The 1,153,433-nt window shown below is 41.7% G+C and overlaps 7 protein-coding genes, 2 long non-coding RNA genes, 1 other non-coding gene and 4 pseudogenes across 25 annotated transcripts; 12 read left to right on the top strand and 2 right to left on the bottom strand.

The window, feature by feature from the left end:
* Positions 1-84,745: 84,745 nt before the first annotated feature.
* On the bottom strand, positions 84,746-103,162 carry LOC118992479 (40S ribosomal protein S6-like; annotated as a pseudogene).
* A 404,534-nt stretch (positions 103,163-507,696) lies between these two features.
* LOC118992644 (uncharacterized) lies at positions 507,697-512,102 on the top strand. Its single transcript, XR_005067665.1, has 3 exons — positions 507,697-508,875; positions 509,044-509,132; positions 511,650-512,102. It is a non-coding gene; the product is annotated as an uncharacterized LOC118992644 (long non-coding RNA).
* Positions 512,103-523,132: 11,030 nt separating this feature from the next.
* On the top strand, positions 523,133-563,081 carry ONECUT1 (one cut homeobox 1). 3 transcript variants are annotated; one of them, XM_037054668.1, is made up of 3 exons: positions 523,133-524,498; positions 544,464-544,580; positions 556,071-563,081. In XM_037054668.1, exons 1-3 carry the CDS (start codon positions 523,394-523,396, stop codon positions 556,361-556,363), a joined length of 1,515 nt encoding a protein of 504 aa, XP_036910563.1. In that variant the 5' UTR covers positions 523,133-523,393; the 3' UTR covers positions 556,364-563,081. The 3 variants fall into 3 exon arrangements, with proteins under 3 accessions (XP_036910563.1, XP_036910564.1, XP_036910562.1); XM_037054669.1 differs by lacking the exon at positions 544,464-544,580; XM_037054667.1 differs by lacking the exon at positions 556,071-563,081 and having other exon boundaries at positions 544,464-545,001.
* A 65,455-nt stretch (positions 563,082-628,536) lies between these two features.
* On the top strand, positions 628,537-725,650 carry ATOSA (atos homolog A). Of its 7 annotated transcripts, none has more exons than XM_037054663.1 (13): positions 628,537-628,893; positions 629,804-629,918; positions 699,412-699,596; positions 700,510-700,712; positions 701,013-701,138; positions 701,892-703,740; positions 708,463-708,582; positions 710,545-710,624; positions 711,314-711,422; positions 712,616-712,774; positions 718,352-718,420; positions 720,933-721,132; positions 724,670-725,650. In XM_037054663.1, exons 2-13 carry the CDS (start codon positions 629,903-629,905, stop codon positions 724,821-724,823), a joined length of 3,270 nt encoding a protein of 1,089 aa, XP_036910558.1. In that variant the 5' UTR covers positions 628,537-628,893; positions 629,804-629,902; the 3' UTR covers positions 724,824-725,650. The 7 variants fall into 7 exon arrangements, with proteins under 7 accessions (XP_036910558.1, XP_036910557.1, XP_036910555.1 ...); XM_037054662.1 differs by having other exon boundaries at positions 628,537-628,968; XM_037054660.1 differs by having other exon boundaries at positions 628,537-628,977.
* LOC118992642 (uncharacterized) lies at positions 629,927-632,224 on the top strand. The gene is made up of 2 exons (XR_005067664.1): positions 629,927-630,269; positions 630,498-632,224. It is a non-coding gene; the product is annotated as an uncharacterized LOC118992642 (long non-coding RNA).
* Positions 725,651-732,896: 7,246 nt separating the features above from the next.
* On the top strand, positions 732,897-753,319 carry ARPP19 (cAMP regulated phosphoprotein 19). Its single transcript, XM_037054665.1, has 4 exons — positions 732,897-732,921; positions 733,137-733,191; positions 744,619-744,741; positions 750,270-753,319. Exons 2-4 carry the CDS (start codon positions 733,147-733,149, stop codon positions 750,438-750,440), a joined length of 339 nt encoding a protein of 112 aa, XP_036910560.1. The 5' UTR covers positions 732,897-732,921; positions 733,137-733,146; the 3' UTR covers positions 750,441-753,319.
* LOC118992658 (small nucleolar RNA SNORA36 family) lies at positions 747,832-747,966 on the top strand. Its single transcript, XR_005067677.1, has one exon. It is a non-coding gene; the product is annotated as a small nucleolar RNA SNORA36 family (small nucleolar RNA).
* LOC118992706 (uncharacterized) lies at positions 752,461-752,558 on the top strand (annotated as a pseudogene).
* Positions 753,320-767,071: 13,752 nt separating the features above from the next.
* On the top strand, positions 767,072-952,248 carry MYO5A (myosin VA). 4 transcript variants are annotated; one of them, XM_037054646.1, is made up of 42 exons: positions 767,072-767,371; positions 834,424-834,534; positions 837,735-837,906; positions 843,697-843,841; positions 851,446-851,602; positions 856,058-856,201; positions 858,424-858,505; positions 861,649-861,756; positions 863,482-863,588; positions 867,498-867,763; positions 868,396-868,477; positions 877,022-877,162; positions 878,778-878,903; positions 880,348-880,431; positions 886,688-886,849; positions 888,189-888,286; positions 891,755-891,841; positions 891,930-892,038; positions 894,761-894,972; positions 895,870-896,026; positions 899,366-899,605; positions 900,804-901,052; positions 903,630-903,723; positions 906,324-906,472; positions 911,070-911,183; positions 913,962-914,105; positions 914,357-914,410; positions 917,735-917,962; positions 920,135-920,143; positions 922,430-922,530; positions 925,125-925,205; positions 927,498-927,696; positions 929,480-929,554; positions 930,201-930,294; positions 935,571-935,717; positions 938,128-938,282; positions 940,197-940,286; positions 942,623-942,773; positions 944,807-945,089; positions 946,878-947,052; positions 948,265-948,345; positions 948,857-952,248. In XM_037054646.1, the coding sequence occupies exons 1-42, from the start codon at positions 767,345-767,347 to the stop codon at positions 949,007-949,009; spliced, it is 5,643 nt and encodes a 1,880-aa protein (XP_036910541.1). In that variant the 5' UTR covers positions 767,072-767,344; the 3' UTR covers positions 949,010-952,248. The 4 variants fall into 4 exon arrangements, with proteins under 4 accessions (XP_036910541.1, XP_036910544.1, XP_036910543.1 ...); XM_037054649.1 differs by lacking the exon at positions 925,125-925,205; XM_037054648.1 differs by lacking the exon at positions 929,480-929,554.
* A 3,794-nt stretch (positions 952,249-956,042) lies between these two features.
* On the bottom strand, positions 956,043-959,070 carry LOC118992639 (cyclin-dependent kinase 1-like; annotated as a pseudogene).
* A 182-nt stretch (positions 959,071-959,252) lies between these two features.
* On the top strand, positions 959,253-1,049,029 carry MYO5C (myosin VC). 3 transcript variants are annotated; one of them, XM_037054652.1, is made up of 41 exons: positions 959,253-959,421; positions 971,095-971,205; positions 974,466-974,631; positions 975,211-975,355; positions 978,219-978,375; positions 980,046-980,189; positions 983,845-983,926; positions 984,917-985,024; positions 990,020-990,126; positions 991,570-991,835; positions 995,659-995,740; positions 1,000,094-1,000,234; positions 1,002,307-1,002,432; positions 1,004,691-1,004,774; positions 1,006,436-1,006,570; positions 1,006,971-1,007,068; positions 1,007,936-1,008,022; positions 1,008,497-1,008,608; positions 1,009,507-1,009,604; positions 1,011,942-1,012,107; positions 1,012,772-1,012,918; positions 1,014,385-1,014,549; positions 1,015,786-1,015,879; positions 1,018,634-1,018,697; positions 1,020,741-1,020,921; positions 1,023,035-1,023,128; positions 1,023,424-1,023,487; positions 1,023,573-1,023,653; positions 1,024,594-1,024,774; positions 1,026,390-1,026,483; positions 1,026,964-1,027,027; positions 1,032,739-1,032,904; positions 1,036,199-1,036,286; positions 1,038,461-1,038,559; positions 1,040,313-1,040,467; positions 1,041,455-1,041,544; positions 1,043,314-1,043,464; positions 1,044,142-1,044,424; positions 1,046,961-1,047,135; positions 1,047,605-1,047,685; positions 1,048,867-1,049,029. In XM_037054652.1, exons 1-41 carry the CDS (start codon positions 959,395-959,397, stop codon positions 1,049,017-1,049,019), a joined length of 5,112 nt encoding a protein of 1,703 aa, XP_036910547.1. In that variant the 5' UTR covers positions 959,253-959,394; the 3' UTR covers positions 1,049,020-1,049,029. The 3 variants fall into 3 exon arrangements, with proteins under 3 accessions (XP_036910547.1, XP_036910546.1, XP_036910548.1); XM_037054651.1 differs by having other exon boundaries at positions 1,009,393-1,009,604; XM_037054653.1 differs by lacking the exons at positions 1,043,314-1,043,464; positions 1,046,961-1,047,135; positions 1,047,605-1,047,685; positions 1,048,867-1,049,029 and having other exon boundaries at positions 1,009,393-1,009,604; positions 1,044,142-1,044,290.
* Positions 1,049,030-1,051,766: 2,737 nt separating this feature from the next.
* On the top strand, positions 1,051,767-1,089,409 carry GNB5 (G protein subunit beta 5). Of its 3 annotated transcripts, XM_037054655.1 has the most exons (14): positions 1,051,767-1,051,861; positions 1,052,373-1,052,467; positions 1,056,663-1,056,806; positions 1,060,642-1,060,753; positions 1,069,859-1,069,995; positions 1,072,565-1,072,606; positions 1,074,803-1,074,879; positions 1,075,347-1,075,479; positions 1,079,984-1,080,127; positions 1,081,030-1,081,121; positions 1,084,846-1,084,894; positions 1,086,633-1,086,729; positions 1,087,710-1,087,876; positions 1,089,126-1,089,409. In XM_037054655.1, the coding sequence occupies exons 3-14, from the start codon at positions 1,056,681-1,056,683 to the stop codon at positions 1,089,135-1,089,137; spliced, it is 1,188 nt and encodes a 395-aa protein (XP_036910550.1). In that variant the 5' UTR covers positions 1,051,767-1,051,861; positions 1,052,373-1,052,467; positions 1,056,663-1,056,680; the 3' UTR covers positions 1,089,138-1,089,409. The 3 variants fall into 3 exon arrangements, with proteins under 3 accessions (XP_036910550.1, XP_036910549.1, XP_036910551.1); XM_037054654.1 differs by lacking the exon at positions 1,052,373-1,052,467 and having other exon boundaries at positions 1,051,768-1,051,861; XM_037054656.1 differs by lacking the exons at positions 1,051,767-1,051,861; positions 1,052,373-1,052,467; positions 1,060,642-1,060,753 and having other exon boundaries at positions 1,056,732-1,056,806.
* Positions 1,089,410-1,097,601: 8,192 nt separating this feature from the next.
* On the top strand, positions 1,097,602-1,100,476 carry BCL2L10 (BCL2 like 10). Its single transcript, XM_037054431.1, has 2 exons — positions 1,097,602-1,098,042; positions 1,099,748-1,100,476. The coding sequence occupies exons 1-2, from the start codon at positions 1,097,602-1,097,604 to the stop codon at positions 1,099,949-1,099,951; spliced, it is 645 nt and encodes a 214-aa protein (XP_036910326.1). The 3' UTR covers positions 1,099,952-1,100,476.
* Positions 1,100,477-1,105,142: 4,666 nt separating this feature from the next.
* LOC118992477 (T-complex protein 1 subunit delta-like) lies at positions 1,105,143-1,106,447 on the top strand (annotated as a pseudogene).
* Positions 1,106,448-1,153,433: the final 46,986 nt, after the last annotated feature.

Here is a 1,153,433-nt window from a genome sequence, read left to right as displayed (position 1 = left end):
GAAGACCATTGGGCCCAACTTCCCCATAGGCTTGAATCCTCTGTGTCATGCCAGCCTTTGGGGTCGTTTGGAGATTATTTATGTGTGCACACTTATGGGCAAATATCATGATGACCTGATCTTTCTGCTGAACATGAAATCCAGCTAAGATGTAAACTCACTGTATAATTAATTGCCTTTTTCTTTCAAATGAAATCTTCACCATGAAATTTCTCTCTTTAGTTGAATGAGAGAGGAACGATGGAACCACAGTTGGTTGGCGTGTTGGTTTGTTTGTTTCCACTACCTATCTTAGTACAATTTCCTGGTTTTGGCAGCTGTTCTAAAATGAGACTGTCCTGCTGCCCGCATGATCTTCCTGAAATTAACTGATTTTGACGGGAAAGTGAGCGCCACAGTTTGAACCAGCACTGATCCCCATCAGTGAGGCAGTCACAAGTCTCACAGCCAGTGAGGAGCTAACATGGTCATTTGCAAACAGCACAGTCCTACAGCTCCCGGCCTGAAGGGCCACCTAAGAGACCTTGGTAACAGAATGCATCAGTTCAAGAAAGAAGTGCTTAGAGGTTGGGCATATGGATAATTTAGAACTGCTTTGGTTCCTTAGATTGATGTGCTGTTGGAGACGACAGAAGCGAATGCAGACGAAAAGGCAGACAAAAATGTGTCAAAATCAGAAACCTATTGCTCAGTGGAGGAGAGAAAAAAAAGACAGAGGGTTTAGGATGGAGAAATATTGCTCACTCACTCTCTCTTTTCTCTCAGTTCCCAACAGAAGGAAGTACATTAAAAAGTCAAAAAGAGGATTCTGTGATATTTAACATATATCTGACTCTTCATCATACTAACATCTGAGGAGAAATTTCAGTTACATGAAGTAGATATGCAAACTAACATCCAACAGGGTGTTTCAATATGACATATACATATTGGGCAACTTTCATTAATACCAGCAGTGTTGAGTACTAGAGATATAAAAATAAATATATCCTGATTCCTTTCTTGAAAGACAGAATGGCTTGTTGGGGGAGGAAGCAGTGATCGCACAGTGGGAGACACAGGAGGGGGCGGGGTTAAGACAAAGGGCTGACTTGGCTCGGACAGGATCTACATGACGGGTTTGTGAAAGATGTGTGACTTCCTCCACCATCGTTTTTTTTTTTTAAATAAACTTTACCCTCTGGAACAGTTTTAGATTTACAAAAAAAGTCAAAGATAATATAAAAAGTTCCCAGTTTCCCTTGTTATTAGCATCTCACTTTGATTAGCACATTTAATTAGTATAATGAATTAGTACATTTGTTACAGTTAATGACGGACTGTTAAATAAGGTCCATATTTACTCAGATTTTCTTAGTTTTTCTGGATGTCCTTTTGCTGTCGCAGGGTCCCATCAGGGACACCACATTTCATCTATTTGTGGTGTCTCCTTGGGCTCCTCCGGCCTCTGAGTTTCTTGGATGCTCCTTGCTTCTGAAGACCTTGAGAGTCTTGAAGTATGGCAGTCAGTTATGAAATGTCCCTCTATTAGCATTTGTCTGAATGTTTTTCTCGTGATGACACTACGATGATGCGTTTTTGAGAGAAGGACCATAGAGGGCTATTTTCATCACAGCCTGTCAAGGCAGATCACAATGTACAACCAGCGTAACTTTTCGGGGTTAATGTTGACTTTGATCCCCTGATCACCTGGCTGAGGTGCTGTTTGTCAGGGTTGTCCACTGTGAAGGTGACCCCTGGCCCCGCCCTTTCTGTGCCGTCCTCCTCTGAAGGTGGCCACTGTGCTCAGCCCACGTTGGAGGGAGGGTGGGGGTATGTACAGCAATCTTTTGGATTTCTGCACAGATTTACACTTTCTGTCCCATTTATTTACTTATTCCGTCACTTATTTACATCAGTATGAATTCGTGGATATTTATGTAAAACTCTAATTTTAATTCAATACTGATGTCTTTATTTTGTTGCTCACATTGTTCCAATTTTGGCCATTGGAAACATTCAATCAGCTCTTACGTCCCTTTGACATAATCTCAACACTGTGGGGGTTTTGCTTTCTTCTGAGCATTTTCTTATTTTGGGGAACTTCCCCCAAGATCCTCCTAGCTCAATTTGTCTATTTCCTGCCATTCTTTTATCTTTGGAAAGATAAGTGTAGTCAGTTCTGCTCCAAGGCCTGCTCTGAAGATGTGAATTTGTTCCAGTGTGATTAGTATGTTAGGGAAAAGTTTGAGCACGACACCCATTTAGTGTTTATTTATGCATGAGAACCACGGAGGTAAACCCAGAGAACTGCACTCTGATGAAATGAGCTGCCTAAAAACAACAAACTGAACCCATGCACTCACCTCCCGAATCGAATCGAACAGCTTCCTCAGTTCACTGTGGGTGTTTAGAGTCACACCCACCCAGGGGTGGTGGTAGGACTTTCCATCTGATTTCACATCACCCTGCCGGCCCCCTTCCCAAAGCTCACAGGCCGCCGCTCACTGCCACAAGCAAGTGCCAGGTCTTTTCCAAGGCAAAGTGCCACAGTTATTGCAGCATTTGTGTTTTGCTTAACCATCTAACTTCCATAAACTATGCTATTGTTTATGTTAGGGTTCTATCTTATTTTTGTCTGTGGCCCTTGGATCGCTTGTGTGAGCTGTGCTCCTGTCCCCAAGGGGAGGGTTACTGTATAGTTTTACACAGCACAGTGATTTTTAGGAACACACCTGTCATGTAATAGCCAAGCCGACTGCAGGCGTCACTGAGAGGAGAGAATGTGTTTCGGGCAGAGGAGGCAGGGAGCTATAGCTCAGTGATACGTGTGGTGCACTTCACCTCCTTCTGTGTCACTGGAGTATAAAAGGAGATGGTGACTTGAGGCCAAAGGGATAAATAGGAGTGAAAGCAAAAACAACATTTGTTACAATAAATTTGGACATGAATCCTACAGCTACGAGGGCTGCCCTGAGAAGTTAGGAGCATTGGAGTGGCACACACAAATCTGCATTTTATGTAGATGTCTCTGTTCTGGCCACTAGTAGAAGGTGGAGCAAAGAGAGGCAGAGGCCTGGCTGGAAGACCAGGAGGCCTTTGTCATATGATTAAGGTCCAGAATGTGGTCATAGTAACTGGAATGAATTGAAATAGAAAGAGTAATGAAATATTTGGGAGACACAGCTGACAGAGCTGGGGAGGTTCTGAACACGGTGGGTGGGGGTGAAAGGCAGTTAGGGGCCATGAGGAGTATGACCTCCTAGATGCCTGACTAGAACACAAGGGTGGAGAGTAACACCATGAACTGCAACTGAAAACATACCAAAAAGAAAGATCTGGAAGGAGTTCTGGTGTGGAGGGTGGGATTAGTAGACCAGAGTTAAGAAACCTAGTATAAAACAATTTTCATACATAAACAGAGCTGTCTGGCATGTACCTGGTTACACATCTAAACTTGAAATTCCTAATATGTGATCAGTATCTTTCTAAGTTTGGAAGAGAACACTTAAGAAATAAATGCAAGGATTTGATTTGCTGTCTTTTTACATAATTGGCTCCTTGTCATCCTTCAGATGTCAGCTGAAATTTCCCTCTTCAGAGAGAGCTTCCTTGACCACCTGTCAAAATCCTTGGAAGCTGACCCTAAGATAAGGCCTCATATGCAAGTCATTGCTTAGAGAAATAGTGAAGGAGTTAGAACGCAGAGAGGAGGAAGCCGAGCAAACCTGTTATCTTCACAAAGGTGCCCTGGAAGGTGGCTCTGGGTGATACCCCAGGGGAACCCAAGAATGTAAGTTGCATTTCACATGGTCTCATCAAGACACAAGAAAGTTGGCCTTTCGTAATCCCCAACTCGACTATTACACAGTTACTGGTTAAGCACCACCCTGCGATAAAAACTTACAGGAACTTCTGGCTCTGAACAGTTCCCAGAGCAAACCAGCACCATACCCCAAGTAACGGCTGCCAAAGAACTGAGTTGCAAGTATACTGCTCACACACTGCAGGGGAGCAGGGGCCGAAACAAAGGATTCCGGGGGATCTGGGCAGAGTACACACATCGTAGCCCAGATGAGCAATGGATGGCCCTCAGACCAAATCCACCTTTTTGCCTGCTGCTGTTGTTGTATGTTATGATAAAATTTACATACTGTAAAACTCGCCTGTTTAAATGGTATAATTCCATGGTTTTTAATATATTTATAGCAGGGATGTCAAACTCATTTTTACCAGAGGCCACATCAGCCTCTCGGTGGTTGCCTTCAAAGGGCCACATGTAATTGTAGGATTGTATAAATGTAACTACTCCTTAGCAGTTAATCGAGAGCTGGGCGCTGCCGCTGAGTAGAAACAAGGTGCCGGACTGGATAGAACAAGGTGGAGGGCAGGATTCGGCCCTTGTGTTTGCCAGAGTTGAGTAACCATCTCCATTGTCAGAGTTGAGAGACTTTCATTACCGCAGAAGGAAAGGTTGTAACCATTCTCTGTCCTCTTCATTGCTTCCTCATCCACCCTCAGCCCAAGGCACACACTAATGTGTCTCTATAGATTTGCTTATTCTGGAAATTTTATCTAAATGGGAAGATACAATATGTGGTTTTTGTGCCTGGCTCCTTTCACTCAGCATAATGTATTCAGGGTTCATCCCTGTCATAGCATGTGTCGGTATTTTGTTCCTTTTATGGCTGAATAATAATTCTTTGCATAGATATACCACATTTGTTTATCTATGTGCCAGTTGAGATATTTAGGTTGTTTCCACTTTTTGCCTATAAATGATGATACTATGAACATTTGTGTACAAATTTTTGCATGACCATAAGTTTTCCTTTTTATATCTAGCTTAGTTGAGATGTAATTGAAAAAATATTGTGTAAGTTTGAGGTATACAATATGTTGATATGGTATATTTGTATATTGCAAAATGATTACCACCATAGCAATAGCTAATACCTCCATCACATCACGTAATTACCCTCTCTTTTTTGTGGTGAGAATGTCTAAGATTTACTCTTTAAGCAACTCTCAAGTATATAATACAACATTATTAGCTATACTTACCATGCTGTACATAATATCCTCAGAGCTTATTTATTTTATAATTGCAATTTTGCACCCTTTACCTAACATCTCCCCATGTCCCCTACCCTCCATCCCCTGGTAACTGCCATTCTGCTGTTTCTATGAGTTTGACTCTTTTTAGATTCCACACATAAGTTAAATCAGACAGTGTTTGTCCTCCTCTGACTTATTGCACTTCGCATAATTCGCTCAAAGCCCGCTGACGGTGTCAAAAGGGGCAGGACTTCCTTCTTTCTCACGACTCAGCAAGATTCCACTACTTAGGTGCCACCTCTTCCGCATCCATTCATCTGCTGCCAGACACTTCAGCTGTTGTTTCTCTGCCTTGGCTGGTATCAGTAACACATTGATAACACCGTTCATGTTATCAGTGAACAGGGGAGAGCAAATATCTCCATGAGATCCTGTTTTAAATCCCTTTGTATATCCAAGGGAGGACCTCAAAAAACATAACTTATTTTTTTAAAAATATGTACTTATTCTTACATGTTTAAACTTCAGTCATCTTCAAAGTACTCTCTATTTAATGCAATATACCTATTGAAATTTTTTCCACTGCTCAAAATGGTTTTTGAACTCATCAACTTTGATGCTTTTTATCGCTTAAGCCATTTTTTGTTTCACCTCTTTCACATCTGCAAAATGTTTCCCTCTGAGGACTTTTTTCATCCAGGAAAATAAAAAAAGTCACTTGGGGTGAGACCACGTGAATAGGGAGGGTGGGGCATGGGGGTCAAAGGCCATTTTTCCCGTCAAAACTTACTGAACACTCAGTGCAGTGTGGGCAGGTGCACCTCTTAATCACCCATCATGAAATGGGCAAACACGTAGAGAAAGTCTCGAAAAAAATTCACTGAAGCCAAATACAGCCTCTCACAACACCACCAGTCGGTACACTGATACAGATGGGTTCCTAGAACACTCACTTAGCAGGAGAAGCCTGTCCTACAAGGGGCCCGCCCTCTAGAAGATAAATCCAGGGTTATTTTGGGGACCCTTTTGCCACTGTTGGACCATAATGTAGTCCTATTTTTAATTTTCTGAGGAACCTCTATACTAGTTTCCATTGAGGCTAAAATTGTTCATGGACATGTTTTCATTTCTCATGGGTAAATACCCAAGTATAGGGTAGAATTTCTGGTTCATGTGGTAACTCTATGTTCAACATTTGGAGAACCTGCCAGATTGTTTTTCCACGTGGCTGCATGATTTCATATTTCCAACAGCAGGGCATGAAGTTTCCATTTTTTCCACATCCTCATCAACACTTATTATTTTGTGTCTTTTTTATTACAGCCATTCTAGTGAGGGTGAAGTGATATCTCATTATGGTTTTGGTTTTCAATCTTCTAATGAAGTGTTATTTCATATGCTGATGAGTCATCTGTATGTCTTCTTTGGAGGAATGTTTATTTAAATCCTTCACTCATCTTTAAAATGGGTTATTTGCTGCCTGTTTTTGTGAATAAAGTTTTATTAAAATATAGTTATGTGCATTTATTTACTTATTTTTGCGGCTGCTTTTGTCTACAATTACAAAGTTGAATAGCCACAGCAGAGATTATATGGCCCACAAAACCTAAAATATTTGGTATCTGGTCCTTACTGAAAGAAGTTTGACGATCTCTGCTGTGGACTATACAACCCATGGAATGCCAGGCTCTTCCAGGGCCATTAGCCACTACAGGAGTGGAGCAATTGCTGGATGTCCACCCACCATGTCTCCAGTAACCCCAAGCAGAATATATTCTTCTTTTGTGTCTTATTATATTCCAGCACCTCATATATAATAGGCACTCAGCATGTCTATGTGAATTTAGCAAATAAATCTAAATGAAGTCGTCCCAAATAGAAATTTTTGAAGGATATTTTACTGATAAAAATGATAATCATTCTAACAGAATCAAATTTCCTCTCTACACATGATTTTAATGCCCTCCAGGTTTTTTGTTAATGAAATTCACATCTTTAAAGCATACAGATTCCTCGGTGAAATAATTTTGCACTAACAGAAGAGACTGTATCATCTTTAAAAGGTGATATAAGTCTTTTCTACTTCCTGTCCCCTTACACCCCCCCCCAAAAAAAAACCATCTTTATTAGTTTGGTGCTCTCGTCCTGGAGGCTTTATTCAGACTAGGTACAATTTTAACCACTGTATGTTATTGTGCAGAGATGGCCATATTGCATTCTCTCTGAGATACACTAAGCACCACAGAAATAAAAGTTACTCACTTTTGATGGGTGGAACAGGATGACAGGATGACCAAATCAGACGCTTCCTACCTCAGTGCCACTCAGGCAGCAATGCAATAGACCTCGGGTGCTAAGGTGTGATGCGAGACCTCAAATGCATACCTTCCAATGAGAGTTTAAAAAGTAAGTCTTGAGTGTCTAGGGCTCCTCAAAAGATCAATAATTAAACAAAAAAATCGCAGTATGGAGAGGAGAGGGGAAAGGAGAGAGAAAGAAAAAGAATTTCACGAGAGTGATGGCTTTAGAGAAAACTAAGGTACGGAGCCCCATCTCCCCGACTCCTCTGGTCCTAGGGATGTGTGTGGGACGCAGAGGGAAGGGGCTGCCTGTCCTTTCACCTCCTGTGCAGTGAAGAAGGTTCCACGGGAAGACTTGCAACTGCTCTCCCAGAGTTCATGAGGGCAAGGCGTGTGGGGTGTGGAGAGCTGTTTCCTGAGGTGCAGATGTGGGGGCAATGTAAGTCTTATTCAAGGGAGTCACCCAAACAGGTGAGTTAGCATCATCAAGAAAAGACTAAACATAGCACTAGATCCCCAGGGGCCATCAGCCTGGAATAGACAGGCATGTACCAGGTTCAGGACACAGAGTCTGCTGTCTCTTTCTGAAGAGGGCCAGCTTCAACCCTCTCCCTGGCTCGAAGGGTGAGACACCACCTAACCATGTATGAATTCTCCTACCCTATACTTCTTCCACCACCACCCTCTTAGTCCACATAGAAGGGAGCAAGATTGCACTGGCTAGAGCTGAGAATGAAAGAAGCAGTGTGGGGAGCCCGCCCTCTCCTCACCCACTTCAGGTGGTCAGCTGGCCTCTGGTCCCAGTGCTGACGCAGTGACTTGTTTTTGGAGACTTTATTATTACATGATTCAGGACATTTCATTTTCTCAACTGAGACAGTGTTTGTGACCTACAGAGACTCCAGGTCTCTACATTACCTTAGAATGAGCTGCAAACTCAGGAACTTGCCTGGGTTTGTCAGGGACAACACCAGGCTACTCACATTGAGTCCAGTGTAAGTAGAGCACTAGGTGAAGGAAACCGTCAACTTGTATTTTGATTTTATCGGAAGTTGTGCTTCTTCAACACACTTATCGAACACACATATTTAATTTTTGTTCAAGATGACATATAAATATTTGCCAAACATACTAAAGACTAATAGGTACCTAAATAAAATAGAATGCAAGAATTTACCCATGGTATCAAATTTTATGTCATTCAGGAAGTCCATGGCTCAACAGATGTGCTTATTGTATAAATCTCCCCATATTTTGATGATCAATAAGCTCACAGAACAGAACACACACTACATATTTTGTTAAATCAGATGTCACCTTTCTCAGGAAGTCTTCCCTGAGAGTCCCTTCCCCGCTCCAAGGTCACAGTTCCTCAGTGTTGCCAAAGCACCTGAAACCTCCCCTTTCAAAGCTCTGGACCTTTTTGCATTGGGATTGTCTATTTTTCTATCTGTCTGTCCTGGAGCCTGGGAATTCCTTGAAGGCAGAGAACATGTCTGGTTCATTGATATATTATGGTATAGAGTCTGACATAGAGTAAGTGTATTCACTCGATATTTATTTAAATCAAATATTGCTTCATTATCTCACTCAATGTCAAATGAGGTATGATTGAGTGAATCATGTCATAACAAAATCCCCAAATACAAGCTGTGGTCCCTGCACTGGGCCAGCAGTAGCCTGAACACCTGAAGTGGGTGAGGGGCGGGTAGTTTACCCCTCCAAAAATCCCCAAAGGGAACAAAATGTGACCCAAGGGGAAAGAGTGGGGAATGGAGACCAAGCACAAATCCACTCCTTTCCCTTATAAGCCAGAAGGTAGCTCATTAGAATCCTCTTTGTAGGGAATTGACAGATGATAGATCAGTATACTTCATATTCTGTTAAAAGTCCCACAAAAGCCCTTTTCCCCTTTAGCTGCTCCTATTATTTCTAAGTGAAGTTGGGTAAAGCAACTTCTCTCTGTGCCTTTGAGCAGCTTTAATTGATGTGAGTCGCTGGCTGATTGATGAGGATGCAGCAATCAGTATCCATTGGAAAGAGCTGAAGTAAGAGGATCAGCCGTCCTGCCGTCTAGTTTGCCAGCCCCGTACAGCGAGAGCCTGGACAATTGATCTTTGGTTCTTTAAATGATCAAACTGCAACCTATTCAAGATGCATATGGTTTCAAAGGCTCCCAAATGCTGATGTTGGACACTGCTAAAAGGGGAATAATGAGCCTAGCGCTATTAAAGTTGGAGTCAATTAGCAGAGTCAGGAGACTGACATTGTGTGTTTCTAAGTATAATTTGCATTCTTTGTATCTATAATAAAACCTTAGTGATTTTCCTATAGCTTGATCATTCCCCGAGGAGTCACATTTGTGGCGCAGTGGAGTAGTGCAGGGTGACATGAGCTATATGGTGCAAGCACTGCCCCCATAGGTTTGATGCCATCCTTAATCTTGCACCACTCAAGCTTCCAAGCTAAGGACTGCTTTCGCCAGACCAGCTTTCCCAGGGTGTATTTTCAGCATTTTATTTCCACAGGAAGTAAGATATCATTTAAGGAAAAATGTTCACACAGCCAAATATATGTGAGAAATGCTATATTAGATAAAGAGGTGTCTTGAGTTCAGGACTTTTTGGAGTTAGTAAGTAGAATGTGTGTTATGAATTATGTATATGTGTTAGGTTTCTAAGGGAGGAACGATATGAAACAAACACTTCAGAATGAACATTGGATCACAAACAACCTAGAGGATTGTGTTCGGAGAAACACACTTCAGGAAAGGCTGCCTTAGTGAAATACTCCTGGGATGGCTTTATGTTTTGTCCCCAGATCTTTCCTGTGAAGGACTTCTCAAGGTGCTTTCTCCATATTTGTGGTTTTTCAAAGTATATTATTTTTCTAAATAAATTTTCTATTTGAGAATAGCTTTAGATTTTCAAAAAAGTTACAAAGGTATTACAGAGTTCTCCTGTAGCCCAGGACCACTTTCCCTAGCATTAAGGTTCTACATTACTGTGGGGTATATTTGCCACAACTAAGGAACCAATACTGGTTCACTGCTATTAGCTGAACTGTCTGCTTTTTTAATTTGGGACTTTATAGTTTTTCCCTAATATCTTTTTTCTGTATTCCACCCAGGACACCATTAATCATCATGTATCTTTAGTCTACTCTGATCTGTGAATTTCTCAGATTTTCCTTGTTTTTGATGACCTTAACCATTTTGAGAAAGGTGCTTTTTTTTTGTAACAAGAGAGATCAGAGAAGCCTAATGAAACCAGAAATCTTCTGGAGGGGGAGGAGATGAAGAGAGTTCAAAATGATAGAAAAACGTAAGAAAATAAAAAGGCAAGAGACAACGTTTATTGATTCCTCAGTTTTACAAGATCAACTCTGACCATAAACTAATTTTGTGGAATATATGTATAAAAGAGATGAATGCAAATCACATTTAAAAAATGCATATCATTCATACATATCAAATTCTCCTAAAACTGCTTAGTATATTTCAAAAGGAAAAAAAGGAAACATCAAACCAAAAGATAGAGCTCAATAAAATTTAGTACTAAGAAAGACAAATGTGGCTTGAGATGACCAGCAGAAAGGAGTTTGAATGTTACAAGTACCAAAAGACTTTCCATCGGGATGTCAGCCCTTTGACTTGAATTGGTAGCTATTGAAGCACTATTTTTTGTTCCCTCTTCTTTCTTCTCAGAAACACATAGTTTTGAAAATGGGCAACAGAAAAACTCTTAGAAGGGTTGGCTCTTTGCTTCCTGGACATGGCTTGAGGGAAGGGGAGACTAGGGCTCCTAGTTACTAGTTTCCCTTCCCCAGACCAAAAAAGGACATTTTCTGTTATAATGGCCAGACTGAACAGGCCATGGGAAACTCATGTATGAATAAGACTAGAAAACATGAGCATCTGTTGAGCTCAGCAGGATCACTGGCCACAGCAGCCATGGTGAGCAGAAGTAGAGAGACCATGACCTGGTGGCCAATGGCCAGAGTAGAGTTTCTTAGGACATACAATAGACTGCGATCTGGTGTGGATGAGGTAGCAGATATTATTAGCTGCTGTGATGGTTCAGCTACAAGCTAAACTGCTATAACAAAGATAAAATAATACAGAGTTCCTTCAAAAATAGAAATGATCTATTTCTCATGTTATAGTCCAAAGGTGGGCAGGCCATTGAAACCAGTAGTTCTGCCAAGTTAAACACTGGGTCTGAGGCAGCTGACCCAGTTTTTGCTATATCCCCGTTAACAGGAAAAGGATAAAAAGCTAGGTAAAAACCACAACAAATCATTTTATGGCAAGCTCTAAAAGAGGTACTATCATATTTACCCAAATACCACCAGCCTGAACATAATCACATGGTTACTGGTAGACTTTCCAGTATTTGACTGAAAATGTCTTACATTTTCATTACACATTATGCAGAATCAAGCAGAGAAAGGTCCCATCTACTTTTTATCTATCTCATATTCCTGTGCCATCCTTCTTTTTCATCATTTTAATATTTTGTTATCCCCAAACTGGGTCTTCTCTGCCCAGCCTCTCTGATCTGATAGAGCACCAGATTAGTACTTAGAATTTCTGGGTGCTGGCCTCAGCTTTGCTGCATCCAATTAACCCACATCTGAGCAAGTCATTTCTCCGCTCAGAACTATCATTCCTCTGCCTTTAAAGTTGTAATGCTGTCCCGGTTGCTGGCACTGAACTCCTAAAGCCCTTGTACTTCTCATAGTGAGAGGATCACCTTTTGTTTTTCATGATGAGGCTCTTTGGCCATACTAGAGTTTATGTTAATCAGATGCCTCTTGGAAGACGGAGACTAGTGGCCAGGGTAACTGACCGACAATTGGTTAGAGAGTCGAAACCTTTAGTCCCACCCCCCAACCTTCGGGAGGTCACCAACGGACACTTTTTAAATCAAGCATGCCTATAAAATGAAGCCCCCATAAAAACTTTAAGGGATGAGATTCAGAGAGCTTTCTGGGTAGTGATCATACCAAGGTGCTGGGAAAGTGGGGCACCTGAGGAGGGCACGGGAGCTCCAAGCAGCTTTCCACATACCTGGCACTGAGCATCTCTTCCACTTGGCTGTTTTCAGGTTGTATTCTTTATAACAAACCAATAATAGGTAAGGACCTTTTCTGAGCTATGTTAATCATTCTAGCAAATTATAGAATGTAAGCAAGGGGGTGAGGAAACCCCTGATTTATGGCAGGTCAGTCAGAGGTACAGGTGACAACCTAGGACTTGTGATGACATCTGAAGCGGGGCAGTCTCGCGGGGCAGTCTCGTGGGACTGAGCCCTTAACGTGTGGGTTCTGCACCAACTTGAGATGGTGTTAGAATTGCTTGGTGTGGAAAACCCACACATTTGATATCAGAAACATTGAAAGTAGACAAAACAGGAGTTTACCTTTAAAAATAAGAATGCTGATACCAAACTCATCGGCTCAAGGATCGGCTAAGATAAAATATGTAAATTCTGGAAATTACAAAGCACTTTATATATTTAATCTATTGATTTGTTCTCTCTCTTTAGTTCTTGGTGCTTTTAAGCACTAACTACAAGGAATAATTATTATTAATATTCTAACTGGTCTCCACCAACTTGGATGATGAGAAATGCGAACTCCTTTCTGAAGTAACCCACGAGTCACAGAAGAGAAGTCCCGAGTTTCAGGCAGAAGCAGGGAAGGAGAAAACTGAGAAATTCTTAGTGGGGAGGCTTGTGCATGTACGCTGGTGGTCCTTGGGACCTGTGTAGTTCTCATACTCTCTCAGGCTCCATCCCATCATGTGACTTTGACAGTGGCACTGCAGAAGCCCAAACCTTACTGCTGAAGCCACCACTAATCAGTCTTACAAAGCCTTGTTCACAAGGGTCCTGGGCTCCCATGAATTACCTGTCAGGGTATTTGATCTCCTCCGTCCCGAAGCCCTTCTAAGTGGTCTAATGCCACCGGAGCCGAGAGTGATGGTGTGGATTAGTTGTTTAAGTGCCACCTGGAAGCTGCCTTTTGAGTGAAGTGGTGCTAACCAAACCCTACACCCTCCCCATGATGGGTTCTCCCTCCGAGAAGCTCGTGGTTAATGATGGCCTGGCACGATTTTGGAATTTGTTGATTAACTTCTGCAGGGCTGATTAGTTCCTAACAAAAATATCTCTTTCTTTGGAGGAAGCTTGTATATTAAAATTTCTCTTGTTATCCTAGGTCTTTTTATATGACTTGAGTCATAGAAGACTACTTGAAGTTAAAGAATTCCCAACCATTAAGAAAACTATCATTTTTCAATAGCGATTGTTATCTTTATTATTATTACTGAAAATTCAGAGACAGGGAATAGAAAGAATACAGCGAATTATTTCACCTCATAAATAGAAAGAGGCATATTTTCTCTGATAAAGTATCAGAACTGAGCCAATTGTATCCATTTAAAATTAGAACAAAATATAAATGGAATGATTTTATTTAAATATAGTTTTTTCTCTCTCAACAAGAGAACTATATTTAAATAGAGTTCTTTCTCTCTCTATAACTTAATGTAATAATTTAACTGTCTGTGTGGTTATACAGTAAATGTACTAGTTTTGTGAAGCCATTTTATTATGACCCAGACAGGGGTGAAGTTTCTAGGTGGGGTCATTATCTGAGTCCCTGTGAAGTTCCATTAACACTTCTTTCCTGTACCAAACTTGCTGCTGTCAATTTTTAAAGTCATAAGGAATAAGAAAGATTTCTTAGTCAGTCTCAATGCATGAGATGGAAAAAATAATATGTTCTGCAAGCAAGCATTTCAACAAAGGCTATTCCTGCATGTGTCCACGGTTCAGTTTTAGGTTACTTATCTATTTGGGGCAGTTTATTGATCAAATTGGGCAGAATCGTTGTCATCGAAATGGTTCTAAATTAGGGGTTTGTCTGTGCGTTTGTGTGTGCTTGTGTGGGGAGGGGGCAAGTTTTATTTTTTGAGCTCTTTCCCCAATTATTTAAAACATGTTTATTGTAAAAAAAAAGTTTTAAATGCAGAGAGGGAAGAACAAGCAAACAAAAACAAATCATTGCCATCTAACCAAAGTCCAGCTTTATAACATTTAAGCTGCTAAGACTGAAGGGAGAGAGAACTATAGCAGGAATCCTGCTCCTTGATCTAGATCAAGGAAGAAAAATTTTAAGACAATCCAAAGAAAATAAAATCCTATAAATGGCCATTTTAGGAACTTTATATGGACAAATGATCATTTTTATTTAGCAATGCTAAGTATTTGTTATACTTACTAAGTGCCAGGAGCTTTCAGACATTATTTTATCTTCTTAACCCGCGTACAATTAGAGGATGCTATTCTCACCATTTTAGGTTGACAGCACTGAGGTTTACAGAGGGTGGAGCAACTCGCTCGTGGTCTTTCTAGGAAGCAGAAAATGCAGGATACGGACCCACCACCACTCTGATGGCAGAGGCTGTGTCATCAGCTACCACACTACTTGCCTCTTTTCCAATTTGAGTTTCAAAGATAATTCAATTTACTGCAAAATTTTATACCAAAATTATACAGCAGAAACTCTATAGACTAACAGTGCTCTTAGTTAAAGTAATGTGTGAAGTCTTTGTCTCAGGTGACTCCTGAGACTGGCATTTGAAGTGCCAAAACGACAAGAAGAATGTTCACCCTATACCTGATTGCACATCACCAAAGACGGTTAGGAATGACCCGAAGTATTTTATTCAGTTAGTAAGAGATGATGACGTTGGGCTGATGTCATGTAACACTGGTTCATGGATTATGGTATTATTGTTATACCTGAAAATGCATTCTTGGTTCATGTAAGATGAACAGTTTTACCGGGGCATCAAATAAGATATAGCTTATTGCCTCAGTTCCAAGGTGCATTGTTTTTCTCAACTTAACATTTCTGATTTGGTGGTGTATCTTATAATCACTACCTGCCTTTAGTTGGGATTTCCCAACAGCTGTTATGAAACTGCTGGTTTACAATCCAGGAAATGCTGGGTTCTTTGGCCCCGCCTCTCAGAACTTGATCTCATGGTTAGCTCTTATTCAAAGGCAAGCCCGTGTGGATGCATTACGTGTGGGACAGTCATGAAGAGTTCCCAAATTAAGACCAAAAGCTGCCGCAGCAAACCATGTGTCCTTGTACATCACATCACAGAGCTGGCTACAGGTACTCAGAATGGTATACTTCATTGTGAGCTTTGATTATCAGAGCTATACCTCCATAGCTATTTGTATATAAGATGGGTATAAAACTACATGGACAGTAATGTGAAAATTATACCCAATTATAGTATAACACTGCATAACACCACTACTATGCCTAAGATTCCCAAATACTTGCACAAACTGTAGTCCATTCCACATAGCACACACAGGTACTGACAAGTACAGTAGATTTAAAACTAAAATGGCTTGCCAGTTTCTAAATAATCCCCTAGGAAACAGTTTAGTGTAGACCATTATCTTGATAGTTCATAATTAGGTTCAATAATAAAGCTTGTTTTGCTGACCTAGGTCAGATCGGCATGTCCACAGCATCTGGGCGCAGTGACCTTGCTTTGAGAGGGTATTGTTAGAAAATCCATTATTATCATCACATACACTTCAGAGAAGTGGCTGTTTTGTGAATTGATGGTGTGATGTTGCCACTTTAGATAAAAGAGTCCATGAATTATTGACTTAATGAGTTAATGTTGCTTGATTTCACAACAAAGTCTTTACAGTCTCCACGCTATTTACTGAGCACACAATTGCAGCACGCGAAGGAAGTGCGGGTAATAGTCTGTGCTGTGCATTTAGGAGCCACATCAAACCTGAACATGGCATGCCCTCACAGAGGTGTCGCTGCCTCTCTTGAAGGCATGGCTCCTCGGTCAGTGTGTCTCGGGCCAACTCATGGACAGTCATGAGCATGGCTTTCTCCCATTATTTTTGCCCTGTAGACACAGTGCAGTTAATAGCTTTTTCCTCTCCCCCAGAGTTCATCTGGGGCCTGAGGCAAGACCTTGGGATCAGTCCTGTGTAATTATCCTGGCAGTGCGATTTGTTCATCACTGCGTAAAAGTTCCAAGACAGCCCACAGAGAAAGCCCATTGTGGGAAATATGCCACCACCCTGATGCTCAACATGGAAAAGTGGAAGCAAAATCTGCTAATGTGACGGGAATTTTCCTCAGAGTATGCCAAGTATGGGGAAATTGTAAAAATCCAGCATAAAGAAGTTTTAACAAATTTTCCAGGGAAATGGGTGAGTGGGTGAGACACTTGGGTTTAGAAGGCTGGACATTAATTTGGTTTTGCTATCACTCATTTGTGTTTGTTATCTGCTAAGAGATTTGTACACAGTATTTTATTCAATCTTCCCAATAGCTTATAAGGAAGACATTTTTTTTTTCCATTTTGCAGATGAGTAAGGTGAGGGTCAGACAAAAGATAGAACTTGCTGTTGTTTTTAGCAGCAGAACTAGCAGGAGCAAGGCTGGACTCCGATGCGGGGCTGGCTGATGCCTGAGCCCAGTGTAAATGCTCACTCTGTTGCTCAGTCCTACAGCCTCCTGACTGCCAGGCCTTTCACCTGGCTGCTGTTTAACAGTCTATAAATCTCTTAGCCTGTGGGATCTCATGTGTAAATACCTCCCGTTGTCCTCCAAGTCAAGTTTAAAGTCCATAATATTCCAGATGGCTCACATTTTAGTCCAGCATGACTTTCCATCCTCATCTCCATGGATTTCTGTTTGTGTATCTTTACTCTCAGCTTCCCAGCACACCATTTGCTTTTTAATTATTGAGACTTTGGCTCAGTCCTTCCCTTCCTGTCGCTATTGAAATGTGATCCAATTTTCAAAACAGGTTTTTTGTGGGTTTGTTTTCATGAAGTCTGTTCAGATTCCCCCACCATCATTAAAAAGTATTTCTTATTCCCTTCTCAAAATCCCATAACACTTTGCTGTGCCTATCTCATTTAGGGTATTTTATTACAGTCTGATTTGTGATCATCACTTTTGGGCTTGTCTACAAGTGTCTCTTGTGGGAACTGGGAGCCCTTTGAGGGCAGGAACTGTGTTTTAGTTATCACTATAACTCCAGAGTTTGGCATCATTTTTAGAATGCCAGGTACTCAATGCATGTTTGCCGGATGATTCATTAAGTAAGCATCATCATGTAGAAACAGCTAAATTAGACAAGTTAGGTCAGGATGCTCCTTGAAATTGCTGGAAATCATGCTGTGTAAAAGCAGAAAGAGTGTCCTTTTCCCATGTGTCCTTTGTCCCAGTCTACCACTTTGTTTGCATGTTAAAATTCAGGTATGAACAGGGAGAAAATGGGCTGATTGGAAATAGACCCTTTGCCCCACATCACCGGCCCTGTTTTCTTTTCGTGGAAGGAGCTCTCAAACAACCTGGGGAAATTCCTGCTCCATCTTAGACAAGTTGCCTAACCACTCTGCAGCTCAGTTTCCTCACCTGTGTAACAAGGGTATAATATTACCTATTATTACTTTCCACTTTTCTGGACACATTTTATGTTCCTCTTCTTGATTTTTCTTTCACATCTTTGCACATAATGGGCTATTCTGTCCAAAAGCTCTTCCTGTGTTTACCTGCAATCTGTCCCCTTTCCATTCTACTATGGGAGTCCATGTGGTGCAATGGCAAAAACATAGATTTTTGAGGCAGATGTTCTTGACTTGACTTCTAACCCTGCTCCTGGATGTGGAACAAATCACTTCACCATTCTTGAGCCTGGTTTGCAGACTGAAAAATATTAATAGATGCAAAGTCCCCAGCAAATACAAGATATTCTAAAGATTATCAGCTCTGTTTTCACTCAGTTCCCTATAACCACTTTGCATTTTATAAAATGACCAGAGGCTCCAGTTAAAAGAAAGCAGTAAGTATTCCAGTTTTCATACTAAAATAGTTTCCCAAGACCATAAAACATTTAAACAAAAGCGAGCAATAAAATAACATCAAAGAGTCTTCAAATATTCCAACAAATGCTATTGCTGAGCCATCACATGTGAATAACTGTGCTTGATAGTTATGATTTAATTCTATTTTCAAATTGAAAAACAACAATAAAGGTGAAAATAGTTTTAAGCCTGTCATCGGGGGGTTCTATGAAGTCAAAGGAAAAGCTGCAAGCACACTGTGATTTTTAAAAGGTGGGAAATCTGTAATATAGATAAAGCACCGAGGAAAGGGAAAATGCAGCAGATGGCCCACACTCCCCCACACCTTTTGCCTCCAGATAGCAAAGCATGGGAGAGGAGAGGAAAGCAGGCTGGAGACCTGTGAGGGAGTCTGTGCCCCCTGACCAGGGGGGCAGACTGGGACAGCCCAGTATGGCCCTTCCCCGAGGTCCTCCACTTCATTCTATGTTGTAGCTGCTGGGAGCCTCTGTCTTCAGAACCTCTGGGCAAATTCTCCCAGTGATGCACCAGGGAGGTGTTTCCACCCAACTGCTTGTCATCTGTGTTGTTAGAAAACCTCTGTGCTGAGTGGAACTCAAGAAGAAAGCCATGAGATGCGATACAAGAAACAGACTCCTCACTACTCGAGAGGTGCCATGCCTTGTCTCACCTCAGCACCTTTCTGTAGCCACACCTACCCTCCCTCCAGTGCCAGTGTGATGTTCTTCCTCCACGTCTTTACCTGTGTCAAGTGGGAAACCACCTTCTGTGTGACGTGTTCTCATACCAGTCTTTCTGATTTCTTATACCTTTTAATGTGCAGATTTCTGTAGCTAGGGTTGGTGGGAGGCTGCTTTTGTCTCTCTCACCAATATCTGTTCATCCTTTCTCTCTGTTTAGCACCACAGATTACATCCTATCCTAAACTCCAAGATTGTTTTCCTTTCTCCTTCTCTATATCACAAAAGCACTCTCTAAGGTCTCAACTAGCTCTTCCACTTCCTCACAGCCTTGCCCCACAGCCCTTTGCGTTTTACATTGTGTGTCTCCTACCCCTAATGAAACTGAACCTTAAAGGCACAGCACCACAGAATTCCCTCTGTGCCAAGGAATACAGTGCTAACTTAGCACCCAGTTATTGTACTTACCTGACCCCTAGTGCCACCCTCTACTTGGCTTTTGAGTTATCTCCTCAAAATGTTTATTTCAACTGTATTCTTTGAGGTGTGTTCTAACCTTTTTTAAGTCTCTTCAAATGCTTTTTGGAAGAAGGCAGAGAGTACATCCTAGTTACTAAACTCACCAATTTGCATGGCTTCTTAGCTGTTACTCATCTCAGCACTTTTCTGATTTTGACACTGATGATGGTCTGTCATCTAGAAATGCCCTCCGTGGCTTTGCTTCTCTCATGCTGTCCCCACCTCCCCTGCAGCCTCCTTTTCCTGCTCCCAAACAGATGCATTGTATGGCATGTGCCTCTCTCCTCTCCTGCCATCTTTCCCACTTTCTTCTACCATCCACCTGATTCTCTCTCCCTTGGTGGACCAATCACTACTATGGTGTCAGTTTGGACTACAATGTCAACGACTCCAAAATTTGGGTGTTAGTCAAAACTCAAGCTATAGGTTTCCATTGCCAGTAACCTTTTCAACAGTTCTTGGAAATGCTATGGGTACCCAGACTCAATCAATCTAATGCTAACTCATTTTTCCCATGTCCCCATCTTCACCTTGATAATGACATCATCAGAACTTTAGTCCCCTAAACTTAGAACCTCAGAGTCTTCTTATACTCCTTCCTGTCCCTCAGCCCACAGTCAATCAGTAGCCAAACCCTGTCACAACATCCTCCTCATTTGTCCCCTCATTTCTCCTCTTACTGCCTCTGTCCTAACTCAGGCCTTCCTTAGTTCTTACCTGAACAACTGCCACTGTCCCCAGTTGGTCTCCCTGCTTCCAGACTTTCTGGCTCCAATACGGTTTTCATACTGTGTTAGCACTGTCTCCCTGAAATATCTCTCTGATCACATCACTGCCTGTTCTGATACATCTGGTGTCTCCCCAACACCTACAGAACAATGAACTAATAGATGACCTAGCAGGCCAGGCAAGAACCTCTGGATTTCAACCCAATGCCCATTTTGCTTATTCCCCTTTGCTTCCCCTGCCTCCCGGTTCCCGAACACAACGTGTGCTTTCTCTCTCCTTTGCCTTGATTCAGGCCTTCCCATCCCTGCATCAAAACCTAACCAAGTTTTCAAATGCTTCCCCACCTCAGAAAACTTTCCAATCTCTCTGGCCAGAACCCACCTTCCTCCTCTGAATTTTTCTAACACACTGCTATTATTTGAAATAGATTTTAGAAGGAACTTTTTAAAAAATATTCCCATATACTGGGCTAAATGGTTTACATGTCTGTCCTTTTTAATTATCATAATACTTCTACAAAACGCTCTGTATTAAAACCATTTTACAGATGAGAAAACTGAGAATGGGAGAGATTAACTCAGCCAAGGTTACGGGGGTAGTGAGGCACTTTCCTTCAGACTGCACTCTCCATCCTTTCTTCAGTATGCCAGGTCACCTTTAAAGAATGATACTCCTTTGTCCTCCTGAGGACAAAGAGCCACGGAAATCTAAGGGAACTGAGATGACCATTTAGCAGTGACAAAGCAGCTCTGACTTTGGACTGTCCTAGTCCCAGTTCTTTACTTGGCTTTTCTCTTTTCAGACCCTCTTCTGATATTTGATTTCTTTTGCCTTTTAAAAGTTTCATTATTATGCATAATGTATTCATTGAAGGGCAGCATTTCCTGTAATTTATGTCTCTTCATTTTACTACTCAGCAATTCCTCGGTATTTAACCTCATAAATTTCCAGTTATTGTCCTATATTTACACATTGCATCTGCCAGAGAAGTCTGTGCAATTTAATACTGCATGGAATTCGAAGTGACACTTACAAAGAGGGTGAGCCTGCAGCTCAGGCCTCTCCTAACAAAGTCGGATTGCTCCTGATCAAAAGCCCATAACTGCCCCTTTCCCCTACCCTTGTATTTATCTTATTAAATAACAAAAGGGCCTGATCCTCTTGACTCCCCCAAACCATGCCCAGCCCATTCCTGGGAGGCTGTCTGCTGCGAGCCTCAAAGGCCCTTCGTAGTAGTGATTGCTTTTTGCATGCTGTACCTTTCCATCAGCCTCCCGGACAGCTCCTCCCACCCCTCTGAAAAGCCAAACATGACTAAAACCTCACCTCATCTGTCTCTCAGCTCCCTTTATTCCTCTTATATTGTTCTGCCATTGCCCTGAGGCCAAAAGATCTTTGGGGCAGTGGCCCTGTTTGGTGTTTGGCACAATTTCATTTACTGAACATCTCTATGTACATTTATGATGCCATATAACTAATAATAAAAACAGGACTGCCTAGGGCATTGTTTTTTTTATTGTCAGCTCCATGGCAGCTGCGGGGGGGATGGGAAGGCAAAGGACAGAGCACACAGGAAGATCCAGGACTTGCCAATAGAGACTGGCCCTTGCCACATCCCCTTCCGAGGGCTGTGATGCTGCTGCTGTGAGCATTGTCCAGACCACCTCCTAGAGCCACAGGACAGCAGGCCAGAATGGAGGATTTTTATGTGTGGTAGGGGAGCTTTCTGGGTTGTGTACCCCACTATTTTTCAGGTGGCAGGTTTGCCCATCCCCAGGTGTGTGCAAAATGGACGACCGCAGAGCTCCCACTGTTCATCACTGCCTGTTCCTAAACTGATGCAGCTCCCCTCGGACGCCATCAGCTGTGCAGTAATCCGTATTGATGGCTGGGCTTTCGGGCAGCCGTTTGCATGCTCCCAGTCCTCCTGTGACTGTTGGCTCTTTGTGCATGTGGCCTGGGTAGTATATGCCCCTGGATCCTCTGACTTCCACATCAGCATGTTAAAAAGGCCATTACAGGGTTCCAGAGGCAAAAATTCCTCCCGAGAAGGCTTTCTCAAGAGGTAGCATCAAATCATGGAAACAGCCCTATCTCTGAAACTATGTGGCCTAATTTTGTATTTCAGGTCTGCCCTTTGTTATCTCTGTGGCCTTGGGTAAATCACTCAACTTGAGCTTCAGTTTTCCCTTCTGCAAGCAAGGAGGAGAAGAGAACTCTACTTCAAAAGATTGTTTAAACAGGCCCTGGCTGGTGTAGCTCAGTGGATTGAGTGTGGGCCTGCGAACCACACAATCACGGTTCGATTCCCACTCAGGGCACATGCCTGGGTTGCAGGCCAGTTCCCAGCAGGGGACTCACGAGAGGCAACCATACATTGATGTTTCTCTCCCTCTCTCCTTCCCTTCCTCTCTAAAGATATATAAATAAAATATTTTTTTTTAAAAAAAGATTGTTTAAACATCCCACATAGTCTCTTAGTATATTAGAGACTATCTATCCTTGCTAAAACATGCTATAGAAGAGGTCATGATTATTAATACTATAGTCAATTATTTTATAAAGGAAAGAAAGAGACAGGAAGAAACATCTATACTAAAAATGTTGCTATAAAGGTATGGCAGGGTGGTGATAAATATTGAAAACTGTACTAGAGTGAAGGAAAAAGAAACTTCTCATTTCCATTGTAGATAATCTCTGCTCATTCAGATGCTTTGGCTGGTCTGGAACACATGCCACCTTATAGCTATTGGCAGTGTCCACTACAGAAGGAGTGAGTGAACCCTTTCTAAGCTTACAATGAAAACCAATGTTGCATTTTACATCTATTCAAGGCCTGTGGCTTGTAAACCGTTAAAAGGGCTTGTTCAGTGGGGATGCACGGTTTAAAAACTGAAGAGCACGTGGGTGGGATGTACTGGAAAAATGATTGGCACTGACCTTGGAAACACAGGGCTGGCTAGAAGCAGCCCTTGAATGTGCCACAGCCAAAACAGATTGAATCTAGTTTACAAAACGTTCAATTGCTGAAAAGTATTCATTTTGGGTGGGGTATTTAGTTGTGGTGCAAAAGCAAAGACAAACTCAACACAAAGGAGAGTGGACTGACCACCTGAAATGAGGGTCATCTTGCAGCCTCTTCTGAGCATTTTATAATGATCTCAGCTGTTTCAGCCCCAAATGCTGTTTGTGAAGGCACCATTTTTCATCACCTTTTAAAACAGTCTCTTCTTCTCCATCAGCAAACCCTCATCAGCACACTGTGCATGCAATTTGGGGTTATTACAGATGAGTTAACCCCCATCTCTGAGCTGCACATGCTAAATGCTACACTGGGCCCTGCAGAGGAAAGAGGTCAATTTCCCTTATATGTTCTGAGGCTCTAACTGACATTTTCAGAAACAAGCAGTTAATAAAGAAGATAGAGATGGTTTGTTCTAGTGGAATATTTTCTTTCATTCAACAAGAATATGCCATGTAGTATTTTTTTAACTTGTCAATCTGTAACAAAAAAAAAAGCAAACTTGAACAAGCAAGCACCTTACCTGTCTACCTTTCTTTATAACTGAGAAGTTTGACCTATAAAAATGATAAGACCATAAGATGTTTCCTCAAATGCAGACAAAAGAAGAGGCAGTGGCTGCTTCAGTTTTGCTTCTGCCTCTTCCTTTCTGATTTCGACTCCTAGTGTTTGTGTTTTGGAAGGTGTGTCTAACACTGGTCCCCAAACCCAACATTTCAGGTTTCTTCAGTCATGAGCAGGAAGGAAGGGGAGCAGGGCAGACACTCACAGCCATTTATCTTCTTTGAATGCAGCATGCTTTGTAAATGAAAGAGGCCAATCAATAGGGCAACAAAGAAGGAGGACAAGTGGCTGGGAGGGCCCCACTGCTGGGTGAGGTCTAGTCACAGCCAGGACCCTGTGCACACTCCATCCCAGAGAAGTGACTTATTAGCACTCCAGAGAGGAAAACCGGAGGTTTGGTTTATTTAATTAGCTCTCTATTAAACAGAACAGTGACTGTTTTCATGCTGGCATCTATAGAGTAAATACACATCAGTTTAACATCTAGTCATTGAAATCAGACCAGGCATATATTAGCCACCAAGGAGGAGGCGGTGCTGCGAAGGGGGAAGTCACAGACTAGGGATCAGACAGACTCCCAGTCCAGCCTTCCCCACTGATCGGCTCTATCAGATTGTATGTCATTTTGCTTCTCTGGCCTCAGATTCCTCATCCATACGTTGGGATGAGAATCACACTTGCAGATTTCAGTTCGAGATCGCAGCAAAGGTACACATGGCTTGCCTCATTGAGCAACCACATCAAAACCACAACTAAACTACAGAACAACCAGAACCACCAGAAAGAAAGTTGAATGGCAGTCCTACAATTACATAATTAAAAAAGAAACTACATCAAGTTGGGGAGAAGGGGTGGAGATGTGGAATAGGCTGGACCCACACCCATGTGTGGCAGATAAAAGTCAGGAGAGATATCTTGGGAGTGAGGAGTCCCAGCCCCACCCAAGGTACCCTCCTAGCCCAGAGTTTCAGTGCCGTAAAGATAAGTCCCCATAACTTCTTACTGTAAAAACCAGCAGGGATTGAGGCTGTGGAACAAAAATGGCTGGACTCCCTGGCAGTTCCTCTTAAAGGGCCTGTACACAGACTTACTCAAACTCAGTCCCTTTGAGCTCCAGCATGGAAGCAGCAAATTGAAATGCACCAAAGGCATACGGGGGAACTGGAGTGGCTGGCATCAGGGTGAGAACTGGGGGGCAGCTTTCTCCCAGATAGAAGTGCTGGCAGAAGCCTTTGTTTCTTTCTGATATTCCATCAACCTGGATCACACTGTTTACCCCACCCTGGTGATTCCCTGAGGCTCTGCCCCACACAACTTTCAGGTCCACCCAAGCTATTTCCAGTGGCTTCTCCTTATAAATGGTTTGTTTTGGTTCATACTTCAGATTTTTCTAAATTCTCTCAAACAAGCAGTATCTGGCCTCTTTATGCCCTGTGCCTATTGCTAAGTGGCCCCAGGCCTGGAACTAGCAGCAGCTGGCCTTGATTCATAGCCTGGACTTGCTTGGGTATATCCAAGCCCAGAACAAGTAGCAGCCAACAGCAGATTGCTTTGTAGCTTATGTTGGATGGCCCTGGACAGAACACAGGCAGTTGCTGACATTGGCTGGCACTTCCCAGGAGATCTCAGAGCCTGTGCACCCAAAGGACAGCTACAAACCAAGTTGGAACACCACCACCAAACCACCTCCATAAGCGACACACTCAGGGGGTGGACTCAGAGGGTACCAGAGCCCTACCAATGTAAATCCTGCTCTGTGGAATGGTTCCCTACACAGCTGATTCTCCACTGTGGTCAGAGGTTGGTGGTCAGTGGTCACAGCCAATCCTTGCAGTTTATAGGACTAGGTAAATCCCTCCCATTAACCAGCCAACAGCAATCAAGGCTCAACTACAACAGGAGGGTATTCACAGCCCACACAATGGGCACACCTTGAGTACCCAGGTGGGTAATAAGGGAGGCTGCACCACTGGACCCTACAGGCCGCTTACTATAATTAGGCCATATTACCAAGCACAGAGTCAAAGCAGCTCTACCTAATATATAGAAACAAACACAGGGAGGCTGCCAAAATAAGAAGACAAAGAAACATGGACCAAATGAAAGAACAGAACAGAACTCCAGAGAAAGAATGGAATGAAATGGAGATAAGCAATCTACTAGATGGAGAATTCAAAACACTGGTTATAAGGATGCTCAGTGAACTTAGTCAGAACTTTAACAGCATGAAAAGGGGCATGGAAACCATAAAAAAGAACCAGTCATAAATGAAGGCTACACTCACTGAAGTGAAGGACAATTTACAGGGAATCAACAGTAGAATGGATGAAGTCAAAAATCAAAATAGCAATAAGGATAGCAATAAGGAGCCTCTGGGACAACTTCAAAAGTGTACCAACATTTGCATCATGAGGGTGCTAGAAGGAGAAGAGAGAGAGCAAGAAATTGAAAACCTATTTGAAAAAAATAATGAAAGAAAACTTCCTTAATTTGGGAAAGGATATAGATATGCAAGTCCAGGAAGCACAGAGAGTTCCAGACAAGATGAATGAAAACAAGCCCACACCAAGACACATCATAATAAAAATCCCAAAGGTTAAAAATGAAGAGAAAATCCAGCAAGAGAAAAGCAGTTAGTTACTTAAAATGGAACTTCCATAAGACTGTCAGCTGATTTCTCAAAAGAAACTGCAGGCTAGAAGGGATTGGCAAAAATATTCAAAGTAATGAATAGCAAGGACCGACAACCAAGATTACTCTATCCAGCAAAACTATCCTTTAGAACTGAAGTACAAATAAAGAGCTTTCCAGACAAGAAAAAGTGAAAGGAGTTCATCATCACCAAACCAGTATTATATAAAATGTTAAAGTGTCTTCTTTAAGAAGAAGGAAAAAAATGAACAATAAAATGTCAATAATCTATTAATAATTGAATCTAAAAGAGCAAAATAAATGAACAAGCAAAACAGGATCAGAATCATAAATACACAGAACATTTTGATGGTTGCCAGATGGAAGGGAGGTCAGGAGCATGGAAGAAACAGGTGAAGGGATAAGAAGTACAAACTTGTAGATGCAGAGTAGTACTGGGTATATAAAGTACATCATAAGAAATACAGTAGCCAAAGAACTTATATAAATGACAATGGTGTGGGGATTGACAGAGGGAATGGGGGAGTCTGGGTGGATGGGGCAAATGGGGAGAAACTGGGATAACTGTAATAGTATAAGCAATAAAATATAATTAAATATGAAAAAGAACTGCACTTGCCTCATAGAGTATATTGGGAGGATGACAAGGTAAGTATGGTCAAGTATTTGACAGATGCATTTAGCAGGTACTCAAAAATACGTGATCATGTTAGTTTTATTGTGTGGAAACTGAGATGCTAGGAGTTTAGGCAGAGAAAATGGATCACTGCAGGAGAACCCATTGCACCTCTTGAGGCTGTTCTGTCATAGAGGCATATCTGCAGTTTCTCCGAGGAAGAACCATTTCCTGAACTGTGGGGCTTCCCTCAGCATGAATAGATGAAGTATAATTATGAATTGGAGGAATACAACCTGCCAATATATGAACATACTACTGTTAATCCCCAGGGTTTGATCACATAATTTTTGTGTTTTTTTTAATATTTTATTTATTTATTTATCTTCAGAGGGGAAGGAGAGAGGGAGAGAAACATCAATGTACGGTTGCCTTTTGTGCGTCCCCTGCTGGTAGTTAGCCTGCAAGGAACCGGCCTGCAACCCAGGCATGTGCCCTGACTGGGAATCGAACCGCGATCGCCTGGTTCGCAGGCCCGCGCTCAATCCACTGAGCTACGCCAGCCAGGGCTTGATCACATAATTTTTGACTGGAACAGAACTCTAGAGCACTCACAGCTTCGTCTACTTGTTTTGTGAAAACACTGAGACAGGTTAACTGACTTTCCCAAGGTCACATGTTGAGTTAGTGGATTAAGTCAGATTTCTCTTTCATTCCATCTAGGTAATTTCCCAAAACTCTTTATAAAAATATGTATATCAATATTAAGAAGGAATTAAATGGTCATTCAGGCAACTAAGGGAATACTCGAATATCTTAGAGAAAAAGTATATAAAGTGTATAGTTCCTTGTTTGAGAGATACGGCCCAGAAACAGTCAGAACCCTCCTCCAACCCTCAAGCTTGAGCTCCATACTCAGGCCTTACCCTCTGGCCAGATACAGCCTAGGTTCCCCGGGTTTTCCCACAGTGATCCTCGTTACACCAGTGAAGTGGCTGTGGGGTTCAAATCAAAGGGCAGACAGCACACACCTAACCTTGCCTGTGCATAACAACCCTATGAGTTACCCATTGAAACCCACCTAGACTCTAAGTGTCGGATTTCCCTTTCCTGGTGCAACAGAATGTCCATGTACCAATAAAGAAAAAAGTCCTTTTTTTAAAGGACTTTATTTATTTAGCTTTAGAGGGGAAAGGAAGGAAAGAGGGAGAGAAATATCAATGTATGGTTGCCTCTTGTGCATCCCCTGCTGGGAACTGGCCTGCAACCCAGGCATGTGCCCTGACTGGGAATCGAACTGCGATCCTCTGGTTCGCAGGCCTGTGCTCAATCCACTGAGCTACACCAGCCAGGGCAAAAAAAATTCTTTAGTAAGCGATACCCAGTTGGAAGCTGTTAATCTGGAGGAAGGATGTCATTTAACACCTTACTCTTGGTGGTGGCAAATGGCTTCCCATTCCCCCTCCCTACTAGCTGCCTCTTGCTGACAAGTCATGGGTTCTTTTGGTGCCCTAGCCCAGAATTCTATCTACCTTATTTTTTGGACTATAAGATGCACTTTTTTCTCTCCCCACCCCCAAATTATGGGAGCAATAATGGTTGTTAATGCTGGCTGTTGAGTTCTGTTTACATTTACATTGGTGAAATATTGTTATTTATGTTATTAAATATTTTACCACATTTTTTGCTTCAAAAATTTTTCCTATTTTCCTTCTTTAAAACCTAGGTGTGTGTTATGGTCCAAAAAATATGGTATACATAATCACAAGGAAAAAATTGCAATGGAAAAGCAGGCACAAACATGCTCTGAGTCTATTTTTTACCATAATTAATATTTATAACTTACAACTTACATGCTTCTAATGTGGTAAAGAGGCTGTTTAAAATATTGTAATGGAAAGGTTATATGAGCTTCAGGGCCAGAGAAACAATTATTCCAATTGGTTCTGCCACTTGCTAGTTCTGTGTCTCCAGGCAGATGACCTAACATCTCTAAACCTTAGTTTCTTCCCATTTACTGTATAGAGTTGTGTAAGTTTTAGAGATATGTCCATTACACACAAGATCTAATATTGGATGTTGAAAAATGCCAGTAATAATTCAAGTCAGAGCTTTCATTAAGATAACACTGTAATGAAAATATCTATTCTTAACATTAAAAAATATAGAACAGATAGCTGGCAACATAGAAATACTTTAGACAAGCCATCATAGACTTGAAAAATGAAGTACTGGCTCAAAGTCTTTATTTACATACTGACTAGTTAAAAGACATAAAATAGAGGTTAATAAAAGCTAGATTTCCAATACAATGTAGCAGATTTTTCCATCTTCCCAGAATTCAAAAATGTAAATGACAGATTTTTTTCATTAGCATCACTTTACTAGAAATCACTGGCTCTAATTATTGCAGACTTGAACTTTGCACAATAAATTAACTCTCTCTCCAAATTTAATTTGCATATGGCTCCCAATCATAGCTCCACGTCCACAAAGAGAAATGTCATTTGCTTCATCTTGCTTCCAGCTGTCCTTCCCAAGCTCCTTTCCTCCCCTATCAATACCAGGTCCCAGAGACCAGGCCTTGACCACTGAGGACTGTCGGATTGGCTCCACACACTGAGTCTTGGCTGCAGGACCCTTGTGCAGATGAAGATGTCAAAAGGCAATCTGCAGTGAGAATGACAGTGTGATTAACCAGAATGAGGCCTAAGTCAGAAGTAGCACGGACCACTGGGAAATTAAGGCACCAATTTTCACCGTCAAGATCAGCTGTGATAGGGTGGTATATCCTAGCAACAGCAGAAGTCTTAACCTTGCCGTCACAGCAAAAACTAATTTTGTGGTGTTATCTGTTCCAATATCTTTTAATCCAAAAAGTCTTTAAACAGAAAGTAAATACTCACACATTTCTTTTCCTATATCTGCCTTCTGCCTCTAATTGGGAAATCCTTAATTCAGTGAATTAAAAGGTTACCGAGTCTTAACACAAATTTCATTTGCTTTCATTTCTGACATGAGTGTGGGAAACCTCATTGGAGAGACAGAGAGGGATCATAATAGTTCATGTACATGGAGAAAATGACACTTAAAATCACCCTGGTGTATCTTAAACCAAACATACCATAATCTAGTATCTAGCTGAACAGTGTTATAGAATGCCTGGTTATTATGTTGATCCAGGTTTACCATAAGGTTTCAACCTCACCATAAGGTTGATTCAGGTTTACCACCTCTTAAAAGATAACATCACATAAAGTGGCCACCCAGTAATGGTGGAGGCTTTTCTGGCCCTTCATATGAGTGCTTTAAAAAGGCCTGGCTGTGATATATTTCTATTTATAAAAGTAAGCATTATAGACTTTTAGCTGCCAGATCTGTTTTTGAGGCAAGATAAATCAGCAATTCCATACACCAGCTCAAACTGTCAGAATATGTAGTGTCTCTTTTGAAAAATAAGCAAAAATAATGTTGCTCTTCAATAAGCCTAATTCTCCAATGTCAAAATTAGTCTGCATATCCTTATATTTCTAGATAGGAGGCCTCTATCCAAGTTCTCTAAGCTGCCCCATATAGAGAGAAACCATCCCTGAAGCAACCTGTTTTGCTCAGTCCCTCATCACAGGGTCCGGCAATCACCTGAGAGCTAAGCCATGTACCTGGGACCCAGTGATGGGAAGCAGAAGGGGACACGGTAGGTAGAGCAACCACACCAAGGGAGGGAAGAGAAGAACCTGGGCCAAGGGGAATCACGGATTCTTGAGGAGATCTCTTTCTGAGGTTGGATAAAGACAAAGTAGAAGGATTAAGGAATAAGCAGGTTAGTGGCAAAAGAAAAGAAACGATCCAGGGTACCTCATCCAAGTGTTCAAAACTGCACCCACCAGACGAGTAAGGGCTCCTCTGGGGGGTAACTGTAGGATGTTGGAAAGCTGACCAGATGCCTGTCCTATGGTCTAGCAGGCGCCCTAATTCAAGAAAACTGTATGTCCTTATATTGGTGGATGGGAAATCCTCCCTATTATGGAAATTCATTTTGGGGATACAATGATAATCAGCCTACAACCCAACCCCCATGCTGATCCCCTGGGGAAAAAAGGAGGGGGCAGATAGAAACTCAGACAGGGCAGGCAACAGAATGAAGGATCCATTTGTATGTTTCCCTCATATTCAGGCAAAAGATTAGATTTGCTTAAAGCATGCACACCGATTATAGGAAAAGGCTTCTCCCACTGTGTGGCTACCCGGGAACAGCATTTTACTGACAAGACGTGACTTAGATTTTGCACACTAGTGGCTTTTATTCCTCTGATCTTTGTGGCACACGTTTGCCCTGGTACTGATAAAGGGCCTGATTCAGAGCTCTCTAGAAAGTCCTATGATTTCACACAGGAATGCCAGAGCAAATTTGCTGGTGTCTTCTATTTGCCAGTGTTACTGTGGTCATTGCTGTTTTGACATGTATGTGAAGCTGTGTCTTGAAAATCTGAACCATACCTCCCAGCTCTCTTTGCTTCCAGACACCCAAGATCTCTGTCTGTCACTGAACAGCCCCATGTAGATTTCATGTGTAAGGAACAACTTCCGCATTTCTCAGGCTGTCCCAGCTGCTGCGGAGCTGCTCGGCTAAAAGGAAGCCTCACCTCTCTCCTCTGCTGCCTGCAAAGGCAGCTGGCGGCCCCACTGGCCGCCAGGCAGCTGGCTCCCCTTCCCCCAGGCTTCCTGGCGGTGTTCAGAGCTGCATATCACAGTATATTCTCCACGAAATAATTTCTTTCTTCTTACCCCACTCAGAGCCTGTCAGTCATGCACCTTATTTTCACCTACTTTCCCCCTCCTTAGAGATGCAATATAGTGAATGCTACATGCATGAATTTGGAGACAGACTGCCTGGACTGAATCCCAGCTCCAATACTTACTAGCTGTGTGAGCTCAAACAAGTTACTTAACCTCTCTGTGCTTTTTTCAGACCAGTCTTTAAGAAAAACATTATGCGCAATTATGTTAATCAAACTCTTATTGTTTAATTATAGGAAAACATTAAGAAGTCTCCACAGAACAATCTCTTTATAATACTTAATTCTATTTGGCTGTGCTACCTACTCATAATGCCAAACACCATAATTTGTTGTTTTCTTCCTTAAAATACCAGTCTTTCTGATAAGTTTCTTCATCAATCTATTGGTGTTATATTAGTTGTTTGTTTTATTGTTTTATAGCTCATATTTTTGCAGCATACAAAAATACCTACCAATGGTATTATTCTTTGTTGTTTGGCAAGAATGCTTTTATACCCAGTATTTCACTAGATCCTCAACAATTCTGTGATATAAAAATTATGATAGATGTTGTTAACTGCATTTACCCAATGATTAAACTCAGTTCAGAGGGAATCCTCTTATCCCAAGGTCAAATGCAAGGCAAGGAGCAGTTGGCACACCACACATAACAATGGCTGTCACATAAAAATAACAGAGATTTCACTCCCACTTACAACTTGAATTGCTTGTGGACCTTACTAATCCTCTCAATAATTTTGCAGCCAAGTTTGGTGTAGCTGGATTCATTCCTTGGCAAGTTTCCAGCAAGGATGGTAAATGTCAGTCCTTGTCAAAAGAATGGTGGGTTTGATGCAAAGTGATGTGTGAGCACCTAAAGGATGCTGTTAATTGATTCGTCAATGCTCCTAAGTGTGACCAGGTGTGAGGAAGTGTAAAGAAGTATGTGATGTGGATGTGGCAGACCTGTCACACAGAGAGGACTCTGACTATCAGAAGATACACTTCCCCAGCTACTGTCCATCTTCCTGTCCAAATACCTGTCCCAAACCACCCTGCCTTGGCAACGTCAGAGGCCTTCAGAGAGGTAGCAAACGGGTACATGCCGTCTTCATGCACACCTGAGGACAAACACACGACCACACTGGGACGTGGAGGTGGGTTTTCCTAGAGGGAAAAGATCATTTCTAGGACTAGAGTTTTTCTAACAAAAAGTACATCCTCACCAAAGTCCATTTTTTAATTAAGACAATTGCATCTAGAGAGTCGTTTAGTCTGTTATAAAATATCCTCACCAAATGCAGCCACAAAAAAAAAGGCGGGTAGTACTGGAAAGGAAGAGCACAGCCAAGCAGCTGAGGCCAGAGCGTGACTAGAACACGTCTGCTATGGGAAGGAGGAATAGTTGTGTAAATGTTTGAGCAAGCTGGTGTTGCCCATCTCTCCTTGCACTCTTCCACGTGGCTCTGGCTACCTGTAGCCAGCTTCCTCCTCTCTGCTAATCAGTGAGAGGTCAGCAAGTCAGAGTTTCATCAGCCTGGTCCTGTGTACCATGACTTCTGAAGTCATTAGTCTCTGCGTGTGAGAGTGGGAATGTAAGATGCCCTGGCCCAGATCCCTCACTACATCCGTTTCTGCCCTGGGCTTTGATTGGTTGGGATTCTGCATTCTTACAGGGCATTAATGCTCTGTAGCCATAAGAGTTTGCATAAGAGCTTGAAGAGTTCTCAGAAACAGAGTAAGATAGAATATGATATGCAAGATGCCTAGCAGGGGGGAAATGGGACTGTGATGCACACCAGAGATCAGTCAAAGCCTCAGTCAACCCAGCAAGGAACTCTTGAGTAGCTATGGCCTATCACTAATATCATAGAGTCACCTATTTGTCCTGACTCACCCAAGATTTTCCTTCCTTTGGCACTGACACTGAAAGTTGCATATTAGGGGCGCATCGTAGTCTTCCGCAAATTGGGACAGTTGATCACCCTAGCACTTGCTCTATGTTGGGCATAACATCTCACTGAGTCTCAGGCTTCAAAGCTGAGGCAGACCTTGCAGAGGTTTCAGGTGGAGGATGCCTGCTGAGCCCATGGTGACAACTGGGTAGCAAGTTCTCACTACAGTACAAGGGAGATGTGAATGGTGCATCTCTGGTTCTCACTGGAGGGCCTAGCTCTGGTCTCTGGTCCACCTGCTGTGTTTGAGAATAAGCATGGCCTTTGGAGATATTCGGACCTGGATTTAAATTCCAGCTGGGCTTCTCATTGGGCAATTCAACCTCTGAGGCCTCAGTACTTTTTAATTTAGTGGGGTAATTGTAAAGATCCAATGATATAATATAAATGTACTATCAGCATAACGTAGGTCCTTGGTAAGGCTGAGTCAACATTATTTTGAGAGAAAGTCTCCAACCTTGGAAAATCAAAGAGAAAACTGCCTCAAGCAACTGCCACTCCAGTTAGCCTCCGGCCTTGTCATATCTGCCCTTTAACACCCTTTCTAAAGGTGCCGGCTCACCTTTACCTGCTCACTGGATAGTTTCCATGTCTGTGCAATCAGATGAAAGCAAGAGTGCCTGACAACCAAGAATTCTAAAATTCACAGTGGCAGCCAAAAGAGAATGACTTTACTTGCAGGCTGTCTCTTCTCATGAAAATCTAAGAGTCAAAGAGCGCCTGGGAGGCATCAACAACCTGTGTTCCGCGAAGTCCCTGCAATTCTGAACTGTGGGCAAGAAAAGGGTAATGCTGACTGAGCTTGGAAAAGTACAGTGGAAGGCAAACAAATAAATGATTTAAGGTTTTGGAAGAAAGGCTTTTGAAGAAAGCTTGACCTTAACCTCTGGAGCTTAGAGCAAAGCTCTACTATGTGAAGGTAGGTTGCAGTAGTAAATTGGGCTGGACAAAATACATAGACAGTCATTATGAGAGGAGAAAACCCACCTTACCTTGTTGGGGCAATGATTGCTGATAAGACACATCCTTAAAGGGCACCCTGCTGGGAGGAATTGGGCTAAATTCAAGGACAATAGCCATATTCGTTAGAACCAGAAAGCCGGGAACTATGTTACAGGGGCCAGGCTTACCAGCCTATTTCATGAGCTGCTTGCCTATGTCTGGTTGGCTCAGTTGAACAGAGTAGGGAGTTAATGAGGTCAAGAGCAGGAAGTTGAATTCCTACAAAGACCAGCTAGCTTTGTATTTGTCCACTGCTATGGATTCCACCACTGAGATAAACCATGAACCTCACACACATGTGTTTACATATTATTGGCATTTTCTCAAGTTTACTGTCTGGGGATTTCACTGAATTCTTAGTAGATATGGAAATATAATTTTTTGAGTCTCAACTAATGGTCTAGCCTAGCAATAAGACATTAATTCAATCACACCTTTATTCATTGTTAGTCAACAAATATATGAATGATTCCTCTTGGGAGGTGATGTGCTAGGTGCTATAAATACAGTGATAAACAGGAAAAAAAGGAAGACCATCACTGGAGAAACCAGGAGAGACACAGAAAATACCCAGGTTGACATGAATGCAAGTCCCAAGATGACAACTGACAGTATAGCAGTCCTAGAAAAATATTATCTCTGACTAAGAAAAAAAAAAAAGAACAGAAATCTAAAGAAAAAGATATCTCCAAGAAAAAAGTAAAATCTGTTGGGAGGACCAAAGAGTTTGAAACTACAGAAAGAAGATTTTAACTTCTACTGATAAATTTGAGGTGAATAAATAATGCATATATGGAAAATTAAGAAAATAAAAAATAATAATTCGAGAAAATATTAAATTAAACGGCACAAGAAAGGAGATTATAGTATAGGAAAAGCAGTTGAAAGAAGTTACATATGGGGAGCAGAAACCGGGAATGTAGGGTGGGGAGGGTCAGAGACTCCTCTTTTTTCATTATAGTTCTGGTAGTGCTATCTGATTATTTAAACTGTGGATTTATTACTCAGGAATTATTTTAATTTTTAAAATGCTATATGTCTGAAAGCAAAAGTCAACAGGCATTTTAAAAATCTAAAACATAGGTTGATAAATATAAGACTTCAATTAATTATATAGTCAAGGCTTCAATGAAACACACAACCTATAACAGTGAAGACTGTTAACAACTTAAACACTCATCAATAGAGGCTGGTTAAATAAATATCAGTAAACCCATGAAATAAATGAAGTATTTCATAGCCTTTGAAAATAAATTGTAGGTTGAAGCATATTGACATGAAAATACCTCTCCATATACTTTTAAGGGAAAAGATCAAGTTGCAGAGAAGTATGTGTCAAAGTATATATACATATGTGTGTGTTTATGTCTGTACACGTTTGTACACACATAGAAAAATGTGCAGAAGGACACACAATAATCTACTAACTGGGGTTGCCTCTAGGGAATGTTTGGAGCAGGGTCAGAAGCACATTCACTTTTTCTTTCTAAATATTTTTTGTTTGTATTTTCATAATAGGTAGGTACTATTTCTACAGTTAAAGATAAAATCCAGAAAGAAAGTATCTTTTAACTAAAATACAAACAAACACAGGAGGGGCTGACCCAGTTGCATCTGATTTTAGGAAGCTCCCGGGCGGCAGTGAGGACAGGCAAGGAAGCAGAGGAGTGCAAGGCATGCGGACCACGAGGAGACAGAGCTGGTCCTGGTGAGGGCTGAGGACCAGACGCAGGACACCAGGAGGGAGGATGAAGAAGAAGAAGAGCAATTCTGAGTTAGAAAAGCTGTGTCACAGGCTTTGCACTGAGTGCCCAGTAATAATGAGGGATTTGGTTTGATAGCATATTTTGTGTTAGAAAGAAATGGAGAGATGGCCAGGATCCAGAATTCCCCAAGCTGTGAACACCTTTGTGTAAGTCCTTAGGGTGTCTCTACCCAGAGACTAAGGAGAGTAAGTTTAGCAGCTGACTCAATTCTGCTATCCTGCCGGCTCTGATTGCCACACCCCCAGAGGAAACCTCTAGGTCAGCAGCCACACAGTAGCTCTGGCTGTCTGCAGGCTTTTCTAGAGCTAGGCCTCCTGGGCCCCTTTTTTCTCAATTAGCACCTTCAAGACTTTCCATACCTATGGTGAGAAGAGGTATAAAAGGCAACACAACATGGAATGGGGGTGTGTATAGAGGGGTAGGCATTTAAAATTTAAACTGGCCATACCTGCGTCTGTATCCTGAAGGTGCCTGGGGATGGATGCAGCTATAGATGAGGGTGTGGGGTGAGCTGACAAACCCCAGGTCAATGTGAAGTGTATGCCTGTTCAGCTCCCTGCAGAGACAGGTGAAGGAGAAGGAGGGAAGACTCGGAGGCTATGTCCCCCAGTTACACGAAGAGACCCGGAGCTGTGTTTGGAAGAAGGGGCAAAGGAGAGAAAAGGAGGAGCAAATTTATGAAGGACTAAAGCCTGAATCGGTGAAAAGAACAAAAGGACAAGAACCTGAATAAGAATATCTGCTCTTAAATTCTTTTTGCCTATCTGTCATATAAACCGCATCTTTCTCTTCCAAATAGTCTATTACCCACACAAAAGCCCTATGGTTGCAGGTTTGGGGAGTGGATGTTAGTAAATAGAATGTATTTGGGAGAAAAAAAGTGTATGAAATAATGACAGCCCATTCAGGATAGCAAGGCAATCCATAAAGGTGGGGGTAGGTTAATTTCACCTGAAGTTTGAAAGAGGGGACAGCCTGTTCTAACATTCAGGTTAAATGGTGACAAGAGTATTAAGGCACCTGTAACATGCAGCCCCTAGGGATCAGCCCTCCGGAGCATGGAGCAGAGCAGAAAAGGAAGGGGCTCTATCTAATCCACAAACAGAATCCCCAGCACCCGTGGGCACCCCACCTTCAAGGAGGGACAGACAGATGCAGTTCTCTCCTGTGCCCTGAAAAGGAGAAGCTTAACGTTTATTGAATAGCCAAAGCGACAGCCAGAAAAGGCTCACTGACTGAGGAAATTTCTCTGTTTAGAAATGTGCGGAAACAATGGAGCATTAATGTGAGTCGGAGGCTTTGTTACAAAATCCTCCTTAACCAGACATCTGCATTTTCTCAGTGCATTATTCACTCCTCCAAAATGCCCCGTGAGGGACATTCCCCTTCTGGCCCTATACCCTGATTGCCATGGAGGTGGGACAAGTTAGTGTATTTGGGTGTATTTGAGAAATGGATACAAAGAAAGAGCTTTCATGTCCTTCACATTTATAGAATGCTTTGAAGTTTGTTTATAAGCACTGTCTCTTAAAATGATCCTACCAGGTGAGTGCTGTTACTTAATCTTTTGCATAGATAAATATCTCTGAGAGAGATGAAATACCAGAGAGACAGAATGAATTAGCAACTTTCATGAGATTTTACTGTGAGCCAGACCCCATACTGTGCCCCAGTGAGGCACCTATGAAGAACATCAGATCCCTTGCCACGTAGGCCTTCCTGCCTTGTGGCCATAGAAGCTGCTTTCCTTTGGGGATGGAAAAATCGGCACAAGCTGCATAGCCTGTAGGTTTCTGTAGCAGCTGCCACATGGATGCTCTTGAATGCTCCATGCTGGGGTCTACTCAGGAGTGTCTTGGTGCCTGAAAGTCAGAGTCCTCTGTAGGTCTGGTACTAGCTTGTTTTGATTAGGCCCTCCTTGCAGGAGAGCCCCTGGGAGCAACTAATTCCAAAATACTAGCACAGCGCTTGCTCTGGGAAAATGTCCTGCTCGGATCCCTCAACCAAACCTCTGACTGGTAAAAACTACATTGGCAGTGTGACTGCGATGTTCAGCAAGTCATGTGTGGCTCATCAAGGTCCAGAAGCAACCATAGAATATTTTCGTCTCTTCTCTTTTTTTTTCAAATTTTGGATGGGCCCTAAACAGAGAACTCCTGGTTTCCTCTCTTCTGGGCTTTGCCTAGAAGTATTCACAAGTCAAACAGGACCAAGAAAACAAAAACCAGCCCCAAAAGAAAGACTGCATGAGCAGAAGAATCTCTCTTCTTGCTTTTATTAGTCTCTGAAGACCTCCCATCTCCAGGGAGAGTCAGAGGGGGAGACCACAAGGGTCACCCCCATTTTATAGATGGGATTTCAAGTGAGGCTCAGGGACCTCCAGAGGCCATGCTGACAGGCAGGTTATCGGCAGAGCTGGGCCCCCACCCCGACTGCTTCGCCTGGAAAATCTGCTCAGCACATGTGCTCATCAAACCGTATGGGTGTGCCTCCGGGATCTGCCTCTAGTATCCATGTGTCCCTCAGCAAGTTCCTCATCTTTTCTCTGATTCAGTTCAGAGTGGAACACAAAATAGGGACAATAATAATAAAACTTGCATCCCAGGTAGCACACAGTAGTCTCTCAGTAAGTATTAACTGTTGCTATGATTTTTGTTGATGATGTTATTTTGTTGTGCAGAGTATTCCAGCCAAACCGCAGTTTTTCAGTATAAAATTATTCTAATTTCTAAGAGGTCTCCCACCACCTGAGAAAGCCTACAGAGCCACTAAAAGTTTACTGTCAGCTGTTTTCCCTGCCTGGGAGAAGACAAATTCCCTGCCTGGCAGAAGACAAATCATTTCAGGACACACCAGCTGTCCCACAGTCTCGGTGGCCGAGGTGAAGAATCCAGGCTCTATGGTTCAGTACCTGTGTGAGCTTGGCAGGCTACCAAACATCTCCAAGTCTTGTTTTCTCATCTACAGACCATGGACATTTAATTATATATGCAAAGAAACATGCAGGACACCTGGTTAGCTGTAGGTACTCAATAAACTGTGGCTAGTATTTTGATTTTTGTTATTCTACATGATCAATGGCTAATCCTGACATAGAGGTGCACATACATGAACACACACATTCTCCTTCCAGGCCTGGAACCGCCATGCTTTTAGGTGTGGCCTTCTCATGACAGGAATGTGTCCAGATACTGATTTTAAGAGCAATGAGGAATAGATGAAGGGACTGACATGGGAGAGTAGACAGAGAACAACCGTATACCAAATGACTTCATTGTATTTTACAGTTTACAAACCATACATTGTCTCAGGTCACATTATAAGCAGCAATTTAAATCAAAGCAGCTCATAGAACAAGGCTTCAAGAGGTTAAGTGACCTGTCTAAGGTTACCCCAGTTTTTAGCAGACCTGAGACCTTACGAGGACTCTCTCCTTGACCAAACTCTAGACAAGCTCCTCTGAGCCTGGCTGAGCCCTGTTCTTTGGCAGGTGCTCAAGAGCTCGGTTTTAGAAAGCATCCTGCTTAATCAGGTAGCTAGAATCCCCCACCCTCAATATGCAACCAAATTCCTCATCCTCAACCACCCACCGAGTGATGTCAAAGAAAAGGCTATGTTATAGGCCAATGGCGCTCAATGCAGACCATAAGCAATTTTATGAATGTTCTCTCCTTGCCCTTTGGTTAATTTCTTTGTGTTCCTAAATAGTTGGGCAAGCGTTATTATTTGCATCATTGGATTTCCATTCCAAGTATCAGCCTTATCCAGTAAATCCTAAGTTAAACCAGTCTTAAAGCCTCTTAAGGAAATAATAACAGCCAGTCACCTGCTATGCTATGTTCTACTGTGTTTTACCTTTTACAAAAACTGATTATAGAGCTGATCTCATATACTGAATATATGAGACATTAAAAAATAAAGCCAGTGAAAATTGATTCCTAATCATTATACTACCTCCTGGACTATTGCTTTCCCTTGAAGTTGAATTCAGATTAAGACTAATTTACATTGATTTTTTAAAATCTAAATTGCACATCCCTCTACGTTCAAAACACAGAATCAAGTTTTATACTATTGTTGAAGCCTTTTGGAGAGCTTAAGTGAACACCATTTATGGGTGACTCTAGTCTGCGCAAAGATCTTATTACTTTTTAGTGCCTCATGCCATTTGATGTTGTGCCCTAGGAAGGAGGTGGGCCACTTTACATATGAATTACTTGCCTTCTTTCAACCTTCACACTAAAGCGGAAGATCAAGGGGAATCTTATGTTTTTAGCCAAGATTAAGGAAGAGAAATTGTTCATAGGCAAGTTCTGATTATTATTTTGGTACCTAGAAAATTTTTCTTGTTCAACAAGAAAAATAGACACAATAAATATTGATTAATAATATTATTAATATGTACTAATGCAGGGAATTAAGACATAGTTAACCAACGTTTATGAGTCTCTGACGTTGCCACATTTCATGTTTCCAAGAGAGCTTCCCTAGCATTTTAAGAATTCCCCCCATGCCATCATGTGTCTCAGGGAAAGATGGCCCACCATCCCCATCTCTACAGACAGACTGTGAGTCTAGGCATTAGCAAACTTTTTCTTAAAGGGCCAAAGAGTAAACATTTCGGATTCTGTAGGCCAAGGCAAAATCGAAGTTTCTATTTAAATTCTTCTATAACCACTTAAAAGGTGAAAACCATCCTTACCCCTTAGGCCATAAGTAAAAGAAATGAATATGAGAGGATTCATGGGATGAGCCTAAAGCTGGCACATATAACTTCTGTTTAAATCTAACTGGGGGAAGTTTACTCAGCTCATAAGTACACACCCAGCAAGGGAGGCTGGGAAATGGAGTGTCTCTGGGCAGCCATGTGCCAAGTTAGAATTCAAATGCTTTGGAAATAGGGAAGAATGGAATTGGTGAGTAACCATCAACCTCTGCCACATTTTTCTCTGCGTTGCCACCCAGACCCCAAGCCACTCCACTTGTACACCAAGAACCCCAAGGTCAGTAGTAAAAACAGTCCCTTCAGCTCCCACTNAACTTTTCCTTAAAGGGCCAAAGAGTAAACATTTCAGATTCTGTAGGCCAAGGCAAAATCGAAGTTTCTATTTAAATTCTTCTATAACCACTTAAAAGGTGAAAACCATCCTTACCCCTTATGCCATAAGTAAAAGAAATGAATATGAGAGGATTCATGGGATGAGCCTAAAGGTGGCACATATAACTTCTGTTTAAATCTAACTGGAGGAAGTTTACTCAGCTCATAAGTACCCACCCAGCAAGGGAGGCTGGGAAATGGAGTGTCTCTGGGCAGCCATGTGCCAAGTTAGAATTCAAATGCTTTGGAAATAGGGAAGAATGGAATTGGTGAGTAACCATCAACCTCTGCCACATTTTTCTCTGCGTTGCCACCCAGACCCCAAGCCACTCCACTTGTACACCAAGAACCCCAAGGTCAGTAGTAAAAACAGTCCCTTCAGCTCCCACTCTAGTCTCAGGGCTTATCTCTCCACATGGATTTTGAAGCTTGCTGTTTAATTGTTATTCTATTTGCTTCTTGCACCCTGATGAGAAAGATTGGACAAATGTTAACTCAGTTTTACAGATTAAAAAAAAAGTCGTTGAGAGGTTAAGTAACTTGCTGAAGGTACTCAGGTGTTTGGCAGAGTTGAGACGTGACAAGGACCGTCTTCTTGACCAAACTCTAGAGAGGCTCCCCTGAGCCTGCCCAGACCCTGTTCTTCGGCATGTCCTCGAGAGTTCAGTTTAGAAAGAATGCTGCTCAGTCAGGGTAGTCAGAATCCCCTGTCCTGGATATGCAACCAGCCCCTCTCCCGGCAATCCCCGCGGTGATCATGTCTAATCACCCTGGCTTGACTTTGGGCAAAATCCTGTTAGACCTGTTTAGCTAGAATCCCCCAATATTCCTGTTGTTTCCTCTTAGTAACTTTCCACCCATGGACCCCTCACTCTGCTCCTTGACTATAAATTTTTTGTTTTTGTATTCATAATTAAGCTTACTCCCTCTCCCTTATTGCAAAATCTTATTGCACTAATCCTGAATAAAGTCTGCCTTACTGTTTTTACAAGTGTCATGAATTGTTTTTTTAATCTAACAGTCTAGAATGCAGTCCTCCTGCTTCAAACTGGGTACTTTTTTCATTACAACACACAGACTAGGCAAAAGCAACACAGCAGCCCTGACTTACATATTCTCACCTACCAGTAGCAGACCACATGTCAAAGGCAGGACAAAAATATCCAGCCAGTGAGGCATCCCAGTGAAAGCTCTTGAGGAAAAGGATAGTTGCTCTGTTCTCCCTGCAACCTCTCATCCATTCTCTGTGCCCTCTCTCTGCTTTGTCCTGTGCTACAGAAGCATTTCCTGGGCTCTCTTGTTGGTTGGTTTCCAAATGGACTCAGTCAATGGAAGGTACCACAAGTTATCTGAGGCCAGGAAGCTCAGGAGATGAAGTATCCCTTCCCTGTTCCTGTCCTGCTTCTCTGGAAGTAGCTAGATCCTTCAGTAACTGCCCTTGGCCAGGTCAGCCTCCTTGGCCTCACCTCTCTCTGGGAAGCAGTCACACAATTTACACTCCTTGCCCCTTTAGTCCTGGTGGTTCTGTTTGTACCATTCCTATTCTCTGCTTGCCTCAACATCCTTGATGGTTCTTTTATCCTTGTCTCCCCTATATATTAAAACTTCTTTATTTTAACTATCTGTGATAAATTATTTCATTCTAGGACCCTAAATGATACAGAAAACATGTGTGACATCATATTTCTAGTTAGAGCAAGTGTGCCTGAGACCTCCCCAGCCCCTCTGCAGTGAGCATGTTTCTGTTCTAACACACCCACCGCAATGACCTTTACCTTCCCCAGTTTANCCTTGGCCTCACCTCTCTCCGGGAAGCAGTCACACAATTTACACCCCTTGCCCCTTTAGTCCTGGTGGTTCTGTTTGTACCATTCCTATTCTCTGCTTGCCTCGACATCCTTGATGGTTCTTTTATCCTTGTCTCCCCTGTATATTAAAACTTCTTTATTTTAACTATCTGTGATAAATTATTTCATTCTAGGACCCTAAATGATACAGAAAACATGTGTGACATCATATTTCTAGTTAGAGCAAGTGTGCCTGAGACCTCCCCAGCCCCTCTGCAGTGAGCATGTTTCTGTTCTAACACACCCACCGCAATGACCTTTACCTTCCCCAGTTTATTGTGTAGACACCACCAGGGAAACTTGGCCCAGCCTGAGGTTGCAAAGCTGAGTTGTTGATTTTTTTAAAAATTCTCCCTCCTTCTTTTGCAGAGGCACATTTTGGTCAATGCTTTGTGACTTGTGGTTCACCTACTGGTGATGCAGTCTACATCAGTGGGGTGGGGAGGTAATCAATCGCTCTGAAACCTCAGAGAATGCTGGAATGCTGTTTGGAATTCCTTTCCAGTGTTACAAATGCCCAAATTCTCACCAGAGGGATGTTATCCGTAAAAAAAAAANAGGTTGCAAAGCTGAGTTGTTGATTTTTTTTTTTAAATTCTCCCTCCTTCTTTTGCAGAGGCACATTTTGGTCAATGCTTTGTGACTTGTGGTTCACCTACTGGCGATGCAGTCTACAGCAGTGGGGTGGGGAGGTAATCAATCGCTCTGAAACCTCAGAGAATGCTGGAATGCTGTTTGGAATTCCTTTCCAGTGTTACAAATGCCCAAATTCTCACCAGAGGGATGTTATCCGTAAAAAAAAAAAAGATTAATACTTCCAGGCTTTCACCATGTCTGAGGCTTTTGTAATATTAATGGCAACCATATAATAGCTAACATTCACTGAGGATGTACTTTGTGCCAAACCCTGTTATCAGGACTTCACACGTATTTACTCATCTAATCTTCCTAAGGGAGAAAGAAACTATACCTTGAGAAAAGGAGATAAAACTTTTTATTCTGACTTCAAAATCAGAGAACATTGCAGTAGAAGGGAGTTTACAGGTCACTGCATTTACCTTTCTTTCTTCAGATGAGGGTGAGGTCCAGAGATACGACATAGCTTCCCCCCATCCATTTTGCTAATTCGTAGCAGAGCCAGGTTACCACACAAGATTCCAGTTTTTTCTCCTTCAACATATTAAATTTGTAAGCCATTGCGAAGCCATAAGTTATCATCTCAGCAGTTAATGAGTCAGGTTGATACACAGTAAGGGAGAAGAGTCTCAGCATAAGATAATCCATGTGCTATGATAATCTTTGCATATTAGCTATATCTCTGGTTGCAGAGAAAATAGACATGGTAGGCAAGCCTCAGGTTCATGAAGTTCAGAGGCACTTCTGAGGCCAAGTCGTTCTCTATCACCAAGAGGCAAGACACCCTCCCCGGGACTAACTGAGAATTCTAAGGATGAACTTATCGTCATCACTATTCTGGCCTTGTGGAGTGGTCAAAATAAACTCTAGAAAAGGTCAACTTCTTCAATAGCAGATCAGACAGTAAACATTTCTCAAAGATTTTATTTATTTTTTAGAGAGAGAGCAAAAGAAGGAGAAACATGGATCAGTTGCCTCAGGTGTGCACCCTAACCGGTACCGAACCCACAACCCAGGAATGTGCCCTGATCAGGCGACTTTTCCTCTACAGAACAACGCCCAACCAACTGAGCCATGCCAGAAAGGGCCAAGTAGTGAATACATTAGGCTCCCTCAGCCTTATGGACTCTGGTACTACCCAATCCTAATATCCCTCCAAGCTCCAGTTTGCATTATTTTTATTTAATTTAGCAATCATTAGTCACTGTTTAAATGTCACTGTTTTAGGTATCGGGGAGTGAGATAAATTAGAAGCATTTTCAATATCTGACTTCTGTTTGGCGATACTGGAGCCTAAATTCAGAGAATTCCCTGCTAACTCAGTATACTTAAAAATCCTGAATTCAAAACATTTTTTTAAAAGTAAAGCATGTCTGTGGTGATGGAAAACTAAGAGAATTTCCTGGAGCTTAGAAAGAAAAATACAGAAAATGCTAATCAACAACTGTGATTATAATCTTGAGTTTTAACAGAACTCTCAAAGAACTGGGAGAGAAAGTTTAGGACTTGAGTAAAGTAAGAAATTAGAAGCCTCACCTAAAGCCAGGATCTTCAAGAGATAATAATTTTAGTGGGAAAATAGAAAAATAATCATCCTACAAAAGAAGATGGTTGGGATACATGATTGTTTGGCTCCACGTGATTTAAGAAAGAAAAAAATTTCCTTGTGAACTGCAGGTATGTAGGCCTAGGCTGAAAGGTATACTTCCTATCTGGTCCCCCAAATATAAAATTTTAGTTTAAATTATTTCTAGGTTGGTAGTACCACCAAAACCTGGGAGAAGTACAAGTCTTTTATAGAGGAACATACTTTAAAACCAGGTGTCCAATAATTTTCACAGTTAATTTTCACTCTGGGAGGCTAAACAATACACCCTCAAAACATTCGTATTCTAATCCCCAGAATGTGTGAAGCTCATCTCATATAGCAAAAGAGACTTTGCATGTGATTAAGTTAAGTGTTTTGATATGGGGAGATTATCCAAAGTTATCTGAGTGAGCCCAAAGTGTAATTGCAGTGTTTTTATAAGAGAGGGACTGAACACAGAGGAGAATGTGATATAAAGACATTTCAGAGAGAGATATGAATGCCACATTACTGGCCTTGGAAATAGAGAGAGGTGCTGAGAATCAAGAAATTAAAGCAATGCAGGTCCAGAAGCTAAAATAGGCATAGACACAGACTACTTTCAGAGCCTCTGGAGGAAGGACAGCCTTGCCAATATCTTGGCTTTGGCCCCATTAAACCCTTTTTGGACTTCTGACCTCCAAAACTGAAAGAGAATAAATTTGTGCTGTGTTAAGCCATCGAGTTTATAGTAACTCATTATAGCAACAATAGAAAGTCCAAGGAATGTGAACTCACAATTTTAAAAAATCACTAACCATACAAGGCAATAAACTATCACAAGAAAGAATCTGCAGAAGCAACATACTACAGAATCATACCAGCAAATACAGCAAATGTTGAATTTGACAGATGTAGAATATTAAATAACACTGATTAATATGTTTAAAGATATAAAAAAGAGAATTGAAAGTACTACAAGAGAGAGACCGTAAAATACATCAGGTAGATTTGGGCAAAAAAGCAAACAAACAATTTCTAGTATAAAAATTATAGTAACTGAAATTTAAAAGTTAATATATGTGCTGTACATATTAGACATCGCTAAAGAAAAAGTGGGTAAACAGGAAGATAGACATGAGGAATTACCTAGAAGAATATAGTACAGTGTAACAATGAGATGAAAAATATGAGAGAGAGAAGTTGAGACCTGGAGAGCAGAGTCAGACGGTCCAATGTATGTCTAACTGGACACCTAGAATAAGACAGTAGAGAGAATGAGAGAGGGGCAACAGAATATTCAATGAGATAATGACTGCAACTTCTCCAGATATAATAAAAGATATAAAATCCTCAAATTTAGATATAATCCTTAATTATATCTAACGCAGGATAAATAAAAAAATAATAATCCACACCTAGACACACTAAAGGTCAAACTACAGGATGCCAAAGATAAGAATTAGCTCAGGGCAAAAGGGATAGGGGCAGACTATCAACACAGGAAAAATGGATTAACAGTTGACTTAATGAAATAGAAATCCCAATTCATTTACATCATATTTTCAAAGAACTTAGAAAAAGTGCTTACCTATATAATTCTATATGCAGAAAAATTATTTAAATAAAGGGGAAAGTAACATTAAAAATACATTTTAGATAAATAAAAACAGAATTTTTACCTTTCAAAAATGTGAGTAAAGGAAATTCTGAAACCAAAAGTAAGATGACTCAAAGATCTGAGAGTGGTAAGTAAATAAATTGCTAATATGTTGAAATTTTGTGGGGCTAAAAGGAAAACAAGAACAAATACATAAGCAAGAAAGGAATGGGCTAAACTTTTTCACATTCCATATATTATTTTGGAGAAAAATAAAGATATTGATAAATGTTAGACTTTTAAATATGAATATTAAATGTCCTAGGGAATGATTAAAAGAATACAAATAGAATTAAAACTTTCTAATGAATAGGAAAATGAAGTTGGAGAAAGAGATAATTCAATCTGAAACCTTTTTTTTAAGAGAGGAATAAAAATCTAGAAAAGGCAGGGGCAAGGTAAATTGCAAAAGATGTTAGAAATGAATAAAAATATATCAACAATTACAAATATTGCAAATTGATTTAATGTATAAGGTAAAAGATGAGGATTTTCAGAACAAATTATTTTAAATACACAAAATTCTACATTATATTATTCTCAAAAGATCTATCTAAAAGCATTATGGCACAGAAAGGTTGAAAGTAAAGAAATTAAAAAAGATAGCAATAAAATCTTAACCCAACAGATATGTGTTACATCAATATTATAAAAAACCATTGTAATGCAAAAGAAAGCATATTAATTAAAGGTCTATTTTACCAGGAAGATATAACAGTTCTGAATTTTTATTGATACATAATTATATTGATTTTAAAATATATAAAATTAAATGACAGAACAAAAGTAAGAAATTAACACATCTACCATCATAGCAGAATACGTCAACACACCTTTGTAGGCAATTAGTAACTCAAGCAGAAAAAAATAAACCCAGGGGAATATAGATTTGAATCATACAGTTAACAAATTTGCACCCAACTGCTTCAGATTATATCACATTGCTAAGCATAAATGGAACATTTACAAAAATTGGTTATGTTCCAAGCCATAAAGTAAGTCTCAGTAAATTCCAAAGTATCAATATAGAGATCACATTTTACAATCACAATAAGATTATATTCAATTATTAAATAATAATTAAATAATACAATGTTCCTGCCCCCCCCCCAAGAAGTTTATACTCTAGAAGCAGAGACACTGAAGAAAGCAACTAATTAGAATAAAAGTAGGTTCAGTTCTAATATAAATGCAAAAAGCAGTTCTGAGGGGATAAAAGGAAGATCAAGGGGTGCCCGTGAGTGGGATCAGGAGCAATCTAGGGGATGCGGGAACATTCGCACTGTACCTGGAAGAATGAGGTGGAGCCTGAGGGTAGGAACCTTCCAGGCAAAGGCGCAAAACAAAAATGGAATGCCTAGCAATTTGGAAACGACCATTAAGGTCAGTGTTCCTCAAGGTGCAGCAACCCTTCTTTTGGCACAGGCCCCTTTGGCAGTCCAGTGATGCCCATGGACTGCCTCTCCAAATTTATTTTAATACATACAATAAAATATAATTATGAAGAAAACTAAATCTAATAATATTAAGAAATATGATTTGTGTGAGAGTATAATATACATGTATGGATCTAATAACTATCATAATGTCAAAGCTATGATGAGCTATAAACAATACATTTCAGGAGACATGCAACTATAATGTGATATAAAAATACCTGTAATTTCTATTGGTAATAAAATCACAGTTACTAATACTACTGTGATTGGTTTCCTGCCTTCATTATCAAAGGAAATGCTAACCTTCATCTAAAAATTAGTAAAAATAAATACTCCCTTTCCCCCCAGAATTTGATCTATAAAAAATGTTATAGAAAATAACATATAAGCCTGATCGTGAAGTACCTTAGGCATTAGATTACAAGAGAAATTTGAACTTTTTTGTATGTGGGCAAAAGGTATCACACAGGTTTTGACTAAATATTTAAAGTTTTGTGTTATTTTGTTATGTTTTTCTTCCCCTTTTTTAATAAACTGTTAAGCAAGGCCAATACTTTCTCCCCAATTCTAAGTATTTTGACATACATTCCTTCAAAATACATACTCTTAGAGTGCAATAAAAATGATGAAGATGATTATAGAGTGGAGTCACAAATATGGAAATTCCTAAATTTCAAGGTGTTGAAAAGGCCCTAAAATTCAAGGTGCTTCTGTGATTCCCTATTTCATATTATAGCAGCTAAACTGTTACTGCTTTCGGGTTGTCACCTTCAAGTCTTCATCTACCACCTCTTGTTTGCATAGCATGTCTGTTTTGGTTGCCTGACATGCACCTGCCTCATTTTAGTAATCTACTTTAGTCTATTTCTGTGCACTGAAAGACAACCCAATTCAGTATTCCACACTTCAGTATTAATTTGTCTTTTCAGCTATTTCAACAGAGGATGTGTGTCCTCCGCCACAACTTGGCTCAAATCCATCCGTCATTTTATTGACCTACTGGAAACAATGTCCAATGCATTCCAGATAGAAGATTGAGTTTGCTTTAGCCACACATGACACCAGGACACTTTTAAGTGTCTGTTTTTTTAAAAAAAGAAGCATTCACAATAACAGAGATTTTCTACATAAGAATGAATATGCATTGCAAAAACAAGTATATGGAACAACAAATAGGAGCTCCCGAAATTTCAAAGGTTAAGTAAATCACTCAAAATTACAATCATAAGTGGATGGTGTATGCATTTACTGTTGACCCAGGAAAAATCTCATTCATTTCCTTTAAATGCTGATTTACAAAGGGCATTTTCCCAATATTTTTAAGAGAAGCACTGAGGAACATGGGTAGATCACTAAGAAATAGAATATCTGTTTACTACCCAGAAAAAATATATACGGGGTGCTATGGGGAGAAGAAGCAAATTATTTCCCAATATAAAATTTTCCTTTAGTAAACACATTTATGAGACCAAGAGACGAGAGTGAAAGATTATTTTTTTAATTTCCTTAAGGGTATGTGATCCTTAATGAAATTCTACACAGAAAAATCCAATGTGAGGATAATTTTAATTCTCTTTATCTCAGTGGCGCAGTTCACTGAATTATGAAAGAGAGTCGCTGGTATTTATTTTGTGATTTACATGGCCCCACACAAAAAGGAAACTGGCAAACAGTCACTCCATGAATGTGAATTGGCTGGACCAGTGGGATTTTTCCTAAATCCCTAACCAGGAGGAACACAGTGTTTTATTTATCAGGTGAAAGGATAAATAAAAGTTGGCCCCACAGGGCCAACTGAAAAGCCTGGTTGGAACTAGGCTCTGTTCTTCACACTCTGTTTACAAATGCCTCTTTCTCTAGACAAGAAACAAATTGGTTAATGTGACTCCCAGCGCTGCTCTTCCTGCAAAAGCTACTAAACACCTCTCTCTTACCCTGAATTATCTTATTTAAAATGTCATTAATTGCTAGAGTCAAAAGAGGAATTAATTCTCAAAGTGGATCTTTGTACTTTTAAGAATAAAAGATTCTCTACCACTTGGTTCAAATATTAATATGCATTTTGGAAAATAATGACTTCAAAAATCCATACTTCACAGACTGCTATATGGATTTTCAATTGCATTTCAATTTCAAGTCAATTCCTGCATTTGCCAGAAACACTGGTCCTAAAAATTGATCCTTCGCTGTTGCTCTTGTTAATTCAAAGATATACATATGTATTTGTGAAAGTGATCATCACAAACTATTTAAAATATTAACTTTAAAAATTGTAAATATTAACTTTACAAATTAAATAATTGTGAAGAATATGAGCATAATTTAAGGGAAATACAAGGCAACCTTTGACAACAATTATCTCCAGAAATGACTAGATTTCCCAACTTTAATTATGGGCTATAATTCATTCCTACAAAATTAAAATTTTTCATGCACAACATAACTAGTAAGTTTTACGTATCACATACATTGCTAATTCGGGTTCAAATCTTAGCTCTTCCGCTTTGTAACTGCCTTGACCTTGTAAATCAAAGTCACTCAGAAACAGTAAAATGAGGATAAAATTAGCTTCTCCAAGGTTTTGAGGATTAAATCAGACAACGAATGAGAACATGCTTTGTAAGCTATAAAGAGTTATTGAAAGATTAAGTATCGCCAGTGCTTTTTAAAGTACAAACTGAGATATCATTACTCATATTTGATATATTATTGTAAAATGTCTTTCAACCCTTTTGCCTTCCTGAACCTCTCCCCTCTCTGAATTGGCATGAAAACTTATTGTTTCTGCCAAATGAGTCTGGATGTGAACAGCTATTTATATTTGAAGACGTGTGTCAGCGTTACTTGCCAAAAAAATAAAGGTGCCAGTACATGGCATTAGAAAATCACTAGGCATTGCTCGTACCTCAGTCTTTAATACAGAGAGCATTAAGTCAAGCACATGAAAATGCCTTTTTTTGTAGAACAGAAAAGGCAAAATATTGGCAATTTCATTCAAATAAGAATGAAAAGAGACTTCAACTCTACAGGATGCATTTAAAAGAAATAAAGAATTATTAATTATCTTGAACACACACACACACAACAAGAAACAAAAGAAAAGCAACCTTTATGAACTGAAACATCAGCCACTACTGACAATTTGCTGTTTCCCCTCATTCGGTTGTTATATCTTTATAATCTGAACTAGAATTTGGGCCCTTCCATCAATGCAGTTACCTAACAAGATGTACAATTACTAAAAGGGGCCTGCTTAACAATATTGCACTCATCTATTATGAACCTTTACATTTCAGATAGTTTATTTTTCTGCTTATAAATTAAAAAATGCTCATTATAAGAGACTTGAAAAGTATATAAAGGTATAAAGAAGAAATAACTTCTGTTTAACCATCCAGCAGTAAATAATGCAAACTTCCTAGCATATTTCATTTCAGATTTTTTTCTCTACACTCATATTTGGGCATAATTGAAAGGAAACTGTGCGTACAATTTTGTGCTCTGCCTTTTGACACTGGAAGTTGTATCATGAGTAGTTTATGACGTTACTTCACTTTTGGTAAACGTGATTTTTGTAGAGAAGATAATTTCTCTTTGTGTAGGTATTTCATGTCTTACTGAATCATTCTGCCTCTGTTGGACACAGAGCTGCATATCTAGTATTCCAGAGAACATTATCACACACACTACAATAATATGCATACTATTATAGTATGTATAATAATAATATACATACTGTGTAAAGTATGTATAATACTATAATAGTATGTATTCCATGCATATTATACATACTATATTTCTGTTTCAGTTTTTCCTTATGATGAAGTCTTTCAGAAACAGAATTTTGAGCAAAAGAAAGGACTCTTTTCAATGTTCTTGATATATGTTAGTATTTCCCTAATTTACACTCTCACCAGTACTGTTTGAGAATACCTGTAGAACGTGAATGAAATGCTATCATCTCAGGGTGCTGCTATTAAATGTCTCAGTTCTTGCTGAGAGTGTCTCCCTGCAACTCTATCCTGTACTTCAGATTATAAATACGCAGTTTGATTATTTTAGTTCCTCAATAGAAAGTTTTTTTCCCCCACAGGAGAAATTGGTTTTACATTAATGTTATATATGTTATTTTGATGCATAAAATATACTTTGTCACTAGAGGACCAAGCATGGCAAATATGCTTTTAGTTATTTATATGGTTATTTAATTTACTCAATGAATCATTACTAAGCAACTACCCAGACACTTGGAACTAGGTACTTGAAGCTGTACATACAAGAGTGGAAATTAGAGATAATAAACAACTAAACAAATACAAAAAGTAATTTCAGGTAGAGAGTGCTAAGAAGAAAATAAGTGTATTATAGAGAGTACTGGCAGTGGTACTACATTAGACAAAATAGTCAGGGAAGGTTTCTCAGATGAGCTCACATTTGAGCAGGGACATACAAACGAGAAGTCTCTAGCCTTATGAAGTTCAGTAAAAACCAAGTCCTTGAGATTAGAAGAAATGGGCAAAATGAAGAGGAAAATTTTAGATTGCTTAAATTCCTGGAATGAGACCCAAGATGACAAATTGGAAGTTCAATGGAGCTGAAGTATGAGCTAAGACTGAATTGCAAAGAACTCATTCCTAGTTTCACTGGGCATGTGATGTTTTTCATATTACAATTACATTCTAGTGAAAAAAGCCACATGCAGATGAAGTAAACTACAATTGGGCTAAGCAGCTACAGTATGGGGTGGGGGGAGATTGGGCACTGTTTGTGCAGCATACAAAGGGCGAGAGCTCAACAAGATGGTCTTGGTTTGTAAACGAATGGCATCTTCTGAATGTTGGAAATGGATAACTTGATTGTTTTGCTAACATGCTTAAGGTCAGTGTAAAGGAACTGGATGTTTTCTAGCATCCACATTAGCTCACATTTTTGGCCTAGTGGATTTTGCTGCAAGGGGGAAAAATTTAAAATTAAGAAGTCTTCAAGCTCATCTTTCAGGTAGTTTTGTGAATGTGTGTAAGTTTATGGCAAACATGGCAGTATGTTATCCTGAGTGATGGGCCTATTTATTATCGCCACTAAGGACATTCAAACCCAGCCAAAGGTTTTCAATAGACAGATGGAAGAGTTAAAATGAACATTAAATATATGATAATTATTGTCTGACCATAAAAAGGGGGAGCTGAACTATATCATCTCTACAGCTTTTCAACTAAAAGTATATTTTTCCACCTGCTATGACAGTTTGTCTTAAAAACAGCCACCATTAATTTCTTCTCTTTCTGTCTGCTCAGGTCATCCCCCCATTGAGAGGTAAAATCTATTTTCCCCTCCACTTGAACCTGGGCCAGGCTGAATTATTTGTTTTGCCAATAGAGTGGGATAGAGGTAACATTCTGGAACTACTGAGGCTAGGTCTTAAGAACTTTGCAGTTTCCCCCTGAACCTCCTGGAATGATCCCTCTGGAGCTACCATGGAAGTCCCATTACCCTGAAACAGCCACAGTGTAAACATCCCGAGTCACATGGAAAGGCCCAGAAAGAAGAGACGCCACATGGAGAAAGAGAAAAGAGGGAGTCCAAGGACTACTGAGACACCAGACGTGGGTAAGTGATAAAGCCACGTTGGAAGCAGGTCCTTCAGCTGTCATCCCAGCTGTCGCATCTGATCAGAAATGAACCATTGAGTTGAGCCCTTCACAAATTCCTTGCCCAGAAAATGATCATTATTTTCAGCTACCATCTTCAGGAGTAGTTTGTTACCCCACAATAGAGAACCAGACCATCTAAATTGTGAAGTAGCTATCAAGACCAAAGAAACTTTGGAGAAAGTAACGCACACATTTACAAAAGCAAGTTGAACTTACCAATGAGTAGCCATGTCACACCCACCCCCAAGGCAGTTTTGTTAGATAATTGTACAAATTTATCTCGGGAGGTTTATTTCAGTCCATAAATATGGTGCCTAATAGTTGGCTGAGAGCACTTCTTTTTTTTAAGAAGCACTTGGAGAAACCTTAATAAGTGCAATAACTAAGGTGGACACTTCGGGGAATTTAGGAAAATTGCAGTGTATGTGACATGCGATGATGATCCTAAAGGACATTTTTTAAAGCAAATACCTCTATTTTGTAAAAAATACATTACTTTCTGGGTCAGTTATTTATTCTTCCTATTCACTAGTGCAAGGAGCTTAAGTATATTTTGTTTAAATAATTATCTTTAAAGCACTGCCTTCCTGGGGCAGGGTGAATTATTTCAAAGAAATATTATCTTTCAATTTCTTCTCCTGAGACATTTCCAAAGTGCAAATAAAAGAACCAAGAAGAACACGGAACAATATAAAGACGATATAGTATTAAATGTCCAGCTAATAGTGAATCATATGATTCAATTCAACAGAGAAGGCTCCACTAAGTCTGTAATAAAAAAGTAATGAGGTTTTATAACAAAACTGAAAGGTCCTCTCTGAAATGCAGATAGAAATCTTCTCAGTACAAAGACAAGAAAGATTCACAATTGAGTACTGATGGTGTGCACGGTGTGAAAACCATAACTGATGAATGCTAAATATGCAACAATCTTTAGTTAAATACATTAATGAAAATGCACAGTGGTGTTAAAACTACATCTCATCATTTTGCTTCTTTGTACTTGCTGCATGAAATGAAAGCAGAGAGAGGAAAAGAAAGTACAGTTCGTTGGAAACACACATACTCCCATACTTGTATCAGAAGCAATAGCATTTTCAAGCTATAAAGAACCTGAACAGAAAACAGAATTCACCTTCCCTATTCCCCTAACTCCTGCACAACAAGAGTTGCTTGTTCAAGGACACAGAGAAAGTTTGGACCAGAAGTAAACTAAGAATCCATATTCTGACTCCAGAGAAGCAACTAAGTTTTTTCCCCTATACTTATTTGAATTCCCCAAATAAATTATTTTTATTATTAGTTTTCTTTGTGTTTCTAGTGATGAGAATTTTATTACTCAAAGAATAATTTTTTTATCAATTTTAAGTAAATTAATTAGTCAAACCTAATCGACTATCTGTTAACAGAAGGAAAGCCAAGACCCAGGTTTTTGTCTGAAAAAATGATGGGGCAATTTATGCTCTAAAATACCAGGAGTTTTGCTTGTTGTCATTCTTTTAGCCTTCTTAAAAACAAATCAAATTCTATTTTACTCCTGCTTTTTGTCAAGCCCTGTGTCAGGCATTAAATATTATTTTTAAATGATTAAAACATAATCCCTGACCTCAAGGAACACGAAATGTAGTCCATAGCTTTTCTGTAAATATAAAATTAGTTCAAAATAAAATGTTTAAAATAAAATACACAAAAAAGGAGGGTCTTTGATTTGATCTCTTGTCTCATTTGACCTACTCAAAAGCAGAGAGAAGGTATTTCTTGGCTGAAAGAAAGAAAAGAAATCTTTCAAACACCCCTGGTCTACAGCCACTAACACGGTTGGTCGTGAATCTACCTCAGAGCAGCTTAATGCAGGTTGAATCTAATTCAAAATCTTTTAGTGGAACCAGCTCTTCCAGATGCGTGATTATTTTTCGTGGTTAGACCTTGTACCATCCACAAAACCTTCTTTCTTCCCAAGCTGGTGCAGCCTGCCATCCCAGTGTGGATGCGTTTGGGATGACAAAGTCCTTTGGATTTAAAGGTCAATTAGTCTGGTTCCACTTTAATTAGAAGCCATCATAATAGTGCTGTGTGAGTAATTTATAGAAGCATAAATATTGACATCAATTTTTGTCAGATATTCTGATACCATAAACATCATGTAAATCTAAGCACTAGCAATCAATTTGCACATAATAGACTAATTTTATTAGAGCTGTATGGCTGCACTATTTGGTTTTTAGAGTCCCTCTCCTCCTGCTACATTAAATCATCGTTTTAAATCATGTCATAGTGTTCCTCACAGCAAGCAATCAAAAACAGAAAATTTAAGTTTATTGGATCTTTGCCTAATTTAATAATTTTTTTCCCAGAGTTGTGCTCTCTGAGCCCTGCAATGAAGTTTTGGCCCTGTGCCTAGAAACACCTCCATGTTGCTCAGAGCAGGGTGATGTACGAACCAAAGCAATAGCAAGAAAAATCCCTTGCTTCTTCTGGGATCTGGTGAGACTGCTATTAAAACCATTTCTGTTCAGTTAGGCTGGTTGGTGGGGACGCTCTGTACCTGCTGCTCAGTCTGGAGTGACCAAGAGTCACTGAACCACGAACCTCAAGGGCTCTCTCTGGTCAGATGCTTCTCAAACTATGATCTGTGGGTATATTTGCAGGGATCCTTGAATTCCTGTAGAAAAAAATGTTGAAATTTTTCTTTCAAAATAATTTCCTTATTTATTATTACTTATAATCTGTTTCTCTCCTAGAATATAAGCACCAGTGATTCTGTCTATCACAGTCTTCGACATATACCCAATGCCAAGGACAGTCCCAGCACAAAGTACGACTTATTTGCTCAGTGGAGTTGTTAGAATAGTAAGTCAATTTGGATGACCACAATATAATGGAGAGTGGTCCCAGAATTTTAGCACAATCATTTGGGTTTGTATTTATAATCATACTGGATGAAGAAATCAAATTTTGCTTTATGGCAATATCTCCCCAAATAGGGTCCATGGGTTCCTGGGGTCTGTAAAATGTTCAGAGATGTATATAAATTTTTGAGGGGGAGAAACAGTGGTCAGGCATAATTTTCTCACTTTACAGATAAGGAAACTGAGGCCCAAAGAAGGGATATAGCTTTTCCAAGGTCAATCAGTTAGTAATAAAGCCAGAATTAGCATCTGGCTTTATTTGTATTTCTATTTCTATATTTCTGGGTTTCTTATTTTTTGGTCATGGGCTTTTCTCATTCTATTGCACTAATGATCTCTTTTATACTTCATAATCTTTTGCTCTGAAAGTTCTAAATGAAAATCCAAAACACAACCAGATATTTGAGTAAGAAAAAGAAACCAAGTCATTGTCAGTGGCTGTTCTCTTTCTTGCTTACGTCATTATTTGATGTTGTTGATGTTAAATATATTGAAACCATGAAATTTTGTAGTTTGTACATGTTTGCTATCTTAGTTGCTTCTTAGTCTATTTTATCTTGTCTATTTTATCTTTATTCATAATTTATGAATGACCTGAGTATATGAACCATGTTTTTACCATGTCATTTACCAACATCCAACTTTCAAAGGGTTTTCCATTTAGAATAAATGAAAATGTACAAGAAATACATTCTTGATCTCAAGAACATCTCACCAACTTGGATTTATGTCTTCCCCACAAAATGGGAAGAACCCTCAGAAGCTGAGGATTACCTCTTGCAATCACACCCCTCCGTATGGAAGTGATTTTTCTGCCTTTCTTTCATACCTTCACTTGACTCAGAAAACTGCCTCTTTTCCACAAGCAAGATCAGCCTGGGGATATATATCTTATCACTTTTCTGGAGAGAAACATAACCCAGTTTGGTACATCGGGGTTGAACAAAAACATTGTCTCAAAATATCATTAGATATCTTCTTCAGTTACCTTTTTTTCTACTGACTCGTGTCAATTAATACAACTTATAGACTTATCATTCAAAATTATAAAATGTGATTTAAGGAAATCATTAGCATGATTCTTTTCAGGATTTTGTAAATTATCCAGCCAGGGCCAGTGCTCCATTGGAAGACATGTAGACTGTTTTTCACAGCCACACAGACTCATTTTGAGTTACAGCTAAAACACATTAGGGTTGTCTGATCCAACCCAGCTAGGCAGTGTGGGACTGGGATCTGACAAAGGCTTCCAAATGCCTACTTCAATATTTCTCTTGCTTTGGTAACACAGAAGTCATTTATATTCAACAAATATCTCCGTAGTGCTTATGGAAAATTCCTAATATAGACCCACAGATGTTTCAGGAGGAGTTGAAAATTCAGCCATGTTAGGTCAGAGATCCCCTGTAGAGCATGTATAGCTTTGCCCCCAACTTTCTATGATACATGCCAATCAGCTCTCCCTCTTAAGGCATTAGCCATCCATCCTCTATTGTATTGAAAATATCTTATTTATATTTCACTAGCCCATTATTATATTTTAAAAAATATGATGTGTTTACTGAAACATGTTTTAGAAGCACAGAATTTCACTACCTCGGGTAGATTTTCCTTCTCAGCAATAAGCCAGCTATGTTTTCTTATCTCCACTGATGGCATTGGCCTGGATTTAGCCAACTCATCACTGACTCAGTCAATTTGTTGGTGTAGCCACAGTTCTCAGGTTACAAATTCTGGTCATTACAGTGGAGATGAGGCAGCAAGAAAAGCAGCAAGGATCTTATTAAGGATTAAAAAAGAAAAAAGACTACAAAGTGTGGCAATGGAAATTTGAGCCTTTATAAGTATGTGTCTATTTAAAGTAATGGGGTTAACAGAAAAATGACTGACAAAGATCATTCCTTCTCGGAGTTTACAGTCTAGGCACACATAGAATTTGTGTTACAAATGACAACAGAGTCAGCAGCAAAGAATTTCAAGACATTAGAGGAGAAGACATGTAATGGGGGTGGGGTAGGGTGGGATTTAGGGGTGATTTGGAGACTAAGACTACACACACACGCAGAAGCCATCAAGAACTGAGTTGATCTGGGTGTTGTGTCTGCCTCCACTCCGCCAGCAGCTCAGCAAGTAGGGTGTATGAGCAGCAAGCCTGCAGAATTAGATTAATCGTTTGGGGTTTGATTGCTTGCTTCACGATCAATGTGGAAATGGTGGCTCCAGGCAATATTATAGACTCAGTTTCAAAGTCCAGGTTGTAAACAGGCTCTTCAAAACTCTTGCAGAAGCGGGCCTCTACTCTGTAAAGTTCTTGCTCTGAAAGGGGCAACAGGCCACTTGGTCTTTGCTGTCCCACCCACAATTAGTGCAAATAGTATCGATTTCTAGCAGATAAAAGTCAAACACAGGCTAACAAATATGAAAAAAGTAAAGCACATTTGTACGTTCAAGACTGAGTACTCTTTACCTTACACATGCAATTACTAAGTCCTATCAAATGTATTCCCGAGCCTTTCTTTTTCTAATGTCCACTCTAACCCCATAATAATGCTAGTCATTTTCATGTTGCAGCCACACAGAACTGCCAGTTCCCTCACTTACGGATCATCTGGCTTTGCTTAACATCCTGCTGTGGGTCTCATTGCCCATCAGATGAACTCCAAGTTCCTGAACATGGCATTCAAAACGTTTCCCTAAACTCCTTTCCCTTCCTCTTAAATACACTCAAACTCTAACCATGGTTTTTCTTAAGAAGTAGGACAAGGTAATTCGTGCACCCATTCCTTTGTACAATAAATGTTGTTCCCTATGATTAGAATTTCCTTCCCTCGTATCCACTTAGGGAATATCTGATCAATCTTCAAGACCTGTCAATTATCACTGTCTCTATGAAGCAATTCACCACATAGATCTATTGCTCTGTTCTTATGACCATTAATTTTTTACACATACCTGGGGTAGTATGCCTTTCTTTTCATTGTAATAACTTGTTTGCATGCCTGACTGTGAGTTCATGGAATGCAGAGAACGCTCTTTTCATCTTTGCATCCCACAGCATTCTTCAATTTGCAGGTGAATAAAAGTCAAGCATTTGCTACATTAGTTAAGTCCTTAGGCTTTGACTACAGGTTTGATTTATTTTTTTTAAAAAAAGGTTGTCTGAGCTGGAACTCCTGGATAGTAAACGAAATTCAAAGTGCTGGTGAGAAATCAAATAATTTTTATATAAGGATGAGCACTAATAGCCTGAAGCAGAGTAGAGCATTCTATCTTAAAATAAGTGACTGATCTTGATAACAGCTGGGCAAGCCAAAGGACCAAGTCCCTTGCTAGCCCCCTGAGAGCAGAGACTGTGTTCTGGTTCTTTCTTATCACAGGCGGCATGTGGTAAAGTGTGAGACGTGGAGTAAACCCTCAATAAATGCTGTGGAAAAAATGAGTAGTTATCAACATATGGATGCAACTCTATATTCTAAACTTGCTACTCACTGTCCCTTACTAGCTAATATACAAATTAGTCAGCGATGTTAGTTAATCCCAATATTAACTATGATTGCCCTTTAAGAAGTTTCTCATTATCTTAGTATCATAAATCTTATGTATTTAAGATCTATCTGTATTACATTTCTGGGACATTTTAAACTTATTTTCCTCCATATAATTTTGCATTGCAGCCAGTTGGTTGATCATTTTGAGGTCAAGGATGCCAGCAGGAGCACCTCTACATATGCCTTTACAGTACCCGACACACAGTAGGTCCTCAACAAATGTTTGCTGAAATACATTATTGAGATATGGAATTTAGTTACAGTCCTCACATACAGATATAAGGTGCCAAGTACATGGCACTCTGGAAAACAGAGAAAGTATACCTGAATAGGAATAATTTAAAATAAGCACAAAGAATAAAGATGTGCAGTTAAAAGGTTTTGTAAGCCAAGTGAAATAGCAGAAGAATCATGCCTTGGGGGATCAGCTAGACAGAGTCTGATTTCTAGCTCTGTGACTTAAATGCTCAGTGACCTTGGGTAAAGGTTTGTGCCTCAGTTTTCTCCCCTGACAACACTGGGTAAATACCACCTTTTTAACAGACTGTGGTCAAAATGAAATAACCTAACACATCTGAAAGCACCACTGTGCCTGGTACAGACCTATCAGTCCGTGGTGGTTTATTGTGATTGCTTTTAATTGGCCTCGATGGCTGCCTAAGCCTTTCTTCACCCTGTTTTGGAATAGTTGTGGCTATTACCGATGTGCTGCTAGAGAATCACGACACTTTTGAGCATTGGTTCTAAACTTCAACATGCAACAGACCCCCTGGGAGAGCTTGTTAAAACTGGGGTTGCTGGGCTCCACCAGGGGAGCTGGTCATTCAGTAGGTCTGGGGTGAGGCCGAGAAGGTCCGTTTCTAACAGGTTCCCAGGTGCTGCTGCTGATCCCTAGCCCACACTTTGAGAACCACTGCTACTGAGAACAAGCACTTTTTGCTTCTGCTATAATGAGAATTACGGCATAAAAGAAAGATGCTTGTGGGATGTTGAATGTGGATACCTCTGGGGGCCTCCTGGGGCTTGGGTAAACAGAAACAGAATACTCTCACTTGCCAACAAATGGAAAGACTGAAAGCAGTTCAGGTTTGCCAGTGGCTTTCAGTGGAGAAGCCCTGAGCTACTACCAGATCCACTGAGAGGCAATGACAAGGTAAAGGGCAAAAGACAGGACTTCTCAAGGCGCCCAGCCACCTAAGTTCTACTAGTTTCAAAAGCTCTCTTTTGCTAACTCCATTAAAAAGAATGGACTATTTTGGAAATTACATGTACGGAGTGTGCACTCGTCCCTAATATTGTGCAACTATATAACCAACATATATACTGGGGCTAAGTCAAAAAGAAGGAAGTATAATTTCTGCTCCAGAGAAACGTGGAATTAGGGAGGATGTCAAGAAAACAAAAGTGATCTAACATTAGTCCTACAATAGAGAGAAAAATGTAAGCAGAGATACAGAAATGCATAACAAAATAACTAATGCATGTGTGGTGCTTACTGTGAGACATTGTTTGATTAACTTATTTAATCCTCACAACAATGTAGGAGGTAAGCAGTATGACTGATGCCATTTTATAAGTGAGGAAGTTTAGGCACAGAATAGTTAGATGAGTTGCCCAAGGTCACAGAAATAAAATACAGCAGAGTCATGATTTGAACCCAGGCAATTTTGCTCAACACCTTTCCTCTTAACCATTACATTATCTGGAGTATTGCATAGTGAGACAATATTAAGAAAGATATATGGAAGCAAAAGATGATTTATGAGAATGTTTCAAGTTATTAACTAGAAATCTACCTTTATTTCTTCTGATATGCCTGCCTGAGCTTACCTTGGTACTGGACTCTTTCTGCCTCAGAAGTCAAACAGGTAGAACTGTTACTACATTGTCACACGCTAAATTAGAATAATCCAAAGAGCCACCCATTTTGTGCACCGACTTCTGCTATATTGCACTTGCTTCCCTCAGTATCCCTCGGCGCAGAGAAAGTGTCTCATAATAAATTATGTCTTGATCCTGTGCATTACTGCTGGCCACTCTCCCACAAACAATGTGAAAATCATAAGAAATTGGCACAGAGTCGTTGTGACAATATGTAAATTACTTGTAAAGTGAACTTGATCTTGTATAATAAATTCTATCTGAATCTTAATTTGCTAACAATATTTTAATGCAGTAATTGAGGTCATGGAAGATGTGGGCTAAAGATAAAACCATCTATAACTGTTGATTTTAAGCAGGATTGTATTACCCAGGTTTATAAAATATTCTAAGGAATTAAAAAGGCAAATGCAATGCTGGTATTTTCTGTGAACAGGAATATAAACATAACTATAGAACCAGACATAATGTGCTGTAAGATTAGAAGAAAGGTTTGGAAGGGATCACCAAAGGTGTTTGCTGACTCTAAAATTTCTTAGTTCTAGGATCAGTGTCCCCTGACCTACCCAGGCATTTCCTTAATAAGACAAAACAAAAACGTATCATTAAATTACATGGCCCAGCTTAGTTCGTCATAATCTGGGATGCTTCCTCAACTGCATGCTTTCGTAATTAATCATCAAGACTCATTTTTCTTCTCAAAAAAAAAAAAAAAGCCCTCAACCAATTGCTTGCCCAATCTTCTCTTTTCAGTTCAGCTATCAGATCAAAATCGGATTCAGCATCTGTGAAATTGACCCTCAAGTGTGAGATCAGTTTTTAATTATAAAGTGCCAAAAGTGTTCTGCAAGTATAAGGTACTGAGTACTATAATTATTATTATGCAACCACTTCCCATAGCAATGACCTTTGTTCTCCTCTACCTGTCCTTCTACTTTATGGTCTCATATTTGAGGATTTAAAACCTCTCTTCTTGCCCTGGCTGGTGTAGCTCAGTGGATTGAGCAAGGGGCTGCAAGCCAAATAATCACGGTTCAATTCCCAGTCAGGGCACATGCCTGGGTTGCAGGCCAGTTCCCAGCAGGGGACGCATGAAAGGCAACCATACATTGATATTTCTCTCCCTTTCTCCTTCCCTTCCCCTCTAAAGATAAATAAATCAATAAAATCTTTAAAAACAAACTCTCTTCTTTTCTGAAGCCTAAAATTCTATGGTTCTTTTCTTCCACTCAATTCTGCCCTCTGTAAGCTGGGCCAACCTTTCTTCAAGCTCAGCACGCACTGGAGAAAGTAGCTGGCCTTGGCTCTAACTGGAGATGATCACCATTCCTTCTCCCACATGTAGCTAAACAAAACCCGTGTTGACTGACTCCCATTTAGCTTAGCCAACTCTCAGAGCAGGAAGACCTCCCTGTAGGAAGACACTCACCGGTGAAGACCTGAAAACAAGCCTCCGTTATATTATGACCTTTGTTCAGAAACCTAAAATGCTATCTTCTCTTTATCACATCACGTCCTCATTCAAAGCCTGTGGTCTTGTTTAATACAACCCATCAAATTACTACCTGCTCATTTCTAGGTTTTTTTCTCCATTCAGGTGTGTGATCTCTGTGCCTCTTCCTGCTCTCCCAAATGTGGACTACCCATCTTGCTCATCAGCCAGCCCTGGCCAGCTTTCCAGGCCAAGTTCAGATTCTTCCTTTGCAATGGAGCTGCGGGGCACCTCCTTGGTCTCATATAACTCATCTCTTCTTGCTTCAAATCCCTGGTCAAAAGTCATCTCTTCCAGAAATAGTTCTTCCTTCTTATGAGCTTTTGAAGCACTTTGTGTATAATTCTGTAAAAACACAGCATCGTACTGCAAGTATTGTTTATATGTTTCTGAGTGGACAGTATGTTCATAATAGCAGCTCTGTATTTTGTTCACTTTTTATAACTTAAAAAGGCTTAACAAAACTTGAATTAGCCCTGACCAGTGTGGCTCAATTAGTTGGGTATTGTTCGGCAAAGCGAAATGTCACTGGTTCGATTCCCAGTCAGGGCACATACCAAGGTTGCAGGTTCAGTGCCCAGTCAGGGCATGTGTGAGAGACAACTAATCAATGTTTCTCTCCTTTCTCCCTCCCTTTCCCTCTCTCTGAAAATAAATCAATAAAATCCTTATCAGAGAACCGGATCTATAGTTTTAGATGGCCATCAAACAATTATTAAATAAAACAATAAATGATCCCCCAAAGTTCTCTCTGTGTGTGTATATATATGTATAATTTGTGTACATGAATCTTATTATACAAGGGTTTACCTTGGGAATATACACAAAGGCGGGTCGTAGGGTATATACAGACCGGCTTTAGGAGATAACGCCAAACGGCCTTCCAAAACCACGGCGCCGTGCCAAAGCGGCGCTGCACGAGGATTCGCGTGGGCCCAGCTCCTCGCTAACGCTTGTCACTTTGGCATGTTAATTTTTTGTGCACTACATAAATATAAAATTGTATCTCATTATGGATTTCATTTTCATTTTCCTGATACTATATGATGCTGAACTTCTCTTCATGTGTTTACACCTTTGTCCATTTGTCTACTATTCATTTTGCTTGTTCATTTGTTTCTTTAAATATTCTTCGTACCGGTGTCTTGTCAGTAATCTACATGGGAAGTAGATTACTGTTGCCATATTCTCCCCACTGGCAACTCTTCCCATTTGTAACTATCATTTTGATTTTTTATGGTTCGCTTACTAAGATGTTAATTTTAATATGGTCATTTTAATAAATATTTTATGTATTATTCAACACCTTTTGTGTTTTGTTTAAAACAAAACTTTTTTACCCATTTTAAAAGGGCAGAAGATTCAGACTTGAAAAACCCGAGTTTGTGTCCATATTCTGCCATTTATTTTCTGTGGGATCCTGGTCTCGTTATTTAATTTCTGTGCCCCAATTAATTCTTTACATTAACTTGGAACATTACAATGCCTATATATAAATTTGTTGTGAGGATTAAGTGTGAACATGTGCTTTCTATAGAAAGTGTTACACTGCACGTATGTTCATTGTAATCATGGCTAGCAGTCATTTTTGCATAACAGAGATGGCCTGGAATTTCCAAAATGAAAAGAATACCAGAACAGAATTCAGGAAATTCAGAGTTCTAGACCCATTTTAGCCATAACCTCTCATAGATCTAATTTTAACCTTCATTAGCCTTAGATTATTGTGTGGAAATGGTTACAGCATCTGTCTTGCTGTGATGCTGTGAGCATGGGGTGATGTTTAATTAGCAAGCCAGGATGAGGGTAAGGTGAGTGAGGCACTCACCTCAGGAGCAAAATTTAAAGAGACCCGCAAAATATTATCATCAGGATAAATATTTTATTTACTACTTTAAAAAATCAAAATTAATACAAAATTCTACGATGAACCAGATAATCATTTTTTATCAGACATTAAATTCTAAATAAAGATATAATTTTATTTTTGGGGGGGATATTTGTTTTCCATGTTTGAGAAATTCTGTTTTTTACATTTGAGAAACCGTTACTCCCACAGTCATCTATTACAGAATGTCCTGAGGCAGAAGCAGAAATGTGGGAGTGTAGGGGGGAGGTAATCACTCGCAGCTTTTTAAGAGCTCTTGCAAGCATTCATCTTTGTTCTCTTCTGTAACAATGGATGCTGAGTGGTTGCTGTTCAGCTGGCAGGTGACGGTGTTTGGAAGCTTTGGAAGCCTGTTTCCGGCTGATTGGCTCTTTTCACTATTGGTGAGTTACTCTCTCTGTATCACGGCTGATTGATCTCAGCTGGCTGCATTCTTTGGCCCTGTATCTCTTCCCTCAGAAGCTGATGCTAATAGCAAAGGTGTCACTTTCCCTATGACTACTGAAGCCTCCCTCTGCCTAAGGAGTAGCAAGGACAGTGAAGGGGCTTTCTCATAAACACAGCACATGGGAGCACACAGCTCCCAGCACATGGTAAATAACAAACTGAAACTCAGCCAGCTGGTGCCACAATCAGCTGGTGACAGGATTGGTGACAGGGACAGTTTAGAATCTGGGGAGTATTTTAAAAGCCTGATAAACAAGAAACATTTCCAGCTCTACACACATGGGAGGCCCCAGTAAGTCATAGGCTGGATGTCATTTCTTGATTTGAAACACCTCACAAGAGGTGTTTGCATCTTTAACACACGTTCAGGGGTAGGGTGGAGGATGATAAATGTACTGTATGTGGTAGTTAGACATACCCTGTTTTTACTATTGTGAATATTGACTTCCAAATGGATTTAATCAAAATCAATAACAAAATGTACAGTGATGAAGTAATGTAAAATGCAATAATGTATAGGCCAAGAGGTTGGATGTGGGATATATTAACAGAAAAGCAGCTTTACAAGAATAATTCATCCCTCTTTTAGAAGCTTTCTTCACCTAATATAAGACAACAAGCAGGAGAGGCAAAGCTCTTGAAGTGGGCCACATGGGCTCTTTACAGAACTTACCTTCTCAGCAAATTTAGTCTGACAGGATTGGGCTACAGCTGGAAAGACAAAAGAAATCCATTTAGAAGATCAGAAGGATGACCTATGGGTGGATGGTCCAAACATTGGCTTTTTAGGCTGGCTTATACAGGGAAATAAAATGACTGATTTTAAATAATATCACAATGATTTTCTAAAAGTTAAGTGATTCTAAAATACTTTATATATATACCTTTGGAGCATACACATGCATCCTAAAATTAAATGGCAAAGGGCACAATTGTTAAGAATTGTCCACTTATTAAATTTATATTCTAAAAGGTAAAAGAGGGAAATGCATTATCTACAATTGGCCAGAAAGGCCCAAGGTGATTTTTGAATAATCAATATTTTCCAATATATGCTACAGCTTTAAAACAGAGAAAAATAACTGACCCTGGCATTCACTAGAAATCTGTTTTTTTTTAAGGAAGCTTAATAATTCACTGGGAAAGATTGTCTATAATACAAAGATTTCAAAGAGTATTTTACCAGGAAGAAATAGGATTCCCATTTTATAGAAAACCAAACTCAAGTCTAAGAATATTAAGAGGTCTCACAATAAATCACTGATGAACTCTTTCACTCATTTATCATTTCTATTTCTTTCTTTACAACTTCAATTTATTTTTCCCTTCTCATATTTGGCTGTTACTCCTCTCAATTAACCTCTGTGTTACCATCTGCATTCCCTCATTTCCTTCCTACTCTATCTGTTTTCCCATTTCTGCCTCATCTGACTTACCCTTATACTCTCTACAGAAGACTTAAAAGAGGAAAAAAATAAAGGAAACAAAGAGGGAAAATCACCTACTTTTAATCATGGATGGAATAGCTGACTTAAGGCAAGAGGTACCATCTTTGAATACCTCCACTTAAAATAAATGAAAGGATCAGAAGGAGGAAGAAAAAGAAGGAAAGAGGGAAGCAATTAAAGGGGGAGAAGGAAATAAATGAATTACCAATATCTGCTAGTACAGTCCTACAATGATTAATGTGAACTTCCTTGTGCCATTTCTGTGTAATGCCTGAGCATTATTGGAGGCAAACGCTGACAAACACAGACATTATTAGAGTCTGAGAAGCAATAGCTGCTGTAGGGGTGGAATGGCTCAGAATTCAGAAATCAAGATAGACCGCGTAGGGTCTAGTGGCATTTCCTACTCATCCTCAAGGGACTCCACCGTGACTGGAGTAATAGAAATCAAAAGTTTCATCAGGCTCTTATTAGTTACTTTGCACACAGAATACAAGGTACCATTGCTAGTGGTAAACAAGAACCACTGTAGCTTAGAATTAACAATGCTTTTTTAAAAAAGATATCTTTGATTGCTCAATATAAGGTTAGGAGTAGGTCATGTACCAGGATTCTCTACCAAATTTTAATGCTCTCATGGGAATTGCACTTAAAAGGAATTCTTTCTATCTAAACAATTCTATCTAGTTTCATCTCTGCTTTTTCTCTCCATCCTTCCCTATATAAAATAGCTCAGACATGTAGACATCTGGAATAATATACACAGAATCAAGTTATCAAACAAGCCAAGATTTACCACAGGCCTTATTCCCTCTCTCTAAGTCATCCAGGAAATGCGAGTCTCAAATAGCCACTAATTTTTTGGCAAGTTTCAAATAATCTTTGACATTCTGTTTCTTGGTGCACAATCTTCATTCAAATGACCAAAATTAAAGTTTTTTTTTAAGATTTTATTTATTTATCTTTAGAGGGGAAGGGAAGGACAGAGGGAGAGAAACATCAATGTATGGTTGCCTTTTGTGCGTCCCCTGCTGGGAGTTGGCCTGCAGGGAACTGGCCTGCAACCCAGGCATATGCCCTGACTGAGAATCGAACCGGCAATCGTCTGAGTCGCAGGCCCTCGCTCAACCCACTGAGCTACACCAGCCAGGGCCCAAAATTAAAATTTAAAGAGACTCTTCCATGGGGGAGTAATTTTCTTCATCTATTTTTTATTTAAATAACACATTGCTCTGTTTAAGAGAAGACTTCCTGAGTCTGCCATCAAAGACATGTAGAAATCTGAATGTAATCACCAGCCTTACTATTCCTTACTTAACAGCAAGAAGTTCTTCTTTATGGCATCTATTTTTTCAATTCTACCTACACTTTCATAGAGTAGTTCTATAATAAAGAGTCATATTGTCATCGCTGTACCAATCCAATGAAAGAAAGCGTTATTACTCCTATGTTGCACACATAGCAAATTGGGTAAGTGAAGCTGTCTGTTTTTAGTAATTGAGTGAATGGGCAATGATTATCTAAGCACCTACATGTTCACATATAATGTGTTTGTGTGAGATGGGGCATTGGGAGTGTGGGAGAGTTCATAAAAGTGGACTTTAATGTAACTCTAATTACCATAGTAAAAAGCGACACTGAGTCAACAGAAGTGAAACTGAATTGACAGAGGACCTTGAATTCTAGAATAAGAGGTATTTGGATTTAATCCACAAAATGATATAGAGTTATTCTAGATTCTTAAGCTAAGAGTTGATGAAGTAAAAGCTATGTTTTAAGATGTTTTGTTTATTGTGGATGTTTGGCAACTGGGGGGAGGAAGAGAGTGATAAGGGAATAGGAGTTAGATGGAAAAGAAAAGGAAGGCCAAGGACATGTTTAGAATGATTATTATAGTAGTAATTCATTATAAGACCAAAAGGGCCCACTACCGACTAAATTTTTGTGTCCTACCTGACAAAATTCATTATGTTGAAACCTAATCTCCAGTGTGATGGTATTAGGAGGCAGTGCCTTTGAGAGGTGATTAGGTGATGAAAGTAGAGGCCTTGTGAATGGGATTAGTGCCCCTACAAAATAGACCCTAGAGAGTGTCTTTTTACTCTTTCCACCAACTGAGGGCATGACAAGAAGATAGCCAGCCATCTGTGAACCAGGAAGTGGACTCTCACCAGACACCAACTCTGTTGGCACCTTGATCTTGGATTTCCCAGCCTCGGGAACTGTGAGAAATAAATTTTTGTCATTTAAAAGCTGCCCAATCTATCATAGTAAGTTGTAGCACTCCAAATGGACTAAAATATGACCTAAATCACAAAGTGGAGACAAAGCATCAGAAAGGCTAATCAGAGGGAAAATGCAAATATTTTATTAGGAAGATTGGCAGGGATAAACAGACAATTGTAAAGTATGAATCCTAAATTGTGATAGCAGAGAGTCAGAAGGCGTTTACCACAAACAAGAGAAGGGGGTAAGCAAGCAGCACTAATATGAAAATGGGGTCGGGGGAGACCTCTCTGCAGAGAATACAGAGGTTAGCTATGTAGTTCAGCATTTGTTAAATTTGAGAGGATGGAGTTACAACCACATAGAGCAATTTAATTAGCAGATAAAAAGATGGTATCTCGATTAAAAATAAAATTGAAATGGATGTTTTAAGCAATCAACAGGAAATGATATGTGAGGTTTGAGAATGACTAAACTGACCCAAGGAGAAAAGGCAGACAAACAGAAGGTCAAGGGCTTGACCTTGGAGGAAATTTGATTTTGAAAGACGGGATGTGAATAAAAAAATAAAGAAAAGAAAAATCAGAGGGGAGGGATGAAAGACCCTGGGCATGTTGAAGTAATGGCAGAAGACTTTATTAGGAAGCAGAAAACATGAGTTCTAGTTTTTGTTTCATCACTTAACAATGGTCACATCGAGGGAATCCCATTGTTGCACTGTGCTTCTGTAAAACAAAGGAAGAGTTCCATTTCCGCTTAGGATAGAGGAAGCTACAAAGAATTGGCTAACAACTTTAATGAAAAAGAAATGCCAAAAGACTATAAAATTATAACTTTTTTGAAGTTCTTGGTTACCTGATGTCACAGCACACCCAAATAGCTTGAACTGCCAAGAGGCCAATACCTCTGTGAAGGAACGGACCTTGCAGACTGACTCATCATGGGAGGAAGATGTGCTAGTGACCATATGAGCAAGTAAGATGAAATCAGAAAGATTTAGTAAATACTAAGGGCCAAGTATGCATTCATGTGACAATAGAGCACTCTTGTGAGCCCTAGAACATGAGGAAACCTGTACCCACTTACAGGCTCTTCTCCACAAATCTCCACTGGCTGCTCATAAGATTGGGGACAGTGTGAGAAACCAACGAGAGCACCCTTGGTGGTGCAGGTACACAGGAAGGGAGAAGCTAACACTGTAAGAATGCACAAGTTCTGTCAATCTACCAGAATCTCTTCTCACTCGGAGCAGAGCTGTGATCCACTGGGAGTGAGCATCAAATTGCATGGATGGTAAACAACTCTTGTCAGAAGAGAAGCTAATCCTCTTTCCCAACAATGAAGCACAAAAGGAACTAAACACAGTCCCTAACTTACCTTCGGTTTTGTCTGCAGTGTTCATTTGCAAAGCAAGAGTTAATTATCAGATAATTAGTTCCCAAGCCAGACCACAATTCTAGGGAGGGCCATTATTTGGGGTTGACTTGCTGCCTCTCCAAATTCATATATTGAAGTCCTAAGCTCTAGTACCTTGAAAGGTAAACCTATTTGAAAATAGGATCATTGTGGATATAATTAGTTAATATGAGTAGGTGGGCCCTAACCTAGTATGACTAGTGTCCTCATAAAAAGAAGAAATTTGGACACAGAAACATGCGCACAGGGAGCACACAACGTAAAGATGGGGAGGTCAGGTCTATGCTTTCACAAGCCAAGAAGTGTCAAAGATTGCTAATAGACTACCAGAAGCTTGGGGGTAGACACTGAACAGGTTTTCCTCACAGCCCACAAAAGGAACAAACCTTGACCTTGCCTTCACAACTGTAAGAAAGTACATTTCTCTTGCTGAAGCCTCCAAGTTTGTGAAACTTCTGCTATACTATCCCTAGCAAACTAATATAGGCATTGAGGACATTTTAGAAGTTATTCATTAATTCACGTATTGAAAACATTCTCTCAGATGATGTAAAGTGAATATAGTAATGAACAAAACAAAGTCCCTGGCCTCAAAGGGCTATTATCGTAGTTTAAGAAATAGACAATGAAACAAATGAATAACTTATATGTTATCAAGTTATTGATAACATAATCAATATAATCAATGTTATACTATGTTATATCAATCAAGTTATGTTATATTATATCAATCAATGTTATATTATGCTATGTTATATTAATCAATGTTACATTATGTTATAGTATATTATATCAATCAATATTATGTTATATCAATCAATGTTATGTTATGTTATATTAATGTTATATTATGGTATAGTATGTTGTATCAATATGTTATAGCAATGTTATATCAATCAATGTTATGTTATATCAATCAAGTTATTGATAACATAATCAAGTAGTTATATGTGCTTTGGAGAAAAATAAAACAGGAAAAAAGAACTAGAAGATATCAGGGGGACAGAGAAATGCTTCCCTGAGGAGATGTCATTGAGTAGAGATCTAATGAGATGAGGGCAAGAGCCAGGTGAATTCTTGGATTTGGGCTCCAGGCTGAGGGAGCAGCAAATGTCTTGAGACAGAAGCTTGCTTGGCGTGTTTTGAGCAACAAAAAGAACAGAATGTCTAGAGTCGAGTGAGCCAAGAGAGTAGAAACAAGTGCTGAGAGGCATGTGCAAGATCATACTGGATTCATAAGGACCTTGAATTTTTTAAGAAATTATTTTACTACCACAAAGAGTAAAATTTTCTTCTTTTTTTATGGCTGAGCAGTATTCCATTGTGTAAATGTACCGTAGTTGTTTTTCCCACTCATCTCCTGAGGGACCCTTGGGCTGCTTCCATATCTTGTCGATTGTAAATAATGCTGCAGTGAACATAGGGGTGCTTAGGTTTTTTCTAATTACTGTTTTGGGTTCTTTCAGATATAGTCCCAGAAACAGGATAGCTGGGTCAAAAGGAAGATCCATTTTTAATTTTTTGAGGTATCTCCATACTGCTTTCCACAGTGGCTGCACCAGTCTGCATGTCCACCAATGGTGAAAAGGGTTCCCCTTTTCCTCATACTCATCAGCACTTGTTATTTGTTGATTTATTTATAATAGCCATTCTGAGAGGTATGAGATGGTATCTCATTGCAGTTTTAATTTGTATTTCACTGATGATTAGCGACACTGAATATCTGTTCATATGTCCATTGCCCAAGTGCATGCCCCCCTTGGAGAAGTGTCTATTCAGTTCCTTTGCCCATTTTTTAATTGGGTAGTTTGTTTTGGTGTTGAGTTTTGTAAGTACTTTATAAATTTTTGATAGTAAACCCTTATCAGATGTATCAGCAAATATGTTCTCCTATTCTGTGGGTTGTCCTATTTTGTTGATGATTTCCTTTGCTGTGCAAAAAGTTTTTAGTTTGATGTAGTCCCATGTTTATTTTTTTCTTGTTTCCCTTGCCTGGGAGATACATCTGATAAAATATGGCTATGAGCAATGTCTGAGATTTTGTTGCCTATGTTTTCTTCTAGATTTTTTATGGTTTGGGGTCTAACACTTAAGTCTTTGATCCATTTTGAATTTGTTTTTGTGTGTAATGTGAGAAATTGGTCTAGTTTCATTTTTCTTTACATATCTGTCCAATTTTTCCAACACAATTTATTGAATAAACTGTCTGTAGTTAGTTGTATGTGCTTGTGTCCCCTGTCAAATATTAATTAACTATAAAGGTGTGGATTTATTTCTGGGCTCTCTATTCTGTTCCACTGATCTATGTGTCTGCTTTTATGCCAGTTCCATTCTGTTTTGATTACTATGGCCTTATAATATAATTTGAAATTAGGTAGCATGATTCTTCCAACTTTATTCTTCTTTGCCCTTTGCAACAATATGGATCAACCTGGAGAACATTATGCTAAGTGAAATAAGCCAGTCAGAGAAAAACAAATACCAAATGATTTTACTCATGTGTGGGATCTAATGAACAAACTACACTAAGAAGGAAATTGGGGACAGACTTATACATGGAGAGCAGGATGACACCTCGTCAGGGGGAAGACTGCAGGGAGAGAATAGGAGATGGAGGGATTAAGCAAAAAGGAAAAAGGATTCATGGACATGCACAATAGTGTGATGATTGCTGTTGTGAGTGGGATATTAGGGGACTAAACGGTAATGGAAAAATACAATAAAAATTTTAGAAGTAAATAAAAATAAATATATTTTTTATTTTTAATATTTAAATATTTTTATTTAATCTTTATTTTTTCCATTACCATTTAGTCCCATATATTGTCATGCCATGCCCACCCCCGCCCTCAGCAATCACCATACTGCTAATTCCAAGCATGATGGAAACCCTTTGAAGTATAATGAGAAGTTATTTTAAGTTTTAAAAGCTGGCTACATTGGGAAGGTTAAACTTCCATGGGAAGGAGGGTCAGTGTGAAAGTAGAAAGACCCTTTTTGGAGACTTCACGGTTGTTCATGCTGAGATGTTCTTATCTTGGGCTATGTGGGAGCAACAGTGGTCATAGACAAGATGTATTTGGACAGAATTGCTGGCAGCATATGGGAGCTGTACAGGTATTGGTTAAGGTTAAAGTCTCTGCCTTGAGGAGAATAGTTTCCAACCTGAATTAGAACATAGAATTTAAGTCGATTTCCCAATTCTGGAAAAATAAACTATATAGCATGGCTGGCATACAATGGTGTGAACATTTTTAAATCCTTCAAGACAGTGGCAAATATTTTCAAACGCTAGAATCCCAACAGAAAGTGCATTTTAACAAAAACGTATTTTCACCTTTCCACCTTTCAAAATGTTTTCTGCATTCCCACCCGGGCTGCTCTCCCTAGTAAGAGCCATTGGTGGAATCGTTTTCAAAGTGCTGGCCTTTCATCACAGGCCAAAATAAATCAAAAACTGCAGTCACAGCTTTTGCAAGGATTGGTTCAATTGTGAAAAAGAATATGTTTGATCTGTAGAGGCTTTCGGGGGGAGGGGAATGTTTTGAGCGAAAGGGCAGCATTTTATTTCCTAAAAACAAATACTTCCTCATCCTTCTTCTATAAAGGCGATCTCTGCACACCGAGAATGAAGACACAAGTTGAAATACTCACCCAAGTCATGCACACAGGGAGGTGCTGAGAGCAGGGGCAGATACTGAGATCACAGTGGGATGATTCTTGCCTACGTTATTCAGATTAACTATGTAACTGGGGCAAGTACCCAAGATTATTGTTCTACTTCTATTTCTCCTAAAAGGAAGATCTTGCCATTTTTATTTTCCTAGGAAATGACAAGCCCTTTTCTTCAGACTCTGTTATGAGAGATTTCCTAAAGGTTATACCAAGTCAAAAACTGGTAAATCTTCATAATTATGAATATTAAATAAGAGCTGCTATAAAAAGCAACTGTCTACTAAATGTCAACCCAGTACTTTTCCCATGTGGAGGGATGTTTTTCTTGATTAGGTTTATAGCTTTTTTTAAGGCCTTAATCAATACAGTCTCAATCAAATAACTCTAATCAACTTTGCTTCCTAATTTGATGAATTATACTAATAAACTCCAATTTTCACCAAGAAAATGTAGATTTATGGTCAATTCCTTTTCATTTGAATGAGATACTTCCACCATTTTCAAAATTATCTGATCTCATTTTTTTATTTTCAGAGGTTTTGAGTAAGCTCAATTTTCCATAGGGTTGTGCCCAAGATGCCAGGGTTTTATGCCTCCATGAATGGTGTCAGCATTTTTTTCATCAGTTACCATGACAGCCTACTAATAGGTCACATCCCCCTCAATCTCATTAATGTCTGATGGTGAAGAAGTATCATTTGGGTTGTTTGTCTCGAGGAAAAGGAACATTCTCGGACTTGATCCTGTCACTCTTGTCATCCACTCAAGCATAAACCTTGAGTACATGAATACATTTAGACATACCACCATGACATTCTAATCTCATCCTTAGATATACAGTCTTTCCTTTATCTTTTAAAAAATCTTTACCCAAGGACATGTTTATTGATCTGAGAGAGAGAGAGAGAGGAAGGGAGGGAGAGAGAGAGAGAGACAAATATGGACATGAGAGGGAAAACATCGATCAGTTACCTCCCTTACATGCCCTTACTGGGGATCAAACACGCAACCTAGGTATGTGTTCTGAGCTGGGATCAAACCCACCACCTCTTGGTGCAGGGATTGATGCTACAAACAACTAAGCCACCCAGCCAGGGCTACAGTCTTCCCTTTAGCCTTTGACAATCTTACTAAGATTTATATTTCTGTTTTGGTGGACTCTTTATGAGAAGATGAGAACAAACCATACATTCAGGAAATATTGAGCCACGTGTAAATATTCTCTTTATTAAATTGACCACCAAACTCTAAAGGCATCAACAGTCAACATGCTCTGTTTTATATCACCTCTCCAGGTGCATATTGTTGCCCATGATGTCGGATTTTCAATAAATGTTGCCAACTGACTAAATGCTTAATCAAGCAAATCTCCCAAGTTGAGTTTAATTTAATTTGACCGTTATGCTTACATCCCTACTATGTGTAACACACTGTGATAAGTACTATTGGCAATATATTGATTAATACAATAGTTCTTTGTTCATAGGCTCACAACTGGCAGGGTGGGGGCAAGGATCCTAGACTAGTATTTATCTTGAGTCTTCCTAGATTGGTATTTATCTTGAATAGATACAAAGTGGTAAAGAAGCTTATTTGTAAGAAATCAGGGAACAAGGGCCTTTGGAATGATTCCATCACAGTCTCCCCATTCAGGGCATTTCCTCAACCATGAAATCTTTCAATCCACTCTAAGGAATATAAGCATAAACATAGAGAAAAACCCACATTGCTTAGTGACTCCAATCTTCTGGTTTTCAATCTCTTTAATAAAAAAAGCAATTTAAAAATAAACATCATGTATACAACTATAGAGTTGGACAGGGTGTTGAAATTCCCATACTTTAATTCTCTTCTACAGGTGAAGGACCTGAGGCTCATAGAGGGAGAGTGGCTTGTCTCCCCAGTGGCAGATGAAGGATTAGAATGTGGCTCAATGAATCTTATCCCAAACCCTTGGCCTTTCTGCTGTGCTGGCTAACTGAATATAAAGAGGCTGAATATGATCCATATTTAAGCCCCAGGAAAAGAGTGGAATAAGAAAGGAAACACTGGTAATAGTTACCATCATAATATTAGAATTCAGCATAGTGAGAATCCATCAAGGTGAGAGATGTGAGGCCCGTGCTGAGTTCCACTCAGACTTCCTTTCTCTCGTGCTGAAAGGCTGCCGACTTGCCGCTCCGAGTCTCAGAGTCCCTAATCAACGTGGATGGGAGAGAGAAAGCTGTGTGGAACCTTCATAATCTGGGGCAAGGCCAACATAGGGGGAACACTTCAGCTGCCTAGAGACAAAACCCAGCTTTTTCACCTACTGTGTTTACTTGGGGCTTAACCTTTCTGTGTTTTAATTCCTCATCTCTAAAATGGGATAACATCTACCTCATGAAGATTAAGTAATTGATATTTATACAGTGATTAGATTTGCCAGCACATATCTTTCTATAGTGACTAGATTGCCTAGGAAATAACTCTCTATGCATTTTTAAAATACAGAGCAATGATATAAATGCCCAATCTAATATAAGTCAGAATAAATAGAGATATATCTTATCTAAAAACATATCTTTTGTGTTATTTAGAGAAGCCAAATTTCACCAATTCAGAAGATTCTGTCGAGGACCCGTAGTGGTTATTTTATACTGATCATTAAGATGTCAACTTCAGCTAAAAGTGGTACCATGACATTCAAAAGAAAGGATTAGATGCACACATTTTTTAAAAAACTAGTAATCACTTTAGATTGGTATTTCTCTCATTGGATTTTGTAGAACATTCACCTCCTAGAAATATAAAGATGAGTTAAATGGATTGAAAATCTTCCACAGTCAATAACATTGGGAAGCACTGGGATAAACAACTTAGTTTTTTCTTTACTGCAGGACTTATATGAGCCTACACTATGCTAAAGTAAATTGTAAATTCTATTTATAAAGGTGAGAAATAAATCATATTACATATAAATTAAAAGGATAGCAGCTAAAATACAACTGTGGTTTATAATACTCTAGATTATTAATAGCCTTTCAAAAGGTCATTCCCGGGGGCCCTGATTCTGGTAGAGATTTCAAAATACAAATCTGTATGATCATTGCTATGGACATCTATGTTGCCATGTGTACAACTACTCTATAATAAAGGTGTTTTTAAAGAGTTAATATATAGATATTCTCCTTCAGAAATGTATTTGTTCCATTCATTAATGGATGTTTGTTCCTGTAAGTTTTTAATATTGTTTTATTTTAAGACATAGGACATTTTATCACTATATCAACTTAAAATGTGGCGCTGGCATCAGAATTTCAGGCAGTGATAGAATTCCCAAAGGATTCTGATGTTCTTTTAAAAATGAAACACAATAATTGAAAATAAACTGTGTAAAATGCCAGTGCTTCTCTTCCCTGTCTCCTCTGTTTGTGTGCTAAGCCAAGAAGTCCCCTGCCAATCATATTCTTGGAAAGAAATAGTGTAGAGACTGCTCTTGATATCACCCATGCATTCACTAGATCCCCTGTTTCTCTCATTTGATTTTGAGTTTGGTGTTAATTCACTCGACATGTGTATTTATATGAAACACATATAGCTTTTCTCATTATAATATAGTAATTTAGTAAGTTATAGTAATTTATAACAATGTAATTTAGGAATTACAGGATAAATACATCATAAATGTATTAATATCAATGAAATACAGATCATACATTGGATAAAATGGGTACGACCCATTTCCCAACAAATCTGAAGCCATATATCTAACATAGTTCCTTACTTTAAAACATACCCAACAAACCTTACTTGATAAAAATATTTTTTTAATTTTAAATACATTATTAATGAACTGTTCTTCCAATGTTCCAATGTGACTATAGAGAATTTCAAACCTTCTATGCCCAGTTTCAAATAAATATTCATGAATGGACTTAAAATCTCTGAACAAAGAGCTTTAAGATGAAATCTCCACTGGAAAAAAACATCTACTGATACCACAACAAAGATACCATTATTAGGATAATGAGAAAGGTATTAGGTTTCCAAAAAAGACCAATATAGTAATTGCCATCTCCCCAGAATTAATGTTGGGAGAGAAAAGGATGGAATACTTCCAAATTTAAACTTCAAGACAAAAAAATAATTTCTCTATTAATACAAACAAAATTATTTGTCTTTTCATAATATACCAAGTCAAAACATGATGCATTTTATACATTTGCAGGTCATTCACCTGCATAAATGGTCATTCCTCCTATTAACGTTCTCAGTACTATCACAACACCTCTGTCTAGTTTCTTTTAATTTTTTCCTTTTACTTATAAAAANCCAAATTTAAACTTCAAGACAAAAAAATAATTTCTTATTAATACAAACAAAATTATTTGTCTTTTCATAATATACCAAGTCAAAACATGATGCATTTTATACATTTGCAGGTCATTCACCTGCATAAATGGTCATTCCTCCTATTAACGTTCTCAGTACTATCACAACACCTCTGTCTAGTTTCTTTTAATTTTTTCCTTTTACTTATAAAAAACAAACACAATTGTTAAAAATGCAGCAGATATTTTCAACCAAAAATCTAGAAAAGCACAAAGAAAACCTAGAATTTTGTTAGGCACATGAACATTTTCAAAACTACCAGAAGGGGGCTTTCTCGTGGGACACTAGGCCCAGGAATTTGGCCCTGACAAATCTCCCTGACAGCCACCTGGTAGAAGAATAAGGTTGATTTTGGTAATATCAGCTTTCAAAAATATGATTCCTAATCTATGCATCAGAAATGTCTATGAGACCAAGTCCCATTTCTAACCTCCAGAGGTACGTCCAATCATCTTAAAAACTCCCAATTTGTTTTATGTATACACCATCTTGAGGTCCATGAAGTTATTATCACTGAAGAGATTAACATCCTTATGTGACCAACATAACCTCCGTCAGGGTTCGCGGAGCTGCCACAGTTTCAGTGACACTTTCACTTAAGCACTCAGTTCAAATGTTTCTTGACTTTACAAACTCAGATTATATTCCTATACAGGCAGACGGCATGTTAGTGTTTCTATCTTTAGAGTGCCTCTTCCCCCAGTTCTGTATTTGCAAAGTCACACTCACACTGATACAATGTGGAAGTGCCTTCCCTTCAGTGAATCAAAGGTGAGACCACTGGGAACAGCCAACATTACTCTTCTAGGTGTAAACAATCCCAAGTGCTTTATTCATTCTATCATTTTATCCTCATGATCGTACTGTGGCATAAGAGTCTGTTTTCTTATTCCTGTCCACCAGTCATAAAATGAAAACTTGAATACTTTGCTCAAATCTCACTGTTGTAGGTGATAGAGCCAGGATTCTAACCTCGGCTGGTCGGACATCTAATCCCTCCACAGAACCACTAATTTCAGAGAGCAGATAATTCTGAACCTCCCACCCCACTTTGCCATTAGCCTTCTCTTCCCTCCCTCTTCAAAGTGACTTATGCAACCATTTTCTTAAAGAATCCCAATAACTTGTTATATAAACTTACTTGTTTTAAATGTCAACATTTCGATTGTGTGATATCAATGCCCCCCATTCTTTATTTGCTCGGGTCTCCTTTGATGACACCTTAGCCCAATTCACAATTACTCAGCTCCTTTCAGTTATTTAAATATAGCCCAAGACAGTCTTGACCTCCACCCTCATATGCAGCTTAAAGCTCATGTCTGTAGAGATCAGAACTGTGACTCCAGGAGGAGGGAGGCCTAAAAAGAGAGGAGAGAAATGCAGTTGTTTTCAGGGCCCGTTCCCCCTCCCTGAGGCTCTGTCTCTGTTGGGCAGGAAGGTGGATAGGAAAGACGGGTATCTCTGATCCACTCTGGTTCACAGGTTAGGCACTAGGCCAAGGCAAAGGTGGCACCAGTCCTACACCTGCCCGATGCTGGGAGGAAAGGCCTCCTTAAATTTGTACTCTAGGGCCCTCCCCTGTCTCACCCTAGTCCCAACCCTTCTAAGGCTGTTTCCATCTGAGGCTGAGGACCTCTGCTCTTTGCTGATCTCTATTTTGGGGGTGCTCATGATTGTCTACAGGCAAGGTCTGGCTTTCCCCGGGGCACTTTCTTTATTGAGGAGCAGCACTTTCCCATGGTTCCCATATTTCAGTTGCCCCCTCTGGTTGGGTTTGCCCTCCCCTGGCCTGGAACCCACTTGGGCAACCCCATGATCCCTGCCTCTCACTTCATCCTCCTGCATGTAGAGCCTCGGGAACAACTGGGTTCCCCTATGTCCCCACCAAGGGCAACAGAGAACTCAGATGAGGTATGGACTGGCCCCTCTTTTCAATAAGCTCTTAAAATGCAGTCCTTTATGACCTGCTGGTGTGGACTCCTTAGTGGGGGCTCACACCTTCCCAATGCTCTATACTGGGTTCTAAGAGAAAACTAGCAAACTTCAGGGAGCTTGTATCAGGCTGCCACCAAAACCCTCCCCCATTGTGTTCTGGCAGAAGGTTGCTAGCTCAGAGAATGATTTTGCCTATGCTAATTAGGCCTCACAACTCATTTCAGAAGCCAAGAAATATGCTTTTTATAAACCTGCAGTTAAGGTCTGAGCTCTCAGAGCATTGCCATCACTAGAATCACTATGGAACATGCAAAACCTTCCTAAGTCTATCAGCCTCCAACTTCGCAGTGAGAAATGCCAGATGACCACATCCTGACCTTGAGCCATTTGCCTGGCTGGGATATTTTTTTCCACCATCCTTGGAAGCACTAAGCTATTTCTGAACATTGGTTTCTTTTCTGATTGCTTATCCAGCAATATTCTCCAGATTCTCCATTTGCTCTAGAAACAGAAGTACAGCTCACCAGAAAGTCAAGAGGCACAAGAGATACCAATGTAAAGTAGCATTGGAGGTTTAACAAAGCCATAGACAGCATGGCCCACATCAGCTGAGGTCTCAGCTCTGCATTTCCCCAACCCCCCAAAGTAACCTGCATGTGTTGTCTTGAGTTCTGAAGTGGTGGGGACCAGGATCAGAGGCCACCAGGGTCTCCTGGTTCAACCTCCTGACAGATATGATACCTAAATTCAGGGCCTGGGATGAGTGAAGGTGGCAAAGTGGAGGACTAACTTCTCTACAGAAAGCAAAGTTTTGCTAACTTTTCTCCTCAGAGCCCGGAGGAAGTAGTTAAATATCTTCTTATAGTTTATATATTGGTTAGAAGGACAATTCAATACGGAAAATGGAGTCCAAGCCTTTAAAAATGAAAAGAGGATAGAGGGTTGTTTTTTTTTTCAAAAGTAGGGGTGGGGGGAAGGTACCAAGTCCTACCTATGTCCTTCACTAGTCATTAATTCTGAGCAAATTATTTAATGCCTCCAGACTCAGTTCATCATTTATAAAATGAGAGAAACAATATCTGTCAAGTTGTCTCCAAAATGCTAATTAGCCTGAAATATAGAAAAATGTTTATATTACTTGAAACCCCAAGAAGGCCTTTGCTTTACATTTTCTCCTTAAATCTTCACGACAGCGCTATAATGTAGGTGCCATTGACCTTCCCTTTACATATTGAAAAAAACTGAGTTCAGAAAATTTAAGTAAGTTGCTTAAACTTACAGTGATTTGCTCTCAATCGACTTGTTTCTCCTAGGAACAAAGGATTTAGTTCTTATTCATTTTTTTGAAGATTTTATTTATTTATCTTTAGAGGGGAAGGGAAGGAGAGAGGGAGAGAAATATCAATGTATGGTTGCCTCTCGTGCGTCCCCTGTCGGGAACCGGGAACTGGCCTGCAACCCAGGCATGTGCCCTGACTGGGAATCAAACCTCGATCATGTGGTTCGCAGGCCCATGCTCAATCTACTGAGCTACACCAGCCAGGGCTCAATTTTTTTTGAATCTCATGACTAAATAATCACTCAGACTGTAGAGGGTATTACTGAACCAGAGACTGTCTAAGAGTATAGAAAAAGCTCTGGGCTAGACCTTGGTCTTAGGTTCTAAGGGTCCAAACAGAGACCGACAGATGGCCAGTGTTTGGAGGTTAATGCTGCCGTTGTTTTTCTCCTGTCCTCAACACCACTGATCCTGCAGCTGTCTGTAGAAATGCTAGACAATGACAGCTGTCACTCACTGAGCTCAAGGCTTGACAAATATCTCATTTAATCACCCCAACTCACTTAATCCTTCCAACACTTCTATTAGGTAGTCACCTCTACTATTTTCATTTTACAGGTGCTAGTCCCATTGTACACTCCATTGCTGCCACAGCTAGCCACCACCATCTCCCTGCTGCCACTGTCACCACAGCTCCTGGCAACGATGCCCTCTGTGTTGATACAGGGTTGTCAAAGCCCCAGTACATCTTCTGACCTCCAAAAGACAAACTTGGTCTTCTTGGTTTCATGGTATAACTCTTGAAGGAACAACAGATCAGCCCTAGAGGACATCTGAGGAACATTTCCCCTAACTCTTGGTGGTGCCTTGAGATGAAATCCAAGCATTTCCACTCCTTACATGAATTGCCAAGCCATCTCAGAAATGCTTTAGTAGCTAAAATTAGTATGCCGTCCTATTTTTTTCTGATAATTATCATCATTATGAATGTTTATCAAATACTTTTAATGTCTTAGGCACTCTAGGTAAAAAATGCATCATCTTATTAAAACTTTACAACTCTGTAAAATGGTTACAATTCCCAGTCTATATATGTGAACACTAAGGCATGGCGAGGTTAGTAGAACACTCAAGTGTGCACAGTAGGTCAGTAGGAGCGCCAGGCTTCCATGACCGACTATCAGACAGCAAGGTGAACACTTACCAGCCACTGAATGTGCCACAGCCCATCTTGGGCCCAAAGAGTACATTCCCTGCTCCTGCCAGGAACACGGTGTTCCCAACACAGTGTTCAGGGCAAAGTGCCGCCCTGAGAGCTCAGAGTGTTCTCCACAGTGCAAACACCAGAATGTGAAGGTTAGCTAACTTCATGTGTGTATAGAGAGATTTTTCTCACCTAGAGATAGTAAGAGGATATGAAGCATATTGCGTAAACTTGAAAATAAACAGAAAAAAATAATTTTAGCACAGTGCCACTTTTTAATGTTTTTCCCTTTTTTGCATTTATTACTTCCTTCCATGCAATATAGTTAAAGCATGTACATTCTCTTTGAGTTTACTATATAGTCACAAAGTCACATAAGGACTCCATTATAATTCTGATTGGAATAATAGTATTAACTAATTTCCATTGGTTCTTTGATTAACTGATATATTCATTGTACCATAAATCAGGATCAGAATGTATACTTAGAAATTATAAAAATTATATAGGAGCAAGCCATGCTCTTTTTATTTTTTTGATTATTCTCATTTGCTACTCTTAGAAAATCTCATTTTTGACTGGTCTCAGACTTAGACGTAGAAGCTCTAAGAGAGGACTGCCTGTGGCCCTTGGCAGTCCGCTCCTGTTTTTTTTCTTTGGCCTCCGTGCTTCTCTCAGCCAAAAGTTCAGCATATTCTGCAGCCTTTTCCTTATTTTTCTTACTACGCTGTTTCTTCAGAGCAATTTGCGACATTTGTGTTGTAGGGCACATGGAGTGACAAGACGCTGAATTTTGGGTACTTTGTTCCTAGGTTTCTTGCCTTCTTTGTTTAGGGGCTTTCTCACAACATATTGGTGGACGTCATCTTCAGAGAGACTGAAGTTGACTGAGTCAGCTAGCTCTTTGGGGTCCCAGGTGATGAGGCACAGTAGTATCAGAGAGACCAGGAACATCTTTCTCGCTGCTCCTTTTTTTTATCATGACCAAGTTGAGAACACTGAGCTTGGCATCCACAATGCAACCCCAAACAGATTTGCACTTTTCCCCCCCAGTCCTCCTTGGTCTATACCAGGAATGCCCCTTACTCAGCAGCAGGCAGATGTGGCTATGGGTCAAGATACTCTGCTTCACGAAGAAACTCAGTTCATCATCCCTACCGCTGATTGGAGCCACATAGCTCATGTATGCTTCACCCAGACTGTCAGCAGCAACTTCTGTGGCCATATGCTTCTCACAAAAGGTATGAAGTTTGTGTTCATCATCCACTTCAATAATTCTCTGGCAGCCAGTGACTGGGAGAAAAATGTTCAGCTTCACCCTTAAGCAGCCAACTGCCTCCAAGGTGCCATGAAAAAGAGGGCCCTACTTTTAAAAGTATTCAATTCTGTGGGGGAGGCCAAACCCAGAGGACATGGGTTTTAAATGTTGATGGTTTAGATAGCCAGTTTTCCCTCCTAAACTTTATGAACACCCTGTCACCATTCACCTGAGACATTTGAGTGCACTCCAAACACAGACCATATCAGGAAAGACTGGCAACATAATTATCAGGGTCCAGGGCAAAATAAAACCGTGGGGTCTCTTGTTCAGAAATTACTAAGAATTTTAAGATAGCAGCTCATCAAACCAAGCAAGGGGTCCTTCTAAGTGGCAGACCTCATGTGATTGCATGGGCCACACGCCCATGAGGCCAGCCTTGGTACCGGGTCACTTTTTGTGTGCCCTACCACTGTGGGTTCCGCTTTTATGTCTAGTACTCTGACCACCCCCAGGCCACCTCCACTTCCTGGGGCAGCTGCCTGCCCCAACAGTTTCTACAGGCTACACCTGCTCCTCCTTCCTCCTAGGGAGTCCCTGTCCCAACTTTTCCAATTAACTGTTTTCTGTTTTCCTTTCTTCTCTTCACAATGAATTGAATAGGCTCCCCGGCTGCCTGTTGCACAGCATTCAGTGCAATCCAACTCCAGCAGTGCTGTCCCCCACCTCCCACCTGCAGGCCCCTTGCCCCTTCCCTCTCCTCACCTAGGAGAAGTGAGGGTGGGGTGAGGGGAAGCCAGCAGAAAGAGCCACAGGCAAATTAAATCTGACTATTATACCTCTTGTAGTGACAGCAGACTTTGGTACTTTCTCACAATGGTGCAATTATTTTGCTTGAAATTTTCTGATAATTGGCCAAAACACTACGGATCCCACAAAGCAGCCTACCTCAGTTAAAGCCTTTCTCAATTTTCTTTGGAATTTTATTAGCAGTTGAATTCAGGGAATATGTTAATCTTCCCGATGAGTATGGTTCTGGGGGGCATGTCTGTTTTCTTGCTTCTCCAGAAGATGTAAAGTGGTGTATCTCACTTTCCTAAAAGGACCCTCTGTGCCATAGAAGGTAGAAAGTGCTAATGATCAAGTGAATGGTGCAAACGATAGAGACTACAAGAATTCAGAGGAAGCCTGAACTGTAAGGATAAGAAATATGGAAGTCTTCATGGAGGAGGTGAGGATTAAGAGTCTTAGTTTTACAAGTTAAAATGGAACAATAATTTTGTCTTTCAACTCAAAAGCAGAGAGCCTACAAACCTCAAAGAATATTTTTCTATAAAGAAGTAGATTATTTTCTTTGACTTTCAAAGCCTAGATCTTATCATGTGATTTCTATTTCTACAGACTTTTATCATATCATTTAAAATTGTCCCCACTATGTCCAATATTTATGCTTTTTTGAATTTTATTTAACTTATCACTCTTTATTTTTCCTAAATCTTTTAACTGGCTCCCTGGCTTCTCAACAGTTAATTAATTTATTGCAAAACAGCAGGTAGATGCTTTGATCACAGGATGGTTTAACTACAAACATAACCTCCTAGCTAGAAATCTGTCCAGGCTCTGAAACCCTTTGCCACTTTCTCTGCATTTTTGTTTGGCGATTAGTAGTTTCCCTCTGTGTTATAGGGCCATAATTAGTATCCCCATATCTAATCTCCCTTATTAGTCTGCATTTCTCAGAGGACAAGATTCTGATCTGGTTCATATATGTGCCCTACAAGTAAAGGATAGTTAATAAGGTAGATGGTTTAGTTAACTATCTGTTTGATTGGTTAGCTAATTGAATGGTAGGAAGGAAAGAAGGGAGAGGTAGGGGGGAAATTTTTCTCCTCTATCTGAGGCTCCCTTTCCTACTCATCTTTGACCCTGTTATCAATTTTAAGTCACAGCTAAACTGCCTGTGATCAACTTTATATCTTCTTTTTTTCAAGAAACTCTTTTACTACTAAAAAACTAGGGAGCCAGCAAAATAAATAAAACAATAAAACAAAACAATAAAACTAAGAAGGCACATCATAATTACATTAGCCAAGATTAAAATGAAAGAGAGAATCCTAGAAGCAGCAGGAGATAAGGGGACAGTCACCTACAAAGGAGTTCCCATCAGACTGTCATCGGATTTCTTAAAAGAGACCTTACAGGCAAGAAGGGGCTGGAAAGAAGTATTCCAAGTCATGAAATCCAAAGACCTACAGCCAAGATTGCTCTATCCAGCAAAGCTTTCATTTAGAATGGAAGGACAGATAAAGTGCTTCTCAGATCAGGTCAAGTTCAAGGAGTTCATCATCACCAAGCCCTTATTATATGAAATGCTAAAGGGACTTATATAAGAAAAAGAAGATGAAAAATATGAACAGTGAAAGGACAGCAAACTCACAGTTATTAACAACCACACCTAAAACAAAAGCAAACCAAGAGGACAGCTAGATCAGGAGTGGAACCATAGAAATGAAGAACACATGGAGGGTTAGCAACAGGGGAGTGGGAGGAGGAGAAGGGGGGAGAAGGTACAGAGAATAGCATAGACAGTAGGTAGAAAACAGATGGGGGGAGGGAAAGAATAGTAGGGGAAATATAGAATCTAAAGAACTTGAGACACGTGGTCATAAACTAAAGGGGGGAATGGTGGAGGGTGTGCAGGGTGGAGGGGAATGAAGGGGGGAATAGAACAACTGTAATGGTATAATCAATAAAATATATTTAAAAAAAACTAAGAAGCCAGAAGAACTAGAACAATAATGAGTTAAAGAACTGTTAATGTTGCCTAACTCGGTAATTGTAGGCAAAGCCCAGTACAACTAAGACTTTGCGGCAATTTTCCCTCCAATAATGCATGCTTCCCACTATTTCTCTTCCACCTGTGTACCTGGAGAATAATCCTACAACCTTGGAGTCAGAAGAAATTTTACATTTCCTGGTAATTTCACAGTCCCTTTTCAAATAACCTACATAAAATCTTTGCTGAGTAGCAACTCTACTTCAGTTTCATTACATCCAATGATGGAAACTTACTACTTACTAAATAAACCCCATTACACTTTTCTTCTATGTGTATTTATTTTTATGGTTTTTACATTTGAAAAACATACAGAAAAATGAAAGGATTCCATTACATAGAAGGGTATAAAACAAATGCTAAGATTTTGTTTTACTTCAAAAATTATAAACATGTATTGGTTTGCATAGGAGTATATTTTTAAAAGAATTAAAACAGCATAGAGCATATAACTATGGGATACATCATTTTTATTTGTTTCCCATCATTTGCTAATTACATATTGATTGTTTTCTGAACCTATGTATTCTGAATGTAAAATCCCATTTTTGATTTGGATTTTATGATTGCCCCATTTTGGATGCGTGCCTAGCTTTCATCGAATTCTGTTAGAAAATTGATTATGCCCCTCCAGAACTTCTCCTCTTCTAATTTCTTGACAGAAAGAAAATCCCAGAAAGTAACACCCGTGAAATCTCACCACCTTCAGTATTTAAATGACCCAATTTTGATGAAGAAAATGTTGTTGCTTATTCATAAGAGTAACCATACCAGCAACCAGGACCATCTTCTACGTACGTATGATAAAGTTGCTTTAAAAAAAGTTATATTCAACTCAATAAAGCCACATTTGCTTGTTCAAATGAAAAATGACAAACTTATTCCTCCCATATCAATGAAACTTTAATACTGAATTAATTCTGATTTTTAAAATGAGATACAAATAATTTCAGAAAGCAATTATCTTCTTTGGCTAGGATGAGAAGAAATAAATACGGACTCAAACACAGCTGAGATCCCATTCTTATATTCACCATTAGTGGTTATTTCCAAAGTCTACATAAGCAAGGGAAGCAAACTGTGTCTTCTCTCCTACGGCTGTGCCTTTAAATCACTGATTTATGTTCTAGGCCCTGAAGGCAGTGTTTTACATAGTGCAATGCTGGCCAGCAGCAGAGTCCCAGAAGGTGAGTGTATCATTTGAAAGGGTTTTAATGCAGCAGGAAGAAGCACTACCTCCCGGTAATCACATGATCAGCACACCTAAATGGACAGCCCCAGTCTGCATATTTAAACCTGCAGCTGGACACGCAGCTCTGTTTGCACAATGCTATCCCGTGGCAGAATTACACAGCTTGCCATGGCTGCAGCTAGATAATTATTATTGATTCGCTCTCAAACTGTCAATCCGGGGACAGCTCGGAGGCAGCCCGTGATGGACAGAAGGAGGATTGGACAGCTACCATCCAACGAGGAAACTTCATCTTGAAAATGAACTTAGATGAGATGGTGCCAGTGGATAAGGGTAATTGATGATTGTTTCAGAGTGGAGGAAGGGGAAGAAGGAAAGATTTTTAAAAAAATTCTCCCTAGCATTCATCTTAGTGTCCTTAGTGGCATGCACCAGGGACTGTCCAGAAACTGTAAAGTTTTTGTGTGGTTTTGTCCAAATAATCTATCATTTTTAATATGCTGCCATAATTAGAACAAACTTACCATTTTCCAAATGAAGAAACAAATTAGGTGTTTTCTTGACTGCCTCAGAATTTTGAATTTTTTGAGAATGCAGGCATATTAATTATTTTTCTAAATGTACATGAGTATGTATTTCTATAGTCTTCAAAATATTTTAATTCTTCAAAATATTCTCTGTTCCTATTTGACCCTTTGACAAATATATGTTAAGCTCATAATATTTGCAAAGCAATTTCATCCTCAACCACTATAGGTAAACTATCAAATACCAGTTGACAATTTGATAGATGGGTAAATTGAAGGATAGAGCAGCTAAATGACTTGCTTAAACTCACAAAACTAATGAGAGGCTGAAATAGACATAGATCTCACATGTTTAGTCTCTTAGATTCTTATTCTTCCCCTAATATTTATTCCTTGTCTTCAAAGGGCTATTCTTAGCTAAGCATTATACAAGACATTTTGCATAGGTTATCTCATTTAAAATTCACAACTGCAAAGTGGTTTGTATGAACCCTTATACGTTTGTACGTATAAGGAAATGTAATTAATAGCAATTTCAGGATTTGTGTAAAATCACTCAGGAGTCTCAGTCAGGATTTGAGTCCCAGACTGTCTGGTGTGGGTACTGAAAGTGGAAGCGATGTGTCTGAGTATTAGAACTACTTTTAGCAGCTACTAAACAAACAAACAAAACATCCTATTTGAACAATAGCACATTAAGCTGCAGTCCTATGTACGAAGTGCCTTTCCTACCAGAGGCTTCAGACCTATGTACAGAGTGACATCTGCTTCAATACCCCAGACTCACACCAATGAAAAACTCTCCCTAAAGGGCAGTGTCCTGGTTGTGTGGCACTGTTTTGTTTGTTTCTCTAGATGTCTGTCGAGTCAGCAGCCCCGGCCTGTGGAAGCTAGCAGTCCAGCTGATCTGGACCGATTGAAAACCAGCCTCTGAGGCTCTGTTCCTCGTGATTCTCCCTTTGTCTCTCTTCATTTGAAGCATGACCTGGCGTTAGCCGCTTGTCAGTGACATTGCTTTGCCACAGTCATTTCCAAGCCTGGGGTTGTGTCCCCCTGGGGCACCTTCAATTATCTCAAGGAATCATCTCAAAATGCTTTTTTAAAACAGAATTGTCACTTCATTTTTATTCAAAATATATATGTATTCCAAAGAGCATTTTAAAGGGAGGAAAGTGAATCTAAAAAACAAAGACACACAGAGTTAGGAAACTATGGGTGAATGTGTCAGTCATTACTTGAAAAGGGAGAGCTTGATGTTAATCTATATTCTGAGAAGTTTGACTTGAACACCCTAAGTTTTGGCCAAGAAGAAAGCAAACTGCAGTTTAACCTCTCATGTGTCAGATGGCTGGTCACCCCCAGTCTTCACGTATTCAAACTCTGACACTTCTCAAATTAGAAGTGAAAATGTGGGACGGAGGATACAAAGAGCTCCCCCTCCTGCATATGGCAAAGGCTGAGTAGATCAGAAGCTTCCGGTTGTAAGGATCATTTTCATCCATTTTCACACACTGTGCCCAACATCCATGGTTGCTTTAGCTGTCATTTGATACTCCTTACACATGTCCAACATTCTTAACTAACTTCTATCTCATTTGATCCACATAAAATTCCACAAGGCATGTCAGATACTATTACTGCTATTTTGCTGACGAGCAAATTGAGGATGCAAGGCATTAAATGACTTACCCAGTGCTGCTCGGCTTGTGAGTAACAAAGCGAGGCTCTGAACACAGGTTTGAGGCTGCTATCACTCTGTTTCACAGACCCTATGATGGTGTTTTGATTTTAATGCACAAGATCTATTTTGCATTCATGTAAACTAAACATAGGATGCTGGTACCAGTATAGAAACTACAAGTTTGTGTGAGTATTACAGCAATCTTCTGGTATATATTAGCAAAGTGTCTCATTCCTCTGAAGTCATATTATTAGGGTAATATGATAACCCACAGGTTATCTTTTTATAGTGCTCAAAGGCACCGTATACTCTTGACCTATGGCCCTGAATCCATGGTCTCGTGTCTGAGTCAAAGGTAGAGATGGCTAGAAAAATGAGGGAAGGGAACAAAGACATCTAAGAGGTGTTTGCTTAAACCTCAAATATTAGAAGCATGGAGCGCTCTCTAGTTTGCCCCCTAGCATGTAAGCTCGGTAGGTGGGCACAGGCACCTTCACTGGGTCATCTCTTCAAGCTCTCTGGAGTCCTGAGAAAATCCAAGAGCCCGGAAATCAGGGGAATTAGCCCTGTTTGAGTTTAAGAAGATGTCACATTAGGTAGGTATTGGTGGACAGTGCTGGACTGGCAGCACCCGCGCAATGGCCATGTTTCAGTCAAAGACCTGGAAAGAAGATGAGAACGGAAAAACGGTGGATTCTAACGGGAATTAAGAACACTATGTTTGCAATCCTTTCTAAGGATGCCTGAAAATACTTAGGGAGGAATGAGGGGGAGGGGGACTCTGAACAGAGCCTTGTTCAAGGTTTAGAATAATAGTGTTTGTATTGTAGTTTTAACTATAGTATCCATTCCAAGGCCAACGTGGTCTGGAAAAAAGGTAGCAGGGGGCAATAACATTAATATTTTAGATTTGTATCAAAAATACATGTTCTATTTTTATTTTAGGAAATATTTACAGTGTGTTGCGACCATTCAAGGCCAGACAGATTCACATGGGTTTCGGGCAGACAGAAAATGTGTGTAGTCATGGGAATGCGTGACATGCCTTTACTCACAGATGGGTAATCCACACACACCACAAGCTGTGTGTGGCACCATGGGAAGTCCCAACTTCCGTATATACTAAATGCACACAAAGCCAGCAAGGCGCCAAGATATTATATAACAAAGCATGATTCTAAACATGCGGGCCCATTCTCGAGGCTATGAGAGTACTGCTTGTTGGGCCCATTCTCAAGGCTATGGGAATATTGGTTATCAGGCCTGGTGAGGGACCCTGACTGACTCCCTTATCCCTGCATATGGATTTTAGGGTCTGACAGAATTGGCTTTCAATTGGCTAGGTGCATTTACTAGTTCTGGATACTTGAGCAAGTAATAAAACCTGATTTAATCTGTTTCGTTAGTAGACTTGGGATGATGTTTACCATACGGGGTTGCTAGGATCTTGATGATACTAAAAAAACTGAGTGTTTACAAAAGAGTTAACTTTCATCTGAGAAGACAAAGTCCTGAAAACTCCTTTATCAGGAGTAGTACAGCCTCTAGGGACAAACTAGATATCCATCCTGTGCTCCTTGGCATCGTCACTCACCTCACCGTCCCTGGGGCCAGTTTCCTTCAGTGGCTGCTGTTATCCAGGCCATGATGATACTTCAAGTCACACAACCCTCACCTCCAAACTGGCTTGGTGCCCTAAAGCACATGTGTGCCATTTCCAGGGTGTGTTTCTCCTGACTTCCATGAGAGAAAAGCTGGGAGTCCACGAGGAAGCACTCTCAGTACCTCTGGGGAGCTACAGGTGCTTCCCCTCCTTTGCCATCAAATGGCAGGAATCAAGCCCTGTCAAAGGCAGCTGTGGCAGAAGAGATGGTCTGTTCAGGGAGGAGAGGGAGCCAAGCAGTGGAGAACGCTTAAGTAGAATCGGCAGCAGGAATCTTTGATGGTGCTGGCAACAAACACTTGAGTGGCATGACGATAGAGTTGCCTTTTCTTTTAATCTTCTCTCACCTTCATGATAAGATAGTTCTCTGCTGGAAAAGTCCATTTTTACCCATTTATGGCACTGAGGCCACGAATCACAAAAATATTGCTTCAGCTGAAATTCTGAAATAAAACTTTATTCCCTATAATTACAGAAAAAAGAGAAAGTGACTGTTCCTATACATGATATCTCTCCCTGTGGTCATGATGTTTCTTTCTATGCTATCTCTGTTAAGTGCCCCTAAAGGTCCAGAGCCAACCCTACAAGCTCATTGATGAAGGCTGCATGTGAGATGACTGACAATAAAGGACAGAGGGCAAGAGAGCAAAAAGAATTTAGGACAACAGAAAAGTTCTTACATGTACCAGTCACTGGGCATTGGAAAAGTACCCTGTCTGAAGAGTCACAGGAAATTATGCAAGTGGTACTCAGCCTAAGCCAACAGAAAATGTTGGAGGACCAAGAGTTTGTAATTAGACAAATGAAACATAAATTTACCTCTACCTTTGACTAGACTCTCTACATGTATGGGGTGGGGAGAGCAGGTAGAGGGAGGAAGCAGCATGTAATGTGGATGGAATAAAGGGATCTAAAATGATCTTCTAGACTTCGTGCAACGAGGTAAAAATCAGTGAGTAATATACACTGACATTGGAGAGCCAGATAAAAACCTAAACAAAACAGATTAAAAAGACCAAATTGATATAATTCAGTGTAACCCCCAAATAACTGATATATCTTGTATTAGTCTAATCGAGCTGCCATAACAAAATACTATAGGCTAGGTGGCTTAAATAACAAACATTTATCTTCTCAAAGTTCTGGAGGCTAGGTCAAAGTGCCAGTGAACTTGGTTTTGGGTAAGAATTCTTCCTGACTTGAAGTTGGCTGCCTTTCTATATGTCCTTTCCTTGGTTTAAATGCACAGGAGAGGAGGAGGAAAATAAATTCTCTTCTGAGAAATAGAAAGATGTTTCTTCTGATAAGAACGGTGAATTTGTTGGATCAGGGCCCCCCCCCCCTTATGAACTCATTTAGGTTTAATCACTTCCTTAAAAATCCCATCTCCAAATACAGCCACTCTGATGGCTAGGGCTTCAACATATGAACTGGGGGATGGGGAAGGGGGTACACAAATATTCAGTTCATAACACACCTTATCTCCTGTGTGTTATCCTATTAAAAAGGCACACAAATCCAACACTGACACAAAACAGCAAAACAGAATTTAAACCTTTAGTAAATTCTTTCAAAGGGGCACACGTGTTTGTTGCAAACAAAGCAAAATATTCAGACGCTTTACTCCTACCCTCCCTGGATTCTCCCCAATGTGCTTGGCCCTCCAGGACCTTTTCTCACCCATTCCCTCAACTCTCCCTTTTGGATTGATCCCATTCTTCCATGACTTGTTCTACGCCAATGGTTCTCAAGCATCAGTTGGTATCAGAATCATCCAGGGAACTAGATGAAAATGCAAAAGCCCTGGCCCTATTTTATTTCAGCATATCTAGAACTCTGTAGTCTTTTTAAAATTTATTTATTTTAATTGTTGTTCAAGTACAGTTTTCTTTTACCCCCATCCCAGCCCACCCTCCCAGTGCTCCCTACCTTCCTCCCATTTCTACCCCCTTAGTTTTTGTCCATGTGTCCTATATACTTGTTCCCCCTTTCCCCTGAAAATTCCCTCCCCTCTGGACACTGTCAGCCTGTTCTCTATTTCAGTGTCTTTGGTTATATTTTGCTTGTTTGTTTTGTTGGTTAGGTTCCTGTTAAAAGTGAGACCATATGGTATTTGTGTTTCACCGCCTAACTTATTTCACTCAGCATAATGCTTTCCAGTTCCATTCATGTTGTTGCAAAGGGTAGGAGCTCCTTCTTTCTTTCTGCTGCATAGAATTCCACTGTGTAAATGTACCATAGTTTTATCATTCCAATTATAGTATATGTGCTGCCAAAGCGAGCACTAGAACTTTGTGGTCTTATTAGCTCCTCAGGTGATTCCAATACTCATCCAGTGTCTTAATCTGCTTGGGCTACCATACAAAATACCACAGCCGGGGCGGGGGGGGGGGGGGGGGGTTGACAACTGAAAGTTTCTTATAGTTTGGAGACTGGGAAGTCTAAGATCAAAGTGCATGAAGGTGTGGTTTCTGGTGCGGTTCCTGAAGTGTATAGGGCCACCTTCTCATGTGTCCTCACATGGCCTTGCCTTGGTGCCTGTGTAAGGAAAAAGTGAGAGAGCATATCTCTCTCTCCCTCCATTTATAAAGCCACCAATCCTGATGGATTCAGCCCCTCCCTGATGACTTCATTTACTCTTAATTACATCCTAAAAGAACTATCTTCAAACACAGTCACCTTGGGGATTAGAGCTTCAACATACAAGTTCTGCTGGGACAAAAATTCAGTCCATAGCACTTGGTTTGAAAAGCAATAGACCATTATGAAGCAGGATAGTAAGAATCCAGAAAAATTCCCTGACAAGTGGAATAAGGAAAAATGAGACCGATTGCTAAATGACTGAGCAATTTACAGCCAAATAATAAATTGAAAGGTCTTATCTTCCCTAACTAAGGATACTTAGGAGCAAATGCTTTACACATTGCAGACTGTGCTGGAGCAGACCCACCTCAGTCCTGGTCCCTCTTCAGTGACATTCTCTGAAGGTGAAACTTACCAGAGAATGGCCCTGACCCTATCCACTCGTTTTGATGAATCAGCATATTAAAGGACCGACCTGGAAAGCTAATGAATATTCTATTGAGATCCTCCCCTGAGAAGTTCCCTAAAATTTCTGCCTTTAGAAAACAGGTAAAAACGCCCAAGACAAAGAACCCAGTGTGTGCTCTCCCTTGGGCATGCCCACGCCTTCTCCCACCCTTCTGTCCTCAGGCATGTATCTTCGTTTTCATTCTCCTACGCTCTAAAAGTCCCCATGAGATTTGCAACCAGGGGAGTAGTGGGCAGTGGCAGCTCATCCCAGGCCAACCCCCTGAACCAGTCTCCAAGTGCCCTCCTTTTGCCTCTGTAACTTGTTTCCTGAGTCCACCTGGCTCATTTCTTCTGCCTCTGTGACTTTCTTTCTAAAGGGCAAGGCAGCCTCACCCACGTTTGATTCTTTTCTTTATGATTCCAAAGGGCTGAGGCAGCTCCACCTAGGCTCACTCTTGTTGCTGCGATCTTGCCTTTTCTATCTTAAGCCCTTCCTTTGTTTCACTGTCTACAGCTTTAACAAACATATTCTCAAAATCAACTGGACTTGGGCTGTGAAATCTTTCACATCAGAAGTCAAGAACCCACACGCTCCAGACCATGCTGGGTCAGACCTGCCTTTGTCCTGGTCCCTTTCTGGTGACAATTTCTCCCCTACTAAGGTCAGTTTGGTTCCACAGAGAAAATTTACCAATATCTGGAGATATTTTTGATTGTCACAAAATGGGGGAGGTCTACTACTGGCATCTAGGTAGTAGAGAGGCCAGAAGTAGTGAAAAACATCTTACAATGCCCAGGAGAGCCACCCCAAAACAAACATCTAGTCTAAAATGTTAATATTCCTGCCATTAATAAGCCTCATTCTACTTATTTCTTTGATCATTCTGCTTCCATAACTGTGCTCATTTTCTTAGTGAGCACAGTGAACTCCAGACTTAGATCTGCCTGAACATCAGAGAAGCCTGAGAGTACCATGGAAATGCTACCATTTTTATTCCTGTAATCCTTTTGTCCAGATTACAATAGGGATTCCCAAACATGAGCTTGCATTAGAATCATCTGGAAAGAAGTAAAAGCATAGATTGTTGGTACCAATTCCAGAGATTTGGGGGTAACGCCCAAAACTCTGCATTTCTAACAAATTCCCCTGTGATAATGATGATGATGACGACGACGATGCAGGGACCTCACTTTGTGCATCACTAGGGCTAGAAAAAAGAGGGCTGATATATATCAACTTCTCAAGTTTTTACCTAAGAGCTGTCCTTGGGCCAAATACTCCAGGGGGGTTAAAGATTGTTATAAAAGAGGCATCTGGGGCAATAAGAAGTCTTAAACTCTGCAGCAGGTTACTATAGGAAACTTTGAAACCTCTCTCCCTGAAAATAAAGAAGAGAATAAGACTCATTTGATTTCATGGGCAGTAGCACTGTGCTTAGTTCTGGGAGAAAAGTAGGCTGTTCTTAAGAGAGCTCTGCTGATGTCAGCCTGAGTCTGCTGGTTGGGACCCTTGTCTAAGCTACCTATACACTGTAAGTTCAGAAAAAATGGAGCTCCTTCCTTTCCTTCTTGGAAAAAATTACACATTAAGGTACCTAATGTTTTTACATGAATGAGTTTGTTTTATACTTGTCAGAGGAACCCTGCAGGGAGGGTGGGGAAAGGATAAAATTGGACACTGAAGAACTGTCCCACAGCAGGGGACTCTCAGCCCGGGCCAAGCATCAGAACTACCTGGAGAGCATTGTCAAAATACTGACACTGCAGCACACCTGCTACGTGAGACTCAGTCTGCAAAGGGCCAGACAGCTGCTCTTGCTGTCGCTATTTTAAAGTTCTCAAAAGTGTGGGTTTGCAGAGGAAGGGTTGAGGCCACTGTAGACACTTCTAGCACATCACTTTACATAATCCACACAATGGCCTGATGATTTATTCCCAGTTGTCTCAAAGAGAAAACGGGCCCAGAGGCCTCCAGTCTCTCAATCAGTAAGTGTTAATAAAAAGTGAGTGGTAGAACTGAGATGGTAGAACCCACATCTGGCTGGTCCACCTGTGCCTAACAATGATATGGGCAGGGTATGTGTGTGTGATCTGTGCTGGGTGTGTGTTTGTGCTGCAGGGAGATGACACTAAAGATTCATCTCCTTTATTTTTCCTGTCTTTGGATCCAGCTACGAGGATATTTTTTTCTCCCTTTTAAACTAACTTGCAGAGAGAAAAACAAGGTAAATTTCTCCTTTTCAAGCTAATCCAGGTTGAATGAGAACAGGACTGATTTTGTGACTAATAGAACCCGGCATATGGTTGTGCTTTAAATATTCAGAAATAGCATTCTTTCCTCCTTTTTGTTGACATTTAGATGGAAATCCATTGGAAAGAAATTAAAAAATGGTAAAGTAGGAACTGACAACACAAGTTCACCACTCAGATTATCTTTGAAGTCAACTCACATATCTAAAGATCAATAAATTCAGACTTTTTTATTATTGTTCAGGTACACTTGTTCCCATTTCCCCCTATTATTCGCCCCCACCCTACCCCCCTCTATTGTCATTGTCTATGGGTCCTTTATACATGTTCCTGGAAGACCCTTCCCCTTCTTTCCTCCATTATCCTCCTCCTGCCCCTGGACACTGTCAGTTTGTTCTTTATTTCTGTGTCTCTGGTTCTATTTTGCTCACTTGTTTGTTTTATTGATTAGGTTCCACTTATAGGTGAGATCATATGGTATTTGCCTTTCATCACCTAGCTTACTTCACTTAGCACAATGATCTCCAGTTCCATCCATGTTGTTGCAAAGGGTAGGAGCTCCTTCTTTCCTTATGCCACATAGTATTCCATTGTGTAAATGTATAATAGTTTTTTGATCCACTCATTTACTTATGGGCACTTAGGCTGTTTCCAGCACTTGGCTATTATAAATTGTGCTGCTATGAACATTGGGGTGCATAGGGTCTTTTGAATTGGAGTGTCAGGATTCGTAGGATATAATCCCAGCAGTGGAATTGCCTGGTCAAAAGGCAGTTCCATTTTTAGCCTTTTGAGGAAATTCCACAATGTTTTCCACAGTGGCCGAACCAGTCTGCATTCCCACCAACAATGCACTAGGGTTCCCTTTTCTCCACATCCTCACCAGCATTTGTTGTTCACTGATTTGCTTATAATGGCCATTCTAATGGATGTGAGGTATTATCTCACTGTGGTTTTAATTTGCATCTCTCTGATGGCTAGTGATGCTGAGCATCTTTTCACATGTCTCTGGGCCCTCTGTATGTCCTCCTTGGAGAAGTGTTTGTTCAGGTCCTTTGCTCATTTTTTAGTTGGATTGTTTATCTTCCTGTTGTGGAGTTGTGTGAGTTCTTTATATATTTTGGAGGTCAAACTCTTGTCCAAGGTATCATTGGCAAATATATTTTCCCATACAGTTGGTTCTGCTTTCATTTTGTTTATGTTTTCTTTAGTCATGCAGAAGCTTTTTAATTTGATAAAGTTCTATCTGTTTATTCTTTCCTTTATGTCCCTTGCTCTAGGGGACATATCAGTGAAAATATTGCTGTGTAGAATATCTGAAATCTTCCTGTCTATGTTCTCCTCTAGGACTGTTATTGTGTTGCAATTTATATTTAACTCTTTTATCCATCTTGAGTTTATTTTTGTGTATGGTGTAAGTTGGTGGTTGAGTTTCATATTTTTGCATGTCACTATCCAGATCTCTTAAATCCAGTCTTATTATTATTCTTGACTATATTAGTTCTAGCTAATTTAGTCACTAAAGCAGATAAATCTTATAGGTTTAAATTTTTTTAATCTCATTAAGGGCTGACATCATTAATTTATATTGGACAGTACAAGCTTCCTTTCATTTATCAGCAAACCCCCCCAAAAAATGAAAAAAAAAACCCCAAAGGCTGCCTTAAGGTCCTCCAGGGCCCGTGAGGCTCAGACAGACATGCAAGTGCCTGTTAAACTATGAGCTGCCACGTGAAGTGCACCACTACTATCATTATTAACTTTAAAATAAACTAATGAGACAAATAGAATCAAAGACATGGAAACATTGGCAGGCTGATATCTGTAGGTAGGGTGGGGAGAGAAGGGATGGTGGAAAGAAGGGGAAGGGAACAGTTAAAGAAAATATATGAATGAGTCATGGACATGGACAACCAAGAGGGGATTGACTGTGACAGAGAGGGGAGGACTGGACGGAGGGGACAAAGGGGGGGAAATGGGACAGCTGTAATAGAATAGATAACAAAAAATTTAAAAATAGCCCTGCCTGGTGTAGCTCCGTGGATTGAGCACAGGCCTGCGAACCAGTGGATCGCGGTTCGATTCCCAGTCAGGGCACATGCCTGGGATGCAGGCCGGTTCCTTGCAGGCCAACTCCCAGCAGGGGACACACGAAAGGCAACCATACATTGATGTTTCTCTCCCTCTCTCCTTCTCCTCTAAAGATACATAAATAAATAAAATCTTTTTAAAAAACTTAAAAATAAAGTAAAATATAAAGTGTAGGGAGCTTCTGAAGATAACCTACAGCCCAGTCTTTCCCCTCTTCCCCACTCTCCCCTGTCTCTTGTCTCTTTCTCGGCTTGTCTCACTTGTCCTTCCTCCTCAGGAGACGTGGTTCCATCTCTGGCATTTAAAAACTCTAGATTAGCAACAAAGACACACACAGTGATGTGCACAGCTAGGTGAGAAAGCTGAATTCCAAATGGTTACTATACTCCTAGTAAAGAGAGTGGATATCATATACAAATGAAAAGGAAGCAGAAAAATGAACACAGTAATGCTTTGGCATCCCATGGGTGTGGATTCTCCTTCTATTGTTTCTATTTCAATGTTCCTTGGAGCAATAACTAAAATACTGTAAACATAGATTCTCATTTTTGATGTACTATCTCACCAAGCACCTCACAACCTTCCTATAGCATCTCCTCCATCATCAAAAACACTCAGATCAAGTTCAGGTGGTCAGAAAGTTTAGACCTTTTGTCAGGCAAATCAGTACCTGAAAGACTCCCTTTTTAGTCAAGTGAGTTTGATTGTTTTCTATCTTGCTTGTTTTCTTTTGTTTGTTCCTGCTCCCTGGGTGCCCACTTCCTTGCACACTGTAAGGCTAAGCATAAGAAGAGCTATTGAGCAATTAGTTGGTCTTTCAGAACCTTGTGACTGACTGTCTCTTCCCATGTAGACCGTAGCCAGGCCAGACTCCAGGAGTACAGTGTGCCAGGGGCAGCCAGGCCTGTTCCCATCAACTCTCCCACCCCCAGGAGTTTGCTCTGGGATCCAAGAGCATCTTCCCTCCCCACCAACGAAGAGCCTGTGCTCTCAGCAACAGCCCCACCATGTGCTCCTGCTGAAATGTTTGGACTAAAAATAAATTAGATACATATATTTTAAAACATGTATGAACATACATTTTATATGGGCATGAAAAATATAGGTAAAGATAAATTACATGTGTGTATATATAAATATATCACCACCGGTACATGGGAGGGATAGGCTGAGGGCTTTGCTAAGGCACTGAATAAATAACTGGGGGACAGGGGATTCATCAATTTTACTCACAAATAAAACAAACACATCATGGAGTAAATATTTTACAAGCATTTTTCACACGGAAGTAGAAACTTGAAAGACATTTCCTGGGAAGCGTTGGTCAGACGCCTGGGGTTCCATTTCACTCTCCTTTGCCTGGGTGTCAGTGGGAAATCTGACCAGTGGAGCACCTAGAGGCCCAGGGAGCTGTATCACACTTGGCCTGGCTTTTGTAAAATATTCTGGTGTGTTATAAATTATTTCCTCAAGAGTAAATGTCCCAACTCACTAACGCCAGTGCAGAACCTCGAGAACTGGTCTTCATGTAGTAATGGTGTGGAGAGTAAGCCAGAGTGGGATGTGCTGCTCTGCTGAGCTGTTCCTGCACGGAATTGGGCAGACTGCCACCAGGACAGAAAGAGAAATCTGGTCCTGCTCTGTTCTGCTAAATCTGACACATCCAGTCCCTGCTTTTTCAACAGCAGCCTTGCTTTGCTGTTTGTAAAACAAAAGTCCCAGTCAAGCCTGACCAGGTCCTTTTTTCTGATTTTGTAATTTCAGCATGCAAGGCCTGAGTTTCACTAGACCTCACCAGTCCCTGAACTGAGATAATAGAATCAGGATAAGAGTAGGAACCCAAGCTTCTCTAAGTTCTTGCTTTTAGACCTCGCTATGTGAGACTTTAGACACCTGTAAAGTCTCACCCTAGAACATCTAAAAGTCCCCAGAGGTGCCTTGTGATGTTCAAGAATTAATCACAATATCTATCAGAATTTCTTTCTGTTCTGATCCACCAACAGTGTCCATGGTGAGAAGTCCCTTGAGTGGATCTCGTTGCTGTCACTCTCACCAGTGCCAAGGTGCTCCATGTTAAGGATGACATCTCCCGTGCTTGCAGAGGCAACAACCCATGTGTATCTCATGTAGCAGGAGAGAGGGTGACCCTCTTTCCACTGAGTCCCACATTACCATCCAGTACCAAAGCAGCATTCCTGATGCCCCTGCATCTGACCACACCCCCTGTGAAAATAGCTTCTCCATCTCTGCATGTGGTTTCGTTCATCACAAGGCTCAGAGACCTAAGACCAGACAGCAAATCAATATTAAAGGCAGACTCCATGCAGTCCTGCCCCTCCTCATTTTCTTCTTCCTTCTTCACCATACAGCTCCATTCCTCCCTGGCATTATCATTTCACTCTGACTGAATACCTGAATGCCTTCTTCCACTAGTGCATCCCCTTTCAGGGACATGCCTGCATCCTCAAAGCAGGCATCTTTTTAAGCCAAGACAAAACGGAAGCCATATTGATGAGAAGCCTTTCTGAGGTATGGAAATTAATCTCCAATCACTGGTACGTTCCATGGGTTATTTTTAACTACCTAATACTGGGACTGACTCAGTCATCTTCTATCCAGTCATCTTGTACCCAGAAAGTACAAGATGACTCATGCTGAGTCCAAGTGAGTTTGGCCTGTGGTGGTAATCCACACCCAGCCCTGGGACCAGCCCTACTGGCCCCGATGGGATGGTCGTCACATGAGCATAATGAGTCAGGCCTCTTTTTTCACAGGAACCAAGGTAAAAAGGCACATTTATTTTACCTCACATTTTGAATTTGTTAAAATCCCTTTCTAGGTCTTCAACTGAAATGTGATACCAAAGGACAAAGTACTATTATATTAACCTAATTATGAAGTTACTTGCAAAGAGCAAGTTTTAGAGTATTTATGTTTGTTTAAAAGCCAAAAAGATTATCAGCTGTGCTACCGCAGACTTTGAGGCTCCTGTCTTTGTTTTGTTTACCATTTTCTAAATTTAAATGGAGGATTCTGTTATGTGCTTGAACTGCTGGTCAATTCTGCATGGACAGACAGTGCAACACAGAAAAGATACTAGAATTATGGCTGGCAAATATTAACATGCAAAATGGGTTTTATATGACAAAAATATATGAAATGCTGAGAATAACATCTAAAAATAAGTGGTTTTGTTTGGCAAATTAACACTGTATAAGGTTCCATTTATAGGATCCTCTACAAAGAGCATATGGTAATTCCTTATTCAGTGTGGGAAAAGAGGAGACCTGAGATGCTTTAAATATATTTTTATTTCTTTCTCATTTCAACTTTGCACAAAACTCTACAATATTAAATTTATAGCTGGAAAAATCACAATCTAGAGATATATATATACTTATTTTGAAGAAGTGAATAAAAAGAAGACTGAAGATGAAAATTCAGACATTGTAATGCAAAGGAATAGGGCCAGGCCTTAGAAGTCCAGTGCCTCTCAGACAGCATCTCCTCTTGTCAAAGAAAATCCTTTATCCAGACACCTCGCTTACCAGGAGCCTGCTTACTGGGAACTGCAAGCACCCAGAACCCAAGAAGCAAGTGGGGTTGTAAGGGTGGGAGAGACGCTCTGATAAACAAACACAGGTCATATCAAGCCACCCCACGGGGAGAATTTCTCACATCCTAGCTGGGCAGTCAGGCTGCCTGGGTTCTTAGCCCATCTGCACAGTGGGACATCGGGCAAGTGGGGTAGCCCTCCTGAGCCTTAATGTTCTTATCTGCATAATGGAGATAGCAGTCTTGTCTCTCACCAGATTATAAAGAGGATTCAATGAGATCATATCTGCAAAGCATTTACAACACCACCTACTATATAGTAAGTGCTCAAAAGTGATGTTACTGTTTTTATTGTTGTCATTATTTATAACTCTAAATACAACTCTGCAAGCATGACTATTGGGCCATCCATGAATGGTACATCAGAAGCCAAAAATTATTCAAGGAGGAGAATGTTCCACTAAAAGCCTAGGTATTGACAGCAGGACAAGGTTACAGCCACCAGGTTGAAGTGAGAGAAAAAAGAAAAAGACAATGAGAATAATATACGTGAATTCAAAAATACATCGTCCTGAATCCTCTTCATTTTGGGGAAAGCAATAGAAAACATTTCAATAGTTTCTCAAAATATTCTATTCATAAACAGTTGCCATTTAAAACAAACATGCACAGGACTTAGGTCATGTCCAACATATCCCCGTGAGAAATTTCTTGTGGGATAAGCCCCAGGAGATGTTTTGATGTTTTACTTTTTTAAAGGTGTGGTATATATATTTTTTCCCTTCTGGCCTAATGAACTGTTTTGTTTTGTTTTTTAACTCTTGTTCAAGTACAGTTTTCTTTCTTTTATTCCCAGCCCTGCCCCCCCATGCTCCCCACCTCCCTCCCATCTCCGCCCCCCACCTTAGTTATTGTCCATGTGTCCTTTAGACTTGCTAATGAACTGTTTTTAATAGATGTGCAACATGGTTTTGGAAGATTTCACTCCAAATGTTTTATTATGTTAAATTCAGGAACTAAAGGGATATGCTATTTGAAACACTATTTTGCAGTGAAAAATACACCTTCCATGGAACAGCTTATCCCACAACTGTCCCAGAACAAGAAAGTACTACTAAACGCTATTCTCTTCCTAAATGAAGGAGCAGATTCATCCCGACTCCCACTGCCTCTAAAATCATGGAGTCTCCACCTTCCTCCGATGAGGAGAAAATGAGCAGCGCTGAGCAGCAGGATGATTTAGGAACCAATGCGGGATGGAGAGCCCAGTCCTTAGACCTGTGTCTTGGTTCCCAGGGGCCAGCCCCTGGTAAGGATGCCCTCAGCTGGCTGGCTAATAGTGAAAGACGGGAGACTGTCTGGAGTCCCAACTCTAATTTCATCCAGAACCTGATAAATACCACCCGAGGAGAGGCCACTCCTCACCACCTATGTAAACTAGTGTCTCCACTCCCAGCCCTGCTTATACCACTTGACTGTTCTCCTGGGAACTTATGACCTTCTGACATATATTTGGTCTTTTATTCTACTTTCTGTTAATTACCTGTCTCCTTCTGTTAGGTAAGTTCCATGAAGTCAGTGACTTTATCTGTTTTGTTTGCTGTTTTACCTCCAGTTCCTAGAATAGTGTATGGCAAGTAGTGAACATAGTACATATTTGTTGGTTGAATGGATGAGTGAGTGAATACGCAAAATTGATTAACCATGAAGGATTTTTTCCTTTCTGCTACTTTAGAAGGAAATGGTGAGATATTTTCAACTCATAACTCGAAGTCCTTTTAGGTCTTTCAATAAAAACCAAGTTTTCAAAAACTAGGTGCCTTTTATCAACTAAATTGTGGGACCAAACAGAGAAGCAGGAGCATTACCTGCCTTGACAAAGATCTCACAGCTTGCTAAACGTTACTCTCCTCCACCCTCTGGGACCATACAGCCAGTCTGTTCTATTAACTTATTCCAAAACTGACACCCCCTGTCCTGGCCTCTTTCCTGATTGTCAGTCTGTCAGACTGTGAGATAGAGCTGTATGGATATCCTACATATACCAACTTTTCTAAAACCAAACCCTGATTTTTCCCCAGATCAATTCTCTGAACATGTTATTACCCAGGATGGAGGCTCATTAACTCTTCTCTACATGGACATGGGTTCAGTTTTTAAGGTTTGGAGCATAGAGCAGACCCTAGGGAAATGAGGTATCAGCCAAGCCACATTAACTAGGATGGGAATGACACATGAAAGAACACAGAAGAGATGGATGTCAGAGCACCCTTTGTGGGGCAGGCTGAGCCAGCCCAAACAGTGCAGCAGAGGCACTGGATATATCAGACACGGATACACTGAGGGAAATTGCAGGCAAGAAGGCAAAACCAAGGTCACCCAGTTCTCGGTCTTTCCCGTAGCAGTGCAACATTAAATGAACCAGAAACATTAAATGAACCAAGTCCCAGCTAGCAAAGACACAGATCTCTTGAAGAAGACAGGGATATTATATACCAGTGGCCACTTTGTGCATTTGCTGTTGGGTCTCATCTGGCCCTAGCTTTGTCTGACCTCCACACAGAAGTGCAGTTACTTCGAATATTTTGATTGGAAAAGGCTTCTATTAACATACTCCACAGCTCACCTAAAGAGCACCTCCATGCTTGCTGAGGTTTCTCCACCTGCTCTCTAGTAACAGACTGCTAAAATGTGAGCCATGGCAGGGCAAAAACTGCTCAGGGGGTCCTGCTGGCCTCGTTCGTTCTCTTCTCCCTATCAAGTGTTTAGTCCCCATATCTGGCATTTTTGACTCAGTTTTCTCTGTCATATGGTGGCGTTAAGAAAACATTTTGTCTTTATCTCTATATATACTATTTCCTTTTTCAACTACCAATACTGTATTTCTTTTTCTAACATGTTCACTAAGCTCAGGTAACTTGCAAAACAGGAACAGAGGTTCAATGTACTTCATAAAAAATCTTGCCCTTAAATGCTGAGAGCTCCTTCTAAATAATCCTTGAGACTGATAAATAACACCCCCGACAGGTTTTAGTGTTTGCAAAGCACTGGTTGATGACTATCTCATTTAACAGTGGCAATGGCCCCAAGAGAAGGGTATTCACACCCTCACAGGTGAGAGACCCAAGGCTCAGAGAAGCCCAGCAAATTGCCTAGAGTCACACCTGGAACCTGGAACACTTTCTGCCAAATCAGACCCCTACTGATGTGTGTTCCACCTTTGCAGCTCATTGAACTGTATACAGGGAATCACAAGCTGAAACTGTCATTCATTCCACAGCCTCAGCCCGGCCTTCTCTTTTCCAGAGCCAAGGGTAGGAGACTGTATTTCTTCCTGTTCACTCAGCCACACTTGTGCAGTGAACTCTTTTGTTTATAAATTCCAAGTAAGCATTGTGCATTTGCTCATTTTACCTATATTTATTGAGTGCCTACTATGTGCAAGGCATGAATAGTGTGGCAGTCAAGTGAGAGGAATTATTTATTAAATAATTACAGATGAGAGAATTATTTATTTTTTTAAAAAATCCACTTAAACCCTGCAGGATCCAGCAATCTATATTGTGTTCAAAGTAAAGTAAATCACAGGACTGCTGGCTCCAATTCTTTTTTAAAGTAGGCAGGGTATAAATAATAAATAGAATAAAAGCGTCACTGTGAAAATTTTATCAGAGGCTGAAAGTGTGGAAGAGTTAAGAGACTGGGCTTCAGTCCAGACCCTGCCACCAGCCGTGTGTGACCTTGGGTGAGTCCCCTCGCGTCTCAGGGCCTCCTTTCCCCCCTCTGTACAATACACGGACTGAGTGGGGTGATTTTTAAAGTGCCTTTTCTCATTAGCAATCCCCTGGTCCTAAAGCTGAAATATCACTCAGTACATCTGACCTTGATCTTTGAGGATCTCAGGGGCTGAGAGAAACACAAGGACTTGGCTACACTTGGGATCCTTAAAGGTAAAGTGTCATCAAGAGCAAGCAGGCAATCCACTAGAAAGGCCGTAAGGTGGTTTGTAATATATAATTGATCTGAAAAAATTAATAGAATAACTGAACATTAGAGAAATTCCTAACATTGGAACAGTCTCCTACAAATAAGAACTACTCAGGGGAAATTAGAAGTCAATAGGTTATAATGTATCAATTTTGGTTTCTTAGTTGTGACAAATGTCCCATGGTAACGTACAATGCTAACAATAGGGGGGCAGGGTACAGGGCTATTTGCGTCTCTGTGTACTATCTTTGCAACTTTCATGTAGGTTGAAAACTATTGTAAAATCAAAGCGATAGGAATCCCATGTACCAAGTCAGAACCATCTACCAAGTTGAAAATTGTCTCTCCTCACCAGTATAAAAAGGGTAAGTGGCAAATTTGAGATTAGCATTCTGCCTGTAAAGGCATCTTCACTCTAAAAGTCATATTCAAATGCTTCTCATTTTGTGTGGGCAGCCTTATAAAATTAATCAGAATGTTTAAGCAGGCTGCTTGAATTGTTTTACGTGAATATCAGGAGGGAGAGAAGTGTAAGCTCTTCCCAGCAGCTGGAAACCCTATTCATAAAATTGGAAATAAACTTTCCACACCAAGTTAACTAATGGAGACATTTCCACAACCACTGACCAATTTAATCACCTCTTCAAAATTGAAAGTCAAGTCCAACAGCGAGGCCATAACAATTGCAGCGAGTATACAGACTCATCATGAAAGGCTGACTGTGGAGGACAAAGGGCCTGAGGAAGCCGGACTCTAACTTCCCTGGCATTTGGCTACCATTTGGAAGCAAAGCAAACATACACACTCCAGGCTCAGGAAGGAAAAGTCAATAGTGTTAATAAATCCACAGTGTGTGTTAAAGGCAATGTGGATTAAAGGAAAATGCCCTGCCCGTTCTCCTCATTAACATTAGCAAATTCTTATGTAAGTTACATAGCATTGAAGTCTGCAAATCAGGCCTGATTTTATCTTTGGGGTAGACTTAAATGTGCTGTCTTCGGTTTATACGTTGCCTTTTGATATATTCTATTAGCTGGAAGCTCCAGCATCCTTTATTATGATTCCAGCAGCCGTAGCTCTCTGCTCACAAATAATTGATGCTCCCTTTGCACCAGGCATAGTTTTCAACTGATAATCAGCAGGGTAATTGGCACCTTCACAGGATATTAGGAAGCAGGAAGCCGGGGGAGATCATACTTTGCAGACAGGAAGCAGAGAGCAGAAGGTAACCAAATAATCACACTCCTGCAAAGAAGGCTAAATTCTTCCAGACAAATGATATGCTTTGCATTTCCTATAGCAAATATTGTCTTATATTTATCAACACATATTGTAAGAAAAAGAATCATAGGGTTGGGGTAGTTACTGGGTTCATTAAATATAAGTTATATTTATCAGTAATGTATGCAATTGATAAAACTTCTAATAATACTTAGCATTAACGGCTTCTATGTTTTCCATACTCATTGTGACATAATTAATGATGCTGTCATAATGAATACATGGACATGAATTATTACCAAATTAGAATAGAATTCCTATAGAATTATGTGTAATACACTGTCATCACAAATACAATATTAATAAAGAATCTAGGTTAACTCATGCTTAATCTTTTTAAATCTAAACTTTTATTTTAACAAAGCACATTTAAAATCTCTGACTCTGCTAAATTTTTTAGAGAGCGTATTGCATTTTTAGGACAAAGAGATGTCAATGTGATTTTGACAGCAGCACCAGGCATACATTTTTAAATTCTCTGCTTCAAAATAATCAGGTGTCTTCTAGGATAATAACTGAACAATAAGTGTACATGTGAGAGCAAGTCAGGAGGCTGGGACACAGAAGCTCACGTGTATGGAGACACTCTATCCAGTCCCACCCCTTCGCACCTCCTGCTCCAAACAAACCTAGCTTATGGCTTCCAGCAAAGGTCAGGACTAAATAAAACTCAATCTCTAGAATCAGGTCAAAGGTACAGTGAAAGGGGAAGTGTGAGAAAAAATTTTCTGATCAACACTGCCCATTCTCTCTCCTGATGTCACTACCAAAAAACCTCCATTTGTTACCTTCCATTCTTAGTGGGGTCCCACTCTGATTCTGCCGTTGTAGGACCTGTGGGACAGGACCATGTCAGCCTCCATTTGAACCAGATCAAATACAGATATGCTGGTCCAAATACTAGGTGGCCAGTCACCCTGATGCTCTCACCACAAAACTCTTTTCATCCTTCTCAGCTGACTCTCTAAATCTGGCCATTTCTGCCACAAGCTTTGTACTATGCTTCTCCATTAGCATTTGACATTTTGCTGCATCTGAAGGGTTTGCTTAGACTATCCACCCAACCATTAGCAACAACCCAGCTCAGCCCATTCTCTTCCAGATCAACTATGTTAGCAGATGGAACAACCTGGATGTCCCACTGAGCCAGGATAATGGGCCCTTGATAAAATAATCTATTCATTTCAGAGACTTCATTCTCTTGAATTGATTAGCCTGACTACATTGGCTTATGACCTGACTTTCATTTATTCCACAACCATAAATTGAAATCTTACTATGAGCCAAGGAATCAAAGAGGCAATTTGCTCCCATGCTTCTTCCCTCTCCCTCTCCAGCTGTTCTCATTCTCCAATGGCACCTGCCTAGGTCAGTGGCTCTCAAACTTTTTGGTCTGAGGACCTCTTAAAATTTATTAAGGACTCAAAGACCATTTGTTTATAGGCACTGTACCTTTGGATATTTATTGTATTAAAAAAATAAAATGTAAACATATTTATTAATTTATTTAGAACAGTAATGAACCCATTACATATTAACATCAATGATATATCTATATGTCTATAAACATATATTATATGTATATGTTTTCCACAACAAAAATATTATAAAGATAGATACCCTTGTATTACAATTTTACAAACCTCCTTAATAGAAAGAGGCTTAATAGAAGGCAGTTGTATTCTCCTATCTCCTTCTACATCCAATCTGGTCTACTCTGTCATTCTGGTTAAAGTATTGATATATAAAGACTAGCTGGCCTCACACAGATATCTATGTAGTTGAAAAGAGAAATATTTGAATAGCATGTAAGTCCTGAGGATGAGAGGAGAGGATTGACTACAATGAAACACTCAAAGACTCTTTCGGGTTGAGAGAAACATTCTATCAATATATCCTACTTGTGGTACTGAAAGCATATATGACTGTATATATATATGTCAAAACTAATAGAACTATGTATCTGAAAGTTTAAATTTCACACTATCTAAATTATGCCTCATTAAACTAGACTTTTAAGTACATAACATTCTTTACTATCCATCACCTATCTTCTCAGAAAAGTCTGTGAATACTGGAAGGCTCTCAAGCTCATGGTCCTGGAGCCAAGCTTTCCAAAATTCTAATCATTGCTTTAATTTTTTTCTCATTGTTAACATATACTGTCAGCTTATTGCATTTACATTTGAAATATTCAGTTATAATTCTTTATATTCTGAAAGATTAGTCTCCAAATGATGCCACATCTGGCACCATAGTGCTATTCAAAATATTCTGTTGCATGTGACACAATTGGCTTATTACATGACTAGAGCCAACAGAAGGCTAGCTTTTGTCACACTTTTCCTCAGTGCGGTAGGCTCACATCGTTCGTTTTGGAGAAATGTCTGCCAAAGACCAAAGCCTGAACACCTGTAGCTGGTCTGCCCAGTCATTGTTTCATGTAAAAGTGATTTCTTAAAAAGGTGCCTAGAGGAGCTCCCAATGCAAATATCATTCAAATGCTTTTCTTGAGACGACTACAGTCCTTCAGAATGAAGCAGATGGGCTTCATGCATAACTCCTACAATAGAGAATATTATAAAGATATGTACTCATGAACTGAGACAGCAAAATTAATAAATTTACAGCTTTGCCCAGGACATTTTTAAGTGACTCTGGCTTTTTAAAAACAGCCAAAGCATGGTAGGGATTACAATGACTAGCAAGATACTTTGCTGGTTCTGCTTTCATGTGTGCTAAGACACCTGTAGTTTTACCCACCATTGCTTTGCACCATTAGTGTAAATGTCAACACAGTTGTTCCGAGATAAACCATGAGATTCAAAAAAAAAAAGTTACTCAATACTTCTGAATATTTCAGGACCACTTGCATTTGTTGCCAAGGTTTCACATAAAAGAAGGTCTTCTTTGATGATGCCTTGTTACAGATGCCAGAGGGATACAAGAACACACATAGTCACCCATTTGTAAGGCCAAAGTACGAATCTTCAAATGAGATATTCATTCAATTTTTAAACACACATAGCTTGACGCATCTCTCAGCTATTATGTATGCTTCTGTAACCAATGCAATAAAATAATTTACCTATAAGATGCATCTGTGACTATTTTATTCCTAGATTGAAAAGCCGTAACAAAAAAGGTTTAGAGTTTAAGGATCTTATCACATCTATAGTGAGATACTCAATTACTTTTTTTAATTCTAAAAGATTGTTCCCCAAATGTCACCACACTGACACCATAATCCTATTCAAAAATGTTCTGTTGCACATGATACAATAAAAGTATGAATATCACCAGAGACAAGAGAGAGGTAACTTTCATTATACTTTGGTTTCTTATTTATAGCTATGCCCAGAGTCCTCCCTTCCATGAACCAGGGAACTCCCTGCAATCAGCTTTATCTTTTTCATCATCTTTAGATACAGATTGTTTAGCTGGGAATTGAAAAAAACATCTTTCTAATTTCCCATTTTCAGACCAACAATCCCCCTCAAATATAAATATAATTTATTATAATTATTAATTTTAAAATTAAATATTATATTCTAAGAAAAGTTTTAGATAAAAATATTGCAAAACAAGCCAATAAAGTATCCTTCTTATTGTGTTTTCACACAGGCAGAAGAAAAACTTTAAATTAATGATTTAAAATAATGGGTGTTAATGAAGTCACAGATACATAGCAAGTGCGATCTGCTATTAAGGATACAGCCGAAGTATTGAAAATACCCTGACATGTGTAAATATACTCATATTTTTACCCTAAACCTACCTTAGAAAATTCTAGAAAACACTAAAATACCCAAGTACATATTCCATCAAAGCAATGATGTTAGCACATGTCTGAATACCTGTCAGAGAATAAGAGTAAAAACAGAAACTAATGTCTTCACCCTATTATGGAAATAGTTGTGAGCTGGCAGATCCCTGAAAGGAGTCTTGGAACCCTCAGAGGTCTACAGATTACAGTGAGAAATGCTAGCCTCGGTAATTATGGAGCTCTTCTGGAAAATGATCAGCATCTTTTGTAATTCTTTCCCTCTGATGACACCGAAGGAGACTAAGCTGCTGGTAGACCTTGGCTGCTGGAAATATTTAAGAAACAGAAGAGATACTGAAGCAGGTAGCAAAACCTCAAAAACCTGAGTGTATAGTTAGCCAAGGTCAGTGATGACAATATTGGCATCCCATAGCTCAAGCTAGAAATCTCAAGTTCATTCTTGCATCCTTTCTCTCCCTCATCCCTACAACAAATACTGTTGGCCTCTGTCCTGGTCTGAACCTGGCCTTAGCGCCTCATGAGAACGTTCCCTGCCTCCTCCACCACCAGCGCCACTGCCGCAGAACCTTCCCACATACTGTCTGCTACATGAAGGACAATAAGATCCTTTGAAAGCAGACCCTAGAGACTTACCACCATATTATCTGTTCAACCACTCTAAAGAAGTTCCCCCAAAATGCTGTCTTGCACCTTTGCCTTGAATTCCACTCATACTTCAGCCCAATTCAAATGTCAACTCTTTCATAAAGTCTTCCCCAATGCCCAAACAGAGCCTCTGCTCCCAAGATGCAACAAAGAGCTTAATGACCATTTTCATCACACCAGGTTGCCTTTACTTTTCACATAACTGCCTTCCCAATCTTCCTGGGTAGAGAACAGAACGTTTCTTACCCACATCTAGAGCCTTCACTCTTAGTGAGCTCCTGTCCAGTACGCTAGTACATAGTTGGCATGTGGTCCACATTTGTTGAAGGAATTCAATGAAAAAGTGTTACTGAAAAAAGAGGGGTGTGGCTGCCTTCCACCACCAAACAGCAAACTCTAAAGGCAGAAGCTGGTGAGAAAGAAAAATGTTTCTATTCAGATGCTGAATAATCTGAGAGAATGGGGGTCTCCTGGTCTCAAAACTCATCTCCTCCCCAAAACCCAGCTGTCTTAAGCAAAACTGAAACCAAAGGCCATTCCTAGAATTCCAACCCCAGTTTAAAGTACCATCCTTTAGAATCCGACTAGACCACTAAGCAGTCATTGAGGCAGCTCAGCATGTTTCCAGTGGCTGTCCCGCTTCAGGCTCTCTCCTGGAAGCTGTATGTGGAGCTGGCACCACCAATGGGCATGTGGCTTTTAGGGCTGCAAGGTCTCGTGCTCCTGGGCCTGGGAGCATGCAAAGGCCCCAGTAAATGCTTCACCAGGTCATCAAGAAAGAGAGAAACTCCCTCCTGGAGGCCATGGGCCACATGTCTGCCAAGGTCATATGGCCCAAATACAGGTCCCAATCAGCTAGCAATAAGCAAGCGAGACATTTCTTTGTTCCCCTGGGTTCATATTAGTTTTGGGTGTGGTATGGACCAGGTGATTTCTCAGAATGACCAATTAACTTCCTAAATTTTGTGCACTTTGGGACCCGCCCCCCCCCATCCAATCCCTTCTTTTCTTTGGCTGGACTGGCAGGCCTTTTTGTTCCAGCACTTCACCCTGCTGCCATTTTAAGTTCTCTTGCCCATGTGCCTTTCTTCCCCCAGCTCCACCCCAGAGCGGGTAGGAGAGCTGAGTCCTTTCCAACATCAAAGCCCGACAATTTCACTCTCTTGCTTACACAAAAGCCTGGTTCACCCTAAAATCCTCAAATGCAGCTCGGCTCCTCTAACTCCGAAAAAGATTTTCTCCACTTAGTAATTTCTCACTGCAGACTGAGGGTCTTTGTTTTCGTTTAATGAACACGAAGAAGAACAGAGTGAAAAGAATTCCCTGCTAAATGTCGGTTCCGCTATAGAAGGGAAACTCAGCATCGAAAGCACAAGTGCTCTTCTTTCATTGTTGCCTCTGGCTAGTTCATCAGTGAAACAGATTAGCCCACAATTATAGTAATGAACAGGACCTGCTTCCCAGACCTGGTATCATTTTTGCACTTAATTGCTATTAAAATGTTCCTTAGAATCTTATGGGAAGGCAGTGTATTCACTTAATTATTGTGATAGTGTGGCATTGTACTTTATTAGTCAAGAATGAGGAGTGTCAGTGGAAATAAAGTCTGTAACATTACACAACACCCCATTCCCAAGACAAGCACTCGTGTCCGTCCTAGTGATGGTTTGCTCTATTTGTTTTCCAATTACATCTTGAATGAACTCAATGGACCACGAGGCATGATGGGAGAAATCCACTTTCTGGCAATTACCGGCTTATGTTCTCTTTAGAGGTAGTGAACATTTTCATTGTCCATATTTATCTGGTCTTTAGAAGTATGGTATAGAAATCTCAAGGCTCAAACAATGTTTTTCATGACTTCAGAAGAGAAACCCTAAGGCAATCCCAGCTCAAAGCTATTAGTGCAAGGGAAGATAGGCTTCTCTGGAACCCAAACAAGAAACAGAACCAGAACTCTGAGACCTCTTCAATGTCAACGGAATTTACATGAGATTAGGGACATAAACACATATCAATGGGATGAGAAAATATCTTCTAGGAATAGGCAAAATGAACTTCCAAGTGCCAAAAAAAAAACGACCCAGAAATTTGTGTTTACCTTTTCTTGGTTCATATTTTATGTTTTTCATGACCTATATTAAGTTGTACTATCATATAACTTACCAACAAATAATATTATGTTAAATATTATCTATAATATTTTTAATACGAGTTTCTACAATGAAAGTCTTCTTTTTTTTTTTACTTTATTCATTTATCTTTAGAGGGGAAGGGAAGGAGAGAAGTATCAATGTATGGTTGCCTCTTGTGAGTACCCTGCTGGGAACTGGCCTGTAACCCAGGCATGTGCACTGACTGGGAATCGAACCGCGATTGTGTGGTTCGCAGGCCCACGCTCAATCCACTGAGCTATGCCAGCCAGGGCTGAAAGTCTTCTAAGAGTAATCACTGATGTCTGTGAATGATAACCTCTATGACTGGTATCACAGAATCCAACATGTATGCTGAATGATTGGACCATATATCAACTGCCAAGTTCTTATGCTAATTCTGAAAGGTCTTTTTTAATTAAATATTAACAATAAAATATGTTATGTCTATTAAAATCATCCCCTGAGAAGGGAGAACTATTTCAACTGCAATTTGACTCATTATGATGGAGCTTTTGTTTCACAGAAACAATGGAGACTTTTTAGAGAGCCTTCTTAAAAATTCAGTCAAAACAATATTTGCCCTAATATTATTTCACATAAACTATTTTCAAAGAGGTTTCAATATAAATGGAAATATCAATAAAATATGGAAACTAGTCTGTCATTTGGAGCACAAAGGTATAAAGGTATATGTATTAGAAAGATTTCAAATGGCAAGCTAATATAACTAACTGGTTCTGATTCAGTTCTGTCAGGTAACAAAAAAATTCAATTTATTTAACTAAATATTTTAAGTTTCATTTGAATCTTTTAAAAGATAGGCTGACCACATTTTTAGAAATATTACTATAAATGTGGGTCATACTTAACTCTTCCTATTTCATTTCATGCAAAACATTCCTACAATCGCTAAGTGCCACACATTTTTCAATCCTTTACATGCTCTTTTGGTTTTTCCTTTATAATATTTTTTAGCTTTTAGGTAATAATTCATAGATTTCTTTTCTTGCTCAGATTATTGTTCCCTTTAAAAATTTAGGAAAAAATTTAATGATATTAGAAAAGCAGATTAAGGAGTACTTTTTAAGAATCCAAAAGCTATCCATGTTCCAATTATTTAAGATGAATATATTCAAGTACTCGAATTACCCACCAAAGCTACCTTAACTTCCAGATTTGCTTTTTTGTCGACAAATACAATACACACCCACTTTGAGAATCAGTATAATGCTAGTCTCATTTAGTCAAGTGTCTTTTCATTAAACTAGATTAAATTAAAAGTATAAGCTCTAGAGCTAAGCTACTATCATTTACTGACATTGCTAATTTTGCTAATTTATCTGTGTTATAGTTGCTTCTCCTATAAAATTAGTAGAACCACCTTCATAGCACTGTTTTGAGAATTAAATGAGAAAATATATGTTAAAAAGTTCATAGCACTGCCTGGCACATTCTTCAATATTCTTATTTATTAGGAAAATCACGCTGAACATTTTATTTATTTGATATATGTATATAGTTGCATATATCTATGCACATATAAATACACATAGATATATATATGTATATATACATATGCTGAATGCATTAAATTTCTTGAAATTCTCTGAAAAATTGTGTTTGTTTTCCACTTCACTTTTCATGGGAAACACAGTTCATACCTCTCACTGGGAGTAAGTCAAATTCAGTTTTCATCCAGCCAAGCATCTTTTAAAACATCAGACCATAGAAGTTTCAAGCTTTGTACACACATACTCACATAACATATGTGTACATACATATACATATATACAAATATATCTACACTATACTAATATATAAACATATATATACATACACACACTTAATGCAATTGTATTTGCAATGAACCTTGTTGTCTACCATTATTAAATAAAATGCCTATTATTTTCTTGGACTCAAAAGAACATTGTTCTCAGCTGAAGTGGAGAAGCAAACATATGAAAAATGAACCATCCAGACCTTAGCAGAGGAAATCTGCATTTCTAAAATGCTTTGAAAGAAGTCTGTGCTCCCCTAGGATGTGAGACTCATTACTGACTCTGCTCAGTAATGCAGTACATCAGTACATGATTTTCCTAGATTAATTAAGTAAGTATTCAATAATAATGACTTATTATTCTACCAACTACATCCTATACCAGCAAGCCAGGAACATACTGGCTTTAGCAAATACTACTTAAGGAAACAGGTTACATGCTGATAGATAAATACGAGAGAGAGAGAGAGAGAGAGAGAGAGAGAGAGAGAGAGAGCGAGCACGCACTTGGGTACACACAAAGATTTGATGATTGAATGCCTGGGACAGAGTACCTGACCCTCTGACTAAAGACAAGGGGATTCTGTTAAATGGTTTAGTCCAACCCTCCACACCTGCAGTGATGATGCTTCTAAGATATTGCACACCGAAGGGACCAGGATGGTCTCTTCCTCAGTCACTTTTATCTCAGCCTTCATTAATGCTGTTCTGCCATTTCCCTCAGTTGCTCTTTTAAACCCTATCCAGCCATACAGCCCAGCACAAGCCCGACCTCCTCCATGAGACTTCCCCTGGCACTTCTGTCCTATATTTATTTTTTTCTTCTCAATACTCTTACCAGTAACGACTGGGACATCCTTCAGTGGATGTCTTGGCCCTCTATGCTCTTGTATAGAATAGTCTAATTCAGCAATACCTGTGGAGAACTCCTGTATGACTAGCGCTATGCTTAACATCATGGAAAGCAAAAATAACAGATAGTATTTAAATGCCTGCAATATGTCAAGTACTATATACAGCTCTCATTAATGCTTTGAAAAGGTAACTAATATCCATAAGACACCCATGAAGAAACAGAGAATAACAGGAGTTAAATAACCTGCTAAAAATTGCATATTTAATATGAAAAACAGCCAGAACTTAAGTACATATCAATCTAACTCAGTATCCCTTATTCCAGAAGTTATAGATACATGGTCCAAGGACTAAGTACATGTGCTTTGTTAAGCTGATGTGACTTTTTTAGTAAAATAAAATAAAATGCATGTGAGTGACTTTGGATAGGTCATGTATTTTCCAGTTTCCCAGAGGCCCCACCCCACCCTGTTGTCCTGTCTTCCCACACGAGGACACTCCTTTATGCTACCTGCAGGGCTCCCTATTCAGTTGAGCTTGGTCCCCTGCTACTCCCTCCAATAGTTTGTTTTGAGTCATGTTTACAATCTAGTAGTGAAGAAATCATAATATAAAATGGAAATGAGATGAGCAGATATTCTCAAGGGGAAGAGGAAGTCTTCCTGGACACAGAATGGCATTGAGTCTGGGAGACTAGGATTTTGGAAGGAAGAGCTTAGGGAAGAATGTTCCGAGGGGAAAGAATGGGAACAACATGATCTACTAGGTGAGATGGGAAAGCAAGATTGAACTTGATAAGCAGTTCACTTTCACTCAAGAGTGAAGTCTGATAAAGGCAACAGCAAGAGAGAAAGCCAAAAAGCCTGGTGGGGACTTGATCCTGGCACTCTGAGTACCGCACTCAGCAGTCTGGACTGGATTCTGAGAAAACCAAGTTGTCATAAAGGTTTGTGAGAACGCATGTATCTGAATCCAGATTTCAGGAAGAACAGTCTGGCAGGAATGGGTGACAATTAGGTGTAAGGAGAAACGGAGTGAGAGGTGGGGGGAAAGGGAAAGAGATGGGGCCCAGCTGTACTTGTTCGTTGGGGATTGAGACATGAAAGCCAGAACCAGGGAGCAGGGGAAATGGTGCAGAGGGACATGGGTGCTGAGAGGAAACAGGTGAGAGGCCCGTGGCCTGGCTTGTTCCAGCTTTGTACACGGAACACGCCACATGTCTTCTAGAATGCCAACTTACCTAAGATGCCTTCCCTGATCCCCTGATACAAATCAGCCCTCCCATCCTACCCCCAGCCTCCCTATCACCCTGAGGTTGCCTTATCTTTCTCCCTAGCCTTTATCACCATTTGACATACTATATACTTATTTGTTTACTACCTGGCACCCCTGACCAGTTAAGCTTCAGACAGACAGAGATTCTTGTCTGTCTTATTTCCTAAAGGATTTCCAAAAGTGCTTGGCACATAGAAGGTATTCAATAAATATTTGTTAAATGAATAAATAAATGAGGTCTCCCTGGGGACATGGTATCTCATTTCTCCATGTAGATCACAAGCCCGAGTCATGTTTCACAGTCCTGCACACACCACAGAGCCAACTTACCTAGGCCCTGTCACCTCAAATGCGACAGCCAGACCCCTACCTAACCCGCCCAGGGAATGTCACCCCCTCCAAACCTGGACTCTTTACCAGGGCGAAAACCTCCTTTTTATACCACATTAGTCCCATGGCACAGCAACTGACCAAAGTACTTACCAAAATTGCTATTTCTGGGTGTGTGATGTGAATCCCAAATTGGACTGTAAACTCAGGTTACTCTGTGCTTTTCTGTGTCATATTTATCAATTGTAACCAATGTAATCAATTAGTTATCAGTATAATTATTTGTTTATGAGACCTGTGGTTCTTCAACTTACCAGGTCCAAACCTCTGTTCTGTGACAAATGTTTTCTAGTATCATCTAGCTTTCACTAGCTTGAAATGAAATTAATGGATAATATCACATGCCTGCACACACATTTTTAAAAATCAGTAAAATGCTCTAATGTTGGTATAAAAAGGAACAAGAAGAAAATAATTTATACTAAATAGGATGTGTTTCAACCAGTGAATGCCACGGGATGGCTGCACTAGGACAGCTCAGGAAGCGCGCATGTGCTCATGCCTGCAGGTGGGTTGCCGTGGGTGTGCGGGGGCCACCGTAGGCTGGTACCAGCATGTGGCAGTGGAGCTCCAAGTACCGTGAGCCGCCGTCATAGTGTGCTTTTCCAAACGGGAGACTGCTTCTTGTTAAATACTTCAGTGGCGGCCTACACACCCAGAGAGAAAAGTTAATGCTGACAGATGTTTGAAAGCATAAAACCAGGCATCATTTTCAGCCACTTGGCTGAGCTACACAAACTGAAGAGAGCTGAACAAAGAGTTTACTTGATGCAGGCATATCTGTGCCCCATTTTAAATATTTATTATTTTTAATTAAAGTAAACTTGGCATACAATTGTGCAAGTTTAAGGTGTACAGCATGTTGATGTGATATATTTGTATGTTGCAATATGGTTGCTATTGTAGCCTTAGCTACCACCTCTATTGCCCAACTTGTAAAAACTGAGAGAAAAATGGGAGTTGCCAAGGGCTGAGGGGGTGAGGAAATAGGAGAAATGTTGTTTAAGGGTATACGCTTGCCACTACTAAGTAAATAAGTCCTGGAGGACCAATCCACAACACAGTGAATACACTGATTATAGACAACAGTACTGTATAATAAACATCTAACATGCTGAGACTAGACCATAATTATTCCCACCGTGCTCCGTGTTTTAGCTGTATATAGAAGTGCCAGTCAGCCTCTAGCCAGCCTGACCTACAAACCTAGGGAGTTTTCACAAGGATTTTGCTGTCCCTAGCCAAGTAGCTCAATTGGCTGGAGCATCATTCTAGTGCACCAAGGTTCCAGGTTCGATCCCCAGTCAGGGCATATATAAGAGTCGACCAATGAACACATAAATAAGTAGAACAACCAGTTGATGTTTCTCTCTCTCCCCCCCTTTCCCTTCCTCTCTCTCTAAAATCAATAAAAAAATAAAAGACCTTGTTGACCTGTGTATTAAGCATATCTTAAAATTATTTTCACTAGAATGTAGTCCATTTTAAACGTTTAGAATATTTAGGACAATCAAAAACAATTATTTTTAAAACAATATTTTATAGCTTCACTTCACAATCCTGAAAACAAAATTTATAGATGATATAACCTACATCATATATATTTCTTTTTTTAAAAAATATTTTATTTATTTATCTTTAGAGGGGAAGGGAAGGAGAGAGGAAGAGAAACATCAATGTATGGTTGCTTCTCATGCATCCCCTGCTGGGAACTGGCCCCTGCCAGGAATTGGCCTGCAACCCAGGCATGTACCCTGACTGGGAATCGAATCGCAATCGTCTGGTTCCCAGGCCCGAGCTCAATCCACTGAGCCACACCAGCCAGGGCCTATATTTCTAAAAATTAATATAATGACGCAAATGTAGTATCATATAAAGAGGAAATAAAAGGAAAATAATTTGTAAGTAAATAATTAGTAAATGTTTTATTACATAAATGCTTGGGCAACACTTGTATCAGAAGACACAACCGAAGAGCCTGAAGTTTGCATTACACATCGTGAACATAAATAGTTATAAATGCAAATTAATCTGGGTATGTTAAAGCAGCAACTCAAATACCATGAGCATTGTTTCAGTTGGTAATGCGATTTTTCCTAAATGGTGAACAACTCTTGGTAAAATTGCAAACGAAATGAAATGCAATATTTCCTACATCTACAGTTGTATTTTTAGAAGAAAAAAAACAGTATAAAGCTAAAAATACAATTACCATATGATCTAGCAATCCTACTTCTACATGTATATCCAAAAGAATTGAAAGTACAATCTCAAAGAGATGTTTGCACACCCATGTTTATAGAAGCACTATTCACAATAGCCAAGAGGCAGGAGGAGTCCAAGTGTTCATCAGCAAATAAATGGCTATGTAAAATATGGTATATTCATACAATGAAATAGTATCCCCCCTAGAGAAGAAAATTATGACAAGGACGAACCTTGAGGATACTATGCTAAGTGAAATAAGGTATCACAAAAAGATAGATACTGTATGATTCCATTGATATAAATTATCTACAGTGGTCAAATTTATACAGAGTGGGGCAAAAGTGGGTTTATAGTTATTTATATGAAAAACAATACAATAATTAATAAACAATAGTACAAGAATAAACTGTCTATTTCATGCACTCACAACTCTATACCTACTTTGCCCCACTATGTAGAAACAGAAAATACAATTGTGGTTCCCAAGTGCTGAGGGAGGGGAAATGGGGAGCGGTTGTTTAATAGGTACAGTGTCAATTTTGTAAGATGAAAAAGTTCTGAGCTCTGTTGCAAAACAATGTGAATATATTTAACACACCTGAACTTTACACTTAGAAATTATTAAAATGGTGAATTCTCTTATGTATTTTGCTATAATTATTTTTCAAAAGTATATAAAATCTTACAAAAACAGATACATAAAAGCATTGGTTTCCAGACTCATTGAAAATAACTCTTTTCACCTACATGTATGTCCTTCAAGATCCTTAAAAGTCATGGGAGACAAAGAAAAGCTCGTCATTGTGTGGGCCTGTCCTGTGCACACTGTAGGACGCCTCGTCCGCCTCACCCCTGCCAACCCAGTGCCTACGGCACCCACCAACATCTGACATCGCAAACACCTCCACAGAGTTTCCACAGCTCCCTAGAGGGCAGAACTGTGCTGCCCAGAGTTGAGAATGATGATAAGCTCCATGAGGGCAGGGAACGTGTGTCCCTGTGTCTTTCCCATACAAGCATCACCAACCACAGGAGAGATTTAGTACAAGCTATTAAACATGTTCAATGAATAGCCATTGAGTAAATAAATGAAGGTACCCCTGAAAATGAAGACTATATTTCTGCTCACAATACTTAAGACAGTATACGGCATGTAGTAGATGCCCCAAAACATTTATTTGCTTAACGAATATGCAGTTTGCATTTATTTGCTTAACAAATATGCACTTTCAGCAAATATGCTGAACTGTTAGATAAAACTGTCCCTACCCTTGTGGAACTTACAGACTGATTGGAGAGACAGATAACAAACAGATATAAACAATCTAACATAGCCAGGCTTTTATTTTGGTCAAGTTAATAGTAATAGTGATAAGGAGATAATAATAATAGAGATAGAAGTAGTAGGAATACTCCTAAAAATTTACTACTGCTACCATGAACTATTACTTCTAACATTAGTTGCTTTTTTTTAGTATCTACCACAGACCAATCATATAGCTTGCAATAACTCATCTAATTCTGCCCCATCCCCTGTAAGTTCTGTACTGTCAGAGGCCTGCTTGCTGCCACAGCATTTCTCCATACTTCCACTTTCCCACCATCCACTGTACTTCCCAACTGCACTGAATTTCTTTCAACCCCTCAAACATGCCCTAGTCTTTGGGTTCTGAACTACACATATGCAGTTCCACATCCCGGAAGGCCCCTCGGCCCCCGTCCCCTGCCTGGCTAGGTCTTATTCATCAAGTACACATCACTCCCTTCCGTTAGAACCTCCTTCAGTGAGGTTCTTTCCTCAGACCCCTCCTTTGTGCTCCCATAGCACTTTGACCTTCCTCCATAAGAGCACTCACAGCACCGGAAGAGCCTGTTCACTTATCTGTGTCTCCTCCTAAGAGTTTAAGACCTATGAGGTCAGAGACCATGTTTATTTTGTTCACTTCTGTTTCCTCTTGTAGGAACACAGGAATCCCCTTTCAGCCTCCAGGTTTCCCTCCTCTGTCTTCTGTATGCTTCTGTTTCTAAAACCCAGTGTCTGCAACTTTCTTTGAGGACTAACTTTAAGTCAATGGTGCCATTTTGCCTGCACAGATCAAGAGCTGGTCTGAAGAGTCTGAAGTTTATACTCACCCTTCCTCCACAGGACAGCCCTTAACCACCGACTGAGGGTACTGGCGTATAGAAGTCCAGCTCCCTTTGCTGTTTAAGTTGGAACAAATACTGGGGTATAACTGACACTCCGGGTCCTCCTGTGGTATCAGGCTGAAGCTACCTTCTGTGAAAATTAATTGGAAATCACACCCTGTTTGGCTCCTTTCCCTTTGGTGTTTCCACCCCTGGTTATAGATTTCTCCTGGAAGCATTCCTTTATGAATCGTTTCCATGAAAATCCTTGCCAAATCCTGTCTAAGCCCAACTAAGATACCTCATGAAAAACTAGTGAAGTTATATGAAGTAAAGTGATAAGGAGTACAATCCAATGAGTGTTTGTAAAATTAATCCATCACTAGTGACAGAATCCAACAAGGTAGATATATTTCTCTCCAGTCTATAGATAAGGAAACTCAGGTTAAGAAAAATTAAATATTTGCTCTAACTCATACTTCTCCTACTTGGAAGAGTCAACCCCAGGCCTACCTATGGCCCTCAAACAGTACTTCCTGGCAACAATATGTTTCTCTAGTTTGGAAAACAGAAATGTCCTACCTCAAGGATTTCTTCCAGTACCTACTTCACCTCTTGGTGGTAGCTTCCCCTCGAATCAACATTCACTCAACAAAGAACCTTCACAGCCCTGGGAAGGTAGACTGCTCCAACCTGATTTACCAGATGACATTTCTGGAGTTCAATCTTGTTATCAACTATCAGGAAATATTCAAAGTGTCAAAGTCAAATAGAGATCTATTCTCTAAAACAGCATGAGGGGAAGAAAATGTGCAGAAATGTTCCATGGTATCAGGCATTGCCAAGGAGAGGAAGATAAAAAGTAATAGCCTAATTTTCGTTAAGTGATTGCTCTCATAAAGTAAAAGAGAACTTGTCCTTACCAGGATATTAACCCTGGACTGCTCACACAATTAAGGAAAGTCATAAATTAATCCATAATCACAATCTGAAAAGAAAATTTATCTTGGCACAGAGGGTAAGAAAAGGAGAAAGTTATCTTGGAGAGGATGCTTCACCAGTTTTATTTTGCAAGAAAACCTGTACCCCTCATCCCTTTATCCTTACAACTTTCTTTCTTTTATCCCCACCACTCCATCTCATGTTTTTTCTCTTCTTCTTTATCTGTCCATTTTTTACTTAGTCCCACCCCAAACCTCAGATGTCAAGACTTCAAAATGTCTCACAAAACAGAACTGATGAAGCTACTCTAAAAGAATATTGAATTGCATTAATACGAAAATTTATTTAAAGAGTGTGCCTTTTTCACTAAATGCTACAAAGATCCTTCAGGGACAGACAGAAACAAAACTTGGAAATTTTAAATCATAAAATGGTTATGAGATTGTGGGGTATTATCTCTGATCCCATTTTTACTTCCTTTATTATTATTATTTATGATATTTGAGCAATCGATACATGTTTGGGAAGAGCAAGAAGGAGTCAAGAGAGCAGAGGTGAGAGGACAGCAAGCTGTGCTGGGCCCTGCAAATATGCTATTAAATCCAAATTATAAATGTGCCAAATAAGTATTGTTATTTCTATTTTACAGACATTAAAAGTAAAGGTAAGGTCTTATTCTCTCGAAAACCCAGGATTTAGTGCTAGCTATTCATCTCTCCAAATATCAAGATTTGGACTTTGAGATGAGGAATGACCAAGGAAAAGAGATGGATGATGGACAAAAAAGGCTTTAAAAACAATTAAATAAAGCTCCTAAGGTTCTATAGCCCTCTAATAAATAATGACGTTGAAAGTAACATTATTTCTGAATCTCTTTTGGTGGATGGTGCTTTTCTCACGACAACCTTAAGGGAAAGCAAGTGAGGAGAACAGGACAAGAGAGTCAGAGTTTGGGCATCAGGGCACAAAGAAATACTTAATATTAACAGAAATGACTATCCTTTAACCTTTTGCATGCTTTGCCTCAAGGGAGGAATGACCAGGCAAGGCAGATTTTTGGTATTTGAGATTCAAAAGCCTAGGTCTTAGAAAACAGTTAGAATTTAGATGCTTAGATAAGAAATTTAGGACAGTATGAGATAAAAGGAAAGCTTTTGTTCCCAGCCAGAATCCCATGGGCTAGCAGGAGGGGAGAAGAGAGAGGACAGGAGGAGTTAGAAAAGATTTTGTGACCTTGTAAACAGGAATAGGGTCAGTGTCCAGAGGCTGCCATGCAGACGCAGCACTGGCATCCAACGTGCCACCAGAGTCTCCAACATCACTACTCCGGGCACTTCACTGACAACTGCAGCCCCTGCTCCACAGAGGACACTATCCTTGGGAGTGAACAAGGCAGGAGACTCAGAGTCTGAGAAAGGACAAAGTGGAAAATGGGGCTGGAGGTGGGGCAAGCCAAAGGCCTGCACTGCTTCTCACCATCACTCATCCAGTCCCCTCAGGGCCCTAAAGCACATGGACAGCCATGGAGCACCAGCAACATGCCCCAAACTAAGCCTTTGATACGAACACAATTCTTCAGAAATAAATGGAATTCCAACTACTATAAACAAAGTAGGATCACTTTATAAATAGGGCAAACTGACTTTAAAATGTTGCTAGCTTCCTGCATACCCATAAAACTGCAGAAAATACAAAGCGGCTCTTTAGGTTTTTAGGAAAAATTTCAGTGGAGGCTTTGATATCAAATTTCTACACTTAGCCTTTGAATTGCTCTTTGATTAAATTCTAATGTTAGAGTTTTCCTGGGTTGCATGTTATTTAGATAACATACATACTTGTTTTTAAGCATATTAAGAGCATTAATATATCCCCTCATTCTTTGACAAGTGTCAAGCTAACAGAAAGTTGAAAAAAGAAAAGAGCAATGTAAACTCTACTTCTTGTGTGGTCTAACAAAATAGAATATGCATAATACTTCAAGAGATCATGTAACATTCTTAAGATATTGTCTGACACATAGTGATGGATCATTACTCCTTCCATTTAGATATACTGGTTGCCAACAGTATCTGGAGTTTATAAAATACATCATGATACACACAAGTGTTATTTTGACTACAATATAATATTAACAGGACTCAAAAACTGACAAATTACTGCCCTGGCTGGTGTGGCTCGATTGGTTGGCCATAGTCCTGCAGAGCAAAGGGTTGCTGGTCCATTCCAGGAAAGGATGCATGGCTGGACTGCTGGCCAGGTGCCCCATTTAGGGTGTGCAAGAGGCAACCGATTAATGTTTCTCATGCACATGGAGCTTTCTCTCCCTTTCTCTCCCCCTTCTCTCCTCTCTAAAAATAGATAAATAAAAACGTTTAAAAAGTGAGTTTTCCTTTTATAATAACATGAGCATAAATTACTTATTACAACATTATTATAACTAGAAAATACTGGAAATAACCTATTTGCCTATCACTAGGTTCTGGTTGAATAAACTATGTTGCTTCTACACAGCTATCCAAAAGGATGAGGAAGATCTCAATGAACTAATATGGATATATTGTATATTAAAAAGCAAAGTACAAAATAATGTATGTATAGTATACTGCCTCTGCATATGGATAAAGAGCAAACATATCTATATCTATCTATTCTTATTTTTGCATAAAAAACCCCACAGAACTAATACACCAGAAAATAATAAAAATAGTCCCTTCAGGGATGAGTAGGAATATAGTCTCCTTTCCTAGATGGGAAGGAGAGCTTTCTGAGTGACTTTCTCATACAGGTTTGATTTTTTTGTGGGATGGTCTAAAAGAAAATTAGTCTTAAATATTTAAAAATGCCAACATAAAAAAATAAAACATGAATTTTTTAGACTAAATGAGAATAAAGAGACATGACAACGAAATGCAATGCATAATCTTTCATAGGCTCCTACATTGAATGTATCTCCATGTATCTACATAGATCATATTTATATATCTACAAAACTAACCTACCTACCAAACATACATGGTACAATCTGAACAATTGTTAACACACAATTGTAACATTTTAAAAGCCACTAACACATCATTGTTTTAATTTGCAATTCTCTCTTTAAAGCAAGGTTGGCCCTATTGGGAGCCATCTGTACTTCCTTTCCTGTGAATTGTCTGTTCATATTAGTTGCCTATTTTTATGTTACTGACTCATAGGAGATGTTTAAATAATAAGAAAATGAGCCCTTGGTGATGTAAATTGTAGATATTTTCCTTTTTTCCCTTTAGCTTTTTCATGGTGTTTTGTTTCCCATGTAGATTTTTCTTTTTAATTTACTATAGTCAATAACTACCAATCTTTTCCTTTTGTTAATGTATTTGGACTATGCTCACAAAGGACATCCTCACTCATGCTGGCACCCAGATTTTCTTCTAGTATTTTATGGTTTTATTTTATATACATAATGAAATATTTAAACCATCTGAAATTCATGTATGTTTAAATAAAGTAGGAATAAAAATTTATTTTTTCCAGATGACTATAAAATTATTTCATGTGTTAAATATTTCATTTTCCCCATTTCTAAATTCATACAAATACTTGTATCAATGTCCTGTATGTTATCTCCTTTAATCCTTAAAATGGTCCTGCAAAATGAGTATTGTTACAGATGAAACAGGGAAACCTTGCATCTCAGCGTCAGAAAAACATGACAGCAATAGAATATGAATATGAAGACTTAAAAAATTTAAGATATGGCAAATGCATTTGTATTAGATAAAAGCTTCATAAATTAATAAATTTCACTGTATTTGTTATAGCTCTAGACAAAAGAAATAATAAATGCAGTACATGCCTTGTTAAAAAAAATACCACGTTATTGGCTAAATTATTAGCGAGCAGTGACCCAAATTAACAAGGTAATAAGCTTGTCCACTTGCTGATAGGGCATTTTTTTAGAAGCCATCTGTGCCAGGTGAGCCTCCCCAGCAGGATAAGAAAATGTATTATACTTAGAAGGACAGGTAAGAATAGGGCTCTGACAATTGATCGGGGCTCAGAAAGGTGTGTGCTTTATTCCCAAGGCCACATTGGAGTCCTGCCACTTCCCACCCCATTTGAGAAGATAGTAAAAGGAGACCTGCCCTCCCTGGCCATAAGGACATGCGTTCTAACTCTGAGGAAGAAATCAGTCTTGAGATCCTTGGCTACTTATTCTCTTCAACCTCTTCTTTGCTTTAGGCTGTAGCTCTCAGGTACCCAGGAGGTTGCTGATTATCCAAATGTCTTTGCTCCCTAAGAAGTCAGTGTTCATGACAATGTGGCCTGCAGCAGGTTGGAGTCTAATCTCCTCAAGCAGCTAGCAAGCTGGAGGCTTTAGCTTTGCATGGTCACTGAAAAGTCTGAATGGTCTGCCCAGCATTCTTCTGACTATCATTTGCCAAGGTTTATATTAAGAAAAAGGGAAGGTCAATTCTATCCACATCCCTGATCCCACGCTGACCACTGATCTGAACAGGTGAGGCAAGAGGACTTAGCTGTTATATAAGGTAACTGATCATTGTTTGGGGTTAGCAGTACAAAGCATATACACTGGGGTCCTTTTACTTATATTTTTAATAGAGCAGTGCTGTGGGGAAAGTAATTCAAATTCACACCTGAATCCCCCCAAAAGCCCTACTTCTGAGAGTCTTCTTTGCTGACAACCAATTATTAAATCAGAATCCCCTCTGCTCCCCAAAAAGTTTAATTAAGAAGTGTGTTCTAACAAGTCTGGTATAGGCTCAAATTCAAATCAGTCAATCAATCCATGAATCAATACTTATCAGAGACTTCAACAAAATAAAATATTGACTCAGATGAGATTCCCTTCAGAGAATAATTTGATGTTCTCATTTTCTCCTAGTTCACTAATTTAAGAAAACATGACTTGTGACTATGAAGTAATTACTTTCGTATTACTGATTCCACTTGTCACACATGAAAATCAACCTTGTCATTTATATAAGTCCAGTTACTTATATAATTTGAGACCTTGTCACTTATATAAGCTGGGACACTTTGGAGGGAAGAAACAAAATTTTTGTTATGGGTTATATCTCAAGATAATATTGAGGTCGATTGAACTTGTCATTCCTTTAAATTAGTAGATTGGGTTTTATTGTAGTTTAGAGTTTCATGGGTTCAAGTGCTTGAAATGTATCAAGAATCTCCAGGGGTGAGGCAGTGTAGTGAATGTGTACATGCTGGTAGGAGGAGAGTGGGGCTGCCAGAAGAGATGAAAAAAGAGAAAAGTCTTCAAAGAGTTTGCCACCTAATTAAATATGCAATAACTCATGGCCCCACCACTCATGACTGTGTGAGTGTAGGCAAGTTTCTAAGCTGCCCTCTGCCTGTCTCCTCATTTGTAAAATGGGGATAATAATAGCACCTACTACATATGTTTAGTGTGACGATTAAATGAGACGATGTACGTAAGGTGCTAAGCACAGTCGATGTTAAACTTGATAATGTTAAACTTCACAGTAACGTGGCTAAGGGATGTTGTTGCTTTTTTGCAACAACAGCACTACTGTTAAGTTTTACTGGGAGCTGAGTGTTAGCTCCCAAATTTTATTTTGGAACTGGGAAAAAAACTTGACTTTCAAAGTTCCTTGGTTCGAAAACATTGTTTCCCAGGAAAATAAACTGGTCCGTTACAGTGATACGATTTGTCCAATGTAAGTGATGGAGTGAAGCCTTGAAATAACCCAGTCTGCTGAACGCCACATTTGCTTAATTATGGAGGGGGAGAAATTTTACATTTTACCATAGGGTACTAAAAAATATCAGTGAATGAATACCATCAAAGCAGTTTGAGGCACATAAAGGGTAGACATTCAGTCAAGTCAGTCACCAGTCAACAGCATTTATTGATTTATTCCAGTGTGAAGAGCGTTGTGCTATGTACTAAATGGGAATGCTGTATTCTTATTGTTCAAGGCATAGAAGTTGACCTGGAATGGGCTGACCTGAATTTTTCTGTAAATGCTTTCTCCAAATGGTTGCTTCAGAAGTTGTTAATTAACAGACAGAACTCCAACCCCAGCACCCTTGACTTCTGCAACTGCACTGGCACTCACAGGTGGGCCCCAGGGTGCTGCAGCCCCCTTTCACGGGGCTCACCAGGGAGGCTGCTCCCAGGCTAGAGACAGACCCTTGATCCTGAAGTATAGGTGAAGAAACTCTGCTCTACACTACAAAAAATATCTGTTTACAGTACAAGAAAAATAAAGTTATCATTTAGTAACCCTAAAACTTGAATGTTTCATTGCTTCCAATGTTTTCAGATTGTATTTTTATTTCTCCCTGGAAATGGCCCATAAAAATCTCTAATTAACATCCTGGTCCACAATCTGAGAGCTGCGATAATTTTTGTCTGTGCTTCTGTCTCTGCAATAGGTCTCCTGTGTTATCAGGGAGGGAAAAAATGGATTTGGCATTCTGGCTGAGCTCCAGGCACCCGCGAGTCAATGCGGCACATACACTTCAAAGCGTACTAGCCAGCAACTGTGAACCGTCTTGGAGCATCCCCTGGCCAGCTTCTCTGTCAGTGTTTTATAGTTTGCTTTGTCTTCACTCCCTCCCCCCATCTTTCCTCTCCTAAGCATTCATTTTTATTGCAAATCACATTTTTTTACAATTAATCATCAGTTCTTCCTCTGAATTTCCAGAAGAAATAATCTCATTAGACTGTTAAGAATAGTCTGATTTCCAGCAGGTAGATTTCTTATTCTTGATTTTTTTTTTTATTTACACCATAAGGATGCTTTTGGTAAAGCTGTTTTGAAAGTATTTTTGTTGTCCAGGCATATGTGTTTGGGAGAGGGAGTCACCAAAGGAAATACAAGATATCTTGAGTTGTAAGAAAAGTAATAATTATAAGGGAATTTCAAGGTGGGATTTTCTATAAACTAAGTTTTAGGAATGGTCAGGCACATTAAGATATCAAGACAAGCAAACAGCTTCTTCTCTGTTCTATTCTTCAGGCTTAGCTAAATTATCTTACAGGAACTTATAGAACTTGAATGTTTCAAATCATCCGATGTTCATAGATTTTTATCTAAGGTTGATGTTAGAAGGAACAAGATCTTAAGATTTTGCTTATAAGATAGCAGCTAGGGAAGTTCAAATGCTGGACTGTTTTGCTGGGGCACCAAGCAGCACAAGTAAATTTAGTTAAAGAGTCTCCGATAGATGACAGATAGATAGACACATACATACACACATGCAAACATGCATATGAATGCATATATCCATACGTGTATAAAGGGATACACACATCTACATACATGTATACAGAGACAGACAAAACAGAAAATAATGAAATCAAGTGGATTACTAGAGAGAGCAAGACATTTCCTTTTACACTTTTAAAAGGAAAATGCAAGATAAAACTCTCACTATTACCAAATATATTTATTCTACTGATATGTTTTATAGTTTTGCCTGTGGTTTCCCTCATCTCCAAAAGAAATATTATTCAGGAGTCTATAATAAACAGGGGAGGGACAATTATACCTACAGAAAGCAGCCTATAAAAATACAAGTTTTGTATAATTTTCATTGAAATCTCACATTTGTTACTGTGTAGCACTCAATTTTCCTGTCCAAATTAAACCCAGTTGCCTGAGGGAAGTTAGTATTTCAGGCAGTAGATGGGGGAGTTCTTCTCTCATCTCCACTCCTGGAAGAAGAGGGTTTTCTAACAAAATGCCTGAGAGCAAAGAGCTCCAGGGATAGAAAGAAAGGGGGTTTTGTTGAAACTAATCTGGGGTGGGGGGAAGTTATATGACTCTTCACTCATTTCTTTAAAAAATCTAGTCTGTAAAATTTTTCCCTCTCCATCATAAGAATGGCATTTGTCTTATGATACACGCTGTTTGTACAGTTATCAAAGGCAGGAAAATGACATATATATAAATTATACTACTCATGGCAACGTCGGGACCCGAAATCAAGCAAGCAGCTCTACATTCTCTATTTTGTTGAGTTAGAAGTTTCAGACACCCGCCACACTGCACATTGGTAAATGGGGCATGCCTGCCTTCGGCTCCGTTTTACTCACTCAATTGTCTATAACACACTCATCACAGAAATCCAAAGGTGGTGATATCCCACATTCCTTATGCTCAGCATTTATAAAGCTTCACCCAGATGTCCTCTCCCTCCGCCCCTGCCCCTACGATTCAGTCATTGTATATTGTAATACTTTGGTGATCATTGATTTTGGGTTACGTTTGGGGCTCGGCACAACTGTATGAGCATTCACTGCCTCCAATTTGATGGTGGGCCGCCGCCTGCCCACTCCACATTGACAGGCATCCTCTTACTTTCAGATTGCTGTTCGCTGGCTGATGAACACACAGGAGGGGGATCATGACCTTTTCTCTTATCTGGACAGCTCTTAGCTTCACAAACATTTTTTTGCTGCAGGGTATTATTAACGACAGGATGATAGAACAAAGAAATGAAGAGATGGGAGCACATCGATGTATGAAATTTTCTTTATTAGGACACCCTTGAGGCCCAAGGGGGGCATCTAATTATAAAGGTGTTGCCTTTCTCCTTAGAATAACAAATTTTACACGTACATGCACACACACACACATGCTCTCTTGCTCTATTGAGGTCATGATTTGAAAATAAAGGGTTATTCATTTGCCTTGCTCATAGGAGTCTGCAACTCTGCACTCACTGGAAACCAGTTTATATGTATAAACAGAAAGAAAAATCAAAGTAATTAAATTTATTATCCAGTAATCATGAGTTAAGACAAGACACAACATAATTAGATGGAGTATGTTGATGATTAAAATTTAATGAGCTTATTTCTCCTATATTTGAAGGGTGTGTAAGTTTGGCTCTATGGGATTATTTAGAGCAAGGGTGTCAGAAACAGGCAAGTTATACGGAGTCTGGGTTTGCAAACATCCTTCTCTCACAAGCCTTGTGTCTAAAATCAAGGGCCCTCAAAGTAAGGAGTATTCAAACATTGTTAGGTAAAAGCCTTTCTTTAGATTCTAAGTGACTTATTTTCTATTCTCTGTGCAGCACTGAAGGAAAAATTTGAACCTAAATGTATGAAGAATATCTTGAGGGAATATTCTACCTTTCCTTTGTGGTAGGGTAAATTTAAACTAAAATTCCCCAGGTCACAGGTTTCTTCTAGGGTTATCTAGCTTAAGCCAATATTCTCCATGATAAAAAGCTAAAATAAAGAGATATGAAGAGCCATAAAAAATCCATGGAACAAAACCCTGTGTAACCACATGAGTCTGATACTTGGTATCAGCACTGAGATATTTGCAATGTAATTTCTCTATGACATTAATTATTCCAAGCTGGTCCTTTTTCACTGACTTTGTTCCCACCTCCACCCCCACCCCCCGACTAATTCCTTTCATGCTTTTAGGTCACAAGGCATAATACAAATGTGTGATAATGTAAAAATATCAACAAAGTTCTGCTTTTAAAAAGATCTTGTTTATATAAGTTATAAAGGTACCAAATACTATTTGAAAACACTAACTTCCTTTATTTTAGTTCCCTTAAGTGAAAGGTATGCAATCAGATTGTTTCTTCTCACATGATTTAAGATAAAATCCCCTCTGGCTTGAAAACATAGATATGTCAAAAGCACTTGAAAATAGAGATTTCAAATGAAAACATGATATAACCTTAACTACAATGGTCCCAGCAAGACTTGTACAATAAATATAAAATAGTAAAAAAAATCAAAATTTGAATTTCCAATAAGTATTATTTTGCATTTCTATATTGCATTTCACCTAAGCATCTCTATCACTACATAAGCATTAAAGCATTAAATCTTGCACTTCTGTAGATGTTTTTTTCCTCTGGAATGAGTGAGTCATCTTTGGAGATCACAGGGAGGAGAGGAAGGATTCCCAGGGCAGTGTTGGCCCTGACGTCATGCCCCTATCAGAATTTTCCCTGGTCTCTGATATAACACCCTAAACCTGTGCCTGGGAACCAGGGCATACACAGAAATATAGAAGTATAAAGCAAAAGCAGTGAGCCAAATCACCATCCCAACTTACTTACTTATTAATTTGTAATTGAAGAGAACAGCTCTTCCCTTGCAGTCTAGCATTCAGTTAACTGGAATTTTCTATTAGCTATTATCTATATATTTCTACTGCAGTTAAGACTGTTGTATAAAATCTGACCCTAAAGCAAAGCCCTGACACCTTTCTGAATCACTGAGGCAGAACCATATTACTTTCGTCATTGTGTCCATGTATCATGAATTTCACTATACTTAAAATTCTTCCTGAACTGGTCAGAAGTGAGATACATGGATACTTCTCATTAAACAGAGACTAATTGTAGCCAAAATCTTCCATTTCTCTGATGAGGTTGAATAAAGATATAGCACAAACCGACTGAGAAAAATAAGGAGAAGACCGAATTATAACCTGAGTGAATTGGGAAAACACCATTTTTCTCAGGAATTATCTCTTTTTCTATGACCCTGTAGACCTACCTAAAGAAAGAAAACTTGAGAACCAAACCTTGTTAATAAAATATAGTCCATGGAAAGTCCAAATAGCTGTTCCAAATTAAACTTGGCCATAACCCATCTAATTAGAACCCTTTCACCAGCTGGATATGTTCAGGATTTTGTTTTTATGATTATGTAGTGGGGTGAATAATATCCCCCCCAAATTCCCATCTATCAGGGGTCTCAGAATGTCACCTTATTAGGAAATAGAGTCTTTGAAGATGCAGTTAAGGTGAAGTCATACTGGACTAGGGTGGGTCCTGACGCCAAGGACTGGTGGTGATCTTAAAGCAGAGAGAGGGCACAGAGAGACACATTGAGAGGAGCATGCATGGGAAGATGAGGCAGAGAATGGAGGGGTACACATACAAGCCAAGGAATACCAGGATTGCAGGCAGCCATCAGAAGTGAAGATGGAGGCATGTATGCTTTCTCTCTCAGAGCCCCTGAAAGGAACCAACCCTGCTGCACATTGATTTCAGACTGCTGGCCTCCTCTTTCAGCCACCCAGTCCATGGCAATTTTTCACACTAGACCTAGGAAACTAATATAGGCTACATTTTCAGTATCATCATCTTTATTATAGCTAATATGTATTGGGCCTTCTGTACCAGCCTGTGCTGTGTGTTTTTTGTATAGTATCACATCTAATCTGTATAACAATCTATGGAGGAAATTGCAGTTGTTTCCATTTATACACAAGGAAACGGACACTTCAAGACTTCTAAGGTCCATGGAAAGGGAAGAGCTCGTGCTCAGACCCAGTTTTCTCTAATGCCAATACTCCTCTAGCCAGTCACACTCACACAAAGTGATAGTAGGAATTTTCATTTTTTAAAAATCTGAATTACAACTAAACTATAGAACAACCATCGATCAGAACCACTTGCAATCTCGATGAGCAGAAGTCCCACAACTGAGGATACAAAGAAGAAGCCACATCAAGACTGAACAGAGGGGTGAAGATGCAGAGGGGCTGGCCCCCACCCATGTGTGAGAGATAACAATTGGAAGGGATGTCTCAGCTGTGGAGGTCCCCTCTGAGAAATGAAGGGTCTCAGCCTCATCCCAGGCCCCAGCCCAGAGTTCTGGTGCCAGAAAGAGAAATCCCCATAACTTCTGGCTACAAAACCATCTCTGAAGGGGCTGAACAATATGGAGCATTTCTGGAGTCCAACTCTTAGAGGGGTCTGCACGTGAATTTACTTGGACATACTCACTCTGAGCTGCAGTGCTGGGGCATCAGCTCAAAAGGTTCCAGGCATTTATGAGAGGAACTGAACTGTCTGGCATCAGGGCAAGTGCTGGAGGTTGTGGGGGACAGCTTCTCTCAGACAGAAGTGCTAGCAGAGACCACCACTGCTTCTCTGAGGCCTTCCCTAATAGAACAGGCAGGCAGTCACCACCTCTGTGTCTCCATCAACCTGGCTCACATTTTTCACACTATTTTCCCTACCCTGGTAATTCCCTGAGATCCTACCCCACCCAATTTGTAGTCTCACCCAGTGGCTTTGCTATACAAATGGCCTGATTTGGCTCGGGCTTCACACTTTACCAAAATCTCTCAAACCAGCAGCGTCTGTCTTCAGTGTGCCCTGTAGCTTTGGCTAAGTGGCCCTCGGCACCTTCTGCAAATTGCTTAGTAGCTCATGCCAGGTGGCCCTGGGCAGAATACAGGAGGAAGCTGAACTTGTCCTGCACCTTCTAGGAGGCCCCAGAGTCAGAAGACACAGGGAATGGCTTCAGGACACATTGAAGCACCACCCAACCACCCCACAAGCAATACTCAAGGGGCAAGATCAGCAGGCACCAGAATCGCAATGAAATAAGTCCTGCCCTATGGAGTGGGCCTCGGCACAGCTGATCCTCCACGGTGGTCAATGCAGCCAGTCTTTGTAGCAGACCAGCCTAGCAGTAGATCATTCCTATTGATGTGCCAACAGCAATCAGGGCTAAACTACGACAGGCGGGTGTACACAGCCCAGAGTGGTATGGAGACATCACCTGGAGTACCTAGCTCAGGTGAACGGGGAGGCCGTGCCACTGGACCCTACCAGACACCTACTATACTAGGCCACTCTACCAAGCCCAAGAGATGCAGCTGCTCTCAATAATACATAGAAACAAAAACAGGGAGGCTGCCAAAATGAGGAGACAAAGAAAGGTGTCCCAAATGAAAGAACAGAACAAAATTCAAGGAAAAAATCTAAACTAAATGGAGGCAAGCAATCTACTAGATGCAGAGTTCAAAACACTGGTTATAGGAATGCTCAATGAACTTAGGGGAAGAGTAGAACGACTTAGAGGAACTTCAAGAGCATAAAAAAAGGACATGAAAATCATGAAAAAAAGAACCAGTCAGAAATGAAGGATACACTAACAGAAATGAAGAATAATTTACAAGGAATCAACAGTAGAGTGCATGAAGCCAAGAGTTAAAACAGAGATTTAAAATATAAGGAACAGCCCTGGCTGGTGCAGCTCAGTGGATTGAGCACGGGCCTGCGAACCAGAGGATCACGGTTCGATTCCCAGTCAGGGCACATGCCTGGGTTGCAGGCTGGTTCCCTGCAGGCCAACTCCCAGCAGGGGATGCACAAAAGGCAACCATACATTGATGTTTCTCTCCCTCTCTCCTTCCCCTCTAAAGATAAATAAATAAATAAATAATCTTCAAAAAAATATAAGGAACAGAAAACATGCAATCAAAAGAGCAAAAAGTAAAAAGAATCCAAAATATTGAGGATGGTATAAGGAGCCTATGGGACAACTTTTATAGTGCCAACATTCATATCGTGGGGGTGCCAGAAGGAGAAGAGAGCAAAAATTTGAAAACCTATTGGAAAAAATAATGACAGAAAACTTTCCTAACCTGGTGAAGGAAAAAGACATATTAAGTCCAGAAAGCCTGGACAGTCCCAAGCAAGATGAACCCAAAGAGGCCCCCACAATAATTAAAATACCATGGTTAAAGACAAAGGGAGTCTTCAGAGCAGCAAGAGAAAGACAGATCATTACCTACAAGGGAGCTCCCATAAAACTGTCAGCTGATTTCTCAACAGAAACTTTGCAGGCCAGAAGGGTTTGGCAAGAAATATTCAAAGTGATGAAAGCAAGGACCTACAACTAAGATTATTCTACACGGCAAAACTATCATTTAGAATTGAAAGACATATAAAGAGCTCCCCACACAAGAAAAACCTCAAGTTGTTAATCACCCCCAAGCCAGTTTTACATGAAATGTTAAAGTGTCTTCTTGAAGAAGAAAAAAAAGATGAAAAAATTATACAATAAAATGGCAATAAATACATATCTATTAATAATTGAATCTAAAATCAAAACTAAATAAACAAGCAGAACAGAAATAGACTCAGATATATAGAACATGTTGTTAGTTGACAGATGGGAGAGGGATTGGAGGGATGGGTAAAAAAAGTGAAGGGATTAAGAAGTACAAATTGGTAGTCACAGAATAGAATGTGAATGTACTTCACAGAATGTGAAGTACAGCATAGGAAATATAGTTGATAACAGTATAATAACTATGTATGATGTCAGATGGGTACAAAATTTATCAAGACGATCACTTAGTAAGTTATACATATAGTGTCTAATCACTGGAGTACATACCTGAAACTAGTACAATATTGTATATCCAATGTAATTGAAAAACAATATATAATTTAAATAGGTAAATAAAACATAAATCTGAGAAGAGTTAGCTTGGCCAATATAATACAACCTGATCATGGACATACCTTTTCTATCCATGCCCATGACCCAGCACAATCATAACTAACATTTTAAATGATGAGCCAAATGTACTACGAGACCTTGGGTATCACCATGGCCCCTCTAATATATTTCCTGAGCCAACAAAGTGGATATTTTGCAAACTTTCCAACAGAAAATAAAATAAGAAGAAATTTTTAACTTGACTATTTACCAGAAGACTATACCCTTTTACTTAGTAAATTGGGTTTTTATTGCATTTACAAACCCTGTACTTTTCTCCAGAGGAGATGGGAAAGCCATTTTACATATTAAATGAGAAAAGAACCCTCACCACCCGTCCCCTTCCGGGGCACCATAATACAATACACCACTGTTATTTTTATGCATAGAATTGGCAGCACAGTCCCAAGGAGGCATGACGCTGTCATTTCCAAGATTTTTATTTTACTAACATTGGAATAACCTAATATGTCTTTTTCTGGCATCCATTCAACCTTACTTCAGTTGAAAGCAGCTTTTAGAGAAATGGTGGAAACATTTGTTCCGCATTCAACATTCATTGAGCATCTATCACATAGAAGCCTGGTTATAGTTTGGGACTATTGACATATACATAAATAACTATACAATACATATAGAAATAAAGACTATGCAAAGAAGAACATTACATGTGTTCAGAGAAGGGTGTGGGGTAGGTGTGAACATGAAAAGCTTACTGGAAGAAAGGTAGGTGAGAGCGTAGTCTTAGAGGTTGTACATTGCCCAGCCATGTAGGATAGGGAGAGATAAAGGGAAGGGAAAAGATAAAGGCCTAAGAACAAGGAAAGAGGGTTCATGATTCTGCCCCTCCCTACCATTAAGGCAGCAGTGAGTCCAGGAACTCACTGAACAATGAAGTCCTTGAACCCAGGAATTTAGCTTCAGTAAACTTTGTGTCAGTAGAGCCTAGCACAAAACCGCCCCATCTATACATATATTCAATGTAGGGACTAATGAACACATAAATGACCTTTTTATATTACAAAGAGAAAAATAAATGCAAGTTCCACCACTTTTTCAAAAGCCAAAGGAGGAAACAATGGTTTTTGAAACTAAAGCAGAACCAGCCCCCAGCACTGTTTAAGATTCCATGAAGGGCCAGTGGAAGCTCCACACCCTCTTCCTCATCCATTCATTCTCAAAGGTTTCCAGCCAAATGAGAGCTTTTCCTTGAGATAATTCAGAGGCCAGAGGCCAGAGGTAAGTGGAGAAAGGGAGCAGTTATCTGGATAACAAGGCCACAGGAAACACAGGGTGAGGAGGAGGGCAAGGTCAGCCTTGTTTGGAACATCGCCTGGCTCTGGAAATCTGACCTGCACAAAAAGGAAGCACAGCAGAACTTTTAAGTCCATTTGGAAAAACAAGTCTATTTTTAGGTAACCCTTTCTTTTGGTAACAGACCTCCCAAGTATAGGGAAGTACTTAGAATTCTTCACAACAAAATAAATTCAGGTTTCTAAGGTTTATACTGTTTCACGATGTCTTCTCTTTTGCTGCTGAAACTCTCAATGTGGGCAGAAGAACCCGTAATCCTGTACTCAGTGTATTCATGGGATGTAAGGGGGAATAATTAATGAAAATTTTAAAAGTACCTGCTGCTTTTGTTGATGTCAGACCAGGAAATCTGGACTAATGTTCCCACTTGTCAATGAAGGAGGAAGAGGAGATAGAAGGGAAGGGGAGCGGGGCAGGGTGGGGATGGGAAAGGGAGGAAATGAAGTAAGAGGCTTCTCTGCTACAGGAAGCCTCAATATGTCCTATACACAGCCAGGTCAGAGTGACCAGCTCATACTAACCTATATGACTGCCCACATTACAGCACTCACACTAAAGATATTTCCAGGGAATGTTGGGCTGTAAGCTCTTAACCCCCTAGCAACTGGGTGGCAAATTTCATGTAAGTCTGATGCCATTTCAAACTCAGAAAAAGTATAGGCAATAAACTGTGTCACAATAAAGACAACAGTGTTCTAGAGGGAACCAGGGACCCTATATTCTACAGGCATCTTGGGCCAGGGTGAGAGAAGAGGTGAGGAGGGTTTGAACCCCCACCTACCACAAGAAGACACCTGTATCTCAATGATCTACCATTCAAAAAACTGTTTTCCCAATCCAAAGTTAAGACATCTGGAAAGGCAGCTGTGGGGTGAGCAGAACATGGACCAGGAGATGAGTGTCTGTTAACTGTTGAGCTATAGCTCCTTGTAAATGCTCTGCTTGATTATCTCAGTAGAGTGCTAACTGAGGCCGTCAGCCTCTACTATGTGCTAGGCAAATTGCTAGGGAATTCCCCGTGCTTTATTTTCTCTAAGCATCAGTTTTCTCATGAAAAAACAGAGATGGTGATGCTTCTTCTGCTTATTTCTCATGGAAATTTTTAAATATTAAAGAAGACATGTATCCCCTGGCTGATGTGGGTCAGTGGATTGAGCACTAGCCTGCAAACTGAAAGGTTGCAGGTTTGATTCCCAGTCAGAGCGCATGCCTGGGTTGCAGGTTAAGTACCCAGGTGAGGGGGGGGGCGGCAAACAATCAATATTTCTCCCCCCTCTTTCTCCTTCCCTTCCCCCTCTCTAAAAATAAATAGGTAAAGTCTTTTATTTAAAAAAAAAAGAAGATATGTAAATCTGAAAAGATTATATGTGTGGACTTCAGGTGATGCATTTGTATATATGGCTTGACTGATTTGATAAATGCACAAGTGTCCTCCAAATAAATTCTAATTCATGCCAAGTCATATGGAACCTCAAAATCATTGCCACCACCATCTTGTCTAACAGGAATCACAAAGGCTTGCAGGGGTGTCCAGCCTTCTGGAATCTCTGTGACACACTATAGAAGAAGAAGAGTTGTCTTGGGCCACATATTAAATACATTGTGACACATAATCACAAAAAAATCATAATGTTTTAATTAAATTTATGATTTTGTGTTAGGATGCATTCACAGCCATCCTAGGCTGCATGTAGCATCCTATGGGCCGCAGGTTGGACACCCCTGGTTAAAGCATCCTCTGATATAAAGTCGACAGATGCAACTCAGCATTATAGTCATGTCTATCGATTGAAAAGGGTGAATGCAGGATTGGAGAATAGCTCGTGGCTACTTCCTTCCTTCCTTTCTCCCTTCCTTCCTTCCTTCCTTTTGTCTTTTTTTCCTTTCTTTCTTTGTTCAAGTGACCATCATCTCCAAAATTTGGGGTGCCTAAACCTAGCATTCTCTTCTAATCTTAACTTCAATCCCACAGTAAACCTAAACTCTTATGGTGGTGATGATAGCGGATTCCCTTTAATGAGCACTGAGATGTCCAGCCCAATGCCAAGTACATTATATACATTCTCTCATTTATCCTTCCCAGCAACTCTGCCAGGTAATCACTGTTACCCCCAATGTACAGATGAAGAAAACGAGATAAAGAAAGATTAAGAAACTTGCTTAAAACCACGGAGCTACTATATGTCAGAGCAGCAATTTAAATCCAAGTCAGTATGACTAAAAAAAAAATCTGTCTTCTTCTTCACCATGCCACACTGCCTCCACACTCTGCCATCGCACAGCTAGGCCTGTATTTCTTTGTTGATAAAACTGCAACTCAAGTGCCAGTCAATCCACCAGGAAGAGCTGTGACCATATTTGACTGCATTCACTCTGTACACTGAGTCCTGGGTGTCCAGGGATGATACTCGGGTGGTGACTCCTAAACATATACTTTATGTCCTCTTGGAGACAAAGGGCCTGTGCAGAGAGAGGGAAAGGGAGAAGCAAGTAGCCTCCAATACCTGCATTTCTAGCAGATCCCAGGCTTCACTCTGCACTCTAACTGTGCTGTTTCTTCCCTGTGTCTTCCACATCACATGGGGGTTGCACATTAGCTGCTCCTCACCCCTCACCCAGACCCCAAATCCTTTTTGTGAAGAGACTGAAGAAATGGTTCCAGCCCATGGGAGAATGAAGAAATACCGGAGCAACAGAGAACAGACAGTCACTGGAAGCAACAGAGCCTGTCTGGGGAAGAGTAAGAGTGACTCCCTTAAGCACACACATGCTGGCCCAATCCGTGTTCTCAGCCTTGTTTGGCCAAGGTTTCAAATGAGTCCCAGGGCTTGCATTCCCTACATTGCTTCCTTCCCAAACCTGTACTTGCGACAGGCACTTCATGGCTTGCATGGACCTTAGATTGGCCCCAGTTTGTCATTTCCCTGCTGCCAAGGTAGCACAATCCCTAGATTCCATACAACTTTGTCTTTAAAGTGACAGTGTACCAGAGAAAGATGGAGGCCAAGCTTGGCCCCAACTTAACTACCCTCTTTAGCTCTGTGTCATTATCCAAAATTATTTAACCCACCTGAGTCTGAGTTCCTTTGTCTAATAAATGGGCATAATATCACCTGCTATGATTATTTCCCTGGGTAATTTTTTAAGTATTTTAGTAACATTAAAGGAATTCTTATACATTATTATTACTTGAAAGTTGAAAGACAACTTTCAACAACTTGTCCCAAACTAATTGGGATTTAATTCCCCAATTTAATTCCCTGATACTGTTAATTCCATATATATATATATATATATATATATATATATATATATTATATATGTNATATATATAAATTATATATGTTTGTATATCTTAAATTATATATATATTTCCAGCAACATGATACAGCCACCACATTTCCCAAGTGATTATACCCATGCTTATATTCTGAGTCAAATTAAGCCAAGCAAAAACCACATGTTACCAAGAGGATCATTTACTTGACTGGTATGGCATCCTAAAAAGAACTATTTTGCTTTTATGATATACTGAGTTTAAATAAATTTTCCCTAAGGATGTGACTCTCTAGAAATATTCAAGAAATGGCAGTTCAGAACACTGACTTGACATGGAAGCTTTTGATCAGAGACCTAGCCAGCCAGACAGGTTCGGAGAGGGTTTTCAGGGAAAGAAGACAGCCTGGCAAAGCTACAGAAGTTTAAGAGAGCAGTATAAAGTTTTAATTCAGAAAGGGAGAGTGACCAGTATTATTATCGATGGAGAGACAAATTACCACTCTTGCGTAGGTAAGCGGTAAGTAAGAGGTTGTATGGATTTTCCAAAAGTTCAAAATGGCTACATTGTTGGCATGGGGCATCCTGAATCTCTGCTCTTACCTTGACCTACATCCTCAGCTGCCCAGTGAACAACTCCAGGTGAATTCCCTGTCATCCCCACCCATGCAGGAATACATGTCCCTCTCTTCCAACTGCTTGTATCAGAGTAACTTTCACAAACAAAAACAAGTAGGTCTTTCCCAGGCATCCCTATAAACAAACACCTGCAGATGAACTGGTCTCAAGGAAAAATGAATCCAGCAGTTGCCACCCTGGAGAAGCTGCCTACAAGTGCCCTGTGAACAGAGGACCAATTATCCATCAGTAAGCAGGCACCCCGTCAGGAGGGAGGGAACAGGGGCTGAGAGCACCACCATTTGGATCAATGTGGATGCTGATCTAGGTGCCAGAAAGTGCCAGCCCAAATGAAGGGGGTAAGTTGCTCGACTGGGACAGCAGGCCTACCTTTGAAGAGTGATAACGCCAAATGGGAATTTATATTGGTAATGAGATGCCACGAGTCAAATGAATTGTCTACTTGCTGGTCACAACCAAAACATATATACTCTTCTTTTAACCAATTTGGATCTTTCAAAAGTTCAGTAAAGGGTCACATCAACTTGCCTGGCAAGTTTTAAAACAGAAATCTTCGATACTGAGATCAAAGACAGATTTTATAATTGGGCATAGTCATGAAGAATGCCTGACCAATCTCTTCATTTTTATAAGCACAGAAAGGTAGAGTGATTTCCCCAAAGTCACACAGCTTATAAGAAATAGAACCAAGACTAATTCTAGAACCTTTGCTCTCTAAGTACAATGCCCTTTTTCTTACTCTAAGGAGGCTTTCTTGAATCTTAGACCACAAGTTGAAGGGGCACGCATGTTTTTGCTGGACACACAACCTTGCCCCATACAGGGTGCCCGGTGGAATCCCAGAGCACCAGGAGGTGTGCCCACAGAACATGTGCCCAAACCTTAGCAGGGACACCAACCTGGACTTCATTTTCATTTCAAAAATCACTCTCTCCAGCATTTTTCTCATAAGTACACTAAGAAAGTCATCTGAAACTTCTGAAGCAAGCGAAGTCACTTGTGACCCACCTTCAGATAGTGGACACAGAGAATGGTCACTTTGCGGGCTGCTGTCCCTCCTTTCCTCTTTGTGCGTGGTTTTGGACACAGCCACGTGCAGCTGCTCATAGATCAGCCGCTGCTTTCTCCTGCTGTGTCATGTGCTGACGCCTAGGGGGCGCTCTCTACGTACTCGGCAGCCCAGGAACATCGCTGTTCCCAGCAGAACAACCAAAAATGACAGAGTAGGGTTTGAGGGGAGGTTTTGCTTTTTAATTTACTTCAACGTTTTAGGAGAACAGAGAGACACAATCCCAAAGGGAGCTTACAGAAACTGCCTTGCTTACTGAGACAGAGAAATATTTTAAATATAAATAGATTACTTCCTTTCTGCCTCTATAGAAAAGCAAACATTTTTTAGTCTACCTTAAAAGTCGAGTATGTTTCTATCACTTTCTATGGCACATGGCGAGCTTCAATGATAACAGAGTAAGGTTGTGTCCAGATTAAAATGACTAGTTGAAATGACCTACCTTCATTCCGACTACCACTTGCCCTGTAACATAACGACCAGTTTTAAATCCATCAAAGTGGAGTACAGAGCGCTATTGCAAAGGTTCAGACATGGAAATCCAGGAAATGTTATCTGCTATTCAGCCAAGGGACACTCCCAAGCAGCGTTCAGGCCTGCCTGTATAGATGATCAATTTCGCACTCCTAATCATTCATCTGGGCGAGGGACGGGCATCTACCTCCATCTACCAGGCATACCCAAAATGCTCTCCCGAGGAGTGGGCTGGATATGCAGCTTAAAGTAAAGGAGAACTTAGTGATATGCAAAAACACAGCACTGACATGTCTAAGAAGAAAAAAATCACAACTTAAACATAAGGTAAGAAGAATACCAAATGATTGAAATTAATGTATATTATTGAGTGGTTTGCAAATGTTTAGGCAGAACTGATGAGTGATTATAATGGCTAATACTAAAATGTATGTGTGTGTGTACATGTGTGTACCCATATATAGATACATATACCCTTTCACATCCAGGGAGTCAGGAGTTTTCTACGTGTATGTTTGCATATGTGAACAATTCTGGGGAAGATTATCTTGCACACAAAGCAAGTGGCCCTGCCCCCATTGTGAAAGAAGCAGATCCCCAGAGATTAGAGAAGAAGGAATTGCTTATGGTCAGCAGAGGCAGGGAGAACAATGGAGATCCCCGCTAAAGGCACAGCAGCAGCAGCCTGCTAGGATGGGTGGGGGACTGACCACATGGCCCTTGCAAACTAGATGGCATTGTCAGTGTCACCAGAAGTGACTAAAAAGAGCTCAAATTAGCAATTGTTATGATTAGCAGGTGGTTTAAAAGATATGAGGCCCACGGAGTGACTCGGGCTGTGGGGGAGGGTGGTGTAGACAGCAGAATGCATTTCACATATTCCTAATTCACATACTTATAGCATAAAATAGAAAGGTCTGGGAGCAGTTTCCTACTGCATATAAGAATTACAAATTCCTTCAAAGAAAAATGAGGGAGATGTCTAAGATAGAAGGTAGTCTCCAGGACAATAAAATTAAAATGTCCAGCTGCTTAAAATAAATGTGTTATGATCTTATACAATCACTCTAAATGAATTTAGATAAAAGTAAAAATGTAAATGCTATCAAATCACAACATACAGGAAAAAATTATACTCTGGATTTTGTATACCCAGCTTAATTCAATTTGCCCTATATAATATAGTGCCTATTTTTAAAAGATGTTTTAAAAAATTCAACAGAATTTAATAAATTAATTCTTTTAACTTAGCAGTTATCTATTTCTCAACTTCTCAGAGTTTCTCACAAAACTGATTACTTCTTACATACACAAAACAGGTGTTTCACGTCTGGACTCTCTACCTCATGAATCTCAGAACACAAGCAAACATTTAACAGGCTGCTTTGTTATTAATTTATTTTTTAAACTCTCTTACAGTCAATTTTCTGTGGTAAGTGACTTCCCCAGGAAGGTACCTCTAGGAATCTGTAGAGCAGAATTGTCAGGAATGGATGGTCCATCCACTTCCCTTCCAATCATTGCCCTCAGATGTAGCCCTTCCACTGGACTTGTGTTCAGGTAAATTTTTAGCCAAATGGCCAGGATTTCTTATTTGCAGTTGCCAACAGCCATAAAGCATGTGTAATAGAGAACGAAGAAATTTTCCCTTTTCATCTCCGTATAGGCCTGCTGCTCAAAGAGGGCACTCAGTGAATTTGGACAAAGAGCCCAATTGCATCAAAACTCATTCCAATACATGCCTGGGGGAGAACTGGAGAACGAATTGGTGAGAGGCTACTCTGGTGTGCGAGACCATTAAACTTCATGTAGCAAAACACCACATCAGCTAGGGGACCTAAAACAGAATCAACTCAAACTGGAGTCTGGTAGGTACACAGGATTCTACTGCCCTGAAAATGTGCATGAGATCCCAACCCAGATAATGTACAAAATGAGGCCTTTCATTTTCTGGCAAAATCAGGTATGAAAAATCATAACATTTAGGACATTACTAAATTACATTTAGATTTTTGCAAAACCTAAATGTATTAGAAAAACTATCATGACTCTCTCCCATTTCGTTTAAAGAAGGCTTGACCAATGTAAGCCTATCTTTGGACTCAAATGAGTCAGAGACAGACCTTACCAAGTGAAATGCTAGTAATCCAATGTCCTTGGATTTGGGACCCCCTCTTAGGTGCTTGAAAAAAGGATCTTTACTTATTTTGTATATAATGTAATTTTATGTAAAAGGCCCTAAAACAAATTTATTATAAGTAATTTTACAAATATATGAGCAGAGAAGTTATTCTCACAAACCATATTAAGAAATCTGCCTCATTCCTTTACAGCCCCAACTTACCTACCATACAATCAAACTACCCCAAACATTTCTAACTAATTTCAGTAGATCTCAGAAATCTAGATCACTTCCATAAACCTGTGTAGCAGCTCAGATTTTCCAGCTATTCTTGTCAGCCGAAATGCATTAAGAATAACTTCGTTTCCTCCAGACCAATTCACTTCAGTCATGGCTTAAGAAGAGTTAGGCAGCCGGAGGACTGCTGACTCTGGTTCCCACCCAGACTCATTTTATTAATGAGGAAATAAGGCTTGGAATAATGAACTGGACCAGGTAGCTCCTGGTGTTGCCAGACCGAAAAGGGTCTTTTCCTCCTGGATTACTACAGAAATGATGGAGATGGGCACTTGGCCTCAATGGTGTACTTGGTGTGATCTCTGCTGTGTGTCCCTGTCCCCTGTTGTATTGATTTTGATCCAAATGGTCAAACCTGAGTAAGCTTTCAGAAACATGACATAATAGGCTGCTTGTATCCCACAGGAAACTAGACCATTCAACCACAATTGGAACCATTTTCCAGGAAAGTTGATGCATGTGTACCTCACCTGACCCGGACAGAAATTCACTCCCATTCATAACACTGACCCCATACAGCCCACTCAAACTATTCAAACAAATTTATTTTGATACGTTATTCACATATTGTTACCACACACTTACATATTTAAGCTGTTATATGAAGGCAACCAAGAGAAACCCAGTTATTTGTCCTTTTCCTTAGCACTGTGTTGCTAAGAATGAAAGCAATTTTCAGAAAGGTAGAGAGTCTCTTGATACTGAAATACAAAGGAACAAACATCCAAAATGTCAAAGTACATAAGAAACATTTTAGAAGGGAAAGCCAAAATGCCTGGTGTTTTTGTTGCTGGTTTAAATGCACGTATATAGGAAACTGATGCAAACATCAGGGCTTCTTTCCAAAGATGCGCCTACAAATGTTTGCACAATATAAGTACAGGCCTGAAACGTAACCTATGCCCAAGAGACCTTTTTGTCCATTTTTCTTTTTAAAAAAAATTATTTAATTATTTTCCAAGTACAGTTTTCTGTCTATTATTCCCATCTCAACCCAACCCCTGTGCTCTCCCCTCCCTCCCATTTCCACCCTTCTTAGTTGTTGTCCATGTCTCCTTTATATTTGTTCCTCAAATCCCTCCCCTATTTCCCCTGAAATTCCTTTCCCTCTCCCCTCTGGTCGCTGTTCCCCTGTTCTCTATTTCAGTGTCTTTGGTTATATTTTGCTTGCTTGTTTGTTTTGTTGTTTAGCTTCCTGTTAAAGGTGAGATCATATGGTATTTGTTCTTCAACACCTGGCTTATTTCATTCAGCATAATGCTTTCCAGTTCCATCCATGATGTTGCAAAGGATAGGAGCTCCTTCTTTCTTTCTGCTGCATAAAATTCCATTGTGTATATGTACCATAGTTTTTTGATCCATTCATTTACTGACGGGCACCTAAGTTGCTTCCAACTCTTGGCTATTGTAAATTGTGCTGCTATGAACATTGGGGTGCATATGCTCTTTGGGATTGGTGTTTTAGGGTTCTTAGGATACAATCCCAACAGTGGAATTGTTGGGTCAAAAGGCAAGTCCAATTTTAGTTTTCTGAGATAATTCTACACTGTTTTCCATAATGGTTGTACCAGTCTGCAATCCCACCAACAGTGGACTAGAGTCCCCTTTTCCCCACAACCTCTCCAACATTTGTTGTGTATTGCTTTGTTTATGATAGCCATTCTCACCAGTGTAAAGTGGTATCTCATTGTGGTTTTAATTTGCATCTCTCTGATAGCAAGCGATATGGAGCATCTTTTCATGTGTCTCTGGATCCTCTGTATGTCCTCCTTGGGGAAGTGTCTGTTCAAGTCCTTTCCCCATTTTTTAATTAGGTTAGTTGTCTTCTTAGAGTGAAGTTGTGTGAGTTCTTTGTATATTTTGGAGATTAAACCTTTGTCTGGGGTATCATTGGCAGATATGTTTTCCCATACAGTTGGTTGTCTTTTTATTTTAATACTGTTTTCTTTAGCCATGCAGAAGCTTTTTATTTTGATGAGATCTTATTTGTTTATTCTTTCCTTTATATTCCTTGCTCTAGGGGACATATCAGTAAAAATATTGCTGTGTGAAATAGCTGAGATTTTCCTGCCAGTGTTCTCCTCTAGGACTTTAATGGTGTCACGGCTTATATTTAAGTCTTTTATCCACCTTGAATTTATTTTGGTGTATGGTGTAAGTTGGTGCTCAAGAATTGAAGAACTCTAAAAAAAACTGTGGTTGTTCAAATAAATGACAAACTTTCCAGATTCCACACTTCTATAAAATTTTATAAGCATATGTTTCTTCTATAATTATAGTCTTTAAATGAAATAAGCATGTACTTGGTTACAAATTAAACAAATAAGTACAGTGAAAAGAATGATGTTGCTGTTACCTCATCCCAGCTTTCAGGAACGTAAGCATAATTACCCCTGCTTGACTTCTTCCTTACTTGATTAATGCCAGGGGAACCACTCAGTACCATGGACAGAGAAGGCACGAAATAAATATTTGTGAAAGGGACATGGCTTTGACTTCAATTGGACACATATAAAGAGAGAATGATGAAGTTCATGGCTAAGAAACTCAATTTTAAAAAGCTCTGATTTCCCAGGACTAACTGCTTACTACACTAAGGACATGTGCTTTCATGAAGATTATGTCTACGGATGCTTTGTTGTATCATGGCCTCAGCTGAAAAATAAAACATACAGTAAATTTAAAAAATATGCTCTTTTAATCCTGGCAAAACTCATTTTATTCAACAAGTAGTCTTGAGAATAGTTCCAAACACAATAGTTCCAAAATAAAACATTTTATGGAATTGCTAAGGAGTCTTTCCCACCGTTAATTTTAGCTGGTATTTGGCCTTCATACATGTATAATACAAATAAAATACAGCCAGATACAGTTGTTAATAATCTCAAGGATAAACTTTTTACTTACAAAAAAATCTTATGCCTAATTGCTGATGCTTTCACATAAAAATATTGACCTAGGTTTTATTCTTTCTATGAAATCATTTCAGCAGGTTTGTGGACATTGAAAAACGTTATTTTTTTGTCTCAGGTTTAAAAAACTAAAAGAAAATTTTATACTTTAATTGAGCAAATATTATGAAATCCTACTTATAAGATAACTTACTAAACATGGGGGTTCAAACATGAATTAAACATGACCATTGCTTCCAAGGAACTCAGAGTAGAATGAAAAATAGACATGGGTAGGAAAAGAAACAAGCAGGCATTGAGTGCGTGGTTACTTGCCAAATACCAAACTATGAAGTTTACATATATTATATTATTTTGGCATACATTGTGATGGCCATTTTTAAATATAAAGGAAAGTGAAGTTCAGCAAGGTTAAGCACTCTCTCCAGATAACACAGCTAATAAGCTGTAGAATCCAAGTTCAGGCTTTCTCTAATTCCAAAGCCTATGCTCTTGTTTCTCTGCTCAAGACTGCCCCAGATGGGCAGGTGAACAGATCTGAAGGGCTCAGTGCAGGAAGGTCCCATGGAGCAGGTGCCGCTTCCACCTGAACTACTTTCCCCATCATTCACAGGTAGTGAAACACTGTGATTATTCCTCAGGACACTTTACATTTACAACTTGTCGAGGAACCCATGTTTGTAATTGGGCTCTTGATTTTTCTTGCTACAGGAAAGCATTTGTGAAAAGGATAATCCAGAATAAGACATAACCCACATTTTATGTTTGCATTTTGGCAGCAACTCCAATAGTATATTCCTTACTAACCATGTTAGCAAAGGCTATCAAAATGAACTTGAATTCCAGCAGCACAGAAAATTGACAGTAGAAATTGGCCTAAGGCTACTGAGTCACCTAATGACAGCAGCTTTAATTTAAAATATGTTGTGGGTAATAGACCAAGTGGATAATCCACTTGTGGATAATTGAGAGTATATCTGTGCCCACATTTTAAGATCTAGGTATTTCATAGAGGCCCTATAACATAACATGTCATAAAATAACCTGTTCCCAATGCACTAGTATCCATTAAAATCAATAGGGTTTTGTAAGCCATGCATATGATAGATAGTACGAAATGTAATTAGTATCGGAAAATTGCTATAAAATCTCAAGCTCTTTGTACTTAAATGACCAAGATGTTTTCCACTGGGGCTCCTTTTTTAGAGCCACTGAGTGAATAGAGTCTGAAGGATTAAATAATTGGTGTCATGCTGTTTTTTTAAGCAAATGAAGTCTTGTTGTTTCTGTGCACAGGAACACAAAATTTTATCCCTGTAACAAAACTCTACTCGGATGGCACTTTCTGAAATACAGTGAAAATCAGGATTTAGCATCCCTTGGACTTAAATTTGTGTACCCTAACCTGACCTGCTGGGAATAAATTACGGGAGGTCAGTGTCTCTTAGGCTAAGGAAATGCTGCCACCCAAAAAGCCTTAAATAGGAAGCAATATTGTGAGACACCATAATTTAGGTTCTCTGTTCTAAACAGAAATTTTTACAAGGAGGTAAACACACACCCATAAACTGGGTCCAAAAGAGGTTTGGAGAAAAAGGAAGAAGAAATGCACTTTTTCTTTCTTTTTAACCTTATCTGAGCATTCCTGGGTCACATGAGCACTGCTGACTCGGGATGAAAACACCCTTTTGATGGAGAATACATGCTGAAAGGGAGAATTCTGAATTATGTTCTCTAAATTATCCAAGGCTTGGAGAGCAAGTATTGATTTTGAAAATGACTGAGCCAGACCTCATACTGCAGAGACCCCTCCCTCTCCCCTCCTGCCCCAAAGCACAAGAGAGCTCAGACTCTGTGCAGCCACCACGAGGCCCTGGGCTGGCGTTGTTTCAAAAAATCAGAAAGTCATCCATCAACCGTGGAGTCATTGGAATAAGTACAAGGTAGCTAAAGACACATTTTGTCTGCTCACAAGCTCCGACTCAATGAGCTATGAGGAAAATTAGAATGATATTGGACCGATTAACTCTGGGAACCGTGAACTATTAAGGGGATTATTTTGCTGCCTCACTTAAAAGAATGAGGAGTTTATCTGCATAGTTAAGTGTTCTGTTTGCTCTAGCCATAAATAACTCAGAATGCCTCTGAGCCAGACCTCTTTTACAGAGGCAGACTGAGCCCCGGAATTTGTTCTGCAATTGCTTCTGTGCTTTGCAAACAGTTCAGGGGCAACATAAAAGGCACCGTGACCCTAGGTGATCCTGTGGGTGCACAGGCAGGCCCATGCTCACCTGCTGTGTGCAGTTCCCTTGGACCTATAACTAGATACTAATTTTATGTCTAGGTATATTAATTTTATGAAGGAAGTAAAGGCTAAAATTGTTCATTTCCAAGAAAATCACTTAGTTTTATTCTATCCATGGTTGTAGTGAGGACATCACAAATTAAATTAGATAATACTAGGTCTTTGTGTGCTTCCAAGAGCATATTTTCCCTGTCTGAAAAACTTACAAGGTATAGCTGACATATTTATGCTCATTCATACATGGCTGCATGTTTTAAGAAACACCTACTTAACCAATTCATTATCTAGAGCAGAGCTTCTCAACCCCAGCCCTGTGGGCATTTGGGGTTATTTTGTGCATTATAGAATTTTTAGCAACCTCTCTGGTCTTTATGCATTGGATACAAAAACACCTGCTTCCCACCAAGCAGTGACAACAAAAACGTCTCCAGACATTACAAAATGTTCCCTAGAGAACAAGATCATTTTCAGTTGAAAATAACTGATATAATTTTTTTTTAATTTTTAAGGACAAATTTTTGATGATTGTCTGAAAAACATTTACGGAAGCAGGAGACCCCCACGCTCATTCGCGCTGACCCCTCAGCACCTTATGCAAAGCAAGCGTGCCAGCTCAGAGAAGGTCCAAGAGCTGTTAGGCTTTCCCCACATGTCATGCTCTAATTTCATGATATAATTTTATAAAAGGCTCATATCATCTCAAGATGGAATTTCCTAAGCTATTTGTAGTGTTGTTGAAATTTGGAGTAAGAAAAGTTACACAGGCTCTTTTGAGTCTGTGTTTTATACAGTGACTTTGACAAAATGTTACAATTTCTCGCTTTGCTACAGCTAAAAACATTATACTGGATTTTTTTTCATGGAAACTCTCCTATTTATTTTTTCATGGAAACTCTCCTATTTATTTCATGGAAACTCTCCTTGGCTTCTTGAAGGATATGCAGTTGAGTGATGGCACTGATTTCATTACCAATTCCTCCTGAAAAAAGGGCAATTTTACTGGGTCAAGGTTGAAACAACAAGTCATGGAATGAGAAGAAACCTAATCTACCTCTAACTCGCTCTGCAACTTAGAAGTTATTATGTTGGAGACAGGTCTACATAGAAGCAAAGTCAAGTCCAGAGTTGGCCCCTATCCAGTAAATTTGGGCTGTAGATTTAGCTAAATAGATAATTCACTACTCCCAATGGCAGGGGGAGGTTTGAATAATCTAGACCAGACAATATTTTGTTACCTGAAAGGGAAATTCAATTTGGATGATGTTTTATATACAATTTCTATTTCTGTTCTATATCAGCACTTCCTAATGTGTGGATGCAGCCAGAGGGTTTTATTGAAAAGAAGTTTGGGGAAACTGAGTTATACACAATGAAATAAACTAAGAAGTTGCAGATTTTCTCAGAGCCTTTAATATACCAATGTGCCTTGTGATCTTCTGGGATTACTTCATGCTAGCACTGTATTTTAAGAGGATAGATTTCCTCATGATGCATCTTGGGAAATAATATGTACATTTTAATACAAATGTCTGACATTATTTTATAAAGATAAAATCTAAAGCTCCTTGCCTCTGTACCACCTCGGGACTCGGGCTTTGATCCCATCACTTTTAGGAATTATGAGACTATGGTCTGCAGGTGTATGGCTAACAGACAGTGACTGACTCAAATACAACTATAGAGAATATGCACATAAGATCGGGAGGCACAATGATGCTCTGAGGACACAAGATTATCACCAGATGACTTGTCTTCCAGTCTCTGCTCTGCCACAGACTAATTCTGTGAATTTAAATAGGTCATTTTACTCTGTGCCTCAGTCTCCTATTTGCAAAGTAGGCACAAACATGGATGTATGCATGTAAAAACAACCTTAATAAAATTCAGTATCATAAAAGCTAGTTAGCTTTTATTATTATTGTAGTTAAATAGAAGTTAGCATTATAATCTTTGAGACAACATGCTTTTGGTTGTAGGAAATGAAAAACAAATTTAAAATAACTTATGCAAAAGTAATTTCTAAGGAATTGATTAAAAAGATTAATGGTGTGTCTCTTAGAAGCCATGGTCAATGTACTAGTCAGGATCCCAACAGGAAACAAACAACATACTCAATTTAAGACAATCCAAGAAGAACTTATTACAAGTACTAATAGCAAAAGTGTATGTGCAGCCCTGGCTGGTGTGGCTCAGTGGATTGAGTGCCGGCCTGCGATATACAAGGGGTCGCTGGATCGATTCCCAGTCAGGGCACATGCCTGGGTTGCAGGCCAGGTCCCAATAGGGGGCGCATGAGAAGCAATCACACATTGATGTTTTTCTCCCTCCCTTTCTCCCTTTCTTCCCCTCTCTAAAATAAATAAATAAAATCTTTTTTTTTTAAAGTGTATGTGGGATACAGAGAGCTATAAGGCAGAGAGGAGGACCCTGACCCCAAAGCATCAAAGCTGTCACCAGAAGTGACAAGAGGAGGGAGGGTTATTAGACTCTGAAGAAGGGAAGTCATGTATATCTAGTTGTCTTCTTTTGAGGGACACAAAGAGCTCCATGGAGGGATAGTACAGAAAGAAAAATATCCTAATCCTGCTCCTCTACTCTCAACTCTCCTGCTGGAATTTCCCCATTCAAAAGTCAGAGGGCACAGCCCTGTGACTGTGACACAGGAACATCTTCTGAGGCAGAGAGGAGAATGGACAAGGGTGAGGAGTGGACCTGGAGGAGCAAACAGGAGACGCCCAACACACACACACACAAAAAACGCAGTCTGCCATGAGGAATGAACGCAAAGTCGTCATCGGGGGAGGATATGTGCGTAGCCTCAAGTGTCTTCCCTAATATATTTATTAATTACTGTGGTGACTTTAACATGCATCTGCAACATTTTTTATATTCTTTGTTTTAGAGATAAAACTCAATCCCCTCCACCTGAGAGGAGGCTGGGCTTAATGACTTGCTTCTAATGAATAGAGTATGAAAAGGGAAATCTAGTAACTTGGCAATGAAGAGACCTGGCAGACACCACCATGACTGCATGATCAAGGTTATCATTACCCATGAAAAGTCTTGTCCATAGTATGTATCTCGGACATGATGCAATGAGATGGGCACTTCACCTCTGTGGAATACTTTCCCAAAATCCGTAACTCCAATCAAATCAGGAGAAAAAACATCTGAAATCCAAATTACAAGGCAGTCCCCAAATGCCTAGCCAGTACTCAGATATTGAGGCCATAAAAGACAAAGTAAAACCACAAAAATGTCACAGACTGGAGAATAAAAAGAATTATAACAGAATGCAATGTGATAGCCTAGATGGGATCCTGGAACAGCAGTGAACATTATTGGATAATCTGGCAAAAGCTGAATAAAGTCTATAGCTTAGTTAATACCTTAATTTGTTAGTTTTGGACAAATATTCCATGGTTGCTTAAGATAGCAATATCAGAGGAAGCTGGGTGGAAGGTATATGTGAACTTTCTGTGCCGTCTTCACAACTCTTGTGTAAATCTAAAAATACTTAAAAGTGAAAAAAATTATAGGAAGCCTCAAGATATTATTTTCTTGCTTATTCTCATCTCTGAAAGTCTGGCATTTTCTCTCCTCTCTCTCCTCTCTCTCTCTCCCTCCTTGCTCACTCTCTCTCCCTGTCTCAATTCGTGTCTCAATATCTCTCTCTCTCTCTATCTATCTATCTATCTATCTATCTCTATCTCTATCTCTATCTCTCTCAGTACCAAAATTCCTAAAGAGACTCTGATCTGACCATCTGAGGGCAAGTGGAAGTCACACCACAAGAGCAAGATACCACCTGCTGCAAATACGTGGATGAGTGGGAAGAAGAGTTCCTAGAAAAGGGGGTACCAGCAGGCAATTCAACAGGTGCCCACTGTACAAACTGAGACACTTGCAAAGGGAGCATCTCTCCACATTCCTCTAACTCTGTGAAGTGGCCATGCTCCTGAAAAGCCCATAGAACCAACACAGCAGGAGGTTTAAAACTGTTACAGCGATGAGTCTTGGAGACAATAGCAACTCTGAGTATGTATATATAGTTGGACTTCAAAACTTAAAATATTTCATTTGTTTTTCTTATGTTTCAGTGGAAGAATAATTCCTTGCCACAAGTTTTCTTTCTCATGGATTCTTTTAATAAGATAATGTTATCATCTAGAACCAGTAATAGCAGTTAAATTACCCTAAATACAGGATACAATTGAATCTCACTACTGCAATAGCCATCTCCTTTAATAATGTGATAAAGTAGTGGTGTTGTAACGTAGGCATTGTAGCTACAAGTGGAAGAAAGTCCTGTTCAAACTGGTAGAAATCATAAGAAACTGTCTCATCCCATGTAATAGGAAGAGTAGGGAAAAGTGGACTCCCGTTCTGTTTCTCAGCAGTTCTGTTGGCTCTGGCTTCTTCCCTGTGGAGGCTTGTCCATTCATAGCCTCAAGATGGCTGTCAGCAAGAGCCTGCTCTGTTGTGTATATCCAAAAGAGGGGAAAACAAGAAACCTCTCTCCCACCCCTAGAATATAAATGTTTTCCCTTACTTTCATTGGGCTATCCTAAATCATGTGACTGCCTGCAGACCAGTAAGAGTTACCATGGGAATGCTATGCATGAATTGAGTTACTCTTGGGTTCTAACCCAATCACTCTAGGAAGCAGAATGGGAGCATCATGTTTGACCTAGAATAATTGGGATCCATTTGTGGAGCTACAGTAGGGTAGTTACCTGAACACAGTGGAAGTTCTGTTAGAAAGGAGAAATGGGGAACCATGCCTACTGTGTGCTATTGTAGAAGTGTGGTTAGGAGTGAGACCTTTTTTATTGCAAAGCCTGATTCTACTCTTACTGTCTTTGTAATGTTAAATAAGTTTCTTAACTGCTCTATGCCTCAGGTTTCTCATGTGTATTGTAACATTATTATGAGGATTAAGTAAATTAATCCTATTCAAAGAATGTAGAGCAGTGTCTAATTACAATAGATGTTTAGTCAATGTTGTGAAGTATTATTTTTACAGATACACATACTTGTAAGCAGAAATATAATTTTATATCCCAAATCTTACATTTATTAAGGTTTATATTTTCTGATTTCTGTGACTAAGAAAACTACTTAATGCCTATACTCCTCTATTTCAGTATTTCTGAAATAAAGATAATAATGCATGCTCTCCAGAAAGTTGTTATGATGATACAATGAAATAACATAGGCAAAAGAACTAAAAACAGAAAATTGCTTCACAGATGTAATATACTTCATAGGTATGAATATCAAGCCATAAATTTTTGTGTGCAGGAAATACGACTTTCCATATATTTTTGTAACTAAACTTAGCTTCTTTCAGAAGCCCATTTTACTAATGGTGGAATGTATTATAGTCCATTTGGGGTAATTCAGTCAGATCAAGAGACATCTAGGTTTTTTTCCCCCATTGTTACATATGAGCACTGGTCTGTAGGAGGGACCAATCACTTGCCTGACACTCAAGTATCATCTGCCCCTGGTGTCATCCACTGGGATACCATCAGTTCTGTCCAGCGTCCATACAGAGATCATATAAATCCTTCTGTGTTCACCTCAGTCTTGGCTACAAGACCAGTTCAGGTCCATCAGTTGTGTAAGTCATATCTATGCCGTATGGGAAAATAGTCTTCCACTCTGCGATGCAAACTGGAGAGCACAGAGCTTCCTGAAGTTGTCCTGAGACCATCTGCCTGGACATTGCACGTGGCCATTTCTATTCTGCCATTACATTCTATCCTGGCCACACAGGAAGGTCTGTAGATAGTACTTCCCCCTGAGATATGGCCAAGAAGGAAGGCCCTGGGCAAACTTATTCTTGGATCTCCTTTTTCAGCTGTCCCTCCTCCAGCCAAGTCCTGGGAGGAGGTACAAGCCCTTCTCAAGGGTCTACCAGCATCTGAAATCCATTCTGTTTTCTCTCCCTCCTCATTTTCTTTAGGCTGGGACAAATGGCCACTGAAAGGTCACTTAGTGTCCTAAATTTATTATTTATGCCAGGACCTCAACTTTTGAAACTCAAAAACAGGAATTTGGCTTTTACACAAATGCATCATCTCTTCCCTAAAGCATTAAGCCCAGGAATGTTCTAGCTAAAGCTTGGGTAAGAGAAGGGTAACAATAACAGGAATTACTGAGAATGAAAAATATGTATTAATATAGTATATTAAGTATTATTCTACTATACCTCTAATATTAAGACTATTTTAAACTGGTTTATACTCTACCTGCTTCCAAAACCAGGATTTGAGATAATATAAAACATAGATACAATGACAAAAGAACAATTAATTTGAGGCTAAAAGAGAAACCAATAGGACCCAGTTCTATTATCTAATATTGAGAAGGATAACCATTTAATATCATCATCATTGCCATTTGAGTACCTACTACGTGACACTCTATACTAAGTGCTTTGTAATTTAAATTCATTAATGAAAAGAATTAATTGCATCCTTACAGCAACCCTAATAGATATTACTATCCTCATTTTACTGAAAGGACACTGATGTTCCCAGGAGTTCAGTAACTCGAGCAGTCTCCCAACAGAAACACAATGGTGTGGTCGGTACTTTGTCCTACCACCCAGACTCCCTTCTGCTGATGGGAGACAGCCTCAGCTGCAGAGAGCTGCCTGCCTCGGAGTCACACCCATTCCCAGGAAAGTGCCTTCCAAGACTGATAAATGAGGGATAAAAGTCTGGCTATCTCGACCCAGACAACCCCACACAACTCTGAGGGCCACACTGGCTCAGCATTCCTCACGGGTTAGCCGCATCTGGTTGCAGCACAGCTTGCTTTTCTTCCCACTCCTGCTTCCCAACACTCTCTTCCGTGGTGTGGACCCCAAAGGCACTCCCCCACAAACATACCACTTGTGAAACACTGTCTCACAAACCTGTTTCCAGGGAAACCCAAACTGCAGCACACAGAATGAGGAGTAAGCCCCAAATCTGTTCTACTTCAAAGCCCATCCTCTGAATCACTGTGCTACATACTGTGAATATGTCACAGTAAACCTGTATTTAATGTATGAAAGTGGAATTATACCAACAGAACAGTGGATTGGTGGTCCTAATAGAGACTTTGGTCTAGAAATTATATTTCTGTCTCAGAAATGCATTTCCTTCCAATTATAACACCTGTCTGCATTCTCTGTGCCACACTGAGTATACATACTGCTTGCTAATGCTTTCTCAAGAGAAATAAAGTGTTCCTCCATCACAATAATGGTAACAATAATAACTTAATTTTGCTAAATAACAGGTGGACATTAAGAGTCAATATTTTTAAACATTGGTTTGGATGGAAGCTTGATTGATCAATGAGGAAGGTATGGGATTCAAGGGGTCCCTCAACCAAGACCCTCTCCACCTGCCTGGCATGACAGGTCCTTATTTGTCAAGGGTTTCAGATGTCATACCAGGGGTGAAGGGGTGAAGGGTGGGTCTTACTTCCTGTGTTGTGGTACCAGGTTGAGTAATAAGAGCACCTGATCTCTCATAAGCTCTCATGGCTATTTTTCATAGAAAATGCATGCAGCTTCTTATAATTTGTCTCATTTCAATTTCCATGTTAAGAGACAAAGCTGAATTCCAGTGAATGAGTTGTGAATTACTTTGTGAATTTGGGCTGTGAAGGTGGCCAAAGCAGATAATTCTTGCCTAGTAAGCGTGAATTTATCATATGTTCAATTGTGTAATTACCTATTTGAAAAAATTTCATTTTCTCCATTTTATTTTCATGGAGATACAAAGGGAACATTTCGGATAAAGAAATCATTATCTAGGTGAGGGAGTAACAACAGTTCCTCTTGTAAAGTTGAATTTTTATATCCATTAAATGGTTAAAAAAATCACTAAGTAGAGGCTGCTAACTCGTTGCCCCTTTACTTGGAGTAAAATAGTGCTGGTCTTATGAGGAGGAGGCTAAATGGATGGTATTATCAGAGGGGCAATGAGAAAGCCCCATGGATCCAGAAAACACTTTTCAAGCATTTGTCTCAGTGCCCGAAATTCCACCATCAGCAAATCAATCCTTTGGGTAAGATCTTGAGAATTTTCTGATTGTCAGAACCCCACCCAATTCATAAGCTATTGATGTAGAGAACGGGGCTGAGACGTTAAGCCATCTGCAGTTACTACCTAAAGAACTGGGACATTAAAAGAAGCAATGACATGGCAAGAAAAAAACCCAAACATTAAATGGGCATGGGGAAATAAACACAGAATAACCAACAGGAGCAATACAGGGGTGGGCAAAAGTAGGTTTACAGTTATAAGTACATGAAACACAGTTTATTCTTATATTATTATTTATCAATTATTGTATTATTTTTCATATAAACTGTACCCCTACCTTTACCCACCCTGTATATGGTAGTTCACACAACTTTCATAGATGAGAAAATTGAGTCTATAAAGTAACACTTTCTAAACCTTGTTCCCAGAAAATAGTTGCCCAGTATCTAATATACTGTCTTCAGATACAGGGTTCCAAGATCAAATAAATTCAGGGAATCTAAGATCAAACAAGTTAAACAGGTATTTGTATCCTGCAGGGCCCATTAGGGCTAATGTGCATTGCAAATCTAGGGTGGAGGGAAGGAAAGAAGATATAGGACCACAGATCCTTATGTCTTCCAAAACTAATAGTCACTACAGAAATGTTTCTCTAGAGAGATGAAGTCGTTTGCTCATGGCAGTTGTAAAACTAGAACCCAACTTTTCTGACTCCTAGTCTTATTTTTCTGCTATACTCTGCTCCATTTGCATTATTTTGATTTAAGTAAGTCCAGCTTTTAAAAAATGCTCAAAACTGGCAAGACACTGTTTAAAACAAAACAACAAAACCACATCTGCGCGAGCATGAATACACTTACTGGTTTGTAGTGATCACAGCTCACTCTCTCAGTGCTTTGATGATGAAGTAGATGTTCTCTGCCAGAGCAGCAGGGGAGCTTCCTTCTCCATTTCCCCACCTCCTTCCTTCACAGGGGTCTACTTGTAGACAACAGCGACAATGCCTACGGGAAGAAATAGAGAGGAGCTGATTCTAGATTGGAATATTTCAATATTTCTCTCCTCCTTAAAGCACACCTATGACTCCCTTAGGTCACCCAAAGGAGCCCAAGCTAAGACATAAGTACTTGTGCACCTTCCAGAAACATTATCAATCAAATTAAAGACAAAATGAAAACATTACAAGAATCTGAGAAGCTTGAGAAATATGAAAGAGACAACTGATGGTTATAGTTGTACCAGAAGAATCAAAACTTATTGAAACAGTATAAGAGTTTAAAATATACATTATATCACACCAATCCAAAACTTATGGGACACAGCGAAGGCAGTCCTAAGAGGCAAGTTTATAGTGATACAGGCCTACCTAAAAAAGATAAAAACATTTCAAACAAACAACCTAACCCTACGCCTACAAGAACTCGAGGAACAACAACAAAGACAGCCCAGAGCAAGTAGAAGGAAGGAAATAGACAAGATCAGAGCAGAATTAAATGACATAGAGACTAAAAGCACAATTCTAAGGGTCAATGAATCCAGGAGCTGGTTCTTTGAAAAGAGAAACAAAATGGACAAGACTTTAAACAGGCTCATCAAGAAAAAAAGAGAGAAGACCCAAATAAACACAATCAGACATGAAAGAGGAGAGATTACAACTGACACCACAGAAATAGAAGGGATTGTAAGAAATTACTATGCAGAGCTGTATGCCAAGAAATTTGAAAACCTAGGTGAAATGGATAAATTTCTAGAAAAATATAATCTTCCAAAACTCAATGAAGAAGCAGAAAGCCTGAACAGGCCAATAACAGCAGATGAAATTGAAGCAGTAATCAAAAAACTCCTGACACACAAAAGCCCTGAACCAGATGACTTCACAGAATTCTACAAAGCATTTAAGGAAGAGCTACCCCTATCCTTCACAGACTATTCCAAAAGTTTCAAAATGATGGACGCCTTTCAAACTCCTTTTATGAAGCCAGTATCATCCTAATCCCCAAACCAGATAAAGACACAAGAAAAAAAGAAAACTTCAGGCCAATATCGTTCATGAACACAGACACTAAAATCCTCAACAAAATATTGGCAAACTACATCCAACAACACATTAAAAAGATCATGCACTATGGCCAAGTGGGATTCATCTCAGGGATGCAAGGATGGTTCAACATTCACAAATCAGTAAATGTAATACATCATATAAACAAAAGCAAAGACAAAAATCACATGATCATATCAACAGATGTGGGAAAAGCATTTGATAAGGTACAGCACCAATTTATGATAAAAACACTCAGCAAAGTGGGAATAGAGGGAGCATTCCTCAACATAATAAAGGCCATATATGAGAGACCTACAGCCAACATCATACTCAATGAGCAAAAACTAAAACCTTTTCCACTAAGATCAGGAAGAAGACAAGGTTGTCCACTTTCACCACTTCTATTCAATATAGTATTGGAAGTTTTAGCCACAGTGATCAGACAAGAAAAGGAAATAAAAGGCATCCAAATCAGAAAGAAGGAAACAAAACTGTCACTGTTTGCAGATGACATGATAGTGTACATAGAAAATCCTATAGACTCAGCCAAAAAACACCTCCACCTAATAAATTGGTTTGGCAAAGCAGCAGGATACAAATTCAATATCCAGAAATCAAAGGCATTTTTGGATACTAACAATGAAACAGCAGAAGCAGAAATCAAGAAAAAAATCCCATTCAATATAGCAAAAAGAAAAATCAAATACCTAGGAATAAACCTAACCAAGGACATAGAAGTCCTGTATGCAGAAAACTACACAACACTGAAGAAAGAAATCAAGGAAGACACAAACAAATGAAAACATATACCATGTTCATGGATTGGAAAAATTAACATCACCAAGATGTCCATACTACCCAAAGCAATTTACAGATTCAATGCAATATCTATTAAAGTACCAATGGCATATTTCACAGACATAGAACAAACACTTCAAAAATTTATATGGAACCATCAACAACCCCGAATAGCTGCTGCAATTTTGAGAAAGAAGAGCAAAGTAGGAGGGATCACAATACCTGATACCAAACTGTATTACAAGGCCACTGTAATCAAAACAGTCTGGTACTGGCATAAAGACAGGCACATGGACCAGTGAAATAGAACAGAGAGCCCAGAAATAAACCCAAGTCTCTATGGTCAATTAATATTTGACAAAGGGGGCAATAACATAAAATGGAGTAAAAATAGCCTCTTCAACAAATGGTGTTGGGAGAACTGGACAGCTACATGCAAAAAAATGAAACTAGAGCACTAACTTGCACTATACATAAAAATAAATTCAAGGTGGATAAAAGATTTGAATATAAACTGTGGCACCAAGGACTAAAGGACAAAAACTAGGAGGGGTGGAAATGGAAGGGAGGTGGGGAGGGCTGGGCATAGGCTAGGATGGGAGTAAAAGACAGAAAACTGTACATGAACAACAATTAAAATTTTTTCAAAATCAAATTGTGGGTGGGGTAGGGGGAAGTGGTGGTGGGACAATGGAAACAATTGTATTTGAACAACAATAAAAAAGATTAAAAATAAAATAATAAAAAATAAAATATACATTATAAATAATTTCAGAGAGATTGGGAAAACCATAAGAACCATAAGTCAAGAAAAAAACATAGACACAATTTGACTTTTGGTATAAACATAATTTCGGTAATAGAGACCTCAACCTATGGGTAGGCAACATAACTGAAACAAGTAAAATAAAATTTAACCAATTTGCTTGATAGAAAATGGGTATGCAAGGGGAAGTTGAAAAATAAAACAAACAAAAAAGCAGAGCAAGCAGAAAACATGAAACCATATGGCCAAAATAAAATACAATGTTTATCAATGTAAATGACTTACACTCATTACCAAAAACAACATTTTAAGAATATATGTCTATAAAAGAAATTTTTATATTTTTTATTTGACTTTTTAAAATTTAATTATTGTTCAAGTACAGTTTTCTGTCTTTTACTCCCATCCCAGCCGCCCCCCCAGTGCTCCCCACCTCCCTCCCATTTCCACCCCCCTTAGTTGTTGTCCATGTGTCCTTTATACTAGTTCCTGTAAATCCTTCCCATTTTCCCCTGAAATTTCCTCCCCTCTCCCCTCTGGTCACTGTCAGCCTGTTCTCTATTTCAGTGTCTTTGCTTATATTTTGCTTGTTTGTTTGTTTTGTTGTTTAGCTTCCTATTAAGGGTGAGATCATATGGTATTTGTCTTTCAAAACCTGGCTTATTTCACCTAGCATAATGTTTTTCATTTCCATCCATGCTGTTGCACAGGGTAGGAGCTCCTTCTTCCTTTCTGCAGCATAGAATTCCATTGTGTATATGTACCATAGTTTTTTGATCCATTCATTTACCGACTGGCATCTAGGTTGCTTCCATCTCTTGGCTATTGTAAATTGTGCTGCTATGAACATTGGGGTGCATAGGTTCTTTTGGATTGGTGTTTTAGGGTTCTTGCTAAAAGTCTCACTTGCTAAGTGATAAGAATATTCAGTAATTTGCATTTTGAAGTACGGAACAGAACTTTACTAAAAAGGGAAACTGCAAAGAAGGGGGATTACATAGTACTCAGACATTCCATCCCCCACAATCTGCCTCCAATCTACCCTTCAAGATCCTCTCCCATTCCCTTTCTCATCAAGATTCTGCCAAACCAAGCCCTTAATTATCTCTGAGCATTTCCTTTTACAGCACTTTGCTATCCCAGGCCCCCGGTCATACTCCTCATACATTTGAAATATCTTCAGCTCTATGTCCACCTGACAAAATTCAGTGTACATTAGGACAATGTATAAATTCTTTCCATAAAAACATTCTCTAAGGCCCAGTGAGAAAGAAATGCTCCTTTCTCCAAGGTCCCAAAACACCAAACTAATCTACTCTGTGATTACATTTGGCTTATAGGAACCCTACTGTGAGAATGAATTAAGACCAAGATTGCCTTACTAGAAAAATATGATTGTTCTCTCTAGTAGTAAAACAAATCAGCCCATACACTCAGTCCTATCAGGACTGAGTCCCAAAATGAATCTTATATTCCTTGTAGCTTGCCTTACATTTGAAAACGCACATTCTCCCAAGTATTTTCGTATTTGCATATTTCTCCTCGTCACATGTCCATATACACATTTACTTCGCATATATCTCATCAGAGAAGACACAGTTTGGTGTTCTACTTTTTTATCACTTACATACATATCATAAAATTTTATTTCTAAGTATTTTTTACTTATCATTTTAATGTCTCCAAAATTCTTCATTGTGTTGACATACCATCTTTTTAAAAACCTTGTATATGATCATTTAGTCTAGAAAAGTAGAATTTTTTACTTTATATAGACTAAAACAAGTTTTAAATGATCATGCCAGTCTTTCACTAGTATTCATTGTTCTGTGTCATTAATTACTAGAACAAAGAATTAGGATAATCTATTCTTTGCCATTTTGAGAGATTACCCCATTTTTCACTAACTGAGATGGCCAAATCGATAAATAAGTAAGTTTCTACACAGAAACTCAGTAACTTATATTAAAATTGGGAAATGAGCAATCCTTAATGTCTTCACACATCTGTGGTTCCAACAATAATATTTTCAGAAAACATATTCCTTGTCTAATGCCCTCTTCGGGACCTTCCACAAAAAAAAACGCTGTTTACTTGGACAAAATTATACCTCTTAATTCTCCAACTAGAGATGGACCACTAGCCCTTTTACACTGGCTAAATTATCAGTTACCAGCAGGTAAACAGCCAATCACTGAAGTACTGTGCCAAGCTTATTATGAGTGTCATTTGCAAAGGTGGAGCCCTTCAGAGAGAAATCTCTGTTTTATTAGCATAAAGAGGTCTAAAGAGCACTGGCCAGGGCCAGGAGGTCCTCCTTGGTCCCCAGGGATCACTGCTGATTTATGAGCTCCCACACATTCACCTACGACATCACAATTCATTCCTGTGTAAAATACTCTATTATTCCTTCGCCCAAGTGTAAGGTCAGAAAATATCAAATGGAATACAATTTCTTAAGCAAGGTAGGGAGAGTAAGTGTATAAAAAGCCTCAAAGCCAAAACAAATTAAGCTGAAAAACTAACCTGGAGACAAGACGTAACCAAATGAATAAAAGCAAGTGGAAAACACTAGTATGCATTTTTAAAGTGCCAGTTCCCAGGTCCCTGCGGTAAAGCCACAGGCTTGGTAAGAGGCATTGAGCAGCACAGTGAGGAGGAAAGAGCAGGAACTCTTGAGAGGAAAAACCCAGGGTGCTACTGTTGTTCCTCCAGATGCCAGATGACCTCACGCAAGTTACTTAACCACTTTGGACCTCACCTAAAGTCTCTGAATGACTTTGCAGAGTCATTGCATGGATTAAACTCAAACACCTACGTCCTAGCACAGAGAAGGCATTCACACTGCCAGCCTGATGATGGACCCCAACAGTACTTCTCTCACTACATTACGCACATTACTCTCCTCAGTTAGGCACCAGGAAAACACTGCCAGCCTGGTCTTTTGTTCTGGAAGACTTTTATCTTCAATGTGTACATATCTACTTCCATTTTATGTCCCCTTGAAAGTAGACATATACCACGTATGTCTTTATGCTTTGGTATAAACAAAGAATTTGAATCAACCTTGAGATTATTGTACATGTTTGTTCAATTGTTTAACTTTTTATGGCAAAATCACCTGGACTGTATATACACAGTATGTGTGTAACATAAATATATGTGTGTATTTAACCTTTGTTAATTGTTACACTTAGTAAGAAATACTATTTTGTGGGAAGCTAATAATTTTCTCTTTTTTGAAAAACAGGGTAAGAAAACTGTTGTTCAAGAAACAAAAGTGTTTGCAATTAGTATCTCCTTTCCTTTCATGCCTCCATTCAGAATGTAAGCATCTTTGGCTTAGCCCTTGCCTGTTTTTATGCTGCGTAGTGTTGGAGGTGAACCGGAACAAGTCAAAGTCTGTACACCCCTCATGCCATTCAAACTCCTTGTGCAGAAAAGGGCAGAGAAATAACATTTGAGGGAGAAGAGGTAAAACTTCTACTTCTTGATATAAAAGCCCTAATATTCCTCCTCTCTACTTTAAAATAACTTCTGTCCAGATCCCTAACCTCTCACCCACCACCCTTTCTGAAAGAAGCAGCTGGTCCTTCTCCACATCAGAATGAATGCTATTCCCTGTTTTGTGATTCCATTTGCTCCCAGCATTCGTGTGACTATTTTTCTGCAATTTTTTTCCAGATATGTGTGTACAAGATAGGAGATCCCTTTCAACTATGACATTCTGTGACTTCATGGTCTTGGGCTTTCCATTATTCCCTCTCCAGTCAGTATCTTAAATTTTTTCCACTTCGCTAACTCCTTTCTCTCTGATATCCCCAAATCTGTGCCTTTAAATTGATAAAACTACTATATTGGAAAGGGGTACCCAGAGCTTGAGGAATCCCAGCAAAATCTACTACCTTGAATGAGACTTCATTGCTTTGGTGATCTGACTTCCTTAGACAGACAAATAAGGGCCCAGGTCAGAATGGTTACACTTCACCCTACTTGAAAGTGCACTTAGAATGGTAAGAAATACATTAAATCTACCCCTTGAGACTGGCAAAAATTCTTGGCCCCAACACCACATCCTTCAGTTACCCTGCCACCTTTTTTCCATGGTTCTTTGTGGGGAAAAAGTACACTTGGCTCATTTTTTACTCAGACCTTTCAAGTCTGTCTCTCTGTAAAGGCCTGTCAGTCTGAGACAGAATTGCTTCTAGCTTCATCCATCCACTTGCCGAAGCCCTGGTACCAATAAATATGGCCTCAGATACAGGAGTCCTTTCCTTAACAAGGCTCCTGTCATAGAACTTCAATCTCTGTTGTTTTCCCTTTGCACTGCTCACCCCTCAGACTAAGTGATAAAATTCAACCATTCTCATTTGGACCCTCAGCTTTGGTTTCCTGGGTTTTCCCATCCCCAGTTTCCCTTTGTGATCATGTTGATCTCCCTGCTTCTGGCTCCTACCATTCTAGAGGCAGTAGTTCTGACATCAGTTCCTCATTCATTCATTATTCAGTCAGTCAACGATTATTTATCTGTTGTACACCGCTCTGCCTGGTTCTAGGAATTGTATCTCGACCCCTTGTGGCTAAGGGCTAATGACGACCTTTGGAATGTGAGCTGCAGGAGACAAAGCCTGTCTCTGGTAAAAAAACGCTGCCTCAGTTTCCTCTCCCTGCCCCCAAAGCTTGGTCGGAAGTCAATGACAGGTAAGACTCCTCACAGAGGGGGGCAACCTAAGCCAGACTCGATCACTTGGGAGGCCTTCATGGAAGAACTGGGGGGGTGCTGCAACAAACAGCAATGGACTCTCACCCCACCCCCCGCCCCCCACAGCTTTGACATAGACTGAGTCCCCATGTTCTTTGGGAGAAGCTCTTCCTGGCTCTAATCCCCTTAAGCCTGAATACCTGTTGGGGAGAGGTGCAGCTCCTTGCCTTGCTAGAGAATGTCCTGGGGAAATATCTGGCACCACAAAGACTTCCTAATAAACCTGTGAAATCTGCTCTGCTAAGAGTGCTTTCATTCATATGTTAAGGGTTCAAGCAGGAAACCCTAAAACTCTGTTCCTGACAGACTCTGAAGCCCTCAGATTTCTTTGAAATGTTATCTACTGTTTGATCCTTGCTGCCCTGTATTCCTGTGTATTAGAACCCAATAAAAGGCCCTGGAGGAGGGGGGCTCGAGGCCTTTTTCTCCTCGGAGAAACTGGCCGCTGCTGGCCTTTTTCCCCTGAGAACTGGCCACTGCTCACGGCCTTTTCCCTCTGGGACAATGGCCATTTCTCCTCCCTAAGCAGATCACATCATGTCTCAGTCATATTTACTCTCATCCGTGGCACTCGGGGGGACTTGAGAGGAAAGTCGCCCCCACATTTATTGAGTACCTGCTCTGCAGCAGACACTGTAGTGGATGCTGGAAATGCAGAGATGAATGAAACGCGTGAGGTTCCTACACTTACGTTGCATCTCAGTCTCATGAACGGGATGGGACAGGCAGTGGTCACCATCTCTTAGGTCCTTCCTTGGGCAGAGGTGGGCTGAGGTGAGGGAGGGGGAATCAGACACTTTCTACCTTGAAGTAAGCATGTGTCTCCCTGGCCTAAAAACCATCCTACATGTTCTCTATCACCTTCTTCACTAACCAGTCTCTCCTAATCCCCTCCAAATTGGCTCAAACCTCATTGAATCCACACTTCTTAGGTCACCAAAGACCCATCACCATGTTCAACCTTTTTTTACATAGTTCACCTACTCAACCGCACATGACTTCTGTATTTCTATCAGTCATATAGACTCAAAAACACAGTAACCTCTAACTGTCTTCCATCTGCCCCTCATAATACAGGCCTATCAATCACTTTATAGTTTTTCTGGCACCTGTACCTTTATCCCCATTTCAATTGCCAGCAGGCTTATGTCTCCTTATGAGGGGGATACCCTCCTAGTCAACATCCCCAACTCCAGGGTTGTTTATTGCCAAATCATCTCCACATTCTTAAAACTGCTCTCACTGTATCACACCTCAGTCTAGATCATTCAATAGCTCACAACTGCCTACAGTAATAATAGTCCCCAGTCTGTGGCTCATGAAACATATAAAGGAGGGTTTTCTGAAACAAAAACTAAATTAATTTATTTTATATTTTTTAAGGCCAGGTTCCCTTGGCGAGCCAGAGAGTCCAAAGAAGGGTGGTAGTTATTAAGTAGTGGTTACAATCATAGGTTCAAATCTAAGCTCCACCACTGTGAACCCAGATTCGTTAATTTGCCTGTATGTGCCTCGGTTTTCTCATCTGCACAGTGAAGATAATACTGACTTCAAAATAGAATTGTAAAAATAAAGTTAGCTTAATAAAGCACTTTTGTATAGTGCCTGGTACAAAATGATGCTTAAAAACTGACTTATTTAAAATATTGAATATCAGAACTTTGGGAAGTTCTGATAATTTTAGGATTATGTGTTTGGTGGTGACAAGACGGGGAAGAAGTAAAAGCACTGTCTGGTCTCCAATGTGATGCGATCACACCGAGTGAAGGTCTTACAAAGGACCAAAGCCCATCCGCCTCACTGCCCAGCTGAGAAGCTGCCCTGCCCCTAACTGGTTTTTTCCTCTGCACTGCTGGTCACCAGCTTGTCCCTAAGGAAGAGAAGAGACCATCCTCTAGTCACCCAGTCCCATCATTTGTAACAATATGGATGGGCCTAGAAGGTATCATGCTAAATAAGTGAGACAGAAAAATGTAAATACAATTTCACTTATGTATGGAATCTAAAGGGCAAAAAAGACAAACAAAATAGAAACAGACTCATAGATACAGAGAATAGATTGAGGGTTGACAGATGGAAGAGGGTTGGGGAACTGGGTGAAAAAAGTAAAGGGATTAAGAAGTACAAACTGGTAGCTGCAAAATAGTCAGGGAGATATAAAGTACAGCATAGGAAATATAGTAACACTGTAATAACTATGTATGCTTCCAGCTGGGTACTAGAATTATCAGAGTCAATACTTTATAAGTAATATAAATGTCTAAGCCTATGCTGTATATTTGAAACTAATATAAAAAGTAATTGAATATCAACTTAAATTTAAAATGAAAGTAAAAATAAAAATTATATATGTATATAGATAGATGATATATAGATTACAGATTATAGATAGAGATAGAGATAAATAGATTTAGCTGCCGGATGTGCCAATCACCCTAGGTTGTGCCTGTCTGGAAAGGTCTATGCAGCTTTGTCCCAGCATTACAATGGTTAGTTTATGTCTTTATCTCCAACACAATGAGTTTCTCAAAGGTCCCGGCCAAGTCTTGCTCATCTTACTATCACCATATTGCCAGCCCCATGCACAGTGCCTGGCATACCAAGGAAATGATTGAAAGAAGGGAGGAAAAAGGAAGGAAGAAGAAAGCGGAAGGAGGGAGGAGCCAGGTAGGAGATGGAGGAGAAGAAACCAATTTTTAGAGTAGCAAAATCAAATCAGATTTCTAATCCTTAGCTGCATAAACATTGGCAAGTGACTTAACTCCTCTAAACCTCAGTTGGCTTATCTGCAAAATGGGGATAACTTAGTAACACCCACTTTGAGAGCTATTGTGAGGTTTTAAAAGATAAGTGTAATTAAAGTCATAGATAGATACCATGCCTGGGGCATAGTAGGTGATTGATAAATAATAACGATTACTATTACAAGTGAATAAATTTTTTTACAAAAAAGAATGAAGTCACCACTTATGACATAAGCAGTGTATGGAGGTGAGAGGGTCTTGCCCTGGGCCTCTCAAGTGTGTCCTCTGGTCTGGCCAGCCCTTTCTGGACCTTTGTTGTTGGAGAGCCTCTTTGCCTGCATAGCTTTCCCTTAAATGGGGCTCTAAATCAAACTGTCCACTGCCACCATTCTTCCCTGGGCTTCTGATTACAATCACGCTGCCTGCTATTAGTACAGGGATGTTTAAAACTCCTATAAAACAAGAGCTAATTGCTGATCTGCTTAATTAAAGTGAGCCTTTTGTTGTCACATTTACAAAGATAAATGAAATAATCAGCTCTGGACTAATGAGAGATAATTAGATTATGCGGCCCCAATAAATAAAGACCAAAATGCTCTTAGTTGTTCCTGTATGTCACAAAGAAAAACCACAGTGAGCCTTAAAGAAGTATATGGTGGTGATGTTTCACTTCAGCAACAATGAGTGATTGTGGAATCCAGTTTCTCAGCTCTATTATATATTCAGATTTGCAACAATCAATAGAGAACTATCAGTGATTTTCTCACTTGGGCCCTACCAATTCTTAACCATAAATCTTAATTTTTTTAAAAAAATAAATAGTATATAATATAAAAGTAAATTTAATTTAACTCCTGATATATCTGATCTAATTTATTAAAGGAGGGTATTTATTAATGGAGCATTAACTATCAATGCTTTATAAAATATAATGGAGATTCTAAACCTTCCTTTCTTGTCTATAATAATGTATTCAATTACTTTATTAAAAATATTGCATTAGGAAAACCTAAAATTTACCCAAGATCACTGTAGCTGGCAGTAATTGCATTTATTTCTGCTCTAAGAAATGACTGTGAAGTACTCTAAGTCAGTTCCTATGTCCTAGCCCTAAAAGGTCAACTCTGGTTCCCTTAAGACACATACGCAAAAAGAGAGAGATCTGAGTCCCTGTAGCCAAAGGAGATCAAAGCTCTTTCACAGACAAATTGACTGATGTGAAGGTGAAGATAAAATTTTTACTCTGCTTGGATAAAATAAAGACTGACTGCCTGAGACATAACATTTCAAAAGACACCCCCTCCCCCAAATGACAGTGATCACTATGTCTGAAAAAATATCTGCTAAACAAGTAGTTTCCAAACTTTTGGAAACTACTAGTATTTTCCAAATGGAAAATACTAGTATGGACTAGTATTTTATATATTTTTAAATGTCTTTAATTTAGGAAAGCATATAAGCTTTCTAACTTAATATTTTACCAGCCAAGAATTTTAAAAGAAAAATCTATTTTCTCAATATATACAAAGCTCTGTCCAGAAAAAGTCCAACCATTGTTATTATAACTAGAACATTTTGTGTGACATCTATGTAACCTGGCAGCCAAGGAGAGTGGACTTGAATGTGCATGTGTGAACAGTGACAACTTCACTGTACTAATCTGTGGGGGTGGTTGACACTGTTGAGTGAGCATGTGTACTGTTTGTCCATCCCATTCAAAATGATTGAGCAAGTAGAGCAATGAATCTGTATCAGATTTTGCAATAAGTTTGAAAGTTCCTCCACAGAAACTATTTGGATGATTTAAAAGGCCACAGCTATGGGCAACTGGTCATTGGCAGCTTTATCACAACACACCCGCTCATGCATCACATCTGGTGCAGAGTTCTGGGGTGAAACATCAAAATATCCAGCTTCCCTACAGCCCAGATTTGGCACCCGGAGACTTGTGGCTTTTCCCAAAGCTAAAATCACCTTTGAAAGGGAAGAGATTTCAAACTGTCAGTGAGATTCAGGAAAATATGATGGGGCAGCTGATGGTGTTGGGAGAAGCTGCGTAAGGTCCCAAGGTGCCTACTTGGAATGGACTGAGGCATCATTGCCGTACGTATACTGTTTCTTATATCTTGTATCTTATATCTTCTTCAATAAATGCTTCTATTTTTCATCTTACATTTCTAAATATCTCTGGATAGAACTCACATATATAGTCTTGGAATAGAGGACAGCCTGTTAAACTGAATAAAAATAGCTTTACTGAGACTCACTGTTGTTTTTATTTTTCTCATTTTCCTGTACCAATAGAAGATGCACCTTTGTCAAGCATCCTTCTGAAAATAAGCTTAGAAACCACAGAGCTAGGTTATTCTGTTCACAATGTTATTGCCAATATTATCCCTAAAGCCTAGAAGCTGATGATTTGGGGGGGGGAGGGGGGAAGTGGTGGTGGTAAAGATAGTTTATTCAACCAATAGTATTGGGAAAATTGGACAGATACATGCAAAAAATAAAAATAGATCTTCTTACACCATACACAAGAATAAATTCCAAATGGATTAAAGATTTAGCCTCAAAACCACAAAAATTGTAGAAGAAAACATAAGCAGCAAAATCTCAGACACTGCTCAGAACATATTTTATCAGATATATCTCCCCTGACAAGGGAAAGAAAGGGAAAAATAAACAAATGGCTGGGGTAGGGAGTGGGGAATAGTAGGAGGAAAATGGAGACAACTGTACTTAAACAACAATTGAAAAAAAAGTTTAAAAAAAGATATCAAATATCAGGATCTTAATCCCTTATCAGGTGTATCGGTGAATATGTTCTCCCATTTTGTGGATTGTCATTTTATTTTGTTAATGCTTTTCTTTGCTGTGCAAAATTTTTTTAGTTTGATGGAGCTGGTGATTTTTGAAGTCAATATTCTAAGTCACTTTGTAGAATTAAATGTTGATTTTAAATAAGAATAAAGACACCAAAGCCATCCAAGTCCACGAGGTTACAGTAGCCCCTTCCGGTCCAGCATGGAGCTGACCAGGGTTGTGACATTCAGTGAGCAGGGCCGGCCCCACCCGAAACCCCCTCCTACCACCCCTGAGAGCAGCAGGTAAACTGCACACCCTCCTGGCAGTTAGGCCAAGCTGATTTTCTAAAGTGGAAAATTTCAGATCCAGATTGTATTTTAAAGCATTTCCTAATTTATGCTCTATATAAATGATCATTTTCTAAGACACAGTCCATTATAGCCCCAGCTGATGTGGGTCAGTGGACCTAGTGCCAGCCTGCAAACCAATAGGTTGCTGGTTTGATTCCCATTCGGGGCACATGCCTGGGTTGCAGGACAGGTCCCCAGTTGGGGGCATGTAAGAGAATGTATTTATCACACACTGATGTTTCTCTCCCACTCTTTCTCCCTCATTTCCCCTCTCCCTAGAAATAAATAAAATATTTTTTAAAAGAAAAGAAATAGTCCATTGTAAAGGGGAAACTTGCTGTGATCCAGGGGAAAGAGTCAGGAAGATTGGCCACATTTCCTATTCCATCCCTATCATCATGATCAGTCTGAGTTTTACTCCCTCCTAACGTGCAGATAACACCTACCTCTCAGGACAAGTGAGACCATGAGCAGGCAAGCCCGGAGGGAGAGGACAGCACCATGGGGATCTTTAACTCATTTCTGATTCCAGTCTTAGGTTGCTGGATCTGGAATCTAAATAATGTGTTCAATGCTATGTTGAATCTTAAATCTTAAATAGAATGTCGACCTTTGCAAAATTCTACCCATAATTTGCTCAGAGCCTAGATAAGTTGGCCTTGTTCTCACTCTTGAAATAATATATTCCTGCTGTCCCTGGATACCAAGGCATGGATACAGGGGGGAGGGAGAGTGAGGCAGCCATAGATCAAGTGTCTCAAATGTCAATAAATGGCAAAGGAGAGTTATGGAGCACATAAGAGAAGCAGGAGGATCAGACTATAGGGCTCGTGATGCCCTCTGACCCCACTCAGAGAAGCCCAGTAATAAATCCAGAGGTGAGGGACATCTTTAGATATTGGAGCCATCCAGGAAAGCTATAGAGAATTTTCCAACATCACGAACAGTTTGGAAAGAAAAAGATCTAATTTGGGAAGACAGGACAGAAAGGTGAAAAGGGGGGAAAAATTTCTGGATAACTGTTTTTGTGGTTGTTGTTTGTTGCCATTGTTGTTTTGTTGCTGTTGTTGCTGTGGTTTTACATGAAGATTTTTAGAACCATCCAGATAGGGCATTTTGATAATCCTCAAATGGACATCTTCCTTAAGTCAGAACTCGGAGAGAAGAAGACAGATAACTCCTTGTAAAGAGCCATGTACAGCTGCCTGCTGCCTGTAAAATACTGACAAGCCAGCCCCCCTGGCTACAGTTGGGATCTAGGAGTCTTCATGCATAACCATAGACCAGACTGGCCTTCCTCCATGTCTGGATTCCACATGATGTGTATTAATCTGAGTAAGTGATGGTAGCTGCTGTAATAACCTCCACATCCCAATCACCTAAGATAATAAAATAACATGTGTCCTTCCTGGATAGTCCAATGCAGGTTGGGCAGGTGTGGGAGCTTCGTGCAGTTAGGGATGCAGGCTCTCCTTCAGTCTGGACCTCAGGGTTCTCTTCCAGATGCTCTACATTCCAGAAGAGGGAGGACAGGGACGATCTGGTGGAGTTTTAAAGGCCCGACTAGAAATGCAGACATCACATCCACCCATATGAGATCAGGAAGAACACAGTCACACCTCTCACTCAAAGCAAGAGAACATGGAGCTTTCCTGTGTGGACATGTGGGATTGTCTCTGCCACACGTGAGAGTCCAAAGAGAAACATCAGGAGAAGAGACAGAAAACATGGAAGAGCAACCCTTGTATGTAGATATTATAGGTATAGCACTTGTTAATTAGTTAATTACCATTTTTACACAATCAAAAATAATTACTGACAGGGTCCAGAGGGGAGAGGGGAGAGAATCATAGGGGAAAAGGGGATGGACTCACATGAACAAGAATAAAGGACACATGGACAATAACTAACGGTGGGAGGGGCGGAAATGGGAGGGAGGTGGGGAGCACGGGGTGGGGGGGCGGGCAGGGCTGGGAATACAAGACAGAAAGCTGTACTTGAACAAGAATTAAATAAAAAATATATAAAAAAATAAAATAAATAATTACTGAGAACCTACTAGACGCAAGGCACTGTGAAAGGCATCGAGGGACCCTGAAGATGACCCAGTTCCTGCAATCAGAGAAGACCACCTCCTAAATGGGAAGCATGTGGACCTGCACATGCCCTTTCTAAGCCTCAGTTTTCTCCTCTGTAGAAGGTAATAATATTATATAACCTCTGGGGTCACGGTGAGGATTAACTGAGATGTTACATATGAAGCACAGGACATATCATAGGTCTCTTCCTCCTCCTCCTACTCTTTTTCTTCCTCCTTTGTCCTAATCTCCTCTTCCTCCTCCTCCTCCTCCTTCCCCTCCCCCTCTCCTTTTCTTCTCCTTCTCCTTCTGCTCCTCTTCATTGTCCTCTTCCTCCTTCTCATCATGATCACCATCATCACCACTACTATTATTATAAGATATAAGATGCATGCAAAGTACCATAGGATTTGAACGGAAAGGAAATTGCACCCAATTGGAGAACAGGGAAAGCTGTAGAAGATACTGCTATTTCAAGCAAGGTCAGAAAAACAGATACAACTTTAATAATTAGAAAGGGAGAGGAAGGGCCTTCCAGGAGAGAAGTCAGCAGGAGTAAGGACATCTGAGAAACACAAGGCAAGGTTCTTTCTTCCTGAGCATAGGGATGATGGAGATGGTGACTGGGGGAAAGAGGGAGTAAGGGACTGGACAGGGGAGAAAGAGCAGCCAAAACATTTAAAAAACTAACCAGGTGGGAGAAAGATGCCCTCTTTCCCTGGTCAAAGATGTCCCAGGTGTTGTTCAAACTCTGTTCTAGAACCATCAGTCTAGGACTAAAATAGATTTGGGAATTAAAAGTCCGTGTTAAGACAGAGCAATCAGGAAGGAGGAGAGTTTATAACACACACGGGGAGGAGCAGAGACAAACGCTGGAGAGAAGTGCAAAGAAGGGAACAGAGACACGGGAGAGAAAGTCTGGGCAAGTTAGAAGGGGTTAAAAATGGATTGGGGAACCTTCTGGAGGGTTGGCACTAGGAACAGAAAACAAGAGCTTGTATTTCAAGCCAGGCCGAGGAAAATATAGATATGTGATAACATGATAACAGAATCTCAGAGGGTCATTATGGGGATTAAATGAAACTAGATAAACTGTGTAGAATACTTAGCACAATGCCATTCACTCAACCAATGTTACCATTATCTTTACTGTTATTACCACTACTGTTGCTAATTCTTATAAGTTCCAGATTCTTGATACATATATGACAAATGATTGAATGTTCAAAATATACTCATGACAATTAAGGTGTCGGTTATAGAAACAATTATAACAATCAAGGCCTTTTTGTCTCCCAGTTTCTACTTTAGAAGATTTATATGTAGAAAATGGAATGCATCTCACCCAATCTATGTATTAATTGAGGGAAATATAGTTAAAATGTAAGCACTTTAACTGCAGGGAGGAGCTAACAGAATTTGAGATGTAAGCTACAACCTGTAAAATTAAGCTTATTTGTTGATTATGTAAAAAGGTAAACACTGAAAAGAAATGGCACTATGGTCATTATTCAAATGCACATTGAATCACAGATAAACTACCTCAGCATAAACAGCAAAACAAAAATGCAAAGGACTGGAACTTGCCAAGGCCCTTCCACTCCAAGCACAAAAGTGAAGATGAAGGCACTGAATTTAAAATGGGGAAACACTGTCACTTGTGGTTTCCTCAAATCCTTTCTGATTAAGCAATTCTGTTTCCCATAGAGCTCCATGAAGTTAAATATGCTGTAGGGAAGGACATCAAATTTGAGACTGAAATACCTAAAATAGAGGTGAAATGTATCTATATCATTGGGTTACCATAAGGCTTAAGCAAGTACCTATAAAACCACTTTTACACACCAGGAAACTGAGGTTCATAGAAGTAAAGTGACTTTTCTCAGTTCATGAAACTATCATAGCATGAAAATTTCCACACCACTAATCTTTATCCTATGGCTTTGGTTCGATATTGCATATTGAGAACGGCACGACAGAATCTCCCAGTAAATATTGTGACAATAGAAGCACAGTCTTCCTATTTGCCCGTTAAAAGAGGGTGAAAGTATCTCCTTTCATAAATCTCATGTTTGTCCAAACAGACTCCAGTGCAACATCATCATGGCTCCCAGACCAGACTTTCTCTATGGGATTATCAGGTCCCCAGGCTCCCACGTGGACCACATAAACGTTGCTCAGTGATAGGGATATCATATTCCCTTCTGATATTGAAACCCATCATTTTTTATCAATCAGAGGCTAGTTACAAAAAACAATCAATTGATATTTAACTCAGAGAGTCAGTAATCATTTCAGTTTTACTTTGGAATTTCCCACAGAAAATGATTTGCTGTATTTCAAAATTCACGCAGACCTTCAGAAAAACAAAATAACAGGCTTCCCCTCCCCTCTTCCTTTATCAGAGAATTCAGTATTGTTTCCATTTTTAGCATTTGAAATTTGAAATTACTGAACACAAGCCACAGAAAGTACAGCAATTACCACATCAAGTTCAGTTCCAAAAAATGATATTCCAGAGAATTCTGTGGGTTTTATTCTGAAATCCTGGTAGTGCCTGGAACTTGGACAATGCAGTCACTTCTACAGCACTGCAATGCCACTTTGAATACAAATTGAGGAAATTCCACTGTGAATGAGGATATTTTCACCGAAGGTTAAAACTTGGATACAGAAACTCTGTGATGTGAGTACTTTATTCTTATTTTCAAGAGGAGACCCTGGAGTTCCAAGGAAGTTAAAGTGCCCAAGGGCAAGTCTTCATGAAGGGACAGCGAAGGACTCAGGCCCAGTTCAGTCTGATCGTAAAGGCTCTGCCATTCACACTTGACCACTAATCTATGTAGACGGGGCCATCTGCAGGCCTGTCCCTCCCTGAAACTCTGAAATCAGTTCTGCTCCTACTAGAAGCAGCCCACTGTCTTAGAAAGCCCTTCACAGGTTTTGGAACAAGACTGATTTAACTTAAATGTCCATTCTGCCACCATGTGACCTGGGATGATGCTTCTGACTTCTGTTTCCCATTTTACAAAAAAGAGATGCAGTATATTAGAATATTCAAATAATGTTATGAAGGGTGGGGTTTGGGGGAGGGTTGGGGGGGTTGGTACTTTGGCCAAAACACAAACAACTTCTTGGGAGACAGTATCGTATGGTGGTAAGGCTACAGATCACCTGGAATCAAATCACCTGGGTTTCAATTTTGTCTCTACCATTAATAGTCCTGTGACATTGGGCATTTGTTTCCTTAGATTCCTCATCTAAAAATAGGGATAGTAATAATATCTACCTCAAAGAATTAATGACATCAGTATAAATGCATTAAAAGATTAAAACACTTGGTGTAGTGCCTGCTACTTAATAAGTGCTCAATATGCCACTATTATCACTTCAGTTTTTCAGAATTGTTTGCTTTTGCTTTATACCAGAGCTTCCTGACACAACCTAATGCCTGCTTGTACTTCCCCCTAGAATTTTTCCTTCTGAAAAGCTATATGGGCATCTGCCTTTACTGAGAGTCTTCCCTACTTCCCTGTCCTGGTCTGTCTTCTTATAGTTTTCTCACCACTCCTCCCCTGGCTGTGATGTTAACCACACCAAGGAAACAGAATCTGGCCAGCTGTGACTTACCCAACCTTCATGAGGTCAAATGTTTTACTAAGCTTGTTTACTCACTGCTCAAATATGTTTCCTTGGAAGGACAAGTGCCCAACAAGAATGTGGGAAAATATATGCATAGTGTTACTCATCTTCCCGGGTGCCTTGCTCTTCACACCTGGAAGAATTGAGACTAAGACCCTGTCTTCTCCAGTGATAAGAGTTCATATTCTTGTTTCTTTCCTTTTCAACTAAGTCATACCTCTCCCCCAGTCCCTATTGTATGGTGCACTATAAGACACACTCCTGAACCTCCTCAGAAATCCTGCACAGAATGTTGAACACACAGTAGATAGTCAATAAATACCTATTCATCGCATTGTTCAGCAAATTTTCCATGAAACATGTGGCTGTAAATAGCATAGCATCATTATAGTGTAAACTCATTAAGGGTTAAATAAAACAGTCTTACCTGACCCTGTTATCATTATGCATATTTCCTCCCTATTTTTGTCAAGTCATCATAACTTCCATGTTGATAAATCCAGTGGTCATCTTGATGTACCACTGGTGTTTGATATAGTTTGTTACCCTCTCCTCCTTGACATGTTGTACTAACCGGGTTTCCAGAATACATTCTTGGTATTTCTCCTATTAACTGGTGGCTGCTTCTCAGTTCTCCCCAGACTTTTAGTGTTGAAGTAACCTGGTTCTTTTCTATTCTTTATCCTCCTTTACTTCCTTATTGATGTCATCAAATCTTATTCTTCACATACCATTTGTCAACAACTGCCAGACACTTTCTGAATTCCAGACTTGGTGATCAACTGCCTACGCAATCCAATAGATATTTCAAAATCAAAAAGGCTAGAAACAAACTCCTGGTAGTCCTCCTTCACCCTAGTCAATGCCCACTGCATTCCCTCCCTGGCATCATTCTTGACTCCTCTTTCTCTCTCACACCCCACACCCAGTTTGTCAGGAAACTCTGCTGGCTTCGTAGTATATCCAGAATATGGCTACTTCTAATACCTCACCTCGGGAGGCACTGTCATCTCTCCTGAATTACTGTAATAATCATCTAACAGCATCTATTCTTGTCCCAAAAAAGTCTCTTCTCAATTCAGCAGCCAGAAAGAGGTCATGTCATATGCTCCAAACCTTCTAAATGGCTCTCTATTTAACTCAGAGTAAAAATTGTCCTTAAAATGGCTTACAAGAGCCTGAATGACCTGGGCCCAGTTATTTCTCTCATCTCATCTCCTACCACTGCCCCCTCATTTACTCTGCTATAGCCACACTGGCCTCCTTGGTATCTCTCAAACACACCAGGCATGCTTCTACCTCAGAGCCTTTGCACTGGCTGTCCCTTCTGCCTGACATGTTCTTTCTTTACTCCCACATAGCCAGCATACTCCCACATTTCCTTCAACTCTTTACTCAACTGTCACCTTCCCAATAAAGTCTACAGTGACCAACTCAGTATCCATATCACCTACCACCTTCTAACATACTATATTTTTAATTGTTAGATTTACTATGTATTGCCCATGTTCCTAAAGTCTAAGCTCCACGTAGGCAGACATATTTGTTAGTTTTGTTCACTGCTGCATCCCTAATGCCATTAACATTGCTCGACGTGTAGAAAATGCTCAATAAATATTTGCTGAGCTAATTGAAAGAATTAATGTGTAAAATGCATTATCAATGCCTTGACTTACGAAAGGATTTTAGAACGCGACCCATGAGGTGGGTATCACTGGCAAGGTAGGTGTCACTGAAACAGCTCGTGAAGGTTGAGAGGGAAATGTGGGCATTAACAATACAGATTTGAACATCATCAGCTAGAAAGTATCTAGTAAATTTTCTCACTTTTCTGCAAAAGAAGAGCATTTCACTTATAATATGAACATTCTAAATAGGACCCTGGGGAGTATTACGTAAGATTGGTAGTTGATTAACAACATCAAGTATACAGAATAAAGAGTGGGAATTACAGTATGTTTTTAAACTTTTACTCAAATATACGCCCTGGTAGAGAATTGCTTTCTGCAGTTTTTATTTTATGTCATTAATCACAGTGGATCCTTCTTTTTGATCACCCGGGAAAGCAGAATGACATAAATGTTAAGAGAAATAATCAGAGAGCCACATTTTCGGGGTTTAAATCGCTACTCCACTGCTTCCTCCTTTAGCTGTTACCAAACCTCTCTGTCCCTTCCACTGAAGGCATCCAGGTATAAAATATGAAAAAAAATTCTGAAAAGTGGTCTTCCAATCTCTTTATACAGCTCTAGTGACAAGAAGTTCGTTGCTTGAGGTAATCTGCTGAACAGCATCATGTGTGACAAAGGTCAGAACACCATACTGAGCTAAAAATTTACCTAATGTAGTTACTACGGTTAAACATTAAAGCTGGGTCTGGCCTTCCAGAAAGAAACTAAAGGGAAAAAATAAATGGTTCTTATGATCTGATAAAAGAAAGTATATCCTTAATCAAGAGAAACAAACATTTTCCTGAAAGAGTTTTTTTATGTATCACATAAGCAACATTGAATATGAATAATTTCTTTTGCAGTTCAAAAATGGGATAAAAATTATCCTTTTATGGACTGACTCAAATACTCAAAAGTAAAATCCAAGAGTAGTGACCACCTGTAGGCAGAAGCAGCTGGTGAAAGGTTGGAGCCTCCATGGGATTTGAAGGAAGGCACGGCCATGGTTTGCCAGTGGGAAGGACAGTCAGTGTCCTGGGTGAGAACTGCAGGGCGGATGCTGCCGGTGTGGTATCAGGAGCAAAAAAGTGGCCTCGCCTTGGCCAGTAGCTCAGTTAGTTAAAGCGTCATCCCAATATGCCAAAGTAATGGGGTCAATCCTTAGTCAGCCATGTACAAGAATCAGCCAATGAATGCATAAACAGGTGGAATAACTAATTGATGTCTCTTTCTCTCTCTCTACATATAGATAGATAGATAGATAGATAGATAGATAGATAGATAGATAGATGTATATATATATATGTGTGTGTATCTTTCTTAAAATATCAATAAAAATAAAATGTTTAGAAAAAGAAGACGACCTCCTCGAGGTCCCCACTCCACACAAACTGGAATCATGCTGACAGCTAGATAACACACAGAGTGGGGGAAGGAAGCATTTTCAGCGAAGGATCTTAAAACAATAATGGGATGTTATACGTAATTCAGAAGAAATTTGGGACTCTTTTCAGTGGCATTATTTGCAACTGTAAGAACTAAAGATTTTAATGAGCTATCAGCACAGAAACTGGTTAAATGTGTTTCTTGGTGGCCTCAGTGATAAGATAATCCAGCTCTGTCAAGATAATATCTGGGAAAATTGATAGAAATTATCAGGGTAGGAACCAGGGAGGGCTAACCAGCCTCATTTCTGAGCATCCCTGCCTCGCCTGATGCTCCAAAAATAGTCACTGCTCTCATCTCTAGTTTGTGTGTTTATTTCCCTCTTTTTGAAATGACCTTTCCCTTCTCCCCTCACCCTTGCTCTGGGTATTGCCTTCAGGTGGCTCTTCCTGCCTCCCTTCCACAGGCTGCCAGGTGCCAACCCCGGTGACATCTTCTGTCACCATTACTAAGTGTGCCTTCCACGCTGTTTCGTTCGGGTAATGTGATAGCTCCTCTAGGTCAGGCACCAAGACTTACTCATCTTAATTTTTCCAGCACAGTGCTTGACACACAATAATCGACTATTAAATGTCAAAAGTAGGAAGAGAGGCAGTTTGGAAATAACCTCAGATGAATCATTCTTAGAAAGTGTCAGAGCATAACGAGCCACTGAGGAAAACACGACCATGGAAGAAGGGGTTATGCAGAAGAATAGTAACAACATCAGCATTTGACTTGGCAATGTAGGTATCATTGAAACAGGTAGTGAAGGTTCAGGGGGATAGGTGGGCATTAACAATACAGATTTGAAAATCATCTACCAGGAAGTAGTAGTTGAAGCACTGAGAGAAGATGAATTTTCCTTTCAATTACACCCTAACGAGCAATTATCCTTTGACTAAGATCTTTCCATCTTTTTTCCCTCCACTGGGGACCATTACTAAAGAATCAGGGCTAAATATAAGCTTCTCAGCTTCATAGAGTAAGGTTCAAGGCTCTCCTTCAGATAATGCTAATTACTAACTAAGTCCCCTCTGCTCCAGGGAATTCACGGACCACCCTCTGAACACAGCTTGCCAATCACCCCCTCAGTGGTATTGCCACTTCCCCCCAATGAAATCCTTGAGGAATCCTTACCTTCAATGCCTATCTGCCTCATCCTTGGCTAACTACTTCAAGGCCCAAACTCAAAAATACAAAGGGTTCCTCTGTCTAAACTGAAGACCCACATCCTTTGCTTATGAGTACATGACAGGTCTACATAATCACAAAGGAGACCCTTGAGGACAGAAGTTACATTCCATTTTTTGCTCCATTTTGGCCTCACTGACTTTAAGCATAATAGTTCTGCACATTTAAACAATTAACGTTTGGGATATTGGTAGGAAGGAGACAGGTTATTGAACTCCTGAGACAGTTTCTAGATCATTGTTTCTCTACCAAACGTCAATAATCTCTCCTTCTAAAGCCAGCACTACCTACTTTTCCCCCTCCGTCCTGGAAGCTACAGGATGGTGGTTGTACCTTCTCCCTTATGACTATAGTCGTGTTCTCATAATTCTCTGCATTTTTCATGATGGCCTCAGCATCCACATAGATGACCCTGGGTCGCAGCTATTTGATCACTCCAATTTGAACAACCTTCAATTCTATGTCACTTAAGCTGTGAATGGGAAAGTCTAAATATCACCACTTAGCCCTTCTAGATAACCTGCCCATTCTGAAAACCTGAATGCCACACGGTCTCCTTCCCACCCCACCCTCCAGCCTCCTCTCTCCCAGGGAACCTGCTCCTCTCACTCATCAGTCAACCCTACCACAGCTCTTCAACTCTTTCTCTCTGGGCATGAGGAGAGTGACAGCAGGACATTTGCAGTGGTGTTGAGATTAAAAGAGTTAATCAAAGAAAGTCCCAGCGCATAATACGTAAAGTAAACTTCTCCTCTTCTCTCCTTTTCCTCTTAGAATAAGGATCTAAATGTTCCTGAAGCACCTGTTATGACTTTGAGCTCCTTTGACTATTCTAGAAACTCTATCCTCTTTCTAACTAAAAATCTGTCTTCTAAGGCTCCGGACCCAGTGGTCCCTGTTCAGCTGTCTGGCGTGCTAAGGAGTGACCTGCATCCCCTAGGTCATGCTGCCTGTAGTCCTTAGGCAATCTACAGAGTTGCTGGACTCTCTTCTTCTCCAGGCTGACCACTTGACTCCTCCTGCCCTTCCAAACCCACATGGAGTGGCCACACTCATCTCTAATATATTCTAGTACCTTGCACATTAAACGGTAACTTCTGTCAGAGCACCAGCCCTATCCAGGAATTCCCAAGACCATAATGTGAACATTTTCCAGGGTTGGCCCTTTTCCTTGCTCCAAAAATTGTTGAAAAAATAAGTCTCTTTTTCGCAGCTTTATTTACAAATGAGACTCTACAAGGGAGGGGAAGAGAAAATAAAAACTAACTGCCAGGACTGCAAAAAAATGGCAATGCCAAGTGAATGGGGACTTTTTTTTAAGAGTATTGAATCCTGAGGGCTTGTCTTGTTCTTTTAACTAGAAAGTTTGAGTCCTGATCCATTAATCCAGAGCTAATAAATGTCTGGTGGCAATTTGCCAGTTTGAACTCACAAGTGCAAGCTTATTCATTATTAGGAAGTAGCGATCTCTATGGGGAAATGCTTGCAAACAGGATTAGCAGAGCAAAGGGAGGGCAAAGCCTTTGGTGAAAAATGTGCCCATTGCTAATCAATGGCCAACAGCTTCTCGCTGCAATGAGGTGCAAAAAGCAATTGCAGCTCAGTGATCTTTGCATTCATCATTTGCCAGAGCAGGGAATAGACTCTGTGCACTGGCTGAGTCAGGATTTCCAAAACTTTTGTACCAAAGTGCCCCTCATAGCATTGGCCAATAAGCTCCTGTCCCTAGGGGAGTCATAAACAGAACCTGAAAGCCCAAAGTGTGATTAAAGTCTCTTGTTTATTCTTTAATATTCATGTAAATTTGGTACCTTATTCCATACTATTTCCACATTCACCTGGATATGAAAAGGATAGGTTTCCCCATGTCTCCAGGTAATTCTGAGCTGCCAGCCACAGACCATGCCCCCAGGGTTCCATGTCCTCTTCTTTTTAGAGAGGGCACTGGGACTCAATCTAAGGAAGAGGCCATGGCCCCAGCAACCTGAACAAAATGAACTCGTAGGTCTCATGGCCATCGATTTGAGTTCCTTACTCAGATCTACAGGTTTGATTCCACAAGGAATTACACCAGAGAGAGGACATGAGATCATGAGTATCATGAGATCTCAGTACTAAAAACAGACAAACAGCTTCACTTTCATGTAGCATGTCACCAGGGGCCACTGAACCTCTCCAAGCTGCAGTCCTTTCACCCATGTAGCAGCATCCATGGCCTGGGCTGTTCTGAGGACCAAATCAGATCATAGGTAAAAAGTGCTTCACACAACAGGTGCAGTGTGGGTGTTTGTTACCCTAATATTGGTGGTATTACCAATCACCTGGAGGATTTTATAAAACCCTGCCTTGTGTGCTAAAGAGAAAGTTAGAGGTAGAGTTCAAAGACTTGGAATCAAGTCTTGATTTTACCATTGGCTGGCAATGTATTTGTTCTTCAATGAATAATTTGAGGTGGACCCAGACTTCCTCATCTACGAAAATGAGAACATGACACCTGCTTACAGACTGTCCATTGTCATTGTGAGGATTACATGAAATGATATATGCATGGGGCACTTGAAAGTATTTGATAAAATCATTAAGAGCAGCTAAAATTCACCTTCTCTTCTTCAAAGGTACACAGTGTTAACTACTTAAGGAGTTTTGGTACATAGGAGGAACAAGAGAAAATGTGAATAAAGCTATAGTCTGAGCAATGGAGATGACATCTGACAACTGTGAGCTTTTCTCCCTCCAAAGAAATACACAACAAAAATAAGGAATGATAATATCGAGCCTTCCACATGTCAGACATTATGTTAAATGCTTTACCTATAATCTCTTAATACACATAAACTATGTTCAATTGTTATGCTCCACTTACAACTCAAGAACGAATATTCAGAGAGGGTAAGAAATGCCCAGGTTGATAAAGCTAGGATTAACCAAATCTGGATAATTCCAAACCTTAACTCTTACCCATTATGCTCTGCTATTCCACTAATCCAGTGAAAAGAGCCTACTCTAGAATTCTCTCTTGAGGTCCTTTTAGATTTCTGGATGACCCTAGCTGAACTTGGTCAAGCACAGGATGAGGTTGTGATATCACTATCTAGTCACTAGTTAATGATGTCAGAGAAGGGCTGAGACTGAAGTTCTACACCTTCAGTTCTATACCTCCTTCCTTCTGAGGAGCCAGCAGCTCTGAGATACTGTACAGTAGGAGTTATAATGTCTAATATTTGATTTCCAGCTCTGCTGGTCACCAAGTCTGTGACCCTGGGCACGTTACTTACCTTCTTTGAAGGTACAATAAATTTTATCATAAATAAAGTGAAAAATGAAAGTCTCTAGCTTGCAAAAATGGCTGGGATGAATAACAGAGATTATATACAAAGTTTCTAACACAGGGAAAGTGGCTCATAAATAGTAGCTGTTATTATTTATTATTATTTTTATGATGAAGTTAAAATATTTTATAAAGAAAACCAAGATAAGTTTTCAGATGTTGCATTACATGAAATTTAAAATCTCAATTACCCTTTTATATCTCTCTCAACCATTAAGCAAATACAGAATTAATTGTCCAATAATTTATGTCAGTTCACAAATGATCTCAATCTAAAATAATTTTACATCTTCTTTGTAATCATAAACCACCCTGAAGTGGTTAAATTCTGATAGGGAGAAGAAATCTATATGGGTTAGCAGAGCCATCTCCCAGGAGCATTAAAACGATTCTTGAATAATTTTCAAGCCTAATTGTATTTGCACTTCCCACTGCTCTAAAGTCAAATCAAAATTCATTGGCAAACAAGCAGAATCTTGCCAAGATCTCATGATTTATCATGTAAAATTTCATGCACAGCAAGTAGCAAAGTAGCATGGATTTAAGAGACATATGTTCAAAATTCCTGATGATTTGTCTTTTCCCTCAAGAAAGATGGTCCAGGGAAAGTCAATCATTGGGACTCCTGGACTTGAGTTGATAAGCCCCTAATAGAAAGGCATGGATTAGATCAGGAAGAATCACCCCTGAACTCCTGAAGACAAAAGGAAGGTGGTCTGCACCCCACAGGGAATACAGGACAATGTCATGCAGATTCCTGTTCCCCTGGGGGAGTGGGGCAGTAATCATGGCTGAATCCTGAAAATAAGAAAAAAAGGACAAATGCAAGGAGGATCTGTAAAGCAGCCCCGCAGGGTTCCGTGACTGTTCCCCCGTCTCTCACGCAGCCTGCCACTATCACACAATAACTTCCTGGGAAAGCCAGGAGAGTGGGTGAGAGGATGGGATGGGGGTGGAGGGAGACTCAGATGGCTACACTGATACCAGCAGCAGCTACCACGGCCAATGGTCCCACATAATTGAGGCCTTAGGCACCCCTGAGTGAGTAGGTCTTTATTAGTTAGACCAGCCACCCAGCCAATTTAGGCAAAACAAAACAGAATTAGGCTGGTATTTCTCAAAGGCCCACACCCACTTACCAAAGCCCACTAATTCTAGAGAGGCAGTACAGGCAGAAAAGTTAAGATCTCAGCTCCAGAGCCAGGGTCTTCTCTGCTGTGTTGCCTAAGACAGATTATTTAACCTTTCTGTCCTTTGGTGTCTCCATCCAAAAAGTGGAACAAATAATGATACTGCCTATCTCTCATTTAATTGTTGTGATGACAATTAAATGAGTGACCAGATATAAAATAGTTAGAACAATGCCTGACACATAGTGGGTGCTCAGTGCGCATTGTTGTTATTCTAAGCCTAGCACCCCTTTGTCATAGAGTGATGCAGTTATTTACAGCTCACTAAGTGTTTTCAGGGTCCCATTCAAACCTCATGGCAACCCAGAAAGATTCAAATGGAGAACCTGTGGCCTGGAGAAATTAGGTGGTTTATCCAAGGCCATGAATCTAATAATTATCAGAGGGGCCACCTAAACCCAAGGGTTGGGGTTTCAAATTTAGAGATCTTCTGTGTACACATCAATCACACACCTTACTTAGAGTTTTGGCTACAAAATTAAATTACATCAAAATTAACATTTTCATTTTAACATCATGTCCACTTAAGTATTTTAGCTGGGGATTATTTACTCCACCAGTGGACTCACATATTTGCACTGGGGTCTTAGCACTCGGCTGGCAGGGGACCCTGTTCAGGCACAGGCTATTTCCAGGAGTGGAGCCAGATCCTGGTTCTTTTCCATTTACTTTCACCAGCCCCATCATCACATGGGATAGCACCAAAGCTAGCAGGCAAAAAACAGCTATGGCAAAATGGGAGCTACCACTTGAAAATAAATAACTGTTCTGGCCAGAATCACACCACAAACAGGCTTCTGAATTTCCACGTGTCAAGACAAGCAGCCCTGTAATAAGCTCTCTCCTGTGAATAAAATTCTGTCTGCACCACCAATTAGACTGCACATACCCAAAAGGCAGACTAATCACACCCTTTAAGTGGCCAATGATAGAATAACCTCGTAGCTGAAGAACCACTTAGGTAGTCTCTGCCAGTTAGGGAATGCCACCCTGGCAGGTTAGGGTTGCTCCCATCTGCAAATAGAACAGGTGAAAATAGAACCAGTGACAGCTGGTGGGTGATTATTCACAGAACCTCCTGACTCGGACAGGGGTAGGTCACATAAAAGGGAAGAACAGAAAAGGAGATGCCAAAAAAGCATTTGGTCCTTGAGTTCTCTGAAGAGGAACAGATGGACATAATCAATTACCTAAATAATTCAGAAGAGAGAAAAGGCTGTTTTCACCTGAATTATCCAGATAATTTTCAAGATACAGCTTGAACGAGAGTTTCCTTTTCAACCAAATGAATGGCTTGTATTTCCCTGGTTTATCAAATAATTTACTCCTACCCGAGCAGGCCTGGCTTACAAAACTACTATAACCATAGGGATGACTGCTCCTGCTGACGTCCTTTCCCTTATATTTGTACTTCAGGGAAGGATTGGTTTCAAGCCGAGTCCTTTTGTGTACTACTAAGCTTTTCCTCTGGAAATGAACTGGGCTGGCTGGCCCTTTGATCCCATTGTGCAATTCTATCTCGTTCATCAAGCTTTGGCACCTGACCTGTTACAATGTATAGAAAATAGTACAATTTGAGCATTTCAAAGTGCCGGTTTTCTATTAAAAGGGGGGTAGATATTTGACGGCCACCTTTAGATTCACTTCCTTATCTGGGTTGCATTTTAACAAAATTTTGTGGAAACATATCATTTGTTCACCAAAATTGGGGGGGGGCAGGGAACGAACAATGGTGAGTTCATGTCCCAGTGAATATGGCTTGAATCATCTAAAATACAACCAAGACCGACAGAAAGAGAGCACCATCATATCAGGGTTGCACCGGAAAATAGCCCAGGCCTGAGCTCCAACACCCTGCAACAAAGAGGACCACAGCTCACGGGGTGAGAGCTCAGTGTGTTTTCCAGAAGGGGAGATTGTAACTGTTTCCCCTCCACTTTATCATGTGGGTAGATCAGAAGCGACACAGACATTTCCCTGGCCAGAAACCTCTTGGCTCCATCTTCATCAGGGACGATTGATCAGCTTTTACTGATTACAGGAAATGGCTGTTAACTGGGTGAATAAATAACACATCTGGAAGCAGAGGTCCTAAGATGATTCAGAGCCCCCTCCTGCATAACTCAGCGGAGTGAATGCCTTCTGCCCACATGAGACCCATTGCCCACCCCTACCTTTTCATCAGAAATGGAGAGCCTTGTAATTTCCGGCAACATGAAATGTCAAACATCAAAAAATGGCTATTTTTCCTTTCCTGCAATAAATATGTTAATATAGCAAAGCCAAAGCACGATCAACAAAGCCAAGGTGTTTGTGCCTGCTGCTTTGGCGCGAGATAAAATTCTACCTTAGCTAAAAAATGTTTTCTGTTGTTGCCGATCAAATGGGATTTTAACTGTATTGATTCTACTCATCGAAGTACAGTTTAATGCTTTCCTTCACCATTTCTGTTTAACGTTTTTGAACCCTCCCTTGCGGATTCTATCCCTGAGCAGAGTCTTCCTAGGTGACATCACTGCTGCTGCTGAAACTCACACAAAGCACTTGATGGGGACCAGTTCCGCCCTTGGCTGTACCGAGAATTCACACTGCAACTCACTGTCGCTGGTCACACTTTTGCTTCCATTTGCTTGTGATTCTGATTATAATTCAATATGTTTTTGTTCGTTTTGTAGAGTGCCCCTTTTTAGCCTCTAGCTGCGGGATGACACCATCTGTGATTGCCAAGGAAATTAAATTAAATTAAGTTAAAATTCAATCAACAGAAGATTGTTGCTTCTATGACTTTACTAGGAACCTTGAGAGCCTAAGTGTCTAAATGCCTCTCTCTTAATATGGACACAGGCCGGCTCTGCTCCGATAACATTGGCCAGTGGCTGAAGACCCCCCTAGAGCCAGGGGCCAGTGACTGACCCTTTCTGTCTCACCTCACACGGCCCACAGTACCTCAGAGACAGACTGCTTTGCTGCTGCAATCTTTGCTCGGCTTAGAGAAACCTTTGTTTCTTACCAAAAAGACAAGAACACAAACAAAAAAATCCTTTAGGTTTGCACAAAAAGATTGATAATGTGCACACTATCTTACACTCTACACCAAAATAAATTCAAGATAAATTAAATGGTCTTTTTTTGCAAATAAAAATAAACCATAAAAATTGATTTTTTAAAAAGTAGTACATTAATCTCAGGAATTTCTAAGCATTAAAAACAGCAAGCATTGATAGAGTTAGAGTTGAATATACTAAATTCAAAAACATCATATCAAGTAATATCATAAATGAAGTACAAATACCAATGAAAAAGTATGGGAAAATATAACATTTGTGATATGCAGTATAAACTCAATAGACATGTAAATGTACATATACAAGTATATATATACAGAGACTCATAAGAAAATAATAAAACATTCCATTTATGGTCAAATTATATTAATAGAAATTAACAAATTAAAGAAATACAAATAGGCAACGATCCTTTCAAATTCACCTATTTTTCAAAGCCTAACACATGTACACATATGCACACATTATGAAAACAATGAGAAACTATATAACAAACTAACAAAGATAAAAAATAATCATGTTAATTTGTGATGAAGAAGTAAAATAAAAACTTTCATTTGTTGCTAGCAAACTGTAATATGCCACCATCTTCCTTGGGGTTGACTTAGCAACATGCAGGGAATCTTAACATATTTAGGGAGAAATTTACCCCAAAGAAATAACCACAGATGTGCATAGAGATTTTTGTGGAAGAATGATTATAGCAGCTTCATTGAAAACATTTAAAAAAGGAAATAACATAAATGTCAATTTGACTACATAAATTATATTACAAACACAAAAAATATAAAACATAATTATATGAAGAAATGTTTATCATACATTACTACTAAAAGCAGAACATAAAATTATATATGTATATATGTTATGTAAGTATATTTTTATATATGCATTTGATTCCGCTTTGGTTAAATATTATATAAAATGTTTTAAAATTATGTACAACATTTAAATATCATATGCTATACTTAAAGTATATGCCTAAATACATATGTAGGCACAAAGATTGATAAAAAGGAAAAGAAAATCTTGATAAAATATGAGCTATAATTATCACTAAATGGTGAGAACATTTTTCTTTTTAATAATCTTTATATATCTATGTTTTTCAAAAATTTATAAAATAAGATATTACTACTTTATAATTTTAAAAATAATAAGTGCTACTGTAAGGAAGGGGACTTGCTTTTCCTGTCTCTCCCAAATGGCAGAAGTCTTGTTCCCTTGCTATATCATAAGGTATATTTCATTACCATTTCTCATAACCATGTTATAATTATCTTCTTAACCAGTTCATAACAGGAAGTGCAAAGACTCACAGTAAGGCAAAATACCAGTAAAAATTTCCCAAGGGAAAGAACTAAGTGGTTGAGCCAGGAAATGTGGTTTGCATTATCACATGTGGCTTCCCATTCTGCCTCCCCCACCTCACTCTCCTCCGGCCCTGCCCTCTATCCCGCACCAAGACAGCACTTGCACAGATGTGTTCAGATTTGGAAAGGAGACACACCATCCACTCCCTGTTCCTATGTCCTCACTTGAACCTTCACTTCCCCAAACCCAAGAGTTTCGCAGGTAAACTCCAGGCACAGCATCCAGAATGACATGTGTTCAGAAAGACCAAGAAGTGTTCATTATTTTTGACGCCCCCCAAATGGAGAACTGTCATACCATTTGCTGAGCACTTACAAGGTGCCAACTAAATGTTTGACACATATTCTTTCATTTTTATTCCTTAAGCAACCCTGTAAGGTAGGCATAAATATCCCTATTTTACAGATAAGGCCCAATTTGAGGCCCAGGAGGAAAAGTAACATAACTAGTCAGAATCTAACTTTAAGTCAATGCCAGAGCCTACACACAACAAACCATTGTGCCACATTCTCTGCAAACAAGATAGAAAAGCATGCTTTTAAAACCAACCTGAAAAATAAATAAAATAAAACCAACCTGGATTCAGGTTCTAATATTAGATTTTGCTATTTAAAGGGGAGGCTCAGAGGCTCATTTATTAATATTTCCATCTTTGCTCCCTTGCTTTTTCAGTAGAGTATCACTTGCCATTATTTGTAGCTTTATTTTCCCAACCACCAGTTAACCAAACTTTAGTATTAGAAACCCTCATACTAAAAGGAAGATGTGTTGTTACTTCTATTTTATGGATGCATCCACTGCATCCCAAGACATTTGAGGGAATCACATCACTAATAAGTAAAGGAAAAGAGCCCCAAGCTCAAGTACCTTACAACTTGTTCCTGAGAGCCAGCAACATACACAACACTGAAGTTTCTCACTCCCAACTGTGAACGTTCTTGTTCCATAGATGGTGACCCTTATACCATTTATAGATAACTTGGCCTCTGTATGAATAAAGCTGGCTTTATTTTGTCATAGAAAGCTGACACTCTTTCTGCATTTTCTCTTTTTCCATGACTTACTCTTCTATGATAATAATAGCTACATGCCAAGCATCATTTTGAGTTCTTTATGTATGTACATTCATTTAATGCTCTGAATGACCCACAAGATAGGCACTATTTTACCCACTTCGCCAATAAGGAAACTGAGGCCAGGGCTTAAATAACCTGCAAAAGTATCAGACCAGAAATTTGAACCCAGACTCCATCCACTATTCTGCACACTTGATACAAAAGAAATACATGGAAACTGCACCCTTCGGTGGGTAGAGCTATTATTTTGGTATTATTTACAACACCACTGCTTAATGGCATGGAAAATTTGTGCCCAATACAGGGACACATAATGAAAATTGTGAATGTTTGAAAAATAGAACATATGAACAAAGGTTAGAAGTGGAACTTTTCAGCCTCACAAAGAAGTCTGAAGGGAAAGTTGATAGCTCTTCAAAAGAGTGAAGTATTATTACGAAGAGAATGGTAATCAAAATTTATGTCCACTCCATAGAGAGGAGTGTAAGAGAAAACCAGTTTAAATCACAGCAGGAGGAAATTAAACCAACTATAAAGAAGAAGTTCCATTAGTTAGAATTCTCTCTATGGTGAACTTCAACTTAACCAGCTTTCCTTATATTGCCAGTTCAAGCATTATTCCTAATGAGGTAAAGAATTTCTTTTTGAATCTCCAGTGATTAAATGGCACTCAAGGTAACATTAGTTTCAAATGTTTAGTTTTATTCCCCAATGCTCTGACAATCAGGCACCCATACCAGGCTAACAGACAATCCTCAAGTGAGGCTATGTGATTAGTCAGACTACATGACTCCCTGACCTGTCTGTTTAGAAAGAGTTTACATGAAGCAACAACCCAGGGTCACTGTGGCATCACTTCCTCGAGACCCTTGTGAACAAAAGCAGACAACCATTCATCTGGGCATTTTTGATGGAGTCTAGCTCAGAAGCAGGGAGGTGAACTGCATTGACCTCTTGTGGCTCCTTCCTGTTCGGTGATTCTATAACCTCCTACATTTAGTCATTCATCCCAATAAATCGTCATTGCTAGAACCCATGGTCTCTTCACAACTGAAAAGAATAAAGTGCACACATGGTACAGATAAAAATTGTTGATGGGCAAGACAAATGGAACTCTAAGCTAACTTGAAAGAATCTTACAGTGTCTCCAGTTCAGATTTCCTCAATGTGTGGACCTTAAATCACTTTGCATTAGAATTACCTACAATACTAAACTTGCTAAAAATTAATTAGAATCTTTAAAGGGGACTCCAAGAATCTTCATTTTAAGCACTCTTCTCCCATTGAGATTCATGTATAATACCTTCATCCTACAGTTGAGTGAACAAAAAACTAAAGAAACTAATGTTTGCCAACCTCGTTACTTCAAGAATCAGGAATGAAATTAGATGACCAGGCAACCAAGCTGAGAAATTTCCCATCTACTTGGAAGCATTACAAATAGATTTTTGGAAAATATCTTGTGGAATGTATAGTGGGCATCAAAGCAGTGATAGAGACTGGTTTGTGTCTCTGGGTAATTCCATTCTTTGCCGTGGAGAAAAATACTAATCACTTATGTCTCAGTCAAGTGCTGGGCACTGCAAGTAATTGATTCTCATCTATAAGTGACTTAAACTACAAAGAAAAACATTAGCTCATCCCAGAGCAGTGCAGAGGTGTGGCAAGCATCAGGGCCAATTGATCCAGTGGTTCAACCCTGCCACCCAAAATTCTGACTTATTATCTCTCTACTTTGCTGTCCAGATTATTAAGCTGTCACTTCTCTCTCTTAAGGGAAGAACTTCTTTTTGAGAAGAACCAAGGAAGATTTTCCTTGCTTTAAATCAGCTCAAATAAATGTAAGCTTATCCATTCCTCAACTGATTACTAGCAGTGAGGCTACAAATACTGTAAATGGCTCTAATAATCAGTTGGTGTGGAATGGAGACAGTTGAGTCAGCCACAATGTCCGTGTAACCTGATGGGCAAAATGGCTAAAGAAGCTCTCACACCTTTGCTTAGCAAGGATCAGTCCCCAAATAGAAGCCACTCAGGGGCCTTGCCTCCACCAAGTACTTTCCCCAGTCCTAATGTGCATAGATCTATCTTCCATTTTCAGGGAATTTTAACCAATTTCTTCTTGTGACGGGGCCTTTCTGTCCCATACTTCCAACCTACATTCATGACATTTGACTCAATGCTTTGGAAAGAGAAAGATATGCTTTCTCATCTACATACAACAGAGTCCCAAATGATTTAAAATGTATTTACACATTCAAAAATGTAATTTGTTTTCCTATTTGAACCTTTCTCACAGGACCACAGTATCCAGGACAGCAGAGTTAATAGTGGTTAAATTTGGTCCAGTCTAGTGACCAAATTTAGAAGGACCAGTATAGTTTAAACAGTTACTTGAGGTACACCAGTAATCTCATTTGGCTTAAAGATTCAGTATTCAAATTTCCTTCTTTTCTTCTTCAAAATGGCACTTGGGTACACAGGAAAACCTAACTGCAGTTAGGATAGCTTTAGTTCCACATGGCACCCTTTCACCACCCACCACGGGTGTCCTTCACTGCAAGACCCCATCAAGGACATCTGACTCCTCCACTTTACCTCTGAATCACCCATCCACTACCATCCCTCTGGGGCCCAAAGCAGGGGGCTTTCTACTCACTCATTCTGTTAGCACAGAACTCCCCCATGTCTTGCTCTCCTACTTCAAAGGTTACATTTAAATTACATACCCCTGCCCAACCATAATAGTAATGGAATATAGGGAGAAAGAAATCTGACCAAAAAAAGCATCAAAAGAAGTCATTTTGAGAGCATTATACCCATTACACATGATAATATGCAAAACACTCAGGGTGGCCTTCAAAGCCACCCAGGTGAACCCATTCTACTAACTAAGGAGGAATTGGGGAGGAGAAAATAGAGCTTAATGTAGCCAGCTATAATAGCATAAAAACAAAACCCATCATTCCTGTGAAATATCAAAGTTGAAAAGATATGTCTGTCTCCTTAGAGACTGAGGTTTAAGTGCAAAAGGGTAAAGTATCCATGAAATAAAGAAAAGAGACAGGTTTCCAGTAATCCTGACTATGTCTAGACAGGCGACATCTAAAAGCCATATTGGCCAGAACTGTTTTTGCCATCAATCTGCATGGTGATGGGGCCCAGAAGTATCAGTGACACCGGTGCCATTAATATATAAGCAACAGAAGAGACAGGAGCCAGCCTGGAGCACAGCTAGAGAGAACTCTCTAGCCCAGTTATAGACAGGACTTCAGTGTCACTGCGATCCATTTTCTAACTTAATACTTTTCTCTGAAAAATTATGAGCTAAAACCTAACATAAGGTACTTGATGAAATGTCATTCAGTAATTCATTTTTGGGAGTTAATTGTTGGCCTTTGAAATAAGAATATGACAATATTGTTATCTTTTTTGCCTAAAATAATTGCATTTACATTTGAACCTAAAGCCATATACTATACTTCTCCTACAAAACACAGGCACATATCTTGCTATAAGGAAAATAATGTCTTTTAAAATCATTCTGTTTGGTAAGGTATGGACAAAAGGCCTCCTTACAACTCAGGTTTTAAAAATAAAGAATTTAGTTTGTCTCTTGAAACAAACAAATACTTCTGTTGGGTCATTTTCAATGCTAGAAGTCAATGCCAATTAGCCAGAGTCAATGCTAGTTTAAAAAACGCATTAAAATGGAGGGAAATGATAAAGCAGATAAAGAAGGTAAAGAGAAAAATGACTAATTGTATTGGGTTGGCCAAAAAGTTCATCTGGTTTTCTTCCATAAGATGTCTCTACTAACACTTAGTTGTCTTTAACTTCATTTGAACCAACTGTCAGGTTGTATTGTAACAGCTGTCATATCAATGTGCATTTTTTAAAAACTTATTAAAATTTTTGTGTAGCCACTTTAATATTGAAAATAGAAGAAAATACACAACATTTTTTCATATTATACTTTACTATTTTAAGAAAGGCAAAAACACAACCCGAAACATAGAAAAAAAAAGATTTGTGCAGTGTATTGAGAAGGTGCTGTGACTGATCGAACACATCAAAAATGGTTTGTGAAGTTCCATGCTGGAGATTTCTCCTGGACGGTGCATGCGGTTGGGTAGACCAGTTGAAGCTGATAGAGATCAGATTGAGACATTAATTGAGAATAATCAATGTTATACTATACAGGAGATAGCCCAAAATATTCAAAATATCCAAATCAATGAAGTTATTTGTGACAATAAAAAATGTGTCTTTTATTTTAAGGAAAAAAACTGAACAGACTTTTTGGCCAACATAATAAACACTGATACCACCACCATATGCAAATAGAAAGATATGTATAACAAGATTTTATCAGCAATGAAGTAGATCTAAGTTTTCTTTTTTATTTCTATTTCTTATTTAAAATAGGAGACTGTGTGACTGAAAGGTTACTTTGGAAGCTCAACTTATAGAAAAAGTATTCAGCTAAGTTAATCTTAGTAATAAGAAGAGGTCGATGCCCAGAAATTAAGTCTGCCATGGTATCACAGAGGACATGATACCTAAGCTGAAATTTGAACAATAAATGAGACTTTTCCAGGCAGAGTGGAATGGAGAAACAGCATCCAAAGGAAAAAGAAAGGGCATGTGCAAGGCAGAGATATGTACAATCACTTGGTATATGTAGGTCAATACTGCACTTCATGCCACTGATGTGAAAGAGAAAAGGATGTGAGAGCCTTGAAAAAAGGAGTGAGCCCCAAATGTCAAGTGCTACAGAGAAGCCGACATAACACCTGGACAAAATATTCCCCAGAATGCCTGTAATACGGAAGTCACCAGAGACCTTGGACTAAACAGGCCAGGCTGTCATGGGTTTAGTAAAATGGGACTGTGAGGTATAAATAGAATGAGCTATCATAGGAAAAAGGGGGATTATCTAAAAACTCAAAAGCATCACGGAATAAAAGGTAAGTTTTGTTCTGGTTTTGGTCTAGAATGGACGAACTTGATCACAGGTTAGTCTAAGAGAAGGGTCAGAGGAAAGACACTAGAGATGATAGAAAAGGGAGATTGTTGATAGAGAAGGGTTCCAGCTGAGACAGGAGAAACAGAACAGAGAGAACATTGCCTTCTTTGTGTCTAGAGAATGGATACCGAGATGATAAGTGAGGAGACAAGAAATTAAAGAGCTCCTGAATAATCTTGAACTTCTTGTAAGTAGAAACCAAGGCTATTTATTTATATTTAAACACAATTATGTTCCATAGACGACTTAAGGTAGCTGAAAAGAGTCATCCATCTACTGAGAGGTATTAAAACAAGCATTGAAGTTGGGCAGACCTGTTGAGGGAAAGAGAAGCACTGACAAGAATGAAAGGGGGAGAAGTGGTAGGGGATCTTGAGTCCCAAGAGTACTCAAAGCCATGAATTTGTACTGACACAAATATGCATCATTTGCAACTTTCTCCAACAGCGTTCAACAGATTGTGCAGTTAGATATGTATAAGAAATGTGTCAAAGACATAAGCAGGAGAGAGATACAAAGATATTGGTGAGAGAATAGTTATGATGAACAGCAGCAATTTAAGGCTGGTGCAGAAAGAAAAGAAGTCAAAAGAAAATTGACAAACCGAGAAGCTTGACAAATACATAGTGGTAGGTAGTGTCAGAGTGACAGAGAAAGTAGGAAGGATGGGAAGTTGCCATCATAAAGAAAAGTCATCAAACTTGAAATTTCACATATCAAAGAGTCTACATGATAGCAAGGTGTTGCAATAGAAAGAACTGTCGATGTGGAGTGGAGATAAAGGCCATTGACATTGAGGAGTTCAAGGAACTGGAAAGGGGATGCCAATTGCCCCCATGATGTAAAAATTCACTCGTATATTAGTCAAAGTTGAAGAGGAGAAAAGTCTGCATGTCCCCGGGGTGATCAGAGAGGGAGGAAAGCACAGCACAAGCAACAGGGCATAGAGAAGAATGAGAAGAATATAGTCAGCTCCATGTGGGCTTTAAAACAGGAAGAATGTTTGGAAAAGGAAGAGAAATTGTATCAAAATGGCCATGGGGAGTGAGATGCCATGGACAGAGAGAAGCGCAGACTTGTGTAGAGGGACACAAAGCAAGTGATGTCTACAGATGAGAAACAAGTCATGGTCAGGGCCCAAAGGTAGAAGTGTTATGAAATGAGACTGAAATACCAGAGACACAATGGAAAAGATGGAGAAAAAGATCTGGAGTGCAGCTAGGATATCTCAAAGAATTACAGAGGCAAAAGATTGAGGGAAGACTAGTAATAGAGAGTCAGTGTATCAGTGATATCCAAGAACTCGGACTTGGATTGAGTGAACTGAACTCAAGTTTTCTACTTTCTGGGTAATGCTGTTAAGGTAAAAATAAATAAATAAATAAATAAATAAATAAATAAATCCAGAGGGGTATGGGGTCCAGTCCCACATCTTCTTCCCCCTCGTGTGCAGGAACTTCCCAAGGGCCCCTGGTAACAGCTGGCCCAGTGGGCAAGGCATCTCAACTGCTATGTCCAATTTTATTAAGGTTACCAGTTAAGTATCATGCAACTTTTTTTTTACTTAACTCTGGCATGTTGGTAAATTTTCTGCTGAGTTGTACTTTATCTTTCCCAGCTTTAGTGTAGACTCTATAAAACTGTGATTGGTTTTACTGACCAATTTAGTTAGGTTACAGCCTGGCTAGTGGCTCTTCTGTTTTTAATCTGGGAAGGAAATAAATTTTAGATGCCAATTTCCCTTCTTCCACTGCCTGCTATGGTCAAGTAACCCAGATAAATTGGCCCACTAATATTCACATCTTACATGCAATGGCACCTAGGTATTTGGGCCAAAACTAAATAGAGTTATTACAATTGGTCCTGCAAGTATTTATAATCTTAATTTCCCTGCCTATACTGATATGAGTTTTAACTATTTTTGCCACTTGTGAACTGAATGTTTTCTTTGGGCTTTCTTTCAAAGCTGTATGGTTAACCATCTCGATTACAACAAGACCAGATATTTATAGACTTCCTTTTCCTCTTTATTAATTTGGTCTTAAATCCTTTAAACCTATCTGTCACAATTGCCATAGTACAGAGTATATGTAATCTCCCCCACCCCAGGACATAGATGAATATTTCTACCATAATCACATTTATTCATATCTATTTTTCCTAGCATATTCTCTGGCACATACACACTTTGAAAAAAATAAATCAAGAGAAAGGTTGTCTTTCACATTTCCCACATACCAACTTTAATGGGTTTTTCTGTTCACTTATTTGAAACTACAATCACTTCTGCCTTCAGAGGTGAGTCTATGTACATAAACCTTATACTCACTGTAGTAGATAAAGAATTAAATTAAAGGGCCAGCCAGCATTTACAGCTAGAAAGAAAGTAGCAGAACCCTAAAAGATCCCCTCTCCACTCATCTAACCTCCATGTTCTTCATGAATACAGAGTCATCTTTGTGTAAAGTAAGGTTTCTCAACCTCAACACAACTGATATTTGGAACTGGATTGTTTTTTGTTGGAGAGAGCTATTCTTTGCATTTTAGGATGTTTGGAAGTATCATTGGCCCTTACCCAGTGTCCTGTACTAGTGGATGCCTAAACCACAGTGCCCCATAATCCTCCAAGTTAGGGTAACCAAAGAGGTCTCCAAACATGGTCAATTGTCCCCTTAGAGACGAAACTGCCTCCAATGAAGAACCACTGATTTAAAACACCATCCTCCCTCCACTAACAACCCCACTCTCCAGAAGAACAACTGGGGGGGGGGGGAGGAAAGGAGAGGTGAAGGAAGGAAAGAGGTCAAGTTGGAAAGAAGGGGGGAGATGAAGTGAGAGGCCCCCCCCCAAATAAGAAAGGAGAGAGATATAACAAAATATTAAAAGGAAAAAAATTGAAGAGCTAATGGGGAAATGCTTAGGAAAAAATTTAGACCTAAATCCAAGTGTGAAATATATTTGTCTACATTCCTTTAGGCCTATTCCTAATTTCAAAGATGACAATTTTATGGCATAATCCTTAAGCCTTCACCCCCTTAAAAACAAAAGATATTAGTTGATAAATTTACATACAAAAAGAACTTTGAGAGAGGCTGTAATGGGAAAGAACTGATATGAATGGTATGTGGAAGTGCTGGACAATGGCCAGAGATAGCTATTAGTGAATCCCTTTATGAATTTAGATAAATACAGCTAAATACAACAAAAAAAATCTAAACTAACCAAAGCTTTAGCAAGTTCACTAATTAGCAGCATGTATATAGTTTTTATGGAAATGTCATTCTTATGCTTTAATAATACTGAGCTCCTAAAATATTTAAGAATCTTCAAACTCAATTCAGGTGTATTATCTGGTGGCAAACAGGTAGAAATTACAAAATAAAGTAACTTCATCTGAAAGAGATAAGTAATTTAGATTGTTCTTAAATAACTATAACCTAATATAAGTAAATTGGCACAGATAGCTCTCCATGTATTACTAAACTGGTAGCCTACAGATACAAAGGGGATCACATTAGTGATAATCCCATATGTCACTGGCTTTTGCTCTCAGAACATCACAAAGACCCAGCTTCTTGGAAAATGCTCACTAAATTTAACTGGAATCCCAGGGGTTCTCCGAAGAATAGGTGCAGTGAGTAAACTTATCCTATCAAGTCTCTACTGCTGCAAGAGCCAATGTTCATGAGGACCAAAAAGCCACTGTGTTCTAAGGCTAAAGGGAGAGAATATGTATTTATCTGTCTCCCCTCCATGTATTATGTTTTCTTGGAGAAAATTCAAAACATGGTTTTAAGTTTCAAACAGGCCTTTTAAATTTCACCTGTATCTTCTCCAATAGGGTCCTGATCTGACAATAATTCAGGCTAAAAGACTGTGAGTGACCATCACCTCAAGGTTTCCTCTTCCCTCCAAAGGCCACAACTTGGTCAGGTAACACATGTTTGACTCTCTTACCTTAAAATAAGATCCCTCTCTGGTGATCTTTCAGGTCCTCATGCAAAAAGACCTTTAGCTGTCTTTTGCTACCACCTGCCAAACATGTGTAAGGGCAACTCAAGAGCTTGAAGAGTGTTGCTGCTATCAGACAGACTTGGATGGACTGCCCTGACTGTGGTTCTTCTTGGGGAATCTGATGCCACCCACAGCCTTTGCTGAATGGACAGTAGATCACGCAGCACCCCCTTCCCTACCCACAATGGTTGATTAGATCAAAAGTGAACACCTGACCTGAAGAGGGGGTTTCCCAAGGCTGTTTATCAACCTCTGGCTTGGAACAAAAAGGCCAGCTGAGCCAATCAGATTCCTGTCCTAAAAATAAGCAGTGGCAGAATGGAAACAAACATATGAGCCGTGGATTTATATTATTGGTGGTAAATCTACCAACTTCTGCTGCTCTTCTCTTATTGTTTTGAAGGCCTGGGCATTAAATGAAGCCTCTTGGTACCAGTATAGTCAAACTTCTATAAGTTTTCACCAATTAGAAAAGATTTGTGCTCCTTGACACCAAATCCTGGCCAAAATAACTACACAAAAACACAATCCCTGAAATGCTTAATGTTGACCTCTATTAGTCCTACCTGGTTTGTTCAGAAAAAAGTAATATGCTCTATGAACACAGCAGAGGCTACCACATCACATGCCTGAAGGGAAAAAATACACCTAATTATAACTCACCCAAAAATATTATGACTGCCATAATGCCTCTACACTCAGGGACACAAAAACAGTCAGAAAGAAAGCAAATGAGCAGCTCAGCTCCTGGCCATCTTTGCTTCTCTTCTAGACATACCAAGAAAGTCCAGGCTGCATGACTGTCCCTGGTAGAAAGTATTGAAATGTTATTCTGAATCAAGCCAATCTATGAATATCATTTAAAACCTGTGATTAAGCTTCCTAAGGGTAACTTCCAGCCAAGATGAAGATATAGGTAGATACACGTTGCCTCCTCACACAATTAAAAGAAGGACAACAACAAATTTAAAAACAAAAAATAACCAGAACTGCATGGAATTCTGACAACCAAGGAGTTAAAGAACAAACATTCATCTGGAGCAGTAGGAGGGGCAGAGATGGGCAGCCTGGATGGAGAGGACTTATGGCAAGGTGGTGGCTGGAGAACCTGGGTGGGCAAGGCAGCAGCTGGCAGACTGAACCATTCCACATTTTCATGTGGATAAACCAAGAGGAACAACTGGGGAACCAGACAGATTGTGCAGCCCAGGGTTTCATTACAGGGAAATAAAGCCCCAAATCTCTGACTGTAAAAACCTGTGGGGGTTGAGGCAGCAGGAGAAACTCCCAGCCTCACAGGAGAGTTCATTGGAGACACCCACAGGGTCCTAGAATGTACACAAACCCACCCACCCAGGAATCAGCACCAGAAGGGCCCAATTTGCTTGTAGGTAGTAGGGAAAATGACTAAAAGCCATTCAAGAGCCACGTAACCAGCATTGTTCCCTCTTGAACCCCTCCTCCACATACAGTGCCATAACAGAGACTTGGGTTGTCCCACCCTGGTGAATAACTAAGGCTCCACCCCTTGCTATGTAACAGGTGCACCAAGACAAAGAAATATGGCCCAAATGAAAGAACATATCAAAGCTCCAGAAAAAATACAACTAAGTCATGAACAGATAGCCAACCTATCAGAGGCAGAGTTCAAAACACAGATCATCAGGATGCTCACAGAAATGGTTGAGTATGGTTGCAAAATGGAGGAAAAAGTGAAGGCTATGAAAGGTGAAATAAAGGGAACCAACAGGGATGGGAAGAAAACCAGAATTCAAATCAATGGTCTGGAGCAGAAGGAAGAAATAAATATTCAACCAGAACAGAATGAAGCAACAAGAAATCAAAAAAAAAATGAGGAGAGGCTTAGGAAACTTTAGAACGACTTTAAATGTTTCAACATCTGAATCACAGGGGTGCTAGAAAGAGAAGAGAAAAAGCTTAAGGGAGGAGAAAACATAAGGGAGGAGAACTTCCCTACACTGGCAAAGGAAATAGATTTCCAAGAAGTCCAGGAAGCTCAGAGAGTCTCAAAAGAATCCAACCCAAGGAAGTACACATCAAGGCACATCATAACTACATTAGCCAAGATGAAAGATAAGAAGAGAATCTTAAAAGCAGCAGGAGAAAAGGAAACAGTTACCTACAAAGGAGTTCCCATAAGACTTTCAGCTGATTTCTTAATAGAAACCATGCAGGTAAGAAGGGGCTGGAAAGAAGTATTCCAAGTCATGAAAGGCAAGACCTACATACAAGATTACTCTATCCAGCAAAGTGATCATTTAAAATGTAAGGGCAGATAAAGTGTTCCCAGGTAAAGTTAAGTTAAAGGAGTTCATCATCATGAAGCCCTTATTATATGAAATGTTAAAGGGACTTATCTAAGAAAAAGAAGAAGATAAAAAATACAAACAGCAAAATGACAGCAAACTCACAACTATTAACTGAACCTAAAAAAAAAATTAACTAAGCAAACAACTAGAACAGGAACAGAGTCACAGAAATGGAGATCACAGGGAGGGTTATCAGCGGGGAGTGGGTAGGGGGAGAATGTAGGAAAAGGCACAGGGAATAAGAAGCACAAATAGTAGGTAGAACATAGACAGGGGGAAGTTAAGAATAGTATGGGAAATGGAGAAGCCAAAGAACTTACTATTCTTAACTTCCCCTTGTCTATGTTCTACCTACTATATATATATATTACCCATGGACACGAACTAAAGTGAAGGAATGATGGTGGCGGTGGATACCCAATCAAAGGGCAAAGGGGAATAAAGGGGAGAAAGAATGGGACAACTGTAATGGAATAATCAATAAAATATATTTAAAAAACATAAACTTCCTAAGGGCAAAAAGTCTGACCAATGATGTAATACACCTTTCTCATTTGTTACTGCTAATGATTCTGTTAACCCATCTCCCCAGCTTGGTAATTTTTTGCATTATGGATTATGCTTCCCCCAAGTAGAATCTAAAATTTCATTTCAAGCATCTCTTATATGTGACTAGCTTCAACCAAGCCAACTTTCCCCATGAGATTTGGAAGAGAAAGGTAAATTCTGAGACCACAGGGTCCTTCTCAAAACCATGGTCCTAAAGGTGTTGAGTTCATCTACAGCAACCATAGCGAAGGTTCTGCTGCTGAGGTGGGGGTTTCACGAGTACTGAATGACAGGTGGCAGCAGCAGAGGACTTTCTGCTGGAACAGTCCCTTGGTGTGATCGCACATACTTCCTGGCTGCTCACTCCTGCTTCTGGCATCCAAGCCTGGTTCTTTGACTGCCCCCCGAAACTTGTAAGCTGCCTGATACTGTGTACTAAATCCTTTTATGCTTAATCAAACTTGAATGGACTGAAACTGAACCCTATGATAGAAAGGTAGCGAGGAAAGCCTCTTCCACACCAGCAAAGAAAGATGATTTAGCAGGGCTGAGCTGAACAATAGATACAGAGAGAAAAAATGTCCAGATGCCCATGTGGGTCTATGATGATCCAGAAAGTCTCAAATGGGTGGTTTATGAATGGAAACAGAAAAAAACATTTTCAATGAAATGCAATAAAGTTTGCCATACATGTGCACTTGCAGGGTCTTGTCCTTCCCTCCTCTTCTCCTCAAGCACTTATTTTGCTGTTTTTACATACACTGACACATATTTATGTGTCTATCCTTCCACTAGACTATGAGCTGCTTAAGAAGAGAAACTGTGTTTGGCTTTTTGCCACCATGTCAGTGTCTGAGTACAGTGCTTGGACTTAGTAGGTGCACTGGCCATTCCTATTGGGTGTGTATGGTTGTTATTGACAAGAAGCTCCCAGGTTCTCCTTTCTCAGGCAATCAAGAAGATGGGGAAAAGCTTCCTTTGGTCCTTTCTACTTCAGGATATGACCTCGAGAGCCTATGTATGGGGAGAGGTTGAGTGCATCTCGCGAACCAGGAGTTTTACTGACAGCTAGCACTGGCCCTGGTGGCTCTCCAATTTGTATTTATATCTATACATGCCTCTTCCATCAAAATATGCCATATGCAACTAAAAGATACTGAATCAAATATTAATGCCCCAGATGCCCACGCATTTTTGTAATGCCTTCAACTTTCTTTACAAAGGATTTTAATGCACACTTGTAATTTTACTTCAGCACGGTGCAATCAGCAAATATCAATTTCTCCCTGGGACCACAAAGACTTGTTAACTGCAGTTTTACTACACACAACCTAGCGAGGGAGAGAGCCGCTATGTCAGACTCTCAGAATTTATCTCATCTCTGTACATCTTGGCATGAGGAAATTATGGAGCATGAGAAATAAGTTTATTTGCCAGGCTCCTGGTGATTTTTTAAAGAAGTAAATTCAAAGCATTCCTCCTAAAGTGCCCACTCCTTTTTCTCTGCCTGTTAAATTCCTACCTATTCAGTGAGGCTAAGCTTAAATAAAGCCTAGCACCTCAACAAAGCCTTGGTTATCCCAACCAGAAAGGATTTCAGTGTACTTTATTCCCATTTCACTTAGCAAACACTCCTTTGGCTACTAATTATTTGTTTATGTTTTATATCACCTATCAGATTTTGCACCTATCAGTGCACCCAGAAATGTTTACCAAGTGTGAATGCTTAATAAATATGTAGGTATTCACTAAATGAGGCCCTGGAGACCATGCTCATTTCTGCTCAGCACACACACCCAAAACTGCTGTAGAATCTTTTCAGGTCATTAGCAAAGATTTTCATCATAATTTAACATTGGGATTGATTAGTTCTGGGTCTATAAAAACTCAGTATTTCCTCCTGGCTTCTTTGCCTACAATTGAGGGTAGCAGATTACCCTCAAAAGAAAATGCTGTTGTCTTAGATCCACTTTCCCAAAGTGTTTTGGGAATATTGACAAATAATGTGTGAAATGCAAACTCTTTGGTCAAAAAAATTTGGAAAATACTGAGTTTGGCAAAATTAAATGTTTTTACTGAGGTACTTTGCAGAGCCTTTCACATGGCAGCATGCACTGTGAATCTCACAGTGGTTTATCTCAGGGACTTAGGTTCTGAGGACACATTTTGGGAAATGCTACCTTGTGTGACTACTCTGGCCTTTCTTCTATTAAACTACCAATCATCTGTGATGAAGAAAGCAAGGGTGAGTCATACGTGTGCCATTTTAATGCTTTTTCTATAATAATATCATTAAAATGTGATAAATCTTATGACAAACATTTGCAAAACAAAAACTTCAGTACCTTAAAAAGAAACAAACTCCTAGGCACTGCAAGGTTCTCTGAACACCGTCAACTTTTGTTCACCATGCTTTACCTAACCTTCTTCTTAAAACTTTTCTTAGAATGAATAATAGTTATTACTGTAGCTATTCTGTAGGGAGTTTTTTTAAATGTTCTAGGGAATGTGCTAAATGCAATTCTTCATTTAATCCTTAAAACTTACAAGATGGGAGCAGATCCAAGATGGCAGTGGAGGAGATGGAAGCTATAATCACCTCCTCCTGGGACCAACCTGGAATTACAACTAAAATACAGAGCCATCTTGTATTTTAGAGCCATCAACCTGACCAGCCAACGGAAGGCTAGCTGAACAGAAGTCTTATAACCAATCATTTACAGAAGAAGCCACATTAAAACTGGTAGAGTGGGCCAAAACGCAAAAAAAAGGCCTGGTCCCACTCCCACAAAAGGCAGCTGATATTCTGGATGGGTATTTCAGCTCCAAAACATCCCTCTGAGGAGCATGGGGTCTCAACCCCAAACCCAGCTCCCCAGCCCAGAGGACCAGAGCCTGGAAGAGGCGCCTATGTAAAATCTGGCTGTGAAAAGCAGTGGGGATTCTGTCCACCAGGGAGAGACAGGAGTCTGAGACATAGGACCCCTCTTAAAGAGCTAATGCACAAAATCTCATCTGCAGCCACTCACCCTGGGCTCTGGCAGAAGGAGGACAGAACAGACTAGAGCTGTATGAAAAGAGGCTGGGGTTCATGGCTCTGGGGAGAGAGCTAAAGAGACAGCTGCCAGAAGTCCTGTGCTCAGTCCCTCTCCCACACCACAAATGCCATCTTTCTTGGGTGAATCATTTCTCTCCTTAGGGCATCAGCCTGGGGAAATGCAATAGCCCTACCCTTTGGAACCCCTGTAGCCCTACCCTGCAGAGTTCATGCCTGCCAAGTCAGCTTCCCAGTATATCCTGTAGAGGTCAGGGCAGACTCAGGGGGTATCAGTGACCAAGTTGTGTAGCTTTGTAACAGGGGCTATTCCCCCCACTTTCCTGTTAACCTGACCGGTAGTGCCTCCCTCCCAGGGGATATCCACCAGCCCCACCCTCTATGCTTCCTGTGGCTCCATCCTCCTGGCTTCTGGTGGCTCAGTCCTGCACAGGTCTAGGCAGAATCCAAAACAGAGCCATGTGGCTCTGGGGCAAAAGCCACTACCCCTACCTCCCCAAAGCCTGATCAGCACCTCCTCCTCATTGGAGACCTACTAGCCCCATCCTCCTGACTCCTTGCAGCCCTGCCCAGCTGAGACAGGGTTCCTGGTAGAATCCAGGACAGACTGAGTTGTGTGGTTCTAGGATGAGGGCTGTTTTCCCTCACATGCCCAATTGGTTCAGAGCCCTTCCTTCACACTTGATCTCTTTAAGCTTGATAAACTCTGCTGTCCTCACTCTGACGACTTTCTAAAACTGTGCCCCACCACAAATGTGTGAAAGCACCCAGCAGTGGCAACTAGACTTCGTATACTCTGGAACATTTGCTGAATGGCCTCAGACCCATCACTGGCACCAAGTTTGAACCTGTATCAGTCTGGCAAACACCACTCTCACCTACATGGTGACTCACTGAGAACCTTACTCATGCAACTCAAGTACCACCAGAGGTTCTTTTAGTGACTGAGTCTAACAGGTAGCTGGCAAGTGGAAGCAGACAGAAGCAGATCTTGGGGTGCATTGGAACTTTTGTTGTCTAGCTTCGGGCTTGATTCTAGCAAAAGCCAGCCTTGGTACATCGTTTGGTCCTTTCCATGCACACGCAAGCCCAGCATAGTTAGCCACAAACTGTAGATCACTTTGTAGCTCCAAACAGGTGGCTGAAGGCCAGTAACAGGCCATATTTGATATTTGTCTGCATGAGAGTCACTTCCAAGAGGCCCAAGAATCAAAGCATTCAGTGGCCAGCTTCAAAGAACATTAGAGCAAGGTTGGTGGAACATTCACAGATCAATAAATGTGATTCACCACATAAACAAAATGAAGACTAAAAACCACATGATCATATTAACAGATGTAGAAAACCCATTTAATAAAATCCAGTACCCATTTATGACAAAAACTTTCAGCAAAGAGGGAATATGAAAGCCATATAACAAATCCACTCACAATACCATATCATATTCAATGCCAAAACATTAAAGTGTTCCCCTTAAAATCAGGAACAAGACTTTTACCAATTTTCCACTTTTACCACTCATTCAATGTAGTATTGGAAGTCCTAACCACAGCAAGCAGACAGGGGAAAAAAGCCATTCAAATTAGAAAGAAAAAGGTAAAACTGTCATTATTTGCAGATACTGTATGTAGATAAGCCCAAAGATTCCACTAAAAACTATCAGAATTACCTGGCTGGTTTAGCTCAGTGGATTGAGTGCAGGCCTGCAACTCAGATAATCGTGGTTCAATTCTCGGTCAGGGCACATGCCTGGGTTGCAGGCCAGTTCCCTGCAGGCCAACTCCCAGCAGGGGATGCACAAAAGGCAAGCATACATTGATGTTTCTCTCCCTCTCTCCTTCCCTTCCCCTGTAAAGATAAATAAATAAAATCTTAAAAAAAACTATCAGAACTAATCAATAAATTCATTAAAGTGGCAGAATTTAAAATAAATATTAAGAAATCAGTTGCATTTTTATACAACAGTAATGAACTATCAAAAATGGAAACTAAGAAAACAATCCCATTTACAACTGCATCATAAAAATACTCTAGAATTAATTTTACCAAGGGTGTAAAAGACCTATACTCAGAAAATTATCAAACACTGAAGAAAGAAATTGAAGAAGATACAAATAAGTGGAAGCATATACCACATTCATGGATAGGAAGAATTAACTACTGTTCTACCAAAACAATCTAGAGATTTTACACAATTCCTATCAAGACACCAATGTCATATTTCACAGAACTAGAACAAGTATTCCAAAAATTTATATAGAACCACAAAAAAAAACCATATAGCCTCAGCAATCTTAGGAAAGAAGAACATAGTTGAAGGAATCATGCTACTTGATATCAGAGTATACTACAACTCCATAGTAATCAAAACAGCATGGTATGGGCATAAAAACAGACATATAGATCAATGGATCAGAATAGAGAGCTCATAAGTAAATCCACACCTTTATAGTCAGTTAATATTTGGCAAAGGCAAGAACATACAATGGGATAAAGACAGTCTATTCAATAAATGGTATTGGGAAAATTGGACAGATACATGCAAAAAATGAAACTAGATCACTTTCTTATACTTTACACACAAAAAAAACTAAAAATGGATAAAAATTTAAATGTAACAGTTGAAACCATAAAAATTCTACAAGAAAAGATAGGCAGTAAAATCTCAGACATTTCTCATAGCAATATTTTTTCTGATATATCTCCTCAGGCAAGGGAAACAGAAAAAATAAACAAATGGCACTATATTACACTAAAAAGGTTTGGCACAGCAAAGGAAACAAAATGAAAAGACAACACACTGAATGGGAGAATATATTCACTAATGATAACTCTGATAAAGGGTTAATGTCCAAAATTTATAAAGAACTTATAAAACTCAACACCAAAAAATGAATGACTAATCATCAGAGAAATGTAAATTAGAACCACAATGAACTATCTCACACCTGTCAGAATGGCTGTCATTAATAAATCTACAAACAACAAGTGCTGGGAGGATGTGGAGGAAGGGGAACCCTTCCAAAGTGTCGGTGGGAATGCAGACTGGTGAAGCCACCATGCAAAGCAGTATGTAGAGTATGGAGTCACCTTTAAAAATTAAAAATGAAACTACCTTCAGCAATTCCACTTGTGGGAACATATCCGAAGAAACCCAAACACTGATTTGAAAGAATATAAGCCCTCATATATTCAATGCAGTGTTATTTACAATAGCCAAGACTTAAAAGCAGCCAAAGTGCCCATCAGTCCTTGAGTAGATCAAAAAGCAGTGATACATTGACACAATGGAATACTACTCAGCTGTAAAAAGAAGAAAATCTTTAATCACAAACCTTTTGTGACAGCATGGATGGACCTGGAGAGTATTACACTAAGTGAAATAAGCCAGTCAGAGAAAGACAAATACCGTATGACTTAACTAATATGTGGAATCTAGTAAACAAAATAAACTAACAAACAAAATAGAAACAGTCTCATAGATACAGAAAACAGATTGACAGCTGTCAGAGGTGTGGGGTTTTAGGGGGTTAGGTAAGAAAGAAGGGATTAAGCCGGAAAAAAACCCTCGTAGATACATACAACAATATGGTAAATACCAGAGAAAAAGATGGGTAAGTTGAGGTAGGAGAGAGTATAAGAGGATTATAAATGATGAGGAAGGGAGACTTGACTTTGGGTAGTGAACACTCAATACAACACACAGATGATGTACAGAATTGTACACTTAAAACATATATAATGTTATTACACATCAGAATCAGAGAGGCTTCTTTCATGCTTTTTCAAAAGAAAATCTGTAATTTAGTCACATTTTTTTCATTTTCTAATTGTTTTCAATTACAATTTACATTCATTATTTTTTATTAGTTTCAGGTGTGCAGCATAGTGTATCCATTAGAAAGTGTTCTCCCCTACATTTCTCAGCCTCTAGTTTTAATGTCACTTCTCCTGAATTCTCTAACTTGGACAACAGAGAGGAGAAAAATCAAAGACAAAGGCTGTGTTCCTGAGGTCAGATTCTCTACTGTATGCTCCCAGTCTGGCCTTGTCTCCCTCTCCATCCCATCAGGTACACATTTTTAGTAGCTAATTCAGGTTCACGTTCAACAATTGTGCGAGTACTTCAGGCTTCAGCATTTTACTTCCTGCTTTCATTAGCATCCCATTTGTGTTTTTTTCCTGAATATTTTAAAGAGCATTTGAACAAAAAAGACAATATTTCTCTCAGAAACCTGGGCACTCCCCACTGCTTTGTTTGCAGGTTATTCTTTAATTAAGAAGATTACGGGGTAGCTATGTCCCCATTCTGTTTCGTGTGTGAGAAAGCGAGTCACAGAAGGGGACTCACCAGGGTCGTGGTAGAGATTTCTCAGGCTGTTCAAGCACGGGGAAATGGGGATCAAATGTACACAACGATGTTAGATCTGCCTCTACTGTGTCCTCAAAGTACTCATTTTCATCTCCCAGGTGGCCTGACAGCCCACCCCCCCCCCATTAAAATATTAGTCAGGACTACATACAAACTCTTTGAAATACTCAACAAAAACAAAGTGAGTTTAACTTGGTGTCTAATAAGAGTTTTAAGTACATAAGTTAACAGCACAGGCTTTGAAGAGTTAGTTTACATGTCTTTGGTATTAAACCACTTCCTTGAGCTCCCCTTGGTCTTCCTCTCTTCTGATCTCAGCACTTTGGTTTCGCTAAACTTTTGGAGACTTCTAGACTTGGTGACCCTTTATGAGCCAGACAGTAATAACATAGGGTTTCAGCTCATGGATTCTCACATCTGTCTGGCCAATAATTTCAGGGTTAAATATCTTGAGGTCCAAGTGCACATAGGTAGTCTTGAGACAAATACCTCTGGAGAATAAGACAAAAGACCTCAATATGGATGACATTTGCTTCTTCTCACAGGCCACGTATTCGAGAGAAAACAGCATGCACTTAAGAACAAGGTAAACCTGGTTAGTTTTAACTCAACTCCGCCACATACCAGCTCCGTGACCTTGAGCAAATTATTTAATCTTTCTGAATCTCAGGTTCCTTATCTGTGTATTACAGTTAATATGCTTCTACATGTTTTAAGAATAAAATTAAATAATGCATATGAAAATTTCAATAATCTTGCCTGACACATAAGGGATACTCAATAAACATTCACTTCCTTCCTGCCCCTCAGCTTCTTGATTGTAAAATAACTAGAAAATAATAATTTTTTTCTCAAAAGAACTTTTAAGAAAATATTGTAGGGACATCTAAAACATAGCAAATATTTAACAATGATAAAAATAATAATACTAGAAGCTACCATTATCATCATCACCTGTTATTAAGACACAGGTGCAACAACCTGAGGATCTGATTCAATTTCGTCTGTGACACTTGTGTGTCCCCACATGTCTTTAGGACCAGTGGAGAGAATGGGCAGGCAGGTGAAGAGGCTGTGGTTATCTCAACATTGCTTAAGTCTCAGGAGACTTTCCTTCCTAGAGTCTGTTCTACCCCCAGCCTAATTTCTAATTAGATAAATTGGAAAATCAGAATAAGGAGTTTTTAAGCCTGATGTCCTAATATAAAAGCCTCTTTGCTTTGCTTCTAGAGTTCATTAAGGATGAGAATGTTTAACCTAGACATAGAGGTTGTGACCCATCTCCCCAACCATGTTTCCTTAATATAGTTTGGCTTTCTGGGGCTTGCACAGCCAAAGGCCCTGGGGTCACATGCCTTCTCTTAGGTCTCAAGTCACTGTGCTTGATTTGACTCATCTGCTACATACAAGTGACTTTATCTAGTCTCTATCACATTCCATACACATATATATGTAGTAGTACATAAAAATTCATTTACATTGTTATTTTTTTAATTAATACCATCTTCCTCCAATATTTTATCTGATATTAGTACAATAAGAGCATTTGTATAACCCAGTCATACTATGGCATTTTTGTAAATTTAGACTAAACTGTCACAAAATAGTAAAATGTTATCTTAAATGTGCATTCACCTGAAAAATTCAACATCCTACCCATGAATTCTGTCATCATTAAACAATTATTGTTTATGCTAATGTCATTGTGCATCTTTCTATATGTTCTCTCTGCAACAGAACAACATGCAGGACTCTTCTGGAGCTGAGATAAAAATGTAGCATTATTTTATCCAAGATTTTTAAATGCCTAGAGATATTGATCCAGCCTGCTAGGCTGCTCAGAAAGATGTCCCACTTGCTGCATTGTGCTTAGAGACAATCTAATAAAAGCTTGCTGAATAATAAACAATGGGAGCTCACCATTTCTAAAAATTTAGATTGACAGGCATAATCCCCTCCCTGGAAAAAACAGACCAGCAGCGCTTCCCATAAACCTATTATTGCCCACTCACCCATAAGCCAATAGAAGATGTTGGATTATTAGAACTCCTAGCTTTAAGAGAAATTGCTTTCCTAAATTTGACCTCCCACACTAAATATAAAATATGGACCATCTGTAATGAAGGGATTGCAGCCCAAACAGCCATCATCTCTCTGAGGCAGAGGTTAGAAGGTTGATGCACATTGGTTCCAAAGGGATGGGGATGGGGATGACCTTTTGCCTTGAAAATGGTCACTTGGAGCTGTAATGTGAGAGAAAGGGCTCAGGTATTAGCCAATAAAGAGTCTCTGAAGCTTCTGCCTTGTTAGAGTCTTACATGAGCTGGGGTGGGGGAAGCTACAAAAGCAATATGAGCAAAGAGCATCAGCTCTCACAAACATGGGGATGTAACACAGAGGGAATGTGAAACTGGATATACTTCAGATGGGGAGTATGTTTCAAACCCTTTTGAAATAAACAAATGTCTGCAGATAAAGACAGGTGATTTGGAAAGGAAAATAAGTTCTCTTTACTTGTGACACAGTTTGATCATTCGATTGGTGTATCAGTGTTACTACTTGCCCCCTACCTGCAGGAAAAGCACAGTTTCTTCCAGGCTGGTTAAGAAAACATAACACTTTGTAAAAATAATATATGTGCAACAAAGTGGATGGATCTAGAAAGTAGTATTCAAACTGAAGTCAGAAAGAAATAGACAAGTGTCACATGATTTCACTCAAATGTGAAATATAAAAACAAAAATAAAAGAGATGGACAAACAAAACAAAAACAAGCTTATGGAGGCATACAAAGATTGGTGGTTCCCAGAGTGAGAGGGGATAGAGGGAAAATGAGATGGGTAAGGGGGGTAAATTGTACGTGATGGATGGAAACTAGACTTTTGGTGGTGAACATGATGTAATATATATAGATTAGATATCAACACCTAAAATTTATATAATGTTATGAAGCATATTACTGCAATAAAAAATAAATTTAAAAAATAAATAATAAATAAAATCATGTTAAAAAATGCTATTTTATGGAGTTCAGTGAAATTCCCATTGTTCATGTCCTGAGTTTTGTCAGATTCTGACAAGAGACTCTGACAGCAATGGAAGGAGCATCCCAAAATATTGATTGCTTTGTCACACACACAAAAAAGAAATAAAAAGGCTGCAGATCAAAGATTTCGTCTGAGAGCTGAGTGCCCCATTGAAGGGAAGGCAACACTAAGCAGGGACCTGAACTGCATTGGCAGGAGTGGGTCACGCCAGACTGATGGGAAGATGTGCTCACGGATGTGTGCATTGATGCTAGCGCAGGTCAGAAGATAGTTCTAATAAACACACAGGCACACACACCCATCAGCTTCATGTGCGCAATTAGTAGGTTTCTGGGTTATACTTTCTGAATATAAGTGAGGGGCAATTAAGGCACCTGAATCTAGATATTGCCATGATTGATATTTTGGGAAGACAAGAATGACCTCATGAATTATGAATAAAAAATTGAATGTGATGCTGCTCTATTTTATCTCAAAGAAGTCTTGTCCACTCCGTTCTGTCTCCCAGGCCGTCTCTACTAGGCCGCTGTCATTAGCAAAACCATTCTCAATGCATGGTAAATACATGAAAATTAAATCTCAAAGAAAAAAACAATTAATAGGGGTTTCAGTTAGCAGTACTTTCATCAGCTTGGTATGAGAAAGAAAAATGACAGAGTAATAGTGCCACTAGCAATTCTTAAGTCATGTGATTTTTTTTGTACGGATCAATGATGGTTGCCAAGCAACACACACACACACATACACACACACACAAAAGGAAAGGGGAGGGAAGAATTTTTATGCTTTGATAAAGATCTTTTTAAAAAAAGATTTGTGAATTCCATACTGATATTATCATTATAATTATTTTCCAACTGTATGGTACTATAAAAGAGGGTTAGCCTCATTCATTGAAAACAACTTTGGTGAACAATGGGCAACATGTAAAGCACACGTGGTAAATGAATAGTGAACTTTAACAACAAGAGCTTAAAATTCACAGTTGCCACCTTAGAATGTTTTATTAATAGCATGTTTACTAATGAGTTTATTGCCTTTGTGTCACACTTATGTCACCATCAAATATTAATGTTTTCTATATTATAATAATATCTATTGATATTACTGAAATTTGCTTCCCAGTAGGTGTCACCATGAATAATACTTCTGAAATACCAAAATCAATAACAAGAATATTAGGAGGGTTTTATAGTATGTCAATGAAATGAATTCCACTTAAATGCTGCATGTAAAATAAACCAAGTAAACATACCAAGATATGATTTTTTAACATGGAAGTACACAAGTTAGGAAAATAGATCAAATAACAGTCAAAAATGTTTATTTGAAATAATAAAGACACTAAGTAAATAAAGAGAGGTTCTGTAAATTCTCTGATTTAAAGTCAAGATCCTGCTCATTATTGGAAATTAATAAGCATTTGTTTCTTTCAACATGATCGAAGATCATGCAGACAAGAGGTAGACTAAGTGGTTCGAATAAATACTAAATTTATTTACCCTTGGACAAGATGGCTGCTGTCCCTCCCTCCACCTACTCTTCCTACAATTGTAAGCTCTTGTTCAGTAGCCATTTTTTTTATTCTACCTTGTACAGGATTGGACAGTATCTGTGCGAGCAAGGGGCCTTCCTAGTGAATACCAAGACAGCAATGTTCGCTGGCTTCTGGACTCTGAGCAGAGGTGACTGAAGGGGCAGCTGGGAGCATGGCAATACTATCTGGAGATCAATATTGGACTTCAATTTAGGGCTGTACAGACCCCTAATAAAGACAGAAGGATACATGCTTCCTCAACCAAGAGAGGAAAACCATGAATATTCAACAGGACACAAACCCTCCTAGATTCTGGTTAAGTGTCAGAATACCTGCTGTTGATTTCTCTCATAGGAAAGGCCGATAGAGGAGTAACATAGAAAGCATGCTCTCCATCTCACCTCTTGCTTAATGCATCCCTGGGCTGCCCCAGAGGTCCTCACCTTGGTATGTCCTGCTGAAACTTTTTTGATTTGCTAACACTGCTAATCTAAGGGTAGTCCCTCTGGACCTGGCTATTGTGACAAAATCAAAGTGTATCACAGTGCAATGACTTCGTGTGTGCTCCTCCTGAGTCGTACTCAACCATTCTAGAATCACTGCTGTCTTAACCAAGAGCATGAATAATAATAATTATGGGCCCCCCGGTACCCCACAGTAATGAGGCTTTGGGATCCTTCAAGTCCTATATCACAAACAGCTGCCTGTTTTACTATGGACAGGGGAGAGTTAACCATAACAATATTCACTGACAGTGCCAGGTGCTGTTCTAAGCCCTTCACACATATTACTCTTCTAATCTTAATAACAACTTTACAAGTTAGGTCCTAGCTTTCTCTCCATTTTACAGGTGGAGAAACTGTTCAGGGTTCCACAGCTTGGAATTTCTGGGCAGAAGTGTCGACCTGAAGCAATCTGGCTCCCAAGCAGCTGCCTCCCAGACTGTCACAGCATAAGGGGCTCTGGGCTGCAGTGTCTGGTAGGAGGTTTCTAGCAAGAGGCATAATGTGGATGCTACTATAATGACTTTTTTTAGAACTATATAACTAAGATTATTAATTTATACTACCTAAAGGATATCTCTCACTCTGAATGTTGTGAAAGCCTGAAAAAGAATCAGTTGGGATCAGGGGTGTCCAGCCTGTGGCCTGTAGGCCGAATGTGGCTCAGGATGGCTATGAAAGAACCCCAGACAAAATCGTAAATTTACTTAAAAGATTATGAGATTTTTTTGTGATTACATGTCACAATGTATTTGATGTATGGCCCAAGACAACTTTTTCCAGTGTGGCCCAGAGATGCCAAAAGGTTGAACACCCCTGGAATACCTAGGGGCAAATCTATAAATAGAAAGGTAGTAAGTGGAAAGACCAAACTGCTCACGGTGTAGACACAGGAGGCCTTGTGCCAGTCTCCTTGCTGGGCTCTGCAGTACTCTGGCCAAAGCTTTAGGCAGGATCTCATTTGGGCTGGCTAGCTTCAGGGTCCCTAGGGCCCCCAAGACTTATGGGACACAGATTGCTAGCTCTAACTGCTGGGAAGAACTTCACTGGCATCGCTCTGGCCACCGTTTTCCATGTCCCTGGCCTTGGATCTGTCTTCCGCATCCTCCTACTTAATGCTGATCCCTGTCTTAATTCTCCATATTAATTCTGTATTAAGACACTGAACACTGTCTCTTCAAAGATCATCTCCCAGAGCTAGGTCTCAAGTCCACAGCCTTCTAAGCAAGCTCCACTCTCTTGGTTATTTGATTAGAATCCTACAGGAACTCTCTGAAGAAGTCGAAGAGATCTTTGGCATCCCTGGTCTCACTAGCCCACCTGGCCTCATGACAATGCTAGTCACCCCCTAACAACTTTCCCCATGAAAGACTCTAGGGATAACACCTATGTTGTTCTGTAAGAAATACTAATTTTTGAACCTGGCTTTTGAAAGATTGTCTTCAATGAAACAAAATGTTTACTTTATATGTTTATCTTATAAAAGTAATTCTTAAATTTCAGTGAACACTGGAATCACCTGAGGGGCTAATTAGAATTACAGACCCATCTCACCTCCATCCCCTTCTAGAAAATTCTGCCTTGAAATGATAAGGCTCAGGTATTTTTACTGTTTAAAAAATAGTCCACTAACTATACTTCCAGATAGACTGCACTATTGTTTTTTTGGGTTTCCACTTCAACACTTGTCGTGACTAACAAATCTATGTCTGTGGACCCAGAACAGACTGAAAAGACTGTTCAACACAAAACAAAAACAAAATCAACACATTTTTAACCCTTACTTGTCCTTAACATATTATCCACTGCAACTGTTTTGGGGAAACTGAGGCCAAAAAAAAGTGATTTGCTCAACTTTTCAAAGTTAGTACCAGATCTTAGACTAGAACACATATGTCCCACCTTCTAGTAATTTCCTCTGCCACATCCCACTTTCCTTCTATGGAGTATTTCAATAAGACAATAGGTGGTAGAAATTATAAAACCAACATATTGCACACAAAAGATACCATTTATTGAAAAATTATAAAATTCTATAAAAGGCTATGAAGATTTTTATATGATTCAAAAAGTCAAGGCTTTTCTAGCAATATGGCACAGAAGTAATAAAGGTGTCAGTTTGGTGGCTTAAAACTAGCCATCTTGATATCTAATCCTAATTTTATCTGGTGCAAAAGGTCACTAAAAAAAATCCACCTGTGCCTCAGTTTCCTTCTCTATCATCAGCTCATATAAATATGGTAAAAGCAATTAAAGATCATAATAAGCATTCAAAAAACTTGTACTCAGAAAATTATAAGACACTGAAGAAAGAAATAGAAGATACAAATAAGTGGCAGCACATACAGTGTTCATGGAAAGGAGGAATTAACAGTATTAAAATGTCCATACTACCCAAAGCTACTATAGATTCAGCATAATTCCTGTCAATATTCCAATGATGTATTTTACAGAACTAGAACAAACATTTCAAAAATTTATGTGGAACCACAAAAGAATCCACATAGCAAACAGGAATCCTGAGAAAGGAGTACAAAGTTGACGATATCACCCTGCCTAATATCAAACTATACTATAAGACCATAGTAATCAAAATAGCATGATACTAGCATAAAAACAGACACATACATCAGAAATGTATAAGGAACAGAAATAAGACCACGCTTTTTTTCTAAAGATTTTATTTATTTATCTTTAGAGGGGAAGAGAAGAAGAGAGGGAGAGAAACATCAATGTATAGTTGCTTCCCATGCATCCCCTGCTGGGAACTGGCCTGCAACCCAGGCATGTGCCCTGACTGGGAATTGAACTGTAGTTGTTTGGTTCACAGGCCCGCGCTCAACCCACTGAGCTACACCAGCCAGGGCAGCCCACACTTTTATAGTCAGTTAATATTCGACAGAGGAAGCAAGCCAATACAATGAGCTAAAGATAGTTTATTCAATAAATGGTGCTGAGAAATTGAAAAGACATATGCAAAAATTTGAAATTAGACCACCATCTTATATCACACAAAAGAATAAACTCAAAATGGATCAAAGACTAATGCCCACAATCATAAAAATCATAGAATAAAACATAGGTAGCAAAATCTTGGACATTGCTCTTGGACAAAGTTTTTATTGGTTATATCTCCCCAGGCAAGGGAAACAAAAGAAAAAACAAACAAATAGGACTATATCAAACTAAAAATGTTTTTCACAGCAAAGGAAAACATCAATAAAATAAAACAATAACCCACAGAATGGGAGAACATATTCACTGATACATCTGATGAGGAGTTAATATCCAAAATTTATAAAGAACTTACAAAACTCAACACCAAAACAAACAAACAACTCAATTGAAAAATGGGTAAAAGACCCGAATAGAGGTCTGTGGGAGAATAGACATTTCTCCACCGAAGACATGCAGATGGCCAATAGACTTATGAAAAGATGGTCAATGTCACTAATCATCGGAGAAATGCAAATAAAAACCACAATGAGATATCATCTACACCTGTCAGAATGGCAGTCATCAATAAATCAACAAATGAGTGCCGGCAAAAAAAGGGGGGGACCCTTTTGCACAGTTGGTGGGAATGTAGATTGACATAATCACTGTGGAAAGCAGTATGGAGATACCTCAAAAAATTAAATATGGATCTGCCTTTGACCTAGAGATCCAAAGGAACCCAAAGCACTAATTTGAAAGAATATAAGCACTCCTACGTTCATTGCAGCATTATTTACGATCACCAAGATATGGAAGCAGCCCAAGTGTCCATCAGTAGATGCATGAATAAAACAACTCTGGGACATTTTCACAACAGAATACTACTTAATCATAAAAAAAGAAAATTTTACCCTTTGCAACAGCATAGATGAACCTAGAGAACACTATGCTAAGTGAAATAAACCACCTATGGTATGTCAGAGAAAGACAAATACCATATCACTTAACTCATATGTGGAATCTAATGAACAAACTGAACTAATAAGGAAAATGAGGACAGACTCAAGACTCACAGATGGAGACCAAGATGACAGCTAGGAGTAGAGGGAGGTTAGCAGATGGAGAGATGGAGCAAAAACGTAAAAAGACTCATGAACATGGATGACAGTGTATTGATTGCTGGGGGGAGGATATGTTATAAAGGGACTAAATTGTAATGGAAAAAAAATACAAGATTAAATAAATAAATAAATAAATCCATTAAAAATATTGTAATAAGCATCAAAAAATTCAAAATACAAATATACTTTTTACCTTCGACAAATAAAACAAACAGTATCCAGGAAAAGGAAATTGAAATGATTCTTTCCATTACAAAAAATTACAACTACTGGAAGAAATTTTTCTAAAATATCACACAGAAGATATCTCTTATAGAAATTTACCGTTAGAGCAACTATTCCCAAGATTATATTTTACATTATGGCAAATAAAAATGCAGAAGTATTTTTTTCTTGGCAATTTTAGCAGCAGAAAGGCACAGAAACTGTCTTTATATAACATCAAATAACCAGAATAAAACTACAAAAATTCATCTGGGAATCCAAATAGTTCTTATACTCTATACCATCATCTAATACTTTAAGAGAATTCAAAAATTTACTTATTTTATTCACATTAAATAAGTAATCAATACTAAGTGTTTTTATGAAGAAACCACAGTGCTAGGAACCAGGAACCAGATATTTTTAAGTTTGCTAAGTGGATGGGGAAGGAGAAAAATGGGAGTTGAATTATTTTTATATGGAAGACATGTCATAACATACCCAGAAAGACATAATCATTCTTTAAAATTATGTGAAAAACTAATATTTGACAAGGGATTCAAGAATACTCAGTGGAGAAAAGACAGTCTCTTCAATAAATGGTACTGAGATAATTGGATAGTCACATGTAAAAGAATGAAACTGTACCCATATCATAACACCACTCACAAAAGTTAACTGAAAATGAATTAAAGACTTAAATATAAGACCTAAAATCATGACACTCCTAGAAGAAAATATAAAAATAAAATTTCTTGATATGGGTCTCGGTAATGAACTTTTTAATACAATAACCTAAAGCAAACCAACAAAATCAAAAATGAACAAGTGGGACTACATAAGACTAAAACCCTTCTGCACACAGAAGAAACCATCAACAGATAGAAAAGGTAACCTATGGAATGGAAAAAAACATCTGGATACTATATGTCTGGTAAGGGGTTAATATCTAAAATACATAAAGAACTACAACTCAATAGCAAAAGAAAAACAAATAACCCTATTAAAATGTGGCAAAAACTTCAATAGACATTTCTCCAAAGAAGATATACAAAAAGTCAGCAGGGACATGAAAAATGTTCAACATTAGGGAAATGCAAATTAAAATCACAATAAGATATCACTCCTCTCCTATTAGAAAGGCCATCATCAAAAAAAAACAAGAAATAATAAATACTGCATGGGTGTAGACAAAAGGAAATACTTGTACACTGTTGGTAGGAAATTAGTACAGCCACTATAGAAAATAGCACAGAGGACACTTAAAAAATTAAAAATAGAACTACCTTGTGATCCAGCAATTCCATTTCTGGTAATATATCCAAAGGAATGAAAACACTGACTCAAAAACATGTATTCACCCCCATTTTCATAGCAGCATTATTTACAATAGCCAAGACATGCAAATAACCTAAGCATCTATCAATGAATAAAGAAGTGGTGATAGATAGATAAATATACATATAAATAGATATATACAGATATCATGGAATATTGTTTAGCCATAACAAAACAAGGAAATTCTACCATTTGCAACAACATGAATGGACCTAGAAGGCATTATGCTGAGTTAAACTAATCGGACAGAGAAAGACAAATACTGTATGATATCACTTATATGTGCAATTCTACAAAAAATAAAAATAAAAAACTCCTAGAAAAAAGGTCAGACTTGTGATTATCAGAGGTAAAGGGTAGGAGGAGGCGGAGTAAAGAAAGGTGATCAGAAGTTACAAACTTCCAGTTATAAGATAAACAAGTACTAAGGATGTAATGTACAACATGATGGCTATAGCTAACTATAGTCATAACATGATGATTTCTATATGATATACAGGAAAGTTGTTAAAAGAGTAAATTGTAAGAATTCTCATCAAAAAGAGAAAATTTTCTCTTTTTTCCATATTGAGTTTTTATTTCTAAGTATATTTTACTGATTATGTTATTAGAGTTGTCCCATGTTTTCTACCCTTTATCCCCCTCCACTCAGCACCTCCCCCTCTCTCCACCTTAGTTCATTCCCTCCACCTTAGTTCAAGTCCATGGGTCATACATGCAAGTTCTTTGGCTTCTACATTTCCTATACAATTCTCAACTTCTCCCTATTTTGTAATTACCAATTATGCTTCTTATTCCCTGTACCTTTTCCCCCCATTCTCCCCCTCTTCCCCTGCACTGATAACCCTCCATGTGATCTTCACTTTTGTGGTTCTGTTCCTGTTTTAGCTGTTTGCTTAATTTTTGCTTTTTAGGTTCAGTTGTTGGTAGTTGTGAGTTTGTTGTTATTTTACTGTTCACAGTTTTTGATATTATTCTTTTTCTTAGATAAGCTCCTTTAACATTTCATATAATAAGGGCTTCATGATGATGAACTCCTTTAATTTGACCTTACCTGGGAAGCACTTTATCTGTCCTTCCATTGTAAATGATAGCTTTTCTGGATAATCTTGGATGTAGGTCCTTGCCTTTCATGGCTTTGAATACTTCTTTCCAGCCCCCTCTTACCTGCTAGGTTTCTTTTGAGAAATCAGCTGAAAGTGTTTCGGGAACTCCTTTGTAGGTACCTGTCTCCTTTTCTCTTGCTGCTTTTAAAATTCTCTCCTTATCTTTAATCTTGGGTAATGTAATTATGATGTGCCTTGATGTGTACTTCTTTGGGTCCAACTTCTTTGGGACTCTCTGAGCTTCCTGGACTTCCTGGAAGTCTATTTTTTTGCCAAATAAGTGACATTCTCTTTCATCATATTTTCAAATAAGTTTTCAATATCTTGCTCTTCCTCTTCTCCTTCTGAAACCCCTATGATTATGATGTTGGAACATTTAAAGTTCTCCTGAAGGTTCCTAAGTCTCTACTCATTTTTTTTTGAATTCTTGTTTTTTTCATTTTATTCTGGTTGAAGATCTATTTCTTCCTTTTGTTCCAATTTGTTCATTTGAGTTCTGGTTTCCTTCCCTTCTCTGTGGGTTTCCTCTATATTTTCTCTTATTTCACTTTTCATAACCTTCACTTTTTCCTCCATTTTGTGACCATACTCAATCATTTCTGTGAGCATCCTGATTACAAATATTTTGAACTCTGCATCTGTTAGGTTGTCTATCTCCTCATCACTTAGTTCTTTTTCTGGAGTTTTGATCTGTTCTTTCATTTGGGACATATTTCTTTGTCTCAGCATATCAGTCTGGATGAATGTTTCTTCTTTAATTCCTTGGTTGTTGGACTTTCATGCAGTTTGATTTTCTGGCAGTTCTGGTTGTTGTTTTTTTAATTGGTTGTTATACTTATTTTGGTTGTGGGAGGAAGCAAAGCATATCTACCCATGCCTCCATCTTGGCCAGAATGCTTCTCCCCTCTTTTCATTCTATTACATCTACATGAGAAAATGGATGGTGGCAGAACCTATTGTGGTTCTGATTCGACAATATATGTAAATTAAACTATCATGTTATATGCTTTAAACATATACAGTGATGTATATCAGTTATTTCTCAATAAAACTTAACCAAAAAAGAGAATTATGTGACAAAAACTGTACTCAGCAACTAAAGAAAAAGAGAACTCAATGCATCAGTAAATAGAGAACTTTCTAGTTAACATTGCTCTGCACACAAGATACAGAACAGTCCATCTAGAAGATGAAGATCTCCCAATGGGTCTCAAAGCCTTCTTTAGCTGATTACTTAATAATATTCTCTATAGCTTCTTATCCTAATTCTTTCTCCATCACCTTCCTTCATCATCCCCCTCTCCATTCACCCACTTACCATTTAGCCCCTGTAGAGATCTTAAAGTTTGGGAGAAATATCAGCTTTTTATGGGGATATTAAAAATCCCTGTGTTTTATGGAGATATTAAAAACCCCAATGCTCTGTTATAAACAAAATAGATTGTTATTATAAAGCTCATAACAATTATAAAGTTGTTCAATAACATTATAGATCATGATAATTATTTTTTTTGAGAATTTTTATCTTCCTGTTTCTTGACCCTAAACAAAATGTTTAAGAAATAGCCCTGGCTGGCGTAGCTCAGTGGATTGAGCGCGGGCCTACGAACCAGAGGATCGCGGTTCGATTCCCAGTCAGGGCACATGCCTGGGTTGCAGGCTGGTTCCCTGCAGGCCAACTCCCAGCAGGGGATGCACAAAAGGCAGCCATACATTGATGTTTCTCTCCCTCTCTCCTTCCCCTCTAAAGTTAAATAAATAAAATCTTAAAAAAAAAGAAATTAAGATCTATTTGCTCAAAACATATGACATAAGACAGAAAACTGTACTTGAACAAGAATTAAATAAAAATATATATATAACATTTACTTCATTACTTAGTATACTAAATTCTGTCTAAATAAATCCCATGCTGATCTGACTTTCTCCATGAAAATCTGTACAGTGAACTCCTAGTTTATTATGCCTACTTGAAAAGGGTAATTTAATAAGGCATCAGTACAAATACTTAATTGTGCAATGGCTATCGACAATGCCTTTAAACAGTTGCATATTTGCCAGATTTAGCTAATGGAAGTAGAATTGCCACTTAATGTCTCAGCTTGCACTGGTGGAAAATAAATTGTATCTGACATTCCTTTGGCTTTTAAAGGACATACTTAGATAATATTTACAGTCAAATTGATCTATTGTTGCATTTATGTTTTCTTGGGTTAAAAAGGGGGATCGAATGGGTACTAAAGGATAATATTTCTTTGTATCTGCTCAGTTTGGAATGCTTTTGCATACACATGCCTCATTTAGTGGGTATCTAACCAAACTCTAAATATCTGAATGGAGAGTGAACATTTCAATCAGGCAAACAGCTACTTTCAGCTACAGCTCAAAGACCAGATATGTGGAAGATCAGTTGATCAGTGAGCTGGACTGTTCACTTTTCATGGAGGTCGTGTAGACAGAACTTGCTTCATTAAGCCACTAATACATTAAGTATTGCAAAATCTTCTTCAGTTATTGTGCCTAGGAAGAAGCCAGACCTTGGAGAAGAGATCGAATATCTCAACTTCCATTCCTTGCAAAGCAGTATGAAATTCAAAAACAGGCATTGATGGTGTTAAAAATCAGGACAGTGTTTATGTTGGGAGGTAGTAACTGAAAGCAACCACAAGGAGATACTTCAGGTACACCATGATGTTCCATTTCCAGATTGGGGTACTGGTTACCTTGAAGTATTTTGAACCCTCCTGACCTCAGAATTTGATTTTAGTCCAACACTAAAGAGTTTAATATATTTTTATTTCAGCCCTATATTTGGGATCACATTTCTCAACAATTCCATCCAAACTTCATCAAGTTTTCAACGAAGAAAGAGAAGCTAGAAGATCTGCACCATTGCAGACAGAAACATATCTCACTCACTTCACCTTCTTGTACACCTTCTTATACACTTTCTTGTACACCAGAATATCAAAGGGAGAAATGTGCAATATAAAGAGTCAAAGTCTGTTCCTTTCTGATAATTGTAAGAATGGGTAAAATGCATACCTGTAAGTAGGTGTGGTACTCACATGAGTTCACATTTTACATCCCCAATTAAGAGGTAAATTTTCACATTAAAAAACTATATCACCCTAGATAGAGTTAAAAGGACATCACAACAAAGAGCTTCGATAAGGTATTTCAAACTTCATACTCCAGACAAAGTCTCTGGAATTGGCTAGTTCAACTGTTCCAAAGTAATATGATAATGACTCAAATGCCTTAGATTTAACTACCATATCTGCCCATAATCTTCAGAATGTTCTAGGGTCCCACATAGCTTACCTAACTCTGACAAGCCTTCTTATCTAAATCATGACACTGGATGACAACGAATATCAAAGAAGGCTCAACAAAATCAATTACTGTTCCTGTCAAATCAACTCACAGCACCTGCATAGTTTGAAGGAGCACCTAAACGTCAGGTTCTCATACACAGTTTTGATTTGTGTGTAAAAATGGGCAGAACAGCCTATGATCTATATTCATTAACTTATTTATTTGTTCATTCATTCTACAAATACTTTTTGAATGTTAGCAATATACTAACATATACTCTACTAGACCCTGACTATACATTTTCTAGTCAATTATGACACATCTTTGAGCAGCTAATTAAAAGCCCTTTACTGCTTATCCAATTTTATTTTGGAAACAATACTTATATAAGTAGACTCTTTCGTTTGCAAGATAATGGTCCTCAAATACTTCAGAAAAAAGGGAAATTAACTTTAAAATATACAGGATATGAAAGTAACAATGGTTCTCAATGACCACTAATGTTCATTGACAGCCAGGGTGGCTCTGAGGACCAGTCACTCTTGCCATCCCTCACCGGGAACATAACTTCTGCTTCTTCATAAACAGGATGCATTTCTCTCTCTCTGGTGGCCTGGCACCTTTTCTTATTCATAGTTTTTGCTCCCTCACAACTTTGGTGTGTGACCACTGTGCTGCATTGCATGATAAGAACTTTGCTAAGGCTAGCAGCTACATTTCTCAGTGAGTTAGAACTAGAAAAGAAAAAAAGAAGAAGAAACTTGCATGAGATTTGGAAGGAGGAAGTGAAGTAGAAGCCATTACTCTTGGAAACCAATCACAGCCAGACATCCTGCAAGGGTGCTTCATGGTAATCAGCATGCTCTTGGTCTCTTTCATGACACATCTAACCCAACTTTTGAACCGCTTGTCCCTCTGACCAACAGCAGTCCCAGAGTGTTCCACCCCCAGGAACTTGATTAGAGACCCACAGCTTCCTCAGAGTGGCCTTTCCATAGAACTCTCCACAAACCACCCCTACACAGCCCACTCTTCAACCAAACATGCTTATTCTCTCAAATTTCCCTACAAGCCTTGACTTGTCTGCCTCCACCTGTGCTGCATGCAGGTAGACTGCTTAGTGACTGTTTCTCTCACTCTCCAACTTCCTCTTTCAGATCTACTTTCCCAATTCCTTCTATACTTGTGTAAGGACAAATTCCTGTGATAAATCTTTATTTCAATAATATTTATGATAGTTCTGCCTTAGTAGCATGTTTTCTGTATCACATTCCCAAGAGAAAGAAGTTTAATTGTCCAAATCATTTGTCATGTTGGTGCTGTATCTTCAAGACACAACCTCACCCCAGAGTCTCCAATTCAATACTTTTATGAGGTCTCACTATTTTTGAAAAACTGCCAATATGATTCTGTTATGCAACCATATTGGACCACTAATGTTAAAGTCACAAGAAAGGAAATGCAATGTTAAATCCAAGAGTATTTGACCATTTCACATATGTCCCCATGGCTTAGAATAGCTGCCACGTTAAATTAAAAAGGAAACCTGATAGCCAGGGGACAAATCTACATTGTGACCTTATAAATTCTAATAATAAATAATAACCATAATGTTAAGCCCTTTTAAGAACTGAGATTATAAAAGAGAATTAAGGCATCAGGAAATAAGAGTGGGTATACTCAGACCTAGGCAGCAAAGGAAAAAGACAAATCAAGGTAAGACAAGTGTGTTATGAGAAAGGCAACCCAAACTACTCTAATTTCTCCTCCTCAGGCTGCCCTAATGTCAATGCTCATGGAAGAATTAAGGCAGTTTGAGTCCTCAACAACCAGGAGGAAAAATACAGGACATCCCTGACCACTGGTAACAAACTGGATGGCCTTCCTTTGGAAAAAGAAGACAACTGCCTAAGATGATATTCACTCCTTATAGTGAAAAATGTCCGGGGATAAATTTACACAAAGGAGTTTGCATTTTTTGAACTCTTGCTCATACAGTGATTCTAAGTATAGAAGTATATATCTTTTCATTTCAAAATGAATATTTTGATTTATATATTTTTTATTTTATAAAATGTACTTTTTAAAATAATTTTTATTTAATTCTTGTTCAAGTACAGCTTTCTGTCTTATATTCCCAACCCTGCCCGCCCCCCGCCCCATGCTCCCCGCCTCCCTCCTATTTCCGCCCCCCACCGTTAGTTATTGTCCATGTGTCCTTTATACTACTTGTTCATGTGAGTCCATCCCCTTTTCCCCTATGATTCTCTCCCCTCTCCCCTCTGGACCCTGTCAGCTTGTTCCATATTTGAGTGTCATTGGTCATATTTTGCTTTCTTGTTTGTTTTGTTTAGATCCCTGTTAACGGTGATATCATATGGTATTTGTCTTTCACCGCCTGGCTTATTTTGCTCAGCATAAGACAAGCAACCCGATTAAATCGGTAAATGACTAGATCAAAAAACTATGGGACATTTACACAATGGAATTCTATGCTGCAGAAAGGAAGAAGGAACTACTACCCTTTGCAACATCATGGATGGAACTAGAAATCAAAATGAATATTTTATAGGAAAATGCAAATGAATTGACTATGTGCTTTAGCCTTCCTTCTCCTTATTAGTATCTTTTAGCTCAAGGACAGATGTCACAGTTCACCTGGTGACAGGTAACTACAGTGGGTGTTTCATTTCTATGGAGTGAGACTCCCATCCATTATTGGTGCTGTAAACAAAGTATGCAAGAGCTTAGCAGACTTGACTTCATCTAAATTTATTATTTTACACAATTGTATGCACTTGATAATCCAAAGTGAAATTATATTGTTTACATATCTCAGAGAAAAGTCTCTTTTCAACATTTCTTACCTTCATACTATATTATGTTTCTAGATGGACAGAGAGGATAAATTTTGTCCTTAGTATGCTAAAAGGCATTTTTTTAATTCAATAATGCTCCAGAAGAAACAGAAGTGCCAAGTGTTTACATAATTGAGTTGAACAACTTTTATTAAATCAGTGGCAAAGGTTACCTTTTCCATAGGAAGTAGTTTGGATAAATAGTAAAACTATTTCAAATTCCCATGGAGTCTCTACCAATAGTTAAACTCCCATTCCTGTAACTAAGAAATGCCTGAGGGGATGATAACAATTTTCTCTTCCTCTTTCTGTTTTGTTAAAAACTAATAATAAAAAAATCACAACAAGGAGTAATGAAAATCTACAGAATGAGGTCCCATGTACACACTGTAAAAAAGCATAGTTTATAAGGGTCGTCTTATTCCACTTGGGGATTGTTCAAAGTGGTGGTTTCTGTTGTAGATTACATTGGTTCTGAGGTTTGGGGTAACAAAATATCATCCTAATTCAGTAGATCAGAGTACGAAATAAACAGGTCGGAAAAATCTGACAGGGATTAAGGAAGGATAAAAGAAACAGAGAAAGAAAAATATATGGTTATAGGCCAAGTTTATGCTGTGAAAATAAATAAGGGACAACAATTATTCCGGGAGAGTAATCATTGTGGGTAACAAACACAGTGAAGATAATTTAAATCAATCATTTTAAACCAGAATCTTTTAATTAGGACCTAGAACTAACTATCCTGATCACAAATTTACAGAGTGACTGACTCAGGAGGGTTTGGGGATCATTTACTCTATTCTTTTCCTTTTACAAGATCAAACTATAACCCAGGAAAGAGAAACTGCCCCACCAAGGTGGCCCAGCCACTGACTGGCAGAGCGGGGCCTAGAATCCTAAACCTGGGACTAGCACTCTGCACTATACTCCAGGCCCCCTTCTGCAAAGAAGAAATACAACCAACAGTTACTGAAGGCATACTTTTGATCAACAACTACTCCCAGCATTTCCCAGAGATTCGCTCTTTTAACCCTTTCAGAAATAATGAGTTAAAGTCTGTTACTGTCCCCATTTCATCATTGGAGAAACTGAGGCTTTGGTTAAGTGATTTACCCAAAGATACATAGCTGTAGTGGCAGAGCTGAAATAACTATTGTTTGCGTACTCTAAAAATAACTTGTAAGCCCTAAATTATGAGTTTTATATATAGCTGAGCAATGTTGACAAGATTGCTGACCTTAAGAAATATTGAATAATCAGCCTAACTTCCAGGAAAAGGCTGTCAGTTAAACATGATGTCTAATGTGATGTCTGCAACTGTCAAAGCATAGGACTAAACAACATGGTAAGAAGCACACCTACCATTGTATGAATTAGGACCTCCTGTGTCCTATGTAGCTCCTTCTCAAAGAGCTCAAATCTAATGGTAGTAGAAAACTAGACCAGTTTACAAAGACTAAATGTGGTATAAAGCAACATGGGGAGAATCTCTGAACAGGCATACAACTGAACTCTATGAAGATTGAATTTGAAAGAATAACAATCCTAAGAGCATCCCCAATCCTTAAATTCTATTTTTATACTGTTCCATTTTAAATTTTTAAATACAATGACCTTTTGAAAAAATGATTCCTGCTCATTATTTTTTTAAAAATCAAGCCACTTTGGACAACGTTTTAAATTTTAAAAATTACCTGAAGTCTCACTATGAAGATATATGTATTAATCATTAACCTTGAGTGAAAATCATTATAGCCATTAATATATAAATAGGTGGACAGATAAACATATGGATAAAATGTACTTGACTTTAATCAAAGAAAAGAAAGCTGAAATGAAATTGAGGAAATTGCTGTACTCTGGATAGATGTTTCTTCATCACCTTCTAAAAAAACTTCTGTATTTTTAAGGGTTTAGAGCCATCATAGTTTGTATTATCATATTTCAACCTGATACAGTAGTTGCTGATTCCTTGTTATGAAAGGTGAGGAAATATCACCTATACTTTCTTTCATTTTCCATCTTCCCAGCTCTCTTACTTGTTATAATTTTACATTGTCTATAGGTTATAACAATGGCACTCTGTTCAGTCATCATAATTTTCACAGTCATTTAATATTGGTTCTAAATTTTAGGTGGATTCAGGTGGATAGGAGAAGCCAAAGAACTTCTATGAATTACCCATGGACATGAACTAAGAAGTGGGGATTGCTGGAGGGAATAGGGCTACCAGGTGGAAAGGGCAAAAGGAGAAAAATTGGGACAACTGTAAGAACATAATCAATAAAATATATGTTAAAAATAATATAGAGACATGACTATTAAATGCAAAGTGTTATCTAGATTGGATACTTTAAAGATATCTATAAAGGAGATTTTTAAAAATACCTAGGAATAAATCTAACCAAAGATGTAAAAGACCTGCACTCAGAAAATTATGACACTGAAAAAGAAATTGAAGAACATACAAGTAAGTGGAAGCACATACAGTATTCATAGATAGGAAGAGTTAATGTTATTAAAATGCCCATACTACCCAAAGCAATCTACAGATTTAACACAATTCCTAACAAGCCTCTAGTGACATATTTTGCAGAACTAGAACAAACATTTCAAAAATTTATATGGAGCCACAAAAGGCCCCACATAGCAACAGCAATCCTGAAAAAGAAGAACAAAGTTGGGACAATCACTGTACCTAATATTAAACAATACTATAAGGCCATAGTAGTCAAAAGAGCAAAACAGACACACAGATCAATGAAAAAGAATAGAGAGTCCAGAAATAAATCCACACCTTTATAGTCAATTAATATTTGACAGAGGAAGTAAGCACAAACAATGGGCTAAAGGTTGGAAAATTGAACAATACATGCAGAAAAATGAAACTAGACCATCTTCTTATGCCACACACAAAAATAAATTAAAAATGAATTAAAGACTGAAATATTACACCTGAAACCATAAAAATCTTAGAAGAACACATAAGCAGTAAATCTCAGACATTGCTCATAGCAATATTTTTATGATATATCTCCTCAGGCAAGGAAAACAAAAGAAAAAAATAAACAAATGAGACTACATAAAACCAAAAAGGTTTTGCACAGCAAAGGAAACCATCAACAAAATAAAAAGACAGCCCACAGAATGGGAAAACATATTTGCTGATACATCTGATAAGAGGTTATTATCCAAAATTTATATGAACATATGAAACTCAACACCAAAAAAACAGGTCTGGCTGGTTTCACTCAGTGGATTAAGTGCTAGCCTGCAAACCAAAGGGTCACTGGCTCAATTCTCAGTCAGGGCAAATGCCCAGGTTTCGGGCCAGGTCCCTGGTAGGGAGCACACGAGAGGCAACCACACATTGATGTTTTTCTCCTTCTCTTGCTCCCTCTCTTCCTCTCTGTCTAAAAATAAATCATTAAAATCTTTTGAAAAAAACTATCCAATTCATAAATGGGCAAAGGACCAGAATGGACACTTCTCCAGAGAGGACATACAGATGGTCAATAGACATATGAAAAGATGCTCAATGTTACTAATCATTAGAGAAACGCAAATTAAAACCACAATGAGATAGATATCACCTCACATCTATCAGACTGTCTATCATCAATAAATCAACAAGTGCTAGCAAGGATGTGGAGACAGGGGAACTCTTCTGCCCTGTTGGTGGGAACACAGACTGGTGCAGCCACCATAGGAAGCAGTATGGAGTTACCCCCCAAATTATACATGGAACTGCCTCTTGACCCAGCAATTCCACTTCTAGAAATTTATCCAAAGAAACCCAAAACACTAATTGGAGAGAATATAAGCATCCCTTTGTTTATGCAGTGTTAATTTACAACTACCAAAATTTAGAAGCAGTGAAGTGTTTACCCATAGATTTATGCAATTGAATACTTGGCCATAAAAAAGAAGAAAATGTTTCTTTTTGCAACAACATGGATGGACTTGGAGAACATTGTGCTAAGTAAAATAAGCCAGTCAGAGAAAGATAAATGCCATATGATTTCACTCATATGTAAAATATATTGAAAAAACTGAGCCCTGGCTGGTGTAACTCAGTGGATTGAGCTCAGGCCTGCGAACCACACAATTGCAGTTCAATTCCCAGTCAGGGCACATGCCTGGGTTGCAGGCCAGTTCCCAGCAGGGGACTCATGAGAGGCAACCATACATTGATATTTCTCTCCTTCTCTCCTTCCCTTCCTCTCTAAAGATAAATAAATAAAATCTTAAAAAATAAAATAAAATATATTGAAAAAACTGAACTAACAAGCAAAATAGAGACGGACTCATAGAGAGCAGCAGGCTGACAGCTATGGGTTGGGGATGTTAGGGGATGTTAGGGGATGGAGGGATAGAGGGATGGAGTAAAAAAGAAAAAGATCTCATGGACATTGACAACAGTGTGCTGTGGGGGAGGGGGATGGGTAGAGGTGGAAGAGGGTGTAGAGGGAATACATGGTAATAAAAAGAAATACAAATAACAAAGCCAAAGGGGGATAGGACTGAGAGTGGGAGGTGGGGAGTGATGGCAGGAAAATGGAGACAACTGTACCTGAACAATAAAAAAAATAAACATGTTTTTTAAAAATACAATAAATAAATAAGTTTTTTAAAAATGTCCATATTCTTAATGGGGCAAATTATTTTCCTAGAGCAGTCTGTCTACCCACAGAGTCATTTTTTGTTAAAAGCCAGTTATAGTGCAGGCCAACTCCAATTTTTATTCTTCTTTCAGGATATATGTTTGTGTCTAAAAGCAAGTCGTACAGATGAACTGGTCAGCACTACTGGGAACAGAAGCAAGTTTCTTTTGAAGCCAAGCTAGACTGCCTGGCAATATGTTCCAGTAAACTGTTCAGTTTGTATTAATCTGTTCTGTCATAAGGCAAGAGGTTTCCCGCTCATCTGTTTGCTGATTTGGTGAATTATTCTCAGATAAACAACAGAAACACCATAGAGAGACACTGCTGAAGCTACCCCCTTACGAATACAACCTGCCTGCGACTACTGAGCATGCTCTGCCCAGACAGCATAAATCACTTACTAGAGAATTAAAGAGGCAGGCATAAAAAGGGAAGGCAAGAGGGAGAATTTACAAAGTGATTAAGCCTGAAAAAGAGAAGGACTTGTCAAAGAGCGTGATAGAGATGAAGGAATAGGGTGGGGATGAAACACGGGGCCAGCCACCACAGACGTCAGACACGCCCTTGGAGAACCCCTTTGATCCCCAACCACTTCTTCCAGTGCTTTCACTCCTCTGTGCAGAAGTCCAGAGAGCCCTGGGGTGCGTTCTAAAGCCAGTAAAAGTAAGCCAATTGCTGCTAAGATGCCCCTTTTTGAGTGGTTGAATTCTGACCATCCCATTGCTGAGACAGGCAAGCCTCACTCCATCACCCATGTAACCTGCCTTCTCAAAGCATTTTAGTACAGGCCGTAAAGCCAAGATCCACAGAATGGAAGATTACCCAGAGCAGGAACACTCTCATACTATATAGGTTTGGGCTCAGCCTTGGCTCAACTTGGATTTTCTGTTGTGTGGTCATGAAAGAAGACAGAAAAATTTGATGGTAAAGCTCTTTGCTGCAGCCCACATCTGGTCATTCAGGAATCAGCTCAGGTCCTACAGATACGTACAAAAACGATACAGGATTCAGAGTCACAGCTCTCCAGGCCAAGGCCACTCTCTGCCTATTTGGAGATATGTGTGTTATCCAGGCAGCTACTCCAGGCATAAATAACCCACAAAGCCCATTGGTATTAAGGATGTTGTGATAGAAATACTAACAATTCATGCTCCATCACCCTGTTTCAAAATTCCAACTGAAAGATGTTTAGAACTATATTCCTCTAGTAAAGTGCAGTGTAACTGGGTGAAAACCCTGAATTTCAATGTGACGAGATGGTATAACTGAGCTTGGTTAACTGAGCAAGTGTATTCAGGTCATAATATTAGAAGCACATCACTGCACTTAAAAGAAATATTCTCCATCGCCAGTAAGTCTCATCATAAGTAGATTTAACTCAAATTACATTGTAATTTGAGAGAGAAAGAGAGGTTATTTAAATGACACCATTCTGCTTTAAAAATATGCTCCTATTAGAAAGGAGATGGAAGATGTAAACCTACTACTCCCTCGGTTGAATAAAGGTACAACAACCTCCACACCCCTACACACATACACAGGGGCACCCCCCCCAACCCTACTGCTCTCTTCTGGTTTGTGGATGACTGTAGGCCATTCATTTAGGGATAATTTTGACCACTCAGAATTGTCACCTCATGTGCAGACTTTACATCTAAACTCATTGCATAGAGTCTGAGTGATTACAAACCTGGATCAGCTTAGATTATTGCAAGGCATCTCAAACTTTTATGAGGCTGCTAAGCACCTTGGAAATTTGTTCAAACTCAGGTTCTGCTCCAGGGGGTCTGGCACAGGGCCTGAGATTCTGCATTCCTAACAAACTCCAGGTGATGTCAATGTTGCTGAACCAGAGACCACACTTTGAGGGCAAAGGATTACTATATGGATTTAAACATAAAACATGCAATATTCAACATATTTATTAAGCATCTACTACATGCCAAACACCATGCTATTTGCTGATAATAAACACTCCTCATTTTTCAATGCTTTCACAGTCAAGTTTGATAGAAGTAAAAACACTGAATGAAATAGAAATCTGCCTTCCAAAATATGTGCCTTAAAATTACCCTTAACTCTAACGTGGGTATATAGTGCCTTACCAAAGGGTATATAGTGCCTTACCAAAGCATTTGTTTAAATTTTGTTCCATTTAATGCCTCAAGTGCAGGATCTCACTTTTCCCTCAGTTGTAACATGTAACAGACGATTTTTTTTTGTTGGCATAGCTGCATATATACCCACAGTGATGAGAAGGATTTCCTCATTACCTCATTTCATGGATCGTTGAATATTAAAAATGGATTAAAAGAAACCTATTCCATGACATATGTATTGCATGCTCACATGTGTATGAGGAGTATATAAAGCAAATTTTGCTTTTTTTTCTTTTATAACCTATGCAGATTAGTGGAAAGCCCAGAAGGATACATTTCTTTTTCTAGTTTGAGCTCCTCTGCCGACTAGCTGTGTAACCACATGCAAGTTAGTTAACCTCTAAGGACCTCAATTTCCTCATCTTTAAGGAAGGAGCTGGACCAGGTGACCTCTGAGGTCCTTTCCAGCTCTACAATCCTGTGTGTCTATGACCTGCCCACACTGAATTGGCTATAATCTGTGTTTTAGATGCCAGAGACAGATCTTTTCAACAGCATCAGCACAACCACACCTCAAGCCTTAGCTGTGCTAGTTCGCACAGTGAAGCTTTGAAATTCCCAAATACTGTACACTCAGGCCTGCCAGGGCTGCTGGAGCCACTACAATTCAAGTAGTCAGCTATTGACTCGTGGCAATCTATATCTGCATTAAAATGGGGAGTTTTGGATTAATGTGGAGCTGAAAGCCCGACTGAGGCTCTTTGCTGCCAGCCTGTCTCTGTAATTGCAGCATGGATTTCACCAACCACAAAGGGCAAAATGAATGTGATCATCCCCAGTAGTCAATAGTGCATCGATTTTTTCTTTTGACTCTATGATTCACACAAATATTGAAGCTCATTTTTTAAGCAAGGAGGCTTATTAATCTACATTCTTCTAAATGAGTGGCCCCTTCAATGAAGTGATTTCTGAAGGTTACTTAATATGCAAGACAGGAGTAGATTAGTCACATTAAATATTTTTAAATTCTTTTTTACATACACAAGCACACACATACTCATGTCCTCACTTTTATTTAAAATTGGCATTCCATGCAGACAGAAGAACTTCGTGCTCATTATCATGCCATTATGGGTCTGACTGTATAGGAATGGTTAGCATGGAAATGTTGGCAAAGCTCATTCTGGTCCAGTGGTGGTTATTTTCTTGGTTAGGTGTTGTTTTTCACTCACCCCAAGGTTATAAACAACAACACCTGTGTACAACAACAACACCTGTGGTTCATAAAATAGAACAATGATGCAGGGCCATTTCTTCCCTAAATAGAGGCTATTTATCTGCAGTAACAAACACATGTTAAGGCCGAGAAACAAAAGCAGCTCTTAAACAGTTCAATTGTGATTGCTTCACACCATACCAGTTCTTTTAATTTCTCATGATGCTTTTTTCCATGTTATGCTGCTTCTGGTTGTTATATTCTCTGATATTTCTTTAATCTATTGCCTCCTTAATTCTGCTGGAAACTGAGATTCTGAATAGTTTGAAACTTCATGTGTCAGATTTGTTTTTGTGTAGGTTTGCTGTAAAATGTAATGGCCTTCTCTCTTCCAATAGTTCTAGCTTTTGAAAATGATCAATAATGATTAAAATATGGCCATCGAATCCCATCAGCTTTTTTTTTCAGGTAAATTTCCCAAATTTGGTTCCTACTGTCAACCCCAATTTTAGATGGGTTATTTAATTTGCAAGGAACAGATATAATTTGGTTCACTTCAAACAAAGAGGATTTGAGGAATAATGTAGGAATAAAGATGATGAGAATCCTGACCACAAAAACTTGGCCACATAGCATGGCTTGAAGTGATAGAACTTGCTTGGGGAAGTTGAAGTTCATTCAGAATTCAATACAATACTGGTGACCAAGGCGCCTGGCCATAGAAGTTTATGATCACAGCCCTACTGTTCCACCACAGAGGGATTTTGCTTTGTTCTATGTCCTCTCAACTTTCACTCTGGTTTCTGACTACTTAACGCTTTCTCTGTTTCTCAAGTTCAAATACCTTAATGCTTTCTCTGTTTCTCAAGTTCAAATACCTCACATCACAAAATCTAATTATTCAACCACCCCCACATGGCTTTTGTGACTGAGTATTCCACTGGCCACTAATCAAGTGTATAGATGGGCTATTATTAGATTACACAGCCATTTCTTTTTTACCACTTTATTGAGATATGACTGGCACATAGAAATTTTATATAATGTAGGCAACTCGATGGAGATAAGAATATATCTGATAAAACTGTTACTACTATCTATGACATAAACACACTCATCACCTCCAAAAGTATCCTCTCACCCTCTTTATTATTATTATTTGTGTGATAAGAACATTTACTATAAGACCTACTCTGAGCACATGTTTAAGTATGCAATACATTATTATTACCTATAGGCACTGAACTGTACAGTAGCTCTCTAGGACTTTTTCATCTTTCACAACTGAAACTATGAAGCCTTGACTAACATTGCCCTCTTTCCTCTCTCCCGGTTCCTAGAAATCACCACTTTCTTTCTCTGCTTCTCTCAGTTTTGCTACTTTAGATTCCTCTTATAAGCAGTATTATGTAGTTTTTGTACTTTTGTGTCTGACCTATTTCACTTAGCATAACATCCTCCAGATTTATCCATGTTGTCACAAATGTTATACATACTTTCTTGATCTAATAAATAATAGTCAGTGTCAACATGATGATTTACATGGAAGAGGATTGTAGCAGGAGCCCTTTAAGGGGGAAATCTAGGCAAGGCGGCACATTGAAGCTTGTCTTACTGATCATGCCCATGGGCTCTTGTTAAATTCAAACCCAGATCATCACATACCTAGGCCTTTGCAATAATGTTCTTACTAGGATCCCAATGCCTAAAGTCTATCTCACTTAATCTGTTCTCAATGATGGTAATGACCTTGGGAAAGTACCTAACCCCTCTGAGCCTTAGTGTCATTGTCTATCTCATTTATTTAATGGTAGTTAAGAGAACTTCAAGAAAGAACACATGTAAAGTAATTGGCCATTTTTATTATTATCCTATGAATACCTTATCCTGGCTCTGACGATTACATTTGTTTATAAAAGTGTCTCTCCCACAAGAATGTGGACTGCTTTGGGTCACAGATCAAGTCTTATCCATCTGTTTAACCCCTAGTCCCTGGTCCAGAGCCTCGTACATTTATCAACTCAAGATATACTGAAAGAATGAAGGTATTAGTCAAGCCCCAGAGAATTCCATAACAAGTCTAAGATGAAAAGATTAAACTCATGCTTCCTTTACAAATAAACTTTTCTTAATCTTCTTTATAACAAATAAATTTTACCTCTCCATGTAAGAAAGTCTAGGACTGAGAAGATTGGTTGTGCATCCCTCAGTGCTAAGGAAATATAATGAGACCCCTTATAAAGAGAACACTCAGCTATAGGAAATGTCTCACGTCTCTTACATCACAGAATGCCAAGCCTAAAGGGGATCTCAAAAATGATATCTTCCAACACTTTATTTTACTTTACTCATTTATTTTTAGCAGTTTAACATTTTATTGTATCCTTTATTAAATTTATTGGGATGACGTTGATTAATAACATTGTATAAGTTTTAAGGATATAATTCTATAATATATCATCTGTTTAGTGCACTGTGTACTCACAACTCAAAGTCCAGTTTTCTTTCATCACCATATATTTGACCTCCTTTACCCCCTCCATCCTCTCCACACCTCCTTTTTTCTGGTAATCACCCTTTATTGTCTGTGTTCGTGAGTTTATTTGGGGTATTTTTTGTTGGTTCATCTGTTGCTTTTTGTTTTATGTCCCACATACTAGTGAAATCATGTTTCTTGTTCTTTTCCATCTAACTTATTTCACTTAGCATGATACTCTCAAGATCCATCTATGTTATCACAAATAATAATATTTCATCCTTTCTTATGGCTGGGTAGTATTCCATTGTATATACAAGGTCTATCCAGAACATATCTAGCATGTAATACAAAAATAATGAAGACATTTATTAAAGAAGATACAAGATACAAGAAACATTGTACATAGGACAATAATGACTCAATTCCCTTCAAAGTAGGCACCTTGGGACCTCACACAGTTCTCCCAATCGCCATTAGCTGCCCTGTCATATTTTTCTGAATCTCATTGACAGTCTAAAATCTCTTCTCTTTCAAAGGTGATTTTAGTTTTGGGAAAAGCCAGAAGTCACATGGCACCAAATCTGGGCTATGGGGAGGCTGAGTCACCTGGGTAATTTGATATTTCACCAAAAAATTCTGCATGAGGCATGATGCATGAGTGGGCATGTTGTGATGAAGCTGCCAATCACCAGTTGCTCATAGCTACAGCCTTCTAAATCATCTGAATAGGTTCCACTGAGGAATACTCAATCTTAATGCAAAACCTGACATAAACTCATTGCTCTACTTGCTCAATTATTTTGAATGTGACAGCCACACAGTATACATGTTCACTCAATGGCATCTACCACCCCCACTGACTACTACAGTGAAGTCATCATTGGTCACACATTGACATTCCAGTCCACTCTTCTTGCCTGCCAGTTACATTGATGCCATGCAAACCATTCTCATTATATTAACAGTGGTTGGACTTTTTTTCTGACAGACCTCATATGTACCATATCTTTATCCAATCATCCATTGGAGGACACTTAGGTTGTTCCTATGTCTTGCTTACCATCCAACACTTTGCTTTAAAAATGAAGACCCTGAGGCCCAGATGGGTGAAATGGCTCACATGATGTTACTCTATAGGGTTGTACAAAGAACATGCTTAAAAACAAAGTCATGTGTGTGGACCCCCCAAGGATATACTTTACCAATGACTGGGGTCTTTCCCTGCCTCGAAGATGGCATGTATCTAACACAGAGTGACCACTTAGCAAGTTTTAAAAGGGCCTGAAGAATGATCTCCGGGCACACATAATTCCACTCACACCCAGTAAAGTAACAATACCACATTTTCCTTCTCAGAAAAAAAAGTGAGCCTGGAGTCAAGACAGGTTTCCTCCTTCTATCACTGTCCTCAAGGTAAGAACACCCAAGTTTGAGTTGTGACTCACTTGCCTTCTTTGGAATGTAGTTTCCACATCTGTAAAATGAAAAGTTTGGGCTTGGTCACTGGTTTTGAAATTAGACTCCCCAGAGCCCTTGAGTTCCACAAGGATGTCAGGAAAAAGGAGAAGGCCCAGTTAGGACCCTAGTCTTTTCTAGCTATTTTCAGCATCTTGGTCACTTTTGAAATTTGAACATTTAAAAATTTCTAACTCATTTAAAATCAAATATATTTCTACTGGTTTGGAGATGTCTTAATCATGCAACTCTTGTCCAAAGCTTTAATTTCACCTCTCAGCAAAAATAAGACAAAGGGCCCTGGCTGGTGTAGCTCAGTGGATTGAGCGCAGGCCTGCGAACCACACGATTGCGGTTCGATTCCCAGTCAGGGTACATGCCTGGGTTACAGGCCAGTTCCCAGCAGGGGACTCATGAGAGGCAACCATACATTGATATTTCTCTCCTTCTCTCCTTCCCTTCCTCTCTAAAGATAAATAAATAAAATCTTTAAAAAATAATAAGACAAAGGAATGGTTTCAATGTTTCCAACTACTGGATCATATGTTGATCATTTTACAGCACCTAAGAAAAAAATTTAAACCTGCAACACAAAGTTCACAAAACTGACCCACAACCCATGAAAATTTCTGAATATGGATTATAATGCTTAAAACTATAATACAATACTGCAACATTATCTATATAGTACATAAGAGTTTATCAATATGTGAAACTCCAATGAACTAAAATTTTCTCTTTTGTTTGTCCACATGGTAAATTTTAACTTTGTGCAATGTGATTCAACAATTATTTTTCACTAATTTTTTCTGGAGAGACACATTTTTATTTCTATCCCCAGAAAAAAAATTACATGGAACTAACGGGAGTTTATCCAAGATTCAAGGCTTTCTTCTCCCTTACAATTCTTACCTGCTCACTAGGAAGCTATCAAGATAGTCAGATTTAGCTGGCATGCCACTGTAGTTCATTTATTTATTCATTCAAGGACTTGAATGGAGCCACTTTCTAGGTACAGAGTTGAAGAAGGCAAGGTCTATAAGCTCTATAAACAGACAGACACACTATAATATTCTGGAATAAATGCTACTAGAGATATGTTATACCAGGTAACAAGAGTAAAGGAAACAGTATGACATAAAAAGAGGGTCAAAAAAAAGTTCAGAGGAAACACCTAAGACTTGGAGGTTGCACAGGGATTTACAAATACGGGCAATGTCCCAGTGGGATCAGATGAGGAGGAAAGTTATGTCTGCAGAAGGAAAAAAGGGGACCTAGAAGATATTCAAGGCAAACAGACAACCTGTTCAGAGTCATGAAAGGGTAGTGTTTCCAGGGAACCTCAAATAATTCAGAACGGCAGTAACATGGTTCTAGGTAATAAGGTGGAAATACGTTCAACAGTCAGGAAAATGCAGACTAAGTGGAGAGAGGGAAGAAGGTAAATAGAATCTTCTGGAGAATTATATTCTACAGAGGGATTAAGAACACTAGAAAAATTCTTTAAAGATCGATGTTTATATGTATCAAAACAAAAGATGTCACTTTAAAGTGTGCAAGAATAAAACCCCAAACACAAGTAGGTCACTCTGGATTCTGAGTTGTGAATGACAGAAAGAAGAGCTGGGAATGAAGGAAAGGTCAGGGAAATGTCAAGTCAGTGAATAGAGATCATGAACTCCTTCCGGAAGAAGACAGAACTCAGAGTAGGTAACAAAATAACTCAAACTCTAAAATAAACTGACTATGCCCAGGGTGCATTGCCAGCTGCTATCTTAGACCTTAATCAAATGCTTCTCAACCTGTTCCAGGAAACATCTCGATCCGAGAAAGCACAAGGCAGCCAAAAGCTGAAGATGGCTGGCTAAGAGGGAGTGAGGGTTCGATGGGAAACGAACTACAAAGGCTTTCTTTAGAACCCCAGAAAAGAAAATATAATCACGGATTTTTTAAAAAAGAGTCCATCCTATTTTCTATTGAATTCCTTACTTAGACAGCAAAGGATAAAGAACATTTACTTGCAGGAAATAGAAGTGACATAAGAAAGCCAAAATATGATCTGAAAGGGAAACCTTTCATGCTATCTTGTCAAAGGAAGTGATCATTTGCAGCTATAAATTCAGAAATTGCACAAAGTCCCCTTCGCCGGCCGCCTTGTGGAGCCATCAGTCCCATGTTACATGCCCACATTACCACCCCCAAAAGAAAAACACTGCTGATACCTGAAGTTTCTATAATTATCATTCCATTCTGTTTGCCTGAATTTAACAACTTTTCCACCGCATAATATAAACATCCAAGGGGCAGGGGAACAAGAGAAAGGTAGTCAAATGGTACAAACTTCTAATCATAAGATAAATAAGTACTAGAGATGTATGTACAACATCGTGACTATAGTTAACACTGCTATACGATATATAGGAAATTTAAGTAGTAGATCCTGAGTTCGCAACACAAGGAGAACATTTTTCTTTTCCTTTATCTATATAAGATGACCGGTGTTAACCTGACCTATTGTGGTAATCATTTCACAATACATGTGAATCAAACTATCATGCTGTACACCTTAGACTTATACAGTGATGTATATCAGTTATTTCTCAATAATACTGGACCAGGAATACTTTTAAGGTGAACTCTCTGAAAGAGGAAGGGGCATATACAGAATTTTATCTGTGCTTTTACATGATCAGAAATCAACTCTCTGCTTGTTTCTTAGGATAAGCAGAGAAAGGTAAAAAGAAGTTCACAAGATCACAGTCCTCACAGGACAGAAATGTTCCCCCTCCATATGTGGGATACACACTTCCATTTCAGGAAAGAACAGCTCTTCCAGAGGTGGCTGGTAAGTAAAGGTGCGACGCAGGACTGTCATGGTTCTGCTTCAAGGTGCTCTTGGTCCTGTGTCAACAGCAAGCATGACCAAGTGCCCTGATCTAAGCCAAACCTCTAGGTTGTGAACTCCAGCATATGCAAGACATTGGGCCAGTCTATTCTAATGAGACCAAAAAGGCAGAGCCTATGCTCTTCAAGAGCTTGGAATCTAGTTATGAAGACATGAATGTCTTGAGGGATATCCACCAGCCACACAGTTACTGTTAAGTGATTGATGGAGAATTGGGCTTCAGGATCAGGGTAGGGAGTGGTCATTTCCACCTAAAATAATGCCCCATTCCTCAAAGCTATGACAGCCTTAACTTTAGAATTTGTGGCCTTGGTTCAAAACCAGGGACTAAGTTGACTTAGAAAACAACTGAAAATGTAGCTGAGGAATCCAGATGGCTGTTGTCCAGGTCAGAAGAAAAAAAAAAGAAATGGAAGGATGGCAGGCAGGCAGGCAGGCAGGCAGGCAGGCAGGAAGGAAGGAAGGAAGGAAGGAAGGAAGGAGAAAAGAAGAAAAAGGAAAGAAAGAAAAGAAAAGGAAGAAAAGAAAGACAGAGAAGGGTAGGAAGAAGCAAGCCATAGAAGGCAACAATGACAAGTATTTCTTCTCTTCTCTGAAGCAATAATTCTCAAGTGTTCTTCCATCTTCTACCATGACAATTGTAGAATTACTAGTATGATTTGTGAGCTTTTCAATGAAAGCCTATTGTGGAGGTTTATATCAATTTTGGATCTTTGTAAGGGTTCCCTTTTACTTGAACTTGCTCTTTCATTTTGAGGACTGGGCTAGTTGTTCATCTTTTGTTACTGTGAGTAATTCCAAGATGTATTTTGTATATAGGATAAGCATTAAATTGAATCTGGTATCACAGCTAAATATAGATAACAATGAATTAACAATGAAAAGAAGAAATTACAAGTTTGATTAAACAATATTATTTTGTATCACTAAATGAATAGCCTACCACTTAAGCTACATTAGTCAGCAGATTAAGGATTTTGAAAATTCCAACTCACATTAATTTAAATTTTTTAGGTTTTGTCTGATGATAGTCCTAAACACTATTTACATGCTACTCAGTAGTTATTGTTTATTGTTAATATAATGTCATTTCTATATGCAATTTCAAATAATGTACCATGCCCCATTACACTATACTGAGGTTTTCTAAGTGCCTTCCTTACCCACCCTGTTGCTGTTATGAGGGTGGGGTGGCGGGTGGTAGTCCCACCAACACAGATTTCCCAGACCTGAATCCCCCATCATTACCTCAAGCCAAGGAGCTTGGGTATGGACAGTGGATCCCCAGAAACTGACACCCATCTCTCACCAACTGGAGTTGAAGCCCCAGAAATACTGGACCAGTGGATTTTCATGAACTGGAACCTCCTTCAAAAGCAGATTGCAAAGCTACCTGCATTTCTCAGGCTCCTTGCTCTCCCCAAGCCCTGAGTCCTGACTCTCACTGTAAGATCCTTTGAATTGGGGCATTAGGCTTTCTCAGAAAAGTCTTGCTGCTACACACACACACATCACATACACATATCATATATACAGACACGCATCTTATATTCTCTGCTACACACATACACATACCACACACACATATCACGTACACACATCCACACATTGTGTCTGTATATATAACTCATCTGGGAGCAACTACTGATTTGTAGGTCACAGAACCCTAAGTCCTTGGCCTAAGGTCTTAATGGCCTGGTGATTGTGTACTCAGGAGCCAGCAAAATTTGCAGATTTCTCCCCTTCTCAGCTTAGCTTTGGAAGTGTACCAATCACTGAGTTCAAAGACACCCAGGCCTCAGAGGAATTAAGGGGTGCCGTTAGGAAGTTGATGACCTTGGCAGCTGTCAGAGCTGAAAACTGGCTGCCTTGTGCCTCTTGGCCAACCTCCTTGACATCAGTGAAAGAAACTGGTCATGCTTGAGTCACTCCTCTTTTGTCTTCATGGATTTTAATCTTTCCTCCAAGCCTAAGGGTGTTTATCAGGATATGAGAGAAAGGGAAGGAAAATATGATCTGTATCCCCTTACCCGACTCCCATAGTCTACTATCAAACAAGTCAGCAGAGGCTGAAGGCTGGGAACAGGCATTTTCTATGTGGAGAGTCTATCACCCTCAAAACATGAACTGCCTGGTAAAATGTTGTTGCTCCTGATAACAAAGAATATCTCTAATCCAAAATCGAGAGCAAGTACAGCCCATTTCAAAGAGAATGCTTTGCTTCACTGGATAATTCAGAGCATCCTCTCTTTTCTTACCCCCTCTTTTTGCACCCCCAGGACCCTGGCTCTCCCATGTCTACTCCAAGTGTCCCTTCATCGGAAGGGCCCAGGCCACTGTCAAGCATTTCCTTATGACATCCACTCTCCTTTCAGTTCCTGAAGTCAATCCTTTTCACCTCTTAAGCAGCCTTAGAAAACTCACCTCTACCACAAACCTTCCCAGGTGGGTTAGAAAACAGACTGTGCTCTCACAAGCCTGGTAGAGGAGAAGACCAGGACTCAAACGCAAGTCCGGAAGTTGTCTCTGCCATGACCTATCTAAAGCCACCTCCACAGTCTTTCTGATGCCACCACCCACAAAATGAGAAGTGGAACCCTAAAGATCCCTCCAACGTTAAAGCCTCTCATGCTCAATGGCCAATTCTAAAGATAGATTTCCCATGGACTCTTCTACCAGTTAGAAAAATCTCTACCAAGCCCTCACACCTAATATATATATACACACATATATATACATATACATACACATACACCCCTTGCCTCACTTTAGTATTTATTTTGGTGGCTTTTGACAATGCTCTTGTCAGAGTTCTGACCAAGATGGAGGTGTAGGTAGAAACCCTTCATTTCCTCGCATTACCAAAAGGAGAATAACAAACAATCTAAAATCAATAAATAACCAAAATTGCGAGAAAATCAAACTGGATAGAACTCTGACAACCAAGAAATTAAAGAAAAAATTAACCAGAACAACCAGTAAGGCAGACTGCACTGGCCGACTCAGGAAAATTGCAATGAGGCAGCTGATGGGCAACAGAGATGCTTCGTGGGAGGGACTGACTTAAGGGGAAAACTGAGACTCAGAGCTGACTGTGGCTGGGGTTACCACGGTGAGAGATATTTCCAGTCTGACATGAGAGTCTGTTGGAAAGTGTGCTAGAGAAAAGTAGAACTTCACTGTTCCGTCTCTGGCCCCTCCCCCACAGGCAGCGCCACAGGGCAGCAAGGAGGGTCCCCCTGCCCAAGTGGATACCTAAGGTCCCACCTTCTTACTACTTATCAGCTGCACCAAGACAAAGAAACATGACCCAAATGAAAGAACAGAGCAAAACCTTAGAACAAAGTGATGAGGACATTGACAACTACCTGATGGAGAATTTAAAGCCCTGGTAATCAAAACACTTACAGAACTGATAGAGCTTGGTCAAAAAATAAAAGAACAAATGGAAGATACCCACAATGAAGTAAAGCAAAATATTCAGGGAACCCACAGTGACAAGAAGGAAATAAAGATTGAAAGCAATGATTTGGAACAAAAGGAAGAAATAAATATCCAACTGGATCAGAAGAAATAAGAATTCGAAAAAATGAAGAGAGGCTGAGAAATCTCTGGGACAACCTGAAACATTCCAATATCCAAATTATAGGGGTGCCAGAAGGAAAAGAACAACAACAAGAAACTGAAAACTTATTTGAACAAATAATGAAGGAAAACTTCCCCAATCTGGCAAAGGAAATAGACTTCCATGAAGTACAGGAAGCCCAGAGAGTCCCAAAGAAGCTGGACTCAAAGAGGAACACACCAAGGTACATCATCGTTAAGTTACCCAAGATTAAAGACAAAGAGAAAGTCCTAAAAGAATCAAGAGATAAGGATACAGTTACCTACAAAGTAGTTCCCATAAGGCTATTGGCTGATTTCCCCAGAGAAACCTTATAGGCAAGAAGGGGCTGGAAAGAAGTATTTGAAGTCATGAAAGGCAAGGACCTACATCCAATATTGCTCTATCCAGCAAAGCTACCTTTTAGAATGGAAGGGCAGATAAAGTGCTTCCCAGATAAGGTCAAGTTCAAGGAGTTCATCATCACCAAGCCATTATTATATGAAATGTTAAAGGGACTTATCTAAGACAAAGAAGATAACAAATATGAACAATAAAATGACGACAAATTTACAACTATCAACAAATGAACCTAAAGGAAAAGAAAAACACTAAAAACAAAAACTAAGCAACAACAAGAACACGAACAGAATCAGAGAAATGGACATCACACAGAGGGAGTTCGATGGGGAGGGGGAAGGGAGGAATAGGGGGAAATATACAGTGAAGAAGAAGCGTAATTAGTAGGCTTAGAATAGATAGGGAGAGATAAAAAATGGTATAGGAACAGGGGACTCAAAGAACTTATATATACAACCCATGGACATTACCTAAGTGCGGGGGGAATGCTGGAGGGTTGAGGGCAGGGTGGAGGGGGGATAAAGAGGGAAAATTGGGAAAACTGTAATAGCATAATTAATAAAAATACTTTAAAAAAGAAAATGCTCTTGTTAATATATTTTTAATAAAATAAGATTATGACTAAAGTAGTTGCTTGCACTTATGTCCAAATGATGTCCACAGGCATTCTGAACATTTAACGAAATAGTCTGCATCTATAAAGCTGAGCATGTGAATGTGCATAAATACCTGGATATTTTACCATGGGGCAGCTAAACATTCAGAGTGTGACTCATTGGGAGGTTCCGCCATCAGGGAGACACCCTGATTGAACTTGGAACATCTGCCCACCACAGTATTTGCTGCTGCTCCTGCTGAAATAACTTTGAATGACAAACAGTCTTGACTATGATGAATCACCCCCTTGTTCTCAGAGAGAGCTCAGATTTGAAAATCTATCAAGACCCTACTGAAATGCAAAGCTTAATGTTTCTATCATCACTGTCTTCCAGACCCTGAAACTGAAATTTTCCAAGCTTCATTCTGTCAGCACATCCTAAACATGGCCATGGTTTCCCATAAATGCAAAGCTTATTTTGCGTCATTAAAATGAAAAAAATAATGATTAGCTCAGTTAAGGCAAGATTGCAAACTGAATAACAAGTACAAAATATTTAAAGGTGGTATCTCTGTTTAGATATCTAAAATTATATTTCTAATTTGTCTTTGTTATCCCTCATTATAGACACTTAAGCAAATAATATTTTTAAAAGGCATGTCCGAATCAAGTGCCATGTTTGCTTTTAAAATTTAAAATCCATAACTTGGTTTTTTAAAATACTGTTCCCTTTTTCCACTATCCTGCCTTGTACCCCTGCAGGATAAAAACTTTGGCAAGCATCCTGAAATCTCCAGGGAGTAGACAGCAGAATGTGCTTCTGACCACTGAAATACTCTCACTGTTCACAAACTGGCCACACCACCAAGAGACTGACCTCTTTCCAACACTGACAAGTGAACATGAACAGCCCTGCAGACTTTGATTGGTGGTTCATTGGGTCTCTGACCTTGAATGACATTGCTGGCAGATTTTGATTGGCAGGCTGCACTACAGCAGACCACCTCTAGTACACATGCCCGCTCTCCAGAAATTAACCCTTATCTTTTTAAAAACATTCGCGCCTTTCCAAAACATGGACCAAATATGAACCCAAATGTGACTGCAGGCATCAAACAGCCTGGGGGAAAAAAAGCATGATCTTTAATTTACAACATTCAGATCCCACTGTAATTGACATATCTAGTAATGCACTTAGTCAGCCTGTGGCTGCATCTCCATGAGGCCAGACATAAAAATTAGATGAGAGAAATTCAAACAGTAATACAGATACGCTGTCTACAGGACACCAACCGTTCAGATACTTAGGCACCTCTGTATGGCTCTTGACATGCAGACAAAACATCTGGGTGACTGATGAAAGGTTTCAATTTCCTCTGGATAACCAGGCATAGGAAGGGAAGTCTCAGTCTGCGCCGTGGGCCCTCCTCCTGCATGTGCCTGAGTAAGTCGAGGGCTGGTGTGGCCCTCACTTTTCTGGTGAATGAAAATATACTGACTTTAACCCAGTACTCCACAAATTTTTCCTTAGTAAATAAAAATATATTTTCAAATAAAATGCCACATCTGTCTTTAAAAAACATCATGTTGCTTTTAAAATGAAATTAAGATGCTCCAAAGTTAGCGCATACTCCTGGTTAAACAAGGCAGGTTTTACTTTGCTCAACCTGGTTCCCCCAGACACGCCACTAAAATGTAAATGAAAGTATGTATAAATTACAAACCTTCAAATGTAAAGAAAATGAAAAGGAGACAACAACAAGTGAAGAGCAAAACAAATTTTAAAGTTGGAAATAATCAAAGGAAGTAACAGAGCTGAAACTTAACAAATAAATACCTGCAGAAAAGAGTAAGAAATGCAGTTACCCCCACAGCATCCTGGGGAGGCTCAGGAATTAGAGACCCCCATTGCCATGACATAAAGGGCAGATGGGACTCAAAGCAGGACAAGTGGACAAATGTCGATATAAGAGGCATCCAGATTCCCAGGCTTCCTCCCAAGCCAAGAAACAACCAGCCATCACTTACCACACTGAGAAGTTTATTATCCATTTTCCTGGGTCTCCTGCTTGCCAATTGCAGATCTTGGAATTTGTCAACCTTCACAATCATGTGAGCCAATTTTTAGAATAAATATATTTATACCATATATATGTAACTAAATTAGACAGATGATATATAAATAGATAGATGACAGATAGATAGATAGATAGATAGAAAGAAAGATAGATAGATAGATAGATAGAAAGAAAGATAGATAGATAGATAGATAGATAAATTCCATTGGTTCTGTTTCCCTGTAGAACCCTAATACAAACAACAAAGTCCCAAGGAAGTAGATAATTTCAAGAAGGAGCAGATAAGTGATGTGCTAAGTGTCCACATAGATAAATGAAAATGAGAGTCAGTAAGTAACCTCAGGTTTGGGTAATCTTGATATAAAAAGTCTTTTTTTCTAGATTTTTTGAAAAATATATTTTATTGATTATGCTTTTACAGTTGTCCCATTTCCCTCCTTTATTTCCCTCTGCCCTGCACATCCCCTCCTGCCCGCATTCCCCCACTTTAGTTCATGTCTATGGGTCATACATGTAAGTACTTTGGCTTCTTAACCTCCCCGTCTATTTTCTACCTACCATTTATGCTTATTCTCTGTACCTTTTCCTCACCCTCTCTCTCTCTCCCTCTCCCCCACTGATACCCCTCCATGTGATATTCATTTCTGTGATTCTGTTCCTGTTTTACTTGTTTGCTTAGTTTGTTTTTGCTTTTCTTTAGGTTGTTAATTATTGTGAGTTTTTTGTCATTTTAATGTTCATATTTACCAGTGTGTCTAGGTAAGTCCCTTTAACATTTCATATAAGAGCTGGGCCCTGGCTGGTATAGCTCAGTGGATTGAACGCGAGCCTATGAATCAAAGGATCATGGATCATGGTTTGATTCCCAATCACAGCACATGCCTCGGTTGCAGCCCAGTTCTCAGCAGGGGACTCACGAAAGGCAACCATACATTAATATTTCTCTCCCTCTCTCTTTCCCTTCCCCTCTAAACATAAATAAATAAAATATTTTTAAAATAATAATAACAGCTGGGAGATGATGAACTCCTTTAACTTGACCTTATCTGAGATACACTTTATCTGCCCTTCTATTATAAATTATAGCTTTGCTGGATAGAGTAATCTTAGAGGTAGGTCCTTACATTTCATGACTTGGAATACTTCTTTCCAGCCCCCTCTTGCCTGTAAGGTTTTTTTTGTGTGTGTGTTTTTTTTGAGAAATCAGCTGATAGTCTAACAGGAACTCCTTTGTAGGTAACTCTCTCCTTTTCTTGTGCTGCTTTTAAGATTCTCTCCCTATCTTTTATCTTGGCTAATGTAATTATGCTGTGCCTTGATGTGTTCCTCCTTGGTTCCAACTTCTTTAGGACTCTCTGAGCTTCCTGGACTCTCTGAAAGTCTATTTCCTTTGCCAGATTGGGGAAGTTCTCCATTATTTGTTCAAATAAGTATTCAATTTCCTGGTCTTCCTCATCTCCTTCTGGTACCCCTATGATTTAGATGTTGGAACATTTAAAAATGTCCTGGAGGTTCCTAAACCTCTCCTCATTTTTCTGAATTCTTGTTTCTTCATTTTGTTCTAGTTGAATGTTTCTTTCTTCCTTCTGCTCCAAACCAGTGATTTGAATCCTGATTTCCTTCCCATCACTGTTGGTTCCCAGTAGATTTTTCTTTAATTCACGTAATGTGACCTTCATTTTTGCCTAGGTCTTTTTTATGCTGTTGAAGTACTCAGTGAGTTCCTGGAGCATCCTGATAACCAGTTTTTTGAACTGTGTATCTGATAGGTTGACTATCTCTTTGTCACTTAGTTGTATTTTTTCTGGAGCTTTGAACTGTTCTTTCATTTGGGCCATCTTTTTTTTTTGTCTTGGTGCACCTGTTACATAGTAAGGGGTGGAACCTTAAATGTTCACCAGGGCAGGGCAACCACATTGCTTCATTGTGACACTGTATGTGGGAGGGGCCTGAGAGGGAACAATGCCACTTGCTTGACTCTCTGCTGGTTTTCAGTCACTTCCTCTGCTACCCACAAGCAAATTGGGCCCTTCTGATGCTGATTCCATATGGGTGGGTTTGTATACATTCTAAAACCCTGTGGGTCTTTCCAAAAAACTATCCTGTGGGGCTGGGAGTTTCTCCTGCTACATCAACTCCCACAGGTGTTTTCAGTGAGAGGTTTAAAGCTTTATTTCCCCACACTGGAATCCTAGGTTGTGCAGTCTGTGTCACTCCCCAGTTGTTCCTCCTGATTTATCTCCCCTCAGTTATGGGAACACTGGCCCCAGTCCTCCAGCCACCACCTTGCCACAAGCCCTCTATTCCTGGCTGACCTTCTCTGACCCTCCTACCTGTCTGGATGAATGTTTCTTCTTTAATTCCTTGGTTGTCAGACTTCCATACGGTTCAATTCTCTGCCAGTTCTGGTTGTTTTTTGTTTTTAAGTTTGTTGTCCTACTTCTTTTGGTTGTGCAAGGAGGCACAGTGTGTCTACCTTTGCCTCCATCTTGGCCAGAAGTCCTTAAAAAGTCTTAATAGGAACCTAGTTATCAAGGAACCTAGTTATCAAGTCTCTCAGTTTAGTCTAACAAATCTCATCATATATTTTCAGACAATAGCTCAGATGAAGGTTAAATGTCAAAAATCACATTCAAATACACATTCATATGTTTGTCATATATAGACAAATACATGAAAAATAGCATAGCTGGTGTCAACCAACTTGCAACTTGTACATCACTCAGAACCAGGGATTTAGTCCTAGCAGAGATGATCTTGTTTTATGTATAAGTTTCCTGTGACTATTATAATAAATGATCTCAAATTTGATACAACAGAATTTATGCTCTCACAGTTCTGGAAGCAAAAATTCCAAAATCAGTTTTATTGGGCCCAGACCAAGATGTCACCAGGGCCACTCCAGAGACTCCAGAGACTCTCAAAAACAATGTTTTCTTGCCTTTTCCAGCCCCTGGACCTGCATTCTTTGGCTCATGACCCCTTCCTCCCTCTTCAAAGCCAGTGGCCTAGCCTCTTCTTTCTCTGATTCTTCCCTCTATTTCCTTTACATGGATTTCTTTCTCTGTGTGTTTATGTCAAATCTTCCTCTTATATAAATACAATGTCACTGCACTTAGGGTCCACCTGTATAATCCAGGATAATCTCCCCATCTCAAGATTCTCAGGTTAATCATATCTTCAAAGTCCTTTTATTTTTATTTATTCATTTATTCCATATAAGTTAATACTCACAAGTTGGAGAGTTTAGAACATGGATGTCTTTTGGAGGTCATCATTATTCAGGCTGCCACAGTTGGCATTGCAAGAACTGTGTCAAAATGTGCACCCTAGCAACCCAGCTGGCTCATTATCACTCAGCCTAGGTTGTAACCTCAAATATTCGAGCTCAAGTACTTGAAAGAGAAACACCCTAAAACCTGGGCCTAACCACAACCAGAAAAAAATGCAGGCATTTTAAAAGACAGAACCAGAGATAAGATCCCTTTAAGAAAGATAATTCACAGTTGTGGAAGTCCTGTCACTTAGCTAGAGCCGTGAGCCAATCAGATGCTCTGTCAAGGGCAAGGCAAGAGAAAACCTGCCTAATTGGATTGGCTGCCTTAATGGGCCAGAAGTCAACAAGTCAGAATGAAAAATATACTCAATTCAGCCACCTGGAATTGGTTGTAAAAAGGATGCAATAAAATAGGTCAATTTTCAGGAACTAGTAAGAGGGTTCGTACCCAAATGGACTGAATGTTTCCACCTCTACACACCTATTTGTCACTTTGTGATTATAGCCTTAAACCACTCAAGATGAAGTGATTTTTATCTTGTTTTTAAAGGGTTAAAAAACAGTGAATAAATTTATTCATCTTAACTCATCCTTCCCAACTACAGCCACTCAAATCTGTTGTGAGTTTAACAAACGTATGGGTTCTTTCCCTGCTCAATGCCACAGTTTACTCTTTTCAACGTGTTAATACTGTTTCAGTGCATATTCTCACTCAGGAGAGAGAGAATCTCACTTAAGGTGTTCACAGTGGAATGAAACAGAGTCAGGAAGAAATGGCCTCATACTTCCCGATTCTGGATTTTTAGAATAGATTAGAGCTGTGTCAAGGCTACTGTCCTGTGTGCCATAATGGGTTGAATAAATCCCCACAAAATTCATGTCTACCCAGAACATTAGAATGTGACCTTATTGGGGAATAAGGTCTTGGAAGATGTAATTAGGTAAGAATCTTGAGATGAAATCATCATAGATTTAGACTAGTCCCTAACTCAAGTGATCTACTGAGATCATTATTCCTCTACCCATTCTTTATAGTAAACATCTTTCCAGGATATTTTTCTAGTTCTCCATTTAATTGGCAGTTTATTCCTGTTTTAGTGATGTTGACATTATTCCTACAAGCCTTTGCTTTGTGTCTTTTATTTTTTTCCCCTAGCTGACATGTTAGTGGCACTCCCATAAGAGTATCTGCTTATAGGACCAGCATTTAGCTTATCTTTCTTTGGCCTATGAGTCTTAAAGTTATTAAAGCTAAACATTACGTTTACAGAAAACTACCATTTGGACTGAATTGACCAAACACATGATATGGCATTTCCCTATACTCATAATTAATCATGTGTTTGAGTGAAGAAACCAAGCAGGGCAACTGTTTTGACATCAGTTTAATTCAATGCCTTCACTTCCACATAAAACACCACCTTGTCTATCTAGCCAGGTTTAGATATTAAAGGTAAGACATAAATGCTACTGCCCATTACAGGCTGATGTATCTGCTAACTCAGGGTGGTTAGCCAATTTGTCCTTTCTTGGTCAGATCATGGGAGCACATAACTATGTTATTGAGAAGTGGAGAGGGCACACCAGAAAGGCCAACACCAGGAGTCAAGCAGAGGCTGAGGAAAGAGAAACATTAGCTATGCTGCAGACAAAAGCAAGACAGGGCCTTCTGCAGTACTGAAGTCCTGCTGCCCAAGGAAAGGCAAGGGGCACTCGAGTCCTCAGTGCTGCACACAGACCCAGTCAGATGTCAGAATGCCACCAGCATGTCATTAAGGGCAGATAACTAAAAGAAAGAGCAAAGGCTTGTAGGAATAAGGTCAACCTTATCTAAACAGGAAAGTGTTTACAAGGGGATAGTAAGAGCAGGTGCAGTTCCGACAGGAAATCAACAACAAGCGTGAGTGAGGAAGGAGAAATAAAGACAAATTAATTCCAACGGAGTATAAAATTCTCTGGAGTCCAAGACAGCAAATAGAATCAGGGAAGGGGGTGGGAGCTTTAGCATTTATGAAACACATCCTAGGCATTAAGTACTATGCTAAACACTTTAGATATGTTATTTAACTTGTCCATTTTACAGTTGAGACTTGGAGGAATTAAATGACTTCACCACCTAAGTGTAACTGACAAGCAAATTCAGACCCAAGTCTGTCCCTATCAATAGACCAAGGTCTTTCTACTGTCTCATCATTGCTCTTAATATGGACTGAGACCGCTTGCATCCAAGTCACCTGTCTTGCTTGTGACAAACACAGGCCCAGCACTCCTGAATCAGGTTCTCTCTAGGTCAAGGGCGTCAAACTCATTTTCACCAAGGGCCACATCAGCCTCAAGGCTGCCTCCAAAAGGCCAAATGTAATTTTAGGACTGTATAAATATAACTACTCCTTAACTGTCAAGGAGTTGAAATTATATTCAGCCCTTTGAAGGGTTTTTGTGGCTTTTGAGGCTTTTGTGGCCCCAGTAAAAATGAGTTTAACACCCCTGCTCTAGTGTGTGATCTTATACACACTGAAGTTCTAGAACTACTATCCACTGTGGTGCTTCCTCGCTGAGGAAGGCTTGTCCTCTGGGTTTTAAGTACATTTGTCTCATGTTGAATGATGGGCCTAGGTTCTGGCAGGGTTGAGTCCATAGTGAGGGTGACCTGTCTCAGCTACACCAAAGCACGAGCTGAAAATCCAGGCTACTTCTCCATGGGGCAGAGTAAGGCCAGCAACCCCACTGATCATCAACCCTGAATTTCACCTTAGAGCTTCCACACCAGATACCAGAATAAACCAAATAAGTGGCCAAGGCCACATGGTCAGACCTGCAGCAGAATCAGGAGGCCAAGTGTGGCACTGGACTCAAAATCCCCGACACTGAGTCAGTTCTCTCTTCTTCCTCTGAAAATTTTTGTCCCTTCACATTTCCTCCACACTAGTTTCAGACTCTTTGTCTATAATCATAGCATCACCTGACATCAACTGAGAACTTGCAGTGTAGCAGGTTGAATTTTCTAGAACTTTTATATGAATTTATTTATGTGAGCCTAAAATCACTTGATGAAATAGGTACGATTTCTGTTTCCATTTTACAAATGAGAAAACTAAAGCACTAAAAGATTAGGCAATTTTCCCAGGGTCACCCAGCTGGCATGTGCCAAAGCTCAGATTCTAATCAAGAAAGAAGCCATACCTTCCCTCACAACACTCTTTTCTCTATGACAATGGCTGTGATGCCACCTTCCACATTTCTGGTGCTCATTAGGAAGGTTTAGGTGCCATCCTTGGGCTCAAATTAGGAGTCAAATGCTGCCAACACATTTCTGTCTGAGTCAAATAGTGCCCTGAGCATTTGTGTCTGACCAGCTATGACAGGGAGAAAGGAATATCTCAGCAAATTTGATTCAGCCATATAAGACTCTGCTGTGACATCATGAGTGGACATGATGTGAGGCTTAAGCCAAGTGAGCAGAGTGGCCAAACCCCAATATGCACCTGCCATTCTGTTAAGGGTCTAATTTGGGAATCCTAAAATGAAAAAAAATAAAGCCCTCTGCCTTGGAAACAGAGAGATAAAAATCAATATGAAGGTGGATCTTTCAAGAGTTACTGGGCACAAAAAAGGGACAGGACATGCTAGAGGACTGTCTCCTGTGGCTGAAGTGTCTACAACTGCCCAACAAGGTAAATCAAATCTGCTGCCAATACATTCTTCTGCTGTCCAGATAAAACGGCAGACTAAGCTGGTGAACTTTCACCCTTCACCCGCGCTCTTCAAGCCAAAGTACAGATTTAAAAAAATCAATAACCCCAATCGATGGGAAAATATTTTTAGTCTCTAACTGAACGATATGTTTTGACAAGGCCAAAGAGGAGCACAAAAGAATGGCAAAAGATAAAAGACAGAAAATTAGGAATTTGCTTTATTGGGGGAGGTGGAATCACCAATCACTTTCTTTTTCCCTTGCTGACATTTGTCTAAATTATCTCACAGCAAGGAAATAAAGTGTAAGGAGATGAATTTATAAAATGGCATGATTCACCGCCAGGCACCTTAAAACCTATTATTGCTACCATTTTCAGTTGCCATTTCCAAGAAAGCAATCTAGTGAAATGCTTGTGTTCAGAACAGAAAGAGAGACAGGAGCATTTCCCCAAAGTGGACAGAACAAACAATGGAACCGAGCCTTCCATCCCCGCCCCATCCTGGAGGTTGCATCCAATACTAAACACATCAGAAAGTGTTTAAAATCCACCCAATTTGGCTCCATTTTCTCTCAAAATAACCACTGTTTTTCATAACCCAATACCCTGAAGGTTCTTTCATAACTGAGCAAATTAAACACATAATATCACCTTGTCTTCTGGCCCCCTAAGCAGTGATTTATTTTTGTACACAGACCTAAATCCACTATATTTCCAAAAATAATTTCACACTTTTTCTAAAATAAAGAAACATGAGACCCTGAATAAAATAAACAGAAATTATCAAGCACGTGTTTGTTTTGTTGGTCCAAGAAAATCTCGAACATAGAGAATTGTCTTACCAATTAAGTAACATTTTTAATTGTTTATAGCAGTAGCAACAACTGGGGAATAGACAGATTTATGAGATTCAAAAATCTATATAAATCCAATAGACTAATAGTTGGAGTAGCAAACTATCAAACTATTTTACTTATTCATGCATTTCCTCCTTCCCTCCAATATCAACAATGCCCTGTCTATTTTTTTGACAAGCCTTTGACTTCAATTTAATAACTATTATTTTACTAAAATTTCTAATTTATCCCTCTACTATAAGTTTACATAGACACTTCTTATATAACTACATGCCCAGGCCAATGGTTCCATCTACATAATGAGAGCCAATTCAACCCACAAAAATTGGTCAATTAAGTATGAGAAGAGTTCCAAACCAATGTTTTAGCATAACATATTTTGGCGGTCAGAGCATCATCTATTCAATAGCTATTTGGTTAGCCAATGTTTTACACTGTTAATAAGTTGCTTTTTGCTGAGATTGACATAGCCTCTATAATGGCAATCATTCTGGAAGGATGAAATGACCTGGACAGTCCAGTTCCCTGGAACTGTTCCATAAGATCTCCTGACCTGTCTTGAACACTCAGTTTATACTGTGGTGAAAACCTTCCAACTGTTACTATTCCTGCTTCACAGACTCTCCAATATACTTTGATCTACTCACAGTTTTTTAATATGAATTATGTATTTCTCTGTCTCTAGCAATAAAAATCATAAAATCTTGTTCCTTTTTTCTGAGCATTTACTATGACATGCTCTCTGTAATTAGCATTTTTCTACAAACCTGATCTCATTTATCCTCACAATAAATCTACAATATAAGTACTATTATCCTCATATTAGATGAGAGAAAAAGTCTTAGAGAGATGAGATTATTACTCAAGGCCACAACAGATAAGTAGTAGAGCCAAGGCATAAACTCACTTCTGTCTGATTCTGCTATTTATACCACTAGCTCATTCAGCAAATGCTACCACCACCTAGATGGAATGGAGCAGATCGGATTCACTATCAACAGTACTTGGAATGACAAGAAAATTACACTTGATCAAGTCCTTTAGTTCACAAATCATTCTGTCATATTTGAGTGGGCATGAAAGACACGTTTAATTTATTAAGTCCTTAATTATAACACATTTATTAAGAATCTTTAATTCTAGGATATTTATGTAGATATAATTCATTAATAAATTCCCAATGGAAAATTTATCAATAAGGAATATGGTAATGAACTAATAATGCATGAGAAGTACATTTTAAATATAAGTACAACCTGTACGTAGTTCATAAGCAGGTGGTATATCAAAACCAAGAATGTAACATATATTACCTGTGAAGACTCATTTCCTTTGTCTTCTAGATAATTTTGTAATGTCAAATTGCTCTATTTCACACATTTCCCCCCAATAGCTGCCAATAAAATGCCATGTTTCGGGTTGCTCACTTGTTTGTTTTTTTGCAAAATGCCCAGAGAACTTAGGATAATGTGTTCCCACTTTTTAAAATTCCCTGAAAGTAGTTACCATGGTGTTGATCGTTGAAGAAATAGTGATTGAAATGAGTAGGTAATTATGATGTTGAAAGCTTTCCAAATGCCCAGGAAAGTGTGATGACTACTTGAATTAGATAACAAAAATATGTCAAGTTGCTGCCAAAATATCTGTCGCAGAAATCCATTATTTGTAGTTGGGAAGTTACCAATGGTGTGAAAAACCAAAATGACCCTTTATAACTCTGACTAAATAATCTGTGACTATCATTTGCAAGTAAAACTGAGTGTATATGTGAAGCCCAAAGTGTTTTGAGAATGGGGAGACCTGCAAGATTCAGTGATTCATGGGTTGGCATGATGTTCAAAATATTCTATTTCAACGGGAACTAAGCTCTTCTTAGCAAAATCAATTTAGCTAACTCTTTTTCTCTCTTCCATAAACCCCAAAGGTTGTTCTGACTAGTAAAATAACATTAGTAGTAATAAAGCTGCTAACTTTGATTAAGCTCTCTATACACAAGGCACTTTGTATAGAGTGCCTTGTGTATAGAGACTCAGGAGAGTCTCTTGTGTATATACACTCAGGAGACTTCACCTGACACATTACATTTATTAATTCATTTAATTCTCATCAAAACTTACCTACTATAATTTCTATAGTAATTATCTATCTACTATAATTTCCCCATTTTTAAGATGACAGCTGAGATTAAGCAATTTCCCCAAAGACATGAAACTAGTAAACCATGTAGCCAGAATTCATTAACTTACACATCACCAACCATATAGCAGGCCCTCTTGGAGAGATACAATGAACAGGCAGTCACAGCTCCTATTCTTATGAAGCTTACAATTTACACTGAATCCCAGGTCTGCCTTCAAAGTCCATGCTTTTTTCCAAACCAACCCATCCACGAGTGTACATGGATGGTTCACTTTGTTGGGAAAGGCAGTCTCACACATGCAGCCTTTCTGGATCCTAGGACATTTTCCTTACTAAGAGTAAAGGAGCCCTCACAGCCTGTGCTGGGTTTATCACCTTACATGGGAATATTTTTTTTCTCTGTTCAGGCCTAATGCATGCTCCTTTGTTCTGCCTAAGGGTGTGTTTCATATGCCTGCCCCCCACTCCTCCAGAAAGAGGATGGGGTCCTCTGCTGCAGCATAAAGGCCCTGCATCACCCACTAGCAGGGATCTGCTGGCCATGTAGGCCAACACCCACTGCTGAAGCCTATCTTGCTGTTCCATCCATGTTGCACTGACCATGTTGTATTTTCCTTGGTAACTCCAATACCAGGATGCAGCAAAAGTGTCCAAACTTCCACTCTTCGTGATAGGCAAGAGATACCATTTGCTCAACACATGTCATTCAGATACTTTATCTATGTTATTTTTCTCAACCCTCAAAACATCCTAGTAACAGACAGAAACAAGATATGAATTCACAGGAAACTCATACCAACTTCCTCAGTGGCAGTGAAGGCTCCCTTTGGCATGGGAGCCTGCCTAATGCTCCGCCACGCCTCGGTGCCTCCTCTTCCATTCCCACCACCTTCCCCAGAGAACTTATCACTTGAAGCCCAAATTGTGAAAAATCCCTCCTGGTTTCTCTCACATATGCTGTCTTCTCTCACAAACGCTGGCTTCTCTTGTTCTTGGGGTCCTCAAGAGTCAGCTCAAGTTTTCTAAAATGCCAGCTGCATGATGTGATCGTCCCAACTAAGAAACCCTCATTGGATCTCCTCACAGTCTACCCAGTAAATTCTCATTCCAGAGCCTGGCATTTATAGCCCTCTACTGTGTGGGCCCGGATCATTCTCCAGACATATCACTCCTGCTCCTGGGCATGAACTGCCTCCCTTGGGCACACTTTTTCTCCACTGACCCTCACCTGCTCTGCTCACACACACCATGCTCAGTAGGTTCAGAAGCCAAGAAGTGCCTCTGCTCACCTGGGCCTCCTGCCTGGAATGTTCCCTTGTCATCTCCAGACGCAAACACAAATCCCTTTGTCCCTGAGGCTCTCCTCCACCTTAACAGTCCATGCCCAGCTTGCTGTCCTTTCATAAGTCGGTGCTATATAGCTGGCATGCACTCAATCAACACACAGGTTTGAATGCCCATTCTGTTCATTTAGGGCATAAACAAGAAAAAAGCACAGTTTCTGACTATTATAAGAACTCACAGCATCAAACATGTTCAAAATGTGTGTAGTACTATAACTATATGCAAGTTGGAGCCCTGGCTGGTGTGGCTCAGTAGACTGAACGCCAGCCTGTGAACCAAAGGGTTGCCAGTTCGATTCCCAGTCAGGGCACATGCCTGGGTTGTGGACCAGGTTCCCAGGAGGGGGTGCACAAGAAGCAACCACATACTGATGTTTCTCTCCCTCTCTTTCTCCTTCCCTTCCCCTCTATCTAAAAATGAATAAATATAATTTAAAAAATAAAAATATATGCAAGGTAGAGAGGCATACTGGGTGGGGGTAGAGGGGTGGTACTAGTGAATAGCTCATCCAGGAGCAGGGCTCAGATAGGATCAGCTTCCTAAGGTATCGATAGGAGTATCTAAGGCAGTCATGTAGGAAGAATAGGACCAGATTCAAGGACTGACTTGCATAAATGATTCATAGTTTCCTTACCTGTCCTATTCAGTTCACAAGGTTGTTTTGAGATTTCAACATGACAAGAAAGAGAGTTAGTTCCTCAAAAACTCTACAGCAAATTAAACTATAGTATTATTGTACATAGGTTTTACCTCTCCAGTTGAATCCTAAATTCTGTTTTTTCATCATTTTTTATTTTATTATTTTTAAATTATATTTTATTGATCATGCTATTATAGTGGTCCCAATATTTCCCCTTTTGCCCCACTCCACCCAGCACCCACCACTCCCTCTGGCAACACCCACACCATTGTTCATGTCTATAGGTCATACATATAAGTTGTTTGGCTTCTTTATTTCCTGCACTGTACTTTGCATCCCCATGGCTATTCTGTATCTACCAATTTATATTTCTTAATCTCTTCATTTCTTCACCCATTCCCCCAACACCTCTCCTGTCTGGCAACCATCAAAATACCCTCCGTATCTATGATTCTGACTCTATTCTTCTTGTTTCCTTAGTTTATTTTTAGATTCAATTGTTGATAGATATCTATTCATTGCCATTTTATTGTTCATAATTTTGACCTTCTTTTTCTTAAATAAGAAACATTTCAGGACTTCTGTCAAGATGGAGGCATAGTTGGAAACACTGTGCCTTCTCCCACAACCAAGTTTGAACACAACAAAGGTTTGGAGAACAAAGACACAGCCAAAAAACAGAAAATTGAACTATACGGAAGTCCAACAACAACCAACCATCAACGGGGACCGGTAAGAGGGGCGGAGCCAGCAGCAGAGCAGGGTTGGGCAGGAAAGATCCCCCGACCCCAGGCGCCCAGGCATTCGGGGTAGCGTCAGGTGGACCCAGTGAGGGCTCAAGACGGAGGAAGTGAGAAGTGAGACAGACCACGCAGCCCCCAGCAACGAACCCAGCAGCGGCTGACCACAGTCACACATTCGCGAGCAGTGGGATGAATCACGAGGCCCATCCACTCGCAGAGAGACAAATCACGCAGCCTGCGGTGGCAGCGGAGGAAGCAAAGGGTGCCCGCCATTGCTTTCCTTTGGCCCCGCCCCCACATACAGTGTTACAATCCAGCAACCTGGGTCGCCCTGCCCTGGTAAACACCTAAGGCTCCGCCCCTCATACGTAACAGGCACGAACAGTCCAAAATATGGCTCAAGAAGAACTCAAAGCCCCAGAGCCCATAACTCTAAGTGACCAGGAAATAGCAAACCTCTCAGATGCACAATTCAAGACACTGGTAATCAGGATACTCACAGAACTGGTTGATTTGAGCCACAAATTAGAGGAACATATGAAGGCTAAACTAATTGAAATGAAGGGAAATGCACAGGAAACCAATAGTGATGGAAAGGAAACAGGGACTCAAATCAAGGGGGTGGACCAGAAGGAATAAAGAAATGCCCAAACAGAAAAAAGTGAAGTCACAAGAATTCAAAAAAATGAGGAGAGGATTAGGAACCTCCAGGACATCTTTAAACATTCCAACATCCGAATTATAGGTGTAGCAGAAGGGGAAAAGAAACAGCCACGAGTGGAAAATTTATTTGAACAAATAATACAGGAGAACTTCCTCAGTCTGGCAAAGGAAATAGACTTCCAGGAAATCCAGGAAGCTCAGAGAGTCCCAAAGAAGTTGGACCCAAGAGGGAACACACCAAGGCACATCATCATTACATTAGCCAAGATTAAAATGAAGAAGAGAATCCTAGAAGCAGCAAGAGATAAGGGGACAGTCACCTACAAAGGAGTTCCCATCAGACTGTCAGCTGAGTTCTCAAAAGAGACCTTACAGGCAAGAAGGAGCTGAAAGGAAGTATTCCAAGTCATGAAATCCAAAGACCTACAGCCAAGATTGCTCTATCCGGCAAAGCTTTCATTTAGAATGAAAGGGCAGATAAAGTGCTTCTCAGATAAGATCAAGTTCAAGGAGTTCATCATCACCAAGCCCTTAGTATATGAAATGTTAAAGGGACTTATCTAAGAAAAAGAAGATAAAAAGTATGAACAGTGAAAGGACAGCAAACTCACAGTTACTAACAACCACACCTAAAACAAAAACAAACCAGGAGGACAGCTAGATCAGGAGTGGAAACATAGAAATGAAGAACACATGGAGGGTTAGCAACAAGGGAGTGGGAGGAGGAGAAGGGGGGGAGAAGATACAGAAAATAAGTAGCATAGACGGTAGGTAAAAAATAGATGGGGGGGGCAACAATAGTGGGGGAAATATAGAACCTAAAGAACTTGAGACGAGTGGACATAAACTAAAGGGGGGAAGGGCGGGGGAGGGGTGTGCAGGGTTGAGGGGAATGAAGGGGGAAATAGAACAACTGTAATGGTATAATCAATAAAACATATTTAAAAAAACATTTCATATAATAATGGTTCTGTGATAATGAACATCTTTAACTTTTTCTTGTCAGGGAAGCTCTTTATCCACCCTTTGATTCTAAATGATAGCTTTGCTGTGTAGAGCAATCTTGTCTGTAGGTCTCTGCATTTTATTACTTTAAATATTTCTTGCCAATCCCTTCTAGCCTGCAAAATTTCTTTAGAGAAATCAGCTGAAAATTTTATGAAAATTCTCCTTTGGTAACTAACTGCATTTCTCTTACTGCCTTTAAGATTCTGTCTTTATCTTTAACCTTCAGCATTTTAATTATGATGTGTCTTGGAGTGGGCCTCTTTTCATCCATCTTGTTTGGAACTCTCTGTGCTTCCTAGACTTGCATATCTATTTCCTTCACCCAATTAGGGAAGTTTTCTTTCATTATTTTTTCAAATAGATTTCCAATTTCTTGCTCTTTCTGTTCTCCCTCTGGCACCCCATGATGCAAATGTTGGAATGCTTGAAGTTGTCCCAGAGGCTGCTTCCAGAATCCTCTTTTTTTGTATTCTCTTTTCTTCTTGTTGTTCTGATTGGTTATTTTTTGCTTCCTTATGTTCCAAATCCTTGTTTTGATTCTGATCTTCAGTCATTTTACTGTTATTTCCCTTTAAATTGTTCTTTATTTCCATTAATGTATCCTTCATTTCTGACTAGATCTTTTTTATGATGTTGATATCCCCACTAAGTTCTTTGAGCATCCTTTTAACCAGTGTTTTAAACTCTGGATCTGACAGATTGCTTATCTCCCTTTTTCTAGTTTTTTTTTTCTGTAGTTTTGATATTTCTTTCATTTGGGCTATGTTTCTCTGTCTCCTCATTTTGACAGCCTCCTTGTGTTTGTTTCTATGTATGAATATTAGGTAGAGCTGCTATGACTTCCTGTCTTGGTAGTATGGCCTAATGTAGTAGGTGGACACCTACCCTACAGGTAGGGTCCAGTGGCACAGGCTCCCTTATCACCTTAGCTGGGCATTTGAGGTTCACTCTCTGTGTGAACTGAGTACACCCTCCTCTTGTAGTTGCACCTTGGTTGCTGTTGGTGGGTCAATGAAAGGGATTTACCCAGGCCAGTCAGCTGAGAGGACTAGCTATGACCACTAACCACCAATCCCTGTCCTCTGTGGAGGATCAGCTGTGCAGGGGCATTGTGGTAGTACTCCAATGTGGTCTGTAGCTATCCACTGAGTGCACAGGCTCTGGAGTTTCCCAGGTGGCACAGGCCAAGGTCAATTCCCACCTGTATTTTGCCCAAGGCCACACTGCATGAGGTATAAAGCAATCTGCACATGGCTGCTATTTTTGCTAGTCTTTGAGATTCCAGGTCAAGCCAACCTGTTAATCTAAGCTAGCTGCTTGCAGTGCTGGGCCTTGGGCCACTTAGCAAGAGATACAAGAGCTAGGGCCTTACTGAGGCTGGCTGTTACTTGTTTGAGAGAATATAGGAACTTGTGTAGCATGAGCCAAGACCAGCCACTCATACGGAGAAGCCACTGCTAACAGCTTGGGTAGGTCTGTAAGTTGGGTGGTGCTCAGCTTCAGATGATCTCTAGTGTGGGGCAAACAATATTAGCCAGGTTGATGGCATCTCAGATATGGCACCTGCCTGCAGGACCTGTGGTTCTATGTTGGGGGGGGTTCAGAAAAGGAACAATCGCTTCCGCCCACCTTTCTGTGTGGGAGAAAACTGTCCCTCAGTCCTCTCCTTGATGCCAAACACTTCAATCTTTCCCCATATGCCACTGGTGCCTTTCAAGCTGCTACTCCAGTGCTGGAGCTCAGAGGTAGTAAGTCTGAGTGAACATACATGTGGGTTCTTTGGAAGGAACTGCTTGGGACTCCAGAAGTTTCTTTTACCAACTCATTATCCCCTGGCAAGGGTGGTTAAGATTGTATTTATTTATTTTAGAGAGGGGAATGGAGGGAGAGATATATCAATGTGCAGTTGCCTCTTATATGCCCCTTGTTGGGGACCTCACTGGCAACCCAGGCACATGCCCTGACTGGGAATCGAACTGGAGACCCTTTGGTTTGTAGGCCTCTGCTCAATCCACTGAGCCACACCAGCCAGGGCTATACCCACCAGTTTTTGTAGCCAGAAGTTATGGGGGCTTATCTTCCTAGCACCAGAACCCTGAGCTAGGGGCCTGGGGTAGGGCTGAGACTCCTTGTTCCCAAGATATCCCTCCCCAATTTTTATCTGCCACACTTTTGGGTGGGACCAGCTGACTCAGGGTCTCCACATCTCCACCTTTCCTACCAGTCTGAATTGATGTGGTTTCTTTAATTCTATAGTTGTCAAATGTCCATTCAACTTGATTTTTGATGGTTCTGAGTGATGGTTTTTCTCTACTACCATTGTAATTTTGATGTAGTTGTGCATGGAGGTGAACTGTTTTTACCTATACCTCCATCTGGACTGGAAGTCCAAATCCTAAATTCTTGAAAGGTAGAGACTGATACAGAAAGTTGATGTTCCATGTCTAGCCTTTAGTCCATCATTCTTAAAACTTCCAAAGCTTATCAAAAGACTGGACTAAAATCCAGATTTATTTCCCTAGTCTTAGGATCTTGGTACCTGTATTCCACTGCCTGAAGTAGATAATCCTCAGACCTCTGCATTGCATGGTCTCACAGTTACCATGAAGCTTTCATAATTCAGGTGTCAGCTCAAACATTGCCCCGTCAGATACACACCTCTGTTCCATCTTCTCTCACACTCTCTTCATTATTTTGTTTTCTAACCTTCATAGCACCTATTATTATCAGAAGTTATTCTACTAGACTACAAGGTCCATGTCCACCATCACCTCTCCACTGCCTGGATCATAGCCTAGTGAAAGGAAGGTATTCAGTATTTGTGGATGAATGAGTCTCCAATGCACAATTTTGACTGAAACAAATTTTGTAGTAAGCCAATTTGATGGTGCTTAATCTATATACTAAGGTGCCCCATTCTGGGGAAGATCCCCACTCCTTAGTTATCTTTGCCTCCAGAATTTTCACAAAAATCCCTAAATACAGGAATACCATGGATTTTCCCTTCTATGGAAACATCCTCAATTCATCAAACTGATAATGTACTTAGCTTTTCAGGAAAACCATAGAGAAGAGAGATTTCCCTCCAGGAACAATGGTGGGAAGTGAGAAACAGAGGCCCACACCCTGTGAGGGAGCGCCCAAACAAGGTAGCAAGATCTCAGTGGTCTTAAAGTTACATTTAAGGAGGTGGAACCAGAATAATGTATGCCTCAAATATGACAGCAAAGCAGAGCCACCTGACATCTCAGTTTGCCCACTGAGGGTCTCCATGGCAATGAGAATGAGCTGGATATAAAAGACCATGGCCCTCTTTTCTCACATACCACATAGCCACCTGGGTCACTTTGAGACAGGAGAGGTACCCATAGTGATTAAGTCTGAATATCTCATAAGCCTATCAAGATGAAGGTTCTGAGTCTGATTTCATTTGAGTTCAGGAAAATGAAGAAGTGAACTTTTTCTTTCATACCTGAAAGTATGGACTGAGGCTCTGACCTACAGCAAAGGCCTCCACTGATCAGTGTGGCCTGAGCCAGGAATGCCTCCAGCCTTCCTTTCATCTTTGCAAGGGAGAAAAACTGGCTTGGATAGGGTTCTTGAAATTGCTTTTCCTTATGGAAAGGAGATTTTATAGATACACACAGAGTACCACATAGAATTCAGAAAACCTGAGTTTGAATCTGAAATTATGTGGCCGAGGGCAACTCAATAAACCTCTCTGAGCCCCAAATCAATAAGATTCTATTACCTCACAGGGCTGTGTAGAAGATAAAAGAGAGTCATGTGTATGAAAATGCTAGGTGAAATAAAAAGTCCTAACATTAACACTTTCTTCCCACAAAAGGGAGAAAAGAATCAAAAATAATTTCAATTTTATTTTCTAGCTCTGGCTACAAAGCCAATTCAGATGAGCCATTAAGATACCTGTTTATCAGTGTATGTGTTCATTGTCATGCAGAAAATGGAAGTTTCTTTTTCTCATTTTTGTAATTTCCTACAGTAATAAAGGCAAATTGATACACAGCATCTGGGGCAAACTAGCTCCAAACTGTATCCACTATGCTTCCACTCTCATTACTTCTTCCTGTGTAGGGTATTACGTAATGTTGGCCAACATCGGGGACATAGAAATCCCCAAGTGTCAATAGATAAACAATGCAGAGGCTTGTTTATTGATCATGTAATCATCCAATGCAGGGCCAGGTGGGAGGAGGGTGGAGAGGATGGGTGCTGTGCTCTATCAGTCATTCCAGGACTCAGTGTTCCAGTGGCTCTGCTACCTTCAACACGAGCTTCAAGCTCTGTGCCACTGACATTCAGCTGGCAGACAGAAAGACACAGGGACTGGATGAGACATAAATTCAATCCTTAAACATCTCAACATGAAGAAAGAAAATGAAGCTAGAGGCCTCATACATCCTGAATTAATATATATTAAAAAGCTACACTAGTCAACACCAACAGTGTTGAGCAAATTGAATAACCACATGCAAAAGGATAATACTGGACCCTAATCTTACACCAGATGCAAAAATTAACTCAAAATGGATCAAAGACCAAAACATAAGACCTAAAACTATAAAACTCTTGGAAGGAAACATAGAGGGAATGCTTTATGGTATCAGATTTGACAATTATTTCTGGGATGTGATACCAAATGCACAGGCAATAAAAGCAAGAATAGGCCAGTAGGACTACATCAAACTCACACAATTTGTGAAGAGAGGAAACAATCAACATAATTAAAAGGCAGCCTACAGAATGGAGAAGATATTTGCAAATCATATCTAATAAAAGGTTAATAGCAAGAACATATCAAGAATTCAGCCCTGGCTGGTGTAGCTCAGTGGATTGAGCTTGGGCCTGTGAACCAGACGATTGCGGTTCTATTCCCAGTCAGGGCACATGCCTGGGTTGCAGGCCAGTTCCCAGCAGGGGCCAGTTCCCAGCAGGGGATGCATAAGAAGCAACTATACATTGATGTTTCTCTTCCTCTCTCCTTCCCTTCCCCTTTAAAGATAAATAAATAAAATATTTTTTTAAAAAAGAATTCATACAACTCCGTTACAAAAAACAAATAATACTCAAATAGATGTTTCTCCAAGAAGATATACAAAGGACTTAGAAGCATATAAAAGGATGCTCAACATTTCTAAGCACTAAGAAAATGCAAATCAAAACAACAACGAGATATCACCTCATACCCATTAAGATGGTCCTTAAAACAACAACAAAAAGAAAAACCAGAAAATAGTGTTGGCCAGAATTATTGGCAAGAATCAAAGATATTGAAAACCTTGTGCGTTGTTTATAGGAGTGTGAAATGGTGTGGATGGAAAACAGTATGGAGGTTCCTCAAAAACTTGAAAATGAAATTACCACATGATTTAGCAATACCACTTCTTGCACATATCCAAAAGAACTGAAGACAGGATCTCAAAGCGATATGTTCATACTCATGCTTCTTATAGTACTATTCACAATACCCAAGAGATGGAAGTATCTAAATGTCCACTGATAGACAAACAGGTAAAGAAAATTGGGTATATACATACAATGGAATACTATTCAGCAATTAAATACAAGTAAATACTGTCACAATGCAACAGCGTGGATAACTCTGGAGGGCATTATGCTAAATGAAATAAACCAGTCATGAAAAGACAAAGACTGCATGACTCCTCTTAGATGTGGTATTTAAAATAGTCTAACTCTTAGAAACAGAAACAGGATGGTGGTTGCTGGGGGCTTGGACAAGGGAGAAAAGGGGAGTTGTTGGCAGAGAGTTTCATTTTTTTTTAAGCTTAAGGTGTAAAAACATAATTTATTTTTTTAATTTTTTTCATGGGCTTTATTTCCATGTATATTTTATTTCTGCAAGATGACAAAGTTCTAGAGATCTGTTACACAATAAGGCGTACTTTACTGTACACTTAAAAATGGTTAAGATGAAAAGAAAAAAAGGTGATGTATATGCATACTTATTGATAGAGATATAGATGATATATTACAAGAAAGTTACAAAATAGAATGTATAATATGATATCATTTTTGTATATATATATATGCTACATATGTATATGTACATGAATATGTATTTATAATACACGTATTGCATATGTATGCTTATGTATTTATATACACATGTATATTTTACATTTACATAGTAAAATATTTTATGCCTATCTTTATAATATTACATATTATACATACTATAACATTGCATATTATAAAGATAGGTATAAAACATACAAATAGAATAGAATGTCAGCACGCCCTGGCAGATTTAATAATCTGTCATTTTATTCCTTGTGTGAGGTAAATCGATGATTAGAAATACTTCATAAATAAATACGTGTCATAAAAAATACTGAAAAGTTATATACCAAAATATTAGCACAGTCATCTCAAGGTTGCAAGATTTTTTGTATTTACTAATCAGTATTTCTAGAATCTTTTCTAATAAACAGTATTGTTTGTACCAAAAAAATGTAAGGCAATAGATAAAGAAGAAATGCTTTGATTCTATATGCACCTAGTGAAATGGTGAATTTTGGCCCAAAGATATTTTACTTAAAATTCTTGGATAAAGTGTTTAAACTTCCTTTTATACTTGGGGGAAAAAAGAAGTGCCATCAAGACATAAAGTATGATGAATCAAGAGAGGTTATATATCAATGTTAAAGTCAGGTGAGAGCTTGAAGAAGAGATGGACAGGTCTAGAAGAACATATGCAATGTCAAAGAGTAAACAGGAAGGAAACTTTGTTTCAAAGGGGAGACTAGACCAATAATGGCAATGAACAGTGAAATGTATGAAGTGGTGTTTCAGTGATCATTAGTTGGAGGTAGACTTGGGCCTTTAAAAGAAACTAGATTAGGAAATGGGTGTGATCTAATTGTAGGCAGTTCTGCCTATAGAGGTTTAAATTTTGGATGTTGTCCTGTTTGGGGTAGAGAACTAGCCCAATTTTGCTAGCAGAAGTATGGCATAGCGAAAGTGGTGTTTTACAACAATTTACCTGTCAACTACTTACACATGGCCTCAAATTGGAAAAATGGGTTAGAAAGTTTAGGCAATATCCCAGGTTAAGGGTAATAGAGACCCATACCAGGGAGGAGTGGGGAGGAGCAGAAATAAACAGCAAAGACAGATGTAAGGGACAATGAATAAAGAATCATCCAGACGTAGAAACTGACTGTGGTAGCCAGGAAAAGCACAGTGTGTTCTCACTTTTTTTTTCCACTTCGGTAAGAACAGGTTAAAATAAGCACCCAGAACATCTTCTGGGCGGGGGAGGCAGTTTCAAAAGGAAGTCTGTGTAGATAGAAAGACCAGCCAAGGACTTTGGGGTTTGGTGGAGAAGAGAGGCTTTTTTTGTTTTCCAGTTTTCTGAAGGATGTGCTGTGGGAATCTAAAAGTAGAAAAAAAATCAGACCATGGGGAGAGGAAGACTGAAGATGAAGAAGATGTAGAATGACTGATACAAATCTCCCAGGTAGAAGGGGAGGAAGGGATCCAGAGTAAGGCAGAGAAAAGGGAAGACAGCCCATCTCTGAGGCTGAAAGTGAGAGGATCCACTGGGATAGAGAGAAGTGGGAACTGTGAGTTCACGCATCATCAGATAATCTGATTTTTCTCTAAAGGAGTTACAGGGGTTGCCTACCTCACAAGGGGTGAGTGATGTTTGAGCAGAAAAGGATGCACCTGAAACACTAGTAGGAAAAGGGTCTTAGAAAGACAGACAATGACTAAAGGGTCAGGCACCTAGATTTGGCGATGGGTCAGGTTCACAGAACTCAACAGCTCTTTGTGCTAATTTCTTGGAGCCTGAGCCCCTTAGCAATGAGATTCTAGGACTGGGAAATACTTGACAAGTCAGTGGAAAATCATAGTAGGTTCAGGACACAGAGAGAGCTGTTGAGGGTGAGGTGGACAGAAGGAAGGGGACCCAAGGCTCAGGTGAGGTGGGAGAGGCTGAGAGATAAAAAGTTACATCTGCTTTGAAACTTCAGTCATAACTTTTGGTGACTTGGAATGACAGTGTCTTACGCACAAGTCCTTGAGCCGGACTATAGAGGAAAATGGGTCTTTGAGAAAATGGAAAAGAGGTCCCCTGGGAGGACTGGCTGCACATACTGAAGAGAGCAGCAGTCTCACCAAAATTGGAGACCCTGCCAGGATCCTCAAGAGGAACCAGTAAGTGTGTATAACAGTGGCACCCCAGAGGGGTAAAAAATGGGACGACCAGGGATGTGCTTAAGCAAAGCTGATATAAAGTAACTAGCATGCCGAATGACAGAAGCTCAGAACAAGAAAATCCTTCTATTTCACTCACATCCAAGGGTGGTCCGTGAGGGACATGTGAGACATGCAGTTTTCAGATCTCAGATTCATTAGATCTCAGATCTAACAACAGCTAAGTTTAGACTAGATGTTATATTAAACTAAATTTTATGTTATTATTGTTAATAACAAGAGTCACCATCTTTTGAGGGCTATCTATTTGCCAGGATCTTTAAAGGCATTATCCCGTTAAACTTTCACAACAATCCATTTTCTGGATAGGGAAACTGAGATCTAGAAAAAGTAAAATTAACCTTTACAAGATCACTGACCTGATAACTGGAAAGTCAGGATTCAAACACAAGTCTCTATAGAGCCACAGTCTGAACTCGGAAGCAGTAGTCCCCTCTGGGATGACTGCAAGCAGGACTCACCAGCAAGGCCAAGAGGCCAGGGCTTTCCAGGTGATCATTCAGGGGCCTCCTGGCTAAGGACATCTGCAAAACCCATCTAGAGACCTAAAAGCAGTTTCTAAATCAGCTAAACTAAAGAGCAAAATCAATTTAAAAGCCTGTGTTTGGTAGAAAAACTCTACTTATAGGTGAGATCATGGAGACAATTGTACTTAAACAATAAAAAGAAAAAGAACTCTAGAAACATAGCCACCACCAGAGACAGCCCACATTAAGAGAAGACCATGTTTAAAGGGCTTCCTAGACATACCAGCAGACCCCACCAAGCCAGTGGGGACATGCCTCAAGAGGACTCCATTTATCACCCTTCTCAAGAGATTCTGGTGTAGACCTCCTAATATCATCATACCCTAGGGACTGAAGGTTCCAAAGTCACCACCTTTTAATATTGGTTGTGACCAGGAGTTATTTAGCATGTGTTGACACCTTGTATCAACTGGGACTGGAGGAAAACAGGAGGGACAGATGCAGTTCAAGTGACATTTTCCCGACAGTTTCATATATATGTGTACTCTCCACCTGTGTGTCCCACCTTCCCACTCCCCCTGATCAAAGTAGATTAGCTATCCCAATTCACAGACTTCTTTTTGGCATCAGGATTTTAAGTAGAAAAGCAACTTGGCATTTAATACCACTGAACATATAAAGAATATTGCCAGCCCACATCTTAATTTGAATCAGTGTGTCTCCATCTGTCTAGGTAAGAAGGTAAGTAGAGATGGGCAACCATAATGAGATGGAACAAGGCAATAGGCCCTGACATAAGTGTGTAAATAAATAATTCATATGGATCAGCTCTGTATTCAGTATACATGGATCAAATATCTACAATTATTTAGATTTTTAAATACAATTCTTTTTTTTTTTTTTTACAAATTCAGTTAAATGGCTTCATGAGGGCAGAATCCTAGTCTGATTCATCATTCCCTCCCTCACTACCAAGCTCAATGCCTGACACACAGGTGTTGACAAATGAGAAGCCTGTTAGTGTTTCTATATGCAGCCTATTGTCCACTTTTCTTTCTTTTTTAAACTGGAAACTGAAGTGTGGTAATCAAACCTCATGCCTGAATCATATACAATCCAATCTAACACAGTCTTTCTCCATGGCCCCAATATTATTTAGACCAGGATTCAAGCCATCTTTTTTAGGACTAGAGTAGGAGGCAGGGAAATAGCACTAACTGTTTTCCATATGACTGTCTCCACTGAGGTTATAAAGCAACAACCAATAACTCTGTAGTCTTTTGGAAATATCTGAATCATTCCCAAGAATGTTATTTCTAATAGACTTAGCCTTCACGTAAGTGAACTTTTGTAAGAAATCATACTACTTCAGAGCCAAAAGCACTCACATAAATTACCTAGTGCAACACCCTCATTTGACAGATGGGAAAGCGTAGGCCCAGGAACACAAGCGTCTTGCCGTTGGTCATACCTGTGGTTGGTGACAAGACAAAGATGAGAGGCCCAGGCCATGTCCCTACTTTTCTTCTCTTCAGCTTTCAACCTAAAGCCTTCACTTAATTCCACCCCATCTAAATCACACCATCCTCCAATTTTCCCTAACAGTAGTCTATACCTTCGTACATCTGTCTGTGGGACTCCATGTTGAATATCTGCTATCCCCCAGGACAATTAAATATCAGTAGCTTACCAGGCACAGAATAGACAATAAACATTTGTAGAATAAATGAGACAATAAAGGCACGAGTGAATAAGTCTTCTCTAATGTATTTCTGATTATACCATGCACCTTCATTAATTATGTATCTAATATATCTTTTTACTTTTTCTGACTGTCCAAAAAATTGCCATGTCTATTTTAGAAACATTGATAAGAAAATCTCATGGATTTTTTTAGTCTTTTTTTAAAAATAAGAGCTTCTAGACATACTAGAAACAGAAGTTTTATAAATCATTTCGAGTGACCCCTCTTTCCTCAAGGACTCGCACAGTGTTTTCTTGATCTTTTTGCCCATTGCCTGATACAGGAATTTTAACCTGGTGTGCCGCGGCATGTTGGTGTACTCTAAGAATTTTTAAAACATACAATGCCTGACTATTTAGTTATGGGCACTGATCTATTTTCCCTTAGATTGCCAAATTTAAAAATAACAACAGCCAACACAATAGCCATCCAATGTGCATAAATCAAAATTACACCTAACATTTTGTCAGGTTGGTAAAAATATATTTTTGGTGTGCTGCAGAATTTTAGTAATTATTTTATGCGAGACAAAAAACATTGAAAATCCCTGGTCAAACACATAGTAGGAATGGCAGGTAGTAGAAAATAAAAAAAGCATTTATTGAATAAAAAACTATGAAATGACTAAGATATATATACTGTACATGTGACCAGCTATTGATAAATTATCTGAATCCTAAGTTGAAATATTACCCAAAATGTTTTTCTACATTTTCTCCAGGAAGAGCCATTTGTGTCTTCGGGACAGAGCCGCACTCGGAGAACTAAGCGGGAGGTTGATGGCAGAGAGTCTGAACCCAAAGCAAGTACTTGGCCTCCATTATAAGAGGTTAAGGAGAGCTGTGTCCTCAAAAGTGAGAACGGGGTCACAGAGAGGACAGGGAATACCCATACGCCATCCCCTGCCTGCCACAGTAGCAGGGACCCTGGAGCAAAGCTATCCCCCGCTCTGTGTGGAAACCCAGCCACGCTACAGCCCACTGGCCCAGGTGCAGCTGAAGATAAAAGCCACCCACGCAGCCATGAGGGCAGCAGTGGCCACCCTCACTCAGCGAGGCTGGCCTGACCCAGTTGCCCTTCAAAGAGAAAACACTTACTTGAATTTCAGAGGGACCTCCTGCAACCACCCCTGTGGCAGCTTTAGGTTAAGTCCACGAAAGCAAGGGTTAACATACAGAGCTGTGCAGAGAAAACACCACCTGTATTATGTTAAACCCCCTTATATAAAAGGAAAAATCCAACTGTTGTGCAGAAAATCCCTTCCCTTTCCGATCGATGCTTCCTACCACTAGGGCATCTAGTAATTTCTGATTCAGTCTCCTGTAGCCTTTACTTCAATGACAGGGCACAGCAGGCCAGGGGCAGACAACGGCCAGGCTCCACATGGCAAACCATCAGCCCAACTAAGAGGTGTGAGTGTTGGGGTGGGAGGAGTGATGCACAAAGCAGAGGGGATGTCACCGTGGGTCACACTGGGACTGTTTTAAGCCTCGCTCGGGTCCTCAATCATAGACTCAGAGTTCAAAGGGCTGGTTAGGCTGTTGGTCACTGATCTTATCTCAAGGTGATAGTCACCTCTGGCCTTTCAGCAGACAGCAAGCCTGCTGTCCATCCATCTTGGAGCAGCTTGACACTGGATCCTCTACCCATTTTACAGCCAGTGAACATTTTCTATTGATTTATTGATCCATGTCTGCCTGCGGAGGGAGCTCAGAACAGTCTCTGTATGCACTCACAGCCTCCCACATGAATTTTTTTCTTTCTCTTTTCTCCTTTTTATCAAGCCATGTTATCAGTCTGGGATGCAGCAGGAATTAGAGCATGCAGGAGACCAATTTAGCAGTCGTGAGTGTGCCTAGCTCCCATTAGTGGGTCGAGTCTGCTTGTCTTCTCTCTCCTTTTCTTTTTTTCTTCATTTTGTCCCAGACTCTCTGAAATACCTGTCCCTCACCCATTCTTGTTTTGTTAGCCCCTCCTGTCTCATACCATTATTTGGGATAGTTTTCAAATCTAACACAGAACAAGCAGAGAAAGGATTTAGAACTAACATTCTCTTTTTCCCTATTGTCTGTTTGCCGTCACATCCCATTACAGATGAGCACTGTATTTTTGAAAACAAAAGACTTCCTCCTCACGCTTGGCTTTTGAATAAGCAATATTCAATTGCTTTGAATCATTTATAATTCAATTCTGAGTCATTCTGATTGTACTGGTTTCTCTTCTAGAAAAAATTTTTTTCATACTCATCCTTCCTGGAATTTCATGAATGAACACTCAGAAGGCAGAAAATCTGTGTGGTCCTTAAGCTTTTTAATCAGAATAGCAAGGCTAAGAAAATGCTTATGAATCAAATCCATTTCTTCATGGAAGAGAAAGTACAAAACCCTTATAAGCACATATCCACCCAGTATAAAGTACAACAACAAAAATCACTGGAACAATAACTAGTGTGTCTTACAGGCAGGCCATGAGGCTGTGCTTAGCAGCCATCACTTCCAAGCCACCTGAGACCAAATCTACAAATCACAACTCTGGATCCACATTCTTTACTGCCTTTGAAGTTTTCAGTAAAGGGAATCACTTATCTCCTGATAGCAATTAGACAAAAAGATGACTATGGTGTCTTATGAGTAAAATAGTCCATTAATCTTGTCAAAGGATACCCCAGTCACATTTTGTTCATAAATATTTCCTAAAAAAATAACTTGTTTTGCTTGTAAAAAAAATATTGTTCTTACAAGAGCAGAAATTCCCACACAGACACACTAGAGAACAAGGCTGCTTCAAATGCCTGAAGAACAATGTTACCCAGTCTCAGTGTTTTAAAAATTTCTGGACTTCTGGTCAAGATGAAGTCTTCAGTAAACATGGCTTACTTCCTTGAACAACCATATCAAAATTAAACTGAAATATAGAACAACCATCACTCAGAACTTTCAGAAATCGAGTTGAAGGGGAGTCTGACAACTATGGAAATACAGAAACCACATCCATCCAAACTGGTAGGAGGGGCACAGGCACAGAGCAGGTTGGTCCCACACCCATGTGTGTAGATAAAATTTTGGAGGGATATCTTGGGAAAAAGAAGTCCCAGCCCCACACCAGACGCCCAGCCTGGGGTTCCTATGTGAGGAAGATAAGTCCTCATAACTTCTGGCTGCAAAAAGCAGTGGGTATTGAGTTGGTGAAAGAAACTTCTGGATTCCCTAGAAGTTCCTCTTAAAGAAACCACACATGGACTTACTCAGACTCACTACCTCTGAGCTCCAGCACTGGAGTAGCTCCAGCACTGCCTTTCCCTGAAAGGCACTAGTGGCATACAGGGAGGAACTGAAGTATTTGGCATCAAAGCAGGAGCTGGGAGTTAGTGCTAGTGCTGCTGCTAATGCTAGTTCTGGGGCCATGTAGCAAGAACTTGTTACTTGCTTTGTCCCAGACAGTAAGGCAGGCAGAGAACATTGTTCCTTTTCTGAACCCTTCCAACACAGTGCCACAGAGCTAACAGACAGATGCTATACCTAAGACTCCATCAACCTGGCTAACACTGTTTGCCCTGCCCTGAAGTTCACTTAAGACTCTGTCCCACCCAATTTATGGATTCTCCCAAGTTGTTTTTCCATATAAACAGCTGGTCTTGGTTCATGCTTCACAACTCCTAAATTCTCTCAAGCAAGTAACAGCGAGCCTCAGTAAGCCCCAGATGCTGTACTTCTTGCTACATGGCCCCAGAACTAGCACTAGCAGCTGCCAGCCTAGATTAATAGCCTGGCTTCACCTGGGAATTTCAAAGGCTAGCACAAGTAGCAGCCATCTCAGATTGCTTTATAACCATTCAGGGTGACCCCATGTAGAACACAGGTAGAGGCTGACCTTGGCCTGCACCACCCAGGAAACCCCAGGCCCAGCACACCCAGTGGATAACTACAGACCACAGTGGAGCACCACCACCCTGCCCCTGCATAGCTGATCCTCCACAAGAGCAGAAGGTGCTGGGTGGTGGTCACAGCCAGTCATTGCAGCTGCATGGCCTGGGTAAATCCCTTCCATTGATCTGCCAACAACCATCAAGGCTCAACAACAAGAAGAGGTTGTACTCAGCCCACAAAACAGGGTAACCTGAGTACCCAGACTGGGTTATATGGGAGGCTGTGCCACTGGGCCCTACAGGACACATACTACATTAATCCACACTACCAAGACAGGAAGTCATAGCAGCTCTATCTAATACACAGAAACAAACGCAGGGAGGCTGCCAAAATGAGAAGACAAAGAAACATGGACCAAATGAAAGAAAAATCAAAACTACAAAAAGGAAAGAACTAAACATGGAGACAAGACAAAAATGGAGACAAGCAATCTATAAGATGCACTGGTTATAAGGATGCTCAAGGAACTTAATGAGGATCTCAACAGCATAAAAAAGATCCAGTTAGAAATGAAGAATACATTAATTGAAATAAAGAACAATTTATAGGGAAATAACAGTAGAGTAAATGAAGTCAAGAATCAAAACAATGATTTGGAACATAAAGAAGCAAAAAAAATCAGAACTACAAGAAGAAAAAAGAATGCAAAAAAAAGAATATTCTGTAAGCAGCCTCTGGGACAACTTCCAGCATTACAACATTTGCATTAGTAGGGGTGCATGAGGGAGAACAGAAAGACCAAGAAACTGAAAATCTATTTGAAAAAATAATGAAAGAAAATTTTTCTAATTTGGTGGATGAAATAGATATGCAAGTCCAGGAAGCACAGAGAGTTCCAAACAAGATGGATGCAAAGAGGCCCACTCCAAGACACATCATAATTAAAATGCCAAAGGTTCAAGATAAAGAGAGAATCTTAAAAGAAGCAAGAGAAAAGCAGTTAACTCCCTACCAGGGCACTCCCATAAGATTTTCAGATGATTTCTCAAAAGAAACTTTACAGGCTAGAAGGAATTTGCAAGAAATATTCAAAGTCATGAAAAGCAGGGACCTACAACCAAGATTGCTCTACCCAGCAATTCTATCATTTAGAATCAAAGGGCAGATACAGAGCTTCCCAAACAAGAAAAAACTAAAAGAGTTCATCATCACCAAACCGTTATTATATGAAATGTTAAAGGTACTTATTTAAGAAAAAGAAGAAGGTCAAAACTATGAACAATAAAATGGCAATGAATATGTATCTATCAACAATTGAATCTAAAAAACAAAATAAATGAACAAGCAGAACAGAGACAGAATCATGGATACAGAGAGCATTTTGATGGTTGCCAGTGGGAGGCAGTTTGGGGAAATGTGGGAAGAGGTGAGGGGATTAAGAAGTAGAAATAGGTAGTTAAAGAATGACCATGGGAATGTAAAGTATAGATAGGAAATGGAGTTGCCAAAGAACTTATATGCATGACCCATGGACATGATCTGTGGTGGAAGAAATGTGTGAAGGAGTCAGGGGCACTGGGTAGAATGGGGCAAAGATAGAAAATAGAGACAACTGTTATAGCATAATCAATAAAAGGTAATATAACCAAAGACACTGAAATAGAGAACAGGCTGACAGTGACAAGAGGGGAGAGGGGAGGGAATTTCAGGGGAAATAAGGGAGGGATTTAGAGGAACCTGTATAAAGAATACATGGACAACAACTGAGAAGGGTGGAAATGGGAGGGAGGGGGGAACATGGGGGGTGGGATGGGATGGGAGTAATAGACAGAAAACTGTACTTGAAAAATAATTAAATAAAAATATTGGGAAATAAATAAATAAATAAAAACATAAAAATTTCTGAAACTGTACAGAGTGGGCCTCCAGTAGCCCCATTTTAATCCTCCTCCTCCCCCAAACCTTCTCTTTCATCTTGAGCTATCAGTTGTCCAAGACACTTATCTGGACCTGTATAAGCTAGTGTCCTATATTCCCATCTGCTTAATCACTCAAGTGTGTCACAGATATTTTTGCACTTCTCAATTACTTGTATTTAATCTTTTTAATTTAATTGCACTTAAGACTTCAGTGATAAGCAATTAAACAAGGAGTGGTAATTAAAAATAAAATCAAAAGGACAAATTAAAACAGGGTACCATTTTTTACCTACCAATTAGCAAAAAAATATTAATGGTAATTTATGATACTGGTAAAATATGAAAAAATGCATATCCTGTCGGCAGTGCAAGGTGGTTAAAATCATTTTAAAAAATAATTGAACACAGAAAACTGTACTTGAAAAATAATTAAATAAATTTTAAAAATAATAATAATTGAACAGCCCTGGCTGGTGTAGCTCAGTGGATTGAACGCAGGCCTGAGAACCAAGGATCATGATTCGATTCCCAGTCAGGGCACATGCCTGCGTTGCAGGCCAGTTCCCAGCAGGGGATGCACAAGAGGCAACCATACATTGATATTTCTCTCCCTCTCTCCTTCCCTTCCCCTGTAAAGATAAATAAATAAAATTAAAAATAATAATTTAACAGCATATATTAATAGTCTTTAGAATGGATACAGCCTTTTCATCTAATCTATAACATGATTTTAAGTAATAAAAAATTATGCTAAAAGTTTTCACATCAGTGGATCATGAAAATAGCACCAAAAAATTCAAAAGAATCTAAATTTTAAAAATGTGAAATAACGAAGCCATGGTACAGTCACTCAATGTAATGAGCCATCATAAACGTGGCTTGCCTGAAGAGCATGTAACAAGGAGACATCCCTCTACTCTAATATTAAGTAGAAGGGACTAGCAGATATTATCAACAATGTCATCACGACTAGATGAAGAGAAATGAACACACTAAAAAGAAAGTTTCTAAAGGCCACTAATAATGCCAGGTAGTAATTATGAGATTATGATTATTTTTTCTCTTACCAAAATGTTCTTTAAACTTGCATATCTAATGTTTCTAGGAAAAAATAAACAAAAACTAGGAAAACTGGAACACTAACTTTGGAACCATCTGCAGTGGTTTTCAAACACATAACAAAATGTTTGCATTTTTAATTTCCTGAGAAGTCACCTTGGAACTGAGGTAGGGAACTGGGCTATTTTGCTTTGGTAAAATGGTTTAGAAAGTATCTAGACATTTTTCCCATAAGTGGTAGAAAGCTTTTCAGCAATGGACAGCCAGCAAACCAACAACAAAGACAGGAATGACTAGTTATCTTCAGATTGCATGGTGCAGTAGGGAAAAAAAGCTTTAGGTCAATTGTTCTGGATTCTAGACCCCACACTACCATTAACCAATTGGTTAAGGGGGAGCAGAAATCACTGAGTTTCTTTATACTTTAATTTTTTTCATTCAAACAGATAAAATCACTTGTAATTCATAAAACTAAAAAGTAACGATGGACCATTAGATAAATAAGCAAAATACGTGACATCACTAAGTTCCAGTTTTCCCTCCAGAATAATTTTTTTTTCAATCTTCTGGTTGGACTGGCTATTTTATAAAGAAGCCCTTTAGTTTCATCATCCAAAATGGTACCAGTGTAGATGTCACTCACCCCGGTTGCAGGATGATTGTCCCCATTTCTATAGCACACATCTAGGCTGATGGTGAGCCCACCCCCTGCTGAGGGAAGTGATGACCAATGGCACAGGTCTCTAGGGGGGTGTAGCAAGAGGCCAGGCTGAGCCAGTCCATTGACCTGCCTAATCTGGGAACCAGGCTGCAAGAACAAACAAAAGTGAACTGTAAGCCCAGGTGTCCCAGCAAGAGAACAAAGGTTGAAGCTAAGCCTACCTTTAACAAGATTAAGTCAACAATCAAACAGAATTTTCTACCTGGGTTTCCCTATGATAGTCACTATCATCAGATCTAAGGACCACAGGAACACACTGTCCACAATAATCACCAGAAGTCTACGTGACCATTCTCCTTGGCAAGAACAAATACCAGTGCTTTTCCCTGAGCTACTCTAAAGAGTCCAGAGGGTAAGTCACTTGTAATAACTACAACGGCAGGTCTTGAACTGATTCTTTATTGAACTACCATTCATCGAGCTCCACAATGTGCTAAGCAAAAAGAATGAAAAAAAGAATAGCACCATCCTGGTCTCCAAGGGGTTTGCAGTCCACTGGAAATAATAACCAAATGTTACACATTTAGCATCCTCTGCAAGACCTGGTGCTTTTGATGCTGTGCAGCATTTAACCTCCCAGCATCCCTGTGAGATCTTGCTGTGTAAAGATATACCAATTCATGATTGGGCACAGGCTGCCAGACTGGAGAGAGCACACAATTATGGCTATAGGAGCCTCCTGTATGCATGTTTGGGATACAGAAATATCCCAAGAGCAAGGAACAAATGGGCACAGAATGTAGCAGGCTCGTAAAGTTAAAAGAGTGTGTAAGAATTAGAGTAGATAAATCACAGCACACTAGTCTCCTATGAAAGAAATACATTTACATGTTCCCCACTACAAGGAACCCTAAAGGTCCCAGATTGGAATGCTAAGGAGAAGCAAAGACCCTTGGAACCCATAGTTGGGGAAAGAGCTTGTCTGTAATTCCTGTGAGTACTTCTTGCCCAGTTCCCCCAGCTGCTGGGCTCCAGCACCCTCAGTCCCTGTCCTGGGGTCCAGAGAACCCAGAGTTGGTAAGAGGAAGCTCCAAGGAGGAGCTTTGGAGTTGACTTACCCCGCTGCAAATTTGGTGCTTATTCTTCTTATCCAGTAGTCCAGAGGTCACACACCGGGAAATTATTTTCACAGAAGGCAGAGAGCCTTCAGCCACTTCTATTCTACTCAGACCGAACCATTATTCTGTTGCCCCAGTCTTTCTGCCCTAAGTAACACGTATGCAAAAAATATAAATAGAAAAACAGGAGCCTATCCTGCCTAAGGCCATTCAGCCAACATCCAAACTTTCTGTGACATGGGCCAAAGTAGATGTATCTACTCGTACACATCCATGCATGCATTCATACATGCAATTGTAGAATGAGTGCCACGCTTGGAAGACACTTGCGTAGATTGTGTAGTTGTCATTCTAAAAATCACCTGTATTAAATATAACAGTGGTTTGTACTGCAAAGGAAATACAGTTGGGTGAGCACTTCTCTCCTATATCTGTAGAGTGAATATGAACTTACAGACAAAAACAAATACAAATGTAGACACTAATGTTACCTTAAAACTATTTCACCAATGTTGGAATTGGTATTGCTCATTGAGTAGAACCTACCTTTGACTTATTCGTGGTTTTATGATGTTTGTTAAAGAAAATAAAGCAGATTCCTAATTATTCAACACACCTAAGGAGTAATACTTGCAGCCCTCCACATGTGTTAATTAGACAAGCTGAGCATTATTAAAAAATTAGTCAATCTTGCCACCTTTCTGCCACCATCCCTGCACAAATGAGTATACCTCCTCCGCCTCTGCCCTGCCACTTGCTGATGCTATTTGCCGGGGAGGGAGGGTGTCTATGAGCTCTGAAAATTGGATCACAGGCGCAGCTCCACACTGGCCCCAGTCATACTGATGGCGAGACTGATCAATCAATACCTTGTGTAACACTTTCAGAATTCATGGGAAATGATGCCCTTTTTAAATGACACCCACATTTTAAAGAGGGAAGCTCCAGTGAGGGGAGGGGGTGGCAGAGAATACCACACAACAGAGTTTTTCTTCAACATATTTGGTTCTGGTAAACTTTGTTGGTTAGGGCCAATGAATCTGTATTTCCAGTCTCCCTGCTCCTATCTCAGAACCTTTGAACAAGGAGATACAATATTAAGGCAACAATGCAAGCTGACAATTTCCTAAGCCCCAAAGTCTCACAAATAGCATAGAAGACCACCATACTTCTTTAGATGCAATGGGTCTTTGAAAATTCTAGGTTGGTTGCTGACTTCCGGCACACCAGCCTCATAGAGAAAACCAATAGAAATTTTCTTCAAGAATGAAACCTTAAAATACCAGGCTGCTGTTCTAACCATTTTTTGAGGGGATTAATCCATTCCTCTCACCTATGATGCTGGTGGGGGGGACACAAAGCAATAGTTTTCTTTCTTTCTAGTAAGTGTGCAGTTCTCTAGACCAGCCCAGAAGGTTACCAGTACTTCGTAACCAAACCAGATGGGAAACTTTGGTTTCATTGCTGAGTTCTGATGAGGTGGCAGATAGTGTTGCCAGCACATCCTAATATCAGGCAGCCCACCCAGGCCTCAGAAGTAGAGATTCAAATGGCATTGAGGTCTGGGGAACTGAAGAAGTGACTTTTGTGACTCTGGAGGACTCAGGGGGAAAGACTGAGAGAAGAGAGCAGAAAGAATTAGGATCCCATCTCTCCCTCTTTTTTCTCCCTCCCTTCCCCTCTTTTAAAAATAAATAAATAAAATCCAATTTAAAAAAAAAACCCTGACTATTGTAGCTCAGTTGGTTGGGCATTGTCTTGCAAAGTAAAAGGTCACTGGTTTGATTCCCACCTGGGACACATGCCTGAGTTATGGGCCCAGTCCTGGGCAGGGTAGAGAGGCAACTAATCAATGCTTCTCCCAGGCATCGATGTTTTTCTCTCCCTCTTTCTCTCTTCCTTCCCCTCTCTCTAAGAATAAATAAAATCTTTTTAAAAAAGAATTAGGATCCAGCTACCGCGCTTAAATAAAAGCCTGCATACCAACAGTTAAGAGCAGAGATTCTCAACTTGATCTTGCCTCCAGATCCCCTAGAGGGTTTGTTCAAACATGGAATGCTGGATCCCCCCACCCCCACCAGAGTGTCTGATTCAGTAGGTCTGGGCTGGAGCCCTGGACTTTGCATTTCTGACAAGTTTCCATGTGATCCTGATGCTCTTGGGACCCTATTTGGAAGACTATTGGTTTAGAGAACCTTTAAATTACCTACAAACCAAATGAACCTAGCTGTGTAAATGGCACTATAATTATTTTTGTGCTTATGAGGACAAATATAATAAAGCATCTCTTTAACAAATCAAATTTTCCAAAACATTGTGGGGATTTGGACTTTTTTTATTCATTTTTGGTTTTTGTTTGCTTTGTTTTTCCTGCCTGGCACTGTGAAAGAACAAAGGTGGACTGTTCTCAGAGAATATTGTTCTCTGACAATGACAATGCTGCAAACGAAACAGGCATGTGACAAAGTCCGTGGCAGTTCGAGCTCCCCTTAAGGTTCAGGGAGCAATCACTGGGGCCTTGAGTATCCAGGTCAGCTGAGTTAACCAGATGCTGGTCAATCACAGGGCTTCAGGCTGTCACAGTGAATGGGCAATCAATGGGCCATCCCACCCAGTTTGCTGAGAAACAAAATCTAATGGCTGACCACTTCAGGAGCTGGTTCTCATGAAATCCAAGTGAGCTATCTTTACATGGCCAAGTTCTCAAATACAAAGCAATTTTTTCCCTTATCCAGTCAGGTGCATTATCAAGAACTGCCCAATATTCCTAAATCAAAATAATTAAGATAAATAATCTCCACCTTTCTAAGAGTAGTTCAAGTGGATTTTACGAGGAACCACAGTCTTTTTTGTTTAGGATAGCAAATGGAGGCCACTCTGCCAGCGCACAAACATGAGAACTGATAGGGCATTCCTCTCCAGCCATGATCATCCATCCACACAGGACCCTGGGATTTGTGGGTTTGCTTCTGAGCTGCTTTGTAGCAACTAAGAATTTCACTTTCCATTACCATGTTTGAGGTTTATGAGTCCCTTCAGCTAGGGATAATTAGAAAAAAAATAAAATAAAAAACCAGGAAAGAAAGTGGTGTACAAAATAGGAAAAGGAATAAAAGCACAGCACAAGGTAGAGTTTTTGCAATGCCTTTCTTTCTCTCAGGACGTGGAGAGAAGGAAAAACCAGGCCTCAGAACTGCAGCCCGGTGTGCTCTGCAAAGGCAGGAGCAGAGCCAGGAGGATGGGGACTGGGCAGAGAGAGGTTCTAGTCTCTGTGCACCAGGGAGAAGGTGAAAGAAACGCCTACTCGGAGAAAGCAAATAGGTGAAATAAAATTTTCCCCAGTCTTATTTGTTAGTTTTTTTCTCTCTCTTATTTTTTATCTTTAGCATCCAAATCATTCTGCGTTTCTGAGTAAGAATGAGTAGGGCCTGAAGTGAGAGGCAACAACTCTAAGCCATTGCATGGAAAAGAGCACTAAGTATTTGAATAGTGGGAAAAACACAAAGAAAAGCTCTTCCCAAGTAAATTTTACGTGGAAAAAAAAAAGAAAAAGAAGGTGAATCCATTTTTTAAGTGTGAAAAACAACAGTAGAGGGAATCCTAAAATATCTTGCAGTAATCAAAGGGTGGCAAATAAAAATTAACTATGATGTAACTTTTATAACCAACTAATAATGAGTAGTGTGTCCTTGGTGTTCTCTTTATTTGGTGTGTTAATTTTACTGCTTTGTTTTCATCTCAGAAATAGTTAAAATGGTGTGTGTCTGTCATCCACTCCCTCAACTCTCCAGCTCTTGCCTATAAGATCATCTGATTCTCAACAATGACTCCACCTCTGGGGGTTTTCAATAACCTGATCCTTATGGGTTTGGAAGCAACTACTATGTTATATATGCAAATCAATAAGCTCAAATACATCACTGAAGCTGTTCCAGGCAGGAGGTAGAGGAACAGGGAAGGACAGAAAAGAGAGCAAGACATTCTCACTGACTTTAAAGAGCTCACAATCTTGTGGGAGGTGTAGATTAACAAACACCAAACTGCCATACAAGTGGGAAGTAAAGAATCAGTGTCTAAAGTGTTTCCACACCACTGTTCGTGTGAGGCAGGCCAGGAGAAAGGGTCTACAAGTTTTCACAATGGAAAACACACTTAAACTGAACCTTGAGACACACACAGTACTTCACCACGATAGAAATGGGGGCAGGAGAAAGGAAGTACTCTAGTCAAAGTTTGTGGCCTATTCAAGAAACCCTGCTGTATCATCAGGTTTATGAGCATTATGGGAGTGAGGAATTTATTTTAGGTATCAGGCCTTACACAAACATGGAAGGAGCTGGGGAGGTAAAGGCTAGTGGGAGCAGCCAAGGGATCAGCGAAAAAGTCAATTAAGCAGTTCACCTGGAGCACTGGCAGGGACAGGCAAGAAACTAACCAGGCAACCATGAAAATTACCACAAAGAAGGAACTTGTGGGGAAGCCACTGCCTCTTAAAGAACCAATGTCTCTGCACATCCACAGTCAAGAGTTTGACAGTGGGCCTGAGAAACACAGGATGCAGGAGAGCAAGGACCCGTCAGGCTCTGTGGCTGACCATAACAAATTTCCAGAAGTAATGCCTGCTGCTTCTCACCCATCTCCCAAAGTTCATTCGAGTTCTTTTGAGCAACTCTGACCAGGCAACCATACAGAGAAAGGAAATACCGTTTCTACTTGAACAGATTCATGTAGCCTAAACCCAAAGTGCAATTGTAAAAAAGAAAACCGGGAAGAGTACTTTACAACAATGAAATCCGTCCTCTGTTCCAAAGAAACTGGGCAGTCATTAAAAGTTTTAACAGCAGATCACATGTCTAATTTCTCTTTATAAAGAATAACTTGAGTGACTGTATGCCATGCACCACAGATGGGAAGTAGAAAGGAGGGTATTTACATCCCCCTGAGTTTACTCAAGCTATTTTTTCCTCCCTGAATTGCAATTTTTCCCAGGCAGTGAAAAGATTCTCCTTCCTCACAGATTCCATTCAAACAGTACTTCCTCTCTGAAGCATTCCCTGACTTCCCACCTAGAATTCCCATTTCTACCTCTGGGTTCCCATATTATCCTCTACATTTTTCTATTTAAGTCCTTTTCACATTGTGCCATACTTTTTTGGTTTTGTGGGGTTTTTTTTAAGATTTTATTTTTTTATGTTTTAGAGAGGAAAGGAAGGAGAGAAGGAGAGAAACATCAATGTATGGTTGCCTCTCCTGAGTCCCCTGCTGGGAACTGGCCCGAAACCCAGGCATGTGCCCTGACTGGGAATCGAACCGCGATCGTGTGGTTCGCAGGCCCGCGCTCAACCCACCAAGCTACACCAGCCAGGGCTGTGTTTCTTTTTTAACCATAAGGTTCTTAAGAAGAGAAACCATATTTTAGTAATTATGGTACATCTAATATTGGGTTCATAGTACATGATCAATAAACATGAAGTGAAAAAAATGAATAAATGATAAATTAATAAATGAAACCCAGGGGGCATTAATGAAATAGTCAAGGCTAAAGAACTAGAGGTTTGAATTAAAAGAAAGGCAATAGGAAGGGAGAGAGTGAAGAATATTCAACTAACATTTAAAAACTGAATGTCTAAAATTTGGTACCAAATAATGGAATATGTAGAAAAAAAGACAGATTAATAAAACCTATAAATGAAATAAAGTGTGGGGTTGTAGAAGGAATCACAGTTAAGTCTTATGAAAGAGATAAAATTGTTATAACATTAAGAAAATTATACATCCATAAAGCAAAATATACTCAAAGCACTGTCTCATGACAACAACAACAAATCCAATTTATCAGGTAGTCGGACAACTAAGAGAGATTAATAGTATCATATATCAGACTTTTCATAGGGAAACTGAGTTTCTAAATTTCCAAATCTTCTCATTTTGTTTCACTTGGCAGTTATCACAAGGCAACTTTTATGAATCAAAAGAACTATAAAAACACATAATAGAGTTTCAGCCAAGATGGAGGCACGGTAGAAACTCTTCATTTCCTCGCACAACCAAAAGGAGGATAACAACCAATCTAAAATCAATAAACAACCAAATGCGCCAGAAAATCAAAACACATGGAACTCTGACAACCAAGGAATTAAAGGAAAAAAAAATCAACCAGAACCACCAGACTGGTAAAGTGGCGGACCAGGCAGGCAGACTCACAAAAACTTCAGGGAGGTGGCTGAGGGGCAGGGCTGACTGCCTAGTTAGGCAGAGCTGTGAGGGAAGGACTGACTTAAGGGGAAAACTGAGACTCAGAGCTGGGTTGCCAGGGTGGGTGATACTCCCAGCCTCGCGCAAGAGTTTGTTGAAAAGTGCACTAGACAGGAGCAGGCAAGCTGCTCTGCTCCCTCTCTGGACCCTCCCCCACAGGCAGCGCCACAGGGCAGCAGGGAGGGTCCTAAGGCCCTGCCCCCTTACTACTTATCTGCTGCACCCAGACAGAGAAATGGGGCCCAAATGAAAACAGAGCAAAACCTCAGAACTAATCAATGAGGACATTGCCAACCTATCTGATGGAGAATTTAAAGCCCTGGTCATCAAAATGCTCACAGAACTGATAGAGCTTGGTCAAAAAATGAAGGAACAAATGAAAGATACCCAAAATAAAGCAAACTATTCAGGGAACCAACAGTGACAGGAAGGAAACTATCACAGACCCTGTCTAGTAGAGTCTGCCTGTTGTGGCTGAAGACAAGAATCAATGTACAGGCTACAACAATCCTGAGTGGAAAAAGGGAACAGGCACAACTACTCTCTCAAGGGGAGAGTGTCTATGGGTGTCTCGGCCACTCCCTCAAAAGGGGAGCGCCCTTGTGGCTCTTAAATGCTCGACCTGTGTCCGCGGGTGCAGCAATTGCCAGAGAGGGAGAGCAAGGCTTCTGTTTACTAAAGAAAGGGTAGTCGCAGAGAGAGCGACCTTGGAAAAATACCCTTTTCTCTAAAATACAACACACTCTACACCCTCCAAAAAGCACTCGGGGTTGTCGGCTCGGGGTTGTGGGCTTTTGTGCGCGTTCCACACACGTTGGTGTGTTGTCCACAACCTGGTAGCCTGGGCTGACAACCTTCGCGTCCCTGTTCAGGCTCTCCACTCCATCTTAGCTGAATGCTCTCAATCCAGCCTTACAACCTTCAGGCCTATGATGTTTTGTTTGTTTTTCTGTTTATTATTTTATTTTAAAATTTGAGACTAAATAATACATATATTGTATATAGTACAAAATTCAAAAATTTATACCAGGTCTGTCTGGAAAAAGTCCAGCCACTGTTGATATAACGAGAACAGTTTAGGTGGTGGGTAGTAGTCTGGCAGCCAAGGAGAGCGGGCAGGAATGATCATGCAGGAACAATGACAACCTCACTGTGCCAGGCAGTGGGCCTGGCAGACACCACTGAGTAAGCATGTGTACTGTGGGGCTGCCACATTCAAAATGACTGAGTAGAGCAACAAATCTGCTTCAAATTTTGTGTTAAGCTTGAACATTCCTACATGGAAACTCTTCAGATGACTCAGAGGGCCACAGCTATGGGCAACTGGTGACTGGCAGCTTCATCATGACAACCTGTCCTCTCATGCATCACATCTGGTGCAGTGTTTTTTGGAGAAATATCAAATCACCCAGGTGATTCAGGACCTTTGCAGCCCAGATTTGGTGTCCCATGACTCCTGGCTTTCCCCAAAATTAAAATCACCTTTGAAAGGGAAGAAATTTCAAACTGGCAATAAGATTTAGGAAAAGGGGACAGGGCAGCTGATGGTGACTGCGAGAACTGTGTGAGATCCCAAGGTGCCCACTTTGAAGGGGGCTAAGGCATCATTGTCCTATATACAGTGTTTCTTGTATCTTGTATCTTCTTCAATAACTGTCTCTATTTTTCATATTACATGGCTGGATACATTCTGGACTATCCTCTGGTATCCATTGAAAAGAAATTTTTCTTTCCTCCTTGTCTTTTAGCCACACAGTTATCTCTCCAAAGGAAATCACTATTAATTAGTTTTAGAAACACACTATTCATTTTCCTACACACAAATGTTGCATAGCCTATACACTATTCTGAACCCAATACTTTTATTTACTTAACTCTGAAGAGTTTTCCATTTAAGTATTTACTACACTGTATCATTCTCTTTTTTTTATAAATGTTTTGTGTTTTATTGCATGAATCTTTATAAATTATTCAACTGGTCTCTGATTAAAGAACAGTTTAGTGTATTCTAATCTTTTGATATTACCAACAATGTTGCAAGGAATATACTAAGTACATACTTCATTTCACTCACATACAATTGTATCTATTAATAAAATAACTAGAAGTGGAAGTGTTAGGTCAAAGGACATATTTATATTTTTTCTTTTCTTTGTAAACAGTCTTCAGGAAAGTATATAAATACAATAAAAATGTACATCTCAATGAAGGTATGAGTGAAATAATCTTTATGATCAACTTAAAAACTGTGTCGAAAATTTTCTTTTTTGTAAGGTTAGAGTTATTTTGTTCCTAAATATTTGATATATTGATAACTTACTAACTGGTCATCTGCTCTGGAATTCTCTTTGTAGAAAAAGTTTTAATCATGGACTCAATGTCCTTAATAGTTAAAAAAATATTCAGATTTACTCTTTCTTCTGATATCTTTTTTTAATAAGTTGTATTTCTTTAAGAACGTGTCTATTTCAGTTAAAGTTTCAAGTGTATTGCTATAATGTTATTCATAATATCTTCTCATCATTTTAATATCTGTAGGATCTGAGATAAATTTTTTATTCTTGACATTAATTCTCTCTTCTTCTTCTTCTTCTTCTTCTTCTTCTTCTTCTTCTTCTTCTCTCTCTCTCTCTCTCCTCCCTCCCCCCACCCCCACTCCTTTTTCCCTCTCTTCCACCCCTCTGCCTTACCAGGGACTTCTCAGTCTTATCAGCCTTTTTGGCTAAAATTTGGTAAAATTTGGCTAAAATTTGGTAAAACCAAATTTGGCTGTGTTCATCCTCTCTGTTGTATGTTTGCATTTTTTCTCTTCAATACTTTCTACTCTTACCTTTATTATGTCATTCCTTCTGCTTTTTAAAATTAATGTACAATTTCCCAACTTCTTAAGATGCACATACAGCTCATGAATGTTAGCCTCCCATCTATCTAATGTGTGCACTTGAGGCTACCAAGTTTCCAATAAATAAGAAGGTTTGCTATGGAACATTTTTAAGTCATTCAGTTCAAATAATTTTAAATTTCCATCATGATTTCTTTATTAACCCATGTGTTATTATTTAGAAGCCTATGTCCTAACTTTTCAAATATTTGGGAATTTTCTAGTCTTATTTTTGTTATTGATTTCTAACTGCAATTTTTTTCTGATTTTGTTTAATGAGTTGATTCCAGTCCACAACAAGTTTTTGTACTTTCTGGTTCACTGTCCAAATAGTTCCAACCTAGAACTAAGTCGCAGGTGAAATTCAACTTCGAATCACATTTCAAAGCTGGCTCTGAAGCCAGTATATCTCCCTAGCTTGGTGTTACCTTAGTACACGATGGCCCTCATTAAGTGTAGGACTCTGTTGTTCAAACCAGAAACTGTTTCTCCCACTCTGACACACACAAACGATTTCCGGGAGAGAAGACAAAATCTCCAACAGATAGCTGCTAGAACCGAGTCCTAGTACAGGTCCCTAGTACAGGGCTTCTGTGTAGCACAACTTCATCAGCAACCACCATATTGTCTGTATAGATGATAGAGTTGTGTACACACCCTCTATGTAAACATGCATAGCAGCCCTGCTCCTGCTCAGCCAGAAGGATTCATAGCCCTTAGCTAGAATGTCAGCTGTGCTACATCAGAAAAAATGCATATTCACTTTTGTGTCAGCTTTGACATTTAGCTCAATGCCTAGCGCCTCTGTTCATAAAGTCCATTGATGGAAGAAGTAAAGGAGAATCTCTGAACAGAGAGATAGATGACATAAGAAACTGGGTAATTTTGTTTTCTACTACAAAGGTTGTGACTGAAGTTCAGTGGAACTTAATGACCAAGACACAGTAATTTTTTTTAAATAGAAGTAAGATAAATACAGGGATGGGCAAAACTAGGTTTACAGTTGAGTATGCAAAATACAGTTTATTCTTGTATGATTATTTACTAATTATTGTATTATTTTCTGTATGAACAACTATAAATCTACTTTTGCCAATCCCTGTATAAATTTAAAACAAGTTTCAAGTAACATAGACAGCCAGGACCTATGAAAAGGGCAAATAACAGGATAGTCATTGTCTGAAATAATGGGGCTTAAAGCTCTAAAAACAAACATTTAAGGTGAAACTATTAAAAACTAAACTTTTCTTGAAAAGGTAATTGGATTCAAGTAAATTTAAAATGATAACATTTGGTACTACATCTCTGATTACACAAATAATTCAGGCAATTTAATAATAAATATCAAATAGTCTGGGTATTTAAATTTGACTTTTCCCTAACCTCTTTGACATGTTTTTTCATAGTAAGTGGTTAGGGGACGATTTTTAAAAATGAAACTAACAAGCAGAACTGAATTCAAACTCAAGAAAATTAAGTCTGATAAATTTGGGTAAGTAGCCTTACTTCTGAGTTTTTGCATTATCCTTGAATTATGAGGTAATTGAGTCACTATTTGCTCTAGTATATTCTGGAGAACCACAATCCAATAAAATGTTAACATGACAAAAAAGGTTTGACGGTCCAATAAATGTAGAAAACATTAAAGGTAATTTACTATGACATTCCTCAGAGTTTTTAACACACCATGAATCTCAAAAACAGAATATACCATGCAGTGCTTCTTAAACACCCCAGACCACAGAACGCTTTTTGTGCTAAAGCACCCCATAAGGTGACTGTACATGAAACCAGCGTTACTTTAGTTTCCTTTCATGCCACTACTAAGTTTCCATGATTCTAAGTAGAGTCTCATGAGAAGGAAACACAACAGCTACCAGTTGCCAAGCTGGGAGAGGAGACGGATACTTTTGGTTTATCCACACTAGAAATTTCTTTCAATATTGTCAGCTTTCTCAACTGCATGACCACATTTGTTGACAAACTAGTCAACAAATTATTCAAGTCAAAATTTTAAGTCAAATTATGAGTATTACTACAAACAAATTAGAAGTGCTTGAATCAAGGAAATGAGAATTTTTAGTCTGTCAGAACCTCAGAAATTATCTTAGGAAAGAATAAGGATTCTTTCTGGCACCATCTGAGAAATTTTTAAGCAGAACATCGATGTTAATATTCTTTCCAAGTGTGTGTTATAAGAGATATCAGTACATTTAAAAGTGATTCCTCAATATGCTTGAGAAACACTGGGGTTAAACACAGTTAAACAAGTTTCTTTATTGTTCTAAAGTGCATTATAACTCAGTAAGAGGTAGACATAATATAATATATAATATTTATGTGACCATTGGCTTATATAATATCTTGTAGGCCTAGTATTTCACAGAAAACACCCTTTGGGAATGGTGGCCCAGTTCATAGAATTTAGGAATTCTGTCAAGTGTAGAGCCTGAGAATGGGAAGGAAAAATGTTTCTGAATCTTAGGATAAACAAATGAAAGGTTCTAGAATAGTGGCTAGCATAAACTGAGGTTGAGACATTTAAAAGCAGGTGTAAATTGCCATATGTTACTAATGGGGGTATTCCATGAAGGGAAATTTGGCAAATTATGCTAAATATATACATATATACAATGTATGTGTATTTGGCAAATTATGCTAAATATATACATATATACAATGATGCTTACATGTGTTATTCATTTCAACGTTGTTTGAAATAGATAAAAGTTTTTTTTAATCTGGGTGTTTATAGAATTCTTGCTGTTTTAAGTAGCTAAAGATTTAAAATGACCCAAGTGTCTATAGGATACTGGCTAAACTGTGGTATATACTTATAATGGATTATGCAACAGATAAGATCAGTTAAGGTACAGGGTAATTCCATGAAAGTAAGCCCCTTGGATACTGGATGCATCCTTCTTATTTTTTTAACTCAAAGATCTAGCACTGGTCCTTAAACATTACAGATGTTTTACAAAACTCAACACCAAAACAACAAACAACCTACTTTAAAAATGGGCAAAGGACCCGAATAGACACTCTCCAAAGAGGACTTACAGATAACCAATAGACATATGAAAAGATGCTCAATGTCACTAATCATCAGAGAAATGCAAATAAAAATCACAATGAGATATGATCTCACACCTGTCAGAATGGCTGTGGTCAATAAATCAACAAATAAGAGCTGGCAAGGATGTGGGGAGATGGGAACCCTTGTGCACAGTTGGTGGGAATGCAGATTGGTGTAGCCACTGTGGAAGGCAGTATGGAGATACCTCAAAAATTAAATATGGATCTGCCTTTGATCCCACTTCCAGCAATCCCACTTCTTGGGATATATCCAAAGGAATTCAAAACACTAATTTGAAAGAACATAAACACCCCTGTGTTCACTGCAGCATCATTTGTAATTGTCAAGGTATGGGAGCAATGCAAGTGTCCATCAATAGATGAGTGGATAAAACAACCATGGGACATTTATACAATGGAATTCTACTCAATCATAAAAAGAAATAAAATTTTGCATGTTGCAATAGTAGGGATGGACTTGGAGAACATTATGCTAAGTGAAATAAGGCAATCAGAGAAAGACAAATACCATATGATTTCACTTATATGCAGAATCTAATGAAGAAACTGAACTAACAAGCAAAACAGAGACAGACTCATAGATAGAGAACAGATTGCAGCTAATAAAGAGGAGGTCAGGGGGCTAGAGGGGTAGAGCAAACAGGAAAAAGAACTCATGGATGTGGACAACAGTGTGGTGATTGCCAGGGGGAGGAGAGTATAAAGACACTAAATGGTAATGGAAAAACAAAATAAAGATTATAAATAAATAAATAAGACTAAACTCTCTTAGGAGGACTAAATGGGGTGGGGGGGAACATTATAGGTGTTCCATAAATATTTGGTGAATAAAAGAGTAAATAAAATGACTGAATGAGGTTCCAGTCAAGAAGTAGGCATAGGTAAACACACCTCGCCTCCATGCACAATCACGGCAAAAATTACAACTAGACTACAAACAAATATCACCAATAATTATCAGAAAATCGAGCTGTGTGGAAGTCCCACAACCAAGGAATTAAAGTCACATTCATCCAGACAGGTAGGAGGGCCAGAGAGGTGTGGAGACCCAGAGATGTGGAGTGGGTGGTCCCACACCCACATGCGATAGATAAAAATTGAGAGGGAAAACTTGGAAGCAAGGGGTCCCAGCCCACACCAGACAAACCAGCCCAGGATTTCAGTGCCGGGAAGATAAGTCCCCATAACTTCTGGCTATAAAAACTAGTGGGGGTTGGGGTGGCAGAAGGAATTATGGGATTCTCAGGATTTCCTCAAGGTCCAGCAATGGACTTAATACTTCTTCAGACTCATTTTCAATGGGCTTCAGCACCAGGAAGCAAGTGGAATGGCACCAGTGGCATATGAGGAGAAATTGAAATGGCTGGCATCAGGTCAAATCCCAAGGGACATCTTCCTCTGGGACAGAACTCCAGAGGCCAGGCAGCAACAATGTCCCCTTTCTGGGCCCTCCCCCACACATATCCAGAGAGCAGTGACACCATTTTGGACACTCCATCAACCTAGTTCACATGCATTGCCATGCCCTGGCAGTTACCTAAGACTCCACCCCAACCAACTTCCCAGTGTGCTTTTCTAAAATAAGCCAAGCTATTAAGACAGAGAGTCAGAGAAGCTCTACCTAATACATAGAAACAAACACAGGGAGGCTGCCAAACTGAGGAGACCAGAAATATGGCCCAAATGAAAGAAGAGAATGAAACTCTAGAAAAAGAGCTAAACAAAATAGAGATAAGCAATCTCTCAGATGCAGAGTTAAAACACTGGTTATTTATTAGAATGTTCAAGAACTCATGGGTACTTGAACAGCATAAAAAACACCCAGGCAAAAATGAAGCTTATACTAAGTGAAATAAAGAAAATTTTATAGGGAACCAACAGTGGAGGGGATGAAGCCAAGAGTCAAATCAATGACTTGGAACATAAGGAAGAAAACATATTCCATCAAAACAGTAAGGAAAAAAATGATCTGAGAAAACAAGGACTGACTAAGGAGCCCGAGACAAATTCAAACATACCAACTTTCAAATCATAGGGGTGCCAGAAGGAGAAGAGAAAGAAAAAGAAATTGAAAACTTATTTGAAAAAATAATGAAAGGAAACTTCCCTAATTTGGTGAAAGAAATGGATATACAAGTCCAGGACATACAAGCACAGAGTTGCAAACAATATGGACACAAAGAAAACCACACCAAGACACAATATAATTAAAATGCTAAAGATAAAGACAGAACTTTGAAAGTAACCTACAAAGGAGTTCCCATAAGACTTTCAGGTAATTTCTCAAAAGAAACTTTGCAGGCTAGAAGGGACTGACACGAATTATTCAAAGTGATGAAAAGCAATGACCTACAACCTAGATTACTTCATCCAGCAAAGCTATCATTTAGAATCAAAGGGCAGATAAAGTGCTTCCCAGACAACATAAAGGTAAAGGAGTTCACCATCTCCAAACCATTATTATATGAAATGTTAAAGGAACTTATTTAAGAAAGAAGATAAAAACTATGAACATTAAAATGGTAATAAATTCACAACTATCAACAATTGAACCTAAAAAGCAAACTAAGCAAGCAAACAGAACAGAAGTAGAATCATAGATATGGAGATCATTTGGAGGGTTATCAGCTGGGAGTGGGAATGGGAAGATTGGGGGAAGAGGTGCAGGGATTGAGTACAAATCGGTAGGTACAGAATAGATGGGGATAAGAACAATATGGGAAACGAGTAGCCAAAGAACTTTTATGAAGACCCATGGACATGAACTAAAGTGTGGGGGTTGCTAGAGGGAATGGGGTACCAGATAAAGGGGGTAAAGGGGAAACATTGGGACAACTGTAATAACAATCAATAAAATATATTAAAAATAAGTAAAATATTTTTTAAATGACTAAATGAATGACACTTCTAAATTCACCGCCGTTCATAGCAATGAACTTAATTTCCGAATTTTCTTTTCTTGGGACTCAAGTAATTGATCATTCAATAATGTATGAGGTACCTATTATGTACAGAGATAAATCACATAAATCAGATCAATAGATCCTGCCCTTCAAGAATTAAACTCTCATAGAAGAAGTTAAGATAACAAAAGATAAAGCTCAGTAGGAATTTGGTAAAAGGAACCATTTTGCTTTGTTAAATTATTACCAAATTTCTAAATTTCAAACACCAAAGAAAATAATTACAGAAGTTTTTTTTAATAAGCACTATCTTCTGGCCCCCACCATCCTGTATAGGAACTAGTGATTAATTACCAGAATGCTGACCAGGATGTAAAAGGGGAAAGGAAAGTCTAGCTTCCATTAGTATCCTGCTATCGTATGGTTGCTTTTATGTTAGCCAGATCAGTTTCCTAGCTCTTGATCTCTTTCTGTTTATTCCTCCCTCTTCCCATTTACCTGTTCCACAAAAACAAGTAACCAAACTCTTCCATGCTTATTATTTCAGGGTAAGTTTTGTACAAGGGGGTCTTCTTAGCACTAAACTTCAAAAACAATGTTTTAGAGAGCTAGAAAGGGTTCTGCACATGAAAAACAAATATGTTGGAGATAAATGAAATTTAAGGAGGGTGGGGCTTTTTGAGAGAGACTCTAACAGATTTCCCCAGAGGGGGAAAGAGTGATGAAATTTGATGTTGGTCCTTACTAGAAGCCAGGGCCCTAGCAGGGCTCAGGGAGCAGAGAGGGGAGGAAGCAGTGAGTCAGGCAGCCAGCACGGTAGGAGCCTCAAAGAGATCTCCATGCTCCAGGACAGAAGGAAAGAGTGGAATAGTGACCGTGCATAGGAGGGGCAGCTGCCACTAGGCTTGAAGAGGCCATGAAAAAAAATGGAAACCTCACAGGCACCATGTGGGGACCAATGTCACAGGCTCACATGAAAAATGGATATCTCACAGACAAACATGTCGAACAATGTCAGAGGCCATGGGCCATCCTGTCATGCCCAGACACCAAATAGCTATGCCCCCAAAATTTAGACTCAATCACAAGAAAGAGGAGGGGGGAGTGTGTTTCTGCCAATCCAGCAAAATAGAAGCTCAAATGTAAATTATACTGAGTTACAGGAAAAATAATAATAAACAAAGCTATGCCCTGCCCACCTGGTTGTGGACAATCATAGAAATCAGCTACAGGTAGCGGCACTTGCATTAGGGTTTCTGCACTGACATGCCTTACATTCACAGAGAGAATTTAAATTCCCTGGTTTCAAACCAGTCACAGAGAGCCCTCCTCAACTTGGTGGCCTTGCTAAAGCTGACCTGCTTTCACCAGGGGGAGTCTCCTCCTTCAGAACACGCTAAGATACAGTGAGTAGAAACCCAAAGCCACTCATGCTTTAGGAATGTGGTCATTAGAGCTGCACCATCCGTCACCTTTGGGTGGTAATTAGAAAAGGGAAGTCAATAACAATAGTACGTAACGCTACTTTACCAAGATTTAAACAAGTTGCAATATTGCTGAACATCTATTGATGAGTCCAAATGTGCCACAGGCTATTGAACACAAGGAGGGCTTTGATGGGAGGCTTTTCATTATTAATTTGATGGGGTGAGGTTTATAGACATCGCAGCATACATTTTCATTGTTACCTGAGACCTGGCCTCCCACAGCCATCAGATCTAATCAGTACATTGTGAGGTGACACCCAAGGTGGGAAAGGATTCCTCAGAGGTCTGTATCTGGGGCTTGCCACCCCATGAGAGGAAAAGAGACAAGTCTTTTCGACTTTGCAAGACTCTTTCCCAGGTCAAATAATACTGAAGGGGAAGAAAAAGACAAAGCATCTGTGATCCTTGGTAAAAGGCATCTCTGAGCTGGAAATCAAGAAGTGCGGGTTTTAGTTAAACTCTGCTAATAACTAGTTCTGCACCCTTAGGTATAGGCCTATGTCACTGTAGTTCTCTGGGCTGGAGTTTTTTTGCCTATAAAATGATAATCTTTTAAGGCGACTTTCAAGCCCACTATTTCATGATTTTTCTATCTGAGGTTATGTCTTCCACTCTCAGAGTTTACCCTCTACATGCTGAAACTTACTATTTTCAGTTCCATCCCCAACCTCTCTCAACTCCAGACTTATATGTGCAGCTGTCCCCTTGACAAATCCACTTGTGTGGCATCTCAGACTTCACATATCCAAAACCCAACTCTTGACTTCTCTTTAAAGCCTGCTTCTCTCCACCCCAAGTAACCCTACCTCAGTCTTCTTATCATAGCAAATGGCACTGCATTCTGGAGCTTTCCTTTGAATGTTCCTTCTCACACTCAGAATCTAATCTTTCAGCAAATTGTGTTGGTTCTGCCTTTGAACTATGTCCATAATCTTATGCCCTCCAACATAACATACTAGTCCAAGTATCCATCTTTTCCAACCTAACTGGTGCCTCCTCCTTCACTCATGCGATACCTGTGCTATTCTCCACATTCCTGGAAGAATGGTCACTCCTCTGCTCTTGCCCCAGGGACCCTCATGGTTCACTCCTCACTGCCCTCATGGCCCCATTCAAATTCACCTTACAGAGAGAACTTTCTTAATCATACCATTAAAAAATGTATTTTATGCTGTGTAACAAATTGCCACAAACTTAGTGACTTAAAACAACATGCATTTATTTCGTCCCAGTTTCTGTGGGTCAAGAGTCCAGGCACAGCTTCCTCTCAAGAGACTGCAATCAAGGTTGACGGAGCTACATTCTCACGAGGAGGCTTGGCATGAAAGAACCCTCCTCCAAACCCATTCATGTTTTTGGCAGAGTTAATTTCCTTGTGGCTTTCTGACTGATATTCCTATTTTCTTACCCACTGAAAGGCGAATGGAGCTCTCAGCCCTGAGAGACTGCCCCCAGGCCCTTGCCATACGGTCCCTTCCACAGGCAGTTCACAACACAGCTGCTTCCTTCCTCAGGGCCAGGTAGGGCTCAGTTCCTCTTGTAAGGGCGTTTAGTTGATTCATTCAGATCCATCCAGGAAAATCTCCCTTCTGATTAATTTAGAATTAACTGATTTGGGATCTTAAATGTTTTAATGTATTTTTTTTCTCTATTACCATTCATTCTCCTTATACCTCCCTTCCCTCTGGGACCTTAATTATATCTTCAAAGTCTCCCCACCTTTGCAATATTGCATAATATAATTATAGAAGTGGTATTCTATCATATTCACAGGTCCCATTCACACTTGAGTTGGGGGTGTGGCTGAGGGATAATTATACAGTGAGTATAGCCAAGGGTAGGAATTTGGGGAAACAATTCTGCCTATCACAGTATTCTACCATAACTTTTACTCCATCTCTTTATATATCCTTTGCCCCTAACATGTAATTTGTTTACTTGTTATTCTACTTCCTCTGAGTGAAATGAAAGATTCCGGAAGGCAAGAACCTTATATTGTTCACTGTCATTTCTCTGGCAACTAGAACAGTGGCATATAATCTGAGCTCAGTAAATATTTATTGAATGAACATATTTAAACATCAATTTCTTTGACCCTTCTGATTCCAGGAGTCCAATATATTATCTTCAGTCTGGTCACTTGCAAGATAGCTTTGGTGAATATTTATTGGGCACTGACACTTTACCAGCCACTCGAACACTGTAGTTAATCCTCACAATAATCCATTTTATTTTTTTCTTTTCTAATATATTTTATCGATTATGCCATTACAGTTGTTCCATTCTTCCCCCCTTCATTCCCCTCCACCCTGTACACCCCCTCCCCGACCATCCCCCCTTTAGTTTATGCCCATGTGTCACAAGTTCTTTAGACTCTATATTTTCCCTATTATTCTTGCCCTCCCCCCTATCTATTTTCTACCTACCCTCTATGCTACTTATTCTCTGTACCTTCTTCCCCCTACTCTTCCTCCCACTCCCCTGTTGCTAACCCTCCATGTGATCTTCATTTCTATGGTTCTGCTCCTGATCTAGCTGTCTTCTTGGTTTGCTTTTGTTTTAGGTGTGGTTGTTAATAACTGTGAGTTTGCTGTCCTTTCACTGTTCATATTTTTATCCTCTTTTTCTTAGATAAGTCCCTTTAACATTTCACATAATAAGGGCTTGGTGATGATGAACTCCTTGAACTTGACCTTATCTGAGAAGCACTTTATCTGCCCTTCCATTCTAAATGAAAGCTTTGCTGGATAGAGCAATCTTGGATGTAGGTCTTTGGATTTCATGACTTGGAATACTTCTTTCCAGCCCCTTCTTGCCTGTAAGATTTCTTTTGAGAAATCAGCTGACAGTCTGATGGGAACTCCTTCGTAGGTGACTGTCCCCTTATCTCTTGCTGCTTCTAGAATTCTCTCCTTCATTTTAATCTTAGCTAATGTAATTATGATGTGCCTTGGTATATTCCTCCTTGGATCCAACTTTTTTGGGATTCTCTGAGCTTCCTGGATTTCCTGGAAGTCTATTTCCTTTGCCAGACTGGGGAAGTTCTCCTTTATTATTTGTTCAAATAAGTTTTCACTTGTGGCTGTTTCCTTTCCCCTTCTGGTACCCCTATAATTCAGATGTTGGAACATTTAAAGATGTCCTGGAGGTTCCTAAGCCTCTCCTCAGTTTTTTGAATTCTTGTTTCTTCATTCTTTCCTGTTTGGTCATTTTTTTTCTTCCTTCTGGTCCACTCCCTTGATTTGAGTCCCAGTTTCCTTTCCATCACTATTGGTTTCCTGTGCATTTCCCTTCATTTCACTTAGTTTAGCCTTCATATGTTTCTCTAATTTGTGACTAAAATCAACCAGTTCTGTGAGCTTCCTGATCACCAGTATTTTGAACTGTGCATCTGATAGGTTGGCTATCTCCTGGCCACTTAGAAGTATTGGCTCTAGGGCTTTGAGCTGTTCTTCTTGAGCCATAATGTTTTGGTCTGTTCATGCCTGTTATGTATGAGGGGCTGAGCCTTAGGTGTTCACCAGGGCAGGGTGACCCAGGTTGCTGGGTTGTAACCATGTATGTGGGGGTGGAGTCAGAGAGGGGCAATGGTGCTTGTTCCACTCTCTCTTGGTTTTCGGTCCCCTCTGCTGCTTCCCGCAAGCAAACTAGGCCCCCCTGGTGCCGGCTCCTGGGTGTGTGGGCCTGTGCACCCTCCAGGACCCTGTGGGTCTCTCCAACAAACTCTCTGTGAGCCTGGGAGCTTGTCCCGTCACCTCAACCCTGAAAGTTTTTCCAGTTGGTGTTTTTAGGCTTTAATTCCTACCGCTGGGGCTCTAGACTGCACAGTCTGTCTCGCTGCTCACTCCTTCACCTGGTTTATCTGAGTGTGAACCTGTGACCGAGGTCAACCAGCCGCCTTGCACCCCCACTGGGTCTGCCCGTTGCCACCCCATGCCTGGGATCTGCCAATTGCCGCCTGCGCACCTGGGTTGGTCTGGCCACTTTTTCCTGCACAGCCCCGCTCTGCCAGCCACCGACTCTGCCCCTCTTACTGGTCTGACTGGAGGGTTCGTTGTTGTCAGACTTCCGTTCAGTTCAATTTTCTGTATTTTGGTTGCATTTTTGTTACTAAAACTTTGTTGTCTTTAAACTTGGTTGGGCAAGGAGGCACAGTGTTTCCACCTATGCCTCCATCGTAGCCGGTAGCCTCCAATAATCCTTTTTAAATCACCCAATCTCTTCTGAGCCTGGCTGGTAGGAAATTGAATTTCAGGCATATTTGGGGGAATCCTATGTTCCTGTTGCAAGTACTAAGCATTTATCTATTCTCTCCTCCTTCTGTTCAGTGATTCAACCCTTCCATTTTAGCTAGGCACACAGCCACCTGATGCAGACCCCCCAGCTCGGTTGTTATTTTAAGCCAGGAGTGGCCACAGACTAGGATCAAGCCAATGGAATGTGAGAAGAGATGAGCATGGTTTCACTTCCATTAAGACAAGATCACTTGTCCTGGACTTCTCTGTTCCCCTTTTGTTAGACCTGGAGCATGGGCACAGAAGTGAGCCAGCTTCAACACTCCAGCATGATCCTTAACTTGAAGTTGACAGGATTTCCAAGGGCCCATGGACAGAATTTAGGGGGTCTTGAAATTTGGACGGAAAGTTACATCTTTATTTTCAATAACCTCCTATTGAAATTCAGCATTTTCTATCATTATGAATGAGGTAACAAAGTACAGTAGTATTCTTAGCACCTGTGACTTTGTCACTCTCAGAAACCATAGATATTTTCATATCATACAACATTTATTCAGATATCATGAAATAAAAATTTGTGCTCAACATTTTTGGAAAGTACAGAACTTATTTGACACACCACAGGATCTTGCTAATAATTAATAAGAAAGTATATCTATTAGTATATCACAAATTTGTCTTTTAAATATTGTGATAATTATTTTACTATAATTTACTTCCTTTATAATCCTCCTATATATTTTGATGCATGTGAAACATTTTTTTCTTTTTCAGTCAGACATGTCACCAGATTACCAAAAGAGCCTTGGCATGAAAGTTTAAAATTCTGTCATGGGAGATGGCAAGGTATCAAGATGGGAAAAATATGGAATCCTAAATGTCTTTGTGGTGCAGAGCTGCAACCTGGGTCTAGACACCTCATTTAATTCTAGACAAGAGAGAGAGAGAGAGAGGAGACTTGCGCCCCCACTGGGTCCACCCGTTGTTTGAGCCTTGTACTTTGAGGTCTCTATGTTACAGCAGCTAAGACTATACCTTGGTCAACATCTCCTCTCTAAAGTCAAGCCAGAGTCCCAGGGTGCCATATGCTGTATAAAGCCTTTAGGAAGGGACTCTCCAGTCTTTAGACTGCCCTGTTCTAACCAATGAGATTATCATCCAAGTCTGCATGGTTTCTGGAAGGTGACATCAGTGGGCCTGGGACCTTTTAATGCCTGTTGGTCCTAGGGCAACAGTTCTTAAGGTCTGGCTCATCCACTACCCAAGCCTTACCCATCAGAATTCCCAATAACTCCACTAATAGGAATCACAGTGGTGTTCCTGACTTCATGGAATTCACCACAGTCTTTCCTGTCTCAAAAGGAATTCTTTCTAAAGAAACCTTCTTTCTCTTTAATTTTGCCCACTTCTACAACCCAAATTCAGTCATTCACCTCTATCTCCTCTACCCTCTGGAATGACACAAAATAATTAATCTCAATGAGTTTATCTGCAGACAAAATCCTGATTGGGTGTTGCCTGGAAACCTCTTCTTGCCATATCCTCTCCCTTTCACAAAACTTCCACAGGCAGAGAACACAAAAATGATGTTGCCATCTTGTTATCGGGGAAAAAATCCTTTAGCAGTGAGAAAGAGGATATTATCCCAACATGTTATGTTATAGCTACTACAACAGTACAAATATGAGGTCTTAAGAGCTTGAAAGTAAAAGGAAGGTGGATATTGTAGGGAATTTAAGGAGACAGAATAAAAACACATAGTGACTGGTTAGACATGGAAGGATTGTGGGAAAAATAAAAAACAAGGTTGATTGCCTGATTGAAGTTTGAGTGAGTGAAAGGAGGATAAATGAGAGAAACACAGGAAAAAATCATTTTAGAAAAGACAACAGTTTTTAGATAAGTTGAGTTTGAAAATCCAATGCAAATTCTGCAGAGGTATAGAATCAGAGTCCTGAGATCAGTATCTATCTAGATAAAGATGTTGGAAGAGGCCAAGAGAATGAAGGCAATCACTGAGGCAGAGAATTAACAAGAGAAAAGGCAGACGGCCACCTCTGGTCCTTGAGGAACTCTCACATTTAGTAAATAGAGAAAAAAAACACCAAAGGAGACCCAGTGGGAATGACTAGAGAAGTAAGAATAAGGCTAGGATAGTGCAATGTCACAGATAGCAGGGGCCTCAAGAAAAATGCATAAAGAAATTAAGAATAAGAACTGAGCAAAGGGCAGCAGATTTTGCAATGAAAAGATAGATAGATCACTAGTAATAGATATCCATATAAATAAGATGCCCTGAGGTACAGATATTACCAGGGAAAGAGGCTGTCAAGATTTTTTTTAGGGCTATAATGAAGACACAATCTTCCCTTAAAGACTTTTCTGCAATCTGGCAAAGTCACTACACAAAACATGTCTACTTGCTATTTATAATCCATAAAATGTCCATGGTCTGAATAATATCTACATCTCATAAGGCATTATTCAAAAGGAAATGGACTTGGAATTATGAAATATATTCCATTGGCTCAATATCATGGAAAATACGTATTTTCATTTCACTTGTCAGAAAACTACATGTATTACATATAGTAGCTCTTAATATATAAACATTTTTCTCCAAGCTGTGCAAATGAAGATATTTCCCTCCATTTTCATCCTATATTGAAGAGATAACATAAGTTTTATTTAAGGTACTAACTAGTGCTTGCCTAAACCCTGCAAATGTTCACCCACAATGGAATCGATAGATGGGATACAGAATTCATCTCACAGATGAACGATGCCTAATGGACCCTAGATTTTATTTCTAACACATGAGCCCAAACTGAAAAGCTAAAATAAAGAAAAACAAAAAAGAAATGGAAAGGAAAAATAAGTTCTTATACAAGGCAGAAACAAACAGAAGTGTGCATATTTAGACAAAGAAAAAAGTATGCAGTTAACAATGCCCTCATAACCTCTCTAGTGAGCATGAATAAAACATTAACAGAAATTATACAGATTAAATATTGAGGTGCTGGCTGTTGCCACTCACCACAAATAATGAAAGCTTTTACACTGATCAGTTATTTCCTTGTTAAAAGATTTGTGAAAGTCAGAATCATGATCAGAGAAAAATTAAAGAAGCCCCTTTTTCTTACCATTAGTACCAAAAGAAAAAGAAAAATGACAAATTTAGGGTATGTTGAATTTGCCTACCATCTGATAATTTGAAGTATTCTCATGGTTGCATGAATTTTTCAATTTCCCTGCAAATATCTGGCAGCACTTGAATGCAGACTTGTGTTCAGTCTTCATGTTATTTTTTTTATTAATTGTGCTGTAGTTATCTATGTGGTCAGACCCTGAGCATTTGATAGCACTGGGCAGATTCCAATCTGATAATAAGTTTCAGAAAGTTGAAATGAGGGCATCTTAGTGATGTTTTTAATCAGAGTGGCCATAGCGGTTATTGCACATCTTCTCCCTATCCTGATTCTCCTCCAACCTGTCATTGATCTACTCTGCTGAAACTGGAATTAACCAGCTCACATTTCCTTCCCTCTACCTATCGTTGCATCCATCCTTCCCTCCAGTCTCATGATAAAATGAGTCTCCCATTCCCCCCATGGTAAATTCTCCCACCACTTAGCTTCTTTTTCCTTTGTCCATTCTAGAGATGGTGGCCATGGAATCATCAATCAACATATCCACTGGCTCCATACCCTTTGCTGCAAACATCCACTAGCTTTTCCCATTTTTCTTTTGGGGAAGGAAAGACCCCCACTAATTTACAGGGAGGCCTCATTGATCAATGCATGTTTCCATAGACCTCCCTTTCTTTTCTGTCAACCTTTTCTAACAAGTAAACTGCAGTAGGAAGATAAATATACAGCAGTTAAGAGAAAAATAAAACAAAATCACATTTATAAAATTTAAAAAATTGTATATACAAAAAATTAAGAAGAAAATATCCTTATAAGATGAATATCCAATACTAACAGACATAATTTTTGAGTAAATGACAAAACAGTCCCAAAAAATAGTGAAATATAAATTGGAGACATTTTTCTAGAGCATGTTTCATTTATGCCCATCCAGAACCTTAAAAAATTGGCCATATCTTGGAAGCAGCCCAAGTATCTATCAATAAATGAGTGGATAAACAACTATGGAATATTTATACAATGGAATACTACTTGGCCATAAAAGAAGAAAAAGTTTTACCCTTTGTAACTGTATATATGGATATGGAGAACATTATGCTAAGTGAAATAAGCCAGTCAGAGAAAGGAAAATGCCATATGATTTCACTAATATGTGGAATCTAATGAACAAACTGAACTAGCAAGGAAAATGGGAACAGACTCATAGATAGAGAGCAGGATGACAGCTAGTGAGAAAGTAAGAGGGTGGAGGGATTGAACAAAAATGAAAAAGGACTCATAGACATGGACAACAGTGTGGTAATTGCTGGGGAGTGTGGAGTATAAGGGGACTAAATAGTAATGGGAAAAATACAATAAAGATGAAATTTTAAAAATGACCATATTTTTTGACTCTGTTTAACCACTTCTAGGAATCTGACAGGAGTATAGATCAAACTGCATGCACATTTTGTAAGTTTGTGTGTATGTTTATCTGTTTTATTTTTGATGGTGAAAAATGAAACCCAACCTCAAGTTTCAATAAAATATGATTAAGAGACTGTATGGCACACCTAAGCAATAAAATGTTTGCCACTCTTAAAATTCAGGTTGATTAAATATACAGGGAAATGCTAATTTTATACCATTAAGGAAAACACAGATAAGAACTAGTATAAATTCAATAACATAAAACATTGCACAGGATATTAGAGAAATGTAGTGCAAACATTTTAATAGAGATGACCTCTAGGTAACAGATTTAAGGTAACAATTTTTTCTATTCCTTTACTTTTGTAAATTTCCTAACTTGTCTAAAATGAGCATGTGTTATTTTCAAAATGTAAAGTTAAGAAATCAGAAGAAAAAGTAAAAGAAGGTTGGAAGAAGCTCCTAAAAGAGTAGAGCTTTGTGTTAGGTATGTGATTTTGGTATCAAGCAAATCTAGCTTCAAGTCCTAATTTTGCCCTTCCTAGTTTTGTGAACTTGGTAAGATACTTCACCCCCTGGATCTCAGTACCACCTCCTGTTAACTGAAGATAACAGTACTAACCACAGGGTTATTGAAGTGACTAAATTATATTATTCATTTCCTGGCTGTGTGTAGTAAGTCCTCCAATTGGGCTGTGGTCACTATTGTACTAATTCTCTAATAGTTCAATTCAGGAACAATCTCTTCCTGGCAAGGATGGTTCCCCTCTTCAATGTCAAACTCTCACCATTTCCCTTCCTGAAAAAACTCTCATAAAGGGCAGGAGAGTCATCCCAATACTATCTTTATAGAAGGACAAGGACAGATGTACTTCTCACATTGATGGGAAGTAAGCTTTGGGGTTTTGAACAGTGGGTAGCAGAGAACTAAGAATTGGCGAACAAAGAACCATTTCACATGGCTGCTTGAGCCTGATCCTACAAAGGAGGAATGTACAGACAGAATCTATGCATAAGCAGGAATCAGCTCGACTGTGGCTGTCTCAGGCACACTCTCATTTTCCAAAGGGAACATTGGTTCCCATTCATATGACCTACCATACCCCTTTCCATCTTCTGAAGGTTATCCACACACTTCCTTTTGCCAGAAGGCACTCTCCTCTTTCTCACTCTCCCAGATACTATTCCCCTTTAGGAAGCAGCTTCAGAACTACCTTCCCCCAGAGACCCTTCCCTGTCATCCAGTTCACTGGAGTCCCACTTTCTTCCTGTTGTGAGGACTGTGGCCCCATCCTCATGCCCTGGCTCACTTCAGTCTCTTGCCTGCTAATGAGCTATTCCTTATGGCCTTGTTTCATCTCCTTGCCAGATCACAAGACATAGTCTTCACTGTCTTCACTGTGTGACCCACAAAACAGGTGTTTGGAAAGAATTTGAATGGATAAACTAATTTCATGTTCAGGCTGGGATTTAAAAAACCTGTTTGATGGGTAACTCCCCCTTTCTTCAATTTCCCAGTTATAAGAGAATACAGGAATAATTCACTCTGCATTTTTCATCCCAACAAAGAATCAGGACACTGGTGCAAACAGACTACTCCTTCCTCTTGTTACCTACAGGCCCTGCTGGGGCTGCCTTGAATCGTGACCGACTGCATGGATTTTTAGTTTTGAACCTGCAATACATACAGTCTCATCTCTCAGAAACCAGATATTGATCTCTGTCTCACTGGGTCTCCACAAACTGGATTGCCTGAATTCAGAGATTGTTTTTTCAGGAATAAATTCAGTAAATTAAATAGAGTGTATTTTTTTCCTTACACTATGCCAAATAGCAAGTTTGACCCTTTTTATCTGGCTTTTCTGATGACACAAAAATCTACAATGCAGAACAGTTGTAGGGGAGGCATTTTTCGTGCCTCTACAAAAAAATGAGCCGAAGGGCCCTGACTAGTGTGGCTCAGTTTGTTGGACATCCTTCCACAAAGTGAAAGGTTGCTGGTTCAATTTCCAGTCAGGGCACATGTTTAGGTTAAGGGTTTTTTGGGTCCTATTTGCGGCATGTGCAAGAGGCAGCCAACAATGTTTGTCTCTTACATCAATGTTTCCCTCCCTCTTTCTCCCTCCTTTCCCACCACTCTAAAAATAAATAAATAAAACCTTTTTTAAAAGTGAGCAAAAGGTATTATTTTGAAAACTTCGCCATAGCTCTAAATTGTGCCCCAATTAAGCACTATAATCAAGGGGTACAGATGCCAAGAAAAGAGTTAAAGAGGACAAAGGCCGATCCAGTGCTGGTCCACAGACTGGCCACAAAACATCACAGATGCCATATCCATGAGGAGCAAGTCACAGAGGCCGCACATATTTATTGACCACCTCACGATGTGCCAGACACAGAAACAAGACACACTTGCACCTGTCCTCAAGCTTCCTCAGAAGTCTGGTGGCAAAGACAGACCTTTGTCTAGTAACTACAGCTGTGTTTTACTAGGAGAAGTAAAGAGTACTATAGTCACTCAGCCAGGCCTTGCCTAGCCCGGAGGACTTATAGACTTATGATTTAAACAGGACCTTGAAAGATGAGTAGAAGTCTGCTAGGTTAATTGGGGCCAGAAGTTGGGTGAAGCTTCAAAGGGAGAAAGATCATTCCAGACAGAAAAAGCAACATGCACCTGGGATGTGGGGATGGGGGGAGGCGGAAAAAAAGCATGGCCTGTTTGAGAAACCGAGAGATGTCCTTGACGGCCAAATGGTGAAAAACAAGAAGGAGCCCATAAGAGTTGAGACTAGAAAAATAATTCAGAGCCTAGAAGTCCAGGCGAAGATGCTAAATTCCTTCCCACATGCAATGAGAAGACACTAATGAGTTTTAAGTTTGGTTACTTTGGCTGCAATAAAGAGGACTGTTTGGAAAGGGAAAGGTAGGATCAGGGGAATGACTTAGGAGGTTGCTGCTGGAACCTAAGCAAGAGATTGTGGTAACTTGGGTGTTATAGTGACAACGGGCATGGAGAAAATAGAATAGATTTGAGAAAGAGTTCCAAAACAGACTCAGTCATCCCATCAAATTGCTGCCTCCTTTTATTGAGTCAGTCTCCCAACCTCTGTCAGCCTCCTATGCCCCATCATTTGCTCATATCCTGAGAATATGAAAGTGGAGAGACAAGGTACCATTTCCTTCAATCATGAGAGTTTTTAAGAATGTATCTATAAAATTTCCAATATTGATTGGAAAGAGACCCTCTGCCATTAAACATGCATATCCCCACTTCCATATCAAATTAACCACTGGAGAGACTCTAGGTTTTTTTAAACGAATAAGACCAGTTTCAGCACAGCTGCTAGCAACCAGAAGTGAGCCTGAAAATTGAGTCCTCCATCTCTTCCCAGGCTAGGATTCTATCCACGTGACCATCAAAGAGGAGCCAGTAGCCAGTGTCGGGCTGCTCTGAAGAGGTGAGAGAGTGACTGTCCTTCCTCTCCACTTCTGTAAGGCTGTGACCACTTAAGGACTAAAATGGACATCACGACTTCTTAAGGGGATTTTTTTTTTAAAAAACAAACAAGTAATATGTTTCCTCTGCTATTGTGTATTTTCCCTAGAAGCCCTCTATAAAAGGTTTTTATTATCCAAGGCAGCTTTTGAGATGTCGCTCCAGCCCAAAGTATATTCGCATTAAGATACAGCTTATTTCTTGAGTCTCCCAGAACCTTGCCCTCTTGCTATTAGTACATTCAAATCTCTCACACTCACAACAAAACAAGAGAAGTCAAAGTAGATGAAAGGGACCAGATCCATTTGCTCCTAACCAGGCCCCTTAAGAGCCTCTTAGAGGATCCCAGGTTACAAATACATTCATCTTTTCCATTTCCAAATACCTTTTTGAAAGCAAAGGTTGGTCTATAAAGTGGGACAAGGAAAAAAGTCTGTTTTTCCCTTCCAGAATCTTTTCTTTGAAATGTTTTTATCTGCTAACCATGAGACTGGCTTTAGGTGTATACCATTTGTTCCCAAATGTATTTTAAACAAATACCTGTGTTCCCTGGGATTGTGGGTTTCTGTGGCAATCAATCTACTGAAAGGTATGACTCAGGGAAAGAACTTGATACTCTTGTTTTGAGGGACAGAGAGAGAAACCAGGGCTTTATTTATAAACCAGCAGAATTTTGTGTACCAGCAGAAACTTTGTATTGACTTCAAAACCTTTGCAGGGGATAACTTTTGGTTTCCATACAACAACATCTATGGCACCTAGCTCTCCCCATGAACACCGGTGACACAAGACAGAGAAAGGCCACATGGGATGGATTCAGTTATGCATCAGTTACAGCCCTGGAAAGTCAAGAAACATCCCAACTTACCCCGTATCTTGAGTGTTTAAGATGTTGTGTTGCTGACATGATGCTGAGGCCAAAGGGTAAGAACATGTAAAAATAAAGATCTGCTACAGCCTTGGCTGTGAGCTTGAATGTGGGTGCATTTGTTTCTCACATCAGAATGCATTTTTCCAGGAGCCCAGGTGCCTGCATGCAAAGTACATAAGCAGTATTCAATTTCCCTTTTTTTGTTGTTTTTGTTTTTGTTGTTTTGTTTTTCCTCAAAGGCCTTTTTTTTTTCATTTTTAGAGTAGAGCAATGATGAAAAAATACATTAAACATGAAGAGGAAAATCCTAATCCGAGTTATTCTTCTAGTCATTCTAATTGAAAGATGACTCTCTCTAGGAGATTTTACTTTAGTCCTGGTTGTACGGAAGGTGCAGCTCGGTGGTTAAGCCATAGACATTCTTGAGTGACGCCAACCTGGGCTCTATCTCCACTGTCATTTGCAACTATAGGGATTCTGCAAGTTGCTTAACATTTAAATTCCAGGGCTTTTTTAATTCTGTAAAATGAGAATAATAACCTCTTTATATGATTGTTTAGCTTCAGACAATATGCAAAAGAAGCTTAGCACTGGACCTGACAGGTATATTATTTATATTCATCTTAACTATTATTACACTTATTATGCTTAATTTCAGTACAAGGCATCATCTTCATGTTCTTTTAGTCTAGAATGATGAAATGTTGAGCTCTAACAATCATATTCAAAATCCAGTTTTAAAGAACCTAATATTTTATGACACCCTGTTCGTAAGTGAAGGAAACATTAATTCATTCTAAAATATTATTTTAATTAAATGTCCAGCTACCCCCATTCCATTGTGAGAGACTTTAGATGTGCCAATGATATCTTAAACTGCTGTGCTAAAGTATTATGTTTATTATTTTAAGTATATTGTATTGATTATGCTATTACCTTTGCCCCATGTTTTGCTCCCCTTCACCCTGAATCCTCCCTCCTACCAACATTCCCACCTCTCCCCTAGTTCATGTCCATGGGTCATACATAAGTTCTCTGACTTCTCTATTTCCTACACTGTTCTTAACCTCCCCTGGTCTATGTTTTGCCTACCGATTATGCTTCTTATTCCCTATACATTTTCCCCCATTCTCTCTCCTCCCCTACCCCACTGATAACGTTCTATGTGATTGATCTCCATTTCTGTGATTCTATTTCTGTTTTAAGTGTTTGCTTAGTTTGTTTTTGTTTTTGTTTTTTCTTTCTAGGTTCAATTTTCATAGTTGTGAGTTTGTTGTCATTCTACTGTTCATAGTTTTGATCTTCTTCTTTTTATTAGATAAGTCCCTTTAACATTTGATATAATGAAGGCTTGGTGGTGATGACATCCTTTAACTTGACCTTATCTGGGAAGCACTTTATTTTAAATAAAATCTTCCATTTTAAATAAAATCTTTGCTGGATAGAGCAATCTTGGATGTAGGTCCTTGCCTTTCATGACTTCAAATACTTCTTTCCAGCCCCTTCATGCCTGCAAGGTTTCTTTTGAGAAATCAGCTGGTATCCTAATGGGCACTCCTTTGTAGGCAACTGTCTCCTTTTCTCTTGCTACTTTTAAGATTCTCTCCTTATTTTTAATCTTGGGTAGTTTAGTTATGATGTGTCTTAGTGTGTTCCTCCTTGGGTCCAATTTCTTTGGGACTCTCTGGGCTTCTTAGACTTCCTGGAAGTCTATTTCCTTTGCCCTATTGGAGAAGTTTCCCTTCATTATTTTTTCAAATAAGTTTTCAATATCTTGCTCTTGCTCTTTTCCTTCTGGCAACCCTAGGATTCAGATGTCGAAATGTTTAAAGTTGTCCCAAAAGTTCCAAAGACTCTCCTCATTTTTTTTGAATTCTTGTTTCTTCATTCTGTTATAATTGAATGTTTATCTCTTCCTTTTGTTCCAAATCACTGATTCAAGTCCTGTTTTCCTTTCCTTCACTATTTGTTCCCTGTGTATTTCTCTTTATCTCACATTGCATAGCCTTCACTTCTCTATTTCGCATCTGTACTCAGTCATTTCTGTGAACACCCCAATTACCAGTATTTTGAACTATGTATCTGATAGGTTGGCCATCTCCTTGTCACTTAGTTCTTTTTCTGGAGTTTTTACCTGTTCTTTATTTGGGTCATATTTCTTTGTCTCAAGCACCTGTTACACTGTTAGGGGCAGAGCCTTAGGTATTCTACTGGTCAGGGCAACCCACATGGCTGCATTGTGGCTGTCTGGGGGAGGGATCAGAGAGGGAACAATGCCTCTTGCTCAGCTCTCTCCCTGCTTTCAGTCACTTCCCCAGCTACCCACAAGCAAATCAGGCCCTTCTGGTGCTGATTCCTGGGTGGGCGGATTTATGTACATTTTAGGAACCTGTGGGTCTCTCCAACAAACTCTCCTATGAAGCTGGGAGTTTCTCATGCCACCGCAACCCCCACAGATTTTCACAGCCAGAGGTGTTGATGCTTTCTTCTACTGCACTGGAATCCTGGGTTGCACAGTCTGTCTCTTTCCTCATTGTTCCTCCTTGTTTATCTGCATGCAAATCTGGGACTGCCCAGTTCTCCAGCAACTGCCTTGCTATGCGTCCTCTCTGTCCCAGCTGCCCATCTCCACCCTTCCTATCAGTCTAGATGAATGTTTCTTTAACTCCTTGGTTGTCAAAGCTCCATACAGTTTGATTTTCTGGGAGTCCTGGTTGGTTTTATTGTTGTTGTTATTGTTGTTTTTAAGTTGGTTGTTGTCCTTCTTTTGGTTGTGTGAGGAAGTAAAGCATATCTATCTATGCCTCCATCTTGGCTGGGAGTCCTGATGTTTTCTAATTCAACAATTCCTTTCCCTAAAATATCAGCCTGTGGGGGCGACTTTCCTCACAAGTCACCCTGAGTGCCACAGATGAGAGTAAATATGACTGAGACATGATGTGATCTGCTTAGGGAGGAGAAGTGAGCAGTGGCCAGTTTCTCAGGGGAAAAAGGCCTTGATCCCCCTCCTCCAGGACCTTGTATTGGGTTGTAATACACAGGAATAGAGGGGAGCAAGGATCAAACAGCAAATAACATTTCAAAGAAATCTGAGGGCTTAGTACGAATCAGTCTGTCAGGAACAGAGTTTTAGGGTTTCCTGCCCCAACCCTTAACATATGAATGAAAGCACTCTTAGCAGAGCAGATTTCACAGGTTTATCAGGAAGTCTTCATGATGCCAGATTTTTCCTCAAGACACGCTCTAGCAAGGCAAGGTACTGTGCCTCTCCCCAACAGGTATTCAGGCTTAAGGGGATTAGAGGCAGGAAGCACTTCTCCCAGAGAACATGGGAACTCACACTCTGTCAAAGCCAGGGGTGCGAGAGTCCATTGCTCCCTCTTTGTTGCAGCCCCCCTGAGTCCTTCCACAAGGCCTCCCAAGTGATCAAGTCTGGCTTGGGTTGCCCCCTGCTGTGAGGGGTCTTATCCATCATTGACTTCCGACCAAGCTTTGGGGGCAGGGAGAGGAAACTGAGGCAGCGTTTGCTACCAGAGACAAGCTTTGTCTCCTGCGGCTTGCATTCCAAAGGTCGTCCTTAGCCCTTAGCCACAAGGGGTCGAGATACAATTCCTAGAACCAGGCAGAGCAGTCTACAACATCAACCTATACTGAAATGAAATCCCACTGTCCCTCCCAAACTCTATGACCAATCATTTGCTAAATTTAATCACTGAGGAGATTTCATTAGCCTAAATCCGAATGCAAGCAAGACAGCATTAACTATGTCCTATTTTCCTCTAGCTAGAGTGAAGACTGAACAGCTTTGCAATCAACGCAGATTATTAGATTTCAATCTTGTTTAAAGCAGAACTCACCACCAAACCAGTTGTTTGTTTCTTTAGAATAATTTAGCCTTTAAGTGATTTGCTTTGACCACTGAAACTGTCTTTCTATGCCTGCTGATGCCCTATGCCTGCCAAAGTTCAGCTGATAGACAGCATACAAGCTTTACCTGAACTCTGCCTTTTGGTTGCTCTGGACTATCCCAAAGTCCCTCTGCCCTATGGAACTCTTGGGTGCTCTGTCCTTGCTGAGTCACCTTGCATTTCTCTATCAGTCAAAACAAGGGAACTGAAAGAGTTTAATGAAGGGACTATTTACAAGGGTGTGCACAGCTTAAGGGAAACTGTCAGGGGTTGGTAATGGACCAAAGGGAAAGATAATTAATAGAACAAGGCCTATTTGAGGAAGGAGAAGAGACAATTTCCAGGACAGAAGTGGTAACCGTAGTTTTGCAATGTTTCCCTGATATAAGATACAGAGTTCAATCAAAAAAAAAAAAAAGAACAGGAATTGTCAACCCTTGACCCTAAGAAAGAGGGTACACAGTACTAATACCCTAACCTTTCTCTTTCTCCTCTCTCCTAACGTGCTGGTAACTTCATTAGCTAAATCCATCCAGAAGCCCCCCCAGCAAGAGAACCAAATGAACATAGCCCATGAGATCAGCCTTCTGAAGCAAAGCCCTGGCCAGGTGGCTCAGTCGGTTGGAATATCATCTTGTACACCAAAGGTGTACAATTTGATGATGTGCCTTTCAACTTTTATATGCCTTTTTATGTGTCTTTCAATTTCTGGTCAGGGCACATACCTAGGTTATGGGTTCAATCCCCATTTGGGGTGCATATGGAAGGCAAACAATCAATGTTCCTCTCTGACATCAACATTTCTCTCTTCCTCTCTCTACCCCACTTCTTCTCTCTCTAAAATCAATAAATACATCCTTGGGTGAGGATTAAGAAGGGAGGATAGAGGGAGCAAGGGAGGGATGCAGGGAGGAAGGGAGAGACAGAGATAAAAAAAAAAAAGAAAGGCGAAAAGTTGATCTGGAAGGGCAAATGAAAGATATCCAGCACAAACATTTTAGAATCCTCTCCCACTGTCCACCTTCCCATAAGAACATCAATCACAACAGTTTTTCAGGATCCAAACAATTTTCACAAGCATCCCTAAGGCAGAAATAATAGGGCACAGTTACCTTGCCCCCCACATTTAGTGCTTGAAACAAGGTACAGATACCCTAGCAGTATCTTCTTTATGAATTACCCAATTACTCAAATAGGAGGGATGAAATTTAGGCAGATGGAAGGGGCAGGGACAGTGACAAAATCAGGAATCATGCAGGTAGATTGAATGTGATCTGCCAGATCCCTAGGAAACCTGGGTAGGGTCATCAGGACTAGGACAGGCCAGACAAACAGGCTTCAGGACAAAGACCTGGGTGGATGAATTGGCTCAGAGAGAAGTAATCAAATAATTTCAGGGGGAAAATCATCTGTACTTTTATATACCACCGTTTCTTTGTCCATTCATCCATCAATGTACACTTAGGTTGTCTCCATATCTCATCACAAGAAAAAAAATTTTGTAACTCTGTATGGTGATGGATGTCAACTAGACTTATGGTGGTGATTAATTTGAAATATATACAAATATTAAATCATCACGTTACAGACTTGAAATTAATGAAATGTTATATGTCGGTTATATCTTGATTTTTTAAAAGACACTATAAAAAGCAAGTTTATGAAACCTATTACCTTTTTTTCTGAAAAAGTTATTGAGGATATTATCTACTTAATTACTCTGTGGCTCCTATATGTAGACAATTGTGAGAACTATCTTTGAGATATAAAGTAAGAAAAGCTTTACTTCTGGGTATATATCTGAAGAAACCCAAAACACTAATTCAAAAGAATGTATGCACTTTTATGTTCATTACAGCATTTTTTACAATAGCCAAGATATAAAAGCAAACCAGGTGCTCATCAACAGACAAGTGGGTAAAAAATTGCAGTACGTATATACAATAGAATATTACTTGGTCATGAAAACAAGTGAAGTCTTAACATCTGCAACAGCATGGCTGGACATAGAAGGTATTATGCAAGTGAAATAAGTTGGAAGAGAAAGACAAGAACCAGATGATTCCACATATATGTGGAATCTAAAGAATGAAATAAACAAAATACAAAGAGACTCATAGACACAGAGAACAGATGGATAGTTTCCAGAAAAGGAAGTGGGTTTGGGGGCCAAGTGAAAAAGGTGAATGGATTAAGTACAAATTGGTAGCTCCAAACTAGTCACAGGGATGTAGAGTACAGCAGAGGGAATCTAGTCAACAGTATTGTAATAACTACGTACGGTGCCAGGTGGACACTGGAAATATAGGAGGAAACATTTTGTAAAGTACATGATTGTCTAACCACTGTGCCCTATGCCTAACACTAATACAAAATGATTTTGAATGTAAACTGTAATTTAAAAATAAAATTTTTAAAGATTTACAGTCATAAATGATAATTCAGGTGACAGAAAACAAAATGTTTTCAGTCATAAATGATAACTCAGGTTATAAAGGAGGAAGAATTTCAGTCACACATGGTAACTCAGTGATAGATGAAGAAAAAAAGCTTTTCCAACCCAAGGAACAAGAATGTTCTGCCCTCTTCACTCTCAATATTTCTTCTCCATGGGCAATGTCAGTGTGTCTCTGTTGTGGCATCTCTTTACATTGGCTGCCAGGAAGCTTATCATCAGCTTCAGTGAGCAAGTGTAGTATTTACTTACAGTTGTAAGGTCTGCATGTTTTAACCTAGCTTTCACTTACTCTTTATTTTCTATTATATTTATATATAGGATAATCCTAATTTTAATTAATTTTTATTGTATATACTTTTATAAGCCATATCAAATGGAAACAGAAGAAATGGAAAATTAATCAAAATCTACCAAACAGCTTTTAGTGTAGAGGCAAGTGGGGTGAGCTTCTATCAACAGAAGATTTGTCAGCCTGGTTCCCCACATAACCGTAAAAGGGAGAACATCCTGATGCTGAAAATCAAACTAGTCAACTCTTCCTAAAACACTCTTCCAGTGTTTTATTTCCTGATTTGTAATTCCAAAGTCTATGTAGTGGCTATGTCTAGTTATCTAGTGGCTATGTCTAGATTAAGGTTATCTACCTTAATCTTTGTAGTTGTAAAAGCATAGGCTAAGCTTTATTAGCAGACACCTTCATCCAGCAACATTAGCTGAGCACATACTATTTGCAGGTGCAAGCACTGCAAAGAGTAAGAAGGCGGTAGAATGTTCCAGAACACAGAGTCTGGAGCCAGACTGCCTAAGCAGGAATCCTGGGTCCACCACTAACAAGCTCTGTAAATTTAAGCAAGTTATTCAACCTCTTTGTGCATTTTCCTCAACTATATAATGGGCTGAATCATAGCACTCATCTCATTGCACTTTTGTGAAAGTCAAGTGAGTTGATACTGTAGGACAGTACCTGACAATAACAGGCACTCTGTGAGCTACTGTTATCAAGAACAAAAAAGAAGACATAGCTATTGATCCAAAGAATCTTAGTGTCTAGTAGAAAGACAGATACATAAACAGGTTTTTTTAAAGAGTATTAAGTGCTACACAAAGACAAAAGAGCACAAAGGAGAGTTTCGTTGTGACTGTGTTTGACAACCAACTCATTCAAAAAACATCGTACACTGTCCTTTAATTTACATTCTTGTCACTTTCTATATGTAATATGTATCCAAGAAATTTTTTTCCTTGAATTACAATCTACAAACATGTGGAAGTTAATATTTCATTGACATTTAATCTAGTTGCCAATATGTAATAACAACAATCATAGTATTTTTGTCCCTGACATTTATGATTCCTGAACACTACACGCTTTAAATTGACCCACAAGCTATAACTGTCTTCAATTGTTGTCTTTGACTTTCTTAAATTGAGAACAAAATTTCAGCACCAGAATACACTGTTTCACATGCAAACAAATCCAGATATAAGCACAAGTACACACACATAAAGTAGGTGTCTGGGTGCTATCACTGAATCCACCCTGGCCCAGTCAAACGGCTATAATTTTTCATCATTTCAATCCATTGTGCAGCAATCAACTGGACTGACCATGTGGTAACCTGGTCATTAAGACAGTTGTGATAATCAGATCAGCTGGGAGACATTTAGTTACTTTGTTCATCTAGACATGGCAGGAGTCTTCATGTAGAAAATGTTTGCAACCCCGAGGTAGACTTTCTTGTTTTAAACCTGCCTTTCTTTTATATAAAGGCCATTCATATCATTGGGATCTTATCAAGTTCACTTAACACTTCACTTTGAAATAAGCACATAGGATGTGCAATGAAGCTTAGAATATATGTGCTATATTTACTGCGACTCTCCCGTTAAATAATACAGTTGAAAAGGGGCTTTTTGGCTCCTACATAAAGGGCTGAATTCTTACAGTGTTTTATTTCCTGATTTGTAATTCCAAAGTCTATGTAGTGGCTATGTCTAGTTATCTACATCTTTATGTCCTGTAGGGTGGTGGGTATAGCAGGACAGAAGCAGACTGCTGGTTCATTTTGATTGTGTGGCCCAGGCTGAAGAGCCTCCTGGGACCGGCCGTGTTCTGCAAATTAAAGTCGGCCTGGCCTGAAGGTCAACAGCCATCCCCCGGCAGTCACTGGCTGTCCCAGCCCACTGCCCTTGAGAAATTGGTGTGCTGCAAAACATATTTGCTCAGATACAGAGAGAAAGCGATTCTTCACCTAATTACATCCATTTGGCTCTGAACAGATAGATCAGGTCTCTTTGTTGGGAGTGGCGGGGAGGGGGAACAAAGCATAAAGGAAAAGGATGTGTGTGTTTATTTGTTAAATCTCTCCAAAAGTTTTGTAGGATACCTGTATGTAGCTAAAATTAGATAATGAATGTTCATGCTTTGTGAATACAACACACTACATATGAGGGAAAGGAAGAGTTAGAGAAGGATGAAAAGGGGAGGCAGGAGTATGCACCCCGCAGTCGGGACTGTCTGACAGACATGGCCACAGTGAATCCCCGTCTACAAATAGCTCCCAACCACAAATGCCCTCTCCCGAGCCTGTCAAAATAACAGTCATTCTCCATCATTCAAGGACCTCTCTGAGTGCTGCTATCCAATCTTCCTCAGCTCTTTGCAATGTTTTTACTCATTTGCAAAAAGAGCTGTGTTAGCCAGGCATCTCACATGCGAGCTACTTCGCTAACTTAGGGTGAAATCAGTGCTCCGAAAAGCCAAGGGAAATGTTTGGAAGTGCTCATGCAGCAGCCTGGGAACCACACAACTCTGGCACGCCAACCCACTGGAGGCAGAGCCAACTGACCTCAAGTCTATCTGGGCAAAATTGTAAAGTAGATAACATTTTCTTTGGCCAAAGAAGCTTCCAGAGCTTTTAACCACTATCTTCTTTCTCATCAGTATCCAGATTGAGTTCCTTTATTCTTGTTCTATTCTGTACCCACTTTCATCCGCATTATCCTCACTTGCCTAATTTTGTCCTTTTAGACCATTCATTCACACTAAAATACATGACAGTTCTCTTGGGTTCAGCTGTATTTTAATTGGGGTTAACATCAAAAAGATGAAACTCTGGGTGGAATTTCGGGCCTTGCTCAGGAAGGATTTAGGGTCATGTAAACCTTTCTGACTGACATCCCTAAACATCCTTCCCTGCTGGAGGTCGCCATTTTCTCTGTACTATATTGTACCCCCAGAATCATCCCTTGTGGCTAGAGCTTTTTCTGCATAGCCATGTAGAGGACTGACTTGGAAATTATCCTGAATGCAACATTCAGTCCAGGAGCCCTGTGAAAACACGGCCCTGGAGAAGTAAGGCAGGTAAAAGAACTAAGGATTTGAGCCAACTTCCAGCCTCAACTCCACCACATTCATCTGGAAAATGAGGATGTGCATTACTGTCTCTTTACCACACAGCCCCTTGCAGAAGGCAGTTGGAGCCTGTCTCAGAAAGACTTTGAAACCCCCAGATTAAAGAGATTGTACAGTTTAAGAACAAAGGGATTCAAAGCCCTCCTATACAGTTTAAAACATTGTAACTGTCCTGGCGTCTGGTCTTTAAGACAGAGCCACAACTTTTCTAGTTATTTTATCTTAATTTGAAAGCAGTCCTAGCTGAATTGTTCATTAATTTCTAAGATCATGCCATTAGTTACAAGATAGATTTGAATGGGCAGGGGAGAAGGAAAAGAGGCAAGCCAGAGCGGGAGGGCAATATGGACCCCTTGGTCTTTAGTAAGTATTTAGCTTGTAATGAATGCATTTCACTTGATCTAAAGGTTAAAACAAACAGATGTGGGGGGTGGTCTCTTAACTTCCAGCTTTACAAAATCCCATGGTTTGGGGCCTGTCCAGCCCTCCTACCCCTGCTTAAGCTGAACAGCTTTGGGGTTTGTTCTGGAAGCACTGTCTCTGTGAGACTAACCCTGTGGAATGCCCTATTCTTAGTGAGTAAACCCCCCAAAATGGAGATCTGCTTTGGAGATTCATGAATTTGGCCTTAAGTAAAAAATTGTGATTCAAACAAGTCATAGTTATATTCAGCTCAGAAAAACTTTATGCTAAGAAAGGAAGAAGAAGGAAAGAAGTAAAAAAGGACAATGTAAAAATGTGTCATATACATCAACAATACACTCAGCTGAAGCATAATAACCAATCTTTTCCACCATGTTTTATTGGTGAATTAATTTCTAGCTCAATCCGAAATTATATTCAATTCTTTAAAAGAAAAAAGAAAGAGCCCTGGCTGGTGTAGCTCAGTGGATTGAGCATGGGCCCGCGAACCAACTGATCACGGTTCAATTCCCAGTCAGGGCACATGCCTGGATTGTAGGCCAGTTCCCAGCAGGGGACACATGAGAGGCAACCATACATTGATATTTCTCTCCCTCTCCTCCTTTCCTTCCCCTCTAAAGATAAATGAATAAAATCTTTTTTTAAAAGAGACCATTTTTAAAAAAAAGAAAGAAAAGAATGAGACTGACTTTTGGGATTCTGTCGTTAACTGTGGTAAAGGGGTGGTTTTCCAGCCCCACAATAGCTAAGGGCACTTCATAATAGAATCCAGAGCCTTTCACCCCTAAACCGCTGATTTGAATCCAACCCAGGTCACTATTGACAGAGTGTTATTACCTCTAGGTGCTGTCTGGCAGCCCATGTGGAATGAGTTGATGGTCTCTGTCCTGTTCCATGTGGACAGTTGCCCATGTCACCTCATTGTCAGTTTCAAACGAGAAGCCAAGGAGTTAATGGATATGGAGTCCGAGCCCCGCTTGCAGTGCGAGGTGGTGCCCTCCAGGTCGGAGTGGAGGGCACTGACTGCGATGTGTGAAGCCAGGCCCCGATCTCCCTCATCACTTTCCGGGACATCAATCCATCTCGTTGTTCCATAATAACCTTTGCTAGGGACAAAGAATAAAAAGCACAACTGGGGGTTTATCAGGGATTTATTTCTATTTTTCCTGCCATGGGAGGTTCCCAGTAATGAATGCTGCTTATGTGTATCAACTTTCAGTTCACCATCCTAATTAAAACAACAGGAATTTGTAACACCAAAGCATGAATACTCAGTTTGCAAATCAAATATTATTGAATTACATTTTCTAATTGCTTTGGTGTGACAGATTGTGCTGCAGAAAAAAATGATCTGAACTCAAACAAAGCCACAGACACATTACTAGAAATTCTATTCAAGAGGACAAAGACACACAGATTTGAGAAAGAATGACCATATATACCCAATACTCTATGGCTGTATATATTCCTACCCTTTAGAGATCATGACATTCAACCCCCTTTTATTTCAATGAGAAAACTGACACCCACATAAGCAAAGTGTCTTGTTCAAGGTCACACAGTGAGAAAATAACATGACTAAGATTGATGAGGAAGTCCCAGACCTGTACTGCAGTGCTCTCTCACAGAAGCATTTCATCTCATTTCATTTAGCAGGTGTTTACTGAGCACCTCCTGTGAGCCAGGCCCTCTTCTATGTCCTGTGGTGGTGGTGGTAGTGGTAGCAGGGGTAATGGAAGGTGGGGAGTGAGTACAAAAAGAAGAGAAACTCTCCCAGCTCAGTGTCTATCACAGATCCTGGGATGACAATAAACAAGAATAAATACATGAACAAAAGTTTACCCCTAGGAGTTATTTTCTGTTCAGTTGTGTAAGAGACATCCACAGACAAAAATGTAAGTAAAAAATATATAATTTATTTTGGAGGGGACACCAGAAAGCAGTGACAGAGGAGAGGGGAAGTGAAAGAAGAAAGAGAAAGAGTATCATACAGAGTGTGCTAGTGAGTAGGTTGCTGCTGAAGGTGCCTGGGGTGCAGTCTTACCCGGACTTGTGGCAGATGGTGAGAACAAGCCTCAGGGTTGTCCCACTAAGAGGTAAGGAAGCTGTAGTGTCGATCCACCAACTCCCACCCACCCCAAGCAAGGTGTTCACTCTGGAGCACTTCTGGCCTGCCTGTGTGGAAACCAAGAACACTACGGCATCAACTGATACCCTCAGCTAGACAGTCAGGTACTGCTGGCCCAGGAAACCATCCACCTTCCCAGAAATGGTGAGTGTTGAAGGGGTATGAGTGGGGCAGCAAAAGCTTCTGCTATAAGGATTTATGATCTTGTGAGGAATATATCTAACATTTAGAAGACAGTCAGTTATGCAGAATGAACATGGTGGGTTCCCTGAAGAAATATAAAGTGGGAAGTGGCTGCTTTGTGTGCTCAACACAGGGGCAGGTATGGGAGAAAGTGCTGCTCTCTGTAGCATAAGCCCTGGCTCTCAGCACTGCCTGTCCCCGTGCTTCCCACTCAGAGCCAGCAACTCTACGTGCTCCACTCCCTTCCCCTCTTCACTTCTCCACTCTGCCGACCCTTCAACTACATGCTCCACGATGGCTCCTCTGCAGAATTTCTTCCTTCAAAAGCCTTTGCCTAGCCCTTTACAATCGCCCTTTCACTTCCACCAAAGCATCTTCCCCATCTCTTTGTTTGACTCCCAGAGCCTCCAGAATTGGAGTTTCTTCCTCACATTTCATCCTCCAAATATCTTCCTATTTTTCCATCTTCTCCCCAGCATTCATGGTAATAAGTGGGAATTTGTTTTTGAATTACAATAGATAGACATTGCTCAAGAGAATCAGTGAATAAATGAATCACCACATTACTAAGTCAGGCTGCCAGAAGGGCTCGTGGGAAAATAGGCCAGATGCTGAACTGAGAATTTCATAGAAACTTTCAGTCCAATTCCTGAAGAAAATTAGACAGACCCCACAGCCCTCAGGAATCAGCTGAGATCCAATGATGTTTGCCTTTATAACTAGAGAAAAGCCCCTTAGAATTCTCATGCCCAAGCACTGCGCAATTCCCAGAACCTTCCCCCAGCTCCAATTTCCCTCAAAGAAGCTATCTCAGTAATGCACACAATGCAGCAGGATTGCTTAAGTGCACAGTTGCACAGACATTGAAATAAGGTGAAAGGAGAAAACTCTGCCTCAGAAGATGTCATGGGGAAAACGAGGAATCATCCTCCACTTCATCTTGGGCAAATTATAAATATTTTGGAGGTGAAAGTCCATACATAAATGGTTATAAGAAATTTTTTAATTATATTTTTTGTGTGAAGCTGCCTAATAGTTAAGAAGTGCCTATTGTATGCAAGGAGCTATGCTGAGTGCTTTATTCAGTGTCTCATTTAATGCTGTTAAAATCTTATGAATAATAAGTATGAGTGGAAATATTTATCGAGACAATATTCTGAGCACTATACTAATAATTTTTCTATATTATCTTGCTCAATCCTTACAACACCTTATAAGATAGGCACAATTATTATCCCCATTTTATTCATAGATTAACTGGGGCATTGACATGTTCTATAATCTGCCCAAAGTCATGTAGCTCACTTGGAATCACTGGATCTGGAATCCACACACCACTATCCAACTATATAAGCTATTCTGATTCTACTATACCACACTGTCATGGGAACAACCCAGTGGTTTTTTGTCTATAATCTTCTAAATATGTGGCTCCATTATCATGAGGTAAGGGGGCATAGGTTACCTTTAAGAATGTTAACTTCAAAAAGTTTGGGACACATATTCCAAAGACCTGGCCCCTATATGTGTCCACGGATCTGCCATCCATGAATATACAAGGTTTTGAGACTGCAGACACAGGAGAGTCACTTCAGGTCTTCACTGTCACTTTTATAATTCCACTAGCACCAAGAATCCATACGAGGAAATAATACCCTCCACTTCTGCAAAGACAGCCTCCTGCTGGAGGCAGGCTGAGGTCTACAGAATCAGGAGGTCTACAAGACCTAGCTCCCAACACTGGGTCCAATACTGGGTCTCATTTCTCAGCAGAGACTGGGAAATGAGAGCAGCCCAAGAAGGCTGAAGATGCAGCACATCCATCTTAGAAGAGACATACTCATCTAAGAGACAGGTGGCTAAGGCCATTTGGTGTTCACCTCTGAGAAAGCCCTGACTCTAATTAAGAGAGCCCACAAATGCCAGAAGGCAAGAAGGCAGCAAACAACTTAAGAAAAAAATGACCCAAAATGACATTGTTGTATCAAAAATTCAAAAACAAAGCTTCTGGCTCCTTACTGGACTCTCAGCCTCAACCATGGTGGCCATCGCCAGCCTAGAACCCTAGCCATTTGAACCATTCTCTGGTTATTTTTTATTGCAGACCCCAAGTTGCAAGCTGACTAGATTCACGAGGGCCTCAAGAGGTGATTTAGAACTTGCATTTCCTGGGGGACACAAAACTGTTGAGTCAGCATTCTCCAGGCAGCCCACGAAAGCCGCTTGAGCTCATCTTGTACTGTGCTTGCATTTGGGATGATGACAGCCTGCCTCCCACTGACTCCTCCCTTACAGAAGAGATGCGCTGAACAGATACAGGGACAGGGAAGTGGGGTGGGATTTGGGTGCCGTGGTTAGGAGCCCATGAAATACCACCCCAAGGAGATCTGACCCTGGACTGGAGGTTCACCAGCAGGTCCAGCATGTCCTTCTTTCCTTTCTCCTGGAGAGAAAATGCTGGAAGTAGAGTGGGGTGAGGGTAGCAACTGCCCTGGCACATAGTAAGGAGGCATCATAGGAAAAGTTCGGAATTGGGAAACACATGATGGGAGCTGAGTGACTTCAACTCTCTTCCACAAAATGTGGGAATGACTAATATATCTCATCCATGGGCTACTGTTGTTAAGGGCTTTCTTTAATGAGAAAGGTGGAATTGAAAGCCTCGTGGCATGTGGCACTTTATATACACCAAACACATTTGTTAAGAGCATATTTGTACTGTAAAAAACTTTATATTAAAATTAATCATAATAGTTTAGATTTACGCAGCAGTTCTGAATTCCAATCATTGCAACAGTCTTAAGGGTGGGGCATTAATACTGGTCCTGTTTTGCAAGTGAGGAAACTGAGGCTCAAGACAATCCAATGGCTTGCTCATGGTCACCACAAAAAGAGCTAGAATGAGGCATTGGGCCCAGGGAACCCTTGCTCTATAGGAAAGTTGGTCATAAACTTCTTAGCTCACTGTCCTTAATGCCTGGAAATGGTGACATGTAACCTCTCAGGTCAAAGTGAGAATGGGGTGGTCAGTTAATGTCCTCCCAAGTTCTAAAAATTTGCTTGTAGAAAAAAAATAGAAGAATAGAGAGTTCTAGCCAAGATGAAGGCATAGGTAGATATACACAATTTCCTCACACAACCAAAAGAAGGATAACAACCAATTTAATAATAAAAACAAGCAGAACTGCCAGGAAAAAAAAATTGAACTGTATGGAAATCCAATAAGCACAGAGTTAAAAAAGAAATATTCATCCAGACTGATAGGAGGGGCGAAGATGGGCAGCCTGGGTGGAGAGGATGCATGGCAAGGCAGCAGCTGGTAGACTGGATGGTCCAACATTCCCATGTGGATAAACCAGGAGGAACAACTGGAGAGCAAGACGGACTGTGTAATCCAGGGTTCCAGAGCCAGGGGAAAAAAGTTTCAAAAACCTCTGGCTATAAAAACCTGTGAGGATTGCTTGGCAAATACCTAAGGCTCCACCCTTTACAATGTAACAGACGAGCTAAGACAAAGAAATATGGCCCAATGAAACACAAATCAAAACTCCAGAAAAAGAACTAAGTGAGGAGGAGATAGCCAACCTATCAGGTACACAGTTTAAAACATTGGTAATCAGGATGCTCACAGGAATGACTAAGTATGGTCTCAAAGTAGAGGGAAAATGTGAAGGTTATGCAGAGTGAAATAAAGAAAAATATACAGGGAACCATCAGTGAATGGAAGGAAACCGAGACCCAAGTCAACAATTTGGAACAAAGGGAAGAAATAAACATTCAACCAGAACAAAATGAAGAAAAAAATTTCAAAAAAATGAGGAGAGGCTTAGGAACCTCTGGGACAACTTTAAATGTTCCAACATCTGAATCATTGGGGTGCCAGAAGGAGAAGAGGAAGAGCAAGAAATTGAAAACTTATTTGAAAAAATAATAAAAGAAAACTTCTCCAATCTGGCAAAGTGAATAGACATATAAGTCCAGAAAGCTCAGAGAGTCCCAAACAGGTTGGACCCAAAGAGGAACACACCAAGACACATCATAATTAAATTACCCAAGATTAAAGATAAGGAGAGAATCTCAATAGCAGCAAGGGAAAAGGAGACAGTTACCTACAAAGGAGTTCCCATAAGACTATTAGCTGATTTCTTAAAAAAAAACCTTGCAGGCAAGAAGGTGCTCAGAAAAAGTGTTCAAAGTCATGAAAGGCAAGAACCTACAACCAAGATTACTCTGTCCAGCAAAGCTATCCTTTAGAATAAAAGGGCAGATAAAGTGCTTCCCAGATAAGGTCAAGTTGAAGGAGTTCATCATCACCAAGCCCTTATTATACGAAATACTACAGAGACTTATCTAAGAAAAAGAAGATCAAAACTAGGAACAGTAAAATGACAACAAACTCATAACAATCAACAACTGAACCTGAAAGAAAACAAACAAACAAAGCAAACAACTAAAACAGGAACAGAATCACAGAAATGAAGATCACATGGAGGGTTATCAGTGGGTAGGGAGTGGGGTGAATGGGGGGGGTGAAAGGTACAGGGAATAGGAAACATAATTGGTAGGTACAAAATAGACAGGTGTAAGAACAGTATAGGAAATGGAGTAGCCAAAGAACTTCTATGTACAGCCCATGTACATGAACTAAGGGGTAGGGGTGTGGAATGGTGAAGTGGGGAACAGCTCTGTGGGATGTAAAGGGGAGAAAAAAATGATGTGACTGTAATAGCATAATCAATAAAATATTGAAAATAGAAGAATAATGACGAAGGGGAACGAAGGCATCTGCTAGAACCTGGCCCTCTGATTTCCACTTTTTATTTACCCCAATTTCCTGCACAGGGGCAGTGACATCTGACTCCAACACCCCCCTCACCAGCCTTCTGTTGGCTCTTAGGGGTAACCCAGCTGTTATCTGAGCACCAAGACCCCTTCCTTCCATTTGCCACAAAACTAAAGCTTCAGAAAAGGGGCTGTTAGCTAATCCCAATCCTTTCAACTTTCTGGAAGCAAGCAGAGCTCACCAGATTTCTCCAGGAAGTATTTTCCTGGTCATGACAGGTAGCAAATGTGGTTGGGGAGGTGGGTCAGGTATAAGCAGGACCTGTAGTCATAGTTCCAGTACACACCACACAACTCGGCCACCACCTCATTAACCTAATGCCTAGTCAGAACACACTGGTCACTCTGAGTTTTGTTTCTCCGAATCACTGTTGGTTAATGACCACTTTAAAGCTGAGACTCTTTTTTATCTGTTTGACCTTTCTTTTCCCATCAGCTTCTGACCACTACCATGCAGAGCCACTTGTTTTCACAGGAGGGGAGCAGGACCCTCTTTTGTCTGTTTGCTTTATTCTCAGAACAAAGATGTTCTCTGTGCCTTCACCTGGCACATGGGAAGTGCATTTAATGGTGAGATACAAAAAAGCAGAGCTGAAAGGTATGGCCCCCAAATGAACACCATGCCACTTCCCTTTCTAGCTCCTTACCACAGCTGTCCTGCAACAATTGACAACTATACAAAGGAGGGAAAATATTTCTGGGGCTAAACATTAAAACAAAGACAGCCCAGAGCTAGTTAATTCTTTGAATGAGACAAACATAAATGGTGCGTGGATGTGCAATAAGGTGTAAAAGAGGAAGTGAGATGCATTAGAACCAAGAGTGCATAATGTATTATCAACAGCTCTGCAGCTTTGATGGGTGAAGGCTTTTATACAGACTCTGTATTGATAGGTATTTCAACCAGCAGTAAAAAACCATTCTTGACATTCATCTATAGGGAAAAATATCTATGTACTCCTGTCTGTAGGACCAATTAGTCTGTGAAAGCAGCAGGGAGGGGGACAGAATATAAATGCAGGACGCATCCGCACTTGATTACTCTAATGAAATGTCCATTGATTCCTATAGATTAATGTGAGAAGAACAGCAGCTGCAGAGTGGCTAACACCTCTAGGTCAGCAGCTGTGTGGGGTGTGTGTGCATGTGTGTGAATACCCCCACTAGTCTTATGCCATGGAGAAGAGAGAAAAGAGAGTGTGTGTGAGTGTGTGTGTGTGTGTGTGTGTCGAGGTGAGACTGATTATGCTGGACAGAATCTAGGGAAGGAAGGCTCTGGCTCTCAGACATGGATGTGTGACTGTGTTTGCCTGTGGACAATAGGAATTCAACTCAGCCACTTGCCGGGACATGGACCGAACACCCCATTTCCCTTTTCTCTGCCAATTCACATCCACATTTGACTTTGCTGTGAGGGGGACAGAAAACTCACAGGTCACCTAATTTGGTTCAATTAATTTTAATTTCATATAGCTTTTAACCACCCAGAGCAAATGTGGAGTTCACAGATGGCTCTCTGCCCACTCACTGGTACCCACTCTCCCCCCTCCCCATCCCAGAGCTGACATTGCCTTGTCCAAGCCAGTATTGTGCCTCGGGTAAAAGTGCCAAACTCCCAAGCTTAGAGGACCCACCCCACCCCCATGTAATTACTGCAGAACTAGTCTATCCGTCCTGGAGCTGCCATCAACTTAAATTCTCCATCCCAAGAGAAAGAATATTTAATATTTAAAGGATTCTTTCTTCATTGCCAAGTACATAGCTCTCCCACGGCTACAAGGGCCTTCTTTAGAAAATACTAAGCCCTACAACAAAAGGTCTGAGGTCCACTCAGGGTTTCAGCTAGTCTCTCCTGGTAGTATGCACAAAACTCATTTACATAAACTGTCAACTAGCTAGTATAGTTTTGCTCCAGCTGGTTGACAATAATTTCTACTTGTTAAAAGGGAAGTTGGGGAAGCCGGGGAATGAGGAGAACCCTAGGTATGCAAACACCTAGGAGCTGCAGAGAAGCTCTGAGAAAGAGTGAGTCTGCCGCATCCGCCCCAGAAGGGAACACTCAGAGTTTCATGGGGAGGAACTCAGAGCCACCCACAGAAGAGCAAAGATCGGAAAGTTGGTGGGAAGAGCAGGCTCTGGAAATCTTTCCACACCCAGAGAGGAACTTCTGCACCAGCAGGAGAATTCAACACCCAACAAATGTCAATCCCACCTATGCCCAATTAAAAAAAAAAAAAGTCAGCCTCAGTGTTCAAAGCCATGTCCTTCTTACTTGCTCAGGGGAACCTAATGGCTAATCAGAACATGCTGGTCCCTCTGAGTTTGTTTCTCTGAATCACTGTTTGTTAATGACCAGCAGGAAAGGGGCCCTTCACTGAAAAGTTGAGGAAGTAGATGACAGGGACAAAATACATTAGTACTGCTGTTTGTGGGCATTTAGCATGGAGAGAGACCCCCACACACACTGTCCCACCAAATGCATACATTCAACATCCATGTGTTTGTTCCACTCATTATTATTACCATGGTTTTAGATAGACAGGAGCCTAAATGGAATTTTATGGCAATATATATATATATATATATATATATATATATGTATATGTATATATATTGATACTGACTATAATAGCACCAAAATTCTCTGTGTCTGTGCAACAAATCTGATTAGATAGATAGACACCTTATTTTAAATGTAAATAGGCCATATTCTTCTGACTGCTCTTTAGCTATGACAGGGCTTTCCCATTTTCCAAGCCTCCTTCACCAGTCGGCACCATATAAGTCTGTGTTTTAAGGAGTATAGGCCCAATGTTCTTTTTTATTGTGAAGCTGCAGAACTCTAACTGGTGGTTCAATAAATTGTATTACATCCCCCTCGCACTGAATGCCCTACACGCTTTGGCTTTCCATGTGTAATTGCAAGCTGTTATTAGCCCTGAGCTGTGTCCGTTACTGGCCACACTCTTGCTGAGCGGTCAATTTTTTCCCCTGCCATTTCCTTTGCTCACACCATGCTGACCACGTTGGCCAGAGGCGGCCCGAGGTTTATAGTGCAGCATTGATTTTTCTTTTCTCTCAATACTGACAGAATCATAGATCCAAGGCAAATAAAGAAATGCATTCTGGGGTGATGAAATGTCTTTCATTCAGGCTGGGTTGAATCAAAGCCCATCACAGAAATGTAGGGGCTCTGAAATGCTAAGGAAGCTCATGCCTCAAATTGTAGAAAAATACATTTTATGTTTTCTCCACTTTCCTTTGGATTTGTAAATCACTGGAGACTCAGACAGTCCAGCCAGTGACCAACTTGGGCAACAGGGCTATTGCAAACAAAGAACGACTGTTCACCACCTTCATTAATTGGGGCATTGCTTGTAATTCTGTTTGAACAATAGTCATTTATTAGCTTAAGTAACACCCATGGTCTTCTAAAGAACTGTCCTACTGTAAATATACTGAGGCTCAGCCTTTCCTAAGAAATGCAAGATAGCAATTTCACAAGTCTGAAATTCAAGCACATTGCCTAATACTGAGGGGTAGCTGTGACTGACTGCAATACATTGAGAAAATCTTCATTCAGACAATAACACAAGTTGACACTTGGTGAAATGTAAATATGACCTTCACTAATTAATTTGGTGATATTCATACCTTGTTTATAGACATTAATCCAAGTTTGATCTTTAGCGCACACAAGAGTACATGGTCACAGAGACAGTGCATATTCAATGGAAAAACTCCCGAGTGGGAAGTCAGAAGACCTGGATTTTCATCCTCATTCTTCTACTAATAACCATTAACCCTGAACACATGACCAACATTTCTCTTGGTCTCTTTTTCTTGTTTGCAAAATAGAGATGGTAATATCTACCATGAGTGGTTTTGATGGTTCGGTGGGATAATATATGTGAAGTGTCTCTTACAGAACCTGGCCTATTTCTATCACTTGTGCAACATGAGTGATTGAGCACTTACCTGCTATGTGGAGGCATCAAGGTAGGTACTAAAGATGCAGCAGCAAGTTCCTCCCTTGATGGAAAACATAGCCTGATACACACTGCAGGAGTAGCAAGTGCTCAAGATGACTGCTACTTTGTGATTATTATCATTAGCCATAGTAGTAAGTTTTAGAAATGGAAGCATTTGGCTGCCTGAACTTTGGTCTTTTCCAGATCTCAGACCATTTAATCCATGATCAATAATAACTATCCATCTGTCTGTGTATGTCTGTACGTGTATCTGATTATGTGTATAATTAGTATGCAGTAGAGGTTTGCTCTTAAGTAGGTCTGTCTGCAAAATAGTTCATTTTCTATGTCCAAGTTTTGGACCATTCAACACTCGTGTATATATTTATTTGTTTTCAGCTCAGTCTTATTCTAAAAATAATCTGAAATAGTGTATTATTTTAAATGCAAATTTAAGCCCTTAGAGTGCACAAAAAAATAACTCGCATTTTTATTTGTCTGAAATATCAAATCTAAGTCCCCAGAACCTGAAAATATTGCAAGTACAGCCAATAAGTTTGATTAATTAGTGGTACAAGGAAATATAAAGTAGTACAAGGACATCTTTGATTTCTGCTAATCTTTAAGACTAAACACCTCTCTACCTCTATAACAGTACATTTCTGGAAAGGAGAAGCCTTCTGTTATTTTGCATTCATTCCAGGTATATCATAGGTGCTTAATGAATGTCAGTCAACCAATAAATCAGTCCTCTGCCCCCAGGTCCTTCCATAAGCAAACTGCAAATGTATGTTTTCTTTTGTGGGTGATCATAGCTAAGAGCTAAACCAAACATTTTGGTTTACAGTGCTTAGGATAGCTATAGTTTGAAATTCAAAGTCTCTTACTTGCAACCTAGGAAAAAATTCTCTATAGTTCCCTGAGCTTTGGAAGATATGAATGCAGAAACCCCTGGGAGAAGAGTAACTCCACAGTCAGAAGTGTCTAGTATCTTCCTGTGCTAGGAGTGGAGACGGGAACAAAGCTTTTCATATTTGCTTCTCACTGGTCCACTGTCTTTCACATTGTCCTCTAAGAAAGGTAGGTGTCTTCTTCATTTTGTTTGTTTGATTTTATTTTTAAATCTCAAGAGAACATCTTTTTCAATGTTTATTGACACTTAAGTTGGTTTTCAATGGCCCTTATCATTTTTCTGCATTTGGGCAGCAATGACTCACTCTTTTGGTCATCTGTTTGACTTTTGACATATGACATAATTCCAATGGCTGGACCAGAATTATAAGCTTAAACAGCAATACTTAAAAAATGCTAATACATATAAAATGCACTCCTGCTATTGTTCAGAAAAGGATCCAGTCAATTTGTAAAAGCCATTACTCACATTAAGAACATATGTCAATTTAGATTGTTCTTAATCCCAGAGTCTACCATTCTCAGGCAATTTATGCAAAGTTAATATTATAGTTATTTGGGGCAGGAAACACTCTACTAAGTTCTACCTTTGGCCCTGAGGAATGTGCATTCAACAAGCATTTTCTAAATACCCAGGACATATCAGAGACAGGGTATCTGCCTTCCAGGGAGAAACAAAAACAAGCAAATAGTCAAGATTCAGGGGTCATTGATAGAGGAGAATGGCCTGGTGCCACAGAGGACAGAGGATGGTTTGCATCTGTGGTAGGAGTTCTGGACCATCAAAAATGGTCCCCAGGCACTTCTGAGATAAATTTTGAAAGAAGCATCAGACTAGGTCCATGGAAATTGAAACCAAGAGAAAATGTGTTCTTACATTTCCAGCAGCATTCCTTTGTGTTCACTCCCTAAATTGTCCTTGAGCTATTCAGAGGAACATCTAAAAATGTCATAGTACTGGGAGAAGGAAACTTCTAGGCCCAGGATTTCTCCCCAGCTCCATTAAGCATGAGTCTGAATGATTCCCTTCAACCTTTGCACTTGGAAAAGCCAAATATTCACAGGTCGGGATCTCAGGGTTCTAAACTGCTCGAAGTTTCCCACCTGTGTGGGAAACCTTCAACCTTGTTCAGCAGTCCCAACAGTTCTATCATGGCCTAACAGGGTACGTGGAAGGATAAGTCCCATCAGTGACCACTCAGGATGGCCGAGGCTGGAGTCTGGCACAGAAGTTCAGCCTCTGCCTCAGTAGCTGGCAGTGGGAATTGGGTAGGGGATGAGGCCAAGGAGAGAAAATCCACTTTGGTGAGGACAGAAAGTCATAGCTAGAGTCAGTCAGAGGCCAGGAAGACAAAGAAAATTCACCCTGAAGGCCCGCCCAGTCTGTTCCCAGGAGGTGGTCTGACAGTTCACGTTTATCATTCACCTTAATTCAAATCAATTTTGATTTGCGGGAACATCAGCTGTTTGAAGAGATAGGTGGCTTTACCAATACAGTCTTGCTTATCTTTCTCACTTACTAAACCAGTAAATTTAACAACAACAACAACAACAACAGCAACAAAAAACTTAGGAATTCCGTGAGGAAAAGTGGATGGAATCAAGTAAATCAAAAAGGATTGTTAGAAATGTTCATTTTGTGTGTATGTGTGTGGGTGCATGTGTAACTAGCCACATAGATATGACATTTCATGTCTTTACAGAAAACTTCAACTCATCTAAAGAATAAATCATGCCAGGCACATTAGGTGCCAAAATGTGATATAATGTGACACATTTAAAGTGAATAAAGGATTATTGTCAATAATACTACATTACTAAAATATTAAGTATTTTAGAGAAAGATACATGCAATTTTTAATTGTATGGTATTGCTCTTATACTGGTTACTTTTTGAAACCTAGAGAGATAAGAATTTCCTGGATGGTGTCCAACATTTAGAAGGGCAAACATACCCCAGTTTGGGTGAATTTTATATAATTGTTAACAGGTTCAATCTGCTCTCTAGGATCTATGAAGATCACTTAAGAGAAGAGGATCTGGTACCTTCCTCTGGAATTCTTTATCCAGGTGAAACCAAGCCCTGAGGGACAGACCAGTGTGGAAATGATGTATTCACCACTGTATCCCAACACCTAGACCAGTGCCTGGCACATCAGAGATACTCAGTAAATATCTGTTGAATGAATAAGTAAGTGAATCGGTGAATGAACAAAAGCCTTGTTTCTGATAAACTCATATATCACCAACATAGCACATTGAAAGCACCTTCCAGACCCATGTGGTGCTTCCTCTGCCTAGAACAGGCTTTTTACAGATTTGCACTTGGTTGTCCCATCTTTTAAGTTTCTGCCAATTATTTCCTAAGAGTGGCCCTCCCTGACTAGTGACTTAAAACAACAAATTCATTATCTTACAGTTCCACAATTCAGAAGTCTGATGTGGGTCTCACAGGCTAAAATCAGTTTGTCAGTAGGGCTGTGTTCTTTCTGGAGACTTTAGGGGAGAACCCAATTCCTTCTCTTTTTTCAGCTTCTAGCACTCTGCCACATCAAATGGAGCATAGCCCCTTCCTCCAACTTCAAAGCCAGTAACACTGCATCTCTCTGACCACTCATCCACAGTCACACTAACCACAGCAACTTTCAAGAACCTCTGTTTCATAGTTTTTAGGATATAATCCCAGCAGTGGAATTGCCCCATCAAAAGGCAATTCCATTTTCAGTTTTCTGAGGAAATGTCATACTGTTTCCCATAGTGGCTACACCAGTCTGCATTCCCACCAACAGTGCACTAGGGTTCCCTTTTCTCTACAATCTCACCAGCACTTGTTTGTTGATTTGTTTATGATGACCATTCTCATCAGTGTGAAGTGGTATCTCATTGCAGTTTTAATTTGCATCTTTCTGATGGCTAGTGAAGCTGAGCATTTCTTCATATGTCTCTGGGCCCAATGTACATTCTCCTTGGAAAAGTGTCTGTTCAAGTCTTTTGCCCATTTCTCTATTTACACAATGGAATACTACGCAGCAGAAAGAAAAAGCTCCTACCCTTTGCAACAGCATGGATGGAACTGGAGAAAATTATACTAAGTGAAATAAGCCGGGCGGTAAAGGAAAAATACCATATGACCTCACCTTTAAGTGGAACCTAATCAGCAAAACAAACAAGCAAGCAAAGTACAACCAGAGACATTGAAATTAAAAACAATCTGACAGTTACCAGAGGGGAGGTGGATGGGAGGGTATAATGGGAGGGAAGGGGGTAAGGGTTTTCAGGAACAACTATAAAGGACAGAACCAAGTGGGGGTGGAAGCAGGGGAGGGAGGTTGGGATGGCTGTGTTGGGGAGGGTAGTGGTTGGAGGTAAATGCAGACAACAGTACTTGAACAACAATGAAATAATTTTTCTTAAAAAGAAAAAAAAAAGAACCTCTGTAATTAGATTGGGCCCATCTGAGTAATCTAGTATAATCTCCTTCTCAGAGTCTTTAATTTAATCACATTTTTAAAAATCTCTTTTATTATATAAGGCAACATATTCACAGGTTCCAGAAATTAGGATGCAAACATCTGGGGAAGGGGCATTATTCTGCCTATTCATATAACACTAATTTATTTTTCCTGTTTATTGTTTAATTCCCACAGATCATAAACTCCATGGCAGCCAGGACTTTGTCTCATTTGCTACTACATTTGCATCGCCTAGAACAGTCTCCCACACATGTTGGGCACTTACTACATAGTTGTCAGACAAATGTCCCCTGTATATGAAATAAGTTGCTTGGCCTGATCTTTTTCTAACCCCACAGTTTTCATCCTCCTGTGAAGTATTTATAATCCATTTAAATCATCTTCTATATACTTGTAATAATGCCATCATTACTCAGAATTCTCCAAGAGCAGAAATAGGGCAAGAGCATCTTGTTAATGTTTAATGTCTCATATCTATTTATTCACTCTTAATGAAAAAGCAGTTGTATAATTTATTGGAATCAAGCCCTATTGGTATGCCCTTTTTTTTGCAAGTTCTTGCCACAGAGAGTAAGACCTGTTTAAGCAAGAATACATGTACCTCATGACAGATGGAAAGACTTGCATCTATCACCCTTGCTTTCCTATTGAGGAGTTTATGTGATGTGGTTTAAAGGAAAGCAGGTTAGTAAACTGCATTGCTTCCAGCTCACTGAAGCCAATGTAGTATCACATATCAAAGTCAAAGAGACTCCAGTTTGAGTCCTGGTTCCACCACTTTCTACATGTACTCTGGGCCAGCTCCTTAATTACCAGCCTCAGAGATGGGGGAAACAGTGCCTCTCAGAGTGCTATCATCAGGGAGTAGAGGAGAAGGGACATGTCAAACACATGTGTACACGCATTGATACTCAGTAAATACCAGTTCCGTTTATCTCTTCCTCGCTGATCTCATGTCCTGAAAGGTTGGAGGAGGGAGGAGGGAAGCTGAGAACAAGCAGAAAGGGGAAGAGACAGCTGGGTAGAACTGAGGAATCAGAGCCTGCTGGCAGCACAAGGTGCTGTTTCAGATAGAAAGAAAATAGTCACCTGGATATTACCCAAGGAAAACATGTGAGGCTTTTCTCAATGTGGGGGGTGGATAACTTCAGCCTGGCATTCAAGACTTCCATCATCTAACTTGCCTAATTCCACTGCAAGTGATGGGCTTATATTCCAAAGAGAATTCAGGACAATCATTCATCAGAACAAAGGAAGCACTAAAATAATTCAGTGTTTATTGAAAGATTCCTTGAATAAGACTGCATGTGGATGGTTATTTCAGTTTTTCCAACTAGTAAATATTTGGCAAAAGACAGCTGAAGCATCTGGCCTCTGAGCAATTTTCAAAAGAGAAGTCAATTCACTTTTAAGAGAAAAGAAACCGGATGAACTATATCATTCTGGTGTCACGCCTTCCCTACCATTGGTGTCATCTCTCCTGTCTGGACTATCCTATTTACTCCTCCTCATTCCAATCTTACCCATTTTTCAAGACCCAGGTCAAATTCTCTTATTAAGCCTTTCCTGATCACCCCCAGCCTTAGGTGATATTCTCAATCTTTAATGCTTTAGTACATATTATCTCTACTATTGATTCCCCAACCTAGTTGATCATTAGAATCTCCTGCTTAAGGATAGGGTAGATTGGACTATGGCAACAAACACTCCAGTGTCACAATGGCTTAACACTGCAAAGGTCTATTTACTGCTGATGCAAAGCCCGCTGCAGGTCCCAGAAAAAATTTTAGTGCCATTTTGTCCATGCAGTGACTCAGAGATCTAGGCCAATAAAGACTGCACTATCCTATATCAGAATATATAGCCTCCTTTTTTGACTGCTCAGAATATATAGCCTCCTTGTTTGACACAACACTGGAAGAGAATACTCAAAGTTCTATTGCTGACAATGACCTGCTTAATCCCAGAAGTGATATATTTTACTTCCACCCTCAACCTTCTGACCATTCAGTCACATGGTACACCCAACTAGAAGGGGCTAGGGAAGTATAATCTTCCAAAGTGGCAAGAAGGAGAAGAAACAGGATATGGATGAGTCTCTTCCATACATAAAGAAAATAAAATCTTGTAGACATAGACAAAGGTATGGTGATTAGCAGAGAGGAAGGGGATGGGGGAGGTAAAAGAGGGTAAAGGGGGGATAAAGGGTGATAGAAAAGACTTGCCTTGGGGTGATGAACACATACAATATATGAATGATTTATTATAGAATTATACATCTAAAACCTATATAATCTTATTAACCAATGTCATGCCAATAGATTCAATTAAAAAAATTTAATTCAACAAAACAGAAAATAAAATATAGTTTTAAAAATTTAATAAAACAAAATAAAAATACAGAGTCCCAGGAATATATCACAGACCTATCAATTCCAAACTTCCAGGAGTAGGTCCCAAAAGTCTCACTTTGAGAGCCAACATTGAGAACACTTCATTTATACCACTGATTCTGACCTATCATTAATTTCCCACTTTTTATCTTTTCATATACATATATGCAGGGTCCTTGAAGACAAGCACAAGTTCTGTCAGGTGACAGAACCTGAACATTTGTCTNCACATACAATATATGAATGATTTATTATAGAATTATACATCTAAAACCTATATAATCTTATTAACCAATGTCATGCCAATAGATTCAATTAAAAAATTTTAATTCAACAAAACAGAAAATAAAATATAGTTTTAAAAATTTAATAAAACAAAGTAAAAATATAGAGTCCCAGGAATATATCACAGACCTATCAATTCCAAACTTCCAGGAGTAGGTCCCAAAAGTCTCACTTTGAGAGCCAACGTTGAGAACACTTCATTTATACCACTGATTCTGACCTATCATTAATTTCCCACTTTTTATCTTTTCATATACATATATGCAGGGTCCTTGAAGACAAGCACAAGTTCTGTCAGGTGACAGAACCTGAACATTTGTCTGGCATTTAAAAAACATGCATACTTGCCACATTTCTGCTACAGAGTAAGTCACTAGTAAAAACATTTTTATCTTTAGTTGAAATATAATTACATACCATGCAACTCACTTTTAAAGTTTACAATTTAATGGTTTTTAGTATATCCACAAGGCTGTGAAACTATCACCACTATCTAATTCTGTAACACTTTTACCACCCCCAAAAGAAACTCCAAACCCATTGGCAGTTGTCCCCAATTCCCCACTCCCACCCCTAGCCTGTGGCAATCTATCTACTTTCTGTCTCTATGAATCTGCCTATTCTGGATACTTCATGTAAATGAAATCATACAGTGTGTGGCCTTTTGGGTCTGTATTCTTTTGTGTACAATGTTTTCATAGTTCATCCATATTCAAACATCAGTAATTCATTCCCTATTATTGGTAAATATTTTCCATTGTATGTATATACTACATTTTGTTTATCCATTCATCCACTGATGCTTGTTTGGATTGTCTCCACTTTTTAGGCTATTGTGTATAATGCTGCTATAAATGTGCATGTACCAGTTTTTGTATGAACATATGTTTTCAATTCTCTTGGGTATATCCCTGGGAGTAGAATTGCTGGCTCGTATGGCCATTCAATGTCTCAAGGATTTTGCAAAATGTTGTGAGTAGACCTCTTGACTTGTGAATCCAAAAGCATGTTATGAAGATCAAATATGAAACTATTTTGTCAATACCAAAATACTAATAAGCTTCAGGTATTATCATTATACTTCAGAAGTACTTGCACAATTGCTTATACACAGTAGATGCTCCATAAATGTGTATGTGCTGATTTTTTTGTGTAACTAACAGACAAGGAGAAATAATAGATCATTAAGTGGTGTTAAATCCTTCTTGCCAAACAAGAAGCAAGTTACTCAATCTGCATTTGATTTGTTTTCCTGAAGCAGAAAAAATGAATGCTCTCTAAATAAAATAAAATTAACCTGATATCTTAAAATGGTTCCCATACTGGCAATCTATTTCTTTAGTCAGGCTCTGGAGTGAACTGCTTATGCGTACAACAGTGGTGTCCACCAGGGATGTGAGATACTTGGAAAAACTGTTCCACCCCAGCTTTTTGAAGCAGAGCTCTGCTAAGTCTCATTTTTTGGGGGGAGTTAAATGTGGAGTCACACCCCTCCCCAACAACTCCAAGGAGAAAGCAGCATTTTTTCAATAAACTGCAAATTGGCATCCATTTATAGCAGACATGTCACTACCGTTTCGGCAGTGTGTTCATTCAGGTGTTCTGTCTGAATTGAGACTTTTAGGCACTAATAATAATTAACTACTTTCTTAGCAATGAAAAAAGTCTTAAATGCCTATTTACTTAATGGTCCCCTAGGGTGTCTTTGTTTTGAATGGGATAAAAAAAAATCTTAGCTGCAAAACAAGCAGGTGATTCTAATCAATAAAGCCAGAGGACTATATTGATTACAAGAACTCCATTCTTTAGTTGTTAACCCTGTGAATTCTCTACCAAAGCTGGGTAGAACTGTTTCTACCTGCCAGGACACAGAAAGGCTCATTGAGAAACTGGAATCTCATTTCACTTTCATGTTTTCCACTCAGCCTACAGGGCCCATTTCGGGGAGTCCTTTCCACAGGCTGCACATGCAGGCAGATAATTTTCGTGACCCTCTCTCAGTAGAGTGTGTGCTTGGAGGTATTTGGGTTTTTCCCCCATTGATGGTGATAGATCTGATGACAAAGTATTAACCTAGCCTGGGAATTTCTTCTGCAGGAGCAGGAAGTTTCCTCTCCCCTTTGGTGAATGTCAACATTTCTGCATTTTAAAGAAAGTGTAAACATGAGACATGGCATTGATTTTGTCAGTGATAAAGAGCAGTTAATGTGATCTATTCAAGTACAGCAGGCTAAATCAGGCTGAATCCCCCAACCTGGCTTGCATTGCAAAGTTTGGGTTCACAGGTGTATGTTACAATCAAAATGAACATAGTTTCCAATTATTGCTTTCCTCTGAAGTCCCTTAGTACCTTATCACAGGAAATGACACACTGTAGACATGTCCCACCAGGAATCAGGGGTGGTGGGTTCAAGTCCTAACTCTCCCACTGAACCAGCAAAGTTATTTCATCCTTCAGCACCTGTTTATACAGCCATAAAATGATGAATTTGGAAAAGATCTCTGATTCTCAATTTTTACAAGAATATTAATCACTTGGGGATCTGGTTAAAATGAAGGTTTTGACTCAGTGGGTCAAAAGGAGGGCTTGAAATTCTACCCAGGAGAATCTGAAGCTGCTAGCCCATGGACATCCTTTGAGAAGGAGAGACCAGAAGATGTACAGGTTCACCTCAGTCTAACGCTCTAATACACTCTAATATGTTCTACGCTGTGCTATGGATATTTATGTAAATACCCAATTAAACTTCCAGCTCTGTGATGGCAAAATAATGGTTTCTTGAACTCTGTATCCCATAGGTTATACCATGTTTGGCATAAAATAGGTGCTCAATAAATATTTTCTAATCAATGAATGCATAAGGAGACTTCTATCTTTGCTTACTCTTTTTTTAAAGAACATTCCATTTAGATTTAGAAAACTGGAAGGGTGGTTTGAGACAACCCAATCTAGCACTCTCATTTTATACAGAATTCTAAAACCGAAATTACTCAGGATGGCACAGCTGGCTAATCCAGAGGCTACAAAAAATTTAACTCCAACTGAACTATGGTATGTAAAACTATCTTGCTTCTAACTGAAAGAAGATAACAAAGAGGTTTAGGGAGTAAGCTGATATCAAGAAAGGTTGGTAGGGAGCTATTTATGCTCTCAATTCCCTCTGGTATAAAGAAAGTATAAAGGAGAAGCCTAGAAAATATTTAGGTTGACATATGTTCAGTACAGTTAATTAGCTTCTGGATATGACTAACTTGCCACACTGGTGCCACATAGCCTCAATGGACTGATGGTGTGTCTACCCATTAACCCCTTATGTATGCCCTTTCATCTCAGGTAGATGGATGTGTTTTGCATCTAGATTTTGATAAAGGAAATCTGCTGAATTCCCATGCTACTGGGTATAAAAATTACTACTGCAGTGAAAATTGTAATGATTATATTGTTTAACTGTACTTGAACAATTAAAATTAAAAAAATAATTATTATATTGTTAATAAAATTTACAGAAGTATGGAGTATATAAAAGGGAGCTTATATTAAGACTAGAGCCATAGTTAGGGGAGATCATAGGTAACTAGGTTTTTCCACAGAGAGAGGGGAGTTCAGGCAGGGTTTTAAGCGTGGGAGCATCATGCTTAGATCTGAACTCTCAGGTGAGAACTCCAGCAGAAAGGCAAGCATGGAGATAACACAGGAGGCTGTGAGCTCAAATGGGATACTGCTGCAGAAACTTCCCTGAGACATCTGAGAACCTGAGCCCAGTTAATGCCAGTTTGGGTAGAAAGATAGGAATTTCACATATGATTTGAGGCTATCTCTGTGAAAGCATACCAACATGTTATGGGAGGGGGATGATAAGTTTTAAAAATCCAGCTTAGAAATAAAATATAAATAAGAGTAGAAAAAGACCAAGGATGAGGAAGGGACACCAATGGATATGCAAGCCATAAGGATCTGCACAGTTGGTTGACTATCAGATTTGACTCTCAGCACCCTGGAAACCAAAGGGAAAGCAGAGACATGGGTAGCTCTTATTGTCCAAACAGACCAAAAATATAAAATACCTAAAAATGTCTCTTTAAAAGAAACAAAGCCTTTCTAAGCACTCAGCAAGAAGAAAAACTATTTTTCATATACAACACACTGCAGGATGTAGTCACATTTTCAGCAGCACCCTTAGGGGTAAGTGAAGGGATGACTTTAACCAGGGCATTTCTGGTGTAGGAACTCAATGAACCAAATGCATGCAAGCACAGAGAAACCTTGTCAAGGCAACGGTACATCAACAATTACAAAGGGAAAGATACAGTCCAATTGCCTTACCTCAGAGATCTTAACTAAGTAGCTGCTATTTCTTAACGATAAATCTTAGTCATTTTTTGTTGTTTTTATTGTTGTCATTCTCTAACCACTTGACAATGGTCCATTAAGACAGCCTCAGTGCTATAACCAATTTTGCTGTTATGATTGATCCATTTCTCGATGCTGGTGAGCATTTACCTGTTTTAGTTTAAACAGGGATCCGCCTTGTTTAAAGCAACACGGGAGTACTATGTTGCTCTTTCCAGGCATCAGCTCTTTTTCAAGATCTCTCTGGCCTTTCTTCTATTTAGAAAAGCAGATGTGGTGCCCAGGTTCCTTCATGTCAAACCTACCTTGGCTTTGTTTTCTTGGGGGTATTTGGAAATGTTACATTTTAAATCCCCGATGGGAACATTAATTTACCATAGATCCTTGTAATCATTTTCTACTTAATTAAGGAAAGAGAAAGAGGAGCAGAAGGGAAAAGGAAAAGAGAAAAAGATAAACAGGAAAGGGGAGGAAAAAAGGGAAGAGGTAGAAGAAAAATAAGATGAATTAGAAGGGAAGAAATGTGCCAAAAGTATTTTAAACATTTAAGTCCATGAGAAAAATCAGGCAACCTCAAAGGCAAAGTAAAAAAAAAAAGCTATTTTCACCAAGAAAAGATGCTTTACCAAGCTTCCCTGAAAAGTAGAGAATGGACATCTTTTAGAGAGAATCACTCCTACATGTAACACTACTCATTTTGTCATGATTTGACTAGTTTCAGCTTACAGATGTGGTTACCCACATGACCATTTCATCCCTCAGCCTGACTCACCGGTTTGCTACAACAGGGCTCAATGTGAAAACACCGGCTGGGCCTGATGCTAGCCATTCATCCGTGACCAGCAGCGCCTTGTAAACGCCAACAAAGAACAAAGCAATTTACAAAGCTGGTGTCTCAGACCTCCCAATCAATGTCACCCACTAGCCCAGGTAAATTCATGCTGAATTTTTTAAAGACGTCCTTTTAATTCCTGCATACCACTGAGAATACCTTCTTTCCCCATTATTTAGTGGCTCTCTATGGAGTATCTGAATACATTTACCCAGGCAGTAGCAGGTATTAAACAAGCAGAAATTATCTCTGATGCAACCACAAGTATGTGAGCTCACTGAGAACACGGATTCTTTCTCCTTGGCTAAATGTTCAACCCTCAGTGCCTAGAACTATGTCTCTGGTCCTCAGTAGGGCTTTGATGTTCAATGAAAGAACAAGTGTTGACAATAAGAACACCATGACTGACTTTGAAGGACTCTGCTTCTATGCGAAAGAACTTAGAGGTCTTCTCATTTAGCCTGAGGCTTACAAAATATTGATAATGTTGATCATAGAAGTAATAATACTAATATTAAATATTTGCTGAGTATGACAATGTTAAGCTATTTCCTTAAAGTCAAACAATGCAGCACAGTCAAAGCCCGAGCCCACCCCAACTTCCTAACTCCCAAATCTCTGTCCACTGACCCACACAGCACCCAGACAATTAACAGGACCATGTCCTGGTTCCTAGCTTGCCCAGGAGGCTCACAAAGCTGTCTAATCTCAGAAGGAAATGGTCAAAGTTCAAATTTGAATCCAGACCCTGTGGATCATGAAGGGGGTGGGGGTGGCTAGAAAAACCTGTGGGGATGATAATGAAAAAAGGTTGTCCCTAAGGAATAGAAGTGCTGCCCCCAACCCTGTATCATGAAAGTCCTGGAATAATCACCCCCATGCTTGTTCAGCACTTAAACATTTGTACAGTACTTTCACAGCTATTATTTCATTAACTGTAGCATCCTGCTGGCCAAGTCTAGTCCTCCGAATGCCTTGGTTTTTGGCTGACAGATTGATACACTGATCCCTATTAAGGACTTAACGTTTATTCCTGGAAAAACTGACTGCAAAGTGAAAAGCCATTAAGTAAAAAAAAAAAAAAATACATTTATTAGAATAGGAAACATTGCAATTGTCCTATTCCAAATCAAGACACCCAAACCATTTTCTCAGGTTTGAAAAAGAGAAGGCATAGCAATTGAACAATGAAAACAAGTACAGTATATAGGTAATAAACAACAATTTGAAACTAAATAGAGTTTGCACATAAAATATAATGTGAATATGATGAAGGTTTATTGTAGTCATTTTTTCCTTCTTTCTGCACCCTTTATCAATTTTTCAACCTTTGGGGGGCTCATGGTTATCTTGCACTCAAATTGTACTTGAAAATAAAGTTACACAGAAAAACACCCTCCAGGCAAAATAAAAGCTAAATAAGAGAACACTTCAAAATGTAGAACTAGCACACACATGCAATTGCTGGAGAGTCGTGAGAAGGTGCTAACATTCATTCCTGGCCCTTGGCATTTTCACACAAAGCAAAACATTTTTGTTTCATCAAAGATGATGTGAAACTCAAATTTACTCCATCTGATACTCTCCTACTAGAAAATGCTGGATCATATACATTGGTGAGTACATTTTGCCTAAAACCATATGTAAAAGTATACTTTTTATATTGCATTTATGTAGTGTATATATAGTTGAAAAAGTCATCTATACAGAGACCAAAAACAGGGGAAGAGACCAAAAGATGACACAATTTTTCAAAATCCATTAGAATTAAAAGCCTTTAACTGAGCAATTGTTATATGTCTGTATTTAAAAATTAGATTTAGTTGAAGCTCCCTGGCTGGTGTGGCTCAGATCGAGTGCCAAACTGCAAACTGAAAGGTCACCAGTTCAATTCCCAGTCAGGGCATGTGCCTGGGTTGCTGGCTGATTGATGTCTCTCTCACACATCAATGTTTCTCTATTTCTTCCTCCCTTCCCCTCTCTCTAAAAATAAATAAATAAAACCTTTACTTAAAAAAATAATTATTTAAAGCATTTTTTCTTTCTAATGAAGTGTATTGGGGTGACACTGGTTAATAAAACTATATAGGTTTCAAGTGTACAATTCTATGATACATCATTTGTATATTGTATTGTGTGCCAACCACCCAAACTCAAATCATCTTCTGTCACTGTGTAGTTGACCCCCTTTGCCCTTTACTACAGTACCAACCCCCTTCCTTCTGGTAACCACTGTTCTGTTGTCTGTGTGTGTCTATGAGTTTGGGGGGGTTTGCTTAATCCCTTCATCTCTCTGACTGAGCCCCCCAAGCTCCCTCCCCTCTAACAGTTGTCAGTGTGTTTTCTGTATCTATGAGTCTACTATTTTGTTTAAGTTGTTCATTGGACTGCACATATAAATGAAATCATATGATTTTTGTCTTTCTCTGCTTGCCTTATTTCACTTAGCATAACACTCTCCAGGTCCATTCATGCTGTTGGAAAGGGTAAAATTTTCTTTTTTAGAGCCAAGTAGAATCCCCTTGTGTAAATGTAGCTTTTTTACCCACTCATCTACTGGTGGGCACTTGGGCTGCTTCTATACCTTGGCTATTGTAAATAATGCTGCTTTGAATATTGGGGTACATAAATTCTTTCAAGTCAATATTTTGGGTTTCTTCAGATATATTCCCAGAAGTGGAATCGCTGGGTCATAAGGCAGTTCCATTTTTAATTTTTTGAGGAAACTCCATACTGTTTTCCATAGCGGATGGCTGCCCCAGTCTGCATTCCCATCAACAATGCACGAGCGTCCCCTTTTTCCCACATACTCTCCAATACTTACTTTGTGACTTTATTGATGATGGCCATTCTGACAGGTGTGAGGTGATATCTCATTGTGGTTTTAATATATATTTTTCTGATAATTAGTGACATTGATAATTAATAATTAGTGATATACATCTTTTCATATGTATATCAGCCATCTCTCTGTCCTCTTTGGAAAAGTGTCTATTCAGATCCTTTGCCCATTTTTTTATTGGATTGGGGGTTTTTTTTGGGGGGGGAGTTATATAAGTTCCTTATAAACTTTGGATATTAATTCCTTATCAGATGTATCACTGGAGAATGTGTTCTCTCATTCAGTGTATTGTCTTTTCATTTTGTTGATGGTTTCCTTTGCTGTGCAAAAACTTTTTAGTTTGATGTAGTCCCATTTGTTTACCTTTTCTCTTGATTCCCTTGCCCAAGGAGACATATTAGAAAAAATATTGCTATAAAAAATGTCTGAGATTTTACTGCCTATGTTTTCTTCTGGTATTTTTGTGGTTTCGAGTTTTACATTTAAGTCTTTAATCCATTTTGAGTTTATTCTTGCATATGGTGTAAGAATGTGGTCTAATTTCATGAATATCCTTGTATATGACTTTTCTCCCCTGTTAAATTTTAGGTTTTCTTTATATCTATCCCCTTCTCCAAAACATACATCTGCATACACACTGCTCCTTCTAGTACAGTGATGTTGATTCCAGATAGGAGTAAAATAATCCTGTCATTAGCCTCCTACATCAGTGTTCCCTCTAGGAAAAACTGTAACACAAAGAAAAGTAGCTAACTGGGAAACAAATTACTAAAAAGTTGAAGTGAACTATGCTGAGAACCTGCTTAAATTATTGCCCATCAATTAGGAATATTGGGACTGAAGTGAGTTCCACCCTCTCGGCTGGACATCAACAAACTATCTTAAGCGCTTCCCACGTAAGAGCAGGAGGTGCTACAGAAGAGGTGAAATCTAGGCTTCTGCCTCTATAGCATCCCCCTCTCCCAGGGAAAACCCAAAACTCAGATCAATTGTTCTAGTAGCCCCTTCTCCCTGGGGCAGAATCTAGGAAATGAATAACAGAAGGGCAGGAGTACCCCTCCCCAAAGACAGGTACTTAAGGAACCTAAGACTTCTTTAGGGGGCCCAGGCATCCTGATTCCCATCACACTGGAGAAACTGAGGCTCCAACATGACATGTGATATGTTCAAGCTTAGAAATGTAGAACAGGACTAAAATCTAGGTTTGAATTTTTATTCAAATTCTCCATCCAGCACATTGTATTTCTAACTGATGCCACTACTGCAAGATCTGTCCAAAAGATTCACACTAATTCACCAAACGTGCTAGGAAGTTGTATGCACAATGCCTGGAAACTAGTATGATTTCCTTTATCAGCATCTCTGACTCCTGAATTTCTAAGGTGTGGAGTGCTTATTATTCTGCAGGATAGCATCTGGGATCATCTTTGAGTCACCAAAAAAATGGTTCTCGTGTTTTACTTGCACACCGGATTCACCTGGGGAGCTTTAACATATACTGACACCCTAGGAATTCTGATTTAATCATCTGAGGTGCTCCCAGGCATCAAGAGTTTTCAAAGCTTTCAGGTCATTCGAATATGGAGCCAACATCAAGCACCACAGTGGCAAACTCTGCATTGGGATGAGCCTGGACCTTTTCCTGAGAAGGCCTTAGCTTTGCTGGGAGTGGGGAAAACAAATGCCCCTTTCTGACTACCCACTGGGGCCACACAGGGAACTTGGAGCTGAATCCTGTCCCTGGGCGTCAAAGCTTCACTTGCCAAATACAAGAAGTCTTAGTAATAATAGTAATCATCACTCTTTAAGGATAACTTGTGCCACATACTGTGAAATGCTTTGTGTACATTATCTCAATTAAACCTCAGAACCACCCACTGTGGCAAGCATTATTATTTTCTCCCCATTCTTCAGATGAAGGTTCAGAGAGTTTGCATAATTAGCCCAGTTCATCCAGCTCCCAAAAGTCAGAGCTGAATTCCACCACGACCTGACTCCCAGGCCTGAGCTCCTAATGAGTCATGCTATACTGTCCAATCTAGAACTTGCCCACAGTGCACACATGGTTTTATTTCTCTAAAATAGATGGTATAATTTCAAAGCAGCCAGTAAAACCGGAGTTATATTGATTAGTAGTTAAAAGCAAGGGTTCTGGAGCCAGACATTCAGGGTTCCTATCTCAACCCCATCACTGGATGACTTTGGGCAAGCACCTGACCTTCATCAGTCTAAATTTACTTTCCCCTGAGGGGGGGCTAAAAATAGTACCTAAAATATGGTGAGTAGTAAATTACATTAGCACACAAGTAGAACCTAATCAACAAAACAAACGAGCAAGCAAAATATAACCAGAGACATTGAATAAAGAATATACTGACAGTAACCAGAGGGGAGGGGTATGGAGGAAAATGGGGGAAAGAAGCGGAAGGGTCATTAAGAAACTTGTATAAAGGCAAAGCCAAAGGCAGGTAGGATTAAGGGTGGGAGGTGGGGGTGGGTGGGGAAGGGGAGAGTAGGGGGGAGTGAATGGAGACAATTGTATTTGAACAACAATTAAAAAAATTAAGAAAAGAAAAAAGAAAGCACACAGTGTAGAGCTTTACTTACGGTGTTTAATAAATAGCATATTAAGGACTTCTAACCAAGATGGAGGCATAGGCAGATGTACTGTGCCTCCTCGCACAACCAATAGAAGGACAACAACAAATTTAAAAACAAAAAACAACCAGAATTGCCAGAAAATCGAACTGTATGGAAGGAGCAACCAAGAAGTAAAAGAAACATCCATCCATGCTGATAGGAGGGATGGAGACAGGCAGCCGGGTAGAGAGGACACACAGCAAAGTAGCAGCTGGAGGACCTGGGCAAGGCAAGGTGGCAGTTGGTGGAGCAGGCATTCCCACATTTGCATTCAGATAAACTGGGAGGAAAAACTGGGGAGCAAGACAGACCATGCAATCCTGGGTTCCAGTGTGGGAAAATAAAGTCTCAAAACCTCTGACTATAAAATCCTGTGGGGGGTTGCAGTGGTTGGAGAAACTCCCAACTTCACAGAAGAGTTCACTGGAGAGACCCACAGGGTCCTAGAATGTATACAAACCCACCCACCCAAGAATCAGCACCAGAAGGGTCCAATTTGCCTGTGGGTAGTGGGGAAAGTGACTGAAAGCCTACCAAGAGCCAAACCAGTGGCGTAGTTCCCTCTCAGACCCCTCACCCACATACACTGCCACAACCCAGCAACATGGGTTGCCCCACCCTGATGATTACCTAAGGCTTCACCACCTAAAATGTAACTCTAGGGACTTCCAGCCAAGATGGAGGCATAGGTGGAAACACCATGCCTCCTCGCACAACCAAGTGTAAAGACAACAAAATTTTAGTAACAAAAATGCAACCAAAGCACAGAAAATTGAACTGTATGGAAGTCCGACAACAAAGAACCATTCAGCCAGACCAGTAAGAGAGGCAGAGTCAGCGAGTCAGCAGCTGGCAGAGTGGCGTCCCACAGGAAAAAGTGGCCAAACCAACCCAGGCACGCAGGCGGCAGATGGCAGATCCCAGGTGTGGGGTGGCAACGGGCAAACCCAGAGAGGGCCCAAGGCAGCTGCAGACCATGATCACACTCAGATAAACCAGGCAAAGGAGCAAACAGTGATACAGACCATGCAGCCCAGGGCTCCAGATCCAGGAATTTAAGCCTAAAAGCACCAACTGGAAAAACTTTCAGGGTCAAGGTGCCGAGAGAAGCTCCCAGGCTCACAGAGAGTTTGTTGGAGAGACCCACAGGGTCCTGGAGGGTGCACAGGCCCACACACCCAGGAGCCAGCACCAGGGGGGCCCGATTGGCTTGCAGGAAGCAGCAAAGGACACCGAAAACCAAGAGAGAGAAGAACAAACTCTCTCTGGGCCATTGCCCCTCTCTGACCCCACCCCCACATACATGGTCACAACCCAGAGATCTGGGTTGCCCTGCTCTGGTGAACACCTAAGGCTCTGCCCCTCATACATAACAGGTGTGAACAGACCAAAACATTATGGCTCAAGAACAGCTCAAAGCCCCAGAGCCAATACTTCTAAGTGACCAAGAGATAGCCAACCTTTCAGATGCACAGTTCACAATACTGGTGAGCAGTATGCTCACAGAACTGGTTGATTTTAGTCACAAATTAGAGAAACATATGAAGGCTAAACTAAGTGAAATGAAGGGAAATGCACAGGAAAACAATAGTGATGGAAAGGAAACTGGGACTCAAATCAAGGGAGTGGACCAGAAGGAAGGAAAAAATGACCAAACAGGAAAGAATGAAGAAACAAGAATTCAAAAAAATGAGGAGAGGCTTAGGAACCTTCAGGACATCTTTAAATGTTCCAACATCCAAATTATAGGGGTACCAGAAGGGGAATAGGAAGAGCGACAATTGGAAAACTTATTTGAACAAATAATAAAGGAGAACTTCCCCAATCTGGCAAAGGAAATAGACTTCCAGGAAAGCCAGGAAGCTCAGAGAGTCCCAAAGAAGTTGGACCCAAGAAGGAACACACCAAGGCACATCATAATTACATTAGCCAAGACTAAAATGAAGGAGAGAACCCTAGAAGTAGCAAGAGATAAGGGGACAGTCACCTACAAAGGAGTACCCATCAGACTGTCAGCTGATTTCTCAAAAGAGACCTTACAGGCAAGAAGGGGCTGGAAGGAAGTATTCTAAGTCATGAAATGCAAGGACCTACAGCCAATATTGCTCTATCCAGCAAAGCTTTCATTTAGAATGGAAGGACAGATAAAGTGCTTCTCAGATAAGGTCAAGTAAAAGGAGTTCATCATCACCAAGCCCTTATTTCATGAAATGTTAAGGGGACTTATCTAAGAAAAAGATAAAAATATGAACAGTGATAGGACAGCAAACTCACAGTTATTAACAACCACACCTAAAAAAAAAAAGCAAACTAAGAGGACAGCTAGATCAGGACCCATAGAAATGAAGAACACATGGAGGGTTAGCAACAGGGGAGTGGGAGGAGGAGAAGGGGGAGAAAGGTACAGAGAATAAGTAGCATAGACAGTAGGTAGAAAATAGACAGGGGGACGGGCAAGAATAGTATGGGAAATATAGAATCTAAAGAACTGGTGACACATGGACATAAACTAAAGGGGGGAATGGTGGGGGAGGGGGAAGGGGAATGAAGGCGGATAAATGGAACAACTGTAATGGCATAATCAATAAAATATATTAAAAAGGAAAAAAATCAGTGTTTAAATTTAAAAAATGTAACTCTTGTACAGAGATAAAAAATAAGTCCCAAATGAAAAAACAGATCAAAGCCTCAGAAAAAAATACAACTAAGTGATGAAGAGATAGTCAACATATCGGATGCAGAGTTCAAAACACTAGTAATCCGGATGCTCACAGAATTAGTTGAATATGGTCACAAAATAAGGGAAAAGGTGAAGGCAATGAAAATGTACAAGGAACCAACAGTTCCATGTTGGAAACCAGGACTCAAATCAATGGTTTGGAGTATATGGAAGAAATTAACATTCAATCAGAACTAAATAAAGAAAATAAAAATTCCAAAAAAAAAAAGGAGGAGAGGCTTAGGAACCTGTGGGACAACTTTAAATGTTCCAACATCCAAATCATAGCCGTGCCAGGAGAATAGGAAGAACAAGAAATTGAAAACATAATGAAGGAGAACTTCCCTAATCTGTCAATGGAAATAGACTTCTAGGAAGACCAGGAAGCTAAGAGAGTACCAAAAAAGTTGGACCCAATGAAGCACACACCAAGACACATCATAATTACATTAGCCAAAATGAAAGATAAGAAGAGAATCTTAAAAGAAGCAAGAGAAAAAGAGAGAGTTAACTACAAAAGAGTTCCCATAAGACTATCAGCTGATTTCTCAAAAGAAACCTTACAGGCAAGAAGAGGCTGGAAAGAAGTATTCCAAGTCACAAAATGCAAGGACCTACATCCAAGATTACTGTCTCCAGCAAAGCTATCATTTACAATGGACGGGCAGATAAAGTGTTTCCCAGATAAGGCTGAATTAAAGGAGCTCATCATCATCGAGCTCCTACTATATGAAATGTTAAAGAGATTTATCTAAGAAAAAGATAAACATATGAACAGTAAAATGACAACAAACTCACAACTATCAACAACTGCACCTAAAAAATCCAGAAACAGAAACAAACTAAGCAAACAACTAAAAAAATCAGAATCACAGAAATGGAGATCACAAGGAGGGATATCAGTGGGGAGGGGAAGAAGAGTAATAGGAAAAAAGGTACAGGGAACAAGAAGCATAAATGGTAGATACAAAATAGGGGGAGGTTAGGAAAGGTATAGGAAATAGAGAAGCAAAAAAACTTACATGTATGACCCATAGACATGAACTAAAGGGGGGGATGCAGTTGGGAGGAAGGGTGCAGGGCAGAAGGGAATAAACAGGGGGAAATGGGACAACTGTAACAGCAAAATCAATAAAATACATTTTTAAACTAGCCTATTAAATTTTGTTTTATCATAATAATTATTTATGATACAATATCCAAGAAGATAGGGTCTTATTCCTCAGACCTTGTTCACACAACTGAGGATGTGCTTCAGTTCTACTTTTGTTTGTGACACTTAACAACCCATTGTTACAATCCATAATATTATAATCCATATGTTACAACCCATAAGGTATCTGAAACATGCTATCAAGCATAGGCATCCAGTTAGTTCAATGTGTGCATAGAGAATTAGGACAAATATCAGTGGGAAGAAGTTATAATAAGGCAGATCCAAATAACCTTCCCTTCCAACACTCAGTAATCTGTCATCACATTTGCGTGCTCCGAAGCATCAGAAAGCATCAGACCAAGGAAGCTGAGTTTATTCTCTTGCTAGAGTAGAGAGCCAAGGTCCTGGAATAAACTTACTTTGGAGCAATTTATAATCCAGATCAGATAGCTATTCAAAATATACAAACCACTAAACAAGCTCAATAAAGAGTTTAAATACCCATGAGAATAAATGAAGACAGTATTACAACCCTGTGATAAGGGGCAAAAATATTCTCTGGAAGGAGAAAGGAAGATAATGGGTTGTCTGAAATTCCAAGGATCAGAGCAATATTTCTAGAAGATATACAACATTTAGCATATTGATATGGGCAAGTAGGCACTTCATACGTGTTTTTCTATAATAATAATTAGAACTCAGAGCAACTTACTTGTAGTTTAAACTTCTGAATTATGGTTTTTAGAGCTTTTCTCCAAAGGGTTTCTTATTATAATTTCCTCTCTGAGTATAATTTCAATTCTGAAAAGAGAGTCAGGAAGCATAAGAAGATATTTGGAATATTTAGAACACGCCAGAGCCCACATATCCTACCTGGGGTTCTCTGACCTGGTGATCCCAAATTGGCTCATGGAGCAAGCTTCGTTCCTTGGGTCTTTCCTTTGTACTCTCAGTCTGCTGATTAATCAACAGACACATGTAGATATGTGTCCGAGTATTAGGATACTTCACATTTTAGGGGGGGGAAACACATAAGATCTTAGCAACATGTCTGATCCAATTATAGAAGCTCACAGAAAAGCACAGAAATGTTCAAAAGAGCCCACCGTGGGAGAACAGTCCAGAATAACTTTATTAGTAGTCTTGAATAGCTGGGTTAATATACCTCAGTGAGCCATTAAAGGAGGAAGGGGAAAGAAAGAAGGTGATAACAATGCATCTTAGTCCCAAATATATTCATCACAAAAAGCCTGAATTTTCCATATGGACAAAACCCAATTGCTGTTTATTTTTAAATAGCGATAAGAGCTATTGGAGCAGACAAGACCCTTACCTAGAACGCCATTAACAAAAATTCTTAACCAGAGGTGGGTAAGGGCTTCTGACCACACATTTATCTTTTCGACTAAATGCATATGCTCAGGAAGCAACCCTATCCAAGGGCTACCTTCAAAAACCAAATGTTCACAAATAAATAGCAGAAGATATCCATCGACATGGCAAAGACCCCCTACAAAATACAGTTCATTTTCACAGAAGCTGGCTTTCTGAAAATCTGGGTAGAACCTATCCATAGCATGAAGAAATATTTTATTCACTATGCAAATAAAAATAACAAAGTAATATTATAGCACTTACACTGCATTGAAAATCAACACGTTCTTTTAATTAAATGAATACTTTTTAAAATGTGTTTATTGATTTGAGAGAGCAAGAGAGAGATATTGGTGTGAGAGAAACATCAATTGATTGCTTCCCATTTGCACTCTAACCAGAGGTTGAACCTATGTGCCCTCACCGAGAATTGAACCCTCAGCCTTTTTGGTGTACTTGAATGTTCCAACCACCTGAGCCACAGCAGCCAGGGCAAATTAAGTAAATTCTTATTTGAAAAATATTCAGTGGCTGACTTTTAATTAAATAAAGATTTTTACGAAGTTAGATTTTGACTTTGCAGTCATTTTCCTCTCTTTTAGGCTTTTGAGACTGTCAAGTAAAAAGGCATTGTGTCTCTCTGCACTTTCTCTTCCAACATAGGACTCCAGAAGTTTATCCAAAGCCACAATCAAAGAATTATACAGAGGTTGACTTAAAACCCTGAGATTTTTCAGAACAGCACCTATAGTCAACAAGAGCATCAAAGTCCATATCAGCAGACTTCTTAGTCCATTTGAGCTAACAAATGAAAAAATATATTTAAAAAATTCGATAGGCCAGGTGGCTTATAAACACTAGAAATTTATTTCTCACAGCTCTGCTGGCTGGAAAGTCAAGGCTAAGATGCTGGCTGATTCAGTGTCTGGTGAGAGCCTGCTTCCTGGTTCATAGACGGCTGTTTTTCTGCTGTGCCTTTAAATGGTGAAAGGGGTGAGGGAGCTCTCTGGTGTCCCTTTTACAATAACACTACACTCCTTCATGAGGGTTCTACCTTCATGACCTAATCACCTCCTAAATGTCCAACCTCCAAACACCATCACATTGGGGATTGTTTTCAATGGGTGATTTTGGGGAGACACAAAAATTCAGTCTGTAACAGAAAAAAATAGAAAGAAACTGGGATTGAGGAGGTCTGTGTTTTGATCACAGATGCTTTGCAATCTTAAGCAAGCCATCTCTTCCCACAAAACCAATGAGTGGGACTGAGGTCTCTTCCAGGCCTTTATAGAGTAGGAACATTATAGGAGCTATATACACTCCATGTCAAAGTAGAGGAAAGGACATACAGAATTAGCAGCGGGTTTGAAACAGAGCTACAAAGGGTAAGGAAAAGCAGAAGGGGTAGTAACTAATTCTGACTGGAGAACAGCAAGGGCCTGGGAAGATTTGAGCTTCAGTGACAGGGTGTCCAGGGTCATCAAAGAAATGGGGCATTATGTTCTATCTATTATGGAAGGTCTCTTTAAATATGTCCAAGAGATTAGGACTACTTCATTAAAAGTGCCTGGAGGTTATATTTGGAACTAGTCTTCATTTCATGGTTCTGAGTCTATTCTAAGGCTTGATTAGATTATTGATTTTTCACTCCTGACAGAGCCCCAGTTCCTGTTCAGAACCCCATCTCAAACTCAAAGATACAGCGTCAGAAGCTGAGCTTCTAAAAATGAAGACAAATCCGTTCCTTATAAGCCAACCTGACCACTACAACCAGGATCAGTGCTGCAACAGCTCTAGAGCTTCCAGGAACAAGCTTACTTATTAACACCCAGCCAGGACAGGTGTGCTCAGCCCTCTAATGGGAGCACTGAATAGATCTCAGCAGAACCTTGGATCCTGACTCTCTCCATTTACATTCTAACACTGGGTACCCACTATATACAAAACACTCTGAAAAAGAAAAACGTTCAGAATCCAGCCCTTTTCACCCTGGCTGTTGTGGCTCTGTGGATGGAGCAGGAGCCTGCAAACCCAAAGGTTGCTGATTCAGTTCCCATCCAGGGCACATGCTTGAGTTGCAGATCAGGTTCTTAATTGGGGGTATTTGAGAGGCAACCAATCAATGTATCTCTCAATCATTTATGTTTCTCTCCCTCTCTTTCCCTCTCTCTAAAAATAAATAAATTTTTTAAAGAAACTATTATCGCTAAAAAAAGAATCTGTCCCTTTTCCCAAAAAGTTTACAACCACTGAGAAAGAGATTAAATTGAAGCTGGAATGCCTTATGGTTGAGGTACAAACTGCTATCATCCCACAAGGACTGTGATCCCATGCAGAAAGATAGGAACGACCCTCAAGAGGGGCTGTATTCTCACTAATCTAACTGTGGCACTTACTGGCCCTCCCCTTCCCTTAGTCTATCTTGAGACCTACTGACCTTATTTTTGAGACCAAGCTATTTAGACCTAGTAGTTAACACCTGTCTTGGTCATTGCCCAAGACAGTGTTGGGGATTCTGACCAACTGGGCAACCTTGTGACATTATCAAATTGTCTGCAGTCCTTGGGGAAGGGGGAGGTCTTAGCATCTCACCAGATTACTAATTTGGAATGCCAGGGAAAGCTTGCCAGAAGAAGTGGATTTTGAGCTAGCTCTTTAAAAAAATAATAAACACAATCTTAATGTCTATTTGTATATTCCTATTGGAGGCCAAAGAAAAAGAGGAGGAAAAGAACATTTCAGGCAAAAAGAGATGGTAGAATAAAGATACAAAAATAGGTACATGTACTCTCTCGGGTATACAAATGGGACATAGGTTAACCCAATGCCACTGAGGAATGCACAGGTGAATACACGAAGTTGCAGGACGTCTTTGAGTCCCTTTGTCAAATAGGGTTATTCCAATATAATAGGAATATAAAACACACATATTATGGGTAAATAACACAAAAAATTTGGAAATAATTTAATTACCTCAGCAATTGGGATATATCACACAAATGCTGTGATCTTAAAGATTCATAGTTTATTAAAATAAATTTGGATGATAGATTTGGATTTTATATATATACATATATATATAAGCTATTGATTAAGCTATCCTTGAATAATCAATCCTATTCTCCTATCTTCCTATTATTATATGTGAAAAACAAATTTAACTGATAAGTGACAGAATGAGCCCAAAAAAGGCACTAGAAACTAGATGTGTGTGAATCTTGAGAACAGACACTTGTCAGGTTTTATGATGGAGATAGAAGTGAGAATAAGAACACCAGCACACACCTGCCACCAACCCTAATGAGGCTGGGGGAGCCTCACCATGTCTGTGGCCCCAAATCCTAGCTCGGCCTGTCTGGGTGGGCTGGAAGTGATGGGCACGCTGTAGCTCGCCACCTCCACCCAAGGCGTCCTCAACAGCTAGAGCCACTCGTCATCCATGTGGCCTGAGAGCTATGGAAGCCATCAGCTAAGAACTGGGTGGTTCTCTACTAAAAGAAAGCAGAGGATGAAAAAGGAAGACAGAATTTGGGCAATTTCTTCTCCTTTGTAGCTCTGTCAGGCATGAATGGCACAAAGATGAAACAACTTTCTTTACAAACCTGTTTTCTATCCTGCTTTTATTTGTTTCCATCCCTTCCAAGCTTTCCCTGGGGGCTTCAATTCCTCTCCATCAACCATGCAGCTTGGTGTGCAGTGCACACGGAAAATTGTCAGTAGTGGTATTTGCTACTTGATGTTTTCTACCAGAATTATTTTTTAAGGTACAAAAAAAAACCGTTCACAATAAAAAACAAGGTAAATCATTCATCTTCTGCAGATGCTGCTGGTATATAAATGCTAAGACTAATCTGACATTGAACTTTGCTTTCAGTGACCTCCACCCCTAAAATTAACTGTACAGAGGGCTTAACCCAACAATAACTCTGCAGTAGTCTGTTCAGTGCCACTCGTCCATATGCAGAGACAAGCCTATGCCAAAAGCCAGGCAGAGCACATGCCAGCAGCATTTGAATTCAGGCTTTCTAATGCCAAGCCCTATGAAACAGATGTTTCCTTCTATTGATATTAAACCTGGGCTCTATTGAATTATCTTGAATTCCCTAAACCCATACAATATCATTCAATTAATTCAATGAATATTTAAGTACTGCTGTGTGTCAGGCATTGTTCTAGATACTTGAAATATGGCATTTCACCAGAGAAACAAAGCTCTGTTCTTATAAAACTTTACTCTAGCAGGGTAGGCTACACAATAAGGGAAGGGAGAGAGAAAAGAAGGGAGGGAGGAACCAATTAAATGAAGTAAACTAAAATAAAGTAACAGGATAATGGGAACGAGGAGCTGATATTTTAAATAAGATGATCAAGGGAGACTCTGAGAAGGAAATATCTGAGTGAAGCCCTAAACGAAGTGAGGAAGAAAGCCACACAGATACCTGGGGCACACAGAGCACAACAGAAAGAGGAGAGTGTCAGTGCACAGGCAGTAAGTGGTATCCTTAGGATGTGCAATAAATAGCCAAAGACCATTGCACTGAAACACAGCAAGCAAGGGCAGTGGCATCAGAGACAAAGTTGGAGTAGTAGGATGTGCAGCAGGGTTGCCCCTACATCACAAAGGATATTGAAGACTATCGTCAAACCCCAGCTTTGATTCTGAGGAAGCCATTGCAGAGTTTTGAGCAGAGATGTAGCAACATTGGACTTGTGTTTTGGAAGGATCCTTCTGGCAGCTGTGTAGAAAGCAGCATATAAAGGGGACAAGCAACCTCAGCAGTAATTTTCCAGTCACCCAGTAGAGCAGACAGGAGCCAGGGAGCCCCTTGCCTCCCTTGGCTCTCACCCCCAAAACATTGCTCCCTTATTTGATAAAATAGCTCTAGCTCTGGCTGATGTGGCTCAGTGGATTGAGTGCCAGCCTGCAAACCAAAGGGCTGCCGGTTTGATTCCCAGTCAGGGCACATGCCTGGGTTGAAGACCAGGTCCCCAGTTGGGTGCATGCGAAAGGCAACCACACATTGATGTTTCTTTCCCTCTCTTTCTCCCTCCTTTCTCTGAAAATAAACAAGTAAAAGTAAAACCCTTTTAAAAATAAAAAATAAAATAGTTCTAAAATATTTACTACACAGCTTCAGAGAAGCATTCGTTCTCTTAACAATTGCTCCCTTAACGTTATTTTTCAGGGACGAGTGAGAAAAGCCACAGTTCAGATCCATAGGCTATGCCAGGGCTGCCAACATACAATTACCACCGCCTTCCTATCTTTCTTCAGCTACACAGGCTACAAGTAGACCCACCTCTTTGGATACAGCCTAAACGACACTAGGTGCTACTCTGTGCATGTGGAAGGCATGGACCCCATTCCAAGGAAACTTTTTGAAAGAGAAATATGAGGAAGAACCCTGAAGTCAGAAAAGTTATTTCTGACAGTGGGATGATGGTCAGAGGGAAGTGGGAGTGGGGGCAAAGGAGGATTCAGAGGGATGGAGGCATCTGCAATACTGTCAACAATGAAAATAAAGAGAAAAAGATATTTCTGGTCCTAACTCTGCCACCAGCTCAATCTGTGTCTTCGGGAAAGTCTTAGGGTCCTCATGTGAAAATAAGGAGATCAGGCCAATTCATCCCACCCACAATTAATGATCATGTTTCATGGTCTAGACCCCTGTCCAAAGTGCTGAAAAAAGATAAATATTAAGATTTGGTCCCTGCTCTTGAGGAGCTTGCAATAAATTGAGAGAGATGGCTCTGATAATTTCATGTGGTACAATATGATAATAGTAGAGATAAGAACAAAAGCTCTGGAAAGTGCAAAAGAGGAAGCCATGCCTAAGCATCTTTATGGCTCTAGCGCTCTATGACCTCTGAATATACCCTGGAGAGTCTGCCACTCAGTGGCTTTAGGAGAGCCCACCCCTAGATAGTATTATACCAACTTTGGCTCACTGAAGTCAGTTCTTAAATAACAAGCTCACTTTCATCTTAGCAGCCAATAGGAAATAATCACCAAGAAAATTAGACCTTTCTACTAAATTTAGAAAAACTAGCACTCATCCAATATTAAAATAGACATCCAAAAAATTTATTTGAAAGTTGGCGAAGTGCCTCAAGGTGGCTGTCCTGAGGGCATGTGGACCTTGGCCTAGCACCTTGAGGAGAGGACAGCACCTTTTGGGTTTGGGGGAGAGGGTGGTTTACAGCAGTGGCTCCTCCCTGACTGTCAACAATTCCTGAACCTCACCTTGACAACTTCATTCACTAGCTCCCTGCCTGATGATAGTCCCACAGTGAAGCACAGAGGGATTCTAACCCAGAAAGTTCCCTTCATTCACCCAAATACTCATTCTCAAAGAATGTTTATAGCAGTCAGTACGTGCTCATCTCTACGCGAGGTGTGTAAAAATCCCCCTGTCCTCAGAAAGCTAAAATTTAACCCAACCTCCATCCCTGAACTCCTGCCATTCTAAAGCCTCCCTGTGGCTTCAGGGAGCAACCAGGACTTTGTGCCCAACCATCAGTCTGTCGCTGTGCACCAGCATCAATACATGCTGCCTCAGTTCCCACTTTGAGTTTATTTTAGTACAACTCTCAGCCCACAGGTAAATTTTCACAAAGGAAATTTATACACACACACACACAAACCCATTCACTCAGACCCAAGCATCTGGTGAATTAATCTTAGGAAAGATTTTGGAGTAGAGTCAGAGGAAGAGTTGACATCAGAGAATTTACACCTTCTAGCCAGTCTCTTACAGCCTCCACCCTGCTTTTCCCTCTTTCTCTTCCTGCATTATCTTCAGACCGGACAGTCCCCTCTTCTCATGCAGAATAGACACACCCACTTTCATAGCCCCATTGGGAGGTCTTTTTAGTACCCATCAAAGCATTTCCTTTAAATAAATATACCACCTTCCCTCAGAAGAATGCTGATTAATAAAATGCTCTCCTTTTGTTCCATAAAGAAATATGCAAATAAAAAAATTCCAGAAGAGCAAGCAGATGTCACCAAGACCAATGTTATCTGAAAACTGCAATAGAGGGGAATATATAGAAATCCTCAAAGATTAACTAAGAACGAGGTACACTTAGACTCAAGTATCTGAAGTCATTTAGCATAACCTTATTCTTTTAATAAATGTGTATTGAATGTCAATTATGTTCCAAGCACTATTGTAAATTATGATACTTTTTTTTAAAAAAAATGCTTAACTACCAGTCCCTGCTTCACTGAACTCCATATTTACTAAAAGAAGACTGATAGATGGGGAATAATATAACATTAGAGAATGATGAGTGCTGTAAAATAATTAATAAATAAATAAATCTTAATGGAACTTGGCTATGGAGCTTATCTAACTCACTTAAGTGTAGGCATGCAAAGGTTAAATGGAATCCACCAGCAAGAAATTCCTCAACTGTGACAAACCATGCCATGTAATACATTTTTTTCTCTTAAAATCAAGAAAATCTATAAAACCCCACTTCCTTGGTCCTTGAAGAGATTCACCAACAACTGTTGTTCACATTGAAGGAAAGTCATACCTCTCACATTTATATTCAGCATATTAAATACATTACATATTACATTTACAGTTAATAATTAAGCACATAAATCTCTTCGAGTTTAAGAATGTAATTTATAGGGCTGTAAAGCATAAGCCCAAAGTCTGCCCCTTTGAGACTAAACTGGAGTAATTACCATTGTGGACATTGAGTGTTGTCCGTGTTGTTATGCCGGTTCTGATACAAGAAGGGACCAGTCCAACAAGAACCAGGGTGTGGCTAAGGTCATCTGGGTCAGGACAAGGCCAGAGTCAGCCTGAGACACTAAGATACATGAACAGAAGAACAAAAACTAGACTAAACAGCAATTCCCTGGATGCTTCTGTCTAAAAACCCCCCAACACCCTGGTGAGAAGGTATGGACACACCCGAACACACAGAGGGTCCACCTGCATTTGGTGTTTAGTGCTCCCTGGATGTGCTCCTGGAGCAGAGGCTTCTCACCGTTACAATAAACCCATAGCTAAATAGCCAATTGAAAGAATAGGTTAGGAAGAAAATAAAAATAGTGATGAATTCATACCTTAAAATTTGTTTTTTAATCTTAAAATACATGAATAAATTTATCGATTAATCTTTTGAAGGAGGGAGCCAGGGCTTAAGTATAGGTCCTCTGATTGGGGTTCTATAAAGTTTTGTTTAGGTGCATTACATTCATAATGCCTTAGCTACAACTTCAAGTTTCCATTTCTTTAAAATATAATGATACCATAAAGGCATGTACCAAGCATCAAGTGTGTATATTTTACTAAATTATTCCCATTATTATATCTCATTCACACCTAAACAATAACAAAAGTTTTAGAGACTTGATTTTATCAAGCTTTTCCAAAGCACACAGATTAGTTTTAATAGAAACAATTCTTTCATTTGTATATTCACACTTCATCAATTACGTAAGATGTATATAATATTTAATTAAGTTACATAATTACAGTACTAAGTAGAAGTGGCGTGAACAGGAAAGGAACATACACGATTGGTAAGCATTAACTCTCCTGGTGGGAATGTTCTGAGTGCCAGCCCACTAGCTTCTGGAGCACAGCATGCCTTGGGCTCATCCAGCACATTCTCCAGAGGGGTTAGGGAAGCCAGTCAAATGAAGGTTAGATAGGAGAGATTCTCAGATATATGTGTGTGCATGTAAACATATACTAGAAATCAAAGTAAAAACTCCTGTTCGAGTGATCCACCCTTATTCCTTTGACTCAGAAAGAATGCCTTCTGATTCCCTTTTTGGCTAAAAGTCATGCATACATAGGAAAAGGTCATATTCTAGCCTGTCCTTGCTATAACTCCTAAATATTTGGCTAGATAAAATAGTGAGGTAAGAAAGAAATGCAATGAGAATAGCTTATTGGAGGAGCAGCGGCAGGGCCAGCTTTCAACTCAGTAGGATGGGACAACCCACAATTTCCTCCACCTCAAAATATCACCTCCACAAGTATTAAAATCAGTTGCATCCACCTTTATTGATTAAAGCTTGGAATAAGACAAAGAGAGCTAATTTGCTCTTCATAATAAAGTAACCAAGTTTTTCTTTTCTGATTTTTTAGAGCATCCTAAGAAACAGGAAGACTGAGGGCCCTGGACCTGGGATAAGAGGAGATAAGTGGCCTGGAATGAAAAACATACATACCTAGCACATAGACACAGACAACAGTGTGGGGCTAGCCAGAGGGAAAGGGGGTGTGGGCTGGGTGGCAGTGGAAAAAAGGGAAAAATGTTGACAGAAAGAGACTTTGCTTCAGGCGATGGGCTCATGATGCAGACGATGTTTCTACTGGGTTGTACACTTGCAACCTGCATGGTTTTGCAAACCGGTGTCACCCCAATAAATTTAATTTTAAAAAGTTATTGAGCAGCAGGCAGGGAATGGAAAAAAGATAACCAAAGAGAGGTTTCAGTAATGGAGAAGACTAGAAAACTTCAGTTCACTTATGCTGACAAGTAATTTAACATATTTACTTGTCTCCTCAGATCCTTCAGAACCTTATCTGTAATATCTTTTGTTGGTGGTACTTTGGGCACAGGGCTCCCACTCCCTGATTAGAGCAGCACGGGCTTGACAGAAAACAGAAGCTTCAGGATGCAAAACGCTTGGTGGGGATGGAAGCAAGCAGAGGCAAGCAGGGGCAAGCAGAGGCAGGAATTTGAAGCAAAAAGAGACAGAAATGCCTAGGGATAACCCCAGGAACACGGGGTACTGTTCCATAAGCAGGCTGTGCCATCAAGAAGCTTACAGTCTCACCAAGGAAATCATGTGTCCACATGAAACATTAACATAAAAAAAGATTATGTACTAAGGGGGGTGGAAATGGGAGGGAGGTGGGGAGCACTGGGGCAGTGGGCTGGGATGGGAGTAAAAGACAGAAAACTGTACTTGAACAATAATTAAATTTCCAAATGCTTTTAAAAAGATTATGTACTAACGTGAATGGCAAGTTGCTTATGTGGTAGAAATTGCACATGAAGCAGATGGCAGAATTGACTAAAAAGTATTTCAAAGATTAGAAAAGAGAAGATATGCTTTGATCTCATAGATATGCTTTGGTTCTCTCCTTATCCTACTGTTGACGTGTAGAAGAAAACAACAGGGCTGAAAAAGCAGCACCCTTTCTCTGTAATTGTCCCCACTGTTGGGATCTCTCTACGAGTGACATGCTGCACATGGATCATTTCTACTGTCGCAAACCTGGACATACTTTCTACACTGACTCTGCTCTAAGCGTTGAGTTTACCAATATTTGAAATGGACTGACATGAACAAACTGCACTTTTCTATCAATAGGCAAGTGTTCCAATGTGTAGGAATAGAGAGTGCCATTCCCTGGGCCCAGGAGGCACAGGGTCATTGCTCACATTCTCCAGATCCTGTGCTGCATGTCCTGACAGGAAGTACAGCTGCCTCTGTCACTGCCCATTATCTCTGCAGTGGCCCATGGTGGCCCTTTCCATGGTGCTACGGCTGCAGTGCCCAGCAGGACAGAGACACGTGTAACATGGATATACAAGGAGCCTGCCTGGGACCGGCTCAGCCCAGCATAGTGAGTCCCAGAAAGACACTTGAAAACATCTGTAGAACTGGATACTTCCCAAGCTTTACAAATTTCTAAAAAGACAATATTGCCCACACTGTTTTGCATGTCCATGACTATGGGAGTGAGAAATGGGATGGGCAGAGGAGGGCAAAGGGGGGAAAAACTAAGACAACTGTAATAGAATAACAATTTTAAAAAGATTTAAAAAATAAAATGGTAACCTCTAACCTTGTATTTGCACAATTGTATTGACAAAGAATAAAATGAGAGAGTTGAAGGACGTCTCCAGCATGGGTCCCTGTCTGCCCACTCTACCGGAGTCACGCACTTCGAGTAATTATTACTTACTGCAGGACAGGGAAGTGGTTCTCTCAAACCGTTTCTGCCCACCCCTCTGCTGTCAGAAAGGTCATTATGTTGGAAGAGGTGCCTACAGAATTGCACAGGACCAAAAACACCTACCAAAAGGCAATTGTGCATCCACATAACAGAATAGGAGGGCCCTGTTCACCATCCCAGTAGGATGCCTTAGGTTATTATTGCACACACAACTGTAAGAAGGAATGAGAAATAAACTGTGCATGCAGGCGCTGTGTCCTTCACACGTGTCCACACATTTAATTTTAAGTGAAAAGGTCTTAACGTCCTGTTTTAGCTCGTATTTCCCTGTAGCCTTCATAGTCCTGGTTTTAACTTTACCTTCAGCATGTTGTGTTTATTCTTCTTAAAAGGTAGGGGCATGGAGCTGGCAATAACACTAAGTGGTTTGAAGCATGCATTATCAGTTACAGAGAAAACAGGTTCTGGTTTATTATGCCGAAGCTGTAAAGCCACGAATACAAAATATGGCCAGCAGTCACCTTGCTTTATTCTTCTTTTAACAACTTACTAACAGTGTGTAAATAAAAAAGCAAACTGATTTTTTCATCCAAGCTCTCTGAAATGGATACTAGAATGCACTTAACACTGTGACCAGAAATATTGAAATTTGACAGCTGAGAGGTTAAAGGTCTCAAATTTATACATCAAGGTGTTTGTTCCCGCCATTGTCCCAGCAGCTTGCTCAGAATAACCCCTTTTGCTTACTGAACCTTTGAGAAACAGAGAACATTAAGTAATATATCTTGGCAGACATCCTGAGATTCTACTCCCACCAGGAAGCAAGCCATCCTAAGCTCATGAAATAATTCTAGGCATATAAAAGACATCCACACAACCTTGGTATTTAACTATATTGGGCAAGAAAAAAACTCTTGTTTGGGCCCCCACTCTATATAGTTAACCTAAAACCTTTGACTTTGTGCTTGTTTTTCTAAATGCATTTCATCTGACACTTCTTCCCACTAAAACTGTATTTGCTGATAACATAGAAAATCACCACTTGAACTCTTTCTGAAAATCCAGGAATACTGTCTCACTCAGGCAAAATTTATCTCCAGCACAAACACTCATTTCCATTTCACTGCCCATTTCAGTGTCCACCTCTCATTTCAGATAACATCCCATCCTCCACCCCCACCATCACGTGCCCAGACTGCCCTGCCCTCCCCTTGCCCATTCAAACTAGTCAGATCAGAATCCACACTGCTAATATTGAGAAGAGCTCAGTCTGCCTCAGAATCTGGACTCTTCAAATGTATAAGTCCTGTAGCAAACCTGCAAAATCTATAGCAGTGATTTCTTCAAATAGAACAGTAATGAAATCTAAGAAGAGTTAATACTAAAGGGAAAAAAGACAATTTTCATAATATCTCACATGTATTAAGTATTTATCTGGCCTTATTCTAAATGAATCACATGTATTAACTTATTCCATCTTCATAACAAGCCCCTTAGACTTATGTCATCTTATCCTCTCTCCCTTCTTTTGTAGAAAACAACAAAATGGCCAGGGTTTTTTTTTTCAATCTGATTTAGGATTAAAGTTCTGGGTAATCTCCTAGGTTCACCCACCAGAGCCTAGGAGTGTAATTGGCTCACACTGCAAAATATACAGTCATTCAGTGTCTTGAATCTTTGAGATCATTTGCAAATCATTGAAGCTTTAAATGGTAAATCCTGAAACACCAGATTCTGCCACCAAACCATCTTTAATAGAATATACCTCATTGACAAGATAAAATGCTATCCCTCCCAGGGATATTGGGCATCGAATAATATCTCATAGCAGAGGAATTAATAGCCAAAGATTGAACATGAGGCATCATCTTTATGCAAAAAGGGGGGAGAGAGACTCTTGTTCACTTTCAAATTGTTCTACAACAAATAACCATTTCTCCATCTATGTACAAGGCCTTACCTGGCTGAAGTCACACAAAACAGGCAGACTAGGCTCAACACTGCTGTACGTCTGCTTCCAGGTTTTTGAGGAGTGGGGAGGGAAGGACATTAAAAACCATAATTGAAGTTAGAAAATTGATATAATAGTTTTAACGCATAGATAATACTTGGGAGTTGCCCCATTAATGCTGTACTAACAAGAAAAAACGAAATATTTCTTCCAACCTTGAGCCTGAATCAGAATAACCTGAAATATTAAAACACAGATTTCTGGGCCCCAAATCACAGTTTCTGATTCTGAATGTCTAACAAGTTCCCAAATAATGCTGATGCTGCTGGTCCGGGCACCACACTCTTGAGAGACAATGCTTCTTGCCAGGGCAGAGAAAGAATGTGCTAGGTTTCCCTAGGTGTTTGGGGATAAAAGAAGCTAATAGAGATTTATCTCTAGCAGTGATTCCCAGAGTAGCTCTTGGCTTCAAATATGTATTGAGTTCTTACAATGTGCCAAACACTATGCTAGAGACCAAGGGAAACCTACTAAAGGAGATGGACATCAGTGCCTCATGCTCAGGGAGGAGAACAGGTGAGGCTGAGCTGAGATCTGCAGGATGAATGGGAGTCAGTTAGCTAAGTGGGCTTGGAAAGAGCTCTCCACCAGGAAAGGGTGACTGATGGACACTGCAGAATCAGCCTGGGCAAGCCTCACCAGGGAGGCTGAGCTGAAGGCCTCCAGGGATGTGAACACTCAGCTCAGCATTGAGACAAAGAAGAACTCTGCAGCTGAGAAACGTGGCTTCCATTGGCATGCTTAAGGCTGGGTAGAGGAAGCAGGGCAGGCACACACACAAATGCACACTCCTCAGAATCGGCACAAAACAGAGGAGGTAGATGGAAATGATCCCTTTGGGTAGTAAGCCCAGACCAAAGGTGGTCATTTTATTTCCCTCCAAAGAAATTGATATTGATATGATGTCCCTGAAACCTAAGCAGAAGCACGGAGCGAAAGGGGAAAAATGCTACAAATAAATAGCTATTTTATGTGTCTGCCATGAAACACCTGCATAAAAGAGAAAAGGGAGGAAAATCTATTTTATACCTCAAATCTAAAGATTTTACATTCCCTTCAAGTTCTCATATCAGGGCCTGAACTTGTTATTTTATATGGGTAGCTCACTCTTTATAGCTCTGTGATAGAATAAAATGCAAGGGGGGAAAAACAGGCCAGATGAGCTACCACATTGCCCCTTCCTCATATTTTGTGAAAATTATCCTTTCTAAGACTCACAAAAGCCTCAAACTCTGCATGATTTACTAGGATGGCTTTAGAAGCCAAAGCTTTTGTAGACCATTCAGCCATGGCATATGGGCTCAAGGTTTTCTTAGCTCATCTACAGGTACCAGATTTATCACCCCTTCTGGTCAGAAAAACATAGCTATGTTATGTGAAGTTTTGGATGATCTGGGATCACTCTTTTCCCCCATTATGTCCTCTAAAGGTTGAATAAATTTGCACAAACTGCTTTAACAGCCATAAAACTATTTCCTAGTTCCTATCTAAGAACAAGCTAATAAGCTAATTGATGTCTTAACATCACTTGTTTCCAAATCCTGGAATGCAAGCACATCTAGGCCCCAGCATCCCTCTCCAAAAAAGCTCTATTGATGCCCACACATTATAGGTTTCCTGGGTAGCACATTTTCCCCCCACACCTTAAAACTTGTTATTAAGGCACCTACAGTACCATTTAAGCACCTTGGAAGCAAACCTCTCACTAATGAATATTAAATCTCTTGGCTCAATGGGGTCCTCTTGCTTCCCTGGCAGATAGAGTGAGAAAAGATGCCATCTTTTCCCCTGGCTACCTAATGAATCTCTAACAGTGATTTGTTTCTGTTTTCAGTCTGGCATAAACAAAAAGGCCTACAGCCCCCTTCCATGGTTGCCTGAGCTCACCAACCACCATGCAAATGCAGCAATTTTTCATTATTGATAAAATGTAATGTCATAATGTCATGGCCTTTCAGGTCATCATCTTGGTAAGTCAGCAATGACATTATCGTGTTTTATAATGATAACAAATGGCCATAATGTTTGCATGTAATTTTCATTGGCTCCCTCAGAATCCTAATTCAGCCCCATCAGCAGATGGGACTAAACGGCAACTGTAGATGTCTATGTCCTTAGACCTGCCCAAGAATGAAAGTAAACTCTGCAGGAATCTAAACTCATACGAGGTACAAGGGCCATTTCCCCCTTTTGACTAAAGGTTTTACTTTTAGAAAGAATTCTTGTAGCATATACTTGTACTGTTGAATTTGAACATGTAAATGTATTAAATACATCTACTTGCTATTCATTCATGAACTCTCACTAACCCCTTTCTGTCCTATTCATGCCTGTGCTTCTCTAATTCGTCTAGTGATTTTTTTGAGTGCTGTGTTCTGCCTGTTTCACAATAATCATAGAACACTAATTGGTCTAAATGATAAGAATCATTCATGGGGCACTTATTTCCATATATTAGCCTTCTGGCTCCCCTCTTCCCTGAGAAAGTGGAAATATTTCATTGTCTAAGCCCAGAACTAAAACCAGCATTCTCTAGAAAGCCTATTTTTTTAATTTATTGACAGCAGAGAGTAACAAACGAGTAGAGCTAGAACAGATTCACACTTCAGTCCTAAATACACTAAATCTAAAATACACTAGGGAGATCTCAAGAAATATTTTACAACTCATTTGGCACTTCATGAAGGAGGAAGGAGAGGAGTTATCATTCACTGAGCTCTGTGCTGGGACATAGGCATCATCTCATCTCATCTTCACACAGCCCCCCTCAAATTAGAATCATTCTCTGCTTTAACAGAAGAGGAAACTGATGCTCATTGAGGCTACGCAGCTGATGAGTCACTCAAATTTAACAGTTCTGACCCCAAACCTTACTCAGACTTAGCAGTCAGACTTAGCAGTTGTAACCCCAAAACCCACAAATATCCCATTGCACAAAACTTTCAAGCAGCTACTGCGCTACAGAAGAATCAGATATTCCAGCCAGCCCCAAATAAAATCATGCTATATTCAGAGAATGGAGAGATATGAGTAGATTTTCAATGCAGAAACTCTTTATCTTGCCATTAATACATCTCTTTGGACTGTTATTGGTACCACATTCTCAGAGCAGTCACATCTTAATTGCGTTAATAGCTTCAGTGCATCTGTGTGATTTCTCATTGATGTCCTTTCCACATTATTCAGTAGATTTCAGTATTGTCATTGAAAATGGGGCCAAATTAGGTAGTTTCATCAGATTTGTGGATCAGCAGCCCTTTAGCTGACACAATAAAACTATGTAAAGGAGCATATAATGGTGTTGCTATGAGAGCTTCCCAAGACTACTCTAGTCGATCACAAGAGGCACTCATTACTTCTTCCACTTAAGATAATGAACATTTCTAAAGACTTTACAACTCACAAGGCACTATCCATTATACTATTGTATTTAAGGAAGCAGATTACTTGACTCATCCAAGTTCATAGAGACACCAAGTGGCAAACATAAGATCCAAACAAAGGTCTCCTTGCTCAACCGCCCGTGGTCTTTTTACTCTACCCAGGCCTTTAGAGTATGTTGGACAAGTGACTTCTAAAAGCAATACATCAATATTCAGGGAAACATCAGCCTTCTCTCTGAGGGGCAGGCCAGGCAAAAATCAGGACCTCATAACAATTGAAGGCTTCTGGAAACGGAATGCTGCTATGGGACAGTGTACAGGAAGGAATTCCAGAGTGTGAGGTTTAACAAACTACTCTGCCCAATTAATTATAACTACATATTAAAGAAGGGAAAGGCTTCTCTTCATTCCTCTTCATGCAACAAATCCAGAGGGCTTCCTCTTCGTTTTTTCATTTGTTCACTCATGCAACATACACAGTGAGTACACCCTCTAGGCCAACATTATGCCAAACACTGAGGGTACAGCAGTGAATGAGATACACATGGATCTCCCCTCATGGAGTTCACATTTGTGCAGATGAGATCAGTGTTAACCCACTAATGTCACAACCACTGATATAAGTAAAGACCAGTTGTGCTGATGGAGGGTAAAGGAGGATTTGACCAATCCCAAGGAGTGAAGGAAGACTTCTTAAGGATGAGACATTTAAACTGAGATTTGAAGCATCAGTTAGTAGGAATCAGAGGGCGAGACCTCAGGGAACCAAGGGAATTTTCCATTCTTGCCTCCATTCTTTAGACTACTTCCTATTTGGTTTCCCTTGATGTATTAGCCAAATGCCTTGGCTACCCTAAAGGTTACTAGCAGAACCTTAAATCAGCATTTACCTGATCTAACACACTGACAATTTGGAGACCTGTGTAACTTTGACCAGACAGAGATAACCTGACTGATATGCCTGATGATTTTCTGCCGAGTCATACTTTAAATTGTATTTAGCCTGGATGTTGCTACACTGATTCTCCCTCTTTCTCTTTCCTCTCTGTACAACTTCTCACACTGAGCTAGACACCCCTCTGCACCCTAAGCCACACAAAACTCCACATTCCCTTCTTTCTGGGTCCTCTTTCTCCTTTGTCTTTTACTATTTTTCTGTTCTTGGATATTGCTATGGACTGAATTGTGTCCTTCCAAAATTCATATAGTAAAACCCTAACCCCTAATGTGACTGTATTTAGAGACACAGTCTTCAGGGATTTCATTAAGATTAAATGGCATCATAAGTGTAGGGCCTGAATTCAATAGAACTGGTATCCTTACAAGATATCCTTACAAGAAAGAGACAGCAGAGAGTGCACTCGTGCTCTCTCTCTCTCTCTCTCTTTTCCCCACTCCCCCTCACCACCCCCTACCTCTCCTTCTCCTTTTCCCTCTCCCTTTCTGAGCATCCACAGAGGAAAGGCAGCCATCTGCAAGCCAGGAAGAGGGGCCTCTTGGTCTTGAACTTCAAGCCTCCAGAACTGTGAGAAAACAGATCTCTGTTGATTAAGCCCCCCGGTGTGTGCTGTTGTGCTAGGGCAGGCTGACACAACATAGCTGACTAGCATAGATGTAAAAACAGAAATCTTATGCAAGTGCACAAGAAGTGTTAATGGGGCTGTGTAAGAGTACTGCAGAGGTAGTAACTGCACAACTAGCACTTCTAGCTCTGGCACCTGGAAAGAGAAAATGACAATGACTTGTGGAAAAAATTCATCATGGGGACTATCCATACAGGAAGGCTAACTTGCAAAGGCAGTACTGCATCAGTATAAGTAAATGACAACAATTGTAGATGTCTATTCTAAAACTCTGTTCTTCAGTTGTCTTCACTGGGTTCCAGGCCCTTCATGAAAGAATGTTTGAATGGTTTACATCAGAAAGACCTGACAGCCATTAAATTAGTAGGAGAAACCTCCTTGGCTAAAGACAGAGGGAAAGTCATTATTTTCCAATAAGGAATTGAGTAGAAATGAAGGAAGCTTTAAAGCAAAGTAAAAAATTTTGATAAGGCTCTTTGGATTTGGTAAACCAAATTTCACGAAAGTCTAAATTCTTACTGCCCATACAGGTACCAAATATAACTATTTTCCTATCTTCAGTTGTAAGTGCATTAGAGGAAAAGGATCCAAACTTCCAAGCCTATCTATAGTTCTAAACCAGTACCTATAGTTCCCTTAGGTTAACTTGGAAGCAGACAAAATACTTTACTTAGGATTGAGTGGCCATCATACAGGATTTCTGACACTAAGTAGTCAGATCCTCCCACCTGTACAGGCATCTGCCAAACCCCTCCTCTGGGCCACCCTATAAATAATCCAAGCTCCCACATTCCCCTCGGTTACCTGAACATGGTCCCCCACATTCTCCTCAGTTATCTGAACATGTTCTGTCTCACCATCTCAGGAAGAGGTAATCCTTTGGTTAACTTTTGATACACTAAGTCTACTGTTGCCAAGATTCCTCATAGTGCAACGAGATGGGGTTATACTCAAAGGATTTCCCCTGGAGACAAGGACATTTCCCATAGGAATAATTCTCATGGTTAGAGATTAGGGCCTTTAAACCAAGATGTACACCTGAGACACCATCGGTCAGAGTTCCTCCAGTGAAAAGCAGCTCATTTGCATGACATAGGGGAGGATGTTTCTCTGTCATGGAAACAAGGTCACCCAAATAAATAGTAGGATCAATGATCTCTGTGATGCGACCATGGAGAGACACCTAAAGGGCTCTACCCTCGAAATGTAATGCCATTAGAATGTTTCTGAGAATAAACATGTCCTGAAATGTGGTTGGGGGATTATCAATGGATGTGTATCTTATCCTTGTCCTTCCAAGCTCCTTTTTACCATAGATAATTAGGAATTGACTGGAGCAGATGGACAGTAAGTAGGCTGGCATTTTATTTTTAATAAAATAAAATCAATTGCTTATACTCCTCTCTTTCACCATGCATTCCTTTAAACTGTTAAGATACAATACAACTTACACAGATATGTAAATATACCGCTTAAACAGCCAGAAGTATAAAATTGAATAACAAAGCAATAAGAAAAAACATGCATGAGTATGGATACTTATCTAATCTATATAAAAGAAAGAATATTTAATCAAGAAGGAAGGAAGGAAGGAAAGTGGGGGGAAGGAAGGAAGGAAAGAAGGACAAAGGAAATGTTTTATTTTATAAACTATATAACTATTATTTACATCAATGATGAAAAAGGTTTAACATTTCTTATATATAAAGAGTTTTTGCCAAACAATAAGAAAAATAGGAGCACCTTGTAGGAAAAAAGTGAAATTATGAACAGCCAATGACCAAAAAAAATAAAAGATCATGAATAAACATATGCAAAAAGCTTAACCTTACCAATAATCAAGGAAGTACATGTAAAAGAAAGATAATTTTTCTGCCTATTAAAATTTTAAAGTTTTTTAAAATAATTATACTCAATGTGTATGAAGATGCAGAAAAATTAACATTTATAAAATACAGCTGGGAAACTGGTGTCACCTCTCTGGAGGGCGATTTGGCAATTGATACACATTCTTATTTTATATGTATAATAATTTCATCCTTAGTCATTTATCCTAAGGAAATAACCAGAGATTTACACAAATATTTATTTGTAGTGACGTTTGTTCTTTATGGGGTTTTCTATATTGGAAACAGCCCAAATGTTTAACAATAAAGAAAGGCTAAGCAGATGGTGACATCCATACAGAAAATACCGTGCAACCACTGAAATCATTTCATTGTGGCCGATTGCACTTCCCGGGAATAACTGCAATGCTATTTCTGGTCCCATGTGCTCTTTCAGAGCCTTGCCATGGTGGGCTCAATAACGGTCCCCCAAAGGTGTTCATGTCCTAATCCCTGGTACTTGTGAATATGTTACCTTCCATGGTAAAAGGAACTTTGCAGAGGTGATTAGGCTGGGATCTTGAGATGGGGAGATTGCTCTGGATTGCAGAGCTGAGCCCAGTATAATCACAAAGGTCCTTACAAGAGGCAGGCAGAAGGATCAGAGTCAGGAGTAGAAAATGTAAAGATGAGAGCAGACTGTCACAGTCAGAGAGACTTAAAGGAGCTGGGCTGCTGTCCTTAAAGATGAAGGAAGAGGCCATCAACCAAGGAATGAAAGCAGCCTTCTGAAGATGGAAAAGGCAAGGAAATGGACTCTCCCCAAGAGCTTTCTTAGGAGCACAGCCCTGCTGAGCCCTTGATTTTGTCCCAGTGAAACCCGTCTCAGACTTCTGACCTCCAAAACGGTAAAGAAAATAACTGTGTGTTGTTTTGAATTTGTGACATAAGTAATAGGAAACAAATCATTCAACAGATTTGTGTGTCAGGAGAAGAGCTATTGTGGGCTCTGGATGGGCTCAGGAGATGCCTTGGTGACTAGCGTGTGGCAGAAGGAAGGCTGTGTGACTTCTAAGCCCAGATCACAAAGGCGAGTTGGCGGCAGCCTGGCCTTTCTCCACGGACACGCACGTGTGGAGCCTTGAGTTGCCATGGAAGGAGCTGGCTACCCTGAAGCCACCATGCCAGAGAAACCACACTAGAGACTAAAAGAAATATCCAAGAAACCCAGCTGTTCCAGCCTCCAGCTGTTTGAACCTTTCCAGGCCACACACCAGACTTGTGAGTAAGCAAAGCTCAGATAGATAATTAGCCCAACCCACCACTGCCAGAGGACAGTTGCATGAAAGACCCTGAGCAAGAATGACTTGACCAACCCTAGTCAATTCCCACAACTATAAACAAAAGTATTCTGGTGTTTTATGCCATTAGGACCTGGGGTAGTTTATTATGCATCAATAAGTAACTAGTACATTAATAACAAACAGAAATGCTCAAATACAGTACTAAGTGACAAAGTAGACCGTAGGTTAAATGTGTGTGTATACACAGGTGAAACTCTGAGTCACCAAAATAGGCTGCATGCAATGGTTATCTCTGTGTGGCTGGGTGAGGAAATTAGTATCTTCTTTACATTTCTCTATATTTTCAATCTATATAATAAACATGCATTATATGTATAATCATAAAAATATTTTTAAGCTCTTTAGATGTTATCACTTCTAAATACAGTGTGCCTACAGAAAACATATGGGTGTATCCTGTGTGGAGATATATGACACAGGCATGTATGTGCTTATTGAAGATAAAGAGAAGAGGAAAAGGGTCAGTTGGTTACTCTAAGTAAAAACATGAACCTTTAAATCCTACTTTTCTTCCCCCCTTGTCTACAGTAGAGATGGCAGCAAGTACCTTATAATATGGGGTCAAATATCTAATCCTTTTAGCCACTCCCCACTCATCTGTAATTGACTGATGCAACTGGGTTTGGATTCATTTCTGTGACACAGATAAAAGACTATCTATAGCTTCTCCTAGGAGGAGGAAAGTAAGCCATCCCTTTTCTCCATCAGTACTTTTGAAAGGTGGGCACCTGGAGAAGAGCCAGGGGTAAGACAAGAGAGAGTGGAAAGGAGGTAGAGATCTTGGTTCCCAAGCTCTATTGCAGGGGTGTAAAACTCATTTTCACCGGAGGCCACATCAGCCTCGTGGTTGCCTTCAAAGGGGGCCAAATGTAATTTGGGGACTGTATAAATGCAACTACTCCTTAGCTAGGGGCAAGGAGCTCCACACGCCTCCAGGTAGAAACAAGGTGGATGTGCAGATTCAGCCTGAGGGCCTTGTGTTTGCCACCTGTGCTTTATTGCATCCCATTTAATTCTCACAATAACGTTGGGGATGGAATTAACAGTACCCTTTTTACAGAGGAGAACATTTAAGCTCAGAAAGGTTAAGTGATTTCCGCAAGTCAAAGAGGTACTAAGTGGCAGAGGTGAATTCTAATACAAAGTTTCCTACCACAGCAAGACTGAACTTATCTCCCTTTCCCTCAGTTTCCTAGTTTCTAACCTCAGCGTTGTAGTGTGAATTAAATTTTTGAACATACACATATCATATTATAGGTAACAATGCCTACTACTTGAGAACACCCTTCTATCAGTGCCAGCTGCCTTTTCAATTGCATGAATCAGTCACATCAGAAAGCACAAGCAAGCACCGGAGACCCACAATTATCAACTGCCCTCCTTTTAGAAATCGCTGTATCTCACCTTTTTTGGATGAGGCAGCAACCTACCCAGCAGTGGTTGTTTTTCCATGAAAATTAAAGCCGGACCTGGAGCCCATAACATGGCAACTTAGAGACCCACCTCAGACACATTTTCCTTGCTCTTTTTTCAACTTAAACAATAGATCTCACACAGTCCAGGGGCTATCATTAAAAGTCAGCTGCTCTCCGAATATGTCGATTCTGGTGGCACTGACAAGTGAGGATGGGAGGCAGGGGCCTCCTCCCACGCGAACTGATTACTTCTCTAAAATAAATGAGGATGGAAATGGTGCTGGGGTGGGATCTGCCTTCTAAATGCACTGAAAACTGAGGTGCTTGTCTTTTGGCATTTCCTAAAAGGCCTCTTGAGCTTTCCTTGGCAAGCCTTGAGATTGAGGATACTTTTAGCTGTTTAAGCCTTCCTCTTCTAACAGGGGTCAAAGGGCTGGAAAGATCTTCTCAAAAGGATAGAGAAGGAATCATTAAAAGGGAGGAGAAGGAAAGTGACAGAAGGTCAGCCTTTTTTTCCCTAATGGGTACGTCCCTGAGGGCTGGGCTCAGTGGCCACGTACTACACACAGGCACCAGCTTCCAGAAACCAGCAGCAGTTCGATTCACACTTTCTGAACAGGAGACTCAGAGGAAGCTCAAAGGAATGGCCTGTGGAGGGTGTGGAGAGGAAAACAGACAGAATAGAAATCTAATTGTGATAAGTAAGTTTCGTTGATTGCACTCACTTAAAATAGCAATAGTGTTTTAAGAAGCCAGGAAGAACAAATGATTGAAATCTTTATGTATCTTAAGTCTGCCATAAGCTTATTTCCTTCAACTATACATTTACCTTAAAAATACCACTTATTGCATCACACCAAGCTCTCTCTAAGGACTAGATGGGGATTAAAATTCACCTTTACATGCAATGTAAGCACACAAATGGCGAGGGTTTTCACTGATTTTTAGTCAACAAGCAATAAACTGCATTTGCACCCACACACCTATTCCTAACACCCCATCTGGTAACATTTCCACGTTTCAGGGAAAGAAATCAATAGCAATAATCCGTGAGGGACTCATAGGGTATATATTTTTTATCACGCTGCCATTTAAAGAAAAAAATTTTCCTATCTACTTAGAGCAAAAGAATCTTCTTTTTGTGTGTTTACATGGAAATCATGACATTATTATTAGGGATAGAGGGGTTAGAAGGAAAAGGGAAATGAGTCCATTAAAACAAATGGGAGAAAACCCAAACACATGTTTTAGACAATGCCAGTTCTATCTGAGCAACCCAAATGACGGTAATCAGTGTACAAGGTGAAAAATCCCAATCAACCTGTGACATTGAAAACTGCATTAAGGAAAGGAAGGCTAAAACGCAGTGCATGCTGACGCGTTTCCTCAGAGGGGAATGCCCTCCTGCTTTCCACTTGCGGTGCAGGTAGAAGGCGCCATGCCTGAACCCTGAAATTTAGAACGATGTCATTGCTGGTTTTCTGTGTGAGAAGGAAATATGATTCTTTGTCACTGCACTTATTTATTGCAGACCTTGTCTGGAATCTGCTGTTGAAGCCGTGCTTGATGAGTTGCAGCCTTGAACTTTCCCCCTGATCAATGCCGGCGCGGCTGCTGCCTGAAAGAATGGCTTTCCCGGGGAGCCACCGTCACAGGGGAAACCGAGAAAGCTTTTCAGAAAACCAGGCCAGTCCTGTATGCCTAAGCTTTGGAACAGGCCCCCTCCCCCGAAAATACGGCAAAGAGGAACTGACCATTTGAAAACTGGAGTGTTACAGCAGCAAGAGGTAAGGTCAAAAGCAGAAATCCTCCTTCCTGTAAAATGATCAGGCGCCACGGGATGAAAACGTGCTGGGGGCAGGGTGGGGTGGAGGCCAATATGAAGCAAGAGGACAGGACTCATATTTCTTTTCAGCGGGGTGACAAATAGAAAGTTGCCTTCTTTTTCTGCGCAAGTACACTTTACTTTAGGAATTGTGGTAGCAGGTTGGTCTCCCATAAAATAGGTTTTATCTGCTGTGGTGACAACCTAAGGTGGGGAGGGGTTAGAGGCAGGGTAATTGCCATCTTTTCCATTATTTTTGTCAATATTTTTGTTATTTTGTGGTGAGATTGCAGAAGTCTAGACAAATGCTCTTAAGAATGAGGGCCAAGAGAAAGCGTTTAATCCAATTCTTTGGCAGTTTGTGAAAAAAGCATGTGTCACTGGGCGAGCCAGGACAGAATCTTCAAACGCATCCAAGTCAGGCTTTGTGTAAAACCCCAGCCTGTCCACAAGTTCTACATCTTAGGGGCTTCCCTGAATGGCGTACCCATGGTAAAAGCATCCACTGAGAAGAATGTAACCTTTAAGAAAAGAGCACAAACAAGAGTAGCTGTTGACAGCCAGTGCCTTCTGGAGAGTCCCAACCAACAACCAAAGTCACGAGAAATCAGGATGAACCGTGAACCTCCATCTAGTATAAGAAATGAAAAAAGAATGAGGCCTGAGCTTTAGTAAGCTTAACCAAGCTACCTTCACCCACTGGGTCCATCTTCCTGGGCTTTTCATGGGCAGTAGTATTTTAAATAATCACTGACCCTATTGTGAGTCACTTGCATGCTTCTTTCAATCTTTTTTCCCTTCTCCTAACACTTTCTATTTCCTATGGTCATGATTTGTGTGTGTGCCACACCTTCCACTCCAGAATTCCAGCTGCTCAGCCTAGGCCTTTACTTCCATGTAGGTTCCTGGCCCTGTGCTTCACATATAGTAGACACCCAATGGTTGTTGAGTGAATGATTGATGGAATGAATATAAATATTGCCATCAAAACATCATAGCACAAAGTCTCTTTCTACTTCTGTTTCCATTTCAGTCTCCCTGTCCCATCTCTGGACCAGTAGACCAACCATCACACCTAGCACCCCCAAAAAAGGCATTTTGTTTGGGCTTCTGTCCCAAATAACTAAAACCATCCAGCAGTTTCTTGTTCCTCCATCTTTCCTGTCTCTTCCCCAAGTTCAGTTTTCCTGGCTCCAACATTGGAATAATATTGCTGAGCTGTCCCAGCCCCCAGGCCCAAGATAGAACACACTGGTTGATCTTACAACTCAAGGCTTATCCTGAGCAGTTTTGTACTTATCTTCCAACTCCCTCTACATCTAGGTGCCACCCCCTCCCTGGAATTACATTCCTCCTAGATCCAATTTGGACAGCAGCCCCCTTGACTGATGTTTCTCCAGTCCTGTTTGATCCTCCACAACAGAGAGTACATGCCATAAGCAAACCTCCAGCTTATCCCGACAGACTCAATCCTAATTGGCAACCTCACTCCCTGGCCACACCACCCACCCTGGACCACTGCGAGCATCAGCCAATCAGAGAGAACCACTACATCCCAGTTTTTACTCCAAGGATGGGAAGGCAGGCTCTCTGGCTGTTTAAAGACTAGCTATTTCTGGATGCTTTGAGAGCAAATGTAGGGAAACTTATAACTTACAGAAAGACCAAGATCCTGTTTTCTTTGCAAAGACGCCATAATTAGCATTCAGTGGAAGTGTTCGCACTTAGCAGCAGCCCTGTCCCTGTGATGCCCAGTCCTGAAGAGAATGTAGTCATGATGCAACCCCTGCTTGGAGTGGATAACACCTATGTGTGAATTGTTCTTTTGATTACAAGTTTCCACCAGAAATGTTTCCACATTTTATCCAAAGCCCTACTGGGTGGGTAGGACAACTCTAATTAGGCTCCCATGTTATTCCTTAGAATGTGACATACTCACCAGAAATGGCCATGAATTTTACACACATACACACACACAAATGCTTTCATATACAAATGTTTCGACTGAGACCAACTTCTATGTGCAGAAAGCAGAATATATGTAAAAGTGTTATTGAATGAATGAATCGTGGAGTGAGTTCTCATATTCATACAAAAGCAGGTAGCCCCTTTCAATGAGGTTATCATTGTAACCTCAGAGGCATAATCAAGGACTCTTGCTCCCTCTATACCGTTTGGTAATTTCTGAAGACATTTTTAGTTGTCACAACCGTGAGAGGTGTTACTGGCATGTAGTAGGTAGGGACGAGAGGTGCTGCTAAATCTCCTACATGTATAAGAGATCCTCCCCAACAACGAAGCATCATCCTGCCCAAAATGGCAAGGGTGCTGAGGTTGAGAAGCCCTGCTTCAAACCCTGCACTAGATCGACCACCTCTAAAGGACCATAAGATTTCCCACCAATGCACAAAAGGAAGGCTCTAAGCCATCCTTAAATATCCTGAAACCTGTGAATAATGCCTTGTTTACCTTCATTTTCTGTTCTCCTTGCCCTCTGCCCCACCTCCAGGGACATGAAAGGTGACATATATCAGTCCCTTTCATTTCCAAAAAAGTAGCCAATGAACTAAGCAGAGGGTCTTCTAATGCCTGACAAGTAAGAGAGAGAGAGGAAAATCTCAGAAAAGGATGCTGACAACAAAGAGTGACAGCCCAGAGTTTCTTTAGAAAGAGAAATGTGCTCCATGAAGCCCACAGACTTTATCTGGATACCATGCATTCTGGTTTCCTTCCAAACTCTGGCAAAAAAAAAAAAAAAAAAAAGTCCAGTCATAAATAGTAAGAGGCGCTGTCATTTAGGCCTTATGTTTATCAAACCAGAAATGTGAATCCATTAGTGAACATACGGAGAGTGACCCCCACCTAGGCCCTCCACCCTCATGAGCCTCACACACTACTCTGGAGAGCAGTTGTTCAGGCTTGGCTATGCCAGTGCCCTCCTCACACCTTTTCCTGGCCACGTTCTGTGAGCCTCAGCCTCTAAGAGCAAGGGGTCTATGGAACCAGCCTCGGGTGCAAATTACTGGCCAATGGTGTCCTGGACAGCAGGGACAGCAACACAAAGAGGCGGGCAAGATATTTACCCCCTGTCATCCCCACTTTAGATGCACAGCACACTCTCAGTTCACAGCAACTCAAAACCTGATTCCCCATCAATCAACCATGGTTTAGTATAAATAGATTTCCAGGTTCAACTGGAATTCCTAGTAACCAATCCCAGAAGCTGCCTCTTCAGCATTATGGTGTGCAACTTCAACAGTAGCTATCGTTTATTGGACATGGCCCATATACTAGGTTCTTGACACTTCACAACTGTCCTCCCAGTCAAGTACCTTTATTACCTGAAGATGTAAAATTACTATTCCTATCACTCCCATTTTACAGATAAGGAAACTGAGACACAAAAAGTTTAAGTGACTTTCCCAGCTGGTAAGTGACTAAGACAAGATTTCATTGCAGGCAATCTGGCTCCAAATTCTGAGTTCTTAACTCAGTTCTGTCATTTAGTTTTAGGCTGTTTCTTACCCCAGAGTACTGAGGCAAGGGCATTCTAACCAGGGGTCAGTGTAGCGTAGGAAGTGTGTGTAAGCTGTCAGCCTTCTTTTTCTCATCTATGAAATGGGACTAATAGAAGCACCCACCTCGTAAAGTTGTTGTGAGGAATAAATTAAGTAATATGTGAAACACCCACCCAGTGCCTGACACATAGTAAGCTCTCTAAAAATGTTACCTATTATCATAATTATTATCAGTCATCACGTAGCTAGTGGAGTCAGGAAGAAAACTCATTTTTCTCCATGCTCAAAGTGTAGACTGAAGAACTATCGAAGGGGAAAAAATACTTCAAAAATTAAGTTGTTTAGAAGTATGCTTCCTCACAACTAAAGGTAACTGCCCAATGTACAAATCATTTAGCACATCACAATAATTTGGTGGTCTTAATTTTTTTGATACTATATCATGTCCCTGTTGGCTTTATGGGCTTATGGCTTGTAGCTCAGGTAGAAAGATGGTGCATACTTTAAGGATTTGAGGAAGAGAAGATAATTACTCCAAAAGTCTGGGCTAAATTTAAAACTGATGCTGGAGGCTTATGGTCTGAACATTATGTGAGTTTGGTCCTGAGCCAAAGAATCATTAAACCATGGAGCTTAACCAAAGTGACTTCCAGAGGTCACAAAGCCATCCCTCTGTATCCAGAGGGACAGAAACCCACTTTACTTCACTTAGCAACTTGGCATCTTTTGAAAACAGAAAGCATTAACTGCAACTAAATATCTGCTTTAGCACTTGTTGAAAAGATAAATAGAAATTGTGCTCCTTAAGAAACTAATTATCCTCAGCGCCCTCAGCAGTCCCCCAAATCTGTCTCTTACTTCAGCTGTGTTTGGACAGAACAGACCCAAGAATGCCCCTCCAACCACCCTGCACTCTCTTTTCTAGTCACCACCTTCAGAACCTCCTCAGTCATCCACAGCTTCCGAGAACAACCAACACCTTTTTTTTTTTTTACCTTAACTCCTTATTGACAAACGACCATGAGCTCCCAAATGCATGAGAATTATTCCACCGAAGTAGAGGCTGCCATCAACCTGGTCAACCTGCATCTGTGAGCCTCCCACACCTACCTCTCTCTGGGCTTCTATTTTGACCAGGACAATGTGGCTCTGGATGATGTGAGCCATTTCTTCTGTGAGTTGGCCCAAAAGTATTGAGAAGGCACCAGGTGTCTCTTAAAGCTGCAAAACCAGCGTGGTTGCCACGTCCTCTTCCAGGATATGATGAAGCCTTCCCAGGGTGAGTGGGGGTGACACTCAGGATGCCATGGAAGCTGCCATGGTCCTGGAGAAGAACCTGAACCAGGCCCTTTGAGTTTGCATGCCCTGGGTTCTGCATGCCCTGGGTTCTGCTCACACAGACCCTCAGCTCTGTGACTTCCCGGAGAACTGCTTTCTGTATGAGGAGGTGAAACTCATCAAGCAGATGGTGACCACCTGACTAACCTCCACAGGCTGGCTGGCCCCCAGGCTAAACTGGGTATCTTTTCAAAAGGCTCACCCTCAAGCATGACTAGCAGCCTTTGGAACCCAGAATCTTTTGAGGGGCCCCTCTGCATTTCCCTGGTGCCTGGCTTTTGCATGAGCCTCTCACTAAAACCACTAGGCACCTTTTTAACTACCTGGGAGCCTTCTCCCATGCATTGGAACCAATGGAAACAAAGTTTTATGTAGCAAAAAACTAGTTATCATATATATCTTTATATGATATATATAGACAGATAGTTACAGAGAGAGAGATTAAGCTTTTTTACATTCAATTCTTAAATTTCAATACAATATTATATTTCTCTGGTCATCCTATTACAATATTTCAAATCCATGAAGTAATCAAACTTGTTACAGGTTTGGTACAGTATCATCATCTCAGTGGGAAATCTGAGTTCAGCATTTGGTACATAGCACATGACCACTAAATAAGTGATCAAGACCATGACACCTGGCAACCATTTAAGGTCAATCTATGAGGATAATTTCCTATAAGGTTCTCCTTATTTGACTTAATAAGGAACACCTACATCAAGCTGACTGTGGGTCCTTGAAATGTCTCCACACATAAATTAGAAGCTTACAAGCTGAATCTTGTTTTGCAGGTGATATTCAGCAGCCTATTCCTAAGAAGCTTATCCACCACTTGAATCTCCCTCTTATTTTTTGCAAGGCCACCACCATGTTGCACTGCAGGACTACCATAACTGTCGTGGCCTATGTAGTTAGACCATGAAGTTGCTCAGCCTTCTTGGAGATGTTTAATGTGCAACCTGCACAGCTGTATGCAATAGTTTCTTACAGTTCAGGAACCATTTTAGCAAAACAAGTCTACAGGTTGCTTCTTCCTGAACCACTTTGGCAGGAAGAAGAAAAGACGTTATTGTGGGTAAAATTCCTAACAGATATGGAAAAGTGAAAGGTAAATCTTGCTCCCTACAGAAAATCCCAGCAAATCTCAAAGATGCGAGATAATGAAAACCACATATTTGGAGCCCTACTATTCTGAGCTCCAAGATCTACTCATGGTTCTAATATCCTGGCTGGGGAGCCTCTCCTGAGATCTTAGTCCTGGCAACAGCACTTCTGATTCTGAAAAATACACAATGATGCTTCTTCAAAGCCCAAAGAGCATACCCTGTTGTTGGAAAACACTCCAAGCAAATGGCTTTCGCTTTTCCATTTAGCTTCACTTTATCACTTAGCTAAATGTAAATTCTGTTTACTTCCTTGTGTATTCTACCATCACACTACTTAACTTATAAGAGTTTTCACTTTACAAGTTCTTTAATTTAATTTTATAATTGCAATTGTCTTTTTAAACAAGCAATACTTTTATTAAACCACATTATGCCTGCAGCATAATTATTTCCAGTTGCATTATTTCTGAATGTCTAATTTGGTCACAGTATTCTAACTATAAAATTAGACTAACAGGTTTTGATTTTTTAGAAATCCTGTATTTTAGATATAATGATCCTTTGTTGCTACCTAAGTTGGGGTTTGTTCTTAAAAGTCATTTTATGTCCAAACATCTCATTGAACTTCCTAAGCATATTAGCATTACTTAAGGATGAGGTCTGAACATCCCTAAGGTTTTTTTAGTCCAGTAACTTGACTGCACTCAAATATCACAAATGCATTAGGTCTGTCCAGAAAGTATCCATCCAGTATGAGAAAAACATTTATTAAAGAAGATATAAAATACAAGAAACATTGTACATAGGACAATGATGCCTCTGTCCCCTTCAAAGTAGGCACCTTGGAACTTTTTAAAATTTATTTAATTATTTTTCAAGTACAGTTTTCTGTCTATTACTTTCATCCCATCCCACCCCCTGTGCTCCCCCCTCCCTCCTATTTCCACCCTTCTTAATTGTTGTCCATGTATCCTTTATATTTGTTCCTCTAAATCCCTCCCCTATTTCCCCTGAAGTTCCCTCCCCTCTCCCCTCTGGTCGCTGTCCTCCTGTTCCCAGTATCTCTTCCGTTATTCAAAACACTCTGCAAAATCCTTTGTTGAAATTGCCCTTAGCTGCACTGTTGTATTTTCCTGATTCTCATCGAGGGTCTGAAATGTCTTCCCTTTTAAAGGTGATTTTAATTTCGGGAAAAGCCAGAAGTCTTAGGGCATCAAATCTGGGCTATAGTGGGGCTGTCACCTGGATGATTTGGTGTTTCACCAAAAACTCTGCACCAGATGTGACGCATGAGCAGGTGCATTTTCCTAATGAAGCTGCTAATCGCCAGTTGCCCATGGCTGTGACCTTCTGAATCATCCAAACAGATTCCACTGAGAAATGTTCAAGCTTAATGCAATATTTAATGCAGATTCATTGCTCTACCTGTTCAGCAATTTTAAATGTGATGGCCACATTGTACACATGCTCACTCAACAGCATCTACCACCCTCACTGACTATTACAGTGAAGTCATCATTGTTCATGCATGTGCATTCCCACCCACTCTCCTTGGCTGCCGGGTTACATTGAAGTCTGCAAACCACTCATATTAACAATGGCTGGACTTTTTCCAAGCAGACCTTGTATGAGTTCTCACTGCTTCTCAGTGATCAGTGACTACTCTGGAAGTGAAGACATTCAGTGTAGAGTACTGCTTCCACTCACTGGAAAGGAAGCTGAGGAGAGAGAGGACATGGGAAACAACAAAAGTTCCGAGATGATAGGGCTTTTATTTTAAAGGCGGAAGAAATTTTAATATGTATGAATTTGTAAGAAAAAGGAGGTGGAGAAATTGTTGGCACAGAAGAGGATAATCACTATAGTGCATCCCTGAGCAGGTGTGGCGGGGTAAAGCCCAGGAAACTGTGGAGGAATTAGCTTCCATAGAAGGAGAACTACTTTCTCTGGTGACTGTTGTGTGCATGGAGAAACTGAAAGAGTTCCAAAAAGCTGGTCTCTGTTTCCTCTGACCACAGTATTATCTCAGGTGAAACCACCAAAAAGTAGAGAAAATTCTTGGGTTTAACTTACCTGTAGATGACAGATCTTTGTACCCACACCTCACTTTATTCTAACCAGCATGTTCCCTTCCATGTTCTCTTCTTTTGCAATTATTCATTAATGTTCATTTGCAAATATCTTTACTTAATTGCTCATAACATATCAAAAACTTTATGTTCTCTATTTCTAAGATTTTCTTAAGAGAAATTTGAAACCCATTAGTATTTTTAATTGCTGCACTTCCCAAACAGATGTAAATATTTTTGTGCTTAAGTAGAAAGATCTCAGTGAGATGATTTAAAGCAGTAACCACAACTCTGTGATTTCTAAAACCCTTGAACCAGAACTTCAGAATAGTCTCTATCACTGTCCTGAAATTGCTCCCTTGAAAGTCACTATTCACTTATTTCTGTCAAACCCAAGTCTTTTTCTCTTGGTCCCTTGCCAGATATATCACTTTTAAATTCAACTCTACAAGCATTGCTCAAGCATAGATGGTGTACAAAACTCTATATGAGACAATGGTAAAAGGCAGTGAATAAGATAAGCCCAAGGCTTTAAGTTATTTACAAAATAAAAGGATAGTGCCCACACATACATACAAACATGCACATACACAACACTAACTACTATGTAATGCAATACGTGCTACCCCAAGAGCATGAACCAAGGGCTTAGAGAACCAGGGGGAGAACAACTAATTCTGCCCAAAGAAGTTGAGAAAAGCCACACAGGAAGGATTGTCCTGGACCTTGAAGTATGAAAAACAGTCTGAAATATCACCTGTTGTGCAGCGATCACAGTGCTGTCTTCTTCATCAGCAATTCCTTTTCCTCCTGCTAAGGACAGCTATCTCTACTCTGCCCCAACCCCAAGTCTGTCTTCCTTTCTTCATTCTTCTCCAAATGTACTTGCCCCCTCTATCATCTCACCTCTTCTCATTGCTTCTAATTATCAATTTGATAATGATGATGACAATGACAACAATGATGATATTATCTCAACCTTTCTCTCTGGTCTTTCCCTCTGCACTGAACATTTCTACTTATAAGATGCTACATCATCTAGGGCTCAACAGTCTCAAAATTGGCCATGGTCCTCTTCCTGGACAAACATGCCTTCCAAGATACTGAAGCCCACAAAAACCACTCCCTTTCCAAAACTTTTCACCTTCTATAACACACACAGTTTAAATATTTAGTGTACTGTCTGCAATTGTTTCACCAGCTCACATCATTCCTCTCCAACTAAACTGAAAGTTCTATTAGCTAAGAACCACATCTACTGTTTCTCTAGAGAAACTTCTCATTCCCTTCATCCCCACTCTTCCCATTTCCTTAGGTCATAATTGAGGAAAGTAGATGTATACCATCAGAGCACCCCTTTGGTCATTCTGTGCTTATGGGAGACATCACCAATTAGAGACAAAATTAAAATTTGGCTCACAATTCTTTCAACATGACATTTCAGGCAATTACTACCTATAATTACTATTACACTACCAGTCCAATGGAAATGGCTCTTGGGTTAAAATATATTATCTAATACCATAATAGACATAGATTTTCTCTTAATCCATATTGGTTGAATTTTTGGCCTTCTTAAGAGGTAGCCACAAAGTTTTTAAAAACAATATTATAATAAACATAAGTAACCAGCATTAGATATGGACCATACTAATGGAGAAAGTTTGGACTTTCTCAATAATACATGCTAAATTCCAGCTTCCACTTAGATATAGAAAGCTTGGAATAACATAATCTCCATGTTTACAATGAGGGGAAAACCAGATAATATTCAAAACCATAAATATTTGAACCCACACAAAGGCCAAGGACACAGAGAAAATAAGTAGCCTGAAATCTAAGGAAAGACAAACGTCTCCAAAAAGAACAGGACACAAACACTGGTTTATGTGGAACTGACAATGGCCACCATACAAGCAAGTAAGGAAAATTCAGCTAACACTTTTAATAAATTTCTAAAGTCTAAGAGTGGGCTGACATGATATGATAAAACCTCTGGAAGCCACAGACACAGAGAAATCCACATCCATTCACAGACCTCACTGAGTGCTCACAAAAAAGACTGGGGGTAGAGTGAGAAACCAATGACAACCACCACCAATGATACAGGCCTGAAAATGAGGAGTAGTTGCCATCACACAAAAGGCACAGTTGTCTCCAGTTTCCCCCCATCACTCTCCCACACTCCACCCACCGCCACCTCCCACCCTCAGTCCTACTCACCTTTTGGCTTTGTCCATGGGTCTTTTATACGTGTTCCTTGATGACTCTTCCCCTTCTTTCCCCCATTTTCCCTTCTCCTCTCCCCTCTGGGTACTGTCAGTTTATTCTTTATTACAATGTCTCTGGTTATGTTTTACTTGCTTGTTTGTTTTGTTGATTAGGTTCCACTTATAGGTGAAATCATACGGTATTTGTCTTTCACCACCTGGCTTATTTCACTTAGCATAATACTCTCCAGATCCATCCATGCTGTCACAAAGGGTAGGAGCTCATTCTTTCTTTCTGCTTCATAGAATTCCATTGTGTAATTGTACCAAAGTTTTTTGATCCACTCATTTACTGATGAGCACTTAGATTGTTTCCAGCACTTAGCTATTGTAAATTTTGCTTTGACTAGATTCACACACACACAAGGCCTAGAAAAAGAAAAGGTATGTCTATTTTGGTCATACATATATTTACTTCAGCTTCTAATGTCCTACACAAAATGTCTAGATTTCAAGCAAAAGTTATGAGACACATAAAAAAGCAAGGGAAAAACAACACATTGTCCAAAGAAAAAAACAACCAACAGTACCAGATTCAAATATGACCAAGATGTTGGGACTATCAGACATAGAATTCAAGATAATTCTGATTAATATGTTAAAGGCTCAACTGTAAATGTTGGAAAGAATGCATGAACAGATGGGGAACTGAGCACAAATAGAACTACTAATATTCCTCATTGAATATAGATATAAAAATCCTCAACAACATTCTATGAAACTGAATCAGTAATATATAAACAAAAAAATACATCATGACCAAGTGGGATTTATCTCAACAAATGTGAAGTTAGTTTAGCATTTGAAAATCAGTTCATGTGGTTTACCATCTCAACAGATTAAAGAAGAAAAACATAGAATCATCTCAATGACCCTATGCCAAAAAACCCTTCAACAAAAATGCAATATTTCTGATTTTAAAAAGGAGAGAAAAACACTCAGAAAACTAGGAACACAAGAGAATATCCACAACCTAAAAAAAGCACCTACAAAAAAACCTATAGCTAACATTGTATTTAATGATGAATGACTAAATATTTTTCCTTAAGACTGAGAATAAAGTTCTCAATTCTTTACATTCATATTTACCATCATACTGGAGGTTCTAGCCACTGTAGTAAAATAGTAAAGCTTAATTATAATACACATATTGTATAAAGAAATAAAACTTTCCTCATAAGTGATATGATTGTCATAAGTGATGTAATTGTCCATTTAGAAAATATCAAAAAATCTGCAAAAAAAAAGCTGCCACAACTCTGCTACACATCCATTAGAATTGCCAAAATCTGGAAGACAGGCAATACCAAATGCTCGTGGACATATAGAGCAACAGCAACTTTCATTCATTTCCTGTGCAGGTGTAAAATGGTACAGCCAATTTGGAAGACAATTTGGCAGTTTCTTATACAATTAAACATCATCTTACCATACAATCCAGCAACTGTGTTCCTAGCTTTTACTCAAAGGAGTTGAAAACTTGTATCCACACAAAATTTTCACATGAGTATTTATAACAGTTCTACTCATAATGACCAAAACTTGGAAGAAACCAAGATGTCCTTCAGCAGGTGAATTGATAAATAATATGTGGTACATCTAGACAATGGAGTATTATTTTATACTAAAGACAAATGAGCTATCACACCATTAAAAGACATGGAGGAGACCTGAATGGATATTACCGAGTGAAAGAAGCCAATCTGAAAAGTACCATACCATGTGACTCCAACTATAGAACATCCTGGAAAAGATATAACTATGGACACAGTAAAAAAAATATCAGGGGTTGTGGAGAGAAAGGGGTGAATAGTCAGAGCACAGAACATTTTTAAGGCTGTGGAACCATTTTGTATGACACTCTAATGGTGATGTATGTTGTTATACATTTGTCCAAACCCATAGAATATGCAACACCAAGAGTAAACTATAATGTACACTATGGACTTTGGGTGATAATGATGTGTCAAAGTAGGTTCTTCAATTCAAAAAATGTTTCTCTGGTGAGGGATGCTGGTAGTGGGGGTGGCTATGCATGTGGAGGCAGGGGCTATACAAAATATCTCTGCACGTACCTCTCAATTTTATTGTGAACCTAAAACTTCTCTAAAAATGCAGCCTATTTTTTAATCCTCACCTTAGGATATGTTTATTGATTTTAGAGAGAGAGGAAAGAAGAGAGAGAGAGAAAGAGAGAAACATCCATCGGTTGCCCGCCATACATTGCCCAGGGCCGTTGATGCCCTGAATGGGGATCAAACCCACAACCTAGGTGTGTGTCCTGACAATGAATTGAATCCACAGCCTTTTGGTATGTGGAACAACACTCCAACCAACTGAGCCACTAGGTTAGGGCATAAAAGTTTGTTTTTTAAAAAAAACAACTAGAACTAGTAATTCAATTGGGTAAGATCAATATACAAAAATCAGAGACTTCCAGTCAAGATGGAGGTGTAGGTAAACACAGCTTGCTTCCTCACGCAAACACAGCAAAAATTACAACTAAACTAAAAAACTACTGTCACCCAGAACCATCAGAAAATTGACAACCAAGGAATTAAAGCAATCACATTAATCCAGATGGATAGGAGGGATGGAGACACAGAGACATGGAACCAGTGGTCCCACTCCCATGTGTGGTAAATAAAAATTGAGAGGGATACTTTGGGAACAAGGGATCTCAGCCCCATGCCAGACCACCCAGTGTTCCAGTGCCAGGAAAATAAGTCCACACAACTTATGGCTGTGAAAGCCAATCACTGGGGCAGTGGAAGCAGCTGTGGGATTCTCAGGCCTTTCCTCTTAAAAGGTCTGTGACAAACCTAGGACTTAAATTCACTCCTTCTGGGTTTCAGCACCAGGGTAGCATTTGGAAGGGCACCAGTGGCAAGTGCTGGGGTATAGCTTCCTCCCAGACAAAATACCAGAGCAGCAAGCAGCCATAATCCCCTTTCTGAGCCCTCCCCAACACAGAGCCACACAGCAGTGAAACTATATCTGATTCCATCAACCTGATTCACATGGGTTGCCCCACCCTGGTAACTACCTAAGACTCTACCCGATCCAACTTACTGGTGCACTTTCCTACATCATCCATGCTAATAAGACAGGGCGTCGAAGCACTCTACCTAATACATATAAACAAACACAGGGAGTCTGCCAAAATGAGGAGACAAAAATAAAAAACATGGCCCAAATGAAAGAAAAAAAAAACAAAAGCCATACATAAAAAGATCTAAACAAAATGAAGATAAGCAATCTATCAGATGCGGAGTTCAAAACACTCATTATTAGGATGTTCAAAGAACTCGTTAGCTACTTCAACAGCAGAAAAAAGACACAGGAAGAAATGAAGGTTACACTAAGTAAAATAAAGAAAAATTTATGGGGAATCAACAGTGAAATGAGTGAAGCCAAGGATCAAATCAATGATTGGAACATAAGGAAGGAAAAAACATTTAATCAGAACAGCAAAAAGAAAACAAATCTGAAAAAAGATAAGGATAGGATAAGGAGCCTCTGGGACAACTTCAAACATACCAACATTTGAATAATAGGAGTACCAGAGGAGAAGAGAAAGAGCAAGAAATTGAAAATTTATTTGAAAAGATAATGAAAAATAACCTCCTTAATTTAGTTAAAGAAATAGACATACAAATCCAGGAAGCAAAGAAAGTCTCAAAGAAGATGGGACCTAAACAGAACCACACCAAGACACATCATAATTCAAATGCCAAAGGTTAAAGATAAAGAGAAAATCTTGAAAGCAACAAGAGAAAAGTGGAGGTACCTACAAAGGAGTATCTATGAAACTGTCAGCTGATTTCTCAAAAGAAACTTCACAGGCTAGAAGAGACTGGCAAGAAGTATTCAAAGTGATGAAAAGCAAGGACCTACAACCTAGATTACTTTATCCAGCAAAGTTATCATTTAGAATGAAGGGCAGATAAAGTGCTTCCCAGACAAGGTGAAACTAAAGAAGTTCATTATCACCAACTCATTATTACATAAAATGTTAAAGAGACTTATTTAAGAAAAGAAGATCAAAACCATGAACATTAAAATCAATAAATTCACAATTATCAACAATTGAATCTATAAAACAAACTAAGCAAACAAGCACAACAGAAACAGAATCATAAACATGGAGATCATTTGGAAGGTTATCAGTTGGGAGGGAGGCAATGGAAAATGAGGGAAAAGGTGCAGGGATTAAGAAGTACAAATTATTAGGTACAGAATAGACAGGGGGATGTTGAGAACAGTATAGGAAATGGAATAGCCAAAGAACTTATATGCATGATGCTTGGACATGAACTAAGGGGTGGAGAGCAGGTTGCCAAAGAGAATGGGGGGTACAGAGAGGAGGGAGGTGAGAGAGGGAAAAACTGGGACAACTGTAATAACATAATCAATAAAATATATTTTTAAAACCCAAAATTAAAATGGTGAGAAATTAGAAAAAATCAACTGTATTTCTATATAATAGCAATGAGCCACTGGAAATTGACATTTGAAACATAATATTTAAAATGACAGGCAAAACATAAAATATTCTATCATCAATCTAACAAAACTTTTACCAGATCTGTACACTGAAAACTACTGAACATTGATGAAAGAAACAAAAAGAAACCAAATAAATGGGGAGCCATACTATGTGGATTGAAAATCTCAATATTGTTAAGATGTTAATTCTCTTCAAACTGATCTGAAGATTTAACAGAAGGTCAGTAAAATCTCCATTAGGATGTCATATAAGAATTGACAAGCTAATTCTAAAATTTAAGTAGAATGGCAAAGGAACTAGAATGGACTAAATAATTTTTCTAATCACATTGGAAATGCATACTACCTGATATATTATCAAGCCACAGTAACCCAGAGAGTGTGGTTCTCATAGGATAAACATGTAGATGGATGGGATAGAACAGAGAATCTATTGTACATACAGGATGGGCATAAGCAGGTTCACAGTGTTCATATGGAAAATAGTACTGCAATTAATAAATAATATAAGAATAAACACTGTTTTGCCTACTCACAATTGTAAATGCTACTTTTACCCCACTTTTTATATATGATCAATTGATTATAAATAAAGGTGTAAGGTAATTCAATGGAATCTTTTTGACAAATGGTGCTGGACCATTTGGATTCCCATAAGCAAAAATACATTTCATTTTCTACTTACACCACGAATAAAAATTAACTCAAAATGAATCAGACATAAATGTGAAACCTAAAACTATAAAACTTCCAGAAGAAAATAAAGGAGAAAATCTTTGTTAAACTGTGTTAGACAAAGATTTTTTAGATACAACAGCAAAAGCATGATTTCTGAAAGAAAAAGATTGATAAATTCGGCATCTTAAAAATCAGTAATTTTGGCTCTTCTAAAGACATGGTGACAAGAATGAAAGATAAGCCACGGACTGGGAAAAAGTACTTGCAAGGCTCATATTTGATATAGAACTTGTATACAGAAAATTTTTAAAGTTCTCAAAATGTAAGAAAAGATTAAGAAAACAAACAACCCAATTTAAAAAGGAGGACATTTCTTTTTATACATCTGTGGAGTAGTCCACTGTGTAAATGTACCACAGCTCTTGTCTCCATTCATCTACTGATGGGTACTTAGGCTGCTTCCAGATCATGGCTATTTTAAATGACACTGCTATGAACATAGGGTACACATGTTCTTTCAAATTGGTGTTTTGGGATTCTTAAGATATAGTCTCAAACGTGAGATCACTGGGTGAAAAAGCAGTTCCATTGAGGAGACTCCATCCTGTTTTCTACAGCAGCTTCACCAGTCTGCATTCCCACCAACATGCACTAGGGTTCCCTTTTCTCCACATCCTCACCAGCACTTGTTTTTTGATTTATTGATGGTACCCATTCTGACAGGTGTGAGTTGATATCTCTTTGTGATTTTAATTTGCATTTCTCTTATGATTAGTGACACTGAGCATTTTCATATGTCTGTTGGCCATCTGTATGTCTTCTTTGGAGAAGTGTCTATTCAAGCTGTTTGCTCATTTTTTAATTGGATTATTTGTCTTTCTAGAGAATGAGGGTGAAAGGGAGGGTTTCATACATGTATGACTGACATAATATGCCTGTAGACAAACTTTTTAGCCATTAAGGCATCCAAGAAATTCATATTAGCCTTAAATTTTTCTCAATATCATATCTATTAAAATCCATGTTAGTTTTGGCATTCCTTAAATTTACTAACCAGAATAGTCATGTCAATGAGGAATCTAGGCAGGGAAGGTATCATGTAAGGGTCAATATATAAAAACATATATAATGCATTCTTTGTAATCTAAGTTAGGTTATTACAAGTGGGAAATCCTTAAAACATAGTCAATTTCAGAAGTAGCCCAAGTCACATTTACTTGTTTCATCAATTGGAAGACAAAGAGTTCTTATGCCAAGGAGATTTTATATTCATAATTTCCCCTGTTTGCTGTTATCAGAATTTACTGAGAGCCATAAAGCTTTGCTGGTCTACAAATTTCACATACAGCACTTTTGTCCATGACTTGGTACTATTTATTAAAAACTTGACAAGCAAACGGCACTGTGAAACAAGTCAGCCACTATTCCTGCACTAAAGAGATTACAATCTCAATAGACTGCATTTACATGGACAAACAGTGCACAATGGTACAATGGACAACTGCAAATGATAATTTAATTAAATTACTAATTCAATACCTTCTGTATGTAGGGGTATTATGTAACACATACTGGAGTATAGTTGAGCAGCTTCAGTAGACTTAGGAGGTTTTGTCAACACTATGCAAGAATCTGCCTGTTGGGTGGACCAGGTTATCGGGTATTAGATAAAGGAGACAGCAAGGGAGCTGAGAGGGGAATAAATTGAGGGATAAAGAGTAGAAGGAGAAATTATGTAGACAAGCCTATCTAGTAGAGGTAATTATCTAAAAGACATTTTATTTTGAAGATGAGAAATTGTTAATAGTTTTTGGATCGAGTCAATAGACTTGATCACCATCATGTGATTAAGATGGTGCCAGAGGAAAATTACTTTGCAAGAGTGTATTTGACAGATAACAAAGGGTAAGGGCTAGAGGCAAGGAGATCAGTCTGCAGATCAGACAGGATAGATGAAGGAAGAGCTCTAGAGAAAGAGCAGATGGAGCAGAGGATGGCAAGGTGTGGAGGCAGAGAGATCTGCTGTACAACATAGTATCTATAGTCAACAATAGGGTATTGTGCACATTAAAACATGTTAAGAGGATGTAGCTCGTGTTAAGTGTTCTTATCAACCCGTACATACATACAAAAACAAGGAACTTTTTAGAGGTGACTCAAGTGTTTAGTACTTTGGTTGTACTTATAGTACCACAGGTGTATGCATATATCTAACTCACCAAAATGTACACATTACAAGTGTGCAATTTTGGGTATACCAATTATAAACTTGATAAAGCTTAAAAATAACTACTTATACATTAAGAATAAAATATTACACTTTAGAAAATAAACAGCAATTGCAGGAAATCTTCATGTTTTGCTATAAAGGAAATCTAGATGAATCCAAGGTACAAACCAAAGGAACCCCACAATAGTGGAAATCACTGGGACACTTGTGAGAAGAGACCTCAGAAACCAAAGATCACGCAGAGCCAGAAAAAGATCAGAAGGGAGGATAGAGAGATGACCATTCCCTTTAGTGCGAGCTTACCCATGGAAAACTCTGGAGTCCATTTTTGTAAACTGAAAAGATGAAAGACAGTAACCACCCAGGCAGAGGACTGCCAAAGCAGGTGTTTCCAAAATCTTTTTTTGCAGCTCAGAACTTTTGTTCAAAGACTATTTTACATGATTGTGCAAACAAATACGGTAAACGTAAATGAGTCTGCTATGCCTGAGGAAAAATGGGGGAGGCCCACCTGGTGAATACCTTCCTCCCCCTCTAGCAGTGGGCCATGGAGGGACTCTGTGGTGTCGCAAGGGGTCCCTAAAGCACAGTTTAAAACCATTAGAAGTCACCCCAAAGAGATGTTTCCTCTTTCCCTTTTGTGAAACATTTCTATGAGTGCTGCTCAAGTTAACCCAGTGTGGCAAATATCCTTACAACACGGCTTTCCCACACAAACCCACAGGGCCCAGCTTATCCAGCAACGAAATCCTATTCATTCTTCCTTAATTAAATTCTTTGAACATACAAAGAATAATAAAGTAAACACCAGTGTACCTGCCACTTTTATCTAATGGATGTGAACATTTTGCCATGTTTGATTACACCATTTTAAAGAAATGAAACATTACATAAGAAGCCCCTTTTTCTCCTCCCCAATCTCATTTTTCTCCTGCTTCTCCCAAACCAGATAACCACTATCCTGAGGCTGGTGTTTATTCTTGCTATCAACAACTTCTCTCTCTACACACATTTGGCCCCAAACCCACAGTATTATTTTCTGTTTCTACCACGACATATACTATATTCACCTTTCTGTACTTGCTTTTTTTATTCAACATGATGTTTTTAAGATCTATCTATAATGATATACATATATCAAAATATATATTTAAAACATATATAATGTATATTTATATAAATTTATATATTTAATATATAAAATATATTTTATGTACTTATAAATATGATTATATTTATATTGATATATAATTACATATAAATATATTTATATAAATGTAAATATATGTTAAAATCTATAAATCTCTCTATATATATTTGGTTTATTTATTTTAAGGGCTAAATAGTACTTCATTACCTAACTATACCATATTTATTTCCCTATTGTTTAGACACTTAGTTTGCTTCCAATTTTTCACTCTCACAAATAATGCTATAATGAACATCTTGTACTTGTCCTACTGTGTGCATGTTCAAGACTTTCTTTGTAATATAACTGAAGTGGAATTATTCAATTTAAGTAAATGTTGATCTTTCAAGTATCAGTTTAGTAACCACCTCTTTCAAGAGGGGTCCCTGCCTGAGTGAGCAGAGTTAAGTGCTTTCTTCTTCTGGTCCCAAAAGACTGGAAACACCTCCAATGTCCTGCAGTCACCACAGGGGTGTAACCATCTGTTCGCATATCTGTCTCCCCAGATGAGCCATGGCCTCCGGAAGGTAGATATCCTGTATCTAGCACCCAGTAGGTTTTCAATCAGTGCTAGCTGAATAAAAATTGAAGTTAGCTGTCAAAAATCCCTTGGCTCTGTCAGAAATTGTGAAAATGCCCATGTAAACTCCAGGAGATATTACAGATTCAATCCAGGGAGCTCTGCATAAGCCCAGGAGTGGGCCCAGGTCAACAAATTAGGAGAAAGACATTGTGTAAAATCCAGGGAGAACAAGAAAATGAATCTAGGCCACATCTGAGTCACTCACCCAAAAAATTAGCTAAGCCCAATGTGTTGGAGGACCCCACTATTAGTCAAATAAGAAAACAGCCCTAAAAATAATGAAGACATTAGTGTAAAGCAAAACCCAAGGCCTGAAGTCATAGATTATAAAGGGAAGAAGAACCAGGGGTAACAATAGTTAAGGCTAAGAAAGATATCAAAGTAATTATAGATGTATAAGTCTTAATATTGCCCTAAATGTGCCTATTTTTCCATTGTGTGGCTCTGAGGGCAGTAAATACACACTCTCAGATCTTCTTAAGACAAGAGAATTGGTGGAAACTTACTTGACAATACCTAGCACAATCATAATAGTGAGCATGTTTTCCATCCATCAATACCACTGCTACAATTTGTCTTGTGAATACATATATTTATAAAATCATAAAACAATTCCAGTGGTAAAAGCTGCAAGCAAAAAATGCTCATTGGTAGAAGACTACAGAAATTATCAGGTATCTGTTGAGTGGAATATTATATGGTCATTTGAAAGAATAAGAGTTACTTCTGGAAAAGAGCTTACTCAATGTGTTCAATTGGGAAAATATGCTCTTTAATAAAAAAAGAATAAGACAGTATGAATAAGTATGACTCCATTTCTGCAAAATGTATACATGCTGAAAAGACAGTAGAAAATTAACAGTGGTTATCTTTGGGATTTGGAGCATAGAGAATAACATTAGCTTTCACTGTTCATTTATGCCTTTTGGTATAACTCGAATTTATGTGTGTGCTGTATTATCTTTATTTTTTTATATTTGTAAATGTCAAAAAATATTATTTGGAATAGATTGTGATGTTTGTAACAATTATAACTGCTTTTACATTTTGAGGAAAAGATGAGGTGAAAAAACATATAACCAAGAAGGGAGGCTGCAGCTTAAGCTGCTTACCTAGATTCCGGGTCTTTTTTTCTAGGCTCCACAATAACTTAACACAACCCATTCCTACAAGGAATAATAAGAGGAAAGGGAGCAGCCTCTTTCCAGAAGAAACTCAGCTTCCATGCATTTGAATAAACTGACAATTCCTTACAGCTTTTCCAGGCTAACCCAGCTACCACTTCAATTCATTTTAAAAATCAACACTAATAGAAAAAATATAAGGCAATGTAGTTCAGGGACATATTCCCTTAATATTTAGGTAAATGGCCTGAATGTTCAAGCTGAGGTGGTACACTTGGGTTTTACCTTGTACAGATACAGAACAGAAACTATTCGACTCTAATCAAATGTCTTCCTGAGAGCTCCTTCTGCTCTTCCCTGTTGTTCAAGCCTATGGTAGCAGGGGCTGATATATCTCTATGGGATTTGGTGCAATATTTTGTCCTTCTGATTGAAATGTGTGCTGTCTGGTCCCAATAGTTTAATTTAGAACAATTAAAGTTCAGGGTACATGAGCTGGCAAAGCACATTACAAACAATGGCTGCAGAATAAACTGCAAATCAATCCACAGTAAATCACTCTGAAAATCCCCGCCAGTGCTGCAAAGCCATCCCGATTCCAGCCCTTCCTCCTCTCCCCCTTCATCTTCACCACAATAAGGAAGTCTCCAGGTTTGTAATGATTTTTTTCATTTTTAATATATTTTATTGATTATGCTATCACAGTTGTCCCGTTTTCCCCCCTTAATTCCCCTCCACCCTGTACACTCCCTCCCACCTGCATCTCCCCACCCTTAGTTCATGTCCATGGGTCGTAAATACAAGCTTTTTGGCTTCTACATTTCCTATACTATTCTTAACCTCCCCCTGACTATTTTCTACCATTTATGTTACTTATTCCCTGTACCTTTTCCCCCTTTCTTACCCTCCCCCTCCCCCACTGATAAGCCTCCATGTTATCTCCATTTCTGTGGTTCTGTTCCTGTTCTAGTTGTTTGCTTAGTTCATTTTTGTTTTTGTTTTTAGGTTCAATTGTTGATAGTTGTGAGTTTGTGGTCATTTTACTGTTCATAGTTTTTATCTTCTTTTTCTTAGATAAGTCCCTTTAACATTTCATATAACGAGGGCTTGATGATGATGAACTTCTTTAACTTGACCTTATCTGGGAAGCATTTTATCTACCCTCCTATTCTAAATGATAGCCTTGCTGAATAGAGTAATCTTGGATGTAGGTCTTTGCCTTTCGTGACTTGGAATACTTCTTTCCAGCCCCTTCTTGCCTGCAAGGTTTCTTTTGAGAAAACAGCTGATGGGAACCACCTGCACTGCCAGTGGCTGCCTCGCCTAGTCCACCAGCTGCCACCTCACCCAGTCCTCCAGCCACCACCTTGCCCAGCTCTGTCCTCAAGAAACCACCTTGGCTCGAGTCCTCTCTACCCAGCTGCCCATCTCCACCCTTCCTACAGGTGTGGATGAATATTTCTTCTTTAACTCCTTGGTTGTCAGACTTCCATACAGTTCAATTTTCTGTCAGTTCTGTTGGTTTTTTGTTCTTAAATTTGTTGTTGACCTTCTTTTGGTTGTGCCAGAAGGCAAAATGTATCTACCTACATATCCATCTTGGCCGGAAGTCTTAGGAGAGTGAGTTTTGTAATGATTTTGCAGAAGCGTTCATCCTTCCAGACATAAAACTTCAGTCTGGACTGGAGTCAGGGGCAGACAGGATAAAATGCTGGGGGCAGAAGTCGAGGTGGGGAGGTGGTTCAGTTCATAATTATTTTGTCCTTTGAATGTGGAATACCTTTTCTGTTTCCCAAATCTGATATGGACACATTATAGAAACATGTCACCAGACCAGGCTGAATTACCTTATAGCAAATATTTGCTATTTGGTTCCTCATCTTTTTTACTTATTTTGGCTCTTGAGTGGACAACTCTTTCCTTTCTCATCCCTCCATATGCATCTGCTCCTTAGAGCTACTTGGTCAGAGAGAATGAACTGCCCAAATTAAAAAACATCTTTTTCAGCTACAACATACGAACGCCCTATGTACCCACCTTCAGCATCCTCTATTATTGTGTAAGTGGAAGAGCACTAGGATAAGCAGGTCATCGGTTCCAGGTAGCAACAAAGCAAGGCTGGAATTTGGCCACATTTCCCAATTCAAAGGAAGTTATAAAAGTACATTGCATGACATCAGAATTTCTAATGTGCATATCCTTCCACCTAGCAATTCCCTATTAGGGTTTTTTCCTAATAGAACACTTTTCCCAATAAGGCAAAGATATGAATGTGAATATTTCTTGAAGTATTGTATAGCATATTGAAAAAGTGAAAACCTATCTAAATTTCCATCAAGAGAGGAGTGGATAAATATAAACGTGATGCAAACATGATAAAAAATAGTGCAACCCTTAAAAGTAAATGTATACCTATATGGAATGGCTTCAAAAATTTTCCTAAAATATACCTAAATTTAAAAATGAATTGTATATTAAGTCAAATAGTATGAACCTACTTTTATAAGAGACATATATATTAATATATGCATTTTTTAATTCAGTGAAAATAGAAACCAAATTTTTAACAATAGTTATCTCTGAGGGTAAAATTTTAAGAGACTATTTTTCTTTATATATTTTGGTACCATTTGATTTTTTACAGAATGTAATAAGATTTTTCTAATCAGCAAATATATATAGATATAGGTATACGAATATACAGATGTAATCAGTGGAATTATCTTCTATTTTGTCTCATTTTTCTTTCCATTCAACAGAGAGTTATAAAAAGCCTGTTGACATGTTAAGCGCTACTGTGGTAGACTCTGAGAATACAAAAACAAGCCTTCATAGAAGTTATAATATTGGTAGGAAGCACCAGTCCTCTGCACACCTTCATTACAGTGCACAGTCTTGACTTGGCTTCCCCACCAACCAAGGTAAAAAATTCAAATAATGACCTAGGACAACTCAAGATCTTTGTTTTACCCACAACTCACTTATTATGGGTAGACATAAGGGCAATAGCTATTAGTCTGTAATTAGTGACTGATCTCTTGAGATCCTTTCAGCCTCTGAATGCTCAAGTCTTCTTGGAGCTTACTAGTAGCAGAACTGCAATCATGAGCATTTTTATTCAGTACACACTATGTCAGATACTGCACCAAATTCTTTCCTTATGTTATCTCATGTCATCCTCATAATGGCCTTATGAAACAGTTACCATGACATGTATTTTTTTTCACAGAAACAACAGCAGTGATCTGCCAAGGTCATCCAGCTAACATATGGCAGAACCAAGATTGCATACAAGTCAAGTCTTCAGACCCCTCAGCAGTGCTAGGCATATAGTAGTTACTCACACCAGAAGTGCTCACTGCAATAGCTGGTAGTTCAAGTAACATTTGCTAAGCTGTCAGCCTGTGAAAGGAAACTGATGAAGCAAGAGAAAAACAAAATACAATTATGAGATTTGGAAAGTCCATGCCAGTAACCTGTCAAACTCATGATTTATGAAAAGTGTTAATGAAGTATAAACAATTCCAGGTGGGTCACTCAATCAAGTTCTTGATGGTGAGCCTTCACTGTTTGGAATCGGGGTGGCTACCAGATAGAATACTACTTCCATATGGGAGAAAATTTCAGGTTGAATTATGTTGTAATTTTGAACTCAGGAATGGGTCTAGCATATAAGCATGTCTGTGTACTGAGAGCACGTATTGGCTATAAGACCAGATAATCTCACATCAAGACCTCATGGAATTCAGGATGCTCTGGATTCAAGTCCAAGCTTCAAGTACAGGATTTGAGCTGTGAACCCATTTCACCTTCTCCAGTATCCTTCTTCAGTATCCTCTCCAGCCAGTGAGGATACTGAAGTTGCCCACCTCACTAATGTGGAAGCCAGTACAACAGGCAATACTCACCGGGCTTCCACCTGTTAACCCTTCAGGCTCAGTGCCCACCCCAGTTTTATCCAATGAATAATCTTTTAGCATCTAGCATATGCTAGAAACTGCACTTCAAAATGAAGTGAGAAAGCATACCTTTACCCCAAAGTAGCTCAAAATCTTCTCAGGGAGCTCAATTCTGGCAGAAAGTCTTCAAATAATTTCCCAGATAGTACATTTTTAGCATGCCACTTCCTTCTTAAGAATAAAGGCTGCCTACTTATTCTTAGATCAAACATAAAACCAGTCTACCTTCTAGCCCAAGCATGACCTTTCTTCCTTTATAAAACTCTCCAGTTCATAGCTGTCTGTCCTTAACTCTGGATGACTTCAGCAGTAATACTTAAAATCTGTCTTAGGTCTCAGAGTTTTTTCAACCCCATGTTAGGCACACAATTGGACCTTAAAGACATTTTGGTCAAAACAATAAAATAAGAATAGAGGAAGGGGCAATTATTATTAAAATTTAATTATTATAAAATTAAAATTTTATAAATTTTTTTTCCTATTCTCATAAAGAAGTTAGGCTCTGTTTACTTACTAAATTGCTAATTTTGCATATGCTCCTGGTGTGTTTAGAACTGAACATGTCCTCAGAAGTCATCTACTGCAACTGCTCATTCTATAGATGAGCAAATTGCCACCCAGAGAGAAAAAATAATCTGTGGATTGCAAATCTATTCACTTATTTATTTGATAAATATGTATTGAACATTTGTTGCACAACAGCACTATTCTAGGCTATGGGGAAATTGATAAAGTCTCTACCCTCATAGAATTTACATTGTAATGGGAAAGAAAGATCAATGAGCAAGTAAACAAATGAATATATGCTATAATTTTAAGTAGAGGTGCCATTAAGAAACAAAGGAGTAGAGACATGGAGGGGTTGGCATGTTACTTTAGATAATATGTCAGAAAAAGGGAGCAACAAGTGCAAAGGTCCTGAGATAAGAATGAAGTTAGTAAGCATAAGAGAATGAAAGACTAATGTCATTGGAGATGGTGAATAAGGAGTAAGAGAGTTTAAAGAAGTAGAAAAGAGCCATATTTTTAGGGCCAAGTAAGCTATGATAGAATTTGGGGTTCAGTCTAAGTGTGATAAGAAGCCATTTGTAGAATTTTAAGTACAGAAGTGACATGATTTTATTACATTTTCAAAAGATCATTCACTGTGGAGCAATAGGAACTCATTCATTGCAGTGTGGGGATGCAAAATGGTATAGCTTCTTTAGAAGACAGTTTGGCAGTTTCTTTTTTAAAAATTTTTACTGTTATTCTATTACAATTGTTCAAATTTTTCCCCCTTTGACATCCTCCACCCAGCCCAACCCCCACTCCCACAGCCAATACCCACACCATCATCCATGGCCATTGGGTCATTCATACATGTTCTTTGATTAGCACCTTCCTCATCTTTCCACCATTATCCCTCTCCTCACTCCTTTCTGGTTGCTATCAGTCTGTTCCATATGACCATGCCTGTGGTTCTATTTTGCTTGTTAGTTTATTTTGTTCATTAGATTTCTCTTATAGGTAAGATCATGTGGTATTTGTCTTTCACGACTGGCTTATTTCACTTAACATAATCTTCTCCAGTTCCATCCATGGTGTCACAAAAGGTAGAAGTGCCTTCTTTCTTTTTTTTTAATATAATTTTTATTTAATTCTTGTTCAAGTACAGGTTTCTGTCTTATATTCCCAACCCTGCCCGCCCCCCGTCCAGAAGTGCCTTCTTTCTTTCTGCTGCATTGTATTTAATTGTGTAAATGTACCATAGTTTTTTGGTATTCATTTACTGATGGACACTTGGGCTGTTTCCAGCACTTGGCTATTGAAAATAGCACTGCTAGAAACATAGGGGTGCATAAGTTGTTTTGAATTGGTGATTTGGACATTTGGGGTATATTCCCAGCAGAGGAATTACTGAGTTAAAAGGCAGTTCCATTTTTAGTTTTTTCAGGAAATTCCATACTGTTTCCCTCAGTAGCTGCACCAGTCTGTATTCCCAACAGTGCACTGGGATTCCCTTTTCTCCACATCCTCACCAACACTTGCTGTTTGATTTATTAATGATGGCCATTCTGACAGATATAAGATGATATCTTATTGTGGCTTTAATCTGCATCTCTCGGATGGCTAGTGATGTTGAACACCTTTTCATAATCTATGGGCCATCTGTATGTCCTCCTTGGAGAAGTGTCTATTCCAGTCTTTTGCCCATTTTTTAATTGGATTGTTTGTCTTCCTGGTGTTGAGTTGTATGAGTTCTTTATATATTTTTTATTTAACCCTTATCTGATGTATCACTGAAAATATTCTCCCATACAGTCAATTTCCTTTTTATTTTGATGATGGCTTCTTTAGCCACACAGATTTTTAATTTGATGTAGTCCCATTAGTTTATTTTTTTTCTTTATTTCTGTAGCAATATATCAGCAAAAATATTGGTACATTAGATATCTGAAATTTCCTGCCTATGTTTTCCTCTAGGTCTAAAACTTTTATCATGTTAAAACTTATATTTAAGTCTTTTATCTATTTTGAGCTTATTCAGGTGTATGGTGTAAGTTGGTGGTCTAGTTTCATTTTTTTGCATGCACCAGTCCAGTTCTCCCAACACCATTTATTGAAGAATCTATTTTTACTCCATTGTACGCTCATGCACCCTTTGTCAAATATTAATTGACCATCGGGTTCTCTATTCTGTTCCATTGATTTATATGTCTGTTCTTATGCAGTACCAGACTGTTTTGATTACAGTGGCATTGTACTATAGTTTTATATCAGGTATTGTGATCCCTTCTAGTTTGTTCTTTTTTCTCAAGATTGCTGAGGATATTTGGGATCTTTTTATATATTTTTTTTTATTTATTTATTTTTAGAGGGGAAGGGAAGGAGAGAAAGAGAGAAATATCAATGTATGGTTGCCTCTCGTGAGTCCCCTGCTGGGAAGTGGCCTGCAACCCAAGCATGTGCCCTGACGGGGAATTGAACCGCGATCGTGTGGTTCGCAGGCCCGTGCTCAATCCACTGAGCTACACCAGCCAGGGCTGGATCTTTTTTGATTCCATACAAATTTTTGAAGTATTTGTTCTAGATCTGTGAAATATGTCACTGGTATTTTAACAGAAATTGTGTTGAATCTATAGATTGCTTTGGGTAGTATGGACATTATAATGATGTTTAGTATTCCAATTCATGAACATGGTATATGCTTCCATTTATTTGTATCTTCCTCAATTTCTCTCTTCAGTGTTCTATAGTTTTCTGAGTAGAGGTCTTTTACCTATGCAGTTGAATTTACTCCCAGGTACTTTTTGTTGCTGCTGTTGTTGTTGTTGTTGTTGCTAAAGTAAATGGGAATTTTTCTTAGTTACTCTTTCTGATAGTTCATTGCTGGTGTGCAAAAATGCCTTCAATTCCTGAACATTGACTTTGTATACCATTGTTTTGCTAAATTCACTTATTAGGTCAAATGGTTTTTTGGTGGATACAGTAGAGTTTTCTATGTACACTACCATGTCATCTATGAATAACAGCAGTTTTACTTCCTTCTTTTCTATTTGGATGCCTCTTATTTCTTTTTCTTATTTGATTGCTGTGGCTAGAACTTCCAGTACTATGTTGAATAAGAGTGGTAAAAGTGGACACCCTTGCCTTCTTCCTTATCTTAAGGGGAAAGATTTTAATTTTTGCCTACTGAGTATGATGTTGACAATAGGTTTCTCATATATGACCTTTAGTATGTTGAGGTATGTTCTATTTGTTCCCACTTCACTGAGTGCTTTTAACATAAATGGGTTCTGGATTTTTCAAATGCTGTTCCAGCATCTATTGATATAGTCATGTGATTTTTGTTATTTATTTTGTTTCTGTGGTACATTACATTTATTTGAATATTGTACCATCCTTTCATCCCTGGGATAAATCCCACTTGATGATGGTGTATGATCTTTATAATGTATTGCTGAATCTGGGTTGCCAATATTTTGTTGAGGATTTTAGCATCATGTTCATCAGAGATATTGGCCTGTGGTTTTCTCTTTGTTGTGCCTTTACCTTGTTTTGGGATTCAGATAATACTGGCATTATAAAAAGAGTTTGGGAGTGTTCCCTCTTCTTGAATTTTCTGGAATAGTTTAACAAAGATAGGAGTTACTTCTTCCTTAAATATTTGGTAAAATTGACCTGTAAAGCCATCCAGTCCAGGGCCTTTCTGTGCTTGAAGTTTTTTTAATTACTGTTTCAATTTCACTAGTTGTTATCAATCTATTAAGGCTTTTTGCTCCTTCCTAATTCAGTTTGGAAGATTGTATGTTTCTAGAAATGTATGCATTTTGCCCAGGTTGTCCAATTTCTTGGAATATAGTTGTTCATAGTAATTTCTTACACTCCTTTGTATTTCTGTAGTCTCAGTGTAACTTCTCTTTCATTTCTGATTTTATTTATTTGGGTCCTCTCTTTTTTTCTTGATGAGTCTGGTTAAAGGTTTGTTGACTTTGTTTATCTTTTCAAAGAACCAGCTCCTGGATTCATGGGTCCTTTGAACTGTTTTGTTGTTGTTGTTGTTGTTGTTGTTATTTTTAATTCTAATCTAATCTTTGTTATTATTTTTAATTCTACTCTAATCTTTGCTGTTTCTTTCCTTCTACCAGCTCTGGGTTTTGGTTGTTCTTGTTCCTCTAGTTTCTATAGTTGTAGGATTAGGTTGTTTATTTGAGATTTTTCTTATTTTCTTTAGGTAGGCCTGTATTGCTATGAACTTCCCTCTCAGGACTGCCTTCGCTTTGTCTTGTAGGTTTTGGGTTGTTGTGTGTTCAATTCATTTGTTTACAAATACTTTTTGATTTCTCCCTTGATCTCATTGTTAGCCCATTAATTAGTTAATAACATGTTATTCAATCTCCATGTATTTGAATGTTTTGAGTTTTTTCCCTGAGGTTTGTTTTTAGTTATAAACCATTCTGCTCTGAGAAGATACTTCACATAATTTTAATTTTCTTAAACTTTTTGAGGCTTGTTTTGTGTCCTACCATGTGGTCTATCTTTGAAAATATTTCATGTGCATTTGGAAAGAATGTATATTTTGCCTCTTTGGGGTGAAATGCTCTGTATGTATCAATTAAGTCCATTTTATCTAGAGTGTCCTTCAATGCCACAGTATCTTTGCTGATTCTTTGTTTGAAAGATCTATCCATTGTTGACAGTGGGATGTTAAAATCCCCTATGTTGATTGTGTTGCTGACAATCTCCTTCTTAAATTTCTCTCAAGATTTTTGTTATATATTTAGAAATAAATATATCTATTTCTTTATATATATATATATCTTTATATATACACTCTTATGTTGAGTACATATATGTTTACATATAAGGGTTACATCCTCTTGTTGGACTACTCCTTTAAGTATTATGTAATGACCTTCTTTGTCTCTTGTTATGGCCCTTGCTTTCAAGTCTATTTTGTCTGCTATAAATATTGCTACCCCAGCTCTTTTGTCATGTCTGTTTGCTTAGAATATTTTTTCCCATCCCCTCACTTTCAACCTATGTATTTTTTTTCTTCTGAGGTGGGTCTCTTGTAGACAGCATACACGCAGGTCATGTTTTCTTATCCATTCAGCTACCCTATGTCTTTGATTGCAGTATTTAATCCATTTACATTTAAGGTTATTATTGATGGGTACTTCTTCATTGCCATCTTCCCCCTTTGTACCTGTGTTCCTGTCTCTCTCTTTTTCTTCATCTTCTTAAAGCAGTTCCTTTAGCATATCTTGCAATGATCATTTGGTGGAGATGTATTCTTTCAGCCCTTTTTGGGGGGTCTGGGAAGTTTCTTATTTTGCCTTCTATTTTAATTAATAGCTTTGCTGGATAGAGTAGTCTTTGTTGCAGACTTTGCTTTTTACTACTTGGAATAATTCATGCCATTCCCTTCTGGCTTGTAGTAGTTCTATTGAGAAATCAGCTGCTAGCCTAATTGGAACTCCATTGTGTTACTAGCTGTCCTCCCTTGCTACCTTCAAGATTCTCTCTTTATCTTTAAATTCTGTCATTTTAATCATGATGTGTCTTGGAGTGGATCTCTTTGAGTTTATCTTGATTGGGACCCTCTATGCTTCCTGGACTTGCATAACTTTTCCCCTCACCAAGTTTGGGAAGTTTTTTGTCATTACTTTTTCAAACAGGTTTTCTATTCCTTGCTCCTTTTTTTCTCTTTGTAGTACCCCTATGATGTGAATATTATCACATTTCATGTTTTCCGGCTGCTCCCTTTAACTATCTTCATTCTTTTTTAGTCCTGTTTTGTTTTGTCACTCTGTCTGGGTGTATTCTTCTACCTTGTCTTTCAACTTACTGATTGGATCTTCAGCTTCATCCAGCCTGCTTTTAATTCCTTCTAGTGTATTCTTCATTTCTTCCTGACTCATATTCACAGTTTCTGTGTCCTTTTTCATGCTGATATAGTTCTCATTAAGTTCCTTGTATCTCCCATAGAGTTCCTTGTAGTTCTCACTGAGCTCCTTGAGCATCCTCATAACCGTGAGTTTGAACTCTGTATCTGATAGATTGCTTGCCTCAATTTCATTTAGCACTCTTTCTGAGGAGTCCTCTCTTCCTTTCAGTTGGGGGTTGTTTCTTTGTCTCCCCATTTTAGGTGACTCTTTTTTGTTTGTCTCTGCATATTAGATTAATCTGTTTTGACTCCCTGTCTTCATGGGGTGGCTTTCTGTGGTAGGAGAATTGTGGGACTCCGTGGTGCAGTCTCCTTGATATCCTAGCTCTTTGACATAATAATGTTGAGAACAGGGCTCTTTGGATGCCATGTATGTGAACTCTGTGGTTGTAAGAACCCACATACATTGGGTTTTTGTTGAGTTCTTCCCTCAAGCTGGCTGACTGAGAGTCACACCACCTACCACGTCTTATATGCTGTTGTACAGGTGCAGATGGTACAAAGCATCCTCTGTACTCCTTGGCTTCAAACATTCATATCAACTGAGATTCCATTGATTGTTCAGGTCACTTGTTGGAAGATCGGCTGAAAATCCATGCTGGGGGCATGAGCAAATAAGCTCAGCTTCCACCTACTCTGCCTCCATCTTCCCCTCTATCCCTTTTATTCCAGTTTGGCAGTTTTTAATAAAACTATGAGAGAGAGAGAGAAAGGAAGGAAACAAACTACTCACATAATACAGTGATTGTGTTCCTTGGTATTTACCCAAAGGTATTGAAAACATATGTTCACACAAAAATCTGACCATGAATGTTTGTAATAGCTTTACTCATAATTACCAAAACTTGGAAGAAACCAAGATGCCCTTCAGTAAGACAAATAAACTGGTACATCCAGACAATGGAATATTATTCAACACTGAAAAGAAATGAGCTATCAAACCATGAAAATACAGGGAGGAAACCTGAATGCACATTACAAGTGAAAGAAGCCAATTTAAAGAGGCTGCATATTGTATGATTTCAATTATATGACATTCTGGGAAAAGCAAAACTAAGGAGAGAGTAAAAATATCAGTGGTTGTCAGAGGTTGGGGGAAGGAGGGATGAATAAGCAGAGCATAGAAGATTTTTTAGCATAGTAAAACTACTCTATCTGACACTATAATGATAGATACATGTCATTATTCATATGTCCAAACCCGCAGAATATACAACACCAAGAATAAACCCTAATGTAAGTTATGGACTTTGGGTGATAATGATGTGTCAGTGCAGGTTTGCCAGTTCTAACAAATGTACCACTCTGGTGCAGGATGTTCATAATGGGGAAGTCTAGACATGTATGAGGGCAGGGGGTGCAGGGAAAAATCTCTATCTTTCTCTCAATTTTGCTGTGAACTTGAAACTGATCTTTAAAAAACAAAGACTGTTTTTTAAAAACATGTTATTCTAGCAACATGAATGTCAAAAATAAAATAGAGATTAATGATGGTAGAAATCAGTGAGGTGGCTACTGCTAATCTAGATAAGAAACAAAGGAAGCCAATACTCAGACATTGGTAAGGAGGTAATGAGACAGAGTCAGAACTGAAGCATATTTTGAAGAGAGAACTGACAGGCTTGTTGATGGACTAGATGTAACGTGTGAAGGAAAAGCAGGTCTTTGACCTGATGGTGCTGAGAACAGAAGGCTGAGGATTTGAAGTGAAATAAAAGTCTCTTCTCTGCACATTTTAAGCCTGAAATGCTGTGTCAGATGCCTGAATAGAAATATTTAGCAGCAGTGGAGTGTAAATATCTAAGATTCAAGGTACTCTTGGGGCTAGAGATATAAAATTGGGCATCACTAGCTTATAATGGCATCGAAAGCCATGGAGCTAGATAAGATGACCAGTGAGATTAGATAGTAAAGTGAAGAGCTATGAACTGAACGCTGTCCCCAGGAGCACACCAACATTTAGAATCCAATAACAAAATATTGACGAGAAATAGCATGCCAACATGGAAGCTGAAGGGATTTAAAGAGACAGACAAGAACTCAGATCCTCAGAAGCCAGAATCCTGAACCAACACATAATCTTGAACCAGAACACTGACATGCTACAGCCTCTGTTCCTTTCGTGTGAGGGTCTGGATGGAGCACAGAGCCACATGCCTGTGCCTTCATAGCGCTGAGTGGAGCTTATTGTACGTATATGCTCTCAGTGTAGCCTCCTGCCCAAGATAAAAGAAAGCTCTTAAGTACAACAGCAGGAAAGTTGCCTAAACGTTCGTAACAAATACCCAGTACCAGACCATGGGTACCAGACATGGCAGGGGAAAGAACTCATTAGCTAGAGAATAAGGTAATGTCTTTGGCTTGGGAAAGTTGGGACCCTCCACAAGTAAAATGGGTCATATCATCATAAAATGCTGCATGTCAAACACTGTATTGGGTACTTTAGGGCAGGTATTTAGACACATAAGACAAATCCCAGATCTTCAGAGAGATGCCTGTCAAGGGGGCTTGAGGAGAAAGTGGATAAAGCTGCCTCACCCCACATTACCTCCACCCTCACCTCTCTGGAATTGAGCTATGAAAAGTAAGTTGGTTATGCTATGCTAAAAGGCACCATGTGCTATGCCATTGTACTATGCTAAAGGCATCTTGGAGGTGCATGACTGAAAAAGTCCTAGAGCAAGCTCACACCTCTCTCAGCTGTTTCTAAGAGTCCTGGCCTACTGTTATAAAAACTTAGAGTAGCATGCCAATCAAAGTTGTCTTGAAAGCAGAGAAGGTACAAGAAGTTTGTGAAGACATCATTCCAGTAAGAAATAAGAAGGATTTTTCACTACTGCTTGATTGGTACCCTTAGGTGCCTGGTGTTTCGAGGCTCTCTACCCCTTTTTAAGAGGTCTTGGGTTCTACTCCTAAATTTTTGGACCTAAAGAATGTTCTGTGGCTAATGTTGTTTTAAAAAATAAAGTGAGTCGTATTACATTATACATTATTGCATTTGCATGGGGCAAATACCTATTTTGTGTACCTTCCCTCTCCAATCCTTCACCTATGGCAGGCATCACTAATCAATCATGATATACTCCTCTCCTGCATCAGGATACAACCTCAGAATCCTTTTCCTCACGGTATTGCAGGAAGCACTATTAACCAAAATAACCATGTGAGGTGAAACCCATTTCCCATCTCTGGTATAGCAGTTAGTTTCATCAGCAAAGCATTTAGAATTGTACACAGTTCTGAATCTTGATTCTATCAGGTTCTATCAGCAGTTTCACTGCTTATTAGCTGTTTAACTTTGAACGTATTAACTAAATCTATCTAAGCCTCTGTTCTTCAGAGGAAAAGCTTTTGTTCCTATAAGAGCTTAGGGAGAGAGGACCTATTTGGATTGAGAGGAATCAGCAAGGCTTCCTTGAAAAAGAAGCACTTGAGCCCTGGGCGAGTAAGTCAGTTGATTGGAACATCCACCCATACTCCAAAAGGCTGTATGGTCTTCCCCTGGTCAGGACACATTTGTAGGCTGTGGGTTTGATCCCCAGTCAGGGTGTGTATAGGAGGCAACCAATCAGTTTCTTGCTCACATTGATGTTTCTCAGTCTCTCTCTTTTTCTCTCTCTCCATTCCTCTATCTCTCTAAAATCATTTAATATATCCTCAGGTGAGAATTTTTTTAAATTTCTTTTTAAAAGAGGGAGCACTTGAACTGAGATACGGGGAAGGATGGGAGTAATCTCACTTCAGGGAAAAACATGCTGCATGCGAGCAGGTCCATGAGGACAGAGGACAAAAATCAAGCAACTAGCCCTGACTGGTGTGACTCAATAGGCTGGACATCACCCAACACACCAAGGTTCACTGGTTCAATTCACAGCCAGGGCATATGCCTGGGTTTCAATGTTTCTCTCCCACTCTCTCTCCCTCCTTTACCCCTTTCTCTAAAAATAAACAATAAAATATTTTTTTAAAAAAAGATCAAGTGATCATCAGGCAAGGGCCAGACTACATAAAGCTTTTATGTATATATTAAGAATTTTGGTCATTATCCAAAATGCCATGGTTGACCATACAAAAGATAAAGGAGGGTGACCATATAATCATTTCCAATCTGGAGGACATTTCCACTGTCTCTCCTATAGTGAAAATGTATCAGAGGGAGACAAGGGTTGAGATGAGACCACTTAGGAGGTGACTGTAGTACTCAGAGGAAAGTTGTGATAACTCAAACCAGAGAGGCAGTTTTGAAGACTGGGAGGAGTGGAGAAAACTTAGAGTTCTATGACATGTCAAACTGAAGAGGACTTAGTGATGAATTTAGGGAGAGATCAAGGATAATGCCAGAAGTTTTGCTTTAGCCTTCCAGCTGGTTAGTGGTAGCATTAACTAAGACAGTGAACATCAAAGAAGAATGAGCATTCTGGGGTTTTGTTTTGTATTTTTGCGGGAAAACATTTGCTGATTCAAGTAAAAACATTAAATAGGCAGATAGATAAATAAATCAGTCTCACTGGCATATTCAGTCAATGCATGAACTCTCACATAGTCCCACATTACTGACTGAAGAAAGAAACAGCTGGTTCTCCCAGACCAGCCTGAACATACAATACCCACAGCGATGCCATCTACCCAAATGCCTACGGGCGCTAAGCATACTTGTCCTTGCTGCTTCTACCCACAGTCTGATGCTGAGAAACTGGATCCCAGAGTCATAAAAGATTAGCTCCAGGAGAAAACGTGAAGATCATCCATTGCCACTGCCTGTCCATGTGGAAATGTGTTGAGATGAGCCAGTTAGATAGAGAGGGTGTTGGCCTCAAAGAAATGATGGCTGGATAGTTCCTTACCCATTAACACTCTGTTGACCACACTTTGCAGATTTGAAAACTGAGGCCCATCCAATTGAAATGACTTTTCCAAGGTTATAAAAGGAGTTCCTTGCAAGGCAGGGAAACAAATTCACATACTGGCAAAAACTTTTCAGCATTTTCAACTTTTCAAAAGTGTTTAAATCCACAGTTATGAGAGTGAGTATGTGGAAGAGGTATTAGCAAATCCATAAATTTAACCCCTGCCCAGACTTCTAGTTTCACTCATTCATTCCACATCCACTGGGTGTCATACTAAGTGTCAGACGCAGGGCCAAAGAGAAAGGTTCGTATAAATTCAGATTTTAGTTAATCTAAGGACTTGTTAAAGGGCCTGATGACATGGGTAAAATACAAAATTTTGAAATTTGAATCATATTTGTGGAAATTTAAAAACATTTTCCAGCTTTCCAAAGGTAGTCCAAAGCTCCACACAAGAATTCACTTTCATCGTGAAGTCGAAGTATAAAAACTCACATAGCCACAGGGATTTGATCTCTACACAGGACAAGAGCACACAAAAGGTGTGATGCCTACCTGCTCTCTGCAAGGAATGTGCTTCCTTGCGTGGGATCAGAAAAATTGTGTTCCACAAGTAACAATGGTCCTGTCTCATGAGGGTCACAGACTCAGTTCACTGAGGCCTCTGAAAGTGCAGATCTCTATCAGGAACAACCAGACAAATTTGAGCCCCTTTGATATCTGGTTATCGGTACAAAAATAGGACTTCTGGCACTAGATACTGCTTATGTAGGTAAGGAGTCTTTATTGCAGTTCTGCCTGGAGTCAGCTTTTAAAAGCTGAATAAGAGAGAAGAGCAAAGGAAAAGACTAACTGGGGCTTCCCAAACCTTAAACTTGCCATCACAGGTTGGGTTTTAGACAAACTTCAGGCTCCTGGGTCCTTTTACCCCCTATGAAGAATTACTTACATTATCATCATTTAAGCTGTGACTAAATGTCACAATTTGCAGGTATTTTTAACCTTGCCATACATGAATAACCTATACAAATTTGGAACCAAAATGGATACATTTGAAAGGAATGGGACATTCTGCAATCATAAAAATTAAAATTATGAGGACTAGTCAGCAACCTGAATATGCTTATTATATATTTTTATTGCATGATCACTTTAAACTTTATTTTTTTATTTTTTACTGTTGTTCAAGTTATGATATGATATTAATAAAAGAATGCAAACTACCACATGTGCTTTGATTGTGACTTGTGAAAACAGGTTTGCATTCAGTAAGACTAGATATATAAAAGGCATGTTGCTGTTAGTAAACAATCAAGTATTAAGATGAAATAATTAAGGATTAGTGAGGGAAAAGAAAATTTTTTTCAGTTTTCTCTACTGTGGTTTGTCTGAGGTGGGTTTTAAATGTTTTTTGACAGGGTGTGAACTTGATGTGGTAAAGTGAAATAGTCCCCACTGGAAGCAGATGAAAGAATGTAATCCTCACATTTTTCCCCTTTGTCTGTGTGATTGTCATTACCCATACAATTTTAGCCAGTGAAAAGCAGAACATGCTTATTTTGAATTCAAATCTTGATGAAAATTTCACATGGAGTAGCGAACACCCTTGGGTTCGTGGACACAAGGAGGATCTGTGGGGTTTTCATAAAACTGAGATTCGAATGCTCATCTGCCCATTTCTTTCAAATCCTTGCCTGCTGAGGGGGAAGAAGAAGAAGGAAGGAGTTTTTTCCGAGTGCTTACTATGTACCAAACTCTGAGCTTGGCAATTTTCACACAGCATTTCGTCTAATCTTCGTATCAGCCCACGAGACACGTATTAGCCTTCAGTTTATTGGTAACACCATGCGGCCTTAAGGCATCAATTAATGTATTCATGGTCAGACAGCTGAAAAGTGACCAAGCCAGGGTCCAAACCGAGAATCGTCTGTCCCCAGAATCTGCTCCTTTCTCTCTGCATATTCTCTCCCAGGGATTGAATTAACTAATGGGGCAGGCTCACAGTGGACACTGGTAAATATCTGTTGAATCGGAACTTCACTATAATCATCAGAACACTATGAGCTAGTTTCTTTAGCTCCCTCAACCAATCCAGGGGAAAGAGTTTTCCCTTTTGCCACAGAGTGAGCTTCTGCCTCCCCATCCTGTGGAGGACAGGAACCCCCAGGCCTCTGGAGGGTGGGAGGCAGGCCTCTCTTCAGTCCCATGGGATCCTGTTAATGGAGGAGTCTGAGTCAGGGCAGCACCAGGCACCCCGAGCTTCCCTAGGATGCAGGTCCTCTCTAAGGCCGAGAGGGTGCCAATACATTGCCTTGGGTAAGAAATTCTGCACTACCCAGTTAGAGCAAAAATAGGACAAAGGGAGGAGAAGGAAGAGGGAGCACTGAAGGGGGAGGAGGGAGGATGTCCGAGGGCTCCTCTTCCTCTCCTTCGTTACCTCTTCAGCCACAGGCTTTCAACGGTCCCAAGGGAGACTGCAGCCAGGTTCTGGTCCCTTTTTAAAACCAACTCCTAATTCCAGTTCCACATTGCCCCACAGAAAATAAATAACATGAAGGTATTTGTTTGTTTTAGACCTGCCATCATTGCACAAGTAGAACTGGTCTTTTCTTTCCCCTTTTGTTCACCATGAGGTGGGAATAATTTGCCTTTTTAATATGACCACGACTATTTTTTTCCTTCAAATGCAAGAAAAGGGTAGGAACATTAACAACCCCAAATTGTTCCAGAATACAGTCTTTTCACTGGCCTTTTCGCATTACAATACATTCAAAGGCTCAGAGAGCTGAATTAAAGATAGACACTCTCTAATATTTTGAAATTGTTATGAGTTACAATCCTTTTGATGCAAAGGGCTTCTTTTTTTAACCATGATGTCTTTTATGTGGATAGTAAAAAAAAAAATGTTTCATGGTAACAAATGCACCAGGAAAAAAAAAAGGTTAGAAAAAAATGGAAATCCTGTTTGTGTCCATAGGTGAATTGTTGCTGTGAGGCGGCTGCAATTTGACTTTGTACAAAAAGGGTCACTGAACAGAAGGTCAGGCAGCTGGCCATTTCCATCTCAAAGATGCTATCAAAAGGCCAAGAGGCAGCTCACCCAGCAGCCCTTTAGCAAACAAGATTTTCTCCTCTCTCATTTATGATTTTTTTTGCCCAAATAGTTTAGTGAAAAAGGTCCCTGATTCATTTCTCCCAAATACAAGTGACTTGTGTAAGGTTTGAGGAGGACTTTACTTTAAGGAATTAGATGAGTTTTGAGTGATAAGGAGCCATTTGGTGGCCATTTACCAAAGGTTTTGCAGCAAGGTAATAACTCACAGCAGAGCCCCTTCATTCCAAGCTGAGACAAGGGGGGAAAGGTAACTCCTTTATTAGGAATTATGGCTTGTCACATGTGCAATGAGAGAAATCAGTTTTCTGAACACCTTGCTTATTAAGAGTCCCTTGCAAAAACTATAGGAGAAAGGCAAAAAAAAAGTGGGAAGATTATGATTTGGGTTGAGTTGAGGTCTTAGTGGTTAGATCTGACCTACCTCGTAGCTATTTGCCAGCAAAATAATTCTGGGAGACCTAGAAATTACAAGCCCTAAATTTCATGAGTTCATATGAGGTAAACACAGCAAGAGTAGAAAGCAGCTTGGGAAATATAAGAGCAGCCGCCCAGCCACACATTGCTCACCATTGAAATCCCTGTGGATGTCACTCAGAGCAGGTCTCCAGTCACTGGAGAAAAAGCAAATGCAACAGTTAACACTAAAAGCACCACTCTTTGTCCTGCCCATCAGGGGGGCCCAGGATAAGCTGGACTTTCCTTAATGGTAAGAGAATCGTGGGCCCACTTGTGATCAGAACCACCAGCCTCAGGCCAACCCAGAGAACAAGCCAGTACTAGCAGTGCCAAAGGTCAAAACCAGGGAAGTCCCATCCATTGACTGATCCTAGAAATGCAGAAGAAAGCTCAGAAAAGGTCAGGAACTGCATAAATGCAGAATCAGGTGACAGAAAGAGCAAGGGCAGATGAAAAATACAAGGTCCATGATAATTACTTTAAAAAGGGTGTTTAGAAGAACAAGGCTTTGTCATAAGAGGAGGGATGGTATCTAGTAAGGTCTCAAGATATAGGCCAGGTCAGGTACCTATCAGATATATGCCCCCCCTAGCTGTCTTTAAGAAGCCCTTTGCTTTGCTATCTTTAACCCTTTCTCTGTAAAATGATACAAATGGTTTCCCAGCTGGTCCTTTTACCCCACAACAGCATGCGCCTTGAATGACCCATCCCTGATGACCAGTCATTAAGGGCACAGAGCAGCCATGGAAATCTCACAGAGGTCAAGGTGGGGTCTGGAAACAGCCTCCTGGGAGAGTATGCCTGCAATTTCTTTGCTGCTTTGGCCATGCTAGTGAACTCTGTGTCCAATGATAGAAATAATTCTAATAATAATGAAGAATAAATGAAAAAGTACGACTAATAGCTGCTCTGTTCTGAAGATGTACTTAATACTATGAAGGAACAGTGTGATTGTCCCCAAATATTCTAGCAGTTTTAAGTGCTTCCTAGAATCTAATATAATGAATGATCTTGATTTTTCTTATCATTTCATCTTTCAAAGTAACCCTTGTTTAAGTCATTTTATGCTTACAAGGGCAAAAGAATATTTTCTCTTGCTCTTTACTTTTTTTTTTTTCAGAAAATTTCTGTCTCCAATGCTTAGAAGAAATATCTGCTGACAGGAAGGAAAAGAGAGGGGAGAAAAGGAAGGAAGGAAGGAACTAAGGAAGGAGAGAGAAGGGAGGGAGAAAGAAAGGGAGGAAGAAGGGAGAGACAAATGCAACGCTGCACTGGCTGCTGCTTCAAGAAGCAATCACTGGCATCTGTCAGAACTCCCACTAAATGAGGGTCTATCTTATCAGGTGTTTGCTCTGCTCCTGTACACCTAACTATGTGGCCTTGACTATGATAGAATTTGTTCCTTAAGGAAACAGAGAAACATGAGCCTTGGTGCTTTAATAGCAAGGCATCTTCTAAAGTAATAAATGACCCAAAGGTTGAGTTTGGCAGCAGAGGAGGCTACTTCCTATGACCTCTCCAGAGGTGTTGTCAGGAGTAGCTGTGATCATTCCAGAGAGAGAAAGGACTTTGGGAGGAAGATGGCCTGAGTGGAAAGGATAGGAAGGAACCTGTGAGGTGATGCCATGAAAGAAAGAAGAAATCTTGCTGAATTCTCTGTAACAGGTAGGCATTTTATCTATTTGAAACTACACACTTTAAATAGTGTGACCTGCAACTCAATCACTGGGCAAGTTCATTAATAAGATCCTGCCTGACAATTCCCCGGTGATGGCTAGTGGGCTTCTAGAATAAGAGACTAAATCCCAGCTCACAGTGACGTTGTCATTGCCCCTAATGTCTCTGTAACCTCATTCTTGTTCTGCAAATAGTCTCTCCTTGCACTTCCAGCCCCACACCCTGCTGCCTCCACTTCAGAGTCCCTGCAAGCCTAAGAGAAGGGTTGAATCCCCAGGGCAGGCTCCCATGGCCAGCCCCTGCATGAGCCTCAGCTCAGACAGCATGCAGCAGAGGTAAGGAGCACACACGGGCCTGTGGCCAGATGCTCATATTCCCACTGAATATAGCAGGTGATCCTATGGAACTCCTGGAGAAAAGAAAGAAGGTTAGCATCCAAGAGAGAGTGGGCCAGAGGTAATCTGACCAAAATTCACCCTCTAGGCATGAAGATAACCAAAGGAGCTTGCAATGGCCCATAATATTCATGTCTTCCTTTTCATCTTCCTACTTTCTTTACCCATACAGAATAAAAATTCTGTCAGTTGTTATTATCCCTCCCATTTAACTTCTGAGGAAAACTGAGACTCTGGCAGACTAAATGTCTGCTCTAAACTAGTGAATAGCAGAGCCAGGACAGACACCCTGATCCCCTAACTCCAAGTCCAGCTGCCCCAAAGCCAGGAATGGTCTGCTTGAGGGGTGTGGAAAGCTCTTTCAATCTGAACAATAAATCCCTCATTGACCTGAGATGATGCTGGGAATTCCCACTGTTTGACGCCCTTTGGGTTAAAGAATAGGATTACTGGTGTCTTCTCTGGACACAGCAAACCAGATGGTGTCTTCTGGTCCTGAGTAGATGAGACAAGAGAAAGGCAAAACCAGCTCCTGTGCCCACAAGTCCTGGTGAGAACAGGGCTGCCAGGAGAAGTCAGACTCTCGGGAAGCAGTTGGAAGGTCCCTGGTACCAGATAAAGAGCATGAATGATAGAAGTAAGAGAGTAGAAGAAAAACTGAAAGAAAAAGAGAGACTGTCTACTCACCAAAAAGAGCCACCAGCAATTGTAAAGTGGCCTCTCCCCCAGGTACGTAGGATGCAGGCACTGGCTGGAGAGCGGAAGAGAGACTGCCGAGGGGCACAATGTGGGGGCTTGCCCGCATCCCCTCCCAAGCCTCCCCCTCTCAATCTAAAGGCCTCAGATAATACCCTTTACCCTGGGTTACTTGGAACCAAGCAAATTTCCAGCTGAGAGGGATCACCCTGCAATACTTGGGCTTGCGAGATAATAATTTATATAATCAGACTCTCAAAACTCAGTTATTGTCAAGATACAGAAAGCTGGGCTCTAGTGACAAGAGCGCTGGCCCCACTCTGGGGCACAGGGTAGAAAAAACCAACGTCTATTGGGTTCCTGCTACGTACCAGGTAGTATGCGAGGCATTGTGCGTGTGCTCATGTTTCTTATTCAACCCACCCAACAGCCCTGTGAGATAGGCATGATTATCCCCATTTTACAATTGAGGAAACTGAGGTGCAGAAATTAAGGAACTTGTCCAAGGTCACAAAGCTAGTTAAATAGCAAAGATGGAATTTGAACAATGCCGCATAGATTATGCTCTTTCCATTGCACTAAGCAGCTTCTGTAAATTTCATAGAATTACTTCAAGAAATAAATTAAACAATGCTAATGAAACTTCAGAAACCCAGGCATTATGCAAATATTAGCTCTATGTGTACATGTGTGCACCAACAATAGTTGGATATAGGCAAGTATTTAAATCTACAGTTCCTTGTACAGAGCAGCCATGTGAATTAGTATCGGTGGCATGTTTGTCTCCACAAAGCAAATATATGTACCTTACACAATTCCCCTGTGAACCCCATCATCACCATGGCCATTAAATGTGGTCCCCAGATGAAGTATGAGCATGCTGGTCAAAAATGGATATTCACAGGCTGAAAGCACTTTATGATTATCAAGGGACAAAAAATGAATTAAAATCACACCCTGCTAAGTGCCACAGAAGTATTTTCAAATTAGCATCGTTGCTGCTATCTCCCCAGTCCCTGGCATGTGGATTGTACCTACTGACACGTCCCTCAGGAAAACTGATGTGTTCAACTCAGACCTGAGACAGATGATTACATTTTATTTTCCATGCCAGTGACAACAGAAACAGGGCCACTTTGTCGAAGCAAAAAAGTGCTGTGGGCTCCCTCCCCATTCTAATGAGATGTGTGCCTTTTCTAAGGGTCATTTCTGTGATTTACAAATTCCCACCAAGGCTGAGACTAGAGTAAAGCAAGTGAGTCAGCCATCTAGAGTGCAAAATTTAAGGAAGAATTTACTCTCTGGCTCATGCAAGTGCCAACCCTGTAGTTGCATGTCCCTAAGAGTGAGGACCACCTGAAAACTTGCATCCAAGACACCATCCAAATTGCCTAGCACCAGCACCTAACTAACAGAAGAAAATTTTTCCTCTTATATATTGCCATTTTTAAATTCTAGAAAAGGTGAGACATTGGTGATATTAGCAGATCGTTGTTTGCATAGGACTGGGGGTCAGGAGAACAGGCCAACTACAAAGAGGCAGGAGGAAACTTTTTAGGATACTGGAGCTGTTCTGTGTCTTGATGTGGTAGAGAGTCATCAAATTATGCATATAGAATTACCAAATTTTATTCTATGTAAATTAGACTTCAATTGAGTTGGAAAATACCATTTTTCACAATAGAACAGCATAACTTAAAATGTCAGTAAAAATGTTTCTGTTATACAGAGATGGAAATATTAAGTCTGCCAAAATGTCTCAGTAACGAGGCATTTCATCAGAATATGCCAATATTTCACACTATAAATCACCACCTTTCAGCTGCCTGAGGAAGAGCTGTGTAACCCTGATCATGTCCAGAGTGTGTATTTCTCCATCACATCCTCCAAGAGCATCAGTTAACCCATTAGAAGTTAAAGGCAATAGCACTTATCAAGTGGACAATCAGTAGGGAAGTCTGATACATAGAAAAAGAAAGCAAGGGTTTTGAGTCAACATGAAACTCTGCTGTCTCATAGCCCAAACACGTGGTATTACCAGAGCCTTACCCTAAGTCCATTTCCACATTTACTTGGCAAATCAGAAATGTGAGTTCCAAATGTTTTTGCCTTACTCATTTGACTTACCAGGAGACAGCCTGGTGGCACCCCCAAAATCCTCTAGGGATCTATCAAGTTGAAGACTACAAAGGCTGGCTACAGTAGAAGAAATTTCTCATACCCTGTTATGCTTAAGGGTAAAATATCCAGAGCTGTGTGAGTAAAAGTATTGCTCCACTCTTTTTAAAGATCTGTTTGGATGCCCCCATCTCAAACCCACTCAGAAGTGTCTGGAAAGAGGAGGTCTGTGAAGACACCTGCATGCCCCTTTTGGGGTCCCACAGAATGAGTCCGGAGAGGAAGAGATGGACAAGGTCTCAGTTCAGAGGCTTGGCACTGAGACTCCTGGTTGATATCTCAGGCTGGGAGTAGAAAGAGAAAACCAACAATTTCCTGATGTGTCTTACTCAACAAACCTCCAAGTCACAATTCTTAGAAGTACAAGCATTGTTATTTCAGTTCCTTAATTCTCTGAGTTAAATCTGATGGGAAGTAGAATGAGCATCTCAGAATATATGCCTCCACTGAGCTACAGCAATGAATTTCAATAGAGCTAGAAAATGCCATTTTTCACCTATTCACTGATCATTGCTCCCTGGTTGCTCATCAAGAAACCCTAATTGGGTAATAGCAAGTCTAAACCCACAGCATCACTACCCACAATTCTACCCATCACCTGGACCCCTAAATTAGAGATTAACACCCAGACAATAGGTACCCAGTCACCCAAGCTCCAAACTGAGGACACCCAAAATTCTCTCTCCTCCCCAACCACCATCATATTCAATTAGTCACCAAATTCTACCAATTCTATCTCACAGATATCTCTTCCATCCACTTCTTTCTCTCTCTCTCCCTTGCTACATATAACACTTCTCCTGACAACTTCTAATTGTTTCTCCACTTCCAGTGGGATGACCCTCTGATTCATCCTCTACAGCTAATGCTTTTGGAGCCCCACCCAGGTCCCCTTTCCCCACTGATGCATTCATCCTCTGGAGGCAGCAGAATTTGGCTGCTAACATCATCCCTATACCCTTTTCTAGAAAACTATCCACAGCCAATGGAGCCCACCCTACATGGAGTTGCCTAGGATGCCATTCTCCCTCTGGGAGGTGGGGTGTAGCAAGACAATCTCTGAAATATAGTTCATGCTCCAGAGCCCCCCTGCCAAAATCATTTACACCTATAGAAGTAGTAGGGTGGCTCAGTTAGTTAGAGCATTGTCCTGTGCACCAAAGAGTTGCAGGTTCAATTCTAGTCAGGGCACATACCTAGGTTGTGGGTTCCCTCATACAGGAGGTGACCAATAAATGTTTCTCACATCAGTGTTTCTCTCTCTCTTCCCCTCTTCCTCCTTCTCTTTCTCACTCCCACTCTCCCTCTCTCTCTCTAAAATTAATAAAGATGTACTTGTGTGAGGGTTAAAATAATAATAATAAAAAAAATAAAAATAGACCTACAGAGGAGAGAATTCATTCCAGGAAAGAACCACAAAGCAAAAGTCAGAGACCAGCAAAAGGAAACTTTATGGTACTTTCTAGGAAAACTGTGGGAGATCTATACATCATTTAAAAGTAGTCAGATGAGAAGGTGAATAAGATCCCTTCCAATGCTGATATCTACTTTTTTTATAATGGAAATGATTTGAATTAAAATGTATATTTAAAATGATAGGTGTTGCCAAGTCTTACGAGGATTTTTGCTATGGTCTTATATCACTTTGTGGGTTGCTAACTTTTGGTAGAAATAATTGCACTGAACCTGTCATCAGATTAGAAAAAAAGTTGAGAAAAATGCCAAAACCTTAAGAATGCTTCTTGATGGTAAAATTATAGATGAGTTCTTATTGCTGTCACTGCATCTTTATACATCCCTACATGTCCCAACTTTCTTGCAAGAAGCATTTACCACCTTATGATAAATCTAAAGAAAAGTATTGCTATAATATTCATAATTCTTAAAACAAACACTAAGAAAGATGCTGGGTAACAGTTAAATTAAAAGGAAAGAATGTTCACTGAGCAAACTCAGCCCTCTCTGATGGCACGTTTACAAAGAAACTAATTCAGCCCCAAATGCATTGCCTCTCTGCAGAGAGTGGCAATGACCAAGTCAGCATTAAAATCCAAAGAGTTGTATCTCTTTGGGCTATGCCCAAGCAACCTTATCTTGATGAGAGTACAGAGGCATAAATATTCCTTTGGAAAACATTATCAAGGGCCAGAGATAAACAGATTGGCATGGAGGGTTTTACTTCATCCCAGAAACACATCTTCAAGAAGCTAAATCAAGAAAGAAGTGGTGTCTGTGTGAAAAAAACGCACAACCTTATCTGCAGACTAGTTACTGAGAGTACCTAGGAAAAAAATTGAATTGGAGCAACAAAACAACTGAAGCTCACAATAAAGGAGGAATGAGAGAGTTTTATTTTTTTTTGTTTTTTTTTTAAGATTTTATTTATTTATTTTTAGAGGGGAAAGGAAGGAAAGAGAGAGAAATGTCAATGTATGGTTGCCTCTGGTGTGTCCCCCGCCAGGAACTGGCCTGCAACCCAGGCATGTGCCCCGACTGGGAATCGAACCGCTATCATGTGGTTCGCAGGCCCGCGCCCAATCCACTGAGCTACACCAGCCAGGGCGAGAGAGTTTTAAACAATGTGTTTCTCAGAAAGAAAGCTATAGAGTTAGAGTGTGGCCTGGCCCATGGGGTGAAAGAAATTCTTCATGGACGTGGGAATCATCATCAAGTTTAATGCCAAATCACATGGAGAGCATGAAGCATCATCATTTGGAAGATGGAAGCATCAATGCAAAATGCCTGAATGAGCCTAAAAGGTGGCAAAACAATCCCTGGAAACAAAAATACAATGGGTAGTCAAGTAGCCATTCAAGATAGAGGTATAGGCAGACATGTTTCACATCCTTGCACAACCATGAGGATTACAACTAACTTCAAAACAAAAAACATCCAGAACTGCCAGAAAATCAAACTGCGTGGAAGTCTGCCAACCAAGGGTTTGAAAAAGATCTATTCGTGAAGACAAACAGAAGGAGTGGAGAAGGGGAGCCAAGGTGAAGAGGGTGTGGTGTGGCAGTGGTAAGGCAACCCACCAGCGGTGGCTAGCTGGTAGAAGGGGAAATCCCATGTTAGGGGTACCTGGGAAAGTGAGACTCAGGCCAGACCATGCATCCCAGAATTCCAGCACCGAAAAAATAAAGTCTTATAACTCCTGGCAGTAAAAACCGGTAGAGTCTGGGGCAGCAGAAGGAACTGTGATTCTCTCAGTAGAGTGTGTTTAAAGGAGGGTCAGTAGGGTAACTGGAAGTGGGGTGAGTGCTGAACAAGCATCCAGCAATCAGGTAGCAGCATTAGTCCCTCCTCTGACCCCTCCCCTTCCGAGCCACAAAGCACTGAAGTGGGCTGCCCTACTCTGCTGATTACCTAAGGCTCTGCCCTGTACCATGTAACAGGTGCACCAAGGCAGGGAGTCAAAGCAGCTCTACCTAACACATGGAAACAAACACAGGGAGGCTGCCAAGTTGAGGAGAAAAAGAAATATATGGCTTAAGTGAAAAAACAGAACAGAACCCCAGTAAAAAAACTAAGCAACATGGAATTGCTGGGTCAAAAGGCACGCAGCAATTCCACTGCTAGGAGTATATCCTAAGAACCCTAAAACACCAATCCAAAAGAACCTATGCACCCCGATGTTCATAGCAGCACAATTTACAATAGCCAAGAGTTGGAACAACCTAAATGCCCATCGGTCGATGACTGGATCAAAAAACTATGGTACATTTACACAATGGAATTCTATGCTGCAGAAAGGAAGAAGGAGCTCCTACCCTTTGCAACATCATGGATGGAGCTGGAAAGCATTATGCTGAGCGAAATAAGCCAGGCAGTGAAAGACAAATACCATATGATATCACCTTTAACAGGAATGTAAACAACAAAACAAACAAGCAAGCAAAATGTAACCAAAGACACTGAAATACAGAACGTGCTGACAGGGTCCAGAGGGGAGAGGGGAGAGAATCACAGAGTAAAAGGGGATGGACTCACATGAATAAGTATGAAGGACACATGGACAATAACTAAGACGGGGGGCGGAGATAGGAGGGGGGTGGGGTGCACTGGGGGGATGCAGGGCTGGGAATACAAGAAAGAAAACTGTACTTGAACAAAAGTTAAATAAAAATAAAATAAAATAAAAAATAAAACACTGGTGATAAGGATGCTTAGAGATCTCATTGAGTACACAAATGCACAAGGGAAGACATGAAACCTACACTAAGTGAAATAAAGAAAAATCCACAGGGAACCAATAGTGAAGGGAAGGAAGCCGGGGTTCAAATCAACAATTTGGAACATAAGAAAAAAATAAGCATTCAACAAGAACAGAAAGAAGGAACAAGAATTCAGACTTCCGGACAAGATGGAGGGGTAGGTAGACATACTGTGCCTCCTCACACAACCAAAATAAGGTCAACAACAATTTAGAAACAAAATAACAGCCAGAACTGACAGAAAATTGAACTGTATAAAAGCCAGACAAGGAGATAAAATAGACATATTCATCCAGACCAAGGAGATAAAATAAACATATTCATCCAGACCAGTAGGCAGGACGGAACTGGGCAGCCAGGCAAAGAGGGGTCACAGCACAAAAAGCAGTGGCAGTGGGCACACAAGACGGCAGTGGGTAGACCCCGGGCACACAGGCAGGGTCCCCGGCTGTCCCACTTGTCTGCGGCTGGCAGACACAGTGAGGCAGCAATTGTGAAGCAAGGCACTGCACGCAAGGCAGCTGGCTGACCGGGTGGTCCCACATTCACGCGCAGATAAACCAGGGGAAACTGGGGAGCGAGACAGACTGCACAACCCAGGTTCCCAGTGCCAGGAAATAAAGCCTCAAATCACTGATTGAAAACACCTGTGGGGGTTGTGCCGGGAGAGACTCCCAGCCTTACAGGAGAGTTCGATGGAGAGAGCCACAGGGTCCTAGAATGTACACAAGCCCACCCACACTGGAACCAGCACCAGAAAGGCTCAGTTTGCTTGAGGGAAGTGGCAAAAGGGACTGAAATCAGACAGAGAGCGGAGCAAATGCCATTGTTCCCTCTTGGACCCCACCCCCACAGACAGTGTTGCAACCCAGTGACTGGGTTACCCTGCCCTGTGAACACCTAATGCTCCACCACTCATACATGACAGGCACAACAAAACAAAAAAATGGCCCAAATGGAAGAACAGATCAAAGCACCACAGCAAATACGACTAAGCAAAGAAGAGATAGCCAATCTATCAGATGCACAGTTCAAAGCACTGGTGATAAGGATGCTCACAGAATTGATTGAATTTCGTTGCAAATTACATGAAAAAATGAAGGCTACACTAAGTGAAAGGAAGGAAAATACACAGGGAAACAATAGTGATGAGAAGAAAAGTGGGACTCAGATCAATGGGGTGGACCAGAAGGAGGAAGGAACCAGCCAAACAGAAAAGAATAAAGAAACAAGAATTCAAAAAAGTGAGGAGATGCTTAGGAACCTCCAGGACATCTTTAAACGTTCCAACATCTGAATTATAGGGGTACCAGAAGGGGAAGAGGAAGAGCAACAAGTGGAAAAGTTATTTAAACAAATGGTTTGGGCTGGGTCACAATGGTATTGCCCTATCCTGAGCATCCAAACCAATGGAAAATTCCTAAAAATCATATTAAGGGAATTCCAATTCTATAGAGAGGGCTGGAAAAGAGTTCTGCAAATGGAAGACAGAAAGCAAAGGGAGAACTCATACACTTTCTTATTACCCCCAGGGAAGATAGAGGGAGGAGGATTCATCCTGGGATACTGAAAAAAGCTAGATTTAACCAAAGATGAAATAAAGGCTACACCACAGCTGTATAGAGACTCACAAGGCAAATAAAAATTTATTTTTCTTTTAATTGATTTTATACTCTCAAATAACATTTGCACCTTGTTCTGTGTCACACATGGACTACCATACATAAAAGAAGCTACGTATATAACATACATTTAAGAAGCAAAAATGATGTCTGGTCCACAATTAAACATAAATAAATAGCATATAGTCATTCAGTTATTTATTCACTTATTCAATATTTATTGACTGTCTACTCTGTGCAAGACACTGTTCTAAACACTAAAAATTTATCATTAAAAAGAAAATACAAACCCCTCATGGAGCTTACTTTCCAGTGGGGGGAAACTGGTAAATGTGCCAATATATATTTAAAACAGAAGCAGAGACTAATAAGTGCTATGAAGAAAAGGAAACAAAATAAGGAGGTGACGTGGCAACTAAGGGTTTCTTTAGATGAGGCAGTCAGGGTGGTCTCTCTAAGGAGGTGGCATTCAAGCAGAGGCCTGGATGAAGTGAGAAAGACAGCCACATAAATATCTGAGAGGGCTTCATGCAGAAAGGGCAAAATGCAAGATTCTAAGTTAAGGGCCAGCAAGGCAACAAGTGAGACTGGATCAGTGTGAGAGAGGAAAGAAGGGGTGCAAAATGGGGCTGGAGAGGGATGTAACTGCCAGGCCACGGTCACCTTTGTGGACCATGGAAAAGCCTTTGGAGAGTATACCAAATGTGAGGAAGGCCACTGGAGGGTCCTAAGCAGGTGAGCCCCATGATTTGATGTTCATTTCAAAAGAATGTCTCTGACAGGTTTGCAGAGAGTGACCCGTAAAAGTTGGAGAGCAAGAGTAGAAGCAGGGAGAGAGCTCAAGGAGTGAGAACAGGATGATGTCATGGGGGACAAAACAGAGCATGATCTCCCCTTTCCCCACAGAGAAATTTCCCAAAATGTGTTTTGGCCAACTTGAACACACAATTTCCAGAATATTAATGAAATAGCCAAATATCTACTTAGAACATCAGTGTTTTAATTTTACTCACATATATGTTTAAATTACATCTACAAAATCAATCTAGAAATATCAATTCATAAATATTTCTTCCTTGTCCACCTCACATTACATAAAGTAATTTTACTCAAACTCATCACAAGCCCATTTGACATCAGTGTCTTTTTAGAGCCACTTCACACAAATTTCTGGGGTGTACCTTCTTCGCTTTCATCAGGGCCCGTTTTGAATTCATGTATAATGCTGGAGCTGAATGTTTGTCTCAAACATTTGGATGCCCTATCCTGAGCATCAAAGGGTTTTGTCTCAGGCCACAAGTACCCATTGGTAAGGATTCAGATTTTAAAGTAGAACTTTCATCGTAACATGGGTTCCTTGAAGGCAGGGGTATTGTTTTGTTAACTTCCTATCCCTTGTGCCTACAGCGGGTATCCACCAATATAGCCTGGGAGCCAAATTTGTGAATAAAGCTTTTATAAACAAAGTTTTATTGGCACACCTCTGCCTCTTTATTTGCATACTATTTATGCCTACTTTTGCTCTGGCTGAACAGTTCTAACACAGATTGCATGGCTTGGAAAACCTAAAATATTTACTATTTGAACTTTTGCAGAAAGAGTTTGCTGAGCCCTAATCTATGGCATTGCCTAGCTCATAGTGGGCACTCAGCAAAAATCTGCTATTGACTAGCTGACTATAAGACAGCTCCTTAATTTTTAAAGAATAATTTAGAGAAAGGAAAAAATAAAACAAAACCTTATCTTCTGCAGTATTTGATGAATCTGTCCTCAAGCGCCCTCCACACTGGCCCCTTCTCGTGGTTCTTTTCAAGCACTAAGTGCCATGAAAAAGCCTTTCTGTCTAATTCTTAAGCAAGTGTTTTCTGAGGCAGCCCTCCTTCCCTTCAACCATGAGTAACTCTAAAGACATCACTTCTCTCTTCTGTGTCTTTATTTTCCACAACTTGAAAACAGAGTGTTTGTAGAACTCATGGGTCAAGTGTTTTCAGAGAAAAGGTACAGCCGTAGGAGTGTTTGACTTTTATAGCTGGAAAAAGCAAGAGGACAGAAGTATGGCAAGTCCACATACACAGGGAGGGGTGGAGGGGTGGTCAGCAGCAGGAACCAGTGGAGAATGCAGCCTGTGGAAAGAAAGCATCTTTTGAAAGGGACTTCTTTCTTCCTCGTGTTCAAGCCACTCTTGTAAGAGCATGCTTTGAAGGGGTTCTAAAACTCTGTTCCATTCCATGTTAAAAACTATGTACAAAATTTACTGATCTTTGTATGCAGTTCTCTCAGAATGAGTTCCCTCCTATGGAGGCATTTTGTAAAGATTTGCAGGTAGCTCAATCCAGCTAAAATTCTATCAACAGTGGCATGGCTGGATATACAATCACCTGGAAGAACTCCAAGCTACGAAACTGACAGAGCGGTGACAGCTTTATTTCTTCTTATAAAGCCAAGTGGAAATTACCTCCCTCTAGCCTTAGAAGGCAGAGAGCCTGCATTTTTTGCCATTGTAAGGGCTCAGAAATGTTGTTTCACCCCTCCTATCTTTTGTCTTCTGCCCCCTTAAAAAGAGCAGAGAGGAGCTCTGAGAGGAGTTGAGCCCTTTAGAAAGTATTTGAGCAGCAATTTGTGCAAGAAGACATTCCTAGAAGCAATTTTCTGTGGCCTGAAATATCCTTCGGGGCAGTGAAGAGAAGCTGTGAGGGTTTTGGTGGCCAGGCCTACAGACCTGGAGGCACAGCCCTCCCAGAGAGCATCCAGCCCCACAACAGACTTCCGAGTGAGTGAGCAAGAAGCCTTCCATTGAAGCCATAGTGGTAACAGCCCCGCTTTCCTCATTAACCACGATCACATGATGGTACTTGAAAAATGAACTCATAATAAATGTGAGACCACCTAGGACAAATACGTCACCTTAGTGTGAGGAAGACCCCAAACAGAAGCAGGTTGTATATTGACGGGCATGAGAAACAGCACTAGGCAAGTGAGGAAGTGCAGCTCGGAAAAGAAGGAAGTAATACAGGGTCAAACAGCAAGCCAGCTACTACTGTGCATGAGTGGACCTTAGTCCCAGGGAAAAACTCTGGGACACTGAAAAACAAGAGCTTCTGGGTTGTTCCGCACAAGGGACAGGGAGCTGAGCTCAGTAATTGATTGACGGCTGCTGGGGCGGTATTAATTCATTCAGCACTCATCCCTGGGCAAAGATGTAGATGCTGGCAGCTGGAAGGGATGGAGCACCCTGACATGGTGAGTTCCAATGGATATGGCTGGTACCCCAACAACATCTAATACAGAGCCTCTCCATAATAGTTTCCTTTTGTTTTTCCTTTCCCACACATCACTCTTGCATATACTTGGAAAAATGAAATTGCCTGGGACAGAGTCATGACTTCTGCCATACACAGGGCTCATGATCTTGTGAACTGACTTCCTCCATCTGGGGAAATCCCCTCTTTGTGAGTCCCAAATCCCCAGAATCGAGCACAAATGCCCAGCTTTCCCTGCAGCTAGTACTTAGGCCTGAGGTTTAGGCTTTGCCAGTCAGGCTTACAAAGATGGCACTGTGTTTTGGAAGCGTGCAGTGTAGGAGACAGGATGAGGGGGACGTCTTTTGTTCCTGGTGAGAGGGGTGGCAGAGGCCGTGACTTGCTGACGGTCATCCAGATGGTCTGTCTGAGAAGGGAGCCCCCAGCTCCTCTCCACTAGATTCCACTCTACATAACGGCCTGCAGTGGTCAGACCACTCTTGGTGGTGTCTGGAAAGCCTTTCCATACTCCTCTGGGACATTGGGAATCCAAATAGTAAACCGGGCATCAGTCTTTCCCCAGCATCCTGGGTGACAGCAGAGACAGTGACCTCAGTGACAGGTCACTGAGCAGTACCTCAGCATCCCATATTCTGCCCTCCCCACGATCAATCCTTTCTAACCCTTCATTTATCACCCCAGAACTTGATAGTGAAGCCAGAGGAGAGAAGGCCACCATCACTGCGTGTCCTCCACACCACTCATCCTGTACACAATCTCTGGGTAATGATTCCTTTTTCCAGAAGCCCAGCTCCCGAAATAGTATGGTGCATTGGCAGAGGTCCAGGAACTAATAAGGATGGCAGCATTGTGCCTTAGGATCCGTTTTAACTGAGCTAATTTAGAATTTACCTGACCAAGAGTACCATAAAATGCACTCCTCAAAATGAGATTGTTAATTACCACAGGATGACTCTCCTGTACTCGGTGGTTGGTGGCTGGGAGAGAGCTGGAGGGGAAAGGCTTGTCTCCCGAAACAATCCTTCCCTCTTCACCAAATAGGAATTAAATGTGGGAAAGGGCAAAGGGGATGGGTGGAGAGATTCACCCACAGGAACTAAATAGGGTTATAATTAGTTTGTGTGTTTCCAGGTGTCATTTTTCACCCTCCGCCAGAGGAGGAGACTGCGGGTAAGCTCTGAATTCTTTGTCTCCTGGAGAAGGGCACTGAGATCCTTGGGGTGTTAGAGGAAGAGCTGGAAGCAAGATGACTGCTAGGAGCAAGACAAGCATAGTCTCTATGGTGCAGAGAGACGCCTGATGCCATGACCCTCGAATGTAACACTGTTTACTGACAGCAGCTCCCCACAGCTATTACAGAGCTGCCTGAGAGCATCCTAATTAGTAAGGGTTGTCAGCGCTCCCATTATAATCCCCAGCTGAGTGGGCTAAGTGTTTATCTCAGCCACTTCAAGTCCCAGCCTCTGAAAATAGCCTTGAGTGGCCAGTTTTATTTTGTTTTTACCCTGTGGCTTATTCCAACCATCTCCGTGTTTCATATGCATCTCAAATCCATATTCAAGCTGAGCCATCCCATATTAAGGGGGATTCTCACAGCTGTCTCATAGCTGAGATAGCTACCATTTTACAAAAATTCTTCTAAGTACTCTCTTTCCAAATGTTTTTAAGATATGAATTATAAGATAGATTCAGAGCATTCTCTCCCACCCTTTCGTTTCCTGTTGTCTCTCATGCTGGCTCCACACACTGGGTCTTGACCTCAGCACAATGGTTCTATGGAGGCAGGAATTTGTTCCTGCTTTTGGCTGTTTTGGATTGCAGTCCTCAGCGAACGTCAGTCGAGGACTGTGTTCTGACTTCATCTTTAGCACGCTCTTCTTAATATTTGTTAATTCATGAAAGCCATGTGGAATTTGGACTGTAGCGGATATTGAATTTTACTGTTATATCATAAACCTTCATAGGACATGATCTGCCTTGTCATATAGACCAGCCTCATTAAAAGTAATGGGTTTCCTGCATTTTGAATCGAACTGAACGAGCATTCTGAAGAACAAGAGTGAAACTCAAATGGGATGATATGTGTGTAAAAACATGATTGGTGCGGACGCAGTGTTATAAGCACTGACTCCCTTCTCTGCCAGCCCCTTCTTCACAGCCACAACCGTCCAGAGAATTCTAGGGCAAAAGGGTGGGGTGGGGGAAGCCTTATTTTCTTAAAATGCCAAAACAATACCCAGGTAATTATATCAAATGTCAGGCTTTCCCTTAGGCAGTGTGGAGCTGACCTAAGCTCAAGTCTGTCAACAAAACCAGCGGTTTCCTAGAACAGGAGAAGTCCAAAAGGTGCTGATAGAGGCTACATTGAATCCTTTTTGAAATCCAAGTAAAATTAACGTTAAAGATACTTGAAGTGGATTTATCTGTTAGTAATAGTCAAATCCAATGTCACTTCAATTCCAACATTTCAAAAAAATATACATATATCATTTTAACTTTGTATTATGGAGATTTTCAAACACATACAAAAGAAGATAGAATAGTTTAATAAACCTCATATGTGAGGTCTGTCCAGAAGGCATCCAGCCATGTAATATGAAAAATAGAGAAATACATTGAAGAAGATACAAGATACAAGAAAGATTGTACAAAAGACAATGCTGCCTCAGTCCCTTTCAAAGTAGGTACCTCAGGACCTCACACAGTTCTCCCTATTGCCACCAGCTACTTTGTCATATTTTCCTGAATCTCATCAATGGTCTGAAATATCTTACCTTTCAAAGGTGCTTTTTGTTCAGAGAAAAGCCAGAAGTGACCAAATCTGGGCTATAGGAAAACTGACTCACTTTGTGACTTAATGTTTCACCAGTAAACACTGCACAAGACGTAATGCATGAACGGGGGTGTTATTGTGATGAAGCTGGCAATCACCAGTTGCACATAGCTGCAGCCTTCTGAATCATCCAAATAGTTTGCATGGAGGAATGTTCAAGCTTAATGCAAAACTTGATGCAGATTCATTGCTCTACTCGGTCATTTTGAATGCGATGGCTACACAGTACACATGCTCACTCAATGGTGTCTGCCACCCCCACTGACTAGTACAAAGATGCTGTCATTGATCATGCATGTGCATTCCAGTCCACTCTCCTTGGCTGCCGGGTTACATCAATGCCATGCAAACTGTTCTCATTATATTATCTATGACTGGACTATTTCCAGACAGACTTTGTATATCCAGCCTCAACACTATCAACTATCAACTCCTGGAAAATCTTATTTTACCTCTATTCACCATTACCACCTCTACCCATTCACCCCTAGATTATTTTAAAGCTAAAATCAGACTATATCAAGAAACTTAAATAAGCATTTTACCTTCCTCAGAGCACATTCTGGGATGGAGTGTCATCTCCAGTTAGTGCATTCAGCCTCCCCTGCTGTACTCTTACACCCCTACCACCCTCAACAAGCTTCATCTGACCACAGCCCCCAGAGATGTCCTCACAGGTATATCTCCAAACATACCATGAAACCTATCAGTGGCCCAGAATTGAAGGAAGCTGCCGGGTATCACAAGAACAATTGCCAGATGAATCTTACAACTTGGGGGGCAGCACTACCTATGGCCTGAGATTGGCCTCCATGAGCCAGCATAGTAGAGCATTTCCAAGTCACTAAGGTAACAACATCAAGCACCCTATTATGAAAGAATTGAAAACAAGAAAGCATCATCCTTGCTATAGAAAAGCTCAGTTTCCCGGGATGAGAGCCAAGGAAGCAATATTGTTCCCTCTCCCACCACTCGCTCCTCCACATATAGCACTACAAAATGGTGAAGCAGGTTGCCCTACCATGGCAAATACCTAAGGCTCCACCCTTTACAACATAACAGGTGTGCTAGTACAGGGAGTCGGCAAAGCTGTTAGTACATTGAAGCAAATACAGGAAGGTTGCCAAGTTGAGGAGAAAGAAATATTGCCCAGATGGAGGAAGAGATCAAAACTCCAGAGAAAGAACTAAGTGAAATGGAGATAACCAACCTATCAGATGCAGAGTTCAAGACTCTGGTGGTCAAGATGCTTAGAAATCTCACTGAGTATGACAAACACAAAAGGAAAAATAAGGAAGGCTACACTAAGTGAAATGAAGAAAAATCCACAGGAAACAAAAAGTGAAGAGAAGGAAGCCAGTGTTCAAATTAATGGTTTGGAACATAAGAAAGAAATAAACAGTCAACTAGAACAAAATGAAGAACAAGAATTCAAAAAAAAATGAGGAGAGAATAAGAAGACATTGTGACATCTCCAAACATGCTGACATCTGAATTATAGGGAAGCCAGAGAAGAAGAGGATGAACAAAAAATTGAAAACTTATTCGAAAAAATAATGAAGGAAAACTTTCCCAATCTGGCAACAGAAAGAGACTTCCAGGAAGTCTAGGAAGCTCAGAGTATCCCAAACAAATTGAATCCAAGAAGAAACACAAAAAGACACATCATAATTAAGTTAACCAAGATTAAAAATAGGGAGAGAATCTCAAAGGCAGCAAGAGGAAAGGAGAGAGTTACCTACAAAGAAGTGCTCATAAGACTATCAGCTGTTTTCTCAAAAGAAACCTTGCAAGCAAGAAGAGGCTGGAAAGAAGTATTCAAAGTCATGAAAAGCTATGACCTACATCCAACATTACTCTACCCAGCAAAGCTTTCATTTAGAATGGAAGGGCAGATAAAGTGTCTCCCAGAAAAGGTAAAGCTAAAGGAGTTCATCATCACCAAGCTCTTATTATATAAAATGTTAAAGGGACTTATTTATGAAAAAGAAGAAGATCAAAACTATGAACAGTAAAATGACAATAAACTCAGAACTATCAACAACTGAGTCTAAAAAAACTAAAACAAAAATAAACAAAGAAAACAACTAGAACAGGAAGAAAATCACAGAAATAGGGCATTATCATTGATAATCAAGTGATAATGTGGAAGGTTATCAGAGGGAAGTGGGGAAAATAGGGGAAAGTTATGGGGAATAAGAAGCACAATTGGTAGGTACAAAATAGACAGGGAGATGTTAAGAATAATATAGGAGACTTCCAGCCAAGATGGAGGCATCGGTAGATACACTTTGCCTCCTAGCACAACCAAAAGAAGGACAACGGCAAATTTAAAAACAAGAAATAAATAGAACTGCCAGAAAATTGAATTGTATGGTAGTTCGACAACCAAGGTGTTAAAGAAGACATATTTATCCAGACCAGTAGGAGAGGCAGAGATGAAAACATGAGGCAGAGAGGACTCATGGCAAGGTGGCAGCTGGAGGACAGAAGTGAATGAGGCATAGGCTGGTAGACTGGGTGGTCCCACGTTTTCATGCAAGTAAACCAGGAGGAACAACTGGGAGAGTGAAACAAACCACACAACCCAGGATTCCAGTATGGGGAAATAAAGCCTCAAAACCTCTGGCTGAAAGACCCTATTGGGGTTGAGGTGCAGGAGAAACTCCGAGCCTCACAGAAGTTCACTGGAGAGACCCACAGGATTCTAGAATGTACACAAACCCACCCACCTGGAAATTAGCACCAGAAGGGCCCAATATGCTTGTGGGTAGCAGAGGAAGTGACTGGAAGCCAGTCAAGAGCTGAGCAAGCAGCCTCATTCCCTTTCAGACTCCACAGATAGCACCACAACCCAGCCACATGGGTTGCCCTGCCCCAGAAAATACCAAAGGCTCTACCCCTTACAAGGTAACAGGCACACTGAGACTAAAAATATGTCCCAAATGAAAGAACAAATCAAAGCTCCAGAAAAAAATACAACTAAATGATGAAGAGAGAGCCAAATCAGATGCACAGTACAAAACACTGGTAATCAGGATGCTCACAGAAATGGATTAGTGTAATCACAAAATAGAAGAAAAAGTGAAGGCTATGAAAAATGAAATAAAGAAATAAACAGGGAACCAACAGTGAAAGGAAGGAAACCAGGACTCAAATCAATGGTTTGGAGCAGAAGGAAGAAATAAACATTCAACCAGAACAGAATGAAGAAACAAAGAATTCAAAAAAAATGAGGAGAGGCTAAGGAAACAAAAATAAGGAAAATAAAAATAAACAAACTAAGAAAACAACTGGAACAGGAAGAGAATCACAGAAAAGCAGACAACGTGGGGGTTTATAAGCAGGGAGGGCGGAGGGGAGAGAATGGGGAAAGGTACAGGGAATAAGAAGCATAAATGGTCGGTACAAATTAGGCAGGGGCAGGTTAAGAATAGTATGGGAAATGGAGAAGCCAAAGAAATTATATGTTTGACCCATTGACGTGAACTAAGGTGGGGGAATGATGGTGGGAGGCAGGGTATAGGGCAGAGGGGAATAAATGGGAGAAAAAATTGGACAACTGTAATAACATAATTAATAAAATATATTTTTAAAAAAGAATTTCCTCATTATAGGAAATGGAGAAGCCAAAAACTTGTATACATGAACCATGGACATGAACTAAAGAGATTGCTAGAGGAAAGAGGGGTACCTGGCAGTTAGAACAAAGGGGAAAAATTGGGACAACTGTAATAGCATAATCAATATAATATACTTAAATGAATGAATAAGAAAAGCTATTTTCCTTAAAAACAAAAGTGAATGCATACATACGGTTTGTGAACAAGTATAGCCTTCATTCTACAAATGCATATGGAGTCTGGTATCAGCAATAAATCCTCCCAAAATTTTTTTAAAACCATCTTGTAATAGAATACCAAAAACTTGTGTCATTGCAATAAACTCCCCCCCAAAAATTAAAATAGAGCTGTAATATCATACCAAAACCAGACTCCTATGTCCCCACTACTGGAAAGAGATGTAAGGAGAAATATATATACAGCTGTACCCCCTGAAAAGCTACTTAACGTACTCCTACAACATGTATGAGCTTGAGGGTGTTGACAAATGTATGAAATAAACATGTCAGGTGGTAACAACCAGTGAAAAGTTTAAGGCTCTGGAAATATTTTTAAAATCAGCAAGCCCCTGATCTTGGCACATTAGCAGCTATTACTATACTAAAATGATCTGCCTGGAAGGCACAAGAAAATCAAAGACATTCTCCACAGCGAAGCAAACAAGTCTGATGAGCAGGATGAACCTGCACTATAATTCTAATCTTCCCCATCAGAGCAATGGCAAATGAAGCCATGAATGAGCAAACACACATGTTAGATAACCCTCTAGAAATACACACCGAAGAGAATGTGCATTAGCCAAATAGCTAACTTGGAAAGAAGGGGTACATTTGAGATACTTGGTTAGTAAGAAAAAAGAAAGAAGGCTTTCTCAATCAGCTTTTGTCGGTCAGCACCTGAAACACAAGGAGAATGACAACATCAGTAACCAGGCCTTGTCAGAGAGGAAGGCAGAGCCCCAAGAGTTAAAACCCTGTTTACTATGTCTGGAGGTAGTGCAATCTATATACCAATCACTGAAGTCATTTGAAGCTGGCCTGTTGCTGACAAATGTAGATGGACAGATATGTAAAGATGATGCGTCATGAACTCCAGCTGATGAATTTCCTGCAGAAGCCCCTGTGCTCACATCAGAAGTGTCAAGAGGTGACAGAACTACATCACACCAAGTCTGGCAGTTTAATTTGGTGTCGGCTATTAGTGTTGACTCTCAGTGCTATTGCCATTCAGTGTTTCTGCTGGCAAGGTGACACAGCCTCAGAGATTGCTAAATTTCTTTGTTGAGTGAAAGAGAGGTTGCCTGGTTTGCTCAGTAATTCCTTGCTGAACAATGAGGATTGCAGAAGTGCAGGCGGAAGAAATGGGGAGAAAATGAACTTGTTTCACAGAGCTCCTCTAAAACTTCCTTTGCATAATTTTAGGTAAGAATCTGATGACTTCATTTGTGCAAAAAGTAAATGTCTGGGGCAAAGGATAATTTATGTTGAAGGTTTGGCCTGGCTGGATTAGAAGCCACTGGGTGTACCATCATCACGAAACTACACTCCCTACATTGGTCCCAGTGAAACCATCACATTCACTCAGGAAGGAGGACTTGGTGGGTTGGTCTGACTTTTGGGTGCCACCCAAAGAGTCCAGTTCCCTTCCCCTGGCCCCATACTTAGAGGAGAAGCAGCCTTTGCCAATGCCCTCAAGGACACTTTACCTTTCCTTGGTCACCCTTTCTCCACAGAAAAGAGAAAGGGTCTGTGCCCTATATGGCTCCCCTACCCCATGCCACTGCTGTCAGGATGTGAAGGCATGCAGTGCAGGCCAGGGAGGCCCTGCCCAAGGGAAGCCTGGCTAAGGGAAGCCTGACGTTGGGTCAAAGAAATTTGGTCAAAGGCTAGATAGGTGTCCCAGTCATCATATTCGAAGGCCATAGGAAGATAAATATTACCAGCTTCTAAGATACACCCTTCCAGGACTGTCTATGAAAGTTGGGAAGGAGTTGGAAGAAACATAGAGAGGAAGTTACAGTCGTTAGTATTAAAATAATCTCTATAGCAACAAGAAAAATATGGCCCAAAGTTTAAACAACTTGTCTAATTTGTCTAATTAGGATTAGAGTAGGGCAAAGAGGAAGCACTGCAGGAACTCTGTTATTATAAGAACAGGAACAGATTGCAATGCTTCTTACCACCTGCACAACCACACTGAGTGAGAGCCTGCTCACAGTACTGTGCTGCTTATATTTTCATGGAATTCCACACTTGTCTGTGGATTTTACTACCACTATCTTATCTGATCCTCATTCATTACATGGTTTCTGGAAGTCACTCCTACACTCTAGTTCTAAGCTCTTCCAATACTCCAACTTCCACACACATTCTTCTCCTTTATAGAAGAAAGCTACATATTTCAGGAAAATTTCACCTAATGCAATGGAGCTGTCCAATCCAAAACCATCACAATATCATAATCCAGGCTTTCTATACTAGAAAAGTTGGGTAAATTTCTAAGAGGAAAATCTAAAGATTAGTCCAAAGAATTCTGTATAGACAATGAATGTCTGGGATAACTAAGCAACTTAAGAGCATCCTCGGGATGATGTTCTAACCTAAAAGTCTTTGGAAATAAAAATTCACAATTATAGTGTTCTCATGGGGAGTTTTTTCTGTGACAATTTCTCCAGTTGAAGGCGCCTAGCATTAATATTCTAAAGTCCTTTGTCCTAGATTCCTGCTTTCTGAAACCATCTCCATTCTATAAGTACCTTTATTAAAGTTTCGGGAAGATCATCTAAGGCATATCAAGCTATATGCCTAGATATAATGTATAGAACAAGGTCAGTGAGAGTTCTTGCTCCATGCTGATCACCCACCTACAATATTGTGCCTAACTGTGGGAGCCACAGGAAAGCATCTGCAACCACGAGGAGTCGACAGTACTACTATGCGTGGTTGAAGGTAAATAGTCAAGGAAGACAAGGATAAATAGTCTTCAATCAGCTTTACAGTTGTCATGTGAAAGCTAGGGATTGTTTATAACACACAGAGTGACACCTTTCTGCACTACCCGTAGAGGCATCCATACAGTGCTGTTTCAGATTCCCATTTTAACTTAACAAGAAATTTTCACAATGTTCAGAGCCATTGATGTCCTGCAAATTGAGGAAGAATGTCCTAAAATTCCTTGCACCAAAAACCTACTTAGGAAGCACCAACCATGATTCTCAAATAGAACAACTCATCTATAAAATAAAAAGTGATGGCATCTACATCATAAATCTAAAGAAGCTGCTGCATGCAGCTCGTGCCATTGTTACCTCTGATGTCGGTGTCATGTCCTCCAGGAATACCAGCCAGCAAGCTCTGCTGAAGCTGCTGCCACCTCTGGAACTACGTCTATTGCAGGCCGTGACTCTTGCAAGCTTCAAGAAGCAGATCCAAGCAGCTTTCCGGAAGCTGCAACCTTTTGTGGAGACTGCTCTCAGGGCCGGGGACCAGCCCCATACAGAGACGTCTGATCTTAACCTGTCTGCCATTGTTGCGTAACACAGAGTCTGCTCTGCGCCATGTGGACACTGCCACCCAAGCAACAACAGTAAGGGAGCTCGCTTGGCAGGTCTTGGGTGGTAGATGCTGGCCCAGCTTGTTTTGCATGTATGCAGCAATTTCTCACATGGTCACCACTGGCAGGTCCTGCCTGATCTCTACACCTACAGAGATCCCAGAGAGACTGAGAAGAAACAGCAGACCATACTGAAGAGCTATGACCAAGGAGAAATTTTACAGTGAGTGACTGCTCCAGCCCCTTGCTACTCAGCCTGAGGTCGTCGGCTATTCTGAAGGCTCAGGTGTCATCTGTGACTAGTCAGCTGTTCTCGACTGAAGACTGGAGCCCTCAGCCTGTCACCGATGCCTCATCCTCAAATCCTGCCACTCCAGCCATCAAGCAGGTAGGAACAACCTGAGTGCTCTTTAATGAGTCCACAGACTCTTAAACACAAAAGAGAAATAAGGTTGATGGAAAAACAAACCATTTCCGATAAAAAAAAAAATAAGAAAAGCAGAGCAAGGCCCAAACTGTAGGAGCTTCAGAAGGCAAAATCTGGAGTAAGGAAAACCTCTCTAGTGGCTCACCTGGGTGAGAAGGGGCTGCCTCAGAAAGCCACGAGTTCCCTCCACAAAGACGCTAAGTGCTTTGGTAATCTCTTCATCGTATGCAGAGTTGGAGTAAATTACTGCTCAGGTCCCTTCCCATTCTCATACTCTGTGGTCCTGGAATCTTCTCATTTAAACCTTAATGCACTGTAGAAGAATAAAGGAACCTCAGGCATTCCATGCCCTGTCCACGTGAGGAGTGAACTGTTGCAGTCAAGGAGGTAGGAAAGTTTGAGAAATAACCCCACAGATCACTTATCATGCCTTTCCAGGCCTTCAGGTTTTCTCCCTTTAGTTTCAGACAGTCTTCAAGTCAGGAGACACTGCTGGTTAAGGAAGATCCACCTTCTTCCAAATCCAACTGGGTTTGGCTTGTTGGTTGCTTTTTTTCAGACAGAGAAACAGTACCTACCTTGTAATAATGGTTGAGAGCGTGAGGGTCTGGCAGATAGAGGGCAGCAGGCATTTCTGTCCTCTTCCCTCTGTTTAAAAAGGGGTCTCACAGGCAACTTGGTTGAAGGCCTTTATGTTTTAGCTAAGGAAACTGGGACTGAGAAAGGCCAACTCAGTATCCTAGGATTAGACTGATAATTACTGTCAGAGTGGGGCCTTGAGCGGGGGTCACCTTGTCTCCTGTCTAGTGGTCTTCCTTCCACCAAAGACCAATCTTAGCCACTGGGGATACAAATACCAGTTTCTCCAACAAATCAATGACATGGAAAGTAAATAGATTAAAAGAGATTTAAGAGAATCAACTAAATGCCTTGGCTGGAACTTATTTGAATTCTCGCTGGGAAAAAAAACCTGTAAAAAGACATTTTGGAGACAACCAGCAAAACTAAATATTGACTAGGTATTAGGTAACCTTATTTATTGTAATCGTGTTGGATGTGATAGTGGCATCAGGTACATGTAACTTTTTAAAGTTACCAGTTTAAATGCATATTGAAGTGTCGACAAGTTACAAAACACGTCTTTGGATTTCCTTTAAAAATACTCAGAAAAATTTGGGGGGTGGGGATGGGAAGTAGTCATGAATAAGATAAGATTGGCAAATACTGGTAACTGTTGAAACCAGGTAATGGGTACATGAGGGCTTATTAAGCTACTCTCTTACCTTTGTTTATAGACTGTAAACAAAGGGTGTCCAGCTTTTTAGCATCTCTGGGCCACCCTGGAAGAAGAGTTGTCTTGGGCCACACATTAAATATATTGTGACATGTAATCACATAATGTTTTAAGTAAACATATGATTTTGTGTTGGGCCGCATTTGTAGCCATCCCGGGATGCCTACAGCCTATGGGCCACACAGGCTGGACACCCCTGGCTCACTGGGTTGGCCAAAAAGTCCATCTAGTTTTTTCATACTGTGCTTTGCTGTCTTTAACTTCATCAAAACAATTTTGTTAGACTGTATTGTGACAGCTGTCATATCAGCGTGCATTTTTTTAAAAATCAAATTTGGTGAATTTTTGTGCAGTCATTTTAATATCAGAGATGGAAGAAGATACATAACATTTTCTATGTATTGTGCTTTATCATTTCAAGAAAGGTAAGAATGCAACTGAAACACACAGATAAAAAGATTTGTGCAGTGAATGGAGAAGGTGCTGTGACTGATCAGATGTGTCAAAAGTGAAGTTCCTTGGTACTATTGACATTTTGGCAAATAATCCTTTGCTTTGGGGCTGTCTTATGCATTGAAAGATGGTTAGCAGCACCCTTGGCCTCTACCCATTAGAAGCCAATAGTGGGAGATAGCCAACTTACTCAAAATATTCAAATCAATAAAGTTATTGGTAAAAATGAAAAATGTCTTAATTTACTGAAAAAATGTAAGACTTTTTGGCAAGCCCAATAGGAAATGTTCATTTTTAAAAGAGAAAATACCAATCCACACTTAAGGTTGAGCAGGCTGAAAGTACAACCTTTTTCCTACCTCCCATGAAGCAACTCTGGGAGAGGAAGAAGTAGCCTTGGCCTGGATCACTGCCACTGTTGCTGGCCCTTCACTCACCACTACCCCCCAGATCTCCTCACTGAGGTGCTGAGCGGGAACCACACTGTGCTTTATGTATACTTATCTATATATTATTTAATAGCAAACTGGAAACTTTCCAGTGAAATAGACCTATGCTATGTTTTTCAGACTCTAATCATTTGTTAAAATTTTTAAAATTAAAATTAAAAAAGCCCTTACATTCTTCCTATGCACAATACCCTGTTTAATCAGATGCAATGTTAGTGCTCATCAGTAGTTTTATTCATGTCACCAGTTCTCACTCTCCCTTGGTGTTGTGTCTTCCTACACACACACACACACACACACACACACACACACCATGCACCCTTAACTGTGTAGGAACCCAGATTGTTTGTATATCAATCACAAGAAGGGAGACCTACCATTGGATCCAAATGGAAACTTGCCTGAAATATGCATTCAGAGTGTGGTTTGGCTTCAAGCTGCAGCTCTTTCCCTGTTAATTTTCTCAAGGGACTTGAGGAAGCTGGGCTTTCATAATTAAAGAAATTGTGTCTTTGTGGGAACATTTGAAATAACTTTGGACTATTGAATCCACTTACCATTGGAGTCTCAATCTAATAGCTTGTAATAGTGAGTCTGAGGGCATTCACAAGCCTCTACCCAGTGACTTGATGAAATAGATTAGAGGTAGAAGATTGCAGAGGGCAGGTGGGAATCCATCAACACAGCCCTGGGAAATTTTTTTAAATAATGAAGACTACATAAATTACTTTCTACCCCTACAAAATCTACCTTGACCCCACCACATTCACTTCTTTCCTGGTCCTAACCATCCCTGCATCCTTTTACTGCTCTTCTCTATCTAGTCCAAAATTTCTCAACATCCATGAGGCTGCCATCCTTCATAGAGGTCCCTTTAACAAGTCAGAACCTTGACAAATATTACTGTGGCCAATGTTATTGTGGAGGAAACAGGAAGAGAAGCATGACTCTCTGCACCAAAGTTTGGGCATCTGGAAAAAAGCATGGAGGCCTGAAGTCATGGGGTTTGATTCTAGGCCCCTACATACTGAAAGAAAGCACTCTTTGCAATTAATAATTGCAAAGTAACACACTGCCAGCAGAGACCATATCTTCCCCTTCTTTATGCCTTTCACAAAGGTCAGCACAGTGCTTTGCACCTCATAGAAACTCAACAAGCAACTCAGACATAGACATGGAGAGTTTCTTTTAGCGCTCTCCCACCAAGCACAAAATTCACAAGATTCACCATTGCTAGTATCTATGGAAATCCATCCTTTACAAAACTATATATAAATGCAATTGATGTGCAGCTTTAAATTTCCAAAAGCATTGATATTTCTAATCTGAAAAAAGAAAGGTATTTTAATACCATTGCATCTTCCAGTTTAAGATAGTATATTAGACTGGAACAGAGATTATAACTTTTACTCAAGAGATATCTCCTGTAGGCCCTGGCTGGTGTAGCTCAGTGGATTGAGTGTAGGCCTGCAAGTAAAGCATTGCCAGTTCAATTCCCAGTCAGGCCACATGCCTGGGTGGTGGGCCATGTCCCCAGTAGGGGGTACGCTAGAGTCAGCCACACATTGATGTTTCACTTCCCCTCCTTCTACCTCCTTTCCCCTCTCTTTAAAAATAAATAAAATCTTTATTAAGTGAAATTTTTAAATTAAAGAAAGAGAGCAACATATCCTTATACTCTCGTTCCATTAGTTACAACAAGACCCATTCACTAAAGACTCATTTTCTCACTGTGAGGGAACTTGTAATTGAGTAACTGGCTCACACGATTGGTTGGGGGAACCAGACTCATTCACTGAATAAAAAAAAAAGAAAAAGAAAATGATGTTAAGAAAAGAAGAGATGGTCAAAGAATAACTCACTGGGTTCACTTTTTTCTTTTTTCTTTGAACAGGACCACTAGCATCTTTCTTGGAAATGAGGGAACACTTGAGGCGGAACTGAGGGTTCAGGTGACTTCGGGGCATATGCAGCATTCAGGAAGCACTGACTATACACAAATCCTGGAGCTGTGACTGAAGAACCCACTGCAGACCTGACCCCTGCAGAAACTTACTGTCTCATTCAGAAGATTTAAAACAGAGGAGAGGCATTTTTCAACCTAACAGAAAAGCAGCACAAAAACTAGGAGGAAAATAATAAAATGCAAATGAAATAACCAGGGGCCAGGGAGAGCTGGATTAAGGCCACAATTAAGTCAACATAAGCAATAATAAATAATTTCTTTGATTTGTGTAATACTCCACAATATTCTAAATATTCACAGCTGTTACTTCTTTTAATTTTCAAACAATGTTATGAAATAGGCTTTATCTTCCCCAATTTCTCAATGGGAAAACGAAGTCTGTTGCAGTCAAGGTGATGTGTCCAAGGTCCCTGAGCTAGTAAGTGGCAGAGCTGAGCAGAAAATAATTCAAGGCTCTAATCTGCTGAGTTCTAGCCATTGATGTTTCCACTTCACCACATTATCCACTCAACACTATATATCTGTGCAGAGCTTTGCTTTACAAAGTATTTTCACAGACATTTTATCATTTGGTCCTCTCAGCAGCCCAGGGAGAGAGGCAGAGCAGAAATTCCACAGGAGAGCATGCTAAGATCTTGCTGAGCTCCCCTCCTGAAGTCACCCAACCAGTAACTGTCCATGCATCTGACTCCCAGCACAGGGACCACTCCTTTACACCTCACTGGGCTTTCACCACTGAGGTGAGCAGGAGAGAGGACAAATGCCAACCGGACACGTACTTTCACTTCTTCCTGGATCCGTACCTGCCAGGTAACCTTTAAACCATGAAGATGGCTGAGATGCATACCAACCTGTTCTCTCAGCAGCTTCCTGGCTTTTCAGAACATCAGGAGTGGTGGGGGCTCATCACATCTCCCTTACACCCCAAATCACCCTGCACCCCTTTGTTTAGATTAAGGCAATCGAGTTGGGTGGTGAATTTAAATGAAGTCCCCAGATCTCAGCACTAAGCTGTCTCATCTGCCAGTGGAACTGCCACAGCCTACCCTGTTTTGCATGGCCTCTGTGAAGAAGCAGAGTGAGAGAACAATAACCTCAGGGTGAGAAGGAGAACCACTTTGGGAAATGTATTCCCGCAGCACCTGGGAAGGAGCTGGCTAATTGGCTCCAGAGGCAGCAGTGGCAGCTCGGGCGAGTGGGATTGCTCTGCTCTTTATTGACTGGTACAGTCATTTGTTGGGAACCTGTGTTCATTAGCTGTGTGTAAAGTTATATTAGAGGAAAGATGCTGGGTCCTGTGCTGAATGATTGAGCACATAATGCACACCTGATGGGAGGCACATTATGTAAAAGCGCCTCCGAGAGTAATCGCATTACTTAGGTGGATGTGTTGGACATATCTGAGCAGGTGCTGCTATGAGAATGCAAGATCAGGGGGCACTGAAATGCGACAGGCAACTCTACCTCAAAGGAAATAAGCCTTCAGCCTTTCGATACCCATTCTCCACAGCTCTCTCTGGTTACCGTCTAGAAGTAAAGCATCTTCCCAATTATCCTGTGCTGACTCTTCAGGATCCAGGGGCAAATGTGGGTAAGCCAGCTACCAGGATCTGTTTGCCTAGCAGACCCCAGAGGGAAGTGGAGAGGCTGGCTCCTCTTGCTTTTCTGTCTTTTCTGTGACATTAGAAAGCTCATTGGCTAGTCCCTAGATGTTAAAAGATTCAAAGGAATAAAAAAATTTTCTTAAGCTACCAGACCAAAGGTGTCTCCTCCAATATTGCTGCTCAAGTCAGAAGAGGCAAAGAATTCACTGTATTTGCCCCCTTTCTCCCCACCACCACCTTTGGAAGCACAGAAAAGAGTGTCTGGTTCACATTGGTCTTGTGCTGAAACCAAATAAATATAATCACCCCCACAAGGGGATGTGTCAAAGGGCTACATCTCCATCACTGTGCTCCCATAAAGTACTGGTCATCAACCCCCTTCTTTCCCTAGTTCACTGCCCTCTGAACCCCCATCCTCTTTTCTTAACCATAGCTTTTCAGTGAAATGGAGACATTCACACAAAAGCAATTCTCTGACTCCACTTCCACCTACTCTGCAGAATCTGAAGACCCCTCTAGTTTCTCCTAAGTCATCCAAGAATTCCCAGAGGTATTTTCTAGGTGCTCTGAAACCAAACTTCTGGGCTACCAATGTCCCCTATCCCTATCACACTGGCAGGGTTATACGAGGCGTCTTCCATCAGAGCTGACACCAAACGCAGCACCTATGTGTCTCCTGAAGCCTAGGACTTTGGATCCCTCGACCAAATAGACCACAGCTGGGTCTACACTTCCCACCCCGGCCCTCCAAACATTTCCCATTCTAGAGAGAACACAGTTTCATCTCACACCAGGATCCAGCCCACTTTCAATGGCTCACAACCACCTGCACAACACAGCCCAGATTCCTTAGCACCATATTCAGAGCCCCATGTCACTCAGCTTCCATGGTTGCTCATCTTCTCCCAAACCTATCCTCACACCCAACTCATTGCCCACTCCCCAGACTACTTGACTTTCACTAGACACATTTCGAATGCTCTCTGTCATGGGCCTTTTCACTAAACTTTTCCTGCAATGGCCTTCCCTCCCCTCCACCCACTGCTTCTTCTTATTAAAATCTAGCCTGTCAATCAGCAAAACCCAGCTCAATACAGTGGCTTTCCACCTCTCCTCAAAGACCAGTTTACATCATAGTTAGTGGTCTGCATCCCTCCCTAAAGTTGTGAGCTCTGAGGGAAGGGACCACATCTTATTTATCTGAATCTCTATTGTCAATAATATAGTGCTTGTACATAGTGGGTGATCAATAAGTGATCATTGAATTTAAGAGGCCATAGACATCTAAAAATGATGCCTGAGGAAAATAAATTATTTATGCCTAATTATGAAATCATTTATCCATTTTGTTTCTTTTACACGAGGTGCCCCAGGGGAGTAGAACCCAGAACAGGCAAGTTTTGATAGTCAAAGTTATGATTGGGAAATGCCTGAAGCACGGCCCATGGGACACCCACGTGTAAGGTTCTTACCACCAATGGGAATCAGAGAAAATGAAATAAATTGAGCCCTAACTGGTGTGGCTTAGTTGGTTGGGTGTCATTCCATACAGCATAAGATCGCTGGTTTGATTCCCTGTCAGGGCACATGCCTTGGTTGCAGGTTTGGTCCCTGGTCAGGGCACATGCAAAAGGGAACCAATTGATGTTTCCCTCTCTCTATCTCCCTCCTTTCCCAACTCTCTAAAAATAAATATATACATATTTGTTTAAATAAATAAAATAAAATGGAATAAATGGATAAATAGAGTGGGAGGGAAAATGACAGTCAAAATGAAGGGCTCTCTCAGGCCTGATCCCAACACCGACAATGCATGCTGGTCGATATTCTCCAACATTTTCATCTCAACTTTTTTTCACAGACCTAAGAGAATGTTGGATCATCAAATATTATAGTTACATGATCTAGCCCTTCATTTCATAGAGTCAGAAACGGAGGCTTAGAGAGGTAAAATGACATCCTCAAAGTCACAGAGCCAGTTACTGGCAACTTCAAAACTAAAACCTAGGTCTTCTCATTCCACGTGCATATTTTTTACTAGTATTATAATCTTCTCCCATGTTTTCATCATTTATTTTCATAAGATGAATGGGAATGAAATGAAAGAATGAGAAAGTAGGATGAAGAGGCAGAGAAAGAAGAACTAAAAAGAAAGATTTGTTCATAAATCTTTGTCATATTTCCAATGATTCCTCAACATAAGCAATAAAAGGCTTTCATAAATTCTTTTGTTTTCATGAAAGGGTCAGAAAGACATGAAATTCACAAGTGACTAGGTATCCAAATTCTTTTATATATTTTAATATATTTTATTGATTATGCTATTACAGTTGTTCCATTTCCCCCCTTCATTCCCCTCCACCCTGCACACCCTCTCCCACCCACATTCCCCCCCTTTAGTTCACGTCCATGTGTCATAAGTTCTTTAGTTTGTACATTACCCATACTATTCTTGCCCTCCCCCTGTCTATTTTCTACCTACTGTCTATGCTACTTATTCGCTGTACCTTCTCCCCCTCTCTCCTCCTCCCACTCCCCTGTTCCTAACCCTCCATGTGATCTCCATTTCTGTGGTTCTTTTCCTGTTCTAGTTGTTTGTTTAGTTTGCTTTTATTTTAGGTGTGGTTGTTAATAATTGTGAGTTTGCTGTCATTTTACTATAAATGTTTTTTATCTTCTTTTTCTTAGATAAGTCCCTTTAACATTTCATATAATAAGGGCTTGGTGATGATGAACTCCTTTAACTTGACCTTATCTGGGAAGCACTTTATCTGCCCTTCCATTCTAAACGAAAGCTTTGCTGGATAGAGTAATCTTGGATGTAGGTCCTTGCCTTTCATGACTTGGAATACTTCTTTCCAGTCCCTTCTTGCCTGTAAGGTCTTTTTGGAGAAATCAGCTGACAGTCTGATGGGAACTCCTCTGTAGGTAACTGTCTCTTTATCTCTTGCTACTTCTAGGATTCTCTCCTTCATTTTAATCTTGGCTAATGTAATTATGATGTGCTTTGGTGAGTTCCTCCTTGGGTCCAACTTCTTTGGAACTCTCTGAGTTTCCTGGACTTCTTGGAAATTTATTTCCTTTGCCAGATTTGGGAAGTTCTCCTTTATTATTTGTTCAAATAAGTTTTCCACTTGTTGCTCTTCCTCTTCCCCTTCTGGTACCCCTATAATTCAGATGTTGGAACATTTAAAGATGTCCTGGAGGTTCCTAAGCCTCTCGTCATTTTTTGAATTCTTTTTTTTTTGAATTCTTGTTTCTTCATTCATTTCCCTTTGGTTGTTTCTTTCTTCCTTCTGGTCCACTCCATTGATCTGAGTCCCAGTTTTCGTCCCATCACTATTGTTTCCCTGTGCATTTTCCTTCATTCCACTTAGCATAGCCTTCATTTTTTCATCTAATTTGCAACCAAATTCAACCAATTCTGTGAGCATCCTTATCACCAGTGCTTTGAACTGTGCATCTGATAGGTTGGCTATCTCTTCATTGCTTACTCATATTCACTTTGTAGATTTGATCTGTTCTTCCGTTGGGCCATTTTTTTTGTCTTGTTGCACCTGAGTGGCAGAGCCTTAGGTGTTCACCAGGATGGGGCAACTCAGTCACTGGGTTGTGATGCTATATGTGGGGATGGAGTCTGAGAGTGAGCAATGGTGCTTACTCCATTCTCTGTTGGATTTCAGGAGCTTCTGCCAAGCAAACTGGGCCTTTCTGGTGCTGGTTCCCATGTGGGTGGGCTTGTGTATATTCTAGGACCCTTTGGGTCTCTCCAACAAACTCTCCTGTGAGACTAGGAGTCTCTCCCTGCACCACAACCCCCACAGGTATTTTCAATCCATATTCTGATGCTATATTTCCCAGCACTGGGACCCTGGGTTGTGCGGTCTGCCTCGCTCCCCAGTTTCACCTGGTTTATCTGTATGAGAATGTGGGACCACCGAGTGAGCCAGTGGCCTTGAGTGCTGTGCCCTGCTTCCCACTCACTGTCTCACTAGGTCTGCCTGTTGCCACCTGTGCTCCAGGTCTGCCAGCCACCGCCTGCTCTCCCAGGGTCTGTCTGCTGCCATCTCGTGCACCCGGGGTTTGTCAGCTGCTGCCTTGTGCACCCGGTCTCCCTGCTTTTTTTGCCGCAATCCCTCTCTGCCTGGCTCTGCCCCTCTTATCAGTCTGGATGAATATGTCTATTTTAACTCCTTGGTTGTCAGATTTCCATACAATTCAATTTTCTGTCAGCTCTGGTCGTTATTTTGTTTCTAATTGTTGTTGTCCTCACTTTGGTCATGTGAGAGGGCACAGTGTGTCTGTCTGCACCTCCATCTTAGTCGGAAGTCTAGGTATGCAGATTCTGAATGCTAGGTTCCCCCTGGTACGTACAGGTTTCTAGCCCTCCCTGCTAGGATCTGGGTGGGCTGAGCACGGAAGCAGGAGGCCAGATTCTTGAAGTTATTGTCCTTAGCACCAGTCCCAATCCTGCCAAGCTTTTCTCTCCAATCTATTAGCACAAAATTATAATTATTGTATTGAGAGTGTTTTTCCTATCTATATGCTGCAGGGGGTTAAGCAGCATATAAACTTTTCCAACACTGAATTAAATCTGAGAAAACCAAAACTGTGTACTCTGCAAAACCAGCCTGACAGCTGACGACACAAGCTGCAGATGTGGAGGGCTGCTCCCCAAACTGCCATGTGGATGAAGGCAGCCATTATTTTTAACATGAAGTACACAATTGGAAGGGAATCTCATAGATCTTTCTTGATCATCTTAATATAAACTACTTTCTAAGTTTTATAACACACCCCCCCAAAATAAATAAACTATGAAAATATACCTCCAGATTCTCACCCCTGATCTAGAGAAAAACTATACAATTTATTTGTGATGTACTAAAATAAAATGGGCAAAAGAGACTAGTTAGGCATCATGTTCTGAATGAAAGAAATATCTAGGAGCCCTGGCTGGTGTGGCTCAGTGGATTGAGCACAGTTTGATTCCCAGTCAGGGCACATGCCTGGGTTGCAGGCCAGTTCCCAGCAGGGGACACATGAGAGGCAACCATACATTGATATTTCTCTCCCTCTCTCCTTCCCTTACCCTCTAAAGATAAATGAATAAAATCTTTTTTAAAAAGAAAGAAAAAGAAATATCTAGGAAACACCGCCTTAAGCATGGGTCCTTTGAGCTCATCCTCCTACACCCATTTATATCACCTTTAAAAGCCTCAGTGGACTAATACCTTCTACTCAGTTTCCCAGCCCCTCCAGAACTCTGAGAGGCCTTGAGGTGTAGTGATTTGGGGCCCATCTCCTCTCCGTCAAGGGTTTGCCGTGCCCTCATGGGAAAATGGCTGTTGTGCTTTGATCTCTATGACTAAAATGGGGACAACAGCCTTCCTGTATTGGTTAGCTAGGGCCACCATAATAAAATACCACAGACTAAGTGGCTTAAACAACAATATTTTTTTCTCACAGTTCTGGAGGCTCTCAGTTCAAGATCAAGGTGTCAGCAAGGCTGATTTCATTCTGACACCTCTCTCCTTGGCTGGCAGGTGGCCATTCCCCCTGTGTCTTCACATGTTATTTTGTGTGTGTTTGCACATCCCTGGTGTTTATTGTGTCCAAATTTCCTTTTCTTAGGAGGGCACCAGTCAGATTGGATTAGGATCCACAGCAACAGCCTCATTTTAACTTAACCTCCTCTCTAAAGACCTTATCTCCCCAAATATGATTACATTCTGAGCCACTAGGGGTTAGGACTTCAACAAATAAATTGGGAGAGGGGGTGCGGGACACAAAGTAGCCCATAGCACTCCCACTGTGATGTGATGGTAAGAATCAAATACAATAATGAATATGAAGTGGCTTATAAAGCGTCTTTGCACAGTAGATGCAAATAAATGTCATCTCTTTCTACTATAATTATTGTCTCTTAATAATATAATTTTGAGCTTTTAAATAAAATTAATAGGTCATCATGTTTACTTCCTGTTTAGAAAGCTTACAATGTCATTGAAGCTTCTGGCTAGGAGAAAGTTCTAAACACCTTCGCATCACGTACAGAACTCTTTAGGACCTGGGATTGACCCATCTTTCCTACCTCAGTCACTCCTCCACAGAGCTGGTGCTCTCTGCCATTCCCAACTTCCATCTGTTCGCCAGACATGCTGGCTCCATCACACACAGATTCCCGTTCCCCCCACTACACACTTAATGACCTCCTTCAAGCCCCACACTAAATTTCACATTTTTGTGAAACCTTTCTTCTAACCCTGGGTCAAAGTCAGTTTCTCTTATAGTTACGCAGCTAAATCACTTTTCATATAAATTTACAATAGCATGTAATGCTTCATATTTTAACTGTTTGTCTACGTGACTGTTGTGGCTTCTTTATCATTTTTCACATAGTAGGTGAAATGAAGAAAGGCAATATGCTACTCAAGTCTACCAATTCTAATGTTAATCTCATCCAGAAACACTCTCATAGACACATTCAGAAATACTTGACCAAACATCTGGGCACCCCATGTCCCAGTCAAGATGACACATAAAATTAACCATCACACACAGCATTTCCCAAAACTTCTCCCACATCAGAATGCCTCTCCACAACAGTGTTCCTCAGAGGCTGGTGGTCCATGGGTCACCTGTTTCAGAATCACCTGAGCTGTTGTCTCAGAGATTCTTATTCAGAGGTCTGTATTGGACCCATGCATGAATCACCACTTTCAGGACCATAACACCTAAACCTATGGATCAATCTCAGCACCACTAAAAGTGGGTCTCCTCCTGTATTCTTCTCCCAAAAATAGAACTGAATCTAAGGAAGTCTCAGATTTAAGTGGTTATCCACTAATGAGAAATAGTGGCAAACTAATTAAAATTCACTGTAAGGATAGAATCAGCCAAATCTGGAATGTTCTACATTCTATAGAATGAATAATTTTGTCCTTCAACAAATAAATGGTATTTTTTTCATTGATGGGAGACTGTCATGGATTAAAATACACTTAAGAAATATAAAATTCGGTGCAAAGTACAATGTATAGAAACCACCTTTAAAGGACATAGACAATCAGGATAATATGAGTATAGAATGGGTACCAGCTAATGTTATAGAATTATTGTTAACTTTGTTATGTCTAATAATGATATTGTGAATGCATAGAAAAAAGGCATCTGAAAAAGATGCATATTGAAGTATATGCAGATGAAATTATGTGATGGTTAATATTTGCTTTAAATCACTCCATTAAAAAGAATAGGAGAGATAGATGGAATATTTTCAAGACATTGATAACTGTTGAAAGTAATTGTTAAGGAAATAGCTTTTGTATACAATTTTTCTACTGTTGTATTGTGTTTAAAATTTTCCATAAAATATTCAAGAGAAAGGAAAGAAACATAGGTAATGTTTATGCATCCTAAAGTTCTTCTTTCCGGGTAGTGCAAGGACAAATGTGCCATAAGGAAGCAGAAATCAACTCAAAATTCCATAACCTTCTGATAGTTGGACATACCTGACTCTGGGAGCATTCAAGGGAAGGGCACGGATAAAGGAAGCTGCAGAGGGACTTCCTGCATTGTTTTGGAGGCTGGGCAACGACCATCCAGCCAACAGCTTATGCACTCCAATGCAGTTCCCCTCACCACTCCGGGTTACCCTGGTCTCAAAGGAGCATGAAGGCTGCCAACTTCCAACCACTTTTCCTCATGCCACATAGTCTCTACTCCTGTGTTACAGAATCTCCAATCCCCAGCCCTGAGTACGATGAGGACTCAGGCGATCTTTCATGTGATTTGCCATCCACTTTACACTTTAAAATGGCTTGTGCCAAACAAAGGCAGTGGATCATTCACCTGAGCATCTCTCTAGCCATCAATTTAAAATATTTGGCAAGTCTTGCAAATAGCCACTCCATCCAGGCATGAAACTATTAATTAGGGCCACATAGAAAATGATATTAATTTCACTTACTGTGCTATATGTATTTATCCCAGGGGGGCAAGGAAAGGTCTAGGTTTGGTTTTCTGCTGTTGTTGTTGTTTTTTGTTGTTTGTTTTTGTTTTTAAGAAGAAGAAAAAGTTATTGTGGGCTAAGAGGAATCTATACTTTTTAAGTATGCTGTTTTAAGAATCTACTTAATTTGAATATGACAAAATCATATGTTTATTGTCTAGCTTCCCCATTTCCACTTGTGGAACCACTTGGAATTGTGAGAAATCCCAAATAATGAAAAAAAAACTAGTAATGCCCATTTGTCACTACGGTGTTCATGCTGGAGACAGGCTTGCAAAGTGGCATTTATACTTGCTCTTAAGGTTATCTGGAGCATTTTATTTAATTTCATTTTTTGCACTTTAAAGGTTTTCTAGCACTTCTGCTTGAACAAAAATCACCTTTGCAACTACTGGCACAATTGAACTAGAATTCTGCTCCCTGTTTCAATTCAGAATTTCACACACACTATTATTCAGTGGTTTTTCCAATCAGCTATGTCCATGGTAGCTGTATGGCAAGGGTGCCACCCCACAATTATTTTTCTTCTACAAATTAATGGTGTTGCATGTCTCTGTTAAAATAAGTGTGCCTGACTTTTCTATTAAGGTGTATTATCCTAAATAGGTTGTCAATCAGATTGTCCTCATTAGGAATTCAAACCTCCCCGTTCATTGGGGGATAGGTTTAGAATGGCTAATGATGTTACAGAGCTGCCAACCTTTATCCATAAGAAAAATTAGCTTTGTGATGTCTCAGAAATTCATCTCTTCCTTTCCACTCCCACAACACTTGCTCTAATGCAGCCACCCCCAACATGTGGCTAAACAAAAGCCTTCCCTCTTCCATCTCCACCCACTTCTCCAGACCTATACACACACACACACACACACACACACACACACACACAGCTGTGCTCTTCACTCTGACGTTCAAAGCACCAAACCATCCCTCCAGTTTATCCCTACTCCTATCCTTCCACCAATACCCCCACTACCACCGCCAAATTGATGTCCCAGCCACATTCCACAATTACCAGGCCCTCCCCACATCTGGATGTCCTTACCCCACATCTCTACCTGTCAGAGATCTATCAATTATTTAATACCTGTTCAAATCCTCCAATTCTAGGAAAACTTCTCATGTCTTCCAAATAGAATTAATTTATTTCTTCTACGTTCATTCTTTGAACTCTGCTTACACCTCTTACAGCACACCAAGAGCTTATCTTTCTTTGTGATAACCCAAATACATACCTTCTTCTCTACCACAACATAAGCCTGGGAGACAGAGGTCTTTTGTGTTCATCTTTGCTTTCCAGGCAACACTCCTACTCCATGCATTTTAGGGTTACAGTGAAATGCTAGACAGCCATTCAAAACAGATGTGCAGCTATAGCCAAGATATAGCATTACATTGTTGGGAGCTGCCCTGCCTGGATTCAGGAGCTGTAACCCACCCCCCAATGGCTAAGCCTGAATGAGCGACCTTCTGACCATAAGCTACTAAGGAGACAAAGCTTATCTCTCTGGCAGGGGTGCCGCCTCTGCTCCTTTTTTCACAACTGGCCCCCAATGCTTGATCAGTTAGCCAATGATGGGTAAGATTCCCCAAGGGGGGAACCACGTAAGACAGGCATGATCACATGGAGGCCCCAGGGAAGGACTCCGGGGCTATGGAGAAAGGGGGAGATGGACCCTTGCCCCTTGGCTTTGACAAAACCTGACTCCCCTGAGTCTGTGAGAATTCTCTGAAAATTCCTTGGCTATCTGCCTCCTCTGCCTGACTTAAGCCTGAAACAATGACTGAGGTTGGTGTAACCCCGTGCTGGAATGGGTGATCAGGCCTGAGAAAGATATGTAAAATCCTGTGAAGCCTGCTTTGCTAAGAATGCTCTTAGTTAAATGATAAAGGCCCAAACAGGAAATGAGTTTGTTTCCCAAAGTTTTATAGCCTTTTAGCTGATAGAAGAAGAAACCCTAATAGTTCTTTGCATGCTATCTACTGTTTGATCCTTACTGCTTGACAATGATTAATGAGCTGTACCTGTATTCCTGCAAATTAAACCCAATAAAAGCAGGTCTAGAAAAGGGTCAGCTCACTCTCCCCTTGAGAGAGTTGCCAGGCCGTCCCTTTTCCTCCACTGGACTCAGTAGTTCATGTGATTTTGTCTCATATCTCATCCATGACACCCCAGGCGCTGCAGGCCAGTGTTCTTGTCAGATGGCGCCCAGAACAGGGACCTGAGGATTCAGGACCTGCTTCAACCCAGAGACTAGGAGCCATTGTTGCGGACAACACACCAAGTTGGTTGGAATGTGTGAATCAGCCCATGTAAGTGCCGATGGCCCCGAGCACTTTTCGGGAATGCCGTAGGGTGGGTTCGATTTCAGAGGAAAAGGGCTTTCTTACTAGGTGGTTCTCTCTTGCAACTGCTTTGCAACTTACTTTCTTTAATAAGATAGGAGCCTTGCACTCTCTCCCAAGTATTTGCCACAACCTCGCAGGCATGGGTCGAGAATTTAAACGCCTCAAGGGCACTCCCTGCTGGAATCTACCCATGACAGGATTAGCTGGTACACGGACTGGATGAGAACACTAGGTTTCTGCCAGCTGCAAGCGAAAGTCCACGCAACGAGAGGCATGCTGTAAAAACACTCACGAGCCCATCCCCGCTGCACAGCCCCCAGCTAGGTCTAGGCTTGGGAGAAAAAGCAATGATTTTCCCTTTAATTGACTTTAAAAACATCAAATAATTACCGGACAATTTACAATCATCTCAGCAAATTTTTTCTTTCAAGCTGCCTCTTGTGGCCTTTTCGATTTTGCTTCTTCTCTCTGTCCGCCTGCATAAGGAAAAGCGGATAGTGAATGAGTGTTTCGATTTTGCCCGGACTCTGAGGATCACCTTCCAGAAGGATTTAGCATTAGTCCTAGGTTTTGCATGGGAGCCTTAGGCATTTGCCGCGCTCCGAAGGAAAAAGGTACTTCCTCCCCTTGGCTCAAGGATTCCAGTGTTCCCACCTGAGTCAGAACCTCGCGAGGGTGTCTGAGATCAATTCCCGAGACCCGCGGGGGCCTTATAGGGACCTCCAATACCACCGAGTCTAACTTCTGGCTCCTCCGGGAAGCGCGGCCTGAAGGTTGGCTGTCTAGGGCTTTGAGCCCTGCCTCGCAGTCAGTCTTAAACACTTGGGGGAGAACCCAAAATCCGTAAGTGGAGTTGGGGCACAAGGAAAGTCCACCCCCTCCCTGACTGTCTTACACCAACAGCACATTTCTGACCCACTCCATTCTTTTCACTAGGAAGAAGTAGGATTTAAAGGTGCGACGGAGTGAAAACAAAACTGAAACTAGGTTGGTAATCGCCGTGCCTGTGGCAGGAGAATTTTCAGAAAAGGTTCTTTTATTTGTTAAAAAATTTCTTTGAAGGTTTCTGTGAATCCTCAGCTATGGGGAGGTTACAGCTCCTGAAACCAGGCAGGGCAGTTCCCAACATTACATAAAAAGTATTTATACCAAAATATTTATATCATGCTGCCATTTATTAAAAATAAAATTACAGCCCTGGCTGGCATATCTCAGTGGACTGAATGTCGGCCTGTGAACCAAAAGGTCACCAGTTAGATCCAACTGCACCCTGATGCTTCTCACCCTCTATTTCTCCCTCCCTCCCCCTCTCTCTAAAAATAAATAAAATCTTTTAAAAATTACATGTGCATAGAGATATATGAAGATATACATTGATTGATCTCCAATGATATATCTTTCACAGGACATACACAGACACAAACCTCTGATAACAGTGGTTGCCACTGCAGAGGCCACAGACACACGAGTCAGGGGTAGGACAGAGCCTTCCTTTCTCTGCCGGCCATTTTGAACTGCTCGGATTTTACTACCATCGCTTATACTACCTCGTGCATGGATTGCCCACATTACCTTTCCAAAGATAATTCAATTAAATTGAAAGTAATAAAATAAATGTTTGATTTTAATTGAAGCTAAACCGAACAACCCTGAAATTAATAATAGAACTGGCTGGAACAGTGAAATTACCCATTCCCAGTGAGTGCAGCATTCAGAGAGAAAATTTTATATCTCTAATTATATGGTGATTCAAGGCCAAGTTGAATTCATTAGTTTTAATAATAGTAATAATAATGAATATGCTTATAAAATTAATAGATGAGACACAATTTTTTATACAGAGAAATTTTACCCAAGAGTGTTTAAATTCTACTGGCTTAGATAATCAGTTCACTAACAGTGTGAGCTCTTAACAGTCAGGGATTTTTTTGGTTTGTTTTGCAACATTACTATTGGAAAGTGTTGCCAAATAGCAAAAGCTGAAACACTGCAATAAATACATCATTACATCTTACAATTACATAAATTATATTGGTAAATCTTTGCTGGAAATGTGTGCATAGAAAGAATAAAAACTGTCCTTAGAGTTCAAGGCATAGCTTCATCAAGACACAGCTTGAGAAAGCCCACTCCATGAAGAACTGACACATGATATTTGCAGCTAACAGATTCCCAGACTGGACTGTGTGGCAAGATTTGCACAGGTCTGTGGAGGAGGTCATTCCTCTTCTAGTTTCCTGCAGACAGATAATTCCCTCAATCAGACAACTCAAAATATTGGGATTCCCTCTTTAGCTACTTCTACATCCTTCCTTCCTTCATGACCTAGTAGCAAATACATGAACATTCAAAAGTATTTTTTAATTAAAAAAAAAAACCTTCCACAGCAAGCGTGGACTGTCAGTGCCTCCTTCACCCTATCTGTGAAAAGATTCTGCTGTGGACCCCAGGGTTTCATTGCTTTCACCATTAACTTAGCCTCTGGAGCTACAAATGTTACATATGGCCATTAAATTATCCTGCCATCTCTAAGATCCCTTTTTAAAGAGTCACCTATGATGTGTGAGCAGCACTGAGACCCCACCCCTGAAGACTCTCAGTGGAAAGTTGGGGGCACAATGGAGACCCACATGGCAGCAGCAGATCCTGGGGGATGCTAATGAGGGCAGGGCCAGAGCCCAGAGAAGCACTACTTATTATTAACACATTAGCCCTGCAGGGCACTGTGCCAGTTTTAATAAGTAACCAATCTGGCAACCAACCTGCTCATCTATTAAAGATCTAGAAACTCAGGAAAAAATATCTGCCTATACTCTTAACACCTTATTTTCTGCAGTGCCTGAAAAACCACTTTTTCATAATAACAAATTCTCAGGAACTGCTAGTCACTATAGTAATCTTAAGTATTATTGCTAATAATAGAATAGCTGTTTATTACTCTCTATAATCAGTGTGGTTATTACAGAGTATGTACTAAATATCCTACCATAGTATTTGTGCTTGCAATAATAAACTATCATAATATATTTTGTTCATCATTGTACTCCCAGGGACTACCCTGGCATATGGCAGGTGCCTAGTATTTGTTGACTCTAATTGAGCATTACATAAGATGTGATAGATGTGTTATTATTTTCCAGGGAAAAAAGACTTGATTTCTTGAAAACTGATTTCTGACTCCTCTGTGTTTATCCACAGAGATGAGCTACACCAGAAGAAAGGTACTAGGCAAAGAAGGGAGCCTTCTGAGCAGGGAGCTGTACAAGGTTAGTAGTGACTCCCCTGCTCCGTCATGTAGGCAGTCCTCCCAGGAAAAGCACTAGAGGCAGTCTTCTCCTCCGGAAAAGAAACTGTGATATTCAAGCCTCTGACCCTTCTCTTTAGTGCCCTCCACTGTGTCCTCTGGCTCAGGACAGACTGAATTGTGTATAGAAAGTATCTGGAACCACTCTTCCCAGAATCAGGAAAGGACATTAGCAACACCCTCCAAATTTCAGGTTCAATTGTATACTGCTAGATGGCAAGAATATTAGTACAAGCTTTTTGAAAAGCAATTTGGCAAGGTACACAGCAAGAGCTCTAGAATCATGCATATCATTTGACCCAAAATTCACCTCTAGAAAGTCAGCCTAAGGAAATCATCCAAAATACATAAAATTATTTCTAATTATATTCATTCACAGCCTCATCCATCACAGAAAAAATATGGATGCAATCTGAATTTTAAATAATAGCAAAATCTTTTATCCCACTTACATGCTGGAACATTGTGTGGCCATTAAAAATTATTTATGAAGAGCATGTAACAAGGGGAAATAATTATATTTCAATTACAAGTAGAAAAAAATATTCAAAAATACGTGCATACAAGATGATCTTAACTACATAAGAGTCTATGTATAAAATTAAGGAGCTCACCCTGGCTGGTGTGCCTCAGTTGGCTGGAGTGTCATCCCACAACTGAGAGGTTGCAGGTTTGATCCCCAGTTCGGGCATCTACAATCCACGGTCTTGGAATGTATGGGAGGCAACCAATCGATGTTTACCTCTCACATTCATGTTTCTCTCTCTCTCCCTTTCTCTCTCCCTTCCATTCTCTCTCTAAAAGCAATGAAAAAAAATGTCTTCAGGTCATAATAAATAAACAAATAAAGAAATGGCTCAATTTCACTAAGGGGATTGCAAATAAAAATTACAANGCAGGTTGGATTCCTGATCAGGGTGCATACCGAGGTTGCAGGTTTGATCCCCAGTTCAGGCATCTACAATCCACGGTCTTGGAATGTATGGGAGGCAACCAATCGATGTTTACCTCTCACATTCATGTTTCTCTCTCTCTCCCTTTCTCTCTCCCTTCCATTCTCTCTCTAAAAGCAATGAAAAAAATGTCTTCAGGTCATAATAAATAAACAAATAAATAAATGGCTCAATTTCACTAAGGGGATTGCAAATAAAAATTACAATGAAATACCATTTCATGCCATCAGATTAGCAAAAAAAAAAATTTAAGATTTTATTTATTTATTTTTAGAAAGAGGGGAAAGAGGGAGAGAAATCTCCTCTCTCCCTTATCAATGTGAAAAAGAAACGTCCAATGGCTCAATGGCCACTGCGTGTATGCTCCTTGGCCAGGGAAGAAACCCACAACCCGGGCATGTACCTTGACCAGGAATCAAACCAGATTCCTGGTCAACCTTTTGTTCTGTGAGACCATGCCCAACCAAGTCAGCCACACAAGTCAGGGTAGATTAGCAGAATTTAAAGTCTAATAATACCTTAAGTTTTGGACTTCTAGTCAAGATGGTATACACAGCTCACCTCCTCACACAACCATATCAAATTATAACAAAATTATAGAGCAACCATCACTTAGAACCATCAGAAATCAAATTAAGAGGAGTCTGACAACTATGGAATCACAGAAACCACATCCTTCCAGACTGGTAGGAGGGATGGAGACATAAAACAGGCCGGTCCCGCATCCGCATATGGTGGATAAAAATTTGGGGAGGATATCTTGGAAGTGATAAGTCCCAGTCTCACATCAGGCCCAGGGTTCCAGTGCCAGGAAGTTAAGTCTCCATAATTTCTGGGTGCAAAAACCAGCAGAGACTGAGTCAGTGGAAGAAACTTCTGGAGTCCCAAGCAGTTCCCTGTGAAGAACCCATGCACAGACTTATGCACACTTATTCCCTCTGAGCTCCAGGACCAACATACCATTCTGAAAGGCACGAGAGGCACATAGGGAGGAATTGAAGTGTCTGACATTAAGGTGAGAGTTAGAGGACAGCTTTCTCTCAAGAGAAAGTTGGACAGAGGCCATTGTCCCTTTTCTGCACTATACCCCCTCAGAGCCACAGAGCCACAGAGCTGGCAAGCTGATACCATATCTGAGACTCCATCAACCTGGCTAACACTGTTTGCCCTGCTCTAGAGATCCCCTGAGGCTCTATCACATCCAACTTACAACTGTTAACAGTGGCCTTTTCATATGAATGGGTCTTGGCTCATGCCTCGAAACTTCCTAACTCTTTTCAAACAAATAGTCTCAGTGAACCCCCAGACCCCATACCTCTTGCTAAGTGGCCCCAGGTTAGGCTACTCTGTCAAGCCTGGGAGATGTAGTGGCTCTATTTAACAACATAGAAAAAACACAGGGAGGCTGCCAAAATGAGAAGACAAAGAAACACAGCCCAAATAAAAGAACATCAAAACTCCAGGAAAAGAACTAAATGAAATGGAGATAAGCAGTCTATCAGATGCAGTATTCAGAACACTGGTTAAAAGGATGCTCAAGAAACTTAGTGAGGACCTCAACAGCATAAAAAAGACCCAGTAAGACATGAAGGATACACTAATTGAAATAAAGAATAGTTTACAGGGACTTCCACCAAGATGGAGGCACAGGTGGAAACACTGTACCTTCTCCCACAACCAAGTTTGAATACAACAAAGGTTTGGAAACAAAGACACAGCCAAAAAACAGAAAATTGAATTATACAGAAGTCCGACTACAACTAATCGTTCCACAGGCATGGTAAGAGGGGCAGAGCCAGCAGCAGAGCAGGGTCGGGCAGGAAAGATCCCCAGACCTAGGCACACAAGTGGCCCAGACCCAGTCAGGGTGTGGGGCAGACTGACCTCGGCCACACATTCACGCACAGTGAGACGGACCACGCAGGCCCCAGGGGGCGAGGGCTGACGGCGGTGGCACACTCGCATGCAGTGGAACAAAACGCGTGGGCCCAGTGATGGTGGCAGCTGCCACACCTGTGGGGGCCGTGGCAGGAGACGGCAGATGGGACACCATTGCTCCTCTTTGACCCCACCCCCACATACCGCGTCACAACCCAGCCACTGAGTTGCCCTGCTCTGGGGAACACCTAGGGCTCCGATCCTGCTACGTAACAGGCACAAACAGCCCAAAAGATGGTGCAAGAAGAACTCAAAGTCCCAGAGCCAATAACTCTAAGAGGCGAACAGATTGCCAGCCTCTCAGCAGCACAATTCAAGACACTGTTTATCAGGATGCTCACAGAACTGGTGGGTTATAGTCACAAATTAGAGGAACATATGAAGGCTAAACTAATTGAAATGAAGGGAGATGTCCAGGAAACCAATAGCGATGGAAAGGAAACTGGGACTCAAATCAAGGGAGTGGACCAGAAGGAAGAGAAAAAAATGACCAAACAGGAAAGAATGAAGAAATGAGAATTCAAAAAAATGAGGAGAGGCTTAGGAACCTCCAGGACATCTTTAAACATTCCAACATCCAGATTATAGGGGTACCAGAAGGGGGAAAGAAACAGCCACGAGTGGAAAACTTATTTGAACAAATAATAAAGGAGAACTTCCACAGTCTGGCAAAGCAAATAGACTTCCAGGAAAGCCAGGAAGCTCAGAGAGTCCCAAAGAAGTTGGACCCAAGAAGGAACACACCAAGGCACATCATAATTACATTAGCCAAGACCAAAATGAAGGAGAGAATCCTAAAAGCAGCAAGAGATCAGGGGACAGTCACCTACAAAGGAGTACCCATCAGACTGTCAGCAGATTTCTCAAAAGAGACCTTGCAGTCAAGAAGGGGCTGGAAAGAAGTATTCCAAGTCATGAAATCCAAAGACCTACAGCCAAGGTTGCTTTATCCAGCAAAACTTTCATTTAGAATGGAAGGACAGATAAAGTGCTTCTCAGATAAGGTCAAGTTCAAGGCGTTCATCATTACCAAGCCTTATTATATGAAATGCTAAAGGGACTCATATAAGAAAAAGAAGATGAAAAATATGAACAGTGAAAGGACAGCAAACACACAGTTATTAACAACCACACCTAAAACAAAAGCAAACTAAGAGGACAGCTAGATCAGGAGTGGAACCATAGAAATGAAGAACGCATGGAGGGTTAGCAACAGGGGAGTGGGAGGAGGAGAAGGGGGGAGAAGGTACAGAAAATAGCATAGATGGTAGGTAGAAAATAGATAAGGGGAGGGCAAGAATAGTGGGGGAAATACAGAATCTAAAGAACTTGAGACACATGGTTATAAACTAAGGGGGGGAGAATGGTGGGGGAGGGAGTGTGTGGGTGGAAGGGAATGAAGGGGGGAATAGAACTGTAATGGTATAATCAATAAAATATATTAAAAAATAGTTTACAGGGAAAAACAGCAGAGCAGATGAAGCAAAGAATCAAATCAATGATGTGGAACACAAGGAAGCAAAAACAACCAATCAGAACAAGAAGAAAAAAGAATCAAAAAAACAAGGATAGTACACACAGCTTCTGGGACTTCAAGTATTCCAACATTGCCATACAAAGGGAGCCATAAGGAGAAGAGAAATAGCAAGAATGGGAAGTCTATTTGAAAAAAACAATGAAAATAAAACTTCCCTAATTTTGTGAAGGAGATAGAAATGCTAGTCCAGGAAGCACAGAGTCCCAAACAAGATGCATGCAGAAAGGCCCACTCCAAGACACATCATAATTAAAATGCCAAAGTTAAAGATAAAGAGAGAATCTTAAAGGCAGCAAGATAAAAGAAGTTAGTTACCTACAGAGAAGTTACCATAAGACTGTCAGCTGATTTCCCAAAAGAAACTTTGCAGGCTAGGAGGGATTGCAAGAAATATTCAAAGTCATGAAATGCAGGGACCTACAACCAAGATTGCTCCACCTAGCAAAACCATCATTTAGAATCCAAGGACAGATAAAGAGCTTCCCGACAAGAAAAAACTAAAGGAGTTCACCATAACCAAACCATTATTACATGAAATGTTAAAGAGCCTTACTTAAGAAAAAAAAAGAAGATCAAAACCACAAAAAATAAAATGGCAATAAATACATATCTTTCAACAATTGAATCTAAAAAGAAAATGAAGCAAAAGAGAAGAAGAGAGGCAGAATCATGGATACACAGAGCATTTTGATAGTTACCAAATGGGAGGGGGTTGTAGGAGAATGGGTGAAGAGGTGAGGGGATTAAGAAGTACAAATAGGTAGTCACAGAATAGCCATGGGGATGTAAAGTACAATATAGAAAATAGAGTAGACAAAGAACTTATAGGCATGACCCATGGATATAAATAATGGTATGGGGATTGCCTGAGGAAGTGGGTAGAGGAGGGTAAGGGGGGAAAATTGAGACATCTGTAATAGCATAATCAATAAAATATAACTTAAAAAATAAAAAGGTGAAAAAATGATAATAATCCCAAGTGTTGGTGAGGCTGTGGGATAATGGAAACTAGTACCCTAAATTGTCAATATCTAGTAAAATTGAACAATTCCTCTTCAGTGTATACGCAACAGAAAGTTCCTACATGTACATGAAAAAACAACCATAAAAGAAATTTACTGTCTATGCCCTGGCCATCATGGCTCAGCTGGTTGGGCATCATTCTGCAAAGTGAAAGGTCCCCAGTTGATTCTTCGTCAGAGCACATGCCTGGGGTGCGAGTTCAGTCCCCTGTTTGGGTATGCGCAAGAAGAGGTCAATTGATGTTTCTCTCCTTCACTTTCTTCCACCCTTCCCCTCTCTCTAGAACCAATTTTTTTAAAGTTTACTGTCTGTAAAAATGAACTATGAAACAACTTATAGTTAATTATTAATTTCTATTCATAAGAGAATGCATGAATACATGGTAGTCAAGTCATACAAAGAAATATATATACATCAATGAAAATGGATAAATAAGAGCTATATCAGCATGGTTAATTCTCAAAAACATAATATTAAGCACCAAATGCCATGCATAAAAATAATTATGTAAATTTTAAAAACATGTAAAGCAATATTTTTACATTACTTAATGATGGATGCACCAGTTGTTCATCTCCATTTCCATGTATGTTTAGACTTCATCAATTCTGCTCACTCATTTTTTGTCACTTATGATGTAAGAATATAAAGAGATTCAGCCCTGGCTAGTGTAGCTCAGTGGATTGAATGCATGCCTGTGAACCAAAGTGTTACTGGTTCAATTGCCAGTCAGGGCACATGCCTGGGTTTCAGGCCAGGTCGCCAGTGGGGCATGCACAAGAGACAACCACACATTGATGTTTCTCTCCCTCTCTTTCTCCTTCCCTTCCCCTCTCTGTAAAAATAAATAAATAAAATCTTTTTTAAAAACAATATAAAGAGATTCAGTATAATAGTCATCTCTTAAGGACAGGAAAAAAGACATGGCAAGAAAAAGGCTCAAAGAGAACTTCAATAGTACAAATGAAAGTTTTTTTCTTAAGCAGGATGTTGAGTACCTGGATGTTAACTGTACTATTTCTTATACCTTTTTGTATATCTTAAATATTGGATAATAATTTAAAAACATATGATAGCCCTGGCCAGGTGGCTCAGTTGGTTGGAGCATCATCCTGCTGTACATCAAAATGTTCTGGGTTCAATTCCCAGTCAGGGCATGTACAGGAAGACCGATTGATATTTCTCTCTCACATTGACGTTTCTATCTCCACTTTCCTCTCTTCATAAAATCAATAAGCACATCCTCAAGTGAGGATATTTTAAAAATTAAATATATATTATATATGATAAATAAATACATGACACAAAAGAAAAAGGCATTAACTATTATCCAAATAATACAATGGCTACCTCCCTATGGTGAAATAGAGATGAGATTCTTTTTCTTTTCACTTTTCACTATTTGCTAAGCCTGTATAACCTGGTACAAATAAGATACAAATAAGTAGGTGTCAGTCAGAGCCAGGAACTATAGAGAAAATGGGTGTGTAGGGGAGTATGACCAAAGTGATAATGAGAGGTCATTCTTTCTGAGTCCCAACTGTTGAGTCTTTCCTCTAACTAATTTCTGTCCTCAGCTCAAACTTACTGGGTCTAGAACACCATGGCTCACAGCTCCTGTGAGCTAATTTGGTTGGTCAAAACTACACTATAGAAGGCCTACAATGTACTTAGCACAGTAGAGGAGGCTCATCTGGTCTCTTCCCACTCCCTGTCTACCCTAGACCATAGGCCCAATTCTGGTCACTACCAGTCTGATCAGGTGTCTTTCAAAACTAATCAAGCTGGCCCAGTCCTGAGATAGAACCTAGTGAATCAAGATGGACTTCTATCTGGTGATGTAATACAAAAGACTACATCAAAAACTGTTGACAGTGATTCCTAGTAGTGAGAAATATATGAAGTTTTATTTTCTATTTTATACCCTATTTTTATTTTTAAAGTATATCTACATTAGCTTTAGCCATACTCTTATTTTAAATATATTTCTCTGATTTGTTTATTAACAAGTAGCTATAACCAAAATTTTCAAAAATATGTATATAGATGTATTTATATGTATATCCACACACACATAATGTATGTAATTTATGTATATGTATGTGCATGTGTATATATTATATATATTGTTATGTGTAACATATTTTATATTTTATATTATTTATATTTTATTATACATTATAATTTCATATATCACATATTGTATCTTTTTACATATTATTTATACATATAAATTTAAACCCAGACACACTGGATCTGCATTAATAGAGACATATAACATTGAACTGCACTATTGTGGCTATTAAATGATACTGGCTTTAAAAACTTGAAAATATAATTCTATTTCTTAACTATTTTTCCTACTTCTTTTCTTTCTACCTACATAAATTTTTGTTTGTGCTTTTAATTAAAATGACAAAATGTTCCTAGTGGATAATATAAAGCCAAATCCAACTATTACAAACTTATAGAAAATAGTCCAAATTAGTCACATCTTAGAATGTTTCCTTTCACATCTTAGAATGTTTCCTTTGTGACCCAACAAGACATATATTATTATGGAGGGTTCTTGAAGAATATAAGTATTCAAAACAACAATTGATGACTAAGTGGGCAGGCAATCATAGGAGGAAGAGAGAATATTTAGGCAAGAAGGTGGAAAACTGAAAAGAAAAAGCTAGACAAGAAAACATCTCTGTGTCTGTTGAGAAGATTTATGAAAAGTAAATGTGATGACAAGGGAAGGGTTATTTCTTTGTAACTGAATCTTGGCAGGAAGAACATTAAGATGTGACAGAGTTTAAATCGACTAGATTTGAAAGGTAAAATTATAAAGCTGTAAGAAACACCAAGAGATTTCCAGTGTCTTGAAAAGAATAGGAGTTATTTGATTTTAAAAAAATACTGAAAATATGTGAGGCAAAATTAAACATAAAAATATAACTCTACACCCTGCATAGATCAGTAAGGCCAATCTTGGATAAAAGTGGACAAAAACAAATGTCTGTCTACTGCATTTATAAAGATCTATTAGAATAAGGATCATATGCTTATGCACAAACATACACAGAATGGAGTGATCAATCGTTCCATTTGGCCTGGGACTAATGGAATTTCTGGCATGCAGGACTTTTAATGCTAAAATCAGGAGAGCCCAGGCAAACTAGAGACAAATTGGTTACCCTAACACAGAGATAGACAAATATAAAAGATAGACCAGCCCTGGCCTGTATGGCTCAGTTACTTGGAGCTTCATCCTGTACGCCAAAATGTCCCAGGTTTGATTCTCAGTCAGGGCACACAACCTGGGTTGCTGGTTCTGTCCCTGGTTGGGGGTGTACAAGAGGCAACCTGTTGATGTTTTGATGTTTCTCTCTCATCTCTCTCTCTTTCTCTCTCTCTCTCCCTCCCTCCCTCTCTCTCTCCCTCTCTCTCTCCCTCTCTCTCTCTCCCTCTCTCTCTCCCTCTCCCTCTCTCTCTAGAATCAATAAATGTAGCCTCAGGTGAGGATTAAAAAATAAAAATAAAGATATAGATGATAGATACACAGATAGATAGATAGATAGATAGATAATTAATATATTGGGTTAGTCAAAAACTTTGTTTGGTTTTTTTCCATGAGATGGCTCTAGTAGCCCTTAGTTCTCTTTAAATTCATTTGGAGCAACTCTGTTACATTGTACTGACAGCTGTCATATCAGTGTGCATTCTTGAAAAAATCAAAATTAGATTTTGATTTTCAAAATAGCAACTTCAAGAATCAAAATAGCAACCTCTGGCCAAGATGGAGACATAGGTAGATAAACTTTGCCTCCTCACACAATTAAAATAAGGACAACAACAAATTTAAAAACAAAGAACAACCAGAACTGCCAGAAAATTGAACTGTATGGAAGTCTGACCACCAAGGAGTTAAAGAAGAAACATTCCTCCAGACAGGTAGGAGGGGAGGAGACCGGAAGCCAGGGCAGAGAGGCCAAGTGGCAAGGCAGGGGCTGGAAAACTGATTGGGTGAGGCAGCAGCTGGTGGTCTCCCATTTACAAGTGGATACACCAGGAGGAGCAGCTGGGGAGCAAAACAGACCACACAACCTAGGGTTCCAGTGTGGGAAAATAAAGTCTCAAAACCTCTAATGGAAAAAACCTGTGGGGGTTGCAGTGGTGAAAGAAACTCCCAGTTTCACAGGAGTGTTTATTGGAGAGACCCACAGGGTCCTAGAACATACACAAAACCACCCACCTGGAAATCAGCACCAGAAGGGGAAGTGACTGAAAGCCGAGAGCTCAGCAAGCAGCATTGTTCCCTCTTGAACCCCTCCCCCACAGACAACACCACAGTGCAGCAACCTGTGTTGCCCTGCCCTGGCAAATACCTAAGGCTCTGCCCCTTGCTAAGTAACAGGCATGTGGAAATATATATATATGACCCAAGTGAAAAAAACAAATCAAAGCTCCAGAAAAAAGTACAACTAAGAGATGAAGAGCTAGCCAACCCATCACATGCACGGTTCAAAATACTGGTAATCAGGATGCTCACAGAAATGGTTGAGTACAACCATTGCAAAATGGAGGAAAAAGTGAAGGCTATGAAAAGTAAAATAAAGGGAACCAACAGTGATGGGAAGGAAATTAGGACTCAAATCAACCATTTGGAACACAAGGAAGAAATAAACATTCGACCAGAACTGAATAAAGAAACAAGAATTCAAAAAAAAATGAGAATAGGCTTAAAAACCTCCAGGACAACTTTAAATGTTCCAACATCGGAATCATAGGAGTACTGGAAGGGAAAGAGAAAGAGCAAAAAATCAAAAACTTATTTAAAAACATAATGAAGGAGAACTTGCCTAATTTGGCAAAGGAAATAGACTTCCAGGAAGCTCAGAGAGTCCCAAAGAAGTTGGACCCAAGGAAGCAAACACTAAGGTACATCATAATTACATTACCCAAGATTAAAGATAAGGAGAGACTTTTAAAAGCAGCAAGAGAGAAGGAGACAGCTACCTACACAGGAATTCTCATAAGACTCAGCTCATTTCTCAAAAGAAACCTTGGCAAGAAGGGGCTGGAAAGAAGTATTCTAAGTCATGAAAGGCAAGGAACTACCTCCAAGATTACTCTAACCAGCGAAGCTATCATTTAGAATGGAAGGGCAGAGAAAGTGCTTCCCAGATAAGGTCAAGTTAAAGAAGTTCATCATCACCAAGCCCTTACTCTATGAACTATTAAAGGGACCTATCTAAGAAAAAGAAGATCAAGACTATGAACAGTAAAATCACAACAAATTCACAACTATCAGCAACTGAACAAAGAAAGAAAGAAAGAAAGAAAGAAAGAAAGAAAGAAAGAAAGAAAGAAAGAAAGAAAGAAAGAAATGAACTAAGCAAATAACTAGAACAGGAACAGAATCACAGAAATGGAGATCATATGGAGGGTTACTGGAAAGGACGGGGAGTGGAGAAGAATGGGGGAAAAGGTACAGAGAATAAGAAGTATAAATGGTAGGTACAAAATAGACAGGGGGAAGTTAAGAATAGTATAGGAAATAAAGAATCAAAGAACTTATATGTAAGATCCATGGACATGAACTAAGGGAGGGAATACTGGTGGGAGGCAGGGTGCAAGGCAGAGGGTAATAAAGGAGAGGAAAAAACGAGTCTGGGTTGTGGTTCAGTGGATTGAGTGCTGGCCTGAGAATCAGGGTAACTGGTTCAATTCTCAATCAGGGCACATGACTGGGTTTCAAGCCATGTCCCCCGTAGGGGCCACTTGAAAGGCAACTACACATCAGTGTTTCTCTCCCTCCCTTCCCCTCTCTCTAAAAATAATAAAATCTTTTTTAAAAATAGGGGGAGAAAAACAGGACAATTGTAATAATATAATCGATAAAATATACTTTAAAAATTTTAATAATTTAAATAAAACTTGGTGACTTTTTCCGTAGCCATTTTAATATTGAAGATAGAAGAAAATAATCAATATTTTCAGCATATTATGTTTTCTTATTTCAAGAAAGGTAAAAATGCAACTGAAACACACAAAAAAAGATTTACGCAGTGTATAGAGAAGGTGCTGTAGCTGACTGAGCATGTCAAATGTGGTTTGTGAAGTTTTGTGCTAGAGATTTCTTACCGGACAATGCTCCATGGTGGAGTAGACCAGTTGAAGCTGGTAGTAATCAAACTGAAACTTACACATCACTGGAGACAGCCAACATAGTCAGAATATCCAAGTCAATAAAGTTATTGGTGAAAATTTAAAAATGTGTCTTTTATTTTATGGAAAAATTAAATTTACTTTTTGGCCAACCCAATAGATATGCTTTCATACATGTCTCTGAACATGCTGTGGACTATTATAAAAAATTAAGCTTATTGCTGTGGCTCCTACTAGTTTTTAAGACTTTATTTTGTGTGTGTGCAGTTTTAAGCTCACAGCAAAATTGAGAGGAAGGTATGGAGATTTCCCATATGCTCCCTGCCCCCACATAAGCACAGTCTATCATTATCAACATTCCCAACCAGAGTAGTATTGTTTGCTACAACTGAAGAACTACATTGATGCATCATATCATCCAAAATTCATAATTTATATTAGGGATCACTCTTAGTGCTGTACACTCTATGGGCTTGGACAAATGTACAATGACATGTATCTGTCACTATAGTATCATACATAGTAGCTACATTACCCTAAAAACCCTTTTTGCTTTGCCTTTTCACCTACCCCTGCCCTTAGCCCCTGGTCTTTTTACTGTCTCCATAGTTTTGCCTTTTCCAGAATGTCACATAGTTGTAGTCATACAGTGTGGTAGCCTTTTTAGATTGGCTTCTTTCACTTGGTAATGTGCATTCAAGTTTTCTCCATGTGTTTTCATGGTTTAATAGTGCATTTCTTTTTAGTGGTGAATAATAATCCATTGTCTGGAGGTACCACATTTCATTTATCCAATCTCTTACTGAAACACATCTTGGTTGCTTCCAAGTTTTGGCCATTTTGAATAAAGCTGTTATAAACATCTACATGCAGGTTTTTGTGCAGATGTAACTTTTCAACCCCTTTGGGTAAATACCAAAGAGCAAAATTGCTGGATCATATAGTAGGAGTATATTTAATTTTGCAAGAAACAGCCAAACTGTCTTCCAAAGTGCTTGTAACATTTTACATTCCCACCAGCAATGAATAAGAGTTCCTCCTATTGTTCCACACCCTCGCCAGCATTTGGTTTTATCAGTATCCTAGATTTTGATCATTTTAATAAGTGTCATTTTGTGTTATTAAAAATAACACAAAAATGTTATTGTTGCTTAAATTTGCATTTCCCTGATGACATATGGAGTGTGTTTTTGTATGCTAATTTTCCATCTGTATATCTTGTTTGGTTAAGTGTCAAGGCCTTTAGTCAAGTTATTTGACATTTTTTAAAAATAAAGTTGTTTGTTTTCTTGTTGTTGAGTTTTAAGAATCCCTACATTTTTTTGGATAATGGCCCTTTATCAGATGTGCCTTTTTCAAATATTTTCTCCCAGTCTGTGTCTTATCTTCTTATTTTATTTACATTACTTTTTGCAGAACAACATTCTTTAATTTTAATGAAGTTCAGCTTATCAATTGTTTCTTCCATGGATTGTGCCTTTGGTGTCTTGCCTAAAAAAGCATCACCTACACAAGGTCATCTAGGTTTTCTCTTATGGCATCTTCTAGGTGTTTTAGTTTCATGCTTCACATTTAGGTCTGTGATCCAGTTTGAGTTAGTGTTTGTGAAGGGTGTAAGATCTGTGTCTAGATTCATTTATTTTGCTTCTGGACATCCAGTTGTTGAAAAGACTCTCTTCGCTCCATTGTGTGTTTTTGCTTCTTTGTCAAACATCATTGACTGTATTTATGGAGTCTATTTCTAGACTCTCTATTCTGTTCCATTGACCTATTTGTTATTTTTTTTTCACCAATACCTCACTGTTGTTATAGTAGGTCTTGAAGTCAGGTAGTGTGAATCCTCCAACATTGTTCTCCTTCAATATTATGTTCCCTATTCTGATTCTTTTGCCTCTCCATACAAATTTCAGAATCAGTTTGCCACTGCCCACAACATAACCTGGGATTTGATTGGGAATTGCATTGAAGCCATAGATCAAATTGGAAAGAACAGACATCTTGACAATCTTGAATCTTTCTACCCATGAACATGGAATATCCATCCATTTATTTAGGGTTTTTTTTTTCATTCATCAGAGTAGTTTTCCTCCTTTCAGCCTTATCCATATCTTGTTACATTTATGTCTAAGTATTTCATTTGTGAGGGAGGGCTCTGGTTACTTTTAAGAAAAGTAATATAAGTTCAACTCAGCCACTATTTAGGCCATGTCCATATTCTGTTCTACTCCTTGAAGCAAAATGACATGGTTAGTGAAATTCTGCATACTCTGCACCTAGAAACAAACTCCATAAGATGCCAGTCAAGGTGATTACAGTTGAGTTAATTTAAGATCTATTTCCATCCAAGGTGACAACAGGGTAGAACTGTTTAATTCTACCCTATTAAATAAGCAAGGCAGTTTCTGGGACATGAGAGTTATCAGAGATCATTCACCTATTCAACAAATACTGAGCATTTAGTTCATACATTGTTAATATAAAGCAACCAAAATTGTTAATGTAGGAGTGTTCACAGCCTTTTCTCTAACTACACTCTGCTCAATAAAATACTATATTTTCCAGCCCAATTTCTCCTCTTCCCCATTCAAAAAAAGTGAAGACTGATCTACATAGTAAAGACTTGGGAAGTAAGGTGGGAGAGAAGAGCAGCATCAAACCGCGGTTAAAAGATCCAAAGTGAGCTGTGGGGCAAAGTGCCCTATAGCAGATAGCAGATAGCAAATGTGAAAGAAGTGGGTGGGAAAGAAAACATTTCAAGAAATGTTTCAGCAGACTATGTATGTGAATCTTCCCCATTTTTGAGAAACACAAGTGAAGGACATGAGCTCTTCTGAAATGGTTTTTGGTTACTGAACTGTGTTTATTTGTCAGACTCCAAGCATGAGCCACATAGGTGCTTGCTCTGTAAGGCTTCCATAGGAAACAAATACACTGTGATTCTCCATGGACGTAGAGAAACTGAGCTTTGGACCTTTATCACCAGAGGTAAAAATTTTCCCATCTGAAGCCCTTGTCCCCACTTAAGCACCCACCTCCATGAGTTCCACAATTATCCTCTGTGATATTATTTCCATATTGTAAACAATGTGATCAAACAAAGCAAGAATTACTTGCTTGAATTTTATTGCTGGTTTACATAAAAGACATTCTACCAGATGATTGAAGCTCAAATGCTCCTCGGAGCACAGCAGACACACGTGTTTGGAGAGATTTGCTCGCCCATTTAAGTACCAAGGCACAGCTACACAGACATTCAAATAAATGATTTCTACTCAAGTCAAGGGAGTGAAGAGAATGAAAATAACGTGATTTGTCTTAGTTACAATGTAAACTGTGGGCTTTACTGATTTTGTATTGAATTGTCAAATTTATCCAGAACAATAGACAACAAAAACATTAGCAACATAATGGTAGTTAGAACAGGAAAATATGTGCCACAGTGTTAAAAAAAACTTTTTACATGTTTTCACATCAGCAAATTAAATAGTACATTGGAAAAGGCAAATATACTCCAATTTTCTACACCATTTATAACTGTAAGCACAAAATTTAACAATACCCGCACAGATTCAAAGATGTGCAGGAGAAAAGAGAAACTTAAGAGATTATTTGGTACAAATCCTTCATTTTACAAAGGAAAAATTCAGATCCAGGGGAATTAATCTCCTTTTCTAAAGCCACACAATACCAGCACTTGCACCCAAAGTACTTTGACTCAAAATCTATGTCTCACCATAATGCACTGCAGCTCTCGAGACACTCACAATATATTTTCCTAAATGATTATCTACATTCGCCTTAACTATTTTTATTATAAGGGTAATTTCTTTATGATGAAAATTAAAACAGACTCCAATTGTTTTTAAGCTGACAGAGAAAAGATGGACATATCAAATGAAAGTGCATTTTATTGAAAATATTTTAACTGTCTAGGAAGACCAACTGATGAAGTATTGACAGAGGTCTAAAAAGATATTAAATCTTAAGAGGATCTGATAACATGAAAAAAATATAAAGTTGGAATAAGAAAAGCATTTTGGAAATGCTGTGAATTCCAAAAGGCATAAGAAAAAAGACAGGTAGATTTTATTACATAAAAATGTAAAAGCAATTAATAGTGAAATACTGTTTTACGTATCAGGCTGATAAACACCATTAAGTTTAAAAAATATAGGTTGGAAAGAATATATGGCAACATACTGTGAACCCTGAAAAGAGAGAAAGAAAGAGAGAGACCTACTAAGAAGAACTCCTGCTGGCTAACTAGGCTCAAATAAAAAAGCAGAGCTTAGGAGCCATTTCTGCACATGGGCCTCTAACATGAATTGCACTTTACAAAGAAGCCTGCGCTGAACGGCCTGAGCCTGCCCTTAGAAAGTCCTCCTAAAATCCTATTTCGAACAATAGGATTGAGACTTTCCACAGCCAAAGTTGAGCAGCTCTGACCAATTAGGGTGTCTCTATTTTAACCAATCAGAACAGTGCCTTTTGGGCCAATCAAACTGTGATACTTCAGAGGACACACCAATCAGGGACTAGGAACAAGGACTTCTGACCAAATCGTCCAGGTCCCCTCTGGCGCGGGAAGAGCACTTATTGTTTCCATCAAAGCCAGAGGACTGTGTCTCCCTAGCTGAGCTGAAACACAGATATCCTGCCGGAGCAGAGCAGGCACTGGGGCAGAGACGAAGACCAATGCTCAGTGGAGCAGAGCTACCTAGTTGAAGTGGGGCCTCGCACCAGGGCTGCCTCACAGCCCAGCTATTTATACAGCTGAACTGTACGTGGCACTATTGAACTGTTTGCACGAAATAAAGTTTTCTTCACCACACTCCGAGCTGGGGGTTCCTGTTGGGGTTGAATTGGCACCAAGGGCCATCGGTTGACAATATACAGCCATTCTAGGTAGAAATATAAACTGAAGCAACCTCTTTTCAGTGAAAATTGAATATTTCAAATTAATATCTCAAATTAATTAATTAATTAATTGATATTAATTCAATATCTCAAATTAAATATTTTATAACACTTAACTTTTAACTTCAACTTTGTAAAGAGCATCCACAATAAACTAACAGCTAATATAGTCATGGTGAAGTACTAAATACATTTTATCCAAGACCGAAACCACACATGGATGTCTACTCTCATGGCTCTTATTCAACACAGTACTGGTAGTACATTAAGGTGAGAAAGAGAAACAAATAAATAAATAAATTATATATATATATATATATATATACACATACTATATGTACATATATATACATATATATGTGTGTATATATATAATAAAAGGAGGAATAAATCTGTCTCTATGTGCACCTGACATGACTAAGTAGAAAATCTCAGGGAAAATATATTTTTTTTTAAAAAGAAAACCTCCTACAACTCATAAGTGAGTTCAGCAAGGTCACAAGATTCCAGATCACCACAAAAATCAATTGCATACCTATTTACTCACAATGAACATGTAACAATCAAAATTTAAAACACTATACCATTTACAATCTCCCTGAAGGAAATGCAAAAAGTATAAACTTAAATATGTATAGGATCCAAGATTTGTATACTAAAAATTACAAAGTGATGATAACAGAGATCGAAGGAAATCTAAATAAATGAAAATAAATACCAAGATTGGAAACCATAAACCAAGTGAAAAGGCAAACTTCAAAGAAAATATTTGCAAATGATCTATCTTATAAGGGGTTAGTATCCAAAATACATTAATAACTCACAACTCAGTATCAAAAATAATAATAATAATAAATAATCCAATTTTAAGTGGGCACATCTGACTAGGCATTTTTTCAAAGACAAAAATGGCCACAAGTACATGAAAAGATGCTCAAAATCACTAATCAGGGAAACGCAAGTCAAAACCACACACACCTGATGTTAAAATGACTATCATTAAAATGACAAGAGATAACGAGTATTAACAGAGATGTGGAGATGTTCTCCCACTGTTGGTACAGCCAGTATGGAAAACAAAATGGTGTTTTTCAAAAAAAAAAATTTAGATAGAACTACCAGCAATTCCACTTTTGGGCATATATCAAAAGAAAATGAAAATAGGATTTCAAAGAAATATCTGCATTTCCATCTTCACTGTAGCATTATTCATAATAGCCAACATATGAAAACAACCTATGTGTCCACCAATAGATGAATGGATAAAAAGAAGTGAGATGTATATATACATATATATATATATATATATATATATATATATATAAATGGACAAAAGTAGATTTACAGTTGTGAGTACACAAGACAGAGTTTATTCTTATATTATTTGTTAATTATTGTATTATTTCCCATACAGACGACTGGAAACCTACTTTTGCCCCACCCTGTGTATACAGTGAAATGTTATTCAGTCACGAGAAGAAGAGGATCCCGCTGCCTGTGAAAACATGGAAGGACCTTGAAGGCATTATGGTAAGTTAAATAAGCCGGACAATGAAAGACAAATACTGTATAATAGTGCTTACACATGGAACCCTGAAAAACACCAAACTCATGAAAACAGAAAGTAGAAAAGCAGTTTCCAGGAGCTGGGGGGTGGGGCGGGGAATGGGGGGAAGTTGGTAAAAGGGGACAGATTTTCAGCTGCAAGGTGAATAGGGTCTTAGGATCTACCAATTTAGTCACCTTATCAACTAAGGTGACTATAGCTAATAATACTGGTGTTGTATGAATGAAATTTGCTAAAACAGTACAATTTAAATGTCCTCATTAAAAAATATGAATAAATGTGTGTGTGGTAATGGATGTGTCCATTAAATGGGAGGAATCCTTTCCCAAAGTATACCTATACCAAGTCACCACCATGTGTACTTTACGTATAATTTTGTCCATTATACCTCAATAAAACTGAAAAAAAAGAAGTGCCATATTTATGAATTAGAAGATTCAACAAAGTAAAGAATTCAATTCTCCCCAAGTTGATATATAGGTTTAACTCACTTCCTATCAAAATCCCAGCAAGATCTTGTAAGTAAAGACAAGCTTATTCTAAAATTTATATGGAAAAATAGAGGCCCTAAAATAGCTAAAACAGTCTTAACACAAAAGAATAACATAGGCAGAATTATTCTACCCAATGTTAAGAATCACCATATGGCTACAGAAATAAAAATAATATGGTATTAGCTGAGGAATAGACACATAGATTTAAAAAAATGGAATAATGAACAGACTCAAACAAAATATACCCAACTGATTCTATATTTGACATATTTAACTCTAAAAAGTATATTGTGCATTCTTTTTTTAATGTTTTGTTGAAACATAATTCATGTACCATAAATTTCATATTTGCCAAGTGTACAACTCAGTGATTTTAACTGTGTTCAGAACTTATGCATCATCACCGCTATCTAATTCAACAACATTTTCATCACCCCCAAAGGAAATTACATACCCATTTTGCAGTCACTTCCTATTCCCTTATACCCCAGCCTGTGGCAACCAATAACCTATATTCTGTCTCTATGGATTTGTCTGTTCTGAACTTTTCATATGAATGAAATCATATAATATGTGGCCTTTTGTGTCTGGCTCCTTTCACTTAATATTTTTGAAATTCATTCATGTTGTAATATGTATCTGTACTTCACTTTTACCCCTGTATACTAAACCATTGTATGAATATTTCATTTATCGAGGTTTTTTTGCTATTATGAATAACTCTACTGCAAACATTCATGTACAGATTTCTGTGTGGGTGTGTGTTTCCAGTTCTCTTGGATATATACCTAGAACTGGAATTGTTGGGTCATATGGTAACTCTATGTTTAACTTCGTGGAAATGTTAAACTGTTTTCCAAAGCAGCTGCATCATTTTACATGCAGAGCAATGTAAAACCCCCACCAGCAATGTATGAGGGTTCAAATTTCTCCATAGTCTCTCCAACACTTATTATTGTCCAACTTTTTATTGTGGCCATCCTAATGTGTGAAGTGGTATCTCACTGTGGTTTGAATTTACATTACCTTAATAACTAATAATGTTAAGTACCTTATTCAAGTGCTTATTGGTCATTTGCATATCTTCTTTGGAGAAATGTCTATTCAAGCCCTTTGCTCATTTATTTCAGAAGTAGAATAACTCACACTTGGAAACCAATTAATGTTAGAAGAAAAGCAAGGGAAGGTATCTAAGCTCTACCTGTACCTTCTATTAGGTTGAGTAATATGAAATTGCCATTTTTGTAAGTCAAAAATTATTGAACTTCACCAGTTTAAAGTGTTTCAAACAAGAGACTCAGCAAGTAGTAATCCTACAAAAGCAAGATATGGCAAACAGGCAGAAGAGCTTATTTCGGAGTGAAGATCTGATTTTTATTAAACAAAAGAATTGAGCTTTCAATTTCCAATTTTTCAAAAGGTAGGCTTAGAGAGATACTTTGTCAAATGTGACAGAGAGTATTCCCTACCTCTTTTCCCTTAAATCAAAAATGGCTTCACCAAAGGGCAAGGGAGGAATTGTAAACTCAAGAATAGGACCTATCAGAACAAAGAAACATACATGCAAAGCATTCCTCCTGGACACAAAACTAAACTTCATTCTGCATCATCCCTTGCAATTTAACGTGGCTGACCAATGGAACATAGGTGGAAGTGATAGGCACTACTGGGCCCCGCCCCTAAGAGCTCCAATGGGTGGCTTTGATTCTCTTCCCTGCCTCCCAATGCAGAGGCCCCATCAGAGGGCACCATGCTGGAAGGGGCCTGCATCCCTGACTGACCATAGGAAAGGCTGCCCATCAACCAGGAACATATATAGCTAGACTTTTCTTAAACCAGAAGTAAACATTTATTGGGGTAAGCCATTGAAATTTTTTAGGTTAATTTTTTATAGCATATAATCTACCCTAACTAATACAAGACCTTTAACAAATAGCCAGAGGCTTCAGGCAACCATTTCATTACCACTGTGTATCATTATTGCTTCCTTTAGAGACCTAAAGAGATGAGTAAATCTTTGGTTATGTTCCAGCAGCAATTTCTCCTCATGAGTATCCTCCTACTGCTTTCAAAGTGCAGGCCACTCTCCTCCTTGAACTAGTCTGACCAAGTTGACACATTTCAGTATTTCAACAAAACCTCTAAAATCAATAAATTATTTTAACTGTAGGGTCATCAGGAAAACAGATTAGATACAGCACACTGTATAATAATTTCATAATTTGGTGTACTAATTTCACCAGTTCCATACCCTTAAACAGACCCCTGATGGCTTCACTGTATTTTGACAACTTTCATAGGAAGAAGGAGGATGTATAAAAGCTTCCTCAACTGTAAAATGGGAACTCTCTATTTCCTCCACCCTCCACCCTCTCCAAGAAATTCCTGCTCTTTCCCCAGGCTCTTCATCTCCATAAATGGTAAAGCCAGCTACCTGATTGCTTAAGCCAAACACCTATTAGCTATTTTTTAAACTCTTTTCCCTCTCTACCACCTTTTCACTTCCAATCAGCTTGCAGTTCCTATCAGCTCTGCCTCTAAATCCTATTCCAAAATCCTTCATTTTTTCTTTTATTTTAGTTTGCTCCATTTTGTAATTTTTTGTAATTTTATTGTGGTAAGACTATCACGAGATATAACATCTAATCACATTTTTAAGTGTACAATACAGTTTCGTTATCTATAGGTACAATGTTTTACAGCAAATTCTGGCGTTTTTCATCTTGCATAACTGAAAATTTATACCTGTTGATTAGCAACTCCTTGTTTCCTGTCCCCTCCCCAGGCCCTTGGCAGCTACGATTCTATTATTTTCTTCTATGAATTCAACTAGTTTAAATACCTCATTGAAGTGGAATCATGCACGTGTCTTTATGTGACTGGCTTATTTTCACTTACTGTAATGTTCTCTGGCTATATTCTTGTTGCTGCATAAGATAGGATTTCCTTCTTTTTTCTATGGCTGAATAATTATCCACTGTGTGTATATACCCCATTTTCTTCATTTTTTTGTGGATAGACACTGCATTTTTCCCATTTCTTGGCTATTATGAATAATGCTGCAATGAACATGCAAATACAAATATCTCTTCAAGAGCCTGATTTCAATTCTTTGCGGTAAATACCCAGAAGTTGGATTTCTGGCTCATAGTAGTTGATAGTTCTATGTTAACTTTTTGAGGAACTGCCCTGCTGTCTTCATTGTGCTGCAGTATTTTACATTCCCACCAGCAGTGTACAAGGGTTCCCATTTCTCAAAACCCCAGTATCACTTATCTTTGTCTCCACTGTAATAGTCAACCCACCCCAGCAATACTTATTGTCTTTGTTTTTTCTATAATAGCCAACCCAGCAGGTGTAAGGTGGTATCTCATAGGTTTTGTTTTGCATTTCACTAGTGACTAGTGATATTGAGCACCTTCTCACATACTTGTTGGCCATGTGTATGTCTTCTCTGCAGAAATTCAAGTCTTTAACCCATTTTAATGAGGTTATTAGTTATTTTGCTCTTTGCAGCATTCCTTCTGTATTTTAGATACTAAAGCCTTATCAGATACATAGTTTGCAAATATTTTCTTTCACTTCATAGGTGACCTTTTCACTCTACTGTCTTTTTTTCTGTGCAGGAGCTTTTTGATTTGATGCAGTCCCACCTGTCTATTTTTGCTTTTGCTGCCTGTGTATTTGGTGTTATATCCACTAAATCACTGCCAAGACCAATGTCATGAAGTTTTACACTACATTTTATTCTAGAGTTTTCGCAGTTTCAGATATTATGTTTAAGTCCTTAATCCATTTTGAGTTAATTTTTTTGTAAAGGGTAAGAGTCAAATTTCATTCTTTTTCATGTGGATATCCTGTTTCCCCAACACAATTTGTTGAAGAGACTTTTATTTACTCATGTGTATTCTTGACACCCTTGTCAGAGATTAGTTAATCATATACACATGGATTTCTTTTGGGGGCTCTCTGTCCTGTTCCATTAGTCTATATATTTGTCTTTATGCCAATACCATACTGTTTTAATTACTGTAGCCTTGTAAAATATATTAAAATCAGAAAGTGTGATGCTTCTAGCTTTGATCTTTTTCAGGTTTTGGTATCAAGGTAATGTTGGCCTTATACAGTGAATTTGGAAATGTTCCCGCCTTTTCAATATTTTGGAAGAGTCTGAGAAGAATTGGCATTCGAAAGTCCATCTTTCTCTCCACAGTCCACGTTAGTCCAAAACATCATCTCTTACCTAAAATGCTCACCGCTTCCCCTTTTTTAAAAATTACAGTTTACATTCAATATTATTTTGTATTAGTTTCAGGTGACCACTTTCACGCTCAACCTTTACTTACTTATTATTCACTCCCCATATAGCAGCCAGAAGAATCTTTTAAAACACAAATCATATGACATCACTCCCTATAACGTTCTCCAGTGGCTTCCCATTGCAGTTGGAGTACAATGCAGACATCTCTATCATGGCCTGAGAGGCCTGATGAGGCCCAGTCCTGGCCCAAGTCTCCAATCTTGCCTCATGCCACTCTAACACCCAACTACTTCTCTTTAACCATGAAATTAGTTCTTCTTAACAGGTACATTTATTGATTTGAGCAAATATATTTCAACTTTATTGGAGTTAGCAGAAGGAACATGGCATGCCATCTATGTCACCACATAAAATAAGTGACTATCCTAATACTTCCATCTCTGTCTTAAAAAAAAAATCTAACATCTCCATTGTTTGTACCTCTTACATAAAATTTGAAACAAGTAGGCAGATACCCTTCTTCCTCTTTGACAATTGAAAACTGAAACATGCAGAGGTCAAAATGCATGAACTAGGACTTCCACCAAGATGGAGGCATAGGTGGAAACACTGTGCCTTATCCCACAACCAAGTTTGAATACAACAAAGGTTTGGAGAACAAAGACACAGCCAAAGAACAGAAAATTGAATTATACGGAAGTCCGACTACATCTAACCGTTCAACGGGGACGGTAAGAGGGACGGAGCCAGCAGCAGAACAGGGTCGGGCAGGACAGATCCCCTGACCTAGGCGCGCAAGTGGCCCGGACCCAGTCAGGGTGTGGGGCAGACTGACCTCGGTCACCCATTCGCGCACAGTGAGATGGACCACGCAGGCCCCAGGGGGCAAGGGCTGACGGCGGTGGCACACTCGCGTGCAGTGGGATTAAACGAGTGGGCCCGGTGATGGTGGCAGCTGCGGCACCTGTAGCTGTGGTGGTGGGAGGCGGGAGGCGGCAGACGGGACGCCATTGTTCCTCTTTGACCCCACCCCCACATACAGCGTCACAACCCAGCCACTAAGTTGCCCGGCTCTGGTGAACACCTAGGGCTCCGATCCTGCTACGTAACAGGCACAAACAGCCCAAAAGATGGCGCAAGAAGAACTCAAAGTCCCAGAGCCAATAACTAAGCGACCGAGAAATTGCCAGCCTCTCAGAAGAACAATTCAGGACACTATTTATCAGGATGCTCACAGAACTGGTAGATTATAGTCACAAATTAGAGGAACATATGAAGGCTAAACTAATTGAAATGAAGGGAGATGTCCAGGAATCCAATAGCGATGGAAAGGAAACTGGGACTCAAATCAATGGAATGGACCAGAAGGAAGAACAAAACATCCCACCAGAAAGGAATGAAGAAATGAGAATTCAAAAAAATGAGGAGAGGCTTAGGAACCTCCAGGACATCTTTAAACGTTCCAACATCCGGATTATAGGGGTACCAGAAGGGGGAAAGAAACAGCCACGAGTGGAAAACTTATTTGAACAAATAATAAAGGAGAACTTCCCCAGTCTGGCAAAGGAAATAGACTTCCAGGAAATCCAGGAAGCTCAGAGAGTGCCAAAGAAGTTGGACCCAAGAAGGAACACACCAAGGCACATCATAATTACATTAGCCAAGACCAAAATGAAGGAGAGAATCCTAGAAGCATCAAGGGATAAGGGGACAGTCACCTACAAAGGAGTACCCATCAGACTGTCAACAGATTTCTCAAAAGAGACCTTACAGGCAAGAAGGGGCTGGAAAGAAGTATTCCAAGTCATGAAATCCAAAGACCTACAGCCAAGATTGCTTTATCCAGCAAAACTTTCATTTAGAATGGAAGGACAGATAAAGTGCTTCTCAGATAAGGTCAGGTTCAAGGAGTTCATCATCACCAAGCCCTTATTATATGAAATGCTAAAGGGACTTATCTAAGAAAAAGAAGATAAAAAACATTTATAGTAAAATGATAGCAAACTCACAATTATTAACAACCACACCTAAAATAAAAGCAAACCAAGAGGACAGCTAGATCAGGAGTGGAACCATAGAAATAAAGAACACATGGAGGGTTAGCAACAGGGGAGTGGGAGGAGGAGAAGGGGGGAGAAGGTACAGAAAATAGCATAGACATTAGGTAGAAAATAGATAGGGGGGAGGGCAAGAATAGTGGGGGAAATACAGAATCTAAAGAACTTGAGACACGTGGTTATAAACTAAGGGGGGAGAATGGTGGGGGAGGGAGTGTGTGGGTGGAGGGGAATGAAGGGGGGAATAGAACAACTGTAATGGTATAATCAATAAAATATATTAAAAAATGCATGAACTAGCCACATGTACTTCAACTTAAATGTAAATTAAATGTTATTGAAACTTCTGACTATAATTTATCTTCAGAGTAATATTGCCAGCAACAAATATATGCCCTATATTACAAAAAAGCCTTTTTTGCATTTCTTACATTCATTTTTAAAGAATTATGTTTTAAATATCTGCATCATTGTCTGTCTCTGAAAATTGTGATATCATTCCAATTCAGATTATCTCTGTTGAGCAAAATGCATTTATATGGCCATTATGGCAAAATAAAATCTTCAAATACATAAAACTACCCATATTAATAAGGAACTTATCATTAATTTTCTAATATCTATAATGTAGTTAGGAATCTTTGATGTTTCTAAACAAACCTAAAAAACAAAGGAAAAAACAAGTGGAATATTGTTATCAGTATTGGTCAAGTCTTATTTTTATTTAAATGCTAAAATTAATTTTAAAAAGAGAATTTTATTGTATTTTCTCATTTGGTGGTAATCACAGATTTTCCTAAGAATGATGAGAACTCAATTACCCACAATTACTGAAAATGCTGATTATTTATGCTATTTCAAGTCAACAAAATGAGTATTAAACAATGCTACTCCATTGCATTTGGAGATAAATTCTTTACTCAAACTAATTCTCACCCAAAATATTTTACAAAATGGGATTACTCTGGTTTGAGTGAAGATAAAAACCTGCACAGCCACCCCTTCATCCCAGTGTCCCTATGAAGAACCTGCCATTTATAAGATTACTGCCTTGTAATCCAGAAATGTGGCAGGAAATTTATTTCTGGTCCTAATGAAAATGATAGATCTTATCACACAAATTTAAGAAGCGTCATAGCTTATTTTGCTTTTGACTTAAAATATTGCTATTTCTATCTCTATTTCAATGCCTATTACTTTCTCTCTCCTTAAAGGAATTACTCTGTTTTTATTCTGTTGCCAGACACAACATTTACAGTGACTATGAATTTTAAATTTCTAAAATGCAAAGTGAAAGGAAAATATATTTCAGGAAACAGATTCGGCATTTTCAAGTTTCAGTATTTTGTTTTAGGAGCTTTAGATCAAGTGAGCCATAAGACACTGGCCATTGTAATGTGTACCTGGGCACCGTGCTCAGTAATAACAATAAAAGTCAGTAGTTTGAAGCTAAATGCTCTGGTGCTGAAATAAAAACAATAACATGAAAAGGCATATGAACACAGATTGCTATAGATTTGGGGATTTTGCCACTTGTAGCAATAAATCTGAATGGAAGAGTGTATATCACAACAGAAAAAAATAATGCTATAAGTTTCAAAGGAGACAGGAATAGATAAATCAAACTCAAGCACAAGAGAAGCCCTTAATTGCATGTCTTATGGACAAGGTCATTTAGGACAGCTTCTCACTAACCAATATTTCATTTTCTTCAGTAGATACATAATACTCTTCATCACTTTAAGCCCTACCTGGACGCAGGCCTGCCTCAAAGACCAGCTCACGTCAACCTGGGTAAGTAGGTATTTTATGTAGCATTCAAGCTGATCAGAACCAATGTCCCCTTTATTAACAAATATTCTGTTGTATCTCTTTTACTGTTCTAAAGCAAAATTAATAATATAACCTACTAATGCACATATTCAACAAGGCTCCAATAGTGATGCAAAGAACAAATAAAAATTAAGCAATATATCATTTTAAAATAAATATTTCAAAATGTAAATGTTCAGACATGAGTTCATTGAAGATCTAAAAAAGTAATTGAATGCTTACAACTATCGATAATGAATAAGTTTGGTTTAAGAAATACAAGTTAATCCAAAGCCATTTCATGTGAGAATCAAAGATAAGGAGTGCTAAGATAAACTAGTGTTAGGGTAAGTCACAGGAAATCGGAATGTACCTGTGTGCAATAAGACAAAAATGGAAATAACCAATATGCCATGACAAGTTACAAGCTGTAAAAGTGAAGAAAATTAGGAAATTGATATATTTTCGGATTGATTAATAATGTCACTACACCCTGCCAGGATTGCTGGATTTTAGAATCTCCTTTCAAAGCCTGTGGAGGTGGTATCATTTAGAAATACATTCAGTGTCTAGTAACACATCTGAAATAACTTTGACTTAAATATAATATTTAATATGATAAAGACCTATTTCTCATTTAAAGAAATCCAGAGGAACACAATTAAGCGCTGAAATCATAGCTCCATCATCATCAGGGATCAGGCTCCTGTTATCTTTTTCCTGCACCATCTTTATTTTTTTCTTCAAATTTTTAAAAGATTTTATTTATTTGTTTTAGAAAGAGGGGACGAAGGAAGAAAGGGAGGGAGAGAAGCATCAGTGTGAGAAACAACTGGTTGCCTCTGGCATGGGCCTCCGCCAGGGGCCAAACCAGAACATTGGCCAAACCAGCAACCTAAGCATGCTCCCTGACCTGGAATCAAAACAACCACCCTTTGTTTTGCAGGATAACACCTAACCAACTGAGCCACAACAGTTGGGGCTTTGCTGCACCATCTTTAAAACTTTTGTCCTTGAGGACTTCCGGCCAAGATGGAGGCGTGGGTGGAAACACTGTGCCCCCTCCCACAACTAAGTTTAAAGACAGCGAAGTTTTAGTAACAAAAACGCAGCCAAAACAGTGAAAATTGAACTGTACCTAACTCTGACAACAACAAGCCATTCATCCAGACTGGTAAGAGGGCGGAGTCAGTAGCAGAGCGGGCTGGGCTGGAAAGATGCTCATTCCCACCGACCGAGGAGCGGAGGTGGAGGCAGTTGGTGGATCCAAGGGTAGGGTGGTGACGGGCGGACCCACTGAGGGCACAGGGCGGCTGACTGAGTGCAGTCACACATTCACGCGCAGGTAAGCCAAGCGAAGGAGCGAACAGTGAGACAGACTGCTCAGGCTAGGGCCCCATTGGGAATTAGAGCCTGAAAGCACAAACTGGAAAGACTTTCTCGGGGTCAGGGGGCCAGAAGAGGCTCCCAGGTTCACAGAGAGTTCTTTGGAGAGACCCACAGGGTCCTGGAGAGTACACAGGCCCACACACCCAGGAACCAGCACCAGAGGGGCCCAATTTGCTTGTGGGAAGCCACAGAGGGGACAGAAATCTGAGAGAGAGCGGAGCAGAGCAAAGCGCCATTTTTCCCCCTCTCTGACCCTGCCCCCACATACAGCATCACAACCCAGCAACTGGGTCGCCCAGCCCTGGTGAACACCTAAGGCTCCACCCCTCAAACATAACAGGTATGAACAGACCAAACATTATGACTCAAGAACAGCTCAAAACCCCAGAGCCTATAATTCTAAGAGACCAAGAAATAGGCAACATTTCAGATGCACAGTTCAAAATACTGGTGATCAGGATGCTCACAGAATTGGTTGATTTTAGTCATAAATTAGAGGAACATATGAAGGTTAAACTGATTGAAATGAAGGGAAATGCACAGGAAATTAATAATGATGGAAAGGAAACTGGGACTCAAATCAAGGGAGTGGACAAGAAGGAAGAAAGAAACAACCAAAGAGAAAAGAAGGAAGAAACAAGAATTCAAAAAAATGAGGAGAGGCTTAGGAACCTCCAGGACATCTTTAAACGTTCCAACATCCAAATTATGGGGGTACCAGAAGGGGAAGAGGAACAGCCACCAGTGGAAAACTTATTTTAACAAATAATATTAACAAATTCATTACTTTCAAATGTCTTTGAGTCATAGCCTAAAAATTTTATATTTAGTTTCATAAAAATCCATTAATAAATACACTTAAGTTTAAAAAATAATAATAATAATAAAGGAGAACTTCCCCAGTCTAGCAAAGGAAATAGACTTCCAGGAAAGCCAGGAAGCTCAGAGAGTCCCAAAGAAGTTGGACCCAAGAAGGAACACACCAAGGCACATCATAATTACATTCACCAAGATTAAAATGAAGGAGAGAATTCTAGAAGCAGCAAGAGATAAGGGAACAGTCACCTACACCAGACTGTCAGCGGATTTCTCAAAAGAGACCTTACAGGCAAGAAGGGGCTGGAAAGAAGTATTCCAAGTCATGAAATCCAAAGACCTACATCCAAGATTGCTCTATCCAGCAAAGCTTCCATTTAGAATGGAAGGACAGATAAAGTGCTTCTCAGATAAGGTCAACTTCAAGGAGTTCATCATCACCAAGCCCTTATTATATGAAATGTTAAAGGGACTTATCTAAGAAAAAGAAGATAAAAAATACAAACACTGAAAGAACAGCAAACTCACAGTTGTTAACAACCACACCTAAAACAAAAGCAAACTAAGAGGACAGCTAGATTGGGAATGGAAACATAAAAATGGAGATCACATGGAGGGTTAGCAACAAGGGAGTGGGAGGATAAGGGGGGAGAAGGTACAGAGAATAAGTAGCATAGACATTAGGTAGAAAATAGATAGGGGGAGGGCAAGAATAGTGGGGGAAATACAGAATCTAAAGAACTTGTGATACATGGACATGAATGAAAGGGGGGATGGTGGGGGAGGTATGTGCAGGGTGGAGGGGAGTGAAGGGGGGAATGGGACAACTGTAATGGCATAATCAATAAAATATATTTTTTAAAAACTTTTATCCTTGAAATTCTCTCTCGTAGTTGCAAGATGATCACTGCAGCTCCAACCATCAAGTCTACACTCCCCCAGAGCCCAAAGGGTCCGACGCCCGGGGAATCCCAGCCACGGAGTTGAAGGGATGAAGAGGTCGAGGCATGCAAGGTAAACAGGCAGGATGGGCAAGAAAAGAAGTACTTCTTTTCTCAAAGTACTTCTTATTTTATCAGAAAAAATAAGCAGGCAAGGACCGAAAGTCACACATCCTCGCTAATTCATCCTCCTTTAAAGTACTTTTCTGGCCCCAGCTGGTATAGTTCAGTGGATTGAGCACAAGCCTGTGAAACAAAAGGCTGCTAGTTCAATTCTCAGTCAAGGCACATGCCTGGGTTACAGGATGTAACCTGTAACGCCTGGATGGGGCGTGCAAGGGGCAACCAAAGATTGATGTTTCTGTCCCTCTCTTCTCCCTCCCTTCCCTTCTCTCTAAAGATAAATAAATAAAATCTTTAAAAAAAATAAAGTACTTTTCTGGAACTCTCACCACAACACACCCGCTCACCTCTCTTGGACCAGTAAACTTTTCTGCAAAAGAGATTGGGAGATACAGTTATATATCTGGGCTAAATCAACAATATAGAAAATTCATTACTAAGGAATAGGAGGGGAACGTGATGAAGGATAAAGAGATGACAAAGGGTGAACATTGGAGAGTTTAATATGTGCATTGCTTTATAAGAAAGTGCAGGTGTTAACACACTTTCAAGAGGAGACTGACATTCCACTTCATTCTTAAGGCTTTTTGAGTTGCTTCATGTTTCATTTAAATATGATCAACTCATACTGCCAATGAAGACAAGTCCAGAGACAATGGTTGTCCATCCAAAATATGCAAATTCAGTTACAGAAAACAAGAACTGATAGAAAGGCAAAGCTAATGATGTACTTATTGGACTTCCGCCAAGCCAAGTTTGAATACAACAAAGGTTTGGAGAAACAAAGACACAACCAAAGGACAGAAAATTGAATTATACGGAAGTCCGACTACATCTAACCGTTCCACGGGGTGGTAAGAGGGGCGGAGCCAGCAGCGAGCAGGGTCGGGCAGGACAAGGCCCCCAACCCAGGTGCGCAGGCAGACGGGAACCAGTTGGGGGGCGGGGCAGACCGCGGGCGCATATTCGCGCACAGTGAGACAGACCTCGCAGGCCCCAGGGGGCGAGGGCTGATGGCGGTGGCGCACTCGCGTGCAGTGGGACGAAACGTGTGGGTCCGGTGACGGCAGCAACTGCGGCACTGGTGAGGGCCGTGGCTGCAGGCGGCGGCGGCAGACTAGACGCCATAGTACCTCTTTGACCCCGCCCCCACATACAGCGTCACAACCCAGTGACTTAGTTGCCCTGCAATACCAGTGAGAGCCATTGTCCCTCTTTGACCCCGCCCCCACATACAACGTCACAACCCAGTGACTTACTTGCCCTGTTCTAGTGAACACTTTAGGGCTCTGATCCTGCTATGGAACAGGCACGAACAACCCAAAAGATGGCACAAGAAGAACTCAAAGTCCCAGAGCCAATAACTCTAAGCGACCGAGAAATTGCCAGCCTCTCAGAAGAACAATTCAGGACACTATTTATCAGGATGCTCACAGAACTGGTAGATTATAGTCACAAATTAGAGGAACAAAGTCACAAATTAGAGGAACATATGAAGGCTAAACTAATTGAAATGAAGGGAGATGCACAGGAAACCAATAGTGATGGAAAGGAAATGGGGACACAAATCAATGGAATGGACCAGAAGGAAGAACGAAACATCCAACCAGAAAGGAATGAAGAAATAAGAATTCAAAAAAATGAGGAGAGGCTTAGGAACCTCCAGGACATCTTTAAACGTTCCAACATCCGGATTATAGGGGTACCAGAAGGGGGAAAGAAACAGCCACGAGTGGAAAACATATTTGAACAAATAATAAAGGAGAACTTCCCCAGTCTGGCAAAGGAAATAGACTTCCAGGAAATCCAGGAAGCTCAGAGAGTCCCAAAGAAGTTGGACCCAAGAAGGAACACACCAAGGCACATCATAATTACATTAGCCAAGACTAAAATGAAGGAGAGAATCCTAGAAGCAGCAAGGGATAAGGGGACAGTCACCTACAAAGGAGTACCCATCAGACTGTCAGCGGATTTCTCAAAAGAGACCTTACAGGCAAGAAGGGGCTGGAAAGAAGTATTCCAAGTCATGAAATCCAAAGACCTACAGCCAAGATTGCTTTATCCAGCAAAACTTTCATTTAGAATGGAAGGACAGATAAAGTGCTTCTCAGATAAGGTCAAGTTCAAGGAGTTCATCATCACCAAGCCCTTATTATATGAAATGCTAAAGGGACTTATCTAAGAAAAAGAAGATGAAAAATATGAACAGTGAAAGGACAGCAAACACACAGTTATTAACAACCACACCTAAAACAAAAGCAAACTAAGAGGACAGCTAGATCAGGAGTGGAACCATAGAAATGAAGAACACATGGAGGGTTAGAAACAGGGGGGTGGGAGGGGGAGAAGGGGGGAGAAGGCACAGAAAATAGCATAGATGGTAGGTAGAAAATAGATAGGGGGGAGGGCGAGAATAGTGGGGGAAATAAAGAATCCAAAGAACTTGAGACACGTGGTTATAAACAAAGGGGGGGAGAATCGTGGGGGAGGGAGGGTGCGGGTGGAGGGGATTGAAGGGGGGGGAATAGAACAACTGTAATGGTATAATCAATAAAATATATTTTAAAAATTAACTAATTAATTAATTAATTTTAAAAAATGATGTACTTATTTTAGAAGGGGAAATTAACCAGAAGTAATAATGAACAGGAAAAAAATCACCCTTATTCTCCTCACATAAATTTCATACCATGATTTATCCATGATTAAACTTAAAAAAAGGAGATTTGAAAAATTATTTAATGAATTAGGGCTTTTTGTAGACTACTGTGGATACCAGTTTTATTTTGGCTTGCTATTTTTCTCAATTTTATACTGGCCTTCCTGTCTCCAGTGCCCTCATTCTACCACCAGTTGCTTTCCTCAGCAGTGAATCTAGTCATCTCACTTGCCTGTCTAAAAACTTATTTGGTTCTCTGCTGAGTAAATGGTAAAATCCAAACCCAGCTTGCAACAGGGCCCTTCGCAAGCCCCAGCTGACTTTCTTCTCAAGCTGTACACCCTCATACCTGCTGGGTTGAACATTTAGACTGTAACACCTTTGCACATATTACTCATTCTCTTTTCCTCTATATTCTTCCCCCATCCTCATCTTCACCTGCTCAGTCCCATCTACCCTGAGTTTGAGGGGTTGCCTCCTTGAGTAAAGCCTTCAGTGACAAACTCCCAGCCCCAGACAACTACCCACATGCACTACGCTCACAGCTTTCTTCAAGTCTCTGAAATAGTGTCTAAATACCTGTCACTGCCCTCAGATTAGGAACTGGGGCCACTATTTCCTCTTAACCCCATGCCCAGCGAAAGCCTGACACACAGTGAGCAGTAGATGGCTAAGCAAACATGCAGTTCTCCAAGCTGCAAATCACTTTCCACCACGTTTCTAAGAGCTTGAGGGGCAACGCCCCACAGTTTAACTCTAAAGAGGCCCATTGCCCTCACTCAGGAGGACCAAGAAATGGAAAATAAAAGTTCTATAAGTCCACATTACACATTCCCATAGAACAAATTGATATCCTCAGGAGGTAACACTCCAAGACACATCCCTAGGAGCCGTTTGTCAAAAGTATTACCCTTGGGAGTCTCAAAACAAAATGTTGAGGGCAAGGAGTGCAAAAATGCTTATGTTTCTATTTCATGGATCATCACAGATTAGAAAGAGAGAATAAGAGAGGAAGAGCAGAGCAAGAAAGAGAGTGAGCTACCCAGTGCCAGATTCTGCTGCTGTCTTCCCATACCCACTACTGCCCACTGCTACTTGGGGAATCTTCCCAGCCAATTCTTTGCCCTTTCCCATTGATCCTTCCATCTGGGTCTTTCCCCTACCAATCAAAAATAAAAAGGAAAAATTTGTTAAACCCAAAAATCAAAATGATATGATTTTACTAAAATACTTACTGTATCTAGATAAACATCTATCTTGTCAATATCAATGCCTGTATTACATTAAGTAGTATTTGTTTTGTTCTTGCAAGTAAGAATAATCATTCAGAGTTTCTATTGTCTCTGTAACCAGCAATATCCAACAAGTCAATTCCGTTTTTTCCTCAAATTCTGTGAAAATATTCTCAGAATAAGATGGCTTACTTCCATCTTACATTTTAATGTATGTTGTCCAAAGCTTCTTTTCCTTTCTTTGGCCGTTTCCTCTGATGTTTAGCATCTGCAGACTCTAGTCCTAGAGTTAGATCAGCCTGGACAGTTTCTAGTTTCTTAAACTCTCAGTTCTGGCCTGATTCCTGCCTCCTAGGAAATATAATGCTGCTCCTGGAATCTTTCTAAACCCCACAAGGACTGTTGTGCAAGGACATTTCAGTGATCAGAGTTTATGACTCAGAGCTTTGGGAAGTCTAAATTTCAGCATATGTTCTTACGTTGCCTCTTGGTCAGGATTTAAGCTCTCTCATTTCTCCCCGCTTCCAAGAATTGATGAGACAAATAACATTTGCAAATACAATGTTAGACTATAAGATAATTTTAGAGAAGACAAAAAGACACATACAGGGGAAAAGAACTTATAAATATTTGGCAATCATTTTGGGTCTGACTTACTATTAATTGAGTATACCGAGCAACTTCACAGATTACATTTAATCTTTAAAGTAACCTGTAATACAGACATTAATTATCTCCACATTAAAAGAGGAAAAAAAGAGACTCAGAGGGGGTTAAGTTCCTTGCCCAAGGATCCCACTGCTAGCGAGTGCCACAGATTTTGAACTGAGGTCCTTTGACTCCTGGTCCAGAGTTCTTTTCACTACACTACTCTGTTGAAAAGACTAGTACATTCCATGGTTGGAAATCTGTCACCCCTTATCTATGAATCACTTTTTAATGTAGTCCTCACTAAAATAAATACATATATTCTAGTACAGCCCCCCAAAATTACCTTGTCTAGAAAAAAATGAAAATAAGAGGTTGCCCCTATTCTTAGAATAGCCTCACTTGAGCAAGAACTGGAAAAGGCAGAATTTGTAGGGGCTTCGTGCTGTTCCCAGGATCCTATCAAATGCAGACTACTCAGTATTCCCTCCTTTTGAACTAAATGGGGCCCTTTTATGGAGGAAGCTGCTAATATGGCATCAGGCTATTAATGGGAAAAGCATTTACTTTAGATTAAGAACAGTGTAAAGTAGAGAGGGGCTTTCTATGACTGGCTATTAGGGATGTTAATTAAATATTTATAATGTCTAAATTAGCATAGTGAAAGCTCAATTCATCAATTTGTTCTGGTCTGTTTGTAAGGGGGAAAAATAACTCCAAATGCCTCTGAAAGATGCTATGTGAGTCAATAGGAAGATGACTGAACAATTTATTATGATTGTGGTAAACTTTTATTTTGATTTTATTTAAAGGTACTTGTTGCAGCACCTTGCTTTAAAGATCATTTACCACAGTCAATATACTGGAGGGCCATGCATTATTCATTGTTATCCAATGAAGAATTTGCTAAGGTACCTCAATGTGGAATGTCTGATTGATTCATTGATTTGATAGCTACTTCCAAAAAGTAGGGACTAGGTTTAATGTTGAGAATTGGGGCTGGAAGCCAGAAGACTTGGGTCCTTCTTCTATTACTAACTAGCCTGCTGCAGGACCAAGTTCTCCAAGACGTGAAATATATCTTACTACTAGATAGGAATGTGGCTGCTTCTCCCTCTGTCCAGTGTAGGAAAGCCAAGGATGTTAACACCTAAACGTCCACAACCTGTGGATACTCAATGAATGTATTTTATGAATTCCATTGGTTAAAATTCCATTGGTTATTATTTTTACCCCATTTTATTATGGAAAACCCCCAGAAGGGGAAGGCCAACGGCCCAACCCAGGTTCAAGTGCACATGTTTCTGGCTGCAGGGGAGACTTGTCCTCACGAGCACTTTAAATGGAGTCGCCTACAGCTGGATGCTCGTCACCGCTGGTGCACATCCGGGCGAACACACTCAGTTGTGGGAGGAAAACCTGGACTTTTTTACAAACTCACTTTTACTCCATTGGTCCACTAGTTAGTCTCACGATCATATTTAGTAATGTAGTTCTTCCCCCAAACTAAACATTTTAAAAAATAAAACTTTTAAAAGACCTTTTAGTTTGTTTGGGCTGTGATGAACTGTTTTTCTTCTCTCTCGTAAGTTTTCTTCTATGGAGAAATGCCCGGAAATACAGTTTGATCCCGCTTTACATGGGTACATCTGATCTTCCTCTATCTTTCCACCTTCGGAAAAGCTGGCCTTCCCTAAGGGGAAGGCTGGCTTGAAAGGGTTAAAGGTTCTCCGGTCAAAATGACCCAACAGAAGGAGCCCGGCCCAGAGCAGAAATCTAAGTGCTAATGACCGCTGCCCTTCACCCCGCGGCTGTCCACCGGCCAGACCTGCGGCCGGGTGGGGGCCGGGCCTGGGAGAGGGCACGATGTTCTGCATTTAACATTTGAACTTCTCCTATCCGAGGCAGCAGGCCGTTTTGTCCTGGGGTCGCTGACCCTGGCTCCCCCTTCAGCCGCCCTGAAACCTTAATTGAATGACAGATGGTCATCTTCAGGGGCGCCAGAAGCTGCAGGCTGCCCGCCGCGCGGGGGCCGCGGCCCCAGGCCCCAGCGGTCCCGGCCCGGCTCTGCCAGCGAGGGGCGGGCGGCAGAGGCAGCGGGCGGCCTCCGGGACGTGCCCGGCCCGCGGGTGTGGCGGGCTTTGTGGGCCCCGCGCAGCCAGAGGAAACCTGAGCCAGAGCGGCCCCGAGCGTCGACGTCCGAAGCCTGTGAGGCCTCTGGTCAGGAGGCCGCGGTCCGAGCCCGAGTGCCGGGCCCCGGGCGTGGCGCGCCCGCCGCACGCGGCCCGCCCGGAGCCGCCCAGAGCGCCTTCGCCCGGGCTCCGTTCCCGGCCGGAGTCCTCGCCAGCCTCGCGGTGCCGGCGGGTCCGGCCCACCCCGGCGAAGGCACGCGCCCTGGAATCGCAAAACCACCCCACTGGGGGCGGTGTCGGGGCTCTGGGGTGAATGGCAGGTGCCCCAAACCGCGCTCGGAGACACCGCGGCCCGGCTTCGCTGCCTCCGCCGCCCGCCCGCGCACAGCGTCCCATTCTTTAAAATAAAAGCCGTGAGCCCTACAATTACTGGGATGACAGCGAGCGGGTATTGATCCGCAGCAGGCATTGTAGGATCAAGCAGGCGGGCGGAGGCTGACGTCGCCGCCCCCACCCTTCGCCGCCGCCTTGTCCTGCAAAAACGCTAAAAAAAACCGTTTCTAAATGTTTGATTTCAGACACACCATCAACACCTGCTGCAAAGAATGACGCCCCCACCCCCGGCCGAAGGGCTGTACCTCCTCCTCTCCTCCCCTCCTCCCCTCCTCCCGTGGGCCTTCCAGGCCCGAGTCAGCTACGCCGCCACCTTCAGCCTTTTTTTTTTTTCACTTTTTTAATTACTGGGGGGAAATATACACATAAGCAAAAGAAAGAAAAAAAGAAGGAAAAGCCTCCCCGGCAGGCGCGAGCGGGGGTGGTGAGGAGGGCGGCGAGGGCGGTAATGCAACCCTAATGCACAGATAGCTGACATCAACTTCCGTCAGGCGGCTCCCAGAGATCGAACCTTTCGATTGTAACTGGGACAATTTGCATAGTGATTCCCTTTCAGAGCTTTCCCGGGTCCATAACAAGCCCAGGCAGCTATTCAAATGCAAGTTGCAACCCCAAATGCAAGGCTGGCCTAACCAAAAAGAGCCATTCGGCTCCCGGGAGAAGCGAGACCTGTGCTCCGGTTCTCATCCTTCTCTTTCCTCCTTTCTTCTCTCTTTTTCTTCTCTCCTTCCTGATTTAGCTGAGAGCTGTTTATTTATGGCCGCAAATGTGTTTGAGCAAGAGAGAGGGAGAATTGATCTTTGCTTGGACTTAAAGATGGAGCCGAAGGCGCTAGAGGGAATTTGGGTTTGTGCGTCTAGCTCAGACCCTGGGCGCCGAAGGGGGCCGCTTGGCAAAGAGCCCGAGATCTTTCTTCCACGCAACCCTCACCTCGCGACCTTGCAGGAATCGGCGGGCTCAGGAGCGGCCTTGCTGACCCACCTGCCCCGGGCCGAGCTACCGAGAAAGGCTTCGTGGAGGGGGCCATCCTGTCTCTGTCTTTAAAATGAGCGCAATAAAAGGTATCGCCTGCGACGTGTGCGGATTACTTTTACTGTGTCTTGCGCGTGGAGGGGGGGGCTACACTTTAGGGGAAGGGGGTGTCAGGGGGCTTGAAATTAGGGTCCCCGTTTATGGTTTCTGTCTCATTTGAAATTACGCAGATTGACTCTCCTTTCCCTCCCTCCTAGGGGGCAAATCCTCAAACGGGATCCCGTCCGCTTGTCACGGAAGCAACTTGCCATGAAATCCGCTAATGCGCTGCGACTCGCCCACTGGGGTAAGCCAGCCTCACAGGCGCAGGCGGGGGCGGGGTGGGGCGCAGCGCGAGGGTGGTTAGCCAGGGAAGGGGCTCCGAGGGCCCGGCCGCGATAGTCCGCTGCTGAGCTGGCGGCCACGCAAACGGGGTGGGAAACGGAGGGCAAAGGGCAGCAGCCGCGTCACAGCAGAGCCAAGTGGGGGCGCCCCCCTCCCAGCCTGCCCTCCCAGCCTGCCCTCCCAGCCAAGGCCACTAACAGGTCCTCGTGCCGAGTTTAAAGTAGCGAATGAGGGCGGGGGTGGGAAAGGCCTCCCGAACGGGGTGTAAATATCCGGGTGCGCCACGCCGGCCGGCGGATTCGGGAGCGCGTGGACAGGTTTTGTTCGCGGTAGACCAGCACCTGTGTTCCAGCAAGTTGTAAAAATGGAGCCAGCCGGGAAATCTCTCAACTGGGACTCGTCTGCATTTTCCCAGGCTGGTTCCCGCTTTCTGAGCCTCCCAGGTTGCTGGGCTGTCTCACCAAATCCAGCCCAAACAAGCCAAAGACGATCACAGTCCACTGACAGTGGACAGTCCACTGCCCTTGCAGCGCCCACCGTTATCTTGGTGGCAGAACCAGGTCCTCTGGTCAGATGACATAAAGCGGCGGCTAAATTCGTGTCTCTTTGTTTTGTATTGTTTTGTTTTGTTTGTTAAGTGGTGAGGAAATGTAGGCTTCTTAAACCTGCAGAAGCAGCCAGACACATTTCCCAGTGTCCTTTGCTTGTTTGGTTCGGGTGCTGGAAGCTGTCTGGCCGTTAGCTATTTCACTGCGACTGTTTTATGCAGGAACTTGGGATAGCGTCTCATTTTTTTAGGTCTTGGTATCCTAAAATTTACCCATAAAATGATTCTTCAGTTGTTTCACAATAGGTTTCTTAGGGACCAGATCAGAATGGGGAAGGTTTGGAATTGAATGATGAGAAAAGCCGACAGGAAGGTACAAATAAGCCCATCGAAAATGGAAAACAAACCCAACAGACGAAGTGATTATGAAAGAAGATGAGGAATTTAATTAATCTGGAAAGAGCACGTTTAAGGTCTGAATTTTCTACTGTAATAACCAAATATGACACATCAAAATGAATTGAATCTATTCCTTTGACTGTGCACACACATTCTGCAAACACAGGCCTTTCTGAGTGTCTTGGTCAAGTACCTATTTAGAGGCATTTCACATTCAGCTCTGGGATGCTTTCCTCCTTTTTTGGTAGATGATGACCAGTTAGGTGACCTTTAGTTCTAATAAAAGACAATTTCAAATATGTTTCTGGCTATAGGAAAAGAAACGAATTCTAAATCCTATTGGTTAAAGTCTCTCTGGTTTCTAAGGGGTTAATTTTGATGAAATAACAACCTGCTCCTCCTTGAGCAGGGAGGAAGAAAGGTGGAGGCCCCTGCGGCGGGAAGCTCGTCTGCTGGCGGCAGAGCTTTGTGGGTCTGAGGAGCGCATGGGGGGCTCCGGACCTAGCTTTGGGTCTGTTGCATCCCTCTCGCTCTTAAAACAGTAACTCAGATGTAAGTAAAAGTGTTTTCATTTTTTATTGATCCCACTAACATCTTTCATTATCCAGCATGTAGCCACAGCAAATTATCGCTCATTTGATACCAAGAATTCTATTGACCATCACATTCGCTGGAGAGAGAATTCTAACTACTCGGCTGCTCTGTAGTCAGAGCTGAAGCTGAGGATGTTCCCAGCTAAAACCAAAATAAATTGAGCCCTCTGCCTCCAGGAATTGATGGAGATGTGTTCATTACATTGGGCCACGTGAACATGCATAGAAATCTGCTTTTTACTCTGACTGCCTTGCCCCCACTCATGAGAAAGGTCGGCCCCTTTGGAAGAGATCGGCCTACTTGGAGGGTTGGGCTTTATTTGTCTCTTCTAGATCCTTTCTGGCAACTTCTTTCCAGCTCTGGCCAGGGTTTTCTCAACAGAAATTATATCCATACCAATTTGGATACTTATAGGAATTATTAAACGTCCCCCCCCCAAAAAAAAATCCTCAAATACGCACCAGTGATTTTTAGCCTCGACACAATTTCCTAAACTAACCTGCCCCCGCCCCCAGCCCTCAAGACCCCGTGTCTTCGGAAAGGGCTAGTAGAGGAGGAGGGAGCACTGAGAGGCGCAGTTGTTTTTTCTTTGGTTGGCCGTGGGCGTCTATCCCAAAACAAGAGGCTGGGCGACACCCGCGCCCGTGGGGGGGCGGGGCAGGAAGCCTAGGACTAGTGAACATCTCACCTTTTACCCTGGGGCCGGCTCCTTGGGGCGAAAAGCTGGTAAAGGCGGTAGGAGGGGAATAGAGGCTGGAGCGAGGGACCAGAAAGGAAAAGAGAGGCCGGGTTTGTTCCCCCAGAAACTGTTGGCTGAATCTGCCTTCGAGCAGAAAGCAGCCCGAGCTGCCCCCTCCCCGAGAAGAGGGGCCACCTAAGGCCCCAGCCCACTGCCTGCCTTCCTCCTCCCAAGGCGACCTCCTCATGCCTGCTTGTCAGGAACCACGAGCCCTCGCCGCCTCCCTTCGGCCTCCGGGAAAGTTGCACCGATAGTGCGCTAGCCGGCACGACGAAGGCGAAGAGAGAGACGTCGAGCCGACAGTGCGCAGCTGAGCTGGTGGCACTGGACCACGACGAGCCTGGCCTCGCGGCCTGTCAGATTTTCAAGTAATAAGGCATCCACGTCTGTTTCTCCTAAGCCCTCCGCCCCGAGAGAAGGCCAGGACGAGCCATGCCCCAGGAACTCCGTGGAAGAGATGGTTTGGTTGGATTCACTTCGAAACCTCCAGGAGAGTGGCCCAGAATGAAAAGGGGACCCATTAACGACTTGTGCAATGAGTCCGTGGCGTGAGCATGGGCAAATCTAAGCCGGTTCCAAAGGCGGGAGCTCATGTAGGGGCTCCAAAGGACATGGCCTATTAGCTGTTTTCCTAACGGTGCTTTTAAGTGTGAGCCAAGCTCCGTGAACCCGCTAGCATTTGGAAGCCACCTCCTTCTAGAACAAGGCAGTGAACCGTGATCTGCGCGTACTGAGATCTCACAAAAGAGCAGCACTGGAGAAATGAAGATAGATTCTCACTCACCTTTGTGGGGTAGGGAAGGGGAGTCTATGAAGAGATTCACAGGGTGGATGTTTTTTGGTTCTCTTTTTTATCTTTAACATAGACAAAATAATCCCCCCACACCCACGCTGGTGTAACCAACTGCCTCTGTGTGCCCCCAAATGCACACTTATCCCATCACAAGAATCCAGCCCACGGAGGTTTCAGAACCCTTTGATCCCTGTCAAGCAACCCGACACACAAATGGAAGGCAGTACTTCCTAGGATGGAAGATCCAGGGTGTCTGGATGGGGGTCTGGGAGCCCAGGACTGAGCAAGCCAGCAAGGCTCTGGGCCAGCCAGAGTTGTGAAACCACTAAAGCACCTTCATCCTGAGAATTATTTGGGGGAACAAGACCTGTGACCTGGGTGTAAGTTAAAGAAGGGGCTAGGGACAGATCGCAAGGATTTCTTTTGGAAGTAGCAAAACTGAGAACTACCCAGCTGGCCTGGCATGGCTGCAGCCTGGAGATGAGGAAATGTGTTCTGACCCACAGCAGCACACATCTCCTCTGGAGGGCAAGCTCCCCCCTGCACTGGGGGCAGTTTGGGGGAAGGGAGGCTCCTGACTGGCCCCGACGCTTTCCAACCGCCCTTTTGGCCTCCTCCAGGTTTGCCAGGCAAATGAAACGAGCAGAACTCAATAGTAAATTATTTTGTTCAGCCTTCTGTCTTTCTATGAAAATAAAAGACAACACTTTGTCATTTTTAATCATATAAGCAGACAATAAACCTAATTTCGATATTGATTTTTGTCCAGAATCAAGTGATTTTGCACAGTGTCTGTTGTGTTTCCTTTTGGAGGAAGGGCCTTAGCGGGTACATTGTGTAGCCAGCTCCAAGGCTGTGTCTACAGCAGCGCCTACCTAAAACGTGCACTGGACTCGATTGTAGACTTGGAGGCTGGATGGCTGACAGGGAGCTCTTGCTGAATGGCAGGGAATTTGGGTTTTGTCTAATTATCTAGATAACGGTTTCAACTGGACTGCCTCTAATGCCCTAGAATAGATGCAAGGCTCAGCTGGCACTTTTAGGATTTTTGGCCTCAGAGATTCACTTTGCTTAAATTGTTTTTTTTTTTCAAAATAAAACCAAATAAATCAAAAAATAAAATAATGAAAATCTTGGTAATAGGAGGGTACCAGATGGCACCATGGGGATCCTTAGCAAGAGGAGCGTACTCTCTGGGTTCACCAAGCCCCAAGCCCCAGAAAGGGGCCAACTCTGAGCCCTGGGAGGAGAAAAGGCCCAACAGAGTCCAGTTAGAAGACGCCAGTCACAGCCAAGGGCCCAGGGGCTCCGGTGCTCCCTCCTCAGCGGGTGCTCACTTCCTCTTTCCTTTTTTAAAAACAAGATTATTTGATGCCAATGCCAAATGGAGTTGGCACTCTCTGTGTGATGGTCTCAAGGAGCTGGGACGTGGGCCAGGCCTCCATCTACCTGCAGAAGGAAGAGATGGGGGCAGAGGGGAGGGAGGGAATGAGGGGGAAAGGTCCTGGAGACCAAAGAGGTGGAGAAAAAAAGGGAGGAAGAGAGGGAAGAAATATTAAGAAAGGAGTGGTGGAAAGAACAAATGGAAGGAAGGAGGAAAGAGAAAAAGAGAAGTGAAAGGAATGATGAAGAAGAGGTGGGAAAAGGAGGAGGACAAACATTTTAATAAAGAAAATATACAAAACTCCTCATCCTCTGGAGGAAAACTGTGATTGCCCCGAGAGAGACTACGGGGCCTTGTACCGCAGCCCCGGGCAGCTTATTCTCACTCCCAGACGCAGAACAAAAGTCAGTCCCAAACACAAATTAAAAGCCTCCCATCTTCCTACTCCCTAGCATCACCTTCCCCCAACTCCTCGCCTCCGAGGGCCGAGGGCCCTGGCTGGGGGAGGGGGTCGGCAGTCTGCGCCTGCCCGAGGGGGCTGTAACCTCGGGCCTGCGAGTAACCCTGGGCCTCTGACCTTTCCTGCTGTCCTCTAGGGTCAGTATTTAACCTTTAGCTCCTCCACCCAACCCCCCCCCCCACCGCCACTCAGTGGCCCTCGGCTAGTGAGAGAAGAGGAGTGGGTTGATATTTGGAACAAATAGGGGAGGGGCGGCGCCTAGGCAGAAGTGGGCGCGGATGCTGCACGAGCCGGTGTGCACCTTTCCCTCCGCGGACAGCGGAAACCGAGTCTCCGGGATCGCACCCTTGCTGGGTGCTGGACGGCAAGGCCCATTTCGACCCTGGAAAAGACCGTACTGAGAAACAAAGGAGAAAAGTTGGCATCTTTCCCAGTTTCTCTGCCCAGTTTAGAGCAGTTTCTCTTCATCCAAAGCTCTCCCACCTCCCAAAACCAGCTACCCGTTTGCATTTGGGGGGTCGAGAGAGGCTGGGTGGGCCAAACGGGCGGGAGACGTGTGTAGAGACAGACCTGTGCCTCTCAAGCCCGAAGCGTTTGGCTCCTCTCCGGGAGTGCGTGCCAAGAGAACCAGTGAAGAAATCGGGCCGAAGTCCAGGCTGCCGAGCCCCGCTGGCAGCCTCACTGCCCCTGCCAGGGCAGCAAGGACTAGCTTCGCGCCGGCCCCATCCCACCAACTCCCAAAAGCCCTGCAACCGTCGCCCCAGAGGGCTCCCCCGCAGGGAACTAGGGAATGCGGTAGTAAACCGGAGGCTGACAAGGTTGGGGGGCGGGGTTGAAGGGGAAGAGCCCCTCCCTGCCCCCCACCTCCCAGCGGCTTGGGGTTTTCGCGGTCTCCCCAGCTGGAGCCGGGGCCGCCAGGAGCCGAGAGCGTTAGGTTCAAATGCATCAAGGCTCTGAAGTCATTTATCCGGTTTCATAAATAATTTTCTTATTACACTTAAGCCCGAGTCCTGCCCCCTTCCCGTTTTTATTGCGGGGTTTCAGCGGCAAAAAGTTTCTAAGTCGGGTGGGCCGTTGTTTTCCTTTTTCCATCATTAACATCATTAATATAAGCTATCAATAACCCTGTCGTTCGGAGCCGAGTTTCACGGTATTGATCCACGCAGCTATTCATCTCTGCCATGCAAGACACGGAATAATTTTCGCATTACAGTAGCTTGGATTTGCTTTTAATTCATATTTAAAGCTGCAACCGGCTCGGTGGAGCGCTCTGCGAAAGACTAGAGGCGCCTAATTAATAATAAGTTAGAAACGAAGGAAGGCACCAGCGAATAAATAATTAATACAGACATCTATGTCTCTTTGAATATTGCTCCTTTAAAAATTTAGACTTACCAGGACCATACTGTACGTCTGCAATTTATATTGCGGGGATGATTTAAGAAAGCTATTTTTTTCCTTGAAATACAATACTAAATTATTTACACTGTTTTGCAAACCTAAGTTCCTTCATTATCTAGCCCCTCTGGTTTGTTCTTTCCAGGTGGAAAACACCAATTTTTAAAAAAGTATTATTATTATAAGAATCATAATAAACTCCCAACAAGAACCCCCATGTGCAATAAGCTTCAGGCTGCAAGGGTGAGGAGTATTGGCCAGGAGAGCAAGTATGGGGTCTCCAGCTCTGGGAGCGGGTGGGGGCCGTCATATAGGGGGTTTTGTTAGGGAGAGAAAGCAAAATCCAAAGGCACTGAGCAGAGATTTGGAGGCATTCGGAAGTGCGGAGAGGGACAGAGTTTGAGGTGAACCCCTGGAGTCCTCCAAGGGCCTTGGGCAGAGAGGAGGCTGGGATTTGGAAGGTCCCAAGTTTCCTCCAATGACAAAATAAAGAAACAAAGAAGGATTTTTAGAGAAAGACTATTTAAAGCCAGGACTGTATTCCAGACTATCCAGGAGGCACCAGTGGGCTGGGAGAAATAACAAAATTCAAGTGGGTAGAAGTGGCTGAAAATTTGACAAGGTTTTTGTGTGAGAGAGACAAGGATTTGTTTGCAATATTGTTAGCAACATCGATTTTTTGTTACTTTGGATGAATGTATGTTAAACAGAAAAATACAGGCATTAGTCAAATACATTATAATCATCTATTGTTGACAAAGAAGTTTCTCAGGTGAGTGCCGATATCTTGGGACTGTGGGGCAGTTCCAGGTTCCGGTCAAAGCACCACAAGCCCCCGGGGGCTGGTAGTGTGGAGACAGGAGAGGGGTTCACTTCCAGCTCAATCTCCCTCCCTACTTTTAGAATTACAGCCCGAGTTTAACCAACCCACTACCCAGGTGAGTCAGGCTGGACCCCTCCACTGGGTTAAATGATGATTAGAGAAATTGAGAAGTGGAGGTGTTCTTGGCCAAGCAGGTTCTCCCAAATTTCTCACTGTGCCCACCCATCATCCCCGCAGCCTCCTGGCCGGGTCTCCAGGTCTCTTGGACCTAGTGACCATCACTGCAGCCCTCTTGGGGCTACCACGTTCAAGCCCTGGCGGCCTGAGGCCCGGCGGGGTGCTCAGCCGGTGCCTCTGCACAAATACATGCGCGCATCCATAAGCGTGCGCCTACCCCTGAAGAAGGGCACTAGGTGAGGAAGGCAACACAGGAGCGTCTATTTACCAGCGCCTGGGGGCCCTCCCGACCCCGACCCCAACCCCTGGACCTTGAGCGCTAGCCCAACCCAGAGAAATGCGCCTCGGAGGCAACACGAATCCCCCAACCATCGGTCCCAAAGGCGCGGCCTCCCCACCCAGCGTTCGGGGATGGGGCACCAAGGCCGCACTCTCAGCTTCTTTTCTCAACCCCAATCCTGTGCCCTGGGTCACCACATTAATAGCACAAGACCCTCTGGGTCACCGCATTAATGAGGCAAGGTCCGTCGCCCTACGGCGCAGGTAAAGGCCTTTTCCGAGCTCCACCGAAGCTAAAGAGCGCACACAGACCCCTTAGGTTTTGGATGGTTCAGGGGGATGCAAGAGGGTGTGCTTCAGGGTTAGAGAGAGAGGGTCGCGAGAAGAGGCTTTCTGGGCGGCGCTTGACCACCACATAATACTGCGCGGGGGTGGCACTGGGCCCAAAGGGCGAGCGGGCGGGCTGGCGCACTCCCCCAGAGCCCAAAGGGTCCGACGCCCGGGGAATCCCAGCCACGGAGTTGAAGGGATGAAGAGGTCGAGGCATCCAAGGTAAACAGGGCAGGATGGGCAAGAAAAGAAGTCAAAGCGTGCAGAGTGTGTAGAGGAAAGGAAAGGTGGAAGGAAGCAAAGAGGGGGCTCGGACTGGAGGAAACAAAAGGCCGGCGGGGCCCAGCAGGCCGGAAGGAAAGCACAGGCAAGGAGTGGGGAGCTCAGAACACCGGCGTTTCATTTTTAAATCTTCTAGGTGTCTGCGTGTCAAATAAAGACAAGGGCGATAACGATTACTCTGTTAAATCTATGGTACTTGACTGCGCAAACACTAATTGATTAGACACCAAAATGATTTGTTTAAAGAGTTTTCCTTCTTAAGTGCAGCTGCTCTCGGGCCCCGGTGGGTGTTATCCTGCGAGGCTGCAGGGGAGCTCGCCAAGTGGGCCTCGCGCCGTGCCGCACAGCCGGCAATCCCCCAGGGTGGGGGTGGAGGCGGTGTAACCGGTCCACCCGCGCCAGCCCATGGCGTGGGGCTGGACTGCGACCTGAGACTTCCTCCCTTCCTGTCTCCCTGGGCCGGAAAACTGTGCACCTAGAAACCTTCCTGAGCCGACTTTGACCTCCACCCGCCCTTTTTGAGTTATCCCCACCTCAAGTCCCGTAGAACTGCACCAGCCTGAGGGTCCCTGGTCCCTCGCCCTATCCTCCCAGCCCTGGCGCTCTGCTCTGGTACCCCCTAATCTGGAGCAGAGCCCCACATTCTAGGCGCAGGAAGAGGATCCTTAACCACCGCCCCAAATCTGTAATATTTGTCGCCCGCCACGGCCCAGACTGGTCTCATTTGTAATAGACTTCAACGATATAAAGGTAGGACCAAAAACAAAATCCACTGAAAGCTGGACGAGAGAAGGCCACCTCCCCAGGAATCGAACTGGCTAAGGACCCCGCGCGAGGTTGGGAGCCAAAGCATCAGGAGGGAGTCTGAGAACCCGCCACAGCGCCACAATATTACACCCCTTCTCCCTTCGGCGCATTGGGCCTGTGGCCTTGAAAAGCGCTCGTGGAAAACTGGGGACCGCAGAAACAGATTTAAACCCTAGAGAGCCACTTGTAGTTTATCGGATGGCCCAAAAGAGGAGGTGACCAGAGGTGCTCACGCATGGGTGTCCGGACGTCCGGGCACCTCAGTCCTGACCACTTTCCGCCTCTCCTTGAATCTGGAGTCTGCTGGAGTTGGCATTGGCTGTGCAGAGCCCTTCACCAAAGCATCTCTGTGCGTTTGGAGGAGGTGGGTAGGCGACTGGACAAAGGAGAGTGCAAAACTACAGAGTAAAAAAATATACGTGTTGCCACGGGCCTTCCCCGCCCCGCCCCCAACCTTGGAGCCTGTGCAGGCCTGCCTGGAACGGGACAACTTCTATAAGGACAAATACGTCTAGAAGGCTGTGATCCGCGGCCATCTTTGCAGGCTATAAGCAGGGTCTCCAGAACCAGATGGAGCTCTTCTTAAAATTGAAGGTGTTTTTGCTGGAGATGAAACTGACCTCTCTTTAGGCAAGAGATGTGCTCATGTGTACAAAGCAAAGACCAACACAGTGACTCCTGGTGGCAAACTGAACAAAACCAGAGTCACCGGGGGAAGGTAACTCATGCTTGTGGAAACAGTGGCAGAGTTCCTGCTAAACTCCAAAGCAACCTTCCTGCGAAGGCCACTGGACACAGAATCTGTGTAATGCTGTACCCCTCAAGGACTTAAACTTATTGAAAAGTAACTAAGCAGCCCTAACTGGTGTGGCTCGGTTGGTTGGGGGTCTTCTGGGAAGTGAAGGACTCCTGGTTGGGACACATGCCTGGGTTTCAGTTCTGTCCCTGGTCAACACGCAAAGGGGAGCCAACTGATGAATCTTTCCTTCTTGTGTTGATGTTTCTCTTCCTCTCTTTCTCCCTTCTCTCCCTCTCTCTAAAATAATAAAAATCTTCTTTAAAAAGTAAAAAGTATATACATATTGTCATGGGCAAAAAGCATAATTTAAGTTAAGAAAGAAAAAGTGATTGAACAGGTGGATTAAAAATTATATGCTAAATAGAAGATCAAAGATTGACAAAGAGGGCTAAAATAATTGGTTATCCTTTCCTTGAGGCATGTGGAGAAAGTCATTGATTACATTTTTCAAATGGCTTTAATAGTGAGTTACCAGACCACCCCTTTCTGAATTTCTTGGTGGTCTATTCCAAGCCAATGGCAATTTTCTGAGTTAAATTTCTCCAGAGGTGGAAGGAAGACAGGAGAGCCTGGCAGGAAGCACCACCAAATCCATCACCCCACAGTTTATCAAGTTGTGACCAGAATACTGTTTCCAGATGCCAAAGAAATGGTTCCTCGCCAGGAGTTTAATTCTAGAATTGCTATAAGCATCAGAAACACTGGTGAGCTACTTTCCAAGGCTGTGGCAAAGGAGTCAGCCTCCCACTGGACCCTGGCTGAGGAGATCTGCCCTGATACCCAGGGTTACTGTTTGTGCAGTCAACAAAAGCGAAGTAAATATTTCATGTCTCCGAGGAGCCAGAAACACTCCTTTGGAAGAGCCCTGAAAACTGGGACTGGGCTGTATGTTACTTTTCTATTAGTCACAAAGAAAACTAAAGTAGTAACTCTGAAAGTAACCCCAGGAAGATTCTCAGAAAAGCTTGTGGGTCCAGCATTTGAAGGGATGGACGTATTCTCCTTTCTAAGCGTAGTGGGGTCACCTGGAAAGCTCTAGCCCACCCAGCACAGGAAAGATTGTACCTGCTTGATCGCCACCCCAATACTTACCAAATAAGCAGTCTTAAATCCTTGATTCCACACAGAGAATATTGCCAGGAACAGCACCCAGTCAATAGTCTTACCTCCCTTTTTCTTAAATATATATACATGTATGTAATTTTACGGTGATGATTGATACTATTTTTTAAATTCTCTGTAGCTACTCAAAATCTAACCAGCTGTTATTTAGCACCCCTCTTAAACTTCTTGGCTGTTATAAAGAATTGGGCAGCATCCTGTAATACACTTGATCAAACAGTAGTTTCAAGGAACTCCTCTTGGGCTTTCATTGTTTCCTTCCCCCACAGTGCACCTGATGGGTGCCAGACATTGTGCTGGGCACTGGATGGGGCGGGGGTGGGAGAGGGACAACATGACAAAAAGCTACATCAACCCAGATAGCAGTTGGCAATCTGTCTAGTCACACACACACACACACACACACTCACTCACTCACTCACTTTAACTAAGCCTAAAACAATTCTTTCTTTTCCTTAGTATAGTAAAATTTTCCAAGAAGTCCAGTCAGAATAAAATGTTTCTGAGAAGTCACTGCAATTCAGTCAACTACAGGAAAATAATGGCTAATCATAACAGCATGAATAGACAAGAAAGATTAGGGATATTTGCAAACCAGAGCAAGTGCTACACATGTATGAGTCCAACATACATAATGCTCATCGAGATCTTTTCTTTGACTTCTCCTTTCAAGACCAACACTGACACCTTTTAATGAGGGGAGTAGGGGGCTTGAGCTCACCTGATTCCAGCCCTCTTCAGGTAGCCTCCAGGGGCTCAGCCAGATGCCTCACGTGATGGAGGGTTACCAGGATCAAGTCCCTAATTAGCTACACAAAGAGAAAACCGTGAACAATTTGTGCACTTGGTGGTATTTACTTCTTTCTTTTAACAAACTGCCTTTTGGGAAGAGAGTTGTCATAAGGGCAAATCAATCATTTCCGAGAGATTAAAATATGGGCGTGTGGAGAGACAACAGTTTAGATTAAAGGCTGTCCACTACTTTAACCCACTGTGGGTCTCATATGAGAGCCACACACTCAGTGTGCAGCAACAGCAACAATGACAAAAAAAAAAACAGAAGCAATAAGGAAATAAGAATTCAACTTCCCAGCAACACATGATAATCTACTGGGTAGAAAATACACATTATGCTTGTGTGTATGAGTAAATGTATATAAACAACAGTTTAAATAATTTTGTTTCCTGAGGCTTTTTTTATGTCAGTATACTTTTCCCAAAGATCTTTTCCTGTTTGGGGACCTTAAATTCCTAAATGTTCACTGTGCAAGTACATGCTAATCCCTTCAGATAGATTCCCATTTCCAGGGCCTTCCCAGGCTTTGTTTGAACAAGATAGGAATGTCTCTAGTGATAAAACCAGCAAGATTAACCAGTCCCAGGACACGACCACTTTCAAGGATATCAGGTTGACTGTACCCACCTGCATCATGGTATTGCCCTGGTGGCGGCAGGAACCTGGGCAAAAAGATGGGCCTGCTCATGCCTTAGCTGGTGGGAAGTTTCCCCCAAGAATGGGCCTGCCCGAGCTTTTGCCTAGGGGACTCAGCCACCACAACTACCACTGGTCTCTCCTAGGGTCTGAGAGCGTTTTCAGCAGAGACACCACTGGTGGGCTCCGACCAGGTGTCCCAGCAACGGAACGTTCAATTTGGGTTTGGAGCAGTACAGGCCACAAACACTTTGTTCCATATCCGGTCCCAGATACCCGGGCTCTGAGAGGCCCCATTGTGAGCACCGTTCGCCTGAGGCTGAGGCTTGGCGCTGACCCGGTCGTAACTGCCAAGGGCCTGACAATAGACACATCTGTCCTTTCTCTGAGGGATGAAAGCACCTAAGCGGACACGGGTCTGCCTTTTGTTACAGATTTTTTTTTCTTTCTTTTGTAAATGAAATAAAAGTCGTGGCATGTGGCGGCCGGAGTATGTCCCACACTGGGGGCCTCCCTACGCGTCCCCACCAGGCCCAAGGACCAGGTTCGATTCCGGACTGAAGCGTGATTGTGAGAAGCGGACAATTACGCCAGAAGCTGAATTGATTTTCAAATCTGGAGGCTTCTCGCGGGGACGCCGGGAAGAGGGCGTCCCTACGGGCCAAACGGAGACAGGCGCGCCTGGTCCACCATGCCGGTGGCAGTCCTTCTCGCCAGTAGTGGCTTCTGGGTGCTTGGTCAGGAGGGCCATGGAGAAACTGCCGGAAAGGCCTGAGACTCGGTGGCCCCAGTAGCACCCAGAAGTTAACATAGGAGCCCACCAGGACACTCTCCGCCCCCGACACACACACACACACAGCCCGTCCTTAGCAAAGCAAAGCGCCGCCTTAATTGTCATCTGAACCAGAGAAGAACCCAGGCAGCAGGAGACAGCGAAGTACGGCCGCGACTCTTGGCACCGATTGCTCCTCTCCCCAAACCACGGAAGGGGAGCGAGAGGTGGGCAGAGGATTATCAGGGAGGTCAGTGATTTCTGGGTCAAGAGCCACCGAGCTGACCGAGGCCTTTAAGATATTTGTTCCGTGAGGATGGGGAGAATGCGGACTCCCCGAAGCCCTCCGGGGAAATGAAGCTTAGTGGGCTAGGGTGGAAGGAGCGGCGACACCGTGTTAGCATCCCGGGCAACCAGCGCCGAGAGGCGGCAGCTGGAGGGAGGGCCCAGGGCTCTGCGGGCGGAGCGCACCGCCCGGCTCGGAAGCCGAGGAAGCACAGCCCAGGACGGGGAGCACAGCCCATCCCGACCAGGGAGCAGAGACGGGCCCCAGTCTCCCGGGGCTGCGGCGGCTGCCCCAGGTCGCTCCGCGTGCTGGGCCTTCCCACGTGCGCGCCGCAAACCCCACCGCCTCGCGCAGCTGGTGAGGCGCGGGACCCCCGCCCACATTTGTACGCGGGCGTCCCGGGCCGCGCGCCGGGGCCGGGGGGCGGGGCCGAGCCGCGCGCCTGCGCGNCAGGCGCGCCGGCTGCGTCAGGGGAGCCGGGGACCTCACAATTCTAAGGAGGAGAGGGGCGAGAGGGGGCTGGGGGCGAGGGGGCTGGGGACACGGCGCTCACCTAACTGCGCTGATCCTTTTTGGAAATTAATATTAAAAAAAAAAAAGGAGCGGAGGACGCAGAGGGGAAGGTGGGGGCAAGAGGGAAGGCGAGACACTCAGAGAGGGAGACAGAGCCCCAGAGTGAGAGGAAGGAAAGAAGGCAACAGTCGCCGGCAGCCGATGTAAAGACCGGACTCCGCGCGCCCTTTGCTGCCTCTGTCCGGCTTCATCGATGTTGTGTCCGCCGCCCGCTCGCCCGGATCACGATGAATGCGCAGCTGACCATGGAGGCGATCGGCGAGCTGCACGGGGTGAGCCATGAACCGGTGCCCGCTCCTGCCGACCTGCTGGGCGGCAGCCCTCACGCGCGAAGCTCCGTGGCGCACCGCGGAAGCCACCTGCCCCCCGCGCACCCGCGCTCCATGGGCATGGCGTCCCTGCTGGACGGCGGCGGCGGCAGCGGCGATTACCACCACCACCACCGGGCCCCCGAACACAGCCTAGCCGGCCCCCTGCACCCTACGATGACCATGGCCTGTGAGACTCCCCCAGGTATGAGCATGCCCACAACCTACACCACTTTAACCCCTCTGCAGCCGCTGCCGCCCATCTCCACCGTGTCGGACAAGTTCCCCCACCATCACCACCACCACCATCACCACCACCACCCGCACCACCACCAGCGCCTGGCGGGCAATGTGAGCGGTAGCTTCACGCTCATGCGGGACGAGCGCGGGCTGGCCTCCATGAATAACCTCTATACCCCGTACCACAAGGACGTGGCTGGCATGGGCCAGAGCCTCTCGCCCCTCTCCGGTTCCGGTCTGGGTGGTATCCACAACTCTCAGCAAGGGCTCCCCCACTATGCTCACCCGGGTGCAGCCATGCCCACTGACAAGATGCTCACCCCCAACGGCTTCGAAGCCCACCACCCGGCCATGCTCGGCCGTCACGGGGAGCAGCACCTCACGCCCACCTCGGCCGGCATGGTACCCATCAACGGCCTTCCTCCGCACCACCCCCACGCCCACCTGAACGCCCAGAGCCACGGGCAGCTCCTGGGCACGGCCCGGGAGCCCAACCCTTCCGTGACGGGTACGCAGGTCAGCAATGGAAGTAATTCAGGGCAGATGGAAGAGATCAATACCAAAGAGGTGGCGCAGCGTATCACCACCGAGCTCAAGCGGTACAGCATCCCACAGGCCATCTTCGCGCAGAGGGTGCTCTGCCGCTCCCAAGGGACCCTCTCGGACCTGCTGCGCAACCCCAAACCTTGGAGCAAACTCAAGTCCGGCCGGGAGACCTTCCGGAGAATGTGGAAGTGGCTGCAGGAGCCGGAATTCCAGCGCATGTCTGCGCTCCGCTTAGCAGGTGAGCGGTTCGAGAAGTTGGGCTCGAATGAATGGGGAAGACTAGGGACCGAAAAAGAGAGGAAAGGAGAGGGGGCTGAAACCGCTTCACCCCGTCCTCCTTTTCCTGAAAGGGGGTCCTTGTGCCTGGAATAGCCAGCACGCGGTTCCAGGCAGCAGACAGCCTCCTCCAGGACTTAGTGTCGGGCTGCGCAAGGCTCCTGGAGCTGAGTGGTGCGGTCTCTGCCACTGCCCAGGCGCACACCTTCTAGAAGACAGCGCGGGAAGCTCGCACTGCCGGGGGCGGAGTAAAGTCCCGGCCAGGCCAGACACCGTCTGTGCGTCGCTTCTCGGTTGGGCATTCGGGTTTGGGGAGAGGGAGGCAAAGCGTCCGTGGAACTACGCACCTGGCATATGCCCGGGGCTCGGCTAGAGCTGCCTGCCAATGTTGGGCACAATTCGCTGCCGTGCCCCCTCCCGCCTAACTACGGGCTCAGGGTGGGACGGGATGGGGAGCACAGTCAGAGTTCACGCCAACGCTTCTGAACCCTAGGAGCTATGGGTGTATGGCCGTGTAAGGGTTAGCACACACTCCGCGCTCGAAGCCGGCTGTGGAAAGGAGAGGGAGACAGACCGTGCGGAGGTCCGGGTGAGGGCGACGGAACCACAAGGGAACTCCCAGCGGAGCGCAGGGATAGTCTTCGCTGTCCACTCGCTTAGGACTTTGCATTTTCGTTTTATTCCTTTGCATGTTTTTTTTTTCATTTGAATTCCAATGCAGGGGAGAGTGGGAGTTTGGAAATAGCCCCCAAGAGTTCGAGCAGAGGTCTCCCGAGACCGAAACCCCGAAGCCCAGGCATTTCGAAGTTCAGCGGGAAGGTCTAGGCGGCGCTGCACAGAAACAGCGCCTAGCTCCCCCGCCTCTCTAGGCCAAGGTGCGGACAAGGCTCTGGCCGGCCGAATAGGCGAGGGAACAGCTGAGCCCAGCCTGACTGGCACAGAGGGATTCCGTTTGGATCCCGTGACCTCCTCTCAGAAGCCACGAGAGGAGACAGAGCCAGGGGTAGCGGAGGGCGGACTCGGTTTTGGTGAGACTGGGACTGAGCCGGTTGACTCCGGAGTCCATTCCCCCGCCCCCTACGCCCTCAGCCTGGCGCCCTGGCCTGAGTCCTGGCGAAGGGAAAGGTAAAAGCCGGTATGCGGGTTTGTTAATTAACTGATCGTTCTCCATTAATTCGTCCCTGGAGAACGAGAGACAGTCAATCCTCTCAGAGCTGGGGGCTCTGAGCAGTTTCTCAGACTAAAATCAAAGCGAGAGGCCAGAGCCCCCTCCCCCACCTCGTGCGGGCCAATGGGAAGCCGGAGGGAGGCAGGTGCTGGCGCGCCCGCGAGCCCGCCACTCGAGCGGGATGCGACCCGAGGCTGCCTTCGGGTCTGGGCGCCCGCGGTCTCCTCGCCCGAGTGCCGCGCTCCTTTGCTCCGAGCAAAGACCCCACGCAGGGAAGGCGGGGGCGGGGGCACCGGAAGGGAGAGGTTTGACCTGGTGTCCTCTGGGCTTCTGAGATTCCCCTCTCTAGCCTTGTCACCGGGTCGCGGCCCTCCCTCCCCGGCGGGCTGACCGAGACCCGAGGGCAGCTGAAACTCCTTAGGGATGGGAGAAACGGCCACTCCTCTCCCTGACTGCTCCGTTTCTGCCGGTGCCCAAGGCGATCAGTGGCGTTTCACACTCCTACACCGGACTGGAGCTCGGCCTCAGGACCTTTGACGAAGGCAGCGCCTGCACAGGCCCGCGGAGATTGGAGGGGGGCGTGCACTGGAAGTGGAGGGGTGCCCCCAGGGAAGCCCGTTCCCCACCCGCCCCTCTCGAAGGCGATTGCTCCGGCCTGAAGTGACTCTTCCTCCTTCACTACCTCCTCTCCCCACCCCCTCCGGAAAAACAGACTGACAGGTTCTGTTCAGAGACTACCCCGGGCCCTGGAAACCCAGCCTAGAGCCCTGCCCTGCGGGAGAGCCCTCTGACCCCCACGCATGGGTGCTCCAGTGCTGCTGAGCGGGAGCCTGAGTACTGCCCCCCCGCACAAAAAAGGCAGAGCGGCTTGCTGGAGAAGGCTCCCGGGACCCAGGAGGCTATCGAAAGGGCGCCTGCCTGGTACCCAGCAGCCCGTGTGTGTCATCACAGCCCAAGGCATGTGGCCTTTTCCAGAGGTGGGGGAAGTCAGAGACTCTTGTAGGACATATGTTCAGCCCCTAATCCCAAACGGACTCCGAATGCCAAAACCCGGATGGAGCGTCACCCTTTCATCTTTCTTTCTTTAGATTAAAGGGGTGGCGAGGGCTGGAATGTGGGCACTGGCCGAGCAAACCGGGAGCAATACCATTAACTGCAAAAGCCATGACCTATTTTAAGCCACCGAAGAACAACGAGCCATTCTGTTAACATTGTCATTTAGAAAAATAAATAAGAGCGAAGCCATTTCCCAAACCCTCTCAATGATCTCTACTGGGCTTTTCTGGAGATTTAAAACAGATTGCAGGGCATGTTGGCTGCAGCTGTGAAACATTGCCTCCTCCCGGCTGACCACCACCTCCCATGCACCGAGATGCTCCTCACAGCTTTGCTTGGTGTTGCAATCAAAGACCTGTCAACCTAGTGCCTACCCCATGCCAGGCTGGGGCCCTCCATGGTCAGTTCCATCGGTGGTGGGAGAGTGGCTTCTTTATGCTCCTCCCTGTACCCCAGGTTTCTCACAGCTTGCTGTGGAGAGTCAAGCCCTCCACATGTGGCAGCGGGTTTGGGGAGGCGCCGTCTTACGACATTACATGTGCTGGTGGAAGACAGGAGACAGGAGGAAATTCTCACCAAATTAACTACCTTTAAAAATCAGTATGTTCCTTCAGTGCAATACTTGGTGCTGCCCCATCTCGTCCCAGGTGGTGTGGGTGGGCTGGTCTATGAGGGTGGGTGGGTGCCACCCTCTCTGTCATGGGCACCTATTAAGACTGGAGGAGATTAGTTTCCAATTAAAGATTCCAGAAGATATCCAACACACTAGGGGAGCTGCCAGCTCAGGAAGAGGCTGCAACTTTCACCCACCAGCTGGTGAAGCACCAAGCAACGGGGACCTAGGAGGAGGTGGGGCCTAAGAGCCCTGGGTTCAGGTAGGGTTGCATGCTGGGCCACTGGGACTCTTTGATACCTGGAGGCAAGGAAACTTCCAAAGGGTGCCAAGGAGCCAACCAGATCTCCTGAACCCAGACTGCGCTGTTTTTCTGACCAGGATTTGCTCCCGAACAACGTAGAGAAAGGTGGGGGTGGGAGTGGAGGGAATATCAGGCCAGGAGGTAGCCATGAGAAAGTCTCACCCCGGCCAACCTGGACTGTGTTTGCCATAAGTGGCCTTGTGGCTGGGTTGATTGATAACAGGCCCCCTCAAAAGTTAATTTGCTTTTTGTTAATATTTATCCCAGCCAGTGACATTCCAACTGTTTCCTTGCTTTTTGGGGCCACGGGAGCCAAGCAGGAGTGCAGTGCTGGCCCTGGGAACCCCACTTCTCTAATCCTCAAAGACTCCTGTTCTGGGATGGGAGAAAAGCCAGGACTAGGTGTGTGGGACATGGGAACTGGGAAAGTGCCTGGGCCCTAGAGAGGAGGAGAAGGCACCAAGTGGTCTCTCTGGCAGTGCAGCTGCTCCCGGCTGGTTGCTCAAACAAAGGGCAGGCGGGCGCGGCCAACAGCTCAGGTCTCCAATCCGGAGAGGAGGGCTTCCTCCAAAGGCCTAGGATGGCCTCTTTCTAGCGTGCTTGGGGAACAGGCCAGTTGTCAGGCAAAGACCTAAGGCTCCCAGATTCTCCTCACACACACACACAGGCCAAGTGATGGCCATATACCTCGGGAGTTAACTGGGGACCCCACACACGCCAGCTCAGCAGGAAACCAAAAGGCCTCACTTCTGGGGACAATTAATCAGAAGGCTCTGCATGAGCCTTTCTTGCAGTCCATGTCTGACTTGCCAAGGGTATGACACAAAAGTTTCCTCTTGCCGTCCCCACTAGGGAGCACAAACCCTCGTGAGGAGAGAAAGACGCATGTGTGGGTAGGAGGATGTGTGCACGTGGTTAGACTAGGGTGAAGAAGACCCGCATCTGAGGCTTGAGGAGGCTTGTTGGCTATTGTGTGGCAACTCTGGTGGAAGATATGGAGGAGGACAGCTGCTGAAATCAGTACACACCGGCCTGTGCAAAGGGCCACAGGCTGCCCGGCCGGCAGACCCGAGCCCCTTGGAAGTGCCCGGAGGAAGTCGTCCGGAAGGAGACCCTCCTGGCCCAGGGCTGCCTGTGGTCACTGGAGACCCAGCCCTGCCCCTGCTGTTTTGCAGCTGACAATTGGGATGGCCTGCGCCATTCAATAGCGAGACGTGTTGTAGCAGCAGAGTGACTAAAAGCCCAAGGCACGATTTCTTCAAGCTTCGAGCTGTTAGCGCACGGCGGGGAGCCAGACTCCTGCCCTGCGTTTGGGCTCACCCTCTCCCTGTGAACGCTTCTGTGCTGCGATAGCTGTGCGCGCGCCCCCTGCGGGCCTGTGGGCCTGGGGCCCAGCAAGCCTCTGTGGTTTTCGACCTTCTGCAGAATTGTCCCAGGAATTTCAACACGATAACTATTTTGATAGGAAGAGTCTGTGGAGGAGGAAGAAAAGGATACCTAGTGGGTCTGTCTTGGTCCCCAACAATGCCTTAGTGTTATCCCAGTGATAAGACAAAATTGCCATCCCCTGAAAGTGCACCCCAAACTAACCTATCCAAACAAAATGCGCGTTTGGATTTTCTATCTGAATTATACTTTTGCTCGCATGTTTTTATTTGAGAAATTTAGGCTCACAGTAGAAAAGGTGACTCTGGCTGTCCGAGGTAGGAGGTCGGGGCTGGGGGCTGTAGGACTGAGAGGACGGATTAGTGGTTCTTTTGTTTTGTTGTTTCCCCTTCCAGCTGTTGACTGGAGTTAGGAGGCTGCTCTGAGGCCTTGAGCTTGGAGGTCTTTGTTTCCTTCCTCGTGAAGTGGGTGAAAGGGCATTCAGAGGCCCGCTGGCTTGGAGCCCTGCGGCAGCGTCAGGACCCTGGACAGGGCCCCGCCAGCTTGCTGCCTGTTCCAGTTTCTCTTCTCCCCTGGGAGGTGGCTGGGATGTCTCTGAAGAGTTATAGTGAGAAAATGAAAACTCACTTCTAATACTCAGAAATTTGTGAGAAATGGAAAGAGCCCGCCAGGAATATACACCGCCACAGCCAAGTAATCAAAAAGATCAAACCTATTCTCGTCGATCAGGCGGTTGATCTTTTCCTCCCTCTCTGGCAGCGTTCCATGCACATCTGAGTGCATGTGCCCACCTGCTTATAAAATCGGAATTCGAGTCCCTATGGGTGTGACAGGGGTTGGATCATTAAGCTAAAACGTTCGATTCAGTCCCTTTGATTCGTGCTGGGGAAAATCTATAGTCATCTCTAATCTACGAGGTCTTTAAAGAGCTTGTTACATGGGCTGTTTTGATGTCATCATTCCCACATTCATGGCGAATTCAGCTAATCAAACAGACACTGCTACCCAAAGTTCTCAAAGGAAACAGTTCTCACACAGAATGTGTCAGTGAATTTTGTTGTTGATTTTCTTGTAAGAAAGAAAATCCTGAAATCTAATGAGGGTGAGTAATTTACCAGGAGGTGCTTGGTGTTTTACTCCAGAGAATTCACAGTTAGGAGCCTCGCCCTTTGAGTGACAGTGCTCAGTGTTCTTTGTAAACCCTGCATATTGGAATAAACACCGACTTTATTTAATTTTTTTTCTAAATTTAATATTTAAATTAACCAAGGAACCTTGTCAGATTGGATGAGAAATAACTAGTTTATTTCAGTCCCTGAAAACAGCAGGATTCCCACACTCTTGGAAAAATCAAATGGTCCTGTTGGGTAGCAACAGAAGGGGGGAGTCTTACTGAAGTCATGGTAGTTGGAGGGTAGATATCCTACAACTCTGGATAAAAACATTCAACAAATATACATTAAATACTACTTTCATTATGTGTCTAAATAAGATAAATGAGCACATTTGGGAGGGAAAAACTATTATTGCCACATGGAAAGTGTCAGCCTCAGAGAGTTTAGTAAAAATAAAAAAACATATTTGTAATGTGAATGAATTTAGTGCACAACCATAAATTCCTGTTTTCTGTCTGTAGATTTGTACAAATTTTTATTTTAACACAAGTGTGTTAATACTAATGAAGCTTTATGTCCTCCTGAAATGATAGGATTGGTTTTAATGACCAGACCAATCAGAAGACAATCTGATTATTTTATTTTATTTTTTTAAGATTTTATTTATTTATCTTAGAGGGGAAGGGAAGGAGAGAGAGAGAGAGAGAGAAATATCAATGTATGGTTGCCTCTCGTGCGTCCCCTGCCAGAACCGGGAACTGTCCTGCAACCCAGGCATGTGCCCTGACTGGGAATCGAACTGCGATCGTGTGGTTCGCAGACAATCTGATTATTTTAATACACACATATGGTTTTATGTTTTATCATATGGTCTTGCTCTAAAGTCATTATGTTCCTCAAAAATATATTATCATAAAGTTGGATCCAATTAGCTTCTAGAAGTTTTTTTCTTATCTTGGTGAGACAATTTGATAAGACAACAGTTGGTCCCAGCTGATGTAGCTCAGTGGATTGAGCAAGGGCCTGCAAACCAAAGGGTCACAGGTTTGATTCCCAGTCAGGGCACATGCCTGGGTTACAGGCCGGGTCCCCAGTAGGGGGTGCACGAGAGGCAACCAAACATTGCTGTTTCCCTTCCTCTCTTTCTCCCTCTATTCCCTTCTCTCTAAAAATAAATGAATAAAATCTTAAAAAAGACAACAGCTGAACAGAACCAGACCCTAGAGTACCACCCACCAGATTTTTATGGCAATTGATAAGGAAGGAGTTTATGTCTGCTGTGCACTTTCTACTAGTCAGGTACATGCTAGGCACATAGATGTTCTCCTTTAATATCCATTGTCTATGCCAGTGGCTCCCAAATTGTGCTACACAGTAGAATCACTTGGGGATCTTTTTTAAAAAAAATTATTCCTGCCATCTCCTCTCAGCCTTTTGGCTAAGATCAAGTGTAAAAATGATTCCTGGCTATACCCCTAGATATTCTGCTATAATTGATATAGAATGATAAAACGATAACTATCAAAACGATAACTATTTTGATAGGAAGAGTCTGTGGAGGAGGAAGAAAAGGATACCTAGTGGGTCTGTCTTGGACCCCAACAATGCCTTAGTGTTATCCCAGTGATAAGACACTGGGCATTGGGATTTTTAAGAGCTTGAGGTGATTTTAATGTTCAGGAAAGTTTGGGAACCACTAGTTTATATGGCAATCATCATGATTTCCCCTGTTTCTCCATACAACAAGGCTAAATAACTTAACTGTGACAGCACAGCAGGAAATCACTGATGCCTGGGATTCAGGTTTCTCAGGTCCCAGCCCAGAACCCGCTGACCTTCATCCCAGTCCCTCTGTCACTAGAACAGGCCTGCCAGGTCAGTGACCCCAAATGTGGACATGTCTGATCTCTGTCAGAGACACCCAATCTGGAGCGTAATAAAGGTCTTGACATTAGGGTGGTGTGTCTGCCCTCTGGGACTCTCAAAGAGAGTTACTTATGGAAACTTACTTCCTTTTTACTCAAGATTTAGAACAGAGACTTTGTATCATTCTCTTTTGAAGAAGCAGCCAGGGAGGATGTCAGGCAGTAACCACGCTGGTTGTGGAACCAAAGTCTCCCCATCCATTTGTTCCCTTAAACAGTTATTGATGGGTAAGACCGTCTCGTTAGATGTGTTCTGTGGGTACGACTGGTCCATGGGGACCCAGGCCTGGAGGAGGGCCCAAAGGCCCAGACCTCCCGTACTTCCAGGGATTGGCCTCCTGATCTGCATTTTCACAGCAATTACATGTCTTGGCTTCACATCAGCTCCTGACTTGCTATTCCAAAGCTTGCCTATGATTCATATTTTAGGACTCTGCACTAAAAAATAACAAATTGACTAAAACTCTGTGTATATGTTGGCAATCATCCAAAGGGCAACTTACAATTTCCATCAAACCCCATGTGTTTCCAGTTATCCATGTGTTTCTCATCCTCCTTTGCATATGCCATAGAGCACTCAGAATCAACACTTTCTGAAATCACTGCTTTCGTTTTCGAATCTGGAGATGATCTCATAGTCCCAAAGAGAGGTTATCAAAGGAACACAGTACTATTTGCTTTTTCTCTTCCTTTCCTGTTGTCTTCTAAAACAGATCAATGGCGAAAATTTAATAAGTAACCGAGCGAAGTGCGCCACCTAGTGACACCGGTGATCACTGTAGGCGAAGTGCGTGAGAGGAGCGGCTAACGCGCTTCGAATATTGATGGAGTCACAAAAATCGTTCATTAAGGCAATTTAATCTTTGCTATTAAATGTCCTTTCAATTCATTTGGGATAATTAAGATACAGTTAAAGTGATTAAATTCTAATTACTTATGCTAGACAAAGACATATTTGTCACACTAATGCGGTTAACTAAGGACTCAGAAAGAAAGTTAACATTTACTTCAAATGATGCAACTGGAAAAATCAGTTCCTCTTTTCATCATTAATCCAATGAGCTGGGTGATTATGTAATGGCATTACAAGCTCATTAAATAGGGGAAGTGCTGATTAAAATGACTGCTCGGAGGAAAACCTGAACCAGGAGTACCTCAGTATCGTTTGCTCAGCATTCCTAGCAAAATCACTTGGTGTTCTTTCCCACTCCACAGTAATTAATGCTCCTGAGTTTTACCCTGATGTTAAAATAGGGGTGAGCTCACAGAAGTCTTTTATTGCCAGCCTACAGACATTGTTAAACCAAAAGACATTTTTAAGTGGTAAATAAATTCTTGGGGTAGCGATGGGCAGGGGAGGTGTTCTGTGCATTGCGGGGAGGTTCCCCCTGCAGGGTCCAGGAGTCACGTCCCTCCTGGCGCAACCACCCCTGCTACGAGGCGGTCCTCCCCACCCCTAGTTCTGCTTTTACTGCCTTTGATGCGTGGAGACAGATTCCTCTGCACAGGATCACGCCCTGTTTCATGACTAGGTACACTCTGAAGAGGGTTAAGTACCTCAGCTGCCAGCTGGTCTCTTTTCAGTGTTTTTCTACATTCACATGTAAAGCCATGCGAGATTATAAGCCATCGGGTTACTGAGGCTATTTTGCCATAATGTGCACATAGTTCCCAGCTGCTTGCAGTGGCTGATTATGAGTGCTCAAAGAGTAGAATGAATGAAAACTCACTGAGGTTTGCCTTCCTTACAAAATGGCTCCTTAAGGCAGTGCCTAGCATTTGCCTGGGGGAGGGGGTGGGGGAGCAATCCAAGGACAAACATGGTCAGTCAGAAAGTTGGGGATTATTTTCCCCAGGAGATGAATGTCTTTTAATACTGGTAACTTCGCGTACTAAAAACCATAATTGTGGAGATTGCATCTTTCCCCTACTTATCTCATTTAAATTCATTATTACCCCTATTTAGTTCACAAGCGAAGAAGCTAAAGTTATTAAATTTATCAGTCGCTTAAGTCAAACAATCATCTTTAAAAAATAAATTGGCAGTTATTTAAATATTTACAGACTCATCATTAATTTAATAGATCATGCCACCTGAAGTGACTAAAACAAACAAAATTTTTCAAGCCCTGGAGTGAGAATCAAGAGCCCCAGAGATAGGTTCTCGCACTGATTGGCTCTGAGAACTTGTCAAGTCCTGGAACCCTCTGGGCCTCAGCCTCCTTGAATGTACAATGAAGGACCTGGCCTTAGGGTCCTCCCAGGTGCCACATACTACAATTGATTGCCATCTATGATGACCGTGTATCCACAGCGGAGTCTGTCATCTCAACTCAGTGCTCTGTCCCAAAGTCAGGATCCCAGGGGCCCATCTCTTGGACAGTCTCAGGGCCAGGCTCCCTGGTCCGATGGTCAGGAAGAAACAGTTAATCCAGTCAGAATGTGGCTACCTGGCACAAATGTACTGCACTGTGATTGCAAGTCCTCTATCCTAACAGTACAAACATTTGCAAGGCTGCAAATCATCAGTAAGTCATAACATACAGTACAGGGAATGCAATTGGCACTGTTGCTTCAAAAGATAAATTGGCATTATCTTATAAATCTGAACCTATGCCTACCAGCAGCTCTAACTCTTAGGTATATACTCAAGATAAATTTACAGAGGTTCCTGGAGATGTGTGAAAACCTATTTGTAACAGCAGAGGGGGAAAAAACCAGAAACTGAGAAGGAATGCATAAATAAATTGTGATGTATTCATACAGTGCAGCATTATACTGTGATGAAAATGAATGGGCTACAGCTATACACACAGCTTAGCTGAGTCTTAGGAATAACACTGCTTTTTTTTTTTTTTACAAAAAAAGGACAAGCTGTAGAAGATCATACCAAAACAATACCACTTTCACAAGGCTCAAAAAAAAAGCAATGCTAAATAACTTATTGCTGGGAAATGCATAAGTATTGTTTTAAAAAACAAATGAATAATAAATACAAATTCAGGAGAGTGGTTACATCTGGTGGGGGTAATCCAAGTGATCAGAGGAGAAAACACCTTGTAAGTTCACAAGGCAGCTGATGGTCCAGTTCTTTTTTTTTGGATGCTGCCTTCGAAGATATTTGTTTTGCTACTGTGCTTCCTATCTTAAACACATGATACATATTGTTTTGTAGGCAGTAAACGTTATTTAATTTTAACATTGGGAAGGAGAAAGGTTGTTTTTATCTGGTTCCCCAATCCAAACAGTTTTTACCAAACAATCCCCACAACATTTGTATTGTCATTTACGCAGTTCCTAGCGCTGTACTAATGATCAGCCTCTTAGAAGTTATATTCAGCCAATTTTGGACAAAAGCGAAAGAGGAAATGTCATCTGAGTAGCGGCTACCGCAGGGCTGTGCTCAGTTCTGGGGGTGGCGTGTGCTAGTCCCTTGCAGCGCACGGTCCAGCGGGGAAGAAGGACAAATAATAGTTCATAACCTTTTTCTTGGTTGTTTTTTCTGTGCCAAGAAGAGGTTCAGGTACGATGTGATGGAGTGACACTTTTGAAGACCTGGAGGATGAGTTCGGTCAGAAATGGGGGAAGAGGCCTTCTCTGGGCAGAGAGACCAATCGCACATGTGGAGGCCCTGGCCGAAACCCCTTTCCCGATTCTTGTGTCTGGATCGTCACGGATCTGGAGGCCTGATTCTTCCCTAGCACAGCTGACAACAGAAGCCTTCCCCAAGGCTGCAGTTTTGGGTGGTGGGGAGGAGTGGGCAGAGAATTCCCCACCCCTCCAGGGGAGCAAATCAGATCGGTGGAGAAGAGGTCAGGGAGAATATACAGGGTCCAGCAGGAGTAATGCCATTGAGTGTGGTTGGTAGGGAATGTGAGTGTCTCGCACGAGAAGGACAGCAATGTGAACATTTCACCTAAAATGCCATATGGTGTGCTTGAGTGTTATGTTGTTATGTTACAGAATTACATGCTTATGATTCTGTAATGAAAGATTACATTAATAAAAAGGGGCATTATTTGTGCCAGGACCAGTACATTGGGTAAAAAGCCTACCACGGGATTCTAATATAACTCCAAGTTGAGAATTAGAATATTGACACTGGAAATTTAAGAACAAATGACTTTTATTTTATGCCCCTTTTTTATTTTACTCTTTTTCTAAAATAACCTATAGTTCCATAGCTTAAATGTAGGGGTTGACAAAAGTAGGTTTATGTTTGTTCATATGGAAAATAATACAACAGTTAATAAATAATACAAGAATAAGCTGTAGCTTATTGTCCATAGACAACTGTAAACTTTTGCTCCACCCAGTGTAATATTATTACATAATATATGTTATATATCATTATGCAATTTTTCACTTCTTTTTATTTTTTAATTTATGGTTTTATTTATTAATTTTAAAGATTTTATTTATTATTTTTAGAAAGAGGGGAAGGAAGGGAGAGAGGGAGAGAAACATCGATGTGTGGTTGCCTCTCACATGCCCCCAACTGGGGACCTGGCCCACAACCCAGGTGTGTGCCCTGATTGGGAATTGGACCAGTGACCATTTGGTTTGCGGGCTGGTGTTCAATTCACTGAGCCACACAAGCCAGGGCATATTTATTGCTTTTAGAGAGAGAGAGGAAAGGAGAGAGAAGAAAGGAAAAAGAGGAAACATTGATTTGTTCCACTTATTTATTTATTCATTCATTGGTTAATTTTTGTACGTGCCCTGGCAGGAATTGAGCCCACAACCTTGGCATATCAGGACAACACTCTAACCAACTGAGCTACCCAGCTAGGACCTCTGTTTATTCCTTTTGTCAAAAGTTTACTCAAATATTCAAGATTCCTATAGGAATAGTTGCTTCCATACTCTCCTCCATCTAAAAAATTGTTACTACCCTGGCTGGTGTGACTCAGTGGATTGAGTGCTGACCTCCAAACCAAAGGGTCGCCGGTTCGATTCCCAGCAGGCCAGGTCCTCAGTAGGAGGCATGAGAGGCAATCACACGTTGCTGTTTCTCTCCCTTTCTCTCTCCCTTTCTTCCCCCCTCTCTAAAAATAAACAAATAAATCTTCTTTTTTAAAAGTGCAATATGCCAATCAAGAAAAAAGAAGACAAGCGTCATAACCCCCTCACACAGAGATGACCCCCTTTTTGTTGCGAATATCCTTCCGATGACACATGCACACTGTTTTGTAACTTTACGATTCCACATTATTAAAAGCAATCAAAAACCCCATGTCATTTAATTTATGGTGGAATATTTTAAAACACATAAAGGAATCATGGAGACAATAAAAATCCCTGGTAACTCCACCATCCCTGCCCCCTCCCAAACACCTCATAAGTAGCATCCCTTCGTTCAACAGACACACAGAGATGGGGTCTCACAACTTGCAAGGCAGCAGAGAAAAGGTCAAAGCCACGCCTCTGCGCCGGGAGCCCTCCGCGCCCGGAAACCCTCAGACTTTCTGTTCTGTAGAAATGCTGTAGTGGAATCAGTCCCCTGGTTTTGAATGCTTAGGTTGGCCCATAAACGGACTGGGTAGACATAAGTTTTCATGACTTTACAGTATTGTAGAAGTGCCATGACTTACACAGCCTCCCCAACAACTTGGACATCACAGGGATTTCTGTTTGGTTTGGTTTTTTCTCTTACTGGTGAATGACCCCAGTCAGCAACGTTATATGTAAAACTTCACTGAAATGTTGTTTTCCTCTTTCAGAAGTAATTTTTCTCTAATTATTAAAGTAATGCCTGCTCGATGTAGAACTTTGGAAGATATGAAACATTATTAACGGGACAACAAACCATAGAAGAGAGGTCACACCTTTTCACATGTTGATTTGTTTCCTTCCAGCTTTTTAAAAGTACGTAAATAAGACACATTTTCAATTCTTATTTTTCACAAAATTGAGCTCATGGCGAATTTACATTATTCAAAAGCATGATCTTTAAGTAAATTTTTTTGGAAATTATTTCAAAGTTTTTAATGGTACAAAAATAAAATCGTTCAGACAACATCTGTATCCTCCATCTAATTGTCAGTATGCCCCACTGACCAGATGTGAACACTTGCCCTACGTGTTTTATCATTTGCCCGTTCACGAGCACTCCCTCTCCCGGAATCTTCTCGTGCACCGAGGGAGGGTAAATTACAGGCATCGTGGCCCTTATCCCTCAGTACTTGAGTGTGTTTCCAAGGGTGGGGACATTTCCTTATACACCTCAGGTCGCTGTGGTCAATGGCATGGTTAGCCTCCATCAGTCACTCTAGCTTCTCATGTATCTTTTTTTCTTTAATCTGAAACATTTCCATTTCCATTTTCATTTCATAACACTGACATGTTTAAAGCACACAGGCCCCACTCTTTTAAAAAGATGCTTCTCTTTCAAATTTTGCTTTTCGCTGATGCTCCTGATGGTTAGGTGGAGGCGATGCTTTCTTGCCCACAAAGCTGCATGGTGTGGCGTGTCCTTCCCAGCTGATCTCATTTGGAGGCCCCGGAAGTCTATGTCTGTCCCTCACTTACCGGGAAAGTTCATTTTGATCACCCAGTCACCATGTTATCTAATTTCTCCACTGTATTACCACTGGGGCCCTTTTCTCCCTCCCTTACAACTAATAAGCAGTCTGTGGGGATTCGTTTTAAAACCATGCAAATATCCTTCTCACCATCAGAATTCCTCATTGATTTAGCAGCTATTGATTTTGGCCTGATCTAGCCTTTATCACAGTGGTTTCAAAATGATTTTTTAACCCTGGCTGGTGTAGCTCAGTGGATTGAGCACCAGCCTGCAAACCAAAGGGTCACAGGTTAGATTCACAAGCCTGGGTTTCAGGCCAGGTCCCCAGTAGGGGGTGCACAAGAGGCAACTACACATTGATGTTTCTCTCTCTCTCTTGTCCCCTCCTTTCCCCCCTCTAAAAAATAAATAAATAAATAAATAAAAATTTTAATGATTTTCCGTCTCTGGCACTCCCGCCATATTTAACAGGCAGCTCTCTTTCTACTGTGAGCGAGAGCCCCTCCCCTCTCATCTACTTAACCATTCATTGTATGTGTAAACTCATGCATTCCTTTTTAATTTAACCTTTATTGTATTTTTCCATTATTATTTAGTCCTCTTACAACACCCAGCAGTCACCACATTCCTTTTTTCCCAAGAATTTATAGTTCGTTACTATACGTCACTATTTCAGTGCTCAAGTTGTCCCAGATTTGACCAATGGCAGTCCTCTTAATCTAGATCCTGTGATTTTCCAACTTTTTAAAAATTTTCTGGCATCATCATAAAATATCTCAAGCTCATCTGTTGCTCCAGCCCTGGACTCTGCCCCTTCCTTGACGAGCCCTGGTTCATGTTAGTGGGGAACGGGATTAGAGACCAGGAAATCCTGGGCAGCTAGGCGTGCTCACGGCAGCTAGTATGACTTTGCGCAGGGCCTTCTCAGACCAATCCAGGAAAAGTGAGCATGCACATTTACACACACAAATGTACACACACTCGTGCATACATAATACACACATGCACAAAAATATGCTTCTGTATATATTTTAAAAAACATGAGTTCACACCTGTACCTCCACAGTCTATTGCAACATATCCCCACAGGGTTTTTTCCTGCCTTCCTCTACACTAGAACCTGGCACCTAATGACATCGTTCTGTCTACCTTATAACGCCTATTATTTACTCATTCCAGTAAATATATCTAAACTATTTCCAAAACTGCTTTGCTCAAACCCATAAAATACACAAGCCTGCTAAAATATTTTTAGGTGGGATTCATCTGCAGTTCTTGCCACACATATCCATCCAGGTGTCACTTGGGACCTTGTTAGAAATCCTACTGGTTTGGAAACTCTCAGACGGAACCCAGGAGTCTGTGTTTCAGCAAGCCCTTGAAGTGATTCTAAAGCATGATGGAGTTTGAAATACACAACATGGGCTTATGACACGGGTATGTGTGTGTGCCCATGTGCCTGCATGTTACTGTGTACAACAGTACCTTCAACATATTCAGCAAGTACAAACAGCTGTACAACAAGTCCAGTGCCAACTAATAGGGGTCCCATTGTCACAGCGTGAGTGTGGACGTGGAGATGTAAATGTAAATGAACTCTCCATTCCTCGTTCTTTATCTGTCCTCCTGGTACCAGCCAGAAGGAAGAGGGATGGGTGGTTGTGGCAGGGACCAACCACACTGGTGCCAGGGGTGCTCTCCCCATCCCCAGCTCCCCCACCTCCCTGTAAATGCACGGTAAACTCAAGATGGAGCAAGGTCTGCTTGTGTTGAAAAGCTCACAGCACCAATCTGAAATTTTCCCCCTGTTCTCACCCAGATCCTCACTCTTCAGAATCACCAGACAAAACCCTCTGCCTCCCACACTGAACGCTGCACACTCCCGCCTTTGGGCCTTGCCTGCACCCCACACGTCCACTTTTTCTCTGCAGACTGTCTGTGACAGTCACTGGCGCTGCATTGTACAATGACAGTTTCCTTGTGGAGAGAGGGAGGAAAGTTCCCTGGGCCTTCCCCACCTCCACCAAAAGACCACACCAAGCAGCCTTTCCTAGACCTGAAATCAGAGGGATTACCTGGTTCTCCGCTTGGCGTGCAGATCGTCTGGCCACTCCTAGAGTTCTGATTCAGTCCATCTGTATTTCTGACAAGTGTGGGGCATGATTCTTTGGATCTTGGCAAGGTTTGAAATGTTAGCCTAAGAGCAAGTGGCTCCATCAAGTTACCTGGGTGGGAAGCTTATTTAAAATGTATGTTTGTGAATCCCCCTCTCAGAGAGTCTAATTCGGTAGGGATAGGAGGGGGCTACCGTATTTTTTTACTATAAGATGCACTTCCCCCAAAAAATGTGAGAGGGAAAGGGGGTGCCTCTTATAGGCTGAAAATAGGGCATGCGCATTTTGAACACTCTACACCCTGGTTACTCAGAGCGATGCTGGACCAGCCACTGGGCATCACCTGGGAGCTTGTTAGACGTTCAGAATCTCGGGCCCTGCCCAGACCTGCTGAATCAGAATCTGCATCTTAACAAGATGTCCACATGGTTCAAGTTTGCACATTCAAGTTTGAGAAGCACTGATTTAAAGTAATGGTTCTCAGCTGAGAATATGGCTTAGAGTCACTTGAGGAGCTTTCAAAAATCTCAGGCGTTCCCAATTTACAGCTAAGGCTCAGAACTTGGAGCGTCCTTCCCACTCTCCAACTGCAGAGTCCAGGCCAGCCAGGAATTCCAGGGGGAAGGCCTGGCACCCTCACCCATGGACCCAGGGCACCAACTCAAAAATTCCAATGACCTGGCAGGTGCTAAAAGAAAAAGAGACAAAATGGTGCGTCATTTCACCTTATTTATAAGCACTTTTATCTACATGCTTCAACCCTTAACTTTTAAATTCTCCAAGACTATTCCACTAGAGTCATCCCATGAATTTATTCTGTGGTTTCCACCACACAGACTGTGTGTGGCTGTTTGCTGATGTTATCCACAAATCGGATCCTTACCAACTCTATGTTTGACTAAAGTATATATGAACCAGTCATCACCCAAGGTTATCAGGAACAGATATAGAGCATCCCTCTGTCTTCTGGGACCCAGTGACCCTGAGTGGGGCACCTCATCTGGGAGAGCACGTTGACCTATTCCCAGCTCACTTAAGGGCCCCAGCCTGAATTCTGCCCCTCCGAACCCTCTGCTCCTCCAGCTCTGTCAGTCCAGCCTCCTCCCCCCCGCCCCCCGTAGCCTGAACACCTTCTGACCAAACCTGCTTCCCTCACCAGGGGTCAGCCCCCTCTCACTGACTTGTCAATGACAATTCAGAAATATCCCCCATAGGGTCATTAAAGAGCTTCAAAATAATTATCCAGCAAAGGATTAAGGTGATCTCATGGAACTGCATTCTATGTACACATTTTCAAAAGATAAAGATTTGTGTCTCGGGTGTCTCCACTTCCTACGGGGCCACATCCAGCTTATTTACGCAGCAAGGATGCCAAGTATGCCAAAGAAGTAATCCATGGTGTACTCTTTTTAAAAAAAAAAAATTATTTATTTATTTATTTTTAGAGAGAGGGAAAGGAGGGGAGACAGGGATAAAAACATTAATTTGTGAGAGATACAGCAATTGGTTTCTTTTGCATGCCCCCAACTGTGGACCTGGCCTGTAACCAAGGCATGTGCCCTGGAAATGCCCAGCAAACTTTTGGTTCACAAGCTGGCACTCAATCCACTGAGCCACACCAGCCAGGGCCATGGTGTACTCTTATGGATCTTGTGATCTAGTGAGAGAGAGAGGTAGGTAAACAACTAATTATCCAGGGGGCTCTGCGAGCTCAGGAGACAGCAGTTCTCCCTGGATAGGAGAGGAGTTAGAGAGGGGTTAGCAGAAAATGAGAAGCTTGAGCTGTGGGTCTTGATTACATAGCAAATCTTCATATGGAAAAGAAAGAGAAGGAAGGACATCTTGGTGGAGGGAACAGCTTGGGCAAAGGAATGGGGCATGAAATTTCCTACGTATTAAGGACTGACTTCTGAGCAGTGTGCCTCACTGTGGGTGGTTGGTGGGCAGTGGTGGGAAATGAGATGGGAAGGGTAGTTGGGGTCAGTGCTGAGATCCTTGACGATCATGGTGGACCACCCACCAGGGGCTTTCTTCTCAAGCTTTTGGGAGACCCATGTAAAACTAGTTGTGTAATACATGTCATTGGGAGATAGCGTTTAGAACTGGACTTTACAGACGAGTTTCCAGAAATGCAAACCACTGATTTGAAATTACTTGTGGGAAATGTCTGATGACTTAGTGCGAAGTCAAAATTACAGGTTATTTTTGAAGGAATTCCATATTGTAATTTTCAATTGCTGTGAATATTATAAGGTATTACATACAGCTTTTAATTAAAGAAATGGGATCATGAAACTAAGACTTACAATTTGCAATAGGCTTATCTGAGATAATAATGCATAATAAGCATGTAATTTATCAGGCGTGCCATTTGTCTTATAGAATCAACATAACTAGGGCATCAATATCACATATTTCCAGTTATTGGGATCCAAACTATTGAGGGGCTCTTCAAGATGAGGGATACTGATGTAATAAAATTCCAATGGATCGGGCACTAGCAGAAGTTTAGGAATTTAAAAATCAGAATTTCTGAGCCAACCTTTCAGAAAAGAGTCACATGACCTCTTGTTACTGACCAGACGAGCAGGTGCCAGGTGGCAGCTTCTCTTCCCACTGGTTTCCATGAAGCCGCAATGCAGGGAAGGAGCTTGGTGGGCAGAAGGGCCAGGCGGTGAGCATCTCTTCCCGCGAGTGTGAGAAAGCTTGACCCTGTGCTGGGGAAAGTGTGTGCCTGTGAGCGTGAATGGTCAGCAAGACATCCATGCAGGTATCACGGGAGTATGAAAATGCATTCATTCATTGAGCAGTCCCAGCTTATCTTTCTCTCTCAGGGTCAGCCTGTCCCAGAGAGAACGCAGAATAAAAGGAAGAACACAGAATTGGTGAGGAGAACTGGGGTAGTCTAGAATCATACAAAAAGGGCTATTTAAGGGGGCCATGCCAAGTGAAAGCTGGTACAGCAAGTCCTCCAATATGTAGTTTCATTATAATGTTGATGAGACGTTTAGGAACTTAATTCCTATTTATATCAATTAGACCATGGTAAAATTGGTTTTCTTATAAGTCATTTCACCTAAAGTCACAGAAGCTATGGATGAAGTTAAGTTAGAACTCACTGTATGATTCTCTGATTTTTCCACCCACCTGTGCCTAAGGACTACCTGGGTCATACCTGGTCTCCAATACTATTGCTGAGCCCCACATTGCCCAGCCCCACCATTTGGGCCACCATTCAGGTAACTTTGGACCAGTCCCTTAATCTCTAAGCCACAAGCCGCTCCTTTGTAAACTAGAGATAAGAATAGTCCAGACCTCCCATAGTTGCTGTGAGGCTCTATAAGGTAGTAAGACAACACGTGTGGGCTTAGCACAGGAAAAGCAGCGGTAAGTTTCCGCTGCTCCTGTTCCACCCTTCCCAGGCCCTTGCAGCCTCCGCCAGCCTTTGATCTCAAGGTTCAGTGGATTCTCTTCTCCTGGACTACAGCCACGGAGTTTCACCTAGAGAAGAGAGGTTGACGGGGTTACTTTATATGCTGACTCCAGCAGGACTCCAGGCAGCAGGTGTATGGGAAGGCAGGTCTCTGCCCTGGACAGCTCTGTGAAAAAAGCAAATAGGTGGAGTGCTGAGAGGCTTGGATGACTTTTCCAACCTGAATCGGGTGGAGCAGACGTGTCCTGGCTTTAGCCCACTGCTCCCCATCTTTCCTTTTCCATTAGGTCAGCAGTTCCCATCAGCTTCCTCTCAAAGCCGATACCCGTATGGAGCACCTATCTCATGCTCTTCTCCTCTGCTTCTGGAAACCGGATTCCCTCCCGCCCCTCCCCCAGGCAAAAGTGAGTGTGCTGCCCCCTACGCTGCCCAAACACCTTCCATCTCAGCTTCCTTCCGTGCAGCCCACTTTCCTGGATGGGCCCAACTGCAGTTCTTTCCGCCCCAGCGAGGCAGGTCTGGCCAACAAGCAGCCTGCAGCCTGGTGAGCCAACTGTGCCCACCTGCTCTGTGTGGCTGTGGGCCCCCCAAGCTCCGGTCACCAGTGCTTGTGCCCGCTTCTCCATCCTGGGCAAAGTTTTCATGTGTCACCTCTGCTGACATCTGCCTCCAGGGCATGGTTCGGAGGTCCCCCACTAACCTGCTGTGTGCCTATAGGCAAGCTGTCTGCCCTCTCTGGTACTGTTTCTTCATCTGCATTAGAAGAAGTAATACCCATTTCTTCCTCACCTGAGTTTGCTGGGGCTCCGAGAGAAAGAGTTAACAGAGATGTTTTTAATTTTTTAAATCATCACCAAAGGATGTATTTATTGATTTGAGACAGAGAAGGGGGAGAGAGAGAAAGAAACGTTGATGTAACAGAGGAACATCGATTGGTTGCCCCCAGCCAGGGATCAAACTGGCAACCTTTGGTGTGTGGGACGATGCTCCAATCAACCAAGCCACCAGGCCAGGGCAGGCAGGGGTGTTTTAAGAACTGTACAGTAAGACTAGGTTTTTATGATCATTCTTGACTGGGAATATCTACTCTTTTGGGTTTACTAAGGCCTTTCATGTGCACGCCCAGAAGGGTTTCCGCCGGTGCTCCGTCGACTTCACCTCCCTCTGCCGGGCAGCACAGCCCCAGACAATCTGTGCATGAGTTCATTTTCTGTGCAAAGGCTGCCCTTGGCCATGTCATTTAGAACTCACTGAAGTTGCTTTTCAAATTGCACATGGTGCTGCACCCTCTAAATTTGCCACTTAACAGCTGCCTGATTCCAAAACCTATTAAGAGCTCCATCTTATAAAATTATGCATAGTACAGCCAAATAACTGAAGGCAGATCAGATAACATTGTGACCCTGGACTCTTAGAGTCTGAGCTCCAATCCTGAACATGTCACAGCCTACCCACTGGCTCTTTGCTCTCCCCATTGTGGGGACTGCTCTGTAAAATGGGCCCAGGGCCAGACCCCTATCTGTCTTACTGAAATCTGTCTTATTTGCATGGTTGCTCTTTCATTTATATTGTCCTGGAGGGTTTACTTTGAAAAGCAGTTTCAGCTGTCGAGAGAGGGCCTTTAAGGGCTCAATAGACATGCTGTTCATTTGGCTCCATTTCCATCTTATTCTTTCAGACACCACAGCTTCCTAGAAGTGTGCCGACCACTAAAGATCACTTGTCTGTGTGTATCTACCCCCTCTCCCAAACCATACACTTCTCCTATTCCTCCTTCGTGTAACTAGCATAAGCTAGAGTTTTTTAAAGGATATTTACAAATTATGTCTTAAGAATAATTCGATTTATGAAGTCCAATTTTCTGATAATACTGTTTACTAAGCACAGAGGTCTTATTCCCCTTCCTACCTCATCTGAAGGTGCTCTGCCCCAAACGCCTTCTTTCCCCAACCCACCCCCATCGCTGCCTGCCAGGAATGAGATAGAGGCAGTGGTACCTGAACAGTCTGACAAAAGAGGGGCCGTGGACTGGAAGGGTGGCCCAGCCATCCCTAGAATGAGTAGTTTAAGCCTCCTACTTTTCTGGGTGCCCATTTACAATGCAGAAACCCATAGTCCTGGGTGGATTCTGCACTGCCTGCTATTTCTCCTGGACCTGAAAGCATTTACACACATCTAGTCATAGAGCTGAACCTGGAAGGGACTCTGAGTTCCTTGGTCCCATCCCTTCATTATGCAGTCGAGGAACTGGGACTCAGTTTGATTCGTGGATTTAATGTAGTCATTCAGCTGACTAATGGCAGGGCCCAAACGAGAACCCAAACATTCTCTCTGTCTTTATTTAAAGGAAATACTTCATTTTTAAAAAGTGATTCTAGAGAGAGAAGAAGGGAGAGAGAGAGAAATATCGACTTGTTGTTTCATTTATTTATGTATTCGTTGGTTCTTTTGTGTGCCCTGATGAGGAACTGAACCCACAACCTTGGTGTATGGGGACAAAGCCCTAACCAACTGAGCTACCCAACCAGGGCCAGAACCTAAATTTTCAAACAACTAGTGCAATGGTTTTTACAGACGCTTCCTCACTCGTGGACCGTGAGTATGGAGATCACTCTGACTGTACCTGGACGCTCCAAGTATTTTAGTGAGTCCACACTGATACTGTGCCCCGAGACAGCCTTACTCTAAGGCATAATTCCATCCTATGTAAAGCAGCCAACTCTGGGACAAATACACTAACATCAGGAAGCAAATTAAATAAATCGTCCTACAATTTATTTATTTATTTATTTATAAAGCGGGGGGAGGAAGAAAGAAAGGAAGAGAACCATCAGTGTGTGGTTGCCTCTCATGACCCCCCTGCTGGGGAACTGACCTGCAACCCAGGCATGTGCTCTAGACTTGGAATCGAACCAGTGACCCTTTGGTTCACTGCTGTCACTCAATCCACTGAGCTGTACCAACCAGGGCAAATTATCCTACAATTTTAATTAAAAAGTAGAAACTTGATAGGTAGAAACACACAAATTACCCATTGTTTAATGGCTCAGAGTCCTAGGAAGGACCTAGGAGTGTTCTCAGAGCCCGTGGGAGTGGGGGTTGTAACTGTTTTCCTCCAGAAAGCTCATGAATTCAAAAATTGAAAGCAGCTGTGAGGACTGTGAGTTTATGTTTTATCGCATTCATTCGTATGAATGTGGATCTGGATTATTTGAGGACCAGCTGGGGCCCTGCAGAGCCAGTCAGAGATCTTTTTGAGAAGCCTGAAGGATGGAGAAGATACAACAGAGAACTACACTTATGTTGGAAATGTTTTAATAGACTTTGGAAACCAGCATACACTGCAGCCATGCATTCATTGACTCGCAGGCTTTCACACCGACAGGGACCTCAGAACACACCCTGCTCATTTAAAGGGTGCAGGGAAAGAGAACAAGTGATGTGTCCAAGTTCATTCCACAGGCTGGAGACAAAGCAAAGATGCCAGCCTGCTGTGTCAATTCAATATTTACACCGCACCTCGACTAAAGAAGAAAAAAGCATCAGAAAGTTCATTTATAAACATCTAGAATAGTCCTTAAGGATTTATACTTTTAATAATTACTTCATCATATATTATCTTACTTAATGCTTATTACAGTCCTGTGAGGAAAGAAGGCCATTGTCCTCTATTTTGCAGCCGAGTAAACTGTGGCTCAAAGATGTTGAAGGACTTGCCCGATATCACACATCTGCCATTGCGCACAGAGCTGGGGCTCAAGTTTGTGTCGTCCGAGTCTAGGTTCACCTGAGAAGTTGTGTTATCAATCTACTGGGCTTTCTAAAGGTCTTCCAGGCCGATATGTCTGTGCCCACATATTCCCAGACAAGTTCTTGGCAGACTTTTGTAGAGCTCAATCAGCACTTTAGATGTGGTAAAGTCTTTTGTGTCATTAAATCAGGTAAATGGATGTATGTTAGTCACATGAACACGTGGCAGATAGCAGATTCTAGGATGGTACTGTGTGCCTTGTGTTATAACACGTGTTCTAAGACAAAGCTGTCTTACAGTCTAGGTCATGAAGAACTAGCAGTTTCTTTCTAATTGCCATCTGTCCGGGACCAAATTCTGAAAACACATTTAAAAAAATCTATTACTAAAGCGACAATCCCATGCTTGAATGTTGCAGTAACATCAAACTGCCTCAAAAATTTCTAATTGCTAATTCCCAGTTTTCTGTGCTGATCTTGCTTCAGGTCAGTGACAGTTCACAGACCAGCATAGGTCTGCCAGCATGTTGAGAAACACTTCTAAGCAATGCCATTCCTAAGAAAAATTCTCTCAATGAAGAGTCTCTTAATCAAATAAGCTTGGGAGACTCCATAAGCTGGAAAGTATCAGTGCACGTTGGCATGTTGAGGCTCTGAATCCTACACTGAAGAAGCTTGTTGCCTGTGGCTCAGTGGATGAGCCCTACATTGAAAAAGCTTGTTGCCTGTGGCTGGCCTGTGAACCAGCAGGTCACCAGTTCGATTTGCAGTCAGGGCACATGCCTGGGTCGTGGGCCACGTCCCTGGTTGCGGGCATGCAAGAGGCAACTGATCAATATATCTCTTACACACTGATGTTTCTCTCCATCTCTTTCTCTCCCTCCCCCCTCCCCCTCTCTCAAATAAAATAAAACATTTTTTTAAAATAGCTTGTTTAATCATCAGTTAACTCAGCCTTTCCCAAACTGACTAACCTCAAAAACTCATTGTTCATGACATATCTTTCAAGATCCTGCAGAATTCATATTTCCTGAAATAGCGTTGGCTCTGTCTTGCCAATCAATCATGGGTAAAGCACAGGCCCCAGGTAGGCCTGAAATGAAAGTTTCTGTCCTTTGTTCGTGTCTTCAAGTGCTGTCTTTTAAAAAAAGTCTTTATAGTCTTTTGTAGCGTGGAAAGTCATGCTTTGCCTTTTACCAGCTTCCATGCCTACTTCTGCCTCCCTAATAGGACTTGCTGTGGGTGATGTCACCCATAAAGAGGGTCCCAGTCACCTGTCTGCAACAGCCCCACTACACTTGGCCTCTGCATCTCGAAAATGTGTTTGCTTGCCCACCTTCACTGACATGGCTCATGACAGGCCGTCATCCTCTTCAGCATTACCTTGCACACGCTGGAGGAATCCTCTTCCCATAAACCCAGTTCTGTGATAAATGCTTGTCCATTTTTCATGGAAACTGTATACCCACACAAAAAGTGCAACTTTCGCCAAAAACACGCATGCTGCTGTTCCCCGAGCAGCAGTCCTTCTTATCACGCTCCTCTCACACTTTCTACTCTCTCTGCCTTGCACACTGTGTGGACTCTGTGACTCCCAGCTGGAGGTTTCCTACCTTCCCTCAGGTCATCTGGACCCAGAAATGAATTCCACAGAAATTGTAAATCATTGCTGTCATTCACATTCTCTCTTTTTTAGATTTTTTAAGTTATATTCTATTGTTTATGCTATTACGTTTGTCCCGAACTTTTCCCCTTTGCCCTTCTCCACCCAGCCCCCTTTTCCTCAGGCAATCCCCACGTTGTTGTCCATGTCCATGGGTTAATGCATGCATGTTCTTTGGCTACTGTATTTCCTATGTGTACTCTACATTCCCATGACTGTTCTCCGCTACCTGTTTGTACTTAATCCCTTCACCTTTTTTGCCCTTTCCCTGACACCCTTCCCATCTGGCAACCATCAAAATGTTCTCTGTATCTATGGTTCTGTTTCTGTTCTGCTTGTTTTTTTATTTGGTTTATTTCAATGCCCTGTGGGTACTGAGCCCTCCTTCAAGCACAGGTGGCAAACACAAGGCCCACAGGCTGAATCTGGCCCCCCACCTTGTTTTATGTGGCAGAAACCTTGTTTCTACCCGGCAGCAGCGCCAAGCTCCTTGCCCCTAATTGAGGAGTAGTTATGTTTATACAGTCCTAAAATTATATCCGGCCCTTTGAAAGCAACCGTGAGGCCAATGTGGCCCCTGGTGAAAATGAGTTTGACACCCCTGCCTTAGGGCCAGGCACTATGCCAAGAGGTGTTGAAATATAGCACAAGTCAGCCAAGCTCTCTGCTCCGGAAGAATTTTACTTCCCAGATTTGGACCCTGTGATGTCTACAGTGCTTGAGAGCTTGGGGCAGGAACTTCCAACATTGGTATTATATGAGACGCGAATAGACAGTCCCCACCAAAAAGGGGTTAAGGAAATTTGGGAAACAGAATTACATGTGCTAACACGTATTATGAGTTTTGAGGGGAAGGCTATATATAGTAGGTTTTTGTAAATATACTTAACCTGCAAAACATCTTTTTAAGGAACCCGTGTTTAAGACAGTATTCCTCTGACACTATTTGGGAAATGCTGGCTTGGGGTAGCTTCAGCCCACTCAGTCCTGCCAAATGCTGAGGACCAGATGGAAGTTATTCAAATATACATCCTTAGGTAGGAAATGGATATCTTTGTGATATCCCTTCTCTCTGCCTTTTGAATAATAACTAAGTTGAGTCTGCACCCAACACTCAGTTATTTACTTTCCCACAAGTATATGTTCTATGTAATTTACCACCTAGAGCCCTAATGACTCCCCAGTCTGTATTCCTAGCCCAGACCTCTCCCCTGAGCTACAAACCACATACATCCTGCCGTCTGCTGAACAATCACCTATCAGAGCTCTTTAACAACATGTCCAACAAGCACATCAAATGCATTTTGTCCCACACAGAAGTGATTACTGCCCTCGTAAAGTTCATTTCTCCATCTGAATTTCCTAATGGCCCCATTACTACCATCCAACCAGAAACCTGGAAGACCTTCTGAATACCATCCTCCCAGCCAAATTGGCATGAAGTCATCTTGGTTCTTTCTACCTTCCAAGAAGCTCTGGGATTTGCTCCATATATTCCATCCTCAACTGCCATTGTCTAATTTGGGGTCTCACTACAGTGGTTTGCTAATGGCTTCTATCTTAGGTTAGGTTTTCTGGGGAAAAGATTCTGGGTTTCTGCAACCTGCATGCAGGAAGGTTACCAGAGAAAACTATGGAGAATAACACCTGTAGGGGGTGGGGATGGAGGAGGTAAGACTGGGCAGAGGGAGATGTTAAACTTTGATGGAGCTGCAGTAATTGCCTCAATCACTTTTACAGGTGCTCTGGAACTGGATGACCTTTCAGAGCTGTCCCGACTTGATGCAAGGGACTGGAGTTGGGAGACCTTAAACCAGCACATTCCCACTCTTTTCAACCTCTACCATCCATAGCCACCTCTCTTCCCCCAACCCACACTGGATGTGGGCAGCCTCCCCACCCCACCTCACCCCAGGGTGGCATAACCTTTGTCCAAGAGCAATTCCCAGAATGGACTTCAGCTGAGAGCCACCAGCCACCAACTCTTCCAGCAGGTGGAAGAAGGGGCCCCCTAGTCCTGAGGGAGATCAGGGTGGCATACCACAGCCTCCTTGTCCCTAATCATGCTGCTTCCCAATATGTCCCCCATGACACCACCAGAGGAGTTTTTCTAACCCCAGGTTTAATTGCACTACACCCTTACTCGTAACCTTTCGATAGCTCCTCATTATCTACAAGATAATTCAATACTGATCTGTCTACCTGTGAGGGCTTGTCTCCCACAACTTTCCTCCCGCATGCACCCTTGCCCCACTAATTCCCACCTGCCAATACTTACCAATCTTTCATGCATGTTGTTCCCCCTGCTGGGTATGAGTTTGTCCCCCCTCACTCACCAGCAAACTCTCATTTATCCTTTGTAGCCCAGCGTAAGCACCTCCTCCTCTGTGAAACCTTCCATACTATCCTCAAGCAGAGGTACTATCCTATATACTCCTTTTCTACTCTTTCTACATTTGTTTACATGACTACAAGAACGACCTCTTTAAGAGCAAAGTCTGTGTTATATTCATTTTTCAATGTGAATGAATGGATCAGCCATGTGCATCAGTACTGTATAAAGCTGTGTCTACATGGACTGACTCAAACTAACTAGAGTTTTTGGTATAATCAGCTGGGGTTTTTTTTTTCAGGGATTTTATCAAATTGTCCAATGAGGGCTGTAGGTCCCTGTGGGGAGGGATGCTACTTGGGGAAATTCAGCTGGTTTGGTACACACAGCTCAGTGCTCTGTGGTTGCATAAATTCTTTCTATTATGTTGATGCTGTTCCCTCATACTGGGAAAACGATGTAGCCAGTGACCTAAGGCAGCGGTCCCCGACCTTTTGGCACCAGGGACTGGTTTTGTGGAAGACAGTTTTTCCACTGACCCAGGGATTGCAGGGCAGGGATGGTTTCGGATGATTCGAGTGCATTTCACTCAAGCTCACTCCCTGCTCTCTGGCTCAGTTCCTAACAGGCCTGGACTGGTACCAGTCCACAGCCCGGAGTTTGGGGACCCCTGACCTGTGGGATGTGTTCTCAAAGGTGCCATGTGGTCTGACTTGCCCCCAGATCTATTTTTCGTGACTGAGGTCTCCCCTCATGTTCATTCTGAAACTCTTAACCTGTATTTTCTGTGACTGAATCAGTGGTTCCTTCAGTGGGATAAATACACTGTAAAGCCTGGGTTAGCTGATACACCTACAGAAGAGAATTTCTACATCTCTTTATTTTACCCCTTTAAAAATTTCTATATTTTGTGTATGCTTTACCATGTGCATAATATAGTAAGTAGCACAGTAACACAAGTATATAATTTATAAATAAATAGTATTAGAGAGTATACACTGAAGTATATTCGATATTTTTAGAATGATCACAGAGGCTGCATCCTGCCAGAGCTGGTGAACCATCTCCTAAGGAACTGAGAACCTGGAATACAAAGAGCCAGGAGGTGGAACAGAAGGCAGCAATGGGCCAGGGAGCCAACAGGAGATCCGAGGGGTTATGAAAGGGCAACAGTCCCCACCTGCTGCACAGGCAGATGCCCCACCTGCCTCTCACTGTGGTTGGAACTCATGTCAGAGTATAGCCACCAGATACAAAGATAGTGGTGGCTGCCCCAGCACGCTCCAAAATGCTCCAGAATGCATGGGGGGGGTGGGGGCGGGGGGGTATGAGAGGCAGCAGTCTGATTGGAGTCAGGGCACAGGAGCCTGGTCTTAAAGTTGCGTTATCGTAATCAGAGCACTGTTTTCACTTGGGTTGTATGGTCATTTGAGGATGCTTGTCAGACTGATTGATGGTGGAAATGAGAAGTAGAGGGGAGGGTGTTGTTAGCACTGCAACCTATAGTGCCCTTTAGGCAGACGGCAGCCAGTGAGCCACACTGAGCTAGAAAGAAGAGTGTGGCATCAGAGATGAGGAGGGACCCTGCTCCAGCACCAAACCCCGGGGCCAAGGACACATGGAGATGATGCTCTGCATTAGCTCTAGCAGCCAGGAAGCAGCTTATGATATAGGACCAGGAGGCATGATACAGAACAGACCCAAGGGGTGTGTACGATATACTATTACCGAAAGGACCCCCCCACCAAGTTCACTATGCCCGCCGCCGCCAAAGGAAAGACATCTCTTAATGCCAGAGATTTGTGAAAAGAAAAGGAAATATCTATTTAAAACTATACAGACTTAGAGTAGTGACTTAGTGTCTTCATTAAAATATTAAAGTCCTTTAGGATACCCACAGACGCACACAGTCCTTCCTGCCCTAATCTGGGTACCGTATCTCAGAAAAAGAAGCAGAAGTCCATGATTTGTTCTCCCAGCACCACCTTGTTCCATGGTCCTGCTCCATGTGTCCCTTCCCCCAACTCAAACCTGTCGGCGGGGGGTGGGGACGGGGAGGACATCCTATGTATTTTTCTAGTATTTCCTGGACGCCTTGAGTTCCAGACCCCATTAGAAATCCCTATTTGTCCCCCCCACCCCCCCGCCTTGGCTGCACCCTGTTACATGATAAGGGGGGGGACCTATAATAGACCACTGTGTTCTATTATTCTGGGTTCTATTGCCTGCTACCAATAAGAACTGTGATTCCCAATGCCAGAGTCTTATGAAAAGAAAAGGAACTATTCATTCAAAAGTTACACCAGTTTAGAATGATGGTGAAATTCTACCGTTAAATCTCATATCCTTTAGAAACAAACAAACAAACACCCACAAACACAGTGTCCTGCCTCTTCTTGCCAAACCAGGCCAGTTAGAGGTACCATCTCTCAGGAAAAAAAATAGAAGTCTCTAGCTTAGCTGGGCAGATTCCCGTCTGTATTCCAGCTTCTTCCAGTCGCCCATGCCTGGCTGGGCCCTGCTCTTAATCCCAAACTGAATCCTCCTGGTGGGCCAGCGGGGGTCCTTCTGCATCCTTTCGAACTGTGTGGCCAAGACCCCTCACAGCCCCTACATCCTGCTTTTCCACTCCTTTCAGAGCTGCACGGTTGAGCCCTCCCATGGCTGCCTGTGTTTGAAACCCGGCACGGGTCTTGGGTCTTCCTCCGTAACCCCACTTCTGACTCCTCCCACGCTGGGTTACTTCCGCCAGTAGTCTGGCCTTTCCCGCCTTTCTCGGCTACCATTGTTAGTCCAGGCAGGCTTGGTGGAACCACCTCCGAGCCTCTTTTGCAGGCGCAGCAACTGGGGGACCACTGCCCAGCTGCACCCCAGGTTAGAGTCACGCCCATGTCCCTGGCCTCCAGTGTGGCTGGCACAGCTCCCTAACCTTACTAAAACATTGGCCACTACTTTAAATATGCAAAATAACTCTCAAGGGCTCTGCTCCACTTCCCCTTCCCCCAGCCAGGTTGTGGAGGCTTTGGGATTCTTTTTTTCTATATTTGGGAGCAGAGGGTTCTCTGGTTCAGGGAGACCCCAGTCCAAACACTCCAAGTTCTGGACCTCATTCCACACCTGTTACAGACCTTCTCAATGGGAGATGGGTTAAGGGCAGAGAGGCATTCCAAGAGGAAGTCTTCGCTAAGGGCAAAAAGGCACAGAGACACCCCAAATGTGAATATGCTTAACCAACATGACAGGTTTCATCTGGAAGGTGAAGAAGCAGCCTTCTTTGCAAGTCCTGGCTCCATAGTCAGTGGAAGGCTGTTGGCTACGCATGGGAGGACGCTCTGTGCAGTTTTCTTAGGTACAGTGTTTCCTGGAAAGCAAAGATCAGAACCCAGTGCAATTTCTTTTTATTTTCAGACTCTTGATTAGGCTCTTAGTGTGCTACCAGCGGCAGACTGTGCACCCTGTGAGGGCCGTGACCACTTCAGCTGATCAGACTTTGCATTTGTAAATCACTTCAGCTAACATTAACTTTTTATATACTGTTTCCTATATCCTTACCACAACCCAGACAGGCAGGTATTCTTATCTCCATTTGGCAGTTGGTAATTAAAAAAAATTCAGATGATGAGTCTTTCGCCCAAACCCTGTATCCTGCAGAAGAGGACTCTGAGACCCAGGAGGTCCACTGATTCACCACAGACAAAATGCAGATACTGTCAAAGCCTCAGAGCCAGGACTCGCAGAAGTCCACCTCCTCCCGATTCCGCATCATCTTTTTACACTTCCCCCCAGCCCACCATGTTGCTAAAATCAGAGACCAGCAGACAGAAAATGGACATGAGGAACAGCTAACACATTTTATTGGCTCTGCCTTTCCACTTTTTTAAAACAATTTTTTAAAGATTTTTATTTATTTATCTTCAGAGGGGAAGGGAAGGAGAGAAGGAGAGAAATATCAATGTATGGTTGCCTCTTGTGAGTCCCCTGCTGGCAACTGGCCTGCAACCTAGGCATGTGCCCTGACTGGAAATCGAACCGCGATCGTGTGGTTCACAGTCCCGCGCTCAATCTACTGAGCCACACCAGCCAGGGCTGCCTTTCCACTTTTGATTCTCCCAGGCAGTTGGTTCTAACAGCTCCTGTGTTTCTTTACAGCATGCAAAAGGAAAGAGCAAGAACATGGGAAGGACAGAGGCAACACACCCAAAAAGCCCAGATTGGTCTTCACAGATGTCCAGCGTCGAACTCTACATGCAATATTCAAGGAAAATAAGCGTCCATCCAAAGAATTGCAAATCACCATCTCCCAGCAGCTGGGGCTGGAGCTGAGCACCGTCAGCAACTTCTTCATGAACGCGAGGAGGCGGAGCCTGGACAAGTGGCAGGACGAGGGTAGCTCCAACTCCGGCAACTCATCCTCTTCATCAAGCACTTGTACCAAAGCATGAAGGAATAACCACAAACTAAAACCTCGGTGGAAAAGCTTTAAAGAAAAAAAATTTTTAAAAGACCAGGACCTCAAGATAGCAGGTTTATACTTAGAAATATTTGAAGAAGAAAAAATTGTTATTTATAGTCCAAAGAAACCAAAGACTTAGCTCACCTGCGTTCTAACTTTGTTCAGAGACACACACTTCAGCGGGGCGACGACTTGGCAAGAACTGTGAGCAGGAAAACACCACTGGATCTTACACCTTCAATCCATGGTCATTCTCACTGTGCTTGGCTGTTCTGTGGTTTGGAGCATAGTGGTATTGAGCCATCAGGTGGACATCTTCCGAGATCAGACATTCTCATCTGTTCCACCATGCCACGAAGGTGTCTGGTGTCTCAGTACTTGTGTGTATGGGTGCGTGCGTGTGCACCCATACACACCACCAGTGGCTGGGGACTTAGGCAGGGCCGGTCTTGAGGAGGGGTTGTACTGTAGGAGTGCAGCCAGCAGTGTGGGGCTGTCTGAGTTCATTGGGTTTGGAGTGTGATTTCGCTCGTCTAGCCTATTGTTTGAACCTGCCGGGCCCGCAACCTAAATGCAGATTCAAACCCAGCAAAGAAAATTTGAATGACACCTAAACTAGTGCATTCTCTTTGTTTGTTAAGGAATGTTCAAATGTTTTTTAAGAAACGAAACCAGAGTCCATCAATTAAAAAAAAAAAATCACCTAGGTACCAAAGAACACACTGAATATTAAAGTGCAGGTATTTTATTGCAATGATTTTAATAACCAAAGCTATTTTTACACAAGATACTATGTAAAGTTATACGTGTGAACTGATCTAGCTGTAATACACATGCCACATAGAATCATGACTATTATTTATGACTCTTGAAGCATTTGAAATATTCGTTTTCAGAACTGGCAAGAAAGAATGTAGCTTCAGGGAAGCAATTAATACCCTAACAGAGAGGTCGATGCAGCATACATTACACCCAGATGGCACACTCCCTTTCGGGAGCCATGAGCGTCACTTCAGTAGACATATGACGTGATTCCAGAATCTGTTTATAGCTGAGAAAACCTGGGCGTCCTTCCAAAGTAGGATCCCATTTTGTAAACTGGAGAACGAAGTTTCACACAGTTGGTTAATAAATTAGAAAATTTGTTCAAAGTAATGCTTTTTTAGTAAAAAGACCATGAGGTAAAGGACTGCCCACTTAGGTATTTGACAAATACGCTTTACACATTTGACACCAAATACCCTTTAAAATGCTTTACAGACACTCACTGTGAGTAGAACAACATTATTATTAACATGAACGATTCAATATCTGTGATCATTCTAAAAATATAACCAAACCATTTTTATTGCTAACCCCAGACATTTTATAAAGACTTGGCATCCATAAAAATAGCAGGTACAACCAAGAAATGGTGGGAGGTAGACAAGCCAGAGCCCCAGTGGGAGATGAGACTTTGGGTCCCAGGGGTCTTAGGCTGTTTATTTTAGCCTCCAAATGTAGGTTTAATGTAGCATAGCCTCCAAAGCATACTACATTCTCTCTTGCTACTGCATTAAGCTGGAAATTTTATAACATAGATTCTACTTTCTAACAGGGACAGATAAAAACTAGACCTCAACCTCCAAATATAAAAATTTAAATTTCTGTTTTCCCAAATCACTTAACCAGGGTCATAGAAATCAAAGCAAGAAAGAAAACAAAAGAAAAACCACCAAAAGATAATACCATGGTACTAGTAGTACCTGAATGAGTCACTTGATTTTGACCCTAAATTCTATCTGAATTCCATTGAATTGTTACTCATATAAGTGGAAGTCTTTTGTACTATTAGGTAAAGAGCTGGGTATTCTTGGTTAGTTAGCATATCTAACTAGAAATATAAAATTAAATATTATCTCAACCATACGTTGTTTACTGAGATTCATTAACCTGCTAAAGAGAAAAATTTAACCATCTTGAAATAAAATCTAACTCCCTAGGATCAAATCCCAGCACCTTGTCTAGGTCTAGAAGAGGCGGGCACCTGGAGAGATGAGGCGAAACCAACGAGCCATCTGTGTGTCTGCTGAGGACAGGAAATCAACACATACTTCCCCTTTAATGAAACAGCACCTTTGCCTTGACACATTCTATTTTCTTTATCTTGACTAAATTCCAGCTTAAAAATTTCCCTTCTAAATATGGCACAATTACAATTGAGCTATTAAAAGAGACAATTTAAATGGTCACCCTCCAGATTTGCTGAAAATTTAATCTTGTCAATGACATAAACTAAAAGGAAAAAACTAATTTACATTTTTTTTCTCTCTCTAGGAATAGAAGGGGCCAGGAGTACAGCTATATAATGTATTTCTATTTAGGAGGGAGGAAAGCCTTATTTATTTAAAACATGAGAATTTTAAACGCAGGGAAATTCAAGCTGTGTCTACACCTAGTCTTACCAAATTCAATACCCCAGGAAAAACCAAAGTTGAATTCAGACAACCATGTTTTTTTGCTTTGTTTGAACACATAACCATCTCAAATTAATCTGATTGCATTTTAAATTTTCAACCAGTTATTTTAGTACTGTGTAGACACAGTCTCAAAGAATATTATTACATTTTAAATATTCTCACCATAATGGTTTCTTGAAAAACAACCAGTGATTCTATTTGCTAACACCAAAGATAATTTTCATACCAGCATTGAATGTGCACCCATTATGCAATTTCAGGGCGTAGAGATATATTTTCTCATAAAGAGATGCACAAATCCGAGCCTGAAAAGCAATTTTTTTACTTGACTATTTAAGCATCCTCCCAACCTCTGCCTCTTAGAAATCATAATGGACAAACAGCTTCTCTCAAGCAATACACTTATTCTGTCATGTATGACTGATTCTGTTTTGCTTCTGACTTGTCACAGAGAAAATGCTTCCATTCCTGCTTCACATAGCATTGATTTATGGTTCAGATTCTAAACCCTCCACAACCGAGCAGGTCACGCGCCATTTAGTCACCCATCGTTTCTCGGTCCTTGAACAGAATTCACCTAAAAAGACATCTCATTCTTCTATTCATATGTTTCTTTATTCCAAAACTGCACTTCAAATGATACATTTGGGGTTTTGTTTTGTTGTTGTTGTTTTTAGAATGGAAGTTAGACTGTTTGGGGCCATAGATCATTTATGTCCTCTCACAACTAGAAGCTTCCCTGAGAGGGAGCCAAGAGAAAGAGTAGGAAATCTGGACACCCCAGAAGCTCAGTAAATGTTCAGGTAAAACAATTCTGAATGTCAGGAGCTGAGTGTTCCAGTCCTGGATGTAGCAGGAATAGACCCCAAACACCAAAGAAAATGTGTGGGGAAATTCAGAAGTTCTAACTGAACATGTCAGTCACTCTCCCTCCTGCCCCCAAAAAAGCATAATTAAGTTTCCAGGAAAAAAAGTAAAAGCACTATGTTACATTTGGACTCATGCCCTTCCCATTGCTACCCCAGGTGAATGACCGATCTTTGCAGATTAAATGCAAACTGTACTATACCAAAGAGTCCTAGGACATTTTCTCATGAGCTATAAAGGCGTTTTCCCTGAAAGAGGTTCTCCCTTCTTTGTACATAAAGCATGAAAACTATGCATTTAGCAAACAAAGAGAAAGCACTTCTCCCTTTCCGATCTAGTTGTTTAGGGTGCATTCAAACACCAGAGGCCATTCTGAGATGCCACTGGCCTTCTGGGTTATTCCTGTGGTGTGGTTAGCTTTACAGTGCATTTGGTAACTATTTCCTAAATAGGAAGGACAAAGAAGCAGAAGGTAAGAAATAGCTACTTCCACGTGTAAAAAAAAAAAAGTGTAAAGATCTACTATTTATAGTGTGAACCAAAGACGCTACCTCACTCGATTTCCATTGGTGATTTTAATCACATTGATATGATACCAAAGATATTTTCATGCACGGCCTCAGTCTGCAGAGGGAACTCCACCCCGTCCCTTCTCCCACCTCCCGCCCCCCCCTCACTCTTCACTCAGTGTGTAAACTTGTCTTCATTCTTGATAATAACGATACGACGACAACAACAACATTAGGAAATACTACTCTTACTACTGCTAGTTCTACTTGTAAATCTCTAGGCAAACATGTTGCAAACTTTGTAAACTCCTAGGACGAGTGCCTTGCTTGAACCAAAGTGTTAAACCGCTGTTGACCTCTCTCACCTTATACTCTTTGAATACCTCAGCCTCTTAGGAAGGCCACTAATGAAAAAAAAAGAAGGAATAATTATTCACCGTGGTGCTTTTTCCGTGCAACCATGCAATGAAACTTTCTTTGATACCAAAGGATGACTTTTCCCTCCCCAGTTTCTTGCTGATAAACCAAAGCTCCTCCTCCTAGTCCCCCTCTGAGACCCCCCACCTCACGGAGTCCCTTCCCCAGGCAGGCCGTGCACCACTCTTACCAATTCCTCCAAATACCTCATAGTGATGACGTTTTAGGGTTACGTTGTATAGAGAGTTTATGTGATGCGGCAGAACTTACTAGTTTGATGATTGTTAAGGTTACTTTTAAAAGAAACTTTATAATTCTTATTTATTTTGTAGCTTGTACGTTTGAGATGTCCGCCCCCTCCCCGCTTCGGTTTGGGGTTTATTTTCTTGGCAGAACTGCTCCGTTGCTCAAGGAAGACTTAATTTCTGGAGACATTCCCCACGTGGGTTAAGGGTTGTGTAAAAATGCAAGAATGGAATAAGAAATGCTTTTCACTTTGGTGGTTACTTATGAAGTTTTTGTGTTTCGTAGTAAATTTGTTTCCACAGGGTAAAAAAAAAGTATATATATATATATATATAATCTCTTTTTTGTGAAACTGTTTCCTATTTTCTCTATAATGTGCTGTGATTTTTAATTTAATTACATTTTATATGAGCTTATTTAATCACTGCTTTAATTTATGACCATGTAGTTTTTAAAATGTATATAGTAGAATCCAAATGGCCAAAGCTTTATGTTACACAATCTTTTTGTTCTCGATGCTAAGATGAGCTGAAGGCAAGAGCTTCTCTTAACTGCAGGGTGTATCTTTCGCTTTTTCTTAGCAGGCACTTCCACGCGTGTTGTGAACACTGCCAGCCCCCCCCGCCCCAGAAACCTGTACATGCCAAAGTGGGTGTTTGAAGGTAGTCCTTTTTGTCACTTAGAAAGAAGAAAGGCATTATTGTTGTTCTTCCTTTAACTTATTAATTTTTTAAAGAAAAGATTACTTTGCAGGTTAGACCTGAAATTCCAAAGAATTTAACACTTGTTTAATGTTCCAAAGCACCGGCATCTGTGAGAGACTTTGCTCCTTTTTTTTTTTTTTTTTAAGCCATTCACACGGGTATGAGAAGTAAAGAGTGCGAAAACTCAAAAAGACAAGCTAACTTGAATTTGGAAATCCTCTGAAGTTTCCCCAAGTTTCTGAATTGCTTCAAGGCCGGGGGCAGGTCCTGAGGACACAGTTCCTTCAGCAGAGCCAAGAGGAGTGTAGAATGGCTCCACGCTCTTACAGAGGAAGCCGAGGCCCAGGGGCAGCTGACCTGGCCCCTGCCCCTCTGGCCAACCCATGGAAAACACAGAACGTGATTGCTCAGCCCCGGTGATCAGTCAGGTTTAAGGGCGGTGTTTCCCAGTGACACGCTCTGCCCCCATGTCTGTTTCTCGCAATGTGCCACTCACAATTCCCACCCCCGTCTCATCCACCTGCCCATCTGGGAGGATTCTCCTCAGATGTCCGAGTCCCCTGGTGAATGTATCCCAGCCCTATTTGAGTTTGTCTCCTCTCACGCATCTTACCACTAGTTTGCTTTCGGTGCAGCGCAGATGGTCCCTGCCTCAGGCCCCCTCTGCCCTTGAGGCTGTTCGGGCGGGCACTTGTCCCGGCTGCACTTTGGATCTGCACACCCAGAATTCACCGATTCGTGGCACCCTCAGAAGACCCAGTGCCCATGATTTTGTTGTATTTTCCTGAAATAAGTTGCTTCAACTACATGGCATAAATCCCTAAGTGTAAATACTTTTCCTCTCAATACCAGAAATTTATATGATTTTCTTTGGCAGGGGTGTTTTGGGGTGGGGAAGGAAAGGGAGGGCTTAGACTTTGGGTCAAACGTTACATTTTCTTAGAAGCATTTTTATACTCCTTATGTGTTTTAGTCGGGCAATAAGTCTGCTCTGAGTTGCAGGATCATTCCGTGCTCTGTGGGCAAGCATGGACAGATTTGTTTTTAATACGATCGCTGTGAGGTGAGTCACAGAGAGCCCCGGAGAACCGTAGAGGGAGAAGACTGTCCGTCAGCGGGGAACCGCTGCACAGAGTGGTATTCGTGAAGTCACAGTTCCTGTTTCTCTGTTAGTCTGGATTTTTCATGGTACGTTCTGCATTTATTGCATAATCTTTATGGGCTCATTTTAGATATGCCGTCTGAACCACGTGACAAGTATTTTTTAACAAAATAAACTTTAAAACATTGTCTTCCACTTGCTTTGGTAGTCGTCTTCATACTCCCTGTGTTTCTTGTCCCTTTTGAAGTCAGCCCCCCCCCCGTCTCTCTCACTTAGACTGTCCCTTCACTGTTGTTTGAGTATGACGCAGTTTCCCTGTTCAAGTTAGCTTGATGGTTTATTATGTAAGGAGGGTGCCTAAGACAATCATCAGGTAAAAATAAAAAAATAATAAAATGGAAAAAAAAAAAGATCAGTAGAGTAGAAAATCTTCCAAGAGCAGAGGGAGTTCTTCCTTAGCAATAGGGGGGAAAAAGAAAAGGTAAATACATAATTAAATAACGAATTAATTTAAAAACTTAACCATGAGGGGCTTAGAAGATTTTTGATAAAAGAAAAATGTTGCTGTCATTTTCTTTGTCAATTAGAAAGCAGTGGTAGCTTCTACATTACATCTATGTTTCAGACAAACTGATTATTGTACCCAGTTATGGTGGTTTGCGAATATTTTGTCTCTCTCTTTCTCTGTCCAATGCTTCTTCTGTATTTTTGTGTGTAGCAACAAAAAGTGTAATGCATTAGGCATTATTCCGGTTTGTTTATGCGTATTTCCTGTACTGCATTAAGGTTTCTTTCTCTTTTTTTTTAAGCTTCGCTACTGTTCTCACTTTATGCCGTGCAATATCATCTGCTGTGTTTGCTAAGCAAAAAAGAAAAAAAGAAAAAAAAGCAAGTGATGATGCCATCATGCTTTTCAGTGTTAAAATGTTTCAGCATTTATGTAGTCACCAAAATGTAGTAAATAAAATGTTGGATTTTCCAGCACTTTAAATTTAGACAATTCTCGCTTCTTTTGTTTTTATTCTCTGTGTAAACCTCAGCGAGTAGCTCATGGATTTTCTTTGGAGGAAGGGCGAAGCTGAGAGGACAACATGCCAAAGCCAGGGCCACGGTTTTTTGCTTTGTTTTTTAATTTTTTTTAAATATGGGGGAAAGTTTATTTAGAAAGTTTCTGAGTTAGTAAGAAGTGAGCCAGCTGGGCCATTTGGCTCGGGAAACAAGTCACAGAAACTAAAGGAGGACTCTTGCAGCTTAGGAGGGGAAGGCCAAGGTCACATGCCTGGGGGGGAATGAGGGGACAGGAGAGGTGGGGGGTGTGCTCCCCGGAGAGAGCTGGCCAAGCAGGGCCTGTTTTAAAGAGAGATTAACTAAGGGGGGCGGAGAGGAGGTATTCTGGAGTGGAGCAGGAGGGTGTTTTTAAGTGCAGGTGGGGCATTCTGTTTGTAGATGTTAACTATTTACCTGATTAACTCTCAGAAGACATACAATTATTATGAGAAGATGTCCTTTAAAAGTCCTCTCCAGTTAAGTAGTGTTTATGGAGAGGGGGTGTCTATCTACCTGTCAGTCCGTCTGTCTTAGAAACTGGGGGGAGTGTCTGGGAAGTTAGATCCTCTTCGATTTAATAGAAGGCAGTGGTTGATCAAGAGGCCTGGTTTAGGGAAGAGGGAAACTAGTTAGAACTCCTGTTGTGCTGAGTGCTAGCTGCGGGATTGACCTTGGGCCGGCCCATGGAATGGTGGCAGGTATGCCTGAGCTCAGCCCTGAGGATGATTAATACTGACTGTATTCCAGTAGGATGGGACCACTGTAGTTCTGTTCTCTCCTCCTGAGATGGTCAGTTTTATGTGTCAGCTTGGCCAGTCCTGAGTCCCCAGTCATTCAATCAAACACTAATCTAGGTGCTGTGGTGACACCATTCTGTGGGTGTTATTATCGTGCATAGTTAGTTGACTGCAAGTGAAGGAGCCTATACCACACAGGTGCATAAAGATGTTTCGATTCCCAGACATATGCTTATCTAAGTCCTTAATGGGTATCTCATTCCCCAGCTTTTCCTTTTAAGATTTTTGGTAAGTTTCTTGTTTGCCCCCCCTTGTTACCACTGTCTCAGGCAGTGATAGGTTAAGCAGTTGTCCCCGATTGCATTTGTCAAACGCCCCGGTGGCAAGGTTTTCAGAATTGAGCAAGCTCTGGCTCAGGGCAAGCTCTGGCTCAGGGCTCCTTATTTATTTAAGGAGTAAATAAATAAAAAATAAGTCCTGCGAATGGAGGTTTCCAGGGAACTTCCAGGTGGATGAATAGTGATGATCCTCTGAGAGCGGTGTGTTGGGAGGGCTCCAACCCCATCTGCCCCATCTGGTGGGTGCTAAGCTGTTGGTTTTCACTCTGATTTCAGGGCTGTTGCAGCACAGACTAAAATAACACAAAGCTAGCTGCGTTTACTGAGATTCAGCTATTTTTCTTAAATAAATATTGCTCACAATGTCACAAGCCTTTGGTTCATTCCAGAGTTCTTAAAAAGATGATTTTGATAATTTGCCAGTGTTGTCGTTGGTTTTGTGGAGAAACTGGCTTTTTGAAGATCCTTGCTCCGCCATCCCCCTGCCCTAAGGGTGACAGTGCAGGGCTGATGGCCAGGCCTGCTCAGGAAGGCAGCCACCGGCTGCAAGGCAGTGGTGACAATCTTTAGAATGCCTAGATTTTTTTCAACCTTTGTAACTTCTCCGTGGTTCTTCTTTTTGTCATGCCAAGTTTGTTTCTCCACAGGGTGAACTACAAAGGTCCTGAGGGCCTGGATGGGGCACAGGGAATCCTGATCAGAGAAGAGGACTTCTTCACATGCCCTCTCCTGAGTTCACACATTGAGAACTTCGTGGTCTGTTATCTGAGATTCCTGAGAAAGCCACTAGACATGTCCACTCTGTTGTTAGGGCAGGCCTTGTGAGGTGCATACTTACTTGCAAACGAAACCTAAGCAGCAGGAAAGCAGGGTGATGGTCAGATAGTGTGTGAGGAACCATCTCACAGGGCCTATGCTGTTCAAAGAAAACAACAGACAGGAAATGGAATCACTTTTCCTAAATCCTACCAAGATTTAATCCATAGCCTACATGAAGTTTCAGCCTCTCCAGGAGTGGAATTTGAAACCAATCAGTCTAGAAATTCCCTGGTCTGCATCAGAAGGTAATGTGCCTGGTAAGATCCCCACTGTCCACCCTTGGGGAAGGTGTCCTTGCCTGAAATAATACACTCATCCTAAGAATGCAAGGTTGGTTAAACATCTGAATATCAGTTAATGTAACATACCATATTAATACAATAAGGGGCAGAATCCACATCATCATCTTAAGAGATGGAGGAAAAGCATTTGACAAAATTCAGTGTTTATTCATGATTAAAACTCTCAACAGACTAGAAATAGAAGGGAAGTTCCTCAACCTGATAAAAACACATCTATGAAAAGTTTGTAATGGAATGTAGGCTGGGAGGCCCCAGGGCTCCCCACAGGGGGCATTTGTAATGGGGTCTAGAACTTAGGGTGTCTGGGAATATAGGATATCCCCCCAGACCTGGCTGGGGGAAGGGAGACACGGAGCAGGGTCATTGAGAGTTATTTTGGATACCAATAACAGCAGGCCCCCTTCCAGCCTGAATGGAGCCAGAAGGTATGCATAACATTGACCCTGATGTAGCTGGGAGGCAGCGCCCCTGGTTGCAGCGCCTGTGTGAGAACTTGGAGATGGTTTGCTCCACCTCGTAGGGCCACGCCTGCTCCCACTAATGATGGCAGCCAAGGGAGGCAGAAAGTGCGGGAGTGTTGGCAGGTGAGGCCCATTGTGGGAGGAGTCGGAAATGGGGTTGGGTATGGAGCGGGTTCCAGGCTGGGGTGTAAACTAATGGCGTGCTGCGGTGCGGGGCTGGGAGACAACGGATGAGAGACGTGCAGGACTGTGGGTGAGGACAGGCCGTGGGGAAGGAAGAGAGTGAAAGGACTCTCGCTGGTTGGACATGGCGGGTGCCATGTGGTTTTGGATTAAGAATGGGAGATTGTGGCGGTGACACAGCTGATGGTGCTGGGAGCTGCAGCAGACCTGCCTGGCCCAACACAGATTACTGGGAGGAACCGGGAGTGTAGCTGAGCTACGGACTTCTGTACTTTTCTCCTGAGACAGGGTACCCTGACTGGTTTAGTTGGACAAAGAGGGGAAGGCAGGACTCTGTGTGTGTGTGTGTGTGTGTGTGTGTGTGTTTGTGGGTGTTTTAAAGGGACTTTGGGGTTTTATGGGCAACATTCTGCCATTACTCTAAACCTGTTTAACTTTAGATAAATAGTTCCTTTCCTTTTCATCAAACTCTGGCACTGACAGCCACAATTCCTAACACCTGGCTGCGGGCAGGCAAGACAAACCTAGTGCAGAGAGACCCTGGGGGAGGGGCTTGTTTCGGTAACGTGGGCTCTCCCCCGCCGTGGGTTCCTTTAGGTAACAAATTCACAGCTAACATCATACCTAATGGGCCAAAGACTGAATGTTTTCCTCCTAAGACTGCACACAAGTCCAGTATCACCACTTCTATCCAAAACTGCACTGCAAGTTCTAGCTGGGGCCATTAGGCGAGAAAAAGAAATAAAGACTCATCCAGACTAGACAGGAAGAAGTAGAACTATATCTTGTATTAGGAAATTCTAAGGGATGTACAAAAATGCTAATACATTCAGCTAGGTGGGAGGCCAAAAGATCATTATACAAAATCAATTATATTTCCACACACTGGCAATGAACAATCTGGAAATAGAATTAAGAAAAAAATCCATTCACATTTGCATCAAAAAGAATACAATAGGAATAAAATTTAACAAGAGAAATTCAAGACTTGTACACTGAAAACTGTTACCCGTCATTGCAAGAAATTTAAAACAATCTAAGGAAATCAAGATAGACAAACAGCAAGCAGATAAGCATGTGAAATGATGCTCAGCATCTCTCATCATTAGGAAAATGCAACTCTAGACCGCAAGGAAATACTACTTCATACCCCCTAAGATAGCTATAATAATTTTTAAAGGGCAATAACAAGTGTTGACAAGGATGTAGAGAAATTGGAATCCCTAAACATTGCTGGCGGAGGTATACAAAGGTCCAGCTGCTTTAGAAAACCACCTGGCAGTTCCTCAGAAAGTTGGTCATAGAGTTACAATTTGACCCAGCAATTCAACTTGTAGGTATATGACCAAAATAACTAAAAACATATACTCATGCAAAAACCTGTACATGAATGTTCATAGCATCCTTAGTCATAATGCCAAAAAATGGGAGCAAGTCAAGTGTTCATTAACTAGTTAATGGGTAAACAACATGTGGTTTGTCCACATACTGGACTATTACTCAGCTATCAAAAGAACTGACACGTTACAACATGAATGAACCTTAAAGGATTATGATAAGTGAAAGAAGCCAGACACAGAAGGCCACACATTGGATGACTCCATGTATATGAAACGTCTAGAATCGGCAAGTCCATAGTAAAGAAAGTAAATCTGTTGTTGCCAGGGGCTGATGGAAAGAAGAAATGGGGAATAGCTGTTATGGGTATGGTTTTTTGGTGTGATTGAAATGTTCTGCAATTATACAGGTAGTGATGATAGTCGCACAATCTTGTGACGATACTAAACACCCCTGAGTCACATAGTTTAAAGGGTGAATTTTGTGCTAAGTGTGTTATATCTTACTTCTGCCATTACTGTAAAAATGTTGGGGTGTGTCAAAGGGCATAGGTGTGGACTTCGAAAACCTCCCAAAGGCCTAAGCTTGGATGATTTGAAAAACAGGATAATGAAAGTATTTAGAACAAAATAAATATCCATGAGTTCATGCTGATAAAAATACATAATGGAGCCTTGACTGGCATAGCTCAGTGGATTGAGTGCGGGCTGTGAACCAAAGGGTTGCAGGTTCGATTCCCAGTCAGGGCACATGCCTGGGTTGCAGGCCAGGTCCCAAGTGGGGGCCACATGAGGGGCAACCACACATTGATGTTTCTCTCTCTCTTTCTCCCTCCCTTCCTCTCTCTAAAAATAAATAAATAAAAATCTTTAAAAAAATACATAATGGAGTAAACAAATAAGTGTGGGGAAGGGACACCCCTTCCTTACAGTAGACTTCCAATTTTAAAATGTAGAGGTGGAAATAAGTAACCACAATAATACTTGCTGCAGGCAACAATCCTTAATAGGTGCTAAAATCAGTAGCCAAAAGTATGATGAGATATTGGATGTGTGTAGAAGCTCAAAGTATCCCCTACTAGAGACTTACAGTGACAAAGGGAAAAATAGTAACTTTATACACAGCACAGAAACCCGACAGACTCCTCATGAACCAAAAGTCCAAAGTTAGCATCACTATCTATAAATAGGACATATCGACATCATGTATTTCCTGCTATGATGCACTAGCAAAAATATATGTTTTCAATATAATCATGCGAAAGTACCAAACACACCGCGAGACATCATACACAGTAACTGACTAGTACTCTTCCAAAGTGTAAAGGTCAAGAAAGCCTAGGAACTGCCACCTCTTGAAGAGACTAAAGAGATGGCAATGTGAGCTCCTGGACTGGATCCTGGACGAGGAAAGGCCATCCGTGGGGAAGCAGTCGACATTCAAGTCCAGCCTGTAGAGCAGGAGGAGCTCTGATCAGACGCTTTGTATTGTTTGTATTGTATCGATGGCCGTGTTCTGGTTTCAGTAGTAGCACTATGGTTATGTAAGACATTAATATTAGGAGACTGGGCAAAAGGTAAATGGAACTTTCTATTATTTGTACAACTTCTCTGTGGCTACCATTACTTCAACATACAAACGTTTAAAATCTTTGATTTAAACAAGTGTGTTCAGATGCATTTTTCTCTGAAAGTACAGCTGTGGACCCCTGCTTTGTTGTATAGGCTGCCGACACAATAATGTGAAAACAAGCAACACAGCACGCTGTCTTGGAAACCTGTTTAACATTTTCCGTGCCACAGCTCCTTAGTTGTATATATTGTGACCAGTAGGTGGCAGCATTCAACCAGTTTCTCATCGGAAAAACCCTGGGTGGAGAAAAAGAGCTGAGGTCTAACAGTGGGAGGTAAAACAAAGAGACATCCTGGACAAGGGAGCTGAAGGTGACAACATACAGTCACTACAGGGAGATCCATTTTTCTGGGCACTTAAGTGATGAGGCGTAGAGGAAAGAACTTGTAAACAGTGATGTCAAGCTTGGAGGCAAAATTATCCTCCCCACGCTGCCTCCACCCCAGCCTGGGGCCTCAGGAAGAGCCCAAGGCAACACCTGTGCTGAGGTGCTAATGCCACACTATTAAAGAATAACAAAAGGTGACTTGCAAATTTCTAAAGACTTTCAGAGAATGAATTACAAAGAAACAATGACTCGTTAATAGTACAAGAACTTTAATAATTTTAATAAGACTATTACTAATTTTTGGTTGGTTTTACTTAGAATTGTGGCCTGAAAGGAACCCCCCTCAATTCTCTTTCTCCTCTCTTGGTCTTCTTTCTCAAGCCTGGAACTGCTCCCATCAAAGTCCAATACCAGAGTTATCTCAGCCATCGTTAGTCGCCGATGAGCCCCAGGCAGTTCAAGAGGCTTGTTTAAAACACTAGAGCCAGCAAGTGCCAGAACTAGGACTTCAAGTCAGACTTTGGAGGAGGAGTCCAATCCTCCTTCACTGGCTTCCACAGCGTTTAAACCCATTCTAAACTCCCGCCTTTTACAAGGGAGAATCCCCCCCCCCAAAAAAAAAAAAAAAAAAACAATGGAATTAGGTTCCGGAGGGCCAGCCCCTTGTAGTACAGGCTTCCCCCACTAGGTGAGTGTTCTAGGAGCCATCTGTATCATTTACCAGCTGGTGTTGTTGTGCGAGGCTGTGTTCAGCTTCCGTGAATTTTTATAGACTCTTGCAACACATTTCCCATTTCATGATGGCTGATACATGAGCTCACCTGCCCACACTGCGCTGAGTGTTCAGCAGTTTTTTACCAAAAACTGCACAATTCCCATGCCCCACCTCCCTATTCACCCAGTCTTACCCCAAGTGAGTTTGTTTCCCCCAATGAAAAATGGCCTCAGAGGAAAACATTTTGCCAGTGTGGAAGAGGTGAAACAAAAAACAGCAGAAGCAGTCAAAGGCATCAAAATCAACAAGTTCAAAAACTGTTTTGAGCAGTTTTTGTGGAATGAGGAACAAAAGTTTTCAGTCCAGGAAAATCAGAAAATAAAACATTAAAATACACACACACACACACACACACATATATATATATATTTAAAGATTTTATTTATTTATCTTTAGAGAGGAAGGGAAGGAGAGAGGGAGAGAAATAAGTGTATTGCATCAAATGGAGAGTACTTTGAAGACCACTGGACTTTAAACATATAAGAATACATGCACGATCATTTTATAAATAAATTCCATTGTTTGCGGTCTCCCCTCCTATCTGTGAAGGACTAGGCTCCAGGGCACAGGAACCTGGGTTGATTACCCACAGTGGGTCCCAAAGACTCCCCCATGAAGTTGAGTTGCACTAAGCCGAACCCTTCTGCAATGGTTAAGACATATAAAATGTGTATTTTAGCCCTGGCTGGTGTAGCTCAGTGGATTGAGTGCGGGCCTGGGAACCAAAGGATTGTGGTTGAATTCCCGGTCAGGGCACATGCCTGGGTTGCAAGCCAGTTCCCAGCAGGGGACGCACAAGAGGCAACCATACATTGATATTTCTCTTCCTCTCTCCTTCCCTACCCCTCTAAAGATAAATAAATAAAATCTTTAAAAATATATATATATATATATATATATATATGTATGTTAATGTTTTATTTTCTGATTTTCCTGGACTGAAAACTTTTGTTCCTCATTCCACAACCCCACCTTTTCTTTCTAACCTTCTCTTTCCCCCACTGAAGTGGGAGGATAAGAGTCATGAAATGTAAAACCCAAGCTTCTGATCCAGCTTCCTGCTGCTCCTGAAGCTTCTCCCAGCATGACCTCCATCACTAGGCCTGAAACCAAACAAACAAAAAAAGAAAGCTATTTAAAGATATCCTTTCTACCACTCCTAATCCATAGCCTTCTGCTAATGGACAGATGGGCATTGTGGTGCCAGCGCAGAGAGCTCCCCACCAGTATTAAAATACTCAATTAACGCTCACTGCCTGGCATCCTGAAACTTCCCACACCCCCTCATGGCTCATTCTGCAAGGCAGTGGGTTGGAAGGATGTGTGGAAGGACGTGGCCTTCAGAGCCAGGCAGAAGCAGCAGGGATCCCTGGGGCCTAGGCTTGAGAGATATTAGGACTGACAGGATGGGCTTCAAGAGTCAGTTTCCACAGGAGTTGTTCTTCAGTTTCTGGTCCAGGTCCAGGTTGCGGCCACTGAGGGAAGGTACCACTGTGGAAGTCTTAGGGTCTAGTCCAAACCAAGGAGGCAGACGGCCCAGATCATAGGTGGCTCTTCTCAATGGCTACACCTTAGAATGTAGAGGCACACACGTGATTCTGAAGTCTGTTTGCTTAAGGGGGACACTGAAAGTCCCACGTGACGCCCACTGGCCTTCCCTCCCAACCTGAGGGCTTGCAGTTCACTTTGACCCATGACAGATACGCAGAGGCCTGGAGCACAGGTTGCAGTCTTGGGAACGGGCCATTTGTACTGCTTTGGAGCTTCTTGCCACATCTGCAGCTGAATGTGACAGGATGTGGGTAAGAGGCCTTGAATACTGTGATGCAAGAATCCATGGCTTCCGATAACACGTGGCCCGCTCTGCTGACAGTGCAAAACTTAGCACAAGAACTCAATACCCACAAAGAGGCAGCTCAGGAAAGACAGCCATGCGTGACTGCAAACATTCGGGGTTGCTGTAATTTCCTCCCCACACACCCCACGCCCAGTTGTCAGCGATGACACTTGTTTTTAGCCAGAATAAAAATTAAAATGTAGCACAGCCCTATTACCCAACCTTGATCTGGTAAACTTTCATTTTAAGGACAAGTTCCCCCAGTGGGGAGGGGCGGTGCTGTTTGTTACTTAGCTTCAGTGTACTTCTTTAAATTAAGAACTTTTGGAGTTTCTTTTAATAGCCAAAATAACATTTCACATTAACCAAATTAAATTATATAATTATATTCCCTAATATACATAATTCCCAGTTAAATTCATATTTACTATCGACTCGTGATCAAGATGGTGATGTAGGCAGACACGGCTCGCCTCTTCACATGACCACATCAAAATTACAACTAAAATACAGAACAACCATCACTCAGAAACGTCAGGAATCAAGTTGGATGGAAGTGTGACAACTGCGGAACTAAAGAAACCACATCCATCCAGGCTGGTAGGAAGGGCCCAGAGGCGGAACAGGCTGATCTCACACCGTCATGTAGTGGATAAGAATTCAGGAGGGATATATGAGGAGTGAGGATTCCCAGCCCCATACCAGCCCCACCCCCATCTGAGGATTCTGGTGCTAGGAAGATAAGTCTGCAGAACTTCTGGCTGCAAAACCCAGCAGGGATTGAGTTGGTAGAAGGAACTTCTAAAGCCCTAAGCATCTCCTCTTTTTTTTTTAAAGAAGTCTTTTTTTTTTAAACCGTCATTTTTTAAAATTTAATTATCTTTAGAGGGGAAGGAGAGGAGAGAGGGAGAGGAATATCAATGTATGGTTGCCTCTCATGAGTCCCCTGCTGGGAACTGGCCTGCAACCCAGGCATGTGCCCTGACTGGGAATCGAACTGCGATCGTGTGCTTCGAAGGCCTGTGCTCAATCCACTGAGCTACACCAGCCAGGACAGCATCTCCTCTTAAAGAACCTACACATGGACTCACTTACTCACATTCACTCCCTCTGAGCTCCAACACTGGGGTGGAAGCTTGAAAGGCACCAGTGGCACACAGGGAGAAATCAAAGTGTCTAGCATCAAGGCAAGGTAAGGCCATTGTCCCTTTTCTAAACCCTCCCCCCACAGAGCTGGCAAGCTGATGCCATATCTGAGACTCCATCAACCTGGCTAACACTGCTTGACCCACCTTGGAGATCTTCAGAGACTCATGCCCATCCAAGCTCCTTTTCCACATGAAGGGCTGGTTTTGGCTTATGCTTCACAACTTCCTAAATCCTCTCAAACAAGCAACAGCTTAACTCAGTGAGCCTCAGGCCCAGCATTAGCAGCAGCCAGCACAGATTCACAGCTTGGCTTCACCTGGGAATCTCAAAGCCCAGAAAAAGTAGCAGCCATTTCAGATTGCTTTATAGCTCAGGCAGGGTGGCCCCAGGCAAAACACAGCTGGGGGCTTACCTGGCTTGCACCAACCAAGAAACCCTGGGGCCAGCACACCCAGTGGACAGCTACAGACCATAATGGAGCACCACCACCCTACCCCTGCACAGCTGATCCTCTGTGAAAAGTGGAAGGTGGTGGTCAGTGGTAACAACCAGTCCTTGCAGCTGACTGGCCTGGGTAAATCCCTACCACTGACCTGCCAAAAGCAATCAAGACTCAACTAAAAGAGGGGGGGGTGTACTCAGCCTGCATGAAGGGTGCACCTCGAGTACCCAGCTTGGGTGATAGGTGATGCTATGCCACTGGACCCTACGGGACACCTACTATATTAGGCCACACTACCAAGACGTGGAGTCAAAACAGCTCTACCTAATATATAGAAACAAACACAGGGAGTCTGCCAAAATGAAGAGACAAAGAAACATGGCTCAAATGAAAGAACAAAACAAAACTCCAGAGAAAGAACTAAACAAAATGGAGATAAGCGATCCATCAGATGCAGAGTTCAAAACACTAGTTGTAAGGATGTTCCAGATACTTAGTGAGAACCTCAACAGTGTAAAAAAGATCCAGTCAGAAATGAAGGATACTCTAAGGAAAGTAAAGAACAATTCATAGGGAAACAACAGTAAGGTGGATGAAGCCAAGAATCATATCAATGATTTGGAACATCAGGAACCAAAAAACAACCACACAAAACAACAAGAAGAAAAAAAGAATCCAAAAAAATGAGGATAATGGAAGCGGCCTCTGAGACAACCTCAAGGTGTCCAACATTTACATAACAGGGGTGCCAGAAGGAGTAGAGAAAGAGCAAGAAACTGGAAATTTATTTTTAAAAATAATGAAAGAAAACTTCTCTAATTTGGTGAAAAAAATAGACATGCAAGTTCAGGAAGCACAGAGTCCCAAACAACATGGATGCAAAGAGACCCACTCCAAGACACGTCATAATTAAAATGCCAAAGTTTAAAGACAAAGAGAGAATCTTAAAAGCAGCAAGAGAAAAGAACTTACCTACAATGGAGTCCCATAAGACTGTCAGCTGATTTCTCAAAAGAAACGTTGCAGGCTAAATGTGACTGGCAAGAAATACTCAAAGTCATGAAAAGCAGAAACCTGGAGCCAAGACTGCTCTACCCAGCAAAGCTATCATTCAGAGTCGGGTAAAGAGCTTTCCAGACAAAAAAAAACTAAGAGTTCATCATCACCAAGCCATCATTATACGAAATTTTAAAGGAGCCTATTTAAGAAAAAGTAGATCAAAACTATGAACAATAGCCCTGGCTGATGTAGCTCAGTGGATTGAGCACAGGCCTATGAACCAGAGGATTGGGGTTCAATTCCCAGTCAGGGCACATGCCTGGGTTGCAGGCTGGTTCCCTGCAGGCCAACTCCCAGCAGGGGACGCAGGAAAAGCAACCATACATTGATGTTTCTCTCCCTCTCTCCTTTCCTTCCCATCTAAAGATAAATAAATAAAATTTAAAAAAAAAACTATGAACAATAAAATGGCAAAAAATACATATCTTTCAATAGTCGAACCTAAAAAACAAACTAAACAAACAAGAAGAACAGAGCCAAAATCGTGGATATTGAGAGTGTTTTGATGGTTGCCAGAAGGGAGGGTGGTGTGGGGGTATGGGTGAAGAGGTGAGGGGATTAACAAGTACAAATAGGTAGTTACAGAGTAGACCCGGGGATGTACAGTATAGGAAATGGAGTAGCCAAAGAACTTATATCCATGATCCATGGACATGAACAATGGTGGGGAGATTGCCTGAGGGACAGGGGGTTGCTGGGTGAAGGGGGGCAAAAGGGAGAAAAATCAGGACAACTGTAGTAGTATAATCAACAAAATAAAATTTTAAAAAATTTACCAAGTTTTCTTTTAAAAAGTCCTTTATAGCTGGTTTGTCTAAACTAGTATTCAATAACAGGATGATACACTGCACCCGATTTCCATGTACATCTCCTAAGATACAACAGTGACCTTTTCTCGTGCTGCTGGCTCCTTGGCGTCCCGGGCCAGTTGGCTTGTCAGGTGCCTGGGTGTGTCCAACAGCCACTTCTGGGTGTGGCCAAGCTTGTTTCTCTATTCCTTGAGTGTCCCATAACCCAGACATGAGACACGGGTTAAATGTTCTAACACGCCAGATTCCCAAGCGTATTTTTTAGAAAGGAGACAGCATCCCACAGACAAGCAGAATGACTTAAATGACAATGACATCCACTACAGAAAGTATCACATATGTATCAGTTGGCACTGCCCAATCAGACCACATTTACCTTAAGGTTGTGAAGCGAAAGCCTATACTGATCACACGGACAGGAGTCTCCTTGTCATGCTCCCTTTAGAATCTCGTAAGTCACAAACGTGGTCTGGTAGGGCTTGGAACAAGATGGCATAAAAGAAATCATAACATTTAAACCTTCTATAGGCAACACCCCTGTTTCTTCTTGGGAATCAGATCTGTTCCCACTTTTTGATTCATGGNCAAGCCATCATTATACGAAATTTTAAAGGAGCCTATTTAAGAAAAAGTAGATCAAAACTATGAACAATAAAATGGCAAAAAATACATATCTTTCAATAATTGAATCTAAAAAACAAACTAAACAAACAAGAAGAACAGAGCCAAAATCGTGGACATTGAGAGTGTTTTGATAGTTGCCAAAAGGGAGGGTGGTGTGGGGGAATGGGTGAGAGGTGAGGGGATTAAGAAGTACAAATAGGTAGTTACAGAGTAGACCCGGGGATGTACAGTATAGGAAATGGAGTAGCCAAGGAACTTATATCCATGATCCATGGACATGAGCAATAGTGGGGAGATTGCCTGAGGGACAGGGGGTTGCTGGGTGAAGGGGAGCAAAAGGGAGAAAAATTAGGTCAACTCTAGTAGTATAATCAACAAAATAAAATTTTAAAAAATTTACCAAGTTTTCTTTTAAAAAGTCCTTTATAGCCGGTTTGTCTAAACTAGTATTCAATAACAGGATGATACACTGCACCCGATTTCCATGTACATCTCCTAAGATACAACAGTGACCTTTTCTCGTGCTGCTGGCACCTTGGCGTCCCGGGCCAGTTGGCTTGTCAGGTGCCTGGGTGTGTCCAACGGCCAATTCCGGGTGCGGCCGAGCTTGTTTCTCTATTGCTTGAGTGTCCCATAACCCAGACATGAGACATGGGTTAAATGTTCTAACACGCCAGATTCCCAAGCGTATTTTTTAGAAAGGAGACAGCATCCCACAGACAAGCTGAATGACTTAAATGACAATGACATCCACTACAGAAAGTATCACGTATGTATCAGTTGGCACTGCCCAATCAGACCACATTTACCTTAAGGTTGTGAAGCGAAAGCCTATACTGATCACACGGACAGGAGTCTCCTTGTCATGCTCCCTTTAGAATCTCGTAAGTCACAAACGTGGTCTGGTAGGGCTTGGAACAAGATGGCATAAAAGAAATCATAACATTTAAACCTTCTACAGGCAACACCCCTGTTTCCTCTTGGGAATCAGATCTGTTCCCACTTTTTGATTCATGGACCTATAATTTGTTCCATGAGTTTGGGTCTTACTCAAAGGAGCCACCTTAAGTAATTTCGGCCACTTTTTCTGTTGAAGAAACGTGGAACCTGGGGCCCATCCTTGCGCAGGTCGGCTCCGCCCTTTGGTAGGGTGAGCAGGGCACACTGGGCAGGGCCTCGGAGGACGAGCTCCATCTCCAAGGGCTAAGTCACCCTCAGTGTAAGTCAGTCTGTAAAAAAACAAGGCTGGAGTGGGAGTCGGGGAACAAGGAGCCACACTGTTTCTTTACATGCAGGTAAAAATAGAAAGAAGGAGGCCATAAAGGGACAGCTACCTTTCATACACCTGCATATGTGTACGGGGTATTTGTGGAAGGATATGCAACAGTCTGATGAGTATAACCTCTGGCAGGCACCAAAGGTATGGAGTGGGAGGAAAATTAATATTAATGTATAATCTTTTTTCTATTACTCTTTTTTAAAGATTTTGTTTATTTTATTTTTAGAAAGAGGGAGAAGGAGAAAGAAAGAGAAGGAGAAAAACACCAACATGTAGTTGCCTCTCACGCATCCCCAACTGGGGACCTGGCCCACAACCCAGGAATGCGCCCTAACTGGGAATCGAACCAGCAACCCTTTGGTTTGCAGCCCATGCTCACTCCACTGAGCTACACCGATCAGGGCCTACAGTGATTTTGCTTTGCAGGCCGGCACTCAACCCGCTGAGCTACCCACTCAGGGCTACTGTATAACCTTTTGGACTACTGGGAACTTTTTTTACCATGTGCAGGTATGACTTTTTCAACAACCACAAGTTTTTGTTGTTGTTTAATACACTGATCTGTAATGTTATCCTTCCTGAAAAGATTTGTCCTTTCACATGTCTTCAGTTAAACGCATCTGTCAGGCCCTGGCCTGGTAGCTCAGTTGGCTAGAACATTGTCCCAATAAACCAAGATTATAGGTTCGATCCCCAGTCAGAACACATACAAGAATCAACCAATGAATGTATTAAGTAAGTGGAACAACAAATATCTCTCTCTCCCTTCCTCTCTCTCTAAAATCAATAAATTTAAAATAAAGGCATCTGTCACTGATGAAATTGCAGGTGTCTGGTTGTCAGGGGAGAGAAGGTATTTTACCCAAGAGAAAGCTTTTCCCTGGTCTTCTGAAATTAGGGTGACAGCTCAAGGCTGTCCCTACCGTGCTTCTGGGGAAGTGTGTGGTGGGCTGAGCTCATACTCGGGCGGCAACAGGACGCTCTGGACAGGCAGGCGTGGCTGTGGCCTTAATGCCCCTCTCCATGGTGGAGCCCTGTCTCCCCAGCCAGAACACAGAGAGATATTTTTAACCTTGGTGTTGGCTTACACGGAGGTTCAGGTATTCTCTGGGGTGTACTATGAGACAGGAAAGCTGAGATCTGATGCTCAGACTCATTTGCCCTACCTCAATGTGCTGGTTTTATGCACCTTGGAGAATTGGACTATAAAAGCTGTAATAAGTGAAAGCTATTTATTATACTTCCCTAGAAACCCTTTGGATATCATCTTTCTTTTGTTTCTGTCACGGAAGTGCAGTGCAGGGAGGGGCAGCTAACCCCACCCCCCTACCCTCCATGGAAAAGAGAATAGAACAGCGATTTTTAACCTTTTTCATCTCGTGGCACGTATAAACTATGTACTAAAATCCCATGGCACACCAAAAATATATATATTTTTGCCAACCTTACAAAAATAGGTATGATTTTGACTCATTCATACCAAATGGCTATTGTTGTGTTGGGTTTTGTCATTTTTTAATTTGACAGTCTAAGGGGAAAGAGGTCAGTTCCCCGACTAGTCAGGTACTGCAGGTTTTAAAACTTCTTGCAGCACACGGGTTGAAAGTCGCCGGGATAGAAAAATGATGTTCATATCACCTGCCTCACTAGACCAGGAAGAGAAACCAGAAGTGGGTCTATTACAAAAGAACTAGAATTACAGGTAGGTTATATAGGTCCTCTTCACAAGGTGGCATGCATTAGTCACAAGACCTACTGGCACGTGCAGGAGACAAATCGAGTCAACAGGAAGCGGTCACGTCGTCTGGGAGAGGACAACACCCGAAGAATGTGTGCTACACAGATTCTCAGGGGACTGAGAGAACCCCCTAAGGGGTTCTGGGTTTTTCTTTTCTCACTGAAGGAGAGAATGAAGGGATGCTGATTTACAGATTCCTTAACAAAAGAAGGATACAAACATTTCATTTACGTAAATATATAAAGCCTGCAAAACACCAGGGACAAAAGAGCTGGGCTAGAAAGTAACAAGTCTGGGCCCGTTTGGGGAGAATTGTCCCTTCCCTTAAGAGATAAGAAAGAAAGCATAATCGGGTAGTGAGTTTGTTTCAAAAAAGAAACACAATAGGGAGATAAGTCTGTAGAGACGTAAAAAAATCTGCTGATGAGGCTGTGCTATTCTTGGATCCATCCCATGGCCCTTCATAAAATAAAGCCCACTGGAAGCTATAAATCAAACTCAGCCCAAGTCTTTGGGGCACACACCAGTATAAGCGTGAGCTGGCTCCTAGCAGCCTCTCGTCAGGGTAAATGCAGAACCGGCTCCCCTTGCACCACTGACGCAGACTGCTCCTGGGCACAAGGCAGGATGGATGGGGCAAGATGTGGTTCATAGCTCTCTGTCTTGTTCCGGATTCCCAGTGCTGGTTTGGAACCTCAAGGCGCCCCTTGGGGCTAGAAGGAAGAGGGCTGCTTCCAGATGACTGACTCACCTCACACAAGGAGGGTTGGTACCAAACAAAGTTCCTTCTCTGTGGCATCTCACACCTCCGTTCCTCTCACCCAGATATTCATCCCTCTTCTTTAAACTCTAAAATAATAAAATGATTCTGACCATGGTCTCTAAAACTAACTATTCAATCTTTACTTTTTTACTTAATCCCTTTCTATTCCTTTAGACATGGTGGGAAAACCCCTGAGGTCTGGGTGATTTTCAAAATCAGAATTCATTCCAGACTGAGTCCCTATACTGTAAGCAACTTCGTGTAGCTTTGGTCTAATATCTATTGCCAGGCAGACTTAACTAAGCAATCACTCTCGGTTCTTCGGTCTTGCTCCTTTACCAGAAGAGGAATCTGGAGCTCGTTGCCAAACAAACTGCATGAGTCACAACAGGTGACTGCATCTTCCTTTCTGGTGTGTGGCAGTACGAGACAAATTTAGTTCCATTGTTTTTGTTGTTTTTCGGAAAGAGCAGGACTTGCAAAATAAGCTAGGATTACTGCTCTGATTCACAGCAGTTTTTATTTCCTTCAGGGGTGTTTCTGGCCAGCAGTGGAAGGCCTTTGCGTCAACTCCTCAAAGGCTCCCTTTGAGTCAGGCCTCAGTCACGATCTTCATGTTGTTAAGTCACATCTGGAGTACGTACTCCCCACAGTCACGCAGTCTGTTCAGTGTAGTATTACTAGCTAACAGACTTTCGGCCCTTTGTTTCTCATTTAATGTTCATTCACTTGGTAGATGTGAAATCCGCCTGCCGTGTCGAGGACGGCCTTTTGAGCTGTGAGAGAGGGAGGTGTATGATTTGGCCTCTGTTTTCAAGGAAATGCAAACCCAGAGGTAGCCTAAATGGCAATAAATAATTTATGCATAAACACTAAGAGTTTAGGAGAGGAAAGGTTAGCAGGGAAGCTGACTCAGGAAGACCCAAGAAGGAAGAACAAGAGTGAAATGAGCACTTAAGACAGCAATAGAATTGGAGGCCCTTAGGCAGCACAGCAGACCAGACATTTGGAAGAGATACCCCAACAAAACGACTGGATCAGCAATGAAACTTGCTTTCCTTGGCATCAGTGAGCTCGTAGGACGGGAAATTTCCCAGAGGCAGAACAAAATACGAGGGTAAGGCAGAATGGTGGATAATAAGCACGGGGTCGGGGGTAGGGGAAGCTGCAGCCACCCTGAGGGCAAGTCCCCAGGAACCGCCCCAGAGAGCCTCCATCAGCCCCCCCCCCCCCTCGGGGGCTGCAGTAGCACCATGGCACCGACAAGTGAGCTAAGGACAGAAATTTATTCCCTCCCATTTCTGGGGGCTAGAAGTCGGAGATCAAGATGCCAACAGGGTTGGGTTCCTCTGAGGTCTCTCTCCTCAGCCTGAAGGTTGTCTCCCTCTTATCTCCTCCGCACAGGGTCACCCCTGGGGTCAAGCCTCCCTGGTGGCTTCCTTCTCTGAGGACATTAGTCAAAGTGGATCAAGGCCCACCCTAACAGCCTCATTTTAACATCATCACATCTTTAAAGGCCTTACGGTCTAACAAGCTACACTCTGAGGTACCTGAACAAATGAATTGGGGAGTGGACACAACTCAACCCATAGCAGAGCCTAACGAAGCCTTGGGTCAGCAGCAAAGCGAGGAAGCTAAATCTCAGTCTCTAGGTAAAGCCAAGGACCCTGGAAGAGGCCAGAAGTTCCCGGTGGGCAGTGGCCCCTGTTTGTAGCTGCAAATGAAAGTTTTCTTTGAGCAAAGCAACCCCAATTTAGGCCCTGAGGGTCCAACAGATTGAAATGCTTGGTCTCTCTCTGACTCCTAGTCCAAGCCGGCTTGGCCCCCAGGGCCTTCAGGCTAGTAGCTTCTGCTCAGTCTTGCCTGGAGACGAGCCAATCACTAGAGGAATTCTGCTGGCAGCTCGAGTTGCACAGAAACAGCCCCTCCCATCTCCCCTCTCCTTTACATAAAAGAAGCCTGAACTCCGTAGTTTTTAAAGATAAATTTGAGGCACCCCTAAGCCTCCCATCTTCTTGGTTGACGCCTTCTCAATCAATAAACCTTTCCTTACTCCAAACTCAGAGGCTTTGAGTTTTGGCCATTCAAAGTGGAAGGCACAGGGACTGTGGACCTGTAACAAGGATTCTTACAAATTAAAATAAAACAAATAGACATTATATCCAGCAAAACTATTCTCTAAGAATAAGAATAAATGAATATGGCCCTGACTGATGTAGCTCAGTTGGTTGGGCACTGACTTGCAAAGCAAAAGGTCACCAGCTCAATTCCCAGTCAGGGCACTTGCCTGGGTTGCGGGTTCAGTCCCCAGTCAGGGTGCATATGAGAGGCAACTGGTCCATGTTTCTCTTGCACATCGATATTTCTCTCCCTCTCATCTTCCCTCCCTTTGCCCATCTCTTAAAATAAATAAATAAAATGGTTTTTGAAAAAAACAAAACAAAACAAAATTGAATTGGCCACCAATAAACTCATACTAAGGTTCTTTTCAGTTCCCTCGGAAGTGTACCCTGACTTACTCTTGAACAAAGCAGGGGTTGGGGGCACTTTGACTCTACATTTGGCCCTTCACATCCTTGGGTCAAAAAGAGTGTATTCAATCCGGGTTTGGGAATCCACTGCTAGGAAAGTGCAGTTGGGAATGTGGAAACACTGTTTTCAGTCTGCCCTTTGTGAATAGGACAGGCCAACTGCACTTACTGAGAGAACCTGGCATGCTAGTGGACCCCTGCAGATCCAGCCCCAGAGGTACGGGGATGAACTGTTGTTCATTTGAGAGTAATTTCAGGAAACACTTGTGGGGCCTTGGGGGAGTGAGAGAGGAAAGGAACGGAAAGGAAGCCAGAAAAGGCCCGTGGTCAAGCAGGCCACCACCATGGGCAAACGGAGCTTCGTCCCACCGAGGAGCCCACCTGGGCCAGTGTAGAGAATGCCTCAGAGTTTTCCTGCCCGAGGGCAAGACAGCTGGGTGTCCACAGATTCCCTTCATCGCCTATTTGAGGATGCTCCTTCCGAGCATTCCTCTCAGGAGGTATTCCTCCCCTGACAGTTTTTGCCAGCAGCTGGCAAGAGCAAGGGGCTGGCGGCAGCCATCAGAAAACCCAGGTCCAGTTGCAGGTGCTGAGAGTTGGAGGGTGGCCAGCTGAACTTGCAGATGGTCTAAATGCTGATGGGATGTGGAAGGCCACCGGCAAAGCCTACTACCCACATACTGCAGGAAATCTGCAAAATGAGCATGGAAAGGGAAGGCCTGGTGTGCTGTGAGCAATGAGTCGATACACTGGCGACTATGTAGGTGCATCTAAACAAACACTGTTAGCATAAAAGTATAATGTTAGTATCCAATTTGTAGTCCAACACAAATCAAAACAGAGCATTTTAAATTTTAAATTAGAGTCTGCATCACTATTAAGGACTTTTTTTTTAAGAATAAAATTTGACCACTCAGATTGGTGGAAGGAGGATAGGATATGTCCCTGAGGTTACCTGACAGAAGAGAAGTTTGGAGGGGACTGTGCAGTAGCACAGGCTTCTGGAAATGGCGAGCTTGACTAGAGAGAGGACAGGAAAAAGAGAGAGGGAAACACTGATTTGTTGTTCCACGTATCCCTGCACTCATTGGTTGCTTCTTGTATGTGCCCTGCCCAGAACGTGCAACGTCTAACGCACTGAGTCACCCAGCCAGGACCCATTAATATGTTTGGAGCTTGTACCCTGGTATGTAATATTTGTACTGTATTTGTAATGTAATACATACATTATAAAGCATATACTCAAAAGGAATTTTTAACATGAGATTGATTATTTATCATATGCTTTTTAATATTTATTCCTCTTAAATGCAATCTTAATAATTTAGGTGTGAGCATTAAGCTTGGCTATCATTCATTATTTTGGAAATGTCGACTTACAAAAGATGGGTCTATTTTGACATCGGGTGTTCGTGGCTGTCGTGCCCGATAAAAGATATCTCACCAAAGTAAAGCAGACCCAAAGGAAGAAGTGTGCTTATGAATCATGAGAATTATTATTTTCTTCAGTCCCACATACCCATTATGCAAGCATTTTTGTTGAAATTCCTCTAGGAAATTTCCATGTTCTCTGATTTCAATCAGTGGTAATGGCACCCTCATCAGAAGGGGCTAATTGACACATTTTTAAACAGATGAGTCCAAGCCTCATTGAAATTCCTCATCAGAATACTTTTTAAATGAACTTGAAACTTGTGATCCTGTGTTTTTTCAGCAGGCCCTGCAAGGAGGCCGCTGCAGCTATGTGGACAGGAGGGTTGGGGCCTCCAGTCATGAGGCAGGTGTGAAAGGAGGGTCAGAGGCGACTTTGGCCAAATTTGGTGATGGCACATGGAAGAAGGAGAAGGCGAGGACCGTATGTCCCTGGGTTAGTCAGGTTTTTCAAGTTGCAAGATGCAAAAATATATTCAAAATACCTCCATGAATGGGAGGGTATCTTAAAGACACATGCAGACCTAAAGTGGACAAAGAACTATCTTTGTAACTGCATTGCTGGCTTCATGAAAGTGCCACTAATGCCATTTCAGGACACCACGTGGCTCTAGTGATCCAGTCTCCACTCCGGGCTCCCCCGCTATCCCCATCCACGGCTGAGTCTGTGACTCAGCTCCACAGATCCTGCTCTTCTCCTGTTTTTCTCGCAGTTTCCACCGCCTTCTGACTCCTCTTTGCCGCTTTCTCTGTGTTTCCTTTAGTTCAGCCCCATTTCACTCATTCAGCATCCCCTCTCTGTGTCACACGGGAAGTCTCAAAGGCAGAGGGGCTAACTGGTCCCCACACCACAGTGTTGGCCAAGGGTCTCAGGCAAGGCCAATCCATTCGCCGGCCAGACTTCAGACGGCTGCCTTTGGAGCACATGTGTGTGCCTGAGGTGGCGGGTCATGTCCCCGTGGCCCACACTGCAGCCACCTATGTACGAGGAACTCCTCAGAATAGGCTGTGAGCTTACAAACACTCTGAAGCTCTGAATAAGTGAGCTGGGGAGTGAGCAGGTTGCCTAACGGAGTCTGTCCATTATCATCTGAGAGGTAGGAAGGTGGAATATTCTGGATGTGGCTTATTTTATCACAAAGACCAGTGACATGCATGCATATATTTCACTGACTACCTGAATCTTTTTTTTTTAATTTTTATTTATTTATTTATTTATTTATCTTTAGAAGGGAAGGAGAGAGAGAGAGAAACATCAATGTATGGTTGCCTTTCGTGCATCCCCTGCTGGGAGTTGGCCTGCAGGGAACTGGCCTGCAACCCAGGCATGTGCCCTGACTGGGAATCGAACCACAATCCTCTGGTTCGCAGGCCCGCGCTCAATCCACTGAGATACATCAGCCAGGGCCCTGACTACCTGAATCTTTACTTTGGGTACTGACATAGGAAATAACAAAAAGTTATTATTACTACTACTAGCAAAAGAATTATAAAGATGCCAGGTAGTTAAGACCGCAAACTCTGGAACTACACTGCCCCTAGTCATATCTGCAGCACTCTCATTTAGTGGCTGTGTGACCTCGTGCAAATTACTTAACTGCTCTGTGCCACAGTTTCCTCATCTGTAAAATGAGTACAATAAAACCTGTCTCATTGGGTTGTTATGAGAATGAAATAAGTTAATATAATCAGTATATTTAAATCACTTAGAACAGTGCCTGGCATATAATGAGCACTATATGACTATTTGCTACTTTATTTTCAATCATGAGTTAAACTCCAACTGTATATCAGTATTCATGCATTATATCTGCTACTTTAGTCTCTCTGATCTAAGCTTGGTCTCTAAATATTTCAAACTATTTTCTCTTGCTAGTTTTGGCTTTTTAATAAGATTTATACTTTAATCTGTATAAAATAAATATTTTCAGACTTAGAATTTTAAAATGGCTTTCTTTTTTTTTTTTTATTTCACAGCTACTTCTTGGAAATAATTCTTATCAAAGTAAATATCTTTTTATTTCCCCTGCTCTTATGTTGGTTCCAGGATGTTATTTTGTCATAGTTTGATTGATTTCCCTCTAGAGAAGATCAATTTCCCTGGAACATTTGATGTCATTATTTAGAGATGAAGTAGGTGTTACATGTTTATTAAAAGTGATCCGCAAGAGTGATTCAGAAATCAGGAGATGTTGATATTTCTTGCCTCAGTAATCTTACTGGCCTGCTTACACACTTGAATTTGAATGCTGGTTTAAATTAACCTTCTGTAAATGGTCATTAGTTGGTAGGATTTGCTCCAAGCATTGAAACTGTAATGTTCCACTCTATTTACAGATGTAACTTAAAGCAAATCTTCAAAGATGTCATATATTTTGAGATGGCACATCCTAACTGTGGACCATAAATCCACATGGCAACAAGCCAGTCCATATACCAACCAATGGAGCCATTAATCCTAGGATACGGGGTCATCCTCTCCCAGAACTGAACCCCAAATCATCCTTCTCCCACCACCACAATGACCTTCGGTAGCTTCACCTCCGAGGAATCTGGTTTGGAGCCTGTGCGGATCTCCTCTCTCTCCACTCCCTCAGGGGTCAACTGCTGAGCCAGAGCAGTAACCCACTGGCCACCCTTCCTCCCAAAGCCCAGGAGAGAGAAAGCCATCGTGTGTCTCCCCCGCCTCCCTCTCACATGGCCAAAGCTGCCAGCACAACTGCTACCCCTCCCAGCTGGCTCTCCCAGCCAGAATAATCACTGTGTCTATCAACCACAGAGTCAGGCTTTCCTTCTCCCCCACTGAACCTGGGACAGGTCACAGGCCACTATCAATGGCAGAGAGGGAGGCAGGGAATTTCAAATCAGATCGTTCGAAAGGGCAGGGCGCCTGCTTTCAAATTAACCTTAGTATTATAGGGCTATGGAAGTGACCCGTTAAGAAGAGCTGTTTTGTTCCTTCCCATCTTTACATAACACTGAAGTCCTTTTCTTGTAGATCAGTGATCTTAGCCACCATCTCAGAAAGCTACTCCTCAGCCTCTGTGCACCCCAGGACCTCTAACACTCACAATAAGGTCAAGTGGACTCATAGGCCGGGATGCCTTCCAGCAACTCAAACGTCCAAACTCACACAATGTGCAGGAATAGAAGCATGTGAGCCTCCACTTCATCAATGCAGGATTTTCTACACGAAAATTGTACAACCCAACGTAACTTTAAGTGCTGACCCAAAGAAAAGGTTTTTCCTGCCCCAAAGAAAAGTATGTATAATCTTATGAGAGAGCCAAGAATACCAACAGGAAATAATGTGAAAACAGTGCAAGATAACATTTAATTGGAAAACTTACATCAGAATGACCAAAATGGCAGCTACAATGCCATTTTGTATCCTGGGATATGCAGCCCTGAAAGAGGCATTTACTCTTTCTAGAATTCACTTTTCCTGTTGATTTTTGGTTTTGCTTTGTTTTTAGGTAGGAATAAGATTAATCATTGACTACCTTTCGAATAATCCTGTGATGCACAAATGTAACAAAATACGTGTCAGCACTTTGAAAATTTTTTAGCACTATTCAAATGTAAAGCATGATTATTATTGCTATGATCATTAACATGGTGATTATTAATATAACTATATTGTATCGGGGATCCTGGTACTCAGAGAAATATGCCCAGAGAAGGAAGTATCTGAAAATCTGAACCAGCTTGGAAAGATGTGTAGGATTCAGAGGGGCAGGGACAGCCCAGGCCTAGGGGAGAGCAGAGCGGAGAGGGGTGAGCTCGCAGAAGGTCCGCTTCTTCTGCTCCCCTCTGCCATCTTGTCAGTTCTGCAGAAGGCCACTGGTGTGTCCTTTGTTCAAGACTAGGGTTGACTTAGAAAAACACGACTGTACTCACGAGTTCACACGTCCAGAGAATTACAGTTGATCCTTGAACAACACAGGTTTGAACAGCAAGGGCTCATTTACCAGATTTTTTTTTTCAAGAAATACAGTTGGCCCATCATATGTACAGGTTTTGCATCCGTGGATTCAACCAACCACAGATTGAAAACAGTATTTTCACATTCCCTGTTGTGGATTCCCAACCACAAATAGAAAATACCATTTTGGATCTGTGGCTGGTTAAATCTGAGAATAGGAAGCCCCAGCCAACTGTAGAGTCAAAAGTTATATGCAAATTTTGAGCTGCATGGGGGCTGGAGGGGCTGGAGGTGGGTGGGTGCCACCAAGTCCCCACCCGGACCCCCACATTGTTCAAGGGCCGACTGTAAAGTGTTTCCTTCTACTAACGCTTCCCAAGCACTGCCCCATTCTCCAGAGTGAATGTATTCTTTTCCTATGACTTTTGTTGTATCTAGCCCAGGGCTCAGCTGATAAGTGCCCTGAAACTGTTGGCTGAACTGAATCCATACTACCTGTATTATCTTTCCTTATCACTGCGACTGTTGCTCCCAGTTCCTTTAAGTTAATTACCAATGACTTCATTCTGTGCCGATCGCTGGTCATTTCTTTGTCTTCATCCTTCTTGACCTCTGCTGACTCTGCCTGGCCCACTCATTCCACATTTTCACAGAAGGCTGTATTGTCTGCTCTGTGCTGGGAACAATTCCATCCCCGATTCCCAGGCAAACAGCTTCAGAATTCAGCCTGAAATTTAAAACCACGGAGATATTCATACCTGTAAACCCATGTTTGCTTTTAAAATACAAATGCCTCCAAGGTGGCTAAAGAGGCCTAAGTTTTGCAATTTGTCCTTAAAGATTACAATGGTGATTTCTTATCCTCAGCCAAGGATGTTTTTTCCATTGCTTTTAGAAAGAGAGGAACATCAACACAAGAAACATTGATTTGTTGCCTTCCACGGGCACCCCATCCAGGGGGTCTAACCCACAGCCTAGTGCCCTGACCAGGAATCGAACCTGCAACCTTTCAGTGCACAGGGCAACGCTCCAACCAACTGAGCCACACCAGCAGGAGCTGTTGTGGATTATTTTGATTCATTTGTTTTCCTGCTACTATCTACCTATGAACTGCACTTGAAGGAATGAAGAAATGCTTGTTTCGACAGGTTTACACGAAGGAAAGGTGAGCTACAAACTGAGGGAAATGTGGGCTCTGGTGAAATGAATAGCAGAACAAGGACACCACAGATGAACCTAATTTTCAAACATTTTTAAAACTCAGCCTTGCCCCTGTGTACATATCTAGGTTTCCCCTTCAAGCTTCTCGCCCCCAATCTGGGCTTTTCTGCCCCTGTCAGACACCTTTCATTCTCAGGAGAGCTTCAAGTAAAAGTAAATATAAATTACTCTCTTCCCTCCAGACAAGTCCTGTGGGGTTCTCAGGAGGGCATCCTTGGCTCTTTTTTGACCTGATCTCAGAGTTTCACTTCCGCCTGCCCCTGGTCACCCACCATGAGCAGGAGGGAGTGAATGTTACCCAGCTCTGCCCTGATTAAAACATGGGCTCCCTTAAAAATGTAACTTCTAGGACCAGTTCTGGAATGTTCTGAGAGGATGAGACAACTGGGGAAGACTTCTCTCCTTATCCTCATGTTCCATCATTGACCTTAAAATAGTCATCTCTGCTGACATTTTGTCCTCTCAGTGTAGCAAGAAAGCTGCTCCCTGCTCTGCCCTGTGGGGAGGAGTGACTGACATGACCTGACATGACTGGGCACGTGGTGATCAAGGTCACACCACCTGCTCACTCTCTCTGGCTAAGACCTATATGCACTCGCCCATGAGGCCAGCAGAACTGGGCCGGGGCTGAGGGCCTGCTGTCTGGTGTAGGCGTCCTCTCTGAATCCTATGGGGAGCGAGGGCAGAAGCTGCCTTTGCTGCAGAAAGAGAGCTCTGCAGAACAGCTCTCACCTTCCACAGGTAGAACTGAAGATCCCACCTAGGCCGCAGGTGCAGCTGTGTCCTCTAGTCCAGCTTCATCATGAACAAAGATGTGGCTTTGCTCCCACCAGCCTTGCATGCCCTTGCTCACCTAATGCAGAACCACAGGGAGGAAGATGATTGACGGGCATCCCTAAGAGCTCAACCATGACCTGGGGAAGGTTGCTTAGCAGAGGATTCACTGCCTTGCTTCTCTGCGCCCTCTGAAGAACAAGAATCAATTCTGATCTATTTTCTTAGAGATCGTGCCCCTAACCTCACCTCCACCTCTAGCACTCACCTTCCCCAGCCGCATCTGAGACCTGGAATTTGTCCAACGTATTTTGTGGGTGAGAGAACCACCAAAATTGAAGATGAGGACCTAGGCACCCACAAATTATATCCTGATTTCCCACCCTTTCAGTGTCCTGCAGGGTCTGGTTTGGGGCGCACTGTGCAGCACCAGGGTGTTTGGAGCCCTCTAAGGACGCTCAACCCAGGGTGCGCTTAAGTGTGTGTGGTTTTCCTGCACAGTTATCAGTATTAAGAGAAAGAGCGGAATATTTTTGAAATCATTACTATGTATGAAAAACCACTGTGGGAATACTGTAATCTACATTTCTCAATGGGATATTTTATTAAGACTAAATATTTTTATCTTTCAAGCAAACATTTGATGTATTACTTGTAAAGAAAGATACTTTTTTGTTTCTCATGTTACAAAGGGGTTTAAACAATAACCCTGGAGTTCAGTTACAGCACTACATTGTCAGAGCTATCTGGCACAAACCGTTATTGCAATGCCTCATAAAAAGCAATGAAATACAAAACTGAACATTGTTTTTATGTCTGGAATGTTGGCTAGGTTGGCTGTCCTGGCCCTGTTCCAACTGGGATAATTATATCCCATCTATATATTTTTCACCTACAATTCAGCTGGATTGACCTCTAATAAGGAAAGTCATGCATCAGACATTTGAAGACTCAGGCTTAGTAAAATCTCACCCCATTCCACCCTAGAAGTGGGTTTTCAAAATTAGTGATAAAGCAATTTCAATAGCTCCGTTTTGCAGCCTATCAAATTCTTATCCATAGAGGGCTGCAAAATGAAGTTTATGTGCATGGCTCAGGTAAGATAATATTTAAATAGAAATCACACTTTTTCCTAAAGTATGTTGCTGTTAGATATTGCTGTTAACACACATTTCTAGGTGGAGGTGTTCTTATACCTGATGCTTGGAACAAATACTTATGTACCTGCGTTATCCTGAACACATATGAATGGGGGACAATTGAAAATATTTCAGAAACGCTGTTTCTCAGTCACAGAAAATCATAACATACGAACAGAAACCTGAGATTTCCTATGTGAGCTGCTCCTTCCCCACCCCACCCCCAACCCTATCAATAACCCAGGACTGAAAATTTGGCATTGTCTGCGGCCTCTGTTCTTTTTTGTTCCCCACATCTTTGTCACACGAAGTCTTCCTCGTGTGACCTTCCGGACTGCTAACTCTTTGTCACTCTGTGATCGCAGTCTTGCCACCCTTCGCTGGGACTTTCGCAAGAGCCTTGCAACTGCAGTGCTGCTCCGGGCCCAGGCGAGGGGCGCGGCCCAGGTGAGCGGAGGGGCCCTCGCCCTGCTCTGGCTGAGGCTTCTCCGAGAAAGGACACTGCAGAGCTGAGGGACATGTCGCTTTTACACCACTACCGGAATACTGTTTAGTTCATTTGGATCCTGGAATCACTTGTCCGAAGTAGTCCTGAATCTGCTTCCTGCAACTGCAGGCATCTTCTGGAGTTTGTCCTCCCAGCAGTGAGTGTTAGAGCCCTGTGTCTCAGGGGCGGCCCAGGCGCAGCTGTTTGAAGGGAGTATGGACGTGCAGTTCGGACGTGGGAGAAACCTTCACAGAGCTGGACGGTGGCGGGGAAGAGAAGGGGGTGGACTCTGGGCTGGGGGCTGGCAGCCAGGTTCTGCTCACTCTGCGATGCCACATTTGATACGAGTTTCTGAGAATTTAAAATTCCAGCCTGGCTCTCCAGGTTGTTTTGAAGGTAGGAGGATAAAACATATTTTATTTAGCAATTGGTCGGCTTTATTTACAACTTTTAAATATTTAGACACGCGGCGTGTGGGCTTCTGTTTGTGCTCGTGCCTGAGCCCCACGGCGTTAGCAGAAAGCCTGCCTACCTGGCCTCTGTCCACCCAGAAGTTTTCAAGATGAACAGGAGCTCCTCCAGCTCCTAGGCACCATGAGGAGAAACCAGTGGTGTGTTAGGTTTTATCCCTAAGAATCTTTGGAAATGTGCTTATAAGGTTTTGTCCTCAATTATTCATTTTGTGTCATTTACAGAGAGATAAAAAAAAAGCAGCTTGTTAAAACAACCAGCTGCTTTGGGGAGTCCATCAACATCTCCCTCCCGTCGAATCATCAAGGAGTCCAGAGTCGCATTCCTATGACCGGAGAGAGCTACACGCACACTGGCAGAGGGCGAGCAAAGCAACCGGCGCCTACATGGATGGAAGCCTCGATGCAGTAGTGCCTCACCTCGTTTCACCCCGGCAACTGCCCCTGCCAGGCAGCGAGGGTGCCACCTCAGTCCCACTCGTAGGTGAGAAAACAGGTTTGGAGGGTTTGAATGAGTGAATTGCCTAAAATTACACAGCTAATAAATGGTAGAGTCTCCTAAGGCCTGATTTCAACTTCTTGCTTCTAAGGGGTACAGAATCCAGACTTACTCTAAGACCTACAGATGCACTTTTTATATTGGAAAAACTGCCCTAGGAAAATATACCTGGCTTCCAGTTCTGATTTGGCACTGACTAATGCTTCTTGGGGATGTTGTCCAACAGAGGCAGGCCTCAGTTTCCATCTTCAAGATACAGGAGCTGAAGGAGATAATCACTAAGGTTTCTTCCAGCTCTGTGGCTCTCTTACAGTCTATACCCCAGATTGCTTTTCACGTTTGTGAAAGTGGCCCTGAAACCCGGGAACATGGCCGTGTCATATTAGTGGGTCTTTATCAAACAGCCTCAGATGGCCCCCATCCCCTCCGGGTTGATCAGATCAACTGGCACCAGCTTCGTCAGAGGTTAAAAATAAATATTGGGGACAAAATGGCAAACCAACAGTACTTTTGTTGATGCTATTTCCAGACATTTTTAGGGACAAGACCACAGGGCAATATTTTCCACAGTAAACCAGTTCCAAGATATATTAATAGGATCTCCTTGGAAAGGGAGTTTTTGGTCACTGGGTTAAACAAAGTCAAACAGGTATTTTCGGGTGCGGAGCCCCTTTAATGCTTATATGGATTTTAATTATTGATCTCCAGGGGGAAGATTTCTCATCTCCAGGAACTAGTGCTTAGAACATATTTTTGGAAAACACCATTAGAAAAGATTTGGAAGAATCTCCTGACTCCACCAGCACCTCAGAATTTATCCCCAAAGCAAAGTGTAGCTTTTGGTGATGGCTGTGAGGTAAGACGATGTGATACAAGATAGGACATAAGATGATGAGGCTATTTGTTTGTCTTCCAATAAACCCACGTGCCAGAAGGAACCTGTCCATCTGTGTGGCAGCTCTTCACACCCCCCACTCAAAAATGACATTCGTATGTAAGGCAATGCCCAGTCAAGTCCGCCATGGGAACTGGTAGAATGAGGCTGATTATTTTACTTTTTCCTCCGAGGTATGTTCAATGCTGGTTGCTATGAGAGTGCCAGAAGTGGTCTTTTGAAAATGAATTCTGGATTGTGTATAATCGGCAGAAGGAAATGTTCTTATTATTTAATAGTTACACTCCTCATTTTGTGAATCCCAAAATAGCTCTACTCCTCTATGTTTTTCATCAAACTTAACTCCTGATGATTTTGAGCTATTTTTGAAAGTCAGATCTGCTGCTGTGGCACACTGCATTTTCCAAAGACGCCTGCAAGAATCTTCTCCCCCACGCCCTTCTTACAATGAGACCTCAAGCCGATGATAAAAGTGTCACGCACCTCTGCCTTGCTCATATGGGACACTCATTCTTAGAACGCAGCTACCATGCCGTGGTGAAGCCCAAACAGGCCGGTGCAGGGACCACAGTGAGAGACCATACGCAGATGTACCTCAACAATGGCGCACACCACTGCCGGACACATGAGTGATAGGGTCTGGCAGGGTCTACCCCTGCCTCCAACCTTCAGTCATGGGGTCGCCCCAGCCTTCTTCCCAGATGAGGGCCCAGAAACAGAGTGGAGACCACCCTCCCTCTCTGCCTTGCCAGAACTCTCAGCCCACAAAATTCATGAGCATAATAAAATTATTATTTTGTGTCCCTAAGTTTCAAGGTGGTTTGTTAGGCAGTAGGTAACTAAACAACCACCAAAAGATAAAATTTGTTTCTGCTGAGGAAATATTTTTTAATGTGCCAAAAAAGGTTTTATTTTAGGAATCTTTAAGATTTGAGATTTATAACTCTAACCTCTTGGATCTTTTTGTATTGAAGATTATTTTGGATTTGGCACCCAAATCACCACCATTTTAGCATCTGAGTTTCCCCAAATCATAGTTTATTTGTTTAACAAACATTTTCCAAGGATTCCAGAAACCCGCCAAACTCTCCGCATGTCCAGCCCAATGTCTAAAAGTTTAGAGACTCACAGAATCTGATGCTTTCAGGGGGCTGACAGGTAGAAGAAATTAACCAAGTAGAGATTTAGGGGCTTGGGGGGAAATTCGAAGGCTCCACCCACAGCACTGGTGTGTGACTCCTCCCAGGTAAAGGTGACCTGTCCCACCTTCCCTTCTGAAACTTGAAGGAAGCCCTATTGACCTACTGCAATCTCTGCCTCATGCCAGCCTCTTTTACATGCTCCAAAGGAACTCGGAGCCCTGGGACCCCCCCCAGATCGGAATTCTTTGCATGGTGGGACATGGATCCAAAAGCTATCCTCATACTCGCTGAGCCTGCTGGACATGCTGGTGCCATAGGACAGTCTCGGTTAGACTCCCCAGCAGAAAATTCATCTGAGAACTAGAAACGCGGATCCATTTGCCCCATTGGATCCCGTAAAGTTTTCGGGAATAAAATGCTTTTATCAGTTCATCAATGTGGCTCAGAGGGCTGAGAATTCTGAGCTCTGTGGCCAACCGCTTACCCACCCCTCCAACCGTCTGCCGATGTGTAGTCATAGCAATCTGTGAGCAAGGAAGCAGTTTCTTAGTTGTTTCTTGTTGTTATAAGACGGCATTTTAATTAGTTATTATTTTAAGGGTCACCTTCCTTTTCACACAGGAAGCCCCCTTGGCGGAGCCTCTTCTTATCTCGTTTAGGGCTGTGCCTCCTGCACTCAGCACAGTGCCTGGCACACACCAAGCATCCTGCAGTATTTAGTCAGTGAGTGAATGGTGTCCCGTTCATTCAGTCAGTGCACATACCTTAGACACCACCTATGTGTTGGGTATTAATATCAGAGGTAGGGGTAATGTTATGAGTAACATAGGCCCACATCTGCTTTCATGGCCCTCACAATCTAATTAGGGGAAGGGACTGGAAAAATACCCAAGGAAATAAGTAAACTCAAGAATTTTAGGCAGCACCAATAAAGGAAACAGAAAGAAAGAAAGAAAGAAAGAAAGAAAACAACAATGACAATGACCAAAAAATTGACCACAAAAGGAAAAAAGAAAAAAATAATCTCAGGTTGTGTTAATAGCTATATAGGAAATAAACACTTCCTGTACCCTTTATTACTATACCCTTCCAACCAATGAACAATCTTTGAGGGAAACCCTTAGAAAGGCCGTTACTTGATAAAGTGGCTGATGAATTTTGGGGAGCCAGATGTTTATGTAAAGGGGGGAGCATTATGAATGTTCCAACTGCAGAGATAGCCAGTGCAAAGGTCCTGAGGCAGAACTTGTTCAACTAAGTTAAGGGGTATGGGATGTTATGAACACAGTGTATGTAGTTGGAGCACAGTGGAAGAAGGTCACACGGTAGGGGATAAAGTTGAGCTGTTGGCAGGGGCAGAGCAGCGAGGGGCAGAATCATGACAGAGACTGATTCTAGGGGCTGCGAAGCAGTAAGTTGTAACAAGAGCAGAGGAGCTGGCAGGCCCAGGCCTGTCCCTCATGGACGGAAAATAACATATAAATACACAGACAAGAGGAACAGAAACTACTAGTTACAGCTGCAGTTCTTCAGGTGCTCACTCTCACACCAGGCCTCTGAACTTCAGGGCACCTGGCCTCGCTGCTCCCTTTCTTTGGGATCAGCTGCCAGCCATACAGCACACACTAGGGTCTGGTCAGCAACCCATTAGCCCGAGCAATTCTGAGCCCTTGTGGGGCAGGTGTCAACCTGGTTCAGCATCGTTATCACTGTAACCCTAAAAACAACCCCGAGCTGCATCACTGTCAGACTGCAGTATTGGGAACCTGGCCTTAACAACCCACTATTCCCTACTTGGGCCAACCAGGCTGTGATGGCCCAGGGATTCCCTCCAGCAAATGGGGCTCTTTGCCTCTCTCTCTCAAGAATGTCTTTGGTGTTTCCCCTCCCACAGATTTTACCTGCTACAGTTGAAGCAGCCACTTAGTCTGCGGTCTTATCTTCTGCTGCAGGGGATGCTTCCAGCTCCTGCAGACAAGACCTAGTAGGTGTCTGGAAAAATGGAGAAGTTTGAAGGGTGGTTGGGGGTAAGGAGCTAAAAAGTGGGAAAGGGATGTGTGGGCGGAGGTTCATGGTAGGGGTGACAATGTTTGAGAGACTAGGCGAGATCAGGAGCTCAGAGAGCTTTGTGATCAGATAAGGTAAGATTGTTACTTGGAGCATTCAAGGGGTGGGTGGATGAAAATTGGGTGCCTCTTGGCAGGGGTGAAAGGAACCTATAAAGGTCAATGTGAAAAATAATCTGTAACTTGTTGTTTTGTAACCAGTAGCTTGGTCCTTTAGGAAAAACAGAATTCGAGCTTTGGGGCAAAGTTCTGCAAATGCAGTTGGCCTTTGAACAACACGAGTTTGAACTGTGTGAGTCCACTTATAGGCAGATTTTTCTCAGTAAATATATACAGTACTGTAAATGTATTTTCTCTTCCTTGTGACTTTCTTAACATTTTTCTTTTCTCTAGCTTATTTTATTATAAGAATACAGTATATAATACATATAATGTACAACATATGTGTTCATTGACTCTGTTATCAGTAAGGCTTCCAGTGAACAGTAGGTTATTAGTAATGTTTTGGAGGAGTCAAAATTATATGTGGATTTTCAACAGTGCCGGGGGTTGGTACACCTAAGTCCCACGTTGTTCAAGGGTCAACTGGACCCGAAACATTTCATGTGTACTTCTCCTTCAATAGTAACCACTCTGCCAAGCAAAGGCCAGAGATTATGCAATGATATGTGACGAGCAAGAGCCAGGCAGGTTAATAAATACTGGAGAAAAGGCTATAGGACAGCTAACATGCCAAATGTGAAGTTTCAAAATAATCAATCACAGGATTTGGGAGCTAAAAGGACACCCTCTAATCTAGAGAGGGCAAAACTGATCCACTTACCTGGGTATGTTTTGTATGTGAAGGCTTTCAGGCAGGGTGTAAATGTCATCTCCACTGGCCCAGTCCTCACCATTCCCTAATGCTTATCTCACATCAGCCAGCTATACAGAATTGTGTTACTTTGTTACTCCCTGGAGGAAATGAGGTTGTGACCCCTGGTCAACTAAGGAACCTCATTTTACCAGGGAGGAAGGGGGAGACTCCTGTAATGAAATTGTTAATGAAACAATTAGCTATCTGTAAATAATTTGGTAATATTGGAGTGAGTGAAGAAACAGAGACAAAGAAAGTGACTTAATTTGACATCTATTCCTCAATTTTTAAAAATCCTCTAAAACCCAAGCTCTGTTATAAAGTCAGCCTGGTAAACACTGTTCATAAACCATGGGAGCAGGAAAGTTTGTGTTCTACAATTTTGTGGCAATGATCTCATTAAGTGGCTCGCCAGGAACCCTAGGACTAGCTTTCTAGCAAATTGTAAAGGTAGGAAGGACTTCTACTCTCCTCTTTGTTTTTTTTCTCTTTTTGAAAATTTTTGTTATTATCATTATTTTGGTTTATTTTTTTTCATTCCTCTTTCTGTCTTCCCTCTCTGTGTGTCAGGAATTTTTCTCTTTCCTTTTCTCAATGCCTCTCTTTTCCAAAATGAAGAAATGTATTTCTAGTTTTTTTCTCAGGCCTTTACAACTGTGGGTTTTACTGATTAGTATTTTTCAGACTATAAGACACACTCCCCACCACCGCCCAAAATTTGGGAGGAATAATGGTTGTTAATGCTGCTGTTGAGTTCTGGTGGGGAAGAACTCATAATATTACATTGGTGAAATATTATGTTATTAAATATTTTACCACATTTTTTGCTTCAAAATTCTTATTCCTATTTTCCTCCTCTAAAACCTAGGTGCATCTTATGGCCCCCCCAAAATGTGGTAGTTAGCTGATTACACCTTAGCCTGAATGCATTTCCACGTGGGATACTCGGGGCAATTATTTACCTTTCCAGGCAGTATGACACAGGGAACAGTCTAACACTACTCTCTGTTAAAGGATTAAGACTCAAGTGAAGAGTTAATTTTAAGTGGGGAGTGGAAATCAGGAAGGCTAGAAAATATACCTAATTCACCTTTTGGAACTTGAGGGAAGTCCTCTTTCACCCTTCCCTCCCATTTCTGTAGAGGGAGAGGGGAGTTGGAACATGTGAAAGAGAGAAGAAAGTTCTGGAAGGGATCAGCTGTTATGGTTGTAGAATCACAGTCCCCCAGACTGCTGGAAGCAGGATGGACTTCAGCTTCAGTCAGAGGGGTTGACTTTCCTTTGATTTCGTTCATTTTTCACTGTGTCCTCTTAAAAAGAAGCCACAGGCCCAAAATGGAGTCACTTGTGGTAAGCCCCACTAAGACTTAATAGCTAACCTAATTGCAGTTTCCACCACTCCCAGGAATGGAATTTTACACCAATCAGTCTGGAATTTCCCGGTCTATTCTAGTGAGGTCATCTGCCCGATAAGATCCTCTGCCTTCATCTAAGGGAAGGTGTCCGTGTTCTTTGAACTTTTTTGTCCAGCCCTGTGTCTGGCTGTAGAAGCCTTCCCTTCTGCATAGTTCCTCGGAGCACCTTTCTGTTTTATAGAATGGGGTGCGGCTTGGTGCACGAATGTTCGATAAAGCTAATTAAATCTGTAAAGCTACTCAGTTGAAATTTTCTCCTTCAATAGCTCTATTTTCCACTATTCTTATCTAATATTCACTGTGCTTTTCCCTGGTTAACTCTACCCTTTCCTTGAAGTCCCAGAAAATAGCCCCTAGGCCTCCTGGGGCTGCACTGTCTGGTAATAGGTTCTTGGGGACAGAGGTAGTGTGGATTTGGGCCTAGGATTTTTCTGGTTTATCATATCTGGATAAGCAAAACTGCCCTCAAGGGCTCACGGGTGAAAGGCAAATGAGTTTAACAATATCGTTTTGTGACTTTAATGGGCATTTCTTACAAACATACTTTTATTAAACTTTCTTTAATTATAACATTGTAAGTAGAGTACAGAGAGCTCTATGTACGGTGTACCCAGATTCGCCAGTTTTTCATTTGCCACATTTGCTTTGTCATTCTTTCTCCATCTTTTCCTCCCCCTCACGCTATTTTTTTAAAGCTCTAAAAAAATTTTTTTTTTATTTACTGATTTTAGAGAGAAAAGGGAGAGGTAGAGAAACATTGATTTCTTGTTCCACTTATTTATGCATCCATTGGTTGATTATTGTATGTGCTCGAACCGAGGATGGAACTCACATCCTCAGGGCGTCAGGACGATGCTCTAACCCAACAGGTGGCGAACACAGGGCCCTCGGGCCAGCCCTCCACCTGGTTTCTACCGGGCAGCAGCACCAAGCTCCTTACCCCTAGTTAAGGAGTAGTTACATTTATACAGTCCTAAAACTACATTCGACCCTTTGAAGGCAACTGCAAGCCAGATGTGGCCCCCGGTGAAAATGAGTTTGATACTCCTGCAGTCTAACCAAATGAGCAGCCAGGCCAGGGCCTCCTCCCCCCTCCCCTGCCAAACAGGCATTTTCCTATTTTTTATCTGATCCATTTGAGAATAGGTGCTCCTTCAGTGTATGCATTTCCTGAAAACGAGAACATTTGTTTATATAACCATAATATATTTACAAATCCCCCCAATTTAATATTGATAACATATTATCAATTGTCCAAATGAACATTTTCAGCCTGCTATATGATTATATCGTGTCTTTGGTCTCCTGTAATCTGATATAGTTCCTGTGTCTTTCTTAGTATTTTATGACCTTGACATTTTTGAAAAATGTAGAACAATTATTTTATATGTTCTTTGATTGGTTTATATGGTGCTTTCTCATAATTAGATTCAGATTATACATCTCTGGCTGGATCATTCCATAATGATTTTGTGTTCTCCCAGATTATTACATCCAGAAACACATGATATCTTCATGCATTTGTTACGGGAGGAACTCCCAGAAACTCGGTTCTTCTCACCAAGTAAAGAATTACAGATCGGCGAGTCTATGATCGTGCAAGCAGGGTTTATTGGTGACACATTCTCATGGGAGAGTATGGGTCTTGCCGAGATGGGGGAGAAAGGCAGGAGCAAAGGTGGCAAGGGCAGGGGTGGCAAGAGCAGGAGAAATCCTTTTTCTGAGGACTTATATAGTTGGCGGGATGGGGGCGGGTGAAGTTACAAATTGACAGGTAAAGGTGGTGCTAGCTTTCCCCTCTGGGATGTGAATACCCAAAGATGTCAATGTGTTTCTTCCTTTAGGTACTATGGGCCCTTTCTGGCCTTTCAGGCATTGGGATGAAAGCACAGTTTCAAAGGCTTTCTTTCCCAAATAGTGGAAAAGAGACATAGAATTTCAGACTGCTGAGTCAGTAGGTGGGACATATATCCCTCCTCCTTTCTGCTTTGGTTTGCTATCTATTTTACCTAACACATCTACTGGGTGATGTTAGTTTTAACCACCGCTTTGTTGTTTTTTTCTTTACTGTTTATGTATTACTGAACACTTACAACCGATATACAGTCATTGGAAAGGAAACAAGGCTATGAAAATACCCTGCTCCTCATTCAAGTTTTCCTTCTTGATTTAGCATTCATTCTTGTTCAAGTCCATCTTTCCCAGGAGAGTTTCGAAATCATAGTTTTCCTATTATACCGTCATTGCCACCACATTTAACAAGTGATGTCTGTTGTAAGGAGCCTTCCTGTCTAAGTTGTTTTTGGTTTGTTTACTGCTTCAGTTGAGACAGGATAGTAAGAAGCTAGAAAATTCCTTGGCAAGTGAGATCAGGAAACTGAGGCAGTTAGACACCTCCAAGCAGTTTAAGGCAGGTGGTAAAGGGTTTACACTTCCTCTCCCCACCCTGGGGGTAAATAGGTTAAATCGCCCTACTGAGGAAGATAGATACCTCGTATTTTGCCCTGTACACAAATACCCCATATTTGTGTGTCATGTGCACCCACATTTTTGGCCCCAACTTTCAGGAAGAAAATCTTTCATTTTAATTTTCAGTTCAAATATTTATTTATTTATATTTAGGTACTTGTTTTTTCTACTATAAAGTAATTTTGCCATTTATTTTTAACATATTATGGTACAAAAAAATTTATGTAACAAATAATTACAAAACACAAGAACAGATACAAGGTATTTCAGGTACTATCCTTATATCATACCATCCTTATTTTCCTTTAAAAATAGAGGCAAAAAGTACACATTATACATGGCAAAATATGGTAAGAGAAATCCAATTGGTGCCATCTGTGCCAATCACACCCAAGGACAGATGAAATCAAGGAAATCAAGGAAATAAATCTCATTTTGACACATCAACATAAGAGGGATGAATGGTCTATTGAGATCCTCCTCTAAGACTCCCCTAACTCCCAGCCTTCAAACATCCTCAAAACAGAATCCAGCGAGTGTTCTCCCCCTCCCCGCTTTCCTTCCCACAAAAGCACCGCATCTTCTAAACTCTAAAGAACCCCATGTGACTTGCAACCGGGGGAGCAATGGGCAGCAGCAGATCATCATGGCTGGGCTTACCCCCTGAACATGTCTCCAAGGCCCTCCTTTCTCTGACTTCCCAGTGAGCCAAAGCAGCCTCGCCTAGGCTCATTTCTTTCCTAGGACAGTATTAGAGAAGCAAAGCAACCCTGCACAGGCTCCCTACTCTTGCTTCTTCTATCCTAGGCCCTTCCTTGTTTCACTGGCCCCAACTTGAATAAATGTCCTGTAAAAATCACCTGGACTCGCGCTGTGAACTCTTTCCTGCACGAAGAATCCATGCGCTGGCATCTGGCTCTAGGTGGACATGCTCAGGGCCAGGTCCTCTTTCCAGTAACACAGTGACGCAATTCACATACCATGTAATTAATTCATTCTTTCCAAGTGTACAATTCAGTGGGTTTTCTCTCTTTATAGAGAGAGAAATATATTGTATACAAAATATTTCATATACAAAATATACAAAACGAAATTCAGCGTCTTAACCACTTTTAACTACATGGTTCAGCGGTGGTAAATACATTGACATTGTGCAACCATTACCATTGTCCCTCCCCGTAACGCTTTCATTTTGTAAAACTGAAACTCTGTACTTGTTAAACAATAACGCCCCATTCTCCCTGTTCCCCAGCTGCTGGCACCCACCCCTAGACCCTTTGTCTTTGACTACTCTCAGTGGAATCAAAGTATTTGTCTTTTTGAGACTAGCTTATTTCTCTCAGTATAATATCCTCAAGGTTCGCCCATGTTGTAGCATATTCCAGAATTTCTATTCTTTTTAAGGCTAAAATATTCCTTTGTAGGTATCTACCACATTTTGCTTATCCATGTACCCATTGATGAACACTTGGGTTGCTTCCAAGTTTTAGCTACTGCAAATAATGCTGCTGTGATCACATAGTAATTCTATTTTGGATTTTGTGAGGAAACGCCATAATGTTTTCCATAGCTGCTGTGCTGTTTTACTTTCTTACTAATAGTGCGCAAGGATTCCAATTTCTCTACATCCTCACCAACACTTGCAGTTTCTTCTGTTTTGGGGAAGTAGCCATTCTAATGGGTAAGAAGTAATATCTCATTCTATTTTGATTTGCATTTCCCTAATGATTAGTGATGTTTATTAGCATATTTTCATGTGATTATTGCCTATTTGTATATCTTGTTTGGAAAAATGTCCATTCAGGTCCTTTGCCCATTTTTTAAACAGATTTTATTTATTTATTTATTTATTTATTTATTTATTTATTTCAGAGAGAGAGGAAGGGAGGGAGAAAGAGACAGAAAGAGACATTGATTGGTTGCCTCTTGCATGCACCCAACTGGGAACTAGACCAGACTCACAACCCAGGCATGTGCCCTGACTAGGAATGGAACTGGTGATCTTTTGCTTTGCAGGATGACGCCCAACCAAATGAGCCACACAAGTCTGGGCTTGCCCATTTTTGAACTCATTTTTTTGGTGTTTTTCTTGTTGAGTTTTAGGAGTTTTCTATATTTGGATACTAATCCCTTATCTGATATATGATTTGCAAATATTTTCTCCCTTTCTGTGAGTTACCTTTTTACTATGTGGATAGTGTTTTCTTTTATGAGTATATCTATAAAATGAATTCCTAGTTTTGAAAATACTGGTTCAATGCTGGGAATATACAATATGAATCTGGATAAATATAAATTTTCCCCTAAGAGACTCTACTGAAATACAATCCCACTGACAGTGTATATGCATACCTAAAACCTTATCTGGATACTGTATTTTTTTTAACTTTGTCAGTCTAGTAGAGAAAAACACCATATTATTTTAAGAATGTGCTCTATATTATTGATTAGGAAGGTGAAGTGTGTTTTCATAAGAATAGTTGGGTGTTTTTCTCTTTTAGAGGGAGAGAAACATGGATGTGTGAGAGACACATCAATCAGCTGCCTCTCACATGCCCCCAACTGGGAAGCTGGCCTGCAATCCAGGCATGTGCCCTGCCTGGGAATTGAACTGGCAACGTCCTAGTTCACAGGCCAGCACTCAATTTACTGAGCCACGCCAACCAGAGCAACAAATCTGTTTTTTGATGCATAAATTTTTAAATTTTTCATGAAGTCAGATTTGTCTAGTTTTTCCTTTTTTACCATGCTTTTTGTGTCATATCCAAGAAATCATTGTTGAATCCAATATTGGGCAGCTTTTATTCTATGGTTTTTTTCCTAAAAGTTTTATTGTTTTAGGTCTTACATTTAGGTCCTTGATCTATTTTGCATTAATTTTTGTATATGTTAGACATACTAGGAAGTTAAGTACCTCCCCATTGGATGAAACAAGGGAGGCAAAATCTTGCAAGTTTTGAATCTGGCTGACAGGAAAATGAGTATTCATTGTGCTCCCTATTTTTGTGTACTGTGTTTGATTTTCTGTTTCACCCTTCTGGGCTCCCCCTCCCTAGCCCTGTGTACTTTGCATCATCACTGTTCCGGGACAGGTCTGTCTCCCAGCTGGAGGGTGAACGCTGTAAGAGTGCAGCCCGGGCTGTCTCTGTCACCACTGTTTCCTCAGCATCACTGAGCACCTCGTGAAAATAGAGGAACCAGTGAATGAGTTCGTTCACTGTGTAGAGAAGTCATCACACCGATTTAAAAGAAAATGCTAACAGTATTTATCGGGTTTTTACTATGGACCAAACTTTTGCTAAATGTATTACGATTATTAATAATTGTGATCAACAACCCCAAGTAAAAAAATTAATCATAACAAACCATAGATTACTTGCTTTTCTCTAAATCTGCACCTCTTTAGTCACACTCCCTCCATCTACCTTTTCCTCTAGTCACATTTCTTCCATCTCTCTTCCATTTCCAGCTCTTCATTCAATACTCTTCCCTCTCCTCCTTAAGAAAACAAAAGGCTTAAATAGCACAATAAATCGACTAAATCTAGCAGACGTACACAGAGCACTCTACCCAAAGGCAACAGCATACACATTCTTCTCAAGTGCGCATGGGACATTTTTAAGGACTGGCTACATGTTTGGCCATAACTTATCTCAATATATTTAAAAACTTAGGTATCATACAAAGTGTCTTCTCTGCCTACAAGTGGGATGAAGTTAGAAATAAGTAACAAAAAGAAAACCTGTTTATTTATTCATATGACAATAACCATTTTTTTCTAGATTGGAACTACCACAATTAATGTTGCTATGAATATTTTTGTATAAGTCTTTGTATGGATGTACATTTTCTACTAACCTTGGATAAACATCTGGGAAAAAAAGAGCTTATTATGGGTAAAGTTAAGTATCTTTTTAATGACATTTTTCTATTTTTCATTAATTGTACATTTATGTTTTTGCCCTTTTTTGTAAGATTTTTAGTCCATCTTTAAATTCTTTAAATATTATGTTAGAAATATTAGACCTTTATTTTTTACATGTTATAAATATTCTCTTTCAACTTGTCATCTGTATATTAATTTTTCTAGGAAATTTTTATGCAAAATCTAACATTTTTATATAGTCAAATATATTGTTTTTCCATTATTGCATCTGGATTTTGAATCACAGCTAGGAATTCTTCCCCTGTACCTGTGTTATAGAGAAAGTAATTTATGTTTTTTATATAGTATTACCATGGTTTCATTGTTTTACATCCCCTATCCATTTAAAGTTTATTCTTGTTTGTGGCATGAAGAAAACAACTAATTTATCTTTTCTATATAGCTATTCAGTTGTATCGAGATATCAGTGTCTATATTTTTTTTTAGCCTCAGTGATTTAAAAAAAATTACCTTTGTCATATCCTCTATTTCCGCATGTACTTGGCACCATTCTAGATTTTCCATCCTATTCCTTTGGTCACTCTGATTTCTGTACCACCTCCACATTGTTCGAATCATAGAGTACCAACGTGTCTAGCACCAGAAAAAAAACTTATTGGGATTGTGTTAAATTTGTAAGCTATCTTAGAGAAAACGAATGACTTGATGATTAGCTGTTCTAATCACAAGCAAGGGGTGACTTTCTGTTAAAGTTCTGTTTGGTAAAGCAAAGATATGTTTGAGGTAAGAATATTTAAAAACTGAACCAGAGATAACTTTCATGAGACAGGTAAAAAACAAGAAGTCTGTCTTGCTTTCTTCCCACTAAAGGAAAGCAGCCATTTTAAAACAATGCTAACATACTGCTTATCTCTAATTGTGTTCAGGAATTGTAAGCCATTTGGTGTGTAGCATTCAAGTCTGCTAGATATCACTTCTCTCAGTGGCTCTGGGTAAGCATGGAGGGTGGTTGTTTCTGGGAAAAAATAAGCCAAATCACTATAGGGATCTTTTGTTTTGTTTTGTCTTTTTGAAGGCATCTTAGATCCCTTTGAGAATCTGAAACCTACAGGCTCCCTCTCTCCTATAATACATGTGCTCACAACATTTTTCACATGGGAGGGGGGAGCAGAGACTCCCTAATTCTCTGGTGCTAGTTTTGAACCCCTGCACCACAGATGCATGGGCAAGATCCAGATTTGCTCACTTTACCCACTGACATTAATATGTGTTGTTTATGCCTTCATGTTGCTTCTGAGAGATTTGTAATTTAATATAATTTGGTTCTGAGTAAATTTTAATTTGGCATGCAAAGTCCCACCAAGATCACAGTGTTCATCTAGTTCCACACTAAGAATCTAAACTTTAGATTCTAGAAGATTTATACGTTGAGAATAAAGTACTTGATGCCATTGCCATACATATTCTGAGCATTAAGGAAGAGAAGGTATGTTCCAGAAAGCCCCATATCTAGTGTTTAATCTACTTTTGCTTTGGAAATCTCACTCTAGAAATGACGATTCTAGGAGACAAAAGCAAGAAAGCAAATGACAGAATTGCTGCTGATGTCACTAGTCTTCTTCAGATTCCCACAAATACTAAATCCATATGCCATAGCAGGAAGCAAGGAGACACCACTGGAACTCTGGGTCATAGTGATCCTCTGAAGGCTAACATGGGGCCATTGGTAGCATGTTCTGAGGACACGCACAGATGGCCTGCTGAGGAGATAAGGCTGGAGAGGGAGATATACACTCACGGATCCTACCTGGCCTTATTTTCCACCATACACTTTGGATTTTTTGCTGAGACAATGGGAATCCATTTACGTGGAAAGATAAGATGAGACCTGCCTACTTTTTGGGTGAATCACTCTGGCTGCTGGAGAGTGGAATTGGGGGTGGAAAGGACATCTGAGGCAAGAAAACTATTTAGGAGACTGTATTAAACACAGTGGAAGGCACAGGGCAAGACTGGAGAGGTCTGGGGTTGCACTAGAAGGACCTCTCTGGGATGATGGGGTACACTTGCAAGGATGTGGGAGTGTCAAGCCTTGGAGATCACACCTTGTATCCCTTTCTCCCTAGCCAAATGATCTCTCTAGAAGTCCTTTTCCCATCTCATGCCTGACTGCAAAAAGCATAAAATGTTCTTCAGTCCAAAGTGCTACAAGTGTGAAGACACAGGCAAGAGAGGAAATAGAAAGTAGACATGGTAGAGAGGTTAGCTAACCCCACAGTAATCATATTGAACTATACTGAAAGTATCATAGCCACGCGTTTTACACCTTAAACTTACGCGGTGTTATATGTTGGTTTTATCTCAATAAAAATAAACTTTAAAAAACAAGACATGTACTGATGGTTAGGAGACCAACATTATCACCGTGTTCAGTGATTTCTGAGCCATTGGCTAAAGCCAGGTTGTTGTGGGCTAAAGCATGCTTCGGCGAACACGGTACATTTGTGTCTTGTGCTTTTGCTTTCAAAATACTTCTATTTTCATTCTCCTTTCTATTCATCCAAGAATAACTTTCTTATTTTTTTCCACTAGGTCCCTTGGTGGTTTGTTTTGGACTAAATGGTTCTGCCATGGTTTGAGTTTCCAAAACACTACCACCTCTGCAGACTTGACCAGCTTTGTTTCTCTTACTTAGTGAATAATAACATACATATAATGAAATGCATAAAGTGCATTAATCTTAATTACATAGTTTGAATTTTTACATGTGTATACATCTGGATAACCACCATTAAGATAAAACTAAAATATTTTGTATCCTATAAGTTTCTCTTGTTTTATAAGCTTTTCTGAAAAGCAATTTTGTTTTTCTGACTTCTAGAAACATCTTTTAGTTTTGCTTGTTCTTAAGCTAATATAATGTCTGTGAGATTTCTCCATTTTCTTGCTAGAACCAATTATTTCTGTTTTTAATTTAGTATTTATCGTCAATTATTTCTTTTTTAAAAATATTTTTATTTATTTATTTTTAGAGAGAGGGGAAGGGAAGGAGAAAGAGTGGNCTATAAGTTTCTCTTGTGCACTTTTTGTTCTGTTCCCTGAAAGGTTAATCTTTTTTTCTGACTTCTAGAAACATCTTTTAGTTTTGCTTGTTCTTAAGCTAATATAATGTCTGTGAGATTTCTCCATTTTCTTGCTAGAACCAATTATTTCTGTTTTTAATTTAGTATTTATCGTCAATTATTTCTTTTTTAAAAATATTTTTATTTATTTATTTTTAGAGAGAGGGGAAGGGAAGGAGAAAGAGTGGGAGAGAAACATCAATCTGTGGTTGCCTCTCACATGCCTCCTACTTGGGACCTGGCTTGCAACCAAGGCATGTGCCCTGACTGGGAATCAAACCAGCAACCCTTTGCTTCACAGGCCCGTGCCCAATCCACTGAGCTACACCAGCCAGGGCTCAGTTATTTCTTTTTTTAATTGATGGGTAGTGTTCCATTACATAAATATATCACAATTTATCTGTTTGTTGATGAACAATTAGATTGTTTCATCTTTTGCATATTATGAATAAAGTTGTTAAGAATATAATGTACAAAGAGAAAATATGTACTCATTTCTCTTGGAGATAAAAAAAATGAAATTGTTATATAATGAAGCAAATACATATTTAACTTTAGTAAAAACTAGCAATGGTTTTCAAAAGAGACTATCGTTTTGCACCCCCAACCCCACCAACAGTGCATGAGCTCTACAGCCGTGAAAACACTTGATATCATCAGTCTCCTAAATCTTAGACTTTCTGGAATGGAAATTGTGGTCTCTCACTGTAGTTTCAATTTGTATTTCCCTGATGAGTCATATGAAGCCCAGCAAGCTTTGCTTCATATGTTTATTGACTATTTGAATGTCCTCTTTTTCCAAGTTCTTTTTCAAGTCTTTCGGCCAATTTGTTATTAGATTGGTTGTCTTTTTCTTATGGATTTGTAGGAGTCTTTTTAAATAATGATTCTGAATCTTTTGTCGAATGTATGCTTTGCAAATGTCCCCTCCTAGTCTGTGACTTGTTAGCAAATTTATTTTTAAGCTAATAAAATTTTATGCTCTTACACTAAAGATTATAAGAAGACTGAAGGGAAAAATTCTGAGTCATATTTTATCACGTTCTTATGAATTAAAGAAGTAAATCATACTATCAGATCAATTTTCTAAAAAGGTACTTACGTAGTTTAGTTCAACTACTCATTTATCACACATCTGTTAATGACTTTTAGGGATTCCAAGGTGTGTGAGATACTCTCTTCCCATGAGGTATTACTGCTGAACAAGAGGCAAACAAGTCAGCCAAGACCACCATCAGATGAAGAGTCAGTATGATGTGCAGCGAGCGGGAGTATGAATGAAGGAGAAACTAATTTGGCCTGAGAGGAGTCGGTACTGGAAAAGGGTGGGTCTTGAAGATGGAACAGGAGTTGTCCATGGTTGAATAGGCTTTGCAGGAAAAGGGAATGTAAACAACAAATGCCCAGAAGAATGAAAGGGCCAAGTACCAAGGAGCAACCCCGGGGCAAGGGTGGCAGCATGCAGAGTGAGGGAGATGAGGAGTGATTGAAATGAAGCAGACAAGTCATCCCAGCAAAGATGTGGGGAACCTTGTCCTCACTGTTAATATTTGGAACTTTATCCTGTGTTCTGGCAAGCCACCTGAGAATTTTGAAAATATGCAGGTGATAAGATTAGGTCTGAACAGGTTAGATAGGATGAGAACAGAAGTTTTCATTTCTTCTGGCCTTGAACCCCTTTGGAAGTCTGGTAAAGACTAAATTCCTGAGAATAATCATTTTAAATGTATAAATTAAGATACATAGGAATGAAAAGGAATCCAATAATGTGGAAAATACAAGATATTTCTTAATTATGATATCTGCTCCACTATTAGTACATTTAAAAAATATGTAGTGGTAGGTTTAATAATGATATACTTTCAAAGTAATAATGACTGTACATGATGTCTTGAGATATGTTTAACTATACCTGGATATAAAAGTATCTATAATTTATGTTGATGACAGTCATGGGTTCTGCTAATACTATGGTTTATTGCTTACATTCATAACTAAAGGAAATACTAAATTTCTATGAGATGTTGGTGAAGATAAAAATGTACTCTTCTGCCCTGGCTGGTGTAGCTCAGTGGATTGAGCACAGGCCTGTGAACCACATGATCGCGGTTCGATTCCCAGTCAGGGCACATGCCTGGGTTGCAGGCCAGTTCCCAGTGGGGGACTCACAAGAGGCAACCATACATTGATGTTTCTCTCCTTCTCTCCTTCTCTCCTTCTCTCCTTCTCTCCTTCCCTTCCCCTCTGGAGAAAAATAAATAAAATCTTTAAAAAATGTACTCTTCTCACTAAGGTCACAGTCCTGCCCCCACTAATAGGGTAGACTGCAAGGGATAAATGAGGTGGGAAGCTAGTCAAGAGGCCAGGGCAGTGGACCAGCTAAACCTGAATGGAGGTGGTGGTCTGAGTTGGGGGGCAGACACTGTTATTTAAAAATAGAATCAAGGAGTGTGTGTGTGTGTGTGTGTGTGTGTGTGTGTGTTTGGAGTAGGCAGGAGAATGGCCAGAGACCAGGGGGAGAAGAATGACTGGAGTTCACTGAGGTCACGAGTTGGGCAAGGGAGAGGGTGGCAGTCCAAGCCCTTACCTGGATTGCAGTAGCAGCCTAATAGCTGGCGAGTAGTGTCTGCTCTTGCCCCACTATAGCCCAGTTTCAATAGAGCAGTCAGAGTGGACTTTACAAACATAAACAAGATTACATAATGTCTCTGCTCAAGGCCCTGCATTTTGGCCCCTCAGGGGCCAAAGACCTTACAATAGCCCTTAACGACCCATGAGATCTGCACCTCCGTCTTTTCTCTGACATCATCTCCCAGTTATCTTCATTCCTGCCCATTGTCTCTGTCCCCCATTTACTGTTCTCCAGACAAGGTTGCTCTTGTCAAACATACAAGATAATGCTCCTGCCTTGGGCCTTTGCACTGACTCCTCTCTCAGTTTGGAACAGGGATAACCACCATGCTAACTTTTGTAACTCTGTCAAGTCTCTACTCAAACCTCTTCGAGTCTTTGCTCCCTTAACCCTTCAAATCACAAAAATGAGGTGTACCCTGACAGCCCTGTTTTAAATAACCTCTCCTCAAGTCCCACTAACTCTACTCAGTGTTTCCCTGCCTTGTGCAGTATATACCATATCACTTATTCAATTTATTTTCTATCTCCCCTTTCCAGAATGGAAGCCCATGAGGACAGGGATCTCTGTTTTGGTCACTGTAGTTCCAAACATCAGGGACACTAGTTTGGCCCTAATCAGTGTGGCTCAGTTGGTTGGCTGTTGACCCACAAAGTGAAAGGTCACCAGTTCGATTCCTGGTCAGGGCACATACCTGGGTTGCAGGTTCAGTTCCTGCGGTCAGGCGTTTGTGAGAGGCAACCAATCAGTGTTTCCCACATCGATGTTTCTCTCCCTCTCTTTCTCCCTCCCTCTTCCCCTCTCTAAAAGTAAATAAATAAAATCTTTTTTTAAAAAAAGCAGTGATTGGCATACAGCAGAGGCTTAGTTCTTCTAATTTTGGCAACAGTGCTCTGATAAAACAGTGGGTTTTTCCTGTGTTACAAATGTTTTTGTTTCAGCGCTGTTGGTATTTTCTAGCTGACTTAACACAAAGGCAGCAGGTTAGATTTCTATCTGTGGCTTTTTGAGTCTCAAAGGAGAAATGGTAATTATCTGCTTTAATTCCAAGTAATTATATATTGAAATGTACTCAGAAGTTTAAGTGTGAAGTACAAAAAGACTGATTTGAAAACTTGCAAAATTCCAGGTTGTATATTTGAAAGGAATGTATCAAAAAGCAAAGTCGTCACATCGGATAGTGCACTTAATTCAGAGAATTCACCTGTGTTGGTTAAACAAAAGAAAGGAGACTTAGGGGTGAGAGAGGAAAGAACAATTTAAATAGTGCAGGCATTCATATCTGCCACTTCCCTCAACTAATACCTGATTCTTTGTGAACTGAGAAGCAAGGAGTAAAGAGGTAATTCCATTAATTGGTATTAGTTTTTACATGCTGTTATGGTAAGCATTCCACTGTGCTAAGTATAATTCTAGTGTTTCATATACACTTTTGTAATCAGCTTGTCAATTTCACTGAAATTGTTTTTAGAGGGTGGTGAATGCACAATACAATATACAGTTGATGTATTCTAGAATTGTACACCTGGAATCTTTATACCTTTATTAACCGATGTCACCCCAATAAATTCAATAAAAGATTTCTTTGGAGAGTTTGATGGAGGTTGCATTAAACTTATAAATGGAGAAAGCTTATCTTTAAAACATTGAGTCTTTCTATCCAGGAACATCATCTGTTTTTCTAGTTATTTAAAGCTTATTCCAGATATTTATTGTTTATTGTTTATTTTTTTCCTGAAAGTCTCCAACACTTTTCATTAGTTTTATTTCTAAGTGAAATAATGGCTTTGTCACTATTGTGAATGGATCCCTTTCCCTAACATTTTCAACCTGGTTATTGTTGAGTTATGAGAAGCTATACATTTGTCCAATGTTGATCATTCAACTAGGGTACTGAATTTCTTTACTAGTCTTACTAGTTTAACTCTAACTGCTGACGTGGTCTTGTCTCAGCCTCCATTTACTTGTGTCTTCTGTCTCTTTTCCTGGTTTAGTGGGTCAAGTAAAACCTCAGATATAATAGCAAATGGTAGTGGTAGAAATAGCTATTCTTATAGTCTTGACTTTCAAGGGAATGCTTGCTTCGAATGTTTCTCTATTAGGTGTGATGCTGCTAGAAGGTTGTGGTAATTGTCTATAAGGAAGGTTTCCTCCCTTCTTAGCTCTCTATGGCATTTTAATAGGAATCCATTACATTTTGTCAAGCATAAGTGTTTTTCAGCATAAGACGATCACTTGGTTTCTGTTTCCTTTAACCAGGTAGTATGGCAATTTGTATTAACAGACTTCATAACCTGGAAGAGTCCTGTATTCCTAGAATAAAATGTCTTGGCACAATGTAATATTTCTTTAACAAACTGCCAGGTTCCCTGCTAATGCTTACTCTATGGAAGATTTTTCCTTCTATGATCAGAAATAAAATTTGTTTCTCGTAGCTTTGGGAGGGCAAGTACTTCCATTTTGTTTTGCTATCAGGATTATGTTGGTCCCAGAATGAAACAGAAAGCTTTTATCCTTTTTTTTTTTGCTCTGGACAGTTTATATAAGAGAACATATAAAAAGAATTATTTGTTCTTGTATGGTTTGTTAGAATTCCCTCATAAATTTTTCTGGGCCTGGTATCTTTGAGGAGTAGAGCTTTGACTAACTTTTCTATTTCTTAGGTGATTGTTGATCTAGGCAAATTCTCTGTCTATTCTTGGTTCCATTCTATGGTTTATATTTTTAATGAGATTACCCACTTTATATTAAGTCTCATATTTGTATAAAATTATAGCCCTGGCTGGTGTAGCTCAGTGGATTGAGCGTGGGCTTCAAACGAAAGGGTCGCCAGTTCGATTCCCAGTCAGGGCTCATGCCTGGGTTGCAAGCCAGGCCTCCAGTATGGGGTGTGCAAGAGGCAACCACACACTGATGTTCCCCTCTCTCTCTTTCTCCCTTTCCCCACTCTCTAAAGTAAAGGGGTAAAATCTTTTAAAAAATGATATAACATTTTTGTAATTAAAATTACCTTCTGTAGCCATAGTTACATTATCTTTCTAATTTCCAATGTTATCTATGTTTTCTGCTTAGAGAGCTGCAGACATTTAAACTGCAACCTATTGATCTGAAGACAACAAGAGATCATTTCTATAGCAGTACTATAGCAACCAGACTAAGCTTAACCCAGCAATTAGAAATTTAGGTGTTTAGGGATTTGGGTATTAGGGAAGGGAAAAAAACTGAGTGGTAGAATATAAGTAAGAGCATTTCAATCCCTTGATGCTCAAATAAAATAGCTAGGGAGTCTGAGATATTCTGAAAAGCTTAACAGTGTTCTCCCAACTCTCTACTCTCACAAAACCATCTTATCTCCACCAAGAAAGACACTCACTCTTAATTTCAGTCAGTCTAAGAAATATAGCATTAAAATTTTTTGCTTGACTATTGAGTTACTAGCAGGATGCATCAATGTCAATTTCTTGACATTTCAATTTCACCAAGCACCAGATTCCATCTTCTCCATTTTTCTTCAACCTGGTTTAATGAATCACCAATATCTTTATTTTCAACCTTGTTATCTTGGACAAACCACACCATTAATTTTCAGTTTATCTTTTCCTTAGGGTGAAGAAAAATGTTCAGCCTTCCTACTTCAGGACTCACTTTCACTCAGAGGTAGCACATTACCACTGTTGCAAAACACTGGCATATAAATGTCATCTATTTATTTTCTTCTACCATTGATTTGTGCAAGCCTCATCTTGTTACTTTGCTCCTGGCTCTTCTCAGGAACATGTTCTAGTTAATAGTTTATAGTTTTGTTAATCCCGTTGTTTGCTTTGTTTCACATGTGGCAAATCTTAGAAAACTCTGAACCAAACTTTATTCTGACCTAAGTGTAGGTATCATTAGAGTAAAGTAATAGTAAATAGTAAACTAATACATGGGTTTTAATGCTAAACCATATCAGTGTAATACATTTGGAAAACCATTAATACTTAATACAAAAGAAAACCAATGTAGGTCACACGCCTCTGAGACATACTAAGTTTAGTGCATGGTAAGACCCAAGTGATCTAAGTATTCCAGTATAGACCACAGCACCTACAGGCAGGAGCCAGATCAGTTTTGTTCACTACTGAATTCCCTATGCTAGTACATGTCTGGCACATTGTAGATAAGCAATACACATTGTTGACAGAATAATTAATTGACTTATGCAAAGAATCTAATTCTATACTGTATCTTAATATTTTCGCCCATGATTTGAAAGCCATGTGAAATTGTGTTAGATGTTTTCAAGTTTCAAGTATCAGATCCGTTAAGGTTGCCTTTGTTCTAGGAGCTTATTGGAAGGATTTATGGAGCCACAAAGGGAAGACAAAAACATCTCAACAGATGTAGAGCCAGGCTTTGCAGAAAAATGGACCATCATCCCCACCATTTGGGACTGGCAGCACCTCCAGCAGCCTAATGGCAGCTCTTGCTTTAAGAGACTGCCTGCCTCCAGAGGATGGCCTTTAGGTAAAAGGTGCAGCCTTGGTTCAATCACTTTCAACCAGGGGAGTAGGGTCACAGGGCAAAAAGGAGGCTACTAACGATGCAGGTACTCTAAGGCACCTTGCATGGCTTAGTACGACCTTACTGAGTATTAAAAACAATCACCAGGGTGTGTCCTGTATCAATACCTAATAATTCAAAACAGCTATACTGTTTTCTTTCATATTCATGTTGCCATAAGGTTTTCTGTGTATATTTCATCTGCTAGACAAGCCATCAACACCCAGTCGTATTTCCTAGAATCATCACGGCATGTCCTGATGGAGAGCCAGAAATGAGCCATGATTTATTGAGAGGAAATTTTTATGTATTACAGCATACTGAAGAGAAATTTAATACACGGGCAATCCTGAGTAAGAGCTGGAGAGGGTTTTTTCCATATGTGACATTCCTATCAATCGGAAAACATTTTTGAAGTACATTAATCTCCGAAAAACAATTTCCGTGAAATCTCTGCATGTTAGATTTAGCTAGACCACTGCATGAAATCATCATAATGGTCTTTCTGGGCTATACCACAAATGATGTTGAATTCCCAAAATATGTGCTCAGGGAAAATCTATTGACTATTCTCAGAATTACGCCATAGCGACCTCGTGTGAAGTAATGATCTGATTCAAAGCAATGGTACTGTGAATTTCCCAATTGTGGAGGATTTTCTGAATACACAGTGAATTCAACTGGGCCCAGGCTACTGCTATGCATTTGTAAAAAGGTTTCAAATTTTTCTCTTATTAGCAACATGGTTGCCAAATTAGAAGACTTTCTCCATCCTTAACTCATTTGACTTCTCCACAAGAGCCAACATCTCCGAGGACATTTTCTTCTTGTATCCTGTGGCACCTTCACGTACTCCCACGGAGTGACCAACACTTGCATGCTGATGGTTTCTCAGTAATATCTACATCTGGATGGACCTCATCTCTAAACTACAGCATAGAATCTTTCTCTGCTTTCAGAATGTCTGTCTACATACTTACAGGTTTTTCAAACTTAATGTGTAAAACTAAATATCTTATACTCCATATTCTGTACTCCACCCCTACCCCAGTCCTCTGTTAGGACACAAAACAAGTCTCAACAAATTTAAGAAGATTGAAAGTATATCAAGCATTTTCTCTGACCATAATTGTATGAAAGTAGAAATCAATCACAAGAAAAAAACCTGAGAAAGACACAAAAACATGGAGGCTAAATAACATGGTACTAAATAATGAGTGGGTTAACAATGAAATCAAGGAAGAAATCAAAAGATACCGTGAAACAAATGAATATAAGAACATAGCAAACCAAAATCTATGGGACATAGCCAAAGCAGTCCTATGAGGGAAATTCACAGCATTACAGGCCTACCTCAAGGAACAAGAAACATCACAAAGGGTAAGATTTTCTTCTCTTTTATGGCATCTGCATGTACTATTCCATTGTGTAAATGTACCGCAGCATTTCTGTCCACTCATCTACTGATAAGCACTTGGGCTGCATCCATATCTTGGCGATTGTAAATAACACTGCAGTGAACATAAGGTTACATAAAGTCTTCAAATTAGTGTTTCATATTTCTTTGGATGAATTCCCAGAAGTGGAATTGCTGGGTCATAAGGCAGCTCTGTTTTTAATCTTTTGAGGTAACTCTATACTGCTTTTCACAGCAGCTGCACCAATCTGCATTCCCACCAACAGTTTACAAGGGTTCCCTTTTTTCCACATCTTTGCCAGCATTTGTTTGTTAACTTATTGATGACAACCGTTTTGAAAGGTGTGACATGATATCTCATTGTGATTTTAACTTGAATTTCTCTCATCATTAGTGCCCGTTAGTTTCAGTCACTGAAAGAGCCTTTGGCTGTACTCCTCAATAGGGCATAAGCTCCATTGGGTGGGGTGAGAAGAAGTCCAGAGGGTGAGATGATTGCTTTTCTCCAGGCTGATATGGCATGGAGAGGAGTCCTCCAACCAAGCAAGACAGTGTCTGTAGCGTGGGGAACGACTCAGCACTGAGATCCTGTTGGCTGACCCTCCAATTCCCTCCCCAGAGCCACAAACCCAACTCTCCTCATGCAACTCCAGTCTGCTCCACCCTCCCTCCTTGAGAGCTCAGAGTGAGTGGCCACAAGAAAAAACTGTGTTTGACCCCTTATAAGGGTCCACTAGAGAGGGGACTCCTTCCTCTTCCTGGAGGACAGAAACCTCACTGCTCTCCAGAGCCCGATGTTATGTGGGTACCTCTTCCTGGCTCTGGTGCTCTTGGCTGGGGAGCCCAGGTTGGGGTTTAGACCTTAAATTTTTCAGCAAAACCTGCAGGGGGTTCAGCAAAACCCCTGCAGCTGAGATATCCATGCAGGACATCAGCTGCTGCCCATAGGAGTAAGGCTAACCCTTTTCATGTCTCCACCCTTTCCTACCAATCTCTATGTCACTTGTTCTGTAAATCACTGGTTATGAGACTTCTCCTCAGGTGGTCTTCAGTTGGTTATTCAGGATGACTATTCCAGAATTTAGCTGTAATCCCAGTTTCATCCTGGGAGGTCAAGAGTGTAGCTTCTACCTACTCTGCTGCCATCTTGGCTCTGGCTCATCCTTTTAGATTAATGAAATTTTTGAGGGTTTGTACTGTTTTTCTTGTGTCTGTCTCTCTAGAGCCCAGCAAAGTAGTTGGCATACAAAGTTAATGAATGTTGAATTGAATTAAACTTATGCTAGACAGAAATGACATTTTTGGAGCCCTGGCTGGTGTGGCTCAGTGGATTGAGTGCCAGCCTGTTCACAGAAAGGTCACTGGTTCAATTCCCAATCACAGCATATGCCTGGGTTGTGGGCCAGGTCCCCATCTGGGGGCATGTGAGAGGCAGCTGATCAATGTATCTCTTGCACATTGATGTTTCTTTCCTTCCCTTCCCCTCTCTCTCAAGGTAAATAAATAAAATCTTTTAAAAAAGAAATAAAAACCAATTACGCTGAGTTGCAAATACTGGATATTGCCTGTGCAATTTGGAATAAGAAGGTAGCTAGTGTTCTGTTCTCTCTGAAGCATGGCATTGTGAAATTATTAAGATACACATAACAGGACTTCCGCCAAGATGGAAGCATAGGTGGAAACACTGTGCCTTCTTCCACAACCAAGTTTGAATACAACAAAGGTTTGGAGAAACAAAGACACAACCAAACGACAGAAAATTGAATTATACGGAAGTCCGACTACATCTAACCGTTCAACGGGGACGGTAAGAGGGGCGGAGCCAGCAGCGAGCAGGGTCAGGCAGGACAGGGCCCCCGACCCAGGGACACAGGCAGACCGGAACCAGTTGGGGTGCGGGGCAGACCGCGGGCACATATTCGCGCACAGTGAGACAGACCACGCAGGCCCCAGGGGGCGAGGGCTGACGGCGGTGGCACACTCTCGGGCAGTGGGACGAAACGCGTGGGCCTGGTGAAGGCAGCAACTGCGGCACCGGTGAGGGCCGTGGCAGCAGGCGGTGGACAGGACGCCATAGTCCCTCTTTGACCCCGCCCCCACATACAACGTCACAACCCAGTGACTTAGTTGCCCTTTTCTAGTGAACACTTTAGGGCTCTGATCCTGCTATGGAACAGGCACGAACAACCCGAAAGATGGCGCAAGAAGAACTCAAAGTCCCAGAGCCAATAACTCTAAGTGACCGAGAAATTGCCAGCCTCTCAGAGCACAATTCAAGACACTATTTATCAGGATGCTCACAGAACTGGTAGATTATAGTCACAAATTAGAGGAACAAAGTCACAAATTAGAGGAACATATGAAGGCTAAACTAATTGAAATGAAGGGAGATGCACAAGAAACCAATAGTGATGGAAAGGAAGCTGGGACACAAATCAATGGAATGGACCAGAAGGAAGAAAGAAACAACCAAACAGAAAAGAATGAAGAAACAAAAATTTTTTTAAAATGAGGAGAGGCTTAGGAACCTCCAGGACATCTTTAAACGTTCCAACATCCGGATTATAGGGGTACCAGAAGGGGGAAAGACACAGCCACGAGTGGAAAACGTATTTGAACAAATAATAAAGGAGAACTTCCCCAGTCTGGCAAAGGAAATAGACTTCCAGGAAAGCCAGGAAGCTCAGAGAGTGCCAAAGAAGTTGGACCCAAGAAGGAACACACCAAGGCACATCATAATTACATTAGCCAAGACCAAAATGAAGGAGAGAATCCTAGAAGCATCAAGGGATAAGGGGACAGTCATCTACAAAGGAGTACCCATCAGACTGTCAGCGGATTTCTCAAAAGAGACCTTACAGGCAAGAAGGGGCTGGAAAGAAGTATTCCAAGTCATGAAATCCAAAGACCTACAGCCAAGATTGCTTTATCCAGCAAAACTTTCATTTAGAATGGAAGGACAGATAACGTGCTTCTCAGATAAGGTCAACTTCAAGGAGTTCATCAGCACCAAGCCCTTATTATATGAAATGCTAAAGGGACTTATATAAGAAAAAAAAGAAGATGAAAAACATGAACAGTGAAAGGACAGCAAACTCACAGTTATTAACAACCACGCCTAAAACAAATGCAAACCAAGAGGACAGCTAGATCAGGAGTGGAAGCATAGAAATGAAGAACACATGGAGGGTTAGAAATGGGGGTGGGAGGAGGAGAAGGGGGGGAGAAGGCACAGAAAATAGCATAGATGGTAGGCAGAAAATAGATAGGGGGGAGGGCGAGAATAGTGGGGGAAATATAGAATCCAAAGAACTTGAGACACGTAGTTATAAACTAAGGGGGGGAGAATGGTGGGGGAGGGAGGGTGTGGGTGGAGGGGATTGAAGGGGGGGAATAGAACAACTGTAATGGTATAATCAATAAAATATATTTTTAAAAAAGATACACATAACAAACAAAGAAAGGAACTACTTCTAATTCTCTTTAGGCTGCACTGAGCTTTTGGGTTCTGATAACCCAAAAGAATTTAGTTTCAATTATGAGCATTTAGTTTCAATTATAAGCATTCCCCTCTGTGAAAAGGAGTTGGAGATATTATGCATTATCTTTGTGCAATCTTACAAACTGATTTCTTCCTTAAAAATGTAAGATAATAGCAATGTAATAACCTAAGAAAAGATTCTTCTTACAAACGTTTTTACTGAAATACCTGATCATTTAGTATATCATGTACATTTTGAAACAGAAATCACTACTGATGTTTGTACCTACTTTTCAAGTAAAAAGATATAGATTTTTTTCTTTTTACCATGTAAAGCACTATCATAGAATTCTCATTAGGATGCAATGAACTGATATATTCTGATGAAAAGATTTAAAGGATCAGTAACTTGATTTATATTAGACTTAATGTATCTATCTATCAGGTCATGGAGAGTTTAACTGTTTCCTGAAGTCCATCCATCACTGCATCTGAAAATAGTTCAGTGTGTGGGGTAAGGTAGGTAGTTCTGTGTGTTATTCTCTAACAGGCATGAAGACAAAAATAATTTCTATGAAAACTACTGGATTTAATGTGTGTGTTTTGAAGGGTTATTCATGGCTATGGTATTTTCAAGTCTCATTAGAACTCGTGGAACTCTTAATAAGATTAGGAAAACAGTAGGTTCCCTTAGCCCAAGATTTGCACTGCTAGAAGGTATCACCTGGTTGAGAAGCATAGCTGATTTTCAAATGTCTTTTAAAAAAGATCAAATGTCTTTTGTGTTGTTGCTGCTAAGCCGCTAAGTCCTAGGGCAGGACTATCTAGTAGAAATGCTAAGCTAGCTACATGTATAACTTTACATTATAGTTGCTACATTAAAGGAATTTTTTAAAAGATTTTATTTATTTATCTTTAGAGGGAAAGGGAAGGAGAGAGAGAAGTATCAATGTATGGTTGCCTCTCATGCGTCCCCTGCTGGGAACTGGCCTGCAACCCAGGCGTGTGCCCTGACTGGGAATCGAACCACGATTGTGTGGTTCGCAGGCCCGCACTCAATCCACTGAGCTACACCAGCCAGGGCTAAAAGAATTTTTTAAACCTAAACATATCTAAAATACAATAATTTCCACAGGTAATCAAATTGCAAAAATGGTAACGTATTTTACATTTTTTCATACTAAATCTTTGAAACCTGGTATACATTTTACACTTACAGCACATTTCAAGTGGCATAAGAGATTTGTATTTCAAATTATTGATTAATGTTTACATTTCCTAACATTTGCTGTTGGAAAAAGCAGATTCATATATTCAAACATACTTATTTTTCTAGTAATGTAATCAAGGACCAGCCATTAAATTTATATTTAAATTAATTAAAATTAAACATTCAGTTTCTCCATTTCACTGGTCACATTTCAAGGGCTCAACAGCCACCAGTGACTAGTAGCTACTGTCTTGGCTGTCGCAGTTGGAGAGAACAGTACTGGCCTCGGTCCTCAGTAATGACCTGTCTTTGGGCCCAGGCTGGTGCCACTCAACAAAAGAAATAAAAGGAACTTGAAGCTACAGTTCATCTCTGCCCTTAAAAGACAAAATGAATATGTGTTCTTAAGATCATAAGTAAAATATGTGTTCAGAGAAAAAAAAAACGATGGGTGTGTGTGAGTGTAGATCCTAGAAGGCACTGTGAGGTGAGACTTTGGGCCCTGAGAGTCCAGTAAGGAATTGGGGAGGGATATCTATCACATGAGGGAAATGGCAAAAGGCCAGTGGCGGGAGGGTGCAGGGTTGGAAGGTGGGGTGTGGGAAAGGCAGAGGATCCAAACTAAATGGGACCAGTACCGGGTGATGGTCAAGAATATATGCCCCACAGTAGTGCCCTTTGGATGTGAATCCAGCTCTGCCACTTCCTAATTGCTTGACTTTGGGCATGTTAGTTACTTCCATTTTCCTGTTTCTTCAGTTATCAAATAGGTATAAAAATACTTCTTAGGGACGTTGTGAGGATTAAATGAACTAATACCTATAAAGTGCTCAGCATAGGGCTTACCGCTTAAGTGCTCCAGAAACGAGAGCTGCTGTTATTAACTAAATGTGACTATTTGCTGTTTGGAGTGTACATATAATAAAGCAGAGCCATTAAAAAAGAAGATTGTGTGTATTTATTTTTAGGTAAAGGGGAAGGGAGGGAGAAAGACAGGGAGAGAAACATCCATTGGTTGCCTCTCATGCAACCTCAGCTGGGGACCTGCCCACAATCCAGGCATGTGCCTGACCAGGAATTGAACTGGTGACCTTTCAGTTTGTGGGGTGATATTCAACTCACTGAGCCACACCAGTTAGGGCACAGCCGTTCTATTTAGAACTTGTCTCTCAAAGCATTGAGCCTAGGTTTAATAAACCAAGCTACATTCTAAACGTGCAACTGTTCTCACTATTTCTGAGCCTTAGTGTCCCAATTTGAAAATTTTGGAATAAGTTAACCTTTGTAATGTTGTAATGGAAAGGAAAATGACTCCATTTAGGAAGCAGTCTCATTCCACTGTGCAAAAAAAATTACTGATTTTAGAGAAAGAGAGAGAGAGACATCAATTTGCTCTTCCACTTATTTATGTATCCATTTGTTGATTTTTGTATGTCCCCTGACCAGGATGAAACCCACAACCTCAGTGTAGTGGAATGACTTTCTAACCAACTGAGCTACTCAGCCAGGGCTCCTTCCATTTCTTAACTGTAGCCTTGGGAAAGTTACTCACTTCTCTGAGTCTCCATTCCCTAATCCACAAGATGATAGAGTGATATTATGACCAAGTGTACATGAGAAATATCACAATGTACATGCGACATTTACTGTCACAAAAATGAGCGATAATTAATTGAATGACATTTTTTTTCACCCTGGCTGGTATGGCTCAGTGGATTGAGTGTGGGCCTGCAAAGCAAGTGGTGACTGGTTTGATTCCCGGTCAGGGCACAGGCCTGGGTTGCAGGTCAGGTCCCCAGTAGGGACCATGCAAGAGGCAAACCCACAGTGATGTTTCTCTCCCTCTCTTTCTCTTTCCCCTCCCCTTCTCTAAAAATAAAATAAATAAAATCTTAAATTTTCTTTCTTTTTTTGATTCCAGAGTGAGGGGAAGGGAAGGAGAAAGAGAAACATTGAATGCAAGAGAGAAACATCAGTCAGTTGCTTCTTGTATGTTCCCCCACTGGAGACTGAACACACTATCCAGGCATGCACTCCAATGGAGAATCAAACCAACCTTTTGGTATGTGGGATGACACCCAACCAATTGAACAACACCGTCCCGAGATGATATTAATTTTTGAAATGATCTTAACCCTTGATGTCTCAGAGACTGTCCACAGCTCAGCAAATCTTCAGAAGAAGGTTTTCCATGCCTTGAAGTTAACAGACTTTCGTACATTTCTAAGCCCATACTACAGTCACGTATGCAGGCAGGAACCATAATCACTTTTCACTTCCTTGTACTTGTGGTTACAGAAGGTAAACAAACAGGAGCTTCAAACAAGGACAAACCAGCCAACCAATTTAAGGGAAGGTGGAGGGTTGTTTACATGAACCAGTACCTTAGCAATGGCTCCATGTTGTTTCTCTTTAGGAAAAATAAGTTGCAGTGAACATAAGTGAACCACTGGAAACAATTTAGCTACGGAAAGGGTAGCTTGTCTTTCCTCTTGTTGCTTCAAGAACTAAAAGTACACAATTTGATTTTTTTTTTTTACTTACTAAACAAGACTAGATTTACCTATACATTTTAATTACTGGTACTATTTACTTTTTACTTACAACACTTTATGATAAACAGAGCTACCAAACCCCATATTCAAAAATTTATTTTCATATGAAGATTTTCAATCACTTATTCAAGATTACCTCTTAGCTATAGGTCATAAGGTCGTTCCTTTGTTACACTCGAGAGATTTCTTCACATTTGCAACAGCTTCAGTTTTACTTTTTACAAAAGTAAAGATCTCCATGGTTTGGTGACCATTCCAAACCTGGAACATTTAGAAAATTTGCAATATTGGCAACACAACAGACAGGCCGAGAAAAAAATGATGACAATATTCTTTGCCAGAGTTCTGTGTTAGTTTCCCAGGGCTACAGTGACAAAAGACAACAAACTTCAGTGGCTGGAAATGACAGAAATTTGTTTTCTCACAGTTCTGAAGGAGAAAAGAAGAAATCAAGGTATGTATCCATACGGCCATTCTCCCTCTTACATCTCTGGGAAAGTCTTTTTTTGCTTCTTAGTAGATTCTGGTGGCTCTGGGCCACCTTTTGCATTCTTAGCCTTGGCTGTAGCATTCCAATCTCTGTTGTCTTGTCACAGGACTATCTTCTCCTTTGTCTTCATCTCTCTCTCATTTTGTAAGGATGACAGCATTTGGACTTGGCACCCGTCCCAATCCAGTAGGACTTCATCTTAACTTTATTATATCTGCAAAGACCCTATTTCTAAATCAGGTCACATTCACAGGTAGAAGGGTTGGGATTTCAACATATTTTGGAGGGCACAAGTCAACCCACAACACAACAGTAGTTGTCTCCTACTGTTAAGAGACAACACCAAAATTGCAATGAAAATGTATCCTTCCTATGAAATTTGTGCCACCCACTGATTTCCCAACTCTTAAAAACAATTGCTTTATTGACTGATTTTGAAGAGAAAGAAGCAAGGGGCAGGGAGAAAGAGAAACATCAATTTGTTGTTCTACCGTTTTTATGCATTCATTGGTTGATTCTAGTATTCGCCCTGATGGGGCACATCTGGATGACACTCTAACCAACTGAACTACCTGGTCAGTGGCCTGGCTTCCCAACTCTTGAGTTTTAACCCACTAGGGAGAAATGCTAGTTGCCATAAAGGGCACAGTTTGTGGGCATGTACAAGAAAATTGTATTGGTCATTATAAAGGTTGACATGTATTGGGTTCCTACTCTGTGCCAGGTCCTTTGCTTGGTGCTAGAGATGCAAGAAAAAGAGAAGGTACCAGTCCCTACTTGGATGGAGCTCATTATTGGAGCCTGGACGGGCTCCACGACCGTCCTTACGGTTGACAGTCTTACATTAACAAAGTGTGCAAATCAGCTATCCTAATCACCTTAGTAAGAGAATTTACAGAGACTGGATTAAACACAGTTAGAAACTGCCCGTTTCAACAGACCTGTAAAACTTGAGGGGACTACCTCCTTGCTGAAAATGAGTTAACTTTTTTGAAGGTAAGTACTCATAATTCTTTGGAACTTGAGGGGAAAGCAAAATGGAGAACAAATCAGATAGTAAAAGATTATGGCCCTGCCAGTTGTTTTGACTTTCCTGCTTCACCTACCCATACCCCTCACCACGCATGAACCGAAGATGTTTGCTTTGCTTGGGTGCCCCAAGATGCAAACACACTTGTTGCCAACACTTAAGAGTTGCGATTGTAGGTAGGTCCTTATTTCAAACACTATTGGGCAAGTTTTGTGTAATTACAGGATTAGTTTAGCATTAGAAAGGAAAGATTATTTATTGTCGGAGCCCAAACACTTCATTTTTACAGAAGAAAGAAGGCTGAAGAATGTGACTTGACCAAGGCTGTGTAACCACTTCAGTAGTCAGTAGTGGAAGCTCCATGAGAATAGTGACCCTGTTTTTGGTGACCTTTGTATTCTCAGAGATTAGCATGTGCCTAGCAAATGGTGAGTGCTCAGTAAATGTGTGCTGAGTGCATGAAATAATAATTTGAATAATGCATGAATTAGTCAAAAACACAACTCCAGCCCTGGCTGGTGTGGCTCAGTGGATTGCACACAGGACTGTAAAGCAAAAGGTCACCGGTTCAATTCTCAGTCAAGGCACATGCCTTCATTTGTGGGGCAGGTTGCTAGTAGAGGATGCATGAGAGGCAACCACACATTGATGTTTCTCTCCCTTTCTTCTTCCCTTGCCCTCTCTCTAAAAATAAGTAAATAAAACTTTTTTAAAATAGCAAAAAAAAAAAAACTATCGAATACTGTTTTTGCACTGCCATAATGATCTTCAATTTTTTAAACTGACCCGAGATTCCCAACAAAGTTTCAAAATAGTCTAATAAATGTTTAGACAGCATCATTTCTTTATGTGCTGTTAACCTAATTGTTTAAAAGAAAATTTGTTAGTTTGTGTTCCAGATTATCCAATATTCTTGGCTTTTACTCTCAACATTCCCACCCCCACCCCCGGGTCTTTCTACCTTTTGAAAATTAAGCAGAGAAAAAGAAACTAAATCACAGATCTTACCGCCTTGTCATCCAGTAAGCCTTTTACAATAGCTGTTAGCTGTTCCCAGCTGTTGTGCTAAATTTAGGATTTTGGATTATCTGTAACTGTTCTGTCTCCTATTACCAAGATTAATTGAGAAGTGATTGTAGAACAAGTGGAACTTCCGTTCATAAAAGAAACTATATAATCAATAATATCAGAGTCAAATCCACTGGAAGTTAGTATTTGTAGTCATTACATATATTAAGGAACTGTTGCATTTGTCAGAAGTTCATCTTCATCGGAACATTTCCTTGGAAACAAAATGTTGCCTTCCTGTAGGTTCTGCCCTGTTTTGATTAGATACAATCTTAGAGTTAAGGCTGCTAATTGCAGTTGTGAATGTAATTTTACAGTACATATCAACACATCTAACATATTACTAATTTTTCATAAATTTCATGTATTTCATAGTTTGAAGCTAAAAAGTTAGAATATCCAATTTGTACTTTACAAATTTTTTTCCAACGTAAAATACTGTAAAACAGTGAGTGCAAAGACAAAAGTAAATCACCCGTACACCTTTCCTGTTGTGATTCTTGTGTGCACCTTATTTCTTTAAAAAAAATTTTTTCTAACGAAACCAAGAGCTTGGCAAATTTTGTACCTTCCTTGCCTGTTTTGAGCTCACAACCCATATACGTACTTTGCCTATTAACTTAGTAGCTAATAGCTTCCGTGCTTGTTAGGATTGCTTTTTAAAATTACAGCAGATCCTTGTCATCTGTTTGTGTTTGAGTGATGACACAACATCACAACACGAAATGTAATGTCACATTGTTACAGCACAACAAGAAAATTACAGCTCTCTAACAATAACACGGTGTCAAAAGTGTCCTCCTGGCATGAGTCAGTGTTTTAGATGTTGTAAAAGTTATTTTAGGCGCATGAGTGCCTCGGGAGCTTGGGTTCCGAATCCTACTAAAATCCCTAGTGATTGGGAAAAATCTAGGGTGCGGGGGTTTGTCCTTAAACTCCCTAATCCCTGATGTGCATGGCTGCCCACTCTCCTGTCCTGACTACGTTAGACCCAGTAGCACGGTGAGCTGCAATCCACTTGGGGCTCAGTCACAAGTCTGCGCCAGCATCCGTGTAAAGGAGGAGGAGGAGACTAAAATTATCCTCTAAGTCTGGGACAGGCCCTCGGATGACATCTCCTCAGCTACCCCGTGCTCTAATAGCGCCGCTCGGACTCCTGGTCCCAGACGCGCCGCAGCCGTCTGAGCTCAGATCCGAGGCGACTGCAGCTGGGCGCCGTGCGCCTCTCTGGCCTCCGGGGCTCCGCGGGCCACACGCAGCCTCCGTCTCTCCCCGCCCCCCGCGCCCGGGCGGCGGACCGGCACCTGCACCCAAACCCAAGCCCCCTTATCAACTCTGGGCGCCGAGGCGTTGCCATAACAACCCGGCGCCAGCCGCGGAGGCCGCCGGGGAGGAAGTGACGAGCGGTGGGTTGGCTGTTGTTGGGACACGTGACCCGGGCAGTGTTTTGACAGGGCAAACAGCAGAGAAAGAACTGGGCGAGCGAGGGGGATCGGGAGCTGGGCGCCAGAGCTAGAGACAGCGGGCGGGCGAAGAGCTGGCAGAGACGCGGAGCAGGCGGGCCGGCTGGGGGCCCCGGGACTCGGGCGCGAGTCAGGGCCAGCGGCTGAGGGCTGGGAGCAGAGCGAGGCTGCAGCTGAGGCGGGGGTGGATGGCCACAGGGGCGCCCAGGAGCAGCGTCGGACTTGTCGTCTCGGGCCCCCATGGTGCCCTAACGCAGCCCTGGGGGGCGCTGCGCGCCACACTCCGCTCTTGCCCGTCCTGCGCCTCTCCGAACCTCGGGTCTGAGGTGGGAGTGTGATGTGAGTCTGCGGGCGAGCGGCTGAGAGAAGTGCCAAGAGGAGGAGGGATCGGCACCGGAGAGGAGAGCGAGTTAGGTAGCAGAGGTCGGCCGAGGGAGCCATGAAAACGACGCTCCGGTGGGGAGAGGGGCTGGCGTGGCGCTCGGTGCGGCCGGGCGGAGGGGAGTCCGGGGCCGCGCGGGATGGCTCCGCAGAGCGGGGGGCGAGCGCCCAGCCGTGAACCCCTGCCCCGGGCGACCTCGGGCCTGGCCGCGCAGAGCTAAGGGTGGCAGGGAGCGACCCGGGACAGCCCGGTGGAGTTCGTTTGGGGCGGGGGGCTGGGCTGTGGAGGACATGACTCGCTTTGGTTTCTGACCCTCTTATTGTGTAAACTTGGCCGCGGTTGCGGCAGAAAGGCTAGCCGGAGGGTAATTACACAGGTGAGGCCCCGCCAAGCGGCAGGAGCCCTTGGGGAGGCGACAGGGGGTCTTAAGGAGTTTCCTGCTCCCCGGCACCAGGTCGGAGAATTTCTGTATCCGCCACTGCAGAGGTACCACTGTTCCCAGCGGCGGTTTGTTTTTTTTTTTAAGTTTTTAAATTTTTACAAAGGGGCTAGTTAGCTTGCGTTGCTTGAGGTTTTTTTTCTCTCTCTCTCTCTGCCTGTACCTCCAGGTTATAAATAGATCTTCCTTTTGGTTCAGAGACACTGTGTCAAAGAAGGACACTTTGGCCTGGAGAGTACCAGGGCGGGGGAGAGGGGTGCTCAGTCCGGAGGAGACCGGGGAGGCGGTGCAGAAAGTTTTGCTTTTTTTCAAGCCTGTCGATGGTGCTGTCACCGCAGTTAGTGCCAGGAAGAGGCCTGTTAACAGTTTTCTTGCAAGGTCTGAGTGTTAGAGCAGAACCTGATTAATTTTACTTTGGTCTCTTTTAGCATTTTGCAAACAGCAGAAGCCACAGAATCAGCGGTGAGCCTGTTGAAAGAACCCACACGTGTATTTCACAGCACCCTGGGTGGAAATTGGATGTGAAAATGAAGCCAGACCGAGGTAAATGATTTATTTAAGTAGGTGTTTTTTTTCCTCCCTGTGCCCCATTTTAGAAGCGCTAACCTAATTCTGTGGGAGGACTAACTCTTTGTGTATTGCATATGATGACTTGTTTCTGTTACGGATTCCAGCTGGTAAGGTACTGAAGGGTACGATGGAAGAGAGAGTTAAATCTACACTGGAGGATAGTCTTCAAAACTGGAGTAGTTTCCAGAGAAATTCTGTTGTAACTCAAAACGAAATTGTCAAGCACAGCATTTGTAACCATTGCCACACTACTTGGTATCATTTTAGAGTTAGCAGTACATTATTCATTTTAGGTAAAGTCAATCTAACTTCAATTTTAAAGAGGTTTACAAGTTTNAAGGTACTGAAGGGTACGATGGAAGAGAGAGTTAGATCTACACTGGATGATAGTCTTCAAAACTGGAGTAGTTTCCAGAGAAATTCTGTTGTAACTCAAAACGAAATTGTCAAGCACAGCATTTGTAACCATTGCCACACTACTTGGTATCATTTTAGAGTTAGCAGTACATTATTCATTTTAGGTAAAGTCAATCTAACTTCAATTTTAAAGAGGTTTACAAGTTTTTTCAGCTTAAGAAGTTGAACTTGATGAGAAAATTTAGTTTAGGATTGAGTTTACAAATACTATTTTATTACTAATATTGCTTTCATTAGCTGATTCTTGTGCTGTAGGTGAACTTGAAAACTTTGCATCGTACTCCAGAGCCTTATTCAATATATCAACATATGGATAGTTACAGCTATTGAAATCCCTAATGATAAGCAACTATGTGGTTTCCTTTCCAAACGTGTATTTTCAGGATTTAGGAGAATAACTGTTTTTTAAGGACTTCAGGGGAACTGAAAACTCATTTATCAGGTTTTTTATGAATAATGTCATGGACCAAGATGAGATGTTAATTTAGTAGTAGTTAGGAGTGAAGGCTTTTCGGTCAGATGGGGATTTGATTCCAAGGAAGATTGTAAGAAGAGAATTATTGTATTTGCTAGGGAGTTGGACCAGATGACAAAATTCCTTCCAAATCCAAGACTTTAGGAATGGAAATGTTCATTTATCCTTATATGAATTAGGTGCTCATTTTAAAAAAGATATGTATTAACCTAGTTTTCACCATAATTTTTCCAGAGTGGATTAGAAAGACAAATTTTCTGTTCTTGTTAAAATATGTCTTTGGAACTGGTGTCTTTTAAAAATGTACTGAAAAGCCCCGTTGACTGGAGTGCTCTCCCATAAACCAGAAGGTCTCAGGTTCGATTCCAAGGTTTCTGGTTTGATCCACCTCCCGGCGCATGTTGTTGGCAACCAAGCGATGTCTCTCTCTCTCTTCCTCCCTCTCTACAAAAGCAATGAAAAGAAATGTCCTTGGGTGAGGAATGAATACATACATACATACATACATACATACGTACATACATAAGTAATAAGATGCACTTGGAGAAGTAGAGAGAGCCAGACTTAGTTTAGTGGCTTAAGTTAGCTTTAAGTGTTTGCCTGTTGTTTAAAATCATCTATTTATGCATAAAGTATTAGTAGGTATATTGCTAAAAAAGCAGATTGTTTGTGTAGAATCCCAAGTTTATTTAGACTTAGATTACATCAGCGACTTTTGAAAAAAATGTCACCAAGGTCACTAATTGCATCTCAGAATAAACAAGCAAATAAAATTGAAGTTACTATGTGTTTTGAGGCTTGTTGTTGTTAAAGGTTGCTTTTAGGTTGTAAGCAGTTTAAAAATATTTGCATACAATCTCTGTTTTAATCAAAAGTAGTAAACATGATAAAAAGTTACTTATATATTGATAATTTATTAGACAACATAAATTTATTTGTCAAGGCTCCTAAAGAAGTAGCATTTTTCCTTCTAAAATTGTACCTTAAGTATTATGTAAAAATGATGGGATTGCATGTTTAATATTATTATATTTCATAGCAATAATGAGTCTTTAGGCCCATAGCGTTCTTTTGACCAGGACCCAGAGTAGGTAACATCTTTACTTTTCAAAATAGAATAGAAATACTGAACTAAACTTTTTGCAAGACAGTCTTACCTTGCTATTTGAATGTGGTCTTATATTTACTGTCTTATTTCTATTTTTAAAAATTGCTGTCACAACCCAATGAACTGATTTCTTTACCTGAAGTTGGAAAGGCATAGGTATGCGTGAATCTTAGCTAGATGATAATAATACTTCACTTTTTCTACATTGGTGTCTAAGAAACTGTTTTACATGCGTGAATTTTCTGAATAATTGAAACTTTACTTTGTAAATGCCAAAAATATTTTCAGTTGTAATCACGATATATGGACAAATCTCTAAAATAGTAATGCTTCCTTACCCTTAATATATATATATAATCAATGTAGTTTAATTTTTACTTAATGATAAATGGGCATTGTTATGAGTGTCAACTTTGTACTCTGTCATAATCTAGAAATGCCCCAAACACATTTAAACTCATAAGCTTTTTTTTTGCCTTTAACTTAAACTAGTAGATTTTTTGTTTTTTAGATTTGATTTTTAAATTCCTATGCTATCAACAGTCTTTGTTGCTAATATGTTTATTCTCGCCTCCTTTTCATTTCACCACTGTAAGTCTCTGGGCTAGAGAACTAGGTAACCATGCTTAGTACCAAGTTCTCTGTAAAAGGAGAGTAAATAGAAGAACCCTTCAGATATTCATTCAGAATCTGAGTAAAGTGCATGAACTGATATCCCTCTGCACATCCTCCCTCTCCACATTCTAGTGTAGAAATTTGGAGACATTAGCTTAGTGTGAGATAACAGCTCTGCTTCAGAGAGTTTCTGAACAAGTGCAGCAGGAGCCTCTTATCCTACATGATTGGGTGTGATGGTTGGCTAGTTGGAAAAGTCAGTTTAAGTGAGAAATTATTTTTAAAACCCTTAATTATTTCACCTGTCTTGTGATGTAGCATCAGGCCCCTTTGAAGGGAGAAATGGGATCTGTTTTTCAGAGTTACACACGGTCCTTTTTTGTATAAAATTCACCAGTACTGTACACATAGTTTTGATTTCTTTAAGGTGGAATAAGACTTTGCAGAGCACCCTAAGGGTATAATCTTTTACATTAAAAAAACTAATTGTAATGTTTCACATGATGTCATAGGTGTCTTGTATATGTATATTTTCTACAGGAATTCATTTTGGGGGGGAAGAATATGTGTTCATCAAAATATGCGTTTTCCAAAGCATCCAACATAGTTTTCACTGAAATAACTTTTTTGCATTGATTTCATTGGCCTATATAATATTTAAATAAATTAGTTAATTTCAAGGGGCATAAACAGATTTGGGAACAGAGACCACGTACTAGTTAAACATACAACTGTACTAGTAGAAATAAAAGTGTGCAGGCAATCAGAAAGTACAGTAAGTCCTCAGTGTTATGGATTGGTTCTTGGAAACGGCAACTTTAAGCAAAACAATGTATAACAAAGTAGTAGTCCCATAAGCTAACTGATATAAACAAGAGTTAAGTTCCTATAACATATTTCTGGTCATAGAAACACCACCAAATTCTTAAATAAAGACACCACACACTTCTAACATTAAACATTGAAATAAATGTGAGCTATACATGCATTTCAGAATACTGATAAAAAAACAAGGAAGATACTTGTTTTCCAATCCACTTATTCCAGTTCAGGGTCACAGATGGCTGGATCCTTTCCCTAGAGGCTCAGGACACAAGGTGGGGACCACCCTGGACAGGTCACCCTTCCATTGCAGGATGCATCACATTACACCCACACTCACTCAGCTGGGACAAGTTAAACACACCTTTCATCTCACATGAACATCTTTGGGATGTGGAAGGAAACTGGAGGAAACCCACGTACCCATGGGGGAACGTGCTGATTCGCACAGACAGTGGCCTAGTCTGAAAATCAGGTTTTGTTCATCATCAACATTATAGTGAAACAATGCTATTCAAGGACCTGCTATACCCTGTTAACTATTAGTGTCTTTTACTTTGCACTTATGGAGGTTATGGAAGCATTGGCCCATCTTGCTAGCTGGTTGAGTGAAAGCCAGGAGAGCTCCTACTGCACTTGCAGATAATCAAGACGTTACTGTACAGCACAGCAATTTTCAACCTTTTTCATCTCATGGCACACATAAACTAATTACTAAAATTCTCTGGCACACCAAAAAATGTTATGTTTTTTGCCGAACTAAAAAAAAACTAGGTATAATTTTGATTCATTGATACTAGATGGCTATTGCTGTGTTTCCTGTTGTCATTTTTAAATTTGGCTGGCAATCTAAGGGAAAAGAGATCAGTGCCCCTGACTAAATAGTCAGGTATTGCATGTTTTAAAAGTTCCTGTGGGCCCAGTCTGGGTAGCTCAGTTGGTTAGAGCATTGTCCCACCATGCCAGGGTCACGGGTTTAATCCCTGGTCAGGGCACATACAAAGATCAACCAGTGAATGCATCGAGTGGAAAAACAAACTGAAGTTTCTCTCTCTTTCTTCCCCTCCCTCCCTCCCTCTTTCCCTCCTTTCTCTCTCTCCTTTCCTCTCATTCCCTAAAAAAATCAATTAAAAAATTCTTGTGGCACACCAGTTTAAAATCACTGGTATAGTGCAATTACTACTTTTCACAATTGTCAGTAGTATTTTACCATTGTCTGAGGTACATCTTTCTATTTTTTTAATTTTTAAGCAGTTACATAACATTACTTGGGCCATGCTGCTAAAGATGACTCTTTCATGTTATCATTAGCTCAGGCTTTGGAATCAGACCTGTATTTGTGTCCTGGTTACATTACTGGCTGGCTATTTAATCTTCACCAAATTACTTAATCCCTGAATCTCAGGTTCTTTGTAAAATGGGGACAGTTCAAACCTCTCATAGTTGTTAGGATGAAATGTGACAGTGTTTGGCACAAAGATATAAATTAAATGATAACCATGATTGTATTAAATAAGACATTATAGATGTTTATATGTTGGTCAGTTACAAAAGATGTTCAGTAGAGATAAGGAAATAATCAAATGTGCACTAACCTAACACTATTTTGTTTTGTTTTATATTCATAGTGTTCAACCTGCTAAGGCTCAAGCAGATTTAATCGGCTATTAATATATATTTATCTGAGAAAAATATAAAAACTGCAAAAGGATGCTTGCTATATATGTGTAATTTATTTCTTTATATTGTCATTTGTTGTTACAATTATAGTTTAATTTCTTTGTGTAAGAGGTGACATGGGTGGGCTAAGCTTCCAAGGAATATATTTTTTAAAGGCTGTTTGTCAACTGCTGAGTAAAGCTGGGCCGCTTTGAAGGTTTTATAATGTTACTCTACCTTGTACTCAAGGATGTCAAGTTTGGACCTGGTCCTAGACGTGTATTGAATACATCCAGTGTTTCAAGAGAAGTCTAATGTGTGATCTTTGTGTGGAAGTAATTAAAAAATTATGTTATCAATGCATGGTATTTCTAATTATTTGGTTTTGAGTGAGTTACATTTTTTCCCTATAAAGAATATTTCAAAATAATGGTATGTAACCTTACATTTTGATTTCAAAAGTTCCTAAAATTTCAAAATCTTAAATTTATGGTATTATACAACAATCTGAGTAGAACAAAATTCTTTTTTATAAAGCTTTTATTTTATTTTTTCTTTTTCATATATTTTTTTGTTGTTCAAGTACAGTTGTCTCCATTCCTCCTCCTCCTTTAAAGATTTTATTTATTTATTTTTAGACAAAGGGAGAGGGAGGGAGAGAGGGAGAGAAACATCAGTGTGTGGTTGCCTCTCATGTGCCTCCCACAGGGGACCTGGCCCACAACCCAGGCTCGCGCCCTGATGGAATCGTCAGGGGTGACCCTGTGGTTCACAGGCCAGCGCTTGATCCATTGAGCCACACCAGCCCAGGCAAAATTCTTTTTAATTTAAAAGATTAATGTCAACTTGCTATGCTTTATGTTTTGGTTAGAAATAGTTTTTACATCAGTTGTTTCTAAGAGCATTACCTGGTTATCTGAGTTTATTAACTGTTATGAACAATGAAGGCCTATAATATCCAGTAAATCATCAATAAATAATTTAAACATACTGTATTTAATTTATATTTAAATACATTATAGGCCATCTATGGTTCTTAAGTTAAAGTGAATTGTGGAAAACCTGTTGCACAAGCAAAATACCAAACACTTTTTTTTTTGAGATTAAAAACTGAAAGGAGTGCTGTCTCCGTTTTTACTCTGCTATATAGATTGAATGTTTGTTTCCCCCCAAACTTTTTATGTTGAAATCTTAACCCCAAGGTGGCAGCAGGAAGTGGAGACTTTGGGAGGTGATGAAGTCATGAGGGCGAAGTCCTCATGAATGACATTAGTGGCCTTTTCAAAGAGGCCCAAGAAATCTCACTCACCCCTTCTCTATCTGAGGTTATAGTGACAAGACAATCATCTATGAGGAAGCCAGCTCTCACGGAATCTGCTGTCTCCTTGATCTTAGACTTCCCAGCCTCTAGAACTGTGAGAAATAAATATGTGTTTATAAGCTACCTAGTTTATTTATTTTTTAAGATTTTACTGAATATTTGGGGCTAACATTGGTTAATAAAATTATACAGGTTTCACATGTACAGTTCTAGAATACATCGTCTGTATATTATATTGTGTGTTTACCACCACAGGTCAAGTCTCCTCCATCACCATTTATACCCCCTGTACCCTCTTCTGCCTCTCCCCACACCCCCTTTCCCTGTGGTAATCACTATACTGTTGTCTGTATATATGAGGGGTGTTTCGTGGGTGTTTTTTGGCTTAATCCTTTCACCATTTTCACCTAGCCCTGCAATCCCTCTCCCTCCTGACAGCTGTCAGTCTGTTCTGTGTATCTATGAGTCTGTTTCTATTGTGTTAGTTTATTTTGTTCATTAGATTCCACCTATGAGAGAAATCATATGGTATTTGTCTTTCTCTGACTGCCTCGTTTTACTTGGCATAATGCTGTCCAGGTCTACCCATGTTGTCACAAAGGGTAAGATTTCCCTCTTTTTTATTGCCAAGAAGCATTCCATTGTGTAAATGTACCACAGCTTTCTTATCTACTCATCCACTGATGGATATCTGGGCTGCTTCCAAACGTTGGCTATTGTAAATAATACTGCAGTGAGCATAGCAGTGCATGTATTTTCTCAAATTGGTGTTTCGGGTTTTTTCGGTTATGTTCTCAGAGGTGGAATTGCTGAGTCATAGGCAGTTCCATTTTCAATTTTTTCAGGCAACCCCATACTGTTTCCCACAGTGGCTGTACCAGCCTGCATTCCCACCAACAGCGCATGAGGGTTTCCTTTTCTCCACATCCTCCCCAACACTTGTTTGTTGATTTATTGATGATGGCCATTCTGACAGATGTGAGGTGATATCTCACTGTGGTTTTAACTTGCATTTTCCTGATGATTAATGACATTGAACATCTTTCCATATATCTGTTGGCCGTATCTGTATGTCCTCTTTGGAGAAGTGTCTATTCAGCCACCTGGTTTGTAATATTTTGTTATAGCAGCCCAAATGAAATAAGATACCTTCTTTCTCATTATACTACTAATTTAAGTTTTATAGTTCCCTGTCGCCCACTGCCCCCACATCCCCCCCACCATCTGAAGCTAAGGATTTTAAAAGCCAAGTTAAACTTAGAATAACTTAATACTGACTTCTTTGGTAAAAAAAAAAAAATTGAAATTGTAGTACCTGGAAAAAGTATTTTGCTTAAGTGGGTACATGAAAGTCAATTTGTTATTAGTTAATTTTGTCTTTGCTTAAATGGGTAAAAAAATCAGAATAGTTTCTTGATTATGTCAGACTTTCTTACTAAACTGAAATAGGATGGACTGCGTAAAAATGACAATAGCTTAAAAATAGTAGACAATACTTCATGTGCAATACCAAAGATGCCCAGCAATAATCTGAGTTGAGTGTTGTCATATTTTCCTTTCTGTATCAAAGTTACTCAGCCAGTAAAATTACAAGAAGGCGTTTTTCCTCTCTTCCCCTTGTTCGCCATGCCTAGCCCCACTGGCTACCTTTTAGTTTTTGATTACCACCCAGGGCCGCATATATGCACTACTCCTTCTTCCTAAAAGCCTTTCTCTCCAGTCATCACATTGATAGCCCATGTCATTCTGCTGATCATGGCTTAATGTGTATTTGTTGAAAGAATGAATGACTGGTGTGTCTCAATGTTTGTGGATTGAATATCAGTAGAAGCAGATGGTTAGCAATCATTGGTCGTTTTATTGGCACCAACTGAAATTCTTGCAGTTAAGGGATTTGTTTGAATTATTGACTATTAGGTTATTATCACAAGTTTATATCCAAGTTTTAATTTATTTATTTATAAAATATTTTTATTTGTTGTTTTTGAGAGAGAAGGAACCATTGATTTGTTGTTCCACTTATTTATGCACTCATTGGTTGATTGCTGTATGAGTCCTACTCATGGATCAAACACAACCTTAATGTATCAAAATGATACTCTAACAACTGAGATACCTGGCCAGGGCTACACCCAATTTTTAGAAAATAGATTTAAAATACACTTGTAGGGGAAGTGGTGGGGAAAAATGGGGACAACTGTGCTGAAGCAACAATAAAAAATAAAATACACTTGTATATAACTTAAAGGAAAGTTTCATATTTTTTAAACTGATTATATCTCACTGAATTGAAATAAAATTCTGTGAAATGGCTGAAATAGGCCAAAGCCATTTGATATAGGTGGTCCTCGATTTATATACATCTGGTTAACAAGGGATCCGTATGCAAACATCTGCTAGAAATTCTCCACCCTCCATCCACCACGCTGAATTTGTTGCTATTTGTGTGTGCGCGTGTATGTGTATGAGAGAGAGAGAGAGAAATTGGGATTAAATTGGTTGGAGAGCTTTAGGTTTACAAATACAAGAAGGTAGAATAGGTTAATGGGAAAAAGATTCAAAAGATTTAGAGTTTAGTAGGATTCCTCATGTCACTTAGAGGTTTTCTCATCTGTGAAATGTACTGGGCTCAAAGTGTTGATTCAGAGCTTCAGGTGATACACTGTGTCAGAGAACTTTGTACTGTGAAGTGCTGCATATAGTTTACCTGTGGGCAGGAATGTTTATGTAGATGAGCCAGATGCTTCCGAGTACAGCCAGCTGCATCTTAGTTGGAGCCACTCTGTGTAAAAATGTCCATTCACACAGTGCCTGATTTTTAAAAACGTTTTTCTTCGTTCTTTTGGCATTACACCAACTAGAAATTTATTTAGATTAATAAATGTATATTTAATTACACATTTTTGAGGACTATTGAAATGATGGCCAGACTTTGGTATAAAATTAGCTCGAAGGAATCCTTAGTTTCATTCTATAATGCAGGAAGAGTTGACAGCCTAAGGCTTTAGAGTCAAACTTAGAAACTCTAACTTTAGCACTTAGTAGTCAAATGACCTTGAAGAAATTACATGGCCTGTCTGAACTTCACTTGTTTTTGTTCTAACACCATCAACCTTAAGGATGGTGAGAGAGACAGAGAACCAATGGTTTAGCACCTATACCTGGCACAGGGTAGGGGTTGGTAGTGTTTTACTTCCAAGGATACACAACTTTAATCAGCTGCAGTGAGAAAGTGGACCTGCCTTCTTGCTTTCCTTCCTTCCTTCCTTTCACAGAAAAGCATTCAATTTATTTAGCCTCTATAAGGAAATGAGGATCTAAAGAAATGAGTAAACCCAAGTGTTTTTATACTACATTTGATGAAGGTTAACAAGCTGTAGGAGAATGTGGTAAGTAGGTATAATCTAAGAGTAGTAAACTGAGAGAATCTTAGCAAGATTTATTTATTTAGAATAAACAGAATGAACCTGTTTATTCAGATTCATTTAGGCTTCCTTCTGCCTTGGGAGATAAGGATATTCCTTTCCTCTGGATATTAGGAGGGCACTTCTCCCATGAGGGTCTTACGACTTGCTTAAGGGAAGATGGAGGTTGTCGGAGTCATTCTTGTACCCGGCAGACAGAATGAGTGTTTCGAAGCTCTGTTGTAAAGGCTGGTCGAAACAGGCATAAGAGATCAACAGACCCTATTGTGTCACTTTTTGAAACATATTCTGGAAGACAGCAAAGGAACTGAAAACGAGCATTAAACTATATACATCTGTAATGCACATTCAGTGGAAAGGGGAAGTAGCTAGCTGGAGCACATCAGCTGTTTCTGGGCAGTAACATACCGTAATGAACACTTAGCGTAGCACTAGGGCACAGAGGTTGGGGTAGAGGTAGAAGAGGATTGATGGAAAATTTTAGAGTGGTATGATAGTGTCCAGAATTGCTTTTTTCCTTATTTCAGAGCATTACCTAGAATTGATTCAGTGCTTGGGGTGTGGCCCTTCTGTTTCTGTAACTCTGAATTTAGACTTGTTCCATGATGCTGCAAGTAATGGCAGTTAAAGGATAAGAAATTTTGGTAGGCTTGTCTGAGAATCTAATCACAACTCACATTATTTATAAATAGTAATATTTACTCTAAGTATGACCGTTATTTACTTAAAAACTTATCTTTTGGGGAGTACAACCAATTTGTAGTTGGAGATTAACATTTAAATTAATTAAATTATTTTTTAATTTTCCCACTTATCAAACTTATATTGTTGAATGGAATTAAAATTTGGTATCAATATCTGAAATCAGGCCTTTTTTGTGGTTGTTGATTTGAAATTAGATCATTTGAAAACTTTACCCTGCTTTAACTACTGTGGCTCAGTTGGTTGGAGTATTATTCCATACACCAGAAGGTTGGTGGTTCGATTCCCAGTCAAGCAAGGCACAGAGCTAGGTCACAGGTTTGATCCCTGGTCAGGAGGTATATGGGATGCAATCTATTGATGTCTCTCTCTCACATTAATGTCTCTCTCTCTCTAAAATCAATAAACATATTTTTAAAGATTTTATTTATTAATTTTAGAGAAAGGAGTAGGGAGGGAGAAAGAGAGGAAGAGAAACATTGATGTGAGAGGAAAACATCGATTGGTTGCCTCTCGAAAGCACCCTGAGTGGGAGGAGCCAAACACACAAACCAAGTGTGTGCCCTGACTGAGAATTGAACCTGTCACTCTTTGTTGGATGACGCCCAACCAGTTGATCTACACTGGTCAGAGCAATAAACATTCTAAAAATTTTGAGTACTTAATACTGACATCTAGAAATTTGTTTCACAATTTTAAACCACATCACCAATTTTGTTTTGTGAAGAGATATCATGGTTTGTCACATGATAGTGCATCATTTCTATTTAAATTTATAATGGTAACAGAATATGTAACATTGGCACTTACTATTGGCAAACTGCTTTTTGTTTTTGAGATTTGGTTTTAAAAATAACTTTAGGTTAAAACTCCATATCATATTTGGTGTACTTGATGAAAAGATACTGATGTATAAGAAATTCAGACTTACTCATTTTATTTAAAAAATTAGCCATAAGGAGGTCTTTAAACTTCCCTACTTTGCTTACTCTATATTAAACTTCCCTACTTTGCTTACTCTATAATTTTATTTGTCTAATTTTTAGAAATCTCATACCCATTGAAAAGTTGGAATCATACAAGTCACAGCCAAATGCCTTTTCAGAGATTGATTGTGAACATTCTACTTACCTCTTTTGTTTCATCTCTTACTCAATTGGTAGGTAAGATGGATAAATTACATAGACAGACATAGGAATTTATTTTTTTGTTTTCCTTTTAAATAGCTTATTTATTTATTTTTAGAGAAGAGAAGGGAGAGAGAAAGAGGGAGAGAAACATCAATGTGTGGTTGCCTCTCGTGTGTCCCCTAATGGGGACCCGGCCTGCAACCCAGGCATGTGCCCTGACTGGGAATGGAACCAGTGACCCTTTGGTTTGCAGGCCAGCACTCAATCCACTGAGCCACACCAGCCAGGGAGGTTTGTTGGTGTGTTTTTTTTTAATAATTTGAGAGTATGTTGCAGACATCTTGACACTTCATCCCCGTGCACATGGAACTTGCTGGCATCAGTGCATAAAGGCTGATTTTGTACACTTCTCCCCAACTCTGCATCAAGTTGGTTGCCTGAAATCAGCATTGGTGTCAATATTTGTACCATGGAAATTGACATTGCAACAAAGCAGGGCTTTTTTCCCTCTGGAGCCAGCTGTTAACCATTGATCTCCACTGCATCTGTCTCCCCAAAATAACTCTCCTATATACCTGCAATTCAGTTATCACACTCAAGAAATCTAACACTGATGAAATACTGATATCCAGAGTGCAGTTTACATTTACATTTCCCTAGTCATCGCAATATTATCTTTAGTCACTTTAAGGAAGTTGCTTCCTGTTACAGACAGGGGGTTAGACTCGTGTTGGACAACATTCAGAAAGGTTTTAGAGTACATCGTAAGGACACATGAAGGTAGAAGTGAGTAAAATTATTGGCTTTTGGAAAAAGACAACTAGGTCATGTAAATTGAATAGTTAATTAAAATTCTAGCAGTTTTTCCTTATTTAACTTAAAAAAAAACATTACTTGGACAAAGTGGATTTAAGAGAAAAGTGTTGATGAAATTTCAAGATTTTTTTCAATTGAAAAAGCTAAAAGCTTTAGCTTCAGGCTACCTCTCTGACCTCATTTCTCGGTGTTCTAAGGTTCCCTGGACTCTGGGTACGCTGACCTTGACGTCCTTCAGCCACCACAGGCACACTGACACTGCGGGGCCCTTGCGTTTGCTCTCTGCTTTTGGAATACTAGTCTCACAACCGTGTCCTCTACTTCACTTGACTTTCTGCTGAGTTGTCACACACTCCTCAAAAAAGTATTCCTGATCATCCTATAAAAAAGTACAATAAGTTCCTCTCTCTGTACTCTACATTACTCATCTTCGTAGTCCTTATCACTGCTTAACTTGATGGTCTGTATCTGTTTATTTCCTTTTTGTTTTTCTCCCCAATAAGAATGTAAGCTTCATGACAGGGACTTAGTGACATTTGTTTACTGCTGTTTCCCCATGTGTGGACTGGTGCCTGGAATTCAGTAGCTGCTCAATAAGTATTTATTATTAAATGAATGCTTACATGCATTTTAGTATCTTTGTGGTATAGTATAAAGTTGAGTGGAAAATGTTATATATTCCTTTTTTGTAATTTGTTAGTTTTGTAATCCTAGAGAATTAGTTCTCTAGTGTGTTTCTTTTTAAATGGGGATATTTATGCCCACTTCTCAAGGTTATTAGAGGATCAAATGAGGTAACTACATAAATGTAATGCAAGGCATTTGCTAACTGAATAAATGGTCAAAGGAATGTCTCTGCTATCAGAGTTCATAGGGGATGATTGATTTCAGCCGGTGTGAATAATTTCAGGGCAGAGACAGCAGCAGGGCTGAGCCTTTAAAGACATGTATGATTTGGGTAGATGGGAATTTACAGAGGAAGGGGGAGAGGACTGGAGAGAGGACATTCTGAACAGTTAACATGCTTAAGGGATAGCATGTACATTAATGTGAATTGGAGGGCTTACTTCTCTCTTTTCCTTTTGCCACCATTCTCTGTGATATATGGGGGATTAGTGTTCCCTTTTATGAAAATCTTGAGAATATTAACAGCATACAATACTGACAATGCCATAGCTATTGTTTTATAATACTCTTTTGACAGAGACATAAAGTGCATTATTTCTAATAAAGTATCTGTGTTATAACAAATACAGGGGAGAGAAACAGAATGGCATTGGAGATTCCTTTTCTCATTCCAGATAATTGCTGGCAAAAATTTAATAAACTATGGAATTAGAGGCCCTCGAACCTTCCAAGCTTATGTGCGCTGTGAGAGCAAGGAGATTCCCACACCACTGATAAGTTTTCCTAGCTGTATTTAGGAGAAAATGGGCTCATATCCTCTCTCTTAGCCATCTAGATAAACATTTTCACACCAAAGCTTCAAGAAAAAAAATTTTGTCCATGGGAGGGGTGTGTTCAGTGTATTTGGTAGAAAGAGCACAAAGCAGGAAATCTTAGAGTCCATTTATAACTCTTTTCTTAAAAATTGTTTTTCTGGGAATGTGTGTTCTTAAGTTCATCTACTCACTATTCAGAAGCTGGGATAAGGGACATACCTGTGTCTTTGAGGAAGTACATTCAGATCTTAGTAATTATTGTATTGATTATATGCTGGTCCTGGAGGCATATTTCTGTAATCTAGCATATAATAACTCTGGCCTGTGCTTTTTCTTGTAGTTTCTCTTACAGAGTTCAGGTAACTGCCAGGGGACTCTGAATGGCTAACGGTGAAAAAATCCTCAGGTTACATGGAGTTACAGATTAAATTTCATTATGAAGAACTTAGGACATGAAAATGCTTTTGTTATTCTGAAATTACTCTTCAAAATCATGCTATTACTAGAAATCAGAGTTGGGAAGGTCCTTAGAGATTGTCTCTTTCATTTTCACAGTTGAGAAAATATAAAGCCCTGAGAAAAAGAAGTAATCTGTCCAACTACAGCACAAAAACTCCCATTTCCTACTCGCCGGTTGCTATTTTCTATACCACACAACTTACAGCGAGAGCACCATCACCTCTCGGTTCTGGCACCAGAAATGACATAAAGGCCGTCCAGCCAGCCTTCCTCAAGGAACTCGAAAGAAACAAAGGCTAGGTGATTCTATTTCAATACAGTTCTCCAGTTAATATATACAGGGTGGGGCAAAAGTAGGTCTAGAGTTGTTCACCTGGAAAATAATACAATAATGAATAAATAATACTACAAGAGTAAACTCTGTTTCAGGTACTCACAACTGTAAACCTACTTTTGCCCCACCCTGTGTGTGCTGGAAATAAAATGATGAGCAAGAACTAATACTGCCTCTGGCCTCTGGAACTTGTAGTAAAATGTAATCTTTCCTGATGTTTTTTCCAGAGCCCACAGGCAGATCAGGACTGGAGGTTACCTTGTGCTGTTTTGGGAGAGGCACAGGTGGGGAGTGGGGGAAGGAACCTAAGAGGAAAAGAGTATCAGATGGCCTGCACAGGCTTGTAGATCTACATTCTACTATTTTTTCTATTTGTAGTGGTCTCAGAAATTTTTGGTTTAAGTATGTGTGTATGTTCTGTTTTATTTTGTCTTGTTTTTGAGAATAAGGAATGGAAATTTATTCTCAGTAAGTATAGACTTCAAATGAGGTGCTCGGTTCATGAGACCTTATTGATTTTCCCCTCTAGGCAATGCAGCTGAACCTTGCCTGGTCTAAAAGGTTAGAAACTATTGAAATCATAAATACTTTCCACAGGCTTGCTGGGTGAAGCGATTATATAAACTGAAATTGTGTTGAAAATGGAGGGCTTTGACAGACAGATTGACTGTAGCATTTGTGTGAGGAGAAGAAAACTCCTGTCTCCCTCTACACAAAAAGGTGTACTCAGTAGGTTACAGAGTTTGTGCCTTCGGAGTCCTTTGGAACCTACATATCTGTGTCTCTGGTAGTGTTGTGTCGCCCAAGTAAAGGCTTATAGAACTGAGTTATGACAGTCTGTGAGGTGTGTGAATTCTGATTGTAAATCTCTAGTAACTACTTCTTTATCAAACTCTATTTAGTAAAATAAAACTATCAACCTTGAATATATGCTTCTGAAGCCCGTGTTGTTTGCATGTGATAAGGTAGAACCAAATCCCTATATGAGGACACTGTAGGGGATGGTGGTAATTGAGAGACAGTATCGCATGGAGCGGTGACTTTAGAGTTTTTTGACTGCCCACAGTTACAAAGAAAGCTGATGTTGCTGCCCCGTAACAACACTGCCTCTCCCCAAACAATAGTCTTTACTCAGTATCACTTATGCAGTGGTGACTAATGTTTTTAGTATTTTATTTAAAAAGAAAATGATAGTCCTAATACCTTAAATTAATTTCACAGCACATTTAATCCTACAGATTGTTTTAGCATTTAGAACTTGAAAGACCTGCATTCAAGTTCTGATTTTGTCATCTCTATATAAGCTTGGTCAAATTATCTAACTTCTCTGGTCTTCAGCTTCCTCATTGATTAAAATTGAGGTAATAATGGTATTCATTTTAATAGTTTTTTAAAATAATGATATGATATTAGTGAAGTGGTGGTGCCAGGCATTTAATAAACACGTAATCAATGGCTATTTTGATTCTTTTTTTAAAAGATTTTATTTATTTAATTTTTTACAGAGGGGGAGGGAGAAAGAGAGGAAGAGAAATACCAATGTATGGTTGCCTCTCACATGGCCCATACTGGGAACCTGGCCCGAAACCCAGGCATGTGCATCGAACAGGCAACTGGGAATCGAACTGGCAACTCTTTGATTCTCAGGTGGGCACTCAACTACTAAGTCACACCAGTCAGGACCTATTTTGATTCTCTTCAAAGTTTGTTAGCTTAGGAAATTGGAAGTACTAATAATGGTGAATCTTCTTCAGAAAGAAATTAATTCAGTTTTAGATATGTTAGAGTTTGAGTTGCTAAAGGTAGCCAGACGAGTTTAGTAATATCATTTGGAAATTAGACTGTATGAAATAGTCTGAAATTAGCAAATTGTTTAAAAAACTGCTAGCATTCAGGGTACTAAAACTTTGGGGACTTAACAATTGAGTCTTTCTTAAAGCTATATAAGATTTACTTAATTCTACAAAAGTGGTTTACTTTTTAGATTTCTGCTAAAATTCTCCAAAATTTAAAAAGCAGAATTTGTCATTTGTAGAGGTAAATTTGTCATTTGTCATTTGTCATTTGTTGGCATAATTTGTAGAGGTAATCACATCTACCAGAGATAGATAGTTGTGGGAAAAACAGCATAGGACTTGGAATTAACGAAGTATCCCACTGGCTGCCTTAAGCTCTTCATCTACAAGATTCTCTCTCTCTCTCTCTCTCTCTCTCTCTTTTTAAAGATTTTATTTATTTATTTATTTTTTAGTGACGGGAGGGAAGAGAGAAAGACAGAGAGAAACATCAGTGTGTGGTTGCCTCTCTTGCACCCCCTACTGGGGGCCTGGCCCACAACCCAGGCATGTGCCCTGACTGGGAATTGAACCTGCAACCCATTGATTCTCAGGCCAGCACTCAGCCACTGAGCCACGCCAGCCAGGTCTCATCTACAAAATATTCTTGTTTCACAAAGTTACAATGATCTAACAGACAGGTAAATATAACATACATTATATTCATAACAGTACTTTACTAAAAGGTTATTTTATCAAAATAAAAAAGTTACGATTGGTTCTAGATTTATAAATGAATCATACCTGTCATTCTTTATAATATAATAGCAGGATATTAACAATACCCCACAGTATGTCCTTAAAGAAGGATGAGTATAGGTAAAGGGGAACCCATGTACATCTTGGCACACATTTTATGTAATAACAGTGATATTAATTTATAAAGACTACATATATAGGATATTAAAAGCAAACTCTTACACCTGATCCTGATACTTTTAAATATGACTTGTGTGTACAAGATATTATTAGACAAAGTGTTTGTCCAGTAGCTTAGATTATAAATAACCCTTGTTCTAGCTCATTTTAAACAATGTAGTATGAACCATGCCAAAAAAAAACAGGCTAGAACATTTTCTTCTCTCCAAGATCTTAGGTTTTGTAAACAGGGCTGTGCTCCTGGAACTAATCTAGGTCATCATAACCCCAAATCTTTTGAAAGATGAGAACCCCAATTAAGACTCTTAGGTACTTTTTAATATTTTGAAATTAAGACATGTTTTAGCTCTTATAAACACAGTATTCTTGGATTGCTATTTGGCCAGTTGGCTTATTTGTGCCATGTCATAATGAATACAGATCACTGAGTAATCATTTCAGCAATGTTTGCTAGGAATCTCCATGTGAGTGGAAGTTAATGTAATTTATTATGAATTAATTTGTCCCAGTACTGACCTAACAGCATAACAGTTTGTTTTTGAATAAGAAGTGATTTAATGAGAAAAACTAAATTTCCCTAATATCAAAAAATGGATAACAATTTAAATTTTAGTTGTTGTTTAGTCTTTCTTGCAAATTAGTTATTGAGCTGTGAAGTGAGTTGTTAAATGTGACATGTTTAAGAAACTTGAAAAATATCAGTGTCATAAAAATCTTTCTTTGGTAGTCAAGATTTAAATTTCAGCCCCATTGTTATTAATATGGGATACTGCTAATGTTTGTCCTCTATTTGTCCAAGTGGGTATGAATCTTTGTGGGTGTGGGAGTGTGTATGTATGCACATTCCCCCTTCAGTAACATCCCGTAGACCTGATGTTTGCATAGGAAAAGAGGAAACCTAAATTGCTTGAAAGCCAACTGGTGAGCTAGGTAGTTGGTAACTCTTAGAGAAATCATTATCCCCACTTCACAGATGAAGAAATAGATCCAGATAGGTTAAATAATTTGATGGCACAGCTTGTTAATTCTAAGAAAACCTGAGCCCTAGACTGTCTGGCTCCTCTCCATTGTGCTGTGCTGCTCTAAGGGATCTTTCCAGTAATGAGGCTGGATATTGTACAACCATGTTCACACTGCTGTCCCCTACAAAACCACCAGGGTTGATGATATCCTATTTGTATAGCATGATGCGGTTTTCAAAATAATTTTACCCTATCTTATTTGATCCTTAGAATATAAGAAGATTGTAGCCCCCCCCCCCCCAAATCCCAACTTAAATGTGAGCAACTTCAGAGAAGTGCTTACAGACACAAAGCTGATGAGAGGTAGAGTTTAGATCTGAACCCAGATCCGCGGCTCCTGTTCAGTGCCCTTTTCTACTTTCTTTACCTTCTCTGGATTAGATAGGTGATCTTTGGTCATGAAATAGTGAGGTTTTACAGACTGAATCTTGTGTCATGTCATGTAGTAAGCACACTACAGCTACAGCCCGATTCCCTGTTTAGCAGTCACATCCTGTTTTCCTGTTATTAGGACAGTTTTGATGTGTATGAACTGCAGTGGTGGTTATTGAATAAGTAATAAATGGAAAATGTTGACTTGAGAGTTCTGTATTTAAACTTATTTCTTGTGTAATGCCACGGTTGCCTTATGGAAATGTACATAAGAAAGGAACTGTCAAGGAAAGAATAGTACTGGATAAGAGCTCATATGGTAGATTCAGGAAGACCTAAATTTGAATCCTGAATTTGCCCGGGAACAAGACCGTTTCCTCCTCTGTAGGGATAGTAACTATCACAGGGTGGGAGGAGATGGTCCCATACAGAGATCAGCACCATGCCTGGCCAGTGGGCCTGACATATATAGTAGCTTTTTAAAAAAATATTTTTATTATTTATTTATCTTCAGAGGGGAAAGGAAGGAGAGAGGAAGGAAACATCAATGTATGGTTGCTTCTCATGCATCCCCTGCAGGGAACTGGCCCCTGCCGGAAACTGGCCTGCAACCCAGGCATGTGCCCTGACTGGGAATCGAACCCCAGTCGTCTGGTTCACAGGCCCGCGCTCAATCCACTGAGCTACACCAGCCAGGGCTATAGTAGCTTTTTAATCATTACCTTTGATGGGTTCTTTTTTTCCTTTCTAATAGCAATATTTCTTTTTTGTGTAGAAAGTGACTAATTTAGCAAGATTATGTCTAAAATATCTTAAAAGTGAATAGTTTTCAATTATTTCTGCCAACAGAGAGTAGATGATGAAACAATTGATATTTTAAATTATTTCATTTTATATTTAGAATATGTAGTTTAAAAATCACGAGAAATCTGTTTTCCTATTTCTTCACATTATGGTAGTATAAGTAATTTATATTTCTTGAGCTGGTTATTGGGCAAACACAGTTATGACCCTGTTGGGGTGATGCAGGGGCATAGGGGGTTTTTGATGGTTGGGGGTGGAGAATTGAGAACCTGGGACTAGGATTTAGTATAGAATTTTATATTATTCAGATTCCTAACTTTATACTCCTGAGACTTGCAACGTAGGTAATGAGCCATTATGTTATAGCACACACATTTATAGCTTTGTGTACCAAGATGAACAAACTGGAGAGAAGCATTTTTTAGAATTATATAAAGTACCATTTTAAATGTATTAGAAAACTGGCAGCCCGTCGGGAGCATTTCACTAAATAAATCTCTTGGTTTGGTTTTACTTTTGAAGATGGCATGTCTCTTGGAGCTCATTTTGTTAACTTACAATTATTTATTTTAAAGGGTGTTTTTTAAGATTTTATTTATTTTTTAGAGAGGGGGAAGGGAAGGAGAAAGGAGAAAGATAGGGGTGAGAAACATCAATGTGTGGTTGCCTCTTGTGCACCCCCTACTGGGGACCTAGCCTGAAACACAGGCATGTGCCCTGACTGGGAATCAAACTGGTGACCCTTTGGCTCACAGGCCAGTGCACAATCCACTGAGCCACACCAGCCAGGGCTTGTGTTAACTTACAATTACATGTTTCTGACTAAATTGAATTTGTTTTCTGTAAGTTCTCTTTGTGTATGATGTTAACCAATAGTTTAAGATTATAGGTAAATGATATCATTAGCCTTTAATTAAAAAGTTTAAGAACAGAAGTAGTCCAGAACAATTTAGGGATTATATGTTACTCCTTGTTTGAAAGATATGGGAAGAGGTTAATTTTGAATTATAAAGTTACTCATCTAAGAATTAAAAATTAACTTATTTCTTATGACCAGAGCTGTAGTCATACTTCTAGCTGTATGACTTGAATCAGGACTTTAGAGCTGATTTTTTGATTCCCTAGAATATTTACTTTTCATAATTCTTCAGTTATAGTTGTCACACCTTTTCCCCATTACTCCCCCCTTCTCCATGCCCCCCACTCCCACAGTCTGTCCTTGCCATTGTCCATGCCCATGAATGAGTCCTCTATTTATGTTCCTTGTTATTCAAAGAATGCAAATAATGATCCTTGTTCTATTTACCTCCTGTGGTTGTGAAGTCAAGTCAAATAGTATATGTATATAAATCAAGCATGGTGCTGGTAAGCAATATTGTAGGCAAACATAGTGCCTACCTTTAAAGTACTAACAGTGTGGTGGAGGAAGAAAATTTTATTAAACCAGTCATTTTGCAAATAATTACTTAACATTCTATGAGCCAAGTACTAAGAAAAAAGTACAGGGGTCCTGACTAGTCTTGGACCTAAATTAAAAGCTGCCCAGGGAAAAGAAATTTGGGCTGAGACATCAATTGAAGGGGTTGTGGGAGACCACTCCTAGTGGAAGAGAAATAGTATTTGCAGAGAAGTTTAAGAGTATTTAGTAAGCAAAAGTCCAGTCTGGCCGGCAGTGAGCACGCTTTAGCCTTCACAGCAGCCCTATTTTATGGATAAGAAAACTGAAGCTCAGAATGCTTCAGTAATTTATATAGGGTCTTAACATTTTGCAAATGACAGATTAGGTATTGAACCCAGGTTGATTGGCCTAACTCCCAAATCTTTGTTTTGTCTACTGTGCCATTCTTTCTCTGAGTCACTTTATCTCATGGGCTTACTGTGCTTCCAAACACATCTTTCCTCTTGCTATTTCTCAGAGGGCTTAGCAGCTCTCTCTCCTGCTAATTGTGAAGCCAATGATCAGGTTCTTTGTCTATGCTAATGTAATAATGAGGCTTAACTCTTTCAGTGTGTACACTGTGTACTCTTACTTGTGTACTATAAAATAGAGATTTTCAACCTTTTCCATCTCATGGCACGCACAAACTAAGGGCTAAAATTCTGCAGCACACAAAAAATACTTTTTGCTAACCTCACGAAAGAATAGGTATAATTTTGGTTCATTCACACCAACAGCTGTTGTTTTGGTTGTTGTTATTTTTATCTTTGACACTCTAAGGGAAAATAGGTCAGTCCCCCTGACTAAATAGTCAGGTATTGCATGTTTTAAAAATTCTTGCAGCACAAGGGTTGAAAATCACTGCTCTAGAACTCCAGGGATCCTAGAAGCTTTTTCAGGGGTAGAAATCTCACGGGTTCTGGAGCTCACACAAAAAACTGCAATGACCTCTCATTTAAAAATAGCCTCGTGATACTCATAGGGTGCTTTAGTAGAGCCAGTGTTTCCATCAGCCCCTGCTTTCTACCCCCAAGAACTCTCCAGATAAAGATCTGAGTAATAATAACAGTGTGTTTCTGCTGCAGCCTCTGCCTACTGCCACAACCCCCCCCCCCATATAAAAATCCTAAAGCCACCACTAACAGTGCATTTTATTGGGAGAATTAAAGTGAAAAGGGTTTCATTGCTTTAAAAGTTTCAAAAACACTGTCCTAATCTCTGTGATGTTCTGGGGAAGTATCTCCTGCTAATGAGAGAGTTTTTTCTGATCCTTCATATCTGCTTATCTCCTATTACCAGCATTAACTCCCCCAAACATCTTTGTAAGTAGGGGAGGGATTTTGTTGTTGTTCTTAAAGCTTGAGAGACTATACAGATGGGTATATTGAAGCCCAGTACCTGAAACCTGAAAAAAACTGATGTCTGTATTTCCAGATAATTTTATGATGGGTAAAATAAATGCATTCTGGCTAAAAATGTTGTTTTATGTAAGAAAGGATTGAAATTAAAATTTTTTTCAGTGTTATCTTTTTTATTGAATTTATTGGGGTGACATTGATTAACATAATTACATAGATTTCAGGGGTACAACTCGACATTGTATTGTGTGTTCACCACTAAGAAGAGATATTTTAATGCCAATACTGAGTTAAATCTTTCATTTTTGTGAGAATTTACTAAGTAAACTGATTGCTTTTTCTTCTCAAGTCTTTATCTAATCAATCTGTTAACCTCAAATTTTCTGGCCGTCATAAAAGGTACTGCATAAATTTGGGGGGAGCTGTTTTAGGCCCTCACCCACTTTAATTAATGGCTCATGCTTTCCTAGGAATTGTGAAGTTTATTGTAAAGTAATTCATAGTTCTAGGTAGATGGAGTTTGATGCTTTATTCTCATTGTTGTAAATTTTTGTATTTCTATGTTTTCAGGGGGGTTCCCTTGGTAGAACCTGATTTACTTGAAATGCAAAGTAATAAATCGATTCCTTCTACCACCCTCTTTGTCCCCAGTGTTTTATGTGAAACACTGACTGAGATGTTTGCCTTACAAATTTCTCTTTTTAAAAGCACTCAGAGACACACATTTTAGGGGTTCATGCTAGATACTCTGTCATTGTGGCCCTACTGTTCTTTCCTTTCAAGTTGCCTAAACACAGCTGAGTTGGTGAGAGGAGCAAAGACAACAGGATAGTGCTGCCAAGTAGACAGGAAGCCGTAGTGGACCTAGCAAGCAGGGGCGGCTGAGCACACCCTCTGTCCAATCAGCTGTGAGTGCTGTTGCTATGTGCACTCTTACTCTGCTGCCTTTGTGAAAAACCTTAGAGGGAAAGCGGAATCAGCACCCACCACTGAACGTTTTAACCACTGCAGACATCTGGATCCCTCAGTTACTGACTGTATAGCAATTGACAGCCAGAAGGCAACTTCTTTTATACAAGGATTCCAGTATGGTTTTCAGTGGAAACAAAGGGCTTCACAGAGAAGGTGTGTAATGAAGTGTTTTTAACGGCATTATTTTTAAGCTTCCGATTTTCTGTAGCTGTTTACCAGTTGTGGTGTTGGCTTTGCATGGATTTTTAATAAATAGGTCAAGAAAAATGATCTCACTTTGAAAAACATTGAACTTAGGGAATTTTATTTAGCTTCATACAGCCTGTTTCTTTGAACAGCATTGCTTTAGAGATTATTAAAATGCTGATCTGAACAATGAGTAGGAAGAAAAGAAACCAAAATACAATGAGCTCACTATAAAGGAGGGAAAATAAGATAAAAATGAGAATACTGGAAAAAGAATAAATAGTGTTAGCCAGAAGCATTAACTGTATTTGGGGGCAGGAGGTATTTTTAAAATAAAAGCTGTTAAGGAGAATGTATTTAAAATAAGTTATATGTTTTTAACTAAAATATATTGTTTATGAATTTGACAGATTACCAGAATTTAGCTTGGTGAGAATTTTGACATAGTTTAAGAATTGATGTACTATTGTTTTACAAAGGATTTCTGAAGATGCCACCTCAAATTCGATAGTCTCCCAATTATTTGGTGTGTTGACTAGTTCTGTGCAGCTCAGATAAAGGGTAGAAGTGCATATAATCTACCCGCAAAGTCGGTGTTGTGTTCTATTACACAACACATCATAAATGGTTAAGAGCATATTTAAAAACTAAACTAGGTCTCTTAGATATGGTAATTCCATATTTGAATTAGTTGATGCTAGGAGAATGTAGTAGAATCTTATTAAATTAAACCTCACTAATTTAATATTTGTAATAATTGAACAGAATGTTGGTTATAGTTTGGTTTTATGGGATTTGGAAAAGCCAGTTTATGTAACTGAATATAAGAAAGTTTTAAAATGTCTTAGATAAACAAAAGTTTTTTTATATGTTCTTAAATACCTCAAAATTATAGTGTTTACATAGGTGATTTAGCTAATGATTCTCTTAAATTAATTAAAACAGAACAGAAAACTAATTAGTATATTGCCCTTTTATGAACAGTTTTCTTTTGCTTATTCAGTTTCACCTGGTTGTGTAAGTGGCTCCTTAATTTACTTAGTGATTTATGTCTGATGAAATAAAATTAGTATAATATAAATTAAAAGTTAATATTTAAGCTTTATTTCTTATCTTTACAAATATATTTTAAAATTGGATTTGTTTCAATAGTGTTCTTTTCAAGAAGTACCTGTCATTAGGAAAGCTTAGCAACCAATGTTAGCATTATTTGATAAGTGATTAAATAATTCTTTTCTTTGAACAGAACTCAAAATGTATCTCGTGCTTTTGTGTTGATTACTGATCATTTTTAGTGGTACGTGTAATACTTGAAGAATTTAAAGAGTAGATGCAAATATACAAAATAAATTGTCCTTAAATATTCAAAAGATGTTTTACACGACATGTTGCTGACATTTAAAAGACTCTGGCATTTCTCATTTTTCCAGTTGGTAGGTGTAGCCCAAAAGTTGAACTTCATAGAAGTTATAAAAATTATAACAAAACGAAGAGAGCTATTATAGTTTTTGGATTTAATGGCCCCCACAATATAAAGCACTTATTTGCAGAAGGGGAGCAATGAGGCAGGGAAGGAATAGGAGACAGAGGTGTGTTGAGAGTATTAAGTAACAATTGACGGTATGGAGGTCAGTCTAGCCATTTCCATTTTTTGAGCTATTAGTCTCCTCAGTTACTATTTTTTTTAAAAAATGATAGAACCACAAATACCAAAGTTTTGCTTAAATGGATTTGCTCCTCTTTTCTCTTTGGTTTATTAAGAACTGACAGACTTCCAAGAGCAGGCTGATTTCATTCACAGACTGCAAAAGGTAAAGGAACGTGCTGTTGGCAGGAAGGTTGGGCCTGTTGCTGTGTCACGCAAAAGCGTGGCCTTTGTGTTGCGGGAGGGCTAGTCTTGGGAGAATCCCAGATTTTATTCCTGGAATCAGCACCTAAATCTTTCTTTTTTGAAATAAATGAAAGTTTCTCTTCAGTATCAAAACCTTGGGATAATAACTGATGTTTATAATTTGAAGTCTCTGAATTTACTTATTATTTGACAACAGAGTTTTTGTTTTATGTTAAATCTTTAAACCTAAATCGGTTACACGCTTGTGTGCTTATAAGTAGAAAAAGACTTCAGTTCTCAAAAATAGTGATTTAAAAAAAAAACTTTAACCTTTATGTTTTAATTAGTCTACATTCAGTATTATTTTGTACTAGTTCAAAGCATAGTGGTTAGACAGTCATACTTGACAGATTGTTCCCTCTGATGTTTCCAGTATCCACCTGCCACCATACATAGTTACAGTGTTATTGACTATATTCTCAGTGCTGTGCTTGACATCCCTGTGGCTGTTTTGTAACTGCCAATCTGTATTTCTCAGTCCCTTCCACTTTTTCACCCCCATCTCCTCTGGCAACTGTCAGTCTGTTCCCTCTGTCTGTGAGTCTGTTTCAAAAAATAGTGATCCCTTTTTTGTCTTGGCCACTTCAAAAAGAATAGCTAAAAGAAGTGCTCTGTTTATCAGATGTGAGTGCTGTAACTGATTTTACTTTAAATAAATTGTTTTTGTTTATTTTGAAATCACCAGGCAATATTATGTAAGATATATCTCATTTATAGTTCTTCAGAAAAATTCTGCGATTTAAAACGTCAGGTTGGAAAAGGATAAAAATCTGTTTTTCTTTTGCTCTAGAAATCTGTGAAGTCTTTGTAAAAATTATTCTACTTCGAGTGTTATCCCAAATGTTTGATTCCGATAAGTATGCTGTGTGACGCAATGTGTCTTTGACTTTTCCTTGTAGAAATTCATTAGTTTATATTCTGATTTCAAAAAAAAAGATTTGATTAGCATAGTCAGCTAGGCAAGGAAGTTTAGTCTTTTTTTAGATTATATTTTATTGATTTTGCTATTATAGTTGTCCCAGTTTTTCTCCTTTTGCCCCCCCTCAACCCAGCATTCTCCACTCCCTCAGCCAGTTCCCCCACTCGTTGCCCATGTCCATGGGTCATGCATGTAAGTGCTTTGGCTACTGTGTTTCCTAGACATGTACTATACATCCCCACGGCTGTTCTGTAACTACCTATTTGTACTTCTTAAGCCCCTCTCCTCCTCACCCATTCTGCCACACACGCCCCTGCCCATCTGGCAACCATCAGAAAAACACTCTCCATATCCAGACTCTGTCTCTGTTGTTGTTTTTGTTTGCTTTTCAGATTCAGTTGTTGATAGATATGTATTTATTGCCATTTTATTGTTCATAGTTTTGATTTTCTTCTTTTTCTAAAATAAATCCCTTTCACATTTCATGTAATAATGGTTTGGTGGTGATGAACTCAAAATCAAAGACCTGAGTTTTAAATATATAGCTATGTGCAGAATTGCTTGAATTTGATTATATAATCTTTTGTGATGAGGCCAAGTTAAAAGTGGTAGCATAAAAAACTGGAAGTATCTTCTTGTTTTTCTAAACTGGTCTTAATTTTCTTATTCAAAGACTTGAACATTAAAGGATTTGAATTACAGGGTCTATGGTAAGCCCAGGGACATTAAAATAATAAATTATACTAAGTTGTCAAGATAGGGTACATAAACAAGACTCATACATAGTTGGGCTTTAGATTTTGCTATAAGCCTCTTGTCACACAGAGTATGAAAAGGGAACTCTACCAATCAGTGCTCTATGTCCCTATTATTTAACATTTTGGTCACCAAAATTTAAGTTGTTTTCTGTTTGCTTAATATTTTGACTTTTGGGTTTTTTCCGGCTCAAATTTAGGATAGCTTATCTTATCTATCCTGTAAGATTTATTACTATTTAGCTTTGTGATGTTGTGCATAGTTTCATCTCTTTGAGAACCTTAGTTTCTCCACCAATATAGGAGGTATTATGGTGATTGTGGAGTTTAAATTGAAAGAATGTATGAGAAGTACCTAGATTAGTGACACAGAGTTAAGACTCAGTAAAATGTGAGATTTTATTATAATATACTTTTCTTTAAAATTTTACTACAATTTAAAATTTTGAGAATTTTCAGTATAATTTATTTAAACTTTCCCCTTGAGCTTTATATGAGGTCAGTCCAGAAAATATCCAGCCATGAAAATATGAAAAATAGACATTTGTTGAAGAAGATACAAGAAACATTGTACACAGAACAGTAATGATTCAGTCCCCTTCAAATTAGGCACATTGGGAACTCACAGTTCTCCCAATTGCCATCAGCTGCTCTGTCTTATTTTCCTGAATCTCAATGGTCTGAAATCTCTTCCCCTTCAAAGGTGATTTTCATTTTGAGAAAAGCCAGAAGTTGCCGGGCACCAAATCTGGACTGTAGTGGGGCTGAGTCACCTGGGAGATTTGATGTTTCACCAAAAAACTCTGCAGGAGACCTGATGCATGAGCAGGTGCATTATCATGTTGAAGCTGCCAATCACTAGTTACCCATAGCTGCGGCCTTCTGAATCTTCTGAGTAGTTTCCACAGAGAAATATTCAAGCCTAATGCAGAACCTGATGCAGATTTATTGCTGTACTTGCTCAATCATTTTTTAAGATTGTATTTATTTATTTTAGAGAGAAGAAAAGGGAGAAATGGAAAAAAACATCCGTGTGCAAGAAATACATTGATCAGTTGCTTGTCATACATCCCCAACTGGGAACCTGCCCTGCAACCCAGGCGTGTGCCCTGACTGGGAATCAAACCGGTCACTTTTTCGTTCATAGGCCAGCACTCAGTCCACTGGGGTACACCAGCCAGGGCTTGCTCAGTCATTTTGAATGTGAAGGCCACACATGCTCACTCAACAGCATCTACCACCCCTACTGACTAATACAGTAAAGTCATCATTATTCACACAGGTGCATTCCAGTCCACTGTCCTTGGCTGCCAGGTTACATTAATGTTGTGCAAACCATTCTTGTCATATTAACAGTGGTTGGGCTTTTTTAGGCAGCTCTCATATATGCAGGTATACTTTTAGGTTTCTCAATTTCCTAAGATACAACTACTTCATGATCATGGAAATATGGGGATTTAGGCAGAAGACAGGTCTGGGTTAAAGGACAGGGTTTGTAGGGAACTATATGACTGAATCTCTGAAGAAAGATAATAGTAATAGTGAGAATATAATGAGTAAAATGGGAAGATAAATAACAACAAAGGTACACAAAACATTTGTGCTGTTTGATATAGTGTTAATTTTGTTGTATGTGTTTATGTGTGAGTGCCTGTGCATGCATACCAGTGCCCACATACCAGAGCTGACTCACCAGAGCTGTGCAGTACACTGGAGATATGTTTACCGGGGAGTAACTTGTTCCTGACTTTTCTTTTGAATTCCTTAGTTGGAATTGGGCTAAGGGTGACTTTGTATTTGCCACCATATTAATGACAAAGGACAAACCAGCTGCTTGGGAGCCAGAAATTAAATATCAAATACATAATCAATGTAAGTATCTTGAAGTATAAGAACTTCCAGAATAAAAATCTCTTGGTGCAGAGCCAGATTTTGAAAATTCACACTTCTAAGCCCAAATGTTCAGAAGGTGCTCTTTAGTTTATCACTTCAATAAGAATGCAAAATTTCAACTGACCACAGAATTTTCATTGCTTTGAGCTGTCATAATTTTGTTATTTTGGGAAAGAAGTTTAATCTGAGTTCCCATCCTACTTTTCCTATTTTCATCAAGTTCTGAGATTTTGTGATTACTACATAAACTTCCATTATTTAGGTGTCCAATTTGCTGAAGATACAGTTTGGCTTACTGAGAATTAGAGAACTAACAAATGTAAAGACAAGACAGTTTCTTCCAAGTATACTGTATTCTCTATCATGTCCACGCATTCAGTAGTACTGTCCAAGTGGCTTCTGCAAAGAGACTATTGTGTAGCTGATAAAAAGGGTAGGAGAATTTTTTTAGAAATAAGTATCCTGGTTTTACTTGATTGTATTACAATGGTATATTTGTTTTGGGTAATGCATACTTATCTTAAGTCAAAAAAATCCAAACATAAATAACAGAAGATGTAACTATGTTGTGTTTCTCAGTTTGGTGTACTGACCCTTTTGAGAATCTGCTGAACTGTCAGTTCCCTTGCTAGGAAAAAAAAAAAAACCCTGCATCTATGTATATATGCACATAATTTTGTGAAAAATAGCCAGGTTAAGCAATCTTGTTAAACATGATTTCAGTCTGAGAGTAACAACATTATTTTTTAAATTAAATTGAGGCTTAAAACAGACTGGATAAAAGACTTCAGGATATGTATACAAGCAAAGTGTTAAGTAGTGAGCATCAGGCGCTGTTTTGTAGTTTTTAGGGAGATGATAAAATGTTCCAGGAGGTTCTCCATATGCTGGTAACCTTGCAGATAGGTTTTCCCTGCTGTGTATTCCAGGGCAAATTTTACAGCACTGATCGCTGTATTGTAGATGCGCTTCTGATAGAGAACCTAGCACAAAAGAACCAGGCCTGGAATACAGTGTTTAGGTACCCAGGACTTGCAGGCCATCTCTGAGTCGTAGACTATTAGGGGAGACCTAGAATATATTCCTTTGGCCTTAGGCTACCACTCATTCTGCAGTAGAGATGATAAATTCAATGGATGTCACCTAATCCCTTGAAAAAATTTTTTTTATTATTTTCATTCTTTTTTTACTTCTACTTTTATTTTTAAGTATATTTTATTGATTATGCTATTACAGTGGTCCCATTTTTCTCCCCTTTATTCCTTTCTACCCTGCACCCCCACTTCTACCATCACTTTCCCCGCATAGTTCATGTCTGTGGGTCATACATACATGTTTTTTGGCTTCTCCATCTCCTCTACTATTCTTAACCTCTCCCTGTCTATTTTGTACCTACCATTCATGCTATTTATTTCCTGTACCTTTTCCTCCTCTTCCCCCCACCCCCTCTTCACTAATAACCCTCCATGTGATCTCCATTTCTGGGATTTTGTTCCCAATTTAGTTGTTTGCTTAGTTTATTTTTGTTTTTGTTTAAATTCAGTTGCTGATAGTTGTGAGTTTGTTATCATTTAACTGTTCCTACTTTTGATGTTCTTTTTCTTAGATAAGTTCCTTTAATATTTCATATAACAAAGGCTTGGTGATGATGAACTCCTTTAACTTGACCTTATCTGGGAAGCACTTTATCTATCTACCCTTCTATTCTAAATGATAGCTTTGCTGGATAGACTAATCTTGGATGTAGGTCCTTGGCTTTCATGACTTCAAGTATTTCTTTCAAGCCCCTTCTTTCCTGTAAGGTTTCTTTTGATAAATCAGCTGATAGTCTTATGAGAACTCCTTTGTAGGCAACTCTCTCCTTTTCTCTTGCTGCTTTTAAGATTCTCTCCTTATCTTTAATCTTGGGTAATGTAATTATAATGTGCTGTGGTGTGTTCTTCCTTGGGTCCAACTTTGTTAGGATTCTCTGAGCTTCCTGGGCTTCCTGGAAGTCTTATTTCCTTTGCCAGATTGAGGAAGTTCTTTTTCATTGTTTTTTCGAATAAGTTTTCAATTTCTTGCTCTTCCTCTTCTCCTTTTGGCATCCCTATGATTCAGATGTTGGAACGTTTAAAGTTTTCTTGGAGGTTCCTAAGGTTGTCCTCGTTTTTTAAAAATTCTTGTTTCTTCACTCTGTTCTGATTGAATGTTTATTTCCCCTGTGTTCCAAATGGTTGATTTGAGTTTCGTTTCCCTCTTTTCACGGTTGGTTCCTTGTATATTTTTCTTTACTTCACTTTTCATAGCCTTCACTTTTTCCTCTATTTTGTGACCATACTCAACCATTTCTGTGAGCATCCTGATTACCAGTGTTTTGAACTCTGCGTCTGATAGTTTGGCTATCTCTTCATCCCCTAGTTCTATTTTTGGAGTTTTTTATCTGTTCTTTCATTTGGGCTATATTTCTTTGTCTCCAAGCACCTGTTACTTTGTAAGGGGCAACCAATAATACTGTGTTGTGGCACTGTATGTGGGGGAGGGGTCTGAGAGGAAACAATGCCACTTTCCCGGCTCTCAGCCAGCTTTCAGTCACTTCCCCTGCTACCCATAAGCAAATTGTACCCATTTGGTACTGATTCCAGTGTGAATGGGTTTGTGTACATTTTAGGACCCTGTGGGTCTCCCCAACAAACTCTCCTGTGAGGCTGGGAGTTTCGCCACCACTGCAACTGCCATAGGTTCTTACAACAAGAGGTTTAGAGGCTCTCTTTTCCTGTGCTGGAACCCTGGGTTGTGCTGTCTGTCTTGCTCCTCAGTTGTTCCTCCTGATTTATCTGCACGAATTTTGGGTTGGAGACTAAATGGACCACCCAGTCCACCAGCCCTGCCTTGCCCACCCCATCCTCCAGCCACCTTGTTGTGCGCCTTCTCTGCCCAGGCTGCCAGTCTCTGCCCCTCCTACCAGTCTAGATGAATGTTTCTTCTTTAACTCCTTGGTTGTTTGACTTCTATACAGTTCAGTTTTCTGGCAGTTCTGGTTGTTTTTTGTTTTTAAATTTATTGTGCTTCTTTTGGTTGTGTGAGGAGGCAAAGTGTATATACCTAAACCTGTATCTTCTTTTTTTCCCCCCAAGGGAGCCCTGACTGTTTCTGGGGTATAAGTCTCAGATCCTTATTGATTGATTGATTGATTGATTGGTTGATTGCTTTTTAGAGCTAGAGAGCATGGGAGGGAGTAACATCAATCTGTTGTCCCACCTATTCATGCACTTATTAGTTGATTCCGGTATATGCCCTGACCAGAGATCAAACCCAACCTTGGCATATCTGGACAACTGTGAGGGGGCTCCACCCACAGGGCCCCCCCCCCAGCCGCCATGGATGAGAATAAGTGTACCAAGACATGAACTTCTTGGGGAGGAAAGGAGGCCGATCTCTCAAAGGAGAAGGACCAAGAACTTTTTCCTCAGTGGGTTTTTATTGGGTTCATTTTGCACAGGAATATAGGTAAAGCTCATTAATCATCATTAGGCAGTAAGGATCAAACAATAGACAGCATGCAAAGAACTACGAGGGCTTATTCTGAGTCAAGGTCTGTTAGCTAAAGGGCTACAAAACTTTGGGAAACAAACTCATTTCCCACTCGGACTCATCATTTAATTGAGAGTGTTCTTGGCATAAAATTCACGGGATTTTATGCATTCTTTCCTAGGCCTGATTACCCCAGGGAACCTGCCCTTTCCAGCACAGGACTGCACTGTCCTCTGTCATTGTTTCGGGCTTAAGTCAGGCAAGGAAAGTAAAGCAGCCAAGATTAGGAGACTTCTCGAAGACAGGATGAGGACTCAGGCTATGTCAAAGCCGAGGGGCGAGGGTCCATCACCCCCTTTTGCTATAGCCCCCAAAGTCCTTCCATGGGCGCCCCCTGTGATCATGCCTGTCTTAGGCGTCCCTCCCTAGAGGAATCTTACCCATCATTGGCTAACCAATCATGCATTGGGGGCCAGGCAAGGTGAAGTAAAAGGGACAGAGGCGGCACCCCTGCCAGGGAGATAAGCTTTGTCTCCTTAGTGGCGTAGGGTCCCAAGGTCCCTCACTCAGCCTTAGCCATGGGGGGTTACAGCTTCTGAAATCAGGCAGGGCCATTCCCAGCAAACAACGTTCCAGCCAACTGAGCTGCATGGCCAGGGCTAGTTCCATCTTTGTTTTAGAGAATTGAGTAGAACTGATTGTACTGTGTACTCGAGTTTCTCAACTCTTAATTAAAAACAACTATTCCATCACTTTTCTATTTTTGCAGGAATTTTCAGTTTTATGCATACAACTCTGTGGAAAATATGAATGTTGAGATTATTTGGAAGTAAGGGTCATGAATGTGGTAGAGGGAAGGAGATTGAAAGGACAGAGTGTATTTTTGGGGACCAGCCTATGTTGTAACCATAGTCCCATGAGGTAAAAATGTAAGACTAAATTAGGTTAAGCTTGGGGATAATTTTGGAAAGTTATGCGCCAGTTTCGGAGCTTAGTAAAACTGGAACAAAACAAAACAGCACCATAATAGTGGAGTGTTGCTTTTTTTAGCAAAGGGTTGTCTTCTAACTGTATAGCTAAATCTAGAACTTGGGGTTTTGAGAGACAGTATTTTATTTTCTTTTGTGACAATATTTTCTCAGTTTTTTGTCCCATGGTTCTCTCTGCATGGATTGTGGAGTGATAAGGTCATATAATCAGGAATATTTCCACAAAGACAGTGAAATGACAATGTTTCCTACTTAAGGAATTTTAAGCCCTGAAACAGTGATGAATTAGGTCTGATGGTTTACACACAGCACAGAGAAATGACATTAAATAGGCTCAGCACAGATAAGAAGGAAATGAATAGAATCTGTGCAGCTTTAAATTTTTTAATTTTTTATTTTTTAATATATATATTTTATGATCATAATATATATATTTTATTGATTATACCATTACAGTTGTTCTATTCCCCCCCTTCATTCCCCTCCACACCCCCTCCCCCACCATTCTCCCCCCTTTAGTTTATAACCACGTGTCTCAAGTTCTTTAGATTCTATATTTCCCCTACTATTCTTGCCCTCCCCCCTATCTATTTTCTACCTACTGTCTATGCTATTTTCTGTACCTTCTCCCCCCTTCTCCTCCTCCCACTCCCCTGTTGCTAACCCTCCATGTGTTCTTCATTTCTATGGTTCCGCTCCTGATCTAGCTGTCTTCTTGGTTTGCTTTTGTTTTGGGTGTGGTTGTTAATAACTGTGTGTTTGCTGTCCTTTCACTGTTCATATTTTTCATCATCTTTTTCTTATATAAGTCCCTTTAGCATTTCATATAATAAGGGCTTGGTGATGATGAACTCCTTGAACTTGACCTTATCTGAGAAGTACTTTATCTGTCCTTCCATTCTAAATGAAAGCTTTGCTGGATAAAGCAATCTTGGCTGTAGGTCTTTGGATTTCATGACTTGGAATACTTCTTTCCAGCCCCTTCTTGCCTGGAAGGTCTCTTTTGAGAAATCTGCTGACAGTCTGATGGGTACTCCTTTGTAGGTGACTGTCCCCTTATCCTTTGATGCTTCTAGGATTCTCTCCTTCATTTTGGTCTTGGCTAATGTAATTATGATGTGCCTTGGTGTGTTCCTTCTTGGGTCCAACTTCTTTGGCACTCTCTGAGCTTCCTGGCTTTCCTGGAAGTCTATTTCCTTTGCCAGAATGGGGAAGTTCTCCTTTATTATTTGTTCAAATAAGTGTTCCACTCCTGGCTGTTTCTTTCCCCCTTCTGGTACCCCTATAATTCGGATGTTGGAACGTTTAAAGATGTCCTGGAGGTTCCGAAGTCTCTCCTCATTTTTTTGAATTCTCATTTCTTCATTCTTTCTGGTTGGATGTTTTGTTCTTCCTTCTGGTCCATTCCATTGATTTGTGTCCCCGTTTCCTTTTCATCACTACTGGTTTCCTGTTCATCTCCCTTCATTTCAATTAGTTTAGCCTTCATATGTTCTTCTAATTTGTGACTATAATCAACCAGTTCTGTGAGCATCCTGGTGACCAGTGTTTTGAACTGTGCTTCTGAGAGGCTGGCTGTTTCTTGGTCACTTAGAGTTATCAGCTCTGGGGCTTTGCATTCTTCTTGAGCCATCTTTTGGACTGTTTGTGCCTGTTCCGTAGCAGGATCAGAGCCCTAGGTGTTCACCAGAGCAGGGCAACTCAGTGGCTAGGTTGTGACACTGTACATGGGGGCAGGGTCAAAGAGGAGCAATGGCGGTCCCGTCTGCCGCCTCCTGCAGCTGCTGCCGCAGCTGCCACCGTCACCGGGGCCCCGCTCGTTCTGTCCCACTGCACGCTAGTGTGCCACCGCCGTCAACCCTCCACCACTGAGTTCGCCCACTGGGGCCTGCGCAGTCCGTTTCACTGTGCGTGAATGTGCGACCGTGGTCAGTCTGCCCCGCACCCGACTGGGTCCAAGCTGCCTGCGCGCCTGGGTCGGGGGATCTTTCCTGCCCGACCCTGCTCCGATGCTGGCTCCACCCCTCTTACCGTCCCCGTTGAATGGTTTGTTTTTGTCAGACTTCCGTGTAGTTCAATTTTCTGTTCTTTGGCTGTGTCTTTGTTTACTAAACCTTTGTTGTATTCAAACTTGGTTGTGGGAGAAGGCACAGTGTTTCCACCTATGCCTCCATCTTGGCAGAAGTCTGTGCAGCTTTAATTTGGCGTCAATGTGTCTATGGTGGCATGGCTAAAAGCATAATTCTGGCAGCCTGAACTTTAAGGAGGCAAAACAGATGGATACCGGTAAATTTCCTCAATAACACTGACTAGTTCTGATTATTGCATTTTAAATATCCTGTCCTCTGGGAGCTTTCTCTGATGTCCAAGATTGAATTTCTGCCTGAGCATTCCCATAGTACCCTCATCTTTCCCTATATCATTTATCACATCACTATGAATTAGGATTATCTATATCCTCTCCATAATGTCTTTAACTCGAAGGCAGCTTGTTCTCCCATTGCCCCTGTAGCTGACTGTCTGAGATACAGACAGAGTTGAAGTGTTCTTCTCATACACAAAATGATAAGTAAACTCCTTACTGCCATGTTTTTCCATGGTGTGTCTTTAAAATACTGGCATAATTGGAGAGGATTACAGCAGCTGAGGTGGGGCCATGTGGCCTGCCAGGAGGGGCATGCCGGAAAACAGGCGGAACTCGAGTGATTTGGTGGAATACTACAGAGGGTGGGACATCTTGAGGTGGCTTTAGGCGACAATAAGTAGATAGTTTGGTCGGAGCATTGGATGCATAAAGGAGAGTAATGAGAGGTAAGGTGGAAAAGGACCCTATGTTCCTCTTTTCATCTTTTTTCTCATTACTGCGCTTTATGTATCCAGTGTTCTGGACCAACAAAGGATGGTGAGGGATCAGGTATTTGAAGTTGTTAACAGAAGCAGTCTTTAACCATTGATAGTTTATTGGGGACAAGAGGAAGATAGAAGGCATAGACAATGATAACATTTGAGTCAAAAAAAAAGCAAAAATAGCTGTGGTGGGACAAGTTTTGTATTTTGATCAGTACCCCCGTTATTTTTAGTTTGTGGTATGCTAGATATACCCAGGTTCGTGTGTGCTCATGGTGAGAGTGGTACTAACAATAATTGGGATGGTAATATTTTATAAATACCAAAGTTGGCACACATAGAATCAGATGTTTAAATTAGAAGGGCCATCTAGTTTCACACACCTTTATTTTACAGGTGAGTCTTGAGGCTAGTTTATTATGAAAGCAGATAGGTACATTTGTTTTCTAAACAGATGATTTTAGAATAATACAACATTAAATAATTGCTTGATCATAATAACTATGTTCAATTGACTGTAGTTGCATTTGTGAATTGGCTAAAACCAGTTTAATCTGGTTCTAGGAAATATTCTATACTTGGCTGACTAAAGTTGATAATAACCACAGAATCATCCAATAAAACATTAATTAAAAGCATTAACTCCCACTGCTTGATCATTATCGTTATCAAAGGATACTGCCTTTGGCAGCATTTCATTTTAGAGGGGAAATAGAATAATATGAAACTGCCTTTGAGGAACAAAAATAGGGAGCAAAAATATCATTTCTGTTTTCACCGACCTTATATATAGCAAGGTGATGTCTTTACAATAGCCATTTACAATTAAACTGTAATTTTCCTTTCTGAATAATTGATCTCCTCACATTTGTGCAGAGGTTAATGAATGCACTTGAACAAACAAATGATTACAAGGATGGCATTGTCTGCCTTTGGCAAGTGGTTGAACCACTGAAGGAACCAGTGGGTATTCTTTCTCAGTGCTATTACATCATTTCATTTTTCTTTTTGGCAAGCTATCATTCTCATAGACTTCTGGGCCATTGCCTCCTTTTTTAGAATTGAACTGGCAGTTTTCCACTTCTGTGAAACATGGTCTTTACCCTGCCCATCATTGCTCCTTCAAATGATAGATTAGGGAGGGAGAAGGGAGTAGTAGTGGGGGGCAGGGAAAGACTTCATGGAACGGTAGTTTGACTCTTAGTTGCTATTCACACAGAGGCTGAAGTCAAACAACTTTCAGTTTAGTACCTTATGGTGGAGGTTTTCAAAGGCTGGCCCTCAGACCCGTGCTGGTCTGACATCAGCTTTTCATTTGTCCATGGCAAAGACAGCAGCCTTTCTCAAAAGAGAGTGTCCTTTGAGATCATGCCTTTCAATTTTTTGGTTATTAAATGCCTTTTCTCTTTTGAAATAAAGGAGCTTTAGCAAGGAGCTTTAACCAACTTATTATAGCAACCTTAGCAAGCATACTTGAACAAGCTACAGATCATTTTATGTTTATTGCATTTTGAAAAAAATCATAAATATCAAATTGTATGTTGCCATTTAACTCAATTGACTTTATCTTGCATTTTTCTAATTAATACAGTTATTTTAATGGCTGTAGGAAATTATTTCGTGTTGACGTAACATGACTCAAACCATTTTTCCATAGGCAATTAAAATAATTTTTAAATTTTTCTAGTATAGTAGATGTAACATGGATTTTTAATATGGTTTTAATTTGTATGTCTTTGATTAAACATCATCTCTGGAGATTAAGCATTCTTCTCTATGTGTTTACTCTTTATTTTACCTTATGTAAATTTCTCTTTTTATTTAACTTTCAAAATAATAATAGTTTACTTAAAATAGCCTATAGAGTAATATAATAGAAATGGTAACACTTTGTCAACCATATCTTTTTATTTTTTATCTATTTTTTTAATTTTTTAAAAAATTTTATTCATTTATCTTTAGAGGGGAAGGGAAGGAGAGAGGGAGAGAAATATCAATGTATGGTTGCCTCTCATGCATCCCCTGCTGGGAACTGGCCGGCAACCCAGGCATGTGCCCTGACTGGGAATCGAACCGTGATCCTTTTATTTGCAGGCCTGCGCTCAATCCACTGATCTACACCAGCCAGGGTGTCAACCATATCTTACAGAACTATTTCTACTTTTATTTTTATCTTTCAGTAACATTTAGATTTTATACATTTTAACTTACCAATATTTTCCTATTAATTTCCAAGTTAAGAAACTTGGAAATTATTCCATAGGTCAAATAAATACATATTGAATATTCTGCTAGTTTTTCCCATTAAAATTTTATTTTAGATGTGACTCTTTACCTGTGAAATATTTGTTTTACTGTTATGATCTAAAGTGTCATTTCTCAGAGTGTGGTTCAGAGATTACCTGCATCAGAGGCGTAGAGCTTTCTTGTTAAACACACAGATTACCTGAGTCAGAATCTCTCGGAATAGAAACTGGGAATGCACACTTTATACTAATTTCTGAGATGATGATTGAATTAGGATCCTGTCGCTGCTATAAGAAATTACCACAACTTTTGGCGTAAACCAACACGAAGTTATGGCCTCATGGTTCTGGAGGTCACAAGTTTAAAATGGGTCCTCTGGAGATTCTAGGGGAAAGTCTGCCTCCTTGACATTTTTTAGCTTCTGGAGACTGCCTGTATTCCTTGGTTTGTGGCTGCTGCTTCCATCCTCAGAGCTAGCAGAGTAGTATCTTCTCTCCTCTCCGACCCTCTGCCTCTCTTTTAAAAGGATTTGTGGTTGTGGTGGTTCCACCAGGATAATCCAGGTAAAAACGCCTGTCTCCCAATCTGTAAATTTAGCCACATCTGCAAAGTTCTTTTGAAGGTAGAGTTATAGGTTCCAGAGATTGGGACATGGACATCTTTGGTGGGGGGCTATGATTCTGTCACAAACCTCAGACAAAAACTACTGTGTATGGTACTCAGTGTTTTCCCCTCAGTCACTATATATACTCAAATTGTTATTAAATAACCTGTTTTGTCTTTAAAAGCTTATGTAAGATAGAGGTCTTACAGTTTTATATGTAATTAGTTGTTTAGGGAGCTCTCCATTTTATTTTAGTAGCCTTTTAAAATTATCTAACAAAATAGCAAATTGGTAATCCTCCTCTAGTGTTTTTGTATTTATCTGTGGATTTAAAAGTTGTTAAAGGTATTTGTATCTCACATGTGTTTTTGTTTTGATTCCCTCCTTCCCAGTTTTGAAAAATTCGGTTTAAAACATCAAAGTAGTAGTAGTACAGAAGTAGTAGAAGCAGACTTTAAGAAGTAGACAGAAGTGTAGTTCATGGTGTTTGAAACAAAGCTTGATCGCCTTGACATCAGAGGGATTTTGCTGTTGCTGTGTAGACATAGATAACATAGCAAACCCATAGGCAACATTATAAATATCTAAAATCAGACTTTAGACATATAGGCTTGCTTTGCCATTCTTTTTTACATAAAATACAGGATGCCCAGTTTAATTTGAATTTCAGATAAATGCAATTTTGTGGTATAAGTGTGTCCTATACTGAATTCCAACTTAATGGGGCATCCTGTATTATTATTTGCTAAATTGGGTAACCATAGACATGGAAAGTAAATGACTCCCCATAATGCAATCCCATAGCCCCAAAGATAACTGTAAATGTGCAGTTGGGTATGTGTTACTTTTTTTGGTTTTGTTTTTCTGTAAAAATTACTATCTGTATAACTGCATAAGCATTATGTATTTTTACAGTGTTTTACATCTTTTAAAATTTCACTTAACATATTTTAGCAGTTTTCCATGTTCATATCAGTAATATTAAAAAGCTTAACTCTGGCTGGTGTGGCTCAGTGGATTGAGTGCTGGCCTGAGAACCAAAGGGTTGATAGTTCAATTCCCAGTCAGGGCATGTGCCTTGGTTGTGGACCAGGTCCCAAGTTGGGGGTGTGTGGGAGACAACCATGTATCTCTCATACATTGTAGTTTCTCTCTCTCTCTCTTTTTCCCTCCCCTCTCTCTACCTCCCTTCCCCTCTCTCAAAAAAGTATATAAGTAATATCCTCCCTGGCTGGTGTAGCTCAGTGGATCAAGCGCAGGCCTGCGAACCACACAATCACGGTTCGATTCCCAGTCAGGGCACATGCCTGGATCGCAGGCCAGTTCCCAGTTCCTGGTGGGGGACGCACGAGAGGCAACCATGCATTGATATTTCTCTCTCTCTCTCCTTCCCTTCCCCTCTGAGATAAATAAATAAAATCTTTAAAAAAAGTAAATAAGTAAAATCTTAAAAGAAAAAAAGCTTAAACACCACATTTAGTAGTTTAATTCAATTAGAACTTTTGATTGAAAAGTAGAAAAATTTTAGAAGAGTAGACATTTATCTCTAAATGCTGAGTAAAATATATTCAATGATTTCAAATTATATAATCAAATATAATAATGGCATTTAGGATTAAACCATTTATAAAATTTCTAAAAGATTTTACTTATTTTTTTTAGAGAGAGGGTAAGGAAAGGAGAAGGAGAGGGAGAGAAACATCAGTGTGTGGTTGCCTCTCATGCGCCCCATACTGGGGACCTGGCCCACAACCCAGGCCTGTGCCCTGACTCGGAATCAAACCCATGACCCTTTTGTTCACAGGCCAGTGCTCAATCCACTGAGCCATACCAGCCAGGTATTTATAAAGCCTTAAGACACAGAAAATTCAACTTCGTCAATTCTATTTCAATTGCTTAAAAAACAAGTTAAAAAAAAAACTCAAGAAAATTGATAATGAGATCTACATTTGACTCCACAGTGGCATTGTTGAATAGGGCACTAAGTACTGAAATGGAACTAAAATTTGTTAATTCTACGGATTTTCTATGTATTTTGGGGGAAGGTTACATAACCTGTGTAGACTTATTTCTGATATTTCTTTAATCTTTTGCTGAAGAGAATTTGTGAACATAATTGAGTTGAGCATGCCTGTGATATGATGACTTAATATTTTCTTGTTGTTTAATCCCCTGTCAACCATTTTGGTACCCCAGGGTACAGAGACATTTTGCACACAATAGAAATGCATTATCTCTGTTACTGTTATTATAAATTGGTCCAGAAGTATTAAAGTCATGCCTTTGAAACACGAGTAAAACTGCAACTATAAATAATAATTGTAAATATGAATGAACATGACACTGAAATTATCAGACAATTCTGGTCACTCAGATGATCCACAGTACTTTTGTGCTTATTTTTTTGAGACTTCCATTGAAAATAACTCATATGGTAAATTTGGAGGGAGACCTGTGAGATACCCCAGAATGTCCACAGTCCCAGTTTGAGAACCACTTCGGCCCCAGCTACGTATAATGGATGGGTGGGTATATGCTTAAAAACACAATTTCAGTATACATATGTTAAAGTGGGTTTCTTCCTTTGCCAATATCACTACTACTTTCTCTATATGGCCCCCACCCCCTGCCTAATATGCTCATTTCCTCCCCCCTCCCCCCTTGCTTGGCCTTAAGCTTCCAAAGAACGATGATTCTCAATCCTGGTTGCACATTAGAATAACCTAGGGAGCTTTTAGAAGAATATTACCCAGTCTTGGATGGGTCCCTGAATTTTGTTTTTTGTCATCATTATTGTTTTGTTTTTTAAGATTTTATTTATTTATTTTTAGAGGGGAAGGGAAGGAGAGAAATATCAATGTATGGTTGCCTCTCATGTATCCCCTGCTGGAAACTGCCCTGCAACCCAGGCATGTGCCCTGACTGGAAATCGAACCGTGATCCTTCGGTTGCAGGCCTGTGCTCAATCCACTGAGCTCACCAGCCAGGGCTATTGCTTTTTGTTTTTAAAGTTCACCTGTTTGTTTAAAGTCCAGCTAGGATTCAAAATCATAAGATTCTAGAACCCTTGCAAATTTCTACCAAGACCTTTTGGCTTATTAAGGACTAGTAGAACTATGTATTTTATAATAGTGCTTACTGTATGCCAGATACTGTATTTAATACAACATACTGTTACCTCATGGAATCAGTGATACATGAGATAGAAATATCTCATGTATTTTAAGGCCCTCTATTTTTTTTCCTCAGGAAAGAAGTTTAGAGAGACTAAATAGGTTTCTTTGGACTACATAGTTATTAGCAGTAGAGCCAGGATTCAAATTATCTGTTAATCATGATCTTAACGATATAACTATAGACTTCTGCCAAGATGGAGGCATAGGTGGAAACACTGTGCCTTCTCCCACAACCAAGTTTGAATACAACAAAGGTTTGGAGAAACAAAGACACAACCAAAGGACAGAAAATTGAATTATACGGAAGTCCGACTACATCTAACCGTTCAACGGGGACGGTAAGAGGGGCGGAGCCAGCAGGGAGCAGGGTCGGGCAGGACAGGTCCCCCGACCCAGGCGCGCAGGCAGACGAGAACCAGCTGGGGTGCGGGGCAGACCGCGGGCGCATATTCGCGCACAGTGAGACAGACCACGCAGGCCCCAGGGGGCGAGGGGTGACGGCAGTGGCACACTCGCGAGCAGTGGGACGAAACGCGTGGGCCAGGTGACGGCAGCAACTGCGGCACCGGTGAGGGCCGTGGCGGCAGGCGGCGGACAGGACGCCATAGTCGCTCTTTGACCCCGCCCCCACATACAGCGTCACAACTCAGCGACTTAGTTGCCCTTCAGTACTGGTGAGGGCCAGGGCGGCAGGCGGCAGACGGGACTCCAGAGTCCCTCTTTGACCCCGCACCCACATACAGCGTCACAACCCAGCGACTTAGTTGCCCTGCAAGAGCAGTGAGAGCCATTGTCCCTCTTTGACCCCGCCCCCACATACAACGTCACAACCCAGCGACTTAGTTGCCCTGTTCTAGTGAACACTTTAGGGCTCTGATCCTGCTATGGAACAGGCACGAACAACCCGAAAGATGGCGCAAGAAGAACTCAAAGTCCCAGAGCCAATAACTCTAAGCGACCGAGAAATTGCCAGCCTCTCAGAAGCACAATTCAGGACACTATTTATCAGGATGCTCACAGAACTGGTAGATTATAGTCACAAATTAGAGGAACAAAGTCACAAATTAGAGGAACATATGAAGGCTAAACTAATTGAAATGAAGGGAGATGCACAGGAAACCAATAGTGATGGAAAGGAAACTGGGACTCAAATCAATGGAATGGACCAGAAGGAAGAACAAAACATCCCACCAGAAAGGAATGAAGAAATGAGAATTCAAAAAAATGAGGAGAGGCTTAGGAACCTCCAGGACATCTTTAAACGTTCCAACATCCGAATTATAGGGGTACCAGAAGGGGGAAAGAAACAGCCACGAGTGGAAAACGTATTTGAACAAATAATAAAGGAGAACTTCCCCAGTCTGGCAAAGGAAATAGACTTCCAGGAAATCCAGGAAGCTCAGAGAGTGCCAAAGAAGTTGGACCCAAGAAGGAACACACCAAGGCACATCATAATTACATTAGCCAAGACCAAAATGAAGGAGAGAATCCTAGAAGCAGCAAGGGATAAGGGGACAGTCACCTACAAAGGAGTACCCATCAGACTGTCAGCGGATTTCTCAAAAGAGACCTTACAGGCAAGAAGGGGCTGGAAAGAAGTATTCCAAGTCATGAAATCCAAAGACCTACAGCCAAGATTGCTTTATCCAGCAAAACTTTCATTTAGAATGGAAGGACAGATAAAGTGCTTCTCAGATAAGGTCAAGTTCAAGGAGTTCATCATCACCAAGCCCTTATTATATGAAATGCTAAAGGGACTTATATAAGAAAAAGAAGATGAAAAATATTAACAGTGAAAGGACAGCAAACACACAGTTATTAACAACCACACCTAAAACAAAAGCAAACCAAGAGGACAGCTAGATCAGGAGTGGAACCATAGAAATGAAGAACACATGGAGGGTTAGAAACAGGGGGGTGGGAGGGGGAGAAGGGGGGAGAAGGCACAGAAAATAGCATAGATGGTAGGTAGAAAATAGATAGGGGGGAGGGTGAGAATAGTGGGGGAAATATAGAATCCAAAGAACTTGAGACACGTGGTTATAAACTAAGGGGGGGAGAATGGTGGGGGAGGGAGGGTGCGGGTGGAAGGGATTGAAGGGGGGGGAATAGAACAACTGTAATGGTATAATCAATAAAATATATTTAAAAAAACTATATAACTATAAATATTCAATCTTCACCCCATTATTACAATATAGATTTACTTTAACAAATCATCATTAAACATACACTTTGAAATTATTTTTAGAAATATGATTAGAAATATATAAGCATAAAGTATGAATGCAGTTTATATGAGCACCTGCCACTATAGCTATCTCTTTTTTCTCGATTTAATTAAGAAGTTTGTTGGGTAAATTATTTCATTCCTTAAGACTGGATTTCTTTTCAGAATAGTCTGAAAAGCATTTAGTTAAGTTAGCTCACTTTGTTCTCAGGTCTCTTAAGATATATTGCATTTGAAGCAGTATGTGACAAAACTGATGATCTTAGGGTTACCATATTTGGTTGACTTTAACACATACGTTTTCTACATTTTAAATCTTTGAAATTAGATTTTTATTTCTTATACTTGATGGAATGTTGTTTAATTGGAAGATTTTTTTCTGTGAAAATACTCTTATGTCTTAAAATTGATGGCATCTTAGATTTGATGAATTAACAGCAGTAATTGTACATGAGATGACCATTCTATGTATAAAAGTGTGATGTGTTATTACTATTGTTGTGAACATTAAGTATGATAAATATTCATCACAGTGTCTGGCACATACTAAGAGTTTAAGAAATTTTAGCTGTTACTATAACATTATAACTATTAGTATTAAAACAGTAGGATGGATCCACAGCCACAGACGAGAGCTGTGTCCGGCAGTCTTTTCTTCATTGTAAATGAAGGAAATCAGCCATTTCCAACTATTTTCTATGAACACGTCCCTTTATAAACAGAACTCTGATTGGCATTAAATTGTTATTTCCCAGACTGCTGTATTTACAGAATGATAAAAGCCATCATTATATAATATACTATACTGCTCATTTAGGACTTTTATTCTTGGCATGTTTTCCAAATATAGAATGTACTATAGATACTCAGTAGTCCTAGTCCAGGGGAATTTTATCCAAGAAACACAGCAGCAGAGGTTATATGAGAAACAAGGTTATTGTCAGTAGACTTTGATAACGTCAGTTATTGTAAGAACTCTGCTTCCCACAGTAGCTTAACAATTTTAGGCTTGTAATACAAGTCCAATAACAATGTTACAGAAATAGCATTTCTCCCTTCTTTCAGTTACTAACTTTTTTATAGTTATCAGTCATTAAAGTACTAAATATAAAACATAAACTTTATTAATTCAGGGTGGCACAGAAGGCCAGATTTTTAAGGCCCGAGACAGTAAAGACTCATCTGAGCTTTAATAGGTTTTTTTTTTTGCCTGTGAAATTATCTTCTATAATTTTGGGGTTTTTTTCTTTATAACTCATGCTTTTTGAAGGGAACTTATTGAATATAACTTAAAAAGAATTCTTATCTCTTTATTCTTTTCTGTTTGGTCATTTTTTTTTGTTCTTCTGGTCCACTCCCTTGATTTGAGTCCCAGTTTCCTTGCCATCACTATTGGTTTCCTGTGCATTTCTCTTCATTTCAATTAGTTTAGTCTTAATTTGTTCCTCTAATTTGTGACTAAAATCAACCAGTTCTGTGAGTATCCTGATCACCAGTGTTTTGAACTGTACATCTGATAGGTTGGCTATCTCTTGGTTGCTTAGAAGTATTGGCTCTGGGACTTTGAGCTGTTCTTCTTGAGCCATAATGTTTTGGTCTGTTCCTGCCTGTTACCTATGAGGGGCAGAGCCTTGGGTGTTTACCAGGGTGGGGCAGCCCAGTCGCTGGGTTGTGATGCTGTATGTGGGGATGGGGTCAGAGAGAGGCAATGGCATTTGTTCCACACTCTCTCGGGTTTCAGTCCCCTCTGCTGCTTCCCACAAGCAAACCGAGCCCCGCTAGTGCCGGCTCCCAGGTGTGTGGGCCTGTGAACCCTCCAGGACCCTGTGGGTCTCTCCAAGAAACTCTCTGTGAGCCTGGGAGCTTCTCCCAGCACCTCGACCCTGAAAGTTTTTCCAATTGGAGCTCTTAGGCTTTAATTCCTGTCATTGGGACCCTAGCCTGCGAGGTCTGTCTCACTGCTTGCTCTTTCACCTGGTTTATCTGAGTGTGAATGTGTGACCGCAGTCAGCCAGCCACCTTGCGCCCCCACTGGGTCTGCCCGTTGCCACCCTACACCTGAGATCTGCCACTGGCAGACACACGCCTAGGTTGTCCAGTCCAGCCGCTTTTTCCTGTGCCACCCTGCTCCGCCAGCCTCTGACTCCGCCCCTCTTACTGGTCTGGCTGAATGGTTCGTTGTTGTCAGACTTCCATACAGTTCAATTTTCCATGTTTTGGTTGTGATTTTGTTACTAAAACTTNGAATGTGTGACCGCAGTCAGCCAGCCACCTTGCGCCCCCACTGGGTCTGCCCGTTGCCACCCTACACCTGAGATCTGCCACTGGCAGACCACTCGCCTAGGTTGTCCAGTCCAGCCGCTTTTTCCTGTGTCACCCTGCTCCGCCAGCCTCTGACTCCGCCCCTCTTACTGGTCTGGCTGAATGGTTCGTTGTTGTCAGACTTCCATACAGTTCAATTTTCCATGTTTTGGTTGTGATTTTGTTACTAAAACTTTATTGTCTTTAAACTTGGTTGTGCAAGGAGGCACAGTGTTTCCACCTATGCCTCCATCTTGGCCAGAAGTCAGAAGGTAAAAATTTTAAATAATTAACTTCACTTTTTTAAAAGCAGTTTTCAGTTCACACCAAAATTGAGCAAAAAGTACAGAGTTGTCATATATTCTTTACCCCCATGGATGCACCACCTCCCTTACCATTCATGTCTTAGTTTACAATGTGTATCTCTTACAGTCAGTGACCCTCCGTGGACACATTATCATCAACAAAAATTCACAGTTTATATTCGGATTCACTATTGGTGAATAGGATATAGTTTCTTTTCTAGAGTTTTATAGGAGGTAAATATATTTTAATATATGGCTATTTTAAACTAAAAATAAACAATATACAATGAAAAAGAGTGTGTTGTTCTTCAGCAACTCTTCTCCAGAGATTTTTTGTTTTTTTTTAAATTTGCCACATTCCGAATTAAGTAAAAGATGGCATTTCCTTTGTGGATTTCTTTTACATACTTATTTATAAAATCAAAGTGACCTTATAAATCTTCTCAACCTGATAAAGGACATCTATGAAAAATCTCCACCTAATATTGTATTGTGTAAGCCAAAAAGTCTGTTTAGTTTTTTCCATAAAATAACAGACACATTTTTCTTTAATTATATTTTATTGATGACTCTATTACAGTTGTCCCAATTTTTTCCATATTACCTCCTCAGAGAACACCCTCCACTCCCTCAGGAAATGCCCACACCATTGTTCATGTCCATAGATCATGCATATAAGTTCTTTGGGTACTCCATTTCCTATACTGTAGTTTACATCCCCATGGCTGTTCTCTACCTCCTTTTACTTCTTAATCCCCCCACATCTTCACCCGTTCCTCTACAGCCCCCTCCTATATGACAACCATCAAAACCTTCTATATCCATGCTTATGTCTTGGTTCTTCTTGTGTGTTTACTTTGTTTTTAGATTTAGTTGTGGAAAGATATGCAATTTTGCCATTTCACTGCTCATAGTTTTGATCTTCTTTTTCTTAAATAGGTCCCTTTAACATTTCCTATAATAATGATTTGATATTGAACTCCTTTAGTTTTTTTTTTTCTTGTCTAAGGAGCTCTTTATCTGCTCTTCGATTCTAAATAATAGCTATGCTGGGTAGAGCAGTCTTGGCTGTAGATCACTGCTTTTCATGACTTTGAATATTTCTTGTCAATCCCCTCTAGCCTGAAAAGTTTCTTTTGAGAAGTCAGCTGACAGTCTTATAGGAACTGCCCTGTAGGTAACTAACTGCTTTTCTCTTGGTACTTTTAAGATTCTCTCTTCATCTTTAACTGTTGGCATTTTAGTTATGATGTGTTTTGGAGTGGGCCTCTTTGCATCCATCTTGTTTGGGACTCTCTGCTTCCTGGATTAGCATGTCTGTTTCCTTCACCAAATTAGGAAAGGTTTCTTTTATTATCTTTTCTTTTTTTATTTTTTAAAGAAAATATCAGCTTTCCTGAATTGTATCACCATGATTTGCCTAATTAGGGAGGAAATATTATTAAAAGGCATTGCTTCTTACATGGCCTGGCCCACAACCCAGGCATGTGCCCTGACCGGGAACTGAACCAGTGACCTTCTGGTTTGTAGGTCAGTGCTCAATCCACTGAGCCACCAAAGCTAGGGCATTCTTTCATTATTTTTTCAAATAGATATCCAATTTCTTGCTCTTTCTCTTCTTCTGCCAGCCCTGTGATAAGAATGTTGGAGACATGAAGTTGTCCCAGAGGCTCCTTACACTATTTTTGTTTTTTTGGATTCTTTTTCCTTCTTTTTATTCTGATGGGGCTTTTCTTTTGTTTGTTTGTTTTTTGGGGGGTTGGGGTGTTGTTGTTGTTGTTTTTTCCTTCTCTGTGTTCCAATCATTGATTTGATTCTCAGCTTCTTTCACCCTCCTGTTGTCTCCTTATAAATTGGTCTTTAGTTCAATTAGTGAATCTTCATTTCTGAATTTTTTTTTATTCTGTTGAGGTCCTCACTAAGTTCCTAAAACATCTTTATAACCAGTGTTTGAGCTATGTATCTGATGGATTACTTATCTCCGTTTTGTTTAGTTCTTTTTCTGAGGTTTTGATCTCCTCTTTCATTTGGGCCATGTTTCTTTGTCTCCTCGTTTTGGCAGCCTCCCTGTGTGTGTTTCTATGTATTAGGTAGAGCTGCTGTGATTCCCTGTCTAGGTAGTGTGGCCTAATACAGTAGGTGTCCTATAGGGTCCAGTGGCACAGCCTCCAACTTTTATTACCCAAGCTGGGTACTTGGGGTGTGCTCTTTGTTTGGGCTGAGTACACCTTCCTCTGGTAGCTGAGCCTTGATGGTTGTTGGCAGGACAATCAGAGGAATTTACCCAGGCCAGTCCGCTGCAAAGATTGGCTGTGACCACTGGCCACCTGCCTCCATCCTCTGTGGAGGATCAGCAGTGTAGGAGCAGGGTGGTGGTACTCTTACATGGTCTGTAGCTGTCCACTGGGTTGCAGGCTCTCGAGTTTCCCAGGTGGTGTAGGCCAAGGTCAGCCCCCACCTGTGTTTTGCCTGTTGCCAACCTGTCTGGGCTATAAAGCAATCTGAGATGGCTGCTCCTTGTGGTGAGCCAGGAGATTCCCAGGCAAAGCCAAGTTGTGAATCTATGCTGGCTGCTGCTAGTGCCTGACCTGGAGCCACTTAACTAAAAGTACTGGGGCAAGGGGCTCACTGAGACCAGCTGGTGCTTCTTTGAGAAGATTTAGAAAGTTGTGAAACTTGAGCCAAGACCAGCCATTCATATGGAAGAATCCTATTTACAGCTTAGATTGGCCTGTTATATGGGTGGGAGGAGTCTCAGGATATCCAGGCAAGGTCAGCTGTGTTAACCAGATTGATGGAATCTCAGGTACTGGCACCAGCCTGGCAGCTCTGTTGCTTTGTGGAGGGAGGGTTCAGAAAAGGGACAGTGTCCTCTGCCCACCTTTCTGTGTGGGAGAAAGCTGTCCCCCAGCTCTCACCTTGATGCCAGACACTTCAGTTCCTCCCTGCATGTCACTGATGTCTTTCATGCCTCTACCTAAGTGTTGGAGTTCAGTGGGAGTGAGTGTGAGTAAGTCCATGTGTGGGTTCTTGAAGAGGAACTGCTTGGGACTCTAGCAGTTTCTTCTACTGACTCAGTCTGTGTTGTTTTTTGCAGCCAGAAGATATAGGGACTTATCTTCCTAGCACTGTAACCCTGAACTGGGTGGCCTGGTGTGAGGTTGGGACTCCTTACTCCCAAGTTATCCCTCTCAAATTTTTATATACCATATGTAGGACCAGTCTGTTCTGCATCTGAGCCCCTCCTACCAGTCTGGGTGGATGTGATTTCTTTAATTCTGTAGTTGTCAGATCCATTCAACTCGATTTCTGACAGTTTTGAGTGATGGTTTTTCTATAGTTTTGTGTCATTTTGATGTGGTTGTGCAGGAGGCGAGCATTGTTTACCTATCAAAGGCACATTTTTCATTTCCACCAATAACCTTGTTGATTTGGATGTTTTGAGTATGTCAGCTCTCTCCCATGAGATACAGTCTTGATTGTTATCAATTAATGTCTCCATTTGCTCTCTATCAACTTCAATTGGTCTCTCCAACTGTGGAGCATGTCCAACAGGAAATCTTCATCATGAAACTTCACAAACCACTCTTGACATGTTTGATCAGTAGTTACAGCACCTTCCCCATAGACTGTATAAATCTTTTTTTGCATTTCAGTTGCATTTTTACCTTTCTTGGAATAATAAAGCATAACATGCCAAAAATGTTGTATATCTTCTTCCACCTTCAATATTAAAATAGCTATATAAAATTCACCAATTTTGATAAAATTTTTAAAAGACACATGCTGATATGACAGCTGTCTCAATAAAATATAACAAAATTGTTCCAAATGAAGTTAAAGACAGCTAAGTACTACTAGAGCCATCTTTCAGAAAGAAAAAAAAAACCTAACTTTTTGGCCAACCCATACTTAGTGGTAAAGTATTGAACACTTTCTTCCTAAGATCAAAAAGAAGGCATTTAGTCTCACCGCTTCTGTACTACATTGTATACCTACTCATTGCAGTGAGGTAAGTAAAAGTAAAAATAAGTATAAAAACTAGAAAGAAAGGAGTAAAATTATTTGCAATGACATGATTGTTTATATAGAAAATCCTAATATGTAAAATACAGGAAGTAATGAGCTAGACTCTGTCTTCAAGGAGCTCTCTGGTTTTTAGCTTTAATACCAATAATGTAAGAAATATCTGCCTGAATGAGTAAAAGAAGTTTCATTTATGCCTCTATTAAGTGATTTTTAAACTGGTTACTTAAAAAGTAAAAATTTGGTCCCTGGCCTGGTGACTCACATGTTTGTAGTATCAGCCTGTTTACCAGAAGGCTGAGGGTTCAGTCCCCAGTCAAATCACATACCTACATTGTGGATACGATCCCTGGTCCAGGCACGTACAGGAGGCAACTGATTGATATTTCTCTTTTGTATCTCTCTCTGCTTTCCTTTCTCTCTAAACAAACATGTCCTCAGGTGAGAGTTTTTCAAAAATTTTTATTAAGGTAAAAGTTGGCTTTAAATTGTGAGCATTTGGGAACCATTATGGAAATATAATAACAAATAATCACATTTTTAAATAGAATTCTAATAAGGGATATAGGAATGTACGGGAAGGATAAGAGATTAGATACACAGAGAACAATCACAGAGGTAGCTATTTTAAAAATCCATGCAAGAAATGACCTTATAGTATATTGGTGCAGGTTATAGAGTGAGGAAGAAAGTGGCTAGATCTACTTAGGAGATACAGCTTCTAGGACTCAATGCCAAGTTTTTGGCATGGGCAGTTCAGCATGGGTAATGTTAGACTATATAGGGAAATCAAGAGGAGGAGTGAATTTGGGCTTGGAGGAGCGTGGATAGTAAGGGGAAGTAGGTTATAATATTAGACTTAGTGAACTCTATGTGTATTTATTATTAGTGTTTTTTCCCCTTCATTCCTCACTCTTTGTCTGATTTTCTCCCCTTACCTCCACCTTGACTTTATTAAGGAGCTATGACACAAAACAAATGTTTTCTTTTGTTTCCCTTTTGATTAAAACTAATGTAATGATTCAATGCTTGACATACCTCACTTCTGATCATCACAGTTAGCACGGTGGTTGGGTAGTCATTATAATTGCTAGGGATTTATGGTACTAGTCACCATTTCTCCTTCTGAGGTTCCAACTGGAATTATGTACACACAGGATTGATCATAGAATAAGAAGTAGATGGTCACTTTATTGAACTGGGCATGTACCCTATATTCCCCCAAGTGTAAGGCTTTTAGAAACCCATTTCTGCCTGATATTTTCACTCCTTTTATGAATTGAGAACATGTAGGCTCTAGGCACAAGTTGCAGCATGCCTTATCTAGAAATCTGGAGCTAAGTGCAAAACTGCCTCCTCTGAGTTTCAGGAAGGGACAGGAAATATGGAGCCAAATTTCTGTCTTTTAGCTTTGGTGTTGCCATAACAAAATACCATAGACTGGGTGGCTTAATAAATGGAAATTTGTTTTCTTACACTTATGGATACTAGGAAGTTCATGAATAGGATGCTATCCAATTTGGTTCCTGGTGTGGATTCTCTTCCTGTCTTGCAGACAGTTGCCTTCTTGCTGTGTGCTCACATGGTCTTTCCTGAGTGTTATATGCCTGGAGAGAGAGGGAGAAGGATCTCTTTCTCTTCCTGTAAGGCCACCAAGTCTATTGAATTAGGACCTCACCCTATGACCTTATTTCACCCAAATTGCCTCCAAAAAGCCCTGTCTCCAAATATAGTATTGGGGGTTGGGATTTCAACATGAATTTTAGGGGGGACATGATTCAGTCCGTAGCACTTGGTAACCTCATTCTAGAAAGGGATGGTCCAATGACTATTAAATTCACACTGGTCATTTAGTTTCCAAGTGTTTAGACATTTTCCAGATGTCTTTCTCTCACTGACTTCTAATTTAGTTCCACTGTGGTTGGAGAACACATTTTGGATAATTTAAATCCTTTTAAATTTATTGAGACCTGTTTTATGATCTAGAATATGGAGTATCTTGGTAAATGTGTTGTGTGTATTTTGCTTTTGGTGAGTGAAGATGCCAGTTAGGTCAAGTTAATGGTACTTTTCAAGCTTTATGTTCTTACTGATTTTCTGTTACATGTTCTATTGATTATTGAAAAGGGGAGTGTTGAAATCTCCAAATAAAATTGTGGATTGTTATAAGGAGAAACAAATTTGATTGTTTCTCCTTACAGTTCTATCAGTTTTTACTTTACATACTTTGAAGCTATTTTACTAGGTACACAAATGTGTAGGGCTGTTAAGCTCTCTGGGTGGATCAGCCCCATTATTAAGAAATAATTGCCCTGGCTGGTGTAGCTCAGTGGATTGAGCACAGGATCGCAGTTTGATTCCCAGTAGGGGCACATGCCTGGGTTGCAGGTTGGTTCCCTGCAGGCCAACTCCCAGCAGGGGATGCATGAAAGGCAACCATACATTGATGTTTCTCTTCCTCTCTCCTTCCCCTCTAAAGATAAATAAGTAAATAAAATCTTTTAAAAAAGGAAATAATTATCACTTGCTGTGTCTGGCATAGCTCAGTGGATTGAGCGCAGGCTGCAAACCAAGGTTTCGCTGGTTCAATTCCCAGTCAAGGCACATGCCTTGGTTGCAGGCCAAGTCCCCATTTGGGGCACAGAAGAGGCAACCATACATTGACATTTCTCTCCTTCTCTTCTTTTCTCTCTAAATAAAAATAAAATTTAAAAAAAGAAATAATTATCACTTGCAATGTTATTTGCTCTCGTTTGGAATCTATTTCATCTGATACTAATGCAGCTACTCCAGCTTTCTTTTGATTAATGTTAGCATGGTATATCTTTCCAGTCTTTAACTTTCAGCCTCTTTGTGTCTTTATATTTAAAGTGTGCTCATATAGGTGATAATATAGTGGTCTTGCTTTTTAATCCATTCTGATAATCTCTGCTTTTAGTTACACCATTCACATTGAAGGTTATTATTGATGTGGATGGAATTAAATCTCTCATCTTATTATTTGCTTTGTTTGTCCCATCTGGTCCTTGTTCCTTTTTCAGTTCTATTTTGGATTGACTTTTCTATTTCATTTTTTATCACACTAACAGCTGTTAAATTATTATGACGAGGTTTGTGTGGGGGCTTTCATTTTTTTACTAGTTACTTTAAGGGACATGATAATCATCCTTAACTTGTGACAATTATACCTTCAAGCATATTATACCACTTTGTGGAAAGGTGTAAAACCCTTACTATGATATACTTTCATCTTACCCTCTTGACCTTTATGCTGTTGTTATCATGCATTTTACTCTACAGTTATAAAATCACACGATACATTGCTATTATTTTTCCTTTAAATATTCATTTCCATTTAAAAGTGATTTAAAAACCAAGAATAGTTTATTTTATATTTGCCTATGTGTTTATGATTTCCAGTGCTCTTTGTGTAGCTCCAGATTTCTAAGTGGTATTATTTTCCTTCTGACAGGACTTCCTTTAACATTCTTGGTGATAAATTTATTTCCGTTTTTCTGTGTCTAAAAAAATCATTTTGCTTTTTTTTTTTTAAGGAATTCTAGGTTGGCAAAATTTTTTTTCTTTTACTATTCTCAGTTTCTCCAGTCTTCTCTTTCTGTGCACCACTCTCTTCTCTCTGATACTCACTCTGCCTTGCAACTCTAGCCACCTCCACCTCCCCTTCCCTTTTTTTGTCCTTAATCAAAGGAAACTTCTGGGCTTTGACTTCCCCCTCCCTACACTTCAGTCTGGAAACTTATTCTCGGCAGTAAGGTTGGGCAGTTGTAGGGCTCACCAATTTTATTTCCACCTCAGAGATCACTGTCCTGCACTGCCTGTTGTCCAACATCTGGAATCAGTTGTTTGTATTTTGTGTGGTTTAAGGTGTGTAGTTAAATCAGGTCCTTGTTACTCTTTTTTTTTTAGATTTTATTTATTTATTTTTAGAAAAAGGGTAAGGGAGGAAAGAGGGAAAGAAACATCAGTGCCTCTCATGTGCCACCTACTGGGGTCCTGGCCAGCAACCCAGGCATGTGTCCTGACTGGGAATCAAATGAGCAACTGTTAGGTTTGCAGGCCAGCACTTAATCTGCTGAGCAACATCATCCAGGGCTGGTCCTTGTTATTCTGTCCAGACCACTGACTTCCAAATTCAAACCAGCCGGCCTTGTGGAAGAACTCATTAAGTCAGTGAATATAGAAATCAGCTGTCTTCCCTTAAATATACACTTATGCCCTGGTGGGGAGATAAGGCTTGTGGTGAATTCCTGCTCTCCCTGTGTACAGAAGCCCAACCTGAGTAAAGGGAAAAGTTCTTTTCTCCTCTAACACTTATTATTGCCATTTTATAAATGAGGAATTTAAGTAACATGCCTGAACTTGCCCAGGATTGAACTTACTGGGTGTTACTGCTGTCTTTGTGAAAGTAGCAAAATTGAATTCTACAGTGAGTGTTTTATTATAGTTGCAAAATAGGAATTAAAGGCCAATTTTGTTTTCAAATCTGTATACATGAATTTTAATTTTTACTTTTGGCCATCAGGTATGTAGTGTATAATTCATTTTGGAAGATGGGAAGATTCTATGCTTGATGGCATTTATTCTTTGAGTCAACTACATTCTGAAGGAAATGTTATTAGGAGACCCAAGTCAGGGGGCTGCCTCTACTCACTTCTTGTCTTAATCACAAGAGACGAATTCAAGCGAGAGACAACACGTATAGTGGAAGTGAGATAGCAAGTTTATTTATAAAATATATGAGCACGAAACCCAGGCAGGCCCCCAGCTAGTCTAAAAGCCTCATGTATAGAGGAAATAAAGTTGTTAGTAAGTTTGTTCTGTGCACTTGAGCCAAGGCTACAAGGCTACTCTGAATATGCTGACTATTGGAGCTCTGGGGTTATATATTTTAATCACCTCCTAGGTTTTCCCTTCTTTTCCCTGCTTCTAAACCTTGAGAATAATGTACAGCTACAAAGGCATTCTTGCTCAGTAAAGGCTGTTCGTTTTAGTAAAATTGCTACAGAGGCTCCCTTTCCCAGCACAGAGAGTCTCAAGGACTCCCCTCCTCCTGCACTATCCGTGCTTGTGATGTTTGGAAAGCCCAGCAATCTTATCAGACTGTGCTCGGGACTACGGAGTCAGTGGGTGAGGCGTGTCTCCCTCCTCCTCCCTGCCTTAGTTTACTAACTATCCTACCTAATAGAAATATCTCATGAAATCAATAATTTCTTTTTCTGTCTTTACTGTATTTTTTCCCCTTTACCATGAAGTTCCCTTATACCTCCCTCCCCCCAGCAATAACCACACTGTTGTCCATTGTCGCATGAGTTCTTTTTCCTTTTGGCTCAACCCCTACACTCACTAACCTCCCCACCCCACTAGCTGTCATCCTGCTCTCCATTAAGTTATAATATTCTGGTCCTTTGTGTGAAAAGTTCACCAAGAATGTCTTCTAACTGTAAGGAGGTTTTTAAATACTTGTTGACCCACTGGTGTACAATTTTAGGTTAAAAACTAACTGAAATCTAATCTGATAATTCCTAGCAAGATATGCCAAAAATCAAAGGATAAAGTCTTTTTTTCTCAGAAATTTCTTAAAGGTAAGAATTATTATTTTAACTTGCCTCATTGACTGGAGTCACTCAGTATTTTAATTTACATCTGCTTGATCATAAAGCCTATTTTTTCCCTCTCAGGCCACATTATAGAACTGTCACAGTTATTAGAAGGGTTATTATTAGGAGGTGGAGGTATCAAATTTCAAAATTTCGGGTTGAAATGAGTTATAATTTGGCATTTTAACCTTTTAACCCTTAGCAATATTTAGATCATTTACCTAAAGCTAAGAGAAGAAATTAGTGTAAGCAATATGATTATCAAACAGTAAATCATTTCTTAAATACCAGAAAAATAATTAAGGGAGCTTTGTTGGTTACTGTGTAATATAAATGTACAGCAGGAATATTTGGATTACTCCAAACAAACCACATGCATGTCCAGAAAGTTGCTTTTAAAAGTCAGTCTGAGCTTTGGCTGGGTATTTCAGTTGGTTAGCGCATCATCCCAATACACCAAGGTTGCAGGTTCAATCCCTGGTCAGGGCACATACAAGAAGCAACTAATGAATGTATAGATAAGTGGAACAACAAATCTGTGTTTGTGTCTCTCTGTCTCCCCTCAACCAACCATCTCTAAAAAACAGTCTGTAGTAAGTCTGTGTACTGGTCACTTGCCTTTTTTATATGCACACCGAGGAGTATAACAAATTCACTTTGTTTTGTTGTTGCTTAACAAACAATAATTTTTTATATTTGAAGATAGTATTTTGTATGTGAAAATATGCATGCGTGACTAATATTTATAAAATAATAGTGCACATATAAATTGCTCTTTAGTTTACAATAATAGGCACTATTTTTTGCACTTGTCACTGAAGTCAGCTTCGGCTTTTGTTCTCTGCTTGAAGACTTCTCATGGTCTATAAATGAAGTTGCACTTGAAGTGGAAAAATCTGGACTCTAATTTGCAATATACAGCTTTGAACAAGAAAACTGGTGCCTTCCTATCTTGTTTTCTTCATCTAGGATTAAGGTAGATTAGGCTACATGATTTCTAGGATTCTTTTCTCAATCAAAACAGAAACACACTACATATACCTTTAAGATGGGAACATATGGATTAGAAACCAAAAATACTTAAATTTATATAGAATTTAACCCATATACATCCATGAAATGTTAAGAATATTGTCATAAAGAAATGGATGGGAGCTGGTAAGTATGCTGAGTTTTTTTGTTGTTGTTGTTGTTGTTTTTTTAAGATTTTATTTATTTATTTATTTTTAGAGGGGAAGGAGAGAGGGAGAGAAACATCAGTGTATGGTTGCCTTTTGTGCATCCCCTGCTGGTAGTTAGCCTGCAAGGAACCGGCCTACACCCAGGCATGTGCCCTGACTGGGAATCGAACCGCGATCGTCTGGTTCGCAGGCCCACGCTCAATCCACTGAGCTACGCCAGCCAGGGCCTGTATGCTGAGTTTTATCTGAAGTGTGATGGGTAATTTACATTGATCTGTCCTTCTGTTTTTCATGTTCACATTTATGATCAGTGCCCCAAGTTTGGGAGAAGGTTAGCTGAAGTTAGCAGTACACTCTGTCCATGGAACAGAGTGAAACTTACCCACATGGAGGTGAAATTCATGACCTTAAGATTGTGTGCCAGCACCAAGAAGTAACCATTCATAGCCTAAATGGCTTACATAAGTTTTGGGGACAAGTACAAAGTATGTGAAAGATCAGTGTGGTAATGAGTTAGGAAAAAATTCTTTTGTGAAAAAAAAATAGGGAGTCCAGAAAGCTCTTCAGAAAGCACAGGATTGGTGAAAAGAAGAAGAGGAAGCCATGTTTAATAGCTAAAAAGAACAAGCAATGGTACTAAGTGGGAAACAAGTAGACCATGGTATAGAGAACAGAGTAACTGAAACAGAGAGACCATGTAGGGAAGCAGTAAAAGATGAGATGAGGAAGTAAAGGGAGAGACAGTTGGGATTTGGAAGGTTGAGTCTTAAGCATGTCACCTCTGTATAATTCCAAGAGGCAGCATTCACATCAGAGTCTGACAATAATGCTCTGTATAGTTTCCATGGCCCTAATGTTAGACTTAAGAGTTTATTACATTGGATTTAATAGCTAGGAGACTGTCAGTCAAGTGTGAAGGAATAAGCACATAACTAGGTAATTATCTTGAGGTTAAAAGGAAGTGCTTAAAGATTTATTTATTTTTAGAGAGACTGGAAGGGAGGGAGAAAGAGGGAGACAAACAGCATTGATCCGTTGCCCCTTGCACACCCCCAACTGAGGACCTGGCTTGCAACCCAGGCGTGTACCCTGAGCTTTTTATTTGCATGTTGGTCTTCAATCCACTAAGCTACACCAGCCAGGGCTAAAAAGGAAGTGTTTAATTCCAAGATAAATTTAAAATGACACATTAGTAAGACTTAGTGACTGCGTTCAGGGTCATAAAGAGGGAGAATCTCCTGCCACTGTTCCATAGACTTAGAAGGGAACTTGTTTTCTTCTGTTTGGAGTTTGGAGACAATTTTGTATGAGTGATGATATTGCATATCTAACACTTATCTTGCTTTTATAGAAAGAGCTATTGTGATCCGTGAATAGCCATTGTGTTAAGACAGGACTAGGAAAAGTAGGCTTTTGTATTTATCATCTATACCCTTCAGAATAATTGACAATTCACTATAATCGACAATAATTGACATCTGTCCAATCTTCCATCATCACCATCTAATGAGATCACTATTGTCAAGGTCATCAATGACTTCCTTATTGTCAAATCCAGTGACTACCATACATTTTACTAAACATCACCAGTGTTTCATACTATTAACCACATTCTCCTTAAAACATTGTTTTCTTGTGTATTTCAAGATACTATACTTAACAGCTCCTTTTAGTGGTTCATCATCTACAAGATTGCTTGTTGGAGCGCCCCAGGGCTCTGTCGTGAGTTCCCTACATATTCCTCATGGTAACTGTTGACTCTAAATACTCTCCAAATGCCAGTGGTTCCCAAAACTATATCCCCAACCCTGCAGAATTACAATAACCTAATTAATTAGTATACCTACCTACTTTGATTCTTTTTCCTGTTGTATTATCAACATAGCTGAGGTAATCATTTTGTCCTTCTTCTAGTTATTTAGAGAAATGGCTTCCCATGGCATTTAGGATAAAATCTAAATCTTGTCCTAGCTTCAAAACCGTACATAATCTAGTCCCCGGCCACCATTCTAAACTTCATCTCCAGCCGGCTTTCCTCTCTCCCACTGCCATTCCAGCTTCACTCAACCTTCTTTTACTTCCAGAGACATTACCCACTCATTCTCACCTGATATCCTCTGCTCAGAATACTCTCTGCCCTAATTTTTGAATGACTAACTTCTCATTTACATCTCAGCTTAAATGGTATCTGCTCAGAAAAGCCTTCCCTGAATACTTGATATAAAGCATTTGCACAGTCACTCTCACACCACCCTTTTTACAGTTATGGCGTAGCACTTAACACCACTTGGTATTTTTCTTATTAGTTTGTTATTGTTTTTCTCTACTACCACTAGAATATAAGCTTCAAGTTTCAGTGTCTAGGAAAGTACCTGGCACTCAGTAGGTGTATAATAAATATTTGTTGAATAAATGAAGTCTTGATATCTATATACTGATTAAGTCAACTGAGAGTTCAATTCTTTGAGCATAACCTCTTCTGCTAATTCTTGATGCTTACTCGCCAATCTATCCATATATGTTTCTCATCAGTATGAGATTCTGGTTTTTACCTAATTTTTTTAAAAGTCTGTTTTTAAAAAGAAGGGAAAAAGTGTTTTAAAACAAAAGTTTTTAACACTAGAACCAGTATGCTATTCACCATGTGTGTGTCTTCACAAATTCCTTTTTTTAAAAATAATTTGACAAATCTACTTTTATTTATTTACGTTTCAATAAGTAGATCCTTGAAGGGTACATCATAACACAGATTCTGTGTCCAGTGGCCTTAGCAGGAAGGTTGTTTTGTAGTTTAGCATGGACCCTGCCACTGTTTCCATGAGCACAGTTACTCCCCCCGGGTGATTCTGGTTTTGTTTGCCACCAAGCGTGTTGTTCTTTGCCTTGTACACATAAGCACATCTCTTGCCTAGACAGAATTCAGTTTCATTTTGAGCATTAGACACCTTCAGTCTTAAGAAGAGTCATGTGCTCCCTCTGTTTCCAGAGACCGCTTTATAGCCAGCAAAAATGGCCTTGGAGCACAGCCTTCCAGACATGTTTGTTGTTGGGGAAGCTCTGTTCCCAGCAGGCCTCCACAGGCTGAGAGAGGACAGAGGAAGGCCACAGATTCCTGAATTCAGTAACCAAACTATGGCTTACCTAGTAGGGGCTCTGCAAAACAATAACTCTAATTAATTAAAATACATGACACTAGGTAATACTTTTATTTACATGTTATTTTTCAGTGAATAGGCCTTATCATTTGTCTAATCCTAGTCTGAAAATAGTTATTTATTTAAAATTTAGTGTATGTGTTTGTGTTTGCTTTATAGAACTGATAATATTCTGCTGTATGTATAGCTTTCTGTGCATGTATGTGACTCCACAAAATGCACGATCATAACATTCTTGTGAAACCTTGTGTTTTCACTTACATTATAAATATCTTTGTCCAAAGTACATTTATATCATTATTTGAGAAATAACCTTACCACATATGTCTAGCCAGTGCCATACTATTGGACATTTAAGCTTATTCCAATTTTTAAAACTTGTATAAACATTTTAAATCTCTTCAATGACACCCCTGGCAATTGTTTATCAGCCTGTCCTTGAACACCCACAATGAAGAATTGACTTCCCAAGTTACTCATTTCATCTGTGGATCACTCTGGTTATTGGAAGTTTTTCCAGTGGCCAAATTGTTCACCTTTTCTGTTGGACAGAAAAAATGGGGAACTTTAAGAATATGGCTAAACTGCAGGGCCAGAAGAGCATGCTGCTAAAAAAAAAATAAATAAATAACACAGCAATTCCAGTCATGGCTCCCAGTCAAACTGGTGGAGGCACAATCCTCACAGAGGTCTTAGAGGAAGAGGGACTCTGGAACTATGTTTTTTCAAAAATATATTTTATTGATTATGCCATTACAGTTGTCCTGCTCCCCCCTTCATTCCCCCCCCCACTGCACACCCTTCTCCCACCATTGCCCCCCTTTCGTTTATGTCCATGTGTCACAAGTTCTTTAGATTCTATATTTCCCCTACTATTCTTGCCCTCCCCCCTGTCTATTTTCTACCTACTGTCTATGCTACTTAGTCTCTGTACCTTCTTCCCCCTTCTCCTCCTTCCACTCCCCTGTTTCTAACCCTCCATGTGATCTTCATTTCTATGGTTCCACTCCTGATCTAGCTGTCCTCTTGGTTTGCATTTGTTTTAGGCGTGGTTGTTAATAACTGTGTGTTTGCTGTCCTTTCACTGTTCATGTTTTTCATCTTCTTTTTCTTATATAAGTCCCTTTAGCATTTCATATAATAACAGCTTGGTGATGATGAACTCCTTGAACTTGACCTTATCTGAGGAGCACTTTATCTGTCCTTCCATTCTAAATGAAAGCTTTGCTGGATAAAGCAATCTTGGCTGTAGGTCTTTGGATTTCATGACTTGGAATACTTCTTTCCAGCCCGTTCTTGCCTGTAAGGTCTCTTTTGAGAAATCTGCTGACGGTCTGATGGGTACTCCTTTGTAGGTGACTGTCCCCTTATCCCTTGCTGCTTCCAGGATTCTCTCCTTCATTTTAATCTTGGCTAATGTAATTATGATGTGCCTTGGTGTGTTCCTTCTTGGGTCCAACTTCTTTGGCACTCTCTGAGCTTCCTGGCTTTCCTGGAAGTCTATTTCCTTTGCCAGAATGGGGAATTTCTCCTTTATTATTTATTCAAATAAGTTTTCCACTCCTGGCTGTTTCTTTTCCCCTTCTGGTACCCCTATAATCTGCATGTTGGAACGTTTAAAGATGTCCTGGAGGTTCCTAAGCCTCTCCTCATTTTTTTGAATTCTCATTTCTTCATTCCTTTCTGGTGGGATGTTTTGTTCTTCCTTCTGGTCCATTCCATTGATTTGAGTCCCAGTTTCCTTTTCATCACTACTGGTTTCCTGTTCATCTCCCTTCATTTCAATTAGTCTAGCCTTCATGTGTTCTTCTAATTTGTGACTGTAATCAACCAGTTCTGTGAGCATCCTGATCACCAGTATTTTGAACTGTGCATCTGAGAGGTTCCCTATTTCTTTTTCACTTAGTTATCGGCTCTGGGGCTTTGCGTTCTTCCTGAGCCATGTTTTTGACTATTCGTGCCTGTTTGTATGGGGAGCGCGCAGATAAACTGTTCGTATGAGGAGCAGAGCCCTAGGTGTTAACCAGGGCGGGGCAACTCAGTGGCTGGGTGGTGACACAGTACGTGGGGGCGGGGTCAAAGGGAAGCAATGGCGGTCTTGTCTGGTGCTTCCCGCTGCCACAGCCGCCACCACCTCCGCCAATGCCGCCGCCACCGCCTCCGCCTCCGCCAACGCCGCCGCCAACGCCGCCGCCACCGCCACCATCTCCGGGGCCCGCAGGTTCCGTCCCACTGCACGCGAATGTGGGGCCACGGTCAGCCCTCCACAGCTGGGTTCGCCCAGTGTGGCCTGTGCGGTCTGTCTCACTGCTCACTCCTCTGTTGGTTTATCTGCGCAGGAAGGTTTGACCAAGGTCAGCCTGCCCCACACCCTCACTGAGCCGCGCTGCTACCCTAGCTGCCTGGGCGCCAGGGTCTGAGGATCTTTCCCGCCTGACTCTGCTCCGCTGCTGGCTCCGCCCCTCTTACCGGTCCCCGTTGAACAGTTCGTTGTTCTCAGACTTCCGTATAATTCAATTTTCTGTTCTTTGGATATGCCTTTGTTTACTAAACCTTTGTTGTAATCAAAATTGGTTGTGGGAGAAGGCACGGTGTTTCCACCTACGCCTCCATCTTGGCGGAAGTTGGAACTATGTTTTGATTGATTAATTCCCAGTCTTCAATGCTCTGTCTTTCATAGCCTGTGAAAATTTGTAACATTCTTTGTTTTCTTCAGTGTTGTGTTTTACATTTAATAATTTAACTGTTGTAAAATGTGTCACTAAGTAGCTAAGCATAGCAACATTTGTCTAGATTTGAAACATTTTTTGTTTTAGTAAAAGTAATGTGTTCCTAGAGACCCTAAAATTGTAACTTGTTTCTGGAGTAAGTTATGTATAAAAATATCAAGTTAATATCTATTGAATTTGCATGACATATTTCCCAGTTACTATTCATATTCTTTTTAAAAATATATATTTTATTGATTATACCATTACAGTTGTTCTATTCTCCCCCTTCATTCCCCCCACCCCCACACTCCCTCCCCCACCATTCTCCCCCCCTTAGTTTATAACCACGTGTCTCAAGTTCTTTAGATTCTATATTTCCCCCACTATTCTCGCCCTCCCCCCTATCTATTTTCTACCTACCATCTATGCTATTTTCTGTGCCTTCTCCCCCCTTCTCCTCCTCCCACCCCCCTGTTTCTAACCCTCCATGTGTTCTTCATTTCTATGGTTCCACTCCTGATCTAGCTGTCCTCTTGGTTTGCTTTTGTTTTAGGTGTGGTTGTTAATAACTGTGTGTTTGCTGTCCTTTCACTGTTCATATTTTTCATCTTCTTTTTCTTATATAAGTCCCTTTAGCATTTCATATAATAAGGGCTTGGTGATGATGAACTCCTTGAACTTGACCTTATCTGAGAAGCACTTTATCTGTCCTTCCATTCTAAATGAAAGTTTTGCTGGATAAAGCAATCTTGGCTGTAGGTCTTTGGATTTCATGACTTGGAATACTTCTTTCCAGCCCCTTCTTGCCTGTAAGGTCTCTTTTGAGAAATCCGCTGACAGTCTGATGGGTACTCCTTTGTAGGTGACTGTCCCCTTATCCCTTGCTGCTTCTAGGATTCTCTCCTTCATTTTAGTCTTGGCTAATGTAATTATGATGTGCCTTGGTGTGTTCCTTCTTGGGTCCAACTTCTTTGGGACTCTCTGAGCTTCCTGGATTTCCTGGAAGTCTATTTCCTTTGCCAGACTGGGGAAGTTCTCCTTTATTATTTGTTCAAATAAGTTTTCCACTCGTGGCTGTTTCTTTCCCCCTTCTGGTACCCCTATAATCCGGATGTTGGAATGTTTAAAGATGTCCTGGAGGTTCCTAAGCCTCTCCTCATTTTTTTGAATTCTCATTTCTTCATTCCTTTCTGGTGGGATGTTTTGTTCTTCCTTCTGGTCCATTCCATTGATTTGAGTCCCAGTTTCCTTTCCATCTCTATTGGTTTCCTGTGCATCTCCCTTCATTTCAATTAGTTTAGCCTTCATATGTTCCTCTAATTTGTGACTATGTTCCTCTAATTTGTGACTATAATCTACCAGTTCTGTGAGCATCCTGATAAATAGTGTCTTGAATTGTGCTCTGAGAGGCTGGCAATTTCTCGGTCACTTAGAGTTATTGGCTCTGGGACTTTGAGTTCTTCTTGCACCATCTTTTGGGCTGTTCGTGCCTGTTCCATAGCAGAATCAGAGCCCTAAAGTGTTCACTAAAACAGGGCAACTAAGTCACTGGGTTGTAACATTGTATGTAGGGGGGGGTCAAAGAGGGACAATGGCTTCCCGTCTGCCACCTGCTACCATGGCCCCGGCGCCGCAGCCACCACCGTCACCAGGCCCACACGTTTCGTTCCACTGCATGCTAGTGTGCCACCGCCGTCAGCCCTCCACCGCTGGGTTCGCCCCCTGGGGCCTGTGTGGTCCGTCTCACTGTGCATGAATGTGCGACCGCGGTCAGTCTGCCCCACACCCCGACTGGTTCCGGGCTGCCTGCGTGCCTAGGTCGGGGGATCTGTCCTGCCCGACCCAGCTCCGCTGCTGGCTCCGCCTCTCTTACTGTCCCCGTTGAACAGTTCGTAGTTGTCGGACTTCCGTATAATTCCGTTTTCTGGTCTTTGGGTGTGTCCTAGTTCTCCAAACCTTTGTTGTGTTCAAACTTGGTTGTGGGAGAAGGCACAGTGTTTCCACCTATGCCTCCATCTTGGCGGAAGTCTACTATTCATATTCTTTACTACAGTAAATTCTGCTCTTAAGTGTTTTAGAGTTGACATTATCAAAATTTTAACTGTGAAACTTTTCTAATGACTATGGTGTTTAGTACTTTAATTTATTAAAATTCAGACACACACAAATTTTTCCTGACAAATTCCTAAAGCTTCTTATCACATAGTCACAGGCACTTAGTAGTATTTTATGTGTTTTATAATACCATTGTATAATTCGTGCTGTTCCTTGCAATACTTATGTAATTTACATGCATAACTAGTAGATAACTACTATGATTTCTAATCTTTATTTCAAATTTTTATTTAAGTATTCACTACTCTGGCTAAGTTCAATAAGTCATTCAGGGGCTCTCAGATCATGATTTTAGAGTTCTTTTAGTGTTACTACCTGAGTAGTGACCAAAGCAACCAAATTTTAGTCAGGTGTTATATTATTCGAAAGTGCTTTTTCTTTTCTTTTTCTTTTTCTCTTATTGATTCTAGAAAGAGGAGAAGGAAAGAGGAAGGAAGAGAGGGAGAAAAACATGTATTGTTGCCTCTTGCACGCACCCCAACAGGGGACAAATCCTGCAACTCAGCCATGTGCCCTAACCGGGAATCAAACCTGTGACCTTTCATTTTGCAGAGTGACACCTGACCAAGTCACACCAGCCAGGGCAAAAGTGCTTTTTTCATAACAGTTCAGTTTTTATCAGTTTAAACTTGATTCCTAGGATATAAGTAAGCCATTCCTGCTAGGCTTTTGGAGATGAATTATAGTTTTGCAGGTATAAGGATAATAAGTGATGGGGCCCTGATAGCCCAAAAGACAACAAAAACACTCTCTCATACTCCTTTTTGTGTGTGCCCTTCTCCACTTCCTAATCTAACCTGGTTGTTTTTTTCTCAGCAGTGGAAATACCATGGGGTGGTTTTTGTTTTTTATTAAGTTGCATGTGAATGAGACATTACTTAGGCTGTGGGCCATCCATAGCACTCAAACAGAGTAGCTGACAGCTTGGCATCGCTCAGCAGTATGAGATTCCCACTGATCTTCCATGGGATTATCCCACAAATTGAGGGGAGGAACAGGAGCTCAGAGAAATATCCCAGGAACTGAAATCATGCCATGTAGCCCATGACAAGCCGGAGCTAGACTTGAAAACCTGCAGGACCACCAGAGAAAGAAACTGAGTGGAATCCTTTTTTACATCTTTTGCTCCGCTCTGAAGGACATCATGATTAATTCACTGAGTCCCAGGAGAACACAGGAATCCCTTGATTTATGGCCTCATTGGTTTCTGGAGAAGAGTTGAAAGTTGAAACCTCTTTTTATTCCCTCATTGGCACATTATTATAAATTAGGGTGCTGTTTCTGGAAACTACCCATATTTTCTGGACCATAAGATGCACCTTGGTTTTAGAGGAAAATAAGAAAAAGAAATTTGAAGCAAAAAATGTAGTAAAATATTTAATAACATAAATAACACAATATTTCACCAATGTAAATGTAAAGCTACATTCGGACTGCAAGATGCACCCCCCCTTTCTCTCCTAAATTTGAGGGAAAGTGCATGTTATAGTCCAAAAAATATGGTAATTCTATACCACAAATATTCCAAAATATATTATAATACATATGTTGAATATATATTATTTTCATTTATATTTTACAAACAGATTAAAGTATATAAAAGGAAAATTTATAGCCACAATGAAAGAAGACATGTAATGGGGTGGTTAAGAACCCAGACTCTGGAGCCAGACTATATAGGTTAAAATTCCAACTTTGCTACTTCTTAGCTCCATGATTTTGCACTAGTTGCTTAACCTCTCTGTGCTTCAGTTTTCTATAAAATGGTGGTGGTAGTTCTCACCTTCTAGAGCTATTCGAAAGACAAAATGAAGTTATTGTATAGAAAGCACTTAAAACTGGCAATGCCTTTGACAATGTTACTGTTAGCTTTTATTTTATGTGTTACAAATGGTCAATGCAGGGAAACTTTTCCAAAAAGCTGGCTTTCAAGGCTCCTTCTTTTCCTGATAGACCTTCTCAAATAGGCATTCTTCATGATGGCTTTCAAGGCTGTTCACAGTCCAGCTCCAGTCCTGCCTTTTCCACATTTTCTCTATACAAATTTTCCACTCAGATTGCACTTTCTCACTCATGGTTCTGCTCAGCAACTACCTCTTTTCCAAAATTTTACCAAAAATGTTATGGCTCTTTAAATGTTATCTAAATTTCTTTGGAATATAGTAAATGTTGCAATGTTCTATTTGTTTTCAATATCATCTCTGACTCATAAAGCCTTTGAGATGAGGAGCTATGTAAAGTGTAACTTTTTGTGCCCCTATGATCTAGTACAGTGTGGTAGGTACTTGAAGTATGTGTTGCTTCGCCTTGGCTGGGTGGCTTGGTTGGAGCATCGTCTTGTACACCAAAGGGTTGTGAATGTAATTCCTGGTTGGGGCACGTACCTTGGTTCCAGGTTCAATCCCCAGTCTGGGCGCGTACTGTAGGCAACTGATAGTTGTTTCTTTTACATCGATGTCTCCATCTCTCTTCCTCTTTTGCTCGCTTCTCTCTCTCTCCTTTCCCCACCCTTTCTCTCTACCTAAAATCAATAAACATATCCTTGGGTGAGGATTTTTTAAAAACATGTTGTTTAATTGGATTGCACAACAAATTGAATTTGGTGTGTGTATGTGTATGCATGCTCAACCTGTTAAAATCGAGGCAGGTTAAGATTTTTGAAAATAAACTTGAAAAAAATTAGAGCACCTGTGAGAAATTTAAAAACTACTACAAATAAGTGAAAATATCTACAGGTTAGATTGCTTAGAACTACATAGTATTAAAAAAATAACAATTCACATATTGTAATTTAGGCCTGAATCTCCTGCTGGATAATTATAGCATTTCCCGCTCTGAAACTGTTACTACTGTATAGGAAAGGCTATGAATGGCCACATTATAGAATTGGAGCTGCAAGAACAAGGGACTAGTCAAGGAAGGGAGAAGGGAGAAACATACAATTGGATCTGTATCTTTTTCTGGTATTTATTATAATAATAAAAATAAAACATCTTAACTAAAAATATGACATAAAACATTTGACCTTTGGCTATTGGTGAACATTTGTGTGTGAAAATTGTTGTACTTGACCTCTAAATATATGATTATTTATAGAGTTAAAAATATATTTTTAAAACCTTCAGTATTTTAACTGAAGTTTACATAAAACCAATTTATGCCATAATTTTTACCAGCTTTGTCTTAACTGGGATGTTGTATTATTCATCATCACCCAACTCTGTTGTACCTTTTGAATGAAGAGTTTACCATATTTTAATTGTCTCATTTTTATTCTCTTTTCACCCTTTGTTAGTGAATATACTTGAATATGTGACAGTTACTTCAGACATAAAAGATGAGTTCTTATCAAGAGTACATTGAAGTGAAGGCTCTTCTTTTTGTGTTTTTTAATACCAGATACACTAGATGAATACTTTGAATATGATGCGGAGGAGTTCTTGATCTCTTTGGCCTTGTTAATAACAGAAGGACGAACACCTGAATGTTCTGTAAAAGGTCGCTCAGAAAGTTTCCATTGCCCTCCAGCACAGTCCTGTTACCCAGTAACTACCAAACATGAATGTAGTGACAAGCTGGCCCAGGTAAGAATTGTGTGTTGAATGCTTTTTACTTATCTTTTATATAAATTACATAAATTCTGTCATCACCTTTGTTACTTGCAATTATAATGCCCACATTTAAGTATAAAATAAGTCTCAACCGTAAATAAAAACCCTCATTCTGAACCATAGCTGATAACCTGGGCTCTTAAACAAGGCTCTTGAAGGCACAGTGCATAGTTTTGCTGATCACCAGGCTGGTCGGTAGTCAGTTAGGTACCTGCCTTCTCACACACCAGATTGAAGGTTATATTTGCTGCTGTGATTCAACTTTCTTTATTTTTAGAATCTCAGCCCTGGCTCATGGACTCTATGTTCTTGTTTAATAGATTGATGTTAATAATTATTTTTTCCACATTAACCAATTTCCCTCTATACTCCTTTTAAGGATACATTTTTTGCTATCATCTTAATGTCTTTGTATAAAAAACTGTTAAAAATATTTTGGTAAGTACTGTATAATTTGCTTTGAGGATATTTCTTTCAGTTTCTTAAATATAGTCCAAAATTTTAAACTTTTAAAATCTTGTATATAGTGAGCATTTAATGAAAATGGGTTTTGAATATTTTGGTCTTCACTTAGAATGAATCTCCTCTGTAATGATAATGTAATTAACAAACTAGGCAAGGTTGGGCCACCTTGCGATTCAGCAAAGATAACCGCCCAAGAAAGTTTGCATCATAAATGTTGTTCAGTACTAATCCTCACACTACGAGCCTACTACTATGAATCCATTGTTTAATGAGGAAACCTACTCATAAATGGAGAAGTCTAGTTCTACAACTGATGACTCATTTCTCGTACAGATGTGTGCTTTACCATTATAATTTTCAAATTAAAATATAAAATTGTGGGGGTTATTGAGACATTTTGCTTGTATTCATTTTCTCTAAGTGTCGCCAAGCCAGACGAACCAGGTCTGAGGTCGCCTTGTTGTGGAAGAAAAACCTTCCAATCATGGTAGAAGTGATGCTCCTGCCAGACTGCTGCTACAGTGATGATGGGCCGACCACAGACGGGATTGATCTCAACGATCCTGCAATTAAGCAAGATGCATTATTATTAGAAAGATGGGTATTGGAGCCAGTTCCTCGACAGTAAGTTGTAAAACTGAGTTCGAAGTTGTTGGTAAATCAGGTTTTCCACAACTTTTTATAAATTATTTTAAAATATATCCTATTTCAAAATCCCTCTGTTTATGTAGTAAAATCTAGATATTTAGTGCTAATAATAATTTTAAGTGACACTGGTAAATCCACTCCTACACTCTTGAAAGTAGGCATCCTGAGTGATACATTCATTCCAGCCTCTTCCTTTCTAAAATTCAGACATTTTGTACATTCTGGTATTTACATGATTTTTTCTTTCTGTCTTTTTTTTTTTTTTTTTTTTCTTAGGAATGGTGATCGATTTATTGAAGAGAAGACCCTTCTATTGGCTGTCCGCTCATTTGTGTTCTTTTCTCAATTAAGTGCTTGGCTGAGTGTTTCTCACGGTGCTATTCCACGGAATATTCTTTACAGGTATGTGTGGGCACAGAAAGGGCCATGTGCTCAGCTATGCTGGAGAGCTACCGAATGGCATTTTACCTTTTAAGTATTATATAGTTCCTTCGTTTCTAAAGATAAGAAGATAAAATTTACTGACATTTTTCTCAAAATGAGTTAGAAAAATGTAGATGTGAGTAAGTATGAATTTAGTTTATTGGATTAAATTTGGTGTGGAATAGTTTTCAGGGAACTTACATGCTTACTTTATAGAACCAACAATGCACTTAGTGCTGCCATTATAAATAAAGTAGAAAAACTTTTGGGGCTGCTGAATTCCCATAATGGTAGACTTAATTTTTGGCATAAAAACTGCTGAACAACTGTCTAATTGTTTCTTTAGGCAGGTGACCATGAGATAGAGTTATTTCTTAATCACCTCCCACAGTAGAATTTGCTAAATCCATTTATTTAGTGGTAAATACAAAGTCCTTTTTTTCTGTTTTGACAAATACTTTGAAATTATAATTTTCTTGAGCTTTGGTGCTTGGTCTAATATTCTTAAGAAGATCATACATACTCTGCTATACTTCTTATGTTGGTTTTATCAGAATAACTTGCATGGCAACATAGGTAAAATGCTCAACATAGAGGTTATGCTCATAGAACCTCATTAGTAATTAACGAAAACAAAGATGAGTATATGACTGTTTAAAAATTTTTAAATAATATACAAAATGATACATATTTTATGACCCACTGATTCCATATTTTTCTCTATAATTCTAGAATCAGTGCTGCTGATGTAGACCTACAGTGGAATTTTTCTCAGACACCAACTGAACATGTGTTTCCTGTTCCCAATGTTTCTCACAATGTGGCCTTGAAAGTCAGCGTTCAGTCCTTGCCCAGACAATCTAATTACCCAGTTTTGACGTGTAGTATTCACAGTAATATTGGCCTTTATGAGAAAAGAGTTCAAGAATGCGAACTTAAGGCTCATCAGCACCGCAATTCTAATGAAGCAGAGCAGTGTAGTACAAACAGTTTACAGCGTCTGTGTAGCAAACCAACTTGGACCATGGCACCTGAAAGTGTACTGCATGCAAAAAATGGCACACCTCCAGAATATACTGCAGCTGTCAAAAATGGCAAACTATATCCAGGCACTGGTAAACAATCAGACTATGGAACTTGTCAAGCCAATATTCTGGGCTTCAGCAGTATAGGAGATAAAAAGTCACATGAAACATCGGTGAGAACTTTAAAATCATTTTCAGTGATTGATTCCAGTGTCTGTGGTCATCAGAGTTCCTGGCAGTCAGTTGGTGAGACTAATCCTTTAATAGACTCTTTAATTCAGGATCGACAAGATGTTATTGCAAGAATTGCTCAGCATTTGATTCATTGTGATCCAAGCAATTCACATGTTTCTGGACATGCATTTAATACTCAAGACGCTAGTTCACTAAATTCAAAACTTCGGATTTCACAAGAAAATGAAAATGTGAAAAAAATCCAAGAAACTTTCTGTATTTCATTTGATAGTCCAGAGCTTACTTCCTCAGAAGATACCAATGAGGGGAAAATGCAAGTAAAACCAGAAATGCCCCGAAATGAAACTTGTACTTCTAATGGTTTTTATTCTCATCGGTCTGTTGGGGAGACTAACCCTTTAATAGGCTCACTACTCCAGGAGCGGCAAGATGTTATTGCAAGGATTGCTCATCACTTGGAGCATATTGATCCAACAGCACCCCGTATGCCCTCGCAGTCATTCAACATGCGTGACTCTACTTTGGTTCCTTCTTCTAAAGTGTTTAGGAGTTCGTATGAAGACAAAAATTTGTTGAAGAAAAACAAGGGTGACACCTCTGTTTCCATTTCTAATACAAAAGTTTCCATGTTAGAAGACTGCAATGAAGGGGAAGACTTAATACCTACTAAATCTTTTAGTCCTTTTAAATACGATAGTAAAGTCAAGTCCTCTTGGAAACCTCAAACGAGAAGAAATCTGCATCAGGACAATCCTAGTGAAGTCATCCAAAGTACATTTCAAGGCATACCGAACAGAGCCAGTAGTGTATTGGCTCCCTCAAATATGTCTCATTGCAGAGAAAATAACTTAGATTTGACAATCAGACTGGAAAATACTCTTTCTGAGTGTCAATTTAAGGAGCAAGAAATTAGCAATGGAAATGATAAACGGTATTCAAATGGCAACAGTATTGACAAACAGATTTGCACAGATAAGTTTCAAGAAAAAACGAAAAAACCTGACTATTGTAATCCAGAATTTTTTAACAATCACCAATGTGATAATTCTAAAACTAATGACTCAAAAATAAAAATTACTACATTGGAAATGTCTGGATATTTGAAAAAACATGAAAACAGGTGTTCACATGATGACTCAAAAAGGCCTACAAGATGTGAGCAAAATATGCAACTTAATAGTATAGAAAATTATCTCAATAAAGATAAGGAAGCTGTCAAATGCAAAAAGGCAGACCAATTGAAAAATGAACAGGATAAGAAAGAAGATCCAATTGATGAAAAATTTCAAAACTGTTGTCAGAGAGAGAGTCTAAAAGACTATTTGTCTACTTGTGAACGACTGAAAAATACCAAGGTGTTGGTAGGTAATATATTTCAAATATAATTCTTAACTATCTGTTATGGTTTGAATTTTGTTTATAGGAGGTCTAGTTATTAAGGCCCCAGGTGTTCATTATTTATAGAACATGTAGTCAGAAATAATAAAACTGCTGTTGAACCAGCCCTGGCTGGCGTAGCTCAGTGGATTGAGCGCGGGCCTGTGAACCAGACAATCGCGGTTCGATTCCCAGTCAGGGCACATGCCTGGGTCGCAGGCCAGTTCCTTGCAGGCTAACTACCAGCAGGGGACGCACAAAAGGCAACCATACATTGATGTTTCTCTCCCTCTCTCCTTCCCCTCTAAAGATAAATAAATAATAAAATAAAATCTTAAAAAAAAAACTGCTGTTGAACCAGTATTAATATGCTTACAAATAACCACTTGCTTAAGAACAAATGCTAGGTAAATTCTTCCTGTTACCATTTTTTGTTAATTTCAATTTTGTGAACAATTGCTGAGTCAGAGTAAATCAGAGTCAGAAACAAAATTTATTTTAACTTAATGTATTATTTATTAGTTGTTCTGGCAGTGTACCCATTGTGTTATGACGCAGCTCAGCTAAGGATTTTAGGAATATAGTAAAATCACTAGCCTGTTGGTCAAAATACCAGGGTTCTAGTCTTGACTTCACAATTTGGTCCTTGAGTGACCCTGAATAAGTCGCATAACTTCTAAAAACCTGAGACTCCTTAATTTTAACTTTTAAATTATGTTTTATTAATTATGCCATTACAGCTCTCCCAATTGACCCCTTTGCCCCCCTCCAGACAGCACCCCCTACTCCCTCAGGCAATGCCCACACCATCATTCATGTCTTGGGTTGTGCATGTATGTTCTTTGACTACTCCATTTCCTATATTTGTACTTTACATCCCCATAGCTATTCTATAACTATATATTCGTACTTCTTAATCCCCTCACCTCTTCACACATTCCCCCACACCCCACTTCCGTATGGCAACCATCAAAACCCTCCATATCCATGATTTTGTATCTGTTCTTGTTTGCTTAGTTTGTTTTTTAGATTCAATTATTGATAGATAGGTAATTTTTGCCATTTTATTGTTCATAGTTTTGATCTTTTTCTTTAATAAGTCTCCTTAACATTTCATATAATAATGGTTTGATGAATATGAACTCCTTTAGCTTTTTCTTATCTTGGGAGCTCTTTATCTGCCCTTCGATTCTAAATGTGATTTTACCTTTGCCAGGTAAAACACTCTTGTCTTTAGGTCCCTGCTTTTCATGACTTTGAGTATTTCTTGCCAGTACTTTCTAGCCTGCAAAGTTTCTTTTGAGAAATCAGCTGACAGCTTTATGGGAACTCTCCTGTAGGTAACTAACTGCTTTTCTCTTGATGTTTTGAAGATTCTCTCTTTATCTTTAACCTTTGGCCTTTTAATAATGATATGTCTTGGAGTGGGCCTCTTTGCATCCATGTTGTTTGGGACTCTCTGTGCTTCCTAGTCATGCATGTCTATTTCCTTTACCAAATTAGGGAAGTTCCTTTTCATTATTTTTTCAAATGGATTTCTAATTTCTTGTTCTTTCTCTTCTTCTGGCAGCCCTGTGTTGTGGATATTATACCTCTTGAAGTTGTCCCAGAGGCTGCTTATCCTGTCTTCATTTTTTTGGATTCTTTTTTCTTCTTTTTGTTCTGATGGGTTGTTTTTTGCTTCCCTATGTTCCAAATCATTGATTTGATTCTCAGCTTCTTTCACTGTGCTGTTGTTTCCCTGTAAATTATTCTTCATTACAATTAGTGAATCTTCATTTCTGACTGGGTCTTTTTTATGCTGTTGAGGTCTTCACTAAGTTCCTTAAACATCCTTATAACTAGAGTATTGAACTCTACATCTGATAGATTGCTATCTCCATTTTGTTTAGTTCTTTTTCTGAGGTTTTGATCTCTTCTTTCATTTACACCATGTTTTTTTTTGTCTCCCCATTTTTGCAGCATCCCTGTGTTTGTTTCTATGTATAAGGTAGAGCTGCTATGATTTCCTGTCTTGGTAGTGTATCCTAATATAGTAGGTGTCCTATAGGGTCCAGTGGCACAGCCTCACCTTATCACCCAAGCTGAATACTCACAGTGTGCCCTTTGTTTGGACTGGGTACATCCTCCTCTTGTAAGCTGAGCCTTGATTGCTGTTGGCAGGACAATGGGGGGGATTTACCCAGGCCAGTCAGCTGCAAAGACTGGCCGTGACTACGGGCCACCTACCTCCATCCTCTGTGGAGGATCAGCAGTGCAGGCACAGGGTGGTGTTGCTCCATTGTGGTCTGTAGCTGTCCACTGGAATCCAGGCTCTCAGGTTTCCCAGGTGTTGCAGGCCAAGGTCAGCCCCCACCTGTGTTTTGCCTGTTGCCAACCTGTCTGGGCTATAAAGCAATCTGAGATGGCTACTCCTTGTAGTGAGCTTGGAGATTCCCAGGCAAAGCTAAGTGTGAATCTATGCTGGCTGCTGCTAGTGCCTGACCTGGGACCACTTACCTAGAGGTACTGGTGCTGGGTGCTCACTGAGACCAGCTGGTGCTCAGTTTGAGAGGATTTAGGATGTTATAAAGCCTGAGCCAAGACCAGCCATTCATATGGAAGAATCCTATTTACAGCTTAGATTGGCCTGTTATTTGAGTGGGAAGGAGTCTCGGGGATCTCCAGGCAAGGTCAGCTGTGTTAACCAGGCTGATAGATCCTCAGATAAGGCACCAGCCTGGCAGCTCTGTTGCTTTGGGGGGCGGGAGGGGTCAGAAAAGGGACAGTGCCCTCTGCCCACCTTTCTGTGTGGGAGAAAGCTGTCCCCCCAGCTCTCACCTTGATGCCAGACACTTCAGTTCCTCCCTCTATGTCACTGGTGTCTTTCATGCTGCTACCTTGGTGTTGGAGTTCAGTGGGAGTGAGTCTGAGTAATTCCATGTGTGGGTTCTTTAAGAGGAACTGCTTGGGACTCTAGGAGTTTCTTTTCACCTACTTAACTCCTGCTGTGTTTTGAAGCCAAAAATTATAGGGAATTAATCTTCCCAGCACTGTAACCCAGGGGCTGGGGGTCCTTGCTTCTGAGTTTTCCTTACCAAATTTTTATCCACCACACGTGGATATAGGAACACCCTGTTCTTCATCTGTGCCCTTTCTACCAGTGTGGATGGATGTGGTTTCTTTAATTCTGTAGTTGTCATACTTCCATTCAACTCAATTTCTGGTGGTTCTGTGTGGTGATGGTTCTTCAATTTAGTTGTAATTTTGATGTGGTTGTGCAAGCAGGCAATCCTAGTTTACCACTGCCACCATCTTGACCAGAAACTCAAACTCCTTAATTTTAAAATAAGAATGATGAATCTCTTTTGACTATCTCAGAGTTGTGGTAACAATCAAACAATAGATCTTAAAATATTTTGTGAATCTATAATGTACTATGTAAATAAAAGATTTCCATTTTATTTGACTTTCCACCAAATAACTTTTTAACTGTAGAATATTATTATGCTCAAATTATATGTATTTCTCAAAGTAGTTTCACTAATTTTTATCTCCATTATATGGAAAACTGGAGTCACACCTGAAATGACCTTAGTTTATCTTCTTTGTTACCTATATTTGTTTTGATAGACAGTAGATTTTTAAAATTGTACTGGGTTTGTAATTTATATTTTTTAACAGAAGATCTCATCTCTCTAACATATGGATTTTATCAAATGGCGGTTTCTAATTTCTTAATACTGTAATTGTTACAAAAACTTATGCTGGCCTTAAGAATATCAGTTTCCATGATCCTTTCTGGAATCTAATAGGGAGGCTTACATTGGCCATGGTATTTTTCAGGACAACTAAGATTCATTTTATTCATGCACTTATTAAATATTTAATTGTACAGTATTTACTGTGTGCCCGGGCACTCTTCAGAGTGTTTTACCCATGTTGGCTTACTTAATCTTTCCACTTCATGATGCGGTGTTCTGTTCTGTTCTTAACTCCCGTTTACAAAGGAAGACCATAGGCCCAAAGACTTGAAGTAACTTGCCCAGGGTCACAAAGCTAGTGAATGGTAGAGCCAGGATCCAGATTAGACTTTTTCTGAGTTTTATTCATGTGTTTTTTTGAATTTCTGATCTTTGGGGATAAACCTGTCTACATTTTAAAGAATTAGCCTATTTCCTGTTATCACTTCAAAAATATGGTACTGTGACAGCATTAGATATATTTTAAAACTCCTGTTTATTATATTGCTGTATCATGCCCCTCCAAATTATATCCTCTGAGAATGCCCCTTGACATTGCCACAGTTTTGTATTTTAGAATATTATGCAATTTTTTTCTACCTGTCAGTACTTGTTTCCTCACAAATGAAAAGAATCAACTATTAGCTTACTGGGTGCTAGAATTCAAGTATATGACCATATGTTGATAAGATATTTGAACATACTTCCTTTAGAATATTAGAGTTTATTCAGTATCTGAGAAAAAACTTAGTGTTTTCTGTGTGTGTATGTGGAGGGAGGATGTAGAGATATAGATACAGATCATTAACTTTACTACCAAGGATGTAATAACCTCAGTACATATTAGAAATAAGGCTAAGGGGAGGGGGTGGAGGTGGAAAGGGGTATAAGGAGGATAAATAGCAATGGAAAAATTACAATTAGAAAAAAGCAGTAAGTCTAAGACTAAAAAATATTACCATTAAAATCTAATTCTTTTCTTAGCAGAGGGCTGTCCCACTGAAACATTCAAATGTCTGGCGGAAACATAATTTTCATTCCTTGGATGGAACCTCAACTAGAGCCTTTCATCCTCGGACTGGATTGCCTCTTCTGTCAAGTCCTGTAAGTATTTTTCTCTTATCCCGTGTTGAGAACTTGAAGATATCTACAGTGTTTGCATATCATTTATCAGCATCATTCTGGTATAAAGAACATTGTAGACTTCTATTCAATATGGTGGACCGAGTTGATACAGGAAGGCCCCCTTCTCCTTCCCAAACACAGAAATCCTGGATAAAAACATAACTCATAAATACATAATATAGTATAAGAGGAATAAAGGTAAACCTCTGGATACCAACTTGAGCAAGTATGGCCCACTGGAATATCTGAGCTTAAGGCAGTACTAGGATTTAATGCCCCTGCTGGGATAGGAGTCAAGGCCACAAGTCTGCTCCAGTCACAGTTGGGATCAAAAAACCAAACTCTTCATAAAACTGGAAACAGGTGAACTACCCTTATAGAAATAGGACAGGAGGAAAAGATTCACCCAGTTACTTAAGGGTGCAATAGGGAGGTGCATAGTGGGTGAGGAAAGAGCCCCCAAAAGAATTTTTATTTAAACCTAAGCCACCCCTGGTAGGAATTCTGAATTTGTGCCATGAGGTTCAGAAACATCTAGCTAAGAAGAAATAACCATAAACTAAATTGAAACGTGAAATCACTGAGTCCCAGCAGAACCATGAGACTATCCCACATCTGTAACCCATGGCACCAAGGATTTATTTTCATGGGAAATAACTCTTGCTGAAGATAACTTCAGAGGAGAAACATTACAACGCACCTTAAAGGATCAGCAGAATCAAGAAGTGGGAGAATTTACATTTAGGAATTCTGTTATCAGAGAAACCAGAAAGAGGATAAAAAATAATTCTGTTTAAAATGTTCCAAGATATAAATAAGGTAAAGACAGATTAAGATGAGAGAACATGTGGATTTGGGGGGGAAACACTAAATAGGAATTCTAAATGTGAAAGATGTTATAATTGAAGTATGCACACAAGTGTACATACACATGTAGATGGATTAAACAGACTAGAGATGGAGTGAATGGATTAGACAGATATTAAGAAAACACTTAGAGTGATGTACAGAAAGGGAGCAATATAGTAAAATATGAAGGAGCCATGGGGGATAAAATGTGATACTCAATGTAAGTCTAGTAAAAAATGCCACAAGGAGGACTAGATGCAATAAGGAAAATGCAGTATTAGAAGAAATGAAGGTAGAGACCTTTCCAGAATTGAAAGACGAGTTTAGGTAGAAAATTTCATATTAAGTGCTGACTACAAAGACTAGCATGGTGTACTTCACAACTCTCAGAAACATTGAGGCTGTTCAGACTTTCAGTAGCATCTGCTTTTTCTTACTCACCACTTACACACTGATCACTCAGATACTTATACACACTTAATATGAATTCCAGAAACATCTGTCTAATTTGCATGTTGTGTGTGATTTTACCTTTAATTTACACTTGGGTCTTTCATGTTTAGGATATTTTGAATTAGATGGTGGTTTGTCCTAAGTGTAATTTGGTACTTTAAACTCCAGATATAGTATTTTTTAAGTCTCCCATCCGTGAAGGCCCAGGGCTCCTGCAAATGCGTGGTGTTGTGGGTGTGGGCCGAGGAGCCACACTGCCGGTTGGGCCCCAGGCTCCCATGGCCATTTAATTCTGTTTTTCCTTTTTATTTTAAAGCTGTAAATCTTTTATTTCTGCTCTCACAATATACAAACATATAAAGTAAAAACGTCTTATATATTGGGATTCCATGTAGGATTTGAGTTTAGAAAAAACTGGTTTTGCTTCTTTAAAAAAATCAAAACCTAGTAAAAGTGCCTTTATTAATCATATTTTTTCCATACTAGTTAATAAAATAACATTAAAACAGTATGGAATAAAGAGCATGATTTTAAGTAAGCTGACAGGAGGAAAAGTTTATTATTTTCAAAATATAATTAGGTATCAATTCAAGAAAAATTAGTTTTTATAAATTTCACAAATGATTATTTTGACCTTAGGTTCCTCAAAGAAAGACACAATCAGGTTGCTTTGATCTGGATTCTTCATTACTGCATCTGAAAAACTTATCATCTAGAAGGTATTTATCTTAAAATTTATTTGTGTACATGAAATAGTATTACACAAAATTCTGACCTTTTACAACAAATAATGTTGGCTCTAAATACAAAAATTTGACAGGAATCTTATTTCCCAATTGGTTTTCATTATTAATCTGTTTTACACACACACAGCTACTAAGGATGAGTTAAGGAGAAATTAATACTACATATGGTCATCATAATGAACAAACACCTGTTATTGGTTTTAATATTTAGGTGGGTTTATGTGTTTTCAGTCATTCACCTCCCCGTTTGCCCTGTGCCCCTTTGCCAAAAAGCCTCAGCATTTGTTCCACATTGACATATAATACTGTCATTCTTGAGTCACATAATTTGGCTTTGTATTCTCAGTTTTAACTGAAAATGAAGACTGATAAAGAAGATTAAACTACTATATATTTCCAGTATTAGATGCCACTGTGTGGTATATTATAAATTCCACCATGAAACCTTCCTGGATGTTAATATTTTTCTTTATCAAATATTATAACATTGATTATAAAATCTAATCAAGAATGTAAAACTAGATATTTTATATCTTAAATTTTGTTTACATTAATTTTTATTATGGCAGTTAAATTAATTGGATTATCTTGATTTAATTTAGGGCAAAAGTAAATTAGAAAATATTATAGTTATTATGCCCATTTGCTGATTTTTTTATTAGTTCCCGGCCATGTTTAAACTTTGAAGATGATCCAGAAATTCGTGAAAAACCATTCCTGAGTTCTAGTGCTCCACCTATAACAAGTCTTAGTCTCCTAGGAAATTTTGAGGTATGTTTTTTTTTTTATAACTATTTTAAGAGTTGAAGTTCCTTAAGCTAGACCCAGGGTATAGTTTATGTCATTTATTTATGAAAGGGAAATAAATAAATGGGTTGTATTTTTCCAAGGTCTGGAAATCACCTTTCTTTCCTTTTTCTTTTTTCTTTTCCTTTCCTCCAATATTCATGAAAAGTGAAGTTGGAAAAGTTGCTATTAGTGACATCTTAGAATTGGGTAGCTTGTAAAGGAGACAGAGGACCTAGATGAAATCAGGTTGGATTGAAGTGTCTGTTACTCTAGCTGCAGGATAGACCTGGCTCTCCTCCTCACCTGATGAAATCGGCTCTGCTACAGAGGAAGGATGATGGTGTGCTGATAGTAGCCTCTTCATGGTCAAGGAGGTTGATTTTTTTTAAAGATTTTATTTGTTTATTTTTAGAGAGAGGGTGAGGGAGAAAGGGAGAGAAACATCAACATGTGGTTGCCTCTCACGCAACCCCTACTGGGGACCTGGCTCACAACCCAGGCATGTTCCCTAGACTGGGAGTTGAACCAGTGACCCTTTGGTTTGCAGGCTGGTGCTCAATCCACTGAGCCACACCAACCAGGGATGAAATGTTTCTTATACCTGGGAAGATAAACACTAAGTTGTTAGAATGGTTGTCTCAACAAGTGAGCTTGGGAGAGATGGATAAGCATCTTCCCTGCTGTTCATATTTCTGTACTTCTAAGTTTTCCTTAAGACATATTTATTTCTTGGTTAAAAGTTATAAGTATTTGGTTTTCTCTTTTGATGGAACTTTAGTATATGACCTAATAACAAGCTTTTGAGTGCTTCTCTGTACTTAGCACCATGTATAGTCTCTATAAAATTTCTGATACTATACCTGCTCTGGTCAAGTATATTGCATTTACAGAGAAAAGAATAATATATTAAACAATCAGGTCTAACTAATGGTGAAATTCAGGGATAGTTGAGCATGGGTTGGAGTAGTGAAAGGAGGCCAGATTCAATCGGATGGTAGAGGATTGCTGGGGGAATGGTTCATTTTAGGTCAGATGAACATCTAAAATGAGGACGTGACAATGGAACAACCTCTTGTCTAATGCCAGATGCATAGTGATGTATTTCTTTAAATACAAAACAAAATGAATGAGTTAACTGTTTAAACTTACAACTAAAAAATTAATGTGTCTTCCAGGAATCTGTCTTGAACTATCGATTAGACCCTCTCGGCATTGTTGATGGCTTTACTGCCGAGGTCGGGGCCAGTGGTGTTTTCTGCCCCACGCACTTGATTCTTCCAGTTGAAGTGTCATTCTACAGTGTTTCAGATGATAATGCTCCCTCTCCTTATATGGCAAGTATTTTTAAAATTGTCTTTTTCTGCTAAAATCAACCAACTTAAAGACAGATGTCTTCAATTAAGTTCAGGGAGCTTGAGGGACTACTTTGGTGCGATGCTTGAAAATATAAAGTAAGAGAAAATTGAGGGCTGAATAGAGACTAATGAATATACCAAGCAAAATGTTACCTCACAGCTTCTTTCTGAGCTAGCTCTAAAAATAGATATCCTCTTTTGCATTTGGCAGTGGTGCTGAAAATTGTTTCTCTGTGATTTGAAAAAATAATGAAAAATTTGATTATTGGTTGACACTATAAATCCTTATCTTTCTAACTTCACACAAATTCTCAAGTGCTAGGGTTGCCTTCACGTGTGATCCTCATCTCAGTAGAGCTTAGGTAAAAATTTGGTGACCAAGGCTTCTCTGAGGCCCCTTTATCCACTGTCTCCTGTTTGGTTTGTCTTTAGACCAGTTTATTCTAATTCTAGGGTTCTTTAGAATATTAGTTATTTCTGACTGTGTGCAAATGTTTTACTGAAAAGTAGGATAGCTAAGAGGAATTAGAGCACAGTTTTAAGCCTTACAATCCTATGATTTCATCTTTTCCATTTTTTATTTCAATGGATTTAGGATAAAATAGGCCTTCGACTGCAAAAATGGTACCAAGTCCTGGAGTATGATTAGTATCAGCCCTTTTCCAAAATACAAAGAGGGAGAAGTGGCTAGCAATGGAAGTCTGTAAAAGGTGTATAGGGACAGTATCGAATATAGAGGTAGAGCTGGGCTTTCATGTTTAGTCTTAGTTTGGGGAGTCCGAGGTATATAATTGCTGCAGGCACAGAAACATACAGCTCTCATCTTGCTACTTGAATATTCCAGCTACCACCTGGCCCAATTGCTTCCTCTCCCCCATCTTTTAGATTTTCAAGGACATTAATGACTGTCTTTTGTTACTAATAAAAGTTCAGAAGAGGGAATTTACATAATTGAGAAAGAACAGAGGAAAAAAAGTTTTACTTTTTTGAGGACCTGATATAGCTTATTCATTATTGGCGCAGTTTGCTCAAGAAAGCCTTACTCCATTCTAAAGGTGAACATTTTACTCAAGATCCTGATCAGCATTTCGTACTTTGATAGAAAAGGCATGCTGGTGCCTGCTCATTTATTCAAAGTTTTCTTTTCCCAATAATATTTACATTTGTGGATCATAATCACAATGATGCACAACATTGGTTATTATGAAAAACAAGGCCCCCACCTTTACAAACCTGCCCATATCATATAAGCCACCAATTTTATTTGTTCACCGCAGAAAGAGGTGTATACTTTTCTATTATAATTCTTGGAAAAAATAGCTGCTAATTTTGGGTAATTAATATAATGGAATGTACCCTTTGAGATAAGTCCAGTATCGGGATAAAAGTGTATCATTGTGGGGGCATCTTTGCCCACAAGTCCCCCTGTCTGCCACAGATGAGAGTAAACACTGCCAAGACATGATCTGCTTGGGGAGGAAGGCGGCCGATCCCTCAAAGGGGAAGGGCCAGGAGCCCCTTCCTCCAGGGGCTTTTATTGGGTTGTAATACACAGGAATACAGGGAGGCAAGGATCAAACAGTAAATAACATTTCAAAGAAATCTGAGAGCTTAGTCTGAGTCAGTCTCTGTTAGGAAAGAGGGTTGCAGAAACTTTGGGAGACATACTCATTTCCTGCTCGGACCCTTATCATATGAATGAAAGCACTCTTAGCAAAGCAGGTTTCACAGGACTTTTAAGAATTCTTTCTTATGCCTGATTAGCCCCGGGGAACCCATTCCCAGCATAAGTCTGCACCACCCTCTGTCATGGTTTTCAGGCTTAAGTCAGGCAGAGGAGGCATATAGCCAGAGAATTCTCAGAGACTTCTTACAGACAGACTGAGAACTCAGGCTTCATTAAAGCCAGGGGGTGAGCGTCCATCACCCCCTTTCTCCATAGCCCCCCAAGTCCTTCCCTGGAGCCTCCACATGATCATGCCTGTCTTAGGTGATCCCCCTCTTTGGGGAATCTTACCCGTCCTTGGCTAACTGATCAAGCATTGGGGGCCAGTTATGGAAAAAGGAGCAGAAGCAGCGCCCCTGCCAAGGAGATAAGCTTTGTCTCCTTAGTGGCTTATGGTCAGAAGGGCTCTCAGTCAGCCTTAGTTAGCCATGGGGGGTTTCAGCTCCTGAAACCAGGCAGGGTGGTCCCTAACATATCGTACTGGAATGCTTACAATATTAGAATATAAATGTGAAGATGTCCATTTTGCTTTACTGGGAAGGACATCAAGAAGTCTCATCAGTTTCACATGTTCTGTTACATAGTGATAGAAAACTGAAAGATAAGATCTAAAATACTGTAATCTGTCATTAGTGTATAGAGTCCAGATGACCATTAGGATGGCTCAGAAATAAGATAAAAGAGTGAATTGGCTGAAAATCAGCTCAAGTAAATATCTTTGAGTGAAATTTATGAGCAAGAGATCATTTATAAAAGCAAAACAGCATTTATACTTGACCTTGGTTGACATCTAAAAAATAAAGATCAAGAGATAAAGGATTTTGTCACTCCGTCTCCAGAAAGTACACACAAATAGTTATGGATTATGAAGAAATGCTGGACAGAGTTTAAATCAGGTTATTAAACTAGTCTGTTCTTAAAGAATCTCTAATTTACTTTTTTCTGATAATATTCTTCTGTAAGCTTTTCATTATGTCATTTTTTCTAAGTTTACTCATTAGAAATGGGTTTCCTTTCTAAATGATGCAGTCCAAATCTTAGACCACACATCTTTCCTATTGAAAATTAGTAAAAGTAATCTTGTTCAGGGAATCTTATTTACATACTGGTAATTCTATCTGTTTTCAAAGGACTGATCATGTTTTGATAAAATAATATATATCACAGACACCAAACTCGTACTTGTTACTCTAATAATAACCTTGGGACCTCTCATTATAAATTACACAAATGGCTTACAAAGGTAAAATTTTGTGCAGAAAGTTCGTGTGTGTAGAAGTGGTGCAGGACTTTTCATTAAATAATTCCTTGGAGATTAACTCAAAGCCATGTAGTGTCTGCAATTGGGTATCGGTGGTAAAAATGTCCTTCCAGTGTTGTATGATACGGCAACTCTCCACAGTCTAGACACTGTCACATGGTGGAACAAGCAGGAAGGTGTAAAGCAAGTGTGCAGTAGCAAATTCATGGTATAACTTGTATTATCGTATTCACAGGTCATGTATTATTTTCTTCTATCTGTAAGTGACCAAATTAAGATAAACTTCTGTTTTACCTAGCTTTGTATATTCTCTTTTCCACAATAATTTGAGAATACGTTTTGTATAAGATTTGACTCAATTTAGTTTATCTTAACCTTTCTATTTATCCTCCAATGTCAGAGGTATAGTAACTTTTACTGTATAAAAATATTGATATGCTGACTGATAAATTATTAAAATTATGAAAATATAATAGAATTCTGATAATTTCTCAATTCCTGTCTAATTCCTAATTTACCAGTGCCATACTGGTCTTAACATGGATTAGATAAGCATTGCCTTAAACTTGAAGGTTTTTTTAAAAATCTGTATTCTTTCTTTATAAATTTATTTAGTTACTATTATCATGTTCTGAAAGCTATTATAATTGCCATGTATTAAAGGAAGTATAGGCTTGGTAGAAGCTTTTAAAGAGATTTTATTTATTTATTTTTAGAAACTAAAGAAGGGAAGGGAGGGAGAAAGGGAGAGAAATGCCAAATTGGTGTCTCCTGTATGCCCCCAACTGGGCACCTGGCCCCAGGCCCAGGCATGTGCCCTGACCTGGAATGGAACTGGTGACCTTTTGGTTCACAGGCTGACACTCAATCCACTGAGCCACACCAGCCAGAGCAGCTTGCTGGTAGTTTTTGCTTCACCAGTTTTCCTTTATTTGTTTAGGGGGGGTGGGGTGGTGAGGAAGAATAGTAATATATTGCTTGGAGCATTGTGATTATAAAATCATTTATATATATATATATATTTTTTTTTTACTTTTTCTTTCTGGAACTAGGAAGAAGAGGGACAGTATATGCCACTGAATTTTTCATATAGAGCAGATTGTAAGAGAGAGTGTTAAAAGCTTTGTTGCTATTTTCAGTAGGGTTGCAGTTTGTCTATATGCCATTTTCATGCTCTAAATGACCATGCGATAAATCATATTTGTCAAGAACCACATTTCTTCTCAGTGCCCATTTCCGTGGTAGCTTTACAGTGTGATGTCAAGTGCTGTTCACTTGGAGTTGTGATATTTCCATATTAGAGTCTGTTTTTTCCTTTTATCTTTTTCCACTCCGTTTTACCTAACCTCCCACCCCTCCCCACCCCTGCCCTTGCCTATCTTTCAAACACACAGATGTTGCCTGGTGGAACAATCCTGTTTTATATTTATTTTTACATAAGGTTTGACATGTTTGGGCATACACAGCATAAAATGATGGGATACAAAATGTAGAGCATACAGTTTTTCTACTTAACTATCTTAACTACTGCAAAGAACACTTAGCACAGTTTAAACAAATGAATGAGCATTCTTTTCCTACCACTCTCTGAGGATCACCATATTTTGCCATATATAATGCACACTCATGGTTTCGTGTGCATTATACACAGAGTTATTATGCCCATGGTATGTAATCATTATACCCATATATAATGCATATCCTTCTTTTTCCCTCAAAAATTCGGGCAAAAACCTGCACATTATACATGGCAAAATACCGTAAGTATCACAGTTACCACCTGTCGTCACTTGATTGTTCTGGTTATCTGGAAATTGTCACACAATCAAAGCTTCCCTTGTTTTAATTTATACTTCTTTCCCATTTGGGGAGTGTTGCAATGATTAGAACATCCTTCTCATAAAACTATGTTATATAACCCAGCAGTGCTTCTCAAATGTGTGTATGATATCATCTGGGAAGTCTTGTTAAAATGCAGGCTTGGTTCGGTGTGCCTGGGGAGAAGCCAGAAGTTCTGCAGGTCTAACAAGCTCACAGGTGATGCTGATGATGCTGGTCTGTCTCTGATCCGTAGTCTGAAGAACTGACTGGGCTTTTGGCTGAGACTTAGCTCCTTCCACATTCTTGACTTTTTGTATGTCCAAAGACTAAAAACTATTTTTCTTCTTCACCTCCTTCTTCCTGCATGATACAAGGAAATAATCCTATCACTTCCCTTTATCCTTTCAGGGAGCTTCTTACATCTATATCTTATATTTTAATAGAAATTTCAAGCAGTTTTGTGTTATATAATTGTTATTTATTTGATATATTTATTTGTTATTTATTATACATTTGATGTTATGTATTATTTATTGCAACATCTTCTGGGAAGAACAATAAACTGTTTTTATACCAATGGGACCGTCACTATTTCATATTCATAGAGTGTATCTGTATTAAAGCAATGTGAGTGTTTTTCCATACAAATAGAATTCTGAAATTTTAGTAACTCATGGTTTATTATTATTTTAGTCCTTTATATACATATGCATCAGTTTGTACTCAATTTGTCTTCTTTTATTTCAAGGGTGTGATCACTTTAGAGTCCCTTGGTAAAAGGGGTTATCGAGTACCTCCTTCAGGAACAATACAAGTGGTATGTGTTTTATAGCCTACAATTGCAATAATCATTCTCTCACATGCATATAGAACTTAGCCCTTTCTCCTGCTACTGCTGCTGCAACAACTTTGGTAAGTAACAGTGGGGCTGCAGCTTTCTTTGGAGTTTCCCTGCTCTGCCCCAGGAATGATCGTTGGGGGCCTCCATAGAAGGAAAGCATTAATAAGCTGATTAAGGTGAATGCATTAGAAAAAAATAGTATTACAGCAGTTTACAGAACTTAAATGGAGCTAGTTTCAATAAAATCAGAACCTAACAGTACCAGGGCCTTATTTAAAATAGTAAGCCAGATTGAGACCTCCCTATTCAAAATGAGACCCCAAATATTTGTATTGCTTTGGCAGGACAACTTGGGAAACAAAATTGTATTATCCCTAGGGTAATTTCTAAACTGATGGAATGAGATGGTCACACAAAATGTAGTCTGACAGATGTAGGGGCAGAGAAGGCGTAGTTTGGGTTCAGGAGAACTCTAGCCCAGAGCAATCCTTCATCATCCTTGGTTTACGGTTCTCAGGAGAGTAGTTTGGTATAAAGGCCACTTTGCCACTGAATTCATCTCCAAGTCAGATCCAGGATAATCTTGAAAGCCCAGAAGTCTGCCTATTACAGAATTGGCTTTGCACATTAAAAAGAGTCTCACTGATGTATGTCAATTATACCTCAGTAAAGCTAAATTTTAAAAAAATCTAGTGAGTTCCTTACACTTAGGATCTGATATAATTCAACAAGCCTTTTTATGACCTTTGGCTTCATCAGACCACTTTTACTCATCACCTGCGTTCCAGTACGGAAAAGGAGGCTGTACGTTTCTTTATTGCCTATCACACAGGAATGAAGCATAGTACTATGCAAATGTGTACATATATGTAAGTTTTACTCAGGAAGAATCACTGCATATTAAGTAAAATTTATGTTGAATGGAAATCTTGAACTGAAAGAAGGAGAATTTGTTCTCTTGCCTCTGGCTGTGTAGCTCATGTGAAGGTGTGAGTCACTGGAAAGCTAGCTGTCAGTTGTCCTAATAATGAAGCATAAACACAAAGGCAGCATGTTTACCTCTTGTTTGAGGACTGCCAACTTTAATGATTAATTTTAAATATGAAGTTTAGGTATGTCTTTAATTTCTTACATAATTTAATTATGTGTAAACATGGTTTGAACTCCTGGCTTGCTAGTTGTGTGGTTTGTTGAATGTATTATCGTTAATCTTTAGACTCACTAGATTTTGAAGAGTTGGATCATGATATTGATATATTTCTCATTTTGATTCAGTGAGTGATGTCCAGTGCCACGGATGAGCTTCAGAAAGCATGGGCACCAAGTTACCTATTGATGTGTTGGTAATTTGGTTAAAGTCAGATCAGCAGCTTGGGATTTTGTTTATAAATTAGTATTTTAAAAACTAGTATTAATTCAAATACATATTTTGGTTTATTTATGATGATTTTAAAAAGTGTCACTGCAGTTTTTGAAATGAATCCAATTATGAAAACACAAAGTTTTATTTAGTCTAACATGTAACTAATAGTAATGAACTTTATTTTCTAAACTTATAAGCATGTTAAATAAGAAAAATTCTCCTTTTTGAGAACGTATTTTATTTGTATTTGTATTTTTTAATAAAATTACTTTTAATATAAAATTATTTTCAATATAGGAAAGATTTTAGCTTATATGAATTTAAATAATATTTTCAATGTTAAATATCCAAAGAGAACATATTTTAAATTTTATAACCATATGTATCTAAAACACCAAAAAGTTTAACTGTACCAAACTTTTATTTTTTTTAATTTTTATTTAGTCACTATAAAGATGTGAGGAAAATTAAAATTCTTTTTTATGAAATTTACAGTAGGCACACTTTAATGAAGCTAGTTTTTGAAATAAATGAACTGGAATGTTTTTTTGTTGCTGTTTGTTTTTTTTTAATATTTTTTATTTATTTATCTTTAGAGGGGAAGGGAAGGAGAGAGGGAGAGAAATATCAATGTGTGGTTGCCTCTCATGCGTCCCCTGCTGGGAACTGGCCTGCAACCCAGGCATGTGCCCTGACTGGGAATCGAACCGCGGTCATGTGGTTCTCAGGCCCACGCTCAATCCACTGAGCTACTCCAGCCAGGGCATGAACTGGAATGTTTTATTCCAATGAGGATATATTTTGCTTAATCTAGTGGAATGATTTCTTAGAATATGAACAAGAAGTAAAAGTTATATATTGTCTATTATTAATATGAAATTTGTGACTGAAGATTTAGACTTGTTTAAGGATTTTATGTTATTAAAAATATTAATTGAACCATTTTTAAAAGTATTGAGCATCAGCCCAAAAACTTCTGAAATCTCATTAACTTTAATTCCCAAAACTGCATTATATCCACTGGGATTAATTTATTATTTAAAAATCTTTTTTTATTGGCACAACCATTTTGAGTCAAATCAGTAAATTACCATTTTAAAATTTTTTTCTATATTGTTTCTTCAGACCTTATTTAATCCTAATAAGACTGTGGTGAAGATGTTTGTTGTGATATATGACTTACGAGATATGCCAGCCAACCATCAGACATTCCTACGACAAAGAACTTTTTCTGTACCGGTTAAACAAGAAATGAAGAGAGGTGTTAATAAAGAGAACATTCGACATACAGAAGAACGGTTATTACGCTACCTCATACATCTGAGGTAATGTTTGTAATGTTTTATTAATGTTAATAAAAGTGTTACTTCAGAAGAACCACTCTATAAAATTTTAGGCTTATTTTAACAACTGTCACTGACTAGACTGGCGTCCCTTGGAATTTGCTTAACTCAGAAACTCCGATGATATGCCCTGATGCAGAAAACACACGGGCTGTCTTCCTGCAGACATTACTACTTCCCGAAGTAGGGGGTTTTCATTTATAGCTATAGTGTAAAATATTTTATATCAAAACGAATGCTAAGTCTGGGGCAATGAGATACATTTTATTAACCAGTTGCTGTCCAATGGAGTTATGATGTGAGCCATATATGTAGTTCCATATTTTCTACTAACTACATTTTTAAAATATTAAGAAAAAGGGAAGATTATTAATATATTTTATTTAACCCAATATATCCAAATGTCATAATTTGAATATATAATCAACATAATATTATGAGTAATGTATTTTATATTCTTCATTATTATAAATATAATATAAATATAAATAAGATATTTTATTCTTTATTATTTATACTAAATACTTAAAATCAAGCACATATTTTATGTTAACAGGACAATTCACTTTAAAAAATTTTTTTTGATTGATTTCTTTTAAAGAAAGAAAGAAACATCCATTTGTTTTTCCACTTATTTATGCAATCGTTGATTTTTAAAAAATATTTATTTATTTTTAGAGAGGGGAAGGGAGGGAGAAATAGAGGGAGAGAAACATCAATGTGTAGTTGCATTCACGTGGTCCCCACTGGGGACCTGGCCCGCAGCCTAGGATGTGCCCTGACTGGGAATTGAAGCAGTAACCCTTTGTTTCACAGGCTGGTGCTCAGTCCACTGAGCCACACCAGCCAGGGACCATTGGTTGATTCTTGTATGTGCCCTGACTGAGGATCAACCTGGGTGTATCAGGATGACACTAACCAACTGAACTACCCAGCCAGGACTATATAGCACAGTTTAGTTTAAGCCAGCCATATTTCAAGTGCTTAGTCACCACATGTGGCTAGTGGCTGCTATATTAGACAGAGAAGTTATTAACCTTCACTCATTCATTCCATGAATATTTATGTGTTAAGCGTGTTTCTAGGCACTAGGAAACAGCTGTGACAAAATCTCTATTCTCATAGCGTTTATATTTCTAATAATTCCTTTAGAAATATCTTTTTTGCTGACTCTTACTACCAAGCTCATAGCTGTAGGTTGTGAGAAACCACTTCTTTGCCCTTGAAGTCCAAGTTGCCAGAATCCTAGAGTAAGGTTTTCGGACGTGAAGTCCTAATATAGCTTTCAGGATTAATGAACAAGTCTATTTGCTAAGAGAGAGCTCAGTAGGCTTTTGCCTGTAACTCTATTCCTAATATTTTTCCGATGCCATTTATAGTACGTGCTCCATCACATCAATGACAGTAATTCATCTTAGCTAAACTCCTTATTCCAAGAGCCCTATTCATCAGGAGAAGGCATCTTACATCCAGGGCCCAGGCAGAGGGTGTCTTTAATTTCTTACTGATGGTGGCCACCCACTATCTTTCAATAGATTTGCTCTGTGGTGATTCTAGAGGGCATAAGGAATCAGCTGTACACTCAAGTTCCATACTGGAAAATGTCTGTTAAGTTCATTGGGTTCCCTCCACCTCCCCCATAGCACTGCTTAATTGGTACTTTTATCTTGGGGTCTTCTGCCTGATGTTCTGCAACCTAAGGACATGTTGAACCAGCACAATATATTTAAACCCAACTTTATATTACCTGGCACCAGCCTCTTGGAAATACTGAACAGATTGTGGGAATGAAAAATATACCAAGCAGACTTGGAAGATTTTTTAAAAAAAAATAAATGGTATAAAATAGCAGACTATAAGAACTGCTCCCAGCCCAATGTAGGAAAAGATTCAACTCTCTTTAAACTTTCATTTGATACCATTTCTCTTAAAGTTTTAGTAAGCATTGCTATAGGTAACCAGCATTTACCAAAGTAAAAATCAGCTACCCCTGCTTTTATAGTCCCTACTTAATGATTAGATACTTTAAATGCTCTAAAGAAACCTCTTTGCAAAGTATGGCATAGTTCCCAAAGCTCACCATATTCTCCCTCAGATTGAGATAATGAAAAACTTCAGAGTGAGACAGTCACAGGGGTCTGCTTTAATGTACACAACTGACCACCAGATTTTTCACCTAATTTAGGAATGAAAAAACACAAACCCAGAGAGTTGCCCTGCTATGCAAAGGGAAAACTAGAGAAATGACTATCAAAGACTCTGTTTGACTATCTGCTTATATGAGTTTATATAATTAAAGATCCCAGTGCTGTGTTATGCTATAAATACTAATTAGCAGGGGAAAGAAGCTGTGCCATATACAGTTTAGATAACCATTTTCATTTCACTGCTAACTTTTTAAATGATTTTTAATGGTGATTAGGCTTCATTTAGCTGCTGCTGGTGATAGCAGTCCTTTCTCATCTGGTGATTGTCCTCAAAATGTGATAACCTTTAGTGGCAACTTTTCAAGTGTGGAATCAATTTTAATACACTCAAAATTGGGGGGGGCAAGTTGTGTGAAATGATCGATCTGTGTGGCTGAAAGATGCTAGAGCTGCAAAGCCCAAATGTAGTTTAATTGGCTGTTGTGAACTGAAAGTTGGCACTGTAGTGAGGAAAGGTGCACGTGGTATCAGGGATGAAGGGTATAAAATCAAAACCACGGAATTTATTTATAAAAATTTGTTTATTCTTACGTGTTGAAACTTTAGTCACCTTCAAAAATTTCCATTTGAAGTAGTATACCTATCAAAACATTTTTTCCACTGCTCAAACAAGTTTTTGAACTTGTCAATTTTGATGTCTTTTAGTGCTTCTGTTGTTTTCGGTTTCACCTCTTCCACATTGGCAAAACGCTTTTCTTTGAGGACTTTTTTCATCTGGGAAACAACAACAAAAAAATGTCACTTAGGGCAAGACTGGGTGAATAGGGAGGGTAGAGCATGGGGATTTTTGGTCGAAACTGCTTAACATTCAGTATGGTGTGGGCAGGTGTCCTCATAAGTCACCCACAGTGAAATGAGAAAACACATTGTAAGACTCTTTAAAAAAAAAATTCGTTGAAGCCAAACTCCGCCTCTCACAACAATACCAGATGGGTACACTGATACGGATGGGTTCCTGGAACACTCAGTCAGTGGAGGAAGCCTGTATTACAAGGGGCACACCCTCTAGAAGATAATTCTAACCTTTTTTGGATCCTCCCTTCATATGTGCCCATTCACAGAAGGGAGCATCTCTGGCATTGTACAAGGGAAAGGGGAGTGTGGAGTGTTCAGGGATAGTAAGGAAGAGGCACTTAAATAGCAACACATGCTTTGGCAGCAGAAGACTTAATATCTTATTAGAAGTTACTTTTAATGTAATACTGGGGCCAGACTAATTCTTTTTACCTTTAAAATTTAATTATTTGGGAGCTTGGTTTTAATTTTTTTAAACAAATCATTCCCTAAATAATGTATCTTTTTGTTTATCTAGGTTCCAGAGTTCTAAATCTGGAAAGATCTACCTCCATAGAGATGTACGTCTCCTGTTCTCTAGAAAGTCAATGGAAGTTGATAGTGGTGCTGCATATGAACTCAAATCTTACACTGAATCGCCAACAAACCCTCAATTTTCACCAAGATGTTGATAAGGACTGACAATGTACAAGTATTTGCTCAGTACCCAAGTTTGGAAGTGAAGATTAGCGTAGAACGGAGTGTACCAAATCAACAACCAGGAGAGTGGATCCTCTCCTGTTTCCCTGGACCAGTTTTCATTAAAGGATTCCTGGAATGCGATCCACGTATTCCAAGTAGACTGGAAACACTCATGTCCTGAGCCTTTTTGTACTGTTGAAACCACTTCACGGGACATGTTGCAATAGCAAAACCCTCGTTAGATTAGTGTTTACACATTTTATTTCTCAGTTATTTAATATTTAATGTTTTCCTTAATACTCAAGTGATATTTGTCTCTAGTGTTCTAATGTAGCACAAATCCTATGTAAAATCAAACTATGTATTTTTGACGTTAATGTTGAAATCTGAAATATATGCATAAGTCTTTAATTCTGTGTGATGTGTTTTAAGTACTATTCAGTTAAGTTAATGAAGATGAGAAGGAAATGTTGAGCTTCTTTAAGATTAATGCACTATGCAAGCATGTGTACTTTTTATATGTCCCAAGTGTAGTTCTTACAACTCCCCTTCCAGGTTGCTGTCTCACATGGTGGCCCTTCAACATCCTGTGTTGGCAGTGAAGTGTGGACTGAGCTGCTTCACGTTCCCCCTGCGAGTTCAGATTATCACGCCCATTCCTGTTCCTTCTATAGAATCCCTTATCTTCAGAACAGTTCTATTTTTCCTTAATCACTACTACAGAGGCTTTACATTAAATTGCTGTCCAGTGCTACATAACTTTTGCAAATGGTTAAAAGAATATGTACTTTGAAAAAATTAGTATTTATACTGTAAATATATGCAAAAACAAAGAAATGTGTGTTTGGTTTTTATTTTGAGATGAGACACGTGTGATTGAGTGAATTTCTGGTAGCCATCAAACAGTTTCTGTTCTAGGTTTATGGCTGACAAGAGGAGATGGGGAGATGTCTTGAAGCTTGTCCTAATCTTACTTCTCACTCAGGGTCCCAATGAAAGGCATTGGGCAACTGGGAAAACCACCAAGTAAGGGCACTTGACTGAGTGCATCAAAAGCCTTCTTCTTGTTCCCCTCAAAAGAGGAAGATGTTTGTGTAGGGACAGTGGGCAACAGCAGATCAGATAAGACACAAATACAGGGACAAAGCTGCAGGTGCAGGTTAGAAAATGGGTACCATTCATGCAGGGCAGACCCAAGAGACCTAGGAATCTAGAACCAGGTGAGCAGTATGGAATTTGAGAGACTGGAAGGTCTTTATTTTGGAACCTGGCTAGTGGATAAACTATTCAAGAAAATCTGGACAGATGATGGGTGTGGGTTGGCCAGCAAGAAGCCTCTTATAAATTTATATTTTAAGATACTGGAAGAGAAACGGCTATTTGTACTTTGTAAAAGTAAAAAAAAAGTATTCATTCAGTGGCACAAATTTATAAAGATCTGTTCTCAATCATCAGACTGTATGGAAATAGCATGAGATTGGGACCCAAAAGGTTTGGATTGTAATCCTAGCTCCAACGGTATCTGATGGGATTGACTCCCAAGAATCCCCTAACCCTTCTGGGTCTGTGTGATTGAGAAGATGGAGCGAGACAGTATTGTTCAGGTTCTTTTCCTTCTTGAATTCTGTCATGTAATTCTTGGAATAAGTATTTCAATACACATATCTAGACTTCTTATACATTGAACAAAAGTTAATATTGATAATTTTATACAAAATTTGGGCCCGGGTGGTGTGGCTCAGTGGACTGAGTGCCAGCCTGTGAACAAGAGGGTCGCTGGTTTGATTCCCAGCCAGGGCACATGCCTGGGTTGCAGGCCAGGTCCCCAGTAGGCAGTGTGCGAGAGACAACCACACAATGATGTTTCTCTCCTCTTTCTCCCTCTCTTTCCCTTTCTTTAAAAATGAATAAATAGGCCCTGGCTGGCGTAGCTCAGTGGATTGAGCGCGGGCCTGCGAACCAGACGATCGCGGTTCGATTCCCAGTCAGGGCACATGCCTGGGTTGCAAACCCGTTCCTTGCAGGCTAACTACCAGCAGGGGATGCACAAAAAGGCAACCATACATTGATGTTTCTCTCCCTCTCTCCTTCCCCTCTAAAAATAAATAAATAAATAAAAATCTTTAAAAAAAATGAATAAATAAAGTCTTAAAAAAATAAAACTTGGAAAACACAAAGTAGTTAAAATACCAAATGCCTTAAAAATTTTTTTGTAACTTGCTGCTGCTTTGGCCCTGGCCAGTAGCTCAGTTGGTGAGATGGTTGTCCCAATACAGCAAGGTTGTGGGTGCAATTCCTGGTCAGGGCACATACAAGAATCAACCGAAGAATGGTTGTTCCAATAAGTGGAACAGCAAGTTGATGTTTCTCTCTTTCCCTCTCTCTCTCCCTGTCTCTCCCTGCCTGCCCCCTTCATCTCTCTAAAATTAATTTCAAAAATGTTTCTTCGACCTTTACAGTAATCCAAAAATAAGAAATGTATATTGTACGAAGGTGTCTTTACATGGCAACCACATTGTAATTTTTACAGAATTCTTTCTAATACATGGTTTTCCACCTTTCTGGGCATTTTTTTAAAGAAAATCTCAAAAAGACTGAAACTTCTGGGTGCATGTGGTGCCCTTCCAGGCAAGCTTATGCAAGGGAAACGTGCTGATGTTTTGTCGCTCTGCTGCTTGAGACCGTTTTTGCCCGTGTTGTTTGTTTTTCCCAGTGAGGTGTAGTCACCCAGCACCAGTCTGCTCTCACTTGCCGTGGTACTGTATCGCAATGGTTCTTTTCCACCATTCTTCTGTTACAGGCAGAGATTTTACCATGCTTTCTACATCACTCCTCTTTGTGTTCACTGACTATGTCAGTAGATTGAGTGTCGACACTCAGGTAGAGATACCAGCAAACAGATGTCAGTGCTACTACCTATGGTAGATAATAGAGATTTCCTGACTTCAGGTTCATTTGGCAGTTTTACAGACTAATGAGTCATAACTGATAACTATCTTTAAGAAAGAACTCCAGAATTTCTTAGAAGAGAATGAAAAATATTAATAAATTATGAGCCCTGGCTGGTGTAGCTCAGTGCATTGAGCGCGGGCCTGCGAACCAAAGTATTGTGGTTTGATTCCCAGTCAGGGCACATGCCTGGGTTGCAGGCCAGTTCCCAGCAGGGGACCCAAGATAGGCAACCATACATTGATGTTTCCCTCTCCCCTTCCCGTCTAAGGATAAATACATAAAATCTTTAAAAAAATTAAAAGATATTAATAACTTATGAAATGGGGCCTGGCTGGAAGGCACTCAACAGGAGGCTCCTCCCTTCTGCCGTTTCCTCACCAGCTGTCAATCCCACAGGGTCAAAGAGAGGAAACAATGTCCCCTTCAAAATCTTCAGCCTTGGGATCTCCACTCTTCTCTAATTCGTTTGGTGAATGAAGCAGTGAATCTTTCTAAAATTTAATTTTAAAAAAGATTTTATTTATTTTTAGAGAGAGGAAGGGAAGGAGAAAGAAGTTGAGAAATACTGATCAGTCGCCTCTCACACAGGCCTGCAACCCAGGCTTGTGCCCTGACTGGAATCGAACGCATGACCTGCTGCCTGGCAGGATGGCATCCAACCAGTTGAGCCACACCAGTTAGGGCAAAAGTTAATTTTAAAAGCTTACACAATGCATGTTTATTACACAAATTTTCATACTGCATAATCATACAAACTAAAGGTGAAAGTCCCTCTGTCTGCCTTTTAGCTATCACTACAGAGATGGTCACTGCTAAAACTTTGGTATATGACCCCATCTGGTCTAATAGACCTAGGAGCAAACACAGTATCAGTCTAGGCAGGGAGTAGGCTTTCATCACAGTGAGAAATCACTCTCAATCACTAAGAGTAATGGAATCGGCCTATTCTACCCTATCGTGAATTATCTGTGAGAGATACGTCTTAGACTTGGACACTGTGGGAAGAGAACATGAATACCTACCTTGTGCTGGACACAGTAAACAACTGATTTAATAATTGAAGTCATACTTTAGAGACAGTATGAATGTATTCTACCACGAAAGAAAAGGAGCTTGAAGAGGTTGCTCAAGGTCACATAGTAAACAGAAGAGCCAGGGTGGATGAGATATATAATAAGGTAAGGCCCATTAACCATTAGGGAAAGAAAGACTGATTTTTTAATAAAGACTTTAGGAAGGAATGTTCTAAAGCAACTCAGAAGCCAGTCAACCTAGTTTGTGTTCAGGAAACATGCAAATATAGCTGAGGAAAGTTTTAGAAACACATTGTGATAAGTACTTATTTTTAAAATTTATTTATTTTTAGAGACAGAAAGGGAGGAAGAAAGAGGGAGAGAAACATGCCTCTCTCATGTCCCCAACAGGTACCTGACCCGCAACTCAGGCATGTGCCATGACCGGGAATCAAACTGGTGATCTTTTGGTTTGTGGGACTGCGCTTAACGCACTGAGCCACACCAGTCAGGGTGTAGCAAATACTCTGAGATTTTTAGAGGCTTAAATTTTTAAAAACCAGCCCTGGCTGGTGTAGCTCAGTGGATTGAGCACAGGCCTGCAAACCAGAGGATCACGGTTCGATTCCCAGTCAGGGCACATGCCTGGATTGCAGGCCAACTCCCAGCAGAGGATGCACGAAAGGCAACCATACATTGGTGTTTCTCTCCCTCTTTCCTTCCCCTCTAAAGATAAATAAATAAATAAAATCTTTTTTAAAAAATTTTTTAAATCTCTCTTAAACCCCACTGTTCTTTGTTCTTCTTAATTCGACATGTTTCTTTTCTAACCTTTTCAGTTCCTATGAAGGTCTGTCATCTCACTAAATCCCAAGAGAAGTGGCATCCTCCACTTTGTAGGTTCCACTTCCCAAACTCAAGTTGTCAAAACAGCTTTTGACAGTTAGCTGACCTGCTTATTCAGGTAAGTTTCCCCAGGCTTCGCTCACAGAAGTCACCATTTATCCTCAGGGTTTTGAGCACTCGGTATCTTACTTGGTTTCCCTGAGTTGACTTCCAGTCTCTTCCTACATCTTCCTTTCATTAAAAATGTATTCTGCTCTTGATATTTGCTATAATATCAGCGGTGACGCAGGTGGGCTCCCTCTCTCAGATGTTTGAAGAATGGAATGGGGAGGGACATAATCTCATCTTCTTTACTCAGACTCCTACCAACTAAACCCCTGATCTTTTTTAAAGTTTTTATATACCTACCAGATTCTAAGCTGAAAAATCATGTGCATGTGTGCATCAGAACCACCAGGAGGAGCTTTGCCAAACATCAATTTTTGGACCTTGCTCCAGACCTAATGAGAAACTCCATCAATAGGGTTTCTTAGTGGTTGTAATCCCTGTGGCCAATTTTAAATGTAAATTTAAAATATGGTTTCTCAGTTGCGCTAGTTACATCTCAAATGCTCAATAGTCATATATGGCTGTGTTGGATAGCACAGATACAGACTATTTCCATCATCACAGCAAATTCTGTTGGACAGCACTAATCTAGAATATATAGATAGCAATTGAAGCTATGATGGCAGAAATCATTTCCTGGACGTGTAAAACAACAAAAAGAGAAGAGGTTTCAAGAACAGAATTATTAGAATTTTACCATTAAGAGACGAGGAGACTCAACAAAGGAGATTAAGACAGAATGGCCAGATTCTGTGAAAGGAGAATCTTTCTTTAAATTGACTTTGAGAGAGAGGAGGAGAAAGAGAGAGAGGAACATCAATTTTTTGTTCCACATGCATTCATGGTTGATTCTTGTATGTGCCTGACCAGGTATTAAACCTGCAACCTTACAATATTGGGATGATATTCTAAGGCTCTAACCAATGGAGCTTCTGGGCTAGGGTTGGGAGTGACACAATCTTAATGACTTCAGTACTTAAACACATTAGCTACAGGTTGAGAATGGAGACTGGGACGAGAGTGGAGGCAGCACCCTGTTTTTTCTCTTTTCTTTTTTTAACATTCAAGTTTTGAACTTTATTTAATGCTTTTTCTAAACCTATTGAAATAATCCATATGTTTTTCTCCTTTAATTACTTAATTAGAAAATTACATTAAAATATGTATTCATGGTAACCATCTGAGCATACATGAATAAACCATACTGTACACACACACACAACACATACAGGAAGGAATGACCAGAGAAATAGAGAATAAGAGAGTGGTATCCTAGAAGTCAAAAGAAGAAAGTTTTAAGAAACAGGGTGTTGGTGATCATTGTGCAATTTTATTTTAATTTAATTTAAATTTTTTTTATTTAGTTTAAAATTTTTAATTTTTTTATTTAATTTTTTTTTTTATTTTAGAGGGGAAAGGTGGGAGAAAGAGAGGGAGAGAAACATCAGTGTGTGGTTGCCTTTCGAGTGCCCCACCAGCCAGGGCTCATTGTGCAATTTTAAACATTAGGTTCATGGTTGATAATGTAGAGAGGTGTTACTTGAAGAAGGGTGGCTTCTCAGATGGGTCCCCAAAATGGGGCATTGGCCTTTGTAAATTCTTCCTTGACCAAAGTCAGCCTCCCAGGAATTTAAACCTGCCCCCGTGCAACTGTCATTTTCTTTCAGGAACAAATTCTTTTTACCTAAGGCCACATGAACTGTTTTTTTGTTTGTTTCTTTTTGTTTTTTTAGATTTTATTTATTTATCTTTAGAGGGGAAGGGAAGGAGAGAGGGAGAGAAATATCAATGTATGCTTGCCTCTCCTGTGTCCTCTGCTGGGAACTGGCCTGCAACCTAGGCAAGTGCCCTGACTGGGAATCGAACCGCGATCCTCTGGTTCACAGGCCCGCGCTCAATCCACTGAGCTACACCAGCCAGGGCTAAACCGGTTTTTTAATATACGTGTGTCTATCAGATTTTAACACAAGCTCACAAATACATTTATATAGGATATATGCCAGAATGACAATTTATTAATAAAAATACAACTGTTAGATGCTTCAGTAGCCTACCCAATGCATTGTTTTCTCCCTGTAGTTCTGTGTTAAAGGAAGGCACATTTTTAGTAGATTACTTTGTGAATATTGAGTGAGAACTAATATTTAGTTGATCTTACAGTTTCACAGCTAACCCAGCTTAAGGGACTCTCAAGATATCCTCGTCAAAGAGTTGACCTCTTGAACCCTTGTAGTTTAAATACCTCCTTGCCAAACCTCTTCTTTGCTCCAAAATGAGTGCAGTATAATTCTTGTTTTTTAAGCTGCAATCTTAGTACAATTCTTCCTGTCGGAGATTCTACCCAGGACAACCTGGTTGAGTGTTGATGGTTTCCAAATTCCCACAGAACTTCAGTCATTATCTGTTGCTTCCCACTACTTTAACTCTTAGAAGCCAATCTTACTTAGAGGTTTCTGAGAACTACTTCACTAGAGCCACCAGGTATTGCCAGTGGCTATTCAGATACCGGGTAAAGTGAGGATTAAAAGTAAAGCCCAAGGATTTGGCAGTTAAAGTCATGGGAGGAGTTTGGCACCAGCAGTTTCAGTGAAGTCGTGGGAGTTGACAAATGAAGGAAAGTTGAACCAGATACTAATTGAATATCTAAGAAATGCTGGGGTTCTGGGGTGAAATATAAGCAAATATAGACAAGGTTCCTGCCCTGATGTGGCTTATCTGAGTAGAAAAGCAGTCATCAATAAAGTGGTAATTACTGTCTAATGATACAATATGTGTTTAACTATACAGACATGTGATAGCATTTAGGAGATGGATCTGACCTGATGTAGGGGCTCGGGAATGAGCCTTCCTGAAGCGGTGACATAGGGCAGGGGATGTGAAAGACTAACGAACAGGGTCAATTAGATGAAGCCGAGGGGAGAGGCTTGTGTGGGGAAGCAGCACAGACATCTGGGGCACCCTGGACCTACTTCCCGGCTGCACAGCCCAGGGCGAGGAGGAGGAGCTCGGGACTAGGAGAGCCAGAGGCGGGGAGAGGCGGCTTCACCTACTACAAACTACAACTCCCAGAAAGCATTCGGCAGACGGATGTGAGGTGAGGCGCCACCCGCGACCTTTGAAGGAAGAAAGGAAGTGCTTCGGCGTCGCAGAGCCGGGCAGTCGGTGTAAGGTAGGCTGGGGTGCGGCGGGGAAATGGGCGGCAGGGCGGCGGCGGGCGGCCAGCGCCGAGCGCCGCGGCACTCTGTGTTGTCATAAGGTGGCAGCCATTTCCGCGGGTGCAGCGGCCCGGGCGCAAGGTCGGAGAGTGGGGGCGGGAGGGCCTGCGGCGGCCGGGCAGCCTCGGCCATCCGGTAATTGCTTCTCTTCCCGGCGTCTCGTCCTCAGAGGGAGCAGTATGTCCGCGGAAGTCCCCGAGGCAGCCTCCGCGGAGGAACAGAAGGTGAGTGTGCGGGGGAGCGGCCCGGGAGGCCCCGCGCCTGCGGGGGCCTGGCCGGGCTGGGCGGGCGGCTTCCTGTCGCCGCGGTCGGAGGGGCGCGCCGGGACCCAGCCACGCCGCGCTTGGTGCAGCGAGTGGGCTATGCCCATGCGCCTCGGCTTTGAAGGCCGAGCACTCCCAAATCGACCGTCCGCAGTAACTCTCGTAATTAGCGTCAGCGTGCTGGGAGTTTGAACATGTGTCACTTTCTTCCTGGATATCCTGGGGGCCCAGGACTCAGCCCTTATGCGTGGAACCTAAGTTTTCCCATGGCTTCACTTGGATTAGGAAGTTGTATTTTGTCCTTGAAGAACTAACTTTCCTATTGTATTGTCTGCATGCTATTAATTTCCAAGGCAATATCGCGTTTGGGCGTGTTACGGTTTTTAGTTCCAGTTCCTGTTGATCGTGTATTCTTGGTCAGTTATTAAACTCTCTTTTTTAAAGATTTTATTTATTTATCCTTAGAGAGGAAGAGAAGGAGAGAAATAACAATGTATGGTTGCCTCTCGTGAGTCCCCTGCTGGGAACTGGCCTGCAACCCAGGGATATATGCCCTGACTGGGAATCGAGAGTTATTAAACCCTTCAGTCTCCTAATCTGAAAAATGAATGGTAGTACTTGCTGCATGTGGTGGTTGTGAGGCTTAAGTGACGTGGGTAATACACAATATTGAGCGCAGTATGTTAAAAAATGTGAACCAGTGATGTTTGCATATGGTAATCGATTAAAAATCGGAAGGTTGCAATTAAAATTTTTTACAGACTTAGTTGATCAGATTTTCGAGGAAACAGGAATATTTTGTAAATTCACTTGTAATGTCTTTGTGTTGTAGGGAAGTATGCTGTGAATCTGAATATACAGACTCGATGTTTTCTCTAGGTTTGCCCCTTCCACCAAAATTGTTTCTGCTGCCCTATCCTCCTGGGTACTTCTGGCTGGCCCACAAGTGCCCGTGATAAATCGTTCCTAAATTGTTTATGGACGGTTACCAACACTTTCTTTAAAAAATAAGTCTGCGTTATCATAGATAGGATTTGTTCTATTGCTTGGACTTTGTAAGGGTTTCTGGTTAACGTTGCACCTAAACCTCTCCCACATGTTCTTAACCGTATTAACTTTTTCCGAGTTGGATGTTTTGGTTACTTGTAAAATAACTGAAACAAAACTAGAAAACAGCTATAGCATGAATAAATAATAGACTAAATTACTATTTGGAAATATTCTAGTGAAAACTATGATGGATATTTTTCACACTTTGTTAAAAAGAAAGACTTTGGAGACAAAAGTATATAAAGATTAATATCTTTACTGTAATACTAAATATCTTTTATTTGTAGTAAAATGTTTATCATGGTATTCATTATTGCTTGATTTAGGAATTCCAAAAATATACCCATGTCTAAGCTGTCTTGCCCTACATCAGTCTCAGTTTTGACTTCTGATGTACAGTAGTGCACTGTGTAATTTTCTTTTCAGATTTGTTAGTATGTTACCAGAGTGTAAAGTGTGGATTCTACAGTGTAAATATTTCTACTTGGAAAACCCTCGTACTGTGTCTCAACAATATTAAGGATATCTTGAATGTTTTCACTTCATGGGTGACTACATTAAAATTTTATTTCAGGTCTTTTGGTTTTAAGGCTGCTGTTATTAAAACCAAGTAGTGTTAGTAATGTGCTGTCCCTTCTTGAATTAAGCATTGGCTGTAGATGCTGAGTGTCTGTAACATGGATACCATTCCTAAACATGAGGAAAATGTGCAGAGTCACTTTTGTGTTCCTGTGGGCCAAATCACCTGTTTCTTCTATTTGGGAAAATAGTTAGATGACCTGAAACATTGGATTATTGTCTGTGTACCCAATTAACCTTTCAGTTAAAGCCAAAGTGTTCATCTAAAATATCTTTATGGTTTTGTGGTACATTAGCCTCTGAAAAATTAAGGCAAGAGATGAGCCCTGCAAGGAATAAGACCTAGATTGCAATTTCTCTGCCTGAGGAGTATGTGTACCCTTTTTAAGGCCAACCCCCCCCCAAAATGTATAAAACACTATTTTTATTGTGATATTAATGGAATGTGTTCAAGCATAGAAATAACTATAAACTTGTTATCTTATATAAAAGATATCTTTTGTAAAAGATAACCACTCTAAAACTAAAGCAAATTAAATAAAAATAAAACCAGTCTAAACTATTATTTCAGAGTCACATGGTATTTTGTTAGAAATTTCCAATATATTGAGAATATGGAAGCAACTGTTAAAATGTAGGAGCTTTTTGAGTGTGGCAAGTTAACACTACCCTATACCATGTGATGGCGTAGTTCTGCTCATTACAAGTAAGCTGTGTGGTTATTTAACTGTAGAGTCATAGATATGTCTTCAAGTTGTAATTCAACTCTATTCTTTTCTCATCCTAGGCAGTAGGAGTAATACTACTGAGTCTCGGACCATAAAGGAAAGCTCAGACAAGCAGTTCATATAGCTCTACTTAGATATGAGATGGCAGTTCAGATGCCCTAGAATATGTTTGTAGATAATCTTTTAGCTTATCACTGAAGCGGAAACAAAAACATTTACAAAGTTTTAGCAGATGGCCTGGCTGGTGTGGCTCAGTTTGGTTGGGCATTATTCCACAAAGTAAAAGGTCATGGGTTCGATTCCTCATCAGGGCACAGACTGGGTTGCCGGTTCAGTCCTGGTTGGCACAGGCATGTGTTAAGAGGCAGTTGACCCATGTTTCTCATCAATTATTTCTCCCTTCCTTTCTCTCTAAAAATAAAAATTAAAAAAAAAAAACAAAGTTTTTAACAGGCTTCATGGATCTACAATGAATACCACTAAGCTAAGCAAGCTCTTTGGTCACTGGAGGAGAGAAGCAGCTTGTGGAGACTTAAAATCATAATTGTATTTTCATTGTGGATATCTTGAGCTCAGGGGCACTCTTTTATTTGTCTTTTCTCCCATGTCACCTAGCAGAGTATCGGGCATTGTTCAGAAAATGTTGCATGAATTTCTCTCAGAACTTTTCAGTTGAAACTGTTGCCAAAGTACTATTCTATTACAAATGGCAATGCTACTACTACAGCTGAAAGAGAGAGGGATAGACTATGGTAATGTAAAAATAGACCCACTTAAGCCTTAATGAAAAGGGGAAGAGGAATAAGAAATACAAAGTTCTGGTTATAAAATAAGTCACAGGGGTGTAATGTACAGCAGAGGGAATAGAGTAAGTAATATCATAATAACTTTGTTCAGTGACAGATGGTTACTAAACTTGTTGTGATTACTTTGTAAGATATAAAAGTTGAATCAGTATGTTGTACACCTGAAACTAATATAATGTGTGTCAATTATAATTAAAAATAAATATTTACAAAATTAAGGCATCTGTATATGTAATGTTTTTTTATTTATTTGGCTTTAAAGTTTTTTTTTAAAGATTGTATTTATTTTTTAGAGAGGGGAAGGGAGGGAGAGAAACAGTGTGTGGTTGCCTGTCTCCCACTCTCTACTGGGGATGTGGCTCTCAACCCAGGCATATGCCCTAGATTGGAAATCAAACCAGTGACCCTTTGGTTTCCAGGTTGACACTCAGTCCACTGAAACACACCAGCTAGGGCTGGCTTTCAATTTTTTTTAATTTTTATTTTTTATTTTGGGGAGAGAGAAATACTGATTTGTTGTTCCACTTATTTATGCATTCATTGATTGATTCTTGTATGTTCCCTGACCAGGATAGAGCCTGCAACCTTGGTGTATCAAGGTAATGCTCTAAACAACTGAGTTAGCTTACCTGGCCAGGGCTGAATTTTTTTTTAAAAAAGACCTTAATGGCACATTTTCTAAAGGCTTTATTACAAGATTCATCAAATTAAGTTAGTTAAGATGTCTTGGAGGAGGCTAACTCAAGTAGAGCTTTCAACTGAATTATTTCTGTCAGTTTAAAATATATGCTTGGGGAAAAAGAGAACTGGTATTTAAATTACTTCCATATGTCATCAGTAAAGAGTGGGTATAAATTGCTTTCCTATATGCCCAATGTTTTAAAAAAGTTCAGTTATGCCCTGGTTGGTGTGGCTTAGTGGGTTGAGTGCTGGCCTCCAGTTTGGTTCCTGGTCAGGGCACATACCTGGGTTGTGGGCCAGTACGGGGTGTGTGAGAGGGAACAGGTGGATGTTTTTCTCACACATCGATGTTTCTCTCCGTGTCTCTGTCCCTTGCCCTCTCCCTAAGAATAAATAAATAAAATCTAAAAAAAAATTAAGAAAGTGCAGTTAATACTGTCCTTTTCTTGGGCTGTTTTGACAATACCTTTGGTAACTAAAAGGCTTTTGAGTGTTTTCAGTTCAGAGCCTAATGTGCTAGTGTGTCTGTGGGCAACCATTGATTCTTAGCAGTGTAAAGGTAAACCTCAGAAAAGTTTAAAAATGTTTCTCCTTGCTAGCGTAGCAGTTTCCCAAACAGCATATAGGCTTGCCCCTGTTGTTGGTTCAAGACTTTGATGCCAACCTCTATTCCTGAACTTGTGTCTATGACAACATGAAGTATTTCAAAGACAAGCTGATGTTGAAACTATCTGGTGTTTAGGTAGAAAGTTCCTTAGCTTAATTGAAACAGTTGGCATACACCATTGTATTTGTTGAATGTCCGTTAATTCCAGGTACTGGGCAAGCAGCAAGGACTTAAGATGACTACAGTATGTTTCCATAGAGGTTGACAGTATTGTTACCTTTCTGGCAATATCTCAAAGGATTTGTTCCCTTTCACAAATCTTTTCTACTTACTCATAAATCAAAGCATCAGTTAACATATTACCTGGCAGATAGAGGAGAATTTGCTTAGAGTGGTTAGATTCTTATCATTGGTGTTGCTGTGTAACTTCTCTTTTGAAGGGTGAAAAGTGGTATTAGTCATTCATACTTAATGCCACTTTATGACAGACTACAAAATAACCCCTAATTAGGTGAATGTCCTTTATATATATATATATGTATTTATACCTTATACACAATCTATTTACAGAAAGGATAGCTACTCTATTTGAGTAGACTAGTTCACAAAAATGCAAGTTCCTAACATTATTAAATGTTAGGCCTTTTGGTAGGTATAGAGTATACAATGAAGATTATTTGGGAACATAGGTACTTGTCAAGAGGGTAACTGTGGTATAAAATACAGTTTTGAGCCCTGGCTGGTGTGTTTCAGTGGACTGAGTGCCAGCCTGAGAACCAGGGGGTCACTGGTTCGATTCCTGGTTGGGGCACATGTCTGGGTTGTGGGCCAGGTCCTCATTGTAGCGGGGCATAGCATGTCCCACACTGTGTGAGGCAGCCACACATTGGTGTTTTTCTTCCTCTCTCTCCTTCCCTTCCCCTCTCTCTAGAAATAAAACTTTAAAATGAAATAAAGGTTTTCAACTATCTCTTGTACATCGTAAGCACATGTTATGACATCCGTTCTGCTTTCTCAGTCTGCCAGTAGTCAAAAGCTCCAGAATCATAATGGTTTTAATCCTCCCTCTTTCCCCCCCCAGAGGTATTATTAGCTAAAAAAATCCACTCACTTTCCAGCACCTATTTCTAAAAAGTGGTAAAATTGCTATATAACACAAAGGTTTCTTAGAGAGTAAAATTTCAAAACCAGGTTTGAATTTTAAAAAATGCTTGATTAAGCTTGTCATTCCCCCCCCCTTTGTTGAGCCTCTTTATTGTATCTTTGTTTTCTGTTTCATTAATCTCTGCTATTTATTTTCTTCTAACCTCTCTTGGTTTTGTTCTTTGCATAATTTTTTTAAAAGATTTTATTAATTTGTTTTTAGAGAGACAGAAAGAGAGGGAGAAAAACATCCATGTGTGAGAGCTACATCAATCAACAGGTTGCCTCTTGCACGCCCCCAACCAGGGACCTGGCCTGCAACCCAGGCACGTGCTCTGACTGGGAATGACCCAGCGACCCTTTGGTGCATAGGCCAGTACTCAATTCACTGAGCCACACCAGCCAGGCTCTTTGTCTAATTTCTTAAATTATTTGCATAGCTTATTGAGTTTGGGGTTTTTTTCCTCTAATATAAGCCCATTAAGGGACACTTGTATTCCACAAATTTGTCATCTGTTGAATTTTTACTATCAGTGAGTTTCAAGTACAATATCTGTCCAGAAGGTATCCAGTCATATAATATGAAAAATAGAGACATTTATTGAAGAAGGTTCAAGATACAAGAAACATTGTATATAGGACAGTGATGCTCTGTCCCCTTCAAAGTAGGCACCTTGGGAACTCACACAGTTCTTTCTCCCAATCTTACCATCAGCTGCCCCGTTGTATTTTCCTGAATCTCATCAACAGTCTGAAATCTCTTCCTTTTCAAAAGTGATTTTAGTTTTGGGAAGAGCCGGAAGTCACAGGGTGCCAAAATCTGTGCTGTCATGGGGCTGAGTCACCTGAGTGATCTGACGTTTTGCCAATAAACTCTTCTTGAGATATGATGCATGAGCAGGCACATTGTTGTGATGCTGCTGCTGCCAGTCACCAGTTGCCCATAGCTGTGGCCCTCTGAATCATCTGAATAGTTTCCATGTAGGAATGTTCAAGCTTAACACAAAATTTGATGCAGATTTGTTGCTCTACTCAGTCATTTTGAATGTGGCAGCCCCACAGTACACATGCTTACTCAGTGGTGTCTGCCAGCCCCACTGACTGGCACAGTGAAGTCGTCATTGTTCATGCATGATCATTCCTGCCCGCTCTCCTTGGCTGCCAGACTACTACCCACCACCTAAACTGTTCTCGTTATATCAACAATGGCTGGACTTTTTCCAGACAGACCTCGTATATTTTTTATTTCCATTATTCCTTTTTAAACCATTAATTGTCTAGTAGTAGGTTTTAATTTCCAAGTTTCAAGGGTATAATCAAATTTTTTTATTATTGACTTTTAACCTGATGAATTGCAGTGTGGATGGTGGTGTGGGTGAAAATGGTTTTAGATTTGCTTTATGGCCTACTATTTAGTTGGTTTTTCCATTTGTGCTTGAGAAAAAAATGTATTTCCTGGTTGAGTGGAGGATTAAAATCAGGTATCTTGACAACTTTTCTACCTGTAAATAATCGAGGAAGGTGTGTTGAAGTCTACCCTGATAGACTTGTCAGTTGCTCCCTATAATTCTGTCAGGCTTTCCTTAATGTATTTTGAGGCTTCTTTTAGAGTCATGACTATTTAGGCCTTTTGTCTCCTAAAAATGCTTTTTCTTTCAAAGTCATTATTATCTGGTCTTAATATAGGTGTACTAGATCTATTTCAATTAGCATTCACCAGGTATGTTGTTTTTGTTTTCCTATATGTTTACTTTCATCTGTGACCTTGTGTGTGTGTGTGTATAGATAGATGGATAGATCGATTGATTGATTGATTGTGGTTTTTTTGTACTCTACAAGTGGCTAGATTTTATTTTCAATCCAGCTGCTAGATTTAAGTGGATGGCTTATCAGCCCACTTGTGTTTATTGTGATTATTGACATGTAGTGGGTTTTGTTTTTCTCACATTGTGTTTGGTTTTGTTCTTAAATTTTTAAAGATTTTTATTTATTTTTAGAAAGGAAGGGAGGGAGAGAGAGAGAAACAAACATTAACATGTAGTTGTCATCGCCGCCCCTCCCCTCCTGGGGACCTGGCTGGCAACCCAGGCATGTGCCCTGACTGGGAATTGAACCAATGACCTTTTGCTTTGTAGTCTGGTGCTCAGTCCACTGAGCCACACCAGCCAGGGCTGCTCTTCATTTTTTTTTCTCTTTTCTTGCCCTTTTCCCTCTTTTTTTTTAAGTTGATTTTTATTCTTCTTTCATTTTATTCCCACTGTTAGTTTGGAAGATACATGCTTAGTTCTGTTATTTAACTTGTTCCCCTTGCAATTTTGACATACTTCCTGAACTAAACAAATCAGAAAAATATCATGAACCCTAAAATTAGAAAAGTGAATGTATTAATTATATCTTAGTAAGCTGGAGAAAAGTTAGAAGGGTGATTTGTTTGTCAGGGTACATGAACAGATCTAATTTGTTTGCTGATTTCTTTTACATCTCAAATTTTGAGGATTTATTTTTATTCTAGCTGAAATAAATGTACAGGAATTCCTTTGAAGGCGACAAAATTCTGTGTCCCCTTTTGCATTTTTTAATTTGACTATAGGAACACATTGCTTATTTTACCTGAATTTATCTGTTGGTGTTCTGTCTAGAGTATGTCAAACCAAAAGGGGTGTGATGTAGGGAATTAGATTACAAATTACTGGAAGGGATAGAAAAGGAAAGGGGAAAGATAATGTTTCCAGTGGTGAGTTCGGGAAGCTGTTGACCCTACAGGAGTGAGCACTTACTCTGAGTCCAGTGTCCTCCGTACCAGCTCTCATGTAGCTGCTGAGGTAGCCCCGAATATCTGCTCCATGGTGCCCTACAGGAGTTACTGCTGCTTTGATGGTGGCATTACCAGGAACAGAATGGATTCTTTCATGCTTTTTCATTTGGTGTAGGTACCATTGGCAGAACCGTAAAAGGCATTCAGTCCTGGGAAATGTAGTTTCAGACTTCTGACTGTAGTGATTTAGGAAAGTCTTTAGAGGAGGATAACTGGGCTGAATCCCAGTGGACACAGCCTGCCACCTGGCATGTTATTTATACTTCACTCCACAAGGAAGCCTGTAACTGTCAGAGTGGTGGTGAATGTTCAGCCAAGCATTCGAACTTACCAGTAAGCTTTTAGAACTGTCTACATCTGCAGAAGGTTAAGAATGTTTATGTACAATCCATGAAAAGTATTGTGGACATCTTGACGGTATTTATTATGCTTTAAAAATGTAATCTTGATCATATTTCCCCCTTTTGGTGTTAAATGCAGCTGAAATATGAATCTAGCTATGAACTTGCATCTAGCAGGGACTTGCCATTGTGCTATATATTTGGCAAGAAAGTTCAAGAATTGGTTTGTTTTTCTAGGACAGATTATACAATAAATCCGTTCTAAAGCTAAATGATATTTTCAGCTGTAGTTATTGTTTTGCTCAAAACATTTTTCTACAGTATGTTATTTTTAATTGAATTGAAAATGAACATGCTTACTATTATATATAAATATACATAAATGTATTCCTTATTAAGAAAGTAAGGGAATACCAGATAAGATAGCATATGGTGTCTAGTTTTGTCCCCTTATATAAAATGGAAGAAACACTGCAAACTAGGGCAAGTTACTACCCCTATAGCAAAAATTTTAAGGAATCTCTCAGGTACAGAGAACTGATCATTCAAATCAGACAAAGGAGGAAGTAGAGAGAGCCCTTATTTCCTAGGCCCAAGAAAGCTGGATGGTTTTAGTGGAGGTGTGGGACTCGGTTAACACCCTTTAATTTGAAAGTTCTGGGACTGAAAGGCTGTAATCAGGTTGGAGTCCTTTCCAACCCACGTCCACATTTAGTGTCAACCAATTTAAAAAATAACTTTACAGTGGAATTCGAGAGTAGGTCCTTCCTCCCAGCTCCACTTCCGTATTGTAGCACTACGAATACCCTGGGGCCATAGTAGATGCCTGAGTGAAGGCTGAGCCGAGGGAGAAGAAACTGCAGTGACCTAGCCCACCTCCTACAGAAAACTGGTAACCTTAAATTTATATGATTTCTCCAGCTTCTGCAGTCATTACAGAGTAGTCAGTATAACTAAAATACCCCTTGAAAAGTCCCAAGGAAGCCATGACCATATTGGAAACTGCCATGTCAATTCTCAGTAGGTTAGTTATTTACTTTGTTGTCTACTCTTTGAACATATGGATGGGCTGATTCTCCTGCTGATTGCCAGCTGAGGTAGTAGGCTTGTGTTACAGAATCTTAGTTTTTCAACACTAAAATGATAAACAGTACATTGATATGCTTACACTCGGAAAGACACCCATGGGAGTTGAGCCCATGGGAATGGCAGGTTTGCATCACACGCGTCTTGCTTGAGCTCTCTGCGGCATACCCTTCTTGAACGGAATGACTGGCAGGATCACTGATGCTATTTAGAGTCTCTGTCTCTGGGTGAGCACATATGTTGAATTTTGTGTGCATCAAGTGAGTGAAGGATGTGACCCCTGTACAGAAACTGCAGCATCAAAGGAGGAAAGTAGAACACTTGAAGCAGAAGGGAGCATACACTTAAAAGGAGCCAAAGAGTAAGTGTATTTGACAGCAGCAGCTATACTCTCAGAATCCTCTACGACTAAAAATGAGAAGACGTAACAACACATGAAGCTATTCAAGATAAAGGAGATATTGACAATATGTGAGGTGAATAAAGCTGTTATAAAACATACATGAATTATGATTTTGAGGAAAATATATGTAAAACTTGTTTCTTTAGTTCCTAGATTGATAAATGATTGACTTGCTAGACAAGAACAGTAGGCTCGGCATTTATGGATTTAACATTCCTGCTTTTTGACTGTTCGTAAATAACCTGGGAGAATTCGAGATATGCAGAGGTGTGTCATTTTGCGGAGCTGGGATGTGGACAGGAGTACATTAGCTAGAAAGGGCACTTTGCCACTGCCCAGTCTCCTCTGTCAGGGCAGCTGTTTTTCTTGATTCATTCTCTCTCCTGCAGCACTTGCCATAAAGCAATGAACACTGCTTCTCTATGAAATGTGGCTCCTGGGAAGAAAGAGGAGTATATCAGAGCTGGTGTTAAAAGTGGTCTTAAGCTATTGACAGTTTTTGGTCAGAAAACACATTTTTGATACATTAAAGAATAGAATCTTTAACATGAACAGGGTCGTTAATTATAAGGGGATATTTGGGCAATAATACACACAGATGTGAAGATTGACAAGGATGATATTTCTCTCCTTTACAAATATTAAAGTCCTCTGTATGAGTTATCCAGGTATAATGTGCTGGTAAGTAAGCTGCTGCGAAGTTGTATTAAAAAATCTCAGGAGCTTCCAGTCATGCATGATTTTAGATAAATAGATGACCAAAAAGATCTTTTGTATTTTAACAGTATTAAGATGATTTTCTAAATATAGGCAAAGGGCTGTAGAACTCCATGGAAAATGACTAAATATAAATGTATTATACATGACTGAAAAGTAATGGCAAGCAAGACTTCAGAGCTGAGCTGTCGTGATATTTTTATCCAGTGTGTGGGGTGTTATACATGCATCACACAGCTATAATAGAGCTGTCACATGGATCATCTGAAAAACAAGATAGAGATGTTTTAAAAGCTTCTCTGCTTGACTTCTTAGTCAGATTCTGCATTATTTGGCATCAGACAACTAAAGTCCGAATCCAGATATTAAAAGGTAAATGATCTTAAATAACTGAATTGTATTAGAGAAGTAATATATTTAAAATTATTTCAGGAAATGGAAGATAAAGTGACTAATCCAGAGAAAGCCGAAGAAGCAAAATTAAAAGCAAGGTATCCTCATCTGGGACAAAAGCCTGGAGGTTCAGATTTCTTAAGGAAACGATTACAAAAAGGGGTAAGTTTTTATGGTACTCTTCAAATATATGAATTCAGTATGTTGATAGAGATTGTGAAATGCCTATCTGCATATATAGCGCTGTGCCTTACTGGATATATATGTGAGATATATTTATGTGTGTAAGATATTTTTCTAATATTTTAGGTATTGTTCATTCTATACATATAGGTAGATGGGAACTCAGAACCCCAGACTCTATCACTTTGAACCATAAAGTATTTCAAACATGTAGAAGGCTGCAGGTAATGATATAATGGCACCCGTGTACCACCACCCAGATTAACATGTTTAAATATTTTGCCATATTTAGTTAAGTTTTGTCTTTGTAAGAAAGAAAATGTAGATATAGTTAAAAATAGTCTACCACAGGTGTTTGTATATCCCCTTTCTCCCTTCTCTCCAGAAGCAACCACTATCCAGAAGCTGGTATTTATTATTCTGCCCGTGTTTCTTTTAACTTTTAATTGTTGTGGTGGTGATTTCCACACAGTATCCAAGGATTTCAAATACTTCTTATTTGGATGAAATGGTCACTTATACAAACATAGCTTACCAACTCTCCTTTACATAATACATTTCACAGTTGCTCTGATACAATTTACTTACTGTAATTTTTGTTGTTCAAATTACTAAAAACATTTCTGAAGTCTACCAAATTTTGTGAGGTAGAAACCATTATTTCTCAAATGAGATTTGAACTGAGAATGTTAACGCATTTATTCCTTAGATTTGTCTTTAACTTTGTTTTTTCTTGATAAAAAAAGTTAAGGGCTCCATCTTCAGTCCAAGCACATTTAAATTATTTACCATACAGGAAGCAGAGAAAAATGAAATATTGTTTCATTTTTTTCAATTCTCAGGAAGAGAATTGTTTGTTGAATCAGATGCCAAATCATGTTTATCCCTAAATGAATACCTTAAATATACTGGTATCTGCAGCTTGATTATAAAAACATGTATGTTTATATATGTATATTAGCTATAGTTATATATGGATTATTTTCTCATGCAAACCAAATTTCAAAAGGATATTTTTTTCCAGCTTTACTGAGATATATTTGACATACAGCATTGGGTAAGTTTAAGATATACAGTGAGATGACTTAATACATGTACTTGTTGTGAATGCTCACCACAATAAGTTAATACATCCTTTACCTCATGTAAGTACCTCATGTAATTTTGTTGTTATGGTGAGAACATTAAAGCTCGCTTTTATTAGCAACTTTCAAGTGTATATTTGGTTAACTATAGTCACTATGCTGCCCATTGGATCTCTGTAATTTATTCGTCTTAACAATTGAAAGTTTGTACCTTTGACCAGCATCTCCCCATTTCCCCTCCCCCTTAGCCCCTGGCCACCACCACTGCATTCTGTGTTTCTGAGTCTGATGGTGTTAGAGTCCACGGGTAAGGGAGGTTGTGTACTAGCTTTCTGCCAGGGTGTTATAATTTAACAAATTGTTTAACAAATTATTTTAGTTTAACAAATTATTTTTTAAATTGACAAAATATTGGTCTTTTCTTAATGTCAGTGTTTTAATTATAGCCCAAATGGAATTTATTATCTTTTTAACTTTCCTGGCTTTAAAGAAGCTAACTTAGCAATAATAGTTAATGGAATTTTTTTCTTATCTTACATGAAAGAATAACATTCATAGCTTTGAAATAACAGGATGACAAGGAAGAATTATACCAAATGTAAAACCTTTGTTCCATGAGAAGTAATTTTAGTGGAGAAGTTATTGTAAAAGTAATAGTTAATATCTGTAACACATAAAGAGATCTTTCAGATATACCAGAAGAATATTAAGGAACTCCTACATAAAGGATTTTAACACGAAACAGATATTAAATGCCAAGAAAAATACTTACCCATTATAGAAATCAATGAAATGTAAGTAAGAACAATCATACCATGATATACATACAACTAAATTAGAGAAATAGTTAAAATAATACCCATTGGTGAGGTTGGAGTTGCATGTTGCTAACATGCTCTTTGCTTTGTGTAGCATTTAAAATTATTAACTGTTGCTTTGGAAAGGAGTTTGAATGAAGATTTATAAAAATGTTCATATTTTTTGAGTAATTTCTTGTGAATTAGTTCAAGGATATAATTCAATATAAGAAAAATGTTTAAGTTTGACGATATTCTTTGTAGCTTTGAATATAATTAGAAGCAGTACCACTATCGAAGAGCAGAGATACATCAACCAGAGGTTATCTTGGAGTTAGTGTTGTAGGTATTATAAATAGTTGCAAATGAGAAAATGCCACTGAATCAAGAAATAAGTAAACAAAATCCTTCTGTGTTAAAAGAGTTGATATTTTTAAAGCAGTGTGAATCACAGAGTCCTGGGTTTTAGTTTCTCTGTCATAATAGCAAGCTGGCAAATTTCATTATATCTTTAAGTAGTTTCTTCTTAATTTCAGAGGATTGGTTGGATGTTATTTGTCTGAGGCCCCTTTCTATTTCATTGCACTTGTTAATGTCATTATGAGATGTGAAGGACTGACCCCTGTTTTCGGCCTGTAGCAATATCATGTGTACATAATGACTGTGCAGACTGTCAGAGCTGGGTGGGGTGTACCAGAAGCAGTCTTGTAGTCCATGTTGTTTTTCCTATTTGAGGAGCTTGTGAAGTCCCAAGAAAATCGAGGCTCCAGCTCCTAGAAACATGATCTTAAAAGTTCAACATTGTGCCCTCACTGGTGTAGTTCAGTGGATTGAGCACGGGCCTGTGAAGCAAAGGGTCACTGGTTCGATTCCTAGTCAGGGCCCATGCCTGGGTTGCAGGCCAGGTCCCCAATAAGGGACATGTGAGAGGCAACCACACATTGATGTTTCTTTCTCTCTCTTTCTCCTTCCCTTCCCCTCTCACTAAAAATAAATAAATAAATTAATTTTTTAAAAAAAGTTCAACATTGTCACTTAAGTGATCACTTAGTGCAGTTATATAAATCCTGACGTAAGAGTGGCCCCTAAATTTGGGTGGGAGGAGACATTTATAAGATTGTCATCCAGGTGATCCAGATATGTTTTGTGACTTTTTTCAAAGATTTTCAGTTAAGTAACAGAATTTATTCCAAAGTGTTGAGTTCAGTTCAGGGCAGCTTCCCTGATCTGTTAATTAAACTTTGGGACATTGAAACACGGGCTTAGGAGAGATGATTGGATAGAAACCATTGCTCTATTCATTTACCTCCCAGCCTACAAAAATGAAAATAAGTAAATAAATGAAATAAACTAAAACAGAACTGGCATTGCACAGCATAAAGGTAATGGTAAAATTCATGCTAATAATTAAACATTTTTAACTGTGAAAAAATATGCAGAATTTAAAAATTGTTAAAGGTGATGACTCATGCTGCTTTCTCACACTGCATCTGTGCCAATATGAGAAACGTTGATCTGGTTCATCTTCTGCCTAGAGAGCTGTAATTGGTAAGCATTGATTTTGGTTTTGTCTGTAGCCACACAAAATAAATTTAGTTCCTTTTCCCCAAGGAGAGTAGCCTAATCTACAGTTATGCGATGAACTTCTGCTTACTATAAAATAATTATCATTAGAAACTAACTTTATTACATTTAGGAAAGTTTGCCTAAAATTTGCACTTTGTGAAATATTTCATTTTGTGCTTTTGACTCAGTAAAAAATTTGGCAGGCTGCTGTTCTCCTCTGGAGGCTACTAACTTTAAGTAGTAGCTCTCTGTAGTACATAGAAATTTTGAGATTTTTTTTCACTGTATTCATTTTAAAACTTGCAAAAAATGAAGTTGCAGTAAGCCTTATAAAGGCCTGGTCCAGATTTCCTTGTTACTGCTCAATGTGTTACTTGTATAGTAACACATGAAAAAATTATTTCTAACTTTAGACTCTTTGCCCTTACACCAGCTCTGACTTAATCAAAGAATAGTGCCCTGGAGGAAGGCCGCCAAAGAGACCTTTCCCAAACCGCTTAACAGTCTTGTACTGCTAAGCTATAAGTTCACAGCTACTTCATTTACCATGTGAGGTATTCCTGAAGTCTCAGAGAGAATGTTTGTTTTTTTTCCCCTCACTCTTTGTCTGGCCCTCATCTTGTTCCTGGATTATTACTCCCTGTTGCCTGTCCTAGACTGAGGTTAGTTTCCCCTCCTCTGAGCACTGATACCACCTTATATATTTAAAACAGTATAATAGTTGATTTCTTTGCCTATTGTCCATCTCTCCCCAGGACTCAGCACAATGCCTCATGTATAGCAGACACTCCGCAGAAGTAGGCTAAACTTGATAGGTAGAAGTCAGAACCCAAGCAGAAATGTATCTGTTTTCACTGTGGAACAGATAACTCAATACAGGTTATCGTTGATGTTTAACTTTCATAGGTTACAGTTGATGTTTAACTTTCATTCTTGTTTCTGCTTTAGTGATTGTTGTTAACCTTATTCATCCCTTCAGCCACAAAGAGCAACAGTTGTACATATTCAGTGTCTTAAATGAAAAAGGGAGGTGTGGAATAGGGATGTGTATTTTAAGTGATAATTTTTAGTGAGCTTATTTTTGCCATTGCCCTAGCATTTGTATTTTATCCTTAAAATTTTTAAAGATATTTATTTATTTTTAGAGAGAGGGGAAAGGAGGAAGAGAGGAAGAGGAATATCAATCCTTTGCCTCCCACACGCCCCCAGTGGGGGACCTGGCCTGCAACCTAGGCATGTGCCCTAGCTGGGAATCGAACCCATGACCTTTTAGTCCACAGGCCGTTTGCTCAGTTCACTGAGCCACCCCAACCAGGGCTAGCCTTAATTTTTATTTAGTTAACTACTCTGGTTCAAGTAAATGATTTAAATCCTTACAGAAATGCTTATCCTAGATGACAGTGCAAACAACTTTAAATAATAGTTCTAATAACTATAAGGTTTATTGAAAGTGGGTGGCACATCCTAAACTCAATTTGGTGAATTTATTTATTTTCAAAATCGTTTAAGCAAGAATATCAGCCTCCTTTTTCTGTTAGTAAATGAAAGGTTTGCATTCACTCTTTTTAAAAAATATTTTATGTATTTATTTTTAGAGAGAGGGGAAGGGAAGGAGAAAGAGTGGGAGAGAAACATCAACGTGTGGTTGCCTCTCACATGTCCCCCACTGGAGACCCGGCCTGCAACCCAGGCATGTGCCCCAACCAGAATTGAACCAGCGACCCCTTGCTTTACAGGCCCGCTCTCAATCCACTGAGCTACACCAGCCAGGGCGCATTTCACTCTTTAAGTCCAGGACCATTCATTCCTGGATAGTTTCATAAGGAAGCTGATGGCAATCTAGAGGATTCAAGACTTGAAGATCAAGTGTTGTTGCTTGACTTCTCAGTTGCTGACTTGTGCTAAAAGTCAACACACATAGCTATTTCATCTAATAATTGTTTTTGTTTAAATTTGTAAGAATAACTTAGTTTTTACCGACAATGTAGAGACACATCGACATCTTCAACCAGTGTAATTGCATATAAAATCTTTTAAACTCTAATTTTTTTTCTTGTAGCAAAAATATTTTGATTCTGGAGATTACAACATGGCTAAAGCAAAAATGAAGAACAAGCAACTTCCTGCTGCAGCGCCGGATAAGACAGAGGTCACGGGTGATCACATTCCCACTCCACAGGACCTTCCTCAACGAAAACCGTCCCTTGTTGCTAGCAAGCTGGCTGGCTGATTAAAAGAGCTGAACTGCATGCATCTTCTAATTCCCATTGTTTTTCCTTAATATGTTACTTCCCCACTTTTTATTTCATTTTATTCACTAAGTCATTTGAGAGTGACAGCTTTGCAGGTAGTGGTAGTGTGTGCTGCTATTGTAAGGGAAGATACATGTATAGGGTTTTGATTAGCTTAACAGTGCACTGATGGAGAGAACATGTTAGAGCAACATAAAGTAATCTACTTGAAAATAATTGTATATATTACCTAACTCCTAGTGTAAGACTGGTCGTAACAAACTACCAAGCAACTTTTACAATTTTAATGTTTTGGCTTTTCTTTAATTCATCCTAATTATAGCTTTGTGTGTTACTCTTATTTAATTAACCTTTACTGTATTGATTTCTTCTGTATCTTCCTTTTGGATTTTATAAAACAGAAGTTTAAGACCACAAGTTGGAAGGAAGGTCACATATTTCAAACACCAATAGATGGGGCTCCAAAAGATTTGTATTTCTGTGCTTGAACTTGAATGGCCTTAAACCTGATTCAGCTTTAACAATAGAAGTTTACTTGGGCAATATTTGCCCATTCTGGTGTAACTTATGTGACCCTAGTGCTTAACAGCTGCCATTGAAGCTAATGTTCTCATTCAGTTATATAGTCACGATACCTTTTGTTGTTAAAGACATGAATGAAGTATGCATGTGCATCGACTGTTGAATTCACTTTTGTGCCATTTTTGTAAATACAGTAGTTTTGCACAACCTCTCCCAAATGTCTGCATTAATTTCACATATTAAAAAATAGAAAACGTGCCAACCAGAAGCACAAAAGTTCCTGCACAGACTCTATGCCATCCGAGCTTGTGTGAAGTAAGAGCAGTTGACAGTTGTGGGCTTGTGGAGTACCGAACTGAAATCTTGCCTCCGTCTGTCGTAGACTTGAGCTTTTTCATTTGTTACCAATATCCGTGACATTCAGTGGCCTTGTGCAAATATGATATGTTGCTTAGGCATATCTTTTGTCCTATGCAGAACATTTCATTTTGACTTCTATGAAAATTGCAATTCATGTAATTTATATAAACTTTTTAAATGTAGAAACTTTTTACTTCCACAATTTTGGGGACACTAGAATAAAAGCTTCAATACTCTGCATCCTGTGGCCCCTCCCGCCTTTTTTAATTGCCTCTTTGACTCAAATCATGTTGGGCTGTGCTAGTCAGTCTATTCGGAAGCATAGTGTATCCTTATTCTTGAAATTTGCTCTGCTGAATGCTGTTTTATGATGATGTTTTTCCCTATAACTTCAGTTAACCATTCTTATTCCTGTATTATGTCTAATATTTGACAGTTGTTTAAATAAAAGAACTTTATAATGAAACAAATACTTGAGCGGCCTGGTCCAGGGACCTATGTCAGGATGAGCTGAACTGGTAAATAATTTTAAGTAATTTTGATGAGCTCTGTGTATTAGGCTTATGACAATTAGAGTAATTTACATGATAGGTGGGACATATGTTAAAATGTTTAGATATTTTGCTTCTATCAATGCCACTTTAATAAAATACCGATTCAGTTTTACTTGTTTTTTTGTCTAGTTAGTAAGGACTTGAACAGACATTACTGGGACAAATTGACCGCTCTTTTAGGAGCTCTTCCCGCAGTCGTGATGCTGCAGTGTGATAATAAGGATCAGTAGTCTGAGAGGATAACTCTTTTTCTCTTCATCTTTAGCTTGCACATCCCTTCTCTCGGATCCAGGCATCTTTTCTGGATCTCGGCTCCATTTGTATACCTGCTTTCTTATGACCCCACAGCATCATAGATGGTGCCTTGAGTAAAGCACCTGTACTTACAGACAGCCTAATGTTCTGAGGAAAGCTCACTGATTATCTTTCTGCTCTACCCATCCCAAAAAGCAGAAAAGCAACAAAATCAGTAGTGCTAATTTGCAATTTTAAGAAATAGGCAAAATAGGTTACTCCACAATATGTGTGATTATTTTAGGGTCAAGTTAAGAATTACAAAATAGTGCTCGCTTCAGCAGCACGTATACTAAAATTGAACGATAGAAGATTAGCATGGCCCCTGTGTAAGGATGACACATTCATGAAGCGTTCCATATTTTAAAGGAAAAAAGAATTACAACATACCCCGAAGTGGAGTTTCTGTAATTTATAGTCTTTTTAAATGAATATGTACAAGCTACCACCGTTGTGTCTACCCATTGGAAAGATTAATCGGAGTATCAGAGACCATGTGATTCTTCACCGTGACACAACTCCTGCTGTGACCCCTGTGGTTTGTGACCCGTGATGTAACCTCTGCCTGAATTGTAATTTGTAAAATACAACACTGACATTTAACCTACCTCAAAACTTGAGGATCTGTGAAATACTGAGTAAGTGCCCAAAATGAAATATTGTTGATTGTCTTTTTATTAAAAGTAAATTTCCTCATTACACCAACCTGCCTTCTGTAAAATCACACTGCTTAAAATCTCAGGAATTTCCATCAGGAAAGACCTGTCATTGGGATTTGTGGGTATAATTGCTTAGCCTCTATTATTGGTGCTCGCGATAAAGAGGTTTTTAAACTTTTCTACTTTTGGTTTTTCCTCAGTGGTCAGTTTATTGAAGACATTTGCAGCCTGTTTCACCATTGCTCAAATGAAGATTTTGACTAGATGAGCTTAATCGTAATTCGTTTCTATGGTTTCAGAGCTGTGATTTGAGAAATAGTTTGTTTTAATCACTGTCCTGTTTATTATAAATTAATTCTGAAGTAAAGCAGATATACCAAATACTTGATGAAAGTATTGGCTAATGTCTGAAATAAACTACCTGTTTCATGTCTAGTAACTCCTACTTGATGGTACAATTTTGAGAAACACTTGCGAAAGCTATAGTTGACTAAAATAATTCCAACTCCTGGCATTTGGGATGGTAATGATTGTTGGATTGTGTTTGATGAACTGGAAGGAGCACGTTTGCAGTATTTACAAGTTATTCCATCCTCTCGTGCTGCTGACTGAAAAATACGTCTTAACTATTCATCAAGGAAGGCGGGTCTCACTTGTTACTATACTTCAGTAGTTGCAATTAGTTGCTCTTTACTTGATGTGACAAACCCATACCTCTGAATATCTATTGATACTTTTTACTGAATCAAACATGTATTTTTTTTCAATCGAAATTAGTGGAGTTTTAGCACAGCTGAAATGTAACCTCAAACTGCTCTAAACTTGGTGTCTGGGGAGGCTGGGGCAGGCAGCCGCAGGGAGAGCGCATTGGAGGGGCGACCAAAGCAGTTTCTCTGGTGGCCTTTTCACATTCCCAGTATTCACACACATTTCCACTCGTCATTTTCCTTCTGCACCTCATTTTACTTCATCCCTGTCCTGACCTCCTACGTCCCTGATGGCTTTCATTACATGGTATTTAAGGCTGATGAATTATCATTCCTGATAGACAATTCAATTTTCTAAAACACTAGCCTGTCTGGAAAATGACTAATTTGAGCCACTGTTCCAACTCTGAAACTCAGTACCCACTGCCAGTCCTTCCCACCACACCTTGTAAATCGAGGCACATCTCATCCTGAGATTGTTAAAATAAGGATAAAAACACCGATTTCAATAGTTTCACTAGTTTCGGTCTTTTAAGTAGGTTGGCCTATGAGTTTTATTTTGCGAGCCACTGGTGGTCATGATAACCATTAACGTGTGTGTGTTATTTGTTGACTAAATAGCATTTGATATTCTTTTAATGTGCTCTCTTCTGTTACCACGTCTCTCACCTGTGATGCAATGGGACACTCCCCCTGTGTTAAAAGAGCCAAGAGTAAACTTTTTTGGTGAACACATCTATAGAGTTGGCAGTTAATGTTAAAATCTGTCAAATAGCCCTTCCAAAATTATACTTGTGAAATATATAGAAAAATAAATTGATCTACTTAATTTATATTGATTAATTGCAGTTTTTGTCTCATTTAAATGTCATATTGATTTTCAGTATATTTTCTGAAGTTGATCCCTTTAGCTTTCAGCTTCTGTATATAGAAAGAATTGTACTCTCAAATTTTGTTTTGATTTAAATAACATGTTAATGAGATCCTAGCAATTAACTTTTATATTGGTAAAGGCTTTCTGGTTAAGGTAACATTAAATGTTTGCAGATTATGAGTCGCCTTCATGTCGTGTATGAGGCACACTAGTACAGTAATGTCAGAAATGGACAAGAAATTCGCATTCTGAAAAGTTGTATATAGAAAATATGTGTGTTTAGTATATCTACAGAAAATACAATGCAGGTAATAAGTATTACTCTCCTTAAGAAGTAGAAATAACTTTCCGGGGAATTTAGAGGAATGAGTTATTCAGCGTGGGGGTAAGTGGGCTGAGTGGTGGATTGGGGAAGTTTTACAGGTGGCTTTCAGAGATTGGTTGCTATAGACACGGCTGGCGGTAGGAAGGGAGGGAGAAGACCGTTTTATTTGTTTACAGTTTAATTTAATAACAAACATGACAGGAACAGCACAGAAGACAGACAAAAACATACTTGCATGTAGAACAACTCAAAAGTATAGTGAATGGATGGGATCTGCTGTATGATAAAATGCTATAAACACCATGTAGTTGCTATTAGTAAGCAGTTTATTTGTTTTAAGAAAATCCAAATGCTGGCATTGTCCAGAAAAATTTAACAGGTTTATTTATGTTGTTACAAAGTTGAACTGCGTGAAACTTGTTTACTGAAACACCTTGACTTGCATTAATGCTTTATGTCCCCTCATTTTTATACTTGAAAAAGTCACACACAAATGAAAATGGGAAAATGGCCAATATCTGATTTCTGGCCTTTATTTTCCACTTGGAATCATATACTTAGATACCTTTTTGACCCCATGGGGAAAAAAATATCTAACGTTCAGAACAACCATAACAGGAAGAAGAGAAATTTTTTTAAAGAATGAACTTGTTTCCCATCATAATGGATTCTTAAGCACTTTCTCCACGTATGTAGTGTGCTAGCGGGCTGTCTTTTGGCATAATTGTTACACGTTGGCATGGATAGCACACAGGTTGGTGTCTTCAAAAAGGTCAACCAGATAGTCTTCACTTGCCTCCTGCAAAGCACCAGTAGCTACACTCTGGAAGCACAGATCTGTTTTGAAGTACTGAGCAGTTTCTCACACCATACGCTGGAGGGGAAGTTTGGGAATCAGAAGTTCAATGGACTTCTGATAAAGTCTAATTTCACGGAGTGCGATACTACCAGGCCTATAAGGTGAGTTTCTTCACCTCACCAGTGGAGGGCGCATTCTCGTGAGGCTGTGATAGCCAGTTGCTTCCTCCGTGCATTACCACCCGTCAATTTGCTCACCGTCTGTCTGCCTTGTACAAACCATGGTATAGGGGCCTCTTTATTTACTCACCTTCTCCTTTGGGTAGAGCTCGGCGAACTGGCAGGGGTGCTGGCGTTAGCATCAGTGACTGCAAACATCGGAAGAAGACCTTTTTAAGTACAGGAAATGTTATTTTGAAATAGTCGAGGGATTGGGAAATGTGGACCTGTATTAGGAAGTTCGGCTGGAAAACATGGCGTGAGAAGGCACTCTTGATTTTTCTCTTCCCCTGTCCTTTCTCTAGCCTTCAACTCAGGTTCTCGGACCAACCTTGATTCCTCAAGCTGGGACCAACATTCATCAAAATCTACTAAATTTCTTCTTTCCACTGCTGCCAACATACCCTAAGCCATTAATATTTCTTCCCTGGATAACTGCTGTAGTTGTAACATCACTTTTTATTCCCGCCTACTCGTTCATGCTGCGGCCTTAATCTGTCCCCCTCACCACCCTGCTTCCGTCCTTAACGGAACCTCTTAAGATGTCCCAAGCTCATTCCTGCTTCTGTTCAACACGCTTTTTTTCCCACTAAACACCTCCCCTGGTTCATAGTTTGGCTGGCTATTTTTCAATCCAGTCTCAGCTCAACTTTTAACTTCCTTAGAGGGAGGTCTAATTCATTACTGACTCCAGCACCTAGAAACAGCGTATACCCACTCAAATGCTTGTTGAAGAAGTAAAATAGAATATTGGGTTGGAAATGTAAGTGGAAAACCAGATTAAAGATATGGATAAAGAATGCATGCTTGATTCTTTGGTTTCAGCCATGTGTAGCCTTCATTGACATAGGACTTTATACTCATTATTTCTGTGAATGAAGAAATGTCAAAGAGGTCATAAACTTCACAACGGAAATTGGTATACCTGATACCCATGGCAAGGATGTATTAACTGCTGGCTGCTTCTCTGTTCTTGCATGTGATCATAACCTTGCAAGCATTCTTTGTCTGATTTCCGAGGCTCTTTACTGACCCATTTTCAATAATTTAGACTGACCAATGTATTGTAGGTTTTCTGCATCTATACAAGCTAATATTTCTGATGGCAGTGTATAAATGAAAGTTGCCATTTGTTTAAATTACTACTGAAATGATCACTGTAGGGTAGCCAAATTTTAACTGAACAATGAAGACCAGGAGTAGACTCCAGCGGGCAGCTTTCTGCCAAGCCACTCTTGTAAGTTACAGAACACGATCCTTTCATAGTTTCCTTAATTCTCAACTACTTTAATATCAATATTATGAGAAGCCTGATCACTATGGACATATTTACTAAAAGATAGACTAAAAACTTGAAAGATAGATTGAAAACTTACATATGAGTTAGGTCTATGGCTTGTGTTGCCAGCTGGGATAATTAAGGTGGTCATACATAGTATTATTCCTACTAAGTTTATTTTGACAGGTGTATGTCAACTTTTACAAAGCATTACACTTGTTTTCCCACCTTGTAACTCCTGGGTATATTCTGTATTGCCACCTAGTTGTAGCATATTGTCATCCCCATGAGGGATGTAGCTACAAGGGTCAGAAGCAAAGGGAGGAGAAAGTTCCAATAGGAGGAAGATGACCTACAGTGTGGAGTGTAGCAGAGCAGTGGGAAGAGTAGGACCTGAAAAACTGCCAGCAGCTGTGGAAATTGGTTTCACTGATGGGAAAGAGTGATTTCCATGGAGAAGGTATGTTTGGGCTTGGGCAGAGAGGTAGAAGGATGACATGAACAACCAAAGATGGATTAGTGGTGAGGACGTTCTTTTGGGAGATTGTGAGGTACTGAGAGAAGATGAAAAACTTGTTTAATGTAGGAAAGATTTGAATATGGTTATAGGCAAAACAGATAGGGAAAAAAAACATGTAGGGGAGGCAAGGGCTGGAATCAAGGGCAGGTGAAGAGATCACCCTTGGCACGTCTTTCAAAGGGTGGATGACCAGAGTTCAGTGGGGAAAGAGCACTAGAGGAGCGCTCACCCAATGACCTTCGTCCCATCCAAGTCGTGACAGTATTTTCAAGAGAAGCAAATGGAACAAATGCAGGGCACCAGTCACAGGGTAAGTATACAGTAAGGAATGATAGAACTGATGGTTGGTTCTAAATTAAATCGTTAGACTTGTTGTCCCGCTCCTATGAAAGCATACTTGGACGTGATTCAGAACCCCAGTAGCATAGGAGGGCGCGATGAAAAGGTTTGTGAATGACAGATACACTTCCATCTCCAAGTTGCGCTCCCTAGAGGGGGAACTACTCGAAACGGTCAAGCTGTTTTTGTTTTTTTTTCCAGTAGTTGCTCCCATAACTCTCCATAATATGTTTATACCCCTGTTTCCTTGATTTTTTAAGTTTAGGCATAATTTACTGGTTTTCAAAACTGATGAAAATTTAACTCATGACACTTCCTACATTCCTCACATTCTCCTTCTCAGATCATAGTGTCATTACTCATTGCTCCTGCATAGACTTTTTCACAATGTCTAATAATGTATTTTTGCCTTTATTTTATTGGCTGTCAACAGTACTTCTTAGCTTGCTAGTGTGTAAGATGACAATATCAATACCCCTATGTTTCCTTTCGACTCTCCTCCCTTTTCTCTCTCTTTTTTTACTTTATTTATTTTTAGAAAGAAGGGAGGGGAGGGAGAAAGGGACAAACATCAACTGGTTGCCTCTCGCTCACCCCCAACCGGGGACCTGCAGCCTAGGCGTGTGCCCTGACTGGGAACCAAACCTGCGACCCTTTGGTTTGCAGGCTGGCCCTTGACCCACTGAGCCACGCCAGCCAGCGTTCTCCTCCCTTCTCTCAGTGTTTGTCCTCTGTATTCTTACAATTCCATTATGAAGGTTGATAACATTTACATTCTATTTTATGATCATTAATAGTCCTCAGCTGTATAGGTTGATAGATAAAGTTCACTGCAGATCACAATTTACTATGATTACATTTCCTTCTATAGCTTTTTATTTTTCTTTGTGTTTTTTTAAATTATATTTTCCCACTGGTCTTTTGGCTTCTATCATAGCTGCAATTATTTTATGTCTCCTACCATGTCTAGTTTTCTAGAGCCTTTTGCTCTAGAAAACTCTCCCCTGGAGGCCACCTCGTCCTTGCTTCAATCTGAACTTGTTGCCTTCTCACCCTAATACACAGCTTGGCTGCTGCTCTGAACACACTGGATCCATTGTGTTCTATATTCCATGTTTGACAGCCCTTGCTTTTTGCCTTTGTTTTAGGTAAGATCCCCTAGAAGTAGAAGTTTGAAAAGGCTCGTGAATTGTTGTAAGCATCATAAATATCTTTCTCCAACTTGTGGCTTGTCTTGTATTTGTAGGGCCTTCTGTGGATACACTTCTAGTTATATTTCAGAAACATTTCAAATATATCTGCAAAAACGGAATGTTCTCCTCCCCCGTGTGTTAATTGCTCACCCTCTGATACACAATAAGCACTTCCACATAATACTTTTATCACTCAATCACCGTGCATTCTAATTGACTTCATGCAGTTAGTTACCTCCTTTCCACAAAAGGTAATGTAATTACTTTGCTCTAGCACTTAGCCCAGTGCCTGGCCAGAGTAAGTGCCCGATAAGTGTTTCTGTGAAGAAATTACACCCCTGAGACTAGCCATTCCCTTTCACCCCTGCTATACCACCCTATCGCAAATTCATAATGCTCTTATCACAAATCAGGGCTCTTATCCCAAATTCATAAGGCTGGCTCCTTTAATCAGATCACTTACCAAATTGTTGGAATGCTAGAGAAACAGTCAGATGTACATCTAGGAATGGCCCCAGAAACGTACTCCAGGGGGGAAACTGCTGCTACTGCTGCCACCCCAAACATGGGGGGCCATGTAGCCATTTGATGTAGCCATTGTTGTCCTCCAGACTTGGCCACCTCTGCTGCCACCTTCATTGCCAAGTGGAAGTTCTGGGCAGAGCCTGTTTCGTGTATCCTAAGGATCCCAGCCCTTGTGCAGACGAATCTGGTAGACTAGGTCATATGACTGCATCCAAGCAGCGAAAGAAGTGTGGACTGGAATCTTGGTTTTTCTATCAGGAGGCAGGACTAAGGTAGAAATTTTCTTAAAATACAGAAAAGAGGACAGGCAGACAAATACGATAGATGTCATTATACCTTCTAATGGTCCAATACAAGAGTCTCCTAAACTATACAGCAAGGTTGTAACCCAATTAAGTCAGAACACTTGTACAGTCCTAATCTCTGACCTACTTATCTTTCCTGGCTGACCCCAGAGTTTATTATTTTCCTCATCAAAAATGTTCTTTCAGCCCTGGCTGGTGTGGCTCAGTGGATGGAGTGCCAGCCTGCAAGCCAAAGGGTCGCCAGTTCAATTCCCAGTCAGGGCACATGCTTGGGTTGCAGGCCAGGTTCCCAATGTGGGTATGTGAGAGGCAAGCACACATTTATATTTCTCTCCCTCTCTTTCTCCCCTGTCTAAAAATGAATAAACAAATACAAATCTTCTTTTAAAATGTGCTTTCAGAAGTCCTTCATTTCTTGGTTCTGCTTCCACTGAATCCTGCAACATGGCAGAAACAGGCACCTGGACCGGGAGTGAACATGTGGGAGAGAGAGGACGGAAAATTTGATTAATACTATCTTAAAATTATATGGTGCAGTCCAGTTTCCAATACACTTTCTCCCCTCATTTGAATCTATCAACAATATACATTTAAGTTTTCCTGTTTTTGCTAATTAAAAAAAAGATAGGCTCGGGTTTCTCACTGTTGGAAAATTTATAGATAAGCAAGAGCGGGGCGGCTAGAATGATTTCTGTGGTAATGGATTAGAGTTGGAGACATTAGTATGAACTTATGTTTAATTTATAGTTTCCTACATATATTAATAGAATTATGTACATACACAGGTTAGTATACACCTATTTCCTTGCTCTGTGGCTGATGTGGCTTAGAAATAAAACCAACACCCCAAGAGCAATGAGGCCCACATCTTGGTTTCGAACATCCTCCAAGGAAAGGAACCAGCGCTTCTGGGAGACACGGCTGATTCTAGGGCGGGGGAAGAGATACTGGGACTTGGATGATAATCTCATTGGTTAGAACAGGGCAGTCTAAATAAAGACTGGAGAGTCCCTTCCTAAAGGCTTTATACAGCATATGGCACCCTGGGACTCTGGCTTGACTTTAGAGAGGAGATGTTGACCAAGGTATAGATGAGTCTGCAGAACAGCATAGTGCTAAGAGATAAGGGAGTGCTGTTGGTGGGGGGGGCGGGGAGGCAAAAAACAAAATGAACCGAAAACAACCCTTCCACAATGATGAGGGTGCGGTGTAAGTCGAAAGGACAGGAACCAACTGGAAGGTCCCAATGGCTACAGCTCGAACAGCTTCAGCAACAAAGTATCAGATTATAACCGAAAATATAAATACGAGGAGCCTATATGTACATGAATAAATAATTGAATGAATAAATGGGGGAGATGAGACAAATCACCCATGTAGAAGAATTCCAAATGTATGTCCATACTTGGTCCTCAAGGAGATGGAGCGTAACTTCCCAGCACTATGGGTGGGCTGCTCAGGGCTGAGCTCATTCAGAAGAGCACGGGCCCGTATCAGTGCGCTGTGGCTGCCATAGCAAAGTATCACAGACGAAGTGGCTTAAACAAAAATTTATTTTCTCACTTTTCCAGAGGCTCGAAGTCCAAGATCAAGGCGTTGGCAAGTTTGGTTTCCTCTGCGGCACCCCCAGCTTGAAGCAGGCCGTCTTCTCCCCGGGTCTTCACGTAGTCTTCCCTTATACATGTCTGTGTCCATGTCTGCTCTCTTCTAAGGGCGCTAGAAGGTCATGTCGGATTAAGGTGCGATTGACCTCGTTTTATCAACTACCTTTTTAAAGACACTATCTCAAAAGACAGTCACATTCTGAATTACGAGGGCAGGGGTTTAGGACTTCAGTCAATGGATTGTGAAGGGCACGATTCAGCCTATTGCAGGGGGAAGAGAATTAACTGCAACGGAGGTACTTGATACTACGTGAGCCAGGTGATCGCGGGCAACATCATGGTGATGTCATGTCATGTTGATAGTATGGCCTTTGATGCGATAAAAATGCCACTTTACCTCTGCAGTCTTCCTCACAAAAATTCATTGTCCCAATGTAATTAAGACTGAGGGACACCGTAAAAATACTTGACTAGTAGTACTCAAAACTGTCATCAAAAACAAGGAAAGGGAGAGGCTGACGGCTAGGAAGATCCAAGTGAGACATACAATTAAATGCAGTCTCCTGGGTGGGATGCTGGAATGTAAAAGGACGTGAGGTGAAAATTAAGGAAATCTGAATAAGGTATGGGCTTTTGGTAATGATAATATATCAATATTGGTTCATTAATTATAGCAAATGCACCATACCTATATAAGGTGTTAATAATAAGGTGAATGGTTGGGTTTTTTAAATCTATTTGGCCTGTTACAACAAAATACTGTAGGCTGACTTGTGGCATATAGACAATAAAAATTTATTTCTTACAGTTCTGGAGGCTGGGAAGAGCAAGTTCAAGGTGCCACAGATTCAGGGTCTAGTGAGAGCCAGCTTCCTCATAGATGGCTGTCTATTCACTATAACCTCAGAGGGTGGAAAGGTGAGGAAGCTTTCTTTGGCCTCTTTCGTACGGGCACCAGTGCCATTCATGAGGACTCCACCATCAGGACCGGGTCACCTCCACAGCTTCCACCTCCTACCATCACTGGGGGGTGGGGATTTCACAATGAATTTGCGGGGAGGGGGCAAAAACATGACGTTCGTTGCATGGGGCACATGGGAACTCTATTATCTTTGAAGTTTTCCTAGAAATCTAAATAAAACTATTCTAAAATTATTTTTAGTTTATTAAAAAACAAACAAGACTCAGGTTGAATAGGTGGCTCACCCCAGATTAGAATGGGGACTAGAATCTAGGTCATTGGAATCTGAGTCATTTTCACGACTGAGGAATTTCCACCACTACCACACGGATGGCAGCTGGGTGTCTGTGGTTGCTGGAGGTACAGGATGAATGTGACCAAGTACCTACTTCAAAGGAAACAATTCAGGAACACCAAGGCAATGTGAGCAATGAGTGGGATGGATTTAGGAAGACAGTATTTCAAGATGCAGAACAACCAGCTGAATCAGGCACCGCAGGGCTAGGCATAAAGGTGTAGAGACTGGTCAAATGTGTAGTCAGCACACAGGCTAGAAGACTGGGAACAAAGGGCCAGAGGTCAGACAAATATTTTAGGAAACACAAGATTAGAATCTAGAATTAGGGTAATAGGTATAGGGAATAAAAATAATTGTACCTTTTGAGTTAAGTACTGTTCTTTTTTATTCTCCCTGCCTGGGGAGCCATGAAGTGTGGCTAGGCCTAAGCTCACAGGTGAGGGGCAGCTAGGATAACCGGCGGGAGCTGGGGAAACGAAGGCATGGGCGGCTAGGAGCTCCTGATGCCTGCCGTTCATCTTCCGGAAATCTCTTGGATCAGTCTGACTGTATTCTTCACTTTGGCTTTTCTGCCTCTTAGTCCAGTTCCCTCACTGTTCAATTACGTATCCTTCAATCGTAAGCAACTTCCCATCCATACCACCATGTGGGTCTTTTTTTTTCTTTTCTTTTACCATTTGGGTTTTTCAATGAGCTATTTGGGGTTTTTCCCTACTGGCCCAGATGTCTCTTATGACCAGTGCCTAGTCCCCTGAAACATTAAATATTAGCATCTGTAAATGCCAACTGATATACTATAACCAGTAACAGTACTTTGCCTCTGCCTCTAGAATTGGACCCACTTTACAGAATTAAAATCAGTACTTTCTGAGACCATGCAGCATAGACTGCCCCTTCCCCTGGCCCCTGAGCCACCGGTTGCATTGAGCTTTCCCAGGCCAGGGACCACATCCCATTTGTCTCCAGCTTTATCATCTGAAGTGCTGGTACACAGTAGGCTGTCAGTAATTTTCTTAAATTGAATAAACCAGACTATTATGGATTGAATTGTGTTCCCCCAAAAGACGTTGACATCCTAACCCCCAGTGCTATGAGAACTTATTTGGAAATAGGGCCTTTGCAGATGACCAAATTAAGATGTGGTCATTAGGGTGGGCCCTAATTCAGTATGACTACGTCCTTAGAAAAAGAGGACACAGACACACACACACACACACACACACACACACACACACACAGGGAGAGCACCACGTGAAGATGAAGACAGAGACTCCGGTGATGCAGCAGAAGGCAGTGAACACCAAATACTGCTAGCAAACCACGGGGACACAAGAGAGAGGCATGGGACGGATCCTCTCTCCCAGCTCCTAAAAGGAACCAACCCTACTAACACCTTCATCTGGGTCTTCTGGCCTCTGTATCATGAGTACAACACTGTTTAAGTCACCCAGCTTGTGGGACTTTATTACAATAGCCCTAGCAAACTAATACACGTATCACCTTCACCTTCTATCTTTCTTTTAAAAAAAAGTTGTTATTGATCTTAGACAGACAAAGGAATGGAAAGAGAGAGACATCAACTTGTTGTTCCACTTCTATGCATTCATTGGTTGATTCTGGTATGTACCCTGACTGGGGATCAAACCTGCAACCTCGGCGTTTCAGGATGATGCTCTGTGCAACCGAGCACCCAGCCAGGGCTCTACCTTTTTAATTGCCTACTGTTCTGACTAGAATGTAGGCTCCATGAGGCCAGATATTTTATCTGTTTTGTTCATTCATGAATTCTCAGCATGTAGAACCATTTCTGGCACATTGTAATGCTCAATGTTTATTGAAAAAAGTAATACCCACAAATATTTTGGAGGAGAGGGATTTTTCACATTATTTTGTACACTTGATTTGAAAAAACCTACATGAAAATGTTCCCAATTATAAAGCAGTAATTGATAACTATCAATTAAAAAATAAAACCTACAATGTTTTCTGGCTCCCCTCTAGAAGGAGGAAATCCTAACCCCTCAGAAGTTGTATCTATTGCTGGTGTATTGCTGCTTGCCTACTGACCAAGTTCTTGGGACTGTGAGTCCATGTAGGTAACGCAGGGGAGGCCAGCCATCAGGGCTCCTTGTTGCTTCTGTCTTGTAGGTCTACTCCTCTTCTGAATGATGTAAAAAGTAAGGTCAAGGCAGCAAAGCTGTCTCCGCCTCATCCCTACTACCTTCCTCCTTCTAGCGCCCCAAATATTGGAGTGGTTGAATGAACATATTCAGGAATTAAAGAAAGAGTAATTTTCATTTTTTCTCCCTGTCATTAAAACACACACACACACACACACAAACACACACACACACACACACACATATCAGTTTTTTAGTGTTTTCTAAGTGTAGGGGAAAAATATTTCCCTCATCCTTCTTACAGTCCCTGGATGGGTCAAAATTAAACTGACAAAGACAGATTAACAGGAGAAAGGCATACAAACATATTAAGTTTAACATGACACAGGAACCTTCACAAGGAAATGAAGACCCAAAGAAATGGCAAAAACTACTTGCTTTTATTGAACAAAGAAATAATTGTGGAAGAGTCACTAAACTATATAGGGAGGCTAAAGGAATATAAAATTTATTTCAATAAGGTCTGTATAGAATTCTCTTGGTCTTAACTTTTTGTCCTTGGTTTTAAGAATATTACTTTCCTTCTGGTATAGAGAGGGCATCTTCAACACAGAATTTCATCTCCTGCTTTTAGGATAAAGAAGGAAGGTCAGTGTTTTTCTTATAGTTGCTGTTTTTCAAGTGCCCCTTGAAATAGTCCTTTGCCCAAATGGCATACCCTGGGGTGACATGCCCTGAACTCCTTCATCAGCATACTCGGCCTTTCTCAACAGTTCAGGGATGTAGGTATTCTCCCAAGGGCAAGAGAACAGAATGGTTTCCACCTTACACAGGGTGTGAAGGGATGCAAGGGGGTAGAACTGAAGTCTCTTAAATCTCACTCCAGTGCCCTTTCAGTACTGGTCCTAACTGCACATGTGATCCCGTTTTATGTAAGGGCAATTAAGGCGGGATCCCAAAACACGAGGATTCAATTTTAGAATTGTAAGGAGCACAGAAAATTCTGCAGGACTTTGCCACCTTTTCCTCTAGCATCTATGAAGAGACCATGGGCAGTGAGTAAGAGAAGGAGAGGCTTGAGTTCCTGGGAGTGAGGACTGGCCCCAAGTGTCCTCCTGCATCAACCTTCTTCTTTCAAATGCACATGCACGACACGCACGCAGCCAAGGCCCCAACCTTGGGAGACGGTCTTGATGGAAGCCATCGCAGATTCACATGCAGACACTGGGCACCCCTTAGAGTTCAAAGAAATAAGAAAGATGAACACACTAAAAAGAAGCTGGGTTTAAATATATATGGAGAATAATCAACGAGGAATGAAGATGTGGGTGGGAAGGAGGTAGATAGAGGGTGAAGACAGCATTGTGGGTTTGGGCGTGCTAAGACCACATTCTTGAGCGGGATGTGCAAAGATAACAACGAGCAGACTGAATACCACTTCTGAGATTTCTTTGGGCTTCTGATTCAGAACTACATTGTACGTATGAACCCCTCCACACTCACAAAGGCCCTCGGATGGCATCCGGATCAGCAGGATCATACATGGTGGGGATACACCGGGGACAGGAGCAGGGCTGGAGATCAGGGTAGTAACAGGGTAGACTCTTAGGCCGCCCCCTGAGGGCATCTCTTCAAGGCTCCCAAGTTTCTGTAGCTTAACACAGGCCACTACGCTCTGGAGTCACAAAACGAGCCTGCTGCAGATACCAAGGTGCTGGATGACTTGGTGATTCCGTACGTCAGATTCTTGAGATCCGAGCCTGGCCTCTACAGCTAACAAGGCTCTTTTGGAATTCTATGGCCTTCCAGAATCCTCCCCCCAAGTCCTCTCCCCAGAAATGCTTCTTAGGACGGGAGAAGCAGTCCTTTAGCACCTGGATACCCTTAGTGGCACGAGCTATCGCCGCCCCTCTCGGGGTTAGCTTATTCCGCACTATCTAGGGCTCTGTTGAGGTTGGGGGCGTCCCGGAGGCCACGCGCCCCCCAGGGCCGGTGTGTGGCCCGCGGGAGACCTGGGGGAGCGCCGGCCGGCCGCCAGACGATGCTCGGAGCCCGCAGCCCGGGGGAGGCGGTGTGAGCCCGCGAGAGCCCGGAGCGACCGCGCTCGAGCGCAGCCTCCTCCCGCTCCCACAATGCACAGGGCGGCGGCGGCGGCGGCAGCATCACCGGCCGCCGAGGGGGCTGCGGCGGCCACTCCGAGGGCGCGGGGCACGCGGGGCGCTCGAAGCTGCTCCCGGTGAGACCCAGCGCGATGGCGAGGCTCCCGCGAGCCGCCAGCGCCTGAGGCGCCCCGCCCCACCCGGCCCCGCCCGGCCCTGCCCTGCGCCCCGCGGCGGCAGCCTGGGCGCTTCCTAGTCGGCGCGGGCGGCTGCCCAGGCGGAGCGCGGCCTCCGCACCCGCGTGGGCACCGACGCCGCGGGCTCGCCATGGCCGCGTCCGAGCTCTACACAAAGGTAGGGCGCCCCGCGGGTGGTGGGAGGCGGCCGCCCGGGCCGCGGCGCCGGCTGTCAGGCAGGGGTCGGGAGGGGCTGCGGCGCCACCCCCTTTCCGAGCGTTTCCAAACCCGGGCCCTGCCTGTCTGTTGCCCGCAGAGGCGCCTTCCTCTTTCGCGCGGTGGGGATGATGAAGGCAGCGGAGGGAGGCGGGCCTCGTGGTCTGTATCTGGCCCCTGACACCTGGGCCCCTTTCCTGGGCTGGGAGCAGAGCATTTCTGGAAAGGGGGATTTAGTAGGGCGGGCCCGGGTCAGGAGTGCGCAACCCTCCGGTTCGCTTTAGGGAAAAATCCGGGCTGGTGGGAGATGCTCGTCTGGTCGATCAGATGGTCCCTCCCTTGGGAACACGAGCTTAAAATAACGTCCGGTGCCACTTCTACCGCCAGCCAGCCTTTCTGTGAGATTATGTGGAATCCTGCAAACTGTCAGCAGCCAATTTTCACCCTTAGTTGCCGGGTTTCAGATCGCTGCCCTGGGGGTGGTGAGCCCCTGCGAGGATGCAGCCGGATAAATGGAAGCTGATTCACCGGTGGGGATGGTCCTTTCTCATTTGTCGCTGGGAGTTTGCAACCTGCTTGTAATCCTTAGAGCCTTGTTAGACTCCATATCTTCACCATACACTGAGGCGAGCCTTTTCCTCTGGGTTTAATAAAGGGATTTTTTCATAATGCTGACATCAGTATTCTCGGGTCTGGTAATCTCTAAATGGCATGTTTTGGGGAACTGCCCCTTTGAAGACTGTCCTGAAAATTTGTCTTGGGCAGTGTGTGGTGTCCTTTGTGAATATGTGTAATCATGGTATTTTATACTGTAACTCATAGGTGTAGGTAAGAGTTTTGTCAGCTGTTAATTATCTCTAATTACCATTAACAAAATGGCCTTGACTTTTCAAGTTCACATTTGCAGCAGAATCTCTATTTAGGATTCTAGAATCATTGCTTCCAAATGAGACCTAAGTAAGCCCAGGACCCAAGTTGCAGCACGTTAGGGAGAAAAGAGGTCTGGACTCAACATCAAGAGAACAGGATTCTAGCCCAGGTGTTTTCACCTACTGTGCGACCTTGGCTCTTCAGTGAATGAGGTTAATTGTATGTGCCCCGCCTCTCTTACAAAGCTGTTGTGAGGATTAAACTTACAAATAAATAGGAAACCTTTTTGTAACCTGTGAATGTCTCTACAAACATGAATTATATGATTAATTTCTTCAACCATGAAATGAAGAGCTTTCTTGGAACATTTTCTGGGAGCCCTTTCTTTCCAGCCCCAGAGTTAGAGTACACAATTGCAACTTTTCTCTAAACCTAGTAATTTCCATAGGCATTGTAGATCTGTAGTGTATAAATGAATGCAGTTGGAAACGGATTCAGAGTCACTTGAATCACAAACATTTATATAGTGCCTACTATGTGTCAGGTACTGTGCTAAGTGCTTTACAGATTAGTTCACTTAATTCTTATAATGAATGTATGAAGTGGCTATTAAGAAATATCCATTTGAGTCATTTTCACATGAAGGGAGCTGTAAACATTCCTTACTTTGCATAGTGCCCTTCCCCCTTTCTCTGTGGTGAGGACTCCATCCTTGAGCTGCCTAAATGTTGGTTGGTTAACTAGAGAAGGGCTGGGAAGTACAAAGCTCTTAGATTTTGGATCTACTTTTTCTCACCAAGATAATTTGCAGTGGGGGTGGGGTCGGGTGTGGGGAACATACTGCGATTTTTCAATTGTCAGGTTCGGGGTTTTAGCCATAGCTTCAAATTACCTGTTTTAAAATTACCTTCTAGTCATTACAAACACAGACTGGTTTAGACATCAAGACCAAAGCTGAGTTTAAGCTAGCGGCCTTCTCCTAAATGCACTTATGCCTAAAAATAATCTAGTCACTTGGCTGTTGTTGGCCAATTCTTTGTGTGAATGGAGTTTAGCTCAATGGTGGGCAAAGTGTCTGTTGACCACCTCCTGGGTGTCAAGTACTCTGCTTAATGCTGCGAGGTTCTGACAGTGAACAGGACACAATCCTTTTCCGTCAAAGGGCTCAAAGTCTGCTTCTTACATTCTTGACCTATTTTGAAGGGCATAAATAACCTGCTGTAACTCAACAGAAGGCAGATAGCTACTATAGTATTAGCAGAAGTTGGAGAATGGGTTGGGACATGGGGAACGTTGGAATGGCTCTAGAAACAAAAGCTTGGATAGTGATTATTAGAGGGAGAGGGAAATCGTTGCAAGTCGTGGCAGTGGATAGCCACAAGGATTTTTCCCTTGCAGAGGATTATGGGAAAGGAAGTTCTGGGGTAGAGAACTAGGAGAGCTGTATTAGTGACATGCCATCGTCCTGGTATTCAGCGCCGTGGTTAACTCTGAAAGGTGCCCTTTTACGAAATGTCATGCAGAGCTTAAAGGAAGATTTTGATGTGTGATACACATCAGCTCTTATTGTGGTGAAAGGCAAGAGACCCTTCAGTTTGTTCTATTTAGTTCAAATGATAATGGTTTTGTCATGGCAATTTAATACGGTTTCCATTTTGTAAATTTTTCCAGCAGTATACACATTTTAAGGATAATGGCTATGTTCCTAGGTTATGATACTTCTGCAATCTAACATTTGTTTAAAACATGTTTGTTGGTATTAAAAATTACAGATTTATTGAGATATAATTCACATACCATACAATTTACCAGTTCCGTGGTAGTTTTTAGAGTATTCATAGAGTTGTATGTCGATTTGTTTTTAGATCTGCCTGGCTTCCCAAAGGAATTGAAGGTGCCTGTGGTGTGTCATTGCCTCTGATTTTGAAAATATTTGCTAGTCTTGACTTGTCAGTGGATATCCAAAGCATAGCATCACCCATAGATGCTTTCAGCAACTTCAAAGGATTTAGCATTTATGGAGCAGAGTGTATTAATTAAACCCAGGCAGACCATTAGCAGCAATAAGATGTCATGCTAGACCTCCTTACCTGAGGTTCTGAGACGCCACTGGTAGCACCGTAAATGCTGTGGGGTGGCCAGGATTACCTGAAGTTGTTTCATGGGGCGTCTCCGTGGTGTGTCAGGAGGCTGGGTTTTGTGACAGTGCAAAAGGCCTTAAAACCCTCCTCACGCTAGCGCGGTACGCACTTGGCTGGTTGAAATAGTTGTTTCAGCCAGTAGATTGCGTATCCGTAGCCTTCCTTTCCCACCCTATTCCCTCAGACCCACTGACGCTATGTGGCCAAGATTTTTTCTGGGATAGTTTCAATTTTATACTTTATGCCATTGTTCCTTTAAACTATCAATCATGGAAGTTCTAATATTTTGGTGTCGAAATTAGATTTCTCAGACTGCTTCCCAAATCTTAAAGCAGGACAGCAGTCTCATCTCTGATCATTTCCTCAAGTCTCCTGCCATGCCCAGTCCATCTGGGTTTCCTCCTGATGTCCCTAGGCCTACCAATAGCACTGCACTTCTCCGAGTCCGTGGGGTTGGAGGCCTCAACAGACTTCCCCTTGTCTCTTTGCATTCTGTATCTTGTTTACCATTTCTAATTTTACTGGACATCCAGCTGACAGTCCTGTCTCAATGACCTGTACAGATGTCCATCTTATTATAGTTACTGTGTGCATGTCTGCCGCTCCCACAGTAACCCTCTGAGATGCTGATCAGAGTTTTGTTCATCCTCTGGTAGAACCTTACTCATTGTCTTGCACGTAGTAGGTGCTGATTAAATTTATTGGATGAGTTAAAGAATACTTAGAAAAGAGATAGAATGCTAGTAAGGGTTTGGGATGATTTAGTCCACTTGTAGAAATCAGGCAGGTGTAAAGAAGTTATTAAACATGTAAACACATTTTCAGGCATGTTGAACAGGATGAGTAATAGAGAGGAGAGCCGGGACCCTGGGAGACCAAGGAAACTGTTGCAGGAAACAGAATGTGAAGTGATGAAGACCTGGTGGTCTGAGAGCGGGCAAAAGGTGTGGGAAGGAAGAGGACACATCTGAGAGACAGGACTCTGGGATGCATTAGGTATAGGATGGGAAGGAGAGGAAATAGTGTAAATTAATGCCAGTAGCTCTAGTTTTGGAAACTGACATTTTATTCCTACTAATTATGAATTTTTGCTGTTTCTGAAGAACTCAAGCTACTGAAATACTTCCTTAGACTACTGGAGCAAAGCAGAATATTCATGATTTTCTCTTGAAATGCTACTGCCTCTTGTAGTGTGAAAGTTCAGTGTATTGCCCAGTGGCTAAAAGATTACAAAGAGATTCTAGTTTAATGAGAATTGCTACTGTTAGATGAACCGTTTAAATATCCGCAGTGCACCCTGGCTGGTGTGGCTCAGTGGACTGAGCACAGGCCTGTGAACCAAAAGGTCACTGGTGGACCTGGTCAGGGCATATTCATGGGGGCCAGGTCCCCAGTTGGAGGTGTACGGGAGGCAGCTCCCATCGATGTTTCCCTCTCTTCCCCTTTCTCTAAAAATAAACAAAATATTTAAAAAGTTAATAAATATCTGTGGTGCTGGTAGCTTTTCCGAGTAGGGGAGTGCTGGAGGAAGATGAATGGGTTCCAGGGAGTTAACTACAGCGTCCAGAGGTTTGGGGGATGTGGTAGCAACTTTTCTGTGGGAGAGTGTAGGAGAGGGAGGTGAGTCCCCTAACCTCTTATCTCAGAAAGTATGTTGGCTTCTCTGTTTACCATTTTGTGATGGATTTTGCCTCCATTGGGAGAATGTGGGGGCACGTGGCCCAGGGAATGTGGACTTGGATTTATTTGTCTCCATTTAGGGCAGTTCCTAATGAAGAATGAGGCAGTATTGGAAGTGCAAACTCCCAGCTGATCTGTGGAATGAAGTCTGGCCCTCAGTAAAATACTGTGCGGGCAAGCCCACTCCTCCCACTCCACCCTGACAGACCCTACCCTCCTCCCACAGGGGTCTTCCCAGACTTTCTGACTTGTCTGCTTGGGGAGTTTGTCCCCTCTTTTCCTCCTGTGCCTGCCTGCCTCTCTCTAATCAACTTTATTGAGGTATAATGTACATGTAATACAACGAACTGGTTTAAAGTATACACTTTAATGAATTTTGACAAATATATTCTGTCCTATAATCACCACCACAAACAAGATATCAAACATTTGGCCTGGCTGGTGTAGCTAAGCGGATTGAGTGCCAACCTGCAAACCAAAGGGTTGCCGATTCCATTCCCAGTCAGGCCACCTGCCTGGGCTGCGGGACAAGTCCCCAGTTGGGGGCGTGTGAGAGGCAAAGGATCGATGTATCTCTCACACGCTGATGTTTCTCTCCCTCTTTCTCCCTTCCTTCCCCTCTCACTAAAATAAAATATAAAAAATTAAAAAAAATAGAACATTTTTATCAGCCTCAAAAATTCCTTTGTGCTTAGTTTCTTCTCTTTTTCAGATTATTTAGAGAGTTGACTGGAATTGTGTTTGTTCACCAGAGTAGAGAGAGTTGTTAGTGTTTAAAAGCATATGGTACAATTCCACTTTAGCCCAACTAATAGATACTTAATACGGAGGCCTGACCTTGGGAATCGCTGCTGTGGAGTGTCACTGACGGTGGGAGGTGGGGGTAGATGGAGAAGGAGTTTGGGTGGTTGATTGCATCTTTCCTCGGCAGACTTGGCCCTTTACCTTTCTTAGTGGTGTCTGCATTTGATGTCTTGTTTCCTTAGGTCCTTAGTGTACCATGTCCTTTGGTCAATTTTGCCTTTTAACAGTTTTCATCCCCCATCTGCCTTGGCATCACAATGTCAGCCTGGATTTGTGCTGATACAGATTTCTGCACTTTGCAGAAACTTGTCCCTGCCTTCTTTCCTCTGCTAAGCCCTGCATTTCTCTGCTAAGCCCTCTTAAGATGGAAGTCTCCTTAACCAGTTAGTGGAGGCTTGTTGCCAATTGTAGAATTTAGGGATGATGTAATTATGTTTCGATTTCAAAATAATGACTCCACACTTGATTGAAATCAAGGGAGAAAGGCATTATCCCCTGCTGAATATTCATAGGGACCAGCTATCTACCTCCTTTGGCCTATGCGCTGCTGTGGCCAAAAAACATGAGCGACACGCTAGACCAGAGGGGGACTTGGCACGAAAACGACGAGATTTGCCTGTCCTTGGTCACGCATACAAAAACATGTGTTGTCCTGACTAGGAATTAATTCTGTGTGTATGTGGTGGCAGTGGTTTCTGCTTTTGCAACATAGATCCTGAAACTAGAGAATTTTCAGTGATTAGAGCAGTGAAGATGCTAGACAGATTAAAAGCCTAGAACTCTTTGGTTTAGAAAGATGAAGGTGAGCTGGGAATATATTTAACCAAGAATAGAAGTTTCTAGCATCAAATCTCAGTTTGGTAGGGATCGTTGTTAGATCTTGAAATAAATAAGTCATTTAAAATGAATTTCTACCTTAAACATTAAGTTTACATTTATGAAATTCATTACCTCATGTTATGATACCAGTTTAAATGTAGTACATACAAGAAGGGGACCCAAGAAACACCAGAATGATCTTCTGGAGGGCAGGCCCCTTGCAGTACAGGCTTCCCCTGCTAGGTGAGCGTTCTAGGAACCTGTCTGTATCAGTGGACCAGCTGGCGTTGCTGTGAGAGGCTGCATTTTGTTTCAGTGAAATCTTTTTGAAGGCTCAATGCATTTTCCCATTTCATGATGGGTGATTTATGAGCATGCCTGCCCACACCAGTATGAGTGTTAAGTAGTTTTTACCAAAAAAAATGGCATGACCCCACCCCCTTTATTCACTCCATTTCACACTGAGTCACTTTTTTTTTTGTTTCCCTGGGTGGAAAAAGTCCTTAAAGGGAAACCTTTTGCAGATGTGGAAGAGGTGAAAGAAAAAATAGCAGAAGCACTAAAAGGCATCAAAATTGATGAGTTCAAAAACTGTTTTGAGCGGTAGAAACGTCTCCATAGGTGTATTACATCAAATGGAGAGTACTTTGAAGGTGACTGAACTAAATACAATTTTTTATATATAAATTCTGTTTTTTTTGGGGGGGGTTCCTCCTTGTAAAGGAAAGGTTCCAAATAATTCATGAATGATAGTTCTGATAAACTGATGTGCCTAACCTCTCTTTGACAGTGTGAAACAGTTTATTAGCTAGAGCTACTTTAGTTGGAAATAACAGAAACCCAGCTCAAAGCCAAAAAGTATCTTATTTGCTTATGTGACTAGGAAGTGTAGGCATGGAGAGATTTCAGGCTCAGAAGTGGTCTCTGGAGCTCTCTGTCCCTGGCTCTCCTCTGTCCCATTGTGCTGTCTGACACCGGCTCTATCCTCAGGACAGCTCTTTTGGGGTTGAAAAAGATGGTCAGTGGTGGCTGTAGACTTCATGATCTTCTAGCTCTGGACCTGGAGGAAGAGAGCTGGTGAATGAATTCTGGTTGCCTTTGCTCGGGGTCACGTGCCCCCACCTTCACTGTGTCATGTAGGCATGGGGGGAAGAATACCATGACTGGTCAAGTCATGCTCACCTTAGAGGGGAAGACGGGGCATCATGTCTGATAGTGCACTCAGACCAGGTGGGGGAGTTGAAAGCTTCTCCCCATCATAAGGAATATAAGTGCTGTTAGACAAAACAACTACCCTTAATCGATGTCCACTGTGAACAAATCACCAAAAATGACAAAGTACTTGAATTCTGCCCCTCCTTTTCTGATCTTAGAGCAGAGAAGGTTGGGATAGTTTTGCATACCCAAGAGAATATTGGGTATCTTTTCCATAGGAAGTCATTCTGAGCCCTGGCTTGTGTGGTTTACTGGACTGAGTGCCGGCCTGCAAACCAAAAGGCCTCTGGTTCAATTCCCAGTTAGGGCATATGCATGGGGTTTCGGGCCAGGTCCCCAGTTGGGGGGCATGCGAGAGGCAACCAATTGATGCATCTCTCACAAATTGAATGTTTCTCTCCCTCTGTTTCTCTCTCCCTTCCCCTCTCTCTAAAAATAAAGAAATAAAATCTTAAAAAATACAAAAAAATTTGAATTAAAAAAAAACATGGAAAATCCATACAAACATATGTTATTAAAAGCATGTCAGACATTGAAGATTTGAAAAGTATTTTGCATTGTCTTAATTAGGGACTGTGAACTGTGTGTCACCTTTCCTTCTGATCTCTTCCAGCCCTGTTTCCTCAGCATTTTATTTCCCCTGCTTTTCTCCACACTCTTGCTCCACACTCAAGAATGCTTGCTTACATTCTTCTCTTCCCCCATTTTCACCTAGAGATAAATTGCAAAATTTCTTATTACTCCTTTTTGACTGTCCAAATTATCACTTGAATTCATCTTCAGTGTAGTATCTTTCTCTGCTCTTACCTTCCTCCCTGTCATCTACTTTTTGATGCCCTTGCTACTTTATTTCATCCAGTCACACCTAACGCTCTGCCGTACTTTCTTATTTACTAACTTAGATCGAAGAGGGTACTTCATTTCCTAACTCTGTGTACTTTTGCTTTGTTACCACTCCTTGGGTCTGACATCACAATAGGAAGTAATTTTGCATGAGTTTGCATAAATCACTTTCCCTGTGTGAGTGGATGTGTTTTAAACATTAGATGCTCGTGTTGGACTTAGTTTTTAGACTGGTTAGTCCAGATTAGGTAGAATTTAGCTCTTCAGTTTACCATGTCATCTCTCTTTAAAACATTTTTGTAATACTGCTTAAGATACTTTTATGTAGGATTAATCTCTGTGTGATCAAGCTTACTTCTAGTTTGACAAGTATCATGCTCAGGTTGGGAGCAGAACTCCTGGAGATGTTGTCCATGAAATCAGGAAATATGTATCTTAATAGTAAGGATTTGAGTCAAAACCTGGATTAAATTTTCATGAACTCAATTTATGTATTTCTAAAGACCTTATTTTATAAATGAAGAGTTAAATGCACTAGAGCTAATATTATATTTTAACCTGTTCTTCCTGTTTGTACTCAATTTTTTCATTTTAAACCAAGATTTTTCAACCTCTGTACTATTAACATATTAGGCTACATAATTCTCCCCTCCCCCCACCCCCTATCCTCCGCCCTGTGCTTGTCCTGTGTATTTAGCCAAATCCCTAACCTTTCTGTGCTAGATCCATTAGCATCCCCCACTCCCAGTTGTGGCAACCAATCATGTTGTCTACAGATATTTGGAAATGCTCCAGGGTGGGGGGGCGGGGTAGGGGAGACCAAAGACACCTCCCTCTACTCCCTCCTCCCACCCTGAAAACTTGTGCTTTAGACCTTAAGACTTAGACAAGGTAAAGAAAAAGTTGGAAAGGGTTAAAAACGGCAAAAGATTGATTGAAAAAAAATTAAAAAATAATTGGTGTTTCAGTTCATTTTTCTGCTTAAAGAAATGATATATTGTAGACAAATTGAAAAATACAAAAAACATATAAAAGAAGAAAATTGAAAGTAATTATTCCATCCAGAGGTAGTTGTTGTCGCTTCCTTAAGTCTTTTATCCATATTTGTAATGGTAATTTTTCTTTTGTTTTTTTATTTTATTGATTATGCTATTATAGTTGCCCTGATATTTTTCCCCTTTGCCATCCTCTACTCAGTGCCCCCTACCCTGCCTCAGGCAATCTCCACACCATTGTTCATGTCCATGGATCATGCATATAAGTGTTTTGGCTTCTCCATTTCCTATACTGTACTTTACATCCCCATGACTTCTGTAACTACCCATTTGTACTTCTTAATGCCCTCTCCTCTTCATCCATTCTTCCCCTACCCCTCACATCTGGCAATTACTTTTTTCTTGCTTCTTTTAAGAATCTCTCTTTCTCTTTCACCTTTGGCCTTTTCGTTATGATGTATCTTGGAGTGGGTCTCTTTGCATCCATCATAATTGCAACTCTGTATTCCTGGATTTGCGTATCTATTTCCTTCACCAAATTAAGGACGTTTTCTTTCAGATAGATTTCCTATTTTTTCAGATAGATTTCCAATTTCTTGTTCTTTCTCTTCTCCTTCTGGCACCCCTATGATGTGAATGTTGGACCTCTTGAAGTTGTCCCAGAGGCTGTTTATACTATCCTCATTTTTTTGGATTCTTTTTTCTTCTTGTTGTTCTGTGTAATTGTTATTTTCTTCCTTATGTTCCAGATCATTGATTTGATTCTTTGCTTTGTTCACTCTACTGTTGTTTCCCTGTGAATTGTTCTTTATTTTAATTAGTGTGTCCTTAGTTTCTGACTGAATCTTTTTTATGCTGTTGAAGTCCTCACTACGTTCCTAAAACATCTTCGTAACCAGTGTTTGAGCTCTGTATTTGATGGATTGCCTCTCTCCATTTTGTTTAGTTCCTTTTCTGAAGTTTTGATCTGTTCTTTCACTTGGGCCATGTTTCTCTGTCTCCTCATTTTGGTAGCCTCTCTGTGTTTGTTTCTATGTATTAGGTAGAGCTGCTTTGACTCCGAGTCTTGGTAGTGTGGCCTAATATAGTAGATGTCCTGTAGGGCCCAGTGGCACAGCTTCCCTTGTCACCCAAGCTGGGCACTTGAGGTGCACCCTTCGTGTACTCAGGAAGACCGAGTACACCTTCCTCTTGTAGTTGAGCCTTGGTTGCTGTTGGCAGATCAATGAGAGGTATTTACCCAGTCTAGTCAGCTGCAAGGATTGGCTGTGACCACCAACCTCTGCCCTCCGTGGAGGATCAGTTGTGCAGGGGCAGGGTGGTGGTGCTCTGACAAGGTCTGTAGCTGTCCACTGGGTGCACTGGCCTTGGGGTTTCCTGGGTGCTTTAGGCCAATGTCAGCCCCCACTTTTGTTTTGGCCAGGGCATCCCACCGAAGCTATAAAGCAATCCGAGATGGCTGCTACTTGTGCTGGGCTCAGAGAGTCCCAGGCAAAGCCAAGCTGTGAATCTAATCTGGCTGCCAGTAGGGCTCACTGGAGCCAGCTCTTGCTCATTTGGTAGGATTTAGGAGCCAAGACCATTCATTTTTATGCAAAACCTCCTTGGGTGGGCCCATAAGTTGGTGGGACAGAGCCTCTGGGGATCTCCAAGGCAGGTCAAACAGTGTTAGCCAGGTTGATGGAGTCTCAAATATGGCACCAGCTTTCTGGCTCTGTGCAGGGAGGGTTTAGCAGAGGGTCAATAGCCTCTGCTCGCCTTGATGCCAGACACTTCCGTTTCTCCCTGTGTGTCACTGCTGCCTTTCAAGCTGCTACCCAGGTGCTAGAGCTCAGAGGGGTTGAGTCTGAGCAGGTCAGTCTGTGTGCGAGTTCTTACAGAGGAACTGCTTGGGGCTCCAGAAGTTTCTTCCACCAACTCAATTCCGGCTGGGTTTTGAAGCCAGAAGTGGGGACTCATATTCCTGGCACTGGAATCCCTAGGTCTGGGACTCCTCATCCTGGAGACATCCCTCCTGAATTTTTATCCACGTGGGTGTCTCAGTAGCCCATTCCATGTCTGTGCCCCTCCTACCACCATGGATGGATATGGTTTCTTTAATTCCCTAATTGTCAGACTTCCATTCAGCTTCATTTCTGGTGTTCCTGAGTGGCGGTTGTTCTGTATTTTAGTTGTAATTTTGATGTGGTTGTTGAGGAAGTGAGCCATGTTTACCTATGCTGCCATCTTGACCACAATTCCCCTATAATTTTTTAAACTTAACATGTATTGTGAGAATTTTTATAATATTAAGTAGTCATTGAGAATGTTTTTAATGGCTGCATAATATTCTATCATTTGGATATACCATAATTTATTTATTGCTGGGCATTTTCATTATTAAAACAAATGTACTATGACGAGCATCTTTGCACATAAATCTTTTCTTGAATTAGTCAGTTTTAGTCAATTTTAGATTCCAAATCTCCCTGGTAAGGGTTGGCCTTCACATTTATGCAGTGTAGGGAATTCACATTTATTTCATTTTAAAAATAGCACTTTTTGTGTACATTGCTTCAGGGCTAAAATGACCAGATGTCCCATTTCTATGAGATGCTTTCTGCCAGCCAGTACTTTTACTCTGTTTTGAGAAATTCTCTTAAGTAGAACTACATACATTTATTTCAAAATTTAAGCTTTTGGAAATCAAAAATAATTGAACTAGAAAGAATTTTTAAAAGAGAAAAAACCCATGAAGCTACTGTCCTAAGAGTCTAAACACTGTAAGTTTAACTTAAAAAATACTTGACCCCTAGCTGGTGTGGCTCAGTGGATTGAGTGCTGGCCTATGAACCAAAGGGTTGCTGGTTCAATTCTCAGTCAGGGCACGTGCCTGGGTTACAAGCCAGGTCCCCAGCAGGGGGTGCTCAAGAGGCAACCACACATTGATGTTTTCCTGTTTCTTCCTCCCCTCTCTCTCTATAAATAGATAAATAAATAAATAAGTATTTAAAATCCTGAAAAATGCTGTATTATCATTTCATTGCAGATGACAGTGTTCTCTTAATTAGAATAAATTACCATTTGCATGGAGTGATCAGGATGAATTTGCTTTCATTGGGCAGTCAGGAACCCAAGTGACCTTCAGCATCAATAACTGCTTTAAAACAGCTAGGAGAGAGAAAAATATATACCCAGTGCTAAAGATAGCACCCTTGAAAGGAATTTTTGTAGTGTGCCGAGGAGTTTTGAGATTTGTGAGGCCTACAGTTCATTGCTGTATACAGCAGCCCTCCTTCAGGACTGGTAGCCACAAATGTGGTAGAGGGTCGATTGTGTAGATACTCATCGTATTTTTCGGGCCATAGGTTTTAGAGGAGGAAAATAGGAAAAAAATGTTTGAAGCAAAAAAATGTAGTAAAATACTTAATAACATAAAAAACATAGTATTTCACCAATGTAAATGTAAACAGAACTCAACAGCAGCATTAACAACCATTATTCCTCCCAAATTTGGGGGGTGAGAGGAGTGCATTTTATAGTCTGAAAAATACAGTAGATATTGAAGGTATAGGACACTGACTTTAAGCCTTAGCATTCTTGGGAGTTTCTTTGATTTTTTTTCTCCACTAAAACCTTGATTTTTACCTTATTTAGTTTTCATTTGTTTTCTTCTAAAAACTGTAGCTTGCATAAATGCATGACTCCATGACAGCACCATTATGAAATAACAGTGGTTAAAGTTTACTGAACCCTTACCGTGGACTGGGTTCTATTTTGAGGGCTTTGTTACAGCTGTTTCCTTCCTTGGTTCCATGTCTCCCAGTGTCTGATAGAGAGGCAGTGAGTGCACCACAGCAGTCAGGGACATGAGCTCTACACTTAGAGCTTGAATTCTGTTTGAGTCCTGGATTTACTATTCACTTTCTATGTACCCTTGACCAAACTACTTAACTTGTCTGCCTCAGTTTTCTCATTTTTGTAATGAGGATACTAATGCCTACAGTATGTGGTTTTAATGATGATTAAATTATTTGATTAAATACAAATGCTTTGAATAGTGGTCAATATGTAGTATGCACTTATAAATGTTAGCTGTTATTATTGCTTTTGGGGTTATAGCTATCATTTTCCTTTTTCTCAGGCTTCTTTGTCTTCATAAGCTCACCCACCTCCTAGTGCCCCTTAGATACTGATGTTTCTAGGCTCTGTCCTTGACCCCATTCTCCTTCCCACTGTGACCCAATCTACTCTTGAAGATCCAAGTACCAACCCTGTGCCAGTGACTTCCAAATCTCTGTTTCTAACCTACTCGCTCTCCCTACAAACCTAGATCCTTACAAACAACTGCCTTATGGACATTGTTAAAAGCACCTCAAACCTAATATATTCAAAATTGAATTTGTCATTTCCTCCATCCCTCTTCATGCCACTCTACCCTACTTAACCCATGTGTCTTAGTTTCCTCATCTATTGGATGGGGCAATAATAGTATCTACTTCATAGGGCTCTTATGAAAATTAAAGGAGATAGTTTATAACAAGGACTTGGAATAAAGCTTGATAACTGTTAAGAAATGTTAGGCACTATAATTATTGTTATTTGTATTCTTTATCTGGTGAAATGCATCAACATCCATCCAATCATCCAAACCAAAAACTTAGAAATCATCTTATTTATTCCCCCAACCCAACCTAATGAGTTAGCATTTCCTTGTGCAATTCTTACACTACTTGAGGCATATGTGTGTGTGTGTGTGTGTGTATATATAAATATATGTATATTTGGATATGTATATTTGTATATACATACATATAAATATATGTATATAAATATATATGTATTTAGATTCCAAAACAACTTCCTAAACAACTTTTGGTCTTATCTCCTGTAATCTATTTTTTATTCTGCTACCAGAGTTATCTTCTTTATGTAATGCACATATCTGATCATGCTGCTCACTCTCAGGCTTGAAATTTCTCAGTGATTCCCCAAAGGATTTTGTCTTGAAAATAAATTTGTTTGTTTAGCGCATTTCAAACTTCGGTGCCCATTTGTATCACCTAAGAATCTTGTTAAAATGGAGATTCTGATGGAGGTCTGTGATGGGGCCTAAGACTGCATTTCTAGCCCTCCCAGGCGATGGTGGGTTGAGGACCACACCTTGAGCAGTGAGGCTGTAAAGCACAGGGCTCTTCCTACCCTGCTCTCACCCTGGGCCTGCTCGATCCCTTGTTTCCCTGTTGGCATGCAGGTCTTCACTTGAAAGGGAAGAGCTCTTCAGGTTGCTTCCCCTTGCTTTGCAGCACTCCCCTGCCTGGCTTTCTCTACTCTGGTCACGAATGAGTTCTTCTGGACCCCAGTTTGGTAAGATGCTGCATCTGTGTGTTCATATATAGCACTGTTTACCTCTGTTCTCATACCACACTGCACTGTGGTCGTCTAAGTCCCTTAAAGACAGGGGCAATATCTCATTTGTTTTGTTTTGTATTGATAACAACTCTATTGAACTATAATTCACACACCATACATTCTCTTAAAGTGTAGAACTGAATGGTTATCTGTTTTTTAACCCAGTGTCTAGACCAGAATTTGGTATGTAGTAAATAACAAGTCCATGATTGAGTGAGTGAATTAAATGACATTACAGTACCATTGTAAAGTTTTCTCCAAGTCTTCCTCTCCATGTCTGCATTTTTTGGGGTTTAACATGTCAGAATTCATATCATCTTATTTATTCATCAATAACTCTTCATGAGTTTCCTCCACCTACCCCTGTTTTTGGCACTAGGGATGTGGACCACTTTATTCTTTTCTTGGTCCACTGTACTGCATCATTGTAGTTAACTTTCCTCGGTTCTCCAGTGCTTCCCGGTCCCTTTTCAGCCCATGCTGCAGTGAGTCGTACTGACCCAAAGCACAGACCTCAACATGCTGCTCCCAGCTCAAAACCCCTGGCTGGTTCCTGACACTCTCTTCCTCCTGCCCTAACCATCTACTATAGAATTAACTCATTTGTTAGCATGACATTCAAGATTGTGATAGCTTTTTAACCGTATTCACTTGGCTTGATCTCAAATTTACTGAATGTTGCAGTCATTGGAAGTGCTTTGAAAACGTAGATTCCTTGGTCTTGCCCCCAGAGACTCTGAGCCAGTGGGTTTGGGAGCCCCAGGGGTCAGCGTTTTTAACCACCACTGTGAGGGATTCTGCAGAGCTCCATTTAGTGGCGCTGAGCCAACCGTGCTGCTTGGGCCTGTGTTCACCTACCTAGTTTTGCCGGACTTTGGCCTTTGTTCACCACGCTTTTCTCTTGCCAGAATCCCCCACCTAGTAAATGCTCAATGAAAATTCCTGGGATCGAACTGTTTGTTGAGTGGTGGTGCTAAGACTTTTTAAAATTGTAAGATGATGTTACTGTAGTCATATTATTAGTCACTTTTCCCCCCAACTATCCTTAATGTTTCACTTTTACTAGAATATGTGAGAAGACCTGGCACATGATAGTGACCCAGTAAAACCTTTCTGCTATTTTTAAAGGCAACTGGAAAACTGCATCCCTTCTATTAAAACTTAATTGAGAGTCGTCTGTGGTGAAACATGTTCCATTACCTTTGCTAATAATAGGTGTGAAATAGAGAAAGAAGTGACTTGCAAAATTACTTTGGGAGTTATTTTTCTTTAAAAAACTAAAAAAACTGTAATAAATATTCAGTGCAGAACTTTGGAAAATTTAGGAATGTAAAAGGAAAAATTGTGAGTAATCTGTTACCCTCAGATACTCTTAACATTTTGATGTGTGCCCTCCTGGTCTCTTTTCTATGTATATACTCTTTAGCAAAATAGGGTTTTTCGTGTGTACTATATTGTAGCAAGGTTTTTTCTCTAAGTAGTATATTGTGAACATTTTCTTTTGCCAATACATATTCTTCTATAATATTTTTAATGGCTTCAGATTATTATGTTGCATGAATTTGTGATGTCACTCAACCAGTTCTCTTTGATAAGTCCTTGTAATTTACAGTTTACACTTAAACGGAAGAGAACCAGAACTATTTGTGTGTTCCTGTAAAAAGAAATCAGTTGTAGTCACTAATGAATCTGAGTGTAATTATAAAATGTTGCATTTTTCAACATAACAATATTGGTACAAAAAGTTGGTTGTTATCATATCCATGATAAGAAGATTAATCTAGTTAGAGTTTAGAAGGACTAAAAAAACACAGGAATATCAAAGCACTCAGGAATAAACCCTTAAATATAATTACAGTTTTGGGATCTCAGAGTGTTAGTCAACACAGCCCACTAGAAAGGAATTCTCCAGACTACAGAGGTAAATAGACCAAGATTGTTGATCAGTGGGCCAGGTGAGCCATGGTATAGCTTAGCTGCCACTTGGGAGGACAATGGGCCTTTTTCTCCTCTAGTATTTTGGAAGCCATATGGTAGGATGAATTGCATTGTAGTCTGCACATTAATATATCTGTCTTTTCCTGTTAGCTGAGGAGACTATACCTGACTATCGAAAGCCATTTGGTATCTGCCAAGCCCCTGCATCCCCATTTAATGGCAGGATAACCCAGTTGCTCAGAAACTGTTGGCTTTAGAAATGAAAAGGTTGACTTAGGCCTTATCACCTTTGTCATATCATAGTGCACATGAACTAATTACTAAAATTCTGTGGCACACACAATAGTATATTTTTTGGCTGATCTGACAAAAAAATATAGGTGTAATTTTGGTTCATTCATGTCAGACTGCTATTGTTGTGTTGGCTATTGTGCTTTATTTTATTTGACAGGCTAAGGGAAAAGAGGTCAGTACTCCTGACTTGTGAGGGAGACTTTTCCTGCAAGTACCCCGTCTGCCACAGATGAAAGTAAACATGACAAGACATGATCTGCTTGGGGAGGAGAGGTGGCCAGTTTCTTAGGGGAAAAAGGTGTTGAGCCCCCTCCTCCAGGGGCTTTTATTGGGTTGTAATACACAGGAATACAGGTGGCAAGGATCAAACAGTAGATGACATTTCAGAGAAATCTGAGGGCTTAGTCTGAGTCAGTGTCTGTCAGGAAGAGAGTTTTGCAGAAATGTTGGGAGACGTACTCATTTCCTCTCGGACCCTTATCATATGAATGAAAGAACTCTTAGCAGAGTAGATTTCACAGGTTTTTTTAGGAATTCTTTGTGATGCCAGATCTGCCCCCCCCCACCCCCCCCAGGACACGCTCTGGACACGCTCTGGCAAGGCAAGGAGCTGTACCCCTCCCCATCAGGTATTCAGGCTTAAGGAGATTAGAGCCAAAAAGCACTTTTCCGAGAGGACATGGGGACTCGGGCTATGTCACATAGTGGGGGTGGGGTGGGGGTGGGCAAGGTTCTATTGCCCACTCTTTGTTGTAGCCCTTCCCCCACAGTCCTTCTATGATGGCCTCCCAAGTGGTGGAGTCTGGCTTAGGTTGCTCCCTGCTATGAGGAGACTTACCCATCATGGACTTCCAACCATGCTTTGGGGGCAGGGAGGAAACTGAGGCAGCATTTGCTACCAGAGGCAAGCCTTGTCTCCTGTGGCTCACATACATTCCAGAGGTCACTCGCTCATCCTTAGCCACAGGGGGGGTTAGGGTTATAATTCCTGAAACCAGGCTGAGCGGTCCACAACACTGACTAAAACACTCAGTAATTGCAGTTTTTAATTTTTTAAAAAATTACATTTCATTGTTTATGCTGTTACTGTTGTCCCCACTTGTTCCCCCTTTGCCCACCTCTCCCCACTCCACTGCCCCCCCCCCGACCCCTGCCCCCCCGGCACACCAGTATGCCTGTCATGGCACATAGGTTGGAAATCTCTGATTTAGACTAAAGGAAGAAGATTATAGCAGAGACTTTTTTCCAAGAAAAAACACAGTGAATAAATCAAGAGAAGTAATGTGGGAAATAGTCTCTGAGACATAAGACATCTTGAAAGCTCTGAAAAGGGGTCTTTTTATATATTTCAAATAAGTCCCTCTTCCCCATTTTACACTGTAATTCAATGTTTCTTATAACAAGTTGCCAACTGAAATATGTCTGGGAACTGTCCAGGGGTTATTAGGGGCCCGGTTCTTCAGAATATGCCCAGTTTCCCTGGGGCAGAGGTGGCACCTTCTTGGGTCCAGCAGTTTTTTCATTCTGTGTCAGGAGCAGTGCCCCAGTCTCAGGGAGGTTAGAAGAATCTGTTGACCTCGTAAGGTTGCTTCCTCGGTCACTGCCTCCTGGAGTCATCAAGGTCCAGTTTGTCTTTTCTTGCTGGGTTCTCTACTGTGGTGTAGTTAACAAGGATCTGGACAAAACATGGAGAGCACAACTTAACTGGTTAGAGTGAGGATTGGGATGTGTTATCTAAATTCATGAAAAGTCTAAGTGATGGGGACATTCTAAGTGATGGGGACATTCATGAAAAGTCTAAGTGATGGGTACCAGTTTGACAAATCTGCAAGTCTCAGTTGTAATCTGTGCTATTCTGTATAGTGAACCTCCAGAAAGTAATTTTGTTTTTAAGGGTGAACATTTCCTGTGTTTCTATTTGCCTTTCTTATCCATTGGTGGGGGTTTTTTCCAGGATTTTCTATGGTAACTATCATAGACCATGTTGAAATTTAGTGAACTTGAATGAGTAGAGACCAAAGTAATTATTTTAAAGTATATATGGGTAATATGGATGAAGTAGTACTGCTATACTGATTCCAGATTGAAAATTGCTTTTGTTGGGCAGCAGTTAAGGTTCTTTCTGTAAGTCTAACAGACTGAGTTTATTGAGAATGTGCTCACTATATAGACAGAGTCTCAGCCAGAGCCCTGAAACTTTCTATTCATGCTTTTCATTTTAGTCAACTTAATTCCTTAAGTAGCCAGTTGTCCTTTGGTTTTCATTCTTCACGGCCTCAGCACAGTGACATCAGACGCAGCTGGAGCTTAAAGAAGGGTCATGTTAATTAATTCCAGTGAAACACAAACTGCCTCATAATTAATGGAATAACAGCCTCATTTAAAGACCTTAGACCTTTTTTCCTGCTCTTTTATTTTTTCAAGGACTAGAGAAGGAGAATGGCACAGATTGTTCACTTGAGACTATTCTAAACTAGTGACACAGTCATCACCTGATGGTTCCGATATCAACAGCAACCATACGGGCCGTGTAGTGAGTTTTTCTTATTTTTCCTTGAGGCTCTCTGCCTTCTGTGCAGTTTTAAAGAGAGCAGTCCATGAACTTTGGCTCTGTCAGAATCTAAAGATGGCCTCTACTTAATGTTTTATTTATAGCTGTCATATTTTAGTTTAAATACAGTTGACCTAGCAAGCAAACATTTGTGTGTATAAGTAGGATGGCAAATACCAGGTCAGGCTGCCTGCTGGGTTATTGGAGGGAAGAAGAGGCTTTGTATGTTCCCATCACGGTTTTATTCAGCTAATCATACTGTCAGTTGATCTTGCTATTATGAGATTCATTTTTATTTTGTGAGCCAAACAGTTAAGGAAAGAGGACCTATTGGATAGAGATAGCCAGAGTTAGGGAAAACCAGGTCAAGAAATAATTAGGAAGATCCATTCCCATGTTTGATTATCTCAGTTTTCCAACCCAGCATCCTTGTAGTAAGTAGAAACTTCCATCTTGTGACCTAACCTTTGAGACACTGCCTTCAAGCAAACTGAAAGGTTTAATCTCCTGATAATTTTAATAGATGAAAGGAAAATAAAAGGGTAACAGATAATATATGGTCTGCAGTTTTTTGCCAGACAAAATGTATGGATTTCATTGTATTGTTGAAAATATGCTCAGGATCTTATTTTCAGGAGTGTGTTCAGGAGTTAAATTTGGGGGGAATGTAGTAATAAAGTTGTAAAGAACAAAAAAGTAAAAAATAAATAAGAGAACACAAAAATGTACGGATATGCTAAGGAAAGGGTGGTTTAAGATTGAGAGATTTGAGTGTGATTACCAAATGTGTTACCCTGTGTGTGGGGGGCAGGCAAGGTTATGTGCTGTGAAGGGAAACAGCCCTGTAACTCAGGGGACCAGTGCCTGGGCTACCGATGATACTGGCCGTTGTGCTGTAGAGATGGCAAACTCAGAGTAGGTGAAACAGGAGGAATCAGAATAAACAGGACTAGTAGAGATGTATAGTTGGGTTTCGGCCTTTGTTGTTTATACATTATCTTTGTGTTACAATGTCTTTTTTTGGTTGGTGGTTTCTTCAGGTTAGTTGTGACTTTTATCTAAACTTTCTAAAATTAGCTACAAAATCTGTTTGGATTACCTGACTACAGGTTTTTGAAAGATGTAATTGAAACATCTTTGGCACTTTAGGATTTGTGTGAGCCACATATACTATGAAAAGAAAATAGAGAAAAGACTATTTACAATATATAAACAAGATTTGAATTTTATGAACCCGGATGATTAAATAACAAATACATAAAATAAATGGGAAAGGCTGAGAACAAATAAAGTAACAAACAATAATGTGATGTGGTTGTTAGATTGAGCTTCTTCCTGTGTGACTATAGGCAAATTAGTGAAAATTATATACATCTGTAAAGAAAGAAAGAAAAAGTCCAACCGTTGCTAATATAACCAGAATGGTTATATGTGCAACATCAATGTAACTGGCAGCCAATGAGAGGGGACTGGAATGCACATGTGTAGACAAGGACAACTTCACTGCACTAGTTGGTGGGGGCGGTAGACGCCATTTGAGTGAGCATGTGACTAAGTGAGTAGAGCAATGAGTCTGAATCAAATTTTGCATTAAGCTTGCACATACTTCCATGGAGTCCATTCGGATGATTCAGAAGGCCCCAGCTATGGGCAACTGTGGTAATTGGCAACTTCATCATGACAATGTGCCTGTTCATGCATCATATCTCATGAAGAGTTTATTGGCAAAACATCAGATCACTCAGGCGACTCAGCCCCCCTAAGCCCAAATTTGGCACCCTGTGACTTTTGGCTTTTCCCAAAACGAAAAGCATCTTTGAAAGGGAAGAGATTTCAGTCTGTTGATGAGATTCAGGAAAATACGACGGGTCAGCTGATAGCGATTGGGAGAACTGTGTGAGGTCCCAAGGTGCCTACTTTGAAGGGAACTGAGGTGTGTTTGTCCTATATATAGTGTTTCTTGTATCTTGTACCTTCTTCAATAAATGTCTCTATTGTCCATGTTACATGGCTAGTTACCTTCTGGACAGACCTCACATACAAACTAAAAATTGAAATTTTAAAAATTCACAGAACACAAGACAAAATGGAATCTAATATAACCTAAAGCACTCAGAGTCAAACACTGAACAGTAGAGTGAGGAGAAACTGGGAAGTGGGTCCTGTGATTACTCCATATCATTGCAAATGAGACCCAAATCTAACAGTGCTGCAGCTACAGCCCTCCCATGTCTGCCTGTAGTGCTTTTCTCCGTCCCAGAAGTACCTCCTCTGACCATGCTGTGTCTACAGAAATGTGTGATCAGCAGGCCAGTTACTTCCAAAACAGGTAGTCTGTCAAGCTGATCGATCAGTGTAAAAGACAGGTGAACGTGTATGGGAGTTTGTGCATGTCACCATCTTCTATTTAAAGTATTCTGTCATTGTGACATAATTGGTAAACAATATTTTGGTTTATCTTCAATTGCACAAAGATTAGCATTTTCTTTTATGATTAACTTTGAAAAGATGCAAAATAGGCATTGCCTTGAGAGTCTCAGCAAATGATAAAATTGAAGTAAGAGCCAGTTCCTCAGTGGAAGGTGTTACTATCATATTCATCTCACGATAAGGTAAAGTTTTCTTAATTTTTAAACTACTTTTTCCATGAAAGTTCTTTGTACTTTCTCACCTACATTTCCTTTCTTGCCTACTTCTACTTTAAATTTTCATAACAAATGGACAAACTTACTAAGCATCTTATTACCATTAGATAATCTAAAATTTAACAAATTTGAGTTAAGCGTATGATTGGCATGGCTTCACCATAAACTTCACATAAGAGTTGAGAGACCAAATGGAAGTGAACGTCAAAGTTGAAAGGGCTTTTATGCTTGCAAGGAATTTTTCTAGGTCCTCAAAGGCTGCTGCTGCTGCTGCTTGCTGCTGGTCTTTTTAATATCTTGTTCTCCTCTTCTCCCATCAAAATTTGAGAACATTGAGCTTCCAGTGCTGGCTGGAAGACTGGTGTGGTCTCATCTTTTAATTGATGTCTTCCACCCACTCACTTTCACTCATATCCAGCTTTTCCCTTATTGAAACTTCAGTCCTTGCCACTGTCATGTCCAGGTTTGTAAGCCTGAAAAACCAAGACTTTAAAAAGTCATAAGAAGGTGAAGTGATTAAGCAAAAAACCATATACATAACACATAGACACAGACAACAGTGTGGCAATAGCCAGAAAGAAAGGGGGGTGGGAGTAGATGGAAGTGGGCAAAAGTGGGGGAGGAAATGGGGACGAAAGGAGACTTTGCTTAGAGCAATGGGCCCGTGCTGCACTGTGCACATGATGTTTTGTTGAGTTGGACACTTGAAAGCTGTGTGATTTTGGGAACCAGAGTAACCCCAATAAAATCAATAAAAAATAAAATAAAAATAAAAAGCCATAAATAAGAAGGACTTAGAAGGTAGCCAGAGAACCTAGAAATTACAACTGGGAATAGATTATTAGACATTTACTGACCATATTTTGCAATGTTGGAAGCATGTCTAGAATTCAGTTTTCACCTCTTGAATTCTTTCATATTCCCTGGTCACCTGTATTTATTTTGTGCATAAGTAACACTGTATGAATGTCCAGAATTTATATTAACTTTATTTATGTTGAAGCTGCTATATCTTAAGTTAGGAATGCTTTCAGCTATAAGGAACAGAAAAGTCTGACTAAGTAGCTTATACTCTTAGGACTTTAATAGTATTTAAAACAAGAGATCCAGATAAGGTTATCTCAGGGTTGTTCTAACAGCTCAGTAATACCATTAAGAACCCAGACTATCACTTTGTGCCCTACCTCCTTAGCTTGTTACCTTTCATTCTTAGGCTCATCACCTCCTGATTGCAGCTTCGCTGTCACAACTCCATACATCCTATTCCCCTCTTAAAAAGAGAAGGAAATATGCACCTACACTGTTTTGTTGCTTCTGTTCCTTTAATCAGAAAAGCATGTTCTTTCTCCACTGTGAGGCCCTCTAAAAGATTTCTGGTTATAGCACATTAGGCCAAAATGAATCATCCAGTTAGCTCTAATTGCAACAAAAGTTAGAAAAAGAAGTATTTGATTTCAGACCTCTATGCTGGCAAGAGAAACAGGGTTGGGACACACTTTTGAGATTCACTCAGTAGTTTATGACATGTCTATATTATGCATCAAGTGCTAGTTATGCTGGTTAATTACAGCTGCGCGCAGGACGTTTAAGTGTCTGGTTTAGAATAAGTTTCTCTTTCTGGCAGAAAAAAAAAAGATGGAGAATGCTGATGGAGGAGTCAGATTCAAAAGGGACTGGGATGAAAGCTACAGCTGTGTCAGGTGGTGCTGACAGTGCTGAGCTGCTGACAGATTAAAACTGAAAGAGTATCTCTGTCCAGACTCTATCTAGAATGAGGGAAAATTGTGTTACTGTGCATAACTCATGCCCTGAAACCTTCCAAAAGCTTTAAGAGCATGGTAGAGAGAGATCTCTCTAGGGCCATGAATTTTTTTTGTTTTTTTAAGGAAAGAAAATTTTACAAATCATTTAAAATAGATAGGACAAGCCCCAACTGGTATGGCTCAGTTGGTTGGGCGGCATCCTGCAAAGAAAAAGGTTGCCAGTTTGATTCCTGATCAAGGCTTATGCCTGAGCTGCGGGTTCTAGTCCCAGTTGGCACTCTTGCAAGAGGCAACCAGTCGCTGTTTCTCTTCCTCTTTCTCCCTCCCTTCCCCCTTCTCTAAAAATAAGTAGATCTTAAAAATAATAAAGTCTTTTAAAAATAATAAATAAAATAAGACAAGCCAATAATACTAGCTAAGAGTAAACACCAATGGACTCCATTATGATATGCAAACTGTAAAGCTAAGTTCTGTATATAGTCTTTCCAGAAGGTATCCAGCCATGTAATATGAAAAATAAAGACATTTATTGAAGAAGGTCAGGGAGGAAATGATTTAATTGTGTGGTCCCCAACCTTTTGGCACCAGGGACTGGTTTCTTGGAAGACAGACCAGGAATTTTTCCACAGACCAAGAGAAGCAGGGAATAAGTAACTTTGTAGCCTGCCACCAGATGCAGCTTAATGGTCACTTGCCACTCGCTGATAGTGTTTCGATGTATGTCTTCAACCAGTTGATTTATTACGGTCCCTGTGTAGTCAAACCTCTCTGCTAATGATGATCTGTGTGTGCAGCCGCTCCCCAGCACCAGCATCACTGCCTCAGCTCCACCTCAGATAAACAGGCACTGGATTCTCCTAAGGAGTGGTCACCCTGGATCACTCACCAGCATCAGATCCCCTGTGAGAATCTAATGCTGCTGCTGATCTGACCGGAGGCGCGGCTCAGGTGGTAATGCCAGTGATGGAGAGTGGCTGTAAATATAGATGAAGCTTTGCTTGGTGGCCCCCTGCTCCTCTCCTGCTATGTGACCCAGTTTCTTCAGGCCACAGACCGGTACTGGTCCATGACCTGGGGCTTGGGGACCCCTAATTTAATTTTGTTCTGGCAGCCCGACTGATCACTTTGTCCAGCTAAGGATTGAGATGTGTCACTGTGTTACAGGCTTTATAGGGGCAGTCAGTTTCCAGTGTGGCTGAAAATTTAGCATATGTTTTAAAGATGTCAACTGAAAGCTGGGGTATATTCACTCCAGGGTTGTCCAGCCCATGGCCCTCAGGCCACATGCGGCCCAGGATGGCTATGAATTTGTGTATTTAATGTGTGGCCCAAGACCACTCTTCTTCCAGTGTGGCCCAGAGATATGGAAAAGTTGAACACACCTGCTAGACGTTTCTTTCTTCCTGGCCATGAACTCTGATTTTTGCTTTCTTATCACTTGAGGTGCCAAAATTTCTACTTTGCTATTTAGCTTTTTAATGATTGTTTTCTGCTTGGTTTCTCAGCCACTTTTCCTTCACATTTACAGTTTAGAAATGGACAGAGTGTTCCATGGGGAAATTGTGAGCAACTGGGACTACCTCTTTTTCTCCAAGATTCTGGGGCCCTCCAATTGTGGAGTTTAAGGCAAGTGGTATAGTCAGTTGTCTTCTTGGACCAGTGAGACTCTCACAACTTGTGGATCAGCACTCTTTGCTCAGCCTCCACACCCCGTCAGGGGAAATGGGAAATAGCTTGAGGAAAAATAGCAGTAGCAAGTGTAGGGGTCCCCTGAGTGCATGCATCTCCCTTCTCTGTGGAGCCTTGGCCCCTCAAGTCATGGTTCTTTGGTTGTTATCCGGCACCTTCAGTCAACTGGGACTTTTGGCATTTTATCCAGCTTTCTTAGTTGTTCTCAGTAAGAATGTTAGTCTGAAACAAGTTATTATTCCATTACAGCTAGAACCAGAGGTCCTTTGCTAAGCTATATTTAAGTGTATATTATAGATATTTTCTTACGCAGATATAGGAATTATTTAGATGGTTTAATATAAACTTTTTATGGTAGGTAAAGTGACAATTTATAAAAATTCTATCAGATATCTTACTAATCATACCAGAGATGTATAAGGCAGCATTGCATGTGTGTGGTTGTGAAAGAAACACTAAAATAGCTTTTCATTTTTAAAGACAGATTACTTTTCCCTAATATTTTTGGAATTTTTACATTTTTGTTGGTTTTATAATGTGAAAACTTAATTCTGACTAGTATTCAATTTATGACCTATTTATGGAAACATTGTTTTTGCATTTTTTATGTTTCTTAGAGACAGATTTGAATTTGTTTAAATTTAAAAAAATAATGAAAACTTAGCTGTACATATAATATATTTTTTTCTATAACTAAATTTTCTATGTACCAATAGTTATTTCCGTTAAGCAGATTTATTTTTCTAAGTGTATTGGGCATAAATCTTTCTAAAATCTTTCTTTAATCTAGTATTATAAAGAGGGTGTAATTTTTAAAATTTGGAAAATACAGAAAACCCTGGTGAAAAATTAAAAAGATAGAACAAAACTCAAAACTACCCCCGGCAGTAACTAATGGTAACTTTTTGCTACAGTCTCTGTTGTAGATAGTGTACTACACACTGTCCGAATCTATCTTTTAGGACTTCCTGGCTCCCTTTTCTCAGATGCTCCAAGGTTGTTGAGAACGTTCTCAGCTTAAAAGAACCATTTAGCCCAAGGTCACTCTCTTTTCTAGGGAAGCTTACATCCAGTGACTGGTTTATATATGGATATAAAAGTCCAGCCTCCTTGTGGCAACTCAGGACAACTTTGAAGGGCCATTCAAGTTTCACAGCTCCATGTGGGATTGACTGGGAAGTTTGTGAGGCCCGTGTTGCAGTCCATCGTCTCTCTCTGCCCGGTCGGGCTTCTTTCCCTTCCTGTTATAGCTGCGGTTCCCAAGAGCACTCCCCATAAATTGCCTACATATTAATCTCCACCTCAGAGTGGGCTCTCTGGAGAACTCAAACTGCAAGTTCTTTTCTAGCTTTTTCCATTTTTATTTTTTTTATATAGTCAAGGTTAGTTTACATACACATTTCTATGCAGCTCTTTTCCCTATTTCTGACATGAACATGTTTCCTTGTTATTTATAATTCTTTATTTTTCCAGAATATCATCTGGATTGGACATAGTTTATTTAACCTTTGCTCTATTGCTGGACATTTATTTCCACAGTCTATGTGCTATAAAAAATTCTCTTATGAACATTTTTAAAGTACATTTTTACATGTGTTTTGGACTGTTTTCCTAGAACCATTTCCTTCATCTGTCCTGAGGCGTACATATGTCCTGAGGCTATGCCTTAACTATAGTTTGATTAATGTTTCTAAGCACTTTGTGGTACTTGGATAAAAGGGGCTCTCACAGTGGCTTTGTTTTCATTAGCATGAGACTAGATCTCCTGACACTTGGAGTCGGGCTCATTACACTTTAGAGAATCCAATCAAAAGTCAATGGCTTAGTGCTTATTACCTGCCTTTTGGGTACTGTCCCTGGCAAAGTTCCCTGAGCTAAAACTGGCTTTAATTATCTAGGGCTGGTACAGTGCCATGGTGACCAGATATTGATGTAGGTGGAAATGTAGTTTTTTTTTTTTTAAAAAAAGTCTATCTTACTGTTCTTAAGGCCCTAAAACTTAAGACAGAAAATACCAGAACCCTACTAAAATCTGTAAATCCCGACAGGCATTAATTTGCTGTGCAACAGAGTCCTCTGGTGTCCCAGTAACTACTGATCAGTGAGTTACTAAGTTCCTCTTCTTCAGCTCTATAGGAGTAATCTGACAGCAAGGGTCCAGTATAGTTAGAATAGATCATCTTTGGAGATGCGCCTTTTTGAAATGACTGTGTGTTTGGGCTTTTAATAAATATTGAGGATACAGATGTATGCTTTTTAAAACTATTTTTAACAAAACACACATACTATAAAATTTTCCTACTTAACCAGTTTTAAATATATAGTCAGTGGTGTTATATTGTACAGCCAATCTCCAGGACTCTTTTTATCTCGTGAAACTGAAACTCTATACCCATTAAACCCCGACTCATCATTTCCTTCTCCCTGAGCCCCTAGCACTCACTCTTTTCTGTTCTGTTCTGTTCGTTTGGCTGCTCTAGGTTCCTCCTTTAAGTGGAATCGTAGAGTAGTTGTCTTTTTTTGTGACTGGCTTATTTCACTGCATATGTTAGAATTTCCTTCCTTTTCAAGACTGAATGATATCACACTTTTTGTATGTACTGCGTTTTGTTTATCCATTCATTTGTTGATAGATATGTTGGATTGCTTTCTCCTTTTGGATATTACTAATAATGCTACTGTGAACATGGGTGTACAAGTACCTTATACAGACCCTGCTTTCAATTATTTTGGGTGTATACCAAGAAGTGGAATTGCTGGAGTAGATGGTAATTTTGTCTTTAAATTTTTACATTTGATCTTCACCAAAAGGCCGAGAAGCAGTGTGTTTCATTTTTTAAAGAACTGCCATATTGTTTTCCATAGTAGCTATACCATTTTACATTACTGCCAACAGTGCCCAAGGGTGTCAGTTTCTCCGAATCCTCTCCAACACTAGTTATTTTTATTTTTTGATAAATTTTTTATTATTTTTTGTATCCTCATGGGTATGAGGTAGTATCTCATTGTGCTTTTGATTTGCATTACTCTAATAATTAATGATATTGAGCTTTTCTTATCTGTTTGCTGGACATTTGTATTTTTTTCTTTGGAGAAGTGTCTATTCAAGTCCTTTGTTCATTTTTATTTATTTTTTAACTTTATTCATTTACTTTTAGAGAGAGAGGAAGAGAGGAAGAAAGTGAGTTAGAAAAACATAGATGTGAGAGAGAAAGATTGATTGGTTGGCTCTCATATGAGCCCCGACCAGGACCAAACCTGCAACCTAGGCATGAGCCAAAACCAGGAATCCAACCCGAGACCTCTTACTTTGCGGGACACGCCCAACCAATTGAGCCACATTGGTCAGGGCCTTTGTTCATTTTAATCAGATTATTCATTTTTGTTGTTGTTGAATGATAGGAATTCTTCATATATTCTGGATATCAACCCCTTGTCAAATACATGATTTGCAAATATTTTCTCCCATTCTCTCAGTTGCATTTTTGCTGTTGACTGTGTACTTTGATACAGAGAAGTTTTAAATTTTGACGAGATCCAACTTATGTATTTTTTTCTTTTGTTGCCTGTTCTTTTGGTGTCATAGCCAAGAAACCATTGCCATGGCCAATGTCAGGAAGATTTTTTCCCTGTGTTTCCTTCTAAGAGTTTTATAGGTTTAGCTCTTAAATTTAGATCTTTGGTCCATTCTGAATTAATTTTTATATATGATACTATGTTAGAGTCTAGCCTCATTCTCTACAGTTATACTTTTACACTTCGGTTTTATGATGTGTGAGCACACCATCTTGAAGGTGTGGGGAGGGCTATCAAGTTAGTTATGTTATTGACAACTGCTTACTGTGGGAAAATTGCCTTAATTCCTCCTCCCTCGTGCTATGATCTAGTTAATTTCGCTTTAAAGAGCTTTTCTAAGTTTTAAGAAGGTAATAGAAATTATTAAATAGCATTTCTTAATTATTAAGTGGTCAGTATTTTTAATGTGTTTCTTTTTAAATAAGTTATTTGGCTTCTACATTTCCCATACTATTTTTAACCTCCCCCTATTTTCTACCATCTATGCTACTTCTGTGTGCCTTTTCCCCCTCTCTCCTCCTCCCACTACCCTGTTGCTAACCCCCCATGTGATCTCCATTTCTGTGGTTGTGTTCCTGTTCTGGTTGTTTTCTTAGTTTGTTTTTGTGTTTGTTTTAGGTGTGGTTAATAATTGTGAGTTTGCTGTCATTTTACTATACATGTTTTTTATCTTTTTCTTAGATAAGTCCCTTTAACATTTCATATAATGAATATGAAATGTTTATTATATGGGCTTGGTGATGATTCACTCCTTTAACTTGACCTTATCTGAGAAGCACTTTATCTGCCCTTCCATTCTAAATGAAAGCTTTGCTGGATAGAGTAATCTTGGATGTAGGTCCTCGTCTTTCATGACTTGGAATACTTCTTTCCAGCCCCTTCTTGCCTGTAAGGTCTCTTGTGAGAAATCAACTAGATTGTCTAATGGGAACTCCTTTGTAGGTAACTGTATTCTTTTCTCTTGCTGCCTTTAAGATTCTCTCTTTACCTTTAATCTTGGCTAATGTAATTATGATGTGCCTTGGTGTGTTCCTTCTTGGGTCCAACTTCTTTGGGACTCTCTGAGCTTCCTGGATTTCCTGGAAGTCTGTTGCCTTTGCCAGATTGGGGAAGTTCTCCTTTATTATTTGTTCAAATAACTTTTCCACTTGTTGCTCTTCCTCTGGTACCCCTATAATTCGGATGTTAGAACATTTAAAGATGTCCTGGAGGTTCCTAAGCCTCTCCTCATTTTTTTGAATTCTCATTTCTTCCTTCCTTTCTGGTGGGATGTTTTGTTCTTCCTTCTGGTCCACTCCATTGATTTGAGTCCCAGTTTCCTTCCCATCACTATTGGTTCCCTGTGCATTTTCCTTCATTTCACTTAGTGTAGTAGCCTTCTTTTTTTTTTCATCTAATTTGCGACCAAATTCAACCAGTTCTGTGAGTATCCTGATCACCAATGCTTTGAACTGTACATCTGATAGGTTTGGTTATTCTTCATGGCTTAGTCATATTTGCTGTGGAGCTTAGATCTGTTCTTCCATTTGGACTATTTTGTGTGTGTGTGTGTTGTCACACCTATTACTTGTGAGGGGCAGAGCCTTAGGTGTTCACCAAGGCGGATCAACCCAATGGCTTGGTTGTGATGCTATATGTGGGAGCGGGGTCTGAAAGGGAAAAATGGTGCTTGTTCCACTCTCTGCCAGTTTTCAGTCACTTCCCCTGCTACCCACAGGCAAATTGAGCCTTTCTGGTGCTGGTTCCAGGGTGGGTGGGCTTGTATACTTCTAGGACCCTGTGGGCTCTCTAACAAACTCTCCTGTGAGGCTGGGAGTTTCTCCCACTGCCTCAACCCCCACAGGTGTTTTCAATCAGTGTTTTGGGGTTTCATTTCCCTGCACTGGGACCAGGAGTTGTGAGGGCTATCTTGCTCCCCAGGTGTTCCTCCCGGTTTATTCGCACATGAATGTGGGACCACCCATTCCACCAGCCACCACCTTACTGGTCCACCAGCTGCAGCCGTGCCTGCTCCAGTCCTCCACTGCCACTTTGCCATGACCCCTCTCCTCCTGGCTGCCCATCTCCGCCCCTCCTACCGGTCTGGATGGATGTTTCTTCTTTAATCCCTTGGTTTTCAGGCTTCTATACAGTTCGATTTTCCATCAGTTCTGGTTGTTTTTTGTTTTTAAATTGTTGTTCTTTTGGTTGTGCGAGGAAGCACAGTGTGTCTACCTATGCCTCCATTTTGGTCAAAAGTCCTTCTCTCTTATATTTTTAATGTTTAGTTTAGATTTATAAACATTTTAAATGAAGAGTTTTAAACATAAACAAAGTAAGAAGAATTGTGAAATAAACCCCTAAGTACACAACTTCAACAAATATGAGCCTTTTCCATGTCTTGCTTCATCTAGTCTCTTTTTCAACCTTTTCTGAAGTATTTTAAGTCAAATGCCAATCATTATCTGATCATTATATCATTTTTTAATATTTATATGTTTAAATGTAGAGATTTTTTATCAATATGTGTTTTATATATATTATGTCAGAGTGTGCTTTTCTCTGTTTTTTTAAAAAAAGATTTTATTTATTTCTTAGAGGGGGAAGGGAGGAAGAAAGAGGGGGAGAGAAACATGGATATAAGAGAGAGAAAAATCAATGTGAGGTTGCCTCTTGCACTCCCTTCGTTGGGGACCTGGCCCACAACCCAGGTGTGTGCCCTGACCAGGTTCGAACTGGTGATATTTCGGTTCACAGGCCAGCACTCAACCCACTGAGCTGCACCAGCCAGGGCTGCTTTTCTATGTTTTTACAATAGAATACTTATATAATCAACTCGTATTGTTTTAAACTCTAAGACTAGGACCAACAGCATAATTTTGGTGTTTGAAGTTGCCTTAGAGTTATATAATTTTGCATATTTGCTATATGGTATTCTTTGATCATATCTACAACTACTACCTAAGCCTCATGAACTCAAACCTCAGTTATAGCATTGCATCTTTTGGGAAAATATGAACTGCTTTACAGCTTTTCATGTTAGAATTTGGCTTCTAGGAACTCATTATGTACACGTATCAGCTACATATATTTATAAACTGCTATAATGAGGACTGATAGGAAAGATTACAAAGATGTGCTCCCTATTTTTCTTTTTACTTTCTTCGTTGGTGTTTTGAGTCTTACATTGTGTAATGAGACTAACCATTTGACCCACTATTTTTTAACCTCTTAATTTTTTTATTAACTGGATAATTTAATAATGTTCGATAAAGTGGGGGGAACTTTTTGGTATAGAAGAAGTACTACATTGGAAGTTAAGAATTCAGAAACACATAATCACTGAATTGAGAGATAATCAGAGAGAGGTCTCATCCAAGTTTAGAAAGTTTCCTTCTTAATCTTTGTAGTGCTTCATTAGCCCAGTGAAAGGCGGGCTCCAGATAGGTCATCTCAGGAGACTGTTGGAAGTTGGGCTGTTCAGTAATTGAGCATAGGGGTGAGAGTGAGGAGGGTCAGAGGTGTTCAGAGCTCTTGCTGTACATGTAAGTTAGTTCTTTCAATCAGGGAAGAACTAAGACTATATAACAGGGCCTGAATACCCAAGGATGGTGGGCAAGGATAATATAAATTGAAAACAGGAAAAGCCATAGTATAAAACCCATTTTAGCAAACTGTTCCATACATGCCTCAGATAAATAGTTTTGTGTCATATAGTCTATTTCTCTTCTCTGAGAGCCCTTATATTTTTAATTCTCACCTGAAGATATGTTTATTGATTTTAGAGAGAGAAAGCAGGATGGGGGAGAGAAAAGGAGAGAGAAAGAGAAGCATCAATTGGTTGTCCCCCAAACATGATTTAACCTGTGATCAAACCCACAACTCAGGTATGTGCCCTGTGCCCTGACCGGGAACCAAACCCACCACCTCCAGGTGTGCAGGATGATGCTCCAGCCAACCGAGCCACCTGGCCAGGGCAGCGAGGCCCTACCTTAAAGAAACAATTTTTTTAATTGATTGATTTTAGAGAGAAGAAGGGAGAGGGAGACAGAGAGACATTTATTTGTTGTTCCACTTACCTATGCATTCATTGATCAATTCTTATATGTGCCCTGATCAGAGACTGAACCCACCACCTTGGTGTATTGGGACAATGCTCTAACCAATTGAGCTACCCAGCCAGGGCCAAGCTCCTAAATTTTTAATATCAAGGTTAAAAATCTATCACAAAGTCTTTAGAAAAGGTATTTAAGAAGCATTCATACATAACACAAGTAATATTTCATTATTTTAAGAAAACCACAATACCATGTGACATTTCAAACTCTGAATGTCTGTTTTACGCACGTGCCCAAAGGGGTGTATCTTTGTGGGGAATCTTCCACAGAGCCTTGATTGTGAGCATCTGATTGCTCCATGGGCGTGAGAGCGGTGAGGTCTGCACACTTGGCCTTTAGAACCGGCTCCCACTCCTCAGCCTTTCAGTGAAGCGACGAGGGGAAAAGTGTAATTCTGCTTTCCTTTTTACCGTTCTTATTTTCCTCTTCCTGGATCATTTCCTTTTTCTTCTCTTTTTGAAGAATTTTATCTAAGTTACTATTTGAAACAAATCTGTAAAAAGCTTTTGTTTGTTTTCAACTAGAAAAGACTCCATAACATATTAATGGGTCCTATCTCTTTAAAATTCGAAGAAAATAAAACTACTAATATAAAAGGATGGCCTCTCTGAGAAGGTGAGATTTCAGTTGAGGTTTGAATAAGAAACCGCTAATGAGCCCAGTGGAATGGAGAGAGAATGAAAGTTGGGGTGAGACATTCCTGGGTCAAATCCTGCCTCTACCACTTAACCAGCTGTGTCGTCTTGGCCAAGATACCTTACCTCATACATCCTCAGTTTTTTCATCTGTAAAATAGGTATTATAGTGCCCAATACTAGGACTCTTCTGGTTAACATGGACCATGGACCTGGCAAGCAGAGAACAGACTATCCTGTGGTCCTCTTGTTCCATTTCCACCATCACAGAAAAAAAAAAGCGATTTAAATCATAAAAAAAAGAAAGACAATTTTACTTTGGAAATGTTGCTAGAACCATCTCCTCCTGACTGCATGTTTATTTTTAATTAGTAACTTAAAATAATTTTATGTAATTGTTTAGTACCAGGCTCTTGAAATCACTTGTAAGGTTCAGCCTAAAGGATGTGCATTGTATGTTTAGCTTTGGCGACCAGGCGCCTTCCGGGTGGTATAGCTTCACATGCTGTTGGTGGCTCCACTGCATTTTTAAAAGAACAACATTCAAAACAGACAAGTAGATTTGCTTATTGTTATAGGAAAAAAATTTAAATTCGTTATTTATAGCATTACCATAATGCTAAAAAATGGGGCAAGAATCTTTATTTTTGTCTTCTCAAATTTGTGGAGCTTTTTCTATCAAAAGTTTGATTTTTTTAATAGTCCATCAACTTTACTTCCTAGCTATAGTGTGTACAGTTATATTTGTGTAGTAGAAATGTGTGTCATTAGTATCCACGAAAGAGGTTTCTCAATAAATCTAAAAAGAGAAAAAGTATTGAGCATTTTTTCATATGTCTTTTGGCCATCTATATGTCATTAAAAAAATTGTCTATTCAGGTCCGTTGCCCATTTTTTAAATTGTATTATTTGTCTTCCTGTTATTGAGTTATACAAGTTTTTCATATATTTTGAAATAACCCCTTATCAGATATATCCTTAGCAAATGTGTTCTCCCATACAGTGGGTTCCCTTTTCATTTTGATGATGGTTTTCTTTGCTATGTAGAAGCTTTTTAATTTGATGTAGTCCCGTTTGTTTACTTTTTCTTCTATGTTCCCCTTGCCCTAGGAGGTATATCAGCAAAACTATTGCTGTGAGACATGTCTGAGATTTTACTGCCTATGTTTTCTTACAGGATTTTTATGGTTTCAAGTCTAACATGTAAGTCTTGAATCTATTTTCAGTTCACTCTTATGTATGGTATAAGTTGGTGCTTTCATTTTTTTCCCAAGTATTGTCCAATTTTCCCAACACCATTTATTGAAGAGACTGTTTTTACTCCATTGTATGCCCTTGCCTCCTTTGTCAAATATTAACTGACCATAGAGACTGAGATTTATTTCTGGGTTTTCTGTTCTATTCCATTGCTCTGGATGCCTGTTCTTATGCCACAAATTAAAAAACCCATGGGATAGGGGGAGTTGGGGGTTGGGGATTGAGCAAAAAGGAAAAAGGATTCATGGACATGGACAACAGTTTGGTGATTGTGATTTTTTTAGTAAAAATTAAAAAAAAAACAAAACACCACAATGACTTCTGGCCAAGATGGAGGCATAGATGGAAACACTGTGCCTCCTTGCACAACTAAGTTAAAGACAACAAAGTTTTAGTAACAAAAATGCAACCAAAACACAGAAAATTGAACTATATGGAAGTCCAACAACAACGAACCATTCAGCCAGACCATAAGCAGCAGAGGGGACTGACATCGGATAGAGAGCATGGAACAAGTGCCATCGCCCTTCTCTGACCCCACCCCCACATACAGCTTCACAACCCAGCGACTGGGTTGCCCCGCCCCGGTGAACACCTAAGTCTCCACGCCTCATACATAACAGGCGTGAACAGACCAAAACATCATGGCTCAAGAAGAATAGCTCAAATCCCCAGAACCAATACTTCTAAGTGACCAAGAGATAGCCAATCTATCAGATGCACAGTTCAAAGCATTGGTGATCAGGATGCTCGCAGAACTGGTTGATTTCAGTCACAAATTAGAGGAACAAATGAAGGCTAAACTAATTGAAATGAAGGGAAATGCACAGGAAACCGATAGTGATGGAAAGGAAACTGGGACTCAAATCAATGGAGTGGACCAGAAGGAAGAAAAAAATGACCAAACAGAAAAGAACGAAGAAACAAGAATTCAAAAAATGATGAGAGGCTTAGGAACCTCCAGGACATCTTTAAATGTTCCAACATCCGAATTATAGGGGTACCAGAAGGGGAAGAGGAAGAACAACACATGGAAAAGTTATTTGAACAAATAATAAAGGAGAACTTCCCCAATCTGGCGAAGGCAATAGACTTCCAGGAAATCCAGGAAGCTCAGAGAGTCCCAAAGAAGTTGAATCCAAGAAGGAACACACCAAGGCACATCATAATTACATTAGCCAAGATTAAAATGAAGGAGAGAATCCTAGAAGCATCAAGGGATAAGGGGACAGTCACCTACAAAGAAGTACCCATCAGACTGTCAGCTGATTTCTCAAAAGAGACCTTCCAGGCAAGAAGGGGCTGGAAAGAAGTATTCCAAGTCATGAAATCCAAAGACCTACATCCAAGACTGCTCTATCCAGCAAAGCCTTCATTTAGAATGGAAGGGCAGATAAAGTGCTTCTCAGATAAGGTCAAGTTCAAGGAGTTCATCATCACCAAGCCCTTATTATATGAAATGCTAAAGGGACTTATCTAAGAAAAAGAAGATGAAAAATATGAACAGTGAAAGAACAGCAAACTCTCAGTTATTAACAACCACACCTAAAACAAAAGCAAACCAAGAGGACAGCTAGATCAGGAGTGGAACCGTAGAAATGGAGATCACACGGAAGGTTAGCAACAGGGGAGTGGGAGGAGCAGAAGGGGGGAGAAGGCACAGAAAATAGCATAGATGGTAGGTAGAAAATAGATAGGGGGAGGGCAAGAATAGTGGGGGAAATATAGAATCTAAAGAACTTGTGACACATGGACATGAACTAGAGGTGGGGGAATGGAGGGGGCAGGGATGTGCTGGGTGGAGGGGAATGAAGGGGGGAAATAGGACCACTGTAATGGCATAATCAATAAAATATATTTAAAAACCCCCACAATGATCGCCTCACATTTGCCAGATGGATACCATCAATAAATCAACAAACAACAAGTGCTGGAGAGGATGTGGAGAAAAAGGAACCTTCGTGCACTGTTGGTGGGAATGCAGACTGGTGCAGTCACTGTGGAAAACAGTATGGAATTTCCACCAAAAATTAAAAATAATTCTGCCTTTTGACCCAGTGATCTCACTTCTGGGGTTATATCCTAGGAATCCTGAAACAACAAATGCAAAAGAATATGTGCATCCCTATGTTCATAGCAGCACTACTTACGATTGCCAAGATCTGGCAACAGCCCCTGTGTCCATCAATATACCAGTGAATAAAAAAGCCATAGTACATTTCCATAGCGGCATACTACATTACCATAAAAAGAAGGAACTCACCTTTTGCGATAGCATCAATGGGCTGGGAGATTATTATGTTATGTGAAATAAGCCAGTCAGAGAAAGACAAATACCATATGATCTCACTTATATGTGGAATCTAATGAACAAAATAGAAACAGAGAAGTGGATCCATGGAGTGACAGGTGTCAAAGGGGATGGGGGCTTGGATGCAAGAAGACACAGCAGTGTGGTGGTGGCCAGAAGGAAGGCGGAGGGAAAGCAGTACATCTGTAATAGTGCAAACAATAAAAATAAGGTGAAAAAAAGAAAAATTTAAAGATCATGCTGATTTATGTTTTTCTTGTTATTTCATTTAGTAACATTGGTAACATTGGTCAGTACTACCCAGGGTAAGATTTCTAAAAAAGGACCTTGTTTTTTGGGAATTCAGTATCTCATGATCTCATCAGAGGTTTCATGTAGAGATCAACTGACATCCTTTAAACAAGCTACTTAACTCATGTGACAGAAATCTTGAACTCTCCAGGAGTCCCCTTAATTCCAATAGTGTTTGTGAATGTGCTGTACTTTGTTCAAACTGAATGCCAAACATGTTTTTTTTTCAAAAACATCTTTTGATATTGAGATGATTTATCAGCTGACAATCTTTTTTCACACAGTGAACTTTTGTCTTTTATTTCCTTTTATTTTTTTTAAGATTTCATTTATTAACTCTTTTAGAGGAGAAGGGAGGGAGAAAGAGAAATAAATATCAATTTGTGAAAGATACGTGGTTGCCTCTCCCACACCCCTCGCTGGGGACCCGGCCTGCAACCCAGCATGTGCCCTGACTGGGAATGGAACCAGGGACCCTTTGGTTTGCAGGCTGGTGCTCAAGCCACTGAGCCACATCAGCCAGGGCTGTCTTTTATTCTCTTTTAGAGATTAGTGTTCTATCATTTACAGTATTCTCTTTTAAATATTAGTGTTCTGTTATTTAGAACATTAGTAGAGGAGGGATAATTTAAAGTAGTAGGAACTCTCAGTTGAAGATTAATTAGAAATGAAGATCATTTTTAGTGACTTATTTACTTTTTAGCTATGAAAAGTTCTGTAATTATTTAACACAGTCTCTTTATTAAGAGACTTATGATCACTCAAAAGAACAGATGGTTTATTCAATTTTAAAGGATAGTATTAAATTGGAAAACATTTGAAGGCATAGGAAAATACATTTTTTGGTTTTGTCCACAAAGTTTTTTTTATAAATTTAGGAACATAAAAATGCAGCTTGTCTTACAAGGCATCTCATAAAATGATCACTTTGGAATATTTAGATCTGTAAAAGCCTATGAACACTGAAGCAGTGGTCAGGGTTAAAGTTCATCCTCTGTCCATCTTGTTCTGGTAGTAAAAAGAACTAGTAGAGAACAGTGTTTTCCCCTGAGTATTCATCTTCTCGCTGCCCAGCTGCAGGAACAGATCCACATTCTTTTTTTTTTTTTAAATGGAGGGGTGTTTGTGCATGTTTTCTCCTGCAGTTATGAAACTAGCCAGTTCTTTGCATTCTTATTCAATTACATTTTTGAGGAAAATGTAATGTGTAAAAAGCAAGGCACACCTATAAAATGTTCAGTGTCCTATAATTGCCATAGAATACTTACGATTCTGCTTGTATAGTCATTTGATGAGCAAATTTAATCACTTTAATTTTTCTTTTTAAAATTTATTTATATATAATCTTTATTATATTTTTCCATTACCATTTAGCCCCTTTATATTCCCCTCTCCCCAACAGTCATCTCACTGTTGTCCCTGTCCACGAGTCCTTTTTCCTTTTTGCTCAGTCCCTCCACCCCCTCACGTCCCCTCCCCTCACTAGCTGTCATCTGTTTTCTATCTGTGAGTCCATCTCTGTTTTGCTTGTTAGTGCAGTTTGTTTGTTAGATTCCACCTATAAGTGAAATCATATGGTATTTGTCTTTCTCTGTCTTTGTGGCTCATTTCATTTAGCATAATGTTCTCCAGGTCCATCCATGCTGTTGGAAAGGGTAAAATTTTCTTTTTTACAGCCAAGTAGAATTCCATTGTGTAAATGTATCACAGCTTTTTTCACCACTCATCTATTGATGGACACTTGGGCTGCTTCCACATCTTGGCGATTGTATAACGCTGCAGTGAACATAGGAATGCTCATGTTCTTTCTAGTTAGTGTTTCAGGTTTCTTTAAATATGTTCCAGAAGTGGAATTGCTGGGTCAAAAGGCAGATCCATTTTTAATTGTTTGAGGTATCTTCATACCTCAAACAGCCACTGGTGCAGCCACTGTGGCATGCTTTCCACACTGGCTGCACCGGCCTGCATTCCCATCAACAGTGCAAAAGGGCTCGCCTTTCTCCACATCCTCACCAACACTTGTTGTTTGTGGACTTATTGATGACAGCCATTCTGACAGGTGTGAGATGGTATCTCCTAGTGGGTTTTTTAAAAAGATTTTTATTTACTTATTTTTAGAGGGGGAAGGGAGGGAGAAAGAGAGAGAGAGAAGCATCAATGTATGGTTGCCTCTTGTGTGGCCCCCACTGGGGACTTGGCCTGCAACTCAGGCGTGTGCCCTGACTGGGAATCAAACCTGTAACCCTTTGGTTCGCACCCCACACTCAGTCCACTGAGCTACACCAGCCAGGGCTCTCCTAGTGGTTTTAATTTTCATTTCTCTGGTGATTAGTGATGTTGAGCATCTTTTATTAGCTGCCTCTCCGCACCCCAGGTCTACTTGTTCCTGTGTCAGAGCTTAGCAGTTCCAGTGTCTACTAACAAATCTTTAAAGGGAGACAAGGAAAGTGGTCTCTTTAGTCCTTACTGACTTCCTAGGGAGGCTTCCAGAGCTCTTGCTCCCCTGGCTGCTTCCTGTTTGGGAACGGGCTGCCTTCAGCATTAGCGCTGCCAGAAACAAGGCTTTGGGTCAGAGCTTCCCACTTCTATAGTGTACAATTTACTGTACAGATCAGACTGTTCTTGCAAATCCCTGTGTTGTAATGATAAAAGTTGAAGAACCACAGGGCTATGATAAGGTTGTGGGTACAGGCATAAGCTAAGGAAAAGGTTAATCTGGTTTGGGAATGGACTTTCAAATACTTGCTACTGTGCCTCTTAAGGTCTCACTTTGCTCAATCAAAATGTCTTTAGAACCTCGGATAGTGGAGAGTGGGGGCAGATCTTTTTCTAAATTAAGGGATCATTGTGGGCGGGGGAGGAATGCTGAGTGCTGAGAATGGATTTCTCAGGAATGTCTAGGTGTGTCTGCTGTTAAAACCCTTTTCACATAGTTTTTGTATTGCTAGGTCTCTGGGACCACCCAGATGTCACTTTTTCCATTTCTCTTCTGGAGACTTCTGCCACGGCGTTGCTGTCATCAGTGCGTCATAAAGGAATTCGCAGTGCTTGCCGTGCCCACCCCACGGTTCCTTCTAAGGCTAATAGTCTCCTCCAGATTCTTGCTGAGGAAGACCCCTTATGACCCGGCCGCTCTGGTCAAGCCGACTGGACTGGGGGAGGCCCTGGCTGAAGGGTAGCTCACACAGAGGCTGGCAAGGGTCTTCTGATGTGGCCTGGTCTCGAGAGTTCAGTACAGATTTAACTGAGCCAGTCAGATACTCTTTTGGGCATTACACTCAAGGAGTATAGAAAAGATAAAACAGAGAAGAGCAATGTAGGCACATGGATAATGAGGGCCCCATTAGCACTGGTATATCAAAAAGCCCACAGATCCCTATTTGCTGAGTTTCCTGGGCCCGCCTTGGTATCAACACTAAGCTTAATTTTTGGCCTCTGTGAGAATCAGCCCTCCTTTGGTTCCTATTTTTTTATTTCTCCTGTATTGCCCTTGCCATCCTACACTCAAAAGAGCGAGTCTCAGCCCCTTGTAATCACAGGAGTGCAATCATAGGCCCTTAGATACCTGGAGGAGCAAAACCAGCTAAGTGGTCCAGGGACATGAGGGGTCAGAGTTACAGTTCTGGGCTGGGCGAATCGGGACATGGACCTCAGGCTCTTAGTCTTGAGCTGCTTCAACTTCTATAGTAAAAGTTTCACTTCGTTTTTGTTGTTGTTGTTAGACAGACTTTATATTTTGGAGCAGTTTTACGTTCATAGCCACATTGAGCAGAAAGTACAGAGTTCCGTATACTCCTGTCCACATACAAGAACAGCCTCACTTTTATTTTTAAAAAAAGATTCATTATGAACAGAAAACCAGTGTTAGAGATATTAAAACAACTAATTTTAACTTTTTGAGTTGTTTTTGGTATGTGATGAAAATTTTCAGAATTCATGACCAATAAATTCCCTCCCTTATTAACCTCATTGCTTCTGTTTTCTTATAATTATTGGAAAATCTTCTCTGGGCCAGCGTGCCTGTGTGCTTCCATGTGGAATTGTTAGAATATGGGTTATGCTATCTTACTTTCCTTCCAGCTCTGGGTGTCCTCTTTCCTCTTCAGTGGCAGTGAAGGACTCAAGTTCACTTACAAAAAAACAACCACGAGGAATATTTCTATTTAGGGAAGCCAGGTGGAGTCACAGATACTTTATTTATGTTGCTTATATCTAGGTGGGGGGTGTGGGTGGGGTAAGAAAAAGAGATGGTTACTATATCCAAAAGGAAGCTCTCAAACCTGCAGACCCTAGCATCCCTCCTTTATCCTTTTCCCATATGGTCCCAGCCTATGACTTCTGTGCAGACCCCACCCCAGCTCTTTCCTCTCTTGTGGTCACAAGAACATCGAAACTGTTCAGCCATTTCCTCTGTATTATGCCTGCCTCTCAACGTATCATGCTGAGTGAGCCGTGTTCTTGCTGACCATGTCATGTTCTTGTAATTCTACTGATGCACTGTATTTTGTTTCTGCTAACAAAAGGAATATACATACTAGGCCCAACATGCATAACAAAGCTTTTCCTCGATGAAAGCTCTAGCCAATTCTTTCATCAAACAAGTATATTGAACACCTATTCTGTGCCAGGTCTCTCATGGTCTGAGCTTTGGGTATCTCTCTGGTTTCTTCTCATTTCTTTCCGTCATGATTCTAAATGGCCCATTTTTCCTCACACATATTTCATTCTGTTTTTCATCTTATGTCTTCACTCATGTTGTCTCTGGAACACGCTCCCCGCATTTGCCTCCCTAATTTGTATTCATGCTTCTAGCCTGTTGCTTTGCCCAAGATGAAGTTTGTCTCCCCTCACCTCCGTGGCGCCTGTGCGTACCTCCACCACCACACTTACCACATCAGTAGACCTACGGGGAGGGATGACATCTTACTCATTTTTGTTTCTGCAGTTCTCAGAACTGTGCATGTAGTAGAGTATACTGTATATAATAAACACTTATGGGACCAAACAGAAGTAGTCATGGTATAACGTCAAATAGAAAATCTTGTAGAATCACTAGGCAATCCATGGTCGCATTAAACATTATTTTTCATTGCTGGAGACCATTACCCAGATCTTCAGCAAGGGCATTTTTAGCATCTATTGCAGCAAAGTGTCAGTCGTGAGTTACAGGCACAGCACCTGTTTTTTACTACATAAGGACTGGCTGGGATTTGGGCAGTGTAGATAAATGTGCTTGAACCAAGTACTAGCCTGACCTCTGAAACTAGTCAGTAGCACACGATTGTGAGGACTCTCAGTGCAGTGTGGATGTGCAGTGCGGTCCAGCACGTGATCAAATGCCATGGCTCTCACAGACCCTCCAGTAGCCTAAGCGGGTGGGTGTGAGGAAACCCAGGCGTAGGCCCAGCTGTCAGCACAGATGCCGCAACACACGACCGAGACCTGTGCCTGGTGCAGAGTCCCCACTCAGGAACTAGTTGTTGGATGAATTAATACATTTGAGTATTCTTCTTTTAGATTTTATTTATTTATTTTTAGAGAGAGAACAGGAGGGAAGGAGAAAAGGAAGGAGGGAAACACCAATATGCAAGAGATACATTGATCAGTTGCCTCTCACACACCCCTAACTGGGGACCCAGCATGCAACTCAGGCATGTGCCCTGACTGGGAATTGAAATGGCAACCTTTCGGTTCACAGGCCGGCACTCAGTCCACTGAGCCACACCAGCCAGGGCTGAATTAATACATTTGGATAAGTAGATTTAGTTATATGTGAAAAAAGCTATGGTTTGGCACTTGTAGCTGTATAGATTTTGATTCTACTGGAGGCAAAGCTAAGGAATGAAGCTAGGAGATGATGCTAAGAAAAAGGTTTTCTCATGGGATTCCTTCTTACAGCACAGTCTCCAGTGATCACTCTATTAGAAAAGGGGGAGAGGAAACCAAGTTGTGAAATAATACAGTGGAATTTTAGTTGCTTTCTTCTTGCCATCTGTGCAGTTGTGTAATATTTTCAGATCTAGTACAGAGAACCAGAAAGGACCTCAGGACTCTGGGCTCATAGCGTGCTGTGTTTGATGCTATGCCTGGTCTGAGCGAGCTTTGTACTCTAAATGTATGTATGTATGTATGTATGTATGTATGTGTTTAATGTCCTGTGGAGCTTTAAATTTCCTTATGAATGAGATGTTTGGACCAGATTACCTTTAAGCTGTCTTCTCATTCTGAAGTTTCATACTCTCCAGACAGTTTGAAATAGTTAGGAATTTTCCTAAATTCTGCAGGTGTTTCCTGGGTGGTTTAAACAGTGAATATAAATACATTAAATTGTGGATGGTGTAGCTGAGGTTCTTAGAATTTTAGCCAAGGACTGTGCAGTTGTTTGACAATCACATTTTTGTAGTGATTAGTATTTAGTTCTTATTTCTTTCTCCACACATGAGAAATAAAAAAGATATGATGTAAAAATTTAATGGACCAACTTCTTTTCCTGTCATAATCACTAGAACCAGCACTGTAATTGATATAGAAAAAGACAGGCCTTACTTATATAAAACATTTGAACAAAGTAGATAATTTTTAAGGGCTTTTTTAGAGCAGTGTAGGGTCCACAGCAAAATTGAGGGGGAGGTATGGAGATTTCTCATACACCTCCTGTCCCCACATGAGCACAGCCTCCCTCATCCTCAACATTCCCCCACCAGAGCAGTGCATTTGCTACACCTGAAGAACCTACATCGACCCTTCATACTCGGCAGATGTCCACAGTTTTCATTACGGTCACTCTTAGTGGTGTGCATTTTATGGGTTTAGACAAATGTATAGACATGTAGCCATTATTATGGTACCATACAGAATTTTTTCACTACCCCCAAAATCCTTTTTTGGTCTGCCTATGTATCTCCCCCCTAACTTCACCCCTGGAAACCACTGATCTTTTCACTGTCTCTATAGTTTTGCTTTTTCCAGAATGTCATATTGTTGGAATCGTGCAACATGTAGCCTTTTCGGGTTTCTACATGTTTTTTCCTGGTGTGATGGCTCATTTCTTTTTAGTACTGAATAATAATCCATTGTCTAGATGTACCAGAGTTTATCTATCCATTCACCTACTGAAGGACATCTCAGTTGCTTCCAAGTTTTGGCAATTATGAATAAAGCTGCTGTAAACATCTATGTGAAGGTTTTTGTGTGGACATATGAGGCCTTTTACAAAGTATCCAGCCATGTAATATGGAAAAGAGAGGCATTTATCGAAGAAGATACAAGAAACAAGAAACACTGTTTCTCCGAATCATCATCAGCTGCCCCATTGTATTTTCCTGAATCTAATCAACAGTCCCTTCAAAGGTGACTTTAGTTTTAGGAAGAGCCAAAAGTTGCAGGACCCCAAATCTAGGCTGTAGGGGGTTTGAGTCACTTGGGTGATTTGATGTTTCACAAAAAGACTTTGCATGAGACATGATGCATGAGTGTGTCCGTTGTTGTGATGAAGCTGCCAATCACTAGTTGCCATAACTGCAGCCTTCTGAATCATCTGAATAATTTCTGCAGAGGAATATTCAAGCTTAATGCAATATTTGATGCACATTTGTTGTTCTGCTCACTCAAGTCACTTTGAATACACCAGCCACACGGAGCACATGCTCACTCAGTGGCATCTACCACCCCCACTGACTAGTACAGTGAAGTCATCACTGTTCACACATGCGCATTCCAGTCCACTCTCCTTGGCTGCCAGGTCACATCCATGTTACTCAAACTGCCTCAGTATATTAACAATGGCTGGACTTTTTCTGGACAGACCTCGTATATTTTCAACTCTTTTGGGTTGAATTTTTGGATCATATAGAAGAGTGTGTGTAGTTTTGCAAGAAATCATCAGAATGTATTTCAAAGGTGACTATACCAGTTTGTATTCCCACCAGCAAAGAATGAGATTTCCTGTTGCTCCACATCCTCACCAACATTTGGTTTCGTCAGTGTTCTAGATTTTAATAATTTTAATCAATATGTAATGTTATTTTATTATTGTTGTAATTTTTATTACCCTGATGACATATGATACGAAATATGTGTTTTTGAGAGATTTTATTTATTTATTTTTGGTGGGGGGAAGGAAGGGAGAGAGGGAGAGAAACCTAAATGTGTGGTTGCCTCTTGTGCACCCTTTAATGAAGACCTGGCCCACAACCCAGGCATGTGCCCTGACTGGGAATCGAACCAGCAACCTTTCAGTTCTCAGGCCAGCAGTCAGCCACTGAACCACACCAGCCAGGGCTGAAATATGGTTTTATATGCTTGTTTTCTATCTGTATATCTTCTTTGGGGAGGTGTCTGTTAAGGTCTTTAGCACATTTTTAAATCAGATTGTTTGTTTTCTTATTGTTGAGTTTTAAGGGTTCTTTATATATTCTTTTGGGTAATAGGTCTTTATCAGATGTGCCTTTTGTGGAGCACAATTTTTAAATTTTAATTAAGTTCATCTTATTGGTGATTTCTTTCATGGATTATATACCTTTGGTGTTTTATCTAAAAAGGCATCATCACCCTGACTGGTACGGCTCAGGGGGTTGAACATCATCACTCAAACCAAAGGGTTGCTGGTTCAATTCCCAGTTAGGGCACATGCCTGGATTGTAGGCCAGGTCCCCAGTTTCCCATGCAAGAGGCAACAAATTGATATTCTCTCCCTTTCTTTCTCCCTCTCTTCCCCTTTCTTTAAAAATAAATAAATGAAATCTTAAGAAAAATAAGAATAAAAAAGCATAACCATACCCAAGGTCATCTTGTTCTTCTCTGTTACTGCCTTAGGAATTTATAGTTTTGCATTTTACATTTAGGTTTGTGATTCATTTGAGTTATGCATTGTGAAGGGTATAGAGTCTGCATCTGGCTCCCTCCCTCCCTCCCTCTCTCTCTCTCCCTCCCTCTCCCTTTCTTTCTCTCTCTCTCCCTTTCTTTCTCTCTCTCTCCCTTTCTCTCTCTCTCTCTCTCTCTCTCTCTCTCTCTCTCTCTCTCTCTCTCTCTCGTCTTTCTGTCTCTCATGTCCTTGTGTTTTAAATTTGCATTTCTTTAATTATTGTGAGATTAGACATCTTAGGTTTCTTTTTTTTTTTTAGTGGTGCTTCTATGAGTTATCTTTTGTTTTCTGTTGCCCATTTTGTTACTGGGTTGTTTAGCTTTTCTTATTAATTTGTTAGACCTCTTTACATGTAAAGATAAGTTTGTTACAGGGTTTTTTTTGGCAGTGGATCAATTTGTATTTTGAGTTTGTTTATGATGTATTTTTATCACTCAGGGGTTTTTAATTTTTATTAAACATCTTTTGAGCGGCCTGTCTTCCAAATATAAGGTCTAGGTCAACTTTCATTGCTGCTTTTCCCAGCTACAGTTCAGCTTAGGGGACACTTACAAAAGAGACAGCGGAAGGGATAAGGAAGCAGCCTGCAGACCAGAGGTAAATAAACGCTTCTATTCACAAGTAGACCAGAGGGTCCTTTTCTTTTGGTGACTGAACCTCCCTGCAAGGTGTCCTCATTTGCCCTCACACCTCGTTCACTAAAGGGACCCTCCTTTACTGCCCCCCTCTCCACCTTATTCCCAGGGCTCTTATTTCCAGGGTAATGATTTCCCCTCCAGTTCCCATCAACCATGCAGCAGTAGCAGCTGAACTGCCCTCCCAGCTCCTGCACTTAGGGCAAAGCTGACTCCCAGCCCCTCCAATGCAAGCCTCATTTGGCTAATATGAATTACATTTTGGAAGTAATTCTGTGTATATCAGATAAATCCTGTCTGCAGTCAAAATGTGATAGTGGTATACACATAACTGGAGGGTAGAGCAACTGACCACAGCAGAAGCTGTACAAAATGTGCTTTTAACAATTAAAGAACCGCCGATTAGAACTAGGCTATTAGAAACATGTGGTCACTCATTACCCTGCCGAAAAGCCTTTGATGAATCAATCCCTGTATTCTGCAGTATGAAGGCCAAACTACCTAATATGGTGTGTTCACATCCTGGTCTCGACCTGTTTTTAAAGCCAGCTAAAAACTATGCTAAGCACTTTGATTCCACACACATTTATTGAGAACCTACTAGCTGCCAGGCATTGTTCTACATTCTGGAGTTAGTGGCCATCTCTGCTCTTATAGGGCTTTCAGGCTAAGTTGGGAAGACAGACAATCCCCAGTAAACAAAGCAGTTTGTAGGGTGGCCAGGAAGGACCTTTCTGAGGAGACATTTAAATTGAGACTTGAAGAGTAAGAAGGAACCAACTGTAAGGAAAGTTGAGGGATAAGGATAGAACGCTCTAGGCAGAGGGGACAGTAAAGGCCTTAAGTGGGAAAGAGCCTGGAGGGTTCTGAGAACAATAGAAGGCTGGCACAGCTAGAGCTCAGAGGAAGGGAGAAGACCCCACTGGTATTTAAAGCAAGGGCAGGGGCCAGATAGCACACTGTGTTGTAGAATATGGTAAAGGAATTCAGATTGAGCACAATGAGGTGGTTGGGCTGAGTAGTCGTGGTGACAACATAATGTAACGGTCTTTAAACTTTATTTCATTTACCTGCCCAACAACTCTCTGACATACATGTTATTCAATAGTGTTATGGATAAGGACCCTGAGGAAGGAAGCTGGGTAATTTGCTTAAGGTCATACATTTATGAAGTATTAGATTCATTGGATCTGTCTGATTTCAAAGTTCATGCTCTTAACCTTGACTCTGGATTTTATACTATCTAATTGCTTTTTGTGTGTGTGAGAAAATTCAAATTTAGAAAGATTTTTAAAAAGCTAGAATGAGTAAGAGAATGTGAGGCACTGTTTAAAAAATGGACTCTTCAGTTTGGAAGGATAAAAAATGGACTATTTATCTGGTAGAAGTTCAGAAACCTCTGAAGCACATGAAGTGGGCAACGTGGCCGTATTCACTGTATAAATAAGAGCTCAGGAACATCTCCTGAAGCTCCAAAGAGCTAATTACAGCTCAAGTAAGAGGAAGTCCTTTTTACGCAGTGGGAAGTAAATAGGAGAAGCCAATTATTTCACATACAGATTGAAAATAAACTTAGAATAGCTTTTATGAAGGCTAGGGTGAGGTAGCAAAACAGAACTTTTGTATGAAGCACACTAAAATACAAATTAAATTGTCTGTGATAAGAGTTTAAATAACTACCTAAGAAAATTAGGAAAAAATTAGTAAGTAAAAAAAGTAACGGGAAACTAACTATGTATATTAACAAAAATAAAAGCAACTTTAGGTGTGATAATTTTTTAAATTTCTAGGGTTTTTTGTTGTTGTTTTCTTAAAGATTTTATTTACTTACCTTTAGAGGGGAAGGGAAAGAGAGAAGGAGCGAAGGAGAGAAATATCAATGTGTGGTTGCCTCTCATGAGTCCCCAGCTGGGAACTGGCCTGCAACCCAGGCACGTGCCCTGACTGGGAAACAAACCTCAATCCTTTGGTTCATAGGCCCACGCTCAATCCACTGAGCTACACCAGCCAGGGCTGTCTGGGTCTAATTGAAAATCCAGGAAACTTGAGGAATCTACATGTGATGGTTCTGTCAGCTCTGGTCTGGTCCCTTACTGTTCACTGGGGTTGTGGCTTAGAAAGTGGGAGCCATGGTGGGGTGGTTTCTCTAGGAAACAAATAGCAAGCAGCTAGGTGTATAAAACTCATTTCTCAGACTGTCCCAAACAATAATGTCCTTCTATATGCAGCCTCATATTTCTTTTTTTTATATTTTATTTATTTATTTTTAGAGAGAAGGAAGGGAGGGAGAAAGAGAGAAACATGAATGTGTGGTTGCCTCTCATGTGGCCCCCACTGGGGACCTGGCCTGCAACCCAGGCATGGGTCCTGACTGGGAATTGAACCGGCAACCCCTTGTTTCACAGCCCACGCTCAATCCACTGAGCTACACTAGCCAGGGCTTAAATTTCTAATTTTTTTATGTATTAAGAAGAACTAGAAAACTCATGGATTTTTTTTCTTTAAGTGAGAATTTTTTCTTTAAATGAGAAGCCACTGTTGAGGGATAGAAGGAAATGACATTCTCAGTCATTACAAATAGAATGAGATTCTTATTTCCAGGGAAATCCTTTTCGACCTGCTAGAAGCATGGTGTGCAGTCAGTGTCAGGATACCAGCTTAACCTCTGAGGAAGAGGCTGAGATATCAGTTCTTTGAGAACCTCTGCTTGCTTGGGCAGCATTTGTCTGTAAAGGTATCCTTTTGGCATATACATTTGGAGCAACTCTTGCTCAAGAACAAATGACCTTTACTTCATGAACTATGAGATTTTTACAACCTAAGATAGAGTGACAGTTGATTTTAATCTTTCTGTTATTCCCAGTATTGTGTTAGTTTCTCTCATTCCCGTTGAGCACTCCAATCACTCAGTTCTGCTTCTTTATCAGCTTAGTGATACCAGTTAGCATCTGGCACTGTTACAGTGTAGGAAAGAAGAGTGTACTCTTGGTTTCTCAGAAAGTTTGGGAATTGTTGAGTCTTATAACCTCAGTATCTAATTTCTTCTGCTTCTTAGTTCTCTAGGAATTGTCTCACAATGGCCAAGGTGGAGCATGGCCAGCAGCTGGCTTTGGTCCTGTACTGCTTCTTCTGTGGTTCTCTTCCTCCGTTAGGGTAACTGTGAGGGCACCTGCCTCCTTGGACTCAGCATGTGTCTGGTACTGCCTTCAGGTGTATCTGATGAACTCTATAGCCTTATGTTGTTAGCTTCATCTCTTCTTTATGTAATTAAAATATTAAAGCTACAGAGTAGAAATTCTGGGTTTTGTTTAGTTTTTCCAAGCATTTTGTTGATCAAAAGTCTACTCAAGCTATGGGTAGAAGGATGGGTAGCACATAAGATATAAATATGAATATGTTTTACTAACCTATAAGCTCTTTATGTTTATGCATGTTCTGTTTATCATCTTTAAAGTAATCCACCTATTGATAATTTGTTTCTGTTTCATTTGAACAAGTCAGCTTTGTATTTTTAAGTCTTGGTTGATTGGGTTACTGGTTTTCACCCAGGCTTTGTAAGTTGGTAGCTAATTAAATTATTTTCGATCTTCTCTATGGCTCATAAAGACTTATCCATTCAGTTATTCATTCACTCAACACACATCTCTTGAGCATCCACTCTGCTAAGCACTGGGACAGGTCTGGTGGTGTTGCCAATGGATAAATCACAGATCTTGTCTTTGAGGAGGTCACAGTGCAGCTAAAGAGATTGGCCTATGAGAAAGTAATAATAATGGAACGAGGCAAGTGAATAGAGAGAAAAACAACCTAATTATGGAAGGTCCAAGCAGGAGCCCCTGCCTTAATTAACATTACGGTGGTAGTCAGGAAGGCTTTCTGGGGGTCATAACACTCACACTGAGTTTTTTAAATGGTTTGTTTTATTTTTTAAATTCTACTTTATTCAAGAAAGGCTATACATTTCTTTTAGATAAAAGTTTAAAAAGTAGAAGAAAAGAGAAGGAAAATAAACAGACATAAAATAGAGTCAACAACGTGGGAAAGAACAGTGTGCACCATAATGATCTGCTCTTTCTACTGCATTCTGACATGCAGATGGTTTTTCACATTCAAAATGCATCGTCACTGCTGGTATCTTAGGTTTGATAAAATGGGGTATTCATTTATTCAATAGGTTATTGGGCACCTGTTGTAGATAAGACACGATGTTTAGCCGTAGGCATCAATGTTGAGCAAAATAGACACAGTTCCTGTCCTCAGGGTCTTTATAGCGAAGAGTAGTACAGGATTATGTGAGAAAGTATAACAGAGAAGCTTTATTTGGATGGAGAAGTCAGGGAGGGTCTTTCAAAATAGTAGACATGCAAGCTGAGATGTGAAAGATGAGTAGAAACCAGTAACACAACAATGAAGCCAAGGGTTCTAAGCCAAGAGAAACTATGAAGGGAGGTCTCAAGGCTTAAGGCAGCATGGATTGTTTTTGTTGATAGGAAAAGTACAGATGGCCCCTAGTGGGGTGGAGAGAAGGGCTGAGCAGTGGGGGCAGTGGGATAGGAAAAGTACAGATGGCCCCTAGTGGGGTGGAGAGAAGGGCTGAGCAGTGGGGGCAGTGGGAGCAGTGGGGGTTGTCATGAGATGAGGCTAGTTCCCCAGGACCTTCCAGAGACAGATGCCAAGTTATGCGAGGCTCTAGAGGGTTGTGTGAATGTTTTATTCCAAATTACTAAGAACTTTAAGACAACCAAGTTTGAATACAACAGAGGTTTAGTTAACAAAGACACAGCCAAAGAACGGAAAAATTGAACTATACGGAAGTCCAACAACAACGAACTGTTCAACCGGGACCAGTAAGAGGGGCGGAGCCAGCATCGGAGCAGGATCGGGCAGGAAAGATCCCCCGACCCAGGTACACAGGCAGCGAGGACCGGTCAGGGTGCGGGGCAGACTGGCCGCAGTCGCACATTCGCGCACAGTGAGATGGACCGCACAGGCCCCAACAGGCGAACCCAGTGGCGGGGGGGGTGGGGCTCACTGCGGTCGCACATTTGTGTGTGGGGAGACGAGGTGCTCAGGCCTCGGTGGCCGTGGAGGCTGCGGAGGCAGAGAAAGCGGATGGGACCGCCATTGCTCCTCTCTGACCCCACCCCCATATACAGCGTCACAACCCAGCCACTGAGTTGCCCTGCTCGAGTGAACACTTTAGGGCTCCGATCCTGCTACGGAACAGGCATGAACAGCCCAAAAGATAGCTCAAGAGGAACTCAAAGCCCCAGAGCCAATAACTCTAAGCAACCAAGAAATTGCCAGCCTCTCAGAAGCACAATTCAAGACATTATTTATCAGGATGCTCACAGAACTGGTAGATTATAGTCACAAATTAGAGGAACAAATGAAGGCTGAACTAATTGAAATGAAGGGAGATGCACAGGAAACCAATAGTGATGGAAAGGAAACTAGGACTCAAATCAATGGAATGGATCAGAAGGAAGAATGAAACATCCAACCAGAAAAGAACGAAGAAATGAGAATTCAAAAAAATGAGGAGAGGCTTAGGAACCTCCAGGACATCTTTAAATGTTCCAACATCCGAATTATAGGGGTACCAGAAGGGGGAAAGAAACAGCCACGAGTGGAAAACGTATTTGAACAAGTAATAAAGGAGAACTTCCCCAGTCTGGCAAAGGAAATAGACTTCCAGGAAATCCAGGAAGCTCAGAGAGTGCCAAAGAAGTTGGACCCAAGAAGGAACACACTAAGGTACATCATAATTACATTAGCCAAGATGAAAAAGAAGGAGAGAATCCTAGAAGCATCAAGGGATAAGGGGACAGTCACCTACAAAGGAGTACCCATCAGACTGTCAGCTGATTTCTCAAAAGAGACCTGACAGGCAAGAAGGGGCTGGAAAGAAGTATTCCAAGTCATGAAATCCAAAGACCTACAGCCAAGATTGCTTTATCCAGCAAAACTTTCATTTAGAATGGAAGGACAGATAAAGTGCTTCTCAGATAAGGTCAAGTTNAGAAAAAGAAGATGAAAAACATGAACAGTGAAAGGACAGCAAACTCACAGTTATTGACAACCACACCTAAAACAAAAGCAAACCAAGAGGACAGCTCGATCAGGAGTGGAAGCATAGAAATGAAGAACACATGGAGGGTTAGCAACAGGGGGGTGGGAGGAGGAGAAGGGGGGAGAAGGCACAGAAAATAGCATAGATGGTAGGTAGAAAATAGGGGGGAGGGCAAGAATAGTAGGGGAAATATAGAATCTAAAGAACTTGAGACACGTGGTTATAAACTAGGGGGGGGATGGTGGGGGAGGGAGGGTGCGGGTTGAGGGGAATGAAGGGGGGGAATAGAACAACTGTAACGGTATAATCAATAAAATATATATATACCAAAAAAAGAACTTTAAGCAAGGTTGGGACATCATCAGATTTTTCCATTTCAAAATAAACATCTGGCTTCTTAATAAAAAATAGGGGAGGAAGAGTTTGATAACTATTTCTAGCATCAGGATGAGGGATGTGGTGCTAGGATTTGGATGGTGGCCATGGAGGTGGAGAGAGGTGGTTCAAAGTTACTGTATATTCAGGGTAGGACTTAGTGATGGGTTTGCTGTAGGGGTCCAGGAGAAGGTGGTGCCAATTAATGATCAGGTTTCTACCAAGGGCGAGGTAGAGAGATGCATGTTACTAACATAGGAATACTGCAATAAGGACAGATTTTAAAGGCAGTGGAAGAAAAGTTCAGTTTTAGACTTAAATTTAAGATGTGTTTGACCTAAATACAGATCTTAGGTAGTGGTGTGAGAACATGGGTCTGTGGGTCTGGAGTTCAACAGAAAGTTCTGGGCTAGAGATAGAAATACTTTTCATATTAACTGATTTCATCTTTATGATGACTCTGTGTTGTGAGCATTATTATTACTCTCATTGTAGATGAGGCACAGAAAAATCGCAGAGCTAGTGACCAATAAAACTCATACAGCTTGTTCCTAAAGCCTGAACTCTTTTTAAAAAATATTTTATTTATTTATCTTTAGAGGGGAAGGGAAGGAGAGAAGGAGAGAAACATCAATGTATGGTTGCTTCTCATAAGTCCCCTGTTGGGAACTTGCCTGCAACACAGGCATGTGCCCTGACTGGGAATTGAACCACGATCATGTGGTTCGCAGGCCCGTGCTCAATCCACTGAGCTACACCAGCCAGGGCCAGCCTGAACTCTTAATACTACATGAGAAGAGGGAAGAGACTCAGCTAAGCTCTGGGCAATCTCAGCATTTAGAGGTTAGATAGAAAAGGTTGAGCTGGCACGAGAAACTGAAGAAGAGTGATTTGAGAGGCAGGAGGGAATCGTGGGAATGGGGTGCATCAGATGCCAGGCACAGTGTTTGTTCCAAGTTGGTTGTTAAGGTCAGTGATCAAAAGCTGCAGAAAGGTAGGCTCTTACAGGGCACACAGGTAGTAAATGGATGATGAAGATGGTAAAAGGGTTTGCCAGTCTTGGGGATAATGTGAGTAAAAGAGGTAGATATGGAGGAACCAGATGCTGTTTGCAGTTGTTATAAGGTCAAGTACAAGCCAGGAATAGTGAGCGATGAGACTGGAGAAGTAGACTGGGGCCAGATCATGAAAGACCTGCAGTGTGCCCAAGTTAGCACCAGACCATGATCTCAGCCAGAACTGTTTGTCCCCAAAGCTGGGAGTAAAACAAAGGGAGCCACTTGTAATCCAGAGGAGCTACGTACTGGTGTCTGCCTGTCTATGTTGTCTCTTGTAATGTATATTTTGTCTGATTTCTTCAAAATTTACCATGCTGATACATTTTAAGAATTAAATTACCCACCACTTCTTTCTGCACCAAATCATATATCAGAGTGATAGGTAATCTGAGTAGGAGGAAGATACCTATACATATTTGACATGACTCTTCTATATTTCGCTCTAAATTGGGAGCAGGTGTTGAAAATGGTAGTTATTTTGCTTAATTGGGCAACTTTGGTCATATCAGAAGAAACTGACTCCTTGGGATTATATTTTATTATTTCTTTCTTTTTTTAATTACTAAATTTTATTGGAGTGACACTGGGTAACAAAATTATACAGGTTTCAGATGCACAATTCCACAGCACATAATCTGTACACTGTCCCAAGTCAAGTCTCCTACCGCCACCATTTACTCCACTGTCCCCTCCTCCACCAGCCCCACCACCAACTCCCCTGGCAGTCACCATGCTGTTGTCTGTGTTCATGAGTTTTTTCCCTGTTTTCTTCTCTTTTGCTCAGTCCCTTCACCCACTTGTATTATTTCTTATACTATATATGCTAAGCATTTTGAAATCTGAGATCATCCTGGGTTTGAATCCTGCCTGTTTCATTTATTAGCTGGTTGACTTTGGGGCTCGTTGTCTACCTCTTTCACACTGCTGAATGAAGGCCTTCTTTAGTAAGAACAATTATAAAGCCTATTGCAAGAATTAAGTAAAGGGGGAAAAAGGTAGGAGTGTTCTTAATCCTCATCAAACAAATAGTCTTGTGATAAGGAAGAGCAACATGAATTCCTTTCTTTCTTGGTGATTCCATTTTACTTTTGATTATTTTATTTATTTAGAATTTTGTAATTCATCCTCAAATACCACTAGCTAGTTGTAGATAGAAATATTAATTTTTCTTTTTTAAGTATATTTTATTGATTATGCTATTACAGTTGTCTCATTTTTTCCCTCCTCTGCCCTGCACCCTTCCTCCCACCAGTATCCCCCCCACCCTTTAGTTCATGTCCACAGGTCATACATACAAGTTATTTGGCTTTTACATTTATGATACTATTCTTAAACTCCCCATCTGTTTTATACCTACCATTTATGCTTCTTATTCCCCATACCTCTTCCTTTATTCCCCCCCATCCCCTTCCCTGCTGATTATCCTCCGTGTGATCTCCATTTCTGTGATTCTGTTCCTGTTCTACTTGTTTGCTTAGTTTGTTTTGTTTTTGTTTTTTAGATTCAACTGATAGTTGTGAATTTGTTGTGATTTTACTCTTCATAGTCTTGATCTTCTTTTTCTTAGATAAGTCACTTTAACATTTAGTATACTAAGGGCTTGGTGATGATGAACTCCTTTAAATTTACCTTATCTGGGAAGCACTTTATCTGCCCTTCCATTCTAAATGATAGCTTTGCTGGATAGAGCAATCTTGGGCATAGGTCCTTGCCTTTCATGACTTTGAATATTTCTTTCCAGCCCCTTCTTGCCTGTAAGGTTTCTTTTGAGAAATCAGCTGATAGTCTTATGGGAACTCTTGTAGATAACTCTCTCTTTTTCTCTTGCGTCTTTTAAGATTCTCTCCTTATCTTTCATCTTTGGTAACTTAATTATGATGTGCCTCAATATGTGCTTCTTTAGGTCCAACTTCTTTGGGACTCTCTGAGCTTCCTGGACTTCCTGGAAATCTGTTTCCTTTGCCAGATTAGGGAAGTTTTCCTTCATTGTTTGTTCAAATAAGTTTTCAATTTCTTGCTCTTCCTCTTCTCCTTCTGGCATCCCTATGATTTGGATGTTGGAACATTTAAAGTTTCCTCATCCCAGAGGTTCCTATGCCTCTCCTCATTTTTTAAAAAAATTCTTATTTCTTCGTTCTGTTCTGGTTGAATGTTTATTTCTTCCTTGTGTTCCAAATGGTTGATTTGAGTCCCAGTTTCCTTCCCCTCACTATTGGTTCCCTGTATATTTTTCTTTATTTCTCTTTGCACAGACTTCACTTTTTCCTTTATTTTGTGTCCATACTCAAAGATTTCTGTGAGCAGCCTGGTTACCAGTGTTTTGAACTGTGTATCTGATAGGTTGGCTGTCTCTTCATCACTTAGTTCTTTTTCTGGAGTTTAGGCCTGTTCTTCATAATTTAGGCCGTATTTCTTTGTTTCAGTACACCTGTTACATTATAAGGGGCAGAGCCTTAGGTATTCACCAGGGTGGGATAACTAACTTCACTGCTTTTTGACACTGTATGTCAGGGAGGGGTCAGAGAGGGAACAATGCCACTTGCTCAGCTCTTGCCCAGCTTTCAAGAGACCTGCAGTTTCTCCCACCGCCACAACCCCCGTAAGTTCTTAACAGCCAGAGGTTCTGAGTCTTTATTTCGCTTGTGCTGGAATCCTGGGATGATGGTCTGTCTTGCTATCCAGTTGTTCCTCCTGGTTTATCTACATGAAAATGTGGCACCATCTGGTCTACCGTCTGGTCTGCCACCTGCCACCTTGCCATGTGTCCTCTCCACCCAGACTGCCCATCTCCGCCCCTTTTACCAGTTTGAATGAATGTTTCTTCTTTAACTCCTTGTTTGTCGGACTTCCATACAGTTCAATTTTCTGGCAGTTTTCGAGTTTCTGGTTGTTTTTTTGTTTTTAAATTTGGTGTCCTTTTGGTTGTGTGAGGAAGCAAAGAGTATCTACCTACGCCTCCATCTTGGCTGGAAGTGGGGAAATGGTAATTTTTCTTGATGTGCATATTTAAGACTGTGCTTATGAAGTGAGGCCTAGTTCCAAAAATAATCTTTAAGGAATATTACAGAACTGCAGTATCTAAAAATACTCTGCCATCTCACATAAAATACTCTATCCAAAGCTCTGCCATCTCACATAAAATTCTTGAGAAGTAAGGTTATTTAATTTTGGTTAGTGGGTGGTAATAAACATAAACATTAATTTGGAAAGTTCTTGTTTTCTTCATGAAATTTAAATAATTTAAATAATTTAAAATAATGTCAGTGTCTGTTTGGAGCTGACTTGCACTTAGTCAGAGTTCACTTTTAAACCATGCACATGTTACTGTGCATGCAGGGTAACTTCAAGAGTTATGAAGAAAATAAATGTCTTCAATCAACCCTGTCATTTTGTTTATTTATAGAATTAAATGAACCCTAAATCATTTGTTAAAATTTTAGTCCTTGGCCCTGGCTGGTGTAGCTCAGTAGATTGAAAGCGGGGCTGTGAACCAAAGGATCGCGGTTCGATTCCCAGTCAGGGCACATGCCTGGGTTGCAGGCCAGTTCCCAGCAGGGGACACACGAAAGGCAACCATACATTGATGTTTCTCTCCCTCTCTCATTCTCTTCCCCTCTGTCTAAAAATAAATATATTTTAAAAAGTTTTAGTCCTTGGCATCCTGAGACTATTTCCTGCTGTTTTTCTTTAAAGCCATTTTTGGCAGAGCCCCATTCTTTGGGCAGAACCAATTGGAATACAGCAGGACGGATGTCAGGCTGATTATTTTGTTTTTGACACCTTGACACGCTGTCCTGGATGAGATATTAGGTTTCGCCTGATGACACGGACCAGTTTAATAGCTGTTTCTGTTATAATACCAAGAGTAACATTGGCATTCAACATTGTTGAAGTGGAGGGAGGGAGTTTCTTCTTCATGAAATTTACTGTATTAACAAGGGGGGAGTGTGGTGGAATGGAAAGAGTATTTGGCTTTTTTTTTTTAAAGATTTTTACTTATTTATCTTAGAGGGGAAGGAAAGGAGAGAGAGAGAGAGAGAAATATCAATGTATGGTTGCCTCTCGTGTGTCCCCTGTTGGGAACCGGGAACTGGCCTGNGGAATACAGCAGGACAGATGCCAGGCTGATTATTTTGTTTTTGACACCTTGACACGCTGTCCTGGATGAGATATTAGGTTTCGCCTGATGACGCGGACCAGTTTAATAGCTGTTTCTGTTATAATACCAAGAGTAACATTGTTGAAGTGGAGGGAGGGAGTTTCTTCTTCATGAAATTTACTGTATTAACAAGGGGGGAGTGTGGTGGAATGGAAAGAGTATTTGGCTTTTTTTTTAAGATTTTACTTATTTATCTTAGAGGAGAAGGAAAGGAGAGAGAGAGAGAGAGAAATATCAATGTATGGTTGCCTCTCGTGTGTCCCCTGTTGGGAACCGGGAACTGGCCTGCAACCCAGGTATGTGCCCTGACTGGGAATCGAACCGCGATTGTGTGGTTCGTAGGCCCTCGCTCAATCCACTGAGCTACACCGCCAGGGCGAGTATTTGGCTTTTAGATTGGACATAGATTTGAACTCCAGCTCTACCATTTTTAAGGCCCAAGCTTCAATATGTGTAAAAATGGGTTAGTAATAGGGTTATGCAGAAGATTGAAGGAAATTATATATGTGAAATATCTAGGCCTTTACTGACTCAAAGAAAGCGCTCAATAGAAGTTAGCTCTCATTGCTCACAACCTTTGTCAAATGCCACGAAGCGTGTCAGTGTTTACCATTTTGCTCAGCAGCAGCATGCATTGCTCTGAAGCTGCAGCAGAACCACAGGGCACTTCTGCTCTCCACTTCCAGCCCTGCCCAGAATGCACCAAGTGTTCACCCCCAGCCCTTCTTTTCTCTTCCCCCCATTTTAATTTTTTTAAATTGATTTTAGAAAGAGAGAGGAAAGAGGAGAGACACAGATGAAGAGAGAGAAATGCCTATTTGTTGTTCCATTTATTTATGCCTTCATTGGTTGATTCTTTTATGTTCTCTGACTGGGGATCAAACCTGCAACCTTGGCCTATTAGTGTGATGCTCTTAACCAACTGAGCCCAGCCAGGGCTTCTCCCTATTTTAGTGTGACACCTTACCCTACTCTAACACTCTGGCTTACCTTTCTTTCCTCTATTCTCTCCTTTGCTGCTTCAGGAGATGGCTGTGGAAATGGTGGTCACAACATTTTTGCCTTCTGTGTGAGGAATTTTGGTAGGGTTGGGAGTGGAGTGTTCTGTTCTAGAAGTGAGGAGTAACTTCTACTCTAAACCCGTGAATTATGAAGGGACTGAGGTGGAGATTTGGGGTGCAAGGGAGAGGAAAGGATGTTTCATTACTTCTCTGTTACTTAAATGCTGGCTTTTTCCTTCTGTCACATCCAGATTTTCTACATAACTCAATTTTCAAATATTGCTTACCTTTTCCTCTATTTCTGGAAATTATACTTCTTTTCAGGAGATTCTGAGAGCCTCTTGCCAATACATCTTTTAGCCTGCCCTCTTACACAGTATAATGTCTGAGGCCAAGAATATTCATATAACAAAAGTTTATTTTTTAAATATATTTTATTGATTATACCATTACAGTTGTTCTATTCCCCTCCTTCATTCCCCTCCACCCGCACCCTCCCTCCCCCACCATTCTCCCCCCTTAGTTTATAACCACGTGTCTCAAGTTCTTTAGATTCTATATTTCCCCCACTATTCTCACCCTCCCCCTATCTATTTTCTACCTACCATCTATGCTATTTTCTGTGCCTTCTCCCCCCTTCTCCTCCTCCCACCCCCCTGTTTCTAACCCTCCATGTGTTCTTCATTTCTATGCTTCCACTCCTGATCTAGCTGTCCTCTTGGTTTGCTTTTGTTTTAGGTGTGGTTGTTCATAACTGTGTGTTTGCTGTCCTTTCACTGTTCATATTTTTCATCTTCTTTTTCTTATGTAAGTCCCTTTAGCATTTCATATAATAAGGGCTTGGTGATGATGAACTCCTTGAACTTGACCTTATCTGAGAAGCACTTTATCTGTCCTTCCATTCTAAATGAAAGTTTTGCTGGATAAAGCAATCTTGGCTGTAGGTCTTTGGATTTCATGACTTGGAATACTTCTTTCCAGCCCCTTCTTGCCTGTAAGGTCTCTTTTGAGAAATCCGCTGACAGTCTGATGGGTACTCCTTTGTAGGTGACTGTCCCCTTATCCCTTGATGCTTCTAGGATTCTCTCCTTCATTTTGGTCTTGGCTAATGTAATTATGATGTGCCTTGGTGTGTTCCTTCTTGGGTCCAACTTCTTTGGCACTCTCTGAGCTTCCTGGATTTCCTGGAAGTCTATTTCCTTTGCCAGACTGGGGAAGTTCTCCTTTATTATTTGTTCAAATACGTTTTCCACTCGTGGCTGTTTCTTTCCCCCTTCTGGTACCCCTATAATTCGGATGTTGGAACGTTTAAAGATGTCCTGGAGGTTCCTAAGCCTCTCCTCATTTTTTTGAATTCTCATTTCTTCATTCCTTTCTGGTGGGATGTTTTGTTCTTCCTTCTGGTCCATTCCATTGATTTGAGTCCCAGTTTCCTTTCCATCACTATTGGTTTCCTGTGCATCTCCCTTCATTTCAATTAGTTTAGCCTTCATATGTTCCTCTAATTTGTGACTTTGTTCCTCTAATTTGTGACTATAATCTACCAGTTCTGTGAGCATCCTGATAAATAATGTCTTGAATTGTGCTTCTGAGAGGCTGGCAATTTCTTGGTCGCTTACAGTTATTGGCTCTGGGACTTTGAGTTCTTCTTGCGCCATCTTTTGGGCTGTTCGTGCCTGTTCCATAGCAGGATCAGAGCCCTAAAGTGTTCACTAGAACAGGGCAACTAAGTCACTGGGTTGTGACGTTGTATGTGGGGGCAGGGTCAAAGAGGGACAATGGCTCTCACCGGTATCTCAGGGCAACTCAGTGGCTGGGTTGTGACGCTGTATGTGGGGGTGGGGTCAAAGAGGGACTACGGTGTCCTGTCCACCGCCTGCCGCCACGGCCCTCACTGGTGCAGCAGTTGCTGCCGTCACCGGGCCCATGTGTTTCGTCCCACTGCACGCGAGTGTGCCACCGCCGTCAGCCCTCGCCCCCTGGGGCCTGCGTGGTCCGTCTCACTGTGCTCGAATGTGCGACTGCGGTCAGTCTGCCCAGCACCCCAACTGGTTCCGGGCTGCCTGCGCGCCTGGGTCGGGGGACCTGTCCTGCCCGACCCTGCTCGCTGCTGGCTCCACCCCTCTTACCATCCCCGTTGAACGGTTAGATGTAGTCGGACTTCCGTATAATTCAATTTTCTGTCCTTTGGTTGTGTCTTTGTTTCTCCAAACCTTTGTTGTATTCAAACTTGGTTGTGGGAGAAGGCACAGTGTTTCCACCTATGCCTCCATCTTGGCGGAAGTCTCACAAAAGTTTATTAAGAAATTATTATAGGCATACCCTGTGTTAAGTGCTGAAAAGACAGATGAATAAGATACACCCCTTCTCTCAAGAAGCTTGAAGTCTCTAGAGGGAGATAGGCAGAGGTGTTATTTTGTGGAATAAGGATTCAGTAGAAGGTTGTATGAGGAAGTGTGGACACGGAGAAGGAGCGCCAACTGATGGTAAGTCGGGAAAGGCCTCTGAAACCAAGTGCTGCTGTAACACAAGGACAGGTAGGAGTCCACTGGCTGAGGAAGAGGAGAGGTTGTGTTCCCAATGGAGGGAGTAGCTGCGCAAAGGCACACAAGTGTGAGGCAGCGGGGCTTTTTTGGGCTACAGCAAACCCATAGTTTGGCGTGGAGAATAGTAGTGGTGAGAGAAAATGGAGTGTTTAAGAAAATATTGTTTCGTTGAGGAGTTTCAATAATAGTACTCTTCTGTCTCTGAACCTGAGTGGTGGGTATGTAGGAGCTCGTTGTGTCATTCTTTCATTCAATAAGCATTTGCTGTGTGTGCATAAAAGTTCTGGAAAGCCCATTATGTGCTTTAGGGTAGTAGTTTCTGAATTTTTTATATAAAAAGTATGCCATAAGACTTATATGAATTGCTTAGTAACCATATGGAGTATCAATATATATGTGTATATGTATGTGTGTGTGTATAAAAATTCTGGAAAACCTATTATGTCCTTTAGTGTTGGAATTTCTGAATTTTTTACATTAAAAATGTGCTATAAGGGTAATATGAGTTACTTAGTAACCATGTGGAGTATTAATGTTAATGTCAGCGTTTAGAGGCAGGGGTGTTGATGATTTAGGATTTCTTTCCTACTTCAGTTTGTAGCCTCAACAATAATTAGTTTTTATCATAGGTTTTTTGAATTGTCACAGAAGGCATTCATTTTTGCAAATATTCACAATGGGATAACCAACATGAGTCAAGGCAGGTTCCATGTTGCCAAGCTGCTTATGGTTTAATAGGGGGGCTAGGAAAGATGTACACGCGTGCTGTACGGAAACGATCGATGTAGTGGGGTTTGGGGAAGGAGAGAGAATCACGTGGGTCAGATTCTGGGAGCACTTGGGGACTGTCATTCACTCTGTCAGTGCTCTCAGTCTTGTTCTCAAGGTGTCTCAAGCATCGGAAACAACTGCTCTTGGTGCCCACAGCTCCGGGTTTGACTGACAAAATGCAAATTAGCAAAACGTCCAGTGAGCCATCAGCACTAGTCAGGGATCTCTTGAGTGCTGTCAGTGTGGTAGGGTTCAAAAAGAAAGATGACTGGTGCCTCCTTCCGGGCGCAGCGATGCGTGTAACCCCTGAGAAGGCCCGAGGGCCGAGCTAGGCTGAGCCCACTCTGCTCCGTGCCTCTCTCTGCCAAGTGCTAGTGCACGCATGGCCCCCAGCCTGCCTTTCCAGTGCTCTTGCATTAGCCTCTGTCAGAATTACCTCATCACTGCCAGGTAGGCATCATTAAATTGTACTGTGGAACAGTGCATGGTTTTTATTTGCCTTGTAAGCTATTATGCAACTTAGATCTGTGGTAGCATTATTTTCTCAGATTTTTACTGTTACAAAATTAAGCTCATCTCCATTTTGTCCTTACTCTCTTTCTACTCAGGTGTTCCTTTGAATTATCACAAATCTTTGGTATGTTTTCACATTTTCACATTATCTACTTTAAATCTCTTTCCTCTTTTCTTCATCTCCTACAGGATTTTGTTTGTTTGCTTGTTTGTTTTTTGGCTTTAGTGACAGTACCTCAGATCCCCAATGCTTCTTTTCTCTTCTACTAGTTCCTACATCACATATTTACTTTTTCTTTGCATATTATTTCAGGAATCTCTCTTCTGTAAGTCTCTGACTCCTACCCCATCTCAACTGTGCTTTATGGCTTCAGGAAAAACCCTGAGGTAGGCCTATGTGGTTTGCGTTTGCTACCTTTCATCCCAGTTCCTCGCATAGTTTTTCCTTCCCTTGCCCTACCTCTGTCTTAAATAGAATCAGCACAAAAGTGCTGCCCAATGGCTGTGGGCAAGGAATCTGACCAGCCTTAGGGGAGCGTCAAAGATGGCATATGGGCCAGTGTGAGAGGCAGGGAGACCTATAAATAACCAAAATAAAGGCTGAGGTATCACGAGTGAGATATTTGAGGGATTTACAAGATAGCGAGGGACAAAACTAGAGCAGTATGAATAGAAAGGGAATAGAAAAGGGAATAGGAAAGCCCCTCCTTTACCAGTTAATCATGACAGTGAGTTACGTGGTATGATTGCTTCTGCAATAACCATTTAAGGTGGAAAAGAACCGTAAAAGACTGATTTTTGACCTATTTCTCCTTGGATAGTTTTCCAAGAAATAGAGTTAAAATTAAGGGGCAGTTGGTTATCAGGGTGATGTTTGGTGTTTAAATATATTGCCTCTGGAGAGTTCAAGGGCCTTAGCTTCCTTCTACTATCTGTTGTTAATACCTAGCTTTTGGAAGTCTAGCCTTTGGAAAAGTCTGTTTCCAAAGACTCTTTACTGTTTCCAGTGTAGTTGTAAAAATCTGAGCTGCAGCTTGCTATTGACAAAGGACACAAAGACTCTTCTTTCTAGATTTAGTGGAAAATCTCTTGTTTAGAGCTGGTCAGTGAGACTTCTGGAAACTCACTTGGATCTGTTTTGCCTTTTTAGTTTCATCAGCAATGGTAGTAAGTAACTTCATGACTCTTTATCTCATATATTTCTTTTTTTAAAATAGTTTATCTTTTTTTGTAGATTTTATTTATTTATCTTTAGAGGGGAAGGGAAGGAGAGAAGGAGAGAAATATCAATGTATGGTTGCCTCTCATGAGTCCCCTGCTGAGAACTGGCCTGCAACCCAGGCATGTGCCCTGACTGGGAATCGAACTGCGATCATGTGGTTCGCAGGCTCATGCTCAATCCACTGAGCTATACCAGCCAGGGCTATCTCATATATTTCATATCCTTTCTAGAAACAGTAAATTCTTCCAAAAAAGTTAGGGAAATACTAGCCTTCTAAAGTAAACTTCAGAGTTATAGCACTTGGTACCCAGAATGTTTATTGAGCGAGTAAGATTTTAGTAATATGTATTTAGTTTATGGGCTGTTTAACTGGAGGGGAAGTTATAGAACTAATTTCAGAAACATATTTGACATAGAACATAGCGATCACTTCTTATGGAAAAATACTTATTAACAATTGTACTTATATATTAGTTTATGTTTTCCACAAGGGTTCTGTATGTCAGAACCTCATTTACCTTGAGGTAAATGAGATGAGGACCACTGTCACCCCCACTGTACAGATGCTTGAATCAAGGGCTGAAAGGCCAATATGGTGTTCTGAGATTAGGACCCATAACTTAGCTCAGTACTGTTTTGTCTGCAAACTGTTCAGACAAAAAGTGTGCATGAGTGTGTGATAGTAAGAGAACAATAAAGCAATGGGCAAAGTTATTTTGCCATACTGTTTTATTCAATTGAAGGAGATAACTTTCATTCTGAGATTCTTTCCACAAATGCTAAGTGCCCAGGTGTGTACCAGGTACACAGGTACACTCTATTATGTTGAACAATGCAGGTATGGAGCTTATGTTCTAATGAAGATAGAGAAATAATAAGTAAACAAGCAGTAAATAAGTTCCAGTAGTAATGAGAGATCTAAAGAAAATGAAGTGGAGAAAGGCTGTTAGTGGTATTTTCATATATCCCTGAAAATGGGCATCAGGGACTAGGGCACATACATTTTCAAGGGAGACTGCTTCGTGAGGAATCTGTGAAATCATAACACATTTCTTCAATGTAGTATTTGGGGTATTCTTTCATGTTACTATATTTTGTTCTCTTTCTTTAACATTAGCCCGAAGTTCAAACTTGGCTTAAATCCAGAGTGTCTAGTGGAAGCTAAAGATCTGCTTCAGGAACCCTTGGCCATACTATTTTCATGATGTTGAAGCCATGAGACCCACACATATTGCTGGCCAAATACACATTTTTACTGTTTTCACTCATTTGCATAAAATAATGAAGGTACAATACTAGACAACAATACTTTCTCTCCCTCTCTCCCAACAGAACTTCCTTCAAAGAAAATTCCAAATACCCAGTATGTCAAACAGCTGTGGCTGCAAGTCATGAGCTTCCGGTCCTCTGCACACTGTAGTGGCCCTGGGGTACCTGAGTGATCACTAAGGCTTTGCAGAGCACAGGATGAAAACCACAGTAAAAAATTCGGATTGTAAATCCTGCCCTTAAAGAGATAGAAGGGCCACCACACCAGTGACTCAAAATCATGTTTTGAAAGTCCACATTTAGTGAGAAAATAGATTTATATGTACACTTTAACCTAAAATTGTATATTTTTAGGTACCATTTACTCTACAAAGCAAAGTCATATTTTCATTGAAGCTGTCTCTTCAGAATATACATTTTCCCCAAGTTTTATTGAGATATATTTGACATACAGCACTTGTATAAGTTTAAGGTACATGGGATAGGGACTTAATTTACATATATTGTGAAATTATTACTAAATACAGAGCATACTTCTTATGTGGACATGATAGTACTAGTGGAGCTAAAATACTTTTTATCTACTAATTTAAAAGTTAAACTTCATATTAGCCAAGAGTTATTTTTTTCATAAATTATTTAATTATAAATAAATCCATATGTTTTATATGTCACCATAAAGTAATTGATTTTCTAGTTTAATTTTTTTTCTTTTTTTTCCTAGTTTGCCAGGGTTTGGATACCTGATCCTGAGGAAGTTTGGAAGTCAGCAGAGCTGCTCAAAGATTATAAGCCTGGAGATAAAGTCCTATTGCTTCACCTTGAGGAAGGAAAGGTAAGGATTTGGCCTTTATTTGTTGTCATTGGCATAAAATCAAGAGAATTCAAAAGGGTGTTTGCTATGATAGACGTAACTTCGGCTGGAAGTTAAATTTTGAGCTAATTTAATATTTTTACTCACTAAATTTTTAGGTAAAGAATGTCACAATGGCAAACTCAATTTTCTATCCCATAGCGTTAGTAGAAATAGCAGATACTTAAAAAATCCATTATTTTGCTTCATTGATTGATTATGATTTGGTTTAGGTCCACATATAATCCTCCCAAAATGTGTCTATTTATGTGTGTTTTGTTTAGGCTGCCATTAAAATGTTTTAATATTAACTAACATACAGGGTCCAGCACAATAATGCATCTTTTTTATTACAAAATCTTTTATTACAAAATCACAAGCATGTAGCTGTGTAACATAACAATATCACACTCAAGCACACCAAGTGACATTTTAGGTGAAATGTTCAAATTAAAACTATAAACGATTACACCCATATTATGACCCTACCAACCACACTCAAGCAGGGGTTGCTTCTGCCGGACCCTGTAATTCGTATTATCTAAGGAGCTAGTCTGAGATTTGGTATTTGTTGGAATTATTTATTTGAAAAATATTTAAAAAATAAAATTTAAAAGCAGCTCTGTCTCTGTATTTTTCTATTTGCATTCACTGGATGAGCGGGCTGGTCTTAGTGCCACACTTGTCCATCTTTACGGTGTTTGACAAGGCGCATCCCACTTTTTCTTAATAACCTGTGTGACATTAATTTCTGTTAAGCAACTTGTCATCGAGCCAGGGAAACTAGGTATAAATACATGAAAAGTTAAGTAAAATACAGTATATATAGAACAGTTCAATACCACAAAGATGTCAAAAGGTAAGTTTATGATGAACTACCAGTTGACTAATACTATCCTGACAGTTACACATATTGAGCACTTAGTAAGTGCTTTATTTGGTATAACTCATTCAATCCTCACAATAAACCTGTGAGGTGAGGCTATTATTATTACAACTTTATCAATGAAGACACTGAGGCTCAGAGTTTGGGACTTGCACCAAGTTATATAGGTATTAAGGGATGAAGCTGGCATTTAAAGCCAGGAAATTTGCCTTCATGGTTTGTGCCCATAACCACTCTACGACACTGTAAAGACTGTGAGGACTTCAGGTTCCCCACAGAGGGGTGTTTCATTAGGGGCTGCTTTGTCAGAGAAGGGTTTAAGGAGGAAGGATTTTGACTGGGACTTAAAAGGTAGATAGAATTTGAAATGACAAAGAGAGAGGGGGTAGACTCTGAGGATTGGGATGCATTTTGGAGACAGTGATTATAACAAATCGATTGGAGTAGAGATTTAAACGAGTTTGTGTTCTAATTCGGGGCTTGAATATTAAGGTACCGGCTGTATTCCATGTTAAGAGGTGGCAAAAGGTATGCTTTCTGACATCAATGTCAGTGAGATAAATAGATGTACTTACAAATAGGGTGACTCATAATATAATAAGTGTAAACAAGAAACAAAAGTAGAACAGAGTGAGGGGAGTGGTCAGGGGCCCAGAGCAGGTAAAGAGTCAGGGAAGCACTGTCTGAGGAATGAGTAGACAAGGGGAGTGCATTTCAGGGTGCAGAAAAGCATGGGCAAAGGCAGGGAGGCATGCACGGCATTGTGTGTTTGGGGAACTACACAAGTTCATTTCGTTGGGATATAAAGCGAGAGTACAAGACCAGCAAAAGGGTAGGGATGGGAGCCAGATCACAGAAGGCCTGGTTTGCTGCTAAAACTCAGAAGACTTCAGCGTCTTAGAGTGACTGGGAGTGACTGCAGGGTTTGTAAGCAAAAGCGGGTGCCAGGTTTGTGTTTTAGAAAAGCCTCATTGATAACAGCATGTAGGATAAACTTCAGGAGAGCAACACAGAGGCAAGAAGAATAGTTGGGAAGACAGTAGGGAAGAATTAGGCAAGATCAGGAGGGCCTTGAATGCCAAATTAAGGAATTAATTTATTCAACATTTATTGATCATTTACTCTATGTTAGGTACATGTCAGGTACTTTGGGCTATATTTTCTTGTTAATTTTCACAGCAACCCTGTGGGTTGGCAGGTGATATTATAACTATTTTCTAAATAAGGAAGCCAAGGTTCAGAGACATTAAGTATTCTGCCTGAGATCACACAGCCAGAAGTGGCTTTTGTGTATTGCAGGGGCCAGTGCAAGGGCCAGTCAGCTTTGGGGAAGGGCATTATACCCTAATAAGCAGGCAGGGGTAGAGGACCAGACTGCAAAATTTCCTCACCGTTTAGCATAGTTCATTTCAACCACATTTGAATATCTGACCTCTGTATAGCTCTTCAGTATTAACAAAGGTGACTTGTTACAAAACCATCTTGTTCCTCCCTACAATTAAATTGCATTTTTCCCTTCTTACTTGTATGTTATTTGTCCTTAATACCTAGTTGAGTCAGTTTCCGTGCTTTGTCATAAAGCCATATTCTCTTGTCTTTAAAGTGAGTAGTACTTCTTAACTTTTGGGACCAAATACCTCATTAAAAATCAAATTAAAACTATGGACTGTCTTTCAAAAAAAGTACATTTATAAGTATATATTTACACACATACACTTAGAGAGTTACAGCTAATTTCAGGGAATTCTTAGATCTCCTGGGGTTCAGTATTCTCAGGTACTTACCATGTATCAGGCATTGTCTCCATTAATTTTTACCATACCCCTGTGAACTGATTCTATCATGCCCATTTTACAAGTGAAGGATTTAGGTTAAGTAACATACCCAAGACCACAAAAGAACTGAAGTACCAGTTTTAGAATTTGAACTCAGGTCCATCGCACTCTAGAGCCAGGTTCTTAACCACTATGTTACACTGCCTTCAATTTATCCTAGGTGAAGAGAAGAACTTAAAGGTTAAATACTTAATGGTTCAGTAACTGGGTAAAAAACGATACAGGCTAATACTTCTTAAACTATATTAGCAAAAATTGTTAAATGAGTTAATACATCTAGGAAAAAAGAAAACTCATTTCTTTTGCCATTTTCGCCATTTCTGTGGTTTTGGAAGGTGCCAGGAAAAGAGTGCATTTAATAGTTGAGCAGCAAGCCAGAAATAGGAAATAAGCAAAATGCATGGCCCTGTTTCTTGTTTACTGCCTGATTTATCCAGATGCTGTGTCTTGTACATTTTCAGGATTTGGAATATCGCCTAGATCCAAAGACCAAGGAACTGCCTCACTTAAGAAACCCTGACATACTTGTGGGTGAAAATGACCTCACGGCCCTCAGCTATCTTCATGAGCCTGCTGTGCTCCACAATCTCAGAGTCCGCTTTATTGACTCCAAACTTATTTATACATATTGTGGTATGTGTATTTTGCTCTCTGAGTGAACTGTGAACTCTTTCCTCTAATGGGTATAGCATGGAAATACTGTGCTTGGGGAATGAGGAATGTATGTGATTGGATTTTCTCTTACAGACAATTTCACTTCAGAGTTACCAACTAACTGCACTTTATGTTAAATAGCCCTTTTTCTGAACTTACATAATTTCCATCAAAATAAAAAAATGCTTTTAGCTCAGTGGATTGAGCGTGGGCCTGCGGACCAAATAACCATGGTTCGATTCCCAGTCAGGGCACATGCCTGGGTTGCAGTCCAGTTCCCAGCAGGGGACCCACGAGAAGCAACTATACATTGATATTTCTCTCTCCCACTCTCCTTCCCTTCCCCTCTAAAGATAAATAAATAAGTAAAATCTTTAAAAAAGTGCTAAGCTCCTCTTTTGGATTTTCATCCACAAAATTTATATACCAAATTAAATGCCAATTTAGCAGTTATTTTCATCTCTTTTAAAAACTAGTACATCAGCCCTGGCTGGTGTAGCTCAGTGGATTGAGCACGGGCCTGCAAACCACAGGATCGTGGTTCGATTCCCAGTCAGGACACCTGCCTGGGTTGCAGGCCAGTTCCCAGCAGGGGACTCACAAGAAGCAACCATACATTAGTATTTCTCTCCTTCTCTCCTTCCCTTTCTCTCTAAAGATAAATAAATAAAAACTAGTACATCAAGAGTAGATATCTAAAGAGTTGTCTTTGGAGCTGGTACAAGAAGTTTAGTGTTGTCTTTTTTTCAATGACTTAGAAATGCAGGACTGACTGGATTTGTAGTAGCCACTCTTACTTTTTTTTAAATGTATTGAGTTGACATTGGTTAATAAAATTATATAGGTTTCAAGTGTATAGTTTTATAATACATCATCTGTATATCATATTGTATGTTCACCATCCAAAGTGAAGTCTTCTTCTATCACCATTTATCCCCCCATAACAACTTCTACTTCCCTCACCCATTTTCCCTCTGGTAATCACCATATTGTTGTCTGTGTCTGTGAGTTTTTTTCTTCCTTCCTTCCTTCCTTCCTTCCTTCCTTCCTTCCTTCCTTCCTTCCTTCCTTCCTTCCTTCTTTCCTTCCTTCCTTCCTTCCTTCTACCCTCCACATCTTTCATCCAGCTCTGCAACCCCCTCCCCTCTGCCAGGAATCGGTCTGTTTTATATATCTGAGTCTTTTTTTCTGTTTATTTTGTTTGTTTATTTTGTTCATTAAATTCCACATGTAAGCAAAATCATATGGTACTTGTCTTTCTCTGATTGGCTTATTTCCATTAGCATAGTACTCTCCAGGACCATCCATACTGTCACAAAAGGATATAGTAGCAATTCTCGTTTGATCTGCTTGCCTAGGCCCCTGCTTGTTGTAGTATTAGCTGCCAGGGGCCCAGCTGAGGATTCTTTTCTGTCTCTTACAAATGAATCATGCACGTGTGTGCACATTTGGGTTCCTCTCCCTCTTTTCTATTTTCATTTTATCCTTTATTTCTTCTCATATCCCCGGCTTTTCTTCTGTACTAACTTCTCATTTTTCTTTTTTTTAAAGATTTTATTTATTTATCTTTAGAGAGGAAGAGAAGGAGAGAAGTATCAATGTATGGTTGCCTCTCGTGAGTCCCCTGCTGGGAACTGGCCTGCAACCCAGGCATGTGCCCTGACTGGGAATCGAACTGTGATCGTGTGGTTCGCAGGCCTGCACTCAATCCACTGAGAGCTATACCAGCCAGGGCTCATTTTTCTTTCATTAATCATTTTCCTGAGTCTTAGATCCAATATTTCCCTTCATTTCCTTCTTAGTTTGTTTGCCTGGGGTGTCCCACTCATAGATGACCATTTCTTCATTATTGTTTTTTTTTTTTTGGACAGGAACAAATGTCTTTTTCTTCTCTTTTTTAAAAGGTTTTATTTATTTATTTGTTTGTTTGTTTGAGAGAGGGGATGGGAGTGAGAAAGAAAGGGAGAAAAACATCAATGTAAGAGAAACATCGATCAGTTGCCTCTCATACCTGCCCCAACTTGGAACTGAACCTGCAACCCAGCCATGTGCCCCGATAAGGAAAACTGGTGACCTTTTACTTTGTGCCCAACCAACTGATCCACACCAGTCATTGTCTTAAAAGAATTTGTATTTTTGCCCTGGCTGGTGTGGCTCAGTTGGTTAGAGCATTGTCCCATGAACTGAAAGGTTGTAGGTGTGACTCCTGGTCTAGTAATCAAGGCTCAACTACAAGAGAAGGGTGTACTCAGCTCACATGGATGGTGCACCTTGAGTACCCAGTTTATGTGATAGGGGAGGCTGTGCCACTGGACCCGACAGGAAACTAACTACGTTAGGCCATGCTACCAAGACAGGTTATCATGCAACTCGACCTAATACATAGAAACAAACACAGGGAGGCTGCCAAAATGAGACAAACAAATGTGTCCCGATTAAATAACAAATCAAAACTCCAGAAAAAGATCTAAACAAAATGGAGATAAGCAATCTATCAGATGCAGTGTCCAAAGTACTGGTTATAAGGATGCTCAAGGAACTTAGTGAGGACCTCAGTAGCACAAAAAGAGCCAGTCAGAAATGAAGGATACAGTAATTGAAATAAACAAAACTTTACAGGAAAACAACAGTAGGGTAAATGAAGCTGAGTATCAAATGAATGATTTGGAACACAAGGGAAAAAAAACAATCAGAAGAAGAAGAAAAAAGAATTTATAAAATGAGGATAATGGAAGCAGCCTCTGGGACAATTTCAAGGGTTCCAACATTTGCATCATAGAGATGCCAGAAGGAGAAGAAAAAGAGCAAGAAATGGGAAATCTGGTTGAAAAAAATAATGAAAGAAAACTTCCCTAATTTTATGAAGGAAATAGACATGGAAATCAAGGAAGCACAGAGTCTCAAACAACATAGATGCAAAGAGACCCACTCCAAGACACATCATAATTAAAATGCTCAAGGTTAAAGATAAAGAGAGAATCTTAAAAGCAGCAAAAGAAAAGAAGTTAGTTACCTACAGGGAAATTTTCATAAGACTGTCAGCTGATTTCTCAAAAGAAACTTTGCAGGCTAGAAGAGATTGACAAGAGATGTTCACAGTCATGAAAAGCAGGGACCTACAGCCAAGATTGCTCTACCCAGCAAAGCTGTCACTTAGAATTGAAGGACAGGTAAAGAGCTTCCCAGACAAGAAAAAACCAAAGGAGTTCATCATCACCAAACCATTAGTATATGAAATGTTAAAGGGACTTACTTAAGAAATAGAAGAAAATCAAAACCATGAACAATAAAATGGCAACAAATGCATAACTATCAACAACTGAGTCTAAAAAACAGACTAAACAAACAAGAAGAGGGAGCGAGAATCATGGATATGGAGTGTTTTGATGGTCGCCAGAGGGGAGGGAGCATGGGGGCATGCGTAAAGTGGTCTAGGGACTGAGAAGTACAAATAGGTAGTTACAGAATAGCCATGGGGATGTAAAGCACAGTATAGGCAGTGGAGAAGCCAAAGAATATATGTGCATGACTCATGCACATGAACAGTGGTGAGGGGATTGCCTGAGAGAGTTGGGGGTGCCGAGTGGAGAGAAGCAAAAGGGGGAAAATTGGGACAACTGTTATAGCATAGTCAATAAAGTATAATTTAAAAATATAAAGAAAAGATAATTTATCTTTTATATCCTTGGCATTAACTCTTTTTTCTTCCCTATGTATTAACTGAATATATCTTTTCTTCAATTTTCCTTTTTAAAAATTTTTTAATGTTTTTAAAATTTTATTTATTTTTAGATAGAGGGGAAGGGAGGAAGAAAGACAGGGAGGGAAACATCAATATGTGGTTGCCTCTTACATGGCCCTGATGGGGGACTTGGCCTGTAACCCATGTATGTGGCCTGACTGGGAATTGAACCAGCAACCATTTGGTTTGCAGCCCATGCTCAATCCACTGAGCTACACCAGCTAGGGTTTTTCTTAAATCTTTTGCACACATGTTACCTTCTTGATGAAGCCTTCCCTGCCCTACCCTGTCACCTAAATCATAAACCTCTTGTCTTCGTCTTAGTATGTCTTCCTTTTCCATTTAAATGTTCTCCTTTTCCTTACCACCATCTAACCTATGATACATACATTTTTATTTACCTTGCTAATTGTTTGGTTGTTCCACTAAAACAGAATAAAGTCCATAAGGGTAAAGATTTATTTTTTTGTTTACTATTGTAAACTTCTCACTGAGACTTAAATCATACAAGAGGGACCCCCAAAATACCCCATATTTATTTATAAAAAGTTGCTTATTCATTCTTACATGTTTAAACCTCAGTCACCTTTAAAGACATTTTCAAAGACCTATTGAGACATTTTTTCACTGCTCAATAACAGTTTTTGAATTTGTCAATTTTTATTCCTTTAGTGCTTTCATCATTTTTGTTTCACCTCTTCCACATCGAGAAAACACTTCCCTTCGAGGACGTTTTTTAATCAGGGGGAAACAAGAAAAATGTTGCTTGGGGTAAGATCAGGTGAATAGGAGGGTGGTGCATGGGGGTCATGCCGTTTTTGGTCAAAAACTGCTGAACACTCAGCTTAGTAAATCACCACCCATCACGAAATGCACAAATGTGTTCAAAGAGTCTTCAAAAAAAATTCACTGAAGTTGAAGATGTGAGGCCAGCTGGTACACTGATACAGATGGGTTCCTAGAACACTCACCTAGCAGGGGGAGCCTGTACTACAAGGGGCCCACCCTCCAGAAGATAATTCTTTTTTGTGTATGTTTGTGAGGTGTCCCCCCTCATAGTTAGAGCTAAAAAGAATTTTGTTGAATGAGTGACTTCATTAAGTTAATATATACATACTGTAAAATTTAGGAAAATACAAACAAATTATAAAAAAGGAAAAGAATTACATGTAGTTCACCACTGAAAAATAACCAATATCATTTTGACTTATATTCTATATGTGTGTAAATGTAAGAAGGTATAATTGGATATAAAATCGGAATCAGTTTCTGTAGTTTTGTGTCATGTTTTGCTATGACATTTAATATTCTTTAAAAATATGATTGTGGTGGTAGCACACCAGTGTTTCGTATGGTTGTGACAAAATGTATGTAACCACTCTATTCTATACTTTGTTTATTTTCACTTTTCACTGTTATAAATAACATGATAAACATCTTTTAAAAGTCTGTTGCGTGAATCTCTGATTCATTTGGGTAAATTTCTAGAAGTAGAATTTTTGATGTAAATATTAGGAAAATATTTAGAATTCTGTTAACATTGCCACAATTGCCATTATTTTAAATAACCTAGTTCAGCTTTTCACTGGTGTTGTATTTAGTCCTGACCAGGTAGCTCAGTCCGTGGACCACCGTCCCGTACACCAGAAGGTCGCAGGTTTTGTCCAGTTGGGGTGCGCACAGGAGGCAACTGATCGATGTTTCTCTCTCACATTAATGTTCCTTTCTCTCTCTTTCTCTCACCTTTCCTCTCTCTAAAATCAGTAATTTTATCCTGGGGTGAGGATTAAAAAAAAAACAGAAAAATAAATGGTGTTGTATTTAGGACTAGATATAATGGGTTCCGAGGCAAAGGCTATGTATGGCATTATTGATTCTTAACAATTTGATCAGTATTAACTGAAATAGAAATTTGTTCTCACTTAACAAAGTTTAATATGCCCACTATGATTCTCACTTAACTAAGTTTAATATGCCCATTAGAATATAATTGACTTCTTTTTTTGCTTTTTCACCCCCTCCTCCAGGTATAGTCCTAGTTGCTATAAATCCTTATGAGCAGCTGCCTATTTATGGAGAAGATATTATCAATGCATATAGTGGTCAGAACATGGGTGATATGGATCCACATATCTTTGCAGTCGCTGAAGAAGCTTATAAGCAAATGGCCAGGTTGGTGAGGCTGTTATTTCATGATGCTTATTGGATGTGATCATTTCTTTTTTGCAGAGTCACAGATATTTTAAAATATAGTGAATGACAACTTAAAAACTATTATTAAACAGCCTTGACTAGTGTGTCTTAGATGGCCTGCATTGTCATTAAATAGCCTACATTTGTAAAAGGACATACGACTTTTTAAAAATGCCATTGGAATCTCATCATGGTCCTGTGACTATGCAAGGAGAGCTGTTGTGTTCTACAGATGAGTAGATCAAGGACTTGGTGATATTGAATGTCTTGCCCAGTGTCTTTCAGCTGAGTGGCTGACAGGAACTAAAAGGCCTAAATGCTGGAAGAAATCTGCCTGTATCTTGAAGAGATAAATATCAAGGAAATTGTGAATGTTAAAGTTAGCATTGTGTGCTAGGGCACCAGTGATCCTCAGTAGCATCAGCAAAATGTCCTTGATATTAACCATGGAAGCCTAACATTTTAAGAGAAGAGAATGGGGGAAAAGGCTACTTTTAAGTCTAAATTGTACTCTTAATAATATAATGTGATGTAATTCAAAACTGTGGATGTGTAGAAGAATAGAATATATTTAACTCATTTCTCCAGCTGACAGGTATTTCGAGCCTACAGGTAAGAACTTGGCATGTCATAAAAATGGAAACCCTCAAACAGTCTGTGGGGTGGTGAGAAAAGTAATATTGCAGAGGTTTTTCCTTTTCCCTTTCTAACCAGGGAGAATTTGACAGAATTTTACTCTCCATGTGACAGAATGTTTGGATTTTTTTTCAATGACAGTCCATAGAAAACATTATGTCCTTTTATTAATAAAATATTATTGATACTTTAAGAGCAGCAAACAATTATTAAGTGCTCTCTTTGTGCAAGATATCGTTTATTTGCCTTCTGTTTATTAGCTAATTTTTTTAAAGATTTTATTTATCTTTAGAGGGGAAGGAAAGGAGAAAAGGAGAGAAATATCAATGTATGGTTGCCTCTCATGAGTCCCCTGCTGAGAACTGGCCGGCAACCCAGGCATGTGCCCTGACTGGGAATCGAACCACGATCGTGTGGTTCGCAGGCATGCGCTCTATCCACTGAGCTACACCACCCAGGGCTGTTTACTAGCTAATTTTATCCTCACAGAACTTAGAACTTTCTGAGGTGGTATTGCTTTTAATCTTCATTTTGCTGAGAAGTTATATAGCTTTCCCAAGGCCACATAACTAGGAAAACTAGTTTTCAAATTTCATTAGTCTGATACTATGAAAAATTAACATATTGAATATAAAATGACTAACCAGAGTTTTATACTGTGTAACCTGCCGCATTATACCAGATTCTACTATAAAATAGTAATTGCTGTCAAAAGTTTAAGAAATTTTGGGGTTTTTTTAAAGCTTAAAATTGAAAAAAATTCCATCTATTACTGTATTTCCCCCCTGAAGTTAAAAAAGCCTGCCAGTTTATATTTGTATAGTCCTGGAGCACTGCAGACAGTGAGCCCCGCGTGAGCACAACCTGAGAACAACTAGGCGGAGGGGGAGTTGCATGGAGCGCTAGAACCTAGAAGTAACCTCTGAAAAATTTTATACGATTCATAGAGAACTATATGACTTCTTTGAACATGCTCTTTGTATACATGAAAGCTTGGCTCTTACCATCTTTGTTACTGCTAATCCACAAATAGTATTAGATATGTATGAATATTTCTTGCTTTTTACCCTTAGATTTACTTTGGTTTTCTAACATTCGCCTCCTCATTATTCCTCTGTAGCTCAGCCACTCAGTGTGACTCATTAACTCTAGGTTTGTTTGTTGGTTTTTTCTTTGTTCAGTTTTTTTAATGCACTTTTACCATATGCTTCAACCAGTTATGATATTTTTTTTACCTTCTATATGAATAAATCTACATGCATAAAATGTGCCCCAACAGCTAAATAGACCACGTCTGCTTAGACCTATCGTCTGGAATTGATGTTACAGGATCATTTTTTTTCTTACCGAATGAAGATTGCCATCTTTACTAGACATGATTTCTGGAGCATTACCGGTGCTCCTGCAGGCCCCTCGCATCTTCAGGGAGGGTACAATTCATTGCTTGTTCAACAGATCTTTACTGAGCACTATCCCAGCACAGTTTGGGGCCTGGGGGACACAGCAGTAAACAAATTAGACAAAATAGTAAAAAATTTTACCATCATAAAGTGAGGCATGATAAACAACAAAAGTAAAGATATACAGGCTGTCACGTATTAATAAGTGATATTGTGAAAAATAAAGTCAGAAAAGGAGGTACAGAATGCCAGATGGGCCAGAGGGTGTATGTACTAGGCTCAGGGGAAGTCTTATTGTAAAGCTGCCTTTTCTGTTTTCTTAACTTAAAAAAAAGTTCAGACTTTCAGAAAGGTTGGAAAATTGTGTACTCCTAACCACCTAGAGCTGGTATCCTATTTATGCAGACAGACTTGAAGTAATGCACACTACCTGGTGAGAAGAGTTTAATGTATGGTGTGAAAGTGGATAACTTACATTAATTAATTGCCACCATGTTTGGATGGCCTACTATGTGCCAAGCATGGTGTCACCATGTTCCCGCTAATCTTCACAACATCGCGGGGAGCAGACAGATGAGGAAAGGAACTTGTTTTGGCTAGCGTACTAATAAATAGTGTCTGGGAGCTGAGATTGGAGTCCAGCTCTGAGGCTCCAAAGCCTTTCTTCTTTGGCATGTAGTTGTCTGACTTTCAGCTGGTGGTCCTCCTCTGGTACATCTACTCCCTCCAGTTAGCATTGTGTACTTCTATTTCGGCTCCTTTCATCCAGCCTAGAATATCCTTTTTGTGCTCCTTCGTCTGCCTGATTTCTACTGTTCTTCATGATTTCATTCAAACTTTGTTTTAGACCACCTTAGTTCCCAGTAAATGGTTCCTCTTCAGAACCTTTATTATATGAATTTGAGACTTGCTGAGTACAACTTCCTCATAGGGTTGCAGCAAGAATAAAATACAGTAAGTATAAGAGTTTGTAAAAGTTATAAGCAAATACAGTTTACTACTTCTGTTATGATCTTTGTATTCATCTCAGAGGCTCTGTCCTGATGGAACAAAAAAGTTAGATTGACAGGAAGGGATCTGACAACCATGTGACAGGCTGCTTACCCGCAACGCAGTGACCTGGGTGTGCATTTCTAGGAAACGCGTATTTTCACTTCCTGTGTAGTCCGTCTCTCCGCCTCTCTAAGGCACAGCTTTCGCCAGAGCCAGCACGCTCTTTTGTAGTAAATATCTACACTTCACAAATAATACTTAACACTGTCATTATGAGCTTATTGTCTGGTATAAACTTTTTATAAAATTTAAATCTTCTTTTTGGGATTGATCAAAAGCAGAAATCAGAGAGAGATAGCAGAGTAGCTTGATTTTGAGTAGTAATAATAACAGGAAAATTTAGCATCTCTCTAATAAGGGAGTGTCAAGTGAGGCCACATCTATAAGTCACCACAGTAAAAACACAGCTTTGAAAGAAAGCATTATGTTGCACTAAATGTTTTCTCTCTTTTTTTTAGATTTTATTTACTTATTTTCAGAGAGGGGGGAAGGGAGGGAGAAAGAAAAGGGGGGAAACATCAATGTGTGGTTGCCTCTCATGTGCCCCCCACTGGAAATCTGGCCCACAACCCAGACGTGTGCCCTGACTGGGAATCAAACTGGTGACCCTTTGGTTCCCAGCTCACGCTCAATCCACTGAGCTACACCTGTTGGGGCTGGTTTCTTTTTTAACAAGGGATCGAATAAAAGGAGAAATTACTAGGCTAAGTGCCTGCAAAAAGGTGAAACTCTAGGTTTTGTTTCACAAACAATGTTTGTTTATAAGCTAAAACTTAGGCCTAGGTGCTTGTGTACTTACCAAGGTAGGCAGCAGCCCTCAGTGGGCGGTTACCAGAGAGTAAATACCACCGGGGATGGATGCATTGAATGGTGTTGTGCGTGAATCAGTTCATTACTTAGTTTTCTCATTTCTTCCAAAGGCCACATAGAACTGAAAAACATTTTAAAGACCTTTTTGTACTTATTTTATAAAGATTTCTGATTCCTGTTCTTAATTTAAAAGCAAGTCAGTGGGTTATTTTAAATGTTTCTCTTAGTAGCCCTTTATTGGTTTTGGCCGTCTCTGATTCAGGGCTTCTCCAGAGAAGTGTTACCCATCTCTTATATTGTCATTCAAGACTGCCTGAGTATCCGCAGGCCAGCCCTGTTCCAGCTGTTCCAAGAGTTTACCCTGGCTTACAGTGTAGGCTAATGACCAATCCAACATCTAAAAGCCAGTTGCAAAGTTAGTTTGACTTTTAGATCACAGTACTTCAGCCTTTGAGGGGACCTTAGGTGCCATTTAATCTTAAAGATAGGAAACTGAAGGGCCAGAGAGGCCATGCTGTTGCTCAAAGCCTTGGAGCTGGTAAAGGACGAGCTAGGACTGGAATCTGGGTTCAGAGAAGTTTGTACAATGGAAGAGTGGTACTTATTTATATATTGAAATGTTCTACTAGGCTTGGGGAAAAAAGGAATCCTCTCTGCCAAAAAGTCAGGAATAATAAAGCTATAATAAAGTCCTCAAAACATTTAAAAACTGTTGGTTATATGAACACAAGATTGTAAATCAGGGAAAAGAAACTATCTGGCCTGACATCAGAACGTATATGTGCGTGTGCCCATGTGTACAAATCCCTGATTTGTTTGAACAGTCCTTGATTTTGTTTCTTCTAATATTTTTTTCTTCCCCATGTTATAGGAAAGGACTCTTACATGTGAATTTGTAGGTTTTTTAAAACTTGAAGTAAAGCTTTTCAAAGGTGGCAACACAGTTTAGGATGACAATTCCTATTAATGGTTCCTTTTCATCAGACTAGTGGCAACCTTCTTGGCTTATTTGCCATTAGAAGTGCTGGGAGAATTTCATCGAGTTAGCTGTCGCACGGGGTGTAGTGGCAGCACCAGATCATGCACAGATTAGGAGGGGTAATTTTTCTAACCCTATTGTAGGAGGTAATCTGAAAACTGCTGACACTGTTTCTTGATTAATGTATTGAAAACTATAAATTCTGAGGCCGTTGTGGATGACTGAAAGGAAGGCCACTGGCACCACAAGAACTGTTTTGCTAGAGTGATTGATCTTGAAGTCAGCCATTAATGAGCAGAGGCAAGGGGACTGTCCAGTACAGTCTAGAAATTCAAATAAGAAGGAAATGAGGTGATGAGAATGATGTACAAGGTAGGTTCATAAAACAGGATTGCGTGCAAGCTTGTTCTGTAATAATTTGATGACCCTTAGTGTGTCACCAAGGTCCTCCCAGTTTTCCCCACAACGTGGGAGCCAGAGCGTCAGGACCGAGTGGCGACGTGGCCCTGGTAGTGTTGTGTGAGTGTGAGGCCTGCGCTGTACTTCTCCTGTGTTTTTCCAGGTCTGTCAAATAAGGCAGTGACCTTCATTTTCCTAAGAAAAAAGAAAGAACCTTTTCATTAGAAAAGTGCTGTGTTTCTACTTTGGAAGTTTATTACCAAGTACTGTTGATTCCTACCACTTTTGTATCTCTTAAGCCATCTGCCTCTCTCAATGACCACAACAACCTGTGTTCAGATTTTCATAATCTTTTCATCTGGACCCTTTGCCATCCATACTCCACATTGCTGCCAGAGTGATCTTACTAAAAGAGTTGTTACTTTCTGCTTGAAACCCCTGCAGTGGCACTCCATGACCTTTAGTTAAACTTCAAAATTTTTAACATCTCATGTAAAGCCTTTATGATTCAGTTCTTGCTAAGTTCTGCAACTTTATTTGTCTTTAATTCGTGTTCCAGCCAAAGTGAACTATCTGCCTTTTTCTCACTTCCCATGAATCTGAGGTTTCATTTACATTATCTCCTTTCCCTAGAATACTCCCTTCCCAACTGTCTCAAATCTTGCTTGCTTTCTCCTACTCCTTTTTTTCTTGTTGACCTTGCTCAGGTTTCATCTCCGAGGAGCCTTCCCTGGTCCCCTCTTGCTTCTCTCAACGTGCCAGCACAGATGTTATCTTCTTGAAACATAGTCTGTCTTTCCTACCGGATCATCAGCCGTGTGGGGATGCAGATCATGGTTTATGTAACTTGTATCTCTGGTGTTTAGCATAATGTTTGTCAAGTAGTAGGTGTTTGATAAATATTTGTTGGATAAATAAATCTCTTTTAAAAGATACAAACATCATCTTCCGTAGTGGAACAACCTCCCCCATCTCGTATCCATATAAGATAGTTCCACTAAAAACCTTTGAAAGTCATCTTGACTCTTTGTAAATTAAGGGCCCAAATGATACCACTTTTATGTACTTGCTCATTTATTTTGATGAATTAAAGCTGACTGCTGCTTTTGTCTCAGGAAGTGGGAGTTTCCTACTTCTGTCCTCGTAGAAATTAGAGCCAAAGCAGAGAGATTGTTTCCTAGGCTCAGTTGTACCTGAAGTTTCCGTTTACTTATTTATCAGTACAGATTCACTGAACATTTGTGATGTGTCAGGCTCTGGACTAGGTGCTGGATATTAAAGGTAAAGATGACCTAAGTCCTTATCCTCACAGAAATGACAATCTTATGAGCAAGTTCATCACTTAGAGTTTTTGAGTCATTATGTGAGTGAAGTAAAGATGTAACAGTGATAGTCTCTGAGTTCTGACATATATGAACAAATCAAGCATGAATAAAGCACTTTTCCTGTGGTAGTGAGCATATTTTAGTAGAAGCTGGAGCTTGTGGGAGACTCTACTTTATGATCTATTAACTAGTAAACAATTTATAATTTTTTAAAAGATTTTATTTATTTATTTTGAGAGAGAGGGAGAAAGAGGAGAGAAACATCAATGTGTGGTTGCCTCTCACATACTTGCCCCTAACTGGGGACCTGGCCTGGAACCCAGGCATGTGCCCTGACTGGGAATCAAACAGGTGACCTTTTGGTTTGCAGGACAACACTCAATCCACTGAGCCACACCAGCCAGGACTGTAATGTTTTTTTACATATTTTATTTATTTATTTTTAGAGAGAGAGAGGAAGGGAGGGAGAAAGAGAGGGAGAGAAACATCAATGTGTGGTTGCCTCTCATGTGCCCTGACTGGGAATCGAATGGGCAACCCTTTGGTTCACAGTCTGCACTCAATCCACAAAGCTACAGCAGCCAGGGCAGGGCTGTAATTTTAATTAAATAGTATTTTTTCTAAAGTCCTTTGCTATGGCTTCTTTCTCTTCTGAGGCGGTTGACAACAGTATTATAATATACTAAAATAATAATATGTTTAAGATATGTGTACAGAAAAATTCATAGCCCCATGAGTACAATTTATTCTTAGCTGTGATGCTTTCTAATTTAATGGTTGATATCTTTTTCTTCCTGTTCATTCTTAGTTTGAAAGTAGTTATTTTTATTAGGAAATATCATTCTTAATTTCTTTCCCACATAGTTGCGTATATGAACCAGCAGAAACTCACCATGACTCATTGATGAAAACACAGAGGAAATAATGTTAACTACATTCAGAAGTGGGTAGCACTGTCAGTTACTCTTCTTTGTTTTACAGAGATGAACGAAATCAGTCCATCATTGTAAGTGGAGAGTCTGGGGCAGGAAAAACAGTCTCAGCTAAGTACGCCATGCGATACTTTGCAACTGTAAGTGGTTCTGCCAGTGAAGCCAATGTTGAAGAAAAGGTCTTGGCCTCCAACCCCATCATGGAGGTAAGACAGCAGCCGCCTTGCCTTCCTATTATGTTCTTCTGTTAAGAAACATGTAAAAAATTGCTTGATACAGCACATGTCAGAAAGTCTGGGATCTTCCATCCACTAAACGTTGGAAAATAACTTCTCCACATGTCAGTAAGAGATCTAGGAAGAGTAGGTAGCTATTCAGGAAGGTAGCTATTTTGCACAATGTTCAGCCTTAAAAGAATCTACTTTACTTCATAATCCTGCATTTTTAACCTAGCCTTGAATTGTTACCTCTAAATAGCTGGTAATGATGCTTCATTTCCTAAGGTTTCTTTCTCCTCGTCAGTTGACTTATTTCTGTTGCTCTTCATTCTAGAAGTGTCAGCTATGAATTTCTCCTCAATCCTGGGTTGTTACGTAACCTCCTTCTAAAACACAGGATTTGCTACATTCAAGCATAAATGAGTTGCATTATGCCTTTGCCCACATTTCATTTTCCATACTTAGTCCAACCTGCTTAACTATATAATTTTAATTTTTTCCAGATATGAACTATAAACTTAAATCTTGTTAACATTTTTCTTCCTGTTTCTGTCAAGCATATCACACAATTTTAGGTTCGAAAAGGAGACCCAGTAAACTATAAATTCTTGAAAGGAAGAACTATGAAAGGAGGTCCTTTTAAAAGTAGAATATGTATATTGAGTAGAAATGGTTATGCCAAAGAAAATGAACCTATATATGTGAGAATTTGAGTATTTTAGGATTTGTAACTAGAGAATTATTTGTCTAATATGATTTTAGGAGAGGTATATTTTTGTAAGTCTCATTAGATGGAGAAAAGTAAGTCTTATTACATGGAGAGAAATTAGTTTGCAGAAATAAACCTTTCTTATTAACTCAAATCAGCATTTTGTATTCCTGTTTTTTCCTTTGTCAAGCCTTATTTGTCACCCAAACACAGATGGAGTTTAAAACTGGCCTGGTGCACCCGTGGTACAAGTGGTTTTTGCAATAATCAGTCCAGAGGTAATTGTGCCTGGTTTGCAGTGCTGTGTGCGACACTCGGCACGGAACGCCGTGGCCCCCGGCCTCCCGGCCTCCTCCCAGAGCGGCAGGACTTTTATTCTTGGGGTGGAGAGGACCAGATACACTGGGGAAGTTACAGGGCCTCCTGGGCTGGGTGCACAGTGGACAGAGAACTGGGAAAGTTTTTCTGAAATAGCCTGGACAGGAGGAAACAGATGTTTGTGCCAAAGAGGGTAGTAAAGATTTTTTAGCAACTATGAAGATTTTGAAGAATTAAATCTACATTAGTGGAAGCCATAGTATTAATATTGGGGGAATTCAGTCTGTAGAGCCAGTTTTAGGATTTGGCTTAGGAAACAACAGGGCTTTACTTCCTTCCATTATTTTGACTGTTTTGGTCATGACAATGAATTCTTGATATTTGACAATAGTTTAGGCTGCTCTCAGTCCCTGGTGTTAGATTGCCAGAGCCTTCGTTGTGACGGCATCAGGGAATCCCATCTTTTATAGGCCTGGATCATATAATAATGATAAGTCTGGAATGCACCTCCTAGACATGTCAAGTTGAACGAAGTATTTTATTACCTTGCTGTATTACATTAGGAGGAGTGACATTTATAATTCGGGAGGGCCACAGATGCTACATTTTAGTGTGCTGTTACAAGGAATTTACCCTGTTTGCTAGAATGAACAAAAAAGATAAATGTATCAGTTATGCTTAGCTACTTCCTTCTAGAATATTGTTTAGTTTCTCTACAAGAATTTAAAGTAAGAAAACTTGGTAAAGAGAGAACTAATTTTCAACAATTCCAGTGAAGTCATCCCAGTTTGAAAGATTAAAATGGAACATGGGGCTGAAGAATGATGGCAAAGAGTTTATAGTTATAAAAAAACCCGCACAGGCAAATTATTGAATATGTGGTCCAGAAAATTTGTAGCTTTAAACCTGCCTCAAGATTATGTCTCCGTGTCAGAGCCCTTTACTGTGATGTCAAGAAAGGCAGGTCTGAGACTCCAGTGACCCGCTGAAACTCTTCATTGGACAATGAGCATTCCTTCATGGTTAACATCACAGCCCAGTGGCTAATGGGATTTGCACATTATCCTTTAAAAAGCAAGCTTCTCATCCTCAGTATGGGTCCTTTTGCAAAATGTAAATGATATAAAAAGAAGTGATTCTTTTGTGTCTCTTTTGTCATGTTTTCTTTTTTTCCCTTTCTCCTGGAAATTTTGGTCCTAAGATGGTGACAGGGAATGTTCTTAGGGCACACTGGGTCTTTCTTAATTGTTCTTTTTCATCTTCAGTAACTGTAATTGAAGATCTTCACCTCCATTTAGTAAAGAAGAGTAAATCACTCAACACTTTACCGAAATCAATAGTAAAATGAAGACCACAAATCTCCTTTCCTTTAGCAATTTTTTGCTGATTGAAAGAAAATAGCATTAAGGGAGGCTGTTGTAAATATAATACTTATAAAGTGGAAGGAACAATTAGGGAGAGTGGACAAAAGGGGCTGTTTATATATAGAACCTCCTTTTGATATCAGGTTCAAGGCTCAGAATCATATCATTTTGTGAAGGACCGTAGAGCTCGTCTAGTCAAGTTATACTTGGAGACACTAAAGCTCCAGAGAGGAGTTGATGATGGAAATTGGTAGTGGGGACTGGTCTGACCCCCAGATCTTTAGACTTCTATTTCATTTGCTGCTTCTGCCACTCTTTTCTCTAAGTATAAATACCTTTTACTCAGACAGAAGGGTGTGGTTCAACCCTTGCCTCCTCACTGCCTCTTCCCACTGAGTACAGTACTGTTTGGACAGGCTGGCCACTCGAACTCCCACTCTGAGTGGAGGGGAGAGAGCTACCGTGTGGAAGGCGGGGTGAGTCAGGGAGAGAGGGGGAGCTGGGGCTCACCTTGCCCTAGCCTGCTCGGATGCTGGCAGGACCGTCCTCCAGACAGAGCCCGGTGAGCACTCGGGAGCTGCTGCTTCTGCCGCCAGTGCTACTGCATGGAACCCTTCATCTGCTTTGGCAGAATCTGTGGTGTTGAAAGAAAATTCTGCACTTATCATTAACTTCTTTTTCTAAGTAAAATAAAAATAATGAGACAATATGGAGACTTTTTGCTATGCTTTTTGAAATATCAAGAAGTGGAATATCTGAGTAAATATCTGTATTGTTAAATTGTTAGGCTGTATTGGATTGCTCTGTTATTTTGCTGGGAAGATAGCTTTCAGTCATTCTTTCTATTAAAAATGTTAATCTGAAATAGCAGTATTTCAGTATAGCAGTATTCTTATTGCCAAAACAGAATAGAGCAATACCTGCCCTGTATTTCAGAGAGTGAAAATAACTTTTTTTTGATGAAGCAGAGAATCTAATATGTTGACTTTTGTGGCTATGTTATTGTTTTCATATTAAATATTTAATATATGTATTATATGAACACTTGCCTTTCTAACTATACCATGTTTTTTGCTTTGTCTTGAGAGAAAAATGTATAGGATATTACCTACATCAGAAAGCAATACGTGTGCCATTTTAATTTTTAAATTATATTAAAAATTTAGAAAAAAGTTACATTCTCTGCAGTCTATAGCTGATGTTTTACAAGTTAGATACAACTATCAAAATCCAAAGCCAGCTCTGGCTGGTATGGCTCAGTGGATTGAATGCTGGCCTGTGAACCAAAGGGACACCAGTTCGATTCCCAGGCAGGGCACATGCCTGGGTTTTGGGCCAGGTCCCCAGTAGGGGGCAATCACACATTGATGTTTCTCTCCCTCTCTTTCCCCTCTCCAGAAATAATGAATTAAAATCTTTTTTAAAAAGTTAAAAAAAAATCCAAAGCCAAACTTTGCTGTCTCTGGCTTCTGAAAATGGCTTTGAATTGAGAGTGAGAAATTACTAATTCCCAAATTAGCAGTCCATCCAGACCTTTGTTGTCCCAGGATAAGATAATAGAAACTTGTGGCTAAAGAGATTCTGGACACTAGAGCAACATTTTCAGGAAAATATTAATTTGGCTTAGCCAGCTTATTTACATAAAACAGACTAAGTTTTTCAAGGAATCAAAACCCTGATGTTTAACCATAAGGGTTTGCGCCTTGGTAGCTCCCAGTGCCATCCATTCTGTTCTTTGCTGGCATGCATGCGTGTGTTCAGATACTTCAAATGGTGTGTGAAGACCTCCCAGCTGCTGGTTCAGGTTACTGTTGATGAAAATAATTTCTGTGAGAATAACAAAGCTTATACTAACAATTACTAAGTATATATCTGTGTGGTTGTGCAGTGAGCAAAACATACACTGCTGCCTGCAGAGGCAGTGTAGGTTCTGGTCTTAAAATAGTCAGTTGTAAAAGATTGTGTTCTATTCTGTCCTTTCCCTGAACCAACTTTGTAAATGCGTGTTGTGAATTGCACTTCTAAAATCTTATTTTTCCCCTTGCTTCTTAGTCAATTGGAAATGCTAAGACAACCAGGAATGATAATAGCAGTCGTTTTGGGAAGTATATTGAGATTGGTTTTGATAAGAGATATCGAATCATTGGTGCCAATATGAGAACTTACCTTTTGGAGAAATCCCGAGTGGTGTTCCAGGTAAGCTGGGCATGTAGACATATGTACTCATGTTAGGTTGCCATATAATTCCAGAGCTCATGCTTGTTGGTTTGCATTTTGTTTCCAGATATACTTGAGTATATTATGACAATATTACTACAGACCACACTTGGACTGGAATGTGGGAAATGATGTCTGTCAGAAGTGAGGGAGTACCCATTAGACTAATGGTCTTTGAGGCCGGGCACTGGTTTAGGTTTAATAGTTTTTACTTTTTCCTGCAGATGCCTGTGTATTTCAATTGATAGGAAAGGCATTGGTTTATGCCTTCAATGAGTGACAGCTTGAACTCAGTTCAAGAAAAAAAAATTACCCTTGTTCTCTTTCCCGAGTTACACAACTCAGTGTGAATTGTCAAAGAACACATTCAAGTCTATATGCCGTGCAGAATATCATTTACATATTTGCTCATGGTCCTTTTTTATCTCTAAGTGGGAAACACTATAGATTTACAGCATTGGCAGGCATACATTTATATATTTATAGGCACACTGAGGAAATGTGCTCTTATCATTGGAAAACTCCCAGTCTAGGGCTCTGGCCCACTGCATGCTGTGAGATCAGGGTTTCTATAGCCTCTTAACTGGATGCCCATGGCCCTGAAGCTCAGATTCCCCTGGCACTGCTGTGTAGCAGCATCTACAGTTTCCATTGCACAAGTCTGTTAAGGTTATGAAAGTGTCTGGGATGTACTGAGAGTCACAAGTTTCAGCAGTGTCTACAGTTTCCATTGCACAAGCCTGTTACGCTTTTGAAAGTGTCTGGGACATACTCAGAATGATGAATTTCAGCAGCCTGCAGCTACCCTGGCTTTGACTTTGGGGATGTGCCTAATTCGTGGCCACATAGGTATAATACTTGATTTTTATATAATAAAGCAATAGTCACTCTCCTCCATTTTTAAATATGTGGGTGCACACAGAGCAATGTTAATATATACACATGTATATTTGTATAGTTTATATTTTTTTATTAATTTTTTCAATTTTTTATTTAATTATTTTTCAAGTACAGTTTTCTGTCTATTACTCCCATCCCGTCCCACCCCCCATCCTCCCCCCCTCCCATTTCCACCCTTCTCAGTTGTTGTCCATGTATCCTTTATACAGGTTCCTCTAAATCCCTCCCTTTTATCCCCTGAAATTCCCTCCCCTCTCCCCTCCAGTAGTTTTTATTTTTTAAAATGCTTGGTAGCCAAAAGAAAGAATGGAGGAAATATGTAGATCTAAGAAAAGATTGGGTTTAATTAGTCCAGATTTGATTGCTAGGTAAACAATTAAAGGTTAAGTGGGTATGGTGACCAGAGGCTAGTAAGAGTGCTTAAGACAAACCATTAAGGCCTAATGCAATGTTATCTAGAGATATTAAAGAAATTCTACTTGTTCCCAATCCCCAGTACTAAATAATGTTGAGGAAATCTGGTATGTCAAAATGAGTCATCCAGAGCATAGTTTATTCTGTCCTTCATGTACAAAGGACCAAAGCATTTCTGTAGATCCACCTGCTTTTGGGTTGTCTGTGAGCTAAATTACCTGATCTTTTGCCTAATCATGCTTTTGATCATTTGATATATTGTTAATCTGTTTCATGTCTTCTGTCCTGTAATAGGTTTTCTTTAGCAGACATCAGGCCCCTGTGGAAATGAAACCTGACCTTGGCCTTACTTGCACTATTCTTTAGTCAGCTGAATACACTGCAGAATTCAGGGATACGGTATTAGAGTATAAGGATTCAATTTTGCATAAATATTATTACAGTATTATTACAAATGTAAAGCAACCACAGTAGATAGTCCAGTCTAAATTATGGAAAAAATAAGATATTCTTTTTCATTCAAGGTGTTAGTAAGACTGTGTATCTAAGAGGCACTATGAGAAAATATTGAGTATTCAAAAAAAACAGTTTTAGCTTCCTTCAAAGGCAATGGTCTCTTATAATGATGCCACATAGGAAGTGTTCAGGAGTTCAGGAAGCGTCACTGTCAGATGTTTTGTGGCGAATGTGACCAGCAGATGCTCACTCACCCCCTTGCACCTGGCTAGTAACCACAAGATTTAGTAATCATAACCACGTGTTAGGAAATTTGGGAAAGGACAGTTTATTGCACTGACATAATTAAGTATTAAAACTTTATTTTATGATTGAATTTTCTGAGTTTTAGGTTAAAATGCTGTCATTGAAAACTCTTTTTTATTTTAAAGGCAGAAGAGGAGAGAAACTATCACATCTTTTATCAACTTTGTGCCTCAGCAAAGTTACCTGAATTTAAGATGCTGCGATTAGGTATGGATATGGCATTAGATTTCTTGTACTACAATATTGTTTTCTGTTAATTTATGATAATTATGAGTTTATAAGCCTACTTGTTAAAAAGGAGATATCTCATACTGAAGTATTTACTGGTGACATAAGAGGTCTACACTTGGCTTCAATATAACCCAAGGGATAGGGAAGGAGGAGTAGCTGCCTGATTGCAACAACATTGGTCTTGAGACTTTGGTCAGGATGGAGGTGTAGGTAAACAAGCCTCATCTTCTCAAACAACTACAAAAATTACAACTAGACTACAAAACAAATGCCACCCAGAATAGTCAGAAAATTGAGCTATATGGAAGTCTGACAAGGATTTAAAGAAGCCACATTCATTCAGATGGGTAGGAGTTGCAGAGAGGCGGTGATGGGCAGAGAGGTGTGGAGAGCTGGAGAGGTGCAGAGAAGCATGGCAGACTGGCACAGAGAGGAGCAGGGACAAACAGTGGGTGGTCCCACATCCATGTGTAGTAGATAGAAATTGGGAAGGACACCTTGAGAGCGAGGGATCCCAGCCCCAGACCACACTACCCAGCCCAGGGTTCCAGTGCCAGGAGGTAAGTCCCTGTAACTTCTGGCTTTAAAAACCAGTGAAGGTTGGGGCAGTAGAAGAAACTGAAGGGTTCTTAGGAGATTCCTTTTAAAGGGCCCGCAGCAGATTTAGGACTTCACTCAGCACCAGGGTAACAGCTGGAAGGGCACCAGTGGCATACAGGGAGAAGTTGAAATGTCTGGCATCAGGACGGGTGCCAGGGACAGGTTCTTCTGGACGAAACACCAGAGGCCAGGCAGCAGCATTGTCCCTTGTCAGAGCCCTCCCCCACACAGAACTACAGAGTGGTAACACAGGTTGCCCTGCCCGGGCGATTACGTAAGGCTGTACCTGATACAAATTATGGGTGTGCTTTTCTACAATAGGCCACACTACTGAGACAGAGAGTCAAGGCAGCTCAACCTAATACACAGAAACAAATACAGGGGGCCCGCCAAAATGAGGAGACAAAGAGGCATGGCTTGAATGAAAGAACAGAACAAAACCCCAGATAAAGAACTAAATGAAATGGAAATAAGCAACCTATCAGATGTAGAGTTCAAAACATTGGTTATCAGGATGCTCAGGGAACTCATTGGCTACTTCAACAGCATAAAAAAGGCTCAGGCAGAAATGAATATGAACATTAAGTGAAATAAAGAAAAATCCATAGGGAACCAGTAGTTGAGGGGATGAAGCAAAGAATCAAATCAATGGTTCAGAAGATAAGGAAGAAAAGAAGCATTCAATTAGAACAGCAGGAAGAAGAAAGAATTTTAAAATACCAGGATAAGCTAAGGAGCCTTTGGGACATCTTCAAATGTACCAACATCCAAATCAAAGGGGTGCCAGAAGGAAAAGAGGAAGAACAAGAAATTGAAAACTTACTTGAAAAAATAATAAAAGAAAACTTCCTTAATTTGGTGGAGGAAAGAGACATATATATGTCCAAGAAGTACAGAGAGTCCCAAACAAGATGAACCCAAAGAAGACCACACCAAGATACATCATAATTAAAATACCAAAGGTTAAAGATAAAAAGAGAATCTTAAAAGCAGAAAGAGAAAAGAGTTACCTACATAGGAGTTCCCATTAGACTATCAGCTGATTTCTCAAAAGAAACCTTACAGGCAAGAAGGGGCTGGAAAGAAGTATTCCAAGTCATGAAAGGCAAGGACCTACAGGGACCAGAGGGGAGAGGGGAGGGAATTGCAGGGGAAAGGGGGAAGAAGGATAAAGGGCACATGGACAACAACTAAGGGGGGAGGGGAAATGGGAGGGAGGTGGGAAGCACTGGGGGGGGGGGGTGAGCTGGGATGGGAGTAAAAGACAGAAAACTGTACTTGAACAACAATTAAATTTTTTAAAAAAGATTACTCTATCCAGCAAAGCTATCATTTAGAATTGAAGGGCAGATAAAGTGCTTCCCAGACAAGGTAAAACTAAAGTTCATCATCACCAAGCCATTATTATAGGATATGTTAAAGAGAATTATATAAGAAAAAATATCAAAACTGTGAACATTAAAATGGCAATAAACTCACAACTATCAACCATGGAATTTAAAAAACAAACTAAGTAAGCAAGCAGAACAGAAACAAAATTACAGATACGGAGATCATTGGGAGTGTTATCATTTGGGAGGGAGATGGGAGAGAATGGAGGAAAAGGTGCAGGGATTAAGAAGTACAAATTGGTAGGTACAAAATAGACAAGGGATGTTAAGAACAGTTGTAGGAAATGGAATAGGCCAAGAACTTAATATGCATGGTTCATGGACATGAATCATGTCCATGGGTGGGGGATTGCTGGAGGCAATGGGGAAACTGGGTAGAAGGGGGCAAAGGGAGAAAAATTGGAACAACTAATAGTATAATCAATAAAATATATATTTTTAAAAATATTTTATTTATTCTTTTTTAGAGAGAGGGGAAGGGAAGGAGAAAGAGTAGGAGAGAAACATCAGTGTGTGGTTGCCTCTCATGTGTCCCCTTTTTGGGAACTGGCCTGCAAACCAGCCATGTGCCCTGACTGGGAGTCAAACCAGTGACCCTTTGCTTCACAGGTCCATGCTCAATCCACTGAGCTACACCAGCCAGGGCTCAATAAAATATATTTTTAAAAATAAAAAAGAAAATGAAGCTACCTTAAAAAAAAAGATTGGTCTTGAGTTGATACTTGCTTAAGATGAATGATGAGTACATAGGTGCTCATTATGTTAGTCCATTTACTTTTGTATATGTTCAAAATTTGCCTTAATTAAAAGAAAAACTGTTAAAGGAGTTTATGTAATGGAGGCCTATGAGATTTCTGATGAAGGGAATAAAGTGTTTGAAGCACATTGATTGGAATAAAACCATTTTAGGAAAGGACCATTCATTTCATCAGTTAAGATAAATAAACTACAAACATTTCACTTTATTACTTAATTTTGAGTTTTATATTAAAATATAACTGAAAACACAGGCAGTAGAGCTCCTGACTCTATACCCTCAACTGCAATGTCATTGCTCCTGATTGAGAGTAGACAAAAGAAGACAAGTCTTTTTCATAGACTGCTAATCTCTTATCTTCTTATTTGCAGGCAATGCAAATCACTTTCATTACACGAAGCAAGGCGGCAGTCCTGTGATTGAAGGAGTCGACGATGCCAAGGAGATGGCACATACCAGGCAGGCCTGCACTCTGCTAGGTAATGTGATTTTATCTTGAGCTCTTTTAAGAAAGAGCTTTTTGACTCAAGCAATTTTTGTTTGGAATATTGACTTGGCTTCGTATTAAATGGTGAGTATTGTTGAGAGGTTTAACATTCCTTATAAAATATATCTGACAGCAAATGGGCACAAGGTTTCTTTTTGGGTTTATGGGAACTGTTCTAAAATTAGATTGTGGTGATGGTTGCACAACTTTGCAAATTTACTAAGAATTATTGAATCACATACTTAGAATAGGTGAATTTTAAGGTGTGCAAATTGTCCCTCAGTAAAGCTATTTAAACACACATTCAGGGCATCAAGGGAGTTAGGACTAACTAACTCTGCTTAAGTTTTTACAATATCTGAAACCTAGAGATAAGTAAAACAGGTTCCTGCACAAACTCACACTGCACAGTGTTTTTGCTTTTGTTTTTTGTGTGTGGCTGGGAAATGTGGCTGAGCAGCTGGGTGACAAAACCATGTAGTACATGCAGTTTATACTGTCTTTGACATGGTTCGATGTCGCTGCCTTGTTCCTCATATTTAAAAAATATCAGGTCTCCAGGTAAATAAATTAATCTGTAGAACTGTGGAGTATGATTTCAGTGGTTTTTTAAAAACCTCATATTATGAGTAAACCTAAAATGATATATTGGTAATTTGAGGGGAGCCCTGAAGTGAACTTAATTTTAAAGTGGTGTTAACCCGAGCACAGCCTAGGACCGCTGTAATGTCTGTAAAAGCTCAGAATCTCAGACCTACCCCAGACCTCCTGAGTCAGAATCCAGATTTGAACAGGAACCACTGGTGATTCATATGCATATTGAATTTTTAAAAACACTGCTTTGTCTAGGGATAAATCTGTTTGTAAATAGAAAATTAGAAATTTGAAAAAGCTATAATGCAGGAGATGGAAAAAGCATTCATTATATGTTCAATGCTCAGTTACCCTGGATATGATTACATATTTGGAAACAATTTTACCATTTTTACTTGCATATACGTATTTCTAATATTCTGGAAATTCTTACCTTATTGAAAAATGAGGCCAGATCTGATCAAAAGCCAAGAGCTGTGCGGCTTTCTTGTCCTCCCTTACCTTCAGGCCCTGCTCTAATCCTGCATTTGGGCACTCACTCATCGGGTGGAGTACAACACAGCCTGAACACTTCTAATTTAGGGGCCTCTTTGACTTATACTTGGTCTGTAGTTAAAAGAAGTCATTAAATAATCTGATTTAAAACAGCTTTATTGGGCTACAACTTGCACTTGGAGTAGGGATAGATAGAAAAGGTAGTAGTGTTAATAAAATACTTAAATCTAGTGTGTGACATTGATGACATAATTTGTTTACTATTTGCCATAACACATAGTGTGTAAATATACTATGTGAATTTTCTCATTTAACGTTCATAAACACCCTTTGAGATAGTCACAATTATTCCCATATTTCAAATGAGAAAACAGAAGCATAGCAGGGTGAGGTTACCTGCCCAGGTGAGATGGCAGGTCAGGAGCAGAGCCAGGCTTGAGTCCATATTTGTCTCACCTCACACGTCGTGCTCTCAGCCATGGCAGCGATATTGTTAACTATGACATGTTATAATGTGCACAACGTCTGGTGATATTTAAGAGTTAGAAATAGGCTTAACATTGTCTGCTGTAATTGTTTAGCTCCCGCTTTAAAATTAATCACATGTCCATTTACTCTGTTGTTTCAGGAATTAGTGAATCTTATCAGATGGGAATTTTCCGAATACTTGCTGGCATTCTCCACTTAGGCAACGTTGGATTTACGTCTCGAGATTCAGACAGCTGCACAATACCTGTAAGCTCAGAACAAGCGTAGTGTGTTGGTAGTCGATTTGTGTTTCAGAGTTGTTGATTCTTTAGGGAAGAAATACATTAAAGTCTCTCTATTACCATTGTCAGAGAGATGTAAAATCTTGAGTTGAAATAAAGAAATGTGGATTCTAATCCCTGGTGCGCAGTGATTGTGTGTGTGTGTGTGTGTGTGTGAGAGAGAGAGAGAGAGACAGGCTAGGAGACTCAGACTTGGAGACGTGTGTGATGCATATGAACAGAGGTGAGAAACAGATGTGAACATTGGATTGGTGAGTCTAGAGAGAAGGGTTTATTTGGCACAAGTGCCAAGAATTGAGAACTTTTTGTCTCCAGCTGTGGAAATATAATATGGTTTAAAAGCTATTGAAGAAACTGTTAGCAGTGGTTACTCTTGGGAAGAGGGACTAGATGTCTGTGAGATGGGTTGTCTTCGCTATGATTTATAATCTCTTCCACACATGGTAATAACAGCACACTGAGATTTAAAACCCAATTGCATATGTGGAAACATTTGTTTCAACTATAACAAACCTGACAGTCCAAATTGTCCTCATTGGACATTTGTCATTTGCAGTATTTGCTGATCACTGCCATCAAAGATAACACACAACACACACACACACACACACATACACACTCACACACACACACTCATACATACATGGGGGGGCCCAGAAAATCAGGAGTTTATTTATTAAAAATTGTGTATTAATTCTTACATGTTTAAACTTCTGTCACCTTCAAAGTACCCTCCATTTGATGCAGTACACGTATTGAGACATTTTTTCCACTGCTCAAATCAGTTTTTAAACTCAATTTTGATGCCTTGTTGTGCTTTTGCCATTTTTTTTCTCACCTTTTCCACATCAGCAAAACATTTCCCTTTGAGGGCTTTTTTCATCTAGAGAAACAAAAAAAGTCACACAGGGTGAGATTAGGTGAATAGGGAGGGTGGGGCATGGGGGTCATGCCATTTTTTTGGTCAAAAACTACTGAACACTCAGTGCAGTATGGGCAGGTGTCCTGGTAAATCATGAAATGGGCAAATGCATTGAAAGAGTGTTCAAAACAATTCACTGAAGCCAAATGTAGCCTCTCACAACAATGCCAGCTGATACACTGATACAGATGGGTTCCTAGAATACCCACCTAGCACGGGAAGCCTGTACTACCAGGGGCCCACCCTCTAGAAGATAATTCTGGTGTTTTGGGGATCTCCTCTGGTATATATATATTTATTAGGTATCTTTTAACTTAAAATAGAGGAAGTTTTAATGTAATTAATTTTATTTCCAACCTATTTCTTCAAAAATTGTAATTGAAGATAGCCTTTTTTTTTATTGAGTTGAGAGAGATATTGATTTATTGTTCCACTTATTTATGCATTAATTGGTTGATTCTTTTATGTGTCCTGACTGGGGATTGAACCCACAACCTTGGTGTATCAGGATGATGCTCTGACCAGCTGAGCTACCTGCACAGGGCTAGAAGACAATCTTGAGATTTACATTTCACTCTTCAGATACCTGGGTTGATTTTGGCAAACTTACATGTAGATTAACTTGTGTGACCTAAATTTAGATAAATTCAACTTTTGTTTTGAAATATATTTTCAGTATCTTTGCCTGGGTTTAAGCCCAACTCTACTATTTACTCATTCTGTGTTTTGAGTAAGTAGTTTCGCTTCTTATCTCAGTTTAGTCTCTTACATTTTACAGATGAGGAACAGCAGTTTTGGACTAGGTGCTCTGACTGACCTTCATGCTGAATAAATTATTTTTAAAATATTTAAAAAATAAATGCATAAGAACCACTCAGAGGCTAAAAACTAGGTGGCAATAGAACTCAGAGAACAAAGCATAACCCTGGAGCTAGGGCTCACCTTGAGGGTATTTGCAGAAACAAGTGACCTTGAGCTTAGGTTTTCGTAGGCAGATGTGGTGCAAAAGAATAAAGATAAAGTCTAGGGCTTATGTAAACAGAGGAACAAATAAGGTAACCACTGTCTAAAACTGAGACCCTAATTGGGGAGCTAATTATAAACTTGTCTACCACCCCCACCAAGAGTACAAAGAAAAACTAATCTGCCTCAAGCCTTGGTGCTAATTAGAGGTGGAAAAAATGGTTACTTAAAAATTTATAGCAGTGAACATCATCCATACTCCCAGCCTGATTTCATAGTTCCCTGATGATCCCAGAAAGCTACAGACAGAAAACTTAGCTTGAATTTGTCCTGGAATGGCAGGCTCTAGGTGCCGCACAGAAGCAAATGCAAGCCTATTTGGGAGGATCCACTTTCAGTCAAGGCCTCAGGAGAGTTCTGGGAGGGAAGTTACAAGAATTATTGGCTCATAATCAAAAATCATAAATCCCAGAATGAAACAAAATAGAAGGAGCAAGGAAATATAACAGAATAGCAGAGCCAACCCTCTAAGAAAGAAATTAATAGCAGGTTTGACACAACTGAGGAGAGAACTGATGAGCTAGCTAGAAGATAGATGTGAAAAAAAGGACCCAAAATCAGGATAAGACCCAGAGATGAAGCACTGAAAAACAGTCAGTAAGAGAGATGAAGAATAGAGCAATAAATTCTAATTTTAATCTAATGAGAATTCCTAACAGAAAAAAGTAGTAAGGCAGACATAATATTTGAAGAGATAATTACTAACAAATTTTAGAACTTACGAAATGACATTAAACCACAGATTTGGAAAGTCCAAAAAATATGCCAGTTAGAATAAATAAAAGAAAATCCATCTCTGACTCACCATAGTGATCCACTTCTAAATGGTGTCAAGTCATTTGTATATGTATGAATGAAATAGCTGCTTATTTAAGGTAAGGGAGTTCAGCTGTGCTGTTGGTAATGGTGCTTTTTGATTACGAAATAATTACCTGGGAGGAGGGGAGATGAAAGAAGGAAGGGCAAGAGGATGAGGGTGTCAAGAAACCCAGGTTCTAATGACAGCTCTGACATAAATTGGCCATCTGATTTTTGATGAGCGGTTCCCTTGGCCCTCATTTCTTCATTTGTTAATTAGCCATTACAGTGTCCTCCTGCCTACTCCCCAGGAATGTTATCCTATTTAATCGAAACATGCGAGTGAAGGTTTGAAAAATATAATACACTAATATGGATTCGATTAAACAGATATTCATTGAGTGCCCAGTCATGTAAGTGATTACAGAGATTCTAATGTACTATCGAGTTACTCTGTAAAACCCTTCAATGGCCTCCCATTGCTCTCAGGGTAAAGACCAGCCAAGGTCCAGCCTCTGCCTGTCTCTGGCTCTATCTCATACACCTTCTCCCTCACTCAGCTTCAGTCCTTCACATTGACGGTAACTCTCTCATCACAGGACTTTCCATCAGCTGTGTCCTCAGCTCGGAAGACCCTCCTTTCCTGCTTCACCAAGTTAACACCTACTTGTCTTTCAGATCCAAGCTCCATGTCTAAGGCAGCTGTCCCCTGCCTCCCTGACAAGGGCGCACTCATCTCACCTGGGATCTTAGTGCAGTGTCCTTCTCCTTTGTAGTAATATGGCATTTTAGGGGGTAATTATTTGATGAATATCCATTTCCCCTAGAACTTGGAGGACAGGGACCATGTCTGTTTTTGTTTACTGGTATACAGTAGGCACTCAGTAAATACGAATGTCTGAAAAGAGTTACAGATAATTTTTGAAATGAGCCCTAGAAGAGATTGCAGATACTGTCTAGTTGCTGGTTTGATGGATGATTTTGATTATTGTCACTGATCAGCTTTCAGTGATCTTGGTGTTTGTTATAATAAAGAAGTGGCTGGGTTTTATTTGCTACCGCTTGGTTAGCACTTTTCAGTAAGTTCATATTTGATCTGGTCATAGGAAATAACCCATGCTCTTTTGGCAGCCCAAGCATGAACCCCTCAGCATATTCTGTGACCTCATGGGCGTGGACTATGAGGAGATGTGTCACTGGCTCTGCCACCGGAAGCTGGCTACCGCCACAGAGACATATATCAAGCCCATCTCCAAGCTGCAGGCTACGAATGCCCGTGATGCTTTGTCCAAGCACATCTATGCCAAGCTCTTTAACTGGATTGTAGATCATGTCAATCAGGCTCTCCATTCTGCTGTCAAACAGCACTCCTTTATTGGTGTGCTAGACATTTATGGGTAAGTGTTCTTGGCTCAGTGACCTGCCAGAGAGCATTTCTCTCTAGAGATTTTCTAGGCACTCAAATACATGGGTATTTGATTCTGTCTCCTACTTGTAAGAAGTAAAAATTAGAAGAGAATTTCTAAAAATCTTATTTCATTTGCTAGTTTTTTTTCTCTGAGTACCATTCTTTAACTCTTAAAATCCTTCTTGTACATGTGTGCTTTTGATGCCTAATTTTTCATTATCTGGTTCAGATTTTCAAAAGAATCTATAAGCTCTCTATTCCCAGTTCCCCTCTGTGTGTATGTAAACACTGAGTCTGTACATTGGCAAGAGAAATGGCTTTGTCATAGCACTGAGTGTTCCCCCCTTGGGGGTGAATTAGCGCCTCCCTCAAAACTCATGCTGGTTAAAACAGCTACACACTGGAGTCTTTTAGAAAACCTCTCTGCATCTTGACTGAGGCCTGTCTGCTGGGCGCACGTCCCATTACACTGACTTGTAAACCTTTACCCTCACTAATGTAGAAAGAAAACTTCCCGATGTTGGGGGATTTCCTAATTCTTTCTAATATGCACATTTGGAGTATTTTTACAAGCTACTTGTTCCTTTTTCTCCTCTTCCCATATTATTTTTGGTTTTACAGATTTGAAACATTTGAGATAAACAGTTTTGAACAGTTTTGCATAAATTACGCAAATGAAAAACTACAGCAACAATTCAATATGGTAAGAATTTTCTTTATTTGAGTAATATTCTGCCTTAAGTTATTTTCTTGAATTCCTAGTCTGCGCTTACATTCTAGTTCCTGAAATGAAGTTATAAATTACAAGTGTTATCTGGTGTTCAGGACAGCTAAACTGCTGAGGAATTTATGATTAATAAGTGATGCAACATTAGAAAAATATTTATGGTCCAGATAGGATTCAAGGTCGTCCTTGGATTGCTGCCTGAGAATAATGGAAATTTTGCACAAGTAATTTGATCGAGGGAAGCAGAAAGTGTGTTAGATAGTAACATGGCATTTACGGAGCTTTGAGCCTAAGGCACAGTCTTCAGTTTGTGGTGCCTGAGGCTAAATGTGTGGACTTGGAACTTGCTTAACTCTTGTATTAGCAAGACACCAGAACAGAAATTCAGAACATATTCTCTTTTCCACATTTTTTATAGTCCTCATTTGATATGTTTATTGATTTTAAGAGAGGGGAAGAGGGGGGTGAGAGAAGGGAAAATAATGAGATGAGAAACATTGATCAATTGCCTCCTGTTCGTGCCCCAACCAGGGATCGAACCTGCAACCTAGACATGTGCCTTGACCAGGCATCAAACCTTCAACCTTTTTGTGTATGGGACAGTGTTCCAACCATCTGAGCCTTCTAGCCAGGGCTCCTACATATTTTTCACAGATGGTATTTTCTTTTTAACACTTTGAGATATTTACTGAGACAAGGGCAATGGGCATATTTTGAGAGTACCTCTTCTGAAGTTGTAATGTCAAATATAGGAGAGCATTGTCATGATGTTGAGGGATTTGGAGGCACTTAAAAATGAGGGTAGCAGATTGCAATAGTGAAGAGCACAGTGCCCCTGAGCTGAACTCCTTGGTTAGAATCCTGCTCTGCATTGATCCAGAGGAACTTGGGCAAGTTAATTGACCTTCCTGGCCTTAGTCCCCTCATCTGTATAATGGGGGCAATAATAGTGCCTACTGCACATAGTTTTATGGATGAAATGAGTTAAGATATGTAGAGTACTCACTGCCTGACAGGCACAGTAAGTGCAAGATTAGGGGCAGTTATTAGTTTTAATGAAAGAGGATATTAAAAATGAGTCACCCATAGGAATTGGAAGATACATGGAAGAGAAAAGAGCTGAAGAACAAGAAAAGAACCCTTAATAAATATTTTCATCTTACAAGGATAGAGGTCAAGTTAATGAAGAAAAAAATAGAAGTTTAAAGATATTTTAAGTTACAAAATTAAGAAAAACCAGAAGATTTAAAACCAGTAATATTGGGAGGGTGTGAAAAAGCAGTTAAAGGTAGTATGTATGAAGTTAGCCTCATCTAATGAAGAAATCAATAGGTAATATTTCAAATAAATAAGTTAAGATGTAGTTGATAAGCATATTCTTTTAAGATAAATATCAGAAGAAATACCTAAGGGAGTTATGAAACTGGTTGCCACCAGGCAGGGAGGCCGAGGTTGGGGAGAGATGGGACAAGGGATTGTTAGCTTGTCATCATGAACCCTTTGGCTGTTTGATTTTTAAAAAAATATTGCATACACATTGATAAAAATTGGGTCATATTTATTTAGCAAATTAAGCTACTTAGCAGAGTGAAATAATGTAGAGGTGATCTTAAAACCTTAGGTATTAAGAATATGATGGCTGTATTTTTCTACTCTGCATAAGGAATATTGATAAAAACCTTTGAGAGACTAAATTGAGCATAATCTTTTCTCAAGGTTTTTTAAAGTTTCTTAATACTCTAATCAAGGCCGCAGCCTTCTGCTCTTTCCTAGTATATTTTGGTACAAGGTGACTAGAAGTGTAAGGAACCAACGCCAGTCTCATCAGGGACTGGCTAGTGTGTCTGTTTCTCAAGGACCTCAGCTCTCTGAATGTATGTTTCTGGCTCTCTTGCTTCTCTTTCTCTCTTTCTGTTTCTATCCCTCCATTTTTCTTCTCTCTCCACGGCCCCCCTCCCCGCCCCAGCACCCACACACCATACTGCTTCTTAGCTTTTATGCACAACTGCTCCACTCCTTAGTATCAAATGGCATATTCTTTCTTTCTGTATGTATGTATTTTCTTTACCTCAAGGCTTCTGCTTACTCACTTTGAACTTCCTGTGTATCCATCAGTGGTTGGAGGGCATCTCCCATTCTTCTAACTTGCTTAACTCACCTTCTTCCTGACTTCTTTCAGAGGCAGCTTCCACTGATAACCCAGTTCATTTTTTTGTCAGAGGTCCCTGCAACAGAGTGCCCTCAAGTACCCATACTTGGTGTAGTTAGCTGCGACTAGGCACACCAGGTCTCACAGNTGCTCCATTCCTTAGTATCAAATGGCATATTCTTTCTTTCTATTCTGTATGTATTTTCTTTACCTCAAGGCTTCTGCTTACTCACTTTGAACTTCCTGTGTATCCATCAGTGGTTGGAGGGCACCTCCCATTCTTCTAACTTGCTTAACTCACCTTCTTCCTGACTTCTTTCAGAGGCAGCTTCCACTGATAACCCAGTTCATTTTTTTGTCAGAGGTCCCTGCAACAGAGTGCCCTCAAGTACCCATACTTGGTGTAGTCAGCTGCGACTAGGCACACCAGGTCTCACAGTAAAGAACTTGGCTGTTCAGGGCTTCTCCCTTAGTAGTGACTGTGGGTAGGACATGAGCATGAAAAACATGGTGTTCTGCATATTTAGTGTTTGGAGGGATTACCATATTGATCAAAGATTTCTGGCCATATTAAACCTCATGCCCACATTGTCTTTTTGACAACTGAACATCCAAAAATTTTTTTTAAAGATTTTATTTAGCTCAGGCTGGTGTGGCTCAGTGGACTGAGTGCTGGCCTGTGAATCAAGGGGTTGTAGATTCGATTCCCAGTCAGGGCACATGCCTGGTTTGCAGGCTGAGTCCCTGGTAGGGGGTGTGTGAGAGGCAATAATACATCGATGTTTCTCTCCCTCCCTTCCTAAAATAGATAAATAAAATCTTTTTAAAAATTTACTTTTAGAGAGGGGGAAGGGAGAGAGAAAGAGAGGGAAAGAAACATCTTTGCATGGTTGCTTCCTACATTCCCACAACCAGGAACTCAGCCCACAACCCAGGCATGTGCCCTGACTGGGAATCAAACCTACAACCCCTTGGTTCACAGGCCAACACTCAGTCCAGTGAGCCACACCAGCCAGGGCTGAGCATGCAAAAATTTTGAGGGCCCATGTACTTGTTCCAAACTTAGATATCGGATGTGTATGAGAAGAAAGCTCTGTTCAAAGCCTGGAGCAGTGTTTCTCTTGTCAGTGTGGAGACTGCATATAAATTAATGAGTTAAAAAAAGAGGGCTTATTGTTTCAGAAAATATTGGTACCATCAGTCAGGGCATCCTGCTGACACATGGTGCCTCATTTGCCTTCTCATTAATCAAAGGATACAAGAAATTTGCTTTCTAATTAGCATTACATAAATATTCATAGAGATGATCAGGTTTTCTTTTTTGACTAAAGCTTATTGCAGCTGGTTAGACTACAAATGCTGCATATGAGCCAAGAGCAGCATTATAAGAGAGTGTGTATCAGAAATCTTGGTGAAACTTCAGTTTTGTGGGGTTTTGGTTTCTTAATATGTGTTGTCTGGTCATAGCCACAGAGCTGATCTTTCCAGAAAAGTAGCAAGATGTATCCACAAACCAAGGAAGACAGAAAAGATTAGTAAAGGAAAGCAGAAATGCCCAAGGACTAACAATTGGAGATCATGAGAATATGAATAGACTAGAAGTCGTAGGTGGGCTGCATGGGCTGGAAGCCTGCAGCAGGAGCAGCAGCAGAGATGCATTGCCCTTCCCACCCAGACTGACCTGGCTCCCTTCATCTGCAGAGCTCGATCACACAGCCTCTCCTCGGGGAAACCTCCTCTCCCCACTCCTTGTCCAAACTCAATGAGGGTGCTTGTTCGTGTAGCTCATATTATTTTTCTAACATTACAGTTTGTAGTTATATTCCGTGTGATTATTTGATTTCTGCCTGTTTCTCCCACTGGTCTCCAAACTCCATGAAGGCAGAGCCCATATCTATTTTGTTAATGGTGTTTGATGACTGGCACATAGTAGACAGTCAATACGTATTTTTGCTGAAATGAATGAATGGAGATTAGAAGCAATGGTGAGTGTGCTGGCTAAAGCATTTAGCAGAGACAGCATGAATTGATAGTGGTTCCAACTGCTTACAGAGTTGGATATAGAATACAGAAGGGTGAGCAGTAGATTTCCTCACTGGAGAACAATCAAGGCAGACACGAAAAAACCAACTGGTACCTATTTCTGAGGCACATGCACTTCAACACCACAGCCCTTAAGAGAATTACCTTGTTGTGCTATAAGCATCATCCAGTATGGTTCAGTAGTCTAGAGGGCATCCACTCTGCCTAGTTGGTCAAGGTCAGTGAAGGCATTTCCGAGCCTATGTTTTAACAACATGGTGCGATAATTTATTAAATAGGAGGTCAAAAAGTATATAGTGCAGTTTTGTGCATGGAACTCTGACAACCATGGAATTAAAGAAATAGTCAAGTGGAACAACCAGACCAGTAAGGCAGTGGAAAGAGAGAAACTGCAGCAAAGCAGCAACCATGCACGCAGGGTGGGCTGCAAAGAGACAGTGGGCTGCACAGGTGGGGATGACTTAAGGGGAAACTGAGACTGGGAGTGGGCTGTGGACTATGGTGGTTGCAGCAGCGGGAGAAACTCCCAGTCTCACACAAGAGTTTTTTGAAAAGAGAGAGAGACGAGCAAGCAAGCTGTACTGTTCCCTCTCTGGCCCCTCCCTGACAGGCAGCGCCACAGTGCAGCCTGGAGGGTTGCCCTGTCCCAGTGAACACCTAAGGCCAGGCGGTGAAAGACAAATACCATATGACCTCACTTTTAACAGGAATCTAAACAACAAAACAACAAGCAAGAAAAATATAACCAAAGACACTGAAACAGAGAACAGGCTGACAGTGATCAGATGGGAGAGGGGAGGGAATTTCAGGGGAAAGGGGAAAGGATTTATAGGAACTAGTATAAAGGACACATGGACAACAACTAAGGTGGGTGGAAATGGGAGGGAGGTGGGGAGCACTGGGGGTTGGGCCGGGATGGGAGTAAAAGACAGAAAACTGTACTTGAACAACAATTAAATAAATTATAAAGAAAAAAGAAATAGGGCCAAAATGAAAGAACAGAGCAAAACTTCCGAAAGAGAAGTAAGTGATGAGGAGATAGCCAACCTATCTGATGGAGAATTTAAAGCCCTGGTAATAAAAATGCTCACAGAACTGATTCAGCTTGGTCAAAAAATGAAAGAAAGATACCCAAAATGAAATAAAGCAAATATTCAGGGAACTAACAGTGACAGGAAGGAAACCATGATTCAAAGCAACAATTTGGAACAAAAGAAGAAATAAACATCCAACTGGAACAGAATGAAGAAACAATTCAAAAAAATGAAGAGAGACTTTTGAACCTCTTTTACAACTTGAAATATTCCAATATCTGAATCATAGGGGTACCAGAAGGAGGAGAACAACAGCAACAAATTGAAAACTTACTTGAACAAATAATGAAGGAAAACTTCCCTAATCTGGCAAAAGAAATAGTCTTTTAGGAAGTCCAGGAAGCCCAGAGAGTCCTAAAGAAGTTGGACCCAAAGAAGAACACACAAAGGCACACCATTAAATTACCCAGGATTAAAGACAGAGAAAATCCTAAAAGCAACAAGAGAAATGGAGACAGTTACCTACAAAGGAGTTCCCACAAGACTATCAACTGATTTCTCAAAGGAAACCTTGTAGACAAGAAGGCGCTGGAAAGAAGTATTCAAAGTGATGAAAGGAAAGGACCTACATCCAAGAATACTCTATTAGAATGGAAGAGCAGATAAAGTGCTTCCCAGACAAGATCAAGTTAAAGGAGTTCATCATCACCAAGCCATTACTATATGAAATGTTAAAGGGACTTACCCAAGAAAAGGAAGATAAAAAATATGAACAGTAAAATGACAGCAAACTCAAAACTATCAACAAATGTATCAAAAAATAAAGGAAAATAAAAAGTAAGCAAACAACTAGAAAAGGAACAGAATCAGAGAAATGGAGATCACATGGAGGGTTTTCAGTGGGAAGGGCGAAGGGAGGAATAGAGGGGCAAATGTCCAGGGAAGAAGAAGTATAATTGGTAGGCATTAAATAGATGGGAAGAGATCAAAAATGGTATGGGAAACAGAGCACTAAAAAGAACTTGTGTGTGCAACCCATGGACATGAACTAAGGTGGGGAAATGCTGGAGGGTTAGAGGGTGCTGGGGGAAGGAACCAAGGGGGAAAATCGGGAAACCTGTAATAGCATAATCAATGAAGTATACTTTAAAAAGTATATAGGACAGTTTTGGATGTATACATATCAAATGTTGAAGGCTGCTACATTTAAAAACCTTTCTATTTTTATTTTTAATACATCTTATTGATTATGCTATTACAGTTGTCCCATTTCCCCCCTTTATTCCCCTCTGCCCTGCATACCCCCTTCCACCCACATTTTTCCCCTTTAGTTCATATCCATGGGCCGCACATATAAGTTCTTTGGCTTCTACATTACTTACACTATTCTTAACTTCCCCTGTCTATTTTCTACCATTTATGCTACTTATTCTCTGTAGCTTTTCACCCTCTCTCCCCATCCCACTCCATCACTGATAACTCTCCATTCGATCTCCATTTCTGTGGTTCTGTTCCTGTTCTAGTTGTTTGCTTAGTTTTTTTTTTGTTGTTGTTGTTGTTTAGGTTTGGTTTGTTAATAGCTATGAGTTTGTTGTCATTTTACTGTTCATAGTTTTGATCCTCTTTTTCTTAGATAAGCCCCTTTATCATTTCATATAATAAGGGCTGGGTGATGATGAACTCCTTTAACTTTACGTTATCTGAGAAGCACTCTATCTGCCCTTCCATTCTAAATGATAGCTTTGCTGTATAGAGTAATTTTGGATGTAGGTCCTTGCCTTTCATGACTTGGAATACTTATTTCCAGTGCCTTCTTGTCTGTAAGGTTTCTTTTGAGAAATCAGCTGACAGTCTGATGGGAACTCCTTTGTAGGTAACTGTCTCCTTTTCTGTTGCTGCTTTTAAGATTCTCTCCTTATCTTTAATCTTGGCTAATATAATTATATCTGCCTTGGTGTGTTCGTCCTTGGTTCCAACTTCTTTGGGATTCTCTGAGCTTCCTAGACTTCCTGAAAGTCTATTTCTTTTGACAGATTAGGGAAGTTTTCCTTTATTATTTGTTCAAATAAGTTTTCAATTTCTTGCTGTTCTTCTCCTTCTGGCACCCCTATGATTTGGTTGTTTAAAGATGTCCTGGAGGTTCCTAAGCCTCTTCTCATTTTTTTGAATTCTGTTTCTTCATTCTGTTCTGGTTGAATATTTCTTTCTTCCTTCTTCTCCAAAGCATTGATTTGAATCCTGGTTTTCTTCCTGTCATTGTTAGTTCCCCATAGATTTTTCTTTATCACACATAATGCAACCTTCATTGTTGCCTGGGTCTTTTTTATGCTGTTGAAGTATCCAGTGAATTCCTGGAGCATCCGGATTACCTTTGTTTTGAACTCTGATTCTGATAGGTTGGCTATCTCTTCATCGCTTAGTTGTATTTTTTCTGAAGCTTTGAACTATTCTTTCATTTGGGCCATTTTTGTTGTCTCAGCATGCCTGTTAGATAGTGAGGGGCAGAACCTTAGGTGTTCAGGGTGGGACAACCACGTCGCTATATTGTGATGCTGTATTAAATTTTTTTTATTTATTGAACTATTTTTTAAATTCTATTTATTGATCCTGGCTGGTGTGGCTCAGTGGATTGAGCACTGACCTGCGAACCAAAGGGTTGCTACTTTGATTCTCAGTCAGGGCTCTTACGTGGGTTGTGGGCCAACTCCCTGGTAGCAGGCGCTTGAGAGCCAAATACACATTGATGTTTCACTCCATCTCTTCCTCCCTCCCTTCCCCTTTCTCTAAAGATCAATCGATCAATCAATAATCTTTAAAACATAAAACCAAAAAAATTTTTATTGATTGATTTTTAGAGAGAGAGGAAGGGGGGGAGAGAGAAATAGAGATTTGTTGATCCACTTTTTTATGCATTCATTATTGGTTGCTTCTTTTATGTGTCCTAACTAGAGATCAAACCCTCATCCTTGGCATTTTGGGAGGGTGCTCTAATCAAATGAGCTACCAGGCCAGGGCAACTTATGAGCTATTTACAACATTCACATGCCTAGATTTACTTGCTTATCAAGAAGTCTGCATAGCTGAGGTTTTATTGTCTGTGGTTTTTATTTGCTTTATTTTATTGTTCTCTGTGTGTAAATCATGTTTTTCCCACAAGATTGTTTTTGCTGGAAGCCATAGACTATCTTAAATTATGTTGGTATCTTACAGAGTGTTTTATATAAAGGTTGTTTCCTGACTCACATTGTTTACGATAATGATTTGGTAATGCCACTTTTTTCTCATTTATTTCAGCATGTCTTCAAATTAGAACAAGAAGAATATATGAAGGAACAAATTCCATGGACTCTCATAGATTTTTATGATAATCAGCCTTGCATTAATCTAATAGAGTCTAAGCTGGGCATTCTAGATTTGCTGGATGAGGAATGCAAAGTAAGTGTGACTCCCTGATGTATTTACTTAGTCTATCAAAGCCAGTCTACTATGTGCCAGATATATCAAGGTCAGAAGGTAAATGGGTTTAAGCAGAGAGTCATAGTATCTTGTGAGGTGCCATTGTGGTACCTAACTTGCATTCTGTAGTCACTCGGCCCAAAGGGCTTTAAATACCAATGAGAGTAGGAGAATTTCCCCTCTCTTTTCAGCTGACTCTAAGTTATGTGAAAAAATTGCATCTGATATAGCTACTACCAATTAAGCCACTTTTATTAAATAGTATGCTTATATTTGGTACTTATTGTTCAGTGGCATGATATGTTTAAAGAAGTGCAAGAAATTACAAAAGGTATTTTGAATAATAGTTCTAAATATTCATAATTTAAAATTTGACTAGTCCTTTATTACTGCTGTGTATGGTGAGGAGGGAGTTTTAGGTTTAATGTTTGAGGATGCAGCATGCTGGAAAAAATGGGATCCCCAGCTTTACTGCTAACTGAATGATCCTAGACAAATAACCCATCTTTTTCTTTATTTAGTTTATATGCCATAAGTTACAACTGAAACATAGATTGATCCTCCTAAGCATCCAGGTTTTGTACAACATTCAGAATGCGTGTAATGAAAAGGTTCTCAGCCTCACTCAAAATTAAATAAAATGCAAATCAAAACAAAAATGAGATACTGTCTTTTACCTATCAGGTAATTTAAATTTAATAATAACTTCCATTTGATACTACCAAGTGAATATTTAGTGCATATACATTGCAATGTAGGGCATGAATTAATACAATATATTTTAGAGGAAATTTGACACTATTTATCAAAGCTATAAACACACAGATATTTTGACTCAGCAGTGGAACTGCTGGGAATTGACCCTATGAATATACTTGCAGAGTATCTAAGGTACACATGTAAAGGAACTCATTGCTACAAGAGTCAGTAACAACCTAGTAGCTATAAATACAAGAATGCTATTATAAAGAGAACAAAACTACAGTGAGTTTATGGAATGATCCTATTTGCATACATACCTTTAGATGCCTTCAAAGACAAAAAAGATGAAATTGATGTAAGTGGTGAGATGAGACTGCTCTCCATTTTATCTTTCTGAATTATATAAATATTTCACTATGTGCAAATGTTACCTTTTAAACAGGTTTTTAGAAAATACATGATAGTCATGATATTTCATCTTTTATTTGTGAGGCTTTTATTGCTTTAAGAACAAATCGAATATTTATTTGAGGGCTGCTGGTATAGGCAGAATGAGTTGCCCATGGGAAGGTCTCAGTCATTCTTTTTTGTTAATAATTGTATTTTGGCCTCTAAGAAAGAAATGTAGAAGAAATGAGTTCCTAAGTTGAATATAAAAATTTGACTTTGGGTAGTGGGCACACAATGCAATATACAAGTCATATATCATAGAAATATATATTGGAAACCTATATTATCTTATTAACCAATGTCACCCCAATAAATTTAATTTAAAAAATGTATAAGAATTGGTAAGCAAAGCCCAAAAATGGTCTCTTAATTAATGCATCAGAAGAGTCTCATAACAATATTTACCTAATTTTCTTTCTTTTTTTCCTTTCATTGAATGCAGATGCCTAAAGGCACAGATGACACTTGGGCCCAAAAATTGTACAACACACATTTGAACAAATGTGCACTCTTTGAAAAACCCCGTCTGTCAAACAAAGCTTTCATCATTCAACATTTTGCTGACAAAGTAAGGAAGCTTTATTATCTTTTTTCTTTTCTTAAAGATTTTATTTATTCATTTTAGACAGAGGGGAAAGGAGGGAGAAAGAGAAGGAAAGAAGCATCAATGTGTGGTTGCCTCTTGTGCACCCCAATACTGGGGGCCTGGCCCGCAACCCAGGCATGTGCCCTGGCTGGGAATCAAACCAGTAACTTTTTGGTTCACAGGACAGCACTCAATCCACTGAGCTACACAGCCAGGGCTCTTTTTTCTTTTTGAATACTTTAGTTCAAAGAGGAAAAAAAATCAATAGTCAAGAGGTATCTCTTTTTTTTTTTTGGTTGAAGTTTTCATTCTTTTGAGCCTTATAAGAATAAATGGAATTATGAAATTATAAAATGGGTCTACAGTCCTCTATCTGTAATTGTAAAATCCAAGAAATTCTAAAAACCGGAAGTCTTTTCTTAATTCATTTCGTGGCTAAACCTGATCTCTGACCTGAACTAGCAGGTTATTTATAGTCTTTACTTATCCCGGTTAGGCTGTATATTTATATATTTCAGTGTAGAAATGATAATGTATATGACTACAGATCGCTGCTTTGGACTTTACTGAAAAATTCCTAGTTCTAAAACTCAGCCGACCCCAAGGATTTCAGAATAGAAATTGTGTACTTGTGTCACTCTCTGTTACTGACTCACTGGGTCCCTACTAACGAGGCAGGCCAACTCACTGCTCCGCCAGCTCTATACTCTACTAAGAAAATCAGGAGCCATGAGACTAATGTATGTTCAAGGAGGTTGTGGGGTAGGCTGTGGAGTAAGCTTGTCGGAGTCTCCTTCAGGATTTGGGGCCTTCTGAGTCCTCCTTAAACCTGGCAGGAAACCCTTGAACTGACTTGTACCTAAGGGCTTTGTGATGCAGGCTGGGAGCCCCTTGAGTGGCTGAAGTTGCTGGAGTTTGTGAAATAGGAACAGTCCATTCTCAAGTAGTTCCACTTACCAAATCATACAGTACTTACCACCCTTCACTTGCATCTGTTGTCAGCTCGTCATTTGTTCCTTCTGATCTTCTCTCTCACTTTAATCTCTCTTCTCCCAAGAGGACATTTACCCCTGTTGGTTGGTGAACTAGGTTAGAAGGAGATACATTGGGTCAGCTTTAGAGGAGGGCCCGCTAGGGGAGCAGAGTTCCCTTCAGATGTGTCTGCTCACCATGGTTGGGAGGATGTGCTAGACCCCAGGTACTAAGCATGAGCACTGTTCCCTAGGAGAAACAGTGCTGGGGGCGTGTTACTCTAGGGTCCACGTACTTCTTACCAAGTTTCTAGTTTCTTAGAATAAGACCAGTGATAACCACTTCTCTGGTTGCCACTCATATAGCCTGAGCTTAACACATTTTTTGTTGTTCATGATTATGATATCTATTCAAAAGTTTTATTAGTTAAGGACATTTTTCCATGTGTTTTCAGGTGGAGTACCAGTGTGAAGGCTTTCTGGAAAAGAATAAAGACACTGTTTTTGAAGAACAAATTAAAGTTCTTAAATCAAGCAAGGTAACAACAATGCATGGTTTCCTTCAGTCAGGATATATTCAATAAAAATGTTAATTACTTAAGCCTTAGCTTTTTTAAAGCAATACTGATTTTTCTGACAGAATCAGCTTTATTGTTCATTTTTAACTTATTAAATACATAATGCTTACTGTGAATGAGGTCCTGTTTTCAGTGCCTTACAAACCTTAACTCATCTAATCCTCACAATAAGGTGGCATTGTCATTGCTCCGCCTGTTTCACAGATGAGGGGCCTGAGGCATAGGGACTACACAGGTAGGGAGTTTTCCAGCCAAATTAAAGCCTAGGCTCTCTGGCTCAGAGTCCGCGTTCCTCACCACTATGCAGTGTTGTCTTTCAGCTTCATGTGAAATTTTTACTGTGTCCTTTTGAAGGAATTCACTTGAAGCATAGCCTTATGCACTCTGTTCAGAGGGAGGTTGATCGCTGGATCATTGAGTGCAATTGCAGGTGCGGCCCAAAGCACTTTGGGATTATTTTTTCTAGGCATAGACTCTAGAAACACTGCTTTCTAGTGGGAGAAGACTGTTCCAGATGGCAGAGAACTGTGATGGTTACTGTTTACGAAGCTGATCCCACTCTCCATTGTTTTGCTCTCAGCAGGAGAAGAAAGGGAGGGAAGCACAGCTCAGTTTCATTCTGCAGGGAGCAAACCAGGAAGCCAGTTACTCTGGGTAGCAAAGTGAATATTCAAATATTCAATAAAAAACTAAAAACATTCATCAAAATCTCTTAGATTGCTGACTGCATTTTTTTGTTTTATTCTGAAAATGACCCAGTTGTTCTGGCTTATTCTAAAATGGTCCTTCTAACTTCAATGGAATATTATGTGGACATTTTGACTCTTGTTTTTAGAATAAAAACTTTTACTTTAAATTATTGTGATACTAGAAAGTGCATATAAATACCAAATTTCAGTTTTAACCCTCAGGAAATAATAAATCTAAATGTCTTTAGAAAAAGTCAGTTTTTTACTTATCCTCATAGGCATTGGGTATTAATGCTTTATAGCTTATGGGACTGATGTATAAGATAAGATTCTCTCACAGGGTAGTCTCTGAATATTATTCAGTTAAAGATTAGAAATCATTTTGATTTATGAATAGTGATGGAAACCATGAAATTCTAATGTCACTACTCTGCCTAAGTAATCAGCTGAAATAGAATAGTCACAGGTTCTTGTTCTCGGGCGCCCACACTCAGTTGCATCTGTATTCAGCTTTTCTGACTGGCTCGTTATCAGTTTGTCAGAAGAGAGCTGTTGGTGAGGTCCGAGGAGTCATCCAGGTGACGGTCAGTCTGGGTAGTGTTGCCGCAGCTGGAATGGGGCCCTGTGTGATCTGCTCAGCTTACAGGCCTCCCCTGGTCCCCGTCAGTAATCCGCCCTCTGGAAACCCAGCCTGAGGGTGTGAACTTTGTATTTTAATGTCTTTACACCTGATAGGGAGCAAGTGTACTATAGTGTTGATTTGTTCTCTTGGATGTACTAATCTTACAAGGTTAATATTTGTGTTGTGTGTTTTAAATAGAATTATTTTTGTGATAATACAGTGTGGGGTTGTGTGTGTGTTTTGTCTTTTTTTCCTTTAATTTTGAAGCCTGTAGCCAAATTTACAACTTGTAAAGGAAGTAAGGTATTATAAATTTAACAAAAAGTGTCTCAAGAGTTCTTTCTGGTGAAAAAATATAATCTATGTTCCCTTATCTGATATTAGGAGATACTTAAATGAATTACAAACTTGACTAAATACTACTAAATTGGAACTCTACAAAATACCATTAAAAAGAGTTGTAACCCCTACTTTGCATGTTGCTAACTGATAAGGGAAAGCATAGTTTATGTACTGAGTTTATGCCTTAGATCTCTCATCTATAATATAGAATTTACATTAGTATTGAAGGAGTTGTTATGAGTATTAAATTGGTTTTAAGACCTTACAGTAGTGCTTTATGCATAAAAACTCTTAGTGAATAATGCCATTGTTATTACTGAAATGATTTCCCACATCTTCATAAAGCTGCTGTGTGGATTCTTCTGTTTTCTTTAACACTATTTCCCAAACGCTTAAGCAATTCTGGGTCCTGTCTTAGGAATAGACAGACCAAAGAAACAAAATGGAATGTCTGGGCATATCTGTCTACTTAATATATTTGTGAGTTTGTCTCTCTTAAAATAAAGTTGGCATTTAGTCAATGGGGAGTGAATAAATTTCTCAATAAATGATTTCAGAAAATTAGGAATTTAGTCAGGTAAACCAGGTAAAGGAGATGGGAGGGATCCCGGTTTTGTGTGGAGTTAGGTAATAACCACTTAATCAGATATTTAGATAATATTATATCAAAGTGGTGAATGCTATAAAGGAAGTACCAAGCCAGAGAGTGACTAAGTTTGGGCAGGGGTTTAGGCTGTACCCTGAAAAATGGGAGACAGCCATGTCAAAGCAGATGGCACACCAAGTGAGGGGCACATAAGTTGTCTAAGATGCTTGTGTTTGGGGTCCAAAAAAGAAGGCCAGTGTGGCTGCAGCATGCTAGGTGAGTAGGCTGTGTAGGATGGGTAGACAGGAGCTACCGTCTGGAGGGAAGTAAAGAGTGTGGTCACTATTCCTGTTGCCATGGAAGTCTGGAAGGTTTTCATGTAGGGAGTGCTATGCTACTGGGTAATGATGTGTTTAGGGTGAGTGGAGATGAGGCAGCAGTGATCCAGTGAGAGGTGCTGTCCTGAGGCACCAGGATTGTAGCGGTGGGGCTGGCGTAGAATTTGTGGGTGGAGTTGACAGGTCTTGATGGATTGAGTGGAGTGTGACAGAAAGGGAGAAATTGAGGATGGTTTCTATGTTTTTGGCCTGAGATACTGGGTGGATGATGGTGTCATCAACTGAGATGAAGGATCAGGCTTTTGGGAGAAAGAATCAAGAGTTCTGCCTTGGACATGCTTTGCCTGAGAAGGCGGTTAGATAGTCCAAGTGAACATGTTGTATAAGAAGTTGGATAGGAAGGTCAGCAGGTCATGGGGAAAGTCAGAATAGGTGACATAAATTTGGAAGTCTTTAGAACTAGGTAGTTTAAAGCAGTGGGGCTGGATGAGATTGCTCAGGGAGAATCGACAGATCAAAAATACAGAAAGGCCAGAGGCTTTGGGCATTTCAACTTGTAGACGCAGGTCTGAAAAGGAATTGGGAAAGAAGCCTTTGAAAAGTGGCCCATGAGGAACAACTGCTAACGAAGAAATGATAGAGCAGTTTTCAGTACAACTGCCTCCCTTTTTTGAAGAAAAATTAATTTGGAGAATTTTAAATCTAGAATTGCACTGAGGAGGAAGCCACACACACGTACATGCGTATGTAGGTGTGTGTATGTATTCTGAACTCTGAACACTAAGCAGTTTTAAGATAGATATCGTAGATATTAAGTTAACTTGTAGTACCTACTGGGTGCTGTAAATTACTAAATATGATATTGCAGCCCAGCTCTATTAACTAGTTCTTATAGAACAGAGAAAAACAAAGTTTAGGTAGGCAATGCTAATGTAGAGCTAACAATGTGTTTGAGAATGACTGGATACAGTAGATAAGGTTCCTAAGTACTTGACCTATAATTGAGTAGCCTGCATCTTAACCCCGTGCTGAGTTTTCAAATCAAATCTTAGGAACTCTTATTTTTCCCCTTTGGAATGTAGCTTTAATGTTGTAATATAAGATAATGCTAAAACATTTTTCCCTTCTTTGTAGCCAACCAAGCTAAAATATATTATTTATTCTATAAAGCAAGGGATACATTCATTTGTATAGAAAGAAACCATTATTGATATGTTATGTATAACATCATGCATTGTTTCCTAAATTACCCTTATGATTGATATATAAATTCATAGCAAATCAAATGATCTGATTTTGTTTTTTAATGAAAGAACCCTCCAAGAAAATTATTTCTTGAGATATTTTGAGATTATTAGACAAATAATTGGTAGTTGCAATTATAATTTCACTTATGAAAAAGATTTACTTTATGTATGTGGAATGGGGCACTGTTATAAAGATGTACAAGATGTTTCTCTGGATTAGTTCAAAGTCTCTTTTGTTCCAAAAAAATTTTCCCAACCCTAGTGACTGATACCATCCACCGCTTAATAAGTACCAAACAAACAGGCACATAGACCAATGGAATAGAACAGAGAGCCCAGAAATAAACCCAAATCTCTACAGTCAATTAATATTCGACAAAGGGAGCAGTAACATAAAATGGAGTAAAAATAGCCTCTTCAACAAATGGTGTTGGGAGAACTAGACAGCTATGTGCAAAAAAATGAAACTTGAGCACCAACTTACACCATACACCAAAATAAATGCAAGGTGGATAAAAGACTTAAATATAAGCCGTGAAACCATTAAAGTCCTAGAGAAGAGCATTGGCAGCAAGATTTTTACTGATACGTCCCCTAGAGCAAGAGACATACAGGAAAGAATAAACAAATGGGATCTCATCAAAATTAAAAGCTTCTGCATGGCTAAGGAAAATAGTGTCAAGATAAAAAGAGAAGCAACTGTTTGGTTGCCAGTGTAAACATATTTGCCAATGATACTTCAGACAAAGGTTTAATCTCCAAAATATACAAAGAACTCACTCGACTCCACTCAAAGAAGACGAGCAACCCAGTTAAAAAACGGGCAAAGGACTTGAACAGACACTTCTCCAAGGAGGACATACAGAGGATCCAGAGACACATGAAAAGATGCTCGGTATCACTAGCTATCAGAGAGACGCAAATCAAAACCACAATGAGATACCACTTTACACCAGTCAGAATAGCCATCATAAACAAAGAAACAAACAACAAGTGCTGGAGAGGTTGTGGGGAAAAGAGGACCCTGGTTCACTGTTGGTGGGATTGCAGACTGGTACAACCACTATGGAAAACAGTATGGAGTTTTCTAAGAAAACTAAAAATGAACGTGCCTGTTGACCCAGCAATTCCACTCTTAGGAGTATATCCTAAGAACCCTGAAACACCAGTCCAAAAGAACCTATGCACCCCGATGTTCATAGCAACACAATTTACGATAGCCAAGAGCTGGAAGCAACATAGATACCCATCGGTAAATGACTGGGTCAAAAAGCTATGGTACATTTACACAATGGAATTCTATGCAGCAGAAAGAAAGAAGGAGCTCCTACCCTTTGCAACATCATGGATGGAACTGGAAAGCATTATGCTGGGTGAAATAAGCCAGGTGGTGAAAGACAAATACCATATGATATCACCATTAACAGGAATCTTCACAACAAAACAAACAAGCAAGCAAAATATGACCAAAGACACTGAAATAGGAACAGGCTGACAGGGACCAGAGGGGAGAGTGGAGAGAATCACAGGGGAAAAGGGGAAGGACTCACATGAACAAGTATAAAGGACACATGGACAATAACTAAGGTGGGAGGTGGAAATGGGAGGGAGGTGGGGAGTACTGGTGGGGGGCGGGGAGGGTTGGGAATATAAGACAGAAAACTGTACTTGAACAAGAATTAAATTTAAAAAAAGTACCAGACATTTTGATAATTGTTCATATTTCTAGAACACAAAATTGATTACGGAAGTATGCAATCAAGCTATAAATCCTTTGAAAACAAAATATAAAAGCTTACAGGATAAGAACGGGGTTGTTTCTACTTATCCCCTCATCCCCCCAACCCTGTAATCCAATTTATTTTCTAAAAATTAGTATCAATTCATAACTATCTTTTAATATTTTAATACTGCAGAACTAGTTCCCGACACCCTTCCTGCTGAGATTTTCAGTGATACTTTTTAGCTAGTGCTCACCATCTGAATTAGTGGGTAGACACATGAAGCTTGGTGATAAAATATTTTGTGGAACTAAGGTAAAAGGTAGGACTTTCAGTGAGTGTTTTGCTCATAAAATAATTATAGTTCAAACTCAGTAATAGGTTTAGAGTGGATTAGGATTTCAAGTCTTAGTGGTGGAGTTTTGATTTTGTTCCCCAAACATGGTTGTAGAAGTACTGTGTTTCTCCACCTGTGTTTTTGTAGCATCTATGACACCTTCCTCTTTACACTTTTGGCTCCCAACACAGATTCTGATTATTTCTGGAATGTGACTCTGAAAGTGTTTACTTAAAGGAATCATTACGGATCGCAAATCTTGATAATGTTTCTGTAAAGGTTTACATTTGAGTTTGAGTTTAGAGTATAATTTCCTTTTGTTCTTTCTGACTCAGTTTAAGATGCTACCAGAATTATTTCAAGATGATGAGAAGGCCATTAGTCCAACCTCAGCCACCTCTTCAGGGCGTACACACCTCACCCGCCTTTCTGCAAAGCCCACCAAAGGTCGACCAGGTCAGACGGCCAAAGAGCACAAGAAAACGGTGGGGCACCAGGTGAGTTCAGATTTCCCCTCTGGCTCAGCTGAAGCTTCAGGTCTTCCTTTCTCAGCCTCCCGGGTGGGATCCTCAGGTGAAGAGAGGCTACAGCTTTCCCTGTCCACTCCACCCACTCACATCCCCGCAGCCTCCCCCACCTCCCAATCTCCTCACCTAGCTTCAGACCTGTGACTCTGATTAAGCCTTTCCCAAAATAGTCTTCTCTACATCTTCATTCTACTCCCTCCCAGAACACTGCTGACTTGTTTTATTTATTCTCTGGATGTTTCCTCCCTGGGTTTGTGCAGAGCGTCAGTTCCTTCAGCTGGAATAGTGCCCTCTCCTTTTTTGGATGCCTTATGCTCTGTGGGGAGTGGGGAGTGTGACATGCATGCTTAGTGCCTGACTGGTGGCCTGGGGCTTTGGACAGGAGGCTGAGCACTAGTCAGCTTGTTTTCCTGTGTGCAGGACCCTGTGCCCAGTACTGACAAGAAGTGGGGCGGAACACAGGTCCACTGCTTCTAGTCCTTAATGTCCGTGATATCCACAGTGATAACCTGGTTGTACTCTCCCATTCTCCCCTCATTCCCTATACTCTTTTATGATGGGTTGCCTCTCACACATCCCTGACTGGGGACCCAGCCCGCACTCCAGGCATGTTCCCTGACTGGGAACTGAACAGGTGACCTTTTGGTTCACAGGCTGGTGCTCAATCCACTGAGCCACACCAGCCATGGCCCTATACTCTTCCAAGTCATCTGCAATATTTTTCACTAGCTTACAGCAAAACTACCACTGTACATGATTAAATGGTCTTGATATTCTTATAGCAGTTATATTTTTAGTCAGAATTCCGAGTTTGCAATAGAAAACAGCAGAAACTTCTATTAAAAGGGGAGTGGGAAGACTGAACTCTGATGTGAACGATGGACTTCGGGAGATTAAGATGTGCCAGTGTAAATTCATCAGTTGTGATGGATGTACGACTGGTGGGAGATGTAACAGGGAGGAAAGCTCTGCAGGTGTGGGGACAAGGGGTGTATGGGGAATCTGTGTATCTTCTCTTCAATTGTCCTGTGAACCTAAAAGTCCACTAAGGAAATAGAGTCTATTAAAAAGGGGGGGGTAAGGAAAAGGGATGGGGGAGAGTGAGTGTATATTTTGCAGAGTAAGCATGCGAATGGTAGAACGTAAGCAAATTTTAACCTCAAGTCCTAGAATTCTTGTTTAATATCAGCTCCCCTTCGAAGGATGGGTCAATTTCTACTAATGTTGTTAGAAGAAAATTTTAAATTGTTTCACATTGTCTTTGGCTTTGACAAAACCTTGACACCCCTTCCTGCCCTTTTCTGTGCAGTTCCGAAATTCCCTTCATCTGCTAATGGAGACCCTCAATGCCACCACCCCTCATTATGTGCGCTGTATTAAACCTAATGATTTCAAGTTCCCATTCACGTGAGTATTTTTCAACTACTGAATTTAAAAGTATCCATGTCTCATAAGGATTGCCAAACTAACAGAAGAAAAAAACTATTTAGATAATCCTTCATGTGTTGTAGAGGGAAACCACTAGTTCACTGAATTAAAAAAAAATTTTTTTAAACTCTGACCCCCCCACCCCCTTCCTTTACCCATTTCTCTTACCCACCTACCTCTACCTCTGGCAGCCGACAGTCGATTCTCTGAATCTGAGCTTGGATTTTGTGTGTGTGCATATGTATATGTTGTTTTGTTTTGCTTTGTGTATTTTAGACTTCACATGTAGGAGGGATCATATGGTATTTGTCTTTCTCTTTCATTTAGCAACATGCCTTCTATGTTGCCACAAATGGTGATATTTCACTTTCTTTTATGGCTGAAGAATATTCTATTGTGTATATACAACAGTTTCTTTATCCATTCATCCATTGATGTGGTTGTTTCCATGTCTTGGCTATTATAAATAATGCTTCAGTGAGCGTGGGGGTGTATATGTCTTTTTGAGTTAGTGTTTTTGTTATGTTTTTTTTGATAAATACCCAGAAGTGGAATTACTGGATGCTATGATAGTTGTATTTTTAATTTTTTGAGGAATCTCCATACTGTTTTTGTACTGGCTTCACCCATTTACTTTCCCACTGAAAGAAGGTTCCCTTTTTTCACCTCCTCACCAACACTTGTTATTTATTGTTGTTTGGTAATAGATATTCTAACAAGTGTGAGATGGTATCTCATTTTGGTTTTGATTTGCATTTCTGTGAGGATTAGTAACGTTGAACGTCTTTATACCTGTTGGCCATCTGTATGTCTTCTTTGGAAAAATATATATTTAGATCTTCTGTTCATTTTTTAATTAGATTTTTTTGCTATTAGGTTGTATAAGTTCTTTATATATTTTAGATCTTAATTCTGTATTGGTTATATAATTTTCAAATATTTTTCCCACTCATTAGATTGTCTTTTTATTTTGTTGATGGTTTCCTTTGCTGTGCAGAAGCTTTTTAGTTTGATATAATCCAACTTGTTTATTTTTGCTTTTGGCATCAGATTCAAAAAATCCTCACCAAGAACCATGTCAGGGACCTTACCACCTAATTTGCTTCTAGGAATTTTTATGGTTTTAGGTCTTATGATCAAGTCTATAATCCATTTTGAGTTCATTTTCTGTGCATGGTGTAAGATAGTGCTCCAGTTTCATTGTTTGCACGTTGCTGGCCAGCTTTTCCAACACCATTTGTCAAAGAGACTGTCCTCTCCTCATTGTATATTTTTGGCTTGTTTGCCATGAAGTAATTGACCATGTATGTGTGGGTTTATTTCTGGTCTCTATTCTGTTACATTGATCTGTGTGTCTGTTTTTATGCCCATATCCTATAGTTTTATACCAATGTTTGAAATCAGGGAGTGTGATGCCTTCAGCTTTGTGGTTCTTTCTCAAAATTGCTTTGTGTGCATTTTTTCATTTTCTGTTCCCTTTTGAGAATGCGAGAACAAATTAGTAGTTAGCCTTCTGAAGATTCTAAAAGTTGAGGTTAAGCAAGCATTCATAGCTCTATTTTCTGTTTTGAATTTACTTCAGTTTAAGATCTTCCTGGGCTTTTGTTAATTTGGACATTAGTTAAAACCAGAGCTGGGTGGGTAAAACTGCTTTGGCAAAGGCTCACCGTTACCCCTGTCACTTTTCAGCTGCTGAAACCATCACAGAACGTCTACTTTTACCGAACATGTTGTTCCACGTCAATTACCATATATGGAGGAAAAGGGTTTTTTTCAAAAGGGAAATATTTCTCTAATTTTAAAAGTAATATATGTGCATTGTAAAAACAATTTTCAGGAAATGTAAAATATTATTAAAATAAATTAAAAGAGCATTTATTATACCCAGAGAGATAACTGGGTATTAATGGCCAACATTGTTTCCTTCCCTGCTCAGGGTGGGTGTGTGTATGGGAGAGAGAGAGAGAGAGAATAAAAGAGAGAACAAGAGAGAGACACACACTAATAAAAGGAGAGGGTTCATGCTATAATTGCTGTTTCGTATCTGCTTTTATCTCAATAAATTGTAGATACTATCCATATTAGTAAATAAAAATTCATATCATCATTTTAGTGGCTACACAGTATCCTATTGTATAGACATACCATTTATATATTTTTTAAGATTTTATTTATTTATCTTTAGAGGGGAAGGGAAAGAGAGAGAAGGAGAGAAATATCAATGTGTGGTTGCCTCTCATGCGTCCCCTGCTGGGAATTGGCCTGCAACCCAGGCATGTGCCCTGACCGAGAATCAAACCATGATCATGTGGTTCGCAGGCCCACTAGACATACCATCATTTATTTGAATTATTTCCTACTAAGTGCTTTTAGGTTAGTCCAACAATGCTGTGATAAACGTTTTCTGCCAAACATTTTTGTGTTTTTGCCTGATTACCTCCTTAGGAAAATCTATTTACAGAAGTAGGATTTGTGGGTCAAAGATTAGGCACATTTACCAAAGGTTACAGTAACTCCAGCTCCCACTGGACAATTTGGAGTAGGAGTGCTCTTTTTCCTGTACCCCGGCCAACTCTGCCCTCTGGGTGTTTTGCCTCACACTGGAGGGCAGTTCTGAAAAACCGATATTATCTTCCTCATTGCTGGGAAGCCCTTTCTGGAGGAAGTGGGAAGCAGGAAGAAGCTGCCAAGCCCTGAGCCGCTCTCCAGGACACCAGAATACTTGAGAAAATAACACGGCAGAGTGTCGGAGAGGACCCTGGGAGCTTAACTCGGGGAGTAAAGGGAGTGATCATCCAGCAGGTGGCAGGTCTTTCCACTTCCTCTCTTAGGGTCAGTTTAACATTAAGATGCCAGTTGTTTGGACTAAAATAAACATAAATCATACAAGACAGAATACAAAACAAAAATATTTTTTATTGATGTGGACACTATAAATGCTTAGGATGTACACATTCCACTGAGTTGAATAGCTTTTAGAACACCAATAATTTTTTAAAAGGATAACTGAACGGGGCATACTTAATGTGTCCTTGTTAGAGAAATCTCCAGAGCTAGCCAGTCTTTGTTCCAGGGGAGCCTGTGAGCTAAAGAATTACAGAATTACGAGAATGGCGAGTCAAGCCAAGCCGTGTGATGAGTACGGGCAAAGGACTGGAGTGGGGTGGTTCGTTTGTTGTTGTTTTTAATATTCTCCATGGCGTTTCCTGTGAGTTGTGGTGGAAAAGGACAGATAATGTTTATAGCTCTTTCCTTTTACTGCCAGTTGTCTCCGCCCCATTCTCACACAGAGTTTGCCATTTTGATAACTCCTCCAACTTTTGAATGCTTTCTTTTCTCATGCATCCATTTGGCTCTCTACTGGAGAATTTAATCTCTGGACTGAGGAGAGTAACTGGGGCCACAGCCGGGCTTCTCTGTATTAATGACTTGCATTCGCACATGTAGGTTTGATGAGAAGAGGGCAGTGCAGCAGCTGAGAGCGTGTGGTGTCCTGGAGACCATCAGAATCAGTGCGGCAGGGTTCCCCTCACGGTGAGCTTGGCATTCTTCAGATAGAAGGGATCCTGATGCGAGAGATTCCTGCTTCTTTAAATAGGCTAATGTGAGTCTCTTTCTATAGGTGGACTTACCAAGAATTTTTCAGCCGTTACCGTGTCCTAATGAAGCAGAAAGATGTACTGAGTGACAGAAAGCAGACATGTAAGAATGTATTAGAGAAACTGATTCTGGTAAGAAAAATTTTCACTTATCTTTATCTGAACAGATAATGGCCAAAGGCCTTGTGATTATAGTCTGTGAGAGCCCTGGGAACATCCAAATACCACTAATTCAGATTATTAAGGGCTGGGAGCAGGGAGGGGCACACTGACTTGGAGGTCAAGGCTCCCTGTGTTTGGGAAGCTCAGCCTGACTGATGAAGGTGGTGGTCTACCATCACGCTGGACCCAGACTTGAGACGCATTCTTTTTCAAGTTTGATCATTATCTGTACCAATTTACCTAGTGCTTACTTATGGAAATAACTAAGATGCTATGTGACAAAGAAAAAATTAAGTCCTCTCCTGGGTAACATAGTCTGTCTTGGAAATTAATGCATTTTAAAGGTAAATATAATATACCATAATGTCTATCAAGGGATGAGTGAGTGAGACAGGAAATTAGAGCAAGGCAAAGCCACATCTGCTCTGGAAAAGAGGAACAATGTCATGGAAGGTGTATGTTTTGTGTCCAGCCCTGAAGAATGGGTAAAATTTTATAAAAGTGGAAGAAGAATATTTTAACAGGGAGCATGGCGTGAAGAAGTAGGAAAGCATAGAGGTTGCTCAGAAAGCAGTAATGTAGTTTCTGTGCAGTTTAAGATTAGTGTGTGAGACAGCAGGGAAATGTTTAGGAAGCGTAGGTTGGTGTTTGGAGAGTCTGGCCTTCCAAGCTAAGGAGGCTCAAACTTTAGAACACGTCAGAGTCACCTGCAGGGCTTGGTAAAAAGTGCAGATTGCAGCACCCCACGCCTACAGCTTCTGACTCAGTAGGTCTGGGCTGGGTCCAGCAACTTGCTGATGCTCATCTTGGATTACACTTTGATAACCAGTGATCTAGGTCCTCTAGAATTTAAGATTTATGAAAGATTTAAAAAAAATATTTTCACTTGTTTGACACTAGTTTGGATGGATTATCTCACTCTGAGGTAGTTAGTCAAAATTAACCAAATGTAATGTCTCTTCTGTATAATAACATTTTTTTTGTAAGAGCTAAGACCATTTCCTTAAGAATGTGTAAAAGAATCAGATGCTTTCTGAGTTTGGCCCAACTGCTCCAACCTGGGTTCAGATGGGAATGCAGGGCAGAAGGGAGAGACAGTCCTAGGCCTGGCCTCCTCCCCCCTGACCGTTCCAGGCTGGTTCCGGGCTTTGCAGGGCAGAGGTACCGATAGAAGGCAGGGTTGGTATGGGGTGGGGTGGGGAAGGCTGAGATGGGACAGGGAGAAAGAGAGGGAACCACTTTCTAGCTCTTTACGTATCTCTAGCTAGTCTTCCTATATACATTTTTTTAAAGATTTTATTTATTTACTTTTAGAGAATGGGGGAAGGGGAGAAAGAGAGGGAGAGAAACATCAGTGTGTGGTTGCCTCTTGCACACCCCATACTGGGGACCTGGCCTGCAACCCAGGCATGTGCCCTGACTGGGAATCAAACCAGCGACCCTTTGGGTTCACAGGGCCATGCTCAATCCACTGAGCTACACCAGCCAGGGCTTCCCATGTAAATTTGATTGATTAAAATTGAAATAATTTTAGGTGTTTTAGATATATGTAGAGATTTCTTATTTTCCAGTTTCATGTACAAGATAGGAGATACCTCCTTACAGAGAAAAGGAATTTTCTGTTTTCACACAATTTCAGATCACAGTTGTGATTATTATAAATAAATTCCACTATTCATTTTATATGAGAATGGTTAATAACGTGCATGCTTCTAAATAAGGTGGATCAAAATGTAATACACTAAAAATTACATGCATATCTGTGTTCACTACTCAACTTTGCCTATAATCAAAAGTAAGTGGTCCTAGCAGTGTTGCTCAGCTGGTTGGAGTGTCATCCCATAAGCTGAAGGGTCATTGATTCAATCCCAGTCAGGGCACATGCTTAGGTTGTGGGTTTGGTCCCGGACCCAGGTGCATTCTGGCCACAGTCTGGGTGTGAGGAGCAGCAGCTGATGGGTGTCTCTCTCTCACGTCAATGTTTCTTTCCTTCTCTTTCTCCCTCCCTTCCCCCTCTCTAAAGTCAGTAAGCATGTCCTCGAATGAGGATAAAAAAAGAAAAAGTAAATGAACTATATACATTTTTTAATTTTTGTAAAAGGAGTTTTGAAATTTGTACAGGTATTTTAAACATTTATAGGGTTTTGCTTATTTTCAGATACTATTGATAGAGCAAAGATATGACAAGAAACTTAACTCTTTTAATATGAATGCTTAAGGTTTTTTGTTTTTTAATTTTTATTTTGTATGCATTACTTCCTGCCTTATTCTTGATACTGGTTTCTGTCCCTTCAGCTTCCCATGGAACACACAACCCGATGTAAGCCTTACAGCCTGGGTCAGTCAGAGGGAGTGTCAGCATCTCCATTTCCTTGAGATATATAAAATACAAACAAGCAAATAATAGCTGCCTCTAACCCACAACCAAGTTTTTTGCCTCAGATAATCATTCCAGGTAGAATAATTCTGGAAAATAACTCTTGAACTGCAGTTTTCCTTAAAAACCCTTCTATTTGCTCAACTTGCATAGGATCAAAAATCTGGCTCTATTAGTTAATCATGTAGCCCAAGTTTTAGCTAATAGATTCATCCCTTCACTGATTCTGCTTTTAGATGTATTTTTTCCTCTTTTCAAGTTTCACTTACATGTTATTATTTCTGCTTCTGAGTGTATACTTTCTTCCCCAAACAGGACAAGGACAAATACCAGTTTGGTAAGACGAAGATCTTTTTCCGGGCCGGTCAAGTGGCCTACCTAGAAAAACTGAGGGCAGACAAGCTGAGGGCTGCCTGTATTCGGATCCAGAAGACAATCCGAGGGTGGCTGCAGCGGAAGAAGTACCTGCGCATGCGGAAGGCAGCCATCACTGTGCAGAGATACGTGCGAGGCTACCAGGCCCGATGGTAGGTCTCCTGGAAACCCGTCCACTCTGGCTCATGGCCCCTGAGACTACAGAGGTCATCTGACTCATTGTCCAAACCAGGAAGGGTGTGAGTGGCCACCCTGCCTGAGAAGGCAACATCTCACCTCTTCTTAGATCCAAGGAATAACAAATTAACTCATAAGGACAGTTAAATAGAATAAACTTTCACTCACCCTTATGAGTCCTCCTCAAAAAAATTACAAATTACTGACTGCGTGCTCATGTCTTCAGTATCTTTTTTGTACTTTTATATGGGCTTGAAGAAGTTATCTGTTAATTAAAACGGTCATGAAGGTACACTAGTTAATAATGACTCAGTTGAGGAGTTTTCAGGAACAGTCAACTGGGAAGATCTTTTTAGAACTATACTTCAGTATGATTACATATCAGGATCATTTTAATTTAGAAATATCAGTAGAAATGAATTAATAATAAAGAATTTACACCCAAATAGAAAGAGTTTGAAAAGTATTGTGCTTAGCGATGGCTAGACCTGAGAGAGCTGGTGAGGAGTGAGCATGGGATGACTGTGTGGTTGGTCTGCCGTGCCGGGGGCGGAGCCAGGGCAGGGTGCGCACTGTCCTACAAAGAATGACCCTCTGTGAGTGCCACGTTCTTTATTGCAAAATCAGATGCATCCTCATTTGTAGGTTAGGGAAGGCTCAAATAAGATAATGAATGTAAAAATATTTGGAGGAACTACAAATTATGATACAATGATAAGAAATGTAAATGTTGATTTAATACTTTATATTATTAGAATAACACAAAGGAGGTACTACTGAGGCCAAAGATACTGGTGCTCTAAGTCTCTACAAAAATATGTTCCTGGGCTTTCCTGATTAGTAACAAATGCACTGCTTCTTTCCCTGGCCAGCTACACTAAGTTCCTGCGCAGAACCAAGGCAGCCACCGTCATTCAGAAGTACTGGCGCATGTACGTGGTCTGCAGGAGGTACAGAATTACACGAGCTGCCACTGTTGTTCTTCAGTCTTACTTGCGAGGCTACTTGGCCAGAAATAGGTATCGCAGGGTGAGTCGTTATTTTCAACTTCGTTTATCCGTTCCATTAACATTATTTGTATTCTGTGTCTGTACAAAGTCACCCCAGGGACTGTCAGTCTCTGGCCAGCTCAGCCCCAGCTGCAAGGACACAGTGGGGGAGGCAGGTCAGAAGCTGGCGCACATGTGGTCCAGTATCACCCCATATGGAAACAACCAATACGTGAAGGGTATCTTTAAATATTAAATAAGTGCATCTATTTATTAACAAGACGATGGAAAAAGAAAATCTATTTCATTTTTCCCTCCTTATCTCTGCAATTTGAAGAAAAGTTAGTGCATTAGTTTCCTGTGGTTGGTATAATAACTTTACCACCAACTTGGTGGCTTAAAACAACAGAAATGTATTCTCCCTCAGTTCTGGGGGGAGGAACCCAAAATCAGTATCACTGGGCCAAAATCAAGGCATTGGCAAACACTGCACTCCCTCCAGAAGCTCCGGGCAGGGCGGAGGGACGTCCATTCCTTGCTTCCTCCAGTGTCTGATGCCTCCCAGTGTCTGATGCCTCCCAGTGTTGGTGACCACACGACTCCATCCTCTGCCTTCATCTTCATCTACCATCTCAGGTGCCATCTCGGGTGCCTAACCTTGCTTCTTCTGTCTGTCATTATAAGAGTATTCGTGATGGATTTAGGGCCTGAAAGGATAATCCAGTATAATCCCTTATTGCAAGATTTTAATTTAATCACATCTGCAAGGACCTTTCCTCTAAATAAGGTAACATTGATAGATTGCAGAGATTAAGATCTGATATCTTTGGGGGTCTTTGATGAGCTTTGACTAAGTATGGTATCTGACACATGGGTGGAAAATTGTTTCAAGAAATGAAATAACCCTGAAAAAATTTACTGTGGTGAAAAGGAGATAAATAACATTAATGTGGTTAAGCTTATGTTGGCTAGAATATAATGCTCTGAAAGTTTTTGACAAGTACTCTTTATATCTGGCAATAATCAACATGACTATAGATAATGGGTCACCAGATTAATCCTAATCATCACTTCTGACATTGTATGATCTAGTGGGAAGGCATTTCTCTCCTTTTGGCAAGGTTTGGATTCTGTCCTCCATGCTACATCCCTAAGAGGCCAGAACTCTGTGCAGTCTGGGTCTCGGAGCCCTGTGGGTACCACTGTTAGAAAGAGCATCACCAGAGTGATTTGAGGGGCATGTATGTGAGGGTGACCTAGGCACTATTCATGTATGCATTTTACTTTCTTATTTTGAAGTAATTTTAGACAATGAAGAAAAATGAATAATGACATTTCAATGGGCATATTTCTTAGTTGTGTTGAAGAAAATTTGAAAGCAATTACTCCAGGCGTCTTCTTTCTGCCACACCAGCTTTATAGTCTAGTGTTCTTTCTCTACAGACATGAGCTTTAGGGGAAGGAAAAGCCTTATTAAACTTGACCTTTCAGATAAACCAAACTGGGTACGCTTTGGTTTTCCTCACCGCTCTCTTCAGGAACATCGAACTGAGTTTTCAGGCCATTAGTTGAGCAGTGTCAGTCTCTGGCCAGTTTGGCTCCAACTGTAACGTCGCGGGGAGGGGGAGGCAGGCCAGAGGCTGGCACATGTGGTGCAGTATCCCCCCCTTGGTGGGCCCTCTGGTCATGTGTCTGGTGTTTCCAGGCCAAGCTTCCCCTTCATGGGGCTTGGGAGTCTAAGGAAGAGCAGGTATAGTTTAATTTCTCTAACTCACTGATGGAAATGAACTCGAGGATGGAAGATCTAATTATACACTGTTTCCATTTGACTGAAGTTACATGGAGAGAAGGACATGGAGTAGGAAAATTGACATCAATAGCTTTGCCACTGTGGGCTGCTGGAGTTTGAAAGCCTGAAAGCCCTTCAGTTTGTCATTTCTGAGTCTTATCTAGTTGGTCACTCTCCATCCAGATAGGAGAAGGGGCTCCCTGAGGATGGTGATGTCCCGGGAGAGCTCCAGCTGCCCGACTTCCTTGCAGCGTGGTGCACGGCAGCCACACTTAGTGGAACGGAAGGACTGCCCTGGTGTTCGGTCAACAGCCAGAAAGGGCAGTCGTGACCTGGTGAAGATGCTGTTAAGGTCTCCTAAACAGCAACGTTTATTTTGCATTTGATGGTTTGATATCTAACCCCTTATTTTTTAAATGTATTCCCTAGAATGGCACATTTTTTTCATCGATTTTCTCAGGTCTGTAACCTACAAATAGGAACCATTTAAACTGCTATCTATTGGAATAGATGGTTTCAGAAATTTTTACATTTAAAAAGTTTTATAAGAGATACATTGTGTCCATTTGTAACAGTCACTAATAAGTACTTATGGGCACACATTTAAATATATCATTTACATCACACAAGAGTTTCATAAAATTATAGACTGAGGAGGGCTAAAATCATAGACCTCAGACAGTTTTGATAGTTAAATCTTTATTTCATTTCAAGAATTTTTTCTCCATTACTCCTGGAAATTGTGTGCACAGTCTCTGCCTGAAGGTCTTCATGATAAGAAACTCATCTTATAAGGCAACCTTTTTGTTGTAAGTTGTTTATAAGTTTAGGGGAGTATATTTTTTGTATAAAGTATAGCAAAATCAAAATTAAGATTTGTGTGCTTCCCTTTATCTTACTTTTAGCTTTCCTTTCAAAGCTTTATCTCTACTACCTTTGAATCCCATAAGTAGAGATTTGAAACAGCAGTAGGGGGTCATCACTAGAATGTTATGCCTCAATAGGGCAACCAACAGTGTCATTTTTTGTTGTTGTTTCTGGCCAAATATTAATAGATCAGTAATGAACTTTGTAGCATTCCAAGTGTTGGCCTCTATAACCACCTTACTGGTTGTACCCTATGTCCTCAAGCATAGAAATAATGTGTAGCAAGATAGTGTCCGCAGTACAGGTGGTGGCCAAGTCTTTTGTGTTAATAGCACATAATTCACAGGGTGCCAACTTCCCTTCTCTTTATAGAGGATCTCCCGTTGCTGACAGATAATCATACACCAATAAGAAACCTAATGGGTTTTTCATTCTCTTTAGAATTGTTTTCCTTTGAATAATCTGGTGTCTTTTATTTAGACAGCTTCTACATGTATACTCTATGTTTCTCCAGTTGCCCTTTAAAATCAACTTTTTAAATCACCTTTTAAAATAATTTTGTGCTTCCATATATTTTTGATATGTACAATCTACATAATACATTGTTACTTCAACTTTTGTATCTTTCCCTTTAGGTGGTACACGACTTCTCAGCCTGGTAGCCATAGGTTGATAGAGTCTAGTCCAGGGTCTGACGTTATTTATACTTCTGCTTCTCTGTAGATACTCCGTGAGCACAAAGCAGTCATCATTCAGAAGTGGGTCCGGGGCTGGCTGGCTCGCACCTGCTACAAGAAGACCATGCATGCCATCATTTACCTTCAGTGTTGCTTTCGGCGGATGATGGCCAAGCGCGAGCTGAAGAAGCTCAAGATTGAGGCCCGCTCTGTAGAGCGCTATAAGAAACTCCACATTGGCATGGAGAACAAGATTATGCAGCTGCAGCGCAAAGTTGATGAGCAGGTGTGTTTTAAACAGGAGCCCTGAAAGTGAGCATGCCCAAAGAACTCCGCTGGGATTATGGTCTGCTTTGTCTCCCCTGACTTTACCTTTCAGTCTCAGCAGAAGAGTAAAATAATAATGATAGTAATGAGTGTGGAAACAGTGACAAGCTCATAGGTAAGATTACAAGGACTAAGGCTAAAGATTATTTTTGAGAACACAGCTAGTTTTATTAGTGCTCCAAATTTTTATGACCAAGAGCCATCATGGACTTTATACTTCACAAAATTCTTTGCCCATTACAGTCCATTTACATGAAGTATAATGTTCCTTTTGCAGGTGAGTTGTTTAGCATTGAGGTGGCCAAAGAATCAGGAAGATATCGATGCTTCTAAAGAATCTATAGCCTATTTACAGAGATAAAAGTTTGATTTCTTAGAGATAGTACCTAAGTAATATTTTAGCTCATGCACATGACATAAAGGTAGTAATACATAAATACCACAGAGGGTTAAAAAAACAATGAAATAAATTCATCAGAAAGGTTTTCTGGCCCTGGCTGGTGTGGCTCAGTGGATTGAGTGCCAGCCAGAGAATCCAAGGGTGGCCACCAGTTCAATTCCCAGTTAGTGCACATGCTTGAGTTGCAGGCCAGGTCCCCAGTAGGGGGTGCTCAAGAGGCAACCACACATTGATGTTTCTCTTCTTCTCATTCTCCCTTCCCCTCTCTAAAAATAAATAAAACCCCCAAAAAATGAAGAATGGAAAATTTTCTAAGTGTGAGAAGGAGTTTTGACGTGGCAAACAAAAATTTATAAGAAATTGGTGATTCTGAGGCCATTTTATCAGTTTTAGGCATCACCTGGCTAATACATGGCTTTTAGTAGCACAGTGATTTGTTTTCAAAGGCAGGTAGGTATAGATTTTTCTATTTCTAGAGTAAGAATCAGGAAATTAAGTATTTGGTAACTCACCTTACAACTATGAGAAGAGCCACTTTCATGTTACTCATCTCGTAAAACAGAAATAGTGGTGTCTGTTCTCTCTTTATATCACTACAAGAGTATTGATTGTGTTACTATAAATGTTGTGGTTAGAATTTTGGTTAGATAGAACAATATCATGATGATAGGGCATGAATATGATGAATAAGCCCAGTTTTCTCATTGAATACATTTGATGGCATGTATATTTACTTATTGTTTATGTGTGTTTAAAGAACAAAGACTATAAATGCCTCATGGAGAAATTGACCAATCTGGAAGGAGTATACAACTCTGAGACTGAGAAACTACGAAGTGACTTAGAACGTCTTCAGCTAAGTGAGGAGGAAGCTAAGATTGCCACTGGACGGGTTCTCAGTCTACAGGAAGAAATCGCCAAGCTCCGGAAAGACCTGGAACAAACTCGGTCAGAGAAGAAATCCATTGAGGAACGTGCAGATAAATACAAACAAGAAACGGAGCAGGTAGGAAGGAACTAAATGTTCACATTTTCACAAAGAAAATGTACTGTCATCCTCACCTGGCCTCTGTGGCTCTCTGTTGGTTTCCATCAAAGCCAAAACACAAATTTTATTACTAGTGTTTCCCAGGTATTTCTTCCACATGATGAGTCAGTAGCTATAGGTCTTTTAATAGGATCTTTGAACTCCAATGAGAACAGAGGAAATGCACTATTGTAAGGAGAGAATCAGTGGCCATGTCCCTACTATACACTCTTTTTCTTTAAAAAGGAGTCTGCACTCCTTGTCCTTGGGTTAACGTGATTAAGAAGCAAATCAAACAATGAACTCTCAATAGCTGATACTAGGGAACTTTATGGAAACCTGAAATAAGACTATGTTAAGAAGTTCAAGGGAGAAATCCAAATGTCTGGATACTGATTATAGCCAAGAGCTGCTATGCACATAGAACCAAAAAAAAAGAAAAGAAAGAAAAAATCTTTATAGATTGATCGGTGTTTCCATACTACAAATTTCTATTAATTTATCTCAAAACTTTACTAAATACAGAAAAAATTAAGGTTCTCAAGCAGTAATGAAATGCATTGTTTAAACAAAATAAAAGTACCTCAACATAAGGCTTAATGGAAACAAAGTAATTTTCAGAGACTCCGATAGAATGACCGTCTTTAAATGAAAACAGAGTTGACTGTTGGGTGTAACTCTGAGCAAGAATCCCAATATGCTGTTTCTGTGCTGGATTCTGACATTAACTGTAGGTGCAGAATGAGAAGCTCAGAAGGAGCTTAGGTGCAGTTCAGGTGAGGTAGTGTAGCTGATAAATTGCAGTCCTTCCATGTCATGCAGGTCCTAATAGGATAATTTCTCCTATATCTCTAGCAGATCTGGGCTCTGTATTATGGACATAGCAGTGCCATTAATATGTTATTTTTAAATGGTAAGTTCTGTCAGAATTCAGATATGCATTCAAAGTAATAATCTTGAGTTTAAGATCTTTCTTATCTATCTATCTATCTATCTATCTATCTTTGTCATTTCCTGAGTCCACAGAAGCTTTCCATCTGAATCTATAGAGTATTTAAGCTTGGTAGGAATATTGTCTTTTCCTCTTCAAAGTCAACTTCATACCTTAGTAGTCTCATAGAACAGTACCCATGAGTGATTTAGATTTCTTCTTTCTTTTTTTATTATCCTTTGTTTTTCACAGGATAGCTAGAAGCATTATCACTGATTCTTTTGGAGTGTAGTAATGGATAAGTAATGGATAATGAAAATGTAGTAATGGATAATGAAAAAATTTCACTGTGACGATCAGGAAAGCTCTCCAGTCAGCCTGATCAGGGAGACTAGAAGGCACACCAGAACTGTGCTCTTTTAACAGGAGTGTGCATCAGAATCTGCTGGATAGGTTTTACAAAGACACCTGAAAAGGCACACCCTTGACAAAGACCAGCTTCTCTCAAAAGCACATAGAGAACTGGGGCCTTTCTACTGAGGGTGGATGTGAAGGCCGTGTCAGTATGGAGGGAAGAACCTGGACCATCACTTCCTTCTGGACTGACTTTTGCTGTGGCATGGGGTTATCCAACTTTCCTGTTCTTCAGGATCCTTACTCCCAGAGCTCTCTTTCTCCTCTGAACTCCTGGCGCTTCTCTTTATTATTAAGTATCACTTTTAGAGTCCCTTCACCTTATGCTTCGAGAAGGAATTCAGATTTCATTCATCACAAGTACACATTTTATTGCAGAGATGAACTGAATTGCTTATGAACTTCGCAAAGTTATCTTTGGTTTTGATTTTTGCTTTCTGGGAATCTTTACACAACTAGGAACTAGAAAGTTAAGTCAATGCTTTTTAAGAAAAAAATTGTGATTATAATATACATAATACAACATTTACCATATTTACCATTTTCAGTGACTAGTTCAGTGACATTCACCATCATAGGTCAATGTCTAAAGTGGAAAAAAGGGACTTTACAACCTTGCACAATTCTTAAAAGGAAATGAAAAGAAAATTCTGTTTTCCAAGACAGACAGACAGACAGCAAGGACCTTTAGAAAATATTCAGTGAATTTCCAGAATGAAAATGCCCTCCATATCTTTCTTAACCCTTTTAATCCTTTTGTTTGAATCGTGGGTGCACAAAGCTTTGTGCTAGGCTGTTGAGGTGAGGAGGCATTCTCGTTGCTTTAAGAGCAAATGATTAGGAGGTGCCAGACAATTGGTATGTGCTTAAGGTACAAAGCAAACCAAAAGCAGCAACCATCTTTGTCTTCCAGAAATTTCTAGTCTACTATGGAAGTAGAAGTAAATCACTTATAGGGGCTATAAAGAGGCGTATACAGAGTCCTGTAGTAGCCTAGAGAAGAGACATCTGTTTGGAGGGAGTTTTCAGGAAGGCTTCCTGGAGCGGGTAATGCTTGAATCAAATTTGAAAGGTGACTAGACGTAACTAGGCAAAGAAATGAGGCACAGAAATGTGGAGGTAAGGAGTGACCACTACATGTGGTCTTTATACTTAGTATCTGGCTTGCTTTGTCTATTGCAGCCGTCTCAGTTTATTGTTTTATTTTATAGCTGGTATCAGTTCTGAAGGAAGAAAATACTTTGCTGAAGCAGGAAAAGGAGGCCCTCAATCACCTCATTGTGGAACAGGCTAAGGAGATGACAGGTAAGGCTCATGTGGGCTCACACTAACGCATGCCAACCAACTTCAGACCAGTGTTTTATAAGGTACAATTTTGTTTTAGAACTTAAATATTTTTAAAAGTTGAGACTGTCATCAGTAAATGTATAATGTTCTAAGTAGCAAGCACCCTAAATATTTTGGTTGAGTTAGTTGGTGAACTTATAAATCTGGTCTCTCTATGTATAAATGTGAACTCATGTTTAGTTAATATCATAGGACTAAAAAATTCTTTAAAAATTAAAAAATTTAATTTAAAGTTAAATTAATTGTTCTTCAGTTATGGCTTAAAGGATTCATGATGATTTAGGAAGAATTCTTGACCTAATATGTAAATGTGTATACATGTCTATGTATTATTTTTATTTATTGCTAAATTTATTTTTATTTTTTGCTAAATCAATGGATATTATTTTTTCAAGATCAACCACTTTTTGCCACCAAACAAACAGAAAAGCCCACTGATTTTTCAATAGGGAACTAATTACATGTAGACATTTATTCTATTTGCTCTTTGTGAGAAAGATTAGAATAATGGTAATTTATAAGAAATTCATATATTCATAAACATGAGATAAGAAGATGCAGATCTAAACTACAGTAATTGGCAGTGGAATGGAATGGAAGAGATGGATTGGGATGGGATATATAACATGAAAAAAATAAACAGGATGTTATTTTTGATGTGGTATTCAAAAAAGGAATAAAATATTGTAAAATTTTGATATATCAAAGCAATAACAATATATTATTAGTAGTGGGGAAACTGAGAGATAAAAGTACCTGCTTATGAGGAAAATTAATGAGATCAGTTGCGAGAGTGTAAAATTTTGGTTGTCAGCCAGGGCCTCCAGATATAGAGGTACGTGTTAAGCCTTAACGCGTACGAGTTAAAGGGACGAGCCTTAAGGTACGCTTTAAAGCTATGATGCTAAGGGAACCCTCTGTACCTTTCCCTACACTGTGCCCTTCCTCCCAATTAGAGGGAGTAATGTAAAGGAAAGAGGAGACAGTCTGGAAGTAAGCCTTAGAGGATGACCATGTGTAAGGAATAAAGTGAAGGGGGAAAAAGAAGCCAGAAAAAAATTAAGAAGAGAAGGCGAAAAGAAAAGTCACTGGAGACATGGAAATGAGGCTGCTAAGGTGCAGAGTGTGATGAAAAGATTCAGAATGATGAGAACACTTCTAGGAAAATATACAGTGTTATCTGAAACTGAACAACAAGAATAAAGAAATGATAAGGGATTTACCTAGGAAAAATTTGTTGGTAGCTTTGGGCACCTTCTGCAAACTGGTGAGAATAAAAGGCAATTTATAGAGTATTATAGAGAGAATGCTTTCATTTACAAGTTATTAAAGCCTTCTGATAGGGAAGCATTATTATGGGCACCAAGGAAACAGTTCTGATGAGACTTTTGCAGCCCTTGCCCTCCTGGAGCTGACAGAGAAAGAAATGGTGGAACAATAGAAGCAGACAGGGCAGAATAAGATTTAGCCACAAAATATGAGGGTAAAATGGGCCACAGAGGTAGGAAGCTTAATATTTATAAATGTCACTAGCAGGCTCATCGAGCTAAAACATACAGCTGAGATTTGAGCATTTTAAAATTTTGCTTTATCTGCAGTCAGAGGCTAATCTCCAATCTCCAGGTGCTGTTCTAGGCACATGCAAGCTACTGGCAAGAGAGATGGTTAGGGTGGAGCAGGTAAGTGGAAAGGTGAGGGATTGCCAAGGAGCATGCCGGAGAAGTAACACAGATGTCCAGGCATGGGGAGCTTATCTGGTTAGAAATGGGCAACTAATAGGACATGGGGAAGTTCAGAGTGCTGAAAATGGCTCAACAGAACCCAGAGACTGGGGGGAGTGGACTTTGTGCCATAGGATAGCCAGGTCTACTGAGAAGCCGCCATTCCCTCGGACACTTGAGGAATATCTGACTTTTTGATGGGGTGCCCTGGTTTGGACAAAAGAATTTATAAACAGCCTAAAACAGAATACTATTGGAATAAAAAATGTGTATAGTCATACCTTGGTACTCATCAGCCTCAGAACTCATCAAACCCTGTACGCCTTGCACTTTGATAAGAAAAACATGTTTCAGCACTGGGCATTTGCTTGAGATTCGTCACACTTGCTAGAACTTATATGAATCATGACACCGCCCCGCAAGAGAAAATGCTTCATCCTTCCATGCTCATCTGTTTTGGTATTTGTCGGGAGTTCTGGAATGAATTAACAGTGACTGACAATGACTGTCAGTCACTAACAATGACTGCACTTTTGTTACCCGACCATGACTAGTGGAAGTCATCAAGGATGTGCTATGTATGACCAGTGAGTTAAGTGGTGGTACTAAGCCTGTAGTACATAGAACTCAGTGGGCGATTGTTGTCATTGTTTAATCACTTCAGTTTTATTGTCATGGTATTTCTTCCTTCCTTATGTTGACTATGAAGATACTCTTCATAGATCATGGTGCTAAAGTGAAACCCTTTGTGGAGAATCTGGAAGTGAGTGTATGTGTTCGTACTGCTGTATTTTGTGGAGGCATCTTTGATAAGCTTTTCCCTCTTCTTTTTTTCAGAGACTATGGAGAAGAAGTTAGTAGAAGAAACAAAACAACTGGAACTCGATCTCAATGATGAAAGGCTGAGATACCAGAACCTTCTGAATGAGTTTAGTCGCTTAGAAGAACGATATGATGACCTCAAGGAAGAGATGACTCTGATGGTGGTGGGTCAAATGATTTTGCTTTTTTTAAATGAAAAATGTTAAGCACATACAAAAGTAGGTAGAACAGTAGAATGAACTCCCATGTATTCCATGTACTCGTTGCCTGATTCCAAAGTGGCAAACACTTTTCTGCCCCTTCATCCCATCCTATCCAATGGATTGGATTGTTTCAAAAGCAAGTCTCAGAAATTATAAAACTTTACTTATAAATACTTTATAAAGTCAAACACTTTAAAGACTGGACTATAAGATAGTACAAAGTCAATATAGCTGGGCTTTGTTTTATATATTGAATGACATCGTGTAAAATTTGCATATAAAGCAAATATTTATATAATTGAGTGCTTTCCTCCACTGGCTTTTATTATAATATCAAAGACCTAGTCCTACAAAAAGAAAATTCAGCCTCTATTTGTAATAAATTTCCATTTCAAGGACTCTTTCCACATCTGCCAATGTACTTTTAATAGTTCTCACACACCCCCTGTTGTACTTCACCTGCTTTCAGGAAATGAGAGAGTTCCCTGGCTTTCTTGTTCCCTAAAAGTGTCAGCCTTTAAGGTAACCTCATGGTACAAATGGCCAGAAATGCTCTGAAATATCTTATAAAAACAGATAATTTGATATCACCAGGTTCAATACTTGCTTCAAATTTTGCTTCAATCTGGATCCTTTAAAAATGTGACATTTAAAACATCAAAATAAAAGATTATATAACAAAAGAAATGAAATAAATTTGCCACCTTGCAAGTGAGAAAGTCTAGTCTCAAAGAGGTTAAAAAGCTAATTTAAATTTAAATTTAAGGCGGACCATTATATCAGATCTCACTACTATATTCTGAATTTGTATATGACAAACAAATTAGAAGAGTAGGTCACCATCATCCGTACAGTGGACCAATGGGAAGGACCCGCATTAAGTCTTGTCTCCCATGATCTCCCTGCTGCACTTGGCCCCGTGGGAACCTTTATTCATTCACATCCTCCACTTTATCTAGAGTCCATTTCCTCTGTCTTTCAACATCATGTTCCCCAGAGTTCCATTTTTGCATGTATTGTATTCTATTTACTAGATAACCACACCAACATTTATGGTTAATCTATACTTTAGTTATGGCTAGAGCTATACTTTGTATCCCACTGGTTGTTTCAGAGGCCACTACTTGGGACATTAGGAAGTAGCACTGGTAAATGACTGGATCAAAAAACCATGGTACATTTACACAGTGGAATTCTATGCAGCAGAAAGAAAGAAGGAGCTACTACCCTTTGCAACATCATGGATGGAACTGGAAAGCATTATGCTGAGTGAAATAAGCCAGGTGGTGAAAGACAAATACCATATGATCTCACCTTTAACAGGAACCTAAACAACAAAACAAGCAAACAAAATATGACCAAAGACACTGAAATTCAGAACATGCTGACAGGGACCAGAGGGGAGAGGGGAGAGAATCACAGGGGAAAAGGGGAAGGATTCACAGAAACAAGTATAAAGGACACATGGAGAACAACTAAGGGGGGGTGGAAATGGGAGGGAGGTGGGGAGCACTGGGGGTAGGGGGGACTGGGAAGGGAGTGGGGGACGGAAAACTGTACTTGAACAATAATTAAATTAAAAAACATTAAAAAATTATCACAAGAAAAAAAAGAAGTAGCACTGGGAAAAGAAATGATTGAGATTAAATAAATGTGGGGATCAACCAGCTTAAACAGATACACAAATTTTTTTCTGTAATATTTTTTGGGTTGCTTTAATACTGTGCCTTGTGAACCTCAGAAAATAAAATGAGAGAAGCTATTTATACCACTCTCTGAGCACATTCCAGAGACATCTGTGTGGCTAATGGGCCTCCTTAGTCGGAGAAGCAGCCATTTCTGGAAAAGGCCCTCCAGTAATTTCCATCGTCCAACAACTTAACAGACCTAGTCCTTCCTGCTGAGCAAGTCTCTGCCTGCTCTTTATTTGTTTCCAGCAGTGCTGTGGAAAAAGAAAGATGTAACCAAGCTCCAGGGGTAGGTTAGCTGCCTGATCTCAGATTTCTCAGGCTGTTACCCTCTCCACTGGATGTCTGTGACTCATTGTCATTCCTTTTGGGTAACAAAATGGTCAGAGGAAGGGAAAGGGAAAATAGCAGAAGGAACCTCAGAGGTTGCTTGCTTCCTACTCAGCTCTTCATTACGTCTCATTTCCCAGCTCCAGATGCAATCAAGATCAGAGTCTTCAGAGAAAATGCTTGTGGAGAATGAAAAAATGACTTCATAACTTAGGACTAATTAAAATGTTAATAGCAACATCTTATTTTAATGTTTAGATAGAAGTGAGCAACTAACAGATGGGTACTAATCTTTCATTGACACTGTTCTGCCAATGAGCTCTCACTGCCGCAATGCTAATGAAGCGTTTGCAGTTAATAGACTCCTCAAATAGATGGTGGGGAAACTTAAGCAGGGAAACTTGATGGATTGCCTCAGATAGTACCACTGATTACTAGGGTCTAGATTTATTTTTTCCTGAGACCAAGAAATGTTGTGGGATTTTTCTCCAGGAACATTCCGTTGTAGGGCTGCGGCAGTGAAGGGCTAATGAAGGGCAAATTGGTTTAGGCCAACAATGAAAGGATAATGAGGCAAGTGAATCCAGGCTTGTGAAGTGTTGGAAGATAAATTAATTCCAAATGAGGAGGGAATCCAGCATGTCAACAACAGGGTCATTAATCTTGATAAAGGGAGTAAAAACAGATTCAAGAAAAGAAGGAATTATGGGTGAAAAGAGATAAGGAGAAAAGGAGGTGCCACATGCAGGTCCTGAAGGAGAACATGATAATCAAGGCATAGATTTGTCCTTGTAAAATGAATAGCGTATTGAATGAAAACTGGAAGGTCACTAAGGGAGTTGAATTACTGCAGGGTCCTAACAATTAAAGCAGCATCAGGTACCATTAATTGAGTGCTTGGTATATCCCAGGCCCTATGCTAAACTCCTTACTTGTACTGTCTTACTTAATCCTCATGTAAGCACTGTGAAATAGATCTTCCTTTTCTGGATGATGAAAGTAAGGCCTGGAGAAATTGGGCAAGGGGCGGGTAAGTGGCAGATTCCCACCCAGCTCTCTCCTGTTTCCAACTCAAAACACTTATTGGTAATCACTGCCATGTATACGAAGTTACATTAAATAGAAAATCTGTTTGCATAGCATTGCTCCTATTCATACCTTAAGGTATTTGCTGTTTAAAAATACATACATGTGGGAAAACAGGGGTCTCACTCACCCTTAATAAGCTTATTAGAAATCTTTGTTCTAGTGTTTATGGGCCTACCTGTTTCTCTTAATGACACAGCCAATTTGGTAAATAAACATCTTCCTCTACAACTATTGCTGTGGGCTGGGAACTTTAAGTAAGAATGCCTGTGTGTAAACAGAGAGTAAACCTGAGTATCTTTGACTTATGTGTGGTGGTGCTCTCCTGTAGCGTGCACCCAGCTGCTAAATAGTTTCAGAGGTTCTGGTGTTCTTGGGTCTTCCCTATGCCCTGGAGTGCAGGTTGGGTGGCCCGGGAGACTTTGGACTGCCCTCACGCTGGCTTCACTTTGGTTGCACAGATGGATCTGCTCCCAGTAAGCCTGGATGTTGGAAGGAAAGAAGCAAAGAAGCTCTTTGTGGCTTTGGGCTCTTTTCTGGTAGCTAGTGAAGGAGTAAAGAAAATTGAAGAGATCAGAAAGCTTTCTGAGGCCTTTCTGAAGCTCCCAGGATCAGTAACTCTGCGAGATGCAGGCCGATAACCTCTACTCTCTACCTCTTCTGCTGGGGGAACCGGAGGAGTGCGGAGCACAAACCCAGCCTTTTTCTTCATCCTTCAAGCCATTCACTAGCCCCTTTTACAGGAAGGAAGGAACTACAATTGCTTGACTTTCCTCTTCCCCTCAAGCTTTCTGAACGCAGTATCTTAGGTACCATGTGTCGTAAAAGAGTCTCCTGGACTCCCTGAATTAATAACCCCAGGGTCTCCACCACGTTCTTGGAGCAGCTTTCTTGCCTGTCCTGCATTGCTCATCCTTCTTGTTGCTGACTCCAGAGAGTCAACTCCATGCATAAAAGTGACAGAAATTATAGGTACTTTGTGGAAACCCCCTCTTTTTTCTTTTCAACTCTGCCCAAACACAGCAAGGTAAAATGACCATGCTGTCATCAAACATATCTTAAGAACCTTTAGCAAGGATTATTTGACTGCAACACTGCAGTCAGTGTGTGCATGCTGAGGCATCATCCCATTTTCCACCCAGTGTAGCTGGCCACTCATGATCTTAAAAACCCAAAGAGGTCTCTGCTAATAATCACAGATGGTTTTCATTTGAGCACTTGATTTTGCCACTGTTCTTGTCATGCCCTGAAGGTACATCTTCCTCTTTTCTTTGAGGAGCTCAGAAGGTAACCCTTTTGTAAGGATTTGGTCAAGACAATAGGAAACAGATGGTTTGGCCATGAGAACAGCATCGAATATGTGGAGATTAAAACCAAGTTAAAGTGGATGCTGTCTTAAGTATGTCAGGTTGAATTTCGTTGTGTTGATTATACTCGGTTTATTTGCCTTGCAGAATGTGCCGAAGCCTGGACACAAGAGAACAGACTCCACCCACAGCAGCAATGAGTCTGAATACACCTTCAGCTCTGAAATTGTAGAAACTGAAGACATTCCATTGAGGACAGAGGTACATTTTACACACCTATCACTAAAAGTAGGATATCATCATGCTATTATTAACGGTACATTTCCCTTGCAGAACAGACGCCATTTGCCCATATGTGTATCATTTGTTTTGAACTATTTATTCTTCATAAGTGACTGATAGGTGTTTAATTAGTTGTGTACATACATACTTACCATATATTTTTTGTCAATAAACATTTAAACTCTTAATGTAATTTTGATGACCAGATTTCCCCTTTTATAATACCCTTTTACACCTTAACATATCTTTGTATAAAAAAATAGCCTATCCTGAATTTATTTCAGACTGAGGCAAATTACTTAAAAAGTAAGCCCTTTGCCTTTGAGTATTGGAAATACCAGTCCCCAAGAGTTTAGTGAGACTGCTGTCTCTGCTTGATGACAGTTTTTACCAATGTAATTTTTTCCACAAAAATACTGAAAAATATTTAATATTAATGAAAAATAGCTAATAGATCTGCCTTAGTGTTTTGTATTATGTGGTATAAAACCAAAATGACATATTGCTGTAACTCCAAAAGTACAGTGCCTTTAAATTAGATTGTTCCCAAACCAATTCTCAGATCTTCTTTTTAAATGTATTAGTTTCAGTAATGGGTAATTTGGGCATAGCTCTTCTATTTTTATATCATATTCTGAGGAAATGGCCAGAAATAGACTGATTCTGGCACAGTGGCTGAAAAAAAACAGGGTTCTTTTCCTTGGGCCTTGCTGTGTGGCTTCTCTCTTCAGCAGCATGGTGAGCAGGTCCTCAGAATGCAAGAGCAAAAGATGCCAGGTCCAGAACTGGCACATGGTCAATTCTGCCACGTTCTATGGTCAAGGCCAGCCCAGATTCAAGGAGTGGGAAATAGGCTCCATCTCTTGGTGGGAGGGAAGGCGTCTGTGTTGGGAGAAAGCCTTGGTGGCCACCTTTGGACACTGCCACAAAGTTAGCCTTTGAGGATTTCAAAATTACAACTTCTGAGCCTCTACAGAGTGTGTTGGTCTAGTGGGAGAGCTCCTCCCAGTGGTCTGAGGGCAGTGTAATGTCCCTGAGCGGCGCCTGCACGGGAAGGGAAGCCGTGGCTGCGAGGGTGTTGGCTGCAAATTAACTTGTGTTAAACTCAGGACAGAAAGGCCTCTTGTTCCAAGTTTTGATTGAGGGCAACACATTTTTAAGTTAAAAATTCTTCTATGCTTAACCTCATTTTCACCAGTATTTATCAGGGTATTTTTTAAATTTTTAATTAATTTATTTACTTTTTGCTATTTTTTATGGTGGTAAAATATACATAATATATTTTTTTAAATCACAGTCATTGCTGTTCTGGGCAAGGTAATGTTTACTGATGAAGGTATAAACTAGCCCAACCAATTTAACAGACTTAGAAACAAAATTTAGATATTTATGTACTAAGATGTTTATATTAGTATATCTCAATAGCAAAAAAATTAGGAACAACCTCAGTGCCTATCACTAAGGTAATAAATAGCTAAGCGAATGATGGTACTACATGTCAAAACAATCATTAAAAGTTATAGTTTCAAATATATTGTGAATTTAGAAAACAGTTGTAATACAATGCTTAGGTTTAAAACAATATAGTTTATAATGAAAATATTACTCTAATTCTATAAATCTGTAGAAAAATGACTGAACAAAAATTGTGGGTTTTCTCTGTGAGAGTATGCCTGCATATTTCTCCTTTGTACTTATTTCCTAAATTTTCAATAAAAACTTATTTTGCTTTTATATCAGAATAAAAAACATTCATTTTAAAAATTGGCAATTGGAAATAAAGGATTAGCTAATCAGGAATTATACTTAGACCATTTAGTTAAGTAAATGTTATTACTGTTCTCTCTCTCTCGACAAAAAAGAGACTCCTTATGATTTATTAAATCTAAGGATCCAGTTCTTTCCCTTCCTACCTCAGTGAAAGTTCACACTCAGTACACAAGGTAAAACGATTATGGCACTCTCAGGACTGACATGATGACAGCTAGTTTTGTTCCTTTGCTGAGCTTTGTTCAGTGTGTCTGTGTTTATCCTAGTGGTTTTCACTGTGGTTCTGTGTTGGAACCAGTTGCCTTGCTACCATTTTGAAATGCTACTAGGTTATCTTTCTGCTTATTAAGGGCTATATATATTTTCATTTTTCTCTTTGTCTGATCCAATATATTTATGCTGGCCCTTCACCTTTTAAAAATTATGTTTCCTGATTACAAAAGAATTCAAATATAGAAGTGTGTAAAGTAGAAAACAAAACTTTTTTATACCTCCCATTCTCCAAGGTAATCATTGATGGCCTTCTCAATTTTTGAATGTTGTATGCTAGGTGTGTTAAAAAGTCCCATATATTTGTATTATTTTTTTAACAAAATTTAAGGTTATAATACCATCGTGCACCTAGTGTATTTCACTTAATTCTTTTATCTAGGACATATTTATCTACATATTTATTAGTAAGCTAATAACTATTAGCTTACTTATAGTTCTGCCAGTATCATGCAAGACAGTGTTGCTAACACTTGGCATTATTCATCTTTTCGGTCTCTGCCAATCTGGTGGGGGAAAAATAGTAGCTGACTTGTTTAACTTGCATTTCTCCATTTTTGAGCTAGGTTGGACATATTACTTCTATATTCTTTGGCCTTTTATGTTTCTTCTGTAAGCTTGCCAATTTTTTTTTTCTGCTGGGCTGTTCATCAGTTTCTCTTTGACTTCTATGTCTTCTAGGTTGTCTTGACCATCTTATTTTTTTCTTGGGTTTAGGAGCCGAGTGAGAAGAAGGTACCTTTGGACATGTCGTTGTTCCTCAAGCTCCAGAAGCGGGTCACGGAGCTGGAGCAAGAGAAGCAGGTGATGCAGGATGAGCTGGACCGCAAGGAGGAGCAGGTGCTCCGCAGCAAGGCAAAGGTGCGCAGTGCTGTCCGACTCCAGGGCCGCGGGCAAATGAGCACTCAGGCTGGACCTTGTGTCCAGTCCTGCAGTCTCTTCATGGTGGAAACTCAGCCCAAAAGTACTTTAACCGAGTAGGATTTGGTTTGAGTAGCAAGGGCTCACCCCTCCTCACTGTTTTCTACAGAGCAAGGAAATATTTGAGTAAAAACATAACAATTAAAATATAACTCCTTCTTTGTAAAGTTTTTAACTTATATTTTTTCTAGGAAGAAGAACGACCGCAAATCAGAGGTGCAGAACTGGAATATGAGTCACTCAAGGTAATGGGAAGTTTGTGCCCAAGGCTTTCAATGTCTCGTTTGGGCCAGGAGGACTGTGGAGAACCTCTCTTTCTCAGAGAACATCTTTCAGGGCACCTGAGGCCATAGCTTACGACTTACTCAGGCATGACTTCTAGCTTTGTATCATTTCCTTTTTTGGGTTCTCATTTGTAATAGATGGAGTTCAGTCTAAAAAGAAACATGATCAGTAGCTGGCATTTGAGAGTGTGGAAGGTAGTAGAGTTCAAGGACTCCAGTGTCAGACTGCCTGGGCTCAAGTGCTAGATCCACTGCTACATGGCTGTGTGCAAGTTATATACCCTCTGTGTACCTCACTTTTCTCATCTGTGAAATGGTGACAATGACAATGTCAATCTCATAGGATTGTCATGAGGACTATATGAACTAATCCATGAAACCTGCTTAGAACAGTGCCCAACACTATATTTAATAGTACCCAACAAATGTTGGCTGCTATAGTTATCATCATCATTTTAAATATAGGTATTTTATGTATCAACTGTAATTCTTACAATGACAGTCCTGTAAATCAGTATTTTAGTTCCCATTTTACCGATAAGAAAATTGAGGCCAAAAGATATAAGTAACTTCCCTAAGAATTCCCTGCTGGAAACCGACAGAAATGGGATTTGACCATTGGTATCTCTGGCGGCAAACCCCATGCTCTAATCACCAAACCCCAATGAAACTATGTGTTTGTGGAGAAAGATAGCTAGGCATTAGTTTGAAGAGTAGAAACACACTCTAACTTATTTTTTTTAAACAGCTATTGGGAACAGGGGGATGAAGGTGGAGATTGTGTCTTCTTAATGGTCAAAGGCAATGTGTAACTAGATAGTTACAAGCTGCCACTGTGTGCCCCCAGAGCACTTGAATGAGGCAAAGGCACTGGGTTAGGAACCGTAGTCCCTGAAACGCAAAGCATCTTGGGTAACATAGGGGTTGAAGTGTAGTGGGGGGAAAAAAGTCTGTTCCTTGATACAGAGCAGGCTGTGCCCACCCCCACCCCCAGCCCCTTCGACTGGTTTCCAGGATCAGAGTCCTCCGAGCTCTCAGGCTGTCAGCTCTCAACTTCAAAAGTTTTCAAAGTTACTAATTAATTTATTAGCCTTAAATTAATTTTTCTCAGATATTTTCTGCTTATGTCATTTGTTTTTACTATTTTTTACTTTCATAAAGTATAGTCTTAGAATGGCTGGAAAATTATGGTAAGGTTTATGATTAAAACCAAACAAAGCTAAAAGTTAGAAAAGCCACAAAATAGTGTAAGGAACTCATATTATTTTTTAAATTTTATTATTTTTTTCATTTAATTGTTGTTCAAGTACAGTTTTCTGTCTTTTACTCCCATCCCAGCCCCCCCACCTCCCTCCCATTTCCACCCTCCTAATTTTTGTCCATGTATCCTTTGGGAACTCATATTATTCTTAAGCCTTTATGTATATTTGACAATTCCTAGGGTTTCTCTAAGCCATCCTGAAGGGTTTTTTATTTTTCAGTAATATTACTTCAAGTCTAATCCTGATGTATTATTTCCTAACACTGTGATTTCGTACGTGACTTATCAATAGGCCCCTATCGACTGTCGATTTGCTACTTCCCCCTGTCCAGAGCCGATTACTGCTTCCTCCCCAGCCTGTATGGCATCTTGGTATAGAGACTACCTGTCCTCTATTCTACCCAAACCCACAATTTTTTTTAATCGTTGACATTATTACAGATGGCCCCCACTGCTCCCACCCTTTGTCCACCTTCACCCAGCCCCCACCTCCCGGTCCCCTGGCTGTCACCCCACCGTTGTCTGTGTCCATGAGTTACACATATATATTCTTTGGATAATCTCGTGACCTTCTTTTATCAAGTCCCCCACCCCACTCTCTGCTCTGAGATCTGCCAGTCTGTTTCATGCATCCATGAAGCAGAAGCTCTGGGGTTAGAGCCCAGCAGCCTGTCCTCCAGGTGATCCTCATGTACATTGGAAGCTTGGGAAACACCGCTTCAGAGCTTAAGTGTCATACTGAAGGCAGTCATATGTCTTCTGTTGCAGGAATGAGCAATGCAAATCTGAAAGTTGGTGGGAGACTGGGGATAAGGAGCATTATTTTTTCACATAAGAATGGATTAATTCATGAAAGAAGGCATTATTTATTCTTAAATAGAAAAAAAGGACTTTAAATAATTTTACTATAACATGTTGAAAGTTCTGATATAGTACTATAAACTCAAGTTTGCCTCTCTGGAAGAAAGCATAAAATATTTTATCCTTATACCGAGATACCTCTTGTCCACTATTGTAAAGTCTTATCTCATGTACTAAATAAGGCACCACAGTGTCTTTAATTGTTTTATTTTTATTTAAAAAATTAACTGTAGTTTATATTCAATATAAAATATTTCGTATTAGTTTCACATGTAACTATGGTGCTTTTACATGACTGTCTACTTCACTGTTTCTCAGCTGGCACTTGGTGACATTTGCATTTTAGTGCCAGTAAATACAGTTTAATGTCAGAACTCTGTTCTGGCTTCCCATTGCCATTGTTGGAGCAGAATGTGCAGAGAGCAGCACCGGCTGGTGTCGTCAGGATGGCTGGCAGGATGTGCAAGTGTGGGGGGTAAAGGGTGTGCAAGTGTGGGCCCATCTGGGTGGTGACGGAGGAGGTAACCCATCCTCTGTCCCCACCTCTCAGAGCTTCTGCCAGTAACTTCACAAGCATGACACACAGGAAGGAAGTGTGAAAAAAGTATTATTTCTTCTCATTGAAAGACCAAAGGGAATTTTACTAGTGTAAGTGATGTAATTTTTTAAATTAGAAGTTAAAAGGCTAAGATTTCAGTGGTCTTTCCATTCTGTTTTACAAAGAAAATAAGAGGATACTGCTCTTATTTCAGGGATCTACTCATTTGAACTATTCATTGGAAATAAGCTGACTAGCTGGACCCTCATAGCTGCCCTTGTATTTATTTACCCACAAGCAAAACCTGGGCTTCCTAGGACTGGGCTAAACCCATCTCTTGGAACGTGGGAGTCTCTCTAGGCCTGTGAACACAACCTGGGCAGGCCTGGAACAAATTCGACTCAGGAATTTGGGCTGACGAAGCTAACTACCATTTACCTTGCTAAATTCTACTCGATGTCTGACTTCCTTAATTTGCAGGGCAAAGCCCCCAGTAGAACCTGGGAAGACATTCACTGGGATAGCTCTGGCGACCTTTTCCCTTCTGCCACCTCAGGGAAAGACGAGCATTCCAATGTAAAGTTGAGGGTAACTGTAATGAACTGTTCTGTGTCTCTTCACACAGCGTCAAGAACTGGAGTCAGAAAACAAAAAACTGAAAAATGAACTAAATGAATTACGCAAGGCCCTTAGTGAGAAGAGTGCCCCAGAGGTGACCGCTCCGGGAGCACCGGCTTACCGGGTCCTCATGGAGCAACTGACCTCCGTGAGTGAGGAGCTTGATGTCCGCAAGGAGGAGGTCCTCATCTTGAGGTCTCAGCTGGTGAGCCAGAAAGAGGCCATCCAGCCCAAGGTAAGCACGGGCAAGTGGCCAAAGAGGGTGTTTGGGTGCTGGCCTGTTTCTTTATGTCCATTCCATCCATTATATAATGAAGCAAACACTTAAGAACATTTTTAGTTTAAACAAGGATATTATCATTTTTTAAAAAGAGTCTCAATGCTGTTTTAAAACTGTTGCAAATGTCAATTGAAGTGAGCAAAGAGCAAGGGAAACCCGAATGGTTTTCAAAGTCTCATCTCTCGTTCATGAGCACAGGGCTTTTAAAATTAACTTCTTGTACTAATTTGGCCACTATAAATTTTGATCAAAAATTAAATGTTATTAAGTACAAAAATTCATAAATTATTTTGCCATGAGAAGTTTTTAATACAACTTTAAAATTGTTTGTTGAAGTAGCCTGTTTAATTGGAAAGATAACATGAAAAGATTAGAAATGAGATCAGTGAGTGGAAGTTAGCTGGAGATGATTTCTGCTCACCTCAGGGAGCGCTGTGTAACCGTGGGAGCTGCCCCAGCGGGGAGGGGCTGTGTTTAGTGATTCAGCAGGAAGGACCACACCAGAGGATTTAGACGGCCCTTTGAAGCCCTCCCCTGCCTTCAGGTATTTTGAGACCTAGTGCTGTCGTGTGCTGATTAGAAACGGGCCTTTTCGTCACATGCCATCAGACAAAAATGATCTGAGTAATCATCTTGAAGCCTGGCCTGTGTCCCTGCCCATGTTTCTGTAGCAAAGTGTTACCAAGACTTGAGGCAATCAACTATCCCAACTGCGTGACAGGCTGTATAAAATATGACTGTGATATATGATGAACTAGATGCTTGAAAGATCTGAGAGTGCTTCTCTTAAAGAATGGTAGTTCCGAATATGATTGAGATAATGAACCTGGCCCTGGCTGGTGTGGCTTGGTGGATTGAGCACCAACCTGTGAAACAAAGGGCCTCCTGTTCAATTCCCAGTCAGGGCATATGCCTGGGTTGCAGGCCAGGTCCTCAGTAGGGGGCGCTCCAGAGGCAACCACATATTGATGCTTCTCTCCCTCTCTTTCTCTCTCCCTTCCCTTCTCTAAAAATAAATCTAAAAAAAAAGTCAGTGAACCCAGCACATAGGTTTGATTTCATAATGTAACTCTCACCTAGGATTAACACTGGTCCAGAAAATATCAAATTCTGGAATAGCCCAGTAACAAATGGACTTCTATGAAGAAATGTCCTTCCTTATTTTAAAATAAACACAAACCTTAAGTCTGAAATGAGAAGTTGGAGAATAGAATCTCTCCTTTGGCTTGGCTCCGTACATACATCTCGCCTTCCTTAGGGCTGTTTCAGTTTGGTTCCCATGACGACCACTCAAGAAACAAGGCTTCCCCTGCGTGCCAGCTGGAGCAGAGACCACACTCAGGATTTCTGTACCTGGTTCCCTTGTTAGAAACTGGTATTCTCATAAGAAACTCCAGTAAAGTTAAGAAAAAGAAAAAGAAACCAAAGAGCATAAAACAATCCATCTAACAGAACACATAGTCCTGGGATCACACACTGTCACTTACCCAGCTCACATGTTCCACGTGACAACTAACCAAGGCCTAACCAAGGCTTCTGCTCGCCAAGCTCCCAGCTTACGTGTGGCAGCCGCTTGTTTTCTCCTAGGAAAAATGTCCAGGAGGCTATTTGCAATCTTCCAAATACCCCAGGGCTCTTTGTCGCACTCAGTTTCTACTCATAGACACGTCATTTCACAGCTTCTTTGCAGGACAGTGGTGACACCCAGTGAGCAAGGTGATGATTCAGCCCAGCCAGGTCTAGTTTATCCACCTGGGAGGCTTTACTCGGACAAATGACCTCCTATCAGGGCATTCGTTATTGCAGCTCTCACAGACCTAGGAAAAGAATTTCACTCATACACATTGACAGAAGGGTCATTTTTTTCACATACTCAGACATACTTTACAATTAGGAAAACGTGCTAAAAGAATTTCAAGTACTTGTCCCTGAGAATTAAGACAAATATATATTGATATCCACCTCATGTCAGTTCCATGAATATTAATTTATTGAGTTAGTTTTAGGAGAAACGATTCATGGGGTTTTTTTATTTGTTAGGATGGGGACTCAATGATATAATTTATTTATGGAACTAAGAGTTTATTGTTTTCTCTTTTTTTGTGCTTGCTGACTTGTGATTTTCAGGATGACAAGGTAATTATAAAATTTTTAGTAAATACTATTTAATCCTAATTTTAGTTTACAAATATCCCTCAGTATATGCAATTGATGCTTTCTGGCTACCTAGTCCATTTTAATATTTACAAATTGATTTACTATTTTGACCTCTTCTTGTTCAGGAAGTCAGTGGGAAAATATGGGTATAGTAGTCTGGCTCCCAGAGAGGTCTTCATGACTTCTAATTCAGAGTCAGCTCGGTGACTCACTGGAAGTTATGGCAGTCCATCCACAAGTCAGGGAGGCCCTTAACATGGAGCACACTTAAAAGCACAGGCTCTCCCGTGCTCTCAAGTCTGCCAGCTATGGGTTTGTTGGCCAAGGGTGAAGAGAAGCCTGAATTGCTGAGCACACCCTGGGAAGGGTAGGATTTTCCTACAGGTTGCCCCCGTTTCAGTATTTCTGGTTAGGGGAGACAAACTGAGCAGTGAGTTGGGAACTTCCTAATGCTGGCTGGCTAAGTCTGATCCCATGCTGCAGCCAGCACTTCTTAGCTGAGATAGGCCAGAGAGGGGAAGGACTAGCTACTTACTGTCAGGACAGCAACATACTAAGAAGCCTGTCTTTCCTTTGCATCAGTTAATTAGATCAAGTTACTTAATTTACTAAAAGTTCAAAACAATATGCTATAGGTAGGTCCTCAGATATCAGAGAATATGTGTAGCATTGTTAAACCTGGGCCTTTGAGAGTTATTGCTTAAAACTTAAAAATCTGAGTATGGCCCTTCATAGAGTAGAAAGAATTTATGCCTTTCAGGGAAAGAGAAAAAAGATTCTCTTTTTTTTAAAGGAGAATCTCTGTGTTTAAAATACAGTAAAATACAAAGTTTTGTTAATAGCATTTATCATATTATACTTGGTCTTCTCTAAGAACACATTTACAAACTCACAAAAGAATAGCATTAGGAGAAAAGGAGATTTAAAAAAAAAGATGTTTGTAATAAACACCAAAATTCCAAAGCAAGTATTTACTGTGGGCCTCCAGTTGGTGTTAAGACCTCGAAACTGGTCTCTAAGACCCTGGTATTTGAAGTGTATTCTACTAACACCATTTCATGGTGTGGTCTGGCTGCAGAGCAGCCGTTGACTGAAGGTCAGATATATGCTGTTTAGACAAATAGAATGGCCCCTGGGGTTCTAGAGTGTATTCTTTTCTAGAGACTATAGAACAGTGGTTCTTACTGTCTGTTTTTGCCATTGTTTAGTGAGAGGTCCAGAGTAGCTGAGTAGTAGCAAAATTTTGAAATTCCAGTGGCTGTCGGACAGATTAGACCGAAAAGGAAAAATTAAAAAGGAAGTAAAATGTTAGCAGAAAAGTTCTTTTTATACAAAATCATTAGTTATTTCGATCTGCCAGACATTTATTTCAAGAAGCTTATGTACCATGTAATACTGTAACAGGAAAAATAATTGAATAACAGCAGAAGGGAGATATTGATAAGGAGCTAAATTCTTCCCATTTACATATATATGTATGGATGTGTGCTGAAGCATACATCAGATTGCCACTTTTTTTTGTGCTGAGTTTTTCATGGAAGAATGAGCTTTATATCAAATGCTCAGTGTTTTATTAGGGCATTTGCTTTATTATAACTGATCAAAAAGTAGTAGGAAGAATAGCTTTTCCCATTTCACTACTCAGTGTTCTTGCCTGGTTTTTATTCTGATGCTATTTATGTATTTTGAGGTATGTGTATATTTTAATAATATGAAACCTACTGTGTGTGTATATACACATATACATGTACACACACACACACACTGCAGAAGTATAGAGGACAGTGGGGCATGGGCAGTTCAGAAAAAGAGGAACCTTCAGTTCTCTAGAGAATCCTTAATGCTCTGCTATATATGTGGTGAGATTCTGGGATGCCACAGCCCTGTAAATAAAGCCCTGATGGGCTGTGTGCATTTTACATCATATGTGTGTGTTGCTGAAAAAAGATATATATGTATATATATTCCATTTGCCTGGTTATTGTTCTAATACTGCATATATTACATGCATGCATACATTCTATGTATATGTGTAGAAACATCTATGTAATATCCATACATGTAATGTGTGATATATAAGCACCAGGGAAATGGTCCCTCTTTTTCTGGACTGCCTATGCCCCACTACCCTCTAGACTCCTGCAGTCTGGAGCCGGTGCTCTGGAGGGGCAGAGTTGTGCTGGAACACAGAAACACATGTGTTGTATGTGATTCAAAGCTTTTGAGTTGATTCTTAATATGGAAATATGCCATTTCCCCCTTCAGAATACAATGACAGATTCCACAATACTTCTGGAAGATGTACAGAAAATGAAAGATAAAGGCGAAATAGCACAAGCATACATTGGTTTGAAAGAAACAAACAGGTAAGTTGATCCTATTTATTCCTGTTTTTGTTTAGTTGTATTGATCTGTAGTCTTCGAGCCTCCTTTTTTTAACTGCTGTTAGTATCAGTATTTATTCATTTTTCACATTTTTTATTGTCATTCAAGTACAGTTGCAAAGTATTTATTTACTGATTTAGTAGCTTTCTGACCTTCAAAGGGAATCCAATTTTTTCAACATATTCAATAAAAGCTCATAACATGGGTAGCATTTTCCATGAGTCGTGTCAGGGAAAAGTTCTTTATACCCAGGGGTTATGTGTCTGTATCTTTAAGGTCTGAGCCTTGAGAATAAAACCAAGTTGGTCACTGTTGGACTGGCTGTCGTTGGTGGTCACGATTATGTGTTGTTCAGGCTGGTTGTGAAGGTTTATAGGGGCAAATGCAGCTTTCAATAATCAAAATTTAATGTGAAATGATGAAGTATCTGGAATAATATTAGTATTAGCCGTATAAGTCTAAGGGGGTTCTATAATTTCTAGGATGGGACCCTGATACTTGAGACCACATTTTTGTTGTGTTCCCTAAAATGTTCTAAGAAGATCCTAACTCTGGTTTTATTCCATTTACTCTAAATATAAATGAAATTGCAGGTGGCACTTAGCTCAGTCACTCTACACTCAAGAATCTTAGGTGGGCTGGCTGAGAATGCAGGATTTGAACCATCACTGAACGGCTGAACTTTCCTAAAGCTTTTTCTGTGGCTGGGGTTTATCACAGAATAAAGCACATCTCTGGGATTCTGGCAGCCTTCCTCTCGCCACCTTCTCGACAGAGCCACAGTGCTGTTGAACTCTGCACTTAAAAGACTACATGCTTAAAAGAACAGGGCCAGTGATGATCGCAGAGAAAGACAATTCTGGAGATTTTTATTGTTAGTATACAGTCTGGGTCTCCTGGTGTATAGTATCACGATTAGTATATAGAAATACTTCACAAAGTAAATCTCTTCTTTTATGGGAAAGGGTGGAGAATGTTTATTAAAGTATTAGGTTAAACTTGAACTTTAATTTATGAATTTAAATGATAACACATTTTATATCTGACACATTTAAGAATGTGTCAGTATAAAAATAGCTAGATTACACTGTTCATCCATCAGCTATTCAGTTACCAGATCTTTATTGCATGCTTATTTCATGCCAGGCCCTGTGCCACATGCTGGGAGTAATAGCAGTCCCCAAGGTAAATGCATTCACAGAGTTTATAGGCTGTGGGGGAGACGGCTGAGAGAATTTGGACTTCACTTCAGTGGTAGTGGAAACGGTTGGAAGATTTTAAGTAGAAAATGATACAATGAAGTTTGAGTTTTAGAAAGTTAACCCTGGCATTTATGTTCGAGACTAGATTGTAGTGGAACTAGGTTGAAGGCGTAAAGACCAGTTAAGAGGCTATTCCTGTAATCAAGTGATGGATTTTGGTGACTTTGACTTGGTTGGCGGCAGTTGGGATTGAAAGAAACGGGACATGTTGAAAGATACAGATGATGATGATGAGGTCGGTAAGCCTTGTGTTTTATGGGATGTGTCAGTGAGGACAGGGAGTGGTGAAAGGTGACTCTAAGTGTCTGCTGCAGACACTTGTTTGTATGTGATGATGCCATTTTTCATCCTGGGTCTGGGTGTAGGGAAGTATGGGGTGGGGATGGTTGGTAGATTTACAGAAATTAAATTTAAGGGGCTAGGAAGACATCCAAGGAGAGAAATCCATTAGGCATCTGAAAATATAGATACAAAGCAGGAGAGATGTGTGGGCTGAAATATAAATGTTGAAGTCATTGAGCATATAATAATACAGTTGAGACCATGCAAATAGATGAACTCTTCAGGAATAGGTGGTAGGTGGAAAATAAAAGAGCATGCTCTGGAATCTGTTTTATGTAAACGTCGTTTCAACAACAGAAGTCTAGGAGGAGGGCTGAGAACTTGGGCTCCGGCATCAGATAGCGCTGAGCTCCACTGTGTTCCCCTCTGTAACCTCCAGGTGTCTTACTTCTAAGCCTCCATGTCTTCTTCTGCACTGTGGCAAATGATAGATATTGGGTTACTGGGGGAACTACATGAAAAAATATGTGCAGAAGAATATAGAATAAAACTGACACATAGCAAACCCTCAACAATATTATTTTTATTAATTTATTAATATTAATTTTAAAACTTCATTTTGAAATGGATTGTGACGGTTGCCTCACAAAGGCGATAGCTAGTTTTCACTCTGTGTGTGACTGTTGTGGTTACTCTCTAATATAATAAGATCACTCTGCTAGATGAATAAAATGTTAAAAACATGTAACTTCTTTATCATCTTTTGAGTCATTTCTTATTTTGCAGGAAAAATAGCTGTAGATCCTTGATTATTTTGTTTTATTTTCCACCCATTTATATGTTACATATTTTTTTAAAAAAATAACCAAAAATAATTTTTGTAATAACATCTTGAAGCTATCTGTAATTAACAAAATCAATAATATTGATAGTAAAATATTGAAATACCATGTGATGCTGTTGACCATCATCATCTCATTCCCATCCCGTATTCCTTTGTGTTTTGCATTGTTGTTCCTTTTGCATGGAAGACAATCTGCTATGGATTTCCATGAGCTGGCTGAGGATGGAGAGCTGTGGCTGGTTTATGAAGGGTTAAAACAAGCCAACAGGTTATATTTGTCTCCTCACAATGGAATGTTGTTAATTTGTTGTTTTTCTTACTAACAGTGGCCTCCTGACTTTAAACTCTATATTTCTTGTACACTAATTGTCTTCCTAGGTAAATGTCAGAAAAACTTAGAGCATTCAGCCAGACACCTTGCTAAAAACCCTCCCTCCCTAAGCAGTGCTATTAGAGCTGAAAGAGAGTGATGGGGTATAGAACAGTGACTGCCCGCTAAGTGAAAGGTGTGATCTGGTGTTTCTTCCAGGAACTAAAACTTGGGAGTATCTCACAAGGAGTTGGAAGGAAACCAAAACCTTTCAACTAGAGCTCAAACTACTGTGGGGAAGAGATTAATACCCATTACTTAGTGGTTCCTTGTTTGGAGTAATAATCAGTCTAATGGATATTTGCCTATGGTGATGTGGCTGCATTCTTACGTATTATCGGGTGGCCAAAAAGTCCATTCAGCTTTTTCTGTAAAATAAAAGACACATTTTTTCATTGTCACCAATAACCTTATTGATTTGGATATTTTGAGTATGTCGGCCATCTCCTGCTATTGGCTTCTAGTGGGTAGAGGCCAGGGGTGCTGCTGAACAGCTTCCACTGCCTAAGACAGCCCCACAGCAAAGAATTCTTTGGCCCAAACAAACCACTTTGGACACATTCAATCAGTCACAGCACCTTCTCCATACCCTGCACAAATCTTTTGTGTTTCAATTGCATTTTTATCTTTCTTGAAATAATAAAACATAATATGCCAAAAAGGTTGCATATCTTCTTCCATCTTCAATATTGAAATGGCTACACAAAAATTCACCAATTTTTATGTTTTTTTAATGCACACTGGTATGACAGCTGTCACAATACAATGTAACAAAATTGTTTTTGAATGAAATTAATGACAGCTAAGCATTACTACACCCATCATACAGAAAAAACTAAAACTTTTTGGCCAACCCAGTGTTATCACGCTGCCTAACAGCAGTATTTAGCACATGATTTGGCATTCTGTGTGCTTATATAAATGTCAGATTTGTGAAACAGCACATCTGGAGGGTTTCCAGCACTGCTGCAGCTCAGAATAATTACCCAGACTCAACATGTTAAGTATGTTTAGGGGAAAGCAAATAAAATTGAAATGGCAATATCGTCCTAACACAGACACTCTTCTGCTCTAGTCATATTTGTGTCTTAAGAATCTCATAGAAATAACCATTTTAGTGATTAAGTTGTAAAAAATACCTAATATGCTATTTGTTCAAGGGGCTTCTGCTTATTCTGCTTTGTTCTGTTCATAAACCATTGTCATTTGTGGTGTTACTGGTTCAAATATTCTTGAGATTTTATACCCACTAAAATATGTTTAGTCTTCTGTTAACAGTTTGCTTGCAATGGCATTCCTGCATTTTGCCCAGCAGTTGCTAACCAAGGGCATTAGAGTAAAAGAACACCTTTTTCTTCTTCATACTAATTAATTTCTGACTGTAACTTTGTTTTGTGTTTAGAAAAGGGGTGAATGTAGAAGTGTGGGTGAGGGATGCAGGGTAATGGGAGCATGCTCTTTCTCTGCCGTTCTCACTGCCAATGGCGTGGTCTGCCTACGGGGCAACTGACCTGTGTGCTTGTATTCCGAGCAGCAGTGATCCACTTTGTTGGTCCTATTAATATTTATGGCCTGCAACCATGTCCTCTTAGGATTTAGGTTACTGATATGGAGGTTTATGGGGACAAAGACGATGACAGATTTAAAATATTTTATATGAAATTTCAGAACTACCTGTCTAGATATGGGCAAATCTATATATACTTCAGAGGAGCGCTCCAGCCTTTCTGTTCTTCACAGATAAGAGTAGATAGTAAAAAATTGGGACTCTGGTTGCACCCTCTGCCTGATATTAGAAATGCTAAAATTCTTCAAAACATTTAATTAGACCAGGAGTTTGTAATCTTGCTCTGTAGTGCAGTTATTTTATGGCAAAGGTACTGTCTTTGCTAACTTAAATGCTAGTTTGTAGTCAGCCAGATTAAAGCTATGTCTTTTAATTGATTATTTTACTCATCATTCTAGTAAAGAATAAAAGCTAAAACTCCCCTGCTTCTCAAGGCCTTTGAGAACTTGATTCTTGTGGCAGGGTCCACGATTTAGAAAGACACAAATGTGAGCATTCCCATCCTTTTCTGGTCTTGTTTGAGTTTCCCGACCTCAGTCAGGTCAGAAGTTACACAGTTGCTTGCCCCCACCAAGCAGGAACTCGTGTCATCTCCCTTTCCTGTCTGGGTGGCTTCTCCACAGGCTCCTGGAATCCCAGCTCCAGTCTCAGAAGAGGAGCCATGAGAACGAGGCCGAGGCCCTCCGCGGGGAGATCCAAAGCCTGAAGGAAGAGAACAACCGGCAGCAGCAGCTGCTGGCCCAGAACCTGCAGCTGCCCCCCGAGGCCCGCATCGAGGCCAGCCTGCAGCACGAGATCACCCGGCTGACCAACGAGAACCTGGTGAGGACAGGGGCCTGGCCCGAATGCTCCCCAGCAGGCAGGGCCGAGCTCTGCAGGGTGCTCCTAGTTGCTGGGCGGGAGAACTCACTGCCCCACACTTGTTGCCCTCTTACTCGAGGGAGACCCAGTGAGAAAAGTAGGACTCTGTTGGCGGAAATGAGCCAGCCCTGTGTGCAGGTTGTGTTTCTCGCAGAAGCCTCTCTCAGACCTCACTTGGAGGGCCTGAAAGGTATCACCCGGCTGTATGCCAGGCTTTTGATATCCGTGTTTCTGTATAAAATCTATGCTGTAGTGTCAGCCTGGTTTTGAGAAAAGCTATTTAGGACTAGTAGTGTTTTCTCTTTTTTTGTTTTAATTCAGGGTTGTAGTGATCTGTAATAAGTAATTTGGATTTTCTCTGATGATGTAACAATCTGAACTATCCCTCCATTACTCCTTTAGTGATCATTTTACATTACCAATAGTTTTTAGTGCCGTCTGTGTAACTATCCTCTGTATTAATCAGAAGCAGAACCCAAAGGTGTTCTGCTCCCAGCCCATCTGTCCCTGCGAGGCTAGGAGGACAGCAGGCTGCAGGCCGCCTGTGGGAAGGGGAGAGAAGGCTGAGGGCAGTGCTGAACTCATTCCAAAGTGACTGAGATATCACTGATCTGTGGGGGAAATCTTCTGAATCATGAGCTATTTTTGAAATGTCATTTCTTTACTCAGGTTTGTTGTTGCTTAAATTTAACTAACAATGCTTAAATGCCTAAAAATTGATAAATATACTAAATGATATAAAAATAATCGATCATTGTATAAATTTGCTGCTTATAAATGATTGTCTCCAAATACAAGGTGAAACCATGCAGTAAAGATGCTTCTGGGTGGCACATCCCTGAGTTCTTTCACCAGGCTGATTAAGCATTCTCTTGCAACCTTGTCCGTAGTGTTAGTTTTCTTGGTAATTTTCCAAAGCTCATACAGAAATAAAGTAAGCCCCCAAATTCTAAGCTGGTAGTCCAGTTAATGAGCTTGTCTGAGATTTAGGAAAACCCTTTGTAGGTCAGCTGCTTCTCCTGCCTCCCTGACTACTAATTTGGGAGAATGGGCTCAAACTTAAATACAGAGAACAATGCACTTTTTCAAAATCATTTTAGTTTCTCAATCTTAATTGTACATTTCTTCAGGGAGCACCTGAGCAGAGCATTATAGCAGCTGGGAACCTAGGCTTAGTTCTTGGAAACGCTCCCCTGCGTAACCCGCCCTCCCACTCACCCCCCACCACAGGCAGCGAGATGGTTTTCCTTCCTCCTCCAGTGAACCTGCTTCACAGGCCTCCCCGTGCTGCCTGGTAGGGAAGGAAGGCCCACAGCTCCCGGCCAGCCTTCCCACCTTCAAACAAGAGTGCCAGTATTGCCATTACCCCACATCCGTTTTGTCTGTACTCCCTACTGTGGGTGCAGCAGCTGGGGAGAGGGTCTGAGGAGTGAGGTCAGAACCGAACAGCCTCATCTGGGGACTGAAGACCCCCAGTTTGTTTACCTGCTATTTGGTGGCATCCTGGCTTTGACCTGTTTCCTCTGAGCATGTGAAAATTTATGAGTATATGTATAAAATTGGAATTATCTCTACTGCCTTTGTAGTATAGATCAGAGGGCAGTGGCAGGTAATAAATCAGAGACTTTTGAGTATATACTATTTCATTAAGTCTTAAAATGTTTTAAAATTGATTTCACTGAGAGGTAGCGTTTCCCTCAAAGACACAGAGAAAAACAAATATCCGTTGTGCCTGTTTTTTCAGTATTTTGAGGAATTATATGCAGATGACCCTAAGAAGTATCAATCATATCGGATTTCACTTTACAAACGGATGATTGTATGTAAACTCAGAATGCTTTTCTGTTGTCTTCTTCGCTACTTTTAGCCTCTGTACCTGAGGGGCTGCCTGCTCCTCCCCAGGAGGTCTCTTCAAAAACTTTTTACAAAATCTGTTTCTCCCTACAGCTGTCTTTCAGCCAGTGGTGTCCCCTCTGTCAGTGCCCCGTGTCCATTGTCATATTTGGTTTGTTATTAACACTAGGCTTGCAGTGTGATGGAAGTCAGAAGTGGAAAGCCCCTACCTAAGTTCGACTGTCCTTAAAACTTTCCACAAAACATTTTGTGTATTCATCAAAATTTATTTTGCCTCTTCCCCTTTAAAAGAAAACATTCCACTGGAATAGCAGTGCATTTTGTGGGCATTTAACTGTCTTGCCCACATGGAGTCTACTGGAAAAGACTCCGCAGTGAGCCTGCTCTCCATCACGCTGAGAGGACTTTACTGCACTGTGTATTTTAACATTTGGCTTTCGCTGTAGCTGCACTTCCCGTGCCTGCCAGTGTGAGCCAGGTGGTGGCTCCACCGATGTGCTTTTCTGTGAGACTAACAACGCTGTTTCCGTGGTTTTGTGGCTGCTTCCCTCCTGTGCATTTTAGAAGACCTGTTTTGATCTTGCTGTTGTATTTCTCATTTTTATCTTTAGGATTTGATGGAACAACTTGAAAAGCAAGATAAGACTGTACGGAAACTGAAAAAACAACTGAAAGTTTTTGCAAAAAAAATTGGTGAACTAGAAGGTATTTCAAACATGTTTTATGACAATTGCTGACTCTTCATTTTATGTTACTTATACTAGTGGCCTAATAGGTTTGCATGCGAATATCAGGGACGGTAACAAAAATGACTTTCAGCAAGCCTAGTGTCTGTGAAGGGGGTCCTTCCATTGCGAGATGGGGGAAAACGTTCTTTTCATTGTAGTGAAAATTTACAAAGCAGGAGAATCCATTCAGCAGACATCAACGACTGGCTTCTATCTGTCAGGCGGTGCTAGGTGGTGTTGAACAGAGGATAAGAGCATGGATTCTGGAGCCAGGTCTCTCGGGCTCAGATCCTAGCCTTGTGCTGTTGGTCACCTGGTAGTGGGCAAGTTACTGAACTTCTTAATGCCTCTCTTTCCCACCTGTTAAATGAGAATGAATACTGGTCTACCCGATGTGGTTTGTAAAGATAGATGAGTTAGCATATGCAGTGTGTTAGTGTCGTTCCCGACACACAGTAAATGCTATATGCAACTTAGTTATTATTATTACTGTTTTTCTTAGTATTAGGAATACTAAGATGAGTAAGACAAAGTCTGTGTCCTCAGAACTTAACCATGTAATACAGATAAAAAGAGAAGTGAATAAGAAGTGAATTATAATTATGAAGAAATAAGATTTGTAAAAACATCTCATGATTTATATATGATGATGATGGGAAAATACCTTGGAATGAATTAAACATCAGGTGTTGTTATAATATACAAATGAATCTCATCTTGTGCACTACTGTGTTTGTTCCTTCAGGAGGCACCTATCTAGGGGCCAGGAATAGGGCAGTGAGCAGGCTAAGGCCCAATTCTGCACTTGCTCCCAACAACACTCTCATTGTTCAGGAGCTTTAGGGACCCTCTTTGGAACTGCCTTCAGGTCTATGCAGACTAGTATCATTTTGACCAAAACTGATGCCGTGCAGTCTGACTCCCCATCCGTTCCCTCAATGTCACTCTGACTGATTCTTGCCTGGCTCAGAGAGTGAAGAGTCCCTGACACTGGGAACGTTCGCAGTGATTACCATGACTCACTCTGTGCTTTTCATTCCCCAGCATGCCAGGCCTGCCATAACTGTTCTTCTGTTAGGTCTTCCTGCTTCTCTTGGCCAAATTCTGCTCAGCCTTTGAAATCAGAGACGTGTGCTACATCCTCAAGGGCATCCTTTCTGATCACCAAACAGGCCCATGGTTCCGCCCTCTGTGTACCACAATTAGACTCATGCCTTTTATGGTTTTTCACTGTCATATTTTTAGCAGTTTTTCTGTTTGAATTATTGACTTCCTCAATGGACTGTGAGCTTCCTGAGCTTAGGACCACCTGTTATTTCCCCCTTTTTGCACAGCACCTAGCATAGTGTCTGACCTATTGTAATTGTTCTGTAAATGGCATCATGGACGTGTACTGTGAAGAGTATAATATTCCCTTGGATAAACACATGGTGAAAGAGAAATTTAGAAAAAAGATTACTTTGCTGCTGTATTTTATATATAATCCTTTAGCATTATGTGCTTCAGATGTTACATATCTGAATAATGTTTTAAACTTCCAGTCACACATACAGGCTAAATGTCTGTTGGCAAAACTTTAAAAACCTTTATCCAGAGGTCTTTTCTGCACTCAATTCTGCACTAATTACATCATGAGATGATAATTAGATGGAGTGTTTGCTTGAAAAAAACTGACTTCAAGGGCATCGATGTGTGAGATTATTATTTAAAACTCTTAATGGTTTCACTTGTTATTTTTAAGTTTTTACTCAGCTTTCATTGAAGAGATAGATTGAGATATTTCAAGATGTTAGCAATTTTAAGCCATAATCAATCAGAAATCAATTCGTCTGTTAAACCATCCTGCCAGATATTTTCTCAAATGTGTAAGTAACACTTGAGAAGGCAATTCATAGATTAAGCAAAAAGGATGTTATAGTATTCTTGAGAAAAGTTGAGTTAAATGATACGTGTCTAAAGAATAAAATGAGATCTTTATTTGACTGGCCAGTGGCTGAGAGCAGCACTCCCCCACCTCCCAAAATTAGAGAGTAAAGGTGATGAGACTCTTCCCGCACTCTTGTCTTCCTGTCCCCTTCTGCCCCGTGATACAGACAATGCTGGGAACATTTAAAAATCTTAGTATATTTTTTAAAATATGTTATTTCCTGTTATTTCCCCTTTTTGGGGAAATAACATACTTAAGTTCTTCTGGTTGAAACTAGCAAGACTCTTGCCTCCTGTTATGGGTTACACTTACAGAGATTGTTTTAGAAGCCAATGAAAACTTTTTTAAAAATGCCAACATATATTATTTTAGCAGAAATTACATAGCTAAGTGGAGAATGCTTCAAAATTAGATATGCTTTGAGTTATATTTTAATCCAGGAGTGGGTGTTCCATCTCGATTTTCACAGAGTCAAGGAATCTGGAACTTAAAGAATTCTATAAATGAGTTAATTATTTTATGGGAGAAAAAACTGAAGCCCAGAAACTCTAAGCAACATCCCAGGTCTCAGCCAGTTAGTGGCCAAACCATGAGCAGAACTTGAGCCTCCTGAGGGCTGCTACCTTCTCTCCTCTGGGTCGTAGTTCCAGTAGCATGTCTCTATTTACAGGGATTTTCTTGGCTGTCTTAATTAAGCCTGAGATCAAGATTTCCCTGGTACCAAAGTGAGAAAAAATACATTTAAGAAAATTCTAGTGTCCTTTCCTGTTCCAGGACAGAAAGGTTTAGAAATATTTTTCCCTCAAGTATAAAGAATCTATGAAATAGAAATAGGGATTGCTTCAGGTCTTTCTGGAAGGGTGTCGGTATTAGATGGAGTATTGGACTGACTGTCCCCGAGGTCTCTTGAATCTTTGAAAACTGGGGTGGCGTCCTGGCTTCTCTCTTTCAGACTTTATATTTAACTGCTGCTGTATAAGGGTTGGCATTTTATTTTAATTAGTACAAAGATGACTTGCTAAATGAATCAAAGTCATATCGAGCTAACATCTATATTTTATCCAAGGTTTTTAAAGACTCAAATCTCTGGGGAGAACTCAAAGGCAGAGACAGCCCTGGCTAGTATGATTCAGCGGACTGAGCACCAGCCTGCAAACCGAGAGGTCACGGGTGTGATTCCCGGGCAGGGCACATGCCTGGGTCGCAGGCCAGGTTTCCAGTTGCGGGTGGGCAGGAGGCAGCCAGTGGATGTATCTCTCACACATCAATGCTTCTCTCCCTTTTCTTCTTCCTTCCCTTCTCTCTAAAAATAAATAAAATCTTTTTTAAAAGGCAGAGAAAATTTTTAAAAGAAGTATGGCAAATTTTAACTGACATTTTTATATAGAACCAAAAATATCTTGGTTAGAGATTTTACAAAAGGAAAGTGAAGCTTCCTTTTAAAACATGAACTCTCTTAATAAAAAGGTTTTGCATATTTCATAAATTCTGAGGTACACAGTTTTTGACATTTTAACATCTCCAAAATTAGGATGTGTCTCACAACTGTTGGTGGGTTACAGCTTAATTGGCAGTGTTTTCCTTCTTTAGTGTTACATATAATAATGTTATTTCATAATCAGTGGCCCCATAGGTATGATGAAATCAGTAGGTTTAAAGCATTCTCTTTGCGTAATATGAAGCCAAATACGTACATTTATTGGTAAACTTAACATGCCGAATCTATTTCCTCCCAGTTTCCCCTCTTAGGATTGCTTCTGTGACTGAAAATGACTAGTCGTATAGATAGCAAAGATGCCATTATTTTGTGTTTTATGTGCAGCATGGACGTGAGCTGTGAGGGCCACTTTGTGTGGACTTCAAAATCCCGATGCTGTTGTGTTTAAACTGACTCCAGAAATGACACATGTAAAACTGAATAGTCTAAACCTCCTATCTCTTGTGTGGACACATACAGTTTCCAATTAGCCCTGTGGCTTCCAGATGGCACCATGCACCTGAAGCACTAGATGCCACAGTGCCAGTTTGTCCAGTCACAGGATGATCACCCCCTAGGTACCGCAGTGTTGATGGACAGTGGTGATCTTCAGCACTGGCAGTCCTGGTGTGTGCGCTGCAGCAAGAGGTGCACGGGGTGTCACCAGCCTCTCTGCTCCGTAAGCGAGAGCACTTACCGGGGTGGGTGTTCTCTCTGATAACCTCCCCCTGTGGAACTGGCCTCCGAGAACTAACACAGGGATGGCCCGGGAGAGACAGAAGCGGCACGACTGACACCTTGTGGAGTCGGCAACATTAAACTTTCTGATGCATCTAATCTGCGTTTGTTCAACAAGTCTCTGAACTCCAAATAGATTTCTTAACTGCACCCTTCCTGCAAGTAAAACAACCTGCCTACTCGAGGGTCCCCACAAACACCACCGTAACTAACTCGTGTGTTCCCGTCCCTTCACTTGCGTCCCCCATTCAGTTCTCAATTTTGAGATGATACTGGAGACTGTTTTTAATCCTCAGTGTAATCCTTCTCCAGCAGCTGCTAGTGACAGTAGCAACCACATTTCACGTCTAAGACCGTTCGCCAGTGGCTGTAACGTAACAGTGCAACGTCGAGGCAGGATATTCAGCGCTGTACTAAAAACGAAAACTGAATCGTGTTTGGGAAATCACACAAATTGGAAGTGGTTTTATCTGCTCATGGGTTCTTTGGGGATGAGGGACAGCAGGGGAAAGTTAGGTCTTTGCCTTGGGAAGCCTCTGTAAAAAAAATAATAATACATTTCACATCAACTAGTGTGAAGAAACTCCACCCTACCAGCTGTCTTGATGTGGTCTGAACTGATTGCAATGATAGACTTAAAGTAAATGGTCTTTTTCTTTAATGACTAGATTCATAGAGCTCAAGGTGAGGGGGAATGTTCTATACTCTTTCTTCTTCCTTATAGACTAATGTGTCTATCCTTCTGTGATTTAAAGTCTAAATATCTTTAATCATTCATGATCAATAATGATTCATTAACCAAGAAGTCAAACCACTTACTCTGGGGACATTTATTACACAGTAACCTTATTATTTAAAAAACACTTTTGAACCAAGTACGCTTCTCTGACATCGAGAGCAGCCAGGCCCTGGTGGGCAGTGGGGCATCACCCCTGGTTTTGCAGCTACAGCCCACGTTGGCAGGAAAGGCACTCAAAGAAGGGGCAGTGAAGGGGCAAGTGCGGCGTGCCACTGTTGCCACCGAGTTTGTCATTTAAATGGTAAGGACATGGAACCTTCTCACCTTTTCTATCTGGAAAACATTTTCCTCTCGTATTTGTTTTTCATGAAGTGAGCCAGACGGAGAGCATATCCCCAGGGCAGATCATTGATGAGCCCATCCGTCCAGTCAACATTCCCAGGAAAGAGAAGGATTTCCAAGGGATGCTGGAGTACAAGAAGGAGGATGAGCAAAAGCTTGTTAAGAACCTGATTCTGGGCAAGTATTTTCCTTTTCTTTCTTCTATTCTTATTTGTATTCTTCCTTAAACAACAGACATTTATTTCTCCCAGTTCTGGAGGCTAGGAAGCCCAAGAGCCAGGTGCCAATCAGTTTGGCTCCTGGCGCGACCTCTCGCTGGCTTTCGAACAGCCCTCTTTTGGCTGTGTACAGCAATAAACGAGAGAAGATGGGGTGGGGGGCAGTATTTTCTGGTACACGAGTCAGTGGTGGGAGAGACTAGTCTAATATTTGAAATATTCAACACCAGTTTCATTACAGACTCTGCATTATAGTGCTATAGAAGTGTCCTGACCATGTGGCGTGTCATCAGTCAAACTGCAGGGACACTTGCCTCCGAGGCAAGTCCCCCTGTGAGAACCCCTGGAGGCCAGGCCTTCTCAGCTCTAGCTGCGCATTGAACTACCCTTAGAAGCTTCTGAAAAGTATTGTTGTGTGGTCCCACCACAGACTGGTGGCATCAGAATCTCTAGAGGGGAGAGCCTGGCCATGTCTAATTTAAAAAAAAACCTTCAGTGGATTCTGACATGTAGCTACAGTTGAATACCACTGTTCTAGGACATTTAAGTTCCTGAATTTGTTTTCCCTACTTTCCTAGAAAGTGTATGACTAAATATATCAATAACAACCATTCAGTAATAGGGGAAAAGTAACAAAAGAATTAAGGAAAATATTCCAGCAATGGAAGAAGGGGTCTGGACAAATGAAGGGCGTGGGAGACGCACTTCAGAGCAGCGTGAGACCTGTACAGGCTGAGTGTGAGCCCACTGGCTCTGCACGAGCACTTTTCACATGAGGGTGGGGAATGACTGGGGAGTGTGCACAGCCTGAAAGTTGTCAGCTGAGAAAGCCAAAAACCTGTCAGCCTTTGCATAGCACCCTTCCCCCAGGCACCAGGGTGACGGCAGTGTGATTGGCAGGTAGGCCTGATTTAATGTTCCTAAGGTTCCTGGCATTAAACTTAGTACTGTATGTAGGTGAATAGGTGCTTAAGTTTCACCGTGATCTTTATTTGTCAAAAATGTGCCCTGGCTGGTCTGGCTCAGTAGATTAAATACTGCCCTGAGAACCAAAGGGTCACACTGGTTCTATTCCCAGTCAGGGCACATCCCTGGTTGTGGACCAGGTCCCAGGTACAGGGTGTACGAGAGGCATCCACACATTGATGTTTCTCTCCTTTCTCCCTCCCTTCCCATCTGTCTAAAAATAAGTAAATCTTTTTTAAAAAAAATGTTAAGGAACCACTGGTTCTTAAGCATAAAGTTTAAGCAAAGATTCATAGTTCAGTAAATATTTAGTATACTTTTACTATGTGCTGAGCATTTTCTAGGTACTGAGTAACAAGGTAAAGTCCCTGTTACATTCCAGTGTGAAAAACAAATATCTAATGGGGTAAAAAGGATAAAGAGTGAAGGCAGATGTACCTGTTTATATGGAGCCATCAGGAAAGGCCTCTCTGATAAGGGGGTCCTTTGAAAAGGCCAAGGAAGTAAGGAGGCAGTTCATGCTGTCATCTGAGGAAAGAGCATCCCAGGCAGAAAATAGTTTGCACATGGGTGCCGGGGTGGAGTGTGCCTGGCATGTTCAACCCACAGCAAGGAGGCCGATTTCACTGGAGACCAGTGACCTGGGGCGGGGGGTGGACAGGGCCACACATAGCACATAGACCACGGTGAGGATGTCATTTTGTAGATGAATGAGGTGAGAACCTCCTTGAAAGATTTTCATGACTAAAGTGACATGATCTGACCTATACTTTCTTACCAAATTGCTCTGATTGCCGTGTGAAAATGTGCCACTGGGGAGCAAGGGATGAATCAGAGAGACCATTTGGTAGCTCTCACTAAAATTGGGGAGAAAATGATGGGGACCTAGACTCAGGCAGCTAGTAGTTGGATTCTGGATGTGTTTTGTAGGCGTAGCCAACCAGATTTGCTGGTGGATTAGATGTGTGAGAAAAAGAAAGGAGTCAAAGATGATGACGAGGTTTATAACCTGAGAAGCTAGCGGGCTGGAACTGCCATTTGCTGAGACGGGGACAACTCCTGGAAGAGCTGGTGCCACAGGGAATCGAGTTTGGTTTGGAAGGGCTCAGTCTGGTGTGTCTGAGTCGAGACGCCAGGAAGGCATTTGGTACAGGAGACTGGAAATCAAGGGGAGGGTCAGGGCAGGAGATGGAAATCGGGGGGTTGTCATCGCATAGACAATTAAAATTCACATGCTCCCACTCTCAAGCACTTCTCCGAATCAGCCATTAAAATTTGCTTTTCTATGTGACCTATTTACCCTGAATGATTGACTCTTACATGGGAAATGTGCTTTTATTATCTCTCAAAGGATTTCTCGTGACTCTCACTGTTATATAAGATTATTTTCTCCCTTTTTTCAGAACTGAAGCCACGTGGTGTAGCAGTCAATTTGATTCCAGGGTTACCTGCATACATCCTATTTATGTGTGTTCGACATGCTGACTACTTGAATGACGATCAGAAAGTCAGGTCGTTGCTAACATCAACAATTAACAGCATCAAAAAAGTATTAAAGGTCAGTTCATATTCAACAAAATTCTCGTAATAAATCTTACTGACAGACTCCGCGCCAAAGTACTTTTCCTTCCGTAGCCGAGAGCTGAGGTGCCAGTTCTAACACTTTCCAGGCCTAACGGCTGCCGCCCACTGTAGGGAACACTCTTTCTCACAGACTGTCTGTCTATATACCTCCTTTCAAAGCAGGGCTGGGGTGAACAGAAATCAAAATTAATTTGATATAATTGCATTTAATTGTGGAATAAACTGTTTCTTCATAGACAAATAGTTTGCTGTAAGGCCTTACTTAAAAATTTAAAATATTTAGTAGAGTCCATTATATGTAGGGAATATGATACTGTAGTTAAAATAGATATTAAGTGAGTTCACTAATATATGGCTCATTCATATAAGAAGATATCTGATAAAATATTACAATTTTTTCTTCCAACTTTTCCCATTTTTTCCAACTCACCCATAATTTTCCTTGTAACCTGAAATGCCTGATTCCACATGAGAAACAACACACAGGTGCTAACCTGAAAGGGAAGACTTGGAGAAGGCAGCAAAATTATGTAACAAAGCAGAAAGTCCTACCTAATAACTCAGCCATCACTGAGACACATTGCATAATCCTCCTCCTGACTCTCTAGAAAAACAGTGAATATTATTCTTAGTTTTAACTCAGTTGTTTCTGTAAGGAGCTAAGAGAATGTGCTCCAGGTACTTTGCTTTCTGACTATCTGACTTAAGGAGACCTTTTAGGATGGAGATAAGTAGATAGGTAACATGCTCAGAGGGCTCTCACATCTAAGATGGCCGTCATGAAATATTTTTTATAGTGGTAAAATATACACAGCAAAAAAGTGTAACATTTAACCATTTTCAGCATACAGTTCTGTGGCATTAAGTACATTCACTTTGTTGTGCACCCATGAAACACCCTCCCCCAGCATGTGGGCGTGAGCTTCGGACACATGCTGGTTCTCGGTCCCTATTGCTAAGATATTCTGTGCACTTACACTGTGCGGTGGTTGCTGACGCATGGAGTTTCTGAAGATTTAACATTTACAACAATTGATGGATGTCTTCTGAGTATAACTCATTTCATTTTTGGTGTTGATGCTGTATTGTCCTTAGATACACGGCTGTACTATTTGAGTCAACTCTGACAGACAAAAAAAACCCAGATCATAAGGTTTTCTCCCCACTCGTCCTAATGCAAGAAGGCCTTTATCTAATTTAACTAATTTTTTACCAACCTGTTGAAAGATTGAAGAGAGGGTATTGGAACATAACACCCTTTGATACCATTTCAGATTGATGTGCATTTGTCTCACACCCTTGTCTGAGTTGAAGTATGTCTGTCTCATGTTCCTGTGTTGGTTCGGCAATGGCCTTTTGTGAGATGTCCACAGTCCTGATGAAGAGCCAGGCAGCTTCTTCCCCCGGCGACTGCCCTGCTCAGGACTTCCTTCATCCCGTTGCCGAGTCACTGCTGTGCAGCTGTATCTTACATTGTTGACAAGATTTTTAACCTAACCTGGGTTTCAGTGCTTCCCAATCTTGGTGGTTCTCTTTTGTGCTTATAGCCCTTTGATTCTCCTCAGTAACTCCGAGGGAAGTATGTTTGGGAGAGCTCTGGCTTAGAGAATTTTTTTCTGCTAAGCTAATATCCGCAGTGAATCACTGGGAGTCATTTTCTCATGGCAAAAAAAACAACAAATATGAAGCAAGATGAAAAACAACCAATGAACCCAGTGGTTGAAATTCTCTAGCAATGATGTAAGACTTTACAACTGCAATGTGATTTATTTTTATAATTGTTTATAATGGTAACTGAAAGAAATCGGACTTCTGGTATCTGTACAGTTATTTTCGGGTTGTTATTTCTCTAAAGAAACAACACATTTAAGCTTATTCTCTCTTTCAGAAAAGAGGTGATGATTTTGAAACGGTTTCCTTCTGGCTCTCTAACACTTGCCGGTTTTTGCACTGTTTGAAGCAGTACAGCGGAGAAGAGGTGAGAAAATCCTGATTACAAAACCAGCGTGCTAAAAAAAAAAAGAGAAAAACCCAGCATGCTATACCTCTCTGATATTTTTAAGGAAAATATTTAACCATTGGTTAATTTAGAAACTTGAACTCAGAAGTGGCTTAGAAGTTCATAGCTTTGTTGGATGCTTATTACTTACACAGCTGGTTCTTACCTCTGAGGGCTGGTATTGTGAAAAACACCGTAGATGTATAATGAGCATTGATTAATGAATAGTTGCAAAAATTAATTTTTTGTCAATATATAGGCTATTCAAGGACAGTTTTTAAAAATTAAGTAATTTCAGCTTACTATAATGCATTAAAGGTCATAAGTTATGTCCAAAAATCTGTTTAGCTTTTGTTTGTGGTGATGTGTTCATCAGTTGTTTGACAAACTAATTTTCCAAAACTGCCATATATTAATAACTTATTAAAAGCTGCTTAGTAGGTATCAGTCAGCACTTACCACACATTATGTTATTTGATTCTTACAATCTTTCTATGAGGTAGGGATTGTAACCCAGTTTCACAGATGAGGAAACGGAAGCTCGGTGAAGTTCATCAGTTTGCCCACGTCCTCTCCCCCATCAGGAGCAGAGCTGGGATTCTGGGCTCGGCTGACTCTGAGAGACTCTGCCCCCAGCCACTGCTCTCCACGCCTCCCCAGCTCACGCCAGGAGAGCAGCCGGAGAAGCTGAGCAGCAGCACTTTCTGAGCACCCAGACAGAGGCTGGGGCAGAGGCCTGTCCTAGCAAATACTGGGAAATACAAATATGAGCAAGATATGGCCCCTGAGCAGAAGGGACTGATGGACCAGAGTCCCCAGAGGGGTCATGAACTGTCTTGTCATCCCCCACTTCTAGACCATGTTGTGTTGTTAAATAGCTTGTAGGGAGGCAGGTGCTCAACTATGGGCAGAATCCACCAAGTAAGCTGTTGCCTTTGTCAGGCAGTGTATGACAAAGGTCCTTCTTGTACAATTGGCTTTCCATTCTAACAAATAGTACCAAAAGGTGAAAATCATGTATGGATACTATGAAATGTGGGGGCGACTTTCCTCGCAAGTTTCCCTCGCCCGCCACAGGTGAAAGTAAACATGACATGACATGATCTGCTTGTGGAGGAGAGGTGGCCAGTTTCTCCAAGGAAAAAGGCCTTGAGCCCCTTCCTCCAGGCGCTTTTATTGGGTTGTAATACACAGGAATACAGGGAGGCAAGGATCAAACAGTAGATAACATTTCAAAGAAATCTGAGGGCCTAGTCTGAGTCAGTGTCTGTCAGGAAAAGAGTTTTGCAGAAACCTTGGGAGACATACTCATTTCCTCTCAGACCCTTATCATATGAATGAAAGAACTCTTAGCGGAGCAGATTTCACAGGTTTTTCAGGAAGTCTTTGTGATGCCAGATCCCCCCGCCCCCCCCCCCCACCACCACCACTACCACACACACACACACACATTCTGGCAAGGCAAGGAGCTGCACCCCTCCCCATCCGGTATTCAGGCTTAAGTGGATTAGAGCCAGGAAGCACTTCTCCCAGAGGACATGGGGACTTGGGCTGTGTCACATAGCCGGAGGGCACAAGTCTATTGCTTGCTCTTTGTTGCAGCCCCCACCCCCCAGTCCTTCCATGAAGTCCTCCCAAGTGGTGGAGTCGGGCTTAGGTTGTTCCCTGCTGCGAGGAGACTTACCCGTCATCAACATCGACCATGCTTTGGGGGCAGGGAGGAAACTGAGGCAGCGTTTGCTACCAGAGACAGGCTTTGTCTCCTGTGGCTCACATTTCAGAGGTCACTCGCAGCCTTAGCCACTGGGTGGAGAGTTACAATTCCTGAAACCAGGCTGAGTGGTCCACAACAATGAAAGGCAAATTCTTTACTTATGTCCCAGTCTCTAGAAATTGACCTAGTTTAAGACCACGATGTGTGCCCTTTGTATACAGTATTTATAAAGAGAACTATGTTTCATGAACTGAAGTTTAAGAGGTTAATACTTTAGCTAATTCAGTGTTTGTCAGTAAACCTCCTGTTTCATAAGTGAAAACACATTCATTTTTTAGATTAAGTTCTCCCTCCTTATTTCATTGACATTGCTGTTGGAAAGGCTTAAATGCTAGGTTGCCAAGTTTAGATATTATTCAAAAGCTAAGTAAGAAGTGGAATTTTAAGATGGAAGCAACGCAGCGCAGAAAATGGTTATTCTGGCATTCACGTGTGGGCTGGATGGAAACTCTTCAGAGAGAGCGATGCCGACCAGACGAGTTAGATGGACGGACGGGATGTCCGCCTCATGTGTGTCATTAACTCTGCGCTCTGTCTCCAGGGCTTCATGAAGCACAACACGTCACGCCAGAATGAACACTGTCTCACCAATTTTGACCTGGCTGAGTACCGGCAGGTGCTGAGTGACTTGGCCATTCAGATCTACCAGCAGCTGGTGCGGGTGTTAGAGAACATACTTCAGCCGATGATCGGTAAGGCCAGGGCGTTGCTGACATCGAGGTCTGCCCGCCTCCCCTGCCCACCAGGAGATGACCACCAGTGGCATGTGTTTGGGGCACATATCCAAACGGAGAACATCAGTAGTAAGACTCAGTCTTAAAGTAAGCTGAGGAATCCCAGGACATGGGATGTTAGCCATGACTGAGATGCCTCAAAGTCAGGGCGTCCACATGCCCAAAACAGCCGTGACTGGTTTCCCTCCTCAGTGTAGAACACCTCTGCCTTAAACGTTGGGCCGTGCTTTGTACCCAGCACTGGCTCTCACTCCTTTTCCCGTGTTCAGAAAGACTTTACACGCCGGTGGGTCTGTGGAGGGTCTGCACTTTGCCTAGTTAATGGCACAGTAAATGGGCTGGGAGAGTACGGTGCCGACAGGACAGGTCTCAGACACCGTGTGCCAAGCTGTGCACCTCCCGGTCCCTCTGGAATCGTTGAAGCCAGTTTGGTTTAATGCAGCAGTTTCTTGTCTGATGAGCCTCTGGGGTGCAGGTGTTTCTATTTCTGTATATGTGTATGCAGCTAATGTGTGATTCCATGTACCTGTCTTTACATGTGTGCACTGGCTCTGGGTGTTTGCTTATGTATTCTGTTACACGTTGTAGTGTGCTGTGTGTTTGAAGTAGGAGTTAAGAGACATGTACAAATTGCAGGCTGCTGATTTTGAATGCATTGATTTTTTTAAAAAGTTGTTTTAACTTACCAAACTCTTATCCTCAGGCAAATTACCAGCAGCCTCTGAAGACCACTCCGAGTTACCCTTTCTCACCCTACCCACATGTTTCCTCACTTCCACAACTTCTGTACTTCCCTTCTGTGGGCTCATTTCTGTCCTAAGCACACAGTCAAACAACTAGAAACACAAAAGGCTGAGGAAAGCTTGTGAGGTGGCAGTGATTTTTCTAGTTGTCCCCTAAGACGGGGGCCCCAACACCCAGGCCAAGGACCGGTCCTCCTCTGTGGCCTGTTAGGAACCGGTCTGCACAGTAGGAGGTGAGTGGTGGGAGAGCGAAGCTTCGCTCGAATTGAGGCCTCCTGTGCGTGCCCCGTCCCACACCAGTCCACGGAATTCTTTTCCCTAAATCCGGTTCCTGGTGCCAAAAAGGTTGGAGACTGACATCCTAAGAGGTCATGAATTTAAAGCACTCTAGGTCAGCTAAAATGCAAAAAGTGACAGACGCAAAGGTCAGCTTTGGCCAACTTTTTTTCTGTTTTTGCCTGTTTTTATTGGCTAAACTTGTCTCTGAGGTGTCCCACTTTAACTGACCACCCCCTCTCCCAGTGACTTCACAACAGCAAACATGTTGACTCTGAATGAGGTTGTATGGAAGCTGCATGGAGCACTGGGAGAAACAAAGGTGAATCAGGCTTGGCCCTTGCTCTCAAGGGACCCCCAGTCCAGGAGTGGGCATCCTAAGCCATCCTAGAGGATACTTAAGCCACTCGCTGCCAGGAAAGCACGAGGGAGGGAGCAGCAGTGCTCCAGAGGGGAAGACTAAGTCCTGGGAGGCGGAGGCTAACCCCAGCGCCCCCTGCCATTGTGGGAGCTCAGGGCAGGGAGGGCCCAGCTCTCCAGCCCTGCACAACTGCCCCTCCCAGGTCTCCTCCAAGGCCCCTGCCCAGGCTCCTACCTTTCTTGATTTTTTGCCTTTGGAGTTCACATGGCCTGGAGAATGCTCATCTTCTCCCTCACTGCTGCATACCTCTCTCAGAAACCCTCACACAGCACCACACACTGGTGCTATTACAAGGCTGCTGCTTCGTAGTTTAGAAACTACGCCATTAAGATTTCTTAATTTCTTGGTAAAATTTTGCATTTAAGAATTATTTCTTCATTAAAATTGAAAATCCAGAATTCATTTTTGGGGGAAAGTTCTTTCCCCCTCTGTTCTGATGCTCAGGTAATTTTTCTGCATTGAGTGTATGTGTGAATATGTGTGTATGGACATGAAAAGGTTTTCTTTCAGATCTCTTTTAACAGCTCTTTTAACTTGAACTACTCCTGCAGTCTCAGGCATGCTGGAGCATGAGACCATTCAGGGTGTGTCCGGGGTGAAGCCCACAGGGCTGCGGAAGCGGACCTCCAGCATCGCCGACGAGGGCACCTACACACTGGACTCCATCCTGCGGCAGCTCAACTCCTTCCACTCAGTCATGTGCCAGCACGGCATGGACCCCGAGCTGATCAAGCAGGTGGTCAAGCAGATGTTCTACATCGTGGGGGCCATCACGCTGAACAACCTCCTCCTGCGGAAGGACATGTGCTCCTGGAGTAAAGGCATGCAGATCAGGTGAGCAAATGCCAACGACACCTGTGATGGCCTCTTCTCGCTGCCCAACTGTCCACACACCCCGTGTCTGCTGCCGCCCCATGTCTCCTCCCAGGCAGCAAGGGAGGACCAGGCGTGCAGCCGCTTCCCCTTGCCTGTGGGGCCTCTCCACTCTCAGTCAGTGCTGCTCCTGGCTGTGCTCCAGCAGGTTCTACTCACTGCTGGGTAGGGACCCTGCTGCACTGTGGCCAATTCATTTGAGGGATTAAAGAGGCGATGAAAAATACATGAAGATGAGATAGATGCTTCCTTTTCTTTTGTGTTTTAATTGTATCATTATCAAATGATACATTTGATTGAAGCATTATCAAATGATAATGAAGATTTCTAATCTTCATTGATAATGATAATGATAATGAAGTTATCATTTGATAACTAATCGAATGATAGTGAAGATTGGCCCTGGCTGGTGTAGCTTGGATTGAGCGCGGGCCTGCGAACCACAGGATCGAGGTTCGATTCCCAGTCAGGGCACATGCCTAGGTTGCAGGCCAGTTCCCGGTTCCTGGCGGGGGACGCACGAAAGGCAACCATACATTGATATTTCTCTCTCTCTCTCTCTCTCTCTCTCCTTCCCTTCCCCTCTAAGATAAATTTAAAAAATAAATAAATAAACAAATGACAGTGAAGATTATCTAATGTTTGTTTGCTTTTAGAAATTGCTTTAAACAAAATACCTTTTTGTACCCTCGGCAGCAAGAGCCTGTCAAACAGATCTTTCACTGACACTTGAAATATGCCCCTCTGTGTTTCAGGAAGAGCTGTACCCAATTCGATGCTCAGCCACTATTCAGCATAACCATGTTATCTGATAGAATTGATTTATTTTGCAAATAATTTCTTTTAAAACAGCTAGAATACTCACCAAGAGGAGAAAAAAGGATTTCTCCTACGAACATCTCTAGTTGCTCAGTCTCAGGAAGCCTTGACGATCTCCTCGAATTTCCCCCTCTGACCCGCACCCACTGTAGTTAACAGTGACGCCTGACATCCAGGGAGTGGGGTTTCCTCCTCTGTAAGCTTTGTGTATGCATTTGAAGCACCTGCCGTAGTACGATTCCTCCTGTTTGCCTGATTACTACATCCCAATTGTGTGTCCATTTACTTCATTTTATTTCATTTTAAGAACCACTGTTACTCAGTTGGCCAGCCTCTGATCCCTCAGCATCTGTGTAGTTTCTTGGGGACTTTGTCTCTTCCAGTGGCCCCCACGTGCCTTTCTCTTCCTCTGTCCCTGAGCTTCCTCGGGCCACTGTCCCCATCACCCGGCCTCTCCCAGTAAGAGGGCTGGAGCACAACGTCTGTGCGGCAGGATTTTGTTACCCAGCTGGACGTAAGAAAGAGAGAGGACTTAAAGGATAGTGTTCTCCCGATGTTGTGAGAGAAGACACAAAGTGTTTACTGGGCCACTGCGTAATAAGGGCACATCTGCACAATGTGTTCCATTTTGTCTTTTAACACATCTTATTTCATAACTTTTGCTGTAATGGCCACTTTGTATCTTGCATTAAAGATAATTATATGCTCTAGTGTTTTACTCTTATATAATTATGATTATAAACCTCATGACTTTTTATAATGACAATTTTTAAGTATAGCTGATACAATTTGAGGAAATTGAACAAGATTACTACTTGTCATCTGAACTGAAATTCCTGACAAAGTCACACACAAAGAATCAAGACATCTATGACAACGCCCAGTAAAGGTGCACCCTCTCTCTCCCTCCCGCCGTCTTGCTCGGCGTAGGTACAATGTCAGTCAGCTGGAAGAGTGGCTGCGTGACAAGAACCTGATGAACAGTGGGGCTAAGGAGACCCTGGAACCGCTCATTCAGGCCGCTCAGCTTCTGCAGGTGAAGAAGAAAACGGATGACGACGCCGAAGCCATCTGCTCCATGTGCAGTGCTTTAACCACTGCCCAGGTATGGCCACGCTCCCTGCCGGGAGGTCATTTAACATTGGTCATGGGCGATCTTTGGGTAAACAAAGACGTCTTCTAGCTGCTGTTCTCATCTCTGAGCTGCCTTCACCTGCATCAGAGAAGACAGACTTACACGCACATAAATCTCGAGAACGGTTTTCCCAGAAAGTAGCACACTCAGTCCTAGTCACAGTGTCTGCGTTCAGCATCTAGTCAGTGTTGGCTGAGTGTCTGCAGGGCTGTGCAGCCTGTCCCAGGCACCGAGACACAGCCACAAACGAAACGAGGTTCCTGCTCTAGTGGGGCGTGCATTCTAGGCCTGCTGCGTAGCTTACATTCCAGAAAATGGTTTTCCATGTTACTTTATAATTGGATGATTCTTTAGATTTCTCTATTTTAAGACAAATAATTCTTGTTTCTTCAGTTCACTAAATGATGAATTGAGTACCTATCTCAAGGGACCATACTTGTTGCTGGGGGAAATACTTCAATAAAGAAGGAACAATCCCTGCTTAAAAAGAACTTCAAGTTTAGTGGGGAAGACAGATGTACCCAGCCGATGCTACTGTAAGAGAGTCTAGCAAGTTCAGTGTTGAGACATCTACAGGAGGTGCCCGGGGGGCGATAACCGACTGTGTTCAGAGAAGGTCCCATCAGGCAGGGCATTGACGTTAAGGAGTCAACGGAGGAGAAGGGAGGACACTGGGGACAATGGCAACGGCAGTAGGGAAGGCACAGGTGTGCACACGCCCGCTTCTCATTTGCCACGTATCTCTGTGCCTGCTCTCGGACTTTTGTAATGTTCGTCACACGTCTCATCATAGCATGGACATCGTACACAGATTACACGTGAAGTGCGCATGCAGAGTAGCTCAACAGACAACAAGGATGCTGGCAAAAACAGGCACTTGGGGAGAGTGGGAGGAGGGGAGTTGGGGCACTTTTACTTTTCATGTTCTCCTTTGTATAGTTCGAATATTTTTCTAAATTGACATTGCTTCTTAAAATATACAAAGGTGAATACATTTTTATTATAAAAATTCAAATAGTAAAGGTACGTGTGCCTTTGAACCATTTCCCTCTCCCCTCTGGTTCTGCCCCAGCCCTGGCAGAACTGAACCCCCACGCACAGACCCTGGTAGTTTCCGGGTCATAAGTACCCAGTGTGTGCCTGAAAATACGCTGACAACTTTGGTCATGTTATTTCTCATAGATTGTCAAAGTGTTGAATTTGTACACGCCAGTGAATGAGTTTGAAGAAAGAGTCTCCGTGTCATTCATTCGTACTATACAGGTAAGACCTCCCGAGTTCTTTCTCTTTGACTCACCAACACAGTATTTTGAATGTAAATTTTACATTTGTTGAAGGATAATATTTTTAAATTATCTTATCTTATTTTTACAGTGAATTAAATTTTTTTTGGTAATGTATTGGGAAATTGAAATGATTTTTATAAAGTTTTATTTATTTAGAGGGTAAGGGAGGGAAAAAGAGAGGGAGAGAAACACCAGTGTGTGAGAGATACATCCATCAGTTGCCTTTTGCAAGGCCCCCAACTGGGGACCTGGCCCGCAACCCAGGCATGTGCCCTGCCTGACCAGGGATCGAACCGGTGACCCTTTGGTTTGCAGGCCAGCACTCATTCCACTGAGACACACCAGCCAGGTCGAAAATTAAGTGATTATGAAGCAAATGTAAACATTCTTCATTAGTTGGGGAGTTTTGGGTAGGATTTGTGGTGGAAGAAAAATTTCTTTATAGATCCAAAGAATTGATGTTCTGTTTGTTTTGTTTAATTTTCCAGATGCGTTTACGAGACAGGAAAGACTCTCCTCAGCTGCTCATGGATGCTAAACACATCTTTCCTGTCACCTTTCCCTTTAACCCATCCTCCCTCGCACTAGAAACCATACAGATTCCAGCCAGCCTGGGCCTGGGGTTCATATCCCGAGTCTGAAAGTGATGTCAAGGCAAACAGTGACAATACATTTCTTGCCTGAAATAAGAACCCATTATTTCCAGTGAGCTACTGAAAACACATTTGTAAAGAAAATGCAGTGATCAGCTTCCAAACAAGAGGTCATTAACTTGCATCACCTTGGAAAGAAAGTCACGCTCCTCTGTAGCAACACTCCCCGGTGACCGGTTAGGCATTCCGAGTTCACATGCAAGAAAATGGCAGAAGGAAGGAAAAAATGTTTCTTCAGCTGCTAGCATTTATTTTAAATCTTTAGCACCGCATCTAAATGGTATAAAAAAACATAAATTCTAGATATGAGCTGATGTTAGCAAGGTACCAACAGAAACCACCCTCTGTGATAACCAGAAGAAAAATCGCTATTGAGTACATATCATATCAGTTTAGGAATCAATGTTGATGTTGTCAAACTGGATCCAAGAAGTAAACTGGCAATATGTATAGTAGTTAGTCAAGTAACTCCCTTATGTGTGTCATTATGACGTAGAGGTGTAAAAAGAATGCTGGTTTCCTGTGTAGCATAGAAGTCCATCTGTACTGTAGCTTCCTGAGCATTTTAAATTGCTGCTGCATACTGTGTTCTTTAAAATGTAAGTGATATTCTTGTTAGGCACTACAACAGTAAGCTTCTGGTTTACCAGTTCTGTTTACAATTCAGTCAGATCACAGTTTGAACTGGATTGTGTGCAGAAATCTACAGATCCCCTTGCACGTGTAGTGGACACTGGAAAGTCACATAGTGGTGAACGTTAGACTTTGGGGGGTGGGAACAGACAGGACGCAACGGCTGCTGTGGTTTATTCAGGATGTGTTGCACTGATGTCCTCCTCGCTTTTCCCTGGGCGGGGATCACAGCAGGGTGCAGCGTTCTGTGAAGTGACTTATTTTTACTTTCCAGGGCTGACTCCTGCAGTGCGTATATTCAGCCTCGACAGGTTTTTTCTTCTTAATTTATGAAGAATTCGTCTCAGTCACGATCTAGAGAGCATTGTCAGTGTATTCATGATTCAGGTCTTAAAAACTTTGATTATCCTATAAATTATGCAAAAGAAGTTGTATAATAAATAATTATGATTCCGGTTTTTTTTGGCTTGCAACTTCTATACATGTTCTCAGTACAACTAGATACTTTAAAGAACATCCATCGGGTTAGAAATACTTTGACTTAGATAAGAAATAGACGAAGATTGCCGAGCTTTACAGAGGATTTGGCTGGGTAAGACCCAGATTCTGTGTTTTCATTCTGAAACTCCGATTAAACGTATTCTGCATTTTTCTTAGGTATGTTATACAATAAACCTTTCAGGTTGCACAAAAAGCAAATTCATTAGAAACTGCATTACAATCATAGATTTATATCATTTAACTCCTAGATGGTTTATAAAAGTGACATTTTATTGAGATATGTGCAATATTATCAATGGAAGTCAAACAATTTCGAATCAATGATAAAGATTGTTATTAAAAGATAAATACTGTCTGCTAACTTATTTGGGCCTCAAGCTCCTCTTTTACACAGTAAGAGGGTTGGACAGCTGAGTCCTAAGGTCCCTTCTGTGTCTAACATTCTCTCCTCTCCATTGCACTTGGTTCCTAGAGAAACGAGCTGCAGTTCCTCAGTGTGCTCATGCAAAGACCAGCGTTCGGTGCCTGTTATGTCTGAGGGATTAACAAAATGTAGTATCACAAATCTGTGAAGCTATAGTCTTCTTCAGTGTACGTGATTTACGTCCATGTTTTTAGAAAGTTATATTTAGGTAATTTTTATTGTCATGTACTGCTGTATTCCATTTGTATACATTTATTTATTTGCACAACCAACCCAAACATTGCTAATTCATTCAGGTTCTCTCAATTTTACCAGGGTGTCAGTGTGGTTTTCAATGGACTCATGACCATTTGGTTAGTACTGAATGTGTCATAGTTTAAGAGCATGGGTGGGACTTGGGTGAGGAAATGGTTAGACAATGCCTCCATGGTGTACGCACCCCACCTCTGGCCCGGAAACCTCCCAGCCCTCCCAGCTCAGTGCTGTGTCACATGTCCCATGCACTCCCCCAGCCTTGTCAGGTCTTCAGGGTCACTCTGGGGCTCCCACCGCTGTCTGTCGTAGTTCTTTCTCTTACCCCCAGACAACTCACATACTGAAGTGTCTCTAGCCTGGGCCTGTGTCTCTCCCAGAAGTGCTGTCTTTCTGCTGAAAAGTGCAGCAGCCTGTTCCTCCCCTGGCCATCGTCTCTGTTCAGGGATGGCCACACAAAGGTTCTGATGCTCCTGGGCTGCAGCTCCCTCCAAGCCCTGCTCAGAACCCCAGGTGGGGGTCTGGATTAGCTTCTTTTAGCAGCCGAAAGATACTCAGTAGCCATAACAAGAGCAGCCTACCACCAGGGACGCCCGCCCGCGCCTGCGAATGACCCTGCATGCTCCTTGAGGGTGCAGCAATATCCCGCTGACTCTGGGAATCCTTTGGCCACTTTGAGGACTGCTCACCCTTCCTTCCGTCCATCCACACTTTCTCTTGCAGCTTCAAACTCACCTCCAGCAGCCTTTCCCCCACCCATTTATCTGTTCGATCTTCCCCTTCCCTCCTGCGAACTCTGGGTCCCATCGCCAGCCTACTTGCCTGACCCAGAAGGCCTGCCATTGGTGGGTGGAGTCAGTCCTCAGCTGCCCCAGCCTGCCTGGCGGCTTCCCTTCGGGCCAGTCTGAGTACACATTCTTCTCACTTCTCTCTAGTACATTCTTCAACATTTTCACTAATTTACTTTTTTATAATTCTTCTGTGACACACAATAGGAATTCAAAGAAAGATCTTAAAACAACATTGGGTCATTGTCATAATAGCCCCTCCGGAATACTCTGCTCCCACTCTCCTCACCCACAGACGCAGCTCCCACCTTGGAATGCAAAGCCGGGGAGCTAGAAGCAGTTTCCCTTACCGCTTTTCTTCGGTTAAGGTTTTGGTCTGCCTGAGAGTTAACTGTGGAGATGGGGGAAGATGAGTGGGGCATAAAGTCCATGAATGTGGCTTCACAATTCCTTTGGAAGTTTTGAATAATCCCCACATACCTGACACTTCTTTTGTAGGAGCAGAAGTGCAAATGTATATATTCCAAAGCCAATTAAAAGGAGCTTTGGGGATTTGAATTAGTATGATTCGCTTTACTTTTAAAAGTATTTTTTTTTATTTATCTTTAGAGGGGAAGGGAAGGAGAGAGGGAGAGAAATATCAATGTATGGTTGCCTCTCGTGCGTTCCCTGCTGGGAACTGGCCTGCAACCCAGGCATGTGCCCTGACTGGGAATCGAACCGCAATCCTTTGGTTCACTGGCCCATGTTAAATCCACTGAGCTACACCAGCCAGGGCTGATTTGCTTTATTTTAATGGATAATTTAGAGTTGGCTTTTTCTGAGTAATTATATATAATGTAGATCAAATATTTTAATAACTGGGGGAGGCTATGAAAATTCTTTATTTTATTAGAATTTCAGTACAGTGATGATTGTGAGAAATTACTTTCCTGGTGACCCCAGGTAAAGGGGCACCTGCCACTGTCCTGAGAAGACCTCCAGTGTTTCTCTGTCCCGCCCCTCCCATAAACACACCCAGAGTCACCAGTTCATAGAGTTCCCCAGGCAGCACGGTCAAGTATCCTCTGGGTATCTTCAACTATTCAGGATAAAACAGGAAGCAAAAATTACTGTTTGACTTTTAAACTCTCCTGTTGAAAGCTGTGCAGAACAGTGCCATGCATTGGCTATGCTTTACTTCCTTGCTCTCTCTCTGTTACCTCACTGTCTCCTCACAGCAGCACTGGAAGGTAGAAAATATAGCCACACTCATCCGCTGATGATATTCGAGAGAAGTAAGGTCAGACTTGCCAGAGGTCCCACAGCCCCCCCCCCCAGTGGAGCCGCCTTCAAATGTGCTGCGGTGGCAGTGTGGGCGGACGCAACGAGGGCACTTGAACGAGTCCTGAGGTTATGTCTGTCCCCCTCGGTGCCTGCGGGGTGCCCAGGTGGGCAAGAGGCGCTCTTTCTCTTTATCCGAGTTAGCAGCTGACACAAGGGAACTGAGCAGTGAGCAATATCGAGCAGTAGTTCTTTGTGCTAACGAGATAAAGAGCCTAGAGCCCAGAAGTTTTCCTTCTGTCGTAGTTACCTGCTATGACCAGGTTTGACTTTTGTAATGAATCAGTGCTCCCTCGGAGGGTGCAATACTCTGCTTAGGTCATTAATTAGTAGCAGGCTGTCTCCACCTGATGGAAAGCAGTGAACGCCTCTCAAAAGTGAAGAGGAAGGTCACTGTCAATACACCCTGCCCTGCCAGCCAGGGTTGTTTGAACATCGCTGTGTGTGCATGCTGCCAGTGTTTACTGTGGAGCTAGGAGATGTGCTGTGTGCATGCGTGTTTGAGAGGCTGTGTATTGCCGCTGTGTATTGCCGTGGCCTCTGCTCATGAATAAGTGCATTGTAATTTCTTCTCAGGCTGTGCTGTGAGGGCCGCCTTAACCCCTGCTCCCTTCCCTCCTGGAGCTGCCTTAAGTTCCCTGCAACTTTTCCTCTGTAAGGGGACATATTGCCTGGAGAGAATATCAAGCCCTGTTTCTCAAGGTTTTGTGAGGGTTTTGGTTGGGTGTGGCCTCCAACCACTAATTCCTTTCTCCCCAGTGTGCGTGATCCTCCCCGACCTTTACTTCTTCCCTTCTTTTCTGCTAGTTCTAAACAGGTATTAGAACTCTGAGGCAGCAGTAGACTCAGAGCCAGTGAAATGTGGGCTTAGAAAGCGCTCCCAAGCGCGGCGGGCTCTGTGTCACAAGGAAGCAGATGAACGTGAGGAAGAAATACAGAGATGTTAGAGTTTGGGTAATATTTAAATAGCTGGTTTTCCACTGACCTTTTCTTAATAAAGGTAAAGAGTATAACTATAAAACTTCTCATGGACATTCTTTAAAAAAAAATTTAAGAAGCTGGTACAATAAAAGATTGAAAACAAGAAAGAGTGCTATAAATTCTAATCCACTGTATTACCCTAAATTAAATCGACCTGGAGTTAGTGGGTTTTCAGTAGATCAGGAACTGAGAAGTACTAGGTAACGTATCTGCCAAAATGCGTTTTATACCTTTTTTATTTTATAATTTGGTCTAGCTAAAATGTTCATTAGCTTAATTTAATGAGTGTTATTAGAGTCATAAATATCTGAAAATGACTTTTTAATATTGTAATATTGCCTGAAATATTTGAAAGAAAAATGTTTTTGAGTTGAAACTGGAATGTATAATTCAATGCTTGGTAGGTCAGTACATTTTTATGCATTTTTCAAATATCTTATTGTTACCATATGTTGTAAAATTTTAGACTACACTTCAGGCTTTCTAAATCATTTGAGCCATTTAATTTTTTCCCAACAAATGGTGATTTTTTTTCCTTTAAATGTGGATATGTATATTGTAATTTATGATTCCTAGTTATGTATTTTTGTGGAATCCTGGAAGTAACGTTGACTTTTTTGTGTCTTGGAAATTTAAATTGCTCTAACAGTGTTGCACAGAAATGAGCTCATGACATTTAACACTGTATTTTAATTATTAACTTTAATTGTTAATTGACTGTGAGATGGATATGCTTTTTAACTAAAATGAAACTGAACATTGCAGTTTTCCAAACAGTTTTTCTCGTCGGACCTGGAAAAGGAATTCTACTTTGAGCCACACAGAAAAACAAACTACGGCTCATCTTTTGAAAGTTCCTGGGTACAGTGTTCATCCATGAAAAAGGAAGCAGAAGTACTGAAAAATGAAAGGCATATCAACCCACTCTAGTTTTAAACAGAACCCATCCCAGCATATCTCACACGGAGTTTTTAAAAATAAACTAATAATTCACCTCATATCAACAAAAGATATCAACTAGTGCTAAGATGAAAACCAAAACCAAATCAGATTGACATTTAAGCTTTGTAGTTGTCTAATGTTGTCCTTAGTGAGTGTGCGTCATTAATGCTGTATTCTCCTGGCTATTATAGAAAAGTGTTCAAATAAAGGTATGGAGATAATGGATTTTTGTTCATGTCTGATCAATAAACCCACAGCACATGGAATATACACCAACATAGGCCACATTCTGGGCTCAAAACATGCCTTTAAAATTAAAGAATAGAAATCCTATAATAGACCCTCTCAGATGATAATAGAATTAAAGTAGAAATCAGTGAGAGGGAAATAGCTGGAAAATCTCCAAATACATGGAGATTAAACAGCACACTTCTAAAAAACACATGGGTCAAAGAAGAAATCTCGGGAGAAATTTTAAAATACTTTGAACTAAATGGAAATGAAATACCACTCATTGAAAGTTGTGACATGCAGTGAAAGCAGTGCTTAGAGGGAAATGCACAGCATGAAACCTGTGCCTTAGGGGGAAAAAGCCCTAACATCGACCATCTAACTGTCTACTCCAAGAATCTAGAGAGGGAGAGAGAGGAAATTGAATGTAAAGAAAGCAGGAGAGAAGAAATGAAAATTAGAGCAGAAATCAGTGAAACTGAGGACAGGAAATCAATAGAGAAAATCAATGTAACCAAAACCTGGTTCTTTGAAAAGATAAATAAAACCTTGATAAGCCTCTAGCCAGGCTAATTAAGAAAGAGAGGTGATATACAGTAGGTGAGTGGTTGCTTAACTACCACTGAGGAGTCGGTGGTAACGAGGGGCTGGGGCGTGATAGCTAAAGAGCACCTGGGTTTCTTTTCTAGATGACTGTGTTTTAAAATTGACTGGTGATAGTTTAACATATCTGTAAATATATTAAAAACCAGAGTTGTATATTATTTTTTAGATTCATAGTTTTATCATAGTAAATAGTTGTTACAGTGAGATCTACATGCATATATAGAATTATTTAAATTCATATTGAGTAATATTTACATTTTTAAATTAGAAGATGAAGTATAGCATAAGTTTTACAAAGAAAAAAAACAAGACAAAAAAAAGTTGACAGTAAAGATGCAACTATCTGTACTCAATACCACATGTGGAAACTCACAGAAAGCTACAAATCATTAAAATGTGGATGATTCAATGCCATTTTGCCAAATATTTGTTTGGCAGGATCATAGACTAACATTTTCTATAGCAGATTCAAGCCATTCTCATCCAAGTTTTTGATGTGGGGTGCTAGGCTTCCTGGCTTCCACTTGGGGGATGTATTCTTTTATAGTCCCATAAAGATTCCACTTTGCCCACGCTTTACTTGGGGTGCCCAAAGCTCTGAATATTCTGAAGAGTCGATCAATTGCTGAATCCCCATGGAAAAGTGGTTTGTTAGTTCCTAACTCCACAAATACGGTGCCTACCCTCTGAGTGGCAAGTGGAGTTAGCAAGCTGACCCCACATAGCAAGCTGACCCCAGCAATACTTCAGAAGATCCATGGCCAAGTGTTCATACCCCACATGCACACACTCCAACAGGTGCTTCAGAAGCTCTGGCAAGGCCAGAAGCAGCCGGTTGGATTATTCCTTTGTCATCAACCAATAGATTTTGAGGTTTTAATCTCTGCATAGAACTCTTCTTAAGTGACAAAACAATCCTTTATAGGATTTGGTATAAATGACTCTTACCGAGTGAAGAATCTACAAACTGACCAGGAAGGACAGAATCCAAACATTTCTTGGGATCCATGGAAAGGTTTTCAGAGATGAGATATGACCCGGAGCTCTGCACGAACACATCTTGAAGACTGACTCTGGATGACGAAGTTCTTTTAACAGAGAAATTTCCTGAATTGCAGTGCTAGGGATCTCTTCCTCTTCACTTTCTCGTCAGGTTTTCTTCCCGGCTACCGCTTGACTTGTACTTTTGTATCTACTGTTACTCACAACTTTGTAGGTGCCTTCTCTGGTTTCTCTGTTGGGTTGTACAGTCTTCCACAGTCATCAGTAGTTACGGTAGACGCATGCTAACGGGTCCTTGAGTTGTATACTTTAAATGGGTGATATGTATGGTGTAAGAATTATATTGCAATAATTTATTTAAATAGATTTTGACATCTGGTATGGCAGACTGAGGAAGGAGCTCAAGAAATTCTCTCCTCAAAAAAGCAAGCACAACACTGGACAAAAGAATCAAGAACAACAATTTTAGGGCTCTGTAAATGGACCAACAGCACACAACAAATCAGTAGTGGTTATGCATGAAAAACCACTGAACTCTGGGTAAGAACAATGGGAGTCTGTCATTGTTGCCCGGGGCTGCTCCCATGATCCTCCCCTCCCCCACATCAGGTGGCCAGGTAACTCTGCCAGAATTGGGCAAGCTGTGAAAACTAGCAGCTGTGCCTTTGGAGAGCTCACTTGATCGGAGTGGAGCCCAGTGAAGCCCCGCACTGAGCAGTAAAAAGTGGTGATCTCAGAACTGTGGAGAACACATTTCCATTGTTTTAAGCCACCCAGTTTGTGCTACTTTGTTACAACAGCTGTAGGAAAGTGATACAGTATTAAACTGAAGTATCTGTGATGGATTCAGGTGCACAATTTAATCCCTAGAGGAACCATTAAAAATTAACGTAAGGAATATAGTTTTTTAAAAGGTAGGAATTAAAATAATCCACAAAAAATTAAAAATCTATCACCAAAAATGTCAGTAAAGGAGAAACAGAAGAACAAAACAAAAAAAAATACACGAGGCATACAGAAAACAAGATAAATCATAAGTCAATGATTACATTAAATGTGAGTGGATTAAACACTTCTACTGGAAGCAGAGATAGTCAAACTGAATTTTTTTAAAGACCCCCTGTCTACAGATTCAAAACACATATAGGTCGAGTAAAGGGAAGAGAAAAAGATCTATCAATCCCATTCAAGATTGAAAAACAAAAAACCCAGCATAGCAAACTAGGAAGGAGGAACTCCTTCATGTTTTGGAAAAAAAAACAAAAAACCTATGATAACCTTATAATTCATGGGAAGAAAACCAGGAAACCAAACCTGAATGCTTTGCCCCTGAAACCGAGAAGAAGGCAAGGATGTCCGGCTGTTCTTGCCACTGCAGTTCTACATTGGGCCGGTGGTTCTGGCCACAGCAATCGGCACCAGAAAATGAAATAATGGCACCCTAGATTGAAAGGAAAGTTTAAAAAATGAATTTATTTACAAATGATTATTTTGTGTGTGGACTATTGTAAGGAATCCACACACAAAAAAATTTACTTGATCTAATAAATGAATTCAGAAAAGCTCAGAAGATACAAGGTCAATATAAAAAATAAATTTTATTTATACTAGCAATAAACAATTGGAAAATGAAATTAAGAAAACACTTATAGACATTCATAGTAACATAAAAAAGAATACTACGCCCAGGAATCAATTTAACAGAAGTGCTAGATTTATATGCTTAAAAATACAAAACATTGCTGCACCATCCTGCAGGAGAAGTTTTCCAGACAATCCACAGACTTTCCAGAAGGCTGGTACTTAACCAAAATGGGACTTTATTCCATAAAAAAATATCATTATACAATTTTCCAAAAGTCCTGCAAAGATTTTTATTCCATTTATATTAGGCTTATATATTATTAATTTGGGTAGAATTGATACATGCACCATATTAAATATTCCCATCCTTGAAAATGACATGTATTACTCAGGCCTTTAATGCCCCTGAAGAGAAATTTAAACATTTTCTAGGCTAAGTGCATATTGGTTGGTGTAATTTCTGGACTTTTTGTATTTTCGTTGATTTTGTAAACATCTTATTTTCCTACTTTACTTTTTATCGTATTTTCTAAAGGGTTTTTGTTGATATAAAGGAGAGTTACTCATTTTTATATTTGATTTTGAATATGGTCACCTGGGTGAACTCTCACAAGTTCTATTAGTTTGTTGATTCTCTTGGATTTTCTATGGGAATGGTCATATCCCTCTATTCTTTCCAGTAAAGACGCTGCGACTTAAGGGAGCGGACACTTGGGCGGGGACGGCTCTCAGAACACACCTGTTTTCTCCGGTGAGAGTCCCGCTCCCACGGGTTCTGGGCGCAGCTCTCGGCCCCCGCCAGGTGGACCCTTTCACTGCCGACGCTTCACGGGGAGGAGGGTCGCGCCCCGCCCCGCCCCCGCCCCCGCCCAGTCGTGGCGGGGACTGGCCAGGCCTAGCTGGGAGGGACCAATCCGCGCCTGTCTCCTCCTGGGCCGCCCGCCCTCGGAAAAGTCCAAGGATCCCTGGAAAACTTCTCCGCAAGTGGCCCGGCGCTCTGGATGCGGCTCCTGCGCGCGGTTACCTGGCCCGGAGCCTCAGCACCGCGGGTCTAAGCCCCCAGCCTCGCCCCGTCGCGGCTCCTGAGCTGCCCCGGCTTTTCGCCCATGGCGGTGGCCGCGCTGTACACGCAGGTAGGCAGGGTGGCGCGACCCGAGGGAGGGCGCACGGGAGGGAAGCCGGCCCGGCGCTAACGCTGACTATACCTGGTGTCCGGGCCACACCTGTGCACCTGGCGCGCTCGCTGCAGTTAGGGCCCGGGAACCGGGGGCCCGGCAGCGCCGCCTCCCGAGGGCTCGGGTTTCTGTCCGTGGCAAAGGCGCCCCCGGAACCTCGGTCCCCTCGGGATAGGAGACCGAGTGCCTCTCCGGGCCTGAGCTTCCAGGGGTCGCTCCTTAGGCCGCGTTTCCCGTGCGCCTTGGCGCCCTCCTTCCGAGCCACAAGTGGAATCGTGGTTGCCTGCGGGAATGTAGAAATCTCAGACGTGGGCGAGTAATCGCATCCGTAATCTTCCCGACCCTCTTGGCAGCCCTTTGAACAGCTTGGCTCAGAAATTTAACCTCACTATTCAGGCCGCTTTCTAGAATTACTGGGTCTTCAAAATGCATGTCCGTGCGTTTAAGTTCGTATGACTCCGAAGCTGCAGCTGCCTGGACCTGTCACCCAGGCCTCCCTGCTAGAAGTTGAGGGCCCCTGACGTGTTGTCACAAGCTCTTCACCTAACATGTACAGTTTAACTCCAGGAACAATTCGAGAGCGTTCTTCCGAAACCTCATCTTCTTGGGGGCAGAGGACTCCACCCCTTTAGGCAGGAAAGGCAACATTCCCCTTCAGTGTCCAGAACCTTCTGACATGACGTTGGTTAATAATTTGAATGAAAAGTGTGAAAGTGTTGGCCCTTTTGGAAAAAAATCCATTTGAACAGCCATTCAGCTACGTCCTCCTACACCCATATTCAGGCTGATGAAACCAGGATCTGCCCATTTTCTGACGCGGGGCCTACCTTTATATGTAAAGGCACTTCTGCTATAGATATCGACAGTGGTTGTAAATAAATGTTTCCATGGTTTAAACAAACTTTCATCTCCTACTTTGATTAGTAACAGTATAAATTCAAATCAGCCAAATGGTGTTTTCCTCTTTAATACATTTATTTCCCTTAAGGAGAGTTCTAAATGGAAGGTGTGAATCCCCTCTGTTCCAGGATAGTTTACCAGTGAGCACATGAGCCACCAGGTATCCAACAGTACCTCTTTGGTCTTCGACTTACTGGAGGTAAAAAAAAAAAAAAAGTTCTTGAACAAAACCATTCTTGGAAGATACTCTGGAGGGCAGAGGAAAATGCTGATTAACCCACTTTAAGTAACAATCGCTCTTCAATCCCAGAAAAAAACGCACATGCATGAGCACCCCTGTCACTGAGTGCTTGACACCACGGATACTCAGGGGCTGGCAAAAGCAGGCCCTGAGAAGTTGTGACTATGCAAAACGGTTTGTTCTTGTATTACTTATCACTTATTGTATTGTTTATTTGTAGTACAACTGCAAGCCTACTTTTGCTCACCCCATGTATTAAACACTAACTCAGTTCCAGGCACAATGTAAGAAAACTGAAGTGCAAGAATTTTCTAGGGATTGGCTTGAATGGACAGAGAACCTGAGAGTCCCAGAGCCAGAAGGAGCCTTGATGGCTGTTGCCACCTGCCTTGTGTCCAAGCGGCACAGGAGTCTACAGGCTGCCACCTTCCTTCCAGGTGGTCAGGCAGCCCCCGGCTTTGTCAGTGCCAGAGGTGGGGTGCCCCCCCCGTTTGTGTTGCTGCCTGTTCGGGTTTTTTGAGAGCTTACTTTGTTAACAATATCTTTCCTTTTTTTTGAATTTTTTAATTTAATTCTTATTCAAGTACAGTTTTCTGTTTTATAGTCCCTGCCCTGCCCCCCCCAGTGCTCCCTCCTTTTTTAAAATATATTCAACAAATATTTATTGAGCATCTACTAATGTATTTCTTTTCCCACACTTCCCTCACTATCTTATCCCTCTCTCTCCAGGGGAGGAAAAAACCTTCAAAGAAATTGTGTACATTTTCAAACAAGGAAAATGATAATTGTATTTTTCATAAATTCTTTACTATCCTTTTCCGTATCAGCACACACTTTGCTTTTAAAAAATTAAAATTTTAAATCACAGTTTACAATCAGTATTATTTTGTATTAATATTATGTTCTGGTATGCAGCATAGGCGTTAGACAGTCTATACATTACAAAGCGATCCCCCAGTATTTCCAGTACCCACCTGGCCGCATACGTAGTTATTACGGTATTATGGACTATATTCCCCATGCTGTCCTTTCCATCCCCATGACTAGTCTGTAACTACCAGTCTGCACTTCTCAGTCCCTTCACCTTTTTCACCCAGTCCCCCAGCCCCCCTCCCCTCTGACCACCTTCAGTCTGTTCTCTGTATCTATGAGTCTGTTTCCGATTTGTTTGTTCATTTATATTGGTCTTTAGATTCCACATACAAGTGAAACCAAAGATTTCTTTCTTAGACAAAATCTAAACCCTCTCCCTGTGCTTCCCTACCATGCCCCCCAACCCCACCCCACCCTCCCAAGTCCCGCGATCTAGCCAATTGTCCCGAGTCAAAGTCTGTGACTGGGGACCCCCATAGCCACACGAACCCCTGTCACACAGTCTTCGCCACACGGTGCTTTAAAACAAACTGAAACCCGTTTCTGCACCCAGGCAAACAGTGATCCTGCCCTGGGGCGGCGGGTGGGCTGCCACTGGGGATCCCCGTGCGGCAGCTGGCTTCTGTGTGACAGCCACACTGTCTCGTGACTGCAAGGCTGCCCAGTCCCCCTCTTGACGCAGCTGTTACCTGCCCAGCCCTGTCTAATCTCTTCTTTCTGTACATAAAACTTTATGCTTGAGGGAGGTTGGAAAGTTTTGTTTCTTTAAGTGATAGTCTTGCCTCTCAAGGAGTTTTCTGATTAGTGAGAAATGAGGAATGTCACGTAATTCAGTCTGCTGAGGTGTGGAAGGCACGGAGGAGCGTGCTGGGCCACAGAGCTGAGAAGGGGAGGTCACGGCAGCCAGAGGTAGGTCAGGGCTTTACGCTCTGGTGAAGGTTTTAAGTGGGGAAGGACAGGATCGAGTTTCGGAAGTCGGGTGTGCCAGCAGAGCCCCTGCGACTCTGGGCCCCTGGGGAGAGGCTGCGGTCAGGTTGCTGGTTTGTCAAGTCGTCATATAACTGCCGGGGAGAGAACTGCGGCTGCAGCCCGGGAAATGGAGGGTGGGGGCAGGTGAGAATGGGAGACTGGACTGGGGGGTGTTGGGGAGAGGGACAAGCCAAAGGTGACATGGAGGCTAGTGTCTGGGTGACTGAGAGGACGGTGGTGCCATTGACACAATTAGGGACATCGGGAGGAGGAGATGTTTCTTTGGAAAGTCATGAGGAAAATACCTGCAGGGGTTGAGGTGGTGGGGGGCGTCCAGGGGCTGGTGCTCAGGTGGTTGCTGGCTTGTGTCGAGGATGGGCCTGGGGTCTTCTGCCCAGGGGTAGAGGCAGTGAAGACATCACCAAGGGAGAGAAGAGGGCCAGGACCAGACACTGGGGACAGCATCTGATCAGGGAGGGAGGGGAAGCAGAGAGCCATTGCAGGGAGGAGGAGACAGGAGAGCTGGCATCAGGAACCACAGGAAGACAGGTTCCAAGAGCAGGGGACTCCGGAAAGGAAGTGTGGTGAGAGCCGCAGTTGCTGCAGAGTTGGGGGAGTGTGTGAGATGACCCATCTCTTTTCAAAAGCAGCACGGCAGCATGGTCTAGAAATGTCCAGAGCGTTTGATCCAGCAGTTCCACTCTGAAATCTAAGAAAAACCAGACTGGCCATTCTCTACTTGAGCCCCTCTCGAGGGTCCGTCTCGCTCAGCATAGGTCCTTTCTACATCATCTCCTGGCCCCTGTCCAGCAGCTGCTACCTCGGCTCATGCTCCACCAAACTTTTTGCTGGACCTAAATGCATTCTGATGCCTTGCACACAGTGCTCCCTCTGCTTCAAATGCCCGTCCGTCTCTATCTGCTTTGCTCACCCGTGACTGTACCTTCCAAATTCAATTTGAGCAGTGCCTCTTCTGGGAAATCTTTGCCCTGCAACTGGGCACCTTTAAAATGACTGGTAACAGCTCCTTAGCTCGCTATCCCCACTGCTGACCAAGAGTTTCTTTAGAACAGGGAGCACTGGGGGTTCAGTACGCGTTTGATGTGTGCGTGCACGAGTAAATGAGGTTTTCTGCTTTCAGAAAAGCTATGGGTGCGAAGAGGATGTTGAGGATGGTTACTTCTGTCTCACAGTCACTGAGGACTTCTTATGTGTCAGATGTCATCCTCAGAACCTTAGGTGCCTTCTTCCACTTGACCTGAATAACCAGTGCTCTGTCGTTATCCCAGTTTTACAAATGGCTCAGGTTGGGTTGCCTGAGGTTACACAGAAGTGTTGGAGCCAGGACTAAAAGCCTGTGTTCTTAACACCTCCCAGTACCACCAGCTGGAGTCATGTGCTTTGTCCTCCCGCTCCTCTTCCGGAGGCCTGACCTTTGCCCCCACGCAGAGGACTGGTGGGAAGTCCGTCCACTTCACAGCTGGCTCCCCTGATGCCTGGTTGCTCATTATATTATTCCTTCTAGTAACAAATGGAAACAAACCCATTGTCCAAAAAAGGGGTAGAATTTCGTGAATTATGGAAGACCCACAGGACAGAGTAGTATGAAGCTATTAAAAATGCTGCTTAATGAAGAGTTCATTACAACATGGGGAAAATGTTTGTTACCTAAAAATGAGAGCACAAAAATTATGTATGCTCTGTGGTCATAAACATATAATATGTATGTTTCTATATGATCTTCCTTCCAAACCAAGGAAGGTATGCACCAGAACTGACGGAGTTCCGTAGCTGCAGAAAGGTCAAGGAGGACAAAGGCTGAGGAAGCGTCACTGGAGTTGGCTACTAGGAGGCCCTTAGCATTGCTTCTCTTTCAGTAGAACTGTGAGGGGGAAAGGGGACCCCTGGGAACGGTCACAGGCTGAAGGGAGGGGCCCAGTGCAGGACTGGAAACTGAAGCCATCAGACAGGCCCCGGCATGGGACAGCCTCAGAAAGGAGTCGGGGACCTGAGGCCGTGGTGGCAGGAGTTGAAGACAGGGAGATATTTAAAATGAAGGAAGCCCAGAGGGCTAGCCAGCCCCTGAGAATGCCGCGTGGGCAGGACCGAGAGCTTGAGGAGGGTGACAGTTCCACACCTTTCCTCCTGCAGCGTCACCCCAGACCCTCCCCATTGAGGCCGCCTTCCTCTGGGCGGATTTCACTGCCTTGATACCTCCTGTCTTACAGTGGCGCCGTTTTCTAGACCTGGTCTGCTTAGCCACGAGTGCCGTGGAACCCTGGGGCTGCGACCTCCTGCGCGTGGCCCTCCGTGCCAGCTGGCATGGCTGTGTCCTGCTCGTTTTAAGCAGAGTGTTCCTTGCGGTCCAGGTGGGGAAGGGGGTGACGTCTTCATTCTGCCCCTTACTAACCAGTGACACTGCGCACGTTACCTGACCTCTCTGGGTTTCCACTCCTGTGAAATGGGTTTAGCTTTTACCAGTAAGGATTAAATCATCTCTGTAAAACCATTAGCTAAATACCTGACACACAATGCTTGATAACAGTTTTTTAATATTGATGCTATTATAATACTCTTGATTTGGTACTTATATATTGGACTTTACATTTATCACTATTAAACTTTCCAACTTGTTGTTTGGTGTTCTGCAATTTGTCAAAACATTTTTTCAATCTTGATCATCTTTAGCTAATTGATATTTCATCTGATATTTGATAGACTTGTATTCTGTTTTTTTCATCTAAGATATTGATGAAAGTGATGATTGGCCCTGGTTGGGTGGCTCAGTTGGTGGGAACGTTGTCCCACGAACCAAAAGCTTGCAGGTCTGACCCCTGGTCAGGGCACATGCCTAGGTTGCAGGTTCAACCCCGGTTGGGGCACATACAGGAGGCAAGTGATTGATGTTTCTTTCTTACATTGATGTTTCTCTTCTCCTCCTCGTCCTCCTCATCCTTGTCCTTGTCCTTGTCCTTGTCCTTCTCTCTAAAACCAATAAATGCATCCTCGGGTGAGGGTTAAGAGAGAAAAGGACGTGGTGAGTGGAAGGCACGCCCCTAGAGACTTTCCCTGAACTGTTCTTGCTCATTGATCAGAACTCAGGTTATGACTGGTTTTAGCCACGGATTCCCAAGTTATCCTTCAACTCTCTGTTACTTTCACCTGTACATGAGGAACTTGAAAGACCTCTTACAGAAGTCTCACTGAAATTCAGACGTGCAAGATCAAGGTGTCTTGACTAGCAGTAAAAGTTTCCTGGATAAAACAAGGTTCAAGTTCAGTGTAATGACTTCCCATTTGGATACTATAGGCAGCTCTTAGACTTCTCCGTATTCAGGTATCTGGGACATTAGACGGACCCACTGGGTTACATACGGGCAGTTCAGAAGACTAAAAAGGGGACACAAAGACTGAACTATCAGTGGTGCAACTGAACTGTGAGTTCAGATTCTTGTTCAGTAGATGTTTGTTGAGTGCTGGGCATGGGGAAGCCATTGCACTGGGTTCCGGCAAGGCTCTTAAAGTTCAAACGTCAGTGGGGGCGATGGAAGTGACCCAGAAACCTAGGGAAAGGACAGAGAGAGCTCTACAGAGAAAGCATTCAACTCTGCCTGAGGGGGGAGGTGTTGGGGAAGGTGTCACAGAGGCGGGGAGTCTTCGGCTCATACAACTGCACAAAGCAGTTTGCTCACCAATGGGGACCTTGAGGAGGGTGGCTCAGTGTGGAGGCAAGAACAAGATCAGCGTGTTCTAGAAATTGCTGGTGATTTGGGTGGAAGAAGACAGAGGGTGGATTGGCAAAGGGTTGGGGCCTGAGCAGGAAAATTGGTTAGGACGAAGGCTCCCCAGGCCAGGCTGTTCATCAGAACCCCTAAGGGGGGACTTTTAAAGCTGTCATCTCGCTGGGCCCCACCCATGTGGGATTCTGGTCTGGGTGTGGGTGAGGGAGTCTGTAGTCCACAGAGCCCTGGTGCTCAGCCTGGTTGAGGGAGCTTTCAGCAGGCTGTGGGGGCAGGGTACGGGGAGCAGACTGACGGGGGCAGTAGGGGTGGATGGGGCAGGCAGATGGGACCTTTCTCCAGAGCCTGATGACCATTTGTGCTGGTGGCGTGGAGGAAGGGAGCGGGAGCCCAGCACAGACCCAGGTTTCTGACTTGAGGAGGACAAGGCGCAGCAGGTTTGCATTAGACATAATAATCGCTCGAGTTTGGGATCTGTGAGTGTCAGGGCATTTAGGGGCTGGGGTTTGGAGGGCAGTTGGAAATGTCTAGACCCATAGAGAGATGTGGGCCGGAGGACGCGGGTGCATGGGCACCAGGACAGTCTTGGAAACCATGGGAAGGGATGAAAACCTCCAGAAAGAGCCTCCTGTGAGACAAAACTGGGGAGGACTTAGGGAGACAAAAGAGGAGGCCCAGAAGGGCCCCGAGGAACGAGGGAAGGAGAGGAAGAAGAGCGAGAGCTCAGTGTCACCACTCTGGCCCGGGGGTGTAGAGTCCCACCCAGGCCAGGAGGCAGCGAGGGAGGAAAGTGGTGTCATTCCATATTCCATGTAAGGTCTTTAAGCCATTTCTGTGGCTGATGCCAGCAGACCCCTTCAGATAGGTGGGCAACCTGGGAAGGTGCCGCTCTCCCAGCTGAGCACTTAGAGTGTGCGGATCGGGCACATTCCTGGGAACATATATCACTTCCTATGGGTCAATGCACCTGAAGTGTTTGCCTCATTCTTGAGCCTCCTGTGGCTACAGCACACCATGATTTCTCACCGCGGGGGAGGGTTCCCAGGAAAGGTGGGACACCCACCCACCCAGAGGGCGGTCTGAGTCAGGAGGCCCCTGCTCCAGGAAAAGGAACCACACTGGGGAGGTCACATGAGAGCTAGTCACACTGTTTGCAGGGACTGCGTTTGTTTGTCCAAATGTTGCAAAGTTAGCTCTTCCTCCAGTGTGAAGTGTTGCTTTATGGGTAAAGGAATGTAGGAAGAAGGGAGAGACCAAATGGATGTAAGTTACCTGGAGCTGGGTAAACTTCCATGTGTTTACTTACCAGGCTGGGTTTCAGCTGTGAGGCCCTAAATGACTGGCCGCTGCTGGTAGAGGCACCAGGCCCAGTGGGGTGTGGGGTGTGGATGGCCTGGGGAGTGAGCAGGTCATTGTGTTCACTCCAGAAGCAAAGCAGACATTTGGTTGCTTACGACCCTGTAACTGCCTACCATGTAACACTGCTTTGATCTGGAATAGACCAAGGAAACAAATGCACCCTCAGGTTAGAAGGCTGCACTGGAGAGTCCAGAATTATTTTCAGGGTCAGATGCATTTAATTAACAAGTCGTTCAAGTAGAAGTCCGAGGCCCTGGCTCCCCTGGAGTCCTGGCCTTTGAGAATCTCTGTGTGGTAGCTGGCCAGCTACTGACTTCTCCAGGCTTCAAGTTTGGGGACCAATACAATAAAGGCTTGGACTGACCTAGGGATTTTAACATGACATACTTCTCAGACCCCTGGCTTCTGTGGAGGGACTTGGCAGACCTGGGCGCAGCCCTCGGCTGGGCTCCCCCACGGACGCCTCTGTGTTCACCTCTTTCACAAGGGAGCTGCCCCCACTTCAGTGGAAGTGAGCTTTCTGTGGCTGTAAAAGGGACGTTGACAAATGACTTTGGGTACACAATTTTCAAGGATCTTTTTAGCTCTAAATTTCTACAGTGGCCAATTCTTGATAAATTGGCATAGTGTGTTGATGATTTCAGCTTTATGAGGTTAACAATACGTATTTTCAGCAGCAGACCTGAGGTGGAAAGTGGTAGCCCATAGCCACAAGGACTCAGGGAGTGTGAGTGTGTGTGTTAGCTTATTAGGCTTCTGTCTACCTTTTTGCAAGGGTGTGTGTATCTAAGTACCTGTCATCGCCTGTTGGGTCATTCTTCCATTCTCTCTCTCTCTCTCTCTCATTTTACCCACCCATGCCACATTTCAGCAAGCTTCTGCTCTTAACTACCTGTCAATAATTAAAGAATGTCATACAACTTAGGGAGTCATGACTGATAGCCAACCAATTTTAAATATATACATATACTTACATATATTCTTTTGATTAAGTAAGACAGTTATATTAATTAACATATTTATTGCTATGCTCCTCAACCATCTTTGCCCCAGTGTAGTACTAAAACCCTGAACTGTGTCCCATACTTATTTTTTATTTCCTCCAACATCTCGTTAGGCACATTTTAACTGCACAGTAAAGCTGAAAGAACTCTACAGTGAGCGTGCGTCCCACCCCCCAGATTCTGGCTCGAACCTGGTGTCACATTTGTTTTATCACACACCTGTCCATCTTTCTACCCTTCGGTCCAGCCCTCAACCCCTCTTATATGTTGAAGTGTTTTAGAGTAAATTGCATATGCCCATACATGTCCATCTAAATATTGCAGTATGCATGCTGTTAAAGTCCCATATTTATTTAGTTCTCTATGTAGAGTTTCCAGACAATGAAATGCACAAACCTTAAGCGCATGTTCTCTGTGGTTCCACATGTGCTTGGCGCCTGTGGGGCGCAAACCCCACTGAGACACAGAATGTGGTCACCCCCCCAGACGTTCCTTCAGGCACCCTCCCAGCCACTCCCAGGCCCTGCCTACCCCGGAGGTACTGCCGCCCTGGCTCTCCCCCCAACTCATTCATTTCACCTGTTCTAGCACCGCATTTGAAGGGGCTGATATGGAACGTGCTGGTTTATGAAAAGCTTCTTCAATGAAGCCTAATGCTTCAGAGAGTCATTCAAGTTGTTGTTTGTTGTCAGTAGCTGACTTTTTATTGGTTAGAAGTGTTCCATTGTGTGAGTATTTCTTTCTCTTTTTAAAACTTATCTTCATATTAATAGACATCTAGACCGTTTCCACTTTTGTGCTATTGTGAAAACTGGGGCTCATCTTAGTTCCTGGGGAACTCGGGGGTCAGTTTGCTCTGGGAAGTGACGGTTAGACACTGCCGGCCTCTCAGACTTCATCTGCATCTGGGGTCCTGGGCTATTGAGCCTTTAGCTTTAAGATATTTCCTAGGTACTACTTAATGTCTTCATGTGGGTACTTCCCAGTATTGATCCTGTCAGCCTGGTTACGTCCCAGGACGTCAGGGTGTCTTGCCCAGGGGTCCTGTTGATAGAAACTACTGGTGCATGAGCAGAGAGATGCAAATGAGAACAAGTACGAATGCAGCTACAGGCTGGTGATTGGCCGGGTTAGCAGGAAGACCATGGTGACCATGAGAAGATGCGACCCAGCCCTGTGCCACACCTAGACATCATAGATGGTCAGCAAGTGTTTATTGAATGAACAAGCAAGTGAGCGGACTACTGGACAGGTGAATGAGTTTACAGACAGCTGCAGGAGACTGAGATGTGGGGTCTGGGCGGAAGAGCAAATGTGGTCAGTGCGTGCTGCAGCCGGCACGCCTGCAGGGGAGGGGGAATGGATCCGGGGGCCCTGTGGTAGCCACTGCAGTGTAAGTACTTGGTGGTCACCTTGCCTTCATCTAGAACAGCGTTCAGGTACCACTGGTAAATTCCGGAGAGTGAGACCACCCTCTTATGTGTGAATTATTAGGCATGTGTATTAGTCTGCTAGGGCTGCCAAAACGATATCCCACAGGCTGTGTGCCGAAACAACAAGCATTTATTTTTCACAATTCTGGAAGCTCGACAGTCCCAGATCAGAGTGTGGGCAGGGGTGGTGCTGGTGAGGACTTCCCCCCTTGGGTGTGGACCACCGCCTCCTCACTGTTCCCTCATGTGGCCTTTCCTCAGTGCATGCAGCAGAAACAGGTATGTGAGCGAGCTCTCTGGTGTCTCTTCTTATGAAGACACTACTCCTGTAAGATCAGGGCCTTATGACTTCATTCAACCTTAGTTACCTCCAAAAGAACTGATCCCCAAATGCCGTCACACTGGGGACTAGGGCTTTAACAGAATTTCGGAGGTGACACATTCAGCACACGGAAGTGTGGTTCTGCCTGAAGACTTGCACGTCAGTGCTGAGCCAGGCATGCCGATTGCTTGCTGAGAACTGAGCTCAGCAGCACCATGTGGGCTTCTGCATTTGCCATAGTGGGAACCCTGGGCTGCTGACCTGGTGGTCAAACTGTGATCATGCTGCTAAAACATTACTTCTACAGTACCTTGCAAAGTGCTTTCAAGTGCACAGTCTAACTTCACCTCCCAGCAAATCTGGGAGGTAGGTATTGTTGTACCCATTTTACAGGTAAGGAAAATGAGGCACAAGAAGTTAAGTGTCTGGCCCAGAGCACCATAGTCTATCAGCAGTGAACCAGATCTCTCTGCTCCAACTGCTGTGCCAGAGAAGACTCGGGTCTTCTCTCTAAAGGCACTGAGGGATTTCTTTGCCACACCCAGGCTTTCCGTTTTCACGTTGTATTTAGGAGACTTCAGGAATTTGGTTTCCCAGAAAATGAAATGGCTAGGCCTGCTGCATTGCAGATACACGAGGGGTTGCCTCGTAAACAAAGCTAGGTAAAAGTATTCCTCACGGAGGAACGGACCCAGTGGGCAGGAACAGACCCTCCTGAGTCTGATTACTGGATGCGCTGTGCCTCGTGTTCAGAGTGCTGAAATTAAGCCGGCTGTGTTGTGTTGGTCAGTACAACAGGGTTTGGATTCCTGATCCTGAAGAAGTTTGGAAATCTGCAGAAATAGCAAAAGACTACAGAGTTGGCGACCAAGTCCTGCGACTCCTGCTGGAGGATGGAACGGTGGGTCCTCGCCGGCTACAGCTGCCCTGTTGTATTAGGGGTAACTGGGGTGTGTGTGTGGGGGGGCAGGTGGTCCCTGTGGGAGCAGCCAGGGGAGGGCACATGAGGGGCACCCGACACGGCCAGCTGGTGCTCTGGACGCATTTGTGTTTGGACCACTCCCCGTTCTATCCCCACCTCCTGTCCCCACTGCACACTGACCAGTGAAGGCAAAAAGTGCCCTACGTCAGCTGGGCCTCTCCCTGTACGAGATGCAGTGGACAGGCCTGTGCCTTGTGCTGCATTTCTGGGGATTCGGCCTCCTTGGGAGATTGCTGAAAGGTGATTAGCTAGTTTGGTTCCCTAGGTCTCAGCACAGAGACTGGGCAAAGATGAGAAACTCAGAGGGAAGTAGTGTGGGCCTCAGGTACCACTGGTGGAGAGCAACATCAAGATGGGAAGAGGAAGAGAAATGGAGGAGGAGAAGGAAAATAGGAGGGGAGAGGGAGGTATGAGAGCAAACGGAGGGAGAGCACATCAGGCTATGGATGGATAGAAGCATGTAAGAACTGGGATCTCCAGAAGGGACTGTGGCAGGGCGATTAGGGAAGTGACGAGAGATGGGACAAGAGGACAGGACTGCGTGGGTTTGTGTGACATTATGAGGGGCCTCTGTCAGTGCTGGAATTTTGTTGCCTAGAAAACCAAGCAGCTAGGCCTGATGCATTGCAGATACACTATAGATCACCTCATAAACAAAACTAGGTAAAAGTATTCCTCACGGCGGCACACGCCTCGTGGGCAGAAACACACCTTCCCAAAGGTTGAGCGGCAAGATCAGCGGTCGTTCCCGTGGTGGAGTATGTTGCCGAAAAGTTTCTCTCAAAGGCTGGTTTTGTCTTTTGATTAACAGCTTCTGCAGATTTTGTCTTTGCTTCCATTATCCATCATACCATTCTATGCCTCTCCTGGCGCTAATGACATCCCACTGGGTCCACAGCTACGGGGGCCTTTCCTTCTTAGAGTCAAACATCTGGATATGGAGCTGGACCGAGGATTCCTGGTCTGTCTGGATGCCAGGGTTGGTCTGGGGAATATCACAGGAATGTTAAAATGATGGAATTTCCAAAGCATGCAGATGGCCTCTGTAGAGACAGGACACCCTGTCCATAAAAGCATCCCAGATTTGGGAATCGTTTCCTGAGATACTGGAAGGAAGACGAACACCAAGGTTCAGGGCACATCCTCTAGAATCAGAATATCTGGATTCAGATGCTGCCCTAGCTACTCGCTGGTCTGTGGCAAAGAGCCCCTTGGTCCCCTCTTATGTGAAATGGAGTTAATCTCAGCACAATGTCACAGGGAGGTTGCTGAAGGTCAAACAAGATGACCCGGTGCACGTGTGCAAATGCAAGAGAGGGTGCGAGAGGATGCTGTGTCTCCATTCGGCGTCTCCCTTGCCACCCGAAACTCCTTGCACACCTGTTGAGCACCCCCGTGCACAGGCAAGGTTCTGACTAGGGGTCAGACGGCCCCGGAGGGAAAATCTCAGACAGCAGTGGTGGCAGCAACGTGCTGCTTCAGTGACATCAGCAGGGCTTCAGGTGGCAGCATTCCAGGCCCCGAGCCAGCTGCTCAGAGGAGGCGGGGAGGCGGGTGAGTCGGCCGGCAGGCAGACTGCTCCGAACCCGACTGTCCGTCTATACCGTGACGGACAAAGCCTGCTTTGTGCTGGAAAATGGCACCTCTGTCTCCTACTGCCAGTCTGAGGTTCTTCACGTTCTCTCCCCGCCCCCGCCCCAGACTGTCTGTCCTGTTTGTCTTTCTCTCTCTTTCCCTCTGTTTCCTACACACACACACACACACACACACACACTCACTCAGGTTGAACTGAAAAAGGAGGCTGTTGATTAATTGTCCATTTTTATTTATTTTATCTGACAGAGGACTTCATTCACAATATTTAATGGACTAGGAATCTATATATATATTTTTTAAAACCCGGGAAGAGGCTGTTAATTTTAAACAGGTCACAGAAAACCTCAACAGTGTGTAGATGAAGAGTATTCTGCCTGGGGCAGGTCTACAAATCTAATCGCGTTGACGATGGAACGGGCAGCCACTGTGAGGGGTCACGTCCATGGACGCTCCTGGTTGGCCGGACCTGCTCTCCTTGCACCAGACAGATGAGCCACCGGCAAACCAAGCCCATCAACGTTGATGGAAGGCAGCGCGGTGCAGGCTCCAGAGGCGGCCAGACCCAGATGAGCTCTGGGGCCTTGGACAAGGGGTTTAGCCTTTCTGGACCTGTCTCCTTAACTGTTCGTTAGGGTAGTTGTGCCCTCCTTGGAGGGCAGTTTTCAGGATTAAATAATATAACCGGTGCTGAGGGTCTGACATAGGGGCTGCACAGTGGGCACTTGCTAAGGGGCAGCTGAGCCACCTCGAGCTGGCCCAGGACCAGGTATCAAAAGGAAGGCAGCGTGGAAAGGTGGAAGTGAAACAAGCTTGCTGGGTGATCCTTGTTCAAGTCACTCCCCCAGGCTGTGACATGAAAGTGGAGGGAGTTGGAACAGGTGGCCGTGAGGCCCCGGGTGCTCTAACACTAGGAAGGCCGAGTCGCCTGTGGTGTGGACACCACACGGCACACTAACCTGGCCCTCACTCTGCTCAGGCAGCAGCTGCAGCAACACCAGGTCAAGTCCAGCAGAAGAGAGGCCAGCCTGGGCGTTACACAGCCCAGGCTGAGGATAATGGGCAAGGGCGGCCCTGCGGGGGAGCTGTGAGCCCCCCGCACACCGGTGGCCTCTTCCAGAGAGACCAGACCCCATGGGCCCCTTCAGACACTTCTCATCACGAAGCGCGTCAACTTCTAACAGAAGTTTGGCAGCCTCAGAGCTGTGAGGGATCCAAGGTGACCCTGTCATTTTTCTAGCAGCAGAATTATGTTTTCAGACCCAAACTTCCATGGCACCTGACATTGAAACAACGCACCAATGGGGCCCCTGCGGTGGTATCGGGGACCAGGCAGCTGACCTAGTGCAGTGTCTTCACAGATGAGAGAAGAGAGGCCCAGCGAGGGCGAGTAACTCGGCCTAGGGCACACAGCTAACACCCTAGTCCCCTGGCTCCCATTTTCTAGAAGCCAGCTGTGAAGATGATTTTCTCATTGCTCTACGTAAGTTTGGTTCTCAGGGTGTCTGGGATCACTCTGAGGGCAGTAGATAGGACAGACTGTGCGCCAGCAGAGGCACCAAACATCGTTAATGTTATCTTTGCAGGAGCTGGAATACGCCATCGACCCCGAGCGTCTGCCTCCGCTCCGCAACCCGGACATCCTCGTGGGCGAGAATGACCTCACGGCCCTCAGCTACCTGCACGAGCCCGCGGTGCTCCACAACCTCCGAGTGCGCTTTGCAGAGTCCAAACTCATTTACACCTACAGTGGTGAGGAGGGCGTCTCAGGGAGCGGGGAAGGCGCTGAGTGCTGTCTGGGTGCTTGCTGTCCAGAGCATCCTGATGATATAGTTCATGTTACGTTTATACTAGAAATGTTGACTTCCATCAAAACGTGTAAGCACGCTTAAACATTTGCTCAGGCGTCCATCTAAAAGGTGTGGATGCTAGGTCTTAGAGGGTTAGTTATAAGGAGAGTGTCGAAGTGGGGAGAGTCTTCAACAAGAGCTAAGATTGAACTACCAAGAAAAATACATGTGGAGCAAGCTTGGGATTGAGTTTCTCATTGGATTTGACAAATTTGGGGCAATGATATTGTCATTGTATTTGCATTGAGGCACTCAATGCAATGCCTCAGCATTACGGCATTCTCAGCTGTCATCTCAGCAAACCCTTTTAGAGTAGCCCAAACACGTAGGTGGCATCGGGGAACTGAGCCAGGGCACCAAGTGACCTGCCCGAAGCCACACAGAAGGTTTAGCAAGTGGCAGAGCTGGGGTTTGTCAAAAAGAACCTGGAGGCCTGGGTGACAGTAGGGGCCCCATCTCTGCGTCTAACACCTTTTCTCAGGCATCATTTTGGTGGCCATGAACCCTTACAAGCAGTTGCCGATATACGGAGATGCCATCATCCACGCCTACAGTGGGCAGAACATGGGCGACATGGACCCGCACATCTTCGCTGTGGCAGAAGAGGCATACAAGCAGATGGCCAGGTAGCCCCCTGCCAGGCGGGGCTTCCTCTTGCTCTCCTAATGCTTCTGCCTTGGCTAGGTCCTCACTGTGGGGGGAACATCTGGCTTGGTCTCCTTAAACGTGACCGTCACACCAGAGAGGGTACTTGGTACAGCAGACTGCCTGTACCAAGTAGCAAATAACTCAATGTGTAATTCACCCATTTAAACTGAGTGAGTTTCCTGAGTTTCGTTCCTTCTGGGCAGTTAAAAGTTGGTCCTGCTAATCCAGGGTAGAGGAATATTGATTTATTGTGCATTGTGAGATGTTTAAACTTTCTTACCCACCCTGGGCAGCAGTCTCTAATGGCAGATGAGCACGGGTTTCAGCTGTCGAATTGGGGTTTTATCCTAAGTTTGCCACTTGTTTTTTGTACGGCCCCATGGAATTCTTATTTTGCTAGCCAACATGTATCAAAAGCCTCCTGTGGACCAGTCACCGTGCAACACCCCTGCACATCACTTTGGGTGCTCTCAGTAGCCTGGGACGAAGACCCCTGGGCAGTGAACAGAATCGAGAGTCGCCTGCCCAGGTCACCGGGCCTGGAAAAGGCTGGGATTTGCACTCCTATCTTTTGACACCACATGGAATTTCTTTTTCCCATAACCATCTTCTTTTGGCCTCAGTGTCCTCATCTGCGATGCATGAAGAATAAAAACACCACCTTATTTTTGTAGATCCTTTTACAGTTTTCAAGAGAACTTTCACAGCCAGTGGTCTGTGGCCCTCCGACACCTCAGTGAGGTCAGCTGAGCTACCCTCATCACCCTCATTTCGCAGAGAGGCCTGGTCCTGCTCATGACTTACCACAGCGCCTGATCTCCCTCAGCTCTGGGGTCCTCATCTGTGAGCCAGGTGCTCAGTGAGCTCCCATTCCAAGCGCCATTGCTTGTAATCAGGAAAAAATAATGGTGGCTTGAACAAGGTAGAGGTGTGTGTTTCCCGGCTGCGGAGGAGTCTGCTGGGCAGGCCAGGGCTAGCAGGGCACCTCTACCAAACCATCGGGACCTGTGCCCGACAGCTGCCCTGCACCTGGGGTGGATCTCTCATCCTCAGGGCCAAGCTGATACTTAGCTCTTTCCTCTATAAGCTAGGTGACAGAGTGTCCCCAGGAAGACTGTGCCCCTCCCAGTTCAGGAGACTTTCCAGAAGTCCCACTTGTGATTACAGCTCATTGGCCAAAACCTACTCCCATGGCCATGCCTAGCCTCAAGGGAGCTAGGATATGTAGTTTTTTCATATGGACAGCAGTGCGCCCACTAAAAATTGGGGCATAGTCCCTAGGGAGAAAGGGGAGAATGAATGTTGGATAGAGAATTACCAGTTAATAACCAACTGCATTGGTCTCTGCCACAACCAGTTTCCTTCCAGCCCTGAAACATCTGTGATCTAGGGTTTGCCCTGCTGCTTCTCAGAGCTCGAGGCTCAGAGCTAGAGGGCCAGGGCTGCTCCTGGGTGTCCAGGGCTGAGCCAGGTTCAAGCTTGAAAAGCCAGTTTTCCCCAGAAGTCTGTCTGCCTGCCTGCCTAACTGGAGTAGTAGGCAAAATGTAACATGGGCTCATGTGGGACTTGCTGAGGCTCGCCTGGGGTCCAGAGAGCCCACCATTAATAACACCAGCCCCATTCTACCCGGCCGAGGAACACTGGGGGTGGTGTTCACCTGAGTCTTAGCTTCCTCTTTTGAACTCAGAGCTCCGTCTCTCACGTCCTGTCCAGCCCTCACAGAGGAGGCTGTGTGTTCTGAGCCCTGGGTGTCACTTTACCTCTCTGGGTCACTGTTGTACTCATCTGTAAAATGGACATAAGTGGTATGGGGTCTTTGTGAGGCTTAAATGAGGCTCACTTTACCCCCTGTGAAGTATCCATGGAGCCCCTGACACATCAGCCATGTTAGGCCCATAAAATGGCTTTATAATAAGGTCTACCATCATAATCTTCTGACAGGAAAAGTTTGATGCGTTTTTCAAGATCTCTAAATTATGTAACAGAGCATTTTGGCTTGCAGAACACTTAGGCTCCCAAGCCTAATAGTTTTGAATAATTGCTCACCGAATAATGTCTTTTAAATGTTTTGATTTCATATATGTAAATGAGAATGTGCGGAGAGGAGCTAACATCGACTTGAGACTGCTTTCACTAGAATTCTGTTGGCAACAACGCCCGGTGGCTGGCCTCTGGGGACCTGGATTTCAGGAAGGTTCCCACCGTTTCCTAATTGATAAGAGTGGCTCATTGTACCGAAGCCTAAAGTGTTTCTGTAAACAGTGTGGTTCATGCTGAGCCTCTGCCTTTCTCTGGGCGGCTGGAACTTTGGTGCCTGTGAGGGGGTGGCTGCGTGGGCAGCCCCTGGTGAAAACTCTGGGCACTGGGTCTCTAGTGAGCTTCCCAGGCAGACACTTCCCACGTGTTGTCGCAGTTCATTGCGGGAAGAATTAAGTGTGTCCCGCGTGACTCCCCCAGGAGAGCACTCCTGGACGTTTCCGCCCGGCTTCCTCTGGACGTGACCCCACGTGCCCTTTCCCTCTGCCGAGTTACTTGGTATCCTTGTGGTGTAATAAGTCTTATCCATGAGTGCACCTGAATGCTGAGTCCCGTGAGTCCCAGTGGACCATTGAACCTGGGATAGGCCTTGGGGACCCTCAACTTGGAGATGGAGCAGGAAACAAAAGTTGTGTGTTCAGCGTGGTCACATGGGAAAAAGACGAGGAGGAAATTCCGGGAACCTTAGTGTGATGAAACGACGTTTCCCTCTCTGCTTGTCCGCATTTCTCTTAATGAGTGCCTGTTGCCTTTTTAATAGGAAGAAATGAACATTTTAAAAATTCTTTCATTTGTTGGCTTCAGAAACAATAAAAATCAGTCAATAATTGTCAGCGGGGAGTCAGGCGCTGGAAAGACCGTGTCTGCTCGTTATGCCATGAGGTACTTCGCCGCCGTCAGCAAGTCTGGCAGGAATGCACACGTGGAGGACAAGGTTCTGGCGTCTAACCCCATCACTGAGGTGTGTCCCGGGGTGGGGTGGGAGGCGGGCTTGGAGTGGGGCCTGGGCTGCTGGAGAGGAGGGCTGGATTGTGTCTGTGTTGTCCTGACAACCACAGCTCCCACCCTTTCAAGCCAGGTGAGGGTGGGACCTGAAGGAGGCGGGGCACTCTGAGGTTCTCCTCCTCTGCCTGCTGGGCCAGGAGTCCTGCCATCTGATCTCAGGAGCGCCCTGTGCACCTCGCTGTCCCAGGGGAGAGTTCCTCAACCACAGACACCAGTGCACTGAGGAGAACTGCGTCCAGCAGGCACCCACATTCCTGAGCTGATGCTTGAATATTCAGGAACTTCATTGTGGGCGACTGTTAAACCTATGGTAGTTTGAAATCAGACATGCCGGGAGTATCGACACCTTAAAAGTTGGCAAATACCACATACTGAGGCTATTCCCCCTCCCCTCCAACAGACTCATCCATTCAACCTGGGCGATCGGAGGTGTGGGTGGGGCTGGCCAGACAGCACCCAGGGGCAAGCACACAGCCCTCTCAGAAGAAGGTGCACCTGAAAGGCTGGGGGAAGGCCCAAAGGCCAGCTCTGGCTGCCTCGCAAAATGGAAAGAGGGTCCATGTGGATTTATTTGGAAATATAGCAAGTAATCAAGAACATTAGCTTTCTAGACCTCTCTCTGTTTTCTCCTCGACGACTATTTATCAGACCACCTATTTTGTTTAAGTCACTGTGCCAGATACTATGGGACATAATGGGAAAGAATAAGGCCCAGCCCCCCCACCTCCAGTTTTAAGATTCTTCTAACATAAGCATATTTTAAAGCTAAATAGAAATATAAATCACAGTCCAGGATAGTAATAGAAAAGTCAGGAAGCAGCGCTCAGTTAAATGCCCGATGGGTAATTTTGTGTGGGTATTTGGTCAGGGTTGGCCTTGCCCGTCAGCCTGTGAGCTCCCTGAAGACAGGACTACGTCTGCCTGGTTCACCTGTGCCTGCAGGGCATGCGGCCCATAGTGGGGGCCGTAAATACATGTCACAGTAAAGGGTGGTGGCAGGAGGCACAGTACGTGTGCATAAAGGGCACTTTGAGACGAAGGGTGCCAGGAGGGGACATGGCAGGACGGATGGAATTCAAGAATAGAAGTGAAAGAGCTAGAGTCATGCTCAGAGTGTAAGGGCGATGGGAGGAGGCAGTTGTTGGGTGAGTGGAGCTTTTGAATGCGGGAGGGCTGAGGATAGAAGTAAGTGTTGACTGCACGATGTGGACTTGTAATTGAGTGTTTACCATATGGGGCATGGATGAGTTGAGGCACTTCATACTATTTTCCTCCAGATTCTGTAAGATGCTCATTTTTCCCGTATTACAGAGCGAGATGAAATAGCATTTCTAGCATCACTCAGATAGTAAAAAAGGACCCAGGGCCCTAAAACATCAGAACCTGCACTCTTTTTGGTTCTGCCCAGTGTCATCTCCCCGCAAGACTGAGGAGAGCCTTGAGTGGCAGCCGCAGGGGGCACTGTGCTTCCTGTAAGCCTAGGGCCGCTTTCCCGCACCCCCAACCTCCCTCTGCAGGTCAGACCACCCCCCAACACACAGGACTGGATTTCTCTAAGCAGCCCCAGTAGCATTGATGCACAGACCTTTTTCATGGGGCCGTGTCAAGAGAGCCCTGTGTTTGCAGGCCATCGGGAACGCCAAGACCACCCGCAACGACAACAGCAGCCGGTTCGGGAAATACACAGAGATCAGCTTTGATGAGAGACACCAGATTATTGGAGCCAACATGAGGACTTACCTGCTGGAGAAGTCCAGAGTTGTCTTTCAGGCAAGGGTGAAAATACGAAGTCTCCTGTCTCCCAACTTTTTAAGTTGTTTCCGTTCATATATTTGTGAGACACCTGCATGGTCCTGTGACTTGAGTAGATTTCTATCTTTCATTTACAGTTTGGCTTATTTTTCTGTTTCTTAAAATTTTTTTAAATTAAAAGTTGTTGTAATTTATTTGGGTACCATTGGTTAATACCATTATACAACTTTCAGGTGTACAGTGCTATAGCATGACATCTGTGTACTATATTGCATGCTCATTACCTGAAGTCTAGCCTCCTGTCGCCATGTATGTGCCGTCTTCATCCTCCCCGACCCACTTTCTACCACTCTGTCATCTGTATGTATGCGTCTGTTTTTCTGTCTACTTGGGTGTTTGTTTGTTCGTTTGTTGCTTTTTGTTCTATATCCCGTGTATGATCGAAATCATGTTCTTCTTATCCTCTTCCATCAGACTTATTTCACTCACTCTACTCCGAGGATCCACTCAGGCTGTTGCAAATGGCAACATTTCGTCCTTTTTTATGGCTGAGTGGTATTCCATTGTTTGTATGTACTATATATTCCGTTTCTAAAGTGTATTTTATTGATTATGCTGTTACAGTTATCCCATATTTTTCCCCTTTGCCCTTCTCCATCTGGTACACCCACTCCCTCTGGCAGTACCCCTCCCCTTTAGTTCATGTCCATGGTCATACACATAAGTTCTTTGGCTTCTCCATTTCCTATACTGTTCCTAACCCACCCCTGTCTGTTTTGTACCTACCATTTAGGCTTCTAATTCCTTGTAGCTTTTCTCCCCTTTCTCCCCCATCTCCCTCCCTGCTGGTATCCCTCTAAGTGATCTCCATTTCTGTGATTCTGTTCCTGTTCTATTGCTCACTTAGTTTTTGCTTTGTTTTGTTTGGGGTTCAGTCGTTGATAGTTTTGAGTTTGTTGTCATTTTACTGTTCATAGTTTTGATCCTCCTTTTTTCAGATAAGTCCCTTTAACATTTCATACAATAAGGGGCTGGTGATGATGGACTCCTTTAACTTGACCTTATCTGAGAAGCACTTTATCTGCCCTTCCATTCTAAATGAAAGCTTCGCTGGATAGAGCAATCTTGGATCAGGTCCTTCCTTTTCAACACTTTGAGTACTTCTTTCCAGACCCTTCTTGCCTGACAGGTTTCTTTTGATAAATGAGTTGACAGTCTTATGGGAACTCCTTTGTAGGCAACTCTCTGCTTTTCTCTTTCTGCTTTTAAGAGTCTCTCCTTATCTTTGGTCTTGGGTAATGTAATTATGATGTGCCTTGGTGTGTGCTTCCTTGGGTCCAACTTGTTTAGGACTCTCTGTGCTTCCCAGACATGCATGTCTATTTCCTTCACCAAATTGGAGAAGTTTTCTTTCACTATTTTTTCAAACAAGTTTTCAATTTCTTGCTCTTCCTCTTCTCCTTCTGGCAGCCCTATGATTTGATTGTTGGTACATTTAAAGTTGTTCCGGAGGTTCCCAAGCCTCTCCTCCTTTTTCCAAATTCTTGTTTCTTTCTGTTCTTGTTGAATGTTTATTTCTTCCTTTTGTTCCAAATCACTGATTTTAATCCTAGCTTCCTTCCCTTCACTGTTGTTTCCCTGTACATTTTTCTTTATTTCACTTTGTATAGCCTTCATTTCTTCCTTTATTTTGTGGCCGTACTCAATCATTTCTCTGAGCATCCTGATTACCAGTGTGTTAAACTCTGCATCTGATAGGTTGGCTATCTCCTTGTTGTTTAGCTCTTTTTCTGGAGTTTTGATCAGTTCTTTCATTTGGGCCATGTTTCTTTGTCTCCTCTATTTGGCAACCTCCCTTTGTTTCTGTGTATTAGGTAGAGCTGCTCTGACTTCCCATGTTGGTGCACCTGTTATTTTTATTTTTATTTTTTTTAGAGAGAGAGAGGGGAAGGGAAGGAGAAAGGGAGAGAAACATCAATGTGTGGTTGCCTCTTGTGCATCCACCACTGGGCACCTGGCCCACAACTCAGGCATGTGTCCCTACTGGAAATCAAACCAGCAACCCTTTGATTCACTGGCTGGCACGAAACCCACTGAGCCATACCAGCCCAGCCAGGGCAGGGCGAAGCAGCCCATTGTGCAGCTTTGTGGCACTGTGTGGGGGGAGGGGTCAGAGAGGGAACAATGCTGCTTGCTCCAGACATTTTCAGTCATATCCCTCACTTCCCGTATGTGACTGGTGCCTCTCTAGCTGTGCCCTGGTGCTGATTCCCCAAGTGGGTGGGCTTGTGTGTGCTCTAGGACCTTGTGGGTTCTTTAAACAGACTTTCCTGAGAGACTGGCAGTTTATTCTGCCACCCCAGGCCCCCTAGTTTTTACAGGCAGAGCCTATGAGGCTTTATTTTCCTGGCACTTGAACCCTAGGCTGTGCAGTCTGGCCTGGGGCTCGGATTGCTTGGTCCCCAGTTGTCCCTCCCAGTTTTTATCTGACGCATGTGAATGCGGGACCACCCACTCCCCACCACCACGCATCCTCTCCACCCCAGCTGCCCATCTCTGCCCTTCCTGTCTATCCAGATGAATGTTTCTTCTTTAACTCCATGGTCGTTGGGCTTCCATACAATTTGATTTTCTAGAAGTTCCAGTTGTTTTTTGTTTTTAGATTGGTTGTTATCCCTCTTATTGTTGTTCGAGGAGGCAAAGCATGTCTACCTATACCTCCATCTTTGCTGAAATTCCTATGCACTATATATTCTTTATCCAGTCTTCCGCTGAAGGACACTTAGGCTGTCTTTATGTCTTAGCTATTGTAAATGATGCAATAATGCCCATGAGAGTATGTGTATCTTTTCTTCAATTACAATTTACATGCAATATTATAGTGTATTAGTTTCAGGTATACAGCATCATATACTTTACAAAATGATCCCCCCAGTATTTCCAGTACCTGCTTGACACCATCTTACAATATGATTTCATATATCTCTACTAATAAAGTATTTTCAAATTTGGGGGGTAGACACTCAGAAGAGGGATCACTGGGTTATCCAGAGCTCTATTTTTCATTTTTGGAGGAAACCCTATACTGACAAAAAATGATGTGTAGATGCAGTATCGGTGGAGTTGTATGTTCTAGAGAAAAGATTATGACTTTTAATTTGGGTACTGAAAAATCATTAGGGTTTAAAAATCAGATTTATTTTTCTAGAACATGAAGACTGTTTGAAACAGGCAAAACTGTTAGACTGGCTTTTCAGCCTAGAAAGAGGTTGGGATTAGAACTAGTGAGGGGAGTTGGAGAGGAAGGCTCTGCTTTCAGTGACATGGAGAAACCCCCAGCAGGAGTGCATCGGGAAGCCTTGGATTGTGCCAGGTTTCTTAAAAAGTTCAGTGAGGGCAAACTCCATGATTTCCGTTTCATAGAATATTCTCATTTAATAGCATTTGCACTGGGTCCTTCTCTGCAGACCACCTTGGGCCACCGGCCACCCCTGGGGGGGAAGGGCAGCGGGTGGGTCACAGCAGGCATGACCATAGCAGATGCACTTGGGTGCCCATGTCCCTGAGGGCCCAGATGTCAGTCCAGATCAGCCATCATAACCATCTGGTAGAAACTTCACAATTTCACTCACAAAGGGTCAGTATAATTTTGGGACTTGTCTTTCTTTCACAGTCAGAAAACGAACGAAATTATCACATTTTCTATCAGCTTTGTGCATCAGCGCAGCAGTCGGAATTTAAACATCTTAAATTGGGTACGTGGTGGATGGTATGTAGAAGAGTCTTTACTTAGGGCTTTAAATTCTAGGTCAATTTCTTTTTCATTTAGTAACATCACTTAAGAAATATATCCTATCCCAAGATGTAAGATCCTTGGGTTTGGGGATAGAATTGGTGCCTCTCAGGAGTTAGATGAGGGCTGGTGGGTGGGTTGGGTCCAGTGAGGGGAGTCCTTCAATCCCAGGGCTCTTGCCAATGGTCACGGGTGATGCGGCCACGCAGCTGGAACCACCTGGGTGCGGCCTGCTCACAACCAGCAGTCACTGCCCTGAGTCGTCCAACTTTTTCATCTGAGGTCCTGGGATGGATGGTCATTTTTCTAATATGTATGCCGTATTTTCCTTCTGAGGCAGAGCACCTCGATCATAATTTAAGCTTCCTTGATGACTCAAGGTCACTATCATATGTAGTCATGATGAAGTCCTGTGAAGATAATATCTGTGCCTTATATGATAAACAGAATGTGAACAGCAGACCTGAAAGAGCTTTCTGAAGGGTACACTACTATTCAAATATTAGATGTCCATGAGGTCATTACCTTGTTTGTGCTAATGGCTTTATAAGGGTGTACATACATCAAAGCTCACCAAAGTGTACATCGTAAATGTGCATAGTTCATTGTACACTTAGTACACCTCACTAAAAAATGTCTATGGCACAGACATTCGTAAGAAATTTGACACAGAAAACCGTGTGACAAAATGGTTACGTGTTGGACTGAAAACCACGAGATGTGGGGTCAGGCCTGCGTTTAAATCCTCAGCCTGCCATCAGTGTGGGACCTTGCAGAAGTCACGTCCCTCTCCTGGGCCTCAGCTTCCGAGTCTGTAACGTGGAATTCAAAGGAATCAACGGGACAGTGTGTGTCGAGTGCTCAGCACAGCTTATTAAGAACTTCCCTTTGGACAAACATGTACGTCCAAGTGTTTGTGTTACATGCCCAGCAGTCTGACTTTTGATTTCAGGGAGCGCGGAAGAATTTAATTACACGAGCACGGGAGGCAGCACCGCCATTGAGGGTGTGAATGACCGGGCCGACATGGTGGAGACCCAGAAGACCTTCTCTCTTTTGGGTGAGTGCGGACGCCCCGCCCACGGTGTGGCCATTTCCTTCTTAAACACATTTTTTTTTTAAAAGGCAAGGCTACCGAGCGGGCATGTATTCTGAAGATTCCTAATAAATCCTAGCTTTAGAATGAGCCAATCAGAACATAGTTATGGCCAAGTGGTTGAGTCTTTGCCTTTTCCTGAAAAGATCCAGCACTCAACCTTTTTGTCCTCAGCCTCACTGGGCTGCTGGGGCAGCCTGGGCTGGAAGCCCTGTGGACGCTCCCAAGCCCTTCTGGGCTCACTAGAGGGGAGCCTGGTGAAAGCCAAGGTCACACTCAGTTCCGAAGTGTAATGTCAACCCCACATGGCCTTCGTGGGTATCCTGACGACTATACAGTGGTGCGCACTGATGGGAGCTTTGTTCTGTGTCACCCTGAGCAGCTTCTTACCCTTATTAACTCGTTTCAGCCTTACAACCTCCCAAGGAGGTAGATGCTAGTATTTCCTGCATTTCACAACAGGGAAACTGAGGCACAGAGGCGGAAAGTGATTTACTCAAGGTTACATGGCAAGTATGCAGGGAACTGGAATTGGACTCAGGGTCTTAAAACATCCATTTTTTAATTTATTTAAATTCTTTTTCAATTACAGTTTACATTCAATATTTTTTTGAATTAGTTTCGGGTGTACAACATAGTGGTTAGACAATCACATGCTTCACAAAATGTTCCCCCTGGTATTCCAGTGCCCACCTGACACCACACATGGTTATTACAGTATAATTGACTCTATTCCCTCTGCTGCACTGTACATCCCTGTGACTGTTCTGTAACTCCCGGTCTGCACTTCTCAGTCCCTTCCCTCTTCACTCGGTCCCCTAACCTTCTCCCCTCTGGCAGCCATCAGCCTGTTCTCTGTGTCCGTGAGTCTGTTAAAGCATCTCTTTCTCTCTCTTTTTTTCCCTCACCCAAGGATATTTTTTCATTGCTTTTACAGAGACACAAAGGGAGGGAGAGCCTAGAGAGAGGAGAAGGGAGGGAGAAAGAGAGGAAGAGAAACACAGTGAGAGAGAAACCCTTTTGTACGTGGCCCAACCAGGGACCAAACCCACATCCTAGGCATGTGCCCTGACCAGGAATTGAACGTGTGACCTTCTAGTCTTAGCATTTGTTATTATCTCCTGTGATTCTGGGTGGACTGGGCTCAGCTGGGCACTTCTCAAGTGGGGACTCTCATAAGATGCGACCAGGGGCTGGGTCCTCTGAGGGCTCCCTCTTTCGTGTGGGCTGGGATAGCTACACCCAGCGGGTACCGGGAGGGCGTCTCCCTGTCTCTCCCCGTGGACTCCCTCACTGCGTGCTGGTCTCACAGTCACGGACTGCACGTGTATGGCTGCCTCCTCCGAGAGCCAGTTCTAACGTACTCGAGTAGACTCTGCAGCCTCCCTGTGCAAGCAGAACAGCCTCAGAAATAATGCAGCCCCACTGCTGCCGTGTGCTGATGACCGAAAGGCAGCCAAACGGCCAGCTCAGACTCGGGACTTGTGGGAGGGAACCACGCAGGGTGTGAGTGCCAGGAGGGGCGCCTGGGCCATGCGTGGCGTGGCCGCTGCAGTAGCCGTCAGGGATGCTGTGAGGAAGGAGAGATCGTGTCTAAAGTGGTTTATGAACGGTGCCGTGCCGTACTGGAGATCAGTATACTTTTAGTGAAAACACGCCCGCACTGCATGAATTACTAAAAATGTTCTAGACCAAAGGTCAACAGACTGAAGACTGTTTTTGAGAATAAAAATTTTATTGTGACAGGGACACACTCGCTTGTGTAAGTGTGGCCTGTGGCTGTTCTCACACTATGGTGGCAGAGTTGCCTAACTGTGACATCACCTACACGTTTTCGTGAGAAAACGTGCTGACCCCTGCCCTCGGGGGTGCGGCGAGAATAGGCAATGAGTTTCTCAGAGTTTTCTTGTAATACGGGAAAAGACACGTGGAGTCCGTGACGCCATCTAGGTTCGCCCGGAGTGTCCGAGCCCCACGGCCCCGTGCCGGGTACAGGAGCAGTTTGATTCCCCTCTGGAGGTTCATGTGCTGTTGTGGAGTGGATTCCTGCGAGGCACCAGGGGGCCTCACCGTGACCTTGAGATTGCCATCACCCTGTGAGCCCCACAGCGATGATGTCACAGCAAAGAGTCAATTTCCTGGTCTCCAAACCTGTGCCGTCCAACACAGTAGCCACCAGCCACAGGCACTTGAATTAAATCGAAATAGAATTAAAAAGCTGTACCTTGCCACCTTTCAACTGCTCATAACCACAGGTGGCTCGCAGCTCCTGTGTGGCGTGGCACGGACCCAGAACATCATTCCCGAAAGTTCCATCTGACACCATGCCTCCCAGCAAGGGGAATTCCTCGTTCATACTGCTGGTCCCATTGGCTGTGTTCTCTTATTTGTGCCTGGGTGTTGGCTGGCTGAGATGAAGACCCCCTCCAGGGTGGAATGCCTAACTTGAGTCTTATACAGGCTTACAGCACCCTTGAGCACATCACCCTCTTTTAAAATGGGATTGCTAAAGACGTCCTTGTTGGTCGGTTCCTCCATTCCTGTGTTTTGCTATGGAAAGAGCACAGAGGATCAGTCAGGCAGGGTCAGCAGCAGGGTCTCTATTCTCAGCACGCAAACCCGCATCGCAACATGCCCAGGACACGGTCTGGGCCTGCTCAGGCTTCTGTGCCCGGCATGGGGCCCTCCGGGGACTCCACGTCAGATGCACAGGGGAAGCAGGGATGACTTCACGGGCTCCACAGGTCTCTTCACGTACCGTAGCAGTCAGTCCCTGGCATCCAACTGCTCACATGCGGCATACCCAGTAGGACCCTGGGCAAGTCTCCCAGCCCTTCCAGGCCTTGGTGACCCCTCTGTGCAAGGGGAGCGGTACAAGTACTCACTCGAGTAGTTGTCAGCATTGGAGAGGCGACGCAGGGGGAGTGCTGGGACAGTGCCCGGCAGGCAGGAGTCCCCTCCCGTTCCCCTCCCGCTCCGCCCCTGAGGCTCCTGGGCCAACCACAGTTATCCCCGAGGGCATAGAAGGAGATGCATTGGGATCCAAAGCCCCTTTCCCTTGTTCTGTGCTGGGCTCGTTGAATCCATCCTTTGATCTTTGCCTGGCCCGCCAGATCTCTGAGAGAAAGAACACTCCGGGAACAGTCAGACGGACCAGGACTCGGGCTCCAGGGACCAGACCGTTGTGTTTCTCATTGAAATCTAACTCGGGCCGGCAGTGTTTTTGCATGGCTTTGTCTCACTAACGGTAACCACTGAACTGAGGGCTTATGTTCTTTCTTTCCCATCGTGGCTTTGAAGTTGCTTCTCATGTGTGGGCTCTGGAAGGCGTGGAGTCGGTCAGTGGCTTAGCTGTGGATCGCACAGGAGGAGCGGCAGATCCGAGACCCCCTAACTTCACATTCCTAGTTGCTTTTCCTGGTCACTAACCTGTCGTTGATCCCCGTGGTGGCCTGGGAGCTTATTTCTGGCAGGGGATCTGTCCTTCCGAGGGACGTGTTAGCTCCAACCAGAAAGGCAGCAAATGGTGAGACCCAGTTTGACCTGGAGTCTTCTGTATGTTTTTGGTTTGAAATCTTTTGCCACTTTGATTTCGTTTAATCTTTGAAGTAGAGAAGACTGCCTAGGTTTTGAAGTTATTTAAGAACATGACCTAGTTGCTGTTGAAATATGACAGGCACCCTCATATAGCAGCAGTGGGGGCCGCGGCGGCTCTTACTCAGCATTTAGGGCCTGCTGCTTTCTGCTTGGAGGGAGTGGGGGCCGTCGAGGGTCTGTATTCCAGCTGCTGTCCGGTGCAGCCCAGGGAACACGGACCCCCCTCACCCCAGCTGAGCCTGCCGCACCTGCCTGAGTGCACCTCCAGGCCCCGTGACTCACCGCAGGGTCGTCACCACCACCTGGCTCCCACCCCCAGCCACCCCACTCCTGCACTGGGCTCCTGGCCCAGCAAAGCGCTGCTCACAACTGGCAGGTTCTCCGTTGTGATTTCTGGGAGTCAGACACAAAGGCCCTCCTAGTAGCTGGTCTGGGTTATTTTTGCTCCAGGAAATGTACTAATCCCCTCATGATGACTAAATCTGTTATGCATTCATAATGTGTATCTGCCCACATCAGTCAGGGTCCCAGCGGGAAACACGGGGATAAAAGGAAGAGGGTTTGTTAATGAAGGGAGCGACCATAACAATGTGGATGGGGCTAGGGGAGCTACGGGCGGGGTGGGGGGGGGCAGTGGGGACCTGGGCACAGCAGCAGAGCTGCCAGCCGCTCTTTCCCGGTCAGCACAGGGTGTTCCCGGGGCCCAAAAGGAGGCTGGGGAAGTCTGTGCCAGATCAGGAGAGTGGCCTTACGTGAGTCGGCATCAGAGTCAGCCTGAGGCAGCGATGTGGGAAAAGAGGATGACCAGCTCCTCTCTCCTCCTGCCCTCTGAGCTCCTGCCTCAGCCCTCACTGGTCAAACCCAAAGAGAGGCCCACGTTCTTGAGAGCCCATTGCCTTGGTCCAGACATGCCAGCCCCCTGGGACAGAGAATGGGGTACAGAGCGGGGGGGGGGCGGGGGACAAGTGAAGTCTATCAAGCACTTCACCATAAAAAGAATCCAGGGAGCTATGAACAAAAAAGAAAACACATGTTTAAAATAAAGCAAGTGTATCACAGAATAAATGAGCACTGATTCTCCCAGGAACGTGGCATGAAATGGTCACCTGGATAGTAATCTTCGTATTAAACTTCCTGGGGGCCATGGCAAAGAGGGAAATGTCGCAGGTTATGGAGTTCATGCTGTGCCTCTGCACAGGCCACACCGGAAAGAACAGCGAGCCGGGGTCTCTCTGGGGTCCACTTCGTGTCCCCTCTTCCAGCTCTTGGCACAGTCTTAAAGGAATTCGTGTGTTAGCTTTCTAGTGATTAAGCAAGAGAAGAAATGCCATATTCCTAATTTGGTAAAATTTTTGTTTTCAGGTTTCAAGGAGGATTTTCAGATGGATATTTTCAAGACCCTGGCAGCCATCCTCCACCTGGGCAATGTGCAGATCACAGCAGTGGGCAGTGAGCGATCCACAGTTAGTGTAAGAGGCTCGCTTGTCTCACCGTCCTGTGTTCAGAGCGTCATCAGTCCGACATCTCAGGATTCCCCTGCTTTTGCATTTTAGTTCCAGGCACTTTGGGCCACCTGGGGAGACCAGCTTAGCAGGAAAAGAAGGCCAAGGGTTTCCATGAGTTGCCTTCAGAGAGTAAAGCGTCCTCCTCTTCTCCCCTTGCAACTGAAAAGGAGGGGAAAATGCATTTTTTATGTTTTTTCTTTTAGTCAGCACCTGCTATGTGCCAGACACTGTTGTAGACTCTGAGGAAACAGCAGTGAATAACGCAAAACAAGATGCCCCTCATGGTGCCCTCGCTTGTGTAGCTCTGTGGATTGAGTGCGGGCCTGCCAGCCAAAGAATCGCGGTTCGATTCCCAGTCAGGGCACATGCCTGGGTTGCAGGCCAGTTCCCAGCAGGGGACACATGAGAGGCAACCATACATCAATATTTCTCTCCCTCTCTCCTTCCTTTCCCCTCTAAAGATAAATAAATAAAATCTTTAAAACATGTTTTAAAAAAAAAAGGGTGCCCCTCATGGGGCTTATGATCTGTGGAGGAGAGAAGACACAGCAAACAATCACAGGCCCCGGCAGCTGGTGGTGACTGTTACAAAGGAAAAGGCAGAGGGGCGGGTAGACAGGTGCTTTCACGTTGGGCATTCAGGGAAATCTGAGCAGGAGGACACAAAAGGCCTCCTGTCGCCTAATCCTCATCCTTCCTTCCTGATGTGGTGGCAGTGAGCCAGCCTGGAGACAGGGAGTGAGCTGTGTCTGAGGAGCAGAGTGCCGCAAGTGCGAAGGCCCTCAGGCAGGAGGTGTAATTTGAGAAATAGCAAAAATGTCAGGATCTCCAGAGGAGGGAGTGAAAGGAGGGGAGGCAAGCCAGGCCAGGCCACGAGGCGGGGCGAGGGGGGGGGGGCTACAGGTTATTAGGGCTTGAAGGACACCCCTACCTCCCGACATTCACCTGAATCAAACACCAGTGGAGCTGACTTCCTCTCTGGAAATGCAGTACCGTGTAAGTTTTGTGAGAGATTTTTTTTGTTGCAGAGACAAAAGGTAGGTTTATGTGTGTGTCTTCTGTGGCAAATACTATGAGTGATTCTTGGTAGGGGGTATGCGTTTAGTTATTCTCATCAGTATCCACATGAAGAAGGATAGAAGGCATACTGAGAATCATTTCTGTGAATGCCGATGGCCATGGCATCCCTCGGTTCGGCGCCACTGCAGCCCCTCCTGCTTCACTCCCAGCCTGACCGTGTCTCGTGAGGCTGGTCATTCTCATGCCAGCTTGCCCCCATCCGCCACAGGCCAAGCAGGGAGGCAGGGGTGGCTGGGGGGGTCCCTGCTGGGGGGGTCCCTGCTGGCTGGGCCAGTGCTGGTTCAGGAGGCTGGGCAGCCCCGATGAAGCTCGTGTTTGTTTTCAAAGGGGGATGACAGTCACCTGAAGGTGTTCTGTGAGCTCCTGGGCCTGGACAGCAGCAAAGTTGCTCAGTGGCTGTGCCATCGCAAAATCGTCACGACCTCTGAGACGGTGGTGAAGCCCATGACCAGGCCCCAGGCTGTCAACGCCAGGGACGCGCTGGCCAAGAAGATCTATGCGCACCTGTTCGACTTCCTCGTGGAGAGAATTAACCACGCGTTGCGGTTTTCAGGCAAGCAGCACACTTTTATTGGTGTTTTGGACATTTATGGGTAAGACTCTCTTCAGTGAGCCTATCTTTCCTCGTTTGATTGGGAATGCCTGTTGTGTTCGGATCGTTTTGTGCTCGTTTCCCCTTTGTGTCCCACGAGATCAGGAGGATGGTGTCGCAGCTTTTGCGTGTGTGGGTGTCACGTACCGTCTCCTGGGCTGGTGTGTTAAATAGACGTGCAGTCAGTACCGGCTGCCAGCCACTGTGCTGGGGCTTCCATGCGCTTTCTCACTTGCTCCTTGGACAATGCTGGAATTAACCCTGTTTGGGAGATGAAGCAGCCAAGGCTTAGAAGGCTCAGTAACGTTCGCTGGTGCTCCGCTGCTGGGAGGACCAGTGCTGGGTGAGGCTGCCTCCCACTTCTGTCTCCTGACAGAGACCCTGTGAGTCACTGGGGATCCTGGGGCACCTTGCCCGTGTCACAGGGGATGACAGTCCCAGAGGCCCTGCACCTCGCCCCAGCTCGAGGGCTGGAGGAGGACCCAAACCCTGGCCTCTTAGCAGCCCACCCCTCACACCTAAACCCTCATCCTTTCCTGGGTAACGAGGGTCTTACATTCACCTCAGCCCTTCTCCAGGAGTCCCCTCATTGGAGTTTTGTTCCTCGTCCTTCCCTTTGCCACATCCTGTTTTTCTAACTCCTGGCTCAGACTCACACTACAGTGCTCCTGGAAGAGCCAGAGGAGCGCCCAAGGCTAGGCCAGCATGGAGGGGGCTCCGAGGAGGCTGTGGCACCTGGCCTTCCACACCCACACCCCCTCCCAGCACCAACCCAGGTGTCTCCTCGGGAGAAGGGGCAGATCGCCCATGGAAGGCGTCACAGACCTTTCTGCCCAGATCAGGGTGTGCTCAGTCACCCAGCAGCTCAACCCCCTCCCCGTGCAGAGGGGAGGGCTGGGCTCCCGGCCTCCCCACCTTCTGGGGAAGGGGGTGGAGGGGCCACAGTGAACCCAGGTAAAGAGGGTACCTCGAGGGAGTTACTTTGTTTAATTTAAATCCTAAATTAATACATGTGACTACCAATTAACAGTATATGTCAACAGTTATAAAATAACTGATACATTACTGGGATTGTCTAGTAAATTATTTACCTTTCCCTGTTCTAAAAAAAAAAAAAGTATGTGAGCAGCCAGTAATAATTTAAGTAGACTTGTAAGAAGGGGTAGCTCTGCTTCACAGTAGTCTCTTTGTGGTAGAAATAGGTGATTGTTATATTCTTTCATGTACTATTTCACTCACTATTCTTTCATGCACTTTCAAATTGTTTTAAAAATAGACCTGTATTTTGAGGGTATGTTATTTCATTCATCCAGCAATATGTATGTGCCAGGCTCCGTGCTGGGTGTGACCAGTAGGCAGCACAGACGCATGGCCCCTGCCCCTTGGGACTTCGATTTCAGCGGAGTGGGCGGTGGGTAATTAGACGAGGGTGACCCCTTCAAAGGGGTGGGGTGTGGGGGTGAAATGGGGTGGGGAGGAGAGAAGGGGCGCTGAGTGCCAGGAGCCGCAAGAGAGGAGAATGGCTGGTAGGTAAGGGTCACATCCCGGGATTTGAACTTTTGGGCTAAGTGTGCAAACCTGAGTCAGGGATAATTATAAATTCACAAGAACTTCTTAGAGTATGTGTTAAATTCTAATTTTAAAATTAAATTCCTCTTCAAACATGGTAAAAGTAACATCTCCGCTGCCACCCATGAGTTAATGGTACCCCTCCAAAAAAATGAGCACCCCTTTTTAAGTAACAGTGTTGTTGCCTAGGGTAAATGCTTTCACATCGCTGGTGTCTGGATTAGTCCTATTCCATGTGCACCCTGAAACTTTTGAGGGAATTGAGCTCCTTTTAGCTTGGAAATCAGGCAGCCTCAAACAAAGAGTCACCTTATTGAAAACATTTAAAGGTGAGGTCGTGGGCTTTGAGGTTTCAGCGGGAACCACATGAGGGCCTGTGGTACCCCAGCCAGTGGGCGTTCGTTTCCTCCGGCCCTGGAGTCGTGGCGGCCAGGGGCTCAGGTCCCTAGGTATGGGCATGCAGCCTGCCGGTTGTGTGGCCCTGAGACAGTCACAGAGCGTCTGAAGCTCAGTTTCTGCATCTGTAAGATGGGGCCTTTGTTTCAGGGTTGTTACAAAGAGCACATGGGAAAAATGGTAAAGACATCATTTTGGGGGTGGGGGTGGGGGGTTATCTGTGGCTTTGTTTCTCCATATTCTCAGTTAAATATAAGGACTTTAAAATCGTTCTTAGAATTAGCCTTTACTGTATACCTCTGGGTGAAGACACCTTAGCCATAAGCATTGTTCAAATGTAAAGTGTCGTCATAGGTAATGTGCTTCTGGCGTTCTAAGTCATAGATTTAGGTTTTCCCATGGGTTTTGAACTTTAGCTCTGGGGAAGGTGGGAAAGGGGCAGGAAAATAATCACTGGTGCTTGACATTCTGCCCCTGCTCTAGAAAGCCCTGCCCGTGGCCTTGGCTGTGGGCCATGGAGCACAGAGAGGATCTTTGACTCTCCCCCAGACCCAGCCCTGACCTGTCTGCAGTGTCCCACCTCTGGACCCATGGGAGTGCGTGTGGAATGGGGCCGTCAGCGCTGCGGAGTCACCTTGGAGCTGTGTGGAAGAAAGTCGAGGCCCTTAGCCTGCCCAGGAAGTCTAAACTGAGCCAAGCTGGCTCAGTCAAGTGACACCCCCAGGGGATCTGTGACTGGCACTGGCAAGAACCCCTAAGGATTAGAGCAATGAAGAACCAGAGCTTTGGAAGCACCAAGAGCTGGGGTCACATTGCACATCTGGCACTCTGCTGGCTGCCAGTCTCTGCGATGGTCACCGTCTCCTGCGGCCCTCACGCGTGGCCATGGGATCACCGCAGCCCTCCACTGACGGTGGTGTTAGCGCCAAGTGGAATGATGTGTATCAATGCCAATACCTAAGCCCTGGGAGAACTTCCTTCTGGCAGGAGTGTTCACCCGAACTTGGCGCCTGAGTTTTGCTCAGCCAACAACATGTTTCCCATAATTCACCTGAAAGTCCAGATTTCTGGCTTCTCTTGAGAATCAGGTGATCCAATATCCCGAGCACATTAATCCGTGGCCGCAGTGGCTGGAGCTGAGTCGCAGCTGCCCCGTGGACAATCCTGTTCGCCACGGTCCCACACAGCTGGCGGTCACCTGCTCTCTCCAGTCTGTGCCTTGTTTCTGTCACCTGCCCTCCTCAGCCCTCGAGCATGAACTCCAGGGCAGCTCTGGAGAAGCCACTGAGAGTCTGAAAATGGGGGCAGGGTCCCTCTGTCTTGGGCCTGACGGAGTCTGCTGGGCTATAGGCATCAAGTAACCTTGCCCTCTCCTTCCAAGGACCATGAGAGCACCCTGGGGGAGGCAGGACTCCGCCACCACTCCTTTCAGCCAGCAACGAGGAGGGAACCCAAGAGCACTGCTTTTTTACCAAAAGCACAGGTGTCAGGCAGGCAGGCTCACAGCAGCCTGGCGCCAGCTGTGTGACCTTAAGCAAGTTTCCTAACCTCTGGAGTCTTATTTCCTCACCTATCAAGTGATGGTAACGACGCGGCTGTCAGTGCCCCTGTGCAGACGGAATCATGCATACTACTTACTGTGCAGGCCATTTAAACACCTGCCTCAGGATAGGTATTTTGTATGTACTAGGTTCCTTCTGAGCAACCTGATTTATAAGCTGACTGCCAAGCTTTCAGGTATAGTTAGCACTTTAAGACAACAGCAAACTTTTAAGCTATGACCTTTGTCCAAAAATGCTGACCGATGAATATATGTGTCTACCAAGTTACATTTTAACTTGTTTTAAACTGTATTTCAGTTTTGAAACCTTTGATGTGAACAGCTTCGAACAGTTTTGCATCAATTATGCTAATGAAAAGCTGCAACAGCAGTTTAATCTGGTAGGTGACTTTTCTGCCCCAAAACTCGTTCTTAGCCCTCTGTGCTCAGGAAGGTGGAAAGAGGCACCATCAGGCTTCTTACCCTTCAAATTCTGGTTAGTCCCGGAGCCGCCTGCTGCCTCACTGCACCACCTTATGGCCATATCTTGAAATCACAGCCTCCCGCCCTCCTCTTTTATCTTTTTGGAGCCATCTGCCAACTTTTCAGCTCCAGTAGTTCCTCATCTGTCATTCTGGGATTCGGACTCCCTTGTGCAGCCAGAACAAATGATTTAGTTTCCTGAAGGCCCCATGTCCTTGTGAAACTCTGTATCTTTGCACCTGCTGCTCCGTCTGCTGTTCCCCACCTGCTCTTCCTGGCCTTTCCCCTCCCCCCCTCCCCTTTACCTTTACCTGGTGAACTCTCCCACTTGCCTTTTGAAATTCAGCTTCTCCTACACACTCCAAAGAAAAGATAGTATGATGCCATGGAGAGCGTGGGCTTTTTAAAGTATATGTATTTTATTGAATACGCTATTACAGTTGTCCCAATTTTACCCCCTACTCCCCTCCACCCAGTACCTTCTTCCCTCTAGCATTCCCCCACCCTTAGTTCATGTCCATGGGTCAAATGTATAAGGTCTTTGGCTTTTCCATTTCCTGTGCTATTCTTAACCTCCCCCTGTCTATTTTCTGCCTACCGATTATGCTTCTTATTCCCTGTACCTTCCCCCCCCCCACCCCCCACCCCCCCCGTTCTTCTCTCCACCTCCCAGCTGATAACCCTCCACATGATCTCCACCTCCGTGATTTTGTTCCTGTTCTGGCTGCTTGCTTAGTTTATTTAGATTCAGTTGTTGATAGTTGTGAATTTGTTGCCCTTTTAATGTTCATAGTTTTGATCTTCTTCTTTGTCTTAGGTAAGTCCCTTTAACATTTTATATAAGAATGGCTTATTGCTGGTGAACTCCTTTAATATTACCTTGTCTGGGAAGCACTTTATCTGCCTTTCTATTCAAAATGATAGCTTTGCTGGATAGAGTCATCTAGGTTGTAGGTCCTTGCTTTCCATCACTTTTCACTTTGAATACTTCTTGCCAGACCCTTCCTGCCCACAAAGTTTCTTTTGAGAAATCAGCTGATAACTTATGGGAACTCCTTTGTAGGTAACTCTTCTCTTTCTGCTTTTAAGATTCTCTCTTTATCTTTAACCTTTGGCATTTTTAAAAAAATATTTCATTTATTTATCTTTAGAGGGGAAGGGAAGGAGAGAGGAAGAGAAACATCAATGTATGGTTGCTTCTCGTGCATCCCCTGCTGGGAACTGGCCCGTGCTGGGAACTGGCCTGCAACCCAGGCATGTGCCCTGACTGGGAATCAAACCTCAAGAGTCTGGTTCGCAGGCCTTCGCTCAATCCACTGAGCTACACCAGCCAGGGCTAACCTTTGGCATTTTAATTATGATGTGTCTTGGTGTGTGCTTCTTTGGGTCCAACTTGTTTGGGACTCTCTGTGCTTCCTGGACTTATATATCTATTTCTTTCACTAAATTAGGGAAGTTTTCCTTCTTTGTTTTTTTTCAAATAAGTTTTCAATTTCTTGCTCTTTCTCTTCTTCTTCTTGCACCCTTATGATTTGGATGTTGGTATGTTTGAAGTTGTCCCAGAGGTTCCTAAGCCTATCTTCATTGTTTTGAATTCTTTTCACTTCCTGCTGTTCTGGCTGAATGCTTATTCCTTCCTTGTGTTCCAAATCATTGGTCTGATTCTCAGCTCCCTCCCCTCCACTGTTGGTTCCCTGTGGGTTTTTCTTTATCTCACTTAGTGTAGCCTTCATTTATTCCTTTATGTTGTTGCCATACTCAATAATTTCTGTGAGCATCCTGATCACCAGTGTTTTGGACTCTGCATATGATAGGTTGTCTATTTCTTTCATTTAGTTCTTTTTCTGGGGTTTTGTTCTGTTCTTTCATTTGGGCTATATTTCTTTGTCTCCTCAATTTTGCAGCCTCCCCGTGTTTGTTTCTGTGTATTAGATGGAGTTGCTTTGACTCCCTGTAAAAGGCACCTGTAAATTATGTGGGGTGGAGCCTTAGGTAATCGCCAGGGTGGGGCAACCTGCTTCACCACGTTGTGGCTCTGTGTGGGGGGAGGGTTCGAAGAGGGGACTGTGCCGCTACCCAACTTCTGGGGGGTTGCCCAGCACTTGCCCCATTTCCAGTCTCTTCAGCCACTGCCCATATGCAGCTGGTGCCCTTCCAGCTGTTGCCCTGGTGGTGAATCCCAGAGTGGGATTATAAATACCTTGTAAGTCCAAGCAGGCCCTTTAAACGAACTCTTCTGAAAATCCAGCAGTCTCTTCCACTACCCCAACACCCACTGGTTTTTACATTCAGCAGTTATGGCTATTTATCTGCCTGGTGCTGGAACCTTGGCTGTGAGGTCTGGCCTGGGGCTGGGATCGCTTGCCACCAAGGTGTCCCTCCCAATTTTCATCCACCACACACGAATGTGGGCCTGCCCTTTCTACCCCCACCACCCACTGCCACCGCCTCTCCTGTCTCCGTGAGTCCATCCCTCCTACCCATCTGGATGAATGTGACCTCCATAAATCCTCGGTTATCCGACTTACATGCAGCTCAATTTTCTAATGGTTCTGGTTGTTACTTGTTTGTTGTAACTCTCTCCATGGTTGTGTGAGGAGGCAAAGTGTGTCTGCCTACGCCTCCATCCTGACTGGAAGTCAGAGTATGCACGTTTGCCCAAACTGACCTGGGTTTGAATCTCAGTTCTGCCGCCTGCTTCCTCTGGGGCCGCGGCGCTCTGAGTCTCAGTTTCCTCTCTGCCTCCCAATGCAGTGAGAAGGCCCAATGTTGAGTCCTATTCAGTAAGAGTTCCTTTTCTGTCCTTCCCTTACCCCAGAATTAGTCCATGTATCAACAGGAAATTTCACCCTATTACAACTTTCTATCTCATTAGCGTTCCCAAGGCCTCCCTGGACCTTTAGCATTTAATACCCACAACAAAGGTTTATTCCAGGTAGATATGCAGCGTAGCTGAAGTGCATACCTGCAGGCCTCCCCCCCACTCCCCCCCCCCAGGGCTACAGTGCCAGGCTGTCTGCAACACACCTCAGAGGAATGCATGTGCAAGACACCCCTGAAAACAGCACATCAGAGGTTGCAATTCCGTTTTCCTCCTGCTCTCCCTCCTCTTCCACTTTCTCCTTTTTCCTTTTTTAATTTTGTTTTTGAGTCCTCTGTCAATGTGGAAAGACTCCGGGGTGGGGAATACCTTAAAACGTCAGCATAAAAGCCGGAGTGAGGGCTGTCTCCTATCTCCTGCCTCATGAGTCTGGACCCTGGACTCTGGTGGCCTTGGGTCCAGATGCTGCTGGACCCTGCATGTGGTGGCCTTGGGGAGCTCACCACTGGCAAACCTGCCCTCAGTGCCCCTGTTTGTCCACCACCATGGACCCAGTGTCCTAATGCTTGTCCTCCCTTGTGGCTCTTGGGCAACTTCCTCCCCCAGAGTCCCGCATGCCCCCTCCGAATGTCCAGCCACAGCAGAACTGAGCCCTGACTGGCCTCTCTGCCTCCAGTCCTGTCCTCAGAGACATCACCCCAACCCCCCCAAGCCTAGCTGTCCTTCCAGGTATCATCGTGATTCTCCCTTGCTCATCCCCTCCCCTTCCTGGGCCCTCACTGCCCTAGGAAAAGGCCCAGTGCCATAATTCTCTAGGGCACGTGAGGGTCTTGTGTGCCCCCACCCTTCGGTCTTACTGTGCGTTCCCACCGCCCCTTCACTGCTGTGCTCTTTCTCTGGCCTGTGCAAGCACCCTCTGGTTCTCGGCCACCTATGTGCATCTGTGCTGCGCCCACTGGATTCTCCTGTGGGAGGCTCTCTTCCCGCTGCTCCAGCCCCTCCTGCCACCTGCAGCCAGGATGAGCCTGAGCCAGCCCTTGGGGAAGCCTCCCTGATATCCTGAAAGCCGAGCAACTAGTGAGCAAAGCTCTCCCAGTTGCTGGCTCTTCACACAGCCCCCTAGCCAGCGTTCTCAGGCAGGCTGCCTCTGCCCTGGAGAGCAGCAGTGCCATGAGCAGGGAGGGCCCCCAGGGCCGCCCTGAGGGTCTGTGGGGCTGGAGGTGACAGGATGCAGGCGTCCACTCAGACTGGGCAAGAGGACATATCTAAACCCAAAATAGGAACTCGGCAGCATTGATCATAGGGAAGGGGCCTAGCCTGCACCTCGGGGTTCCCCGTAAACATTGCCAATCTGTCGTGTATCGACACTCTCCAAATGCTGGCATCCTACTCTTCAGAAGCACGTTTTAATATTCTGTTTTACTTTCCATATTAACTTCTGGACTCCCAGCATGTCTTTAAACTTGAACAAGAAGAATACATGAGGGAAGATATTCCTTGGACTCTGATAGATTTTTATGACAATCAACCAGTTATTGACCTGATTGAAGCAAAAATGGGCATTTTGGACTTACTGGATGAAGAATGCATGGTAATTTTTAAATTTTTTTCAACTTGTGAGTAGTAATAGATGAACATATTACAAAGTGGATTTTTAAAAAATGTACATGTAAATTCCTGACGTGTAACTCAGTTGGATCAATGCTGGGTCAGCAGCCCAGAGCAAGAACCTGAGAGGGAGGCAAGCCTCCCACCCTCCGCATGTGTTACCCACCCTTGGGTAACATGCATGACCTCTTAGGTCGTGTCCAGCAAGGAGGTGCCCTTTGAGGGTGTCCCTAGGGTGTGCAGAGTGAACGTGGAAAGAGCAGGTGACCCCACACCAGTTGTTAATGAATAACAAGAAGTGCGTTTTCCTTTACTTCCTGATTCCGTGAGTCATCCATCGGGAGGGGCAGCTGAAAAATCAACACCATATACTAGGAGAGGAGAGGTCTCTCAGAGGTTTTCGCTTCTTAATCCCTCTGGGAGGAGCAGCTTTACAGTGCGTCAGCCTGGCAGTATGCTTTCCAAGGTCGCCTCCAGGAAGCCACAGACACCCCCAGGCGGCCAGTGTCACAGAGAAGTGTGCAGCAGTCATTGAACACAATGGGGTATTGGATTCACAGCTTTCGGGTTGAATACACTTGGTAGCTTTAAAATCACCAGTATCAAAAACAAGTTTTACAACCAGCTTAGTTTGAGGAGGTACAATCTTAGGGCAAGGAGGTAGTTATTCATTAGGCAGTAAACTTAAAAAAAAAAACAAAAAAAAAACCCTGCCTTCCTGGGGGCTGGGGTGGGGAAAACTCCATTTAGGTGCCCAGTCTTTCCCCATAAAACTGAAAATAAAGTCACATTCATGTAAAGGAATACATGCATCTTCTTCCTGAAACTTTGGACTTCTTTTGGAAAAAAACACAAAGATACTGCAAATTTTGCAGAAATAAAATCTTTTTTTAAGTCACTATATGACCATTTCCTTTTATTTTATAACATTTTGTGCTAAAGGGGCTTTGATGTATCCATTTAAAAATCACCCTAGGACCTGACTGGTGTAGCTCAATGGATTGAGCATGGGCTGCAAACCAAATGGTTGCCAGTTTGATTCCCACTCAGGGCACATGCCTGGGTTGCAGGCCGGGTCCCCAGTGGGGGTCATGTGAGAGGCAACCACACGTTGATGTTTCCTTCCCTCTCTTTCTCCCTCCCTTCCCCCTCTCTAAAAAGAAATAAAACCTTTTTTTTTAAAAAAAAAAGTAAATAAATAAAAAATAAAATCACTTTAAAGACTGTTGAGATCAATGACAGATTCACGCCTAGAGTTGCTTTAAGAAGGGAGCTGAGGATCTAAAACCACTCACTCTACAGTCCCAACTATCAGAATGAGCACTTTTCCGTAAAAAAAGAATGAAATCGACCTGGCTGGTGTAGCTCAGTGGATTGAGCACGGGCCTGCGAACCAGAGTATCGCAGTTCGATTCCCAGTCAGGGCACATGCCTGGGTTGCAGGGCAGTTCCCGGCAGGGGACACACCAGAGGCAACCATACATTGATATTTCTCTCCCTCTCCCCTTCCCCTCTAAAGATAAATAAATAAATAAATAAAAATGAAATCGTACATTCTGACAGCATGAGTTGACCTAGAAGGTGTTATGCTCAGTGAAGCGAGTCAGAAAAAGATAAATATCCTATGATTTTACTGATACGTGGGATCTTAAGAACAAAATGAACAAGCAGAACAGAAACAGACTCACTGACACAGAGGGAACTGGTGGTTACCAGAGGGGAGAGGGTTGGGGACTGGGCGAGGGGGTGAGGAGATTAAGCAGTGCAAAGTGGCGGCTACAGAGCCGTCCTGGGGGTGTAAGTGCAGCGCAGGGAAGACAGTCAATAGCTTTGTGATAACTGGGATGGTGTCCAATGGGTAGTAAATTCATAGGGTGATCACTTAGTTTCGTAATGTCCGATCACTGAGTCACACACCTGAAGCCCATACAACATTGTATGTCACCTGTGATTGAAAAACTTTTAAAAAAAGAAAGAATGAGCACTTTTTTGCATCTCCACTCATCTCTCATCTCTAGTTACTTTACTCACCATTTGGTTTGCTTTCTCTTCCAGTTACCACATGGAAGTGATGAAAACTGGCTTCAAAAGCTGTATAATAATTTCATCAACAAGAACTCCTTGTTTGAAAAACCCAGAATGTCAACTACATCCTTCATCATCCAGCACTTTGCTGACAAGGTGCAGTGAGGGTCGGGGCTGCGCGGGCCGGGCGTTCCACCTCCAGTCACACTTAGCACGTGGCTCGGACGAAGGACGCGTGTATACCCAGCAAATCTTAGTTTGTTTTTATCAGGAAGCACAAGATAAACATGTTGCTAGTGGACCTCATTTCTGAATTTGGATTTGTTGTGAATTCATTAACCTCTAACCATTTTATTTTCTCCATGAAATTGTTGTAACCAAGGCAGTGTAATTGTTTCTCATGACAAAAACATCTCTTTATTTGGGTTTCCCTATATTATTAAGTTGTAATATATGTATCATATGGTAATGTAGGTTGACTGAAGAGGATGGGTTCTCTAGGTGGTCTTTATTTTCTTCTTTATCTCGATTTTTTAATGAAACAAATGTCTTTCTAAGAAAAAGAAAATAATTTTTCAAAAAATCACATTACAGAAAGCCCTTGGAAAATACAAGGTAGATAAAGTGAGTTTACAGTTGTGAGTACATGAAACACAGTATATTCTTGTATTCCTATTAATTATTGTCTCGTTCTCCATACAAACGCCTATAAGCCTGTTTTTGCCCCACACTGTAGGGAAGGGGAAAAAAGACAAACCGCCACGACCACCTGCCCTGAACATGGGCTCTCATCTCATTTTCCTTTCCCAAGGACACTCCCATGCTCAGCTGGATGTCACTCTAGTGGCCCGGCCAGTGCCTGAGGACCCTGGCACCAGCCTGGGCTCATTTGTCCCAAGGCTGTGCTGTGGGTCAGCCTCTGCGGGTCACGCCTGAGTGACTGAGGGCCTGGGAAGGGACAACCAGCTGGGAAGCTGTGACAGCCTCTGTGGGCGAGGGGGGCACTGTTAATGTGACAGCCTCTCAGTGCTCCCAGTTTCAGATTGGGCTCCTGAAAAAGGTGCACGTGAAATGAACGATGATATGTCGAGTCATGTTTTCCAGCTGGCCTTCACAGTTTCCCATTTGGGGTCCCGTGGGGAAAAGAAGAGGAGGGTCAGGCTTCACACAAAGTGCGTCTGGGGTTTATTTCAGGGGGCCCTCTGTAACATTTAATTCTGTCACCCGGCACTTCTGACACGTCCCTCTTAGAAGAAGTCATGGTGTGGGACCTGTGGAGGACGGCCGTCAGTGGGCAGAGACCACATGCACGATAAGGGCAGCTCATCGCTCAGTTCTGTCAGCCAAGGGGGAGAGCTCATTTCGAAAGTGAGGCGGCCACACTCACATCCAAGTCCGCACATCTTCCCTCGGTCCCCGGAGCTCCCCGCAGAGCGACCAGTTCCCGGAGACACTGGCCCCACAGATGGTGTCCCTGCACTGAGAAAGTGCTAAATTTGTTACAGCTTTGCCTGTTTAGACTGGTGGCTCACACTGCCAACCTGGAAGATTTATAAAGTGTCCAAGTACTTCCCCCACAAGGGCAGCTGGTGGCCTGGCCCGTGACCCAGACTCCGCTCCGGTGAGCACACTCGCTCACCCAGAGGGACGGCCTCTGTCTCGAGGTTCCGGCACCACCGAAAGCCCCTCTCCTCACAGCTGATGTTTATATTTTAACATATATTTTTCAATTTGTGAAGAATATATATCACATATTAAAATGTATAACTCAGAGGCATAAACCTTTGGGGTCTGCGTGTTTGAGCATGCCCACCCCCGGTATAGGGTCCACTGAGGGATTCCAGAAGCCTGGTGGGTTGGACAGGGCTGCGTCGAGAGCTTTTCTAAGTCGGTGCCAACACTGGCCCCCCAGACCTGGCTCTAAGGGCTTTGGTGGCCCTCAAAAGCTTTGCAGCCAGGAGGTCGGGCTTTATTTCCCTTCTACCCCATTGATGCTGATTTAGGAAAACGTATTTGTTTGAACCCACTGAGGTTTTTCTCCTCCTGGTGGTTTCTAAGGCCACATGAGGCCCAACCCAGGTCTTCTTAGCCCAGGGCATGTGTTAACTGCCCATCTTGCAGAGAATGGCCAGTGCGGCCAGAGGGAATGGACAGGTGAGCACACAGAGCAGCCCGCAGCCTGGGAGCAGTCCCGGCAGTGGGCAGCCGGGGTGGTCCCGTCCAGTGATCGGTTGCTAGATGCCTAACCTTATACTCTAGGGTAGCTGTGATCGACAGGGACCAAATCTCTCTTTTAGAGGATCGCCTTTAGAGCCGTTTCATTATTCTTCCTTTAAAAAGAAAGGAAACGTGTGGTACTAAGATGCTGTCTGCTCTTGTCTCTTTGGAAGTAATGAGTTCCTTTCTCTGCATAGGTTGAGTACAAATGTGAAGGTTTCCTGGAAAAGAACAGAGACACCGTGTATGATGTGCTGGTTGAGATCCTGAGAGAGAGCAAGGTTTGTCAGGTCCTCAGGGGCAATTACTGCCCTGCATTCTTGTGTGTGACGTGGATGGAGGTGCGTGTCAGGAAAGCGGAAGAGGTGTGCACGTGTGTGTGCGCTGTCCTGCAGTGACAAATTGCAAATCAGACATAACAAAAAAAACCTATTGAAACCGTTTTAGAATTCGGCCTAAAATATGTTTCTTGCTTCTGAAAACATGCAAATCTCCACTAAAATCAAACGGCACCAAGACAGAGAGGAAGAACAGCTGGTATAACAACCATTTAAAGAGCCGTAGCTCACATTTTATCCATTTTCCCGTCCAAATTCAGGGTGGGGAAAGGTAGGGTTGCAGTTGTGAGTACATGAAATACAGAGTTCATTCTTGTGCTGTTACTTATTAATTTATTTTCCATACAAATGACTGTAAACCGACTTTTACCCTCCCTGTAGTTACACAGCACCCACCGTGTGCCAACCACTGGCCTAGGCTCTGGGGGTGCAGCAGGGAGCAAGGCAGACAGGTGCTTGCCCTGGTGTGTGGCAGGCAGCGCTCAGTGCGCGAGGAAAACCCAAGCACGAGGCAGAGGGAACCGCACGGGGAGGGACAGCTGCTGGCAGCGTGGAAGTTCCTCGAATCCACGGTTCTGTGTGATGGGTACAGTCAGTAAAGAACAACCTCTGGCTCTTCTATTTCCTCTTTAAACATCCCCTTATTAAAATCGGGGAGTGAGGCTGTTTCATACACCTTCGTCTTCGTGAAGATTTGGTTATCCTGTTTATTTTCCTTCTTTGAAAAGATCCGAGTCTTTTGTTGACGTTTGAGTATTTCGACCATTTCCCAGATGAGCATGAGCACTTCCCCTAAGGATCAGAAATACATCATAGGCCGTGACACCCTCCTTTATTAAACTGACACTGGAGAATGCAGCATGGAAACAGCCTGCTTCTTGTGTGCAAACTTCAGTGACCTAATTCGCCAGTGGCTTCCTCCCCTACAAGCTTCCCCGGGGCCAGTCTGGGAGGTGGAGGCGGATTTCGAGGAAGCACAGAGGTTTGGAGACTTGGGAGCTTTAGGTCCGCCCCTCCCACGGTGGGTCACCAGGGTGCATCAGGCAGGGATTCTGCCCTGAAGGAAACAAATGTCTGATTTAAAAAAAAGGGGGGGGGGGGTAATTCTGTGGGAGAAGATACAACATTTAAAGAAATGACTGATGCAAAGTAGAAAGTAATGAGTGACTTAAAAGAGGCACAAATGAAACATTAAGCTAGTTCAGAGGGGGTGGGGTGAAAACATTTTAACAAAACCTTGCCTGATGAGTCAGGTTTGCGTCTGTGGGGGTGAGCATGTGTGGTGGGCAGGAGGAGATCCCAGGTGCAGAGACAAGGTGAGCCAAGGCCCAGGGGTGGCATCATGGATGTCCCCACTTGCCTGACACTGAGCCATCCCCACATGCAGACATTCTCCGCTCCCGTTCCTGGGAGAGAAGCCACAGTCGTCCTGAGTGCGGACGATCCACTTATGGAATTGAGACTTGATGTAGAGACTGGCCAAGATCATCACTTGACCCTCCACTGGTTTAGATGGGCTTGTCATGACCACATATTTGGCTTGTACCAGCTGAGGCCTGTGGGTGAGCATTTTGGGACATGAAAGTCCTCTCTGCCCTTTCCAGTTTCACCTCTGCGCCAAGTTTTTCCAAGAAAATCCGGTTCCTCCTTCCCCTTTCGGCTCCGGGATCACGATGAAATCCGCAAAGCAAGTCATCAAGCCAAACAACAAGCAGCTCCGGACCACCGTGGGGAGCAAGGTGCCGGGGGAGTGTCTGAGGGTGGCGGGGCCCCAGGCTCAGGCCAGGCCCCCATTCCAGGCCTGGATGTGGGCACCAGGCTTCCTCAAATGCAGTGTAAACACAAAAGCAAAGCAAAGCAGCAGTTCATCATCGTTGTACCTCAACCTCCAGGGCCGCATACGCCCAAGTAAACTGCCTATGTGCACAGTATCACGATTTTCTCCATGTTCTGCTACGTGGGAATGTTGGGCGGAGCAGCAGAGCACACTAGTAATCAGTCATGGGGTGAACCCTTTCATAAGAGATGTTTCTGCGTGAAGGTAACTTTCACCAAGGACAGGCGCTTCTTCTTCCTGTTTTGCCTTGACGTAAGCATTACATGGCAGCATGACGTTCATTTTCCGACTTTGCTCCCTAGTTCCGCAGCTCTCTGTCCTTGCTCATGGAGACCCTCAACGCCACCACACCCCACTACGTGCGCTGTGTCAAGCCAAATGATGAGAAATTGCCCTTCGAGTAAGTGTTCTCATGAGGCAGGGAGGGAAAGCACGGAGCAACCATTGTGTCCGTCTTGATGTTGGGGAGTATGCTTACAATTGCCTTGAACTTGACTGTTTCTGATTCTAAACAGTCCTGCCCTTCATGTGTAGTGCTAGCACAACCCCTCTGGCTAAGCCACCTTATGTCTAGCAGTAAGTAAAGCAGTCAGCTTTGAAAGAACAGTCTACCCTTGAAGTTTATGCAACTGAGGAAGCCAGAACATGATCCTTGGTGATAAAAGAGTTTGTATGAGTTTGAAGGAGAAAGGCTGTCGAGGGGTCACAGGTTTCAGCCTCGGCATGGCAGGAGGGAACTTTAGACTTGCTCCCTGGGCTCCCGGGGAAGGACCTCATACCCACGAGTGGGGGCTCTGGAGTCCCTCTTGGAGGACTGCAGCTAAGAGGTGTCTGAGGGGAAGCACTGTCCATGGAGGTGGTGAGTGTGCCTGTGGATCACCAGAGGGCCACCTGCTGGGTGTCTTGTAGAGGGAATGCACGCGTCAGACAGGCATTAGGATGAGGTCAGCTTGAACATTGTTTCCGCTCCGTTGTCATTCGAAACTCAACCCAAGGGCCATCCCCCCACGGGCCTTCTCCCTGTCGCCTGCATCAGGATCAGCCTCTGCTTTCTCCGCATCCTCAGCTTCCTGAGCAGTGTCACAGACCTGCTGTTTTCGTTTGGCACTGACAAGTATTAATTAAACATCTGCTGTGTGAGTGGCATGTGCATTGCAAAGACAGTCCTGCTCCCGGAGTTCGTGGTCTAGGCAGCGCCACTACACTGCTTGTGGGTATCATCGTCATGTATGATGGCTTAACACATTATAAAATCGTCTTCCTTAAGGTTTGATTCCAAAAGAGTTGTTCAGCAGCTGCGAGCCTGCGGCGTTTTAGAAACGATTCGCATTGGTGCACAGAGCTACCCGTCCAGGTAGTGTCATCATTGTTTGGGGGGGAGAGTGCCCACCTTCAGCTTTGTGCTGAGAACCAAGGGAGGGGCTGTCATGGACTTTGTCACATACTCTCGTAAGATGCTCCCGAGATTTGTCCCATTGTGCCGGGGAAGACCAGAGGAGGTGATACACAGGCAGAGCCAGGCGTCACCCCCACCCCCTCCCCATCTCAGCTGCCCGTGGGGGTCACCCACTGCCTCCCAGTGCACCTGGGAAAGGGAGTGGGGAGCACACTTGCTGGAGCAGAAAGTTAACAAAAACAGTCCAGGTTGCAGACGGGTGTGCCCAGCAGCAGATTTGGGTGGTGCCCCAGCAGGGAGGGGTCAGAGGTCAGTGCCCTCATCCCCAGAACAGACTCCACCCCACCAGCAGCGACAAGTGAGGCTGCAAGGTCCACAGACCCGACCCACTCCCTCTCTGGCACGCCCCCTTAGACCTGCTTGGCTTTCCAGGTGGACCTACATCGAGTTCTACAGCCGCTATGGCGTCCTCATGACCAAGCAGGAGCTTTCTTTCAGCGACAAAAAGGAGGTCTGCAAAGCGGTTTTACACAGGCTCATCCAGGTCAGTCTTGCATGTCAGCCTTGCATTCAAACCCCCCGAACTCATTTCCTCAGCTCTGCCTCAGTCTCTGGACTATAATTGTCCTGAATGGCTAAAAAGAAAACGCGCCCTAAGCATTTGTGTGTGCTCCGGAGATCAGAGCTGACATGCTCTCGGGGCATCATTTCCTGACAGCAGGGGCCTCCTTCAGGACCCGAATTCAAACCCCCAGTGCCTTCCTGTCCTGCCTTGTTCCCTGGCATTCTAGAGCTCTCCCACGGGCCTGGCTTATGTTGCACAGCCAACTGAACAGTCCTTAAGCCCGGGTTCCAGACACGGCACTCAGTGTGGGTTTAGATTGTTGCTGAAGCAGTCAGTGAGCTAGGATGGAAAAGAGGTGGGGAAGGAGTTGCAATGGCCAGGAAGGGGGCAGTAAAGAGACGCCAGTGTGAGGCAGAAGGAAGCATTTCCCGGTAGGTGCCTGTGCCCCTTTGTGGAAACCACATAGGAGAGCCTGAAGCTCCCGACGGCCCAACCGAGAATCACTGGGGAGGCACAGCCCTTCCCCCACCACAGGTGGGCACCTCCACCTCAAGTCCATTTCTCCCCCAAAAGTGGCTTTAAACAAACTAGTCAAAAATGCACATTTCTAAATCATGATCAGAGTTTTTCTGCTGTATGTCAAAGAACAGATATGTAAAAATATCTATGTTTTTGGCACCTTTGAATCTCCAAACATCTTTTCTAAATACTGTAGAAAACCTGAAAAGATTTTGTTTCTGATCATACTGTTTCTCTCTTCCAGGACTCTAACCAGTACCAGTTTGGTAAAACCAAAATTTTCTTCAGAGCAGGGCAAGTGGCTTACCTGGAGAAACTCCGCTTAGATAAACTGAGGCAGGGCTGTGTTCTGATACAGAAGCACATCCGTGGCTGGCTGCAGAGAAAAAAGTTCCTCCGAGAGAGACAAGCCGCCCTGATAATCCAGCAGTACTTCCGGGGTCAGCACACTGTGAGGTATGTTGGAACCAAGGTAGATTTGAAATTCTGCCACCTTCTTTGCTGGTCACTTCCAGGGGGCGGGGCTGGTCAAGGGCAAAGCGCTTTTCTGCTGGGACCCAGCAGACATGTCCCTGAGGTGGCCGTAAGCCTTAAGATGAGAAGGGTGTGTCCCTCAGTAGCAGGTAGTGCTGACTCTGCCTGCTGTCCCTGTGTGGGAGAGGTGACAGCCAGGACCCAGAAGGGAGGAAGCCCCTATCAGGGTGTCTTTGAAGAGGGTAGGAATTCCTGATGAGACCAGGTAAAGAGACTAGGCCCCTGGTCTATGGGAGCCAAAAATGCCTAAGAAGACCAGGACCCTAGCAAAGCCCCCAAGTAAAGACGACATAAATAGCCACTGACCAGCCTGTTGGATGGCCGGGGTCAGACCACACTGCAGGGCTCGATGGCAAGGCCCTGCCAGCAGACACGGAGCCCTGGGGCAAGGCTAATGCTGTGGCCCTAAGGGGCCGGCTGAGTGGAGGGCAGTTCCACCCGCTGTGCCCATCCCAGCCCTCCCTGAGCGCTTCCAAAGGCCATGCTGAGCTGGCCCGTGAGACAAGCAATCTTCTCAGAAAGCATGGTGTGCTCCCGCGTGTCCACCTGGCTCTTTCATGGTGTGCTCCTAGCGTGGCTGCGAAGGCAGCCGTGTCGTGAGCCTGACCCCCAGCAGTATCTGGCTGCTCCGCGTGGTCGGCCCACCGCAGCCTTCATCTCGGCATGCCCCGAGCCCAGCTTACCATTGCAGCCCCACTGCCCCAGGCAGCTGCCGTCCACACACATGCAGCCAGGCTCGCCCCCCATGCTTCTACATTCAGTTAATAACAGCAGTCTCTGGGGCAGGAAACCCCAGGGTTTCCTTCTTCCCTAAACTTATGCCTCCTTTCCGTGTGGGAATCACAGAGGCCTGACTCGTCTATGCCCCCTCTCACTTGCCTCTTGAGTCTGTCCCATTCGTTCCATTCCCTGGGCGCATGCCCTGGATGAGGCCTTCATCACCACCTGCCTTACACCCTTGGAGCGTGTCCCTTCACCCGCTGCCTTTTTCTCCATCTTCCTAAACCGGGTCTGACTGGGCCAATGCTCTGCTCCTGCCCTGGTGCCTCCAGTGGCCCACTTCCTACAGAAGAGCATTCAGTCTTTGACATGGCACTCGAGGCCTCGGGGCCTCGATGCGTTCACAGGAATGGACATTCATGAGGACAGGGACCAAGGGACCAGACTTGTCTGGTGCCCAGTCCGTCCATGCCTGGGACCCAGCACAGTAGCTGTCACACAGTAGCTGTCACATATATACACACACATATATATTTCCTGTTAATTATATCTATTCTAATAGCAAAGGGTCCCTATCTATTCCTCTAACTTCGTTGACTGCCAAATTTCTCCATTTAGCTTATATTCTAGCAATTTTAGATTCTCTTTTTCTGAATATTTCAGGCACCACTAGGCCTCCATGCCTCCGCATGGTCCTTCCATGCCTTCACTGGTCCCTTAGTCCCTTAGTCCCTTAGTCCCTTTTCCAACCTTTACTGTTGTCTACAGAAATTCTTTTCTATCAAGGCCTGCCTCACATGTCAGCCCTTCCCAAGCAGTTCTAAGCTCCCTCTTATGGATGTTTCAGTAGTCATTTTATTTTTCTCAAATGCCACTTGGCCATTTAAATGTCTGTGTGCTCCATGAGGTTGTGAATTCTGAAGGTAATACTTTGTCTTCTTCTTCAGTCCTTTCCATAGGAGCCAGCAGGCTTGCTGGACGGGCAGAACTCTTCGAGCTTCTGAGACCCTGCAGTTTCTCTCACAACTATTCATCTCTGCCACTCTAGCGTGAAATCAGCCATAGGGAATATTATAAAAAACAGGCGTGTGTGCCAGTAAAACTTGACAATCCCAGACGGAAAGCTGCAGGTTTGCTGCCAGGGCCAGACTCTGCCAACCCCTGATCTAGAGCCTTCAGCGCGATTCCCCACAAGAATAAATGAACAGATAGACGAGCGAGCAGGTGCAGTGCCACAGCCCAGGTTGTTGTCACGGTCCGCGTGGACGTGAGCGAGGTGGCGTGTCAGCCTGGATGTGAGCAGTGTGGTGTCCCCTGGTTCCCTGTGCCTGGAGCACATCCACATTCATCTCAGGGCGAACGGGGAGATAATAATGTCTGATCTCCAGTGGGCTTTACAGTGAGCCACTTGTAGAGCATAGTGTGTAGATGTGCAAAACATCCGGCTGCTCCTTAGTAGGAAAGAGCCGCACAGCTAGTCGTGCGGTAGCAGTCAGTGCTCTGTGGGCAACAGACTGACTCCACGTCTCCTTCACCAAGGAAAGCTGTCACCGCAGCGGCCTTGAAGGAGGCATGGGCAGCCATCATCATTCAGAAGTACTGCCGTGGACATCTCGTTCGCAGCTTGTACCAGCTGATTCGCGTGGCCACCATCACCATCCAGGCCTACACCCGAGGGTTCCTGGCCAGGAGGAGGTATCGAAAGGTGCGACCAAGACCACGTGCTTTCCCGGGGCTCACGTTATGTTTCATCAGCAGTACAGGCACCCCTCATTTCATCACACTTTCGGTTTTTTAAAAATGTGTAAATTGGAGGTTTGTGGCAACTCCGTGTCGAGTAAGTCTGTCAACACACTTTTTCCCACAGGCTCAGACAATGGATAGCATTGTTTAGCAATAAAGTATTTTTAATTGTTATGCGCTTTTTTTAGACATAATGCTGTTACACCCTTAATAGACTACAGTATGGTCCAAACATAACTCATATGCACTGGGAAACCCCCAAATTCCTGTTACCACTGCTTTACCGTGATACCCACTTTACAGTGGTGGTCTGGAACCGAACGCTCAGTCTTTCTCAGGTGTGCCTGTAGCAAGGTCGTGTTTTCACACGAAGACCTTGCTAGAGAGCAGGAAGTTCTGATAGTGAATTTTTGTGCATGTCTGCTACAGGTGGGATTTGCTTATTATTTCAAAAGTCTCTTACAGGTCTGTTCAGAGGTGTACTGTGGGTCTCTGTGGGATGACTACAAGAAACTCCTGTTTTACGCTGTGGGAATATTTTGGTAGTTGCATCTCCCAACGTTGGAGGAGTTCGTGAGAGAAAGAGTGGAGGCCTGGTTTGCATCTCACAAAATCTTGTTTTAAAGATGCTAGAGGAACACAAGGCTGTGATCCTGCAGAAATATGCTCGGGCTTGGCTGGCCAGACGCAGATTCCAGAATATCCGGCGGTTTGTGCTCAACATTCAGCTTACTTACAGGGTCCAGCATTTGCAGAAAAAGCTAGAAGATCAGGTAGGTGTTCATATTGCATCTTTCATGTGTACTTTTTCTAGTAGCTATGTTTCGTTCTGGGCCAGCTCCTTAGTGATGCAGTAAAGGTTATACCCATGTCAGGAGGTTCAGACAGTTTACACAGACACCTGAGCTGGAAAACTGCACATTGTAAAGGGCTGCTGCACATGGCTGTGCGGGAAGCACACTGCATGGGGCCCTGCCCGGGGAGGGGACAGGGGGGCTGACATCCAGCCTGGTTCTGCTTGCCAACCCCTGTGTACTGGCACGGAGCTGGGCTGCCGTGAGGCAGGGGTGCCTTTTTAATTTGCACAAAGCTTCTGTCTGCATGCCAAGTCCTTGCCCCCTGAGGGATGTATTGGCCCAGAGGAACTGCCACTTTCTAATTTGCCCAAAGGTCCATCTGGTCTAGCTGCAGCCCTGCCTCGTTTGACAAGACTCCCCATGCCATTCCCACTGCTAGGGAAAAAATCCACATGCTCTCCACCAGTGGGCAAGAGCTGTGGAATATGCAGTGGCCAGGTCTATAAAACTCACTCCTGGGTCCACCTCAGTTTATGCTGAGGTTCTCCTAAGGTGAACTTTATTTTAAATCTAGCTTTAAACTGTACCATAGGGTCTTTGGTGAATGGATAAATGTGCCAGCAAAAAAACCTTGGAATTTTGATGCAACTTCCCCTGATTGTGCTGCTGTGTAACAGGCCTGTGTGTTTGTCGTATGGCTCATGTGGAACAGCAGATAAAACAGCTGGGAGCAGGCCCCGTGGGAGCCCCGATGCGGCCTGTGTTCTGTTCTGCGTGTATCAGTTTGCTAGGGCTCCCACCTTAAACTAGCACAGACTGGGCAGCTCAAATGACCAAGATTTATTTTCTCGCAGTTCTGGAGGCTGGAAGTCCAAGCTCAAGGTGTTGGCAGAATTGGTGTCTACTGAGTTGTCCCTCCTTGGCTTGCAGATGGGATGTCCTCCCTGTGTCTTCACATTGTCTCCCCCACCCAACGTGTGTCTCTGTCCTAATCTCTCCTTCTTATAAAGACACTAGTCAGTTTGGACTAGGGCCCACCCACATGGCCTCATTTTACCTCTGATTTGCCTTAAAGATGCCATCTCTAATCCAGTCATGTTCTGAAGTACTGGCTGTTAGGACTTCACCACATGAATTTGGGGGGGGGCAGTGGGGAACACATCTCAACCCACCACACCAGAGTGGTCCCGGCACTGCAGGACTGAAGAGGCCCCACGCTGAAATAGCCACCGCCAGCTCGGAAACACATTTACCCGACCAGGTCTGCCTTGCTGTTTCCACTGGGATGAAGATGCTCATACCCACCATCATAACGATAAATGTGATCAGCATAACCAAACCTCTGAAAGATTTAGATGCCATGTTAAAGGTTGTGACAAGCAAATGGAACAGCCTCTTAATTTGGGATAAACCCCTAAGCACCTGCTGTTTCTTTTCTGCAGAACAAAGAGAACCATGGGCTGGTGGAGAAACTGACCAGCCTGGCTGCTGTTCGGGCCAGTGATGTGGAGAAAATGCAGAAACTGGAATCAGAACTGGACAGAGCAGCTGCCCACAGGCTCAATTACGAGGAGAAGGGGAAGAAGTACAAGGCTGCTGTGGAAGAGGTCTGTGCTGGCTGGGACTTGGGCCATGCCCACATGCCTCCCGGTGGAAAAGACCACAGTGCAGATTGGCCCGCAAAGAAGATTTCTGCAGAGTAGATTTTGCTGTTGGCTTCCACCATCAGAGGGAACCTCCCTTTCAGGGGAGGAGGGACAGAGCCCCCGAGTCCAGGGAAGGGAGAGGAGGCCCAGGCTTTGAAAAAGACAACATAAAGTTTCTCCTTCCTCTTAACTTTTGTGAAGTGATGAAAATCCAAGGAGGAATCCTGGCTGGACACTTCCCTCTCTGCCAGGGTGACCTGGGTGGCCTGTGGCTTGCCCGTCTGGTGTGTGCCCTGGACCGTCTTACCCAGAGCAGCAGGTCAAAGCCCGAGGCAGGCTTTCATCTCTCTGGTGTAGCAGGAGGAGCAGCAGACATACAAATCCACTGTCCTGGGTTTAAATCTTGTCTTTGCTGCTGTCTGGCTGGGTGGCCTAGGGCAAGTCACCCTCACCCTCTCTGAACCTTCGTTCCCTCATGTGTAAGACAGAAATAACAAAAATGGGCTTGACAGAGTTCTTGTGAGGTGTAATGTAGCCAAGTGCCTGTCAGAGAACCCTGCGCAAGCACGTGCTAGTATTTCCTAAGGAGGCGGCCTTCGTTAGTGTCCATTCTCCTGTACTTGCCTAAGCCCTACAGCACCCAAGGTGTGGCAGCCTGGAGTCCCAGGGTGCCTCTCCCCCCGCCCCCAGCTGCTGGCATCACCTGCACTGTCGGGGCCACCAGCCGTCCGTCCATCAGCACCATCAGCCAGCCTAGCGGGCTGGTGGCCAGGAGCAGCTCAAATAGCAGAACCTCTGTCATGGTCACCATCCTTCCTTCCTGAGCCGTGACACACACCAAGTGCAAATCCACATCATGTCACAAACAATTTCTCTCATATTAACTAAGTACCCTGTCTATTGAGAAGCTTAAAAAAAGGATAGAGAAGATTCCTTGACTTTGAGGAGACTTTAGTCTGGTTCTTTCTCCTTGGTTTTCACCACTGCAGGTTCGGAAGTGGTGACTGCTTGAAGTCATGTGGGCCCTGCATGTGGAAATAAACGCAGTGTCCAGTGGCGGGCTGGCACTGGCTGGTGTCCGTGGGCAGGAATGGGTGTGTGCATATTTGAAACACACAGCTTTCCCCCCCAAAAGACAATGGGAACAAAACTTAAAATGGGATTTTCAAAAAAGTTCTTTTTCCTTCCCTTTGCTAGAAATTGGCAAAGCTTCAGAAGCATAATTCAGAACTGGAAACACAAAAGGAGCAGATACAGCGGAAGCTTCAGGAGCAGACCAAAGAGCTTAAAGGTAAAGCGCCAGGTGGCCTGACCCTTGCATCCAGGTGTTCCCTTGTCTCATCATCCTGGAAATAACTGTTGGTTGTGAACCGAGCCTCAGGCAGAATCAGGAATCTCTGGCGTATACTTAGTACAACAAGAAACTTTTTGCTCCACAGAGAGTAACTATATGTGAATTGTGGTAACTTTTTACCCTATAGATTCATCTGTTTTATTTCTCTCTTTCGTCAGCATGGAATCCCTGTCCCAGGCCTCCCTGGGCCATTTCGAAGGTGGAGGTGTTTGGGCCATCAGCCTGGTGCTCTTTCATCATAGGTGGAAAATCCTTTCCACCTGTGTGTGTGTGGCCGTGCCAGTGGGTGGTTGGGCGGATGTTGGAGTAGTGTTTGTTTGCCACAGATTTGCAGTCGCATTTTTAAAAAATATTTTACTTATTTGTCTTTAGAGAGGAAGAGAAGGAGGGAGGAAGAGAAACATCAATGTATGGTTGCTTATCGTGCATCCCCTGCAGGGAACTGGCCCCTGCCGGGAACTGGCGTGCAACCCAGGCATGTGCCCTGACTGGGAATCGAACCGTGATCGTCTGGTTCACAGGCCCGTGCTCAATCCACTGAGCTACACCAGCCAGGGCTGCAGTTGTATTTTTGATCTGCCCAACACCACTTGGTCTAAAGGGTACCCGTGTCCTCTGCCACTGCCTTGGTGCTGAACGAAGGACACCGTTGAGCTCAGGAGCCACATCGCCCCCAGGCGGTGAGATGCAGATGCTGGAAACCAGGGTGCGATCACTTTATTTAGGGCTGAAGCAGCTGCTCTCAGCCCAGCTCTGTCCATCTGTCACTTTCCAACTTGAATTCTAATCACAAGCACTTGCTAAATCCCAACAGGCTCATGAGCCTGCTGGTTCCTGACCAAAGAGTTTAAATCACTGCATTCGCTTGCCTGTCTTTTCTGGGAATCTTTTTCCTTCAGCTCTGACGTGGGGCATGCGAGGCATGAGGCTCCACACCTGGGCATCAAGCTCCCCCAGGCCCAGCACAGGGTGGGGATCCAGAGCACTGAGCCCCGGGGGCTTGGGTCAGAGTGTGACAGAGGCGCATGTCATCGGGGGGAAGTAAACACCCCAAGTCCTGGTCAGGAGAATAGGAAAGGCCGTTCAGATGAGGCCAAGGATGGGCGTGACGTCCTGCTCCAGGTTCTGCGTGCCCTCCATCCTGCCTCTAAAGGCTGATGCTGAACAGAGGGAGGTCAGAGGTCTGTGAGCAAACTTTGACCCTGACTTAAGGGAGGCCTTACCCACCACCACCTTTGTAATTACAATACACTACCCTCGAATGTCTGGGAGTTTTTCTTTCAGTGGAATTTCCCACAAGAAAATTTAAATCCCCACAAGTGTGTTCTAAAAATGACATCACTGATAGCAATAGCCTGTTTGGATGGACAATATTATACCTTCTTCTGAAAAGTATGTGAAAACTTCCAGACACAGTGTTTATAGACTGCTTGCCCTGAGGGTCTCCTCGAAGGTGGCAAACAGTGTTTGGGGTAAGCACCAGCCTTCGCTCACCCTGTGACCTGAGGCTAAGCAATGTCCTCAAAGCCTCTCCACTGCTCCTGAGCAGCCTGTTTGGCCTTTTTGAGAATGGTCCAAGGGGTTAAGCACCAGAACTGAGTTCTTTGACTGAACCGAAAATCACAAGGCTGTCAAATATGCTAACTTCTAAATATAACCTTAGGCATCTTCTCTCATATTTTCCGGCTGACTCATGATGTTTTAAAGCAGTTGTTTTAGTTCAGAGATATTTGACACTGCTTTGGACACACTATTAAACTCTTGTTTTGGGGTTTCTTTTAACCAAATGGTTTGGAGGATTGCCGTCATCACTTCCTCCCTGGGCTCCGCTCTGGGACGGGACTCAGGGATGAGGCAGAAGGCAAGAAGGAGTGTCAGCAGAGCACAAATAGGGACAGCAGACTTTGACGGCCGCATCTGTCAGTCCGCTCCCGTTCTGAAGGGCACCTGTGGTGTGTGGGCATGACGGGGACATGGGACTGTCACGGCCAGAGAATGTCCAGAACCCCCATGACTCTTTGCTTGTTGTCCAGTGTACCCTTCACCTACACTTTGTGTTTAAGTGAAACGGTGTCATTTTTACACTTCCTCTTCCCCAAATGACGACCGACACTTCATTATTTTCGTGATTATCATGAGTGACTGGTTCTTGATCAAGAGGAACTTTTGTTCCTCCCTGACCCCGATGCACAGTTGGCAATGTCTGGAGACATTTTTGATTGTCACAACCAGGGAACTGCTACTAACATCTTTTGGTAGAAGCCAGGGTACCCCTCGGTGCCTTGCAATGCACAGGACAGCCTCTCCATGACAAGGAGTTACCTCGCTTGACGTGCCAGTTGTGCTGAGGCTGAGAAACCCTAGCAAAAATTGATCATTTTTCCCAAAGGGTTTCTGTGTACTTTTACTAATAATATTTATTACCTCAAAGCCAGTATGCCTAATTTTAATCAAACAAATGATAGACCAATAAAAATGCTATAAATGAAACTAAGTATAGACTCCAACATAAATTTATGAGAGTTATTTTGAACCCCCGTATTTCTAATTTATAAAAGTGGCAGTTATACTCTCGTCTTATGAAATAATAAATAACCCCATGATTGTTCTTGCATTCTTTCCTAAACACGATGTGAAACAACCAAGGCTTGGGTTCGCAAACATATCTCCAAAAGCATTGTCTTTCCACAGGAAAACTGGACGACCTCACCAAGCAGCTCTTTGAAGATGTGCGGAAGGAAGAACAACGACGACTGTATGAATCTGCTTGGCCTCACAGCCACCGCTGCTCTCTCTCCCTGCTGTTCTCTCCTCTCCTTCTCAGCTTGCAGTCAGCAGATCACAGATACAGGAGAGTGGGGTGTGCACATTTTTAGGAAGTGAGAGACTTGGGGATTCGTGAGAGCTAAGGCCCGCGGTGTGCGCCTTTCAGACACTGCACAGGTTCTGCAGTTGTGGGCCGTGGACCCCCAGGGAATTCCTTGCTTTCCCTTAACTGCTAAGACACTGAGAAGTTCAGAGACTGCCACTCCTTTCAACTGCTCTCAAGTCTAAGAAGTAAGATTATTGCGTAGGGGAATAAACCTCCCTCGCTTCCCCCACCTGTTACATCTGTTAACTTGACTCTTGTCCCAGACAATAAGAGATATAAAACCCATCACAAAAACTAAGGCGGCCCCCCATGACCTTGTACTGTACCATCCCCACCTTTTCTGTGTCAATATCAAACCCTTTGCTGATCTCCAAAGACTTCAGTTTGGGCTCCCTTCTCTTAAGGAATCAACTAGAAGGTTTTAGATCTCAAAGCAGGAACATGTGGCAGGGTGTTGGGGCCTGACTCTCTTCTTGGCCTGTCTCTGTTGGGGACCAGGAGGCTCAGGGCTGCCTGGGGTGGTAGGATGTACATTCAGTACTTCTGGGTGCACTTAGTTAGCAGGAGAGCCTGGGCCTGGGCAAGGAGGCAGGATGCCCAAGGTCAAGGGCAGATGGGGAGAGCACTGTCACTGGAGGGCTCCAGGGGCTAACAAATAGACAAAGTGTCTCCTGATGCTACATCAGTTTAAAAATAGGGATATTTGACTCTTGACCTTGAAAAATCTCTTTTTCAATGAACTCTTAACTCTAGGAGTGGGGCTCAGTTTTTGGCACCTCCCTTCCCTGTGTTGTGGGGCCACTTGGAGAGATCATTTCAAGCAGGGGCTTAGAGAGCCAGGCTGAGGCCAGGTCACCTGGAGCTCTGCAGTCCTCATCAGCATGCACCTGTAACTCAGTCTGGCCCGTCAGTGACAGCGAAGTCTCGGCCACTGGCACAACCCTCCAGGGGTGCAAAGATGCCCACGGTCTGAGGGCATGCACCCACATAGATTAGATGACAAATTTAAGCTTCTTTTTACATATGACTTCTGGCTGCATTCTGCTTCTTCAGTGGTAGTTTACTGGCCTCTTAGGAGCACTGTGGGTTTTCTTAAAACCTGAAAACAGAATTTAAAATTTTGTCAATATCTGTCAAAGGAAATAAAACAAGAACCTGTTAGGAATGGGACTCTCTTCCTCAGAGTTTTTCTCTTTGTGCTATAAAAGCAAGTCATAAAATGAACCGAGTTGACAGCTTAGCAAGTAGAATGATGCTTCGCAAACCCAGTGGGCCCCTAGAACTGCCTCAGTTCTAGGCCCCCGTGGGCTGTGCTGGGCTGGTCTAGGTCATGCATCTCTCCTCAGTTACTTTCTTGGTCAGTCATCTCATATTTAATTGAGCAACTGTCACATGAGAAATTGGGTTTTCCTGAACTCTGGGGCATCTAAATTTGCTGAAATTTAGTCTAGAATGTTTACAGAGCTGAACTCTTTGACATTAAATGACTATTCACTTGTTCAGGACCAACCAAACCCCTCCTGGGTCCTTGGAACTTGGCAGGGGCCGGGACTTGATAGAACATGTCAAGGTCTCTGTTGAAGGAAGTGTCCTCTCCAAGGGAACCTCGTGGAACCAGGGGGCTCTGGGAGCACAGTAGCCCAGCCACCACTGATTCTTTAAGTCCAACCTCCGTATTCTGTGTTCCCTCTGTGCAGGACCACTGTAGACCAGCTTCTCGGATCAGAAGGTGTGGGAAGCTTTCTTAACCTACGGAGGCAGGAAACAGCTAAAAACAAGGCCATGGTTCATTGGAACTGTCACTATCGACCCTAATGAACTTGTCTCTTCTCTGAAGTCTCCTCTTCTTTTCAAAATATTGTTCTAAGCCAGGGTGAAGACTTTAGAGATGATTCTGAATTCATTTTTTCCCCTTTTGCTGCCTAGACTTCTCGAAAAAAGTTTTGAATTGAAAACACAAGACTATGAGAAGCAGATCTGCTCTTTGAAGGAAGAAATCAAAGCTCTGAAGGATGAGAGCGTGCAGCTACAGCACCAGCTGGAGGAAGAGCGCATCACCTCTGACGGCTTAAAGGGCGAAGTGGCCCGGCTGAGCAAACAGGCAAAGGTAGGAGCTGCTTCTCGCTTCCAGACGTGCTATTTGGCTGAAGCAGTTCAGCTGCACAGAGGGAGCAGTTTCAAATTCTCACAGGATCAGACAGCTGAATGCACCCCAAGGCCTACAGTGAAAGGACCCTGATTCCTTCTCTTCTTCCAAGTATAACCCCCAAAGCCACCTTTGATTTAACAATAATTGCTTTTCATATTTTATTTTTTAAATATTTATGTATTTTAGTCAGGGAGGAAGGGAGGGAGAAACAGTGGGAGAGAAACGTCAGTATGTGGTTGCCTCCAGCGCACCCTCTGCTGGGGACCTGACTCGGCCCACAACCCAGGCATGTGCCCGGACTGGGATTCGAACCAGAGACCCTTTGGTTTGCAGGCCAGCCCTCAATCCACTGAGCCACCCAAGCATGTTTTTCATATCTTAAAGGTCAGCTCTCTAACATAAAGTTTACTCAAATATACTGACCTAAAAATGTATCCAAATTAAATTATAACTTGACGTGAACTTTTATGCAGTCCATCATGTTGCTATACATCCATAAATGCCTGCATTACAGCTAAATTGCCTCACTATCAGAATCTCACATTCTGAACTATCATCAGGCAATCCCTCTAAAGCAGTGATCCGTGCTTGGACAACCAAGACTGAACTGAAATCCGTTCCCTACAGGAATACACAAACCTGTGTGTCCCTAAGTTCTTGAGTGCAAAACATTTCAGTGTAAGGCTGGAAAGTTTTTAAGCTTCCACTAAATATGTGAAACACACATTAGTAGAATAGGTGTTAAGATTGGCAAATATTCTTTGTGATTGTCATGGATCAGCCATGTGTTTAGAAGATCACTAGGACTGACAGCTGAGCTGCCAATGACCTTCACAGCAGAGCTGTCATGCCGTCTGGGCCCGTGGACCGGGGGACCAGGAGGAACCGCACTTTCCTATGTCGACGGCTTCATTCTTAGCAGTCCCATAAGAATGCGGCTGTGTGTCCGTGGGGCCATGCCATCTGGCTACAGTCTGTGTCTTGGGCAATCATGCGGCTGCACCTGGGGTGAGGCGCTACTGTGTGTCACTTATTTCCTCTTTGGTAACTGAAACTGTGGTCCACACTCTCCCATGTGGTGGAGATTCATCTAATGGCAAAGAAAGTAAACACAGCATCATCAAGTTCTTTGTGTGAAAATCCATCTATAAGTAAATACACTAATGACTTGTAATAAGTGCTGAAACATTACAAAGAGCAAGGCTTTCCGATCAGAGAACTCGGGGCCCCATCAACTTGCCCTGTGACCCCGAACATGCCATTTACCCTTCATGCAGCTTCAGGTTCCTAATCTATAAAAAGTTGCTCTACTCACCTATGGGCCCGTCATAAGGAAGAGGTTGTGCGTGTAAGGCGATCAGTAAATGTCAGTCTGATCACCCTTCTCACCCCTGGAGAAGCAGGAGCGGTAGCCCTTAAACACTTGGACTAACTGACAAAAGCACCAGTGAGGGGTTAGTGGCCTCTGCACAGATCCCATGGCTACAGAAGCACAGATCTCCCTCCTCCAGGTGAGCCCACACGGTAATGAAGGCAGGATACAGCTTCCTCCCCACAATGTGGGCTGCCCCTCAGTGGATCCCAGTCACGCCCCATAGCCACCTCCCAACCTCCTGGCTGTGCTTTGGCCTGACACTGCACCACATCCAAACCTAGCCAGAGCCTGAATCTGTGCTTCTGAAGGTGGCGGCCTTGCCCCCACCCTCACATCCAGGACTTCATCGTGCAGTGAAAGAGAATTTAGCCCCTTCAGTTTTACTTTTCCCTGCTCCCCTTCCTCCCTCCCCCACCTAAACTTATAGTAAGTAGTTATTGTTTCTCTTTGAGTAGGGAAACCAAGTCTATGTATACAACCAGGTAGATCTGGGAATAATTAACAATATTTTGGGCAGTTAAAATGTTTCAAGGCCACAGTGTGTGTAAGGGCAGTGATGATTTAATAAGCATTGAAGAAACTGCAGTGAGGATGCCCAGCACAGATACACGGCACTGGAAGAGTACTCCCTTTGTTTGATATAAACTGTAATCACTGTCTTTTTTCCTTACCTGGTGTGGTCATCGCACGATTCAGACCATCTCCGAGTTTGAAAAAGAGATAGAGCTACTTCAGACACAGAAGATAGACGTGGAAAAACATGTGCAGTCACAAAAGCGGGAAATGAGAGGTAACAGAAACCCCAGTACTGAGCCCGTGGGGTGCAGACTGCATTTATCCTAGGTGTCACTGCCGGGGAAATGCGTCTTTTGCCTGGCATGAGGCAGGCTGGCTCGCGGGTTGGATGTATGGTAAGCTGAATGGCTGGCTGGCTTCATAGTAGCTGGTGGGTTAAAGGGCTGGTAAGTTCCTGAGCTGCTGGTTAGCTGGAGACCCTGTGACGCTAGAAAACTGGGCCCTAGAAAGGGAAGGGAGAAGAGAGCTCATCAAGAACGCAATTCACTCAGCGCTGCCTTTCCTCTCAGAAAAGATGTCAGAGATCACCAAACAACTTCTCGAAAGCTGTGAGATTGGAGATGTCAGAAGCAGGTAATCATTTTTGTGTCATCAAACATTTAGAAACATGCAACACATGAGACAGATAGTAGATTTTCTCACCCTCTTTATTCTCCAGGCTGTCTGTAGAAGATTTGGAACATTTAAATGAGGATGGAGAACTTTGGTTTGCTTATGAAGGACTAAAGAAAGCAACCCGGTGAGAAAGTCCCCTCAGGGTTTTGTTTTGTTTCAAAGATAATAGATTATTATCTTTGAATCGAAGATCATCTATTATTGGAAAATTGATTACTGGAAAATCGAAAGTTTATCTTACATAGATTTGATATACAAAATAAATTTATTATAGTAAAATGACCTAATAGTCTCTGGAAATATTTCTTTGTGAATTAAGTAATTAGTAACAAAGAACACTCTCTTTATAGACTAAAATGCTGAATAAAAAAACTCATAACCTACCCAGTAAAAACTGATTATATCAAATAAGTTAGCCATGCTGCTGTTGATGTTGCTATAGGTACGTTTAAATGGAAGTAGTTTGCTGCATTTTTTTACATTAATAAGCTTTATTTTAAGAGCAGTTTTCGTTTTATAACAAAATTCAGCAGAAGTTCAGAGAGTTCTCATATACCCCCCGCCCCACACATGCACGGCCATTATCAGCACCTCCCGCCAACGGGTGCGTTTGTAAAAACAGACAAACCTGCACTGACCCATCATTCTCACCAGAGGCCGTAGTTCATGTGAGGGTCCCTCTTGATGCTGTGCAGTCCGTCGGCTTTGACAAATGCACAGGGAAACACATCTTTGCCTCTGTTGCACCCTACAGAACGTCCTTTTGAACTATTAGAGTAAAAATGTAATTTCAACAGGGTCTAAAATAGTATTTCCTATTATAATTATTTCCTAGTCGGAATTACTATTCCTATGAGGAAGCACATATGCTTCCTAACTAGCTGGGATTTTCTTATTCTATGTCCCTAATTCCATGGCCTGTGACGATAGGCACGTAAAGAAACTTTCTGTTCTTAGCGCGCGGCTCCAGCTGTGGGCTTCCGGAACTGCTGCGCGTGCACCCGCTAGGCCACCCGCGCAGTGAAGTCCGGCCCACGTGGCTAACTCCGCCCCTCCTCTCCCAGTGTTCTGGAGAGCCATTTCCAGTCCCAGAAGGACTGCTATGAGAAGGAGATTGAAGCTCTGAACCTCAAAGTGGTGCATCTAAGTCAAGAAATAAACCACCTGCAGAAATTATTTAGAGAAGAGAATGACATCAATGAAAGTATTCGCCATGAAGTGACCAGGCTGACATCAGAAAACATGGTACGGTCTCAGCCTTGGGCCCTGGTGGTGGCGGTTTTCCTCGACATGTTATTTGTTAGGGGAGTAAAATTTCATTTCTCGGCAATAAAACAATGGACCCAACTTATGTTTTCTAGTAGTAAAATAATTGGTTCAGAAGAGAAACTATTAAATTACCCCAGGCTAGAGCACACTTTGATTTGAGAATGTTTTTCCCCCGTAGGATGGGCCCAAATTGTGTGTGTGTTTAAATCTAAATTTAAAAAAAAAATCTAGTCCTAACCCTTTGGAAAGTGACCAAAAGCACATAAAGGTAAAGGGTGACTCTTGAGAGGGGCACACGTCCAGGAGGTCCGCCCTCTGCTCGCGCCCTCGCCTCCCCTTCCGCACGGCCTGCGCCCTCCCACTGCGTGTGTCCCCCCCTTTCTTCTAACTCGTGCCTGCTGGTGTGGAGAACTGCTTCAGAGATCGCCGCACTCACAGCATATCCCGTCCTTGGCCCCGCATTCCCTGGAGCCACCACCCCATTTCTTTGGGGGAGTTGACCAGACTTCTCAATGGTCATCCAACCGCGATTTCTCCATTTACCTCCTATTCACTCTGTAGCTACCCAACTGTGTCACATGCCCCCTCCCACTAACTGAATCTGTCTACCTCAAGCTGAGCGTGTAGGGTTCATTTTCATTCTTTTCTTCATCTCTGAGCAACATCTGATGACTTAACCACTCCCTTTCCTTCCTTATTGTTCTGGTGGCTTCCAGGACACCACCCTGTCCTCAGTTTCTCATCCCACTTCACTCACTGTCCCTCCTCAGCTTCTTCACTGTCTCCCCCTCCCCCTCCTCTCCCTCCCCTGTAGCCACTAGGGAATCTCGGGTCTATGTCAGCAGGTGAAGAGACGTGACCCTCCCACCACGGACATGTGGACCAGTAGTTAAGGTCCTTCACATCTTTATTTATTCCTTGGGTACAGCTTTCATGAGGAATATGTAGTAAAATCCAATTGCACAGTCAAATAAGTACTCTTTATCTGAACTTCAGAGGCATGAGTGTTTTTACAAACTTGTACAACAGAGAAACTATTTTTACCTGCCTGAGGGTAGAGGTGATGGACATTTAAAAAAATATACAGACAAGGACAAAGGATTGAGAAACATGCTGGACAATTCCAGACCTCCACTGACAGAGCACAGCCTGGAATTCAAAGGGCGCAGTGGGACCCGTTTGAGATGACTTTCCTGTCCCTGGGTAAGGAGGCCATGTCTCTGTGTCTGGACCACGGAGGCCGCTGCGTGTCCTCACTCCCCGCCCCCCCACTCAGCACTGAGCGCTCCCACAGCCCCTCCCCCAGACAGCACACTTCCTTCTCTCCAGGAGACAGCGGTTATGTGGGGACTGTGGCTGTGAGGGCCACTTCCTCTGAGCACGCTGGTGTTTCTTCTGACTATGTAGGTCTGAGGGAAGAGAGTCCTAATTCCAATCCAGTCTAACGTCTTGGCTGGCCTTCTTACACAACTTACTAGACTAATATTCAGTGGGCTCCTAGAGAGTTTAGTTTGCGTCTGACAAGCTCTGAGATTTTAAAGTTCATAGATGAAGTATTTTATACTCTAATATTTCTAATTCTTCTCTTTAGATGATCCCAGACTTTAAACAGCAGATTTCAGAACTGGAGAAACAGAAGCAAGACCTTGAAATCCGCCTGAATGAACAAATGGAAAACACGAAAGGTAACTGGGACCCTCATGAAACCGCTTTTAGAAAACGGTGTCCTCTCCACAGGAAATGACAGAAAAGTCCTTATACCCAGGGGTCTCAAACTCTGACTTCCTGTCTGGCCAGGCACGTGACATCAGTGTGAGAAATGGGCTGTGTGGGGCTCTAAGAAGGTGCATGGGCATTTAAAGGCAGAAGCTGCCTCCAAGCTCTGGTGGTCCTTGCCAAGTGGGAATGCTGGCCCCAGTGTTGCCTGATACTCCCGTTTTTAAAAGACAACCCATTTTTATGTGAAATAGAAATTTTATGTGAGATATCACAGTTTTAAAATAATGGCTTAAAAATAGTTTAAAACATTGTTCAGGCCAAACAAAACCTGATCCTGATCGCCGGCTGAAAACAGTTTAGGACCCCCGACAACTGTACAGAGGACCAGGCCCAAATCAGAACCCATGCTATGGCCCTGGAGGTACTGACAGTTCTTCTCACTGCAGGAAAAGTAGGAGAATTATCCAATCAGGTGAACGGCAGTCAAGAAGAAGAAGGAAGGAAAAATAGGTGAGTGTTAACGTGGATTACCTCAAATTCATGCTCATGAGATGCTTTTCTGAAATTGTGGGAAATACCGAGATGTGTTACTAAGCTGAAAAACCTAGGTGCTAGTTAAGATTTATAATATATTAGCATTGAAATGTGAGGAAAAGAATGCATGTGTACACACCCACACATACACATGTGGGACAATGTACAAAAAAAACCCAAACAAGATGCTGTTGCCTGCAGGGAGCACAGCTGGATGGCTGATGCACGGGGGAGGGGAGAAGACTTACTCTTCACCATATTTACTTTCATTTTTTTAATATATTTTATTGGTTGTGCTATTACAGTTGTCCCATTTTCCCCCTTCACTTCCCTCCACCCTGTACACCCTCTCCCACCCACATTCCCCGCCTTTAGTTCATGTCCATGTGTCATACTTATAAATTCTTTAGCTTCTACATTTCCCATACTATTCTTGCCCTCCCCATGTCTATTTTCTACCTACCGTCTATGCTACTTATTCTCTGTGCCTTCTCCCCCTCTCTCCTCCTCCCACTCCCCCCACTGCTAACCCTCCATGTGATCTCCATTTCTGTAGTTCTGTTCCTGTTCTGGTTTGTTTGCTTAGTTTGTTTTTGTTTTGGGTGTGGTTGTTAATAATTGTGAGTTTGCTGTCATTTTACTGTACATTTTTTATTTTCGTTTTCTTAGATAAATCCCTTTAACATTTCATATAATAAGGGCTTGGTGATGATGAATTCTTTAACTTGACCTTATCTGAGAAGCACTTTATCTGCCTTTCCATTCTAAATGAAAGCTTTGCTGGATAGAGCAATCTTGGATGTAGGTCCTTGCCTGAACAGAAATACTTCTTTCCAGCCCTTTCTTGCCTGTAAGGTCTTTTTTGAGAAATCAACTTACAGTCTGATGGGAACTCCTTTGTAGGTAACTGTCTCCTTATCTCTTGCTGCTTTTAGGGTTCTCTTCTTCATGTTAATCTTGGATAATGTAATTACGATGTGCCTTGGTGTGTTCCTTCTTGGGTCCAACTTCTTTGGGACTCTCTGAACTTCCTGGAAGTCTATTTCTTTTCAGTTTGGGGAAGTTCTCCTTCATTATTTGTTCAAATAAGTTTTCCACTTGTTGCTCTTCCTCTTCTTCTGGTACCCCCATAATTCGGTTGTTGGAATGTTTAAAGATGTCCTGGAGGTTCCTAAGCCTTTCCTCATTTTTTTGAATTCTTGTTTCTTCCTTCTTTTCTGTTTGGTTGTTTCTTTCTTCCTTCTGGTCCACTCCATTGATTTGAGTCCCAGTTTCCTTACCATTACTATTGGTTCCCTGTACATTTTCCTTTATTTCACTTAGCATTGCCTTCATTTTTTCATCTAATTTGAAACCAAATTCAACCAATTCTGCGAGCATCCTGATCACCAGTACTTTGAACTGTACATTTGATAGGTTGGCTATCTCTTGGTCTCTTAGTTGTATTTTTTCTGGAGTTTCAATCTGTTCTTCTGTTTGGGCCATTTTTTTGTCTTGACATGCCTGTTATGTAGTGAGGGGCAGAGCCTTAGGTTCCCCCAGTCAGGGCAACCCAGTTGCTGGGTTGTGACTCTGTATGAGGGGCAGGGGTCTGAGAGGGAACAGTGGTGCTTGCTCCACTCTCTGCTGGATTTCAGTCCCTTCCACCGCTTCCCTCAAGCAAACTGGGCCTTTCTGGTGCTGGTTCCTGTGTGGATGGGCTTTTGTATGTTCTGTTCCCATATAGGTCTCTCCAATGAACTCTCCTGTGAGGCTGGGAGTCTCTCCCGCTGCCTCAGTGTTTTGAGGCTTTATTTCCCAGTGCTGGGGCCCTGGGTTGCATTGTCTGTCTCACTCCCCAGTTTCGCCCAGTTCTGCCAGCCACCTTGTGCGCTGTGCCCCATTCCACAGTCTGCCACCTCGCTGGGTCTGCCAGCTGCTGCCTTATGCACCCAGGGTCCGCCAGCCACCGCTTTTTTTTCCCCTTGATCCCTCTTTGCTCCGTCACCCAACTCCACCCCCCCTACCCCTCTGGGTGAATGTGTCTACTTTAATTCCTTGGTTGTCGGACCTTCATACAGTTCAATTTTCTGTCAGTACTGGTTGTTATTTTGTTTCTGAATTTTTGTTGACCTTATTTTGGTTGTTCAAGGAGGCACAGTGTGTCTACCTATGCCTCCATCTTGGCCAGAAGACCATGTACACTTTTAAACCCTTAGAATGTTACACCATGTGGACATGGATTGTCTGTTCAAAAAACTAGTTAAAAAGAAAACATTGTGGGAGACAGAACATAGCTTCTCATAGCACACCATTTAGGGTAAAGGTTAAAATCGTGTTGATAGAAGATCTTCACTGATAATTGCCCCAGATTTATTATATCCTGACCAGCAGAGCACCTGGTGCCCTAGAGAATCCTTGTGAGGGAAATGTTCTGGAACAGATTTCCAGTCAAGATGGCAGCGTAGGCAAACATGGCTCACCTCTTCACACAACCACATAAAAATTACAGCTACAATATAGGACAACCATCACTCAGAACCATCAGAAATCGAGTCAAATGGGAGTCTGACAACTATGGAATTAAAGAAACCACATCCATCCAGATGGGTAATAGGGGCACAAATACAAAATGGGCTGGCCCCACACCCATGCATGGTGGATAGAAATTTGGGAGAGATATCTCAGGAGCAAGGAGTCCAGCCCCACACCAGGACTGACCAGCCCCACGTTCCAGGGCCAGGAAGATGAGTCCCCACAACTTCTTGCCACAAAACCCAGCAGGGATTGAGTCAGTGGAAGAAATTTCTAGGGCCCCAACCAGCTCCTCTTAAAGAACCCACACCCAGACTCACTCACACTCACTGCCTCCGAGCTCCAGTACCATGGTAACACTTTGAAGGCATAAATGGCATTCTGAGAGAAACTGAAGTGTCTGGCATCAAAGTTAACAGAGGCCATTATCCCTTTTCTGAGGCCTCCCTGCAAAGAGTTGCCAAGCTGGTTCCATATTTGAGATTCCATCAACCTGGCTAACACTGTTGGACTCACCTTGGAGATCCCCAGAGACTCCACCCCACCTAACTTACCAGTCCACTCAAGCTGCTTTTCCATGTGAATGGCTGGTTTTGGCTCATGCTACACACCTTCCTAAATCCTCTCAAACAAGCAACAGCTGGCTTCAGTGAGCCCCAGGTCCAGCACTAGCAGCAGCCTGTCTAGATTCACAGCTTGGCTTTTCCTGGGAATCTCCAAACCCAGCACAAGTAGCAGCCATCTCAGATGGCTTTATAGGTCAGACAGGGTGGCCCCAGGCAAAACACAAGTGGGGGCTGACCTTGGCCTGCACTACCTGGGAAATGCCTGGTGGACAGCTACAGACCTTGTCGGAGCACCACCACCCTGCCCCTGCACAACTGATCCTCCACAGAGGGCAGTGGTTGGTGGTCAGTGGTCACACCCAGTCCTTGCAGCTGACTGGCCTGGGTAAATACCTCCCACTGATCTGCCAACAGTAACCAAGGCTCAACTACAAGAAGGGGGGTATACCCAGCCCACATGAAGGGCACATCTCAAGAACCCAGCTTAGGTGATAGGAGAAGCTGTGCCACTGGACCCCAGAGGACACCTACTATATTAGGCCACACTACCAAGACATGGAGTCAAAGCAGCTCTACCTAATTTATAGAAACAAACACAGGAAGGCTGCCAAAATGAGGAGACAAAGAAACATGGCCCAAATGAAAGAACAGATCAAAACTGCAGAAAAAGAGCTAAACAAAAGAGAGATAAGCAATCTATCAGATGCAGACTTCAAAACACTGGTTACAAGGATGCTCAATGAACTTAGTGAGGACCTTTACAGCATGAAAAAATCCAGTCGGAAACAAAGGGTACACTAATTGAAATAAAGAACAATTTACAGGGAAACAACAATAAAGTGGATGAAGCCAAGATTTAAATCAATGATTTGGAACATAACGGGAAAAAAAAACAACCAACCAGAACAACCAGAAGAAAAAGGAATCCAATAAAGTGAGGATAGTATAAACAACCTCTGGGACAACTTCAGAAGGTCCAATATTCACACCATAGGGGTGCTAGAAGGAGAGGAGAAAGAGCAAGAAACTAGAAATGTATTTGAAAAATAGTGAAATAAAATTTTCCTAAAGTGGCAAAGGAAATAGATATGCAAATGCAGGAAGCACAGAATTCCAAACAAGATGGATGCAAAGAGGCCCACTCTAAGACACATCATAATTAAAATGCTAAAGATAAAGAGAGAATCTTAAAAGCAGCAAGAGAAAAGAACTTAGTTACCTATAGGGTAAGGTATATAACCCTATATAACCCTATACCTATATAACCCTATAGGTAACCCTATAGGGTTACCTATACCCATAAGACTGTCAGCTGATTTCTCAAAAGAAACTTTGCAGGCAACAAGTGATTGATAAGACATATTCAAAGTCATGAACAGCAGGGACCTACACCCACGATTGCTCTACCCAGCAAAGCTGTCACTTAGAGTCAAAGGGCAGATAAAGAGCTTCCCAGACAAGAAATATTAAAGGAGTTCATCATCACCAAACCATTATTATAAAAAATGTTAAAGGGACTTATTTAAGACAGACACAGAATCATGGATACAGAGAGCATTTTAATGGTTGCCAGATGGGAGGGGTGGTGTGGGAGATGGCTGAAGAGGTGACAGAAGTAAGAAGTAGAAATAGGTAGTCACAGAAGAGCCATGGGGGTGTAAAGTACAGTACAGGAAGTAGAGGAGCCAAAGAACTTAGATGCATGACCCGTGGACATGAACAATGGTGTGGGGATCGCCTGAGGGAGTGGGGAGTGCTGGGTGGAGAGGGGCAAAAGGGGAAAAATTGAGACAACTGTAATAGCATAACCAATAAAATATAATTTTAACAAAAGGAAAGAAAATGTTCTGTTTTGCTGCCAGGTTGTTGAGATACTTAATTTTCAGAGCAATTAACGGACACTCTGTCCCAGAGAGCATTTTTTAGTCCTGTGACTTCATTGATGGGATAAAGAAGAAACGAGCACCCATTAGGAAAGTGATGAGACACCATTTCAAAGCTCTTCTTTTTTCATTAACTTATTTTTCAATTCAGTTGACATGCAATATTATATTAATTTCAGGTGTTTGATGTAGTGATTAGATACTTACACTTCTTCTAAAGTAATCACCCCGATGAGTCTAGTACCCACCTAACAATATACACAGTTACTACAGTATTATTGACTGTATTCCCCATGCTGCACTTTCCATCCATGAGTATTTTGTAATTCTTTCGATGGGCTTCCTTTTCTCCCTCTGACTCCCGGCTTTTTAAGTGTCTGATCCCTAGACTGTGTACAAAGAAGATAATGAAGCTTTTGGTTAGGAGGGTCTGAGTGGTACAGATGTTCTGTGGGCACAGTCAAGGGGTGTAAGTGTCGGTAGGGTGAGAGCCTGGACCTCTCAGCAGGTAAAGGAGACTGGGGCGGTCCATGGACAGTTTTATAGCCCAGCCAACCCTGGTCTCCTTCCCTTCAAGGACTCCTATATTCAGGTACTGTTGCTTTACACATAAATTGGCAAGAGCATTTTTCTGTCTTTGGAAATATCAGTTCTTGTGATGGCAATGAGTGACTTCTCCATGACGGTCAAGCCCATACCGAAATTTCCTCTCTCCTTTTTTCAGGACCATAGAGGCCCAGAATGAAAGGCGCACCAAAGAGAAAGAGAAGCTGGTTGATAAGATCCAAGCAATGCAGGAAACCAGTGAGCACTTGAAACCGTTTGAAACTGAAAGTGAAGTAGAGAGTCGTTTCCGGCAGGAAGCATCTCGTCTCACTATGGAAAACAGGGTGAGAAGTTTATTCACTTGTTGATAAATGACTGCCTGCCCATGTGCAGATGTCACGGAAAGGGGGACATGCCACCTAAAGCATGTGATGTGTGGCTGTAGACAGGTGGTCTCTGAGGTTGATCCCACTGCTGGGGAGTCTTGGGACTTACAGGGAAATGCTAAAGTAAAGGGAGGCCCAGAGGAGACGTGAGGTGGCACAGGGCCCTGGGTTCTGTCCCGTGGACAGCACCCATCCTAGTTGACAGTGCCCATGTTTTCTTCTGGGGGTATGTCCTTCCTACAAATGTTATAGTCAAAATGTTCTTCTATGAAATGGTCATGGTGGTAGGTGACAGAATTTAAATCATTAAAAGTCTTCATCAAACTGAAAATGCCCTTGTCAAAACTGGGCAGCTTCATGTCAGTCCCTAACAATTGTTTTGAAATTTTACTGATGTGTGAAGCCTATGAGACAAGCTCCAAAGTAGCAGATGGGGCACTTTCCTGGGAGTTAGAAACTCTCAGGCCCCTGGCTGGCCTGGTGGCCTCTCCGACTGTGACCAGTGCAGTGGGCAGCCTGGACGTGTCCACAGGCCCTGCTCCCCATCGTCAGGGTCCCCCATTTGTTGTGTCACAGGAAAACCTTGATGGGCCAAAGTTATACTTTATAGTGGCAGGATTTAACTTTGAAGAGGAATCCAGGGAGTTCAGTATTTAACAGGAAGTAACAAACTCCAGTTGGGGCACCTGGATGATGGCCACCTCTTTCCAGGAGGGTACACCTTTCTCAGAGAACAGACTCCTCAAATCACACCAATTAGATGGCCATTGAACATGCGTGCAAGGTGGTCCTGCCTGCCTGTGTGTCTCTGGGGTCTCAGTGGGGGCCAGTGGAAATGTGGGTGGGTCATGTGCATGTTGCATGTCTTATCCATGTGAACTGCCACTCCTTAGCTGTGAGTGTGGCGCTCTGGGTATGTGTCAGTCCCTTCACTGTGTGGGATTTGTGTGAGTTTGTTTCTGATGCCCCAGGAACAGTGAGGTCCCACTCAGTGGCCCTTCTCAGGAGCCCCTGTGTGTGTGGCTCTGTTCCCAGGTGGGGATGGGCCGGCCCTGTTGCTTCCATAATGCCCTGGGCGGGGGAGCAGTTGTATCTACATGTTCATGCCAACAAACTACTCCTAAACCGATGAGTAGCCTCTATGTTACAAATGAACAGATGAATGTGCCACAGAGGCATGGAATACCTATAAATTAGGTGGTGGATTTCACCCACAGATGAGGCTTAACTGGTTTAGTTTCCTAGAGCCACCATAACAAATGACTACAAACTGGGTGGCTTAAAACAATACAGATTTGTTCTCTCATACTTCAAAGGAAGTATGAGAGACCAGAAGTCCAAATTCAAAGTCGTTTGAAGTTGGCACAGCCACACTCCTCCAGAGTCCCTAGGGGAGAGGACTTCCTTGACTCTTCCAGCTTCTGACTCTTGGCATTCCTTGGTTCGTAACAGATCACCACCAGCCTCTGCTGGTGTCTTCGCACGGCCTCCCCTCTGTGTGTCTCTTTGTGTCCTTCTATAACTGCTTTGTCCTATACTACTTTGTGTCTGTTATAAAGACAATGTCATTGGACATAGAACCCTCTCTAACCAAGCACAATTTCATACTGATCCTTAATTTAATTACAAGTGCAAGGACCTTATTTCCAAATAAGGTCACAGTCAGGGTTCTAAGTGGACATGAATTTTGCAAGAACCCTAATTAACCCCATATGCAACCCTTTGAGTCAGAGAAAATCCTTATTAGAAAAGAAATAATTTTAAAAAACTTATACTGATCATCTTACTATTTATCAAAGAAATTCCAAATTAAAATCAGGTATTGTTTTTGCCTCTCAAATAATAGAGACCTTATGGTGCTGGTCAGACTGTCTTGAAGTGGGCACTGTCATACACAGCTTCTAGGAATAGAAATTGGTGTGAACATTCCCGGGATGGTTTGGAGACAAACATCATGAGCCTTGCAAAGTGCATCCCTTTGACTCAGTCATGCAACCTCTCAGATTCTGTTCCTAATAAGCAATCAGATATGTAGGCCAAGATTTTGTGCAGTGTTCATAGTAGTGTTATTAAGCATAGCAAAAAGGGGGGAATGGATGTCCAATAATAGTGGGAAGGTTAAATGATTGGGTATTATATGACATCCATTCAAGTGATGGTTCGGGCATATTATCAAACATGGGAAAATGTCCACAATATAATTAGGGGAATATAAAGGATGTAATGATGTATGATACCAATGATATAAAATGTATTGTGCCATATTAGGGAAAAAGAAAGGATTGAAATAAAATGTGAGCCGTGGTTCCTTCCAGATTATGGATTAATGGGTGACTTTTTATTATTAGATTATAATAGGATGGGCTTGAATTAGAGAGAGGACACTATGCCTACACTTCTACTTGAAAGGTCGGAGCCATAGCAGGGGAAAGGTGGCCACAGAGTAGAAGCAGCAGAATTCCCCTTTGCCCCCAGAGTCCCGAGAGGGCACAGGGCTGCAGTGACCCTGTGTGGTGGGCACTGCTGAGCTGGAGAAGCCCGAATCCTTCCTGTGTCAAAGCCCTTGGAATTCAGGACGAACCTATACACTCTCTGCCCTTCACAGGAAATATTTATAGGAACCTCGGAATTTCCCAGGTCTGGAGTCCACATCAGCCTGGGCAAGGCCACCCCTTTTAGGGAAGGACAGGCAAAGCCAGGACCCCAATCTCTGAAGAGTTTCTCTGCCTCCAGCCTCTGACGTTCAAAGAGATTAATTTAATCTCACACATTCATATTTTTTAATTCTCCACAATAGGTATTACTTTATTTATTAAGGGGAAAATAGATCAAGATAAGTGTGGTATATCCACACAATAGGATATTATTCGGCCACAGAAAGGAATGAAGTACTGATACGTGCCACAACATGGGGAAACCATAAAAACACTCTGCTAAATGAAGGGAGCCAGACACGGAGGTACATCGGGACAAAAAGCAGGTGATGAGTGTTTGCCAGGAGCTGGAAGGGAGTGGGGCACCAGGGGGTGACAGGTAAAAGTTACGTGCTTCTTTGCAATAAGATGACTGGGTACTGGAATTAGATAACAGTGATGATTGCCCATGGGCTACTAAAAACCACTGCATTGTGTAGTGAACTTTAAACTGTATATGAATTGGACCTTATGTAAATTAGAGCTTAATAAAGCTATTCCCAAAAAATAAATGTAGATGCTTCTAAGCTGGCATCCTTGTTTCTTTTGATCTCTGTAGGATCTGGAAGAACAGTTGGACATGAAGGACAGAGTGATTAGGAAGCTACAAGATCAAGTCAAGACGCTCACTAAGACCATAGAAAAAGGTAGAAAAAATAACATTCACGTTCTTCTCCAATTTTCAGTGGAGGTCAACGTGCATTGTTGAAGTATTTATTTTTTGATGTGGCCCCAAGTCTTTGAAATCCAAAGGAATGATTCTCAACTGGTGGGTTTAGGGGCTCAGTAATGGCTGATGTAAAGAGAGATCCTTCGAGGCAGGCAGATCGATCACCACCCCTCAGATAACAACCATATCTGTCCTTCCCAACCCCTCGTCGCGTCCCCACTGTTGGGACTGATGAATGATCTCTCACCTCTGCATAAAGGCTTCCAAATCTTCCCACGCCTCACCTCTTTTCCAAATCTCAGTCCCCTTTGCCTCTAAGATGACCTTCTCTGCCTTTATCACCTCCAGCCCAACATGTCTAAAGCAGAATGCATGAGCTTCCCTTCCTGTATTAGTTATCTATTGTCAAATAACACATTACCCCAAATCTAGCAACTTCAAACAACAAATAGTGTGTTGTTACATGCAGCCTCTGAGGGTGAAGAATACAGGCAGCCTGGCTCTGTGCTTCCTGCTCTGAGGTGCAGTCTGGTTGCCAACAGGGGCACCGTCATCTGAAGGGTTGACTGAGGGCAGAGGCTCTGCCCCCAAGCCCACTATTCTCTGGCTCACCGCACGGGTAGCACGAGCTTCCAGGGTTCCTGTAAGGAGCATACCCTGATCTGTTCATCATCACACAAGAAAACCCAAAGCGCGATGCCCTTGTCAGGTATTTCTACTTCATTTACTGTTCTTTCGGGTCCAGATGCGATTTGCCAATCAGAAGTCCTTCTTCCTATTGCTTAGTAAAACAGTTGACCCTCTACCTTTATCAGTCTCCAAGGGAACAGAACTAGCAAGTTAATAGAGAAATTCTCATGCAACAGTAAGAAAGACCTGTTAACTCTTTATCCACACTACCTTCTTTTTACCGTCACCAAAGGCTACTCGCTTTTCTTGGCCCAAATGGAGTGCTGCCTCCTTCACAAACATTTTCAACAGTACCAGTTCACTTCTATGTGAGTTCTTACGGCCCCTGCATTCATTTCCTGTGGCTGCTAGGAGATCACCACAAAATTAGCTACTTCACAGAACACAGATCGATTAGGTTACAGTTCTGGAAGTCAGAAGTCCAGAATGGTTTTCACTGTGCTAAAATCAAATGTCAGCAGGGCCACATTCCTTCTGGAGCCTTCTGGGGAAAGCCCATTCCCTGGCCTTTGCCACCGTCAACTCTCTGAACTCTGTTTCTGTCATCACACCTCCTTCTCTCAGAATGTACCTGAATCTTTGGGGACCAGAAGGCAGACTGTGGCCCACCCAAAGATGGCCTTGTCCCAACCCCTGGAGCCTGGGAATGTGTTACCTTATATGGCAAAAGGGATTTTACAGATGTGATTAAGTTAAGGACCTTGAGATGGGGGGGATTATCCCAGATTATCTTTGTGGACCCAATATAATGAGAGAGACAGGAATGTCATGGTAAGAAAGGTGATCTGACCTCAGCAGATGGAGAGGAGGAGATACGATGACAGAAGCAGAGGTCAGAGTGATGTGGCCACACGCCCAGGAATGCCGATGGCCTCTATCTAGAGCTGGAAAAGGCAACCAACGATTTTCCCCCACGGCCTCCAGAAGGAACACACCTCTGCCGACAGTTTGATTTTAACCCCATAAGGTCTGCTTTAGTGTTCTGACCTCCAGAACTGTAAGATTAAAGTTTTGTGTTCTTTTAAGTCACTAAGTTTGTGTTAACTTGTGACAGCACATAGGATACTAATACAGGCCCCTCAAGATCACACAGTTTGGTGCTGCACACACCAAACGTTTCGTGGGTCTTGCTTCCTTAACTGTGGCATCAGCTCTTGAAGACAGGTGTTGCACCATGGCTTGCTTCATGCCCCTGCTGTGTGGGGTGTGCACCAGGCACTCACCAGGATTTCTCCGAGGATAACTCGGCCTCCTCAGCAGCAGCTGTACTCGTGGATATATGAACAGATAAGGATCACTACCAGAAGAAACTCTTCAGGATTCAAGAAAGTTTTTATTTATCCGAAAGCCACAGGAGTGCAAACCAGGCAGAATGGGATAGAAGCAGACAGAACAGTCCCATTATAAGGCCTGTAGAAGCTGTTTTTGTGTATTTAACTGGTTGTTTGCCTCTGTCTACAGCTGGTGATGTGCACCTGACCTCAGGACCCAAGGAGTACCTCGGGATGCTGGAGTACAAGAGAGAAGACGAGGCCAGGCTCATTCAAAACCTCATTCTTGGTAGTGAATCCTGAAACTCTGAAATTTTGCTTTATCTCTTGAACTTGAACATCAGTCATTGCCACCATCCTGGGTGGTGGCTGTCTCTTCTCCTCCTTCACTGCTTCCCGCCCTAGCCCAGGGTTTCTCAGCCTCAGACGTGTTGACTGGATAATTCTTTTTAAGGGCTGCTGTGCGTGGTAGGATACTAAGTAGCATCCTTGTCTTCTCCCCGTAGAAACCAGTAGCAACTTCTAGTCATGACAATAAAAACATCTCCAAACATCGCCAAATGTCCCCTGGGGCTCCATGGCCCTCAGCTGAGAAGCACTGCCTACCCTCTTCTGAGGTCTAATCAGAGGGCCTGGAGAGACGGCACCTCTCCGCCAATTCGGGTCTCAGCACAGCACCCATGGTGGGAGGGATTGTGGCTCTTGTGTTCTGTTCAACTTCCACTGAGAAGTTTACTTGTGGGCAATTGTGACTGTGACTGGCCACAGCTCAGTCACAGGAATGTCCCATGAGCATGGTCAGGCGTTGGTGGTCTTGGAATTACCGGGACTAGACTGTCTCCACCATGAAACAGAGGGAAGTAGAAAAGCTGCCTCTTTGTCAGCCAGTCGCAGGATCTCAGGGCAAAAAGCCAACGTGCAGCCTTTCTTCCTCTTCTGAATAGCCCCCTCAGAGCACAGGAGCACCCCTACCCTTTCCTTTCCACCCTCACAGATGCACAGTTTGGNTCCTTGTCTTCTCCCCGTAAAAACCAGTAGCAACTTCTAGTCATGACGATAAAAAACATCTCCAAACATCGCCAAATGTCCCCTGGGGCTCCATGGCCCTCAGCTGAGAAGCACTGCCTATCCTCCTCTGAGGTCTAATCAGAGGGCCTGGAGAGACGGCACCTCTCCGCCGATTCGGGTCTCAGCACAGCACCCATGGTGGGAGGGATTGTGGCTCTTGTGTTCTGTTCAACTTCCACTGAGAAGTTTACTTGTGGGCAATTGTGACTGTGACTGGCCACAGCTCAGTCACAGGAATGTCCCATGAGCATGGTCAGGCGTTGGTGGTCTTGGAATTACCGGGACTAGACTGTCTCCACCATGAAACAGAGGGAAGTAGAAAAGCTGCCTCTTTGTCAGCCAGTCGCAGGATCTCAGGGCAAAAAGCCAACGTGCAGCCTTTCTTCCTCTTCTGAATAACCCCCTCAGAGCACAGGAGCACCCCTACCCTTTCCTTTCCACCCTCACAGATGCACAGTTTGGGGGCCTCTTCTTTGTTTTCTAGTTTTCATTCAGCCATGGGGAAGTCTTTGTTTGCTTATCTTAATTTGTTCTACGAAGTTTCTCTCTTCCCTTCATCCCCATGTGTCTCCCCACCATTCTCTTCTCTCTAAGGCCACAAGGCCTCCTCTGCAGGACTGTTGTGCTCCTGTTTTCCAGATCCAAGGCGGGTGCACGTAGTCCCTGAGATCATACTGCAGCTCATCACAGGGGCTGGGGTGGGTGCTTCCTGTCTTACCCTGGAGATCTGAAATCTAGGGTTTCCACACCAGGGAGAAGGTTCTTTGCAAATGAGAAGTAAGAGGAGCAGGTAGCTCCTGGACATTTTTGCCAAAAGAAAAGCCAAACTGAATTCCTTAAAGAGAAAGGACATCCCTATGCATTCAAGCATTGTACCGAGTGCAGAAAACCAAACAACCCCTGCCCCATAGTCAGAGGTTCCTCAGGGGGAGAGCTGACCGCCAGCTGTCATCCTCGTTGACTTTCTGCTCTAGACTTGAAGCCCCGCGGCGTGGTCGTGAACATGATCCCTGGGCTGCCGGCCCACATCCTGTTCATGTGCGTGCGCTACGCAGACTCTCTCAGTGACGCCAACATGCTCAAGTCCCTCATGAACAGCATCATCAATGGCATCAAGCAGGTAGTTAAGGTAAGAACTACCTTTGACCTTGGCCCTTGGAATTATAGGCACTTTAGGAACATTTGTGGGAATGACCAGATGCCCATCCTTCACCTCCAGGCTTTGGAGAACCATATTCCTCAAACCAGTCTGAAGTCCAGTCAGTGAAACAGCCAAGTTGTTAGAAAAAGACGAGTTAGGTCAAGGATCCCTAACAGCAGGGATCTGCCAACAGACCTCAGAGCCATACCTCGAGACTACAACCTGGCAGCTACCACCCCACTACCTCTGTCCCCTTAGGGTGTCAGAGTCCGGCTGTGAAGAGTACACGCCTATTGGTGTGTGAAGTGTGAATGGCGAGGAATGAGAAGGCCTGAAAGCTTACCATCTATCTCTCTCCCTTCTAAAACCACATTATGCACCCTTAGTCCCCGCTCACAAGCGGAGATGAGCTGTGTGTTAGTGAGGAAGCAGTAAAATACAGACCCAGTGCTCTCGTTCCCCTTCCACATGAGAAGCGGTGTTTGATGTTGGTGTATATTTGAATTTTTAGTTGTGAAAGGTCCTGTCTCACTTTTAGTAAAATACATGTTCTAGTAGAGGCATGAGTAATTAAATCCTATTTTAAATACCCTAGGGAAAGAGGAAAATAAAAACAGTGAATGCACGAGAGGTTAGAGTAATCCTGCCCTCCTCTCCCCCAAACGATGACCTCTTGTACCCAGAAGTCATCAGGAGTTAAGAGTAGAGAATTAGCACGTGTTCAACACTGGGTGCGTTGTGTCTCTGTCTGTGCAGTCACCACCAGAGTGTTCTAGGAAGAGCCTCCCGTACACCGATGTTTTCCTTGTCTGTGTTTTCACAAGCTAGGTTTTCTTAGGACACTCTTGCATCCTGTCCCAGGATGCAGGCACGCAGTATTTGCCCCGTCTTGCTGCCTGGAATGTTTAAATATTTAGAAACCAAGAAAATAATCACCAGTTCATATTTTATTATTTGTGTGTTTGTTTCTTCAAGGAGCACGTAGAAGACTTTGAGATGCTGTCCTTTTGGCTTTCCAATACTTGTCATTTCCTCAACTGCCTGAAGCAGTACAGTGGAGAAGAGGTAGGCACTGGCCCGTGCTGTGCTCTGTGCTGACTGCCCGTCTGTGCCGGTCTCGGCTCCTGTGGGGCCAGGACCCGGGACGCCCAGCTCAGGGACTGCCTCTGCGCCGCCGGCTTTCTCTCGTCCCCCGCAGGGGGCCGACTTTCTGTCGTCAGGGAGACAGAAGTCACAAGCAGAAGACTTCTAGAAAGAGGCTTACACATTGGGCATGGCACTGAGCCTCAGTTTCCTTGAGTTTTAAATTAATGAGGTAGATTAGATAAGTTTTAAGTTTCTTCCTGGTTGTGAAATTCTGAAGTTTTTAGTATTACGACTCTAAAACGCAGCGTTCAGTTCAACATGCCTGTTTCTTCAGAGTTGTTCTCTCCGGTTGCTCCTCCGTAGCCTGTAACTCCTCTGCCGCTGTGACTCTGACTCTAAGGGGCTGACATCGTAAAGGAGCGTCCCACCTACAGGCACTCACAGAGCCAAGTGTCCTTGACCAAATAACCAAATGGCTTCTAGGGTTTTTACTGCTCTCCGAAATAGTTGCACCGTTTTAGGGTGCCACTAACAATGAGGGTTCCAGTGTCTCGTACCTTCACCAACACTCGCTACTGAGAGAGATATTATTTACCAGTGTCACTGGCATAAACAATACCTTGTTGACTTAAGTTGAAATTACTTGATACCAGTGAGATCAAGCATCACTTCGTATGCTTAGTGGTCTATCTGGGCTTCCTTTTAAACTGCCTACTTACATCCGTTTTTAAATTTTTCTTAGTGGTGATTTTTTACTTATTTATAGGAGATCTTTATATATTATGGATAGATTGTGGCATGTCTTCTAATTTTCTTTATGGAGGCTTCGTCATACACAGTTTTTCAACTTTATGTACTTAAATATATCCTACCCTTTTATGTTACACGTTGTAAGAAGTTTTTCTCTGTTCTGAGATCATGAAGATATTCTCCTGCTTTCTTTTAAACTCTTACAATTCAAACTTAGAATTTACTAATGTACTTATCTAATTTATGCTTACTTTACTCACTTGTGCTTTTACTCATCCAAAATTGGTGTGATTGCCTGCTCTACATTGATGTGTGAGGGAATGGCCTCCTATCTTCTTCTCCGTAGCTAGCCAGCTGTCCCAGTGGATACAAAGTAAAGTATAAATGCATTCCTACTAGTACCGCAGAACAGAAGGAGGAGAAGTAGGTAAAGGAGACCCACGCTCTGACTAGAAGGAACAACACCAGGGTGGGGGGCGGAGACCGACAGACCATCCATTTGAGACGCACTGGCGTCCCCGAGACCCTCGTGGAGGAGGGTATTATCTGACAGCGTTTACATTTTGATCCTATTTCTGCCCCCTTCAGCCAGGTATGCAACGTTCTTTTCCCTGAGTGTTTTTTCAATGTCTGTATTTTTATTTCTAAAATTTTACCTCTGCCTTTTATCCTAGTGTCCTATTCTTGTCCTTATGTTTTCTTTTTCTTTTTCCTCTTTGAACATGTTAAACATACTACATTTGTCTGCGTGGGCTGCTATACACAAGGTTCTGTAAACTGGGTGACTTAGTCATGGAAACCGGATAGTCAGTCATGGAAAACAAGTGCTGCCCCAAACATCACGAACTATTTAAATACAAACCAGACATTAAGTTTTGAAGTGTGGGCATATAGTAGAAGCTGATCGTGCCATTGTAATACCATTAGTAGAGATAGTATTTCAATTTCCTACATGCCTATGTTATTTTAATATTGTATATGCTCAAAATCACTTTCAGGAATTCATGAAACACAACAGTCCACATCAGAATAAGAACTGCTTGAACAATTTTGACCTGTCAGAATACAGACAGATTCTCAGTGATGTGGCTATACGAATATATCATCAGTTCATCATCGTAATGGAAAATAACATTCAGCCCATAATAGGTAAGAAAAGAGTTGATAACCAAAAATATTTATAGCAATATTGAACCCCTAAGAAACAAACGAGGTGTATGGAATGTGTGGCTACACAGAATATAATTTTAAAACCAAGAAAATTTAGTGGTGTATATGTCTACTTTTTAATTCTTTGATTGCTTGTAACAATTATATATATATGTATATATCTATATATCTATATCTATATATATCTATCTACCTATATATATATATGTAAGTACCTGGTTCATAGTTTTCCTTCTGTAAGGGTGATGCATCCTGAAAGGAAAACCTTGGGAGAATTGCTACTGTTTATATGGCTAATCCTGGGTCTTAGCCAAGTATTTCTGAATTCCCAAAGCCCCTCTCAAACTCATATAGGATCTTCCGTTTTCTGCAATTTAAATGCTTTCAGTTTTAAATGGCTCCAGACCGTGAGTTACTGTGCTACCCTGCTCTCTTTCCTGTGATTCTGAAAGCAGAGGTGCTCCAGGTCTGACCTACCCTTGCCACAGCCTGGTGCTCCCCAGTCCCTGATTCTCTTGCTTTCTCTGTCACCACTCTGTCCACTACTAACTCTGGTAGAAAAATGTCACCTCCCGAAACAGACACATAATAGCCATGGGAAGGGCCCTCTGGTCATCCCCACGGTGCGTGCAAGAAAAGCTTCCTGTCCCCCGCAGTGCCAGGCATGCTGGAGTACGAGAGCCTGCAGGGCATCTCCGGCCTGAAGCCCACGGGCTTCCGGAAGCGGTCGTCCAGCATAGACGACACGGACGCCTACACGATGGCCTCCGTCCTGCAGCAGCTGAGCTACTTCTACAGCACCATGTGCCAGAACGGCCTGGACCCCGAGCTCGTGAGGCAGGCTGTGAAGCAGCTCTTCTTCTTGATCGGGGCGGTCACCCTGAACAGCCTCTTCCTGCGCAAGGACATGTGCTCCTGCAGAAAGGGGATGCAGATCAGGTAAAGCCCACGGGCCAGCTTGCTCCAGAGAGGCTGGCGGGAAAGGGTGCTCCTGAAGTCCGAGGCCACGCTCCTGCCCCGCCTTCCATGAGAGCTGCAGTGCGGGGGCAGGGGGTGTGTACACAAGGTGATTCCTAGAACCTTGGAGATGTCGGCCTCTGATCCCCTCCTCCCGCACCCCTAGGCCATGCTACTTGACTAGTGACTGTGTGTAAGTCCCCCTCTCCGTGGTTGTCATACACTCAGCCAGTGTTTACTGACCGCCACCTCTGTGAGCAGCACCGCGTGGTGGAGAGCAGGAACCCAACGCAAGGGCAATTTGATCTCTACCCTTGAGAAGCTCCAAATAGCTAGTGATTCAGGACAACAATGATTAAGTCAGGAGCAAGTGGTATGAAAAGTGCTTCAGAAAAGAGGGATTGTGATGGACAGAAAGGGTAAACAAGCCGGAGAGCAGTGTATGGAGTGATGTTAACAAGGGAGAAGCCCGTCCCCGGCAGGGGCGCCAGGCGAGCAAAGGCACAGCACTGCAGTGGGGCTGAGTGAGGACCCCTCCCACGGCAGCAGCAGGCAGCTCTGTGTAGATGAAGCAGAGGTTTGTTTTGGGAGCAGGTAGAGCAGTGGATCCAGACTGGGAGGGTCTGGAACGCTAGGCTAAGGCATCTCTGATTCATCCTGAAGAAAGGTAATCCACAGTTGTGAGGTGTGGCAGCTTCTCTTTATCTCTAAATTGAGGAAACACAGACCCTGAGCTACTGTTTGACTTCATGCTGTCCAGTGATTAGAAAACACGTAATATGGGGTAGATATGTGAGATTGTTATAATATATACAAGGATTTGATACCTATATGTGATATGAGAAGCCAGGGCGAGAAGAAGATGGCTATGATGTCAGGCAAAGGGACAAAGGAACTGTATTAAGCCAAGAAATAAGCATGACGCCTCCTTACATCTTTTCACATCAGTGAAATTCAGAGTTGGACATCCCCACAAGCCAGACTGGTGAATTCCCATGACACCAGGTTATGGTTTGCAGCTGTGAGGGGTTGTCAGAAGGACTGGGCTTTGAGGACCTTTGTCTCTTCCCTGAGAAATGAAAAGAAACCTATCCTCTGAGGTCAGTTTCAGCCTTATTTCAAGTAAAGCCATAAACCTAAATGTGCCACCAGAGCCATTGCTAAGCCACTCTCATTCCATCAGTAGGTCCTCTAAGATGTGTGAACATGGGACATGAGTGACAAGGGACATGAGCAGGACACCCAGGTCTAGATCCTGTAAACCAGGAGCCACAACCTGTTAGGAACCAGGCCAGGAGTGCAGCTTGCTCTGCCAGTCTGAGCTCCTCCTCCTGTCTCCCCCACCCCATCCACAGCTGGCCAGCAGAGCTCACCTGAGCTCTGCTTCCTTCCTTGCCCCTCTGTCTTCCACCAAACCAGGCCCTGGTGCCACAAAGGTTGGGGACCACTGTAGCAAACATCCGCTTGCAGGACATGCAGCATCTGTTCCCAGAAGTGCGCCGTGCTTCTTCCTTTCACCAGCTGCAAGCGGCCATCTGAGAAGTGATGCCCTTACAGGGAATTGCTCTGAGTAGCATGTGCATTGTGGAGGCGGCCATTCATTCAGATCTTTATTAAGCTCCTGCCTTGCGCAAGTCCCACCAGGATTTGTGGTGGCTTTACAATGAAAACACAAGCAGCACAATAATAAAACATGAGCACAAGTAGGAAATCAGGACCAAAGAGAAGAAAAAAATTTAAGCAGCGAAAAGAGTAGCTTGAAAAGGAGCTCTGGGTCTTCTGGCTGCCAGGACAAAAAGCAAAACATCATCGGCTCTCTGGTCTCAGCCGGTGTAGTGCAGCAGGCCAGTTCCTGGGAAGACAGAGTTTCCTAGTGCCTAATTCTTTTCTGTTCCTAGTCATGAGTTATAAAAACTAATATATGGAACTTAGTGTTTTTTCACTTTCTGGCTAAATGAAATGCTATGAACCCTTGTGGACAATTATTGTGTGGACATGTTTTCAGCCCTCATGAGTGCACACCCAGACGTTGAATGGCGGGGTCACATGGTAGGTTTACGTTAACATTTTGAGGAACTGCCGGACTGTTTTCCTTAGCAGCTGCACCGTCTTACATTCCCACTAGTAATGTATGAGCATTCTCACAACTCCCATGTACCAGAGAGGTTGGGTAACTTTCCAAGCACACACAGTGGATTGGTAGGACTAAAACCCATTCATCAACTCATAAACCTGTAAGAAATTAAGAGAAACCTGCTCTCTAAGGTAGGTTTCAGCCCTGTTTCAAAAAGGAGAACATAAAAGCCCCAGTGGATTGAGGGAAAGCCTTAGGATCCATAGAACCATGAATCATGGTCCACCCCTCATGTTACAGACAAAGAAACTGCTGGACCGTGGTCCTGCTCCCCTCGGTGGACTCCGGCACCCTCTCAGGACACAGCAGGGGATTTAGCACCCTCCCCTAGCAAGTTTTAAGTGGATTGCCCACGGCCCTCTGCTCCTCTGGCTTTTACTCCAGGTGCAACATCAGTTACTTAGAAGAATGGCTTAAAGACAAGAACTTGCAGAACAGCTTGGCCAAGGAAACTTTGGAGCCTCTCTCTCAGGCAGCCTGGTTGCTTCAGGTCAAGAAGACCACAGACAGCGACGCCAAGGAGATCTACGAGCGCTGTACCTCACTGTCGGCTGTGCAGGTAATCCGGCTTGCTGAGGCACGCCTGATCTTCCCCAACAGGTCTTACCATTAGTGTCGCCTTTCCTGGCCCAGCCAGCCATGGGGTGCCCCTGAGTCTCTGTTGCTTCATGGTGTCTCCCGTAGCCCACCCTCTTCCCTTGTAAGCATCTATTAAACACCAACTCCAAGCCTTAAGTACACAGAAGTGTGTGTGACACACTCCCTCGTCACCGAACTTACAGATGGCAGGGTGGGGGTGGAGGCTGGAAGTGGGACTGTGTTACTGTCATCCGATTACGTGGTTCGTCTTTGCTCCCTTCTGTGCGTTTTCTTTTCTTGGAAAGAAATAACACATGGTTCCTAGAGCCCAATTACAGCATTAAAAAGCTACCTGTGGTTCCCAATTGTTCCCAAATCACCAGAACCTTGCTTTGGGGACAGAGCTGTCTTTTTTCACAGCCTAACACCACCTTCTGTGTGCTTCGCAGATCATAAAGATCCTTAATTCATACACGCCTATAGATGACTTCGAGAAAAGAGTGGCCCCGTCCTTTGTTCGCAAAGTACAGGTGAGATCCTTAAGAATGTGCCTTTTAATTGTTAGTATGAGAAAGTGATATTTAATTAACATTACAGAAAGCTGGCTAAAGTACATTCACTAATAGGCACCCAAAAGGCACCCAGAGAAAGCAGCAGGAATTTTCTCTGTCAGGTTCCCCAGTTTCCAGAAGCCACGTTAGCCCCGTGGGAAGGGAAAGCAAACGCCAGGCATGACTCACACTCTGCGTTCCTTCAGCAGGTCTTGTTTCTTGTCGGTCTCTGAGCCCTCGCTATGCAGGTGAGCAGGGGCCGAACGGGAACAGAGACCTGTGTGCCCATTTTCCTTATTTTAGTCCCGAAAGTTTCTTCCTTACCCAGTGCATTAGGGCAGCAGTTCTCAGAGTTTGGTTCAAGGATCCTTGGGGGTCCTCGAGACCCTTTTTGGGAGGTCCGCAAAGTCTTCCTTTTTCCAATTACATATCTGTATGGGGCCGACTTTTTTTCTTACACTTCAGCCACAAATAGGTTGAATGCAGAAGGAGATCCAAGATTTTACCCATCATTTTCAGTCAGACATTAAAAAAAATATACAAAAATGTAAGGCAATACCACTTCTCACTAATCTTTTTAGTTTTCAAAATGTAGTTATTTTTCAATAAAAATATATGAACATGTATAGGGTTTGTTCTTGTTATTTTAATGAATAAATACACTTTAAGTTATTACTTAATTACTAATATGGCAAATATCAATAGTTAGACCCCTATACACAAAGGCTCTTGGAATCCTTAGTTATGTTTAAGAGTGTAAAGAGGTCCTAAAACCAAAAAAGTTTACAAAACACTGAATAGAAAGAAAGATGAGTGTGACAAAAATTTTATACTTGAGATCTCCTCATGGATGGGCTTAGAATTATGCCATGAGGATAGCTAAGAGGAGAAAACTGACCCATGTCGCCAGCCCATCCTGCAGGCAATTAGCTTTCGGAGAGAAACAGCAAGGAGGTGTTCCCCAGAGCTGATCTGGAGGCCGGGCAGACCCTCCGCCTCGGAGCTGCCCCAGTGAAAGCGCTTTCGGTTGTCAGTGTCACATGACTCTGACAGGAGTGTTTCACTAGAGAGAGAGCTGTTGCGTTTTCCTCACTCCTGACTCTCAGCATCACAGTGGAATGCGCACGCCTCCTCGTTCACTTCCCCCGTTCTCATTTCAGGCCCTCCTCAGCAGCCGAGAGGACTCGTCGCAGCTGATGCTGGATACCAGATACCTCTTTCAAGTCATGTTTCCTTTCACGCCCTCCCCCCACGCTCTGGAAATGATCGAGATCCCCAGCAGTTTCAAGCTAGGCTTTCTCCATAGAATATAGCAGGAAAAAGTCATGTACCTTTTCCTCAAAAGCTAAGTGAAGGTCAAATACATGAGGGATGTGGTTTATTCATTGGAACTGGATAATGCTCAACTGTGATTTAAGGAAGAGAATAAGAATTCTCCCAAATGGGGCACATTTCTGTCACTCTCAGTGACAGAAATGGTACATTTCTGCCACTGGTACATTTCGTAAAAATTAACATACCCCAGCTGTGGCCTTGTCCAGCTTGGGAACCTCAGCCGGCATATACTAGAATTCTGGAAGGCTCATGTTTCCTTCCAGGTGTCTCCTGGTCGAGATCTGTCTTGTGGCAGGGCTCCACTCAGAGGGGCATAAGATCCAGGGACACAGTGTCTCCCAAATTTGCTAAGGTTCATGTGAAGCCGGGGTACATTTATGACACCGCAGTGGAGTTCAGGTCTGAGTCTTCCAGACAGTAATGCCATCTGGCCACAGAATCCTGCCAGAAGTCTCTCACCCCATACCTGTTGGGGGTGGGGGAGGGGTCAGATGTGGTTCACTGACTCTTCACTGAAAATGCTCCCACATAAAAAAAAATTATTATTTCAGACCCCTCAAATTTTAAAAAAGATTTTATTTATTTTTAGAGAGGAGAAGGGAGGGAGAAAAAGAGGGAGAGAAACATCAAAATGTGGTTGCCTCTTGCACGTTCTCCACTGGGAACCTGGCCTACAACCCAGGGATGTACCCTGACTGGGAATCGAACTGATGACACTTTGGTTCACAGGCCCGTGTTCAATCCACTGAGCTATATGAGCCACGGCTAATTTTTAAAAGAATACTCAATCTGAAATGAATCATATGAAGTAGTCTATTTATATATCTATTTAAAACCAACATGTTATTAAAACTTAGGTGCCATACTACTTACCATCTCCCCCAAAAGAACCTTTAAATGTCATCTGCCAATGTATTTGCCATCATTTTCATTGTTTAATATCTTTATACAATAATTTTTTAAAAAAACAAGTTTAGAAAGACAATGTAAAATATAGATTTAACTTAGAAAATCACTTAATGATTTTCTCTATCTTACTAGCATCGAGTATTTTCCAAAATTTCCTTGTACAAATAACTGAAAAATTGCATCCCTTTCTTCCTTTTGAGAAGTCTGTGCTTCCCAAGTTTTGTGGGAGCTGACTGTTCCTTGTCCGCCTGCACCTTCTCACTCCTTCCTGTCAGACCATAAAACACCATTTGAGGAGCCCTCCTGGCCTGTGGCCTCTGTGCCCTTTGCAGCGCCGCCCCCCCTCCCCACCCCCCCCAGAATCCCAATCAGCCCTTCTGTGTCTGACAGAGTCACAGGCGATGGGTGTGACTCCAACACAGACATCCATCTTAGAAGTGGGAATAATAACACACGAGTATGAAGCAACACCACCCTGCTAATGTGTAATGATGTCTTTTCACATTATCAGTAATTTAATCTGCTTCATTTAGATACACTGTATATGAAGAAATGAAAGTAGAACTTTGTAATATTTTAATCAATGAAATAAATTCCCATATGAATTGGGTCAAATTCTTTTCTTTGTTACGTTATGTTTTTCTTAAGCACACAAGTTTGTGTGCTTAGATTTTATTTATTTATTTTTAGGGAAAGGAAGGGAGAAAGAGTGGGAGAGAAACATCAGTGTGTGATTGCCTCTCACATGGCCCCTCACTGGGGACCTGGCCCGAAACCCACGCATGTGCCCTGACTGGGAACTGAACCGGTGGTTTGCAGGCAGGCACTCAGTGCACTGAGCCACACAAGCCAGGGCTCAAGTACACAAGTTTTAGTGACTTTCTTTAAGGGTCAAATAAGATGCTGGAATCTTTATAAAGTCATAATATCTCATAAAATGTATGTAAGAATCTCTACAGAGGAAGTAAATGTACCCTAGGTCCTGCCTTGGGCCAAATCTCCGTGGGGCTCCCTAAAGCTGTGCCAGAATGAGGGGCTACTTGGGGAGAGTTGCCTGGGTTTCTGCTCTGCACCATGGTCTCCATGCCCCTTCCAGACCTTCCTTGGGCCACATGGAATCCATCTCTGTTCCTCTTCCGCTCCCATAACTTGGGGCCATGCCTGTGCCACAGCACTTAGCCTCAGCTGTAAGCCAGTAGCTTGCCCATCTCCTCTGCCAGCCTGTGCAGTCCTGGAGAGCAGGGCCACACCTCACCATCCCTTCATCGGGATGCTGGCGAGGTGGGGGAGAAGTGCAGGAGCGAAGTCCCAGTGCGGGTGGCAGGATTGGACGTGGGCCAGCCCTGGGAAGGAGTAGATCTGGTTTGGGGACAAGACAAGGGGACCTGCAGAGGCTGAGAAGTGCATGGAAAGGGGAAAGGGGGGCACTCACCCCACAGGCTTGATCAGTTCTTCAAGGCTGAAGCAGGGCGGGGTGGCCAAAATTAACTAGGTGCTGGTGGGAGGAGGACCGAGGAGGCGGGAGAGACCATCTAGTCACAGGTGAATGTCAGGGTTACTCAGTGGAGCAGGTTATGGATCCATGGGGTCACACCTGTGAACTCTGCCTCCTCAGAGAGCAGAGAACAAAGCCCGAAAAACTAGTCAACAGGGTTCTGATGGCACCTGGCAGCGTGGCTGGGCAAAGGGCTCAAGGGGTGAGTCTCTGACACAAAGGACAGTGGGTGCCCCAGCAGTGAACCTGAGGCTGCGGGGGCAGGACAGAGGGCAGGATGGACAGAACAGCTGAGCTGGGCGTAAAGCCCCAATAAGGAGATTAGTTGTGCTGAGTCCCTTCTGCACCTCTGAGCTGGTAGCTCTAACTTCTTCTCCCCTTTCTGCTGATCAGTTCAAGTGTCAACTCCCCGGAAGGTATGTATGTGTTAACATAAATTAGACTGTTTCTCAAGAGCTCAGAAAAGTAATACCATTGTTCAGATACTCACATAGCAGGGTGTTAACAGTGGTCTTTCTGTGTGGTGGGAACATCCAAATGTCCTAATTTTTCTGTGATTCACACGGATTCCTTTTGTAGTAGTACGATGTTTCATTTTTCAAGTCTGTTCAGTATTGGCATCAGGGGAAAAGTTAATTGTCTTTAAAGCCATTTGATCAGTTTTAGAAATGGATCCAGGTAACACTCGACACGTCACCGTGAGCCTCAGAGAGCCGCGTGTGGCACCGAGAGGTCTTTGACGCTGAGCACTGGTTGTGATGAGTCTGAGATGCATCCAGGCTGTCCAGCATCAGTGGTCTATTCCTTTGTACGTGTGAATGCGCCGTAAATTATTTATCTTGTCTGCCATTGCACATTTGGGTTTTCCAGTGTGGAGCTGTTATTAATGAAGCCCTGTGGCATTCTTGTTCTTTGGTTTTGTGCCAGTTTATACTCCTGACAGCAAGGAAGGAGGTCCGGTTCTCCACATCCTCACCCACCCTTCAGAGTGCTGGTGTTTTTCATTTCAGGAATTCTAGTGAGTAAGTAGTGATATCACAGTGTGATTTGAATTCACTTTTCTTTGATGACCAATGATGTTGAGCTTTTTACAATGTCTTTATTGACCATGTGGATATCTGCATTTGTAAAGTGTTTGTTCAAGTCTTTTGCACATTTAAGTAATACTTTTTATTGAGATATAATACACCTAACAAATAACTCACCACCTAATTCCAGAGCAGTTTCATCACCCCAAAAAAGACACCTCATACCCATTAAGCAGTCGCTCCTCACCCCACACCCACCTCCCCAGCAACCTCTAATCTACTTACTGTGTCTGCGGATTTGCCGATTGTGGACACTTCATATAAAGGGAAACATAATTTGTGGCCTTTTATGTCTGGCTTATTTAATTTAATATTTTCAGGGTTTGTCCTGGTTGTAGCACGTATCAGAACTTTTCTTTACAAAATCACATTCTACGGTATAGATACACCACATTTTGTTTATCCATCCATCAGCTGACAGACATTTGAACTGTTTCCACAGTTTGGCTTAAATGCTGCTACAAACACGCACGTGCAGGTTTTCACACGAACGTGTGCTTTCAGTTGTCTTGGGTGTACACCTGGGAGTGGCCTTACTGGTCCGCAGGGGAACGCCCCCGTCTGCCTCTCAGCGACCGCCAGTTTTCCACAGCAGCCGCACCATTTCACATTCCCGCCGGCAAAGTACCTGGGTTCTTGTGCCCATTTTTAATTTGGTCGATGAGGCCTTATTTTGAGAGTAAAAACTGGAGATACCCTATATATCCAACAAGAGGAGATAGGTTTAATAAATTATGATACTCCGTAGTATAGAATAATTCTTAAGCTATTACCAGAAAGCCAGACAGATCTAAAGTACTAACAGAACAGGTTAGGTGGAGAACAAGTAGCCGATAGCCTGTCTGTAAGGTGTCAGAAAAGTCGGGAAGAATCCACACCAACCTAAAGGGGCACGAACGCGGGACAGGCGATGGGGGCTTTCACTTTTGACTTCATAACTTTGGCATTAACTCTGTTCTAAAATAGGGGCTTTGGGGTAATTTTTAAACTATATATCCAAGAAATTTTGTGAGTGTTGAAGGAAGGGTTTGGGGACGTTTTGAGCAGGACTGTGAACTCTTTCTACTTCCCATCAAAACTTGTTAAAATGGGGCATTTTTATCGTTTTCTTGTCCGAATGCTCACTGAAGCATTTGCTCTCGCTGTGGAAAGTTCCCTCGTCATAAAAAAGATGATTGACAATGCGTACAATAGATTATACTAAAATTAAATCCAGCTCATGATGTAAATACTAAATGAAAAACATCCGGATATAAAAATGTAAACAGTTTACATGAACAAATTGTCCTAAAAATCTGTTCATGCATACACCGAGATGTGAAAAGACAACTCTCTGGGCAGTGGCATTATGGGTGATTTTTTTTCCTTACACCTTTTTGACTTTTCCAAACTTTCTACAATAACCATGTATAACACTTATGGGTTTAAAATACTATAATCTTTCAAATTTGGTTTATAGCTTGCCCATGTTTAACCAACCAGATCTAAAATGCTAGTTGTGTGATATGATTTAACTGATATGATTCAAAGCTTGTGGTCTCCATTAAAATACGGTGTTTTCCAAGAATATGCAGTGACATGTGAAGAAAAAACACACAATTAAGAATAATGTCAGAACCTATATGTTGTATACAATTCTAATTTTTAAAAATGTATACACATGTTTATTAAGATATAAGAAAACAAAATGCTAACAGAAGTCAATTATTTGTTAACATAGAGCATGTAAGTGATTAATTTTCCTTCTTCATGTTCTTGTTTCCTATTATTTATAATGAACATAGGCAACTCTTATAATTGAAAAGAAAACCAGTTTGGGAAGGAAAACATTGTCTCCATCCAGATCCGGGATATTGATTGTGTTTTCTAGTTCCCTTCCAAAGCTCCTAGGCATCCTTCTACTCCTTCTCCACTCGGTTCCCCTTGACTTTCATTCCTGCAGTTGCTGCTGTCCAGACCGCGTTCCCCCTCCCCCATGATCCAGTCCCTGGACCTGGCTGATATCCCTGCTGTGCCTTCTGTCTCTGACCTATTTGTGGAAGCACAGATGCTGGGATAATCCACTTAAATGACGTTGCTCCCTTGCTGAAAAACCCATGGCTTACTTTCCTAGTGCTGTTACTTGGAGTCCCCAGAATGACCCTGTGCCTGGCCCCCTGGGCAGGCATGGGCAGTGGGGGTCAACATTACCAGGCCCCCACCACAGGACAGGCTCTGGTGGGCAGGCTGTTTGCATCCTTTAGCTCACTAGAGACAAAGCAGAGCAGCTGGTTGGCACGAGCTCGATGGTGAGGGCCGTGGAGGCCCACTACCTACAGATTCGGCTCCAACACTGACTTTGAACTCACTTCCTCCCTCAGCCGTTCCTCGGCTGTGAAAACACAGAGGTCCTGCCTCCCTCCCAGGGTGGCTATGGGAGGTCGGGGCCAAGTACTCTGGAGGTCAGTAGCTGGTTCCCCTATTATCTCTCAAGGGACTGTCCTCTACTCCTTTGTTACTTAGAGACCCCAAGAACTATGCCAGGTGTCCCTTTGCTGCAAGAGCTATACTTTCTCTCTGCAGCCCCACAGTGACATTCTCCTCAGAGGTATCCTCACGGCCATCTGCCCCACAAACACATCCCTTGCAAATCTGGCTCTGTTAAAGTGTACAGGCCAGTGCCTCAGGATATCTGCAGACTCAGGGCATCATTTCTTTGAGCCCTGACACAGCCCACTCTTTGGAACACCGGTTCAGTTGGCATGGCTACAATAGATGGCTGCCCCTCCCACTGTAACCTCCTGACCCTCCATCTCCAACAATGGCACCAGACCCCCCCCACCTCCCAAACAGAAACCTAGGAGACACATAGACATCTCCCTCTCCTCATCCCCACACATTGCCAAGTCCAGCTCCTTCTCCTTCCTAAGTGTGGTCCACATCCATCCCACAGCATTGGTTTAGTTCAGGCCTTCATCGTTTCTTGCCTGAACTGTAGCCAGAGGCTCCTCTCTGCTTGGTCCACATCTGCAGCCTCCCCATCCCTCCTTCCTGCTGCTGCTGCTGCGGCTGCTGTGGCTGCTTCTGCTACTCTTACAGCCACTCACTGGGCAGCGTGACATCTCTGGAGCACTCACTATATTCTGGCCTTGAGCTAAGTGCTTCATGCACTGTTATTTAGAATTCCCCTGACAACCCTATGAGGTGGATTCTAAGACCCTCATTTCAGAGATCAGCAAACAAAGATTCACAGAGAGTAAGTAACTTGCATAAGTAGGCGGGCCAGGATCCACTCAGCCAGAGCCAGCACCGTTAGTCACCAGGTGGTTCTGCTTCGGCCGTCCCTGCAGTGGCCTGGGCCTGTAGACTTCTGAGTCGACAGGCAGGGAGCCTGGGTCTGTGGCTGTCACGTGGTTAGTGAGTAAGTGGGAGGCTGCGTTTCTGGCAAGGAGCCAACCCCACATGTCCTCAGCCTCCTGGCATTGGTTGGGGTCAGGCTCTGCCGTTTTTGACTCCTGTGTGTGCTCCAAAAGTTCACCCTAAAGGGAGCAGTTTTTTCTTTCTAAGTTCCAAATTATACTATTCATTACAACCAGGCTTTCTATTTTGAAGCCCCACAAAATTAACATGCTGCAGGCCCTGGCCAGGTAGCTCTCAGTTGGTTATAGCATCATCCACATTTGCCAAGGTTGCCCCTTCCATCCCCAGTCAGGGCAGACACAGGAATCAACCAATGAATGCACAAATAAGTGGAATGACAGATATCCCTCTCTCTCTCTCTCTCTCTTTTCCTCCCTTCCTATCTCTCTAAAATCAATTTTAAGGAAATATTATGCCACAAAAATCAATTATGTCCATGTCTGCAAGCTGCCAAAATAACCAGTTAAACAAATTCAGAAAACCTATTGTCTGATGCTTTAAATAAATGTCTTACTGATGAAATACATGAGTTGATGTTGACCCAGCCTGTTGTGATGAATCGGAGGTTACAGATTAACTGTGGGTACTTTATCCCAGATGCAGAGGTCTGAACAACTACCGTGACAAAAGGAAGGTGAACTTTAAGAAAGCTTCTCCTGTTGGCTGAAGCTGATCACACACTTCTCCTGATCACACACTTACATCCCTTTTCTCTCTGTCTCTCTTTCAGCTTCATCTTGGGTTAAAGATGTGTGATCAGACCTTTCTAGTTAATGTCTTTGGCTCCTGCGACAAATGTTTCAAACAAAGGGCTCTGAGACCAGTGTTCAAGAAATCTCAACAGCTCAGCTACTGTTCAGCATGTGCAGAAATTGTGAGTGTAACTTTTTAAAAATTTTAGTTACTGATCTTAAAGCAATATCTAACGTGAAGGTCCTGTATACACACACAAATGTTTTCAGCGCAGCCAGGCTGGGTAAGGCAGTATAGCACGGGGGGTTAGGGGCTTAGGGTGTGGACTCTGGTCTCTGACTCCCTGGGTTCAAGTCCTAGTTCTGTTCTTTGGTAGTTATGCACTGTTTGTAAAAAAGGAACAATACAACTTATCTCATAGGGCTTCATGAGAATCAACTGAGTTTGCTTGATGAAGTGTTTAAAATAGTACCAAATACAGGCAATGCCCAGTGAATGTTATAGCTAGTATTATTTTTTTAGAGCTAATGCTTTTTTCTTTGTATTCTATTAGTCTGCTTGGCAAGCAACCAAGCTAAAAGGGACACTGGCAAATAAACAGCCTGAGAGCATCTTTGCAAAGGCCCTGTGCCAGCTGCCACTAGGAACAGTCCTGTTGAAGACTAAACCACACAGGGCCTCGGGAATGAGTAAGATTAAGCCCAAGGAAAAGTGCTCCTTGAACCTAAGCGTTCAGCAGGGACTAGGGGCTGAACACAAATCCTGGCATTTTTCAAGTACACAAATCAATCCTCACTAGAGGTGGCTATGCCCAGGTTTTATATCCAGATCTTTAGTTATGGAAGATCTATATCCAGATCCTGCAGCAAAAAAAACATCCACAGCATAGCTGAAGCCCTAGGAATTGGTCATATCTCAGAGGATTTGGAAAGCTCAGCTCAGTAGTGTGGCTGAGCCCAGCCCCCACCTGGTCAAAAATGGTAAAGCACTCTTTTCCAAAGCCTAACAGAAAATCTTTTACTATTATTATTTTATATTTTATTTATTTACTTTTAAAGAGAAAGGAAAGGTGGGAGAAAGAGAGAAACATAGATATGTAAGAGATACATCAATCAATTGCACTCCCCCAACTGGGAACCTGCCCTGTAGCCCAGGCATGGGCCCTGACTGGGAATCAAACCTGTGACTTTATAGGGTTCACAGGCTGGCACTCAATCCACTGAGCCACACCAGCCAGGGTGACATCCTCAATTATTAACACATTTTTTAAACCCTACCTCAAAAGGAGGAAAGATGACTTTTACATTGTGCCTAACTAATGAGGAGAAGGCAGTATTCATCCTCCTGGTTCTGCTGTAATCCCTGACAGCGATTTAAAAAATATATAGCCCCATAGAGTGAATGGCAAATAAACAGCTCAGGGTAGCACCCAGCTTTGGTACAGCTTAGTAATCCTGACGTCAGAGGTCAGGCTCAGTGTGATGGGCTTTCACCTGCAGCACACTGTGTTCTAACCTCGGCTCTGCAAATTGTCAAAGCGAGGCATGCATTTCTTAAAATATGCCTGCTTTCTGGTGGCTACCCTACCACCCTGGAGCATTGCTGTTTATTAATCTAGCTCTTCTGTTTTTTAAACAACTTCTCCTGTGGACAGAAGGAGCCCAGAATCCCAGATTTGTAGCATCACAGATTCTTCCCAGGTTAGAGGCCCTGCCTGGAGATTGTCTTCAGGCGACAAGCCCGTGGGGGTTCCCAAATATTCAGACAGGCGCCTTTGGCTGAGGGGACATCCAAATGATGGACCTTTCATCCAGGTGTTTGGGATTGTGTCGACAACAACCTCCAGTGGGCCCTTCTCATGTCTAGGGGCAACCCTGTGTCTCCCCCACTGCTGAAACCCAGCAGATCTCCACACTCCTCACTGAAATACGGACTGAGCACCAAAGTACAAGACAGCACTTTTCCGGCTATTAAAAAGTTGCATGGCCTTGTTTCTAAATGCTAGACGTTCCAATCTGCAGGCGTTCGGGATTTCTTTTACGCACAGAACTTCCAGAGGAGGGCGCACATGAGCATGAAGCGCCCCTCACCCCAGGTCTTCGCAGGCTGGCAACCTCATATATCCCATTATGGTCCCGGAGGTGTGGGCCTGAGGAGGTGACGAGAGGACACTGCTTTACCCAGACCTGCTGAGATGACCCTTGTGAGAAGTGTCCCCTCATTTATATTACTTCACGCAAATTGCTCGTGCATCAGGCAGCCTTAATAATAACAAGCCCATGCTGTGTGCCAAACATTGCTCCGAATGTGCTACAAAGTCACTCCTGAGGAGGACCCCAAGGAAGGTGTCATCCCACTTACAGATGAAGAGCCTGAGACACAGAGAAGTGAAGTAAATCACCCAAGGCCACACAGCATGGCCAGGCTTTGCCCCTCAGGGAGTCTGATCCAGACAGAGCCTATGCTCTTAACCTTTTGCAGTGCCAACTCTGAAACATCCACAAATAGTTGAATGTATCTAAGGCATTTGTGTATTTTATATACTTGATTTACTTAAATACATGTTTTATGTATTTATATGCTGTTTTCTACATCCATTTATAAACCAACATTAAGTGAGCACCTAATATATTAATATGAATAATATTAGTATGGATTAGTTCCAGTTTTTCTTAGAGAGGGCTCAGGATAGCAAGCAAGGCTGCACTCCTCAGGAAAGGAAGGGGTACAAAGAAGGTGGGGTTAGCACCCAGATTCCCCTTGGCGATGGTTCACTTTAGAATTTGTAACTTTGATCTGCCTTTCCAGTCTTGACACAAACACACACATGGAAGCTCATGGGGCGGGAAAGAGGAAGAAGCTGTGGGTTGGGTCTTCCACACGGGAGTCCTGAAGCTTGTGACTGAATGGAGCCAGACTGACTGGGTCCAGATCTTGCCTTTGCCTCTTGGAAGTGTGAACCGAGCAAATCCTTTAACCTATCTGTGCCTCAATTGTCTCGTTTGTAAAATGGGAGTGATGATAGTACCCAATCAGGGTGACTATTGTGAGTTATTAATGCAAAGCACTTGGAACTGTGCCTGGCACTGTAGGGGACTGGAAAGAGGGACGCTTGCGTACTTGAGAGAACTGTAGTGACCTTTCATTCTGTGGGTGAGGACGCTGCCTCAGAAGTGCCTGGTCTCAGATCACTGGGCACCGGCTCAAAAGCCCCGCGTCTGGGCCCCCGTGTGCTACGTCCCCAGCCTGCCCCTGGACTTAATTCCCGAGTGAAGAACGGAAAAGCAAAGCCAGGAGCGGGCGTGCTAAAACCCCAGAGCTTCTCTGAAGCCAGAATTCGTTTTGTTTTCTTTTCTTTTTATATTCAAGTAAATAAACGAGGCAAGTTTCCGGTTCTCGGTCGCGGAAGCAACAGAGCAACTTGGAATTGGCTGGGTATCAGTGATGCGAGCCGGACCCTGTTGCCCTGTCTTCTAGGGTTTCTGCCAGTAGAACCCTCAAGTTCCAGTCAAGGGATGGCCGTGCGGGGAAAGAGGGATGCGGGAGCAGAAGGGAGGGCAGTGTCACTGGGAGTTCACCAGATTCCCAGGAGCCAGTCTGTCCTGACTTGGAATCCCAACCTGGCCCTCAATACGTGCTGGTCCTGCACCAAGTCCCGTACCACCCCGAGTCTCGGTTTTCTCATCGGTAAAATGGGACCCACACTCCCTGCTTCCCACGGGCAGAAAACGCAGCAGAGCTAAATGGGGCCGGGTTCAGGGTCTCTGCGCCCGGGCGCGCGCCGCAGGCGCGGCTCAGGGGCGCGGAGGGGGCGCTGTGCCCGCGGGAGAGGCCGGCGGGGAGGAGGGTCGGCGCCGCAGCGGGGCTCGCCTCTGTCCGCGTCAGCGCCGGGGGGCGGGGCCGCGCGATCGGGAGACGGCGGCTGGGAGCTGCGCCCGCGGCGGCTGGAGCCTCTTCCCGCAGCTCACCGGCATCCCGGTACTCCGCTTCCCTTCCTGCCGCTTCCCCGCACGAAGATGGCCACGGACGGGCTGCACGAGAACGAGACGCTGGCGTCGCTGAAAAGCGAGGCCGAAAACCTCAAGGGCAAACTGGAGGAGGAGCGGGCCAAGCTGCACGACGTGGAGCGTGAGTGCGGGCCCGGGCGGGGACTGCCGGCTGGGAGGCGGGCCGTGGAAAGACACCGGGTTCCCGAGAGGAGGGTGCTGGCGGCCTGGCCCCGGGGCGGAATACGGGCCCCAGGCGTCCCCCGGGCGTACCCCTGGCGCCCCAGCGCCAGGTAAGGCGCGGGGAGTGGCCGCGAGCCCACGGGTACGCGGATGTCCGGCTGGAGCTGGGCGGCTCTTGGAGGTTCCCGGCACCTTGCAGAGAGCCCCCGCCCTCCTCTAGGCCAAGGCGACTGGTGGTCGCCCTGACCGCTGAGCTCCGGACGAAAGATGGTGGGACCATTTTCCATCGTCACCTGCTACGAAGATGCAAACTGATCGAATCCCTGTCCTTCCCAGGAAGAGCGGGGTAGAGGGTGTTGTCAGTGGTGGGTAGCCCGACAACCTTGTGGGGGCGCGGCCTAGGGTAAACTCCTGTTTTGGTTTTTTAAGTACTTGGCCTCCTCCATCATTGTTGTGTCTTTTCTCAGTTTTGCTCTTACACGGAACCAGACTTTGATTTAAAAGCTCGTTTTTCCAGTCTACCCCGTCTCTTGGGGGTGGAGAGCAAGATGGGGGGAGGGAAGTAGAGGAACTTAAACCAAATTCAACCATTTAGCTCATTTGAGCTCTTTTAACGGATGCGGTATGGTTGGCATAAAAGAGAATAGCAATCTTAACGTTACTGACCACTACCATAATTTAGAACCGGCTCCGTGGTTTTTTTGAGTGGGCAATTAAATAGCTAGGTGAAACGACTCTCAGCAGGACCAGCTTCCCTTTACTGTGTCCTATGGTTCCTCCTCAGCAGACTTTGGGATCAGTGCCAAGCTTGGGGAAGTGACTTTATCAGCTTACTTTTCCGTTCTGGGAGTGACAGCTCCTTTTTGCTGAGCAGGAGCCCTTTGGTGTCCTCGGGCACACCGGTACATTGTGCTTCTGCCATTCCTGTTTGGTAACATCTCCTTTAAATTCCATGTGGAAGAGAAAGGCTGGGTTTGTGCTACATCCTTCCTGATTCCTTTCTGCACCTGATTCCTTTCTTTGAAAATTGCTTGTTAGAAGCAGGTGGCCTGAATCTAGAGTGTGCTGTGCTTTTGTAGGGGCCTCCTTTCAACAGGAGTCCCACTAATCCCCTGTGTCATTTAGAAACATATCCAGCTCCAATGAACTATAAGTCCCTCGTAGAGTCAGCAAGATGGGAGTGAGTTTTCTTCGATAACAAGAATAAGGGTAGGCCATCACCAGCTTTGGTTCACCTGCGCCACCAGGGATCCACGCTCCTGTCTTTCTCACCACCATGCAAGCACTGGCCTTGCCCCACAACTGCAGTATCATTGCTGCAGCTCCAAACATCACCCCTGGATCCTGGATAGGAGGAGAGGGGAGTGTGGTTACCAGCCTCTGTGTCTCCTTTTCACCAGGAAAGCAAGTTTTTCCTCAAATTTTCCTTCTTCCCAACAGATTTTGGGTTGCACTTCACTGGCCAGGTCACATAACCACTGCAAGGGAGGCTGGGAAAGGGAGAACTGAACTGTGCACATTTCCAACCTCAAACAGAGCCGAGTTTCTGTTATCGGGAGAAGTGAGGCATGGATATTGGGAAGCATGGGACAGGGTCTTGCCCACTTCCCTTGCAAATTCCTGTACTCTGCAGGTGATGATGACTGTGCCGTGAGCATGATACTATCTGAGGTAGGTCTGATTTCTGCATTTTACAGATGAGGAGACTGAGGCACAGAGAGGAGAAAGGACTTGCAGAAAGACCCCAACTAAAAAGTGGTGGGGTCAGGACTCCAGTGCAAGCAGGCAGAGCTGCAGCCCAGTCTCACTTACAGCGTTTGTGCAGAACCTCGGTGCTCAGTTGTAAAATGCAAAGTTTTAAGTCTCTGGAAACCCTTCAGTATTGGGCACACCAGGACAGCTGGTCAGCCTTCTGCTAGCTGTGACTTGCCCTAATTCTTGGCTTTAAAAAGTCAACATGAGCCGTGGCTGGTGTGACTCAGTGGATTGAGTGCTGAAAGGTCACTGGTTCAAATCCTAGTCAGGGCACATGCCTAGGTTGCAGGCCAGGTCCCCAGTTCAGGGTGTGCGAGAGGCAATAGATCTATATATCTCTTGGACATCGATGTTTCCCTTCCTTTTTTTCTCCCTCCCTCTCTGTCTCTCAAAAAAAAAAATCACAACAAAATCGTAGAACATAAACTTGGAGGAAAAGTGAACTTTTCCCGATTCCAGCTCTGGTATCTCCGCCTGTCATCCCTTGACCCTCGGACAGCGTCCATCTGTCGGGCCCTTATCTCCAGGTCAGACCCTCAGCCAGCATCATACAGGAAGTGGTCAGTGTGGGGTGTGAGGGGAAGCCAGCCCACATCAAATGCCACGGCCTGAGGCCCCGTGCCAGCCTGTCCTGTTGTTCCTCCAGAGCTTTCCTGCCCTGGATGTTTCTCCTCACCCCTTCTCTTTGCCTTCTACCAGTAGCAAGGGCTTCCCTGCTTGAGTCTAAGGCATTTTAGATCCACGAGGAGGTTACTGCGGCCTGTATTAGTTTTCTGTTGCTACTGTACACGTTTCCACAGAGTAACTTAAAGCTACTTAAGTTTATTCTGTTGCAGATCTGGAGGGCAGAAGTCTGAAATGGGCCGGCAGGGCTGCAGGCCTCCCAGAGGCCCCGGGGGAGAGTCCATCCCTTGCCTTTTCCAGCTTCTAGAGACCATCTGCGTATCTTGGCTTGTGGACCTGCATCACCCCAACCTCCTTTCTGTCATCATACCTCCCCCATTGACTCTGATCCCCTCTTATCAGGACCCTGTGGTTACATTTGGCCCACCTGCATAATCCAAGACCATTCTTCCATTGCAAGAACGTTATTTTACTCCTGTGTGCAAATTTCCTTTTGCCATATAAGGTCACACATTCACAGGGCCCAGGGACTAGGACGCGGACCTCTTTGGAGGGCCTGTCACACAGCTCTTAGAACTAGAGGCATCCCCTGCTTCAGCCTTTCTGTCTTCAGGCCCCAAAAGTTTCTTCTCCCAACCACCCAGTCCTTTTCTTTGTGATCGAGGCCAGAACCAGGGGGTCTCCCGAAGGTCCTGCAGCTCCCCTAAGGGGAGGACGGGGAGAAGGCACCGAGGGTCAGCTCCTCATCTAGCTCTCCCTCTCACCATGCCGGGTTCAAATCTGAGATTTATATTAAAAAGGGAAAAAGTAAATTCGTGTGTGTATGTGTGTGTGTTAAAGAGAAAAGGTGTCAGTACTGGGGACGGGAAGCAAAGTGCAGAACAGGATGTATAATGTCTCTTTAGCTTAATCAGGAGATGCTTGTCTGTGCAGGAAGTCTCTGGTGGGGTGAGTGAGAAACTCATCTCAAGGGAGGAGAGTGGGGACATGGACATACTCCTCACTTTAAAAAATGATTTTATTTTACTTTAGGGAGAGGGGAATGGAGGGACAAAGAGAGAGTAAGAAACATAAGATGTGTGAGAGATACATCAGCTGGTTGCCTCTTGCACACCCCCAGCTGGGAACCTGACCTGTAGCCCAGGCCTGTATCCTGACTGGGAATAGAACCTTTGACCTCCTGGTTCGCAGGCTGGTGCTCAATCCACTGAGCCACACCAGCCAGGGCACTTTCCCTTTATACCCATCTGTGAATGTACTGCTTTTACAATAAAAAATGAGTACTGGAGTGGGACTTGGGATCGAGAACAGAAGGAGAGTGTTCATGTATAAAGAGTCCTTAACCTGAAATTAAACTGAGGAATGATCTAGAAGACAGGCTGCATGTGCAGACAGGGTGGGGAGGGTGCAGGGTCCATTTCAGTCCACTGGGTGGCAGCCCCCCTGAGGCCATGTGGGGCATCACTAAGACCCCCCACTTCCCCTGGGGTAGGAGTGCGAACACTCTCTGGGAAGCAGCGCAAAGGAGAGTTGTGTACTTTCTGTAAGTACAAAACCAGAGGAAATTTGGGCAAACCACAGGATTTACCATCAGATGCTATTCACTTTTCCCTCTGTTCCAACTTTAGCTTTATGAAAGGTTCTATTCTCAAAGGCTTGTTAACCTAAAAATAAAAAGGCCTTTCAAAGGGAGAGGCAACAAGCATTTATTTGAGATCAATACAAACAGCTACTCGGGAAGCTCTGATTCAGGCAGTGGCTCAAGTAACGTTCCGATTAGGAGGCAGAGGAAAGGGGTGTTTCTGAGGAAGGGGACAGTGACATCAGCAGGAGGAGGGCCTCTTCATCCACGCGGATGGAAGAACTCGGTGATCTTCATTCTAGACAGTGTTCTAATTTTCGGTCCGGTTGTCAGCAGTCCAGGAGTCACAGTGGCCACTTGTCGTCTTCGCAAACAACTCTTGGGGGCACAGTGTCGCTTTAGGCCCAGTCCACAGGTCACTTGGCCCTGCTTTGACATTCCGAGGTTTGGTCTGGGACCTGAGGCGTGCAACGCAGGTCCTCTGGGAGGGCAGCGGCAGCCCCTTTTAAAGTGGCTCCGTTGTTTGGTGGGTGGTCGGTTGGTCAGTTCGCCAACAGACTTTATGGCTGGAGCTTTGGGCGATTCTGATTTTACGGTGTAGAGAGAAATCTGGGAAAACCGAATTTCTGGATTAGTTTGAAGTAAATGCGTTGATTCACTTTTTCCATGTTCTAAGGAGATGCGCTGCGTGTACTGAGTTCATAGAAGTGAGTTTCCCTGCAGAGCCGTGCTCTTCCCAGCTGTTCTTCACTGTACCGCCTGCAGCCGTCCGAGGGGGCAGAAAGCAAACCTCCTTTCATTTCCTCTCCCTCCCTTTCGTTCTGCATCCCGATGCACACAAGCTGGCCAGTGCAGTGTCTCTAAAATACATGATAGTAAATGAGTGCCCTGTCCTTCTAGTGTCCTGTAGCAAATTTAGAAATATGAAAGCAAGCCATCCATACCTGCACCACCCAGGGGTACCACCTTTAATATTTTCATGTGTTTCATAGCTTAGTTTTTATATTCCTTTGTACATATATCCACATGCTTGGGACTGTACTGGGGACAGAGTGGGCGCCCAGTTTTAACTGAACACAATGGATTGACGAGCCCCTGTCTCAGGCACGGTTCTTTCTAATGTCAGCATTAAGTAAATCTGTGTGTGTGGGTGTGTGTGTGTCTGTGTGTGTTAGAGAGCAAGAGAAACGGTGTCAGTTTTGGGGGGGTGGGAAGCGGAGTACAGATGGTGTTCTCCACAGTGACCTGTCTTACATGCTGCACCAGAGCTTAACCTTTCCAGCTTTCCATTAGGGAATTCAGGGTAGGATTTTACTTTGTTTTATTTTATTTTTTTATTTGAGTGTGGCGAATGCACTGGTTTTAAGGGAATCCAAAAATCTGTGACAGACATAGGGAGGTGACGAGATTGGAGATATTTTCCTTCCATCCTGGGGTCGGAGGGTTCATGTGCACCCCACCCCGGTGTACTTTGGGGTTGGATCAGAATGAGCTTTTGAAAATCAACTTTGCATGACTTTTCCCTCCTTCATTCTTTTGATCTACCAAATAAGGACCATCCAAAGACTGCACATTGGCAGAAAATTTAGAAAGTGATTCAAGATCGTTTTCATAATAGTTCTGTTTTCCTACTTCAGACAGCTCGTTTGTCTTTGATCCATTCAGTATTTGTAATCAGTTTCACAACGCTCATTACCCGGGAGATGTTCGAGCTCGTCCCTGCCCAGGCTGTCGTTTTCATGGCCTGTGGAGTGACAGGAAGGCCGCTTGTGTATTTTCACCTGATGATAACTTACGAGGCGTGAAATCTTGTGTACTGACCTGCATACTACACATTGTCCTTTAAAGTCATGTGTGCAGATTATAAAAGAAATAGCAAAACTACTCCCTGAAAGTTGAGAGGAGGCCCCACCTTGATGAAAGATTGATCTTTGCCTGAAACTGGAGTTCTGGGTGATTTCTAAACTCTTTCTCGGAGCAGGGCACAGGCCCAGAGGGGACACTGTTCACCACTAGCTTGTGAGTCGTGCTCTGTCCTCAGGCCTCGTTTTCCTCCTCTGAGACGTGCTAAGGTGGTGCGGCTTGCTTGCTGTTTGGACATTGGGGGCCAGTGGGCGAGAGGCACACTGAGCAGAGAGCTGTGACTCTGAGCCCAGCATTTTTTGTCGACCATTCACCGGCTCGGCTCAGCTCCACCTTCTGTAATGAGCTTCTGGTAAGATTTTGTATGTGAGAGAGAGTAGGAGAGGACAGGGTGGGGGGACCTTCTACATCTCAAACCTGGAAGTCGCTGCCCCTCCCAATTGCCAGGCTCTAGCAGGTGGGTTCAGCCCACACTCATGGTCCCTGCCCAAGGGCGGCGCGCACTGCCTGTCGAGTCAGTCTCTTCTGCCTGGAGCTTTCCATCACTCTCCTGGTCAGGTGATGGCCGAGCCAGGAGCAGCATGGGTTTCTTCACTCCTGGATTAGAATCCCTAACTGACCCATCAAGAAGTATGGGGGATCCAAGCTTGGGGTGTCTCGTGGACTGAGAAGCCACTGTTGCTGCCTCACCAAATCCTTGATTGTCTAAAGAATTCCGCTACCTGCCCAGAACTCACCTTCCTGTGGGGCATTATCTGTCCTTAGGGGTCAGAGTGCATGTGCATTGGGTGTTAGCCTCTCTGAGCCTGTTTCCTCTTCTGTAGAAATAGGGGTGAAGCCTCTCTCCTCAGGCTGTGTGTAAATGTCTCGGCCCAGCACCAGTCACCCAGGAGACAGGCAGTGCACAGTGGGTGATGACAACATGTGTGGAAAGCCTTTCAAAATGTGCTTTCCCTTTGACTCAGCGATGCCACAGATTGGAGTTTGTCTAAGGACTGAAGCAGGACAAGGTCACTGCTGGCAGCCCGGAGCCCAGAACCAGCCAGCAGGGCGTGTTTGGGTTCTGATGCCTCATGAAGTAGATGTTGTGCAGTTATTTACAATGATAGATAACCACAGGTGACAGGAAAAGATATCTACAAATGCATCAGGTGAGAAAACAGGTCCCCCAAATTACATGTGGAGTGTCATCTGCCTACACACGTATGCACATGTACACACACATAGAAATATCTGGAAGCATACGCCGTATCTTGCTGTGCATAATGCGCTCCCATGCGTAATGCGCACCCACATTTTTGGCCCAGACTTTCAGGGAAACCATCTTTTGTTTTAATTTTTAATTCAATTAATTAATTAATTAATTAATATAGATTCTTAGATTTCGTATTATAAAGCAATTTTAGTGCTTATTTTCTAACATATTATGGTACAAGAAATTTTATGTAACAAATAATTATAAAGCACAAGAACAGAAAATATTTTGGGTACTACCTATGAATAATATGCATCCTTATTTTTCCCTCAGAAATTTAGGCAAAAAAGTGCACATTATACATGGCAAAATATGGTACTTATATCACATGCTAAGCAGAGTTGGAAGTGATCATATGTTTCTATTTTCTGATTATTTTTGTTGAGCATGCACTTCTATAATTATATTTACATTAAAAGAAATCAAGAAAAAATCCTCTGCCTGTCCATCACCTCTTTTCACTCTCCCCCCGCCTTCTAGCATAAATACTGTCTCTTGTTTTCCTGACTCTTCCATTCAGAAGCTCTCTCTCCTCCCTGTTCCGTTCCTTCTGGTTTTCTGGTTCCTGGCCCCCAGCCCCCAGCCCCCCAGCTCGATAGTTCTGATTCCCAGCCTGGAAGGTAATCTGCTTTCCCAGTTAAACCTCAGAACACCCCCACGGATTAGGTCTTTCTCTTCCATTTAACAACAACAACAACAAAAAATCACTACTTACAAACTATCCTAAAAAGCAGCTTCAGGCGAGACTCATTAATGGATGTTAAAACCAGGGTGTTCAAGTTTGAGGAGTAAGAGGGCATTTATGTGGTCTCAGAGCATATCCCCACAAAATACGTTTTCGTTACGACGGGCAAAATGATAACTCTGTCGTGGAAAACCTGGCAGATGCCACCTTAGCCAGGTGATGCCAGCAGGTGCCTCCTGACTGGTCACACTGACAGGAACTCAGCATCAGCTGGTCGTGCTCCTGCCAGACATGCGCCACCCAGACCTAACCCTGAGGAAGTGTCAGCCAGGTCCAGACCTGGGCATGGAATAGCTGGGGACTAGAGACACATGGAAACTGCACCACACAGGGTCTCAGGGGCTTTTTGCTTATAATGAAGTTGTTGGGACAGTAGAGAGTATCTCAGTTACATCTGTAGATTAGACAGGGTTATGTTTCGGTGTGAAGTTTCTGACTGCAGTAATCGTACTGTGGTTATGTAAGAGTTCCTTGTTTTTAGGAAATACATCCTGGAGTGTTGAAGGGAAAGGAGGGAGGGAGCATGGAAGGGAAGCAGGAAGGAGGGCTTGTCCTAGGAGGGGTCGTGGGCACGGGGCTTTAACCACAGAGTCTGTAAGTTTTCAGTAAACCCACAGGTGTGGGGTTTGGTAGTTTGCTCATTCATTCTTTTCTGCAGCATGTGAATGGGTCACCTTCTGTGTCCCAGGCCTATGCTAGACATGCGGGGATCAGTTAGGGTCACAGTGCCTGCCCTAGAGCAGCGTGCATGCACACTGTGGCCCCTGCCAGGACAGTTTTTGTGGAGTCACTTGTCCTTGTGACTAAAAACTGGCAGATAGAAGAACCAGAAGTTCCAGCTCTGCTCCTGGTTAGTGGTACGAGCTAGCATTAGCCAAGTCCGCCCTGGGAGCCCCCGTCTCCTCGCCTGGGCATGGTATTCACACTGCTGCCATGCTGCCCGTCCACACAGAGCTGTACAGGGCCCTTGGACCGGAGAATTCTGTACGGTGCTTCGCAAACACAAGGTGGTCTTGTCGTTAGTCCCTCAACATGCCTATATGGCAGTGGTTTGAAAAACAGAGGGAATGACAGTGTGGTCCCTACCCTTTACTGAGCCTAAAGAGAGAGCATTGCGAGGGCCTGGTAGCAATCAGAGACCCGAGCTGCACTGCAGAGAAAGCCCAGGGTCCTCCCTCTGCTGGCATGTGGCCCAGAGCCCGGCCCTGGGTGACGAACTGACTGCGCCCTGTCCTTCTAGTGCACCAGGTGGCGGAGCGGGTGGAGGCCCTGGGGCAGTTTGTCATGAAGACCAGAAGGACCCTCAAAGGCCACGGGAACAAAGTCCTCTGCATGGACTGGTGCAAAGATAAGAGGAGGATGGTGAGCTCATCACAGGTACGTCGCACCTGTTGCATGATGACCAGCAGCTCTCTGCTTTCACAGCTTAAGGGGGACGAGAGCTGTCCTTTCCAAAAGCCCCTTTCTGCTCTTTATGACTCTGCTCCCCCTCCAGAGGACCTGAGTTTAGCATGGCTGAGAATTCCCTTTTATACTGCGGGCCTTCGCTAATTTGGGCAGATTTGGAATTGGTAATACTGAAACAGTGTAAACTCTAATTGACAAACCATTTAAAATGATTTCTTCCAGAGCATATTTCACACTCTTATTTGGGAGTGAAATCAACTTTAAAACAGTGGGGTTTTTTTTTCCCCCAAATTGAGGGCAGAAGTGGTTGAGAAGCCCCCACGGCTTCTTTCAGTTTAAGAGTTTAGCCATTTTTAGGCCTTAAAAAACAAATTTAAGATATATATTTTGTGAAGTCTAATTTTTCATTCCTTTTACATAGTTGACATGGTGTATTTTACATCTTACGGGTGAGTTACCTATTGCTGCGTGACAAGCTACCCCCAAATTTAGCGGCGTAAAACAATAAATATTTAGGGTGCCATGTGGTTTCTGAGTCAGGAATCCTGAGCAGCCTCGCTGGGTGGTTCTGGCTCAGGGTCTGTCATGAGGCCGTGGTCAGGATGTTGGCTGGGACTGTCATCTGCAACTCGACTGAGGCAGAGACGCACCCCTCTGAGGGCGCACCCACACGTCTGGGTGCTGGGGGCGTAGCTGTGCACCAAGCAGACCTTGGCTCAGGGCTGCTCTGGACACAGTAGCTGCCTCCCCCAGAGCAGCTGATCTAAGAGAGGGGGATGGAGGCAGAAGCCGTGCCCCTGTGGCCAGGACTTCTGTGACCTGGCCTCACAGGTGACGGCCCATCACTGCCACTGTATTCCGTTGGTCCCTTACAAGGGTGTGGGGATCAGGAGACTGGGGTGCCTGGGGACCCCCTTAGAGCCTGGCAACCACCACTTAGTATTTTTATGTTTATATTGATGTTACATGCATTGAACACACAACAATAAACTGGAGTCATGTGTTTTTATAGCTGGTTTGGGCTTCCCTTCACACCTGCCTTCATGCCAGCTTTTTCGAAGGACAATTTGGGTTTTTTTAAATTAACTTAAATATAAAAACTGTACATCCGCAGCTCTAGTATCTGTGTCGGTGGCGTGTTTGATAGGACAAGTGTTATTAATATCCTGTATTAGCCACAAATCTAGAATGCACGTAGCACTGGCTTTTTTTCTGTTGGTAAAACAGTTATCACTTTGGTATTTCACCACATTAGAGAAACGCTGGAAAAGAGAGCACAGAAGAGGTTTTACTCCCACCACCCGTCACAGTCATTATTTTTATTTTAGAGCGTGTCTTTCTAGACGGTTTTTTAAATGCTCATTTTTACAGTGGTTATTGAGATGTACATGTTACTGCCTAGCCTTTTAGACATTTTTATCCTTAAAAGTATAATATATGTTGGATTTCTGTCACTCATGTGCACTCTGATTAGGGAGGGAGAGAGGGGAGGAGGCCTGGCAGTCTCATCCCTCCCACCTCTGCTGCAGAGGCGGGGGGCGGGGGGCAGGTGTGGGCTGGCGCTGGAGGCAGCAGGGAGGCTGTGGCACAGACTTGGAGTGACTCAGAGCAGCCCTTCTCCCTCAACAGGCAGGAGATTAATCAGCCTGACGGTGGGTTAGGGTAAAGGCACTGTCTCTCCAGGTCCCTGAGCTCCTGGTGTAGAAACTGTGCTCACAGAGGGGACCATGTTTAGTGCTATCAGACTGATTTTAGCCTCTTGGGTGCCCTTTTCTCTCTGGGCGGGCAGTGGTTGGGCCATGAGGACAGGCAGGCAGTGCTGTGGAGGAAGCCACCCAAGTGGATGCTGGGGAGGCTGTGCTCTGAGTCAGCGCGCCTGTCTGGCAAGCGGGGGCACCAGGCCTGGAGGAGCCCACGATGCAGGCCCGGGGCCTCTGCTCTGTCAGCTCACCGGCCCCCCCAGCATCATGTTTGGGAGTTTAGCAAGAGAAATTAGGCCAGAAGAACCAATGTACTTAGGAATGTTGAAAGGCCCAAAACTGTCGACTTTGACCTTGTTTCAAGGCCCCTCAGTCACACTCAGCATGACTGTGGAAGTCTTCCGTCTGGTCATGCGAAGCCAGCAGCTGTGCTGTTTTAGATAATCAGACTTTGCCGTGTCCCTAAGCGGCATTACCCGCCTCCCTGCACCTTTCCACAGTCACCTCACACACCAGACTTGGCTCCAGATGGTTTGAGTGATTTATAGAAAATCAGGCCCGCCCCAGAGGCTGCAGGTTCACCGTCTCTGAGGATGCCTGGGGGACCCGTGCGCTGGGGGACGGCAGCTCAGCTGTCCTCTGCCACTGTCACCCAGACCCTGGGGCCCAGGGACGCCCCACACCACGTCTGCACAAGTGACTGTGTTTCAGAGTCCAGAGTTCCTGGATTTCTCCCTGGTGGGTTTGCATTATGACTAGATGACTGTGGGCTGCAGCAGTGGTCACGGTGAAAGCCGGCTTGCTGACACCCCCTGAATGGGCCACTCTTTTCCCTCCAGGACGGGAAGGTGATCGTGTGGGATTCCTTCACAACTAACAAGGTAAGGTGTTGTCCCCAGCGCCCTGAGACACCTCAGAAACCCAGCCTAGTTTAAAGGTGCTTGGGTCCAGCTCCCCAGCCCGGTCCTCATTTCCTCTCGGGGAGCCTGCTTGGAAATGAAAACCCCACAAAAGCCCGTCTGTGTTAAGACAGCCCCGCAGCCCACAGAAGAGCATGCAGAGCCACCAGAACGAACATACTAGGACAGGAGAGGGCATGGCCTAGAGAACTGGTCACGTTCACACAGGCAACTGCGTGCATCCTTCTTCTGAGTCATGGTGAGAGGCAGCCATATCCCCAGCTTTCTTTCCCCCGACTTTGCCCAGACTCCAGAGTGCTGTGGATGTGAGCACACGGCGGGTGAAGCTGAGGCTGCAGGGGGTTGACCTGCACCGCTGGGGATGCTGTGGAGTCTGAGCCCTTGCAGCTCTGGGCTGAGCATGCATGGCTCCAAGTTAGACCTAAATTTAGACCCTTGACTAAAGAGAAAACCTGAAATCTCTGTGTAGATGTGTTCATGCCTACATCGTGTTGGCATTTACAATCATGGGTACTGTGTATTAAATACGGATTCCAATACTGACCTAGAAAGAAAGTCCTCCTTTTCACGATATTAAAAAGGAGACCTGGCCCTGACCAGTGTGGCTCTGTTGGTTGGAGCACTATCCTGTAATTGAAGGGTTATGGGTTCAAACCCGGGTCCAGGTGTGAATGGAAGGCAACAAATCAATTTCTCTCTCTCACATCAATGCTTCTCTCTCTCCCTTCCTGTCTCCCTTCCTCTCACTCTAAAAAGCAATGAGGAAATGTCCTTGGATGAGGATAAAATAATAAGTTAAATAAAAAGATCTGTGTCTGTCACAGACTGAGCAGTGTCAGTATTCTGCATCCCTGAATGCACTGAGTAAATGTCGTGGCACGCAGCTGTGGCATGGCCTGATCAAGCGAGGCCGCAGAACCTCCTTGTAGGGAGCAAGTCCCTTGTAGGGAGCAAGCCCCTCGTGGTCGGGCCCCGGACAGTGATAAAAGTAACGACTTGACTGTTTGCAAAGACATATCGCCTACCTCCCTGGAAGACTCTCTCTCTCCCAGCACTCCTAAGCAGTGTGAGGGGTTTCTTTGCTTCTGTTTATGCCTTAACATGGCATAAAGCATACACTGCCTGATTTCCGGGGAGCCTTGGGGTCGCCACGAGCGGCCCCTGGCAGGGAACATAGCCATTACTTGTAAGGAAAGGGGCCTGGACGCCCTGTGCCGAGAGAGTGGCCAGCCCACCTTATTCACTGGAGGACAGTAGGTTATTCTTGGCCTCGGAAAGACTGAGTGACAGTGGAATTTTGACAGGCAGTTGTGGGCCCATATTTCTCCACAAAAACACAGACAGAATCATACCAGGAAGGACCAGCGGCACTTGAATGTCCTGTGCAAATCTAGCCCTTTTCCCTCCCTTTACAGATGGAAAGTGAGACTGAGTGAGTACGGTGGCTGGTTTGTGGGGGCTGCACTTGTTGCTGGTGTTGGAACCAGAGTATTGGATGGTGGCGTTGTTTGCTTATCTGCACGCAGCAGGACGTGGGTGACTTGACCACCACCCGGAAGCCAGGGACTGTTAGGCCTGGTTCTTTATGCCTCTATGTTATAGGCTCTTTCTCATCCCAGAGCAGAACTCAAGATCACCTCCCCGCCCCCATCCATGCCTTCCCAGGAATGGTTCTAGGACCCATGGTGGACAGAGGCTCTGTACATGCACAAGTAAACAAATGTATAACATACGTGTAAAATGTCATTCAAAAATATTTGTTGAAAATAGGGGGAGTCAGAGTAGATAAGGCAATGTATATATTGGAACTGAAATATGGATGAAACTTTCAAATAAAAGGAGCCCCAGTATTTATTCAGAAGAACACGGGGCGAGGGAGGAGGTATAACATTAAGAAAGAAGTAAAACATTAAGGAATTTTTGGTGGTCGAGATTTTTAACTTTTAGAATAAACGATAAAACATTTGGTTGACTGTATGGGGCTGAGCGAGTCTTCTCGACAATCTCAAGCTGATTGTCACCCTCCCACCCCACTGCCTTTGAAGCTATAACCTGATTCAGTAAGATCACCAGTGACTCTGTTTAAGTTGCATGTTAAGATGTTAGTGCACATAAATGCCCTCGTTTATCCTGTGAACGGTTCGTCCTGTGTTTCAGGAGCACGCGGTCACCATGCCCTGCACGTGGGTGATGGCGTGTGCGTACGCCCCGTCAGGATGCGCCATCGCGTGTGGGTAAGTACAGCCTGCGGTGGCTCTTCAGATTCCCCATGAGCCGCAGACACCGTTGCACCAGGGGGAACACGCAAGCAAACCAGAACGTGCAGTTTTGTTTGCTTGTTAAGCAGTGCGTTACATTCTTCTCTGAACTTTGTTAAAGAAAAAAGGGCACAAAAATCGATTTCATAATTATTTTCATTAGAGACCAACAGTAGCATAAGCTTTAAACCTATTCCCCTCACTCTCAAATGCTGGTGGTGAGGACTGTAAATTGGTGCAAACATTTTGGAAAGCATGTTGGTAATGTGTATCAGAAACTTTGAAAACTTTGTAACCTTCAGTCTAGTGATTTCGCATCTAAGAACCCTGGAGTCACAGCCAGCGTTACCCCAGCCCAGCCACAGTGTGACTCTGAGGACGCGTGCACCTAGGTATTCTGTTGCCCTGTCTCAGCACCTGACACTTCTTTCTCTCCATGCTAGTGGCTTAGATAATAAGTGTTCCGTGTACCCACTGACGTTCGACAAAAATGAAAACATGGCTGCCAAAAAGAAGTCTGTTGCTATGCACACCAACTACCTGTCGGCCTGCAGCTTCACCAACTCCGACATGCAGGTACGCAAGGGGCCCTCCCCGGGGTCAGCCTGCCAGAGGGCAGGGTCCATGGTGGACCACTCAGGGAGGATAGAGGAAGCTTTTCCAGTGTCCTTTTAACAGGAGGGGTGCTCTAGAGGAAGTTCCTATTGTTCCTCTTTGGTTATTGTTGTTATTATTCTAAGTAAAATCAGAAACACGGGAAGTCAGGGCTCTTGGCTACTGATGGAGTTGAGATAAACCGCATTCCCTACTGAGCATCCTCCTCTACCGGACTTGTTGGGGGTGGGTCAGGGGACCTGCTGGGGTGGCGGGCATTCCCGTCTCCCAGTCTGAGCTGTGGCTCCAGTGTACGTACGTGTGTGAGACTTCACTGAGCTCCATGGTGGTGCACTTTGCACACCTCACTGAATCTGCTTGACACCCCTGTTTCAACAGATGCAAAAGGAAGAAGCTTTAGAGAGTAAATCTGTGCCCCACGTTGAGTAAACCCCGAGTGAAAACAGTACTTTCACACTTGGACTACATTTTCTTAGTAAGTTGTGAAAGCATACCGTAGTTTATTTATCCACGTCTATTCAGCACACCTTCCTGGGTGTCCGCCGCCCACGTTGCCAGATACCCCATGGCTATGGGACTGGAAGCCCATAGTTTCTGCCCACAGGGACCTTTGTGAAAACCAGTTGTGACTGCACAGCGGGGGAGGCTGGGAGCTCAGAGTGGGAGGGGTGGTCACAAACTTGGTGGAGTGGTCTGGGCCAGCCTCGGAGGGCGCGGGTGTTGCCAGTGAGGTGTGAGGGGAGCACAGAGGAAAGCAGCACGAAAAGGGGGTACCCTGAATGCCCTGCAGGTGGAGGGCAGCCTTGCAGGGGCTGGCTCAGATTTGGGTTTGTTTTAAGGAGGAACATCTCTGAGTCAGATTAAGTCCTTCCGTGGCCCACTCTGGCTTCAGCTGACTCATGTCAGCAAGGGAGGCTGGCAGCAGGTGACTGGGTCGTTTTTTAATTGCTGACAAGGGATCATTCAGACTTGAAGTATAGTGTTTACACCTGGTATTTGAGGCCAGGAGCCTTGCAGACCTGTACAGCAGGGGGCACTATGGCCCCAGCTGGCTGCAGTGGCTAGAACCAGGTGCCTTTGAGCCTGAGAAGTAGCCAAAGCAAGAGAAGGTGCTTAGTCTGGAAGAAGGAGGCCACAGAGGGATGCGGGGACAGTGGGTGGTCAGGCATCTGAAGAGCCTCTGGTGGACCCTCTCTGTGTGGCCACCTGCTGGAGGTGGACATTAAAGGGGCATCAGTAAGGTAGAAAGTGGGTTTTTCCTAACAAGAACGAGACAGCTGTAATGGAGGGAAGTCCCGCTGACGACGCCAGCCACCTCGGCAGGGCACAGGTCTTGGCTCAGAGTCAGAGAGCTGGGACCAAATCCGGGCCCACCGCGTTCTAGCTGGTGCATCCTAAGCAGGGTTGTGTTCTGTGTTTTGTTTCTCTCACCTGCGAGTGAGGTTGGTAATAAATTCCTCTGTCATAAGGTTTTCTGGGAATTAAATCAGGTGACTCATGTAAATACTTAGTACATACAGTCCCTGATAAATTATCAGTAAGTGTTGGCTCTTACTGTTTTATTAATATTAGCAGAAAAATTTAGATGCATGGCCTCGTTTGGGTACTAAGGAACTAATGAACCTTAAGCTTCCTTGCACCTCTGGGAGGTGGGATGAAAAAGAAAACCTCATGTGGCCGGTGTGAGACAGTGGAATTGAACCTACACATTTTTCACGCTCCTGAGGAGACAAGTGACACTGAGTCAGAGGTTCTGTTCAGTGCATTTTTGCTCGTGAATGTTTGGTCTTTAAAATTTATTTATGCTTACACTGTAATGAAGATCACAACAATTTTGTTAAAATAATTAAAGGTTTACTTTTAACTTTTAAAAACTATTCATTAGTTTGCTTCAAGAGTTAGTCTGTGGTAATCACTTAAAGCGTCCCAGAAAAGATTGGAGGTCGTTGACCCTTCACCAGTGTCAGGACAGGAACAGCGTGGGGCCGGCACTAGTGGGCGTGGGCCTGCAGAGCCTGGAGGAACCTGCAGCACGTTACAAATATAAGTACCCAAATTGAGATGTTGTCGAAGTCTTGTGTGTTCATAAGCTACTTTACCAGCCTTGCTCACCCTGTCGGATGTACACTGGAGGGAAGCTGACACTGCAGGGGCTTTGCAGCCTTGGGAATGCCCCAAATTTGAGAGCCACCCCCGCAGCGGGGACTTGGAGGAGGACCTTGGGGACTAGGCCCAAGAAGCCTGAGAGCTCCAGAACTCACCCAGCTCTTGCTCCAGGGAGAGGCTCCAGAGTGGCCTCGGTCTTCGCTGGCTGCGAAGAGGTCCTAGGCCTCTCCAGGCTTCCCAGCAAGAAACCAGTGCCGAGACAGGGCAGCCAGCGGACGCAGGGCCAGTGGGGGAGCAGGGTCCCCACTTTGTAATGTGTTCCCTTTCTGCAGAGGAAAGGAGAGTCTTTGTAAGCGCTAGGAGTGGCATGCAAGAGAGAAGGGGACAGACTGGGCAGTAGGGAGAGGGATGGGGGCACAAGACCACCAGCACATGGACATTGGAAGTGCAATGGTCAGTGGGTGCATCGCATGCTAGCCGCCCTTAAGACCTGATTCCTATTTTCTTTCCTCAGCCGTCACTGATTATCAGCCACTGAGGGCTGTCTGTTGTGGGCACTTAACATTGCCAGAGCCACTTCCTGTACTGTTTTATCACCTCGCCCAGGCCCGGGGAGCAGCCAGAAGGTGGGGCACAGGGAGGTTCCGCCATGGCCTGCAGTTCCCTCCATGGCTTCCCTTGACCAAGCTGGCTCCCAGATGCTGCAGCGCAGGCAGCTGGGGCTCTGAGCCCATCAATCCTGGATCCCCAGTGCTTTCCCCTCTACCCCATGGGGGTATGCCTAGCCGGAGGCCAGGCCTCGCACACGCGGGCTCGGCCCTGTGCCTATGCCAGGCACCCCAATGTTCCTCTCCCTGTGCGGGCCGGTCTTTACTTGAAAGCTATACAGAGGCTGCCGAGGGATAACTGCATTGACCTGACAGATTCTCCAAAAATGTACCCTTGATCTTGTCATTCTTCTGGGAAGCTTCCCATAGCTTCTTTTTGTCTATAGGCTATGGTCTTCACCCTGCACAGGCAGGCGCTTCACTCAGCACAGATGCAGGCGGTCACTCGCAGGGCCCTCCCTCATTCCCCTGCCAGCTCTCGCTCACCCTCTGAGACCAGCTCAGATGATGTCCGAGTGCATCTGCTGCCCCTCCCTGGGCCTGCCTGTGTCTCAGCACTTCTCACACTCTGTCCTAGGTGTCTTTGTCTTGTCTACAAGACCGTCAGAAAAACTTGCCATTCAACAACACCAGACCTACTGCGGTGAGGGAGAGAACCCCATCCTGAGAATCTCTAGAGTGTCCCAAAGTGGAGAAATCAGGGAAGGGTACTTGGAGGGTTTCAGGGACTTGGCTGGGTGATTTTAAAGTGGATCTGTCACTGTGGGAAACTGGTTGATGATACAATCACTTTGGATTGGTCTGCCCGGCGAGGCAAGGGTCTTAAAGCCAGTCTTGATGAGCAAGCTCTTACTTAGTCTTGATAAGTTGTTTAGCTGATTCACAGTCTCACTTTGCAGGAGCAGGTATCTCCTAGAGCAAGCTGGTAGGTTATTTTTACTTGGCTGCAGTATTGTTTAGCATAGGACAAGCAAAGTATGCCTGGTCCTGGAACTGATTAACACGGGGACATGGAAGTAGATTGGTTTCGGTTTTTACTGCCAATCCTGTTAAACTGGGTGAGTCCAGGAGAGCAGAGACCAAGATTTAATCTTTCTGCTAATCCTAATGCCCAGCAGAGCGCCTGGACGCCGTCGGCGCACAGCAGGTGCGCTCCTACGGGCACTGTGCGTGTGTGTGTGCATGCCAGCGCATGTCTGTGGCCTTGGGAGCCTCTGGGCAGCTCTCTGGTCTGGGAAGAAGCAGCAGTAGGAGAATGTGGCCAACAAAAGGCTGCCTCAACCCTTGCTGCCCCAGATGGGGTCCAGCGGCCAGCATTGGCACCACCTGGGAGTTTGTGAGAACTACAGAATCTCAGGACTCACCCCAACTCCGAATTAACCAGCAGCCGGGTGACTGGGGGGCTCAGTCACGTCTGAGAAGCACTTCAGGCCTCTGGTCTGCACGGCAGTGGGCGCGGCTCTGTTTAGCAGAGGCTCCCTGAGCATGTCCGGTGGGCCAGGCAGGCGCAGGTCCCGCGGGCACAGGGAAGCCTCGCAGATTTCATACCCTGGAGGAGGACAGGGACAGAAACACAGCTGACCATCAGACCATCGGACATGGATTTCTTGCTCAGTATGGGAGAAACACTAATGCACCTGAACCCAGATGCAGTGAGGTGTGTGTCTGTATGTTTAAAGAGCCTTCTTTTCCCTGACGGACTTGCCCTGACAAAGGTGAGGTCATGACAGCAGTGTCCTTTCCTGTGGCAGATCCTGACGGCCAGCGGCGACGGGACGTGTGCCCTATGGGACGTGGAGAGCGGGCAGCTGCTGCAGAGCTTCCATGGGCACGGGGCCGACGTGCTCTGCTTGGACCTGGCCCCCTCAGAAACGGGGAACACCTTCGTGTCTGGGGTAAAGACCTGAGGAAAATGTTGAGGGTCCTTCGCCCGCCAGGGGGGCCTGTGGGGGCCATTGGTGGCACTTCCTAGGACTGCATGGGATACGTCCCTTCAGAAGGGGTTGCAGGGGCTCCTCAGCTCCCTGCTGCTGCCCAGCTCCCGCAGCCACGGTGGTGCTCGGAGGGTGGTGACAGCTGTGAGGGCCTCCCATTCTGCCCCTGACCTGGGATGCCACATCGTAGTCCCCAAGCAGGACGACAGGACTGCTCTGTGGGAACTGACCAAAACACTCCTAGAACCATGAGAGTATAAAATGAGGTTTTCATTTTTATGAATCTGGGTTTTTACAGGTCTTGAGCTGGAAGCCTAGGGAGGTGACTGCGCAGACAACCAGCTAACTGCTGGCAGGCCCGTGCCTGGACTCCTACTTAGCCAATCCCCAGCTGGGAATGCTGCTGAGGTGCAGAGGGCCCCGGGGCACCGACAGCACCCCCTGTGCCCTGGGCTGCCCCAGACACCTGGGGGAAAGCTGGGAGGTCTGCCCGCCCTCCCCTCTGGGCTTAGAGAGGCAGAGATAAACAGGAAGGAGGAAGGAAAAGGGAAAATGAAGAGATGGCAATGCCCGTGGGAAGGTAAGAAGTGGGCTCTGGAGAGTTTGTAGCCACTCAGAAAGCAGCCAAAGAAGAAAACAGTACCGGAGGAAGCTGCGTGCGTCCCTCATGCCCCTCCCACTGTGGCCTGCTGAAGACGCAGTAGTTGGGGAAAGCAGCCTTGAGTGAAGCTAGTCTCCAAATGGCATGTTGTCAGCCCTTTACTAATGGGACATACACCATATGTGTCACATGACTGGAACTCATGTCTGTCTGTAGACAGTCCCTACAGCACCCATGACTCTGGGTAACTTTGCATTTGTAGGGATGTGACAAGAAAGCCATGGTGTGGGACATGCGCTCCGGCCAGTGTGTGCAGGCCTTTGAGACACATGAATCCGACATCAACAGTGTCCGGTGAGTGAGTAGGGTGTTCTCACTGCTGCTCTGCTCTCCGGTGCCCCCAGGTGTGGAGTTGTCCTGAGCCCGGGGACCGCCTCCAGGCTCAGTGTACTTGGGGGAGCGAGGCCTCCCCAGCAAGAAGGGCTGATTTGCAGTGGGACCGAATGGCACTCCAGATCTCGTGGAGAATTTTTGTATGGTTGTACTAGGGGCACAGATACCACCCTCCCTATTGATTCAGTATTTCTCATTCATTCAACAAATGTGTATTGACTCCTGATATGCTAGACATCATTCCAGGAACTGGGAGTACAGTTCTGAACAAGATGACAAGGTCTCTGCTTTCCTGTAGGAGACAAGACAGAGCACGATAAACAAATGTACCATTTAATTTAAGATACTGCTAAGTGCTATGAAAAACAGTAAAACAAGGAGATGTGATGGGATGGGTCATTCCTTAGATGGGTCAGGGAGGGCCTCTCTGAGAAGACAATATTTAATTTGAGGCCAGGATGATACAGGAGCCAGGCTTGCTAAGAGCTGGGGAAGATGAGGTGTTAAGTGACCTAACAAAAGACAAGATTGTTGAGTCTGGGGGAAAGAGGTGGCTGATGTGAGCTAGGAGGTCTGTCCAGGAAGTATCCAGCCATGCACTATAAAAAAACATTTCTTGAAGAAAATATAAGAAACAGTGTACAGAGAACAATGATGTCTCAGTCCCCTTTGAAGTAGGCCCCTTGAGACCTCACACAGTTATCCCAGTGTCTCTTACACTGTTTTGAACAGTGGAAGCAGAATCCTTTCTGGGAACCGCCATCAGCTGCCCAGTCATATTTTCCTGAATTTCATCGATGGACTGAAATCTCTTCCTTTCTAAAGTGATTTAGTTTTGGGAAAAGCCAGAAGTTGCAGCGTGCTAAATCTGGGCTGTAGTGGGGCTGAGTCACCTGGGTGATTTGATGTTTCACCAAAAANTCTTGAAGAAAATATAAGAAACCGTGTACAGAGAACAATGATGTCTCAGTCCCCTTTGAAGTAGGCCCCTTGAGACCTCACACAGTTCTCCCAGTGTCTCTTACACTGTTTTGAACAGTGGAAGCAGAATCCTTTCTGGGAACCGCCATCAGCTGCCCAGTCATATTTTCCTGAATTTCATCGATGGACTGAAATCTCTTCCTTTCTAAAGTGATTTAGTTTTGGGAAAAGCCAGAAGTTGCAGCGTGCTAAATCTGGGCTGTAGTGGGGCTGAGTCACCTGGGTGATTTGATGTTTCACCAAAAAACTCTGCATGAGACATGATACATGAACAGGCATGTCGTTGTAATGAAACTGCCAATCACCAGTTGCCCATAGCTGTGGCCATTTTCGTCATATTACATCTCTCAACTGACGAAGAACCTTGAGGTAGCACTCCTTGTTAATTGTTTGGCCTGGAGGGACATACTCGTGATAGACAACACCTTCCCAATCAAAAAACACAGTTAACATGTCTTGATCTTGGCTGCGACTTTGCCACACCTTTTTCAGGCATGGAGAACTAGGCAACTTCCATTGGGACGACTGGGCCTTCATTTCCAGCTCATAGCTGTGGACCCACAATTCATCTCTGGTGATGACCTTCTTGAGGGAATCTGGTTCGCTGGTAGCTGTTTGAATCAAGCCATTAGCAACTGCAGCACAATGTTTTTTCTGCTCTGGTAGCAGAAGCAGTAGAATGAACTTTGCCACAACACATTTCGTGCCAAGATCCTGCATCAAAATCTCAGACACAGTAGTTTTGGGAATCCCAGGTCAGCTTCTAGGTCTCGCACTGTCAGTAACTGATCTTCGTTGATTGCAACCTGTACACGTTCAACATTCTCAGGTGGTCTGCTTATTGCAGGCCTTCCAGAACATGGGTCACTTTCAACAGATTCTCAACCATCTTTGAAGTGTTTATGTGACATTTTTATTGGTATTGCACTCACTGTATTATCCATGAAAGCCTACTGAATTATCCAAATAGTTTCTGCAGAGGAATGGTCAAGCTTACAACAAAATCTGATGCAGATTTGTTGCTGTACTTGTTCAGTCATTTTGAATGTGATGGCCACACAGTGCACATGCTCACTCAACAGCACCTACTGCCCCCACTGACTAGTACAGTGAAGTCGTCATTGTTCACACATGTGCACTCCAGTCCAGTCTTCTTGGCCATCAGGTTATTGATGTCATGCACACTGTTACTGTTATACCAACAATGGCTGGACTTTTTCCAGGCAGAGCTTGTATGTTTGACCTGTAAAGGATCCCTCTGGCTGCTGTATGGAGAAGAGGTTGTAGGGGAGTGAAAATGGGAGTATGACATCCAGGTAGAAGGTAGTTGCATGAGTTCAAGAAAGGATGGCAGCTAAAGAAAACATAGTAGAGGCAGGAACGTCTAGGATTGGGAATGTTCTGAGATCTTACCCATCCTGCAAGCTGCAAGTTAGGTTGCCACAATTTCATGGATGTTGGTACAAAACACCACTTTCTGGGTTAGAGATGAAGGACAGTTTACTGCTTGTAGCTGGGGCAATAGCCAGAGCATCAGCATTTTTATGCTGGTTCCCTGAGCCCCAGTTCCACAGGGTGACATGAAAAGGGACAAATGATATGCAGGCTCTATGAACTGGATCCCAAGACAGGTCAGGGCTTGACATAGAAATTTGGAAGGCGGCACTGTCCAGACGGTATGTATATAAAGTAGAATCACCCAAGAATCTTCATTATGCTTAGTGGGCAATACTAGATTGTTCCCCTTAAAAATAAGAAGAAAATAAGAAGACTTAATTACTTTAGTAGTAGAAGTGTTAGTAAGAATTGTCCAGCTTCCTGCGCTCAAATAGAGGATATAAGGTGAAAGAAGAAAGACTGTCACTTTTTGCAAATGTCCAGGATTACCCAGAAAATCAAGGGAAATTAATCCAGAATTTACCACAGATAGTAAATGAAGTCACTAAGGTGCAGGATAGAATATCCACAAAACTAAGTCAACTCCGTATGTTTTCATGAAATGGTTAAAAATGCACATTCTCTCCCCTCTGCTCTGCCTCTACCCTAGACCCTCTTCCTCTAATGGCTGTCGTTCCGTCCGGTCTCAACAAGAGAATGACCGTGACAGACAGAAATAATCATCGTTTGGTGAATGCTTTCTGTTTGGTACCATGCCCCATCCTTTGCACACACAGTCTTGTTTCATTTTGACAACAGAGAATGTACATTGTCATCCTCACTTTTCAGATGAGGACACTGAGGCTGGGCAAGGTGAAGTCACTTGCCACAAGGACCCCATGCAGTGCGTGGTCAGTGCAGAGATCTGCTTGTGGCTCTGTGTCTCTGGCTCCAGTGTCTGTGTGTATAGCCACTTGCTCATCCCTGAGCTCTGAGCCAAGTCATGGGAATGAGGCATGTGGTCGAGGAAAACTACGGTACAGGGACCTGCCCTGTGCTCCATGTCTGGTGGAGATTCCCACATTATCTTGTTCACTCCTCACCAACACTCTGCAAGGCCAGTGTCACTGTCCCCTATTTGCAGGGGAGAACACCAGAGGCCCATGGGTGTGCCAGATGAGCTTTTCCTGGCCCTTGAGACAAGTGGTCCTTAGGACGCTAGAAGTGGAGATTCTGCGTCCGAGGGCCTGGCCCAGGCTCTGACAGGCACTGGGAGTGGGGCACCACTCTGAATAAAGTGCTTTCTCCCTGAATGTCCTCTCTGCAGGTACTACCCCAGTGGAGATGCCTTTGCCTCGGGGTCTGATGACGCTACGGTACGTTTCTGAGCTACCAGGACCTTTTCCTGTTTGAAAGAGATATGCTCACTTCAGTTTGTTTTTTAAAATACCTTTTTTCAGATCGCAAAAATAATGTGTATTCAATGAAAAAAATTGGGGGAAAGATTGAATTATCTTAATCTCCCTACCTAAGAAAAATCACAATTGCATGAATTCCTGTTCCTTTTCTTTTAAAAAAAAAAGTGCTTTGTAATTGTGGGTTTTTTCCACTTAACAGTAGATTGTGAACATTTTCCCATGCCAATAAATGTTTTTCTACATTATATTTTCTTAATGATGGAGAAGTTTCCCAGGTTATAGACATGCCATCATTTACTTTTACTAGTCTTCAAGTTTTGGACATTTAGGATTTCAAGGTTTTATGTTTTATTTTTTCTGCTAAAAAGCACTGCTATACATAAATATTTTTGGAACCTCTCACTGTTTACTTAGAATTAATTCTTAGAAATGAACTAGTTTTAAGGCTTTTGATACTAATTGAAAACTTTTGTTGACTGATTTTTTAAGAGAATAAGAAGTACCTTCTTGTACTCTGAAAACACCAAATAAGTATTAAATAAGGTTTTCATTCTGATTTACTACTGTGGAAGAAATTACAAAGGAATAGATTGAGAGTTTGATAATAATGAAAATTTAAAACATGTGTGTGTCAGAAAATGTATAACAAGATATAGTGTATACATTTTGGAAAAATCCTTGCTATGTGTATCACAGACCAAATTGAAATCCTTAGGAATGAATGGGGTTGCATAATCAATAAGATAAATATTGCAGTGTTAAAAAAAGATACAGTGCAGACCATTTACAAAGCAGTACATCCAAAATGGCAGATAAACTCACAATGTCTTTAAAGTTATCTCTAATCCAAGAAATGCGGGTTTCAATGGTCACATGCTCCATCGCTACAGAAATGCTCAGTGGCCCAGATGGTGCAGGGACGGGGCCGGGGACAAGCCTGAACCAGGACCCTTGGCACCAGCCTTCTAGAAAGTAGTTCTGTGGTACGGGCGTAAGAACTTCCAGGGTGTCTCTGCCCTTTGATCTGGACATGCTGCTTCTTGGAATTCTAGTCTAAAGATTCTTTTCCTTAGCTGCTGTAAGGAAAATATGAAGGATTTTTACATAAGAATAATCACCATGCTAGAGACAGAAATGTCTAGAATTTTATTACAAAAGAGAAAAATTAGACACAAGCAAAACACTTAAACAGAGGATGGCTAAATAGATTCTGCTGTATCTATATGAAGAATATTCAACAACCCCCCCAATGTTAATCATTGGGGGGGGGGTTAAGATTATTTAATGATAGGAGAAAATTACACATAAAATAGAAGTAAGACTGAAGGACACAGACATTAGACAGTACCTCTAGGATTTGGGGCAACTTTCATTTTTTATGCATTTTTTCCTGAATTTGCTACAATTAACATGTATCCTTCATCAGAAAAAAAGAATGGGTTTCATTCTGTATTTGAAACACATGTTCTGTAAAAGAAAGACATCTTCTGTATTTGCTGTTTCTTTAAATCTCCACTGATCCATGGAGATTAATAGAAATTGGGATTGAGGGAGAAAATACTAGGAGAGAAAACCAAAGGGGTATTTCCCTTACCTCTCCAACTGCACAAGCCATTGGCTCCGCCATGAGCCCTGTGGTCTTCGCCTCCCCAAACTGCAGCCAGAAGTGCGTGCTTCTTTGTTGTTTGCTCCCCAGTGTCGCCTCTATGACCTCCGGGCAGACAGGGAGGTCGCCATCTATTCCAAAGAGAGTATCATATTTGGAGCCTCCAGCGTGGACTTCTCCCTCAGTGGTAAGATTTTTTTTTTTTTCAGAAACTTTCCAAAGACCGTGAAACAGGACCTAAGTGAAACGCAGCTCCCTGTCAAGCTGCCTCTCAGCCAAAGTTCCTGTGGGCCGATATGCTAAGTGGTCTACTTTTGTGCCAGACTTTCCCCACTGGGCTTCTTGACCCCCCGCTTTGCCCTGCGCTCAGCGGCTTCGCTCAGCCCGGTTCACTTCAGGGGAAATGAAGGCTGTGCCCATTAATACTGTTCTTCAGGTATCCAGGGATGGATTAATGCTGATCTGTGCAGTGCCTCCAGGCATTTCCTCCCCAGCCTTCTATTCTCCCCTTCATCCCCCAAAAGGAGTTTTTTCTGAGGTGGAAGGAGTGAAGCCATCGTCCCTTTCTCGGTGCCCTAAGCTCACGGCACCTCTGCCCTCCCAGCTGGAGAGGCTGCTAGTGAGCATTAAGCAGCATTGGTACGCTAGGTCACGGGACCAGTCAGTGTCCCCAGACACCACCCCACTCTGCATCTGAGCCTGTGTGTGCGCGCTGCTCCTCCTGCCTGAAACATCTTTTCTCCTTTCTCTGCATGGCAAACTCCTATTCAGCCCTCAAGAACCAACTCAGATGTCGCTTCCTCTGCAGTGCCCTCCTTGATCCTTCCGCTGTGATAGCACGTAGCACATAACTGAGCACCTAGAGCCCTTACCACATGGCGCTACATTATAGCTCTTACCACATGGCGCTACATTATAGCTCTTACCACATGGCGCTACAATGATTTATGTGTCTACCTGCCACTACCACCCTCCACGGGGGGAGCAGCTGTGTTCTGTCCTCTCTGAATCCCCAGGGTAGAGCACAGTACTTGACACAGAGTGGGCACTAAGTCACTGGTTATTAAATGAATGAATGAGTGAACAAATGAGCAGTCCAGCAGGTGAGTGTCATGAAAAGAAAAACACAAAGGAACTGGTTTAATAACCATCATACCCTGCTTCCAGGTCGCCTGCTGTTTGCTGGATACAACGATTATACCATCAATGTCTGGGATGTTCTCAAGGGCTCTCGAGTCTCCATCCTGTTTGGACATGAAAACCGTGTCAGTACTCTCCGAGTTTCCCCTGATGGGACTGCTTTTTGCTCAGGGTCATGGGATCACACCCTACGGGTAAGAGAGGAGTTCTCCTACTTTACTGTGTGTGTGGAGAAGAGGTGTGATTGGCCTTCCTGAAAACAGAAGACAGAGGGAGCTCGGACAGGTCCAGACAGCCACCTGGAGCTCTAATTTGAGCTCTGCTCACAGCCACAGAAGGAACGAGTAGCCTGGTAGGTAGTAAGTTCCCCATTCACTCAGGTGTTCAAGCATAGATTACACAACTATATATCAGCATGTAGTTGAGGGAATAGTTGGGCTAGGTGATCCAAAAGGTTCCTTTTGACCCTAAAAGTCTGATTCTTCAGAGTCTAGCCTTTGATAAACCACAGATTGCCAGTCGCTCTTCCTAGAAGTGCAGGGTCCTTCTGTGGTCGCAGACCCCTGGGAGACCCACAGAGGGGCTCCCAGAGGCCCCTGAAGTCCCTGACATTATATGACAGATTGTGTGTGTGCCTTTTTCTGGGAAGTGCCTCCCTGTGGCCCTTTTTTTTTTAGATTCTCAAAAAGATCCATGGCTTTGTTGGCTCCTCAGAAATACTAGTAAAATCACCTGTGTGTAAAGCAGAGCTTACCTCTGTGGAAGACCACCAACTGGACCGTCTTAGTAGTATCTTAGAAGGGGAGAACAAAGGCAGATATTTGAGTTTTAGGGGGTTAAGGCTTCTGATGGAGGGACTTAACAAGGCTCGGACAGATGTGTGGCATGAGGGTTTAAGACTGCTGGATGCAGGCTGAGGGGAGGGGGTTCTGAAGATGGTCTTGAAAATGAGTAATTTGATACTGCGTATTTTTTCTGACAAGCAGGTCTCTTCCAAAGAGGATACTTGAGTAGTCTGTGGGGTAAAAAAGTAAAGTTATTCTTGCAAAGTTCCTAAAACAAGCAATTTGTGACTTCACCTTCCTGGGCAGCAATTGCCTCAATTAGTACAGTCGCATTACTGCACCGAGAGAGTTGTGTGGGTTCAGGGGGTTCAGTTGTCAGAGTCCCCCATCTGATAGTCTCCTATCAGAGAGTCTCCCTGATAGGAGGCCACAGATGCCCTTCAGACAGTTAACTAAGGGAGGGCGGGGATTAGACCCAAACAGCACTTTTGAGTTGTTAAGAGTAGAGTGTTTTATTTTCCAGGACATGCACGTGCTGTGTTTTGGATGGAGTGTGTGTGTGTGTGTGTGTGTGTAAAGAGACTGATTTTCTCCCTTTAAACTCAGGCTTTACAAGTTGTTAACCATAAGGGACTAACAGTTATCTGTGTATTTGCAGGTCTGGGCTTGATCATCTCCTCCAATACACATTAGATACCTGAGGCTAGAATTTGACATCGTCACGTGTAAATAGAGCTGACTTTTAGAGGATGTGAGAGTTTATCACAGCTTTGCTCCGGGGAGCCACTCCACGGCTGAAAGGTCACCAAACATCTCCAGTATCACTATTAAAATCACCACCCCCAGAAAATGCCACTGTGAGCCTTCAGCACTGGGAGGGCACCTTCAAGTACAGTGTTTTGTTTTGTTTTGTTTTGTTTTTATTTTGAACACTTTTTAAATTTTATTCATTTTTAAGATTATTCTTTTTTTAACATTTTATTTATTTACCTTTAGAGGGGAAGGGAAGGAGAGAGGGAGAGAAATATCAATATATGGTTGCCTCTAGTGCGTCCCCCAATGAGAACTGGCCTGCAACCCAGGCATGTGCCCTGACTGGGAATCAAACTGCGATCCTTTGATTCATAGGCCTGCGCTCAATCCACTGAGCTACGCCAGCCAGGGCTATTTTTAAGATTATTCTTAATTATATTACTCTGAACTGATTCTGTTACCAACAGAATTTAGCACTTAATATATTTTGTGTTATTTCCTTGAATCAAATTTGTCTTCAGAGCCCTTTCAAGTCTGGTTTCCCTCAGTGTACACTGTGACCTTGGGGGTCTCCCCTGAAAGCACTGAGGTCAGTGGGCTGGGTGAGGAGGATCGTGTTAACTGGTCCGTTACAGAAGGAAGTTCCATTTTATCCAGATGTAATTAGACAAAACCACTTTTTTAAACGTGTTTTTATTGTGAAAGCATGTTTTCCAGTCTACATCATACTGTCCTTTTTCAGATAAAAGATTTTCACCTGCGTGAACTGTTAGGCATGAAGCACAGACGGGCCTACAACGGACGAGGGTGTTTGGTTTATGCATTACGTGATGATTGACATTAGTGTTGCACTTGGCCGAGCATTTTCTTTTGAGGGAAAAGCTGAATACTCTTCCTGACACAAAGGCTTCTCAGAACAACCAAAGCCTTTCTGTGTGGGGACACAGGACAGTCAACTTGTTTAGAAACTTATCACCAGTATTAGATGCATCAGGATGAGCGTCTCCCCTCAGCTAAAGTGACCTCATCCATGTCCATTGCACTCATTGCATTGAGGGTAATTACATATACAAATTAATTGATAGATTTCAAACAATGATGTCTTTGTTTTATATTGAACAATAACATAAAAGATAGCTTGTCTTTATTTGACATTCAGCATTTCCTTCTAGACGATAGCAAGTGCTTTTGTTACAGGATCCCTTTTCCTTTTTTTTGTTGTTGTTTTGTTTTTAAAGGTATAGAGGCTTATTCTTTGTTTTAGAAAATTCCTTACTCATAAAGATGGTATGCATAACGGAAGAAAAAAGTCACCTCAGATACCCAAAATCATTCCTGAGTGAGGCGTGCCTGGCAGGTGGCCCAGGGTCTGCCAGCCCCAACCCTGTGGCTCCCGAGGGCTGCGTGTGCTGAGTCCCCTGGCTCTCTGGTCTGCTCTCAGCCCTGCTGCAGCCTGGCCCTTCTCCTGAGCTAGTTCTGGCTTACAGGCCCAGCCCCAGGTCTGCCGCTCAGAGACCCTTGCAGAGCCGGAGCTGGAGCCAGCACAGCCATCAAATAGGCCTGGACTGGGCACTCCTGAAACCTCAGGGGGGTGCCAGGACAACCCTCAAAACTACATGATACTTGGTTAGGTATCATGATGGGCCGGTCAGTCAAAAATCAGCCAGGCTATCTTTTCCTCAGTTTTTTAAAAATAAACAAAATGGTTATAGTCAGTGATTTCTGAGGGTCTTAGTACACAAGAGGCCCTGGTGAGAGAAAGAAATATAAAGTCCCTGTTTGCCTGTGAGGAGCCCAGAGGGGCTGTTTCTCAGTCACCCGCCCTTTCCCCCACAGGATCCATCTGGGCCGGGGCTCAGGAAAGGCCTAGGCCCCTGGTCTCCTGCCGTGGCCTCCCCTCCCTCTCCCACAGACCCTCTCCAGCCTCTGCACTCTGACCTGGGCCTCCCAGCAGCAAAGGGAGGGAGGGCAAAGGGAGAGTCACCCAGACCCGGGGACAGCACGTCCCAGCTATGTGTTTGGAGAGGTGGAGCGCATCTTAAGTGTGTGCGCAAGAGAGGCCACAACTTTTCAGTTACAAAAGTGACTTTGAGGGCCCTATGAAGGTATTTGGTAGGGCACTTACCCCATGGGCAGTAAGCCACCTCCCTTACAAGCGTTTCACCTCACAGTGGGTGTTGTTTAGTATTTATTGATGGAAACTTGGTTGGGAGTACACTGTACCACATGGAGACTCAAAGGTAATAAACTCCGAGTAATAAACTGTATTTTGCATATCGAATACAAGGCTGACTGGAGTTTTTCAACCAGTTTTTCCTTTTCTAGGAGGACTTGGGGGCAAACCTACCAAATTGATTGTGGTGAAGGGGACCAATGGGTGTGCCCACAGGTGTGCATAGCCTTGGACACGCCTGGCAGAGTAGAGAGGGCTGGGGGGGCAGGGAGTCAGTGGGGTGAGGAGGCAGGCCCTGATGGGTGCTTAGGGGAACGCCTGCAAACGGAAAGCAAGGCAGCTGCTCTGGAATGAGCCCGAGTCCAGCGGAAGGCACTCCACATCCCGCCCCTTGACCTCCTTCACACCCTCCCCTGGGTTGTAAGTAGCTTAATGGCAGCACAGGGTTGTNCAGGTGTGCATAGCCTTGGACACGCCTGGCAGAGTAGAGAGGGCTGGGGGGGGGGCAGGGAGCCAGTGGGGTGAGGAGGCAGGCCCTGATGGGTGCTTAGGGGAACGCCTGCAAACGGAAATCAAGGCAGCTGCTCTGGAATGAGCCCGAGTCCAGCGGAAGGCACTCCACATCCCGCCCCTTGACCTCCTTCACACCCTCCCCTGGGTTGTAAGTAGCTTAATGGCAGCACAGGGTTGTGAAGGCTTTTGCATCCTGGGCTTCTGCAGTTGTTTGCCAGCTGGCTAGAAGGTGGCAGCATTGACACACTGGACTGATCTGTAAGTCAGAGGGGGACAGCAGGGTGACAAAGGATGTCACTCTGGGTTCAGAGCCAGCTCTACCCCTTTCACAGGACATGTGATAACATCCAAATTTCTGCCTCAATTTCCTCATCGATGAAACAGGACAGCATGACGTATGTAAAGTACCTACCTCAGCCTTTGGCACACCTGCCAGCCTTCATGTCTGTCCATCCACCCTCCCTTCCCCCTCCCTTCCCCGTTAACTTCCCCTCCCTTCTCTCCTTCAGCCCCTCCTCCCATCTCTTCCCTCCTCTTCTTGCCCCACTTACCTCCTCTGTCTTTTCTTCCTCCTCCTTTCCTCCCTTTCCCCTCCCTTCCCCCTACTCCCCATTCTTTTCTCCCCCATGTCCTCCTCTCCCTAAGCAGCCCCCACTCATGTATCCAATTATCACCAATTAGGACTCCACCTGGGCCAGTGGTTCTCAGAGTTTTGGGTCTTAAAATCCTTCCTACACTTTCAAAAATTGAGGGTCCCAAAGAGATTTTTGTTTATATGGGTTACATTTATCAGTATTTTTTATCACTAGTAATTAAAACTGAGGATAATTATAAAGCCCAAGAATACAGTCACCCCTTCCCCTGGTGATCCTTTCATCACACAGCAGTAGCTCCTAGAAAGCTGAGAGAACAAGCATTTAAAAAGCCACATGTAAAAGACAAAGGTCATTATTATTATCATGGAAGTGGTTTTGACTTTGGAGGACTCCTTGACAGGGTCTCAGAGACCCTGAGGGTGGGGACCACACTCTGAAAACAGCTGATCTGGGTTAATGAGCGAGACCTCCCTGCGGCCAGTAAGGCTTCATAGGAGCTTGGAAGAGGGGGTGGAAGAATGCAGGGTGATTAGGGAAGGAGCCTTGAGGAGGCTGTCTCAGAGGAGGCTTTGGGGTGGCCACAGGCCACGTAAGAGGCCCTGCAGGGGCACAGAGAGCCCATTGGAAAGGCTAGAGACTGGCGGAGCCTGTGAACCCCTGAAAACCTTTCCCAAATGAGGACACTGAGATCCAGGGGTGAGCCCAGCCGATAGGGTAAAGCACAGGCGGCAGGCAAAGCCTGCGAGCCGGGGCCGGCCCTCCACTTTGTTATATGCAGCCCTGCACCCTGTTTCTACCCAGCAGCAGGGCGGAGCTCCTTGCCCCTGGTTAAGAAGCATTTACGTTTATACAGTCCTGAAATTCCCCATGGCCCTTTGATGGCAACTGCAAGGTGGATATGCCCTCCCCCCCGCCCCGTGAAAATGAGTTTGACACCCTGGGGTTAGAAGATTAACTAAGGCTGGGGTTGGGACCACAGCACTTCTGCTGGCTTTCCCCAGGGCCAGGCAAGCTGACTGAGCTGGGGCCTGTGGATTGGCATTTCCCAAACATGGCTGCTGGGTCTACAACAGGTTAAAGATACAGGTCCGTAAGGCCCCTCCCCTGGTGCTCTGGGCTGAGCAGGACTGAGGCGGGGCAGGGGGAGGAAAGCTCTCAGTGGATCCTACCTCTGTGGATCCTTTGTGAGGACGGGAGGCTGGACCGCCTCACTTAGGATGGGAGAGAATCAGGTCGCTTTTCAAGACAAAGCACAGGCACCCTCATTCTCCTAGAGAGGACCTGGCTGTGGCTAGGGTGGCCTTTGGGACTGGCCACTCATAGTAAGCTAACTCTTGGCCATTTCTGCTTTATTTTTTAAATTTGTATTTATTTTTAGAGAAAGGAGAAGGGAGGGAGAAAGGGCGAGAAACATGAATCCGTTGCCTCTTGCATGTCCCCAACTGAGGGTCTGGCCCACAACCCAGGCATGTGCCCTGACCGGGAATCAAACTTGCGACCCTTTGGTTTACAGGAGGGTGTTCAACCCACTGAGCCACGCCAGCCAGAACTTGGCCATTTCTGATGAAAGAAATGAAATTAATATTTTTGTGTCTTTGTAAAAAGGATGCAGACCCTCGGGTGAGGAGACGGAATCAGGTATGGTGCTCTGGACTGTTTAACGAGTAAATAAATAGGAACAACTAAGTGTAAGTATGGTGTGAGCACTTGTGTAAAGACTGGCAACAGGAAATGTCCACATTTGAACCCAAGGTTATCTAATCCACACACCACTTAACTTTGTCGTACATCAGGAAATGAAGCAGAGGTCACTGTTTCCATCTCCGCCCCCCGCCCTGCGACAGGTGGCCTCCTCCTCCTAGGTCTAGACCCAAGAGAAATGAAAACTTACATCCACACAGAAACTTGAACACAGTATTCATAAACAGCCCAGGCTGGGACAACTCGAATGTCCAACAACCGGTGGAGGGCTGAACAAAGTCGTGATGTTAATGCATCCACACAGAGGGATGGTATTTGGCAATAAAAAGGAGTGAAGAGCAGCCACATTCTACAACACGGATGAACCGCGAAAACATTACGTTAAGTGAAAGAAGCCAGACACAAAGGGGCACGTGTGGTATGATTCCGTGTATGTGAAATGTCTAGAATGGGCAAAATCCATAAAGACGGCAGACCGGTGGTTACTTAGGGCTGGGAGTGGGATGAATGGGGAGGGACATAAAGGTGATAAAATATACATGGTAATATATATTTTATATAAATCCGATATAAAAAAAACAGGCAGTCAGTCTCTAGCTCTTTTCAGTATTAAAAAAAATAGCATGTAGGTAAGCCTCACCAAATGTCACATTTTGTGTTTTGGTTAAAAGTGGGTAAAGTGAACATGGTAACCCTGGTTAGTTCATACTACCGATGAACTCTTCTCAGGAAAGAGCTTGCACTCCGTTCCGGGCACTGTGCCAAGCACAGCGCATACACCAGCTCCTGTAACCCTGTACCAGCCCGAAGGGGCAGCTCTTTGCCTACATGTAGTAAGTGAGGAGATGGAGGCTGGGAGAGCGGAACAAGTTGCTCAGGGTCGCAACTTCTAGGCAGCAGCACCAGGGTTTTAATCAGATCTGTCCGCCCACTGCCTTCTTGCATCGTGTGCATCAGAAACTGTGTGGGGGTTAATTTCTTCATTTGTTGTTTCGTTCAACTGATAATTAAGAGTTAGCAACCACAGGGCCAGAGGATTTCTCACTCACCCCCAAGCTACTCCTCTGTGCTTGCTGCAAAGATAAAATGTTTAAAAGGTGAAATCATGACTTGTAAAACGTATGAACATAAGTAAAAATGTTTACCTACCTCAATTGAAGAGGCGACCCACAGACGTCAACACCAGTTCAAATGGGAGTTTGATGTGCAGAGATTTCTCTTCCCTGCTGACCAATTCATTTGGCTCACTGTAAAGGAGTCGCTGGCGCGGCCAGCCCAGCTTTTGCAGAGAATTCCAAGTGCTGCCAGCTCAGCCTTTGCAGAGAGGATTCCGCTGCCGCCACATCCTCCCCTCCTGCTGCCCTGGCCTCCTCATTCATGGCGTGAGCAAGCACTACAGTGGCTGGGTAAGGAAGCTCTCTGACATCCACAGAGCACAGAGTTCTGTCCCCTCTGCAGTGGCTTCCTGTGGGGGCATGCAATGGGGCACACATATTTCAGTCTGTGCCCACTCAGGGCAGTCCAGGCACGTAGCTCTTTCTAAGATTTCCTGGTCACCACTCTTCCAGTCTTGTTTCTTTCAAGGCCCTGGCTATCCAGCCAAACCATCAGTGACTGCCCATAAATCTATGTAGGTCTGCCTGTGCTCTGGCCATTTCTCACCCCAGATAACATGGACAGTCCCCTGTGGCTTGAGTATCAGCCCACGGGGAGGATTTTCCTTCGCCACCCTGTTCACAGTCACTCCTGAATGGGGCTGTGATGTCACAGCTGTCCACTTTCATGTGGTACCAGCATATCACATAGGCCCATCTGTAACCCAGGCTTCAGTTTCTTTCCCTCAGTCACCTGGTCAGAAGCGAATCCCTGGAAACCATAGGTATGGAATGAGAGAGCAGGCAGAGCAACCTGCTTGTGCCATTGATTACAACCAGTGGAAGTGCCTGAGTTCAGTCTCTCATATACCATCTCCACTTGATGACAGATCGCTGCTGTGCGTGCCCAACCCAATCACTAGGTGGGTCCAACAACATCCATGTCACGATGGCAACTCAAGGTGCATAGTCACCTGATGCCCCTTGGTTAGGTGTTCAGCCTCTCTACAAAGACCCAGGAGCAAGCCACGACCTGCTTTTCAAAAGGAGAATAGTTATCTGCAGAAGATGACATTGATTTGCTTCTAAATCCTAAAGATCAACACTGTAATTCTGCTATTGGTGTGTGCCAGAGGCTCCACTCAGCACCCCTATTTGACACGTGTCACTGGATGTGTTGGACCATAAGGCCCAAGTGGCAGAGCAGTTTATACAGCAGCCTGAATGCTCCTCAGAGCCCTCCCTTGTTCTGCTCCCCAAACCACCGGCCTGTAGACGGGTTGCATCACACACTCAAATGTAGTGTACGTTGCCTCCGAAATCCAAAATGACCTGCCAAGCATTGTGTCTCTTCTTTCTTGTGGATGATGCAAGATGAAGCAATTCCTCTTTTACCCTAGGTGGGATATTTCAACATGCTTGGACCACTGGACCGCTAAAAATTTCACTGCTGGTACCAATTTTGCATCAGACTGTGTCCAACTAGGAGAAATAAGCCATAGAGTAATGTGAACAGACAAGGATTCAAATAAGTATTATATATAACAGGGGATTGGAGTAATGAAGGATTGGCCAGTAAAAAGTAATGAGAACTCTAAACAATGTAAGAATGGTAGCGATCAGAAGCAGCCATTAACCTAGAGTTGAGTATGCCCTCAGCTTCTCCTGTTATATTATGGCCACAGTTAAACTCCACTGTGATGGTCTGTGTCTTTGTCCCATCACTGGACTGTAGGGTCCTTGAGAGCAGGGACCACATGTCTTGCTCTCTGTTATATCTCCAGTGCCAGGAGCACCCCCAAGGGCTTTAAATAAATATGAGTGAATGAATGTAGCCAATATACTGGCATTCGAGCTGCCCACAGAGAATTATCCTGCCACATATACCACACTCAAAGAGAGGATCTCTCACACACAATTGGGAGAGACTGAACATCCTCACACGTGAGCCGTCAATGAAGGCTGTGAGTAGCTTTCATCAACCTCTCCTTAATAAAAGACAAAGGTCTGGCCCAACTCCCCAGACTGTCCCCTCCAGGTTCTTAGGCCCCAGGCGGAGAGCTAAACAATAACCCCAGAAGAGTCTTACTCTGCCCGATTGCTACGTGAACACACGAGCACAAGGCTGAGCCTCGTTTTTGGCACCCGCACAGGTGGTGTTGGGATTCGCATTAAAGGCTCCTCTCTCCACCTGCAAACCACTACAGCCGGGGCAGTGCGGGGGCGGGTAGCCCCTCCCCGGGGGGAGTTGCAGCCGGGCCTAAAACGCCGGCCCTAGCCAGGACCCTCGGCAGTGGCCGAGCTATGGGGGACGAGTTGAAACAGCGCACGGCGCAGCTGCTGGCAGACTACCTGGAATACTGCGCCCGGGAGCGCGGCACTGCCGGGCGGCCGCCGTCCACGCACGAGGCCGCCTTGCTGCGCTACTTAGCCGGGCGGATACAACAGCGTCACCAATCCGTTTTCTCCCGCTACCAAAGATTTCGGGGAAACCGCCTGCAGCTGGTGGCAAATGCGGCACAGCAGTTAGTCCGAGACAGCGGATTCCCCACCTGGGGCCGCGTGGTGCTGCTCCTGACTTTGGTGGGGACCCTGCTGGAGAGACCGCCCGAAAGCCCCTCGTGGGAACAGAAAGAGTGGGAGGCAGAGGAAGACGTTGATTCCGACTGCCGGAGGCTGGTGGCCTTTCTGTGCCATTGGCTCACCGTGGAGCATCGCGCCTGGCTGGAGGCACAAGGCGGCTGGGTGAGCGGGGCGCGGGGCGCGGGACGTCCTCACGCGGCTGGAACCCAGAGAGACCCAGCGGCGCCAGCTCCTTGGGGTCTTCGTTTCGGCAACACGGGGACGCTCGGTGTAAATTCCAGGCTGACAGAAACTACCCTTTCTAGACGGCGCTCTTAATTCAGTAGCAGCTGCGCACGACTTGGGTTTGCCTACTTTGGCCTTGACCATGCTCGCCCTCCGAGTTTTAGGATGCGCTCGCATTAGGTCTGGATACTTTGCTCATATAGAGATCCCCGAGCTGGTAAAGCAGCAGTGGGTGGTCCAGGCCAGGTGGATTCTTTCTCCTCTACTTAGGCTCTCCTCTACCTTTGGAGAGACTCACACTCACTGACCCCACAGCTCTGCCTGAAACGGTAGAATGAACAGCCACCGCCTCCCCTGCCCCCACACCTCTCAGGAAAAACCGAGGCCACAGGTGTTGGTGAGAGTACACCAACACCCAGTGGTGGTGCTGACTCAAGATTCCTTAACTTCGAATCCTCTGTGCCTAGCCCTCGGTTGGGAGATATCCAAACGCCCTGGCTTTCAGCTGTATTCCATGTGGTCTCTGTGGTTTAGGATAGAGGGGCAGGCGCTTGACCTACAGCTCCTAAACGGAGCTAAGGGTCAAGTGAAGCCCCGCCACCTTTCAGTGGGAGGGTAGCGTGCCTCTCTGGGCTCTGAACTAGACCTTGTTTCCTCTCTTCCTAACTGGAGATGAATCAGTGACTGAAGTGACCGAGACTGTAGAACGAATACAGCCAAATCATTAAAAAGACTACTGTTGGCAGTGGTGTGTTAGACCAGTGGTGATCAGTTGGGTTCCATTCGTGGAGGACAGGTAGTATCCGCATCAGAACCAAGAGCCTGTGTGAACAGTTTGCAGTGTGAGAATTGACTCTTGCATTCTTTGTCGTGTGTGTGTTAGTCTTCAACTATCCACGCCTGTGAAGGCTAAGAACTCCACCTGAACTATTTGTTCTAAGGCATTTGGTCCGTGTGGACCCTCTGCACTTAAAAGAAATTGACTGGGGGGCCAGCATTGTTTTTTGCTGTTTAAGCTCATCAACACTGGCAAGGAACTAACCTTTTAACATGAAGAAGCCAAAATTCTCCAACTGAGTAAACAGGACATGCCTACCATTCTCCCAGATGCACTTAAAATGCTCGAGTCTGGATTTCAGTTCCTTTCCTTTCCATTTTTCTGAATGGAACTGCTTGCTGTATTGTCACAGGTGATAACTTTCAACCCAGCGATTTGACAGTTTCCCAAATGGCATCTCTCTTGCTCAGGAAAGAACATGATATTCGGGCCTAAATCTTGTGGGTTCAGTTCAGACCACCAAAGGAAAGTGAGAGTAATACTTTTGCGGCGAAGGGTCTTGCCTTCAGTTTGTGTTTAAAAAAAAAAAAAACACCAAAAAGGCAACACCTGTGAAGCTTAATAAACTGAGGTATGTCTGTAGTGGCCTCCCTTCCTCTTGAGTTTTGAAAGGAATCAAAGGCAAAGTGTTCCCTCAAACTGAAGTGTCCTCTATATTCTTTTCTATGCCCCCTATTGGACCACTTCTTACGAGTCACAACTGATCAAAAGTTCCTAATTGTACGTTGCCTATTGGTATTTCCTTGTTTTAACTTTTAAACCCAGGAGTCATCTGAAACCTCCTGTGTGTTTTATTGAGTTCAGATTTTGAACATTATGAAACAATCCATTTCTTTTTCTCCCTCCCCCCTTGTAGGATGGCTTCTTTCGCTTCTTCACAACCCCAACGACCTGGCGCACACTGCTGGCCCAGGTCTTTCTCTCATGCCTTGCAGCAACAATATTAACCTATATTTGGACACAACGACCGTGAGTTACCAAATTTTTAACCCACATCTACCTGCCTAACAGTGGCCAGCCAAGTAAATTTGGAATGTTAAAGGACAGAACAGAGTAAAGACCCTTCTGGGACATTTTTACCTGCACTTCTATAAGGAGTCCTGCGGCGATGACTCTGCAAGTGTTTTAACCCTTGACACGTACTCAGAGGTGTTGGGACAGAGGCCCTTGAGTGGCCCTTCTCTGCCTGGGGAAAATGGGAATCTAAAGGCTTCCTGCTCCAAAGAATTGTTAAAGTGTGTTTCATCGAATGGGAAATCTGGCGCTACATTGAGATAAATATGAACAAGACACTCTCATCTATCCACAGTTTCAAAGCTACCACTGACTAATGTATCAAGGCAATGGGCCAGGGGGGGAGCAGTTAAATGGCATCAGAAGTGCCCCAAGTACCAGTCTAGCAAAGGACATAACGCTAACACCTTTGACAAGGAATTCTTACTAAAGCCTTCAAAGCTGAATTCCTGGGACTTCTTGGGTTTCTAGAGTTAATTAAGAATTTATATTTTTTACTTCAATAAATTGGTAAATGTCTTCAATGTTTTAAGAAGTTTATGCATCTTTAAAAAAAAACTTAGCTGGTTTTCCTTGGGATTCAATAAGCCTTTATTCTTAGGAGTAACTTGAATTGATGACAATTTCCTTTTTTATTGTCTCTTTAAATATAACATGTACAACCTTTTGCTTTTCAATTACAGTTGACATACAGTATTATATTAGTTTCAGGCCTACAACATAGTGATTAGACATTCACATAACTTAAGTGATCACCCCAGTAAGTCTGGTACCCATCCAACACCATACATAATTTTTACAGTATCATTGACTACATTCCCTATGCTGTACTTGACATCCCCATGACTGTTTTTATAACTGGCAGTGTGCACTTGTATTTTTATTTACTTGTTTTGTTGACACTATTGCAGATGTTCCCCATTTCCCCCCAGCCTTGCCCCACTCCACCAACGCCCCAGCCCCTCCTGCTGCTGTCTGGGTCTGCGGGCCGTGAGTCTATATTCTTAAGCTGACCTCTTCCAGTGCCCACCCCCCGCTCCCTGGGACCTGTCAGTAGGTTCCATGTACCCACATCTCTGTTTCTGCTTTGTTCATCAGTTTATTTTGTTCATTAGATTTCCCATATAAGTGAGATCATAGTTTGTACTTCTTAATCCCTTCTCTCTTTTCACCCATCCTCCTGACCTCTCTCTGATGTGGCAACCATCAGTTTCTTCTCTGTATCTGAATTAGTTTTTCTTTTGTATGTTCACTTATTCTTTAAAATTTTTAAATTACACTTTGCATTCAAAAATGTTTATTAGTTTCAGGTGTATAACATAGTGGTTAGACAGTCATATACTTCACAAAGTGTCACTTGTTGTTTGTGAATTTATTGATGATAGCCATTCTCACAGGTGTGAGGTGATATCTCATGGTGGTTTTAACTTGCATTTCTCTGGCAAGTGACATTGAGCATCTTTTCATGTCTGTTGGCCATCTGTATGTCCTCTCTGGAGAAGTGTCTATTCAGGTCCTGTGCCCATTTTTTAATTGGATTGTTTTTTTCTTCTTTGTGTGCATGTGTCAAGTTGTCTGAGTTTGTAAATTTGGATATTAACCAACTATAGGATGTATCATTGGAGAATATGTTCTATTCACTAGGTTGTCTTTCCGTTTGTTAATGGTTTCCTTTGCAATGCATAAGCCTTTTAGTTTGATATAATCCCATTTTCTTTTTTGTTTCTCTTGCCTGAGGAGAGATATCAGAAAAAATATTGCTAGGAGAAATGTCACAGATTTTACTGCCTATCATCTTTATTTTTTCTAGAAGTTTTATGGCTTTGAGTTTAACACTTAAGTCTTTAATCCGTTTGGAGTTTATTCTTGTATATGGCATAAGAGGGTGGTCCAGTGTCATTTTCTTTGCAGGTATCTGTCCAGTTTTCCTAATACCATTTATTAAATAGACTACTTTTACCCCACTGTATGTTCTTACCTCCTTTGTCAAATATTAATCGACCATATAGATGTGGGTTTATTTGGGGGTTCTCTATTTTGTTCCATTGGTCTCTATGTCTGTTTTTATGCCAGTAGCATACTGTTTTGATTACTATATCTTTGTACTATAGTTTAACATCAGGTAGTCTGATACCTCCAACTTTTTTCTTTCTCAGGATTGCTATGACTATTGGGGGTCTTTTGTGGTTCTGTGTAAGTTTTGGAATATTTCTTCTAGTTCTCTGAAAAAAAGCCATTAGTATTTTGTTAGGGATTGCATCTATAGATCAATAGATGAATCTATAAATTGCTTAGAGTAGTTTGAGTAGCTTAATGATATAAATTATTCCTATCCATGAGCACAGTATATATACTCCCATTCATTTGTATCTTTTTTAATTTCTTCAGCGTATTCTCATTTCCAAGTATAGATCTTTTATATCCTTAGTTAAATCTATTCTTAGGTAATTTTTATGCAGTTGAAAATGGGGCTGTTTTGTTAGTTTCCCTTTCTGATAGTTCATTATTGGTGTATACAAATTCAACTGATTGCTGGATAATTATTTGTATTCTGCTACTTTACTGAATTGATCAATTGGTTCTAGTTTTTTTGGTGGAATCTTTAGGGTACTCTATATACAGTATCACTTTGTCTGCAAATAACAGTTTTCCTTCTTTCCAATTTAGATGCCTTTTATTTCTTCTTGTCTGATTGCTGTGGCTAGGACTTCCAGTACTATGCTGAATAAGAGTGGCAAAAGCAGACATCTCTGTCTTGTTCCCAGTCTTAAGGGAAACACTTTGTTTTTTAATTTTGAGTATGATGTTAGCTGTGAATTTGTCAAAAGTGGCCTTTATTACGTTCCCTCTATTGCCACTTTGCTGAGAGTTTTTTAATCATAAATGCTGAATTTTGTCAAATGTTTATTTCTGCAACCATTGATATGATTCTTAAATTTTTTTTTCATTTATTTTTAGGCAGGGGGAAAGGGAGAGAGAAAGAGAGGCAGAGAAACATCTATGTGTAGTTGCTTCTAGTTGCGCTCCCTACAGTAGACCTGTCCCACTATTGGGAATTGAACCAATGACCTTTTGGTTCGCAGGCGGATGCTCAATCCACTGAACCATACCAGCCATAGCTCCTATTGATATGATTTTTATTCATCATTTTGTTTATGTGGTATATAACCTCAATTTATTTGTGGATATTGTACCAAGTTTGCATCCCATAATAAATCCCATGTGACCATAGCATATGATATTTGTAATGTATTGCTGAATTCAGTTTGCTAATATTTTGCTGAGGATTTTTTTAATGATTTTATTTATTTTTAGAGAGAGGGGAAGAGAGGGAGAGAAACATCAATGCATGGTTGATTCTCACATGCCCGCCTACTGGGGACATGGCCTGCAACTCAGGAGGCATGTGCCCTGACTGGGAGTTGAACTGGCAACTAACCCTTTGGTTCACAGGCTGGCACTCAATCCACTGAGCCACACCAGCCATGGCTTGTTGAGGATTTTTATATCTATGTTAATCAGGGATATTGGCTTATAACTATTCTTCATAGTGTCTTTATCTGGTTTTGGAATTAGCATAATGCTGGTATCATAAAATGAGCTGGGAGTCTTTCCTCCTCTCAAATTTTTTGAAATAGTTTGAGAAGGAGAGGTGTGAGTTCTTTTTAAACATTAGGTAAAATTTACCTCTAAAGCCATCCAGTCCAGGACTTTTGTTTACTGGGAGTTTTTTCATTACTCTTTTGATTTTGTTAGTTGTAATCAGTCTATCAGGTTTTGTTTCTTCCTGGTTCAGTTTTGGAAGATTGTATGTTTCTAGTTTTTATTCATTTATTTTAGATTGTTCAATTTGTTGTCATATAGTTGTTTGTAATCTTACCCTTTCTATTTTTGTGGTGTCAGTTGTTACTTCTCTTTCATTTATGATTTTATTTATTTGAGCCTCTCTTTTTTTAAATGATTTTTCTTCTAAAGATTTCCTTTATTTTTAGAGAGAGGGGAAGGGAGGGAGGAAGAGAGGGAGAGAAACATCAATGTGTGGTTGCTTCTCACATCCCACCCCCACCCGCGACTGGGGACCTGGCCTGCAACCCAGGCATGTGCCCTGACTGGGAATCGAACCCACAACCCTTTTGTTTGCAGGCCAGTGCTCAATCCACTAAGCCACACCAGCCACAACTCTTTTTTTTCTTGATGAGTCTGGTTAAAGGTTGTCAATCTTATTTATCTTTTCAAAGAACCAGCTCTTGTTTTCATTGATCTTTTGTATTATTTTTCTAGACTCTATTTTATTTTCATTCTGATCTTTATTATTTCTTTCCTTCTACTCTCTTTGGGCTTTGTTGTTCTTTTTCTAGTTCCTTTAAGTGTAAGTTTAGATTGTGTATTTGAGGTTTTTGTTTCTTGAGGTAGGCCTATATTGCTATATATTCTCTCAGAACTGCTTTGGCTACATCCCATAGATTTTGTGTTGTTTTCATTTTAATTTGTCTCAAGGTGTATTTTAATTTCTTCCTTGAGCTCATTGTCAACCCATTCATTGTTTAGTAGCATGTTATTTAGCCTCCATGAGTTTGTGTGTTTTTCAGTTATTTCTTGTCATTGATTTTCAGTTTCACACCATTATAGTCAGAGAAGATGCCTGATACAATTCCAGTCCTCTTAAATTTATTGAGACTCATTTTGTGTCCTAACATGTGCTCTATCCTAAAAAATGTTGCATGTGCACTTGAAAAGAATGTATATTCTGCTGCTTCGGGTGAATTGCTTTGAAAATATCAACTAAATCCATCTGATCTAATGTGTCATCTAAGGCTTCTCTTTTCTTGTGTATTTTCTGCCCAGAAGATCTATTCATTGATGTCAATGGGGTGTTAAAATCCCCTAGTACTACTGTATTACTGTTCATTTCTCCCTCTATGTCCATCAAGATTTGCTTTATGCATTTTAGTGTTCCTATTTGGATACATACATGTTTACAAGGGTTATCTCCTCTCATTAGATCAAGCCACTTATCATTATGTAATGTCTGTCCTTATCTCTTATTATATAGCCCTTGTTTTAAAGTCTATTCTAATAAGTATTGCTACCCCAGCTTTTGTTATGTTCCATGTGCATGAATATATGTTTCCGTACCTTTACTTTTCGTCTGTGTGTGTGTCTTTCTGAGGCGGGCCACTTGCAGATGGCGTATATATGGGTTTTGTTTTCTTATCCATTCAGCTACTCTTTTGATTGGAGCATATAAGCTATTTACATTTAAAATTATTATTGAGTTGAAATGCTCTAAAGATATCAATTAGACCCATCTGATCTAGTGAATTGTTAAGGACACCATTTCCTTGTTGATTTTCCATCTGGAAAACCTATTCTGTATGTGCCATTTTTCAGTTGCCTTTAGCTCAACATAATCAATATGCCAACACGGCATATTTCAGGGTGACATGTTCTGATCCCCTTCGGGGGTTACCAGTGCACACTCTCACTCTGCAGCCACCCAGAGTATCCATTCATGTCCATCTGTCCTTTCTGAGCCTGCGTAGACCCAGCCAAGCTCACCACACCTGAGAAGTGGTTCTGTAGAGTGGGGTGTCCACCAGGGCTGCCAGCGTGCGAGGTCTGCTTCAGTGGCATCTCTGTGACTGGTGCTATTAGAACAGGCCTCGGACCAAATGGAATGGATAAAATGATTCAAGATGGAAAAGGGGATGTGACCATTCGTTACAAATGATAGTGCTACCATTCTGAAAGGCATGCAGCTGTTACCTCTGGCACCCAGTGGAGCTAAGGCTCAAGATGAAGCAGCTTGAGGCAGCAGTACAGCAGTGGTCGTTATCACTGGCTTTCTTAGATTCCTACATCATGCCTTTTCAGAAAGGGATTCATCCAACCATCATCTCCAGGTCACTCTAGAAGGATTTATATCCTTCTTGACCTTTGGAATGAGTGATAGAGAAGCTCTGTTAACTCAAAGGTTATCTCTCAATAGTCAAGTCTGCTTTCTCCTATGAGTGTAAACTCCAGGAGGAAACTGACCCAGCCAGTCACTAGTGTAGATCTTGGCAATATCAAAACAGTTTAACTGTGTGGAACAGCTGCTGACTATGAGTTGGTAGAAGGGCTGGTTCTCACCCAAAAGGTGGCAAATTCTGACATAACCTGAGTTGAAAGGACTAAGGTTGAACTTTTTCAGTATTGCTTACCTGCTCCCATGACAGATATGGACAATCAAATAGTAGCTTCTGGCTATGTCCAGATAAGACTACGTGCTACAAGGGGAGAGCCTGTATTCTAAATGTAGGGAGACAGATTTTAAAAACAGGATATAATGTTCTTATAGAGAGGCTATTCTAAAGAGATGCTCTTGGTGACCTTGCATTGCATTTCCTGATTAAAAAGAAGGTTGTGGTAGTTAAGGATAGTGAAAGACGTTGAAGCCATTTGTAAGACAATTGAAACCGTCACAAACCAAACTGTGCATACTGAGTAAAACAGAGTGATGAGTTTATTGCAAGGCTTTCAACCTGCAAGCCTGGAAACTCAGGGCTACTGAAACAATGAGTTTCAGGTTGCTTACAGACTAAGGGATTTCTATGGGGTAAGTGTGGGGGTTATTTGGCTTTGCCAACTGACTGGTTGCTTAGGGGTCTTCTTCCCTATTTGGATCAGGGTAGCTGAGTCTTGGGAACAACGAAGTCCAGAGATGGCGTGAACAGACTTGGTGTTTGAGGGTTTGCTGGGGCCCTCTGCTGATTTCTGAGAAGAGCTGTAAATTACTGTAAGGATGGGTTGAGCTTTCTCTGTGAGCCCGTGCAGACCTTCTCTGTTTTGTCCTTGATATACGTGACTCCATTTGGTTCTATAGAACCAACCCAGTTGTTCATACTGAATCATTGCTGACATGCTGGGTTTGGCTGATTTAGCTGAGGTCAGTTTAAATGGTTCTGGCAAACTGCTCAAGATTATAGGCTGTGCAGGCCCTGGAAATAGTTACAGTTGTTCATGGTTCTAATAAATTGTTGATTAAGAAGCTCCATTCAGCCCTGGCTGGTGTAGCTCAGTGGATTGAGCGCGGGCCTGCGAACCAGAGGATCGCGGTTCGATTCCCATTCAGGGCACATGCCTGGGTTGCAGGCCAGTTCCTTGCAGGCCAACTACCAGCAGGGGATGCACGAAAGGCAACCATACATTGATGTTTCTCTCCCTCTCTCCTTCCCCTCTAAATATAAATAAATAAATAAAATCTTTAAAAAAAAAAAAAAGAAGCTCCATTCATGGTGCTCTATGTGTTTATTCGCTGACTACTGAAGCAGAGAGCTCTTGTTCTAAGAAGTGGTGATCCAGAAGTAGAATTGGCCCTCTGGTTAATGAATAGTCATGAATATGGAGTGGTATGGAATCCTACTGCATTGGTGCCCTTGCAGGTGTTATCGAAGTCATTCCATCTACCCTAGATGAAACTTCAGGCCTGAATCCCATTTCTTCAGTAACAGGGCTAAGAAACCAGATGTCCAGCCCTGGCTGGTGTGGCTCAGTGCATTGAGCACTAGCCCGGGAACCAAAGAGTCATAGGTTCAATTCCCAGTCAGGGCAAATGCTGGGTTGGGAGCCACTTCCCCATTTGGGGGCATGTGAGGCGACAGATCAGTGTGTTTTGCACATTGATGTTTCTCTCCCTCTCTTCCTCCCTCCCCCTCTCTCTAAAAGTAAATATATAAAACCTTAAAAAAAAACCCACAGGCACTAATGTCCCAAAGGGTGGTATTTCCAACCTTTTGGAAGAAATGGATGTCTAGCCTTTGTTAGTCTGTCAGTGAACTGACTAGCAACTGCACCTGCCCCGAGCATCAGCAAACGTGTGGTAAACACTCAGTGATCGGATGGCTCTGGCCCACTGGCTCCATCAGGGGCTCGGACAGCGAGGAGGCTGGAGTCAAGGGCCCCCTGGATGCTCCCTGTCTGGCGGATTGGTTCCTCTATGGATTCCCGGGCTCAGGCTTCCAGTTGGCATTTGCTTACCATTGTATTGACACAATTTAGTGAAAACATTAAATATTTGGTTTCCACGAAATGGTGTCTCTCCAGGCCTTTCTGGTCACTATTATGCTTGCATTTCATGAACCATCTCAGCCTAGAGAACCACTTTTTTGACCCACCCGAGGTGCCATTTCTCTTAAGAACATTCAGCTGCTGTGTGGCTGTTCTGATGGAATACACTGAATTCTCCTTTCTCTGCTGTGTATGTTAGAGTGTTTCTCCCTTTACAGGCTATTGGAAACAATGTTCCTGGGGGGTTATTTTGTAGCCTCGCACCCATGATTATGCCTGTAGGAAGGATTCCTAGAAGGACCTGTGATTCGGAGGCAGAGTTTATGTGTTAAAATTGGCTTCAATTTATTACTCAAAATAGGTTCTGCCAATCCAGACTTCACCAGTGTACGGGAATGCTTCACTTTTCACACACTTGCCAGCACTAATTCAGCCCAAATTTTTGCCTTTATGGCTTTTGAATCTTGGGTCTTCTTTAGGAATGTTACCCTTGCCCTAAGATTATAAAGAAAAGCACTCTGTGTCCGTGGTCACTGATCCATTCTGGAATTTTTGTGGTTTAGTATGAAGTAGGTCTCACTTCTTCTGAAAGTAGAGTTGGGGTGGGTGTGACAGCATTGTTCATAGAAGGCTCTTTTTTTCCTCCTGATTTGAGTGCATTCTCTATCTGGGGTGCTCAACCCATGGGCCCACAGGCCAGCTGCAGGCTGCCCAACACAAAATAGTAAGTTTACTTACAACCTGTTTTTTGCTCATCAGTTTTCATTAGTGTTTGTGTACTTCATGTGTGGCCCAGACATGTGAAAAGTTGGACACCCGGCTCATCGTCCCTCTAGCACTTTGATATAGCACTTTGTCTCAATTTCTGTTTACGGTTATGCTTGAATATCTGGTGGTATAAGTCTAATCTCCTCCCCCACTGCTGTTCTTTAAAAAAAATTTCTTGGCTATTTGTGAATTGTTTAAAGTGGATTCTAAAAGCCAGTTTACAAAGAACCCATTAAGTTGATTTTGCTTTAGGATTTTGATTAGAATGGGACTGGATGGCGGACCAGTTTGGAAGAAGCAGAACCTGTACAACACTGTGTCTCCTCTGAGAACACACCCCCTCATTGCACTTACTTAGTGCTCATGGTTTTCATTTTACAGGTCCTATGTTCTTGTCGAGTGGATTCCATTCTTTGGGTTCCATGGCTATTGGGAATGGAATCCGGAGAGGCTGTTTTGCCTTCCCAGAAGCCATTTCTCCTGACACCCCCATTTTCTTATGAGAAACCATCCCTCCTTTGTTCTCTGACCACCCGGTTCTGGCGGGGTCGACTTCTCCCACTTTGCCCTACCCCAGGATTGGGAACATGACCCAGACGTGGCCTGATGGAGCCCATCCCTAAGTGAAGGGGTCCCAGATTCCAGGATTTCTGTAGACACTGCCAGGCGAGAGCCTTGCTCTGTGAGGGCTCAGAGAGGGCCCACTGGGAAGAGACCACCTCACAGAAGCACAGAAGTCAGAGATCTGGGGTGGGACCGGTGTGGAGAGACATTCCAGGTGACATCATGAAGTCACACAATGGTCTGTGCCTAATGCTTCTTGGGACTGAAATTTCCTTTTCTACTTAGACTGATTTTTGTTGCAAGTAAAACTCGGTTCATACCTGAGTCAGAGAACCAACTTTCCCTATTATATTTATTATTTGGTTTTTGGTTGCCATAAAAAGAAATTGAACAGAATTCCAAATCTATTTCTGAACTCCAACCAGTTCTAACAGTTCTTTCCCAACAGCTATATCTCACCTTTTCTTGGCTAATTGTATAGGTGAGTGAATGGTAGTGATAGGTGTATTCAATCCATCAGGAATTCCTTCAGTTTCTGATCTGTTGACAGCCTTACCTTTTAGAAATTTTTTTTTAAATCGCTTTAGCATTTTAGGAGGGAGGACTTGTGGAGCCTCTGCTCAGACCACAACTTAGCCTAGAATCTCTCAGGTTTGAAGTCAACTAAGGACGGACACACTTAATCCTCTGTAGCAAGAAAACACTGTGCAAGCGAGCGATGCAGCTTTCCCATTTTGGGGAGTGTTTTTGACTTGGATATCTAGCCACAAGAAGAAATAGTTCCCCATGTGGTAAGCTTGTCATTGTTTTCAGCATGTGGATGCTGGTTCCACAAGCTAAGCATTCTGTTCTCCTGGGAGGAAGAGGATGAACTTGGTGCAGCACCGATTGATGTGACGGTTCAGGGAACTCTTGGAATGCCGGGTCCAAGTACGTTTTCTAGTTATTCCTACCCATGGGCCTGTAAAGCGCTTGGTCCCTCAGGTTTATGCCTCACAACCTCTCCCTCCCTTGTCTACTTGAACTGATATATTTGCTATTATCTTCCCAGGGTTTGTTTGGGGTTTTTTGTTTTTCTCATTTTTAGTCTCTAGCTGGGCACTTTAGATAAATGTTGTTTGCTTCAAATGCACACATTGTTTTCCCAGTTGTACTTTCCTTGTAAACTGGGAGTCCTTTTGGAATCCCCGCCCCTTCCCTACACACACACCCCGTCTCCTTGTTGCTTTTTCCAGCCCACACCACTACCACTTCCAGGATGGATTCTTTCCCTCTGCGAACCAGCCTGTTCTCCACTCTTGTTCTAGAAGCCCTTCTCTACTCCACATTCCTTTATTACCTTAAAAACTTCTTTGACCACTTTCCATCCTTAGAGACACCAAATCCTGCATCTCTGCTACCCAGGGTAACAAGTAAAATACTTTTCAGTGCTATATCCTTGTTGAAAAACTTTTATTTTTTATCTTATCTTTATTTAATTACAGTTGACACAATATTATTCGTTTCAGGTGTACAACATAGTCATTAAACCTTTACAGACCTTTCAAAGTGATCACCCTGGTAAGTCTAGTATTCATCTGACACCATAGTTATTACAATATTATTGACCATATTCCCTATGCTGTACTTGACCTTCCCATGACTTTTTAAACTGGCAATTCGTACATCTTAGTCTCTTTCCCTTTTTTATCCACCCCAAGCACCCCCCTATCAGACAACCATCAATGTGTTCTCTGTATCTATGAGTTTATTTTGTTTGTCCGTTTAGTTTTTAGATTCCACATCTAAACAAAATCATGGTGTTTGTATTTCTCTGTCTGACTCATTTCACTTGCATAATACCCTCTAGGTCCATCTACGTTGTTGCAAATGGTAAGATTTCATTCTGTTTTACAGTTGAATAAATACACACCACATCTTCTTTATCCATTAGTCTATCAGTGGACACTTAGGCTGCTTCCATAGCTTGGTTACTGTAAGTAATGCTGCAATGAACATAGGGGTGCTTCTGCTTTTTTGAATTGGGGTTTGGGGTTTCTTCAGATAAATACCCAGAAGTGGAATTGCCAGGTCACATGTTAGTTTTATTTTTAATTTTTTGAGGAACATTCATATTGTTTTCCACAGTGGCTGTACCAATTTACATTTTCATTAATAGTGAACAAGGTTTCTCTCCCTTTTCCCCACATCATCGCCAGTACTTGTCATTTGAATTTTTCATACTAGCCATCCTGACAGGTGTGAGGTGGAATAGCACTGTGATTTTAATTTGCATGTCCCTGATCATTACTGATGTTAAGCATGTTTATTGGTCATCTGTATGTCCTTTTTGGTCAAATGCCTATTCAGGTCCTTTGCCCATTTTTTTAATTGCATTGTTTGGGGTGTTTTGGGTTTTGTCAGATGCATTAGCAAATATTTTCTCCCATTCAGTAGGTTGTCTTTTAGTTTGTTGATGGCTTCTTTTGCGGTGCAAAAACCCTTTAGTTTGATATAATCCCATTTGTCTATTTTTTCTTTCCCTTGCTTGTGTAGACACTCCAAAAAAAATATTAAGAGCCATGTCAGAGACTTTACTGCCTATGTTTTCTTCTGAGAGTTTTATGGGTTTGGGCCTTACATTCAAGTCTTTAATCCGTTTTGAGTCTTTTCTTGTATGTGGTATAAGAAAGTGATTCATTTTCATTTTTTTGTATGTATCTGCCCAATTTCCCAACAGTATCAAAGAGACCCTTTACCCCATTGTATATTCTTGCCTCATTTGTCATAGAGTAACTGACCATATAATATGGATTTATTTCTGGGCTCTCTATTCTGTTTCATTGATCTATATATTTCTATACCATGCTGTTTTGATTACTGTAGCCTTACTATAGTTTGATATCAGATAGCATGATCCCTCCAATTTTATTCTTCTTGCACAAGATTGCATTAGCTATTCGGGATCTTTTTGTGATTCCATATAAATTTAGGATTATTTTAGTGGTGTGAAAAATGCCATTGGTATGTTTTAAATTTTTTTATTGTTGTCCAAGTCCAGTTGTCTCCATTTTCCCCCAACCCCAGCTATCCCCACTTCCCACTGGTATTTTGATTGGCATTGAGTTGAATTTATGAGTATGGTATAACCTTCCATTTATTTGTACCTTCAAATTCTTCAGTGTTTTATAGTTTTCCAAGTACAGGTCTTTTACTTCCTTGGTTAAATTTATTCCTAGGTATTCTTTTGGATGCAATTGTAAATAGGATTGTTAATTTCACTTTCTGATAGTTTGTTATTGATAGCTTGTAGCCTGCTACTTTACTAAATTTATTTATTCTAATAGTGTTTTTTTGGTGGATTCTTTAGGGTTCTCTCTATATAGTATCATGTCATCTGCAAATAATGACAGTTTTAACCTCTCCCTTTCCAATTCTTATGCCTTTTATTTCCTTTTTCACCTTGGCAACAAGCCAGTTCAACCTTTAAAAGTGCTCAGATTTGGCGGGCGGGGAGGGGGGGCAGCTAGTTTGAGATGGCAGCAAAGAAGGACACTAAACTCGCCCTCTCCCACAAACACACTGTTGTTCAATGTAGTAAAATAACCACGTTGCCCTAGCCACAGCAATTAGACAAAAATAATAATAAACGGCATCCAAACTGGAAAGGAAGTAAAACTGTCACTATTTGCATCTGACAGGATACTGTGTATTTAAGAAAACCCTAAAGACTCTACAAAAAATTATTAGAACTAATAAACCCAGTGAAGTTGCAGGATATACAATTAATATACAGAAACTCATTGTAATTTATTGTGTTTCTATACACTAATAATAATCAGAAGGAGAAAGTAAGAAAACAATCCTATTTACAATTACATCAAAAAGAATAAAATACATATGAATAAGTTTAACTAAGGAAGTAAAAGACCTGTACTCTGAAAACTATCAGACATTGAAGAAAAATTGAATAACATACAAATAAATGGAAAGATATACCATGCTCGTGGATTGGAAGGGTTAATATCATTAAAGTGTCTATACCACCAATACACTCTCAGTGCAGTTCCTACAAACAATGGCACCCTGGCTGCTGTGGCTCAGTGGATTGAGCGCGGGCCTTGGAACCAAATGGTTGCCTGTTCAATTCCCAGTCAGGGCACATGCCTGGGTTGTAGGCCAGGTCCCCACTTTAGGGCACACAAGAGGCAACCATACATTGATGTTTCTCTCCCTCTCTTTCTCCTTCCCTTCCCCTCTGTCTAAAAATAAAGATCTTTTAAAAATACCAATGGCATTCTTCACAGAACTAAAATCTAAAAATTTATTTGGAACCACAAAAGACCCCAAATAGCAAAAACAAACTTGAGAAAGAACACAGTTGGAGGTACCATGTTCGCTAACTTCAAACTATATACTACAAAGAAAGAACACAGTTGGAGGTACCGTGTTCCCTAACTTCAAACTATATACTACAAAGCTATAAAAATCAAAATTGTATGGTGCAGGCACAATGACATATACACAGATCAATGGAACAGACTAGAGAACCCTGAAATAAACTCTTGCTTATACAGCCAATTAATTTATGACAAAGGAGGTAAGAATATACAGTGAGATAGACTGTCTCTTTAATCAGTGGTGTTGGGAAACTGGACAGCTGCATGTAAAAGAATAAAACTGGAACACTCTCATCATACAGAAAAGTTCATCCAAAATGGACTGAAAATTTAAATGTAAGACCTGAAACCATTATGACTCCTAAAAGAAAACATGGGCAGAGAACTCTTTGATATTGCTCTTGGCAATATCTTTTTGTATGTCTCCTCAGGCAAGGCAACAAAATTAAAAATAAGTGGGACTATATCAAACTGAAAAGCTTCTACACAATGAAAGAAATCATCCACAAAACTGAATGGGAGAAGATACTTGCAAAGGACATATAAATAAGGGGTTAATACCCAAATATATAAGGACCTTGTCCAACTGAAAGTTGCAGAGGCAATGAACAGACATTTCTCTAAAAAAGACATAGGTGCTCTATATCACTAATCATCAAAGAAATGCAAATCAAATCTGCAGTGAGATAATCACCATACCTGTTGGAACGGCTAGTATCAGTCAACAAATAACAAGTGTTGGCAAGTATGTGAAGAAAAGGTAACTCTTACGCAGTGTTGAGATTATAAATTGGTGTGGCCACTATGGAAAACAGTGTCAAATTTTTCCAAAAAATTGAAAATAGGATGTCCATACTACACAGCCATTCCACTTCTGAGTATTTATTTGAAGAAATCCAAAACACTAATACAGAAAGATAGAGGCGCCCCTGTGTCCACTACAGCGTTATTTACCACAGCCAAGTAAGAAGCAACTGAGTTGTCTATCAATAATGAATGGATAAAGATGTGATTCATACATACAATAAACACAATGGAATATTACTCAGCAATAAAAATAATGAAATCTTGCCATTGCAATAATGTGGATGGGCATACAGGGTATTATGCTAAGTGAGTAAGTCAGACAGAGAAATACAAATACCTTATGATTTCACTTATAGAAGGAATCTAAAAAAAAAAAAATCAAACCAGACTCATAGAAGCAGAACAAGCTGATTGTGGGGAGGGAGCAGGGGGAGTTGGGAGGATAAGTTGGACAGGTAAAGGGGAATAAGAGGTACAAATCTCCTGTTACAAAATAAATAAGCCACGGAGAGGTAGTGTACACCACAGGAAATATAGCCGACAATATTTAATCACTATGGTGATAGATGGTTATTAGATTTAGGGTGGTGATCACATCATAAGGTGTATGAATATTGAGCTACTACATTATATACCTAAAATATATACCAACTATACTTTAGTAAAAAAGTTTAAATATAAAAAAATTAAGTGCTCAGATTTTTGTATTTTAAGAGGCAATATATTTTATTTCAACATGTCTGAAAGTTACATTTATCTTTAAGTCAGAAGCACAAAATTAAGTTTCCTTTTGGGAGGATGTACAGTAAGTGTTCATTACTCCCTGACTACTTCTCCAGGTCACTGGCCTTTAGTGCCCACATTCTCAGTTTCCTCACAGTTGTTATGAAGTTAACATGAGCTTCTATGAAAGTTACCAGCTGTTCTTAGTATTGCAAAATAGGCAGAAATTGGAATTTACTTTAAGGCTTTTGGGAAAACAGTTGTTGGTTATTTCTACATTTGTGCGGTAACAAACACCCCCCACAAGGAAATAGTTCTGCTTCACACAAGTACCATCAGTGCGCCCCAAAGTGGACTGGGCAGTGTGGCTAGTAGCAGCTTTTAAAAAACCAGTTGTCTTTTAAAAATGTATTTCTTTTATTGGATATTTTATTTAGACTTCTAAATATTGAGGGCAAAATGCTTAAAGGTCTTGTTTATCGATAACCAGGCGTTGTTGCTGTAACCGGTACAGCTGTAAAGCTACTTGGCAGACATTGTAGTCTCATGGTTCTGTCACCTGCATCTGCATTTGCTCACTTTTCTGCACGAGAAGCCCACTGGCCAAGTTTGTGACAATTTAAGCATGAAACAAATAATGATAATAAGGGATTAGAACCTGTTGAATAAAGTTTAAAAAAACCCTGAGTTCGTGCTGATATAAATAACCAACCAACCAAGTGAAGAAGAGAACGCCGTTTCTCCAAGGAAACATGGCTCTTTTTTAGCAGCGGATGTTACTAACATGCTGAATTGCATTTTAAGTTTTTACATCTGTATTCATCAGACTTTAACATTTTGTATTTTGTTAGCAAGACTAGGTTTAATGGGATGAATGGGACAGCTTTCAGTCCTTTGGTGGTCTATTATTTTACCACACAAATTACTTGAAATGTTGATAATAGGAAATCAACTAGTTATTCAAGGCTTTTATGATATATTAGCATATAGTTTAATATATATTGTGAAGCTTTAAAGTATGAATAGTGTTCCCTCCCTCCCCAAACTCTATTGAAAAGATATTACAGTTTCATAATTAATAGTAACATTAGAAAATTGGGAGGATGTCATCAGGAGTGTGGAATGTCCAGATTTCATGTCAATGGGAACAATGAAAGTAAAACGCAGCAGAGCTGAGGGAACTTCAGCCCACTTGGGACAATAAAGAACACCTCCAAAAAAAAAAGTGAAAGCTTTTTCCTCACAAAAGTATGGAATGATGCCAAGATCAGAAGCAGCACAGGAGGGCTCAGTCCCTGGAAACTGGCTGGGCATTCAAGAAAGAAGGAAGCACTGGGCCAGTTCCCCACCCGCAAGTGCCTGGCTCTCACTTGTTTCCCGGTGGAGTAAGGCACAGTTACAGCTTCCTGAAAAGTCGGTCTGGCAAGGGAGTCTCCCAGAGTGAGCATCGGGGAGGGCTGGGGGGTCGTACCACCATAGCAGTGCCCAGGACACCCCTGAGAGACAGGCTCGCTGGACCCCTTACCTAGGTGCTCCTCTGTATTCTGCTCCCACAATCATCTAAGTTTCCTGGGCCCCAAAAGTCATCTAATGCAGAGTTTTGGGGGCCACCAATATCACTGAGGATAGACTTTCCCAGCTCCCAACAATTGCCTAGAGTCGAGTTTCCTGACCTAAACAATCACCTAAAGTAGATGATCCTGTCCCCCAAAATAAACTGGCCTCCACGATCAACTGCACCACGTGGGGTTGGTGGAGACCACGATTATCCTGGGGACCGCCATCACCTGTTATCATGTTTCCAGCCCCTACAATCACCTAAGGTAAAAATTCTGGCCCTCCATAATCATGTAAGGTTGAGTCCCCAGGGGCCCCAGAGTCATCAAAGGTCAAGATAATGGACCCCACAGTGTCCTAATCCTCCACAATCACCGGTGGTAGTTTCCTGCCTGCTCCCCCAACCTTTAATCAAAAAGGTCAAATTCCTGGCCCACCAGGATCATTAAGGATAGGCTCTCCCTGCCCCTAACAATCCCCTAAGGTAGAGTTTCCTGGCCCCCTTAATTGCCTAAGTCATGTTTCCTGGGCCCTCCCCACCAGTGACTTAGGTGAGTTTTCTAGCCCCATAATCACATAAGGTAGAATTTCCTGGGTATTTACAATCATATTAGGTATAGTTTCTTTGTCCTCATAATTCCAAAAGTAGAATTTCCTGGACTCTCACAATGAACTAAAGTAGACTGTTCCTGGCCCACTATCTCCTAAGATGCAGTTTTCTGGACTCCTGTAATCACTGTGCTTCTTTCCTATGTCCCTGCAATTACTTTAGGTAATTTTCTGGGCCCCAACAGTCACCTAAAGTATAGTTCTTGAGCCATCAAACACATAAGGTAGTCTCTCCTGGTGCCTGTAACATTCTAAGGTAGAATTCCCTGGTCCCCACAAACAACTGAGGTCAGGTATTCTAGGCCCCAAGTCACCTGAGGTGGCATTTCCAGGGCATGCATCACATTAGGTAGTTTTTCAGAACCAAAATCACCTAGGATAGTTTCTCGTACCCCTCCAAATCACAAAAGGTAGACTGTACTGTCCCCCCACCACCACAATCAACTAAAGTAAAAAATCCTGGGCCTCAGGGGGAGTACCTGCCCCCAACAATCATGGTTTCTAACAGTCACCTGAGGTTGAGATTCATGGGCCCCACCATCACCGAAGGTAGAGTTTTCAGGTGCCCACAATCAACTAAGGCATAATTTTATGAGCTGACATTCACCTCAATATGAGTTTTGGGACCCACCAATCACTTAAGGGAGAGATTCCTGGGCCCCCACAATCCTAAGGTAGAGTTTCCAGTGCCCCAAAATAANAGTTTTTCAGAACCAAAATCCTGGGCCTCAGGGTGAGTACCTGCCCCCAATAATCATGGTTTCTAAGTCACCTGAGGTTGAGATTCATGGGCCCCACCATCACCGAAGGTAGAGTTTTCAGGTGCCCACAATCAACTAAGGCATAATTTTATGAGCTGACATTCACCTCAATATGAGTTTTGGGACCCACCAATCACTTAAGGGAGAGATTCCTGGGCCCCCACAATCCTAAGGTAGAGTTTCCAGTGCCCCAAAATAACCTAAAGTATGTTTCCTGGGCCCCACAATCAACAAAGTTAGACTATCATGCCCACACATTTACCTAATGTTGAGCTCCTAGCCCCCTTCAATCTCCTAAGGTCAAGTTTCATGGTTCCTCATAATCAGGTCAAGCTTCCTCGGCCTCCATAACCACCTAGGGTGGCTTTTCCTGGACTCACACGTTCTCCTCTTGCGCACCATCCTGGCCTCCAATCACAAACTAAGTAGAGCGTCCTGTCTGCCCACAATAACCTAAGGTAGAGATTTCTGGCTCTCCACCATCACTTTAGGTAGAGTTTCTGAGGCTCCCACAAATAACAAAAGTTTGCTGGACCCCTACAAGCACCTAAGTCAGAGTTTCCTGGGCCTTGCCAACACTAAAAGAGAGTTTCTAAGGCCCTGAAACACCAAAGATAGAGTTTCCTGGGTCCCCTAATCACCGAAGGTCAAGTTTCCTAGGCCTCAGGAATCTTCTAAAGTTGAAATTCTTGGGACTCCATAATCCAATAAGTCAAGTTCCTTGGATCCCTATATCACCTAACCTAGAGTTTTGCAGACTATGGTAAATAGTCCTGTCCCCCCACAATCAACTAAGTAGAGCTTTCTGCCCCCCATAATCACATAGGTAGACATTAAGCCCCTATAATCATCTAAGAATAAGTTTCTTGGGTCCTGGCTGCTGTAGCTCAGTGGATTGAACACGGGCCTGCGAACCAAACAACCACGGTTCGATTCCCAGTCAGGGCACGTGCCTGGGTTGCAGGCCAGTTCCTGGTGGGGGACACATGAGAAGCAACCACGCATTGGTGTTTCTCTCCCTCTCACCTTCCCTTCTCCTCTATAAATAAATAAATAAATAAATAAATAAATAAAGTTTCTTGGGGCCCCATGTCACCTGCGGTACAGTTTCTTGGCCCCTACAATCGCCTAAGGTAGAATTTCCTGGGTCCTTAGTCACAAAAAGTGTAGTCTCCCAAAGGCCACACTCACCTAAAACAGTTTCCTGGGTCCCCAAATGACATAAGGTCAAGTTACCTAGGACCCCTCAAACTCTTAAAGTTGAGCTTCTTTTGACCCACAATCTGACAGTCAATTCTCTTGACCCCCAACCATCACCTAAGGAAGCGTTGCTGTGGCCTTCACAGTAACCTAAGGTGAGGGGGCACATAGACCACCCCCTCCACGTCACCTGAGACGGATTTTCCTTGGCCCCAACAGGTAGCTTAGATTCAGTTTTATGGGCCCCACCATCACACCTCAGATCAAGGTTCCTGGGCCCTGATAATCAGCTAAGGGCTACATTCATGGTCCCAAATAATCACCCAAGGTTAAGTGTCCCAGGCCTCCACTCATCCCATTTCTCGGCCCCCACAATCGGCTAAGGTAGACTTTCCAGGCCTCAGCTATCACCTAAGGTGGAGATTCCAAGCCCATGACAATAACCTAAGGTCTAGTTTCCCAGGGCCCTACAATCACCAGAGGTCAAGTTTCTTAACCCCAACAATCATGTAAGGTAGCATCTCCAGGCCCAACAATGACCTCACAAGAGCTTCCTGTGCTACCCCAACCATGCAGATAGTTTCCTGGCCCCACAAAAATCACCCGGTGTGGTTTCCTGGCCCTCCAAAATTGCCTAAGGTGAAGATTCCTGGCCCCTCCCCCATCACCTAAGGTACAGTCCTGACCCCCGACCAGATAACGCAGCATTGTATGGGCCTCCAACCACCCAAGGGAGAGTGTCCCAGACCCACTCTCTCTTAAGATTCCGTTTCCTTTTCCTCCCTCTCCTAAGATCGAGAGTCTTAGGAACCTGTAATTATCTAAGCCAGGGTGTCCTGGGCCCACATGGTAGAGTTCCTTAGTCCCCATCCAATCATCTTAGGTAGAATTTCCTGGGCCCCCACAATCACCTAAAGGAAAGTCCCCTCAACCCCCAGCTATCTGACAGGAAGTTTCCTAGGCCCACAGCACCTAAAGTAGAATTTTCTACATCCCCACAAGCTCCTAAGGCAGAATTTCCTGGCCTCCCACAAACAACTGAGGTGGGCCATCCTGCCTCTCCACATTTAGCGAAGCTAGAATTTCCTGGCCCACATAATCACCTATGGTAGATAGTCCTTGCCCCCAGCAACCAAGTTGGACTGTCCTGCTGCCCCACATTCACCTAAGGTCTAGGTTCCTGGACCCCCTTAATTACTTAAGGATATGTTTTCAGGGACCCTGCAATCACATAGAGATTCCTTGTACCCTCCACACACACACACACACACAATCTTACTAATGTATAGTTTCCAGGGCTCCCAAAATCTCCTAAGGAAGAGTTTCCTGGGCCCCCATAATCATATATGGTAGTGTTTCCTGGCTCCCTAAGGAAGATTGTCCCAGTCCTCCACATTCACCTAAGGTCCAGTTTCCCAGACCCCAAATCATCTAAGGTCTAGTTCACTAACACCCACAATACCTAACAGTCAAGATCTAGGTTCCATACAGTAGCCTAAAACGAGTCAGCTGGGCCCCCACGTTCATCTGAGTTCAGGTTTCCCGGCCCGGCAATCACCTAGGAAGTATTTCTTAGCTTCCCACAATAACCCGATGCACAGTTTCCTGGCCCCACAAAATAACCAAATATAGTTTTCTGGGCATCCACAATCACCTAATGCATGGTTTCCTGAACGCACTCAGTCACCCAATGTAGATTACCCTGGCCCCCCATAGTCAAATAAGATTGAGTTTCTTGAGACCCCACAATCAAAGAAGGCAGAATTCCCTGGGCTCACAATCACCTAAACTCATCCCCTCCAAACAACTAAGGTCACAATCCTGGGTGCCCATAATCACCTAAGTTCAAGGGTCCTGGTTTCCCACAAGCACCTAAGGGCAAATTTTCCAAGGCCCACAGTCACCTAGGTAAAATGTCCTGGTACCCCACATCACACAAGGTAGAACTTCCTGAGCCCCCTGTGAGATATCAGAAAGTATGTATCAGTCTCTGCCCCCAGTTCCTGGCACAGAGCTCCTGACATCCTTGCAATTTCCTAAGCGATAAGAGCACTAGGAGCATGTTTTGTTCTAATATTTGCTCTTTGACACCGATTCCTAACCCAGGGCTCCTAAAACCCTTGTAATCTCGGGTGATAGCAGTGTCTTTTGTTTTAATGAAGTGCTCTTGGTAGGCGTCCGGATGAATGGGCCGTCTACCCGAAGGAGCAAGCCTTTACCTGGACGTTTCACAGGAATGCCCATTATGTCTGGCTGCAAAGCACTTCCCCTGCCTCGTGCTGCAAAACCAAACCCTGTTGATGAAGTCCTAACAGAAGCTACAGTCAGGAACACATCAAAGTCAGGAAACTATAGTAACAGTTTGCAGGAGACTGGGTACGTTTAAGCAGGCTCCCCACAAAGCAGCTGTGCCTCTCTTACCTGATCGTGTTGTGGACACTGTAACTCACTGGGGGACGCTCCCCCTACCTAACCTTGTACGACAGAAAGCATGCAAATCACCCCTCACAACAGCAGCTGGACAGGCTACACGGGACCCAGTAAGACTGTCTAAGCCCACTCAGTGTGGAACAGAAGCTGGAGTGCTGGTACGGAAAAAGTCTGCATGCAATAGCCCTTTGTGGAGTGTTGGCTGGGGCCTTTGGCAAAGGCCTGTGCATGCCTCCCAGAGCCGATACTGGGACCTTGGACTAGAGAACTTCCGTTTGAGGGGCACTGACCGCCTTGCTGTCAGACATTGATTGAAGCCACCCTGATGACTAAAGGACATAAGATGATCTTAAAACCTGAAGTACCCATAATGTCTTGGATGATACAACAGAAATGCTTTAAAGAGTTCATAATATGGCACAACAAAATGGCTTAGATAGCATCGTGCTGCCTGGGAATGCAAGGAGAAGATACAGGGAGCCTCCTTCCCCCGCAGGGTGGATTCTGGAACTGCATGCGGAGCTGCTGGGTTCCACTGTCACTTGGGCTGTGCCCTGCTGCACATGGCTCTCAACTGAGCAACCGAGAGCTGTCTGGTTTGCGGGTGGCAGTTCCACAGTGCACAGACAACACCTTGTTTGGAAAGCTGCTGCATTTAAGGCCAGCAGATAGAGAGACACTTTCTGAAGAAGGTGAAAACAGACCTGCTCCGTGAGCTGATGTGCATGCTGTTTTCCTCGCAGCGATGGAAGAATTGCACCGTGGAAAAGCCTCCGTGTTTGGGTTGTTACAGATCCTGAGCAGGGGCCAGTGGCTTGGCCGTACGATGAGGGGAAGGGCGATGGGAATCTGGCCTGTTACAGGGATGCCCATATGGGGCACGGTCCTGTGGCAATCGCTTTGTACATATTAAAAGATTTTACTTAGTTACTTTTAGAGAGAGGGAAGGAGGGAGAAGAGTGGAAAAGAAACATCTGTATGCAAGAGAAACATCGATTGGTTGCCTCTCGCACGCCCCCAACCAGGGACCTGGCCTGCAACCCAGGCAGGTGCCCTGACCGGGAATCAACCCACTGGGCCACACCAGTCATGGCATCGCTATGTAAATTTGAGGGGCACATGAAAATGTGATATGTGGCTGCCCATCAGAACACCCTGCCAAGTTCAGAAGGCGGTCACCCGTGTGCTAGTTTAAGGTGGCCCCCTGGGCCCGTGCGCTGAGTGGATGCAGTGGTGCCACAGCCACTCAAAGACGGGCTAGAACTGCATAGTCCCGTTGCACCCTCCAAGGCACAAAGTGGCAAGAAGAACTGCTCTGTCTGCCAGCAAGAGAGAGAGAGACTACGGACGGCCCCGTGGCAGACTCCCTGGAAGGAGGCCCTGACCACAGCTGGCAAGTGAGGCTAATTCTGGTAGCTCCGAGGGGCTACCTGTGGGTCCTAACCAGAACAGATGCTGACTCTGGGCCAGATTTTGCTTAAATGGTGGTGGATGCAGATGCTCAGAGCACTGCAAAAGAACGGGGCAGAGGCAGTGCACCGGTTTGGACAGCCAGTCACGGTTCTTCAGACCAAGGAACCCACTTACAGCCCAAAATGCCTCACAAAGGACACAGAGATATTCTCTTCAGGGTACTAGTTTGGTAGGAGATTGGAACGGGCAGTCGAAATACTGGTCATCTACAATGAACACAAATAAAGACACAAAAGGCTGGCTTACACCCCTTCGTGAGTGTGTGCTCACACTCAGCCTGAGTATAAAGGAGTGTCCCCCTGGGTAAATTCCTCTATTTGGGGGTGGATCTGGGAAAGGGGGGCTGGGGAAGGAAGGATGCTGATATGACAATCTTTTTGCCAAGGGAGGATGTTGGTATAAGGACTCTCTCTATTTTTTCTTCTTTTTACCCCACCTCCCCTCAAATTCTTATTTTCCCTCTCAAATGCAGTGGCCATATCACCAGGGCTACAACTGCAAGGGCTGGAAATAGTGATGAGTCCTCAACAAGAAATCGTACTGTATTTTAAACATTATGTCAGAATCCCTACGGGCCTGTTGGAGCAGGATGCATCCGTTACCATCTGGAAAAATTGGGACCGACACTGAATGCAACTATGTCGCTTGGTGGTAAAGGTCTCCCCCTGGTGGTGCACCTGTGTAATTTTAACCTCTCTGAAAGGAGTGGACCGAGGGGGAGGCGGCTTGCTGTCTCTCTGCGTCCAATCTAGACCAGCACAGAGGCCAAACCGTTTCCCACCTTCCAAAGGTGTAAAAATTTGGCTATAAATGGGAAAGAGAGAAAAATGTATTTTTAGGTAAAGGAATGAAAAATGGATTGTGTGATAAGGGAAATCTAATATTACATGAACACCTACTACCTGAAAGGGCAAAGCTGTGTTTGCCGAGACCACTCCTGGGTTTGGAGTCTGATAAGGTTGGACAGAGGCCCACAAACCTGAGTGGGGTCACCGTGGGAGACCGTCATCTTATGTGGAATGACTGGTTCTGACACATGGCATTCGAGTAATGTGCCAGTATCTTTGACTTGTGTATCATTCTGCAGTAAGCGGCCCACGGCCAGAGGCCAGGCTGTGAGATTAAAAGTGCAGGGTGGGGCAAAAGCAGGTCTACAGTTGTTCCTACGGAAAATAATGCAATAATGAATAACAACACAAGAATAAACTGTTTTGGGCACTCACAGCTGTAAACCTACTTTTGCCCCACCCTGTATATATTGGTTTCTGCCCCTGGTTCCTGGCAAAGAACTTTGAAACCCTCGTAATCTCCTAAGTGATAAGAGCGTTATGAACTTCTTTTGTTCTAATATTTGGTCTTTGTGGTATTTGATTTAAAGTAGATTTGTATTTGATATTCACCCCCTGTTCCGGCATAGAACTCCCCAGACCCTTGGAATTTCCTGAGTGTTGAGAATGATGTGGGTATCTCTTATAGTTAATGAAGTGACTTTGGGGAAGCACCTACGGGGAGGGGGTTCCAGGGGGAGAGACCATGTGGTTATTACAGGTGTAGAACTTTCAGTCCAGCCCCTTACAGGAAGGAGAGAGTGGCTGAGAGTGAATCATTCACCAATGGCCCATGATTTAGCCAGTCATGACCAAGTAATAAAGCCTCCATAAAAACCCCAAAGGACAGCTTCTCTTGGCATTTTTCCAGAGAGCTTCCACTTTGCAGTGCCAGAAGGCGTCCCTGTGCTGCCCCGCTGGGCCCGAGCTCCAGGAGGACAGAGACCCCTTCCGTTGAGACCTCACCCCACATCTCTTCATCTAGCTGTTGGCTTGTATCCTTTAATATTCTTTAATAAATCAGTAATCTAGAGAGTAAACAGGTTTGCCTGAGTTATGCAATCCGTCCTAGCAAATTAAGCAAACCCAAGTGACGTAGGGTATGTGGTGAAACAGCCGTAACCAAAAAAGACTACAGGGACCATCAAGAAAACAGTAAGACCAACCCCCAGTGGAGTTTTGGCTTAGAACCAGAGACCAGCTCCATCCAACCCGGCACCTCGTGGCACCATGCGGTAACTCCTAGCCTCATTATACACTTACTGCGACACATTAGCATACTAAACAATACACCCTGAGCTGCCATGATGTGAATGCAAAGCCCGAAAATGGACTCCAAATGGCCAACGGGCTCTTCTGAGAAGTCTCCACCCCTTTTCCAGAAAAATCCTGAGTATTCTTCCCCCCCCCCNCCCCCCCCCCCCGCCCCGACTGAATGCCCTGCCCCTCAATTAAATGAGCCTCAATAAAAGAAGTAGATGCCACCAGGGAGGGGCTGCTCTGCCCGCGGCATAGCCACTCTGTCTCACTGCTCATTAACAAACTGTTTCACTTTAAACTCTATCCTGGCTCATATTTGAATTCTTTCCTGCATTAAGCCAAGAACCCGCAGTGGGTCCCAGAGTCTGAGGTCCCAGACTCCCAAAACCCCTGCATGACAAGGAAGGGGGTGTGGGAACCTCTGACTTGTAGCTGGTGGGTCAGAAGCACAGGTAACAACCTGGGCCCACAATTGGCATCTGAAGTTGCAACTTGGTGTCTTGTAAGACTGAGCCCTTTACTGTGGGATTCTAGTATCTCTGGGTAGATAATGTCGGAATTGAGCTGAATTCTCAGACATCCTACTAATGACTGAGAATTGCTTTCTGTTATGGGGAAGCCTACACACACACAGAATTGGGTCCAGAAACCCCTTTTCAGTCACTGACCCCAGTTTCTGACAGGGGGCATCCTGAACTTCCCGAGTGGTAGGATATCTTTGGTTCTAATGAGCTGACTCTGGGTTGGCTCGTGAATAAGAACTGGGTCACTGGAAAGGCCAAACCATGAGTAAAAGCTTAGAATTTTCAGCCCCACCCGCTGATTCTCTTGAGAAGGGCTGCAAATGAAATTAACAACTGATATGCCTATGTGATGAAGCCGCCACAAGATTGCAAAGGTACGGGGTTTGGTGCTGGGAGGGCGGTGCTCCACCGACCTCGCCCCCCCCCCCCATCTCCATCTGGACGCTCCTCCGTGTCCTCTCTCGCATCCTTCAACAAACCGGTAAACTAAGTAAATGTTTCCCTGAGCTTGTGAGCTGCTCCAGCAAATTGATCACAGCCAAGGAGGGGTCACTGGAACCTGTGATCTATATAGCTCGTGTCGGTAGCACGGGTGATAACCTGGGCTTGCAGTTGGCATCTGAAGGGGGGCATGGGGTGAAGAGTCTGGGACTGAGCCCTTTGCCTGTGGGACCCGACACTGTCTCCGGACAGACGCTATCAGAACCGAGTTAATTGTGGGAACCCACTTGATGCGGCACAGAATTGCTTAGTGTGGGAGAAGCCTCCACACATTTGGAGACCAGAAGAGCCAGACGTGAAAAGTGCTGGGTGAGAAGTAAAGGAGACACAGGAAGAAAAACATAGTAGCTAAGAAGGAGGTTTTTCCAGTACAGCTTTCCACTGCTTTTCTAACGTAGGGCATTATGAAACCTTTCTTAAGCCCAATTAGCATAAAGTGAAGAAGCAGTTACCATGGGACACACACATCTTGCTAACAGATACAAAAGTAAATCCAGATAAGACACGGATGCTCCAGACCTTTCGACTCTGGCTGCTCAGTGCTGAGCGCGTTCCTGGGCAGGGGCTCAGGCCCCACCCTGCTCAGGCACTGCCTCCGTAAGAACTCGCAGCAAAACAAACACTATTGTCGCTTTTTGCCTCTTTTTTGGTAAAACTGAAATCCTCTTTGGATTTCTTTCCGTTAGCAAAAAAAAAAAAAAAAAAAAAAGGCTTTTCTGTAGGTCTTTCATAAAAGGAAAGTGACACAACACAAACTTTCAAAAACTGGGGGATAGCGGTATATCCCCCCCAGGACCTAAGGTAGAATTTCCTGGCCTTACCATCAACTAAGGTCGGCTGCCCTGGCCTCCACCATCACAAGGGGTCCCCGTTCCTGGGTCCCCTTAATCACCTAAGGCCGAGTCTCCCGCCTCCCACCACCATCTAAGGTAGATGCCATTCCCCGCCAGTCACCAAAAGTGGAGGCTCTGGAGGCCCACCGTCTACTAAGGCTGAGATTCATGGTTCCCAACAATCATCTAAGGTGGAGTTTCCTGAACCCCACAATAATTGGAAAGAACTTCTTGGGACCCCTCACTCACCTAAGGTAGAGTTCCAGGAGCCACCATGATCACCTAAGGTCCAGTTCATGAGACCTGCTATGCACATAAGGCAGAGTGCTCTGGGCCCCCAAATATGCCTCAGGTAGACTATCGTAGCGCCCACACTCACCTGACATCAAGTTTCCTCAGCACATAACCACCTAAGGGCAAACACTCTGGTCCCCAGCAATCACATGAGATAGGTACTCCTTACCCCTCACAACCACCTGAGGTCACCAATCCCAGACCCCGAATCAGCTAAGGCGGCGCCTTCCTGGCTCACAGTTACCTAAGACGGACTTTCACAGGCCCACGACCATCTAAGGTAGAGTTCCCAGGCCATGGTCACGTAGGGTCGAGTTTCCACTGCCCCAGCGATTGCCAAAGTTCAAGTTTCCCTGGCCCCCCAATCACCTAATATAGAGTTTCCAGGGCCTCAAATCACCTGTGGTAGTGCTTCCTGCTCCCTCGATCACCCATGTAGTTTCCTGGTCCCCCCAAAATTACCAAAGGTATTATTTCTTGAGACTCCACAGTCACCTATGGGCGAGTGTCCTGGGTCCACACAAGCACAGAAGGTAGAATTTCCTGTCCACCAGTGATTTCCTAAGGTAGAGTCACCTGGTTCCCCACAGTCATCTAAGGGAGATCTTCTGGGCCCCTAACGTCAAGCTTCCTGGGCCCACGAACACTCAAGGTCAAGTCTTCTGGGCCCCAAATCACCTCAAGTCAAATGTTCTGAGGCCACAATCACTTGAGCTGAAGTCCCTGCCCCAAAGCATGTAAGGTAGACTTACCTGGCCCCCACATCCCAACTAAGCTATAGTTTCCAGGGGCTCCACAATCACCCAGTGTAGAGATTCCTGACCTCCAGTAACTAAGGAGAACAATCCTGACCCCCACATCACCTAAGGTGGGGATTCCCAAACCCAACCCCATGACCTACTGTCAAGATTCACATGTCCCCACAGGCCCCTAAGCTACTAGTTTCCTGGGCCCCCAAGGGACCTAAATAAGAAATCTCTCAGTCCACCAATCACCAAATTAGTCTGTCTTCAAACCCCACAAAAACCTAAAGCAGAATTCTTGGGCCCACAATCACCTAAAGTCGAGTTTCCTGGTCCCCTCAATTACCTAATGTAGGGAATTCCTGGACCCCCATACTCACCTGAGGTAGAGTTTCTGGGACCCCCACAATCATCTAAGGTAGGGTACCTTGGCCCCACCATCACTTAGGTCAAGTTTCTTAGACAACCAAAATTACTTAATGGTAGTTTCCTGGCTTCCCCATTTAGATAAGAGATTCCTCGCCCGCAAGCCACCTAATAGATTCCTGGGCTTCCACAATAATCTAAGGTCAAGTTTCATGGGACACCCCCCAATTGCCTAAGATAGAGCTTCCTGTCCCCACAATCACCTTTGGTAGACTTTCAGTCCCCACCCACCCACCCTAAGGTAGACTTCCCCAGGTACGCAATCACCTAAAGTTGGGTTTCCTAGGCACAAATCATCTAAGGTTGGGTTTACGGGGTCCCAGCCACCTTAGGTAGAGTGCCCTGGTTACCCCCATACACAACTCATGTAGTGTGTGCTGGGCCCCTCAAATCATCTAAGCTAGAGGCCCTGAGACCTCAGGAACATACAAGGTAGCCTTTCCTGGGACTCCAAATTAGCTAAACTGGAGTTTCCTGGTCCCAAAGTCACATCACATGGAATTTCCTGGACCCACAATCACCAAAGTNCCCCACAATCACCTTTGGTAGACTTTCAGTCCCCACCCACCCACCCACCCAATCACCTAAGGTAGACTTCCCCAGGTACACAATCACCTAAAGTTGGGTTTCCTGGGCACAAATCATCTAAGGTTGGGTTTACGGGGTCCCAGCCACCTTAGGTAGAGTGCCCTGGTTACCCCATACACAACTCATGTAGTGTGTGCTGGGCCCCTCAAATCATCTAAGCTAGAGGCCCTGGGACCTCAGGAACATACAAGGTAGCCTTTCCTGGGACTCCAAATTAGCTAAACTGGAGTTTCCTGGTCCCAAAGTCACATCACATGGAATTTCCTGGACCCACAATCACCAAAGTCAAGGTTCATGTGCCCTCACAATCTCCTATGGTGAAGAGCTCTGGGGTCCAGTACTTCACAGACCATAAAAAGGAAGCAAATCTTACCTTTTGCAACAGCATGGATGGACCTGGAGATTATTATGCTAAGTGAAATAAACCAGTCAGAGAAAGATAAATACCATATGATCTCAGTTATATGTGGAATCTAATGAACAAAACTGTTTAACCAACAAAATAGGAACAAAGGATAGAGACATAGAACAGATTGACAGCTGTCAGACAGAGGGGAGTCGGGGGGCTGGGTGAAAGAAGGTGAAGGGATTAAGCAAATACATACATATATATATGTCACACATACACCCGGACAACAGTGTGATGACACTAGAGAGAAAGTCGGGTCGGGGGGAGGTGGAAGTTGGCAAAGGGGGGGTAAATGGGGATGGAAAGAGACTTTACTTAGGGTGGTAAGCACACGATGCAGCATGCAAATGGTGCTTTATTTATCGAGTTGTATACCTGAAACCTGTATGCTTTTATTAACCAATATCACCCCAAATAAATTCTTTAAAAAAAAGAGTTTTGGGTCCCCACACCCTATGGAAGACACATCCCAATGGCCATCCAAGGTGTCGTTTCCTGGGCCCACAATTACCTTAAACAGCATTTCTTGGGCTTAGGTTTTTCTAACTTAGAATTCCCTGGGCTTCCCACTATTACCGAAAGTGGACTATCCTGCCCAAACAATCACCAAGGGTGGGTTCCCTGGGCCCCTGCAGTGGCCTAAGGTAGAGTCCCTGGCCACATGACCTGCGGTGTCCTCTCCTGGCCCCTCACAACCAGCTAGGACAGAATTCCTGGGCCCCCACAGTCATAACACGTGGCGTTTCCTTGAGCTCACAATCAACCAAAGTAGAGATTCCTGGGCTGCCACACCACCTAAAACTGAATATCCAAGGTGACCACAGTTACCTAAGGCAGAATTTCCAGGCCCCCAGTCTCCCAAGGTCACCATTCCTGGGCCCCCTCAGCCACCTGAGAGTTCCTACTAGGAAACAGGGGCTTAGGCTGGGCTGGAGCCGGCACAGCAGTTGCTGGGGATTACCAGCAACCAACTCCGTCCACACAGAGCCCACCTGGGGGCGGGCTGCACCAACGCCCAGGGCCTTGCTCCCCTCCCCGAATTCCAGTGCAGCGGGTCTACCTGCCAGAGGCAGTGTTCCCAGGCGACTCTAATCAGCAGCCAGAATTAGGAAATACTGGTCGGGACCCTCATCGGTAACTGTTAACTAACCTCCGAGGGTCCCCAAACGTTGAGAGAAAACCCCAACTGCGCACGAGCAGTAACAAACTCAGCAGAAAGACCATTCCCAAGGAAGCAGAACAGAAGAAACAAGAATAAAACTTTAAAGTGAACATTAATACCTCAGATTCGGAAGGGTTTCCAGCCATTAAAAATCTTTCTGCAGACTTCCGCCAAGATGGAGGTGTAGGTGGAAACACTGTGCCTTCTCACACAACCAGTTTTAAAGACAACAAAGTTTTAGTAACAAAAACGCAGCCAAAACACAGAAAATTGAACTGTATGGAAGTCCAACAACAACAAACCGTTCAGCCAGACTGGTAAGAGGGGCGGAGCCAGCAGCGGAGCAGGGCCGGGCATGAAGGATCCCCAGACCCAGGTGCGCAGGCAGCCGTGGGTGGATCCCAGGTGTGGGGTAGCAACAGGCGGCAGGCTGACCGCAGTCACACATTCACATGCAGCTAAACCAGCAAAGGAGTGAACAGTGAGACAGACCACGCAGGCCCCAGTGGCGGGAAGCAGCAGAGGGAATGGCCATTGCCCCTCTTTGGCCCCGCCCCCACATACAGAGTCACAACCCAGCCACTGAGTGGCCCAGCCCTGGTGAACACCTAGGGCTCCGCTCCTCATACGTAACAGGCACGAACAGTCCAAACTATGACTCAAGAAGAACTCAAAGCCCCAGAGCCGATAACTCTAAGCGACCAAGAACTAGCCAACCTATCAGATGCACAGTTCAAAATACTGGTGATCAGGATGCTCACAGAGCTGGTTGATTATAGTCACAAATTAGAGGAAAAAATGCAGGCTAAACTAATTGAAATGAAGGGAAATGCACAGGAAACCAATAGTGATGATGGAAAGGAAACTGGGAGTCAAATCAAGGAAGTGGACCAGAAGGAAGAAAAAAATGACCAAACAGAAAAATATGAAGAAACAAGAATTAAAAAAACTGAGGAGAGGCTTAGGAACCTCCAGGGCATCTTTAAACGTTCCAACATCCGAATTATAGGGGTACCAGAAGGGGAAGAGGAACAGCCATGAGTGGAAAACTTATTTGAATAATAAAGGAGAACTTCCCCAATCTGACAAAGGAAATAGGCTTCCAGGAAATCCAGGAAGCTCAGAGAGTCCCAAAGAAGTTGGACCCAAGAAGGAACACACCAAGGCACATCATAATTACATTAGCCAAGATTAAAAGGAAGGAGAGAATTCTAGATAAGGGGACAGTCACCTGCAAAGGAGTTCCCATCAGACTGTCAGCAGATTTCTCAAAAGAGACCTTACAGGCAAGAAGGGGCTGGATAGAAGTATTCCAAGTCATGAAATCCAAAGACCTACATCCAAGATTGCTCTCTCCAGCAAAGCTTTCATTTAGAATGGAAAGACAGATAAAGTGCTTCTCAGATAAGGTCAAATTCAAGGAGTTCATCATCACCAAGCCCTTATTATATGAAATGTTAAAGGGACTTATCTAAGAAAAAGAAGATGAAAAATATGAACTGTGAAAGGACAGCAAACTCACAGTTATTAACAACCACACCTAAAACAAAAGCAAACCAAGAGGACAGCTATATCAGGAGCGGAATCATACAAACGAAAATCACATGGAGGGTTAGCAACAGGGGAGTGGGAGGAGGAGAAGGGGGGGAGAAGTACAGAGAATAAGTAGCATAGACAGTAGGTAAAAAATAGATAAGGGGGAGGGCAAGAATAGTAGGGGAAATATAGAATCTAAAGAACTTGAGACACGTGGTCATAAACTAAAGGGGGGTTGGTGGGGGAGGGGGTGTGCAGGGGGAGGGGAATGAAGGGGGGAATAGAACTGTAATGGCATAATCAATAAAATATACTTTTTAAAAATCTTTCTGCAGTAAAAGTTCTTGGAAATTAAAAATATTACTGAAATAAATTTGCTTGGTATTACTTTTAGAACAACTTTGTAAAAAAAGTTATCTTTTAAGGTTGTTTCTTCTACTTTTTTTGTAATTTTTAGATGAAATTCATCATTGGAAGCATTTTAAAGTGTACGATACCACCACCATTTTCTAATTCCAGACATTTCCATCACCATGAGGCAGCCATTCCCAATTCTCCACCCCACCCCCAGCCCCTGGCGACCACTAATCTACTTTCTGTCTCTATGAATTCACCTTTTCTGGACATTTCATATAAATGGAGTCATATAATAAGTGGCTTTTTGTGTCTGGCTGCTTTCACTTGGCAGAATGTTTCAAGGTTTATCCATGTTGTAGCATGTGGCAGAATTCTGTTCCTTTTTCATGGCTGAGTAATATGCCACAGTATGGACAGCCCACATTCTGTGTAGCCATTCATGTGTTGATGGTCATTCGGGCTGTGTACACGTTTTGGATATTATGAGTAACGCTGCCATGCACATTGTTTTATAAGGCATTTGTGTGAGTGTATAGTTTCAATTCTCTTGGGTATATTCCTAGGAGCTCCCCAAAATGTAATTCTATGTTTAACATTTTGAGGAACTGCAAACTATTTTCCAAAGCAGTTGTACTACTTCACATTCCCACCAGCAATATATGAGGGTTCCCACTTCTGCTTTTAAAATTCAGGGTTTACGAGGGGAAAGGGAGAGAACTGCCCGGAGACACTCCGAGGAAAACACAGCTGGGCCTGCACAACAGACAGGACTGCTCACTGGGCACCCTGCCTTTGACTTTCCCAGGGCCACACAGCCATCCCTCCTGACTGGCCAATCCTCCAGCTGGTGGGCAGGGCGCCTTTCCTAAACGAGGTCAGAGGTCAGCCGCTGTGACCCTCCCTCTGCCCCCTACAGAGCACAGGCGCTTCTGTTAACCCACAACATGAGGCCACTTGTCCTGACCTGTCTGCCGTTTAGCTGCTGTGAAGGTGCCAGACGCTAACGAAGTGTGTCAGTTCACAGTTCTCAGCCATGCCTCTTCAGGTATCACTTGAAATTCACCGGAATTCACGGTGTGGGTGACCGCAGTTGATAAAAACCCCGAGGTAAGGCACCACAGTCCTTGTTTGGTTGGACATGCTTTGGGGGATCTGCTTACAACTCACCTGCTGCAGCTCCCCGAGGTCCGGGGCCTGTTTAGTGAGGCGCCCCCTTCTGAACACCCAGACCCGAACTGCGCCTTCCTCGGCACTACCTCCATCTCAGAGCTGCGTTCTCCCGTCTTCCTCTGGTTCGCATTAGGGCCCCGGGCTTCGTAAAGCAGCCTCCCAGCTCTCCGCGCCGAACCGCGCTCCGCCCTCACGCAGGGGCGCTTCTTCGGCAAGGCGAACCTCTTAGGCGTCCGCTGGCCCGTGGATCCCGGCCCCAGGTGAAGCCGTTTGCCTCCCCTGCACGTTGAGACAGTCATGCACACAAGGCCAGAGGTGTGCGCTAATTCTCAAGCGTTCCAGGCATCACCTGGCCTCCGAAGTGGGGCGACTCGGCACCACCACTATTACCTCCACCTTCTTTTGCCCGCAACAGCCCTCCTGGAAGTTTTCCGGAGGCCCTGTATGTCTAATCCAGTCCTGTCCCGGCCCGAGCCTTCTCCACTGGAATCTGACTCTCACTGTAACTACCTGAAGTCCTTCCTGCAAACACCTCAGCAATGATGATATGCCCACAGCACTTAGACACCATGCTGCAGCGGAAGGGGACTCTCTGGTTTACAAGCCAGTTTCGGTCCTGTAGTTCAGAGGGGGCACCCCATAACTGCCCACACTACATCCTACAAGATGGGGCCTAATGAAGCCATTGTTCTTGACTTGGATTGTAATGATGGTGACCTTGATTTCCTGATACAACCCTGAATGTCTTGGCACAGTCTTGCCTCCAACTGTTTTTTACGCTTGATTTATGAGGAATGATGTCGAGTGGAGAGGATGTTTCTGCTGACCTTATGCTTGGCCATAAGGAAATGCAAAAGGAAAGGATAAATAAATAAATACATCTGTGATGTGCACTGTTGCATTCGAAACCGCGAGAACAAATGTCGGAGACTTTCAGGGTTTCAAAGATGTTACTTTATTGGCCAAGTTTAACCTGCGCAGGGGCAAACTCTCAAAGTATCCAAGGACACGGTGCCCAAGAGGGCTGTAAACGGGAGTCTCGCCAAACGCTTACAGGCTTAGGGTTTTAAGGAGGCGTGCAAGCAAGCTGGATACAGAAGCAGATGTGGCGGTTAGCGGTTGGCTCAGGGGCACAATAGGGTTATTTATTATTGGTGAGTTAACTCATGCACTGGCTCATGCTCCTTTACTTGATTGGTCAGTTGAGCTCGTGCACAGGGCTAAAATTTTTCCCCCTAGTGATTGTCTATCTGCCTGACTGACCGTTGCTCTGGCACGCCCTGTTCTTCGGGTGTGTCCCGGAGTCTCTTTGCATTAGTTAGGAAAACAGCTTTTACTTCCTTATAGCTACGCTCTGGCTAGTTCCCCCTTGCCCTCAACATGCACCCTGCACCCCTTATACTGTTGACCACAGTGACCACAGAGGCCACTGCTCTCCTGACCTTAGGATCATTGTGACACTGACCTTGACCTCTCCATGCAGTCTGGATACCCTGGTCCGGTCCCGCCTCTATGCTGCATCTGCATGTCAGCCCCCACTTATTTCTTCGACATTTCCTCCTTCTTCTGGAAGTGGGACCAAACTCTTCATTACATTCTGTGCCACTGATTAAGTCTCCTATTAGCTGCATTTAAAGAAAATAAAGTACATTTTAAAATACATTCCTCGGGTTATCAGTAGACCATCATTCTCCATCTTTATGCACATTTGAATCACCTGAAGTACTTTTAAAACTAGGGGTGCTCTTGCGGGTCTGGAGATTTGCTTCAATTGGCTTAGGTGGAATAGTCTTGAGCAGGTTCTAGAAGTTCCACAGGTGATTCTAAGGTGCGACCAGAGTTGTGCAGCCAGGATTGAGAACCACTGCATGAAATGAGTACCTGATCGTGAGCCTTTTGTGATAATGCAGTTCCATTTGAGTTCAATTAATTGATCTGATTAAGATTTTGATAAAAACTTATGATACTTAAAATCAGATGTCTACTTGAATTAGATAAATGTCAACTTTCTTTTTATTTCTTTTTTTAAGTTCTACATAGTCAAAATTTGAAGAGTCCAATAATTAAGATCCAGTAGGAAGGGCCCTGGCTGGTGTAGCTCAGTGGATTGAGCACCGGCCTGCAAATTCAATTGCCTGTTGCCGGTTCGATTCCCAGTCAGGGCACATGCTTGGGTTTGGAGCCAAGTCGCGCCCCCCACAGGGGGCGTGTGAGAGGCAACCACACATTGATGTTTCTCTCCCTTTCTTTCTCCTTCCCTTCCCTTCTCTCCAAAAATAAACAAAATATTTTTTAAAAAGACATTTATTCAAGCCCTGACTGGCGTAGCTCAGTGGATTGAGCACGGGCCTGTGAAACAAAGAGTCGCTGGTTCGATTCTCAGTCAGGGCACATGCCTGGGTTGCAGGCAGGTCCCCAGTAGGGGACACATGAGAGGCAACCACACATTGATGTTTCTCTCCCACTCTTTCTCCTTCTCGTACCCTCTCTCTAAAAATAAATAAATAAAATGTAAAAATATAGTAATAATTCTTCCCTACAAGTTAAGCACACAAAATATTAAAGGTACACTTTTATTTTCTGTAAAAAAAAAAAGACATTTATTCACATCAGGCATTTTATACATTTCATCTTCCTGAAGAACTGTCTCCCAGTGCCCTGCTCCAGTCGGGCCGGCTGTTCTCTGTGTCTGCTTTGCAGCTGTCACCCTGCAATGTCCCCCCAAACCCCCCGGTGCCACCACCTGAGCCCGTATTCCTTTTGCTTTTCTCCCCTGTTGGGTCTCCTATTTTCATATTCCTGCCTTTTCCTTTCTTGGTTTACTCTGCCATTAATCGGCTGAAATGAAAGAGCATGTAAAATGCCACCACACACAAAACTATTTTCTCTTCACAAGCTTAGAGAATGATCCTATTTGGCAAAAAGGGGTGGCACCAGTTAAAGCAGCAAGAGAGGGACAAGAACTAAAAAGTCGTGCAGGGAAACACCGGTTTCGTCTGAAACACAGGGAAATCCATCTGTGCTTTTTCCCCTGTTGTACATTTTGAACCAAAACAATAATCACTCTGTAATCTACGCTCCCAAGGTAAACTGTCCTGGACCTGGTGTTTTAACAGAGAGCAAAAAAATGGCATAAAAAATACATCTCATTTCACGGAAGCTTGTAGAAACAAATGGATTTCAACATGATTATAATTATATGTTTCCATCACCCCCCAAATCAAGCAGCTAAAGCAAGAGTACATTTCATTTAAAAGACATATATTAGCTCTAACTGGTGCGGCTGGGTTGGTTGGATGTCGTCCCGCGAAGCGAAAGGTTGCCAGGAAGATGCCCAGTCCCGCCCGGCACAAGCCCTGGTTGCAGGTCCATCCCTGGTCGGGGCATGGGCGGGAGGGAACCAACTGATGTTTTTCTCTCACATCAAAATTTCTCTTCTCCTCTTTCTCCCTCCCTTCCCCGCTCACTAAAAATCAATTAATTATTTAATTAAAATTTAAAAAGAAACATACGAAGCACCAATTACACACCCAGAAAATGCCAAATTTGGCTGTGAAGTTCATTTCCTGCTGAGTCAGCAGGGTCCAATGAAGGGGGGCCGTCACCTCTGCAGGCTCTTCTGCACCTTTAATTAACTGGAGTTTCCAGCCGGAGGCAGACCAGCTCTTCAGCTGGTGAGACCATTTCTCAGAAATCAGTCTTCAGGATGGAGAAGTTGGATTTACTGTGGCTCGACAGCGCTGACCACAGTCTGACCGCAGCTATTTATATCTTTTTTTTTAAAGATTTTATTTATTTATCTTTAGAGGGAAAGGGAAGGAGAGAGGGAGAGAAACATCAATGTATGGTTGCCTTCCGCGCGTCCCCTGCTGGGAGTTGGCCTGCAGGGAACTGGCCTGCAACCCAGGCATGTGCCCTGACTGAGAATCGAACCACGATCGTCTGAGTCGCAGGCCCGCGCTCAATCCACTGAGCTACACCAGCCAGGGCTGCAGCTATTTATATCTTTGAAGCTGCTTTCCAGCAACTCTGAGTAGAGGGCTAGCAATTGTCCTAAGAGGCCTGACACCAGAGAGACCCTTCTGCGGAGGCCCAGGGTCTGCCCCACAAGGAGATGGAAGGTGGGGGGTGGACTGGGTCAAAGAGGGTGCTGCAAGATAGCAAGTGACAGGGTAGAGAGGGAGGGAGTGAACACCTGGTGGCTAAGAACAGCTGGGTGGCCTGGCACAGGTTTAGCCACGGGATGGGGCATGCCAGGCATCTACGCTGCCCTAAGGGAGGCACTCAGATATAGCCCGGCTCTCCACCAGTCTCCCACCATGACTTCCTGATGAGCACTAAAAAGAAGAAAAGAGATTCTAAAGAATTCTTAGCGCTTTTGGACTTCCAGTCAAGATGACGGTATAGGCAGACATGGCTCACCTCCTCACACAACCACATAAAAATCACAACTAAAACATAGAACAACCATCACTCAGAACCAACAGAAATCAAGTTGAATGGAAGTCTGGGAACTACGGAGTTAAAGAAACCACATCCACACAGACTGGTAGGAGGGGCACAGATGCAGAATGGGCTGGTTCCACACCCCCACATAGTGGATAAAAATTCAACAGGATATCCCAGGAGTGAGGAGTCCCAGCCCCACACCAGGCCCTCCCAACCCAGGGTTCCAGTGCCAGGAAGATTAATCCCCACAACTTCTGGCTGCAAAAACCAGCAGAGACTGAATCGATGGAAGAAACTTCTGGAGCCCTAAGCAATTCCTCTGAAAGAGCTCACACACAGACTTACCTACTCAGACTCATTCCCTCTGAGCTCCAACACTGGGGTAGTAGCTTGAAAGGCACCAGTGACACACAGGGAGAAAATGAACTGTCTAGCTCAAGGTGAGCAGGGACCATTGTCCCTTTTCTAAACCCTCCCCACACTGAATTGACAAGCTGGTGCCATCTGAGACTCCATCAACCTGGCAAATACTGTTTGGCCCACCCTGGAGATCCCCAGAGACTCTGCCCTACTCAGGCCCACCCAAGCTGCTTTTCCATATGAATGGCTGGTCTTGGCTGATGCTTCACACCTTATCCTCTCAAACAAGCAATACTTGGCTACAGTGAGCCTCAGGCCCAGCACTAGCAGCAGCCATTCTAGATTCATAGCTTTGCTTCTCCTGGGAATCTCCAAGCTCAGCACAAGGAGCAGCCATCTCAGATGGCTTTATAGCTCAGGCAGGATGGCCCCAGGCAAAATGCAGGTGGAAACTGACCTTGGCCTTCACGACCTGGGAAACCCCAGGGCCAGCGCACCTAGTAGACAGATCACATCAGAGCACCACCATACTGCCCCTGCACAGCTGATCCTCCACAGAGGGTGGAGGTTGGTGGCCAGTGGTCACAGCTGGTCCTTGCAGCTGACTGGCCTGGGTAAATCCCTCCCATTGATCTGCCAACAGCAATCAAGGCTCAACTACAGGAGGAAGGTGTACTCAGCCCATGTGAAGGATGCACCTCAAGTATCCAGCTTGGGTGATAGGAGAGGCTGTGCCACTGGACCCTACAGGACACCTACTACATTAGGCCACACTACTAAGATGGGGTTATAACAGCTCTACCTAATTTACAGAAACAAACACAGGGAGGCTGCCAAAATGAGGAGACAAAGAAACATGGCCAAATGAAAAAAACAGATCAAAACTTCAGAAAAAGAGCTAAACAAAAGGGAGATAAGCAATCTATCAGATGTAGACTTCAAAACACTGGTTATAAGGATGCTCAAGGAACTTAGTGGGGACCTCAACAGCACGAAAAAATCCAGTCAGAAACAAAGGATACACTAATTGAAATGAAGAGCAATTTATGGGGAAACAACTGTAGAGTGGATGAAGCTGAGATTCAAATTACTGATTTGGAACATAAGGGAAAAAACAACCAACCAGAACAACAAGAAGAAAATAATAATCCAATAAAATGAGGATAGTATAAGCAACCTCTGGGACAACTTCAAAAGGTCCAATATTCATACCATAGGGGCGCTAGAAGGAGAGAAGAAAGAGCAAGAAACTGGAAATATAAAAAATAGTGAAATAAAATTTCCCTAAAATGGTAATGGAATAGATATGCAAATCCTGGAAGCACAGAGTTCCAAACAAGATGGATGCAAAGAGGCCCACTCCAAGACACATCAAAATTAAAATGCTCAAGGTTAAAGATGAAGAGAGAATCTTAAAAGTACCAAGAGAAGTTAGTTACCTACAGGGGAGCCCTGGTAACACTGTCAGCTGATTTCTCAAAAGAAACCTTGCAGGCTAGAAGGGGTTGGCAAAAAATGTTCAAAGTCATGAAAAGGAGGGACTTACAGCCAAGATTTCTCTACCCAGCAAAGCTATCATTTAGAATCAAAGGGCTGATAAAGAGCTTCCCAGACAAGAAAAAAACTAAATGAGGTCATCCTCACCAAACCATTATTATGTGAAATGCTAAAGAAACTTATTTAAGAAAAAGAAGATCAAAACTTTGAACAATAAAATGACAACAAACATGTATCTATCAACAACCGAATCTCAAAAACAAACTAAGCAAACAAGAAAAACAGACAGAATCATAGATATGGAGGGCATTTCAATGATTGACAGACGTGAGGGTGGTGTGGGGGAATGATTGAAGCAGCCCTGGGATTGAGAAGTACAAACAGGTAGTTACAGAATAGCCATGGGGATGTAAAGTACAGTATAGGAAATGGAGGAGAAGCCAAAGAACTTATATGCATGACCCACGGACTTGAACAATGGTGGGAGGATTGCCTGAGAGGGGGGCGCTGCTGGGTGGAGTGGGGAAAGTGGAGCAAAATCAAGACAACTGTAATAGCATAATCAATAAAATATAATTTAAAAAAGAAAAGAATTAGCAATCAATCCTGGTTTCTCTCTTCTTGAGGGGTCAGTTAACTCAGCCCAGTTGTTGCTTCAGGGTGCCCCCTTGTGGTGAACTGGATCCATGACGCTCCCAGGAGCCTTGGATATGGGGAGAGGCTAGAAGAATGTCTTTGCCTCTAGACTCATAGACTTGTGGATGAGGACCCTCACTTGTGGGGACCCAACGTGCTAATGCCCTCCATATCTATGATTCTGTCTGTTTTTCTTGTTTGCTTAGTTTGTTTTTGAGATTCGGTTGTTGATAGATACATGTTTGTTGTCATTTTATCGTTCAAAGTTTTGATCTTCTTTTTCTTAAATAAGTTTCTTTAGCATTTCACATAATAATGGTTTGGTGAGGATGACCTCATTTAGTTTTTTTCTTGTCTGGGAAGCTCTTTATCAGCCCTTTGATTCTAAATGATAGCTTTGCTGGGTAGAGAAATCTTGGCTGTAAGTCCCTCCTTTTCATGACTTTGACCATTTTTTGCCAACCCCTTCTAGCCTGCAAGGTTTCTTTTGAGAAATCAGCTGACAGTGTTACCAGGGCTCCCCTGTAGGTAACTAACTTCTCTTGTTGCTTTTAAGATTCTCTCTTCATCTTTAACCTTGAGCATTTTAATTTTGATGTGTCTCCTGTCCCAAGAGGAGAGACGAGGGCACAGAGGCCCATAATCATCAGTGTAGTTCCTCTGTCTTATCTTCTGAACAGAATTGATCTTCACTCTCATCCTTAGCTCTCTACCTGTTGAAGCTAGATTTCTGATTATTTATTCATTTAACTCTATGTATAATTAGGTCCCTGCAATTTTTTACAACTTGGTTATTTATATAATCAAAATTTTCAAACCCCCAATCTAAACAGCAAATTTTCTTTTCAAATGTGTTTAAATAATAGAAGGATATATATATATATTTTTTATGATACTTCAATCCTTTGTAGCCATTTTAACTTGTAATTATGGTCTTACAGCTCCTACTGGAGGGAGAAGAAATTAGCACAGCCACTTTTTATTATTTTTAGATTTTTGTTACGGACAATATTAAAAATACAAATTTAGAGGAAATAATGTAATGAATCCTATATGGTACCCAGCTTAAACGCCGGCCAGCTCACAGCCAGTCTCGTTTCATCTGTATTCTCCCTGCCCCCTGATTCTTTTTGGCAAACGCCTACCTCTCCGTGCAAGCTCCCGAGTGTTTTTGGCATGAACACGTAGTCCTGCTTTCTGGAGTGACAAGCTGTTCTCGGTTCATCTTGTACCTTTGCTTCCCAGTGGAATTAGCCAACTCTTTCAAATACGAAACTGCATTTAGAGACCACAGTTAGGGTTCTTCGGGTATTTTGCTCACTGTCTCTAGGTTACAATGCCCACTCTGGTATTCTTTTCCGTTTGTAACAGACTTTGGGACTCACACCTGCAATAGGCCACACTTGGCATTGGCTTCACTTAGAATGAGGATTTAAGGAGAGGAAACACAGCACACCAGTTCTCCAGGCACCCCCATCCCCTTGGCCTGCCAGAGAAAACCGGGGATGGCAGATTAACTTGAATTTCAGATAAACAATGAATAAAGCCTCGTGTCCCGCTTAGGAACCAATATGTGTAGTAGCAATTTTATTGGACTAGCTTGCCTCCATCCCCTCTCAAAGGACACGTCCAGTTCCAAGAGTCGTTCTCCAGAAACCCCCGAGACACAGCTTCCCACCAGGTCTTTCTAATTCATTCACTGTTCTCCCTGTTCCGATGCAGTGGGTGGCTTTTACCACAAGCAGCATTGCCTAGCAACACAGCTGACATTTCACCTTTATCAGATTTCCAGGAGAACAGAGCTAGAAAGTAAACTCCAAAGAAAATGAAAAATGATTTTTTAAAGATTTTATTTATTTATTTTTAGAGAGGGGGGAAGGGAGGGAGAAAGAGAGGGAGAGAAATATCAATATGTGCTTGCCTCTCGCACGCCCTGCACATGGGACCTGACTCACAACCCAGGCTTGTGCCCTGACTGGGAATCGAACTAGTAACCCTTTGGTTCTCAGGCTGGCGCTCAATCCCCTGAGCCACACCAGCCAGGGCGGAGATTTATTTTTTAATTTGTTTTATAATTATACAAACATTTTCATGTGTCCAAAACCAAATCTACAAAGTCTGTTCACAGAATTCTGCCTACTCTCTCTGGCCCTTTGACCCTATTCCCTCTTTCTCCCCATAGATAACAATTTATTTTTACGTTATGGGTTCCCCACTCCGTCATGATTTTTCCCTGTAGTTCTAGACCCCATCTTAGGAAAACAGTAGCATACCATACCCGTCTCTAACCTTGCTTGTCTTCAAATTCAATTTTAGTATAGAAGCTGTATTCACATACAGCTTACAAGTCACCCGTGTGAAACGCACGATTCGATGGCTCCTTAGAGCTCGGAGAGTTGGCGGCCACCGCGCTAGCACAGTGTCAGGTCTGCACTGGGACCCTGTGCGCCATGAGCGGTCACTCCCCACTTGCTGCTGTCCCCGGCTCCCAACCCCGGCCCCGGGCAGCTGCTGATCTGCTTTCTCTCTCTATGGAAATGGCTATTGTGGGTAATTCATATAAATGAAATCATACAGCATGCGACCCTTTGGGTCTGGCCTCTTTCGCTTAGCACAGTGTTTCCAGGGCCCACATTGTGGCATGCCTCAGTACTTCATTTCTTTCATTGCCACGGAATGGTCTGTTATCTGGATACACCACGTTTAATTTATCCACTTACCTTGCCTTTTCCACTTAACCATATCTTTTGGAGATCACTCCATGGTATTGTATCATGTTATTTAATGATAGGACGCTCGTGTAGATTTGCCATAGTCTATTCAACCAGTCCCCGACCGATGGAGGTATGGGTTAATTCTAGCGTTTTACAAATAGAAGTGTAAGAAAAAGCCTTATGCTCCCATTTTGAGGGGCAATAGAGAGCTGGCTCATGCCTTGCTCCAATGGGTTAGCCTCCGTAACTGCTAAGGGGCCTTTTAGCTTCAAAGATCTCAGATTGACCAAAAGAAAGCGACCTTGGCCTTCTCTGGGTTCCCGGGGGGGAGGGGGGGGGCATGTGGTGGCTGACTCCCCTTGATGGCCGACTCTCACTAGGTAGCCCTCGTGTGTTCTCATTGGGTCCGTCTTAGTTTTACCTCTGCAGGGGTAAATGGGGGCACTATTATACCAGGAAATCCCATGAGCTTCAGGGTCAGGAACAGCTATCAGTCCAAATCCCTTCGCCTTACGGGGAATAGAGGTTTGCTTTTCCAGAAATACTCCAAGTCCTGTGAGACCTCAGCAGCAATTCCCACTGCTTTCCTTTAGCAAAAGCCTCGACTTCAAATGTGGGAGTTTCCTGCGCCCAGAAAAGGCAAGCTCACTGTTGTCTAGCACAGAGCAAAGCGAAGGCTGGGGCAGGGCTCTGGAAGGCCACAAGGAACCTCACCCAGGGAGGGGGAGGCAGCAGCTGTGACAACCTCCCAAGGACCTTCTCAACCAGATAGCTGTTCCCGTGTTCAAGCCGAGGGGGTCGATGAAGTCGGGGCTGAACTATGGTTCTGCTCCTGGGCCCCAAGCCTCTGTCATGGTCCCCTCAGATGCCTGCAAGTCCAGTGAAGAAACCAGGCAAGTGGTATAGGCCAGCGAACTCCTGGCTCATCTAAAAGTGGACGTTCTCATTGATTTTTGCCAGGTAAGAATGCCTGCATTCTCTGGGTTTTTTTCAAGCACAGTTGGAAGCCTAAATTTCTATGTAAAATTTTCTGATTTTCTTCCAAGTTTAGCAAACACGTTTGGGAGTTGTATTCAAATATCTCTGTAAAAACAGAAAATTCAGGGAACTGATGCAACTGAGGATCTGACTCCAGGAACCCACGGAGGTGAGCCCTGACTCGGCCCCTCCGGCAACCAGAGCCACCACACAGGTGGCTTCAGAAGCCAGGTTCTCCCACTCTCTGGTCTCCAGTAGCTCCAGGGGACAGTCCTAGAGGTAGAACAGAACCTGACATTATTTCACCTTTGCTTCCTCATCTTTAAAAAAAGGTAGAGAGTGAAGTTACTGACCCTGGCCGTGAGCTGTAATCTGCAAAGTGTAGTGCAAATGGGAACTGTCATTAAGCCTGAACCTGGGCAAATTGTGTGTTAAATTAATTGAACTGAATCATCTTCTTGGAATCTCATTAAAATTTTGGAAAGTGGAGAGTAACTAAAAAAAATTTGTTGAGAGATAAGGAGAAAGTTGAGAATACAAATATTAAAAGTATCATAATGCACAAAAACCGAGACAAACTGACAAATCAATCACTACCCCAAGAAAAACTCTAAATACACTTAAATACTTTATAAATGATAATAAAATAATCATAAATAAATCAGAAAGGCATTAATTGTTTAATAAGTATCATTGGAAACTTGATCATTTAGGGAAGAAAATTAACTGAGATACCCACCTTCCATACACTATATACCAAGATTAATTTAAGAACTAAATATAAAGATGAGGACTACAGGCAAAGCTTGCTCTGCATTTAGAATGACTTTCTAACCATAAAAGCAGTAAAACACATAGCAAAAAAAAATTCAATCATTTAAGTATAAAAGAACTTCTTAACTCCTAGGTTTTTTAAAGCCATAATTAAATTGAAAGTTAAACATCAGCCCTGGCTGGTGTGGCTCCGCTGGTTGGAGCATCGACCCATAAACAGAAAAGTCGCTGGCTCAATCCCTGGGCAGGGCACATGCCTAGCTCGAGGGTTCAGTCCCTGGGTGGGGAGAGTATGACAGGCAACCGGTTAATGTTTCTCTCCCTCTCTCACTCCTCCTCCCTTCCCCTCTCTTTAAAATCAATAAGTATGTCTTCAGGTGAGGATAAAAAACAAAAGTTAAACTTCAGCAAAATATAACTGGTAAGGGAGCAAAGGGCAAAACCTAAAGATATAAATATTAAGTATAAAGAGCTCATATGGTTCAATAAAAAAATTAATTTCTGAAAAATTGGACAAATACATAAACTGACATACCACAGGGGAAAAAATCAAATGGCCAATACCTGTGACAATTCTTATAACTTCTTTAAAAATCAGAGACATGAAAATTAAAATAAAAAATAAATTTTTTGCTTGGAAAAGAGGACCTATCCCATGCCAGCAAGACTGGGTGTGACTGGGGGCCTGTGATACAGTGCAGGCACTGGAAATCAACTTGACATCAGCCACCAAGACAACTTTATTTTTCTATTTTTTTATCCTCCACGAAGAACATTTTTTTCATTTCTTTTACAGAGAAAGGAAGGGAGAGGGAGAGCGAAACACTGATGTGAGGCAGGAACATCAATCAGTTGCCTCCATAAACACCCCGACTGGGGACCAAACCCACAACGTTTGGGTGCACAGGACGATGCACCAACCAACCAAGTCACGCTGGCCAGAGCCATTAGACAGACTTTAAATGTTGACACCATGCAACCCAGAAATTACCTTCTGGGAATACACTCTCAGAAAATAATGAGAAATAAGAACAAGAGATTTAAGTACAAAGAGGTCTATCAAAATATTATTTAAAATGATGGAAAATTATAATCAGCTCAAATGACATACAATAGGAGGATAGTTAAATAAATCCTGATATATCATAAAATGGAATAGTACACCTTTTTGTTTAATACATATGTTTACAAATAATTTTCAATAATGAACATGGAAAACCTATCATCTTCAGTCATCCTTCCACAAAGAGTAATGTAGTACCTACTTGCTCCTGCGCTAGGCATTTGGGACACAAACATCATTGAACAAAACTGACAAGATCCTGCCTTCTTAGAGCTCACTTCAAGGGTGTGAGAGAGGAAATGAAGAAACCCAGTGAAGGAATGTAAGAAACAGGAGAGCTGTACACCAGGTTAAAGGTGATGTGTTGAAGAAAACAGAACGAGAGCAGGACAGGGGAGCCGGAGGACTGAGTGGGGTGAGGGCAGGTTGCTGGGCTGAACAGGGGCTCGGAGACTGGAAGGCATGGGGCAGAGCCACGCCGTCTGAGAGGAGGAGACGTCTGTGTGCAAAAGTACATCTATGACCTCACCTGTTAAATGTATGTGCTAACTTCTGTATCACAGGTAGGTTCTTTACGCCTTTCATCCATTTCCATAGAGAGGAGACATCAAAGTGACAACAGTGGCTACCTGTGGAAGGTGGGATTATGGTGATTATTTTCTTTTTAATAATTTGCTAAATTTTATAACATGAGTAGGCTCAGTTTTATTATCAGGAATAAAACAATATATGGTATTACACGTTTTAAAAAGCAGAGTTAAATCTACCTTTAACCCCAGGAAGTGCTTTCTAAAAGAGGCAAGATGTCTAAGTGGTGAGCTAACCTTTCTGGGACAACGTTCTTCCACAAGGGGGCGCCTTGCCTTCCAGTAAGGAGCTGCCTGAGCCAGTTTGGATTGGATTTTAAGGGAGCGGTGTGTAAAGGGTAAATGTTGCATAATTCCACTCCCACGCCTAGGAATTGTGCTCAGAGTGGTTCAAGATAGCTTCTGGCACTCTTAAGGCTTGCTTCCGTGGTCAGTAATGATATAATCCATTTTCCCTGAAATCGATTAGCAAATACAGTTTAGCAAGGCATGAGCTCAGAAAAAAAAAAAAAAAAAAGAAGAAAAAAAACGAAGAAGAGAATGTCCCTCTCCCTTGGCGAGTTAATCCAACCGGAAAGACCTAACTCAGTTACCTTTTCACAGTGTAACAGCGGTTGGAGAGGAGGAGACCTGGGGGTGGGGGAAGATGCAGCAGAGATTAATTAGTGCAGAAGCAAAGGTGAGTCAGTGGGCTGTTATCAGATACTTGGAAGACCGGTGCCTGAAGGAGGGAAGGGCTGCAGAGAGAGGGGAGAGGAGGACAGAGAGACAGAGGCCAGTGTGTAGGGGAGGAGGGCACAGGTAGTGAGCTGTTAAAAGCCTCTGACCCGGACTGTGCTGGGAATTTTGCAACCTAATGACCCCAAGGACTGGGTTGCCAGGAATTGCGCTCCTGGCCTGTCTCAGCAAACCCAACTTATCTGAAACCAAAGAGCAAAGAGACGTAGGTGGCTCAGGGTGCTGACGCAGCCGCTCTGTCACTACCAGCCACTTTGGCCTGCAGGTGTTTACTTATCTGGTCAGAGGGAGGCTGGATGCACACCCCCTCCCATTTCCAAGACTTGCTTTTATTATCAGGAATAAAACAATATCTTTATGCTTAGGAACACAGTGGCCAAAGGACTGGGGAACAAAGATGGACAAGACAGTCTCCTGGGGTCTGGAGAATGTACCTGGCTTATTCCAACACACAATGTAATGGGACGAGAAAAAGGGAAAGATCACCTAACCCAACCTGGGGGGCAAGTAATGCTTCCACCTGGGAAGAGATGGTATGTGAGCTGGTCGGGAAGGGCCTGCAGGGCCTTGGAAGTAAGGAGAGGGGTCCAGGCAGAGAGAATGGGACGTCTGTTCCTGCAGGTAGCTCAGCCTGGCTGGAGTCTGGGGTAAGTGAGGACAAGTGGTGAGAGGTGATGCTGGAGTGGAGGCCCCTTTATCTGCAGACACTGGGAAGCCTTGAATTACCAGATCACTGACATGGAAGTTTTCTAAAGTCACCAGTGGCCCTTGTGTTGCCAAATCCATGCATACTTTCCAATCTGTGTCCGAAGTGAATTCTCTCGGTATGTGGTACTGCCCCCTCTGCCTCCATCCAGGAGCATTCTCAGGTCTTGACTTCTCAGTCACCACGTGCTCCTCCTGGCTGTCTGTCCACCTCTGGCCATTTCTCCTCAGGGCCCGCACTGGCTGCTCCCCCACCCTCTGGCCTGGGAGTGCTGGCGTTCCACAGGGTCCTGCCTTGGGCCCTGCCTCGGTCCCTTCTCACCATTCACTCTTGCTCTCAGCCTCCTCATTTATTCCCGTGGCTGCGCATGCATCTACTACGCAAAATAGTATCAGGGGAGGGTGGAGGGTCCAGAATCAAGAATGGGGTCATATGTCCTGGGCGTCGATGCTGACTGAGCATGTTCATGCCAGATCATGAGCAACTGTGAGATGAGTCAGGGCGGAGACAGTCAGCACCAGTAGGTCAGGGATAAGCAGAGGCATGTACTGAGTAGAAAGAAAGCTGCTAATTACTACAGTCAGTGTCTTGGATCTGAAAGAAAGCTGAGTCCAGGGCTCACTGCTCCCAAGTGTGCAGGGAGTGGTAGATACACTGACGTGTGTTTAAAAAATCAAAAATAAATATACCAAGTCCAAGGTCCAAAAAGAAAGAAAACACCAGAAATTTTTGTGCAAGAAAGGTGGGTAGATCCAGCAGGGCGAGCTGATTCTGAAGTTCAGGATGTCACTCAAGGCAGGAATCCAAGGCACAGGAGCAAGGCCAGCGGCCTGGGGTGGCCTCTGGCCTGGCTTGGATCCCTGCTGCAGTGTAGGCAGGCAGGCACCCAGGGACATGCGTCTGGCCTGGCGAACAATGGCGCAGGAGCGTCGGGAGGGCTGTGTGTGTCGCCAGACCACACTGACGCAGCCATGGCAAAGCAGGGCAGTCAGGAGCCAATCCTGGTCCCTTTTGTTCTCCAACCTCTCATGCCAACAAGACAAAGAATTTTTCCAGGCGCCAACATTACAGCTACTGATAAAGCAAATTCTGTTTGAGTCTCGTCAGGACTAAGGTTGCAATTAAGATTTGAAATGGTCTTAAGAAGTGGCGTTTAAAATTAGTAGGAATAAGTAGATTATTCAATAAATGATGTTAGAAGAATTTGCTATTTTTAAAAAAACCTCGAGTCCTACCTTGACACTCAAAAATATATCTGTTAATTAGCAATTAATTATTTTGGTTTTTTTAATTTTTATTTTATTTTATTTTTTAAGGATTTTATTTATTTATCTTTAGAGGGAAAGGGAAGGAGAGAGGGAGAGAAATATCAATGTATGGTTGCCTCTCACGTGTCCCCCACTGGGAACTGGCCTGCAACCCAGGCATGTGCCCTGACTGGGAATTGAACCGTGATTATCTGGTTCGATGGCCCGCACTCAATCTACTGAACTACACCAGCCAGGGCTGATAATTAGCAATTAATTAAAAATGTCTAAGAAAAGTCCATGCTCAGATGATTTGATTGATGAATGCTAGCAAACATTCAAAAGAGAACTAATACTGATCCTTCACAAACTCTTCTATAAAAAACAGAAATGAATCTTTCCCTACTTATTCTGTGAAAATACAACCCACAGGAGAAAATATTTTCAAATCACATGTCTGATAAGAGAGTTGTATCTAAAATCTGTAAAGCATACTTGCTGCCCTGGCTGGTGTAGCTCAGTAGACTGAGCACAGGCCTTTGAACCAAAGGATCGAGGTTCGATTCCCAGTCAGGGCACATGCCTGGGTTGCAGGCCAGTTTCCAGCAGGGTACTCATGACAGGCAACCATACATCGATGTTTCTCTCCCTCTCTCCTTCCCTTCCCCTCTAAAGATAAATAAGTAAAATCTAAAAAGAAAAAAAGAGTACTTACAACTCAATAATAAAAACCAACCCAATTTTAAAATGGGCAAAGGATGTGGATAGACATGTCTCCAAAGGAATGTTAATTATTCAGCAAAGAAAAAATGAAGCACTGACAGAGGCTATGACCTGGGTGAACCTTGGAAACACTATGCTCAGTGAAATGATCCTTCAGAAAAGACCACACACTGTTTGACTCCACTCCAGGACATGCCCAGAAGAGGCAAATCTGGAGACAGAGAGTAGACTTCAGTGTCCGGGTAACAGACAGGGGTGGAGGTCGGGGTGACTGCCAGGGAACCCAGGGTTTCCGTAGGGGAGACGGAAGCTCTGAAACGGGAGCGTGGTGATGGTTGCACACACGTGTGAACACAGTAAAAAGCACTCATTGTATACTTTAAAAAGGGTGAATTGTATGCTATGTAAATCATATCAAAATTAAGCTGCTAAAAACGTATATCAGAGGTGGATTAAAGATATATAAATGTAAAATAAACCTTAAAAATAAAAGAAAATATAGAAGACTGGCTCAATAATTTTGGTGTGGAGCAGGCCATTCTAAATATGATACAAAACTCACAACATATAAAGGACAACACTGACAGATTGAGTGCATTGAAATAATCTTCAATGTGAAAAGACACTGTAAAATATAAATATATGTCAACATATATACATATAAACATATATATAAAAATCATGCCCAGGCTGGTGTGGCTCAGTGGATTAAGTACCAGCCTGTGAACCAGAGGGTCACTGGTTCAATTCCCAGTCAGGGCACATGCCTGGGTTTCGGGGCAGGTCCCCAGCAGGGGGTGCGTGAAAGGCAACCACATATTGACATGGTTTCCCCTCTCTCTAAAAATAAATAAAAAAATATTTTTTAAAATCATGAAGGACTTTTGCAACATGTGTAACAAATGTATTTAGGGAGTGATCTTTAAAATCATTATGAAAAAGATGAACTCCCCAACAGTTTGTAGTGCTGGCCAGAGTGAGGGGAAAGGGGCACTCGTGTGGAGAAACAGTCGGCATATTGGTGCAGCCATTTGGAATCCAGGTCTGACCTGCGAAAGGTTTCTGGTGGGCGTGAAACAGCCCGAGTCAGAAGCCCCAGCTGAGAAGAACGGGCTGCCGCAGGGCGGCAGACAGGCTGCGAGCCGGCCGTGGGGGGATCTGTCAGCAGGCCCAGTGCAGGCAGATTTTTGTCCCGGGATTTCTAGTTCTAGAGTTATGTCTTCAAAAATGATTCAAAGGTAAACAAAGAATGTTTGCTACAGCAATGTTTGTGACAGTAAGCAGTTAACGTGCATTCATAGAAAATTGGTTATATAAATGACACGTCCATTAAAAAGTCATTAAAAAGACAAACAGAGACTTCCGCCAAGACAGAGGCATAGGTGGAAACACTGTGCCTTCTCCCACAACCAAGTTTGAATACAACAAAGGTTTAATAATCAAAGACGCAGCCAAAGAACAGAAAATTGAACTATACGAGGTCCACCAACAACGAACCGTTCAACTGGGACCGGTAAGAGGGGCAGAGCCAGCAGCAGAGCAGGGTCGGGCAGGAAAGATCCCCCGACCCAGGCGACCCAGACGACCCAGGTGACCCAGGCACGCAGACAGCCGGGGTAGCAGAGCGGACCCAGTAAGGGTGCAGGGCAGGCTGACCATGGTCACACATTCACGTGCAGATAAACCAGCAGAGGAGTGAGCAGTGAGACGGACCTCGCAGGCCCTAGCAGGCGAACCCAGTGAATGCACAAGGCGGCAAGCTGACCACAGTCTCACATTCGCGCACAGTGGGACGGACCACACGGCCCTGGAGGCGGGAGGCGGCAGAGGGAACAGCCATCGATTACCTTTGACCCCACCCCCACATACAGCATCACAACCCAGCAACTGAGTTGCCCCGCCCTGGTGAACACCTAGGGATCCGCTCCTCACATGTAACAGGCACAAACAGTCTAAAATATGGCTCAAGAAGAACTCAAAGCCCCAGAGCCAATAACTCTAAGCAAAAAAGAAATAGCAAGCCTCTCAGATGCACAGTTCAAAATATTAGTGATCAGGATGCTCACAGAACTGGTTGATTATAGTCACAAATTAGAGGGAAAAAATGCAGGCTAAACTAATTGAAATGAAGGGAAATGCACAGGAAACCAATAGTGATGGAAAGGAAACTGGGACTCAAATCAAGGAAGTGGACCAGAAGGAAGAACAAAACATCCAACCAGAAAAGAATAAAGAGACAAGAATTAAAAAAACTGAGGAGAGGCTTAGGAACCTCCAGGATATCTTTAAACGTTCCAACATCCGAATTATAGGGGTACCAGAAGGGGAAAAGAAACAACCATGAGTGGAAAAATTATTTGAACAAATAATAAAGGAGAACCTCTCCAGTCTGGCAAAGGAAATAGACTTCCAGGAAATCCAGGAAGCTCAGAGAGTGCCAAAGAAGTTGGACCCAAGAAGGAACACACCAAGGCACATCATAATTACATTAGCCAAGATTAAAAGGAAGGAGAGAATTCTAGATAAGGGAACAGTCACCTGCAAAGGAGTTCCCATCAGACTGTCAGCAGATTTCTCAAAAGAGACATTACAGGCAAGAAGGGGCTGGAAAGAAGTATTCCAAGTCATGAAATCCAAAGACCTACAGCCAAGGTTGCTCTATCCAGCAAAGCTTTCATTTAGAATGGAAAGACAGATAAAGTGCTTCTCAGATAAGGTCAAATTCAAGGAGTTCATCATCACCAAGCCCTTATTATATGAAATGTTAAAGGGACTTAACTAAGAAAAAGAAGATGAAAAATATGAACAGTGAAAGGACAGCAAACTCACAGTTATTAACACCCACACCCAAAACAAAAGCAAACCAAGAGGACAGCTAGATCAGGAGCAGAACCATAGAAATGAAGATCACATGGAGGGTTAGCAACAGGGCAGTGGGAGGAGAAGAAGGGGGAAAAGGTACAGAGAATAAGTAGCATAGACGGTAGGTAAAAAATAGATAGGGGGGAGGGCAAGAATAGTAGGGGAAACATGGAATCTAAAAAACTTGAGACA

The sequence above is a fragment of the Sturnira hondurensis genome, unplaced genomic scaffold (genome assembly GCF_014824575.4).
Source record: "Sturnira hondurensis isolate 20B ecotype Veracruz unplaced genomic scaffold, ASM1482457v3 Scaffold0008196, whole genome shotgun sequence".
Taxonomy (NCBI): Eukaryota; Metazoa; Chordata; class Mammalia; order Chiroptera; family Phyllostomidae; genus Sturnira; species Sturnira hondurensis.
Note: the sequence above shows the minus strand (reverse complement) of the source record. Positions and strands in the feature narration are given on the sequence as shown.

Bases quoted from the DNA above. Each gene is read 5' to 3' on its own strand.
- ONECUT1 (XM_037054667.1), top strand. From the start codon at position 523,394: ATGAATGCGCAGCTGACCATGGAGGCGATCGGCGAGCTGCACGGGGTG. The intron at 524,499-544,463 runs GTGAGCGGTTCG...CTTTTCCATTAG, and splicing joins GTCTGCGCTCCGCTTAGCAG to GTCAGCAGTTCCCATCAGCT.
- ATOSA (XM_037054658.1), top strand. From the start codon at position 653,467: ATGGTTTTCAGTGGAAACAAAGGGCTTCACAGAGAAG. The intron at 711,423-712,615 runs GTATGTTTTTTT...TGTGTCTTCCAG, and splicing joins GTCTCCTAGGAAATTTTGAG to GAATCTGTCTTGAACTATCG. The intron at 721,133-724,669 runs GTAATGTTTGTA...TTGTTTATCTAG, and splicing joins CGCTACCTCATACATCTGAG to GTTCCAGAGTTCTAAATCTG.
- ARPP19 (XM_037054665.1), top strand. From the start codon at position 733,147: ATGTCCGCGGAAGTCCCCGAGGCAGCCTCCGCGGAGGAACAGAAG. The intron at 733,192-744,618 runs GTGAGTGTGCGG...AAATTATTTCAG, and splicing joins CCTCCGCGGAGGAACAGAAG to GAAATGGAAGATAAAGTGAC. The intron at 744,742-750,269 runs GTAAGTTTTTAT...TTTTTCTTGTAG, and splicing joins GGAAACGATTACAAAAAGGG to CAAAAATATTTTGATTCTGG.
- MYO5A (XM_037054646.1), top strand. From the start codon at position 767,345: ATGGCCGCGTCCGAGCTCTACACAAAG. The intron at 858,506-861,648 runs GTATGGATATGG...TCTTATTTGCAG, and splicing joins ATTTAAGATGCTGCGATTAG to GCAATGCAAATCACTTTCAT. The intron at 922,531-925,124 runs GTAAGTTGATCC...TTTGCATGGAAG, and splicing joins GGTTTGAAAGAAACAAACAG to ACAATCTGCTATGGATTTCC.
- MYO5C (XM_037054651.1), top strand. From the start codon at position 959,395: ATGGCGGTGGCCGCGCTGTACACGCAG. The intron at 975,356-978,218 runs GTAGCCCCCTGC...TGTTGGCTTCAG, and splicing joins GCATACAAGCAGATGGCCAG to AAACAATAAAAATCAGTCAA. The intron at 1,002,433-1,004,690 runs GTGCAGTGAGGG...TTCTCTGCATAG, and splicing joins TCCAGCACTTTGCTGACAAG to GTTGAGTACAAATGTGAAGG.
- GNB5 (XM_037054655.1), top strand. From the start codon at position 1,056,681: ATGTGTGATCAGACCTTTCTAGTTAATGTCTTTGGCTCCTGCGACAAA. The intron at 1,069,996-1,072,564 runs GTACGTCGCACC...TTTTCCCTCCAG, and splicing joins GGATGGTGAGCTCATCACAG to GACGGGAAGGTGATCGTGTG. The intron at 1,086,730-1,087,709 runs GTAAGATTTTTT...CCCTGCTTCCAG, and splicing joins CGTGGACTTCTCCCTCAGTG to GTCGCCTGCTGTTTGCTGGA.
- BCL2L10 (XM_037054431.1), top strand. From the start codon at position 1,097,602: ATGGGGGACGAGTTGAAACAGCGCACGGCGCAGCTGCTGGCAGACTAC. The intron at 1,098,043-1,099,747 runs GTGAGCGGGGCG...TATTGAGTTCAG, and splicing joins TGGAGGCACAAGGCGGCTGG to ATTTTGAACATTATGAAACA.